An 827,912-nucleotide genomic window follows, 5' to 3' on the forward strand; every position below is an offset into this window, starting at 1 on the left:
AGCCTTGCTTTCTGTTTGTTTTGCTTTGTTTGTGCATATGCTTTCTTTTCAGTAGCCTGGGATCCAACCCAGGACCTCGCACATGCTGGACAAACGTCCTGCTATTGAGCTCTTGCTCAGACCCTAGTGATGTTTCTCATAGAATCCACTTTCTCCTGTTTCCTTATCAGAGCAAGATACGTGAATTACATCAAAACATCAGAGGTGGTCAGATTACCCTATCCTCTCCAGATGAAATCTTCAGGTCCACCTTCTTACTTTATTAAGAGGGAATCGTGGGGCTGGACAGACTTTCTGATGAACCCAATGGTATGTGTAGAGCATTTTATTAAGCCCTAGTTTGCTTCTAACAGCTGAAAACTTTAAGCTCCTGTGAGAGGGAAGGGTAAAACTGGGAAAATTGTGTCTTTGGGACAGATAATGAAAGGAATGAGAATCCTGCTGTGTATTTCATAAGTGTGCAACTGAAATAAATACTGAAGAAGATATCAGATTTCATGAAATATAAGATAGAATGAGAGTATTCATTCACCTATACATTCTACCTATTTATATATTAGCCCACTGAAAATATGCTGTCATTTATTAACCAGCCCATGTTGATGGCACATGTAATGCTTTATTATTGTTTGAGAAAGGCCTTATGAACCTCAGGCTGGCCTTGAGCTTGCTGTATAGCTGTGGGTGACTGAACTTCTCCTGCCTCTGCTTCCCAAGTGCTAGGACTACAGGGGTACAATGCCATGCTTGCTTGTTTTATGAGGTGCTGGGGATCAAACCCATGTTCTCCTGAATGCTAAGCAAGCACTCTACCAAATGAGCTATGTCCCTAGCCCTGTAGTAGGGCCTTCCTTTTAAAACCTGTAGTGAACAGAGTCTTGGAGTATGTTAAGTAGTTAATAAAAGTCCTGAAACTGCTGTTGTCAGCCTACTAGTAAAATACCAATGAATTCATTCTTTAGAAACAAAACTGACCTTTTGAAAATCTGTTTTTAAAAGTTGAATTATCTTAGGAGTCTCCAAACTTGGATTAGGTTCCTTACTGATAACTGTTGAGGTCATAAGTAGTACCGTTTGGGGGTAAATTTCTAGTAAGGGGTAAATGGTAAATTAGTGCCTAGAGTTTATTTTCAGACTAAAAGGGCAGGAGGGCAGCTGAGAAGAGAAACGTTAGCCGTGAGACTCCACAATTTTCATCTTCGGTGTCCTCATTTCTGAAATTGCACAGAAGTGTGTCGAGTGCTAGAGGATTCTAGGTCATCCTCAGAATGAATGTGCTCAGGTAGTTGCCCTGCCCTGCACTGCGACCTCTGGGGCATGGAACTAATAAGAGCAGGGATGCAGCACTCAGGAAGCAGCACAGCCGTCAGTACTGAGCAGCCGCTGGAATCAAAACCCCGGGGCCAGCTTGCAGGAAGAGAACAGCAGACAGCTCCATTTGGAGATTATTTGTGTTAAAACAAGACAGGAGGTGTGTGGAGAAGTGTGATGTCAGTGAAGCCCAGGCTCATAGGAGCAAGACGCATTCAGTCACAGATGCTCGCAGCAGTTGCACAGCTGGAAAGTACATTCTATCCTGTGCACACACTCGAGCCTTCTCACTAGTTATTAAAAACAGGTTTTATTTCATAAGCTAAAGTGCAAGAAAAAGTTTCAATTTTTTTTTCTTCTGCAGGTTATGATGATGGTTCTTCCATTATTGATATTTGTGCTTCTGCCTAAAGTAGTCAACACAAGTGATCCTGACATGAGACGGGTAAGCTGAGTGCCCAGCTAGGGACTTTTGAGTCATTCTGTGTCTTTTTTTAAATAGCATTCTGAACTTGTGTGTATGTGTACTTGGATGGTGTGTGTGTGTGTGTGTGTGTGTGTGTGTCCATGCTCATAAGCACTGGAGAGTAAAGCCATGACCTTGTGCATTCTGGTAAGTGCTCTGCCACTGAAACAGCAACATCCCTAGTGCAGGTTTTTAAATCTAGTTTGTGATAGAATCGCAGTAAGTTATTAAAGCTGACCTTAAACATCAGTCCTTCTGCCTCAGCTTCCCGTGCCGTCATTGGTATCATTCTGTTTCACTGCAGCTGTGTAGCTGTGGCTTAAATATTTTCAGCTTTATCCTAGTTCCCATGGCAAATTCTTCTAAGAGTTTATATAAATGCAGTATTATGTTTCCTGTGTTCAATTAGCCATTTCCATTGGATAAGGTGAATTCACTCTGTTGTCTTGGTAAATGCTAATGTCTTTTCATGTAGCTGAAGCACTACACTTAGCTTCTTTGTGTGCCTTACTTGTTACAAAGATGCAATACATAATAACCCTAATATGCCTAATCTAGATATTTTGATTCTTTAATATATTTTTGCTTAGTAACACTCTGTTGCGAGTACTTACTCGATTTATATGTTCATACATGCAAATGATTCAGTACGCGCAGCAGGGAGCACCTCTCATATCTGATGCTTTCTCTCCCTGCAGGAGATGGAGCAGTCAATGAACATGTTGAATTCCAACCATGAATTGCCCGATGTCTCTGAATTCATGACAAGACTCTTCTCTTCAAAATCCTCTGGCAAATCTAGTAGTGGCAGCAGTAAAACAGGCAAAAGTGGGGCTGGCAAAAGGAGGTAGTCAGGCCCACAGCTGCTATTGCACAAACTTGGCACACCAGGTGGCATCCACATTTGATGGGAAACCGTGTGAAGCGACTACTGTAAACCAAGTCATCCCGAAAGTTGATCTCGTACAACTGTTGTCTATGTTAATTTCTTAACACATGTTTTGTACTTGGTACACAAGAAAACCCAGCTTTCATCCTTTGTCTGTATGAGGTCAATATTAATGTCACTGAATTAATTACAGTGTCCTATAGAAAATGACATTAATAAATTATATGAAGTACTATACATTATGTATATTAAAGAAGTCTTAATCCAGAGATAAAATTATCTTCTGTCATTCTTCACTACTTTCCTTTTTCCTGACAGTTTTCTCTTTTCATTATCTGAGCGTCACTTTTAAAAAGAAGTGCTTGGTGCTTTGGGAGTAGCATGAACTGTATTTTTTATGTATGTGGCCACACATTTCAAAGTTTCCATCCCAGGATAGGTGTTCAGGCTCACACTTAGAATCTTGGCACTGAAATGGCTGCTGCAGAAGGATTGCCTTGAGATTGAGGCCTTATGGAGCAAGGCTATTTCTCAAAACAAAACACAGTGAACATTCCCTGATTGTGACGTGGCATGGCATGCTCCTGATGCAGTTGTCATTTTACTGTAACACTTAGTTTTACAGTGTGGACATGTGGGTCAGCACAGAGCCTACCACAAAAGTTCTAGTTTCCATCTTTAGTATTCATTTCACAAGTACTGTCTGTCTGCTGTGTGCTGCGGTCTGTACTAGAACACAGAGACCGATCATACCCGAGCACCCGTCTCAGTAAGGCTGCATAGGCAGGAGACAGCTCTGAGCAAAGACTGGCCGGGGAAAGCAGCCCAGTGAGAAGCAAAGCTCCTGGCCTAAGGATGGGAAACGAACCTTAGTGTCCTACAGGGACAAGACTCAAGTGGTTTTTAAGTCTCTCTTCTTTACAGTCTTAGAGTTCTTTTTAGAGTGTGACAGCATAAGAACATGGCAATGTTTCAGTTTGGCGAACTAAATTTACTTCAGTATGTCACAAAAGTTGTTACAACTTTTCCTTATGGGTTTTTTTTTTTTTTTAATTGGTTCTTTGTGAATTTCACATCATGTACCCCAGTCTTACTTATCTCCCCTCCCATTGTACCCTCCATCTACCATTGCCACCTTCTCCCCAACAACAACAACAAAATCTCATGGAAGCTGTAGTGTGTCACAGTGTGTCCCACAGTATATCCTTTTGTGGACCCTTCTTTGCTTGCAAGTGTTCGTTACAATGACTCATTGATCTGGTACCAGGCTCTGGCTTCTTTACTCTATCAATATTAGAACCTCACTGGTATGCCTCTCAAATATCCTGTTGTTGCTCTGTGTCATGCAGATCCTGTAGTTTTGGATCTGTAGGACCAGCCCCTTTATATATTCTACCAGCTTATTTATTTATTTAAAGACAGGGTTTCTCTGTGTAGCCTTGGTTGTCCTGGACTCACTTTATGGCCTCAAACTCATAGCAATCCACCTGCCTCTGCCTCCCAAGTGCTGGGATTAAAGGCATGTGACACCACGCCCGTCCCTACCAGTTTATTGATGAGTTAGATGTTGAGATGGGCCAATTCAAAGCCCTGAATCTGGCTTTGAAAAGTGTCTGCAGATCATCCCTCCAGCTCTCCTGCTCTCAGGACACCATCGGGGCCAAATCTCTCTGGTGTGAGCAAACGGGAGGGGAGGGGATCTCTCCTTTGCTGACACCACCGAACAACAGACCAGAGGCAGTGCTGGCTCTCCCATGCTCACACCTTTGGGATTGTCTTACCTGCAACCCCCATATCCAGGGTCAGCTCTGCTGTGTCTACTGTAGACTACAGCTACCTCAGGTCCTCACTGTGGGAGTCATATATGGCCTGGCCTTGCAGATAGCACAGGGCTTACCTAGGCTAGTAGCCACTTCCATTCCCAGCCTTCTGGGCAGAAAATAGGTTATACATCTTTGCCCTTGAAAAGACAGTCCTGAATATTTAACATTTCTGGCTTCCCTAGTGCTATCTGTGAGAACAAGAACCATTGTGTTCCCAACAGAATTGAGTTATCAAAGAGAAAAGTAAGATATATCAAAAAAAAAAAAAAAAAAAAAAAAAAAAAAAAAAAGAACGAGAAGAAAGAAAGAAATATTTCAACATGGTGTCTTGACATATAACATGCGAAGTAGGAACCAAGTGTGGGACAAGAAAAAGCTGGGGTAGCAGCTCAATTGGTAGAGTGCTTATGTGGCATGATAAAACCCTGTGTTCAGTCCTCAGCACCATGTAAAACGAGTGTGGGGGTGTGCACAAGTAATTCTTCCAGGTGGGAGGGGGAGGCAGGAAGTTCAGACGTTCAGAGTCATCCTCAGATACATAGAGTTTGAGATTAATCTGAGCTAGAGATTCTCTGGGTTTTGCTTGTCAGGCTGTTGATGAGAACTTGGTGACTGTTGTAGGCCACATGCATCTCGTCACTCTCCACTTGTCCTTTCTTCTACCCTTTGCATCCAGGCCCAGAGTCTGCTGATAGCTTTCTTTCCGTGCCAAAGAACAGTGAGAAAGAGACGTAGAGAAGGGAAATATTTGTGTCTGGGGAGGAGCAGAGCCCCCAGCCACCATCAGAGTGATTTTCTTTGAACTATTGGTTGTTTCATCCATCATTCTGTTTGTCTATATCCCTGAAGAATAGAGGACAATATCCATTTCCTGCTGCACCCTAAGCTCATTGCATAGATTAATAATTATTTGCTGAGCTGGGCGCAATGTTGCATACCTGTAGTCCCAGCACTCAGCAAGGCAGAGGCAGGCGGATCTCGGTGAGTTTGAGGCCAGCCTGGTCTGCAAAGTGAGGGAGCGCAGGACAGCCAAGGCTGCACAGAGAAATCTTGTCTCAAAAAAAACAAAACAAGCCAAGCCAAAAAACTATGTGCTGAGCAAATGAACAACCAAGTATAGGATGATCAGGTTGTTTGGATGATGACTCTTGAATCTGAAGCACAGTGAAAAAAAGATGAGTTCTCAAGAACGGTAATCCTCTTATCCTCTAAGAGGTACTGGTTATATCTAACAGAGATAGAAAAGGACAGACGCAGTCCCTTTCTGATCTATATTTGGCTAGGAGCAGGAGCTTTCTGTGTCACTTGAGGCCTTAGGATTTCTTCTTTGAAGAGTCGTCTAAGTGGCTAGATATTTTCTATTCAAGGACTGCCAAATAATACTTAACTGTGCTGTGAGTTCAAACAAAACATGTGTGGTGGTGTGGGTGCAGGGGACCCAAACTTTATACACTGCTAATGGGAATATAAATTCATCCAGGCATTGTGCAAGTCAGTGTGGAGGTTCCTCAAAAGACTGAAAATAAAACTGACATATGATTCATCTTCTGTGCATATACCCGAAGGAATCAAAGTCAGCACCCAATGGAGATACCCCACCCCCATGTTTATCGTCGCACTATTCACATCAACCAAGTTCTGCAATCAGTGGAGGTGTCCAAAGATAGATGAATGGATAAGGAAAAAATGCTATATATTCACAGTGACGTCTAATCAGCCATCAAGATGAACAAAATCATGTGGTAGGCAGGAGAATGGATCAAACTAGAGATTGTCGTGTTTAGAAAAATAAGCCAGACTCAGAAAAAAAAAAGTTCATATCTTCTCTCATGTACAGAAGCTATATTAAAATAAAAAGACAGGGAAGGTAGAAGTGGGACTATTTGAGAGGTGAAAGGACCAGAAAGAAGGGGACAGGAGCACCTGTTGGAGTGGGTATGAGTAAAGTACACTATATGCTTTATGAAAAATCACAAAGCATACTGTTGTATACATTTGATACCTGAAAACAATGTCAAAGTTAATTATTGTCTCATAAAATATAATGAATGTGAAACAAAACTGTATAAGTTAGTGTGTATGTGTGTGCATGTTTAGGCCAGAAACTGACATGTAGTTTCTTTTTCAATCACTCTTCATCTTACTTTTTAAGTTTTTTCCTGAGACAGGGTTTCTCTGTGTAGCCTTGGCTGCCTTGGACTTGCTTTGTAGACCAGGCTGGCCTCGAACTCACAGAGATCTGCCTGCCTCTGCCTCCCTGAGTGCTGAGATATAGGTCTGTGCCACGGCACCTTGCTCACCTTACTTTTTGAGACAGGGTTTCTCACTGAATTTGGAGCTTGCCAGTTTGGCTAGACTGGCTGGCCAGCAAGCCCCAGAAGTCCTCTTGTTTTCATCTCCTCAGTTCTGGGATTATTGGTGCACACTGGCTTCTTAGTGGGTGCTGGTGATCTAAATTTAGGTCTTCAGGCTTTTTGCGGGGTTGTGTTTTGCTTGCATGCATGTCTGTGCACCAATAGTGCATCCAAAGAGGCCAGAAGAGGGCATCAGATCTCCCGAAACTGGATTTACAGATAGTTTTAAGCCACCATGTGGCTACTGGGAATAGACCCTGGATCCTCTGGAAGTGCAAAGTGCTCTTCATGGCTGTGCCATCTCTTCAGACAGTTAGCATCATTCTTTTGAGGTAAAGACTTCAATTTTTCTTACTCTCCTGACTAGGCCTTACTTCTTGGATATCAAAGGTCCCATCAGAGCACTGTCCATCCTGGGTTTCCAAGGAGAAGAGTGGTACTGAGAATACCAGTGGAATTCTGATTAGTCTTTTCCACTGTTGTTTTTCAGCTTGTGGTGTTTTCCATTGCAATCTATTGGCCTATTGTTAGTGTATCATCATCAATAGCTTGGTGGATTTTGACCAAAGGTAACTTTGTCCATCTTTAGATACATGAGGACCACTAAAAATGATACCAATTCCCATCTTGTGATATTTAGAATAAGTGAATGTGTTTGCATCATCCTATGTTAAAGGTAAAGATGCCTCTTTTATTAGGACATCAGTGCAGATGCATTTATACAAGATAATCATGATCCTAAAAGCATTGCAAAGGATTGGGAAAGTGACGCTCTTGGGATGGTGTCTTAATCAGGGTTTTGTTGTTGTGACAAAACACCATGCCCCAAAAACAAGCTGAGGAAGAAAGAGTTTATTTGGCTTACACTTCCAGATCACAATCCATCATTGGAGGAAGTCAACACAGGAACTCAAGCAGGGCAGGAACCTGGAGGCAGGAGCTGATGCAGAGGCCATGAAGAATGCTACTTACTGGCTCACTTCCCCTGGCTTGCTGAACCTGCCTTCTTATAGAACCCAGGACCACCAGCCCAGGGATGCACCACCCACAGTGGGTAGGGCCTCCCTCCTTGATCACTAATTGAGAATATTAGTGAACTCATGGAGGCATTTCCTCAACTGAGGTTCCTTTCTCTATGACAACTCTAGCTTGTGTTAAGTTGACACAGATGGCTGTTCTTAGCAACAACATAGGAACATCTTTGAGGGTGTCTGGTGTTTTGAGACTTGTTTAAGAACCATATTTTAAAAATAGCATTATATTTTTTGGTAGATAAATTACCAGGAAGCATACTAATGTTAGGTAAGTATGGATGATTGTTGGACACAGTAAGCAACAACCAGATTCATTTTGCTCTGTCTTTCTTTGCCTAATTACAGATCACAGATTAATTTAAGGTCGTGTTCCCAACCCCCACATATTAACTCATGAATCTCTAAGGGAGATGAGCACAGTCCCTTGGAGGATAATAATGACTGTGCCTTCTCTGAGTTTAACATGAACATATGAGTTGATCTTTTGTCTGTTATCACTTACTGTCTCCATAGTAACTCAACTTGCTCTACCAAATGTCTTCACGTTTTCAGTAACAGTAGCTGCAGCAGGAGAGCACAGACTGTGTCTTCTTCTCAAGGGCCCATGTGTTTAGCTTTATGGAGAGCTCTAGAACCTAGTACCCAACAAAGAATTGTTTCATAGACACAGCATGGCCATACAGCTATTTTTGTACACAGAGGACCCAAGAGATGGATGAGTATTTGGGAAATAATCACTATTGAAAAGTTGGAGCTTTATTTTTCATGGAAAGAGCAAAGTGGTGGATATTTTTTTATGACATCAAAGATCATCTTGAGTGAGGAAACCCAGACCCAGAAAGACACACATGGTATATACTCACTTATAAGTGGATATTAGCCACTTAATACAGGATAACCACACTACAATACACAGACCTAAAGAAGCTAAGTAACAAGGAGGACCCTAGGGAGAATGCTTAATTCTCATTCAGAAGGGCAAATAGAATAGACACCAGAAGCAGTTGAAGAGAAGGAACAGGATGGAAGCCTACCATAGAGGTCCTCTGAAAGACTCTACCCAGCAGGGGATCGAAGCAGATGTTGAGACTCAGCCAAACTTTGTGGTGGAGTGCAGGGAGTCTTACGGAAGAGTTGAGGGAATAGAAGGACCTGGAAAGGATCAGAGCTCCACAAGGAGACCAATAGAGCCAACAAATCTGGGCCTGGGTGTATGTAGGTGGGAGTGGGGTGCTACAGAGACTGATGCACCAACCAAGGACCATGCATGGTAATGACTTAGACCCTTTGTTCAAATGTAGTAGATAGTGCAGTCTCTTCATGGATGCCATTATATGGGGAGTAGGGGCTGCCTCTGACACAGACTCTGGTGCCCACTCATTGATCACTTCCTCCTGGTGGGGTGCCCTTGCCAGGCAGTCCATATGAGACTTGGTAGGATGGGGTCAAATGAGCGGGAAGGAGGGCCCCCTATTTCTGAGGACTATAGGAGGGGGTAAAGGAGGGAGAGGGTGTGAGAACGGGGTGAGGAGGGAGCATGGGACCTGGAGGAGACAAGGAACAGGGCTACAATTGGAATGTAAAGTGAATAAAATAAAAATAAAAGAATTTAAATGAAAAACAAGTATATGCATGATCTTAAAAATGGATGCAGACCCTGAAAATGGCTAAAATAAAATTTAAAGTTTTTTTTTTTCCAGTTCTTTATTTTGTTTGTGGGCCATCCATCAGAGGATAGCTTGCAGGAACTGGCTCTCTCTTTCACCATATAGGTCCCGGGGATCTAACTCAGGTTTGGAGGCAAGCAACTTTATCCATTGAGCCATCTTGCTGGCCCCTGGTGTTTTGTTTGTTTGCTTGTTTGGTTTGTTTGTTTGTTTGCTTGCTTGCTTTGTTAAAGTAACTAAGGGAAGAAACAGAGACTGTTACCTAGGTAATGATGGAAAAAAAAATTTAAAACAGAGAGAGAGAGGATAGAGGGACACATCTCTGAGTAAGTCTGTTGTAGTTTTGACTTTTACAAACATTAATATCCTACTTATTTAAAAAAAATTAAATAGGGGGGTGGCTAATACCTGTAAGCTCAGAACTCAGAAAGCTAAGGCTGGAGAATGGTGAGTTCCAGGTTAGCCAGACCCTCCCTCAAAAGGAGGAGAGGGAAGGTGCAAACCACTGTGGGCCTGAATCTGTAGACCAATGGGAGAGAGTTTGCTTCGCATGCGAAAGGGCTTGAAAATGCACAAGTAATGAAAGGCAAAAACAAACAAACAAACAAAAACAAAAAACAACTGAGACCCCCCTCCAGATTAAAGGGTTCTAAATATGCAGAGTGCTCTGTTTGGTACTAGATTAGATCCTGAACTGGAAAAGAAATTCTTAAAGTGGTGAAATCTGAGTACCATCTATAGACTACAGAACAACATTGTAGCAATGTCAATTTTCTTGGTTTTTTTTTTTTTTTTTTTGTATTTGTGCAGTGGTAAGTAACCTTGTATATAAGAAATACACAGTGGACACTTTGAGGCAAATAGACACATGAAGACAACCTATTCTCAGACAGTTGAGAGAAAAAAATATGTGTTCCAGCACTCACAGCTATACATACTGAGAGTACGCACAGTAATGAGTCAAATTTTAATGAGTTTGTAAAATAGAAGAGCTGTTTGTAGTGTTTATTCAGCATTTATATACTTTCAAAATTAACTTCGAAAGAGTTTGTTCTTTTTAAAATGTGCTATTGGCTCTTTTCCTAACACATTTATCCCTCATCCCCCAGGTGTAGATTTTCTAAAGTCAGCAAAGTGCTTGCATAATCTTAAACTTTACTGATGAGATGACAAGAGCGAGATGGAAATTACAATCATTTACATTGGTAATGAAATGACAGAAGACAAAGTGGGGCTGTTCCATTTGGCACAGGGGCTCTGGGAAGAGCTGTGCTTTCGGGTCTGTCCCTCATCCTTGTCCTATGGGAGAAAGAAAGAATTTCAGCCGTAGACTTTTTATCATCATTATTTAATCTTAGCTTGGTCATTGGTAACTGGAATGACAAACCACAAAAAAGTAGCAAGATGTGTATTCCATAGTGTGTACCCTATCTTAAAAGGGAAGGCCATGCAGAGCTGGGTAGGACCCTGATACAGATGGATCCCTCATGCTAAGCAGAGGACACTCTCCAGTTTTAACACTGTGTGGTTCAATTTCGTTAGTAGCCAGAACACAAGTACAATATGCTTTTCTGTGATTTGGATATTTACAGTAAACAGCTGTAGAGCCCAACTCGGGAGTGTAGGTACAGGTCTCACAATTACAAAGAACGGACCGCATTTTCCTCAGAGGATGCTCACTGGAGGAGCAAAGCAGAGGCATGTTGACAAAGTGCTTTGTTTAACCAAAACAGGAATGATGACCAAGATTCCGGGACTTCTCACTAAATTCACAGCAAAGGACAAACAAATCACATTGCTATCAACAGATATCCAAAAAATGACTAGTTAAAGCTGGACATAGTTTATCAAGGACACTTCTCAGGAGACTGGGGCCCAGCATGCCTGGGATCTGGTCAGCTTGTGCCCCACCCACCCACTTACCCAACCCTTGTGGTTTACAATAAGTTGAATCTCTGCATTCTGAAGGCCCTACTCAAGGCCCTGACTCTTGGGAACTTTAGTTTCCTCTGGTAGTTTGCGGGCAAGCTCATCTCTGAGCACACATACCTCTGTAAACCCAGCTACTTTCCAAAATCGATTATTAAGATCAGTTTCACAAAAGATAAACTTAAAAGGCTGATTCTTTAGGATGGTGGAGTGTTCCATGCATGTGGCTCCCCCATCCCAGTTCTGGGTTGCTTTGCGCTTAACTGGCTTATCCCTCTATTGTGAATGATAAATGCCCAGTAGAGGGTTAAACTGCCATTTTCACGGGGAGATTTCCAATTCTGCCAGGAGCCAAGGCCTTAAAGAATCACGTGTGTCTCAAGCTAGGCTAGTAGAGCAGGTTTTCAAGTAAAGTCACACCCTTCTGGTATCACGTAGGCCTGGGAACCTCTGCCTCATAGATTTGAGCCAAGTAGCATTTTCTCCTAACTCCTTGGCAGGTGTCAACCTGCCCTTCACAGAGCTCCACACTATGATGCATCAGACACGGTTCTTCTCAACATCAGTCTCTGCAGGCCTGGGATAAAGGCCTGGGTGGACTAGCCTTGTCCTGCCCAGGAGTCCTCCAATCTGAAGCTTCCTTGGCTTGAAACTCTGTTCTTCCAGAGTCCAAGGAAGAACCCAGGTACACATCTAATCCACAGGAAATCAGGCCAATTCTTTTTTCCGTCACTTAGAAAATGAGGTTGAAAGAGAGCTGGCCTTCAGAGAGTGAAATGAAATCCTGATTATTTTTTTTTCCCCTTCCTTTTTGAAGTAGGATCTTGCTAGAGACAAAGCTGCCTCCACTATCCAAGTACTGGGACTGCAGGTATGTTCTGCCACACCCAGCTGAAGCATACAGAATTATTTTTTTAAACACAGAGTCAAATGATATGAGCAGATTTAAATATAAAGTTTCCGACAGGAGCCTCTGTCTGTCAGCTGTTCACATACCACTGCACTGCTTTTATTGTGGATTTTTCACTCATTTTACTTATTATTTTACAGCTTTAATTTTTTTCTGTGCATGTATTTATTTTCAGAATCATCAAAGAAGCATCTTAGGTTCAATTCCTCCCACCCCAGGTTGTAAAACTCAAACACAGGGCTTTGAACTTCCTAGGCAAGCACTCTCTGACTTGGCACCGCTCCACTTCCAGTTTGCTCATATAAAAATACTTGGGGAGTTAAACTCAGTTTTAAAATAATTGTAGCGTACAAGTGTACATTGATATCTTTTGTTTTTATATTACTATAACTATCTGCACATGGCTGGGTGTGAGTTAGGGATCTGGATGAGGTGGAAAGCATGGAAGGAGTCATATTTACTTTCCACATTTTTTTTTCTGGTTTTTTGAGACAGGGTTTCTCTGTGTAGCCTTCACCGTCCTGGATGCACTGTGTAGACCAGGCTGGCCTCAAACTCACAGAGATCCACCTGCCTCTGCCTCCCAGAGTGCTGGGATCACAGGTGTGTTCCACCACACCCAGCTTGTTTCCCACATTTTGTGTCTGGTTTGTCTTGACAAGAGATTAGAAAGCAACGCCCCTAAAAACAACAGAGAAGAACCAGCATTAACTATTCAGGAAGCAATCTTACTGGGCAGGGCTGTTATACAATCAGTTTCTTCTGAGAATACAGCATATTTAATAAGTGACTTAGAATGGGCACCAAAAAATGATACACAGTATTTGTTTAGAGAAATATTTACCTATTGGTAAAACATGAAAATAAATGTGTATGGAAACTTGATCATCATTAGTAGCAGAATAAAGGCCCTTCTAGGAGACCAAGTGTGCAAGTGTGCTCATGTCAGCATCCTTCTTGACTCAGGATTCTGAGAAAATGATGGGTTTTGAGAATTACCATGGTTTCATTGGGTACAGGAGTTGTCATAGTAACGAAAGGAAGAGTAAGAGCATCATTCTGTGTACAAACGGAAAAACATGCCACAGTACAAAGCACATGTTAGCAGCATAACAAATGCTGACTAAGTTACCAAGAGTGTTATTCTTAGAAACCAGTTGAATATCGCTTTTACCCAGAGGTGACCCTGGCTTGCACCCTCCCAATTCTCGCTGGTATAAGACAATTTCATATAGACACAGACATATTCACATACTGTAGGACAGAATGCCACAGGGGAATATTTCCACCTGGCCCCTACTGTTCCTCACAGATCAGTTCCTGAAGTCCCTGTCCATAATGACTCAGGTGTTTTTCCAGAGAAGGGCTCCTCAGTATGTCTTTCTGCTTCACCGGCAAACCCTAGTGGCATCAGGTGGCTTTGGTAACAGAAAAGACTCACTTCACACAGGCAGCAGCATGGGTGACTCTTCATTTGACAACAGACCCTGAACTTGACAAGCCTTCAGGGACTCAGAGTGTGGACGGCATTCTTTCAAACAAGCAAACCACACTATGGTCCCTATTCTCTCAAGGGGACTTGCTAACTTTTCAGGGTAGCTTGCTGTTCCCTTGCCAATACAATTTCTCTTCTACTTTTTTCTTTTTCCACCGGCAGAGGAGCAGCAGCTTAAAGGTCTTCCTGAAGGTTCTGTTGCAGAGAGCATAGCAGATGGGATTGATTGTGCTGTTGACATAGCACAGCCAGTAACCCAAGTGCCACAGGCTGACAGGGACACACTTTTCACAGAAGGTGGAAACCAGGACCATAATGTTATAAGGGGTCCACGTGATGATGAAGGCCAGGAGAATAGCACTCAGGGTCTGAGCTGCTTTCCTCTCTTTGACTAGGACCATTCTTTTCCGTTTGGTCATTTGATGGCTGAGGTTGGGATCCAGGCTTTTTGTTGAAGGGTCTTTGGACATTGGGAAGGAACAGGGCATTATTTTCACCTTGCGACAGCCATTGTCAGTCTCCTGGGTCCCGTCAGCTTTTACCACCAGTCGGAACTTATAGGCAACACACTTCTGACTCTTGAGTCTGTGAGCAGCAGCCGGAGACAAGAAGTATTTGGGAGCATCATAGTCACTGTTTTCATTCCGAGGGTTCGCGAACGTTTCCTTGGTCTCTTGGGTGTTGAATTCCTTCTCCGGGCTTTCCTTAGCTTCATTCTTATAGATCACTTGGAAGACAGGGTCAGGGGTAGGCTTGGCTTCATCTTCTGAGGAGGGGTAGCTACTACAGTTAGTGACCTGCTCAGATTTGTCCCAGTCAGCACTTAGGCCGGTGGCCTGGGTTGGCTTTCCTGTTGTTGAGGTGCTTCTGCGGGAGGATGACCAGGAGGCCTGATTCCTTTCCCTCTGGGCGAGGCTGGGTCTAGGGCAGCTAAAGAAAGATCTGAGCAGGGTCCTGTGGGCCGGCTTTCTCTTCTTGGCTTCTGCCACGGAATCGGAACCTTGGAGGTCAGCCAGGTCCTTGGTTCGCTTCTCAGTTTCCCGGTAGATACGGCAATAGAGTATGGTCATGACGGAGACGGGGATGTAGAAGGCAGCGATGGCAGTGCCGAAGGTGATGGTGGGCTCGGAGAGGAACTGGATCTGGCATTCATCCGGTGGAACTGTCCGTTTCCCGACCAAGTACTGCCAGCAGAGGATGGCTGGCGCCCAGAGGATGAAGGAGACCAGCCAGGCCAAACCGATCATGATGCCAGCTCTCTTTGGGGTACGTTTGGCCCGGTATGTCAGTGGTCTTGTGATGGAAAAGTAACGGTCAAAGCTAATCACCAGAAGGTTCATGACAGAAGCGTTGCTGGCGACATAGTCTAGTGCAAGCCAAAGATCACAAGCCAGACTCCCCAGAACCCAGCGTCCCATAAGGATGTAGGTCGTGTAGAGGTTCATGGAGAAGGTGCCTATGATGAGGTCTGCACAGGCCAAGCTGAGCAGGTAATAGTTGTTAACTGTCTTGAGCTGACTGTTGACTTTGAAGGAGATCATGACCAAGACATTGCCCACGATGGTCATCAGGCTGACCACAGCAGTCACAGCTGCAATAGTGATGACTTCCCACAGCCCATGGCGTTCCAAAGCCTGGTGGTTTACTGGCGTGCCATTGGCCGTGGTTTCGTTGTGGTAAGACCCCCCTTCCATCCTGGTTCAAGAAGCTACATTCAGATGTAGTCTGAGGTTTGGAGCTGCCCTCTGTTTGGTCTCCTCTCTTCTTGGCCAGTATCTGGAAGAGACATAAACAGGTCAGATCCATTCATCACACTGCTGCATGATTTTCTTTTCCATCCAGGGTTCATCATTGCACACAGAATATCGTACACACAGAGCAAGATGCTGAATTGTTGAGCCTTTTTTTTTTCTTTTAGGAAATTACTAAATTCATTATCAAAATGATTGTTAGTGTTGTTGGTGTTGAAATAGTTAAGGTATGTATAAGGAAAAAGGCAAAATAAATTTTGGATAACATTATAGGATAATGCATTGGATTATAGTATCATAATATATGTATACAGTTTTATTGTTGCACATTCTTCTGATTAATGAACAAGTATTGGAATTTAACCATAAACATTTTCAATTAAATTTTTTTTTATGAAAAATTCTCTGCCATTTTTATACAAGTAAAAAAATGAATTTTGGTTGTCTTTAAGCCTCATTGCCATCTCTTGTTCCTCGCCTCCTGCCACTGAAACCATTCCTATAGATATCTCTAGATTTTAATCATCATTCTTTTAAAAATGTATTGCCCCTCTCTACCCACTCAACTTTGTGTCCTCTTTTATTTTTTTAGTGTATTACCCAAATTTTTTTTTTTTTTTTAACAAGCCTCAATTCCTGAGCATCATTTATATATGTGAAACTGCTGCCCTCTTGTGGCAATCTTTAAAAGGGGCTTGCTAAGATAAGGGAGAGAGAAAAGCTAAAGAGAGGGTGGAAGATGAAGGAAGGAGGATTGAGGGTAGGTGGGGTTCGGGATAGGAGACTGAAGGTAGGGGAATGAAAGGTGGGGTTATGGGGTATAGGGTAAAAGCGGGGTGTGGGTGTGACAGGCTTGAATGCTCGCGATATAAACTGGAAATGAAAACCGTATGTAGCGGCTAGAAGCATCAGGCTTAAAATATGTTCCCAACGGGTTAAATGTCAAGAAGAATTACTACTGGAGGGATGTGTGAAGAACAAAGTTTTTGACATATCTTTTTGTTTGTTTGTTTTGCTGTTTTTGTTTGTTTGTTGAAGATAAGGTTTCTTTGCTCTGGCTGTCCTGGAACCAGCTCTGTAGACCAGGGTGGTCTTGAACTCACATAGGTCTGCCTGCCTCTGCCTCCCAAGCGCTGGGATTAAAGGCGTGCATCACCAGTGTGCTGACTGCCTGGGAGCATAAAAGTGATACTCTAGTGCATTAACAAGAGACTTAATCTTGTTTGGTGTTAAAGAGCATCCAGGAAGAAAGTTGAGCCTTCAGGTCAAAATTTTGGGACAGAACGGTCAATTCCCAAGAATATTAAATGGCTGCATTGTTGCTGTAGGACAGGAAAGCTTGTGAGACTGTTTACATTTGAGGAGTAAATGAGAGCCATTGGATGTGTGTGTGAAGCCCCCAGACCTGGGGTGGTGATGGGGGCTACTTTCTTTTCTGGTTTTTTTTTTTTTTTTTGGTGGCATTCCCAGACTTTTGGGAATATATCATTTTTCTTTTCTTATTATTATTTTTCTTTTTTTTACATGTACATTTATATTATTATGCATAAATACAATAAACTACATACAGCAAGAAGAACCACGAAGCAAACAGGATTTATAAAAATGTTACATTCTCAGTGTTTTGGCTATTTGAGTTTGGCAACCTTGAAGAAAACATTGTTCCTATCTCAGTGAGTCTAAAATTCTGAATGTAAATCAATAAATATATCATTTTTTCTATGTATGCCATGTCATAAAAAGTACTGCTGCAAATAGATTTATGGGAGAATCTGAAAGCCCAGAATTCCTTGACAGTTAGCAAACTCTTTCCAACAGAACTAAAAGCAAGGACTATGTATTCATCGTTGCATCCTAATGAAAACATGTTTTTGTATAAGCAACACAGGAAGAAAACATGTTGAGACGGCCAAACACTTCATCAAGAAGGGCTGATAAATCTAGAAAAATTAGGATTGACACTTGAGCCTGAGTTTAGTTCCAAGGAGATCAGAATGCATTTTGGTAAGTTGTTGTTGTTGTTGTTGTTGTTGTTGTTGTTGTGTGTGTGTGTGTGTGTGTGTGTGTGTGTGTGTGTGTGTGTGTGTGTGTGTGTGTGTGTGTGTGTGAGTGATGGTCGGAAAGCCTTGTGGAAAATAGGAAGGAGGAACCAGGAGGAGAAGAGTGGGAGGAAGCTGGTGACTATGCCAGCGTGGATGTCTGTGGATCAGGTTCCTGTGAGCATGCAGTGCCCTCTGGAGGCCAGAAGAGGGAGTCAAATCCCTTAAGGACTGGAGTTACAGCTAGTTGTGAGCCACCCTGTGGATGCTGGGAATCAAATCATGGCCCTCTTCTGGAAGAGCAGCCAGTTCTTTTTAACCGCTGAGCCATCTCTCTAGCCTGGCTTTTTCTTTCTTTTTTTTTTTTTTTTTTTTTTTTTTTTGGTTTTTCAAGACAGGGTTTCTCTGTGTACCCTTGGCCATCCTGGACTCACTTTGTAGACCAGGCTGGCCTCGAACTCACAGCGATCCGCCTGCCTCTGCCTCCCGAGTGCTGGGGTTAAAGGCGTGCGCCACCACGCCCGGCTTGGCTTTTTCCTATTTTTAAAGGAAAGTGGAAATTATGTTTTTATACGAATGAGAATGGTACATTAGAATGTAAAAGCTGATACATGGGAGTGCATGAGAGAATTTCTGGAGGGCTGTCTCCAGGTAAGTGAGCTGGCATAGGACCTAATGTGGTAATAGAAGTAAGCGTCTGGGACTGGAGGGGAGGCCCCACAATAGCATCCTGAGGAAAGGTGAAGTGTATGGGTACCGCTACTAACTGCGGCGTTTAGTAACAACAGCAGGGGAGAAACTTATCTTCTGATAACCTTGATTTTAAGACATAGAAAGCTTGTTCAACGGCTTAGAATGGGGCCAAAGGGAGGTAGAAATCTATATTGTGTATTTTAGGGATAGGCTCCATCAATTTTGAGGATTTTTCTATCCCTGAGCCCCGCCCTTGAATCCCCTTTAACATTCCATCATTCCGGGATAGGCTTTGCCTGTTCCTTCATCTCCAGCACACCGGGCAGGAACTGGGGGCTTAAAGCATAGCTCCTGCCAGTTCCCTCCCTCCGTAACCTGTGAGTATCCCTCAGTGGTATGCAGATGCTTAAAATACACAAAAAACGAAAAGGCAGGCCTGTTGGTGCAGGCCTGTGATCCCAGGTACTGGGGAGGCTTAGATAGAAGGATGAACAGTTCAGTGCTTGCCTGGGCTACAGAGCCCGCAGAAGGCTCTCCTGTACAAATTACTGAGATGTGCTTTCAAATGAAAAAGTAAGAAGAGCAGATTTTTTTCCCTGACAAATCCTGCCAATGTTTTTCCAGTTTCCTTTTTTAACTATACCAAGTATAAGAAAACAGCTAAACTATTTTAAAAGTCTGTCTGTTTGCAGGAAGGCATTCTATGAGGTTTGTATTTGCGGGGGGGGGGGGGGGGGGGGTCAATGATTTGTTTTAGAACTAACACAGCCAGCATGTGTTGGTGCATGACTTTTGTCCAAGCAACTGGGATGCAGAGGCAGGTGGATCTCTGTGAGTTCAGAGCTAGCCTGGTCTATATAGTGATCTCCAGGCCATCCAAGGCTACAAAATGAGACCCATTTCAGTTAATGGGCGGGGCGGGGGGGGGGAACAGCCTATCATAATATTTTGTTTTTTAAGTAATGGGAAGCTATAAGCTCCATGGTCTTGGACTAGGAATTATGACGTTTTCTTGTGAGGTTTATATGAATGCCCAAGTGTTACCTGATGAGAGAGATGGCTGAACTCGAATATGTATCACAGTCACGAGCAAATTTACTAAAACAGAACCCTAGGCCTCGTCCTCAGAGTTCTTGCTGCAAGGAGGCTTAGGACTTTGCATTTCAACAAGTGTCACTATGTTGCTTGTCCACATTTTGAAAATGACTGCATAACGAATGGATTTCCTTTTATAACAATAAAACTGGGAGGGGTGGAAAGATTCTAAGAGCCAGTGGATGTGGTGGGGGCTGGAGGGTGACTCAAACTGTGCCTCCTGAACATGCAAGACGGCTGCAGCCATGAGCTCACAGCGGTGTGTTTGCCTGCACAAGACCCGTGCAGGATCATGCCAGTCAACATTCCAGCCTGGAGATAAGAAGAGGCTCCTGAGCCCCTCCCTACTTGTAACCGAGGAGTTGTTGACCACTGATGTCCTAGGAGAGAGCCAGTTTTCTTTAAGGGTGTGGCCGCTGCTTGGTCAACCATGCTCCAGTGGATGGCTCATGAATATGTGGGCAGCATGAATTGCAGTCTGTGCTTGGCTTTTATGGTGAAACGGGTCACTAAATTTGAGAGCTCAGACTAGGGCCAAACACATAATGCTGAGTCTGCTGGCATTCTGAATTTCAAAGGTGCATATGAAGAATCTATCTCTATCTATTTCACCAAATAGGAAGGATAAAAATTTTGTGTGTATAAATAAAAGGAAGGCATAGAAATGATTTAAAAAAAATAAATGCACTGTGTCAGAAAAATAGTGTCTACTGACAAAATGTTAACTGTTATGGCAACGAGATAACACAAAAAAAATCAGAATGCAATGTTAAAAATACTATTTATTATTAGGGGACAGGAAAGAGCAATAAGGGTGAGTATAATTAAATATGTGTTAAAATAGTGTGGCTTGGATAGCCTGCCCTGATGCATGCTCCTCCTGAACCTTTGATTCTCTCTTTATTAATGGCATTCATTGGTGGTCTGTTCACTCAAGCAATAAATGTGGATATCACCACCGATCCTGACTTCCCCATTTACATTTGGATATAAAATTCTAAATTTCCCATTTTCCAGCTGTCTTCTTGGCTCTCATCTCCATTCATAGCCTGACAATTTCCATTCATACCCTGACAATTATGGCCTGAACTTACCTAGTGATTTTATGGGTCTGACTAGGACCTAAATCTCTTTTACAGATTGATTTCTCAAGAGCTGTGCAGACGTTGAAGCCAGACAGCCCTAGGTTTGAATCATTCCATTAATTACTAGCTGTATGACCATAAAAATATTTAATATTTGTCTTTTCCTTTGTGTGTGCGGTGTAGTTGGTACATGTATGTTTGAGTGTTTATGTGGGGTAAGTATGGAGAACAGCAGTGGACTTTGGGGTCTGCCTCAATCGCTCATCACTCTCCACCTCTTGAATTTCTTTTTTTCCAAGACAGGGTTTTCTCTGTGTAGCCCTGGCTGTCCTGGACTCCCTTTGTAGACCAGGCTGGCCTTGAACTCACAGAGATCCACCTGCCTCTGCCTCCTGAGGGCTGGGATTACAGGCGTGTGCCACCACACCTAGTACCTTTTTGATTTTTGAAAGAACATTTTGAAAAAAAAGTTCTTGTAAAGAAACTATTACAAACTTATTTGCATATATGGGAAATCTTATTAAACTGCAGTTCATAATTGTAAAATGAAAAGGGACTACTAAGCTTCTTTTCAATAGGTTCCAGATAAATTTGACATCATGCACATGATGAAATGACTATTTAATGAAAACCAACTAAAATTCAACAACAACAACAACAACAAAATGAAGCTGGGCTTATAGGTAAATGTGGCCACAATAAAGGCAAAAGGAGGTCACAAAGACACTACTGGCCTGGACTCATTTTGCTCCTTTGTTTCAACTTATTTATCTAGAAGTTGGAAGCATTACAGACTATACAAGATCACTTTGTTAATGGTTTTCAGACAAGGCCTCTCAGTGAGATGGCTAATCTTGGGTAACTCCCCAGGGAAGGAGGACCCTCAACTGAGGAATCACCTTCATCAGACTGGCATGAGGGCCTGTCTGTGGGGGCACTTTCTAGATTGCTGGTCGATGTGGGATGGCCAAGTTCAGCCCATTGTGAGCAGTAAAATCCTTGGGGCTGGCCTGCATAGGACACAGAATGTAGCCGAGGGGCTAGAGAGATGGCTTAGTGGCTAAGACCACGTATTGCTCTAGGAGAAGACCAAGATTTGGTTATTAGCATCCAGAGGGTGACTCCAGTTCCAGGGAATCCAAAGCTGTCTTCTGGTGTCTATGGGTACCAGGTACTCATGTGATGCACATAATACATGCAGAGACACCCCCCCCCAATAAAACAAAATAATATAAAAAATGGTAGCTGGCATTGAAGCTGGAAACAGATCAGTAAGCAGCATTCCTCCCTGGTTTTTACTTTGAGCTTCTTCCTCCCTTTAGCTCCTGCTTTGGCCTCCCTTGATGGCGGACTGTAAAGCAGAAGGTGGAATAAACTCTTTCCTTCCCCAGCTGATTTTGCTCGTGGCGTTTATGACAGCAACAGAACGTTAAGGTCGCCATCAGAACCTGGACCTCGTAGATTCGGCTAGGATGGCTGTCCATGAGCCCCAGGCATTTGTCCGTCCTCACCTAGGGGCACACACTCAGGCTTTCCCCAACTGTGCCCTCTCTTCAGTCCATTGTTTGTGCTTTCCACCTGGGTTCCAAATACAGAATATTTTGGTTTTGCTTTGTTTTCCTGTTTTTGGAGACAGGGTTTCTCTGTGTAGCCATGGCTGTCTTGGAACTTGTTCTGTAGAGCAAGACCAAGCTGGTCTTGAACTCACATAGATTCTCCTGCCTCTGCCTCCCAAGTGCTGGTCCCCACCACCGGGGCCCAAAAACCAAGTGTACTAGTTCACGTCTTAGACCTGCTGAGTTCAGATGAATGGATCTGCAGTATACGGTGACTGGTGACTTTTAAGTGCTCTGCAAGGGATGGCAATTTCTAAAGACTGTGTATCTTTCAAGCTGACAAACCTTCAGGGGTTCCCTCATCTTTGTGGGTTCCCTACTCCCTCCCACCTGTCAGATGGGCCAATTCCAGTTTAGTCATTAGGGTGTGTGTATGTGTGTGTATGTGTGTGTGTGTGTGTGTGTTTACCTCTCATGAAAAGCCTACTTCTAGCTTTAGTCTTGAACTGTATTCGGCTCACTGGAGCAGAATCATCTGTTTATATAATTACCTTCTGTGTGAGTTCAGGACATTGGGGTGGGGCCAATCTTGTAAATTGTGGACCCAGTATTGCCTGCATAGAGTTCTGTACACAATTAGAAGCATTGTGTAGCTATTAGGAAGGGCCATAAAAGTCTGGATATGAAAGTGACACTTCTTTGCTTTAATTAAATTTTTTTTTTCTGTTTGTTTGTTTGTTTTTGGTTTGTTTTTCAGACAGGTTCTTTGTATAGCCCTTGCTGTTCTTGAACTCAGGCTGTAGACCAGACTAGTCTTCAACTCAAGAGATGGACTTGCCTCTGGTCTTCTCCTTCTTCTTCTCCTTTTTCCTTCCTCTTCCTCCTCCTCCTTTTATTTTAACAGCGCCAAAGAAGAAGTTGGCACTCTTTACAGAGCTATATCTCCAAGTCCCACCTTCCTTTTTTTTTTTTTAAAACGATTTATTTACTTATTATGTATACAGTGCCTGCACGCGTACCTGTACCGCAGAGCCAGAAGAGGGCACCAGATCTCATTGTAGATAGTTATTAGCCACCAAGTGGTTGCTGGGAATTGAACTCAGGAACTAACTTTCTTGCTTCCTGTCTTTGAACACTGTCACTGTCTAGCCAAGTCTTGCTAGGTGAGTTAACTTAAGGGTGTTACTGCATTGCAAAATAAGGGTAACCTATGGGAATCAAGCGCTCAGTAAATGTTAATTACAGCAATTACGTTTACAAGTTCTTTTAAAGATTTTTCAGAGGCAGGCGGATCTCAGTGAGTCTGAGGTCAGCCTACTCTACAAAGCAACTCCGAGAGTCTTTCCACTTTCCCACTCTGCCCTCCATCCACCTGAGCTCATGACCACAACTGACACGTGGGGCTCACCCTAGACCCTAATTTTTGACTTTTTCCCCCCTCTTCTAAATCCTGATTTTAGAACAGCATTTCTTCTTTAAATTGGAGGTTAACTAAAAACTCACTGGATGCCTCGGGTTTTATGTTATGCAAATACCCGTGTGAATTAAGAACTATCACACAAAAGCGACTTCTCGGCGGCGGCGTGCTTTTATTACAGATTCCCTCCGGCGGTCCCCGCCTCGCGCCCGGCCCCGCACCCCGATCACCGGGGCCCGCGCTCGGCCGCTTCCGGTGGGGCCTGCGCTCTGGGCGGCGGCTCGCGCGCTCAGTTCGGCGGGCGGCCTCATGCAGGCTGAGCGAGGGGCTCGGGGCGGCCGCGGGCGGCGGGGAGGCCGGGAGCGGCCCGGAGCGGAACGGGAACGAGAACGGCCCGGGGCCGCAGCGGCGCTGGCGAGAGGAGGCTGCGGGGACGGAGGCGGCCGGCCGAGCCGAGGCCGGGGCTTCCGTGGAGGCCGAGGAGGAGGCGGCGCCCCGCGAGGCGGCCGCCGGGAGCCGGGAGGCCGGGGCGGCAGAGCCAGCACGCGGGTAAGGGGTGCGGGGTGCGGCGTGCAAGGAGCGCGAGCCACGGCGCCTGCGCGGGACGGAGCCCGGGTTGGGGGTGGGCGCGGGCGCGTGGACGGTGCACGCGCAGCCCCTGGCTCCTTCCGGCCAGAGGGTTTGCTGGCGCCTTGGTGCGGTTCACTGATGGAGACTGACGGCCACATCTGGTGTCCGGGTTTCAGCCCGGCTGTCACTGAAGTTACTCCTCGCGGCGCGGTCCCGGAGAAGTGTCCCTCTATCCAGTTTCCTTTATCCCATCCCAACATTGCCTAGGTCTCTGTTGTCACCCGCATCTGGATGGAGGGACATGGGGGAAGTTATACCTTTATTTTGGGTTGGATTGGTGATCTCTAAGATCCTTCCCACTCTTCAGGTCCGTATTTAGTCTCTCTGAGAGCACCATTCGACACACGGTTTCTTTGTGTAATAGCCCTGGCTGTCCTGGACTCACTTTCTAGACAGGCTGGCCTCGAACTCCCAAAGATCCGCCTGCCTCTGCCTCCCTAGTGCTGGGATCAAAGGTGTGCGCCACCACGCCCGGCACTATTCCATATTTTTTTAAAAAGCAACCATTTAGCTTCAACATACTATCCCTAAGTTCCATTTTTTGTTTGTTTTTCGAGACCGTGTTAGCCTTGCCTGTCCTGGACTCGCTTTGTAGACCAGGCTGGCCTCGAACGCACAGTGATCCGCCTGCCTCTGCCTCCTGAGTGCTAGGAATAAAGGCGTATGTCACCACGCAGGGCAGGTCTGTTCATTTTTCTGCTGACAATTTCATTCTGATCAAGGCTCAAAATAATCCTTTGTGTTTATATATTCTCTTCTTTTGAAAAGAGACCTGTTTTAAAAAATAAATATGTGTATGTGTGTGTTTCTGTGTGTGAGTGTGTATGTGTTTGTGCACATAAGTGCAGTGCCAGCAGAGGCCAGAAGAAGGCATCAGATCCTTGGAGCCCAAGTTAAAGACAGTTGTGTTCTCGCAAGTGCTCTTAACTTCCTCTAAGGGCATATGTGTGTGTGCGCTTGCACACACACACACACACACACACACACACACACACACACACACACACACACACACACAAATAAAAATAAGTAAACACAAAAATGCAAAAGTTTCTTCCTGTCTCTGAATCCTTGCTAGCCATTGTTGTTTTTCGAATTGCTCCTCCTCCTCCTCTTTCCCCCTCCTCCTCTTCCCCCCTCCTCCTCTTCCCCCCTCCTCCTCCTCTTCTAGACAGGATCTTACTATGTAGCCCGTGCTTGCCTTAACTCAGAATATTCCTGACTCCACTTCTAAGGTATGGGATTACACATGTGTTTCACCACATGTGGCTTTATTTTTTCCACTTAACTATTTGTTTGCTGAGAGTTAATATTACCATATAGCTCAGCCTGGAACTCAAACTCATCCTGCCTCTGTCTCTCAGGCGCTGGCATCACAGGAGTGCCCAGGTTTTATTCTAACAGCTTTTTTGGTGTTGTTTGTTTGTTTATTTTTGCTTTTTTTGAGACAGAGTCTCACTAGGTAGGTTTGGCTGGCCTGGGATTTACTGTGTAGACCAGAAAGACCTTGCACTCAGAGAGCTGCCTGTTTCAGCCTCTAGAGTGCTGGGATTAAAGGGGATCTCTCATTGTGGGGTGTGCTTGTTGTTATTGTTGTTTGCATTCATTGAGAAGTTTCTAGATACTTTCAGGGAAGTAGTTTGTTCTCATGATTTTGGTGACTAGTGACAATGAGCTTCCATTTCATACTTTTACTGGCCCTTTGTATACCCACTTTGGAGAAATGTCTATTCAAGTCATTCACCTATCTTGTACTATTTGCATTTGAGTAGTTTGGGGACGCTATATGTTTTACAGGATCATCTTCCACAGAGTCAACAGCTTGGAAGCATTTCTTTCCTTCTGTAGGCTGTTCTCACACTCTGTTGGTTGTCTCTTTCGTCGCAGTAACTTTTTTCATGTGATTCCATCTGTTAAGGTGTGTCTGTTGTTTGGACTTTTGAGGTCATATCCAAAGGAAGCTCTGCCCACAGCCATGTTCTGAAGCGTTTTACCTGATTTAAAAATATATATATATATATATTTTTTTTTCAAAGTTTCAAGTTTTATATTTAAGTATGATTTATTTGGAGTTGATTTTGTATATAGTTTATTTCCTTTGGATATGAATATGTGCATGTATCCCTGGGGTTTTCTGTTCTGTTTTATCAGCGCCCTTACTTGATCCTTTTTGGTGGCAGGACTGAATGTGGGCTGGAGTGCATGCTATTGAACCACATTTAAGCCACATGTTGTTTTTGTACCAGTACTGTACAGTTTAGCCTAATACCTTTTTCTTTCTTTCTTTCTTTCTTTCTTTCTTTTTTTCCTATTAACCTTTTTCTTTGTAGTGTGTTTTGAGGTCTGACATTGTAAGGCTTAACTTTTTTTTTCTTTGCTTAAGATAGGGTCTTTTACAGATTCATGCATATTTTTAGGAGTGACTGCTCTGTTCCATTAAAGACTGTCTGGCTATGCCAGTGGGCATTGCACTCAATCTGTGGATCACTCTGGGCATCATGGACACTCGCAGGTATTAGTTCTTCCATCCAGGAACAAGGGAAGCTGTGTGAGATCTTGTTCTCCAGTGTCTTCTCCAGTTGCTTTCATCAATGTTTGCAATTATCGTTGCGGATATCAGTTGCTTCTTTGGTTAAATTTAGTCACATATATTTCATTTAAATTTTTTGTTGGTATTGGTTTCTCCACTTATTCTTCACCAAGTTAATTTTGTATTCTGTAACCTTTCTGAATTTATCAGTTTTAGTGATTTTTGATATATATATATATATATAATCTGTATAATTATATAGTTGTAATGTATAAAATATACATAATTAATGTCATCTGCAAGAAGGAGTAGCATAGCCCCTTCCTTTTCTGTTTGGGTGCGCTTACTTCTTTTGCATTTTCACTCTCGCTGAGACTTTGGGGTTTTACTATGTAACCCTGGCTGGCCTGTTACTCACTGAGTCATCCTGGCTAGCCTGGAGCTTACTATGTCAACCAAGCTGGCCTCAACTCACAGAGATCCTCCTGCCTCTGTCTCCCAAATGCTGAGACTAAAGGTGTGCACTGCCGCTGCTGTCACCAACACATCCTGGCCGAGATTTTAGTTTTGTACTAAATAAAAGGGTGAAAGGCAAAGTGTTTGTCTTATTTCTACTGTTTGTTGTTCTGATGGGTTGTTAATAGAGAGGAAGTTAAGGCCTGTTAGCAGTTCTTGGGATTTTTTTCTTCCTTTTTCCTTCATATAATAGTAAGAAGTTAATATCCATTGAACACTGAGTTATGAGATTTTCACAGCAAGGCACGGCTAGGCCTCTCACAGTTAGGGTTAAATGACTGGTTCATCACTGAGCCTGGCTGCAAGGCACAGCTAGGCCTCTCACAGTTAGGGTTAAATGACTAGTTCATCACTGAGCCTGGCTTCCACCCAGGTTGGCCGGCTCCAGGCCTGCTCTTTTGATTACTGCTTCGAGCTCCTGTTGTGATTGAAAAGGGGCGGCTCGGTGGTCAGATCTCTTGCTGCGCAAGCATAAGGACCTGAGTCCAGATTCCCAACACCTGTGTAAAAAGCTGGGCCCTGCAGCCTGCACCTGTCACCCAGCACCGTGTGGATGGCGCAGAGACAGGAGGAGGGCTGACTGTTAGAGCTTGCTGGCTGCCAGCCTGGCTGAGCTCCAGGTTCAGTGCGACCGTACCTGAAGTAAATAAGGCCGAAAGCAATGGAGGAAGATACCCAATGTTTTCTGACTTCCACAAGCATACAGGCAAGCAGATACACTTGAATACACAAATACACACCACACATGTATGTATGTACACACACACACACACAGAGAGAGAGAGAGAGAGACAGAGAGAGACAGAGAGAGACAGAGACAGACTATTGAGTAATGTTTTTTCCCTCATGTTTATATATGATTACACCATGGTGATGGTGATACTGGTAACAAGTTTAGTTTTTTGAATGTTAGCAGACCTTTGTCTTCCTTATCCATATTTATATGGCAGATGTATATGTCTATATTCACTTAAAAGAAGTGAGACAAAGTCTATGTAGCCCAGGCTGGCCTCCAACACCCCCTATTCCCCCCACCCCCCCAACACACAGTGGTTCTCTTGCCTCAGCCTTTCAAGTGGTCAGGACTACAGGCCTGTGTTACCATTCCTAGTCTGGTCACCTTTTGATTACTTATATTCAATAAAAAGTGAGAGAGCTGTTAATAATTTCATTAGAAAAGTAGAACTTAAAAGGCATATATATTTATTTTGACTTTTTTTTTTTTTGCTTTGTAACTAACCCCTGGCTTGAGTAGCAGACATTACTAGCAACTGCTGAGAGAGCCTGATCTGGTGTCATGTCAGGTAGCTAAGGCTTGTTCCGTCCCTGAGGCTGAAGTGGGTCACTGGCATCGTGACATCCAGCAAGACCGTAAGCTTATTAAACTCAAGACTCAACAGCCTCCAGGAGTGTTTCCCACTGTTGAGAAAGCCTGAAGCTGGCCGAGCTAGAAGCTGAACGTGCTAAAGTGGCCCAACAGAAAATTGCTTTAGGATTACATAGATTGGCTTGCATTGTGAGGAAAAGGCATTTGACATCCTTTCTTGTCACCGTGAGCCATCGTGCAGACATTAAGTGTCCTGGTGTGTCTGTTCTTGTTAACAGTGTGCTGTTTTGAGGTGTGTTTTCCCACTGGCCATCATTTCACCTACATATTTCCATAATCTATACAGATAATTGATCCTCAAATGGTTTTACTTATTCTGAGACCATACATAATACTGTGTCTATATATTTATATATAATATATTTTAAAGTCAAGCGGGTCAGATACTTTGAAAATACACAGTTACTAATATACTCTGTGTTTTTGTTAATTAAAACAGAGCAAGGAAACATATTAAGGGCTGAGGATGTGGCTCTGTTGCTTGCCTGCTGGTCTAGCATGCATGAGGCCCTGGGTTTGGTCCCCAGCGCCCCATAAACTCCAGCTGTGGTGTTGTACACATTACCAGAACCCAGAATGGGAGGCTGCCTATCAGAAGTTACACAGTAGTTACAGGCTAGCGTGGGCTATCTGAGACCTCATCTCACCAACAGCCATAGGAGCATTTAAAATAAAACAGTCACATTTTTTATGAATGAATAGTCTTAAATACTGTAGTGACATTGATACCAGCTTTATACATTGAAAAAAAAATCACATCAGTAAAATTTCAACTGTTCCATATACTTTTAAACTTGTATTTTCTTCTCATATTTCCTTCCTAACTTTATCTCAGGTAATATAATTTATACTTGAGAACTGATTAATTGTTGCTTTTCATTTTCTATGGAATTTTTTTTTTTTGAATCGGGGTCTCACATAGGGCAGATTGGCCTTGAATTTTCAGTTCTCCTGTCTCCATCACCCTAGTGTCAGGGTTTCTGAGTAGTAACAGGCATTTTATTAACTTAAAGAGTAATTAGGATGACAAGACTTGTATCAGATTCATATTTTAGATCACCAGCTCTATGATTCCTCTAGTTTTTGTATTTATTAAATCAAGTCACTAACCTGGAGAGACCTTGTTGGTTGATGTGTATTCTGTGAGACCCACAGTCACTGTGTACAGAGATCTATAATGCTCTCTGATGTGAATGGATCATTATCATTTGTGACTGAGGAAAGTAAAACTGTGCAGCTAGGGAATACTTAAAATGTGCTGTGTGAGTTTCATGTATGTTTGTTTGCAATTCTCTGGACATCTAGAATTGTGTTGTTCTGGTTTATATCTGTTCATTCAACCTTGTGTTTTTCTGTGGTTGTTTAAGTGTTAGATTCAGTCGGTACTTTGCACATTCTGGAGGGTGGATTACTTAGAAGTGTGATGGAACAGCACTTCAACAAAAGCTCTGGTTAAAGGGTTTTCTTTTTTCTCTCTTTGTATGAAGAGAGAAAGGTCTCTTACTCTACAGCCCAGGCTGTCCTGGGACGTGCTATTGTAGCTTGAGATGGCCTTCACCTCTTAGTCCTCTTGCCTCAGGTGCTGGGATCTAGGCCAGTGCCTTCAATCTAGTAGGGCATCACCCTCCCCACGAAAGCAAATCTGTAAATTGGGGTGCGCTCAGAGCAGGGGGCCTGAAGAATGACTCCTCTGTTTATACCGTACCCAATAGGAATCTGGTCACTGTGTGAGGAGGGTTACAAAATATGTTGCCATCCTCTAAACAAATGTCCTACACAGAAGAAAACCAAACAAACCAAACCAAACAGTACCAGAAAAAAAAAATTGTGTCTTTTAGCATAGTCAGATAAAGAGTAATTGACTTCTTCGTCAAATGCAAGTTGTGTTTACTCCACCTCCAAAGCTGCTTTCCAGCTCCAAAACGATGAACAGAGAACATCAGGCCCAGAGGAGGCAATGTAACTCCCTGTGAGAGCATGGGCCTGGCATGCCCAAAGGGTCTGGCTCCCATCCTTAGCACAGGAAACACGTCCAGGCCCTACTGAGATATCATCCCCTGCCTAGAACTGTGCTTGCTCTCAGCTGAGTGAAAGTGGCAATCAAAGCACAATTTTAGCTGTGAACAGCAGGTGGGGCAAGTAGTATGTTGTTTTGCAAATGACAATAACTTGACCAGCTTCCCAGGCCACAGGCAAACCGCAGCAGGGAAAGCTCCTTATTGGCTAGGATCTTCAGTACTCCTTACGATGCTTCCTGAATCCCTTGCTATCGCCAGCTGTTGGGACGATCTGAAAAATAAGCATTCTCAGCACCACTCTCTTTGTTGTTTCTCCTTCCTTTGTTTTACAGGGAAAAGTGGGTTTTTAAGTTAGTATTGTTTTTTTTTTTAAGATTTATTTATTTATTATGTATACAATGCACATCAGATCACATTATAGATGGTTGTGAGCCACCATGTGGTTGCTGGGAATTGAACTCATGACCTCTGGAAGAGCAGTCAGTGCTCTTAACCGCTGAGCCATCTCTCCAGCCCCAGAAAAGTGGGTTTTTAAAAAGTTTGCATTGTGTATATTATTTGTTCCTGGCCCTATGTTACTCAAATACCTTTTCCTCCAAGTACATAAATGCTGAGCCTTCCGCACTTGTTGCTGTATGGCCTAATAAGGTTTATTATTAGGCATATAATGATCACGGCGGTATTATCTAACCCGCTTTCACAATCAGTAAAGACACAGACACCTGTTATATCTTAGGCTAGCCTTATATTACCTGGGTCATGGCAGATATTACCCCCTAAGCTATCTTTATTTCCCAAGCCCCATATCATGGCTTCTGCTCTAATAAATTCTATCTGAGCTACCTGCCATCCAGAATTCCATAAATATTTTCTAATGTTCTCCATCTTTGTCATTTCCCTGCATCCATGCCAATCCAGCCATGCGCTCTTCCCAGGCTAGCCCATCAAGGCAGTTCTGCTTCCTTCTTCTTCCCCAGACACCTGTCTGCTTCTTCCTCCCCAGGTCCTTCTCTCCTCAAAGCCCCTCCCCCATCCTCCACTCCGACCCCGACCTTTGGCCACACCTACCCCATTCTGCTTTCCCAGGTTTAGGTCTTTTAATCAGCCAATCAGAAATAATTTCTTAGGTAAGGTTACACACCTTACCTCATCTTGAGGTAAGTTAGTGTCTGTTCATAAGAGACAGCAAGCAGACCTAAGCAGGAAGGGGAGAGATAATTAGCAATAAAGTGCAAAGCACCAGATCGGATTTGCTTTATCCATCCCTGCAGAGGAAACTCTGTTGATAGCGTGTTTTACCTTTGAGGGATGTGAGCCATTTTCTCTTCCTGGTCGATAGCATGCATGCCTAGGCCAAGACTAGTTGGTAACTGTGTGTTTAATGTGGTGGTGGGTATTTTATCCTTACCATGGCATTTCCAGATGGAAATGGTTTCTTAAGCTGGCTCGTAGGGTAAACTCTAGGTCTGGAGTGTTGCCATGTTTCTGAGTGTTGGTACAATTTTACTTATTAATGTATGTTGGGGCTCAAAATCAAAGTAGAATTTATATCCACAGAATATACCATGTGAAGTAGCAAGCTTTGGGAGTTGTTAACTTGTTTTGAGTTTTTTTTTTTTTTTCATCTTCTGATATATTGATTTTTATTTAGTGTATGCTCTTATTTTCTGGATAGCAGAAATAGACTATATGTATGTAGTGGCTTTTTTTTTGTGCCATAAAAGTCTCATTTCTCCCAATTACCATGTCTTTAAAAACACATTTATTTTGTTATTATGTGTATGTGTGTGAGTATATGCTGTGTGTGCTGGTGCCAATGGGGGCCAGGAGAGGGTGTCAGATGCCCTAGGGCTAGAGTTACAGGCACATGTGAGCTGCCTCACTTGGTGCCAGGAGCCGAGCTCAGGTCCTCTGCAAAAAGCATTATACGCTCTTAACCCTCTTAACCACTTAACCATCTCTTCAGGCCTACACTTACGTTAACCAATGTGTTTACCCAGGTGTGGTGGCACATGCTTGTAATCCCAGCACTCAGAAGGCTGAGGCAGGAGAATCATTAGTTTTTGTTCTGCCAAAACAAGAGCTTGTGTGCTGGTAGAACTTAACTCATCTTAGCTTTTCCAGCTTTATTCCTAGTGCTGTTTTTTTTTTTTTTTTTTTTTTTTTTTCCTTCCCCCTAACTTGACACAAGCTGGAGTCACTGGGAAAGAGGGAGCATCAGTTGAGAAATGCCTTCTATCAGATTGGCCTGTAGGCAAGTCTGTGCTACATTTTCTTAATGATTCATATGGGAGGGTCCAGCCCACTGTGTGTGGTGCCACCTGTAGGTGGTGATCCTGGGTCATATTAGAAGGTAGTGTGTGCAAGCCATGGCTATGGTAAGCAAGCAAGTCAGTAAGCAGGGTTCCTTCATGGTCTCTTTGGTTCCTGGTCGGCTTGAGTGCCTGCCTTGGCTTTCTTCATCCATTGCCCTTTCCTCCTCTGATTATTTTTGGCCATAGCCTCTATCACAGCAGTAGATAGCAAACTAGGGCTTCCCTCTTGAGTTTAGAATACAGTTTAAGTTCACAAGCCTCATAGTTAGAAGAAAGCAACACCAGAATTTTATTTGCATGTCCTCCCCGCCCCCAAAGATTATTTGGACATTTTTGGTGGGGATCGAGGGACTGTGGAATTAAGTGTGGCTTTGGGTTTCTGCAAAGCAGAGGTCAACAAGCTCAGACTTATGCAGAAAATGAGGCCGTGCAGCACTGGCTGGCACTGCTAACCCCACACTTGGGTATCCAGGCGTGCTGTACCATCGCTCAAATTCCAGGCCTTACCTACCCACCACCTTGATCCTGGGATTTGCATTTTGTCCTGCTGGATCAGGAGCTTTGAGGAAATCCACCTTTCTCTAATGCAAGGTGAAACCTTTCTCCTGTCCTCAGGCGTCTTTGCTGCCCTTTCTTTTAATTAAAAGATTTCCCTTCCTAATGTTGGAAGAGCTTCCTAAAGGTCACACTGGAAAAGAGCTGCAGAGGGGGGACATAGATCGCAGGGCTCTGTCCTGTTGTAGGAGAAATGGTCTCTTGAAATCCACAGAAAAGTGCCTTTTCTTACTTATTTGTTTATTTATTAATTAATTTATCAATTATTTATTTTATTGTGGCTCCAGTAGGGACGGAAAGGGTGTGGTTCTAATGTGTAGCCTTGATGCCATTCAGTTAAAGCTCAGGAGCAAGGGGAGAGGGGTATGTCAGGCAAGCACCCTCTGAACTCCAGGCCCCATGTGGCAGAAGTCAGCTTGAATAATGCGTGCATGAGCCTTCACACAAACAACATCTTTCCGTCGACTTACAAAATAGTTGCACTTGAACTCTCTGTGGCTTGTGCAGCAGTTGCTGTTGATTTCTATGGGCTTTGGGGCCCACTTCTAAGAGTTCTGTGAGCTCTTGCTTTTTTCTCTCATTAATGCCACGTGTAGATGCTCTGGCTGAAGAAATGATCCTGACACAAAACAAATGCAGCTAGCTCTCAGAACACACAGGTGTTTATGCACCTGCCACCAAAGGAGGGGAAACTGAAGAGGAGCTTCGCATGCTGAGAAGCCCAATCCTTTAAGCAGAGACGTCACATAATAGTAACAATGTGCTTCCTCATTTGGTAAGTGTGTGTATATGGCTGTCACCACATGAGTTAGGCCCTTGCAAGACGAGAATACTGGCAGATCCATTTTCTTTTTTGTGAAATGGCAAATGAAACAGCCTTTGCTGCCTCGATTGAGTGTGACCTTTGTCTAAGAAGACAGCTGAAGGAGTGTGTGACAGAGCTCAGTAAGAGAGGCAACTGGCATGTGAAGGCCAGCAGGTTAGTCCTTAGCAAAAGGAGAGAAACTGTTACGTAGATACTGTATTTGAATTTTGTGCAATTTGGTGTTAGTAATTTCACTTAACGACTTTTTGCCACAAGGGGAACATGAATATAATTTGATCAAGGATCCAAACGCTGTGGTGGACCAATCATGAAGACATCCAGCTGGGCGGGGGTGGCATATGCCTTTAATCTCAGCACTCAGGAGACAGGGGCAGACGATCTCTGAGTCCAGCCTGGTCTACTGAGTGAATTCTAGGGCAGCCAAGGCTACACAGAGAAACCCTGTCTCGAAACAAAACAAAACAACAAAGATACCAAGGACATCCGGTTACACAGCTTTGCCAGAGCAGGTGTCAGGGAAGGACAGCAAGACTTGTGGCTCTCTCTGAGCCCTGAGGGGCTGGTGAGGTCAGAGACCTTAAGCACACTTGTGGAGTTAAACTGTAGCAAGAATAGGCTGAGTGAACTGTAGCTCACATCTGTTTTATTTGCTTGCCTGCCTGCCTCCCTCCCTCCTTCCCTTCTATAACTTGCCAACAGTTGACTTCTGTTTTAGTTTGCTGTGGGTTTTTTTTTTTTTTTTTTTTTGATAATTCTCCTATGAGTGACTTGAATCTTGGCTGTTTCAATGATTGCTAGAAGGCCTCACTCTATAGCCACTGGTTAACCTTCAACTTACTGTGCAACCCAACCTGACCTTGAATTTGAAGTGATTCTTCTAGGTTTTTGAATGTTGGGATTATAGGAATGAACAACCACATATAGAGACTTTTTTTTTCCTCAGTGAAGAGAAATATTTGCACGTGAAGATATTTTATTCTGTTTCTGCCTATAAGACCTTGGACAAGCCCCTCCTCGACTCATTTCATTTCTAAAGTCCAACGGGAAATAAAGGGAATTTAATGGGAAATTGACGTTCTAAGAGAAACAGTATTGCTTTAGCCTAATTTCCATTTTGCCTTTTTATTGTAGAAGAAACTTGTAAAGCCACCAGTAGTAAATTCTCCTTTAAGAATAGAAAAGGAAGTGTGGCGTGGTGGCATATATTTATAATCCCAGCTCTCAGGAGAATTGCTGTTAAGTTTGAGGCCAGCCTAGGCAACATAGCAAGATTCTGTCTCAACAACAGCGCCCAACTCCTCCTGCCCCCAACATTACCCAGTAGTGAAGCTCCAATCAAATACACTGAAAAAAAAAATTAAGAATCCAGCCAAGCCAGGTGATGCAGGTTGGTAATCTTAACCACTCAGGGGGCTTAGGCCAGCGAATCACAAGTTCAAGGCTGCCTACGTTGAGTGAAACCCTGCCTGCCTCTAAAGGAAACTAGCTATAAGGTGGTAAGTACAGCCCAGCATTAGGGTACTGAGCTAGCATGAGGTTCAACCCTAACACGTAAAAAAAGTAAATAAATTAAAAAATTTAAACATTGCATGGCAGTGTTTATCTGTAAGCCCAGCACTTGAGAAGCCTGGGGCAGAAGGATCTGGAGTTTGGGGTCAGCCTGGGTTACCTAGTGAGACGCTGTCTCAACAATAATACTTTGTTGAAGCTGTTTTGTGCATTGACTGAAGTGTATCAACACAGACAAGAACTGCAAGAAGACATTGCGATTCTTATTTTGCAAGTTGCCAGGGAACCAAGTTTTTAAACTGTTGAAATTTAGGCTTTCTGAAGCCACTTACCTTGGTAATTGGCATCTTACTAGAACTGACAGTTACATGGCAACAGGGATGTTCTGTGAAGATTCTTAAGTGATAGATCTTTCAGAGCCACTGATGAGATGACACTGCCTTCAGGGGAGCTGCTCAGTGGTATTGAGCAGGGTGGGTGAATGACAGATGGCAGGACTGCTTTGCTTTGTTCCATCTCTCCGGAGAGACTTGAGCACTCCTTTTAGGCCTTTTTTAAATTATCAACAGGTACGTTGAGTGTTGGATTTGGAAAGGAGGTGGATTTAATTAAGGTAGGAAAAGTTTTATAGGGAAAAGACTTTAGAAAAGTAGTGGCTCAGAACTCTGAGTGTGAAAAAGAAACAAACTTTATATTATTATTAATATTATTAATTGAGATGTGGGGTTTACTGTGTTGCCTAGGTTGACCTTGAACCCTTGGACTCAAGCAGCTCTCTTGTCCTGGCTTCCTGAGTGTAAGCTTGCACCACCACACCATATCACGTGATATCACGCCACACCATACTGGTTTAAGAGCAAACCTTTTGTCTTTTGCAAAACTGATATTGTTTTAAAACAGAACTGACAATTGCCGGAGGAGGAAGGACTTCTAAACGTTTATTACAAACCTCATCCCTAATGTGCATCCATACAAGTACACAAAGACACTAGTGTTTAGCCAACAGAGCTACAGGCTTCATGAAGTTTGCTAGCTGGATCAAAACCTCTTTTAGAAATATTTTATAGGGCTAGGCGTGGTGGTGCATGCCTTTAATCTCAGCACTCGGGAGGCAGAGGCAGGTAGATTGCTGTGAGTTCAAGGCCAGCCTGGTCTACAAAGTGAGTCCAGGATAGTCAAGGCTACACAGAGAAACCCTGTCTGGAAAAAGCAAAACAAAACAAGAAATATTTTATAAAAGACTCAGGTTATACCTGTAGCATAGCCACAAATATCATGGAGATACTTTTGATTGAAGTGTGGCATGAAAGGGAGAAGGGGAACTTACAAGACTATAGACTACAGTATAGAGAAAGCACGTGCCAAAAAGTGGAGGAGCAGGAAGGAGATGCTTGAAGATAGGCCATAAGTGCCTTCTGTAGACTTATCTCGTTGGTTAGTGTAACATGATTTTTATGGATAGTGGCTATGTGAGTGTGGGGCCTTCTTTAAGAATAGGTTTTTATAGATATAGTAAGAAAAAAATGAGGTAATAAACTAAAATGGACTTTATCATGACTAGTTTTCTTAAAAGAGGATGGGACACATGTATGTATGCACACGTATGTATGAAAGCACATGTACCTTGTGTGTGTGTGTGTGTGTGTGTGTGTGTGTGTGTGAGAGAGAGAGAGAGAGAGAGAGAGAGAGAGAGAGAGAGAGAGAGAGAGAGAGAGAGAGAATGAGAGAGAGAATAGGATATGTCTATCAACCAACGAAGGCCAGGGTTTACTGGCAACTGGCAGAAGCCATGGAGCCACTGCTCCCCTAAAACCTCTCAAAATCTAGCCAGCACCTGCCTTTTAGATGCTCACTCCATACAACTGTGGGCAAGCATTTCTGTTTTAAGCTCCTAGTTGTTGAGACTTTGCCATGGAAGGTCTGGTGAAAAAAAAGTTTCATTTCCATTTCCACCTTTCCTCTTCTGCTCCTTCCTTTCCTTCCTTCCTTCCTTCCTTCCTTCCTTCCTTCCTTCCCTCCCTCCCTCCCTCCCTCCTTCCTTCCTTCCTTCCCTTCCTCCCTCCTTTCTTCCTTCCTTCCTTTCCTTCCTTCCTTCCTTCCTTCCTTCCTTCCTTCCCTTCCTCCCTCCTTTCTTCCTTCCTTCCTTTCTTCTTCCTTCCTTCCTTTTCTTTTTCTGGTCCTGGTATTATACTCAGGGTCTCTCACATGCCAGGTAAGTGTTCTGTCCCTGAGCTATACCCTAAGCTCTTTTTACTTCTAATTTTGAGACAGAGACCACAGGAGTCTTCCACTAGGCCCTGGTGTTTCTATTTGTTTTTGCAAGGTCTCTTACTATGTACCCAGGGTTGGCTAGTTTTGCCTCTTAAGCATTGGTATTACACACACACACACACACACACACACACACACACACACACACACACACCACTATTGCTTGTCTTGACTCCAAATGGATTTTCTTTTTAAAGATTTATTTATTTCTTATTTTATAAGTATTTGCATATGCCTGAGTGTATATGTGGTACATACACTATGTGGTGTACCATACATACATATGCAGGCGCTCACAGAGGCCACAAGAGGACCTTGAATTCCATGGAGTTACAGGTAGAGCTGCCTGTGGACACTGGAAGCCAAACCTCGGTCAGAGGAACCACGCCTGGATCCTCTGGAAGAGCAGTAAGTGCCATCTCTGCAGTCTCTCCAAGTAGATTTTTATTTCAGGAGCAGGTGCTGTTGTAACAATAATTTTAAAAGATAGAAGAGGCCATTGAACTGGGTTAATGGGTGATGGCTGGAAAAATTTGGGGGCACATATTAGGAGTCTGAATTACCTTGAGACTTTCACTGGAAACCTTAAGGATAATTCTGTGTGGGTCTAAGATAGAAAAGAGGGCATATTACCAGATGTTGGGCAGCAAGTGAGCCTGTTTAAAAGTGGCAGAGACCTTGACAAATTCTGGTCTCCTGGTTGTGTTTGTGTGTTAGTGTACAAAGAACTGCTGGTTCTACTATTCTGAGAATAAAAGAGTTGCCATGCCATTCTGTATTGGTGGAAATTTGATTAGACTTCTTTGTTCCTGAGTTGCTGGGATTGAAGGCATGTACCACCACACCCAGTTGATGGAGAGTTTTAGATTGTCTACCCTCCGTAGTTGTCCATTGAAGGATTTTCTTCATCTCCATTCTGTAGAGGAGGTGAAGTCAAATTGCCTCTTGCCTATTACTAGAAATGCATGTAAAACAGCACTCATGTCAGCTGAGGCCCTCCGTGTGTTCTAGTGGATTTTTGTTGTTGTTTGTATTGCCATTGGGCAGGATAATAGCTCTGTTGTACGTTGATTATAAGTCAACTAATTGGGTTTCTGTTACTTTATGAACACTGCAACCAGTGACTGGCATCCAGGTACATTGTATTAAAGTGAAAATTACCAGTTTAGCTTTGAAATGATGCCCATATAAAAACAACACCTTGTTTATGTAATACCATGTTTGCCAGTGTTCTCACTTGCAAAGGTGGTTTATTTCTTCTTTCTACTCTCCTCTGCTGGGGTCTCCTCTGGCCCTTGCATTTGGGTAGGAGCAATGAGAACTTGTTTGGTGACACCTCTAATTTGAGATTAGGGAGTCGTTCATCTGCAGGAGGCCAGCCTGTTATGAACACTCAATGACTATTGAATAGTGGTAATTGCAGTGGTAATTTCCAGATCTCCAGACTTTTGCTTCAGTGTCTGTTTTATTGCAGAAACAGTCTCTCAGGTGTTTGCTGCATTTTACATCAGAATCATTATCTTGCTTAGTACACACTTTGTCATGTGCTTTAGCTGCGTAGAGATTTCAGGCTAACTGGAGAAGCTTCTCTGAACTTACTCAATGGGACAATAAGAGAATATTGGGTCTTCCCATGCTAAACCTTGCTTAGTTTTAGTTAGAGTTTTAGCTCCCAAATTCCCCCTCAGACCCTGGTATTAGTCACTTATGTAGCAGATTTTACTTTCTAAATAACTTGAGTTAGCCAGCATCTTTGGATCTTCAGAATTTTACAGAGATGGCAGCCTCTAGGCTTCAGGCCACACTTGTAATCTCTAGATTTTAATATAAATGGACATTTTCTTTTATAATGAAGCTTATGATATTTGAGGGCTGAAAGAGATCTTGAATGGCAAATTTAGTCCATCCTTTTGGGAAACTTTATGCAGTTTCATTAAGGTGAGAATTATTGATTAACATGAATTTTGTTGTCAGAATGGTTGATGACCAAAGTAACATTACAGAAATGTCCAAAATAGAAATGAAGACACAGCTGTACTCTGGGTTGGTTAGGCCTGCCACTCTACCCTTCTGTTAGTACACTGTTAGTTGTGCAAGGGTGTCCATCTGTCTGCCAACTGAGGGACTGTAACAGTGTTCAGGGGACTGTGTATGGTGTATTTTAGTCAAGACATATTTGATTGAGCATTAGTAATGTTGGAAATTAAAAACAAATCTATAAGTAATTTAAGAAAAACAGGGAAGAAGCCAGAATATGAAGATGGACTCTTCTGCATGCTCCCTGGCCTGGCCTTGTCAATAAACTGACATATTATAAAGAGTACTTGTGCTGGCTTCCAATGATGTAGGACATGGAAACATAGAACACATAGAACACACTGGGGACTTGCTGTGAGAAACAAGCTGTAAAGAAATTTGTTTTGGAGGGGTGGGGCTAGAAGTAGTCTGACCTGGGTGTGGTGGGACATGCCTGTGATGCCAGCAATTGGGAGGCTGAGCCTACAAATTTGAGAACTCAAACTGTATAAGATTCTCTCAGAAGCAGAACAGAGCCAACCCTTCCAATAGTGTGTGCATGTATAGAAAACAAAATGTATTGAAATGGGGAGGTAGAGCACGCTGGCTTGATAAAATTGGTTACCAGAAATAAAATGTATAAATATAACCGAGGAATGAACTAGGAATATGTGTTATACTACTCTCTCGGTGATGAGTCGAGGAATCTTAATCCAGCAACATGGCTGCTCTGGCAAGGGATCACATCCAAAGACCTAGGTCTGTATTCTCTGGTTGCAGTATAGACACGCCTTTAGGACACACCTTTAATCCCTCTGGCTGGAATACTGATACCTTTAATCCCAAACACTAATGTCTAATTGAGGGACAAAGATTGATTGATTGATTGTTTTTTTGAGACAGGGTTTCTCTGTGTAGCCTTGGCTATTTTGGACTCACTTTGTGGACCATGCTGGCTTCGAAGTCACAGCGATACGCCTGCCTCTGACTTCCCTAGTGCTGGGACAGACAAAGAGAAATCAGAAAGATTTGACAGAATGAGTCAGAGATAGGATATGCTCAACTCTCATGAGAACAGACAGGAAAGAGGGGCTACTTAAGAGCAGCACAGAGTAGAATACAAGAGAGGATGGAGGAGAGTACAGTGCAGGAATACCATTTGGAGACAGTACAGTAGAGTTTGAGAGTGCATTCCAGTTCAGTGCAGTTTGGTGCAGTTCAATTGAGTGTAGTTGAGCTCATGCAGTTCAGTTCGTGGAGTTCAGAGGCAGTTTTTTCAGTTTTTTAAAAAAAAGATTTATTTATTTTTTATGTATACAGTGTTCTGTCTGCATGTACATCTGCAAGCCAGAAGAGGGCATCAGATCACATTATAGATGGTTGTGAGCCACCATGTGGTTACTGGGAATTAAACTCAGGACCTCTAGAAGAGCAGGTGGCTGCTCTTAACCACTTAGCCATCTCTCCAGCCTCTGAGTCAGTTTTTTAAAAAGCAGAGCAATTCAGTGAGAAGCCAGTTTAATCAGTCATCTTGGAGAGGAGTTTTGAGCAACAGCAGCTGAGTTGAACCAGCCAGTGAGAGTTCAGAAAGAACTGAAAAGAGTGAGCTTATTCAGCGGTAAATCTCAAAGGCTATAAACATTCTAAGCCTAGGTTAGCAGATGGAGGCTGAAAGCCGAAGCCTTCAAAGTCTGGGTTTACAGAAGATTAGTTTGTATGGACGCTAGAAGTTTCCAAGCCTAGGCTCTGGGATAGTTAGATAGAAATTTGAGGGCTCAGCCCCAGCCATGGATTTTTAAAGCTTGGGTGTGGCTCTCATCTCATCTCTTCTTCTGAGGAAATAAAAACTATATTTGCAGTGATGAGAAGGACGTTTTCTTTTCCTAAGTGGTACTGAGGATTTTAAATGTAGGTCTTTGTGTATACTATACTAAGATCCCAAATGTGGGTTTTAAAATTTATCTTAGTTTTTGTCTTCATCATTTTCTACAATGCAAATATCCTGTTTCTGTTTTAGTAAAGTGTTTAAAAAATACTTCAATTTACCAGGCGCATGCCTTTAATCCCAGCACTTGGGAGGCAGAGGCAGGCAAATTAGGCGAATTGCTGTGAGTTCGAGGCCAGCCTGGTCTACAAAGTGAGTCCAGGACAGCCAAGGCTACACAGAGAAGAAACCCTGTGTCAAAAAACCAAAACCAAACCAAACCAAACCAAACCAAACCAAACCAAACCAAACCAAACCAAATGACAACAAAAACACCTTTGATTCTTTGAGAATTCCACATAATGTATTTGATCATATTCATCTCTTGATTTTGACCCTTACGCCTGCCAGATCCTCCCCCACTTCCCTGGTTCTCTCCCCCAATCAGTGCTGCCATGCACTCCTGATAGGGTGGCCATCCAGAGGAGCATGGTGAGCCCACCATGAGGCATACCCTTAAACAAAACTGACTCTTCATCTCCACAAATCCATCACCTGTCCACAAGTCTTACTCTAGTCTAGGCTACGTCCAATTCATGGTGATGTTGGAATTACAAGTTCACATGTAGCTCTTGTGTATAAATGGTTGGCTTGAGTATATTTCACTAATTTTGTTTCCTTGATAAAGATATTGTAATCTTTTGGACACCGTATCAATGCACCCAACAGTAAATATTCTTAATGACATTATCAAATGTCTAGCATTGTGTATGCTCCTCTGCATTCCTTCAGCTGTTCTCATGATGAGTATTTCCTTTGGCTAGACTGTTTGGATCAGAGTACAGATATGTTCCCAACCTTACACTGTGAGTGAACCAATGAGACTGTAAGAGCTTCTATGCAGGGTAGGGTTGATGCACTGGGGATGGGACCTGGGACCTTCTGCTGCTGACACACCCCAGCCCATTAAGTCTGCTTAATTTATTTCTCTTCTCTCTTCTGCTACCATATGCTGTGTTGCGTCCCTTGGAACTGGAGTTATAGATGATTATGAACTGCCATGTGGGTATTGGGATTTGAACCCAAGTCTTTGGAACAGCAGGCAGTGCTCTTAACCACTGAGCCATTTTTCCAACCCTATTATATTTATTATTATTATTGCTCTCACATAATGTTCATATTATTCATCATAACGTACCTCACAAATGTTTTTTAATGAGAATGCAACTCAGAGGCATTCTTGGGCATCAGAAGAAAGCATGCTGAGACTGTAGGTTGTAAGAAATCCTATAGTATACTTAGAAAATGATGACTTAATTTTATTAAGGTAAATTGCGAGCCATTGAGAAAGCTTGGTGGGTAAAAGCTTTTACCACACAAGCTTGATGACCTGAGTCCAATCCCTAAAGCCCACAGCAAGGGAGAGAGTCAACCCCTGACCTCACTGTGTACTGATACTCACACCTTTTCCCTTCCCACAACCCCTCCCTTCCTCCCTCTCCCCCTACCCGTGTGTGTGTGTGTGTGTGTGTGTGTGTGTGTGTGTGTGTGTGTGTGTGTGTGTGTGTGTATGGTGGGCCATGGTACACACACCCACATATAGAGGCCAGAGAATAACTTGTTGATTTCCCCTTCCACCTTTATGTGGGATTCAGGGATGGAACTCGTGTCTCAGGCCTGTGTATCAAGTGCCATTTATCCTCCCACCTCTGAGCCATCTTGCCAGGTTCTGGTTCTAAAGTCTTGATAACCCTATAGCCTCAGTTATTTATACTAGATGAAACAGCCGTTTCTGTGGGAGTAGTTCAGGCAGAATGTACCCGATTTCCTTTCCATTACTTATTGGAAAGTCACGCTGAGATAATGCTCTGATATAGTGAGGGTCTCTGGAAATATTACTTAGGATCCCAGTCTTGTTTACAAAGTCACTTAGTGTCATACCTATGCACTGTTATTTTACTGTGAAGACTTCTCGAGTCGGGATTCCATTGCCTGCCTATTGATTTGCCTCTACTGATTGCAGGTGGAAGACAACAGTGATTCAGAGACCTGTGGAGAAGAGCATGATGAGCAAAGACATTTTTCTAGAAGAAAGATCGTCTCCAACTGGGATCGATATCAAGATACTGAAAAGGAAGCTGATGGTGAGAGTGGAGAATGCCAGCGAGGGACGGACTTCAGTGTCCTGCTGAGCTCTGCAGGTGTGTGTTCTAGTTGGTGCTTGCTGCTTAGCGCTGGGAAGACTGCACAGACATTTTGTTACCTTTGAAATTGCATTCAAATGTTCTATTGCGTGTGTGGGTGTGTGAATGCCTGTGTGCACTTGTGCCGTGACATGCATGTGGAGGTCTGAGGAACACCTGCAGGAGTTGGCTTTCTCATTCCGTCATGCGGGTCTTAGGGACAGAACTTAGTTGTCATGCTTGGCAGCAAGCACCCTTACACTCCGAGTTCTCCTGCTGGCCTGTGCCTATAGCTTTGAATGCCTGCACTAGAATAAGAGTAATAATTGACAAACCTGTTCTGAGAAGGAAATAATTCTCAGGATATTAAGTTGTGAGCGAGAAGCACACTATTGAGTCTGGTGCTGGGAACTGGTGCTGCATATTGCACAAATCCTTTAGGTGCTGGTGTGCAAATGCATTCTACTCTCACTGGTCAGGAACTCAAACCCTAAGAAATTTTACTGGTCAGCTCTCAGCTAAGTACTTTCGTTTGTTACCTGCACTTTGGGCAATTATAGTTCCATACTTTTTATTCAAGATAGGAGGAAGAAAATAGAGGGAAAATGGCTAGTTAATTCTTATCAGCTACTTGACTACACGATCTTGGAGAAAAAAATTGAACTAATGCAATTAAGTTAGCTTCTATTCTGAATGTGGGTTTAATGCAGCCAGTTGTTTGTTAATTATTTGAAGAGTATCTGGCCACAAGAGATACTGCATGAATTCAATTCAAGAGATACTGCTTGAATTCAATTGAAATTCTAGTCTAGCCCAGCAGACACACACATTGGCTTATGATTTTGGTTATTTCTTTTAGCATCTTATTTAGATAATTTAAAGGCAGGCACGTGGTTCAATCCTCTCTTATTTTTTTGGTAGCCTGCTTACTGCTTTTTTTCTCAGGGGTTGATTATCTCTGTCTTGGGAGATTTCAGTTGTCATGTCTTTGCTGTGTTCTTGTGTCTCTCCTCCACTCGCTGTTGATGTATAGGCTTCCTGCTGCAGCATGGTACTGAGAACAGCCGCCTGCCTTGTCATGCATGTCGCCGAGCAGCTTGTTGGTTATAGTTCATTCTCTGGTCATAAAATATGAAGAGTATCCTCCAGATACACAGTCTCTGCTCCTTAAAGCGCTTCTGATTTTTAGTACTGTTCTTTTAAAAATAAGTTAATATGCTAAATCATGGCAATTGCTTGGGCTAGGAATCAGTGGGAAAGGACTGTTGCGGCTTTATAGAGTGGCCAGAGAAGTTCTCACTGAGAAGATACCATTTGTCTAAAGTCCTGAGGAAGGTGAGGAATAAACTAGCTATATCCAGAAGAGTGTTCCCAGCAAAGCCAGCAAGTACAAAGGCTTTGAGGGAGGAGTGTTTATGGATGATCTCTAAGGAGGACTTCCTAGTACAGCTGTTAACCTGTGAGGACTGGTAACTAAGGACTAAGTTTCTGTCTCACTCGTTTGGTGTTTGCTTATGTTGATCTATTCACTCTGTTTTCCCGGGAAGTTAAAGATCCAGCAGTTCTCCCCTTGATGACTTGCCAGAAAGTTCCAGTATAGGTGCATGGACTATATTGATGAATTGCTCAGGAGTCTTTCAAATGGAAGCGACTCACCTATTGACTAGTAGTGAAAGGAATGCACAAAGAGAGTGACCCTCTCAGTGACAAAGAGAGTGACCCTCTCAGACATCATGTAGAGCAAAAGAAACGGTGCATACGTATGGGCGGTCTCAGTGTGGTTCTTGTTAAACACGGAGCCCAGGTGTGCTGGTGATCGGCTGTCATCCAGTGCCTGGGCGCCTGAGGTAGGTGGGTCACCAGTACAAGGCTAGTCTAGGCCACATAGTGAGACTGTATCTCAAAACATCAGACCCAAGAAAAGTTTAACTGTATTGTTTAGGAGGGGACAAGAGGGGCAATGGCTAGTTAGGGAGAGGCGGCACCAGGTGTGTGGGCCTGGACACTCCTGTGGTGTTTACAGTATTCTGCTTGCCTAGATGACGCCTACCCTGGTTCAATAAGTTTATTACTTAAGAGTAAGTTTAATAATGATGAATAAAGTAATTATTCTTTAAATTGTCTATGTATATATTCTCCATTTTTAAATTTTACAAGGCCCCCTAGAGAAGACTCCTGTAGAACTCACCATCTTATGTACACAGGTACTAGCTATGGCTTGAAGTATCTACGTGGGATGGTGTGTGGTTTGTTCTACCTGGTGCTCCTTTTGGCAGGACTGTGGGTCTGCAGGTGTTGCTCTTTCTGTCAGAACTGAAACCAGATCAGCAGGCCACTAGCTCTTGTTTTAAACAGTGTTCTTCTAACCCTGAGCAATATTTTTAAGAATTTGCACTGTCTGTGCCCTTTAAGATGTCACTGATTGCCAGAATTTGTATGTGTTGACAGTGTGAGCACAATACCCAGGGTAAGACTGAAGATAAATGTGGAAGAAAATAAATAGGTGGGAGTGTGTCAGCTCTGTTATTTTAGTGAAAATAGGAAAATGATGTGATTTGGCCATAGAGTTATTTATATGTGTATTTTCACTTGAAGCCTTTACATATCTTTTTCAGTGCAACTGTAGAAATTGTTGGAGAGCAGTTATAGATTTAATGATATTTGGTTTCTCCACTCCGTGTCATCAATTTAGACTGAAAGGGAAAAGAAGATAGTCATGCTAGTAGCTTGCGCTCCTAAACCTCGAGCCATTCTTTCCACCGAGCAGTGGAGTGAATGGTCTCACCCGATCCTCCCCGCCCCTGCCTTTTTACATAGCATGTAGTTTCTACTAAAACAGTTTCATCTTGCAAAGGCAGTTTAGTAAGGCATCTGTTGGTGTGTGGGTAATCTGAAAAAACAAAACAAGGAGAAGTAGACATTTAACTTTAAAGTTAGCTCAATGACAAAACAACTTTTCTTATATCGGAGTACAGAAGCAGGCCCCATCTGATTTCCTCTTTTAAACCCCAGAAGACAAGAGCAGCTGAAGACTTAGAACTTGTTTGCAACACTGCTGGTCCCCAGAGTCACTTGTTTTCTGCTGCTGTGATGCAGGTTCCTGAGTGTTTGCTGGTCCAGCTGCATCCTTTGCTCCATCACAATCAGCCTTTGCTTCCTTGCCCTGAAACTGTGTTTAGTGGACCTCATTTCCTTTTCTCTTCTTTGTCTTTGTGACCTTTTGGTTCCTATTTGCTTAGGGATCCTGTAGATGTCTGTGAGTTTCTTCACTGCTTCCTTTTGCACCTCTGCTCCCAATATTTCCATTGGTTCTTTGTTCCTCCCTTCAGGTTACCATCACGGGCCTTTTCAGCTTTATTTAGTGCTTCACAAGTTTTGTTTTTTAAATTAAATTAAATTAAATTAAATTTTTTGAGACAGGGTTTCTCTGTGTAGCCTTGGCTGTCCTGGACTCACTTTGTAGACCAGGCTGGCCTCAAACTCACCGTGATCCACCTGCCTCTGTCTCCCAAGTGTTGGGATTTAAAAACGTGTGCCGCCACCTCCTGGCACTTTTTTTTTTTTTAAATTAAATAGAATTATTTCCTCTTTGCTAAAGCCTGTCCTTTTTTACTCTTCCATGCAAGTATGTGCATATTTTTGTGGATCATGTGTGGCTTGGTCATCTTAAGTCACCCAGCAGTTTCACCAGGTAGCCAGTCTGGAGATTTCAGGTCTGCTCCTCGGCACTTCTGTTCTTTTTGTCCTTGCCTTTTGATTTGTTTTGTTTTTCTTAATTCCCTTAAAAAAAAAGTGATCTTGAAAACTATTAGGAGGTTGGTCAGGGCTAACTAAGGCTCAAGTTTCTATAAGTTTTTCTTTTCTTCTTCCTTCCTTCTTTTTTTTTTTTACAGATTCAGTACCTTAAATACCATAAATTGAGACCTAATCTGAATGCCTTCTGCTTGACTTTATCCTCTAGTATTTCATGGGTTATTAAGGTGTACCTGTTGGATCTGTTTACATTTTGTTCTTAATGGTCACTAATGGTCTAATAGACAGTTTATGTCTCAACAGAGAGGTTTGTTTGGAACCTGTTTTTAGTTTTATCTTCATTTATTTACAGAAGTGCTGTCTAGTTTGCTCAACACTGCTACTGTTATATTGAAGTCTGTAATACAGACTTTAAAAAGGTTTACTTTATTGGTATTTTATGTGTATTGGTGTTTTGCCTGCATGCAGGTATGTGCGCCACATACATGAAGTACCTGCAGAGGCCAGAAAAAGGTGTCAGATGCCCTGGAAATGGAGTTCCAGATGGTTGTGAGCATCCATGTAGGTGCTGGGAACTGAACCCAGGTCCTGTGCTAGAGCAGCCAGTGCTCCTAAGCCCTGAGCCATGTCTCAAGCCTCTAAAAATGTTTTTATGATATCTACTAATTTATTATGTGCCACTGGGGTGTGCACACCCATGAGCATGTGGAGGCCAGAGAACAACTTGGAGTCGATTTTCTCCTTACACCGTCTGAATCCCAGGGCTAAACTCAGGCCTTCAGACCTGGTGGCAAAATAGCTTTACTTCCTGAACTGTTGTGCCAGCCCTAAGCTTGTGCGTTTATCATTATATCCTGACATACCCAGCTTTCACCCACTTTGATCTGTTCCTTTTCCTAGATTATGCCCTGATAAAGTAAAGTCACCAAAACAGTACTCGGATTTCTTGGTACATTTTTTCCTCTAAACCAGCTATTGTTTTCACTCTCACCATTTTTGGCAATTGTGCTTCTTTCTTGTCCCAGTCCCCTGAGCAATGTCACAGAATCAATGGCTGTGACTGCACAGTCTTTAAGTTCTTTTTCAGGTTGAGTGCTATTTTATTTAGATTGTTTCTATTTCTAGTAAGAGAAAATTAACAAGTATTTTTAGAGTTGGTTTATATTCCAGATAATCTTCAGGTTGACAGATGTCTACTTAGTCATCAACACCCAGCACCTTCTTTTCAATTGCTCTGCCTGGCTACAATACCTGCTGGTCTTAGTCACTGTTCTATTGTTGTGATGAGACTCCTTGACCAAGGCAACTCTTACTAAAAAACAAACAGACAAACAAACAAACAGCCCATTTAACTGAAGCTTGTTTACACTTTCAGAGGCCTGATCTCTCTTATCATTATGAGGGGGAACATGGCAGAGGAAAGGGGGAGGCTTTTAAAACCTTAAAGCCCACCCCTAGTGACACCCCTCCTCCAACAAAGATTAAGGCCATACTCCTGTCCTTATTGCCTTTAAAAAGACCACCACGGGGGCTGAGGAAATGGCTCAGCTTACAATAGTAAGTAGCATTTGAAAACACTAAACAACTTTTTGAGAACAGAAAGGCTGGGTACTCTGAATTTTCAGGAAATGTTCAATAATAGGAACTCAAGAAATAACCAGAGAATCAGTTATCTCTGAGGAGTCTTCTCTTTCTAGACCAAAATGTCTACAATTCTCTGAACAGTAGCAGGCCAAGGAAGCCCAGGTGTGTCACAAACCTAACTCCCATAGCATTTCCATCGTGGAGACAAACATCACAATGTAGCAATTTGCAACTCTATGCAGTTAATTTGTTATGCAAGATTATTCATACTGTCACGATTCATTGCAAATTTTTATAAAGATTAAGCTCTTTATATAAACACTGAGCCATCTTACCAGCCAGAAATTATTATTTCTCACTATTTGTTTCATTTAAAGTGAAAAATCTGGGAAATGTGGATTTATTTCAGCCTTGACTTGGATTATTATGACAGAGGCATTCTGGAGCTTCAATACAAAATGAATTTTCCTTCACTGCTGGTAATTATTAACTCAAGCAAAAAGATAATTATGTGTTATAAGCCATGCATGCCAAAAGTCAAGCGAAATTCATCTGCTTCCTATTTTTTTTTTGGAAAATTGATAAGATGCCACCTTTCTTACTGTTTTTCACATTGCTTCTTAGCTTTCATACTCAATTATCTCCCCCTGGCAATTTTGAGAGATGCTTAAGAGGCGTTGCTGCCAAGGCCTGACAGTGTGCAGCTACAATGTGTGTAGCTGCACCCAAGCTCTCTGAGACTACAGGTGCTGCCAAGGCCTGACAGTGTGCAGCTACAATGTGTGTAGCTGCACCCAAGCTCTCTGTGGCTACAGGTGCTGCCAAGGCCTGACAGTGTGCAGCTACAATGTGTGTAGCTGCACCCAAGCTCTCTGTGGCTACAGGTGCTGCCAAGGCCTGACAGTGTGCAGCTACAGTGTGTGTAGCTGCACCCAAGCTCTCTGTGGCTACAGGTGGCCACAGTAGCTTCCAGCTTGGTTCCTTTTTTTTTTTTTTTTCCCTCTTCTCTTGGTGTTTTTTGAGAAAGGCTCTCTTGGTGTAGCCCTGGTAGTCCTGACACTCACTATGTAGTATCCTCCTGCCCCTTCTGCGTCCTGGCATTAAATGTGCTCCATCATGCCTGGTTCCCTTTTTAGATGAGAAGGTACTGATTTTCAAAGCATTTCTGAACTCTAGGTTGTTGGAATCCTTTTGATTGAAGGCTTTCATCCTGTCATTTGTTTTTAAAGATTTATTTATTTTTTATGTATACAGCGTTCTGCCTGCATGTAATGACTACAGGCCCGAAGAGGGCACACGATCTCATTGTAGATGGTTGTGAGCCATCATGTGGTTTCTGGGAACCTTTGGAAGAGCAGGCAGTGCTCTCAACTTCTGAGCCATCTCTCCAGCCCCATCATGCCATTTTTTTTTTTTTTTTAAGATGAGCTAGATCTGAGTACTATGTATATGCCTAGTGTCCATGGAGGCCAGAAAAGGGCACCAGATTCTTTGAAATTGGAGTCACAGATGGGTACATACTTCCACATAGGTGCTAGGAACCGAACCTGGGTTCTCTGGAAGAGCAGCTGGTGCTCTTACTGCTGAGCCATCAATCTCTCCAGCCCATAGGTTTCTTGACTACCTGTTGTGATGTTCAGACTTCCCCATGACCGTTTGTGCTTTGTGTACTCTCAGGGTGCTTCTCCTAGGAGTTCTTCTCCATATGTTAAATATTCAGTGTGTGCTCCTGCTGCCTGTAGCCAGAGGTTGTTGCATGATATTACCTCTGGAGTGTGGCTGTGTGGAGCCACATGAGAACATCCTTCTGTAAGTGATGTCACAGGTATGGGGAAACCACTTAGTGCAGGCTGTCTTAGTTTAGGCTCATTAAGTTAAGGCATTCTCAATGGAATGATCTTGGAAGTTATGCTGTTAACAGAACAATATGAAATCCAATCTGTGTGGGAGTGCGGGTGCCTGTCAGCTAAACACGATAGCTTCTAAATAAGAATTTGCTGCTGCTGTAGCTTAAATGCATTTTAGCTGAACATGTTTATTGCTGTCTACCTCATCTTTGCTCCCCCTGGCTGCTGTGAGCCACACTAGTTTACTGTGAGATTATTTTGAAAAGCAGCATTGATTCAGGTAGGAAGCCTACATCTTCATTTTCATCCTTATGCTTGTTTTTCTTTGGAGTTTGGGATCATAGTGAAAAACTGAGTTGAATTTAGTTTTGAAAACTAGAGAATAGAGAGTTAAGAAGCATCATCATATGGTGGGTTCATAGCTAGAGAAGCAATTGCTCTGAATGGAATCTTTTGGTACCACTCTTTGGCCTCTTGTATCTCCCCTGCTCTTCTGTTAAGTAGGCAGAAGAAATAGCAGATGAAAGATGTGCCAGTGCATAAGCTGGTCCTCTTGAGCACTGAGTGGCTGCTCCTTCCTGCCTGTGCCCTCTGAGATCTCTGAGGGGGTCAGGATGCTTTTGTTGTGTGAAGTCCATGTGTTTTGAGCCTTTGGTACCTCTTCCCTCATTCTTCAAAGAGTCACAGAGTATTCATCTCATACACAATCTTAGCCATCTTTTTGCCTAAATGTTCATTTGTTTAGATTGGAGAACTGACATTTATATAGGTTGCTGTTTAACCCAGGGCCATGCAGGTGGTTGTGGGCGATAAGATGCTCAAAGAAGATTTTTTTTTCTTTGTAGCTTCACAGACGGTGCAGTTTTTATATGGCAGCAGACACCCATTTGAACTTGAGTCCTGTGTAGTTTTATCCTTTGTTGTGAGCTATAAAAATTCTGTAAGCACATATATACATCCATGCATATAATCACATAGTTTTGTTTTATTTTATTTTCTGAGACAGTTTTACTTTGTAGCCCAGGCTGGACTGGAATTCACTATGCAGTCTAGGCTACACTAGAACTTGAAGTAATTCTTTTGCCTTGACCTCTCAAATATTTGTATTGCTGGTATGACCAATTATGTTTTTCTTTTCAGAGTTCCATTTTTTTTCAAACTAATTTATCCAGTATAGGTTTCGTTTCCACTTTAAAAAATGCTCTTTTGTTTTTTTTAAAACAGGCCACTGAGAGTCCTATGCCTATGTTAGATTTATCCTAGGCCACAGTAGGAGCATGCTCAGAGGGAGCTCAGGAAATCCTGCCGGTACACGAGTGTCACCTCTTCACAATGGCCTCCTTCATTGGCCTCTTTATAGTTTCAAATCGGAATAGTGGGTTTGAAAGACTCCTTTCTAATATGAATGTGCATGTGTTACAGAGAGGACTAAGTGGCCTCAGGATCCCATCGTGGAAATGTGGTACACACGAGGATTTAGGAGTAAATCTTGGTAGAAGTTGGCAAAGACTTTCAAAACTCAAAGTTTCGCAGACATGGATATAGAGCGTCTCTGAGGAGACAAGTAAGCATGCCATAGTTTCAAAATGCCCCAAAAGAGAGAGAGGGTGTCAGCTGTGCTCCTTGTGGCCCTGAGGTAGGATGAGCAATTTGAAAGCTAAGCATGCTGACCTGGCCTCCTAACAGACAATGAGGATGTGCACGCTGGACTGTGTTGTGATGCGTGGTGTCTAAGGGAGGAGGTGATGAGCAATGGAGGATTTTGTCTTCACATGCTTGAAAGTGTGGATCAGGTGGAGGTGGCTCAGGCAATGGTCACCTTTCAGGACATCCGCAGCGCTGTTTCCTGAAGGAAACTCCTGGTCTTATGCCCATTGTTGAGCTTTTGTGCTCCCTTGAGTTGAAGCTGTGGTGTCTCTGTTCAAGTTGTTTCTTAAAAGGGTAGAAGGTGGGTTTTCTGAGTGCCAAGAGGGAACAGATGGATGCTTTCTACTTTGTTCTCCTGAGAACTCACCTGAGCCCACAGTTATTTTTTCAGTAGAGTATTAGCCATGTCATAAACAGCTGGTACTGTTGTGACCATGAACATAGATATTTTTATGAATACATATTGATTTAATAATGGACTTTATTTGGTATTTTCATATATACATATAAATGTATTTTGATTGTATTCACCACCCCCATTATCTTCTCCTGTCCCCCTTCTCTCACTGATTGCTTTTTCTAATTAGTCTCCTTTATACTTTCATGAGTTTTCTTCTTCCCTCCCTCCCTTTCTTCCTTCCTTCCTCCCTTACTTTCTTCCTTCCCTCCCTCCCTCCTTCCTTCCTTCCTGTATTCTTTCATTTCTTTTCTTGTGTGTGTGTGTGTGTGTGTGTGTGTGTGTGTGTGTGTGTGTGTGTGTGTGTCCTAAGGGGTTTAATTAGTGTTGCTAAGAGGAGCAAGGGTGAAGGGTTATTTAGAGCAACACTTTACAAGCGGCTATATCTCTAAAGAAAATGTTTCCCCTGACTCAGCAGTCACTAACTACCCATAGATCCTCAGGGAAGAGTGGCCTCATGAACATCATCCCCACTAGATACCACTAACTACCTGTAACTATTCAGACATGGATGTGACTTTTGTTTTGTTTTTTGAGATGGGGTCTGATGTCAGCCTGTAGCTGACTAAGATCTAGCACGAGCTGCATGTCCTGATCCTCCAGCTTCTTAAACCTCCGGAGTGTCTAGGATCTCAGGAGTGTCTAGGATCTCAGGTGTGTCTAGGATCTCAGGTGTGTCTAGGATCTCAGGAGTGTCTAGGATCTCAGGAGTGTCTAGGATCTCAGGAGTGTCTAGGATCTCAGGAGTGTCTAGGATCTCAGGTGTGTCTAGGATCTCAGGAGTGTCTAGGATCTCAGGAGTGTCTAGGATCTCAGGAGTGTCTAGGATCTCAGGTGTGTCTAGGATCTCAGGAGTGTCTAGGATCTCAGGTGTGTCTAGGATCTCAGGAGTGTTGTTACCTGGGTGTCCACTGCTTTATTTTGAGAAAGGTTCTCTCAGTGGGCTGGAGCTCACCAATTAAACTAGGCTGTCTAGCCAATAAGCCCCAGGGATTGTCCTCTGTTGCCCCCTCAGTGTCTCACAGGCGAGTGCCATCATGTCAGGCATTTAAAAAAAAATGTTAATGTGGGTGTAGGGATTGAATTAAGTTTTTCCAGCAAGCACTTTACTGACTGAACCGTCTCCTTGGCCAGGGAAACTATCTTTGACATGATGACAACTCCTTAGTGGATGGAGTAGTGCTGGAGAAGCCGGGGCAGAGATGAGCACAGTGTCACATCGTAGTAGGCCAATGTAGAATGCTCTTTCCCCTGCGAGGTCAGATTTCTGTTTTTTTTGGACAATATTTCATATAGCGCAAGGGTTTGGGTTTTACAACCAAGAGTAACCTTGAACTTCTTATCTTCCCATTTGTATATCCTTTGTGCTGGGCTTACAGGTGTGGACCACCGTTCCTTGCTGATGGGCTAGCGGCAGATACTGGGGTTCAAACACAGGATACTGTGCATAGGCAAGAACTCACTATGTAGCCCTGGCTGACTCTGCTTCCTATGTACGGGAATTACCCCCACCCCCCACGTCTGTTTAAAGTTAATTTTATCTACTATAATGTGCTACAATATTTAGTTACAGTGACGCTCAGGTTTAAGTGCTCAGGCTTGGTCTTACTACCTTCATAGTTAGGAAAGTTACAGAGCCCACGATAAAATGACTGGCAAAATGTTAAGGAAAGAGTATTTGGAAGGGTGTTGCTTATCAGAATTTCCAACCATTCTCTCTTGATTTCTCATACTGTATTCTGAAACATTTTATGGCAAAAGCTCACTGTTTCATTTCTATGCTTGACTATAACTTACTGAGATTTTTGTTTATTTTATTTACTTCAAGCGTATTTAACCCAGCCCAAATTATAGCTATCTAAAATAAACTTGTAATCATTTGAATCCTAGGTTTTGGTTGCTTGATCATTGTTGAGGCAACAGAATAACCATCTGACAGTGCTGGTTTGCAGGCTGTGTCCTCTTAGGCTGGAAAATAATAATGATTCAGAGGACTCATATGAGGAAGTGTCCACTAGTCTTAGGCAATATCTATTTGGAATAAAAACCATATACAATAGAGAGTACCTTTGTGAATCCTCTAGATGGCAGAACAATTACAATGTATATACTCTGGGAAGTACCCAGAAAGAACAGGGGAGAGATGGTAAACAAACAAACAAAAAAACCAAACCAAACCAAACCAAACTAAACAACAACAACAAAAAAACCCCAAAAACCAATAGTAGACTATAGCTTTTCTATTGCAGAAGATGTAGTTTTGTATGCTTTCCCTATTTACGTTTGATCTAAGATCTTTCTTGAATGTAACTGCTAAAATACAGTATGACAAAACTCAAAATCTTGAGCTGTGTATACAGACATCAAACTACAGACTTGGTGAAGACCACATATCCAATCACTTCTTTACTGCAGCTGATTCTACCCCAGCACCCAGGGATGAGTTCTGTAGCAATACCAGCTTTTGCTTGCCTTCAGTTTCATCACAGCACAGGGCTTTGCCACTGCCCTTACTTACACAGAAACCACCATTGTTGGAATAGACTTAACTGACGTGAAATCCTGAGGTTCTTGTGATGCTGTGGCTCACAAACTCAGAAAGATTTGACTTAGGTACTTGAGCAAAGTCTAAATGTTAAAGGGAAAAGGAAAAGAAATATAAGATTTTGAGGCTGTCATTTTTTTCTGCTCTCACCATCCGATAGCTGATTTTACTATCTCTTCAGTTTCTGTATTTTGTTTTATTTCACTTCATTTTATATGTATGCATATTTTGCCTGCATTTGTGTCTGTGCACTGCATTTGCTCCTGGTGCCGTAGGAGGCCAGGAGAGGGCAGGATCCCCAGGAGAGGGCAGAGAGTTGTAATCCACCACGTGGATGCTGGATATGGAACCCTGGTCCTCTGGAAGAGCAGCAGGTGCTCAGCCTTCTCTGTAGCTCTATTTCTTCAGTTTCTGTGCAAACTGTTTGCCCACACTTTCCTGTAATCACCTTTTAAACAACAAAACCAAACGAAATCTTTGGGACTATTGATGTTCTGGATCTCAACATAGGGTGGAAAAATGTGATTTCCATATGTCAAGTAGAACAGAAATATAAGGGACAAATATGCTATGTTAATTTTTCATTTGCTAATATCATGACTTCCTTAATGGGTATGACTTCTACATCTACATAGCTTTTATTTCAGGACATGTACTCTGAAAGGCATCACACTGAGACCTCGCTATGATTGAACTATTTGTCCTGTTACCAGCGAAGGGCTGAAGTGTAGTTAGGACCACTGTTCTTCTGCCCATTCTTGAGATTGTAGCAGAATATAGTATGCTCATTGAGCACATCCACTGATTAACTAGGTCTGAACATACTTGAAAATAAGCAGTGAATATGATCATTAAATTATTCTTATGACAATCAGCCATGAATAATGCAGTTTCATAGACGAGACAAACATACACTTTCAGTGATACCCAACAAAGTGCTATAGCAGAAGCAGTGTCAAAGTGCTTAGGAAGTTTTTAGGCATGATGGCTTTTCTGTAGGTATTACAAGTTCCCCCAAAATTACTACAGCTAGAAAACTGCCCTTGTGATAGTATGCAAGAGATGAGCGATTGTTAGAGGGGTGCCCTGATTCAAACTAAAACTTTAACTGTGCACCAGCCAGCTTCTTTGGATTCTTGTTCCAGAAAGTTCAAGGTTTACGTTGGAGTAACTGAACTGGACATCACCTCTTGCTTCGCTCTTTCAAGAGCTCAGAATTCGATGTCATGTGTCTACAGTGATAAGTAGGAAGGCCCACGTGGTCGATTACAACAACAGCATGGCATGGTATGACAAGGCCTTCAGAGCGTCTTCTGATTGATCTGGACTCTTGGATTATTTGACTAATATTTCATGTTATGTGACAAGTAGAGGATGTCAGGATTGTCCAACAACTCTTCAATAATACAGTGTAATTTAGTCAGTCCTTAGGAGCAGTTAAATGCTTTCACAGTCTTCTCATGTTCTGTTATCTCAAGCAGAAGGTATAACCATAAAAGATGAGCTTGCCTTGTAGTCATGTGCGGAGATGTTATTGCTTGGATGGGATATTTGTGTGTGTTCTGAACCTAGGAGACTGTCATGGATGACTAGGATTTTTAGTTGGGGCAATTGCTCTATTAGTCTAAAAGGAAACCACACCTGTGTCTGTAGAGGAATTTTCTGTCTGCCTTGTCCTTTGAAGCTAGCTGTAGTTACAGACAAGGTGATAAAAATAGGGAAGATGGTCCATATGTGTGTGTGTATATAATATATATATATATGTATATATGTTTGTAAGAGGAGCTTTTGTCTTTATTTCCTTTGTTGAACTCTGACTTATAATTCCTGAGTTATTTTTATTGTATCTTCGCAAATTCATGTTGGAGGACTTTATAGAACATAGTATTTTTCGTAATGAAGGAGATGCTCTCTTCATAAATTCTTGTTTTCTTAGATGGGTGTTAACTAGGCCTCTTCTCACGCTCATATTGCTATACTAGTTTGAATGTCACATACTGATTACCCTGGGCTTCACTTCAGAATATATGCTTGGAACTCTCTCATCGAGAGGCCTTGTCCTTCCCATTTAGGGTATACTGACAGCTTTTCTCAAGTCTTTGAGTAGCATTGGTGTCTTTAGTTATACTGGCTGCCCCTGAGTCTTTCTTTTTTCACTCTGCTCCACTAATATCTGCTTGCTTAATAGAATTTCCTTCTTTCCCATTTCATCCTCATCTGTGAAATTAGGTAACATGAAGTTTACACCCCCATGATGTTTCAAATTATTAGGTAGGTAAACTGTGAAGTGGTGCTTTTATCCTTCATAGTCGATGCTGAAAAGTGACAGAAGCTGTGAAAGGATTTTTTCTTTCCCTAATTCAGCTTCTGCCACAGATCTCCCTGGTGTCTCAGTGGTGTGACTGGAAATGACTGTGCTTGCATCTCTTCTGCACCTAGCTCCTCTGAAAGGGTATAATCACGTCTGATATCAGCCAACTCCTCAGTCATAGACTGTGATGTCACAAACCAAAGATCATTCTCTCCCAGCAGGAACAAGGTGGAGAGGAGGAGAGCGTCCGTGGTGAGGTACATTCTCACTCACGGTCAGTTACTCCTTAAAGAACGTGAGCCTCACGGCACACTCCTGCTGAGCCCTCTGAAATACCCACTGAATTAAGCAGACCACGGCACCCACCATTGTAGAATATTGGAAAAGTCTCTCAAAAAATTAAAAAATAGAAAGTTATACAAATGTACATAAGCAGATACATACTTAAAGCGCTTAAAATAAGGCTTCTTGATTGGGTAAATGCTAATACATTAGCATGAATTTTACATACATTTCTAGTTAACATACAGACCTAACAATAACATTTTTGTTGCTTGTCATTTCAGGTAAAATGACTTTATTTTAAAGACTGGTATAACATCAGAGACACTCAGTGGAAGAGCTTCATTTTGACCATAAAGCTATTTTTCTTACTGTTTCAATAAGAACCTTATAGTATGTGGATGATATAAATGGCCAGAATCTAAGATATATGATAATAGATGCCATTAATAAAGATATGATCTCCAAAACATTTACCCCATATCTTACTGAGTCTCAGAAACAATTATTAATCATTGACTGTTCCCCAATATTCAAAAGCTCATTAATTGTTAAATCTACTGATACTAGGGAAAATTCCGATGAGTACACTCAGTCTTAAGGTATTCACTTTAAAACCCCTTACATGGGGCCGCCAAGATGGTCAGTGGGCAAAGGCATTTGCTATGTAGCCTGGCAACCTTAGTTCAATCCCACATTTAGGTAGAAGGAGATGTCTGACTCCACAGGGTTTGCTGTAACTTCTGTATGTGTGGTATGGCCTACGCCCCCACCTCTGTCTCTGTCTCTCTTTATTCTGTTCTTCTTTCTCACTCCATCCCCTGACCCCACCACCACTATCTAAAAAACTAAACCTGCTGGGCATGGTGCAGCATTCCCAGAGAAAGGCAGATCTTGGGGTTTGAGGCCAGCCTGGTCCACAGACTGAGATCCAGGACAGCCAAAACTACACAGAGAAACCCTGTCTCAAAAATAGTAAAACGGGGGGGAAAAAAAAAAGCTTACCCATTTGTACCCATGAGATGCTAAAGATAATGGCATTTTTTTGCTTTTTAGTACATTGGTAATTGTAGGTTGTTCTGAATTTTTATGTCTTTTTTGGAAACTGTTGCTGATGCTGACATTGCTTTCTGAATGGATTATTATAGATAAGAGAGAAAGTGGGACTGCTGCTGTCAGAGGCTAACTTGGGAGTTGGTATTTGGTGTCTGTCTGCCCATCCATTGTCATCGAGGATAAACTATGGAAGGGAGCAAAGTCCCCAAGAGCTGGGGTGTTAATTTTCCTCATAGCAGCAAGTATAAAATGTCAGGAACATTATTTTATATCCCCTTCCTTTCCAGTTATTGGGAGCAAAATGAGCATAATATTGGAAATCTCCATTTCATCTAGGTAATTAAATTATTCAATTATGATTTGAAATATTATCTGACATCTTTCACTTGATATACATTTTTGAAGCAATCTGTAAAGCAAGGTGGGAGCAGATGAAAAGAACCTTTAAGGATTCAGGTAAATCTCATATGTTAGAAAAAAACAGATAAAAAGCCAACATTTTAGTTCTGCTGTTACATAAATGAAACTTTAGAATTTATAGCCTTTCCCCCCTTTTTTTCTGAAACACATCTGTGTAGTTGATAGTCAAGTCACTATCTGTATTGAAATTACTGCTTTCCTCCAGTGCTGGAAAATGACAAGTGAGAGTGTATAGTGACTTCAGATGCAAAAGCTACGTGGCATTTATGGTTACTCATGCCCTGTCTTGAAGAGAGTAGGAGGGGTGGTGTATCTCACTATCTGAATTAAAAACTGAAAACAGGGAGTTTGATGAAATGGAAACAATTTCCTTCTTCCCTTTAGCTTGTGCCTGGATGGAACTCAGGCCCTGCCTAGGCCAGGCAAGTGCTCTGTGTACTGAGGAGCTCCCGCCCAGTGCTCACATTTGCTTTTAGAATAACAACTTGCGATGGTTTTTCTTGGATTAGCTAATTTTTGTAGTTAGGTGTGGTGTGCTTTTGTTGTTTTTCTTATCTCCACCCTTTCAAGCTAATGGAAATATGACTGATTTAGGGTTTTTTGTAAGATTTTTGAACCTAACCTTTCAGTTGAACTTATGACAATGCTTCATACTAGTGAAGTTTTAGGGAAGTAATTAAAATGTTGCCAGGTGAAGGAGGGCTGACAGTTCCTTTCTGTGATTTTTTTACACAGAGAGTCTTTTTAGAGACCCCCTCTGCATTGCGTGCTGCAGACTTTCTGCACGGTACTCTACCCTTTAAAGTTCTTCCTGGCTTCACTAGTCCTTTCGTTTTGTAGTTTGGACCATCGGCCTTGGATGAAAACTTGTGAGGCTTGAATGGGCCATACTTTTTTTCGTTCTGTTCTGAAATGTCCCATTTGCTCTGCTACAGAAATAGCCCTGCTGTCCTTGGGGTAAATCTTCCCATCTGGAAGTGTTCACTAGAGGTTGTTTCCTTCTGTGTGAATGAGAATGGCATCACAGTTTAGGTGGTTTTGGTTTGCTGAGAATTAAAGTCAGTCACTGAGCATTTTAAAAACACTGACAGAAATGTTGCTAGCTGCGCCTGTGAATTCTGCCTTTCCCTCAAGTTCTCTGGCAAGCATGGTGAAGACCTCTGTGGCTGCCTCAGAGACAGCGTTTTGGACGCTTCTCATGCAGATTGCTTTCAAGTGACTAAATAAAATTATAATTCTAAGAAACGAAGATAAATTCAGTGAAAAATGAAAGCAAGCCATTTTATTGTAGAGTTTGTGAGTGGCTAACAGGTGTTTACCTTGGAAGGGTTAAATCCGCATAAAGCTTCAGGGAGAACTACATGAAATTCAAATCTCTTGGCTCACTCACTGAAGTATCAACGTTCATTTCAGCAGCCAAGCTGTGAATTAATGTTATAGAATTGGATCTTACCTGGCAGGAGCTGGCTGAAGCTCAGCGAGGAATGGTAAGCTCGCATGCTGGAAATGCCTCCTCGACTTTGCTGTGGTGATCTCTTTCACCCCTGTGTCTTATTTCCTGCAGCATCTCCGAGGCCCGGTACTCCCATGGCATTAGTTAGCACAGGTAGCTGCAAGGTGAAGACTCATTCGGATAGGCTCATGGAAATCAAAGGGTGAATTTTGGCTTTATCAGATAGTAGCTGTTGATCTGACCACAGTGCTCAGAACTTATTAAAAATTCATTGACTGTCTCAGCAGTGAGAAATCCTCCTGAAGATGTTCACCCTCTGGAAAAGTTCTGTTTACCTGTAATTCAGAATCTTGAATGTTCCCAAATCACGCTGCTTTAACACTGTTGTGTGTTCCAGAAGCACGGGCGTTCTTCAGCACTCTCTGCTTCCCTTGGCTTTCTCCTTAACAACTTTCCATCCTTCAGCCTCCTGTCTGCAGGGGTTAAGAATTTCCTTTCTTCCCCTAGTGCTTCTGTTAACACATCCGCTCTAGTGCACTGGTTTCTTGAGTGGTAAGGGGAAAATCCGAAAGGAAGAACAGCTTTATCACATCCCAGACACTGAACATGAATGAAACGCTGATAGGATCCGTTCAAATCAGACAGCCAAGTGGTGGGATGCCGCTTTCATACATAATGAACCCATTAATTACCCCTCCCGATGGACGATGGACAGCAGTGCGCCCTGCCAGGAAGAGAGGAAAGCGCAGAGGGGCGAACCTGTTCACTAGGTGCTTCCTGAGCGGCTTGCCACTGAGGAGGGATCCAGGAGAGGCTGCAGCTCTGGAGTGTGTGAGCAGGTAGACTAGGCAAGAGTTATTTTGACAGACAGTTACATGACGTATTTTGGAAGGAAAAAAAAAAAAGAGCTTAGCAAGAGGTAGCTCTGGAATGAGGTTCCTGAATGGCTTGTGAATGCGCGTCTTTCCTGTTTTATCCCTTTGGCTGGAAACGGTTCCCACCTCTGTTATGCAGTATTTGCAGAGGTTCTGTCCAGCTGTGTTGTTATCATGTAGTTTTCTCCAGTGACGGAGAATTTTTAACAGGTCTTAGATGGAAAGCATATACTGTGAACAGCTTTCCTTTTTTTTTTTTTAATAAAAGATGCACGTGCTTTTATACATCTTTTGGGCACATGTATTTTGTGGCTTTGGAATAAAGCATTACAGATCACTTGGTATAAGATGTAATGAATGGTCTCCAACCAGTTTTTTTCTTAAACAACATGAAATTTTGATCAGCTGTATATAAAGTATAGATCTGAAAATGCCAGTTTCATAATTTTTGTACTTTTTTTTTTTGTTTTTTGAGACAGGGTTTCTGTGTAGCCTTGGCTGTCCTAGACTCACTTTGTAGACCAAGCTGGTCTCGAACTCATAGAGATCCGCCTGCCTCTGCTTCCTGAGTACTGGGAATAAAGGCGTGCGCTTCCACACTAATTTCTGTACATTAGTTAAATCTGTCAGGGACCTTTTCCTGCACTTTTGGGTGGAGTCCTAAAGGACTATGACTAGGCAGTATGATATTTTACAATGTTTCACTTACTGAAATCTTCAAACTTGGTCAAAAGTAAGAGGAGATACATAGGCTTCTATAGATCCGTTTCCCTGATTCAATAACTGCCAATGTTTTTCTCTTTATTGAAATACTTTAAAGGAAATTTCATTTTATTTCTTTCTGCTTCACTGTGTATAGTTTAAACCGATACGAACCCTTTTCAGATGAACACATTGCAAATTCTCTGTGGCCATCCGCTGGCTACTCCGCTGGCTACTCCGCTGGCTACTCCACTGGCTACTCCGCTGGCTACTCCACTTGGAATTCCTTGTGTCTCACTTCTGAAGTGAGAGTCCAAAGGGTCTATTTCCTACTTAGTTGTCAAGCATCAGAAACTTAAAGCCCGGCCATGATATCTACGTATAAGAAAGAAGTAAATTAAATTTCATAATTACCTTCCATGCAGCATTGTAGCATGAATATATAAACGAACATATCTCTAGTGTTTTCTTGGATGCTTTCCTACTTAACACTGAATACTTAGTACTTTCCTACTTAATACTAAAAAATATTGTAATTTTTGGGGGCATGGAGAGGTGGCTCAGTGGTTAAGAGCATATATTGCTTTTATGGAGGACCTGGGCACCCATGTTTCCAGCACCCATATTGGGCATCTCACAGCCACCTGTAACTCCAGCTCTAGAGGGATCCAAAACCTCTGGCCACCACGTGCACCTGTACTTGTGCCCCCACACTCTTGTGCACATACCCATGCACAGATACCCATAAACATAATTTAAAAAATAAATCTTAAAAAAAAAAACCCAGCTGTTAGATTGGTTTATTCCATTCTGTGGATTGTCTTGACTCTGCCCAGAATTTGGGGTTCTGTCCTGTCTTGAGATTTTTCTGTGGGGCTCGGTAAACACAGTCAAATATAGTTTCTGCTATGTAACACCACTTGCTTGTTTTTTCTGTCGAACACGTTAGATGCTTCTGTAATGAATATTCCAAAGCTTTGCCATTGGTGTGGGACAGAGCTCTGTGAGGTAGACCTAGCCAGTGAGGCTGTGGTTTTTATGACAACCAGTGAGTAGGGTAGCACACACCTTTCTCTTGTCTAGTGCTCTTCCCTGTGAATTTTAATTCTTATACCTGTGTGTACACAGCTCGGACTTAACAGCATTTGGTTGTCTGCTTAGCTTTTCCAGGAACTCTGTGTAAGAGCCTGAAGAAAGCTGTGTATTTCACCTCCTCTGCTGCAGTTTATTCTCATCCACACTTCCTTCTCTCATCCCACTTCATCTCCCTAAGTAGCTGGGTGGATGAGAAATGAGAAGGTGAAATATGGGGAACCATTAAAAGAACATGGACGGAAATTGTTTTCCTGTGCCTCCCTGGGCTTACAGCCAGTGCTGAGGGCTTCCAGTTATGGAATGCCCCTCTTGCAGGGGGCTCATAAATCACAGGCAATGCACTGCTAAGGTCCTCGCTCTTTGTTGTGGTGTAAATGCTTAGTAGCTCCGTGTAGCATTTTTACATGTTCTCAGTTATGCTGTGTCTCTTAAGTCTTATGAAATAAAGGTTGCATGTGCTTATTACTTACACATGTGCCAGTCACTTAAAAAAGACCCAGGAGGTAGTCTTGTGGCCATTATATATAATTAAGTTAAAACAGAAGGATGAACCAAAATGCTGCTTTCCTCTTTCTAAGTGGTCTGTAGTTATCCTTCTTTATAACATACAGTCAGCATCAGGAAGGGAATTGTTCTGCTGGGGAAGTGTGTGTGACTAGTTGGGAAGGACAGGCTACATAGGAGCAGTACTAATAGAGTTCATCCTTTAGGTCTGTTTCAAATCATAATCTCCAGTAGCTTGGCTATAAACTGAGTTAGAGGAAAAACATTGACTCATTTGGTGACCTAAACAATTCCAACCCCAAAAGAGGCTGTCTCCTCTTTACTCTGCCTGGGACCCTTGTCCACGGAGTAGGGTACCACTTACATTTAGGGTGGGTCTTCCTACCCCAGATTATTCCTTATATACATGCTCAGAGACTTGTTTCCATGGTGATTCTAAATCCTGTCAGGTTGAGTATCAAAGCATACCTGGTATTGATCTTGTTTCTAGAAAGCTACATTTCCTTCTGCTTTCTCCAGTGTGCACTGTTGTCTTCCCAACTTGGAAGATGGTGGCCTGTGTATGATCAATATGGTGGCTCCAGAGTCTAGCCAGCCCCTTCCATTCCTTACTGGGAGTGAAGAGTGTTTCTGATGCACCAGATACCCATTTATCATTGTAAACAGCAGCTCTTCTCCAGCATGACCAACATTCTAGCAAACGAGCTGTGACTGAGAAACTGTAAAACTGTAAAATACAAGATGCGTGTTCGCTTGCCCAGCCTTGCTCGCCTCTCCCAGTTCTCGTAAATGCTAACTTCAAAAGCTCCACCCTAGTTCCCAGAGTAGTTACATGTAAGTTTCCATATATCAGATGTCCCCAACGGCTTTCAGTACCGCTCTAGAGACCCACACCCAAGCCCCCACAAAGAGCTTCCCAATGCCAGATGTCCTAATGTCCATAAGGTCTAACTTGATAAGCAACCCCACCTGCTTTGTGGTTTTAGCCTTTAAAACTAGCCTGTAACAGCTGCTCGGGGTCCTTCGCCTCCCGAGTGCTGAGGGACCCTGACACATCAACAATTGGGACTTCTGATGTGTCAGTAATAAACTTTACCTATACCTCCAGCCTGTGTGACTTGAGTGGTCTCTCGCGGCAACCCCCTTCCTGAATTGGACTCCAGGGTCCAACATGACGTTTCTCTGAGATCCCAGATGACCTGCAGAGGGTCTTGAGCGTTGACTAAGAAGATGATGTGAATTTAAAGAGAGGGAATGGTTTCTTTCTCTCTTTCATGTTTTGAATTTATAGAAGACTGCTAATTGTTTTGATTTTGTTTGTTTTTCTTGAAAAACAAGAAAACAGGGTTTCTCTGTGTAGTCCTGGTTGTGCTGGAACTCGTTCTGTAGATCAGGCTGCTCAGATTAAAGGTGTGCACTACCACTGCCTGGCGTTTGTTTATTTGTTTGTTTTTAAACTATGTTCCTTCATATTTTCTCAAATAGCAGTATATTTTAAAATGCTACTCATAGATATTTTTTCTTTTTCTTTCTCATACAACACCTGTTGTATATTTGTGTTTGCCTGTGTTGCATACTTATGTGTATGGGTGTACATGAATTTGTGTGAATGTGCATACGGAGACCCAAAGTTGCTACCAGGTGCTTTCCTTGATAGTTCCCCACATTGTTCATGGAGGCAAGATCTCTCAGTTGAACCCAGAGCTTGCCAATATTGTTAGTTTAGCCAGCCAGATCTCTTTGGGAATGCCTTAAGTGCTGGAATTCCAGGTAGCTGCTAAAACCACCTCACATAATGTATGATCTAGGGATCTGAATTCTGGTCTTCACACTTGTTTGGCAAGTGCTTTAACTATGGAGCTAGGCATTCATCTTTCAGGTAAAAATTTAAGAAGTGAACGTGCTGCTATTAGGATATGTGATCCTTACAATAAAGTTAACCATTAGGAAACAATTGGTTTCCTCCTGTGGGATCATAGCTGAATAAATAGAGAGTATTTTTATCTTCAAATGCAGATTTCAGAAACATTTCTAAAGTTTTTTTCAGTATCCCTCTATCATCACTGCATCTTGTTTCACTGCTCCAGGCTTCCACCTGTCTTTAACCTTTCCCTTCAGTGATCTGCAGACAACCACTAGAGGTCTCCAGACCACACTTGAGGAAGCTCTGATTACACAGCTTAGTAGACAGAGTGGATATGCTCCGTTCAGAATGGAGACATTGGTTACTGAGATTGCCCATTAAAGATTTATGAGGTATTTATTATGTTCCAGAACCGTATGTGGCCTGAATATAGCTTTTAAAAAAAGTGAGGTCTCTTCCCTAGTAGGGACATATTCCTAGGACCGTGTAGGATCCCAACTGCAGTATGTACTTTGCGTCCTGATGGCTAGGTCCTTGACATTTGCAGATCTGTCAGAGGTCCTTGGATACTCTCTAGCTCCTCATTCACAGTGAGGTCACTCCTGGCTTTCTGAGCTGAGACCCTGCCCTTTATCAGCCAGGAGCTAGCTGTTCTCTGTGCTTGGCTGTTGGGATGCTTTCTGGCACACACACACACACACACACACACACACACACACACACACACAGACACACACATATGCACACACACTCACACACGCACACCCTCTGTGAGTAGGTCTCATAGAGGTTTTTTGCTTTATTCTAGAGAATTTCTCCTTTGGGTCTTTGTCCCACTTGAACCTCTGGTTTCATATTCTTTGCAATAGGATAGTGTCTCAAGGTAGTGTGCGTTTCAAAGTACTCAGAATGACCTTGAAAAGCACTGAGTATAATGACTATCATGTAGGGGGCAAGTGTTTGCTAGATGCCAGCGGTTGCCATTGTTACAGTGGAGCAAAAATAAACAGTTAATTCTGCAAAGCACTGCAGAGAAAATTTAGTTTCTTCCCCCATTTCACACAGTTTGATATATCAACAGGTTTGATATGATTCAGAAAATTACGTAATGAATACATGTGAAAAACGTGATGACACATGGAAATGATTCCTGTAGGTGTGGACCTCAGAGCAGCATCGATCTTTCAGGAGTTGGGACATTTTTCATTTAATAAGGTTTGTGAATTATTTGAAGAATAAATGAGAGAGACTAGCTCTAAGATTTGGTAGTTTTACATAAAGCCGTTAGGGATAACTTGGGTAGAGGAGAGAAATGGACACTTTAGTGTTATCATGAGTAAGTAGAAACAGTCATAATTCAGAGGGTATGCAGGAAGAAGTGGGGATGGGGTGTTACAGGAATGCTTCACTGTGGGGAGTTGCTGACTTAATATGTTTTTTATAGGATCTCTCTGAGTCTTGTGCTACATTAAGAAATCAGCAGACTAGCCGGGTGGTGATGGCAGACGCCTTTAATCCCAGCACTCGGGAGGCAGAGGCAGGTGGATCTCTGTGAGTTCGAGGCCAGCCTGGTCTACAAAGTGAGTCCAGGACAGCTAAGGCTACACAGAGAAACCCTGTCTTGAAAAACCAACCCCCCCCCCCCAAAAAAAAAAAACCAAAAGAAATCAGCAAACTTCTTGGTCTTCTGACTTTTCACAGTCTTTCTGCCCCTGAGATTTATTTAAGTCTAGAAGTTGTGTTGTGAACGTGTCTACTGGGGCTCAGCATCCAATGACTAGTTGATCTCTGCATTTTGACCAATTGTGGTTTTCTATAATGGTCTTTGCTGCAAAAAGGAGCTTTTTTGACTCAAGGTAAGAACTGCATTTATCTCTGGGTATAAGATCAGGCTTTAAAATGCAGCTAGGAATAATGTGAGTCTAGTGGAGTGGTGACAGTAAGTTCTCTAAACCCCCGACGTTCACCAGCCTTGGCTAGCTGACCGTGGATGATTAGACAGCTCTTGGTTATGACTTCTCTTGAGGCTCTCTGGATACCTTGCCAGGCTGGTCACTGTGGTTCATAGGTGTCCCAGCTGAGTAGGGGCACTGGTTAATTTTCTTTCTTGACAGATTGTGACTCCTAGAAATTACACGCATGATACCTCAGGTCCTAGGCAAGACCTGAACAGTGGCAGCACCAAAAGACTTGTTAATGAGGAGGGGAGAAATCTCTTGGGGGCCTTTTCATGTTCTGAGATTTATATGTAAACATCTTTTAGTATTTCTAATGGCTGTCTGCAACAAAATCTCTCTCTGACACAAACATCCAGCCCCTCTTCTCAGCCCAAGTAGTGCAGTTGCCATAACAACCTGATGAGGGTGGCACATTTGCTGCTGTGGTAAGGTTGTGTCCTTTTCAGGGTTTTAAAATTCAGCATCACATTCACAGATACGAAAAAAATTCCATTCATCCAGTGATTTGACTTTCAGTCCAAAACCATCACCCACCCCCATGTTGAGAAGGGTCCATGAGTTAGTGTCTAGCATTGTGCTTTTGTGAATATATATTTTTCATTAGTAGATGATATAGTTCACAGAAATATAAAGAATATAATGTAAGTAGTAAAAGGCCGAAGCCGATGTTCAGTGGTTTATTTTGTAAACCTGTTGTTCACATATAAAGTAATGGGTTTCATTACAGCATTTTCATTCATACATTTCATTTAACTTGATATCTTATTCATCTCCCACCTCTAAGGCCCACCTGATCCCCTCTGCCCACCTTTTGTTGGTCCCCTACCACTCTCCTTCTATTTTTTTTTTCTCCTATTTTTTTGTCTCATGTATTCTATTACTCTCTCATCTTTTCTCCTTCCCCTAAGATACAGTCTTCCCAATTCAGGACTCTCTCCCTGTCCCACAACTTTATATTTACAGTCCACATATATGAGAGATCATGCAGTGTTTGCTTGTTTTAAGTTTGGATTATTTTGCTTAACAATGATCTCTAACTCCATCCATTTTTCCTATAAATATTTTGATTTCATTTTTTATTATGGACTAAATAAAATTCTTTTTTTTTTTTTTTTTTTTTTTTTTTGGTTTTTCGAGACAGGGTTTCTCTGTATAGCCTTGGCCATCCTGGACTCACTTTGTAGACCAGGCTGGCCTCGAACTCACAGCGATCCACCTGCCTCTGCCTCCCGAGTGCTGGGATTAAAGGCGTGCGCCATCACGTCCGGCTTCTATTATGTACTTATACCATAGTTTCTTCAGCCATGCACCTGTTGGTATTTATCTCAATCAGTCCACTTCCTGGCTGTTATGAACAGTGCAGCAAAAAACCATGATTGTAAGACTATCTGTGTGGTGTTCTGACAGAGAGTCCTTAGGACACAACCCCGGAGTGTGATAGCTGGCTTCTGTGGCTCTATTTTTAGTAGCTCGCTCCCACTTCTACTGACTTCTATAGTGACGGTACCACTGTTCTCTCCACCCCCTGTGTCTGAAGGTTTTTCATTTGTGCTGGTTAGTTTGCATCAGCTGGGAGGAAGGAACCTCAACTGAGGAGTGCTTACATCAGACTGGCCAGTGGGCATGTCTGTGGGGCATTTTCTTAGTGATGGGAGGGTCCAGCCCACTATGACTGGTGCCACCCTTGGGTAGGTGGTCCTAGGATGTATGGGAAAGGGCCGAGCAAGTCAGTAAACAATATTCTTCACTGTAAGCTCAAGTTCCTGCCTGAGTTCCTGCCCCGACTTTCCTCAGTGACAGACTGTGCCATAGACATGTAAGAGAAATAAATTCCTTCCCTCCAAGGTAGTTGCTTTTATCACATCAGGAAAGCAAACTGTAGAAGGTTTTCCCCCACGTTTGTTATCATTTGTTTTCTTTCTGTGCATGTGTGCCCATGTGTGTACAAAGTAAGCCCTGTGGATCCAATTTCACTTGTTTACAGATCTGCCCAGCCTAGCACCTTTTTAGAGGTTGTCATTTCTCCCCAGTGTATGTTATTGTCAGGATTACCTGCTGCAGGTGCCTAACTTTCCATAAAGGGGTCAAAAACCTGTGAGGATGTTGTTGCTGACAGAAACCGCCCTTTCTGAGCAGGTCTTTCCTTTTCACACGAGGAGTCAAGTGAAGGCTCTGGAGGGCAGGGTGGTCTAAGAACAGCTCACCTGGTAGCAATACAGCGATCCCCAGCCTGAGAAGCAGGCGACACTGGAACGCAGCAGCATCTGCTCACCATCACTTTGATCTCTACTTCCATCCCAGGATGGCATGACTTGTTGGGATTTGCATTTCTTTTTTGTTGTTGTTGTTTTTCTTTGTTTTTTTCAAGACAAGGTCTTTCTGTGTTAGCCTTTACTGTCCTAGACTCGCTTTGTAGACCAGGCTGGCCTTGCACTCACAGCGATCCCCCTGCCTGTGCCTCTGCCTCCTGAGTGCTGGGATTAAAGGCGTGCCCCATCACATCCTATTTTGTTTTATTTATTTTTTCTTTTTCTTTTTCTTTCTTTCTTTCTTTTTTTCTTTTGATACCTTTGTTTTAAAGACATAAGATGGGGGTATAAATGAAGGGCTGTACATGAGAACAACTTTGACATATTAGGAAAATCCTGACGTGGCTGGTGTCAGCGCAACATTAGGTCTGAAGGAATTACATATGCTGGGAGGATAAGCCTGTGGCATGGGTGAAAAAGTACTAACCAGGCTAGCACTGATATAAAGTTTGATCAAGAATAGACACTGTGGATAGAAATATGATGGGCAAATTCTCAGAGAACTGGATATGTGAGAGGCAGCTCTGTGTGTGTGTGTGTGTGTGTGTGTGTGTATGTGTGTGTGTGTGTGTGTGTGTGTGTGTGTGTGAGAGAGAGAGAGAGAGAGAGAGAGAGAGAGAGAGTCCTTTTGTCTGACTTTGTCTTTTGGGCCATTATAGATAGAGTCCAAGAGGGGCAGCTTATTATCCCAAGGCAGCGAATTTTACAATGCCACTTGTCCTCCCCAAGACTGTCTGTTTGGAGTGAGGCACCAGGGACCTTTGGGAGTTAAGCTTTAATTGTTTATAGAAGGCATCCCAAGCCACTGTGTGAACCTCCCTGAAGCTGGAATCTGTCTGCTGGAGAGTGGGGCATTCAGCTTTTTGTCTTCGGCTTCCTACAGTAGACTTCTTGTTGCTATAATCACCAGAGGTTTTGAGTGCCCCATTAAGGTGCTTGAAGGAGCTAGAAATTTAAATAGCAAGGTGAATTGTAGCATTTTCATGTCACAGAAAATAGTTTTGGCAATTTAGACAGAAAATTCGAGGACAAAAAGTTGCTTTCTTTTGTAGACCAGGTGAATGGCCTGGACCTTTCTAGAACAAGGTGATATTTCCAGAGTGTGTCGTCAGAACCAGCAGCGCCTGGGAACTAAGTTAGAAACAGGAATCTCCAGCCCCACCCAGTTCACCAGCACTGACACTGGGGGCGTGTACACAGTAACAGACAGCTTCTCGGGCCATCAGGTGTTCTCACACTGCCTAAAGGTTGAGAGCCTCTGTTCTTTGACCTGTTTGTACAGACTATACACACATTCATACACAAACTGACAGCATGTGCCAGTCACTGAAGGTCTGCACACCTTATGTGGAAACTGAATTTCAATTTGGAATATATTTTAAAAATATTATAACTTAAATCTCCCTTTTTAAAAATCTGTTCTCTTTACCTTGATAAATAGAAAAATTATCTACCTTGAAGCTTGAGTAAGAAAACTTGAGGGGTTGGAGACATGGCTCATCAGTGAAGAGAGCAGAGGCCTCAGGCTCTGTCTAGTCCCAGCACCCACACGGCAGCTCATAACCATCTGTAACCCAAGTTCCAGTTGATCTGTTGCCCTCTTCTGCCTTGTGAGGCTTCCTACAAGCACATGGTACAAAGACATCCACACATAAAATAATAAAGGAACCTCCCCAGCTCCCACTTCCTCCCCTTATTCACCACGGTCCCTCACCAGCTCCTTACATCAACCATCAGATCTACGAAACTTAATTTTGAAATGCTCCTCCCTACCCTTTACGATTGATCCTTAATCTCACTTTTAATTTCAATAGATACCTTCTCTAGGCAACCATGGTTCTGGGTTCTGGCATCATGAATAGCTTGACTATTCCTGTGTGTCAGTGGTTCTCAGCCTTCCTAATGCTGTGACCCTTTAATACAGTTCCTCATGTTGTGGTGACCCCCAATCATAAAATTACTTCCTTGCTATCTCATAACTGTAACTTGCTATTGTTACGAATCATAATGTAAACATCTGATGTACAGGATGTCTGATATGGGGGTCGACCCGCAGGTGGAGAACTGCTGCTGTATGTGCTATATTCAGCTGGAATTAGACTACACTTTGGTCTGGACTTTCCTGTATAATACACTGACTCTGAGATTCACCCAGTACAGTATTAGCTCTTTACTTCTGAATTGTATTCTTTTGCATGGCCACAGCATGGTCTGCCTGTATCTCATGGTTCTCTTTTTTTTTTTTTTTTTTTTAATCATTTTTTTTTTTATTCATTTTTTTTATTAATTTATTCTTGTTACATCTCAATGTTTATCCCATCCCTTGTATCCTCCCATTCCTCCCCCCCCCCATTTTCCCATTATTCCCCTCCCCTATGACTGTTCCTGAGGGGGATTACGACCCCCTATATATTCTCATAGGGTATCAAGTCTCTTCTTGGCTACTTGCTGTCCTTCCTCTGAGTGCTACCAGGTCTCCCCCTCCAGGGGACATGGTCAAATGTGAGGCACCAGAGTACGTGAGAAAGTCGTATCACACTCTCCACTCAACTGTGGAGAATATTCTGACCATTGGCTAGATCTGGGTAGGGGTTTAAAGTTCTCATGGTTCTCTTATCGTCAGACATTTGTTTTAGGTTCAGTTTTGAGATGTTATAAAACTCCCAGAGCCTCGATACACAAGTCCTCATGTGAAATAGTTCACTTCTCTTGAATAAAATACCTAGGAGCAGAATTGCTGGGTCATAGGGTGGGCTTATGCTTTTTATAATTACCCCCAAATTATTTCCCATAGTGATGGCAATATGAAGAGTTTCACTGTGATTAAATTTTCACTCACTGCAGTGAGGAGCCTAAGTACTGACCAGATTGAAGGGCTTTTGTCAAAGAAGAAAGACCTGTGGTGGATGGAGAAGCAAGGCAGCAAGCCCTTACAATTTAAGAATGCAGAAAGTAGGACATTCAGTCTAAACTACTCTAAATCTTAGTTTATCTGGAAATAACTTTCCTCAGAAATCCTAAGCATCAGAGAACCAGAGCAAAAAGTCTAAAAACAGAAACAGATCATTTCAAATGATTGGGATTGGCCCAGGTGGAGTTGCCACGTGGGCAAAGAAGGATCATTTAGACTGGAGCTTAGATAAAGGTTAATTCTGCATGTGTCAAAAAGTTCAGTGTAAAACAAAAACAAATCACACTCAAACTCTTTTATAATGTCAGAATGGGCAAAGTATTTTAAAATATGACCCACAGTGAAAACATCACAGAAAAGACATTAAATTTGGTTGTATAAAAATTAAACTTACCATGGCCAGATTGAGAGGAGGGCTCTGTGGGTTCGTGTGTGGTGACAGTGCAGGGGCTTGTATCCTTTCTCCTGGAGAGCTGACTTTGGATACACTGATGAGTATTCTGGAGGCTGAGGCAGGAGGATCACTTGTGATTTTTTTTTTTAAGTTAGGGTCCTTTGTTGGGGGCAGATGGGAAATGGGAAACAGTCTTCAGGGTTTGAGAAAAAGTTTAGAGCTGAGAAGCCCATCCTGGAAGAAAGATCAGATCACAGCTTCAGAAGTTGTTAGGGAGTGCCCAGAGGAATAGTGAAGGAGAGGTAGTCCCCAAGAGCACCCCAGAGGGGCCAGTAGATCTGCAAGATGGTCATCCAGGCAGTGTTAACAGTCACCCAAAAGAGGAAGCCCACAGTTGAGCACCAAGCATAGCCTTTGCTTTGGCTCTGCTCTGTGTAGGCTGTTGTGAGGAAGTCCTCTCTGAAGAACTAGAAAATGTTGACCAACTAAAGAAGAGGCAGGAGCGCAAATCCACCAACATAGTATTCCTGGCACAGCTTTGGCCTCTCCGCATTGGATGCCCACTCCAAATTTGTACTTGCACTGGAATGTGGTGGGCCTAAGGGTCTGCAGAGCGAGGCCCAAATGACAGGCGCAAGACCCCAATGGAGTTGATTGATTCTGTCTGGGATTCTTTTGTGCTCTGAGATGCCTCAGGTTTTTGTGGAGTTTGGTGTATTTGGCCCAACCTGGCTTATATTACAAGGCTTCATGTTAGTCAACAATTAATTAAACAAATGACAAAGGCTTTTGGGTAGATTCTGCACAGAAAATAAAATGCAAATAGTTCCTAAATACTATGAAAAGATGCTCAAACTGCTCACTGTCAAAAAGGAAAAAAAAAATCTGCTTTCTGTTAATAGTCTGACAGAAGTCAGGAAGTTAAAAAGTTTTTTTTTTTAATTTGTTCACTTTATATCCAAGTTGTAGCCCCCTCCCTTGGCACCTCCCAATCCCACCTTCCCTCCCTTAGTCCTCAGAAAGGGGAGCATTCCTCCCCTAACATCTGACCTCAGCCTATATCTGTACTACCTGTGTCCTCTTCCTCTGTGGCCTGGCAAGGAAATTTGATGGGACACCGAGCTGGAGAGGATACAGTGCTGGGTGTTGGGGAAGGGGGAGATTCAGGTTGGGAACAGGGAGCTGGAGGTCAGAAAGCAAAGTCAGCCTTCAGAAGGGTGGGGGTGGGGTGGGGCTAGCAAATAACACATGAAATTTAAAATAATAGTTCTTTCATTATTCCCTCCTTATTTTTTTTTTTTTTTTTTTACTCCTTATTATTTCTGCTATATGGTTCATTTTAAGCTCGGAATTATAAGATATACCTGTTGTTGAAGTGAAGTCACCATCATTTTTAGACTCGTTTAGAGTTGAAAGAAAAGGCTAGATCAGATGACCGCCAGAGATACTCTGTGCTCCAGGACCTCAGCATCCTAAACACTGCATATTATGCCTTCAGATTTAAACACTAGGGGTGAACAGGTCAGCAAATATTTAATGAGATTCTTGTCTGTCCACATTCCTGACAAAGAACCTAATTATATGCTCAAACTAAAAAGAAAACTTGATTTACATTTTTATTTCTCACAATTTGGTTGCTATCTAGAGTCACCCCCCCACCCCCCCACCCCCGCTTGGATTATTTCTGTGTCCAATTTGAGTCACTTAGGCAAAAGCTTAAGCAGAAAGGAATATATAGTAGAGTAATAAAGGTACTGACCAACATAGACCTTTTAGTGTTTTTCTGACAGGTGAGGTTCTGAAATTTATTAAAAATAACAGTAAAAACAAAAAGTGCTATGAAGTGGGTAAGTGTTGTTCTTTGTGGTGTCTGAAAAGCAGGTATCTTTTGTACGGAGTTCTAACTAGCAGGCCCTGTCCAAGATGCTTTGCACTCCAGTGAGCAAGATACAGAACTATGGGCTCAGGTTAAGAGCACTGGTTGTTGCTCTTCCACAGGTCCTGAGTTCAATTCCCAGCAACCACATGGTGGCTCACAACCATCTATAATGAGATCTAGTGCCCTCTTCTGGTGTGCAGTTGTACATGCAGATACAACATTGTATACATAATAAGTAAATATTAAAAAAAGATACAGAGTTACTTTGTACTTTACAGTGGCCCTTTTGATGTCTCTCTAGATACAAAGCTTAATGATTGGGAAGATGTTGGCATGGATAGATGATCTATTGCTTATTTCAAAAGCCTTGAATGTATATGACTTGGAAGCAGTTGGAAAGATCCTAATTTTCTAACCCTGATGCTGCGATACTTGGGGGCTGTGTGTGTACTTGAGGCATGCTTTGGGTTTTCTTTTTTGTCATGCATCTTCTGGACAACGTTTCAAATAATAATCTTTCTGGGTGCAATTGAGGGATGCCCTAAGATGGATTTCAGATGAAATAGCCTTTAGCCAATGGTACTGGGGAAGGCTGGAAAAGATCCATAGCACCCCAGAGAATGAGGGAAATTCCTTACCTTCATATTTACAAAAGAAGGGAAGGCCTTTGAATTTAGATGGTGAATAGTCTCTGAGTTTAAAGAGGAGGTGGGTTTGGCAGGTGAGTTTAACAGGCAAGAAGCCCGAATTTAGGAAACTAATCCTATTGTCATGCCCCATCTCAAGGCTGCTATGTGCTACAAGTTTGGCAGCTTAGGGAGGGAACCAGATAGGTATCAAGGTGTAGCTGATGCCCCTACCTGGGCTACAAAAACCAAAAGGGGTCACTGTAACATGAGCTCTGAGCTAGGGCTGAGAGTGCTTGTCTGCTCCCCTCCCACAGGTTTCAGAGCAGGGCTTTTCAAAATGCCCTGAAAAGATCTGGAAAAGGTCTTACTAGGTACAAGAGTGTGCATAGTTTCTGGCTCAGCATCCGCCTTAGCACATTTGTAGAAGGCCCAGCTATCTGTTGTCAGTGGGGAAAGAGTCTATCCGGCTGTGACAGCTTTGCCTGATCTCATTTTCACTTTAGCTGTTTTGATTATTCTTCTGTTGTTAAAGACCCCGAAGGCCATTTTAATACGGTCTCTTTGAGGGTTTGAAGGTCATCCTGCTTTTTGAGCCTTTTTTTTTATCATTTGAAGAAGTCTGGGTGATAAGTAGCCAGTACTCTCCTGCTTCTGTGTTGGGACTCAAATTGGTGTGTTTAAGAGGTACTTCTTTGAATTAGGTCACAAAGGCTGCTGGGTTTCCTTTGAATGACTTCCTGGATTTTATCATAATTTTCAGTCTTGAGGGAGGTTTTGTTGGTTTGTTTGTTTGCTTGTTTGTTTTCTGTACTCTTGATCAGGCAGGTTAGGAAATGAACCGTGTGTGCCAAGGCGGCAGACCCAGGCAGATAGTCCACCCAGGGTTAGTAAGATTACCTGTAGGATACTTGTTAGGATTTTGGGTGTGAAGTCCACCAGGAAATGGCAGTGCTGAGCCCCATATCCGGTTTTTCTTTTCTGTTGTAGAAGAGAAAGCAGTTCTTGAAAAGTTATATTGTATGGACATGTGTTGGATTTCTTTGGTATATTGGACAGTGTCTTCAGAGAAAGAACCGAGATTTATTTTTATTTTACTTTTTTACTTTTTTTTTTTTTTTTTAAAGCAAAGAGCAGATCTAAACATGGGGATGTGTAGGACTACTGGAGGATAGGAGTTCTTGTGGAGTTTAAGAAGTATTCAGTCTTTGAGTGTATAGTAGAAATGGGAAAAGTTGGGGTAGGGAAAGGCATGGCAGAGGAGTTGGGGGCCACCAGAGACAGTTGGGGATGACCTAGAGATGGGCTGTTTGAACTTAGTGCCATAAGGTAAATGAGAATCTTGAGAAATTCCTGTAGGATGAATAGTGTTGAGAGGCTGTTGGTTAGTCACCGGGAGAGAAGGAACCTTGGAGAAACTCCTGAGGGATGGTATCTTAGTCACTCTCCTATTGCTGTAAAGAGATACCATGACCATGGCAACTCTTATAATAAGAAATATTTTACTGGGGGCTTGCTTCCAGGTTCAGAGGTGCAATCTCTCGTCATTATGGCAGGATGACAACACACAGACAGGCACTGGAGCAGCATTGGAGATGCTTCTGTCCTGATCCGAAGGCAGAGAGACTCTGGACCTGGTGTCCCCCTCATCTTTTTGAGGAGAGGTGAAACCTCACAGCTCACCTCTACTTCCTCCCTCAAGGCCACACCTCCTAATTCTTCTCCCTGGGGACTGAGCATTCAGATAGATGAGGCTATGGGGGCATCCTTATTCAAACCACCACAGAATGGAAATATAGGGATTGGTTGTTCAAAGATAGCAGGAAGAGAAGGATGGTGAGAGGTGTCTTTGTTCCAAGTATGAGAGTAAGGGAATCGTGAATTCAAACTGTTGGTCATTAGGGAAGCAGGAGAAAGCGGCTGAGGGGATGTGGAGGGGACCAGTTCTGGGGAGGTGGGGGAAAAGTGTAGGCTTGAAGGGCAGGAGGGCAGTCCAGAGGGACGTGAGGAAGTTGGAGGAAAGGATGGAGTGGGAACTTGGTGGTATTGATCCACGGGAGAGGAACCAATTCCTTACCACAGGATGATGAAAGAAATGTAGCTGTAACTGGGAACCAAATACAACATCTGACCACTTCTAACATGCTCTCAGCTTCCTACCGACTTGGTGTTTTAGGTGGATGTAGATGTCTTTTGATAGTGCTCTGATGGGCACTTAAGTGTAGACACTGCTTGATTGATTTTTATCCACATTATTTTCCTTCTTCCTCAGATGGAAACTTTCATTTCCACATCTAGTTTACCCATCTCAAAAATTAGGCAAAATGTTACTTTAAAAGCTTATGCACATTTCATCTCAACCTTTTACTTTATGCTGTTTTAGGAACCATTTTTAAAGAGTTAACTTAATGCTCTTTCATCATTTCTGCAATTTCACATCTTTTCAGAGGTTACTGTAATTTCTTTTTGCCATTGACTGTGTAGGTTTCTGAGTCAGAAAGGGAAGAAAAACTAAAACAGCAATGAATAAGCCTTAATTTCCTTCTAGCCCGTAAATAGTGCAGGTGCTGCCAACTATGGACGAGCATCTATCCAAACCTTCAAGCCCGTGGGGCTTAGAGTCCCGTCTAAAAGTTAGGGGGACAGTTTACAAGGTGCCATACTTTGGCTCTTTCAACTCCCCCTGTCTGTACCTCTGAAACAGAGATAATTTGTTTTTCTTCCTTTCCCTCTCTCTTCCCCTTCCCTTTCTCCTCTCGCTCTTCCCTCCTTCCTCCCCCGTCTACACAGCATGTCATGTAGCCCAGGCTAGTCTCAAATTTGCTATGTAATTTCAAGGTGACCTTGAACTTTTGATTCTCCTCCCACACCTCCCAAGTGCTGGGAATTCCTTGCTGGTTTGTGTCACAAACAGGCAAACAGTACCACAAAGTACACCCCCAATACCAATTGGTTTATTTAAATGAAAAAAAATTCTTAAAGGTGTTGGACTTCCTTTTCTGGTCGCCATCCTTCTGCCTCAGTCTTACCGAGTGTCTGGATTAGAGACATGCACCACAGTGCAGTTCTGAAGAGATGAGGTTTCTAAAATGCCAAACTCCTGGGCTCACATGAGCCTGCTCTGTCTCCTAAGCAGCTGAGCCCACAGGTGCCTGCCACAGCCCCAGGCATTTTTTCCTCATGGAAAAGAGGTGGATTTATGTTGTTAATCAAAAATAATACTGCTCTCACCCTCATTTGCGAGCTGCTCTTATCTGTACAGCCGTGTCTCTAGAGATGTCTAAAGCTAAGTCAGACAGAATTGCATTGAACATATGTCTTTGATTACTTCAGCCATATAAAGCCTGAGTAATCTAGCAATTGCTATAGAAATTGGATGGATTTCTGAGCACTAGAGCTGTGCTTCCACGGTGAAAAAGCTGAATTGTGTGTGGCAGGCATTTAGAATATTAATGTTTGGCCTTGGTCTCAGCCAGCTTTGTAGATGGATTTGAGATTGATTTCTCTCAGGAGCGGAAGCATCTTTCTCAGTGAAGATGCAGTTTTTATTTTAAACTTTAACTCTGTTGAAGTTATCTCTTACACAATTACTGGGTTAGTTCTTAAAACTTTGCTGTTGATTAGGTGTGTTGTCCTGATAGTTATGGTTCTAGAATGTAGGAGGTCATCTTTCCAGCCATCTTCAACTCTTCATTGTGAGTCTTGTTGTAGGGTGACTCAAAGATAGGTACCTTTCCCCTCTTAATTGGAACTGGCCTAATAATAAAAATTTCTTTAAGGCCAAAGATGTTTGTCATGTATCTTAAAGGTAGACTTAGCTCTCGAAGTCCCTGTGGGTAGTTTGATAAGAAGTGATTTTTCATAGACTTTAAATATTTAAATAATTAAAGTAAATTTTATTTAATGAAGATAAAGCAGAAATAATTTAATGCTGTAAAAGTTATGTGTATATTTCTCAAAGTATAAACAATTTCTATTAACATTTAGTTATGGGCTAGTCATTTACTGTAAAAAGATCTTTTGAACTGTTGCTTGGGCATTGTGCTTTGAACTTGTGGATATTGATGGGGGTTCAGAGTTTCTGGTCTGAGGCGCCTCCAGCTCCTGGAGGGGAAGGATTTGTAAGTGTATGACCAACACCTACTAGAGGCACATAGGCTATGCATGGTAGCAACAGAGGAGAGCATTCTCAAGGAGATTTGTGCAAAGGGACTCTCTAAAGCACTGGTTTCAAGTGATGTAGAAGGGGAAGGTGAGCAGTGGGGGTGGAGAGATATGGTGGGATTGGAAAAGTCAAGAGTTTCAGAGACCAACAGTGCTAAATGCCACAGAGAAGTCAAGCGCACTGACTATTTCTGAGGTGTTGGGGCTAGAGCCCAGGGCCTCACACAATAGACAGGAGTTCTACCACTCAGCGACCCTCCCAGCCTGAGTGAAGAATCTATTCATCAGTTGTTTTGCCCAGGAGCTACCTTGCGAGGGCAGCTTCAGTGGAGCTGTGCCACAGCTACAATGCAGGGTTTAAGAGTGAATAGGAAGAAAATTCTGGCACATACATGTAGGTTATTGTTTGAGAAATTTGTGAGGAGAAGATGCAGAGATGTTTCGGGAGACATAAGCCCAAGGAAGGGTGTGCGTGGAAGACTGAAAGCACGTGAAAACACAAGAAGCTTAAGCTCCCTGGCAGGTGGTCTAGGAGGAAAGGGTTAACAATGTGGAGACAGAGTGGAGTCTGAAAAGGAGGAGAAAACACGTAAGTAACGAGGGGCCTCTGCATTCTGTTGTTGCTTTTCTTCCACTGGCATCGTGTACACAGAGTTCCGATACAGCACGCTGAGTTCATAAAGGGAAGACATGGAAATGCTCCATAGATGTTCTAGAATGATTGGAGTTACGTAGTGAGCACATGTAGAAGGAGATGGGTTGCAGAGCTGCTGTTTGAGAATTTGAGGTCAGGGTTCCTATTGTCTTCATTAGGATTTTTTTTTTTTTTTTTAAATGTGAGACACCATGACCAAGGCAACTCTTATAAAGAAAAGCATTTAGTTGGAGCTGGCTTACAGTTTCAGAGGTTTAGTCCATTATAATCCTAGTGGGAAGCATGGCAGAGTGCAGACAGACATAATACTCCATATAGAGCTGAGAGTTCTACACCTTGATCTGTAGGCAGCAGCAGGAGACTGTGTATCACACTGGGCATAGCTTGAGCATAGGAGACCTCAAAGTCCACCCCCTCGGTGATATACTTCCTCCAACAAGGCCACACCTCCTGATAGTCCCACTCCCTATGGGCTTATGGGGGCCATGTTATTCTAACCACCACATCCATTTAATAGGATTATTTGGGCTTCTAGGAGGCAGGTGAGCTGAGACTGGAGGAATGTGGCCCCAGGTGAGGATGATTTGAGAGCCTATGAAGAGGAAGCTTGGAATAAGCAGAGTTTTGTAACTTGTTTGGATCTCCTGGTTCTGGGAATTGATGGCCACAAGTCTTAACATGGCACAGCCCAGTGTTAATTGTTCATAAACTACCCGAGGAACACTGTAGAGAATAGGAGAAGGAAGCAGAACCTGGGAGACAAAGGTACTCACTCACTGTATGCCGCAGGCTGCCGTGGCGCAGGGCTTGGTGCTGAGGGTGGGAATGGCACCCAGTCTGGCTTGGCTGAGCTTCTGCCCTGGCTGCTTACAACAGTCACCTCTGCTTTAGAGACAACACGCTCGGGAGCATTTGTGAGCCCAGTTTGTGTGTCACTGGATCCAGTTTGTCCCTCATCACCTTTCCCCTTTCCCTTCATATCTCTCAGCAGCGTGGTTTTTTTTCCTGAGTCAGACATTCCCCCTGTTGGGGAAGTCAGGCTCTTTCCTTTCTCTGTGTTGTATCTACCTTGGACCTTGGCTTTTTCATGGATTGTAGTAACTCGCTCGGCTGTTTGTGTCTATGATCACCTCCCTAGGGTTCTTTAATCGAGGTGAGATATGCATTTTGTCTTTGAAGTCCCACCACTCTCAGATATCAATAAGTGACATGGCTTGAATTGAACTGCCAGGTCTAAATAGACTTGAAAATCTACGCTGTTATAGATGCATTCTTGCTTTCTCAAACTCCTGTTGTTGGCCTACGTTTTTACACCTTTAATGTTTTTGTTTGCTTGTTTGTTTTGATTTTTGAAACAGGGTTTCTCTGTGTAGCCTTGGCTGTCCTGAACTTGATTTGTAGACCAGACTGGCCTTGAACTCACAGAGAACTCGCGAGAGGTGGGATTACAGGTGTGTGCTACCACACCTGGTTCTCCTTTAATATATCAATCCTTAAATCTTTATTGAAATGCTAGAGGTGTTGTCATATTGTAATGTCTCCTTGTACCATTGTCATCTTTAAAATATTGATGGAGTTGTGATATTTGATACTTCTCTGCTTTAAGAGAGCATATTGAGCTGGGCGCAGTGGAGCACGTCTGTAATCCCAGCACTCAGGGACTACAAAGTGAGTCCAGGACAGCCAGGGCTGTTACACAGAGAAGCCCTGTCTGGAAAAACAACAGAAACAAACAAACAAGCAAACAAAGAACAAAAAAGAGTGCACACTGCTCCTGCAGAGGACTGGGATTCATTTTCCAGCATCTACATGAGGTGCCTCCTGTCCACTTGTATCTCTAGCTCCAGTGGATTCCATGCCCTCTCCTGACATCTGAGGGCGACTGCATGCACGTGTGCACACAAATTAAAATTTAAAATACACAAAATCATTAACTCAGTAATGTTTGATCCTTCACTGGTTTGTATGGCAACTACAGAGGGAGCAATTGAGACACATCTTGAAGGTGGCAAAATGGCTCAGTGGATTAAGGCCCTTGCTACATAAGCCTCATGACTGGCATTTGGTCTCAGGAACTCCTGGTGGAAGGAGAGAGCTGACTGTTGTCGTCTTCTGCCTTCTACACATCCTCTGTGGCATACCCCTGCTCATCCTCCGCCCCCACTCCCTCTCCCTCTCTCTCTCAATAGTAACAACAATAGTAAGAAGAATCACTGGGAGTGAAAAAGAGTCTTGAAAGCGGCAGGAGGGTTGTGAGGGAGGCCAGCCTGGGGTGCAATAAAAAACCAAACAAACAAACAAACAAACATCCTATTGTCTTAAACCTCTTGTCTTACACACATGTTAAATACCAGGAGATAGTCCCAGACACTGATACCTAGTTACCTGTATTCTCAAGACTGTTTATGTTTAATTTCAGTAGATTTCCCCCTGGGATATAGTTTAGAGAAGTGCATACTTCATTCCCTTCCACCAAAATGCTTTGATTTTGTCAGTTTTGATAATGAAACCTTTAAGGCAGTGGAATTGTTCGTGCATTTTCTCCTTGTTGAATCTTGTTTCTGCAGCAGTTTCCATCACAGACATAGTATAGCTATTGTTTTGTTCCACATTAAACTGCTTGTTCACTTAGGCAGCTCCCAATGCATCTGTGTATCACAGAATTTTCTCTTTCTTATCATGTTCTTTTGATCTCTCAGCACAAGTTTTCACCTCTTCTGTTTCATTTGTTGGGATCTACTCCTTAGTGTTTAATGAGTTAAGGCCTGAGGATCGAGCATCCTAGCTGTTGGTGCATCCTAGCTGTTGCTGGAGGCACAAAGCCTTTTTTGCTCCTTTCAGTCAATGGCTGAGGCATAGAAGGCAGCATGCTGGTGTTCCTGGGAGCTGGTTGGGAAAAAGGTGGGAGAGGCTGGAAGCCTTTTCTTTGGAGTTTGCTGTCTTTTACTTCCCTTGTGTAGTGGAGACCCTGCTCTTCATCCGCACGTTGTACCAGGGGTGACTTAGTCCAGAGTTCTATTCTGTGGCTTTCCTCTTTAGACCTGGAGAGGTTCTGAAAGTATTGACTACCAGGCTCACTATCTGTGTTAGGCAGCATTCTGTTGCTGTGATAGATACCTGGGACAAATCAACTTAAAAGAGGAAACATTTATTTTGTCTCATGGTTTCCAAGGTTTTGGCCTAGCTACTCTAGAGCCTGTGGTAAGATAATATGGCATGGCCAAGCTAGCCTGTCATGGAGGAAACGCTCACCTCATGGTGCCTAGCCTGCTGAGAGGGAAGGAGGGAAGGGAAGAGAAGAGAAGGAAGAAGAGAGGGAAAAACAAAGGGAAAAGGGACAGGGTTCCAATATTCCCTTCAAAGGTCTCTCTTCCAATCACCTTCTAGGCACTGTTAAAGACTCTGCTACCTCCTGGTAGAACCACAAGCCAACAACCAAACCACCTGCACAGAATCCTTTGGGGCTCACGCAGATGTGGACACAAAGCTTAGCATCCTACAGTTGGATCAGAAGCTCTGGTAGGAGTCGGGCGCCAGTTGGACATTCTCTAGGTATTTGCAGTTTTTAGCAGACACGCGCGCAGATAGGTAGCTGCTACTATTTATTACCTGGCCTCACACTTGCATCTCCCAGTTGCCCCCACTCTCTTCCCGTCCCAGCAATTTGCTGCTTCTCTGTGAAAGACATGTACTTTGAGATCTGTGCCACAGTATCCTCTGTTTGCAGTGCTCTTACCCTCTGGATGCGTGGCGCTGCCTTCTTCCCTTTATACTCTGAAGGAATCGGATCGCCCCGCCTGCCCCTGGCCTGTTCTCCAGTACCAGCAGTTTCCTCATATCAAAGCCCTGCCGGATTCACTGGCTTTGATCCCCGTAAGGGAAGGCTTCGCCCTGTTCCCTGGAGAGTCTCGCTCTCTAGGACAGCCTCAAACCCAGAGTTGCTGATAGGCTTTCAGTTGGTGGGACTTTTCTAGAGATTATTCTTTCCTGGTGATGGGACGAGGATCTGTTATGTTTTGAAGCAGGAGGGTTAGCCAGCATGGGTGATGAGGTAGGATGTCTAACTGGGCTTAGTAAAGCTTTCCGTCAGCCTCTCTCTTTCTGGCCCTGTTTGTCCCCACACATTGGGAAATGCCCATATCTCTTATTCCTAAGCTTTACCTATAGGCTGTTCTGGAGGTTTATATGACCAGAGATGATGTCAAGCCATTTTCCTTCCTACCTTTGACTTCTGTCATCACTTTTCATTGTCCTTATCTACTTTAAAAAATATAGATGAACAAAGTGGCAGATACCTATAATCCCAACAATGGGAGACTAAGGGAGTATGTGGAGTTTGAGGTTAGCCTGTGTAGTGATCTCCAGGTCAGCCTGTGCTATAGTGAGAGACCTTGTCTCGGAACATAAACAAAAGGTCTCTAATGTTGTTTAGGGATTTAGGAGTATGGGTCATGCTTAAATTCCATCCACTCATTTTAAACAGAAGTCTTTATTCTCCTTGAGTCACTTCTGTGAAGTCACTGAATACTAACTATATGTCAAACCCTGCGAACAAAACATATAGCCCATGGGAAGCTTTTGGAGTAAGCCAGGAATGGTGAGACCCCGAGGATGCAGACAAGCACCTTTCCCCATAATGCCTGTTTTATCAGCTTCCTGGGAGGTGAAGCTGTTTCTGTGGTAACATAGCTTGTGGATGCACCATTGCTGAGGACAGCATCTTGTTCTTGGGAATGTCTCTAGGATGAGGACTAGCATCTATGGCAGTGTACATTAGACACAAAGGAGGTGGCATGATCCCTGCTCTTCAGGGTAGCCCACATGCTCTGCCCGAAGATGCAGCTTGGAGCTCAGTTCCTCTGGTCTGATGAGTAAAAATTTGGAATTTTGTAATAACAAAGTTCTCTCTAATTATCTTACCCATGGATTTTCTGTTTCGTTGGAGTTCATATTTCTGTTTCACTGGACAACTTTTGCTCATTCTTGCTGCTGTGCAGATTGCTGTGGAGGAGCTGTACCCAGCTACTGTGTCCTGTAAACACTCTCACACATCTGCTTCAGTGGAAGGTATTTCTGTCACTTTTTTTTTTTTTTTCTCATAAAACACCTTTCATATGGGTGCTTGCAACCATGGTAGTGATTTCACGCCAAATGGCCAATACTGTCCTTCTTCTTCCTCTGATGGTGATGAGGGTCCCCCTGGGCGGCTGTGGTACACAGTTCTTGCTCTTGTTACTCTTTTCCCATCACTCACTGCTGCTTGTGTGCTGACCTTTGCGGGGTGTGAAGAAGCAGGGGCCTTTACTGGTGAGCCAGACTCAGAGTCAGCTCTATGCAGGAGGCTCCTGTCCTGTGTTGGGTATATCAACTATTATTTACAACTTGGGACAAGTGAAGTGATTAAAAATTTAAATATGGTTAAAAAACACACATGCAATTTGCCAGCATAATCATTTTTAAGTGTGTGTTTCAGTTGTGTTTCATGTTTAAAAGTCTAGGCCTCCAGCCACTGAACAACTCCACTTTCCCCCCGTGTGAGTTCCTGTTCATCCTAGTCTCTGTTTTTGTCTTTGATTACTTTAGATAGCCCATTTAAGTAGACCCAAACAGCGTTTGTCTCTGTGTGACTACCGTATTTGACTTGTTATGATGCTCTCAAGGTTCATCCATGGTGGAACCTATAACATGGTCTCCTTTTTGAGACAGAGTAGTATTCAACTGTTTGCATTGATCACATTTTGTCTGCTCATTCATCTGTCATCTGTCAGCAGAGACCTCTGGGCCATCGAGAATGTGATTTCTATTTGTAGCAAGTGTCCAAATCTTTAATTGGGATTTTGCCTTCAGTTCTTCATCCCTATACACCCAGAAGTGGGATTTCTGGGTCCTGTGGTAGTTATATTATTGATTGTTTGAGGTGGTCTATCACTTACAGTCTTAGTGGTAATGTGCATATGGTTCAGCTTCTTCACATACCTGCAGCATGCCTACACTTTGATTTTGCAGGTAAAACAAATGTATTGTGATAGTGAATTAACATTTTCAGTGAATGTTAAAGGTAAACTAGAAGATTTTAACTTTTTATTATTTTGGCAGTTTTTTTGAAAAATTATTTTCATACAATATATTTTGATCGTGGTTTCCCCTCTACCAACTTCTCCTAGATCCTTCATGCTTCCCCATCCACCAAACGCCAAGACTTTTCTTTGTCTCTCTCATTTAGAAAACGAACAGGCAAAGAAAGAACATAAGAAACACACCTTCACGCACACACACACACACACACACACACACACACACACACACACACACACACACACACACCATAAAAACACAAAACCAGAAACTGTAATATACAGACAAAACATTTGTAAGACAAAAAAAAAAAAAAAAATCTAAACAAAGCAATATGAGGCAAATGTCTGCAAAAAGACTACTGAATTCATATTCTGTTAGCAATTGCCTGCTGGGCATAGGGCCTACCTTTACGTGTGGTTAATGTACCCATGAGACCCCTTTGGAGAAAACTAGGTTTTCCTTTGTAAGTGGTTCCATTATAACAAGTGTCCAAATGCTTCACTGAGATTTTGCTTTTAGTTCTTCATCTATATACACCCAGAAGTGGAATTTCGGGATCGGGTGGTAGTTGTATTATTAACTGTTTGAGGTGGTCTATAGTGGGCCCATGTCCCATTCCCTTCCCAGCACTGGGACCCCATCTGGCTTGAGCCCATGCAGCTCTGTGCATGCTGCCATGGCCTCTGTGAACTCATATGTGCATCAGTCCTGTTGTGCCTGGATGACTCCTCTGGGTCTTAACAGTCTTTCTGCCTTCTTTTCAGTAATAGCTCCATGAATCCTGAGGGGGGAGGGGTTTGATGAAGACATCCCATTTAGGATTGAATGTTCCAAAATTTGGTAGATTTTTCTGATGGAAGTAGTACTTTGTAAAAACTTTGAGAAGGCTCAAGTTATTAAAGAAGACTGCAAGACAGTTTAATTGAGAATAGCCCAGGCACAACACAAAGAAGAAAAGGTTCCCAAAGCAGCACGTTAGCAGCCCACCTCACTTACATGCTTCCCACAGCTGAGTACTACTGATAAAGGGGTTCTCGCTTTGAATGAGGAAGGCCATTGTGAATGACATCAAGGTGAGTATGAACGATACAGAGAAATGAGATCTTAGAATTACATAAGCAGGTTTGGCACTGGAAGCTATTGTGCAATGTATTTTCTTCCTTGAATTTGTTAATATACATAATTGGATGCATTTAGTGGAGGCAGGTTATTTTTCTTGTGATTTTCATTGACGCATAACAGTAAGCCTTCAAGTCTGTAATGATGTGTGCCTCAGAGCTAGAGTGAACCGAGAGGACTGGCTACTATGTGATTCAGGGTAGACGGCCCCTTTATTTTCTTTTTCTCTGACATAGTTAGAACAAAGAAGACCACTTATTGTCTCTGGAGGAAATGCTGACAAACTGAAGAGCAAAGTGTTCCGCTTTCCTCATTTCTTGTGAAGGTTCTCAAACTTAAGTAATGATTTTGTTTTCAGTGTGAGGACTGAATGTAAGCCTGTGGCAGCAGGAGTCTCTTGCTGTTTTTCTTCTTTTATAGGACATCAGTGGCTGGGAGAGTGAGGGTGCTAGTGAGAGAGATGGGCACTTTGCATCTTATGGTTGTTGCACTAGTTACTTTTGAGTTGCTATGGCAACTTGAGGTCAGAGAGGTTTACTTAGACTCAGAGGGGACAGCCCTCCGTGGTAGGATGATATGAAATGGCTGGTACCTTTTCACATAAGAAGCAGAGGTAGAACAGAATCAGAGGCTGGAACAGCTGCCCAAGGTCTGCCTTTGGTGATCTTCATCAGTCAGTGAGGCAGCATGTCCCAAACGTCTCACAACCTCCTAACATAGCGCCAGCTGTGGATCAAGTGTTCAAACACATGGACCTATAAAGTACATTTCATATTTCAAACCCTAGCGTTGTGCCCTGCTCCCTGCAGTGATCATTTCATTGCAAAATCCATTCACTCTAAATGTAGCAGTCCCCATTGTCTAAACAGTGCCAAGAATGCTCAGAAATTCAGGGTCCAAGGTCTTCACTGAGATCAAGATGGTCTTATCTGTGAGCCCTGCTTTTTTTTTTTTTTAAATTCATACTTTCAGTATGAAGTGGCATAAATTAAACATTCCCAAAGGGTGGAACAGGAGGGAACTGAGGAAAGAATGGATCAAGTAGGACTGAAATCTAGAAGTGTAAATATCAAATTTTGTAACTCCACTTCCAGTATCCAAGATCTGTAGTGGTAACATCTGTGCTTCCTCTGGCTTAGGTAGCCCACTCCTTGTGCCCTGACATTCTCAGCCACCCTTGATACCTGGAGCTTTTTCAGCAGATGCTACACAATCTTGGCAATTACAAAATCATGGGGTCTCCATTACAACCTTTGCTTTAGTTCACACATTGACCCCCCTTAGAGCCTCTCAGCAGGGAATATGACCCTGCTGTATACTTCTGATCTTAGCAATATTTGTTTCTGGCATCTTGGCACACACTTTATGACACTACTGCTCTTGCTTGTATTCTTCATGCCTGTAAAAGCAGTTCTATGTAGCTGATACCAGCTCTTCTTGTCAGCTTGTGATATAGCTTTGCCCTTTTCTCCCATCCTTCTTCTCTCCCTTCCTCCTCCTTTTCTTAATGAAATTAATTTGTTTGATCAGGCTTTCCTAACAAATACTATAGACTGAGAGGCTTAAACAGTATGACTTAATTTTTTCCACAGGTTTAGAAGACAAGAGTCTAAAACCAAGGCACCAGCATAGTATCTGAAGGTTGATGGTCTCTTTGGGCTGCGTATGGTCACCTTCTTGCTTTGGACCACAGCATAAGAATTTTGCAGACAGGAGACACAATTCACTCAGCAGGATAATTTAATTATTTTAAAGTAGTCTTAACAGCTGTGATGACAAAACTCCCAATGTATATTGTTCTTAGCCTTTGCCCCCCACCCCACAGAATACCTCATGTAGATGTACTGTGATATAGAAATTCTCTGTTTGTTTGTTTGTTTGTTTACCATTAATGGATGTGAATATGTGTGCACACAGCTCTATCTGCTTGTGCCTGCATTTTTGTGAGATAGAGTCCTTGAAACAGGAGTGACTGATGCCTCAGCCTCTCTCTATCTTTGAGGTTATTTTTATGGCCACACATGACAAAGAGACATTCAACTAAGTGTCTCAAGATTGTCAGTTGGTGCATGTGTGATTCAAAATAGAAAATGAAGCCATCAGAATGATGCCTCTGTGTGTATGAACAAACAGAATTCAGAAATACATCCTCAGTTTTGAAGTGGACAAGATTATTTCCAAAGTAAATAGTACTTAAGGCCTGCTATACTCAGGCAGTTAGAGTGTATTTTGTTTAGTGTTTTCCTGAACCCGTGAGATAATGTTTCTGTGTCCTTCACCATGAGGAACCAGGTGTAGAATGAAGGTGTTGCCTCCTCACAGCCATAGCACCAGAATTCTAGTGACTGATTTTTTTTTTTTTTTTTTAAACATGGTTTCTCTCTGTGTAGCCCTGGCTGTCCTGGACTCACTTTGTAGCCCAGGTTGGCCTTGAACTCACAGTGATTCTCCTGTCTCTGCCTTCTAAGTGCTAGGCTTAAAGGCATGGACCACCATACCTGGTTCTAGTGACTGATCTTGGTTCCCAGCGACTTCTGCCTGATACTGGAGGTGCACTTTGTTGACTAAGTTACTTCCTTTCTGAGAGCCTGTGACCAGATGCCAAGCAAGAACACTGCTCTTAGGCTGTTTCTGCAGTGTGTTGATTTCTCAGTGAAGACTCACTCATCAGCAGGCATCCACCACCTCCTCAGCGAGGCTCTCAGTGTGCTCTGCAGATGCTGCTTACATATTCTGCCAGAAGGAGCTCATTCCGTGCCTCAGAACTGCAGTTGCAGGAGCGTGCCCCACAGCTGGCTAGAAGTCCTGCTGTCTCAGTTTCCTTAGGTATTTGTATGAAAAGGCATAAACAGCCGTAGTCGGAGTACAGAGATGTCTTCCACACAGAAAGTTCCTGTTCTCAAACTCATCTTCCACCATGATGTGTTTATTCTTTTGGCTTATGTTGATTTTTAATTTTAAGCATGTTTAAAGATGAAATCTAAGACTTTAATCTTAATAATTTGTGATACAGATGTTTATTGCAAGTGGAAACCACTTATCAGAGGACTTGATTAAAAAACAAGGGGGAGGCCTGATGGCACTCAAAGAAATAAGCAGGCTACCAAGATGAGACTTGATAGCCTATGACCATATAGTGGGGGAGGAGGTCTCCCTTGGTCTTAGACCTAGGGGAGGAGAATAGGGTGAAAGCGGGAGGGAGGAAGGGAGGAATGGAAGGATACAAGTGATGGGATAACAATTGAGTTGTAATCTGAATAACTTAATACAATTAAAATTAAATTTAAAAAAACAAAAAACAAGTGGCAGTTGGAAGAAGACTGTGCTGCCTCTCGTGGATTGCTTTTAAAGTTCTCTGGCATTGTAAGGGGTGGGCAAGTTATGTAAAGATGTCAGAATATGCTGGCTACTCATGCGTAAGGGGTTTGCACAGTGATTGTATATATGATCTGTTCTTGGATGAGAGGACTCCTCGCTTGTCTTAGCAGGGACTGCATTTTAGGAGTTATTTTTGAAGGCAGAGACGTTTAGTCCTGTGGTATAAAATTTAGCACTTCTCAGGTTCCTGTTTGGCCTTTATGTGATATTGTAGTTAACTTTTTGGGTTTTCATGTTTTGCTTTCCTGGAGAGAGAGAGAGAGAGAGAGAGAGAGAGAGAGAGAGAGAGAGAGAGAGAGAGAGAGAGAGAGAGAGAGAGAGAGAGAGAGGAGAGAGAGAGAGAGAGGAGAGAGAGGAGAGAGAGAGCGAGAGAGGAGAAGAGAGAGAGAGGAGAGGAGGGAGGAGAGGAGAGAGAGAGAGAGAGAGAGAGAGAGAGAGATTTTCTCATAGAGACCTTGATCACAACCAGGGTTAACATGTGATATTGCAGTGCTAAAGAGTGAAAGAGTCACAGGCAACACTTTATTAACATTGTGAAGACAACTGGGGAGTGGGGAGACTTCCGCAGGAAAAAATAGTTTAACAGCTTGAACCCTGCAGTTGGAAAAACATCATTTTCTGTTCTGCATATCAGAATTACCAGGTTTATAGCCATTTGTTGGATATAGACAGGATGTTTTTTGTGTCTTTGTGACAAAAAAGAAAAAAGAAAAGAAAAACTGGCTTTCTCTGCTGTAGCTTCCTGTCCTTGAAATATTATCAGTATAGAGAAGGGTTTGGGTATTGACCATTGTTTAGTGGTACTTGTCTAGGATGAGGCTGTTTTCCTACTCTAGCTTTTAATGGCCTGAGAGTAGTCATTTCAGGAGGAGTAAGAAGGGAGTCAATGTCCAGGGGAAGGTTCAGCAGTTAGGGGCCAGGCCCCGCTAACCTTTCTGAGCCTTACTCAGTTGCAAGCTGCTGCGGGGTGAAGGAAATGCCATAGAGCCCAGGCTACACTGTCACACTAGTTTTTCTGCATCGCTACAGTCTACTCATGTCTAGCCATGTCTGTTCTTAGTGCCATAGTCATGTCCATGGTTTCAGAGGCTGTCTTTGCAATGGCTCCCACTCCTCTGTGCCTCTAGAGCTGCAGCAGTACGAGCTGGTTCTCTTGCTCTTCCACCCCCAGCTATGCTCTTACCAGCCTTTATGTGTTTGGTAAAGGTAATGCCTGAGCCAATGGCTTCAGAGTGTTTTGAGTAAGGATCAAGCAGGAAAGGCAGTTTCTACTTCTACCCATTCTCTATGCACCAGACACAAAATATTGATGAAGTTAATCAGTCTTACATTATTGCATACTGTAGTTTTGGTTATTAGTGTGTTATATCTTTTCAAAATTATGATACCTACTGTATTTATTGGGCAGTCCACCACCATATCAACACCTATAACTAAAAAGTAATACCCTTGATTCATAGAGAACATTTTCATTTTTCTTGATAATTTCATCTTGTTCCTGTTATAGTCTAGTGTTTTCACATATGTACGTAGTGATATGGATGTGCATAAAGGTTTCCTGGGAGCATATGGACCGACAAGATGAATGAGTGGCTTTTCAACGTGCTTGCTCAGTAGTGGAAGTGGAGGCTCCTAACTTTGTGTTGGATTTTTATATAGTTGCTAGGAATTTGCAAACTGGGACTATATTACTATAATATATAATATATACTACTAGTATATACTATAAAAAGCAGCAGGTCAGATTTTGTACTTTTGTATTGGTAGTTGTAGGGGTGTGTGCACGCATGCATGCGAGGGGCGGTCGGGGGTCTCCAGTCAGTGGTTTCCGTCCTGATTATCTTCCTCTGCTGTAATCTGTTGACATTCACCTTGTGGGATCCTGGATAATACTTCATCCTGTCATTTACTGCCCTGGAGATGAATCCCATCTCAAAATCACTTCTCAAATAAGTGTAAAGACTTGATGTTTTACTCTTTTTCTGATCAGTCTTTTACTGTGATGAACTCTTGCTACAAATTGTCTGTACTTCTAGACACAAGACAGGGATCTTTCGAATCAATTGGATCTTACCTTCTATTTAGTTGAACTCTAATGACCAAGCTCTTTATTAAGGAAATAAATGGAGTAAAATAATAAAAAATTAATTACTTGGGTTTTCTGAAATATTGTTTAATTACTGAAAGTATTCAACATTCATTTAATTTGAGTGCAATATGCTGATTGAAATAACTGCCAAGTAAGTCCATACCAAGTTTCTTATACATTGGCTTATTATTTACATTTCCAGACAGCCACTTTTCTAAGAGGGATAATTGTTGACGATTCATCCTTTAGATCCTGATAGAAATGCACTGACAGGAAGATGTAACTTGTTTCTAAAGAGTTGGAAGTTTCTGAGTCGTGAAACAAAGGTTACCCAGCAGTTGGTACCCAGGGTTTGTGGAATTATAATAGTGCCTTCCTTCTGACCCATACTTGATATTATTGTCTTATTTGGGAGTACACAGCAACTCTTCCTGGGAACATACCTACCACGTGGGTTCAAGCCCTCAAGAGTTGTAGATTACTGTTCATGCACATTTGACTTACTTATGTCCCTTTGTAGAATGCCTTTGTATCTGCTACTGTACAAGTTGTAATGCACTAGTGATGAACTGGAGTCCCCAATAGTGCATTGGTGTTGCACTACGGAAAGAAAAGCTCTTTACTTTGGAGTTGTTTAACCAAAATGAGTCAGGATTTGAATTCTTTACTTCATGTTCCCTTTGTTTTCCATCTGTCTGTGTGTCTCCCTGTCTGTCTGTGGTATGAGTTTGAATCTGTGCCTGCCTTAAGGCTGTCTTGTAAGTCTGTTTGTCCCTGTGTCTGCCTGTATCTGTTGTGTGTGTCTATAAGGGCTGTGCCTGTCTGTCCCTCACAAAGGGCTTCATTCTGTATTTATTGAACAGCACAGAGAACATCACACGAGGAGGGAATGGGATACTTTACAGAAATCTTTAAGAGTTTTAAAAGGGATTCAGTCACTGGCCCCAACTGATCCCTACTGACCCAGATAACAAGCATCATTGTCTATCAACCAGTATCCATAAATATTAGCTTTCCGCCTTTATGGTGGATTTTAGAAAGTTGCTTTCAACTTCTGTGTTTGCTGTTTTTAGTAAATGATTCATATGCAGTATCTGGGACATGGAAGAGCACATACTTAATTTGTAAATGATTACATGGGAAATCCAAGGTTGGCTGTTACATTGCTCTCTTAAAGGCAGGTTCAGGTACACAGTGGGGTAGCAGTCTTAAGTGACAGTAGCATGTATTAACAACTCTGGCTGTGAGGTCCAGCAGAGTGCCAGTATCTTAGAATAGGAGAGATTTGCAGAATGTTACATCACCACTTAGTATCCTGTTTGCATTTTGTTTAAGCTGGACTTGTAGTTCATATTTAGTCAGTAACTCTCTTTAAAGATCACTGAAGTAGCTTTTCATTAGCATACAATAATGGGTTTCATTGTGACATTTTCATACATGTGTAACACACTTCAGTTGTATTGCCCCGCCTCCGGCTGATCCTCATTGTCCCAGATGGACTCACTTCTTCTCCTGGACCTCTGGATTTCAAGACGCTGTATGAATTGGGTTATTATTCCTCCAATAAAGTCTAGGGGTGAGTCAGAAAAGGACACAGGTGATTCATAAAATGTTTGGGAGATATTTCTTTTAAATTTGTTTTGTTTGTTTTGAGACAGGGTTTCTCTATGGTATCTTAGCCATCGTGGACTCACTTTTGTAGACCCGGCTGGCCCTGAACTCACAGCGATCAGCCTTCCTCTGCCTCCTTAGCGCTGAGATTAAAGGTGTGCGCCACCACGCCCAGCTTGGGAGATATTTCTTGATCCACTCCCCATGGCTTTGGAGAGTTCCCATGTCATGTTAGAGCCATTTTCTGTTCTGTTCTTCCAGACACTAGGGCATTTATGGGACTCTTTGGATACCTTGGTAGAGGACTACTCGACAGTGCTCGTGAGGAAAGGACTGGCTTCTCTGTGGCAGAATTCCTGGCTCTTCAGCCTCCAGCATCTGGGCATCTTTGCTCTTCATCAATCTGGTATCATAGATGCTTTGTTAATTTTCTTAGTTGCTCAATACCTTATGCTCCTATTTGTTCTGAATTAATTTCCCATCCTAGCTGATCTGCTTCACTGTGTATTTAAGGACATTGCGTTTCCCACTTATCACCTGCTGCTAATCTTCAGCAGTAAAATTAAATTGACATTTATTAAAGGATGTTTTGATCTATCTTTGAAAAGGGTAGTAAAGAGTAATTAGTCAGAGTAATTACTTTTTTTCATTTTGTGTGCAAATTTAGGTTGGTTGCTGAAACCGATTCTAATTTTATAATGGTAGCAGAGAATTCCAGCTTTACTTTCATGGTTCATTTAAGCGGTTAAAATCTGATGGATTCTTGGAGCATCTGTGAATTTAGCAGCTTATAAAACCCACCTGCTTTGCTTGGGAAATATGAGGCTGGCACCAGCACTGGTCCTACCACGCATCTTTTTGTTTTATCTTGGGCAGAAGTTGGCCCCAGTTCAGTCAGTTGGATTGAAGGGTCATATGTGGAAAGCAGGTGTCAAAGAGCAAGCCAAGACTAAAACAGGTGCATTTCATGTACTGGCTGTAGTTCGTTATTCTCCAACTCCACAGTCCTAAAACCCCAACAAGCCAGGTGAGGCGGTCTACAGCTATAACTCCAGCATCTGAGATGTGAAACAGGAGGATCTCAAAGTCTCTAGAACACAATGAGTTCTAGGCTAGCCTGCACTGCGTGGCAAAATCCTGTCAAACTAACCGCCAATGAATGAATGAATAAAAAAAAAAATACGTTTAATATGTGGGAAGTAATGGATATAACTATGTTGGCACCTTTAAAAGCATTTTTGTATTATGTTTAGATTCATTTATTTTTATGGATCTCTTTTTTCATATGTATGTATGTGCGCCGTGTGCATACCTTAGGCTCAGGAAGGGTGTTCCACCCCTGGAAGTGAGTTATGTATGATGACTGTGAGCCACCATGTGGGTGTTGGAACCGAAGCTGGGTCCTTAGGAAAAGCAGCACCAAGCTAACTCTCCAGCCCTGGCTTTGAGTTTTTTGACGTCGTTATTAGATTAGTTCTGCCATACTGATGATCCTTTTCCTCTAGACCATGAACTCTTAGGTAGTATCTCAGTACTATTACCTCCTAACACCATACAGGCATGGAGATGGAAAAGCTGCTGAGAGCTTGCATCCTGATCCAGAGGCTGAGAGAGAGAGAGTAGGGAGTGGGGAGAGAGGAATAGAGGGAGAATTAGGGAGAGAGAGGCAGGCAGGAAGACAGACAGACAGACAGACAGACAGACAGACAGACACACACACACACACACACACACACACACACACATACACACACGAGGGAGAGAGAGAGAGACAGAGAGAGTGAGAGCGTGTGTGTGGGCTTTTGAACCCAAAGCCCACACCTCCTTCCACAGGGCCACACCTCCGAATTCTTCCCAAATGTTCCATTATCTGGTCACTAAGCATTCAAATTTATGAGCCTTTAGGGGCCATTTTCATTCCAACCACTACCTTGCTCCATTGATTGTTTTGTCCATCCCAGCCCAGAGATAGGTAATTTATGAAGACCTGGCCAGATCCATTTTAGGCTAGGACTACTTTTGTCCTGCAGGAACCTCTACAGTACAGTTTCTCTTTGTTGGTTCTCATGTAGTTGCTCTGTGAAGGACAACCAAGCGTCTTGTGTGTTTATAGCAGGGCTTCTTGGCCCTGACAGCAGTTTAAATAAGACACCAGAGTTTTACTACTGTTTAAAGCTTAGGCGTTTGAGCTTGGCAGACTCTGCTGTCTCACCTGACTGAACCTGACTATTGTAGCCCATGACTTGCCACATAGTTAGTGCTTTCTCTCCCTGCTCCCGTTCACGTCCATCCACCTCTACACCCTGCCGGCCAATCTTCTGCATCTGCCTCTTCCCGCTCTGTCCAGGAAGTTCTGCCTTCCCCTTCCTGCCCAGCTATTGGGAGTCAGCTCTTTATTGAAGCCAGTCAGATACAATTCTAGATTGCCCTTGTCAGGTGAAGAAGAAACAAATATTTATGACATATGAGACCGACGATGGGCTAGAGCTCTCTGCTGGTAAGATTAGCAACCGAATAAGCAGAGACATGCCTTTACACAATGTACCACAACATGTGTTGCTTCCAGAGTTCTCACAGCAGTGAAGTCATGTGGCTTACACTTCATATTCTGTCTGTCCATGGACAGAGCCTTCTTTTCTTCTTTCTTCCCCACCCACCAGGTTCTTGGGGAGCACTGTCTCTGTGTACAGTTCCCCATCATTCAGCCCTAGGCCTTCTGGTGTTGATTAACCTCAAGAGAAGGTCTACCTGTATTTTCTTCATCTCTTTGACTGTGCTAGTGACACCTTCTCTATGGACGCTACAGCTCTGCCTGCCTTGGATTAATCTCCAGCTTTCACTTGGCTGGTTCTGCTTTCCATTGGCGTATTTAAGAACACCTCTCACCTTTCTTCCACAGTGCGAGCTCTGGATTTCAGACCTATCATGTTTTCCTGTTCAGAAGCAGTATTTGAATTGACAACACTAGCAATTTGTCCATGCCTTTGCTGTAGTGGCGTATTTAGAACTTTATGTACTTTTCTTTACTACTGATCCTTTATAAAAATAGAGACTTCCAGTTCAACCAAGTAGAGGAGGGACTAAATTGATAGGAAGAGTTTGTATAGGTTAATTTTGACCTTTATTATTTTCTACAATTGACCTACCTCTCACTGAGCATGGTGGGATACACAGTCATCTACCTGCCTGGCACCTTTGTGTCAGGCACAGGGAGAGTAGAAATACTACTGGAAGCCTTTCTTATACCATGGTGCCTGGCTGTATAGAGGCCACATAAATATGCCTGCAACTCAAACTCCCTTTATCTAGATCAGCAGCAACCTGTGGGTCCTGACACCTTTGGGGATCCATATCAAATATCCTGCATATCAGATATTTACATTATGATTTATAACAGTAGCAAAATTACAGTTATGAAGTTGCAATGGAATAATTTTATGGCTGGGGTCACCACAACATGAAGAACCATTGAGCTAGATCCTCCAAAGACCCAAAGTAAACACCCTGAGGACTCAGAGTCAGTGTGAATGGAGTTGCATTGGAAAGGATGCTTTTAACAGATTGTAACCAAGCATAGTACTTTTACAAAGTCTACAGAACCATATGAGCACATGGACACCAGAGTCTAAGGAGGCCTTGGAGGGGCCTGTGCAAGTGAGTGTCCCTGAAGCTTCTCGCATTGGCTTTGTGTAAACTGATTCAACTCAGGCTTTGCCTTCTAGGTTTGAAAAACAGTTCCAAGTGTCATATTGAATTATGGTTCAGAACAGTACTTGTAATTTTCTTATATGTATAGTTGACATTGGAGAATTTGTTGAAGTAAATAACTTTTTATTGCTAATAGTGGCAGACATTTATCACTTTCTGGATGCCAGGTTGTGTTAGGAACATTTAACCACAGTATTTCGTTTAATCTTTAGCATAATGGCAGGCATCAAATTTGCATTATTATTTTTATTATGTGAAATTAAAATTCATGGCACAAAGAATCTAGATGTTTCATTTTGACCCGTAAGTAGTTGAACTGGGACTAAGCCTTAGCCCTGCAGTCTTCATCCTTGAAGCCACTCCGCTGCCTTCATTTCCTGAAGCCACCACCCTTGATTTGATGTAAGAGATTGAAGAATGACCTTCTGGGATATTTTAGTGAGAATATGTTTTGCTTTCCCATCTTAGGAAAGCTGTGAAAGTAGGGGGGAAAAGTTCAAGAAAAGAAGCTAAAATGAAAGAAGTGCTAATTAGAATTCCTAAGAAAACACAGCACAAACTGGTTAGACAACAGGACAAATGACTTAGTTGTGCTGTGTCTTCTACATTCTGTGAAACACTTCCTCTTACATTGTTTTTTGCCAGAATGCTTTCCTGGTACATACAGATGATGCAGGGTTGTTTCCCTTCCTCATATGAAAAGCCATGTTTAAGCTGATAATATAAGTGAAAATGGTGTCTTGGAAAAACATCATGCATAGCTTTGCTAAAAGAGTATTATCTAATGTTACCATTTACTGAGTAAGAATAATGAAGAGAAAGCAGATTAAGTAATACAGAGATGGTTTAAGAAAACACGGAAAATGATTTCTGAATGATTATTTTAGAACAGGCTCTAAAAAAGGGATATGAGAGTTTGTCTTTAAGGTATATAAAATATAATTAAAGTGTTGTCTCTCCAATAAATTTGGGATTGACTTCTAGCTGTGATTTGAAATTCTTCTTCTCAATATAAAAAGAGACTTAGCATGTAATTAACCTTACTGTGGTGCTTTGGCAGATAAATAAGCCTCTTAAATTATGCACCTCGTTCACTCCAGTCTTAATACTCAATTTCACCCAGCCCTCACCCATCTTATGTGCAGGGATGACCTGTAAGTATCCTGAACAGTTGACAGCCACTAACCCACAGGTCCATGGTGAAAGCAGTGCCTTAGACTCCTCAGAGCCTGAATTTCCATAGAGCTTTCTCCTTACACTCAATAGAAGAGGAGGACACCCTCCCCCTAAGTGAGCCATCCCATTATTTTCCCTTTTTTTTTTTTCTTTTTTTCCCATTGAAGTGTCCTTACTTTGTCTTCAACCAGACAGCTTCTCTCTTGATTGCCCATTTTACCTCCTGTTGAAATGAGATGAGCAATCCTGGTTTCCTCTTGGTGAAGAGGAATTTAATGGGAAAAATTTGAGGTGGCCTTTTTTCCATCTACTGGTAGAATGAATCTCTAGGATTTTGTGGAAAGCATGTCAGTTTGAGATACAGTGGGACCTTTTCTGATAGTTGTCGTGGCGTGCCACCGAGGAATGTACAGGACAAGAGCAGTCTTCACTGAGTTTAATGAGGAGTGAATTTCTTTTCTAATTTTGATATGAATAATTGTTTTTAAATCAAATTTTACAATGTAAGGATATTTGCAAATAAGGCAGAATGAGTTCTAGCACATTTTCCTACAGTCATAATTTATGTTGCAAACATTATAGTCTAAAAACAGAAGTAACATATTTGTTTTGTTTAATTCATATCAGGAACCATATTTTCTCAATTATATATTCTCTAACTCATTCAAATAATGCTAATAATTATGGGTCTCTAACAACATGAAATATTCTAGAAGAAAAACAGTAGTGTGTTCTGAATGCTTTTAATTCAGAAAAATTTTAGTACTTTAAATTACATTAAAAATTTCTTGAACATATAAAATAAAATAGAACAAGACACGCATAGTGGAACATTTAAAATGACATAATTTGAGGTATGGTTTAATATAAGTGGGCATATATGAATACCTTTATTGGGGGATCTTGAGAGGAAGTCATCGAACTGCTGACTGGCTCCAGGTGGCCTCTTGACTCTGGTGTTGGGCACTTGGCTTCTCTGACTTGGAAGTACTCCCTGCCTGCCTCACTTTCCACTTGTTTTTTCTGACATTTATTTGCGTTTGCTAATGTTCACCATATAATGCAGTTGTATAATATGTCCATTGTTGAATGGATGTCTTCTGATCAGCGCCATGCTAGGGAGTTGTATTAAATCTCACAGCTTCTCTGTACTCACTGCTTGGAATCATGTTCAGGTGTCCAAGGCCAGACAATGACCTTGCTCCCCTTAATGTAGATCTGGAACTCTAACTGCACTGCCTCACAAATCCTGAGTTCCTTTTAGACCTTTTGTCCAACTTTGATATTTACTTTAAGATTTTTTTTTTTTGTATCTTTATTTTTAACACTCTCTCTTCCCACTGTTTTTACATTCTGTGTCTCACACCTTTAGTCTCTCCTCTGCTCTCTTTCACATTCTAGCCTGAGCTGTTACTATTTATTTAGTACTTCTGGGCTAGCTGTTCGTAGGACTGTGTGGTTTCTGCTTTATTGACCTCAACCTGATGTAATGCATACTTGCAAACTGTACTAATACACATTAACTTCTACATTTAGTTAGAATTGTCTACAGGCTCCAGTAGGAGTAGATCTGCTTAAATATCATTAGCATGATACCCGTCCCCTGAGTATGACTCCAACAACTTATCTACCTTTCTCTTTCTCTTTCTTTTTTTTTTTTTTTGACATGAGTAGAAAATTTATTCCATAATTAAATAATTATGTATGTAATTAAAACGACAAGATGTTCTTTTAAAACTGTATAGTGGAAGGTAGTTTATGCAGATCACAATTGGTCAAAGTACAGAGAACAAGTATCAGTGGAGTACTCAGTGACAAATGGGACATCTCTTTTATATCCCTCCCCAAAGCTCAGGGATCATTACAGAAGAAAGGGTAGAAGAATTAGAACAACCAGAAGTTAGATTGTACTGGACTCAAACATTGTCTTCAAGGCACAACATGTCTGCTATATTCATGAACAGCAGCAATGGCTGCCAGCACATAACTTTCTCTTTCCTTTGCTCACCACAGGCACCTCTTCTTTTTCAAGCACAGTAGGTGGACTCCTGACTCTGCTGTTGGGCACTTGGCTTCTCTGACTTGGAAGTATTCCCTGCCTTCCCTTCTTTCCACTTGTTTATTGGTAATGCTTACCAGATGCTATCACATATCACTATACACCTTTCTGTTTTTTTAAGGATGGCCAGATTTTACCCATTTCTTGAGGGTCCCATATGCTTTTGGGATTCAACAAACAGTGAAAAGGCGATTCTTTAAAATGTGGTGGGCAAGCAATGTTGTGGAGGGCAAATCTGGCCTATTTCCAGCCTTTGTAAATAAAGCTTTATTAAAACACAATAACACTTATTGATTTACTTATCATGACTCTTTGAAAAACTCTAGCCAAACATTGGCTGAACAGTGGTGGTGCACACCTTTAATCCTAACACTTGGGAGGCAGAGGCAGGTGGATCTCTGAGTTTGAGGCCAGCTTGGTCTATAAAGTGAGTCCATGACAGCCAAGACTAAACAGAAACCCTGTCCCTGGGGAAAAAAACAAAACTAAACAACAACAAAAAAATTCACTCTTTTTAAATTTTTATTTATTTTTTATTAAATATTTTTTATTTTTTACATGTACATTTATATTATTACACATATATATAATATATTACTTAAAGCAAGAAGAACCATGAAACAATCAGAAATTATATAAATGTTGCATTCTTAGTGTTTTGGCTGTTTGTATTTGACAGCCTTGAAGAAAACATCTTTCCTATCTTGGTGCATCTAAAATTCTTAATGTAAATCAATATCTATCATATCTCATCATTATCAACATAAAACATCTATCTAGACTTAAAGCCATTTTAACCTCTAAAGAACTAAACTTAATTGTAAAACTAAACTATCTGGTCTTCAACCCCATTAGAGACTTGACAAGGAATAAAATTAATTACATGGGTATACCAGGAGTGCAGGTTAGCAGCTTCCCAAATGAGAAAATGACAGAGAAAGTTTGCTGCCTAAACAGTCACCCAAAACTCTCTATAACGTTGGAGCATCATCTTCAGCCTTCTGGCCCAATATATCTGACAGACATATTAGTGAAGCAGGAACTATCGAGGACTTGCTTACTCTGTCTTGGCAGAGTTTGGCTATCAACTCTGCCTGCATCCAAGCTTACCCTTTTTTTTAGGCAGAATTCTATCTGTGGTAGAAATGAGGGCATTTTGCACAGTGGCCTGTTTGCCACATTTGAAACTATCTCCATAAGGAGATTCTTTGATGCTCATCATCCTCGAGGTAGGCTGCGTGTTGTCAAGAGTTAACCTGTCTCATTGTCAATGAATTTTTTAAATAATAACAAACATTTTTAAATGCCATATTCTGTACGTCTCGGAGGTTTTTGAAGACCTTATCTATTTTACCTTATGTTTCTATAGAATCATATTTGTTGTACCTAAGATGTATATTCTTGTGATAAAATAGACTAGTAATTGATATGACCATGATTTGATAAACTAACAATTAACTTGCATAACTTATTTATCCTAAACAGCCTGCAATAGCAGTTTCAAAGTATTAGAAGTAAACTTTATATATAATTGAGTTATATGGGTACAATACCTCATATTAGAGTAGAAATACATATAATGTGTGTGAAGAATAGTCTTACATTTGAATTCTATACCACTGTATGTAAAATTAAACTTATTTTGCATCTATACACAAAATTCTATACCAGTGAATTAAAAATAACCTTGTGAGTGACAATTAAGGCATTAATTGTCTCATCATCCCTATATGTTTCTATATGTCCCCTTCTTTCTTCTCAACCACTATCTCCAAACCTAAGAAAGAAATAAAGAAAGAAAGAAAAGAAAGAAAGGAAAAGAGAACCATCCCTGAGTCCAAACTTGTTTTCTCTCTAAGTAAGACAATAATAACTTCTAACCAACTCACATTGAAAATAACCCTCTAATAGCCCAGGAAAGCAACCAAAAACTTACCTGACCCACTTGAAGGAAATGGGGCATCATTTTCTTAAGGGTTCTTCCTTCTGATTTGGGATGAATAATACCTTTGTAGGGGCCCAAATAAAATTGGGGAAATGGTTAAGCAAGCTAGGAATAGCATTTGTGGTCCAGTTTCTAAATATTGAGAAATTCCAGGCTGAGTTAGAGTCTTGTATGGGACAGTCTGAAATGCTGGGCCAGTTGGGATTGGAAGCTTTCTGCTAGGGTGTCCTGGGAGCTGTCTTCTTATGAGGAACAGCAACTGAAGCACTTGGTGCTGGAACATGAAAGATGCAGGATGTCAGTGTCCAGCATGCTGAGAGGAATGAATCCTGTCAGGTCTGATCCAATGTTAGTGTCTGGTTCTTTTCTTCTGAGAACATATAATTTCTCATGAACATTATACAGTCTTAAAATTATAAATGTATAAGGTGTGAATGAGGTAAAGAACAATTAAGGCTGGTTCTTTGCTCTTTGAGCAGAAAACAAAAAGACGTCTGTAAATCTTCATTCATGACATACAAAGAATGGCATCCAATAATAATTCATAGGGGTTCTGTAGCCAACAAGAAGCATTGTCTGTGCCTAGACATTCATGTCTCAGCCAGTCTCAGAGCTATTGCTATATAGTGGTATTAGCTATATAAGTTACCTGCTTGTTCTGCAGTTTAAATTCTTCACATTTCCTCCCAATTACCCCTCCCTCCTTCACCCCTGTTCCCTCCCTCCCCTAGTCCTCAGAAAGGGGAGCCCTCCTCCCCTAACATCTGACCTCAGCCTATCAAGTCTCATCTGTACTACCTGTAACCTCTTCCTCTGTAGCCTGGCAAGGCTGCCCTGCAAGGGGGAAGTGATCAAAGTTTAGTGGCCAGAGTCCATGTCCGAAGTAGTCCCTACTCTCTACATTGTGGGACCCACAAGGAGACTGTGCTACTAAATCTCTTATCTTCCTGTTACCAGCGCCTCTCTTCCTCTTCAGCCCTATTCCCCTCCCCTAGACCTCTGACAGGTGGGGTCCTCCTCTCCCACCATCTGACCACAGCCTATCAGCTCTCATCTGGATAGCCTGCATCCCCTTCTTCTGTGTTCCCACAGGGCCTCTCTGCCAAGGGGCAGTGATGCAATTGTAGGCACCAGAGTTCCTGTGAGAGGCCGTCCCCCAATCTCTCCCTACTTCCCCATGTGGAGAATGAGCTGTCCATTGGCTGTATCTGAACGGGGTGCGGGGGGGGGGGAGGGATGTGTCTAAGTTTTCATCTTGCAATGTCCTTGGTTGGTGCATCAGTTTGTGCGGGCCCCCCTGGCCCAGATCAGCCAGCCTTGATAGTCTTCTTGTGGAGCTCCTAACACTGCCCCCATCCCAAGTCATTCCATTCCCCAACTCTTCCATACAATGTAAGCAAAATACTAGCAAGGATCTTCTTACAAGCCTAAAACAAAAGGCAAGGAGTATTCATTATATTGGGAGGAGAGGAAGTCAGCAGCACAACTCCATTTAAAAAGGTAGATTAACTTTGGCCACATTGAGGAATTCTTTTTACTCAAAAGCACATAATTTAGAATAAAACATCTAATTGTAAAATGGTACTGTAACTTAAAACTCGGAAGAGGCAACATGCTTCATTAACTTCTACAACACCCTCTTTCACTTTGACAAATTATAGCACTGTTCAGCTTACATCATCTAATTTATTTACTAGACAAGGTTTAGAAACGGCTTGCTAGACTCACATTAGCAGCTTCAATTTATGAGTAGGAGTAAATGGACTTAAATTTTAGATTTTTTTGTGTTTTTGTGTGTACAAGTACATGTGTGGGTACGGGTATATGTGCCCATCATGCATGTACATACGAGGCTAGAGGAAAATCTTGGTTGTCATTCCTAAGATTGGTCCACAATTTTTTTCTATTTTTATTTTGAAGGCAGGGTCTCTCACCAGCCTGGACCCCACACTAAGTAGGCTAGGCTGCTGGCCACCAAGCTCCAGGGATCCACCTGTCTCTGCTTCCCCAGTACAGGGATGATAAGGGTCTTCATGTTTGTAAGGCAAGTGCTTAACCAACTGCACTACCTTTTAAGTCCTGATACTTATCATTTTCAGGCATTTTCTTTCCAGTGCATCCTTGCTTGTTTAATTATATGTATAAAACTAACATGCTTTCAAAAGTCAAGACTATATATAGGACACACCCACAAAGTGGCTGCCTCCTCTGGGTCAACCCTACTTTCCTCCAGTCCTAGTTAACCTCTGTTATCTGGCTTCTCGGCTTTAGAATTTTTTAAAGAGGCTTATTTATTTTATGTTATATGCATGCCTGTGAATCACATATGTGTGGTGTCCACAGAAGCCAGAAGAAGGCATCAAATCCCCTGGCACTGGAGTTACAGGTGGTTGTGAGCCATCATGTAGGTTTTGGGAACTAAACTCTGGTCCTCTGCAAGAGCCCCAAGTGCTCTTAACCACTAAGCCATCTCTCCAGCACCTTCGCTTCTTAACCTTTTGAGGTTTTGTTTTGTAAAGATTCATGTGCATATGACTCTTCTTTCTCACGACCTAGAGAAATGTCCATGATAGATAAATATTAGAATGATGGAAAGTAAATTCGTGATTGCCAGGTCTAGGGACATAGGATATTGTTGTAGGGTTTTTTTTTTTTTTATCAGTATGGCCTAGTAATGTTTATTATTAGGCCTAAATTATTATTACAGCAGTATTATTAACCTGCTAGCAATCAACCAAGACGCAGACACCTGTTACATTTTAAAATAGCCCTAGTTAACCTGGGACAGGGCAGATATTAATTCCCTAAACTACTTCCCGTAGTGGGGCAGGTATTCCATATTCCATACCTGCCCCAATCCCATGCCATCTGCTTCTAATCATCTCTATCAAGCTACCTCTCATCCATAATCCCAAATACTTGCTAATTATCATAATCTAGGCCAAATCTCCATCCACGACAGGCCATGTGCTTCTCCTCCACCTAACCCATGGCACAGGCTTCTTCTTTTCTCCTTCCCTCCCGTCTCTCCTCCTCCCAAGATTCTCTCCCCAAGCCCTGGAACCTTAGCCACACCTATGCCATTTGTCCTGCCCAGGTGTGATGACCTTTTATTGTTCAACCAGTTTAGGCTCTTAGGCCAGGTACAGGTGGGACACAGAGACAACATGCAGTAATTAGCATCAAAATACATCAGACTAACCTCCAACAGGATATAGATAAGGAGTGACTGGTACTGGGCTTTTCTCTGGACCAATGAAAATGTTCAACAATTCTAAGCATGATTTCAGAGCTTTAAAGATCCCAAGAAATTTTTAATTGAGCGCTTAGTTGTGTCTGCTATGTGTTGTCTCAATAAAACTTTAAAGATACATGCACTCCTTTTCCACTTTCCCTATTTTTATTTTATTTATTTATTTATTGTTTGTTTTCAAGACAGGGTTTCTCTGAGTAGCCTTGGCTGTCCTGGAATTCACCTTGTAGACCAGACTGGCTTCAAACTCACAGCTTCAAACCTGCTTGTGCTTCCCAAGTGCTGGGATTAAAGGCATGCACCACTACTGCCTGGCTTACTTTATTTTTTTAGGGATTTATTTTTATATATGTATGTATGTGTGAGTATGTCATATGAGTGTGAGTGTCCACACAGGCCAGGAGAGGGTATTGGGTTCCTTGGCGCTGGAGGTAGAGGGTATTGTGAGCTGTCTGATAGAGGACTAGGAACTGAACTTGGGTCTTTAGAGCATCAAGCACTTCTAACCACTGGGCCATCTCACCAGCCTTAACTTTGTACCCTTTGTGCATGCAGCTGTACTTTGTAGGAGCGATTTCATTATGGTTTCTGAAGATCTTCGCTCTTTGCTATGGTGGCATAGTACTCCACTATGTGTATGCTATACACATCTAGTTCACCCAGGCGACCTTCTGTTTCTTTGAGGTGAAACAAAGCTCATGATTTATTGTCTTCATAACAACATCGCCTTAGAACTGGATCACTTGGCCCTTTCTCTTCTTATCGCCTCCCAGTTCAAAATGCCTGCATCTCTTAATAGCCAGCATCCTCTTAGATCTGCAGTTGGGCTCAACACACTCCAGTCTCAGCACAATCTTCTTTGTAGTTTTAGTCTTTTTGGGGAAAATAGGCTTAGTCTGCCCACCACAGCCACTCTGTTTCCTGTCATAACACCGCTTTCCCTGGGCATATAAGGAATCCTTGCCCTTCTTCTACATGTCACTTTGTGGGGCTGGTGCTTGCCACATTGCTTGCAGAATGTCTGGCTAGTATTAGGAATGTGCACTGTGTTTGCAGGAGCGTTATCAGCTCAGAAAGAAACGTGTTGGCCATTCTTGCACTTTTTAAAAATTATTATTATAAGTGGCATTGAGTAAATAATGATGTGCACATGGATTTTCATATTAGTGAAGTTCTCTACGAAACATTCTATTTTTCAGGATCTTGTCAGTTTTCCTTCACAGGCTTATCCTGTTCAGAATTTCTAGCAGAATAAGTTAAAAGCACCTGCTTCTCCATTACTGTGCCAACAAGTCTATTAGCCAGTTTCTATCAACGTTGCCAGACAGTGGTAGGCATCTCATTACAGATCAGATTTTTGTTTCTGATAATATTAGCCAATTTGAACATCTTTTCAAAATTTAAGGGCCATTTTAAGACTTTGGGAATTGTCTTTTCATATTTGTTTGCTAATATTTCTTTTCATGATAGAACTATTAGTGGAGCAAGGACTCTGAGTCTGCTTTTGGTCATAGCACTGACTCTTCACTTGGGAAACAAAAGAGAAAAGCCTGGTGTCTGCCTGTGTTGCGGGTCAGCTTCCTTTGCTCTGAGTCATTCGCTGCTGGTGGGATTCCAGAACAAAGGGTCTGATGGATAAATGTCTCAGGACAGTGTGCACTGCTCCCACTATCTCCCAGATCACAGAATGACCAGGAGTGCTTACTTCTGCATACTGCCTTCCTGCCCTCTGCCTTTGTTGCTTCCCCTCCTTAAACCTGAAGCTCATGTCAGTACTCTGGATGAGAGGGCTGAGGACAGGGCTTCCTGACTTCCTGGGAAAGCCAGGCTGACTGAAAATCCCTTCCTTGCTTTCACCAGTACTTTTTCTATGTGGTTCTCAGTTAAATGATAAAATCCGACTTGGTTAGATGTCCACCCACTCCCCTCCCCCCAGAAATGGGATTCTGTCATGGAATTCTAGTACAATTTGCCCCAATCTCTGTATATTTTAGAATTTTCTACCAATTTGATTTTTGACATTGCATATATAATAATGTTTTTCTTTTTAAACTGTGGTCAAATTTAATATATTTAAATGTCTTTAAAAACAAACAAACAAATAACAACTAAACCACAAGATTCATTTGTGTAGTCCAGGCTGGCCTTGAATTCTCATTATTCTTACCTCAGCTCCTTCTACAGGCATATACCACTGTGCCTGGCTTGTATGTCTGGATTCTTCCTCATAGTTCAAAAGCTGGCCCCAAAACTCATCTTACAGGGAATTTACAAAAAAACAAAATAGAATAAAACCCAAAACAGCACACATCATAGAAAAAATAAAATGAAAAAATAAAGAAATTACTTATATTTTCTTTAAGCATTATTGAATTTTACATTTTAAATTGGAATTTTGAATGCATTCAGAGTTTTTTTCCATATAGTGCAAAGAATGGACATAATATTATTTTTTCCCCTGTTTGCTACCCTGTTATACCAATTGTTTGTTGAAAAGACCATCGTTGCCTTAGTAACTTGAGACACAGCTTTATTACCTGTTGCTGGGGATCTGTTTCTGGATTTTTTTTTTATTGGCATCTCAGAGTATACATGTTCTATACGTTTTAATCAGAGGCTTTTTGATATGGTTTGATATTTCTTGCATCTCTTTGTTTTCATTGTGTTCCTACCCATTCTCACATGTTTATTTCTGCATTCGAACTTTATAAGGAACCAGCTGTAGAATGATGTGGGGGAATTAATTGCTTTACAGGCACATGGCACCTTCTGTGTGGTCCACCTTCCCCCACTTCAGTGTAAGCACTTTGCATCAGTGTAAGCACTTTGCATCAGTGTAATTTTTCTTTGTGCCCCTCCCACCAGCCATCACTAGCTTCTCCACGGTGAACCCATTGTCCAGTGCCATTTTGCTTCAGTCACCAGTTGCCTTTTGAGGAGATGAGAAGAGGATTCTTACCTGTGCACCTGCACAACCATTTTATCCCCTGCTTCCACAGACAAGAGTTTTCATGCTGTGTCCGTACCCCACAAGGGATGCACATGTTTTTATGTCTTCTAGAATGATGTGCAGCAGCCGAAGAGAGGACCTTCTTGCCTTCTTCCTGCCTCTGGGAGAGACATCCATGAAACCTTTTTTAAAAAAATCTTTTTGTTATGACTCAGAGGACTGATTTTCAGTTTTACAGTAGACATGCAAACCTCAGAGATGCATCTGCAGTAGGTCTCAGCCAGGGTGGAAGAGCAGCCACTCAGGATCACCTTCACCACGACACTAGGAAGTATTGCAAGATAATTAGATAAAACAAAACATAATTAGGATATAAATCTGCTCAAAAATCCTGTATGTCCCCTAATGTGCTCTTCAGTCCCCAATTAATGGTGTTTTGACTGTGTCTGTTACAGTCTTTACTAACACAATGGCTTCGGTCTTGATTATTGGAGAAGTGCTATTATTGGGAACCAGCATGCACTCACGTTCCCTCTTACCTCCACCAGCTTCCAAGTGCTTCAGCCTCCAAGTGGAGGTGTGCCTACTGTGTCGAGCCAGTGCCTCCGCGTGCTGTGCTTTTGTGTTTTCCTCTGCCATGCTTTTCTCTTGATAATCTCAAAACGATGCCTCCAGTCTGTAAGTGTTGGGTTAATTTTTACTAAGGAATATTGATAAGGTTCAATTCAGAAGTGGATTTTAGTCATTGGTCTATGAAAACCGGGCATTTTGTTGTACCTTTTTTCTTCTTTCTTTCTTTCTTTCTTTTCTTTTTCTTTTTTCTTTTTCTTTTTTCTTTTTTTTTTTTTTTTGCCAATGCTATGAGTATATATGCACCTGAGGGTTATATGACACCAGGTTTTAATTATTGATATTTTTCTATAGCCCTGAAAGGTAAGCCCTTCCCTAAAAGAAAACACACCAGAGCCAAGATTAATAGAACAGGTGAACTTTAGAAATGGACAGAACTTCAGCTCACATAAGCATGTGTTAATCCTGTGATTAACTACATCATTTTGGGCCAAATTTAAAGCAAGCTTTATTAAATACCATGAACTGTGATCAGGACCATTCCCCAGAATTTCCTACCTGAGAATGGCCCCAAGCCACCTGTTGCAGGTGCTTATGAGTACAAAGCTATAGGCCACCTAACTTTTCCATGAGGCTTTGTTATTTTCAAGAACTACAATTCCCAGCATCCCAGGAAGTTACCTGGTTTCTGGGCAGGTGGGGCTTACAGGTTAATTTTGGGAATTACCCATACTAATGGAAAGCTGTGTGTGTGGTAATATAATACCTTTGTCTTTTTCCTAAATGCGTCCTTAACAGTACAGATACCGTGAATATCTCACTTAGATTTTTGTGTTTATATTTTTCTATGAATATTTTATAGAATTGTGATTATTTTGCCTCTTTTTTGTATGATTCTTCATGTGTAAATTTTTTATATATAAATCTCATTGCACTAACCATCACTCCTGAACTAATAGTCTAATATTAAGCGAATATTACCATAGTGAAATGCCTTTCATGGTGGTTCTCTGTCCTTGCAGTGGTAAATACGGTAAAAACCTGTGAGGAGAACTGAATGCACATTACTCTTGTTAAAGGATAGATGGACCTATGAAGTTGATAATATTAAATCCTAATTTTCAGATGGGAAAGAGATTAGTTAACTTTACTAAGGTCACAGAATTAATGCATTATCAAACACACTTTAACCACATTGGTTACCTCACCCCCTTCTGTTTCCGGAGATACACAGATAATTTACATATGCAGAGATTGTCAGTGGCACAGGTCTTCTTTGCCTCTCACTACCGCCTTAATTAAATCCAGACACTAGAAGATTCATCATTGATGTAGCAGCTTACATTTCAGCTCTTCTCCACTCTGTCTGACTGTCTCTGAATGTTTTTGTACACAGTGACTTCCTCTCACTGTGTCTGTGACTCAGACACAGAGGAACAGGTATGCCACCAGCTGGTTGTCCACTTCTGAGAAGCACAGAATATGTTGGTTCCTGACTGCTGTTCTGGTTCGTGTGCAATGTGTAATAAGTGAGGTTTCTGTGTTTCTATGTTGCCACCTAGTTATGATAATGACTTTTGAAAATAAATGTTTTTTTAGAGCTTTGTTATTAGCCATTGTTTAGCCTTTAAAGAAAAAGACTTTTTATTATTTATATAGTATTTGGCCCACATATGTGCCTGCACACCAGAAGAGGGCACTAGATCTCATTATAGATGGTTGTGAGCCACCATGTGGTTGCTGGGAATTGAACTCAGGACCTCTGGAAGAACAGAGAGTTGCTCTTAACCTCTGAGCCATCTTTTATGTCCTGTTAACTTAAAAGTTTTTTTTTTTTTTTGAGAATTTCCTACTGTATTCAAATTATCCCTCTTCTACCTGAAGCTTCTACTATGTCCCCACACTTCCTCTCAAATTAATGACTTCTTTTTGTCCCCCCTCCCTCTTCTCTTCACTTCTCTTCTCTTCACTTCACTTCTCTTCTCTTCTCTTCTCTTCTCTTCACTTCTCTTCTCTTCTCTTCTCTTCTCTTCTCTTCTCTTCTCTTCTCTCCTCTCCTCTCCTCTCCTCTCCTCTTCTCTCTCTCTCTCTCTCTCTCTCTTTCTCTCTCTCTCTCTCTCATACTCTGCGGAGTCTATTTAGTGTTGCTTGTATGTGTTTAAGGTTGACCACTTGGAATTACATAACTGATTAGGAGGCTCCTCTCTGGAGAAGACTGATTTTCCCTCTCTTGGCAGCCATTATTGCCTGTAGTTTTTTGTTAAAGTGGGAGGCCTTGTGAGATTCCCCGATCTCCACTCATGTGTCAACTGGTGTTGTCATTATGCATCTCTTCTCAGGTGACTATATTGTCAAGATTTCATGGCTGCAGCTTCTCTGTCATACAGAAGACACAATCTGATAGCAGATGTGCTTTTGTTCTTACAATCTTTACGCTCACTCTTCTGTGATGTGCCCTGGGCCTTATGTGTAGGGGTTTCACTGTAGATGTAACAATTGGGGTTAGGCACTCCTCTACTGTGGCAGAAAGAAGCCTCTTTGCTGAGGGGTGGGAGTTGCACTTATCTGTGAGTGTAAGGATGAGCTTTTAGAATGCAGATAGAAACTGCCCTGGTTTAGCAAAGTGGCAGTAGTAGGTTCTCTTCTAGGGCCCATGACCTCACCAGCCATGAACAGTTGGCAAGATTTACAATACCAGGCATGAATTCCCTCTTATTAAGCATGCTTTAAGTCTAACTGGCATATTTTATCCACCTCAGGATAAAATATGCCACTGTTGCAACACTGGGAATATCTCGGCAGGGTGATCATTATTCTGGGCCACACTTCTACAGCTGGGTAGGACCATTGCTAGGTTTTTTTTTTTTTTTTCTCCCGAGACAGTCCTAAATAAGACCTTTGGATAGTATGAGATCTAGTCCTCAGGGAGGGGACTTCCAGGTCAGTTCTAGCTCAATTCCTCCAGGTCCTGTGTCCAAAATGAGTGATGTCTTCAGCAGCGAGGCCTTACGTTCAAGTTCTGGGATGCAGTCAAGGACAGCATCACTAGCCTATATTATTTTGGGAGTCTCTTGGACTCCCATGGCTAACAACTCGAAGGGAAGTTTCTCATGCCTGGTACTGGGGGTTTTGTTAGATAGTTATGGCTCTTGCGAGGAACATTAATACTTCACATGGCTTAACTTTATTTGTACTTATATACATGCTGTGTATATATGCATACATGTATAAAATGAGCTATATGTGCATATATGTATTTATACACATATACTCATAAGTATATATGAATTTTTAAGTGAATATAAAATGGTTTCCCTATAGCTTTTCAACATCCTTGGTGTTATTTAACCCTCTTTCTCTCTCTTCCTCTATAATACCCTCCTTTCCTCTTATGTTAGCATCTTATGACCCAGAAATTCATAAATGCTCTTGTAAGGAGTTCATTACATTTAAAATGTCATTTATCTTTTTGAACAAAGAATCCTTGATTTGGGTCTTGTTGTACTGATTGAGTAGGATATTTATTAATTTTCTGGGTATTATATTATTTCAGGAAGTCATTTTGAAAGAAACAAGTATTTATTCTTCTAAGGTATCTCATCAGATCAGTAGTGGCTGTGGCGGCAGCACATGCATATGCCTTTAGTCCCAGAATGTGGAATGTAGGGGGAGGGGGATCTCTGAGCTTGAGATCAGCCTGGCCTACAGAGTGAGTTCCAGCATAGCAAGGACTACACAGAGAAATTCTTTCTTGAAAAAACCAACCAACCAACCAACCAACCAACCAACCGACCAAATCCCAAAACAACAACAATAAAAAGAGTCAATCAAAAAGAGAAGGAAACTTAAAGCTAAACACAGATGGGAGTAACTGGTGATTTTGTTGATTTTTTTTTTTTTCAGTGTAAATATCTTCTGTTTCAGAAGATGTCCACCTGGCCTTTGTCTGCTGCCTCAGCAGTGCTACTGCTCAGCTCCGCAGGATGGATTTTAACTGTGCACTTTGCTTGATCCCCAAGGTGGCACTGTCACAAGAGTGGTTTTGTTAGTAACAGTGAAAAGGAAAGTAAAGGGATGGCTAGCGTTTGCCCTGCAAAGAATAAAGGACATTTACTTTTCAAAGAGGAAAGAAAGTGCTTAATTTGTCATGTCTCTGTCTCTAACTCTCTGTCTCTGTCTCCATCTCTGTCTCTGTCTCCCCCCCATCTCCCTATCTCTCTCTCTGTCTCACCTCCATCTCCCCGTCTGTCTCTCTCTCTCACTCTGTTGTGTGCTCACTTCTGTGTGAAGGTGTGCACTGCCAGAGCAGGGCATCCGTGTCTTCTGTCACTTACTCCGTTGAAGCAGGGCCTTTCTTTGACATGAGCTTGTGGGTTTTTAAAATTAATTCAAACATATCACTTCCTTCTTCCCTCAGTGGGAGCTTGTGTTTTCCAGGTAGCCCATCAGCCAGCAAAGCCCAGGTGAGTCTGGTGTCTTTACCCAACTTCACAGTGCTGGGGCACAGGCTGGGCACAGGCCCAGGCCCATCTTGTAACATGGGCTTGGGGATTTGAACCCATACTTCTTCATAGTTGTGCAGCAAATGTTCTTAACCACCGAGCCATCGCCCCAGTACCTTACTCAATGTAGTTTTTATAACTAGATCTAAGAGAACAGTGCACTGCATTTTCTGTGCCTTAGCTTTAGGAGCTGTCTGCTGCTTTGGGCTTCTTCTCAACCTAAGAAGAAATCACGGTGATTCACTGATTGATGTTGCTTTTCTTGCAAGGAACTGAAAGTTCTTAACAGAGTATTTGCTATCTTCATATTTCCTAAGATGTTATTTGTAACATTTAAAAGTATGTGGAGAACTTCCAGGATCCTCTTACTCTGTTGGCCTGGCAAAATGTCCTCATTTCTACCACAGACAGAATTCTGCCTAAAAATGGGCAAGGTTGGATGCAGGCAGAGTCGACGGCCAACCTCTGCCAAGACAGGGTAAGTCAAGTCCTCAATAGTTCCTGCTCACAAATATGTCTGCCAGATATATTGGGCCAGACAGCTGAAGGTGATGCTCCAGGGTTATAGAGAGTTTTGGGTGACTGACTGTTCAGGCAGCAAACTGTCCCTGCCATCTTCTCATCTGGGAAGCTGCTAATCTGCATTACCTGTGTACTCAAGGTAATTAATTTTATTCCTTCTCAAGTCTCTGATGGGGTTGAAGGCTAGGTGGTTTAACTTTACAATTAAGCTTAGTTGTTTAGGGGTTAAGATGTTTTTAAGTCTAGATAAATGTTTTAAATTGATAAAGATGAGATATGATAGATATTGATTTACATTCAGAATTTTAGATGCACCAAGATAGGAAAGATGTTTTCTTCAAGGCTGCCAAATACAAATAGCCAAAATGCTATGAATGTAACATTTATATAATTTCTGATTGTTTTGTGATTCTTCTTGCTTTAGGTAGTTTATTGTATATATGTGTAATAATATAAATGTATATGTAAAAAAGAAAAAAATTTAAAAATAAATAAAACATAAAAAATATATAGACAAATGGGGGAATGGAGAGTTGAATAAATATCCATTGAGCAGTGGCAGTGGAGCTGGTGTCTCCCTTTTCCTCATTCCATCTGCCTTTACTGGCAGGTGAAGCTGAGCTTCTTTCCAGACCTGTCCCTGTAGAACCATGTCCCTTAGCCCAGTTGGAGTTTCTGGTACTCTTTCCTCAGCAGCATGTCTCATTACTTAAGTCACATCTTGCCATAATGGGTGCCTACTTGTGTGAGTTGGGCATTTCATGAGATGTGTTCTCTATCCTCATCACGTTTGGAGTCCTATGACAGACATTTCCACCAGTGTTCGGAAGGAAAGCGAAAGGACCTGTGTAGCATCTCTTAGCGGGGTGTTTAGATGTACATGAACCCCTATGCAAACTGCCTTCCGGTCCGTCTCCTCTGCCCACTGCCTGCCTCTGTCACCAGGGCCAAGCATAGTGCTTGTAATACTGGGCATGCGATAATGTGCTTGCCTTGCTTTTCATTTTCTTTCTTCCCTGCTATCAATTTCTGAACAGAAATCTCATTAGATGTTTGGCAAAATTCACAGCTATCTCTCAGCTTCCCACCTCATCTGGTTTTTGGCACTTTCTCTACCTCTTCATTAGCAGATTTCAGAGAAATGATAGGAACATAGGCCTTACGCAGACATCAGGGTGTTCCCCAGACAGGTGCACTTTAGCAGCCAGCACTTTGCAGACTAATAAACAAATGGTTTTAATGCTTAAAATATTCTAGATAAATGCACTTGTTTATAATTATATGTGCCTTATAGATTATGCTTTTAGTATTTAAAATTATCTTGATTTTCAATATTAGAAAACATATTTGGATGGTTTTAACTGGTAGGTCGATGGGGTGGGAAGGAATATAGCTTGTAGTATCTAACGAAATCCTTTTATTTCTGATGATAAACTAGTGGCCGATGCCACAGAATGATGCAGTAGTCCCACAGGCAGGGAATGTCACCTTTGTTGCCACAGGTTGTACCTTTAGGTAAATGTTACCATGAGTGTGTCAACAGTGTGACGTCACTTCGTTACGTGTGGATACCCAAGTGGTTTGTTCACATGGGAGTGCTTATATTTTGTGATTGATTTTATTTCTCCCACACAAAAATTTTACTTTTGTTTTTTCCCTCTGACCTGCCAGCCTATTTCCTGTTTAAGGTACTTAATCTCTTTACATAGTAGGCACGAAGTGTCTGCTAGAACTTGGGCAGCCTAGTAACCAGCCCTCCAGCAAACTCAAGAATGACTGCTCCTAAACCAAGCAAAAAACTAGTGTTTAGGATCAGAGTTTGAGAGAACGACCTAGGCAGGCAGCTGAGAGCTGTGAAGACTGCTGTGGCAAGTGTCGGATGTGCCCAGAACACTGCCACTGTTCTCTGAAGCAGCCTCAGAATTCCATAGAATTTGTGTTTCTATGTTTGCCACCTTTAGTTTTGTTTCTCTGGGCCTGTTACTGTGACCTTGGTTATTGCTTTACTTTCTCTCACAGCTGTCTGTGTGGACAAGCTCAGCACTTGCTGTAGCTTTGCCATTAACTGCATCATTTGTTGTTTTGAAACAACAGGGTGGGTGTGGTTGGTGCCTCCTTAAATCCCAGCACTCAGGGAGGCAGAGGCAGGTGGATCTCTCTGAGTTTCAGGACAGCCTGGAATACAAAAGCACAGAGAAACCTGTACAACAAAACAGAAAACAGAAAACAAAACAAAATAAAAAAACAGGCAGAGGCAGGTAGATCTCTGAGTTTGAGGCCAGCTTGGTCTACTGAGTGTGTTTTAAGACAGTGAGGACTATACAGAGAAACCTTATTTTGAAAAACCAAAACCAACCAACCAACGAACGAACAAACAAACAAATACCAGTTTGTACACAGTATGGAGGAGGTGGAAGCCACGTGATTACCACAGAGACGTGTATAAACAAAGTATGATATAAATGTACAATGGAGCTCTACTCGACCTTTCAAATGGAGGATATTCCAACATGTGCAGCCCAGAGGATATTTTGCTAAGTGAAATAAGCTAGTTACAAAGGGACATGTATTGTGTCACTGCACCCATATGAATAGTGAGAGAAATTCACAGAGATGGGAGAGAGAATGGTGGTCACTAAAGTGTAGTGAGATTTTTGGAATTTTGGCTTCTTGAAAAACACAAAAGTGGAAGTTTTCATTGTAATCCCAGGTATGAGATATGGGGCTGCTTCACAGCAGCTGAGTATGATTTGCCTCGTGCTCGGGTGAGGGTGCGATTTTGCCAGCTGCAGATAGTTTGGGCAATTGTGTGACATTTGGAATTCTGGGGACTCCAGGGTCCTGAGAGGTATGCTGAGTTGCTGTTGTTTATGGTTTGTCAAGTAGTCATGTGCAAAGAAAAACAAGAGGAAAAAAAAAAAAAATAAATGAGATCTCCTGACAGTAAAGAGCAAACTTGTCCCAAGGAACTTGGTGCCCCTTATCAGAAGGAAGTAGTCTAATGTTAAGGTTGCCCCTTTTTTACTCAGGGATTTATTTCCTTTCCTCTCTATCCATTTTTTCTCTCTTATCTAGTGTTAGGGGGTTGAAGGGGTGGAAGAAAGAAGAACCTATAGAGTGGTAAGTATCAGGGCACACCAGGGTCTAGGAGGAGGGGAAGTTGAGTGTATTGCATGAATATAGGATTTTAGTGTGAGAGGATGAAAGGTGGCAGGGGCTGTAATAAGAATAAACCTAAAGCCACTAATGTGTGCACTAAAAGTGACCAAGTGGATAATTAAGTTAATATGTATTTTGCAATTTTAAAATATCTTAGTTTTAGTTTTAATTGTGTGTGTGTGTGTGTGTGTGTGTGTGTGTGTGTGTGTGCGCGCGCGCGCGTGCGTGCACGTGCACATGAGTGTCATGCCTGAGGAGGCCAGAAGAGGATATATGATTTACTGGACCTGGAGTTCTGAGCTTGTGAGCCACCTAGTGTGGGTGCTGGGAACTAACTGGCATCCTCTACAACCACTGAGTCATCTTTTCAGGCCCCTCTACATGCACACACACACATAATTACATATGTGTGTCTCTGTGTGTGAATATGTATGTATTCACTTATTAGACTGAAAGACCTAAATTACAGAGTTTAGTGTGAAATAGTATCTCAGAACAAGGATGAAGACTTATTTGATGTCCCACAGCTTTCTCCAGCAAAGTCTGAATATAAAGAGAATAGTCAAGATTTGGAGACCTCTCCATCTTGGCACCCAGGCTGCCTCTGGCACAGCATGACTGTCCCAGGTGTTTTTAGGGTGTGCCCACCTGGCTTCAGTTCTTTGCTGATGTGTCAGGCACCAGTTTAGCTAGACTTTTCCCTGCAGTGCGGACCTGACATGATGGGAACGGAGGCTGTTCCTTCTGTCCTCACTGACTGTAGTGTCTCCAGGACCGCTTTCCAAGGCCAACTGTCAGGACATGCTCGGGGTACTTGAAGGAGAGGAAATCTGGAGTATTAGTGCAGTTAGGAGTTTTGTACTAGATATTGCTTTTTCATGAACCATTGCTTCTTAAAGGCCATTACCCTCCAACCTGTATTTTTACAGATTGGCGGGGCGGGGGAGACTTAATCTGGCTCACAGAGGAGAAAGAATGCACTTGTGCTTCAGGCTGGGCTGTTGCAGGCCCTCCTAGTCTGTCAGTAGCTGCTGTGGACACTTTGCATTTCATGCTGTTCGCTGCTTTTCATTCCTTTTGCTCTCTCTTTCTAACAACCAGAGACTTGATAGAATTCAGCACTGTGGGGATCAAGTAGAGAGCTTTTCTGAAGTCTTAATAATTCTTAAAACAGGAAAGTACTTGAAATACTGCTGCCACACCACCAACATCAAACCTGAAGATAAGCTTCAGATGCAGCAAAGACACAGACATGAAAAAATGAAGTTTGAAGTGATGAGATAAAACATGGGTGGAATTTATTATCTTCAAAGTCTAGGGGCGAAGACTTATAAGCATGAATGTGTATATGTGTGCGTGTGTGTGTTAGTACATGAGTGTATGAAACTATGAAATTCAAATGACAGAGTGAGGCAAACATATGCAACATAACAAATATAAATAAGTAGAATAGTAAAGTATTTTTTTGTGACTGGTTATTTCACTTGGCATAATGTCTTTAAGGGTCAAAAATTAAAATATTAGTTCAGCAATTCTGCTTCTAGGTATAGATTCCCCAAAATTTAAAGCACGAGCTTTAACAGATACTTAAAAGCCCAACTTCACAGAAGCATTATTCACACTAGCAAAAAGGTGAAAGCCACAAATGTTCACAGGCTGATAAATGGACAAACAACTTGGGGCATATACATTTAATGGATTATTACTTGGTTTTAAAAGAATGTCTCTCTCTCTCTCTCTCTCTCTCTCTCTCTCTCTCTCTCTCTCTCTCTCTCTCTCTTTCTCTCTCTCTCTTTTTTGTATGTGTGAAATAAACAGTTGAATCTACAAAGCTTCTGAGATGTCTCCCATTTAATCCTTTTTTTTTTTTTCAGTTTAGAATCAGTGAAAACCTATGCAATGAAAGTATTAATGTTGCATAATTTTTTGAGAACATGTCCTGCCTACCACCCCATCTGTCCTTTGAAGAAACATAATTAATAAGATTGTGTAATGATAGAAAAGCATAATATGAGTCTGAGTAGACCAAGATGCTGAGTCAGTCAGTGTCCGAATGCCAGCAGCAGCAGCTGTCTGAGATGAATTCAAGCTGAGGTGGAGTTTTACTGGGTTGGGTAGGTCACACTCTGGGAGAGCCCAAGAACCATGCTCAGAAAATAGATGATGCCAGGAAGGGCTCTCAGATTAAATCATAACTGGTGAGTGAATACCCACTGCTTCAGTGGAACTGACTTCTGCCATCTGCACCAACACTGCACAGTAGGCACCACTGCAGTCCTGACCTTTTAGGATGGAATTCCACACAGATACTGGGTCTCTCCACTGGTTTTTGATTCAGCCACTGGTGATTAGCATTGCTGGTGAGCCCACTCTTGTCTATGTGCACACATGTTGGAGCATGAGATGCTGGGGGTGGGGGAGTGTATTTGGCATTGTCTGTTTCATGGTGATAGGTCTGCTCCTTAAAGTAAGAGATTCTGAAAATCAGAAAGGAAATTTGGACCCTGGTGGCTAAGATATGATAAGTGGCTCCAGGAAGTGACAGTTGCTTAGCAATTAAAGAGGGGAGACATTAATCATTAAACTATAGGGATGCTGCTAAAGATAAAGACTCATTGAAGCAAACATTAATTAAACCATGAAGTTTATCCTTGAGTTTTACAAGATGATATTGTAAATGGCTTGGCTTTCTCAATTCCCTTTTCAGTTGTTATCTGTGTGTATAAATGCACGTAACTTTGTTTGTATGTTTTGTGTCCTGTAGTCTCACCGAATTCATTTATTAGAGGTATGTGTGAGTGAGTGTGAGTGAGATCTTTGGTTTCTTTTATATTATAGAATCATGTCTATAAACAAGTAATTTTACCTCTGATTGGGATGCCTTTGTTTGTATTGTTAGGAACACTTCTATAAAGCTGTGTGCTAAATTGAAATGGTAAGCGTGGTATCCTGGCTGTGTTGTGGCTCTATTGGGGTGAGGTACCAGCTCCCACTCTTACCACCTCCTTATCCTGTGAATTCATCAGACAGTGATTAATCCATTGATTGATAACCTGTGATACAGGATCTGTGGAATGCTGTTCAGACACGTTCAGAGACACACTTTATTCTAGTCAACTTGTTATAAAGATTAACTAGGACACTACTCAAGATAATATGTACATTTAATACAGACCTACAAAAGTTTAATGACACTCCTTACACAAATAGAAACACAACCTAAAATTCTTGTAAAACTGGGAGACTAAGAAACCTCAAGTAGCCATAGCAGTACTTAGGAAGAAGAGCAGAGTTGGGGGGATCAGAAATCCTGATTTAAGATTCTATGTTAAAGCTATAAAAATCAAGCAACCTTGTACTGACATAGAACAGAAACATGGACCAAGGGAGAGGCAGTGACCCATAATAAATCCAAACCTGTCTGGCAGTCTTAGGGATTCTGTAGCTGTGATAAACACAACGATGAAAGGTACATTGATAGGGAAGGGTTTATTTCGTCTTCCAGCTTATAGTTCCTCACAAGAGAAGACATGGCAGAAACTCAAGGCAGGAATCTGGAGGCAGGAGCGGATACAGAGACCATGGAAAGTGCTGCTTACTGGATTACTCATGGCTTGCTCAGCCTGCTTTCTTATATCACCCAGAACCACTAGCCCAAGAATGGCACCACCTACAATAATCTGGGCCCGCTACATCAAAAATCAGTCAAGAAGAGCTGCCATAAGCTTTTATGTTGGCCAAAATGGCGGTGTGTGTGTTTGTGTGTGCGTGTGCACATACTTTTTTTTCAATTGGCGTTCCCTCTTCCAAAATGACTCTAGCTTGTGTCAAATTGACATAAAACTAGCCAGCATAGTGACAAACTCATCAAAGGAAACAAGAATTTGTATTTGGAAGGATAGTTTCAGATAATACCCAGAACACTGGCTATCCACATATAAAGTATGAGAGTGTACCTTTGTCTAATACAACACACATAACTGAACTGAAAATGCATATAAGAACTGACATCGTAAAATCTCTTGAGAATTTATGTTGATATCTCTTTGACATTGGCTTTGGCAGTATTTTTTATTTTTTAAATCACACTCAAAGCTTAAACTGAAAAAGCAAAACTAAGTAGAAGGAACTGTAACAAACCGAGAAGCTGCTGTGCCCCAGAGGAACATGCGACAAAACATACAGGCAATTATGGATTAGGAAGAGACATTTGCAGACCTGATGAGGGGTCAATAGAAAACGTTCATACTAAACTGTCAGAGCTTAGTAGCAGCAGAGTGCTAGAGATCCTGATAAAACTTGAACATAGTCCTCGAATAGACATTTTCCCAAAGAAGATAAAAAGATGCTTAAAAGATAATGAAACTGCACTCAGTATCCCAAGTCCTCGGGGACACTGATTCACACCACTGTAAGGTGTCACTTCATACCCACCAGATGGCTGCTACCAGCTGTGAACTGAGGGAGAGAGGAACCTTGGTGTGGCTGCTCTTCGCAGACAGAGACAGCAGCACAGCCAGTGGCCATTGTGGATATAGTGTAGGAGGTTCCTAAGAAAACCAGAGTGGCCTTATTATCTACTGAGCTCTCTTCTGAGTGTATACTCTAAATAATTTGATATCAGCGTGGCAAAGACTTGTATGCAGTTTAATGTTCATTATCCACAGTAGCCAACTTTAGTGTCCATGAATAGGTAAAAGAAAACATTGTATAAACCATAGAATACTATTTGGCCTTTTGGGGAGTTTCTGTTGTTGTTGTTGGTGGTGGTGGTGGTTTTTTTGAGACAGGGTTTCTCTGTGTAGCCTCGGCTGTCCTAGAATCACTTTGTAAACTAGGTTGGCCTTGAACTCATAGAGATCCACCTACTTCTGCCTCCTCAAGTGCTGGGATTACAGGCGTGTGCCACCATGCTCAGCTACTATTCAGTCTTTTAAAAAAAACTCTTTGTATAATGTTTAAATTAAATTCAGCATACCCATCCCAAACATATAACATTTCTTTAAACTCACAAGCAAGGAGTTAGAGCTCCTGGAACTGGAGTGGGTGCTGGGAAACAAATATGGCTCCTCCATGAGAGTAGCAAATGCTCTTAAACACCGAGCCATCTTTCCAGCCCCTACCATTTCCTTATTGTGATGGTTTTCAACAACTTTTGAGTGTTTGAAATGTGTAGTTTGTCATTATCTATAGGCACCCTACCACACAATAGCACCCTAGAGTGTCCTGTCCGTATTTACATTGACCAGCTTTTCTCTCTTCCCTGTCTTCCCTGCCAAGCCCCCAGTTACTGCCATTCTCTCTTCAATTTCTAGAAAATCAGTGTGTGTGTGTGTGTGTTATTTTTCATGTAAGAGCACATGTCATAGGACTATGACTATGAAAATAGGTAAAATTAACATATGTCATTTAAGTCAGGACTGTATTTTATTTGGGTAACACAAGAGACTTCCGGGGGTTGCTTAATCTGTTTTTGTTTTGTTTTGTTTTTGTTTTGTATAGGCATCATATATGTGAGTATACTGCCCACATAAACCTCAGTCTGCATAGTTAAGAAGTAGACCTAGATATACCCAAATGTATGTTTCAATAAAAACAGGACAAAATAAGTAGACGAGAAAGATCCTGGCATATTCCATGGCACAAGCAACACACTAAGTAAAATGGCATGCATGAACCCCTGAGATCAATCTTCAGTACCACAGAAACAGCAGTTGGCATCTGGGGACCACCCACTGTGCGTACAAAGCCCTGTGTCCAAATCTCCAACATCCATATAAAAGCCAGGCACAGTGGCATAGGATGTAGCAACTCTAGCATTGAGGGGCAGAGATAGACAGGTTCCAGAGCTTACTTGTCCCCTAAAATGATGTTTCAGGCTTAGTGAGTATCTGAAAACAGTAAGGGAGAGAGTGATGAGAGGAAGAAGCCTTTCTCTGACTTCCAAATGCATGTGTGTACTGCAGCACACAACACTCTCCCATATAGGTAAATATGCATATAGTATAAACAAGTACAAAATATAAAGAAAATTAAAATGTACATGACAAAATGAATCCTACTAAATTGGGAAATTTTGAGAAACAGGATTCTCATTGAAAGTGAAAAGGGCACAAAAAAGAGTAAACCTGTAGTTTCTTCAAAAATTGTTACTGTTACTGAAATTAAAAATAATTTTGAGACAGAGTTTCTCTATGTAGCTCTGGCTATTCTGAAACTTGTTGTGTATGTCAGGCTTGGAGGCCTGCCTCAGCTTCTGGAATGCTAGAATTAAAGGCATGTACTACCACACCCAGCTTGTTGCTGTTTTGAGGCAGGTTTTTACTCTGTAGCCCAGGCTGCTCATGAACTTGAATTATCTTGAATTATCTCTTGAGTTTGACTGCTGGCATTATGGGTGTATACTACCAAACAGCTACATTTGTTTCAGACTCACTTTTAATATGATTTCCTATCAACTAAGAGTTCATGTGAGAGCCGGGAGTGGTGGCACATGCCTTTAATCTCAGCACTTGGGAGGCAGAGGCAAGCATATTGCTGTGAGTTTGAGGCCAGCCTGGTCTACAAAGCAAGTCCAGGACAACCAGGGCTATTACAGAGAGAAACCCTGTCTAGAAAAACAAAAAAACAACAACAAGAGTTCATGTGAGAACAAAGACAATAAATTTCACAGTCAGTGAAATTTAACAGTTAGGACTTTGGAATATAATTTGTTTAAACTCATTATCTCTAGCTGAATGTCAAATTTTATATCTTATGGTAATTGTGTGGTTAAAAAAATAGCACCAGAATTAAGGACTTATGTGGCTGTGCAGTTGGACTTTTGTGTGAAGAGACATTTAGTTGTTTTTCGAAACTCTACTTTTCTACACTAAATACATTGTAACCTCCAATAGATAGCTGAGAGCATTTCAATTTAATGTGGCTTTGTGGGAGAGGTGACCTTCCAGATCCCATATGGTTTCAAGGACTTGCTTCCAATAGAAGAATTATAACTATATAATCCTAGCAAAGAACACAGAAAGAAGGGGGTTGGGAGGGGCTGGTTCATAATGCAAATGTAGATGCTAATACAAGAATGCATGCAGCCATCGTGACCTTGGCATTTTCTATGTGAGTTTCAGTAGGACTGCTAACCATTTAGACTCTGCTCTCTGTCCTTATTCACGCACAATTTTGTCCTTGTGTATAAAAACAACCATATTATAATTTGACGATCTTTCATTTTTAATCTAAAAGAATGTGTTGTTATACATTCTTGGAACATACTTTTGTAGAAAAGAATAACCTGGGAGAACAGTTTCTCTGTAATTAAGAAATGTTACTGGAGTGGCCTTCCCCCTTGGCTGTGGGCAGGCCCTGACTGTTGTTTTCTGCAAAGTTGAGGCCCCCTCCTTCCATCTTTAGTTCCTGTATTCCAAACATTAGTAGAAATAAACATTTTTACAGAGAAAAAAAAAAAAAAAGAAAAAAAAAGAAAAGAAAAGAAATGTTACTAACATTTTTGTGTGTCACTTAACAGCTGAAAAGGCTTTCACTGAAGCAAACACTTTTAAACTAATCCTGGAAATTCCCAGCAGCTGGATGAACTGGGCTAAACCACTTCACTTGGTTTCTAACCAGTCTTTGGGGCCCTCCACCTAGGCTGTTCCTAGTCTACTGCCACATAACATCTGGATCAATAGAGAAAATTGACTTTGAGCATTGTTAATTGCTGGTGCTATGATCTGTCTTCTGCTGTATTTCATGAGCCTTTTTGGTCCAGGAGTGAAATCATGGGGCTGGTTTTTGTTTGTTTGTTTGTTTTAAATAATTTACTCATCTTATATCCCAATTGTTATCCTCTCACTTGTATCTTCTCATTTCCACCCTCCCTCCCTCTTCTGTCCTGTTCCTCTCCCCTAGACCTCTGACAGGGCCCCACTTACACGCCCAACTGACCACAGTCTATCAGGTCTCATCTGGGTAGCCTGCATCCCAGGATAGAAGGACCCAGAAGGGTCAGGAGCTCCACTGGGAGACCATCAAGGCCAGCAGATCTGGACCCAGAGAGGCCTGCACAAACTGATGTACCAACCAAGGACAGTGCATGCAGAGAACCTAGACCCCCTGTTCAGATCTAGCCAATGGACAGCTCATTCTCCAAGGCTGTGGGGGGAGCAGGGACTGCCTCTGACATGGGGCTGTCTTTTATACCACTGTTACCCCTCAGTAGTTCCCAAACCACTTGCTGAGTTAGGTAGACTTAAATGTTGGTACTGTTGCTCCTTGGCTCAGCTCACCTTTCTAGTCCATCATACTTAGAGCCAATGTGCTCATCAAATTGGACTCTGTGGTGGTTGATTTTTTTTTTTTTTTTTTTTTTTTTAATTTGTCAGGATCTAGAAACACCTAAAAGTGTTTAGGAATGCCTGTGAGGGAGTTTCTAGAAGGGGTTGAAGTGGGAAAGACCTGCGTTTAGACAGCACCGAATGGAGACTTCCACTGAATGAGGAGAAGGCAAGCAGAGCACCCACATTCGTGTCTCTCTGCTTCCTCATTTGTGGATGCCGTGTGTCTAGCTGCTTCAAGCGCCTGCTACCATGACTCCCCATCCTGACATACTCAAACTGTGAGCCAAATATATCGTCCTTACCTAAGTTGCCCCTGTCAGGTGTTATGTCCCAATCAAGGGAAAAGGTTGTTGAAAAGAAATCCCCAGTCATTCTATTTTGCCAATAATGACACAGGAGCCAGATGCTGGGGTGAAAACCTGCTTGCTAACTCAGATAGGCAGAGAAAGCACCCAGCTTACCTTCCTGCTCAGCTCATGTCCTGATGGAAAAGGCTCAAAGGGCTCACTAGGTCAGCTGACAGCCCAGGAGGAAAAGGTCAACAAAACCCAAAAGCCGCCAAAGCCCCAAAAGCCAAAGGCCAAGGAGCTGAAGAGCTCAAGAAATAGAAAGATAAAAGCCCAAGAGCCAAAGAGCTCCTTCTACTTCTATACATTGTCTTAAATGGCCCTCAACTCAAAGTCCCTCCTACTCTTTAATCCCTGTCAGCTGGTTTCTTGCTCTGCCTCTTGACCTAGGGCTAATTTTATTAAATCCTATGTATAGAAAGCTCTTGGATTAAAGGTGTGTGTTAGGGCTCAACCATACCAAACAAAAGAGTTTTTTTTATAGTTCACAATCTCAGGTATCATGATGGGATCAAATATCCTGTAACTGAAACGTAATTAATACGACCTCTTCCTGGTTATCATTCCTGCCTTCCTGCCTCTGTCCTATAAAATTCACTTCTGTCCTTTGCTTGGAAGGTCCCCTACTTCCCCTCTCCTGGACCATCCCTTACCTGTCTTTAAGGAGATGGACTTGACTCTCCTAGAGCTTTTGTGCTTTTGTACTTCATAAGCCATTTGTTATGTTTGTCCTATTTTTGCCTTGTTTCATGACCAGTTGTTTGTGTAGTGGGTTCAAGTACGTTCTTCCCAAAAGGCATTTTCATGTCTCTTTGTGACATTCTCTGGGATAGTAGTCTTTGAAAATGTTGTGAGGACGAGGCCGCATAAATTAGGATGGTGTTGTACGGTGTCTTGCTAGTCTTGTGGCGACTTGACACAAGCTGGAGCTATCTGAAAGGAGGAATCTCAGTTGAGAAAATGCCTCCATAAGAGGTGGCTGTTAGGCTTTTTCTTAACTAGTCACCGATGTGGGTGGTGCTATCCTTGGGCTGGTGGTCCTGGGTTCTACAACAAAGCAGGCTAAGCAAGCCATAATGAGCAAGCCAGTAAGCAGCACTCCTCCCTGGCCTCTGTATCCGCTCCTTCCTCCAGGTTTGAGTTCCTCTCCTGGACTTGCTTTGGTGAAGAACAGTACGGTAGAATTGTAAGCCAAATAAACCCTTTCCTCCCCCAAGTTGCTTCGGTCATGGTGTTTCATCACAGCAATAGAAACTCTAAGACAGGTAGGCTCTGGTCCAATGAATGTTGTCCTTAAAGAAGAGGGAGATTTGGCCTTGGACACAGAGGAGGGAGACAAGGGCAGTGACTGGAGGGATGCAGCCAGAGCAATGGAGTGTCACGGCGTGCTGGTTATACTGACTACTAAGAAGCTGTAAGGAATGCATCCCAGGTAGAGCCTTCAGAGGTGTGTGACACAGCCAACACTTCAAGAACAGACTTCCAGCCTCTAGAACTGTGAGCATAAATGACTGTTATTCCAAGCCGCTTTGTGGTGTGTTTTTAGGGTAAATCTAGGAAACCAATACAGAGTATTTATTTGATATTTATTCTTCCACAGACTTAATGTTAGTTCATTAAGAGTTTGGGCTGTATATTACTCATTGCTATCGCATCTCAGCTTTTGACTTAGAATTAAAGAAATAAGTTCATGGTTATTGAAATAATGGCTTCTGCTGAGTAAAACTGACCCTTAACAGGCATGCAGTTTATTTAAGAGTACAGGCTGTGATTTCCACAATCGTTATTCCTTTTTTCTAAGAAGATAAACAACAAAACAGAATGCTCATTTTAAAGAGAAGAAATACATGACAGGACAGCCGCCTTTTATCTGATATTCAGGGGTTTAACTGGGGCCTACAGGTGTCTACTTCTCTTTTCTAGAAGATATGTGCATTACGGGGTTTCTGCAAGGCTGAAATCATTTAAAGAAGCTGATGAAACCTGGGCTGAAGCAGGGGAGCTGGCTGCAAATAACTTATAATGAGGTACAGCAACTGACTGTTGACATCACAGTTCTCATCCAACCACTCGATCCAATGTTAAAACAAATTGGTCTTAGAACATCTCTGGCCACGTTACCTCTCTTTAATGTTAGTATAGTTAAAAAAAAAAAAAAAAACTTTTATTCTTTATGAGTTGCCTCAGTTCCACTTATCTCCCTGTCCTCTTGTATCTGTCCTCTACCCTTGCAGCCTCCCCCTGAACTAAAAAATACACAAATGGACAAACAAAGCAAAGCATAGACAACATCTCATCGTGGAAGCTGTAGCATGTCACAGTGTGTCCCCTCGGTCCACACATCTTCACTTGCAAATGTTCATCGTGATGTGCCTCTGGTCTAGTTTGAGGTCTCTGGCTACTGTGACAGATTGGATCCTCACTGGGACTTCTTCCAGTTATCCTATTTTGTCCTTCCACAGTCATTTTTATCCACCTAGAGTTCTCTCATGTTCCTTTGCAGCTCTTTCCTAGCAACTATGGCTTTATAAGCTTTTCACTTTCAGAGTGACATATAAATGAAGTCATACAGTACATGCCTTTCCTGTCTGGCTCTTTCACATTATATAATGCACTAGAATCCTCTGTGTTGTACTGACCTGTGTTGCTCCATTTTATTGTTTGTTGAGATAATAGTGTGTCATCCTATGTTTGTTATTGTGGAAATGCTCTGCAGGTAGATTAATGCATGGGGCATTATCTTCCCTCTTAGGGTTCACGAATCAAACACAGAATAGTAGAATATCGTAAAGGCCATAGTGGTATATGCACAGTGTATTAAGGGAGCCCAGGGGAGAAACTTAGGAATTTAACTCAGATTTGGAGGCTCATAGAATGTTCAGAAGAACTGATGCTTGAGATATGAAAGTGATTGATTAGACTCCACTGGGAGAGGTGGATACAACACATGATTTGATTGTTAAAATATCAAGAACTCTGCAAGCTGATGGGTAAACTATTGACAACCTGAAATTGGCCTAGGCAGGTATTTACACTGTGGGTATTAAACATATCAACAGGAATGCCTCCTGACACAGCACTGAGTAGCTGAGCATTCCGCCAGGAGAAACAGCTGAGTGCAAGACAGCATGGAGCACGAGTGTACGTGTACGTGTGTGTGTGTGTGTGTGTGTGTGTGTGTGTGTGTGTGTGTGTGTGTGTAATCATTGTCAGTTCTGGCACAATTTCAGTTGATCAATCATTCTCAGTATAGGTCATGTTTTCCAGCCTCCTTGCAGGCTAGGTAATTTAGAGGGACAGGTAATTTTTGTATGCACATCAGAAGTATGAGTTTTACTTTGTTGGGTACTTTACGATTTTGTTTTCTTATAAATATGTGATTTTTGTTTTAGGCTACAGACAAGCCTCTTCAAACTAGTTTAATCATTTGGGGTCTTCTTTTTAATATTGACTAGGTGGAGCCAGAGCAGTGTTTAGCAAGGCCTTTTTCCGTATAGAATGCCTCACAAATCATGTCTTCTACAGTAGGACTGAGGAAAGGCATTCTTCCTGATGTTGCCTGAGTGCTTGGCAGTGCTTTCTGTACCCAATGAGTGTGTTTTTCTTTCTCTTGGTGGGTTGCTTGTGCTTGGGAAGCATCCCTGGGAGCCCAGAACCTCTGGTCTGTAGGTCCCTCATGGCAGACGTTCGCAGCTGTCGGTATTATAGGAAGTCCACCAGAGATGACCACTCAAATACAGTTGATAGCCAATTGAAAGTCTTTATTCTAGCCTGCTGGAACTACATTCGGAGGTTTGGGGACCCAGGTGTAGCCATGAGTGTCCAGAGCAAAAACCAATCTTGTTGTTTCACTTGACACCTGCAGGGGGATCTCTGCAGAAGCAGGCAGTTTAACAGAGGCTAAGACAACTTAGCTGAGGTGTCTTGACCTTGGGCTCCCAGAATAGAGTTGGTAATTTTTCATGTGATTCTCCATCAAGGAGATCAAAGTCTAGTTAAACCTGAAATGGCCTCAGCAAAATACAAGATGGAGGAAACTCTGCGCTGTCTTGGTCTATCATACAGACTCTTGTTTCTGTCCTTCCCCTTTGTTCCTATTTCCTCTCATTTTATGGAGTCCAGTGAACCTTGCATGGTTTCTTGTGTCTGCACCACAGCAAGAAATTTTTTGCCAGTCATGGGGCAGGGGTGGTGGTGGTGGTGGGAATGGGGCGGGGGTAAATCCCTAGTTTTCTGATCACACTATCCCCAAGGCTTTATTTCTCTGTCATTTTCTTGTTGCTCCTCAGTGGGAGAGTACATTTCACCCTCGGTCTTGGCTGGAAATAGGATCTATGCTATAGTTTGCCTAAGATGAACGCAGTACAACTGAAGAGAAGTTTAAGTAAGACAGAAGCTGGCACGATTAGCTGTGTATGTTAAAGACAACCACTGTTAAGCCATCTGTGGTGGTGTTCACCTTCAATTCTAGCGCTTGGAAGGCTGAGGCAGGGGAATCCTGAGTTTGAGGTTAGCCTGGGCAATGGAGCAATACTTTGCCTCAATTTTTTAAAAAAAGTTCAGCTTTTATGGTTGACTTGCTAAGACTCTGAGGTTATGCTGGAAGTTGATAAACCAGTTAGGATATAGCTGTGAAAACTAATCAGTTAAAAAATAGATGTGATACCAGGCAGCCAGGAATAGAGTGAAACATGCGTGCATTCAGAGTGTATCTGCGAAGGAGAAAATGGAGACCAAGGGAGAACAACAGCTGAAACAATAGGGCGAGCTTCTGAGACAGAACCCTGTTGAAATTTAGGTCTGGCTTTTGCATATTTTTGTTTACTACTGGAGGTAGGCAAGACATATGCCTTTGTGTATGTCATAGTCAGAGAACAACTGTGAGAATTGGTTTTCTCCTTCCATTATGTGGGTCCTGGGTATTGAACTCAGGGTAATAAGACTTGGTAGCACGTGCCTTTACCAACTGAGGCAACTCACCAGCCCCAGGTCTGATTTTTACAATGCATTTCTGTCAGGAGTAAGAATAACTCTAGAAATGTTGCCCTACAAAGGCAGGGTTGAAAACATGAGGACTTGTGGAAAACTTAAGCACTGGGGAAAAGTTGAAGGAACATTCTACAAAGTTAATATACTGGAGACTCAGAACATACCAGATATAGCTCCAATGTTAATTTCTAGATATTACTTTTTTTTTTTTTTACAGACAGGGTTTCTCTGTAGTAGCTCTGGCTATCCTGGAACTAGCTCTATAAAATCATGCTGGCCTTGAACTCACAGCAATCTGCCTGCCTCAGCCTGCCTGAGTGCTGGGACTAAAGGTGTGCGTTACCATGCCTGCCTATATATATATTTTTTTTTTATCTTTTAAATCAGACTTATTTTTATTTTAAAAAGCGATTGGGTAGGTGGATTTCATGATGGATTGTCATATGTGTATGTGTCAGATGTTGTTTATGCTCACCTCTTCCCTCTCTCTTCTCGCTGACTCATGCCAACATATTCACGTGACCACAGACACACACACACACACACACACACTCACTCACTCACTAATACATGAGAAATCAAGATTCTGCACAAGAGAAAACAGTGTGAAAGTCTTTTCCCTTATTATAGTCACTTGTTCCCTTTATTTTAGTTTACTTTCTTCCTTTTTCTTTTTCTACTCCTTCTTCCCTCCCCTTGTCTTTCTCCTCCCCTTTCCCCAATCCTTCTCTGTAATAAGGTGGCTTATACCTTGTATAACCATGCAACATACTTTATAAAGGGCTGGGGGAGAGAGTTGGTGATTTGCCTGCTGTGTAAGCACCAGGCCCTGGTTTTGGGTCCCCAGCACCCACACACAAAGTGACATAGCCAGTCCTGTCATCCCAGTGCTGGAAAGGCAGTCCAGGGCTCCTGAAGCTTGTGGGTCCTAGGTTCAGCGAGATTTTGCCTCAAAAACTAAGGTAAAGAGTGAAGGAGGAAGACACTCAATTTCAACCTCTGATCTCCACACACATGCTCACACATATGCATGCATATCTTTACAGCTACACACACATGAACACGTATATAAGTAGACATACATACACATGGCATAAGTATAATTAATAAATACTAAGAAGCTATAATTTCTCATTAAAGTTGTGAGCATAAATAGAAAAGATTGATTTTTATAAAATAGTCCAATTATTTAAATATCTTTCTCAAAAAGGGTGTGGTGGCAACACTCCTGAAACTTTTAGCAGAGGCAGAATGATTGTCACAATCCAGGTTTAACCTGATTTGTGCGGTGAGCTTCAGGCCAGCTAGAACTGCACAGTGAGACCTGTTTCAAAAGCAACAACATCAACAACAACAACAACAACAATTTTCAGTTAACCATTTACTTAGAGTGTAAATTCTGTGAGAGCATGTACTTAGCTCTGCATTCCGCATCTCCAGATTCTTGTCTCTTACATGATGGGCGAAATACACATTTGTATAAAAGTGTGTAAGTATTTTGTAAGTGGGAAAATACAGGAAATACAAAAATCCTTCCAGGATGTATTTTATTCTTGGGCACAGTAACTCCAGTTTGGGAGCGTATATGTCAGAAGTACAGTGCTCAAACCTTAGATTGATGTTGGGTTTGTGCATCTGATGATCTTTAAGGAAAGGATATGACAGATCTGCAGCTTTCTTCGCTTTGCTTGTTGGGAAACAATCTTACCACCCCAACCACATGAGCTGTTTTCTTATTACCCCTTCACTTGGGTATCAGGGTCAGCTGCCAGTGGTTTCATTATCTCTTGCCAGAAGAGAGCAAGTCTTGCCACAATGTGGAAGTGGTCACAGCTGCTCCCCAGGCTCCCTACTCGGAGCTGCTTAAGGGCTGGTGAAGAGCCCTTGGCATCAGAGTGGTTTCTTCTCCCCATTCTTTTACTGAGGAGTCTTGAGCAGGAACTTGCATGTGGGTGGAACATCAGGATTGTGTCTTTTCAGTTAATTTTGGTTTGTTGCACATTGGACTTAAGTCAGAGCAGCTCATCAGGTGCAGCTAGAGCGAGGTGGGCTCACTCAAGAGCATGCATCCCCAGCTAGAGCGAGGTGGGCACACTCAGAGCATGCATCCCCAGCTAGAGCGAGGTGGGCTCACTCAAGAGCATGCATCCCCAGCTAGAGCGAGGTGGGCACACTCAGAGCATGCATCCCCAGCTAGAGCAAGGTGGGCTCACTCAGAGCATGCATCCCCAGCTAGAGCGAGGTGGGCTCACTCAGAGCATGCATCCCCAGCTAGAGCGAGGTGGGCACACTCAGAGCATGCATCTCCAGCTAGAGCGAGGTGGGCTCACTCAAGAGCATGCATCCCCAGCTAGAGCGAGGTGGGCTCACTGACAGCATGCATCTCCAGCTAGAGCGAGGTGGGCTCACTGACAGCATGCATCCCTAGCTAGAGGTGGGCGCACTGGTAGCATGCATCCCCAGCTAGAGCGAGGTGGGCACACTGAGAGCATGCATCCCCAGCTAGAGCGAGGTGGGCTCACTCAAGAGCATGCATCCCCAGCTAGAGCGAGGTGGGCTCACTGACAGCATGCATCTCCAGCTAGAGCGAGGTGGGCTCACTGACAGCATGCATCCCTAGCTAGAGGTGGGCGCACTGGTAGCATGCATCCCCAGCTAGAGCGAGGTGGGCACACTGAGAGCATGCATCCCCAGCTAGAGCGAGGTGGGCACACTCAGAGCATGCATCCCCAGCTAGAGCGAGGTGGGCACACTCAGAGCATGCATCCCCAGCTAGAGCGAGGTGGGCGCACTGACAGCATGCGCCTCCAGCTAGAGCGAGGTGGGCTCACTGACAGCATGCGCCTCCAGCTAGAGCGAGGTGGGCTCACTGACAGCATGCATCCCTAGCTAGAGGTGGGCGCACTGGTAGCATGCATCCCCAGCTAGAGCGAGGTGGGCACACTGAGAGCATGCATCCCCAATGCCTACAGCCCCATTCCATGTCTGTTCACAGTGTATTGCTCCTCACAGTGGTGACCACAACTGTGGTTCAGGAAATATGAAATAATAAAAGAACAAACAGGAACTTTAAAAAAAGAATTTAAATGGTATCATTATGCACTGCAAACAGCACTTCAAAAAGCAGACAGGCCCGAGGGACATCCTGCCTTCTAATGTAAGCAAGGCTGCTGTTTGTATAAATCTCTTCCTATATATTAACATTTCCCTAGGAGGAATTTCTAAAGTGTGTTTATTATGAACAAATAGAATATTTTCAAAGCCATGTTTTTTTTTTTTTGTTTTTTTGTTTTTTTTTGTATCTTAGAACTTGCCATAACCCCTTTAACAACCGTGCCATGACTTGCTGTCTTACTGACATCAGTAGTCATCTCTAAATATTTACACCTTAGCTTATCTTTAGTTTCCTCTCTTCATTCTGAGAACCATTGAAGAGCAACTGCAACTGAAGACCTTGGTCATCTTTCACTCTCTCCCATTTGTTCTCATCTGAGGTCCTCAGTCCAAGAAAGTTATAATTGCAAACATACTTGTATATTTTACGCTTTTGTTACATACTTAACAAACTTCATGAAAAATATTTTTTCTTACTTCTCCATTTCCTACTTCTTCATGGCACATAGAGTAACTTTTCTGATTTAATCTTAGAATTATACATTTATTCACTGGATATACAATTCATTCACTCACTCATTCTTCTAAAGACAGAATTATGCAGTAAGCACAGTTTCTGTCTGCAGTGTGCCAGGCACTCCTCTAATCCCACACTGCAGTGTGTGTAATGTGGAGAAACCATTTTGATTCCATGGGAAATAGAGGCTGGAACCCTCACAAAGGGCAGAGTGCATGTGCTACTGTAACTGCTGCAAATACTGCCCAGAGACTCTAAAAGAGAACTCTGCAGTAAGGTGTGGAAACCTAGACATTGCTAGTGGTGCATGATGCCAACAGAGCAGGGCCACTCTGGCCTACGGTGCAGGACCTGCCCTGATACCGTATGCCAAGTTGGTGGCGTGGACGCTACAGTTTGTACTTTTATGTGAGCTGAATTTTGACAAGAAGCCTAATCAAAAAATCTTTTAAAATTCAATGTTTGCTCACTTAAATCACAGCTAAGTAAAATAGTGTTTTCCAAAAACAAACAAGGCACTGAAATGAGAAAGTAAATCCAATGCTGGGTTTTCCTCCATGCAGGAACTTACTCTTACTCTTTGAGCTCAATAGAAGGAAGAGGTGGAAAAATGGATAATTAAGACTTACACTGATATGTGAGATAGATGAATCCAAGGAACAGTGGGAATCTTTTAATTAGTCTACTAATTTCAAAGCAAAGTTCCCATGCCAACAGAGGGAGGGCAATAAAAGGTAAACAGCCAATGGGTCTGGACAGAAATGATCTTGGAACTGGTAAGAATAATTTTATTATACTGGCTGAGATTTAAAGGTCCCACATAAAGTGTGTGGTGACACACACCTGTCCCAGCATTGGAGAAGCTGAGGCAGGAAGATTGTGAGTTCAAGGCCAGCCCAGACTAAATAGACCCTGACCAAGTAACTAGTAAGTACACAAGTCCACTACCATTTGAATCATGTGGCTTTAGAGTTTAAAATTTTTGCTTTATATACTACTTAAAGTCTTTTTCTTTTGTAGCTAAGTGATATCCATTTTATGGTTCTGTTACTGGAATAGATTTTGATATTCTAATGTAGAGTTCTGGACAATGGAGCCAGAGATGTAGTTCTGCCCCAGGTTCCATATCTAGCACCAAAAACAAAGAACCCAATAGCAACAATAGGATTCTGAAGTGCTCAAACAAAAAATGAGTATTTTCTGAAAGATATTTTTAAGTAGTATCTCTTAGAGTATCTGTGAGAAATACATCACATCTGAATTTCCAAAGTGTTTTATAGCTCTTACATTATAAATAATAGGAATATTAATATTAATAGCATCAAACATGAGTATTAGTTGTGAACTATTTGTAATTTGAGGTTGTTTTTAAATTAACATTATTCTGACATCTTCACAGTTATAATGAGCTTTTACCATTTGTAACTTGTCTTTTCATTATTTCATCACAGTTTATGTTCTAGAAAACCAAACTCCTTTTAGGGCCCTTAATAGCTGCTTTTTCTCCTTCTGATTTAGGCTGTGCTTTTAGGTGTTTGTAGGTTTTTTTCCCCCTCTGTCATCTTTCAAATCAGACCTCACCTTTTCTAGGAAGCCTCCCAAACCCCCCCCCCCCCCGAGTCCATCCTCCTCTACCGCAGCATGGCACTTCTTTGTGTCTTTGTGTCTACTGTTGCATGGTCTGTATTTGATTGTGTGTTCATGACCTTACTTCAAGTGGGCATCAAACAATTCAGTCTTCTTTGGAGCAGCACCCTGTCATGTCTAGCTGTATGTAATTTTGTTGAATAAATAAATAAGACTCCTTAATTATAATATTTTTCCTATGTAGGCATTGACATTTTTTTTCTTATGTTTGGGCTGTGTGCATCAATTATTAGATCTGAACCTTTTGATTGTTTATATGATATTTTTTAGTAGCCAAGGTAAACAAGAAAATTAGTATTGGTGGTATTAGGTTCAAAGTTAGTTCTGAGGGTACCAGGTTATAGATGGGAGACAAAAATTGTGTGTGTGTGTGTGTGTGTGTGTGTGTGTGTGTGTGTGTGTATTATATATATTTGCTAGCATAGAAAATAATGAATTTATGACATTTAACTTGTATTAATCTGATTTTGTATTGTGTATGATGTGTATGTGGGGGTTATATACACACAAGGGCACATGTGTGGAGGTCAGAAGACAACATAGTGAGTCAGTTTTCTTCTTTCGCCTCTAAGTAGATTCTAGGTATTGAACTCTGGTCATCAGGCTTACATAGCAAGCATTTTACCCACTGAGCCATGTCACTGCCTCAAATGACAATGCTATACATGTAAATCATTGTACCTTGCTCTTATTTGTGCCCCTGTTGTTCTCTCCTATTTCTTCTGCCCTCCTGTTGCTTTCTTGTCCCTCTGAAGTTCTTTGGATTCTCTTATTCAGTCTTCTCAGATTGTTTACTCTTGTCTTTGAGTGCTGAGCCAGGGTTTGATGTTGGCTTTCCTGTAAAAATGATTGATCTAAAACTTTTTACCATACTGTCAGCACTGATACAGTCAGTACAGAAGCATTTCACCAGTAACTTGAAGGGGAAAAAAACTGCATTCTAAGTTCCAGAATGCCAGAAGCATCATCCTTCTCCATGAGGTCTAGAGCTCTACGATCTCCGACTCCCTGCCATCCCTCCACATACTCCATGCAGATGACAGCTGGTTTTTAGGGGGCGTTGTAAAGATAGGTGCATCCTACATGTAATGCTCAATGTGTACGTTTGATGCTTAAGGGCTTTGGGAGCCCCACAGCTGGTAAGAAAAGCTAATTATAAGTCATGGTTGGGCAGGAAAGGAGATTTTGATTACCTCTCTGGTTTGAGCTTGACCTAACTTTTAAGATACTTTAATGGCTTATATTGTCTCCATCCCTGTAACAGTGTCAGGTGCTGCTCTGTTTTACTGCAGGACATATTTAAAATGGTAAATTAAAAAATTTAAAAGCTAAAAATTGAAAATGATAAGAATTTTTATGCCTTGTAGGCTGAGCTTGGCTCTTTCCTGGAATGATGTGTGTGAGCTTGTGGACTTAAGATTTACTCTGATTTTCCAAATATTGCATTGTTTCATAGATGAGGAACCTTCAGAGAGAACTAGGGCCTTCTATCTCCATGACAACCATTGTGGAGCTTGGTTGTGTTGGACTGCCTTCCTGATTGGGTGGGAAGGTGTCCAGGAAAGGGAAGGGTATCTATCCTGAGGCACAGGAGCCCAGGAACCACACAGTTCTGAGGTGGGACAGTGTCCCAAGGGTATCCTAAGGCATGGGAACCCAGGAAACACACAGCTCTGGGAGGAGGAGGCCTCAGCAGAGGCGTTACAACTCCGAGCGAAGGGTTGCCTCAACCCCTGGTGAGCGGAGGAGCCTTGGAGCCTGAGTTCCACTCCTTCTTCATTTCTTCTTTCTTTATTGCTTCTTCTGATGAGAGAGTCACACTAGGCAGTAAATCTCTTAAAAGATTTATTGGAGGGATGAATCCAGGAGTAGCTGCCTCTGCCCCCAGGAGAAGACAGCAGAGAACTAGGCAAACATAGCCTCTATATGGGGTGTTTTAGGGGGTGGTAGCTTTCTAGGGCAGAGATTTCCATAGTGAGGATTGGTAAGATTTCAAGTCCTGAGCTTGGGGGAAGCTTAAGGATTGGTGGGTTGGGAGAGGTCCCATTGAGGGCCTGGGGGATGGCCCTGTGACAGGTGTGTGTTGGGGGGGGGGGACCTATTATTAACTCACAGCCTAAGGGGTTTACAGAGACTTGAAGTCTCAATTAAACAACTTTCCTTAACTAAACTATGATCTTACACTAAGGTCAGATTTCTAGTTCTTGTCACTGGCTGGCAGTATCAGACCATGTCAAGCTCCCTGCCTTGGAGGAATGGCTAGACTAGCTGCAGTCTCCCTCCCCCTGAGTGCCCTGGCAGCAGCAGCCTTAACTGAGGCCTCAGGTGCTGCTGCTTTCTCTGTGGCTTCAGCTTCTCAGTTTCTCCGTGTCTGATCTCAGGCCCCAGGGCTGTGGAGATTTAACCTCAGCCACTGTGGAGTCCTGAGGTGTTGCTATCCAGATGTGTAGACAGGCCTGAAGCTCTGGGCAATCCTTTCAGGGACCACAGAGTGTGGCACCAGGGGAGCTGAAGAGCTGAAAAGAGGTACCCAGGGAAAGATGTAGGGGGAGCCCAGAGGCAAAACTTGAAGCTGCCCAGCCTGGCTGCTGGAGCACAGGGGCCCAGACACTGCCCTGCAAAGTATACAAAGTAAACAAAGTAAACAAAGGGAGTCTGGCAAGGAAGGCCAGTAGGTTGGTCTCCTATTCCTGTGAGTGGGGGCGGAGATGGAGCTTCCAGTGAAGTGCTTGTCCAGAGCTAGCAACACATGGGATATGGGTCAAGTTCATGATTAAAAACTCAGACAGTAGGTGGGTCTGGTAATTCCAAAGCAAGCGAGCAAGCAAGCAAGCAAACAATCGTAGTAACTGGGACAGATGGCACTTGTGGGAATTGCATGAGCACATGATAGGAATGGGTTATGAGGCTTGAACACTTCCACCATCTAGTTTATGTTCTCCCAGAGTTCTTCAGAGTTTGACCTGAATGCCCAGGCTTTCTGATTGTGTTACTTGCTTTTGTTTGGCTGAAAGTGTTTTTGTTTGTTTGTTTTGTTAATGGGACTGAAGAGATAAGCTTAAAATGAAAGCAATGTTTTCTGTGACGTGTGGCAGACTTTTGAAAGCAACCCATCCTGTTCTGTGGATTCTAGCAAGCATATTTCCATTTTCCCTAGAGCCATATGACACCTGTTGGCCAATGTTGTCATGATAAGCAGAGAAAGAGTGCTGACATCATAAATGCAGTGATGGGCTGTGTATGCCTCTTTAATTTCACCAACACTGCCACTATGGGAATATGTAGATTCTATGCAGTGATGGGCTATATATGCCTCTTTAATTTCACCAACACTGCCACTATGGGAATATGTAGATTCTGTAAAAGTTCATATTTTTAAAAAACACTCTAGACATTATTTCAGAAGTCCATGGTGATTTCCAAAATAAAAGTAGTTTGTTTCTTAATTTAGGTTTTCATGCCTTCAAATGGTGTCAACATATCAAATATTGGGATACCAGATATAAAGTATTTACTGAGAATTTGTTATATTCTGTGGAAATCAGAGAACTGTAGCAAAAGTAGAGAGGACTTTATCAGTTAATAAGAGAATAATTGATTAATACAATAATAAATTCTGGGGCTGGCAGACCTTAGTGACTGCCCTCAAGAATATTGAATTTTTTCACAGATTCCCTTAGTTCTCTTTGGTTCTGTGCCAAAAGCAGCATGTTGTTGAGAAAGGAAAATTCAACTGGACCAGTATTTGTAGAGATGAAAATTTCCTTCAGTCCCACTACCCTGAGAGATAATTGGTCTTAAATAGGTTTATAGTTGTCTTGTGTCATTTCCTTAGTACTGGGGATATTATGTATCATATTCATATTCTGCAAGTTGATTTTTATATAATTGAGACAACAGTTACCTTTTGGTGTCAGTACATGAAGATCTTCCTAGTTTTAAAAGGGTTTCATATGATATTATGTATTCATTTCACAAATATCCAAATACAACACAAGCCTAACTGAAATACTGGTTTCTATTAGTGAATCTTGTCCTAGCACCATGCAGGCAGGCCCCATGCAGGCATCATATAGGCCCCACGCAGGCATCATATAGGCCTCATGCAGGCATCATATAGGCCCCATGCAGGCATCATATAGGCCCCATGCAGGCATCATATAGGGCCCCATTGCAGGCATCATATAGGCCCCATGCAGGCATCATATAGGCCCCATGCAGGCATCATATAGGCCCCATGCAGGCATCATATAGGCCCCATGCAGGCATCATATAGGCCCCATGCAGGCATCATATAGGCCCCATGCAGGCATCATATAGGCCCCATGCAGGCATCATATAGGCCCCAGCAGGCATCATATAGGCCCCACGCAGGCATCATATAGGCCCCACTGCAGGCATCATATAGGCCCCATGCAGGCATCATATAGGGCCCCATGCAGGCAATCATATAGGCCCCATGCAGGCATCATATAGGCCCCATGCAGGCATCATATAGGCCCATGGCAGGCATCATATAGCCCCACGCAGGCATTCATATAGGCCCCACGCAGGCATTCATATAGGCCCCACGCAGGCATCATATAGGCCCCACGCAGGCATCATATAGGCCCCATGCAGGCATCATATAGCCTCATGCAGGCATCATATAGGCCCCATTGCAGGCATCATATAGGCCTCATGCAGGCATCATATAGGCCTCATGCAGGCATCATATAGGCCCCACGCAGGCATCATATAGGCCCCACGCAGGCATCATATAGGCCCCATGCAGGCATCATATAGGCCCCACGCAGGCATCATATAGGCCCCACGCAGGCATCATATAGGCCCCACGCAGGCATCATATAGGCCCCATGCAGGCATCATATAGGCCCCACGCAGGCATCATATAGGCCCCACGCAGGCATCATATAGGCCCCATGCAGGCATCATATAGGCCCCACGCAGGCATCATATAGGCCTCATGCAGGCCCCATGCAGGCATCATGCAGGCATCATATAGGCCTCATGCAGGCCCCATGCAGGCATCATGCAGGCACCATGCAGGCCAATGCAGGCACCATGCAGGCCAATGTAGGCACCATACAGGCACCATGTAGGCACCGTGCAGGCATCATGTAGGCACCATGCAGGCATCATGTAGGCACCATGCAAGCCAATATAGGCCCCATGCAGGCATCATATAGGCCCCACGCAGGCATCATATAGGCCCCACGCAGGCATCATATAGGCCCCATGCAGGCATCATATAGGCCCCACGCAGGCATCATATAGGCCCCACGCAGGCATCATATAGGCCCCACGCAGGCATCATATAGGCCCCACGCAGGCATCATATAGGCCCCACGCAGGCATCATATAGGCCCACGCAGGCATCATATAGGCCCCACGCAGGCATCATATAGGCCTCATGCAGGCATCATATAGGCCCCACGCAGGCATCATATAGGCCTCATGCAGGCATCATATAGGCCCCACGCAGGCATCATATAGGCCTCATGCAGGCATCATATAGGCCCCACGCAGGCATCATATAGGCCTCATGCAGGCATCATATAGGCCCCACGCAGGCATCATATAGGCCTCATGCAGGCCCCATGCAGGCATCATGCAGGCATCATGCAGGCCAATGCAGGCACCATGCAGGCCAATGTAGGCACCATACAGGCACCATGTAGGCACCGTGCAGGCATCATGTAGGCACCATACAGACATCATGTAGGCACTATGCAAACCAATGTAGGCACCATACAGGCATCATGTAGGCACCGTGCAGGCATCATGTAGGCACCATGCAGGCATCATGTAGGCACCATGCAAGCCAATATAGGCACCATGCAGGTATCATGTAGGCACCATGCAGGCACCATGCAGGCATCATGTAGGCACCATGTGGGCCAATGCAGGCACCATGCAAGCCAATGCAGACACCATGCAGGCCAATGTAGGCACCATACAGGCACCATGTAGGCACCATGCAGGCATCACGTAGGCACAATGCAGACATCATGTAGGCACCATGCAGGCACCATGCAGGCATCATGTAGGCACCATGCAGGCACCATGCAGGCATCATGTAGGCACCATGCAGGCATCATGTAGGCACCATGTAGGCACCATACAGGCATCATGTGGGCATCATGTAGCCACCATGCAGGCCTGTTGCTCCCCAGTACTGACAGCTGTAAGAGTGTGCCTGTGGTCATAGCAACATTGCAAATAGGCTTTCTGTATTTACTAGGCACCAGCCTCCATCTGAGCTAGCCTGCTGTTTTAGCCCTAACAAAGACTGATTTTCCATAGTTACCATGTTTTTCTGATGTCTGAATGGACACATGGATCTCTTTGGCTCTCTCCTATTTTAAGAGTAACTCTCTACTTGAATATATTTTTAAATCAAGAAGAGAAATTATTCACCCTTTGAAACGGTATATCTAGGACAGATGTGGTGGCACATGCTTTTAACTCCAGCATCCCAGCACTTGGAAGACAGAGGCAGGTGTATCTCTGAGTTTGAAGCCATTTTAGTCTATCTAAATAGTGAGTTCCAGATCAGTGAGGGCTTCATAGTGAGGCTGTTTTAAAAACAAACAAGCCTTGCATATCATGGTTTACATTTTTAAAAAAATGTTTGATAAGTCCCTTTAAGATTTGAACTGAGTATTGACTGTAGATTAAATTAGTTAAATTTGTTTTTCATTTCTCTTGGTTAGATATTTGAACTAGTTGCTTTTAATAATTGTTTATCATTTATTTGTAGAAATTCTGTGTAAATGTATGTTATGCTCTTCCATTTTACTTTTAACTGGATTTTGAGAGACCTGGTTTGTATTATATTTCCTGAGTCATTTTCTATTCATTCCTTTCAGTTTTCTTAGGACAATACTAACAGTCTTCTTCAGATAATCTCCTTCAGATTAGCATGGTTTCATTTTTTCTAATATTGATAATTCGTCACAGCCAGTGAAGTTAATATATGCCCACACACTCACACATGCATGTATGAGTTTGTACACACACAGACATTTTTTTCTTTTTCTTTTCTTTTTTTCTTTTTTTTTTTCCCCCTGAGGCTGGATTTCACAGTGGAGACTGACTGGTTTAGGATTTTTTATGTAGACCAGGTTGGCCTGGAATGCAGAATCCCACCTGTCTCTGTGTCCTAAGTGCTGGGATTAAAGGTGTATACCACCATGGCCAACCAAATGTGTGTGTGTTTGTGTGTGTGTGTGTGTCAGGGTCAGAGGACAGTACTCAAGTCAGTTCTCTCCTTCCGCATATTGGTCTTGAGGCTCAAATTCATGTCATCAGGCTTGGTGGCAAACGCCTTTACCTGCTGATGCATCTAGGCGACCTCAATTATATTTTTAGCACAGTTTTCCTTGCTTTCAGTTACCTAGGTGAGATTGGCTGATGTGCATATCTTTAAGGAAATAAATGCGGCTTAGGGCTAGAGCTCTGTGGTAAAGTACTTGCCTAGCAAGCACAAAGCACTGGGTTCCAGCCCCCTCACTGTCAAAAGAATACAAAGTTGGTTCTTTCATACCCTTCTCTGTTTTGGTCCCCCACCCAACTTTGTGAAACAATTGCATTCTTGTTCTTTATTTAGTAACTAAGGTATTTAAGATTTCAACTTTTTCTCTGAGAATTCTCTTCCAATCTTCTAGGTAGATTTGTATTAGCTTATAACTCTTTTCTGTATTCTAACTCTACAGTTTCATTTCCTCTCATAGAAAGTAGTGTGGGTAAAATGTTGCACACGCATTTACACAGTAAGCGTGGACAGTGACATGCACACATGGACTCCGAGACTTCATTCATTTTCAGAATGTTGAACTATCAAATTGGTTTACCAACAATGAAATGTATTGATTCTTCCCCACTTTGGGTCCTTTCTCTGGCACCTGATCTTGCCATATGTTAATGTGATGACCACACATTTTAGGCTTGTGGATGTAGAGGAAGGCCCTACTTTTCACCTTTTTATATCTCTTCATTTTTGAAGTCTTTTGCCCCCCCCCCACTCTGTTATTTGAAAGAAAAGAATAGATCCTGTGGTTATATCACCTGGAAGGTAACACACTTAGAAGTAAGTCTGTGCAGGAGTTTAAAATGCAGGTAGGAGATGAAGGGGGAGAGACACATGGTCTTCAGGGCGAAGAGACACAGCACTGTAGTAGATACATGAAAACACCAAAACAGGCTGCCTGGGGAGGTAGACGGCAGAGGAAGTGGGAACAAAGTTTAGATCCACATGAAAACTAGAGAGAGAAGTCTTTGTGTGTAAATGAATTATTACTGCAAATTCTCAGATGTGTATACATGTGCATAGCAAGCCTTGTGGCGGAGCATAGAGCTTGCTGCCCAGGATCATTTTCAATGCGTGCTCATGTTACCATCATGCGTCCTCGCTTGCTTATCTCAAGAATTCAGAGTAGTACACTGGTTTACGCCATGGTCTAATGTGCCGTCTTCAAGTTTAGTGTGTGTTTGACATTCTGACTGGGTGAAGTTTAGAATGATAATGCAGGTTTATAACTTATCAAAGAGATAGTCTGTTCCATTGTGGGTCAATCCAGAGGTGCTCCCTTCAGTCTCATTTTCCCTTTTCTGCCTTACTGCCCCTCCCCCCAAATATAAGCTGCTTTTCATACACTGAGCAGAACAGTTGGAAATAGACTGGGCGAGGTTAAATAGCCGTCTTTGCAGGCCTGTTTAGTTGTTCCTTAATGTGTGGAATGATGGGTTATTGAGTGAAAACTGAATGAAAAAAGGGCAGCTGTCAACAGCATTTTTCTAGTGCCCAGATGTGTGCCCTGAATCCAGCACTTGCAGGATTTGTGTCACTGTATTTGGGAAGGTTAGCTCTTCAGAATGTCCCTTGTGCTCTAAAATGGAAACTTAAAGAAACTGGTATCTTCTGAATAAAATGATATGTGTGTGTGTGTGTTTATATACATATACACAATGTGTGTGTGTGTATGATATATATTCATATTTCTATATATTCATATTTCTGTGTTTCTATATATGTATATTTCTGTATGTATGGTATATGTTTATATTTATACATATATGTTCCTATATTTTTTTTCTATGCCTAGGGGACTCCTTCTCACAGTTCCGGTTTGCTGAGGAGAAAGAATGGGATAGTGAAACTTCATGTCCAAAACAGGTAAGACAAGTGTGTCTTGAATGTAGGTTAGCTCTCCTCAAGGCCAGCGCTCTGCACCTGTCCATTATTGCAGAGATAAAGTCATCTGTGCAAAAGGGCTGTAATCCATACGCATATGTTCTTGGCTACCTGCCCTGGAGGGAAACGTACAGGGAGCTAGTCAATAAGGTTCAAGCTTGTGTTCATTTGGCCATCCGTAAATGTCTCACAGTTGTAAAGTAGGAAGTTAATGGCTGTAATTTTAGTACAATAGATTACTTTGGTATTTGTTTCTTTTTTCTTCTGCTTCTTTTTGCCAAACTAACTTTCCTTCCCACATTTCTTCCTTAACCTTGTTCTTTAATACCCTTCACTTAGTAGGATAAATGTACAAAATAACAATGATATCATAGAAGACCTTCAGTTAGTCTGTAAACCACAAAGGCTGTGTTTGTCCTAAGTTTCAGTCAAGGTCTTTCCTGTGTTTGTGAGTAAAGAATGGCTCATGTTCTGAATTCCCACAACTTCCATACCTCAAGGATCTGTAAGAGAGAATTTCATGGTCCTATTATGGCTATCTACCAAATGTTGAGAGTATAGGCCTGTGCCACTATATACTTGGGTTTTTTATATTCTTTTATGGTGATATGCAAGTGTGTGTGTGTGTGTGTGTAGGTCAGATGTTGGTGTCAAGTGTTTTCTTCTATCATACTTTTAGCTTTTTGAAAATTTCATACATTAATACTTATATTTGCATTAGTTTTCTATTCTTCCAACTCCTCCTTTGCCTCCACCCAGTCTCAAATCATGAACTTTTAATGTTACTGTTTTACACACACACACACACACACACACACACACACACACACACACACACACACACCCTATCAAGTCCATTTCGTGTTGCATATATATATATATATATATATATATATATATATATATATATATATATATATAAGCAATTTTTTTTTCTTTCTTTCTTTTTTTTTTTTTTTAAGGCTGAGCATGTGGGATCAGATAGCCACTAGCTGTTCAATGCCTGTAGTTCTTCATCTAGGATAGGACTTTTGAGATATCTCCTATCCATTTTGGCATGTCAACTAATGTTGTCATTATTTGATCTTGTTTAGACAACTTTATTGTTAAGAATTAATGGGTGCAGCTTTCCTGTCATGTTTGGAAGGCACTATCTAGCCCCAGCCATCCTGGTCTTCTGGCTCTTAACAGTCTTTACATATTCACATACACAGACACACACATGCGCGCACACACACAGACACACACTACACTCTCACACACAGAACAGACACAGAGACACAGAGACACGGTCTCTCTCTCTCTCTCTCTCTCTCTCTCTCTCTCTCTCTCTCTCTCTCTCTCTCTCTCTGTCTCTCTCCTTCTGTGATGTTCCTCTGTTTTAGTTGCAGGAATTTCATTGTAGACCATTAATTGAAGCTGAGCACTTGACATTATCTTTTGAAACAGGATCCCTTATTGGACCTGGAATTTGCCATTTTGGTTAGACTGGGATCTGTCTGCCTCTCCTGCTTCCCATTGGGCTGGGAATATAGACATGTTCTGCCACGCTCAGCTTTTATATAGGTTCTGGGGAGCCCAACTCAGGTGTTCATGCTTGTGTGTGGTAAGCTCTTCACCTACTGAGATGTCCACCACTTTCCACATTTCTTTTTTTTTTTTTTTTTTTTTTTTTTTTTTGGCTTTTTGAGACAGGGTTTCTCTGTGTAGCCTCGGCCATCATGGACTCGCTTTGTAGACCAGGCTGGCCTCGAACTCACAGCGATCCACCTGCCTCTGCCTCCCGAGTGCTGGGATTAAAGGCGTGCGCCACCACGCCCGGCTTACTTTCCACATTCTTACCAGGGTTTTATTTCTTAAATATGCTACCTAAATCAGAGGTGATTTCTTTTTCTGGGACAAAGGATGCCATTTAGCATTGTCATTGTATTATCTTCAACCTAGCCATTTCAGGACTGTTCTAACAGGCTACGGGAAACAGGTCACGTATCCAGACGGATCCCTGCATACTGCAGTTTTGTGAACTAGGTACTGACATGGGCTTCTGTGGTGGGCACTGTTTCTGCAGTGCCAGGAATTAGGGCCCATCTCTGATTGTTTGTAAACCTATCAACTTGAGATGTTCCCACAAGACAGAGGTTAAACTAGGGGACCTCTGGCTTCTTGCCAGTGTGAAGTCAGAGGTCATAGGACAAGATATGGTCCTAGATGCACCTGTGAGAGACCTGTTAAACATGGATGGGGCGTGGTGTTTGCCTCTGTATTAGAAGGTCCCTGAGGTCACCAGGACAGCTCCAAGGTAGCTAATCGGATAGTAGATAACCAGTGGCAGACTGACCGTGGACTTAGCAGGACTGTTGGTTTGAGACAGTGCACGGGTGTAACGTAATCCCTGGCGGAATGAAGCGTTTGGCACGGCTACCACGCTGAGTGCAGCTGCTGGAAAGAGGAAGTTACTCTTCTCTGATTTGAAGAGAAGCAGAGCTTACCCACCAGCTCCCAGTAGGATGCCGTGTCATTTTCTCCCAGTTTGGAGGTTAGAGTGTCAGCTTGTGATGGGGATCACTGCCCTAATTGTGGCTCAAAGTGAGCGAGCTCACTGTTTGGTAGAGAGACGTTAAAGCTCACTGTGATCGATAATTGGACTCCCAGACAAAAGTAACTCCAGTGAATGACTTTTTACAGTTATCTTATCATGTCTCTCTTTTTATTATTATTATTATTATTGTTGTTGTTGTTGTTGTTATTTATTCACATTACATCTGGTTGTAATCTCCCCCTTATCTTCCTGTTCCCACTCTCCCTCTCTTTTCCATTATATTTCCCTCCCCATGACCTCTGACAGGTGGGGTCCTCCTCCCCCACCATCTGACCACAGCCTGTTAGGTCTCATCTGGCGAGCCTGCATCTCCTTCCTCTGTGTTTCAACAGGGCCTATCCCCTAAGGGGCAGTGATCAAATCGAAGGCAACTGAGTTCTTGTCAGAGGGAGTCCCCTCCTCCCTCCTCCCCATGTAGAGAATAAGCTGTCCACTGGCTACATCTGATCATGGGGTCTAGGTCCTCAGCTTGCAATATCCTTGGTTGATGCATCAGTTTGTGCAGGCCCCATGGGTCCAGATCCGCCAGCATTGATAGTCTCCTTGTGGAGCTCCTGACAACTCCCCCGCCTCCCACTGTGTCTTTCCATCCCCCAACTCTTGCATACAATTCACAGCTCATCGCCCAGAGTCCAGTTGCATGTCCCAGTATCTGTCCTGATCTCCTGCTGGGTGGAATCTCTCAGAGGACATCTGTGTTGGGCTAATATCCACTTATAAGTGAGCATATACCATGTCTGTCTTTCTGGGTCTTCAGCTCTCTCTTTTTAAAAACTCATCTAGAATTCAGCACTCTACGTGGATAGTGAGTCACTGGTTCGAGCCCTTCAGCAGCTGCCTCTTGCAGTCCGGCTTAACGTTGCTGCGGAGTTGGTCCAGGTAAATACAGTCTGCCTGCCTGCTGCTGGGTTGGGGCAGAGGAAGGACCAGAGGGAAGAATGTGGCCTACAGTATATCTCAGCCTGAGCTCTTTCCTTAGGCCTTGTATTGCGGTGTCATCTTGTAAAGTTTGAAGGAAAACAAGACAGCTGTTTGAAGTTATACTGTCATGTTTTACATATGATACATTTTAATGGATCAAAAGTAATCGAATTGAATGCAAGAAAGACTATAAAGTCTGGCTCTGGACACAGAATATTCAGGTATCAGGCTGTGAATCAGCAGCAGGACAATTAGTGAGCAGGTGGATGTGGTTTCTCCTTCCCTGAGTTCAACCTACCAGGAAAGATTGCTACTACTCAGTTTAGTGAAGCAATTATACAGCTGCATGGAAATAATAAGTACTGTGAATTACGGTGTGCCATGAGCGCTTACAGTAATGGACCTGATGCTTCATGTGTGGCTGGGACTGGCTTTCTGAAGCAAACAACAGTAAGCTGAGGTCTGAGTTGTAAGAACACTTGAGCTGCAATGAAAGATGATGACCACCCAGGCAGATTGGCATTAATGAAAATAATCAGTAAACACTGTGCTGGTGGAAGAGAAAGCAGGCCGTGGGGTTGGAGTGTATATTCATGGCTATGTCTGTGTGTGTTCTTGTGCAAAGGCAGAGTAGGGAAGCCATCTATAGGAAGCTGTCACCTTGGTCCAGGTGAGAGATACTGAATGATGGTGGGGATGACAAAGATTAGCCTTCTGTAAGAAGTGTGTCAAGGTAACGTTGACAGGATGTAGAAGGTATATGTTGGCAATTCGGGAAGAACAGTTGAGAAAGGAGTGCGCATGGGCACACACACTCACATCCATAGTCTTTAGGTCTGTTTGCAACTATAATTTTGTGTACCCATGGAATCAACATCTACAACAAGAGTCAATATATTTCCAGTTCCTAAGAGGCCACCATACACACTTTGAATTCCTATTTGCCTCCTAAGTAGCCATTACCCTAGCTTTATTACTATAGCTTTACCTGGTTTTGAGTTTTCTATAAATGTTACCAGAGTGTCTGGTTTTCTTCACATTTGTATTCAAATAATGTTGAGTTCTTTTTTTCTTGGCAAATGTTCCTGCCCCTTCATCCAAGCCCAGTGAATGAGTCTACTTGGCTAATTCCCTCTCATTCTTTGTTACAAACTTACGTATCAATTCAAATAAACGTGTGTGGTACAGTTAGCTTTCAGGGCAAGGTTAGAAAGATGTGGACTTTTAATTTCACCTCTGTGCTAGTTATACATAATATAGAGTAATAGAGTGGGAGACACAGTCCTATGATGCCTCCATGAAGTCTCCTCATTGTCCCCGGGAGGATCAGGAAGAGTGCTGAGGTAGGGCTCCAACAGGAGATCCTTGTGACAGGCTGTCCGAATTGAGTATACTACGTCGAGGGTTGTATGGCTTCCTTAACTCCTGTGCTTCAGCTGACACAAGGACTCTACTAAACTTTTCTTTTTCAGACTGCAGTTCCTTTAGAACTTCCACAGGTGAAACCAAGGAGAAATGATGATGCCAAGGAGCTGGGCATGCAGTTAAGGGGGCCCATCTCCGAGCTCAGGGCTGCTGCTGCTGCCAGTGGCTGTCCCGGGTCCCTGGGCAGAGACAGTTTGAGACAAAGCCCTATAGAGGGTTTGCAGAAAGCTGGCTCCCCACCACAGCCAGTGGCAGACCATCTGGAAGAAGAATTGGATATGTTGCTGCATTTAGATGGGCCTGTGAAAGAGGAAGACAGTCTCTCTCCAGACCAGACATCTCAGGACCAGGAACCAGAAAGAGATGGGCAGGCAACCCTGGAGGAAACAGGTACAGCTTTCACTTCCCGTCCATCTTCTCAATTCTGATGTTTTTATGGGGAGCACCCTACCCTATCACCTGCACATATCCCTCTGTGCCTGATATTGACTCAGCCATGTCCTACGCTTCTCTTCCTGCGGCAAATCACAGCTTCCCTAGAGCTGACCTTTCTGACAGTTTCTCTTACTCAATATGCCAGGCTTCCAAAGTGGCTACAGCCCAGTCGCAGTATAAAAGTTAGAGCTGCAAATTGAACTGCTATAAAAGCCTTTCAGTAGAAGGCCTTTTAATCGACCAAACAGGCTAGGAAACTAACTCTTCATAATTCTTGGTATTTTGATTTTTTTTTTTTAAAGCAAAAGAATGTTTCATATCTTATGAATATTTTTTTTTCTGAGCTGGTAGCCCATCTGAAGAGATGGGGCCTAAAATGACTGTCATATTGCATACAGTACTCAAGAGTCACAATGATGTTTCAGCATTGCCTCAAAAGGAAAAGGACACTGAACTGCACTGTTGGCCTTTGTGTTAAAACAAATGCCACAAAACTAGTGAGCAGAGCAAATTCCTTTTCACTATAAATAGAAGAGCAAACCTGTAGCTTTGCTTATTTTGTTTGGATACTATTGATTGTATGTTAGAGGGTGACAATAATAAGAAGTTCTTGCTTGTTATGTGGAAAGTAATTTGTGTTGAGCTATATCCTTGACCTAACCCCAAGGAAGCCTTGACCGACCTCAGTGCTGGGGCTAATGTGAGGGGCTAATGTTGCTTTTATTTCCATAGTTCCTGAAAAGCCATCTATGACTGGAGAGAAAAATATGGAACCTGAGCAGCCAAAGGCATCCAAAACTGTCACTGAGGAAGAGCTGGAAGACTGGCTGGACAGTATGATCTCCTGAAAATGGGGATCAAGAATGGGAAAGTGCCTGAAGCAAATGTTGGTTGCCTTCTAAGTATGGGTGGCTAGTTTTACCAGCTACCCCTTGCTAGCATGTACTGTTACACTTAGAGCAGCCAGTGCTGCCTCTGTGTTTGATGGCATCTGAATACATGTATGAGGCTTGTTTTGGGCTTTGTTTCTGTTGTTGTCTGGCTTAGTCACCCTAATAGATTTCTTTTAGGACAGGGGATGTCACAGCTGCGTTTCAGCTTCCTTCCTGTCAACATGTACAGCATAACAGGTGCTCATTTCGATAATATACACAAGCAACAAAGCATGCAGTTGGTCAAAGCAAACACCCTCTAGTCTGTGGACTTTTCCTTTCTTCATGAAGCCCATGGGCTGCTTGTCTCATGTCCCCGCCTCCAGCAGTCAGGTCGCTGTAGAGTAACTGGCAGTGGTACACAACAAGAGGCCACACCATGAACTGGCATGTGTTACTTTATTGCAGTGGGCACTTCATTTGATTGGAGGAGATTGGCCTAAAACATGGCAGCTCCACTACTTACATGAGACCATAAAGCATCACTCAGGTTTGGTATAAGATTGAGATTTTTCTGAAATTTCAGTACAGTGCCTTTCTTCAAATAACAGCAGTCAACAAGCTGTTACTGAAGAAATCATGTGAATAACCTCCAAGTGCAGTTTCATGGATAAGACAGAAGATCAGCACAGCTGTTTAATGGACTTGTCCTTCTGGAACACAAACATAAAAAACTTGCATAGCTATATCTAAAGAGATTTTTAAGGCACTTAATCGATATTTCAGTTTCGACAAAGTGTTGTTTTTTTGTTTTTTGTTTTTTTTCTATTTCTTTAGCTGCTTAAAGCTTTTCAAGCTGAGTCTGGATACAGTCACTAGCAAGTACCATGGAAAAATTAGATCGCAGTTAACATGAGTTGAACATGATTTTGTGTCACTCTGCCTGTTGGTCCCTGGCAGGGTCCTCTTGCATGACATCCAGGTGCTCAAGACTTCACATTTCTCGGAACCATCCCAAATTAGCTAGTTGCTTTTAGAGCCGAGAGCTCTGCGAGCAGTAGGTGGAGTCCTTGGCCTTTGCCATCTTTTTTGTGTGTGTGTGTCCATTAGGCACAAAAGCCAAATCAATTCCCAAGTATAGTTTTTGGTTGGTTGGTTGTGTAAGGAAGGATTCTGGTGCATTAGAAGGTGACGTTCCAGAATCATGGCTCATCTTAAACTCAGGTTTACCCGAGCTGATCCTCGTATTGCTTACGAAAGCAGTCTCCAGCTGGGAAGAAGTCCCAGCACCTCTCCTGGTACATCTTCCATACATAGGATTCCTGAAACAGTGTAAACAAAGAGCGCTTTGTGCTGAAACCACGATAAGCTAAAACCCAGAGTCGGGGGTGTTTTTGTGTGGTCTCCTTTAGGAAGACCCATGCTAACTGATCCAGGCCACATGGGCGTGTTCTCACTCTGTTCCCAGTATGCTTGGTTTCATGAGCAGCTACATCTTCCCATCATGATATACGGGAAGGTGGGAACCTGTCCTCTGCCCCTTCTAGCCATATCCAGTCCCATGCTAGCTGTAATTTGGGGACTAGAGAAGAATGCTGGTTGGGGAGACATTTCCTAGAACCCAAGCGTTTGCGCTATAAAGTTTTCCTATCCATTGACATTTGAATTTTAAGTAAATAGGCTCTTTCTTCCCGTGTTCTCCACCTTTTTCATAGTCACAGAATTACTTGACACAGCTACTCACCACTCCTCCTCATTTCTGTTGTCACCCCCACACAAGGCCGTTCTTTCTTAGGCTGTCTCTCTCACTGTCTCGCTCTGAGCCTCCTGCTCCTGTTACAGCCACCCACTTCATTTCTCTTTGTCTTTTTCTCTCTCCTGTCCTCCCACCTCCAGCTATTCTATAGGGAAGCAGTAAACACAATGGCTTGAAAATGTCAGTGTTTGTTGGGAAGGATTACCAGGGGAACTTGGAGAAGATACTCAAGTCACCACAGAGTTCTCACTTCTTAGCAAGTAACAAAAAAAGGTGATGGGAAAAATGCACTAAGAGACTAATAGCTTCTGATAACCCTTAATGTTCTACTCAGTTTCAAGACTTAGTACAAGGAAGACTGAACACAAACCTATTTAGTTCTTAGTTAAAAGCAGTTTGTTTCTCACCTGGCCTGTGTGTTCTGTTTCATCCTTGTTAATCAAATACATCAGAAAGAATCTGGAAGAAACAAATGGGGGAAAAGGTAGAGGTTTTTTTAATTTAAAAAGGACCAGTGCAGCATGGTGAAGCTCACCTTTAATCCTAGCATTCAGGAGGTAGAGGCAGGGCCACCTTAGAATTTGAGGCTAGTCTGGTCTACAGAACAAGTTCCAGGAAAGTCAGGTGTGTGTGTGTGTGTGTGTGTGTGTGTGTGTGTGTGTGTGTGTGTGTGTGTGTGTGTGTGTGTGTGTGTTTTGAGAGAGTGAGAGAGGCGAGAGGGAGAGAGAGAACAAAACTAAAACCAAATAAAAAATTATTTATGTATGTGTGCCTGCAAATGCCCACAGAGTCCAGAAGAGAACATCAGGTCTCCTGGAACTAAAGTTACAGGCACTTATAAGCTGCCTGTGTGGGTGCTGGGGGCTGAACCTGGGTCCTCTGCAAGAGTAGCAAGCGCTCTTAATAGCTGAGCTATCTCTCCAGCCCAAGGTTCTTCTTACTCAAATTATCTAGCATTGTTTACTAAGATGAATTGGATATAGGGTTTGAAAACTAAGATGCCTTTAAGAGAACCAGGGAAGCTAAGAATGATAGATGCCAATGAGGGAAGGGCCTTCTTAACCTTCAAAAGTTGGAGTTAAGCCCAACTGCAAGTTATCTTGCTTACCATTGGGGAAAAAAAGCCCAACCTTTTACCATAAAATTATCAGTGAGCCAGTTGGTCGTGTAATAAAAATTACACTTGAAATCACACATCAAGGATGAGTCATGAAAAACGTGGACAGTATTTACTTTGAGGTCACACTCCTTCCAGAAGCGTCACTTTGTTTTTCATTGTGGAAAACTGGGGAAAATCAGTGTGGTTTCAGTTGCGCTAAATTATTTGTTTCAAAGATTTGAGTCTGTCTGTGACACACGAGTGTCCCAGGGGTCTGCACTCTCAGTTCATCTTATACTCAACTTCAGAGAAGGTTTTTAGAAGAATCAGTCCTGTGCCCTTTAGGAAAGGAAAATGTGATGCTGGTAAAAGGAAGAGGTAGTTGAAAATATCACACATGGTATCAGAGCCTGAGCCCCAAACCCCAAATTCCCACAGGGTAGTAACCATATTTCATCTTAGGTCCTGGCACACAGAAACAGCTTCTTCCCTTCCCTCTTCCAAGATTGAGAATATATTTGCATCATATTGAAGACATGGGTCAGGGGAACATTCTTCTCCTGGCACATTTAACTGGTAGGTTGCCACATAGAATGTTCCAGGGATGACTAACCAATCCAGATGACTAACATCTAGTCTGTGGTTCCCTGGAGCTGCCAGCCATGGGGCTGTGGGCTCAGCTTCTGTATCTTGACTGAGCGCCCTCTTGGTGAGAAATGACAGTGATAAATACTCACAGCACTAGGGAAAAACTTCTAGTTATTGAAAAAGAAACTCAACACCAGCTCTCCCCAGGCTCAGCCTGTTCTCTCCTAAAGAGAGAGCAGAGAGCAAGGTCAGAGAGCAGAATATTCTTCCCCTTGAAAATGATACTTTCTGGAGTTTGAATAGCCAGGGCATATAATTGAGGTGCTCCATAAGCAGCGCTGAATAAGCTCAGATAACTTTGAATGAATGCTTTGCCCTAGGAAGTATCCATTTATTATTTGCTTGGTGGGGGCCAGACATTGCTAACATTGAAACATTGCCCCAAGAATATCTCACTTTTATCGAATTTAATGGAAGCTTTGGAGCAGACAGAGTGTCTGAAAACTGGCCAGAGTTCAGCATGGATCTGACTGTCTCTCCTTGATACAACACAATCTTGTGATGTGGGGAGAACACCTTTAGTAAGGCGTTTACAGAAGACGGAAAGGTGGAGGTGGTAAGCCTGGACCATAGCTGGTGGTAAAAGTGGACACTGTTGATTTACATATAAACTGCTGCAGATGTGTGCAGAGGGATGGGGCCCAGGCATGGAACAGTTCACAGTTGTTCCCAGTGCAGAGCATAGAACAACACTGGCTCACAGGCAGATTCTTTACAGTCATATCTACCTCTTCCAAACAGAAAGGAAGAAATAAGTTGAATAGACTAAACTTTGTGACAGCATTGTTTTTGTTTTGCCTTAAAGACATCTTTAACCAAAAATACTTACAGATAATTGGCTAAATTGTGCTCTTGCAGCGTATGTGTTTCAAAACCGTGAGGGGTTGTGTCAAAGTAGTCATTGCCAATGCCACAGATGAAGCATTTAGTCTATTAAAAAAAACAAAGAAAGAAAAAGAAGATAGAAAAGGTGTTAATGTGCATAGCAGTAGAGGAATGAGGAAAAATGCTGACAGCCAATTGAATTGGGGTCATGGAAAACTACTTTTCTGTTTAATGCTTGGGGCTAGTAGGCATTTACTTATGGCCCCACTTTCTTAGCTGAAGAAACTGTTCCCTCCCTCCAGTTATAAGACAGGAGGCAGCAAGCACGGGAGGGTGTAGCGCACCTAGCATTAGTGCCCAGGGCTGGTAGCTCCGTGCAGAGGAAGTGGGAAGAGAGGCATGGGAAGCAAACCTTTTTAGCAGCTTTGCTTAGGGAGGACCCTAATTAATAGCCCTGTTTATGCTTTGAGGAACCTGTTGCGAGTTGAAATAAGTAAAAAGATCAGTACCTCCATGTCTTCACGTACTTGTTCCTGCTGGTCTCTCAGCTCTCCAAAAGCATCAATAATAAGACCTAGAATGTTAAATACAAATTCATCTGCACTGTGGTCTTAGAGAGACATGGCAGAGGTCATTCTGACTCGTCAAAAAAGTGTATTATCAAGCTGAGCTAGTTTTCAAGTGCTTGGCCCTATTTGGTCAGTTCTCCTTCCTCCTTGGCTTCAGTGCCTACAACTGCTTGCCCTTAACTCTTTCTTGGCCTGATCCCTCAGGTACCCATTGATGCCTGCCAGGGTGTCTTCCCTCATTGTCTTTACCTCTGAGCTCTCCAACACTTAAACATCAGCATCTCAGCATGAGTTGCACTAAATTTATCATCTTCCCTTCGTTCAGCTCCTAGTAAGCTGCTGACTGAAATATCAGTACCTTTCTCTCTGCTCTGATAGATAGACACATTGTGTTTTTACAGCTCCTTTCTCTCCTGCTTCCCCACCTCCCTGCCTGGGAGAACAAAGATGAGGGTAAGGCAAGCCACAGGAGACATCTAGGAAGGGCTGAAGATGTGATTTAGAGTGAGGAGCACTCTGCATGTTCTCAAGCTTCCTGGAATCGTCTGGGTGGCTCTTTGGCTCCGTATATACAAGGCCTCACAGACCAATGAGTTAAATTGACACGTTAGATGGCTTTGAAAAACTTCTTTATAAAATAATCACTTGGTGGATGTAGAAAAGCAAAACAAACTAGACTTACTCAATCCAGATCCTGTGATTGACAACCATACCTTGAATGATGGCTAGCAGGATGACAATGACAAAGAAGAAGAAGGTAATATCAAAGACGATACGATACATTTCATAAGGGTCACCAGCGGGGTCTTCAATTTCATCACCAATGCCGCCACCTGCCCTTACTCCCACATACATGTGGAAGAGGTAGCACTAGGGAAGATGGTAGTGGCAGTTCAGATGAAAGGTGCATTACAGATCTAACCATGACAGTCCTAAGGCAAGGGGCCTTCAGTGACATTGGCCTCTCCTGTCCTCCGCACCCAGCATGCTGTCTACCAGGATGGAAAGGTTCTTACATGTTTGAAAACCCGCTTTGAATTATGATGCATATAATAAAAGGCTGAGTATGGCATATGCCAGTTATCAGCATTGCCTTGTTGAATTTCAAGAGTGCCACCCTGGTTTTTTCAGGCTCTTTCTACTCCTTTATCCCCTGTGTATTTGCCAAGGATTTCCATAGAATCTTAAATATGGATTGAGCATCCCCAAACTGAAATTGGAATGTTTTAACACATAAAACTGATCTAATGCTGTCAGGACACCTTAGGTCAAAAATTCAACACATGACCTTGTATGGTCAAAATATAAGCATGCCAAATATACTGTGGAAAATATATAGGGAGCAGATGAATGTCATGTTTAGGTTTTGTTCCTACTCTTAAGACAAAGTATATGCAGATACCCTCCAATTAGAAGGACTTCTGGTCCAAAGAATCTTGGTAAGGACCATTCACCACAGTCAACCTGTAGCCAACTTTCTTTGCACATGTGTCTGCACTGTCCTGAGCACTGCTTCATCTAGCCAGGCATTCTGAGCCTAAGCTCTCTGGCAAGGCTTAAGGATGAGAGAAAGGGCAAATCCAGGGCAAGGAGCAGCCTGAAGCCAGGGACCAGTTACATGGTGATCTAATGACTGGAATTGCTGTCTTGTGAAGGTTTTTGTCCCAAGACAGCATAATGGGAGTTTTAGCCAATAAGCATTATCTATTTATAGAGAAATGCTCATGGACCGATACCTAGCATGTCCTTCCCAGAAATTAGGCCATGATAGCCTCCTAGAAAGTGCTGCTGATATGTCTACAGTGTGTGTTACCCCCAGCTGTGCCTTTCATCCCACTATGGCCTGCCAGGGATCCCCCACACATCCAAAAGACACCCCCTATTCTGCTGTGCTGTGTTCTTCAGCTTTTGATGTCTGTTTTGAAAGAAGCTCAGTGGGTATCTGAAATAAATATCTGATCCTTGGAACTTCACTGCAAATTTCCAAAGATTTACTGCCATGGCCTGTCTAGTCTTCATCCCCATCTGAAAGAAGTGTTGGTACCCATGGGCTTCCACAGTGTGATGTCATCCATTCCCTTTACCTCCATCTTCCCTGGTCACTTCAGCCTTTCAGACAGATGACACCTAGTCTCTATTCTGCTCAAGCACCACCGCGGTTTGCTCTGCCAGCCACCCCTGTGTGGCCATGGCTGGTGGGTCCTCACCGTCATCATGTCATCACACTTCATGTCCGGCTCGTCATCGTCTTCGCTTTTGTTGTAGAACTTGCGGAAGAAGTTGAAAGCCACCACAGTATAGAGGTAAACAACCACAGCCAGGAGGCCAACCGTCAGAACCAGCTGAGGGTGAGAGGACAGATGTACAGGGGTGGAATTTCAACCTTGGCAGGCTCATGGGACCCCCAGTCGTAAGAAAGGAGACAGTGATGTGCTTTGATCCACAGGTGACTGGGCTTATCACAAGAAAAGAGTTCCTGGGTGGAGTGTTCAGAGCTGACTGGTATTCTCCCTGTAATTTGTGTGTGGAAGCCTGGCCACTAGTACCACAGGATGTGCCTATTTGGGGACTGGGTTTAGAGAGGTTAGTTATAATGAGGCTCTAAGGGTCTAGTCTTATTCATGTTATTAGAAGAGATTAGGGGCCAGATGACAGAAAACACATGCACACTGAAGGACAGTGATGCGTAACAGCAACCAGAGCATAGCTGTGCACAAAGCAAGGAGGGAAACCTCAGACGACATCAACTCATTAGCACTTTCCTATTACACTTCCAGCCAGGTCAAGAGCCTGAAGCCCTAGATTTCCATGAATTAAGACACCTTCCTGGTATTTTGTTAAGGCAGCTCCACCACACTAATGCGTGGAGTGTGGTTTCGAACATGGATGAAGTGCAAATGTACTTGTGAATCCAGGTGAAGGTGGTGTGAGCAGAGATCCATTGGGCTCCCAAAGCTACTCAATTCCCAAGGCCTCTACTTTAAAGCTTCCTCAGACTAGTGGTTATCACTCAGCGGCATTGCATCACAGCCATAAACTGCCACAATCGCCAATGTTTAGAAGTTATTGTAAAGATTACAGTAGTTGGCCAAGAAATCTGCGTAGGGTCAACATAATGTACCAGGACTGGTTTACTTCCATGCTATGTAAAGAGGCCAGAAGTCAGTAGCATGAGTGAGGAGCCAGTATGGCCCATGCCAGCAGCGACTGGAGGGAAGATCTTTAGCTTTCTAGGAGCTGTACAAAAGGGAGTGGGCACACATGCTTGCTAAGGTAAGCTCCAAAACAGGTGTATTACAGGCCTCCTAAGGGACGAAGTTACTCAAATCTTGGGGAAGAGAGCTTACAGGAAGTGCTTTAGGAGAGGAGAACTGGGGCTTCATACCAAAGGGAAGCAAAGGGATTGTTGGGTCTAAGCTCTGCCACATACAAGCTGTATGGTCTTGGGGACAAAGCAGCCTCTCAGCTTGAGCTCTCCGAGATTAACATCTAGTTTACAAGGTAGTTGTGACACAGCATCTGCGATGTGGCATAAGCTGGGCACATTGTAACTTCCTTCTTGTCCTGGCCCATACAGCGGCTTAGAAGTATGATGGAGTATGCCTCATGTCCCTAGTGAGAAAGAAAATGCTGAGCACATTGAATTTGCAAATAAGGAGAATCCATTAGAGGTTTTAATATGTCTATAGTCATTGTATCCATCTTCTACTTATGGCCCAAGTCAATTCCTTGTTTGGCCATGTAGATGTGTACATTATGTATGTATGCAAATCATGTGTAAATGTATATAAAAAGCATTCCTATTATTATTAGGGACATATGTCAGAAGGGCCTAGGATATATATGTATTTTTTCTTTTTATTTCCTTTTATTTTTAATCTCCTAGGGAGTGAATTAGAGTCATGGAGGAAGGGGTAAGTCCATAAAAGGTACCCAAAGTGATTCTGATATGTCCATTACTCTGCTCAGCACATCCTTACTCCCCTACTTAGTTCTAAAAAAAAAAAAAAAAAAGTTACTAGTTCAAGTATTTGGCTAAGAAAGAAGCTTTTACACCCTATGACAAATTTCTTCTTGACATATGCCAGCATATTATTTTCTTTTTTCTTTTTTTTTTTCCCCCTATACGTTCTGTTCCAAGACAATAAAAACCTAATACCTGTTTGCCATTGTGAGTTACAGAAGACAGGATCGTCCTCAAGGTCTTAAAGCCCATTGCGATATCCAACAGGTGAGCAGCAAAGAAGAAGTTGTTGTAATGGCCCAGGACAGACATGGTGGTGTACCAGGCAAGGTAGAGAAAGGACTGGAAATGGGGAAAAAATTGACAACTTTTCAGGCACTGATGATATGATGGGCTCATTAAACAACCATCTTTCCCTCATTTGGGGGCACAATATGAAGAAAAGAGGCACAGGTACTGGGATGCTTTAGTGTCCCAAGGTCTTCAGTGGAGGCCAGATCATGTTACACCAGTGCATAAGGCACTGTCAGCTCCTCTCAGGCTGTGACCCATGATTACCCATGGAGGCTGCTCATGGAGGATCAGGGCTTGCTTATTCCCTGCAGCATCCAATGAGATCCCTGACTAGGGCACAAGATCTTATTTTTTCTGGCACTATACTTACGTTGTCAGTGAAAACCACCCCCAGCTTCCAAATATGGTACTTTCATGTCGACGGAACTTAGCCTGAAAGGGGACAGTAATTTCATAACTTAATAAATATCAATGTTAAGTGTTTAATAAAGGGGAGATATCCTAGGGTTAATAACATAAAAACAGTTTGGACTTTTTATCAAGTTATATAGATTTTTCCAGAGGCAAAGAGTGGTTTGAATCATGAACCCGGAAACCTTAGTCTTTGAGCTCTTTGGAGCATAAGAATTGATTGGCCATGAATTCTTTAAAGCAGTTATTAAAAAAAAAAAAAAAAAAGACATGCTTGTATTTCCCCCTCTAGCTCACTGGAGAGGAATGGGAAACAAAGAATTTGTCTTTGCCACTTGGATTTGAACTCCTCGGCTCTGTACCATGACACCAGAGATGCCGCCTCTGCTTTGGTCTCTTCTACTGGGCTAAAGTCAAGGGCATTTTTGTCCAACCCCAGGAGTTCAGCGATGCGCTCTGCTCCGTAGAGGTCTCCATACTTGTTAATCACCTGAAGCAGAGAAGGGAGAGGGTTAGCTGTAGCTACACACCGACCAGCTCTTCCCTAGCATTGAGGGCTTCGGAGCTTTGTTGCGCTCTGAGCTTTCTCAAAGGGTTAAACAAGATACCATTCAAAACTGGCAGGAAAAGGAAAAAGTAACCCCTAGAGAAAACTAAAGAGATGATGGCAATTAGGTAAAAACTTCTTTTTAAGCTAGTATCTCTTTGGAGAGAAAGAAAAGCCAATGTGGAGAAAGCAGCGTCGGGGGGGGGGGGGGGGGGGGGGGGGTAGGTAACGAGGTTGGTGGGGAGTGGGGTGTGCAGGGGCCAAAGGCAGATGACTATGAAAGCAAAGCAGGAGGCCACATATGCAAGCCCGTCTGCAACTGAGTCTGCTTCAGACACCATCACAGCCTGACTTCACGTTTACTCATATTAGCATATGAAGAGCGCAGGCAGCTCGCCCATCCCCCACCCACACAAGGCGTACCTTTCTCTTCACAAACTTGTCCCAGTAGTTATTAGGAAAAGATCTGAAAAAGAAGATGAAAAGAACAGGTTCCTAATTGTTAACTTGAAGACAAACACATCAAGAAACTTCTCAGTCTGAATGTCCATATCTGTGATCTCTGGGATTTCTGTCGAGCTCACTGAAGAATTCAAACCTTGCCTGAAGTTCAGAGTGATCCTAGGGTACCTGCTGTACAGTTCCTCTGCTTCGTGTCAACTCTGAGACACTTGGAAGGCCACTCTGCAGGCTCTCTCTCAAAAGGGTGGTTAAGAACAAGGACATGTGATGAGACTAACAAGAATGTGTTCCTGGCTTTTTGTTTTGAAAACTCATCCTGCTACACACACACACACACACACACACACACACACACACACACACACACACACACCCCTGCTCTCCTATCCTGGTATCACACTCTTGGACAAGTCTCTACCATCGGCTCAGAGGGCCTCCTGAGTCACCTCTGCTGTTCCTTGAGGGACACAAATACAGTGGTTTCTTGACCCTTCCCTGGATCCCAATATACAGCAAAAACAGAAGCCAGAAGGAAATGAGTGTCTGCCATTCCATGACTGACAGTGACTGCAGAGATGGAGCAGGGTGGTTGTCTTGGGATACATAGACAAACTATCTTACATCACAGTTCCCCAGCCAGGAGGCACTTTGATTAATTTATACAGGAGTTTTATTGACCCCATGATTCTCTACTCACTTTTCATCACCATAGACCCCCATGGTACCTACTTCCTTCTAGGACTTACCTCCCTTTCTTCTAGAGGTGGCTTCTTGTTCTATGATATCCTAGCCTCCCCAGGGCATCATGCTTCTCTGCCTGGAATTTTTTCTAGTTCTATTCCAAGTTTGTTTGTCTGTTTTTTCTTCTCATTAAAATAAAGAGGAAAACACCTAACCAAACAAAAACTTGTCATCCTTGGGAATATTAGCAAAAATGCTTAAGATGTGTTGCTTCTAGGCAGAATGAGCGGCCCCTTCCTGGGAAGGATTCCCACGGGGCTGCCACTGGGGCAGAACCAGCCCTTGGTATGTGAAGTCTTACTGTTGTCCTTTCTCTGAGTCCTTCTTTGTGGGTCTGAGTCACACAGCAGTCTCCAATTCTACATACACCACCAGTTCATGATAAGAAAGTCAAGACCTGCCTCTATCCAAAAGGGTGGCAGTCTTGAGGGCAAAAAATTTCTCACAGATTTGTTTTGCTAGCTGTTAAAATTGTTTATTCATCTTAATCTGCTAATTGCCAATTAAAAACAAGTGCTGGTATTGTGGAATAAAATGCTAATAGGCATATTTATACGATGAAAATTATTTTTACTCTTCTGTGTGCATTGCTACTTGATTTTTTTTTTTATGTATCACATTTAAAATCTACAAGAATAAAAATCAAGCCAATTTCCCCTACCACCCTTCCCTCTCCTCCTGTTTTGTTCTTGTCTCTTTTTAAGGTAGCGTTTCATTATGTAGCTGTGACTGACATAGAACAAGGCTACCTTCAAACTTAAAGAGATACTCCTTTCTGCTTGTAAATACTGGGATTATACATGTGGCTCATCATCTTATGTACAAATATTCTTCAGTATATACTTTGGTCTTTTGGTCCTATTTTTGCCCTGTGTAGAATAATGTACATTAAATGCTATAGGGCTCTGTGTAAGACTGTTTCATGGACATGACCTTATCTTGGTCGCAGTATTTTGAGTGTCTAGTCCCCTCATTAGGGCTAAGGTCAAGAAATTCCTTGATGGTAGAGCATACATTTAACAGACTTGCAGGGAAAAATGCATAAAGAATATGCTGATGTCCTTAGCCTCTTTAGTTATTGGGGAATATACAATGAAGTGCCATTGCACCCCTGCCAGATCACCAAAATCATCTGACACTAACAGGCGCTGGCAAACAGGTAGAAAAGTAGAAACAGGGAAAAAAAAAAAAAAAAAAAAAGAAAGAAAGAAAGAAAAAGAAAAAAAAAGAAGAGTAGAAACTCTCTGTATTGCACTGTTTATAATGTTTACTGGAACAATTATTTTCCATATCCTACTCTTGAGCAAATTCCCTTCAGAAAGAAGAGCTCCTTCACTTGTGCACAGATAAAGGGATTTTATGGTAGTACTGTTTGTAATAGTGGGAACCAGAATCATCTGAAATATCTACAGTCAGGAGAATGGATCGATACTTTCTTGTATATCCACTTACATGGAAAATATAAGTTTGGAGGATGACTTAGCCCCGCTACCCCCAAAAAATCAACATAGGTGACCACCAAGGATCAGAAACAACATATAATAATGAATAATAAAAGATTCTCTACCAAAATAATGTACATAGTATGACAATTTCGTGTGCATAGGGTTTGGAATATTTAAAGTGTAGTAATGTGTTTGGAACAAGGAACAGGCTAAAATGTAAGTTAAAGCAGGACAATGAGTCCATAAGTGATGGCACTAATAACTAACTCAGGATTAATATCATTAACCACTGATGGATATTAGAGACTATGATAGTTGGGGTTGGGCAAACATGACTGGGAGGATAACAGAGCATTCAAACTTGCAACAATGTTCTAGTTTTACTCTGTGGTTTGTTACTCTATTAAAATATGCGTGTGTATTTTGTAGGTCAGTGTGTGTGTGCATGCCTTACAATATAAAAACAGGAATATTCAAAGTGGATGATTGATAGACACCAAGACTCAGTAATTCTATGTAGCACAATAGGACATATAATAGTCTACAACAACTAATTATCAATTCAGAATAACTAGAGAAAATGTAATGGTTTCTAGTACTGGAACTAATATTTGAGTACACTGAAATGCCAGTTACCCTGATTTGATAATATACATTGCATAAATGTGCTGAATTACAACCCTCTTCCCATAAAATAAGTAAATACTACATCACGTGTCATTTAAATTTTAATTTATAACTACATTTTAAGAAGAAAAAAGCATCTATGCACGATATGTGGCTGAGTAAAGTTAACGACAGAATCTTCCATCCCATAATGCCTTTGCTGTGAGAGAAAAATTAGCTTTTACAAGAGTTGCTCTACTTGTTTGTGCATTTCCCTGCTCACAAATAAACAGCACTGGCTGATCTCCTTCTCGGAACACTACAGTGCATTGTTCACACTGTCTCAGGTAAGTTCCAGAAACAGAACTGCCCTTTCACCAGCACTTTCACACTGTATTACCATTGTCCCAGACTCACATGTCCTGCAAGATCACACAGAATACTTCTTGAAGTAGTTAATTATTTACTATTATTCAAGATGTCTGAAAACCACCTTTGTTGTTTGTCCTTGTATGAGGGGATGGGCAGAACTCTGCAGGCAGGGACAAAAGTGGGGTTTTTATTGCTCATATTATTTCACTCCAAGCCCTCCCTTCCTAGAGGCTGATAAGTTTGGCTGTTCTATATAGACCTGCCTCACAGTTTCCTTAACCACTTTGACCAGGAAGTAATTTCTTCCTCTAGAATCAGGGTCCTATCTAATATGTGTATCTTAATTGGAACAACTGAAAATTTTAACAGTTGTCTTTGCTTATATGCTCACTCCTATTTTTCTCACTAAATAATTTATCTCACAACTTTCATAGTTGTGTGTATATTGGTATTACAGCATGCCGTTTGCCCATGGTGATGACACAGACATGTTTGCTTTTATAGTGCTGGAAAGAGGAGCACTTACGGTGTGTTGATCACCAAGCGGTCCCACTGCCCCTTGATGTCATCTTCAGATGGCTGTTCGGTGATATATAAACCATCAAACTCCAGCTTCCTGGCAATTTCTTTCTCCCTTTTGAATACCACCAAAGGTACCTACAGATGAGAAGGCACTCATTACCTCACGTTTGTGTCTAATGCACCTTCTCCTAGGGCCTGTGACAACCAACCTTCTGATGTAATGGCAGTAACATTTTATACTGGGATATGATAAATATTTTAATATATATTAAATATATGCCCAGTGCCCAGGCCAGAAGAGAACATCAGATCCCATGAAACTAGAGTTACAGGTGGTTGTGAGCTGCCATGTGAGTGCTGAGACTCAAACCCAGGTCCTCTGGAAGAGCAGCAAGTACTCTTAGCCCAATTCTGGGATTTTAAGGTAACTAGTTATCTGGCCAATGCTAAATCTCACTCCTTGGCCAATATACCTACCCCTCCAAAAGTTGAGCTGATCTGAGCCACTCCTTATGGTTAAACAGTTGACGCAATAAGACACACAAGAGTCCTGAGAGTACCATGTTTATATGAGTTGTAGGCCTGAATGGGCTTTGTCTACTAGGATTCCCAGCTTAGAACTGAACCAAGAAATAGAAAGGACAATGAGCTATTCTAGCATGTGTAGAAGTTTTCCAACAGTCATCAGTGGCGAGGGTCATATTCATGCCATGGCCTAAAGGCTAGTGCATGAAATGTGTTTCTATAGTTACAGTGATATAGTTCAGAGGATTCTGTGCATACTTGTTACATACTGATGTTTTCTTCTTTCCATAAAGAGCTACAGGGAGGCAGCAAACTTGCTTCTTTCTGCTACGTCTCCCAGTCACTTCTTACACAACAGATCTACTTATTTGTGGGGGACACATTCCAAGATACCCAGGAAATACCTGGAAACATGGATAGAACCAAACATGTATGCACTATCTTTTCTCTTAGATATACATGGATTAAGTGGCCTTTTCCATCTTAACTGCCTATTTCATATTGTGCCTTTAAATTTTCCAGGCTGGGGTGTGTAAAACCAGCTCATGCTTCTTTTTTTCATCTCCCCAACTTCAAGAATAGAAGATGCTCTTACAGTAGATCTCAGAAACTTCACTGAATTTTTTTCTTTCCTTACTAAGAATTGTCACACCTTCACTTGGACACTTTATGGCTTCTCTTTGGCACTGCAGAATTTCCAGTGTCAGTACTCTTGCACTTTGGATGCCACTATTGAGTAAAGTAAGAATTACTTGAATATGAGCAATGTGAAATCTTGAGTCAATGTGATGACTGAGAGGGATAAGTGCTTTCCTTCTACATCAGTAGGTAGGTAGACTGTACAGTGTGAATATGTGACACAAAGGGTGATTCGTGTTCCAAACAACTAGAATAGGATGGTATATGATTTCATCCTACTACTTAAAATGACATATAATTTAACATTGATGTACTGTTTATCAAATTTTTACTTTTTTTTTTTTTTTTAAGTTTACTGTGAGTAGCTAAAACCATGAGTTAACAGGGGATGGGGTTGGTGTGGTACATAATTGTAACCTTTTTTTTTTAATGGTCTCTCACTAATTAGTCCAATCTGGTCTGGAACTCATAATGTAGTCCAGGATGGCCTCAAAGTCATGGCAGCCCTGCTACTCCATCATCCCAGATACTACAATTAGAGGTGTTCTACCATAACACCCACTCGTGGAAGCATGGCTATTGTGGCCAGTCTTCACTACCAGCTTCATATTCACATAGGAAAACACTGTCTGTGAGGACATTGCCAGAGAGGCTTAGCTGAGGAGAGAAGGCCTGCCCTGAATGCAGTGGAACCATCCCATCGGCAGGAAATGGGGCTGAATTAAAAGAGGTAAGCAGAGGACGCCAGTGGAATGGCAGCATCCCTCTCTGCCTCCTGGTCCTCGATCTGGGCAGCCTCACACTCCTGCCACCTCTGGAGCTGCTCCCACTGCCATACCTTCCTCATCATGATGGACTAAATCCTCAAACCAGGAACAGAATAAATGTGTCCTTTCCTACACTGCGTTTACCATGTATTTTGTCACGGCAATGGGAAAATTAACCAGTCAAGTTAATACAGCCACAGGTCAACACAAACAGGGATAAAGAGTGGTCCAAGTGCCTTAACTAGTGCACTAGACTTAGTGAGGTCCGAGAATACTGCTGGAATCCCAGGAGATGAGAAGCCAGAATACCTAGACCCCTTCTAGCTAGCTAGCTAAACAAACAAACATTATAATTTACACGTGCCTGGGCATCTCATTTATTTGGGATACCTCTAATTAACTGGTGACATCCTCGGGGCTTTAGTCTCCAAATTACGTTTTTATATTTTTCCTCAAAGGTCATCATGTTCACACCAGCTACACTTTGCTATTTCTGAGACAAAAGGGCAAGAATAGCTTGTAAAAAGTTACTTCTTGACCTCTTTCCCCTTGAAAAGAGCAGCCAATACTGAAGACCAATGATAAGAAGGTGGTGACCGGGCTGCTGCCATGTATAACACACCATGAGGAATCAGTAGCTGCTGCTGGCTCAGGAACTGAAGCCACTCTGCTGTCTGTTCAGAAGACTCTAGAAAACAGTGTGATCACCAACACGTAGTCCACTCCTGATATCTGGGACTCAAATGTTCCTCTCTGTCCTTCACGGAGTCTGTATGCTTTTCACATTTTAATCTACGATATCTCTACAGGCTACTGTGCATCTGCATCTCATCCTACAAGCTCTTGAATTTCAGATCCAGAAACAGCAAACATACTTCTGGGTTTACTGTTGCCCTTTTTCTGAGTATTTTTGTATATATGAACTCATTTATTTTCCTGGAGAGTCAGTTGTTATTACAATACTAATTCCAGGTGCAGAAACAGCACTAAGGAGGTTACGTGGCACATGGCCATGAATTCTACCCAGGCAGCCTGGCTTCTGAGTCCAGGCTTTAATAGGTACAGAGGCAGGCTCAGTACAGCAGGACCACACATGTTCCCTCTAGAAGGAGAAATGGAGTTCTTACATGGTGCCATTTCACCAGGAGAGGAAAGGGACACAAAGATAGAAATGAACTTCTTGGATTTGTTCCAAGAAGATAACTTAGTGGATAGTTGAGGATCCTTCCTAAATAATAAATTAAAGGGAAAATGTAATGGGAATAAAGTTTTATTAAAAATCAAAGTGATAGTTAACTTTGACTGCCAACTTGACAAGACTCAGCATCACCTAGGAGACATCTCTGGGCCTGTCTCTGAGGGTGTTTCCAGAGAGGCTTAGCTAATAAGGAAAGATACACTCTGAAATGTAGGTGGTACCATCCCATGGTGTCCTGAACTGACTAAAAAGGAGAAAGTGAGTGGATCGACAGCATTTTCTGTCTTCTGCAAATGTAATATGACCAGCTGCCTCACCTGCCTGCTACCACAGCTAGACTGCTTCTTGCTGCCATACCTCCCTCACCATGGTGGGCTGTACTCTCAAACTGATTCAAAATAAGACAAAAGAACTTATATAACCAAGGTCTAGAAACAGAAATAAACACAGAACACAAAATCGAATGATTGAAGTTTGATGTACCTTCAGTCACGTCTAAAGATGGCCTAAATGAAGGAGGCTTCCTGATTCTTGGCCTGAGCAACCTCCAAATGCAACTGTGAATCTGGGCTGACATGTGACTTTAACCAACAGAGTGTGGTGGAAATGACACCCACATTGTGTCAGTGCTAGGTCTATTCCTTAAAAGGGGCCAGCAGCTTCCACTTCTGTGATCCTAAGGGAAATCCTAAATCATACAATAAGTCCACATCCACATACCGCAGAGATTACATGGAGAGGCCACGTGGAGAGGGAGATACTCTGTGACTACATGGAGAAAGAAGCTCTACTCCAGCTGAGACCCGCTTCCTAGCTGTTCCTCTGCTAAGATGCCAGGCCCTGGGCACTACATCTTTGCCGTTCTCACCCATTTGAGCTCCCAAAAGGTTGAAGACACAATCCTCTCACATGGAGGACAGGAACGACTGACTGTCCTCTCAGTCCACAGAATCGGAGAGAGAGAAAAAAATGTTGCTTATTTAACCAAGTTTGGAGTGGCTTGCTAATAGATAACTGAAATGGGAACACATCATTGAGATCTGTCTTGGGTCTCAAATCGTTACAACCTAATGGAATGGTACTTTTATAAAGACCCAACAACAACTCAGAGATCGCAAGAAACTCTCATGGCTAATTTCATTTGTGCCTTAGCCCGATGACTCAGATAGTAAGAGGGTGCCTGAAAGTGCTTCTTCTACAGTAAGAATTAGCTTTGTCTATAGCTCACTTCACAGATTCTCACTTAAAAGCCTCAAGTTGATAATTGAGATCCTGGCATTGTAAGCAGCTCCTGGGTGATAGCACTTCTAATGTCCCACCAGCCTTACTCTTCTAGCATCTTAGAGGACAAAGAGCTGGTAGAACTCAAGATGATACTTCTTCCTCAAAGAGTCATAAAAGAATTAGAGTGACAGATGGCTAGAATACTCACCTTCAGGCAGTAGTAGCCCACCACACAGACCAGAGAAATGACGGTGTGGACAATGGCCAAGGCACGCAGTGTTGGTGCCATATACCCAGTGCTCTCCTGAAGAACAAAGAACACCATCGCTTCTTCCTCGTCATCATCATTAAAGGAGTTCCACAAATTTGCCACATCCTCTGTCTCTTCCTCCAAAGGTTCTTCAGTGACCTGTCCCATGACACACACCCATAACCATCAGAAGGAGCCTGAGTCACAGCTTTTCCTATAGAGTTTATATTATTAATACATGCAAATACTACCAACCCGACTTTACCTGCTGAGTAAATGGCCTTAAAGTAGCTAACTGATAGGAATCCCTAGTGTGGGTTGGAGAGATGGCTCAGTGGTTAAGAGCACTGATCTCTCTTGCAGAGACCCTGGGTTCAATTCCCAGCATCCACATGGCAGCTCACAAGTGTCTGTAACTCCAGCATACAACAGCCTCACACAGAAGTACAAGCAGGCAAAACACCAATGCACGTAAAATAAAAATGAATTTTAAAAAAGAACCCCCAGTGTTTCTAATAGTTGCAAAAGAGAACTGGCTAGAGACAAAATCTATCTCTTGAAAGAAAGCAAAAGAACATTAAAATATGAACCTTTTCCTATTTGTGTTGTGATCCTATGGTGAGAGACAAGGCAGCAACAGGTCTATGCGGAGCACAAGCACCATTCATATCTCATATTTTCCATTTCTCCTCTTACTCATGGCTTCCCCTTCTGTTCCTAAAAATGACTCTTGGTTCTACATCTCTTTACCTTTTATCCTGTAGCTTCAAGTGCCTGATGGCTGTCTTCGCCCAGATGGCTGGATTCCTCTTAACCCTTTTAAACTAGGCTACACACCTTACTAGAGACTACTACTTCTCTTCTATGGGCAACAGACGTCAGTACTTTGTCAAACTGAAGGTGGATGTAGAGAAAATATTGTATAACAAATTGGACTGCTAGTTTTTAATCAAGAACCAGCAGAAAAAAAGCAGACGATGTCAAGAATCTAGGACAGGTCTTTAATAAGTTAACAACCATTTACTGCCAGGCAGTGGTGGCTCACACCTTTGATCCCAGAACTTGGGAGGCAGAAACAGGCGGATTGATGTGAGTTCAAGGCCAGCCTGATCTACAAAGTGAGTCCAGAACAGTCCTAGCTACACAGAGAAACCTTGTCTCAAAAAATAAAACAACAACAACAACAAAAACCCAAAGAAACAAAAACCAACCATATACATGCTGGCATCATTCAAGACCCATTCACCGGTATTCAAAACCTTCAATTATGGTGAGGGGAACCTCAGGAACTCTTACTAATTCTTCTTTCATGATGGTTTCTCATGTGTGTTAATAGTGATGGGTCCTATTCTTAGCTTATTCCTCAAGGAAAGAACTGTATTCATTATTTATTTCAAAATGCCCCATAGTTCCTATCATGGCATCTAGCATAGGGGGTATATTCAATAACTGGAGATTAAAACAAACAGGAAAACAAACTGTTGAAACACCCCTTGATCTGCTTCTCTTGTCAGCATTCTCTACATTTCTCCCATCACTAAACATTGTACATATTCTTAAAGATCATTGTTTTGAAAAGTTTTGACATTAAATTTTTGCTCCGATTAAGATTAAAACTTTGGTTATAGTTTCCCCCACATATGTCGGTCTGGTGTATATATAGCAAATAACCAGTAAATGGAGTATCACCTTATAGAAAAGCAGGATGAAGTTGATAGCGAAGGCTACAAACAGAGCAAGGAACCTCAGGTTGTAGAAATTCCTGGCCAGGTAGTGCTGAAAAGAAAAGGACAGGCAGACATAGAAGAGCCATGGGTAGGAAGGAGAACCACCCTTTCTGACACTGAAAGATGTGCCCTGGGTACAGGTGTATAGAGATGTCTATGCTTCCGTTTCCATTCCTCTAGGGTAGTGCTGGCCTTGGAAAGCACAGGCATGAGCTGTCGGAGGGTCACCAGAAATGCTGATTATTTAAACATGGCTTAGGAGAATGTCTGAAGGAACCTTACCTTGGACCATGTCCCAGTAAACCATATCTCTCAACAAGCCACCAGCAGAGGGTCAAGCAGTCCCCTTTCCTGTATACAATGCAGCCAGAGTGTAGCCCAGAGGTCTGATTTCTCTCTGAATTTCAGCCCTAGAAACCTCCTTCACCCCTTTTTCAGAGGGACCATTTTCCTCACTGCCATCTTCCCTAGAAAACTCAGCACTTGTGGTGTGAGGGTGAGGTGGTGGGGTGAACCTGCAGCTGCTGGGGAGTATTCAACACTGCATAGGGGTCTCATTGACGGTGCCAGCTAAAATATAGTACTGGCTGAGCAGCAAGTGAACCTCAGGTTGTGACTTAACAGGAAAAAAAAAAAAAAACATTACATACTATACTGGGGCTTGCTTGTACTTACAGTAACAATGCTTGGGGGACTAGTTGAGCAACAAAACCTAATACAGAAAACTTTTTTCTTTATCCCCGTTGATGGAATTACTGAAATTTTGGATCAGGATTAGCTGATTCCCCACACAATGCACATACATCTGCTTGGGAGTGGTGTCCAGGTTAAGCCCCCCCCCCCATTTCCTTCAACATAAGAGAAACAGGAAGATACCCAGAATGAGGAAAAGCATGGGAAGGAGAAGTGGAGGAAGCATGTGTAAGGAAGAGTGACACAAATCAGCAGCCACCTCTCTGAGGTCCACTAGGACAGTGCCTCTAGTAGGAAGGGACAAGGGCTGGAGAGCTCACCAGTAACTTGGTCTGATAGATTTCCAGCCCTTTGAAGAAATTGGCCATGAAAGCTTCTGGCTTCTCGGCCTTCTGACCACGCCGTCGTGTCTTCTTTACTGTCACTTCTGCCCACAGGTACTCCGCTTGTCCCTCCTCCTTGATTTTGTCCTCCTTTTCTCTGTATTCCATGCTGCAAGGGTGAGATGCATACTCAACACGTGGGAGACAGGCAGGCCCAGCCTAGTCCTTATCACTCCCGGGGCATGAAATCTAGATGTAGTGAGCAGTGACCATTTCAATCATTCAATGTGAGTTTTTACTGTTTTGGAATTAGACTTAATAACTCTTTTTATTACCTTTTCAAAAAAAAGTCCTTTCCTTACTAAAATGTTTCTTAGGATTAACAACAGTACCTGCTCATAGAAACACAGGCAGGAAATAAATGTGGTGTCTGAATGACCGAAGCATAGGCCTGTCATACAATAGGTATTCAATATGAAGTTGTTAGATGGGGATGTTGATAATTTGTCCAGTCAATGAAACCCTGATGTACTATTGGAATCATAAAGTTAATAAGTATACTACAGAGTGGAGGGAAAAGAAGAAGAAGAAGAAGAAGAAGAAGAAGAAAGAAGAAGAAGAAGAAGAAGAAGAGGAGGAGGGCGTAGTAGGTATGGATTAGGAGGAGGGATGAGTAGGTAAGAAGAAGTAAAGAAGAAGAAGAAGAAGAAGAAGAAGAAGAAGAAGAAGAAGAAGAAGAAGAAGAAGAAGAAGAAGAAGAACTGCTGTCTGGCATTATCTACCACGGCAAGCAGGGTAGCCCACACAACCCGGAACTTACTCAGCCTTCTCAGATTCAGCTTTTCCTTCTGCTTCATGCATTGCTTTCATCTCTGCTACCTAGATTAAAAAAAAAAAAAACAGCAACCAGTCAGGGGTTCCTCAGAAAAGTGAGCTCACGATGAGCCGTTCTCTTTTTGCTTACAAATCCGAGTGATTTTGTGTCAGGCTTCATCCAACCTTCACCTCTGCCACCCCCCCCACCCCCCCCGTGCCCCTTCCAGCTGCTCTCAGGATTGCAGGATGTAAAGTGTCTTGCTAGCCATCAAATCTGCTGCTCCAGAGAAATGCCAAGACAGACCCCGAACGTGAAAATTCAGTTGCTCTCCTACTATTTACTCAACTCAAGCAGGACACTTATATTCAAATCTTCAAGGAGCCCTATGGAGGCAAGAGGGAGCTAGGACACAGATCACCGCATTTCTAATCTGGACTTGTCTCCAACCTGCCTGTCTCCAATCCTCTTGTCACTTTCCTGGTCCCTCTGGCTGATAGCCACTGCATGCAGAATAAAACCAAGCTCCCCACTGAGACCTGCCTATCCTGTAGGGTCCTGGCTTTCTTTCCATTTTTGGTGTCATGTAGTACTATTTGACTTATCATTTTTATGTTCAAATGTTCCAACCTTTCCTCTCATAGGAAGGAGTCTGATTCTTTCTGTGCACCAGGGACTTTTGGGAAGCCTTACCCTCTGCCTGGATCATGAGACCCTGGCTTCCCATATGCCTGTCACTCTTTACGATTTGGCTTGTATCATCATACCTTTTCAAGAGCCTTTCTTGCTGCCCTGTTTATAGCAGATGATATCAGGAATTATATATCCCTTCAGAGGACCTAGATGATTGCACCATGTCCCCTCTAACCCATTAGTTTGTTTATTAACCTGAACAAATGTCACAAATGGTAATTATCTTATTTTCTTGTTATTGTTTCCCACTAGAGACTAAGCTCCATTAAAGCAAAATGGTTGAGAACAGTCGTAGGGGAGGAGAATAAGGGGAAAATGGGAGGGAGGGAAGAATGGGAGGATACAAGGGATGGGATAACCATTGAGATGTAACAAGAATAAATTAATAAAAAAAAAAAGTAGGAAAAAAAAAAAGCAAAATGGTTGCTTTTCTTGTTAACCAGAACACAGTCTAGTGCATGTAGTACCTGAATTAGTTTCTATCCTTTTTCAAATGGCCCCATATCATGAGACTATCCAGGAGCAATGCAAAATAAATGAGACAGTAAGAACTTGTATGCTGGTGCCTCTCTCCCCGGCTCACCACACCTCTCCTCTGCCTTTCCATTTCCTAATACCACCTTCCTAGCACACTTCTTACTTGCACCAACTTGTCCAGTGTCTGTCTTTTCTTTTCTCCTTTTTTTTTGTTTTGTTGTTGTTGTTTTTGTTTTTTGTTTTTTGTTTTTTTTTTTGAGACAGGGTTTCTTTGTCACAAAGAGCCCTGGGTGTCCTGGACTCTCTTTGTAGACCTGGCTGGCCTTGACCTCACAGAGATCCACCTGCCTCTGTCTTCTAAGTACTGGGATTAAAGGCCAGTTCAGTGTCTGTCTTTTCTATAACGTTACAAAGACAAAGGCTTTCTCTACATTCACTTAATTCTCAGACCCCAGAACAGCGGTGTGTGCATGATGATGCTTCAGTGGGGGACACTGGAATTAATGAATGGTTGGTCTTTGTCTGCAACCTCACTTGTTCCTCTGATGCTACAGTGGCACCACGAGTTAGATGTTGCAAGAGAAGGGGACATGCAGAACATCCCATGGCCAATGGCCTCTAAGTTACCTTTTTCTTATCCATTTGACCTACTTGACTAATTCAAACCCTTAATTATAAAAATGTTCCAGGCATGCTCAGACTTGCTGACATAATAGGCTGTCAATAAATAGTAGCAATTATCATCATCAATATCACATGAAGTTGCTAAGTATTAGTGTTTAGTAAATTTTCCCGCTAATGAAACTCTGATATTGGAATTATAAGGTTAATAAAAGAAATAGAATATATCAACTGTAGAGCTTCAGGTAGAATGGAATACATCAGAGCTTACAGGGCACATAGAAATACTGCCTCGTGAGACATTCCCTCATGCGTTACACTTGGTTCTCTACGCTTTCACAGAAGCAACCTGCACACCATGAACACCATGAAAGTCTGAAGCAGGTGAAGGCGTCAGGTGTTAAGTTCAAACTCTACAGTCCTCTTGGTGACTAAACCCTGAAACCCCCATTGATGGCTCAATTTCCCCACGCATGGCCAATCTGGAATGTCAGAGTGGCAATCCTATCAGAACCAGTGTTAATGCAGTGTTGCTACCTGGGCAAACCATGCTGGTATTGACTGCAAGATACAGTTACAGTCACTTGGGGATAAGGACAACAGACAGCAATTGTGCTTACCTGTGCTTTCCTTTTCTTCTGTACAGTACTCTCTAATGTTGGGGGTTCATCCTTGCCAGTAATTTCAGAGAGGTCACCTAATCCCACTTCAGGCCCTTGCTTCAAGCCACCATCTTTCTTTGCATGGATTCCAAAAAGGTCTGACATAATGTCTGTATCTCCTGTCTCACCCTTTACGAAATGGACCAGCTCAGTGGTGACACCTGGTTCAGTTACTTCTGCCCTGTCAGCTTCCATTGCATCATCATGGATCCCAAATTGGGTGGGGTCAGGCATGTCACCTAGGATCTTGGTCACTCTGATGTTCTTTGCTCCTTCGACAAGGCCCCCACCAAACACTGTGTTCCAGAGGATCTGAAAGATTCCTCCCAAGATAGAGAAGAGGAACTGGAAGAGACCCACGAACAGCATCCAGAAGAAGGAGAAGAAGACTTTCACCAGCTCCTTCGCACTCATCTTTTTCACATTCCTGTACTGTTTCCTGAGGTTCTTTAGGGTTGCCCTCTTCAGGAAGTTGGTGACATTTCTCTTTGCTGAGGCACAGGCCATGGCAAATGCAGAGGAAGACTCAAAAGACTTGTCTTCCTCTTCCTCCCCTTCAATTTCTACCGCATAAGCAGAATCTTCACTCTCTTCCTCTTCCTCTTCTGGCCTGTCGGTTGAGTCAGATTCTGAGATCTGAGATGCTAATTGCATCTCGAAGATTGTGTCCTCGCAGAAGTTCACAAACAGCTCCATCTTCTCTTGCTCCCCGCCTTCATTGACAACATCAAAGATGAACTGTCGCTTTGATTCCTTCACTTGAGGCTTTTCCCACTGAGTTCGACTGGATTCACTGATCTCAAAATAAACGCGCTCAATTTTCTTGGCTCCACCCATAATCTCAATTCGACCCAGGTACGGTTCGAAGTAATTTAGCACACTTTCTGCTGGGTCCAACAGACACTTCAGGCGAGAATCATTGGGCATGTGCTCAGAGAGATTTGTCAACAACACTGCCACGTTGAACCCAATGTCTTTGGCTGGCTCATGGAACCGCTCTACAAAATCTGCATAATTAAACATGTCGTTCTCATCAGCCTCAGTACAGGAAAGGAGAAAGTCGATCTCTGACTGTGTATATTGCTTTAGACCTTCCATGGCTTTCTGGAATTCTTTCCTGGAGATGATTCCTTTACTGTCTGGGTCGTATTCCTTGAAGGTGTCTGAGCTGGTTAAGTCTTTAAGTTTCAAGAACATGTCAAAGAATTTCAAGATCATCTCTACATTAGTAGATGACTCTACCAGTGTGTCAACCATCTGCTTTCCAATAGTCCCATTTACCACATTTCCTGTGAGGCAGGTTCAAAAAGACATACAAATACACAAATTAACCCAAGCTATCATGGAACTGGACAAACAGCTATTTTTAGAAGACTTATGTGCCAAAATTAGTCACTTCATTTCTGACCATAATGATTTGAAAATAAGAGAGCAGCAAGCCATAACAACTACCCCACCAGGAGCCAAGGGAGAAGAAACCAGGGCGAGAGAAGGAAATGGCCACATCAAGGCCTTGTTCCTGCCCTGGGGCCTATGAGAAGTTCCACTATCAGATCTCTGGGAATATGTGGGGACACATGATGTTCCCTTTGATCCCCTTTGACCTGGGAAGGTGCCCAAGTAGATGGCTGGCATACACACCGGCAGCCAGATGTGTCGAAAGCAATGGGGAGAGGGAGAGGATAGAGAGGGTCAAAGCTTGGAGGTTTTCCCCAGTTCATTCTGGCTTTCCTATTGGCATCAAATGAGTTGGTTTCAGGCTTTGTCCATCAGACTATGTGCCCCTCGCTCATTTTTTTTTTTCTTTCTGAAAATTTGTAATTCCACCCAATGTCTTAAGACATCAGTGTCCTGCCAGAAGGATAATCTCTGTGATTAGTAAGGTTAGCGCTCAGACCAATTACAGTTGTTCGAATGCCTAGTTATAGCAAACAGCCCAACCTTCCAGGAGGGACAGAAGCATCACCACCATGTCCTGAAGGAGATCCAAGAGTTCCTTCAGCAGCTCGATCTGACTGGAATCCTAGAACAGAAACAGGAGATACCCCTGAGCTATCTGATCCCTCAACAGAGTCCAGGGCAGTGAGCAAGGAGGGCCTGCTCTGGAAAGGTCAGGTGGAGGCTGCATCAAAGGCAGGAATGAGCTCCCTTCTTGCTGTGAGTGAAGGTGCTTTATATCCACTGCCTGGGAGTACAGGGAGCTCATCCACCAGAGATCCATTGCATTCTTCTTGGTCCAGATGCGGCAGACACATCCTCATCCACCAAAGAGCCTTCAGGTACCTTCTCAAGTTTATTCTGTTGTTTTCTATACTGGAGAGCCACCTATTGTGAGCTTCATAGAGATATTGTTGTGATCCAACTAAGGAAACATTAGATTACTGACTAGATTCTCCTTTTCTTCTCCATTAGATCACCCCAGTTATAGTTGGTTGTGATCAGGGTACCACGGAGTCCTTAAAGTAATAGGTAAGCACAGCTACTCCTATGGATGGTTTTGATGTTCTGCTTGGTATTAACTTAAGCAATACAGGTAGAGTATTGTAAAACCAGATTTATGCCACAAACCCTTTGGCATATATAGTACGGTATGTCAAAGAGCTCATCTAAGGGTGAAATTAAAATTAAAAAATGATGCTTGCAAGGATAATCTGAAAGCAATATCTATCTATCTATCTATCTATCTATCTATCTATCTATCTATCATCTATCATCTATCATCTTTTTCGAGACAGGATTTCTCTGTGTAGCCCTGGCTGTGTTGGAACACATTCTGTAGACCAGGCTGGCTTCGAACTCAGAGATCCATCTGCCTCTGTCTCCTGAGTGCTGGTATTACAGGCAGGAGACACCACCAGCTTGAAGTCAACTTTAAAAAAAAAAAATTGTTTTCTGAGTCACACTTCTTTTATCAATTCTCAGTCTCTCTTGGAAAAGGCATAACTCTTTGCCTAGCCATTCAGTTTTCTGAGGAATTTTTCTCTACCTATTGTAGATCACAGCTATATTGAAAACAACAACAACAACAACAACAAAACTAAAAACTGGTACCAGGACAGACTATCGGAGCTGAGAAGAGGCCTCAGAGGTTCTTCCTTCCAACCTGAACATTTTATAGATGATGAAGCCCAAAGCCAGAAGTGGGGAGTAACTTTCCAAACAGTCATTGATGAGGAGGTGGCAGGGTAAGGGCTCACATCTCCAGAGCCTCTCCACCACACTGCCATGGTTGACAAAGACACAGACACATTACTGCCAAATTAGCACTCCCCCCAGAACTCTCTTCCCAAAAGGCCAGAGTCAAAAGGGGAAATATGAAGGGTTAAACAGCACATTCCAAAAGAGAGGAGGCAGGTGTGATAGCCTTGAAAATTCCAAACGTACATCATTGAAATTAACACTGCAAATGTCCCTCTAATCAGCCTGAAACACATCTTGAAGTGTTCCCTTGTGTGTTGCCATGGAGAGAGGCAATCAGCTACTACATATGCTACATTTATTTGCTCATCATAAATGCTCTAAGTGATTCTGATTCATCTTGCCAGAGAGATGGGGAGAAGGAAAGGCAGAGATGGATAAGGAGGGGGAGCAGGAGGGGAGGCATTTGTGGATGTCAGGGACATGCAAGATTTGACAGGTGAGAAAGGTTGGTGTATCATATTCTAAAATGAAGTCAGTGACAAGGAAGCCAGGGGGATTAGCACCAGGGAGCGGGTGTTGAGGCAGTTACAAAATAACAAGTTGATGGGACACAAGGAAGGAAGAAGCTGCATTCATGCAAAAGCCCCTCTGGGGACCCCCCTGAAAGCATTCATTGCTGTTTCCCATTTTGGTCCTCAGTTTTAAGAATGAGACCTAATCTGCTTGGCTTTTGCAGCCTTTGATTGAGCAGCCACATCCACAAGGGGAAGTCCAAAGGGTGAGATTTAAACCGACATTCCACAGCAATGAAATATTAACGGAACAGGCCACAGTACCTGAGAGAGCTTCATCTGCATGTTAGCAAATACGTGGAGGAATCCAACCACTGCATCCCACAGCCTACTGTGAGCCAGGCTCTGCTGGTTCCCGATGCAAGGGCCCTGTAGGGAGGAGACAGCCTGATTCCACAGCACCAGTTACTCATAGGACATTTGACCCAGGGTTAAGTGTGAGAGAGCATGTGGTTGAGAGCAGCACTTTCAAACTCATATATTTCATGGTTTGATATTCTCCCAAGATATTCTTCATTCTTCCCAATTATAGGATATTCTATCTAGGTGGAAAACTGGGGTTTCATAGCCCAGTGATTTTCTTTTAGCTTCTGAATGAAGAATATAGTTAACAAAATAGTTAAATACTATTTATATAGTATCTGAAGGGCATTCTTCTATGCCAGTGGTCCTCAACCTTCCGAAATGATTCTACCCTTTAATACAGTTCCCCATGTTGTAGTGATTGTAGGCCGTAAAATTATTTTCATTGCTACTTCACAATTGTAATTTTGCTAGTGCTATGAATTGTAGTGTAAATATCTGTGTTTTCTGAATGTCTTAGGTGACCCCTGTGAAAGGATCATTTAACCCTGAAAGGGCTCAGAACCCACAGGTTGAGAACTACTGCTCTACCCTCTCGTTACTCATTTCTTTCCCTGAAAGGTCTTCTAAGGAAAAGAAGGGCGCTAGACATAGCATGAAAGCCAGGAGTAATCTACCTATTGTTTTCAAGCAAAAGTGCACATAAGTGCTGCAACCGCTGACTAGTTAGGGTTTAAAGTCTCAGTAATAATCCCTATGATAAACTACTTCTAGGATTTTCTTACTAACTTAAACTTCAGATATAATACCATCTCAAATAGTTTTTCTTTTTTATCAATGCCAAATGTAGTTACCAGTTTGTATTTCCATAATAACAACCTTCCTATTTATGGCCTTCCTTAAGTCTCCTTCATAGTCCTTTTAAAAATTCTTTAATCAATTTCCAAATTTCTCCTTGATAAGAAATATCTCAAAAGGATACACATATTACCTTGAGAATGGACAGGTCTTAGTAGGGGTCCCAAGGGACAGTTGAGAGGAAGAAATGCTGCTTCCTTCCCCAAATCACCCAAGCATGCTTCAGAGTCAGTGTTTATCTATGCCGGGTTTCTGGTCCCCAGCAGCCACTGAGTTCATTTTGGTACAATACATCTATCTATCTTTGATGAGTTTTAATGCAGTTGAACTTTGCTACATTTTTAAGGTAGTACACCAAGTTTTGCACTTATTTTTATGTGAAAATGAAATTTGAATAAGCCAGTTGCCTTGTGATATATATGGACATTGAATGAAAATCCAATTGCCTGCCTGCCTGCCTGCCTCCCTCCCTCCCCTCATGTGTGTGTGTGTGTGTGTGTGTGTGTGTGTGTTGGGGGTTGAACTTGGGGCCTCACACATACCAGGCAGAAATTCTACTATTGAGATATATCTTTAGCCCTTTAAAATTATCTAACTTTGGAGACGGGGTCTTCTTAACGAAGCTGGCCTTGAGTCAGCCTTCTACTCCAGGCAGGTCCTGTACTTGTGATCATCCTGCCTCATCCTTCAGTTAATGTTTTTCACAGAACACGTTTCAACTCCATGATATAAAAAAGAGTCACGTTCTGAGATTTATTCTTGACTTAAAGAATGGGAAGGGAAGGAAATCATGGGACATGATGAGGGGATGAAACAGTTCTCGTTTCTTTCTTCTTCAGTTGTAGCAAACTGATAGAATTGTTGACGTTATTTCTTATGAAGTCTTCCACCACCCTATCTCCATGGCTTTCCCAAAGGACAAATATACATCCTTCTTTATTTATCTGCAGCCTGTATGTCTGTCTGATGACACAAATCCCTGGGGTTTAAAAGAGCTTTCTCTTCCGCTGAACTCTTACATGTGTGTGGTTTCTTTTATTTCTTTGTTGTCTGACTCTGAGTCTCAGGATGTTGTTCAGAGTATCCTCCATCCCATTTCTACGTGTTTGGTGCATGACACAAGTGACTGTTTCAAATCATATTTGATCGTCTCATGTCAAATATTATTCAACATGTACATGCACTTTCAACTGTGCTGTGGGCACTTCCATGGTAGAGACAGTATCTTATATTCTTCCCAGAAAGTACAGAGAGAACACAAGCTAAATGGTTTGTTCAATTAATAAAGGAGCAAATACTTTATTCATGAGTTTTCTAGTTAAGATGAAGTCACAACTCTGCTTCGAAAAAATCTTGTATCCCAGAGGGCTGATATCCAGTTATACCTAAAAATATTCTTTTCTCCTCACAGTAGGCAAACGGTTGTAGGAAATTAATAGAAACTGTTATATAGAGAGAAAGAATACTAGCACATTAAGACATTCACCCAGAGAAATCTACTTAATATTTCCTGACTTGACATCACTTCTTCCATACTAAGAGCTCAAAGATTCTCGATTTTTGTTCTTGTTTATTTGATTTTTGGGACAGAGTCTCACTCTGTTGCCCAGACCAGCTTTACATTCAAGATCATTCTGCCTCAGTCTCCCCAGTCCTGGGATTATAGGCATATGCTGTCATAGGTAAGCTGGATTCTGTTTGTTTGTTTGTTTTTTCCATTTTCATCGCTACTAGGATACTGTTTTATGTCATTGTTCTATAATTGTATCTCCATGATTACTGAACATCAGGTATTGATACATCATTAGATATTTTAGACTGAAGAACTTTACATTGAATACATTTTTTCTTTTGTTGTTCATTGAAAGTTGTAAGTTGAGAAAGGAAAACAGAATGCCTTGTTTTGGTTTGGTTTTTGAGTTGGGGTTTCTCTGTCTAAGAGAGCCCTTGCTATTCTGGAACTTGCTTTGTATACTAGGCTGCCCTCAAATTCACAGAGATCTGTTTGCCTCTGCCTCCCGTGTGCTGGGATCAAAGGCGTGTGCCACCACACCTGGCAGGAAGCACATGTAATGAAACAAATGAAAAGAAAGTGTGACAACACCATGAACTAATCCCAGTGGGGACCATACACTATAGTTTCTCATAGACCATGGGTAGCAGTGGTTCCTTTTTCCAGATAAGAAATAATGTCAGTATTGGAACTGAGTACATAGGCCAATCATTGTGTGCATCCAAGTACTCTTTAAAGAGTATAGAAAATGAAAATGTTAAAAATATCACATTTTCTGTCAACTCTGCACTTATTAGCACCTACCTGGATGTACTCTGTAAGAGAATTAAAAATCTGTTTGGTGACTGCCAGAGCTTTAGAGAAATTGTGTTGTCCAGATTCATCAATGATTTCCTTTCCTGAATAGTACCAATAGAAATCGCTGATGGACTCCTAAAAACAAACAGTAGAGTTTGATTATTTCTCTGACTGAATTCAAGGAAGATAAAGTTAATGGGCAGGAAGAATTCAGAGTAATCCCATATCTCTACACCTCTGCTGTGACAGGAAATGGGTAGTCTGGGAAGATGGACAGAGATAGCTGTCCCTAAGACCTGCCTTTCAGACATATATACTTGTCTACAGGGAAGAACATATAAGGAAGACACACAGCCTTTAGCATCTGGGAGACTATGATGTACAACATTCCAAGTGGACCATGACCACCAGAGATAACAGTGATTATTATCCAAATAACCATAGCAACAGCAAGGAAATAGTAGCTAACACTATAAGCGACAGATGCTGTTCTCAGTAATTTATGTATAGCAAACATCTCAGTTCTCATCAGCACTCTGAGGCAAGTGTCCTACCTATCATATAGATGAGAGAACTAGACCACAGGGAACCTAAGTAGATTACTCTGGTGGTAAAACCAGGAGGAAAAATCCGCTAAAGAACAAAATCAGGCAACTTCTCAACACTAACAATGTGAAAACATACCACATTCTTGCCATAAGCATTTTTCCCCTCATAAAACCATCCCCCCTTTTTGGTTTTTGTTTTGTTTTGTTTTTCAAGACAGGGTTTCTCTGTGTAACAAGCCCTGGCTGTCCTGGAACTCACTCTGTAGACTAGGTGGACCTCAAACTCACAGAGATCTGCCTGCCTCGATGTGCACTCCTGAGTGCTGGGATTACAGATGTGCACTCCGGAGTGCTGGGATTACAGATGTGCACTCCTGAGTGCTGGGATTACAGATGTGCACTCCTGAGTGCTGGGATTACAGATGTGCACCATCACGCCCAGCCAAAACAATCCTTCTTATTCACAGGTTATTTGATCATTCTTTCTTGGCTACTATGGTTGGGTCTTCACTGACAACACTAACATAAGCCAGCATTTTATAACAGATACTTTCATAGTTAAGGGTCCTCTCATTTTGTCTTTGAACGCCTTTTAGGAATTCAAACCTCCCTTAAATATGAGGGTCAGACTATATCGACACTCCCTGACTTATGCAAGTCCAATGCATAAGTTTTCAACTTAACAATGCTGTGAAACTGACAGATTCAGTTGAAATTTTACTTGAAATTCTGAGTATTGTTTTCTTAGCTAACAGTTTATGATATCATGTTCTCTCATAATGCTAGGCAGGAGCCATGAACCGTAGTTATGCAAGGTTAGTCATGCAATCCTAAGAATAAACCACTAAAATGCTACAGTGGGTACATGAAGACAGTGGTTCTCAACCTTCTTAATGCTGCAGCCCTTTAATACACTTCCTCATGTTGTGGCGACCGCCAACCATAAAATTATTTCTACTTCATAACTGTAATTTTGCTACTGTTATGAACCATAATGTAAATATATTTCTGATGATCTTTAGTGACATCTGTGAAAGGGTCATTTGACCCTCCAAAAGGAATCACAACTCACAGGTTGATAGCCACTGCATAGTGTATCATCTCACTAAGCTATAACATGCAGTATCTAGGTGTATAAAATGTGTCTTCAGCTTATGGTTGGTTTACCAAGATATAATTACATTGAGGATCACCTGTATCCTGGGTCTCATACTCTACATAGCCTTTGTTCACTCATGCAACTTTAGGCGAGATGCACCATTGCTTGAGGTCCCCCAGCTCACCTGCAGACGCAGAAGGTAGTCCACGGTGCTGATGATGATGTTCACGGTGGTGGTATTGCCCATCTGAGTCCTCAGGAAGTTCTGAAAGTCTGAGAGCAGCAGTGCTGGGTCAGAAACTAGGCCCATTATACCAAAGGGATCCAGGCATGCCCTCTTAGCTGGGCTTAGAAGTAGCATACTATGTGGCACAAGTCCCACACAGATAATACATTTGGAGCTTTGCAGCTCCTGCTCTGCTCTGAGCGCTGCCGATCTGGTGACAGCTAAAACAAGATGAGACCCAATGGGTGATATGAAAGGGCTGGTGACTCTGGGAGTGATTTAGCTTTGGTGACACTAAACAATAGTAGCCATAAGTCTAATGGTCACTTTATATCGCCTCTTTTATTAAGTACCTGATGAATTTAATTCCTTGGATAGTGTGGTGGCTTGAGTGAGAATGATCCCTAGAGAATGACTCATATGTTTGGATGCCTGTTGACCAGTTAGTGAACTGTTTGGGAAGGATCGGAGGGCGTGACCTTGTTGGAGGAAGTGTTGTTTTGTTGAAGGAGGTGTGTATGTAGGAGTGGGCATTGAAGTTTAAAAAGCCCATGCCAGGCCCAGTCTCACTCTCTCTCTCTGCCTGCTGCCTGTGGATCAGGATGTAAAACTCTCAGCTACTGCTCCAGCACTATGCCCGTTTGCTTACCGCCATGATGATCATGGACTAACCCTCTAAAACTTTAAGCAAGTCCCAAAAAAAGAGTTGCCTTGGTCATGGTGTCTCTTTGCAGCAACAGAACAGTAACTAACTAGTAGAAAGCAACTAGTTGAGTCAAGAGGAGTCCACTGAACTGAAGGACGAGTGTGCATATAAATGCCGTTTTCCCTTGACAACTCAGTTATTTCCACTCACCACTGTTATGTCCTTCACAAAGCAACTGTAGGAATCTAAAGAGATCTTGTGTGAATTCATCATTCTGGAGCACCTTTTCACCTTCAAAACATAATATGCACATCAGCATTTGCGTGGCTTCTCAACAAGTTACACCTTCTAATGCAAATGAAGCCCAAAATGACAAAATGGTTCAGAAATGGACCTTTGGACTAACGTTGATAAATCGAATTAATTGGGAGCCAAGGCTACAGAGTACAACAGTCCAAACAGTAAACTGTTTAGCCCCAAGGCACATCTGTAATGAGGACAACTAGGACAACAGCAGCAGTGGCTCACGGCCCATAGCAACCCATGCTTTACAGATGGAAGGCACTTCTTTAATTAGACATCAACTGCTGGGTTAAACTTGACATGCAACCACCCAACCTAAGCTGTGCCTGTACCAAGGCAATTAAATCCACTCTGTTGGGATTTGCATACATGGTAGGGTCTCAGGGCAGAGACTCACACTTACCACGCTCACGAACAATGACTGGTGATAAGAGGAAAAAGAGAAAATACAAAGTAAGAAACCCATAAGTACTGTAAGAGACATTCTTCAATTACTGCTAGCTCTATGAACACATCCAGCCTGGATGCTGGCCTTAGCAAAGCTAAGAGATGTGTTGCTCAAATGCAGCAAGTCTTTGCAGACAAAGACATTCTATGCAAAGGCTCTGATCAGCAAGAGCTGAGATTTCAATCAGGAAGAGGATGACCTTGGCATTCATTAGCTACTTACGTGTCCCTTCTTCTGTAACCATGCCCAGGCCTTCAGCTTTATTCTGCCTCTCAAATGCATTCAAATCAAGGACACTTTTAATCAAAAGAAAACAAGGTTCAGGGCTAAACAGTTATGCTGGGAAAATGGATTTTTAATGTCAATGCATGTACTAAGAATATTTTGTCTCATTATCATAAATGGACCAACATAACAGCATGGGTAAAAGCCTGGAGGTCTTTTGGGTTTGTAGATGTGATAGTTCAGAGACCTTCTCATATGTGCAGAGTGGTGGAGATCATTGTTCAGTTTGAATCTTTTTTTTTAATGGATGAAGACCTGGCAAGCCTTCCCAAATCAGGAAGAGATGAGTTCTTTCTGAGTTTTCTTAAACTACACTCAATGCTCACCTTTAGCTACTTTCTCTCGAGATCACAATGAGAGAACTAGACACACTGAAGACTTCAGAGACCACACCCTTTTATGGTTCCCACTTTGTTCCAAAGCCAGTAGCAGCTATGATTAAGGCTTCTGTGCAGTGGTGCTCCTTGGTGCTCCTAAACTCATGAAAGGTTGGCATTTGCTTTTGTCCCCTTGCCCCTCTAGCTTCCTGGCTAAGTTTGGTTGAGGCAGGAAACTCCAGTACCACCCAGGCTGGCGTGAGATCACTATGGAATCAGATTACTTTCAGGGAAAGATTCTTGTGTTTTTCTAACAGTTTAGTTCCTTCTCTGATCTGAAAAATGCCTAGAGCATAAAGTTTTATAAAGGCATTTATTGCTCTTAGTGAAATGTACAGCTGAGCCTGTGAAGACTCTAAATATTAATTCTGTTTGTGTTCAGAGGAGATGGCTCTAAGATTAGAAAGACATTGACATTCTTTTTCTTTCTTTTTATGGAGTCATGACTTGGTAATTATAAACAGAAAACAGTGACATTTTTACTTCTACCTTTGTTGTTTTTGTTTTTTTTTAATAAAAATATTTATTTTTGTGTATGAACATTTAGCCTCTATGTATGTTTATATACCATATACATGCCCAGTGCCCATGGAAGTCGGAAGAGTATACTGGATCCTCTGCAACTGGAGTTATAGATAGGTGTGAGCCACCATGTATGTCCTCTGCAAAAGTTGCAAGGGCTCTTATCCCTCCCTTCTGACATCTCTCCAAGCCATAGCTTTGTTGTTTTTCCTATCCCAGATTGTGCTATATTTTAAAAAGTCTGTTAAAAACCCCAAATTACTCTGTTATTATGTTATTTGGATTTTACTGCACTGGGGGTAGGGCAGTGGGGGGAGTGAACCTAGGAAAGGATGTTTGGACCTTGTTGTTTTTAGGTGGAGGAGTTTATTAAATGAGCATGGGGAGAGAAGGAAAGGGGGCTTTAGGGGTACCCCAGAGAGAGACAGAGACAGAGACAGAGGAAGAGAGAGGAGGAGGGAGAGGTAAGAGATAAAAAGAGGGAAGAGAGGCCTGAGAGAGGTGAGAGAGGTGAGAGGAGGAGAGGTGAGAGAGGGAGCCACAAGGAGGGTTTGGCCTTTTATCATCTTGAGCAGCGACATGCCCAGTGGGAAGCAGGCAGTGACATCACAGGCAAGCAGACGGAAGCAGGATCCTAACATTCCTTCCTTCTCCTATAATTAAAAAAATGGGGATTGTTTTTCATATAAGCTAAGTTAAGGAATATAAATGTAGGTAAGGAGGAAAGAGAGAGAGAAAAGCAATAGCAATAAAATATTTACATTGTATAGTGAAGGGGAAGGGAAAGTTCTGTCCTGAAAGTTCAGAGTAGAGGGCAGGCTATGTCATCCACGTCCTGATGCAGATAGGGACCAAGGAGTATTAGGAGAACCTGGCACTGTTTGTCCTGAGTCTGGAGCACACCATTTCAGCCTTTTGTAAATGGATAAGGGGTGAAATAATCAATGTCTTTCACTGCTTCCTGCTGACAGTAGAGCACAGTGACAGGGGCTTGGAAAGCTTTGATTTTGAATTGTTGGCATACATTTCCAAGTCTCACTTTTATCCCTAAACATCCATGTGGAATGTTTTAATTTTCCTACTGCTTAACTATTTTACAAATACATATTATTTGTAAAATAAGCAAACCCATTAATGTGTCTTAAAACTTCTGTGAGAAGTCATCTGGCAATTAACTGTATGTAACTTGTCCCTCTGTGCTTCATTATAAAAGGATTATAAACAAGTTTAGCAGTTTCAAGTGCGGTAGGGACTGAGAGAACTCTTAGAGACCTAGCAGAGATTTCATGAGCAATGTAGAACTCAGTTGTCTTGATTTTTCCATCCCTGAGTCCACAGGTGCTATTCTATTCTTCCTCAAGGAGTCAGGCTTGTTACTATTACATTCTCTTTTCCTGAGAGAAACAATAAACTAATAGACTGTTAATGCAAAAAAATTATAGAGCAAGAACAAGGGATTATGCTGCAGCTCAGATAGTACCCTTGTTGCCTCAAGGTACAATATTTACCCAATAAAATAAGGTTGGTAAGATTATGAAGTCTACTGAAAGGGCATTCATCCTCCATGTTTTCCAACAGTAGACAGCATGCTCTATCTTACGTCTTGATACTCAGAGGCAAATGAGCTACGTAATTGCAACTTTGGTTTTATTTAGAATGAATTTCAAATAATTCACAACACATAGAAAGTTTAGAGAAGGGCACTTTTTCTTAGAAAGTATGTTGGGTCATTTTAAAAATGAGCTAGTGTGGTGGCTTTATGGTTTTTGGATATTTATTCAAAAGTGGGTTCAACCATGATGGGTAGCTTATACGAATTGGTAAGATCAACTGGTAATTCAATACTTTACTTTTTAGTCTGTATCAAAATTTTGTTCCCACCCCAGGATGGACCTTTGTCAAAATAGATGTCTCAAAATATATGCTTACAAATACTCATTCAACTCGAAGGAGTGTTAGAGGAAAAGAGGAAAAAGAAGTGTTAGAGGAAAAGATTACCCATTGTCTCATGGGTCTAAAGAAAACAGCCTTCAGTTAGAGGGAGGCATTTCCCCTCTTTGCTGTTATTTATTTGGTCTCACGTTGGGGGGTATTCATGTTTTAGGAAAAACTTATGGTATATCTTGAGCACAGGAAATAGCCTAACATAAGGAAGGGATGGGGGGAGGGAATGAGTGAGGGAAGAAAAGAGGGAGAGAGAAATGGAGGGAAGGAAGAAGTGAGGAGGGGAGGAAAAAAGAAGGGAGGGGAAGGAAGGAAAAAGGAAGGGAGAAGAAGAGGAAGGGGAGGGAGGGAGAGGAAGGGGAAGGGGGGGGGAGGACAGGACTGATAGACCGCAGCACTGGAAAGGATGCTTGTGGCTAAAGAAGATTTCTTTTCTTAATGTTCCTTGAATGTAATCTTGAAGGCTAGGGAACAATACCTACTCTCCTGGGTTTTAAGGGAGGTGGCCGTGGAATCTTCCCAACAATTCCATGGTAAGCTAGCTGATTTCGTGTACTTCCTTCTGACCCCCTTTCTCTGGAATTGTGACGTTTTAAGAATGCTGAGTGTTTCCCCATATTTACCTGCAAGACTGCATAAGACCAGAAAGACTTTGAAAGAATCCAGCATCTTTTTTCTCCTTTAAGTAATCCAGCATTTTCTGCAAAGGAGACACAGTTTAGAGTTAAGCAATAAAAACTGTCACAACTGATGATCTTCCAAATTCCGATAGCGAGATGGCAAATCCCCTGCTACAGAAGCATACAAAAGCAGACTCCAGGCCACATATCAGAATTACTGGTGTGGTTAAGAAAATATAACCTCTACACCCAAGGCTCAGGGAACATCCCAAAAGAGGCCAAAAGATTGTAAGAGCAAGAGGACCAGGATGTCAGCTCAGAGATTGTCTTCTCTATAGTCCAGGGAAGCTCCAGCCATGACATCTCAGCAATAGGTTGTCTAAACAAGGCCTGATCAATAACACTACTGATGTCTTGCCAATCTGCTTTGGGGGAGTCTCAGAAGGTCCCATTCCTAGATGAAGCCCTATAGGTAACTAATGACTACAGGCAATTGATGAGGGAGTATCAATCTTCCCCAAGGATGAATCTCTGGGTAGGTTATCCAATACTGACTGGTCAGCCCTAAAACTATTCATTTGAGCAACACGAAGTGGACTCAGCAGGTTGTATTTATAAGCTCATATGAATACATTTATGTAACAATAATAATGAAAGGAAAGACATACATGAGTCAAGCCATCTACTTGAGGAGTGAGATTTTACTGTATAAAGGCTCATTATTTTTGCTATTTCAGCACAGTGTAGTAGACTTTTGACATTTGTGGGTTTATTGTTTAAAGTCTTTTCTATGTGGAATAGGTGTCAGGATAGTGACATTGCACTGTTTGATGTTGCTGAGGTATACTCTCAATTGCTCGTTCTATGAGTTGTTTACAGGAACAAGAGCTTAGGCCAGTAACAGGCCTGGCTGAAAGCACAGACATTTTTACTTTGCTCTCTGTGGTCTGTTATTAGGATGGAGGAATTTGTGTAACATAAAATATTTGTTTATTTAAAAGAAGACCTTGCTTCTAGTTCGCTGATATGTGGTCATGAAGAAAGAAGAAAGTAAAGTCATCAGGAAAAAAATGACACCTCCTAATGAGAAATTTGCTTGCGAAGATTTAAAGACTATGAAAATGTCATATGTAAGGTGGTTTTGGATTCAGGGGCTCTCAAAGGCTCCGGGTTATACTTATGAATATTAAAGTTCTGTTTGAACTTCATGTTCTTTTGCACAGAGATGCTTCGGGTCAAAGTGGTTCTCTCAACCTTCCTAATGCTGTGATCCTCAACCATAAAATTATTTTCATTGCCACTGGTATGTACTGTAATGTAAGTGTCTGATGTGTGACCCCTCTGGGGGTCTCGAACCACCACAGGTATCAGAACCCTCTGCGGGGTCTCGAACTACCACAGGTTGAGAGCCGCTGCCTCAAGGGATAATCACGCATGTCTCACCTTCTGCAACTAGCTGCAGTTCAGACACTGAATGAGCAGCAGCTATCCATACTGACTGTCTCATTTTATCCTCGCTGGAATGTAAGCTTTGATATAGAAGGTTTTGGTACTTCACTTTGTAGTCTGAGAAACTGAATATTTGAGCTAAGCAAGTGCTTTGCCACTGAGCTGCATCTCCAACCCTTGCCATGAGCTCAAAATCCCCCTCAGCCTGAGCTTCTCACATAATTTATTTGCATTGCTCACTGTAAATGACTTCAGCTTTTACTGCAGAGCGAGACATTGTCAGCAATCAGTAAACAACTGTTTAATGATTAAGGAATAAGTGAATGAATAGCGGGTAGTGAATTAGTCCTGTGGTTCCTCATGGTCAAGCAGCTCACAGGCTAAAGGGATGAAATAAACACCAGAGGCCACAGAAACAGCCTCTGAGTATTTACAGTTCTGCAAGAACGCTGAGGGAAAAATGCAATGTTTTGCTCCTTTAATTCCAGATTTAAAAACAAACAAACAAACAAACAAAAACCAACCACCTCTTTATTAAGTACACACTTGCATGCAGACTCCTGTCTATTTTTTTCCCCTGTGTTCCCAGCTACTCTGACATAATTGGCCACTAAGGAAAAACACCAGCCAAGCAACTGTGGGTAGCCCTCCTGGAGCAAATTAAGCCTCATCAGTGAGAACTGTCAAATAAAAGTGGCCCAGGAACGCGTTACCATCCCCCTACGCTCCCCTCCCCCCATGCCACATTACCTGTTGCACACCAGCATTGCCTCCATTCAGAATAGCAATCCCTAGCTTCAGCGTCTCAACCACCATGGGGCTCATCTCACCTGCCAGGGGGCGAAGATTCGATTGAATCAATGGAAAGGGGGGAAATTATATACCTACTGGGCTTTTTCGAAGCTCGCTAATGTGACTTCAGGTCACAGTGCGCTAGCTCTCTAGTAGTCTCTTAGGGTCTACCTAGAAACGGGGACATCACCTTTGCTGGCACTTATCATCTGAAGGACCATCTCTGCGGCCCCGCGCTCGTGTAGCCGTGCTTGCTGATAAAGTGTTTTCTGCTTCTCCATTTCCTTCTCCTAGGACAAGAAGTCATATAGAAAGATTTGCTCTCAGCCCCTGCAGTATACTCATTCCTACCTTCTGTCCATGTTCCCCTTGGTAAATACAATGTGGTAAAGCAAGCCAAGAGCGAACCTTTAGAACCCTAGGAATGGCAACACATGTAATTTTGGATAAAGCCAACCTCTAAATTTTATTTCCAGACACAATATAGCTTCCCCAAAGGATCTACTGATAATTACTCTCTCTTTAAAGATTGGTTTTCTACTCTTTACGCCAATAGGTGACATGGCATTTCTGCCTTTGATATTATAAAGAAACCTATGAATATTATTTTTTAATAGTGAAGAGCAGAAAAAGGAGATTTAATTAATGTGGCCACATTGAGAAGAGGAGCAGAAAGAGCCAGTGAACCCTCTCAGTCTTAGTGTTCAGGGTCCTAGCGTGAGGATGAGGTTTACACACCTAACTAAGCCTTGCAGGTCACAGTCTGGACAGTCCATCACTACTGTCTCAGCTAGTCTAGGCTCTCCTGAATGGCCATCTGATGACCTCTAAGCTTTCTCCTGGAGACAAGTTCCTCCTTGGCTGCCTCCTAGGCATGTCCAGGATGAGATTCCCGAAAGCCAAGATTTAAATCGGCTTCAAACACATTATGCCACGGCCAGTTACCAGAACTATAATTCCCTGCATTCACTTTTATTATATTTTTGAGTGCTTTGCCTAGCAAAGAACACAGGAACCTAAAATTGTGCAATTTAAGGAGTTCTGGGCTTCTGTACTACCTTGAAATAAATGCTACTATCAACTTGTATTTTTAGTCCTAGTATAGATCATCCCAATGTCCTTGAGTTTTCATTTTTGGTTGTTTAAATTTCTCCTTCTATTGTTTTGCTACCACAATATATGGGAAGTAGAACATTTCCCATCAGAACCAATCTAGTTGGGAGTGGACACTGTGGATGAGCAGGTTGCCTGATGCTTGTCAGTCACACAGGCAGATAGCAGAGCCATGGCCAGACTTGCTGATACATCAGTACTATGAGACTCATATGCAAATAGTGGTCACCATTCGGAAGTTCCAGCCTATAGGCCAGCAAGGACTCTGGTTCTAATCTTTATGAAAACTCACTTCAAATGTTTTTTCCTTGTCTTCCTCTTCTTCTTCATCCTCACCATTCTGACAGCTCTAGGTTCCATGGAGCAGAAAAAGGAGGAGACAGAAACCCATGTTATAGTTTGGTCTCATGAGCACAGCTCTTCTACAATATTTCACAAGGGCAGGGGACAGGCTATCATTTGTAGACCCCTCCAGATCTCAGAACCTTGTAAAACTAGGAACATTTGGATCATGGCACACACAGTAACATTCTACTTAAGTGCCATTTCTGCAGTTACTAAGGGGTTAAGGAACAAGATAGAACACAGAGCTCACATAGCCAACAGTGACCTGTTTTGAGTACTGATATGAACTCCCTTCTCTGGAAAAGTTCTGACGTAAATGAGAAGCAAGGAATGCAAGGAGTAGTCCCTGATGAGACAGTTATGAGGGCCATGGTAGTAAGACTGGGCTACCTAGGATGCAAACCTTAAATTGTCTCTTTGTATTGTGGCTGTAAGTTCCTGTTTGCCAACATCCATCTCTCCCTGAATGTTTTTCTGTTTGATACAGTTTCCTTGTGTATATTCAGCATTCCAGAGTTTGTGAAATGTCTGGGTGGCATTCCTCTACTTACTGTGGCTCCTTCTAGGACACTAGAACCTTTTTCTAGTGTCCAGCCTCTTTCCTTTGTCTGCACATGGATTGAAGTATGGGAGCATTCCTGATCACTGAAGATGAAGAGTCTGTGTTCCTAGGCCCCATGTAGCCAGTCTTAGAGCTGGCCCATGAATCCAGCCCCAGCAGCCACTATTTCTACAAAGTCTCAAGGGGTCACCCTTATGGTGCATCAATTGTGTGATGCCTAGAACCTGTGATGTGACCAATCACCAGCCCTCTTGCTCACATGACAATTTTACATGCCCACAGAGGTCTTAGAGAGAGACAGATTGCGACAAAGTGCTGAAAACCCAGGTGTACCTTGGCCATCATGCTGGAATAGGAGGTGTACAAAGGGTCGTCTTCCAATTTGCTGGAAATAATGGAGGAAATATTTAGCAGGGTAGGCTGTGAACAGTTTTGAATTTCTCAGTTTTGAAATTCTTTCCACTTTCTGCTGACCACAAGAGGGGCAGATATGACTGAGCATTGGCCCTGGCTTATAGGGAGAGTGATGCTTACCTTCTCTCTGTGAGCGCATTGCGGCTAAAATACAGAATGATCTGGTGAAGTGGGTCAGGTTGCTTTTCTGCCTCTTCCTCTTCCTCCTCTTCAACCCTGGGTGATTTCTACACAGAGTAACACAGACAGAGTTTAGGTGCAGAATCCAGCACACACCACACAACCGCATGCGGATGAAGAGAAGGCAAAGCGCAGGCACGGAGGGCATCAGAAGAGGCCGGAGACAGGAAACACTTTACCAGATGCATATTTCAGGGCAAGAGTCCTAAGGATGCAAGGTTGGGATAGACATATAGATTTCCCTCAGCCAGTCAAAGACACATTCCAATTTTAAATTAAAAGAAATGAAAGAGAGCAAATGGCTGACCACAGGACAGGAGCTACAGACTCCAATCAGCAGATTTCCCATGCAAGCTGTGGGCACCCCAGTTCAGGAGGGAAATCTTGCTGTCACTTTTGAAACTGAGTCCCTCTAGACAATATATATGGAATTTCTTCTAGAGGGCAGGCTAGAGACAGAGGTGAGGAAAAGTCACAAATCTTGGGGCTGTGTGGGGGTCCAGTTGTATTATTCTAGACCTAACAAATTAAAGATATGTCTCTTTGTTTTAGCTTCACACTATATTCTAAAATTTGCATAGTTGTAAAAAGCTGCTTTCTAGGAGTGATGAGACTTGCTCTCCTCTTCTTAAGTCACTTCTCTGTTTTTATAGAAAGGGAACAAGCAACTGATGTTAGTGGCAACAGTAAAATTTTCTGGCAGAGGCCAAGTCAGTAGGGTGGGTGGTAGTTGGTGAATTGGTGAGAACTACACAGGCTGTGCGATTGCTTCAGCAGTAGAGAGCTAAGATGCTGCTCACTGCCAGCTTCCCACTAATTAGGAAAACAAAGACAAGGCCTTTCTCACCAACAGGAGTATGTGGGGGGAAAGTAAGGTGCATAAAAACAAAGGGAAAGAAAATGAGGAAGAGAGGTTTAAGAAAAAAAAAAAAAAGAAAGTAGGAGGGGACACAGACACAGGAAGGTAGGGAAAGACAGAAAGAGAAAGACAGAAAAGAATGAATGAGAAACAGTACAAGGTTAGTACAGAGAGCAAATGAGAAGAAAAAATGAGAAACTGGAGTGGTTAGGAGAAAAGAGAAGTACACACTGGCCAGAGAACAGAAGGGGAGCTCCCCCCAGACAGGAAGAGGCCATTCTTTTGGGTTCTACTTCAAGGGGTTTCAGAGTATGAAGTCTGTTAGAGACAGTGCATGTCAGATTTTTGAAGGACCAGCACAGAAACGAGAGGTACAGGAAAGAGGGTTATATAGATGGGTCTTCTCCAAAGCAGAGCTATTATTCTGGACGTGGGGTCCTAGCAGGAGGTAAACAGGACAGGGGGACCTCCTGCAACCAATGGTGCTCAAAACTTAACTTGGCATGAACTCCCCAAGACATGTTAGTTGATAATGATGGTAGAGACAGGCACGAGGATATTATCAGCACCTCTAATTGAAATGTCATCCTCTGGCTCTTAGGACCATTGGCAGCATTGCCCTGAGAATTTACACAGTTAGTGCTTTTCAAATTGATACACCACACGCATTCTCTGTCAATGCCTGACGCTCACAATGTACACAAGCCCAAACACAAAAATCAAACCCATTTACACCCATATCTGCTTCCAGTTCATTCAGTACTTACAGCCAGGTCCTGTACTAGTTTCTCTTCAAAGGAATACGCCTCTGTTTCTATCCAAAATCTCTGATAGCCATGGAGGAAGAGGTTAATAGAGCGGTGCCTGAGTGGAAGGGGTGAGAGGGGAGTCAAGACAGTCTCTGGGACTCGTTATTTTAGTTTGGGTGGTTAGTGGTTAGTAAGCAGGACAGACTTTTTGTACAATTCTCATCTTCTGATTGGTCAGGCCAGTCAGTAACTCATACTGTACCCTATAACTAGGTAATTCATAAATACAGGAATAGCTGCTGGGTACCACAGCCACAGCAAGAGACAGCATCCCCATTTAGTTTTACTGGGTCTTCATCACATTGCTATTCTAGTGAGAAATATCTAATAGATCAAGCTGGAAAAGATTTGCTTCCGATGGCAGTTTAGTCATTTGTTTAGATGGGTCATCTGTCCAGAGAATACAATTCAAATCATGTTGTAGTTTAGTGTCAGACAAAATACATCTTTAATTGCAGCTCCCACCTCCCCATACCCCAGGAACACCTCTGTAAGAGGATCCAACATTTACTTAGGAAGGCAAGACCTGGGCATGCTATACCATGGGCATGCCTCCTGCGTGCCTCTGAGATCCTGGCTATGCTCATGCCACGCCCTGTCATCCAGGATTGACTTCTCGGAAAGTCAGCCACAGAAGCACAGCTAAATGTGAAAGTAGTGTCAAGATAGGATGCAGATGAAGAAAAAAGACAAGAATGGCCATTAAATGCTTTGGTAGAATCAAAACCTTGCTGTCTCCCATTAAAGTCTGACCAATCAGAATTTTACTTTAAAAAGAAGTTGTACAAACGTGTATTCTTATGGCACCATTAAGTCATGGCCAAGAACAGAGGCATATGCAAAGAATGAACTTGCGTCCTTCAGGTTACGTTACCATTAAAATGGGTATTAGTCTGTCATACTGAGTTTTTTCATTAACCTTTTCCAGCCAAACACGTTGAAAGGTGATCAGGAAGAAATTGTTAATTTTGTGTCTGAAGAAAAGCATACAGGTTTTTCTTTTAAATACCAACACCAGATAAACAATGTCTCTCTAACCAGATAAACCCCTTTTGTCCTTTAGTCTGGAAGATTCCCTGGAGCTGAGGCCATCACAAGGGAGAAAAGAGGAGCTTCTTTCCCTGTCACTTCCTCTATGAGCTTATTGCTATGAAATCAACTCATTGTCCTGCATGCTAGAGAGCACCCCATCCCTAGCCCCTGCTGCTGCTGCCAGTGACTGTTCTAGAGCAGCTGGCTTAAGGACAGCAAGCCTCCTTACAGGATTCTCTTGAACATATTCTGCCATATACAGGTATATGTAGGCATGCTGAAGGAGCACCCACATAGGAGGGATGGTACCAACATCATTGGGGGGAAAAGGCTTGCTTTTGAGACAGATGACTTCTGCCTGGCTTGCCTGGCCCTAGACAGGTAGCTTTAGATCCTGGCTGTCCTGGAACTCGCTTTGTAGAACAGGCTGGCCTCGAACTCATGGAGATCTGCCTGCTTCTTCCTCCCAAGTGCTGGGATTAAAGGTGTGTGCCATCACTGCCTAGCTCACTTCTACAATTTTAAATGAATATCAACTTCACTTTTTCATCAGGACTTTAGTATCCTCTGTCCCTATGACTGATTTCCATTTTCATGTTTTTATTCATGAATTCTATTTGATCCAGTGTTGCTTCATTCCCCTCCAAATAAAACAAATCTATGTTTTTGGGAGGGGCCCTGTGGAGCAGGTATTAGCTTAGAAGCTGAACTTTCCCCATTTTCAAAGACCCTAAATCGGAAGACTTGCTCAGTTTAAGGCAAGGTATGGAATATTCTGGATAAATGAGGGCCAAGACCCACCCTTTGATGAAAGCAAAGGCCAAGCACAGGATAATCCCTCGCCTCATCTTCTAAGAAGCATGCAGATGTATAGGATTCAGGATGCTCTTGTCCAAGTCAATTGTTTTCCATGATCAAGTGAGGCTGTTCCCAGATTTGGAAGTTGATAAATCAAAGGTCTGCCAATTGATTTCAGACCTGCCCTCATCTACTTTCCAGTCTGCCTTCAGAAGGAAAAAGTCACCTATCACCAGATATGCAGAGGCAGTCCTAGTGGTCAATACAGGCCCTGCCTCTTACTGATTTTACTATGGTGTAGATCCTCAACGCCCTCCAAAGGTCATTCATTGAAGGCTTGGTTGTCAGTCTCTGCTGTTACTGAGAGGTGGTAGACCCTTTAGAAGCTGAGGTCTAGTAGTAGGAGGCAAGACCACTGGGACGCACTCCTGAAGGGGATACTAGGGCATTGTTTTACTCCCTCTTCCTGGTTCCTTGTCTCTGTAAGGCAAGAAACTTTGCTCTCATGCACCACACACTCACCTCCATGATGCTCTACCTCACAATAGACGGAAAATGATGGCACTAAGGGACCATGGACTAAAACCTCTGAAACCATGAACTAAAATAAACCTTTCTTCCTTTTAAGTTAATTTGCCTCAGGTATTTTGTGGTAATGGAAATATGACTAACACAGATTCCCTTTTCTATGTTCACAGAAGACATGCTACACAGTTTGCAAAACAAAAACAAAAACAAAAAACCCAAACACTTCACATAATTTTTACTTCAAAGTTCAAAAGGCCAAGATAAACACATTGTGCTTCTGACTAGCCTCTTTGGGTATCTCTAGCCTTTCTTCTTCTTCTTCCTCTTCTTCTTCTTCTTCTTCTTCTTCTTCTTCTTCTTCTTCTTCTTCTTCTTCTTCTTCTTCTTCTTCTTCTTCTTCTTCTTCTTCTTCTTCTTCTTCTTCTTCTTCTTCTTCTTCTTCTTCTTCAACTTCTTCTTCTTCTTGTTTGTTTGTTTTTTTGTTGTTTTGTTTTGTTTTAAATAAGGACTGGCTCTATAGTCTAGGCTACATTCATTCAGGAGCTTTGTCCACCTCCTGAGATCTGGGATCACAGGCATGTAATCTAGCCACCCCTTTCTTCACCTCCATAGTAAATACACTGTGATGAAAGATGCTCAGGTTGCATTTTTGCCTCTGGTAAAGAACAGTAAATTTTGTCATATCACCTAGTGCCTGAACAGGGAAATATTGCTTTACTTTTTGATGAAACTTGGGCTAAGGCAGTTTAGTAAACAGCTCCCCTTTCCCAGAAGCCTTTATGTTCTCACAAAAACGCCTATCTCCGCAAAAGCTGAGAGCCTTGAGGTGTGGTGGGTAGCTGTTGAGGCCCACGAGGAGGTACTCTCACCTGCTTGCATACTAACCTTGATTGCTTAGGCAACCATTACACAGTGTAGTCTGCAAGTCACCATGAGCCAAGGACCCCAGCTTCTATTTGTTAGGACCTTAACAGAGCTCAGCTGTGGGAAGACACCTTAATTCCTACCTCTGGCTCACCTGCCAGAAAGACTTGACTGAGTACTTACCTGGGCAGATTGTAGAGGGGAGCCATCCTGAAACAGGCCACCACTGCCCGTTTCCGTTGCTTTGACAACAGTTTGTGCCATACAGCCTTTTTGGACCTCAAAGGCTGTTCCACCTAAGAAGAAATTGCATTAAGTAGGTACACAGTAGGCCAGTCTGAGTGGCAGACTGAGTAGCACAGACATCTTAACTCTGCAACTGAAGTTAGCAAAAATGTCCCCAGTGGTCATATTGTGTGAAAGTCCTGTGTTTTCTTCATTTTCCCAAATGTCACTAGACACTTATTGCTGTTTTACAAATGGCAAAGAATTGAAATAGGTCTTTTGAACTCATAGCAAGAACTTGCAGACAGCCCAAGGGAACGCTAAGGGGAAACATCTATGAGGCAGCAGGCAGCACGTGGGGGTGATGTGGGATGACCTTTGATGGTCCTTGTAATTGAGAACCGAGGGCAGGGAAGAACTTTTTTTTTGCGCGCGCACACTCCTCACGGCAAACCTGCAGACCTGCTCCAGGTGGAAGAGAGCCGCTGAAATCCTCTGCACTCGCTCCACTGTCTTCTCCGGATCAGAAGGTTCTTCATTCTTCAGAACATCTTTGTAGAGGTTCAGTTGCCATTTCACAGCTGGGTCATCAGACTGAAAGTTGAAGCACAGCCATGAGATGAGTGGGTTTTCATACCTCTTGTGCTAAGAAATACTTTAGTCCTCCCAGGGTTCCATATGATAAGATGCATTTTTATTATATTTACCTTTCTCTTCCCCCCTTTCTCTTCCCTCCTTCCCATATATATGTGTGTGTGTGTGTGTTGGTATTTATGTATTGTTAGAATTCTGCCCCAGTCTGCCTAGCAACCTATGATGTCACTACCTACCTGCCACTGGGTGTGCCCTTGCCCAGGAGTATATAAAGGGACAAGCCCTCCTGGTGTCTCTCTTTCTTGTTTCCCTTTTCCTCTCTTTCTATGTCTCTGTTTCTGTCTCTCTGGGGAGGACCCCCCCCCCCCACTTCTTCCTCATATCGTGTCTGTTGTGTGGTGCATATTTCATATTATATCTCACATTTCAGATATTTTTCATATTTAAAATGTATACATGCATAAACCCTGTGAGTATATGACACATATGTCAGGGTGCTTGTGGATGCCAGAAGAGGTGCTGGATTTCCTGGAGTTGTGAGCTGCCTGATGGGGGTGCTGGGAACTAAACTTGAGTCTTCTGGAAGAGCAGCAGGTGCTCCTCACTGCTGAGCCATCTCTCCAGCCCCACTCCTTTCTTATAGCCTACAGCATATAGATGCTATATATTAACTTCATATTCCCCATCCCTTTGTCTCTTTGAATGATTCCCATAAAGCAATCTTCCAATTTCTCAATTCTGTGTTTAGCTATGCCTACCTTGTATCTTGTGCCTATAGATTAAAATTTACATTTCAAGACTGTGTATTTGTATAATTCTTATACTATCTTTTTAAAATCAAGCCCATTTACCTCCTTTTTAAAAACAACATTCTGATGATGATGATGATGGTGATGATGATGATTTTATTTTATTGTGGATTCTATTACTTCATTTGTCTGGCTAGTTTTGTTTTGTTTTGTTTTGTTTAATGTATTTGTATTGCATTTAAATTCCTTTCTGTTAGTTTTTATTGCTTGAGTTACTTGGAACATTTTCTTACATGCTTTGAATCTTCTCAGTTCATTTTGAGGAACGGTTGTATTTATTTGCTTTCCTCCCACATTTAGTAAGTAGAGACCCTCCAAGTGGTTTCACTGATGTCTCTGAAGAAGATTCACTCTTTCTCTGGCTCAAGGCTAATTTTGTTCAAGTCTTACAGCTCGCATTTACCACAGGATAGGCAATCAATCCTATATTCCTCTTCCTTTAAAGTTGCTAAAGCTCCAGCCCTAAGGCAAGCATCTGACTGAAGCTCCCAGAGTTCTCTCCAGGAGGCAGGCTTCCCCCTGTGATGGTACAAAGGTGCCTCCACCTGGTGTTCTTGCTGAGGACATTTCAGCATTAACTGGAATTTGATCTCCTTGACAAAGGATCCCAGGGACAACTACTCAACTCTATTTTAGGAACCAAAGGTCAGGATGTCCTCCATAACATCTTAGCTTCTGTTAAGCTGCCTGTTTGTGTGGAACCCCCTCCAGCAACCACTGCTTGCTTCAAATTGCTTGTTTTCCAAGGCTCCTTGTAGCAGCTGAGACAGATGCCAGAATGTGGTTTTGCTTTTAAAAACCCTGTGTCTGGGCACTCAGGACCACCCCTAGGTCTTCTAAACATTTGGGTATTGCAGCTGACTGGAATAAAGACTTTCAATTGCAAGTACTCTGTGTCTGGGTGGTCATCTCTGGTGCCCGCCCTCTAACAACCTCACTGTTAAGATTTTGAGCTTCTTAGGTTTTGGCCCTTAGGATTTTTTTTCCTAGAGTATCTTATCTAGCATTGTTATACATTTAGGAGGAAAGAATCGGTACTTTTGTTTTTCTTTATTCTCGTGCCAGGGCATAATGTACCTTGGAAACAGAGCTGTTCAGAGGTACAGAACTGGAGAAATATCAAGTTGCCTTTAAATTCTCTCTCTTTTTCTGATTTTTCCCTCTATGGCACAGATTTATTTTCTTTCAAAAGCTCTCTCCAGAGAGGCAGGTGCTAAAATGTCCTCCCAGGTGTCTCTGGCACTGTTCAGCAAACCTTGCAGTCAATAAATTCAGATACTTAATTCAAACACCCCCTGCAGTGGACTAATGTTCATTAGAAATGTGACATTTATTAGAGGCCTCTTTGCCACAGCAAAGGAAAGAACAGAAATTAAAGGTATAGCTGTAGAGCCTAGCATTTTCTTTTTTGTTTGTTTTGTTTTGTTTTTGTTTTTGTTTTTGTTTGAGACAGGGCTTTTCTTGCTCAAACTTGCTCTCATTACCAACGTTGGCCTTGAACTCCCAATCCTCATGCTGTTGCCTTTTATTTGCAGCAATTAAACAGTTTCTAGAACAAATCTTAAAATGTGAACAAAATGTGGCATGGTATACATTTGTAATCTTAACACTTGGGAGGCTGAGGCAGGAGGGTCTCAATTTTGAGGCTAGCCTGGGCTACATAGCAAGACTATCTTAATAGTCAGATAGGCAAACAACACCATGAGTGAGAGGACAGGTCCCCCCAGTCAGCATGGTGCTTGCAAGAGATGAAGCATCACCTTTTCCTGCAGGTGGAGGTTATTCCGCAGATGTTCCTTGACCTCTTCATCGGTGTCCCTCTGTGGAAAGATGAGAAATTTTATTCCTACGGACCACTGCGGAAATGCAAAATAATGTGTATGGAAGTATGCATAATCAATGCACAATTTGACTGGGATCTTTCTGAGAAGAACAGAAGGCGAGACACGAAGGCGACTTACCGTACTTTACTGTCTCCCAGTCAGCCTTAGAAAGTGTGTCCCTTTTAAACCCCACTCTGGCCCCTGGACCGCTTTCGAGAAGGCATGCCATCCACTCCCCTCAGCCTTTCCTCTGCACCCAGCCCGACCACGCAGGCAGCTTACACAGCTGTATCGTGACTTTGCAAGAGAGATGAGCTCCTGGTCGCCTGGAGTACACATGTTCAGACCAATGGGCAGCATTTTCTTGAGCGCAGCCACGATGAGGGAGGTCTGGATGGAATACAAGTCTCCCCGCCTCTTTGTCTTCTTCCGTTCCTGGTCCTGTCCTCCAGACTAGGAGATGATGTTGAAATAAAGAGAAGGGCTCAGTGACTCTCAGAAAGGGACTGCCTCAGCTCAGGGGTAGATTGCTTCCTTGAGGCCCTGTCCGTACAGGCTGGGCCTTACTACATTTCAAAGAACAGTAAAAAAAAAAAACAAAAAACAAAAAAACAAAAACAGAAACAAAAAATGTGTTAAGCAAAAGCAAACCAGATGGCCATTAAAGACCAGCCCCCAAACCCAAGCCTTCTCTTCCGTACATGCACGCGAAACCACAGTAGCTAGACACACGGCACAGACACCTGAAGTCCTGGCTTACTCACTTCTCCACCAAATGGACAACAGTCACAACAAAAAGAATGATTTTACAACAGGTAAAATAACTCCAACATAGAACAGCTCCCCTCTACTGGGGTACCAGTTAACATGTGGAAAAGCATCAGTCACGGCACCGGTGGCCTATTTCCAGGGCCGAAGCTGATTTTGTATAGCACAGGCATTCCATATAGCCTCTCCACCATGGGGCAACACGAATCCTTACAGAAAAAGTCTTGAAAAGACTGCTGGGTGAAAGGTATGAGAAAAACTATACATGAAATAAAGGAACTCCCTAAGCCTATGGGACGTTTTCTAAGCTTAATTTTAGTTTTAATTTCGTGTATTTGCACTTACATGTGTCTCTATGTGGGTATGTGCGCATGAGTCCAGTACCCACCGCGGCCAGAAGAGGGTATCTAATCCCCTTGAGCTGAAGTTACAGGAGGTTGTGAGCTGCCTGAGGTGGGTGTTGGGAATTGAACTGGGGTCCTCTGCAAGAGTAGCAAGTGCTCTTAATGGCCGAGTCATCACTCCAGCTGATGAGAGTTTGGTTTGCTCATGCTTTGTCATTCTTTTCAGAGTTCATTCAGCAAAGTATTAGTGTTTTTGTTTTCTGGGTTTTTTTGTTTGTTTGTTTGTTTGTTTGTTTGTTGTTGTGGTGGTGGTGATAGTTGCAATTTTGTTTTATGTTTGTTTTGAGACAGGTCTCACTATGTAGCTCGTGCTGGTCTTGGACTTGTGTCAGTCCTGCTTCGGCTGCTCTACTCTTAGGATTGTAGGGTGAACTACATACCTGGCTCTAAGTGGGAAACGTCAGAGAGAAATTCAACTTGCTTCACTACAGATGATGGTAGCTTCAAAACAAGCAACTGAAAACACCCAGAATGACAGCACAAGGTAGTCTGGGTCAGGGCAGGAGACAAGATGCTATATCAACCGGCTTTTTATGATGGTATGCTTGGAAGAGCAACACTGACCCCGTGGTAGCCAGCTTGTTAGACTTTGCCACAGCTGAATAAGCAGCTGGTAAAAGCAGGGAGGGTTTTATGAGCTGAAATTAGTCAAGGACCATCATGAGGGAAAACAGATTTTGCTTCATGAGTGTGTCTGCTAAAATGCATTAGCAGTACTGTAGTTTACACGACACGCACACTATGTGTGCCTATCACCTCCCTTGGAAGTGGCACTTAAGGCCTAGGTCTCTCGGCCTAGGGTAGAACCCATTTGTGAAATATATGTTTTTTTTTTCTTTTTTATATTTATTTTGTTTTACATGTATGAGTGTTTTACCTGTATGTATGCGCATCATGTATGTGAACCATGTGTGTGCTTGGTGCCAGAGAGTTCAGAAGAGGGCATGGGTCCTCTGGATCAGATGGTTGGAAACTACCATGTGGGTATTAAACCAAGGTCCTCTGCAAGAGCAACAAGCACTATTAACCATTGAGCCAAGGCCAAAGCCTCAGATTTGTGTTCTCTAAGGAGAAGAGCCACAATTAATTCTGCCTTTGGACCAATGACTATGTTCTGGTGTGTGAAAAATATTCCTAATGATTAATAACACTCAACCAAAAATGTGATTTTTTTTTTCCCACCAGGCTATGCAAGCAGCACTTTCAGGTGGTTTGTATTATCATTTTGGAAATCAGTCTGATGAAAGAGAATTACAAAAGCACCATGTCCCTAGTATTCTAAAACCAGAACTCAGCCGCAGTATGCAAGTTAGGAGTACAGTAACACCCATGAGAAGGGAAGAAATGACACTAAGGACCGGAGGCCTTTCCCATACAAGAACAGCAGAAAGCAGAGGAGAAGCTGGTTCCCACAAAGCTCCAGAAGTCCCATGCTCACAGAGCTTCCCAGGCTCCGTTGTGTCCTACCACTGAGTGGAGAATTCCAAAGGCAAAATCTGCCTGTAGTCTACCACCTGAACTAGCCGTTAGGGAGAGAATCTGGCTGCATACAAATGAACTACATGGTATTATATATGTATACATGTAAACAGTAACACATGGGTAAATATGCCAAGATGTAGCTGTAGATTTTATACATAATTTAAATGATCTCTCAGTTATTCTCTGTTTAATTTTGCCAATATCAAATTCTAATCATAACTGTTATGTATATGGTTTCAAAATGCCTGGGACACTAACAGAGCATTTCTAGTTCCCAGAACAAGCCTGAGATGTTTTAAGAATGAAAGCATGGTGCTCAGAAGTCTTGAGGGTTTTTTTTTTTTTTTTTTCCAGTTCACATAGAAAGAAAGTATCTGAGGCATCACCCAGATCAAGTCTGACTTGCCAAGGCTCCCTTTTCCTTTTCTGTAAGCTGCGTGTGAACTGGTTCTTACATGTCTCCCCCTCTGCACCCCACACTTGCGTCAGAGGGCTTAGAGCAATAGCATTAGATCTGTACTAGTGATCAGAAGGGGAAGAATTTCTACATAATAAACTTCAGGAACAACTGGAAACTGACTCCATCATGTGCACATTTTGTGCAAAAGCCTAAGGTTATCTGCTCATTTCAAACCTGGGTTCAGACCCTGGGAGACTCCCATTGAGTCATGGGAGCTTGAATCAGAGGCAGAACATGTACAGTGCGGAAGGGATGGGGGCCACTATCATAAATTAGAAATGTGAACCAAAAGAGTGAGGCTCTGAAGCTCCCAAGATTTGCCATTCCTACCTATTTCTGTCAATATGGTGACTGCCAAACTAAGAGAGCAGGCATCTGGAGAAGGGAGCAGAGATAGCAAGGAGACCTCCGTTAAGGCAAGGCTGGCAAAGCTGGCAAGTCTTGCCTGGCTTCCCCATTCCAAGGGTGGATAAGCCTACACCCAGTTCATTCTTTGACAGGTAGTTGTCTTCCCTGGGGGCCCACAGGTTGGACAATCCATTTGTACCACCCCTGCGGTGATCTTAGTGTGGAGGGGGATAGAGCCTGGCACCTCTAATACTAGGACAGAAAAGACACATCATGCATTTGACCTGTACCTTTACTTGCATGGCCTGTGTGGGAAGACAAAAGGAAAGAAACAAGGAGAAGAGTCAGTCAGTAAAAACAGGGATCCAAGGCATCAGGCAGCATGTTATTCATAGCTTCTTAGGCCCAGTTGCTCAGTCAGCACAACAGACACTCAACAGTTCATGTGAACATAGCATGAAGACCGAGCGGAGGTTAGGATGTAGGTTAATTTGCCTGTAGAGCATTATCTATGTCCACATCGAGCACAAGACCAGCTGTCCAGAGGGTATGCTCTGCAGACCCCACCCACAGCAGCCACTCAGAGACGTTCTTTATCTCTGTAGCATCTCCTCTTCTATTTCCTTTAACCTCAGTGGGCTGCATGTACCCAAAGACCTCACATTTTCATCCCTCTCACCCACCACATTATCAGCTCCAGCATAACAGAGAACCAAGTTGAGGACAATGCCTGTGCTTCCGCTAACAGGTTTGCATTCAAACCTTTGAATCTCTTCAAATGAAACATTTTATTCAAGTTCACTTGGTACATCTGATATACAAACACATTAGCCTAATGTGCTATTTCCCCATTTTTATTTTTGTATATATGAATTTTTTCATATAATATATATTTTGATCATATTCTTTCCTCTCCCCCAACTCCTCCCAGATTCTTCCCACCTCCCTATCCATCCCCTAACTTTATGTTCGTTCTCTCTCTCTTATAAAAAAAAAAAAAAAAAAAAAAACCGAACCTGAAACCAAAATCAAACCAACCCTCCCAAAAGTACATACAGAAACAAAGCAAAACAAAACAAAACAAGAACTGGAATCCTTTTTGTGTTGGCTATTTGCAATTGATGATATGTTTTTAAAAATTGCTCGAAGGACTGGGATTTGCATAGCTCACAGGAGACCCTGGCTTCTGTCCAAAGTACTGAAATCAAAGGAGCAAAACCAGAGCAAACGACAAGGACAACAAAAAGACTGTTGTAAGCCTCTGGGCTGGGCATGATGACGCACACCTTTAATGCCAGCGCTGGAAGCTGAGGCAGGTGGAAGATGAGTGCAAGCACCCCTGGGCTGCATGCTAGAACCTGAGGTTAGCCCAGACTACATAGTAAGACTCTGTCTCTAAACAGAGTAAGGTAGGGAGAAAGGGAGGGAAATAGAGAAGAGGATGGGTGGGGGTCCTGTAGCCCTGTTCAGAGTGACTTGGGGTCACTCCACAACCTAAACAACAGAGCCTCTTCATCCTTACACTGTAGCTTTAGAACATGCTTTAAGGCAAAGGTCCCTGCATCCTGAAGGTTATACCCTTTGTTTTTCACATAAGGATGAGGTTAATTACCTCATGGTAATTCCCTAATTCTGGCTCATAGACCCTCAAAACTACTTCACCTATACACTCTTAGGTCATGAACTACAGCAGTATTCATTAATCAAGCAAGTGGCTTTCTGTGCAGACCTTAAGGGAAGGAAAAAAGCAAAAACAAAACAAAACATAACAAAAAGAACCCCAAGACTTTTCAAGTCTTCATTTTTTTTTTTTTTTCTTTTTAGATGTGGGAGTTTGATGAAGGTTCATCGCCTGGTGTTGTCTGTGCCAATATGGCACAGGAGCTCACATCAGGCATTGAGCAGAGGCAGACCCACACTGTGGGAAGTCCTTACATCTCGCATTGGTGAGGGAAGTGAATGTAAGTCAGCTCAGCATGAGATGCTAGAGGAAAGGTCTTCTAAAAATCAGTTTGAGAAATGGGATAGGGCCATAGGGAGAGCATGCAAGGGGGTGGGGAATCATGAAAAAAGGAGAAAGAAGGGAGGGAACGAAGGAGACTAGAGGAGAAATGGTAGGTGTGTGGGAGGAAGAGAGGGGGCAGAGGTAAAAAGGGAAAGGGAGGTGTGTGTGTGTGTGTGTGTGTGTGTGTGTGTGTGTGTGTGTGTGTGTGAGAGAGAGAGAGAGAGAGAGAGAGAGAGAGAGAGAGAGAATGAATGTGAGATGTTTCAAAAGTGTAAGAACAAAGAAAAAAAGAGAAAGAATTCAGAGCAAGGAAGTAAATGAGAATGTGTGTGTGTGTGTGTATGTGTGTCTGTGCATGTATGTATGTGTGTCTGTGTGTGTATGTGTACATGCACATTGGACAAAACTCACACATGATTTTGTGTGCTCTTGAAAGATTCAAATATATCTTCTCAGACAATTCCTGTCCCTTTTCAACCCACTAAAAACATACTCCACTTCTTATATCTCAATGTCATCTTATTGTCTACAGTATTGGTTAAGGACTGGCTTAACATATCTTTGGCTACATGCATTCTAACTTACCATTCCCCTCCGAGGAAGCTGCTGCCATACCACCAGGAAACAAAGTACATTTAAAAACCAAACCCAAGCCAAAATAGTTGCTCAGCTAGTCACATTAGCTTAACATATATTCACAAACTGGTGCTTTATAAACAAAATATACAATGAGCCCACAAAAAAAGATAAAAAGAAATCTGTGTTAGCTGTCAGAAAAATATTCTATCTTTGAAGGGATCTTAAATCAAGTGGGTAGGAACAGTGAGGCCCACTGTATATTTTCTGTGCTTCCTTGCCATCAGGCACAAGTTATGCAGTGTGTGGCATGCAGCATTCACAGGTGGATGCCTCCACCAAGACTGCCATATGCACCAAAGGCAACTTCATTTACACAACACTAGAACGCAGCTACGAACAGAGACAAACGCAGGCAGAGGTGACAAGTGCCAATTCAGATCAGTTAGCAGAGAACGCTTCATTGTATAGAAGCAAGGACAAGAGGGAGTCAACTGATATGGAAGAAAATCCCCTGCCCGGCTTCCCTTCTGCAGTTCTCTCTTTTCAGACACCAGAAATGGCTATTTGTTGGAGGCATCGTATCTGCCTAAAGTGTTCATCAAATGATGCTCTAACACATGCTGCTGAAAACTGACTTTTAACCAGACTCTCTTGGTAGAACCTAAAAATGTTAGGTAGTAAGCTCAACCCAGTTATACAGATTGGAAACCTGGACTCTGAAAAATTAAGGGAATAAAGCAAAACCCTAGTCAGCACCACAGCCAAGTGCAGGGCTTTTTTCCTTTCTGTTTTAGTCTATTTACTTCTATTTTCTGTGATCTAACTGAGGCCATAGGGACAATGTGAATGCATATGGCTCAGGAACCATGGGGGTAGAATGCCAGTGGAAAAGCAGCAGTTTGCTCCTAAATACCTTTCCGAGAGGGGAGATACCTATGTTTTAAACATGAGCATTCTCTGACCAGGCAAATGCTCCCCTTTCCTTATTCATCATTGTGAATGAACCAAGCGAAGGCTTCCTTTTCCCCATTCAACACTGTGAATGAGCAGAATGTTAGGTTAGTTTGTTAGTTGATAAGTTGTGAAATGGTTTTCTGTTGCCTCATTCACTTCGAAACTCAAGAACCTTGAGGACCCACTCATTACCAGAGGGCTGAGATGGCTTTCCGCATTCCTGCCCCAAAGGGTTGCAAACCCTTGTATCAGATCATCATGGATGTTAGGCAAAAGATCTACCCAATGTAGAAGACAGCATGGCATCTGCCTGGGATTTTACTGACTTCTGTAGGAACTCTGGGATAAAGGACAGCTTGTGATGGCTACAAGAGGACTCTTCAAGGCAATTTAGATTAACTGGAGTCTGGGAAACCTGGGCTTGTGGCCCTCAAGTGAACAGCTGTGTCTATTAACTGACGAATGTAAAAAGAATGAGGAAAACCAGATAAGTGTATCAGGAGACACTGCAAGATTCCTTTGCAGCCAAGACTCCTTGAATATAATCGCTCTGCTTTGTATATGAGCAACTTCACTGTCAACTATATTAGGCAGCAGTGTACTCTGGGGTACACTGGAGAGCAGGTTACAAACTCTACAGTCAAATTCTGGATACCAGAAGAAGTGCTAGTGTTAAAACAGAAGAAATACAGAAGCTGTACTGCTGAGTGGCTGCAGCTGACTGGAGCTAGCTGCCCCACTTGCTATAGGCCCAGGCACCCAAATTATCATTGGGCTATCATAATAGTTTCTTTCTTGCACTGCCCAGACCTTGGTTGTCCACCTCAAATGGTTGCTAGAAAGATGTTCAAGGCCTCTGCTACAAGCCCATGATTTCCATCTTGCCAGATCCGCCTTTCACTTCTGAGGTGGTCCCCATGCACCCTCCCTCCACCTTCATGTTCCTCACAGGCAGCACTGAGCCAGCAGTGCCAGCAATGAGCCAACTGTCTCTCAGTCATTACAGGCTACTTACACTTGACATACAAGCCAAAACTCCATGAGGCACAGTTCTCAAGGAAACAGGCCCAAGAATAAGCCACAATGCCTGCAACAAGACATCTTATTTAAGGAGACTTGGCTTTTGTATGCGCAACTGAAGAAGCGTGCCTGATAATTCTCTCCAGCCAAGACAATGAAGCTTCATTGTATAGAGCTGACTGCGAATGAGATGCAACTCCACTTTGCCACCTCTGTCTCACATTTCCCTCCTATGGGTTAGCTTTTCCCCCCAGGCAGTAGAGTGACATGCCCTCTCTCAAACATTTCCTTCAGAGAAATAGACAGACATTTGCCTTTCTGGGTGCAAATGTCATGGGAAATGAACATAGGCATTACGAGGTCAGCACATCTGGAATAAAACAGATGCCAGTGTTTCATACAGAAAGAAAGCAAGCGTGAAGCCAGAGTGTGTGCCGAGGAGGGGTGCAGGCAAGGTCTTCTCCTCCAAGCCTATCAACAGGTGGCTTTGCAGTGTGGCTGTAGTCCTGTGGAGACCTCTCAAATGCCTTGGGGAAGTCTGGAAACTTAAACTTTCTGATGTACAAGCACCTATTTATTCACAAAACACAATGAGTCTGCTACTCAACAGGAGCTTCTTCTGGCACTTTCTCCAAGAAACAGCAGTAGACGCTGCTGGTTATGTGGTGGGACTGAAGTTGGCTGTGTTATCTAAGCCCCCAAAAGTATGACCTATCCAAGACATGCCTGAGGTCAAGGTCAGAGCATCCTTGAGACAGAATTCTAAAGACTTACTTTTGACATCTTGCTTTTGCTGTCTCCAGTTAAAAATGCCAAGTTATTAATCTCATTTTGAATCACAAAATTTTGCTCTTCCCTCTTGAAGTTCTAGAGCAGGGCAGGGTAGAGGAAGTTTAAGAAACAAAACAAAACGAAACACAAGCATTAAAAGAAAGCTTCTTCAGATATATACCCGTCAAAACCATGCTAAATCTACAGCACAGGTGTGAGTCCTTACATGAGATTTACACCAGAGAATGAAGACCTCGGCCACCATGCGGAACAGCTGGTCAGAATCTGAATCCGGGCTTTTGAGCCAGTTAGATCTGCATTGAGAAGCAAAGGAATAAATATGAGAGATTCAGTAGTGATTAGAGTGAGCACACGCCACAAATGACAGCAGGATTATCCTCATACGTTTAGGTGCAGGTCCAGAATTAGGATAAGTATCATTGATACTTCTAAGTTTTCAACTATTGTCCCGGCAAAACAATTACCAGACACTTCAAAAGTGTTACCTTTGTCACCTTTGCTTTGTTTCTCCTGTGAATAGATGGCTAAACCATAAGTTTGGAAACAGACCATCCCAGATGCCTCACGGCAGAGAGATTTAGTGAATAAGACTAGCCAACCTGTGAAAACACCGGCCACTACAGCCTCTGGTCTTGCCCGGGCGTTTGCCACTGGAAAGCCTCTGGAAACCTATCATGTCCTATAGAAAGTCAATTCTTTGAAAGGAAATTTAAAACAATTTAAATTGTGTGGAGAGCTGGGTGTTGGGACGTGTGTTTTTGAATGCATATGCTTGCAGATATCAAAAGAGGGCATCAGATCCCCGGGAGGGAGCTAGAATTACAGGCAGCTGTGAACTGCTGCAGTGTGGGTACTGGGAGCTGAACTCAGGCCTCTGTCAGAGCAGCACCTGATGTTAACCACTAAACTGTGAAGCCAGTCTTCTGAATGAAAGAAAAACTTTGTCTATCACTTAAACTATCTGATCAGTAACCATATCTCTTTCTGTGTGATGATGTTGGGTTTGTGGTGGTGGTGATGTGTGGGTGGGTGGTAGTGGTGGGTGGTGGTGATGATAGGTGGTGGTAGTGGTGGTGGGGTGGGCAGTGAGGACATTTGCTCATGTGTAGAGGTCAGAGAACAACCTTGCGTGTTATTCCTCTGATATTGTCTTTTACTGACCTGGAACTCACCAAGTTGACTTGGCTGGCTAACCAGCAAGCTCCAAAGATCTGCCTCTCTCTGTATGCCTTTAAACAAAAACAAAACAACCCCCCCCCAAACCAGGCAAACAAAAGTCCTGTAGTTTCTGGGGATCATGTTTATAGGCAGGAATTTTACTGATTAAACTCTTTTCCCAGTCCTAGAAATTAAGTGTCTTTTACAACCTCTTAAATGGCTTGGAAATTCTTTATTTCCAAGCCATTTTTTTCTAAGGCACTATTTTTTTCCTTTTTAAAAATTAGGTCACGTTAAGACATAACACAATAGTGACAGAACGGCTAAGTTAAGTCAATCTCAGACATTTTCTACAAGTTGTCTTGCTTGTGTGTTGTCTTCTGCATTTGATTAAGTTGCATTTCAGAAAGGCAAGGTAAATTGCTATTTCCAAATTTCTGCACAGAATAATTTTTAAAAATCCTACCCTTCTACTAAGCATTTTCATACCAAACATGAGGAGTTTTCTTCACATTAAGCAACCACTCAGTTTTCCAGACACCAACCCATCAAGTCAATCATGACACCATCTGGAGTTAGCAAACACCCCATACATTAAAGGCTCAGCCCACAAGACTGCTCCCCACTTCACACATTAGCCTCAAAGTGACCACCTGGCTGTAAATCAGGAGTTTTTACAATTCCCTGAGATCATAATTAATAAGAACAACTCATAGTTTGGGAAATCACTTTACTTGTTATTAATAGTTTATCTTAAATAAAGCCAAGGAAGACGAAAGACATATATAGGGGAAGATATTGTGAACTAAAATTCCTGAAAAGAAGTTGTGTCTGACTGTGAAGAAAATCTCCCAGAAGGAATTTCTGTATATTCAGATACTGATGGACCACATAAAATTTCTGTACTGTGGAGGGAGAGATTGGGATTTTGTAGATTCAGAGGTTAATTACTTTATCTTGGGCTAATTTTACTCTTCTGGAACAGCCATTCCTTGCCCACCTCTATACCTGAATTAACACCTCATGATAATAATAAAAGCCTCTTAGAAGCTATTAACTTGGCAGAACACTAGCCTATGTCAGGCCAGGAGCCAAGAATGTCATCAGATAGCATCTTGGGTTTATAGAATAGCCGCCCCCATTTTGTACCTGCCTCTCTGTGTGCCCACCAATGTATTTTTAAATTGCCTGGATGTATGACCCTCTTTGATCTGTAAAACTATAAAAGCCCCGTGAAACTGCTTCCACCTTTGAACATGGAATTTGGGGCAACCAAAATCTGTGTTCCTAGATCATGGTCACTCAAACATGGCTCCAGAATAGACCTATTACTTCCTTCAAGATGAGAGCTGTAGTTTTTATGTTGACAATGTGAAGAGGGGTCTGGAGATTCCAACCTGTTTCCAGGTACTTCGCTCTCCAGGTATCTCCATATTTCCACCAATTCAGGATGTCTCCAAACTCCAGAGTTTAGGGTTTTTAAAAAGAGGCTTTTATTTTACAGTGTTTTAGTTAGCTTCAGGGGTTAACCTCGTATACCTGGGAAGGAGAAATTTTACCTGAGCAATGGCTTTTATCACACTGGTCTGTGGCCATGTAGGTAGGGATATTTGATGTAGGAGGATCCAGCCCACTGTGGGAGGTACCAGCCCTAGCCTGGTGGGCCTGGGCTATATAAGAAAGGTAGCCAGGCAAACCAGCTTCTAAGCAGCCTTCCTCCATGTTTTCTGCCTCAAGCTCCTTCTGCTGGAGTCCCTGCCCCAGTGTCTCTTAATAATGGACTATAGTCTGTAAGCTGAAATAAGCCTTTTCTTCCCCTAAGTTGTTTTTGGCTGTAGTGTTTATCATAGCAACGGAAGCAAGCTAGAGCCCAGAGGCATGCATTGTGGGTGAAATCATTGGCTCTGGTGATTAATGCAGTCTCTAGCTCCTTTCTTCTAGAGAGGTCAAGCAGTTTAGAAGGTAGGTCTGAAAGTTCAAATCATCTAATCAAATGGCTGATTCTTCATGAGTGTGAACTCAAGTACGCTGGTGTAAGGCTTATTGCGAATAACAAAAGTCAACGCTGTAACCCAGACAAAGGCCTTAGGAGCTCTGATCCAGGAACCTGAAAGCCAGACTTGCATTTCTTCTTTATAGAACAAAATTCTTTTATTGTTGAGACTATAATTGCATCATTTCCTCCTTCCCTTTCTTCTCTCAAAACCTTCCCGTACACTCCTCCTTGCTTTCTTTCAAAATTGTGGTCTCTTTTGTCATTAATTATTGCTTCATGCATGTAAGTATACACATATGCATTGCTGAATATAACCCGCTCGGTCTATATAATGTTACTTCTATGTATGATTTTAGGACTTACCATTTGGTATTAGATACCCAGTTGGTGTGTTCTTCCCTGGAATTATTATTTTTAAAATATAACTATACCACAGAATCTAAATTATACAGCTTTCTTGGGATAAAGAAAGACTTGGTTGCTAGTGCAGGTGTACATGTTTAATTCCAGCATGTGGGAGGCAGAGAAAGGCAAATCTCTATGAATTTAAACTACATAGTGAGTTCCAGGATGGCTAGTGCTACATGAGACCTTTTCTTTAAAAAAAAAAGGGGGGGGGGGCGGGTGAAGAGAAAGAAATAAAAAGAAACAATTGGCTTTCACAAATGATCTGAAAAATTGGTGTCTCTTGTCTCATGCAGAGCATTATCAAAAACAAATTATGGAGCTGATGAGACAGCTCAGCAACTAAAATGCTCACTGCACAAGTGTGAAGGTCCAAGTTTGAATCCCTAGAAGCCATGAAGGTCAGACTCCGTAGTGCAAATCTGTATTCTCAATACTTCTACAGTGAAATGGGAAGCAGAGATAAGAGAATCCTTTGAAGTTGCGGTGCTAGCTAGCCTGGTGTACTCAGAGACAAATGACAAAGAGACCTTCTCTTAAACAAGGTAGGAGACAAAGATGAATACCTCTGATCTCCATACATGTTCCTGAACTCACATATATAAATGTGCATGCACGCACACATGCACACGCATGCACACACACACACACACACACACACACACACACACATGCACACAAAGACAGTTTGGGAAATATTATTGGTATTCCTGGAAGTCTGATAGTCCTACCTGCTACAGCATGGTCTGGTTCTTTTTATTAGATTGTTAATTATTTTTATTCTCCAAGGTTTGCTTGCTGTCTTTTATGAGCAGACTGTCACGCACCCAAAATGATGCCGTGTAACCTTGCCTCCAAAATTATACCTGATACTTGCCTACACATCTGGGCAGGTGAGAAGTGAGGTAGGCAGAGCTAAGGCTCATGGGCTTGGAGGACAGAAGGGTCACAGGAAGGAGAGAGATAGGTACAAGAGAGGAGAACAAGGAAGTGGGGATCACCATGGGTTATGGTAAACAAAAACCACGGGAAGAATTACTCTGAGGGCCAGCGTGGTTGGAGAGAAGCAGTTTCAATGGAGAGAATGTGCAAGAATTTATATCATTTTGCATGGCAAGTAGCCCAGGTAGGAATGATTAGAGAAATGGCCTGGGATGTGGGACTGGAAGATAACGAGGTAGTTTAGGGGCATGATGTCTGTCCAGCCCCAATGAATTAAGGCTTATTAAAAAATCTAACAGGTGTCTGTGCCTTTTACTGATACGAAAGCAATTGACTAATAACTGCCAAAATAATTATATGTATTAATAATAAGCATTTTTAGGCATATATTTTCTACAACACTACAACACTACTCATGGGGCGCTCCATGGTAGACAAGAAAGGGAAACACTCCAGAGGTCTGTTCGCTTTCAGGCTTTCCCTTCCTTATCTCCCATGTGCCTCCCTGCCCTGCCTTAGCTTCAAGATGGTTATTATCGAACCACTCCTGTTTTCAAATTCAACTGGTATCTTCTTAACATAGTGCACGCTCCTAGTTGCACGCTCAGGATTCATCCTCCTTTTCTTCTCTAGCAACAGATTTTTTTTTTGCTCAGAGTGACATCCTGTCCTGCTAATATCATGGTACTCCACCTGTCTGATGGAGTCAGGATCTGATCCATGATGATGGAAGTGAAAGTTGAAGAAAGAACTTCCTGCAGAAGTTCTCAAGAAGAGATCACATAGTGAAAAGTGTCTTTTTTGTCTCTGCCTATAAAATCTGCTTTAATCTTTTCTGATTAGAATGAAAACCTGGAGTCTGGAACTCTCATTGTCATATGAAAATGTAATATAAGTTTGGAGATGGAAGGCAATGGAAAAGATATAAAGACAAAGGTGTAAGGCTCCACAATGAATAATCATACTGGCCATACACTGCCTACCTTTGGATTTCTTTTGTGTGTAATAGACTCCTCGTCTCTTTAAGCAGCATAGTCACTTCTCCATTACCTGCAGCCCAAACGCAATTCAAGCTTGAAGTCTGAGGCTGATAAACTCTTTGATTTTCCTTCACATTGATTTTTTTTTCAGAATGCTTTTTCAGGGTTACATTTCTCGCTTTATCAGAACCACCAGCTGTTCGTGCCTTGATGTTTTGGTTTAAATGAGCTTTGTGTATTTCTACTGTGGTTTACGTGGGAAGAAACAAGGGAAGGTCCATTCATGGGGGATGGTCAGTAAGCAAGAGTAGCAGAAACAAGACCTTGGGTGCCATTTTCTGGTGGACGATCATTTTGTTCTCTTTGCCTTCATGTTGAGATGCAGCTTGAGGTGGGGGAAGTTAGCTTTGCTCACTCCTCTTCTGAAATGCAAATCTTTATTCACTCTTTCCAGTAAAGTTCTTTCCTCAAGCCAGATTCGTAAGTGTGAAGAGCATCCTGTTAAATGTTTACTCCAAGCATACATGCTCTCTGCTCTTCTCCTTCAAGACAGACCAAAATGACACTTGCAGAAGACAAGGGTTTGCCTTCATTTCTATTGCTCAGACTCACTCTGTTCAGAGGTATCTTTTCAGAGGATTCAGCATCCAAGTCAATACTTAGCCACTTGACCTCTGCTGAGATCATTACCTAACCTGTGGGTCTTTTTGTCATTGGCGCTGGTTGCTGCCAAGAGGCAGTCCTGAAACGCAAGGCTTCTGATGGAGGAGATTCAGTTCAGAGGTCATGAGTTGGGACTTGTCCATGCAAGTGGAAGGGTGGGGGAAGCAACCCAAGCAGATGAAATAACCGAGTATATTAACATAGAAAACAAGAATCCTTGAGAATAGAATCTTAACAAGTGGCATGTGATGGCCCACAGTGCTAATTGTGATGCCAGGAAAGGAGGAGGTTCATGAGAGGAGTCGTAGACAGAGAAGACGTACTTTATTCACTCTGGATGAAGGCTGCTCTACAGACTGCTAGGCAGTCAGATGCTGGCAGGCATCCAGGAACACATTGGCACACACATAGACTGCTACGCAGGTCATACAGGAACAGGCTCACAGGCCTGCAGATAAGCACAGAGAGGCAGGCTACAGAAGGTAAACCCTCTCGTTTGGGCATGCTTAAAATGAACCCACACAAATGTAGCATTTTGTCAGAAATAGTTAGATAACACATTACATCACTATGTTCTCTGGACATCTGGTGTCCACCATTTTGTCCTGACTCATAATCCCACATGTTCAGTGTTAGCCATCTAGGTCCATGCTGGGCATCTATATCACTGTCATGTTTTCTAAACATAAACTGGCCTTTATGATCCTCTGTTCCTAGCAGCTAGCTGCACATGTGTAATTCCAGCATTGAGGGGCTGAGTCAGAATGATCATTACAAGTTTGAGGCTAGCCTGGGCTACATAAGCAAGACCTTATCTCAAACTCCTCGTGCCCTCTACAGGATAGAATCGTATCTTAGACAATGGCAAGAGACTCAAACTTACCTTTTCAAAATAAAAAGCTCCCGCATTTTGAGGGATATGGAAGCTGTGCTCTTGGCTACGGGCTCAGGCTGTCTGAAGTGATATTGCAAGTCTTGACTCCACACAGGCCTCAGCCTAAGATGGCCACTGTCCAGGCTTTAATCTAATTCCCTTTGATAGATTCAGAGATTTTTTTTTTTTTTTTTTTTTTTTTTGCCAAAATTTATAGGCTGAGTCCATATTTATGTTCTACACATTTCTGGTCCCCAGAAAGGAGGCAAAGAGACAACTACCCTTTTGGAGACTTGTTGAATCTGTCTTGACTTCTATCTCTAGGCAAGAGGAGATACTCAGCTGATGTACCTTGATTTGCTCACAATATATCTGGAGTTCTTGTGTACCCTGCCAACTTCAGGCTTGCTACTGAGTAATGGAAACTTCTTTTCAAAAGGAGATTCAAAAACCATCCCATAGAGATAAAGGAAGCACAAAGGTTTAAAATAGTGAAGGAAATCAGAGAGGAAGAAAGGGCACGGAGTCTCTGCAATGTGCTGGTGCTGCCAAGTGAAAGACTAGTTTTCTCTGGCTTTAGAGGGCAAAGTTGGAGCCTATAGGTAAGAGCTATAGTTGAGCTCAGATAGTTGGAAACTGGGATGGGACTGCATGCAAAGCAAGGTTGCTTCTGTCCTCCATTTCTTCCCATCACTGGGGTAAGCAAACAAGATAGGGAATCCTCTGCAGGAGAAAGAAGAGATGCTTATCCATCCAGGTGGAGGAAACGTGAGGTGACTACAGCATCTCTATCAGCCTCTCCACACCATCATCCTAAGTCAGTTGGTTATTTAGGGTGGAGAGAGTGCTCCTGGAATCTAGTCTCCACTGCTTGCTGCCCTCCGCTCTACTGAAAGCCCCAGGGACACATTTTGGTGGAATGGCTTACTCAAGGCTGACCCTAAGGAAAGAGAAGGCTTTCCTGTCTCAACGCTCTATCCACACTAAGAAATGGGAAGAGAATGCTGTGATGGGGCAAGCCTTTTCTTTTCCCTCTTGAAAGTCTTCCAATCCCAAATTCTGGGGCTGACCAACATGCACTTGTTCTGAGACAAACCACTTCCCACAGACACAAGGAAAGGAAAGTGACCTTTGATTAGGGAAAAGACTGTAGGATGAGACAAAGGTAATAAAAGATTTGAGGAAAGATTAGAAGAGGAGGCAAAAATAACCCTTTATAACCTCACAATCCCAATTCTCCTCCGGCATTGGTTTGAATGCATTAATAATAAACTCAGACTCACTAATAATGTGTCGGTGTCGGATTAAGGGCAGAAATCAGAGAACTTCCTCTTGGTATCACTTGACTAAGAGCAAGTCTAGATTTGAATTCTCTAATTCAGTTTCTCCATGTCTTCCATCATCCTGTCTGCCTGTTTTGTGAGTCTGAATCTATCCCTATCTGAAGGTTGTCTTGGGAATCTGTTCCTGTGTCTGTTTGTCCCTGTGTCTGCGCCAAACAAAGAGCTTGGTTTTCTCTTCTACTGAACAACACAGAAAGTGTCACATGGGGAAGGAAAGAAGGATGCGTCACAGAAATCTTTAACAGAGTTTTATAAAGAACTGACTCTAACTGACCCAGATAACAAGCAAACACAATCAAGCAATATCTGAATGCTTCGTTCGTTTGTAGTGGCTATCCATTTTTTAGACTGCTTTCAGCCTGTATTTGCTATTTTCAGCAAATGATTATCATAACACATGTTCAAATACACAGGCCTTTAAGTGAACAATGTAACAGCTAACCTTTCTTGCCTTGGATTTCCCATATAATCAACTTTTACAGGCTAAACTGATACATAGTTGTAATCTTAAGTATTCTTTTATGCCCCTGACCCAGGAGTAATGCATGTGTGTTTGAAAATGTGTTATGATAATTATTTGCTGAAAATAGCAAGCAGTCTTAAGAGTTAAAACTCTGGCTTTAAGGTCTAACAAAGGTCTCAGTCTCTTCTAATATAAGAATTAGTTTTTTAAATCATAATGCAAAGCCATATCTTCCAAAATAATCAAGTCAGAAAGGATGTTGTTTTGGATTTTTTTTTTTTTTTTTTTTGAGTGTCTCACTCTTTAGTTTAGGCTGAAGTCTTAGCAGCACCTCCTTTGCCTCAGCCTCCTACGTGCTGCAGTAACAGGCATGGGCCCCTATGGCCAGCAGTCTGGACAGTTTTTCTACACCTCCCTCTTAGTATAGTATAAATACTTTCTGCTTTCACTGCTGTAAAAGGTCTTTGAAGGGACAGGCACTCATGTCAGAAGGCTGTATTTCTAAGCAGGCTCACATGGCTGTGACGCTCAAGGAGGAACAGGTTGCAAAGTGGAGATGAATGAATTAATGATGATCTCAAAGACTCTCTGACATTGCCATTTTTAGCAACTGTCAAGCACCTTGTAAACAGAGCACGCTCTGTCTTAAGTCTTGATCATCCATGGTGACAGACGCAATTCAAAAGCTATTCCAGGAGCAATCTTGCTCCACTTTTATGTTTATTTTCACCTCAAACTCTGACAAATTTCTTCTTTAAATTGCTAACATAATTACGTTATCGGAAATGACTAAAGTTGATACTCTAAAAGCAGAGTTCCTTTGTCAAAATGAGTATAATTTCCAGTAGCTAGGAAAGGAAATATTCTATTCTAGTCTTAATGTACATATTTATGCATATGTGTTTATGTGTCTCTGTGTGCACAGACAATATGTATGCAGAATATGTTTTCTTTCAAATCCTACATATAAGTAACCTTATACAAATTACTTTAATTATAGCTTATTTTATAAAGATAAATGCCAACTAAAAGGAATATAAATCTCCTGCTATCACAGAATAGGAAAGAACTCTAAAAGTCGGTTCTGTTCTCTCAGCTATTTTTGTATCCCTTCCAGCACCCCCAGATTATAAGTCTTTCAACTGTAAGAGCGTGGTACAGGGAAATATTTACTTGGGCTTTGCTTCTATTCCTGGCAAAGGGGTTCCTGAGCAGTAGGAGTAATTTTTGCTCTTTATAACAAGCCCTTTAGACCATGGGGGGAGGGGTTATGAACAACATGAGGCTTGCCGTTTCATAGCAAGCCCCGATCTTGCTGAAGGGCTAGATAACTTCAGGACAGCACCTGGGCCCCAGACAGACTAGAACTCTCTTGTGCTGGCTGGAATCAGATTATAGTGGTGGACGCCTCAGTCTTATTCCTAACTCTTAGAAAAGGAGAGGATGCAGTCCAAACTCAAATACTAATGGTTATTGAACCAATCAGTCAATGAAGCCCACCTAATGAAACTGTTAAAGACGAAGGCTGCTGAGCAGAGGTAGAGCGCTTGCCTGGCAGATTGCCCTACGCTCAATGCCCAGTGCAAAGCAGAGCAAAGCAAAAGAAGGCAGAACAAAAATTCTACTGCCAGTGAAGACTGCTGAACCATGAGCCCCAGGGTCTTCTAGACTGGTGACACACAGATGTGTGAGAGGCTACTACACCTCGGGAGGGCATGGGACCTCTGTGCATCCCCAAACCCTCACATTTCCTGAGTCATATTCTTTCTAGTAAATCAGTAATCATAAGTGTTTTCTCGAGTTCCTTAAGGGTCTTACAGATTGAAATACATTCAAGAAAGAACATACTGTGAGTAGAAATAGCTAGTCCATGAGTCCTAGACTTTCGTGGGAGAGGGCCTTATCCTTCATGTCTGCTAAATTGAGCCCTTAGATAAATCAAATATACACATTCCCTAGTCTGCCTGCCTTCCTTCCTTCCTTCCTTCCTTCCTTCCTTTCCTGTAAACTAGAGCACTGTAAGGGGCCCCAGAAACTGAGAATTTCTTTTCCCCCCAGTTCCAATAAAAATTGCAATAAACAGATTTCCCCATATTAACAATTATTATTGCCATTTTCTCTTATGGGTGAATGTTCTGACTCAGGCCTTATTTACTATGAATTATTCTGAGCTGGGCCAAGGGGGCAGGGTCATAGAAATCTGAGTTTATACTCTGCACAGAAAAACTGTGGCTAGCCTGGTTACCTCCTTTTAACACCATTTTTATTAAATTTGTTCTTAGACAACTTCTCATGTGTACACAACACATGTTGCCCAGGCTTGACTACCACCTTGCCGCTGTGTCTCTTTCCCATTAATTTCTTTTCTGTTATTGTCTATTTGTTTTGTGACCTATTGAGAATAAAGAGGCCACCTTAGTGACGATGAGCTTAGAGATATCCTTTGGAGCCTGGTGGATTTAGCAGGGGATACACAAGTAAAAACAGCGATCCCTCCTCTCCCAGTTCTATCAGCATCTAAACATTCTGAGGTAAAGGTAGATCCCGGGAGTGCCTGTTTCCTGACAGACTGTTAAAGTGGCCAATCTCTTGTGGTCCCAGCACATGCAACTTCAGTTGTGAGCTAATGATTGAATATTTGTTAGTTATTTTTTCTTTAAAATCCTACAAAAACACTCTACTACTGAACTATACCCCCAAACCAACAGCAACCCATATATGGCTGGTATCTAAAGTTGGGTCAGTCTAGCAGGCAGGTTATACTAACTCTCAGTAGTTCAGAATTAGTGTATATTTCTGGGTGCCCTGTTGGTACTGAAGTAGAGGATCAGTGTGAGAAAATGACACACATTTGCTTGTAGGGATGGGGAAAGCAAAGGTCAAATATGACAGTTTAAAGTGACATATTTGTAAGTTGACCAAGGGTGGTTTTGCAATGGCTAATTTTGATTTTTACCTTAATTGAGTTAAGAAATATCTAAAAAAGAGAGCTGGAGAGATAGCTCAGGAGTTTAGAGCACTGGCTGCTCTTCCAGAGTACCTGAGTTCAATTCCTAGCACCCATATGGAAGCTCACAAATGCTGGTAACTTCCATCTGAGGGGGTAAAATACACACATGGTGTACAAACACACATGTAGGTGGAACACTTATTCATATAAAATAAAAATAAAGGTAAAAAATGCATTTAAAAACAAAGTGCCTCGGGCATTAGTGGGACCCACATTTGGGTTTGTGTATGAAAGTATTTCTAGATAGGATTATATGAAAGGAGAAGACTCACCCTGAAAGCAGATAACACCATTTCCTGGACTGGGGTCTCAGATTGAATAAATAAGGGAAATAAACAACAACAACAACAAAAGAAACCCAAAAAGAACAAAAAACAAGTAAAAAGCCCACCAAAAGAGCAGGGAAAGCCAATAGAACAACGACATTCTCCGTTCACAGTTTCCTTATCTACCCAGATGTAAGTAAGCCTTCACCTTCACCTCCATGATGGACTGTGTCCCCTCTAACCATGAGCCACAATAAATACTTCCTTAAGTTGTTCGCATCAGCTGTCTGGGCACAGCCTGGAGACCGGTAACTAATCCAGTGAGGGTCTGCTATACCACACCCTAAGGTTCATTGAAAACATCTGTGCCTATCCTACAAATACCTGCATTCTTTATAGACATAGAGGACTACAGGCCCTAATATATCTCAAATTACCACTTAATTATTCGTTATATCACAACTAAATTTTATATGCCAAATGAACATATGGGGCTTAGACAAGAGATGGATGACTCATACATCAAAATTTTCTGTCATTATATGAATTAATTTGTTTAATTATGACATTTGAACATTTCAGCTCTTAAACATCCTGAACACATTACTTCCTGGGGACTTTTCACCCATAGTCCTCTTCCCATAATGCTCTTGTTCTGGACTTTTAAACTTTCCATCTTTTTATGTCGTGCACGTTGTTGCTCAAATGCTATGTTCCCAGTAACACCACAGTTAAGGAATTACATTCTACCTGCCTCTCCTAGTTCTCTTTACTTCTCTCTTTTTTTTTTTTTTTTTTCGAGACAGGGTCTCTCTGTGTAGCCTTGGCCATCCTGGACTCACTTTGTAGACCAGGCTGGTCTCGAACTCACAGCGATTCGCCTGCCTCTGCCTCCCGAGTGCTGGGATTAAAGGCGTGCGCCACCACGCCCGGCTCTCTTTACTTCTCTTAACATGGTTTTACTCTTTTTTTTTTTTTTTTTTTTTTTAGTTGTGCATGCTTCTCTACTCCCAGAATGAATGCTCCTATGCTAAAGAGTGTTTCCCCTCCCTCAAGGCCTTGAACAGTACTTGGCACAGTCAAGGACATCCATTAATGAGTTTGTGAGTGAAGAGCAGAACAGAGTCAATGCAAACCTTATCCAATCAGCTCCCCTGTCTTTTAGTGGCCCATGAGGATGCATACCTCAATCCACACAACATCCCTGGTCAAGGCAGTCACAGTACATGGGTTCTCACTACTGGCGGAGAGACTGGTAGTGGCATCTGTGACTTCCTTCATCCCCAGCAACACAAAACAAGACCATCTTTCCATGCTATTTGATTGCCCGAACCAGCCTCAGACATCCGCAGGCAGCTTCCAGAGCTCTCTCTCTCTCATACCTGTTGTTGTCCACATAGCGGATCAGCATGGGGTAGAAGGCGTAGAGGTCCCTGCAGAGGACAGCGAACTCATCCAGGATGAGGAGCTCAGCCTCCTGGGTGTCGCCCTTGCCGTCAGTCTTCAGCTGCTCCTCCTCCTGCACAGTCTTTACCGCCTTCTTCTTTAGCTTCTCCAGGGTAGGGATGAAGTGGCTCCGCAGCAGGTCGGGCCTGGCTTTGCTGATGATTGGCTGGGCATACACTGCGTTTGAAGACAGAGGACCTTACTCTCATCCCATGTGTTCTGACCACAAATGACAATGAAAGGGACGACTGAGGAGGCCATCTACAAAGGGTGACACATGTGTCTAGCTCCCTTCTTTAATCCTTCCTTGGTACTTCCCTCTCAAGACAAGTACACAGTGGAGGCTGGGGATCTAGGCAGCTGCAGGAGAAGGTCCTAACCCTACTTAGCTCCCCTCGGCCACAGGAGCCCCATGCACGTGAGTTCCTCATGCATGCATGCCCTATGAGTTCCTCATGTATGCATGACCTATGCAATATTTCTCTTCTAACGGGCTATCTTGCGTCATCTGACAATCTTTACATGTCAGTCTTCGCCCACCAGCTGGAATTTATGTCCCTGAAGGAAGCCTTTTGTTTATAGGAATTAAGACCGTGCTGACCTGGGAGCATGCACTGGGTATGTGCTTGCTATTGAGGTGACAGATATGTCAGTTACCCTGATCTGTCATTAGACATAGAATAGATGCACTGAAAGTCACACTGTAGCCCACAAATGCATACAATTATTATGTGTTAAAAATAAAGTATACGTATGCCTATGTGTGTATGCATACACGTGCTTTCCAATTATATCATTAAGAAAAACTGCCAGAAGCATAATAGTCCAGTCAAGCTCTGAGCACTCAGCACTGGTGTCTTCTCTGAGCTTTGAGGGAGGGAACTAAACATGGGTTGGGAAAGCCTGGGGCCATTAGTAGTAGAGAAGCTGAACAAGAAATTAGCAGGCTGCCATGTTGGCCTTTTGTAAAAAGAAAGATGGAAACCCACATGTCCTATCCTAGTTCTCATATCCCATTGAGTAAATACTGTGATTATACTATTATAAATTAGGTCAGCTGAGCTGAATACTCGGAGTCTAAGAATCAGAATAATTGCCAGAAAAAGTGAAATGAAATGAATACATCCTGAACCATTGACAATGGACATTCGAATAGCCATTTCAGCATTTCTTTAGCTTAGGGAAATTCAGTTAAGAACAACTTGTTTTCTCTTCTAAAGGCGAAGGTAGCTTTTTTGTTGTTGTTGTTGTTGTTGTTGTTGTTTTTTACAGGGTTTCTCTGTGTCATCTCTCTGGCTATCCTGGAACTCTCTTTATAAACCAGGCTGGCCTCAAACTCATAGAAATCTGCCTACCTCTGCCTCCCAAGTGCTGGGATTAAAGGCATGCACCACCACACTCGGCTCGAAGGTAGCATTTTGATGGTACACTGCTGTACCTAATTAAGCTTAAATAAGGTACTTAAATCCTACTTGCATGAGTCACCAGCACTTAAGTGGCCTCACTGAATGAGATCTGAATTTGCCATAGGAAGGACAGCTGAAGTTGTTTCCATCAGTGTTCCTCAAAGCAGTGACAGTATCTCTCAAACCCCGGTGGGGGAAGGGAGCAGATTCTCAGATCCTCAGCCTTCCCTTAACTCAGATTTATAAATTAGAACCCATCCAATTCCCTTACAATTAACAATCTTTTTAGGGTAACTGGTAATAAGGGATTGTCTACCCTGTTTATTTTATGTTTGCAGGGTCTGTGTTATCCATCAGTGAAATTAGTTACAATTCTAATTTCAGTCCATTTCTGAGACAGAAAGGAGGGAGGAATATTTCCCATTTGTATTCATTTGCCGGGAAGGGTCACTAGTCTGGGTTGTGCTCCCTGTAGCCCAGCTTTGGCATTTCATGGTTCAGGAGGTTGGATAGGGGAAGCTGTGACAAGTGGACCCCACGATCAACTGAACTTCCATCAAATACAATGATTCTTCCCAGCATTAATCTTCTCCCCAGACTCTTGCTTGACACACAGGATGCTAAATATTCATGGTTTCTTAACTGTGGGGAGTACATTCATTTTCCAAAAACTTTTCCACTTTTCTTTGCTTCAAAAACAGAAAATTGGCTAATAGCATTCATTAAGAGCCTGCTGCATGCCAGGAGTTAAAAAGGGATACAAAGAGAAAGGGAAGAAAAAAAAATCACCAAAACAAAGTGCCGCCATTGTTAGCTACAGTCACGTCAGTCTTAGAAAGCACAAAGTGAGATGCAAACGCTGAATGACACTGAGGAAATTAGCACAGCCTGTTGAGAGTGAGTTCCACATAAGTGTCAAGTGCAAAGGGCTATTTACCAATAAATTATAGATAATTAGCTACAGAAGAGCCAATAGGTTTCTTAAGCACCCAAAACAAATAAGGCAATGATCATCACAGTCGGGACCAGCTGATCTAAAGGCTTCTTGGAGATTGGAGGGGCTTGAGGGGCCTGTATGAGGCAGGGAGTAGGGTAGGAGTAAGGAAGGGCTTGAGGAAAGCATGAGGAAAGTATACTGTGTTGTTTTTGTCTAGATAGGGTCTCACTTGTCCCAGACTAGCTTTGAATTCCTAGCTGGCCAAGGATGGCCTTGAACTTCTAATCTTGCCTTTACCTCCCAAGGGCTCACATTTACAGGGGTATGCTGACACACCTGGTTTATGCAGTACTGGGGATTGAACCCAGGGCTTCATGCATGCTAGGCAAGTACTCTACAAATTATGCTACATCCAAGGCCCCTGTTTGCTGTTAAGCAAATGGGGATTAGAAAATTTAAAAACAGAACAGAACTAACAAAAGGTTTAAAAAGAGAATCTGGCTGCCTTAACTGTACGGCCAAAGACTAAGGACATTGGTACCTGCAATGCGCTTCATCCAGGAGGCCTCATCAATGCCCAGGTTGTTGTTGATGATTTTCAAGATGTTGCCCAGGATAAGGCTGAGGTGTTCAGAGGTGACCTTGGTGCAGGACGGCCCTGTGCTGGGGGGCAGGTTCTCAGGTCCCCGCTCCCACCAGTACGACAGGTAGTTACAGAGCATGGGCAAGATCACTTCAATGACATGGGGCATCTCAGTATACCGGGCACCTGACTCGGCCAAGCCATTGATTTCTTTCATCAGGCCTTCCAGCTGGGGGATGTCAGGGCACATCTCTTCCACCTTATCTGGCATGCCCAGAACTGACCGAGAGAGTAGAGGAAGAAGAAAGGCACAGTGATTCAAAGGCACAGTGACAGAGCATCCCATTATTTTGGTCTTTAGATGTAAATTTCCACCACAGAGCCTTAAAGGAAAGAGCTAAGAGTCCTCTCATGACTTGAGTTGTGTGTGTGTGCAGACTGTAGTTTCCAGCGCTATTTCCCTAAATGTCACACCGAAGTTAAAAACATATAGTTAAAGCAGCACAATGGAGACAGTGACTACTTTGTGACAAACAGAATCTTGGCTATGACTATTGGGACCTCCATGTGTCCGTTCCCAAACAAGTGAAATAACTCCTCAGTGTTCAGGTGCCAAATTATGGTTCAATCCCTCAGAGCATTTTTTGTATGCCCATAAAAGGGGAAGGAAAACATTTCATCAAACACTCCTGCAGCTGGACAAGCGGCTCTAATACATAGCATCGAGTTGGAAATACACTGGGGGAAAAATGCTCGCAGATTGATTTTCCGCCTTTACAACAGAAATGATCAATAACCCGGGTGACTTAATTGATTTCCTGCCAGTCACTCTGCTTTTTAAGAAAGCATACTTACAGGGACTAGTGAGGTTTTCTCCATTTTGCATGACAGAGGTCACTTCAGTGGATAGGGACAACAAGAACAAAACGAAACTAGAGTTCAGTATTGCATCAAGAGGATTAGAAGGTTTTTTTTTTTTTTTTTAAAGTAGAAACAGAAGAAATAATTATCTGTACTGTTCCCTTTAAGTTTAGGAATACCTTTCCCTGAAAGATAGGTGTCAGATCCTAAGTGTCTTGATGTTCCTGACAAAGCCATAATAAGAGCCCAGACAGCTAGAGATAGAATAGAGGACCCAGGAATAATCTCATGCAGTTAAAGCCACCTACTTTTTACAATACCGTGAAATCACACACACTGGAGAAAAGACAGCTCTTTAGCATTGGTTCTGAGAAAATCAGTCCTCCACATGTAACTAAATTAGCATCTGTGCTGGTTTCAATGAAAAAATATCCCCTATAGGCTCATGCATGTGGATACCTGTTCCTTCATTGGTGCTCCTGTTTGGGAGGTAACAGAGCCTTGATGGAGAAAATATGGCAGTGGGGCAGGACTTGGGGTAGCCTCCTTCCACTTCCAACTTGCTCTCTCTGCCTCACATATGCAAATAAAGCTTGATCAGCAGCTTCCTGCTTCTGCTGCCATGCCTTTCCCGCTGTTACTAGCCCTAGCCCTCTGCAGCCATACACTTAAATAAACCCTTCGTCTCTATATTGCTTTTGGTCATGAAAAGTAAACAATACAATCTCTCTAATCCCCATAGAAAAGTCAATTTACAATGGATTAGAGACTACAGTGTCACCTATGGTCTATTGGCAATGCTGGCTTGTTGGCAAAGGGTGCCTGTTTTGTACTTTACAGAAGAAAACATGGACAGCAACTTGGGACTCTGGGAGATCCTCACAAACAAGGTAATTTTAGACATACACCTTCAGAGTAAGTAGTTCAATGCTGAGAAGTCAAACTTTCCACCAGGAACCCCACATCCAGGGCAATGCCAACCACCAAGAGGCAGTGGGCACACTTATTTGCTGTTATGATCATAAAAGAAAAAACTTAGAGGTATCTGTGTGTGTTTAAAAGTCACATAGATAATTATCACTATAGCTACTTCGTTCTTCCATCTAAGAACAAGAAGTTGCTTGAGGTTGGTGCATCATAGTCATGACAATGACCTTTAGAAGTTATTTATACGTACAATAATTGGTCCTTGAATGGAACCAACATTTATGATTCAGAAGGTGTTTTGGGCTCTAAATGCCACACGATAAACTTATAGAGTGAACTCTGATGAGTTAGCTACCCGAAGTCAGCTGCAAATGAGCCCTGTTAGCAGCCGACACAAGAGTGTTGGGGAAAGTCATTAGTACATACTGCCCTTGTAGCTCTAGATAACGGCCGTCATGGTGGGGTCCTCTCACAGGCAGCAGCTGTATCCCCGGGAAACACATCAGAGATGCAGGTCCTCAGGCCTTACTCCAGGTCTACTGAGTCACAAAAGCCAGTGGCAGTGGTGGGGTTTAGCAATCTTTAACACCTCCTCCCAGAGACTCTGGTGACCCAGTGAGTAAGGTTCTAACTTCCTCCATCATGTTCTCCCTGCTTTTTACCCAAAAAGCACTGCTCCTCTGCAAGACAGGCTGATGGCTTACACTGGAATAGGACCTCTTCTCTCACTGGTTGATTATATCAACAGAGTGTGGAAGATAAACAAGGTGCTTAGTGACAGGATGTTTTTGTCAACCCAACACCCTGATTGATAGCCTACTTCCAAGTGCCTAAGGGTTTAGGCCACTTTGAGTAAGTGTCACAAAACAGTATTAAACTTTTTCTTAGGTATATTGTAGCTTTGGATAAGAAAAACACTGCAGGTTCTTAGAGTATTAAAGCTTTTAATATAATTGACTCTACTGGCACAGCACCAAGCATCAATTAAGAGAGATGTCCAATTGACGGAAGGCTTGATACTATAAATCAGTCCACACGTTTTAAAAACACGCCATCATTTGTCATCTTAAACATCCCTTGTTCTCCCTTTCTCTTTAGGCCACCCAGTTTTTAATGAATGAAGTCTACTGCCTTACGGTCCATTAAGCGATCAGTCATTCCCCAGGAAATTCTGTGTATCCGAAAATATGTATTGATGCACATGTGACTTTTAAAAGACCCACAGACACTCCAATCACCCACTCTTTCCTTATTTAAACCAATTTTGAAAGACAGAGACTTGGGTGTTAAATCTCACAGTGTGTTACCGGTGGAGAAATGTATCCCGTCCAATGGTAACCGCTAATCTGCCTAAAAGGCAATGATGTCCCAGAGTGACAATCTGGGCTCAGCTGATGTTGGACATGCTTACATGCAGCATTCCTCAGAAGCCTGTGTGATGGGTTTCTGTCTGCCAGAGAGCACCACTTGCCCTGTATCCATCCCCTTGCCTCTGGTGAATCAGGCTCTGGTTGATTATTGGTGAATACCTGTGGTGCAGATCAAAGTCCTCGCTAACCTTCAGTCTCCACTGTTACTCCATTTCAGTAGAATTTTACTAGTGGTCTCACCTAAACTATCCTGGGGACTCTTTGGCAGGGCAGGGTGTGTTTAGTATGTGAAATAAGAAGCAAGAGGGATTGAAGATGCATTCTGGATAAGAAGGACAGTGGTGACCAGGAATGCTTAGGACCTCATGGCAGTTTCAGAAAGACACCTGAAACGAATGGAATTGCTATAGTGTGTGGTAGAGTATATGCATAATTTAAGGAAACCTTGTCTCTAGAAGGGAGGGATTATAGTTTAAAATGATTCACTGGCATATTTTTCTTTCTCTTAACACCAGCTAGGCCTATAATTTGGCAGTTTACAATCTCCAACAAGACACAGACATATCTGGTTTCTAACGCTGACCCACTGGGTTAATTTCAGGTTGTGATGGTTAGCCTTGTCAACCCGGTGGGGTTTAGGTTCACAGGTAGGTAAGCCTATAAGGGCATTACCTGAGAGGTTTTGCTGAGGAGGGAAGACCACCCTGAATACACCATTCTTTGGGCTGGAGTCTCAGAGCTAATAAAGAAGGGAAAGTGAGAGAGAGTCGACATTCATCTCTCCCTCTTTCTCACTGTGAACACAATGTGACTGGATGCCCCAGATCTTGTCCCTCCATGACTTCTCTACCATGAGGGCCTGTACTCCTTAAACCACAAGCCAAAATAATTCTTTTCCCCTGTGACAAGAAAAGTAGCTAGTAACACACCATGTAAAATGACGCATGCCAGGGCTGCTGGTCTATCCCTGCCCCCTTCCTGGCTACTCACTGGGCTGATAATCTATGTGAGAAGATACTTACTAGACCGCTCTCTAGGCGTCTTGGTGTTGAAGACTGAGAGGGGATTGTAGCGGTTAAGGCCAGGTTCCAGGAATGCTACTGGGATAGCTGCCGCCAGGGAAGCCAGACATTCTCCAAGCGCCGGACGTTGCCTGGAAACAAAGAGGTCCATTTAGGAGTGGTGCCATCCATATGCTGACATCACATCCTGGCTAGGTCCCCTTCTGGGGATGTCTCACACTCCTTTCCTATGTTTAATCCACTGGACAGCCTGAGGCATGGTAAGACTGGATGCATTTTCTCTCCTCAACTTGATGCAGATACTAATGGCTTAGCTTGGGCTCACAGCTTCAAGCCTAGTTGTAGGTAAGATGATATAAAGATATACTGTGGGGCTATTATAAGACCATCCTGGAAAGACAGCCAGCTAGAGAATGTTCACCTAGTACTGCCCTAGTACTGCGAATCTGCAGAACAAATGGAGAGATGGCTCAGTGGTTAAGAGCACTGCCTGCTCCTCTAGAGGACCTGGGTTTGATTCCCAGCACTCACTTGGCAGCTCACAGCTGTCTGTAACTCCTGTTCCAGGGGATCCATCACTGAAGGCATGCACAGGGTGTGCATATGTGCGCATGCAGGCAAAATACCCATACACATAAAATAAAAATAAATAAATCTTAAAAAAAGAAAAAGGAAAAGCTTTGGAACAGGCATTAGTTGTAGGATTCTCTCCAGTTCCCAGCCAGGACTTGTATCCCAGACTGTTTGTATTAGTTACCCCTTACTGTGACTAGACCAACTGCTTCAACAGCATCAAGAACCTGGAATGTCAAAAGCACGGCTTCTCTGAATATAGATAACAAGGACTTATAAAGGCAGTAGCATTGTTTCCCATTGAAGAGTAAGCCACATTTGCCCAAAATATAACCTTTGTCTGTTAGATGGTGAAAGTCCTTTCTTGCTGTTACAGACCAAAGATTGAACATGTATTCTATACAGAACCCTGAAGCAATGCCACTTAGAAAGTCAGATCCTTACAAACTAATCATTAGGATTAGCTTTCATCTGCAGCTGTGTTGGGGAAAGAAATGCATTTGGGTTGAATTTTGAAAATGTGATCTTAACTGCATTTTGAATAAAATTACTGGAGCTGGCCATTGGAATAGATTTGGAGTCTTTAAGGCAGCCTGAGGGAGTCTAGAATGGCTTGGCTTGAGACACAAGACTAATGTGCTGACTAGAGAGGGAAGGAAGGGTGAGGGTACTGAGTTGGCAGGAAGCGTTGGATGCGCTGGAAAAGCCCACTCAGGTTTCACTCAATTACCAAAGCAATTTTTTTTTTGACATGAAAGAATTTTATTGAGGACAGAACTGAGGACAAGGGGTTAAAAGGCAAGGATGTTTCCCCAGAGGGCAGAATCAAAATCAGTCAAAGAAGTCCCCTACTTTCAGGCTAATGTTGAGGGCAAGTGTGTGCCATGTGCCCAGTGGGACTTCATATTTGCTGTGTGTCTTTCTGTGTTCCTTCTAGAATAGGAAGTATATTTACTGTATGCGAGAACAGTCTTTGTTCTGTGTTATAGGCATTTTCTGGTCATGTATCCTTTTGGATGTAGGTCATGTGACTACCCATTGTGGATACAGTGATGTTTGCCAACACCCATGACCTCAGAGTTGAGCTGGGTATCTGAGCAGATAGCACATAAAGCTGTTTGTGGCTATATCACTCCAGTCTTCCAGGCCAGCGTGTTCAAATCCCTCCCTGCTCTGTCTTCTCAGTCTTCTCTGTGATGGACTATTCCCAGGCTTCCTTCTTTATGGGAAGCCATGCCAAATTCTGCCATGTCAGAAATCCTGTGTTTAGGCTGCATGCTGTGACCTTCGAGTTGCTGACCTTTGCCTCATGAGGTCTTGTGTTCTAGGCTATCCTTGGACTATTTACCTTTGAAAGAAGTAGGAGAGTCCCAACTTGGAACCACCTAGAAGATCGAGGAAGTTATTTACAAGGAACTACTCAGAGAACTAGGAAGTTCTACAGGGAGCGATTCAGGCTATTGTATTCTTGCCTGGGGGCTAGGGTGAGTGAGTTTAGAATAGATCCTATTGACCTTGCTCTATATATGTTCCTATTTGTTGGCATTAAATTGAATCTTGATCAGAAATTTCCTGACTTGATTCATTATTTCTCGCGTCTCTGTATCCTACTTTCAATCCCCACTCCCTCTTTCAGGTGAACCCTGATTCAATTTTTCCAGTGGGCCGGGACCCGACACTTCTTGCAAGGACAGTCTGAGATAATCTCTCAGCCTCAAAATTCTTAACATGTATATGTTATGTATGTTGTCTGTGACAAGCCCTCCTACTTAATATAAGTCTATAGAGGTTAAATGGTTGCTAGTCACACGTTGTTACAACTGTGAGAACCATTTTGGGGAGGTGAGCTGCCCTCTGACTGCTGCCTTTTTCCTCCTCCCAGCATGAGATTCCAGGGGAAATTCCCATTTCTTTACCAAAGCAATTTAAAAAGTGATATTTTAAACTATGTTAAAGGATACTAATAGATGTAATTTTTATCTTTTATCTTCTTAGGCTTGGATGTTAAGAAATGGACCTCTTATTTGATATGAAATATGCGAGCGGATAACTTTCGAATCATCCCAGAGGGACAGATACCCCCTAGATGATGGCATAGCTTTGTCTTCCAGGGAAACATCTGGCTGTTAGAATCCTTCTGAGTCCTTCCCCTGATCCAAGTAGGCGTCACAGTAAGAGCAGTACCCTTGGGCCAAGCTAAGACCCTGTGCCGGTGTATCATGATGCCTGCATCTCCTCAGAAGATGTGTCAGTCGGAGGAGGAGGAGGGAGAGGTGTGTAAACTGTGGAGACCAAGGCCCACTTCTGAGCAGCCTCCAACCAAGCCTGTTTCCCTCAACTGTCCTTCCTATCACCCCTTCCTCCTCATTTGCCTGTTTGGCCAAGTTCAAGATGGTAGGTAGGCCTGAGGAAAAGAGCATCACTTTAAGTTCAGATCTGAAATGCCCAATACCCTCAGTGATCAGAGGACAGGGAGGCATACTGGGATGAGGGCCATTTCACAGTGTTTATGTAAGAGCAAAGTAGTCAGTAAGAAGTTATGGGATGTCACTTCCTTTCTGCTTTTGAAGAAGAGAAGGAGAAAGTGAGATGAAGAAAGGGGTGTCATGGGGGAAGCACGGATGGAAGGGAATCTGGGAGGTGCTCAAGCATGGAACGACCAGGTAGGATCCCAGGTCTGATGGCAAATTTCAGTTGGCCCTAGGAAGTGGTGCTACACTGATGGCTTCCCCACTTGCTCCACGTCCCACTGAAATTGAAGCTATGAGCTCACCAAAGTGGGTATTTAGAAAATGACCATAAAGTCAAGCCTGGGGGGAGGAGAGTTGAGAAATCCCAGTCGTGCAGGGTGGCAGGGACAGGGACATGGTCTTGTCCTCTCTGATATTAATTACTGAAAAATCTGAGTCACACCAGCTTTTCAGCAGGACATTCTCTAGTCAGGAGGACATGTGGATGCTAATTAGCTGCTCAGCCAAGAGAGATAAAAAAACAGCTCTTCTGGCCCAGCTGCTAACACAGTAAAACCCAGAAGTCTGACAGAGAATACTCTGGCTGTGAAATGCCAGAGAGAATGACTTGGAGGCTCCAGGTCCATGGAGTGATGGAGCCAGGCACAGGCTTCTCCAGACATTAGTGCCCTCAGGGGGCAATGTAGGTGTGGACAAAGCTTCGAGGCAGGGGCTGCATAGTTAGCTCCATAGCAACCAACAACAAAAGAAAGGACTTTCAGCTTATCATTGGATATGGAAACTATTTTTTTTTCTGTCTCTTTAATCTTTACTACCAAGTAGAGTATTTTTCATATAATATGCCAGTCAAGGGTGACTGATTGGAGAGGTTTCAATATGTATTTCAGTATTTATTACTTTCTAATTTTCCAACTATGAGGCTTTCTTTGTCACTATCTTAATTTTATTTACAGAATGCCAGTGACAGTGAGTTTCTCACATGCCTATTGTCAGGGACACAGGCAAAGACAAAGAAATTAGAGCATATTAATAGTACTGTGGTGGTTTGAATAAAAAATGGCCCACATTGGGAGGTATAAGTCTTGTTGGAGTAGGTGTGGCCTTGTTGGAGGCCTTGTGTCACTGGACGGAACCTCTGGGGTTTCAGAAGCCCAAGCCTTCCTGCTGCCAGCCAATTCACATGTAGAATTCTCAGCTACCTCTCCAGCACTATGCCTGCCTGTGTGCTGCCATAATTCCCACCATGATGACAATGAACTAAACCTCTGGACTTTAGCTAGCTCTAACTAAATGCTTTACTTTGTAAGAGTTGCTGTGGCCATTTTGTCTTTTCACAGCAATAAAAACCCTAAGACAAATACATGCTTCATGACTTTAAAGTTCTGTTCTGTATACTCCCAATGCTACTATGGAAAGGAAACAGCATTAGCAGATTAGAAAACACAACTGGGGCAGAGAAAAAATGGGGGTGGGGGTAGGAGACAATCCTAAATAGCAATATTAATAAACTTAGTGGTTTAGATTTGTGTGATGTCCAATCAGAAATGATTGGTCAGTGGAAGCCAAGAGGATGGGAAGAACAAGCATTTAACATGTAAAGGGAAAAATAGTGTTCATTAAAAATAAAACTGAGATTATAGATTAACAAGATGAAGTTCCAAAGTTGGTTTTCTGGAAAATCTTTCCTGAAACCTCTTTAAATCTATTTTTAAAATTTCCTTATTATAGAATCAAGATTCTTGCATGATCAAATAAACAAAGCCTTTACTCTTTGAAATTTAGCATCAGAAAACGTCACCGATTTATGGAATTCTCAATATTACTTTAACTAAAAACTATTCCAAAAGAAACATCTTCACTCTGCTTTGTTGGCTTCTTTTCACAGTCAATCCCATCACTAAGGTGACTGAATCTTTTCTAACTGCAAGTCACATGTCAGGTGGAGCTGGGCCAAGTACTCAGTGATACCTCTGCAATGCAACACATGTTCTCTCTTTTTTTTCCTAACTTTTTTTTTAAAATTAATTTATTCTTGTTACATCTCAATGGTTATCCCATCTCTTGTATCCTCCCATTCTTCCCTCCCTCCCATTTTCCCCTTATTCCCCTCCCCTATGACTGTGCCTGAGGGGGACCTTCCTCCCCTGTATATGCTCATAGGGTATCAAGTCTCTTCTTGGTAGCCTGCTATCCTTCCTCTGAGTGCCACCAGGCCTCCCCCTCCAGGGAACATGGTCAAATATGGGGCACCAGAGTACAACACATGTTCTTTTGTCAAGAAAAATTTAGTTAAAAGTTGTAGGGTCCAAAGGAAATGCCACTTCCCAAATCCTGGTGGTTAGATAAAAGCCAACATTTCTCAGGAATGTATAAAGCTGGTTTCACTCTGCCCAAATGAGCCATTTCCCTTCCCACTGGCAGAAGAGACAGATGATGTTCTGTGGTCTCTAGACTCACTCAGTATCACAAGGACCTGGTACACACATGTTTCAAAGTCCATGCTGTCATCCTAGCCCTTCTTAGCTCTTCTCACATCCTCTCCTATCCTAGACTTCTCATGGCTTCCCTGTTCCCAGCTACATATTCTCCTTATAACACCGCCATTTTGGCTGTGTTCTCTCTTTTGTCCACACTCTTTGTCTTCCTGTCTTGTTCTCCCTCTTTCTATATTTCTCTCATTATCTCCATGATTTGCTCCTGCTTTACTCATGGCCAGGTTCAGTTTGTTGGCCATGTTCAGTCTCCTACTTTCTCTATCTGCTGTGGACTCTTCCAGATGTCTCTGACTACTCTGTCTGTTTCTCTCATACCCACAATGGAAACTTTCCCCTTAACCATACTATGGACCTGTCATGTTACCAAATTATACAAATGTTGTAGAGAAATGCTGTTTTTATTATATGTTTTTCCCTAAAACTCAAAATTTAGGAAAGAAATTAAAAAGAAATCTGGATCTACGCTGAAACTATAATACATATTATAACCCCGAACCACAGCGTAACAACCAAACCAAGTGAGGGTGCAGAAATTAAAACTCTCTAGAAGGCCTTAAAGATGACCTATCAGTTAAGAGCACTGACTGCTCCTTGAGAGGACCTGGATTTGATTGTCATCACCCATATGGCAGCTGATAACCATGTGTAACCTCAGTTCTAGGGCATGTGACATCCTCTGACCTCCTGGGGAAGCAGGCACACACATGTTGCACAGACATACACTCAGACAACCACTCATATCCATCAAACAAATAGACTGATTAAAAACCCAACAATAATAGCAATGACAACTGCAACAACAACAAAAAAATCCATACTTCCTAGAATTAGAAGTGTGTGAAGAAGTCTTTGGAGCAACAGTGTGTGAAGGCCATAGAAGGCCTGGTGGACAATGTGTACATGGGGTGTTTCCATCATGCAGAATAAGAGATGAGGCTGAGAATGATAAGTGCCTGGCATTCCTGTCATCTATGGTACCAACCCGGAGAAACTCCTGGAGATGCAGTGGCATGAAAGGATGAGAAACAACTTGTTTTATAGCTGCAGACCTAAGTTCTCCAGAGGATGAGAAATCCCTGACTACACTGTGAAGAGTTTCACCCACTTCTCATCTGGGCTAGCCATTTACTCTTGCTAGGGGTGGAAGCCAGTGCTTTGGGAAGGGTTTCTTACTACAATAGAAAGCCAACACAAAACACAGAAAAGGAAAAAAAAAATTCCCATAAAGCAAAATTTCCAGAAGTGAAGAGGGTTAAATAGAGCAGCCAGTCCTGGGGCAGTCACACCATGGGGCAGTGAATGAGCTTTAACTCTAAGGAAGGCCATGAACAGCCAGCTCCCTGCTCTCTCTGTAAAGTCATGTGTGAGTGGACTCATCTTCTCTATGCATTTGAGAGAAAATGATGATGACAAAGCCCAGCAAGGATATTATACCCAGAGACTCCAGAATACCTCCAGACTCTAACAGAAGGGACGATCGCACGATGAGTCCAGACTGTCAAAAGATAAATCTAAGTACAAGAAAATTAAGAACAGAAATCCTTGTTCAAAAGTGTGGATGATGTGATAAATAACATGGGCACAAACTAAAGTGGGGAATGTTAGGGTTAGAACAAAGTGTAAATACTGCAATGAATTTTTATAGCAAAATAGAAAATGAGACAGGAAGTTGGTTGGAATTTCAGTGTATACAATCATGCTCATTTTTTAAAGTGGAAACTTAATATATGTAGTATACTAAATTATATATTTTGGAAGAATGAATTTTAAATTAAAGAAATCAAATCTTTGTTTTTCTCCAATATGACAAAGCTGCAAAGCTCTATTACGATCTCACATGCCTGAAAATGTATATGCAGAGAAATTATCAAGACTGCTACGTACTCAACTGAAGCTAGTGGCTTCTCTGAGAAGGGGCCCCAGACAGGATATTGAACAGGGTAAAGAAAATGGCAGCTTATTTAACTTTATACACCTGTGTACCATTAGGTTTTGTTTTGTGAATTAACATGCCTTTCACAATCAAAACGTAAAGAAAATAGACAGATGAAAATCATTAACTGTGCCAGCAGTTCTAGGATTCTAAGTCACTAGGTGTTTCAGTTGTTGAATCTCTTTCATTTAATCCTGGGTTGCTAGTCTTACACAGACACAGAATTAAAAAAAAAACAAAAACAAAAAAAACCAAAAAAAACCCACAAACATTAACATTCCCAGTTCTGTAGCTGAGCGACAATGGCAATGGATGTGAACCAAGTACAAAAGCCCTAGATGAACAAGTATTTCTGGTCTGACATTTCAGAATTGACCTTTTGTTTACTTTTTTCAAAAGGAGAATACACAAACTGTACAAAAATTATATAAGGTTCCTTGGTGTGCATGTGCATGCTCTCTCTGTCTCTCTCTCTGTCTTTCTCTGTCTCTCTCTCTCTCTGTCTCTCCCTCTCTGTCTCTTTCTCTCTCTCTTGCACCTTCTGTCTTTTTGAGATATTACCTCTAGGTGAAATTCTGTGTTAACTGGGAAAATCTTTTTATTGATTCTATTTGTTTGGTTTAAAATAGATGTTTAAAATTTTTATCTCTAGGCTGGAGAGATGGCTCAGTGGTTAAGAACACTGGTTGTTCTTCTAGAGGTCCTGGGTTTGATTCCAACCACCCACTTGATGGGGCTCACAAACATCCAGTTCCAGGGATCCAATAAGCCAGTCAGTGGTGGTGCACACCTTTACTCCCATCACTCGGAGGCAGGCAGATCTCTTGAGTTCTAGGTCAGCCTGGTCTACAAAGTGAATTCCAGGACAACCAGGACTACACAGAAATCCTGTCTTGACACTCCCCGCCCCTGCAAATTAACTGTTGATGACAGTATTTGGTCATGTTTTATGTAAAATAGTAAGGAAAGCTCGGCAAATGTAAAGGCATAATTATAAAGCAAATTTAATCATTAGATCTTCAGCTAGTTTCTTGAGGCCTGTAAGCCATCTGAAAGCCGAGACTGTGATGGAATAAACTAGTTTTCAATTCATCCCTAAACCAGATTTTAATCCACTAAATTCAGTTCCTAAATTTTCACCTTGCTTTAGTGACACAATTTTAATATATGCATGTTTCATTATGAAATGGGGGCCAGATTTTAGGGTGTTTGATACAAGCTTCATGTGTAGGTGTAGGATAAGCAGATCCCAAGAGTGTTAAGATTAAATCACTTAAAAACAGATCAAATTCTTTCACGCTGGCTCATTTGAAAGAGAATAAAAGAACCAGTCCTTCAAGGATAAGGCTAAGCCTAGAGTTCTTATCCTTCTGAATTTTACCCTTGGATTTAAATAGAACAACACAACACATGGTATCTGACACTGAAAAGCTAGGGGTCATTAAGGCTTCCACTGCCACAGGCCAGTTATAGAGGCAAAGCTGGAACCTTAAGCCTCTACAAACAAGCTTGTTCAGATTCAAGATTATCTAGCTGTTCCGGCACTGAACTGTGCATTGTTAGAAACTGTGGCTAATCTGACAGCTGAGGATGGCAAAGGTCCAAGGGTGTGTCACTCAGAGACTCATTAAACACTAAAGCAACTGCCTTAGGTCCCCCAAGTGGCTCCGCTGGCTTTAACCACAGCATCTCTGGAAGCCATTCAGAAGCCCTGGGAAGGAAGTAGACACGCCTTCAACTTTTTTTTTTCTTCTACTAGCACATTATTTTGCAGGGTTTTATAGCTCATGCTGCCATATATATTCAGTAGCTTTCTCCACATCTTCCATCTGAATAACCTCATCACGATTCTTTACATTGCCGCAGTTTTCCCTAACAGCTATAAAGCTACGACTTCTGACCAGTGAATATTTGGGTTTTGCTGGACTGAAAAACAGATGTTAAGTGGGCATAAAATTTTTTAACATAATATTTTATTAATCCTTAAGGATTTTATATGTGCATTCCACATATTCTTTCTTCCCTTTAAGCTCTTCCACATATTCCTCCTTGCTCTCTTTCAAATTCATGGCCTCTTTTTAAAAAAAATTAATTGTTATTTTACACATACACACATATGCATGCACACACGCACACACACACACTCACACATACATGCACACACACATACATGCACACACACATACATGCACACACACACACACACACACACACACACACACACACACACACACGAAAACACACATATTCCCAAGCATAACTACAACTTGTCGGTGCTCAGTCTGCATAATGTTACTTGTATGTAAGTATTCAGGGCTGACCCTTTGGTGTTGGATAACCAGTCAGTGTGGGCGTGCTCTCTTCCCAGGGATGCTCTCAGCATCCTTAGTTACCCATAGTTCTTTGGGTAGGGCTGAAGATTCCTGGGCTATCTCAGGCCCTTGTTAGCATGTTTACTGTTGTCCGTGGTCAGCTCATGTTTAGGCAGAAGGTGTTGGCCTTCTCACTTCCACAACATTTTTCTCACCCAAAGTGTTTTAACTTAAAAAAAACAAAAAAAAAACAAAAAAAACAAAAAAACAAAACCAAAACAAATACGCAAAAAGTAGTTACCTTTCAACATAGATATTTTTCCCAGTCCCAAGGGAATAGAGGCTGCACAGAATGTGGTAGCATGAAATCTGCACGTCACTCACTGAAATAGAGAAGAAATGCCATAACCACATATCAATCTCAGCTTCATCTCCAACATATGGAAAAGTCCATGAAGAAAAAAAATTAAGGTAGGCATCAGTCAAAAGCAGTGGACCCCTCCCTATTTTCCCCTCCTCCCTGTCTCTGTATACACGTAAAATCCTCTTCAAACCTGATACTATTTTACTAGTTGCTGGGACACACTGATAGGAAAATGTGTTCCATCTAAGTTGCCAGGTCATTGGCAGAGCTGCTGCTGAAGGCCACAAAGCTTCTTGGAGAAAGGAAACATTTGGCCAATGGAGCTTCCATAACAGATCATTTACCCAATAATGGAAGATATTACATTCAAATTTTACCAAGGATAATATTGTCTTCCTTTGGATCAAAGCATGACTAAAACTTGAAACTTCTATGTCACCTTTGACCATTTTTAAGAGGGTCTATATAATTGCCATGCTTTATTCAGAAAGGGAGGAAGGAAGGAAGAGAACAAGAAGAGAGAGGGGAGAGAGGGAGGGAAAGAAAAAAGAGAGAGGGGGAGAGAGGGAGAATGAGAAAGGGAAAGAGGGAGAGGGAGAAGTTCTTGCATTTGCTTATCTAAACATTTCTTCTGTATTAAAAATAAATCTCACTAAATTGCATTGTGGTCTTCCCTATGTTTCTAAGGGAAAGGAGTTCTCAAGGAACACTAAGAGTTCTGTCAGCAGGCAACATACCCGAGCACATCTAGACCTCATACCATGGCTAGGATTACTTCAACAAAAGCAGAACTAATTTAATGCTTTATTTTCCAACCAAGCCCCTGCCTTGTTTCCATGACATAAAATGTGTACCTAATGGTAGTAACTAATGGAAGATATAGCCCAAGCTATTGACAACTGGCTGTTAAATCATATGGCACTATTTAAGCAGTCCTGAAGCTCGGTGACAGAATATGAACATGGTGGGGGTGGGGGGCGGGGCTAGACATGCTGCTAAGTACAACACAAAATAAAACCAACTGAAAGTTGAAAATAAATGAGATGATAACCTCTTTCCTTTGCTCCTGGCACTAATGAATAATTAAGGTTTCTTAACATGGAGCTCTGTGTCTGGAAACCCTGGTAGCTGAGTACTTCTGAGGTGTATTGCTCAGATAACCTTTTAAAATTAAACAGAAGCACAATAGCCCGTAGCTGGAAGAGCAGGTGGGAAACTGGTTCAGAATGAAATTGGAGAAAGATGAAATGTTCTATATTCAAATTAAAGAATTTCTTCCTTTTCAGGAGTCTGTTGATTCATTATTATTATTTTTCTTTAATCTAAGAAAAGTATGGGACATCTGTCTTTCTATTCTGCTCTCAAGGTCAACATAAGTGAGTGGGTCTCACATCTGTCTGTGGCCAGTGCATAGACATTGATGACAAACAGCAGTAGGACTCACAGAGTAGATCCACCCCAAACTGATGCTGAGCGATGTGCTCAAAGATGGATGTCAGGATGGGAAGCAGAGCCACTGTGGTGTAGTTAATATTCTGAGAAACACCTTTGATCTGCGTTCTGGAATGGGTAAACTTCCCCAGCTTCAGGTTTTCTGAGGTCTTCTCTAAGTCTTCTGCTGCATTTTCAAAGAATGCTCGCAGCCCGGCTTTCACCAGCTCTGAGCCTGACTTCATCACGGTCCTGCAAGTAAACAGTAGTCACAGCCAGGAGCACAGTTAAACTGTTGGATCAGCCCTCTTTACATGGTGGTGACTTGTAGGCAAACGGGGCAGACAGTGAGTTCTCTGGTCACCGGATGAGAATGTGTGGGGTCTGCTGGAGAGGTGTGTTTCCGTCTGGAAGAGACGCGGCTCTCTGGAGTTAGTGACTGAATGAGGGGCTTGTGGGGATTGTTGCGGAACTCTTCAGGACACACAGAGAACCATTTAGAATGAAACTGGTGTCAGTCACTTGTGATCTATGATTGCTGTAGCAGACTAGTCTCCTGGTACTATCTAATGAAAGGATAGCAGCGGTCCTTTTCTACAGGTCACTTAGAGTCAAGAGACTTTGTGTTATTTAGACAAAAGGAGGAGAAAAGGGAAGAGAGGAGAGAAGTCACCTAAAGCCTGTACTTCTCTTAGTTTGTAGAGTAGACCGAGGTTGAATGAGAGGAGAGAAAAGGGAGAAGAAAGCCAGTCCTCTATAAAGCCATCTTTACTAGATCACTGAGGCAAAGGGCAGTGAAATGTGCCCTGGGAACAGAGGAAGCTAACAGCAATTGAATTTGTCCCTCAAAAACTATTTAATAGAACTTGGAATTGGCTCTAAAAGCTTTCCTCTGGAGGAGGCTTGCTGGTCCCAGAAAGAGCCAGGTAAGAGCCTGCCCAGCTTTTCTCCTGCCTTCCAGGAGACACAGCTCTCAGAGCAGTATAATCTCCTCTCTGAAGGAGGCCTGCCAGGCCCAGGGTCATCCAGGCCTGTGGGTCCCTAGGAACAACAAGGTTAGAGCCTTCCCAGCCTTTCTTCTGTCCACCTGGGATGTAGCCAGCAGAGGACCACCCAAGCCTGCAGGTCCCCAGGAACACCCAGCCAGCAGAAGTGAGCAGTCTTCTGTTCCCTGAGCTCCACTATCAGGCCTAGGCTCTTCCTGCCTCCCTGAGGATTTCTGTCAGCATCAGGAACATCCAGCCAACACCAGGGACAACCAGATGGCTAAAAGCCAGCATAAATACACAATTAACAAGAGCTATGGCAATATGGCATCACCAGAACACAGCTATCTTACTACAGCAAGCCCTGGACACCCTGATACAGCTGAAGCTAAAGAAGACAACCTTAAATCCAACCTAATAAAGATGATAGAGGCCTTAAAACAGGAAATGAATAAATTCTTTAATGAAATATAGGAAAATACTATTAAACAAGTGAAGGACATGAATAAAACTGTCTAAGACCTGAAATGGAAAGAGAAGCAATACAGAAAACACAATCTGAGGAAATTCTGGAGATGGAGGACCTAGGAAAGTGAATAGGAACTACAGGCACAAGCATCACCAACAGAATACAGATGGAAGAGAGAATCTCGGGTGTGGAAGATACAATTGAAGAAATCGATAAAGCAGTCAGAGAAAGTGTTAAATCTAAAAAGTTCTTGACACAAAATATCCAGGAAATCTGGGACAGTATGAAAAGACCAAAACTAAGAATAATAAAAATAGAAGTGTGGTGGTGTACACCTTTAATCCCAGCACTCAGGAGCCAGAGGCAGACTCTACAAAGTGAGTCTGGGACAGCCAAGGCTACACAGAGAAACCCTGTCTCAAAACACAAACAAACAAACAAAAATGTAGTAGAAGAAGAAGACACCAAACTTTAAGGCTTTTCCAGTATTTTCAATAAAATCATAGAAGAAAACTTCCCCAACCTAAAAAAAAAAAAAAAAAAAGATGCCTATACACATACAAGAAGCTTACAGAACAACAAATAGATTTGACTAGAAAAGAAAATACTCCCACCACATAATAATCAAAACACTAAATGTAGAGAGCAAAGAAAGAATATTAAAAGCTGCAAGGGAAAAAGGCCAAGTCACTTATAAAAAGCAGACCTATCAGAATTACACCTGAGTTTTCAACAGAGACCCTAAAAGCCAGAAGGGCCTAGATGGAGAAAACAAGATATTCATGACAAAAATAAATTTAAACAATATCTATTTAGAAATCTAGCCATACAGATGATACTAAAGGAAAACTCCAACACAAGAGGCTAAATATACCCAGGAAAACACAGGAAATTAATAGCTCTACATCAGCAAAATCAAAAGAGGGAAGCACACATACCACACACATACAAGAGAAGCCCTAAAAACTTGTGGAAACTGAACAACTCTCTATTTAATGATCACTGTGTCAGAGAAGAAATAAAGAAATTAAAGACTTTCTAGAATTCAATGAAAACGAAGGCACAACATACACAAACTTATGAGATGCAATGAAAGCAGTGCTCAGTGGAAAGTTCATAGCACTAAGTGCCTTTATAAGGACATTAGAAAGATCCCATAGTAGCAATTTAAATGCACAGCAGAAAGCTCAGGAAAAAAAGAAGCAAACACACTCCTGAGGAGGCAGAAAATAAACTTAGGGCTGAACTCAATAACAGAAACAAAGAGAACAATACAAAGAATCAATGAAACCAAGAGCTGGTTCTTTGAGGAAATCAACAAGATTGACAAACCCTTAGCCAAGCTAACTAAAAGGCAGAGAGACAGTATCCAAATTAACAAAATTGGAAATTAAAAGGGGGACATACTAACAGACATTGAGGAAATCTACAGAATCATTAAGTCTTACTCCAAAAGCCTGTATTCTACAAAATTGGAAAATCTAGAGGAAATAGATGATTTTCTTGATAGAGTTCACTTACCAATGTTAAATCAAAATCAGGTAAACAGATTAAACAATCCTATGACCCCTAAGGAAATAGAATCAGTCATCAAAAGTCTCCCAACAACAACAACAACAACAACAACAACAACAACAACAACATCATCATTATCATCATCCCAGGATCACATGGTTTTAGCACAGAACTCTATGAGATTTTATAAGAAAAGCTAATACCAATATTCCTCAAACTATTCCACAAAATAGAAACAGAAGGAACATTATACTCATTCTATGAGGCCACAGTCACTCTGATATCTAAAATACACAATGACGCAACAAGAAAGAATTTCAGATCAATTTCCTTCATGAACATTGGCACAAAAATACTCAATAAAATACTCACAAACCTAATACAAGACCACAACAAATACATTATCCACCATGATCAAGCAGGCTTCATCATAGGGATGCAGGGATGGTTCAACATATGAATATCCATCAATGAAATGCATCATAGAAACAAATGGAAAGAAAAAAAAAATCACATGATCATCTTATGAGATGCAGAAAAAGCCTTTGACAAAATTCAACACCTCTTCATATCAAAAGTCTTGGAGAGATCAGGGATACAAGGCCCATACCTAAACATAATAAAGGCTATATATAGCAAGCCAATAGCCAACATCAAGTCAAATGGAGAGAAACTCAAAGCAATTCCACTAAAATCAGGTATAAGACAGGGCTGCCCATTCTTTCCACATCTCTTTAATATAGTGCTTGAAATTCTAGCTAGAGCAATAAGATAACTAAAGAAGTTCAAGGGATACAAATTGGAAAGAAAGAGTCAAAGCACCCCTATTCACAGATGATATTATACTATACATAATTGACACAAAAATTTTACCAGAGAACTCCCACAGCTGATAAACATATTCATCAAAGTGGCTGGATACAAAATTAGTTTTAAAAAGTCAGTTGCTCTCTTGTATACAAATGATAAGTGGGCTGAGAAAGAAATTAGGGAAACAACAGCCTTCACAATAGCACAAATAATATAAAGTATCATGGTGTAGCTTTAATCAAGCAAGTGAAAGACATGTGTGACAAGAACTTCAAGTCTCTGAAAAAAGAAATGGAAGAAGATATCAGAAGATGAAAAGATATCCCATGCTCATAGATCAGTATGATTAACATAGTAAAAATGGCCATCTTATCGAAAGCAATCTACAGATTCAATGCAATCCCCATCAAAACATTAACACAATTTTTATAGACCTTGAGATAACAATTTTCAACTTCATATGGAAAAAACCAGAATAGCTAAAATAATACTGTGCAATAAAATAACTTCTGGAGGTACCTCCCTCCCTGCTCTCAAGCTGTATCACAGAGCAATAGTAATAAAAAAAACTGCATTGTATTGGCGTAGAAACAGACTGACTGATCAATGGACTCTAACCAAAGACCCAGAAATAAACCCACACATCTATGGACACTTGATTTTTGACAAAGAGGCCCAAACTATACAATGAAAAAAAGAACACATCTTCAACAAATGGTGCTGTTCTAATTGAATGCCTACATGTAGAAGAATGCAAATAGATCCATATTTATCACCCTGCATGAAACTCAAGTCCAAGTGAAACAAAGACTTCAGCATAAAACCAGATACATTAAATCTATTAGAAGAGAAAGTGGGAAAGAGCCTTGAACTCATTTGCATAGGAGACAAATTCCCGAACAGAACACCAACAGCTTAGGCTCTAAGATCAATAATAAATGGGACCTCATGAAACTGAAAACCTCAACAGAACAAAATGGAACCTTTCAGGGATTAGAGAAAGATCTTCACCAGCCCTACATCTGACAAAAGGCTAATATTCAAAATATATAAAGAACTCAAGAAATTAAATGCCAACAAATCAAATAATCCAATTAAAAAATGGAGTACAGAGCTAAACAGAGGCTTCTCAACAGAGGAATCTCGAATGGCTGAGGAACATTTAAAGAAATGCTCAACATCATTAGTCATTAGGGAAATGCAAATCAAAACAACTCTGAAATTCTATTTTATACCTGTCAGAATGGCTGAGATCAAAAACTCAAGTGACAACATATGTTGGTGAGGATGTGGAGAAAGGGGAGCACTCCTCCATTGCTAGTGGGAGTGCAAACTTGTACAACCAATTGGAAATCAATACATGCGGTATGTACTCACTTATGGCAGATTTTAGCCATAGTACAGGATAACCATACCACAATTCACAAATCCAAAGAAGCTAAGTAACAAGGAAGGCCCAAGAGAGGATGTTTGAATCTCACTCAGAAGGGAAAATAGAACACACAGCAGAAGTGGTTGAAGAGAGGGAACAGGATAGGAGATGAGGTGCTGAAGGAAATAAGGGTGGGGGTCAGATGTGGGGAGAGCTGGGATGAGAAGACAGAGGGCTTGCAGAGAGAAGAGAAACTGTGGGCGGGGGCATCTCTGAGACAAGCTAGAGAACTACTAGAGGGTCAACCTGTAGTATGGTGGAGGATATGGTGGTGACTCCCACTGAGACTCCTAGTAGTGGGGATCATGGAGACTGAAGAGGCCACCCTTTAATCAGACAAGACTCCTAATGGAGGGAGGGGAACACCAACCACACACAAACTTTGACCCCAAATTTACCCTGTCTACAAGATATGTAGGGATAAAGACAGAGCAGAGATTGAGGGAATACCCAACCAGTGCATGGTCAGACCCGCACCAAGGGAGAGAGCCAACTCCTGATACTATTAATGACATTCTGCTATGGGAGAATTGCAGATGGGACATTGCAGATGGGAACCTAGCATAGCTGGCCTCTGAGAGGCTCCACTCAGCAACGGATGGAAATAGATGCTGAGACTTACAGACAAACATTGAATGGAGCACAGGGAGCCTTGTGGAAGAGTTGAGGGAAGGATAGAAGGACCGGAGGATACAGGAGCTCCACAAGAAGAGCAACAGAGACAACTAACCTGGGCCCAAGGATGCTCAGAGAGACTGAAGCATCAACCAAGGACTATTTATGGGCTGGACCTAGGTCCCATATACACATGTACCTGATTGACAGCATGGTCTTCATGTGAGTCTCCTAGTAAGGGGAGCAGGAGCTGTCTTTGACAAGGACTCTGTTGGCTGCTTTTCAATTACTTTCCCCTGGTGGGGCTGCCTTGTCAGGCCACCTTGGAAGAGGATGAATTTAGTCCTGATGTGACTTGATATGCTGGGGTGGGTTGGCTGGGGATGGGCAGGCTCCCTTTTTCTAAGTTGTAGGAGATGGGGGGTACAGGAAAGAGGTAGGGAGGGTAGGACAGGGGAGGATAGGAGAGAGGGGGCTGCGATTGGGATGTAAAACAAATAAATAAATAAATAGCTTAAGAAAAAGAACTTGGAATTGGAACAAAAGCTGTATGTAGTCTATAATTTTCCACATTGTGACATCTTCTTCAGAAGACAATGACAGAATTCCTTTTAGGGTAGATGCTCTTTATCTTAAAAGTTTTCTTTGTAATTATCAAACATATCAGGACAGTGAAGACCGCCAGAAGGCTTGCTCTGATTTTTTATAAACACCCTTCTCTGTAACCTGAGAACCAGAGTGCTCCTGTAATGACCCCTGATATTGTTCTTTTAAAATTATTATTATTATTATTATTATTATTATTATTATTGTTATTATTATTGTTATTGTTATTATTATGTGTGTTGGTATCTATGTATTGGCCAGAGGCTAATGTTGTCATCTTCCTTGACTGTCTATCTTATATATTGAAGTAGGGTCTCTCCTTTGACCCCAGAGCTCAGTACTTTGGTTAGTCTAGGTAGCCAGCTTGCTCTGCAGATGCTGTCCCTGCCTGAGTGCTGATGAGTTGCTTTAACCACTAGATATTTTTGTGGATTCCGGGGATCTGATCTCCTGTCCTTTGCTTGTTGGGCAAGTGCTTTTACCCAATGAGCTATGTCTCTAGCCCTTATTATTTTTCATGGGCTTCAGTTTGTCACAGATTGTCACCTTTGGTCTACCTTCTTAAGAAGGTAGCTCCGTTTTGCATTAGATCTTGAGGGGTATGTTCTCTTCCTGACTCTGATAAGGACATTTATTATTGTTATTGTTGTTGTTGTTGTTATTATTATTATTATTATTATTATTATTATTATTATTATTATTATTATTATTATTATTATGTTTTGAGACAAGGATTCACTATATAGCCTTTTGGCTGGCCTAAACTCACAGAGATCTTCCTGACTCTGCTTCCTGAGTGTTGAGATTAAAGCCATGTGCCACCACATCCAGCATAAGGACCTTTTTTCTTCTTTATTTATTTGTTTATTCTTCTCTCCTGTATTATATACCTATCACAGTTTTCCCCTTCCTCTACTCTTCCCAGCTCCCTACTCTCCCCTCGATCAGCTCCTCTTCTGTTCTCTTTCAGAAAAGAGCAGGCCTCCTAGGGATATCAAGTGAACATGGCATAACAAGTTATGATAAGACTGGGGACAAACCTCATAACAAGGCTAGATGAGGCAACCCAGCAGGAAGAAAAGGATTCCAAGAGGAGACAAAAGAGTCAGAGACAACCCCCACTCCCACTGTTAGGAGTCCCAGAAGAACAGTAACCTAAACACCATAACATACATATCTGCAGAGGACCTATGCGGGCACATACAGGTTCCCCTGATTGCTGCTTCAGTCTCTGGAAGGCCCTATGAGTGCTGCTTAGCTGATTCTATGAGCCATGGTTTTAGAGTGTACTCAACCCCTCTGGCTCCTACATCCTTCTTCCTCATCTCCCTTGTAGACTCCCTGAGCTCTGTCTAATGTATTGTTGCGGGTCTCTGAATTTGTCCTCATCAGTTCCTGGATGAATCCTCTCTGATGATGGTTATGCTAGGCTCCTGTAAGGACCGTTATTAATAAGCATGTTAAAAAGAACCCCTGTATTTCTTTTTACTACTTATCTATTTTAAAATATTATATATTTTAACATTACCAGAACTGTGCATTTTTTTAAAAAATAAAATCTCCTCGGCTATCCTTCCTGCAGAATATCAAGTTATCTTGTATCTTTTATTTTTTTAAACAGGGTTTTACTATTAATCCAAGGATGGGTTTGAACTTTTCATCTTTCTGTCTCTGTCTTCTACATGCTAACATTACAGGCATATCTACATCATCAGCTATCTGATGTATTTTTAAAAATCATATTTATTAATTTATACATATATATGTGTGTGTAGGCATGGAAGCTAAAAGGATGATTTTTGGGAGTCAGTTCTCTCCTCCAATATGGGTCACAGGGATTGAACTTGGCTTGCCAGTGCCTTTACCTGCCTGGCTCTTTCCCTGGCTCCCTATATACTCTTTTAGGAGGCAGATATCCCTCAATTTTCTTCCTGTCCATGTGTAACTCAAAATGATATTCTTCATCTCTTAGGATGACAAAGGTTTCACCACCTGCCAGTATGTGTGAACTGTGGGTGTGCATCCTGTGCATGAGTGTGGGTGTGCATGTGTTCGTTGTATGTGTGCATGTATTCCTGTATATGTGTGTGTCTACAGTTAGGTACAAATTGAATGTTGATATGTTATACATTTTATTGCCTTAAAAGAGAGCTTACTAAGAAAGGGTAAGAGCTGGTCAACTGTTACAGATTTAAGATAGTCCGCGACAGTAGGTCTGAACCGTGGGAATAAGAAACAGAGTGCTGACTTCTAGGGCCATCTTTGTTTATTTGGGGGCCGAGAGGGCATCATATGGAGCTGTTAGAAAGAAAACATCAGACTTACCTTGTGTCAAGTGTCTGAGCTAAGATGTGAAGACAGCTCACCATTGTAGTTGAATCACTCCCTAGAATTAAAAAAAAAAAAAAAATCACCTGCTACTCCCATAAACCAGCCTGATTGTTAAATGCAGCCTTCTTAATATGGATTAAGCCTTAGCCCCGTATAATTAGCCAGCAACACACGAAGTGCCAAGGCTGTGTTCAGGGACAAGGTATTTATCTCTGGTCTGACACAGCCTCTGCTTCATGATGGATGTTACAGGCAGAGCTTAAAACATTCATTGGTGTGGAAAATCTGAGCTGTTAAAGGGGCAGAGAGGTCATTAATCATGCTTCAGAGCAATTTTCTATGGGACATTTAGGTGACACTTCCGTCCCAAGGTGCAGGCTTTTGAAGGGAGCCACAAATGAAGGCAAAACGGAAGCTCAAAACAATTACAGGAAGATGTGCCACCTTTGGCAACACGTCCCCTTACTCACCAAAGAGGGAAATCCTGTGTCTCACAAGAGCGGCCAGCTTGCAGAACAGGCTAAAGCAGAAAAAAGTTGCAATTCAGAAGGCAACCAGAGACTCAAAAAGTGATTTTTACCCCATCGTCCCACCCCTCACATGTGAAACAATGCAGACTGGCACTTTAAGAGGATGCTTCATGTCCTCTGGAAGGTCCTTGGAACCATGCTTAGGAAAATAATGTGGTCCACACTGCCTTGGTGACGAATCATGAAAGGTCCTTGCAGGCAACTCCATCCTACTAAAAAAAACCTCTGTAGTGAGAATAGTATTTGGCAATGGCCGTGTGCAAACTTTCCTTGGTGATAGACACTATGTGTTAAAATGTTCATTCATGGAACATGGTGGGGGGCAGAGGTGAGGATGCTAAAAGGCAGCATGCTTTTCTGTCATTGCAATGAACTGCAAACCATTTTGCAACCTTGAAGTGGAGTGTGAAGCTTTAGTTAGAAGATGGAAAGAAAAATGTCAGGATTAGAAAAAAACATTAATTGTTAGAGTAGGGAGTAGGAGTCTGTTAAACACAAAAACCATTTTAAGATGTACATTTTTAGCTATCACTTTTTATTAGTCTATAGTCTGCCCTAGTTGAGTCCTTGGGAACTAAGAAGCTGCTATCATCATCGTCTTCTTCTTCTTCTTCTTCTTCTTCTTCTTCTTCTTCTTCTTCTTCTTCTTCTTCTTCTTCATCATCATCATCGTCATCATTGTTGTTATTGATTGTTGTTGTTTGTATTCCTGACTCCTCTCTGTGCTTCCCTTATACTTTTCACCATGGAGCCCCTTGAGGGTTGAACTATACTTCATCAATTGTAGTTAGGAAGCAGTCTTGTAGATGGTTCTGAGCACGCTGCTGACTGAGCACATCCAGGGATGCTGTGACTGCAGTCCACATATGTGGGTGATACTTTTGGGAGGTAATTCCTATGAACTCTGACATTTGACCCTGACAAGAACTTTGCATTCCCTTCAGGAAGCAGGAGAAAAGAAAGAAGGCTGGCTAGTAGGGAAAACAGAGACAGGACACTGGTGCAGACCATAATGCTCCAGTGAGACTCAGCTGAAGTCGTAGGCTCACATTCATGACTTGTATTAGAGATCTTTGCCTCTCATAGGACAGAAGTCTCCTTAGGACAACTCAGAGAAGAAATGCATTCCAAATGTATCCTGCATTTTTTTTGGGGGGGGCGCTATCTTGAAAAATCATAGACAAAGCCACTGTCAATTAGTAGAAATAAGTCAGAATCTGCATGGCCTAGAGCTTAAGAGCACTCACAGAAACATGGCAGCTAATGCGAAGGTAATATGGGCTGTTGCTTATTTGAGGTGAGCTCATGGGATGGAGGTGGAGAAAGAGTACTAGACAGTGTTGCCTGTACTGCCAAGGGTTAGCTCTGTGCTTGGCCCGTGAATTACTAGGCTATATTTCTTGGTGAGGCTCCTTCAATGCTTTCTGCTCAGTGTGAGCTTTCTCTGTAATCAAATAGCTCTACATAAGCTTGAGATCAGCTCAGAAATCTGGAAACACTTCAACTGGGTGGACATGCATTTTGTATAAATAGAAAGCACGTGTTCTTTCTCCCTAAAGTATATGGTTGGGCTATTTGGACTGGATACCGGAGTAGTTTCCTTCACTCAGAAGTGCTTTCTCACACTTGTAGAAGCCAGCACCTGAAATATCAAAGACTTGTTGCTGTCTCCTTAAGAGTCCATGATTTAAGTAAAAGAATTGCTGTGTTGGGCTAGTTTCTGTCAGCTTGACACAAACAGAGACATGTCTGAAAAGAGGGAATCCTAATTGACAAAATAACCTCATGAGATTGGCCTGTAGGCAAGTCTGCAGGGCATTTTCTTTCTTTTTTTTTTTTTTTTTCCTTTCTTTCTTTCTTTCTTTCTTTCTTTCTTTCTTTCTTGTTGCATTTTCTTGATTAATGATTGATGTTGAAGTGTGATGTGTGGGTGTACCATTCCTGGGTGTGTGGTCCTGAGTGTATAAGAAAGCAGGCTGAAGCCGGGCGTGGTGGCGCACGCCTTTAATCCCAGCACTCGGGAGGCAGAGGCAGGCGGATCGCTGTGAGTTCGAGGCCAGTCTGGTCTACAAAGTGAGTCCAGGATGGCCAAGGCTACACAGAGAAACCCTGTCTTGAAAAACAAACAAACAAACGAACAAAAAAAGAAAGCAGGCTGAGCAAGCCATAAGGAGTAAGCCAAAAGCAGCACTCCTCCATGACCTTCAGTTCCTGCCTCCAGGCTCCTGCCTTGAATTCTTGTCCTGACTTCCTGGATGATGGCTGGAATGTTACCTGGAATTGTAGAAGGGAGTAGGTCCTTTCCTCTCCAAGTTGCTTTGGGTCATGATGTTTTATCATAACAATTAAAACCCTAAGACAATTAATTACCTTTGCTCCAAAACAATGAAGGGCTAGAGTTCCCAGGAGCTCAGAGCTTAAAAATGATAAAGACTGGCATGGTGACACAAGCATTTATTAGCCAGGACATTCAGGCTATAGAGAGAGGCCCTATCCCAAAAAAAAAAAAAAAAAAAAAAAAAAAAGGAGATAAAGAGATAAAATGAAATTATTTTAAAAGAGAAAGCATCAGATTAAAGATGAGGTAGATGGGAGTCACTGTCAACAGAACAAAGCAACAGCCTACAGACTGGGAAAAGATCTTCACCAACCCTACATCTGACAAAGGTTTAATATCCAAAATACATAAAGAACTAAAGAAATTAAACACCACCAAACTAAATAAGCCAGTTGAGAAATGGGGCTCAGAACTAAACAGAGAATTCTCAACAGAGGAATATCGAATGGCTGAGAAACACTTAACACTCAATGTCTTTAGTCATCAGAGAAATGCAAATCAAAACAACTCTGAGATTCCATCTTACACCCATTAGAATGGCTAAGATCAAAAATTCAAGTGACACCACATGCTGGCAAGGATGTGGAGAAAGAGGAACACTCCTTCATTGCTGGTGGGAATGCAAACTTGTACAACCACTTTGGAAATCTATCTGGCGCTTTCTCAGAAAACTGGGAATAGGGCTTCCTCAAGACCCAGCTGTTCTACTCCTTAGAATATACCCAGAAGGTGCTCCATCACACAATAAGGACGTATACTCAGCCATGTTCATAGTAGCCTTATTCATAGTAGCCAGAACCTGGAAACAGCCTAAGTGTCCCTCAGTAGAAGAATAGATAAAGAAACTGTGGTACATTTACACTACGGAATACTACTCAGCTATTAAAAACAAGGAAATCCCAAAATTTATGGACAAATGGATGGTACTAGAAATGATCATACTGAGTGAGTTAACCCAGAAGCAGAAAGACTCACATGGTGTATACTCACTTATAACTGGGCACTAGCCCAAAAGGCACGTCTCACAAAAGTCTTCACTTACCAGGAGATTGGGATAGATGTGAGGACATCCTACTGAGACTCTAGGTAAGAGAAATATAGGAGATGGGGAAAGAGAAGGACCCAGAGGGTCCTAGAAACCTACAAGAAGAACATTGTGATGGGTGGATTTGGGCCCAGGGGGGTCTGCTCAAACTATTGCACTAACCAAGGACAATACAAGTAGTAAACATCGAACCCCTACTCTGATCTACCCAATGGACAGCACATTCTCCACAGTTATGTGGAGAGCGGAGACTGACTTTGACATGAACTCTCATGCTCCAAATTTGACCACCTCCCCTTGGTGGTGAGGCCTAGTGGCACTCAAAGAAAGAATAATCAGGCTACCAAGATGAGACTTGATAGCCTATGACCATATAGTGGGAGAAGAGGTCCCCCTTGGTCTTAGACCTAGGGGAGGGGAATAGGGTGAAAGTAGGAGGGAGGGAGGAATGGAAGGATACAAGTGATGGGATAACAATAGAGTTGTAATCTGAATAAATTAATAAAATTAAAAATAAATTAAAAAAAAGATGAGGTGGACTAAGAATGAAGGCTTCAGTAAAGAGGAATATGATGGGCATCAGAGCAGGAGCTAAGACAAGAGATTTTCTAGTTTTAGACCAGAGAGAGAGAGAGAGAGAGAGAGAGAGAGAGAGAGACAGACAGAGACAGAGACAGAGACAGAGACAGAGACACAGAGAGAGAGGGAGGAGCTGGACATTTAACCTTTAATCCTAGCATTTTGGAGGCAGATTTTTGTGAGTCTGGGGGCCTATCTGACTTACATAGTGAATTCTAGGCTAGCCAGAACTACACAGTGAGAGCCTGTGTCAAAAACAAATGAGCAAATAAACAACTCCTCCAGTCCCTTAAGCAAAACAAAAAAACAGACAAAAACCACAGGAAAAGAAGAGTAAAAGAAATGGAGGAAAGAAGAAGAGTCTGCTAGGGAAAACACATGCAATGCAAACACAACTGCTTCTGTGGGAGACACTAGCTCACGGATGGATTTGGAAGCTATTTGCAAGGCTGATCAGCTCTGAGTTGTATTCCATCCATGACAAATGGTGCCTGGTTGAACAAATGTTACATTTCCATGAATTAATAGTCTAAGATCAACAGATGAAGAAAACAGATGCACCTGCCCGCTGCTGGATTATCTGAGTGTCTTGCATGTCTCCCCCACCCCATTTCCCTAGCTCTTACAGAACACACTAGTTGAACCTAAGGCTTAAGATCCTAGGATCAGTGCCTCATTCCAAAGTATGCTGTTTTGGCAGCACCGGCCGCCTTCTGTCTTGATCTAAGTGATCACAGTACAGAAGTGGCATACAATGTGATGAGGGCTCCATTCTCAGTCTTAACCACCTGTGACACTTTGGCTACCAGAGTAAAGCTAAATGCACCTCAGAGTCCTGTTTTGTACAATGAAGACTGTAAGACACGGGTAGTACTTTGAATTTGACACATTGTGAGGTTTCACAACCATTCGTACCCATATGGGCAGTAACTCTTGCATATGAAAAATTAATTTCAGTGCTTGTCCACATAGAGGGTTTTATGTTAGGCAAATCTTCAAGCTGAATATATTTCCACAGAGTCTGATCGTTAGTAGCTGAGCTCTTATTCAGTATGATGTGCATTTGCATTCACTGTCAATGGAGAGCATTTAGGCTTTCACTATCCCCTTTAGATCTTTGCTATTTAGAAGTCTAATCCACAGTTGGCCTTTTGTTGATCAAACGGAACCTGAGGCATGTGAGCTAGCACCTCTCAGCCTCATTATAAAGCTCCCTCTATGTTAAGGTCTGTTAAGGTACCCCTACTTTATGCCTAGAGGAATGGTAGGCTGGTATGCATGTGTGTGTGTGTGTGTGTGTGTGTGTGTGTGTGTGTGTGTGTGTGTGTGTGTGTGTGTGTGTGTGTGTGTGTGTGTGTGTGTGTGTGTGTGTGTGTGTGTGTGTGCGTGTGTGTGTATGTGTGTGTGTGTATGTGTGTGTGTGTGTGCGTGTGTGTGTGTGTGTGTGTGTGTGCGTGTGTGTGTGTGTGTGTGTGTGTGCTTGTGCACATTTGCCTGTCCATCTAGCTATCAGGACATGATATCTGGTATTCTTTCACTCTCTGCCTTATTCTGTTAGTGACAGTGTCTTCCACTGAATGTGAAGCTAGGCTGCTGGCCAGCATAGTCCAGTGATTCTCCTATCTTAGCCCCTGTAGCACTGGAGTTACAGGTGCACAAGCAGCCACACTCAGCTTTTCATTTGGGTGCTGAGATCCAAGCTCAGTTACCCACGCTTGAGCAGCAAGCACCCTTAGCCAGTGAGTCACCCCTTCAGCTCCGAGGCCAGCACTGATGAACAAACATTTAGGTCGGTTTATGGAGGTCCAGCTTTCAAATCTCAGATTATTCCCACTAGGACTTGGAAGATCTGAGTTTTAGGAATTTTAATCTTGCAAACTTGATGAGGAGGCAACTGAAAAGCAGTGTGTGCTTCGATGTTGTGTGCTTAATTTCCCCAGGCTTCAGAAGAATCTTGGCCTTCTCAACAATATTTCAGGGTAATTGACCTGTGTAATGTATATATTTACCAAGCTCCATGAATACTCGAAACAGTGCAGTTCTATTAGCTCCTGAAATTACCAAGATGTACACAAAGACAAACAAATTCTAATCAAGTTGGGCGGTGGTGCACACTTTGATCCCAGCACTTAGGAGGCAGAGGCAGAGGCAGAGGCAGAGGCAGAGGCAGAGGCAGGCAGATATCTATGAGTTCAAGCCCAGCCTGGTCTACAGAGTGAATTCTAGGACATCCAAGGCTACACAGAGAGATGTTGTCTTGAAAAACATCTCCCCACAAAAAAACAAAAACAAAAACAAACATTTTTTTATTAAAAAAAAACCAAGATGGTAATCAAGACTCTGAATTCTAATCATCATGTCAGGCATCATTTCTATAAAGAACTTGTCCCCACGTCACTGGTGTCTTACATAAGCCACATTAGCATTGAGAATGATGGTTTGAACAAGTCCCCGTCCCCCCAACCCCCTCTCATGTATTAGAAGCTTATCTCTAGGGTGTTACTACTGGGTGGTTAGGGATGCTCAGAGGATGGATTTGAGTGTGGGGTTTTCAGATCAATAGGACATGCCCTTCTGGAGATCTTAGGATTCTGCCATTTATACCTTCTAGCCATGATTTCAGCCCCTTGCCTCACAGTGAGTCCCCATTACTGCCCTCTGGACCCCCTACCACGGGATGAAAGAAAGGTGTCTACTCATCCTGGACTTGAAACCTCAGAACTGTGAGCTAAATGAACCCTTTGGCTTTGCTTATCTCAAGCATCTTGTTGTAACTACTCAAAACTGGCCAACACAGTAGCCTTCTCTCAATTCCACAGACTCACCTGGCCACCATTTCTTTCTCCTTATGGGAAGCATACCCACTGCTGCTAAGTGGCTTCAGAGGAGATGACAGGAAGTAAAGGCGGTGGTTGGTGAAGTACTGGTCAACCAGTGGCAGGAGAACCTGGAAACCAGCAAACATCATTCTTTAAAAAAAATTTTTTAAATTTATTTTTATTTTATGTGCATTGGCGTTCTGCTTGCATGTATGTCTGGGTGAGGGTGTCAGATCATAGAGTTACAGACTGGTGTGGGCTGCCGTGTGGTTGCTGGGACTTGAATCCAGGTCCTCTAGAAGAGCAGTCACCAAGCCACCTCTCCAGCCCCTCAAATATTACTCTTAATGTATCTGATCCAAGTCTATCTGACAGTTCCTTTTAAAGAATTTATTCTTGGTGAGCAAAGGCCTCTCAATGTTAACTGTGGATTTTCAGGAAATTCTATTTTGGGTCTCACTTTGGGTGATGATGATGATGATGATGATGATGATGATGATGATGATGATTATCTTAAGTGCTTATAACAAAGGAAAAGACACAAATAAATTTGCATGAGGATCTGATTTAAAGACAATAGTTGGGGAACTCAGGCTGCCTTCTTGGCCATTGCATCATAGGTTCACCTCAAGACATGGCTGAGCCCTTCCCTTAATAGTCTGTGTCTGCCTATCAGGGCACAGACATTGAAAGGCATTTGGTCCTCTGAGAAGGTTTATATGGACAACATTCATTGGTACCCAAGTGCATTCTTTCCTTTTCAGTGACAGAACAGACAGCTGATTTTAGTGGGACACAGAACCACTGAGCTGGGGAATACCTTATCCGGTTTCCCTCATAGCTAGAGTAAGAGAAAATGGTTTACTTGTGGCACTAGGTTAGAGCTCCAGAAAAGCACCAGCCTTCTCTCTCATGCCTTTTCCTTTACACATCCCTTTCCTACAAGATGTGATACAGTTGATTTAGTTTGGACCACAGTGACATGAAGCATGTTGTTAGGGATGGTGCAGAAGAAAGGAGGAGGATCCCAAGCCCCTAGGCTATGGTGTGGAGCTGAGCAGGCTGCATACTTCCTTGATGCTCCTATCCACACTGGGTCTGTTCTGCAACAGGGAAATACACCTCCACCTCACTGAAGCTTTTGGAGGTTGAAATCTCCTCAGTGGACCTCTTTAAATCATACTCCCAGCGGTAAACATCCTGAGCAAAGGAGAAAACTTACTTTGGCAAAGAATTTGATCTCCTGATCATGGGGAGACTTTTCCGTTTTCCCACTGCTGACAATGGCTTCTACAAAGACAGGGATAACATACTTTGTTCAGAGCAAACAAACAAACAAAATAAGCAATCGCAGTATTTTTAGAAGCAGAGCAGTTCTTTAAAAGCCAAGGAGCAAGCCTAGTTGCTTTTGCGAATTAACATCTTACAGAGCACTTTGTGACTGTACTGGTTGGGTGTGCCAATTCTCTCACAGCTGTTTCCCTACACCCTTTTCTGAAGCAGCCTCAGCAATGTCCATAGTCACAAAGCATGGGACTAGGATGAATTGCTTTAAAAAACAAAACAAAACAAAACAACAAAACAGCTGGGCGTGGTGACTCGTGCCTTTAATCCTAGTACTCAGGAAGCAGAGGTAGGTGGATCACTGTGAGTTAGAGGCCAACCTGATATACAAAGGGAATCTAGGAAAGCCAAGGCTACACGGAGAAGAAACCTTATCTTGAAAAACCAAAACACCAAACCAAACCAAACCAACCAAAGCAAAACAACAACAACAAAAAACAAACAAACAAAAAACAAAAAACCAAAACCAAAACCAAACCAAAACAACAAAAGAGCTGGTCAAATCCAGCAAAGAAGCCAAGAAACCAAGCTAATGTTTTTAGGTACGAGGGAATCTCAGCCACTGTTTTCCAGCCAAATCATATGTCTCAGTGAATCATGAACAACGGTGACATAAGAAGATCATTCCTAATTAGATCATTCTCTCTAAAGGAACACTAAATTCTTTCCTGTCATTTTCGCAGCTATACTTACCCAAGTGAGCAATAAACTCTTGAGCAGAGTCAACATATTTCAGGATCTTCTTCAAAAACTTGTAGGCAAATCTCTTCTCCATAGAGGAGGCATCCAGCTCCATGTCCTTCACACCTCTAGATTGGACAGAGATGAACCCCAGAAGTAGCAGAGAAAAGGATATGACTTTGGTATATCACCCATAACCCCCCCCCCCCCCATCTTGAATTTAGTTTTCAGTGGTGGCTGTTGTTCTGGCTTAGTGCCATGGCTCATCATATGACTGATCTACTCTTGCACTTGGATCTGACTGTGTGAGCATGCAACACTTTTGCTAAAGCAATTTCTTTGCACAGTCTCCAGAAAGATCTTTACAATTACTACTAAAAAATATTGAGGTGCAGGTAAGTCAGAGAGGATGACAAGTATTGCTCATAGGTTTGATCTGTATGCGCGAAATAAAGAGACACGAGCAAAATATAAATTATGTGGAATGATAAAAGCAATATGTTATTGTTAGGTGTCAAACATGGGACCAAGGGCTGAGATATACCTATTTAACATATCAGAGCAGACTTGGCCTCCAGGTTTTCCCAGCATTTCTCAGTCCCTACCTGTTACGGGGTACATTTGGCATACCCTGCCCTCTACCCCAAACTCTCTAGCCCAGGGTAGGCTGCCCTTTCCCTAGAGGCTCTTCCCTATATAACCCAGCCATTTGGGCTCTGCTGCCCCCCTTCCCCTTTGAGCAAGGAATTTTATCAGCAAAGTACACTCAGAATTCTTCTCAGTGTTAAAAAGAGGATTAAAGCAGGGCAGGGTGTCTTTCTCAAATGCTCCCCTGGAGGCTGTCTCTTGGAGCGTGACCTTTCCTACAATGTGGCAAATAAGTTTCTTCATATGAGCTACAATAGAAATATTTGTATAGTTGTTATTTATTTTGCATTAACAAGCAGAAATCTGTTAAAAAGCGAGATAGCTTTCTTGGCAACCATTTATTTGAAGAGGAGAAGGATCACTACGTTGTTTTTCATCTTACAAAAAAGTTAGCAAGCACAATGCTATACATAGCTCTCCATAGACATCTGATTGGTGAGTAAGCAAATTCCTTTAAGAGTTAAGCAGTTCAAGCCAACTTCATAGAAAACATTCATCAATATATGATAAAATGTCTTAGGACCCAGGGGGGTTTTAGCTGCAGAGGAATCAATTCCTGTGGTTCAAAAGCTGTGTCTGTTGTCTATGCTTGTTGCTCTTATTATTTATGAAGTTTAAAAAAAATACAAAACAATCAGATCAAAGTGTGAGAGAGCTGTTGGTTCTGTGAAAACCAAGTGGCTATTTTGCAAAGATTGTCAGCTGAAAGTTTATAGGTATAGTTTTGAATTAAGGCTAAGATATCTAAAAGGGACAGGGGAAAAAAAATCTAAAAAATAATCTAGCATACCAAACATCGTTTTGCTTGTGCCTCAAATCCTCATTTCTCTTTAAAGGCAGCTAAATTTTAAAGCTTCATGGGTGTACGATGAATGTGGTTTATAACTCCAAATGCTGGAGTAATATACCAAGAAAAAGCTTTGACTTAAAACATAATGTTTGTGAATACATACACATGCATTCTTTATATCCTCTTCAAAAGTTTCAAGCACTGTCTTTAATCTAATGGTTTCTGTAGGTGAATGATTAAATTCCCAATGGTGATTGAGATTAAGCTCCCATCACCTCCTCTGCCCCACTTACATCACATGGAAGATGACTTACCTAGAAACTATAATGCCATTCACCTGGAGGAATTTGAATAGGTCCTGGGCTTTCTCTCTATCTCTGAACTTTTCCTTGGCAGTCAAGGTGTCATATGGTACCAAAAGAGGGTGACTGCCACCACCTAGAGTCAGATGAGAGATAAACACAAACTGTGCCTTCCTTTGTACTTCGGGGAAAACATAGCTCCCACACTCTCAGTTCGCTTTTCCCTCGGGATGCTGTGAAGCAAGCTCACCTTTGCTCTCCAGCTCCAGTTTCTTCTTCTTGGCCCAGATATTGTGATAGTTCTCAGCCACCACCTCCACCATGCCCTGTGCCCCACCCCAGAGACATAAGTTAGAGAGAACGCAAGCAAGAATAATGGCTTGATATCTTCCAGGTTCTGAGCAGCTCCACCAGCTGCTACCCATTTGCTGCCAGAGGTCTACCATTATTAATTAGTCTGTGTGACACACCTCATTAGCTTTATATCATCCCATACAATAGAAAGTGATTTCAGATTCTGCCCTTCCTTTGCAGCGCATTATCCTGAGAGTTGAGTGCACTCATGAGAAACACACAATTCCAGCCAAAGCGGCACATCACCAGCACCTCATTGATCTTAGTATCATACTCTCTCACAAGATAGGGAGCTGGGCAGGTGAAGTCAAGGCAAAGTCAAGAATCTATGAAAACCTTTGCCTCAACCAACTTAAAAAAAAAAAAAAATCACACCTCAGTGTGAGACCGGGAGAAGAGGGAGATGGCTACAATGAGGATGTAAAATGAATAAATAAAAAAATAAACAAACTTAAAAAAAACCGCACACATTGCTGGAAGCTACTGTCGTTGAGGTTACAAAATAGAATGAGTCATTCTGTAAGGCTCTTTCAGCTTCGACCAAGAGCAAAGGATGTACTTTGGAACGAAAGTTCCTTAAAGGCCCAAGGGGCTGGTGTATTGGCATCTTCCCCAGGCTAGAGCAGAGGCCACAGGCATCTGTATATTCAGGAAGGAGGGAGTGCAGGGAAGCACCTCAAAGCTTTTAGTTGCATCTTTTGGGCTATATAGCTATGAACCCTACAATGGTTGCTTTCCTGCACCATTGTGGGGAAACAGCGTATCTCCTGCCGCACATGCAGGGTGTCCTTATGGCTTATGAGATTAATAAGGACCAGGCAAGCATTTCTACCCAGGCGCTATGTTTCACCAATTTTCTTTTCTTTTCTTTAGGGAGTTTGACATGAAGACATTGCTGATAGCTCTTCCTTTTACTAAGTCATCACCCTTTATGGCACTCTGAGAAGCACAGTCTCCCCTTCTTAGATGACTGGTTAATTCTCTGGTGTTTTCCCCACAGCCTTGGCACAACACAGCCCTCTTCAGGTTTGATATCGGCACAGTAGAATGTTCTAGGCACATTCTCTGTTTTTATCCTTTAACTCTTTCAGAGAGTAGCATGCACTGTACTGGAAATGCATAGAAAGCACTGATGTTCTGCATCTAGGTTGGTACTGACCTGGAGCTCCCTGGACAGCATAACATTTGAGAGATCTAGGGGAGCAGGGCTATAGCTGTTGCCCTAGGAGAAAAGAGGCAGTTACTAGGTTTGCCATTGTTTTCCTTCTTCCCATCAGCCTTCACAAACACATGGCTGCCCCATTCCTCCTCACTGTTCATCTTAGGTGGTCCCATCATCACACCCAAGTGTTGGCTGTCATACCTGATTGCTCTGGGACACACATCGAAGTTTCTCATTCTCTCTTTGTTGAACTAAAGCTTCTCCTTCTTTGGTCCTTTCCACCGTCCAGCCCACAGCCAGCATGGTTTTCAGGGACTCTCTGGCAGGCCAGCGATAAATTTCTTTCTCCTAGAGGAAGTTTACATAAAAGAGCCGTGCAGAACACACGCTATCCATCTCTCCACAGCACACTGAGGAGATGATTTGCTCATCCTTTCCTCACAAGGTCCAAATGTCATTTGAAGCATCTTGTGTGCAACACACAACCTTTTTGATATATATATATATATATATATATATATATATATATATATATATATATATATATATATATAATCCTACGCCTACAGTCTCTTTTACTAGGGGAAATGAACCAATATTATTAACAACATTATTTACACTTTATAAAGAAATGAAATACCAGGAAAAAATTCATTGCGTCCTATGTTTAAGATGGGACATTGTCAAAATGCAATTATACTAAGCTCTGTCTTGATCTTGGGAAACTGAATTTATTGGAATTAGAATTCTTTTGATGTATGTCCAATTTCATGAATGGCCAAAACTTAATTATATATATATATATATATATATATATATATATATATAATTTCTTACATATGATACTAAATTTAAGCTTACAAAAAATGTTTACTGATTGTAAAACCAGAATTCAAAGTTGAGGGGAACCATACTACTTAATTTTAAGAAAGAAAGAAAGAAAAAAAACAAAAGAAAAAAAGTGATCTATATCTACTTCCATGGGGACCTTTTATTCTCACACTACATATCAGAATTCTCTTCTTTCTAAATCTCTTTCTAGAAATTTCTCCTTCCTGTCTCAACAGCTTAAGTTAGACAAAACCTCTTCCTAGGCCAGTTGCATAATGAACACATTTCAGGTCACCTGTAAATTCTAAATAGGGGCTTCTTGACTCATGTTTTCTCAGAGCCAAAGAATAGAGTTGGTACTTGAGAAGAGACAAGCACAGTTTGCCAGCTCACGGAAGATACTAATGATTGTTAGACAGATGGATTGTCTGCTACAATGCTCAAGGAACGACACAGCATAGCCGCATGGTTACACATCCTGTTTCTTACCTTCTCTGTTAATGTCTTGAAAGGCCGTATCAGTGGGTGGGTCTTCACGTTTTCATCCAGAGAAATCCCATATTTCCATCCACTGTGACTCTGTGGAAATATTCTCAGTTCAGACAAAGAACCTGCCAGACGACCCAGATCTCTGTCTGTGTTCTCATGTAGCATAATGGATCATGACAGAGATTAAAAACTCCCTTAGCAAATGTCTAACTGGTCCTTTCAGGCTGTCAAGCCTGTGCCTCCAGTATCCTGACCTCTGCTCCCGTCTTCCTTCTTGGTCCAGCTACTGTCCTCTTCATTTTTTCGCTTGTAAGGTTTAGGGTCACTGAGAAGGCTGTTTCAAAAAACACTGAGAACACTGTGCCTCAGGTCAGTATGTCAAACTCACAGGAAGTGTTTGAGGCTCTGCCTCAAACTCACATCTACCACTGGCCAGATAACAGCATCTGCTTGGCAAAATCACAGCGGTGCATGCTTCTTAGGGTCATGGTAGCATAAGACTGTAGCACACCACTGGCAGATTCCGTCTTCAGTAGGCGTCTTGGGCACCGTGGGTACAGAGCTAAGTAGGAGCCACTGAATTCCACAGCCTCAAAGCCCAAAGACTCCCAGCTCTTCATTCTGTTCTCAATCTCTGCCTCTACCCATTTGTCAAATGAGCGTGTTTCCCAAGTTTCTATCCCTTCCCAAGAGACCCACACTTCCTGGCTTCTCTATCTATGTCTGTGGCTTCAGTTACCTCTGATGACTGATGTCAAATCAGTATTTTTTTTATTAATTTATTCTTGTTACATCTCAATGGTTATCCCATCCCTTGTATCCTCCCATTCTTCCCTCCCTCCCTCCAATTTTCCCCTTATTCCCCTCCCCTATGACTGTTCCTGAGGGGGATTACCTCCCCCTGTATATGCTCATAGGGTATCAAGTCTCTTCTTGGCAAACTGCTGTCCTTCCTCTGAGTGCCACCAGGTCTGCCCCTTCAGGGGACATGGTCAAATATGAGGCACCACAGTTGAGTGGAGAATGGAATATGACTTTCACACGCACTCTGGTGCCTCATATTTGACCAAATCAGTATTTCTAGAGCAGAGCTGACCCCTAATTCCCAAACACCATGAGCCTCACCTTTTGTATTTAGTAGAGAGTCTAAGGAGAACCCATCAGTTACTTCTTCAAATGCCCCTTCTTGCGGGTTCCTTGACCCCGGGGCATGTCCCGTCTTGAGCTCCTGCTCAGTTTCTAGTTATTTAAAAGGGGTGTCTTTGTTTACTTCTGCTCATACCTCACATCTCTCTGCCTCCCAGGCCCACTCTCCTCCCAGGCCCACTCTCCTCCCAGGCCCACTCTCCTCCTAGGCCTACTCTTTTGCCCACCTCTCTGGCTGGCTTCCTTCTTAGTACTGAGCATTCCTAGCTGACTGCACTAGCTTCCTACATACTCTCCTCTCCCTGCCTCCAATCTGTCACCTACCTATGGATTCATGCTCTACGATTGTTAGGCACAATGGTCTTGCTGAAGAATTCTGTTCCCTTATGATCTCTGACTGTCGCCTGCCACCATGGGAAAAATGGAAACTCTCACATGACTTCTAAGTCTGTAAACCTCTCCACGTTCACTCTCCCACCCTCTCCCCTGCCCTACTCCATGTTCCAGCTATGTGGTTCCCCAAAGCCAACAAGCTCTTTCTTGCCTCTCTTGGCCTGCCATAAAGTCATCTCATCCCTGAGATGAATGTCTATCTATCTTTTTACAGGAGGCTGTTAAGTGTGTTACCACTCTAGGCAGCATCTCTGGACACCAACTGTGGGGTTTGGCACTTCTGTGTGTTCGAACCCTGTGCTCATGCCAATCACATAACTGTACAACCTATTCCACTGTGGCTGGATAATTTAATTCTCCCATAGGAAAAGTTGTATTTTAATTCATTAATTTATGAATTAATTTGTTTATTTGGTTTTTTTCCAGGACAGGGTTTCTCTGTGTAGCCCTGGCTATCCTGGACTCACTTTGCAGACCAGGCTGGCCTTGAATTCACAGAAATCTGCCTGCCTCTGCCTCCTTGAGTGCTGGGATTACAGGTGTGCACCACTGCACCTGAGTCACTTTAAAATTTTTAACTATGTGTATATATGTGAGTTTGTACATGTGAGTCCAGTGTCCTCAGAAACCGGAAAAGGGTGATGGGTTCCCCCCCAAGCTGGGGTTACAGGCAGTTGTGAGCTGCCTGATGTGGGTACTAGAACTGAATTGAGGTCCTCTGTAAGAGCAATATGCACTCTTAATACTGAGCCATCATCTCCCCAGCCCCGGGAAGAGGGTTTTGAGGTCAGAGGGAAATTCTCTTCTCTTTGTTAAATAACCAATACCTGTGGGCAAGGGTGAGTGTATGTCCTTGCTGTAATGAAGCCTCACGCTGGTGTCAGGGACAGATACTAATCAAATAACTACACCTGTAGATATGTTACTGATAAGTGGGGTAGATGAACAAGTATGGAACTGTTATAAATATATTAATGTGTTTATATAAAGATATCTTAAAATACTATGAAGGAAGAGAATAAGGTGCTAAGGTGACCTGCATATAAGAAATCTGGGGGAGTATCAGCCTATTAGTGCTTAGATTGACTCCTGCATTAGATTGACACCTGCATTAGATTGACACCTGCAGGATGAGGTAGGGATGGCAAGTGACTTCTTTGCTCAGTCAGGGAAGTGTTTTGGGCACAAGTAAAATGTGTGACAGAGGGTCTAAAAGTACAGGAAGTGACTGAGGGGCAGAAATCTCATTAAGAGTCAGATGCAGCAGTGTCTAATAGGCCTTGTGGGGATTTTGATCTTTATTTAAAGAAGAATTAGAACTTGTTAAAGAATTTTAAGATGGGACAAGGGCTGGACAGGAGAAACACTAATATCATGTGACAAAATATGCATATTGGGACTATTACTTGCTTGTGGTGTGAAGAAAAGATGGGATAAAATGCACATGAGGAGGCCAGCGAGGTAATCACAGTGGCCTGGGACAGAGATGATGGCCGCTGGGGATCCCCAGTGCTACAGAACTTCATGAAGAGTCAGAGGGTAAAATCCATACAACTGGAAGATGGATTAACTACAGCTGTGACTTCACAGAGATGAATCCCTAAATCCATGGTTTGGAAAGTGACCACACTGAGAAGAAAATAGAAAACCCATATGCTTACTCTAGGAAACAAGTCCAGCTGACCATTCACTATTTTTTTTTTTTTAATAAAGTTTTATTGGTACATGAGTCCTCTTTTGTTGTCAGTGTTTTGTTTTGTCTGTGGCTACTTCTGTGTTATAACAGTGGGAATGAGTCACTGCTGTGGAGGCTGTCTGACCTACAGGGCTAGAAATGTCCACGACCCATTTCATTAGAGGTTATTTGATTATATTCATGCCCTTTACACAGAAGAGGCTTGCCAGTCCTGGTCTAGAATCATTCTACAGTTCAGTGGTCGTTGTCATCAGTGTAAGTAGCAAGCCTTGATCCGCAGTGCTGAGACAGCGGCTCATGGTTTCCATTTGTCTGTGAGCACATATTCTATGGAGATGACATTCTATGGCTCTGCCTGGAAAATACATTCCACTGCTACAAGCTGAGCAGCGGTGCCCCTCCTTTACTGGCTGCCCACTCCAATCCAGCATGCCTTTGACCCAGCAATTGAATATATTGAGCAGCCTGACCTCAGGAAGGGAGGAATTTTAACCAGCAGACAGACTGAGAGCCTCGAAGTTCTAGCAGCACTCACTAAAGGAAGACCTCGTGTGGCTTTCCTGGAATACAATTCAGCCTCTCTAGCAACAGAGGAGTGAGGCCTTCAATTCTAGTTATTCTTTTCCAATGCTGAGTTAAAAGAAAAAGTTAAATAACAAGCTTCCCACCCCGATGAGGCATTTATGTTAAACACACAAGTGCGTGCTTGGGCATACACTCCAGGCAATGCCATGATAAGAAAGCTATTGACACTTCCAGAATTGTTCATTTTCCTGGATACCACAGATGTAGCACCAGCAGCTGCTGCTGCCTATTTCTCTGACCTCTACCAACCCTGGGAAATTGCTGCCCAGAAATGATGAATGCTTTTGGCATGGGGACTCTGTCACTTAGACAAATCAGGCAGATTTCCAGGATCAGACTCAACAATGTGTTTGGGTTTCCCCCCACCCCCCATCTCTGACAATTGTCAATTGGCTGATAATCCCTACCTTGTCACAGGCCCATTTATCATGAGAATGCTCAGCATACTTGGTGACAATGTATTCCAATTTTTCAGGCAAGGAAAAACTGTGAATTGAGAGAAAGAAATTATTATAGCCCCCATAAGTATTTTAGCTAGACATGTAGATGGTGTGTCAATGTAGCAATTTGCTATCACTCACTTAAGCTACTTTAGATACAGTTATATTGCTGAGCAGGGGTGACAAGGACAGTGTTATGTTCCAGGCACCCACCCAGGTCTCATCACAGGATTTCTCTGCAGAATTTTCTGCACACAGGTGGCCTTCTCCCCAGCTTCTCTGGGCTCTCCTGGCTCCTGAAGTACCACTGAGGTTTCAGAGCCAGTCCTGGTCTCTGTCAATGAGAATCTTGTTATCCTATAGCTCCGGTCTGAGAATAACAGACCACGCAGCTGGAGGGTCAGATGTTACAACATACTGGTTGTCTACCATTTTGATTTAGTGACTCATTTCAACTGGAATTTTGGAAATACAGTAGATGCCTGTCGCTTCTGTTTGCCTAGCAGCTCTCATCCATCCTTCATCTTTCCTGTGAATCAGATGGGCTTCTTGTATTGCACTTGATGTCAGGTGCATGGCCACCGAGGTCAGGTATATGACGAGATGGATCACATTCATTCTCCCTGGAACTTGAATCTAGAGTTCGGTGAGTCAACGTGGCAAGCTCAAGGTGGTTCATCCAATGGAGACAGCGGAAGAGTGTCATTGTCCTTGGGGAGATAATCTGGCTCATGAGCTTATTAGTAGGTTCTGGTTATGACCCTGTGTCTTGGCAATCAGGCCTTCTTCGTTTTGGTAAGAAACATTACTCAGTTTACTCATGCCAAGCGTTTGAAGCAACAAGAGCGCTCAAAACACTATGGAGTGTCTCCCCTTCGCCAAGGCATACAATTGCTAGAGTGACGCCGACAGTATTTGTAGCGTGACCAGCCATCACATAATTTACCTGATCATCTTTTTGTGTGCCTACATTTTCTATAACCCCAGCGCCTATTTTCTTTTCTTGCCCAAGCTTCCATTTTTACTACATCCTTTATCTCTTCCATGTAGGAGGTCCGATATTCTGTTTCTCAACCTCCCCTCACCCAAGGCTTCATCCAGTGGAATGTGCACTTAATTTCCCAATGATGGATTTTACACTTCAGCTGAGCTGACAGTCTTGGGAAGGGTTTAGGATCCTATTTGAGAACCAAGGTCACTAAACACAGGTCCAGGGGATCATACGAGGTCATGTTTATTTCCCAGCTCATTCTGAAGAGTTTTGTGCTCTTCATTAAAATGCACCCGGGGACAAAGTCAGTCTGTCCCTCTGCACATACTTGGAACTGGGGAGAGACGCCTGAAAACCTAACAGAGCAATTATTTTGTCCCAGTCTAAACACATTTGAACCTGGAGTTCAATGAGAATATCTGTTGGTCTGTTGAACATCGGTAAAGGATTATGCATACTCACGGGAAGGAATTTTAAGGCTCTACCATAGGGTGACCCCAAAGATCTAGTATCATTAGTATGGCAAAGAGCAAATCCAACCTCTCAAAGGGCCCCCAGCATTCCGCTTTCACCCCGAGGTCTTGCTAAGATTCTGCTGTTACTGTGGAGTTGTTTTGATGTTATTATATCTATATAGGCCTGACTTAAAAAGAGCAAAGAGTTTGGTCAATAAACTCTCATCAATGAATTAATCGTGTCATTTATCAGGGTGGGCCTTGCAATGTCTCGTACAACGTTTATTTTTATGAGTGTGTCTTTTTCATATACTAAACCAACCCCACCCCAAAGCCTGGCATATAAAGTAATATAGTATATAATCATATATGAGTAGATTAAACTTTGTGTGACTTGTAGTGTCAAAGGAGAAGATAAACAGGGCTGGTAGAAGGGAAAGGGAAAACGGAAGCTTCTACTATAGTCTGAAAGAAAGACATTGGCTACTGTATGGATTACAGAAACAGTTTAGAGGGGGCTCTGAACTTACTTTACAGTGTTGATTGGTTTGGGGTCAAAGTTTCCATCTGCATCCACTGAGACCTGTTTCTCCAATGTGGCTGAGATTCTTGTATCTAAATAGTCTGGTGGCAAGGCCCCAGCAATAGCACTGAGACAAGGCAGGGCCATTCGGAAAAGATCCAGGTCATATTTCTACGAGGAGAAAGAGAGAATGCTCCAATAGACAAACCACAGAGTCATTCGCTCACAATAGAAGCATAGATACTAAGCATGCATTTGTCCAGGTTGACCTTCAGTATTTCCTACAGGAAACTAAAGCATTCCCGGAGGGTAGAGTGACACTTTATAAAGCCCTCATGTCATCTTTCACTTTAAGTTGAAGAATCTTAAAGGTTTGAATCAATGCCATTGCAAATAAATACCAAGAATATACAAAGAATATCCTAGGCTAGAAAGGGGTATAAACTCCCCTACTAAGAAGAGTTATGGGAAATGGTCCGACATATGATTGTGGAGGGAACTTTGAAGCTCTTCTAAACTCTACAGTGGTGGGTAGAGATCTGCATTGATATTTTACCCATCGCTGTGACATAAATCCCAGACAAAGGTAGGTAGTAGGTAGAAGGAAGGAAGGAAGGAAGAAAGGAAGGAACAAAGGAAGGAAGGAAGGAAGGAAGGAGGGAGGGAGGAGGGAGGGAGGAGGGAGGGAGAGAGGGCAAGGAAGGAAGGAAGGAAGACTGGATGGTTTTATTCCATCTTAGAGTTTGAGGGGACAAAAGTCAGCATGGTGGAGAATGAGTGTGAGGCATCTGGGAGCATTCACAATCAGGAAGTAGTGTGCGAACGCAGGCAATGGACCAGGCCGTAACACTTCACAGAGAAAAAGAACAAGAACACTAAGTTCTTTTAAACTGGAAGCGAGAAGGCTTTGGGAACTTGTTCTGGTGGCTGCCCTCCCATGCGTTAGCTCAGTGAGCCTGGCATGTTACTTAACAGCTCTGAGGATTAGGTAGCTCCTATTCTGGAGCATGTTTTTTGTTTTGTTTTTGTTTTTTGCAGTGGGGGAGGGGTGAGGTGGGAAACTGTGAGGGAGCCTTAAAGGATTAACATAATATGCCTGTGAGGTCCTTTGCACAGTTCATAGAGCATAGTAAAGACAAACTGATGCTAGTTCCCTTGTGCCTGGATCACTGGGGTCACATCTGTTTCCTCAGAAAGTTGTCATTACCTTGTGGGAGAGGGAGTCAAAAATCCCCCAGAAGAGCTTCTCAGTGAGGTGCAGCTCCTCCTCCACAGCCAGCCCGTAGCTCCCCCATCCCGAAGGCAGACAGTAATACTTCCAGCACTGCTCATAATGATTTGTCAGGAGCTGGGCGTGTCAGAAAAGGAGGACACCAGGCCCGAGGAGCACAGCACATCAGGCGGGGCGGCAGGTACCAGAGACATGCGGGGGAGAAGAAAACAGTGTGGAGAAGAGCTGAGGGGAAAACAGGATGTGAAGGAGGTGGGCTGTCAAGAAAGAGGCCCTTCAGATCCCTCTGGGAAGGGTCAGCTCTCATTAATTAGCTCCAGGCTGAGCGGCATCTGCCTGATTAATTCTCCTGCTTCCTGCTGTGCCCCCAGGTAGTTGCTAAAAGATGGAAGGGAGCCAACCCTGTTTGAAATGAGAAGATGTTACCCTCTGAAAGGGGTCCCAGTCAGTCACCCCAGAAAGGGGTAATTTCTTATGATTACATGATTCTGGGATATCCTTGGGTGTGCTGATCTGGAGAGGGGATGGTGGGCACATGGTAGGTTGGAAGACTAATGCTGTTGGTCTCTGGCCCTTGTCCAGCTCAATCATGTGAAAGCAGTTCCACAGGTGGCCAGGAGATGGCGCATCAAACTAGTAACACCCCTTACCAGCCGGAAGGATCCAGGTCTAAGGGGGCGGGGGGGGGGCGGGGGAAGGGTGGCGGCAAACCCCTCACCATTCATGTGAAATGTCAAAGTGAATTTGCTGAGTGGTACCAGCCATGCCTCTTAGGAGCCAGCATCAGCTGACGGCCGTGATCTGTAGAATGCCAACCTAAGGAGACCGTGCCTTTCAGCTATGTACCTTTTATGGGGCGGGGAGGGTTGTCCTTTTATAATCTTGGGTAGGGCTACGCCCAGTGGGAGGTAGGCAGTGACATCACAGGTAGGCAGACTGAAGGAGAATCCTAACAGTACCTTTTGAGATTAAGACCTGAAACTGTTAAGATTAGATGAAAAACAGTCCTGGGAGGACTGAGTGTCTCTGTGATTGTGTAAAGCTTCCTGACTGGTTATGGGATGGAGAGTTCTGGTTATCCCAATATAGTCCCTTGAATTCCTGCTTCAACTATTTCAAAAATAAGAGAAAGAGAAAAATAGAAAAAGAAATTGTCAGTGTGGTTGGTCGGTGGTAGCCACTAACTCTGACATCACCCAGGACTAGGTGATCTGGGACTATAATAGGAGAAGTTCTGTGTTCTTTTTATTAATACATAGGTTAAAAAAAGAAAAAGAAAAAAAAAATAAAAGAAAGAAATAAGAAGCATCTGTTGCAAGAGGGAAAAGCTACAAAACAATGTAGTGGAAGACCATAGGGAAGGCTGGAGCAGTGGCTCAGCAGTTAAAAGCACTGGTTGCTCTTCCAGAAGATTTTGGTTTAATTACTGCCATGTACATGAAGGCTCACAAACATGTATAACTTCATTCCCAGGGAATCTGACACCCTCTTCTGGCCTCTGCTGGTACTGCATGCATGTGTTGTCCAGCTATACATGCAGACAGAACACTGGTACTCAGAAAATAGTAAAAGAAGAAATACTTTTGTTTTTAAAGCAAAAAGAAAAACCACAGGGATTTCAAAAAAAATTTTTAGGTGCAAAATATTCTTAAAGCATAGTTACAATAAAAAACCATAACATCCAAGTCTCCTTAGTAATCTCTGATTAAAAATCAAATTGTGGACGGCAACTCAAGATAAACCACAGCAGGTAACAACAACAAGAAGCCCGTGCTTTTGAGATTGAACATTCAAGCTTTAGATTGGTTTTGTGGATTGCAACTTGCTAAGCTGTCAAAATCGAACATGCATTTTCCTTCCCTAATTGTGTACACTCTTGTGCAGCCCCCAGCACTTCTATGGTGACATGGTGCTTACCTTAAGAGGCATTTTGCAGTACTCGCTGAGCTGTGGCACATCAAAAACCAGGCGGCGTAGGAGTTGCTGTAACATGGAAGGTCTCAAGTGACTGCAGTATGGAGCAACAAAAAGAAAGATGGGGCAAAGTAAACACCAAGTGGTGGAAAGAGGAAGGAAGAAAAAAAAAAGGGGAGAAAAAAAAATGAATAGAAGAAGCATATGTTAGGGCCAGCTATAATGCTATGCACTCCCACTAGTCCACTTCTAGGTTGCATAGCAACCTCTGATGTCATCGCTTGCCACTGCCAGGTGTGTGCCAGATGTGCTTCATTTGTGCACTAGATATAAAGGACCAGCCTATCTGCCTCAGTTTCCCTTCCCCCTTCCTGTGTCTGGGGCACCTCCCCCACCCTCTCTCTCTCTTTCCTGCTCTCTCCTGGTTGCTCTCCCACTGTCTCTCTGCCTTCATGGCCCCAACTCCTCTCTCCCTCCCTTCCCCCAAATAAATCTCTTCATGCCAGATCTGTTGTATGTCATCTCTCTATATTTATATATTGTAACAACAGCAAGAGGGCTCAGTGGGTAGGAGTGCCTGGTGCACAAACCTGAATTTGATCCCTTTCCCATTTCAGAGTGGAAGGAGAAAATCAACTCAAGAAAGCTGGTCACAATATGTGCCCTGTAGCACAGCAATGAACACACACACACATACACACACACACATACACACACACACACACACATACACACTCCATTTACACATAATAATAAAATATAAAGTTTAAAAAGAAGCATAAATTAGGGCAAAACCTTAAACCAAAGATCTTGGATAAATGATAGTGAATGGCAAAGTCTTCCATTTAAAAATAGAATATATTTAAATTATAAAAAGGTGTTAATGAGTTGGGACAGTTAAATTCCAACTACTATGCATCAACATGGTCTGGGGCCTGTGTGCATTGAAAATATATTCAGTGATCATGTGCAAAGTACAGAACAGAAAGGGAACGTGCTGGCTTTATAGCCATCTCTAAGGACTTCTAAGAACTAAAGATTTTCACTTTCCTTCCTTCCTCCTTTCCTTCCTCCCTCCCTCCCTCCCTCCCTCCCTCCCTTCCTTCCTTCCTTCTTTTCTTTTCTAAAAGACAGGGTCTCAGTATGTAGCTGTAAAGAGAGAAGATAAAATTGATCATCTGCAGAGGTGGGATCTGAGGCCACCTACTGGTATGATCTGAAGGCAACCCTAAAGTCTTCCTTGTTACAATCTGGCCCAGGAATTTCACACTATTGGAGCTATTTGGGCTATTTGTTCTAAGAACAACTCTGGGCACGACAAACACAGTAATTAATTAAAGATTAATCAAAGACTTATTAAATTATAGAGTTCATGACTGTGGTATTTGGTTTAAGTAAATTCTGAGACAGAGAAATGAGAAATCAGAGGGACTAAATTGTATTATTTGGATACCAAACTAAAGACAAGAGGTACCTATCGATTCTCTCCAAAGCATGAAACACACACATACACACACACACACACACACACATGCACACATACCCACGCACACACATATGCACACACATGCACACCTACCCCCCCACATGTATGCACATCCACATGTATGCACACACACCCAAGCACACATGCATGCACACATACCCCCCACATGTATGCACACACTCATGCATACACTATGCACACATGTGCACGCATGCATACCCACCCACACACATGTATGCACACACATATGTACACACACACATATATATACGTATGACTATGCTATAAAATTTCAGTTCATGAATCTTTGCCCTCCTTTCATAGATACGTAAGGAGGTACGGAGGCAAGAGCAGTAGCCTCGGTGGTAGAGGAGCCATACAGGAGAACCCATCAAAGCACCTTCAGCAAGGAGGGTGAGCACAGGTGAAGAGGAACCAAACTTACCCATTTCACAACCTTTCCTTGAATAAAGGAAGGCAATAAACCTGTGACCCTGTTGTTGACTGACTGTCCTGGATAATTTATGCCAACTTGACACAATCTAGCATTACCTGTCAGAGAGGAGCCTCAGTTGAGAAAATGTCTCCATAAGATGGGCTGTGGGTATGCCTGTGGGGGAATTTTCTTCACTAGGGATCAATGTGGAAAGCCTCAGACCACTGTGGGTGGGGTCACCCTGGGCCGTGGTCCTGGGTTCTATAGGACAGCAGGCTGAGCAAGCCATTGGAACAGTCCAGGAAGCACCAGCTCCTGCCTCCAGGTTTCTGCGCTGTTCCTGTCCTGACTTCCTTCAATGCTAAACAGCAATGTGGAAGTGTAAGCCAAATAAACCCTTTCCTCTCCAACTTGCTTTTTGGTCATGGTGCTTCATCATAGCAACAGAACCCTAACAAAGACACTGACTTATTAAAAATGAACAATAAAATACCCAGTTATGATCAGTCTGTTTGTTATATCTGGAGCTTAAGTTGGGAGAAGAGAAGAGCACTGCCCCCTAGACTATAGAAACAGGATGTGGAGCCTTATTTCCGGTTCTATGTAAATTTCTGCTTTTCCCAAATTCTGGTTTATTTTTAAGGATATATCAAGTTCTAACCAGTCACATAAACCTGGATTTTCTATTTGGCAAGAGCTAATGCCAAGACACCGGGCTCCCTCCTTGATGTGGCTCTGATCTGAGTTCAGATCTAGCTAGAGCTAGACCAAGGATAGGAGCAGCTCTTCACACAGGTAGGCATTGCTGCTGACAGAGAGCATTTGCTCTCCAGTGAAGCTATTGCTTAGTCCTGTTGCCTCCACTGAAGCAAGGTGTTGAGACCCACATCAGTAAGTAACGAGGCCAGAATTCTTCCCTTCAAGGCAGCGAAGCAGAGAATCTCAACCTCCAAAATCTCAGTGGATCAGTGTGTCCGGAAAGCTTTGTCTATCTTGCAGGACCACGACTGCTTTATTTAGCTTAATTTTCTACCAGTGATAGCAATCCAGGAACTAATGAGTCAGTGTGCAGCATACGATTTTGGAAGGGGGACTGTCTTAGGGTTTCTAGTGCTGCAGTAAAACACAATAACCAAAAATCAAGTGGTGGGGGAAAAGGTGTTTTTTGTTGTTTTGTTTTGTTTTGTTTGGCTTACACTTTCATATTGCTGCTTATTTGTCATCGAAGGAAGTCAGGATAAGAACTCAACAGGGAAGAACCTAGAGGCAAGAGATGACGCAGAGGCCACGGAAGGATGCTGCTTACTGGCTGCTTCCCATGGCTTGCTCAGCCTGCTTTCTTATAGAACCCAGGACCACAAACCCAGGGATGGCAGCAGCCACAATGGGCTAGGCCATCCCATCAATCACTGATTTAAAAAATGTCCTACAGTTTTATCTTACCGAAGCATTTTCTTAATTGAGGTTTCTTCTTTTCGGGTAACTCTAGATTGGGTTAAGTTGACATAAGACTGTGCAGAACACGTGTATCAGAAAGAAAGCCCACTTTGAGCCTTGGGTCTACGTAAACTTTTGACCCTGCCCTTGTGTCAGGCAAACAGTATTTGGCAGTGAAGCCTCTAGGCTTTAGAAGGTTACAAAGTCAGAGAACATGGGTTAACTTTGCTAAACCATCTTTTATGCCAGCTTTTATATTTGAAACGTGTTAGATTGTCCTGTACACATTTTAAACTTTATTCTTAGCAGTTTTAGTGTCACAAAAAGACTGAGAGGAAGGCACAGAGAGTTCTTATTGCTCCCTTATCTGCCCACTTGCACGGTCTCATCCATTGTCTATTGCCAATGTCTCCATGAGGGCATTACATTGGCTACAGCTGGTAAGCCTACAGGGCTATGTGACCACCAGCAACATCAAAAGTTTAAACGGGGGTCATTATCCATGGTGGACAGTATATGGGTTTGGACAAATGAACAGTGACATAGCATTACCATCATAGATGATACAGCATTGTTTTCATTGTCCCCAAAATTCCCTGTGCTCCATGTAGTCATCCGTCTTGATCACAACTTCTGGAAATTACTAATCATCTTACTAGCTCCGAGGATTTTGCTTCCCAAAATATCTTACATCTAGAATCTTACAATAAAAGGGTTTCTCTGACTTATTAATGCACATTTTTGTTCTCCATTTCTTTTCGTGGCTTGATAGTTCTTTTTAGCACTGAGTAATATCCCATTTCTTGGACTTACTATAGTTTATCAACTGACTTGTTGAAGGGCAGCTTGGTTGCTTTAAGCTTTGTGAATGATGACTAACATGATATAAAAATCAGGTTCTTATGGAGTATATATAATGACATAAATATACAGGTTTTTATATGGTGTACGCTGTCAAATAATTTGAGTAAACACAAGGAATATGGCTGCTGAACTTACAGTAAGAGTTTTCCAGCTTTGTGAGAAACCACCAAGTGGATGTTTTGTATTCCCATCTGAGACTCCTGGCTGCCCTACACCACTTAGCGTTTGTGCCACCATTACAGAGAGGCTAATGTCACTTTATAACATGTCTGAGATTGCCTTTTAGTTGATGTATGAATGATGGAGACTTCTGATAAATTTTCTCCTAGCTATCATGGGTCCTCTAATGCATGTGGCGGGGACACATGCCATTCACGAGAGTCAGGAGAACCTCGCTAGTCCCTACCCTAGGGGCCCGTTGGTCATTTCACAGATGCACGTTACTACTAGAGTCAATTACTCAAGGAGCCTCAATGCTAGAATCCTGGGACTGGGAACTTGGATGTTTAGGGAGGATCTCACAAGTGGCTCTAATACACAGCCTAGGAGGAAAAGCAGTGGCTTAAAGCACAGATTGTGACCCTAGACCATGGGGCAATACCAGTTACGGAAAAGGACCTCATCCTTTGTCCTTCCAGACTTGGATGCAGATCCCTGAACTTCTCTGTTGCCTTTGCTGTCTGCTCACATTGGCAAAAGCTATTGTCTTTATTTCCCACTGTGACTAGATTCTTTTGCTCAAGTTTTGGAAACTTGGAGGTGGACTGTTTTGATTCACATACAGAGACTGTGTAAAAGTTCTCTCTTTTAGACGGTAGAGAAATCTTTCTGGGTCTCGTTCCAGAACTAGACAATTAGTTCATTGTAGAAATACTTCAGACATAAAAGACATTTATTTTCCTGGTTTTTCACCCCAATGGGTAAACCCTGAGCTGTACCCTCTCCTTTCTTATAATGAGAGCTGACTCCAAGGAAGATTATGTGACCAACACAGGGAACAAGCACATTCTAAGAGGAATGGTTGTGGGAAGGCTGGGTATATGACAAAGGCCTTGTAGTTTTCTCAGACTTTATAGCCAGTTTCACAATGCACTGTTGTGTTATACAATTGTCTACTGTGTCACACATAAATGCATTAGATATGATTACTTAGGCACAAGTCAAGAACACAGGAGGGCACACTTACTTGCAAATGGCAAGCAGACATTCTTCGATGGTGTCCCTCTGTGCCTTGGTGAGGGACCGTCCTTTGGAAAGCCTGTATATTGTCTGCAGTGTAGAATCAATCAGAGAAGTGCTGTGCTCTGTCCCAGAAAAGAGAGGGGCGCATCTAGTAAGGAGTGGGAGCACCGCCGAACATAGGTACCTGTTCAGCGCCAGCGCAGCCTCTGTGGTGCTGAGGGACACCTGAGAAGGGGGTGAAAGCACTAGTTAGCCTCTCAGAAAACAGATGGTTCACCTGGTGCATGGAGCTCCATGCAAGACCAGGGAATCTTACACATGGCTATACTCACAGCCTATCTGTAGAGGGCAAAATCATTGTGCTCGCAGATAAGCACTGGTTAAACTCACAGGCATCCTTCAAAGGAAGAAGATGTCCTCCTCCTCAATGCTGGGAACGGATGTAGTTTATAATCTGGTGAGTCTTCCTTGTCTGATGAGCCAGACTCAGCCCATATCTCCAAGAAATTGTTTTACTTATCCCAGACCCTTTCCCATTAAATCTTGGGCAATCTCGAGCATTGCCTTTAGGCATAAAACTCATCCTCGTGAAAGATGCCATTGTACTTTGAAACATCCTAAGTGACTTCTATGTTATTTTAGGGCCAGGCCAAACCCTGAGTTCCACAGGCATTACATGTACCTCAGTTCCCATCCCTAGACCCCAGTGTTGAGCATGGTTTCTAAGTCAACATTAACCTGTCTTAGGGACAGAGCCACATGCACTTTGTAAAGAGCGTCAATGTGAACATGTCTTAAGCTTTGTGTCGGGCTGAGTTAATTGTCATCTATATATCTCCTCTGCCCCAAGTTGTGCTGTGCTCGAATGTTACAAAAGCAAACAAGCTGAGCTCAGACTCTTGGAGTCCTGGCCCAGCACTGGATACCTAAATTGGGTTGAGCTGAGTTTCTCTTTTCCCTCACCTGGATCATTTCCCTGCTGGCTGTAAAGCCAAAGCCCATAGGGATTCCCTCCCCCACTCAACTCTCTGTCTCATTACAGTGTGTGTGTGTGTGGGGGGGGGGGAGCGGGGAAGATTAGTCCCCATGCCCAGAAACAAAGCAAACATCTGAAGATGGCTGGATGTTGAGTGATCTCAAAGAATTTGAAACTCTCAGGAAGTTCAGTTGATGGGCAGCCCAAACCAGCGATATTTGAATGTCCAGCTTCCAGGCTGTTGCATTCTGGACTTAGCTCTCACTTGTCACCTTAAAGAGCTCTTACATATTAGCCTCTTGTGGTTCAAGGTTAATGAATGGTTGTATACCACAACATCCCTCAAATTCATCAGCTTTATAAAGAGAAAGTGCATCTCTGATGCCCATAGTTAATTTATAAGTACTGTGAACAGTTCCCAACTGGATAAATGATGCACTCAAGGGAACCTGATGCTGCATGAAAAATATAAAAAGAAATCTATAAAACAGAAATCTAGGGCCTTTGCTAAAGCTCTGGTAATGATCTTTGCTCACAATACTCCCCTTTGTAAACTTAGATGGACAAGCTGAAGGAAGACCCATTCAGTGACACTAAATATAGCCAAAGCATAACTCGCGTCATTGTTGAGAACTGAAGGCCTCAAAAGAAGCCTCGAGACCCAGAGAGATAAAATGTCATCATTTCCTACAATTATCACAGCTATTATATCTGAATGAACATTTCCTACAACGTATGATTTGAAAAACTATTTTCTTCGAACCCTTTACATTTCTGGGTGTTTGGTCTTAATTATCAGAAGTTTCTCTTCTGGAGGCATTGGTGACCATGCCAGAAAAAAAAAAAAAAAAAAGCCCGTCTTTTACATTTATCTCTTTCAGGGACAGAGTTGCTAAAATGAGGAAGGCAAGGCTTTGATTCCTGTGCCTTGAAAAGTCTCAGATGAGGAACTGAACATAAAATGCTTATTTTTTCTCTTTTTTTGAGCGGGAGGCAGATGGTGCTCTGGCATGTGATCAAATACCAGATGATGGAATAGGATTTGCTGTTTGAACTAATAAAAACCTTTAATCAGGAAACTTGAAGTCCAGAAAATTTAAAAGTTATTTTAAAAAACTAAGGATTTATAGAAAATCTCCAAACAAAAGAAGTGGTAGGTGGAGTATGGTGAAGATAAGAAAAAGAAAATATCTCACGGCTCAGACTCTTTCATCTATAGAGATTGCTACTCATTTTCAGTCGGCCAGCAGACACCTCACCCCAGAGTTTGCACTTCTTGCTATAGAACACCAGATGGCGCTCGTGAGATGCCTAACTGCAAACAAACCTACAATTAAGACAGGTTTTGTTTGTTTGTTTGTTTTGTTTTGTTTCTTATGGTTTTTGGAATTAAGCTGATCTAGCTTTGTTGTGTGCCCACTTTCCACTTGCCCCAGGACACAGATATGACATATGGCATCTCTTATTTTATCAGATACTTCTTGACTTGATGCCTATGAATGCTGGATTATTATTATTATTATTATTATTATTATTATTATTATTATTATTATTATTATTATTATTATTATTATTTTAAATCCCAGCTTTGATTTCCAACTGTGTCTTTGCCCTTGGTCTCTTGTACTGACCTCTGCCACACCTCTGGCTACAGACTATCTTTCTCGGTGGTCTGTGCATGAGACAAGACAAATGAGGATGGGAAGAGTATTTCTAGTCTGAAGTGCCTCCAGCTAGCCTTTTCTGTAAGCTGCAGAACCATATTCTCATAAAAGTGTGATTTTTTTTTTTGTCTCCTGGAAGACCTTTGGTGATATCCATAATTGGTCTAAGCAGGAGTTAGATAATAGAAAAATTGCTATTGGTATCTGATGGGTTGTAGGGAGGCTATGAAAACATTCTATCATGAACACTATAGTCTGGTTCCCTGTCCCATTTTCTTAAAAAAAAATACAGCCCCAAGGTTTGAGAAACTTCAATTGAAGAGACTGAACGGAAAATTAAGGTCAAATTTACTTGCATATAAGGTTTTGGTCCAAAACATTAAGATCTTCCAGTTTTGGGTCCCTCAGTTTTTCTCACTCACAAGCAGGCCATTAAACTATGACACCAAGAAGGCAGAAGATATTTGTTCTATGTCCAGTGTGACTAATTTAACCCTGGGTGGTGGGGAATTCCCCTCCATACCCTATATTTTAGCTACTTACTGTATCTAGAGAGGCAGAAGCTCGTAAGTCAGGTAAAAACCCAACTTCCAGCAAATGAAGAAGAAAGGTTTGATCTTTAACACCATAAACACGATCCAAGAACAGCACCATTGGTGCCTTGTGGTCAGGGCAGAAGTTGGCTGCCATGTCTGGCTCGCTGACTGACCCATCTGTAAAACAGAACACATCATTTTCTCTTCAAGCAGTTCAAAAACGAAGCATAGAGTTTGTCTGCAGCTTGTTGAGACAGGAAACAGGAAGTTTAGAAATAAGACCTAAGTAGAAAGCAGATTAAACTAGGATGGGAGAAGCAACAGTCAAGCTTTTATGAGTTGGTTATTAAATATATTTGTTGTTAAAAGTTTAAATTTACAGTGAAGTAGGTTATATTTTAAAAGGTCACCATCATAGTTTAATACTTTTTAATTTTTCTATAAATTATAATCACTTATTTGTATCAGCAGTAATTTATATATTGAAAATATAACACAATGGTATGCCTTATGCCTTTTCTTTCCAATGTTCTATGATACCATATTGGGAACATAAAGTTCCAGTGAGAATTCTTGTCTAAAAAAGGGGAAAATTCTAGGAAATTAAGCTTGAGCTATTGATCTTTTCATGGCTGATGTAGGGATGTGAGTGGCAAAATGTTAAGAAAGTAGATTAAATTTAACAATATATCACGTGAGTAGTCATCATATCAACAGTGCAAAATAGCAAGCACTCCTCTAGTTGTCTGCTTCAGGTAATACTTAGATCAAGTCACTAGATTGGTTTAGTCTTATTTGAATGAAAAAAAAAATACCTGGCTCAAGGACAAAGTGAAGAATCCACAGAAAAAATAAACCTGCTTGACTTGGAGAATAAAAATAATTTTTAGGGAGGACAGAAAACAGCTCTTTCTTGTCTTGCACCAAAAACTAAAAAGAGAAACCACAAATGACCAAGAGGAGTCCTAGCATATGTACATGCTGGACTGGAACAGGATTTCTAAGGCATCCCATGAGGCACAGGGCTCAAGGGCTTCCTTCTGCCAAGAAGTTGGTGTGGGCTGCTAAGAGCGAAGGGCACCATGCAGCCTTCTCATCCTCAGCACAACGAAGATCAAGAGCTGAGTGTCTGAGGCTGCCTTGGCCTCTTCCACAGCCCTGGTGCTTTGATGAGTATTATTTATGTGGTATTCAGCAAGTGTTTTGTGCTAAAAGAAAACATCGCGTCATTGGGAAACATGAAGTTTAGCATCTATTTTCTTTTTTTTTTTTTTCTTTTTTCTTTTGGGTCAGTCAACCAACATTGAGTATATTTACTTAATCAAGGATTTGTTGAGAAGACCATGAAAGCACATTGACAACATGTAATACAGAAACTATATCTTTTATAAATATATGAAATTGTGGGCAAACTAATATTTAAGATTTATAAGAGACTGGAATATATGGTTCACCATAACCTGGATGTTGAGGTCCTTACCTGATTGGGGATGCAAGGGAATGAAAAAAGAACAGACAGACAGACAGACAGACAGACAGACAGACAGACAGAAACGTGTACAGAAAATCTGGGCCACGCATTCTTGAATGGAGTAGCGCCTACTACTATGCACCAGCTCAGAACCTCAGCATTTCTATCATCTACGGTGTAGTGAGATGCTCAGCTGGTCTCCTTAGGAGGTCTATTTTCTTTATCCCGTTTTTCTCAGACACACTATTAACTCACTGTGCTTTATGAAGTTATAAAAGTGGTACATATACTAGAGCATTTTCTAAAATGCATTTCCTACAACAATTTCTATATTTGTTTGTCTGTGGGCCAATATTATGTAGGTATATTAACATCTACTTTGAAGGGTGCAACACTGCAACAGCCAGAGACTCCTGTTATCTTTTCAAATCCTGCATGTGCCCGAAGACCAGATAAAGTGACTCAGAGAATCAAAATGCTTTGGGGATGATTGTTATCACATCCCACAAGCAGCACTGGGGATAGCTTATTATCCTGGGGGGCAGGGTGAGGCCTTTCAGGTCCATTGAGAAGATAGCCTGGCTGTTTCACTCTTCCAGGGGACACTGGCTAGGAAGAAGTCAAGGCATGGTAAAGGCTGACACCGGCTCGTTTTATCATCCTTTGGAAGGTTAGAATGGTCTCTGGTCCCAGAATAGTGAGGTGTTTCTCTACCTGAGGACCAAAGACTTCGCTATCTTGACACGAGGATAATCAAGGAGTCAGGGAAAGTCTACAGAAGATTCGTCACTAGGAAAGGAGCAAGTTGTTTGCCTGAGGTGGCCTCTACTGTGATCTGGCAGTGGACTCTTTGCAGAAGCAGAGTCCTGCTGCTGGGCAGACAAGAACTAGGGCAGGCTCAGGCCAAAGCTGCATCCCTACCTTTGTTTAGGGAGGGCAGTTTCAGGGGAATGCTGATGATCCCAACAAGGTCTTCTGTGGGGACCAGGGAGCGCAGGATAGACCGGATCCGGATGGCTTCCCCTTTGCCTGTTTGGATGAGCTGTCACACAGGAAAGAGATTAGAGAGATGAAGCCCCCCACACTGGCCACCTGAACCTCATAACTGATGCCAGGAGAACAGTCCTTTCAGCAGGGGACTATTTCGGAGTCCTCCTGATTGCTACTTGTGGCTACAGGAAAAGAGAAACTACCTTTTGATTTACTACAAGGAGGGTGCCTGAGGGAGTAAGTCTGTTGAAGGCAGTCACATTCATTCTGTACTGCGGCTAAACCCTCAGCTGGTAAGGTATCAAGTCTCAGCAGGGAGCCCTTGCAGGCACCTTAGAAGTGCTGACAATGTGTCCACAATACCAGATTTTAGAATTGTAGCAGATGAGAAAATGACTTACAAAGTTCAATTTCTTCTGAGCTTAAAGAATGTGGGGGTGAGCAAGAAAAGCATGGAGGTTCTCAGAGATAATTTGAATGTTTCTTTGGAGTCATTCTAAGGGGAATAGGTTGGTCCATCACATGGATCAACTGGCCAAGCAGCAGGTACACAACACAAGTATACTGTTCATCTTCCTGCACAAGGGGTCTCCCAAGAGTGGGCAGTGGGCCTTCTGCTGAAAAGTAACTACCCTGGAACTCAGGACCATCTATCCCAGATGGGCTGATGCATTCTGAGAGATGGGACTCAGTGACCCCAGAGAAAGAGGAGCCCATGCACCTACTCTGCCTGCCTCCTCCCTTTCCCATGGGATGCCAGGGATGGTGCAGCTTACCCCTTTCTCTCTTCAGAAGGAGAAGGGGACAATGGGGGGTTCTGAGAAGGTGTGCATGTGTGTGTGTGTGTGTGTGTGTGTGTGTGTGTGTGTGTGTGCAATACATTATAGTAGGGAGGTGGCAGCCAGAAGGGAAGGTATTGATTTCTTCCTTAGGCAAGCTCTTGTGAGTTAGCTCTCACATGCTGTCTTTGTTGAGAACCCGCCAGCTATGTAGCTTGCTTCCGGAAGTGATACAAAGTCATAAAAGGAACTAGAGTATGAACAAAAGGGGCCTGACATTTCTCCTCCTAAGTTGTAGGACACCCTGCTGTTCACTGGCTTCCTTCTGAGTTCCTTTCCTCCCTTGAAGGAGTTGAAGTGTAAAGACAGGCTGGTGTGGTAGGGCTGGTACATCACAGAGGAAACTGTGATCCTAGTAATTCTGATCAGCCTCCAACTCCCAGGCAAGAGGAGCAACTCTTTCCTCTCAATTCCAGGGTGAGGCTTTGTATGAAATTATGTCAAATATCCCACCAGCAGAGGTGAAAAGGGGAAGAAAATGGACCCTTTTAAGATCAAACTTAGAGGTCTAAGAAAAACATCACATCAGATAGAACCATCTTTGTGTGTGTGCCTGTAAAATATTGTTTTCCAAGAGCCCAAAGCTATCGTCATCAAGACAGGGTTTCCCTCACAGTGTCCTCTATGGCACTTATGAGGCTGTTTACAATGGCATGACCAAACATTAAGTTAGTCACATTTTGGCCAAGCGGAGGCATAAGGTAGTCTCATTTCAGAAGGCTTTTAAAACAAAATATACAGAGATCATACCCAGTTAGTACCAAGCAGACACACACACACACACACACACACACACACACACACACACACACACACACACACACAAACACACGTTTCCTTCTTTAGAAAGTGGCCCACTGAGGAAACTACTTTGGTGTAGGAACCCAGAGTGAAGTTTATTAGTAAATGCCAGATAGAGATGAAGAAACTGCATTCAGAGCTTCTTTGGCACTTGCCACTCAGGCTCCTCAAACCTGCTGTCAGTTAAGTTCTGTCACTTACGTGCATCTCAGGAGCACAGCGGCCCAATAGATCTATTAGAGCTGAATAAAATGACATAATTGCATTGCCCATGTGCACAATCTCTTCTTCCTCTTCCTCATCTTCTGTGCTGCAGAGAAAGAATCACCGTGGGGAAGGTGTGAGAGGCTGACCTGCTTGCTATTAGGTAGATACTACTTAGTTAAACACACTCCACTCTGGTTCAAGAAGCTTTCCCTCACAGCTTCTCCCTTCAGGAGCTGATGAGGTGGTCTTAATCATTAAGCTCAAAGGACCCAAACAACTTTCCACAGTAGCCCTAGGATCCCATGACAACCAAAACATGAGTTTAGATACTGTCCATTGTTCATTCCCCCATCTTCCTTGAAAGTACATGGAAATACAGTTCGTCAAGGAGGCAGGAGGGCTATGGTAACTTCCCGGTTATGAAGCCAACAAGCTATATTACATTGGGTCTTAGTATTCGCTCATCTTATATAAGAAAGTTGGGACAAATATATTTGAGTTCTCTCTCGTGTACTAAGTCATCTATCAGGACTGATAACAAAGGGGGAAAAGCCAACTCTCTGGAGAATCAACTCTGTTGGGTTATATACACTCTCTAGACTATGGCATATAAACTAGACAAATAAAGGTAAATGGCTACTGGACACAGGAGGGGGCAAGTAACAAGGCAGTCAGACACTCTACCAACTAAACTCTGAACCTTTAAGTTCCACAACCATCTGCAAGAACTCCAAACAGTCTCCCAAGCAGTCCTCCTGAGGCAATGCTGTAGGCAAGAGCTGTGGAAACCAGAAGGCTTTGCCGCCTCAGTGCTTTGCCAGCTGTGCTGAGTGGTCTAAAGAAGAGAAAGCAGCCAATGCTAATCCCTGAGCTCTCTGGGCAAGTCAAAACAATAATGGGCCTGACAAAGTGATTTTAAGTGTTTTAACCACCATAAAACATCTGTGCTCTTTCTACCAGGCGAAGCTACTGATCCTACCCTTGCGATTCACTGACTGACAGTATTTGGCAGCTCACCATCTGCACACACCCTGGAGTAATTCACTTACACTTCCGTCTTGTAACCCTGGGTGGGGAGGTCGAGTGCAGGGTTCTCTGAGATCTTAATAGCACCTTGCATGGCCGCCAACAGTCCGTTTCCTCCTTCACCCCTCAGAGCTGGGCCAAAGCACTCGGGACGTCGGATGAGCAGCTTGACCACAACACTGGCATTTTCCTCCACACTTTCACCTGAGGAAGAGAGAGACCTGGTGTCCTTCCCGCTGAAAAGGACAACCTGGAAGTTATTTGTAGCCAATGAGCTGGGAGAGCAGTGTTTCATTTGCTTTGTGACCCATTAATATGATGAGGAACTATTGATGAAAGAAAGGTGACCTCCGATAAATGAGGCCAGATCGATTTCTTACAGAACTGACTATTATGGGATGGAATCTTGATCTTCAGATCAGGATTTTTACCTCTGTGATGACCCTACCATGTTGAAGCCCTCAGAAGGCACATATACCACTCAATCTGCTGCTACAAGTTCATTTACAAGTGACTTGTGGACAAAAGAGCTTTATATCTTGCTAAGGGTGGGAGGAGTTAACACGTGGTTTCTTTTCTTGAATGCCAAGAAATTAATTCAAGCTAGCAGGCCTCAGCTGGTCTGGGGAAATGGTAGCTCTTCATCTGATGAGTCTCATGGAGTGAAAAACGTGTCCCAGAACCACCTGGATTTGTAGAGCAGCCTTGGTTATATCTGAAGTCATTGATCAAGACAGAGAAGATTCTGCTGGATGCATTTTTCTAATAATAGCTCTGAGGAAAGGGACAATTCAAAGCACTCTATGCTCTCTTCGCATTTCTATTTGGAGGAGCCAAAGGATGAGTGGAACAGTGACAAAGGAAAAGGACCATTTAGGAAGGGCAAGCTGTTGAGTTTCAGCGACGTGGTTTGCATTCCAAAGCAGTGTTACAGCTTGTTAGGTGAAATACTAATTTGTGCACGAGAATATGATTCCTGAGCTAGATTCAAATGAATTTTTTTCAAAAAAAAATGTGTATTACATGAAGCCTAAAGAAAAACACATTTCTTCAAATCCAGTAAGTAGCTCATGGGTGGTGAACTGTAGGAGAGTGAGCATTTGGATGGCTATGGAGCTTTTAACCATTCTGAAGATATTCCTGACATGGGCACAGTCTAACATAATAACTACCCATCTGACTGTTTCCATAGGTCTGGACTTTGGGAATGTAAGCTAGATGGTCCTGGCTTGGGATGCATGTGAACCTATTGTCTCAGAGTTGGTTTGGGCTCTAGTCTTCTGATGATTTGTCTGCAGCTGAGGCATCAGCTTCTAGCTAGGTTCACTATATGGTTGTTGGCATGATGCTGCAATTGCTTGTTGGACAGTAGATTCAGGCCTGGTTTCCTGACCTCTCTCAGGGATGCTTACATGTCCTCATGACATGGCCACTAGCTTCCCACAGATTAAGAGAATAGGGCAGAAGGTGGGGTTCTTGTAGCACTCCATGTAGTATTTTATCCATTAAAAGTGACTCATTAAACCTAGCTCATACTTAAAGGAATAAGATTTAGGTTTTGCATTTTGGAGGGAGGAATCCAAAATAATTTTTAGACATTAAAAAAAAACTACCTGGGGCAGTTTAAATTTTGTTTTATGAAAAATTATTTGGAATAATTAAGACTGGCCACATAACTCAGGGGTAGAACACTTGCCTAGCTTGTTCACAGCCCTGGGATTCATCTCTGTTTCCACCTAAAAGTGCTACAATGAGGGCATATGAGGATGGGAGCACTTGTGGGACTGTAAGGCAGTTTTAGAATTATGCTCACTTGATCCAGAATTTTCCATGAGACTGACTTTAAACAGCTCATCATTGTTCACCAATTGTCACATAGCTCATTCCGTCATGGAGAGTTTAGAGAATTTGTGAAGATATTTGTCATAGGAGCTAGGCATAGAAGCATATGTACATGATCCTAGGACTAGGAGGCCGAGTCAGGAGAACGGCATGTTCAAGGCCAGCCTGGAACACAGATCGAGACCCTTTCTCGAAAACAAACAACTTCCTTTCAAGTCTCACCCAATACACAGCAGCCAAAAAAACTGTAATCGATGCACATACTGGCAGCACTAGTTAGGCTCCAAGGCCTAAAAGAGGAATATTTGTGATACGTAGGGAAAATTGGTGGTGCTATGAGTAGAGTTCGTGGGAGAGAGTTGAGGAATAATTTGATCAAAACATACTGTGTGCATGTATGAAATTCCAAGATATAAATATATTTTTAAAAGAATAGCATGCCATTTCTACCTTATATTCTTGATATAGCCTGGTAACAATTCAATCACAGGGGAATATTTTAGTATAAGTACCAGAAGGAATAACACATTCAAAAGGAAATACTCTTTGACATAGGTGTATTATGTGTCACTACTTTCAAATATTTCTACCCTGTAATTCTTAGCAGGTAATACATACACATGTCCTTTGAAATGCTAAGAGTCAGAATTGGAGAAAAAACACCCAACCTTATGAGTGAGGCTGACTCAAAGACCGCACTCTGATGTTTTTACCTTACACTGGAGATGCTTGTGGGTCAGCACATGTTTAAATCAGCATGCTGAAGTCAGTTGAGCTCATCCCATGGCAATTAGCACCATAGAGTTATAGGCTACAGAAGCACCAGAAACAGATGGAGAAATCCGAGTTGTGTATTGAGATTAAATCTAAGATCATTTGCCCAATTAGCCCCTTTTAATACAAACCTCACATTCTAAGAACTTAGCTAAGTAGATTGACTCTGAGAACTGACCTGGGAAGCCATTCTGTACTTGTTTCAATTTAGACACTGTGGGCGATGCAAACATAGAGTGCAAGAGGAAGACACCAGAATCCAGTCACTGTGGCGGATTGGACAAGGGACCAAGGGGAAGCATTTGGAAAGGCTTCATGGAGCAGTGGGATGGAAGAGTGTGAAAGATCTCTTTCTGATTGCCTGTAGCTCTGTGAGCCTGACTGCCAACCAAGTTTACTGAATGTTGACCTTCAGGGTACTTGTCAAGGGAGAAAGAACATTTTGAGGTAAACCGCTTTTGCTCAAGGGTATACTGCAATAGCTTTGCTTGAGTTTCTGAAAATAAGAAATGAGATTAACAAGAGTGTGGATGGCCACAGTGCCTTCCTTCAAAGGCTTTCAACTCAGCATCAATAATGCTGCAACTTCCTTTCCAATTTGTCTGAGCAGTTGGATGAAAGTATGAATGACTCTCTCCATTTCACATTGGCAAAGGTGTCAGACTTCAGGGACAATTAATAGACTCACTAATCGTCAACCTGTGTTCTAACTGAAGTTCTGCTATGAAGTCGGTTTGACTGTGGTGTGGTCTCTCTTCCTATTCTCTTATCATAAACTCTTGACTTAGGGAATTCAATGGAATTCTTCAGAAGTAGCTTAAAGCAGGTGAGGTCCAGAAATCTCATCTTCTCAAACACTCTGAACCATTCCTGTATCTGCTTTTCTCACTAAACTGCAATTTTGTAAGGACAGAGTGCTATCTCTAATTACCTAATCCTATGTGCTCAGGGTTTTGTTAATGTTTGACAAATAATAAGCAATCAAAATAGTTATTGTTTATTAATTTTTTGATGCTGAAAACTGAACCCAGGCAAGTTCTACCCCGAGCTATACCTTCATGTACAAAAGAGTTGTTTGTTTGTTTGTTCTTGCTTTTTTAAGACAGGCTTTTTCTGTGTAGCCTGGCTGTCCTAGCAATAGCTTGGTAGACCAGGATGGAGTCCAACTCACAGAGATCTACCTGCCTCTATGCCACCACCCTTCCATTGAGTGTTGGAATTAAAGGCATCTGCTACCACTATCCAGCTAAGAGTTCTTGAATAAATTTATAGATCACTCAAGGGAAAGGCTTGAAATGTTTTAGGGGGAAACCCTGGCTCTCACTGCATTATCAGACCATTGGCAGCTTCTAAACAGAAGAGTCTTAGTTGTACATATTCTCCGATTTCAACTAGTCCAAGGGAAAAGAGAGAGAGATCCCCTAGGAGTAAGAGAGAACAAGGGGTTCATCAAGAGTCTAGAAATACCCATATAGATATCACAAGGTAGGGTGCTAACCAAGTCCCCACACATGTTTCTCAGTAGATGCCATTTTTGATCTAGTTCCAGGAGCCATGTACAAAGCCAAATCATCACAGGGACTGAAGACATTACTCCTCCTTCTGGTCTGAGAGGGAGAAGTTAGGGATATGTATGTAAAATACTGTCATAAAACAAGAGCAAACCATAACGGGTTAGCTGATTTTTCATTAATTCAAGCTTTCACTGAGCCTACCTTCTCGCCACTGATCTAGAAAAAATGGACTAGTATTAAAAAAGATGGTGGAAGTCCTCTGGTGCCTCATATTTGACCACGTCCCCTGGATGGAGAGACCTGGTGGCATTCAGAGGAAGGATAGCAGGCTACCAAGAAGAGACTTGATACCCTATGAGCATATAAAGGGGGAGGAAGTCCCCCTCAGTCACAGTCATAGGGGAGGGGAGTAAGGGGAAAATGGGAGGGAGGGAGGAATGGGAGGATACAAGGGATGGGATAACCATTGAGATGTAATAAGAATAAATTAATAAAATAAAATTTAAAAAAAGATGGTGGAGCCTGGATCCCAGAATGAGCTCCGTGGAATAGAACTATCCTATCAGACTCATTGATTGACATGAGCACTCCCCAGTTGTCTTGCACATATACAATGAATCAATGATTATTATCTCATGACAATAAATATACATTTGTCTGCAGGCAGATATAGGAGAGTAGATGTCTTAGTTAGGGTTTCTGTTGTTATGTCAAAACACCATGACCAAAAAGCAAGTTGAGAAGGGAAGGGTTTATTTGGCTTACACTTTCATATCACTGTTCATCATTGAAGAAAGTCAGGAAAAGAACTCCAACAGTACAGAAACCAAGAAGCAGGAGCTGATGCAGAAGCTGTGGAGGGGCACTGCTCACTGGCTTGCTCCTTATGGCTTGCTCAGCCTGCTTTCTTATAGCACTCAGGACCATCAACCCAGGGATAGCACCAACCACAATGGGCTGGGCCCTCCTTTCAGATAACTTTAGCTTGTGTCGAGTTGACATAAAACTATACAGTGTAGTAGAGCCCTAGGGTTTGGATTCGATGTCAATGAAGTAGTCTGGGCAGAAGAAGAAAACAGCCTGAGATAGCATGTGGCCAGTAGAAAGGTGAGAAACGCGTTGCCTTCAAAATTGCTTTAGACATGAAATCAACAGATTTCAAAGATAGGTAGGGGATGTGAATGAGGAGAAATGCAGCTGCCCAAGGTTTGGTCTGTGTATCTGAAAAACATGCTTGAAGTTAAGCAGATGGAGAATTCTTGGCGGGAACAGTGGGTTTGGGATTATAATTACATATGCAACCTTTAGATGTGTGGCATTTATACAATTCTTGTGGTTGTCTCAATTGATTTCCTTCCCCTTCTCAGGCATAGAGTCTCCACGAGGTACTGAGGGAAATGACTGTGGTGGCACTGGCTTTGGAGAGCTCACACATAACTTTTAATCAGTAAGAAAGGGTGAGTATGAAAGCTCCATTAACCAATCTCAAGCATTCTTTGTATCATTCAGTCTCCTACCATCCTGGTTGGTAGTGTTTCCTGGGTACATAATGACATTGTTTACATTTTCCCTTTTACAACAGTTCTTTACTGCTGGTGACACTTTTGAGAGTTTGTTGGGTCTCTCTAATTATATTATAAATTTCAGAACAAAAGCCACATATTTATTTTTGTCCTGGCTGCACCTGGTCTTTAGTATTGGTCACAAGAAAAGTTAATAAACCCTCCCCATATCCACAAATGCATGGACAGTAGTACACAAGATAACACTCAAGCACCTATACCTTGTATGACCTATAAAGCTAAGATGCCATTTTGTACTCTTGAGACCAATAGGTGAATGCATCCTAAGAACTTGCAGCATCTATCAGCATGACCTCTCTTTACAACTTTTAAGGTAGACATGATATAATTATATTATCTCAAACAATAAGAAATTAAAAGAAATACAACTGTCTCTTTCTCCAAGGTACTGTTTAACACTGTCTTCTTCTCTAATCACTCCTATATTGACTTTATCAAATTCCAACAAACATCACCTCCCCTGGCATAGGCACACTTAGGTATCCCACCACATGTGTAGGTGTGGTGGGTTACAAAACCTTTAACAAGGATTCCAGACACCTTCCCAACAATTCTAATTGAAACCATGCTGTTTTGTGCTTTGAGTTGAAAGACACACAACTTCTAGAACACAGTTCATTACTTCTTACAGCCCCTCACATAGTCTTCATATGTCACGTGATGGATAACGAACATTAGGACTGCTGCTAGTGTATCAGCCTGGGGCAGCAGCTTCCAAGGCCTAGGGAATAACTGTACTTCTCACAAGCATGCTTATAACCTGATGAAGTGGTGGCTGGAACAAAAAGCACAGAATGTCTTCCCCTCTTGTGGGCGCGAATTAGGTCTTTCCCTACTAATACCTACATTAGGAAGTGATTAGTCATAGACAAACAGTTATGTCATGTGTCTGGCTACAGAGTTGGCTATTTTCAGGTACATAGACGCTTCCTCTCTCCCAACCCAAAGCTTTTAAGTAAGATAATAAAAATACAGTAAATACAGTAGAGAAAATGATCTTTTAAAAAAATTCTTTTATATTGAAGTCTTATTTATGAAGGTTATATAAAACATTAAGATATGCCATTAAAATAATATTAGAGTTTTAAATTCAATTGTATTGTTTTGATATCAAAAAGCTTTTCACATGTCCCACGAAAGCCTTCACTTACCAGGAAACTGGGACAGAGGGGAGGACATCCTATTGGGACTCTAAATGAGAGAAGCATGGGAGAATAGCAAAGTAGAAGGATCTAGAGGGTCCTAGAAACCTACAAGTAGAACATGATGATAGGCAGATTTGGGCCCAGGGGTCCCGCTCAAACCAAGGCACCAGCCAAGGACAATACAGGCGGTAAACTTTAAGCCCCTACTCAGATCTAGCCAACGGTCAGAACATTCTCCACAGTTGAGTGGAGAGTGGGGTATGACTTTCTCACATACTCTGGTGCCTCACATTTGACGACCATGTCCCCTGGAGGGGGAGACCTGGTGGCACTCAGAGGAAGGACAGCAGGTTGCCAAGAAGAGACTTGATACCCTATGAGCATATACAGGGGGAGGTAATCCCCCTTAGGAACAGTCATAGGGGAGGGGAATAATGGGAAAATTGGGGGAGGAGGAGGGATTAATGGGAGGATACAAGGGATGGGATAAACATTGAGATGTAACAAGAATAAATTAATAAAAAAAAAGCTTTTCACTCTGGCTTTAGTGTGTTTTTAAAGTACCGTTAATTAATATCATTATTATTCTTCCTCTTCTCCTTCCTTTCTTCCCATTATCCTCATCTCAAGAGACTGTGTCACTCAGAGTGGCCTCATACTTGAAATCCTCCTGCCTCAGCCTCCTGAGTACTAGAATCTGACACATATGTCCATGCTATAGTTTTTGATAAACTCAAAGAAGAAAATACCATTTTTCTTGGCTTATCAAGGAGCTAGCCTCTAGACTATGCTGATTCACACTGTGTTTTCATGTCCTTCTACTGATGTGACTTTGAGGCAAAGCATTTAATCTCTTTAAGATTCCAGGACTTATTTTTAAGATCATGAAGACAACTTTAGCTACAGCTATGGTCCAAATGCATGTATTATGCCAAACTTATAACCTGAATCCCAACCTTCAGTGTAATAGTGTTTAAGATGGGACCTCTGGGAATCATTAGCTCATCAATGTGGTCTTTATGAATAGGACTAACATCTTTATAACTGAGGTTCCCGAGAACCTTGCTACTTCAGCCATGCTATTTAGTAATCAGTAAACCTCACTATCAAATTAGTCTGATGGTGCTCTGACCCTGGGCTGCCCATTTTAAAGTCTTTGAGACAGAAATCTATTTTGCTTATAACTTAACCAGTTAATGGTATTTTGTTGTAACTGACTGAATAGACCAAGATATTATAACATTGAATTACTGTATAATCTAATAGCGAATGTTTATAAAAATATATTGAATAATCTAGCATGTGTTAAATGTTCAATAACTAGTACTTTTTTTTTATCATTCTTCCCATCTATTACCATCCCTACTATTATTCATTACTATTTTTAACCATGTCTATCATCCCAACCTTTATTGTTTCCACAGCCTGTAATGACCACTATGCCAACTATAATATTCTAGCATCACTATTACCATTAGTTAAAAGAATCCCTATTATCACTAGACATAACCTAACTTAAACACCCCTGTTACCTGCTATCACGTATATCATCATCTATTATCAGGACATTGCCCATATATCTGCCATCACTGTGATAATAATTCACTAAGTCTATCATGCTCATCCCAATATATATTATCTGCTGTCATTATTCCCAATGTCACCTGCCCTGAACACCTCTATCATCACCTACCATCTTGACTATTACTTAATATTATCTATTATGAATATTCCATCACCCAAAAATCATCAGCCATCACTATTCAGCATCACTTACCTTAAACTTCTCTACCATTCACCATCATCATTTACCACCACCACCCAACGTGGATCTCCTGTATCTTCTACCATTATTTATTGTCACCCACAACGAACGCTATATATTTTCTAATCCTCCTCCATCACTCACTGTCACCTACAGAGACCTGCTTCACCCATCCTTCACTACCATCAAGACTATCACTCAGTATGAACAGCTTCATCATCCACACCATCCATCACCATCAACTAACATTCACCAGCACAGACCATGAACATTCATATCATATACCATGGAAAGCTAATCAAGTTTTCTCTGGCTTATCTCATCTATACCTTAAAATAACTCATATATATGCTATTATTAATATATTAAAATTTAATAAATACATTTTAATTATATATTAAAAAGGCTTTATATATTAAAAAGACTGGGGTTGGAAGGTTTCATTAACTTGTTTAAATTTACATAGCCAGTGAAATATAGAGCTGATTTTCAACTCCAGATGTTCCATTTTTCAATCCTAAAGTCTCCCATAAAAATATGACTGAGACACCCTTTGTCTTGTAGGTATTCAAAACTAAAACTATTACATGAAAAATTTCTCCAGATAACTGTCTTTGTAAATCCCCTGAGATAATATAAACCATTATAGCTACAAGTGGTCTGCAGATATAGGCAATTTCCATTTACTGATTGATCTATTATCCTAATAGTCAAATTAGGGACACCTCTGAGTATTGCACACCCTAAAATCAGTATTATTTGACCTAAAATAAGCTTATAGTGATCTATGCTAAGCCATTTTCTTTTTCTTTTATCCTGATTTCTTTCCTCTCTACCTTTTCAATCTCTCAGCTAAGAATTTCAGCTTAGTGATTTAGTGCTTAACACACTCACATTCATCCATCCATCTTCCTCATCCTTCTGTTCTTCTTCCTCATGATCATCACTGCCAGCAGCAGCAGCAGCAGCAGCAGCAGCAGCAGCAGCAGCAGCAGAGATTCTTTCTTTGTAATTTCTTTCAAATGTATTTACTCTCATTTATCTCTATCTTCACCATTATAATTCAATTTAACCTGAGCACAGAACCTGTCAGTAGTAGCTGTCACTCTGTCTCCTGTTATAAAGGTTTCCCAGTTCTCTACACAAAACATTTGATACTAAACACTTCAGCTTGGCACTTATGCTCTCCCTATTGCAACCATCTATCTATCTTTCAAACCTCATCTACTACTGTCATTCACACAGCCACCCTCTGGATCAACAGATCACTGTTTACTAAGAACAGTGTGCCTTAGCCTCTAGGGCATGTACATGCTGCTCCTGACTGGATAACCTCTCCTGCATCTGTTTCTAGAAACTTGACACTTGAGGTTCATCTTGAACACTGTCTCCTTCACAGTGTCTTCTCTGATCATCTCAAGGGGACAAGTTTATCCTCTTGAGGGTATTGAGTGTTCCCACCCTGCCTTTATACCATTTATTTATTTATTTTTTAAAATAGTGATCTCTGTATATGCATAGTCCCCTTTAAAAGATTATAAATCATTTTAAAGCAGAAGCTGGTGTGCTTTCCCCCAAACAAATATAGTACTTCTAGAAATAACATAAATATTAGAGCCAATAAGTGTATCCAATTTATTAGAACTTGTTGCATTATGAAGATGTACTAAAGAGACTAGGCTAAAAAGATATAAACAGCATGAAGGTAAGAGAGACAGATAACACAGTTTGGTCCAGAGTTTAGTTCTTTATGGTTGTACCTAATCAGCAAAAGTAAGTGTTGGAATTCATGTAATCTACATAGAATCATAACCAACAGATACCTTCAAATTGAGGGTTACATTAAATGATTTACAAAATCCATCATCTTGACTATGAAGGCAGATAAGATAAAAAAAACAAACAAACCTGCTTACATCCATTTTGTCTGTCATTCAATCTATGTACGTAAAAATATTTTTTAAAAGATGTATTTTCTTTTTACGTGTGTGTGTGTAAACACAGGTATGTGGATGTCCTTTGGGGACAGAAGATGGTATCAAATACTCTGGAACTAGAGTTATAGGTGGTCATGAGCTGTCTGATGTGGGTTATGGTAACTGAACTCTAGGCTCTGCAAAAAAAAAAAAAAAAAAAAAAAAAAAAAAAAAAAAAAAAAAAAAAAAAAAAAAAAAAAAGCACTCTCTGTGGCTGAGCAATCTCTCCAGTCCTTAATTCTTTTCTTAAAAAAATTATTAATTTTTTCAGATTACAACTAAATTGTTATCCCATCACTTGTATCCTCCCATTCCTCCCTCCCTCCCACTTTCATCCTATTCCCCTCCCCTAGGTCTATGACCGAGGAGGACCTCCTCCCCCACTATATGGTCACAGGCTATCAAGTCTCATCTTGGTAGCCTGCTTATACTTTCTTTGAGTGCCACCAGGCCTCCTCACCAAGGGGAGATGGTCAAATATGGAGCACCAGAGTTCACGTCAAAGTCAGTCCCTGCTCTCCACATAACTGTGGAGAATGTCCTGACCATTGGGTAGACCAGAGTAGGGGTTCGATTAGGACAGTCCTCAATTCTTAAACAACTAGTTATTTATTTTATGTGCTTGGGTATTTGGTCTGTGTGTATGTCTCCATACTGCATGCATGCCTGGTGCCCACAAGAGGCCAGAAGAGGAAGCTGCATACCTCAAGATTGGAGCCACCATGTGGGTGCTGAGAATCACATCCCAGTACCCTCAAGCACCAAGCCATTTCTCTAGCCTTACACCCTGAATTCTTAATGTTTTCCCTTCCTCTCTCCTTCCTTCCTTTCTGTTCTGATATATTAATTCTGTGCTAATTCTAGAGTATAATTACTTTGACAAGAAGTGAAATAGATTATTCCAGTATACACTAAAACTGGCCTTGAGAGAAGAAAACAGCTTAAAAAGGCTGAGAGGGGGAGAAGCGTGGGTCTTAAGGTTATAACAGAGAAACATAGCTACAGTGCAAATCCAAGTGAATTAGTGTTGTAACAAAATCTTGGTTTTCAAGAAAGTAGTCCAGTTGTCTTACACAATGCTGAATCATCATTCTGGCGCGATGAGAGTGTGCTGGTAGGACAGGAGTTCATTACAAACAGAAGATAATTTGTACCAAGAGCAATAATATTCAAAGCAGTTATGGCAATTACCCCTTGGGCTTGAGTTACCTTTAATAGCTATTCACTTCTCTTTGAATTTTTGATCCACTTCTGCGTCCATCCATCCTCCCACCCACTCATAGACTAAGTCTAAAGGCACATGCTCATTAGCTCTGTAAAACAGAAGAGGTGAGAGGAGAAGAGAAGAGGCACACAGAGAAGGCAAGTACAAGCGCCCAGCAGCAAGTTTCTTGCCGGATCTGTCACTAGAGTCTCCCCTTGATGCTTGTCTGGCCTATTCTTTCTCAGGAGTTCTCTTGCCAGTTGCCAACCACCATTAGAATCTATTATATTAAGTGACAAAAAAGAAGTGAAGGAATGCCTTTCTGTGTAGATAGCCATCATTAATTTATCGTGGGTCTGAGAGGCATGGAGCACATGGGACTCACTGTTCACGAAGACAGCAAACCTCAGGAAGGACAGATAACGTTCCCCTTCGATTGGGTTCCAGCCAACATCAGGGTATCCTTTGGCCAGAAGCATGGGGCAGCTCTGAAGGCCACAACCTGCCAAGTAGGTTACGACCTGCCAAGAACAGTGTAAGAGTGAATGTCTATTACACTCAGTAGGATGATTATTACATTAAAAGATACAAGTAAACAGAAAGTAAAGAGAAAAATAAATTTTGATAGAGAAAATTCGGACCCCATTGAGCTAGCCTAGGTGAAAAGAAATGAAACTAGGCACCATGGAATGCAGGACAGTTGTTTCTTTTTTTAAAAAAAAAAATAGAATTACCATATAGTCCAGAAATTTCATTCCTGGCTCTATACACAAAAAGTACAAATCAGGTCTTGACAGATAGTTGTATAATCCAAATTCACAGCAGCATTGTTCCTAACTGCTAAAATATACAAGCAACTTAAGTATCTCTCAACAGATAATTGGGTGAGAAAAGGATGATACATGTAGATATTACAGGACCAGCTTTAGAGAGGAAGAGACTTCTCATGGACTAGGTCCATATAACTCGTGCTACTCGCAGACACATTAAGTGAGATATGTCAGCTGTGGAAAGCAAATACTGTGGGGCTTTAACTCAGATAGCAAGGACAGTCAAAACCATATAGACAGAAAGAAAAATGGCAGTTTTCAGGGGCTCCAAGGAGGGAGGAACAGGGAGTTACTGTTAAATGAGCAGGGTTTAGTTTGATGAAATGGAAGGAGCTATAGAGATGATTGTGGTGCATAACATTATAAAAGGCTTCAGTTACTCTGGACTGTACACTTGAAAATGGCTAAGAGGGTAAATTATGTGCATTTTATAAAAATAAAATAGAAAACTTCTATGCATGTAAGGCCAAGAGATATGCTAACATTTCTCTGTAAGATAGCTGTGAGAGCTGCATTTCTTTCTTTTTTTTTTTTTTTAAATAATTTATTTATTTTTATTGTACATGCATTGGTGTTTTGCCTGCATGTATGCCTGTGTGAGGGTGTCAGATCTTGGAGTTACAGACAGTTGTGAGTTGCCATGTGGGTGCTGGGAATTGAACCCGGGTCCTTTGGAAGAGCAGTCAGTGCTCTTAACCGCTGGGCCACCTCTCCAGCCTCGAGAGCTGCATTTCTAGGAACTGAAAACTTATCTGTAGAAGCTAGAGGGAGCCCAGGTATTCACCCCTACCCAATAATTAAAGTCTTTAAAGATTAATCTTAGGCCCTTTTGCTCTGGAAATGGGATAATCTAAGGGTCCAGGTGCAGCACAGACCCCCTATTTCTTTGAGGTATAAAATTCAGTAGATTTGGAACAAGAACCTGCAGTCTCCAGTTGTTTGCAAGTAACCAACAAGATTATGACTGTGAGAGTAAAGTGGTAGTTTCTAGGCTTCCCCAGTTCCACAAAGGGAAGTTGACAATTCTGTAAGCCCTGTGGTGGCACTCTGGAGGGGAAGACCGAATAGTTGGGAGGTCAGAGTATACAGATGGTTTGCGGGTAGCCTTGTGTTACATGTGATCTTGCTTTTTGAGAAAATGTATTATGCATTTATTTTTAGGCCTGAATAATTTGTAAGCATATAAGCATTTGGAAAGATATAAAAGTATGAGAGAGAACATTTGTGGTACCAAGGCTTGCTATGTTGGTTAATAAAAAGTCTTTGAGTGGTACTTGTGTAATCAGGGGTGGGGTCCTGACTCAAGCTCTGAATCAACAACTATTTAAAGCCAAAAGTCAAGATGTTAAGGTTGGGATGCCCAAAAAGAGTCAAGCTAAATACAGATTGGCAACAGTCTCTTTGCTTCTAGATTACCAGACAAAATGTGAGATTTCAGCCTGTGATCTCACAAGAGTCCAGATTTTATCTACTTTCCAGCAGATCATGGACAAATACCAGCAAACCATCTGTTGCTTAACATTTACTGCATCTCTACCTTTGACCTTGGTTTTTGTAGAGAAGAGGAGACTTTACTGTGCTATCCTACTGTTCTGTAAAAGTCAGGAATGGTATCTGTCCTTGATTTTAATTCCCAGGTTGTTGCGTGTGCGCACGCACGCACACACACACACACACACACACACACACACACACACACAAACACACACACACACACACACGGTGCTTAATTAATATTTCATTTAAGAGTCACATTTGTTGTTGTAAAGTACTATCAGTTTGAAAGAATAATGAATAAATATTACACAAAACTCAGCAAAAATACATCATCACTGTTTTTTTCTTATCAGTACAGATACTATTCTGCTCAAATCTCAGATTTGACTTTGCTCTTAAAATGTTGAGGAGGTGACAATAGGAGAGAGAAGTGGCAGAATTTTCAGGGCTACAGGCACAAAACTTTTCACTGGCCACTAAGATCAGTGCCTCTGAGTGGGGGTGCTATGCACTTCTAATAGACTTGACTTTTGTCTGGACAAATATAGAGGCACTGAAAAATTTAGCAGCCCCCTTCACTGTTCATCCCTCAAACCAAACTTGAGCAATTTCCCAGTTGGTGCAAATAAGACCTGTGGCCCTGTACTTAGCCAACAAAACCAATGGCAAAGGGAGGTTAGCTTCAACCTCCTTTACAGAGTTCCCTGAGCACCCACCTGTCCCCTTTCCTAGCTTGTTTAATCCCACCCATCCTATCTTATATCCTCCATAGGAGGCTCAGTGTCCTCACCAAACAGCAATCTTTCAAAAGATGAATGGAGTCTAAAGACAGGGTACAGAGTTCAAAGCTCATGGTGCTGCCTTGCTGCAGACTCATGAACTCTTTTCACAAAACATTCCTTTTGGTCATTTAGGTGTATGAATAATAAAGCTTGCTGAGGTCTGTTTCATTAGAACAGAGATCACTAGAAGACACATCAGTGGGGGAACAGCTCTTAAGGAAGCAGTCAATGGGTGTCATAGTGTTTGAGTCTTGGTGTATGTATGTGTGACAAGTATGTATGTACAGGAGATAAGTGGTGTCCCTCTTATCTTAGACCTAGCGAGATAAATTTCTAGTTTTTTTCCCTCTGGGAATTTCATTTACTCTTCTTGCAGTTGAGAGAGCTGATAAACGTTAGCCCTAAGTCAGATCTGACTTCTTTTAACTTTATTATGCCATCAGTTGTTTGATAAAGTTATATTTGACAAGCTCAGTAAATAGATCCTTCTCCTACTGAACAGGAGATTATTATGTCAAGTTAAAAAATGGCAGACTCAGAAAGACAAATGTTTTATTGCATATGCAGAAGGTAGATTTAAATGTATATTTATGTACATTTGCATGTGTGTATGTGTGTGCGCGCGCTCGTGCCTGTGCACATGTACGTATGTGTGTAGGGCACACAGGTATAGTGGAGACTCTGTGAAGGAAGGAAGCGCTATAGAGGAAGAGGGAACAAGAGGAGAAGGTGATAGAATATATGTCTGGAAAGCAGGATAGGGAGGCTGTCTGGGAGGAGGAAAGAGACCAGCAAGAAGGGGACAGAAGAGAACAAAGAATAATCTTTCACACACAGACAGACAGACAGACACACACACACACATACACACACACACATACACACACCACCACCCCCACCAAACACATTTTTTTATATTATAACCAAAATTTTAATGAAATTAATGAAATAAAATAAAGATCCTTTTCCTGACTTTAGCTTTACTTTAGTGGTATAGCAGGGATTTAATTACTCCCAATAGCAATTCTTACTGATTTGACAAAATGATTAAGATGTTTTTACTTATGTTTTTGTCCTCTTCTAAAATATTATCAATTAAAAATATCTCCCGGTGTTCCAAAAGATTCTCAAGAACAAAATGAAATGAATGACTCAAAGACACCCTCTGCTGAATCATAGCACCCCAAACTTATGCCTGGTACTCTAAGCGCTAGCACACAGGAATGCACCTACTTGGACATAAGAGCTGTGAAGAAGACACTAAGTGGAAAGGGGGCTTCTGGGTGGTGTCCTTATCAAAAGGAGAAACATAGCTGTACAAAGATACAGAGAGGGAGGGTAACCTTATGCAGCAGACAGGCCCTGTAGGACACACCAAGAATGTAGCCATCTGTAAACCAAGGAAAGCGGCCTCAAAGGAAATTAAATCTGATAGCACTTAGTCTTGGCTTTCTGGGCTGGAGAACTGAGAAAATTAACTTGTGGTGTTTAAGTCACCCCATCTGTGGCCATTTATTACCGAGGCTCCTGATGGTAAATATACCCTCATACCACAAAGTATATGTGTCCAGTTAAAAATCAGTGGCACAGATGCAGGTATGTAGCCTGCCTGCTTTATGATGGGCTCCTGTCCACTATTAGTTAAGTGCATCTGAAGCAGGGTTGTAACACAAAACTTGGGCAAATCATTAATGGGTAACTTTACAGACTGAGCATGGTTCTGAAGCTCAGCCAACAGTTCTCTGCCATAGCTGTGCCAAGAGGGTCTTCATGAGTGGCAACACCATCCACCTATCTGTGTGGCACTTCAAATAAATGGGGCATTGCTGCCAAGGTAATTTCTTTTTCTTTTTTCTTTTGGAGCTGAGGATTGAACCCAGGGCCTTGTGCTTGCTAGGCAAGTGCTCTACCACTGAGCTAAACCTCCAATCCCAACTACCAAGATAATTTAATCAGAACATACCCGTTCTCCTTTCCCTGCCTTCTCAAGCCAAATTCTTTGAACTTTCTTATACTATTGGGAAGCAACAAAACAAAATGTATTATTAAAGTAATTTTTCACCTCCGTTTTCTCAGAAATATTTCCTATGGTCTCCTCATCCCTCTCTGGCTTTTATTCCAGTTGTTTAGCTGGTGATTGTGTGTGTGTGTGTGTGTGTGTGTGTGTGTGTGTGTGTGTGTGTGAGAGAGAGAGAGAGAGAGAGAGAGAGAGAGAGAGAGAGAGAGAGAGAGAGAGAGAGAGAGACAGAGACAGAGAGAGAGAGAGAGAGAGACAGAGAGAGAGAGACAGAGAGACAGAGAGACAGAGAGAGAGAGGGAGAGAGAGAGAGATTCCTTTAAATGGTAGTGGTCTTCAGATCCCTCATGCATCCCTGGAAGGATCTCACCTACCCAGAGGGTTTAGGGATCCCTCCCATGGTCAGTCTCTATCTGCAGCTCAGAAAACCTATCTGAGCTTTAAGTACTATGTAGGCAGATCCCTAGTTGACGTTCCCACCTGGGAACTTCAAGACACCCCTGTGCCACCTCCTTGCCCCCGATACACATAGGAGTGTCTATCCATCTTATATCAGAACATGACATTGCTATCTGCAAAGTATATCATCAAGAACTATGCAACTGATCTACAAGCATGCAGAACAAAATGTCATCATACTGTAAGTTTATGAAGTGTTGTGTTGGCCTTCACTTACACTCCTCCTTAGCTGCATGTGACCTGTAAGCTGTGGGTTGGGCTGGCCTGCAAGAAGCCACCCCAGTATTTTGTGAATGGTTGCTATTTGTCTTCCCCAGGTCTTCTAGATTCAAACACTTCTCACATCTGCTGCGCCAATATTAACTGAAGTCAGCACGCACTCATGCTTGGATTGCTGACGATAGCTCAGGGGTATTCTTCCCACCCCAGATCTTCCTTCTGTGGCAGTCATTTTCCTTACTGAAACCTTCTGCACCACACAACATACTGTGTTGGTTTCCTGCTCAGGGCCTTTGTGGTGTCTGTTACTTGTGGTTCTCTAGTGAGATATTACAATATAACTGGAACAAGCAAGGCCTCTTGAGGTAAACCCTGATTCATTTATCCTGTGGCACTGAGGATATGACATAATCTCCACACCTCCATTTTCTTCCCATAACTTCAGAGCAACAATAATAATAATAATAATGATGATGATGATGATGATGATGACAGTAATAATAATAATATTTGTTCTGAGGGTCACATGAGTAAACTTCTATTAATAAAGTCCAATTTCTGGCCACTCCCATAACCTTTCTCACCATGCTCCCAAGCACTCTGTGCTTCTGCCATGCTTGGCTTTCTAACCGTTCTAGATGTGGGCTTTCCTGGGTGAGTCCTAAACATGCCTGGCCTGTTTCCTCAGCAATGCAGATGACTACCTCAAATGCACTCACTGTATAGTGTGGATCACCTTTGACCCCCTACCAGTCTCTCCCCATAGCTTGTCAATTGCTCTCCACAATTAGAATACAGATTGTTAATCTTATCCTCCATCCAGACAAACAAATAGTTCCATGAACAGGATGGCAGAAAGACTTCCAACCCCATACCTATCAAAGTCCCACCATAGCCCACTATGGCTATTTTCTTTGCTGTAAACTTTGGACACACCACATATTAGTTACTGCAGCAACCTTAGTAAAGATGAGTACAGAATTCCTTGTTAGGAACATTGAACTTTCTAGAGAGGTTATTCTAAGTCATGGAACACTGCATCTTTATCAACTCTGGGCAGATGAGTTTGGTTATCACCACCATCCAGAACTGTATTCAGAATCCCAGCATGGGGTGTTGATGTGCCTATATTCAGCACATTGACTTCCCAGCTTTGTGTCCAGTCTCTTTCATATGTGGACTCATGAGTTATATCACACAGAAGTTTTCTTTAGGACCCACAGGCATCCAGCGATATTCCATGTAGACCAATGAAATGGGCCTCCACATTTGAAGGACACAAATGCTCACACTCTCATGTCTAAGATGCTGATTATCTTTGCTCATGCATGCTCATAGGGTCCTAACCATGGTGCCAGGCTCTTATATTATAACACACTTTTACCAGTATGAAATGGATCTGAATGGAAACCCAGACATTGGCTTGTTTTTCCTGTGTGGCTGCAATTGAGTTAGGAGAAAAAGAACATGTTATTTCCCCACAACAACCACTTACCTTCTCAAGATCTGGTTCTTCTAAGCCCAGTGCTAATTCGTTGTTGTCCATCACAGACGAGGCTGCCACATCCAATGGGGTGGACCCCCTCATTGAGGGGGAAGCTGAGGACAGAGCCAAAAAAAAAAAAACCTGGGCATTAAGGCCATTCAGGTCTGACTTGGAATTGCAGTGCACAAACATGGACAGGAGAGGGCAGCAAATACATGAAAATCCAGCTCATGCTGCAGTTCTTTGAGAGGCCTGCTGGTCCAACTTTAGAAAAGCTGGATTTGTTGTCCCTCCTTCTCACACTCATTAAAGTTGAGAACACTAGTTAACGCAAAATCACTCCATGGAACAGGTCAGAACCACATAGTTTCAAGTACTTCTGTAACACAAAACTTCTTGGTGGCAGGGGTTGGGGGCGGCGTGTCTCCATTTGGTGGTCACTCAAAAGACTCACAGGCTCTTTCACTGGGGCCCAAATGACTTGGAAAATCTTGGAGCTACCACTTGGAGTTTAAAGATAGCTTCCAACTGCATGAGTTTATATAGTTACATTAGTGTACCAATGTTGTTTGTGATATTTAATTTTGGTTTGTTTAGTTCCTAGATTATAATTATGAAAAACTTCAAGTGACATTAAAAAAAAGTTGATAGTTTGAGGTTGCATTTGACAAGCAAAACAAAACAAACAACACAAAAGTGAGATTTCCAACTTCGAGTGTGTGCAGTTGTATATTCCACAGCTCATTTGGTTTATATCCAGCATGGTTGAGTCAGGCAACAAAGTGAGTTACTTGTCTCACAGCGGTGACAAGAGCTACTGCTTATCCACATCCACTATCTTGTTTATCTCTAGCTGCTTTTGGTCATTCTGCTATGCTGCTAAGGGACACATTTGCTGGTTGGCTGGTGGGCCAGGAGTGAATCCTGCAAGCCAGCTTGCCAAGAAAGGATTAGATCCATGACCTTGGTCTTAAGGGCTGGACTCACTGACCAGCTGAGTGGACTGGGAGAGAGGTTGCCCTCAGAATACATCCTCAATTCCAGACAGCATTTCATAAACCGCAGGTCATTGGACCCAAGAGGGGAGATTGACTCTGTAACCAAAGGCAGCTGATAGGCACACCAAAATAGAAAGTGGACATCATAAACATGTTTTTTTTTGTCACTTTTTAAAATTAATTTATTCAGATTACATCTCAATTGTTTTCTCCTCATTTGAATCCACCCGTTCCTCACTCCCCACCCCCGCTATCAACTTATTCCCTTCCCCTAGGTCTGTGACTGAGGGGGACCTCCTCCCCCACTATATGGTTATAGGCTATCTATCAAGTCTCATCTTGGTAGGCTGCTTATCCTTTCTCTGAGTGCCACCAGGCCTCCCCACCGTAGACGTGTTTTTATGCATCTGTTCTCAGAACAGGCTGGCTCTGGCTTTGTAGTTACATACATCACAGCGTACATGTTGACTGCCTCTGTCCGAATGTGGAAGTTATAATGCATGCCACACATACCTAGGCCTACACTGCTGTTCTCCAGTAGGTAACTCAGATGCTCAAACATGGCCTTCTGATTTTGCCGGCTAATTCGACAGAAATAGCAGAGGAAGCGACAGCAGCTAGCAACCATCTTTGGGAAGGCAATCTGTGGGCAGAAGCAGGAAGTATTAAAAGAATCTACCAGAGACTTTCGTGAATGGTTGAATGTTAAATGGGATATTAGGTTGAAGTCTCACAGGCTGGAAACTGTTTGGAACATAAACTTTTCCCTTATACCTCTTTCCCTTAAGACATTCGTAGGAGGGCAGACCATAGAATGCCTAAGAATGAGGCTTCCAAAAATGCTGGAAATCCGCTATAGTACCCATGGCCATTCTTTCAAAGGAAAACATCCATCAACTAGAACCAGTTTTCTTACATGTCCTAGGACACTGTGTGACCCTGCAGCACACTGCCATTGCTTCCAGCTGGACTGAGGAGAACTATAAAAGGTAGTCTCAGAAACAGAGTTGGAGGAATCATAGAAAAACAAGGCCCACTAGTCCATTAAAACTCAGGTCCTCTGGGTCACAGGTGGCCTTCATGCTTAAAATCTGAAACACAACATGCCCTGTTCCCGTGAAGATGTCCCCAGGTATGTGTCCTCAACCATTGCTTTTCTACAGGTGCCTAAGGTGCTTGTCACCTAGATGCATGCAGGTTAGCATGGAGATGCCATCCTTCATCACGTGCTTTGCTTGCCCTTCTCACATCTCTGCAGCAAGTGACATCTTAGTTTGGATCTTACAAAGCACACTCAGCAATGTTAGAATCCTAGAAAGACCTTAATTTCCCAACTACAGCCATGGTGGCATCCCAATGTGCTAAGCATTCTGTGGAGAGATTTTAACTTTCCCAAGAGAAGGAAATGGGTATCTGAATTCTGTTCTTCCTTTGTATTCCTGCCTGACAGTGTTGGAGAAGTCTGCACTGGAAGTCTCTTGACCTGGTTAGCTTTAATTGCCAGCCAGACACAGCCTAGAGTCCTCTGTGAGGAAAGTCTCAGTTAAGGAACTTTTTAGACCAGATTGGTCTGCTGGCATGCTTATGGGGGACTGTGTTCATTATTAATTGACGTAGGAGGTCCCTGCCCACTGTGGGTGGCACCATGCCTAGGCAGGAGGTCCTGGACTATATATAAGAAAGTCAGCTCAGCAAGAGTTAGAAAGGAAGCCAGTGAGCAACGTTCCTTCATGGTCCATGCCTCTAGGATTCTGTACTGACTTCCATCAGTGATGGATTATGACCTGGAAGTATAAGCCAAATTAACCCCCCTTTTCCTCTATGTTGCTTTTGGTCAGTGTTTTTTTTTTTTTTTTTTTTTTTTTTTTTAAATCATAGCAACAGAACACTATTTATTCCTGGGATGGTAGCATCCTGGAATCTGCAACACTTGAAACCATACTCCATACATTGCCATCAGAAGTTATGTGGTCCAAGTTAAGTCAATGGATAAAGTGCTTCCTGCCTTGGTGCGAGGCCTGGGGTTCTAATCTTATCACCCACATAAAAACAAGGCAGGAGGAGTGGCCCATCTGTAATCCCACCATTCAGGGGGCAAACAGGGATCTCCAGAACAAGTTGTTAGGTAGACTATCTGAATTTATGATGTCTGGGCTCAGTGAAAGACCCTTCCTCAGCAAGTAAGGTGGAGAAGAATGAGGGAAGATAGTTTATGTCAACTTCTGGTCCCTCATATGTATGTGCATACTTGTGCATGGACACCCACACAAGTGCATCCATATACATGTGAGTATTCCCACATATCTGCATGTACACTACACATATGCACACATGCAAAACCAAAAAGAAGCCATTAGATTTAAGTAAGATGTTAGGAAAACTGGTATAAATGTCCAGTTTCATCCTATTCCAACAGCAACGACCCCCTTCTTGAATCCTTTTGGTACTGTAAAATTTTTACCTATTCCCAGGGAGAAAAACTGAGACCACAGAGCCAGTCACTTTATGTACTCCTGCCCTGAAAGTCAAGTCTTGACTAAGGATAGCATTACCTGTGATTTCTCTGTGCCCAGAACATTTACCATCACTTCCATCACGGTCTCATGCATGCCGAGGACTCGCATGAGGTTGGGGTGCTGGTAAAACACTTTGTTGTTCATTATGTCCCTAAGAAAGCAATCAGAGGGAGAATTCAGCACCTGCTGCTTTTCCACTAGGAAAATACAGAATCAAGAACACCCAAGCATGATGTGAGTGAAGCAACATTACAGCGACAGGCTGAAAATATAATAAGGCGGCGCTAGGTCATAGAATACACATGGGGTTGTTTGTTGTTTTTCAGCTGACACAAAAAGGAGCACAAAGTATTTCTAAGTGTTTGCCATTTCTCTTTAAAATGTTTATTTTTAAAGATATTTAAACAATTCTCTCTTTGTTCTTTTTTTTTTCTTATAATAAATTATAAGACTACCCCAAATCAGTGGATTTCTCTTTCTTTGTATACCTAGGAACTTCTTTTCTCTCCTTATAGCTGTGTCTCCAGGTACTCAGTTTCTTAATGATAGGAATGCACAGTGTTCTTAAGGGGATTTTGTATTAGATACCACAAAGTTTGTGGATAGCTGTCTTCAAGAGGCAACGGCTTGAACATGTAACAACCATTACCGCTTTACACGACTTAACACAAACTCATACAGCGAACTTTAGGCAAAAAGGTCTAGCAGATACAATGGTTGCCTATAACTTGGCTGGATGGAGAAGAGGCCATTTCTGCAGTCCATCTCCCTCCTAGAAAACTCTCTTCATTTCTATCACAACATTCCTCTTTGCAAATAAACTCGGGGAATGCTTCTATGCACACACCCTTTGTCTCTTGAGAATCAGCCAAACCACTTTCCCAGTCCTTACTGATGCTTCTGCAGTTTGCCAGCTCAAGGATGGTAGGAAGAATGCTGCTTTTCATTTTAATCATGTAACATTGTGGCTGGCCAGTGAACATTTGTGGCACTTGTTTTCTCTCCTATGCTCCGTAATGAAAGGAAATCCCCCTGGCACCTAAATTACCATGAATTGTCTTGGCTACATGGTTTGTGAGGCAGATCCATGAGCTATTACTGTTGTAAGTCAAGGCATCATAGAATTAACAATTTACAACTGGGGAAAAAAAGGTCCAGAAGGGGATGTTTCAGGAGCCTCAGAGCCCAGTCAAAGGCTCCAATGCTCAAATTGTTTCTCTCAGGTTAAATATACTGTCCTCTCCTCCAGATTTGTTTTCATGACCCCACATAGGAGGCTATTTTCATAAGAATCTCTAAGAATTCTGCTCATTTCTTTTGGCAACACCCTTTCACCTTAAGCAACAGGCAGTCTGGTGTCTCGTGTTACAGAGGTAGCTCACGTGACAAGATGCACTGCCACGAGGAGAGAGGGAATTCTCTAGAAACTGCACCTGCTGTAGTGCCTACCCTAGCCCGTTGATCATGAGAAGCTCCTCTTCTTTGCCCATCCTGACGCTAAGCAGGGATCGAATCTGGCCCAGGGCAGCTAGCAGGTTGATGGTGTCGCTCACGGAGGCCTGGCTGATGGTGTAGGTCTTCCTCAGAGCTTGTAACAACTCCCCAATGCTGTCATACTGTCTCCGGAGAAGGTTAAACATCATCCTCACCAGCTCTGCATCCTGGATTTGGTTCTCCTGGGCCCAGCGGATCATTGTCTGTGAGACTAGTTCCTTCAATGTGGCTGGAAGGAGAATGGGAGAAACCACTAGCCAAGGGTGCCCCAGTGCAGAGAAAGCTAGGAGGTGCAGACCCTTTCTTCCAATATCAGACATATCAACAGCTGGTTCAGGTTAAAAGTTTCATTTTATTTTAAGGTTGAGAGATGGCGTGTATATAAGTATAATATATCATCAAGGCATAAACATATGCCACAGTAAAAATATCATAATTATATACTAAAAATGCTATTCTCATTTGATTAATGAAAGTCAAATAATAAATAAGACTCTGTCTTTGCCTTTAGGGAGCTCATAAGCCAGTTCTTTACATTTTAATTTTGTATTACATTGTATTATACTATGCTACCATGGAGGCACTATGTGCAAGTACCATGAGACAGAGTATGGGGTGACTATTCTGGAAGGTGTGAAAGCAAAATATTGGCCTGCGATTCTTTAGAGTAAAGCAAATGAAACACTGATATTTATCATCATAATTACTGTCTCTAAGTATCCTTTAGAAGGGACTAAGTAGAGCTAACAGGCCTAACAAGCTAACAAGGATCATAAAAAGATATTTTGGATGATATGAACATAAGATATATTTGGAGAAGAACTGAATTGGACTGAGAGGACATTCTCAAGTTTGAAGGCTTGGATGCTGGACATCTAACCATCATGCATGGAAATGGCTTCTTTGTACTGAACATTTGCAAGAGCCAGACGGTGCTATCTCATGAACTACTTCCACAAGCATGGAGAGAATGAAACCACCATGGCCTTGAATTCAGGAGTTATAGGGGTTTACAGCCACTTTCACAAAATACATGAGAAATCAGCTAAAATGAGACCAGATAAGGGCCTTGTGATGGATGGACGACATGGCCCTGATCACTGCTGACTGGCTTTGTACTAGCAAGATATTATAGGCAAAGGGCTGATCTGTGTGAAAGTAGAGCGTGCTGGAACAGCTGGTTAGGCAGTTCTCACTCCTCTCATCACATATGCAGGTCCAGGAGATTCCAAAACAAGGGAGAGAAACACTGCTTGAAAACCATAATTGTGTCAAATCTCACACTGCCATCATTTTCCTGGAATGTGTGTATGGTACCATATCCTTCATTCAGGCCATGTGATAAAACTAGAGCTAAGGAGACGATGGGGGTCACTGAGTCCGCCAGTGAAAGGACTAGGAGTACACTCAGAGGGGTGCTTTCCATAGTCTGTCATTCCCAATAGTTAAGTTTTTTATACCACATCACTATACAGAGCAGATGTCTGCTCCACATCCACTCTTGGCTCTACCATAGGCTATAAAAATAGAGCTTAGTCACCAAAGCTCTAAAAGCTCTAGATGAGAAGGATTAATTTAGCTTACTGCTGTGTCTATCAACCTGTGGGTGTTTCAGGTTCAGGCAGGAGACATAAGCTGAAACATTTTTTAAAAAAAGGATACACAGGCTAGAGAGAAGCACAGTTAAAGGATCTTGCTGACCCTAACTGAAGGCTCAGGTATAGAAAGATTGTAAGAGCCTCAGGTTCAGGATACCTGTTGCTAAACAGTGTCTGCTAGGCACAAGAGCAAAAACATAACCATGAAATCTCAACAACATGGGTGCCTGGAATAAGACCAGAATAACCACACCACCAGTTGACATGTTAATGTGGACATTCCACACGGTCCTACCCTTCCACGAAGAGCTTCAGGTGCTCAATGTCTGTTGAGGGAGGGAGAATTAAGTTTCTCAGGAATGAATTCCTGCATAGATGTCCAACCCCAAGTGTGGCCATATACACGTATATACGAGCAAAATGTACCTATGAGCAACACTAAATTGAATTAGTAGTGTGTGTGTGTGTGTGTGTGTGTGTGTGTGTGTGTGTGTGTGTGTGTAAAGTAATAATAAATAAAGAAGAGACCATTTAGAGAGAAGGCCTAGGAAGAGTTTGAAGTGGGAGAGAGTGAGTGATGTAGATAAGTATTCATGTATGAAGTGATCAAAAACTTTTAAAAGTCTTGCTTAATATGGACTTATGACATATATATTAACACCTGCATCTTCTTGGGGGACAAGCTATCAATGGGCTGTATTGGACTTTTCTCAACAAACTATTTCTCTGTTGAGTCATTGGCAAAAGAGGTCTCACAGAACTCCCCTCCCTGCAACATTACTGACTATTACCAAAGCTGTTAGTTATCTTCCATAACCCAATGGAAAGTCCCTATTACTGAAGACACAATACTTAGTCATCAAATATGGGTAAATCAAGCTGGGGCCTAACTAGTACTTCCATTCCTACTGACTAGCATTAATGGCACTGGAAGGAACTTTGCACACCCCCAGAGGGGAAAAGTTACCATCAATATCAGCTACAAACCCCAAGGCTTGTCTGCAAGATATCCTGGTGCAATAGGGGCACAAGTGTTAAGTGAATCATCAGCCATTTAAAAAAAATGGATTTGAGACACACTCTATGAGATAGAACCCATACCTAACACTGTTGAAGTGTCCAAGAACGTGAGACTAGATAGGTCATGGGCCTAGGGGAAAACCTATGTGTAGGGGTCACCTTTTCCAATCCTACTTTATTTGGGGCTCTTTAAATGCTTATACCTTCCTTACAACCCACCACCTACCCTAGATAGGAGAGAAAGGAGGTTTATGGCAACAGGAGAAGTAGACATTTTTGAATTTATTTTCTGGGAGTGATTCCCCTGGCATAGTCAGCAGGATTTCAGCAGACCAACAATTCAACCAAAGTTGCTGCTGGAACCTGGAACAGCAGCCAGAACCCAGAGCCCTGAAGCATTCTCTGGAGCAGTCTCTCTAGGAGTGCCTCAAAATGGAGCATTGAACAGACCCAAAGAGCCCCAGCCTCCTGTTTTGGGCTCATATGTATATATATACATATCCTCTCAGAGCCTGTACTAGGATGTGTTTCAGCTGGCAAAAACCAAGCCCTTCCCACCACCAAGAAGTGGTTGGACTTCGAAGTGGATAAACATCACCTGATCTCTCACCAGTCTGTTCCCTATCCCATACTTGGGATCAAAACAAAAGAGGTTTACATCTCCTACACCTATACTCTCATTCTACTAAGGAAAAACAGCAATGAAATGCCTCCTAATCATGTTTCGCTATACACATAGATCAGTGCTCTGCTCAACCCTCGTCAGAGAGGCTTCTTCCTGCAGTATCTGGTGCCTAATAAAGATGTCCACAACTGAAAAAGGAACAAACTGTAAGAGACTTTGAAGCACTCAGCCTTATATGGAATTTTTTTTTAGTCAAACCCCTCTAGAGATCTTATGTGGCTTAGAGATCTATGTGGGAGAGGAGGCAGAAAGCTTGTAAGGCCAGAGATGATAGATGACTCAAAGAAAACAGCATCTTTCAGACACAACAGCGGTGGTGATACACACATAAACTCACAGAGACTATAACAACACTCATAAGACCTGCACAAGTTCAAACCAGATAAAACCCCAGCATTGAGAAGCGAAGTAGACACATAGTCCCACCCATAACCACCAAAGTTTTTGCAATTAATACCTGCTGGGAAAGAGAAAACCACTTTTCTTCAATGGCTGTCATTTGCAATATCAACCATATCCCAGGACAGGCCTCATTCTCAGAGAGTAGTTGGTCAATACAAAATGGACTTTGTGTGTGCATGTGTGTGTGTGTGCATGTGCATGTGTGTGTGTGCATGTGCATGTGTGTGTGTGTGCATGTGCATCTACGTGTGTGTGTGTGTTTTGTCTTACTGATTCTTTTCTTTCTTTCAGTTGTTTGTCTGGTTTTCATCTTTTGGTTTTTGTTGTTTTCCTTTGAGAGAAAGAACATGAAGCTGGGAGGGGAGGGAGAGAATGACGATCTGGAAGGAGTTAAAGGAGGAGAAAGAATATGATAAAGATATATTGTATAATTTTTAACTAAAAAAAGAACCTGTTCTCTCAGGTGCAGCTGTTTCTATTTCTCCTAGTTAAGATGGTAAGAACAAAGGGAATATATAAAAATACAGAAATTTTCCCACCTGATACAAGTTTTATAGTCCTGTAAATATTACTTCTTTTAAAGCACACAGTCTGACATGAAAGAACTGTAGTTCTCACTAAAAATGGCCAGATCCTTCACAGAAATAACACACAGTATCAGAGTTCTAGGCATATGGGAGAAGCCATGAACAAGTAGAATCACTCATCAGCTTGAGGCTACTTCTTCTGCAATAGGAAGTTTACAGAGTCATGAAACCAAATAACTATCAGTGTTCCCTTAACCTGGCTTTATCTCTTTGAGGTGCTGATCATGGAGTCCAAGAGACTCCCTAAACTATATAAGCTATTGCAGTTGTCTTTGGTCACCTTCAAGAACTTGAAGTTAGACCCTATTGGTGAAGAACCACACACTTTAGAGTTGGAACTTGGAGGAATGAAGGTCAAGCTGACTCCATGAAGACTAGTTCTTATGGTAATAGAAGGTGCTATGCAAGCTGCCAACGGAGAAAAACAATCAATGGTCCTACTCAGCTCTAAAGCCTGTGATCCGTAACAATGACCAACACAACAAGATAACTCATAGGGTACAATAATGACACTTATATTTTAGTGTTAGCCAACATCCATGTACCAGTAATTGGACTTAAGTTCACTCAATAGAAGGTAACTCATGTTTGGTACTATAAACAAGGGCAGCTACTCATGGCTGGTGAGGTTATGGACCCTAGAGGAAAGCCTATTACTCCCACTTTGGTTAATAGTATAATTTCTAAATACATTCTAAATATTTATCTTTATTCCTATAGATAAATGTTGTTCTTACCCTTCATCAAAGAAGATCCTTCTTGTAGTAGATGCACACTGTCACAGAGGTCCACAACTGGTCAAAATACATAGAACACTGACTGTGGGGTGCCCAGCCCTAACTGATACATCTATAACAGAACCTCTACATCTAAGGATCAGGAAGCATTGCAGAAGAGGGAACAGAAAGATTGCAAGAGACAGAGGATAAGGATATCTGCTGCTAAATAGTGTCATTTATATATGACATGGAAGCTACACCCATGAACTCTCAACAATTATGGTTGTCTAAACAAGATCTGAGTGATGACAATATCACATGGATTGCGGCAGGTTCATGGAGCTCCACCACTAGATGAAGCACTACGGGTAATTAATGGCTATGGAGAGAGGGAGAATCTTCAATCCCAAGAAGACAGCCTTAGACACAAATACATACAAGAAACACTAAAGGAACTCAGCATGTTGCATTAACATATACATATATAAGTGAATAATAATGTGATAATAATAATAATAGTAATAATGATGATGATGATGATGATGATGATGATGATGATGTCATAAATTTGAGAGGGAATGGGGGTCCCAGGAGGAACTTGAGATGAAAAAGGGAGAAGTAGAAATGATATAAATATATAACTCATGCACAAAATTCTTACAACAATAAAAACTATATTACAAAGAAACATGTTTTCTGTAATGTGTTATGTCCTCTGCATGTCTGTATAAATGAAAATTACAATAATCATTTCATTAAAATGCCTGGAACATACTTATAAACATTAACAATTAATAATATGTAAATAATTGCAGTTGTGAAAAATGTAATCTGCAGATTAGGGGCCTCAGTATTCTTTAGACAGTTTGGAAGGTCATAACAATTCAAAAATATTATTTTCTGTTTTAATTGTATTGACATTGGCACTGATGGTAGAGAAGAAATGATAGGCAAAAGTGCTGGTGCCTTAGAACAAAGAAGTCTGCAAGATTCAACCATAGTCCTTAATGTCACTTGCCTGGGAAAACATCCAGTTAAACACTGGAATGTCTTGAATGAAGAAGAATATTACCAATAAAATTCTCAAGATAATATCATAATATAAACACAATGGTTATAAACATAAAGCTGCACACCAACTGTCAGTGCTTTTTCTTAAGGAAAAATGTTAGCTGTGATTGAGTTACCAGCTAAACTATCCTCTTGTCTGATGGAATGCCATTTTAATTAGAAGGAAAACAAGCTGTGGCTAATTGGCCATAGATAACTGATATTTTCTCCAAAAAGAAAGAAATAAGTTTTTAAATTTAAATAATAGTATTTATTGCCAATAAATAAACTTGGATTTCAAGTGAAATCTAAAATTCTGGCAAACACTTATCTGCCACTGTGAGCTTTGACAACTTCTCAACAGTTAAAGATCCCCTGATTAAATTATTGATATTAGCAAATGTGATTTGAAAATATTTTATTAAGAACTGTGTCAACAGTTGGTAACTCTGTATTATTCCAAGAAATAATGATTTCCATAGAAAAATTCATGAAGCTACAAAAAAAATAGTAGTGCCAACAAACAAGCAAGCTATGCCAGTGAACTTTTTTTTTCAGTTGAGAAATTTTTATGCTGTGTTTTGATTTTATTTACCCTCTCCTCTACCTCTTCCTAGATCCACCCTTCCCATTCTTACCTACTCAATGTTGTGTTCTTTCTTTCCTTAAAATTAAAACTCATTAAGACCAATTTTATGCTGCCAATGTAGTCTTGGATGTGTGGTCTTCCATTAGTTTGTGGTTACCTACCAGGGGCTACCCTCTTAAGGAAAATTGGCTTCCTCTTATAGCAGCTGTCAATTATGTAATAAAGCATAAAACTGATTTGTTTAAATTTCCTTATACCAACTAACTTTTTAGAGCCTACTATTTATTCACTTATTAGGAAATATTCTACACAACTGTGCCAATGAGCTACAGAATTATTAGTCCTCTCCCAACTACACTTCTATTTGAGGCTGTTTTTTCCCCACTTTTGGCAAATATTAGAATACAGATGCCTTTCAGATAATAAATTTATGAAAAGATAAAAGTATATAGTTCTTTAGCTTTTTTCAAAACAAAATGTAGGGTTTTAAATGGAAATATGTTAAGTATATAACTTACATTCTAATTGTTTTAAGTGAATTAGAGATATTATAAAATGTTACACTTTTAATTTCTAAGTAAGTAAATACGGATAGATATCAACAGCCTAGACTAGAACTGTACGAGACCCTATGTAATGCCTGGGAATGTAAATAATCCCTAAGACTAAAAACTTTGACTTTCGCAAAGGCAGTCCCTAGAAAGCAAAGCTCACTCTCCAGCTTGGGTGAACCGCACTCTACCAGGCTGTGTGATCCTGGTCAGTGAGCTGAGGCCTTCATCTAGAAAGCCACAGTGTAAGGACGTTTCTCTGCTAGCTTCTAGGTGGACTAAAGGTGAATGTGTGAGAGTAAGAGTCCCTGTATTGAGAAATAGAGTGAAGATTAAGGAATCCTTGTTGTGAAAATTGAGTCCTGGATGTTAAGGGCTCTGACCATCATCCACAGGGCACTAAAGTGCTCCTTGTTAGCTTGAAGGGCTTCAAAAATTTCCCCCTTAATTTGGGCTAAGTTTGGGCTTAAGCTGATGTGGGGTACATGAAGAATGGGCAGGCTGCAGACAACTTAATTCTTCAGCTTAACTCTATCAATGCAGACAGTCTCAGTAGTTACAGAGGCCATGGCCATAAGCTGCAAGAGTTTCAGTGTAGCACCAGTGAGTTTCCAGGAACTAGGATATATATCATGGACATGTTTCTGCCTGTCATTGACTGAAAACCAAATGACTTCCTGTTGTGTCACTTCTAAATTAGCTTCTTAATCAAAAGCTATGTAATGGGGATTTTCTAGGTGCCCAAGACTGAATTAAATGCTTTTATGAAACTATTTTAGAACAGCATTATTGCCCATAGGACACTAGTTGAGGAAACATATATCTAAGGTATTTGGTCTAGTCAAATTGGCTTCTAAATATTTATGTTTATACCTATAAACCTGGGCTGCTACAAGAAACCTCCTTTTGCAGTGGGCAGCAGTTAATGCAGAGATGAAGAGACTAAGTGCTCAGGGCTAAGTGGGCATTTTTATTAACTATCCTGCCTCCCACCACGCTTCAGGAAATGTCATGGAAGAGAGGGATATAATGATTGGAAGAGCTAGAGGCATGGTGGGAGCTCCAGACATCAGATTCCTCTCTACTTCAGCAGGGGCTGGTAAGTGCACCTGACGGTTCAGTTTGTGGAACTTTTAGAAAGTGAAAATATTTATGTCAAGAAGAGAGGAATGGAGGAACAGAGAAATATTTGTAACTAAGAAGCCTATGTGTTGTGATGAGCAAAATAAAGCAAACTGTCAAGTAAAACATGAAGGGAAATGAATTGTGTACTATGATTTCCCTGATGAGATTACTATTAACATTCTAATGCATTTGATTTTTGCAATTAGTATAATTATAGATAGGCAATTTTCTCAAATATATTCTCAAATATATGCCACATTTAAAATAGCAAAATGGCAAGATGCTGAATACACTGTATTGCTTAGAAAGACTTGATTACCAGGGAACATCTTAGGAGATAATGAGTTGTTTACTACCTGGCTTTTGGACTACCCATATATTTTACACACACACACACACACACACACACACACACACACACACACACACACACACACACACACACACACACACACACACACAGACAAAACAACAAAAAAAGCAGGAGAGTTTTTTCCCATTAGTGGACCCATTTAGGAGTGTCAGATTCAGTTGTTTACTGGTCCGTACCAGTCATTTCATCATTTCATAACCTGCTTCTTTGACTTTAGAACTCTAAGCTGGCCACATATGACCCTTAAAGGAAAACTTCCTAGTCATCTACCATTGTCACAATATTTCTCCTTTAAGTAGTCAAATGACCAGCTTCCAGTGCCAACTGCCAGAAAAGAAGGGTCATTTGCTCTCACAGCGCAGGTTTCCATGTTAAGGCTGCAGGAGTCTGGAATTTTCAAACATTTCTCCAGATATATCTCTTCTTTTCTCTCTAAATTTAGATCACAGGCCAAAGGGTCATCATTTGACAAACTACACGCTCATTATCAAAGGGTAAATGTTGGCCACTGGCAAAGCAAACACCTGTATTGTTACATTTCTGTGAGTATTCTTAAATCTGGGTCAGCTTAGAAGAAAAAAATTCCAATTACATTGAGGAGAAGGAATAAACAAAACTGTACTGTACTTAGGTTAAACGCAGAAAGTGCTTTATATGCATTTTAATGATGTGTATCTATTTTAAATTCCATGGAATTGAAAGTCAGCCTGTGGTATGCTGTAGACAGTCAGAGGCATGAACAGGCGTAGATTATTTCCAAGGGAAAGATGTCCATTTGTATTTTAATGAGAGGGAGAAAGAAAGGGTATGGATTTGGTTAGGTAGGGAAGTGGAGAAGAACTATGAGGAACCAAGGGAAGGGAAACCATAATCAAAATATATTGTATGAAAAGAAAGTGTTTTCAATTAAAAAAAAAAAAAAAAGAATAGTTAGGAGTTGATTTCAGTGCTCATCAACAGCCCCTGTTAGGCACCCCCAGCTTGAAAGGCTGTGGTGCTGATGGTGGTAGTGATTGTGGTTTTGAACTTTGCTTTCTTCTTTCCTGTTGTCCCTAGATTGAAGGATGGATCCCTAACTGCTAAGAGATGTCCATGTCCCAGTCTACAGAGGTTGCATTACCTTATACAGAAAAAGGGACTCTGCAGCTATGACCACGTGAACCACTCTGAGACAAAGAGATTACTGTGGATGACTTGGGGATTCATTTCATTAAAGAGTCTTTGAGAGAAGAGGTAAGAGAGTCAGAAGAGAATGACAGAGGCAGGGATCTTACTGGAGCTGTTCACTACCTGAAGAAGGCAGTGATCCTCTAGAAGATGGAAAAGGCAACAACTGACCTTCCAGAGATGCAATCCAGCTCAGTCACTTCAGAGTGACCTCTGAAGCTGTAAGATGATAAGTTTGTGCTGTTTGTGGTGGCAGTAGGTTAATGGTAACTTGCTACAGAAGCAATTAGGAAGCTGTGTACTGTGACTAATTCTAGGTCTTGGTAGAAGATTTTTTAAAAACCCATTTTTTTTTTAGGACAAGACTCCATCAGATTGTTGACAAAGCTGAGGTCTCTATCCAACTGGTCCAGAGCTTAAGGCCAAGCTAGAATTAATACTAAGCACAGAGAGTACCCACTGTAGAGATGCTGTGGACTGATGAACCACACACAGAGATCATACACAATGTTTGCTAGGTCTTCCATGCAGCCTGCTCTGCCTCTTCCTCTGAAAGTCAAGGGCTATTACCACGGGTATCGCCACTGAGACCAACCACTGAGTATGTGCTGATGCTGCAGATGATAGGAACCACGCACACCACTATGCGGAACTCACCTGGCTCTTCTGTCTTAATAGCATTCCTGGCTCAGGCAAGGTCCCTCTCTACTTTGTGGGTCATATTCCTCAAGGACCCAACTTTATTTCAAACAAAGGTTCTATGAACTTGAATCAACCAAAATCTCCCATTTTCTAGGTCACATTGGCTGGTGCATCACGGATTGGCTTATGACTAACTTTTGCAACCAGTCGAAGGTGTTCTCAGGACCCTTGATTAGAAGGTCACGACAAGCTGTCTTGCTTATCCTTTTGACCCAATAGAGAATGGACTTAAGGCCCAGACTGTAGCTGCCATCCCAGTGCTGGTCTAAAAACAAAGCTGGAATAAGTGGACCGTGGAAAGAATGAGCATAGCGATTGGCTCAGTTCACCCCAGTGGATGGCTCCATCTCTAACCCTACAGTAATGTCCTTCAGTGTGGCTCTTCACTGGCTGCTCTCCTGAAATTGAGTCTTTTGTTTCTTGTTTGCTAAAAGCATTGGCCTGATAAACAGGGAAAAGAAGTTTGTTTGGCCTATGCTCTGTACACCTGATACAGAAGCCAAGGTGGATACAGAGTTCTAGCCTCCAGAACACTAAACTCAGCACTATTTTATCATATCCTTCTTTGTGGTGACATTTTTAAGAATTCTGGAATTTTTGACAAATACAAATAGCCAAGATCACTATGAATGTAACATTTATAGAACTCATGATTGTCACATGGTTCTCCCTGCTGTAGGTAGTTTATTTCATACATGCATAATAAAATAAATGTATATGAAAAATACACAGAATTATTTTAATAATGTTTTTGTTTTAATCCCAGGTGTGGGATATGGGGCTGCCTTTGACTGTCTGCATCAGCTGACTATGATTTGCCTTGTGCTCTAGCAGAGGCATGTTTTTGTTAGCTGCAGATTGTTTTTGTTTGGAATGCTGGGATCTTTTCAGAGATTATATAAGGGTATATAAATGTTAGGGCCTTGAGAAGCATTGCTGGTCATTGGTGGTGGTGGGGGGAGGGGATTGGTTGCAGTTTGTTAGTAGTCCTGCTCAAAGAAAAAACACAAACAAATTAGATTCAAGGATCTCTCTCTCTCTCTCTCCCTCTCTCTCCTATCCCTCTTTCTTTCTTACCTAGTAATAGGGGGTGATATGGGCAGGGGAATAAAGGGTGGGAAAAAGAAAACCCTCAAAGTAGCAAAGATCAGCTATGCTTCTTTGTTACTTTCCATTTAGATACAAAAAGAGCAAACACAAAGAGGCTAAGAACTTACCGAACATTACAGTTGGTAAATGGTGGTGCCCCAGGTTGCTAGAATCTCCTCCTTATCCTTTATCACCCCAAGCTCCTTACCTTCATAACACTCAATAAAATAGTTATTTTTATTAGAATCTTAAACTTGTATTATGCCTGCTGTCTAGACACTCTCTTGATAAGTCATGAAATAGATTCAGATGTAAAATCCTAAAACCTATAAAGCTTTAGTTCTTTTCCTGACACTTTTGGTCAAATTACTTTCTCAGAGCCTCAATTTCTTTACCGATAAAATAAAATCAGCCTATAAAATTCCTCTTGAAGATTGCACTGGGCACGGCCAGCTGTGTGTCCTCAGACAAGTCATCCACTTCTCTGGGTCTCTGCCTGCTGCTTCTGAGTGTATGTCTATGTGCTGTGCTGTGCTCTTGAAGGAGTGACAGTAATTTATTCAAGCGGCAAATGAAAGACCGTGGCTTCACTGGGCTAAATGGGTAAGCAGCAAGAGTTTTACTACTACATTTAGTGTCCAATTTCAATGTTATTCTGCTTGCTTTTCCTACAAGTAAAACTTGAGATTGAAGAAATAAAACAAACTCTCAAAATTCTAGCAGCTCCTGATGGCAGTAAGTGCCATTATCAAAGCGTCAGTGCATACCATTAATCACCTAGATGGAGATGGGCTCTGGGAACTGCATGGCTTTGTGATGCTGTTCTGACTGCCAGCAGAGAGGAAGCCGCCAGAGGTCACATGACATGGTCACACCTTCCCCATTCCACTACCAAGGTTTACTGGAGGAAGGGACTCATATCCTGGGTTCTCTCTGTCCTGGAGCCTCTTCAGGTCAAGCTTACAAAATGGTCAGTAACTAAAGCTTAGCAGTGGAGAAAGACAGGGAAAGTTAAATCCATGATCTTCAGGGACTTAACTTTAGGCAAACTCATCAGGACAATGTCTTCGGGCTTCCCCTAATGTTTCTCTAGCTCAAGACCTACAGTTCGGACCAATTTGCCTTATTTAGCAAGAACACAGGCGTTATGGGGTGTCACTGAGAATGACATTTTAAGCTGGTCTGAAATGAAAGCAGAAGCCTGTAACGATGCTGGAACATTGTTCTCAGGTCACAAGTGAACTACTGACGTTCATGTGTGTTAGTCTCCCACAAAGAGCATCCACTGGTGTCATGAGACCAGCTGAGGGCTCACAGCATCAACACATGCTCTGGCTCTCCATGTGCTTTTGGGATGTACCTGTTTTTGTCTGTTCTGGCTTCTCTAGCCTAAGAATAGGGCAAGACTTTCAACTCCTTGCCAGTTATCACATTTCTCACGGCAATGATTATAGCCACAGCGTACTAGCACTTCCTATGTGGTCAGCAATGTGTTGTTAAGTCCTCCATCTGAATTAGCATTCACTCCTCACAAACATCATGTAAGAACAGAAAAGACAAGATGTGGCAGTGACCAAATTTCCCCATCGTTATGGCCTTACTAGCCTCATCCTTACTTTACTTTTACTTTTTGTTTAAGAACGTTTCAATTTACTGAACAGAAGTGGTTTCTCATAAATAGCGGGTTTGCTAAGGCACCCAAGGGAGTGAGAGCTAAGTATGGAATGTGGAGGGTTTTGACAGACCGTGGACCCCACAACTGAGTCACACTGGTCTGGCTGCCTTGAAGCCTAGATTTCAGGACAGACTGTGCACAGTCAATCTGGCTGCTGTGCTTATCTGCTAAGTCTCTCTAAATTTCCTTTCTTCTGTTTTCTTGTGTGTCTATGTGTGCTTGTGTGCATGTATGAGTTTGTATGGAGGAGTATGTGTGTGCATGAGAGTGCATGCATGTATGTAGGCATGTCTGTGGAGTCCAGAAGTCAACCTTGTTTCTTGAGACAGGGTCTCTTACTGGCTTGGAGCTAATCAAGGAGGCTAGCATGACTGGACAGATGGCACTGCAGCTCAGCCTGTCTCTGCCTCACCAGAGATAAGATTATCTGTATACATTATCACACCAGCAATTTCCCAAGGGATCTAGGGATCAATTTCAAGTCTTTGGCCTCCTACATGGCTTTCTACCTTGGGCAAAGCCTCGTATATACATGGGTAGAAACAAGTGTGCTCACCTTCACCCTGCTTTCCTCACTACCTGGACACTTCTTCAGGGTCAGAAGCAGCCCTACAACGCCACCAGTGAAACTGAACTGTAGCATCCCAGCCGGATTCTGCTCCATGGCTCCCTGGGGTCTCATCCATCATAAGGAGATAATTAGCCTGTTGTTTTTCAAATCAGTCATCCAGCCTCATAATCACTTTCTCAAATTGTACAGGCAATTACATGACTGATGATACTATGACAGAGAAAAGAGCACAGGAGGGACACAAAGTGCATGCTGATTTGACTGGGGGAAGGGAAGTGAATGAGAATGCCCCCCCCCCAGAGGCTCAAGTGTTTGAATGTTTGGTCTTTGGTTGGCGGGAGGGATTAAGTATGGGCTTGTTGGGGGAAGGTGTGCCACTAGGAGTAGGCTTTGAGGTTTCAAAAGCTCATGCCAGACCCAGTCTAGCTCTCTCTGTTTCCAACTTGCCGATCAGGACATAAGCTTTTGGTACCGCTGAAGCACCATGCCAGCTGCCTGCTACCATTCTCCTGCCATGATGGCAGGGGACTCAGCCTCTGAAACAGTAAGCCAGCCCCCAATTAAATGCTCCCTTTTAAAGGTTGCCCAGTGTTGATGACTCTTCCCAGCCACAGAACAGTGACTAAGACACCTGAAATCAAGATGAAGCTGAGGCAGAACTACAAGTGGGCAACTTGAACCCATCATGTTTACTCAGGCCTAAATACCTGATGTGTAAAATGGGAAGCAGGCAGTCACTGCACTTAGTTGCTTTTTGGGAGGAAAAAAAAATCAAGAACGGTGACATATGAAATATCTAGGACATATGTAGTATCTAGGTAAAAGGACTTATTCAGGATATGTAAGAGTTCTTATCTCCCAAGACTTTCTTCTTCACCTTTAAAACACAGATCACCAAAATAGAGGGTCCACCATTGCTCACATGAGTCCCAGATGACCTGGTACATACGTGTGGCTGTAACATACCCTAAGGAGCCAATACAGCGAGTTCTGACCCTGCATCCTTCTCATAGCTATGCTTCTCTGGCTGTCCTTTGCCATCCCCTTTCCCCTTCTTGGACTTTTGTGATTACTCTGGCTCCAATGGTCCCTATGTCTCGATTGAAGCTTAGTTGACCAGCATCTTTAATCCTATGTGTAGCCAGCATTTTTCTTTCCCATTCAGCATCACATTTGTACATTCCATATTTCTACCTGGTCTTTCCTATCATTTGAGGCATCATACTGGCTGCCACACTGTCCTTATTCAGGTTACATCACCCAAAATGCTTCTGTCTCCATGGCATGATGTCTTCTTGCATCAGGGATCCGTGAAATCCTTAATGTTGGAGATTGGTCCAATGTATTTGGGTGCTAATTGCTGGCTAGCAAGATCTTGTTACTGCCCTGAGCCTTGCTTCCCTGATTGGCTGAATAAATATACCTGTCCATGGAAGAAGGAAGGGGCAGAGGGAAGGGTCCTTGGGCTTTGGACAGAGAGACTCTTGAGAGAGGAGAGACAGGACAAAGGAAGAGGAAGGAAGAGATAGGATTTCATGGGATAGGAATAGAGCCACGTGGCCCAGAGAAGGGACTCTGAAATTCCACATGGAAAGAGATAGAGAACATTAGCAAGTATTTTGGGATTCTGGATGGGAGTTAGCCCAGAAAGAAATCATTAGAAGCAGATGGAATGGGATGGAGACTGGGAGTTATTGGAGGATGGCTTAGAAGGTAGCAACTACCTTGCCTCAGGTAAAGGCTGGTTCTAAAATAAATCAGGTGCCTGTGTTTTCATTGATTGATAGCAGGTTAGAAAATACCTCCATAATAATAATAATAATAATAATAATAATTAGCCTAATAATAAACATTTATTAGGCCATACTTATAAATTAACCACACCTTGATTGAGAGACTATTTCTCTTAGACAGATTTCACCGGTGCTCTAAACAGTGCCTGAAATATGGGTGGTAATCATCAAATTTATGAGGAGCCAAAACCAGTCAAAATTATACACTGTGCCGCACACATCGTAAAACATTTGCTTTTACTATATATAAGTAATATTAATATACTAAATAATTTAATTCTTATAGTGGCCCAGTATTTAATCGCTTTTCAGTTTACAGGCAGGAAAACTGAGGCATAGAGCCGTCAATACATTTAACCTTATAGAAAGGGCAGAGCAAGAATTTAAGACTAGGTTGCCCAACTCTAGAGCCTTGTATGTTAGAACCACTTCACTACTGCTGAGCAAACTAATGATTTCGTTTTTAAGAAACATGGTGCGGGAGACATAGGTCAGTGGTTAAGAGCACTGGCTGCTCTTCCAGAGGATCCAGGTTCAATTCCCAGCAACACATGGCAGCTCACAACTGTCTGTAACTCCAGTTCCATAGGATCCAACACCCTCAGACAAGCTGGCAAAATAGCAATGCATATGAAATAAAAATAAATTAACAAAAGGAACTTTCACAGTCACTGCTCACAGGGGATATAAAGCTTTTTACATAAACTCCACTCACAGGGATACCAATGTCTTAGATCCATGCCATAGCTCTATGGGTTGGATAAGTTATTTGTCTTTACTTCAGTTTAGTTATAAAATAAGAATAAGATTGTGTGCTGTGCACTGTTATTGTGAGAAGCGATAGTATTCACAGAGGTAATGTGGGCACCACATACACGTTAAACCTTTCATCTCTGCAATTCCAGTGCCAAGCCTTACACAACAAATGAGAACACTGTGCTGATTAACTTTGTTTTACTAGCAATTTTTAAAAAAAACTTTGGATATATGCCTTTATTTTTAATTAATTAATTATTTTTTTATTTTTTAATTTGCCCACTTTACATCTTGCTTGTAGCCCTCTCCATCATCACTTCCAGGTCTCACCATCTCTCCCTTAACTCTCCTCCCCACTTCCCTAGTCCTCAGAAAGGGGGAGCCCTCCTCCCCCATCATCTGACCTCAGCCTATCAAGTCTCATCTGGACTACCTGTATCCTCTTCCGCTGTGGCAGTTCTTCCAGGAGCAGTGTTTAATCACATCCTGTTCAGTCCGGTAGAATCCCGCCCCCCTAACTGCTGTCATGCCTGGATTCAGCTGCGTCTTGGCTGTCTTCTGGCACTTTCTAAGTAGTGGTCTTAACAAAATGCCTTCCTTTCCTGTTTTTTTGTACTCATTCACACTCTTGCACTTTCCTAATCCCTCCTTGGGCCATGGAGCGTACTTTTTCTTGAATCCTATTATCGCAATCCAACCTCATTGCTGTTGGGGTTACCTATCCAGACCAATTCCATCTTTAGATTCAAGGCCTCACTTTTCCATGGTTGTGAGCCTTAGCAGAATGATTTGCAATGATAGATAAAAAAATTTTTTAGAGCAATGGAATGAATATAGGAGAGAAACCCCCACATTAAGATCCAGTAAGGAAAGGTGAATAAAAATCACATAAGGAGGGAAGTCATTTATATCCTATTGGAGTTTACATGATGTGCTGAGGAAGGAGGAAGAAGAAGAAGAGGAACAAGGTTAGAAGAAAGACCCCACAGATGGGAGCTTACTCTCTTCCTGCAGTCTCTGTCTGTCTCTGTCTCTTCCCTTTCTCTCTCTCTCTTTCTCTCTCTCTCTCTTTCTGTCCATCTGTTTTAAGGAACAGTGATTTGGAAAGAATTTAGATATTTTAGAAAAAAAAAATCTAACATCAGACTTACTTTCTAAAATTTCTAAATTCTAAATCCACAGAGCCACTTCCACGTCGTGATCTCACTTGGTATCCATTTGTGCCAGAGCCCAGGATTTACTCCGGTTGTAAAGAACACTTTCTCTGCCCAGGAGGATTCACAGAGAAGCTGTAGCATTCAACTGAAGAGAATTTTGGCCTAGAGCTGTTATACCATTCAGTGACAAGGCAGCTGCTTCCCCAAGTAACAGCTTTGGGACGTGGTGGGTTTGTAGTCATCCCTAGGGACTCTTTTAGTCTGGTCTTTGTGAGAGGAGTGGCAGAGGAAAGCAAGCATGTCTCAGGGATAAGAATGCCAGCTCAGCTCTGTGAGAGGGAGGTAGTGCTTGTGCAAACAGTTACAGGCTGAGAGAAGAAGGCAGTTCACCGCCTTCAGACAGAATCCCTGCTCTCCACTGCTGAATTAGTGTGGGCTAACACAGGTCTCTAATGTCAGCAGGGGGCCCTGTCTCCTTTGCTTGCATTGCTTGAGAGACTAAATATCCTTTGGGGGCATTTCTTCATATGGACAAAATGAGGAAAACCATCTCCCAGGGAGAAGGCAGAGGTACGTCACATTTCATCTGTAAAATCTAATAGCTGATTTTCATTTTTCTTAACTTTAGAATCCAAGAAAAACAGCCGCTTGATCTCTCCTGGAGAAATAACTCAGTTGCTACGGCTACACATTCATATTTAAGGAAATTCTGTTTTAACTGCAGCGTGCAGTCCAGTCTCGGCATGCAAGGGCTCTCTTACGAATGTGCTAGACAGAGACATAAAAACAAGAACTAGTATGAAGTTCATTATCCTATAGCTCTCTGATAATACTGTAATGGTTTTCCTTGATGCCATGGCTTGCAATTCATTTAAGCAAATCTCTTTGACATGGAGCTACTTAAGAGCATTCAAATGAGTTTCAGAACAGTGCTGTTCTCCCTTTCCTGAGACCATCTGACACGGTAAGTGCTCACAGAAGCAAATCTCAGGGAGGGGTTACTACCACCTTACTGATGACTTCCAGCCCAAATCTTTGGCATCATTGACTTTTTTTTTTTTTTTCCTGGCACCATTGACTTCTAAGTGTTAAAATTCTGAACACTGTTGTATTCTAACTTTCATCATAAGTGACCAGCAGTTATTAATCTGCTCAGATGTAGCAAACAGGATGCTACTATAGGAAAAGTAGATATTTAAACTGGAAGGGAAGTCACGGCTTCACGTGATTTAGTTGTCTCAGATTTGTGTTAGTCAGTCACCAGAAAAACTCCTGGACCCAATACAGATAGGAGCATCATCAAAGTGTATCTCTCAATTCTTTTGAGTACTATTTCCCTCAGATGAATAATGAAGTGAAGAAAGCTAACATCTGTTAGTAACTACAATGTGTGGAGGTAGTTCCACAACTGTCAATTCAATATAATCCCCTAAATTTTTATTATTTTTGTTAAGATAAATCATATAAGTAATGACATGGACAATTTGTCACTAACTTACAGGATTTTAAACCATTTTTACAATTGGTTGTACATTTAGAAGCATGTCTCCATATGGCTCAACCAAAACCAACTCTTTGGAGTTCCTACAATTTATCTTAAAATATCACTCCAGCCATGCTTCTGTAGTATTCCGTAGGGATCCACATAATACAATGAGTGCCGCTGAACTGATTGACTCTTTCCTTTATTCCTGGAATTGCAGACTGCTCAGGAACAAAACTGGGATGTCTCCTAAGTCCCCACATAGAGTGAGGCAGCATGGTGACCACTGGCAGTCCTAGGTGACAGGCCTGTCAGGTGTATATGTTCTATCCAAACAGACAGAACATGATCTGGCTGCTTTAGGGCTGAGGAGCAGTTGGGCAGAAAGTGATCCCTGGTGTTTGAACCTTATCTTCAGAGTATTGTTTCACAGAAGGAGCTGATGAATGTTTCCATTTGATTGACTCAATTCACATAACATGACATGGTCACTTTGTAGGAACCCTATCCATAACACACTGTCAAAAAAGCATCCACTTCAGAACCAACTCTTAACATGTGATTTGGGAGTTCTACGGGCCAGTACAAGATATTTGCAGTACTTATTTGGTGGCAACCTCAAAGAGAGTCTCTGTTCACTTTTTTCGGCTTGCTCTATAATCCACTTGGTTTGCCTTTATCAAAGCCAAAACCTTTCCATGGTTATAGGATAGGACTGACCAGGATCGCCAGGACCCTGTTACTATATACTCTCTCAGAGGCCTCAGAGCTTCCACGGATAAATGGGAATAATCTATTCCCCTCAGAGACATTCTGACAAAGATGAAAGGTTAATATGAAAGGGAATAAGATGTGTGAACCCCCAAAGTGGCATTTCTAGACACACCTATCATATCTTGACAGTCTGTTTCTCTAGTAGGTGATCTGAAAGTGTGTTCTAAGATAGATAGGAGCAGGGGGTAGGATAAAAGGAAATGACATTGAACCCAGGACATTTTTCTTCTTTAGACAAATGATAAATTTGCTAAATCTGTAGCAAGGAGCAGATTGATTGCATATAATATTCAGACGATCTGCTTCTTGAAATGTTAACACATTTAGAGATAGTCAAGCAAGTCAGTGCACTTCTTTCCATATGGGTCAAAATGGTTGATGTTACCTACTGTGTAAAGAGGAGAGGAGTGAACTGGGACAGTACTTGACATCCTTAAAAGACAGGCCAAAGACTGCAGGCTATTATAATATCAATGCCATAGTAAAGAAAAAAAAGATACCTATTATTTGCTTTACAAGTCCTACTTTACTATTGTTTAATTGCTTTGGTTGGAAGAATTTTCCTTGTTAAGTAAGTGTAGTCAGAAGTCATGGATATCAACAACACTTAAAGGTTGAAAGAAAGATCAGAATCCACACAGGAATTTCTAAGTAGACAGACAATAAGAGCACACACCAAACAACTGATCTTTCAGGTTTTAGAAAAGTTCAAACGTGAATTCTTTGAATCACAGGAAAGGCAGAGAAAACAAAAACAAATAAAAATCCAAAACAAAATGTAACACTGACTATGTACAAACATAGACAACACAATGCCCATGTATTTACTTGAGAGTTAAACTGCTCCACATCTCATAGCATTTATGATTGAACCAGTTATCTTGATTAAGTCTCAGGGGAGCACAGGGTTCAGAGCAGAGTGACTGAAAGGCAGCATCACTTACTAGGATACTGTTCCTCTTCCTCTGCTGGCTGCTCTTTTTCTGGCTTGGGTGGGCCCTTGATTTTATACACCAAAGCACGCAGCTTTCCTGTCCAGGAAGTGTCTTCCTCCTCCTCTTCCTCTTCCTCCAAGGGAACCCCTAGCAAGCCACAGAACATAGTGCAAACCCAAGTAGTACATTAAGTGTTAGGAAAAGCAGAAAAAACAAATTCCCATCCTTCTGAAACATTTTCAAGAGATTCAGGCAGCCTCCCAGGAACATTTATCTACATTATGCCTTTCTAATAGTTGCTAGAATATATGATTTTCTGTGTCCCAGACATCAAATAAATTTAATCCCAAGGCTTTACTTTTTCTAGCCTATGTTAAAAAGGGCTCTAGAGTCTCTGGAAATACATTAACATTTATTATTTCAAATGAAAAGCTCAGATTTAATAGAATATTGTTCAATTTGCCTACATACAAGAATCATAAATGCCATGATCCACTCAAAAATCAGAAAATATGCATCAAAGTAGAGATCAATGGCTTAGAGTCCTTCAGGGACGATATTGACATCCACTTAAAATTTAAAATAGCTAAAAAGAAAAGGTATCAAAGTCTTGGTTTGACCGGGGAAAAGATGGCAATGGCATTACTATAAGTAAACTGCATGAGGTGCAGAATTCGTCTTCTTCGCACTTTTTTTTTTTTTCTTCCAGAGACCTTCCAATTTCCTCTCTGTATCCTCACAAAGATTCTTCTAGGTAAAGGTTTTCAGTCTTCCAGTCTGCCAGGGACCCTTCCTGTATCTCTGCTGACATATGTAGTTTGAACAATTGGTACCATAAGGTCAGAGAGAAGAGCAACTTTTCAACCCCTCACTGGCATGCTAATAACGATAGCTGGTGGCTCTAGCCCATCTCTCAGCAGCTCACCACAGTGGACCAGAAGGTCCTCGTGGAAGTCATAGAGCTCCTCCCGGATCTCCTCTGGGCAGGGGCAGTTCTCTCCCAGGTGAAAGTTGAGGAGCATGTTGATCTGTGAAGGCAAAAGAGGAATGGCTAGGTGGTCTCTGTGTCAGCCATGGGAGCACAGATCGTGCCTTAGACACAAGACAGTCTTTGAATTTTTTTATTTAAAAGTTTTTGGAAGGTTGGGGAAAAATAAAAGTGGACAGCATATAAAAACAGCTTTTTTTTTTCTTATACTAGAGGCTGTTTATTAACTACACAGAATTTGGAAAATATGTAAAGTAGAAAATTCCCACCACCCGAGGAGAGTTCTGTAATAATATCTAAGTAAATTTATTTCAGACTTTATTCACACAAGTTCAGATCAACTCTCTACATGAAGTTTCTTAAAATCCATTTTTTTGCTTACTTTTTCCCTTTTTTTTTTTTTTAAACCATGAGTTTAAAATGAGTGCAATGTATTTACTTCACTCTATGGATGGATAAAAATTTATGTAAAATTAACTTTCTGTTATAATATCGGTTGTTTCTATTTTTATTAGTTTTTTTTGTGAGCGCCTGCTCTGTGTGTGTGTGTGTGTGTGTGTGTGTGTGTGTGTGTGTGTGTGTGTACAGAATATACAGCTAGTCCAAACGTCAAGGAGTGAAGAACCCATTATCTTCTAGGATGTTCCCTAGCATGCGCATGTGCACATGGAGGTCAGAAGACAGCCTCAGAGATTGTTCCTGCCTTCCAGCTTATTTGAGACAAGGTCTTTGTTTTATTGGTTTTCACTTCACACAGCAGGCTAGCTGGTTCATGAACTTCCAGGAATTCGCCTGTCTCCATTTCGCTTTTCTCCACATGAGCACCGGGATGACAGATGCTCACAGTAAGATCAACTTTTATGAGAGCTATAGGGATTCAAAGTTGGACTTTCATACTTGTGTAGGAAGTGCTTTTACACACCAGCCCGTCTCCCTGCTTATTTCTGTTTTACTTATGAACAAAGTTGCTCTGAACATTTTATGTACTTTTGCTAACATGTCCGATCATTTTCTTATAATAAACTAGAAGCAAAATGAATGGAGGAATGCACATTTTAATGGCTTGTGATATGAATTGCAAATTGCTTCCCAGAAGTCTAACAACAATTTGCATTATTCCAAATTTATATAAGTGTGTGTTACTTTGCCATCTCTATTACAGTAATGAGAGCTTAACACATTTTAAGTATTTTCCAGTTATATGGGTAAAGAATGTCATATCCCTGCTGCTTTAATTTGCATTTAATTGGTGAGGTTTCTACAAGTAAGTCTAGTTTTATTTCATATTTTATAAATTTTTCTCCTCATGCTCTTCCTCTATTTTTTTTCTAGCAGGTAATTATCCATTTGAAAATTAGTTGGTAGAGTGCTTTGGCACATTTTTCAACTTAAACATTTTATAATATATACTCAACAGAATTTTGGAGTTTTAGTTATTTATAATATATGCTCAGTAGGCTTCTTGAGTTTCAGTTATTTATAATATATGTTCAATATGTTTTTAGAGTTTTAGTTAGCTTTTAATTTAAAAAAATTTTTTAATTAATTTATTCTTGTTACATCTCAATGGTTATCCCATCCCTTGTATCCTCCCATTCTTCCCTCCTTCCCATTTTCCCACTATTCCCCTCCCCTATGACTGTTCCTGAGGGGGATTATCTCTCCCTGTATATGCTTATAGGGTATCAAGTCTCTTCTTGGCAATCTGCTGTCCTTCCTTTGAGTGCCACCAGGTCTCCCCCTCCAGGGGACATGGTCAAATGTGAGGCACCAGAGTACGTGAAAAAGTCATATCCCACTCTCCACTCAACTGTGGAGAATGTTCTGACCGTTGGCTAGATCTGGGTAGGGGCTTAAAGTTTACCGCCTGTATTGTCCTTGGCTGGTGCCTTAGTTTGAGCGGGACCTCTGGGCCCAAATCTGCCTATCATAATGTTCTACTTGTAGGTTTCTAGGACCCTCTGGATCCTTCTACTTTGCTATTTTCCCATGCTTCTCTCATTTAGAGTCCCAATAGGATGTCCTCCCCTCTGTCCCAGTTTCCTGGTAAGTGAAGGCTTTCGTGGGACATGCCCCTTGGGCTAGTATGCAGATATAAGTGAGTATATACCATTTGAGTCTTTCTGCTTCTGGGTTAACTCACTCTAGCTTTTAATTTTATGTACAGGATCTTCATTTAGGTTTTGGTGTTGAGATATAGACTTATGTCCTATATTTACTCTGGAATTGTTTGTTTTTATTATTATGTTTTAGTGTTCTCACCATGTAGTATTCTTTTTTAATATATTTTATTAATTTATTCATATTACATCTCAATTGTTATTCCATCCCTTGTATCCTCCCATTCCTCCCTCCCTCCCATTTTTCCTTTACTCCCCTTCCCTACGACAGTGACTGAGGGGGACTTCCTCCCCCTGTATATGTTCATAGGGTATCAAGTCTCTTCTTGGTAGCCTGCTATCCTTCCTCTGAGTGCCACCAGGCCTCCCCATCCATCTAGAGGGTCCTAGAAATCTACAAGTAGTATTGTTATAGTTTACTGAGACCCAGCTAATTTACAGATTCATATTTTAAATAAGCAAGGCATACAAACTTACAGAGAGAAATGGTAATAGTGAAGTACATTAATTAAAGGCCCCCCAAACTATTACAGTAATAAACAAACCTCATCATTAGCTGACACGAAGAGGCCTATTAGCTACTCCCAGAGCCCCTGCAACCCTGAAGCAGTGTTGAATATAAAGATATTTCTAGATGTAACTAACCACTACAAAGCGTCATGAAAAATGTTCAGTCCCAACTAGTGACAAAGCAGGACACTTATTCTATGGTCTATATCACCCATGAGAAGTAATGCTAGCAGAGGTCAATTTCCATGTGCCTTATTTTTCAAGTGGTTCTGCATCTCTAACCTCTAACCTCTGAAAGTGATCTAACATGTCGTCCAATGACATTAAATGCTTCCTTTCGTTGAGAACTCTACAGGTTGGTCTCCTCTTAAAGTGAATTCTCTGGTAGGGGTAGAGACAGAGCAGACGAATTCAGCTTTAAGTGCTGTTTTTTGGCCACCACCATCAACAATGTCTGAAAACTTGCTAAAAGTGAGACTTTGAGCCTTACCTCAGGCCCAATGACTCAGAGATCCCGGAGAAAGGGCCAAGCGATCTGAATTACTAAGTTCTTTTGGTGAGCTCGTTTGAGAAGCATTGGTCTCTACCATAAAGAAGAATTCATGTTACAGACTACTGAATGGCTTCTCTATTGAGAGTACTAGAGGAGGAGGCAGTAGAGGTTCAAGGAATGCTGTGAAGTTAGAATGGAGAAAACAAAGTGGGATTCAAGCTTCTCCTTCCAAAAGCTTAGACCATGTTGGATAGACTGCTATGGACGGTGATGGCTGAGTAGAGATGTCAGCTAATGTGTGACTTCCGCTCGCCAGGCCACTGACACAGAAGGCCTTAGAAGGTATGAGGCTGAGGTTTCTGCAATTCTAAAACTACCGGCAGCTTAGGGAACAGCTATAGAAATTTAACACAATGGCAGGCATCTCGCTAAGCAGTCTAAAAATAAGCTATCTCATGATACCCTAAGAAGAATCCTGGGCTAGAGGTGTAAACATTACCAACACAGAGCAGAAGCAACTGAGACAAAGAGGTTAGGAACCCAGTACCACATGTGAGTGATGTGGGAACAGTGCTGGAGTGTCATGCTGAAGGCCGCATCAGTGTTATAACCTCGATACTATTGTCCTCCAACTACTCACCCGTTTAAGAGAGCATCATTTGCTCGGTGTCAGGAGGGACATTCACACCCACCACCATTCTCAAAGCAGCTAGAGCATTTATAATATCCTCGAGTAATTCTTGCCTGCCAGCTGGGGAAACAGCATACTCGTGCCTTTAGCACCATGCAATGATCTATTTCAGCCAGTCCCGAGGACTCTCGTTTAGTATCTGGAGCAATGACTAGCTTTGCCTTCTCTTTGGGCGTTATCACTCACAAGTCTTTCAAAAGCTATGATATGTGGTTCATTGGCAAGACAACATTCCATAAAATAGACTGGGAAAGTAATTGCATGAACTTGAAGTTGTGCCATTAATATAAAATAGTGATAATTATATTGACAACAATGAATAGACTGCTTATTAAATATTTATAAGATCAAAAGATGTAGTTTCAAAGGCAGAACTGGTTTCTTCACTGAAGGATCTACCTCCCTTAGGGAACAGTGGCCATCCAGCCTGTATAGCACTATTTTACCATAAGGTATCGTTCCTGCATTTAGACTCATTGCAAAGTCATCTTCTCTCTCAGCAGTGACAATTACAAGTGGGTTCTACATAGTACACTGTACATTATGATTCTGGAAGAGTACTGTTCCCCATGCTTCATGGGGCTAGGGAAGCTTAGTGTAAAGTTAAGTCAAAGGGGCTTGAATGTGTCAAGTGAACAAGGCTTTACCTCACCTCTCATAAATCAGGGTACACCAACTACTTTTCTCATCTCTGATAGAGAGGTAGTGACTTCTAGAAGGGTTAGCAGCATTTTTCTGAGTAGTAGACTGTGGCTGAGGTGTCTGTTGAACCTCAACATTCATGTTTTTCCACTAATTAGTAGAGATATACATAGTGGTTGCGGAGAAGAACGAAGCTCTGTCATGATCAGTTTAGAAAGGATTTTGTTCCCTCCCCCACCAGCCAGGATAATGGCAGGTACTCCCCAGTCATTACTCTCCTAGGACTCAGCCTTTTCTTAATGTTGTGGAAGTTATTCCAGGCTTCTGTAGCTCTTTGGTCTGTTGAGGATACCACAAAGGGTTTGTGTACTCTGATCTGGGGTTTTGAATTCCACAGGATGGCAACTGAGGATGGGACTCACCTGCTCCTGGGGTGGTGAGCGGAACTCCCTTGTCTTCCGGGCAGTTAGGGCTGCAGACATGTTCAGAGCCTGCATGAGCTCATTGTAGCGGAACTTCTGATTTGCCTGCAGCTTGGACACGTAAATGTCACCAAATGCCACAATAGCCTCTACTCGGTGCTGCAGTTCACAGTCACAGAGGTAGCTGAGGAGTCCACACATCTGCAACAAAAAGTGTGTGCGCGCATGTGTGTACTTCTTTATAGAATGCACTTAACGCATGCACATGGCTTTGCCAGTGCCCCAGTTTACAGATGATAACATCAAAATTTAGGTAAGTGCAGTGATCCATCTAGTGTTGCAGAATAACCCTGAAGCTGCTGAAATCCAGAGACAACCATTCAGCCATTAGGGCCAGGGAACGAGAGACAAATGAACTCACCAAAAGTCGTATTTTCTTGAATAGCATCAAAATGTTCCTGTGAGCACTGCCTTCCTTTCTCACACCACCCAGCAGCAGAAGATTAGAAAGCTAAAAAGCTTGTTCCCCGCCCATATTCCCTGCTGGCATGTCAGTCATGGCTAGTTCTTTTGTTATTATAAAAGAAAAAAGAAAGTAAGTAAGTAAGAAAGAAAGAAAGAAAGAAAAAAAGAAAGAAAGAACACCCTCATGTTGTTTTAAAAAGAAATGTTAGGTGAGAGAAAATCGTAAAAGTTGAGGGAAATGTTTTGTTTTCTAGTGATAGTCCTGCCTCAGTGACAAGGATGCACTCTGATGCATTCACAGATTGGTGATTTCATCCTGGTAAAAACATGACACACTAAGTTTTGTGAATGACTGTCCTATGAGCCAAGGGACTGCCATCTTAGGGAGTTCAGTTGCGTGCCCTTGCAAAAGGATTTTTCATGACTATTTATGTACCCTCATCGAGGGGCAGAGAGTGTCAAAAGACCCTTGCTTTACTTCCCAGCCATTTCCTACCACATGTTGTACACACTGCCTTAATTGCACATGGCCTCAGGAGGGGCTAGAATGGTGAAGGGAAAGAGGCTCCTCTATATAGCTAGAGGAAGGACCTCATTCCTGCTGGGTAAAGACTTTCCAGGTGTGGTCTGGTGGGAGAGAAGCACCCAGATCCCTATAAATGACTCCTCACCCATGCTCTGTATGAAAGCCCAATACACTCACTGGCTCTCCACAGTGAACTTTGGTGGAACTGTGCCTTTGTCATTGGGACCTTAGGAGAAGGTCCTATATCCCCCTGGGGGTGGGGGTAGGGGAAAACCTTAGCAACAGGTGGTTAGTCTCTCATCATATGGTACCACATTATGGCCTCACTCTCATATATGTGGTCCATTGTCAACTGAAGTGTCATCAAGCACTAGAGATCTAGTGTTCACTTTAAAAATCCCTGAGCTGGCAATATATGCACCATTGTAGAGGTCAAGTGCTGGTCAGGTGATTCACACTAAAGAAGAGATGTTACTCTGTATGTCAGCAGCATACCTATGTGATTCAATAAACTGCTAAGGTGTGTGTGTGTGTGCGTGCATGCCCGTGTGCTACATATATACCTACATTTCTCCTCTACACTCAACATCTTGGTTCACTATGTTTAGATCCTATTGTATCAGATTAGAAAACTGTTATCCTGGATTACTTCACTATAGCACATCCTAAGAAAGAACACACTTCACATATTTTATAGAAACATATTTGACACCATCTTTTCCTATCACTTCCATTTTGCAGACAATAACTCTAAGGTCTTGACTTGGCTGCTGACTTGCTGAGTTTACACATCCAGTAAGCAGCAGAGGAGCAGGAATAGAATCCTAGGAATGGCTGACTCAGGCACTCTGTTCTTCATCTTCTTTCCTCTTTGTCTCAGGGCCCAGAAGACAAAGGCTATCATCGTTAGCATATGGCTCATGCTAGCTTACCTGAGGAATCCGTGTTTCAGATGGTATAGTTTGGGTAACAGTTTTGTGAATTCTGGGCCAACAAGGCCCTCTCATATTAGTGTAAGAATGTAGCTCAGTGAGAGTGAGTGGTGAATGTGATATTCCCAGGAGTCAGTTCCTTGAGGGGTCACTTTGGTTACAACCAGAATCTTACCCTTTTTGATAATTTGGAACTTCTCAAATAATCACCTGAGTCTCAAAGGCTCAGAGACATGGGCAAACCCAACACTGGTGAAAAGACCTCTATATGACATCTAACCATTTCAAAGTATCTTATTGATAAAATTGGTGTTTTCATGTTGTCTTAGAGAAGCTTAAGGAGTGTATTCCATGGAAACAGGCATCACTTAAAGACTCTTTCTATACCTACGTCAGTAGCAGACTCATTCTTTTGGCCAAAGTTCCTCATACCCAGACTTTCTTCCCCCTGCACCTCTCCTCCCCCCTGGGCCCTCTATCAGAGTCTGTTGCTCCCAGTTACCTGCAGCTTGACCGACTCAGGTAATCGGGTCTGCAACAAGCCTTTCACTGGTGCCTCCTTGCTGGCCTTCTCTCCAGCCTCAACTGCCTTTTCCTCTATGTGGGTCACTTCTTTTTCTGCCCCCTCTTCTGTCTCCCCACTGTGCTCGCCAAACACAGAGGGATCAATCAGGAGGAGAATCTGACGAACGTCGTCATCATCAAAAACACCCATGACTAGCAGGGTTCCGATGAGTTTTAGCACAGGCACAAATTGGAACTCTATGGAACCCCCAACAGGGTCTCTGATGTGGGCCCCACTACAATGCACAGCCTCTGTCAGCATGCTCAGGGCTTTGGTCTTAAGTATCTCCAAGGGAATCTCGGGGCTTTGCTTCTGATGCTCGTCATTAGTCACCACGAAACAAGGGGTAGAGAACCTGAAACCCGGCTTGAGGCATGTCCTCAGGCCGACCCCAGGCAGTCCATGCCTCTTGGACTCATCTGGGTATAGGCGGATATTCCTGGTGGTGCTGGTGATTGGGATGATGTACTCATTCTTCATCATGAGCTTCCTCTCCTTGGCATTGGCCAGGTGGATGCTAATGAGCAGGTCATAGAAACCAGATCGAAGGAGGCCAGGCAAATACTTGTTGTCAATGGCGTAGAAGAGCTGTGAGAGGTCCACATGGCTGCACAGGGCATAGGCAACACGGCTATTTCCCAGGGCACACACAGCACTGTAAAGTCTCAAAGTGTGGTAATGGAACTGCATCAGGTCCTCCTGCTCACAGAGCTCAAGGATGTCCACACACCTGAGGATGACAAAACAACCCACCATTCAACAGTGAGGAACAAGTGTCAGAGTTCAGTGGAGTTGCCCTGTGAAACCCCCCCGGGGGGGGCAGAAATCTCTGCCATACTTTGTCTAACAGGGTATTCCTCTTCTTTCAGCTATGGCCCACATTCAAGTTCCTAATGATCCACCATATCTCATGACAATATTCTAAGAAGCCTGGACAATGAAAGAAAGTGGCTTATCAAATACCACAATATTGAAAATGAAGGAGGAAACCCTAAAGGTTCCCAAGGAGAAAGACATTCAAGAATATGACAATGACCTGGACTTCGAAACTGAAGGTTCAAGTGGATCTGTTTCCGGACACAGCCCCTTAAAAGACTTGGCTCACACCCACAGCCACCCCCACTGCCAGTTTACCATCCACACCATTTCTGTAGCCCAGCTCTGCAGCACCTTCAAGGTTTTCCATCCATGGCAAATAAACTCATCTGTACTTTTGTTCTGAGAGGAAACTTTTCCAACTAGTACTCATTGGCCCAACCCAGTGAGTGCCAACATCACTAGCCTGCTTGCCTGTATGTTGATTTCTTATTCATGTAGGCTCAGGAATGGAGTTCTGGTCTCCCCTTAGATTTCCATTTTGTTCTTTTCTTCGTGGTGTGCTGCAGATTTTTGAGATGGGCTTGCTGGGATGGATGCAATGCTTTCTTTGCTTTCCTTGTACTCTCCTATTTCCTATCTCGTAGTACATGATCCAAGGAGATAACCAAAGAGAGGCCTTTGGGTGCCAAATACCTTTACTTCCTGCATATGATTTTCTTTTAGATTTTTAATATATATTATATGCATATAAATATATGCACATATTGATGTGTGCCATGTGTATTTGTGGCATCCACAGAGGTCAGAAAAGGACACCTGATCCCCTGGAATTGGAGTTATGTATGGGTGTGAACCACCTTGTGGGTGCTGGGACTCAAACCTAGGTCCTGTGCAAGAACAACAAGTGCCTATAACCCGTGAGCCATTTCTCCAGGCCTATGCACATAGTCTTTCAGTTAAGGAACACTGCGGCTAATAATATCCACAACAATAAAACATATTCAGTTCCCACTATGGCCAGAAATGGTGCTGGATTTCACCCATACAACCTCACTCTTATCCTAGCAACAGTGTGGGTGGGCTTCTCTTTTGAGTATGCCTGAGGTGGCTGTGGCTTGGAGTATGTGAGCAGCTTACCAAACCACAAACCCAGAAAGTGCTGGCATTGAAACGAGTTACAATCTTCTTAACAAAAGAACACAGGGACTGGGATTCTTAGTTCTCTAAGTCAAGCTGGACAAGTATCCATTTCTTTCTTTGTGTAAAAATAAATATATGGATATTCCAGGATCCATGGTATGTTAGTTAAAGGCATGGAAATATTTCCTGATTCCTAGTCTTCAGAAGGTACTGTGACTGGGGCACCATAGTGTATTCTCAATTTTTCAGTGAATGATGACATTGGAAAAGGGAAAAGACAGAACTGAGGTGGAGCAGGACAGCTCAGGGCCCACTGAAGAGGCTCCTAGCTCCCTCTGGAGCTTCCTGGCTCCCCAGGACCATCCCTCCATTCGTGGGGCCCTCTAGTACCTGCTCTCCTCAGGGATGTGGAGTGCCATCATTTGCAGGGGTTCTAGGCACTGTACCACCCAGCCATGGCGCTCACTCACTCGCTCTATCTCCACTTTAAGGAAGCTGCTGGGCATGCGACTCCAGAGCACAGGCTGGATGGTTTGCACATCCAGCCGAGGTGGACACTGTGGGATGGGGTTCTTCTCTTCACTCTTAAATATGGCTGCTGATAAGGGCATTGCATTCTAGGACAAGGTAGAAAGACATCAGCAAAGAAAAGAGGCATGTCATAGGGAGCATCTCAGTTGCCAGATCATGCGCTCGGTGGGAGCACTGCCATAACTAGCATAAGTTAAAGGAGGACTATGAGTCCTGAGCATCTCCAAAGGCTCTGCCATCATTGATTACAAGGGTGTACAATGGGTTATGTGAGAACTAGTTAGTCCTTTCAGAGGCCAAAAAGGGGTGGGGAGGAAAGGAAAATGAGAAGGCATATTCTGTTATCAGAACTTCGAGGTGAATGAGGAGCAAGAGCTCATGCCTGCCTTCTGATGCCTCGGATTTCCCTCTGATTGTCAATGCTGCCTTCCCTTGGCATAGGCATCAACTGAGCGGGTAGATAAATACCTTCAGTTTTCCAAGTTCAAACTGAAACAAGGAAGTGCTTGTAGGCTGGAGGAAGACTGCTGGGAAGACTTTGGTATTAGGCTCCACCTGGAAACCAAAGCAAATCAAGAGGTTTGCCCAGGGCTATGAGATCACAGTTTTCTAAACCACTGGCTAGTAGTTAGTCATCTCATTTAAGTTCAACTGAGAGAAGACAAGCTGGCTGGTTGGCCATTCCCCACTGATCAGGCATTTGCAGAGACCTGGCATGTCTTACTGGAGACTGTCATTCCTCCAGGCCTTAAGTCCTTTCTGCTTTGGGATAAAATATCTTACAACTTTCTTCCTTAGGTACTTGCAGCTGGAAGCTTTCCCTGGAGTTCAGGAGCAGGGTCATAAGGCCAGAAGTGTCTACTACTCACTAGCCTGGCAATGTACTAGTAGCACAGCAGTATGTCTGGGTGGTGACTCAGGATCATTTCTGAAGCAAATGGCAGGTTCATATGTCCAGGAGACCCTGCAGTCAAAATTTTCAACCACAGTCTGCTTGAGATTTTGGTACTGATAACTTGTTGTGGGGAGCTAACCTGTAGCATAGGAAATGACATCTCTGTCCTGTACCCAGTATGTATCTGTGAGCCCATCATAATTCTAATGATTAACAAGGTCATCTTACATGGCCAAATGTCCTGGGCCAGGGAAAGATACACATCAACCTTGAGAATCGATGTCTGCAGTGAAGACCTTGAGGTTCTTCATTGGAATATGACCTTCCCTTCTTTCTGGGCTGCTCTGGATGCTTCTGCAGCCTTTTCCATTCTTTCATTTGTATACTTATGTTAAAGGGTTTGAGAGTCTCTGGTTGGCTTCTAACTGAATCTTGCATGATTGCGTGAGACATTTGAATATGGCACCAGGGGCTCCACTTATTATTTGTTCATTTTGATGTACATAAACTTAGATGGTATTACTCTACTACCATTAAGTAAATGCAGTCAATGGGGAATTGTTGCAACTCTCCCTACCTACAAATTCAAGGATGAGTAGATATATTGACTATACCCTAAGAGTGCATTATCCCTAAGGCCTTCATTTTATTTCTAGCAAGTCAAAAGGTAGCAAACATGTGGAGGCTATCATTTCTTTGAATAAGACCCTCATTTAAACAGACTGGCTTTGGAAAGTAAGATGCCTTATACAAGGTGGTTTCTGGTCCTTCAAGGATGACTTATTACAAACTTCATAAACTGATCAATCAAAGTCCAGGGCTCTCTTTACACCTGACTGAGGGAGTGCTTTGAAAGCCTTGAGACAGAATATTTTCTTGAGTGGAGCACACTCTCACCATGATGAGCAAAGCAGATTTTTGTTTAAGACTAAAATAATAAGAAAACATAAATGTAAGCTCCTCAGGGTATACCAGAGGGAAAAATGGTACTAGTGATATGGTAAACATAATTCTAGAAGGCTCTAGAGGACCCTGGATTTATTTCTGTGATTATGCTAATGGAAAATTGGATTATGCATGTACAAAGGAAGCTGTTAACCAGTTGAACTTAAGCTGGAGAAAGATGTGGGCTCTATCTAATTATACAAGGGTAGTTTAAAAGCAGAGGTTTTTTTTTCCTTTATGGAGGTAAAAGGGAAAGTTGAAGTATAAAAAGATCATGCTTTGAAGATGGAGAGACTGTGTGAAGGACTGTAGGCACATGCTGCTAGCAGAGAGTGACTCTAGCTACCAGTCAGCAAGTTCAGCACACCTTAGACCTATCACACACCTATAACATGAAGAGTTGGGTACTGTTAACAATTCAGAGAAACTCAGAAAGAGATTCTTTCCAGATCCTCCAGGTAAGATACTGGCTCAGCCAAGCAGGTGCCTTTTTTTTTTGTTTGTTTGTTTTCTTTTTTCCTTGTGAGAGCTTGAGCATCCAGCAAGCCCACAGACCTGTGAACTCGGGTAGTTTTAAGCCACTAATTTTATGGCAACTTGGTTAGGCAGAAAAGTAGATACAAGTGATTTTCTAGCCAAGTCAGTTAGTTTGGCAAGAAGCATCAGCAGATGCCATGAAGTGCCAGCTGTGGTTCCATGGACAGGCAGCCCAGAGCCAGCCTTTGTCCTGAGAGGGCTCACCAGCTGGAGGGAGCTGCCCCTGTTTCTGTGTAATGAGAAGCTGGACTTGAGCTGATGTGGACTTTCCTCATTTTTGCAGCTAAGGTTCTTTCTTATCACTGGCTGATCTATTTGCCCTTGTGCTGACGGATACCCCATTTCTAATCATGCGTGAAGGTCAGGCCCTAGAAACTAGCCAGAATCTACAGCTAGCCTCTCTCATAAATCTGAACCTCACAACCGGTTCTGCCTTTTACACAGCTGGTGTGGGGCACCTACTCAGGACTGAATCTTGAACGTATATTTTGGTTTCTATTCTCCTGCTGATTTCATTAAGTGGGAAAGAGAAAGGTTTTCAGACTGCCTAGTGCCATTTAGTGGGAGCCCTGGAAACATTGTTTAAGAGAATCTTTCTCTCGTTATTTTGCTTCATTCTGAATTGAAGGCCAGTGTATAAATATTGCTGGCCTGTAGCTCTTGAGATAATTGAAAAATGAAAGTGACTACAGCTGCAGAATAACAATGATCCAGCTGCTGCTGGGGACCAGACACATAGCTGGACATGCTTCTGTCTCGTGGAGATTAGAAAGCGATAGTTCAGTAGAGACCTCAAAAGGATTCTCAGCAGAACCCTGCTGCTCCGCCACCCGGCAAAGTTCTTTGGGACTGGAACAGCTGAGAATAGTTTCAATGCATGGAATGAGGGAGGTGCTCCAAGAGCACATCTTGCTTCAAGAGGATAATGGTCCAGCCTGATGCTATGTAGGAATCGCTATGCAGGATGTGATGAGGCTGCCACAGTGTCCTTCGTTTGGTTGTAGCATCCTCGTAGTCTCATAAACCCTTCTCGGAAGCAGGCAGGTTGCTGCTGTTGCAAATGCCACCTTGTATTGTTGTTGACTCCTTAGTGTTTGCAGCTCTCTAAAGTCTAACTGGCTGTAAAAGTTATTAGATGCTCCAGATTCCTCTGCAGCTCAGGAGGGCTCCCTTTTTAGTCCAGCCCATTTCAAAAGTTAATGGGAAAACACTAATGGATTGTGAAGGATGCAGTAATGTATATAAAAGCTTCTGCAGGGATTTGGGCTGAGGGAAGCATCACAGTCAGAAAAGATCCTAGAGGAGCACTTTATTTTCTTCCTCAGAGCCTCGCTTCTCAAATACATTTTCCTGGAAGTGGGCTGGGCCCTCCAGATGCCAGGCAAGTTTGCCAAGTGATGACTGTATGCCTCATAGGAAGGAGGTTCTGTGGGTGCCATTGACTGCAGGAACCACTGGAGAGGCAGGCCAGCTACCTTCCTGCCAGTGAGCTGTTCCTGACATGTAGACAGAGTTTGGTCCACCTATCCTGTTTAGTTAGTGAATCTTTTAGAACTGGAATGACTGTTCTGCTAGCTACACACCTGCGCTCATCTCCCCAGGCAGCTGGCTGCCTACAGGCCCTGCAATCCAAAGACTGTACCCCTGGCCAACCAAAGAATCAGGGCTTTTAGGTATTATGTAACAACGGTTTTGCATATCTGTTGTGGTTATCTAAGCTGCTGACCTTAGGAGACTAAGTTTAGCTTCCTTAATTACTACACATCACTCTCATACTCAGAGACTTTCCATAGTGCCATACTTTCCTCTGCAAATGAAACCTTTGTTACCAATCACAGAGCCTGTTGTCGTTCTATCTTCTTCTTCATTACACCTCCCTAGAATACTGCTCCTCGTGACCAAGATTTTTTTCTCTGATTGCTCTTCATGGGGAAAAAGGTCTTCTCTTAACTTGTTTAACAAACTCTTCCTACACATACATGTGACTCACTGTCCGGTGCTTAAGAGTGTTGAGAATCTTGGAAATACAATCCCCCAACATAACAGTCCTGTGGGTGTCTAGGCTCAGGATTACTACCCATACAGATCAGCAAGGCAGTTTCCTTGTCTCAGATGCTTTGAGAAATGCTTGCCTAGATATGGTTCTTTCTCAGATTTTAGTGGACTAAATAGTCATCACAAAACTTTAAGAAAAAAGTAGAATACATGACACATTGCCAGGCTCACATGGCTTTCAGAAAGAACACACCTGACTTTGGTGGCCAATGACAGGTGTGTAATTGAAGGTATTCCTGGGGAATTCTATTGAAGTTTACAGCTTATGAAATAGGAAAATATGTGATTTATGAGATAGATTTGGAGGGATCACATTAGGTATTTATTGGGAACACAAATAACCTCTCTTTGAAGGGAACACATCAGTTTCTATAGGTTTCTATTTTGAGTAAATAAGTGTCTTAAAGTGACAACTATGTCTGTTCACCCTTTAAATCTTTAATCTTATCTAGCACAGACAACATAAAGGTAGCAGAGCAGAGAAATATTTTTGCAATAAATGAATACCCTTTCAGAGCTCAATAAAAAGCTGCTGTTTCCTGTTAAAAGATGACCAGAATACAAGAATCACTAAATAAATAAATAAATAAATAAATAAATAAATAAATAAATGTATTTTTCTCTATTCTTGCTTATTTGCTCATCTAATGGCCAGGAGAACACCATGGCTCACCAACTGGATGGGGGAGGATGATGAAAGTGGAAGAGATGAGGAATATAACCACAAAACCCAGGCCTAAAACCCAAAGCAACAGCTCAGCCCCAGAAGCCACACCTACCTGGTAGCAGGTACCAAGTTCCTTCCCATTAGCTGAGAAGGATAGCATGCCCATTGCCAGATCTATAAGGCAGCCTATCTCCAGGTCTACATTGCTCCGACTTGACCTTTGGGAACTGGCTACAATGTCCCCACCCCAGACCATGTAGCAGTTGCTGCGTTTCACACTGAAAACCAGAGAAAAAGAGATGTGTTATAGAATATGGCCTGGGTGGTTTGTAATCACACCTCACTTGTAAAATGCCCCAGGGCCCTCACTATGAAAATTTACCATTGGTCCTACGTAATTGTTTCCTTGAATGAAATCATTCAGCTTCAACTACATTTACTCAGGCATGAACCACTGTGTGTGGAGATGTGGCAATATGGCAAGCTGCCTCCTTCCAAAGATCTCAATATTCACATGACTATGTCTCAACTCATTAGCAATTCAATCTTCTGACACTGAGAAGGGTAATGCTCCCATTATAGGGGCAGAACATCAAAACACAGAAAAAAGACTACCTCAGGCAAATCTATAGAGGAATTTGGCATGAGAACCAGAAATAGTAATCTAGATTCAGTATCCTTCTCTGGTATCCAGGACCGTGGACCATCAAGTACTTGACAACTTGACCCATATTCCCTGGAATGGCAACTTGGGTCCAGATAGACTGACTGACTCTGATGGCCTTCTAGCTCCCCGAATTGCACTATGCTGTACTTCCTGGCTCTCAGGAAGTCTGCTAGCTGTACTACTGAATAGCTAAATACACTAAGGTTCCTCTCTCCCTGGCTGTCTACCAGTTCCCAGAGTGTAGAACTCTATGTGGCTTTACATTTAAAAGCAAGCTGTGATGACCAAAAACCTTTAAAGGCCCCCAAAGCAAATTCCTTATTCTTTTCACTTTTGTGGTCATGGAAATCAAACCCCAGATCCTATGCAGAGTAAGAAAGGGCTCTACCACTGAGCTACATCCCCAGCTCTTAATTACAGGATTTTATACGCAGAGTGAGCTCTTGAGAAGATAAGTAATGTACAATGTATTGCGAGCCCCTTACAATGGTGGTGGCAAATGACAGCCAGTTCTGCTTCCTCCTCAGCTCACCTGGGGTGCAAAACTGAAAAAACCTGGGCCTTTGAAGTGATCTGATGTGGCCTTTCTTAAGGCTGAGGAACAGTTTCTACTTGATGCCAGGGAAACCCTTCCCAACACACTGAGACCAATCTGATGTAGCTTAGCCTAGGCTCCTGTTGTGGCTCTCAGCTGTGCCAAGGAACCCAGAACATTCATTCAGCACTGTGTACTGGACAGATCCTGGAGCCCCACATCCTGAAGGCTGTTCACCTTTCTGAGCTATTCAGAAAAATCCATGCTGAATGAAGATGCCGTTTTTTCCTTCTGTTCTAGAAGTCTGCCACTTTCTTCTGTGAGGGGAAATTTCCTTTCTTAGTACATATCCCTTTCCTTTCATTTCCCCCTATTTAGGGGGCAATAATGTGCTGCTTTCTCAGGAGGAGTGCCCTAGACCTCTACAAACTGTGTCTTCCAGTTATAGCCATGGATAGATTTCTATAAAGTTTGAATGCAAAATGTGTTATCACTGCCTTTTAAATTACAAAAATCAATTACTGATGTATTGAGCTGTGTACTCTCAACTGGAAGGCTTTGTGTATGTTTTAAAGATACCAAATTTAAAATGCCCCGAAACATGTAAAACTCAATTCTGTGTTTATTGCTTATTATGTCAGACAATGAACTAAGAACTATTGAGTACCATAATGCAACAGGCCTTGCTCTAAGTGCTGACAATAAGAGTTAATATTTATCAAGTACTTGAGGTAAGTCACTGTCTTTAGCATTCTTTTACAGATTAATTCATTTATTTCTTATAGCACTTTGGGATTTGAATAATTGTTCTCATTTTATATATAAGGAAATCAAAGCTCAAGCTCACATGGCTAGTAAGCAACTGAGAATTAATTTCAAACCTAGTTAGTATCTAAGCTTGAATTTAGAGTCCATGATTTTAGTAATCTGGCAACAGGGTCTGGTATGAGGGTCACATGACTCATTCATGGCCAGCAGTTGTTCATGAGCCCGTCTGTATAAAACACACTGACTGAAAAGGATTCCTGACTTTTTAGGCTGTGAAGGCCTACCTAAGTAGAACCCAGTATATCTCAGTACACAGTCACACAGGGAAAAAATGTTCTAAACCCAGAGGAAAGGAAATATGGAGACGATATGACATGTCCCCGGCAGCAGTGCCAGTGGACAGTGGAGGCCCTAGTGGGCCTTAAGTGTATTTTCCTCAAAGAGCCATCCATTCTACTTACTGGATATTATTCATGGGTTTTCCATTTCTCTCTGTTTCTTTATGCTTTGGGACATCATAAACTCTCGGGACAGGCTTTCGTATTTGTCAGTTGCTGTGTGCTACTGTTTATCTGTGTCAATTTCCTCCAACTTCCTCCCTCTTAAGCACACAGGGGCTTTTCTGTCTTGTTCCAATGTTGTAGAAACTGAGACCTTCCTCAAAATCAAGGCGCAAATGCAGAAAGGGTCTCTGATTTCAACTATTTATCTTTTTCTTTCTTTTTTTTTTTTTGAGGGGGGTTTAGAGATATGTTTTCTCTGTGTAACAGTTTGGCTATCCTGGACTCACTTTTGTAGGCCAGGCCAGCCTCGAACTCACAGTGATCTGCCTGCCTCTGCCTCCTGAGTGCTGGGATTAAAGGCATGTGCCACCACGTCTAGCTCCAACTGTTTATCTTTATCTCCAATTCCTGGATTGTTATTTATATATGTGACAAAACAAGCCTCTGCTTCTATAAACACTCCTATTTCTCTGTCATGTTGACCCCAGATTCCTTAATGATTTTAAAACAGTTAAGTTCCCATTCACCTTTCCTTATAGGCTTGTATGCTTTCTTCATTTGTGGTGAGAGATTGGGAGTGGGGGGTGGTGGTGGTAGGAAATGACTACTGCAAGGAGAAAGGAGCCTCCTGGGATCCCCTTACCTTTCATGGACCCGGCCTCTTTCATCTCCCAGAGTGACAGTCACAGTACAGTTTTTATTCAAGTCAAACTTTTCACTGTATAAATGGTAGTCTGGAGTCACCCATCCAACCCAGACACATGATGGGTCCTGCCCGGCAAAGATGCGAATAGCGTAATAGCATTGCTGTGGAAGAAACAACAGAGTGCTTGAGTAGTGTCTGGGGAGGAGAGTTGAGACATAAAAATCATTCAGTAGCTCACTGGACTCATTTTTATGAAGAATCATGCACTGAAGGTTTCTTTTTCTTTTCCTGAGTTGGGTCTCACTTTGTATCTCAAGCTGACCTTGAACTTATGGCAATCGTCCTTCCATAGCCTGTGTCACTGTGCCTGGCTAAAGGAGCACACTGTTGAAGAGGTAAACTGTGGCCTCTCTACTCTAGACTTAGGACAAGACTTTTATTTATGCAATGTCTTAAGAAAGAAGCTGAAAAAGAAATTGCCTGTGTCTAGCCACCAACCCACTCTGTACGGCCTTTATGCCAACCATAGGCCGTGGCGAGAGCAGATGTTCCCAAGGAGGATAATACAACCTGCGAGACTCATCGCTGTGTTACAGTCAGACCTACAGCACAAAGGAAGATGACAGCTTCATTTCTTTCTTTATGACATTGATTGGGTTTACTTGTTTATACTGTGTCAGAAAAAAACTAGGCTTGCATCTTTGGCACAAGTGATTGCTAGTGTGTGAACTTGAGTGAGTCTTTTGTCTTCGCTGTGCACAGTACCACCTATCTCACAGGGGTCGTGATTAAGTCAATTGAGTGGAGATTAAGTGGGAATGTGCATAGTATGCCGGCCACAGTGCCCACACATAGCAGCAAGAGTCTTTGTTTTGGTGCTGTTTGGTTTATGAACTTGAGGGTAACTTTATAGAAGGGGTAGCATGTACTTCTTCCATAGACCCCAGGTGCTAAAAGAGAGTGAAAGAAGCAAATTAGGAAGCATTGTCCCTGACTGTTGTCACTGTGGAAAGGAACCTGAAGTAGCTGCTGTCCTCTGGGCTGGCTTCCTGTTTCTTCTTTGATTGCTTTCAAGATTGCTCCTGGCACTGAACAGAGACACCAGGGAACCGACTCATAGGAGTTGACACAAAAGTGCAAACAAAAGGATTTAATTGGGACTCTTCCAACTCATGCTTCTTTCAATCAGAAAAGCAGTGATGAGTCCCTGATGGCAAATGGGCGACAAGGACACATGATACCCAATTAGGAGCTCCAGGTTGAGCTCTGCTTTCTTTCTCTTATTTGAGAAACACCATATAAACGTCCTGGAAGCATCCAAATGTATATTATGAGACAGAGTAATTGACAATTAAAGAAGCTCTCTAGACAAATCTTTGCTGTATGGGGCATATTACTGGCAGAGCAAATCAAATAATTAAAGCCATAATTGAGCACATTTACTTACTGTTGTTGTGTGAGAGAGTATTTCTTGCATCTGTTTCCTAGGGGGAGATAATCCATGTTTTAGTTATTTGGTTGTATAGGGAATCCCACAGTTCTGACAGGCAATTGATCTACCTTTAACGATCAAGGCAGGTTTAGGAAACTGGCTGTTTTCTATACACAAGTGACTGCAGTGGGTCTTGGGAGTTGCTCATTTGTAAGCTGCTGCCATAGGCAGAACTATGACTTCCAACATTTCCCCTGCTGCAAGTTGTAAGTTAATGCGGAGGAGGAGGTGGGGGCTTGTAATAACATAGGTGGAGATGCCTCTGAATGGGTTACCACGCTCCCGCAAGCAGCTGTGCTTATTCAAAACCTTGGTGGATAGTGAACTGCTACAAGAGATTTGGACAAGACAGCTCAGACACCATCAGTGATTAAAAATAGACATCAAAGGAAAAAGACAGCAAGGAATCCATTCCTTATCAGGAAAGAGGAAATCACATTATTCAAGAGTAACATGGAAGCAAGGTTGGGAAATTCCCATAGCTATGCAAAGATGGCAATGGGCTCTAGAACTTCTCATTTCATACAGAAGCAGTCTTTTTGCTCCCTTTAGGAAGAAAGGGTCCCAGGCTCAGAGATTCCAAGGTGAGCAGAAACCTCTGCCTTAGATGTTACTCTGCCTAGTTGTATGGACCTCTATACACACATGGCCTTGCATGCATTCATATGCATATACAAATACTCATTTTATGTGTGCATATGTGCACATATATGTAGATGCTAATGTGTGCGTGTATGCAAGGGTACGTGGATGTATTGTTGCACATGTGTATATAGGAGCACATGCGCATGTATGTACCCTAGTATGGATGCCAGAGATCAAACTTGAGGGCTGTTCCTCAGCCTCCATCTTTGTTTGTTGAGAGGCTGCTTGGCCTGTGAACACCGGCAATCTGTCTGTTTCTGCCCTTCTAGCACTGGGAGTACAGGCACATGGCACCATAGCTTTCTTAAAACAAAGCAAAATGTGGTTCTGGGGACTCAACACAGGATGTTATGCTTGCGTAGCAAACACTTTACAGATAGAATCATCTTCATAGTCCTCTATAGTCTCAATTCCTTACCTGACTGAAAGGAGAGAGGCCACCACAACCTGATTTCTTATGTTATGGTAAAGTTAAAAATACAAGTGGAAAGACAATCCTGTGAATTACAGGACTATCCCATCCTCTTACCTCTTTTGGAAGGCTTCACTGTCTAGACAGGGGCTGTGGCTGAAAGAGGAGTGGCATTCAACAGGCATGCTCAGGCGACAGTAGATCATGTCGGCACTGCTGTTCTGTGTGCCAAAGGTCTTGTGGGTCACCTTGAGGCATGGAGGGCTGTCCATCGTGCCATCAATCCTCACAACCTGGGAACATCACAATGAGCCCTTACTCTGACCTATAGGAGGGCATGACCTTGACTCCATCCCTCTGTCTCTCACCAACTTAACATAGAACATGACATTCTATGAGCAAACTATGAGCATCACCAGCAATAAAGCAAAGTATGATGCTCATGATGTGGGCTTTGTCTGCTAGGAAATGTCAGCTCTGCTTCTGGCTGGAGAAATGAGTGATGTAAAACACACCCATGGGTCTACTTCAAGGCCAAGGATGATGAACAAATACTGGAGAGAGGTATATCTGGGTGATCTAGCGTGTTGTCCACATAATGCTGACCTTCAGTCAGGAGGTACGTGCTTGAAAAAAAGTCTTTCCAGAGATTTCCCTAGACACTGGGAATGATGAGAACATCTAACAGGAAGGAACCAGAAGGCCAAAGACTCAGGAAGAGCCACACGAGCTCTCTCAGAAGGCATGTTCGCTCCTCAGGTTTCCATCTGTGCTACAGTCCTAGCCTTAGAGCTGAGGTGTCCTGAACCTGCTCCAAATCCTGACACAATTCACAGCTCTGAACCACAGTACTGTAGACAGGGTAACCTGCAATATTAATAATGACTCCCTCTCTCTCTCTGTTTATGTAGGTGCACAAACACACACACACACGTGTGTGTGTGTGTGTGTGTGTGTGTGTGTATGTATGTGTGTGTGTGTGTGTGTGTGTGTGTGTGTGTGTGTGTGTGTGTGTGTAAAAACAAGAACAGGTATATACCTGTGTGTGGCCCAATGGTCAATCTTGAGAGACAGGTTCTTTCCTTATCCTTGAGCTCAGGACCTGGATTGGCTGGCTAGAAAGCCCTAAGGATCTGCCTGTTTCTGCATCCCTAGCACTAAAATCACAAGTGCATTCTATCACACCCAAGTGTGTGTGTGTGTTCTGAGGATTGAACTCAGGTCTCTATCCTTGCATGGAGAGCACTTTGCCAACTGAGCTATCTCCTTAGCCAAAAATGACTTTCTTATGACCCAAGTCTTTCCCTTTTCCTAGAGAACAGTTCTAATACTGGGGTTCTTGGGTATACTCACATTTTTGCATGTGGTCTGCATAGTTTTCCTAAGCCCAGAGTCTATTAGTCTGTCAAAGGTGTGTGAGATCTCCAAGATGTAAGAACCACACTTCTAAAATAATAATTGTTCAGCAACCAGAGAAATAAAATCTACCTAGGAATGTGAGGACTGGTGTGAGAGGATCAATTAAGAGCTGCTGTTTGACAGGTTCAGACCTTCTAGAAGGTGAGTTAGAGGATTTAGAGTCAGGATTAATCAGACACTGGCTTGAACCCAAGTAACACTGAAATGGAGCTCGTTCACTTGGAAGAAGAATCCTCTCCATGTGCGTCATAGAAAAACTATGGTGGGTATCATCAAAACAGATCCAGAACCCAAACTTGGCTTTGTACAATCTGCAGTTCTTTGCTTTCCTTATAGGTGGAAGTGCCATAATAAAGTCTCACACTTTAGCTTAAAATGCTGGGACTAGCACCAAATAAAAACAAGGCCTCAAAGACAAGCTATAAGTATGGAAGAACAAGCATGTTTATCATATATAATGTCAAGTAGAAGTGTTAAACTTTGTGAAGAAAATAATGTTTAAAGTCTCGAGACACTGAAGTACTGTGAAGACATCAGGCAAAGAATCTGGAGACCCAGCCTGGGACCCAGCTTGTAGAATTGTGTTCAAGGTGGTTGTATTGCCTGGGATGTTACAAATGCCCAGTTAAGAATCCTGCAACTGTTATATTTTTGGTTGTGAGCCTAGCCTTTAACGGCTGAGCCATCTCTCCAGCTCATGTACTCTGGTGCCTCACATTTGACCATGTCCTCTGGAGGGGGAGACCTGGTGGCACTCAGAGGAAGGACAACAGGTTGCCAAGAAGAGACTTGATACCCTATGAGCATATACAGGGGGAGGTAATCCCCCTTAGGAACAGTCATAGGGGAGGGGAATAATGGGAAAATGGGAGGGAGGGAAGAATGGGAGGATACAAGGGATGGGATAAACATTGAGATGTAACAAGAATAAATTAAAAAAAAAAAAAAAAAAAAAAAAGAATCCTGCAACTGAAGCTATGAAGACCCGAGGTAGTAGTTGGTAAGCATACAGGGTAGGGACTCAGGTAAACATTGCCTGTTGACTGGATACTCTGTGGGAACTTGGCCCACTTGCACTGCCCTGCCCATCCATGGAGTAATCTTACCTCTATGTGGGGATGATCCTTCGGTACATTCACAAACGTTGGGAGGCGCTTGCTGAACCACACTGCAACATCTCGGTTCATATTTACTGCAAAAGGCTCAAAGCCCTCCTGGAGGCCACACATGGTATAAAACTTGAAGGTACTGGCATCTGTCCCAAGATTCATGCGGCCAATCTGTGATAGCCCCAGAGAGCAAATAGGCACAAACCCTGCAGAATAAAGAGTGTGGCTTCAGTATAGAAGCTATGGAGAAGCTGGAGTCTTGTTTCCTGTTTCAGTTGGGAGCTCCAGGAGTTAAGATAGGAAACAACTCTACACCAAATCAACAATAGGAAGCTGTCCGGACATATTGCTGACCTTAGTATGTGAGAGAGGAAAGTGAATGTGTTCAAACTAATTTGTGAAAAAACATCATGCAGCTAAGATGATGATGATGATGATGATGATGATGATGATGATGATGATGATTTTGGTTTTTCAAGACAGGGTTTCTCTGTGTAGCCTTGGCTGTTCTGGATTCGCTTTGTAAACCAGGCTGGCCTTGAACTCACAGCGATCCACCTGCCTCTGCCTCCTGAGTGCTGGGATTAAAGGTGTGTGCCACCACACCTGGCAAGAATATTCTTAAGATGGAAGTGTAAAACAAATGTGAAAAAATCTACTGCCTACGCATTCTTTAAAATTGATCTTAGGGGCTGGGGAGATGGTTCAGCAGTTAAGAACATTGGATGCTCTTCCAGAGGATCCAGATTTGATTTCCCGCATCCAAGTGACAATTCACAACCATTCTAGTCCCAGGGTATCCAAAGCTCCCTTCCAGCCCCACTATCAGGCATAAAAGTGGTTCATAGACATTCATGCAGATAAAATACCCATACATGTAAAATAAGTAGAAAAAAAAACAAATTAAAAATTGATCTTAGATCCTGGGGAATTTTAAGTGCTACAAAAACATAAATCAGTACAAAAAGCCTATAGAATGACTTGGTAAACAGATTTTATAACAACAACAAAGATGTGGAGTCTGATAGGGCACAGCTATAATCCCAGTTGTTGGGAGATAAGACAGAAAGATGTCAAGATCTAGACTAGTCTGTCTACACAGGGAGCTTGAGGCCAGTCCAGACTACACAGAGACCCTGTCTTACAAAATAAAAACACAACTAAAAGCAAAACAAAGCAAAACAGACAAAACACCCCAAGAAAATAGTCAACTATGTAAGATAACAAAGTATATCTTAAGAATCTATATACTGCAATTTATTTTTAAAAAGATAATATTTCTATTAATACTACTCTTATGGGGCTAACCAATTGTTTTATGGTTGGACTTGAGACCTGCCCTGTTGGAGGGAATCCATAACTGATACTGTAAATCTGGTTAAAAGTACATGGCCCATGGCAGAGAAACTTTTAGGCCTGACTGTGTTGTTTGTCAAGCTGCCTTCTCAGTATGTGTGTTTATATTCATGGGTTAATACTCACGTTTAATCAGAGAAGCACTGCTTCCCACTGAATGTTGGCGGATGCTCAAAGCCTTGATCATAAGTCATAGAAGAATGTCCAACCCTACCTAAATGAGACATTTATCACTGATACTATTCCCACAAAACCGCTCCGGAAGAGGCAGTGGAAAGAATGTAAGAGCCAGAAGACAATGACTAGGGCTGTGGAATGCCATCCTCTGAGCAAGACACAGCCATTGTAATTATGAACTCATGAGGAGTGTGGATGTCTGCACTGGCTCTGAATGAGAAAAGGCCCATCAACAGTCAGGCATGGGTGGAGGTGAGACTCAAGGGGCTGTGCCCTTCACTAATGAGCTATTTTCTACTGATAGATGCAGCAATAGTGGTAGTTATGACATCAGTTATGTCCTTACCGGAAACTCCACGAGATCCAATACATAGTTCCAACCTAATGCTCACACAGGGGCCCTGGTTAAATTAAATGGGTCACACAATCAAACCAAAAGTCAAGAATTGGGGCAAGGAACTCTTAGGGATGAGAGATCACTGACAAGGATGGGAGGAAGAAAAGAGAGGGTTGCATGGGTAGGTGATCCGAATACATGCATATACATAAAACCACCAAAGGATAGAATCAAACAATAAGAAACAAGTGACAGTGCAAATTGTTCAACTGTTCTGGGCCTCAGACTACTCATCAGTCAAACCAGAGGTCAATCAATGGTCCTTCATATCGTGAGAGTGTTGAATGCTAAGACTACATTTCTGCTAACTGATGTTTCTATCCTCCTGGCCCACTGTCCTCCTTACCAAAGCAGGAATATGAGAGCCAAGCATGTGCCAGAAAAAATGTCTTTCTTTCTTTTTCTTTTCCTTCCTTCCTTCCTTCCTTCCTATCACTACTGTTATTTCTCCCAGCTCACTTCTATGACCTGATCATATTTAAAAATTCAGAACCAAACCAGAAGTTCAAATTCTCTGGTGTTCTTGTTTGTGGGTTATTTATAAATCATAATTGTAGACCAACAAATCAGGAAAGTAGGGAAAGCACTAATTATCTCGGATCTGGGAGGATGTGGGAGGCAGGCAGCTGGAAGACAGCTGAGGCTTCATAGAGGGCCAGGAGGGGAAGGGACATCTCTGAGGCCGATGGCTCATGAAAGCACTGGGGCTCCCCACAAAGAAAACTAGTGCCACTCTTAATAATTTTTAGCATATGAAAAATTGGGTTCCATAATGACATTTATATCTTTTCTGGGAAACAAAAGGGTTAATTTGAAAGCATTATGTCTAACAATAAGAGCTTTTTAATATATTTTTATATTGTTCATATGTACCAAGGCCTAACTGCATTGTCACCTAAGCCATGGTGTTCTTATTATACATAGCCACTTTAGCCAGCTAAGCTATGGGGTCCACATGCCATGAGGTTTTTATGTAAACCACAAGTCACATAAGTGAAAACGGAGTCATATGGATACTAGTTGGGTGGTATTAGGAAATATGAATTTAGAATACAGATGTGTTTAATACCATTGTTAAAATTAGAGAGCATTAATGTCCTTCTAGCAGAAAGACAGAGTCCTCTGATAGCCATCAAGCATTGGGCCTGGACCTCTGGCCCTGTCACTCCAGAGAAACAGTAGACTAGGCAACCAGAAGATACCCCAACAATGCCATGTTTGATACATATAAGTAAGTTACCCAGGAATATGACTACAGACTAGAACAAAGATTACCAGAAAATGTTTCTGGTTCCTTAGTGGGATAGAGAGCTCTGATATATGTTGCAAAAAAGACTTCAAGAATGAACTGGAACTACCCCAGTCTCAAGGAGCTTATGGCAGGAGGACAAGGAGTGGAAGTTAGAAGAGTGAGTATTTTTTTTTTCTGTTAAACCTCTGTAACCTTGACAGCATTTCAGTTGCTCTGATAAAGGGGGTCATTCAAGCCAGAGATGCAATGCTACAGAGCTTTTATCTGAGAGCCCAGATATTAAGAACTTCAAATTTGATGTGAGCAGAGACCAGTAAACCTTAAGAGACTCTTGTCTCTTTCCTTCTTGGGTTGTGTAGTAGGATAGACACTCAGCGAGTGTAAAATTCTGAGTGGGAAGCAGCAAGATGAAGGTGGGAGAGGTACTGAGTCCCCTTTCCTCCTAAAAGGCTTGGGTTCTTCCTCATTATTAAGTGGTAGCACTCAACTGAGGATAAAAGTGAAGACTTGAAGCACCAACAGACTTGACCAAGGTCCTCAAAAGGAGTACCAGGGAGATGTGATCCCATACCCTCTGCATCACACCCTAGCTGCCTGTGAGCATGACAGAGAGGATATAGGAGGTAGAGGGATGGATGCCCTGGATTTAAAAGGCAGCATGCCCCAGGGAAGAGAGATGACATCAAGTTACAGAGTGGACCAACTGTCTCTATGGGCTAGAGCCCTCTCTTCTGGAGAGAGCTGAACATAGTGCAAGAAATATAAAGGCAATAGAAGTCACAGATGCTAGAGCAATGAGAAGTAAGTGTTGGGGACACCCTGGAGATTAAGTGGGTGCAGCTTCAGATGCTCAGGGATGCAGTAGAAAAGAAGGTGTCTCTAAAGTTTGAGTCAGGCAAAAGGACAACCAGGAAGTCATAGAGGAAAGATGATTTTACACAAGGTATTTTCTTTTGGAGAAGTAGATTTGATAACTAACCACACTTACTCAACTCTCTGTCCATTCAAGGGACTCCAGCTAAGCATCTTGCCATCTTGAGGCATGACTATTTCACGTTACCGTATAATTCTGCATGATATATAAGGGGGGAGGGGCAAGAATAATGCAACAAACTACCACAGCAAATATATATCAATTGCTTTCCAAATGTTGGGCTTCCTGTTTTGCAGATTTATCTCTTTATGCCCACTTTACAGATGAGGAAACCAGGACTTAGAAAATTAAGTAACTTGGTCAATTTTATCAGACAAACTGCAGCGTCAGTATGTGAACAATGTATCTGAATAGAACTCCAGAGTAGACACCAGAAGTGGAAACCAGGGTACATGTTTCCCAATTCTGTTCTAAACTAATTTTCTTTGTGGCTAGGCCTTCCTCCCTCTACAGATGCTGCCAATTCATGTAATGCACCCTTTGGCCTCACTATTAGGCTATTAAGGACACACAGTCACCAGACTCTCCAGGGCTTTTAGAGAGGCAGGTCTACCTGTACACAGGGTATCACATGACTCCCTGGAGTTGATCTGGATAACAGACCCCAGTTGGGAAGGCCATGTGGTATTACTGTTAGCATAGTTTTTGGTTGTCACAAACTAGGACTTTCACTATGCACACAAACCAACAAACCTGTAGCCCAAATGAGATTGGAGATATAGGAAGAAAAGTAAATAAAAGGAGCAAAAACGCCATCTCCATCTGCCACTTCCTTACAGTACTCAGCAAAAGGATGTGAATATGCATACAACTTTGAAGAAGTTCAAGACTTCATGGTAATGAAATTAAATTGAACCATATAGAACTGCCATCCCAGCAAAGGAGGAAGAAAGCATGAACCTTAAATTTTCAGAGGATCCCAGGTTCTGATAAACTGGGATCACATACTTGTTTTGTGGTTAAGAGGGGTGGTGATTTTTTTAAATCTCAAGCAGTTGGTGGGTGGAAAGAAACAACTATCTGGAAAATCCAACTGATGCTCTATTGCCATTCATTTCAATCTACAGACGGATACAGGGAGCATCAGTAGCAGTAGAGCAGCAACAGATTGTGCAGAGAGGTAGTTAGATGACCCTGGTCCATTCTTGGGGCATTTCTCTAATTGCCAACCATGGTATATGAATCTATTTTTTTATTTCCTGCTAAGCCTCAAAATGGAATTTAACAACATGTATAACATGCTTAGGAAACAAACAAACAAGCAAACAATAACCCAAAAAGAAACTTAAAAGAAAACTCAGTGTAATGGCTTTGATCCCAGCATGTGGGAAGCAGAAATAGGAGATATCTATGAGTTCAAGGCCATCCTGGTCTATTCCAGGATAGCCAGAGCTACAAAATGGCATCAGTCTCAAATCCAAACCAAATCAAGCCAAACCAAACCAAGCCAAGCCAAACCAAACCAAACTAAACCTAACCAAACCCAAATAAACAATAAATACCAATCACTTAGCCAGGGGTAGTGATTAATACCTTTAATTCTAGCACTTAGGAGGCAGAGGCTAGTATATCTTTGTGAGTTCAAGGCCAGCCTGGTCTACAGAGTGAGTTCCAGGACAGCACAGCTGCACAGAGAAACCCTATCTCAGAAAACAGTAACCAACCACCAACAACAAAAAAGCCCCCAAAACCCACCCAAAAAACAAAACAAAAGTAAAAAACAAAGACCAAAGAACCAACCAACTCAAGCCCAAACCCAAACCCAAACCCAACCCAACCCAACCCAACCCAACCCAACCCAAACCAAACCAAACCAAAATAAAAGGAAACACAAGGCAGCAGGTTCCCTGCCATATTCAGCTTCCGAGCACATCGTATCTAGAAAGAAAATGGATATTTAAGCCAAATAAATCCACTCCTCCCCACAACTGATGTCAGTCATGGTGATCATCAAGGCAATGGAAACCCAACTTGAAAACAGATCGAGTTGGAGATCTCTCTGAGGTGTAAAGAAACTAAAGTTAAATGTTATGGGCATGACTCTTATTTTCTAAAGTAGTTTTCATTTTTATAACAACTTACAATATACAGTATGGCTACTTGTAAGTGCTCTGCTGGAATCAGGAAAAAAAAAGTGACAAAAAAAAATGTTGATGATTGTATCTCGTTGACAGAGGATAGCTAAGAGGTCATTAAATTCCTTACCGCTTTCTGAAAAAAAAAAAAAAAAAAAAAAAAAAAAAAAAAAAAAAGAAAATGGCATTAGTGGGACCTTTTGGCACAAGGGCACAAACGGTAGAGGTGCCTCACACAAATGGTTTATTTTATACCTCCTAGCTGTTAGCGGAGTCCAGAGGTCTTTTAGAACTAGACAGACCAATGGGTAGGAGCAGCGTGGGAGGCTGCCCCTTAGACTCCAAAGCTGCAGCAAGAGGCAGGGATGATCCTCAGGGACTGCACACACCAAAACTTCTGCCAGATGTCTCATTGCAAGGTCTGGAAGGATCTTCAGGATTTTCTCTCTTTCCTTTGAGTGAAGGAATTGTGAAGACTAACAAAGCTTCTGAGCTTCTAGATACTGTAGGCTGTGACAATATTATTAAGAGCTATGATGGTCTAGGCCAGGGACAAGGGCAGGGAACAAAGGTGAGAAAACAACGAAACAGATAAGAGCATATCATCTGTGATGCAGAAGAGGATAGAAACAACAATGCATGCATAACTCAGAGGGCAAGGAGAAGCTGCTACACCGTGCAATGGTTGCTTTTACTTTTTCTCAAGATGAAAGACTTGAGGTCCCAGGGTGACACACTGGTGACCTGAAGAGTCAAAGCACATAAGGCATGTTGCCTTAAGGTGATTACAAAAATGTTTAATGTCTAGTTTCAACAGATGGTTGTCTTAAAGGTCAAGACAAGATTGGCTGCCTCCTCCTACATCTTGCAGAGAACAGAACGATGCTGTATGGTTACCCTAGGCCTCTGTTATTAAAGAACAACACATCAGCTTCCTTTCAACCATCTCTCTGCCAGCTCCTGTGCTATCACAGGGCCGAAAGAGCCTTCCAATTATCTTGTCTCTGTATTATTAAAGCAGATACAATACTACAGAATAATGCACGATCATATTACAGTACAAGTCTATTATCAGACAGCTTCCTAATAATAGACTTCGTTATTCTGAAGATCAGATCATGGCCCCGCACAAAAAAAAAAAAAAAAGGCATCTCTTTTTATCACAGCAGAGACGATCTTTGAAAGCTGAGTGACTCTCAAACAGTCCTTGATAGCATCTCTCTGTTCAAACACTGTATCTGCCCATTTCACAAGGTGACGTATAAAGATATTCGGCTCTGAGTAGGCACTGGATTTTTGGATGAGAAGACTGAGTCTTTCTATGTAAGGCCTACATGACCTACACCTCATAGACCTTGCCAACTCTATCATTTATCCTCCCATACATAAATCTCTACCTTCTTACTGTTTCACCCCTTTCTGAAGCTTCCTGCTGCCTCAGTACTAGCCTCCTTGCATCTTGATGGGGTTACATGTATCCTTAGAGTTACTCATTCTGAACACTTTATTCACCATTCAATGTCGATGCTACCGTGTGAGATTTTTTCCCCCCACTATGCATTAGTCACTTGCCATTTATAGCCCACTCTTCTGCATCACTAGTCACCTTTTCCTATTTTCATCTTACTTCCTCCACAATTAGAGAGAAGCTCGTTGCACTGCCACTACTTGCATTTGCTCCTGCACTAGCCCACTGCTTCTCAGAACGCACATGTAAATCTCCAGAGCTTCTGAGCAGGATGCAGACTTTGATTCTGCTATGGGGCTGAGACTGAGTTTCTAACAAGGGAGGGGGCAGACCTTGAACAGCAAGGCTTTGTGCTTAATGCAAAGCTATACAGTCTTCACAGAATTCTCAACACGGCAAGTCAGACAAGACCCTCATCCTCTTATAAATGAACCAAGGCAGGTAGATACAAAATCCCCTTCTAGGTTACATAATAGCAAAGCCAGGGGGAAAAAAGTGTTGGTCCTTGGCCTCTTTGTACTTTCTTTGGTGAAATGCCTGGCTCTTCTAGTCTCTCATTATCTTCCTGACCTGAGGGTTACAGCAGTGCCTATGATGAGACCCTGGGATAGCTCCTCTACCCTGCGATGATATCACCTGCTATGTTCTCTCTCATTTGCATCCCAACCTGTATAGTTGCCATTTCTTCAGCAATATCATGTCTCCCCACCCATCTCCCCAAACAGGATCGTCTTCAAAACTGATTTTCCATCCTGTTAGAGGGCATTAAAAGGTGTACCCCATCTGGCTTTAGGATTCCCCTTCTCTAGGAAAACAGATTCAGCTGTGACCTTTCCATTTGCCCCACTAGACTCCTGGAAACCGCTTGAATGGTTCAGCTCAACACACATTGCGGACAACAGGTGGCTGTAAAAAGTACATATTCATAAAGCTAAAGCCACTCTGAATGAAATGAACACTTCCATCACGTGAACGTGCCTCCTTATATTTTTCTTCTCTTGCTCATGTAGTTACATATCCCTAACATTTTAGAGGCAGACTCAGCTTTCATGGAAGTCAGTGCTACAAGTAGTACTAATCATTTACAGAGGGGGAAGTGAGGCCCAAAGAAAGCCAGTTGAGATGCCACAAGTAGGCAGGTGTAGGATGAGGGCTCTTGTCTTCAGACCCAGGACAGCATCTTTCCTATCTGCAATTACAAAGCCAAGCACAGCGTAGCACACTACACAGGGCTGAACACACACCTGCACTATGTCACTGTCACCATTTCCTATCGGAGAAGAACAATGGAACTTATGTATCCTCTTGCTTTCAAAGGTGAAGAATCAAGTCTCATCTTGGTAGCCTGCTTATTCTTTCTCTGAGTGCCATGGGGCCTCCCCACCAAGGGGAGGTGGTCAAATATGGGGCACCAGAGTTCATGTCAGAGTCAGTCTCAGCTCTCCACATAACTGTGGAGAATGTCCTATCCACTGGGTAGATCAGAGTAGCCTATGCCCATATAGTGGGGAAGGAGTTCCCCCTCAGTCTTAGACCTAGGGGAGGGGAATAGAGTGAAAGTGGGAGGGAGGGAAGAACAGAGGAATGGGAGAATACAAGTGATGGGATAATAATTGAGTTGTAATCTGAATAAATTAATTGAATGAATAAAGAAAGGTGAAGAATATAAAGCCTAGAGCAGTCAAGCAGTTCCTACAGGAGTTGCACAGTTTAAAAGGGGCAGGTCTGCTGCTTCGTAGTCCAGTGCTCTTTCTCCATATGCCAACAATCTGTGTACATCTTGTTAGGGTCATGTAGACAGAAAAATAATAAGCTCTAATTGCTCTTTTGTGTCATTGGAATCATTGCACTGATTGTCCTTCATCCACGGCCAGTAATAAGCACAACTCTGCTTTGGTTTCACAGTTGTTTGAATTTCAAAATAAATTATATTTCATTCAAGGGAACAGCTAAGTCTAGCTTTTGTGTTCCAATGGTTCTCCTCAAAGCATCAAGTTCAATTACATAAACATGCAGACTGACAATTCAAATCAGAATAAAAGGATAACTCTTTAATCCACTGAGTTTTTTCTCTCCTGCCAAGGATGTTCCACCATACACAATTAGCATTTCCATTGTACAATAAGCAAACCTGAGGGAATCTTAAAATGCCAAGGTACAGGGCATGGAATTATCCTGGTACAGAATTTGTATTTGTGAGCACATGCTGACTGTCACCATTATTTGCCTTGAGTCTTCAGAAACTGCAGCATAGAGATGGCCATCTCCCTTAGAGTTTCTAATATGCAAAGGATAATGTACTCTCAATAGAGAACTACAGGGCTCCATCAGCTCACCCTGGGTCCCTCCAACCCCACAGAGTAAGGGAGCATTGAGTGGTGGATTTACCATTCTCAATCTCATAGTCAGCAAAGGCAAGTTCCGAGCCTTTGTTGGTGATGAGCAGCTCCCCATTCAGTGTGAAGATCATGGAGGCGTCATCCAGGTTAATCATACACCCAACCACATCTCCTGGCTGCCAAGTTCGTCCGAAATATCCACTGCCTTGATGCCAACGCTGACCCTGCAAAAGAAGACCTCGGACTTAGAGAGGAGGAGGAAAATATCCCAGCAGCTGCAGAAATGGCCACAGCAACAGGACCTCCTAATATCTAGTGGCAGATGGTCTCTATAAAGAGCCCACCACGTATAGTGCACAGGGACAGCATCTATTTTACAGATGAATGAAACTGAGGCACAGAAGCCTCTTGGTCTGAGTCTTTTGGTTCATAGTCAGCCTAGACAACGAACACAATTCTTTCTAGAGCTTGTAAAAACAAATCTCAATATATCGTTTGCATTGTGTTAAGTGGGTTACTTCTGGAGTAGCACCAGCCATCTTTGGTGAAAGCCCAGACATGGAGACGATGACCATAAGGATGTGGGATATGATCTTCCACTTTCCCAGAATCCAGAACAAAGAAGCAATCTCTGTACAATACCCATTCAATTGTCCGGGGGTAGAGGATGTTCTCTCTGAATCCTAAGATGCAGAGACTCAGTACTTCCAGTCTCCAAGGAAAACTCTAGAAAAAGTAAACTTGTACTGACTGAGTATGGCTATGGATGGACTCACCCTGCTGCCTTCAAACACGAACGCTTGGTCATCAGCCCCAAGCTCAACATCAGGGCGACAGCCTGGCCTGGCCCAGCCAACACGCATGTCTCCTCCAGTGACTACTTCAAATTCAAAGTACCACTTTCCGGACTTCACCGCATATGAACGTTCTACCCGGAAAAATCGGATCTTGTCTATGCTGACTCTCTCGATAGTAGGGTCAGCTACTGTGAGAAGCAGGAGATGGGAAGAAAGAAAAGAAATAATGGCCACAGACTTTTTAATGATTATGTAGTACTTCTTAAAGAACCTGACATCAACAACTAAGATGGTCATAGCTCTCCAGCTGTTCACTAAGGCATTTTGTTTACACCATGACACTCATCATTATTGATATCATAACAACATGAACCATCATTTATTGGATATTTATAGTGTCTTCTTCACAATAACCTTATAAAATCAGGATAAAAAAACACCTTTTCACAGAGGTTAGGTCAATTGTTCAGCATCATAATAAACAGATTAAAGATCTGAATTCAGGACTTATTCCTTCTCATGAACCACCGTGGCCTTTGGTACTTTCTGGGTAAGTTGGCAATTTTTAACAGTAATAGAATTTAACTTGAAAATGTTGCTTCTGGGCCCCTAAATAACCAGGTATGAGAGAAAACAAAGTTGATTTGGTTCTATAACTAGGCATCCTGAAAAGCTTAGCTATTCTAGAGAAAATGTGTTTGCCATAGGGCTTAGTCACAGAAATATGCATTGTTAAAAATACCTGTCAATAGTGTAAATGTACCACAGTTTCTTTATCCATTCTTCTACTAAGGGACACTTAGGCTGTTTCCATGTTCTGGCTATTATGAATAAGGCTGCTATGAACATGGTTGAACAAATGTCCTTGTTGTGTGCTGGTGCATCTTCTGGGTATATTCCAAGGAGTGGAATAGCTGGGTCTTGAAGAAGCCTTATTCCCAGTTTTCTGAGATAGTGCGAGATAGATTTCCAAAGTGGCTGTACTAGTTTGCATTCCTACCAGCAACGAAGAAGTGCTCCTCTCTCTCCATATCCTCGCCAGCATGTGGTGTCACTTGAATTTTTGATCTTAGCCATTCTGATGGGTGTAAGATGGAATCTCAGAGTTGTTTTGATTTGCATTTCCCTGATGACTAAGGAGGTTGAGCATTTCTTTAAGTGTTTCTCAGCCTTTTGAGATTCCTCTGTTGAGAATTCTCTGTTTAGTACTCAGCTATTAAAAACAAGGAATTTCCGAAATTTTTGGACAAATGAATTGGACTAGAAATGATGATAATGAGTGAGTTAACCCAGAAGCAGAAAGAGTCAAATGGTATATACTCACTTATATTTGGACACTAGCCCAATGGGCATGTCCCATGAAAGTCTTCACTCACCAGGAAAGTGGATCAGAGGGTAGGACATCCTATTGGGACTCTAGGTGAGAGAAGCATGGGAGAATGGGGAAATACAAGGATCCAGAGGGTCCTAGAAACCTACAAGAAGAACATTATGATGGATGGATCTGGGCCCAGGGGTCCTGCTCAAACTATGGCACCAGCCAAGGACAATATATGCAGTAAACTTCAAACCCCTACCCAGATCTAGCCAATGGACAGGACGTTCTCCACAGCTGAGTGGAGAGTGGGGTCTGACTTTCACATGAACTCTGGTGCCCCATATTTGACCACGTCCCCTGGATGGGGAGGCCTGGTGACACTCAGAGGAAGGATAGCAGGCTACCAAGAAGAGACTTGATACCCTATGAGCATATACAGGGGGAGGAGGTCCCCCTCAGGAACAGTCATAGGGGAGGGGAGTAAGGGGAGAATGGGAGGGAGGGAGGAATGGGAGGATACAAGGGATGGGATAACAGTTGAGATGTAATATGAATAAATTAATAAAATATATTTTAAAAATACCTGTCAATAGGCATGCAGAGGTTCAAGTCAGCACTCAAAGGGGGAAGTGGGTGTTTGTTCCACTCTTAACCAAGAGGCTCTCCAACTGACAACCATTTGCAAAAGAAAAGTCAGTTTTTGCTAATGGAGTCTCACTGGATATATCAACCACACTTAAGGGCAGGATTCGTGCCCAGCAGTGGACAGCCAGCACAAAAGAAACTCAGTGGTGTTTCGTAGATACTTTTGTTCCATGTTGCTTTGTTTGGACATTTTAAAAACAAATCTTACTTGTCCTTTGCTTGTACATTATGGTTTTTGATTTTGTGCTTTTATGGATTGTGTGTGTGTGTGAGTGAGTGAGTGAGTGTGTGTGTGTGTGTGTGTGTGTGTGTGTGTGTGTTAGTGTCTTTATGTTCTAAAGAGAGAAAAAGAAGGTGAAGGCATAAAGTTGAATACAGGGAGGTGAGGAGGATCTGGGAGGAGGTAGAAGAGGAATCAGGAATATATTATGTGCATTTTCAAGTAAAAAATCTGTCAGTGGGATGGTGCTTTATAGAAATTAAAGTTCCACACCCTAAAATATACCACTAGGCAGCACAAATTGGACTTGATTGGTTATAGAAACACAAAAAGGGCACAGAGTTGGAAGAAGGGGGGAGGTGAGGGTTATCTTAAGAGTTAGGGGGAGGAACAATGGAGGAACATGATGAAAACACATTGTATGCATGTATGAATTCTCTAAGAATAAAGTACCATATTTTAAGAACTGCACATTAAAAACATACCATTTCTAATAGTACAAATTAGACCCTTTAAAGGTAATATTTCCCCAGAAGAGGACATGCTTAGTAAAGCATTGTGAGAATGTATGGCCACATCTTGTTACCTAGTTCTTGGTCTGATGGCTCAATGCTATATCCATAGCCAACAAACGTCCGTACAGCTTCACGCAGGCTGTCCCTGTTTGATTTCTTGGTACGCTCATCTAGTAATGCATATGGCACCAGACGGGGGTTTCTCTTGTTCTTCAGATCCTATGTGAAGCCAAAGAAAAGGTGCCAAGAAAACATACTTCAGTTTTTCAAGCAGCCCATCCTACCCACATACTCCTGTCTGCTTGGCTGGCTCATTCTGGTCTATTAGATTTTCCCCATGTGGCTTGATATTTAGCAGTGTGCCACTTTTCTTCAGGATTAAATGAGTATAAAAGGAGAAATCTTACTAATGCTCAAAGCTAGCATTGAAAATACACTTTAATAATGCCAGCTTGCAAATAAAATGAAGTGTCATGAAGCTGGCTAGGCACCTCCATTCCCAAGGTAAGGCTGATGGGAAAAGTGTAACTATTCCCTTAAGGAAATCCATGCTACTATTTAACCGCCAACACCCCATCACAGCACCATTTTAAGTCATCAGAGAGACAGTAGAGAGAGTGGCAGATGCAAAGTGTGTCTACCTCATCACAAAAGGGACATTGTACACTGGAGAGATTATGATGAGAGTAATGAAAGGACAACAGCAGGAAAAGTCACTCAAACCATGATGCATGGTCCACTGTTCAAACCTCCTCATTCCCAGGCCTTCATGGTTTTCATAGCTGTATTCTTATTGCCTTCCAGATTTTCTGGAAGTTTGGAAGAGTTCATAGTTTGAAACTGAAATATCGCCTATAGCCTCACATGTTTGAGCATCTGGCCTGTAGCTATCTTGGGAGCCTGTGGAATTGTTTAGGAGGCAAGGCTGGGATGGTCCAAGGGTGACACTGAAGGGAGTGGGGGATAAGCATTAAAGGGGATGCCCCATTTTGTTCTGCATCCTGATCCAGAAAGATACAAACAGATGGTGCTACAAGTTCCTGTTGCCACAGTCTAAGCTGCTGTAGCCATGAACTTGTCCTACCACAATGGACAATAATGTGAAATGATAAACACCATCCCAGCCCCTCTCTTTATTTAAGCTGCTTCTGCTGGGTATTTGTCACAAGTGATGAAAAAATTTAACACAGAGGCTGATGCATGTTAACTCACGTGACATTTCTGAATACTCAGCATTAGTGATTTAAAAAAATGAGAAGAGTATTTTAGGGAAAGACTTGGGTGAAACGGCGTACAGTGAATCCTGATTCTAAACTCTGCCCAAGTTCTTGCTATGAGCCTAGCTGTTAGGTCACGTCATAATCAGGCCAAGAGTTCTGTTTCTGCCCAGTGATCCCTAGTTCAGTGGCCTGAAGTGTGTATTATGTGTGTGTGACTTTTGGGCAGGTTGCTTTACTCTTTTTCTAGGCTATTTTACCCTTGCATTTACCTCAGTGGTTGCTATTTGGGGGCCATCTCAGAACTACTGCTGACCCATGATGTTAGTTTGTTCTTACATCCCATGCCAGAATTATTACTGGCTTAGGATATTGATTTTCTCCTAACCCTGGCCTTGGACAGTATCACAAAAAATTAACTTTCTACAGTGAAAACAATATGACAGGGAATGAGATAAAGTACACACAGAGGGCAATGCATTTTATCAGAGACTCTCTAAGTAAAGGAAAGACAATCTGTGTCCACTTCTGTAAACTGAAACAATGCCTGTAGTCAATGCCAATGTGACTGTTACAATTTTTACCTAGTGAATGATTCCATAAATAATAAACAGACCACACTGCAAGGGATAGAGTGCAAGGGCAATTCCCACATTCCAATCTAACATGCTCCATAGCAAAGTGACACTTTGATGGATGGCCAAATCTACTTCTCTAGCATGCTTGACCCAACACTCCTCACCTGTTGAATGCCATAGGTCCATCCTTGTTTTATTCTGTCCTTTGCCCAAACATTGTGTGCATTTTCTGCAAGTTTATCCACTAAAATTTCTTGAGGTGGTAACAGCTTCACATCAGATAAGTCCAAAGGGGCTGGCTTATAGCCATTGGACATCATATAGCTACAAGTAAATGCAAAAGTATACACATTTTTAATAGACACATGACTCTAATTTTCCAGGTTTTTAAAAATTTAGTCTTTGAAAATTTCATATATGTATATCTCCCTATTATCTCCCTCCAATAGCTTCCATGCTCCCTCCAACACACCTCACTTCAAATTTCATGCCTTTTTTTTTTAATAATGCATTTATTCCATGTAGAACTTCTCATAGCTGCATGGGTGTGGCATCATCCACTGGAGCATGGGTAAGCTACCAGTAGCCAGCCCTCAGAGGAAAGTGACTCTCCTTCCCTAGCAGGCAGCCACCAGTGGCCAATAGCTCCTCAGTGGGGGCGGGGCAGTGTCCCTGGAACTCCTCCCACTTCCTGTTGAAATATTTTGCTGGCCTGATCTTGTGTAGGTTGTCTGTTGATAACCACAGCTGTTTCTACAGTTAACCACAGCTGCTCTGGGCTCATGTTATGTTAAGAGGACAGCATTTCACAGCACTTCCTCCCACCCTCTAATTCTTCCCATACCTTCTTCTGGGGTGTTTCCTGGGCTTTTGGTGTGGAGGTTGATACAGTTAATACATCTATGGCTGAGCACTCATGGTCACTCTGAGTACCATAAACAGTATTGAGTCTCTGTGTTAACCAGTTTTATTTTACTAATATCAAATATATGTAATATTATATATATATACATATATATGCTTTAGGATTATGGATACACACACGCGCGCGCCCGGGTTTGTGTGTGTGTGTGTGTGTGTGTGTGTGTGTGTGTGTGTGCGTGCGTGTGTATGTGTGTGTGTGCTAATGAGGGCACAGACAAAATCTCTCCTCTGGCTGATAGATAAAACAAACTCTTCTTTGAGTTAACAGATGAAGCTCCTAATGTGCCATCTTATGATTAATATATTTCATAGATTTCAAAGAATAACATTGAAGAAAATAGTCAATGCAAATCCACCATACATCTGAGAAACCTATTTATGTGCCCTGCAAATGACGGACACATTCTGCATGTTGCGACATTATCAGAAATGCCTCCATTCTACTTAGGAACACACAATGTTAAAACTGTATTGGCAAAAATAAAACTTTGAACCAAAGGCTTTCTTATAAATCAGCATAGAATGGTAACCCATTCTTGCAAAGACCAGCTTTTCTTCTTGGAATTAAAACAAGCCATGACAGCTGGAAATATGTGAACATGAAGTGAGTTTTGCATTAGCACTCCATTTCAGGAACTGTGGCCTCAGATACCTATTATTTGCGACAGCATGCAAATGTGGAAGAGCTTACTATGAGTCATGTAGATATACGGTGTAAGGGGGAAGGTTGGGTAGACTGTGAATAGGGGAACTATCCCAGAGCAGTTAATTATATCCATGTGGGAGTATGAGTCCAGAGATAGCCAAGGGCTTTAGAACTACTGACTGCCTAGGCTAGAGCAAGAACTTGCATGTGATAGTCTAAGGCCATTTCTGTATAGAACACTCTGGACAGCATGAAATGAAGAATCTATGTAGTCATAGGGGACTGTCCTGTGTCCACCTTCTCAGAACAGCTGCTTCTGGCAGCCTCAATATGCATCAGTACGCACAGCTTCTAGTAACCTCAACCAGGAGTGTGCCTCTCCAGATGCCATCTCTTAGATACGATTTACTTGACGCCAGGAGCTATGCGTGAGAGTGACTCATCAGCTCAGGAGCTTAAGAAGGACGGGGATGGTGAGCCTTTGATTAAGGCTGGCGCTGCTTTGGCTCCAGTCATGGCACTTGTGTTTTATTGTGTGCGTACCCAGAGCTGGCACTGAGGAGCCAGAAAAGAAACAGTGAATGAGCCAGCAGATGTACCACTGAGCAATTACCTGAATGTGTGAAGTTTCCTGAATGTAGAGGTGGGAGAGACAGTAGGACACACAAATATGGAGAGGCAAATGGAATCTTGGTACAGATTTCCATTTCCATAAAGGATTTATGTGTTAGCCCAGTGCCAAAGGAATGGAGTGAATCTCTGCAGTGGCCAGGAACCATTTCCGAGCTCTTTTGCCAACTGCTTTTCCTATCCACCAACAGCTCTGTAGTACCTCCCAGCTCAAAATCAAGCATAGTGGTATTAGGTCTGGAAAGAAGGGGTACAAAGAAAGGGGACTTCTTTTGCTTTGCGCATCTTCTGAGCATCCCAGTGGCATCCATGTAACTGGAGGAATATTCTAAGATGCTACAAAGTATATGGTCTGTCATTTGTCCTTGTACATGGGCCTCCAACCCTCCCAGCTTTTACACTCAGCTCGAGCCATTAGGAAATTCACCTACTTTTTGGGCAGTTTGACTTTCTTTAGATCCTCTTCTGCAGCCGGGTTAACATGAGCAATGTGGCACCCCAGGGCCAGCAAGGTTCTGTGATTAACACAGGGAAAAGACTGGTGTCAACTGAAAGATGAAGGCTAATAAGAGTCCGAACCCCTGTCTGAGCTGGTTTGGTGGACAAAAGCCACTCATTTAGACCAGAGGTTGCCCCCCTTTTTCCATAAAGAGGCTTTATGTACCATAGCTCTCTGTCACAGCTACCCAGCTCTGCCATTATGGAATAAAAGTGGCCACCGATAATATGCAAACGAACGAGCTGCAATGAAAATGTATTTATAGAAACAGGTGGCTGGTTTATTTGTCCCATGGGCCATAATGTGCCAACTGCTGATCTAGACCATAGCAGGCATAAGAACATGACAGAGAAGCTTGTTAACTGCCCCGCGTGGAGACATTTTCAAGTTTATAAATTCACTTTGAATTATACCAAGGACTTGATTTCATGGAATAGACAGGACTCTAACATCAAATCTTTAGGTCAGCAAATACTTGTCTCCTGGTGTCTGTATTTTAAGCTGTACACTATGTACCAAGACGCATAAAACTGTTTCTTCAAAAAGCACAGTACAATTAAAGACAGCATGTATGTGAGCCTATGAGACAAAGCAGCTTACCTCTTTGTTACTTGAAAAGACAATGATAAGAGTGTTCTGCTCTGACAAATAGCAGGGAAAGAACAAATCAAAACAGATGACAGACACAAAGGGAATTAAAAACAGGAGTTACTGGTGTGGACCAGGATGTCTAGCTCTTTTTTAGGATCATGAATGGGATTCTGGCACAATTGAAAGTTGGTTTTAATAACTTGGGATTTTAGCAATCAAGCTGTATTTTCCTTTGCTTTCAACACTATCTTATTTTTCACTTGATTTGATGGTAGCGACAGTGGCGTTTGGTTCATTGATTCTATTTCCCTCCTCTCTCTTGCCCTCTGCCTCCTGCATTTTTTTCTTATTTCCAGAAAACAGCAAGTGGCCTCTGGAGAAATATATATGCTAAATAATAATGTGGGTCAGCTCCTCACCATGCTAAACTCTGTGACATGAAGAATCACTACTGCCTGTGATTTATCACTGTGTTTTGTTTGCAGACAAGAGGGACACTCCTTTGCAGTTTAGTTACAACACATCAAATCATCCACCCACTGTCTGGCCCACATTCAATTAAACACTCACTTCAAGGTTTCAGTTGACATTTGCAGGTTATAATTCTTCTCAGTTTCAGGGAGCTTTGAAAACTCCACAAGGCAGGGATGTTGTCTTTTGTTGTCATCCCGTATCTAGGTGACAATTTAAGAAAAAAGAGAATTTAAGTTTTGACAGCTGGCATTGTCCTGGAAAAAAAAAAAAAAAACAAACCGAACATCCTTCAAGGGCCCAGGCAATCCATATCAGGGTGGACAAAGACAGTGACTTGCTGATAGGTGATTCTCAAAGAAGCCGGTACCCATGGTTGTCAATGGCTTGACTTGGGGATTTACTTCTGGACAGGTGTCTGCACATAGAACACAATTTTCCAGAGAAGCATTTTACAAATGGTAGCCATGCTTTTGTTAAAAATTCATGTCACCATGATAGTACTGGAGGGTAGCAGGCTTCTGACCACAAACGGCTAAAGCCATGTGTAATCTCAAAAGTTTTAATAGCCGTGTTAGAAAAACAAAAGGATTAGATCAAATTAATTTTAACAATATACCTTATTCATCTCAATATATGTAATATACTATTCTTTTTATGAGAATAAGAATAAAATAATGTAAAAACTAGTCTTAAAAATCCAGTGTGAAGCTGGGCATGGTGGCACATGCCTTTAATCCCTATGCTTGGAAGGAAGAGGCAGGTGGATCTCTGAATTCAATACCAGCCTGGTCTATAGAAGAAGTTTTAGGACAGCTAGAACTATTTCAAACAAACGAGAGAGAGAGAGAGAGAGAGAGAGAGAGAGAGAGAGAGAGAGAGAGAGAGAGAGAGAATAGCAAATCAAAAAACAAACAAACAAAAAACCAGAAAACAAAAACTGAAAAACCAAGACAGCAGTGTGAGTTTTATATCCACCACACAACACATCACAATCCTGATTAGACACTTTTCAGCTGCTTAGCAGCCATATATGGCTTGTACTGAACAGCATGGATCCAAGCACTAACTTATTCCTTTACTCATTTAGTCATTTAATAAATGCTTGAGTGTGCTAATCTAGATTTTATGATCTTAAAAATTAGGGTGGATTGCTCCATCCCGATGAAGTCAATAGTCTAATGATGTAGGAAGTAGGGAGAAAGTATTTGTAAGAATGAATGCAATTTAAAATTACAATTGTGTTGAGTTCTCTGAAGGAGAGATGTCAAGAGCACACTGCAGAGAGGTGATCTTTGAGAAGGACAATGTTTGATGGCAGCTAGGGCCATACATATGTGTTAGAGTGCTGCAGCCTTTTCAGTAACTAACAGCAATATGCATCATTAGGGAGTGTAAGGGTCACGAGAAGCTGTAAAACTCACCTATCCTTCTGCCTCCAGAAGTGACCTCATACAAATCACAGAGCAAAGTCATTTTACATTCTCTCTGAAAAATGTTTTCTAGTGCAAGAGACTCCCTAACCTCTTCCGGTCCCCATTAATCTTAGTGATACATCTGAAAGGCACGTTAAACAACTTCTGATTCAATGTGATGAATCAGCCGCTACCACCACCCACTGGACTGCTTTTCCTGAAGGGAAGGAGGAGAAATGTGAGAGGTGTGGAGGAGTGGCTGCATCTACAGTCCGATAGGAAAAGAAACCAGAGTTAGGAGGTAAGATGGGAGATGGGTCCCCAGTGTGCCTGGGAAGAGCTCATCTCTTCAGTGCTGTCTGCAGATGGACCAAAGAATGGGCTGTTACTGAATTCTGCAAAAGTTAGACAGGTTGGAGGAAGAGGGCGTTTAGGTTCACGCACGCCCATTCTCAGTCAAATGTCCAAGGAACCCTGCCTCACAATATGGCGATCCACCCGGGGCTGGCCATCGAAGCACATACTTTGCCAAAAGTCCAGCCGAGTTCTATTTTATTCATTCCCCAAAGCTCGTGAATATTTTCAGCCAGTCTGTCTCGGATCTTCTCCAGGTGAAGCGGCAAAACAACCTGAAGGAAAAGCAACAAGAGAAAAGCCAGAACTACAAGAATGAAGCGGATTGAAGTCTGTGCTGTCCCAGCTGGATTTACTACAAACGAGGAAGAGGGGCTGCACTGGCCAGAACTTAGTACCTGGTCTGAATCTGGGCCTTCCAAACTTCTCAAGTTATCCCAGATGGCTCCTGCCTTACAGTTCTGTGCCCTCACAGAAACTAAATCTTATCAGAGCTCTCCAACACACAAACCTGAATTTGATCCCCTCCTCAAACCAGAATTCAAGGAGAGAATCAACTCAAGAAAGCCGGTCTCTGATCTCTACATGTGCCCTGTAGCATAGGAACACACACACACACACACACACACACACACACACACACACACACACACACACGCACGCATACATTCTCTCTCTCACATACACACACTCACACATATGCATGCATGTGCACACACACATACTCTTTCTCACATACACACACTCTCAATTATGGGAGTGGCTAGAGGAAGTATGTGGAGTAAATATTTTTATAGAAAAATATATTCATTGTATTAAATTCTCAAAGGAATAACATATGTACTCACACACACTCACACACAGACACACAAAGAGATACACATAACACACAGACTCACAAACACTCTCATACGTACACGGTCACACACACATACACACACTCATGTACATACACATTTTCCCACACACACATTCCATGCCATTCAAGTACTTATTTAATACACTTACTCCCTTGGGGAAGCCTACCCTGAAAAGCTGGTCCCTTCAGGGAGTTTCTCTGCTTTCCTGGTACTTTGTTTCTTTCTCCCCATAGAGGCCACAAGCTGAGGGCCCACTTTCTTTTCTTCTATTTTTCTTAATTTGTTGTCATTATTGTTATTTTTATGTCTATGGCTTGACAGTCCATAAGGAATGAGAGATCCAAATAAAAAACAGATTCTAACTTCCTTTGGCTCTAGGAAAATGGCTAACATTAGACCCACATTTGCTTGGCAGCTCTTAACAGGAGCTGGGACCCAGATGTCCACCTCAGGACATCCTGTGTGCTTGCCTTTCCAACTCCAGTGCTTTTACAATGATTACTATGGTTTCTATTTCTAAAACTCCATGATCAAAAAAAATCTCAATTATGGGGGTGGCTAGAGGAAGCATGTGGAGAAAATATTTTTATAGAAAAATATATACACTATATTAATTTCTCAAAGGAATAACAAAAATATAAAAACATTTGAATATAATTGTAATCTAATTATGAAAAAGTCGTTTGGGTCAGTGGCATGATGTTTTTGATGAGGATCACAGTGGGGGATTGTTAGTAGACAAATTATAACTATGCACTGGTTTTGTTGACTAACTAAAGGCCATCTGTATAAACTAAGTGTTCCATAGTTGATCGTAGCCCCAAAGTGGATTTTCAGGCTACAGGAACTAAAATGCTTCAGAGAAAGGGGAAAACTCAGTTGCTAGGGAAAGAAATCCCCACAAAAAGTCTAAATCATAATCTTACTGGTTTTAACTGGTAACATGGGGCAAACCAGCACAGGCCTGAAAACTGCCTCTTGGGGGTCTCAGGCCCCTAGCACTTGGTAAGGGGCTGAGGAGGTAACCGGGAAGGAATCTAGCTGGGCAAGGCATTAAATGCTCTAGTTAATAATTATTAACCTGCATAAAAAACTAACTCTGCTCTAGTTAATAATTATTAACCTGCATAAAAAACTAACTCTTAACCTGCAAAGTATTCCTTAGTGTGCCCCAGGGAGGACTCTGAGTGTCTTCTACTTAAGTTCTCCTTTGACAATAATTTCACAGAATGACAGGCTCTAAGAAAATTACAAGTTATTCACAGTAATGAACAACATCTCTTCAAAGAGAAGTTTCCTATGGACTAGGAGCACTGCCTTTCTTACGGAGACCGTAAAGCTCAGATTTAAATCTAGACATCAAAGCTCTTAGGACTTGCATGTACATCTCCTTCATTTCTACATCTTTACGTCTGCATTCTCCTAGTCATTTTTCTGGTTGCTGTGATAAAATACACTGACAAAAAAAGCAACTTATGGGGAGACTGGGTTTATTTTGACTCACAGTTGTGGTCCGCCACGGCAGGCAAGGGTACCATCCATCACTGCACCAAAGTCAAGCTGACAAGAACTTGAGGGGGTGGCTAGTCACATGGCAGCCACAGTCAGAAAGGAGAGAGAGATGAATGGTTATGCTCAGCTAGCCTCCTCCTTTGTGAAGCCTAAGGGATAGTGCTACCTTCTTTGAGATGGTTCTTTCCACCTCAATCTATTCACGATAGTCCACCACAGGCATGGCCAGAGGCGAACCTAAACCGTAATCTCTCCTCACTGTGCCTGGAAGCATGTCTTCTAGGTGGTTCCTAATACTGTCAAACGGAGAGTCAACCTCACCATCACATGCATGTCTAGAGAGCTCTTCTTACTATTGGGTCAAGCACTCTCCTTCCCCATTAACATGTTCCCTCATCTGTTTGAATTCTCTTTTACCCAGTCCCTTCCAGGAAGAGGTCTTCTTAACTTCATGTTTCTGATAGGTTAGCAGAGGCAGTCAGCCAGGTGTAATCCTGCTCATTGTCCTCTGTTACCTGCACTGGCACAAATAGGCCTGTGCTCACTGGAAGGTGCTTCTGGCTCAGTCCCTAAAGCTTTCCTGTCTGTGAGGAGTCCAGAATATCAGCATATGTTACTAGGGAATAAGGGTTATTGTAAGATGAAGGTATCTGGGAACCAGCTGCTGACCAAAGTGTTCTGTTTCCCTATCTTGCTAAATGAGGAACTTTCCCAAAGAATCCAACCATTTCTTCCTAGAGGAGACTGACCATTGCCACCAGAGACACGTGAGCCCCATACCCAGACAGATGCTGTAAAAAACAGCCACATCTTCCCCATTGCTCCCCAGAGTTGTAATTTTTCCTTTCCACTTATTCCCTTCCTCACTCCCTAGTAAGAGAGTCTATATCTGCAAGGTCCCCGAGCTGCCCTTCTTTGTCAACTCTTCCCTAATTATAATATGGGTTCTTCTCTGCCAACCTGTTAGCCCAAGTTTAATTTTTACACCATCAGTTTCAGAACTCAGAAGGACAGAAAGCAAGCTTTTCTTCTATAATGTCTACCACACACAGGGATGACACTCTCTGGCTCCTAGGATCTCTTGTTAAAAGCCCCTCAGTTTCCTAGCAAAGCCCTCCTCTACATCCCAGAGGTTGAACTTAGGTGTCGAAAAGAGAAGGGAAATGCAGAGTTTTCCATTTTATAGAAAATTAAAATTACTGACTGCAGGAAGGGAGAAGCAGACTCATGATTCACGTATCATTGGGCACGATGACATAAAGATACAATTCCAGAACTTGGGAAGCTGAGGCAGGAGGCTGCCACGAGTTCATGGCCAGGCCTGGCCTGCATACTGAGTACAAGACCAGCCAGGGCACCAGAATGTAATAGGGTCATATGAATGCTATGGACATGCATACTAGAATTATTTTATATGTGAAAAAGACATTATCCATATATACTATTAACTCTAAGTGCTTTAGAGGTGAGTTTTTTTAAAATTAATTTTCTATAGTAGTGGTTCCCAATCTGTGGGTCACAACCCCTTTTGGGGGTTGAACAAGCCTTTCATAGAGGTCACATACCAGATATCCTACATATCAGATACTTACATTATGATTTGTAACAGTAAAAATTACAGTTACGAAGTAGCAATAAAACAGTTCTATGGTTGGGGGTCACCACAACACGAGGAACTGTACTAAGGAGCTGCAGCATTAGAAGCATTGAGAACCACTGCTCTGTGGCACATGAATAGTGATATAAATAGCACTGGTGGAGTGGAGGAGATGGGTCAGTTGGTAAAAGCCAGCACAAAGGCCTAAACTTGATCCCCAAACCCATTTAAAAATGCCAGAGTTCCACATTCTTGTAATCCTAGGACTGGTGAGAATCCACAGGGCCCCTTGTCTAGTCAATCTAGCCTAATAGGTGAGCTTCAGGCCAACAAGAGACCCTGTCTGAAAGGAAATGGAAGCCTTCCTAAGGATGACACTCATCACACACACACACACACACACACACACACATACACACACACACTAACACACATGCACACACACATACACACACATGCACTCAAGTGCACACACAAGCTCACCACCCCAAAGTATACCCACAAAGTCACAAACATGCACAATCACACACACATATTTTTTAAAAAAATGGTATTGGTGTGTAAAAACCACTGAAAGCTTCTGCAAGTTCCTTATCACATCACACGGACAGCATACCCACTTGCCAAGCACTCCCATACAGTCCACACTATATTCTCCCTGTTTTATTTCCAACTTTCCGCCTCCATTTTCTTCCTTCTCCCCACTGTTTATCCATGTGAGACTTGACATTGGCAATTGTCCCCACTTTATGTTTCTGCTCCCAACCCTTATTCCACCCATTGCTGTTAGAGCAGCCCCTCCCATGCTGCTGTTACGTCACTGTCCACTACTCCTCTCCACTTAAGCTTCATAAAGGTCCAGATTGAATTCCACCTGTTCTCAGACTCTTAGGAACATCCCACCCTAAAGGACATGCATACTGTTTATTCTGCATTTATTACATTTGACTTTTAAAAAATAACTTATTTGCTTCTTATATAGTCAACTTGGCTATGGAGTCTCAGAGAATATTTGATATTTCTCTGCATCCTTCAAAGTACAGTGCCTCAATATGCTCACTGAGATTGCCTGTCATTTGCAATTTGGACTTACCTGAGTGGTGTCTATGGGGCATGGGATGAAAGATGCTTGCGAGAGGAACTGAGTGGTACCCAACAGATCCCTAACACCATCAGCATCACGCTTATATTCTTTGACAGGCTCCAATCTCATCTTCTCCTTTGGAAGTAAGGCTTCATAGCAAGGGGCATAGCCAGAGGGAGGCAGGAACTTAAATTCTCCATGCCGACCACCCATCAGGAAGCGCACTCTGTCATTTCAAGACAACAGAAATGGGAGGTGAAAAAGTACCCTACCTCAAATAAATAAATATTAAAGGTTGTATACACACTCAAAACCATGCTGTTGGGAACTCATCAAACTCAGCTTCAGCACAGCAAATATCCTCATGTATAGAGACAGCTACATAGAGAACTGAGTGTCCAGGTACCATCCTCAAGTGAACTTCAATGGCATGTTCTTACAAGCTTTGTTACACATAAACCTCTCGGTGTTTATCCTTACTGTAGTTGGTAATTACAGCAGACATTACTGCAACATTGTTCTTCTGTATAAAAATCATATTGAAACTTCACCATAGACACATGTATTTTTCCTTGAGATACATTACCAACATGCTCATCAAAAATATAATAAAATTACATAGATAAAATAGTACATGCTGCATGTTCAGGCAAAATATGCAGTACTAGAGCTTTCAACACAGCAAAGGTGGCAGTTCTCAGAGAAGTCATATGAAGGCAATAGTAGGGGGTGGTTGCAGGAGGGTGAAAGGGCAAACAGTTGCTCCCTGGGATGTCACTGCCTTCCAAAGGGACACCATCGCGGTGTTCACATTCAGGCCTGACACTGTGGTCCACCCAATTTCTAAAGCAAAACCTGGTTTCACAACTTTATCCCTTTCCACGCACACACTTGATCTAACAGCAATTTTTTAATAGTATCAATTCTAAATCCAAAGTGAGCCTCTGGATGCTGGTACCACCTTGGTCCAACCCATTCTCATCTTCCATAGAAGGAGAAAGGACTATTTGGAGTTCACACTAATGGTAGGCAGACATTAGTTACCAACACACTAAAAGCATTTCAATATTTTTATTCAGCATTCTGGGTGAATTTCAGTTTTCTACATATAAAGGTTAGGTTATGCTAAATGCCAACATTTTCCTGAAAAGAGGAAACCACATGACACCACATGACATTGGCACTTCATATGAGCCTGGTCTAGTGACTACAAATGTAGCTTTCGTAAATCAACTTCAATTACATAAAATAGAGGAAGTAGACCACAGTTTTAAGTAATTAAAACATGGTAAGATATATAGTCCTTGGAGGCTCAACAATAATCTCAATATAAACGTAGTGTGGCATTTAACATTTGTACAATACTTCCCTCTTTCCATTGAAGAACAGTGGCTGAGCCCACACAACTCACACCTGGCTTGCACTGGGATACACAACATATCTACTGTTTCCTAGTATCACAGGTCAGGTTTTCTAGCAGACAAATAGGCTTACTCATCTGATAGACTAAAGCAGAGATATGTGAAATAACTCCAAGAAGCAGGAGGCTTCTAGAGATAGCAAGAAAGGCGTCTCTGTGGAGAAGTCAGTTGGTTGAAGATGTGGAGGAAGAGGGTCTCAAGAGGGACACACGCAAAGGCCCCAAGGTAGGAAACTATAGAGTGCTATGGGTGATGTCACTATCGACCCAAGGAACCGGAGAAGAAATCTGAGGGGTGGGGCTGCATAAAGCAGTCTGTATGCCCTGGCAAGGAGTTTGGCTTTACTCTAGATAGGAAGCTGATCATGGGGTTTAAAGTGAGGAAATACAATATTCTTCTAGCAATCCTACATAGACAGGTCTGAGGACCAACTGGCAAGCTCTCGAAATAGTCTAAAGGAAAGGAGGGTAGATTGGACCAAGGTGATTGAATCAGCCAGTGCTAGTTTTGTTTTGGCATTAGGACCTGGGAGGAATTGCTGGCTTGTCGGGTGGATGTGTGGAGGGGGTTGATATAAATGGAGGAAGGTTATGATGAGGCAAAGCTCTCATGGCAGGACACTTTGCACTAGGCATAACTTCCTTTAATTAGAGCATTCTGGGAGGGGAGCCATGGAAGAGATTCTCCATGTTGGCTGCCTAACTGCAATTGTGGAAATATCCCAATTATGAATCTGAAAAATAAAAATCCCTCCAAGCGAGAAATGTTAAGTTTTTTTCCTTCCCAATAAGAACACAGTATTGAAATGGCCTTTTATAAAATGCTTTTAAAAAATTAATTATAGAAATCACACAAAGCCTCCCACTTCCCTATTTTAAAGCACTAAACAACAATGGTACAGAATTAGAACGACTGTTGTCCCTGGGAGTGTGCCCACATGAAGTGTTATGCAATGCAACAGGGCATGACTTATTTGTATTAAGAATATGAGCAGTGATGCTAAAACAAAATTGAATCATTAGGATGTAGTGTTACTAATTTAGTGAACCTTCTGGAAATAATGACTAAACCACAAAATTATTTTCTGAGAACCTCCCAGTTGAGTTGAGTCTAACAGATTGTATTATTGACATGCTGAAAGAATAGGATAGAAGTTGATCTGTCTAAGTAGAGAAAAATAGTAAGAGAAGTTACTCACCCCTATCCTCTCTCCAAGGACTTATCCTATAAGAAGTTCCCAGGGTTGAGAGCTCAGGAAGCAAGAGTGTTGGTACTTGCTGCTCTATGGATTGCCGGAACACATAAATGGTCTCTTCTGTGGATTCTAGCCAGATTTAATTATTCATAAGCACTCTTGCCAGTTAAGTTTAGTTTGGAAATTTCTCTTGTGTTTTAAAATATGCTGGGTAGATAACAAATCAAGACTGTTTGGCTTCTGTGTAGCATTTAAAGAGAATGGTGCTTTCTGGTTTTTATGCCCCATTATTAAAATTAGAGTGATAATTTGGCTATAAATTGTATCTCCTGTAATGGCCCCAAGTATTGCAAAATGAAAGAGTCACACAGGCAGAAAGGAATGCTTATTGCTTCCTGGGGCACTGGTCTTCAGACATCATGGTGTGCTTCACTGGGCAGAGACAAGGGTGTGTACTGCTTCTGATCTCTTGCTGGACCAGAGCCCCTGTACCCCAGCTGGTGGAATTGAATCGGCACAGACCCCAGGAAGACCCCAGCTGTTGTTGGTCCTTCTCTCACTACTCAGGAACAACCTGATAGAGTCTGTGGGAAAGGATCTAACAAACAGCCACCAGTACTGGTGTATCAGACTGTATCTGTCCCAGTGAGTCCAGATTGCAATAACATGTTAAGTTTGAATATAACAATTAGAAGGAAATAAAATGCTCTGAACCTTAACTACGGAATATTTTATTCACTGATTTGGTACTAGAGAACATGTTGAAGCCATAACCTTGTGCCTGCTGGGCAAGCATTCTTCCACTGAGTTATAACCCAGACTGAAGTACAATATTGATTGATGTAGGTTCTCTAAGTTTTAGCAGAGGTCCAGAGGCCGACCTATGGATCCATATTGTAGATGCTCAGTATTTCTATACTCTGGAGTGAAATGCTGGGTCACTTCCACAGATTACAGCAAAACAGCTGTGAAGAAAGTTCTATCAGCCTTAAGTTACATCCATCTCCCAGTTGAGGAGGGAAAAGACCCGTGCAGAGAGAACTGCGGAGGACCCAGAGGGTTTGTCCACCCATCTGAAGCTGCCCGATGGGAGCATCTGAGAAAACATCTCCATCCCCTGGAGTTCAGTGGGTGTAACAGAGCAGAAGCGAGCAAGAAGAGGCTATAGAGTAGAGATTTGGCCCTTTGATCCGAGTCACACCAAAGCCTCTCCCTGAAAGGACAGAGGAGAGTGACTCATCCTTCACCCAGGGACTTTTGTCCGGAAAGAGGAATGACTCCACAGGGGACAGAAGTCCAGGACTGGGAGAGAAATGAACAGAGGCATGCGTGTATGGCTATGCTAGAGATCACAGAAGGGGAGTCCAGAATGCAACTCAGAGGCGGCAGTTAGAGTAAGTGCCACCCAATGGCACAGAACCACATGAGCACTGTAGCAATTCCATAGAGCATGGCGCAATTCTTAGACAGGCATCTCTAGACTCCACTTTAGAAAGTTCTGAAACAGGAGCTGGCTTACTGGGTAGGGGACAGTATCCTGAGAGTCTAGCCTGGACTCTCACTGCAGGGCTGAATTGGATAAGCTTTTGAATTTTCACTGGCTACAACTCTGTAATTCATAATAAAAAAGTTGAAGGATTTAAATCATTGACTGCTGCGTTTTTATTCCTAACAGGAACAATACAATCTATAGTACCCATACAAGAACTCATTCAGAGTCAGAAGCCCAGAGCATAGATTTCCAGGAGTAGAAATCAAAGTTACATGTACCCGTTTGTTTCAATAAATCCCTCATTGGACATTTAATCTTGACCTTATTGTAAAAAATAGCTCTGCCCCATTCACAACTGAGAACATAAAATTGAAATGTAAATTTCTTTTCTTAAATAGTTGTGTTCCCTGCTTTCCAGTATCCTTTAAATTTCTCAGCTCTACCAACCATTAAGTAGAAAATTCAAGAATTGTATTTATTGAAATGAATTGTTCTTTATCCTCAGATTTCCCCCTACATTAACTGATTTTGTAAAATTTTATTTTATTATAATTTATTCACATTACATCCTGATTGTAATTCTCTCACTCTTACCTTCCTGTTCCTATCCTCCCTCCCTCTGCAGCCCTATTCCCCTCCCCTAGACCTCTGACAGATCGGGTCCTCCTCCCCCACTATCTGACCACAGCCTATCAGGTCTCATCTGGATAGCCTGCTTCCCCTTCCTCTGTGTTCCCACAGGGCCTCTCTGGCAAGGGGCAGTGATCAAAGTTCCTGTCAGAGGCAGTCTCCCACTTGTTCTTCCCCTGCCCCCCCACCCCCATTCCCCTTTTGAAGAATGAGCTGTCTATCGGCTACATCCTGACTTCTCAACAGAGACTATGAAAACTAGGAGCTCCAGTAACTGATTTTAAAAGACAATTTCATAGGAATTTAAATAAACTGCTTTGACATCCCACATCACCCCAATCAGAATGGCTAAAAGATATGAAAATAGCAAGGATTTCTGATAAGGATTTGGAGAAAGATGAGCCTTGATTCACTGCTGGTGGGAATATAAAATTGTGTAGTCAAAATGGGATCAGTCTGGAGATTTTTCAATAAAACCCAAAATAGGCCCATATGACCTGGATATTTGACTCTTGAGTACATATAGAAGGAACTGGAAGTCAGCTTGCCACAGAGATGCTTGAACTTCTGCATTTATTGCTACATTATTTTTTAAGAAAAGCAGCCAGGACATCGATGGCCGAGGAAGATGTGGCATGCACACACAGTGGGATTTTATGCAGCCATAAAGAAAAATGAAATCATGACTTTCTCAGAAAGTAGATACAACTAGAAATCATTATGTTAAGTGAAAAAAGCCAGAATAAAAAAGAAAAGTATTGAATGCTTTCTCTTACCTATGGAGCCTAGATTTAAAATTATGTGCATTTATATTATATATCAGATTGACTAATGAAATTGGAGAATATATATATCCACTAAAGTACTGTTCCATTTTTCTGAGGTTCTTCCTTGAACTCAGATATTAGGAAGATTTTTTTTTCCTTCCTAACAAATTTATGAAGATAAAGTTTTTTTTTTCTTCTCAGAGATAAGCAAGTGCTTCAGTCATAGCCTCCTGGAAATAGAAGAAATTGGAATATGTAGGGGAAAGTTTTACTTGCTTGAGAAAATTTGAAAACAAAAGGAAATAGCACCGAAAAAGCTATGCTAGCATTAACCATTTTCATATTGGAAAATTTTGCCTGATAATTTGCAGAAGCAATGGAGATACCTCTCGCCATATTTGAAAGACTTATCAGTGAACAAAATCACAGTAACAGTGAAGACAAGGATTTGCCATGCTCCTAGCACTCTCTTTCATCCTGCTGCATGGTTACCATCCACAGCTATGTAGCAAGCATGGAGACACTTTGCAGATGTCTCAGTCTTGTGGCTGCTGTTTAACCCCTCTGGGATAGCTAGGGTAGTGGTCCAAAGAAGAAAAGCGTACAGGTTAAGAGGGGATTGTTAGCAAGCTTTTGCTTACCTTAGTGTAATTTATAAGTCATGATTCATAATTGCATCTTTGCTCTGTAATGCTAAGACTGAAGAGCAATCTGAGTTATGGACATATTCGTAGTTTTACTGGCTTGCATGTGATGAAGGCCAGGGTAATCCATCTAGTATTCATCTTGTTCTCTGCAGCAGTATATTTATCTCAGCAATATTTTCCGCAGCATTGACCACAGCAAGCTGGAAATAGCTAAGCTGTAGGTTATCTGAATTTTAGCCAAGTCTGGTGGATACCAATGGAAAGTAAGCAGCAACCACAGACACCAACTGTTTTTGGAATTGTTAAAAATATTAATAAGAAAGGGCTGGTAACAGTTACATAAGATGATTTAATACATCAAAAGGGGAATGTACAGCTATAAAATGTATTCTACTAGAGTAAATAAGTCATTGGTTTTTTTTTTTAGAACAAAAAGAGCACACCAAATTCACTATATACAGTTCACTATATTACTTTTGTATAATGTCACCTTTTGTACAGTAACCTGATACTATTTACAGGTAAGGGGCAAGGATGATGTCATCTTTTAACACAAGCTTCCTCGCATGGAAAGCATTGGAAAATCTGGATGATATCCAAGGTACATATGGTCATCTTCCATTCTGTATTGAATAGGGTTGTCACTATCACATCATGGCATTAATAGCACTACCCACAAACAGGCCACACTGAGAAGAAAATGACAGAAGCACATTCATAACAATTAGGAAGGGAGCACATATTGATTTGTGCATCTTGTCAGTAATTACTCATGCTGCCTTTGACTTAGCCACGAGTAAATCTAATTGAAAAAGATTTTTGCTCTTTGTGCACTTTGCTCTTCCATGATTGCTGGCAGGGACATCCTAATCAGGTGTAATTAACAACATAGTTTGCAATGATACAAATATTTATTAAAAAATTCAAGAGTATGACCTCATTAAAGATCACTGAGAAGGTAATGGGATTGCAGAAGAGAAATCTAATTTAGAAACTTTACACAAATTAAAAATGAGTACGAGAAACAATTCTGAAGAAGCCTGTGTTGGGAAATAAGACTCTCTTCCTAGATGGGCACACCACTTTCTCTCTTGGAGAAATGCCAAAAAATCAAACAAACAAATAAACAAACAAACAAAAAATCCCCCAAACCAAGCACATGTATGGTATAAAATGGTAATTTAAAAATTAAAAAATATATTAAGCATGCTTATTTTCAGTAACATATTTTAATTAACCTAGAGTTAATATCCTATGCTCTCTTTCTGTATAACTGAACTGTGGCGCTACAAGAAGTGGCCAGTTTTAGTGCCAAAGTATACTTCACAACTTGGTGTAAAAGTAAATGTTGGTTTATTGACACCATTCACACAATTGAAAATGGTCAATTGACAGCTCTCCACTATAAGACCAGCACTAACCTGGAGTAAAGACACCATCTGAAAGTGCATTTCTGAAGCATGTATGTGGGGATAGTGTTTCTACCTCTCTGTGATAATACCCTGTCATGAGACCCAGAGATAGAACTTCGTAGTTCTGATTGTGCTCTCAGGGACAGGCTCAAGTGACATGGAGGCACTTAAGTTGTTCTTTGTCATGCCATCTGTTCAGTTGCTAAGAGCAAAAGCACCCAGATCCAAGCTGCTGACTCTTGAAGCCAGCACATCTAGACTCTTCAAGATTGTTAAATTCTCTCAGTGAACAGCTCACTGTTTATCCTATAACTTTATTTCTATGTTAACTGCGTGCTCTGAAGGCTACATGACGTACTGACAGAGATGAGATGCTAGAAACGTCTCCTAAGTATGGATGGCTCTTAGTCACCTATGTCATTACCTCTTCTAAAGTCCTTCCTCAAGACTGGACTCCAAAGCAAGGTCCACTCAAACCAAATACCAATCCTATCTCATTGCTTTGAAGGAGTCTGAATGAATGACAATATGCCTAAGAATGATCAAACTCAGAGATAGCTCAGCGACTGAAGTGTGAAGCGAGCAAGCCTGATGACCAGAGTTCGGATCCCCAGAATCCACTAAAAGCTGTTGTAGTATCACAAGCATCTTTAATCCCAGCATGCACCAAGTGGGAGATAAAATGTGAAGCTAGGGGAATCAATGGAAGCTTGCAGGCTAGCTAGCTTGATGCAAGTGGCAGTGACGAACAAGAGAGAACCTATCTCAAACACGGTGAAAAGTGAGGACTGATACAACATTTGAGGTTGTTCTAACCTTTGTATATTCACCTTGCCATGCATGCGCTCACATTCACAGACACACGAGCACACATGTCATACAGAGACGCACATACACAAATCACTATTGTGCATTTTGCAAAAGCAGATGCACTTTTCTTTAAATGCAAATTACCCAGAAAAATCAATTAGCCTACAGCAGTTTGGAGAGACACTCTCTGTAAAGATTTGAATTTACACGTGGAACATGTATATCACAACTCCTCCTACATATGTCCAAGTAAAAGGATGGAAGGGGCTGTGGAAAGACTGTCAGAGTCAGAGGTAACAGGTTACTCCAGTGAGACAGTGCTGTTTCAGAGGAGGGTGCTATTGCCTCATAGCAGCTGTGACTGTATGCATGATACCTAAGCAAGATGGGGCATGTGGCAAAGTCCCATTTCTAACTGAGGAGCTGTTGTCATGAGCGTGTGTGTTTTCTTCAAGAACATGGCCCCTGGGAGGCTGTCCATACCCTAGCAGTGGCCCTAGACCTATGCACATATAGGCATGACTCTGGGTTTAAAAACAGAATACATACAACTAGGAAAGGTAGTGGTGGAGGGATGTGAGAGGAGTTGGAGAGGAGGAAATGGGGTTAGATTTCATCAAAATATATTATACGCATGTATGAAATTTTCAAACAATAAAATATTTTAACAAAAGATATCTTTACTAAAATGTGTGTTAAACTAAATATTAATAAAATAATGTATAATGATTTTTTTAAAAAAAAATCTAAATTGTTTTTTCAAATGAGATCTTAGAAATTAAATGTTCTCTCTCTGTGAACATAATCTAAAGCCAGAGAGTGGCTCTGGTGAAAGGAGAAGAGAAAGCGCCCAGAGAGTTCAGGAGCCCCACAAGGAGACCATCAAGGCTGGAGGATCTGGACCCAAGGGGGCTTGAACAAACTGTGGCACCATCCAAGGACAATGCATGCAGTAAACCTAGACCCCTTGTTCAGATGTAGCCAATGGGCAGCTCATTCTCCACGGTTGTGGGGAGAGCAGGGGACTGCCTCTGACATAAACCTGATAGGGGAATAGGGCAGAAGAGGGAGGGAGGGAGGGAGGGTAGGAATGGGAAGACACAATCGAGGGAATAACAATCAGGGTATAATGTGAATAAATTATAATAAATTTAAATTTAAAAAAAGAAAGGAGAAAGGAGAAGGGTGCTGAGGACCCTAGACAAGTGTAGTTCTGGGCACTGACCATTGAGGGTCACCCGTTTCTCCAGAGATGGTGCTGAGCTATAGTGAGGACTCTACTGTGTTGCATTAGACTTCTATGCAGTCTCTCTGCTCCTAGGAAGTGGAGCTGAGATGTGCACTGTGACTTACACTAGGCTCCCTTTAGCTACCATAGTGCCTTAGCTCCCTTCTTACTTCCCTTTGGAAAATACACAAACACGTCTGGCTTTGTTAGTCTCCGTGAGTATGAAGCCTGCGCCAGTGGCTTCCTTCTGAAAAATCCTACCAGGGGCTTTGCAGTGGCTGCCTTTCACAACATGCTAAGCTCCTGTTCTCATACCCTGCTCCTGTTGCATGATTCAGTGTCATCCATGGATTCAAGTGTGATTGAAACTGTAACTTCTATGTCTGGCTTAGTCACTTATGAGCTCTTTAAAATACAGAGCTGGAGAATGGAATGGCTGAGACAGCTTGGAGGGAAAAGGGCTTATTGGGGGCTCTTGACTACACACTGAAATGTGTAACAAGACTAAGTTAAAACAGCATCTGTCTGGTACAAGGAAGGAGAGGGAAGAACCACGAATACAACAGTAAGCAATGGAATATAAAAATATGGCATGCATAGCACATGCTTAAGTTAATTCAATTTATCTATCTATATATAAAATGCACATTTTGAGTGGTACTATTTTGGGTCCTACTTACTTTTCTTTTAAAAATGAATTAGGATAAAAACTAATCATAAAAGGTAGATCACAACTTGGAAGAAATATTGAAGCTATAGAAAACATATTAGCATCCTTAAATATAGCTTAACAATAAGCCCACCCAAAATTAATATGAGAAAGGCTGAGAACATAAAACCATCAAAAGGTACTGGGTGGATAAAGAAGAGTAAGAAAAAAATTAGGCTTTATAATTTCAAATGGGTAAGATAAAAAGTAACCAACAACAGTAAAAGTAGTGTGGATTCAATTGGTTGGGCATTCTCACATGTTGCTTTGTGTTTTGTATGTGTGTGTGCTGCGCACATGTTCCTGTGCATACATGGATGTGGAGGCCAGAGGATAACCTCAGATGCTGTTCCTTGGGCGCCATCTGCCTCTTTGAGACGGGGCCTCTTACTGGCCTTGGATATGCCACATATGTGGGCTAGTTCAGTGACCCCCGGGGATCTGGTCACTTCCTCATCTCAGCACCCACATCACAAGTGCATACAGTCTCCTGGCTTAGTTTTATATGCAACCTTGGCATTGAATACAAGTTTGTGTGTGTGCGTGTGTGTGTGTGCGTACACATGTGCACATGCATGTGCACACATAATTGAACTTTCTTCCTAACTCCCCAAATATGTCACTTTAAATGATACCACAGACCCAAGATATTTTATATGGAATCTCTAGAGATGTATTTTCGGCTTTTGAATCCATAGCATAAAAAAAAAAAAAAAAGAAAGAAAGAAAGAAAGAAAGAATGAAAAGGAAAAGAAAGAGGTTGTATGTAGCATACACATAAGTCAAACAGATCCATCATCCAGAGAAGAAGCAGCATACACTATTTGGACATACAAATATCTTTGCTGTTAAACATACAAACATACAAACATGAATAGGAATTACGCTGTCAAAGGTTGAAAACCAGTTGAATTTCTATTGATGACAGCTTTGCTACAATTTGAGTTTAGGTTACATTTGCGGCAAAAATGTTTCCTGAATAAATCTGTGGTTTTCAAAGAATCTTAGGCCTTGTAATTATTGATAAGAAACTCCTAACAGTTCATGGAATTTTTCTGAAAATCAATTTGGCTATGCCATTATAAATTTGGATCTTAAAAGAATACGTTTTTTCTTTCTTCTGAGAGGAAGAAAACAGTAATGCATAACAGGTGTGTCTGTACTAGTGCTATTTGTAACAATAGAAGTAGAATTGGCATGAAAACATAACACTAAAGAAATGGTTATATTAGAGGCAATGAAATAGAGATTATGTGCCCATAAAAATATTTTTGAGGCTACCTAATGAGTCAGGAAAAGTCTCATTACTTATTTCTGAGTGAAAAATTATACTACACAGTTGCAGTGATTGTAATTTAGAAAGTATGCACACAGTTGTAGCAAAAGATGAATATAATAAAATATTAATAATGATTATAGCTAAGCATTAGATTTAGAAGGAGTGCTGGGTAATGGTGGTGCATTCTTATAATTCCAGCAAGTGACAGGCAGAGGCAGGCGGATCTCTGAGTTTGAAGCCATCCTGGCCTACAGAGTGAGTTCCAGGATAGCCAGAACTACACAGAGAAACACTATCTCAAAAAAAAAGAAGAAGAAGAAATGAAATAAAAAATTAGAGGTTGGCTTTTACTGTAACGTTTGTAATTGCTTCTTTCAAGGTTTTCATAACGAGCATGTATTGTTCTTAGAATTTCTGATATATTTTATCTGAGTACAAAGTACAGCCCCTGCAGTGGGTACCTATGCAGTAAGTAGGTGGAGAGAATGAGTTTGGTTGCCTTTGCCCCTTTGTCACACTTTCTTGGGAGCAATTTGGCTTTTGAGACAAAACTCCAAAGAAAATTATTGTTTCCTCAGCTCAAGAGGGTGATGGGGAAGTTTTACAGTGGGGTCATAGCTATTTTCCAGGAAATTGCAGACATAACTTACTTGACACCAGCTGAAAAACTCATCACGGGGAAGAAGAGTCCATCCGTGTTGAAATTCTCAAACATGCCCTGCACAGGTTGTCCATTGATTCGGAAAGAAATGCTGGGTACTCCAAGGTCAAGGCAGCAGCTCACCACATCGTCTGACTTCAACAGATGCTGGTTGATGGAGGCCACAGCTCTGGGTATCCGGCCTGGTGGGTAGAGCACAGGAATAAAACTGTGGTACTCAGATGCATACATGCATCAGGCAGACAGACATACTTAAGAGGCTACCACTGAGAGGTGGGGAAACACAGTAAGTATGCAATAGAAGAAGAGCTCCTAACTGAGGGGACAGACGCCATGCTTGACATGAACCAAGTCTTGGAGAAAGTTCTAAAGCTACTAAGAATAAGAGCAATGAGAAGTGAATCTATTAGGTATATACTCAGGGACAGATGGCACTTTCTGAGTGGATGTCTTTGGAGTTATTTAGTCATAGGTAAGAGAAGGCTTTCTCTCTTCTGCTTTCTCAGAAGGATATGGGGACTGACTGAGGTGCCTTCAGAGAGGACTGCAGCCCCTCTAGCCAGTAAAACTTGCAACTAGGTTTAATGGCTTTATTATTTCAGATAAGGAAGAAAACACATTGTAATTTATAGGTGCATTAGTGGTTTTGGAATGTTTTTTTCAGATCTTCTTCACAAAACGATTGAGCACTTCTGACTCAAAATTGTGAGAAAAATACTTTGCTTTTCCATGTATTATCATGATTCTCCACTCACCTCAGGTTTATGTTTCTATTGGGACCAGAGGAACAGACAGGGAGAAGCTGGAAATTAATATAAGGTTCCAGGAACAAGATGAAGACACCTTGTTAAGTGTACAACTAATATATGTTCATTATAAACATTATCTATCATGTAGAAAAGTAAGAAAAAGAAAAGTATAACTCCACAATGTAGTGAATAAGTGACTTTGGAATGTTGGCCCTCAACAAAATGTCTCTATCATTGTCTGTGAAGCTCAGAGGACAACCCAAAAGGTGATCATACAGGATACAGGAGACAGAGGTTGGAGAAGAGTGCTGTGCAACTGAGTCTTCTGAGTACAACAAGGCTGATACATTCATGAACTTACCACAGTTGTGGGTAACTACACAAGACTTGTCCAGATTGGCCCTGCCACCATTTCATCACGCACAGGGAGGGTGGATGAGGTCCTACCGCTCACTGAGGGATTATGGGCAGTTAGGAGAACTAGAGATGGGCTATCATTTTCCTTAGAGGTGTAGACAACTATAGGTTGCCAGTGTTCCAGTAAATAGCCCCCCAACCCATGCTCATGTGAACAACTCTAATTAAACTCAATGGCTCAAAAAATGATCTAAGTGGGAAGAGTCTTGTTGAGAAGAACAAGTTTCTAGGAAAAGAGAGAGAAGTATCAGAGAGATATGAAAGCAGGTAATGGGGGCATGAAAATGACTGAAATTCTATATAAACATCTATGAAATTGTCAAAGAGTAAAAAAAAAAGCTTCCATTAAAACACACTAATTCTCATGTGCATGCACACATACATGTATACAAGTGGAGTATATCAAAACCAGAATGTATAAGTCTTTTGGACTTGTTTTTGACAAATTGTATTATAACTTATGGCATAATAATATACATATTAAAAGCTATATTCTAATGATTTCACAACATGTCATAAAGGTAACCTAAAAATGTCTACTCTTGATGGATGTGTGTTATTTACAAGTTTTATACATACCTATTTGGTAATATTTCTAAAGTCAACCTAGAACTATTTAATGTTTTTGATGGCTATTACTATTTCAGTAATAGATTAAACACCTGTGGTTGATTTAAAATAGCAAAATTATTATACTTTTAATTTAAAATAAATACTTCTAACTAATTTTTGTAATTGAAAAAGCAATATTGCAGCCCCCTTCCTTTCATCACAAACAATAAAGATGTTCATCTCTCTGTGTCTGATACTATCTAGGGCTGGGAATCAAAGGCAGAAGGCCTATTTTGTGCCTTTAGAAGTTCACAGTAGCCTGGCACAGTGCCACATGCCTTTAAGCTTAGCCCTCAGGGAGGCAGACACAAGCAGGTCTCTGTGAGTTTGAGGTCAGTCTAGTCTACAAAGCAAGTCCAGGACAGCCAAAGCTACACAGAGAAACCCTGTCTCGAAGAAGAAGAAGAAGAAGAAGAAGAAGAAGAAGAAGAAGAAGAAGAAGAAGAAGGAGAAGGAGAAGGAGAAGGAGAAGGAGAAGGAGAAGGAGAAGGAGAAGGAGAAGGAGAAGGAGAAGGAGAAGGAGAAGAAGAAGAAGAAGGATGATGAGAAGGAGGAGGAGGAGGAGGAGGAGGAGGATGTAGTTGTCACAGTCTGCGGGCAGGGAGTGGATATTCAAATAAAAATCACATGTGTAGGATAAATATTAGAATGAAGGTCCTGTCTGCCAGAGGTAGAGGAAGACGCCAAATCTGTCAGCAAACATGGGACACACAGAGACTTGAAAAGTGAATAGAATATGATAAGCAGGAAAAAAAGAGCTGAAGATGAGGTGTGAGGACGGATGGGAGAGAAATAGGGGAGATGAGGTGGAGGTAATGCAGCCAGACTGAACACGGAGCTTGAGTATCTACACTGCAGAGGCCACAGCACGGAATGCCATCAGTGGGGACCTCCAATGCATGTGGGGGAGGCTTTGGACTCTAGATAATCACAGTGGGAGACATATAGTCAAAATTATTTAAACGTGAAACAACACTGAGCACAGTGTGGAATGTAGGTGATGTGGACATCTTTCCATTTTTCCATTGGAAGACTGACTCCTCTTCATCAGCGTGGTGCTTAGCCATCCCAGGCCGTAGATTCTTTTCCTATCAAGTTTGCTTTAAAAGGAATGTATGATACCAAAACTCAGAAAATCCTGCTATGTTTGTCTCACTCTTGAGCTCTGGTTTTGACATTAAAATGACTGTTATCAACAACACATTTTCCTTTTCCTAATTTGGTTCCCAGAAAATACCGTTGATGAACAATTCCCAACATGGCCATGGTTTTGGAAAACCAGCAAACAACTGAAATGTGAATTTGGACAGTTAATTTTAAAAGCACCCAGGACTTTGATAGATAAACATACAGATCAGGAGGATCTTCCACTTTCCTAAGCTTTACGTAAATCACAATGGAGCTAGCAGTGGTTTTATTGTCTGCTTTCCCAAGAGTCCTCTGTGAGTTCTACGTGGCACGAGATATAAGCATCCACACCTCCTAGGCATTCATGTACCTATTGTCACTCCATTGAAGAAAATCCCCTTATCAATTTCAACTGCCAATTTCAAAATATAGTGCAGCTGTAGTTTATTCCTGAGCTCAAGGGAGCCTTGTGCCTCATCATTTTATTTTCTTTTTCTTCTTGCTTTTTTTTTTTTTTTTTTTTTTTGAGACACGGGTTTTCTGTGTAGCCTTGGCTGTCCTGGACCTCACACTGTAAATCAGGCTGGCCTTGAACTCACAGAGATCCATCCGCCTGCTTCTGCCTCCTGAGTGCTGAGATTAAAAAGGCATGCGCCACCACAGCCTAGCCTTGTCTCAGCATTCTCAATTGCTGAGTTTACAGGCATGTGCCACCCTGTCCAACTTTATACCTTGTGCTAATTAAAGAAAGTCTATACAAAGTAAGCAATTTGCCAAGTGCCCCTCCCCTACTCAACAACTTGGTGCATGAGAGAGCCATGCTATTTTTTTCCTTGACCCTTTTCACTGATAAAACGTTGGCAATGCAATTCTTTCCAGCCACTACATCGATTGTTCTTTAATAAATATGTTACAGATCAGTTCCAGTCAGTGGCTTAATTTATGTACACAGACAACTATAAAGTTAATGGTCCTGGAAACTTAGATCTCAAGAAGAAGAAAATTTGTCATGACCGGTTTCCAATCTCTCTCCCTAATCATCTTCCATCCTCTCCTGTATAAACTGAGGGTTATTTCCATGTCATTTATTCATCAGGCAATTACCCTTTCCTCAGATGCCCCAAATTTTCTGCCGTCCTGGTGGGAGTCACCTTATTTCTTCAGCTGAAGCGCATGCTGATGTATTTACCTGGAATGCCTCCTATAAGACAGATGTTTCCTCTGTGAAGCTTGAGAAGTCAGGGTGCAGTCTCGATTTAAGAAAGCCTTGGGTTTCCATGAGTGAGAGTGAAAAGTTGTAAATCTTATAGACACTGTCTTTTTTTCCAGGTTGCACAATGTCTTTATTAACTCTAAAGAAAGCACATGTATACTCTCCATGTTTCTTCTTTAACATTTTCATAATCTTTACCTTTTTTTTTCTTTTAAACACACTGTCTTCGCTACATCTCACCAGGTGGTAGGGACTCCGGGACTGAGGCCTTCGAGCACACCTGTACTGCATCGTATCATAAAGCATTTGTACGCTCAGACTCACAACAAGCCTTTGCAAAGCTGAGTTTCCAGCCATTTTCTCACTCTTCCAATAAAACAGAGCCACTGCTAGTGGTGACAGGTGTGGCCCTGGATCATCTAGCTTGCCTTATAGGACACAGGATGAGACAAAGAGCTGGACAGGAGAAACTGCTCACTTATGCAATAATGTACAGTTATGATGCTCAGGTCCTGCAATGCACAGAAGTGTGGCCCTTTGGATTTATCGTTGTTTGTTTTTTGCCTCTGGACCCACTGAAGTATTCATTCCCAGTGTCTACAAATAGATACAAGCATTTCCTAATGTGTGTAATTGTACTACTGCATCATCAAAAAGGACAAGGTAGTTTTTCCTCTGAGAATGATTCATTTGCCTTTGAAACAAGAGTCCAATATGCTTTATCTATTGAGAGGCTGTGATTTGTGCTTTTGCAGTCTCTGTACAGAGTCCTCTGCAGGTATGGTTTGGGTCCCTTGGAGCAGGCAGACTTGGGATGATAAGATGGGAGCCATCCGTAGGCAGTGTGGCAATGGCCCCGCACATTGAGCCCATCCAGTCACTCACAGACTTCGCCTGCTATCTTGGGAGTTGCTGACACATGTAAGCATTCATCACTTCCCGTGCACAGTCACTCTTCACTTTGCAGAGAGACTGCATATCATCTGGTGATAAATCTAAGCTACAGGCTCCAACTGCGTATCTCCAGACCCAGTGATTCCACAGTGGGACTTGGAAAACTAGGAAGGGAAGACATCTTCTGTGAAGAACTAGGGAAGGTGAGCTGGGGGTAGAGAGCAAGAGGAATTCCCTTCCAGTTTGCATAGTTTTTGTCTGTTCCAGGTTGCTTCTTGGGACACACAGAACTCAAGTAGACATTTGTATCCTCCCTGGCCCTCTCAGTGGTCCAGAATGGATAAATGTACAAATTGAGTATTTTTACAATAGCCCTAAAAGTTTTAGTCTGCATGTAAAACAGCACAAAAATAACAAGGAACTTAATCTTAACAAATTAAAAATGAAGGGCACTCCAAGAAGGAAGCTATCAGACTCTCAGGTGACAAGGGTGATTGATATCAGGCAGTTAGAGTATGGTTTAAGGCAGTGCTTCTCAACCTGTGGGTCGTGACCCCCCTATGGGTCAAACAACTCTTTCAGAGGGGTCATCTAAAGCCATTGAGAGATTTACATTACTATTCATAACAGTAGTAAACACTCAGTTATGATGTAGCAACAAAAATAATTTTATGGTTGGGGGCGCCACCACTACATGAGGAAATTTATTAAAGGGTCACAGCACTAGGAAGGTTGAAAACCACTGGACTAAGGGAAGAAGAAGAACGTGATGGGTATGCAGTTCTCAGTTACACAATAAAAGTCACTATGTAGTTTGATCTTGTTGAGAAACTTTCTCTCATACTGAATTTAATGAAGACTGCGTACCATGGATCCTCTGTAGGAAGTATGGCACACAGTGCTTCTGTAAGGCAGTTTTATCATGTACCCATTATCTCCAGCTGCAGTTCTTAAGGAAATATAGACAATACACGCTTTGGACAATAAACAGGAGAGGCGTGGTACTTGTTTAGGGTGAAAACCTTAGAGTTAGCCTTGCGTTTTCTACCCAGGCAGAAACAACCCATCCCTTCACATTTGTGGACCATGGTTATGGATGGCGATCAGTATTTATCTTTTTTAAAGAGTCATTTTGAGATTAACACTAACCTACAGGTGCTAGCCATCACAACTCGAAGCAGCGAGCCGTGCTGACATCGTGGTCTTGATGACGTAATGAGATCAGGAGCCTTCCCAGGGTGACTGATGGCATGCCTTAGTCTTTGTGTATCAGTCTATGTATCTGTAACATGAGTTCAGTATCTGCTACCTCAAAGGTCACTATGATATTAAAGCACATAGCTCACTGTCCACTAAATAAAGCTGAGTATTGCTGATGTGCTTATTCAAAAACTCTAATAACCCTATTTGAAATAAGGACTGATAGATACAGATCCTGAGTGTATTAGATCCCTTTATCATTGTGATCAAATAGCTACAAGACAGGAAGGAAGGGCTTGCACTTGTTTATAGCCATCTTAGCAGAAGAAGCATGGTGGAAACATGCTGGAAACATCCATGGAAGTTTGAATAGATGGCAGATGTCTGCTAATATACCAATGGACTAGAAAGTGGAGAGAGGACAGGAAGTTTGGCTTGGGTATAAACTTGAAGGTATGACCCCAATGACTTACTTCCTCTAGCTAAGTGCCACCTCCTAACACTACCACAATTTCTCAAGAAAGTGCTACAGGCGGGTGACCAAGAATTCAAACACACGAGCCTGTGACAGGCATTTTACACTTAAATTGCAATAGTGAGCCTAAGTTAAGTGACCTATGCTGGGTGACAGGGCAAGGAACTCCCAGAGTAAATTTATAAATGAAACGTACTCTGGTGCCTCACATTTGACCATGTCCCCTGGAGGGGGAGACCTGGTGGCACTCAGAGGAAGGACAGCAGGTAGCCAAGAAGAGACTTGATACCCTATGAGAATATACAGGGGGAGGTAATCCCCCCCAGGAACAGTCACAGGGGAGGGGAATAATGGGAAAATGGGGGGGGGGGAGGAATGGGAGGATACAAGGGATGGGATAAACATTGAGATGTAACAAGAATAAATTAATAAAAAAAAACATAAAAAAAAAAAAAAGAAACTTATTTAAGTTTGAGGCTCTTCCCATCCAACAGACTCATGGGATTTAGTCATTTCTATCATTTCAACATGAAGTGAACCCTACGAGGCTCAGTTGTTTTCAGCAAAAGAATAGAGGGTGGAAGCCTTCACAAGTTACTCACCTGACCAAAGATGGAGGCCATCAAAGCCATACGAGTACAGGTCATCACCGACGCCGTTGCCTCCCCATCCTTCTCCACCTCCAGGGTATGGGGCGTAGCCTGAAGAGGAGGCCCAGCCCACCCGCAGATGTGTGGGCTCTGCTGTCAGGAAAGGGTCCACCTGGTCGATAATTAACTCAAAGTACCACTTCTTGTACTGAGGCGAGCCTTCAGCAACTCCCAGGAAGATGTTCGGTCTGATACTGAAATTAAACATTGGACAGGCTGCTTCTGCAGAGAGCAAACAACTGAAAAAAACAAGTTGAACCAGACCCAAGAGGAGGCACCAGCCCAATTAAACCTGGGCCAGAGAATTTTAATCATTTTACTCTGTTATTGTACAGCCTTTAGCAATTGGCTAAGCTCTTATTGGTAACTATGAGCACAGCAGTAACTTCTTATAAAATACAATTTTTTAAAGAAAATATTCAAGACAAGGCATTTATGGAATGCCAACCACCTGCCATCATGCTGTAAATGCTGCAAGGGATGTATGATCACGAATTTTTGTGTCTTTTTGTAAGGGAAATCACTTACACGATGTCCATCTCTGGTACACAGTCACTTTCAAACTAGCAGTTTTTGTTCCGTAAGCATAATTAATGCTTGAAAACATTAAGAAGTTATATTAGCCAACTTTGTTAAGGTTGAAAAAAGATGGTTAAAAGTATGAGACAGACAACTTAGGGTTCTCAGTGTTTAGATAATACTTGAAGAGAGAGACTCTTCCTGGGCCTGGGTATGTTCTATGTGAGATGGATACGTATAAATCAGGCTGTGTTAAGATATCTGTTAAGAAGAAGGATCTGGCTGGGCAGTGGTGGTGCACTGTAATCCCAGCACTCGGGAGACAGAAGCAGGCAGATCTCGGAGTTGGAGACCAGCCTGGAAGGAAAGAAAACAAAGGGAAGGAAGGAAAGCAAGAAGGAAGAGAAAAAGAAAGATCTGTGTTGTGGCCAAGGCCTGTGTGTGGCTCTGTACTTTGGAAGAAGGTTCTTCCCACACTACTGTAGATCAGAACATGGACCTACATGGAAAACTGAAACAGCACAGAAGGCCTGCCTGGTTCAGGCCCAGTGAGCTCACATGGGTCACATGCAGCCACATGTAGAGACCACTGTGTTGGAAATTTGGTTGGGCTTATATTGACCCTCACAGATACCAGTCAGGTAAAATGCTCATGTATCTTTGAATATGAGCAACTGTAGTAACAACTTGGGACACACATTTTATTAATGTGTTTTAGAACAATACTATATAAAACCATGAATATATCATGAAGGAATGACAGAGGTGAATTTATTTTTAAAGACAGGGTAAGCACAGGGCACTCAACAGTTCCTGCATCACAAATATGTCTGTCAGATAGACAAAAAGCTAAAGAGGATGCTCCAATAACATTTGTTGTTCAGGCAACAAACTGTCTGTGTCATCTTCTCATTTGGGAAGCTGCTAACCTGCACTCCCTGTATACTCAGATAATTAATTTTATTCCTTCTCAAGTCTCTGATGGAGTTGAAGACCAGATAGTTTAGTTTTATAGTTAAGCTTAGTTGTTTAGGGATTAAGATGTCTTTAGGTCTAGATAGATGTTTTAAGTTGATAATGAGGAGATATGATAGAGATTGATTTACATTCAGAATTTTAGATGCACCAAGATAGGAAAGATATTTTCTTCAAGGCTGCCCAATACAAATAGCCAAAACACTAAGAATGTAACATTTATATAATTCCTGATTGTTTCATGGTTCTTCTTACTGCAGGTAGTTTATTGTATATATGTGTAATAATAAAAATGTTTATGTAAAAAATAAAAAATTAAAAAATAAAACAAAATCGCTTTAATTATTAGAATGTACTTATCTTCCTTTCTTAGCTACTTTAAGGGAATTTTTGCAGAACTCCCCTAAATAAGCTGGAGAACATGGTCCTAGTCATAAAAAAAAGTGCCTCTGCTAGGTCTGATGTTACTTGCCTGACTTGTCACAAAGTGTGTTTTCTACCTAGAGAGACACTTGACATCTGGAATGACACTAGTGGCCTTACCTGGTGACATCATTAATTAGCCGTGTCTGCAGGAGCAGGTTCCTCCGGGGCAGCAGGTTGTCACAGATCAGATTCTGGTTGGCTCTTACTGCGACCCCATTGCAGAGACAGAGGGAGCACAGGACATCAAGGACCTGCAGGAGGACACACCCACCCTAGACCTCAGCTCCAAGAGAAGGTGGGCGTGCAATGTGCAGGACTTTATGATCTCTGCACACAAAGGTAGAAGGAGGCACGTAGGGCATGGATGAGCAATGTGTATAGGGAAAACTAGCCTGGAGCTAGAAGAGTCTTACTCAGGAGTGACTGATGCTGTAGAGGCTGCCGCTGCTTACAAAGTGAGGTTTGTTATCCTTCTAGACCCATGGCCTTAGTCTTGTCTCCATCTCTCCAGACTGTGCATGCCATCTGTGGTCAAATCCTATTACAGTGAGAGCCTAAACTATAGACACATACTGTGTATCCTGGGTCATTACAAGAGTCGGGTGAGATTCCTAAGGCGCCAAGTCCAGTCACTACTCACTTGTCCAGTCATTAAATCAAATGCTCTCCACGGGCCTTGTAATCCAGCTTTATACTCTCACCCAGCCCATGTGCTTTGCACTGAGGGTTAGTAGAGTGCTCAGGCATCTAGGAGTGACACTCAGAGGCCATATGCTTAGGCTCTGGAATGTAGCAGACGTGGGACCCTCAGGCAGCAGTGTAGACTCCTGTTCTTGGGTATCGTGCTGTGATATCATCACAGCACAATAAGATGTCTGCACATTCCTGGAAACCAGTGTTCAAAGTGTTTCACCTACTCTCTTCCTCTCATCTCGAAGCACAGCAAACCTGCAAGAGCCCGACTGAGACTTGCCACCAAGCCACTGTGGCTCTTTCCAGCTCCCTAGTAAGTGAAAATGGGCCCCTAACTTCACTTCTTCTCCATGCTGTCATCTCCCTTGCTCTATCTCACTGTGCCTGATCACCTTATATTCAGATCTGTGTTTGTACCATGGCAGAACAAATAGAGCTGGGGCAGGCACTACTCCTATTTCCTCTACATGGAGGAAAGGGAAAAGAGTCGATGAATAACAGCCACACTGTGGCGTCTGGCCATACTGACAGGGAGGTGGGCAAATACATTTTGGCCTTTTCAAGTGGCCACAGAAGACTCAGCACTTGATGAGACTGGATACCTTAAGGTTGTTGATAGCATGTGTGTCCATAATTCTCACCAACCAATTTTCCACCTGACTCTCTGAATGTCAATTTTGTTCTAGACAAATACGGAGCACATTTATGGGACAAACAGAAAGAGAAGCCCCAAGGCAGCTTTACAGGGCTTGCTTACCATTAGCACTCCATGACAGATATATGCTGTGAAAACTAGAATTCCAGAGGGTGATTTCTCACTCTGAGCAAAGAGCCATGGATGGCTAGAAAATTAAATACTTTCCATCTGGCCTATCATACCCTTTCATCTGTTTTCCTTGGAGTGATAGCTGCAGGAACCTCACTGTTATAGCCAGAGCAAATGCTGAGCTTAATTCATATACAATGGGAAAAGCAACGCGAGATAAAGACTCCATGAAACACACAGCCTGATAGATCAATGCCTCACCTATGAGCGGTTGACACCATAAAGATGCACCATTGGCAATGCTAGACTTTTAGATGACATTTCTTCATGCATAACTGGGGAATAGGGACACACTTATTTCTGAAAGTATTTAAATGGGTTGTCTTCAAGGAGAAGCAGATGTAGATGGGCCATTACTGTGCCACAAGAGCTCATAAGGCATCTTTCCTAGGTGCCATCTGTGTTTGGTCTCATCTCAGAATCGCTGGGGGGCTTGCTTGGAGGAGTAAATTCTTCTGAGTGTCCCCCCAGACTCTGTACCCATCTTTTCCTGAGCTGACAAGGAGGTCTACCTTGCAGGTATGTGGAGGTCACGTAACTGAGTGGTGGTGTCGACAAATCGGGTGGATGTAATGACATTCCCCGCCCCCCTACCTCTCCTCAGTGTTCTTTGTTCTCTTTCCATCTGTATATAGATCCAGTGCAGAACTTACAGCACCAGGGACTCCATTCTCAGATTCCTGGGCTGGCAGTGCTAACATCACCTGGTGCCAAGAGCCACCCTGCTAAGGGAGCTCACTAGGCATGTGGGCTGTCTAGGAGGTGATCCGGTATTCACAAGGTCTGTACTGTGATGCACCCCCAAACTGCTTCCAGCCTCTGACATGCTGTCAGGAGCCATTGATTTGGGGAAGTTTAGTAGGCATGAGAGATCTCTGGAGGTGATCCCGTATTTGCAAGGTCTGTATTGTGATGTACCCCAGAATTGCTTCCAACCTCTGACTATCCTGTTAATTGTGCTTTGTTGTATCTCTCTAAAATGTGGCATTGGAGCCAGGCATGGTGGCACATGTCTTTAATCTCAGCACCCAGGGAAGCAGAGGCAGCTGGATTAGTGTGAGTCTAAGGCCATCTTGGTCTACAAAGTGAGTCCAGGACAGCCAGGACTACAGCTACATTCGAGGCCAGCCTCATCTACAAAGCGAGTCCAGGACAGCCAGGGTTGCACAGAGAAACCCTGTCTCGAAAAACCAAAAGAAAAAACATGTGCCATTGGTGTGAACTGTTACTTTCTGGGTGTTGACCAGCTCTGATTGAGCAAAATTCCTACAGGTCTTGTTTGAGGATACTGTTTGTTGTTCAGGTGAGTTAATCCCTGATTATGGAATTCCTGATTTGATTCAAATAGTTTTAAAAGTTAAATTGTGTCAGATCTTCTAAAACAGCACTAGATAAATATTTTTGTGGATCTCCAGATGCCTCACTAAGGGATAACCTTATAGCCAATTTTTGGCTTTAGATAAGCCTCCACTGCAGATGGCACCAGGAATCCTGATATTTCACCATAAATATATGCAAGTTGATTTAAACTTCCCATGATCCCAAGTTGGAATGAAGCTACCTAGAGATGTCAGAATTTACTCTGTGTCTTAGAATGAAAGACAGATAAAATTATTGTGCTGAACTCATGATGAACTAAGAGATAGTGGGATAATGTATAGTTAGGCCAGTCCTAATTGATGTTGTACACTCTTGTAAGTTTCAGACCCTATTAACCTTAGACCCTGTCAATCTTCATCATTCTGAACTCAATATGAATTTATGTAATGGATACATAAATAAGAAATGATTACCTTTAAAATACGTAACCTGTTGTATTTTAGAATTCATCTGTTTTTATGATTAATTGTCCTCTTTTGACTCTGAGGTAAATCCCTTTTCTCAGAACTATAAGTACAATCAGCAACAATAAACAGTGTTGAGATTGGGAAACCTGACTTCAGTTGAAGTCAAGATGCCTAATTCCATCCACCTTTGCTCTTGAATGTATGTGTGTGAGTGGTTTATTTTCTCTCTCTTATTTCTTATTTCCTTGTAGATTAGCAAATAAGTTAGCAGACTCAGGACCACGAGCCTTCTCTGACTAATAAGCCCAAGTTAACATTAGCTTACTGGAGATCTCTGCAAGGAGGCCTATCTACAGATCAAAGAGCCTTCTTTTACGACCCCTGTGCAGTGTCTAGCCAGAAGCCGCTTTTACAGCCTCAGCCACAGGAAAATTGTGGTCAGTTTAAATTCTCCTCCTCAGTACAGTCCTCCGCCGCAGTACAGCCAGTCCCTAGAGAAGAAACCGTGGGCTCCCTTTCCTCTTTCTTTTTTCAATCCTGATCAGTTGCCTGAGCCATCAGCTCTGGCGACGCAAGAGATAAAGAGAGCCGCAGACGGGCATAACAAACAACCTGGGAGCTTGCTAGAGACAGAGATGCACAGAGTCCTCTGTTCTGTTTGCTTTTATCATCACCTACTGTGTAACTATGCCATAGTGTCCCACCCCAATTCTACGCCAAAGCCTTCATGTTATAAGAAATTCCAGCAATATCTAGATTTGTGAGCACACAGCAAGTAAAGAAGCCCTGAGAGAACGTGTGTCTCTGAACGGACACAGGATGGAGCCTTGCAAATGATGGGCGCTGGACTGGGATGTGAGCAAAAGCCCTGCATGGTGAACCACTGAACTCAGGCTTGTCATAAGGTTAGGCTTTCCTAATCAACGGCACATTTGCAGAACTATCATCATTTCCGTCATTGATACCTCACTTTGTCCAACAGCCATTCATTGACCTTTATCTCTTTCAGTCTATATGGGAAACACACCCTTATATGGGGGTGCTACTTTAAAGAAAAGAAATCCATATTATTTATATCAACACAAAAATTATTTAGATGTTTTATTGTCATTAGTCTTTATGTATAAAAGCAGATTTGCTTTAAAATGCAAAATATACCTAGTTTGTGATTTTTGTGTCACGTTATACCTTTGAAGAAGGAGTGTTTCCAGCCCCCTGAGATCAGATTTCTTCTCCCTGTGGATGAGAACTGAGTAGTTGGGAATCATTCTATGCTGCAGCGGCTGCCATGAAACAGCTGATTTTTGGAGCTCAGGAGCAATGGTGTGGGAGTTAATGATTTGTTTACTTACATTCTATCTTCCACCAACGCAAGCTAAACTTTTGATTCTGATTCATTCTTTCCAGGGACCAATGAGATTCCTATTCTACCATATATTTTTCTCACAAGTGACTCCAAATTAATGGCAAACAAAAATGATAATAAACATATTTATCTGTTACAAGTTTGAGTAGATTTAGGGCAAGTCTTTGGGGGAAGCCAGAGGATGAGTGCATCATCATTATTATTTTACTAATAAAAGCTAGCTCTGTGGGAAAATACAGGATAAGTGCTATAATTTTTAGCAATTATTCTTTTTGCTAAACAAATCAATGCTAGTGACAATATTTCTTTCCACTGACGTCCCCTTTTTCTGTAATATGAGCCATATTCACATGTACAGCCTCTCATTAATTCAAGGTGAGAGAAAAGTGGATTTGGCCTCTATTCACATACTAATTTTGTTTATTGGACTTTTGACAAGCATGTATGGATGCCTGTATTTTAAGTATATGAGTTTGACCCTGTAGTGATCATAGTGATAGTCTCTGTCATGAGGTAAGATAATGGGTACGAAAATATTCTGGGAAAATAACCACAGTGAAATGCAAATTCAATTGTTATCCATAAAAACGTATAAGAGTAGAGGGGAGGATATCAATTACAACTGGGATTTTAAAGTTTCATGAAGGAAATGGCATTTACATTACGTTTTGAAGAGTGAATACAAGTTTTACTCTTTACTGGGCAAGAGGAGAACATTGATAGGCCCTGGAAAAGTTGGACGTGAGGAGGTGCTGCTGCTGGAGCCACAAGAATAAAGTCACTGGGCGGCCAAAGGGCAGAGTGCTTTCAAAAAGGATGTAGTGACGCCTACAACCCATTTTTCTCATTTTCACCGAGATTGTGTTCTCTCCTTACAACTTTTGATCTCAGATAAGGCAAAGCTTCAGGCGAGGAGCAATGCTTTCTACAAAGCAACCCAGCTAACCACTTAAATAGGATAGAGAGGAAGTGGACATGAAATCATTGCTGTACTTACATCCAGTCTTGATTCTAAGCAAATGACTGGCAGTGCTATGGAACAAGAATGGATTCTCAACGTCTGCTATACACACAAACTCTTTAAAGACCATCTTTATAAATGATGGGGGGGGTGGTCTTCCAGCTTCTGTGTTAGCATATAGTGGCCTTTAATTGCAGGTGTTCCACTGGGAAGCGTAGCTGAGAGGCCCCTGGAAAACTGCTTACTATTCAGGGCCAATGTTCTGAACTTTCTGCCTCTGTCAAGTGGAAATAATAACAACACCACAGTAGAGGGGCATGATGACGTACAAAGAGGATGCATATGAACATAGAAATTGTTGCCTGTCATTCTATAAATGCAAAAGAAACACTATTTGTCATTGCCATCAACACATCATCTACAAAAGCTGACCACTCAGGTTTTCAAGACACTAGTGATCCTTTGAGCCTGAGCTTTTCTTTAATAAAGACTATGTAGTTACACTCATTCCACAAAAAAAATTATCAAATATAAAAGTAAGGTATCCTGTGTGAGACTTTGTTTTGAAAGAGAGTTTTGCTGTCTAGTCCCAGGCTAACCTCAAATGCATAGTTCTCCTGCCACTTTGGCTTACGAGACCTCAGTTTTCTCAACTGTGGATGGACAAAATAATTGTCAAGTTGTCATCAAATTCTATCCAATCAATGCTTTTTAGATATAAGGATGCTGGCTATTTTTTTGAGATGCTTTATGTGAAATCACTATAGCAAGGCTCTAAGGCTAAAAACAAAAACAAAACAAAAATCAAAACCAGGGCAGCCTTCCTTTGTTTAGCTTTTCTGTCTTCACTCTTAGATTATGTCCCAAGCCATACATCACTTCTATGCCTATCAATAATTCTCACTACATTTTGCCGATGGGAGGAACATTTTGGAATATACAGAAGCTGGACTGAGGTTCAAGCCTCATGCTTGCTTTTGATTTACCACATTCGAGAAAGCAATTACAGGCCCCACATATTTTTTCTTCTTTGCTAGGCAATTCTACAGATGTTAAGGACCATAGCTTTTCTGCTTCCTCAGGCCATTGCATATCATGTAGTCAGGCTGCATGCGCTCCTTTTTCTGGACTGAGACACATCCCAAAACATAGCTCTCTTCCCACCAAATGATGGTAGGAGAGAGCTAGGGACTAGGCTTCACCCTCTTTAATATGTGAAAACAGCGCTGTACCCCACATATCCCATCAAATCACCCACTGCTAAATTCATAGATTCTAGAGTGAGAGCCAATATTGTATGACTAGCCCTACAGAGGGATATGTGTTAAGGGCTAATGATGGTGGGCCAGGCTTGGGAAGCTAGGAAAACACAGATCATCTAAGAATCAGTGAGGCTGTCTGTCTCACAATGTGTCTACAGATTTTCAGGATCCCACTTTCCCAAAGCTTTTGTCAAAGTCAAGCAAGAGACCATGCATCATGCTCCGGCAGCATAGAACGGGTATTAGTGTGAGGGAAACAAAAGGCAGGAAAATAAACCATCAGGAGTGTCCCTTCTTCCACACTCACCTTGTGATTCCGCCCATGTTTATCCAGGAGGGAGATGATGGACTTGATGTGGCCCTCGGCAATCAGGTTTAAGGCTTCTGGGCTTTCAATCAAGATGCAGTGCAAGACCTCCAAGATACCTGCATGAATGTCATAACAATCATTTGCCCATTCAGCAAACTGAAGAACTGACCAAACATAAAAACCTGAGAGTAAAGGGAGTGTCCTAAGGGGCCAGAGTGACACAGTATATTGACTCCATTAAGCCTTCCCATCCAGAGGAGAGATGTATTCATGTCTGGTAGATTTCAGGGGCCCCTATAATTTAGAGGCAAGTTTAATTCAACACTAACTTGATCTTCTCCTTTTTTTTGGACAGTAACATGATCTTTGTCAAATACCGTAAAGTGGGATTCTTAAATTGAGAAAATCAGGTAATACTTCATTTAAATACGGATGATAAGCAGTTGCCCAATTTACTACATATTATAAAGATCATTCAAGTAATTTAGAAATATTTTGGCTTTATACTCAGATTAAGTGTTCTTTTTCCTAAGAACAGATATTAGTTGCTATTTTTGATGTCCTAGTATAGTTAATAAAGTATGATCTTGAGAAACAGAGTCTATTTGACTTCACTGGCACAGTGGATGGTTTTCTATGTCAAGACTGAGGGCCTAAGGTAAACTATTCCTGCAGCATGGCACATACAGGGTTAACATCATGATGGGAATCCAAGGGAAGTGGTTGGCCAAGAGCCTCACTGGTTTTATTTTTAAAAGTTCCTTGATTCTGTTTTATTCAATCAAGGTGTTCTTAACTTGTCCTGAAATATAATTTCACTAACAAAAGAAGACACCAGAGGAAGAGACACTTAAAATGATGTGAGCAGGACAGAGGTCCTGGGGGACCACCCATTGGCTGGTTTCCAGGAGCACCTGACATCTCTAGACTATAAGAAAAGCATGAAAACATTGCAGTTTCCCAGAGGACACCTACACCTGCCATGTGCACTCATTTCAGAAGAACTGCTCAGCCTTGCGGGGTGGTTATTTACCCATGATGGGCATGGGGCTCAAGTTCTCCCAGAGTCACCAGGAAGGACCCTAGATATGATAGGAAAGGCCACTTGGGGGTGGGTGGGTGGGTGGGTAAGAGAGGATCACTTACTCTTAAATTAAAGGTCATCCTTTAATTCTGCTAAGCCAACATGGAAAGGAGGGTTCATTCTAAGTACTCAAAGAATTGGAGAACAGGAAGAGGCCAGCGTTACTGGGTGGGAGTATGTGAAAGGACCAGGGAGTGAAGGCAAAAGCAAGGAGTGAAAAGTTAAACAAAGGAGGAAGGATTACAGAAGTCCAAGTTAGATTCTGTTAAATAAAGGCATAGTCTTGTCAAGAAGCTTTAATTTTTATTCTTCTTGTTGTTGTTGTTGAATTGATGACTTTTGGCCATCTAATGGAAAAGATTCTATTCTGTTTTCATCTTTACAGAAGGGGAAGAAATTGATCCTCCCCAGTTAAAAGTTTTCTTGTTTTGTTGTTGCCAATTCTTACCTGAGGAAGATTCTAGTCTGTCCAGCTTACTAATTAACCAATCAAGGTTATTGGAGAATTGAGCACAGTTGTTTCTGTTTCCGCGAATTAGAGCAGCTGAAACAGGAAAAAAAAGTCATCATGTAGACTAAAGGGCATAATGATGTGGTAAGAACTTGGTAAGCTGTTGAGGGATTAACAAGCCTAGCTCCTAAAAGGTCCTGAATGGAAGTCTCACCCTGTCTGGTCCTTTGATACATCTACATTCCTACATTTAAGAGATTTAAAAGCTATTGTTTACTCCCCAATTCACATGTATTTCTGCTGTGTATACTGGCTACATACAGTGGCATACGAACCTGGTTACCATGGCTGATGACTTCTAGCTCTAGTTTGGAAAGCACAATAAGCTACTAGTTAATAATGATTCACCAGATTAGAATAGAATATTTAACAAAGAAATTCCAAATCTCAAGCCAACATCCCATAAACCTTGCCTATCTCCCTTGGGAGATGCATGCGTACTCACCTAGCAACTTGTAGAGCAGGTTCAGGATTTCTTTCCAGGCTGTGCCATTCTCCTCCCTTATGATCCCTGCAAAGTGTGCTACACTATTGTAGATGTTTAAGCGATCAATGCAGTTCAATACCAGGGCCAACATTCCCTGAGAAAGAGAGTTGAGGAAGAGCTCAACACTCCTGATGAAAAAGGCACTATGGACCGTCCTCCTCCCGTATCTACCACCTCCTAAAACCGACAGTACGTCTATGGCAACAGATCTCCATGGTGCCCATAGAGCTGTTTTTCTTCTTAAAAACAAAATATGCATTTTTTATGCCTCATAGACTTAAATAACATTTATTTGTGGAATGAGTCAGCAGTCTCCTGTGACAGGTTTGTCCCCATGTGCTGTGTTTAACTCAGTCCAAGGACACAGAAGGGAAGAAGATGGAGTGTGAATGAGACACACACAGACTTGCCTTCCGTCTGATGGGAGGCAATTCTGACTCAGTCAAAATCTGCTCTGGCTAGAGCACCCATTTTCCTCCTCCTAAACCTCAAATTCAAAAACGTCTTTCATATTATGCTTTCATTATTTGTGTTTTTATGGATTTTCTGTGTGTCTCTGCATCTCTTTGATTTTCCTGTGCTCCCACCCAGGGGTGTGTGTGTCTTTGTTTATTTTGTCCAATTTTGTTTTTTTATTTTTAATTTTTCAATTGTCTTCTTGTTTTATAATAAGAGAGAGAAAGAAATGGTGTGGATTTGGGTGGGAGTGTGTGGAGGAGTTGGATCTAGGGGGAGTTGGGGGAGGGGTAACTATGATCAGAGTGTATTGTGTGAAAAAAAATCTATTTTCAATAAGAAATTTATATATTGGCACCAGACAACCATGTTCACTTTCCTTGTCCCTAGGTAGGGTTTAGAGACAATAAAATCTAAAGGGAATTTTCAACCACCTTTCTAGCATTTTTACAAGATGAAATCACCCCATGAAAACACTTGTGCCCAGGCAGTGCTAATGTGTAGGAGGACACGGTGGATATCTTCTCTGCAGGGTACATGCAGAAGGCCTCCAATCTACATAGATGTGAAGACCGAACAGCGATGGCTGTGTATTACACGTCCATAACTTTGGATGGATCTCCAGGCATAGATGCTGGGGAAGCCTACTACAGCCTAGTAGCACCAGATCATCATGGTCAAGTGCAAAGAAGGCTATGATTTGTCAATGGTCATCTGCAGGTAGGAACAGCATCAGAATGGGCTGAGCCTCAGGACACTGAACTGCCATTTAAGGTTTCCCTCACATTCAGTCCCTATTGTGGAGACTTAGACGCTCACTGGCTAATAGCAGATACACCATCATCTGTAGCTTTCAAACCTGTTTTCCAGACATCTCTGTTGTGGCAGAATATAAGCATTTGCATTTTAAAAACTGGTTTCCTAGGTAATTCTGATGTCTCCCAAAATTTGTGGATCACAACCAACAATATGCTGTAACAAGCTGATTTATTGTATATGGGTTCTGGATATAAATGTGCAACAAAGCATCATGTCCTAAACAGTTTAAATGGGCCAACCATCACTAATATACCAGTGGTGGTTGTCAGGAATGCCAAGCCCTAGTAAATACTTTTCTTTTCAGGCTCTGGGAAGCTTCTTATTCTCCAGTCTGCTCATAAATATGCATATGCCTATAGACAAAGCTAAACCACAGCCAGAGGAATATTTCAGCTCTGAACACAAAGAGAATCAACCAACCAACTAAACAACCAAACAACCAACCAAACAACCGACTAAACAATCAACCAACCAACCAACCAACCAACTAACCACCTAAACAACCAACCAACCAACTAACCACCTAAACATCCAACCAACCCATCAATCTTCCTCCCTCCCCTCCACCCTCTCTGGGCTTACCTCCTCCTTGAAAAGATTCTGTCTGTTTTTGAGTGAGCGGAGCTTGTTCTGTTTGTCTTCATGTTGCATCTCCTCCTCTGGTGGCTGGAAGTAGGCAATCAAGTCGTGTAGGGTCTGCAGGACTTCTTCTATTGGCAAAGCCACAGGGGCAGCTGTGCGGTTGTTTCCACTAAAAAGCCATGAGATGACACTGCTCAGGCACCAGGTACCAGCAGGGCCCTGACTAAGGTCTGCTGAATCCTCACTCCTTCCCAGCACAGTGAACCACTTGCTGAGGTAGCCATTGTACCAACAACCACAAGATGCAGTTTGCCCAGCAGCACAGCAGCAGGAGACAATATCTGTATTCATTTAAAGCTATTTCATAAACATGGAGACATGATTCCTTTTGGTACATTTATTTTCAAGCAACTTACTTAATACTTTTTTTTAAAGAAAAAAAGAAGACAGACAGGGCCTCTTACTGGAACCTGGGGCTTGCAGATTAGGTGAGGCTGCCTGGTTACCAAGCCCCAGCATGTGAAGATCTCTACCTCTCCAGTGCTAGGATTACATGTACATAACCCTGTGGGTAGGCTCATGTGATTTTTGACAAAGGTGCCAAGGCCATTTGATGGGGGAATGGTAGTTTTTTAAGCATGGGACAATCTGATATCCTTGACATCACTATGTAGCCAAGGCTAGCCTTAAACTCAGGGTCTTCCTGGTTCTGCTTCCTGAATGCTGGGACTGCAGCATGTAACACTAGGGACAGTTATTTTTCTCCTTTTCTTTCTTCTTTCTTGTGTGGTATGTGTATTTGTATGTGCATGTGTGTGAGTGTATGTGTGTGTGCATGCATATGTGTGTGTGTGTGTGTGTGTGTGTGTGTGTGTGTGTTCACTTATATAGAAACATGTAGAGTCAAGATGCTGACATCGGGATTTTTTTTTCCTCAATCACTTTTGGCCCCATTTTCTGAGACAGAGTCTTTCACAGAACCTGAAGTTCACTGTTATGGCTAGACTGGCTTTCCAGCAAGGCCCCAGGACCTACCTGTCTCTGCACCCTCTTCCCACACTACAGTCCTACGGTGATAGTCATTCACTGCCACAACCAGATTTTATGTGGCTGCTGAGGATGTGAACTTAGGTCCTTATTTTTATACAGAGAGCACCTATTCCCTAAGCTGTCTCCCCAGTCACCATTAAGAAAATGAGACAAAGGGCTGGAGAGATAGCTCAATGGTTAAGAGGACTGGCAGCTCTTCCAAAGTATCCAGGTTTGATTCTCAGCACCCATATGGCAGTTTACAACCATCTTTAACACTAGTCCCAGAGGATACAATGTAATATTTTGGCCTCTATGGGTACCAGGCATGTATCTAATGCACAGATATACATGCAGGCAAAACATATATATATATATATATATATATATATATATATATATATATATATATATATATTAAATTAAACTTTAAAAAAATAAAAAGAAAATGAGAAGAAAAACAGATTAGAATACAATACTTGTAAATCATAACATTTGTTAAATGACTTGTACTAGCAAGTTCACTGAACTCAGAAATCTCAATTAGAAGACAAATGATTTAATTTTTAAGAGGCAAACACATTTGATTACACTGCACCAAAGAAGATGTATGAATGACCAGGAAGTACATGAAAAGATATTTGATACCATTATTCATTCTGGAAATGCAAATGCACACCATTCCACTTCATCTACATAATGGCTACAATCAAAGCATCAGATAGCAGCAAGATAGGCAAGGATGCAAGGGAAAATGGAACTTCATTCATTTATGAGGGGACTACAAAGGATATACACCTCCTTGGGAAACAGTTCTTTCAGTTTCTCAAAAGGTAGACATGCCCCACATGTCAATGTGTGCCTGAAATGCCTGGAGGCTGAGGCAGGAGAGGCAGGAGCCCAAGGTTATGGTGAGCAATACATAAGGAAGCTGTCTCTGGGATATAATAAACAGGTCTGGGGCTATAACTCAGCTGGCAGAGTCCCTGCCTGGCAGGTGTAAGGTCCTGAGTTCAATCACCAACACAGTGAGAGAAATGGGGCGGGGAGAGAGAGAGAGAGAGAGAGAGAGAGAGAGAGAGAGAGAGAGAGAGAGAGAGAGAGAGAGAGAGAGAGAACAAAAAACCCTGACAAAAACAAAATATGGGATATCGATTCAACAGACTATTCATCATCTTTGAAAAGGAATGAAATTCTAATAGATGAAGGAAACATTAAAATCATTTTGCTATGTGAAATAAGGCATATACAGAAAGGGCTGATATTATGAAATTTCACTTATATGAAGTACTTAGAATGGTAGAATACATAGACATCAAAAGAAGAATAGGGTGACTATTTAATTGGCACAAGTTTACAGTGTGCTATGATGGAGTATGGGGATAGTTACACAACAGTAACATTCACTCAAAGCTACTGTGAAGGGCACCCAGGAATGTGGAAAACAGAACTGGGAGACGGCTCTGTGAGTAAACTGCTTGCAGTGCAAGAGAGAGGACTTGCATGGGGATTCCCAGTACCTATACAAAAGCCAGTCATCACGGTGAGTGACGCAACCCACACACTGGGTGGTGGGAGCAGAGACCAGTCTAGCCAGTCAGCAAGTTCCACCATGTTCAGTGAGAGAGTGTCTTCAAAAATATGGAGGAGGACAATAGAAGAAGACACCTGACATTGGCTTCTGGATTTCACACAAGAATATGCAGAAGTGTCTACCTGAATACCTGCATATGGCATCACACACACACATACACACACACACACACACACACACACGCACATGTGCGCGCGCGCACACACACACAGACACACACACACACACACACACACACACGAGACAGACAGAGATAGAGATGAAAGAGAAAGAGAGAGATAAAAGCATATACCTGAGATTTTCTATACTGATATCTCTAGAAACACTACTTTTAAAATAATAAATGGAAATAATTCATGGTTCAACTGCTAAATATAAAATGTCTATCCACTTCTCTACAGATAAATTTATGTATACATACATGTATACTTTATACATAGACACACATGTAAGAATTCAGATACTGTTTAGCAATTTAAAAAAGACAAAATGAGCCAGGTGCAGTGGCACACGCTTGTGATCCCAGAACTCTGGGAGGCAGAGACAGGCGGATCTATGAGTTTGAGGCCAACCTGGTCTACAGAGTGAGTCCAGGACAGCCAAGGCTACACAGAGAAACCCTGTCTTGAACACCAAACCAAACAAAACAAGTAAAAAAAAAAAAAGACAAAAATAATGAACTGCAAAAATACAGTGCTGGGTAAAAAGGGAAGATTCAAAGAATAATGTATCTTATTTAATCAATTTAATGTTTTTAGTCAAGACAAAGCAGAGCTGAGGGTGGAAGCTAGATTAAATTTCAGTAGGCATAAGACATTGTAGGGAAATGGAACTATTCTAAAATTTAATTGTGACAATCACTGCACACAGCTCTGCAAATATAGTAAATCTCATTGAATCATATACTTATGAGAGTGAGTTTTATGATATATAAACTTTACCTCAATAAAGCTGTTTAAAAACAATTTTCCCATTGTCACTCTTGGAACCCTCATTAACTACATAATAACAGTTTTATTGAAATATTAATTCATATCTCATATAAGCTCACATTTAAAGGACCTAATTCAGTGGCTTGATGATGTTCAGTGTCTTCATAGTTATGCAAACCTAAACAGTTCCAGAACTTTTCCATTAGCTCACTTCCCTACCCCCAATCAGTCATCCTCTAACTCTCATTAGCAATTCATCTCCTTTCTGTGTCCTTAGATTTACCCATTCAGGCCAGGTAATGAGGCCACATAGTGGCTCCTTCCTGGTTAGGTTCTTTCACTTAACACGCTTTTGATCATGCCTATGTGAACAAAAGGCAAAAGCAACTTTGTTGGTTCTGAACATACTCTGGTTATGGTTTGCGCTGATACCATATTCTATCTTACAGATAGGGCAGATTTTATTTATCTTGTAAATGGATAAACATTTGGGTTATTCCTACACTGGAGCTATTATGAATAGCACCGCTATGAGTATTTATGAACATTTTGCTTGATCAAATGTTTTCAGTTTTCTTGTGCGTATATGTAGGAGTCGAATTGATGGGTCCTGTAGCAACTCTTATATTAAAACGAAGCTCCTTCTAGATTATTTTCCAAAGTAACTGCTCTATTTTATGCTCCCACCAGCAGTGAAGATTCCAGTATACTTTATCCTACATTTCTTAATTAACATGTATCTTCGTGGGTATAGGAGGTGTTTCCCTATGATCTCTGTTGTCATTTTCCTCATGGTTAAAGATTCAAAGTGAACATCTTTTAATGTGTTAATTGGTCATTTGTATATAATGTTCTAAGAAATTTAATTCACATCCTTTGACTTTTTAAATCAGTTGTTCTTTATCACTGAAAGTTACTGTTCTTTCTCCTAGATAAAAATCCCTTCTCAACTGTATGATTTATGAATGTTTTCTTCCTTTATGTGAATTGCCTCATCTCACTTCATTGCATCCTTTGCCAGTGAAACCACTTACAAATTTCAACAAAGTCCGCTTTATTTGTTTTCTCTTTGTTGCTTTTGTCTTGTTATTCTATTCAAGAAACCATGTCCTAGTATAAAGTTGTGAAAATTTATGCCTATGCCTTATTAATATTTTACAGTGTTTGTTCCCATATTTAGATCTTTGATTCATTGACAACTAATTTTTGCATGTGAGGTTAAAGCTGTTGACTTTAAAGAAAAGTTCTTGCCAAAGGTTGGGAGACCTGGGGGACAGATAAGAAAACCAGCCACCTCAAGGGTTGACAGACAACATGAAGGATGTGTTTGCATGCAGCTTTCTCTCCATTAACCAATGGAGTAAATGCAAAATGAAGGGATACAAAGTGATCTAGACATTACCATTTATAAAAATGAAATACTATCCACTCCCCATTCTTCCTTTTGCAGAGCATACCTTAGACACTTCGACATTAATAGCTATTTTTGACCATGCAGATGAAGAAACTTGCTCAGCCAGTTGTCTCAATTGTGACTGAATGGTACAATCATCAGGTAGGCTTCAATGAAGTACTGACATTTGGCTTTTTGTTGTTATTTTTGTGACAGCAGCTCATTATGTAGCCCAGGCTGACCTGCAATTAAATCCTCCCACCTTTGCCAGTTAGTACACAGATTAAAGCCTGGACCCTGTTAACTACGGGCTCTGGGATCTTCAGACTTTTGAGGAAGTTGGATTAAGACACAGCCTAGAAACCATAGCGTTAAATGCTGTCCCAATGAACCTAACACCTAATTAGCCAAGGTTGAGAGTTTTACTCCAGGGAATGGCTTCTTAGACTTTCGGACATATAGGCAGGCATCAACTAGGCAGTGGTTCTTAACCTTCCTAGTGCTATGGTCCTTTAATAAAGTTCCTTGTATTGTGGTGACCACCCCCCCAAACCATAACATTACTCTGTTGTTACTTCATAACTGTGGTTTTGCTACTGTTATGAATCATAATATAAATATACGATATGCAAGATATCTGATATATGAGCTCAAATGGGGTCATGACCCACAGGTTAAGAACCTAGGCAAACATAACTTGATGCCTCTGACTCCCTGGATACTTGATTCGGTTGATCTGAGGTAAAAGCTGACAGTATATATGTTGAACAGATTTGTGTGTAGAGCTGCTGAGCTGGTCCAGGAACCTGTGGAAGGGGCTAAGGCAGCAAGAGAGAGGGAACTTCCATCCAAGAGGTGGGTTTGTTTTCCCCTAAGCTAACAGGATAGTCTTACAATTATCAGAAGGAGGAGTAACAGTTTATTCTTGTCTACAGCAGTGGCTTAGCCACGCCCAGTAGTCACTTACTTATAGCAGTGGCTTAGCCATGCCCAGTACTCACTCACAGTAGTGGCTTAGCCATGGGCAACACTCGCTCTACAGCAGTGGCTTAGCCACAGCCACTCTTTTAGCTTGCAGTGTTTTAATTGCAAGAAAAGTAAAAGTAATTGTGTTAAGAGCTCTTATTTTATGCCAACGCAGCTTCTACCCGCTTGTCTTGAAAGAGATTTTTCGACAAGGGAATAATGGCTTGGATCACTGTATTGATTACGGCAAGATTGGTTCCCCACAGTAATTGATTAAAAATATCCTGTATTCTGTTTGGGCAACATGCTGAGCCTGAAGGGTTTACCATCTAAGCAGGTAATTCAGCTATTTCTCCCAGCTACAGCCCCAGCCAAAGTTGGCTAACTCAAGGCTTCCACAGCAAATGAAAAAATTCTGATACACAAACCCTTTCTAAATAGTCTGGATGTGGGTCAGTTTCTCTCTATCCCTTTGTTCCCCTATATTCTATGAATAGAAAGGAATTGAAAGAAAACCTGACTTTTTTTTTTTTTACTCTTTGCTTTTCATTTTACCTTAGATATGCTTTGCACTAATTAATTATCAATCATTCATTAATCCAAGCAACTAGTGTGGCTTTGGCATGTTGGGTAATGAGTAAAGCTGGTAGATTACCTATGTGGCAGATAAAATTTGTCCTAATCTCTCTGGGGAAAAAAAAAAAACCAAACCTAAATGGTGATTAATGTCTTCCTCAAAACATTCCTGGTATCAAAAGGAGATAGATGGGTGGGTGGGTCCGGAAGAGAAAGAGGAAGGGCAAAGTACCTGACGAACTGGCTGAATAAGGCTGTTGTGTTCCGGATGATGCGAGCAGCCTGGGACTCCTCCTGCTGACATCTCTGCAGTGTTAATCCATCATCCATGTGGCCTTCCTGATGGAGTATGACCTACCCAGAGGGCATGGGAATAACTCCAGGTTACACATTACTTCACTGTTGGGCCACCCACCTTTTCTGTAGTGTTTTCTTATTATTCTTTTCCCTAGCCAAGCTCCCCTGAGTCCATTTTGTAAATGGGACATTAACAAAGTTATTTTGCCCATATGCCACATTACTGACTTGTGAATTATTCCCACAACCTGGTAGTTTGATGAGAATGAAGTTTTATGTGCCACAGTGGTATGAACTACAATAAATTCCCTGGGCCTCGATAGCCAATTTGAAGGAGGGAAAACATACTTTTATAATAGATTTTTATTTTCCCTTAAAAATGAACACAGAAGCTTACCCTTGGGGATGGAGAAGGTCCCCTGTGTTACCTATGGAGGACCCTTCTCCGTCATATGTAAATCAGGCAAGAACAATCAAAGCAAAATTCTCTCCTGGGATCAGGCTTGGCTTTCTCTCCTGAAGCACAACTATGGTGAGTCAGTTATGCGGCAGATGGGCCAGGGAAAGCGGATTAAGGTGGGAGTATGCTTCTTAGGGAGGTGACCTCAGGGAATGGCCTCTCATATCAGGTGCCAGCTGACGGACTTTTGGGTAAGTTACTTGAATTCTCTGTTTCCAGTTCACCCTTTGCAAATGTGTGTTTATCTTTCAGGGCTGTTTGCGTTTTGGGTGATTTGCCTATAAGTTAAAATGACTCCTAGAAAGTAAAGGGTGCTCAAGGGATGTTGTTTATTACATGGACAATAGTTACGGATCTTTGGCCTGTTATTAAGAGGCTCTGTGAACTTACTGATCACCCGGCACATCATGGTATATCTTGGTCAAAGCTAGCAGCTTTTGCATCTGGCTAGCTTTTCCTCTTAACATGGTCCAGTATGTGAACATAGTAAGCAGGGTGCAAAGGTCAAATCCTGACCTAAATTCCCGAGCATGGCAACAGGAAAGTAAGGAGAGACCATGTAGGGTGTTGGAGTTCAGTCTGTGTCTCAGGATTTTTAGTTTAAAACCAAAGCTTATTTTCCTTTTCATGTTGAAATCTCTTATATTTTTCTTCTTTTAGCCATAGCCTACTATAATAAATTCACATAAGAAGTAGGATAAGGCTCTCCTCAAAAATAAACTTTTCATTCCATGTGCATAATGATTAAGCATCACACTGGATGCCTAGGGATTGGACTCTCTAGCTTTTAAGCAGTATTACTCTTTCAGACCTTCCTGGCATCTGGTTAATGATGTGCAATTTAGCAATACTCTTCTACTACGTATGCTTTGTGTAGCTCCCAGTTTTGTGGTCTTGAAAGATAAATATCCCTAGGATTTGTTCAGATAACATGCAAGTTGGAGAGACAGACAAGAAGGAAATAGGACTGATTGATCTCCATGTCCAGGTCCTTAGATTATGATTCCCATGGAGGGACCCACACTGCAAGAGTGTGGTAAAGGGACCACTCCTTTTTAACATGAACTACTATTTGTCAATTTCTTCATGTGGTTGTCCTACCTGGGTTTTATTAATTTCATATAGATCTGGACATCTTCAAGGCAAAATTTAACCTATTCTTATGAAACAGCATTGTCTTCCTGCCAATGGCTAAGTATAGAAGAGTTCTCGCCTAAATTTGCAAACATGTTCTAACAGTTAGATGGGTCTATGGATGAGAAAAGAGACACTACAGCCCAACATCTATCCATGTGGACAGAATCTCTCTCTATGTGGAGGCACAGACTCAAACTCACAAATTCGACTCTAGCATTATCATGCCCGTAAGTGCACAAAACCATACAGCCTGTCAAGACACCACAGGACTCTACAGAGGCCTGGGATAGGCTGGCCGAGGATGCAGTCGAACAGATGTTTTCAGTTTTCTCTCCTTCTCAGAGTGCAGCTCTCTGACTTAAGAGTGCAGTCCCGCCGGGACTCATTTGAAAGCCTATTACACTTCTCAGGGCCATCCCAATACGGGAGACAGTGTTTGCCAACTCCTGCCTCCTTAGGACTGTCATACTGTTTGTATCTCTGCCGTATGCATCTCTATCACAGCTGTGCTGTCATGTTTTCTGTCTCACCGGCATAGCCACACATGAACAACTTAGGATCCTATCAGAAACTGCATGTAGAATTTCAGGATGTGTCTATAGCTGACTCTTCTTCGGGATATTGGTCCTAGAAATCCCAGAAACACTGGCTGATGCTGTGTCCATATTCTGTCTTTCCACTAGAATGGAGCTGACCTCAGACTCCCCCCCCCCTCTAGTCGACAGATCAGCAGCTGTGTGGAGGCATCCACACAATCAAAGTGGGCTTTCTTTTATGTCCACTTCTGCTCTGACCAGCAAGATTTGTATTAAAAGGAGCTTGGTTAGTGAAGCCTTCCTATTACCACATGGTATGATTTCAATATCCTATAATAACTAGCATTCAGAGACACTGTCATTATTACTTTAGGCCAATACGGCAGGACTACCATTCACAGTGCTTCCCATAACCTTATTCTGCGTCTCATTGACTACGCAAACTCGTGTTTTGGAAGCATTTCCCAAGAAAAATCATACCCTTTGCATTCATTCTCTGGTTCCTATGAAGAAAGAATGACTACTATGGCAATCGGCTTTGTGGTGAAAAGATGCTAAACTATCCAAACTAGCCCCCTGCTATGGCAGGCTGTGATGCAGTACTAGGATCCGGGTGCATCTCTGTGGATAGAGCATCAATTCCCATCTCTCTGCATATCTATAGCCTCATTGCAATGCAAGCAGCATTTTCTCCAAAGAGATTCTAGTCAGTCTCTATCTTATGAAAATAGCAATAATAACTCCATTATCCACTTAAATGAAGCGAGCAATGATGCGGATAATCCCCAAATAGTAGAACTATTGAGAGTCATTGAGACTGGGTTTCAGAGTGAATCAAACAAGCCCCAGCCCTTCCAGTTCATGTAGAGTTGTCATAGAAAGTATAGTCTAAAAAAACTTGGAAATGGATTACAGTGACCAAATTAGCCTACTTTGCTGGAGAAATGATGTGCAATCTGTCACAGAACCACTCTTTAGAATAGTAAAGGGTGAAGTACTCTCATGCCCACCTGGTCCTCAGGACCACTTCTGCCGCCTCACTGGCTCCTACTCAGAGTAAAAAGCTCTGGATAACCAACCCTCAGACCCTTTACCTTCCTTTTCAGAGGTCCCAGGCGGGAAGTTTTGGCATCTTGTGCTTTGTAGGTGACCCAAAGGCCACTGGCTACATGCTGGACAAAGCAGACAGAATCCCCATACTTGATTTCTGGAACCCCCATGCCTTCCATATCTCTCTTGTGACTGGAATCCAATTTCTCCTTGATTTCCTATTCAATGTACAGGAAAAAAGAAAGAAACAAACAAATGTAGGAATGCCTGATTACATAGCAACTCAATATATAAAACAAGTCACTTGAGTAGACTCTATAAGACAAAAAGCTATTATCAGAATAATCATGCTGTTTCCAAGCCAGGACTATAGGAGGGCTGCCTCCCTTATCTGCTGGTAACCGTGAAACCAACGCATTGAAACTTTTGGCCACTTAAGAGAGTTTTAAAACCATGGGGAAAGGGGCAGTGGTAGGTTCCTTATTTTATTCTGATTTTATATGCTTCTCTATTATATTTCTACTTCCCTCACCCTAACATAGATAATGCCAACAAGTAACTTTTAAGTGGTCAGTTAACTCATTTTCCGTAATTGTTATCTTCTATAATTTAAATGCTTATCTTCTATAAATGCCACAATTTAGGAGCTTAAAACACCATCTGTTAACACAACATTCACAATAGCCAGGAAATGGAAATAGTCTAAGTGTCTATAAAGTGATGGATAATGAAAAGTGATATATTTTACACAATGCAGTATTATTCAGCTGTTAAAAATATAATTATGAAATTCATAGGTAAATGGATGGAGCTGGAAACAGTCGTTCTAAGTGAAGTAACCCAGACCCAGAAAAATTAATGTTATATATGCTCTTTCATGTGTGGATGTTAGTTTTGGATCTTCTGATATATGTATTTCATTTGATTATCTAAGGAGGTAAAAATATTAGTGTGGGACATGGGGATACTTTAAAGGGAGGTGAGAGAAAATTCAGTGGAATAAAGGGTTAAAGGAAAATAATGGAGGAAGGGTTAAATTGGAGTTAGGGATGGGAGGGCAGTAGAGACTATGGGGAAGGACAAATAAGACTAAAGATCTTTGAAAAAAGCCATATGAGAACTTACTACTATGTAAATATATTCACCCACACACAGAGAGTGAGAGAGAGAGAAAGAGACAGACAGACAGACAGACAGACAGACAGACAGACATATAATTGGGGTGATAGTATCCTTACTAGGCACCAGAGGCTAACACATAAAATGCTCAGTGCCAGGAAAAAGTTCCCTCTTTTGTTGTTGGCCATAGACTCCCAACTAGGAAGTACTGGGGGTTAAATTCTATTAAAACACATTGTATGGGATTTTAAAAGAACTAATAAAAAGGTAAAAATAAATCAAGAGAAAGAAATTTTTTTAAAAGTAGGGGACACTACTGTGGTTTGTTTGTTTGCTTACATCTACTTATGTAAAAAAACAAAAATTGGAACTGAGAGCATGAAGTCAGGAGGAGATGTGCTTGTGGGAGGTCATGAATGGAGTAGGAGAAGGGGAGTAGGGGGACGTGATCAACACGCATTGCGTATGTTTGACATTTAAAAAAAATTTAATAATTAAAATATTTCATCTCTAGACTCTGTAGTTTTTTTCCCCATTAGTGTAAATGGAAGTCAGCCCTCAATTCCTTCTTCAGATGTCACTTGGTCTGTGAGGCTAGCTTGTGTCTCTGGCTGCATCTCCTCAGCATTGCGTTGCTCCTCTACCTTAGCACCTCATAAGGCATCTGTGAAAGGAACCAGGGCAATTAATGGCAGATTCTTAATAGAGAGCTCAACACTTATATTACTTACGGAACACCGTGTGAGGTACCATGTATAGCTGAGTAATTTTTTTTCTTTCATATGTATTTATTTTCTACTTTAGCTCTCACCTCTTTTCCTTCAGACTTTCATAAAATAAAAATCAGCTACTTTATGCACACATAAAATATCAATTTGAGTAGTATTAATATTTCATAAGAAAATTCTTTATTTTAAATGTGTGCTGAAACATTGACTGGAATGCTAAAAAATATCTTATTTCTCAAATGAACATATTCAAAAGAAACACATTTCTGAATTGGTAACGTACACTGATAGAAAAGCATATTTTGATATATCAGGACTTTTCTATATAGGCAATTAATGGGTCATGGATGCATTTATTCTATAAAACAATGGACACTTGATTTCCATCACAGAAATATCCAAAGTGCTATAGATGTTCCCGCCAGCAAGAGGACTTACAAAACATCAACTTTTTTATCTGGTGTCTGTTCTCTAACTATAGTCAATACACTAAAATAGAAACAACACAAAAGATAGCTGTTAAATATGGTAATTACATTGATTTCTAATAGCTCTTAGTAAAAAAAAAACATATTCTTAACTATCAATTTGTTTTCTAATTTTTTTGTTTAATTAAATATGCTTTTTCCTAAAAGAAAGCAAACAGAAAGATTCATTTCCTACAGTCACTGAAACAAGCGAGCCACCGTTTTCTACAGGGTGTCTGAGCACTTGGCTTTTACAAAACAGCTTCATCCTACAGAGTTCTGTGGTGGGCACTGTGGTGGCTGCTTCTCATTTCGAAGAATAACAACAAGAATACCAGATATCAGGTACTGTCAACAAACATGAAGCCCAGCTCCACCCAGCAATTCACAGCACTGATACATTCCTGAAGAATGACCCTGGTGGCTGCAGATGCAAGCCCTCTGGGCTACATCAATTGCCTCCTTTCAGTTCCCAAGTTTAAACAGAATACAGTCCATTTCTTATGTAACATAGGCTTTATCAAAATTGGCTTAGGAGTGATGGCTTTTTCATCTTCAGTGCTGGGGATCAAACTCAGGGCTCCCCACATTCTTGGTAAGTGCTTCACCACTGAGCGATCCTCACAGCTCTGGGAGCACACCTTGACTTGACATACCAGATGCTTCTTTTTCCTTGGGATTTTACTGACATTATTACTTGAATCACCTTATCACATCTGCAATTTCACTAAGGTAATGTTTGTATCCTAACATTTTCCTCAATATTTTGATATGTTGACATCTTGGAAACTTATCTGAGTAGGGAGAGACCTGGAGTTCTTACACACAGCAAAAGGCTCCAAGGCATCTTACATGCACACTGAACAATCCAGAACCAGACTTTGTCTATAATGACTTGTATACCCCAGGAAGCAATATCTCTTGGCTTTATTATCCCAAGGTCAGCTACCAGGAAGCTAGGGACCCCTCTATAGCTTGGAACATGCAGCAATTACTCCAATTAGTGAACCCTAAACCACCTGTCTTTGCCCATGGAAACTCCAGTAAACGGGACATGTTACCCTCCAAACAGCACCCCATCTTGATAGGTAGCAGTACTTTGCTGAATGACTCTGCTTTCCAATGCTAGGACTTGCGAGAATAAAGAGCTCTTTTCCAGAGTTTTTCTCATATTTTTCTTCTGATAGTATGTGACCAACGACTACAGAAAGGACACAGGACAACAATTAAGGCTTTCCCACACCCAGAGCTGGAAGACCCCTTTGGCTTCTCAAGTGTCATAACCTCATACTTTCTGCAGGACTTTCTGCAGGACTCCCGATAGGACTGACTTAGGAGCCCCTGACACCTAAAAACAACAGAAGGCTGGCCTGGAAGCACTCCCTTCACATGTGAACCAACAATCCAGAGCCAGAAACCAATTTAACCCTTTCTAGAGTTGACATACTCTAGGCCACCATTCTCCTGACCCTAACCACCAGGGCCAATTTCCAAACCTGTTATAAGTGTTGTGTTTCAAAACCTGCTTAAGCTATTCAAATCATCAACTTGAAAACTTATCTTTCCTACCCTATCCCTTTCCATGGGGACCACAAAAAGATTCTTTCTCTTACCTCCCCTGTGCTGGCCGATTTCATGTCAACTTGATAGAAACTACAATCATCTGGGAGGAGGGAATCTCAATTGAGAAAATGTCCTGATCAAATTGGACTACGGTACACTTTTTTTTTTTCTTTTGATGGCTGTTGTAGGAGGGCCTACCTACGTATGAGCACTGCCACCTCTGGGTTGGTGGTGCTGGTGTGACAAGAGAGCCCGCTGAGCAAGCCATAAAAAGGAAGCTAGTAAGAAGCACTCTTCCCTGCCTTCTGCTTCAGCTGTTGTCTCCAGGCTCCTCCCCTGAGTTCCTGCTTGGCCTTCCCTGGATAATGCACCTGTAAGGTGAGGTAAACTCTTTTCTCCCTAAATAGCTTTTGATCATGCTATTTTAACAAAGCCAATAGAAACCTTAATTAAGAAGACGTGTTTTTTGCTCTGTCTCCTCAGAGGAACTTTCTGACCTAGCCATATCTGTGGGTTTGGCATACCCTTCCCACCCTCCAGTCTTCAGAACTGTAACTAACAAAGTATAGTTTCAAAGCCAATCACTTTCTAAACCATTGCTTTGCCATCAAATGTAGAGGGAAATCTACATTTGAATTCATGTGAGAGACCTTTGTTGGCACAGGAGCTGCTTTTTTTTTTTTTTTAAACAAAGCAGTGCTCTGCTTGAAATAGATTGCAAACAGTTTGTTTTATTGTTCTGAAGATATTAGATTTGCATATCTGCATATTGATGTCATCTTTGCCTGTCATTGATGGTTTTGAGAAGAAACAGGCTATTCTTCCTGATGCATATTGAAAGGCAACAAGCATTATTTTCTCCATTGACTGCTATGAAGGAAATACTCCTGAGCACATCCCAACAGACACATTAGCAATTGCCTTAGGTCATCAAGCTATTGTTCTCCATACATAGGATCTGCCCAGTGCATACTATGGGCCATGCATTTTGCTAAGTACTGTACAATGGCAACACCAACACACGAGACGCTGTGCCTACAAAGTGACATGAGCACTATGTAAGTCTTTACAAACATTTTCTCTAACCCTTCTAGTGGCCACACTACTTTTATTGACTTAGTTTATTTGAGGATAAACTAAGACCTGTTTTGATTCAACAACTTGCTCAAAGACATGTAGCTAGAAAGCCAAAGAACAGGCTCTAATATGGGTGTGATTGCAAAAACCCATTTAACAGATTGAATGGCTTTTCTATTTGCATCGACAAGTAATTAATTGTATCAATGTTTTAGCTACTTAAAGGCCAATAGAAAGAAATGGCTGAAATGCATATTCTTACTTTATGAAAGAAGCAGCTTTGGGTTTATACACACTTTAGAAGTTATATGAATAAATCAATTACTAACAGGTGACAGGGTGTGCATTCAAAGGACAATTGGAGCTTGTGCTAGTCTTTGTCACTTTTCTTGTAAAGCTACCTGTATCCACAGTATCTGTCCTGGTGACATTATTCAATCTCAGTCATCTTCAAACACCTCACCACTAAACAGTTTAATGAAGCTTTTCCCATGATCTTTTATTTAAAGATGCCATTTTTTAAAAAAAATTTTTGAACACAAGTGTTTTCCCTGCACTTAACTAAGGGCACACACACACACACACACACACACACACACACACACACACACACACACACACAGAGAGAGAGAGAGAGAGAGAGAGAGAGAGAGAGAGAGAGAGAGAGAGAGAGAGAGAGAGAGTCAGATCCCTGAAACTAGAGAACTAGAGATAAAGGTGGCCGTAAGTCACCCTGAGGGTGTTAGGAATAGGATCTGACTCCTCTGTAGGAGCAATAAGGGCAGTTCACTGTGAGCTATCTTGCCAAGCTTTTATTCTCAATACCTCAGTAGGGACATAATTCCAATACATGAACCCTTTAGAGCCATAGCAGTGGGGCTATGGAAGGGCACGGCGTTCTGGTATGACGAGGAAATAAGGCAAGAAAAGTGATGAAATATAGAGAGAAAGTTGATAAAAATTAAAGACTAAAGATAGTATCCTACAGGTCCATGCTTTAAAAAAATCACGATGTTAGCAGACATCCTGCAGGAAAAGATGCCTTTAGACAAATGCTGAATCTTCTAGGAGTCCAACAGAGGCTTTCAGAATTATAGGTCCTACAGTAAAAGTCAAACATCATCATTATCTGCAAAAGTAATCAATTCAATTCTGTTTAATGCAGCATTCCTAGCATTGTTTGGCATCTGTTTTAGGAAAAGCTGAGCTAATGCAAAGCCATCGAGGCACCAGTCTGCATTCTTAGAATAACCATTCCAGTATCAATAAAAAAAAAAGGTGGGTAGAGAGAGAGTATGACCAGAGATGGGTGAGCTGTAAGTTAAGGCAATAAAATGGAGGAAGATGCCTGAAAGAGGTTCTAATTCACACATATTAGTGTGAATGTGTTATTATTTAACCCAATTAAACCATGTGTGTCCATGGACATTGTAAGAATATCTTTTGAGCATACACTGTAAGCATCCAAAATATTTCAGAGAAAGAGAAAGAACGAAGGAACCCACTATCAGCTGTTGAGAGGAGCCTTTAGGAAAGTCATGCTTAGCCGACTTCTATCTACTTGTCTCTGAAGAAATGACTAGGATTCAACTTTGGGTTTACTATACCAATATAGTCCCCTCATGAACAAACACCTCATCTAGAATTATAGATCTCAGTATTGGCTTCAAACTATTATAGCCCAGAAGATTCTGCAAAGCTTTCATTGGATGGGAAAACAAGGCTGTCCTGCTGGTCACAGCATGCTAGGGAGTGGGTCCATCTGCCTCAGTAGGGCAGGGAGGAGCACACTTCCTGAGAAGATGCCCATATTTCTCTTTTCATCTTTGGGATACCCACTGCCACTTCATAGACTAAAACATAGGTCACTTTCCTCGTCTCCTTTAATTCTCAAAATAATCCCTCAAAATATACTTCGTTATCCCCATTTTTATAAAAAGATATATTGAAGTTGAACAGCAAATGGCAGCATCAAGGTTCAAATCTAGACTTCTCCCACTTCACAGTCCATGGTTTTCCTTGACTCTATTTGGTTCACTTTGAACAACAAAGGCTTTGGGAAAACACACCCAGTAGAGAAGTCTAAATCCTTTGTAGTCCACAATTTAAAGCGAAACTGCAGTAGGTGGTGGTGTCTCTAGATATTTAGACCATTGTTTACGTTTTCTCCTCTCACTTTTCTTCTTTTGCTCTACCACATGTGTCCCAACCTTCTGACATTGTTACCGAACACTGTCATCTACAAAGGCCATCACTGAGAACCGCTATTTAGTTACAAAACAAAACAAAGACCCAAACTCTTATGACGTTTTAAGTAAGCTCATTTTTTATGTTGAATCACAGCTGTTCACTGTCCCATGAGCTGTGGGCTAGAAATGACTGCATCCTTCTTTACACCTGATGACTTCATGAAGACACAGTCAGAGGAAACAGGGTCAGGGATAAGACCCAAGTGCACATAGACTGAGGTACAAGGCACTCTAGTTGCCCTTTGTTTGGGGGTGCTGCAGGCTGCTGGGGTTAAAGAGCACATGAAAAGCAGGTGGAACAAATATGCAGCACTTAATACATAACAGTTATTTGATAAATGTTTCCTAAACTGCTATTGGGGACATTTTTCCCTCCAAGTGGAAACAGTGATAATTCTGTACCCATACACAATGAAATAGGCAAAATGTGAGTCTATCCTTCATCATTTCAAGACTGGTTCTTAAAAATATGTATAGAGAGGCCATAGAATAAATGGCTACACATAATAAGGCCTGCTTTAATATTATTAATTCAACCTTGCATGAAAGGAATGCAGTGCTGTAAACTGACATTGAAGCATGACATCTAAACAGCATTTGCCATGCCAGAGTAAATATTAAATCACATTATCTGACAATCCTTAGGGAATGGCCTTGCAATGTCAAGACCGAGGAAAATGATGGGAAATCAAATTCATAGAAATTTGACTTAGATGTTCAAAATAAAATGAATCTCTCTCATTGAGGGCGTGCAGGGATGAGAAGATAGCAAAATGATTACACAAGGAAGACAGAACACTGCTACAAAGATGATGGAGGCTAGATTGAAATGGATTTCACTGTGGACTTTTATGAGCACATTTATATATTCCTTCAGCAGGCCATTTCCAACTGTAGTTTTTACACAGTATCCACTGATGCTGGAATACAAATCAGTGGGGGATTTGTATGGTCTCTGTCAATAGGACCGCCCACTGGAAGCATGAACAACATTTCGTCTTATAAGCTGTACCTGCTACTTTTCTAGAAATACAAGAATGGCTTCACAAGCGGTGATGTATAAAGACCAAAGAATGACACGGGTAAAGGTTGGCCATGAGAAAACCAGCATGTTCAAAGACTGACAATCATGCAGTATATTGGACCTAGAAGGAATCACAGGAAATTGGTAGGAGACACAGTGGAGGGGTGGGCAGAGGACGGATGTGAGAGTCTTTATGACAGACTTCAAATGAGGTCCAAATAGATTTTGAATTATTTTCCGGGTCTCACAAAGAACAGATGGGAGTCAAGGCCAGAGTCAGGCAGTGTTCAAGCTGTGTGATACGCTGTTATACACACCACTTTCAGAGTGATGTTGGAGTGCCACATTTTAGAGGAAACAACATATCCTAGAACCTCTACTTTGATGTGAGTAATCCGGTGGAAAAGGTGGTGTGGGAGCCTGGGCCAATATCATACGCTGCTCTTTATTGTACATGTGGCTTACAGCTTGCCCAAAGACCTTGGTTAGAATCATCAGAGCCAGGCCCAGGCCTCTAACTGCACTTGGTGCTTGTATGTAGTCACCTTTCAGCAAGGCTCAGTCATATCCCAGGTTTTTCAGTCATATCCCAGTTTTTTTTAAATTTGTTTATTTATTAATTTTGGATTTTTGAGACAGGGTCTCATGATATAGCCCTGGCTGACCCGGAACTTGCTATGTAGATTAGGCTGGCTTCAAACTCACAAAGACTCTCCTCTGATCAACTTTTGAGTGCTGGGGATAAAGGCATGCATTACCATGCCCAGCCCTGGGCTGTCTTTCTTTCTTTCTTTCTTTCTTTCTTTCTTTCTTTCTTTCTTTCTTTCTTTCTTTCTTTCTTTCTCTCTTTCTGTGGTACTATGGATGGAGCCCAGGGCCTTACACAAGTGGGCAAGTACTCAACCACTGAACTTTGTTCACAGTCCTCTTTCTGCCTTTTATTACATGGTCATGTTAAGCTCACCCGGCTAGTCTTCAACTTACTTTGCAGCCAAAGTCAGCCTCAGTATCCTCTTACTTCAGCCTCCTGAGCAGTGAGGATTATATTCATGTGCCATCAGGCCTGGCTCACACTCTAATCCTACAGCATACACAAACTCCCCAGGAGCACCTACCTGCCACCTGTCTGGTACAGGCAGCTTGCTAAGGATGCTATTTACCAGCAACTGTTCTATGGCCCCATATTGCAGTCAAAGCTGCTATAGACTGTTGCAATTTTATTTCAAATGAGAGGATGAGAAGCTTATAATTACAGACGCAAGAGGCCCAGAGCAGCATCCTTCAAGGGCATGTGTCTAAAGCCTGAACACTGCTGCTCCCACAGGAAGTTCTTCTTCTATTACCAGACTGTCCAGCTTACTGAACAGGTTAGGGGAGCACACCGACTTCTCCCAAACTCCTTTCTCACAAAGTTCACCTCTCTGTTTCTACCTCTCTGCTTTCCACTGAGGCACCTCAAACTCCTCTGGCATCATCTTGACCCTGAAATGCTGTCTACTGTCTACTCTGCTAACAGACATATTTAACAGGAGATAGCTGATGACTACTCCATGTCTATGGACTGTTGAAGGATGGAGACTTCCAACCCCCTCACGTCTTCAGGAGATTATTACTACTGTTCAGTGAGTAGTAGCTCACCAAACTGTATGCTGAGAAGGTCTCTTGTAACTGGCTCCTCTGTTAGGAGCCATGTGGAGGCCCTGGGAAGCCAGGACACCTCTGGTGCTATTCCCCCACAGGTATTTCCAAGTGATAGGGCAGAGATAAGTGTTTTCCACATGGTCTTCCTTTTTTTTTTTTTTTTTTTTTTCCTGTGTGTAGCTTCACAGTCTAAGATTCCAAATGTCCCTCCTACACTGTATCTCAAACGGAGCCCCAATTTCCTGTGGGAGCACAGCCATATGTGTCTTGCTATGCAGCTGAAGTCATTTCAGTTTTGATTCTTTTGTAATGGAAATGAAGGTAACTGGGCTGTGTACAAATGAATGGAGAGTTATTTAAAACCTCTAATACAGGGACTCCAGGAAAATGTGAACGCACTGCCAATTACACAGGGCAACTCTTACCTTTAGTTCTGCTGAGCTGCTGGCTTCCACACAACCACAGAAGCTTTTTATACATTGGGTGTTAGCTTCCACGTACATGGAGATGGAGGGACTTGGGGAGATGAATGGGGGGCTTTGGGAAGATAAAATGTATTCAGAGGCCAGAGGTGGTACAAGTGAGAGGTGTGTTGTAAGGCTCCATGATGCTCCCATGAGTCTCTCTAACTGCCTTCACCCCACCCCCACCCCCCACCGGAAACCACAGCAAATATAGAGTCTTACTAAGACAAAAAAGAAATTCAGTGGAAAGGTTCCTTAGGAGCAGGATTCTGCCAGCTGCATGGGAAGTTACGTGGTTCCTTTGTGCAAGTGAAACAGTAAAGGCTTAGTCATTTTTCTAGTCAAGCATGTGCACAGCAGGGAGATGAGGAAGAGGGCTCAGATAGGAAAGGACCACCTTGGCTTTCTCAGAAAGGGATTTAATAGGTCATCAGCTGCTACAAGGCACTTCACTTTCCATCTTCTTTCCCCTCCCCATCTGCTGAGCCCCTCGTTCTTCTGTCCATTACTCAGGGGAGAAAGAGGGCTGCCTGCTGCTCTTCTTGCATTTTCTATATTATTTTATCAAGTTGGACCACCACAAGCTGCTTTCTTGTAGCCAGAACAATTGCTAAATATACAGAAATTTAAAATCTCTGAGCTAGGAATCTTGAGATGAAAGGGCTGATGGTAAAAGAAAAAAATGCACAAACATATGCTCAGAAAGACAGAATGAAGCCGGAGAGCCAGCAGGAAATGGAGAGAACATGGCATCTGAATCTGGTTTAGTAAGAAATGGGCAGGAAGCTCATAGATTTCTTAAAGATCGATTTTATCTTCTATATATGCTGATGTGTACATCTCTGTGTGGCTATGTACATTTTAGTGAAGATGCTCATGGAGGCAAGAGGTGTTGGATCATCATGCCTGGTGTGGGCGCTGGGGAGCAACCTCAGGACCTCGGCAAGAGCAATCTGTGATCTTAGCTGTGGAGCCATCTCTGCAGACTCTAAACTTGGTTATTTTTGATTCTTTAAATACAGATATAAAAAAAAGAGCTTAATTTTTGTTTTATGCCAAAATGTTCCTCTGTCTTAAAGGGCAGATCATAGAACCATGAAGGGGTAGAGGAAGGCAGCGCTGAAAGGGCTTAGGAATCAGAGATGCTCCATAGAGAATTCAGCTGTCAAGTGCTTACCTATCTCTACACAAACAGAACCACCAATAACCCTTCAGTGAAATCATGTTGAGAAACAGAAACTGAAATCTATTCCTGGGAAAATGCAAAGGAGAATGAAACTAGAGACGAAGTTCCCAAAGGGGAGGATGCGCTGCCCTCTCCAGGAGCAGACATCCTGATAGCTGTGCATACATCTGTGCTGAGCCCTTCTTATGCTTGGGTGATCTTTTCAGGCCAATCAGAAAGTGATGGTACATCCAACTGTCCATCAGAAGTTAGCTCAGCATGCAATGCTGACTCCAGACAGATCCAACTTTCAGCTAGGCAGAACCCAAACCTGGATATTTGAAAAGGTAGTCTATTTATGTGCACATCAAATGTGGAGTTAACTACTAAGGATCCATTCTCTGAAGATGTGAGTGGACAGGAAAAAGCTAAAAAAATGAGAAAAAGGTAAGGAAGTACTAGTAACTGTATGTTACAAATAACTTCATGGTAATGATAAGTCTGGAATTGTGTCTGAATCTTTAATGAAGTAACTTCCTTACTTTAAATAAATACAGCCTGAACCTGATGTCTACATTGTTTTATAGGAGAATAAAGCACACAAATTAGAAATTGTTAAAAACTATGTAGAATATTCTGGCCAATTATAGTTTCCTTTGGCCTGTGAGCAATATTGTCTACTCTGATGATTTTTGTGTTTCTTAAGAGTTACTAGTCCCTTGTTACAGACTTTACCCTTCATCCTGGGTAGACATTCTTTCAGGATGCCAGTGTGATTGTCAAAGTTTCTGTCAGAGATCTACAAGGAGGGATTTAGTGACTTGCCCTTCCAGAGCGGAGTAAGCTCTCTCCTTAGTGTCTTACCTTTGTTGCCCGGAAGGAGAAGGCTGTAGACTTTGTGTCTGATTTTCCCCGGTCTTGCAGAAGAAGGCCTTGGTCTTCTGTCAAGGCCAGGTAGTGGCCTGTGGTGAGATGCCGGAGTCGGAAAGCCTGGCCCCACCTGATGTTACTGCCACTCCAGCTGGCCAAAGCACATGAGAAATTATATATATAGAAATCAGTCCTGTTTAACTTTCTTAAGCCCCTGTCTACAACTCAGCATAGCATTTTCCTTTAACTCCTCTTAAAGGCAAGGACCATGGTACTGAGGGCAGGGCAATGGCATACTAAGGCTAGAAGTCCTAATTTTAACCTGCCCTTCAGTCTACCAATGCACCTGTATGCAAACCACCTCAAAATGATGGAAGATTTTCTTCTAGGAACACTTCTATCTGGGAAACCAGTCTTTCCATTTTGTTGTTAAAAGTCAAATATTTCACCACCATGAAGAGTCTGAACTTTATGAGAAACGATAAAACAAACTAACCAAATCAAACCTGCAAATGCTGTGGGTTATGCTTACTGGGAAAGAGGCAGGTAGAAAAGGAAGCTATAAGGAAGCAGATATCCTGTTACATTTGAATGAGATAAATTCTGCAGAAAAAAGTAAAGTAGGATTGAAGGATGATGATAAGGAAAATCCCAGATGGGATGTCAATCTTTTCATGATCCTTCTCCAAGAGATTAGCATCCAAAAGAAGTTATGGTAAATATTAGGGGAGACACTACCCATGGGATCACTAGTAACTCAAATTTCATCCCTTAAGTTAGGTTACATATATGTGTCAAACTCTAAAATCATTCTTCACCCTTTTCCAGTTTTAGAAACACCCGAGAATAAAAATCATAATGATAAGACTTAAGCTCTTTATGCGTAGGTCTCTGAGGCAAAGAGCTAACAGCTACAAGCACAACAGTATGTATATGCCTACTTTGACATTTGAAAGATTTCATAAGCAAGTCTTGAGCCAGTTAATAAATGGGTGTCCCATTAAAAAATCAATATTTCTTTTACACACTATATATAACTTGTTTTTCAATTACACAAAAGTGAAATGCTCCAAATCAGCATCTTTAGAAGTTTCTCAATAAACTATTTAAATGAGCAAAAAAGGAGAGACGAGGGTGTATAGGAGAGGCTCCACTATTTTCGTTTCATCTCTAACCTAATTTACCCCTTTCCCCAGCAAATAAGAGGACCAGCTCTTAACTAGATGGGTCCTCAGTGTTGGAGTTTAAGTTACTCAGGATTTGAAAGCTGTTCCCTAAGCTCATGGTTGGAAAATCAGCCTTTGTTCTCGTCACCTCCCAACATTACTGTGTGAGACACTCTGACAAATGTTGTTTCCTTCAAAGCCATGTGAAGCTTGCGTCTTATTTTACTAGTTCCATCATCCTGACTTCCTGTCTATCTTTGTTGTTTAAAGATAGCTCTTAACTGAAGCCAAGACATCTACTCAAGGCTTCCAGAGGATTTGTTTAATAAAATAAGGGTGGGGGTGGGGAGACTCTAAAGGCTTTCTGTTGTAATGTCAGAGCTAGTCCCTGATTATCCAGGCTGTGTAAGAGCAGAGGGCAACTAACCTTAGAATCATAATAAGAGCCTGGAAAAACCTTGAATGTGAGAATGTGTGTGTGTGTGTGTGTGTGTGTGTGTGTGTGTGTGTGTGTGAGAGAGAGAGAGACAGAGACAGAGAGAGAGAGACAGAGAGAGAGACAGAGACAGAGAGAGAGAGAGAGAGAGAAGGGGGGTGAAGATCAGAAGGGAGAGAGGGAGAGAGGAGAGGGGAGAGGAGAGAGAGAGGGGAGGGGGGGGGAGAGTTCTTATACTCAAAGCCATAGAAATTTTAGAAAACCATGGACTTTTGAGGATTCATCTCAAGACATATAACAAATAACAGATATAAAAGAATGGATTGTACTAGAAAATCAACCACTCTTGCAAATGGCACCATCTGGAGCATGTGTTACCTTATCCGAAGGGGTTCAACTCTCCATAGAGACCTGGCTCTGGTCCCAGCTCCTCCAGCTTCATAGAACACTCTCCTGTGAGCAGAGTTGGAAATCAGCACCAGTTCCTTGCAGAGAAGGCTCACACCAGCTACCTAAGCCTCCCAAGTCAGCAAAATTCAAAGGGAGGCTTGGTTGTGGGTTTTTAATCTCATTCTTAGGATGAATAAAAGCTGTCTAAGGGGAGGGGACATCCCATTTGCAATGGACACTATAGATCACCAGGGGAACAGTGGGAAAAAGGGATGACAATATCTCCCATTTCTACCTTGTTAAAATGGCTCAGTCCCATCCCATGCTACTGACAAAGAATGCTCTAAGTCTTTCAGGTTAGGTTACTTAATGTAATTTATGTTTATTATAAATAGACATCTGCTTTTAAAACACATATGTAGTATAGTAGGAACCCGGTCATTGTCCTAGGAAGCCTGGAACAAAGTTGTGTCTCTGGTTGCCATAGTTTTCACAGTTCCATTACTGCGTGGTTTCTTTTTCCAAACTTAAGAACTATCTTTTAATATGTTTGTAAATAATTTTGTTTTTGATTAATTTTAGATTAATGAAGCAATTTCACAGCCCATAGAGTTCCTGTACACGGTCACTCAGTTCCCCTCACATTGACATCTCGAATGATCCAGATGTGTTTGCCTAAACTGAGAAGCCAATGTTTGGTAGCCAATGTACTAAAGCTCAACACTTATTTGTATTTCACCCCAAATTTTCTAATAGTTACTTTCCTATTACAGGGCCTGACCCAGAGTGCCAGAGAAGTCTTTAGGTTTTTCTTTTTTACTTGACCTTTTAGTGTTTCCCACTTCTTCTTTGTTCTCTTACAACACAGAATTTTGAGTGGTACAGTATTGGCCATGCTTTTCCAATTATTATCAAAGCCCCAATCTTTTGATCTGTACAATGGGAACCAACTTATCTAGATCACCAGGTAAACTGCCATAGTGTCATTGACTAACTGAGTGTGATGCATGAATGCATGCATGTATATATTTGTGTGTGATTATAGAACTGTGCATACAGAAAGGCAAAAATGATCATCCAATTGCATTTGAGTTCACCAGTCTTACATCCTACCTCTGTCATAGTTTGTCTACACCACAAAAACAAACTGTTAAAAACTTCAGAAGAATTTGAACCTAAATCTTAGGAGAAAAAGCCCTTTAATAGTTATGATGAGGAAATAGATCCCCCAATGGGGAAGTCATCTGAATTAGTTCAAAAGATGAATATAAAAGGAAAAGGTATCATATTTGGATCTGTTAGTACTATGAACTAGGAAAGATGTGTCAGTTCTCTGTAGTTCAGCTCTCTTGCCTGTAAAATGGGTCTAATAAGGGTAGTTACATAATGGAATATAAAGACTCAATGTGATTTTAAGAAGGATGTTTAAAAAGAATGTTCATGGATATGCAAGGAACTATGAAATACAAATTCATCCAAATTTTGTTCAAATACAGATATTTATAAATACACATAGAATAACACACTAAGAACACAGAGTTACAATGAAACATTATGTTAAGCATGGTTACATCATCAAGGTGGGACTGTAGAGGGGGTACTTCTAAGCCTGTTTCAAATGTATTAATTTATTCACTTTACATCCCAGTTGCAGCCCCCACCCTCTTCTCCTCCCAGTCCCACCCTCCATCCCACGTACCACCACCCCTACTCCCCACGTACTTGTCTGAGGATAAAGGGATGGGGGATGGGTGACGGTGTGTGAGGAGGAAGGGCGGGGATGGGGGGTGGGTGGGAAGGAGGGGGGCTGCGATCAGGCTGCAAAGTGAATAAAAATATTTAAAAACTGTGCAGGAAAAACAATGAAAGAAAACACAAAAAACAAAACAGAAATCTAAAGAAAATCAGCAAGAGAAAAAAAAAATACAAAACATAACAAAAAACACACATGCACACAAAATTCATGTGGTGTCCCTTTCTGCTATTGTATATTGTATACTGTATATTGTATACTGTATATTGACTATTAGGTTAAAGGAACATAGCAATAAAATGGCTCCTAATGACATAGTGCTGTACCTGTAGAGCAGTAGATGGGAGGTAAGCAATGTTCTTCTGCAACCCTTGCAGTATATGGGAATTAACAAAGAGATCCACATCTGCGTCTTTATCAAACCCATTCCCCTTAAAGTTTAGCAGCCTATACAGAAGAGGTGGCAGAAAGATCCTAAGAGCCAGAAGTGCTGGATAACTTCAAGGAAATAGTGACTTCTAGACACAACAGGATGATTCACATAATTTTGTATTTTTAACAAGAGCCCATTAAACAATCTCCTATTGGATTAAAGATGGTTCACCTCTGCATTACTGCTAACTATAGCTAATCAGAGTCCTGGCACAGCTCTCTGATAAATCCATCTTCTGTTGGATTGTGATACTTGGTTTCTGTCATGTGAGCTGGTAACAAGAACAATGAAACCAACCAATTCCATCTTAATTACTTAGAACACTAAATGGAAGGAACAGAAATGAGTTGCCTTTCAAGGACCAGCAATAACTTGTGTAACATGCAGCATGTGTGTGTGTGTGTGTGTGTGTGTGTGTGTGTATCCAAACACTACTGTTCTCCCATTTCTAGTAAACAAACTGAAGCTTGTGGCAAGATGAAAGTCAGCCCAACTGAGAAATACCTACACAATTCATGTGTGGCCAAATAAAAAATGCAAACTTTTAAATCTGAGTCACCAGAAAGTGGAGTCAGCTAGAGAAAATGAGGATCATGGCTTACCTGTGCTGGAAATCATTCTGATCTGTAGATGGTATCGTCAAACATTCATCATGACCATGGAAAAGACGAACCACATGCCCACCAAGTAGGTATCCTATGAAAGAACAGTACCCTGCCGTAACTGATAGAAAGCTTAAAGAACACTGTGTTCAATGAGGGTAAACTCATGCAGGTCATAGCTGGTTCTAGAAAACGGCAAGAGAGGTGCTTTTGGGAAATTATACAGTCCATGAATTCAGGCCTCAGGCAGAAAAGAATTCTAACACTGGCAGTTAAGTCACTGAGAAATAAGTAAGGCCAGACATCAAGTGGAAGGTGAAACCAGTGTGTCAATTGTTATCACTAAAAAACAAAACGAAAATTACTGCTAGAAAGAACTGGATTTTTCAGCTTCTTAAGAAGCTAATAATTCAACAGCAAATCACCAGAGACTTCTTATAATCTCAGTGTATACAATACACTTTGTGGCAAAATCCAAATCAAATTATGGTCATGGGATAGAAATTACTCAGAAGGGGGTGACAATGTTTTTAAGAGTTATTTAAGAAAAGGCAATACTATGCCCTTTAGAGCTGTTTTAGGAGGGTGTAGTTTTCAAATATAGTTAACAAATACAGATCATATTTGATGGTGCATCTATTGCTCAAAGTGGGAGGCAGAATTACTCCAGCATGTCCGAGTGGACACGTGCACTAACTGCCATCAGCAAGTACTTAGATTTCAACAGAAAGGAATCTCAGTAGTTGTGGAGTTCAGACTCTGGGAAGAAACAATAAACTTCAAGAGCACAATGACCCATTAGTCCTCAAATGAATTCCAAGTGCTAATACAAGGATCACACTAGCAGGAGGCAGGCCCAGCTGAGCTAGTTTTGCACCAAAAAAATTGGATTTGTTATTCCTCTGAATTAAAAAACAATCTCTAGGCTACTCCCTTCTCAGGAGATATATGGACTTAATATGTTTAATGCCTGTATTAGGAATTTTCCTTTTTAAATCACATGATTTGATGACTTGCATGGGTGGGGGCTGTTTCAAACTATTTTGGGTGCCAGATTAAAACTGTAACAATGAGAAATCATGCCAGAGGGGTCAAATGGTGTTAACAGAGCATATTGTACAGAGATGGTCTGATTTTTCTTAGCTGCTGCTTCTTTTTTTTTTAACCTAGGCAAGGAAAGATTATCTTAAATTTCCCTTAAATATCCACAAGTATTTTTCCAATAGCTAATTATACTAATATGTACAGTTGCATATTTTTGCACTTAAATAATTCATGCCATACTGAAGGGGATTCCTAATAGCCAATTTACATAGAAAATTAAAAACCTCAGCCATTGAGCCCTTGATTAAACTCTATCTTCTCTTGACGGTGAGGCCATATCTGTTACAAGTCCATCGTGAATAGCTTGTGGGCTTTTTCAATCCTCCTCCTCATCTGGTAAAACTGCTGGGTGCTGCTGAGTTACAACTTTTCTTAGCTGAAATTTGTGTATATGTGTTAGGAAGAAAGCATCAGGCAGAAGATCTCTCAAGACCCATGAGAGCAGGGTGGGTTTCTCCCAGTGGATGCTGAAAGACCATTCTCCACCCAGCCAGACAACTGAGCTGATGAGCTCTCCAGATTTCATCTACACAAGGGCACTCAGTGCTCTTGTGAGCACATGCCTTAACTAATCTCCACAAGCTCTGTTGAGACTGAGATAATTTATTTCTGTCATGAAGATGAAACATTTAACATAGAGATGGGGCTGAAGCTTTCTAGGGAAACATTTAAGATAGGGAGTCTTGATTTCTGATAGAGGAGAAAAACTGATGATAGATTTACAAAGGTGAATAATTAGTTTGTATGTAAGTGCATCTGTGTGTGTGTATGTGTGTGTGAGAGAGAGAAGGGGGAACGGAGAGAGAGAAAGGGAGGGAAGCAGGTAGGGGGAGGGAGAGAGAGAGAGAGAGAGAGAGAGAGAGAGAGAGAGAGAGAGAGAGAGAGAGAGAGAGAGAGGATGGGCTGTGTATTTGTACATGCTGGGCCAGTTTCTATAGCCCCAGCAAATGCCTCATTTTTAAAATCTTCTTATATCCTACCAGAAAACTGAAGGATTTGTCACTTCCCAAGTACTTAGCTTGCCTGTGATGCCTTCTGAAACTGGGCTATCACCTTGACAACTCTCATTTTCTCTTCTGTTTTCAAACATCGCAACGCAGAAGGGCATTCCCAGTTTGAAACTATGAGCTTCAGGAAGAAAACTGGGGTTAAAGCCTGTGATAAGACTCTTTTCAGATCTTTCTGTAAAACACTAGAATGAAATGCAATAACTCTGGGTCATTGGCGTTTTAGTTGTTTGTTTATTTATTTATTTATTTATTTTTGCTCAGCTGTGGTATTACCTATAAGTGAGGCAAGGGCAGCCTTTTTATTTTATAACCTGCAAAGTGCATTGACTTTGCCTGTTTCCAAGAAATAGGGTATGAAAACAAAGTAGGAAGACCTTATTTCCACAGAAACAATTTAATGCTGAGACAATTTCATTTGTTATTTTAAGGGGTGCTCCATATAGGTAAGTAAAAAAATCAAAGACAAATTATATGTTAATTATAAAGGAAGTTCCTTCCTACTATGGAAAGAGGCATGAGGTCGGGCATAAGCCATGTCACCTTTCCAACAAATGATCTCTTCCAAGATGGAAGTTTCCAGGCCTGTTTACTTACCAATAGTAAGAATGAATAAAAATGAAAACTTGGTGAGAGAAGGAATATATATATATATATATATATATATATATATATATATATATATATATATATATATATATATATTCCTGCATGCTTGTAGTGATATACTAACACCAGGTCACTGAGACAGGAAGTAGGGGAATAAACCATGCTATCTGTGGATGCTGAGAAACACCAGGAAATGTTGACATTTACATCTCAGAGGCGTACCTTCTTCAATGCTACTTCCCGAACATGTAGGATGCACATTCCAGAGAGTTTGCATGAAGGATGCATCCACTCGGATGCTACCATTTGATATTGAGAGATGCTGCAGTAGGGGAAAAAGTGAAATCAGTGTCAAACCACTAGTGCAGCCCTGCCGGAGCTGCCCAGCGCGACCTCAAGGGTTAAGGGTTAAGCTTCCATGCCCCCGGTCCCTTCTACATAGTCTGTGTGGGGGCTTTCTTCACCAGGTCTTAAAGCAGCTTCTGTATGTCGCACATCATTCCAGGAAGAAGAAATTTGCAGCCACCGAGGTGACAGACAAGTGTTAACCTTGTCACCTAAGCTGCATCCCTGATTCTACACACTTGTAAAATGTCTACAAACAGAGGGGTGGGGGGGGGGGGAGGAAATTACTTCAACATTTGGAGAAAGCAAGGAGAAATTGGCTGGTAGGATTGACCCTATGAGAAAGTGCTGAGAAATTTAACACTTATCTTTGGCAGTTCTCTATCTTCAGGCATCCCCACCCTGAGGAGGGCTTGCTGGGTACCTATCCCCAGATGAAGGACCTCATGTGCATCTGTCAGCCTCCACAATACCCCATGCACTAGCATTCTACATTTCCCTCTTTTGGCATCAAGCCAATTTTCCTGTATTCTTTTGTTCGGGCTTGTTTTCCCCTTGGCAAGAGCCAAACAATGCAATAAATTCATAGCAATATGACTTAATTCATCTTTGCAGCATTTGCTGGATACAACAGAATAATTGAAAAGGAAACCTAACAGTTAAATTTCAGGCACTATGATTGCCTTACAGGGGAGACACATCTTGTTCCACCCACCCTTCTATCTCTCTGTTTCTCCTGGCCACCTATCCTAGAGGGGACATTCTGAAAACAAAAGACACTCCTGTCAGAAAGTACTTACGAGGTATCTCTCAGAGGACACACTGACAAGGATAAGGTCATCTCCAATTCGTACTTTCTCTCCTTCAGACCTCTGTTTGGAAGCAGGGTGTATGGTCCACCAACAGGCCTCTCCTACATGAAGGATTCATGAGTTAGCCTCTGTGTCCAGAAGGCAGTGACCCTAATTCTGTCCCATATTCTTCCCAGATGACATTCCTCTCCCACCCCTTCTCCCAGCTCTCTTTGCTTGAATTCCTATTTACCTAAACTAGCCCTATTTTTTATTTTCATTTTCCATAAGGACAGAAAGACAAAATTCAGGAAAGACTACTGGAGGTCAGCAGCTACAGAAGTCAGAATATTTTTTAATGGATATGGGACATGATTTCTTCACAATACCTCTTACATCTTTTTTTCCCCATGACTTGATTTCAGAGTCTCTTTTGGTGGTACATGGGAAGGAAAGAAGATCAGAAGTTCAAGTCTGTCTTTAGCTTAATGAGTTTGAGGTTACATTGGACGATACGAGATGATCTCAATCCTTGTCCCTACAGAAAGGTGGCCTTGAGGGCCCTACTTCATTGATATATTTAACTTTATCTTTCTTCCACACCTTCTTTGAAATGTGCTAAAAACAATAGTAAGAGATTTTGTTTGTTTCTTAGGGTCCAAACCTATAAGAATCAACACAGCTTAGCACATATGAAAATATATGTGCCAAAGAAGAAAAACTTATTGAAAAAAGAATCCACAATTTTAACTTTTTAACTAAGACAATGAAGAAGACACTACTGACTTAAAAGCACACTCTGCTATGAATAGATTCTAGCAGGCAAACTGCTTGGGCTGAAGATGGGTTGTAAACAGGAAGAACGGCTGAAAGGTTTTAAGGACATCTAAGCCCCAGATCCCATCCTCATCCCACACAAGCAGATGCCTCTTCCTCCTCCAGGCTACAGCAGAACTGCGGAGATGCACACTACTGAGGGTCTGGCCTTGGGGATACCATAAGACATTGCCAAACAAGAACACAGAGTTCTGCTGAGAACAGGTAACTACAGTTCATGAGAGATTAGAAAAATCCCAACTTCTCTCCCTTTGCTTCTGCCTCTTAGCTCCTAGAATGCCAGCTGCAAAGCTGACTGAGTTTTACCCGTCCTTGGATTTGGGTATTGCTTTTTATGGAATTTCACTAAAGGCAAAAGAGGCTGGGTTTGAGATTCTCCTCTTAAATGTCCAGGGCTCTGAAATATGAAGTCAGGGTGAGGTTTAACAAGTTGCCAAGCTACAACCCAGTTCGTGTCAGCTTTTATGACCTTGACCTAATCTGAGCAAAGACAAAAAGATCCCATGGAGCTTGAGGAAAGCCTCGAACATTGATATCAGGGAACAAATAAACAAACAAAAATGGTGGGGTCTCAGGAAATGCAAAGTAAAGATTACAGAGAACACAAAGTTTCAAATAATTTTACAAGTAACAATCTCACAAAAGAAAGAAAATGTTATACTCCGAAACTATCATGAAGAATCCCTTAAAAGGGAAACAAAATTACTCTAACTCTGAAGAGAAAAGAGAAATAACATAATTATAGATAGCTGAAAAGTCTCCCAAAAAGAACACAGAAAAATAGATAAGAAATAGGAATGGAAAATGAAAAGAGTTGAGCATGGTGGCATGCTCCTCTAATCCAAGTACTTTGGAAGCAGAGGCAGGCATATCACTGAGTCGGAGGCTAGCCTGGTCTACATAGAGAGTTCCGGCGTAATACAGTGAGACCCTGTCTTAAAAAAAAAAAGAAAAAGAATTAGGATTTGAGAGAGAGTGAATCAGGGGAAAGGGTAAAGTCGGAGAGGGGATGTAAGTGTTTGAAAGGGAAAGAGAAGAAAAAAATGATGTAATTATATATCAATCAAAATAAATTTGTAAAAAACATTCTAAAAGCCAATCTCTAACAATGCCCCAGAGAGCAAAAATAGAGGGAATTAAGAAAGAAATAATGTTCCTAAAACTTCCCAGTGCTGGACAATGAACATCAGCAAATAGAATACGCTCCAGAGTCCGTGGCATAGTTAAGCACCCACCCTACACTGCACCCTTCTGACACTGCACAATGGAAAGAACCCACAAGGCACACTGTGGAATTCCAGACATGAGAGAGAGAGAGAGAGAGAGAGAGAGAGAGAGAGAGAGAGAGAGAGAGAGAGAGAGAGAGAGAGACAGAGAGAGACAGAGAGACAGAGAGAGACAGAGAGAAAATCAATCACACACAAAGCATCAGGAATCCAAACATGCTTGTCTCAACACCCAGAACACAAGTTCAAAGAAAGTTAGCAGGAAGCCAAGAAGAAAAAGTACTCTCAATACAGAAGTAAGCTAAACGATGAATTACTTATGAAGGTAGAGTGAACAAGCCTTCAGATAATTTGGTACCTACATGCAAATTTTCTGTTAAAGCTACTGGGTAGTGTTTCGCTGAAATAAGATAGTTAGTAATCCAAGGTGTAATGGAAAGGCACAGAATCTATATGCTCCAAAGTGAACTCTCCACTGATGGAAGATGTCTCTGAAGATAAAGAGATAATGTGACAGGACCTAATAATTCAGGGACATTTTTGGTTCAGTTGGAAAGTTTGGAAGTGAACCCATGATTCAGTTACAGAAGACAAAACAAATAAGACAAAACCTTAAAGCAGTAAAACAAACTTGACTATAGCACATCATGTAGGTTATTTACAAATACGTGATAGTAGTTGTACCAATGCAAGTTGTTGGTTTTGTTTTTACATAAAATAGATAAGAACATACTGAGAATGTAAGGAAGAAGGACAATGAACAGTAGAATATGAAAATTAAGCTTTATCAGGACACAGAGAGATAAAACCTAAGCTGGAAAGAATAATGATAGGCATTATATATATTGCCTCCATGAACCACAGCAAGCAGTACTATAAAAGCTGAACACAGATGCCTGAGGCAGGACTATAGAGTGGAGAGCAGGTATTTTTAATAAACATCAGAGTACCGCTTATCTATTAAAATTATGCGTCGGTATTTGATTAAATTGAAAAATGCATTTTAAAAGATTGTGACCTCTACATTTGAAGTGAAAAAATGATCAGTCTATTCAATATACACTCTGTGGGCCATGCAAGGGCATCTAGCACAAAGGAGATCATGAACAGACATACACAAAAGCAAGAGAGGCACTTTTCTTCCACATCTCGTGTCATTGGACCTGTCCCCTGAACTCCTAGGGGGAGTTCCAAACCAGTGACTGGTTCCAAACAGCACTTGCAGAGTGTATGTGACACCATTTTTACATTCACTTTTTTATAAGTCTTAATTCACAAATAACACACAAAGCTTTAAAAGTGTGATGAACTGAGCAACCAAACCCATGAGTGCAGTGATTATTCAGTTTTTGAAGTCTAAGAATTTACCAGTGTATAGGTTAAAATTAAACCCCAGGCTTGTTGAAGCATTCTCTAAAATATTTCCTCACATGTTAGCCTCAATATCCAACACAACTGAGGATCAGCCTGCTTTTTCACATCTCCAAAGCAAGGTTTTTGTGTGTGTGTGCTTAAGAACATTCCCAGAAGTGCCCACTAAGGAACTAGGACTCTACCCTGGTAGATTCCATGTGACCTTCCTTCCTGCTAGGTCTCATCCCATAAACCCCTGGATGTTAATGGTGGAAGCCAGTTCTCTCTTCCAACTCAAGGAGAATACCACGAGGAGTAGGCCAAGGGTGAAAGAAAAGCAAATTACTTCAGGTCCTAAATTTGCACTAAGATGCAGCCAGTCAACCCTTTCCTGTATGTCCATAAACAAGTCAGCTTCTGGGCAGCCAGTTTGAACTTGGGCCACCTCATGTATCGAGGTCTGATGTCACCCAAGTTCCTACTAATTCTGGTTTCAGGGACTCAGAAAATAAATTCTGAAATGAGTTAACAATCTATTTTCCTCCCTTTTCATTGGAGGTTCTAAAAAGTAAAGTAAGTACATCTCCTGTACTCTTTACTAGAAAGCTGTATTTCTCCATTCCTTTCCAGCTTTTAGAAACTGTAACACCGCTTCGCTGCTATAAATAGAAGGACTATATATGAGTTTTCCGATTGCATGCTCTAAGATTGGCATCTGGCTTCTACAGAGAGGCCAGCAAACATTCGTAGTGTGACATTTCACTCAATTTAATTTTTTAGCAAAGATGGACAACATTTTAGAGGAAATTATACTTGAAGAACACAGAAGCTGAAAACAAAGAAACCTCACATCTCATTCCCACATGATCTTATTTAGGGGGAAAGGGGTCACAACAGTGAGGGATAGGCCCCAGCTTTTCCTGTGTACAGAGGGAGAAGACACCGCTACACAGGCCACAGAAACCGTGGGGCACATGAATAAGATCCCATATTGTTTTCTGATCATCACAGCATCAGATGTCTGAATCATTAATTGGTAAAAGCCTCCTTTTAGAACAACAGCGTAGACTTTTGTCCTTCCTTAGAGATGCAACATTGTAACTTCCTTCCTGTTGGGGGAAAGTGCCATACTGTTTAAAGACTGTATTCCAAACACAATTTCTGTAGTCCCCCAAGTCATTTTACCTCTCCGGTCTCTCTTTACACAGCCTGGTTAATTTTTCTTTATTTTATTTTATTTTTTGGTTTGCCAAGACAGGGTTTCTCTGTGTAACCCTAGTTGTCCTGGAATTCACTTTGTAGACCAGGCTGGCCTCAAACTCACAGAGATCCGCCTGTCTCTGCCTCCCAAGCGCTGGGATTAAAGGTGTGTGTCACTACTTCTGGCCAGGCTGGTTAATTTTGAAGCTCTAACTCTAGTCTAATTCTACTCCATATCCTTCCAGTAAATCCTTACTCACTTGAACTCACCCGAATCAGTCTGTGTCGCTTGCAACCACTCATCTTAATTGGTATAGCCCAACCTCTACCCAGAGCAGAAATTCTATATGTGATGGCCTTGACAGGTGATCAGATTGCCCACACCTGTTTCCAGCCACAGAGAGGGTGCTGTATCTCCTGGCTAGTGGTTCCTCTGCTGGTTAATGGCAGATATTACAAAGCATTTTCTTTCACTGAGGTAAGATATGTCTCGATTCAACGTCTATCCACTTCCCCGTTGGCCTTCCTTCAGAATAGCCCCCAGGAAGCTGGTATTTTCTTGATAGTGTAACTTTTAAAATATTTTAGGTAGTTTTTCTGGGCCTCTGTCTTTCATTTCTGGATTCCAGAGACAGCTGGTATCACCTTGGCCATCATTTTCCTTGGTACCCATTTCTACAGGGATTGCTATGTAGCTTTGACTGGCCTTAAACCTACTATGTAGCCCAGGCTGGCCTTGAACTCATGACTCTCCTTTCTAGACTCCACAGTATCAGGGTCACAGGCATGTATCAGACTGTCTGGCTGATCTTCAATATATATATTTGTATGTATGTAATTTAAAAAACTTTATTCACATACATACATGCACGCAAGATACCAGTAGTTTCCCATATATTTGATACTTTGTAGAAGATAAATGACATTGGATTACTTAGTGTGAAATTTAAGAAAAAAATTCTCTCTTTTGAACTAAATCTATCATGAATGTATTAAGTTTAGATGTAGTATACATTTTCTCAATTTTATGACAGTTGAGGTTTTTTTTATTATTGTTGTTATATTTACTTTATGGCAAAAACCATTTATCTACTTACAGAGTTAAGTTTTTATCTATAGTATTTAAAGCAAAACCTGTATAAACATATAGCAAATATACAGTAAATATACTGGAGATACACTGGAATGCTAAAAATGAGGCTGGTGGGCCTCGCTGACTGACATGAGGAAAGCTGACTTGGAAATGGCTGCTTTGCAGAACACGAAGGGCCCACTTCTCTAAACTGGGCATATTTCACTATTGGGGAGTCATTTTTTAGCTGTTTCCCTAGCACTAACTCAGCACGCTTAGTTCTCACGGACGGAATTGTCTGTTTATAGCAGTAAGCCATTACAGCAGCTTCGGCACTCAGGCACCAAGCTTTACTCTCCCTGCCTTCGTTTGCACGCTTCCATGTTTCACACACCCTCCCTTGATTCGGCCTCATTTCTTAAAAGTTGCTCTTATCTTTTTGACCTTGCTGATGTGGGATTCCGAATGAGCAACATATTGAGCAGCTCTCTCAAAAGACCTTAACATAAGACCCTACCAGGTCGAAGCTGGGAGTGACAACTTACCTGTGGCTTGTTCCCGTAGACCCACATCAAAGGCAAGTTTATCAGTCTGGGATCTTGATGTGGTCAAGCACGTTAGATACTGTGGAACAAGAGCAGATGCTAGGAGTCCTGGTACCACCACTGGCTAACTTCCCACTAATTGAAAAAAATATCAGCTCCTATAAAATACATCCAATTTTCTCCTTCCTTAGAAACTTAATTGCCATTATGCTTTTGGAAATATTTTTGTTTTAAATGTAAAACCTCAAACACATTCTTATCTGATGATCTAGTAATTTCTAGGGCCCTTTATAAAAAATTGAAATATTCAATAGGTTTTAGTTCAAAGGTATTCTGAGATACTTTTGACTTGAACTTGAGAACTATATAAATGAAACATCAATGACCAGCAGGACAGGAGAGGCTCCATCAACTTTGGTCCTTCTGTTTTATGGATGATGGTGCCATTAGGAGTACTGATAGACAATGCACAGATAGCATATAATTTTATTTTTATAAGATGTTGATTCAAGAAGTCACATTCAGTAGCCCATTTGTATAGTTGACATATACACAGTTTATTGTGTAACACATGATTAGAATGAATTACATTGGAATAATAATAAGGAACATACTTTGATAAGTAAAGTGGGGGAGGGGGCTAGGAAATCAGATACTCCCTCCCATTTCTTTTAACTTTACATTTTTTAGAGCTTCATACATGAACACTGTAAGTACTTCACTCCTGCCTCCTCTCCCTCTAACCCTTCCCATATGGCCTCCCAAATTTATAACCTCTTCTATTAGTTTTGTTATGTGCATGCACAGACACACACATATACATAGCATGCACATATATACATATATACACATATATGTATATATGTGCATATGTATATATGTGCATACTAACACATATATACACACATGTGTATATAATCTACTGAGTCCGTGTGTCCGAGGATGATCACTTGGGGTTGGATAGCCTATGTGGGATCCTATTCCTTAAATAGACTGCTTCTCTCTCTCTCTCTCTCTCTCTCTCTCTCTCTCTCTCTCTCTCTCTCTTCTCTCTCTCTCTCTCTCTCTTCTCTCTCTCTCTCTCTCTCTCTCTCTCTCTCTCTCTCTCAGGAGCCATTGGCCACCTATAGTTCTTCATATAAGGCATTCGTTCTCAATCTTCTTAATGTTGTGGCTCTTTAACACAGTTCTTCATGTTGTGATGACACCAACCATAAAATTACTTTCATTGCTGCTTCATAACTGTAATTTTGCTACTGTTATGAATCATAATGTAAATATCTGTGTTTTCCAATAGTCTAAAGTAACCATGAAAGCTTCATTTGACCCCCAAGGGGGTTGTGATCCCCAGGTTGAAAAAACCACTGATCTAGGGGGTGTGGCCATGTGGGGTTTCCTTTGTCCAGCATTCCATGCTCATCTTTTCTTTCTTTTTTAATCTTTTAATCTTTCAAAATAACATTTATCCTTTTCTGAGGATTATGACAACAGATATCCAGGTGAAACTTTTAAAATGATTTTTAAAGCAGCTTAATAAAGGAAATAAGCCCTGGGTGGGCATTTTGCTTGCCTTCTTTGCTGATGGCACAGTGGTATAGCCTGGACTTAGAGTGGGAGGGAAACAAGCAAAGGCATACTTCTGCTCTCTGCAAGCAGTGGAAAATTAGTGCATTATAAAAAGTCTTATTTCATAGGCTTTATACCAAAGCCACTTTTAAAAAGCCACTGTAGAGTTATGTTAATTGGGGGTAAGGTGTTTTGTTTTTGTTTTTGTTTTTAGTGAATTTAAGCATAAATTGTTCAAATATTCACATATCTACCAGGCTGCTAGTCTGAGTTCTGAGAGCCACGGGAGGTATACTGATTCAAGACTTACTTATTCTATCTGGGTAGGAAAACACATTTTAGGGTCTTATTTGACCTCTACATAGGCAAATGGTAATCGCCTCCCATTTCCAGAGAGGCTATCAGTAAAATGCCTCCCCATTCAAACCTGGCCCAGTCCTCAGATATAGCTGGAAAGTTCTATTCTAGTCTTTGCCATAAAGGACTAAAGTGGTGAGTGTTCAGTCTGAAAGGTCAACTTCGTACCAGTGTTCAGACAAGATATGCTGCAGTGAATCAATTATTTAAGAAATAGCTGCTGATTGTGCTACAATTTGATAGCCCAAGCCTCAAGAAGAGCTTTGCACGAAGAACGTGCGTTAAGTGTGTGAAAATAAGCAACAACCTCCATGTCCCCTCCTCCCACTGCTAGGGTTCCACGCTGCCATGTCAACTTTTTAGGTGGCTGCTGAGAGTGTGAACTCAGGTCCTCATGTCTGCAGTTAGCGCGGTTAGCTTTCTTAGGGTTAGAAGATGAAGAATATTCTTCCTTACGCCAAAAGCATTCAAGAATTATATACTTAGGAGCCACGAGAAAATGCTATTGGAGTCAGCTCATATTCTGCTAGATGGACATCACAATATTCTTAGTAACTAACTCCTTGTGAAACATCAGTAGTATATGCAGTTTTCAAGCTGTATGTATTAAAGTTTGCATGCTTTTCATTCCAAGCCTTTGCTTTCCAAGCTAGGCTGAATTATCCCAGTCTAGCATTCTGGTTTTAAATCCCTGATTAGTTTATAGCTTGGACCAGTTTTCTGTGCCTCATCCATTATCTTTCTGCTGCCACTGGATTAACATAATACTTTCAAATTCTTCCAGAACCGAAGGCCCTGGACATCCTTCTTCTTCTTCTTCTTCATCTTCTTCTTTTTTTTTTTTTTTTTTTTTAGCAACATACAAGTAGAGAAACGTCACACAAATCCCATTTGGTTTGTTTTCTTTGTACACTAAGTAAATCAGTTATTCCACAGTTCATTTGATCAGTCATGCACTCAAGAAATGTGGGTATCTAGTATGTCAGAGCGCTCTACACGGTGGGGTTAGGCTTAGTGAATGGGGATGGATCGTTTCCTCCCTGGATGGGACACAAACACAGCAGCCTTAAGCCGCTGGAATTTGAGGAAGTGTTGGGAAGAAGACAACAGCGGGCCGAATTATTTATATTCTGAGCTGCTCTCAGTGCTCCTCCTCTCTTTCTCACGAATGGTGAAAGCTGTCATCTCCACGTGCTTACCATTCCGCTGAAAGAGTGCCGCAGTAGAATTGCGTGACCGTAGAGCAGGGTCCTGTGACCACCCCCTTGTGCTGCCTGTGGGAACGAGGAAGAAAACTGTCAGTGTATACTAGTTGTGGCGTCTCTGGCAGAAAAGCAAAAACAGTTTGGGAAGCAGACTCCAAGGAAAAGAATCAGGGCAAAACTCCCAAAAAATTCATTCAAGAAGCAACCATCCAACTGATTGATGGCAGAAGGAGACTTGTGAGCACAGCCATGCGGCATCCTCGGCATCCAGTGAGGCCTGCTGCTCTTCTCAGAAACGGCCCCTGCTCAGGAGGAGCAGAAACCCAGACCTGCTCTACACCAGAAGCATGTAAACGGGAGAGGCTCTACTTACCTTCCTTTGAAACTTCTCAGAAGCGGCCAGAATGAGAGAGAAACAAATGTGAAGTAACTACAGCCTAGAGCAGGAGGGCAACATGTTCGACGAGCATTGGTGTACACTCTGGACATGGCAGCCTTTTGTTCCCTTCTGGGCACCTGTGCTTTCTTCCCATCCAACTCAAATGGCTTTTTTTTTTAACCCAGATCTCACCAACCAGGGATGGCTTTGAAATCCAGGACTTTAAAAGAAGAGCTAATCCTGTAGAAATAGTCCCCTTAGCCTAGGGACCCATGTAGCTGTCTCCCTTGCCTCCCTCTGCACATCCATTAGGATGATTTAGTAGTGGTTGCCCAAATAGCAGAGAGAGAGAGAGAGAGAGAGAGAGAGAGAGAGAGAGAGAGAGAGAGAGAGAGAGAGAGAGAGAGAGAGAGAGAGAGAGAGAACTCAAGAGAAGATAAAAAATAACCCAAAGGAAATCAAGCCACTGGTACCTGATCTACCTGACTCTGATCTGCAACGGTGCCACGCAGAAACAAGCAACATATTCTATGAAACAAAGGTGTAGCTTAGCCCAGCTACAAGTGGGTATGAAGAAAAGTGAGCTGAAATCAACACTTAAGACCATACGTTTTGGTGCTAACCTAGTTCTCCTCACCTCATGGTAATCTATCTCCAGGTAACACAGTTTTTAAACACACACTCATTTAGAGGATGATTGCTGCTTACTGGCTCTGTCCTCCCCAAACATGTATCAAAAGAGGATCCAAAGTCTGAGAAAGCCACCAAGACAATGTGTGTGTGTGTGTGTGTGTGTGTGTGTGTGTGTGTGTGTGTGTGTGTGTGTGTGTGTGTGTGCGCGTACTTGACCACACTTGTACCCGTAGAGGCCACATGTGGACGTGGGCTATCTTTTTCAATTACCCTCCACCTTGTTGCTTTGAGACAGGGTCTCTCATTGAACCTGACCAGTTGGCTGATGAGCCAGAGAGCTCCTGGAACCCTCCTGCCTCTTTCTCTCAGTGCTGAGACTATAGGTGCATGCTGACATGCTTGGCTCTTACACGGGTACTGGGGATTTGAATGCAGATTCTTACGCTTGCACAGCAAACATTTTACCTGCTGAGCCATCCTCGATGGGCCACTGTCAAGAGCAATTTTAGCAGTTGGCTCCTTTAGTGTAAAAGCATCTTTTATGCATCTCATTTTTTTTTTTTTCAGAGCTGCAGACTGGCTACCCAAGGCGTTGTCTACAGTTTTATTCTGCCAATCCTGTCCCCTCCAGGCATGGCAACAAGCAATGCAGAGGACAAGAAGCAGGTAGTGGGGAGAGAAACAGAAGTCTGGATAATAAGCTATGAGTGATTTCATCTCAATTCTGTTTGGATTAGCAACATTTCTCTGTCAAGGAGATTTCCCCCCATGTCATACAATGAACTTAAAGACAAAAAAGACAAACAGGGTATATTGAAGAGAAGCTGATAACTAAATCCAAATGTAGCTGTGCTCCCCCCTCCTCTGCCTTAGAGTTATTTAAGTATTCTCTGACTTTAATATCATGTAGGATTACACTGCTCTTCACAATATTTCTGAATTCCATGAAATCATTTGCACTAACTTCAGCTGTATTTACAAATGTGTCAACACCTTACTTTAAAATTAGATGTACTAAATCACTTTACATCTTGTCTGTCTAACTGGAATTTGTCCCCATGAGCTTGTATCCTTACAACTTAACTGATGGTTTCAACGGCTTATATTGAATGCACATACTCCCAAACCAAACAAGTGACTGAATTAGGTGTGCTGTTATCGACTGTGGGTCCCACGCTTATCTATTTCTTTTGTAGTCCCATCAGCTCTGTAATTATAAGAAGCTAAGAATTGCTGACTCTAAACAGTATTATAGAGTGGCTTGGACTAGTCTTCTCCTCTGGTACTTTAGACACATTGATGGGACCTCATGCCTTTCATTGTGATGACACCAGAAAAAGAAAGGGATTCAGATGCCCACTGGAATGGAAAATGATTTTGCTCTACAGGCCCCTGGAGCCTCGCATTCGAGCTTCTCTCGCAAATAAGACAGTAGTTTGTAGATGCTAGGGAACATCAGAATCACCAGGCCCCCACTCCGCTGGCCTGAGAATCTGCATTTCTAACAAGGTCTAGGTGGTACTGATGCTGCTGGTATAAGGATAAGATTTCGAGGATTACTTGTTTGAGGAATGGATGGCTCTGGTGCTAGGATAAAAGAGGCATCTTCTGTTGTGACCATCATGGTGATTGCTGCCATGGAGCACATGCTCTATATGCTTTGCACACTGCCCCAGCCCATCCTCGCAACAGCCTCTCAACATAGCACTGAATGTCATATTTTGTATGTGAGGAATTTGGTACCTAGAGAGGGTACCTTTCCTTACGTGTCACAGTTGATATTATTAGTACCATGTCTACTGGGCGTGATGATGGATCTTAACCTCATTTTTCTAATGTACACACAGTGACTGCACAGAGCACCAATATGAAGAGATACATCTTTACTGGGGCTCATATAGCTGGAATCTAATTGGCTCAAATCCTACGGTAGGCACAGAACACAGCACACGGGAAACATCTTACTTGGTATTAACCAGTGCTGCAATGAAAATCACCCCCATTTTCCAGCCATGTAAACTGACACACAGATAACATAACTCGCTCAAAATCACACACGTCCCAAGTGCAGAGTCTGAACTTACCAAAGGGTATTTAACCATGTACCACACTATTGACTTTTCTGTACGGTAGCAGGGGAGATGAAAGTTGGACAAAAATAAAATCACATTACACATAGAAACAGCATGTACATTAAAAAAGTGAAGCCCAGGGTTTTGACTAGACCAAAAGGGTAGAGAGCAGCATGTGTTATAGAATGGCTCTATTGAAAAGGCAGGCCAGCCACAGACCGCTCACATACAGATGACAAGAAAGAGGCACCAACACAGGTAGACTGTGTCTTGGAAGTAGGAAGTATGAGTCACACTTGAATGCTCATAGCCATTCAGTAGTTAGTGTTTTGCTCGTGGACAGGAATAGGTGGTCTCAGTTGGGGTACAGAGACAGACTAGTTGGACTATGCAGGGCCAAGACTCCCGTGTTCACCATATGGACCCTGTCCCACAGCCAGCAAGACACTAGTAGTTTATGAAAGGGTGCTGCCACAGTCAATACTGCACCTGAGGAAGGGAAGTCAGTGGTAGATGAATGGAGGAATCAAACCCCGAGGAGCAGAAAGGAGCATTCTCTCCTTTGGTTTCTTTCACACTGTAGTCACGGACTGAGCAAAATAAACTGCGATGTATGTGTGTTATTTTTTATTCATTTCTCTCAACCAATCTAAAACAACTATTGGAATTACTTTTTTTGAAATTTTTCTTTATTATGTTCTTTTTAAATATATATTTATATTATTACACATGAGTAAAATAAACTACATACAGCATGAAGAACCATGAGACAATCAGGAATTATATAAATGTTACATTCATAGTGATTTGGCCATTTGTATTTGGCAAACTTGAAGTAAACATCTTTCCTAGCTTGTTGGACCTAAATTTCTGAATGGAGATTAATATCTATCATATCTCATCTCTATTAACTTAAAATATCTTTCTTGATCTAAAAACATCTTAACCCCTAACCTACTAAGCTTAATTGAAAGGCTAAACTATCTGGGCTTCAGATAGTTGAGAAGGAATAAGACTTAAATATCCGAGTGAACCCGAGTGCAGGTTAGCAGCTTCCAAAGTGAAAAAATGACTGAGACAGTTTGCTTTCTGAACATCACCCAACACTCTCTATTATGCTGGGGCATCATCTTCAGCCTTCTGGCTATACACTCTAGGTCTAATAGAGAGATATGACTCTACAGATATATGAGGTAATATAGTTAAATAGGGTCTTCAAAAGCCTCAGAGACCCACAGAATATAGCATTTAAAGATGTTTTTATTATTCTAAAGTTCTCTGACAACAAGACAAGTTAAGTCCTAGCAACACCCAGCCTGGCTCAAAGAAGAAGATGAGCATCAAAGAACCTCCTTATGGAGATGACTTCAAATGTGGCAAACAAGCCATTGGGCAAAATGTCCTCATTTCTGCCACAGACAGAATTCTGCCTAAAAATGGGCAAGTTTAGATGCAGGCAGAGTTGACAGCCAAACTCTGCTAAGACAGGGTAAGCAAGTCCTCACTAGTTCCTGCCTCACAAATATGTCTGTCAGATATATTGCTATTATTTTTTTTTTTGGTATGACTTTTAAAAACATTCCTCAGGCAACCACATAGCCACCCACTGCTCCTAGTCCTTGAAACTGCTTTGTGTCTGGCCTATGGTAAAGGCCTCCAAAATGTTCCTGCTAAGCTGTGGACTATTGTGGCATCCAGAACCACCCTTTCCAACCACATCTTTGATTTCTTGCTGCAAAACCTCCAGTGGCTTGCTCTCGGAGTTAGAAATCTGATGCTCCTGCGATGGCACCTAATTCTCTCCTTCAGCATTGGAAATTTCTCTCTGAGAGGCCACAGAGCGAATGTGTTAGGCTCTGTGATCTGTCTCACAGTCACCAGCCACACTTCACATAACTTTTCAAGGAATATGTTCAAAATTTAAAGGTAATTCTTACCCTAGCAGACTGTACAAATATATACTAGAGGCTAGGTTTGACTGGCTAGCTGTAAGTCCCCAAACGTTACCCACCTGAGCTGCCTCCCATAGAGCCTTCTGACTTGGTCTATCAGGAGCATGCTCCCCATTGCTTCTGCTCTAGCTGTTCTGACTGCTCTGCACTGTTTACATAACCTTGCTGCTGCCCACAGGGCCTTTGCACATGCATTTCGCTCTCCCCAGGGCATGGAAACATTCTTTCAATGCACTCACGACCTGACCTACTGCTGCTACCTTCTGCTCATTTCTCTCCCCCAAATATCTCATTACAGAAGTCTCCTCTACCACTCCTTACAAAATAACAGGCTCACTTGATCACAGTCTTCTGCTTTATTATGAGCTGATGTGAATTGGTAACTTCATTTTATGTATCTGTCCTTCTTTCTCCTGGAAACAAAAGTAACCTCCATGAACTTTCTCAAGCTAAATGCTGTGTCTCTGTCATTTGAATGCCATTTGTATCAGTATCAGATGAATTAGACACACTCACCAAATAGTTCCTAAATGAATGAATAAACAATCAGTGCATGTGGACCTCGAGTCTCCATTTTGCACATCAGAAAGAAGAGGCATAGGAAATTTTAAAAACTTCCCAGACTTGCCTTGAAAGTGTGAGTTGGAATCTGAACTTGGGACTAAGAGCAGATTCTACTAATTCTTTTGGTATCAGCCCTGGACTAGTGTTTCAGGAAAGATGTCACATCTTACATAAAGGATGCATACATCTGTTCGTGGGGTACTGCCTATACCTTAAGGCTGTGAGACTGGTTTGGGTGGTAGTCCTATCACTGCCATGAGTGTCCTTGAATGCCACCACTGGCAGATGGATACTCTTGAAGCCACCTTATAATGTCGGAGTACATGAGGGAAAAGCTGTTTAAAGGCCCCGATTCTATGTCTAGAGGAAGAATGTTGCACTAGACAATTAAATCATATCATCTGTAATTTGAATATTAACTTTCTATTATTGACATTTGTTTTTGTAGCTTCCAAAGACCAACACCTTTCATGAACATAAACCAGAAGTCACAACTATGGAGGCAGAGAGTTTACCTTCTATCCAGCTATGAATATGTCAAGACTGATATATATCCAAACCAATGTGTCCTGTATTCTGAAATGCTCATTTCTACTTTGGGGGCACCTAGGACTTAAGAAGCATTCCAAGACCCCAGGATGGCTTTCTGATGAATCTGCTGTGGCCCACCACACTTCAAGGGCCATGATCCTGGGATACCCTGCAGAGCATGGCATTTCTGGATGTGCCCGCTTTGATTTTTCTCTTCCTTGCTTATCCCACATCTCACTTTGTTCTACCTAGGCTATAAAAGAAAGAACAGGTCTCTCTAGAAGATTGAAGGTCACTGTAGAGGCCTTTGCCCTGTACAGGAGGCATGGATTTCTTTAGATACAAGAAAGCTAAATAATAATGGTGCCCTATAAGTAGAGGACAATGAAAGCGAATAAGCTAAACAAGCTAATTGAATAGCAGCACTATGCTAAGGCAGGTAGCCTAGCAGAGTCAGCCAGCTCAGTTATTTTAACACAATAGGTTCAACTCAATACTTGTAAATTAATAAGATTTGTAATAGTTTGCTTATGTGAGTAGAACCTTTGAGGAGAAACAAGAGACTTTATTGGATAACATTTCAGATATGAAGAAATGGAAAGGTATACTTTGGTATATAGAATGGGAAAAGTACTGTTTGTAGTTGTTTATTCTACTAAGTTTCACTAATAGATTTTGTGTTGTTTCAGTTAAGAGTAAGAGTGTAGCTTGGGGTTCAACAGAACTGTTACTGAAATTAATGCTGAAATATGAACACTAAGAAATTTTGGTTCTGAAAGGGAACTTTTTATAAAATGCCTTTAAGCAAAATTGGCTATTTCACTCTGCTACCGATTCACAAAGAAGCATATGGCTGGCATACACAGTCCATATAGATATGATAAGTGAACCATAGTCTATAGTTCCTGTACAAGCAAGAGGCAGGATTGAGCCATGTCTCTTGTATGTGGCTAGCAAGTCAGACATTGAGCAATGGTCAATGAGAGGAGGAGAATGTCAGATCTTGGATAGTAAAAGAGTTCAATATTCCACTTTAAAATTAAGTTATAGAACAACCAGCATGTAATAATATAGTCTACATCCTTTGCTATAGTCAAGTACATCCTAGAATTGCCTATGCTCTGAAGTAACATGAGCATGCAAAGTAAACAAAAGGCAGATATGACTGTGTCCAAATCAATGAGCTCCAGAAAAGTGGAAACTGAAACACTTAATAGACTACACAAAGACTTCATATCACAGTGACAAAGGGCTTCATATGTCACTGAAAGGTGGTAGAAAAACAAGCTTCAACTAAAGAAGAAAAAGGTATGAATAAATGATAGCAATCAGAATTAAGTGAAAACGTATGGAGACATTTCTTATTTCTTTTAATAATAAAAGAAATTGCAATTATATGATCTTGGCTATATTGCTTTATATCTACAAAATATGCAAAAGCAGAAGGAAAAATGCTGTATGAACTATAGTTTATAACCCTTCTGCAAGGCAATATAGTAGTATATAAAAAGAGCCACAAAGAAGTCCATAACCTCTGGCATAATAGATTTACTTCTGCGAATAATTCAAAAGGAGCAAGAAGGAATGCACACAGCTGTGGCAAAGGCCTTATAATGGTCATAACAAAACACAAGGAAACCTGACAAGAATATGCAACAAAAGCACTGTCTAGTAAATCATGAGGATTCTTTAGGATGTTCTAGCCTCTGACCATTAAAGGCTGCAATCACCAGAGGTAGGTAAGAACAAAAAAATTTTATGATCCAGCATTGTGACAGGATGCAGAACACAAAGTACTTTCAAACTACTGCTTGTATTTACACAAAAATAATAAGAAAATCTATAAAAGTGAAAGAGCCAGGACACAGAAGATGGCTTCGCCAGCCCAAATGCTTGCCTTGTAAGTGCAAGGACCTGACTTTGACCTTTTAGAACCCATGTAAAACATGTCAGGTATGGTGCTGAATATGTGTACTCTTGCTTCTGGGAATTAGAGGCAGGTGGAGTTCTGGGGCCTGCTAGACAGCTACCATAAGCTGTCTAGTATGCCTTGGTTCAGGGAGAATCCCTGTCAATACGTAAGTAAGGCAATTAATTAATTAATTGTGGATAGCATCTGAGGAACACCACCATTGGCCTCCAAATGCATGTGCATGTGTCTGTGCCCCTGCACACACAGGTGCTCATGTACTCATGAGGAGGCACACACATATACACACATACATATACATCTGCAGATATACATGCTCACCCTTCCCATGAACATGCACACACACATATGGATGTTCAACTTCACACACAGGTACTCACCCATGCATGAACATGCACACATGTGCACATTCACACATGCATGTGTATCTGCACACACACACAAACAATCAAACAGCCACTTTCATGGTTGCAGAACTAGTGAACTTGATCACGCTCTAATTTTTTTTTTTTAACATTCTTACCACATCACCATTTCAACACAATGCAGACATATGTGTATGGGGACAACATGGTGCATATATTTAGAGAAATGGACTTTCATGAATGTACTTAGTCGGTTCATTAAACCTTAAGGATGCGGTTTATTTACGAGTCCTCAGTAAGTGACCCAGCCTGCCTGAAAAGCAGACAGGGATGCACTACTATTCTACCTGCTTTTAGGTCCTGTCTCTAGAGTGCTATGCTCCAGTCTGGTGTTAGAGGAAAAACTCAGAGAGGAAGTCCCTATTTAAGACACCTGAGCTCTCCTTATTTTACAGAGTCTCAGCTCTAGATCCTGTGGGGGAAAGTCTCTTACCGTGAGGTTCCCCACCACTACTACGCATGGGTTCCAGACCCATCAGCTCATCTGAATCTTTAGGTTCTTCTCTTTGGATTCCACTCTCATTTGGAGACTTGGTTCTCCACAATTCTGTGCTTCTCAGGATTGTTTTGTGCAGTTATCAGATGCCAGACCTGTCTTGCCTTACAGTTACAGGCTTGAGGACCACCAAGTCTGGCTAAAGTCCCAAGACTTCAGTCCAACAAGCTTTCTTCTGTTGAGGGTTATACAGACATGGTGAGCAATACCTCTTCAGCTCTGAGGACACCAAAGGATCCAATGAAAATTTTCAGGTAGGTCTTAGTCCATGAATACCTAGAAATTGGAACAACTATGCCTCTTTATTTACAGTGAAAGACAGACTTTGCTAAAAACATACCAGAACTCAGAAAGCACAACTCACGGACAGGAAGGTCATGAGCACAGGTTCATATGAACTGTGATTAGGAGCCAGGGCCAGCAGATGAGAGACAACAGGAATTCAACAGGTATTCTACGGGCATTATAACTCTACTTGAAGTCCATGTGAGCTCCAAGAATGCAAAGATAGGGAACCTAACTTGTGTCTTCTTTACTGTCAGACCCTCTACTCAGCTATGTAACTGCCAGAGCCTGTATTCCCTGGGCTGGAGAAAGATACCTCTCCCCTCTAAAGTTCTCTACCATGAAGGATCAATAAAAAACATGACATGGGAATAATGCATCCATTTGTAATTTGACACTTGGACTTTCTACTCATTATAGTTGATTACATGTATAGAGCCAGTAGTCTGCAGTACCTGAGATGCTGGCTGCAGAAAGCAATGGGATGGAATCCCGAAGAGTTTCTCTCCTAAGATGTCCTCTATGTACATGTGGGCAGCTCAGTCTGAACAGTGCTAACCCTCTGGACCAGTGGTTCTCAACCTGTGGGCTGTGACCCCCCACAAGGGTCACATTTCAGATATTTACATTATGATTCATAGTAGTAAAATTACAGTTGTGAACTAGCAATGAAGTAATTTTATGGTTGGGGGTCACCACAACATGAGGAACTGTATCAAGGGTCGAAACAGTAGGAAGGTTGAGAACCACTGCTTTAGACACTTGCGTTAGTATTTGAGAGAAGGCCTTCATAGTCTGGGCATCTTCCAGTGCCTTTTAGGATATCAATAAAAACCCAAATCATGAAACAGAAGTTTAGTGAAGTTCTGGTAAGAGGAAGGAGATATAGTATCCAGTAGCCCCAGTCTCCTGAATCCTGCTTTCACGGCACTCTCATTTGAAGTTAACTAATGCTAAGGAACCACTAGGCTACAATTCACCTTGGGTTAAAATGGACATAGCATCTGGTGGTGCAAGCTCTATGGAGATCATTACTCCATCTGCTTCTAAGCTGTTGTCCCAAGGCAGCAGGGTGACTGAGACCCCAGGGAACCTCACCTCCCACATTCCACTGCTGCCCTCTCCCTGCCTCCTCCCTGCCTGAAAATAGGGCAGAGAAGCAGCTCTCCCATGGCCCCCTTATCTTTTACATACAAACATTTTTACAGCTAAACACATTCAATAATCTTCCCCAACGCATGCCTGATAACGTATGCCACGTTCATCATTTTCCTGCCTTATGATTAATTAAATCCAGCCATCACTTTGTTTTGGAAGTACCTAGGGTGATTTTTCCTGGATAAGAAGATGGTTCAAGGACTTAGTTAATGTAATTAATTTTATTTTTTTTTTACTTTAAAAACTAATTTTATTTATTTTTTAAAATTAATTTATATATTCACTTTACATCCCAATTGTAGCCCCCTTGATCTTCTCCTTCTGGTTCCACCCTCCCTCCCTCTTCACACTTTCCTCCCTCCCCCTCCCCTACCCCTCAGAAAAGGTGAGCCCTCCCCCACCTATCCCTCTCAGCATATCAAGTTACATCTTCTTCTATGGTGATCTGGCAAGGCAGGCTCACCAGTGGGAAATGATCCAAAGGAAGTACTTAAAGAGAGGGAACTGGATAGGAGAGGGAGTGCTGAGGGAAATGAGTTTGGGGACAAGATGCCATTAATTTTATAATATGATGAAAGTATTCTAAGACAATAAATAGCCTTGAACGCCAGAGTCTAATTCAAGAAATTGAGAATTCTGGATTATTAGTGTCAATGGAATATGGATATAGAAGAAAAGGGGGAAACAATTCTAAAAAAAAAAAAAAAGTAATTGGCTCATGTCTTTCCAAAGTATACTTGTCATTGGGTGCAGAAACACACACAGCATCAGGGTAGGTTCTTCCAGGACGCCAGCCTGGTTTTTTTTTTTTTTTTTTTTTTTTTGCTTGGATGTAGTTCGTGGGGAAAGGATAAATTTTCTTGGGTCATTAGGGTCTGCTGCTGTGGAGACAGTTGGCTCTTTTTCAGAAACTGAATGCTCTGACAACAATCCCTTAGGTTGTCTGGCTAAAGACAGTGAAGGAATCTTCCAAATCTTCAAAAGCAAGTCTTGGTTGGTGGAAAACGAGATGATTTAAAGCAAACACTTATTGCATATGAAGCCTTGGGCTCAAGTCTCAATGCTGCCAAAAGTTTTGACTTCTAAGCATTGCTGTAGATTTGTGCAGCCATTTCCCTACTCCCTGTCCTGAGATACTGTGGCTGGTGAAATGGCACTGAGGTCCCTGGTAGGCCTGGGATGTAACAAGGACAGCACCTGAAGCAGGAGGGTGAGCAGTGGGCTGCTTGGGTGTGGCTCTTCTGAGATGATGCCACACTTTGCTTTGAGCATATCTTGCTACAGGGAAAGCAGACCACTGGGATGACTGCTCTAACACACAGCACTTGCTATGGCACCTTTTAAATGAACAAACTGACAGGAGGTATTTGTCAAGGTATTGGTGACATTTAGACCGATGACAAGTATACTTTGTAAAGAGATGAGCCAATTACTTATTGTTTAATTAGAAGTAATCTCTCCCCCTTCTTCCATATCTAATAGATTTATTAGAATCAAATACTGCCAAATTCATTCTTCACAGAAAAGGACCCACCAGCCAGATTTGCCTTCAGGCACTGCTCTGATTCTTTTTTAAAAAATATATTTTATTAATTTATTCATATTACATCTAAATTGTTAACCCATCTCTTGTGTCCTCCCATTCCTCCATCCCTCCCATTCTCCCCTTACTCCCCTCCCCTATGACTGTGACTGAGGGGGACCTCCTCCCCCTGTATATGCTCATAGGGTATCAAGTCTCTTCTTGGTAGCCTGTTATCCTTCCTCTGAGTGCCACAAAGCCTCCCCATCCAGGGGACGTGGTCTGAACTACCCATGCTCAGATTGCTGGTGAAAGAGTGGGCCAATGCCATACAGGGTGAGGACCAAGAACTTTGCCCAATCATTTCTTTTTATCAGATTGAATGTATAAGCAATACCTTTTACCAAGAATCTAACATTTGAAAGGTCAGAGTGCCATGAATTTAAAACTTTAACATTATCTCTATCATTTCTCTCTACTAAAACATTACTGCTTACACCAGGGATTGACAGATTTAAAAATAAGAATAAACTTTTAATCATAAAGCACCTACTACTTACATACAATGAGTCCTACTGTGTGCAAGCACCTTCGCCTATGTGTATTCTTAAGTGCCTCAAACTGGCTATACTTTGCTGTCTGACTCTGTTCCTTCCTTTTCTGAAGTTCTTACAACTATTATTTACCTTTTCTTTTCTAAGCATCCTATATCAACAGCTTCTCTTTATTTTTTTATCCTTCTGTTTCTCCTGTACTCAGCACACTATCTTGCTGTGTAAAGATGAATTCAGGCTGTTTTCTCTATATCCACATAATACGCCTAAAGTCAACTTCATAACCCTAAGCAAAACAGCCTACATTCTCCTAGGAGTACAGCAAGTGAAACTGGGCAGAGAAAATACTTCTTTGAGTTCTGTGAACATGCGGCCTGCAGATAAAAGATCAGCCGCTGCTGGGTCTTAGCTCCTGCACTAGGACCAGGCGATGCTCTGAGGGCATCATGCTTTTGGACCTCTTGTGGGCTCATTATGAAAAAGGAGACCTGGATCCCAGCTATAGATCGAAGTCCCAAGAGAACTTTACACGAAAACAGAGCAAGAAAAGAAACCCACAACAGAAAACTGGGCCACTTTGCTGAGATTCTGATCTCTTGTGTCTGTAGTGGGCCTGTCTCTTAGGGCAGTTCTTACGTTTAGGGGAGATATGTGGATACTAGGGCTTGAATATAGCTCTTCATGCATACCAGGTAAATGTTCCCCATCAAGCTGATTTCCTAGTGTGGCTCTTGGGGTGACCCATACATAGCCATGCTCAAGATCCACACTTCTGGACATTTCTAAGCCATTGTGGACTCTTCATCCATGGAGTTAGCACAGCACTTGGCAATTAGTAAGTACTCTACTTTGATGCATCTTTTGGACTGATGATAGATTTTTTTTTTTTATATTTCTCCAGAGCTCTATAAATGCACCAAATATTATTGCTTCCCAATGGCTTTGGTAATTTTAGAACTGATATTATATCCTCCCTGTCACGGCCTCACCTCTGCAGCCAAGCCTGTGCCATATGGACAGACACAGTTCAAGGCTACCCAGTCTTGACAGAGGAAGAGTTTCAGCCCTCCCTTAGTTGCCCTTGATCCACACATCCTCATATCACTAGCAGTCTTCTGGCTCTTCCTCTGTGCAATCTGGACCTCACTCCTCATCCCTGTACTTCTCAGAGCTTAGGTGGAGAGGCAGATGGAGCTAGGAGAAACAGAGTGCATTAGGAGACAGGGACGGTCACCACTTCAACTCTCTGACATGTGCTCCTCTCAATAGTGGAATCAGTCATCTCAGATCTTAGGCTGTCACTGTGGCGTCTGTGTCTTGCTGGTCCCCAGGCCATCAAGATATGCCTTACTCAGAATTCTGCACTCTCATCTACACTACTCCACTTTTGTCTGTGTCTGTAGAGTTTGTATCTCTCAGAGTCATAAATAATGTAATACTTGGGCAGTCCTTTTACTGGCTGATTTCAAAAGCCTACCTCCCAGAGACCTAGTTTAGATCCAAATGTTCATTTCACAATCTAGATCTTCTGGGGAAAAAAAAACCCACCTCATTTTTAAAACAATTTTCTATATCTGTGAATGGAAGCTGGGAACTCGATAAAGCATACACCATCTGATTTATTTTTTTCCCATTGTGTAAAAAAGGAATTTATCAAACTGACAAGGAGAGGATAACATCTTGGCCTGATAGCAAAACCCAACTTCTTTAACCACAGGCTTCATGGCTTTTTTTGCAAGAGAAGAAAGCATTGTAAGTGGCATTCTCACAAAGCTCCCCGGGGGGTGGGCAGACTACCTCATAAATACCATTGCTCAGAATTTAGGAGAAAAAAATTAAAAAATTCCGTGAGGCCAATGAAACTAAAACTCAACTGTATTCATCTGCCTTTTTTCTTTTTTGCTTTTTTCACTTGCCCTTTTCAATGGATGAAGGAAAACCAAATCAGTTGTTTCTCAATGGGCTTTGTGGTTACCAGTAACGCAATGTGATGACTTGATCCCAAAATGAGCATGGCAACAATCACTTCTTCCCACTGGGTGGGGTTGCTGCAGTTCAGCATCTCCAGAAACTCAAAGGGCAAATATACACTGTAGTCTGAAAGCAGCAGTGAGCGGGTAGCCCTCACGGAGAAGCAGAACCGAAGAGAAAGATGAACGGAACTGAAATGCAGCCGACTACTCCTGTATCTGGGAATCATTTCACTGCCAATAGCTGTGTACGCAGCTTGAAGATTCTAAACAGGAAGGCCTCCCTGAAAAACAGGAAGGCCTCCCTGAAAAACAGGAAGGCCTCCCTGAAAAACAGGAAGGCCTCCCTGAAAAACAGGAAGGCCTCCCTGAAAAACAGGAAGGCCTCCCTGAAAAACAGGAAGGCCTCCCTGAAAAACAGGAAGGCCTCCCTGAAAAACAGGAAGGCCTCCCTGAAACCCTAGGGCCATGTCAGGAGACCAGAAGATGGAAAGGATCACAGAGGCACTTTTTTTATTAAGTGAGTGGAGGAACACAACATAGTGTAAGAAAACTATGGACCACAGGATGTCTGGTATCTAAAAGAGAACAAGATGTTAGGTTTTCATAATTAAACAAGGCATGGGGGAAATGGAGCCTAGACAAATATCTTATTCATTACAGTGAATGATAAACCCATGTTCTTTACACAAATAAAGGCTTATACTACCACTAAGGAGATTTAGGTAACCTTTCTTCTGATTAGACCAAATCCCTTCCAATCTCATGCTCGCTGGGTTTGGCTTGGGACTGGTAATGACAAGAGCAATGAGGCCAGAATTCGGCCTTAAAAATTGCTCCCAGTTAAACAAACTCTGAGACCTTAAAGAGTTGTTCAATTTTCTATCATGTTTAAGTGTTCATCCTAAAAACACACACTTGCTTGGATCAAGCAGGGAGGTTCTGAGAGTATAAGATGCTTGGATTTGGGGATATATCTTGAGCGATATGAAAAAGAAAGACGATACTGATTGACTAGGTAATGGTGTGTTGTGAAAAATGGTCATTGTGAACATGTGAGTTCCCAAGCAAAATTTTGTAGCAGTGTTCTGCAAATTACGCTAACCCCAAATTGAAGTTATTTTTTTAATTACTAGCTTACAAAATAAAGATGCAAATCAGAAAGGCTACTTAGGATGTGGGAGAACATTGGGTAGTGTGCTTTAATCTTGACACTGACTTTGTACATGGTGACCTGGCCTGTCTCTTCTTGGCGGTACTTGTTTCTGTTAAGCCAGTATGTAATACTGCAGGTGCTCCAGCTGACACAGAATGCTGTGCAAGGTCTCGTGGGCTACAAAAGAAATGGTCAGAAGCCAGCTGGACCTTGCTTCAGGAGATACAGGAACACTAGGGATGTCATATAACCTGACTCAGCAGCTTCCTGCTTAGGAGCCCCTGGGGTGTGTAAGAAAATAAAAGTCTGGATTTAGCCTGAAGCTCCTCTTCCTGGATCAAGTTTGCGCATATAAAGCAGATAATACTGATGCTTCTTGCTTGGGAAGGATGCATATCTGTATGTGTGTTAAAAGCACAATCATCTTGGGTGGAGATACCTCTGGCATAGCCATTACTGAACAGAGCATAGGAGATGTGGAATATGAAAATCTTTCGACTTTTTTTCCTGACACATTTCCTAAGACACAGCAGTCAGAACATCACTCTTTAGAAGGAGGGGCTAAAGTAACTGGTTTTTAAAGTAAACATAGATTATAAAAACAACATAATACTGGCTACTTTTCTTCTGCTAGAAAATATTTTATTAGCACAGTCCAATAAATGAAATAAAAAGATAGATATAAATACATTCCTTTCACACAGGGGGCTAAGTTCAAAATGCCATCTTTCCAAATGTTGAGTGATACCTATTGTGCATTAAAAAAGCTATCTTTATTAAGGAAAAGCATTAAAATGAAATTAATATATTTAGGAAAAAGTACATAATTATGAACTGACTGACAGAAGGGACTGACAGAATAATACAGCACTTGAAACTCCTGCAAGTAAAATATTAGATGAAGCAAGAAACCAGTTAGAGCTGGATCTGATAAGATCAAAGATTTAGCACTATGAATTGGCTATTTTCCAGTGCCCTGGGAGCAGCAGGATCTAATAAAATCTAATAAAGATTACAGATAAAATCAATACAGTTAGAGATGAGGTCAGCATAGTCTAAGTAGCTCCACACATGGAGAAAGGGTTTGTGTTATTAGAAAAGATTCCAGTTTATGAGAGAAAGGTGGAAGGTCCATGCAGTAGGTTCAGTTGATACTGTTTTTAGGAATAAACCTGGGAACACTACAGAGCTTCTGTTTTCCCCGCTAAAAACAGCTAGTAAATCATGTCTTGTAACTTGGTTCCCACACCTAGGGTACCCATTCAAACAGATGCCTACAAGGAGCGATGATGGCTTGGGAAATAGAAGTTGTTCATTCACTTGGCAACTCGAATCAAATGTCTTGGGCCATAGAGTTATCACTCCTGGTATCTACACTCTTCCCAGGCTTTCAGAATCTTTCCTGGGTTCTGTCTATCATGAAAATATGCTGGATCTAAACATGGAGTCACAAACTTGATAATTGAGAAGAGAAAAAGGGTTTGATATGCTTTGCTGTTTGTTCAACATTCCTCTTCTAACCTCCAGGGTTAGGACATCATAGTTTATGCTGGCATAGAGACTATTGGGCCCATTTCTAGGCTGAAAGAATATGCATTTGAGGCATTGGATCATTAATTCTGAAATCCAGGTAAATTCTAAACTTGGATTGGCATTTAGAGATAGTCTTCCCTAAACTGGCATGGAAAAAAAGCCCATGGGGAAGAGAAAATGTAAAGTTGCTAGGGTAGCAAAGAATTGAGACACAGTTGCTCAGGCTGCTAGGATGAGGTGTGCCACATCCTTTACTGCTGCGCTCTGAACTGCAGAGCAGAGTGAAGGCTTTCATTTTAGAATATCGACGCCACAGCCTTCTCTGCATGGCTGACTCAGTAATCACAGCTGAGTTATCTGTACCTATAAAAAAGATAAAATCTGGACATTTCTGTACTTAAGAAATAACTGAACACTTCTAAAAACAAGTCATAATTTTAGAAAACAGTTGAGATAAATACATAGGAAAGCAGTATGTTCTGCTCAACTTCCTCATAGCAAAGATATGAAAACAGCAATATCGAGGAGCAGTCTCACCACAAATTTACATCTCCTCCTCCCCCCTCCTCCCAGATCAGGACCAGGGAAGTCAGCAAATGAATGGTCTTCTAAAGCAAACTCAGAGGGCCCATTAAAAAAATATTTTATTAATTTATTCATATTACATCTAAATTGTTATCCCATCCCTTGTATCCTCCCTTTCCTTCCTCCCTCCCATTTTCCCCTTACTCCTGTCCCCTATGACTATGACTGAGGGGCCCTCCTCCCCCTATATATGCTCATAGGGTATCAAGTCTCTTCTTGGTAGCCTGCCATTCTTCCTCTGAGTGCCACCAGACCTCCTCATCCAGGGGACATGGTCAAATATGGGGCACCAGAGTTTGTGTGAAAGTCCTCACTCTCCACTCAACTGTGGACAATGTTCTGTCCATTGGCTAGATCTGGGTAGGGGTTCAAAGTTCACTGCATATATTGTCCTTGGCTGGTGCCATAGTTTGAGCAGGATCTCTGAACCCAGATCTGCCCACCATAATGTTCTTGAAGGTTTCTAGGACCCTCTGGATTCTTCTATTTCCCCATTCTCCCATGCTTCGCTCACCTAAAGTCCCAATAGGATGTCCTCCCCTCTGTCCCACTTTCCTGGTAAGTGAAGACTTTCATGGGACGTGCCTCTTGGGCTAGTGTCCAGATATAAGTGAGTATATACCATTTGACTCTTTCTGCTTCTGGGTTAACTCACTCATGATGATCACTTCTAGTTCAATCCATTTGTCTACAAATTTCGGGAATTCGTTGTTTTTAGTAGCTGAGTAGTATTCCATACTGTAAATGTACCACAGTTTTTTTTTTATCCATTTTTCTACTGAGGGACACTTAGGCTGTCCAAATAACCCAATTGAGAAATGGGGCTCAGAACTAAACAGAATTCTCAGCAGAGGAATATCGAATGGCTGAGAAACTCTTAAAGAAATGCTCAACCTCCTAGTCATCAGGGAAATGCAAATCAAAACGTCTCTAAGATTCCATCTTATACCCATCAGAATGGCTAAGATCAAAAATTCAAGTGACACCACATGCTGGCGAGGATGTGGAGAAAGAGGAACATTCCTTCATTGCTGGTGGGAATACAAACTAGTACAGCCACTTTGGAAATCTATCTGGTGCTATCTCAGAAAACTGGAAATAGGGCTTTCTCAAGACCCAGCTATTCCACTCCTTGGAATATACCCAGAAAATGCTTCAACACACAACAAGAAAATTGCTCAACCATGTTCATAGCAGCCTTATTCATAATAGCCAGAACCTGGAAACAGCCTAAGTGTTCCTCAGTAGAAGAATGGATAAAGAAACTGTGGTACATTTACACTATGGAATACTACTCAGCTATTAAAAACAAGGAGGGCCCATTCTTAATTCTCTCCTTTGTGTGTCAGTCTGTCTTGACACGTCCTGCTCTCCCATGCTCCCTCAGTGCAAGCCCGAAAGAAACAACAACTAAAGAGAAAACCACCTACTGACAGCTTCCATCTTTGCAAAGAGCTATACTAGCCTCTACAGAACATGTGGCATTTTTACGCCTGGGACTTCCAGTCTTTATTCCTGCTTCCTTCTTTCTAATGTGAACATGTTCTCCAGCCAGACTGTGGCAACTGGGGAGTGAGACACTTGCTACAGGTTCCTACTCTAGTGAAGATCACAGGGCACCCCTGAGATCAGGGGGTCTCTGGCATTAGGCTAACTTTTGTTTACCCTAATATCCAAATTAGTGTTTTCACTAATCTTTCACAAAACAGAAGCAAACTATTTTCTTTAGTTTAATCAATTCTCTCTGCAAATATATAATTTAAACTCTGGTAGCTATTAAAAATGAATTATATGATCAAAGAAATTGTCTAATAAATAAATGGAAGGGTTTCTATTCTCTTAGGGTTTCTTGAATTCTAAATGTGCTTTACTGGTGAAAGGTAAGCGAGCATCACAAGAGACTGCCCTTAAATCCACATATCTAACAATTAATGGTCATTATTCCTCCTAATGCAGAATCCAGTTTCTACAGCCATGCTTCGGACTTACCATCACCCACCTCACCACGCAAATACTTATTTTTAATTCTACAAAACCTCCCATGAAAACAGATCACTGCACTGAGAAAAGCTCAGATACCCAAATTCTGCTTTTTATCCTCTATGGACGTTTAATAAATATGCTTAAATCTTTCCCCTGAAAATAATTTTAAAAGAAAAAGAAAAACAGATCTTTTGTTTTTCTTAATCAGAAAGCCACACTTTCTGAGATGAGTATGGTCACGTGACAAAGCTGTTCTACCAGCGTTTCAATGTCCACAGCAAGAATGGCAAGAACCCCAAGGTTCCTGTAAGGATTGGCAAAGCTAAATGTTATCACGGTTGCAAGACACCATCAGGACCACAGAGGCATACTGGTCTCATGTGCAGTGTTAACTTCAGCAGAGGATGCTATCATCACAGAACAGGCAATTACACTAAAGCTGCAGCAAGAATTACAAAGTAGAGGATCTTAGAAGATCTGGAGCTTTAAAAATTCTGTGCATTTTTTTCACTTGAAAATGTTTCTATGGGGATATGAAGAAATGTAAAAAGCTAGTTAACCTTAATGGCTATTCTTAATTGTTGACATTAACATTTAATTGTTCTGGTGGGTCACTTTGGGAGATATCACATAAGAAAAAAAAAAAAAGAGAATACCAAACTAGCTTTTTTCATTTTTATTATGAATTCCAGCCTTATGGATGAGCAGAGCTGGAGTTGCATAATAGCACCAGAATGTGAAGCATCCAGAAGCTTGAATGAAGGCACGGCTGCACACTTCTGCCACCACGCCAAGTTGAAATTGAAGGACACAAGCTATCTATGCCACATCAGGAAGAAAAAGGAGAAACTTTGAAAATAACTTTTAACATCTTGAAGGGGGGAAAAACCTCACAAAAGAATAAAAAATTAAAAAAAACACTAAAACCAAAACATAAGTCCACAGGCAAGCTCATCTCCCAGTTGCAAAGCAATGGTAGAACAAGCGGCCTGCCTGGGATTGCTAAGTGTGCAGCCACCTCTCAGCTCTACAAGATTGAAATGTGTGGTGCAGTAGTATTTTCTTTTTCAAATAGCAGAAGCACATAGAATGGAAATGTCCCAAACACTTAACAAGTGAAAGGCCCAGGTCATTACAAACATAGCTGGAGTCAGTTGTCCATGCAAAGTACATGTATATTAAGGCGGGAAAAACATACCCATTCCGAGAGGTCACTGAGCTAGCAAAAATAAGAATAAAACAGTGAATGGATAGTTTAGTGAGCACAGGATTTGCTGAAAGCATTCAACCCATTTGAGCGATTGGCTGAGGCTGCCTACAGGAAACAAACAGAATACAGAGAGAACCAAGTAGGTAGAGATGCCCAATCTGTAGACTATTTTACTCTAGCCAGAATAAGAAGTATCATTATGCACTAAAGTATGCTGCTGTTTTTCCTTTGTTTAGTGTTGATGTCACTAAGAAACAGTAAACACACAAAAAGTGTTGTAGCCTGATTCCAACTTTCTCACAATGCTATTCACACTAGAAAAATCTACCCAAGGAAAATGGCCAGTCCCTATACCAGACAATTTGAAAGTTCTTTCTCTTAGAATTGTTGTAATGAATAAATCCATTTTTCTTTTTTAGTTAAAGAAGTTTTTTTTTTTACTGTGAAGTAATATTTTCAAGATGGAATATTTTAAGTAAATACCATGTTATCAAAAACCTAGTTTAAAAATGAAACATGAGTTAACAATTCATTTCTTCATAAATATCATGTTACCAAGGAAACATTTAAATTCATCCATCAGCACACAATCCCCGAATCACACCATAACTTGTGGAAGAATAGTGAAGAAGTACAGGGGGAGAAAATAAATACATCTGGACAACTTGGTGTGTGAAAAAAAAATCACAGAACCCTTAGTTGGTAGTCCTTTCATTTATAACAATATTTGATTTCTCAAAAGTAGTGGCTTGTTTTTCGGAGAACCAAATCTTATAGAAATGATGGAATAACTTTTCATCTGTACAAGATTTTCCAGGAGAACCAGGTTTCTGAAAGTCAAAGCATATAATCAACACTTCCTCCCTTAGAAGTGCTGTCCTGGGTGGACTTTGGAAGGTGGTCCTTGCTCACACCGAAGGGAAAAAGAACCAACACACTTGTTTATTCTGTCTAAATGCAGGAGTCAAAGCATTGCACATGATGGCTGATATGACCAGGTCATTTCCAGAGGGATTTAGTGATGGGTGACAGCCAAACAGGTATTCCAGAGGCAGTGAGGTGTTGACACCTTCCCATTTTAACATTAACATCCATCAGGGATTGGACAACTAAACAATGTCCTCCCTCAGAAGTGTCACAACCAAAGCCCCAGATCTGTAAGAGATTTGCCTGGAATTATATTTCCAAGGGGTTTCCATGTTAGGAACAAGCCTAAACCTTCTGTTTCTCTGCTTTGCTGTCTGCCACAGGTGAATATGCAAGGGGAATTCTAGTGCAGGGCAAATCTAAAGAGAAGGCTTTGACAAGTATCTATAGGTAAGAGCAATTTACCAAGAGCTTTGTTATTCTGTGAATATTATTGGTTTCATAATAGGAATTGATAACCAGCTCCAGATTACGAAATGAATGACAGCAGCTTTCAGAATCACTGTGACTGGTTTTCTCCCCTCTAAATAAAAAGCAAGGTCAAGTAGAACTAATTAAGAATTTAATGGAATGAGACATGCTACCATTGCACCACGAGGTCTTCAGTTAAGGATGGAATGAATTGAAGGATGAAGGGGGTTGTCCTCAGACCAATACTCTGAAAGCCAATGGTCCTGGGAAGGAAATAAGGGTCCCTAAAAGTCACCAAGGCAAGGATTTGAACAGCCTGCAGCAGCAGCTCTTTACCAACAAGTACTAAAAAATTCATATTTTTATACCTACTATGGCTATTCTGGTGTAGCCTGGCTATCCTGCTTTAAGGCTTTGGTGTTCATTTAGGCAAGCTGGGATTTTTATCAACATATGAACACAGGTCATCTTGTACTTTTTCTACAAGAAAAAACTTTATGAAGTATTCTGTGGGTGTAATGAATTACCTCTTGTTGTAGGTGACCCGCTTTATGATTTACTTCTCTTTTTAAGAGGTGTAATAGTTTTAACAGTGTAAATGGGCATCACACTGATTCACAATTATGCACCCAATTTCCTCCACAGGTCTTTTTCTCATCCTAATAAAATATATTCTCGATATGAAGTTTTTCTCTGACAATTAGAAGAGGGACACAAAAAACCCTTAAACTCAGAGGATAAAATTAGATGACCAGTTGGGGTGGCTCCCTCTCTTCTGCAAGAAGAGACAGCAACATATCATACTTTAAGATCTTTTACATAGACGGCATTATCTATGTGTCTATGTGTCATTGCCTGTTCATAAGATGACATGATCCTTGGTGACAGCCCTGCTTTTCAACAGGCATAGATGTGTGATCTTCAGGAATGGTCAATGCAATATGAACATGTCATGTCACATATGAGAATTTCCTTAGCAAATGTTCTCTGCGTGGTATTCCCCACTCTAAGGACAAGGACAAATGAGAAGAACCTGAGGCTCATATTAGAGTTAATGGCTATTGTGCAAGTAACATGTAGAAATAGAGAGGTATTCCTCTGAGGGTATTTATGATGAAGGTTATTTCAGCGATAATATCTTTCCAAATCACATTTCTGATCATTGTTATGGATAAAGTGTAAAATTCACATTGCAACCATAGCCTTAATTATATATGAGTGGGTGCATGTATGTACATGTGTATTTACATATGTGTATTCATACATATATATCTAAACTCTCCTTTCAGTTGTACCAGCCTGGCTCCGATGAATTGAGGACCCTTGTAAGGAGAAGCGCAGTTAGTAAAAGTGTTGAGCACGGGCTTTCATTTCTAGAGGCATTGTACTATGTAATGTCAGAGCCTTGTAGTGCTGCTGGGGTTGGGGCTGCACTAGGTTTGAAATGTACCTGGTCATTTCATAAGAAACCCATTCCTTTGATGCAGTGTGAAATTTCATAAAAATCTGTAATAGGACACAGTGGAGAGGTGAAGGAAGGAGCTGCACTGCTGTCCACTCTGAGAAGCAGTTGTGGGCACCGAACACTCTGGATGGAAGGCTCCATTTTGGGGAGGTAGCAAATGAGGCATAGGAAAGCAAAACAAATTATTCTAGAGATCACCTGGTCAGAATTGGCAGGCCTGAAAGTCTATCTGTACGACTCTCAGTTGTGCTGCGATAGTATAAGTTAAGTGTTTTTGGAGGGTGAAGGGATTGGGACTTGGAGGAAAATGGACATTGTCCTTGCCTCCACATCATGCTAGATACCCATGAATATTCCAGAAGACTGAGGTCAACAAGCAGTGTGAAGATACTTTAACATTTGCATGCTTGCATTTCTTTTTCTTCAAACACCTGCCATAGAGTTGGCCTCCTGTCAAGTGTCTATGCTTTAGTAATTTCCCCAGAATAAAATTAGGTAAGATTAGATCAGGAGAAAAGTGATCCAAAGGTGAGATTAGCTTGGGCACGCTCTGAAAGGCACCAGACCTCTTTGCCCAGAGGCCCTCATAATTAATTCTCCCTTTCAACATACAGCTGGATCTCACATGCCACTTGCTGCAGCTAAGGACATTTCAATAATAATTGTCCACTGTTAAATTTGGCTAGGCACCTTTGTTTTCTTTTTTAGCAAGAGAGATTGCTGCAGAATGGTAAATCCTTGCAAAAGGGCTTCTGTACACTCATCACGTTAAAGAGCAAACACCCGAAATCATTTTTTTTTAAATGCCCAGTTGCTACACAGCAGTGAACAGGTGCAGCACACAAGGAGCAATTTTTGACTAGAAGGGAAAAAAAATTACACTCTTCCAGGCATCCTGTTTGGTGGCAGTCGTGATCATTACTGAAAGTAATACCTATTTAAAAGCAGTAAATGGCCATTTCCAAACAGAATGGGATGTCATCAAAAGGAGGCAGCATCCCTACTCACACATCCCCAGGCTCCCCTGAGTCTCATTATGCTCTGTCGTGTTAGCTTGCTTCCTGCTTTATTCCTTCCTTTTCATTTTTTGAACTTCTTTTTCTTCTCTGCTGACTATTATCTTCTAAAATCAAATTAACAGCTAATAGTAAGTGTGCACAGTCACTTCAAGAATGCAAAACAAACAGACCCAGGAGACTGTGTAAAAATAGCATTCCTCACACTAAAGACAGAGCCCAGATGGAAGCATGAGAGGATGGCAAGGAGCTTCTAGTGCCTGATGCTGTCATCCAGGTAAGTGTTCTGTAGAGTGGCCAACGGACACTCAAACTATAATAATTCTAAGGATACCATTCCCGTCTGTGTTCCGTCTCTTAGAAAATTCTTCTCCTTCTATCCCTAAAATTTCCAGTGAAGAATAGTAATAGTAATAACAATAATAAGATAGAAAATAACTGTTGGATCTTGTTTATATTTGACAAAATAGCACCAAAAAGCAATATGATAAATTTTGGACACTGAACTCATATTACAACTATTACCCAATGGATAATTAATAATACAATGTTCATTTATTTGGAATATGAATTTTCAAAAGAGGAGATTCCTTCAATGAGGTTGAACATATAATTATCTTAATATTGTAAATAACAGATGCATTTTAAAAATACAACCATGCTAAAGAACCTTCTGCTATAATGTAGCTGGCAAGTAAGACAGCTTGGTTAATATATTATAGAACTACAGTTTCCATTTCTTTAAATTTGTCTTCTTCTTTCATTTGGAAAATAACTTGTTACTCATCTTATTTTGGATTAACTCTGCAATAAAGAAGTTTACCTTCTTGTTTATAAGATTCACAAAGTGATTCAAGCTAAATGATAAATACCAAGAAGCCCTTTGAAATATTCTCTTTGAACACAGCAGGAAAAGACAATAACCAAGGAATCATTCTGGGCATCTCTCTCAACTTAACTCTCTTTACCTATTCCAGGTCCATTGAGTGGACAGGATTGGATAGGTTTTATTTGGCACTGACACTGGAGATGCTTAAGATCAGTCAGTTCTCTCATCAAAGATATTTGCATATGAATAATCTTAGAAAAAGTATAAGCACACATTTTATTGTTCCCACAAACTGGCAGTGCTTGTGGGTACATGGAGACACAGAGTGCTGAGGTCAAGGCAAGGAGGAGGAAGTGAAGCCAAAGGAGGTGAAAAAAGGACATCACTCGTGACAATGCTCTAAGAAAGAGAGATGTATCATCATGGTGTTGACTAAGCCAGATTAATCTAATCAGCAGAGTGGAGAACCACAAACCTTTGACATTTATGATCCTGGAGATATAGGCACTCTTACGATATAGGTAAGAACATTCTGGCTCTAAGCCTTTAGAGGTCTCAGATCACATTAAGGGCTGGAAAATGACCAAAATGTAAGCACCAGTTCAATCACATCTACCATCGCTTTTTCTTCAACCACAAATGTGTATAGCTTTATTAATGTCAAATTAGAATAAACCATGCTTTAGGGAAGCTGCAAACAGCTCCTCCTCAGGAGCAGGAGCATGGCGTCTGGGACAGGAGAAGAAACTAGAAAGTGTACTGAGAGTGTAGAGTGAAGAGAACAGCCACAGGGAAGCTTAGGGTCTTCCATGCCACACACTTGTAGTGTCACTGGAGGCTTCTGGGCCGATCTAATATCTAAACTGGTTCCTTGAAGGATGAGGAGGGATTACACCAGGGAAGGCAGAGGAGGAGGAGGAGGAGGAAGAGGAAGAGGAAGAGGAGGAACACTGAGGAAATAGCTGATAGGTAAGATCAGAGGCAAAGAGGACTGGAATGTTGGGGGCAGTGTGAGGAGTTGAATGTGGCTGGGACACTGAGTGCTGGGTGGGATGTGCTGACAGATAAGGCAGAAAGCCAAACAGGGCTCACCAAATACTGTAGTGCTGTCAGCTATGCTGAGAGTTTAGAATTCATCTCAAAGTTCTGGGGAGGTGAAGGAATTTAAGACAAGGGAGTGCAATGAACTGGGCATGCATTTTAGAAAAGACTTCATGGTGGGTGAGGGGTAAGACTGGGAGGAGGCAGGTAGTACAGAAAGAATGAAGACAGTCAGTAGGCTGTTGCAGCATCCCAGAAGACAATGCCATCCGATGGAGCATGGGGAATGGAGATGGGACACAGACATTAGATTTGAATATGCAGCCACTACAATGAAAGTATTTGATGACAAATAGATACAAATGAGCGGGTCATTAGGAGAACAGGAAAATAAAAAAAAAATTATGAAATATCTGGGCAATCCTCTGGCTGGAACACCTTCTAGAAGATGAGACGGCACTGTTCCCAGTTTTAGCAGTCATGACAACAGAGTCTTAAGGGAGTCCTGTATTTGCTCATCATCAGTGAAATCAGCCTGAATTTTAAAGGAGACCTTTCCCAATTGCTGTAACCTGGTTGTGTTCAGCCTAGAGTCATAAAGCCTCAGTGGGATTCTCCATGAAAAAAGCACCTGCCTCACAGACATTCTTAGTCTGAAGGTGCTCTTAGCCTCTCCATGTTTCCTGGTAGACTTGGGGTCAAGAGAAGGAAGAGAAAGCCTAGCCGGCATTAGTTTATTATGAGGGGAACTGGTCATTTCAAAGTAGAAAGGATTAAAGTTGCTGAGTAAGAGGTATCTAAACTTGGAGGAGGTATCTAAACATGGAGGTTTTCCAGCTCTAAACTGGATGAATGAAATGTCAAATATGCTTTGGGGCTGTGGGGTAAGTGTTCCCGACCCAGGGCACAATTCAGGTACTCACCCCTTCTCCGCCATTTTCAACAGTGTTGGCAAGCATTTCTTGCAGTGCTCTGACAGATAAGGACTGTTCCAGCACGAAGTTGCAGACACAGAGATCTGGAGGAATGAACTGTGGAAATAAAACCAGAGTGAGGATGCCTGCTCATATCAGTCAGGGATCAGTCACAGAGTGCCATCACAAAGGCACTGGCACCTCCAAGCTAAAAGGACAGCTGGATGGATGAATAGAAATGTAACAAGTAGCTTTCCCTGAGTCAAGTTAAGATGGGGTTAAATTTGGATTCTAAAGTATGAGAAGAAGCAAAGGGTCAAGGGAACAGTGAGTGAACCCTGGTGGTACCTAAGGTTGAAGTACACACACAGTTCTGCTGAAGAAGGGACACAGAGAGAGAGAGAGAGAGAGAGAGAGAGAGAGAGAGAGAGAGAGAGAGAGAGAGAGAGAGAGAGAGAGAGAGAGAGGAAAAAATCATCTATACTGTGTGAGTAAGACTAAGTGAGGCTGAAGGAAGAAATCCACTGACATCTCAGGCTCAAGAATTTACAAAGGAGAACTAGATAGAGTGTACATTTAAACTAGCATAGCTACTAAGGAAATTTGTTTATTTGTAAAGAAAACCTGGATTTTTGTCATATGTAAGGAGGCAGCAAGGGATTAAAAGGGACATAAACATAGCTCTGAACAAGGGAAAGTCCACACAAGAATTTGTGACCCCTATAACAATCATTCTAATTTATTAAGTTACTTGGCACTGATCAGTTTACATTATGGCATTAGCACTTGTTCTGGGATATTTCTCACTAATGGCTAACACACCTGCCCTAAACACTGCTGGTAATAGCTACCACTCATCAAGTGAGCATCTTTTCCATGCCAGGCACTCTTTTAAATGTCTGCATACGTTAGCACACCCACTCTGTACAGGCACCAGTATGACAGGCACCCCGAAAGTCCCAGCTGATAACTCAGGACACTAAGGCACAGGACATTCAGGTCATCTGCATAAGTACTGTATTTGGCTGAGTCAGATTCCTACAGAGAGACTGTCTCTAGAGTTCATGCATTTAACCCTATACCTTCACCCATGCTAATGAAGAGGGTAAAGTTTTTTTCTGTAATTAGAACACTTTAGATGAAGAAAGATGTATTACATTTCTGTATATACAGTGTTTAATATTAAGAGAGATTAAAAACAAAACAAAACCAAGCCATTGCCCTCAGAACCTTACAGTCCAGTTTCACAGTACACCTTATTCCTCAGGAATACAACCTATGACTGTCCTGAAAGCCCATCCTTCCTTTGGAAATACACCAACCCCATGAAATGTGGGGCTGCTAGGTAGAGGGTAGACATGAGGTGGTACTAGCAGAAGGGACTCTCACAGACAACCTTGCTATGTGAGTAGCTTGCTAGTCTATTATAGAGCACTTGGCTCAGTCTTCAGCATAAAACCTCTTTAAGGAAAAATAATAAAGATAACAAAATGTCTTAACTGACAGAGTCATGACCTCAATCACAAAATCCCGAGCAGTTTCAAACAGGAGTTAGCCATGAAATAGCCAAGAGAACCACAGCTGTATCCAGGTAACTAACTGTGTCTCACAGTCAAAATATCCTTTGTTGGTACATGTCCTCAGAGTTGACGTTAGGTTGTTCGTGCCTGAGCATTTCCCGGCATGTGTATTAATGAGTGTGTATCCTCAAAAGACCTTGGCTTCTGTGCTTCTGGTGGAACACTCCCTCCACACCCCCACACCTTTGTGAACTTTTCTAGAGAAACAGAAGAAAAAAAATTCCTAAAAAGGAGATCATGGTTTGGGAGGGAAAAGGGGTCACCTCATCCCAAGCACATCCCATCTACCTCATAAATATTCATAAAACCTTTAAAACAGTACACAGCATAGAACCACTGTGATATTATTCCTGCTCTGGGACAGCCCACTCTAATCTCTCTTTGGAGTGCTTGCTTTGCTAAGTAAACCACTTAAACCTTGTCTCTAACTGAATCTCTCTGTTGAGGAGAACAGAAAAGCAGCTCCTCAACCTCCTACCGTCTGTTCTTCAAATAGGAAACAGCAACTGACAGCTCTTCCTAATGCTTCAAAGTAGGCAAAGCTGTTTCTATGGAGTCTGGTTTAAAGGTAAAGGTAGCCTGTTACTAAGAGTTAGATAACTTCCTAGACTTGTGTTTTTATTTAAAAATGAAGATAACAGAACTGACTTTTCTAAGTACATTTAATTTTCACATGTTTGTGTATGTTTCATCTTTTCCCAACTTCAATGTACTTGCTGTCCTACATATAAGATGATGTCCTTCCTATATGTTGGACCTTCTGGGCATGTTTTCAATAAAGCTTTACAACCCCATTGTTAAAGTGTTAATCTAGGAATGGGTCATACTATACCAAAGGCTACTAGATATGGGGACTTCCATTTTCAACTCCTTTTCTGCTAAGGGTTTGAGGGAATGGTTTTCTAGTTAAGCTGTTTCTCCACAAGGTCTGCCTCATCAGATATTCTAAAGGCCTAGTTGTCCTGGAATTTTGGTAGGACAGGAATGTCCCCAATTCTCATCACAACAGTTTAACCAAGAAGAAAGAGTATCACAGTATCTTTATTTCAAAGTTTTTGTTTGTTTTCAAAGTACATTCCCACAACAGATGATTAACTCATTTTCATGGGACCCAACACATAAGGCAGCTGAGCCTCAAATCCAGCAGAATGCATGTAGCACTGTTATAAGTAGTGTGCAATTGTATGGTCAACTATTTCCCTGGAGACTTTATGCTGTAAGCACATATCACCCAAAACGGTGTCTCAAAATATGCCATTTTAGGAGATTTTATAGAGGCATGTCTACCTGAATTTCATGTTAACCATATTAGAAAACAGAAACATCCAGGCTTTCTTCCTCCCTGACTTCTTTAGACCGTATGATATGGTGATTTTCTACCCAGAATCGTCTGCAGTTAAAGTTCATATTTGAAAGGGAGCTTTTGGGCTAGTCAACTGAACAGTCTCATTATACATGTCTTTAATAACCAACCTATTTAATTGATTCCTTTCACAGCCCCAAGTATTTGAGATCTTTCCTGACATTAGATTACCTTTTATACCAACCTTTCCTCTTTGTATGTTTGCCTGGAGAGGAGATAGGAGCTCTTTTCTCTGCCAGCATTAATTATGATGGAGGGTCGATGATAACATGGACAATTGGCGTGCTACAACTGTTTCTGTCCTTTCCCTACTGGTATTAAAATTATCAAGGGAATCTTACTTTCATCAGTGGCACGAGTAGGTACATTTAAGCAGGGGATAGTTTGCATCAGGAGGATGTGTAGCAAATGGGAGAACCTTACAGATGCTTGTGGTTTTGTTTCTGTATCTCTAGCAAGGGGTCCCTGTCTGCAACTCTTTAACTCTGGGAAAGTGATCCTATTATTTTAATAGCACACAGAATAATGAAATGTATGGGCAGTATCAAGGGAGAGTACCAAGTAACAGAAATATCTGGAGAAAAACAAAATGCAGCTTGTGTCATGAATGAGTACAGAGTCTTCTGACCTCCTATGCCAGCTGCCATCCTTAATTAAACTCCAAGCTGGACAGAGTTCCCACCTCCACACCCCTGAAGAATGAGCAAAGGCCACTCACTCATCAAAGCTCATTTGTCTGCAGCCAGGAGAATCTCTCAGGAGGCCAGCCCATGGTCTCAATGCTCTGGAGCCTGTGCCTCAGTCACTTTGCCTGCCAGACATCAGCCACATATTTGATGATTCTCAGCACGGAGAGAACAGTTCTGTTGACATCTGTTCTGAAATAGTCCCTCATCACTCTCGCAGCCCTGTCCTTAGCCTACACAAGCATTTCATTTCAAAGTGTCCTACAGAAAACCTTGAGATGACAGGGCCCTGGTAAGCCAGGAACAAGTGTTCATTTGGCCCCACTATGTGTAAAATTGTCCTCCTTGCTCTAAAAACTTCCAAAACAACATATATTTTCTGAGGTTTGCTGCATCCTTGCTGGATGGAGAATCTGATGGCACCATCTGAGCTTTCCACATTTCTTTAGGACCCTACAAGTGACACTCCATACTGCAGTTGCAATACTAGTAAAGTCTTCAAAGAAAAAAAAGTCAGGAGTCACGTACAAGTAGGGGACTCAACCCCGCTCCCTCACAAAGTTAGCCAGGGTCTTTTTGAGCTTGTCTAGGTTTTGATGTGCTGAAGTCAGTCTATCTAATAGACAGTAGTTCTTTGAAACACGGGTCTGATTCTGCTTCAGTGCCCTAGTAGGTAAGACCATCCATGCTTGATTCCCCGTAATCCTCCAACACCATCTGGGTAAGTATTGCTGATAGTAACTGCAGCTGTGGACAAATTGCACCTCTGCTCAGGATTTAACAGATTTTCTTCTCCCACTGTCATGATCTTTTTTTTTTTTTTTTTTTTTGACTTCTGTTAATTCATCTGTTTCACACAGTGCTATATCTCAGCGATGTGCCCTGACATGAATAGATGGACCCCAAAGCAAGTTAGAACCCTCTGCAGAATGACACTATGGTAGGAGTGGCCAAGTTCAAATCTCTGTTCCACAATTTATTAACTAAATGCTGTCAACCAGATAATTTAGCCTCTCTGCTCGTTAGCTTCCTTCTCTGTAAATAGTATCTTCTCAAATAAACATTCTAGGTTTGGAGAGCTTAAAAACTGAATGCAGGTAATAAAAATGAGTCATGAAAGAGGACATAAAGCTAATTGTTTTTCCAGTTATAACTTTGTCATAGACTTTTTTTTTTTTTTTTTTTTTTTTTTTGGTGATCGATAAGTGCATAAAATTGCGTTTGACAGTGAAAGTGATCAAGGCAATGTGAAGCTCCACAGGTTCAGAATGGCCATTCTAATAGAAGTGCATTAGGATTTATAGACTTTGGGTCTAGTTAATTTCACTGTATGAAGATTATTTATTTGCAAGTTATTTTAATAAGGTTTTAATATTTTTTATAGTTTAAAATTGGGGCTAGCATTTAGTAAATACTATTTGATAATGTTCAACAAAAATAATGAATTTTAGTATCAATGGCTTATTTAAATATTCATTTATTTGTACCTTCTGTTTTGAAATTACTATTTTGTATAGAGACAAGTAAAAATCTCTGACCTTCAAGATTTTGTGGTCTAGTGGAATGTTTGGGAACAAATGGATAATTTCTAGACTGTGAGACAAGTATCCATATTTGAGTAAGGAAGTCTATGAGAAGAATCAAGGTGAAGGTGGTGAAGATGATGGTGGTGGGGAAACCCTGGGGGAATGAAGAGTTGATTGTGTATAAGAAAATGCTTTTGAGCTGGTTGCAATGGTGCACACCTGTAATCCCAGCACTCAAGGAAGCAGAGGCAGGTGTATCTTCGTTAGTCTGAAGCTAACTGGGTCTACAAAAGGAGTCCAGGACAACCAAGGCTACATAGAGAAACCCTGTCTTAAAAAATGAAACAAAACAAAAGAAGAAAATAACCTTTATTATGTTGAGGAAAGTGCCTTGTATCCCCGATCTCTCTAAAACTTTAAACATGAATGGGTGTTGGATTTTATCAAATGCTTTCTCTGCATCTAAAGAGATGATCATGTGGTTTTTTATTTTCAGTTTGTTTATATGGTGGATTACATTGATGGATTTCCGTATATTAAACCATCCCTGCATGCCTGGAATGAAGCCTACTTGGTCATGATGAATGATATCTTTGATGTGTTCCTGTATTCGTTTTGCAAGTATTTTATTTAGTATTTTTGCATTGATGTTCATAAGAGAAATTGGTCTGAAATTCTCTTTCTTTGTTGAGTCTTTGTGAGGTTTAGGTATCAATGAGACTATGGCCTCATAGAATGAATTTGGTAATGTTCCATCCATTTCTATCTTTTGGAGTAGCTTGAAGAGTATCAGTATTAGCTTGCCCTTGAAGGTCTGGTAGAATTCTGCACTGAAACCATCTGGCCCTGGGCTTTTTTTGGTTGGGAGACTATCAAGAAAATTTGCTCAACCATGTTCATAGCAGCCTTATTCATAATAGCCAGAACATGGAAACAGCCTAAGTGTCCCTCAGTAGAAGAATGGATAAAGAAACTGTGGTACATTTACACTATGGAATACTACTCAGCTATTAAAAACAAGGAATTCCCAAAATTTGTGAACAAAAGAATTGAGCTAGAAATGATCAGAATGAGTGAGTTAACCCAGAAGCAGAAAGACTCAAATGGTATATACTCACTTATATCTGCATACTAGCCCAAGGGGCATGTTCCTTGAAAGCCTTCACTTACCAGGAAACTGGGATAGAGGGGAGGACATCCTATTGGGACTCTAGATGAGAGAAGCACGGGAGAATAGCAAAGTAGAAGGATCCAGAGGGTCCTAGAAACCTACAAGTAGAACATTATGATTGGCAGATTTGGGCCAAGGGGTCCCGCTCAAACTAAGGCACCAGCCAAGGACAATACAGGCGGTAAACTTTAAACCCCTACCCAGATCTAGCCAATGGGCAGAACACTCTCCACAGTTGAGTGGAGAGTGGGGTATGACTTTCACACGTACTCTGGTGCCTCATATTTGACCATGTCCCCTGGAGGGGGAGACCTGGTGGTACTCAGAGGAAGGACAGCAGGTTACCAAGAAGAGACTTGATACCCTATGAGCATATACAGGGGTAGGAAATCCCCCTCAGGAACAGTCATAGGGGAGGGGAATAAGGGGAAATGGGAGGGAGGGAAGAATGGGAGGATATAAGGGATGGAATAACCATTGAGATGTAACAAGAATAAATTAATAAAAAATTTAAAAAAGAAAATAAAATGTTTTTGTCAGGGTAGAGCTACCAGGACTAGGAAGTGAGCAGTGAGGTAAAGGAAGGAGTCAGTGATGGTTTGACAAGTGTCTCGTATCTTATTTTCAAAGAAAACTTTGATGGTCTGTTTATAGCAATAGGTAGTACTAAAGAAAGTTATGTAGGAAATATTATGATTAATTTTGCACTTTTGAAAACATAGTAGATATATTGTAAAGTGATCCAGGCCAATGACTTGAATTAAAGACGTGACAGTAGGTAGGGATGAAGATGATGGTGTATTTAGACACTCTTTAGAACGAAGAGCTAGGTCATGGTGACTAATTGGATATGGGGGAATAGGAAAGAGAGCGTAACCAGTTTCCCATGGTGGGATAGGGTAACAATAGCAATTAGTATGACCAAGCCACAGTAAGAAATTACACACAGGACATCACCCACTACAAGATGGACAAATGGACAATGAAAGATGGATGAACTTTCTGTGATAATGTGTGGATATTTCTGAGACATCTGAAGAGATATGCTGATAAGAACAAAGAGGACAAATATCAGAAACTGATCTATATTCCTACTCAAAGAGAATCCCTAAAGTCCTTATAATTAATCTCACCTCTTTCCCCAGGTACGAGCTTGGCCAGACAGCATGAAGATGCTTGTTTGTTTGTTTTCTGCTCAGACAAGAAGGATCTCTTGCATATAGAAATAATTAAAATTTTGTTTAATGAGTGGTCAAGGTAAATGTTGTTTCTACTTTCTCTGCTTTGTATATTGTTCCTTTCTATTTAAAACCTTGCTAATTGAAGTAGCAGTTTCCAAGTTATAGGACGGCTAAAAGATAAAAAGTAGAGCAAGGAGTCATTAGAGCCACTCAAGACTCTGTTGTAGGATGGAATCAGTACACTTCTCATGGAACCTTAGTTTCTATAAGAGTGGGTTGCTATAAAGAAAGACCACTTTCTCAATATCTGTCATATCTCATTTGTACTCCTGCCACAGGTGCCACAGGGCCACCTGCCTTAGACCTTCACCAGAGCCAAATCAATACAAATGCCAACCTTAGACCTTCAGTTTCCCAAACTCTGAACTAAGTACATTTTTGTTTATAAAGTTCAAGCCTCAGGTATTTTACTACAACAGTGGAAAACTGATGAATACATCCTCTTTATACTCTATCATGCTGCTTAAGATTGCCTAGTCAAGGAACAAATATAGCTGGTGTTTATTGTCCTATATTTTAAAGTGTGTAAACAAAGAAAGTCTCTTTCCCAAGGGGCACCAAGCCTGCTGGTGCAATGCAGGTCTCAGCCCTCAGTAACCTAGTTTCTATGTCTGTTATGTTTATTCCATCTTACTACACTGTCTCAAACAGGATTAATAACCATCTTTACAAGATGGTTCCATGTAGCTCTACTCAAAGACATGAATAAGAATAGCCAAGCTTAATTTGCATAGAAAAATTATTTTCTTCTTTAAAAAATGCCAAGTCAATTAGACCCCATTGAGTCTGGAGAGAATTTGCATAAGGCCCATTTCTAGTGGGCCAGTGTCAGGACATAAGGAGATGGATGCACAGTTTGTATTCAGGAGCTTTGAGTATTTTTACAGACATTATCTCATCCACCTACGGAGACATGAGCTCATTATGAACTTCCAATCTATTATTGATAATACATAATTATTTGTACTGTGCATATAATTCAAAAGCAGAACCAGCCATCACCGAGACACCCACATTCTACACCAACCAGATTTAACTTAAATATTTATACAGTGAAGTGCTTTTGAAATGTAATGCTGTTACCTCTAAAGGTTAATTGTTTTCCAACCATATTAGAAGTAGGTCAGCTGAGATACATGTATACAGTTAAGAAAAAAAAGTATGCAATCTGTTAATCTAGCTATCTCTCTGTGTCATCTATCTGACTAACTATCATCTACAAATTTTATATGTATCAATGAACCCATCTACATAGCTTGTAGCATACATTGGACTAAACACCCCTATGTATGACCACATTTAAGTCTTTCATCAAAACTCTTTTGGGGATAAAACGGCAGCATTTTATAAATGAAGAAACTGAGACTCAGAAAGGCTGAAAGGCTTCTTCACAACCACATTGCTATTGTAATTATATACATTTGTTTAGTACGATATAACAACTTGATCTCTCTCTCTCTCTCTCTCTCTCTCTCTCTCTCTCTCTCTCTCTCTGTCTCCCTCTCTCTCTCTCTCTCTCGCGTCTCCTCTGTCTCTCCTCCCTCTCTCTCTTCTCTTCTCTCTCGCCTCTCTCTCTCTCTCTCTCTCTCTCTCTCTCTCTCTCTCTCTCTCTGTGTGTGTGTGTGTGTACAATATGTAGTGATCAAATCAGAGTAGCCAAAAGGTTCATCTTCTTAAACATTTTAAATTTTTATCAACATATAATAATTCTATTTACAAATTGAGCATAGGGTCACATCTTAAACAGGTATACCATATGTACTGATCAATTCAGGCAATGTTAAAGTTTTCATTTCCTTACATTACTTTATCTTGGAGACCTAAAAGCTCATGTCTTCCAGTTATTCATAAAATTTTACCAATTTATTATGCACTATTGGCCCTCACCATTTTGTTGGATCATTTATATTCTGAATTTCAAACCTTCTAACTCATTCTGCATCAGTGTCCAAAAAGAGAAAATAAAATTTGCTGCATTCCAATATCACTGTGTCACCTGTCACCCAAATCTCATTCTTTAAAATGAAATTCAAAATTTCATACTAGTTTTTATTAATATTAATAATAATAATTTTATTATTATCTCAGAAAGACTTGCTCCCTATGTTATGGTTATTGGGAGTATAAATACTGCAGAACGAAAATTCCTGGCAGGTAAGATTATGCCTGGCTTTGTGAAGGTCTAAAATATAAGAACAGTTAACTAGGTAAACTTTCTATTTACTCAAAGAGGCACGCTAACTCTGCTGATTATGGAGAGTTCCAAACATGGAACACTTGCAAATGCTAAGCCTGTTGCATCCTGATTCAAAGCAATTCGAGGGAAGAGAGTTTGCCTGTTTCTGTTAAGAGCTATGATCTTGAAGTAAATTAAAAATGTACAAAACATTAAGTTATTAAAATTATTTAGCTATGGTAAAGAATAGTGGGTCTTTTAAAATATATATGCATATGCACACATATATTTACATGTATGTTTATATTTATATGTATGTATATATACTATTAAAAACTTGAACTCTTAAGTTTTTATGTGGCCATTTCTTCACATCTAAATGTACATAAAAGTTAAACTCCAGTTAGAAGAATGTTTTAGCGGAGATAATCAGGAAGAAATCAAAATGAGGTGAAGAAGTCTTTTTCTGATAGTTGCAGAGCAGGCCACATGAGTGCAATGCTGTCAGCAAAAGTCAGACTCCAGGGACTCACTCACTCTCAGGTGGCTGAGGTGTCCTGAGAACCACAGCACCAGATGAGCCTGTAGGAAGCTGAAGAATTTCCTGTCACAGGCAGCGTGCAGCATGCAGGTGCTGCACTGGCCTGAGTGCACTCAAGATAGAACATTCAGAAGGGAAAGGCTGACATATGCTCATCATATGCACAGGAAGGAGAATGCTGTTAAGTGCCAGGAGGTGTTGATCCTTAGACAGTAAGCCCCAGTAAACACATACTTTGGAAGGATGTACACCAACACATTTACAAGATGCCACTGTTGCTGGGAAGCAAGGGCCTTAAAATTCAGGGAAAATTAATTCCCACGAAAGTCTTGCAGAGAAAAAACAATCTAACATGAAAACAGAGGAAAAGGCACTCATGACAGTCATGTGTCTTGACCCATGCTCAGACATCCTAGCTGTTTGAACTATGATGTTGGATGGAGCCAGTGAAGTCCAGAGAGAATATTTACAAACTTAAGTGAGGGTGATGTTTGTGACACCATTTTATCTTAGAAATGCCCAGGGATCTTTAAACAAGAGCCAATGTAAATATTAGCTTCCTCTGGAAATACTACTGCAGAGCCATGGCTGCTCAGGAATCTCCTGGGGAAGGCTGACACATTTTATATTTCTGGGACCTTTCTCCAGGAGACTCTGAAAGAATAAGCCGTGTGATTGTGAGTCTCTGACTCATATTCAAGAGATACTGGAGAGCAACAGGACCAAAAGCAAAAGCAGGGCCCCACGATGCCGATTGATAATCTAGAGTCCTTTTAAAATCACTTCATTTATCAAAGCATAAAACTTACTTCAGAAAGCTAACCCTATAAGGAGAGCTCCTCTCTGACAAGGTCATGGCTAGAAGGGATACTGAGGTAGCCTAGGAACCAGCACCCTGCCAAATGCCCATTGTTTCTAGCAGTTAGGGACAGTATTATCAAGGGCCTGTGGAAATCAATGCTGCAAATCTTATGTTCTTAAAAGTAAGAAAGAGGAGAGAGCCAAGGAATAGGAGAAAAAAAATGTTGGGCATCTGGTTTATAAAATGCCTTCTGGGAAAAGCATAAGTGACAGGTTGGATGGTTGATTTGGTTCTCTATTGAGCCAACTTTTTCTTTCTGCCTGGCAGTACATGGCTGGCATGTTTAAACAACTAAAGTGCCAATAGATGGCAACTTGAAAGCTTGTGGCATCTAGAAAGGCAAGTTGAACTGAGGAGCAGCAGTAATGCCTACAGCTGATGTGAAGCGATCCCTAAGGCACTGACTTTTCCATGTCTCTAAATTACATAAAAATGTATAAAATGAAGATAGAACATGTAAGGTGCAAAACTGAAACTTACACATGTGGATAGCTGAAGTCCTACAATAGGTTCCGTAGATGTCTAATGGGAACCGGGCAGTCCTAGCATTCTAGCTTTCAGCTAGTGTTGTGGTGAGACACTCAGAAGGTGGAATTCTGAAGATCTGGCACATCCAAAAAAGCAGCAGAAATTAGAATGGAATAAAGGTTGAGTGTCCAATATGAGATAGGTTTATGGATAAGTTAGGAAGTCTGAGCATCCATGAGGGAGGAAGGTGGGGCACAGGGGTGGTGGGATTGGGATAACAAAAGCCAGCAAACATGGGGAGATAGATAGAGCAAGCCTCAGTGAAAAGGGGGAGAAGCAATGGCTAGCCTCAAGATAATGTTCATGTTTTAGCCTTAAACTTCCTTTAGTGGTAATAGGAGGCACAGAGAATCAATCCCTCTCCCATACATTCCTTTGCTATTTCACTTAATCTTGTGTCTTGGTTACAGTTATTGCTGCTGTGATGAAACACCATGCACAAAAGTAACTTGGTGAGGAAAATCTTACATATCCCAAATCACAGTCTGCTGAAGGAAGCCAAGGCAGGAATCCAAATACAGTAGGATCATGGAGATCAGTCCTTTTGTATCAAAGCCAAAGAGGAATGATGCTTGCTGGATTATATCCATGGCTCACTCAAGCTTGCTTTCTTATAACACTAAGGACTACCAGTCCAGGAGTGGCACCACCCACAATAGGCTGGACCCTCCCACACCACTAATTAAGAAGATGCCCTATAGGCTTGCCTAACATCTTCTATAGGCAATCTCTCAATTGAGATCCCCTCTCCTCATATGATTACAGCTTGTCTCTTCCTTTTTGGGTAATAATGAAGCTGTTCTTTCAGAATTCAGAAACCACAGTGAGACTTTTCCCTGCTGTCTCTGAGTGGTACCAGAAGAAGCAGGATGGGAGGATGTGTATCTCTTGGCCTTCTAATTACATAACAGAAAGAGACAAGAGAAAAACATGAGGCTCCCTTGAGAGCTGAGAAAGTGGCACACTGGAGCTGAAGGCTAATGGAAGACAGAGATGCTGCACTGTATTCATAGTTGCATGTCTCATCAGTACTACCTGCTGCTGCTCTGGGAGCATCTTCTGTGCCAGGCCTGACTGCTGTATTAACTCCATGAGACACACAGATGTGGACACAAAGCTCAGGGCAACTAAGTGCTAGAACAGCAGCTTGGCTTCTCAATGTTTGAAATTCCCCAACCCCATCTTCCCACTCTTAAACCTAACCAAAATTCCAAGGTAGACATACTTTTTTTCTTTTGCACCCTACATGGTATTTTTGTTTTTAGAGAAATAAGCATATGACTACAAACTGAGTTCTGGCCCCTGAGAAGCTGGCAAGAAGCATAGGCAGATAGATATTCTTAAAACTCACAGTGTTCCGAGCCTTTGTGAAAATAAGATTTGTAAATATTTTTTCTCAAAGAAAGAAGAAGTCCTGTTATCTCTCCACAGATGACTCAGTTAATTTCCCTTCAACTATACTAAAATCTCGGAGAAACTATCGGTTCTACAGAGTCACATTTACAAGGGGCATGAGGTGTTTATCACAGGCATTTAAAACACAGCCACTGTGTACAGTTAGCACTGCTAGACAGTGGCTGCAGGAAGTGAGAAGAGAGGTGGGAGAGGACCAACTGACACAAAGAAAGTTAGAAAAAGTCATTTAGAAGTCTACTTGTTTATAAGTACACTAAAATATAATTACAACAAGTTAGAATATATGTACCTTACATGGAGAGATAATGCTCCTTGCAGAAGCCACACATTATTATATAAAACCCCAGTGCTAGGTATGAGATACATCTATTGAAATGTTTGTTGTAGATTACCAGAGATTCACCAAATGATACAAGTCACTATATTTGTCATTGGTCTTATTAATTGACTAGAACTAAAGTTCTGTACAGTCTTACCCAGCTATTAGTGCGCCAAGTCACATAACCAGTTTGTCAAAATATACTCATTGGTGCAATAATGGCATGAGTGTTATCAGAGTAACTAACTACTTTTTTTTTTTTTTATTAATTTATTCTTGTTACATCTCAATGTTTATCCCATCCCTTGTATCCTCCCATTCCTCCCCCCCCATTTTCCCATTATTCCCCTCCCCTATGACTGTTCCTGAGGGGGATTACGTCCCCCTATATATTCTCATAGGGTATCAAGTCTCTTCTTGGCTACTTGCTGTCCTTCCTCTGAGTGCCACCAGGTCTCCCCCTCCAGGGGACATGGTCAAATGTGAGGCACCAGAGTATGTGAGAAAGTCGTATCACACTCTCCACTCAACTGTGGAGAATATTCTGACCATTGGCTAGCCCAAGGGGCATGTCCCACGAAAGCCTTCACTTACCAGGAAACTGGGACAGAGGGGAAGGCATCCTATTGGGACTCTAAATGAGAGACGCATGGGAGAACAGCAAAATAAAAGGATCCAGAGGGTCCTAGAAATCTACAAGTAGAACAATATGATAGGCAGATTTGGGCCCAGGGGTCCCGCTCAAACTAAGGCACCAGCCAAGGACAATACAGGAGGTAAACTTTAAACCCCTTCCCAGATCTAGCCAATGGTCAGAACTAACTACTTTTTAACAAAGGACTACAGGCTCTCTTCACAGGAGAAAACTTCTGCCTGGTATTGTAAACCTGGTTCGGAACCCATAATTGGGAAGGTCATAAGCCTAAGCTCCATCCCCCCATACATGCTAATAGACAGAGTATCAGACTGATTTCTAAAGATTTATTTTTATATTCAAAGATTAGTTCATCATCCAGTCCTAATCAGAGAAGCTTCATCTTGCATGGGGATCAGTTAATACAGAGATTTATAATTGGTCAAAATGCAGAGAATAAGTGACTGTGGAGGCATTTAAATGACATGTCTATTACCTGAAAAGGTTCAGGGGACATCATAGAAAAGGGAGAAAGTTTATAGGAACAAGACATCAGTGAGGACAGCTGTGAATAAGCATATTCTGGTAACTACAGGGCCATTGCAGCTGTGGTTACCTGCATAGACCTGTACAATATTAAGCCAGCCCCAACTCTGGCATGTATGGGGGATGGAGCATGAGGCATTACCCACAGCTGAGGAACCATTGCAGTTGGTGACTACTGGGGTCGGGGAGTAATTTTTCTTCAGGATTGTGGCTCCTGTAGGTTTTGCAAGCACAGTGAATGGCACCACATCCATGTACATACAGGAAATACTAATTGGATTCAGTGGTTTTAAAGAAAGATGTGAAATATCTAAGGGGATGTGTTTGGGGACTCAGAGAGGAGTTGGAATAGGATAGTGGAGGCTGGATATGATTAGAATACATTCTACATATCTATAAAAATTTTAAAGAGTGTGTATATATAATATAAATTTTCATAGATGAGTACATATATATGAATGCTTGGTGTGTTACACACACACACACACACACACACACACACACATTGAATTATTCACTTAGTAATAAGCACTGTTTCCATAGTATGGTAAAGCAGAGGCCCATCACCTCCTTGGACTATACTGTCTTCAGTGTTGTCATTCTTACCAGGGAAATTCTAAGAATGGATGGTAAGGAAACCAAAACTATACTGAACTGTGAGTTTAGCAGTGCCTACTTTTCTCCAAACTGCTTTAGATGGTCACTGATACCTGTCACCCAGGGCAAGAGCCCTCACTGATAAACACAAGGAAAACTACAGAGTATTCCTTCTCTTTCACCTTGAATCCATCTCAGAATTTGGATGGAAAAGCCATGCTACACACTGCTTCAGCCTCACAACCCAAGTGTGCATGGCTGTGCTTTAACTTTCTGTTTCCTTTCCTCCGATATGTGTCTAACTCACAAGCTCAATGGTTCCTATCAACAGCGAAGGTAGAGAAAGGGTGCCACACAACTGGTCAGAAACTTTCTTTTTCTTCTTGGATAACAAGGTACCCAACAGGAAATGGTTAAGTTTGCAACTGCAGCAGAGAGAACACATATCAATGGTAAGAAGGGACTGCTCCACATCTCAAAAAGGAAAGTCCTTGCTCATGATGACCTAAGGACAGTCTGTCAGATCTTATGAAGATAAATGCTTCAAATTAGTGAGTTGTTCTCAGTGGGATTGTCTGTATTATTTTCAGTGAACAAGATGGAAGATGAAAGGCATATCTAGTTTCCCATTAGACTTGTACATTTTGGAAAGTAAACAAATTTGTTTGGTACCATTTCCTTCCATGGCAGGCTGTAGGCCTGAAAGTATGGCTAGTGAGTCCAGGTCAGTGGCTTGCTTCATTTTTAACTACATCAGCCCAATTAAGCTAGCTTGCTTCTTTGTCATTGATAGTGGTAGACCAATCAGGCACAGGTATCTGAAAGCCAGTGACTAAAAATTTAGCCTTGCCACAATTTCTCAGAATATTTTCTGAGGACCACTACATACTATGTAATTAATAAAATCAGATTTCCAGTCCCAAGTATGGGGCTGAGATGGAGCTACATATTCTGACCCAAGTTTGAGTTTCTGACTGAGTTTTGTTCCAGATCCACTTTCCTGCCCCAGCTCAGCATCTTTAAATACAAGGTGTTCTTTTCAATTTGTTTTCATTTGTTGTTGTTGTGAATGTATGTGCTCATGTGTTTGTGTGTGTGTATATGTGCACGTGCATGTGTCCATGTGCATGTAAATATGTATACAGAGACTGTAAATCAGTGTTTGTGTGTCTTAACACTTCTTTACCTTATTTTTAAAGACAGCTGTCAATGAACCTAGAGCTCACTGGTTCCAGTAGGCTGGCTGGCCAGCAAGCTTTCTGAACCCTTCTGTCTCCATCGCCCCAGCACAACCACACGTAACTGTGTCATGCGGGTTCTTGTGATGTGAACTCAGGTCCTCGTGTTTTTACAGTGAGCGCTTCACTGCCTGAGCAGCTCCGGGACAAGGTGTACTTGACACCTACCTAAGAGACTGTAGTGAGTAAAGGGTCAGTGTTCATCTTTCTGTTTGAAAGGTAGCCAGAGAAGGTAGTGAACATTTCTCATGAACTCCAAAGGAAGGAAGGAAGGAAGGAAGGAAGGAAGGAAGAAAGGAAGGAAAGAAGGAAGAGAGGGAACTCCAGTTGTTAATTAACCAAGGTTTTGTGGAAGGGTAATACTGTCTTCACCTTTAAATAAAAGAGATGAAGGTATTTTTAACATGGGTGTCATGGATTATTAGGGCAATAACTCAAATTTCAAGTAAAAAAGGCGATGCTGTGGGAATTGAAAAGGTGGGGCAGCGATTACACATTCCACCCACTGTAGCCAGGCAGAAGTAGATCTGATCCACCTCCAAAGAGATGGAATCTCATCCTATTGTAAAGAGAAATGTCTTAGGATAAATATAGTCAAGTGCCAAAGTAGAGACCAAGGGCTCAAAGTAGAGCCCAAGGCAAAGTCTTGATGAACGCGCTCTTTTGAGAAATGGATCATTGCTGGAACTTCATGTTCAAGAAGGGGCAAACAGATGATCAAATTATGCTACCTAAAAGATTATTAGCTGCAAATCATTAATTAGATTTTGTTAAAAAAGGTTTTACCAAGCAGGCAAGATCATCTTTCTGTTGAAATATTTTCTGCTCACTGTTATTACTGAATCTTATTCTATTGTTTTCTGGATGAAGCTTCACACTCTGCAGTCTTATAAAATAAAGCATACATGGTTAATTAAAAAAAAAAAGAAATGGATCATTGGGTCAGAGGTTCCTTAATTATGCTAACCATGCTTTAGCCATTTCAGAGATGCATGCAATAACTCTCTGTACCAATTGTCTCATGCTCTGAAGGCTTTGGACAACACTTAGTGGAACAACACTTATATGTGAAGTGGGAGGAAGGTGATGTGAAGACAGCAGCAAATTCTGGGATGTCCAAGCTAGGTACTCTCCATGGTTATCCCTTGATACAACTCAAAAAAAAAAAAAAAAAAAAAAAAAGACTCGATTTCCTTAGATATTTAAATTAACCTATTTTTGAAATATCAGAAAAATATCTGAAAATATTTGAAAAAAAAAGTCTTCATTCATATAGTTTGTTTGGGCCATTATTTAAGAATGAAACCTTAGCGAGTAAACATGCACATCATGTAAGGAAGAAACAAGATTGGCAACCTAAACATCCAGAAGTCTCAGCAGCTGAGAATGCTTTAACTGTTTCCTTCCTGAAACAGTCCTTACTGGGACCAATGGGAGCTCTGGCCAGGGAGGTTACTGTGCATACTATTTTACAAGTTGGAGAGAGTAAAGTCAGGTTTGTTTTTGAATCAATATCTAGTTTTCTCTGCAAATAGAGTGCCGTTTGTAAATTTATGAGTCAGCGCTTAGCTTCAAAAGGTTACAAACATGGTATCAGTTTTATCTCCAGCTTTAGATGGAACAAGACTTTGATTTTTTAAGCTCTATAACAAATGCAACACCTCATTTCTCTGTGTAAAAGAAGCAACTTGAAAGAAGACCTTTTTTTGTTTCTAATTGCAGAAAAGAGGTACATCTTTGTGAACTAATTAGTAAGTTCACGAGTTGGTGGAGAAAGAAAATAACACCACTAATCGAGACAAAAATAGCAACGATTAGGTCTGAAGAGCTATGCACTGAGTGCAAAGGTGCCTGGGTGTGAATAATTCCTACCCATAATTCACCGGGGGCCTTTTGCCTGTTGGGAACAAGCAGATGACGAATGAAGAGCAGAACCTTGGTGCTACTTTACACACCGAATAAATTATTTGTGGAGATTTCCTTCACTAAGGGATAGATTACTTTTAAATATAAAGGGGCTGACATTGCCTCTAGCAGGTAAGTTATCATGACAGCATTAATAACTCAGGCAGGGAGGAGGACAAGAGAGATGAGAAGAGATCTTGGAGTTAAAAGGGCACACTTTTCTCTTTTCTTCTTCAACCATGGATCCAGCAAATGACAAGTGCATTAACACACTCAACATGCATTGCATTGACATCCATGCTGCTACATCTGACATCTGTTTCTCTCTCCTGTTTCCTACCTGTTAAAAATAGCAGATCAGAAGACTGAATGTGAATACAAAAGATTCAGAAAAGCTAACTGCAGAAAGCGGTGCAGGTGCTCAGTGTGAAGACCTGGAATGTGGACCTGTGCCTCCCATCTGAGCAGTCAGGATCCAGTCCCAGGCATTGAGGTGATGAGTCCACAGGGAACAGATGGACATGCTCTTTGTCTTGTTTACAAAGTAACAGCAATAGTCTCCAGGCTAATTTGAACAATAATCCAACATACAGTTCTGGCCAGTGCAGAGATGTACTGTGCTGCCCCAGCATCCTATCATGGAACCAGGCCACTGACATGTGCTAATACACATGCTTAGCCATCCTGTTCATCCCTGTCTTGGACAGTGAGGCTTGCAACAGGCATTTTGGCAGCCATGTCTAACAGAGTGATGGCCAAGCTTCCTTTTGTGTGCCAGCACTGTGTCCATGAGCCTCCAATCTGGCACCATGAAGCCATGGTGATTGTACTGTTAGTCTTCAGACAATTGCCACCACTAATATCCTTTGCTGTGACACTTTTCCCCTTCTATATTCTCCTTTGGTGAGTGTTCTCACGCTCCAATCTCATTCCCACAGCCCTGTTCCCCCTTATCCACCCCAGGTCAGCATCCTTCCTCATCACTCCATTTGGCAAGAAGCTGGCTGGTCACATTTCACTCACACACAAGAAGCAGGAGAGAAGGAGGAGACGAAGAGAGAGGAGGGGAAAGGAGGAGAGAAGAAGTGGGGAGAGAGGAGGAGAGAAAAGGAAGTAGTGAGGTGAGGCAATAAGACATGAAAGCCTGCCTCCAATGACTTACTTAGTCCAGGGAGCTTTTACCCTCTAAAGATTCCATAACTGCCCTAAGCACTACCATCACCTGGCAATCAAGTGTCAAACACACAAGCCTATGGGGAGCTTTCTCACTCCAGCCACCCATACCTGTCAAAACTTTCTCTTGGTACCCTACAGACCCTGTGGGCACTCTCATCACATCCTTTGTCTTGGATCATTTCTTTCTAATCTTTCATATCTTAGTACATGGCATGACAGCTATAAGCAGCCAGAGTCTATTGGTTTAGATTCATACTAGACTTTTTATCACCTTGATTCCTTCACAATCATTAAGCATTCCATAAAGAGACCTGAATCCTGCATAATGTCATTCTGCTCATCTCATTATCCACAGGGTTGTCTTCTTCCACGACAAATCTAATTCACATTCGCCTTACATTCTTGTTCTTTCTTTGTCTCTGCCCTCCACCTCCTTTCTTTTCTCTTGTATGGGTTGAGGCTATACTCAATTTAGTTCCACCACTAAGTGCCATTTCCTAGCTCTTGCTCTTTCCCTTAACACCTTAGTGCTCTCCTTAGAGTCTCTTACCTCGATGCCTACAAGCACACTTGTGGAAATTCCTTCTTTACAATGACATTTTCATATTCAAAGAGCTGTGAACACTGTTGGGTTTCTCGGTCTCAGCTAATAGTGTAGGAATGTTAATATAATGACAATAATAGTAATTTTATCGTAATATAGTAATAGCTCTAGATGAATATTCAAAATAAACTCCTCAAAGGTGGTGGGAGCAACTCATGAAGGTACAGATATGTTCACAGACTCCATGTCTAAGAGGTGCTATGTGTCAAAGGCATGAGCATGGTGTTGTCAGAAGGTCTGGGAAGTGAAGAGAGGAATTCCAGAAAAACCAGGACCATTACAAATTACCCTCAAGGCTTAGGCCATTGGCACAGGATCATAAGGTATGCAAGTGAGTACCAAGTATGAGAAGAGGCTCAAATAGTTCTCCAGCTCCAGCGTGTCAACATTTAGGTGTTCAAATTTTGCTCTTTAGAGGGGCTTAGAAAACAGATTTTTCATTAAAGCCCAGAAAAATTATATTCTCAGTCAAAGGAATACGCTCTGAAGCCAAAAGAAAAACTAAACTACACCAGGGAAGAATAATATTAAATAGCAGTTCCATCAATAATAACTGTCTTCTAAAACAAGATACAATTATCAAGGAAAGACAAAAAGCAGAATAATTACAAAACTACAATGTTTTGAATATCATAATTTAAAAAAAATATACTAAAAGAAATAAAGTACTGGGAAACCTGAGGCTAAAGCAGTGAAGTGTCAGGTCAGCCTGTACTACACAGTAAAACACTCTATTTTGGAAAAAAAAAAAAAAAAAGAAACATAATGAGAGATGCAAAAGATCAGGCAGCCACCAGAAGCAGTTATTAAAAACTAATACTCAAGGGCTTTAAATAATTATAAAAGTAAATTTCTAGGAAAAAATTGGAATGGTAAATGAACAGAGAACCACAGGAGAATGTGCAGACCTTTAAAATAACATTTGAAAATAAGAGATCTGGTGATGGCTCGGTGGTTCAGAGCAGTGACCACTCTTCTGGAGGACCTGGGCTTGATTCCCAGCACCCACATAGTGACTCACAACAATTTCCAACTCCAGTTGCAGAGGATCTGGTGCATTTTTCTGTCCTCCACCAGTGCTGCACACACTTGATGAAGCAATATACATCAGAAAAAGCACCCACACACATAAAATAAAAGGAAATCTCAAAAACATTAATTAAAAATAAAATTACCTAAAATAAAAATTTTTTGTTTTGTTTTTTGTTTTGGGGTTTAACATTCATAATTAGAAGACAATCAAAACACACAAAACAAGTCAAGAGGAAATAAACTGAATTAAATAAAAAAGAAATAAAACTAAAAGATAAATTAAGATAAGTAAAGAAGTAGCAGATGGACAATGATTTGTGGAGCAATATAAAACAACCTAACTTGTATATCATTTATTTCAGAAAGTAAGTATATAAGATGGAATGTTCAAAGTCATAATGCTCCCCTACCCCAGTTTCCAAAGTTGATGAAATAAAATAACTGAGAGAGCCATGAAACGCAGAAAAACTCAAGCAGGAGAAATCCAATGAGAACCATCCTCAAGCACAGCTTTCAGATTACTAAAAATCAAAGATAAAGAAAGTGAAACCTGCTATAGGACAAGACTTATTAGCCACAGAAGGATGGTATTAAAAAACGATAGCCAACTTCTCATCAGAAACAGCAGAGGATGGATGGCCATGACCAATCATCTTTAAAGTGTTGAAAGAAAATAGAGTGAAGCCAGGGCTTTATAGCCTAAGAAAATAGCCCTTAAAGTAAGGACAAAATGGAGAGCTTTTCAGGGGGAACACAATGTGGGAGGCTTTGTTTTCAGCACAGCTGCAGCACAAGAAATACGGAAGGTTTCCTTCAAACTGAAGGAAAATGTTGCCAAATAGAAATCTGGACCTAGAAAAAATATGAAAAGCACTGAAAATGTCATTATGCTAATATAAAGACTCTTTTCCCCTTTTATTCTTTCTTTAAAAGACAACTGACTATAAAAAGAATGTGGGGTATGACATCTTACAATGTGTGGAAATAACATAATTAGCAACAGCACAAAGGACTTTTTAAGGTGGTTCAGTATTGGTAGAGGAGAGGCTATGACTAACTATTTATATCCTTGTTCTTAAAGAAACTAGCCAATCTTATATGCAATGAGGTAGAGCTAGCACGGCATCATACACCTGTAATTCTAACGCTCAGATACAAGAAGAACTGGAGCTCTGCTTATTACAATAAATGTAAATGGACTGAAACTACTATGAAACAATAGAGATTTAAAAATGGATAACAGGGACTATATGCTGTTTATAAAGACACATTTTAAATACAGTCACATAAAGACAGAAACATGCTGGCAACAAAATAATGGAAAAATGAACAATGCTAAGTAAAAATGATTTTAACTACATTGATATCAATGAAAGGACTACAAGGATAGATAGAATTATCTGGTAAGAAAATGATTAATTCATCAGCAAACAACAAAATTCCCAAGTGTATGTGTACCTAACCATAGAACTTTAAAGGCTGTGAAAAAAAACAGAAGGGAAACAAATCACCAAAGTTTTTACAGTACCTTGCAGTATTTTGCAGAACCAGAAGTTCAAATTCAGAACTGATATGCCATTATTCGGACACTAGGGTGAACCCCCTTGACATTCATAGAACACCCTGTCCAACAGCCTCAGAATACAGTTATGCAAGTATACATGGGGCATTCACCACAACAGACCATACACTGGGCTACAAAATGAGCCCCAATAAAATGCAGAATCTATAGAATACACCTTCTGACCACATTGGAAAACAGAGTCAATTAAAATTCACATCCCTCCAATACATTTTGCCTTTTTAACTCATTGCTCAACCCTTTTGCTGGGTTTGAATGAAGATGGCCTTCATAGATTCATGTATTTGATGCTTGGTCCCTAGTTGGTAGAACTGCTTTGGGAAGAATTAGAAAGTGTGGCCTTGTAGGAAAAGGTTTGTTACTACAAGTGGGATTGAGGTTTTAAAAGCCCACACTAGGACTAGTCTGTCTCTCCTTCCCCTCCATATATCCCCTTTGCTCCCTCCGCCTCTCTCTCCACTTCCTCTCCCTCTGTTCCCCTCCCTCCTCCTTGCCTCCCACTTGTGGATCAGATGTAAGCTCTTAGGACTGCTTTAGTGCCATGCCTGACTGCTTGCTGCATTGCTTTCCACCATGATGGTCAGAGACTCAATCTCTGAAGCAAGCAGCCAATTAAATGCTTTCTTTTATGAATTGCCTTGGTCATGGTTTCTCTTTACAGCAACAGAACAGCAACTAAGACACCTTTATATCTGACTTTCTCTTTCTGGCTATCCTTAATTTTCACTTTGAAATTGTTGAAGATGTTCCAATCCTCAAATTCATGCCTTTGTAATATAGTTTTATTTAGTTTAATTCATTACAGGGCAACTTTAACTTTAACATTTCCGAAACCTCTGATGTTGCTGGTCCTGTGATATGAATTGTACAGACTTACAGCATGTGGGATGTACCTCTCTCAAGATCTCTTCCTGCCTTTTTGTGCTCTCATTTATATGTTTATTAGTATATATTAATGTATATCTGTATCTCTCTCTATATACAATCTGTATATGTAAAAATATGATATTTGTCTTTTTAAAAATATTTTTAATAATTTATTCATATTACATCTAAATTGTTATCCCATCCCTTGTATCCTCCCATTCCTCCCTCCCTCCCATTTTCCCATTACTCCCCTCCCCTATGACTATGACTGAGAGGGACCTCCTCCCCCTGTATATGCTCATAGGGCATCAAGTCTCTTCTTGGTAACCTGCTATCCTTCCTTTGAGTGCCACCAGGCCTCCCCATTAAGGGGACGTGGTCAAATATGGGGCACCAGAGTTAGTGTGAAAGTCAGACCCCACTCTCCACTCAACTGTGGGGAATGCCCTGTCCATTGGCTAGATCTGGGTAGGGGTTTGAAGTTTATGGCCTGTATTGTCCTTGGCTGGTGCCATAGTTTGAGCAGGCACCCTGGGTCCAGATCTGCCTTTCATAATGTTCTTCTTGTAGGTTTCTAGGACACTCTGGATCCTTCTATTTCCCCATTCTCCCATGCTTCTCTCACCTAGAGTCCCAATAGGATGTCCTCCCCTCTGTCCCACTTTCCTGGTAAGGGAAGACTTTCATGGGACATGGCCCTTAGGCTAGTGTCCAGATATAAGTGAGTGTATACCATTTGACTCTTTCTGCTTCTGGGTTATCTCACTCATTATGATCATTTCTAGTTCAATCCATTTATCCACAAATTTCAGGAATTCCTTGATTTTAATAGCTGAGTAGTATTTCATAGTGTAAATGTACCACAGTTTCTTTATCCATTTTTCTATTGAGGGACACTTAGGCTGTTTCCATGTTCTGGCTATTATGAATAAGGCTGGTATGAACATGGTTGAGCAAATGTTATTGTGAGCTAGAGCATCTTCTGGGTACATTTCAAGGAGTGGAATAGCTGGGTCTTGAGGAAGCCTTATTCCCAGTTTTCTGATACAGTACAAGATAGATTTCCAAAGTGGCTGTACAAGTTTGCATTCCTACCAGCAATGAAGGAGTGTTCTTCTCTCTCCACATCCTCAACATCATGTGGTGTCACTTGATTTTTGATCTTAGCCATTCTGATGGGTGTAAGATGGAATCTCAGAGTTGTTTTGATTTGCATTTCCCTGATGACTAAGGAGGTTGAGCATTTCTTTAAGTGTTTCTCAGCCATTTGATATTCCTCTGTTAGGTTCTGAGCCCCATTTCTCAATTGGGTTATTTGGTTTGGTGGTGTTTAATTTCTTGAGTTCTTTATACATTTTGGATATTAGACCATTGTCAAATGTAGGGTTGGTGAAGATCTTTTCCCAGTGTAAGCTATTGCTTTGTTCTGTTGACAGTGTCTCCTGCCTTACAGAAACTTCTTAGCCTCATGAGGTCCCATTTATTAATTGTTGACCTTAAGGCCTGGGCTGTTGGTGTTCTGTTCAGGAAGTTGTCTTCTGTGCCAATGTGTTCCAGGCTCTTCCCCACTTTTCCTTCTAACTGATTTAGTGGTGTCTCTGGTTTTATGTTGAAGTCTTTAATCCACTTGGACTTGAGTTTTGTACATGGTGAGAAATAGGGGTCCAATTGCATTTTTTACATGTAGATATCCAGTTAGACCAGTACCATGATATTTGTCTTTCTAAGACACTTAATATAATCTATTTTTCTAGATCTTACCCAACCCTTCATCTGACAAAAATTTAATATCCAAAATATATAAAGAACTCAAGAAATTAAACACCACAAAACCAAACAACCCAATTGCAAAATGGGGCTTGGAACTTAACAGAGAATTCTCAACAGAGGAATATCAAATGGCCAAGAAACACTTAAAGAAATGCTCATCCTCGTTAGTTATCAGAGAAATGCAAATCAAAACAACACTGAGATTCCATCTTACACCCATCAGAATGGCTACGGTCAAAAACTCAAATGACACCACATATTGGCGAGGATGTGGAGAAAGAGGAACACTCCTTCATTGCTGGTGGGAATGCAAACTAGTACAACCACTTTGGAAAGCTATCTGGTGCTTTCTCAGAAAAATGGGAATAGGGCTTCCTCAAGACCCAGCTATCGCACTCCTTGGAATATACCCAGAAAATGCCCTACCACACAACAGGGACATATGCTCAACTATGTTCATAGCTGCTTTATACATAATAGCCAGAACATGGAAACAGCCTAAGTGTCCCTCAGTAGAAGAATGGACTAAGAAACTGTGGTACATTTACACTATGGAATACTACTCAGCTATTAAAAACAAAGAATTCCCGAAATTTGTGGACAAATGGATTGATCTAGAAATTATCATAATGAGTGAGTTCACCCAGAAGCAAAAAGAGACAAACGGTATATACTCACTCATATCAAAACACTAGTCCAAGGGATACGTACCATGAAAAACTTTACTTACCAAAAAAGTGGGTCAGAAGAGAGGACATCATATGGAGACTCTAGGCGAGAGTAGCATGGAAGAATGGGGAAATAGTAGGACCCACAGGGTCCTGAAAACCTACAATAAGAACTTTATAACAGGGAGATCTGGGTCCTGGGGTCCTCCTCAAACTAAGGCACCAGCCAAGGAGAATATAGGCTGTAAGCTTTGAACCCCTACCAAGACCTAGCTGACAAACATGATATTCTCCACCGTTGAGTGGAGAGTGAGATCTGACTCTCACATGAACTCTGGTGCCCCTTTTCTGACCACATCCCCTGGATGGGGAGGCCTGGCGGCACTCAGAGGAAGGATAGCAAGTTACCAAGAAGAAACTCGATATTCTAAGAGCATATATAGGGGGAGGAGGTTTCCCTCAATCACAGAAATAGGAGAGGGGAGAAGGGGGGAAGTGGAAGGGAGGGAAGAATGGGAGGAAACAGGGGAAGGGCTAACAATCGAGATGTAATATGAATAAATTAATAAAATTTTAAAAAATCTATTTTTTTATAAATGTCACAATTTCCACTTCCCTCAAGGGGGGGGGGGCATAAAACTCCACTGTGAATATGCATGTTCTCTTTTGTTCACTTTTATCCACCCATCTGCTTATAGGCATCTGAACTAGTTCCATTTCTTTGTGATCACAAAGAGTATAGCAATAAATATGAGAGTCCAAGTATCTCTATGATGAGACTTAAGAGAGAATACATATGGAAATATATATATATATATGGATATATACATATGCATATCCAGGATGGTATAACTGAGTCATATGAAAGCTCTATTCTCAGTCCTTTTAGGAACCTCCATACTGATTTCAGTAGTGGTTTACTTTTGTACCAGCAGTGTATAAAGATTCCTCTTTTTCCTATGAGACACAGAAAGAAAGTAGTCATTTGTCCCAAGCCAAACAGTTATTAAGAAGTGAACTAGAATATCCAGCATAAACTGTTTGGCTCTATTATTATGTTCATTTGCCATGGTGCTTTGTAAAACCCTTGATTTCTGTGCTAACTAGTGGAAAGTACAAGATAGAGCAGGAAGACCAGGTAACTCAACATGGCAGATATTTGGAGCTCCACTCACCTATATATACTTATGCATATCACCATGCCTATCATAGTATCCCAGACACCTAAAATCCTCATTTCCCTTTATCATCTTACTTTGGAGAAAATAAACCATCATTTCATTTATACTGAAAAGTGTTAGCTATAAACATTTTAGCATTGTTCACGTTCTTGCTCAAAGCCTTTGTATTTTAACACATCCTTTTGTGAGGGAACGTGCATGTTTCTAACTTTGGAATGCCAGAAATAGGGCAGATGTAGAAAGGTTTTATAAAAGTATGTGCAGGTTATTGATATGACTTCACATGTGGCAAACTAGCCACTGGAGAAAAGGTCCTCATTTCTACTACAGACAGAATTCTGACTAAAAAAGGGCAAGCTTGGCTGCAGGCAGAGTGGATGCCCAAACTCTGCCTAGACAGGGTAAGCAAGTTCTTAATAGTTCCTGCCTCACAAATATGCCTGTCAGATATATTGGGCCAGAAGGCTGAAAAGATGCTCCAACATTATAGAGTTTTGGGTGACTATTCATGTAGCAAACTGTCTCTGTCACCTTCTCTTTTGGAAAGCTACTAACCTGCATTCCCGCATACTCAGGTAATCAAGCTTATTCCTTCTCAAGTCCTCTGATGGAGTTGAAGATCAGGTAGCTTAGTTCTACAATGAAGCTTGGCTGTTTAGGGGTTAAGATGTTTTTAGGTCTAAATAGGTGTTCTAAGTTGATAATGACAATATGTGATGGAGATTGGTTTACATTCAGAATTTTAGATATGAAAGATGTCTTCTTCAAGGCTGTCAAATATAAATAGCCAAAACACTAAGAATGTAACATTTATGTAATTCTTGATTGCGTCATGTTTCTTCTTGCTACAGGTAGTCTATTATATATGTGTGTAATAATATAAATGTATATGTAAATATGAAAATTGTTTAATTAATAAAAATTTTAAAAAGAAGTATGTGCAGGTCATCTTGGCCTCTATCTACAAAGACTAATAACACAGGTTCTTCCTTATCCTTAGGTAGCTTATACCCTGATACGCTTTATTTTTTTAATACTATAGAAATTGGACTTTGATTTAAATTTAGGATGAATAATTTTTAGGAAGCAACTTAACTCCAGATAAATTCACATACTTTCTTGTTGAGACAATGTTTGCTTTTCAGAGTTGTAAAGATTTAGAAGTTGACATCATTTCAATAAGGTGGATATAGCATAGAATGTCTGATTAATATTAGGAAAAAACTCAATTTATGAGGCTCTTAAGATTACATGACAAGGGAGTTTTATGAAAAAAAATTATACTTATCTAGCATTTCATAAGCGCTGAGGGCCACTGAGAATATAGCAAAAAACATTAAGTAACCCAGAGATAATATACAGCTTTAGGATGTGCCTCTGTATCTGCAGACTTTCATATTTTATTTCTTAGGAGTAAATAGAAATTCTCTTTCAAAACTAATAGCTATGAAAATGATCAAAAACAATGTTATCCTTGGTTGAGAATTGTATCTTAGTTTGCATAATCTACATAAAGATCTTTGTTTAACAGATTGTCTTCTGACTCTGGGTCTTGAATGCCTACACAACTTTCAGAAATGACTGCATTCTCTTTTGTTCCATTCCATTATAATATATTGTACTGTAATCTTCCTTAACAAGAAGTAAAAACAATACCAATAAAATTTATAAAAAATGTTCCATTTTAAAATTATATTTTAACTATAAGTTTTCATTTATATTAGTTGTAGTCAATAAAATGAGCACCCATCCCCCAAATGAGTGAAACTTACTTTTTTTATGTATTGAAAGCTAAAGCTATCAGGAGACATGCTGTTGAATTTTGAGAAATCTAAGTTAAATTGCTTCAATGTCATTTATTTCAGTTTTCTAATCAGTAAACTCAGTAAAACATGAAGCTCCCACATTTCTTTCCCTCTTTGATGATATTTTATTAAGTCATGTGGGATCTGAGAATCTGGAAAGGTATTAACGTAAAAGAATTAAGATTCTAGACAAATATGAAAAGTGAATAGTATTTGTTTAATTGTCATCAATAAATCACTGTGGGAAGCTATGAAATCTCTTCTTATTCATAAGCCATTGTCTGCCCTTAGGTAACTCTCCAGTTATGTTTCTGTGGTCATCTGATAAAACTGGTGCTGACTATGCTCCCAGGGAAGATGCTTTGATGTAAGTGATTCTTAATTGACAGGCTGCATCAGGCATCGGATGATGATCAAGATCTTATGGGAGGCCCTATCTTGGTAACTGTTCAAGTGTAGGGACTGTCTAGCTAGGGCTGTGTGGAGTTGTTACAAGACACATTGGCTCCTGTGATGCATGAGCTTTTAAAGCACTGTAGCTCTCATATAGCTCTGCTATGAAGCTTCTCTCTTGCATCCTGGGCAGTCATCTGGGGTGGGATTTCCCTTGAGCTGCACTGTTTGCTGCACTGTTCCCTGCAAGGGCATCTACAGAAAAGTTGTGACTGGCACTTTCTAGGTGGCAAGGCATGATTCTCTCCCTATGTCCTTCTGAGAAGAGACAGCCAAAGAATCTCATGAGATTGAATTAAAGTAGAAGCAAAGATTATTCTTCAAGAGGCTCTATGGGACCAAACAGATAAAATATGATATGAAAGACTAGAAGAAAAAGTATTAAACTCCTAGTGCCAGAGAATACATATTTTACTTTAAAATTACAATAAACAAAACATTTCCTATTATTAAGAAAATAGAGAAGAAACCTTTTCTTCTTTTGTTTCCTGGCTTCTAGCTATAGTTCTGAGTCACTGTAATTCCCGGGCCCATGCTTATTTGAAAGCACAGCTAAGCAGCAGTGCTTCTAATGGGCAGTGCTAGCAGAATTCGAGACTGACTTGGCCACAGCATGCGGGATCAACCACCGAAGCTTTCCTGAATGTTGGATGAGTCTCATATCTACAACATGTGTTGTTATTCTCACACTTTCGTTTCTTATTTTTCTTCCCTCTCACTCTTTGCTTTCACAAGGTCTCTCACTTTTCAGAACTCACGCACCAAGACTATCTTCTGCGTAGCCCATCTCAGTTTTTCTTTCTCTGAACTCTTTCTTTTCCTCAGAGTTCATCTCAGCTTCATCCCTCTGTCAACTAGCTCAAAATACTCTGAGCTAGCAATGCTCAAGGGCCCTTACTGACTTGTAGGTGGCAGATAATATTGTGTTTGATGTCTGTGCTTCATGCTCAGTGCCAGGCTAGGGAACACAGCCTGAGGAGCTGTGGACTGAGGAGCTGAGGAGCAGCTCTGCATGACCTACACTATCTTCCAAGAACAGTAGAACAGCGTACCTTGGGTCACATGCTTGGGTCACATGGTGGCAGGGAATGAGAGGGCCTACTGAGTGAAAAGAATGGGACAGGCAGACAGAGAGGTGTCACATACATACACATAGTCATATTTGATTTCAAGACAGAATAAAGTTCCCAGAAAGAGGGCTCATCTATCAGGCTGCTCTCAATGGAGACAAGGAAATTCTGAATACCCACTTGATTTTTTTCCCATGACCTCGACCCTGTTCATCTGGAACAAAACTCACTGAGCATTTCCTTCATACTACATACACAAGATGTACAATTATAGAGGAAATGTCACTGCAACAAGTGAGGTATCCTCATAGGAAACCAATTTCCATTCATTGCTGGTGCCCCACATAGTATGAATCCTGATGCTGGATATTTATTCTAGGAAGCTAAACCAACAAAATCACATGTATTTAAAAAATACCTTTGAAGATTATTTGGAATTTGTTAAGTAGTTGAACTATTAAAGACAAGTGCCTAAAGTCTGAGTGTATCCTCTAAATACAGCTTTGAAAACAAGAACACATAGACAAGGACTAGGTTGAGTAGAACTGTGACAAGAGAGGTACACACAATATGCTGTGTCCTCAGTCTTTACCTCAAATATAGAATGAAATCAAGATAAAAAGAATAACTTAGCCACGTGGGAGTTAGGAAGGGTAGTTCTTATCTCCAAATGCACTTATGAGTGATGTGGTTTAGTTTTATGTATGGAGTAGTTTCCCCCTCATATCTGATTTGGGCTTTGACTATTATAAGTATCATCAAATTTACTGAACCAAAAATTATGAGCTTTTATAATTAAATGCATTTTTAATTTAAGGCTGAAATTTTAAAGTTCATGATCTTGTAAGTTCAGGAGCTGGTCCACAGTCTTTCTTCCTGTCACACAAAACCAGGCTTTGGACTTCTAAATAGATGAAAATTTACCCCCACAAACTGAGGTCAAATGTACCCCACAGGCTCGTGTTTGAACATTTGGGCCCAGAGCTGCCTATGTGGAGACATGGAGGAACCCTTGGAGGCAGAGCCTTGCTAGAGGAACTGCATGCTGGGGTCAGCGTCTGAGAGTCTCTAGCTTGGTCTGAGCTCCAGCTCACTTTCTATTTTGTATTTAAGGGTGAAGATGTGACAGTTCAGCTTCTTATACTTGTTGCCCTGCTCTCCCTTTGCTGCCATGTATTTCCACCATGACTCTTTAAAAAATTTTTTACACATACATTTATATTATTATACATATATACAATAAACTACATACAGAAAGAAGGACCATGAAACAATTAGGAACTATATAAGTGTTACATTCATAATGTTTTGCCTATTTGTATTTGGCAACCTTGGCGAAAACATCTGTCCTATCTTGGTGAGTCTACAATTCTGAATGTAAATAAATATCTGTTTGTTTGTTTGTTTTTTATCTCTATCAATCTAAAACATCTATCTAGACCTAAAAATATCTTAACTCTTAAACAATTAAGCTTGATTGTAAAACTAAACTATCTGGTCTTCAACCCCATCATAAGATTTGAAAAGGAGTAAATTTGATTATCTGAGTAAACAGGAAGTGCAAGTTAGCAGCTTCCAAAATGAGAAAATGACAGAGAGAGTTTGGTGCCTAGACAGTCACCAAAACTCTTTATAACATCGGAGCATCTTCTTTAGCCTTTTGGTCCAATATATCTGACAGACATATTTATGAGGCAGGAACTATTGAGGACTTGCTTACCCTGTCTTGCCAGAGTTTGGCCCTCAACCCTGCATGCACCCAAGCTCGCCACTTTTAGGCAGAATTCTGTCTGTGGCAGAAATGAGGACGTTTGACTGACTCTTGTCTCTTTGGAGCCATATGCCAGAATAAACTCTTTCTCCCATAAGGTGCTTTCTGTCATGTTATTTTGCTACAGCAACAGAAGCAAAACTAATACGAATGCCATTCCCAGCATTATTTCAATTTCAGCTACTGTTCAATGACTTAAGTACTGTGTGCTTTGTATATATTATTACTCTTTAATTTCTATGATAGCTCTGAATTGTAGTTATTCTTACATCACGGACTAATACACTGACTCCAAGTTAAGTATCTTACTGAATATTAACTCACAATAACAATAATTGTGTTATTATACTATACAATGTAACATATGTGTACATTAGACAATGTAACACAAGCACTAAACTATTTCATCCTGAGACCATCTTCTAAGGTAAATAACAATGAAATGCCCACTAAGCTAATGAGAAAACTAAACTGCAAACAGATAATGTGGCCAAGGTCTTAGATTGGATAGTAAGTGGTAGAGACAGGGTTCAAACTCTATATCCCAATTATGTCTTGTTCACAGAATCACTGTCACATGCCCACTGAAGAAAGAGTAAGTGGACTTGGTACCATCTCACTGCTCCCTCACTCATAAACACTCTTGGTGCCATACCATATTACATCTGATTTGGCAGAAGAAAAAAAAAAAACTGAAAACAAGCCAGGTATGGTGGGATACACCTGAAATTCCAGCACTCTGGGAGACAGAGGCAGGTGGATCACTATGAGTTTGAGGCCAACCTGGTCTACAAATCAAGCCCAGGACAGCCAAGTCTACACAGAGAAACCCTGTCTTGAAAAACAAACAAACAAACAAAAAACCCTGAAAACAAAGGTGAATGACTTGACTGTGATCACATGCAAGCTAATTATTGATAATTAGCATCCTGACTTCTATTCTGATGATCTTCCTATTATTTACAACTGGTGGGAATAAAAAATCATTCTCTTACTAAGAATGAAAGCAAATGTAAAAAAGCCTCAGGGAAATTGTATTTAAGAACTTTGAAAAGACAAAAATCTCTCTTACCTCTTTTCTTTGTCATTATCCTCAGTTGGACTCTGTCCTGTAGGTGCTGCCCAATGTCTGTCCTTAAAAATGAGCAACTTACATGTAGAGGTGGCAATGCCCTGATGTGAAGGAGATAGCTTTGAGAGATGTAGCTATTAATCCCACACTTCTGGTCTTCCAGAATTTGGTCAAAGTTCAAGTGTGCCTGTGTTGTGTATTCTCATGGGGAAAGAGGCGGGCAAACTATTTTTTTTTTTTTTTTAAATTAGAAATATCCCCGTGAGGAAAACTGGGCATAGTAGGTATAATAGCTGGCTTGGGTTAATTTGGCTAGCTCATAGTACAGTCCTTTAATCAAAATGTTTTAATTTTATTTCCCTGTGTGGAGACAAGGGGCTCATGAATGCTATTACAGGAAAAATTGCAGGAATTGGCTCTGTCCTTTCCCTCATGTAGAGCCTGGGGATTGAACTCAGATCATCAGGCCTAGTGGCAGGCACCACTACTCCCCTGGTGTGGTTATTTTATAGCTGAAATTAACATCTGCAATCAGTTGACCCTAAGAAAAGGTCATTGTCTCTAATCCCTTGGCTATATCTTATTCACTGCCCCTGTGGCTTCCCAGAGAAGATCTTCTAATGCTACAGACTGCAGATGAACCAGGACCTGTGGGTTTCAGGTTCACTAGACCTCAGAATTTCATGGCCTATGAAGGATTTGCTTAAGCTAATCTCTATAAGTCTCACCCATCTATTGAGCTTCTTGTTCTATTTCTCTGGAGAACTCTGACAAGTATAAGTCTTGTCAAGACTGAAATATTCTTTAAGAATTTTGAACATACAGACACAGCTGGGACATTTCATGTCTCCATGCAGGCAAGGGACCAGAGCAAATGGCTCTCACTGCCCTTGGGTCATACCAGGCAGTTACAGCAATCTCAGTCCAATCAGAGCTGTGCTGTGCTAACTGTAAAACACAGGCTCAAACAGCCAAGAGTCCCTGTAGCAATAAAATGACAGCTTAGAGTACAGAACAGGGACCCAGATTTCTAAGAATCAACAGTGTCAAAGACAGTATCTTGGGAGTATCAAGAGACCTCCCCATCCAGCCAGTGCTGGCAGCTCTAGGCATCTCTGCTACACTAGAGAATTCTGACAGACAAAAGCACAGCTCCCCCACTTTTTAAAAATCAGCTCCAGGATCTGATGTCAGTGCTTCCTGGGCTGACAGAGGCATATTTTAAATCTGATCTTCATCATGGAAAAATAAGTGCATCGTCTCAAATTTCTCCTTGTCACCATCTCTACGAAATGCTTGCCCTAAATGATCACTCGAGAAGCCAGCAAGAGAAGCTATGGGGTGGGCCCTTGATCTCACCTTGGCTTCTGAGGTGGGTTCCAAGAAGCACAGGCGATTCCCGAGTCCCTCGGCTGCCAGGCAGAACTTCCGCTGCTCCTTGTGAACGTTTGCTATGCACTGGAGAACCACTTCATCCTCCTGCCAGGAGAAGAGACATCGAGTGTGAGGGATGGGTACAGCCTCCGACTCATCTAGAATACATCACCCAATTTCTGTGCAATGTTTACATATAACTAGGTCAAGTGCATGTTTAAGTTTTTATATATTCCCAAAGATGTGATACTATTACAAAGAGGAATCCAACTGAAGCCCAACACACTTCCGGTATTAGTTGGATGAAAGATACTTAACCTGATCATGGAATGGACATGTTCTATACATTTCTACTATATACTTCAATTTTGACATGTATAATCTATGTGAAGACTGCAAGATGTGAGTGAATATAAAAATTAGTCAAAGCAAGCTTTCAAAAAACGAAGGGCGCAGTAGGGTGTGATTGAAGGGAACGAAGAATCCAGAAGCAATCAGAGTGGGGCAAGATGAGTGAAGAGAAAGCTCATGTTAGGTTGTGGAAGAGGTAGCAAGCATGGTTAGTGGAGAAGGAATAAGTGAAGCCCACATGTCAAAGATGGCAAATTAAAGATGCTGAAGGCTGCAGAAAGTGAATTTTACACCCATGGGGAAAGAAGGTTGAAAGAAGTCTGGAGGTCCAAATAGGAAAGAAGAGTTGAAATCCAAGCAGAAGAACATGTCTGAATTCTGAAGGAGGACTTCCCTCTAAGTAGCATTCTCCAAAGTGCCCCTACTGGATTTGCAGAAAGCTTGTATTAATGGCATTCTTTTTACCAGTGGTCCTGAAAGAGAGGCATACTTCCACTGACACTAACTCGCGCACGCCATGTATAACGCTCCCTCGGGTTGGAACGTGTTCCCATCCTATCTTCCATCCCTGTTCTCCCACCTGGCAGTCTTTCTCTCATCCATCTTTCTTGACTTTGGATTTCCAACAACATAAAGATTTCCAGGTGCACTTAAGTTAGAAGGCAGCGGAGAGCAGAGCATCCCCACCTTGCCGTTAGCCCCTTAATCTTTTGATCCTGCCCTCACGTCACCCAGGTGCTCAGTTTCTCTTTGAGAGTTGGAAAGACACATTTTATAGAAATGAACATTGTTTTTACCCTGTCTCCATAATATGAAAGTTAATTGAAAAAAATAATCTTCTCCTGAGGAACCTGAACATGCTCACTAGTAGCATATGTCTACAGAGAAGTGTGATGGTGACCTGAGATAGGTGAGGGGCCACAGTGTGAACCAATCATAAGCTGAAGGTGCATGTAGAGGACACTTGGGGCAAGAAGAGAGCTACGTTTATATTGCATCACTAAAATGTTACTGTCTGTGATCAAATTGAGTCTGTCATCAATTCGGGACACTGCACAGTAAAGCCAGACTTCATGGTCTTCATTTTAACTGAGTGGAAACAAAAACACTCTAGAATATCACTGCTATTTAAATATGGGCTCAGTGAAATCTCTAGAGAGGATGAAAATGTCCCCCAGGTGGCTTTTCCCTCTGGGCCAGAAGCGGTGTGATCCTTCTGAAGGACACTGGCAGCCTCGAAATGGACTAAGTTGTCAAAATGACTAAGAGGTTACTTGCATTGGGAAGCAGGGGTCATAGAAGTTAAATGAACTGTAATGTAGGAGATGGTCTTCCACGTGCCTAATGCTTTCATAAAAAATGCTAATTGCAGCCTCCATTGAAAGAGTAGTTAACTATCTCCTGTCTATATACTTTTTTTTTTTTAACTACAAAATCCTCCAAATAGGCACTTGAAAAAAATAGGAATGTGACTATAGACCAGGTTTTCCATAAACCAGTAGAACTAGACAAATCTACTCTTTCAATCTGGGTCTACAAGGCTCTCTTTACAAGATCCCATTTCCCATTGCTTCCCATCCCAATGTATATAAACCACTGTAATTTGACCTTGTTCTGGCTGCTTTGCACACATGTTCACACATTCATAAACACGGGCCTCAAAGAAAATAGTGGATTAAATAAAGCCACCCTAAATAACCATTTGATAAAATACATAACCATTTTCTGAATAGCAGCCCCACACCAGAAGATGCCCCGGTGGGCAGGATCTCACAGCCCTCAGCCCGCACACGCCTAGGTGGGCAGTGTGGCTGACATGCAGATGAGTACAGGACTCCCAGCCACAGTCAAGCTCTTTCCCATTCCGTCCGGAGCCATATGCTCAGTGCTGACCTGGCTGTAGACACCAGCTGGCATGGCTGCCAGCACCTGTTTTTGCTTCATGCAGCAGCTATTTTCTCTACAGACTTTGCGCCGACAGACATCTGGAACTATTAAGTGTGCTTGATGCTCAAACTTCGCACTGAATTTCATTTAGAGTAATGCTATGAGTCACTTTTTTGACTAATATAACACAGACCACAGGTCTCTCCAGTTGCCAGCCTTTCCTAATTCAACTAATCCCTATTCTAATGTAGACACTCTCCTCTCTAATTTGTCTCTTTCTTTCTCTCAGTGCTCTAGCCCACAGCCAGGTGCTGTCCAAAGTTATCATTTATAAAGAAATCCCCTTATTCAGAGCTTGAACAATTTTTCCACATCTTGCATCTGCTCCAGAAGCTTGCATTCTTCACACACACACACCCCAATACCAAATTTGAACAACGACTTTACTACTCATGTGCAAAATCCCTTTCACTTGGACCACGACTTCTACCCTCTAAACCTTCTTTGGCGACCTGTTGCAGCATCCTAGTTACTTCTCCCATCAATTACTTGGCTTTCAATGACAAACAGAAAACCCAATAAAGTTATTTGCCTGCATTATTGACTACCTTCCAATGACAAAGCATTCTGCTAGGCTATTCTGAATATATAAAGCTTTATGAGGCAAGATCCATTAGTGCTGTAATAATGGAATTGCGAGTGAAAGGCCAGCATGTGGGATTTTCCTACTTCACTTTAACTGTCCATCCCAAGTAACTTTAAAGTTTGTGTGCACAGCGAGTCTGAAGTGACACAGGGACCTAATTATTTCTACTCTGCTTTAATGAGACACTATGATGGACTTTTCTGGCCACAGTTGAGAATATTTCTAAAATTTAAAGACATATTATTTTTCTAGTCTGAGAATCCAATTTTCTCTCTCCCTTTGCTCAATTGTTTCTTTTTGCATTTTTATTCTCTTCCTTTCAAGTGTTGCTCAACTTTATTAAGATTGTCAGTTTCTAGAAAGTACTGTAGCCAGTTATTTTCTCTGCCTCAGGAGTTTTTTTTTTTTTTAAATAGAAAATAATTCAGATTATGTGTCAGCACAAATGTGTAGGATTTCCTAGTAACATATTTTCAACTCTGATTTCACTGGAAAAAAATTATAAAATTTTTTCTCTTTAGATGAGGTGCAGGAATCAAAACAGTTATCAGACAGTATCAGATTACCACACCACTTATTTCCAAGAAAGAAAAAGGACAGAGGAACTAGTGCTTATGGGGTCAGACAATGAGATCTTTATGACCCACACTCTGTCTTTGAGGGTGAGAGCTATGGCTCTCATGTCCCTGGGAAACAGTATCTCTGAGACCATGAAAGTGTTCCCTGCCTTCATCCAAATGAGCCATGCTTCTATAGTACTCCTACATTTGAGTTCTGGCTTCACTTCTCCCTCATTCTGGTTCTCTTGTCTCCCATGCAAAACAAGCCCAGGGTCTCTAAAATGTTATCCAAATCCCTCTGTTCTCATTCTGTCCTGTATTCTAGCTCTTCTGCCTCTCCTCCAGGTAATTTTCATCTCCACTCCCTCCTGCCTGTCCTAATGACAAGGGCCCTGTTATCATCTCCCTTTGGAATTCTCACCCACCTTCAAGCTTTCAATTTTACTCCTCAGGATGTGCTATGTGACTTACATCTTCTCTTCTATGGCCCTCAATTTTTCTAACATCTATCAATTCCTAAATGTATCCTTGGATTTACCAATTTCCCCAAAACAGTATGTTCTAATACTCTAAAATGGCTTCCATGTCTGTCTTATGTTCTCCATGTGTGTTAATGGCACTTCTCACTTCCTTAGAATCTAAATCTGGACATCACTATCCTATATCTTAGAGGTCTTCCTCTTTGCTGTCCTATAGCAATAGATAACAAAGACTAAGGAGTGCAGGTCCACAGCTAAGAAAAGACTATTCCAACACATCTTTTCTGATCTATTTGCTCCCAGTGGCTTTATTACTTTAAAAAAAAATGTTGGGTCTTAATATGTAGCCCATAATGGCCCCAAACCCTTAATTCTCCTGACTCGGTCTCCTTAGTGTTATTGATGATATTGTTATACGTGTGCACCACAATGTCCATTTCAAAAACAAAAATTTTTATTGTTCTTGGTGTGAAATCCAAGGCTTTGGGAATGCCAGATAAGTATACTGCTACTATGCCAGGTCCCTGTTCTTCTGTCATTATCATTTTGCTTCTGGAGATTCTTAGTGGCTTTTTCAACAATGCCAACAAAACAAATATAAACTCCTTGAACTAGCAATTGAGTACTTCTGAGTTCCCTAACACCTTCTATGAAGTCCCTACGGGCTTTTTCTCCTTTCCCTGTCTCAGTTTCTAACACTAAAGTTGCCTAGATTTGCTCCTTTTTATAATATATATATATATATTCCCAAGTTTAGGTCAAACATTCCATTTTTTGAGGCTCACGAAATGTCTCTTTGCCAGTTTCCACAGCAGACTTGCCATATATACGATGGTTATTCATGTGCCTCCATATCTCTAGCTATGCTGAAAATGCTAATATTTCCTGATATCTGTGTAACAGGCACCATGAGTTGTGCTCAATAAACCATATAGGCATCGTGAAATTCTGATATGGGTACACATCATTGTCTTTGTTTTACAATCAAGAAGATTCCAAATATGCTCCCTAATGACAAGACACACAGCCTGGCATCCAATTCATGACATCTTTACCGTGAGTTCTGAGTGATTTTGTATCCTTGAAGGACATGCTTTACTGTCTTGATACACATGTGCATGGCAGCTGTTGCATGTTATATATATAATTATAATTACACTGTATTAGAGAAACAAAAATATTGTTTCTAATTATCCATTCTGGGTAAATAACATGTTTGTTTTGTTTTGTTTCTTTAAGAAAAACCAAACCAAACCAACATGATGATCAACTGAGATAGGAATCCGAGTAAAAGTTTTTTTTCTACTCTCCATTAAATAACAACAACACAACAACAACAAAATCACTATAGAAGAGGGCTTTGTTTCACTGATGATTCAGAATACTCAAATGAAAAGAGAATAGCAGTTGTCACAGTAAAAGGATAATGTGGTTTTGTGATGTATTCCTAAAGTGATTACCTTTTATTTCTTTGCTACTGTTATTGATTCCTGTCTTTTGAACCAGTCACTGCTGGTATGCTGCTCTTTAATTCTGCGTTATTTAAATTTCGTAACAACACAATTTGTTCAAGAGTGAGGAAACTAACTGTGGGAGGATGAATCAGGAGGATCTCAAGTTCAAAGCCTGTCTAGGCTACTTAGTAAGTCTAAGAACAAATTGAACAACTTAGTGATTTGTTATTTTAAACTGAAATGTTTATTTCAAAAGTAGAGAACCAAGTTATTGGTCAGAGGTGTCCTGGAGACCCTCAAAACACTACCAAACTATTGCCATTGCTCTTGGTTAAACAACGGATAAGACCCTGTTCATGAAGATAACATACACATTAGCCATTGGTCTTGGAGAAATAAAGTTGGTACTGACCAGGTAGTCTCCTCTCTCTCTTGGCTTTCATAGTGCTGGAAGGTACTATGTAGACTGAAAGGAGTGGAATGGGTGGTCATTAACCATTTTTACCCAGCTGTGAGCTACAGTAATGACCAGCATGGCAACGTATGCCTGTGGATGCTACAGCAGTACAGATCTGATGGGAGTAACCAATTATTCTCTGTTTGAATTTAAGGCATGCTCTACATGTGAAACACATTCCTGGATACTAGGAATCTGCCCAGTAACCCATAGGCGGGGAAACTCACAGGCCCCAGGGGAGAAGCCACTGCAATTATTCTACTAAATGGACGTAGTATCAAACTGTCATCCAAATTTATCTCTCTCTATCCACAGATTAATGCAGCTCTCATGCCTCAACAGAGGATTAGTAGCTGATGGAGAAATTCACAACCTGGGCAAATGCAGTGGAGCCTAAGTGTCAGTGGAGTGCTGTTCAGCCACAAATATCTATGTCCCACCACCACCCAAGGTCTAGAGACTACTGTGAAAGAGGGGGTAGAAAAATTGTAAGGGCTAGTGATCTGGGCGGATCAGAGAAACAGTGTCTTCATGCCATGGTAGAATCAGAGGACTCAAGAACTTACAGCAGCTGTAGTTGCCTGAATAAGACCCACACAAGGCCAACTCCATCAACATTCCACCATGGGGGAGGAAGGGCTTCATGAATCCCTAACTAAGGAGTTATGGACAGTTTATGGCTTCTGGAGTAGGGGAATCATGTTTCTATAAAGGCATGGCCCATGGTCAGTTGATCATAGTCCAATAAATGACCTGACACTCAAGAGTATATGGGGAAACACAAATTAGGCTCACAAGGCTGTTAAAAAAATAAGAGGACACAAAGTGGATAGGACTGGGAAAAGTTGGGGGAAGAACGATTCACAATCCATTGTATAAAATTCTTACAGAATGAATAAAGATATTTTTAGAAGAGGAACATATAGCTCAGGGGTAACTTTCAGTTTAATCCTAAGTAGTAAAGAAGAAAATAAAAAAAGGAAATCAATTATATATATATATATATATATATATATATATAAAATAGACTATGTGTTACCAGATTATAGTTTCATCCTTACAAGATAGGTGCTAATATGCTTTGTGTTTGCTAAACAAGTCAATAACAGAGAGGTAAAATAAGTTGCCTAGTGCTACACATCTTGTAAGTGACAGACTCAGACTTCCAAACTGGTCCTGGGCCACCAAGAGACATGCTTGTCTGTCTCAAAGTATCACAATGATGGAATTGACAAAAATAGAATGATTTCAGCCCTTTCATACAGTCAAGCAACAGTTAAAAAAAAAAAAAAAAAACAAAAACGAGTACATGTGCCAGAGAGCTCAAAGCCAATAAAAAATTCTTGATATCCAATGACTATGACTCTGGAAACAGTGACCATCAGCTCAGACCTGCATGAAAGGTAAAACATGATGAACATTCAGGGCATAACATATGTCAGCATCCCTTTGCATGTACCAGCTACTCCTGTCACACTCAGCTGGTGGTAATTAGTGTTGAGTGATTGTCCCCGAACAAGGACAATCTCAGCATAGTTCACATCATTTTTCTGATGAAGTAAAATCATCTAACTTGCTCTCCCATCTCCACTGTTGCCTCCTGGCTTGAAGCTCAGGGGTTGAGACAACAGAGTTCCACACTCGCCATCTTGGGGCTGATGGAAGACATTTTGCCTCTCTTAAGATCTGGGGCATTGTGAAAGAATGTCCTGGGATAAAATAAAATGGCTGGCACCCATATTTAAGGTAGGTCATAAGATGGCTGATGACAGCCCTATAGTTAGATCTATGCATCTCCAGGACTGAGAGTCTTGAGAGCAGTGAGCATGTGAGACAGAGACGTGCCAGTGGAGTTCAGGGTTCATATTTAAGGGCAGCTAATCCATGACACTGAATGCCTTTAGAGGGAAGATGTGTCCTACCCAGTTTTCTTGAATATCAGGTTTTGTTTTACAGAACTCATGATATTACTGCTATTTGTTAAGTTCATGCACAGACACATGTGAATGCATCCAAAGGTTTTACCAACAGTATCTCTTGAATGAAAACCATATGAAATTTTTAGAATTAGACTTTCCACAGATTGTCCTACAAGGACTAGTGGAAAGGTTCTTCTGTGTGTTCTGATTACCATTGTGACTATTTGCCTTACTCTACTGTTTTTGGCAAAGAAACACTCACATAGCAGGGAATTCACAGTCCTTAGTGTGATACCTGGCACTACATAGCAAAGCTCAAGTGTTGTGAAGCCAATGAGAGAACTATGCATTCTGGAGCAACTGGCCATGTTAACAAAAATGTTTATGCATAAATCTGTTTAATAAAAATCACTATTAAAAGATTTAAGATATTGTTTGCTCCTATAGTAGAGCTATGAGACATTAGTGACCCCCAAAATTCCACCAGAGAACTCCTAAAGCTGATAAACACCTTCAGCAAATTGGCTGGATACAAAATTAACTCAAAAAAGTCTGTAGCCTTCCTATACACAAATGACAAACTTGCAGAGGAAGAAATTAGGAAAACTACACCCTTCACATTAGCCTCAAGCAATATAAAATATTTAGGAGTTATTCCAACCAAGCAAGTGAAGGACTTATTTGAAAAAAAAAATTCAAAACTCTGAAGAGATTTAAGCCCCTTTCACAAGTTAAGAATCAATTGTTGAAGACTGGAGGAAGACTGGAGGAAACTTCAGAGTTTCACTCGCCAAGGCCAAGAGGCAGCATTTGGAGAGGTTTGTCATTGCTCTCTCTGTTTTGATTTGGGTTTTAGTATCCCTTTGGTATTGCTTTAATGTTTTAGAGTCTGTCCAAAGTTGGAGATGACAACCCATCTCTGGCTTCTTGCTACTCCTGGGCTTTTGCAAACTACAATGAAGATGCAAATTTCAGGAGACAACAGATAAAACTGATTCAGTTTCTGTCTTTAATACTTCGCTCATATGGCTTAGGCAATACCCTTTATTTCTTCCTTTTTCCACTGGCTGCTCCTCTTGTTGTCTTGACAAGCATTTCAACATTCTCTTGTCTAACGCTAAAGCAGTGCTTCAAAACCTCTTCTTCAGGGTGATTTTCTTTCTGTGAAGTCTTCTCCTCCTTTGTAATATTACAATCTGTTGACTCTGTATAATGTTACATGTATGTATGTTTTTAGGTACTACTGTTTGGCACTGAATAAGCAATCAGTGTGGTCTTCCCTGGGGAGGACCACATCCATGCTCCCAGCTTTATTCCATTTCTTGTACTTCTTTGTGTAAGGTTGAGGCCTCAAGAGCTTTTCGCCATTTAATTTGGTGTCCTCCTTACTTATTTGCTTTTATTCTGGCTCTTCTCCTTCAGTAGGTCACATGGAGGAATCTTTTAGTCCCATAGTTTATCCAGAACCAAACATTGAAAATTGGAGTAGCTCTTTAGCATTCAGTCAGAACACAGCAAATTTAATGACCACACTTATTGTCCGAACACACTACTTTGTCTTTTTTTTCTTCTTTAAACACACTATCCAGGGAGAAAAATAAGTAGGTGAAACCCAGAATACCTCAGCAAGTCACAGCATAGACCATTTAACCTCACCATGGCAGAAAAAAGTTGGTCTCTGGTTCTAACATTTCCTGAACCGTGTGACTAGGACACATTGTCATTATGGCTTCATACCATAAGTGTATGTCTCCACTTTGGTTCATGCCAAGCACCGTGACCTTGTAGGCAGAAAAGCATCCAACTCTGGCTGTACTATGTCACTATCCAGGGACACAGAAAAACCATAAGGGCAGGTGCCTTTGAATGCCTTTTTGCAGTTTCATTTTATTTTTTATAGTTTTTAATGTATTATAATTTATTCAGATTATATCCTGATTGTTATCCCTTCTCTTGTACCTGCCCATTCCCACCCACCCTCCCTCCCTCTTCTTCCCTATTCTCTCCCCTAGACCTCTGACAGGAGGGTCCTCCTCCCCCACCATATGACCACAGGTCTCTTAGAACTGCTTACTCCGTTGGTTTCCTAAAGTGTTATCATTGGCTCCTGTTCTGAAGTCTCTTTTCTTGGCCATACAGTTTCTTCATAACACCCACTTGCTTTCTAAGCGATCTCCTGACAATATTTATGCCATAAGAAATAGGTTCATGTGCTTCCACTTTTATTTCTGGAAAATAATGCAGTTTTGGGAATCTTTTCTGTTTATGGTACTTTGGGGTACTTTCTCATACTTTTTGATAGAAAAAAAGTCAATAAAACTAAAATCTCAATGTGTTGGGACACTACAAATACTGTGGGCATGGTCTCACTAATCTATTCCCAGATGTAAAATCTGAAAGTAAGAACAAAGCATTCAACGGAATCCATTCAAAATCTAAGAGCTTTGGAACACTGGCCTTTTTGAAAAGAATACTTGCTGAAGTTAGGAGATTGCAATGAGATTTATGGGCTGACATTCAGATGGGCAAACTTTGAAAAGAGGTTTCTGGCAGGCAAAAGACTTGCTTTCATTATTTAGTGATACATAAAGTCCTGTGAATTATGCTGTCCACTACAAGAGCCTTTAAAAACTATCCACACCTTCCAGTCATATTCAGATATGTCAATTATACATTCCAGTAATATTTGCATCCTTTGTAAGGGGCCAAACTCAGTTTTGTAGTCAGGAACTTAGTGGCAGAAAAAGACAGAAATATGCCCACTCTGAGAACTGACATTCAAAGAGGACAAATATAACATACATTGGCCCAAACAGGCTTTGGGTGGCAGAAGTTTACAGAGATGGTGACTAAATTGGGGTACAGGGACATCAGAGTAAGTCAGTGACAGCAGCACGGGGACACTGGAGCTACTCCTCTCATCTACACCATCCTCCTGAGGTGTATTTGTACCTTCTCTGCCCCAGACTGTGACACCAAGAGTGCTTGTTTCTATCAAGAATTTGCACCTATACACCACAATGTAAGATTTTGTGCTCAAATCTGTTCCGTCCAGATTCTTTACACTCAGAAGGAATTACAACCTGTTCATTGACACCTTGCTTGCTCTGTATCCCAACACCTGCTTTGCATGAAACACTGAATGAAAACAGTGGCAATGAAAAATAATGGATCAGAATGGTGGGTTAAAACTGGATAAAGAGCTGCAGATTAAAAATATCCCAAAGTAGGAACCACCATCAGACATCCTGAAGGATTATAAAACAGATGTTATGAAGAAACAAGAGGCGCATGTAGTTGAGTGAAAGCCCATCTCTCTTGACAGGAATTCTCCTCAAATCAATCTCTTGAGGCAGGGCCCAGGTTCTAGGCTGAGGTTCAGACATAAGGGTTGTGTGAGACAACTTCCTAACTCAAAGACTGCAACTCAGTGAGTTTCCTTGTATCATCTACCAGTGAGCAAAAAGTAAGTACAGAAGGGAAGGACCAGCAAGAAACTCGAATGTAATGAATCCCTTCCAAGCATCATTTCTGACATTTTCTGTTTTTCAAGTCCTAAAAATTCCCTTCAAAATAGTTACCTTGATGCCCATTCTATAGAGAAAGATACTCAGGCCCAAGCTTGGATATGTTGTGATTCCCTAGAAATGGATGGCTATTTATTGCTTTTATTCCTTCATTATTTTTATTGAGTATCCATTGATTGCCTATTACATGCTGTGCACAGTTTGATCTAGAGAATAAAAAATGTTTCAAAGCTACTAAATGGCAATTTAAATTCAGTTCTTTGTGATTCTAAAATTCAAATTCCTCTCACCATACCACAGCTCCTTTGTCAAGAGTGTGTTTCAAGCCCTAGCATAATTGATACTTTCCACACATTTAGTGATAATAATTTTTTTAGTTTCTTCCCTTACTGTGGAGTAGGGTTGGGTAGTGGTGCAGTCAAAAAGGCTTTGTTGACAGAGCACAGTTTTGCTTTCTTAATTATTAATTTATTTATTTATTCACTTTAGATCTAGATTGTAGCCAGATTTGCTTTCTTAAACAACACACAAACAACCAAACTTTATAAACCATTATCAAATGAAAACCTCAATGTTTAGCTCCAGGTAGATTTTCTCTTCTTCACCATTCCCAAGTCCACTGCTAAGCACAAGCTTTGCCATACCATTTCTGTAGTCTGTCTTAAGGGTGGGCTTGTAAAATATATCTGTTCTACTATAAAAATCATCAGAACTCTTAGCCAAATCCAAATCTAATAAGAAGCCAATAAAGCTAAAAGCATAGAACACAGGACTATGCAATTTTATTAAGCATAATGGTTTGTTACTTATGTAGAAGACTGGAATTTTCCCCAGATCCTGGTGAGGAAGAGAAAGAAGGGTGGAAGGAACGCACATTGCTTTCCCTCCTTAAATATAATTATGTCTGACTGAATTCTTACTTGTAATAATTTCAATCTCAAACTTTGTTTAGGTGAAAGTTTTCCTATTAACATGTACAGAATAATCCAGGAGGTTTATACTAAGTGTATAGATTAAGAGCAAAGTAGCTTAGACTCTAATGGTTGAAGGCAAGATGCCCACAGTTTGGACCTGAAAGGTACATGCCATAGCAGATGACTGCAACATTATGGCCCTTCTTAGTCACAGATACATGACCCCTTCCACAATATCTTAGGTTTAGGTTCAGCTTCCTCATCTCCAAGATCTTGGCTCTTGTGGGATGAGTACATAGGCATAGTTGCAAAGACACAGGATTTTGCTACCAATCAGTTCTTTCCATGTGCTCACTCCCAACTCCAAGACGTGCACATTTCCCGAGTCTGGCTGCTATCCACACTTTACCATTACTATAAGGGCCCTCACCATAAGAATTATGAAAATATTTGTGTTTAAATTACTTTGGGAAATCACAGTCTCTTCTACCATGATTCAAAAGGGAGTCCTACATCTCTAAGAGAGCCTTGGTTTACTTTGGTGAGGAAGGGACAGAAGATACAACTCATTTTTATTCTGTTTTGTCATGGCAGTTTCTCATTTGATGAGTCTACAGGATAAAGGATTAATCTGAGCCTTCTCTAAAGCAATTGAGCTCAACTGAGCTCAACTCTGTGTGAACATAAGAGTCACTTGGAGCACTTGAAGAAATATATGAATACCTGGGCCCAAGCCCACTCAAAATGAATGGGAGTCTCTGAGGAAAGATGCTCAGGCCATAGTAAAGAACTCTCCAAGTGACAATTACAGGGTAGGAGAGTATCAAAACATAAGTGGTAGCTGGAGTAGCAGGTATTGTGAAAGAAGTGTGGAGTCATAGGGAACAATGAGTGAATTATGGATATAAAAGGCAAACACTGGTGAAAGATCAGTTACTGGACCCTTTCTCTGCAAAGAGGCCTCAGAGCCCTAGGCCACACTTGATCCCAGGCCACCAAAAGCTATCTTATTAAATATATTCTTTTGAAACATAGGCTTATTCCTTTATTTCCCTTCCTTGAGGCCTCATGAGAATTCTTTTCTGTAGACAGAGACTAGGTAGGAAGATGATCTGATGGACTGAACTGAATCATGAGAAACAAAACTAATGCCTTGCTGAAACTGCCAGAATTAGGGAATCATAAATTCACCATAGAGCAGAAACTTAAGACAGAACCCTTGCTGTGTTCAGATTTTTAGAGACACAGAACCAACAGGAGATGCATGCATGCACACATGCATGCACACACATACACACACACACACACACACACACACACACACACACAGAGAGAGAGAGAGCGAGGAGGAGGGAGGAGAGGAGAGAGAGACGGGAGACTGAGAGAGACGAGAGAGAGACAGAGAGACAGAGAGACAGAGAGACAGAGAGAGAGAGAGAGAGAGAGAGAGAGAGAGAGAGAGAGAGAGAGAGGGAGGGAGAGAGAGAGAGAGAGAGAAAGAGAGAGAGAGAGAGAGGTAGGGGGGGGAGAGAGATATTTATCACAAAACTGGCAATTGTAGAAGCCAAAAGCTTCCATGATATGACAGCTACAAGTAACAGGAAGAGAAAAGCTGCTGCTGTAAATCTGAGAGAGTCTGAAGTCTGAAGAGACAGGTACTCTCAAGTCCAAGAGCAGAAGACAGATGACCCAGCTCAAGGAGAGAGGGTACCATTTGCTTTCCCTCTGCCTTTTTCCTTTGTTTTCTATCTGGGCTCTGTACTCACTGAAGGATGTCTACCCACCCTGCTAGAACGTGGATCTTCCTAACTCTGTCTCCTAATTCAGTGCAGTTACCTTCTAGAAACACCCTGAGAGACACTTCCAGAAATGTTTTACCTCCTCCCCGGGTATTCCTGAATCCTGTAACCTTGAACATGAAATGAACCATCACATGAGCCAACTCAACAGCAAGTCATCATTAAGTGTTCTAATGAACCAGGCTCTATCTGTGTCATATAACTTACCAAGTCTTTCTTTGGTCTATTTTCAATCTTCTCCATGGCAACTGAGAATGACTTTGTGGTGAACATTCTGTCCCTAAAGTAAGCAAAGAGCTATATAGCTAGGGACACAAGTCTCCAAGCACTTAACTGAGCTGCTCACATTTGTCAAGAAAGGGATTAAAGCCTATTTCTGACAGCAACACATTTTCTTCCCAGTGGCAGGAGCTACGAGGCCTCAACAGGTTACTAAGTTAATATCCACCCACCTCACCTTTCCTTTGGCATTTTTTCCTGTATAGCAATAGGAAAAGAGATTTTAGTCTTCCTTCTAATATACATGACTACTATTCCACAGTGTTAAATAACATATGTGATTTGTAAGTAAATGTGTTTCTAGCAAGCTTCTGAAATTCTAGTTCATTTGCAGGTAGTTATTTATATGCTCAACACACGCACCCAAAATGCTATTCATTATACAATATATATGATCCAAGGGATTGCAAGATTTTTCTCTATATATAGTTTTAAATGATAAATTCCTGTGCCAGCTTGGGGGTGAGCAACAGCACCCATTCCTTTTGTATAGAGCAGGTCAGTGGAGGAAAACGATGCTTATCATATAGTTGCCACTAATTGTCACTCTGAGTGCTTATGACGGATGCCAATATAAAGTCAGAGGCCCTAACAGGAATAACTAAAAACAATGTTCATGACCTCACATCTCCTCATATACGGTGTGCAAATATATTTCAAGACAAGAGAAGGGAAAATGATCTATGCAAAAATCACAGGGTGCTTAATGTGGAGTTCACACGTTAGTGTAGTCGTCAAACTCAAACATCTCAGCAGTTCAAGAGTTCTGCAAGAGAAGAAATTCATGTGCAAGGGCCACAAAGACAATAGGTAAAACATAAGCCCATAGTGCAATGCATAGCATATTCCCCGACTCATAGCTCTCTCTGTGGAACGGGCAAGATAGCCCAGTTGGTAAGATACTTACCTCAAAAGCAGTAGAGTTTGGTTCTTAGAACCGACATAAGAGTGTCAAGCATGATGACATGTGCTTGCACTCCTAGTGCTGGAAATGGAGAAGGAGATCCTTGGGGTTTTCTGGCTGGCTAGCCTAGCCTAACAGGGAACTCCAGGCCAATGAAAGACTCTGCCTCAAATGACGCAGGTAATGACAGCACAGGTAATGATAGCAGAGGTTTTCCTCAGATTTCCATACATACTTGCACACAAGTATACACTCACTCCTGCCCCACTCCATGAACACTACAATCTGTATCTATTAACTAGTTAGTCCACTTGGCAGACTGTGTGATCAATTACTTAGGCTTTTTATAGGTATTTATACTGAAGAGTTCCAAATTCTAAGCAGAAAGGAAATTTATGTATTATTCATCTGTCAGTATGGCAAGGATTGATAGATGGAAGCTGCTAACAGTTTGTTATCCACTGAGGTCAGAGTGAGACAGAACAACCCCAAAAATGTAGCAGAAGAGATTGAAATGAGATATGAGAAAGGACTTACTGAAAGGGCGGGTTAAGTGCCACTATAAATTATCACAATTCAGTTCTATTTATTTACACACTGAACACGGATCTGTCTTCTCTGGGATATTGAAAGTGTCTTGTGGTGAATATTCTGTGAGAAAACAAAACCATAGGAACAGTCACTTAAAATGCTTATGCTTGGCCAATCTAACCAGTTGCAGACTCTTGTTAGCCGTGCAGTAAAGAACCTGAGCTCCACAAATGCACAGACTGTGTGTCATTGTCTCTCTAACGCATTTAAGCATGACATCGGTGCAAATGAGTGGCAAAGCCTTCTCATGCTCCTTACAAGGTTGACTTTTCTTCCTTTTTTGACATTTTTTATTAATTTATTCATATTACATCTTGATTGTTAGCCCTTCCCCTGTTTCCTCCCATTCTTCCCTCCCTCCCACTTCCCCCCTTCTCCCCTCCCCTATGTCTGTGATTGAGGGAGACCTCCTCCCCCTATATATGCTCTTAGAATATCGAGTCTCTTCTTGGTAACTTGCTATCCTTCCTCTGAGTGCCGCCAGGCCTCCCCATCCAGGGGACGTGGTCAGAAAAGGGGCACCACAGTTCGTGTGAGAGTCAGATCTCACTCTCCACTCAATGGTGGAGAATATCCTGTTTGCCGGCTAGGTCTTGGTAGGGGTTCGAAGTTTACTGTCTATATTCTCCTTGGCTGGTGCCTTAGTTTGAGGAGGACCCCAGGACCCAGATCTGCCTGTCATAAAGTTCTTCTTGTAGTTTTCCAGGACCCTGTGGGTCCTACTATTTCCCCATTCTTCCATGCTACTCTTGCCTAAAGTCTCAATAGGATGTCCTCTCTTTTCTAATACCAACACAAAGGAACGAGCATCTCCAGGCGCTGTCCCTTGAGACAACATAACAAAGTCACATCCATTTGTTCAGTCATGTGTATCGTCATCTGCTCCTGTAGCCAACGACCTTTGCCATAGGTTCTTAGTGTGCTGCAGGTCATCCTATACTGAGACACTGATCTTGATTACTTGGCTTTTGTGTCTGGCAAGGATATTGTGGATCCCTTTTGACACAAATACCTTTGGCATCTGAGGCAATGTAGGAGCTGCCCACTGCCTCCTCGTGTCATTCAGCCTCTCACACCTTTCCAGTTAGAGTTGCTTCTAGCTCTGTCTGTAGCCTGTTCCTCTTACATTAGTGACTGACTAAATCCTCCCAAGTCACTGATCTCAACTAAAGCGCCTTACTTTTGAGTCCTAAATTTTATCTGAGATCTGGCTCCTTGTGTTAAATGTTGTTTATTTCCCATCTGGCATCTAATTACAAGTCAGTTCACCCAGACACTTGCTAGTATCTTTACCTGCCTAGAGTTGTTTCATCTGCAGTTTCTCCAGGGTGACCACTTACAGAGGCATGGAAAAATCCAAAAGTCAGGCATAGCCACCCTTTTTTTACACATACAGTTAGAATTCTCTTGGCTTCTCTCTGCTGCATTCCCACCACGGGCATCTTAGTTTGGGCCGCTAGGATGACAGCGTGGTTTTCATTCTGATCCCAGCCTTGTGCATCTTCTCTACCAACTCTCTATGTTTCCAAAATAATGAAAGCAGAACCTGAGATGCCTACTCCCTTGCTCAAGATTCTTGCCCAGTTCCCCCTTAACATTCAGATTTTATAGACAAAGCCCATGTACTTTGTCTTCTAGTCCCTACTTTATTCTGCATAACCTCAGGTCTTCCTTCTCCCAGACCCAAATGCTCAACTTTAGCCCTGTGGAGCTACTTACTGAAATGTAATCTCTCTCATCTCTGCTGAGCTGGGAGCTTTATCTCTATCACATTCATTATTTTCTAACACTTTTCGTATATAGTCCAACCTTGGAAGATCCACCACTGTGCTTCCATACCTTAGACACACACACACACACACACACACACACACACACACACACATTTATATGTATATATGCATGTGTGTGTGTGTATATATATATACATACATATATATGTCAATTTTCTACTTCTATATCAACATACCTGAGATTTTTTAATACCTTGAGAAAAGTTATTTTGGATAACTGCTTTAGAGATTTAAGTACATGCTTATAAAACTTATTGTTTTTCAAACCTCTGGTAAGACAGTATTTCATGTATGGCAGAAGTTACTCAGCTTATGGGGCCAGCAAGCAGGTATAGGGAAGAAGTCAGAGAGGGAAGAAAGAGGGAAAAGGAGAGGGAGAGAAAATGGGAAATGGGGAGGCAAAGGGGGAGGAAATAGGAGAGGGAGAAGAAATGAGAGAAGGAAAGGGAAGAGGGAGAATGAATCCTAACATCCCTTTCCAAGACATGTTTCCAGTAACCCAACTCGATTCCGCTAGGCTATCCCTCCTCCCCGTAGTACCACTGGCTGGTAACCAAGCCTGAAACACAAGTACCGTTTGAAGACAGTCTTCCAAACAACACCTTTCAGGCACACCACTGCTACCTTGTCCCTTTATGGCTCCCCTGCTTGTCTTTAGTGTGAGATCCCCGAATGCCTGACTCTTTTTGCGTAGGATAAGAGTTAAAATAATCATGCTTTGTCTTAGCTAGGTCAGGGTCTTGTGTTTAAACTTTGTATGTCATAGCAAAGATAAGGGTTAATTTGCAGTTTCTGTTAGCCTGGAGCACTGCAGGGAAAGCAAGTGAGAAGAGAAGGCTGATGCTACCTGTGAACTAGTCTGAATTTCAAATCTTGTAAAGAAGAGGAATAACAGCACTTACAAGCCAACATCTCTTTTGGCCTTCCAGCTCAGCAGTAGAGCCAGGGTTTGTCAGTGCTCCAATATTTAGTCGGTCAAGTGAATGAACCTTCACATCCAGAAAGCCCCAAGCACGAGGCCAGGGAATGTTGTCCTTTCTCAACCACAATACTCACTATGTATCTTGTTCATATTTTGAGTCACTGGCATTTTAGGAGACAAACCCATTCTCCAAGTCTCAGCTGAGGAGAACTCAGCCACTCCCAATCTGAAACAAGTTGTTCACTTATCCATGGCTTCTAGGAAAGACTTAATAAAAAAGAATATTATCTTAGTTCCTTTTACTGATGCTGTGATAAAATACTGACAAAAACAACTTTAGGGAGGAAGTGTTCATTATGGCTTTCCAGGGGTCATAGGAGAAGTCAAGATGCAGGAGGCTTGAGGCAGATGGACATGAATGCATGTTGCTGCCCAGCTCCCTTTCTCCATGCAGAGTTCACAGTAGTAACCCAGGGAATGGCCTAGCCACAGTGTGGTCTGTCTCCATTCATGTAATCAAGACAACTGCCATAGGCAACTCCAAAGACTCATCTCCTGGGTAAATCTAGGTTCCATCAGCTTGACAAATAATGGTAACCCTCACAGGAATGTTTGGCTCAGATGTCTGCTCAACTAAATTGCTAGTCATTCCCCAACCACACCTCTCTCTATCTTTGTCTCTCTGTCTCTGTCTGTCTGTCTCTGTCTCTGTCTGTCTGTCTGTCTGTCTGTCTGTCTGTCTCTCTCTCTCTCTCTCTCTCTCTCTCTCTCTCTCTCTCTCTCTCTCTCTCTGTGTGTGTGTGTGAAGTCTGGGTTGTTTGTAAGTTAACTAAGTATTTTCTCTGTTCGTACTCTCATAAAGATTATTTTCTTTATAGAGAATATATTTTCTTTTGACAGAAAAGTCATAAAAACAAAGTCTACATGTTGGCGAATAGAATGCAGTACCGCCTCCTTGTTTTCCAAGCACAACAGGATGTGTACTATAATGAGGGCATAGTCAACATTTGCATGCAGATATACATCCTTAGGATACTGAACTGTCACTATTTATACTACACCATTTGGTCCCTTTCGCACTAAATGTACAGAATTGCTGTGAGTCCTATTTCATATTTGCCTTTCTTTGCCACTGCAGGTGATGAGATCACATTTATGTTTCTTTATGGGTAAGCTATTGACATATAGGACTTTCTCACCCAGGCAATCAGTGAGCCAGATGCTGTTTCTTCCTTCCATGTGCCATAATAGACATTTGTAGAATGATTATTCCAGAATAGAAACACAGTCACATGCCACTTAATGACAAAGTACATTCTTAGAAACACACTAGCAGATGATCTTGTTATTGTGCAAACATCAGAGTACACTTACGCAAATGTAGATGGTAGTGTCCCGCACATCTAGATCAAATGGAGCAATAACACTCGGCTCAAAACACAAGCAAACTGTAGTCTATACAAAAATGCTTTCTTTATACCATTATCCTGTAAGCTCTTTTCTTTTTAATTTAATGTGGTTCTGGAATCAAACCCAGGGTCTCATTCACTCTAGAAATCCTCAACCACTGAGCTATGCACACAGCTCATCTCTTCGTATTATAAATCATCACATTTTATTATATTACTTTAAAGTATTTATTTAAAAAACAAGTGATAACACCAACATTAACCTAGGTGTACATGCAGTTGGAATAATCAGCTACCAATAACTTTCACTTCTACATCTTGCCCCCTAGTCATCAGGAGAAATTCAAGTACACATATATGTATATATAAACAGAATATTCTCCTCACGACATGTATGAGTCTACTCTAAAATAATAAAAAATAGAAAATGCACAAACCAGTAACATTTATTATGAAATGTCTGGGTAGGCTCAAATGTGATTGGCAGTGGAGTGGGTTCGATAGTGGACTTAAGTGCTGTTCTCTACTGTAATGATGGTTACAATCTCCGAGAAGCAAGAATTTTCAGCTCTAATATAGTCTATGAGACCAACAATGAAGTCATCTCTGAAGCATTTACCAGACTATGCCTCTGCTATTTGGTGATGGATGGGTGACTACCTTTCTACTCTAGTGCAATCACTCTCCCAAACAACTATCATTCCACATGGGAGAAAGAGACATGTGCATCATTACTGACTTCTTGTTCATGAAGAAATAGAAATAAGGGCTGGGCTATATACCTGTGGTGGCACTCTTCTCTAGCACACAGGAAGCCCCGAGTTCAACTTCCCCGTGCCACAGAAACAAAATGAAACAGAATAGATATTTCATCCCCAGCACTGCCAAAACTGTGAAAAACTATTTTGCAGGATATGTGACCAATTCTGTAGACTTAACGTGAAATAGGAGCAACTGTTATCTGTCTGACAAAATGTTATTATGTGGTCTATGAGATATACATGCTTCCATACAGCTAATGTTAGTCTTAACACTAGACACAGCCTATGAGTTACCTACATCTTGGTTAAAATGTAATGTAATGTAATGAAAGTGAACACAAAGCATAAGAGACATCTGAGGAAAATTATGATTTAAAGTTTTGTCCTTTTAAAAATAAATTTTGCTTTAATTTGGTGCTTGATGTTCTAAATCTTCTAAAATTCCAATTTTCAAATGGGTAATTGCTAGCAGTCTTCATTTGTCTAAAGGTACAAGATAGAAGCAGTTTTCAGAGAGATTTTGTGGCAGCAAGCAAAGCCAGGTTGACATTGGTGCTGCTGTAATGAAGATTTCCTCAGAGTAACTCGACATTCATAAGAGCAGAAACTTCCTCTGACACTAATATATTGCTGCAGCTTTTCATGTAATTATGGTTAAAGTATTACGATGGTTTTTAAGGCTGTCTTGTGCGTTGATTGATTTTATGACTTAGTTTTCTTATAAAATCCATTACAGCTGAGTGGTGAAGAACACTAGGCCCTGAAATCAGATGAGCTGGACTGAAATCTTATCCCTGGATACAACCACAAGACATGGAGCAACTGGTTGGACACAGTGTGCAGTTTGAATCCAGAATTCCTGACTGAGCTTGGCGGACAGTTCAGGCCCTGAGTCAATAACTGACCACAGTACACACTTTGAGCCAAAAGCCCCTAGCAGAGCTTGGTGCGCAGTCCCAGCCCCCCAAAATTCTGGCTGGACCCTGTATGCATTTTGTGCCCAGAATCCCTAGCTGAGCTTGGCAGACAGTTCAGGCCCTGAGAATCTAGCTGAGCTCGGCGTGTGGTTCGGGCCCAGTGTCCCTGGCTGGACTTGGCAGGGAACCCAGAAGGCTGTGGATACCGTGGCCTGACCCAATGCTCATTCAGAGACCCAGAATGATTGCAGGACCCACAGCACAGGGGAGCTGAGGATCACTGGCTGTGAGAGACCAAAACGACAGGGCTAACCTCCTGTCATCCACACCAGTAAAGTATGAGAGCTTCCAGCCTACGGAAATCATGAGAAAACAAGGGAATCTATCATCAGATTCCCTCCATCCAACTCTGGAAGCTACCCAACAAAAACAAAGACAGCAAGATATCTAAAGGACAGCGTAAAAGCATACGCAAAACCCCCCAAAACAACATAGCGTCTCCAGTTTCCAGCTATCCCAAAGAAAACAACCCAGAGAACTCAAATACAATGGAAATACAAGAAAATGACCTCAAATCCTTAGTAATGAGGATATTAATAGAGGAAAGAAATAAAATTCGTAATCAAATGCAGGAGGACGTAGCCAAACAGGTGAGAGACATGAAAGAAGCACATAGAGTGGAACTGGAAAATTTTCAGGAAAATGCAAACAACCAGATGAAAGAAATCAAAAAATCAGTTCAAGATCTGAAGACAAAAATGGATTCAATGATAAACACACAGACAGAAGAAAAACGAGAACGTGAGACCTCAGAGAAGAAGGCGAGCAACACAGAGGTGAGCTTTTCTAACAGAATCCAAGAGATGGAAGAACGAATCTCAGGTCTAGAAGATACAATCACAGATCTTGAAGCAACCATTAAGGAAAATGCGAAATCTGTAAAACTCCTGACACAAAACATCCAAGAAATTAAGGACACCATGAAAAGAAGAAATCTGGGGATAATAGGCATTGAAGAAAGAGAAAATATCAGTCTCCAATGCCCAGAAACTATTCTCAATAAAATCATAGAAGAAAATTTCCCCACTCTAAAGAAAGAGATGCCTATAAACGTACATGCCTACAGAACACCAAATAGAATTGACCAGAAAAGAAAAACTGCCCGTCACATAAAAATCAAAACACAAAGCATACAGAACAAAGAAAAAATATTAAAAGCTGCAAGGGAAAAGGGCCAAATAACATTTAATGGCAAACCTATCAGAATGACACCCAACTTCTCAGCAGAGACCATAAAAGCCAGAAGGGCCTGGACAGAGATCCTGCAAACCCTAAGAGACCACAGATGCCAGGCCAGACTACTTTACCCAGCAAAACAATCAATAACCATTGATGGAGAAAACAAAATATACCATAAAAAAAAACAAATTCAAACAGTACCTATCCACAAATTCAGCTTTACAGAAGGTACTAGAAGGAAAACTCCATCCCAAAGGGTCAAGCTACAACCAAAACTACTCAGGAAATAGATAACTATCCCATAGCAAAAGCACAACTACACAAACGCTTGACTGGAACCAAGATCAAAATTAAGACTCTTAACAGTCACTGGTCATTAATATCTCTCAACATCAATGGTCTCAATTCTCCAATAAAAAGACACAGACTAACTGAATGGGTGCATAAACAAGATCCAACATTCTTCTGCATTCACGAAACACATCTCACCCATAATGATAGGCATTACCTCAGGGTAAAAGGTTGGAAACAAATATTCCAAGCAAATGGTCACAAGAAGCAAGCAGGCATAGCCATTTTAGTATCGAACAAAATAGACTTTCAACCAAAATTAATCAAAAGGGATGAGGAAGGACACTTCATACTCATCAAAGGTAAAGTCAAACAAGATGACATCACAATTCTGAACATCTATGCTCCCAATACAAGGGCACCCACATTTGTAAAAGATCTCCTAAAAAAGCTTAAACCACACATTGATCCCCACACAATAATAATGGGGGACTTCAATACCCCACTCTCACTGAAGGATAAGTCATTGAAACAGAAACTAAACCGAGAAATAACATCATTAACCAATGCCATGGGTCAAATGGATCTAACAGATATCTATAGAACCTTTCACCCAAACAAGAAAGAATATACCTTCTTCTCTGCACCCCATGGAACCTTCTCCAAAATAGATCACATCGTAGTTCACAAGCAAGCCTCAACAGATACAAGAGGACTGAAATAATACCTTGTATCCTATCAGATCACCATGCTCTTAGGCTGCAATTCAACAACAGAAATAACAAAAAACCTACACGTACGTGGAAACTAAACGACTCTCTGCTAAATGACACCTGGGTCAGGGAAGAAATAAAGAAAGAAATCAAGGAGTTTCTGAAATTCAATGAAAATGAAGGAAGAACGTACCCAAATTTGTGGGATACATTGAAGGCAGTACTAAGAGGAAAATTCATAGAACTAAGTGCCTTTAAAAAGAAATTGGAAACATCGCACATAAGCATCTTAACGACACAACTGGAAGCCCTAGAAAAAAAAAGAAGCAGAAACACCCAAAATGAGTAGGCGTCTGGAAATAATCAAACTCAGGGGTGAAATTAACAAATTAGAAACTAAGAAAACAGTCCAAAGAATCAACAAAACCAAGAGCTAGTTCTTTGAGAAAATCAACAAGATAGACAGACCATTAGCCAAACTAACTAAAAGGCAGAGAGACAGTATTGAAATCAACAAAATCAGAAACGAAAAGGGAGACATAACAACAGACACTGAAGAAATACAAAGAATCATAAGATCCTACTTTGAAGGCATATATGCCACAAAATTTGAAAATCTAAGGGAAATGGACGATTTTCTTGACCAATTTCATTTGCCAAAGTTGAGTAAAGAACAGATAAACAAGCTAAATAGTCCCATTTCCCCTACAGAAATAGAAGCAATCATCGATAGTCTCCCAACCAAAGAAAGCCCAGGGCCAGATGTTTTCAGTGTAGAATTCTACCAGACCTTCAAGGGTGAGCTAATACTGATACTCTTCAAGCTACTCCAAAAGATAGAAATGGATGGAATATTACCAAATTCATTCTATGAGGCCATAGTCACATTGATACCTAAACCTCATAAAGACTCAACAAAGAAAGAGAATTTCAGACCAATTTCTCTTATGAACATCGATGCAAAAATACTAAATAAAATGCTTGCAAAACGAATACAAGAACACATCAAAGATATCATTCATCATGACCAAGTAGGCTTCATTCCAGGCATGCAGGGATGGTTTAATATACGGAAATCCATCAATGTAATCCACCATACAAACAAACTGAAAATAAAAAACCACATGATCATCTCTTTAGATGCAGAGAAAGCATTTGATAAAATCCAACACCCAGTCATGTTTAAAGTTTTAGAGAGATCAGGGATACAAGGCACTTTCCTCAACATAATAAAGGCTATATACAGCAAGCCAATAGCCAAAATCAAAGTAAATGGTGAGATACTCAAGGAAATTCCTCTAAAATCGGGAACAAGGCAAGGCTGCCCACTCTCTCCATATCTCTTCAATATAGTACTCGAAGTTCTAGCCAGAGCAATAAGACAACAAAAGGAGATCAAGGGTATCCAAATGGGAAAGGAGGAAGTCAAATTATTCCTATTTGCAGATGATATGATAGTGTACATAAGTGACCCTAAAAATTCCATCAGAGAACTCCTACAGATGATAAACACCTTCAGCAAATTAGCTAGATACAAAATTAACTCAAAAAAGTCTGTAGCCTTCCTATACACAAATGACAAGCTTGCAGAGGAAGAAATTAGGAAAGCCACACCCTTCACATTAGCTACAAGCAATATAAAATATCTAGGAGTCACTCTAACTAAGCAAGTGAAGGACTTGTTTGAAAAACATTTCAAAACTCTGAAGAAAGAGATTGAAGATGACGTGAGAAGATGGAATGATCTTCCTTGCTCATGGATCAGGAGAATTAACATAGTAAAAATGGCCATCCTACCAAAAGCAATCTACAGATTCAATGCAACCCCTATCAAAATACCTACACAATTTTTTAAAGACATTGAAAGTTCAATTCTGAACTTCATGTGGAAAAACAAAAAACCCAGAATAGCTAAAATAATCTTATACAATAAAAGGTGCTACGGAGGAATCTCCATACCTGATCTCAAACTGTACTATAAAGCAATAGTAATTAAAACAGCATGGTACTGGCACAGCAACAGGCTGGTTGATCAGTGGAATTGAATCGAAGACCCAGATATGAATCCATACACATATGGTCACTTGATTTTCGACAAAGAAGCCAAATCCATTCAATGGAAAAAGGATAGCATCTTCAACAAATGGTGCTGGTGTAACTGGAGGTCTATGTGTAAAAAAATGCAAGTGGACCCATATTTGTCACCTTGCACAAAACTCAAATCCAAGTGGATTAAAGACCTCAACATAAAACCAGAGACACTAAGTCACTTAGAAGAAAAAGTGGGAAAGAGCCTGGAACATATTGGCATAGGAGACAACTTCCTGAACAGAACACCAACAGCCTAGGCCTTAAGGTCAACAATTAATAAATGGGACCTCATGAGGCTGAGAAGCTTCTGTAAGGCTGGAGACACTGTCAGCAGAACAAAGCGACAGCCTACAGACTGGGAAAAGATCTTCACCAACCCTACATCTGAGAAAGGTCTAATATCCAAAATATATAAAGAACTCAAGAAGCTAAACACTACCAAACCAAATAACCCAATTGAGAAATGGGGCTTGGAACTAAACAGAATTCTCAACAGAGGAATATCAAATGGCTGAGAAACACTTAAAGAAATGCTCAACCTCCTTAGTCATCAGGGAAATGCAAATCAAAACAACTCTGAGATTCCATCTTACACCCATCAGAATGGCTAAGATCAAAAACTCAAGCTACACCACATGCTGGCGAGGATATGGGGAGAGAGTAACACTCCTTCATTGCTGGTAGGAATGCAAACTAGTACAGCCACTTTGGAAATCTATCTGGTGCTATCTCAGAAAACTGGGAATAGGGCTTCCTCAAGACCCAGCTATTTCACTCCTTGGAATATACCCAGAAGATGCTCCAGCACACAACAAGAAAATTTGCTCAACCATGTGCATAGCAGCCTTATTCATAATAGCCAGATCATGGAAACAGCCTAAGCGTCCCTCAGTAGAAGAATGGATAAAGAAACTGTGGTACATATACACTATGGAATACTACTCAGCTATTAAAAACAAGGAATTCCCGAAATTTGTGGATAAATGGATTGAGCTAGACATGATCATAATGAGTGAGTTAACCCAGAAGCAGAAAGACTTAAATGGTATATACTCACTTATATCTGCATACTAGCCCAAGGGGCATGTCCCACGAAAGCCTTCACTTACCAGGAAACTGGGACTGAGGGGAGGACATCCTATTGGGACTCTAGATGAGAGAAGCATGGGAGAATGGCAAAGTAGAAGGATCCAGAGCGTCCTATAAACCTACAAGTAGAACATTATGATAGGCAGATTTGGGCCCAGGGGTCCTGCTCCAACTAAGGCACCAGCCAAGGTCAATACAGGTGGTAAACTTTAAACCCCTACCCAGATCTAGCCAATGGTCAGAACATTCTCCATAGTTGAGTGGAGAGTGGGATATGACTTTCTCACGTACTCTGGTGCCTCACATTTGACCATGTCCCCTGGAGGGGGAGACCTGGTGACACTCAGAGGAAGGACAGCAGGTTACTGAGAAGAGACTTGATACCCTATGAGCATATACAGGGGGAGGTAATCCCCCTCAGGAACAGTCATAGGGGAGGGGAATAGGGGAAAAGGGGAGGGAGGGAAGAATGGGAGGACACAAGGGATGGGATAACCATTGAGATGTAACAAGAATAAATTAATAATAAAAAATTTTAAAAAAAGATATGGAGCAAACTGTGTTAACTTCTAACATAATTGTTGATAATTTTTCTGTAAAATGAGAGGAATACTATTCACTTTTCCGTAGATCATTTGAGGATTGAGTTAAATAGAACTGCCTCCCTCAAAAGCATTTCCACATAACAAGAACTCAGTAGATGTTTGCATCCTTTTTGCTGTTTTTTTGTTTTTTGTTTTTTTAATCTTATTGTAACTTGTTGGTTGAAATCCCTGGGAGGCCTGCTCTTTTCTGAAGGGTAATAGAGGACAAGTGTCTCTGGTGAGAGGAGAGGGAGGAAGGGGCCTGGGAAAAGTAGACAGAGACGAAATTGCAGTAGAATGTATTGTATGAGAGAAAAAAAAAATTTTAAAGCTCTTTAGGAATTACCAACATGTAATGGCCTATGTCTCTTTGTAACAGCAGGGGACACAGCCTAATTCCCCATTGACATGTTATTGGTGTTTGCAAAACTGGTAGAGTGATTTACAAGAAGATATAGGGCTGATTTCCGTGGGGTTGCAGACAGCTTTTCTGACAGCTGAAACACTGCTTTAAATTCACAAAGCATAAATTACCCTTAACTGATTACTCAAGGCAATGTCTGGTTTACATTGCAAAGTTGGAAGTCTAAGGAAAAATCATACCATTTCCATCTCACAATCAACTGTCAGCTTCGAAGTGACTGCCAGACTGTAAGTATGAATGGGAAACATCCCTGTCAGTGTCCATACATACTCCATGACTACATTTTCTCCAACATGAGTGGAGTTTTCCTACCCTTTGACCCCAGTCCTGAGAGGTGCAAATAACCTCCGCTGGCCTGTATCAAATTCCATTTGGTTTCCACGTCACAGTGGCCCTTCCCTGCCCTCCAACTAAGCTTCCACTGTGATGAGCAGTGTGATGAAATTAGTAATGATGACTTAATACAAGCATTCCAGAATGAACTTCCAAAGGCTCTGTTCTCAATGCCTGTTGATTGACTGGTTTCATGACTTTGGGCAGGTCCTTTATTTCAGCGAAACTTACAAACTGAAACAAATTATGCACATAGGTATTCTCACGAAGTGATAGAAACAATTACACATTCTGATTCCTATTATTTTCTAAGTCTCCCAGCTTACCGGAGACCCCCATCTTCTCCCAATTTGACGTCTGCTCTATAGGCTGTAGTCATTCCTACTAGATTCTGGAAGATTGATATCGATGTCAGAGAGGAATCAACAGGTTTTGTTTTTGTTTTTGTTTTTTGTTTTTGGTCTTACTCACATGATTGTGGAGCCCATCTTTTCCACTCTTAAAATTCGGGTCTCTTTCTCCTGCCAGTATACACTCTCATCCACACATGGTATGTTTTTAGCCTCTGCCAGGAGAAGGAGAACTGTTACTATCCCGAATGACTCACAGACAGTGAGGAGTGAGGAGTGGGAGGAGTAGGATGGGGTGCCAGGTCCAATAGAGGTAGTGACAGTCACTGCTATCTTCTGGGGGAGGGGGAAACCAAGTCACCATTTGTGGACTGTAATATGACGCACCGGCTCTGTGCCAGGGACTTACAAAAACTAGCCGGGCTCACAATTCGCCATTTACCCAAAACCATACAGCAGTGGTGATAAAATGAGGAGCCAAATTAGCACACATGCATTTGTCACTGGAAATTCTGGGTTGTCTGAGGATGTGTGAGATGTCTCTGGCAAGAAGGACAGAGACTCAGTGATATTCACCAACCCATGGATAGAAGTGGAGCTAAAGATTGGTTGCAGCAGGAAAGAGCACCACATAGTTTTCTATGGGTCAAGCACAAACCCCACAAAGCTTTTTTTTTTTAAGCAAGTACACAGGAGGCAAAGATAACCCAGACCCACTCCCTTGCCATAAACTCATGCATCCACCATTCAGAGCTTTGATGAGACTCAAGATCGTTAGGGTTCTGCTGTCTGAATTTAAGCTACATGGATAGTCCCCTAAGCTGACATTGTATTTCTACCTTCACCTGTTTCCTCCCTGCCAAAATCCCCAAACTCAAAATCATATAAACCATATCTAAAAAACAGAGAGTGCTAGAGCTCTGCTCAGAAACAGCCAATGCCACTGTGTCCCAAATAACTTCACCTTAGCCCTCCTTGCATGTGAATTGCTACTCAGAAGCATTTGGCTTGGGGCAGCCACAAGAAGGCAAGAGGCAAGAATGTCTTTGCTGCGCGTGAAGCCATAGCTTGGGGTTTGGTAATATGCAGGCTCTCTTGCTTTTCTTCTTCCACCCTTATTTTAGGAACAAATTATGTGCCACAAAGCTTGGTCACACTCTTGTTTTCTCACATCAAGTGCAAACAATGGGCTTAAAAATGAACCATTTAGTAGGATGTTTACTTTGTGTATAAGATGTCCCAGCCTCTGAAAGAGGCAAGTCAGGGGGAATAATACCCCCGGCAGCTTTCAGTGTGAGGAATGCTTTAGCTGAGGCACTGAACAACCAGCTCGCTGAAAAGCTGGATCCTTCTTCTCTTCTCAAGGTCTTGAGGTTTCAGCCTTGGGAAGTGCCAAGAACAGAGAGAAAAGAGGGAATACCAACAGAAGGGTAGGGCTGCCATAAGCACAGATTCAAAACGAGTTTTCTTCTGAGTATTCTCCTGCCTTGTCAGGACTTTTTACTCAGTTGCCTCTTGTTCATTGACCTCTCCATCTCCTCTCCCAAGATTTCAGTGTTTTATGCTTGGTTCTGTCTGAATCCCTTCTTTTCCTGCTAACATGAAATCACTGCCCCAAAGACTTACTTTAGACACCTTGTCAAAACGCCAGCCTCTTAACAATAGCACACACACACCCCGTCACCCAATCCCTCCTCCTTGAATGCAGCAAAAATGAGGTAACATGACCTCCATCCAAGTATAGGTCACAGAAAAAGTGCTGTTTGTATGTTGCATGCCTCTCTCACTGCTCTACTTGCCCATTTTCATTGAAGCCAGCTGTGTTATAGAAGACCCTACATAACCAGAGACAGATACCTCTGGCTAACAGCCAGTAAGGATCAGGAGCCAGCCAACAGCCAATTGTGTGAGCCTAGAACTGTCCCTCTTCAAATCCATTACTGAGATGAGAACAGCATTATGAGAGGTCCTGAGCCTAGAGGACTCCTAGTTAAGACTCAAAGACTCATATGCTGATTTTGGTTCCCAGTTGGTGATGCAATTAATAGGTGATGGGATCATAAGGTAACCTTATTATCCATAACTGAATGTACCACTACAATGAAATGCCTGGTGGATGGAAGTGGGTCACTAGGACCATGCCTTTGAAGAATGTATTTTCACTCTCCATGTTCCCTGCTTATTGACAGCCAAGAATCAAGCACCTTTCAATACCATATTCTCCGATGAACACAAGTGCCACTTTAACCAGACACTTGGACATAAGTGACAATTGAGTGAAATTCTCTAAAATCATGAACAAAGATAAACATTTCTCTTTTTAAGTATTTCTCTCAGACATTTTGTCACAACAATGAAAAGTAACTAACACAGTTGCTTAAAACAAACCCAGGTCCCTGACCCACAAAATCATGGCATAGCCAGTTTATTATTGAAGTCACTCAGCTTTGGGGTAATGTGCAGTACAGTAGTATCTAAGTTCCTTTCCATTTCGGCTATTATAAATCCTCAAAATTTCCCCCAGGATGATCTTGGTCCCTTGACTCCCAGCTGCCTGCCACTTGCAGCTATAAAAAACAAGGTGGGCCCAGGCAGGGTCACCAAAGCCTAGCTACATGCTGGCCAGCATGCTGAACCAGCACTCTGTCTCACACTGAACTGTGGGCTTCAGGGCACCAGCAACTGGGTCTGCTAACCCAGGGGAGACCCCAAGGTGTGGAGAGTGGGTGGATCTGACCCCAGTCACCCATCTTAGCCACACATCTGCAGGCAGGCATTACCCTTGCTATCTGTCTTGAATCAAGCAGTGGGCCTGAAGGCACCAGTGTCTGTGGCTTCTAGTCCAAAGGAGATCCCACAGTGTGGAACACTATGGGTGGCTCTGACCTTAAGTCACAAGGCCAATCCACAGTGAGTTCCCAGGACCAAGCACGCACAGATGCAATCTCCAAAGCCTAGCTAGCCACACTCCAGCCAGTGATCACCATACCTGCTCCGTGTTTCAGACAGAACTGTGAGCCACAAGGTGCCAGTGTCTAGGTCTTTTAGCACAGAGGAGATGCCATGGAGAAGAGCACAAGACCTCAGGCCACCCAGAAACAAGGAAAGTTTCTGGATTAGAACCCAGGTCACCCACCTGATTCATGGAAGGGTCCACTGATCCCTGCAGGTGAGGGTTCTCAACCTATAGCCACTCATCAAGAGTTACGAGTGAAGGAACCCAGAAACTACCACCCTACACCAGAGACAGCAAGATAACTAAAGGACAGCAGAGAAAACACAAACACCAAAAGACAAAATAATATGGCATCTCCAGAACCCAGTTATCCCAAAGCAATCAGCCCTGAAAACTCAAACAAAACTAAAACACACAAAAAAATGACCTCAAATCCTTCATAATGAAGATGATAATGGAGGAAATGAATAAAATCCATAAACAAATACAGGAAGATATAGCCAAACAGATTGAGGACCTTAGAAAACCCATGACAGAGGACTATAGAGAGAAAATAGAGAAATCACTGGAATAAATTCAGGAAAATGCAAATAATCAGGTGAAGGAACTCATTAAAACAGTTTAAGATCTGAATATGAAAATGGAAACAATAATAAAAAGCACAAATGAGGAAAGTCTAGAGAGAACTTAGAGAAGAAACAGGAACGTCAGAGGTAAGCATCACCAACAGAATACAAGAGATAAAGGAAAGAATCTCAGGTGTAGAAGATTCAATGGAAGAATTTGATGCAACCACCAGAGGGTTATGGAGCCCCGTAATGAGCCCATCAAGGCTGATGGATCTTGAGCCAGGGGGTCCTGTACAAACTGTTGTACCAACCAAGGACAATGCGTGCAGTAAACTTAGAAACCCTGTTCAGATATAGCCAATAGACAGATCATTATCCATGGTTGTGGGGAGAGTGGGGACTGCCCATGACATGAACTCTTGTGTCCCCAATTTGATCACTTCACCTTGGTGGGGAGGCTTGGAAAGCACACATAGGAAGGGAAAGTAGGCTGTCCAGATGCTACCTGATAGTCTATGGTCATATGGTGGGGGAGTAAGTCAAGGGGAGGGGAATAGAGAAGAAGAGGGAGTAAGAGTGGGAATGGGAAGATACCAGTGAGGAGATAACAATCAAGATGTAATTTGAATAAATTAAATTTTTAAAAAAGAGTATTGATACAAACACCAATGTGCCCCAAGCTATTCCATAAGCCAGGGAAGGTATAGGACTTGACTTATTTGCAACGCCAAAGCTAAGTAAGTACAACAAAACCAGATCAATATAGAACAAATTTTTGGGTGAACATAGGTGCAAAGTTAAATAAAATGCCTACAAATTAAACTAAGCAACACATTACAAATATCATACCTATCATCAAATTGGTGGCAATGACAGTTTGACAGCACAAACCAGTAACAGTTACACAGTACATAAGCAAAATCATAGAAATCACAGGGTTCAGATAAGTTAGGGGAAAACAACTGAGATGTAATCTGAAGAAATTAATTAAATAATACAAAATAAAAAAAGAAATCACAGGTTTACCTCAATAGATGTAAGAAAAGAGCACATTAATATTTAACATTACTTTATGATAAAAGCCATGAACAAATTGGTATGAAATATATCATATTTACAATACAATAAAGACAATATACAACAAAATCATAGCCTATATTATACTAGATAGCCAAAATCCAAGGGCATTTATCCTAAAGGTATGAATGCAACAAGTGTTGCTACTCTTCAAAGTCTTGCCTAATACCGTGGTTGAAGTATAAGTCAGAGCAGTAAGGTAAAAATAACAAATACAGGGGATGCAAATAATAAATATTTCAGACAGTGTTTGCTGGTATATTATATAATCCTGTATTTTAGAGGATTTTTCTGTATTTTCTCTAAACCACTGCTTTAAAGAAAGTATCAGTATATAAATTCAACATACAATAAACAGCAGTTTTCGTTACACTGGTAAGAAACTTGATTTGAAGTCAATCAGTAAAACCTCATTCTCAACAGCCTCAAGAAAAAAAATCACCTAGGAATAAAGTGAATCAGCATGTCCAATACCTCTGCAATGAAAAGTATAAAACACTGGAGAAAGAAATTAAAGATGCAACAAGGGGGAAAGATCTCTCAAGCTCATAGGTAACAGATTATTTTGAAAATACATTTCAAAAAAACTTCTACAGATTCAATGCAGTTTTCATCAAAATTCCAATAGCATTTCTCATAGAAACTAAAAACAAATTGTAAAAATCATGATAGCATAAGGGATCCCAAGTAGCCAATACAATCCTGGAGAAAATAAAACAACAACGGTGTTCAGACTATCACAATATTTTATTTCAAATCCTATCACAGAACAATAACAACAAAAACAGCATGGTCCTGGAATAAAAACAGATGCAAAACAACAGAAGAGAACAGAGGACTCAGAATCCCATCCGCACAGCCTTAGCCATCTGATTCTTGTTAGAGATACTAAAATCTACATGTTGGGGAGGAAAAAACACACCTCTTTAATGAGAGGTGTAGGCAATATTAAATATGCATAGAGAAAAAATATGCCTAGAGAAAATACTAGGCCTGTCTCACTGTGTAAAAATCAGTCATAAATAAATCAAAAGTCTCCAATCCTAAGAACATATGAAGCTACTGAAGACAAAATAGCAAAACTACTTCAAAATAGAGATACAAAAAAAAGTGTTTTTTTTTCTGAAATGGATTCTAATAGCATAAAATACCAGCAAGAACTGTGTGAGTGCATGAAATGTTAAGATTCTACACAGCAGAAAAAACAACTACCATAGTAAAGAGACAGTCTACAGAATATTAGTCATCTCAGAATGCCAGCCCTTTATGTGATGGGTTATGAATATCCAAAATATATGAAAACCATAAGCAATTAAACATCTAAAGAATAGATGACCCATTAAGTATGTGGGCAACCAAACCAAATAGATACTTTTCAAAACATGATGCACAATGGTATGAGAAAATACTTGGCTTCTTTATTCCTAAGAAAGCTGCAAATAAAAACAACACTGAGATTGCATCTCTGTCTAGGAAGAACGGTTATGATCAAGACACACACACACACAAAATGCTGGTAAGAATGTACACATTTTCCCTTTCCCCCTTTTCTTCTTCTCTTCATCTCCCTCCCCCCATTTGTGCCACTCTCTTACTGCATGTGTGTGTGTGTGTGTGTGTGTGTGTGTGTGTGTGTGTGTGTGTGTATTTGCTATACACTGGAGAGAATATAATCAGAGCCACCTCTGTGGAAATTGACACAAAGCATCAACAAAACCCAAATATTACTGAGGCATATTATAAAAAGAGAAACACACACACACTCTCATACACACACACACCAAGAAAAAAACAGTTTGTTACCCTGGAATCTGATTTAATTCCTTGTGTGCTGAGGGTTTAAGAATTTTGACACAACTTGGTGGAAAACATTATGAAGCATGCCTGCAGAGACAAAACTTACTTTCCTGAGAGATATCTCAAAAACTGTCCAAATAGACAATGAATCATGCTTAATGTCAAGTGTATGTAACCTCTGAGTTTAGCTCTATTAGCAATTCTCTCTTGTGCTAAGACCCAATGCCCACCATCACCATGCTGCAATAATTTGCAAAAGAAATTCCTTGAAAATAAATAAGTAAAAACCAGAACATATTTTCATATATTCTCTAACCCTGGTTGTAAATTACATCCTTTGAGAAGTGCAACTTCAAATCCTAAAATCTATATTGGCCCCGAGGTGCATCTCTCTCATCACTCATGTGTAAGGCTGAACTATGTTCTATTCTGTTCTTAATAAATCCCAACTCAGCTTCATACTGTGTCATCCTGAAGTTCTTTTCTGCAGTGTAACTCACAATCCAGGCTTCACTTGAGTACAGAGACTAAGGCGAGAGCCAGCAAGGCCAGGCCGAGTTTCCTAGATTTGATGATGTAACTATTTGACCCATGGGAATGTATCCAAATGAGTCTAAGGCAGCATATGGCAGAGATAACCTGAAACTGATGTTCACTATGACATTGTTCACAATGGCCAAGTTGAAGAATCAGCCTAAGGTTCCTATCAGCAGATACAGAAAATGGGGGGGGGGGGATATACAAACAGTAGAATATTCAGGGAGTCATAAGAAAAAAATAAAGCTAAGATATTTCACTTGCGAACAAATGGGCTAAGACTGGAGATCATGATAAAAGCAATGAGGAAGACAAGTAGAACATGTTTCTTTCTCAAATGCAGACTCCAGGTTTTAAACAAGACATGAAATTAGAAGGCAGAGTATCAAGGGAGAGAAATGCACAGTAATGGAAGTGAGTATGGCTGGCGTACATTGTATGCATGTATGAAATCATCACGATGAATCTCCCTTTTATACAAAGATGTTAATAAATATTGAAAAAAGATTAATAGGTAACTTTACATATTTAACTCATATGTAAAATACACACACATTAAAATATAATTCAAGGCCATTCTATATACACCAAATTCGTCATTGAAAATAAGTACCTTTGCTATTATCTGGACTCTGGTGGTTTGGTTTGGTTTAGTATGGTTTGGTTTAAGACAGGGTTCACCGTGTAACTTTGGCTGTCCTGGAACTCACTCTGTAGACCAGGCTGTCCTCAAACTCACAGAGATCTGCCTGCCTCCGCCTTTAAGTGCTGGGGTTAAAGGCGTGTGCCATTACCACTGGCATTGACTATGTTATTTTTTATTTGCAGACATGTAGCAAATCAACTCAAGGTCTTCATTTATACATTCAAAACAGGAGATTTCAGTATGTGTATGGTAAAGTTCAATAACTGCAACTAATTATGGTCATAACCTATATGTCAAAAAATGATCAAGTGATTCTGAGATCTAAATTTTTAAATTAACAACAAAGTCTGTGGTGATGGAAATGCCCATACTCCGTGATCTTCAGTTTGGCTATCACTAGCCAGGTGGGGCTGGTTAGCACTTGAAATACAGCTGCTATAACTGAGGAACAAAATTCTCAAACTTAACTCATTCATATTTATATTGCTACAGTAGTCAGTTGTCTCCATTTTCGGAGGTCCAACCTTGGAGGAATATCTTATTAAAAAAGTAGCTGCTGTTCTCATGTCCTTCCCACAGGAAACTCAAAGAGAGGCTTGCTCTGACCAGAGAGCAGTGTAAAATATAATGGACCCAAGGATCCTAAGAGCTCAGTGCTGCTCAGAGGAAAGCACTCTGGAAATGAGCATGGGATATTAATGGGAAGTCCCTTTGGGTAGATAGCCCTTCCAACAGTCTAACTGATGTGAATTATACTGATCCCTTTATATACAGCTGCTATTCCTCTAGTTCACTTATTTTAATAGTCACTGGCTGAGAGAAGGCATGGTATTCTCTATGTGAAAGTAATAAAGTCACAGAAATTTAAGCCAATTAATCACAGTGTTAGAACATAGCATGTTGTGCACAGTGAGCAAAAGATTATCTTCATAGGGAGGGCCCTAGGGAGGATGCTTAACTCTCATTCAGAAGGGCAAATAGAATAGACATTGGAAGTGGTTGAAGAGAAGGAACAATCCTGGAGCCTACCATAGAGGTCCTCTGAAAAACTCTACCCAGAAGGGGATTGAAGCAGATACTGAGACTCACAGCCAAACTTTGGGGCAGGGCACAGGGAGTCTTATAGAAGAGTTGGGGGATAGAGGTATGTGGAGGTGACAGGAGCTCCACAAAGAGACCAATGGAGTCAACAAATCTAGGTCCAGGTGGGTGGGGTGGGGTGGGGTGGGGTGGGGTGCAGAGACTAATGCACCAACCAAGGACCATGCATAGCGAGGACCTAGACCCCCTGCTCCGATGTAGTCAATAGGCAACACAGTCTCATTGTGGGTCCTATAATATGGGGGAGTAGGGGCTATCTCGGACATGGAGTCTGGTACGAACTTGTCGATCACAGCCCCCTGGTGGGGTAGCCTTGCCAGGCCACAGAGGAAGAAGATGTAGGCAGTCCCAGTTGAGACTTGATAGGCTGAGGTCAGATGATAGAGGACTAGTGCTCCCCCTTTCTAAGGACTAGAGGATGAGGAAAGGAGGACGGGGGTTGGGGAAGGGACTGGGAGAAGATGAGGGAGGGAGCTACAGTTGGGATGTAATGTGAATAAATTAAAAATCAAACATTATAAAAATATCAAATAAAAAAGAAATATAGTTTGTATGCACTTGCATATATTTCATCTTCTCCTTTGTTGTTATACACCAGGTTAAACACTAGCATTCATTGAATGCACTGTTACCCTTATTCTTCCATTATAATCATGGTATAACTAGAGATTTGAGGTGCAGAGTACAATAAATAGCATCAAAGAATCTGAAGTCAACTGACTCTGGTAGATCACTCCTCTAATCCCAGCACTTGAGAGACAGATGACAGGTGGATCTCCTGAGTACCAGGCAAACCTGGTCTACATAGTGAGGTTTAGGCCATCCAGGACTACACTGTGTGACTACAAACTATTGGGTCAAGGCAAAATATGTTGTCAGATCATCCAGCAGTTGGTCAGATTGTAGGGTACTATAGAACTCACTTTTTGTAAGGTAGCAAGGGAAGGAAGAATAAGAACTCCTAACAGTATTAAATTGATGGGAAAAAACCCACTAAGTGTGAAGCTTCTACAACAGTGAAATTTCTGCAGGAATTAAATTAGACATGATTATAGTCTGAGCTGTCATCTCCAAATTTTGTAATGCTGAAGATCCAAGTGCCTCAACATGGACTATTTGGGGATATGAATTTTAGAAAGGCAACTAAGCATGAACTTTATTTAAAAAAGACACTCTTTCTCAAAAAACAAAAACAAAAACAAAAAACCCAACAAAAAAAAAACAAATTAAAACAAAAAAACAATGGAGTGAAACCAGGTCATGTGTATGAGCCCTAATCCAGTATGACTGACTGGTGTCTTTATGAGAGGCATAGACTAAGAGAGAGGCAATCAGTGGGGGACTACGTGGAGACAAAAAGGAGAGGATGGCCATCTGCCAAGGGAGAAGGGACTCATAGAAATTCTCTAACAGCTCGGTTACATTTTTTTTTCTGCAGGGTTTCATGTAACTCAGGCTGAACTCAGACTCACTATGTAGCTGAAGTTGACCTTGGGTTCTTAGTCCTTTGCCTTCCAAGCTTTGGGATAGGAGTCATGTGCCACCATCAACTCTGATGATATAAAGTTTTGTGGCTCAGGCCACCTCCTCAGGTCTGATGTCCTGGATTTTGTTATAGCAGCTCCAGGGGTGAATAGGAATACATAAAAATTTACTCAGACAAAGAGATGATGGTGTCTATTCTAAAGTTCCCACATACAGGAAAGAAGATTTTGGTTGTTCCAACTTCAATTAAAAAAAAAAAAAAGCCTTTGTCCCACTCTTTGTCTTTTTCATTTGTGAGAGGATAATTTGAACAGGAGAACCAGGAGACCTGAAAGTTTCTGAAGGCAATAAGAAGTAAGTAAAGGAACTTTCTCTAGGCGTAAAAGTCCCTTGTTCTAAGTTTAGAACTTTCCAATGTAGAAAACAAACATTAGGGGCAGGCAAACTTCTCCATAATTTCCTGCATTACGATCAGGACTCTACGGTTACCCTGAAACGACACCTGCAGCTTTGTGTATCGGTTGAAAGGAAACCCTCTCAAGGGGTCTTAGGCCCAAAGACAGTGTCTCGGTAATAGAGAAGGATGGACTATTTTTAACTTTCATCACAACAATGGTCATTGAATTCCTTCTTTGAGCTTCAAAGGACTTTCCAGGTATATGTTTGCACACAATTACTTTCATATTTATGGCATGCATTTATTCTTATTGCAAAATAAGGTAAAACTGAAGGGTCTGTTCCCTCCAATTTCCTGATGTTTACTAAATGTAGGGCCTAATGCATCTCAGCTACATTCCTCGTAAAGGTTCTAGAATGGGGAAAAATCATATATTGTGTATTTAGAAAGCTAATGGGCATTTCAACAGAAATATGTCAAAAACAAAGTATTGCAATTTTCTGTCTCCCTCATCTCTGAATATATTGTCACTGACTTGGTTCAGATGATGAAACTAAGATTTATCCTTGGTTTCTCCTTCATCTTTATTTCCCCTATCCAGTCAATCAGCTGTCCCCATACCAACCATCTCTAGAAGATTGTGCCATGTCTCTACTTGATGGCTCACTTACTGCTGACCTTGCATCCCAAATTATTTTTAATGTATTTTTGATTTATAGAATCGCTTTACATCCTGATCCTAGTCCCCTTCCCTCCTCTCCTCCTGGTCCCTCCCTCCACCTTCTTCCTCCTTATCCCTCTGCTTTGTCCTCATAAAAGGGGAGCCTTCCACCCCACCAACCTATCCCAGCACATCAACTCGCATCAGGACCGAGCTCCTCCTCATCCACTGAGGCCAGGCAAGGCAGCCCTGTTAGGACGAAATGATCAAAAGCAGACATCAGAGTCCATGTCATAGGCAGCACCTGCTCAACTTACTAGGGGGCCCACATGAAGATCAAAAACTGCCCATTTGTTACATATGTATAGGAGGCCTAGGTCCAGTCCATACAAGCTCTTCCATCTCTGTAAGACTCCATAGGTCTAGGTTAGTTGACTTCTGTTGGTCTTCTTGCAGTGTTCTTGTCCCCTTCAGCCCCTTTTATCCTTCCCTCCCACTCTTCTACTGGACTTTCTGAGCTCAGTAATGTTTGGCTGTGAGCCTCAGCATCTGATTCGATCAGCTGCTGGGGGCAGGGGTGGGGAGCTTTCAGAGAATGGTTAAGTTAGGTTCCTAGCAGAGTGTCAGGGGGTTGGCTCTCTCCCATAGGGTGGGTCTCAGGTTGGGCCAAGCATTGGTTGGTCATTCCCTCAGTCTCTACTATCTTTGTCTTCGTGCATCTGTAGGCAGGGTAAATTTTGGGTTGAAATTTTTGTAGGTGGATTAGTGTTCCCTTCCCACCACTATAAGTCCTGCCTGGCTAGAAGGTGGCCTCCTTAGTCTCTGTGTCCTCTGCTGCTAGAAGGCTCAGATAGAGGCATCCCTATAGCCTCCTTGTAGTCTACCCTCTCACAGGTCTCCAGCTTGTTTCAGTGGTGCCCTGCCTTCAGTGGTTTCCCTTTTCTCTCCAAGCCCTCAAACCTCCCCTCCACACTCTCCCCAGATCTGGTGCCCCCTCCCCTACACTCTCTCCTTTCCAGTTCCCTTTCTATTTCTACTTCCACTGTCTAGTGTCTTTCCTCATCTGAGTGATATTCAAGGTGGGGGGCATCCCAAATTCTTCCTGCCTTTATTCTGAGTACCCCACTTCCATGAATGCATCCTCTGGCTTCTGTTCTTCCCACTACCAGCCCACTATCTGAGTAAACAAACAGCATCCTTCAAAATACATGAAACCATATCATTCCTCTATTTAAAAACTATTTAACAGTGTCCCATTTTATAGGATTAATTCAATCCACTTATATATTCCAAAACCTCCTGTTGTGAGTTTCCAATTGCTTTCACCTCTACCTCAACTACCAGAACTAGCCTCTTAGCTTAGCTGGCTACTTTCACTGACCTTATTCCACTTACTCAGACATCCTTTTTGGAGCTCTGCACTGACACTTCTCTCCATCTTTACCTCACTCTTCTGTTTCCAGCACTCCTCATGTCCCACACTTGAGAGATCTAGCTCCTCTGCTAGCCTAGGGCTAGCTATTTCTCTCACTGTGGGATGTGCTAGCCTTGACTACCGAGGTTCTAGCTCAGGCAGCCCCTATTCTTTCTTGTGCCACTTTTAATACTTAGCAGAGCAGCTGTGCAAATCCTTATTTATTTGTCTCCAGCTCAGGGAAACAGAAGTTCTCTGAGGAGAGGGAGTTTCTTCTCTGTTCATCCCTTCATTTCTAGCAGATGTACCACATAACACTGTGCACACAACTAATGGTCAGAAAACAGCAATTCAACCAGTATTACCAGGGAGTAGAGACAGTCTAGGTCACTTGGTAGGACATTTTAATTTTTCTATTGCTATTAAGTAAGAGAGTAAGCAACTTAGCAAAAAGAGAACTAGTTTTTAAATCTTTGATTTTTTTTTTCAGAAAGCAAATAAAAATGCAGATCTGTTCAACTTGAGAAATTGCTAAGAAAATTTAGCATTTTAATAAGCTCACATCTCCCAGAGCAGAATAATTAGTGTTGCCTACCTGTCTACATTGAGTCTGCCATGACTGTCCAGTCCTTGCTTGGATCACATTGGCAGCCCAGGAATTAGAGGGAAATATCATTAAAATCTCATTACTAAGTCCAAACTTAGTTTTCCTGACTAAATATTTAATTTCCAAAGATGCTAACCACAAAGGCTTCAAATTCACTTTAGGCACAGTGGGCACACTATAATTACTACTGCAGCATAACCTACAGGTCGTGAGAAAACGTGATTCCACACGAGGCCTGCCCCTTGCAAAAGCTATGGCGAATGGACCCAATCTCTGAGCTGTCTTCTAGAAGGCCTTATAGTTGGTCTTAAATACAGAAAATCAGGGGTGATTATAAAGAGTTCCCCACTTTTGTGTGAAGGTGGTTGAACACAACCAGTGAGTTTCTGAATCAGCCAAGTGGGCAATCTTGTGTTATGTACACACTCGGTCATTCCCAGAGTCTGGGGTTCCATGTCACGTGAAACAACAAAGGACTGGACAACTTGACAACTGCTACTGAGGTACTCAGAGTGTACCTCCTTTGCCAACTTGTAACATACAGTTTTTTCACAAAGGCACTACCTCCCATACTTTCTCAAAGGAAAAAAATGGGTTAATCTCTTTTAAAATGGATTATAAACATTTGCTTTATTAAGTGGCCTATATTGAAGATAATTTAGCTATTGTTTATAACTTAGGCTCATTGTAATAAAGGTAACTAATTATACTGCTCCTTCAATGCAGTTGGTACCCTATCTTCACAGCTCCAAGGCACATTGCCCTTTTCATTTTTCTGACTCTCAGAGTCTGGTTCATTTTTTAAACTGTCAGCTAAAAATGTTTTGTTTTTATTTATGAAGCTTAGAATTCCCTCCTTCCTCCCACCTCTGCCATTATGTTAAGATCTGGCTATATCATTATCAGAACAATTAGAACTATTTTGAAAGGAAAAATACACTTTATAACTTTTTAGTGAACAAAATATGAACCTAGTATTTTGTGTTTCTGACATTTGTTTTGGCTACTCCAAGGCCTTTTTATTATTAGATTAGGAGTTATATTTTAAATGTTTACAGATACCAGATAAGCGGACTCCAGGTCATTAAAGCTCTGCTGTGTTTGAAATTTCTGTCTAACATTTATTCATCTTGAGAAAAAGATATAAACAAGTAAACAACATGTGGCATTTCCAGGCCATGTGCAATCTACTGATAGGCCAGTAGTCATGACCTGTGGCACTAATTGCCTCTGCTATCAGCAGCACCATTACCAAATGTCAGTTCTTTACAGACTCACATCCCTGTTTAGTTCTGTCAGGAGCACTGTGGAAAGCCAGTCCACATTGAAATTCTGAAAACTGTTGCTTCTTTGAACCTTGAAATTTTAGAATCTCACTAAAAAGGCATCATAAATATTAATACTAAAAATTTTCAAACTATCAAATGATAACAAAAATACAAGCAGTGAGCACACACAAATGGAAGTTATATAAAAATTATCAACAGGGTTCCCAGGGAGTATATTAATAAGATGGTCTAAAATAATGCCATTAACTCATGGTAGAAGGTCCAATTCTCTTGGATAGGGAAGTACAAAGGCTTTGTATTATACTGGCTCCATAATGATTTTAAATTCAAATAGTAAAACACAGATGACACCAAGCTAAGGGACAAAACAATGCTTCTCTTTGATTAGTATACACTTAAGCATGACTTGGTGGCACTCACACATCCCTAGCTTTGTCCTATAGATAATGCAGCCGAGTAGGAAAAAACATGAACTTTAAAAAATTCCTATGACTAATCCAAAAGGCAGTCATTTACTGAGTTACGATCCAATGCCAAATCCAGAAACGGATTCATTTCTATACAATATCTTGTATCCCTTGTCTTATCTCTTCTTTATTCTCGGGAAAATGATACTTCAGTTGTCAGCAGGGCAGGGGAGAGGGAGCTCTCCATGGAATGTGACAAGGGAGGGATCTTAGGGGTGCTACTTTGGATTCAATGGCAATAAGAGTCTTTGGAACTTTTGTATAAATAAGCCCCCGAGACTGCAAAGCAAGGTTGGAAGTAGATCCTCTAGACCATGATTTCATAGGACATCAAGATTTTATAAATTCATGAGCACAGAGTTTTGCAAGAATTAAGTAGCTGAAGCAGTCTTCAGACATACCAGCTGTATGAGCTTGATCCGCACTCTCCATCTCGGCCCTGCCTCCGCTTCCTTATCTGAAGATAGGATGCACAGCTGTTCTGACATTCATCGGGCCGTTACAAAAGTTCAAGTATTACTTCAAACAGTTTGAACAACTCCTAGGGAATCGCAAGTGAAATATAAGAACTGGCTAACAAACATTAAAGATTAAGAACCATTAAGATGAGTTTGGGTCAATGCTCATCTGGAAAGAAAAAAAAGCAGAAAATGGGACTGACTTAGATCCTAGGAAGAACAGATAAGACTCTGTGTTCGACGCTCTCCAGGTATTTCCTAACCCTACCTACAACAGACCCCAGTAAGATACAATCCCATGGATGCTAGTGCAAATTTGACCCATAGCACTCAGCCTGGTTTGTAGCCTACTCAGAACGATGGCACATCCTCAGCAGCGAAGTGACCCTGAAGATGTGGCTGGCTGAGCACAAAGCACTTGATGATGACAGAAACCATTCAGCTGTGCTGAGGATGTAACCAGGGCAAGAAGTCACAGCTACAAAAGCCATTGACTTGAGAAATCACTGTTAGCACTAGAGCAGCAAGCAACTGTAGTTACTGTGTATCTTCAGCTCGAAGCAGCAACATTCTCCCTGCTGCTCCCACCACTCTGTTCTCTATTGCCTTCCATACGGTAAGGATATTAATCTATTTATATGGTCTCACTTTTTGTTCATGTCACAGTATTTCTTACATCAGTTTCTTGCAGCACTAATATCAGGTTCATGAATGTATTTAAGGATTCAGGTGTGGGGGCTCTTCTGAGTTAAGACAAAATCCCAAATTATGAAGTCTCGAGGTGTGGGAAAAGAAACCCAAAGTATGTTATGTTAAACAAACACTTTTGATGCACGTGGAGTTTAGATACCACTGATGATGTCCTTGACTGGATAGCTGTCCCCACGCAGTGTCTGATGCTAACAGCATCGTCAGACTCTACTCCTTAGGCACTCTGTATACCCTGTGGCAACATAAGCACACTTAACTGAAGACCACTGAGCTTTCTGCCTTCCAATATGAATGGGATCACATCTATATCCCACTGCTTGATGAAGCAATGGGTTCCAGTTGCTACCTATGGGCTTCCTTATTGAGATGGGTTTGGGCAGCGCTCCATATGCACTCTATCAGTTATATATTTTCTCTAATCATTTCCACGACATTGAACTCTAGTTGCTAAGTGAAAGGATTCTAATTTGAAGGCTTACGCGGGATGTGTTCTGACCTACTTGTTGCTGGCTGCTCTCACATTAAATCCACATAAATGAGTTTTTAAAAGGAGCAAGTGCCTGTTTCTATAGATGTGATACGTGATGCTCGGAAAGTAATCACGCTGTGGAATTCATCGTCTCACATTTGGCAGTTTAAAAAAATCCATGTACATTTAGCCATAACTCAAAAGGGAAAAGTTGTCTCCTACAGAAAATATGTTTATATATTTATAGATTAAAAAAAGAGCGATAATCTTTTTACTACAGCTATTATCTTTGTAGATTTGGCATGCCAGCCAATGAGCCCCATGCTTCAAGTGGCTTGTTTTAATTAGTTCTCTTAGCCATATGAAGATCAGTATCATTCTTATTTCCCAGGAAATGACATTTTAATGAGAATGCCTACTTTATTCATTGTCACGTAACTACTTTACTGTTGTGTCAAGTAGTCTTTAAGAAATATCAGAAATAGAGATTATTTTATAGCTTATTTTATGAGAGTAAAACCACATTAAAAATAAGAGAAAAATTAGATCACTCTCACTCTTGATCATGAATTAAAAAAAAAAAAACAAGCAAACAAAACAAAACAAAAAGTAATGGCAGAAAGTTCTATAAAGTAGGAAGATAATATTACAGAGAGCTTCTTTTGGGAATTTCAAAGCTGATATAATATCAGATATAGTCATGTACTCAGATTAGTGAAATAAAGTAGAAAAATCACATAGTTATATTAATACATGTAAAAATTTTGAATACATACTTTCTAAATCAGAAACAAAAAATTCTGACAAACTAGGAATTTAAGTGAATTTTAAAATTGTACACATATATATGCACACACATACACACACATATACACCTATATATTGACTATTTCTAAGTCTTTTCAACACTATACTGTATTAAAATTAAAGGGAAGCTATCATTATTTGTGGGCTACGTAACTACGTACCCCAGCAAACCCAAAGGCAAATAAAGTATTCAAAAATTCTAAGGTGATTGGCTTTTCGCTGGGGGTGGGATAAGATGTAATAGCTAGTGGGTGTGGTGTGCATGCACACATGCGCGTGCGCACACACACGTGTCATTGTTCTTTTTTTTTTTTTTTTTTTTTACTGAGGCAGAATCTCTGGTTGAACACAGAGCACAGCAGCCAGCTCAGCCAGTCTATGTAATCAGCTTGCTTTGAGGATCACCTGTCTTTGCCTGCCTACTGCTGGAGTTAGAGGCAGGCTGCCACAGCACTCTAGGATTAACTTGGGTGCTGGAGATCCAAATGTTGGTCCTTATCTTCTGAGATAAGAGGGTTACTCCCTGTGCATTTCCCTAGTTCCTAAAGGGAACTAGTTTAATGCGCAAGAGGGGAAGTATTTTTGCATCTCAGCAGAAAAAAGACCACAAAACAAAAAGGTTTAAACAACAAAATTTTAATGGCAACAACAACCAATAGGAAGGCAGGAATATACTTAAGATTAGAAGGCATTTTATTATGTATTTTGACATTCTACAGGGTAAATTTAATAACACTTTTAAACTCTCAGCATGTCGGTGAGCATCAGCGCATTCTCCCTCATTTTGACCCCAGTGTGGTTTAGTGTGGCACCTGTGCTGCTGTGAGCTCCTGGGAGTGCGAGGTTAGCACTTTGGTTAGTATGGCACCTGTGCTGCTGTGAGCTCCTGGGAATGTGAGGTTATTGTTCTGTATGCAGCAAAGTCAACAAAAATAAATTACAATTTAGTATTGTTTCCATGCTTTCGGTTATCACACTGTTGTAAGACATATACATTTCAGGAAAAATCTATAACTTTTATGGAAAGACATTAATAGACACCAAGTACACTGTATCCAAGCAAACAAAAGACACCATGAATATATCCGTTAGCCATAATCTACAAATTCAGTTAGATGCAATGGAACTACTTGATGTGGGTTTTTCATTGCTAAGAATTTTATGGAGAAAGAAAACTGAAAGATATACAAAGAAATACAAAGATATTTCTTTTTTTTTAATTTTTTTATTAATTTATTCTTGTTACATCTCAATGGTTATCCCATCCCTTGTATCCTCCCATTCTTCCCTCCCTCCCATTTTCCCATTATTCCCCTCCCCTATGACTGTTCCTGAGGGGGATTACCTCCCCCTGTATATGCTCATAGGGTATCAAGTCTCTTCTTGGTAACCTGCTGTCCTTCCTCTGAGTGCCACCTGGTCTAACCTGCTGTCCTTCCTCTGAGTGCCACCTGGTCTCCCCCTCCAGGGGACATGGTTAAATGTGAAACTGTGGTACATATACACTATGGAATACTACTCAGCCATTAAAAACAAGGAATTCCCGAAATTTGTGGAAAAATGGATTGAGCTAGAAATGATCATAATGAGTGAGCTAACCCAGAAGCAGAAAGACTCAAATGGTATATACTCACTTATATCTGCATACTAGCCCAAGGGGCATGTCCCACAAAAGCCTTCACTTATCAGGAAACTGGGACAAAGGGGAGGACATCCTATTGTACAAAGATATTTCGTTATGACATTTCCATATAGAACTAAAACGTACATTGATCAGATTGGCCTCTATTACCTTTTCTGATCCCACTATTTCCTTCTTTTCCTGTCTATATCCTTAACACCCCCTTTTAAGCCCATGTTTTTTCATACCACTAGATTTCACTTATAATAAGACAAAAAAACATGATATTGTCTTTGTGTGATTAGATTATTTATCTTAACATGAAAATCACTTTTCCAGTAAATGACATAAGTTCATATTTTCTTATGTTCAAACAAAACTCCTTTGTGTGCATATATTTCTTTCTGTTCACCTCTTACTGGGTACCTAGACTGATGCCATCTAAGAACTTGGCTATTGTGATGATACATCAATAAGCATGTGTTCACAAGTATTTCAAGAGCAAGCAGACTTTGATACTTTTGGGAGTATATTTTGTTATAGAAGCGTCATTTAGGAAGTACAGCTCTGGCATCTTTAAAAGTATCTCCATACTGACTTCTGCTTCTTTTACTTCTGTATCCTTATCAACATTAGCTGGTTTTATCTTCACCAGCATTGAATAAGAACACACACACCACCATAACCCCCACCACAAACTATCACTGGACATACAAATACAGAATGGTAAATGTAAATGTAAATGTAAATGTTGGAGTGTTACAAGTTGAAAATTAATGGCCACTCTGCACATTAGTATAAGTGAAATGTAATATTGCAGAAATGAAGTTTCAGAAAAACATATGGAGCATGATATATCTAGGCAATTAAAATAAAACAAACTCATACTTTTATTACTACCTAGAAAATACATATGGTAAATATATGTATCCATGACCTATATATAGGACCATATATGTATCTATGTAGATGTGTATACACATATATGTGTATATATACATGTGTGTGTGTATATATGTGTGTATATATGTATATAAAATGCTAAAAATCTAGTTAGAGACAACTTTGCAAAAGAAGAAGAGAATTGCAACCAGTGAGTTGCTATTTTGCCCTTTTGCTTCAGCTGATAGTAAGTATATGAATGTTAATAATTTGGCTTTGTTTTTTTTCCCACTTTACACATAAGTTACCAACCAGTTTCATATGCGTCAAATATCTATAAAATTTACAAAATCCTAAAAGCAATTTTCAAAAGGTTGCCATGAAGTTGGCCAGTTGGGTTATATATTGGGAAAAGATATTTTTAGGAACATAGAAATGTGGGGGTGAATACATGAATTCAACTGAGTTCTAACACTGGCTATCCTAAGTGTACTCTGAAACCTTTTTTCTTTTCCTTTTTCGTTTTTTCGAGACAGCTTTTCTTGTGTGTGTAGCCTTGGCTGTCCTAGACTCACTTTGTAGACCAGCCTGGCCATGAACTCAGACATTGCCCCTGCCTCTGCCTCAAGTGCTGGGATTAAAGGTATGCAGCGCCATGCTTGCCTCAAAATTCCACTTTAAAAACTAAAATGTGTGAGGAAGTTGATTACTCAGTAGCTAGCACAAGTCAAGCCTGTCTTGAAAGAACAAAACAAAAAAGTATAATTTTGATGAATCTATTATGAAATTTTTATACATACATGTCAACACAGAAGTAATGTTTAGGGATTCTCATATGAAATTCATCCTAAATGCTTATTTCTTATCTTTACCATTCATTACCTTGTTCAACCTTCCACCTCTACATTTATTTACTTGCACATTTCTCTTCACTGTTGTCTCATAGCCTTTGATGTACTACTATTTCCTTTGTCATAGAATCTGCCCACATCAGAGCATTTAATATGTATTTAGTAGGTAAAATGATCAAAGACTAAAACAGAAGAATTATTCTACTAATGAAATCAATGTTTTAAGGAGACACGAATAAAATGTAATACTGAAATCTATATTAATTATACAAAGGTTTTATGTGTAATGGAACACAATGGATTTCCTGTGGGAGACAGTAAATGAACCAGTTTTGGGTCCTTTGGGTTCAACATCAGTTGACAATTTAATGTTCATCACATATTAAAAGAAAGTGCATGCTGAATTCATATAACATAAAATGTCTCTACAAAGCATACATTAGTGATGTGGAGGGTCCCATTTTATCTTCCTACAAAATGTTCTCACGAAATGTGCTCATGAACCAAACACTAGTAGAGAAAAAGGTCAATATTGGTTTCGAGCAATGGATATACCAATTAAAGGGTTGATCAATAAACTAATTTGATGAAGCCAACACACAAACATTATTTCCAACATTGTAAGGCTGAATCAATTGAGGCCAAAGAGTTGGATTCTATTGATTTTTTTCTATTCTCACACCATATAAGTACAGAGAGAGAGAGAGAGAGAGAGAGAGAGAGAGAGAGAGAGAGAGAGAGAGAGAGAGAGAGAGAGAGAGAACTAATTAATTCAGTGTGGAATTACTAGGATTAAAGAGAGCTTCAGATCTTATAGAATACAAATGGCTCCATGTTCAAAACTTGCTTAAAAATATGGCTGACTTAATCTCTAGACAAGTTCCTTGTCATCTGCAAGTGTCATCTAAATGCAGCAGGGCTGCAAAGCTCCAGACGGGGCATCTGAAGGAATAGAAATGTCTCAGAGCAGCAGTTTCCCTCCAAACAGATGATGACACCACAGGATGAGAGCTGGCAGGTTAGACGTAGATGTGCTGTTTTGGAAACTGTATTTATATACTTTAGTAATATCCATAAGCTCTCAAGACACCAAGCTGTTCTTCTCTTAGCCAAATGCAGACACCCGCATTTTTTCTGTTGCTCTAGTCATCTTCTTACATCAGTGCCTGTAATTTTTATGACCCTCACAAGCTCCTGCTTGACAATCATCTTGGTCTTTTCTAGAACATCTATTCACCTAGGAAGGGAACATGGACCTATTCCCACCAGAAACTGCATAATTAATGTGCGTGAGGAAGTTGTGAGTTAAACAAGACGGGGATTTAAATAACAGCCAAATATAAAGAAAGCAAGGATGGGCAATAGGAGCAAACACAACCTAGTGATTGAACAGTTCTGATTTTTATTACTTATAAATCTATGTGTCTTTTCTCTAAGATGTATCACTAGATTTCAGCTTCTCTTGCTCTCCCAAACTATCCAGGTTCACTGTAAAATGGGCAATGCTCTTCATGGTTTAAACACTGAATTAGATAAGCAATACATAAATGTGCAATTTTTAAAACTGTGGTTACTTATTAAGTAGAGGCTAAAGCCTTAGTAACCATCCTCCATCCTTATCTTAGGATAAAATTGGGCTTGTTTTTTTGTAGATACACGTATACACACGTAAAAATGCATTTGCAGATATGGACTATTTAACATAAATGTAGCCATAAAACTATGTGGCATTTCATAAAAGATGCACACTTGTGCTCGACTTTCTTGGTACTTGGTGTATATTGAAGATCCTTCAATGTCCATGTAGATAAAATTTGGTTCAATTCCTTTGTTCATTTCTAAGTTTCTCATAAATGTGCAGGTACCACAGCCACGTGGCAATGAGTAATTTTATAGTGAAACATAAATTCAAGATTGGTTGATAACTTTTAACTCAAGTTCTCAAATGCACGTGACCATTAAAAATCCCACCAGCACTGTGTAAGAACTTTGGCATCTAGACACTCTCATCACCTTCTTGATATTATGAACATATTTGCTTAGGGGCAGTTTACTTGGACTCCTTCTGTTTGACCCCTAAGTCTAACCATTCTTCCCCTATCCCAATGGGAAAATAGAGGAGGTAGATCTAAAGGAAATAAAAGAGTAATTCAGACTGTTTTCTCAGCTAGTCAGAAGTCGAAAAGCTTAGTAACACCTCTCAGAACAAATGAGAGGTGCCTTCGCCTCCCTGGTCTTTGCTGATGCTGACTGAAAATCTTAAACCTTTACTGGCCCCACCTCCTTCCCCTTAAGATCAGCCACTGCCATCCCACATACATGTGCTCCAGGAACTGGAGAGAACCAAGGTCGTATCTCTTACCAATTGCTGCCATGCCTACTTCCCAGAGAAACACTATTAATGACAAGAAGTCTTGTCTATCCCATACAATATTTAACAGTTTGCCCTTCCAAATACAAACGGTAAGAGTTGCCTAGCTGTTGTTGCCTAGCATTCTCAATTATTCATGAGATGTTTTTGTGATTTTTTTCCTATGCACGATCAAGAAGTTCTCTATAAATCTATTTAAATAAAATATAGAGAAGAAGGACTTTTAAAGTTTTGAGGAGTGTTGGTGTGGAAGCAGTGAGAGTTCTGAAAGCTATTTTACTTTTCAAAGGGTTTCATAAAAACTCAACAAAAGCATGGGACATCAATGCCATACTTTAACTGTTAAGTCAAAATGTAATCAAATACACAAATCTGATCACTGCAACTCAAAAGGCAGAAGAAGAAGCAGCCTGCAGCAGGAGGCATCTGGCATGTATTAACTTGAGGTGTGAACCTCACTCAGTGAGGCTAACTTTGTTGTTGAAAAGAACGTAGTTTAGAAGAAAATACTTAAATTGTTTGAGCTACCCAATACTCTTTAGAGATTAATGGACTTCACTATAGGCTACTCGTTAGGCTAAGAGCACAAAACAAAACAAAGTTGTATATATATACACACACAACTAGCTTAAAATATGACTCATGCTATAGTCAGTATCTTTTAAAGCCAGGAACAAAGGCCCTTCCTTACTTTCAAGTATGGCTTTAACATTGTCTCCAACATGGAAGCAAGACAGAACTATAATGTTGGTGCTGACATTTGCCACAAATTCCTTGATAAAGAAAACCACAAATTTGTCTTGCCTGCAAAGTTTAGGGATAAAGATGGAGAAGAGATCGAGGGAATAGCAAACCAATGACTGGCCCAACTTACAACACATCCCATGGGAGAGAACCAACCCCTGATACTATTAGTGATATTCTGCTATGCTTGCAGACAGCAGCTTAGTGTAACTGTCTTCTGAGAGGCTTCATCCACCAGCTGATGGGAGCAGATGCAGAGATCCACAGCCTAATGATAGAACGAACTCTGGGAGTTTTGTGGCAAAAATGAGAGGAAGGATTGAGGGAGCTGGAGGGGTCAAGACCACCACAAGAAGGCCAACAGAGTAAATTAACACGGCCCATGGAGGCTCACAGAGACTGAACCAACAACCAAAGAGCATGCATGAGCTGGACCCAGACTCCCTACACATATGTAGCAGATGTGCAGCTTGGTCATCATGTGGGTCCCCTAACAATGGGAGTAGGGGCTGTCTCTGACACTGTTGCCTGCCTTTGGATCCCTTTCCCATAGCTGGGCTGCCTTGTCTGGCCTCAGTGGGAGAAGATGCACTTAGTCCTGCTGCCTTCAGATATCAGGGTGAGTTGGTACTTCTCAGGGACCTCCCTTTCTCTGAGAAGTAGGAGAAGGGGGAATGGGGGAGGAAGACATGAGAGTAGGACTGGGAGGAGAAAAGAGAGGGGGCTGGGATCGGGCTGTAAAGTAAATAAATAAATGAGGGGGAGAAAAACCACAAAAACTATTCAACACTGTAAGTGATTTAGAAGGATTTCAAGGCATTAATTCAATTCCTGGTATTTTCTTATCTCGCCTTGTTGAGAGGCTCAGAATTACATTCAGACCTATTTTACAAAGAGTGCTTTTTGCTGTAACTTTTCACCTCAGTCATTTTCCTTTTTTCATGAATGTCTCTTAAATAGTGCAGTAGCTTTAATTAAGATCTTTATTTTTAAATACAATCAAAAGAAGGAAGAGAACTATAAATAATGAAGGGACATATCAATATATTTTCTTTAACAACAACAACAACCACAACCACAAAATTGCCCAACAGGTGCTATCAGGATATAAACAGTTAAAGCAGACTCGGTTCCTTTGTGGAGCGCCTACTTCTGGGTTGCCACCAATTGTGATCTTCCTCCTGACTTCCTTGCAAACAGCAGGCTCTCTCTCCTTTCTCTTGTTTCTGATTTCACCAGAAATTCAGGAGCTGAGTCAGGACTACAAGTGTCTCCATCTGCCAAGCAGGAAGGCTGAACTATTTTTGAAATACAATGACAGGAGAGATCACAATTTTCTGAAAACCTCTTCAGAAAATGCAAAGTGAATACAATTTCTCCTACTGGATTTTTACATTCCTCAAAGCCACAGGACAAGCAAAAACATTTATCTTGAAAAGCCTCATTAACAGAAGCATCTTATGCAATTCTGTCTCCCTAAGGGGACTATTAAGTGACTTACACAAACTGGATATTCAATAGAGTCCCTGATAAATAAAACATTCTCAGGACTGACACTAGCAAATAGGATTCATCCATGGTTCTCTTTTAAGGAGTTTATTCCCATGACTGGGTTGCAGCTTCATAGAAGGCATGGCTTACGGAGTAGATGTCTTATACACAAGCCTGACAACCATGCCGAGCTAAGACCTGGCGACTAGTGCTGGTTTCTCTAATAAGCTTGCAGAAGCAAAATAACTCCCATGTGTATTGCTGAGTTTTCTCATGACTGAGACAAAACACCCGAGAGGACCAGCGTAAAGAAGGAAGGCTTTATCTTGGCTTGCAATTCAGAGGAGGCGATCCATCAGGCGGGGAAGGTATGGCAGCTGCAGGGGTAGGCAGAAGCACAGTATATTACATCTCCATAGATCATGAAATACGGAGAAAGACTAGGAGTGGGGTTGTCTTAAAAATGTCAAGGCCCAACGCTGAATCTGTCAGGCAGACCTTATGTCTAGAACGCTCCTCAATCCCCCGTGGACCACGTGTTCAAACACACATGCCTGACGGGACAGTCTACATCTAAACCTTAGCCCCATTTACCTTTTAACAAAGCCTCTTTCATAGTGCATCATATAATTGTGGTAAGACAGAGCAGAGCCGACAAGAACATCCAGATGACAAGTGAGTCACTCTGCCTTAGCCATGACCCAGCCCAGCATGTCAGATGGCACCTCACCCAGAAGGCACCTCACAGAAAAGGCTTCAGAGACAAGGATCAATTCCCGACGTGAAGCTCAAGATGAGCGGAAGAGCACGTTGAGCCATGGACTCATATTAGTGGGCCTTTTCTATCCACTGGCTCAGGAGGCTGAGGCGGCAGACAAGAGTAGCAGCTTAGGCTGCAAAGGAGTTCCTACAGATGTCAAAGCAGTTTGAGCTTCATTGTGAAAATACAGAAAGGTGAAATAGTTAAAAACAAAAATGTTCCATTGCAAGATTTTTTTTAAATCTTTTTTCTTAATAGAAACAATGTGCAGGAACCCTGGGAAAACTCTGTGTAACAATTAGTGAAGAATTTGTGTGCTGAGCAACATAATCAAGAACCAACAAGTCCTGTTTTCACAAAGGCCCTATCCAATGGGCACTATTTTTCCAATTTTATAGGTAAGGAAATAGAGTTCAGTGAGCCTACAAGAACACCCCTATGACATGCTTTCACAGTATCAATGGTAGTAGAGGCAAAGCTGGGACCCAGATCAGTGTCTGACTCCAGTATTTGTGCCAATGTGATCTACTGCCTTCAGCAAGTGGGAGAAACAAGAAGAGACCATGAGGCTAGGCGTGGGCATCAGTCAACTGCTGCACCAGACCAACCAGAGATGACAGGAGTCTGCGGAAGGGCAAGGACAGTTATACTCACATATTAACATGCACCAGGGGTCTGTGTTTCAGTGATTTGATCCTGAATGCACTTGGAGGTACATCAGAAAAATATGTTTATCATTTGAAGCATTTTTAAAGAAGACCAACAGAGTCAACTAACCTAGGCCCATGGGGAAGAACAGAGATGAACAAAGACTAAAGCTACAACCAAGGAGCATGCATGGTCTGGACTTGGGGCCCCAACACATATGATGGGCAGCTTGCAAACAGCAGGCTCTCTCTCCTTTCTCTTGTTTCTGATTTCACCAGAAATTCAGGAGCTGAGTCAGGACTACAAGTGTCTCCATCTGCCAAGCAGGAAGGCTGAACTGTTTTTGAAATACAATGACAGTGTATAAATAAAAGTGAATAAATAAATAAACTTTGTTTAAAACAATGATTTAGCCAGATATGATGGCTAATGCCCATAATTCCTGCTTGGGAGGCTGAGGCAAAGGACTGCCACAATCCTAGGCTAGCCTAGCTACATAGTTAGCTCAAGGCCACCACAGACTACAGACGGAGACCCTATCTCTAAACAGAAAACATTTCATCTATAACCTTACCATAGACTAGTACCTAAACCTACAATCAAATAAAATTTCTTTAAAATAAGAACACTCAAGTAAGAAGCTGTGAGCTTAGTAATACTAGAAAATACTTTTGCATGTCTCAAAACAAGTCTGCATAAAACTACAGTGAGATTCTAGTTCATATCCACTAGTAAGTCTGTATAGTATTTTTTTTTTCAGCGCAGGGGCGGGCTTCTGGAAAATAAGTGATACTGAGGTTACAGGAAAGTCAGAACTTTCTTAGACCCATGTGAAATGCTATAGCAGCTGTAGAGCTCAGTTTGGCATTTCCTCTGAAATATAGATTTATCACACCAGGAAGAGCTGGTAAGGGAGAAGAAAAGGAGGTGTAATGGCATGTGTGTGACATGAAAGCAGAAAGGAAACTATCTGGAGCATGGGTGGGGACTGGCAAGGATAAAGTGTGTAGGAAAGCCATGTAGTACACTTGACCTGCAGTCCTCACGAGGATGTGTTCACTAGTTCCTACCTGCCTTGTGCTAGACTCCAGTACTGTGTATGATACCCTGTTTAACTACTATACTAGGATTCTCACATGGCAGATAATTATCACAGGATCCTGTTCTTCTCCTTTTTCAAGGCTTGTCATTTCCAAGGCAATGGGGCAGTCTGGGCCCTAGCCCAGCACTTGGGAATGGCTGGTATTCGGGGTGTGATCTCATGATACACTATACGCACCACAGCCAGTGCCTTGCTGGTCTTCAAAGCATTACAGAAAAGAACAATCTGGATCCTGCCCTGCTCTGGTCCCTAGCAGCTTTTTGGGGGAAGTTTTCAAGGCCAGAGCACATTTATTTCATCAGAGCTTGTAGACACACAGTTCACAGGATGCAGTTTGCCCTGGTCCTGAGCAGGCAGTGAGAGAGGAGCTCATACAAGCTCTTCAGTGATTCTAACCTGGAAGTTCTCACATGCTCCCACCTCCTCAAAACAAAGATGGACGAGACCCACAGTGCAATAGATGCCAGAGCACGTGGATGTGGTCAGATCCACCAACACCCTATGTATCTGCTGTGCCATCTCGATATTGTTATGTTCTCCTAACTCTTCGTGCTCTGCTACAGGCATTAAGAGCCCCAATGTACCTGAAAAGCTAACCAAATAATGTAATGTGATGAACTAATCCCATGTGATGTGAGGACCAAATACGTGTACTTCACTAATTATTAGGACTGATTGACAAACTTGGGTCTCTTGAAGTTGCTGCCCACGTACTGCTCTCTGCACTGACTTGGCTTCCTTCTCCATGCATCCCTTCCATTTTAACTTAGCCATTTTTACTCCCTGGGGGGGAGCTCTTGTTGAAGAAGTCAGGAGACAGCAGCTCAGCAGGGACCCAGAGAGATTGAAGGCTGAAGCCAAGCCCACAGACACTATAATGGAAAAACACTTTGTGTTTAAGTCAAAAGAACTTAAATTGCAATTTTTGCAAGAATAAATTCTGGTTATTTTGTGGTTAAAAAATAATGGAAAAAAAAAAAGATAACGTTGCTCACTCAGGAATGATGTGAAAAATGACGGTAATTCCAAGCCTTGGTTGGATGCCTCGAGGCTTTCACATTGTGGCCGTTTTCTGCTCATTGTACCAAGGAAAACACTTTTTACAGTCTTGTGGTTTTGAAATGAGATGTCCTTCCTATGTTTGTCTGTTGTTTTACTTTAACTTATTGAATTATAAACACAAACCTCTAGGCAGGAACAATACTGAGAGAGGAAAGCAGAGGCTGATTATTGAAGGAGTGAGGGGAATTAGGTAAAAAGTCGAAATCTGTTTATACATTCCTGTTATTTCCTTACCTTCATCCACATTGACTTTTCTGTCTCTAATTAGGACTTTTTGTTACTGAACATTACTGAAGCACTCTTTTGAGAGAATAGACTGACTGAAGCATCATTCATATACCATGTACAATATGAGTTACCTTGCCAAAGTGTATGATTCAGGGGTTTTCAGTCAACTCTGGCTTCCTTAACTTTTGCTACCATCTAATCATCATCCCAAAAGGAATGCTGTGCCTACCTGCAGGAGCTGCTCCTTATCCCACCTCACCCCCAACCCCTGGCAGCTTCTCCTATTCCTTCTAACCCTGTAGATTTGTCTACTCTGGACACTTCATGGACGTGGGTCACACCTTTCTACTGTAGTTAGTGACCAACCAGTTAGGCTCATTTTAGCTTCCTCTATATGCTCCTCTTCCTTGGGGTCCTCTGCATGTTACTCTTGACAGCATCAGCTGTCCTCTGAGGCTTCGATTCATCTGCTGAAGACTCAGATCTCTCATCTGGATTCTGACGCATATATCCAGTGTCCTCTGGGAATCGTTACTTCATTTCTCACAGTTAAAAGCAAAGGATCTAACAAACACCCCACCTCCCACCAACGCTGTCGATTTCTCATCCTCTGATGTTTCTTCTGTCACTTTTTTTTTTTTCTAAATTTAAGAACCAGAAAGGTAGATAGCACTGAAGCCTCATCTTTTGTCTCTTTCTCCATAAGCAACAGTAGTGACACTCTCTAAATCTTCCCCTAATTTATCCAGGTAAGGTAATGCTCAATGTCACTGTAACCCAGGACTTGGTTCTTAACTCACTAACATGGTCTTGTACCTCTCCTGCCCATCACTAAGCCAACTTGATGGATTACAAAGGGTTCTGGATCATTAAACCCTTACCGAGCCAAGGTCTTTCAACATCTGGCCTCAGCCTCCTTTTCCAGGATGGCCATGTATTCTTTTCCTTCTAAAAAATGCAGCTTTCTTTTAGTATATTTTCCTAGCTCTCTAGGATTATCTTAGCTTCAGGTCTTGACTGCAGACAAGAGGAGTAGCAAGCAGAATTCTTCTTGACCTCCCTCAAGTTATTTGACCTTTTGGCCTGGCTAAGCCACTAAAGTTTCAATCGTTTTTCTCAAAGCAATCACCCCAGAAGTGGCAAGACCTCCAAAAAAGATTGGGGCCATCTCTTTGTTTTCCCATAACATGGTGTACCATGGCAATTGTGACATTTTGACAGAACTGAAATCATCCATTTTCTTTGCCTCTATATCCCCCTAGACATGAACTCGGTGAGGATGGGAGCCATATGTTGTATCTTCTCGTCACTGTGTCTTAAGGATATGGCATGGTACAAGGCAAGTGCTAGAAAATGACAGCTCAGCATTGTACCATATAGACAGTGAGCATGGTGGGGTCTACCTTAGTTACTGGGTCAGACTGGTTTTGTTTGCTCTCTTCATTACCTCTGTGTGAGTGTAGTTTGTCATGTACCCTTACCAGATACAAACAGCTCCTGTCCTTCTAAGGTAGGCAAAGAACCAAGCAAGAAAGTCAGGTGTTTGTTCAATGTTTACCACTTGATTTTTAAAAATTGAATTTTCTCTTTCTGAAAGGTATGATGAGCATGCTAGAAGCTTAAGAGACCTTGGTCTAATGTTCCAGTCCTTGACCTAATTTGCTCAAACTTACTTCTTTCTGCTTAACATTTTCATCTACCCTAAAACAAACAAACAACACCCCCCTCAAGACAACAACAACCAGCCAGCACAAAATCCAGAGGAGCTATCTTGTTTTTCAAAATTGATATAAAAAAAAATGTTAGCCAAGCTCCATCACAAGCACATTATAATTTTGGGGTGGGAACTTGCTGGGGTCCTATGTTGATAGCCCCAAAAAGTTACCAGCTAAATGTCCATCTCATTATGTCACCTCACTCTGTGTGTCTCTGTGTCTCTCTGTTTCTGTCTCTCTGTATCTCTTCTCTGTCTCCCCCTACCTCTACCCAGCCCCTATATTTTGTTGTAGATAAGGAGGAAACCAATTCACTTTTCTTGTTCAGCTTCTATGGATGAGCAATACATCTATTTCCTCCATACAATTCCAATTCCTACAAACAGGGCTTGATTCTCCACGGGAGAAAGTGTGATTATGTTAACACATTAAGGACTGTGGTGAGAAGTCACCCATTGTCTGATAAATTCATAATTGCAGGTTGCATCTCTGTTCTCACAGAGGCACCACAACAGTCTCTTCTTTTCTGATGCAGCTTGTACAGAGGGAGGCTGTAAGTCGTGTAGGGGACCAGCTGTGTTGTAGTTCGGCTGCAAAACAGCGAAAGTTCTGAAGTGTGCTTGGCATATATTCTGAGGAGAAGCATACGCTGCTTATGCAGGCAAAATGCCCTGCTGCTGCAGAAGCCCGGGGAAGTTATGTGGAGATGCTATACATATGCAGTGCATCAACACCAGCGCCCGTGCTGCTGAGCACACGCTGTGTCACTTGATCCTTCTGTCTCACATCTTGCGAGTGGGCATTGGTTCAACTTGGAACCACATAAGCAGAAAGAGAGTTAGAAACGGCACCTTCCCAACAAATCTCAGCAAATGCTCACATTAAAGAAAGACAGACATAAGGCATCAGCGTTCTCTCGTTACACAGTCTGATAAATGTACTTATTTGTTCCTTAAATCTGGTAAAGCCCTTTACCAGAAAGATACTTAACATCCTTTCAAACTGAAGCCCAGGCAAGAGAATCTAGATTTAAAACGAATGGGTAGATGAAGGAAGGTGAGAAGGAAAGATGGGAATCAAATACTTAAAGCAGAGTCTATTGGTCCCTGAGTCCCACTGATGATTCAGAGGCACAGAGCTTCCTCCCAACAGCCAGTACCAACTTTCATTATTGAAATGTAATCCCACTGTGTGATAGAACACAGGTCATTTTTCATATTTTTAAATTGTGCACATAGACAATCAAAGCTTTTGTATCAATAATATAAAACTGATAAGCATGATTTTACTATACAAATGAGAATTGGGGATAGCAAAATAAGTCATCTGCTTTTTTAATTTAGTTAAAATTAGTTACAATAATAATTTGATTTTGCTGTTTTGCTTTGTTCTTATTGTATTGAGTTCTATAAAGAATTATATAATATTCAAGAATAAAAAAAAATGTAATCCCAGCACTCGGGAGGCAGAGGCAGGCAGACCTCTGTGAGTTCAAGGCCAGACTGGTTTATAAAGTGAGTATAAGATAGCCAAGGCTATTATACAGAGAAACTCTGTCTCAAAAACAAAAACAAACAAACAAACAAAAAAGCCAAAACAAAAAACAAACAAAAGAAAGAAAGAAAGGAATGAATCCCTGTTTCTTCCAGGAGAGTCAGTGGTAACAGAAATAGAGCTGATGCTGAGATGCTTGTTTAAGGTGAAGGATTTAAACTGCTATGCTGCTGCTACTAAAAATAAATTTGAGGGGTTAGCCACCTTTCCAGTGACTATTTCAACTCTGCCCCTCCCCCACATATACTTTTTAAAAGGAAGATAGTAAAAGCTAGTTTTCAAACTCAAGTGTTCACTTGGCTCATGCTCCAACCTCTACAATCACAGGCATGGGACACTATGGTTGCCTGATTGAGTTTCAAGCCTTGCCCGTTCTCCCTCGGGAAACTTTCATATTTTCACTCTCCATACTTGATCCTGCCCTCCAGCCCTCCCAAAGCGTCTGTCTCCCAAAGGATAAACACAGCCATCAGGTGGCTGTGCACTACCTTGGGAGTCCTTCCACTGATAGCCACTCCTGTGGGCACTGTGAGTGTCTGGAAATAAAGTCACCATGGACCTGAATTCATTAGTTCCATCAATGCCCTTCCTTGACGCTTTCTAGATTCTCCCATTTCCACGTTAGCTGCTCATTTTACCCGAAGCAATTTGATTTCCAAATCTTGTTCTTTATGTAGCCTAAGTGTTCTCTAAACATGCTGCCTTCTCTTTACCTGTATGTTCATTTCTGAAGTTAGGAGAATTGTGGGGGTGGGTCATTTTGTTTGAGACAGGGTCTTACACTAGCTCAGTGTGTCCTAGAAAACACAATGTATGCCTTGCTTCATACTTAGAGCAATCCTTCTGCCACGACCTCTGAAGTTCTGGAAATTCAGGCGTGGGCTACCACACTGACTTAGAACCTAAAGTTTTGAGAGGGCTTTTTATCCATGCTTTCTCGACTTCTTCAACCATGCTACTTCCACAGGCCAGTGCCTAGAAACACGTATCAAAGCAAATATTATCTTCTGCTCATAAGCCTTCAGTGACACATTCTGTGGGCTGGCCTTACTCTATAGGAGAAGGTTGAGTAAGCATTTAAGTTCAGCTTCTGCAACTGCCCTTCTAGGGTCATCTTCCTTTACTTGATACCTCTGTGGTCACAATGAACTCCTAAAAAGGACCTAATTTGTCAGGCAAGCTACCCCATGTTTTGTATCCCTTTAAATATTTAACTCTATGCTTGGAATATGTTATCTCCAGGTCCCCTACCTGGTCCAATTCTAGTCTTCCTTTGATGTCTACTTCAAGTGTCTGAAGTCTCTGCCCACTCCTTGGCTTACAATATTCAGCCAGCTAGTTAGTGAGTATCTATGTCTCTATGTCTTTATGTCTTTCTTTCTCTGTCTGTATGTCTCCCCCTCTCCTCTCCATCACCCATGCCATCTCCCGTCTTCTGCCATAATACTTTATTATAGCCCTTTCAGACTGCATTGCAGTATTTTTTAAAAAAGAAATCTATCTTATTCATCAGATATTAAGCTGACAAATATTGAAGGTGTATTGAATCTTTATTCCTCTTTGGAATGCGAGGCTTTTCAGAAACAAAGATAAACAACTGGACATTCTAAAGCTTTCTTTTATAGATACATACTCACATGAATGTCTCAATCAGTGTTGTATATGTTTGAAATATATTTACAAACACAAATGTAACTTTAACTTTCTACTAAAATGCAAAAGGGAATACTAATCTGATAATATATTTAATAGTACAACATATGTAATTTGTTATCATTCAACTTAAAATGATAAAGTAATTCTTGAGATAATTTTACATTTGCTTCATGCTATTTCAGAAGTCTGGTATGGCTTTTATGTACAGAGCACATCAGTTTGGAAGGGTCAAATTCCAGGTGTTGAAAAGGCAGGTATGGCTGAATAGTGGTTATAAAGACACAGAGACAACTAGTAGATTATTGGTAAGGCATGAAACATGGGTTCTAAAGCCTTCTGGGTTCCACCAAAGCAATACTGTCTCCAATACCACTTCTGAATTGGATATGAAATACCACCCATAGTCTGCTCTAGCCAAAATGTCGACAAAGCTTTATCCCTTATTCTTGGGACCAGATGGTTTTTCCCCCCACAAAGTTACATAGAGTATCCATTGAGACCTCAAGGTCATAAATACTTTTGGTAGACAAAGTCTTCTTTTTCTTCCCTTTTGCTGCTAAGTCTTTGCCTTCCTGGGACCAACTGACAGTTCTCTACATCTCGTTTGTTGTTCAGATAATTTGAAAAAGTCTCAGCTCCAAAATCACTATTTTTTACAAAGTCTCACCTCTTAGTAATTTTAGCACACATTTTCTCTTCAATATGACTTTTTACCTCATTTTGTCTCAAGGTGCTTTTAAATCAATAAAATTTTATTATAATTTTATAATGTGATTAATTACCATTTAGTTAGGGAAGGAGAGGAGTGTGGGATTCCTGAAGGTGTGACAAGCATAACAAATAGAGATGAAAAAGTTCATTAAGCAACTTGAAAGACACTTCAAGTTTATATTATATGGTTATGGCCACATTAAATGCATATGAAAAATTTTTAAATGACATTAATTCCAACCTCCCCTCCATGGTGGCTTTACACGGTACTTGGAATGCCTTCTTCTTCATTCTAAAACAGCCATGAAGGGCCTTTTCAAATATGAATATCACAGTCCTTTGTGGTATCAAAACCATTATCAATAATGGCATAAAGTTAGAAGAGCCAATTGCTCCTACGGGAATAGAGTCAAGGAAGTCGAGGGTCAGCAGGGGCAAGAAATCAAGGCTGTTATAGAGCATAGGTATATTCCTTTCTAGGAAAGACACGCCATACAGAAGCACTTCCAACACAGTCTGGGTGTGGACAATTTCCACATGACTGGCTTGCTCTAGATCAGAGGTGTGCAGGCCATTTCACTTTTCGCTTATATGATACCCCCTACTAACTATACTCTTCCCCATCCTACCAGAGAGTGACATCTTCCGATTTGTCTTGAAGGTTCTGGGCAACCACAGGGCCTCAACGCTACAGTCATGACTTTCTCTTCTGCTCTTCCACCTTTTCTCTCACGACTCTTCCACTAGAAGTTGGACTGTTCTTTCTGCTTTGAATGTAGAGTTCTCTCACATCCTTTTGGAAATCATGCTCACTTTACTTCCCATCCTAACATCCTTTCTTTGAGAAGGGTGCTATATCACAATAAACTCTGGCCCAAGATAGGACGCACATGAGAATCATGTGAGCCAGTGAGAGAGGTCTTGAACAACACAAATGTGGTTTTTATTCACATCTCCTAAGTGCAAAATTGAGCCCCCCTTTTCTCTTAGGGCACAACAAGTTCCACACAGAACAATAAATGCTGTAATTCAAGAGCTCCCAAGTATCCTCTTTAAAAGAGGATGGTTTTTATCTATGAAATAATATATTCGAAATGACAAAGTAATAATGATCATGATTGGTACATTTGTTTTTCAGGCCCAGAGACAATAGACCAGTGGTTCTCAACTTGTGTGCCATGACCCCTTTGGGGCTCAGATGACCAGTTCACAGGCTTCACATATCAGATATTCTGTATATCGGATATTTATATTATGATTCATGAAAGTAGAAAAATTACAGTTATAAAGTAGCAAGGAAAATGAATTTATGATTGGGAGGGGGTCACCATAACATGAGGAACTGTCTGAAAGGGTCACAGCATCAGGAAGGTTGAGGACCACTGCAGTTGACCCATCCTCAAACCAGGGGACCAGAGAAGTGAGATTTTCCTCCTGAGACTCTTGTTCTCACCATCCATACTCAACTCCAGCTGCCTTCTACTGGAAAGACTGGTTTTCCTCCTCCATTCCCTGACACAAATGCATACAAAGCGAGTTCTTCCATTTAAGAAGCAAATCTGTTTGCAAACAGGAAGCTGCAGAAGTAGGAGGGTGTGAAAGCGGTGAACTGGAGAAGTGGAGAAGCAACAGTGGTGCAAGAGCCTGATTTAGCCACACTCCCCAAGCTGGTCTGGCTCCAGCGATCTGGGACAAGCTCAAGTCTCACTCTTCAGAGCTCAACAAGCTCAGAACCCTGAAGGGAAGCAGCAGGGCTTCCTTATCTTGTCCCCAGGGGGCAGAGAGACTGCTGCTGACAAGCATGTCCAGGGTGACTGGAAAGCAAGGCCGTTGGTGACAACCAAATTATTTGATGGAATGCTGTACACCACCACCTGCTGTCTCTTCCAAAGCCTGAAACCAAGGCAGGGTTTCCACTCTCTGCTTTCTCCATGTGCAGAGTGGCATCAAAGCACAGATCCATCTTAGGAACATACCTCTGGCACTTTGGAGAGGTCACCATTGAGTCAATGCCCAGTAAAATCCATGGCATGTTTGGTCTCATGCCAAGGACGTTACTAAATGGAAAAGCTTCATTCTTTCATCATAAACCACGAAACCCACAGGCCTAGCTCCGTATCTGAGGTAAGAGCCCACATATGCTTTACTTAATTCATCATATTTTATTCAAAGACACTACTCATCAAGTAAATGTGTGACTGACAACAACAGGTGTAGCTGACACACAAGAAATCCAGAGAAGACACAGCATTCACAGTAACATGAGACCTCTTGACAGACAACTGTGACAAATTCTTTCTTGGGAGTAAATTTGGACCTAAAATGTCTTTATGGAGCTGATTAATACTGGAAACATTTAGAAGACAGGAAACACAGGCCAGATACAAAGTACAAAGTATCTGATGTGGGGTTTTTTGTTTGTCTGTTTTTTGTTGTTGTTGGTTTTTTTTTTTTTTTTTTCTGTCTTGAAGCTTATTATCCCAAGACGCTATCACTGGGCCATCAAACAGAAGTGATCTGGGTAGAAACATCATTTGCTAATGAAGGCACAGTTTCTCAGAAGGTCGGAAACCTCTCTGTGCCTTTCCAATTTTTCATGGCATTAGTAGAGGAAAATAATCACTTAGTAAAGTTGATGAGGCAAGCTTGCGACTCAGATTTTGGCGGATATGACAAATAACTAAATAACAACACTGTAAATGACTAAGAAGTAAATGTCTAGAGGAACCAAAGAGTTGATTTTGAAGACAGCGTGCTCAGGGAACAGGTGGCTCACTACACTTCATTTTGTGATCTGAGCTCGCCTTCTCACCTAATCCTTTCTCACAGAAAGTCCTCTGTACAAATTCGAAGAGCGTATATAGATTTGTTTACTTGAATACTCAGAATTACACACCCATGCCCTGTAGTTAAAGACATGAAAAACATTATTTGCCTGTTAATTAGTGACTTAAAGATACCAGAATGATTGCTGGATGCTGTAGAACTTTCAAGAAAAATGTTATTTAAATATGACGTGTCAGATAACTTTTCTTGGGAGCTCAGGAGAAAACTTAGGCACGAGAAGAATAGACTTTCAGACAGCCAGTGGAGGACAAGTCCAGGCTTAAAGGCTAAAAAATAAAACATCAGTAAGACACCAGCTTCTAGGCAGGGGAATGAAGAAACAGTGGACAGCTTGCTGGGTCCCTACCCATTGTTTTTTTATTTGGCCCACAAGCTCAGGAGCACTGTATACCAGAGAGCTGGCAGTGAGGAACATGTAGCAGTGATGTTTCTGCCTCAGTTTCCTCTCTCCACAGAATTTGATTAAAATGAGGCTATCAAACCCACAAAGGCTGCTCACTCCTTTCTAAGAAGTTGGCTTCCTTCACCTGACAAGCTTTTCCTCTTGAATGCATCATGGATCGACCCATCTAAACTCACAAGTCCTTTTCAACACACTGACATGTAGTGGACTATTTGCTTCCACCATGGTAGCCACCTATCTTTGCAGTCTAGGTTAGGAGGCCCTGGCCTATTGGGTGTGCTTCAGAAACAAAGTCCTGTGTTCAGTTACTTAAAAATGCATGAGCTGCAATAACACCCCCCCGAGCTAGCAGATCAGGCCCAGATCTACCTGCTAACTTGGGACTGTGAGGGTATTCTGGAGTGGGAGGTGGCTGTCCATAGAAGGACCTGAGTATACATTTCCCCCTGCTGTCATTTATCACCACACACAGAGCCACAGACTACATATAAGAAGCTGGATACATGCCTTTTCTATGTTCAAATTCTAAAAAGAAAAAAGGAAACAAAGTCTATTTCCAGCTATGTTTTCACAGTAGGGATTTATGTCTTCACTGGACAGCTCCAAGCTAGGAAAACCAAACGAAGATCATGATCCCAGCCCTAGGTCCCTTCAGAAGTATCCCATGTGACTTCCCCAAGGCCAGGCCTGAGGAGAAAGAGAATGAGAAGTAGTGGTTCCTTAATATTTTAAAACCATGTGCTTTTTTATTTTACATCTACAAGGTGAGTTTTTGGTTTCCTTTATCAGCTACATCGAGCTATTGTTAAAGAAATCTAGAACACAAGAGACTAACTCTAAAGGTTAACTGTGAGGATATTTACATCTGTGTCTCTGACCAACACATATACAAATGCTACATCTGCTCTAACTAAAACCACCAGGTAAGACACTGTATACCAAACAGTGGTCTCGAAGTCACTGAACAGTGGAGGACAGCAAGCACTGAGCCAGCTCTACTCTGCTGTCAATCTAGACTGTGTCACATGCAAGGGAACCAGCAAGGGGGTACAGGGTGAACTGATAAGACAGATGAGAGAGAGACTAGGCAAATGGGAATTAACTTTGCAGGTCAGACATGACAGCATGCAGAGGAGCAAAAGCTGGAATCCAGATGATTTCCCTAGGAGAAGAAAGTCCTATCCAACAAGGTCGAAGTCATCTAAGCCATGGGCCTCGCAACTGGGGAGCAGTCATTCATGCAAATTTATTGACCCATTAGTGCTTTTTGGTGGAAACTATTGATTAGCAATCAGAATGAAAATCTGCATACAGCCCTGTTTAGGATTTTCATATTTTTTCCCATTGCAATACACACAGGCAAAGACTATTTCATGGGCTTCACCTCAGAAAGTTCTGTGAGGTTCACTTTTGTAGTCACAGTTCTGAATAGATGAACATGTATCTGGATGATCCATTTTCCATTCCTTAGGAGTAAACTTTGAGGTGCAGATAGGAAAATTTCTCCTTTGCTAGGTTTGCCTAATAAAATACCAGGATGCCACACAATGTGTGGACATAGTTATCCCTTTGAAAATCTTTGTTATTTGTCCGGTATCCATGTTTAACCAAATGACTTTTTTATTTTCTAAATTGTATAGTCCTAGTGCCAAAGAACGTTGTATGGAAAGATGCTCCTGGATCAAAAGGTCCTGGGTGAGAGAAATGTGCAGGTGAGGAATACAGCTCATACAGCTCAGTGATGACTGTACAGAGCGGCTTAGGGCTCATGGAAATCTAGGGATGCTGCTGAAACAGGTGCCTTTCTTCACATCTTAGCCTCCTGCTCTTTACACACACCCCTGCCATTTTCTTCTACTTTCTCCTTAATGTTATCACAGGTCAAAGTTGTGAATCTCACCCAAACTCTACCTAACACCCTGCAAGCTGCAGCTACCCAGTTCTCAGGATTGTGTGTAGATAATGGCAGTGCCTTTCCATCTTCGTTAAGAGTATAAACCAGCTTCGTAACAGGGACCTCCAAGGCCCCTAGGGAACTAGTTCCCACTGCTTCCTTTGCTGTTCCTCTACCATGTAAAGCATGGACCCCATCTGGATCATGAGCTCCTTGTCCCTCTTCCTGGTCCACTGTCTTCAGATAGCTGTCTGCTCTGATCCAGGTTCTACTTCAATCCTCCCCACCCTATCTGTTCCACTCTGTTTTACTGCTCTGATTGTATATTTATCACTATGCCTGCCAGTTCAAATATTTGTGTCTCTCCCAAACTCATTTTGAATCTGAATCCCCACTTTTACAGTATTGAGAAGTGAATGGCTATTCAGGAGATTGTACTGTAATATTTAATCAGGAGATGGTTAGAGTCTAAGAGCAGGATTACTACCTTTAAGAGAAATAAAGAGATCCACCTTAAAGTCCTTCTGCCTTCCAGTCTGACACATGAAGACACAGTGTCCCACCTCTTTTGGCAGGTGAAGTGTTAAGGCTCCATATTCACAATAGAATGCAAGTCCTCACAAGATGCAAGTTCCCAAAGTAATTTGATCTTGCAATCTCCAGCCTCCAGAATCATGTGGAGAAAGGCAACTACTATTTATAAGCTACCCAGTTTGTGATATTTGTTATAGAAGAACTGGACCAAGACATCCTCTTTCAGATACTAGAATGAGCATTGAGGATAGAGACGTTTTTATTCATTAGTATATTCTCAGATTTCAGTCTATCCTCAAGTTTATTCTGAATTCAGTGATCTGTGATCTGGACTAAGGTGGATCTTCCCTCTGAATGGGCTTGTCTTTCACTGAGTGCTCACTTTCAGTTGTGTCTAAAAGAACACATGTGTAGAGGCTGAACTACACTAACTATGCTACTAGGTTAGGCTGAACCTAAGCTAACTAAGCCTGTATGCTGCAAGGTGTAGGATATGTCTGGACAGGGACACTGGAGCCCCAGATATACAAAGAGCCTTTCAGTACTGTTTCATAGTAACTCTTTGTTCCTTGGTTCTTAAAGGCTTATCTTTAGAACTTTCACTTCCCCAGAACAAATGTTCTTGAAAAGAAAGATATATAATAGGCCCACACTTTCACTGTCCAGCTGATGGGGATGGATCATAGATGGAACCATTAAGGGAACAGGCTGAGGACAGAAGTAGGTGGATGACAGCCAGCAGATTGAGTTGAGAATTAGAACACTGAGAGGGTAAGCCATTTGGCCAAGGGAAGCTAATCATCTGTCATCGTGGGTGCAATTCTTTAGACGTCTCCTTCCCTTAGCACCTATCTAGTCCTAGCAGTAATGAGAAGAAAGCATTCCTTGGATCCACTGGGATTATTTTCCCATGTACACATGACAAAGTACATAATGCACTTGACTGAAAACTGCAGTACCCTTAAATCCCAACTCCCTGCTGCCCTTTCCAGCCACGGAGATAAGCAGATAACTCCGGCTAGACTCAAAATAACACATCCTTCTGGAAGCACCACTAAGTTCAAGAGTTGACACATAGATGAAGCAGAGGCATTGGGAATCATATCCAGGAATTAATATGGAAGATAGAGGAGAGATGAACAGTCTTTGCCCTCTTACACATACTTGGGAGGTTTCTATGTGCCTGGAGTCATGAGGGTCCTTCTCATTCAAAGAACCTACATCAGAGTCTTGATGGCATTGTCTCAATCCTCAGATTAGCAGGGTCAGAAGGCAGCATCACTGCTTGTACCACTGAGTTACATGAACAAATGGGATTTCTTCTTCATAGGTTCCCTTGAGTTGGGTTTCTAACATTTGCCGCAGGATTTGCCTCAGCTAAGGATGTCATAATTACTGAAAGACCTTGTGGCATGTTAGTCTACCAGGTGAACTAACTGATTTGCTTTCTACCAGAGATATTATTTATTGAACACAAGCTATCTGGACATTGGAAGACTACATCCACATACATGGTTTTCTAGAAGGGCTCAGCTTTTCTTTCTGCTATATAAGCCAAGACAAAATGTCCTACAGTCCCAGAATCTTATTTAGTTGCCTGGCATCTTGGTCAAACAACTTCGTGGAAAGGCTTAGAGTGAATCCCTGAAGGGCAAACACAAGACAGACTGTCAGGTCGTATTTTACCAGCTAAACTCCAAGCCACATACTTAATGAAGGGTAGCAGTAGGATGACTTAGAGCCTCAGTCCTGGAAACCAAAATGGTGGCCTTCCAGAATGAATCTGCTTATAGCTACCAGCTTAGTTCAGCAAACCACTCCTTGCACTAAAAGTTGTTCACCCATAAGAAGACCAAAATTTTATTTATATGTTTGATGGAAACTATTGTTATTTACCTGTCATTCAAAGAATACCATGTATGTCCAGCATTTCTTTAAACATTGTTTCACAGGACAGAGGCTGGCTTTATACCATGTAAAATGTTAGAATGTGTTGATTCTGTTTTGATACAAAACAGTGATGGTTTTCCAAGGTGACCATTTTCACAATGTCACACAGTAATCCAACAGCAGAACTGGAAGGTAACCTTGGGTTATTTGGTCTGAGGACTCAAGCCATATTCATTGTATTTCTAAGTTTCTCCACTAGATAACTTATAAGTCTCTTGATAGCTGACACCAAAAATAGAAATCAAAACCATCACCACACAACAACAAATCCTGATTTTGGAAATAAATGGTGCATGTAAAAATTAAAGATATGTTTTCTGGTCTATGGTTTCAAATAGTAAAGCAATTTCTGTTCCATTTATACCTTTATCAAAGACTTAATCTACATTCCATGCACATCAAAATTTTCCTACAGTGGGGCTAGAGCATTAGCTCAGTCATTAAAGTACTTGTTATGTGACATGAGGTCCTAAGAACCCATGTAACAAGCTGGGGTGTCATAGGTGCATGAGTATTTGGGCAACACAAATTGGACTCAGTGGGTTACTTAAAATCTCAGAAAAGAGGGCTCGAAGGTAGGAGGAAGTGGAAGAGATGGAGGATGGATCAGGGAGAGCTGGGGGAAGACTTCATAATCTTTGTTTGGGGAGGTAAGCTTGATTTCAGATCATACTACCTGTGTTTGTGATCTTGGTGAACCTTCTTAACAACCCAAGGCACAACTTTAATAGTTAAGAGGGGAACAATATTTAACACTTAGGACTGTTGTAAAGATTAAATGAGCACATGAATATGGAAATGTTCAATAAACATGATTTACTTTCCCTCTAGAGACCACCAATAAGTTACATCCATTATAGTTACCGGTGTAAAAGAAAAAAATAGCACAAGCAATATTTTGATTTTTACATCCTGTTATCATTTCTGTTAATAAAAGGTATGACCCCAGATACAAGTTCACCATTATTTTACCACCACAGACACCTTGATAGGCACAAGCCAAAGGAAAAAAAAAAGATAAAGAAAAAGAAAAATATGAAAGCACAGTAACATGAGCTTGGTAATTTAAGAAATGGCCATAACATACAACTGTCTGTTTCTGAGTTGATGAGCCATTCCATATAGCTTTGCCAATAGCACTTCTAAACAGTTCTTCTGAAGCTACAGCTAAGACTTTCTCCTCTGGCTTTAATCTGGAAGCCACCCAAAATTTATTTAATACACAAGCTTGACCAAGCCGACTAGGAGTAAAGATATTTTGAAAGAATTGGATAAATCAGTATACTTGACTATACACATTCTTCCAGGCCATGCAAGAGCAATGTTTATCAGGGGCACAGAGAAATACTCGAATGCAAAGGTTAGTGAAACAAATGGGAGACAAAACAACAGCCTTTTACATCATGGAAATAAAAAGAAGCATTGACATTTTATAAAATCATACTCTTTGAATACTGCACTGTGCCTGTCTGTGGAGAGTTTTGGGCATAGCATGACTCTATACTAAAACTCACAATTTGGCCAAGAAAATTTCTCCAAGATTCTAATATATTCCTATACTGAGTGCATCTATCTCTAGTATATGCTAGACAGATAAATTACAGGGAAATGTAGTTGATGCTTTAAACATATTCCCTCTCCATTTGATGACTAAAACTGATATAAATATACAAAACCAAGTATCTGCATTCTCCGGTATCACATGGAATTAGTTGTGTGACTTTAAGCATATATTTTACTATTGAGGTTTGCTCATTAGTTACTGAGTTCAAGCCTCTTTGCAGAGTCCTGGTTTATGTCTGTATCAGCTATCCCAGCCACTCACTGACTTACACAGCCTCATCATAAAGATGCGAACTATAGTACCAGAGAGCAGCGCCATGACATGCTCATTTAAATCATCCTGTCTCTACTTATTTTACAGTGAACCCAGTGTAGCTCGTGGTGGAGGCAGCAAGACTGGCACTACCCAGCCACACCCATCTGTAGTAAGACCACTGCTGCCCACATCTCTGCAACTGACACCAAAGTCAACCTAATTAGTCCTGGACCCATCATCAGGCATATTGTTTCATGCCAACAAATAGCACTGATCCTGCCAAGACTTGACAAATACAAAATTGATATCCAAGCAGCAAGTCTTCAAGCCGTGTGGGGAATCCGAGACCCCGGTGCCCCAGCCCACAGCCTCGCTGACATGACCTGAGACTATGCAGGATCTACGCTGACAATCTTCAAGGCTGGTGCTGAAGGCCAACAAAACTGGATCTGCATGTAAAGTTCAAACTGGTATGAATAAATGATGGCAACACACTGTTTTCATTCTTCAGTAAATCAGCTAATAGGTGTCCACATTATGCTGGTGAATGGAGAATACTTCTCCCAGGCAAGTCATTAAGATCTGTGACAAGTGGGAAAGAACCAGCAAGCACCGGTTCCACCTTTTCACAGGATTGACACCATTGCTTCTTGAGCGCCTCCTCTGTATTTTAAATATTTAGGGCATACAAGGCAAGTGGGGGAGGGGTTAGTTCCATTGTCACTTTCTAAAAGAGGTGCTTCAACTATGCTAGCCATTGGATTTCCTGCCTGTAAGATGGCTGCTCTCCCTATTGTATTAGAAATTGTCTTTTGAATGAATCAACCACAGACTCAAGTGTGAATATATAGTAACTCGTCATTTCTTTTCTATCTGATAGTCTTACTGGGTACGGAAATATCTATGACCAAGAAAATGTTCTTAAAGTACATTCAAACCCAGTTCTGTTTCCTTTTCTGCAAACCAGACGCTTCCAATGCTTTCAGAAGCACCAGCAGAAGAGCTTAGATTCTTCGCTTTTGCATCTGTTATCCTTTTCCTCTCTTTTATTTTAACATAATGTTTGTACTGATTATTTCAGAGTTTCACATAATGCACCCTGATCACATTCACTTCCCCATCTTCCCAGGTCTACCCTCCCTCCCTGGTGACCTCCCTCAAAGAAAAGAAAAAAATTAACAAGTCTTATATGTTGCCCATATACTCACTAGTGCATACATAGTTAAAAGCCAGTGTCCAGCCACTTAAAAATAACCGAGTCCTTCTCCTCCACCAGCCCCTCCCCTTTGCCAAAGAAAAAACATCTGTACTTTTAAAAAAACAATAAAGAAACAACAACAACCAAAAACCTCCTCTTCTCTTGGAGACTTAGTTCTGATTGAGGGTCTAGTATGTTAGTTACCCCATTAAAAGTCCATTATCCGATGACCCCTGTAGCATGAGCTTGTAATACTAGCTACAAAGGCCTAAGGCAGGAAGATTTAAAAAAAGCCCAGTCTGGGCAACTTAGGAAGAATTAGCCAGAAAACACCACCACCACCACCACAAACAACAAAATGCTTTTAAAAATTAAAAACAAACAGTCCACAGGGACTCTACACTGCTGTGGTAGAGCTCTGGCCTACCTGTGGCAAATCCTAGGCTAATCCCAGTACTGCAAAAGGAAATCACTAAAACAAAAATTAAAAAAAAAAATTACTGAGTTTATAATTGAGGGAGAAAAAGAAAATATTGAATTTCCCATAGTTCCCACAAAGACATAATAATTGCTAACATTTCATTTATACAGAAAGTATTAAGAAGGTGAACACCAGCTGACTTTACAATGCTGTTATATATAATATTTTTGCCCAAATGATAAAATCACTTGTAGGAGGTGGGGCATTCACATCGTGAGGTGATAAGGAAAAGTTCTCCTTCCAGGGAAGTATGAACAATCCTTTCCACACAGAACACTGCAGTCTCATAGCCCACTTCCTCAGATAACAAGAGTGTTATCTTCTAAACATCTGTTTAGAAATACTCTATTGTGCCAATATCCACAAAACTACTAAGGAATAAAAAAAATACATTAAAAGGATACTCTCTGTGTCAGGGAAATTCTAGAATATGAATAGTGCTTTAAAGGGTTTTTGTTGTTGTTTTGAGACAGAGTTACATTTTGCAGCCCTCACTAGCCTAGAACTCTATGTAGACTGGGATTGCCACAAATTCAGATTTGCCTGCCTCTGCTTTCCAAGCGCTGGGAATGAAGATGGGCACCACCACACCTGCTCCTTAATAACCTTATTTTAATAGCTACATGGTAGTATTCAGCTGGGGAAGGAGCTAATGCTGGTCACGTCTGTAGGAAGAAGCAACTGTCGGATTTCACCAGGTGCTTAACTTCACTCAATATGGTATGTACTCATCATAGCAGACACCGGAGATAAGAAAAGTACCATTTACCTTGTAGGGGGCTATTGAATAAAAGATGCATGAACACTTGAGTGGGCTTTGAGTATAAGTGCATTATGGCCTGTGAGTAGTGTGGAAAGCTCTCCCATCCTCTGAAGGAGGCATGGGAGGATTTTGACTCTGCAACCCTTGAATATATTGTCCCAACAAGGAAGTACTATTTTTACTGCTTCCTTATAGTGAGCAGGGGATCCTGCCAAATGAGACTCTCAAGGGGCACATCTCACATAGCACAGGGAAGGGCATCAGGTCATAACAGGCCCAGGGTTGTTAATGCCCTTAATGTATCCTAGTAACCAGAAAAATGCCTGCTATGGAAACTACAGCTGTTTCAGAGTGGTCAGTCCCAGTGGCTGATGGCTGGGGAATGCTGCTAGCCTTGCAAATTACAGTCTTCAACTGTGTCTCTATAAGCTTGTCTCTGCTTTACATTGTCTTCATCCGTGGAAACAATGGCTCAAAGATCCGAGGTGATAAAAAGACAGTAAAATGCACAAATGACAAGCTTGCAGAGGAAGAAATTAGGAAAACCACACCCTACACATTAGCCACAAGCAATATAAAATATCTAGGAGTTACCCTAACTAAGCAAGTGAAGGACTTATATGAAAAAAATTTCAAAACTCTGAAGAAAGAGATTGAAGATGACCTGAGAAGATGGCATGATCTTCCTTGCTCATGGATCGGGAGAATTAACATAGTAAAAATGGCCATCCTACCAAAAGCAATGTGCAGATTCAATGCAATCCCTATCAAAATACCTACACAATTTTTTAAAGACATTGAAAGTTCAATTCTGAACTTCATATGGAAAAACAAAAAACCCAGAATAGCTAAAACAATCTTGTACAATAAAAGGTACTCCGGAGGAATCTCCATACCTGATCTCACACTGTACTATAAAGCAATAGTAATTAAAACAGCATGGTACTGGCACAGCAACAGGCTGGTTGATCAGTGGAATCGAATCAAAGACCCAGAGATGAATCCACACACATATGGTCACTTGATTTTCGACAAAGAAGCCAAATCCATTCAATGGGAAAAGGATAGCATCTTCAACAAATGGTGCTGGTCTAACTGGAGGTCTATGTGTAAAAAAATGAAACTGGACCCATATTTGTCACCTTGCACAAAACTCAAATCCAAGTGGATTAAAGACCTCAACATAAAACCAGAGACACTAAGCCACTTAGAGGAAAAAGTGGGAAAGAGCCTGGAACATATTGGCACAGGAGACAACTTCCTGAACAGAACACCAACGGCCCAGGCCTTAATGTCAACCATTAATAAATGGGACCTCATGAGGCTGAGAAGCTTCTGTAAGGCAGGAGACACTGTCAAGAGAACAAAGCGACAGCCTACAGACTGGGAAAAAATCTTCACCAACCCTACATCTGACAAAGGTCTAATATCCAAAATATATAAAGAACTCAAGAAATTAAACACCACCAAACTGAATAACCCAATTGAGAAATGGGGCTTGGAACTAAACAGAGAATTCTCAACAGAGGACTATCAAATGGCTGAGAAACACTTAAAGAAATGCTCAACCTCCTTAGTCATCAGGGAAATGCAAATCAAAACAACACTGAGATTCCATCTTACACCCATCAGAATGGCTAAGATCAAAAACTCAAGCGACACCACATGCTGGCGAGGATGTGGGGAGAGAGGAACACTCCTTCATTGCTGGTGGGAATGCAAACTAGTACAGCCACTTTGGAAATCTATCTGGTGCTATCTCAGAAAAATGGGAATAGGGCTTCCTCAAGACCCAGCTATTCCACTCCTTGGAATATACCCAGAAGATGCTCCAGCACACAACAAGAAAATTTGCTCAACCATGTTCATAGCAGCCTTATTCATAATAGCCAGAACATGGAAACAGCCTAAGTGTCCCTCAGTAGAAGAGTGGATAAAGAAACTGTGGTACATATACACTATGGAATAGTACTCAGCTATTAAAAACAAGGAATTCCCGAAATTTGTGGATAAATGGATTGAGCTAGAAATTATCATAATGAGTGAGTTAACCCAGAAGCAGAAAGAATCAAATGGTATATACTCACTTATATCTGCATACTAGCCCAAGGGCATGTCCCACAAAAGCCTTCACTTACCAGGAAACTGGGACAGAGGGGAAGGCATCCTATTGGGACTCTAAATGAGAGAAGCATGGGAGAATAGCAAAATAAAAGGATACAGAGGGTCCTAGAAATCTACAAGTAGAACAATATGATAGGCAGATTTGGGCCCAGGGGTCCCGCTCAAACTAAGGCACCAGCCAAGGACAACACAGGAGGTAAACTTTAAACCCCTTCCCAGATCTAGCCAATGGTCAGAATATTCTCCACAGTTGAGTGGAGAGTGTGATATGACTTTCTCACGTACTATGGTGCCTCACATTTGACCATGTCCCCTGGAGGGGGAGACCTGGTGGCACTCAGAGGAAGGACAGCAGGTTACCAAGAAGAGACTTGATACCCTATGAGAATATATAGGGGGAGGTAATCCCCCTCAGGAAAAGTCATAGGGGAGGGGAATAATGGGAAAATGGGGGGGGGGAGGAATGGGAGGATACAAGGGATGGGATAAACATTGAGATGTAAGAAGAATAAATTAATAAAAAAAAAAAGACAGTAAAATGCATTTTGAAAACATTTGCAAATGCTTTCTTCACCCAGGTCATGGCTTTAACATGAGGGAATATAAGTTGTGGAATGCGTGGTGACATCTTTGCCACGTCACATGCCATGTAGGCAACCTAAGCCCCTTACTAGGGAAGTCACATTTTCTCTGAAGTAAGACAAGCATCCCTCCTCGCAGAGCTTTCTGAACGTCCTGTTACCTTGCTCCACACAGCTCACCCTGAGGGAAGAAGGTCTTCACGAGGGGAGTTGAAATCACTGAGTGACACCTGCCTCTGCGGCTGGAACAGAGGTTTAAGTAGGGCAATCGGAGCCTCACTGCCTTCTCTGTTGTCTACTGTGCTTGAAGGTAGAGGTCAGGTGGAGTCAACCACCTCCATCAGAAGGAGTGGGCTTGAAGGGAATAGAACACATGAAAGGGTAGCCTGTAGGGTATGGGGGGGGGGAGTGGATTACATCTCTTTGCCTTGGGGAGGAGGGCGAATCGCTCTATTGTTTTTTCCAAATCAGGATACCTTTGCAAGTGGAAAACATCCTATCAATAATTACACTGAGACAATGTTATAAACCAGGACAGATCTCATTTCCATATGGTCACCTTAGTGTGAGGCCGTACACTCATGGGTTTGGTGCTAACAATGAGAAGGCTGAGTCACAGAAGCCAGACATGAAAGAATATCTACACAAGCCCTTATAGTAAATGTCAATGTATGCACACTTTATCAAGGATAAGAAGTCAGGACAGAATTTTCTTGAAGGAGTGGGGTGAGGAGGGAAGGAGAGAGGTGGGGAGGGGATTTTGGTGCTCTAATGTATTCTGTTATGGTATATATGCTCATATTTGTCTTCAATTTTTGAAGCTTATTAATGAAAAGGAAATTTAGGATTTGATTGACACATGCATACATCCGCATACATACTTTCCTTGTCTGTATTTGTAGTTACATCTGTAACTGAGGGTAGGGCTCAGGTTTGTTTTAACCTCAGCTACAGTTACTGTTCTCCCTGCATGTGTGGTTGGATGGAACAGACAATTAAGCTGTGGCCCATGAACAACTGAGGGTTCGTCTTCTCATTTAACTGGAAAAGGCTTGGATCCAGATCAACTGAACGTAGCAATGCAGAACGCAAGAATGCTGTAATTGCTGCCCTTAAATTGGTTAGCAGGCAAAAACAAACGATGTTGAGTCAGACTCGCCACTGTGATGCCAGGACTTAGACCCAATTGTGACGACTTCCAAAGTCTGTTGGCTTTCTTGCTCTAAGGGAGCTGAGGTCCCTGAAATCCCAGCTCCCGGTGCAAAGCTAGGATGGTAGATTAACAGGAAATGTGACAGCACAAAGGAACTGAGCCTGAAGAAACAAGAAGTGTCAGCATATTCTAGGAGGCTCATTCTCAGCATACTGTGTGAGACGCCAGCTTGCAGTCACCATCAGCACCCAGGTACCCAAGCCATAGGAGACATCTGCATCCTCCTGTATGAACAAACCTACCTTGACAGATGTGGCTCATTTGTCCCTAAATTCCTTGAGCTGCCCTGCTGTCCTGCCCCACAGGATTCTGACCTCACAAACCCACTCTGGAGCATGAGGGGAAAATATCCCTCTCTGAAAATAAACTGCAAAAAAATCCATAAACAGAGTTTTCTTGCTTAGTGCATATTGAAACTATTACAGATCCATTTGCTATTCAATACTACCTATACTTTTAGGGACCTGTTGATTCCCCTGGACTCAGACATCCTAGATTTTCTTTATTTCTTCTCCTTTTTTTTTTAATTGAGCTGTAACCCAAGCTGGCCTTTAACTCACTAATTAGTCCAAGCTGACCTTGATCATGTAATCTCTTCTTCTGCCTATGCTGCTAAGGCAACAGGGATGTGCCATTGTCCCCATCCAGATACCCTAACTTGTTGCTGTAAAGTCACCATAACTCAATTACTTTTCTTCTTTCCGAGTCTATCACTTTAAAATTCATAAAAGTAAAGATAGTGTAAAAGTCAGTAATCCATTTCATTACTGTAATATGCCCAAACACACAAGGTTAACAATGAAGATACATATTACTTTTACCACTGACATGAGCAAATATAACTTGAAAAAGTCACTTAAAGGGGAAGTTCACCAATAGTTTCTGTTACTATAGCATATATTTAAAAATTTTTAAATTTATATGAGAATTTTCTTTTCTTACTCACTCTTCTTTTATAGCCCAGGCTGGCTGGAACTCACTATTCAATGCAGACCAGCCCCACACTCACAGAAATCCTCCTGCCTTAGCATCCTGAGTGCTAGAGTTACAAGTAGGAGCTACCAAGGCTGAACAGTATCAATCCTAATAGGATTCCAATAGATAATTTTATCAATGGGACTATAGAAAAATGTTGATATACTATTATATTATATGTTATTTACATGCCAGAATTTTGACTTCTAATAAAAATCAAATCTGTTATGCCTCCTTCTTTCATGTATAGAACCTCCATTTTCTGTAGAAATTATCCTTTGCCTTATTCTAGTAGTATTGATGCAAAACATCTGGCTTTGCTTCTAAAGCAGAACACCAAAGAGGTGGCTGTCTCATATGTACATCAGCTTTCTGGGATCCAAAGCCTGCAATGGGGCTTGAAGGAGGGAACAGCCTTGCTAATCTTTCTTGCGAGATCATACTTTCCCAGGGAATGAGGTGCAAAAATATCCCCAGGCTCCTGTGGACTGTCCTGTGTTAGCTCACTGACTGAACCTAGAATCAGGAATAGATCCCACATACAGCATTGGAAGACAAGGAAAGTAGAGGGAAAGGGTGAGGTTAAAAAGACCCAAAAGTATAGAAAAAGGTGCTTATAAGAAAGGGTCAGAAATGACATCCCCAGGCCCACCTGACCTTTAGAACGTCTTGTCACTCTCCAATTATCTTAATAGCATGAAATTTGCTGTCAACATTTAAAACCCGGTTTCATGCAATAATCCATATTTATAGTTTCTCTTAGAACTCCCTGCTCTCAGTTCCTTCTTGGCAACAACTGACTCAGCTGAATAGCAGGTGCTCTCTGCAGATGGGCCACCTGCTCTCCAGTTTGCCACAGTCCCCCGTCCTCCCACTGAGTCCTACACTGGCCTGTTTTACCCATGTGTTATCCATCACACCATGTGATTACCTGAGCTTGCAGTGTCTAGCAAGAGCTAAAAAGACGTGTGACGAAGTTCTACTACTTCACTGAAGGGCATATGAAGTGACGTTTGTGTAGATGGGCAGAGGCCAGAGAACCCATTATGGAGAAGGCCCAGACTGACTCTCTTGGCATGGGTGCCAGTCAGTGGATCAGCCACAAATGCTGAAGGACTTTGGAGATGGTCTACTCCTCACTGATAGACTCAATCTATTGTGCAGTTCTCAATCTAAATGGATGCTGTTCCAAAGAAGACCGGTGAGGGCGTCCTTCCGTGACATGTGCTGCTTTGTGCCAGAGTCCAGCTTTCTGGACTACGAAGTGAGACAGAAACAGAGCAGGAGGTTGTGTCAGATGGCACCCTAATCTCTATGTGACTATGGAAAAGCCATTGGCATAAATCCAAAATGTCTGTGTGGCTGAATGACAGCTAGAGAATGGCATCTCTTATTCGCTCACGAATGGCAGAAGTTAAGACGGGGCAGGCACAGAGAGACTGAGTCCAATTTGCTTCCCAGGCAAGTGGTCTCCCCAGATAAATCACTTAGCTAATCAGAGAAGATTTAAGAGATGGGATCCTCAGAGTGAACCACATGTGGATTTGTCACTTCATAGAGCAGCCAAATACGATTTCTAGGCTGTGTGACAAATGTGGGAGTCCATTAGAAGGACGTAGCAAAGTGCCTGCCTATGTCACTAAAGGGCTGTCAGTCGGGAGGTCTGGCCAGATTCTATCACTGGCTCAACATTTATGGCCTGCCTGTCTCTCTGGTTCACCTGTCCATCATCTTAGAGGCCAGCCCGACATTCAGAAAAGCCCAATGTTAAATTACTTCTGTGCAACGTGTTATGAAGCAGATAGTGGAGATTAAAGAGCCCAAATCATTCCAGTATTGAGACTCAAATTTAAAAAAAAATAATAATTCTACCACACATAGCAGCACTCTGAGGGACCACAAGTACCAAAGAATAAAAGATAACACATCATTTTTATAAATGCCTTCCCGTATTCAGTCTATTGCATAGAATGTCTGTGTACCTGGCTATGAACATGGGCTCTAGTTTCTCACAGTCTTGATTTTAAAACTGACCCCCCCTCCCCGATGATCACAATCACTGATGACCACAATACTTTGGATAGCATGTCATTCCCTACTCCAGTGGTTATGAACTGGAGAGCTTATAGAATCTCTATGCCAATGCTCTGCCTCATCCCACACTGTAGAGTGGTTGGGTAAAAATTACCGTGTATTGGTGGGTATAAAAATTCCTGGTGATTTGTACTATACACTTGTCTTGCTCTCCTCGCCTTTCAAATTCTGATTGTTTTCCATTTGTTTCTCAGAATTAGATCTTAAACTTAATTGCCCTCCACTTTTACTGCCGTAACTGGCTGCTGCATTATTGAGAAATTATCTCGGCTAGTGAGAAACAGAATTGATGCATGTTTGGTCCATGAAGTTCCCGGAGATTTAGAGATAAGTTGTGCTGTATTGCATCATTTCAGAAACAAATTAGTTTGTGGTATCAGACAAAAGTCTCGCGGAATGGAGAAAAGGATTCTTCCACTGAAATTACAGTTCCGTTCTCAAGATAACACCCTAAGATGTACCAGGGAGAAAACTAGCTTGACAGCCACAGTGACAACTTGTGACTAAAGATGATGGGATAATAGGGCGCCTCTGCCTAACCCACATGTGAAAAACTTAAAGCTACTGTAATTTGGTCCAACCTAAAACCATCCCCCATCTCTCTTCTTCCCTCCCTTCCCCCTCTTCTTTTCTCCCTCCCACCTCCCTCTCCATTACTTAACCGGGAGAACTGCATCCTACATTCTCGGCTTTTCTAATTCACCCACCTCCTTTTTGGGATTTACAAAAAAAAATTTTTTTTAAACAATATAGAAGTTTGTGGAAGGCTCTTGTACTCTGTAGTTACTTCCAGCCTATTGCAGTGTTGGCACCATATCCACACAAGCTTAACTCTGGACAGGAGGCTCTGCAGTGTAGTGTTAAATATGTTGCCTTCCACCTTCCCCAACATGGAAAATGAGAGTAATAATACTTAATTGGCTTTCCAATATACCAAAAGGATGGAAATTTAACTTGCACCATTCAGGTTAGTACAAAGAGTGCAAACTTTGGAATCAGATACATCTGACTTGGCCTCTGATTTTCACTAGATGGATGAGCTGAGATGAGTTTTTCATTAGTCTGTGCCTGCATGTCCTCATCTGAGAAGAAAATTATGACACTTATCTACAAAGCTGCAGAATATGTTAACAGAGTCATCATATTGTGGATCAATTCACATTGTGCCTCACACACTACCATTCTGCTTAGTAGCTGTTTTCTTTCTCTGGAAATGGGGTTGGGAAAGCCAGCAGAAAAAGTCATGTTGCCATCCAAGGACCAAAGATGGTAAGTGTGTTTGTCTTAGTGTTCATGTGTACGCCTCTGTATCAGCATTCAACAGAGGCTCTGAAAACTTGCCAAACTGGCTACGTGTCAAGTCTAAAATCCTTAATAGAGAGTTCCCAATCCTGGGCTCTGCCAAACAAACGTCTAACATTGCTGAATTTTCTGTGCTTTCATCCTCAACCATATGTATTCATCTTGAATGAATTTATCTTTTTACAAATGGCAAACTTCTAAAATTTCCTTCTCTTTTTTAAATTTTTTTTTTTACTGTGTGATTTTTATTCTGCTTCTTCCCAGAAAAAGGGCCAGGAGGCATAGAAATGTTCTGATAATAAGAATCAGTGCTGGGAAAAAGAACTCAGCAGGTTTCTCTCAGCTGTAGGATGCTTCTATGCCTTGTCTAACTCCTCCTTGGCCTTACATGGGTCCTACTTGTTAATATCCACACATCAAAATTTTTGCTGAAAAATATCAATTAAAAAACACCCCTAAGAAAGAATCTGGATAGTAGCCCTCCTGACCAAAGTGGCTCCATGCATCAAAGGGAAGATGGCACCATCTATTCTTTCTAAGCCCACAGAAAGGGCTTGCTTTCAAGGTTTCAATCTGATGTGTAATTTCTTACTGCCACAGCTATTAACTTCTTTTGTAATTTAGCATCTTTGCACGGCTCCTAAAATACACCTGAGCTGCACAAACACCGACTAAGTTTTGTTTTCACAGTAATGACTCCAGCTTCGGCTGCAGCAAGTTGGGCTCTGGACTGAGTAGTTACTGTGCTGCCTGCTCATGTCCCTTCCACAACACCTCAGAAGAGGCTAGTGCCTTTGTGTCAGGAGCTCCCTCGATGCATGGGTTCCTCTCATCATAGGAGCCTGCTCAGTTCTCAAGTGGAAATGGCTTAGAAGTGTTGGGGGACTAATGGCTCAAGGAGTAGCTGGCAAACAGAATGGAAAGAATCAGTGAGTAAACACCCAATGTTTCACCCTTCATTAGAACAACTCTAAAGTATGTTGCACACAATTCCCCAAAGCTCTGAGCAGGGCCAAGTCCTTGCTGCCTACATCCTGCTGTTCATTCCCCAAGGTTGGCTTCCTTCCCTTCTCTACCTCATTTCTCCATACTAAGTGCTTGCCGCATCACCATCCAAATAAACAACTTGTATTCCAACCTTATGTTAAGGTTGCCTTTGAGTCAGTCCTACTTGTGGCCATTACCCACACTATGCGATGAAAAAAGGTATACAATTACACAAAGACACAATTTTAGGATTACTTCTTCCAATAAAGGTTTATCATGGACTCACCATGTGCCTGACCACACACCAGTTTCTATGGCCACACGGTCAACAAGATACACATGATCGTCTTATCACTGAATTGCATCCAGTGGAAGAAAATGACATCAAGCAAGAGCCTAATTAATAGACATTATGAAGCAAAAACAAAGAAAACAACCAAAATATTTTTTAAAAGGTGACCTTTCCTTGCTTGAGAAAGATTTCCATTAGGAAGCAGCTTTTGGTCACAGCCAAAAGTTGGGTAGGATTAAGTTGTCTCGTGGAGTGGAAACAGCCTTAACAAAAGTCCTAAGGCTTGAGGATACAACTCTGTAGACTGAAAACAGATTTACCCTGATAATTATGTCCGAGTCCTTCAACTCTTCTATCCTCTATACATGATTACACTGGGCAAAGCACTGAGGATGCTGAAACTGCAAGGGCTATGTGGTTTCAGTTGGTAGACCAGGAAGAACACAGCACTTTTACTACTTTACTACTTTACTCATCCATGGTGGAGATTTGCTCTGAGAACTTTGATTTTGCTAGAGAGTAGAGATGGAAGAATGCAAGGAGGCATGACAAACCTACTGTTTCTAAAAGTCCTGAAACCACCGTCACCTTGGAGACTTACTAGACTCAGCACAGAGTTGTACTTCAAGCATAGAAGTTATACAGAGATATACATAGCTGGATGGTAAATATAATATTATATGTACTTTTTCTGTCAAAGAGCTCCTGGTCACCTCAGTATCTGAGGTCTATACTGGGGTGTACTGACATAGAACTTTCTTCCTGGCAAGTATCACTGTTTCAGACCCTCAGAAGTAATCATGGGTTCATGACAAATCTGTTTGTATAATATGGAACACATTGGACTATCTATATCTGTTAGAGACTGGGTCAGTTACAAAGCACCAAATGTCAGTAAATGGCCAACTTTGCAACCATACTCTTTTAATGATATTTGCCTGTTTGCTTTCTAAATAGAGAGAAAGAAAGTGTGGAATTGAGTGAGTGGAAAGGTGGGGAAGATCTGAAAGAAAATGAAGGAGGGGAAACTATGATGAAAATACATTTTATGAGGTGTTTTTATTTTGTTTTGGAAACAGATTTTTCTGTATAGCCCTGACTGTCCTAGAACCAGTTCTGCAGACCAGGCTGGTGCCTGCCTCTGCCTCCCAAGTGCTGGGATTAAAGGTGCATGCCACCATTGCCTGGCCAAGATATATTTTTAAAAATATTTTCAATAAAAATGAACCATGCAATAGGACTGATAAGTATAAAGATAGGAACCTTAAACTTTGTGCTTTTTCATGTACAATAACTACTCCATGAATTGTGAATGAATAAGCCAAAAAATCCTCTATTTTTCAACATTTTATTGACAGACAAAGAAAAGCAACTTAACCTGCAGTCTTACAGGAACACCCTTACCTTCATTTAGTCCTGGGTGGTTGGTAAACACTAATGTTAAGTGACTGAAGCATTGTAGAAAACCATAGGCATGCAGACATCAAAGCCTATCTGGGGCCCACTCAAGCACTAGGTCAACCCAAATGCTTGTGTTATCTGTTTCAGATGGACAATACAAATGGACTATTATTGGTTGCTTTCTTTTGAAAAGCAGATTAAAAACTGAAAAACACCTTTTTCATCTCCCAACAGCAAGACTGTGGTTGAGACAAATGTATACTTCTAGAGCAATGAAGCCAACCCACCCAATGACATAAGAATCATTTTTCACACATATATGCCATGTTTTCAGTAAGTAATTTACATACCTAAAGTGAGAGGACTCGAAAATTTATCTCTTTATTGTGTCTCTGTTGTAGCCAAAATAACCTTTCTTAGTGCCAAGGTGGCATATTTATCAGATGCCATTTGTTTTTGTAATTCACTGCCACATTGCATTTTCATAAATATCCCAGATATAAAAAAAAGTTACATCTGATAATAACCCACAATACTAACTGTATCCTCAAGAAAGCAATATAGAAAACGTTAAAATTTGTAAAGGCAAGCATTCACAGATTCGTGCCAGAGCCTACATTATCTACATCTTATTTTAGTCTCTGTCCATAATAAACATATTTTTGTAAACTTATCACAATAGTGTAAATCATTATTCACAGACTGAACAAGGTCATTCTATTTCTCCATAAACATCACAAAGTATCACTCTCTTGAATTATATTGTATACAGAATGCAGTTTAAATCTGAGTTTGTACCGATTCATTCTTCATTTTAATCAAAGTAACCCATAGCCACTGCCAAAAATCAAATAGTTAAAACATAGCATAATGGAAAGTGGCAGTCCTTGGCTTTAGGAGCACAGCCACCATCCTTTAGTAGAAGCTACTCTGACTTAAACATCTTCTAAGTTCTCTCCTGATCCCATTTCAGTTAGTAACATCCTTGAACTCTATTTTCCTCCATCTCCCACAGATGGTTTTTTTTTAAGTGTTCAGTATGTGAGAATGAGGGACTATGATTGTCTTCCATGATTTTAATTCTGGTGTTCCCGTTTACACCTTATAACGGGAAGGCTGATATTATCTATATACTCTGTACCTGCATCTGTCTTGTAAAAGATACATCAACAAATATTGTCTATATAACGATGGCTCTATAACCAGGGTTCAAGCCACTCTTAAAGCCAGGTAGTAAAGTACACTCATATTCCTATACTATATAGATTTTACTTTTCCTAAAATTTCTAGTTGCCTTTGTTTTTCTTTTAAATGTGTCTTCTTGATTCCCAGTACTATTTAAAAACTCATAAGTAGTGATGTATCTGGAGACTTTCTTTCTCCCACCTGTTTTTATCCCCTCATACCTCTCCCCCAAGGCATTCTTCTACTTTGGTCATGACTAGTTGTTAGTACATTCTTGTTGTCATCCTAGGATTTATCCACATTGCTCTTTGGGTTTGAAATTATTTCTAGAATTCTACTTTCCTTTTTTCTTCTTTTTTTTATTCCTGTTATGATATGTCTGATATCATAAGGCTTTCCACTTGGAACTCTTAGAATCAGAATATAGGTATGTGGTTTTAATGGGTTGGTATAACTGTGCTTATCTGTGGAGCTCAGAGCTACACTGCACTGTATTCACACACTGCATAACGTGTACAGCATCTTTCATGTATTTGTGCTAGGAGTGGATCTTTAATCTTACTCTTCAGTCTTTAAAAATTATCTCAAAATGTTTGCATTTGTTGTCTTCTGTTTTTCTTCATCTGCCTAGATCATGCTTTCTGTCACTGTATGCGCCTATTCTGGATATAAGAGAAATTGGCTCGGCATTATTTTCCACTCTTTTATCCTCTTTGAAATTTCAATAGTATTTTTAATTTTGCTTTATTGTATCTTGTGGTACCATGGATCAAAGTCAGAATTGTGTATGAATGTTACATGTGAGATGCACAACTGAGTCACATCCTCAGTCCAGGTCATATGTTAAGCATTTTGTTTATTGCTGTTATACAGTATGTTGTTTTGTAAAAGGTGAAAGATTTATATGATCTGAACAGAAACCAGAGTATCCGTATGTTGGTTTTATATATTGAATAACTATTTTGTAGGAACCTGTAGAGAAAGAAGGAAAAGATATATGTTTCCTGGTTTATTTTTGCTTTCTATGGAGTTGATTTTTCTGTCTGTTTGTCTTGTGTTATTAAATATATGATGTCCATAATGCATACCTAGGACTCAAACAACACAGAGCAGAGAGGGCACTCATACTTTTTATGATGCCTGCTATGGACAACAACACAAGTCTACCTGATATTTATGATAATGCTGAGAACTAACACAGGTGATCTCTTGGTCAGAAGAGAAAATTGTGCAGATTCTGTGAAAAGGAATGGAGTTCTTTGTCAGGTAAAGGTAACAATATTAATATGGTCTAACCATTCCACTTCTGTGTATAAACACAAAGACTTGAAAGCAGGGTCTCAATGGATATCTGTACATGCAAGTTCATCGAAACATCACTCACAGCTGAAAGTCCAAGGATGCAAAGGTCCCTCTGGGGATTAATGAACAAAACAGTCTATGTATATCATTGGCTATTCTTGTGCCTTAAAAAAAGAAAGTTTTGACATATGCTAGAACATGAAAAAAACTGTAGAAATTATAAACAGAACAGTTGAGGAGTTAGTAACAACAAGAATACTGTATGAGTCCACTTGTATGATATATGTTGGCCAAATTCATAGAAACTGAAGTCTGCATGGAAGCTACGAGTGGCTAATGAGAGGCAAAAACATAGACTGCTGTTGAATAAGCTTGAGATTTGCAACATGAAGCAGGTTACACAACACTGTGGTTCTAGTTACCATCTGCCCTGTACACCTAGAGCAGTAAAGATTGCTCTGAAAGGGAAGAACTGGCCTGGAAACTGCCAGGATGCACTGGAATTCCACTGTTGCCACAATCCAAGTTGATCTGAGTGAGCCAGGTCATGCTAGGGTGTTTTTTGAATTGGGTTTTTATGTTATTAATTTATTGTAATATAATATTACCATATTATCACCACACATTGTTATGTAAACATTCTTATCAAGACATGGCCTCACTGACATCTTTCAAGTTGTTTGGATTTGAATGGTATGAATTAAGACAGATAATGAAATGTACAATGTGTTAAAGAAACTTCTCAGAAAGCAGTTCTTAATCCAAAAGTTCTGGAAAATATAAAAGATAGCAAGGAAGGTAGTGCTAGACAAGGCGAATTCCAGGCTCTGTGAATAAAATGCTACCAACAAGACAAATTCACATAAATCACAATATTTTTCTAAAAATAATTCTAGTAGTTTAAACCAATAAATTATATATTCTTTTGTTTGGAGATAGGGTCTCACTATGAGACCTGGAATTGGTCAGTTAGACTAGGTAGGCTTCAAACTCACAGAGATAGGCTTTTTCAGCCTCTTGTGTACTTGGAATAAAGATGTGCTCTATTTTCTTGAAGAAGTGTTGTTTGCACTGTTATTATTAGAAAGGAGAAAAAGAAGCAGTGCTGTTCAAAAACTCCCCAAGAATCCTTGTTATAGAAGTAAGGCATTTCTGTCCATAGTAATCACATCATTTCATTTTGTGATTTAGAATTTAAAGTTGCTCTAGAGTTTTGGGGTTTTTATTAAACACACACACACACACACACACACACACACACACACACACATACACACACACACACACACACACACACACGAAATTTAGTTTTTAAACTTCAGAGTCTCATAACTCAGGTGTATGTGGTGGCACATGTCTGAATACTACCACTTGGAAGGAGAAAGCCAGAGAAACAGAACTTCAAGGTCATCCTCAGCTATATAGTGGGTAAGCCTGGAACACATGAGACCTTGTCTCTAAACTAAGAAGAGCAAAACAGTCTGCCAGCAGCATACAATAGTAAGGGCAGCTGCAGAGAAAAAAAGAGCTTGAATCCTATTTCTCATCCCACGTATGAAAACAGTCTCAGTTGATCCTGAGTATGCTCTAGCACTTGACATTACACCATTGTCACTGCTGCTAGCAAAGAAAATATATTCCTCTACTTTTCACCAAGAAACAACAATGAGAAGTAATCACGGAGTACAGAAGGACAGCACCTGGCTCTAATTCAGCCTGCCAAGAGGCCCAGAAGTAATCAATAAACACTTATTAGCCAGTGATGAGCCGTCTTCTGTTGAATGAAGTGGTAAGTACTGCACAGGCCAAGAAAATAAATGACCCGTAATGTAGATGAAAAGGTAAGAAATAAGAGGAACTAAGCTGAGCGACTGGTTCTACATCAAATTTCCTAGGATCCTGTTTAGTTTTCTTCTTCAGTGTTGGTTGGGACCACCTAAGGCTTACTGTTTCTCAGCTATACTGTAGTCTCTTTTCAGAGTTACCTTTTGCTTTAAAGCATTTTTTTCTGTGTTCTTAAGTATTTGTGATCCAGCCTTGGAAATTCCACACCACTTCACATCAGCCTTTGGAAAACCACTAGCCTAACCAAGTATAGTCAAAATGGGTGAGGACGGGCTCTAGAGGATGCTGATCAAAGCACACAGAAGTTCAGCTAGCTGGAAAGATCAAGGATCTACTGTGCAGCAGAGCAATTGTGGCTAATAATAATACACCATGTTTAAAGTGAAAACTGATAAAGAAGAGTAGGCCTTAAACATTCTCATTGCAAAAAGGTAAAAAATATGATAAATAAAGTATATTGTTTAGATAGATTTAGTAATCCCATGATTTGCAGCAAAATGTCTTTATGCACAATTTCATTTGCCAACAAAAAAATGAACAATACAATCAAGTATGTAGTACTTAGTTTTTCTTCACAAAATAAAATTACTACCAGGAAATCTCAGAAATTATTTAAATAACTCAGGCAAACTCCTGATGCCTCTGACTGGCATTATTTACTAAAGTGTTTGTCCTTTCTTTCATGTCAGGTCATTTCAGTTGGTCTCTGAAGCCTTGATAAATGAGATATGAAGCCGGGCACGGTGGCACACGCTTATAATCCCAGAACTCAGGGAGGCAGAGAAAGGCGGATCTCTGAGTTTGAGGCCAGCCTGGTCTACAAAGTAAGTTCAGGATAGAAAAGGCACAGAGAAACCCTGTCTTAGAAAACAAAACAACAACAAAAACAAAAATATACAAACAAATGAGATGTGAAGTCTGGGCATCTTTGTCCACTGAGTCCCAAAACTATATCTTAGACAGTTTGCTGCCTAGAGAGTCTCCCATAACTCTCTAAAACTTTGAAGCACCATCTTCTTCCTTCTGCCCAAGTGTATCTAACTGACATATTTGTGAGACAGGAACTATTGACACTCTTTTCCTCTCTTGGCAGAGTTTGGGCAACAACTCTGCCTACATTCAAGCTTGCCAAGTTTTAGGCAGAGTTCTGTCAGTGGTCAAAATAAGAACATTTTTACCCAGTGGCTGGTTTGCCATATTTGAAGCCATCCCCATAAGGAGGTTCACTGATGCTCATCTTCATCTTTGAGATAGGCTGGGTGCTGCCAGAAGTTAACCTGTCTTGTTGTCTCTGTCATTTTTTTTAATTTGGAAGCTGAGTAAACTTCCTGTTTACTCAGGTAATTAATTTTACTCCTTCTCAAGTCTCTGTTGGGGTTGAAGATCAAATAGTTTAGCTTCACAATTAAGCTTAGTTGTTTAGGGGTAAAGATGTTTTTAGGTCTAGATAGATGTTTTAAGTTGATAGAGATGAGATATGATATTGAGTTACATTCAGAATTTAAGACTCACCAAGATAGGAAAATGTTTTCTTCAAGGTTGCCAAATACAAACAGCCAAAACACTAATGAATTTTACATGAATATAATTCCTGATTGTTTTGTTGTTCTTCTTGCTGTATGTAGTTTATTTTATATGTGTGTAATAATATAAATGCATATGTAAAAATTTTAAAAATCTATATCTTAGGCTGTGACAAAATTCTCCAAGACCTTGATTTAGGATCTAGGGCATAAAACCTTCCCTCCCTTTGTAGGCAGCATAAATAAAAATCGTGCTTTCATTCATTTTCCTCCCCCATGATCACATGAGGCACTAAGTTAGACCTCTGTGGTTTGAAAGGAAGGTTCAGAGTCTAAGCCTTGGTGAAAATGCTGGTTATTAACCCATGTAATTGGGTGTGAAATCCAGAAGACAATTCTTGGAGGCCAGGAACCACTCGTCCTCTTAAAAACATTAAATACATAAATGTGACCTAGCACCAATCTTCCCAGCTCCCTACTTGCATTTTCCCACCGTGGACAGCAACAGCTCACAGCTAGTTGCCACACCAGTGCAAAATGGCAGGGATGCACAAGACCCTCACTTGCCATGTTGTTGTCCACAAACTCAGACACACTTGTAATTCATTTCTCCGTTCTGAATTGATCCTGATTCTCACGATGTCACCTCTCCCTGGGAGTCCTGTATAGCCTCTGACAACCTCCCAATTCATCTGACTCCACCAGGCAAATCTTTTTTTCTTCACTATTGCCCAATAACCTGTTTGAACTGAGAGTATGTTATTTCCTCTCTTAAACTCTTTCAGGGGTGCTCAGTAATTCTAGTATAAAAAAACTCTTATTTTTACTTGCTATGTCTAATGGTTTCTTAGTTGTATATAAGATATTGTGACCACATCCTCTATTATCCTCTCTTACACTTTGCACTCCTACTGACTTGCTCATTTTCAACTACTCACAATAAAAATTCTTAAAAAAGATTTTATTGCTTGAAAATGTTATATATTGATAAAATGTATACTTTACTTATCTACCCTACCTGCCCTTCAACTCACCTCTCTTAATAACCCATCAAGTCCAATTAGTGGTGCCCACATATGCATGGATGTATGCTCTTCCACTGGAGAATGGAAAAACTATCAGTTTTTTCACTCATCAACTGCCAATAGCTCCTCATTCAGGGATGGGCTTTCATGAGCTCCTTCCTATCCATGTTAGGATGTTGAGTGGCCTGATCTTGTACAGGCCACCAGAGCTGCTTTGAGTTCCTGGGTGCCATAGCTACCACTCCTCCCTAGCACTCCTCCTCCATCTTCCTGCTCTTACATTCTTTCTGTCCTTTCTGGCCCAATGTTTTCTGAGTTTTGGGCAGAGAGGAGGCAGGGGTTGATACAATGTCTCATTTAGGAGACACACACAAGTGAGACCTTTTTATTTTATTTTTTATTATTTTTATTTTTATTAATTTATTCAGATTACAACTAAATTGTTATCCCATCACTTGTTTCCTCCCACTCCTCCTTTCCTCCAGTTTTTACCCTATTCCCCTCCCCTAGGTCTATGACCTCCTCCACCACTATATGGTCATAGGCTATCAAATCTCATCTTGGTAGCCTGCTTATTCTTCCTTTGAGTGTCCTCAGGCACTCCTCCTACCCAGAGGAGGAGGTTAAATATAGGGCACAAGAATTCATGTCAGAGTCAGTTCCTGCTCTCCACATAACTGTGGAGAATGTTCTAACCATTGGCTAGATCAGAGTAGGGGTTCAATCTTTACTAATGTATTGTCCTTGGTTAGTGCAATAGTTTGAGCTGACCCCTGTGGGCCCCGATTCACCCATCATGATGTTCTTCTTGTAGGCTTCTAGGACCCTCCGGATCCTTCTATTTCTCCATCTCCTATATTTCTCTTACTTAGAGTCCCAGTGGGATGTCCTCACATCTATCCCAATCTCCTGGGAAGTGAAGACTTTCATGGGACATAACTTTTGGGCTAGTGCCCACTTATAAGTATATACCATGTGAGTCTTTCTGCATCTGGGTTAACTCACTCAGTAAGATCATTTCTGGTTCCATCCATTTATCCACAAATTTCAGGATTTCCTTGTTTTTAATAGCTGAGTAGCATTTCATAGTGTAAATGTACCACCGTTTCTTTATGCATTTTTCAACTGAGGGACATTTAGGTTGTTTCCAGGTTCTGGCTATTATGAATAAGGCTGCTATGAACATAGTTGGACATATGTCCTTGAGGAGTGGATTAGCTGGGTCTTGAGGAAGCCCTATTCCCAGTTTTCTGAGAAAGCACAGATTTGTCACCATGCACAAAACTCAAGTCCAAGTGAATTAAATACTTCAACATAAAACCAGAGACACTAAATCAGTTAGAAGAAAAAGTGGGGAAGAGCCTGGACCACATTGGCACTGGAGACAACGCCCTGAACAGAACACCAACAGCCCAGGCCTTAAGGCCAACAATTAATAAATGGGACCTCATGAGGTTGAGAAGCTTCTGTAAGGCAGGAGACACTGTCAAGAGAACAAAGTGACAGTCTACAGACTGGGAAAAGATCTTCACCAACCCTACCTCTGACAAAGGTCTAATATCCAAAATATATAAAGAACTGAAGAAATTAAACACCACCAAACCAAATAACCCAATTGAGAAATGGGGCTCAGAATTAAACAGAGAATTCTCAACAGAGGAATATCAAATGGCTGAGAAACACTTAAAGAAATGCAAAAGATTCCATCTCTTACCCATCAGAATGGCTAAGATCAAAAATTTAAGTGACACCACATGCTGGTGAGGAGGTGGAGAAAGAGGAACACTCCTTCATTGCTGGTGGGAATGCAAACTTGTACAACCACTTTGGAAGTGAGACATTTTTAAAGTCAAGGCAATATAGTTATAAGTTTAAAAGTTTAATACTAACAAAAGACACAATGAGCCGCGCCACTGAAATGGAATAGTTGTGTTCATTAAACCAACAGTTTCCCTCATCCCACACCCCCTAGGAATCCTATTAACAACATCACAGTACTTCACGAATATATGCCATACAAACATGCATGAATGTATATAACATCTATCATAAATGCTTTTTACCTAACTTATAAAGAGGACCATCATATGCATATCTACTTCATTCATTTGCATAGTATTTAAGGGTCACATAAAACATTCAATTAACATTCCTGTTGAGATTTATGTCACTTTTTGTCCTTAGCCTTCTGAAACTGTGATGCATATGAAATCATGCCTAAGCACCCACGTTCAGTGAGTGAGTCTGTTATGATCCGGCTGCTGCCACCATTTCCTTCATCTCCACTTCTCCTCCCCCAAAACACTTTCCTTCTAAACCCCATCTGCTTCAGTGCCCTCTGGTATTCTGCTATGGGCATCTCAGTCACCTTTTTAAAGGATTTGAATTTTAGTGTCATTTTAAAGACCCTCTATTGAATCTCCCTGGATTTGTGTTATACTGTTTCTACCATCTCTGGTATGTATAACACCACTGTAGTACTTAAGACAGGAGATGGATAAGGGACAAAATATAGCTAGGATATATAGTGGAGACTCTCAGAGTTGAAGTCTGGGACTCAAGTTCAATGCGTAGGACACCCACAGACAGAGGGTAAAGTGAGTGACCAACAGAACATGCCAAGGGAAGAAAAGCTCAGTTAAAGGCAGTGTGAGTTAAGAAAGCCATGTATAAAAAAGAAAGAAAGAAAGAAAGAAAGAAAGAAAGAAAGCCATGCATGCTTCAGAGGTGTTAAAAGAGAAGACTTTGCCAAGACCTGCACTACCAGGAATGATTTCAAGGTGTGTCAGGACTGATCTGAGTCTGAAGAATTAAACAGACATGGAATGGTCGAGATAGGAGGAGGCCTTTAACAAGTGCCTGGAGAACAGAACATTGGCCTTTGGGTGGTGGCAATGAAAGGAAAGCAGAGATTTGCAGAGAAGGTGGCAACAGGTTGAATTGGAGGATGAGCACACAAATAGTTACCCCAAACCAAGGGTCAGGCCTGAAAACATACACACAGGTTATATTATACAGACTAAACAGGTTATACGTAGGAATGCATGTATATATACATAGATATATGTACCTCTAATACCATTAATGACAAAAAGGGCAAATGAACTTGAAAATGAGCAGGGATGGGTACATGAGAGGATTTTTAGGGAGGAAAGGGAAGACAGAAATGATATAATTATATTATCTCAAAAATAAAAGATGATTCTGAAGACGCATGCCCCTTCATGAGCTATTTCAGTAAATATGCTTTGAGCTCTCAGGGTTCTGGACACTGGTGACACAGCAGATGTGAAGTCCCCAGCTTCACGAGCTTCCTATTACAGGGCCTCTGGAGCTGGTTCCTAACGTAGCCCTGAACAGACTACTTTTCTGCTGTGAATCTGCATCTTTACCTCTCTCAATATATGTCTTGGGCACTTTTGAAACAGTCTTTCTTTCCAGCGTTTTAAGATGATTAGGAAGAAGCTGGAAAAAGCGGAATGAGATCAAGCCAAGCCAAGGAATACTGGCCTTCTTCCTTCAGGCAATAGGAAGGCTTTGTTGAGCTTTTACTGGAAACGCTTGCAGGGTGCAGCTCTGAGAAGGTGTTCCAGTCAGTGAAAGGCATAAAAGTGAACATTTAGGCAATAGTTGATCTTTATAAAATTATAAAGGTACAGCCATATGCCCTAACAATCGAAATCATAGCCAGATAGTGCAGGATTGATATACCACAATTAAAATGCAGGCCTTACTAAATACTGTGCTACAGTGGCTTCCCTGTCATGGTAGTGACCAAAGACTATTAGGACTGAAGAGGTTTCAGAATCTAGGCACGTTTTTGGAACTTTGTATATGACGAGGTGTAGCTGGTCTTTGCTTTTTCCCACCTGTTTTTCCTCCACCACCATGCCCCTCTGCCCCCATTTTATTCCCTAACACTAGACAGCAGAGAAATAAGGACAGAGGGGAGAGAGGAATTAGGAAAATGCCTCAATCTGTTTTGTAACTGACTTTTGTCACTTTGTTGGTTCTTTTCCCCAGCCTTTCTGGCCCCAGTTTCATCCCCATCCCTAGGTAGGAGGGAAAGAGGAATGAGAGAGGAGGGGGCAATAGGATCTGAATCTGGTTTCTCTTGTTTCTTCTTTTAGTGCGACAACTCCCCTGAGTGACCAACAACCACTGACCCCACCTATAGGGGGCTTTAGTATTTAAATCCCCTCTGAAATTTTCCCAGAATTCCAAATGTCACACAATCGCAGAAACTATCATCAGCTGGCAAAAGGACGCTTCTGCCAGAGTATGAGGCAAATCAGTGTGCTGCTGTAGACAGTCCGAAACAGCCCATATCCCTACACCTGTGCTGCTGTAGACAGTCCGAAACAGCCCATATCCCTACACCTGTGCTGCTGTAGACAGTCCGTAACAGCCCATATCCCCACACCTGTGCTGCTGTAGACAGTCTGTAACAGCCCATATCCCCACACCTGTGCTGCTGTAGACAGTCCGTAACAGCCCATATCCCCACACCTGTGCTGCTGTAGACAGTCCGTAACAGCCCATATCCCCACACCTGTGCTGCTGTAGACAGTCCGAAACAGCCCCATATCCCCACACCTGTGCTGCTGTAGACAGTCCGAAACAGCCCTTATCCCCACACCTGGGATTAAAACAAAACCACATTCTTCTAAGATTTCTGCATTTTTAAAAAAACCAAAATCCCAATATTGTCACTGCAACTAGGCTTAGGTATACGTGTCCTGCTTCCTGAGCTTCAAAAGAATGTCCCACATGTCAGAGGAATACCACGCAGCACAGGGCACGGCTTGGCATTATGGGTAAATATGACCAACTATATTTAGAAGGCAAATGAAGCCAAAAGAATGTGAGCCTCCTCATGCATTCTGATATTAAGAGCTGCTTCTGGAATTTTCTATCTTTAGCCTTCACCCTCGAAAATTCGACAGTGCTTATCGCCCTAGTAGCTAATCACTCAGCCATCTCCAGTTCAGCCCTCCCAGGGCTAAAAGAACTTTAGAAGTCACTCCGAGATAAGTGTCCCCTGCCAGAAGAATGCCTTAAAATAGAATGCTGTAAGGATTTCCCTGGAGCGGGTAATAAGCATTTATTTAACTGCCCCACTCCTCCATCCCACTTTTTGACTCTGTGGTCAGTCCCCTTTGTATGCCCAGAGCCCTGGGAGCCCATTTACAGAGGGCCTTCCAGGAGAGAGGCCACTGATTCGGAAATCAAAGCAGACCTCACGGACTCAGCTTCACTTCCTTCTTTCTTGACCTATGAATCCCATTATTGGCTTCCAGTTGGGTAAAGAGCAAACAGACGAAATCAGAGGTGTCAGAACATCAGGAGTCAATGATAGGACCCTGCTAAGAGAACAGCGACAGCTTCTTTGCCTCAGATGTTAAACCTTAAATATATTGTAATGTCCAGTCACATTCTGCCCTCATCGCCAGCACAGCCACTCTCTTTCCCTCCTTCTCTAATATAAGGAAGGGCAGCCACATGACTAGTCACTAACAGCCAAGGGCTCCTGCTACGCATTCTAAATGTTATGCGTTCAGCCTCTCAGATTCTTGTGATAAGTGATATCCTAACTGCTTGTTTCCTGGGAAATTTCTTTTTGCACACTTTTTCTGTAAGCGTGGACAAGTAGATATGACCGTAATGAAGAAAAGAGAGCTTTTTAGTAACTTACACTGGCTTGCACTTGGATCAAATGTAATATTAGGATGCAATGTCAGTCTCCTCTCTGGGCCTACTAGTAATGAGTGAAACATTCAGGCACCTTTTTGGCTTATTCCATAATGAAACATTTTTATACTCCCCCTGTCCCCTCCCACCCCCATGCCTTTTATTTTATTTTCCGGTTCAACTAACCAGTTTCTTGTTGGATGTTATTGGAAAGCAGCTCATTGCCAACATATTAGCCTCTGTCAAAGATGAAGAGACCTCCTCAGATTTCTTCTAACCCTAAATATGAAGGTCCAGGGCACTGTTTCTGTGGGATAGCAGTTCTGATCTCCTGTCGGTGGTTCCTCTCCCAGGAAGCATTGCAGATTACAGCAGCATGAGCACAGAGACAGGCGGGGAGGAGAACGAGCTCTTTGAATTCTGATGTTCTGTTCCCTTCCAAGTATTCCAAGGGGCTGGGAAGAAGGTGCTGGACTAGAGTCGAAGGAAGTCTGGCTGGGTGGGCTCCTATACATCCATGCCAAGAGGCTAACGCAAACATTAGACATTTACTCTGTGGAAGTCTTTCTCCTAACGGCTATGTTCTCCCAATTCATTCTCACAAGAACTGCTTAAGAGAGAGATTATTCTCCATTGCATTCAGTAGATAAAGACCGTGCACGCTCCCCATTGCCTCTGGGGGAGGAAGGAGTGAGAGTTGAACCTAGAGCAATCTACCTCTAGAGCCCACACACCTGACACTGGGCGTCAAAGCCCAGCGACTGTTGCTGAACTCTAACTGCTCCTGTTCTGATTCTTCCTTCATGGGTTTAGCTGGGGCAGGGACAATGCTTAGGTTGGTCAGAGACTATTATTTACCAGCCTTATGGATTATGTGATGGGGCAACAGCCAGATAACGGACTTTAATATGGGCACATCCAGGCCAGACAAGCATGTACTTGAGCTTCTTTCTCATTCTATATGTAGGTGGCATACATAGAAGAAGGAAGCAGCCAGGGTGTCTGAGTCATTGCTTACAGAATATATCCTATAAGGTAATGATGTTAATAAGAAGTAAACTTCTACTGAGGTAAGTCACTGATATTTCGGGATTGGCTTATAACTGTGGCCTTACTAATTATGAGCATATGCCATCTAATTTACCTCAGGTTTAAGCATTAGGTGCCATTACGGTCTGCCTCTGAAATGAACTATAAGCTATCCACTCCTTTCCTCTATTTCCTAAGCTGGCAACTTACTTTACTGACCATAAGGGGTTACATTGTTTCTGCCAGATTTTGTTCAAAACTGCTTCACGTGAGGATAAATAGATCAATGAAATAGAATAGAGCCAAAAATAGGCCCACGCATATGTGGTAAATTGATTTTCAACAAAGGTTCCTGGGAATTCAATAGGGAAAGGCAAGCCTTTTAACAACTGGGGCTGCTGCAACTGAGCGTCTTTATGCACAAAATGAAGTTCTACAGCTAACCCACCTTATGCACAAAAATAAGCCTGAGATGGAACACAGACATAAATGGGCAAAAGCATGATCTCAGTGAATGATCCTAGATGGTTTAGTAGAAACTGTGATGCTCCACCAGGTCTGCTTGGGATCGAGACCCTCAGCCTGGGTAGTGGCTGCTGTGTCTCACACCTGAGTTGCTGTCTCCAGATGTTTCACTCCTCAGAAAACAACTGCCAACTGCTTCTCCCAGGACAGATCATGTTCAGTAACTAGTCAAATTATAGATACAAAGACTTTCTCCCATGCCTCAGTTTAGGATCCTTTTGAAGGATATCCCATGAGAAACTAAACACACACAAAGATTTACTCATGAATGTCTGGAGTATCCCTATTCATGACAGACACTGGAAACTCAACAGTCCATCAGAGGACAATAAACACCAGAAGACAATAGTACTCAACAGTGAGAAGAAATTAACACATCAAGTGACATGGATGATCTTAGAAGCAGGTGTCTGGGGCTGGTGAGGTAGCTCAGCAGATAAGACTTTGCTGCCAAGCCGGACAACTCGGAACCCACGTGGTGAAAGGAGAGTTCAGGAACCTGCAAGTTGTTATTTGAGAAATACACACATGTGTAATGACATGTGCATATACCTACAAAATAATTAAATGTAAATGAAATTCAAAACATGAGCCTGGATAAAAGAATTGAGACACACACAAGTCTACGAAGTATGACTCTATCTGTGTAAAGTGCCTGACCAGGTAAAAATCATAGTGTTGGAAATGAAGGTGAATTTTCCCCAGGGTGGGAAGAGGACAAAAAAGATTTTTCAATGTTGGCAGAAATGTTCTATGTCCTAATTATATGATGGGGCTCTGCACAGGTGTGTGCTGTCATCAAATACCACCAAACTGTACACTTGAATCATGTCCATAAAACCGTAGTGGATCACCTACTCAGTGTGGAAAGGGCTATCAAAATCAATCCCACTACAGTGCATTGTTCACAACTTGGCTTCCATGCTAGGTCCAACCAATCTTCATGTGCTTTTCTGGTTTCACACGGAACTTGCCACTCTCCTATTACTTTTTCCTCAAGCTTATCTGGAGTTTTTAGGTGTTCTCTGATCTCTTGCCATCTCATGAGATGAACCTGTGCCAGAAGACCAGATTCACCAGAAGAATTAGCCTCTCTCCTCTGCCCCAGACTACTGAAAGCTTAGCAACCACAATAACAGTAATCACCATGCAAGTTTTTACTTTGCTCTGAAAGTAGCATTCTAAGTACATAATATTTATCTAAGTATATAATGTGTGTGTTATATAACTTAAAATTGTAGTACAATCTCTTAATCTAGGTATGCCTCAATTTTATAGGACAGAAACTGGGCTTGAATAAAATTTGCAAATCTTCCATAGTCTCAACAGTTCACCAAAACCTGTGCATTGCTTATAATGGTCCTTTGTCTCTAACTCTCTATTCCTACTGTGGCGTATTAAAAATATTACTTCCCATTTTGTTCATCATTCAGCATTCACAAAATGCTGTAGATGTTGGCAGCCCCTGGGGAGAGGCATGAGTCAGGTCTTACACACTTGGCGTTCGGAGTCAGAAGCAGACACTGTAAGATCACATCCCTTGCTGTGAAATGGCTGTTGGTTCCTTCCCCTGAGGCATGTATTGTAGTTGGAAAGTTGTAATGTCAGACTCTTGGCTATTGTTTAAGGACATGATGAGTTTTCAGCCTCATATGCCATTAAAGCTGCTTATAAATTAATCTATTAGGGCTGTTCTGAAGAAGTGGAGGGTCCTCACTGCTAACATACTGCCCCGAGATCTCATGGAGAAGCTGTAATGTCTTGAAGTCAAGAGCCTAGCTCTGACTACCTCACTCTCCATGGAGCCAACTGTATTTGCACATAGGTACTGTAACTATGACAAGTGGGACAGAGCCCCGCCCTCTTATAAATCACAGGTGCTTCCTCTGATAGCCTCCAAGTCAATCACTGGGGGGCAACGTGAATGTATCCAGATTTGACTGTTGTTGACCTGGAGCAAAGCATTATGCCGCCTTTTTCTAATATTATATTCAGTTTAAAACACACCAGAATATGAAAATCAAGTCATCTCTTGGAAATTTGCTGTAGGCTAACAAATAACAACCACAAATAACCAAGAGAGATATTGGTAAAATACTGAAAAATGCCTAAAAATACCTAAGAATCTGTCCACCTGACTATCACCTACCACTCCAGATTTTTCTTAAACATCAGTTTATCATTTACCATGTCAAACCTCTTTCATATATTATTTCATTTAAACCTTGAAATAACCCTTTGAAGTAGGTTTTGCCCCATTTTAAGATAGCAAAATCTAGTTCATAGTAGTGTGTGATTTGGTAGGTGAACTAGAGATAAATCTATCACATTTCCAATAGATATATAGATATATATTCATAGTTTTTTTTTTAAAGAAAAAAACTCTAGCTACCACATATAAAGAGAGGCAGGTGTTAAGACTCCCTGGCCAATGTCAGGCACCTACAGATACTTATAAGTATAGTCAAGTGAAAAAAAGGCTGTTGCGGAAATTCCTTGGATGGGGGAAAGCACCAGGGAGGCATAAACAATATCTATCATCCCTTCATAAAAGTCCAATAAATAACCAAGTTCTACTGAGTTCTATTTTACCATGGTTTACCCTGGGGGGAAATCAACAAGTTTATTAGGCTTACTTACAGAACACAGGTAAGGCGTTACTGGCAAGAGCAGGGGTGACCCCAAAGATCATGCACCAAGCAAAGTCCACATCCAGCAGGCGATGATTTCCTTACAGCTATGTGGATGGATTCCCTTTCTGGTGCTCTGTCTTAGCTTATATGCTCTGTCCCTCCCCCAGCCGTGGGTAATTAGGGAATAAGTACGCACAAATGGCTGGAAGGAATGACTGAATTCTCAGGTTAGGATACGAGGACAATGCCCCTTCCCTCGCTCTCCAAGAAACTGTCAATAGTCCACAGAGCCCTTCCTCATTGGTGCTTGCAAGCAGGCACAGCTGATTTGAGGAATAAAGATGGCTGCCACGCAGGGGAAAACTATCTGCATGATTATTAGATCACTAGCTCTAAATGAACTGAGCACTCACTGAGTTCAAGGATAGTAGAAATGGGAACAGGGCACCAAGGAGCCTGGGAAAGTATTCGTCAATAATCCGTAATAAGGCACCCAGGAAAACATGAGCCAATGGGCAACATGAGGATGTCTATTGTTGTGCACTAAGTTAAAATTCTAATGGCTTTGAAGCAGGCACAGAGACTAGAAATGAGGAATTGAAGTTTCATGGGCCAAGCAGTGACACTCCCAAAGCCAAAACGTTCTCTTCTTTCAGTTGGGCGTAGTGGCGGTATATCTTTCACTGTGCGGCTGTGAAGGCCGAGTGACTCAGCTAGCACAATGCCTGGCACGTGCAAGGTGATGATCAGCAAGTACAACATCCCAAAGGCATCGTTTACAGACCAGCTTCATGAAAGCAAATGCTCACCCCATTGGCTGGAGCCAGCAGCTTAGCATGAAGCCTACCCCTTCCCTGCCACAGCTGAATGTTCAACTGGATATTACAGGACAGTTCCTGCAAAGCTAACCACTCAGCTCACCCTTCCATAAGTGTGTTTAACAAACTGTGCTGGAGTCAGTAGCGGGCTAGTATCTTGGCACTGCCAATTGTGGTAATCAAGAGCTTGGGAGCTGCAGTGATTGCAGCCTTGTGTCACCTCAGGTGGAGAATCAATTGTAGGTTCCCAGAAAAAGGATAGGATTTCCCCTCATTGGCACTGCTGTACCTAGATCCTATCTCTCCTTTCTCCTCATGTCTTGTCTCCCTAGAAACAAGAATCAGAGGAACTCTACCCCCCAGGAGCAGAGTTCTATAATACAACTTTCCTGATGAAGGACCTCCCTGCCTATCTCTTTATTCATAAAACAAAATAACGCACACCCTCAATGAGTGATCCAAGGTACACATAAGATTTGTGTGAAGGCCTTTGCTAAATATGTTACCAAATAAATATTATATTTTAAAAAACTCTTTCCTGAGTCTGTTCATTCACCAAATGTTTACTGCCCACCGTCTATATGTCAATAACTCTTCTTGAGCCTGAGGGCCAATCAGGAGACAAAACAGGCCAAAATTATTGACTTATGACATTCATAGTGGAGGATATTTATCACCCCAAAATATAGATTTTATAGCAAAGCCCCTATCTCCAACTGCACCTGATAAAGCTATGAGTTATCTACATTTCCAGTGTTATATATCTGTCTTCCCTGTTTGCATAATGTTGCTGTGAACCTGCCTCTGCTTTGATGCTGGCTTTGGTCCTGTTTTACTTCTTCAGATGCCTTGTTTGACATTATCCTGCTTGGCTTCCAGACTTGCTTGTCTTGCATCACAGCTGCCAGCATCGTGCCATGACATCTCCCATAAAACACCTAACTGTAAAATGAAAACCCAGGAACCTATTCTACATCTGGTAAATTCATTTTACACAGGGCCACGGCAGTGATCACTTGCGTGAAGGATGATGCCCATAGCAAGACATGGGGTCAGCAGTTTGGTGACTAGCCGTGGCCAGAATAAGATGCTGTCTATGTGAACAGCACAGCTTGCTACATTGCCCTTCTCAGCATGTCTAGATCTGGCATCCTGGACTTCAGTGATCTGAACTGCTGGGAGGGAGTAACAAAGGAGTGGTTGCAGCTGAGTCTATGACATCATGATTTCAGAGCTCAAAATAACCCATCAAGAACTGGGTGAGATGGAGGTAGGCAGTGAAGGTAGAAACCGTGTTAGAGGGCATGTGATAAAGGGCTATGCCTCCTGGAATCTGTTAGTTAGAAACAATACCCTTTTGGAGGTGAAATGTCCTAGCTCTTGGTTGTTATAACAGCAGGTAGAAGGAAAAGCCTTCAGTTCTGAGACATGCTTCCAAAATCAAACCAATGTGGTTGCCATGGTACCAAGACTCCTACAGAAGGAAAGAGAATCATTTTCAAACACTTGTTAGCAACATAGTAGCATTCAAATAAGTGGCAGTGTGCTGGCTGAAAGTTCATGAGGCCCTTTCAGTTCCAGAGAGCATGCACACACCAGGGCACACTCTCTTAATGAGCATGTCTTAAGCAGGAGCTGGATCGTATGATGAATAAAAGGCTGCCTATAGCATAAACCTTAGACTCCACAGGTTTATAATCAACTCTGTCAGAGAAACATTTTGCAAAGGACTAAAACATAAGGCATGATGTGACAGCTACTGAGGGAAGGTACAAACAAACATCTATTCATTTATTTATTCATAAATTCAAAAAATAGTTGAGTTCAAGCTGTGTTGTGGATCCAGAGCTAAGAAAAATAAAAAGGGCAGGGAAAGGCCTGCAGTAGATGGTAAATTAGAAAGGTAAATGATTATAAATGATACACAGATACTACAGAGAATGAGAGGGGACAGGGAGGGGGAGAGAATGAGCTCCACAAAGGAAATACACAGGGTCCTTTGATGAGAGCACTCGCAGAGCATGGGGTCGAGAGATTACTCTGGAAGGAGAAAGCTCCATGATGGAGGCAGCCTGAGGTGTCAGCTGTGGCTCCTTAAGAAACAAGAAGAGGACCAAGGCCACCTGAGGACCGGAACATGAACAGAGACAGGACACTAAATCCAAGTACCTGGAGTGGCTGGCAGGGGCTACCCTGAGACAGCAGAGCACTGTGGTCAGGACCTGGTCCCCAAGTCAGCCCATCTGGCACGCTACCGTCTAGGTGTGTGACTCAGCAAAGGATCTAATGATTTGTTGTTTCTGTTTTCTTTTCAGGAAATGGGGGTGTGGAATGCGGGGCGCTATTGAGGCACTGTCAGTATCAAGTGGCATTGTGTGGTTCAAATATGTTCCGTTCTGTCTGTCTTCAGCAGTCCACGGGGTGATGGAGCAGACCAGCCAGGCTTCCCTCACAATATGTGTACTGGACTGCATGGATTCTCCCACATCGTGAGCAGTGCCCCTGAGGATGACAAACCCAACAGAGTTCTTAAGTGGGCCTGAAACCTTCCAGAATTTACTGTGGGGAACAGAAGGCTTGTTTCACAGACCTTAAAGCACTAGAACTCTGTGGAAAAGGCTTCCTCCATTTTTGTTTCTGTGGACCAAATGTAGGGGAGGTGCTAGGTGATAGCAGGTAAGGAGATTCCCCACAGTGCAGTCACTGTGTGTGTGTGTGTGTGTGTGTGTGTGTGTGTGTGTGTGTGTGTGTGGTATGTGTGTGTGTGTATGGTATGTGGTGTATGTGTGTGGTGTATGTGTTTATGTGTATAGTGTGATTGTGGTGTGTGTATGTATGTATGGTGTGGTGTATAGGTGGGTGGGGTGTTTAGGTGTGTAGATGTGTGTGTGTGTGTGTGTGTGTGTGTGTGGTATGTGGTGTGTGTGTGTGTGAGTGTGTGTGCTTGTGGTTTTGCAACTCCAGGTGCACGTGAAGGTGCATGCAAGTGGAAGCCAGAAGGCAACCTTGAGTGTTGATAACTAGATGATTTGCTTTTGATACAGGGTCTCTCATTGTCTTGGAACTCACAAAATAGCATGGGATAGCTCAACAGCAAGCCACTTAGCCACTTAGCCCCATACACCTACCTTGCCAAAGCTAGAATTTTAAACGTACCCCATCACACCTGAGGTTTTTTTTGTTTGTATGTATGTTTGTTTACTTTTTAAAGCATGGGTTTTAGGGTCAAACTGAGGTCCTCATGCTTGTGCAGAAAGTACTTTACTATCTGTCTGCACTGTCTCCTCAGCCCCTCAGTTTGTATTGAACATTATCAGCAAAGAAACCTGCAGGTCTGTCCATCCATCTCAGCACTTTCCTGCTGCCTCTGGAGAGCGTCAGAAAGATCCCAAAGGAAAATCCAACATTAAATGTGGGGCACACTCTTTGCATGAGGTTACCATGGTGAGCAAGAATGTCCTGGCAGATGCTCTCAAGAGTATCAACAATGCTAAGAAGAGAGGTCCTCATCAGGCCATGCTCCAAAGTCAGCATCCGCTTCCTGACTGTGGTGATGAAGCAAGGCTACATTGGTGACTTTGAGATCATTGATGACCACAGAGCTGGGAAAATAGTCGTGAACCTCACAGGCAGGCTGAGCAAGTGTGGAGTGATCAGCCCTAGATTTGATGTGCAACTCAAGGACCTAGAAAAATGGCAGAACAATCTTCTCCCATCCCATCAGTTTGGCTCCGTTGTACTGACAACCTCACCTGGCATCATGGAACATGAAGAAACAAGACCAAAACATACAGGAGGGAAAAGCCTGGGATTCTTTTTCTAGAGATGTAAGGCATAAATTTAAAAAAGCCTCTGTGGACTGTGAAAGAAATATGGGACACACAAGTCATCATGGGGGGACTTAAGGCTGAACACTGTGCTCTCAACAAGCCCTGCAGATACTAAGAGAAGTGACGTAGTAAGACAGGCCTCAGGACAGAGAAATGGTCCAAATTGCAAAGCCAGGATAGGACTCAGAATCAAGTCCAATGTCACATATTTAGACAAGATAAAGCAATTCAAACTCAATAGGGAGTTGTCTATTCTTCGCTCTGAGTCCTTATGTTTTTCTGTGAACTGGGAGCAAGGCTATCTTTTTCTAAAGGAGGTGGTGATTAGACTACATAAGAAACAGTAAAGGTGGTTTGGTTTGGCTTGGTTGGTTTGGGCTTTGTTGTTGTTGTTTTATGATTTTTTAAAATACTAACAAAACTAGAGTTCACTTTGACCCTTCTCTCTTTGCTAGCAATACCTCATCAATTACCGAAAATGCATGTCCAGATAAGCCAGAAAGCATAGGAAATTTTTCTGATATAAAGACAAACAACACATATTGGTAGTGAGAATTTTGAGGTTTTTAAACATAGAAATGTTATGAAGGGGGTTTTTGTATTAATCCCAGGTGTGGGATATGGGTTGGCTTCAGACTGTCCACAGCACCTGACTATGACTTGCCTAGTGCTCTATCAGGGGTATGATTTTGCCAGCTACAGATAGTTTCTGCAAGGGCATGACATTTGGAATTCTGAGGGCTCTTGAGAAAATATTTAAATGTTAGAGCCCTGAGGCGGGTGGCAGCTGCTGCTCCCCTGCTACTCCTCCAGCCAGCGCTATTTGCTGTTTGCTCCTGCTGCTGGTTCTGTTTGCCATTTGCTGGATTGTTCATTGCTGGTTGGCAATATCCAAAAATCAAACTCCCCCCAAAGAACTTGACATCCCCTAATCAGAAGGATGAAATCTAATGATATAGATGGTCCCTTTCCCCTCTAACCTTCTTTCTCTCCTACTTAATGACAGGGGTGGGTGGGAAGGGTAGGGGTGGTGTAGGGAGGTAGGAAAAAAGAGAATCCAATAAGTAGCTAAAAAGTCTGGCTACACACATTTATCTGTGTGTCTTGATTTTTAACTCTGCACAATGGTAAGGCTGAACTACAAACTGTAAATGTCCCTTATAATACAGAAAATTTGTAAACTGAGAAGAAAGTGATGTCACCACCTCAACCAGCACCTCCACTAAAACTTGTGCAGAACCACGGAAGCAGCTCAGAATGTATCGCCTCTATTATTATATTTGCATATTAGAGATGATATTACTGCTTTGCTAGGTTTTTAAATCAGGATATAATTTCCAAATAACTTCCTTTTTAGGAAACCGAATGCCCAGCCACTAAGAGTGCTGCTTATAAATTGTCCTCATGTAGCCAGAGCCTGCACAGAATTCTTGCTTGGGTTCTATCCTTTGTTTGCTGTAAATTTAGTCTATGTATTTGCCCTTGTTGACACTTCCATTAATCCAGTCTAGCTTCTTTACCACTTACTTCTTCCTCACCAAGACAACTCTATAACAATCAAGACAACTCTATAACAATCAAGCAAATATTGGGGAAACTGCCAGGCATGGTGCTGCATGTCCACTCTTGTGAGGTGGAGGCAGGTGAATCTCTGTAAGTTCAAAGCCATCGTGGTCTACATAGTGAATAACAATAATAATAATAATAATAATAATAATAATAATAATAATAATAATAATTTAGTTAGTCCTATTATCTGGGGATAAAAGAAAAGAGTGGTGAGATAAGAGAAAAGAGATGATATAAGAAAATGGAGCTGAAGTCTTTACAAGTGTTTGGGAAGTTGTTTATTTCCTTCATATCTCTTGAACATATCTTTTTAGAAATATAACGTGACAGAATTTAACATCTGGTAATGAACTTTATGGTTTCTGACTTAATGACATAGCTGCTGGCTACTGAGAGTAATTTACTGTCAGAAATTAAAGCAGAATTTTGTTATTTAATTTTCATAGTTCTTAAATCATCAGTTGTGCTTTTAATATCATATAAATAAGTAAATAAATACAATGCTAGACCCTGTGCCAATTTGGTTGCACTGATAACAGACATACTTGGTGTCACTGAGCCATCTTCGCATCCTTGCAGAGATAGGGTAGTCATCTCCTCCTGCAATGTTCCATTCCATTTTAGATTTTATGAAACACTTTGCTAGATGAGCTCAAATCCATCTCACTCACTTTATATGGTTTGGTTTCATTTTTCCCTACTTGGGCCTTGTACAGCAAGCTTCTTACCTGAAGCAATATTCACTTGCATTTTGAATAGTTAAAGCTGTCTACCAAGTCGCCCGGCTGCATATCCCATGGGTGTTATGTACCAAGCTTTACAGTCCTAAGTCACTTACACAGTAGGCTCCTCCTCTAATGTCTTTATCACAGCACAGTTGAAGTTTGCATTAATTCTCCAGCGGGCACACCATCCTGTTAACTCTATTGGATTTGCTGTCAATTTAAAAATCCCTCAGTCTTGCCCATAGGTAGCACTGTTGCTGGTTCTCCTACTCTCTGAAATGAACAGCAGTGCCCCAGAGTTATTCCTTTTAACATCCATCTGCTTAGTTGAGGTTATTTGTGCCTGTCTTGATTCTTCTTTTACTTTGCCAATTGATGTTTTGGCTCCTCCTGAAGACTGTATGGGTGTATTCGTTTCAAATTAACCTAATTCAACGATAGGACGGTTGAATGTGAAGGACAGAAGAACAAATGACACATGGTCATGAATTAGGCTGTCTATGGTCACAGGTAGTAGAAAGCCGATAAACAATTTTCAAAATGCTTAACCCATGAGTTAATCTTACTGTCACCTACTATGAATGAAGCTGGTGGATGATGAAGAGACCACAGGATGATGGACAAATCTCTGCTCATGTGCAGTGTGTGTGCTTGTTAATGAAGAGCTTGTGTCTTAATTTCAGGCATCAGTTACTGAGCACGGCTCTGAGATCATGCTTTCAGGAGAAACTTGAATTGTACTTTAGCCTGCAGATACACATGTAAAACACTATTCCAATCTTCCAGCTAAATAATGCTGACAAATTAATAAAAGCCAGCTGTTCTGAGATAACATTAAAAGAACATTTTATTGAGTTATAGCTAGCGTGTGAAAAAAAATCTTTATATATTTAATGTATGCAAGTTAATGAATTTGAATGAATTATATTCCAATAAAACTACTCACTGCCATAAAGGCCATGGGCATATCCAGAATGTCCTTCTGCCTTCTTTGTCACTATTTATATCATTATTAATTTATCTTATAATAAGAATTTTTAACATAACATACAGCCTCTTAGAAAATTTTAAATACACAATGCACCAGTGTTAGCTACTCTGTCATGAAGTAGGTGAAATGACTACTTTTAGTGTTCTTTTTTTTTTTTTTTTTTTTTGCTTTTGCTTTTTAACTTTATCTTTTTGAGTATTTCATAGTGAGTACTATATATATATATATAATTTCCCATTTCTCTTTCCTTCCTCAAATTCCTCCCATGTTCCTCCCACTCATTGTCAAATTTATGATTTCTTGTTCTTTAATCATAATTGTTACACACACACACACACACACACACACACACACACACACACACACACACACGTCATATTGCCTGTAGCTTTTTTTTGAGGTGTGAAGCCCTGTGAGAATTCCCCCATCCACCTTGACATATCTATAGGTGTTAGGGTTTATTGTTCTTTAGGTCTTGCTTAGTCAAGTACACTGTGGAGATTTCCTCATGATAGGAAAGCTGCACTGCTTTCATTTTTGCTGAACTTCAACTGACTCCTGCTTTTCTTTTTTTTTTTTTTAATTATTTAATTCATTCATTCAAATTACAACTCAATTGTCCTGCTTTTCCAATGTTTCGCTAATGCTCGTACTGTTGTCATCATCATCTGTATGAAAGTCTTGCACGGAGTTGCTGAACATCTCACTATTTGAGAGTCTTTACACTCCATGCTCTTTATTTTAAATCAGCAAAACCTACATCCCTTTCCTCATCCTTCACCAGCCCTCCTGTGTCAGAGGCATTGTCCTCTTCCTGTCTCTTAAAGATTTGATCCCAAAATCTGCTTCTTTGTTCTGTGGGATAAAACTCATCTGCATCTAGAACTCCAAGCTGAGCTCTCAATTCCCTGCTACTAACTAGTGTTCACTCTCTCAATCTTAGAACAAAAATAGGCACTAGGCCAAGGAGGAAGCTATCCAAATGCCCTTTCTTGCTACTCTTTCCTGCATCTGAAAAAAAAAAAATGCCTCAGTGTTGGCAATAGTTTTCACAAGCATCCCTTGCTTTGAACTCTCAGCCTTCTTGACAACTGTTATTGTACATTGCTGAAAACATACCCCTTAACATGGACATGAATGTGAAGATCCACAATCACTCCTGCCATACCCCAGGAATTCGGTGGGACATGGGAAAACCCACTGGCGAAGAGAATTCCCCTGGGAGATGAGTATTTAAGACCATTAATGTTAAAAATGGGAGAGGAGGTTCTGAAGACATTACCAACCGTTAGCATACTCACAGAACTAATCACTGAATGCTAGCAAGCCAATGATTCAACAGCAACAGGTAATTTTAATGGATGGCAAAGAAGTAAAAATGGAAATTTTATAGACTTGGGAAAGATGAAGAGATACGACAGGAGACGGCACTGACCACACAGGCTGCCTATCTCTCCTTTGTCTAGAGGTGACTGATATACACGGCCCTCTTATAGTGTTCATCTTGTTTTTATTAATGTATTACCAGTGTGGAGGGAGACATTTGCATAGGAGGGCTATTGTGCCAAGGAAGGCATAATTAGAACAAGGCGAAGATATAAGGAAGGAAAGAATTTACAGCCATGTTTTCAAGGCACTATGTGTATTCTCTGGTAGAGGAGAAAAGACTCAAGCATGGCTGGGTTTTATCACAAGGGAGAACATGGTAGAAAGAATAGGGAAGTGTGAATGAATTACACAAGCAATCTCATTTTCACAGGAGGAAAATATTCATATTGTCTGTGCTCAGTAACAAAGGATGGTGATGGTACTTAGGGTTTTTTTGTTTGTTTGTTTTGTTTTGTTTTTTTGTTTTTTGCTGCTGCTGCTGCTGTTGTTGTTGTTGTTAACCATGGAGCTTAGTGTAAGAAAAGCCATGGAGGAGACTAGGAGGGAACAGTGAACTGTTCAGCTCAATTCAACCACCATAAGGAAAAGAAAGCTGAGATGGACAAGGAAGCCGAGGGCTGCCATAAATGCTGGGCTATCATTCAGATACTGATTCATAGGCTGTGGGAAGCCACTCAGGCATTTGGACAGATTAAACATATGTGCATATTTATATAAATGTGCAGGTTCATACTCATGAGATGATGATGATGGTTGTGGAAATAACAGTGATGATTAAATCTTACTGAGTGATTACTCTACGTCAGGCTCTCTTCTAAATGCTATAACACACATTTATTCACTTCATTCTCAGAATGGGCCTGTGAAGAAAGGGAGGTGGGAAATCAGATGGCTGTTCACTTCAGAACACAGCAAAGAGAATAAGAGACAAAAAACCACCCAAACAATAAAGGTAATAACACAGTCCAATAGGGAGTTCTTATTTATAAGAGCTGCAGAGCATTTGGTACAAAAATATAAGGAGTGACAAGCAGCAGGAGGCAAGAATGATTTGTTATAAATAACACATTAACCTGCCACATTCACCTCCTGTGGGATACTGTGAGAATCATTCTGAAGAGAGCCAGGTGTGGCTGTGGATAGATGGCTACCAGCCAGGAGGCTCAGCCCCAGAAGCCAAGCATCTTCAGCTAGCCTTTTGTCAGCTACCTTCATGGGCTGCCAGTGAGCTCTGTTCAACAAGAGAATGACAGGCTCACATTTCTTTGCAGAGTTCGGCTCCCTGACAACCTGCATCACATCAGCTCTGAGGGTACCCAACATGCAGCTGTCTAGACTACAGCCTAGAGTATTCAGCTCTACATTACTGCTAGTATACCCTGAAATCTGTTTTTTTAATTAATTCATTTTACATATACATTTATATTATTACATGCACACACACACATATATATAATAAACTATATACATCAAGAAGAACCATGAAACAATCAGAAATTATATAAATGTTACATTTATAGTGTTTTGCTTATTTGTATTTGGCAACCTTGAAGAAAACATCTTTCCTATCTTGATGAGTCTAAAATTCTGAATGTAAATCAATATCTATCATATCTCATCTCTATCAACTAAAAACAGCTATCTAGACCTAAAAACATTTTAACCCCTAAACAACTAAGCTTAATTGTAAAGCTATCTGTTCTTCAAACCCAGTTTGCTGCCTGAACAGGCATCCAAAACTCTTTAAAGTGTTGGAGCATCATCTTCAGCCTCCTGGCCCAGTATACCAAACAGACATATTTGTGAGGCAGGAACTATTAAGGACTTGGCTTACCCTGTCTTGGCAGAATTTGGCCTTTGGCTCTGCCTGCATCCAAGCTTGCCCCTTTTGGGGCAGAATTCTGTCAGTGACTGAAACAAGGACACTTTGCCCAGTGGCTTGTTTGCCATGTTTGAAGCCATCTCCATAAGGAGATTCTTTGAGGTTCATCATGTTCTTTGAGGTAGGCTGGGTGTTGCCAGGAGTTAATCTGTCTTATTGTCAGTGAATCTTTAAAATACTAAAAAAAAATCTTTAAATGCCATCTCTGAGGTTTTTGAAGACCTTATCTAACTATTTTACCTTATCTAACTATAGAATTGTATTTATCTGTTGAACCTGGGATGTATATTCTTGTAATATAGACTAGTAATTGACATGACCATGATTTGATCAACTAAAAATTAATTTGTATAAAACTTACTTCTCCTAAACAGCCTGCAATAGCTCTTTGAAAGTATTGGAAGTAAACTTTGTATTCTACTTGAGTTGTATGGGTACAATACCCCCCCCCAACATTGATTACTTCTCCCTGGCAGGGCAGCCTTCCCAGGCCACAGAGGAAGAGGCTACAGGTAATGCAGATGACACCTGATAGGTTGAGGTCAGATAATAGGGGAGGAGGTCCCCTTTCTGAAGACCAGGGGAGGAAGGAGAAGGGGATGAAGGAGGAAGGGTGGGAACAGGAGGTCATGAGGGAGGGGGCTACAATCATGATGGAAAGGCTTCAAATTGCAGAACAAGCAGGTAACTTATATTCCTAATCTCCCTACAAGGGAATAGCTCTGAGGCTGGCTTAGACATGAATGTCTGTGCATAGACAATGCTTCTTGTTGGTTACAGAATCCATGTGACTTATTATTAGATGCCATTCTTCGTATGGCATGAATGAAGACTAACAGATGTATTTCTTCTGCTCGTACAGAGAGCAGAGAACTAGCCTTAATTGTTCTGTGCATCCCGCACACCTCATATATTTATAATGTTAGGACTATATAATGCTTGTGAGAAATTAAATGTTTTCACAAGAAAAGAATTGGACACTGATGCTTGATCAGACCTGACAGGACTCATTCCTCTCAGCATGCTGGACACTGACATCCTGCATCCTTCATGTCCCAGCACCAAGCGCTTCAGTTGCTATTCCTTATCAGAACAGGACAGCTGCAATGGCACTCTCAAAGTATTGGGAGTAAACCTTGTATTATAATTGAGTCGTATGGGTACAATACCTCATATTAAGAGTAGAAATATATATAATGTGTGTGAAGAATAATCTTATATTTGAATTCTATACCAATGTCTCAAAATTAAACTTATTTTGTATGGATATACAAAATTTTATACCAATGAATTCAAATTTACCTTATTTGTGAGTCTAAATAAAGCTTGAGTTGAGGAGGAGGGTCAATAATCTACTTTTTGTTCTATTATCCCTATATAGTTCTATATTCCCCTTTCTTTCTTTTCAACCCCTATCTCCAAAGCTAAGAGAGAAAGATAAAAGAAAAGATAGACATCCCTGAGTCCAATCTTGTTTTCTCTCTGAATAAGAACAATAGTAACTTATAATCAACTCCCAATGAAAATAAACATCTAAAGAGACTTGATACCCTATGAGCATATACAGGGGAGGAGGTCCTCCTCAGTCACAGTCATAGGGGAGGGGAGTAAGGGGAAAATGGGAGGGAAGGAGGAATGGGAGGATACAAGGGATGGAATAACAATTTAGATGTAATATGAATAAATTAATAAAATATATTTTAAAAAAAGAAAAAGAAAATAGACATCTATATCCCAGGAAAGCAACCAAAAACCTACCCAACCTCCCTTAAGGAAAATGAAGCATTGTTCTCTTAAGGTTTCTTCTGGCTGATTTGTGACAAATATTACCTTCTTAGAGGCCCAAATAAAATTGGGTATATGGTTAAACAAGGCAGGAATAGCATTTTTGGTCCAGTTTCTAAATGTTGAGAAATTCCAGGCTTAATTTTCAGCTTAGTAGAAGTCTTCTGTGGCACAGTCTGAAATGCTGGACCAATTGGGATCAGAAGCTTTCTTCAAAGCTCTCCTGGGAGCTGTCCTGTTCTGATGAGGAACCACAACCACTTCCCAGCTATATGTTCTTGGTAAATCCCCACTGGAAAGTTGATTCATACATGACTACTCCTAATATTAACTAAAAGGAAACTAATACATATGTCCCCCTCCCCCAAAGACTTGCGCATAAATGCTTATGACCACTTTATTCATCACAGACCAAAACTAGAACAACACAAGTATGCATCTGCAGGGGAGCTAGCAGTCTTATGTAATGCAATGATGCTAATAAAACAGAACAAATCAGTGGCATGGGCAGCAAGCTTTAGAGGAGTTTACCAAACTGTTATGCTGAACACAGGAGGCCAGAATCAAGACACAACAGTCCAAAGTGACAGAAAGCAGAATAACAACTGCCTGGGCTGCAGAGTGGGTGGCACCTAAGTATGGAGTCACCCCACCTCATGATGGTAATGCCAGTCACACAGAGCTTAAGACAGTTCTTAGAATATTCTAAAGGAAGCAAAATAAGATGGGCACAATGACACATATCTGTAATCCCGCAACATGGGAGAGGAGGGGTCAGTCGTAACAAAATAGAGATTTTAGAGCCAGCCTGGGTGTATGAGACCCTGCCTTGAAAAAGTGGCAGGGGTGGGGGGACAAAAAAGAAGGGAGGAAGAGAGGAAAGAGACTAGAACTAGGTGCATGGCATATACAGTTATGCTCTGAATCACTCCGCGCTGATGATGAGCCTTCATCACACTTAGGAAAAGGAAAAGGTTTCCTGCTTTTTATTTGGGGGATATGGGAGGGCTTTATATTTGGGGGTATGAAATGTCTCATATTACGGGTATGAGTGAGCTTCATGTTTACAAGTCCAACTGCTCCTAAGATGTAAAGAACTGTATGAGAAGAAAATGTAATGAAAGGGCCTAGAGAGATGCCTCAGCAGTTAGGAGTGTTGGCTGTCCTTCCAGGGCCCCAGACTATATTCCCAGGACCCCCTCCACCCTGTGCCAATTTACAAACATCTATAACTCCAGCTCCAGAGGATCTGATGTCCTCTTTTATTATCTTTTGGCACTCAAGTGATGCACAAACATACAACTATAAGTGCAGGCAAAACATCCACTCATATTAAAATAAAAGATATAAAATCTTAAGAATTAGCAAAGGGTGGAAATTAAGTGAAATGTAAATTAAGTAAAAATTATAAAATTAAGTGAAGATGAAAACAATTCCTGATTTTTTTTTCCACATTGCCATTATTCCTATTTCAACGGATGTTTAAGAATGCTAAGTAGGGTGCTGGAGAGATGGCTCAGTGATTAAGGGCACCGCCTGCTCTTCCAGAGGCCCTGAGTTCAATTCCCAGCAACCACATGGTGGCTTACAACCATCTATAGGTTATCTGATGCCCTTTTCTGCAGATAAAGCACTCATATTCAATAAAAATAAATAAATCTTTAAAAAATGCTAAGTAGAAGCTTTGTGAGAGTTAGACTCCAGGCCGGGCATTAAGCATCTCTGCTCCATGCAGGGCAGGGCTGAAGCATAGCAAGCCACTGCGTTTCTGCAGCCCGCTTCACAGCGGCATGGCAAAGTGATATATGTTTGGAAACAGCACTGAAATTTGGCGCATTTCTGTCTCATCTAAATCCCTCCCTTTATGGGTCAGCTAGATACTATCAAACAAGTTCTGAGCAAGCTTAGAGGTGGGAGAATTTAGCAATGGAAAATGCTCCTTTCCTTTTTTTTGTTTTCGTTTTTGTTGGGTTTTTTGTTGTTGTTGTTGTTTTGTTGTTGTTGTTGTTGTTGTTGTTGTTGTTGTTGCTGGAGTCTGGGATCACACATGAACAGCAGTGCCCCAAAGACAGAGTAATCAGCCCAAGGCCCAAGCCTACACCCCACCAGGTACTTTTAGGGGACCCAGGAAGCTTGTGATCTGGCGTACTGACATTTTGTTAAATTATTGCAGCAGGGAGGAAAGCAAGGCTTACAGCACATGTCTACACATCTGACCTCATATTGTCCAGTAATCTCACTTATTACAGCATAGGAAGCATTAGCTGGAGCATGAGGGGGGTCCTGGAAACAGCGCCAGGCAGTCAGGTCATCTACCTCTACATGTAAAGGTCATGGACACGGAAACTCTCCTTTCTGGTCCAAAACAAGTTTTCCATTCACACAAAATAGCATTGCTCAACAGAGCTTGGGTATGGATGTAGCTTAGTGGCGAGGCGCTTGCCTAGAATACGCAAGTCCTTCCGTTCCATCCTCAAACAAAGAAAAATCATTCATTTTAAACATTATTAGATTCACCGTTAACTGCTGGGGGCATGACAAGTTGCCCTGTATGTTTGTTTTTACAACTGTCGTTCTTTTTCTTTCTAAGGCACCTCCTCAGTTTGCCACAGTGGTCTCTTAATGGATATGTAGTCTAGGGTGACCTTGACCTTCTGATTTCCCTGCCTCTGCCTCCCAAGTGCTGGGGTTACAGGCATCTGCCAGCGCGATCAGTTGGCTGCCATTAAAAATTGATGAAAGAATATTTTTAGCTCTCAGAGAAATGCAAATTAAAAGTACACTGAGATTCCCTTTCACCCCAATCAGAATGACAATGAATGATTAAGAACACAAACAACAAATGCTGGTGAGGATGTGGGGGAAAAATTCATGCATCGTTGGTGGGAATGTCAAGTTCTATTGCCAGCAGATTGAAAATCTAAAACTGTGCTATCATAAGACCTTTGCCTGCAATTTCTGTGTACATGTCCCAAGGAAGGTGACCGCAGGGGATGAGGGGCAGGCTTAGAGGCAGTGAGGGGAATAAATAAGAATAAAATATATTGGTGTATATGTATGAAAATGTCACACTAGCCCTTCGTATGCTGACTAAAAAAGAAGGAAAAGGATTGCAATCTCTTTTTAAGAATTTTAATGAAACTGTAGGTTATTTGCTAAGCTATTCATAAACTGATTAATTTTATGGTGTGTTTACAGATTCTTCATGTAATTTGAATTTTCTATCATAAAAGATTAAATGGAGTTAGAAAACCTGTATTGAGTCCAGTACAACTCGTTATTTGACTTTAAAACACTAAGGAGTTTGCTTGGGAGGCAGAGGCAAGTAGGTCTCTGTGAGTTCTAGGCCAGGTTGGTCTACATAGTGAGTTCCAGGCTATCAAGGTTACCTTCAAGAAAAACAAAACAAAACAAAACAAAACACAATCATGAAGGTTTTTAACCAGAGACATTATAAAAATGTAAGGATTTTCATACTTGATGAGGTCATTGTGGAGTGGCCTTTCACAGCTGATCAAAGTCCAGAGAAAAGTGATGTCGTGCTCAGCTAGAAATGGAACATTTCAATCAATCTCTCTGTCTCCCTCCCTCCCTCCCTCCCTCCTTCCCTCCTTCCCCCACCTCTCTTTCTCTCTCACACACACAAGAGGGGGCAGATGGTAAGAGTCAGAAGTTGAAGAGGACAGTTTTGAAAGAGTGCCTTCCAGACATGAATGCTGCCCCTGTGGCTGTCTTCACAAAATATACATAAGAAGTAGCCAGGGGGAAATGGCTCACAAGCCCCTTCTCTTAACTGGGAAGCTACTGATAGTTGGTAGATTCCAGGGGAGGGAGAGTCACTTTCCTTTAAAAGTATAGGCCCAGGTAGGTCAGCCACATTCCAGTGCCTTGTCCCTGCGACCATGTATATATAGGCAATGTAACTGAACTGGCTGAGTTCATTAAAGAAGAGAGCGATGGGGGAGGGAGAGAGGGGACATTAAGTTAGGAAGGGGTTGAGAAGCCGGAGCAGTGGATTTGGAAAGAATTAGTGGTTGGAGTGAGGTGGATATGATCAAATACACAGTATGAACTCTCAAGGAATTAATAAAAATATTACATGAAATAAAAGAGAAATAAGAGTGACACCCATGTCTCAGAATGAGTCACCAGGCACAGAGAACTCTCCTTCTCAAGAAAACATCAGGCTAGACCATCTCACATTGCTTGACCATGACTTCCAAATTCTGTTCTTTCTCTTTTATAACTATTATCATCTCTGACTTACTGCATCTTACTGTAGGCAAGATTAGAGGGATGCTAAGTGGAACACTACTCCCTGGGGAACAGTTTCCTTAGAAATTAGAAGAAAACTTAGGTTTTATGATATTACCTTCGGTGCAGGTTGCCAAGTACCGCCAAAATTGGGCCTGATATGAGACTCCTAACCCAGAGGACCTCCCGCTTCTCAATTCCCCATATAGAACTGCACTGTCTTGATCTGAGTCTGTGTCCCAGAACTCATCATTTCTTGGTTCTCTCTCAGGTGCCTCTTTGGAGGGGATTTCCACTTCTAAGATCCTCCAGTGAGCCAGGCTGGGATAGTGCACTTGGGAGGCAGAGACAAGTGGATCGCTGTGAGTTCAAGGCTAGCTTGGTCTACAAAGTGAGTCCAGGACAGCTAAGACTACACAGAGAAACCCTGTCTCAAAAAAAACAAAACAAAACAAAAACCTCCAGTGACTCCCACTCATAAGCCGTGGCCACCCTACCTGATCAGGATCGCTCAGCCTGGGTCTCTGACCTGGCTCACCTAGTTCTGAAAGCATAGAATCATAGATGCTGACATTCGACATTACAAAGAAAGCATGTGCTGCTGTGGATATTTTCATTTTTAAAGTAAGTCTGACCTAGATAACCTAGTCTAAGATGACACCTTTAAAAAACAGATTAGGTTTACAGTATTGATAGATGTATCTGTTATTTAGTTCAGTTCCTGGGGTTTATTTCACCTTGAATTTCAGAAATTACACAGTTATCAAATTTTAACAACAACAAAACCCTCTTAAACCAGCTAGTAGGAAGGTCCCTCCCAATGAGGAAACCAGCACTTCATATACGATGATTAACCGAAGACTTCTGTAAGCCTTTAAAAGCAGCTTTTCTAAGCTTGTGCTGATGAACTCTAACTTACTATAGCCATCCGTCACTCTAATTATTGCTTTAGAATTAACAGTGTTTGCTACTTGTCAGTGTAGCTATAATGCTTACCGAAGATAATGAATCCCCAAACCATAAATTTAATGTTTCATTTGATTATATTCTTTCAAGTGAGTGGAATTAACTGATCTCTCCTTTGGGGAGTTTGAGGCAGTAACTTCAGCTGAATTTTGCTTCTACACCCATATCCCATCTTTTTCTCTAAATAGCCTACCTGTGGCAATTCCAGGTCAGCTTGCTCTTCTCTGGGTTACCTGCCTTTGACTCTGTTGCATATCAGCACAGTGAGAAGCACCATATCTGTCTAGACACTGGATCCTGACTGGTAGAAGGCGCAGATACACAATTCCCACTCAGTCCTATCCATCTGAACATTCAGCTTCCATGGCCTTCCTCTCTACCCACCAACTTGGTGTAAACAGACTGTTAATAATACCTATCATGTATTGGATGTTTAACCACTGCAGTGATGAATCAAATACAGATAGGTAGGAAAATTGAGTAAGTTCTGGTCAAAGCAAGTGGTGAGGATAGCTAACCAACTAGCTTCTCCACAGTGATTGAGCCAACTTTCCAAATCATTGGCATGTGCCAGAGACTATTCTTGTAGCTTTGTCTCATTTAATCCTCAAAATTGCCTCATTTAGATCTCAGAATAAGCATGCAATGTGTACATAATTATCCCCACTTTGCTGAGGAAGAAACCAAGATTCAGAGAGATTAGGCAACTTAATCTTTTTTCCGCACACAGTTTTGAGATGTGATTAATTATCATTAGTTCTTCCGTCGTTCATACTGCATCTGTTCATGGAGAAAATCAACAAGCTCAAATTTGGACTTCAAAGCCTACATCTACAGTGGCACACTGGCACTGTAGGGTTAGATCACATTCACTCACTCTCCTTTCCTTTTCATTTGCTTATAATGATAACAATAATAACACCAAGGGAAATGCTGATAGCACACTCTAAGTGAGCCATCATACTTTATTGCTATTCTGTGATAACGCTGTAGTAATAATAATCATTATTCTGTTCTGGGAGAAGGGATCAGGGGTTTACAGAGGTTATATAGATTGCCAGAAATATCATGTAAGAGGCAAAAATAAGACTATCACAGACCTCACTCCTAATTCCGGTATCTTTCCAATAAGTCATGCTGTTTCACAAAGACTCATAAAACTTCATTATATGCATGGCTTATAAATCTACATTCATATCCTTTCTACCCCCTACATCCAATGGCACTTGGACATCCACATGCTTCTGAATGTCTTAATTAAGAATTAAAGGTTTTCTTCTTTTGTTTTCCTCACATGTTCTGCCATGGATTCCTATAGAAATCAGGCACTTGAAATTTTAACATATAAATAAAGTCTTCAAATGTAGAAAGTCCAAGTGTTGTTTCAGAGACCTGAGAAGCATGCAGACCAAATGGATGCCACGCTGCCTTCTCTCTGCCCACAATGGGTGGTGCTAGTCAGTTGTCCCCAGCCTAGAGGGTGAGAGAAAAGAGGTGTTCGAATTGACAACAGGCCTACAAGAGGGAGAATACAGTGAGGACATCACCAGCCTGGGATTTAGACATACTTATTGGCTCAGGGATGTAATGAAAGACTCTGTGAGATCGCCTCAAAAACTATATACCAGCCTAAAGACAAACGTCATTCTGTCTGCAATATAAGCAGTATTTGCAGGCGTATATTTAGTTTTCACTGTTAATATTGAGTGTGCAAAACTTTGAGGCATATGCCTCAGTTTCCCTACTTCAGTTCCCCTATTTGTTTCCTGGGAGAACTAATCCACTTCTCAGGGCTTGTGGCCAGGGTACTCAGTGACACATGGCATGATGGGAAATAAATATTTGTTAACATCAGTATAGGTCCTATTGCCTTTTTAAAATTAATTAATTAATTAATTTACATCCTGATCATATCCATACCCTCCTGTCCTCCAAGTCCCACCCTTCTTCCCTCTTTGCCCATCCACCTACCCTATTCCTCAGAAAAGGGGAAGCCCCACCCACCCACCCAGCCCAGCCCAGCCAACCAATCAGGACTGAGAACAGCCCTGCCAAGGGGGAGTGATCAAAAAGCAGGCAACTGAGTCCACATCAGAGATACCCACCCACACACTCCCCTTAGTAGAGGACCCACACAAAGCCCATCTACTACATCTGTGTAGGGGGCCTAGGTCCAATCTGTTCATGGTCCTTGGTTGGTGCTTCAGTCTCTGCAAGCCCCTCTGGGCAACCAATTAGTTGGCTCTGTAGGTCTTCTTATGGAGATCTTGTCACCTCCAATTCCTTCTAGCCATCCTCACCCCCACCCTACCTCACTTTTCCACAAGACTCTCTATGCTTCACCTAATGTTTGGCTATGAGTCTCTGCATCTGTTTGAATCATCTGCTGGGTGTAGCCTCTCAGAGGACAGCTATGCTAGGCTCCTCTATGAGAGCATAGGAGAGTTCATAGTGTCAGGGGTTGCCTCTCTTCCACAGGGTGGGTCTCAGGTTGAACCAGGCATTAGTTGGGCATTCTTTCAATATCTGCTCTATCTTCATTCCTGCACATCTTATAGGAAGGGTAAATTTTGGGTTGAAGTTTTGTGTGGGGGTTGATGGTCCCCTCTCTCCAATAGGAGTCCTATCTAGAGTGTAGCCTCTTCAGTCTCCACGGCCCCTGCTGCTAGAAGTCTCAGCTAGAGTCCCCTTCTTTTCCTCCCAGAAGCCTACCCTGTCTTAGGTCTCCAACTTCTCACAGAGATGCCCCTGCCCACAGTTTCTCTTTTCTCTGCAGGTCTTCTGTCCTCCTGGCCCCGTTCTCCCCAGATCTGATCTCTTCCCTCATTTCTCTCTGTGTTCCCTCTCCTACCTTGTTCCCTCTCTTCAACCACTTCTGCTGTTTATTCTATTTCCCCTCCTGAGTGAGATTTAAGCATCCTCCCTTGGGTCCTTGTTGTTACTTATCTTCTTTGGGTCTGTGAGTTGTAATATGTTTATCCTGTACTATATGGCTAAAATCTGCTTATAATTGAGTACATACCATACATGTCTTTCTGGATCTAGATCACTTCACTCAGGATGTTCTTTTCTAGTTCCATCTATTTGCCTGAAAATTTCATGATTTCCTTGTTTTTGATAGCTGAGTAGTATTCCATTGTGTGAATGTACCACAAATTCCTAATTCATTCTTAGGTTCACCAATCCTACATCCTACAAAGGGCTAATATCTAAAATATATAAATAAACACCAAAACACCAAAAATCCAATTAAAAATAGAGTACAGAGCTAAACAGAGAATTCTCAATAGAGAAATTTCAAATGGACAAGAAGCACTTAAAGACATCCTATTTGCCTTTAAACAATGACTTCAAACCCTCTAATTTAAGTATGAAAACTCAATCTCCCATAATTCTATGCTCATAGGGAAGAGTACCTGGATGACAAGCCTGCCAAAGCAGCTAATGGAAAATGATCAGGAGCCATGATGAATGTCCACTGAGCAATGATTTTAAACTGGTCTTGTCAGAGGTGAGCCAAGGAAGGCAACTGCTTCACTTGTAATTTGCTAAGGAGTTTGGAAAAGTAAAACATGATACATCCATGAAAAGCCATCCTCCAATAGGACAGCATCCTGATTTCCTAAGAAGTATATATGAGAATTAGTGAAAGCCTGCTCCCACGCCCTTCCCATACCACAGCTTCTCATCATGCATAGAAAGCCGATTCAATCAATTCCAGGGCAGGTTTGCAAAAATAGGTAACAGGCCCTGCATTTGTGAATAAAAGAAGTCAAGAGCGGCACTCTGAAGTGATACTTGACACTTAGCAGTTTTCTCTTTTGTAAAGATGCTTTCATTTAAACAATCTTAAAAGGGATTTTTGAAAAGACTCTTAACATTTTCCCATGGGTAGGTTCAAAGCTTCATATAGGGCATTAGTCAAAATGTTTTCACTGCTGTGTACAGCATGTAGAAAGAAAAAGCAAATAGGAGACAATGTTACATCGGAAGCAAGGAGAGGCAGCAGACGCGGTTCTAAGACATCTACTCAGGTGAAAAGGAACACCCACACATGCGGTATACTATCTCAGTGTGTGGTTTCTCTATGTGTGGTTTGGCTGACACTAGAGAGGCTAAATCAAACAGCTCCAAGGCTAAATGCATCTCTAAGGCATTCTTATCAAGGCCACCTGCATCTGAGAATATAGAACATGAAACATTCATGATAGTGAAAATACTCAATAACACTTTGCACAAACTTTATTGTCTAAAGATATACCAGAATGAGGTTAGGAGATCCTGCCAAACTTTGCTTACATTCTGGAAAGCCTGCATTTTAATGACTAATGGACTCATTGGAGACCTTTCCAATAAGAGAAGCCATGGCTTTCCACTTCTTGAACTCTTTTCTCTTTTACAGAAATTAAATTTCCCCTAGCACTCAGGAGCTTTCTTTCATGCGTTGTTATCAGATGGAATGTATTATTCTTACGGAGGATTATTTTCTCTGAAATGTCTGACACAGCTCTACCAGAAAATATTCCAAGGTCACCATTAGGTCTTCTGTTAGTTTACGTCAGAATGCTCTTCCACATGGTCTCAAGAATCCTAGCAATGAGGAAGGAGGGTCCTGCATGCTTTATAACTTCAGCAGTTAATTTTAAAGAGTTGGTATTCCCAGCCAGGTGCAGTGTGCAAGCCTGTAATCACAGCATTCAGGGAGGCAGAGGCAGATGGACTGAGGCCAGCCTGGTCTACAGAGTGAATCCAGGACAGCCAAGGCTACACAGAGAGACTCTGACTCAAACAAACAAACAAACAAAACAAGAAAGTATATATTTCCTCAACAACGTGATCATCCATCCCTAGGCTGGATTTCCAGGATGTAAGATTTTCAATGCATAAACTGGGATGATCTTATGTAAACCATGAGAGTAATTTTTCACTTAAGTTTAATCCATAAGCATGTTTAGCTAACTTTGTCTCCATAAATACATGAAAGCTATGGCCTCCTCTCCAGTTCCAGAATCCTCAACTGGCTCAAGCCATCTGGAAAATTTTCTCCTCTCTACCACTCTCTGGTATGTTTTCCCGATTCTGTTCTTGTCCCCTAAAATACCCTTCTGTCCACACCAAAGGATGGTTGCTTCAGTAAAGAGATCAAATCACATCAATTTCTCTTTGAAACCCTCCAAATATTTCCCTTGCCAAACAAAATCATATAGAAATATCTTACCAAAGTGAAAAATCAGACCTGACTACACATTACTAGTTCCCACACAGCCAAGACTGTTCTCACTGAAATTCAAGCTACGTATTTTTAAAGAACCTATATGCCTTAGAGGAAAGGAATAAAGTTGAAACACCAGGACTTTAGGGATGAAGTTGGCTTCTCACTTGGGAGCACACCTTCAAAGGGAATGTTTATATCTGGCTCAGATGCAACATCCAAGCCTAATACAAATATAACATATAGCAAATAGGCCCACACAGTCTAGTATCAAATGATGCCTTTGGATTTGTTTGATTCTGTTTTCTAGCCATGGTCTGGGTACAGTTTTAACAGTGACTCTCTAGAAGGCAACCCTGAGTGCGCACAAGACAGATTAGTCTTCTGCTAGGAAACATACTTGTAGCAGCCAACTCTGGAGCTCTGAGAGTAATCAAATATTTTGGTGTTAAAACGTTCACTTGTAAATTCTCGTACACTGTTATCTCTGAGAGCACCACATCACAAGTAAGAGCAGCAGAGAGTACCAGAACTATCATTTAAAGTCACGTTGCTATAGTGACAAGAGGCAGAGTCGGCCCCAGGAAGCACCTTCCTCCTCTTTGCTTCCTCACAGTTAAGCCAACGAGCAAGACTTCAAATTCAAGAGAGATGGGCCCAGACATGAGAATCTAGACCAGTGGCTACTAAGATGGAAAGAGAGGAAGGAAGCACAACTTGTATTAGAATGACTGAACTTACATATGACAAATGCTTCAACCTCTTGTGCCCTCTAACATCAATAAAAATTAAAAGCCACAAAAGATGCTATTGAGGGATTGAATAGACAAGCCACACTATAATGGAAAATATTTGGAAACATATCTAGGAATAAGGGATTCACATGTAAAGGCCTCTATATAGGATCTGATGTGGGGTTAAATATAAAAAGAAGTCTTAAGACTTGTAAAAGATCTGAAGTCACTTCAGTAAAGAAGGTACACAAACTTTTAAGACATGTATAAAATATGCTCAACATAATCTGCCTTTACATAATTGATAATTAAAAGAATATTGGTATACCCTCATCACACTTTCTAGGGCACCTACACCCATAAAACTGATCTACTATGTGCTTACAAGGAGGCTAAGCTACGAGAACACACACTTAATGCTATTGGAATGCAAAAATGCTATGGCTGACTTTGGCAATTCGTTTGGCAGTTTCTTAGAAAATTAAAAATATTCTCAGCATGCAACTCAGCATTCGTGCTCCCAGTTATTTACCCAAATAAGTTGGACTCTTAGGTATATAAAAAAATCTGTACATTAATAGAATTTATAATGGCTTTTGTTATAATTGTCAAAAGCTAGTAGGAACAAAATATATTTTGATGGGCAAATGGATAAATACAGTGTGGTATATCAATCTACTACCCTTGTCCAGGAAAAAAAAAGTATTAAAAGACATGGAAGAACCTTGAATACACATTGCTAAGCAAAAGTATGAAAAGGCCACTGACTAGCTGATTCCAACTACCTGACCTTTTGGAAAGGGCAAAACAAAAAGCACTGGAAACATCAGTGGCTTCAAATGGTTCTTCAGGAAGAAAGAGGTAAAGGATAAAAATTGGGAGGAGTGTCATAGAAATATTCTACATATTGTAATGGCAGTTCTGTGACATCATACATCTGTCAAAACGTGCTCAACAGCACAAATAGAAAGCCTCAATGTACGCAAATTTGACAAATCACTCATGTGGTCAAAGATCTTAGGAAAAAGTGAAGACAATGACAAGAGAATCAAATTGTTACTACAAATGTTTGAAACATGACCACTAGTGGAAGAAGGAAAAGATGCTTGCTTAAGTAATGTGGGCAACCAAAGCCTGCAAGATTAAAGGCAAACAGAATTGCAGAAAGGCTCTGCACTCTAGTTGATTAAATTGCTCCCCAAAGAGTTATGAGTTAGCAATTCTGACACTGCTGTCTATGGACACTGGAATTAAACAATTAAGTAAATGGATAGTGGATGGTGGGAAGTTTTCTCGCTGTGTGAATGGAATTTACAGATAAGCTAGAGACGGCTGAAATGACCTATGTAATGGTGTGTTAGAGTTGAAGAAGCGATAAGGACGCATGTTTCACTGAATATGGATAGGGATTGCTACATATATTCATGTTTGCAGATATAAGTACGTATTAGGGATAACACAAACTCTTATCTTTTCTCTTAGACAGTTTAAAAAAGTCTAAACAAACCAAAATGCTTATGACAAGAATCACCTAGTGTCTTGGGCTTGGTTTCTAATACCTCCCATAAAAGGATCTAGAAATACCTAGATAGCTTAGATAGCCCATAGATAGGTACTGTGTGAATGGCCAGGACCCAGAGGCTGGATAGCCCTGAACCTAGGGTAGAATCAAACACAACTGACAAAACAACCAATAAAATGATCCCTAATGCTATTCTGCTATACCCATAGATCTGTGTCTTGTCCAGTTGTCATCAGAGAGGCTTCCACCAGCAGTAGATGGAAGCAGGTGTAGAGACTCACAGCCAGACATTAAGCAGAGGATAAATTGGAGGTCTCCATGGGTTCCCTCCCCCTTGAAGCTCAGGGAACCCTGTGGAATAGGAGGGGGAGATTGTAGGAGTCAGAGGGGATGGAGGCCACGAGAATAACATGGCCCAGTGAATCAACTAAGCAGGGCTAATATGGGCTCACAGAAACTGAAGCAGCAGGTACCGTGCCTGTATGGGTCTATACCAGGTCCTCTGCGTATATGTTGTGGCTGTTAGCTTGGTGTTCTTGTGGCACTCCCAACAGTGGGAGTGGGTGTATCTCTGACTCTTTTGTCTGCTCTTGAGACTTTCTTCCTCCTACAGGGTTGACTTGTCTAGCCTGAAGATGAGACATTTTGTTCTATTTTATTATATCTTGTTTTGTCATGTTTGGGTTGTTGTTTCTTGGAGACCTGCTCCTTTCTAAAGGGAAATGTGTATGGGGGGGTTGGATCTGGCAGACAGAAGAGGTGGGGGAGCTAGGGGGAGCAAAGGGAAAGGAAACTGTTATTGGGACGCATTGTATGACAGAGGAATTTTATTTTCAATAAAGTTAATTAATTATCTTAATTAATTAGTTGATTAATTTAAAAAACTGAATACGATGTGATAACTTCAATACACCCTATGACATAAAATGGACATTCATTTAAAGGCTAAGCAAACCAGGATAAACATTGATCAGTAGTTGATAATTATGTTTGAATACTGATTACTGGAACAAATGCATCAATACTAATGTAAGATATTAATAACTAGGAACTAGGTGGTAGGGGTAACACAAGAACTCTATATTATCTGCTTGTTCTCCCTTTGTAAATATTATACTGTTCTATAGAGTAAAGCCTATCAACAAAAAAATAACAACATTAATTTGTGTCATAGTGTGCTTTTATGGACTTCACCAATCAAACAAACAGAATGATGCCCCCTTTCTCATGTATTTACAAAAGGAGAGTGAGGGGCAACCCTGCCTGCCATTTTTTTTCTAATACCAGCAGAATATCTAATTGCAATACATGTCCCGGAATGGGAAGTAGATATGAAACTGTAGTAAACCCATACTGCTGCCCGCCGCCCCCATGCTCCAGCGGTTCTTCATCTGGCAGTATCACGGATGACCGCCATGCTTGGGGTTCAGGTTTCATCTGGGGAGTCAAGGAAATCATTAGAGATCAAGGATTTCCCTATTAATTTAAGTGGTAGTGCTTTAAAGCACTGAAGACAGCATGTAGGGGGCCAACTGTCACAAAGAGCTCTGTGGAGAAATCACACGAGATAATTTCTCATTACAAAGTCCATTTCAGCTAGGTCCTTCTCAGCCCAACACACACACACACACACACACACACACACATCTAGCTTTGCTTTGTACCTTTCTAAACATTATATCCTCTGAAAGTTGCTCTAGTGTTGTTTTAAAAGTAGAAAAACTGTAAATGATTGTTTAAAATTAAATACATGCACTCAATAAAATGCTCCATAACATTTTAAAATAGCATTTAGCGTGGCTGAAGTTGTAGCTCTGTGGTAGATCTCAAGGCTACGTGTGCGAAGCTCTGGGCTCAATCCCTGCTAAGGAGAACAAACGCATAGCGTCATGTGGAATCATGAAGTTGGGTCTGAAACAACACAAGGTTAAGCATGCTGGTGTCATAGAGTAAAAGCTCTACATGTAACTTTTAAGTCCTACCCCTAGTATAAGTATTCACAGGCTGTTGGTGGCCAGAGGCTTTATTAATAACACGAACAACTGATTATGAATTGTGTGTTGTATGTATCTCATATGGTGAAAAACGCAGGAAAACATGAGAGATCACCTTTCATTGTCATCTGCAGTAAGGCAACGCAGACATGACAATCAGCATCACATTTTAAAGAATCTCACAACCCCTGCAAGGACCACAGACAGCAGCAGCAGGTGGCCGGAACTCATCACAGCAGCACAATGTCACTGCAGCTAATTCACACTGAGTTGCTATGTGTGTTCACATTTGTGTCCACTGTGGTCGGGTGCTATATTGCCTATGTGTTGATAAATTTTAACTTTTTATAATATCTTCAATTTTAAAAATATTTGTAGGCATTTATCTATAAATGTTTTACACATTCATGACACGCCTAATTTTTTCTTAGTTTTCCCCCTATACGCTACATGTTTCTTCTGCATATTTTTTCTTTCTTTGAAATTTCTAAACAAAGAATACACAAACAGTTGAAGCCACATACCTCAAACTTGTGTTATATCTAAGATATTTATGGTAATTATAATTAGAAAACAAAAACAATGTTGCTAAGTAAAATTTAATTATACTTTTACTAAGAAATGCCATATGCTGATACAATCAAGGGAAAATATCAGTAGAATTTTATACTTTTTACACTGCTTTATAGGAATGTGGAAAGATAACGGACTTTCTTCTTTTTTTTTTTTTTTCATGCAGGGATGTCTGTAATCTTTGAACTTTTATAAACATAATATAAACACTTGTACTTTTTAATACAGATTCAAAACTATGTCTGAATTTATTTTTGAATCTTGGGTGGCCTGGTATAGTGAGGTATAAGCAGTCAGTAGGTAGCTAGTGCCCTTCCCTAAACACAAACTTCATTACCCAGCTGGTCTCATACATGATGCGCTACAGTGTCCCAGGACCTCTCTGAGACCATGCGTTTGATTCAGAACACATGCAACCTCCTAAAACACTGTCGTCCAAACATTCTAAAAGACTTTCCCCAGAGATGTAAGAGGCCATATCACACAACCCTGCATCCATGGAAGCAATGAATTGAAGGCTGTGTACTGAAGGCCACCCTGGTGATTGCAAAGCAGGCACCTAGATTTAGGAGGTAACCACACCACCTCACGAGCAGGCCTCATATTATCAGGAAATTTAATTTATATTTTAAAACTTAGTTGTGATGGCTCATGCCTATAATCCTAGAAGTTGGGTGGCTGAGGTAAGAGACTCATGAGTTTGAAGACAGCCTGGACTATACAGGGAAATCCTTTCTCAACAAACTTCCCCCTAAAAATCAGTGGCTGTTTAAAATCATAGAATAATAGTCTAATGGCATCCTATGGAGATATTTTAATGTTGTGTCATCTACCATGCTTGGCACATACTGGCCAGTCTATATTTATTGAACTTAAGTTGATTACTTTCACTGGGCTCTGTTATTCTTTTATCTTAGTTTGCAATATAAAACTTGGCAACTACATCACCAGATATTTCATATTAAACTTGCAAGGAAAAAAAGCAGACTAGGTATCAGGAAACCCAACTTCTGTTTAATTTTTAAAAAAAAAATTGCACATAAAATTTATATTATTACACATATATACAATAAACTACCTACAGCAAGAAGAACCATAAAACAATCAGGAATTATATAAATGTTACATTCTTAGTGTTTTGGCTATTTGTATTTGGCAGCCTTGAAGAAAATAGCTTTCCTATCTCGGTGCATCTAAATTCTGAATGTAAATCAATATGTATCATATCTTGTCACTATCAACTTAAAACATCTATCTAGACCTAAAAGCATCTTAACCCTAAAGAACTAAGCTTAATTGTAAAACTAAACTATCTGGTCTTCAACCCCAGACTTGAGAAGGAATAAAATAATTACTGGAGTATACAGAAGGTTCAGGTTAGTGGCTTCCCAAATGAAAAGATGACAGAGACAGTTTACTACCTGAACAGTCACCCAAAACTCTCTACAATGTTGGAGCATCATCTTCAGCCTTCTGGCCCAATATATCTGACAGACATATTTGTGAGGCAGGAATTGTTGAGGACTTACTCACCCTGTCTTGGCAGAGTTTGGCCATTGACTCTGCCTGCATCCAAGCTTGTCATTTTTTAGGCAGAATTCTGTCTGTGGTAGAATCATATCTATCTGTTGCATCTAAGATGTATATTCTTGTGATAAACTAGTAATTGATATGCAGTTAACTCATATAACTATTTATCCTAAACAGCCTGCAATAGCACTTTCAAAATATTAGAAGTAAACCTTGTATTATAATTGAGTTATATGGTTACAATACCACATATTAGAATAGAAATATATATTATGTGTGTGGAGAGTAATCTTAAATTTGAATTCTATACCACTGTATCTAAATTAAATGTATTTTGTATCTATATACAAAATTCTATACCACTGAATTAAAAATAACATGTGAGTGAGCATTAAGGCATTAAGTTGAAGAGTAGATTCAATAATCTACATTTTGTTCTATCTTCCCTATATATTTCTATAGACCCCTTCTTTCTTTTAAACACTATCTCCAAACCTAAGAATGAAAGATAAAGGAAAAGAGAGACATCCGAGTCCAACCTTGTTTTCTCTCTAAATAAGACCAATAATAGCTTATAACCAACTCCCATTGGAAATAACCCTCTACAGCCCAAGAAAGCAACCAAAAACCTACCTGACCCCCCTTAAAGGAAATGGGGCATCGTTCATTCTTCTCAGAATGCTGGACACTGACATCCTGCATCCTCCATGTTCCAGCATCACGTGCTTCAGTTGCTGTTCCTCATCAGAAAAAGACAGCTCCCAGGACACCTTTGAACAAAGCTTCCGATCCCAATTGATCCAGCACTTCAGACTGTCCCACACAGGACTCTAATTAAGCCTGGAATTTCTCAACATTTAGAAACCCAACTTCTCACAAAAAAAAAAGAAAGAAAGAAACCCAACTTCTTATTCTAGTTTTGCTATGGAGCAGGTGTGTGAGCTTGCCAGATGTACTTCATATACTTAAATTCCTCTTTTCCACCTCTACAATGCAGCAGGATTAAGAGGGCAAGTTTCAATAATGAACATCTGAAGCTAAGCTCTAACACCAGACTCTGCCTCCATACATGAGCATGGCACCTAAGCCACAGCCTTTTGAGTTGTACATATTAGACATGAGTTTGCTGGTCTTAGAGCTCCCAGCTGTTTATGCCAAATCACCTCTCTTGGCCCAGTTTGAGTGAAATGGTTGGAAAAGCAAGTGCCCAAGCTTTTATCAGTAAAAAGCAGATCTTAGTTGCCAGGATAAATCCCCTTCAAATCATTCATGTCTCTGTGATCAGCTCTTAAGCACAAATAAGTATTCAAAGTTAGGGTCGAGCGGAAACATCTGGGAAAACTTGAGAGCATAGTCATCCAAAATCAAACAGTCTTTTTGGAAAAGTAAACACACTTTTTTCTGTAAGGACTAAGATGGTTGCATAACTTCTTCTGGAAAAATTTTTTTTCTGTTAAGAATTAATATATAAAATAAGTAAAAAGAGAACAGAAAACTATTGGGAAATACTCATTCATATGGATATACTCAAGTTGCATGCAAATTTCCTCATTTTAGTTTTGAATTGGCAAGTGCTCAAAACTGGGAAATTTCAAAGAAGAGGTTGTTTTCTATCTCTTCAGTCCATATTAGCGAAATATCAAGGTGCAATCACTCAGCAGGTTTTCGTGCTGGGCGTGGACTCTTTCTCCACCCTCAGTGCAGCCTCACAAGGACGAACTGAACCCTTACCTTCACTAAGGCCAGGGAGCTTCCTTTCTCTTTAGCTATGCAGACAGGAAGTCACTCATCACTCTACAGTTCAGTCTGCTTTGTAAAACGCAACAATACAAACCCCAGCCAGTGAATGCATGGTTTTGAATTTAAGCCTGTGGCACATTTGCAGACTTCCCTCACAGAAAATTTTTTCAGTCTTAAAAGACGATTGCTTGAAGTTGCCATCTTTCAACATCTCCTCAACCTCCGCTCCATTCCACTAGTCACTTCCGCAAAGTCAGAAGACACCGAGAATTATCACTGTACAGGGAAAATGCAGATGCACAAAGTCTTTCTGAATCCCTAGAGCCACAGAGCTGCTTGTAAGGGGCCAAATAACAGACACTGTGGTGAGTCTGCTTCTGTTCTAGCAATGGGACAGCTCCCACTCTATTCTATGCTGGGTTTTTACATTACTATTTTTTGGTAATTTCATTTATGCATATAATGTATTTGCATCTTTTTGCCCTCTCCCCACTACCCTCCCATGCCTTCACACACCCTCAGACCACCATTTTCTTACCTAAGGTCCTCCTCTACTTTTCTATTTTTACAGTTTGGCTCTTCTTTTTTGGGACCCAGTGAGTGTAATTAGAGCAGATTGTATGAATATAAGTGGGAGTTCTTTACTAGGCTTTGGTAGCGTTCTCAGCTACACCACTGAGAAGGACATACCTCTCGCCCATGTTCTTAGTGCATTGGAAAAACTGAATCAACACAGGAGGAGCTAAGTAGAATGATAAATGGCCAATCATTTTGAGAATACCAAGATATGAGACAAGAAATAACTCTAAAAGAGAGGACATGATTTTCCCCCACTGATAACAAAAATCTGCTGTTCAGAGACAGTGAAAAATAAGGAGGGATGTTCATAAGTCACCCTGAAGATGGAAAGGGTAGGGAAATTAAAAAGGTAGGGTGGTGAGAGAACCAGAGAAGTCAAACTGAGGATGGAGGAGGAAAAAAATAGTGACAAAATAGCCCAAAATAAATTCTCTTGTGTGATCCAGCAGGAAGTGTGGCAAAGAAATGGTTCAGATAGAAACAAAAAAGAAGGTGCTCCTAGACTAGGGAGGGAATAGAAGATGAGGTTTTTGTTGGTTGTTGTTTTTTGTTTGTTTGTTTTTTAACCTTCTCATCTGACAATGAAGGGCAAGTTGAGGAAGTGAGACGCTTGTAAGAAAGGCTCTTTCTGCCTTAATAGAGACTCAGACCTTTGAAAGGCCCACACTTCAGAGAAGACCGATTCTCTGTACATATGCCTTGACATTGCAGCAAAACACTGTGCTCCAGCAATCTGAGCTGTGTGCATCAGCCCAATGCTGAGCTATGTCTAATGATGGAGACATATGAAAATGGAGATCCTGGATTCAAATTCTCATTTTCATGATTAAAAAAATACATGGTTATGGATACTCATTTCTGCTTTAACTGGAATAAGGTAGACCATTATAAGCAGTCAACTTTGTAATTTTGCTTCAAAACCTAATACTTCTACCCAGAGAGAATCCATTGGTGCCTCAGCACATGGGGCAGCTTTTCCTTTAACACTAAGACAGATCAAAGAGACTGAGTGTAGGCAAAGCTGAGTGGTGAATTTATACACATAAGTAATGGCATTGACCTTTGGGATGATTCTGAGGCCGCCCCTCAACAATCTGAACTAGAAATCTGAAGCATAGATTCATGTAGCTGGAACACATTTTTTTTTTTTTTAATTAAAATCATGACATTTTAAACAGAAGCATCTTTCTGCTGTGTTTGGATCTGAAGGAAGAAGAGATTCCAAAAGAGGAGACTGACAGGAACAAACAATACTTTATAATACTAAGATCCCTAGGTAGTGCCATGTACAAAACACTGGAAGTCTACGTTCTTTGAGAATGATGTTTTCTTAAAGCACGGTGGGTTGTAGAAAGTACCTATTAATACAACCCTGGCATTCAGTAGATGGATGCCCACTTATCAAGCAGTATGTAAAAGGAAATGACATCACGCAATGTCACCTCGGTACGAGACACTAACACAAAATCTGTATCCATCTGGGAGTGAGTACATCTCACCTTTCCATGGGTACAAGTTTTTTTAATGAGCATACTTTATATAACCATATATTTTATTCTTAATTCATAAATAGAGTTTTAAGGCAATGCAACAAATTGCTGTTTTTCTAAACACTTTGTGGAAACTTGCAGATGGTGGGGGACAGAAGTCAGTGCAGACTCCCAGCAGGCACACTTAATGTGGCATATGCTGCCAACCTAAATGCTGAAGTGTGTACCCCACCACAGCTGTCGGGCATGACCTGCTGTTTCTGTTTGAAAGTGGGGCTCCTGAACAGCCCCTCCCACATTGCTCTCCTATTCCCCTGCTGAACTGTTCATTTATCACACTAAGTAGGCATGGAGTGCCTGTACTGGCCAGGTGAACACTGAGCTTAAGTCAGCCTGCAATTAACTTGCTGTGTATCTTTGGGGTAGGTCATACTTGAAACTCAGTTGTCTTTGCTGAAAAATGATAACTCTGGTTTAGAAATGACTTACAGCCCTTTGTGGTCCAACCTTTTCCACCTTTCTGGACAGAAGGCAATGGGCTAGGATAGGGTTTCTGCTCTGCTGCAGGCTGTGGAAAGTGGAAGGAAATAAACATCATTGCAGGGGGCCTCTCATCACAACTGGGACCCTTTGCAATGCTGGCTCCACAAGAGCTGGTTGTCTTCAGTTTCTAGTGCATCCTTAATGATGATTCAGGGTGAGGGGGATGACAAGAAGAGAGAGAGAGAGAGAGAGAGAATTCTCAGATTCTCAGGTCATCTTCGAAGCCATGGTTCATATGAGGAAGCCAAGTATGCTCGCCCCCCTCAACAGAATTATCACAGAATAACCTGCTGAAAACCCTCCCTAGATTACTTTATCCCGAAGGTTCTCAAAAGTGTGGCTCTCAGAGCAGCAGTGCCACCACCACTTAGAACAGTGGCTCTCAACCTGTGGGGCGTGGACCCCTTTGGGGTTGGAGTGACCCTTTCACAGACGCTGCCTAAGGCCATCTGCATATCAAATCTTTATATTATGATCCATAACAGTAGAAAAATTACAGTTATGAGGTAGCAACAAAAACAAATTTATGCTTGGGGGATCACCACTATATGAGGAATTGTATTAAAGGGTCGCAGCATTAGGCATGTTGAGAACTGGCATAGAAACTTCTCAAGAGCAGCCTTGCTCAGCCCAGTACACTCGAACAGATCCTCTGGGGGCAGGCTCAGAACTACACAGGGTCAATAAACACAGTGGGTGGTTCTAATAAACACTAAACTTAGATGCCCATCATTCTAATACGTTGGCCTTCATATTCAGATAAAAGAACACAGGAGAACAGGACAAGTCAGTTGCCTGGGATCTTTCTTCTGGTATGTAGTGGAGCCATGCTTAGTATTTCTATGTTATGGACTCAGTTCTCTAACTCCCCACCACCACAGAGAATAATAAAGCATAAGATGACACCGTAATTGCATTTGGAGACAGAGCCTTTAAAAATATAATTAAGGTTAAATGAGGTCCCAAAAGTAATTCTAATCCAATAGGATTGGGTTATAGGGGGAAAAGGGGAGAGACACCAAGGGGTTGTGTATATAGAGGGAACGTTCCATGAAGCCACAGTGACAAGAGGGCCAAATCAAGGTGAGAGTACAGGCCTGGTGGCAGAGCTTGTGTATGCTCTTGACAGTCTCTGGGCCTGTGAGAAGGCCAATTCTGCTATTTTACCCCCAAGCACAGTTTGTAGCATTTTGTTGTTAGCAGACCTGGCAGACTAACGTATCATGTCTTTTGAGATTCGAGGAAGATAGATATTCTTCTATTTAAACAGTTTTACAATTTTGGATCAAGCTTCCCCCTAAAGAAAGGAATTTGCCACAGCCATTCAGTCCATGCAGGCAGTAGGCAGGCTTCATTCTGCTTTGAGATGCTCTTGAAATTCTCTCCTCCACCCTGGCGCTGCTTCCTCTCATGATGCTTCGACCTACAACCTGGACTATACTTGAGAGCTTATGTTTAGTACCAGCCCCTGTCAGTGACTGTCTTTTCCAATGTCCCTCCAAAATATAGGCAGACAATTACCCTCTAAAATATAAATCTCAGACAAGGCTAATTAATTTCTTTGTTATATATATATATATATATATATATATATATTTGCAATATGTACACTCAATCTCTCCGTTCTGTCATTAACAGGCATGTGTGCTATTCCCAGATGACACTGTGAACATGCCCGAATACATACTTAATGCCCTGTCTACACTGACGAATTAGGGGACATAGGATATGAATATATTCAGTTTTATCTTCTTCCCAAATATTGTACTTTTTTAAAAATCCACATTGGTCACCATAATTAAGATTCATGATGTGTTTCCTTCTCAGCTAAAATGTATTTAGGATTTTTGCACATGTGTTCAAAAGTGAACACAGGCTCTAACTTTCCTTTCATAAATAATTTTTGACTAATTTCAGTTTTAATTCTCAATTGGCTTGGGGGTGTTTCTTATTTTTATTATTTTCCATTAAAAAGTTGTGTGTGGAGGTTTGTTTTGTTTTCAAAATAGAAATTATCAATCGTTTGATTTTGTTGGTGGTGGTGAAGAATTTGTTTATAAAGTTATTTAATCTTTCTAGGATTTTTGCTGTTGTTACTGTTTTGAGGAAAACTTTTTCCTTAAAAAATTAATTACTGTATACTACTAATTTTAGCTAATAGTTTACAGGAACCTTCTAATTTTTTTTCGAATTGATAATTTATGTTTTTGTAGAAATTTGACCTAATAGCTTAGTTCTCAAAATTATTGGCATGATGTATTCATAATATTTGCTTGCTTTTTAAATCTTTGCTATGTCAAGTATCCATGTTTAATTCCCCATGTTTAATTACTCACACCGCTTGTTCTTTTTGTATCCATTCTTACAGAGTTCTAGAATTTTATTGTTCTTTTGGATTGCAACACAGGCCTTATGGGTATTCATATGTTTCACTGAACTTCACTGCAAATGCAAATTCATATTCTAATATCCTCCCTCTCCTCTCTCCCTGTCCTCTCTCCCCTCCCCTCTACCTCCTCCCCTTTTCACACATATCTCTTTACAATACACCCTCAGATGCAGACCTGGAATAAATCACCTTTTACTTTCAGATTTGAGCAAAAGCTCACAATGCTTAATGGGCTTGCCTGGTGGGACACGCGCTTCACCCTTGGCAGTTCACAGCGCAGTTAGCTGCCCACTTCCAGCCCATTGTGATGGGCCTGGCACTCAGTAACTCCCAAGCAAAGATGTCTGATACCTTATTCTTTGCTTAAACTTATGGATTTAGAGGTCCTAGCAAAGCTATCTATCTTCAAATTAAACAGTTTTAGCTTTCTTAAATAGAACTTTCATTTTTATGTATTCCTCTATGTTGTTTTTTTTTTTTTTCATGTTCTTTTCTTTATATGCATTCCAGTTTTCTTTTTATTCTCATTGTTGTTTTTGTTTTTACTTCGGGGAACATTCTTACATTTCACGAGTAGTCCATTCATTCCAACTTGACTTGTATTTTACTGCCAGTCTTTAGGGCAGTGGTTGGCAAACCAAGAGCTGTAGACTACACTGGTTAACTGACTCCTTTCGACAACAAAACAGTACCGGAACACCTCTGCTTCCATTCATTTTTCAAAGCTGAATGGTTGGAAGAATAATCAGTATCCCCCTTCAGTTTTAAAGTCTTATATAATATTTGTGTATACAACCACTCTGAGAATCTTTAATTGAGAAATAAGTCCATTAAGCTTGTTGATAAATAGTCCGGATGTTTACAGTTTGACTTCCTACTTCTTCTTCTTTTTTTTTTTTTTTTTTTTGTAACTTTTATAATGATTGAAATTCACTTTGCTGTCTTTTCTCCTTTGTTTGCTTTAAAGCTACATGCCTTTTCTTCCTGTTCTCTTTCCTGTCCTTCTTCCTTTCTTGTGTACACTAGAAGGTTTAATTTGCATGTTTAATTTGAACTCTCAATTCAACGTCTTTACCTTCTTCCAATAATAAATAAGCTTGTGAATTCCTTATTTCCAAATGTTTCCTCCTATTATTATTTACACATGGCCATTATCTACAACTTTGTACATTAATTTTTCTACCTACAATCTAAACTTGTTTATGCTGTTTCATATGCTCTTGGCTTATTATTGTGTTATAATTTAATTTATTCATTCTTATTTCTTTTTGTTTGTATATTCTTGGTTTTGTTTATTTGTTAATTAGTCATTTTTTTTTTGAGAGAGAAAGAGAGGATTTCACTATGCAGCTATTGCTGGCCTGGAACTTGGAATATAGACCATACTGGCCTAGAGATCTATCAATGATCCCAAGAGCTAGAATCAAAGGATATGCCACACGCACGGCCCTTCTCTCTCTGTTCAGCTCCCTTTCTGGGATAACCTTTGTTCCTTCTGAAAGGTATTTTTTCCTTGTTATTTGCAAGTTCCTTGAAGTTGTTTTATCTGAAAATATCCTTATGGGGGATTCATTCCTGAAAAACAGTTTCACCAAATATCTGATTTTCTATCATATATTTTGTGTTCTTTCTTTTTTCTGTATATATGTATGTATGTATATCCATAAACATACATACATATAAAACCAGAGCAAATGACAATAGGCTTCGTCATTATCAAATGAAACACAGAAACTAAGAATCTATTTCTAGTTAAACAACTAATTTGCTGCCCAAGATTACTTAATTAAAGCAAACTACGCTTCAGTACATCCCTCTAAAAGCAGAATTAGCTAGTGATATACCTTGTAGGAACATCAGCAAATTAAACAGCTATAAGATAATAGGTAGAAGCACAGGTTATTTTGCTTTCTTGGCTGTGTGAGTACATCCTAAACTGCTGAGGCATCAAGAATATTTTTAAATTACTATATGAAAGAGAATATGTTGGTTTTAAAAGAGTATTCTCCCCAAATCTCTAGAGCATATTAGTCTGGAAAGAAGTAATTGACTCTAATATTTAAAAAAAATACACAAGAGCACAAAGAAATGTTATTCTGAAAGCTAGCCTTTAAATAGATTCTCTTGCTAGATACACTCATAAAATTGCATGAGAAAACAGGACAGTCACTGTGAACCCTTCTCCCTGGAAACGAAACCCAGGCTACTACAATAGAAGAGCATTCACTGTATTTGTATTTAAGTGTTTTTAAATATGAAATACAATTTTGTACAACTATACCCACAACACCAATGAAATGTCCTGATAGCAGTAGGAATAAGGTGGGCCTGAGTAGGTAATCTGACTGCTGCTACAATCTACATTATTCAGGAAATGTTCTACTCTGCCTATAAGTCTAGCTATAACTTGGTCATATGAGTGAAAGCATGGGAGACTAATTTTTAAAACAAAGGTCTGTGAGAACATGGTATCTGTTAGTTAGTCTCCAGTGTCCTGTTCAAACCCATTCTTAAAAATACTGGTGAGACACAAACAGAGGCGCTGTAAAGGAATGCTGCATGAGCAACCTCTGTAGGAGAGAAGGAGCGAGCCAGGTTGGTGCACAAGCACGGAGAGTGTTCTGGTGAGGGAGCCCATGATTGGCACAGCAGTGCGCACACTTAGGGAGCTACAGACCGTAAGAGGAGAGTGAAAATAGGTGGTATAGCAAGTACTATGAGGAGATTTCTTCAGAAAAGGGGGACCAGGAAAGAGAAAAACAGAAAGAAGTGCTTCCTTAGTCATATTGTATAAGTTCTGGGGATAAATAGAAGGTTTTAAGAGGAGACTAGGGAGGTTTGGTTGGTGAATTGAAAGCAGCAAAACTCACAAAAGGCAATACTCTAATTATTATAAGACAAAGAAAATGTACCCTAACAAACATATTAGAGTTCAATATTACCACAATTAATTTTAAACATTTGTTTTATTTTTATATCTGTGTATATGTATATGTCTGCTTGTGTGGAATGCCCAAAGAGGTCCGTTAAGGCATCAAATGCCCTAAAGCTAGAGATACCGGTGATTTTCAGCCACTTGATGTTGGAGCTGGGAACTGAAACCTAGTCCTCTGCAAGAGCGGCAGGCACTCTTAACCACTGCGCTATCTCCCAGGCCCCAGTAATCACCACCTTTAAGAGAAAAGAGAGTGTAGCCTGAGATTGATGCCAACAAGAATCACTGCCTGATCTAAGTGATCTAGTCATAGAAGACACAGGTTTTCATAGTGAGACTGTCCCGTAGAACATTAGAGCAGATGTTTTCATCCTAGATCATCCCATTTGCTTACTCACTGCCCTTGTGATTCACCAGCTATTGCCTTTCTACTCCAAACTTTTGTCTCCCTTTCCATGAAGACATGGATTTTGATGCACATCTTCTTGCCACTGCCTGACCAATGACAAATACAATAAAGCCATCTCTTTATACACACACTGGCATCTCCTGAAATCTGGCACTATCTTATAGACTGTTTATATCTATAACAAGCCAATCCTGTGACGTCATCATGAATTTAAAAATACACTATCATTTGTCACATTGTAAGAATGGATAATGTGATAGCAAAAGACTGGTATTAAGAGGTTCGGTATAAAAAGCACTGAATGCTCTTGCAGAGGACCTGGGCTTAGTTCTTAGTGTGAACATGACAACTCACAAACATCCATACCTCCAGTTCTAGGGAATCCATTGCCTTCTTCTGGCCTCCACAGGCACTGTGCTTACATGGTACACAAACATACATGTAGACAAAACACACACATATTTTTAAAAAACCAATCTCTTTAAATTATTTTAAAAGATTTTGATGTTAAGAAATATCCCAGAGATCTAGAATAGAACCAAATGCAACTGATTTAAAAAGTCAATGAAATGATTCCTAATGTTATAGGCAAGTATCTATGAGTATCTGCTTTACTCATAGATCGGTGCCTGGCCCAATGGTCATCAGAGAGGTTCATCCAGAAACTGATGGGAGTGAATGCAGAGACCCACAGCCAAACTTTAGGCAGAGCTTGGAGAGCCCCAAGGAAGAACAGGATGAAGAGGAGCAAGAGGGGTCAAGAACACTATAAGAACATTGTCACGGAATCAACTAAGCAGGGCTCACTAGGGTTCACAGAGGCTGAAGTGATGATTACAGAGCCTGCATGGGTCAGCGCTAGGTCCTCTGCCCATATGTTAATGTTGTGTAGCTTGATGTTCTTGTAGGACGCAGGACAATGAAAGTGGGAGGTGTCTCTGACTCTCTTGCCTTCTCTTGGGACCCTTTTTATCCTATTGGGTTACCTCATCCAGCCTTCATATGAGGTACCTAGTGTAATTGCATCTTGTTAAGCGATGTTCAGTTCATGACCCTGGGAGGCCTGCTATTTTCTGAAGGGAAATGGAAGAAGAGTGAATCTAGGGAGAGGGGAGATGGGTGCGTTGAAAGGAGTGGAGGGAGGGGAAACTATGAGGGAAGGATAATTTTTTAAAAGAAATATTGAGAATTGGAGAGTAAGAATTTCCTTGTGCAGCTCAAATTCCTAGCATGTATTATATGCTTGTACTTCTTATGACACTTACGTATCAAAGTGAACCCTCTCGCACACCAAAATGAGTGAGCATGATGTAACTGTCCTTTCAGGAGCACTGATTTCCTTTTGTCCCCATCAACTCTTGACCCACTGAAAAGCATAGTTAGCTTTGAAAACCTAGATTATCAGTTAAGACAAGGGTAGTCACCCAGTACCCTGCAGCATAGCCTTCTAGTCTTTAGATGTATCATTCATAAATGTCATTGGTAGCATGCAAGTTCTTTGGGGTCATAAAAAGTTTTGTTTTTAGAAGAAAATGAATATTAATACCAACTCACTTATGGAAACTCAGCTTAGAATCAGACACTAATTCTTGTCGTAGATAGACAGACAGACAGATAGATAAATAAATAGAAAAATAGATAGATAGAATCGATAGAAAAGTGTGGCAGCTCATGTGTCTGGGCACCCTGGAGAAGGCTGCTGTTAATTGGGATATTGAAAAGAAAGGGAAGGTGAGGAAAAAATGGTTGCAAGCATTAAGTCCAGACTTGCTAGACAGCTATATAAGTATATAAGCAGCAGCAATAGCTGCTTCTTTGACCTCGTATTTCCTGTAGTTGGAGCCCATATATTGTGGGGTGTATGCTCATACATTACAGTTAAACATACTGGCACTTCTAAAAGAAAACTCTAAAGAAGTAAATGTTACAGGAAGAAAGGCTGAAAGTAAGGTTTACAAAAGAGGAAAAATGAAGAGACAAGGTAGGAGAAATGGGGTAAGGGACGAAGGAAGAGAGATTGAAAATAAACATCAGAAGAGGTTCAACTAGAAAACCAATGCTGCACCTTAAAGCTGGGGAAACTGAGAAGAGGTCATTGGAACTTAAATGACAGCAAGAAACCATGATGTGTGGCCCTTTGAGTTAAGCACATCTGTAAGGCAACAGTCGAGCACTCTCTCCAGAAGGGCAAGGATGCCTTGAGCAGGCCTGTAGCATCATAGACCTTCATCCAAATAAGTTGTGCTCCTCTCGTTTTTTCCATTTACTTTTATTAGAATGTTCAGAACATGGTCATCTGGAGCATGCTGGGGATAAATCATAATAAGATAACAATAAAAACACGAAGTCCTTGATTTGATCCTAAACACATATATGTGTGCCTGCAAATATGAACACACACACACACACACACACACACACACACACACACACACACACACACTTATAAGTTTTTAGATGAATTACAAGGTGAGTTTCATTCTAAATGAAACCTGTCATTTCTGAAGCAGAGTCCTTTCTTTCTTTTTTTTTTTTTTTAAGTAAGTAATTAGGCAGGAATGCGCCACTGCTGTTTGCTGAGGGCCCTGAATGAGCAAGAGGGTCTGACAAAGGGGATAAGCAAAAAGTATTTGATGAAGCTGGAAAGACAATAATGGTGGATAAGATAACCTGTTGCTTTTGCACAGGACCCAGGTTTGGTTCCCAGCATCCACATGGCCACTCGCCATTTCCAGTGGCTCTGTGGATCTGATTCCTTCTTCTGGTCTACATGGGCACTGCACAGATGTGGTGCACAGAAGGCATACATGCAGTCAAAAGACCCATACATATAAAATAAAACTAAATAAATCTTTAAAAGCACCTCGCCCCCCCCCCAGCAATTGACAAAAAGACACCTTGTTGATAGTGTTGACGGTCTTAGAGCAGACGGCCGTCCTTTGTTCATCCTAGTTTGATGTCTAGCTTGGTAGCCAAAACCGTCTTATGCCTACAACTCCTAAAAATCAAATCAAATCAAATTCAGACAGTGCAGCACAGGAGGAGGAGGAAGAGGAGGAAGACAGACAGAGACCTGCAGACTGCCATGCCACCCACAGACCTGCTCTCCAGTGCATGGTACAGGCAGGCCATAGACACCCACTTGCTTCCACACCATGCACCACAGATGGAGGATGTCACTCAGGAGCCCAACAGCTGCATGTACATCCTGCAGTGGGAGTACGTGGGGGTCAGATGAGAGAGAAAGAGATGGGGAACAACTTGAGCATTATGACAAGAGATGGAACTGGAGCTTTGAAGGTAGAGACGAGTAACCCTTTGTGAGTAGCTATATGGGTCCATGGTGCTGCTGAGGGTCATGGCTGAGAACATTGCTTTGTGGCAGCTCATGTTACCACTAGAGAACATGATGATGTCTCTGGTCAGGGCTGTAACCAGGAACCACATTGACATCCAGAGTTATGTATAACTGGGCCTGCCCCTCACTTGATATGGTACTCTGAAGAGCTGGTTCTATCTCTCACAGACAGCAGTACTCTGAAGAGTGGGCACTGCACCTTGCACAGGCCACACAGCGGAGCTGGCCCTGGTGGCAAGGGTGTTGTTGAGCCAGGCCAGAAGAGGGTGTAAGTATGGGAGACTTGACCCTATCACCCATCTGCTATGGGGTGGCACACGCACAAAGGTGATGCCCCCTCCCCTGCCACCCCCTGCAGTTGGGAAAGCTGCACACAAGGTCAGAAGGTCAGAAGAGCTAAGCCTGCCCATCATCAGTTGCAGCACTCAAGAGATCTGGCCCTGCACCTCACCTAGACAGCACAGCAGAACTGACTATGGTGGTGGAAGCAGGTGAGCTAGCCCCGCCCCCCAGGGCAAGAGCAAGGGAGAGCTGGCCCAGCCAGTTTTCCATGAGGTGGTATGGGTACAGAAGTGATGCCCCCACATATTCTCCTTGCCACCTGCGGCAGTCCAGAGAACTGGCCCCAGGGACATGAACATGAGAGAGGATGAGCTGGCCCTGCCATTTGTGGGATGCAGCATCAGGAGGGCAGGCCCTGCACCTCTGCTGGGCATCACAGCTGGCCCTGGTGGAGGGGGTGCAGGTGAGCCAGGCCCTGAGGGTTTGAGTTCAGGAGAGCTCACCCCATCACTCATCTGGCATGAGATGGTATCGGGGGCAGAAGTGATGTGCTTTCCCTCCCTCCCTGCAGTAGCCTGGACAGCTGACCCTGGAGGCATGAAAGCAAGAGACCAACCTCCCCATCCATATGCCATATCCAAATGGCACTTAGGAAAATGGGCCCTGCACCTCTCCTGAGCAACACAATGGAGCTGGCCCTGATGTTGAAGGCACTGAGAGTGTGAGAGGCAGAAAGCTGGCCCAGCCCTTACAGGCTGCAGAACTTGAAAAAAATGCCCCCTCTTCCCCTGACTGAGCAGCAAAGTGGAGCTGGCTTTAGAGGTGTGGGTGTGGGTAAGCCACCCTGAAGGCATGGGAGCAGGAATCTGATCCTGCCTCCTGGAGATGGCAGCACTGGGTGGCCAAGCTGAGAGCTCCTTGGAGAGCTAGCCCTGGTGCTGTGGATAAGGGAGAGCCAGCAGGCTAACCAGCTCAGCTACCACCCAAGCCCAGATCCAGGGCTCTGAATTGACCCACTCCAAAATCTATATAATCTGCAAATGGTTAGGACACGTGAAAGGGCCAGTCCTACTGTCCCAAAGCTGCAGGATCTCCATGACACTGAGCAACACCAGGAGGAATCCTGATGAAGATCTAATATTGATGGTGTCACAGAAGCCAGAACTCTTGAACCAAACCAGTGACTCATGGCAATAAACATTTCCAAGTGAAGCTGTGCGGACAAAGGATACACTGTGGAACACCCTGTGTCATACTACAGCTTCCACGATGAGATGGCTTTCTATGCCTTGTTTTTGTTGTTGCTGTTAATTTGTTTGTGTGTGTGTGTGTGTGTGTGTGTGTGTGTGTTATTTTGGGGGGGAGGTTGCAGGAGCAAAGAGCAGATATGGAGGGAGGGGGAGACGAGTGGGATTGGGTGCATGATGTGAAACTCACAAAGAATCAATAAAAAAGTTTTTTTTTAAAGCATAACCATTCAAGTAATCAAATTTACTGTGTCTGAGTACTGACAGAGAGTGCAATTAAAGTGAAGAAAGAAAGGAGTGCTGGTCTGTAGTGACTATTCAGTGGGGTAAAAGAAAGTTTTACAGTGAACCAAATTCTGTATGACATGATCAAGTATAAGATTATTTAGATCAGAAAACAATAATTCAGAATCTTCTCTTTAAAGGCATAACCTTTAGTAAAATTGGAGCCAAACTGTAAACAAATTAAATGTAATATAAATTTCTAATCCAATTTGCCTAAGTATGAGATCTGAGAAACAGATTCAGTGTGCTGCAGCCAGGACAATAGGTTTATAATGTGTAGTCAAGAAAGCGGTTGTACCATCCTACAGCTGACTGCTGTAAGAGTCAATGTGGCCCCCACTGACTTCTGTCCATGTAGCAGGAACACAGTAGCTATGCATGTTTAACATATGAGCTTAAGACATGTAGCTAACACTCAGTCAGCTTTCACACCGGGAGTCTTCGGCACTTAGTAGGCATGCAGCTCTTCAGTGCTAATCAGTGTCTATTCTCTACACGTGCTCCAAGTTTATACTTATTTTTCCCCTGACACCTTAAACCTTCTGGTGTGATTGTGTTGTCATCTTGACAGTACCTAGAACAACCTTGAAGAAAAGTATCTGTGCAGGATGCTCTAGGTTAGTTCTCTGCTGCGGAAAGACTCCTGCTAAGTTCCCACGGGCCTGGGTCCCAGAGCGCAGAAAAAAGAGAAAGATGAATTCAACATCCATCCCACTCTGCTCCCTGACCATGGCTGCAATGGTCACCTGTGGCCTCAAGCTCCTGCCACCATGATGCCCCCATCACTGTGGAATGTATCCTTGAACCAGGATTCTAAGTAAAGCCCAACCTCCTTAAGTTGCTTTTGGTTAAGAATTTTTGTCACAGCAAGGGGAAAAGCAGCTAAAACAGAGGGAGAATCATCGTCTAGAGCCACAGAGCAACCCTCATGCCATGAAGAAAGTGTTAGGTGCAACCAAGTCATTTTTTATTTCCATCCCCAAAGCCAGGCATGACCTCCCTCGGTGAGGGTTGTTTTTCACTAAGACTATTGACACCTCAAGGCTAACTTTACATCAGTAAGAACTCCTCAAAAAGACCAACAGAGTCAACTAACTGAGGACTGTGGGGCCTCACAGACATTGAAGCACCAACCAAGGAGCATCCATGCATGGACTGGCCCTAGGCCCCTCGACACATATGTAAACTGCTGGGCAGCTTGGTCTTCATGTGGGAACCCTAGCAAGTGGAGCAAGGGCGGTCTCGTCTCTGACATGCACTTTGTTGCCTGCTTTTTGGATCACTTTCCCCTAACTGGGCTGCCTAGCCCATCCTCAGTGGAAGAGGATGCACTTAGTACTGATGAGACTTGATGTGTCCAGTGAAACTTTTCTGAGGACAAGGGGCGGGGAGAAAGGGGAAAGAGGGTGGGACTAGGTGCAGAGGAAGAAAGGAGCTGCAATCAAGATGTAAAATAAATAAATACAAAAACTTCATATAAAAATAAATGTGAGGAATGAAAATACAAAAGCCAACTTTATATAATCTGTGTCTATACACTTTGCTTTATTAAAACCATGCAAATATAAATTAGCATAAACATGTTTACACTTTCTGGACAGAATTGGATTTATGCTGGTTCTCCATTGTTTAAAGAAATGAGATCAGGTGGTCTTGATTTGTTTCCAAAACAGTTTTCCAGCCCAGTCTTTTCTCTCCCTATAGTCTCCATGGATCCCCTACCCTCTCACCTTCATGGTTCCTTGCCATATACTTTCTATTCTGTAAGGCTTTACAATGATCTTTCTGTCTTAAACATTTTTTTGGCCCTACTTGCAATCTACCAAGATCGCCCAGAATCCACACAGTTAACACATTCCTAGGTGTTTTGAAGCCTTCCCAATTCATTCATCAAAATTAGCTGTTCTTCTGGGTATATGACATGTTTATTTAATACACTTTGACCTACTTCACAGTTAATTGTTTAGACACACATCTATCTTACTACTTCAAAGTCCTTGAGAATGAAGTTAGTTACTTTGTTCACTTTCTATTTTCTCCTGTCGGTAGCATATGCCTTTCATACAAGTACTTAAAATCCACTGATTGGATATATCAGCGGCTTATGCTTCCAATCGCATGGATAATGTCTGGGGCTTTATCGAGCTTTGCATGCCTTCATGCATCTTTAGTGAGGTATTAGCTGGTGAGATGGCTCACGAGGTAAATGTGCTTGCTTGCCAAGCCTGACAACCTTCATTTGCTCTTTTGAGAACCCACATGGAGGAAGGAAAGAACTCACCCTGGCAAGTTGTCCTCTCACTTCCCTCACAATTAAAAAATATATATATAATGATTTTTTTTTCATAAGAAAGCTATTAGCTTTGATCTAACTCAGTAGACACTGGGGAAAAAAACACCTCAACAACCTCAGGGGCATACTATTCCTAACCTCTGGGTTAGAAAGGGATTATCACTAAATCCCCTCATACACGAAAACCACAACAAATCTGTCTTTAATTTCTATTTGATACAGTTTACACTAGGGTCCAGGAGCCTCTTCGGCTCTGTGAATTATTTGTCATCTTACAGGAATCTAGACGCTTCACAGAGACATGAACATGAGTGACATTCTCTTGGCGTAGCCCAGGGATCAACTGAAATATCACACACCAGAGAGCTGAGAGTCAGGCCCAGGCTAACACTGATCATTAAAGCATGAGCTGGGCCTGTAACTGTCATAGATTCAGACAATCAAAGCCAAACACAAGCAGAGCCACAGGTTTCTCTGGGCTGTGGCTTCCAGGGTGCAGGTGGGAGAGCTGTTTAGATTCTCTTCTCAATTAATTAAGCTAGAAACTGTAGTAAATAAACAGTTTGTGTATTTTTATACCCACCCCTCAAATAGTTCTCATATCACTGAAAATCAGCTGCTTCGGGATCACAGATGGCTCACAGGAGCATAGGTTGAACATGCGTACTGAGACTTGGCAAAGGCGTTCCCAGCCACCAGTATGTAGGTAGGACATGCCACCGAAATATGTATTACATTCTCATTTCATATACGGTAACTGTGTGTAGCTGTTTACCCCTAATGGAAGCACTCCCTCCTAGGAGGAAGCTTGTTAAGACTCAGAAAGTAAACAGAACTTAGAAAGCTTGTGATGCAGGCAACTTAGACATCTCTAGACAGTCCTGAAGCTCACAAGATTCCCAAGATACCCCCACCACCTTGGAGAGTATGTATGCAGTAATCACTCCTGGGAAGAAGAGACTTTCCCACCCACTAAGCTGCTTACAAGTCATTCAGGAATTTTCAGGGCTGCAGCTGATGGGAGTGCTCACCAATGCTGTGTGGGCTTATTGATGAAGAAGTTGCCCTTGAGCCAATCAAGTGCCTGTAAGTAACTCCTCACTATGCTCTGTAATTAAGCCCAATAAACTTGCTGGATTTTCAAGCTTGACTTGTGTGAAATGTTACTTTGGTGGTTTTTTTTTTTTTTTTTTTTTAACCTATCTGGCATGAATAGATATTTGTCATGTTTTCCTAGGAACTCATAAATCATTAACAGGGGAGAAAATAGATTCATAAGTTGACAAAGGCATTATGCTCATCATAGTTCTATAAGCATGAGAACTTCTTAGTATCCTTTTCCAGAAGATGAAAAAATTGTCAAAATGCCACAGTTAGCAATTGACAAATCCAGAATCCATACACAGGTCTGTGCTACGTTAAACACTTAACTACTCTTTGTAGAGACTACATATGGCAGAGGTGTTGGTACCCATCACAAGGCCATTGGAGAACCATCAACTGTAGTGACTGATAACAGAAGAGCACTAAGATGTTTAGTGAAAAAAAAATGTCCTGACTAGGCCACACATGCTAGTCATTTATAGGAAGTTTGTGCAATCATGTCTAATGAAGAATATCAGTATGGGAATACGTAAATACAAAAATGTATATAAAATGTATACAAAACACAAATAAATTTACTTTGTGCTATTACATATATAATATGTATGGATTATGTACATAATACATTTGATTCAAAATTTATTTAGACTAAGCGCCATAAATATGTAATCAGATCTCATTATTGCCAAAATTCTAATGAACATGCCCTAGTCTGTTTTGTGATACTATAATGGGCTTCTACTATCACAAGCTAAATTATGAACAACAGAAGGTTTTTTCCCTCACAGTTCTGGAGGCTGGAAGTACCAAAGCATGGTGCTAACTCCTGGCCTTTGTAGTTCCCCACATTTTTGGATAGGAAGAATGAGCACAAACAATATAGGGAGCATATGAGCTTAGATTTCTATTTCTTGTCATCTAAAGCTACTAATTCCATCCTGGGGACTCTATGCCTCATCCAACTGCAAGTACTACCCAAGGGTCCACACCTGTCATCAACGTGTGAGTTCTGGGTCAAGGTTTCAACACATGAACTTTTGGCAAGACACATAACATATAGCAATGCTTATATGTTTGCTATCTTTGAAGCAGTTAATACTTTATAAAGCATCTGGCCAAAAATATCTTCAAATGTTAAACATCAGATGTTAAGAAGAACGAAGACTAACAAAGAGGCACCTTGCTCTACAGAATCTTGGAATGTCTTCATTTCATTCTGCCCCCTCTCTGTACGTGGAATGCCTTATCTCAACTGTCAACTTGATGGGATCTAGAATCACCTGGGAAATGGGCTAGGAAAGCCTGTGGAGGATAATCGTGATTAGGTTGACTGAAGTGAGAAGATGTGCCCACTGTAGGTAGCACCATTCTCTAGGCTGGGATTCTGGGCTGTATAACAAGAAAAAGGTGACCTACACATACGTGTCCATTGTTTTCTGTTTCTTGACTCTGGCTACAGCATGTTGAGCTACCTCCAACTTCTGCTGCTATGATTGTCCCACCATGATAGGCTGCAACCTTGAACTGTGAATCAAAATAAAACCTTTCTCCCTGAGGTTACTTTTATCAAGAGATTTTTATCACAAAAACAGGAAAAGTTATTTATTGGTAGATCCATTATCATTTTCAAAATTCCATGGATTAGGAAACTGAGGTTGAAGCTGTAGTAAATAAAATAGCTTATCCATATAAGTTTCCTTTTCAACTTATTTCTGACATGGTGGTGATCATCTTTGCCTTATACGTGTAGTTTAGTTTTTCACTCACAACTTAAGAAATGAAAATACTAAGATTCAGAACACCCCTCCCCCCAGCCATCTTTCATTAAGGAAATCAAAAGTCATTCTGTCTTCATTATTCAAAGAAACCGTATTTTAGTTTTTAAATTAAATTTTCTACATACTTGTCTTTATGAGAGAAGTGAGAAATCAATGAGGGTTCTATAATAATAATTTTTAAAAAAAAGCACCACCATCCTGCTCCATGCCAAGGCCTTCTTACACACTTGTCACTCCCTACAAATTAGATTATTTTAACAAGGAAATATCCACATATTTCAGTAACCAATGTTATCCAGTTTAGTTTAGTTACGTGCAAGGGAGTGGTATAAAGATAGGAATAAGGTTGGTAGAGAGGACGATTACGAATCATAGGTTTGGACCACTGTCCTCAGTACAAGACTGTAGGAAAGACAGCATTACAGCGCAGAAGCAGAGTCTATAGGTTTGTTCATGGGGTTGTTGAATAAGAGAGGATCCAAATTGAGAAAAAGAATAGCTAGGTCTTTACCATAGGATGACTTCATGTTGTCAGTATCAAAACAAATTTCTTTACTAAAGGATAGGTTGAACAAAAGACAAAATATTTCCTCCATCAAGACAATGAGATTTTCATGGTTGAGAATTCTCCAAGTTATGTAGCCTATCCTTTGACATGAGCAAAATGGGCCAGTGCGAGAAATCACTGGCTTTCCCATCAAGAAGCTTGCAAAGTAGACCCTCAAGTACTAACCAGGCAGCTCTGCTCCTGGGGGGCCCAGCCTCTGCAGGTCATTTCCATTTTTCAGGCCTGCATGTATTTATAGTTAAAAGAAGGTTGGGAATCAAGGCCATGAAATAACCATAGGGGATTGTCTCTATAAAATGAATTTGTAGTGACATTTGAAAAGCTAATGTGACTAATGTCAATGTTTGCACTGTTTGTTGAGACAATATTAATAGCTAATATTTACAGGGGACTTACTATATGTCGGGTGATGCTCCAAGCACTTTACATGGATTAGCTCATTTAATCCTCATAACAACCCTTTGTTTGAGACAGGCACTGTTAACACCCTTATTTAACACATGAGGTGATAGGTACAGAAATAAACTTCCCAAGGTCATGCACATTAACCAGAATTCACCATATAAACATACAGAAAAGTTACACCTGAAGTAACTGTTAACCTTGCTAAGTCAAGACACAGCTGAGAGTTCTCCCAAAACAATGCTCTCAGTCACCCACCATTACAACATCTTGTTTACTTTGTAATTCCAAGGACTTATTCAGAATGAGGGGGAGGGTATTTGGTCAATAAATGTTGACTAGATTACTTAACATTTTATTACATTTAACTCTAGAACAATTTTAAGGGGTTTTCCAAGGCTTGGCAACTCTGCCTTCATTTTGATGATAACATCTATCACTTCTTTAAACCCATTAATCTGTCTGCCTGCCAACTCTCTCCCTTATACAGTGATAAATGATACATCATCTTTTATGTTAACACTTTATCCAAGGGCCTTGATATGTGTTGTGAGCTACTCATATAAAAATATTCATACATCCTGCGGCATGCATCCATTTTGACAGACTCTGAGGCTTCATCCACAGCTGCAAACCGGCAGGCAGCTCTGAACCCTGCTGCAGATGTGTTTTGCTTGACTGGTAGTGTTAAGAATTTTGTTTGTTTGTTGGAATGTGTGTGGCAGGCTAGTTTTTCGTTGCAAATAAAGCTCATCTATACATTTAGTTATTTGATTGATCCCCTCCCCCGAAGTATTTAAATTTGTGGTTCCTCTAATCTATAGCTGCAAAGGAACAGACAAGACTGAATTAAAATTCCTGTGTTTCTGGACTTCACAAAGTATATAGCTAATGCTTTACAAAGGTAGATATCTTCAGGCAACCAGATAACTGCTATTCTAAGTCACACTCTCTCTCTCTCTCTCTCTCTCTCTCTCTCTCTCTCTCTCTCTCTCTCTCTCTCTCTCTCTCTGTGTGTGTGTGTGTGTGTGTGTGTGTGTGTGTGTGTGTGTGTGTGTGTAGTTGGTTGGTGGTGGCAAAGGGCTCTGGACCAGACAGAGTCCTTCCAAAACATCTCAGAATAGTAATAATCACTAAAGTTCTTTCATAATGGATAAACTAAAATCCTCACGTGGGCAGACAACCCTTCAGGTATTCAGCAAAATAAATTCTGTAGAACAGTGTTTCTCAACCTTCCTAACATTGCGGCCCTTTAATACAGCTCCTCATGTTGTGGTGACCTCCAGCCATTAAATTACTTTCCTTGCTACTTTATAACTTTAATGCTGCTACTGTTACTGTAAATATTTTTATAGATAGAGGATTGCCAAAAGGATTGTGACCCACATGTTGAGAACCACTGCTGTAGAATATACCAAGCACTATGGCCCTGACTTTACTTATTTGACCCCTGCGATCTCTGTTGTGGTTTTCATCATTCATCTCTTGCAAAGAAATGATATTTGTTCACAGCCTTAATGTTGTTTATTCTTAGTCTTCTCCAGCCTAGGCAGAGGGAGTGATCTGGAGGTGAACCACAGTCACATGTTCTGAGTGCCTGCAAGGAAAGGCTCAAACTTCCCTAGGACAGCTGTCCTATTTCCATCTGATCTCTTGGAGTCTGCTCCTAGGTCAATGTGGTAATGTGCCAGCCATATCCCTCTTACTGTCCCACCATTACATACGGTCTATACCACAGTGTGCGAGTTCAATTCAGTATACCTTACAATATGGGTATGTATGTGGCATTAAGAATTTCCATTTTTTCCTGTGGTCCCACTGATGAGCTCTCTTACTTAGGCTAACTAGAAAGCTCCACTGTGAAGTCGTCAGAGAAGTATTTCTAGGTCTCATCACTGGTGGGGTAGCCCCACCTTCCAGGAAGATTTTTTCTGTGTCTCCCCTCAGCACTCTCCCTGCTCACTATAGGACTGTTTGGCAGAGGGGTGACTAGAGCATTTGCTTAGGATTACAATGAGTAAACATCAACGCATATGCTAACTGACAATGGGATATATCCCTTGGCCACTCCTTTACATCAGGAAGATGTAGAGGCACATCATCTTAGAAAAAGATGAGACTTTCTTTCTCATAGTGTTATCTTTAAGCCAGAATCACTTTAGATCACATACATACTATCTTCAGTCCTAACTCTAAAGACTGGTCCTCCTAATCTGTGAGTTAGGCTGGACAGTTCTGACCCTGTTACTCAAGGCTTCATTTACTCTGCTCAAAGGTTGAAATACATATGGAGACCCTCCACTCCCAACTCATCCAAACACATGCAGCCCAGGTTCCTGTTCCTTGACTCTTCTGATCCTGCTCAGGGTCCCCCAAGATCCAGTGCTGGTCTCACCCCATACTCACCCCTCTCAGCACCTTTTCCACATGCTGTCTTTCTCCAGTGTAACTCCTACTCCTTTGGGAACTTGCTTTGTTCAGCTGTTAATGATGCTAATCAGTAGTGGTACCTGCTCAACTTACAATTCCACAGTTCAGTTTTCTTGATAGAATAAATGTCTTGAGACAATGCCTTACCCCAAAGGCAGAAAAAAGAGAAGGAGATCTTGGACGTGGGTCCTGTTGACACTGAGATCAGCCTACACTTTCCTTCCTATGTCTTCACTACAGCTGCTCTGCCTTGTTCACCACACTGGCTGCTTCCTACAAAATAAACCACCCATAAACAGACCCAAGAGTGTTGATGGACAGTTAAGATCTTGCACTGCCAGCTGTAGCTCCGCCCACAGAGTTCCTTCTTGCCTCCTTCCTACTTTAAAACAAGCAGCTATCACCCCAGAGGAAAGTGTAGTTTCTGATTATTGTTGTAATCTAATTTTAGGATGAAATGGTTTTTTTCTTGGGCATTGGATGAAATAATAGACCCCCAGGAAGATGTGCCAATACAACCATCACCCTAAATCCATGGAGGATTTACTGTCTAGAGATAGGGAAATGAGAGAAGGAAAAGCAGGGTGGGGTTAGTGAGTCAATGCTCAGCTGTAAAGCTGTGCAGTCTCAGAGGACAAGCCTGGTTACAACTGTAGAGTCATCATGGGCTCTGAGCTACAGAAAGGAAACCAAGTGTGTGTGAGGGAGGGGGTGCAGCTCTTTTGCTTTGGAGCATCATCAGCCTCAGACCAATCTGAACTTTGTTTTCAAACAACGGGGAATTGGGAATGACATAAGCAAGGAAAAAAAAAAAAAGCTTGGCACCTCAGCGGGCTCATCCCTGTAGCAGCATACAGGGTAAGGTGCCAGCACTTTTTCTTCCCTCTCTCTGAACCGAAGAGGTGCTGTGAGGGCAAAACTCACTGAACCAAGGTAAACTGCAGTGGCTGGAAGTGTGTCCCTAAAATACCCCAAACAAGAGGATGTCTGTGAGGACAGCAATGTAAAACCGAAGACCAATGTGGGCCCCCTGAGGAGAATGGTTGCCTTACAGGTACAGTCTTAGCCCAGGCTGGGATGCATTCCCCACCACAATGGCATCTATTGCCAGCTGTCTCCAAAATGATTTTTGCAAAGGACCCTACTCCACAGATAACAGATACAAGAAACAGCAAAGTCCCTGGGTGGGAAAGGTACATTAGCTTTAAAGGAAAGCAAGTCCCTGAGAGAAAGGAATAGTGAGCTCTAAAAGAGGGTGGTGGGGGGAATAAGAAGGGAAGCTCTGCAATTATGAGCCATGGGTTCAAACAGTAAGATGTACTCTTGTGACAGCAGCAGCTATGGGGATGCTCTGAGATGACGAAAAGCACCTGAGTGTTCTGCACCTCGGCCTGACTCCCAGAAACCAGTCTGGCTCTGTGTGCCCTAACTTGCTTTTCATATCATTGAGAGAAGCTGGGGTTCATTCTAGTCAAGTGACTGCAAAGAAGTACCAAGGTGGCATCCACTCTGGATGGGTTGAAGGCACAGAACACTTTAGAGGGATGGGGAACCACTCTGGTACTTTTCCATTAAGAGCCAATCACAAGCAGGATTGGTTTCCTGTTGCAGGACAGACAGAATGACAGTGCCCTATGAAATGTGCCTGCTTTTGTCTTTGGGAGTATTTTTGGAATCACTGTTGCCTTTCGTGACTCTCCTAATAAGGCAGATCCTCTATACAGAGGGTGAAACAAAAAAAAAAAAAAATCTTAGTTTTCTTAAATGACTCATTCAAGGTCACAAATGAACGAATATAAGAAATAAGAATTCCTCTAAGTTTTTTTTTTTTTTTTTTTACAGCCATCTACTCCTACTGGATAAATCTTATATTGTGGGTATCCTTATGAATAGAGCTAATTTAGAAGGGTTTATCCTGATGTGAAAGTGAGGAAAAGGAGCTAGCTACAGTGGTGCATTCTGAAGACCGGGCCCCTTTGCCTTACACAGAGAGAGGTAAGGCCATTGAAAAGGATGCCAGGTCAGGAAAAATCATGGGGTCAGAAGCTTTAGCTGCAAAATTCTTTAAGTGGCAATACAAAGAGAAAGCCAAAGGATAGAGTAAAATAAATGATCATTAAACAATCACAGAGACAAATGTGGCTATAAACCTACTCAAACACAAACTTTTAAAAAAAAATAGGCATTATTTTGCTCTCTAGCTAAATCTCTCCCACTCATTTCTGTTTCAACATTTCCCCATTTCAGAACAGCCCAAAAGAACTTACTATACATTAAATGAATGTTAGAAAATAAAATTGTGTTAAAAAAATTCTACACCCCATAAGTGTCCTCATCCTTCCTTAATATTTGCATTTAAAAAATATAACCGAAGGCATTAGTCATGTATCCCTCAACTGCAGACTGATTTCTTGGTCTCTCTTCATAGTGGGCCACATCTCATGCTAAACACTTCCAAGCTTGCAGCCACCATCAGTTCTCCTAAATCTCAGCAGCTAAAAACTCTGGTCACCCCTGGTCACGAGCACTTGGACCGCAGCAGATAAAAGCCACAACAGCCCATTGCAAAAGCAGTTTTCCTAGCTCAACTTGATTGCTTGGAAGAAAGGACCTTGCTTCTTGCTCACGCCCACCAGGGTCATTTCAGTGGTAAGAAGAGAATATTATGTACACTGCTTCCACTGGTACAGAATCAAATCAACTCTGAGACGTTGTCAAGGAAGAGACTGCGTAGTTAAGAAGCCCTATAGTGACCTTGGGAAGCTGATTTTAACATCCACACTCATTCAGCAGTAGAGCTCCTGGTCAGCCCTGTGGCAGTCCACACCTGGGTGTCTAGGGTCTGCCTTTTAATACTGCCTACAATATGCTCTTTAGTACCAGGAAGCTGTTTTTCCACACGTTCCCCACCTGCCATCCTGAGCAAAAGTGTCTGACTTCAAGAGCTGGGAAATAAAACCACAACACCTATAAGAGAAGCAAGCATCCACAAGCCACTAGGTAAAAGTTCACCAGCGCTCCAGCCAGGGGCCATGAGTTCCAGAAAGGCAGAACTCACATCAGTAGAAGAACTGTAGCACCATGAGAGGACAGGAGCAGTCCTTGACTTTCAGTCTAAATACCTTTCCTTGTTCCAGAACAGCTCGGGGGCAAACAAGAACAACTCTCCACAGGGAGGGCTCAGCTAGGCAACCTGTGAGCAATCTTTAATAGAAATGGATGCCTCCCTCATCCCAAGTCCTGTTTTAAGTCCCTGTACAATAGAATTCATGAAACAAGGAGAGGTCCACGGCATCATTAAAAACAGCAAGTCCAAGTGAAATCTCTGAGCTTTGTTGTAATTTTAAATGGCTACTGTAGTCTAGGGGGACACAGCATCTCCCTGACACTCCTGAAGCCAGCCACTCTGCCAGGTGTGGGAAGACAGGGTAATAGTCACATTTCTCACCATCACTTCTTGTTTTCGGATCAGTGGCTGGCAGGTTTATCTGCTTCTGAGCAGCTTCAGAGCCACGTCAGTGACACTGGCTACGTCAGCAACAGCAATTGAAAGGGAGGAGGATGCCACTGCCAACAACAGCAGGAGAGAAAATTCTAGCCTTAAGGCTAAGAGGCTCCTTTTGTCTGTCTCCCTACATAAAAGACATGGCTTCCAGGGATGTCAGAACTTATGAAGTTTCATCACACCTTCTTGAGGTTTGGTGTATTAGGGCACTAAGTTTCACTTCCAAACCCCTTGTCGTAGATCTACTCTTACTTAGGAAACAGGGGCTTCATATGTGCCAGAAAATAGAACACCAATTTATAAGTATCTAAAGACACACCACACACACCTTGGCTGCCTTCTAGCTCATTTCATGCCACTGGTAACTCTAGATATTTTCACTGTTACCACTTGTGTAATCCACATGATACCATAATCACCCACAATTTGATTACTATCCCTGTAACAACGCTACTCTGTAGCGCTGAAAAGTAGATTTAAAATCTCTGAAACAGCAATCCTTTAACGTTTACAGCTTCAGAAGGATGATTCTGTTCATTGTCAAGTAGTCACCTCTGGTCCAAACCATTATTAAGGTGATTGACACGTGCCCAATACGCTTCAGCAGATTCTGTTTGAAGGGGAGAAAAACATGCTACAGTTGAAGTGGGTTCAAAGTGAGATATATTCATAAGGAAATACATGACTCTGCTACTATAGCCCAGTGATTTTTGACCCTCTAAAAAACTAAAAGATAATGCCAAATTTTTTGTGCAGAGATCAAGTTTATGATTCCTGAGTTCCAGTAAATTGTTTTATCTAAGTCATGGCTAACAAGGAACAGAGTCAAATTCAGAAAGCTGCAGGTTTTCATCTGCATGAACTCCTAATAGTCTAACCTCTGGAGCAAGCCTCCCATCTCCCTTGGGAGTTAAACTTAACATTACATAATGACAATTACCAGTAACTTGCTGGGCAGCCACAGCCAAGTCATTTGATTTCCTGTACCTCTCTCTGTTCCAAGAAGGAGAATAAGATGAAGATGGTAAGCTGCCTCATAGGGCAAAGAACTAAGAACATGCCTGTAAAAACACTCCAGGTGATTATGATGAAGAAAGAATTGATTTTACCATACTTGGAGTCATTCACCCCCATGGTGACCTCAGCTTTCCTTTTAAGCTGTGCAGATACTCAGTCTTCTGCATCAGGGCTCTTTATTGCGGGTGTTTGAACGCCCACGGGGTCTCTAGATTGGCTTTAAAAAGAGGTCCATGTACTCTGATCTCCAGAAAGCTGGTGAGACAAAGTTTAAGAACCACTGCCATGCTAAGCCTTGGCTACAGGTGTTCTCAGATTCACCAACACTGCCCAGTGCAGAGGGGAAGGTCGGGATGATGGCTACAGAAGCCAAGACAAGCAGCTTAGATGAAGACCTGAATACAGACTCCAGCTTCCTAGCCTTAACTCCTTGTGTCACGGCTTACAACTGCCGGATCTATCCAAAGAAAATTTCCTCAATTATCAGTGCCTGGATTTTTTTTAATAATAATAATAATAACAACAACAATAACAGCATTGAATGAGGAGGGCACAAAACTAGAAGCACCTGAGCTGTCAGTCATTCAATACTGAGGACACCTGTTGTAGGGAAAGCAGAAGGGTTCCAAAGGACTCCGGGAAGAACAGGTGGCTGGCGAGGCCAGGGGTCGGGCGTGAGGGGTGTATACAGTGTAAAGATGAGCCAGGAGGACATGGAAGAGCTTCTGGCCTCTCAGAAGCATTTGGAGAGTGGTTGGTTTTCTCAGTCTCTCAAACAAGACCAACAACTGAGCCTTGACCAAGAAAACATTTTTGAAAAAACAGACAACAGAAGTGGGGATGAGCCTGAAAAAAATTAGAAGTAAACTCTTCTAAGAGGGAGGGAGTGTTCCAAAAGATAGACAGATGAGAAGTCATAGTCCTCAATGGCCAGATCAGAAAGAAAACTGGTGCTCTTAAAAAGGACAGTGTAAGACAAGAATTTCATTCTAATTGTTCAGACCGGGATAGCTGGTATAAAATCACCTGACACTTATAAAGCATTTGACAGTTTAAAAATATTATGGCATTACCATGTCATTTAATTCTTATCTTCAGAAAACGCTGGTTACATTTTCCTCCATTTTCCACAAGAAGAAACTGAGGCTAAGTAGAGAGAATTACATGATTTGCTCAAGGTCACATGGCTGAAATCAGCCCAAAGAAGCAACCCCTGCCCCCTCGCCCTTCAAGGTGGTCGTCCACCTTGAAGTGCTAACTCCCCAAGGAGTTAGCATAGCTAACTGGCATAGCTGCACTGGACTTCGCCCCATTCCCAAAATCTCAGATGGAGCATTGCCCTCCATCCAGTGCCAAGAAGGGGACCTGATGACGCGGAGCTACAGACCGGGATTTCCCCATTCTGCAGCGTTCTTGGGAGCCTGGAGCAGAAACAGTAGCTCTCACACACCCGCGGGCAAGTCAAGTAAGGCTTAGCAGCAGTTGCTGGATAGAGATTTGCAAAGAGGGGAGACAGCACTGGGTGAATTCTCTTCTGAGCGGTCCCTGTAAAGCCACCAAAAGCAGCCACCGCTTTCCAGTCCCGGCTCCCCACTCTCGCTCCTGCCCCGTTGCCTCCTTTATTGTTGGTGCCCTGGATCCTGAGGGCAGCTCAAATGAGAAAAGGGACCACGACCCGGCTAAGTGCGGAGGTGACGGGAGGCCGGTCGTGGAGCATGGATCTTTTAGGTCTGAGCAATCACGAGCCAAGCTCAGCTTGAAGTTTGGGCATCAAAGGTTTCAGACCAAGTAGCGAGTTGCCCCGAGAGCGAGCAGTCCCGAGTGGGAGACCTGAGAATGTGAGGTGGCGGCACAGAATGAGGGGAAAGGCTGGAGAAGGTGCCGCTTCCCACTCAGCCCCTCACCGCCCCGCCGGGAGTTGGCTGGTCCGCCTCTGCAGCCCGTGAGTGCGGAGAACGCGCCCCGCACCGCGGCGCAGCGCAGCCCCTCCTTGCCGCGCCGCGCTCCTCCCCACCTGCCCGCCGCCTCGCCCGGCCACCGAGACTCACAGTCCGCAGGAACTGGATCTCATCCTCGCCTCCTTCTCCCGCTTCGGCCATGGCTCCCGGGGCGTGCGCGACGCCCCAGGCTTGGGCGCCTCTGTTTCCCCTAGGCAGCGGCGTGCGCTGACTGCCGCTCTGCTGCTGCTCTTTCTCCTCCTCGTCGACCTCCTCCTCCCGCTCCTCGCTCAGCTTCAGCAGCGCCGAGCTAATCCCCGACCATATAGGGAGCTAGGCTAACACTTGACTGCACTGCAGAGCGCCAATGCCAGGCGAGCAGCCCGCCCACCCCTCTCTCCTCTCTTCCCAGCCAAGTGCGCGGCAGCCGCGGACTCCGCGGACAGTGCAGCGCGGCTTGCGCCTGGCGGGTGTGGGGCAGAGCTGGGGACCCGGGCCGAAGCCTTGGAGCCTCCCCCGCACCGCATCGCACCGCACATTCAGTGGAGACGCGCGCCCCGCGGCGACAGGAAGATGGCTCTTACACAAAGGCCAATTGCTTAGATTCAGTGCCCCCAAATTGAGCACCAACCCTATAGACACACTTTGGGTGGTGGTGGTGGTGGTGGTGGTGTGTGTGTGTGTGTGTGTGTGTGAGAGAGAGAGAGAGTTGGGTGGTGGTGGTGGTGGTGGTGGTGTGTGTGTGTGTGTGTGTGTGTGTGAGAGAGAGAGAGAGACAGAGACAGAGAGAGACAGAGAGACAGAGAGAGACAGAGACAGAGACACAGAGAGACAGAGAGACAGACACAGACAGAGACAAAGAAACAGAGACAAACAGTCACAGAGACAGACAGAGACAAACAGTCACAGAGACAGGCTCAGTTTGGGTGATGCTTCGTTTTTCGTCCAACAAGGAGAGAAGGGTGCTATGAGGGTGACTGTTTATTCATAACAAAGTTTGTAACCCCCTGGGTAGCTCTTCTGGCACCTTTAAAGAACCCATTCACTCCTTAAATTTTTATAAGAATGGGGTACAACAATCAGAATGCACATTACACACATGAAATTGTCAACGAACAAACTCAATAAGCTTTTTTTTTCAAAATACAAAAAAAAATTTTTTTTTGATGAGGACACTACACTTCCACTGAATAAAGCTGCAGTCGCCCCTGTGCTCTGTCCTCAATGAAGAAGTCACAGGGCATCAGCCACCCATGCCCTTACTGTAGAGTGCCAGGAGAGCAGAGGTGAGTGAGTACATACAACAGGCCCTAGGAGGCCACTAACACTCACCCAGCCTTGGGTAGCTTTTTAGGACTTGGAGGCAGTGAGATTGGTCCCCCGGAAAGCTCAGGGGGTAGGGTATCCCTGTGTGCTGCTTAAGAAGTTTCCTGGCAGAAGAAATGTTTAAGAGAAAGTGCCTCAATAAGATGTAGGTGAGCGCCAGCGCTGGATTTGAACCTAAGAACTCCTCTAAAGCCTGCCTGGAACAAATAATGATATCTACACATTGTGGCAATTCATATTCCAGGAGCCACCTGGCCATGCTTGCCTGTGTCCTATCTTTGGATAAAGATCGTTCTCTCTCCATCACTGGGCAACAAGAGCACACATTTTGAAAGGCGGAAAGACTCTTGGATTTCGAAATCCCTGAGGAAAGCTATCAGCCAAGGTTAGAACCTCAGCCGTACCCAGGGAACAGTGAAATACCCTCCAGATGCTAGAACTATTGAAAGTCATCTGTGAAGCCAAGCACATTTGAACGGAGGGGGTCTGTGCAACTGACACCATGGCAGCTGAAGGAAGACCTGTGGGGCCAGATAAAAATTTCCATTTTGGTCCTCTCAGCACTTTATACCTTTTACATGCACTGTTTCCTACGTGCTAAAAAAAAAAATCTGAAGTCTGACTGGTCAAATAAAATATTTCTGTACTTAATTAGTCCTGCTTGTCACACAAAAGGGACTCTTCCGTGAGTTTTATCACCAAGAATAACAAAGCTTTAGAACACTAGTGAAAAAATGGCCACCGTCATATACATAAGCGTCTCATTTGCTATGCATTATTACTTATGGTGGCCAATTACCCAGATGGTGTTCATGGGGGCCAAGGTTGTGTATTCAATTCCAGGAAGGCTGGCTAGTTTCACTGTATTTGCGAGTTAAGGACCTGGCCCATTCACTTCGTCCCCAAACCTCATAAATCTTTGTTCATTTAGCCAAAAGGAAGGCTGTATTGGATACAGTAACAAAGCTATTCATGGGGACATGGAAACCCAGAGGCCACATTTGATTTAAATGCCCTTTGCCCATGTGAACTATGGTAAACTGTATCTGACACAGAACTTACCTTCAATGTCATTTCAGCATCTATGTCCTCCTGTGAGGGTGACACACCTGCGAAGAGGGAACCTCGCTGAGGAGTTGCATCCATCAGATTGGCCTGCGGCCAAGTCTGTGGGGATATTGATTGCTAATTAATGAAGGAGGGCCCAGCCTGCTGGGAGTGGTGTAGGCTTTGAGGACACAGTCCTTGTATACATTAGGTGAGTGAGTAAGCAAGCATAATTTCTCCATGGCTTCTGTTTCAAGTTCCTACATTGCCGTCTAGTTAGGGTTACTACTGCTGTGATGAAACATCATAACCAAAACCAAATTGGGGAGGAGAGAATTTATTTGATCTAAGCTTTCACATCACTGTTCATCACTGAAGGAAGGCACCATGGGAACTCAAGCAGGGTAGGAACCTGGAGGCAGGAGCTGATGCAGAGGTCATGGACGGTGCTGCTTACTTGCCCTTGGCTTGCTCAGCCTGCTTGCTTGAAGAATCCGGGACTACCAGCCTAGGGCTGACCCCACCCACAATGGGCTGGGCCCTCCCTCAGCAATCACTAATTTAAAAAAAAAAAAAAAAAGGCCCTACAGGCTTGCCTGCAGCCATGTCTTATGGAGGCATTTTCTCAATTGAGGCTCCCTCCTCTCCTGTGACTGACTAGCTTGTGTCAAGTTGACATAAAACTAGCCAGCATAGCTAGTTGCCCTCAATCACAGACTGTAACCTATAAGCTAAAAGAAATCCTTTCCAAGCACACTAGAATACCCCCTAACTACAGACACCATCCATTTGCTGAAATGCATTTTTCAAGCTAATTACACCTATGCTTTGATCTGGACTGACTCAGGTTCCACTTAGGAAAAGGACGAAGGCAATAATTTTAAGAACTGTAGGGTGAGTAGAGGGAACTGGCTCTGCTGGCCTCGTTATTTTTAATAGTTACCATATATGTGAATCCTATCTATATATTTATATATTGACTGAATATTTAAGTCATGGCTCTCTTCTACATGTGATAGGACAAAAGGTATCGCTACTGCGATGGTTACTTTTCATTGTCGGCTGAACTGGATTTAGAGTCACCATGAGAATGTTCTCATGGGTCTGTCTGCTTTGTCCACGAGGGAGTCTACAAAAAGGTTTAACTGAGGAGAAAATGCCCACCCTAATGTGGGCGGCAATGTAACACGGTCTGGGGGTCAGAGTAAATGAAAAGGAGGAAGCGAGCTGTGTACCAGTATCCCACCACTGTAGATGTGTGTGTGTGTGTGTGTGTGTGTGTGTGTGTGTGTGTCTGTCTGTCTGTCTGTATGCCTGCCTATCTGCCTATCTGCTATTTGTCTGTCTTGTCTGTGTACACAGTGTACCCAGAAACATCCTGTTTCTGCCATCTCATCCAACACCTCAGACGATGAGATGGCATGGGCTCTGTCTTCTTTAAGCTGCTCTGGCCAGGCATTTTTTCACAACAATGAGACAAGTTAACTACCTGCAAAGGATAAAGGTACTTGCTACCAAGCATGACCACCTGATTTTAATCCCCAGAATTCAGCCACCTGTAAGCTCGTGAACAGAAATAACATCAAAGTACACCTGCCTTTGATACCAATAAGCAGGATGGAAAACACATTTCACAGAAGGTTCTTTTTTTTTATGTTTGGGGGTGATTACTATTCATTTCTAAGACATCTACAGTGAGCAACTAATTTGGTATCCATCTTTGCTCTACTGACTTGGAAACAATACCAAAATTCTTCTCTTCTTTAGAAAGGGAATAGGTGTGTGGAAAATGCATTTCTTTTTCTGGTTATATCTGTATCTCTCCCAGAAAAGCTACAGACATCAAAATGCTTAACAGGGGCAAGAAACCGCAATCACACATAACTCCCTGAACCTGAACACATGGAGTTGCCTCCTCTTTCTCTCTGTCTTTCCTCTTCCCCTCCCCCTTTCCCTGCCTCCTCTTTTTTTGTAAAATCTTAAGATTGAAGGGCTGCTGTGTTATAAAGTCAAATTTAAGATGCCCTTGTGGTGCAAGACTCCTAAGACTATCAAAGAGGGGACTCTACCCCAGGGGAGTGGGCAGCCTATGTGCCACAGAAGAGATGGGAGTGAGATAAGCAAGCCTGCGAAGGCTTTCTCTGTGTGTCATCCATTGAACTTCCTCCTCAAGAATGCCCAGCTGTGGCAAGTTGCTAAAGCAATAGATGAATCTGCTAGCACCATCAGAGCTTGTCTGCATTTGATTCTGGCTCAGCCTACATTTAGCAAGAACTCTTAGCTGTTGAATATTGCACCCACATTGACAGCACTGATAAGATGAGGGTTTGAGGCCCAAGTTAGACTGTCTCCTTTAAGGGCTGAATGAACTGATCCCAGAGATTTGAATTCTTAGAGTCCGCTTCATCTTCTGAAAAATGGGAGTGAATATACCTAATTCTTGGGCTTCCTTTAAAGCAGAATTAAATGACTTACGTAATTGTTATAAAAATGCTTTGCAATATCATGAGAAAGTGCCCAGTAGAGGGGCTGGAGAGATGGTTCAGCAGGCAGGAATGAGCACCACAATTGTAGAGCACCTGAGGTTGATTCCCAGAATTTACATCAAGTGCCTCTCAGTGTCTCTAACTCCAGTTCTAGGGGTCCAGTGTCTCTGACATCTGCAAGTACTTGCACTCACAAGCACATGCCCCCCCCAGACACACACTAAAATTAATTTTAAAATCTTTTGTAAAGGATTCCATATGAAAATCCCGAGATTTGTCTTTCAGGTTTGTCCCTACCTTTCTTTTAGGCTGTGGTTTCCACTGCCTGTCTTCCAGGTATGTTTGTGTTCCTGCCTTCTCTTGGCATTTGATTTTAATGGAGTTTTTTTTATATATACTCATATAAAAGAAACTTCTGGCTTCTGAAAATAATTTCCAGTCACAATAAGCAAAATATCCTGGGCTCATATGCTGCAAATGAGTAGGGAACATCAGTAGTGGCTTTCTCTGTTTCTGGGAGGGTTTTTCTGAGTTACATTATGCTTTACCTTTGATGGGAAATCTAGTCTGTTGCTATGGCATGTGGAAGTGTACGGCTTCCCCCAGTAGGTGGAATTGTCAGTGCCCATCTCCTCCCATCCAGGTTTCCTCGTGGACTTGATAACATTGAGATCCAGGGCCTCACGAAATTATACTTAATCAGATAAGTTTCAGTTACACTAACCTGGATGCCTTTGATTTCTAATTTCTGCATTTTAATTCTTCCTGCAGCTCTGTGGCACAGATACATTAAAGCTGCTGCCATCAACAGTCCGCCCTGACTCCCTGCAGCTTGAATAGTTCCTGCTGAAATAGTTGGACGCACAGTGGGAAAGGAGACAGGTAGAGTTTTAGGTCTTCTATTTCAGGTGTCAGGGCAAGACCCACATTTCGGTAGACAAAAATGTAGGCAAATGACTTTGATTCTGATCTTAGGATAACTTTTTATTTTAACGCCAGCCTCTGGGTTCAACCTGTCTCTACAGCCTGTTCTCAACAGATCTCATTTCCAACTTATTTAGGCTGGCAGAATTTCCTTTAAAATAACTCACGGAATTTAACAAAGCAGATCTGCGTTCTCTCTGCGTGACAAGGATGCATAATTTTCTGTTGGTATTCAGAGCACCAGTGTCTTGGGATGCAAGCTATGCTTTGAAATTTCTTTCTCAATATGTCACCAAGGCTGCCAGCCGGCATGGCAGAATGCTGCTGGACTCTGTGCAGAACCTTGCAGGGCTGCTGCATGGCTCCTGTTGCTCTCAGCTGAGTTCAGAATCAGAGTCAGATATTTTAAAGTCTTTTCTTTTCTTTTCTTTTCCATTTGGTTTGGGTTTGGGTTTTGTGGTTTTTCGAGACAGGGTTTCTCTGTGTAGCCTTGGCTGTCCTGAACTCACTTTTTAAACCAGGTTGACCTTGAACTCACAGAGATCCACCTGCCTCTGCCTCCCTGAGTGCTGGATTACAGGCGTACGGCTACCGCAGCTGGCTGATATTTTGACCTCGTATCCACTGCATACATACAGCCTAGAAGTTAGAAGGACAGAAACATTGTGGTCCAGTACATCCACAGACAAGCAAAAATAAATTTTAAAAAAATGTTAGCGTATCATGGAATTGTCAGCCTATGTTGCCATTAAGCCCCTTGAAAATCCCACTAGTAATAGCTATTATCATTGTACGAAAAAGTAGGTTGTCTTAAGCTAAAACAGGAGAAAAGACAAATGTGACCTATAATAGCTTACTATATCCTCCCTTTCTTTCCCTACAAATAGCTCAGACTTCACACACACAGACACACACACACACACCAGTACTACTTTTGGAAACCCTGATAAAAAGTCAACTCCCTGGCTGTAGAGATGGCTCAGTGGATAAAGGCACTTGCTCCCAAGCATGACTGCCTGACTTTAATCACCAGAATCCATACCAAGGAATAAAGAACCAACTCTTGCAAGGTGTCCTCTGACCATCCTCTCCAACACACATGCCACAGCATGAGCATGCCACACAAAGTAAATTAGCTAATTATAAATTAAAAGAAAAGTCAATTCTGGCACTGCTAGTTAAACTGCATTGATAAAAGACTAGATTACATTGGTAAAAGTTGGGACTAAGGCACCAATCTCAAAGATCACTGTTTAGTATTTATTTTCCCTGATTTCTTTGTAACTGAATTTAGGGTAATATCAAAAATGTGCGTAAGATCTCTGAGTGCTTATTTAATTGTAAATAAAATAATTTTATCCTAAAACCAAGAAATCATGAAATTTGCAGACAAATGGATGGAAATAGAAAAGATTGGTCTACAAAGTGAGTCCAGGACATCGAAGGCTACACAGAGAAACCTTGTCTTGGAAAAAAAAGAAATAAATAAAACAAAAGATTATTCTGAGTGAAGTAACCCAGACCCAGAAAGACATACTTGGTATGTACTCATTTATAAATGGATTTTAGCCATTTAGTACAGGATAAATATACAATGCACAGACCCAAAGAAGATAAGTAACTAGGAAGATCCAAGAGAAGATGCTTAAATCTCACTCAGAAGGGGAAATAACATAGACAGAAGTAGTGGCTGAAGAGATGGACCACGGTAGAAGAGGGAGCACAGAGAGAAATAAAAGTGGGATCCAACGTAGGGAGAGCAGGGGTGGGAGGAAAAGGCCTGCAGAGAAAAGAGAAACTGTGGATGGGGGCATCTCTGTGACAAGCTGGAGACCTAAGTCAGGATATAATAATATAAGGGAGACTATAGCTGAGACTCCTAATAGCAGGAGGCATGGAAATTGAAGAGGACACCATCCAACCAGACAGGACTCCTAGGCAGGATGGTAGAGAACACCAGCCCACGCACTACAAGACGATTTAAAACTTACCCTGGCTACAAGATGTGCAGGGATAAAGATAGAACAAACAGAGCAGAGATTGAGGGAATGTCCAAGCAATGCCTGGCCCAACCCAGATCCCACCCCATGGAAGAGAGCCAACCACTGACTATTAATGATACTCTGCTATGCTTGTAAACAGGAGACTATCAGAGTTGTACTCTGAGAGGCAATTTGACACAAATGCTGAGACTCAGAGCCAAACACTGGGCAAAGAGTAGGGAGCCTTGTGGGAAAGTGGGAGGAAGGATAGAAGGACCTAGAGGTAACAAGATCTCCACAAGAAGACCAACAGAGCCTACTAACCGGAGGAGCCTGTGGAGTAGGAAACACCAACTAAGGACCATGCATGCGCTGGACCTAGGTCCTCTATATTAATGTAGTCAATGGGCAGCTCAGGCTTCATGTGGGTCTACTAAAAGGGGAACAAGGGCTGTCTCTGACATGGACTCTGTTGCCTGATTTTCAATCACTTCCCCCTGGCAGGACTGCCTTGCCAGGCCACAGGGGAACAGGACGAATTCAATCCTGATGTGACTTGAGGAGCTGGAGTGGGTGGGTGTGGGCTCCCCTTTTCCAAATAATGTGGAATGGGGGGGTGGGGAAGGAAGGGTGTGGCTAGGAGGAGAAGAGGAAGGGGTGCCTCGGATATAGAGTAAATAAATAAATACATTGAAAATAATAATAATAATAATAATAATAATAATAATAATAATAATAATAATAATTTTATCCTAACTAAAGCTGTAGTGTTAAATAAATTTACTAAGCTCAACTTCCTTAAAAGTATATAATAAATACACTGAGAGTCTCTCTCTGCTTAGCTAGAGACTGTCACCTCAGAAGCTATATACTACTCTCTAAAACTAATACAAATGAGAAAAGGAAAGAAAGAAACAAAGACCAGGTTGGAGTTAATCTTAGGGACTCAACTTAAATACTTGCTACACACAATACAGAATGCTCACAAATCTGGGGGACTGGTGGAGCTACATTTTGAGACGGTACTTGTGTAACCTTCACCAAACAAAGCATAAGTTTATTAAATTATATAACTTACCCACATCTTTTTACATATTCTGGACCCTTCTTTTTAGTTTATACCTCAGCACTATGGTCTGTGGCTTCACACTAGGAGATGCCAGAAGCACATTGTTTGCAGTTCCTTTCTATCTCACCATTACATGGTCCGTGCTTGGTAAACAGTATTTTCTTAAAGGACTCCCTATCTTGGTCCCTTCTCTGGCACTGCCCTGGTGCTCCTCCTTCAATGGCTGTCCCTTTTCTGTGCTTTTTAATGGCCTCATTTCCTCCTCCAATGAGAAACAAGCTGCTCAGGATTCCTTCCTGCATCCACTTCATCCTCTGAACACCAGAGACTTGTCCCATCCATTAGCTATTGCCACCTCTGTGCTCAGGTGTTTATTGTCAAATAAATTTCCAAATTCAGTTTTTAGCTGCATACCCTCCAGCTATATGTATCATTGGTTCTTTGAATAAGAAATAATTAAGACAGAATTTAAACCATATACTACTACTAGGCTTTTTCCTCCTCCCAACATCTCTGTGGCCATTGCCATCCTTGGAGAACAATGACTGGAACCAAGGCTATAGCTCCCATGGGATGTTGGCACAGGAACCAGAAGAAATAACACATTATTCAGACAATATAGCAAGACCCACTGCTTCCGCTTGTCGCATTGCTCCTGCCCTGGCCCCCATAATGAAGTTTGAAGTGAAAGAAACTAAAACTACCACCTCTAATAAAGGTTTGCCTTCAAGTGACAAACCAAGATTATCTGGATTTGAAATGTTTAAAACAAAAAAAGAATCTGGAGTTAATGAGAGAAAACTAGCTTTGCTATGGGATTTAGAAGACACTGTGATTTTTAATCCAAAGGACATATTCTCTACCTGGATCAGCAAATTTCAAAGTCCCTCCATTTTGGAATGTTATGCTTTGCATCTGAGCACTGACAATTATTAGTTTTGTGGACTTGAGTTAGATGCATAGCCTTTCCTCTCTTCGGTTTTCTCGTTTGCAAGGGGAAATGAAAATTTCAAAAATGTTCAGATGGTGATTGGAGGACTGATAGAGTCTGTGTTAGTGAAGCCCTCAGAAGAGGTTGGTGATGAGCAGATTTCAGGTCATGGTCTGAGTTCCCCAAAAGCAGAGCCAGGGGAAGGATTTGCAAGATGATTCCAGGACTTGTGAAAGGAAGGAAAGGGAGGAAGTGACTAAGCTATTAAACCAGCTACAAGCGTGAGTAGCAAAACCCAATCTTCCTGGCACTAGTGACAAATATGCCTCTCGAAACCACTCATGGGAAGAAGAAAGAGGCCGTGCTATTTATAAAGTGCCTCTGGTCATCCAGTGGGTGAAAGCTGTTCCCAGGGGTGCTAATTCTCTGGCACATCTCGGCTGCTCCAGTTGACAAAGCAAGCCATTGGCCAATTGGAAATTGGGCTGGAAAGTACCCTATGATGGTGACGTCTTCAGAAACACAGTGTGAATAAAAATGGCATGGTCCTCATTACCACTGAAATGCACAGATAAGATATGAAAGCAGGATGCTCCAGATGAAAGTAGGGAAGAAGTGGGGTCAACGAACCCAGGACGCTCAGGGGAAGCCCAGTTCTCACATCCCAGACAATTCCTCTAAGTCTTCTTGACAAATCTCAAGTATCTGGGAAACAATCTGTGGCATACAGCTCATGCCATCTACTACTTAGCAACTTGAAGCCAAAAAAGAAAGAGAAAGAGAGAGAGAGAGAGAGAGAGAGAGAGAGAGAGAGAGAGAGAGAGAGAGATTTCTTCCTTGATAAATTGAAACTTAGTTTCTAAAAACAAACTAAAAATTTAGTACATTAAGGATGATAGAATGTAGTTAGGAGTTGCAAAGTTATTGGAACAGTGTCATTACCACTGGTTGAGGCAGTCAAAATGGCCTCCAAGGGCAAAAAAGATGAAGCTTGGCCTTATAGATATTTATTTTCATATAGGCAGAAATTAGCAGGGAAAAAACAATACATTGAGGGAATCAGAACTGCCCAGATTCATTTACTGTTTGTTAATATTGGGAGTCTGGGGGCTGGAACTCTCTTACTACATTTCATTTGTATCCCAAAATATGTGCTATACTCCAGAGATAATGCCACCCATTCAGAACTACCAGCCGCAGAGCCAGCCAGGGCTTTCTGTCTCTCTACCCCTATTCTGATGTCCCACACTAAACATCAGTTTTTACTGTGGTGCATTTACACTATGGACTACTACTCAGCTATTAAAAACAAGGAATTTCCGAAATTTGTGGACAAATAGATTGAACTAGAAATGATCATAATGAGTGAGCTAACCCAGAAGCAGAGAGACTCAAATGATATATACTCACCTATAACTGGGCACTAGCCCAAGGGGCATGTCTCATGAGAGTCTTCACTTACCAGGAACGTGGGATAGAGGTGAGGACATCCTATTGGGACTCTAGGTGAGAGAAATATAGGAGACAGGGAAATAGAAGGATCCAGAGGGTCCTAGAAACCTACAAGAAGAACACTATGATGGGTGGATCTGGGCCCAGGGGTTCTGCTTAAACTACAGCACCAACCAAGGACAATACATGCAGTCATCATCAAACCCCTACCCAGATCTAGCCAAGGGACAGGACACTCTCCACAGTTAAGTGGAGAGTGGGGACTGACTTTCACACAAACTCTAGTGCCCCATATTTGGCCATGTCCCCTTGATGGGGAGGCCTGGTGGCACTCAGAGGAAGGATAGCAGACTACCAAGAAGAGATTTGATACCCTAGCATCATATTCAGGGGGAGGAGGTCCCCCTCAGTCACAGTCATAGGGAAGGGGAATGGGGTGAAAGCGGGAGGTTGGGAGGAATGGGAGGATGCAAGGGATGGGATAGCAATTGAGATGTAATATGAATGATTTTATTAAAAAAAATAAGTTCTTACAACATAGTACCTACCAGCAACCCTGCAAGATGGGCATTTGACTCCATTTTACACATGAGAGTGAAGGTTTCTCGGCCAACATGGGATTGACAGCCTCTCTAGTTCCACAGGAAAACCAAATCAGTATGATTTGATATCTCCAGCTCAAGCAAAGAGACAAACGGAGTTCTTTGAAACTTTGGAAACTGAGATAGTCAAATTATGTCCTGCAAATTGATACAAAGCACTTATATTTATAGGCAATTTCATCTTCCTCATTTCAACCCAGCTATGGAGACCATCTCTCTGGTTACCCCATTTTTGAAAAGGGACAGCAAAGAATAGCTTGAAGCACACTTGATTCACAGCCTTGGTCAACAGATGGTACACTTTTGTTTTTCTTGGATCTCTAGGAGTAGAGGAATTCATTGAGAGTTAGGTTCAGCCCCATATTTACAAAACCAAAAGTCTTATTCAGCTAGTACTTGACATTCCATCTGTTGCTTTTGGCAGTATTTTTGAAAATCAAAATACTTGTTACCTGAAGTGTTCTTTTACTAAAGCAGCTGGGCTGGAGAAACCATCACTCCAACATTCATTCATTCCTAATAAGAAACTTAGAAAAAGAATGTAGAATAGCATCTGCCTTGGTTTGTGACTTAGAAAAGAGAGATGAGCAATAAGGCCCCTTTAGCTTGCTCTTTGCATGTTTCGTGATCCTTCCCTCAAATCCTCGCCTCCAACTCAACAAAAAGCCACATAAGGAATGGTTCTGTACCATTCTAGAGTAACGACAGAGTGAGCAGAAGCAGCTTCCACTCACTGTTCCAAGCCAATCTTTTCCATTTTTATTCCATTATTATTTTAGCAAAAAATTCTGTAACCAAGAACTAAATACTTTTGGGGAAAATCATTTCATGGTGAGAAGAACCAAATGGAAGATGTCTGTGGAGTTTATTTCTCATACAGTTGATAAATATCTTTTATTGTTTCAAGATTGGAAGAGTGTTGGGCTCTCAGGGTAGCCATGTCTAAGGACATGCCATTTCATGATCCTGGATATTTAAGGCTTTGGTAATTGAGACTGGAAGTCTCTGAGGCTGTCAATGTAAGGTGCACAAATGTTATTAGTAATCAGCAACGTGCTTTCTCTAGAACAATCTCAGTGATCGTTCTCTGGACTTTCGATGATTGTGACGTGATGATAGTATGTCGGGCACTGTCCTGGTTTTGAAAATGCATCAACTATTCAGTAGTTCAGTGGCCTAGTGTTATATTATCACTATTGTGACCCTGGTTTATGAATAAGCTGTCTGAGGCATAGTATTCAATTCAATTCTGTGCCAGGTTGGTCTCCCCATACAGCATCTCACAGCCTCGCAATTTGCTTCACTAACAAGTGAGAAGGTTCAGATTGGTCCAGAGTGCTAACGAGACAGAGTCACAGCCTTCCATTTAAAATGAGCACTCACTGTCCTGCTGTGTCCTATTTATTAGGTGCTCATCATTAAGCACAGCCCACATTAAAGGGAGGAGATACACAAAGGGCTTGAAGAATACCAGGAGTTAGAGATCACTGAAGACCATCTCACAGGCCACCGCCCACTCAATGTAACTCTGAGGGGGAGGGCTTGGTCCAGAGAGGAAAGGGACCACACATCTTTTCTGTAACAAATCTGAAAGAATCAAAGCTGCCCAACAAAGAATACAGGGATAGGAAGTTCCGGTCCAGAGACCTGTTCCTTGGAATTAATAATTTAGGTCAATTAAGCCCGTCTGGCAAAGTCAGATAACTTCTCCTTCCAACTCGAAAGATAAGAAAAAGAAAGAGTTGTAAATGATATTTATTTCTCTAATTCGTACTTCAAAGCCAATTTAAAGGATGATTTGCCCCCAGAGACGTCCATCTTTCTCTCTGCCCTTCTCTTTCTATCCCCCTTATCATTTTGCATGTCTCCCTGTGGCAATTTCTCCGATTCCATCCTATGTCCATTTCCTTTTGCAAATGGCCAGGTTTTTATTTTTTCTTTTCAACTTCTCCTTTATTTTTCTTGTTAGTCCCTATGTGTAAAGCTAATTTTATTTGTACGAGTTTTTAGAAAAGAACCTATTCAATCAAAATGGTGGGTTAAAGTCTGTTTTATACTTATCCAATGGTCTGAGAGGCATTTTGTAGTTTTCGTTAGAATTTGCAGTTACATTTTTGGAAAGGAGATTATCTACCTATTTTGTGTGGGCCTGGTGTGATCAATTGAAATTGAGGGAGGGAGAAGTCATGTGTACTGGTCCACCACTTACTGTCCCAACAGCTTACCCAGAAGGCCTAAGGATTCTCCACATCTGCCAAGTTGCTCCTTGCAGTAGTCTTCTGTGTCATGCATGTGTGTATGCACCCCTGAGGGCTCACCGCTTCTTGTCTCTGTTAGAATCCCGAAGGACAAGAGTGTCCACTCATTTTGTCACTGGTCTTCATCATGTTTCAAAGTGAAGGCTATTGTAATTTAAAAGTAAGAATTACATAACACAAAAGAAATCCCACATACACCCTGATTAGAAAGACAGATATCTCTCAAATTTATGCCGTCTGGTCTACCTCTCATTCCATGTGAATTGGTCCTTGATAATATCCTCTTCAGATATCTCCGCCTGTTCGAACCATCAACACTTGTCTTTCTTGTTCACCATTTTCATAGGGAATCACTGGTTAATACCTGATTTTATTCTGTTTTATTCACACGTATTCCCATGCCCCTAAGTCTTATGCATTTATGTCTCTTAATACAGGCTTATTGAAAGGATGGTTAATAGGAACATTCAGTTTCTTAAGGCAAAAATTACATCAGTGATGAGGTCCGCCGGGAAAGTCCAGTGCCTTTAAGCTTCTTCAAGCTCGCTGCTTGGGGAGCTGTCATTTGGACAGGGTATTTCTATAAATTTGACAAGACGAGGTTTAGGCAAACATCAAGCCATACAAGCTGCTGATACCTGAACCCCAAGAAGGTGTAGATGAAAAAATATCATAATGAAACCTATACTGTGCAGTAATCCAAATGTTTTAAGAAAAAAAGTCTCCAAGTATGTGAGAACATATCTATGCAAAGTGTGTGTTCTTCACAAATGTCAATCAAAACAACATAGAACAGCATGATCCATGAGGACACAGATATGAAAATCATGCTGTGTTTTGTTAAATCATTCATTAAAGATGTCTGAGAGTTGGAAAGATGGTTCACAAAACCTAAAGCCCTGAATCTAATCCCTGGAACCCCCATAGTGAAGAGAGAGAGACAACTTCTATGAGTTGGCCTCTGATTTACATATGTGTGACATGTGTGTACACACATACTGAAAAAACAAATAAATATAAAAGACATTTGAAAGTGTGAAACAATGCCATTCCTCAGTAACTAAGGGAATAATGCAGTCAAGTTTAAATAAAATGCCACATGCAATGAATCTATTACTGTTACTTGAAAGTTAGTTAATATTTTAATTATTTGTTTTGACTTCTAATATCACAAATATTATCAAGCACAGTTTACACAAAAGCATGTTTTAAGATCCAAGGGACTCCAGTACCAAAACTGGTGACAAACCAGTTGCAAATATAACTCTTTTCTTACTGCAGCAGGAAGCAAGTGGCCGACCTCAGGAATGGCCAGCTGACCTCAGGGATTGGCCATAAAATCTCGATCGAGTCCTGCCTTTTAGCTAAAGTCCAATTGCAAATCAGAAGTCATCTTTCCTGTTCCTCCTTTGTCTTCTACAGATACTATCAGAGCCTTGAGCCTAAAGCACACACTGTAAAAGTAGCCGCTGGCCTTCAATTGTATGTTCAGTGAGAACATGACGTAGAGTTGGGGCTGTTTAGGAGGACACTACAACCTCTGTGTGAGTTTGCCTGGAGGGACATAGAGCCAAAACCTGGTCTGTGGAGCCTACAGGACCTATGAAGTTGCAAATTTTATATAGACACTACAGTTTCCTTCATATCACACCTGTTCATACAGCACAGACACTTAAACAAAGTCTACATTTCGTGATTGGTGACATCAAGCCAAAAATCACATTACGTGCATACATGCTCCAATTCATTGTACGATGTGATCCTAGTCTAGCATGTGATTTCAAATGCTAACTCAGAAACGAGCTCATGGCTTTGCCAGCTGTTATAACTGGAGCAAACTTCTTACACTCTCCTAGCCTCAGTTTCTCTATCTGTAAAATGGAATTGACGACGATGATGATGATGATATCTGCAAATGCTGTCCTGAAAACTAAGCAACAACAACAATAAAAAAAAAAACCCAAACATAATTAGCATAGTGTGTGTCACAGTGAAAGGCCTGAAAAGATGTTCATTACAACTACTAGTGAACGCCTAGAATTATCCATGTCGGAAAGAACAGACGAGTTAGAAAATGAGCTTTGTGTTCTTATTTCATAGTTAATATTTAATATGCTAGGCACTAGAGAGACCAATTATTGGTCACAGCCCCTGCTGTGAATGAGAACAGATAAAACATAAAGAACTTTTCTTGCTTTCGTTTCATTCTCCCCCAACTAGTGAGGGAAAGAGACAGAACAGGGGAAAAGCCATTCATTTACTAGAGGAAACTGACTTCCACAATGACCTTCTGCTGTGTGCATGAGCGGCTTTGCCCTTCAGCCCAAGAATGTCCTGTCAGTGTTTGGATAGGAGCTTTTCTCCTTGGCTCTGAAAGTACACAACATTGACCAGCAGTGGGTTGTTTGCTCAGGTTCCTAAGGTTTTTGGAAAAGCCTTAGGGCAAAACTGGCTCAGCTCCGCATCCAAAAAAACCTAGGCCTTAACACCCAATTATTTGCAACATGACGCATACATATCTTAGGAGTTTGTCATACAGATTGAAGAAGCCACCTGATTTGTGTCTCTGAAAAGATTGTAATCAGGCAATATTATTAGAGATGGACTCCAAGTCATGTGCCCATCGCGGAGGCCATAGGACCCGACTTCACAGACTCCTCCACTCAGGAGTCCCTGCATGGGGCTTTATCAGTGATGCTTGCCCCGGGGAAATTACCTTCAGTACCAGGGGACATGGGCTTGCCTGGTAGCTAGACTTAAGAATGGAAAGGCTAATTTAAGGAGCTATCGTCATTTTTGGCAGAGAGTTGGGGGCTGCTTTCATAGTTTCCTGCTAAAGGACTTAGAATCAGCACATCTTCTTGCTGAATGTGGGCTGTGGTATACATTTGAGTTAAAGAGAAAGTGAACATCTCACAGTGACAAATGGATGGATTCTAACGTGGCACTGAAAGGGACAAGTTAATCCAAGGGTTTGGAACAAAAGGTCACAAAGGAAAAAAAAAAAACCAACTAAAGTGAACGGTTTTTGTTTTTCTTCTTGTTTACAAAGGAGGCTGCAGTGATGTTAAAAAAAAAACAAAAAACAACAAAAAAAAACTAACTGAAAAGCCCACCATGTCGCTAGAAGAGCAAAAGGTCCAAAAGGATGTCATGGAGTACTCTGCACAGGTAACAAGCTGCTTCCACTAGGACCCAGAATAAAACAGGAGTGGGTTTCTGCATGCAGTTAGGAATTTGGGTGAGATCGCGAGAACTCTGTGGCTATGGTAACCATAGGGAGGGGACAGAGAAATGTATGGACTGACTACATCTGGAGGGGTCCTGTGAGTTTGCAATGTCCCGGGGAACCTTTCGACTTTAGATAGTAAATTGGAAATATGGTGACTCACCCAATGTATAGTCTTTCATCCTGAATCCACAGCTAACTTATGACCTTAGATAGCAATAGGCAATAGTCAGGGTTAAACTGGAATTAAAAATAACCAAGGCAAACAGTATCAAGCAGGGAAACTCAGTTATGCCCTCCATCAATGAACAAACCAGGGCCAGAAGATTGTGTGTGTTTGTATTGTAGCACCCTATGTGGGTTTTCTTCTTCGGAATGTTTTTTTCTCCTGAAATATTTCTGGTTTACCCCAAATCCTCAGGCATCTGGCCTCACACACTCTCATAATTGCGTTAGTCTGCCCTCTAGTGGCCAGGTGTGAAGCTACCTTCGGAGAAGGCATTTGAATTTGCCTTGACAGGTTTGTGTTAAAGATTCTGACCATTTTTTGTTTATTTGTTTGTGTTTTGTTTTGTATGAAACAAATATAAACTTGGAACTTTCAGAATACAAAAAAACCCAAAACTATGGATTTGGAGAATGTTAGTTATAATTCATTATACTATCCTCAAGGGAGGGAGGGGGGAGACAGATATGTTTCATCAGTAGGTGTAATGTGTTGTTAAAATTGATTATGTATTTGATTATGGAAAACAACACTCAGGATGTGAAGAAATGACTTCATCAGGACAATCCTCATAAACCCAATCCATATGAACTTGAACATTAAAAAAAAAAACGTGAACCACCATTGAAAATATCCTGGAAGTAAAAATAATTGAATAATTGGCTTTAAAAGACTGTCCAAGCCACAGTGATAGGATTCCAGGTCTGATTCTGTCACTCTAGATCTCTTCGTTTGCCGGTTTCATTGTGTATCTCGACAACCTTAAGATGAATTTCCTAGGTTTTCCTTAAACTATCTCCAAAGTTATTTGTAATTCAGTGAGTAAATGCTCTCCAGGAGACTGCAACCAACACAGACCGAAAAATACATATCAACATTAAAAATAGTGAGTGCAGGCAGGCGTGGTGGTGCACACCTTTAATCCAAGCACTAGGAAGGTAGAGACAGACAGATCTCTGTTAGTTCAAGGCCAGCCTGGTCTACAGGGTGTTCCAGGTCAACCAAGGCTACACAGAATACCTTCTTGTTATTTGAAAGACTATGGGCAGTGTGACAGAAGTAGACGTCAAAATGACATGTTATAGACACAGTTCCAAGAAGAGAGCTTGGCATTCACTTTAAAAAATATTTTTTATTAATTTATTCATATTATATCTCAATGGCTATCCCATCCCTTGTACCCTCCCATTCCTCCCTCCCTTCCATTTTCCCCTTACTCCCCTCCCCTATGACTGTGACTGAGGGGTACTTCCTCCCCCTTTATATGCTCATAGGGTATAAAGTCTCTTCTTGGTAGCCTGATATCCTTCCTCTGAGTGCCACCAGGTCTCCCCATCCAGGAGTCGTGGTCAACTATGGAAGGCTATTTGATGGATATAGCTTTGGTTAGGATCCTCCCAGATTTATATAACTGAAGGTGTGAATAAGGTGAATGAGGTGGAATTAGGAGTTAGGACAGACAACACAGTAAATGTGAACTGAAAGGGTCAATTCCAACCCACTTAAAAAAGAAAAAAATTGCTTGTTTGAACCTTGAAAAGTATTGAGTATGCTGTTTCTGCTTTTACTGTTGATAATTAATGGAGAAATACATATGTTTTATTTAACATATTGAATTAAGGCAGTATAACTAAATCCATATTATTTAGTTAATGTATTCTAACCCATACTACAAAAAGACTTTATGAATCTGTAAAGATTTCTCACAAGGAATATGACATAGTAAAAAAATTAATCTCATGAATAAAAATGCATGTAAACCTTAAACGACTGCTATAAAACTCCATAATATGAAAAAAGTCAAAGTTTTAGTAGAAGAATTTAAAACATAAAAAAGGTCAAAGAAAACACATTCTCAAAATATCTTTTTCCTAGTTTATGTTTCCAATGCATTTAAATAAATGCATTAACTGTTCATTTCCCCTAGCATCTCAGGTAGTAAAATAATTAATGTTCATTTTATTAATCAAGGGAAAGTTGAAGGGGTCCTCAAAATCACAAAACAACTCCCATAATAGTAATAGGTCAGATGTTTGTTTGCTTCATCCTCTCATCCATCCTCTCATTCGCTTCTGTCTGTATGCTGTATATGTCCTCTCACACGGTGGTAAGGTTGAACTGGATACCCTCCATTGAGGAGGGGTGCAAAGAGACAAATGGAATGAGCTAAGTGCATGCCTAACTATAGAGAGTAGGCTGAAACGCATGTGTTAGTACTTTGTAAGATGGGGCATGCAGAAGCTGAAGCCATCTTAGAATGTGTGCATCCCAACTTCTCTGACAGCACACAAGTACCGAAAAGATTGCTCTCCTTGATGGTGGACTGTGGTGTTGAAATATAAGCCAAATAAACACTTTCCTCCTCCAGCTGCTTTTGGTTATGGTGTTTATTGCAGCAACAGAGAGAAAACTGGTCTTGAATTTGCAATTCTCCGGCCTCTATTTGGATGTGCTATCATACTATTTAGAAAAGTATTTCCAATTTTTTTTCCATTGATAGCTTTTCTGTTATCAAATCCATATAACCCCCCCCCCCATCTGCTTTCCAGGAGAGGGCTAGAAATCCTGGATACTGGTTTGCCTCCTTTGAAGGAAGTAAATTTGTATTATCATTACATGTGACATCTTGACTGGTCTGTCTAGTCAAAATGTAATAAGGCATTCAGTTCATGGTATCCACTGCTTTTCTGCTAGTGAATTATACAAAAGCATGTGCTTTAATAAATGCTCTGTCACCTTGACAGCTTCCTTACACCTGAAGTCAACTGAAGCTCAGAGCTTGCCACGCCAGCCCTTACCAAGGCCAGTGGAAGATAAGGTGGGACAAGAAGGGACAGCAGAACAGTGGTTAGGAAAATGCCTTTTACATATGCTGCGGCTCAGGGCAGAAGCTGGCCCTAAGAAAGACATGAACAAGGCTTGTCTTCATTATAGATTTGGGGACACAGGCTAAACAGATAATAAAATAATGAGTCAAGGGTGAATGTAGGCCCCCAAGGCAAGGGGAATTTAGAAATTTAACAGTAAGATAAGTAATTGAGGGGAATAAGACAAAGTAAAAGTTACCTTCCAAAGAAAAATACCATGGTTTCAGCAGTGGACAGACAAGAATGTTAGCAGTGGACAGACAAGGGTAAAAAGCCACCCTCCAACAACACAAAACGATCACTTGAAGTAACTTAGGTCTTCTAGAAGCCTATGGAAGGACAGGAAGCTGTTAGGGGAACAAGTTTGTTTTAGTGTTTTCAGATATTTAGTCAATATTTACTGTGTGCTCTGGCCTGGCAGAGTATTATAGAGTTAAAAATAAACAAACAGTGCCTGTCCCAGAGCTCTCCCAGAGCTTCCTATGTAATGTGTTTGGTACAGCAAGCAGGAATACACCAGGGTCACAGAAGAGGACAAACAGCACATGTAGGCTGTGCAGTAAGGCTCTGGGGAGGCAACCACCTGAATCATGATGGAGGGACATGAAAGGAGTAGAGAAAGATTTTCTAGACAGAAAAACTGAAGGTCAAGCCAGCCAGCATGGCATACAAAAGAGCCATTTATGGCTTGGTACTGCTGGATAGCCAAATGACAATGCATGGGAGAAGTTAGATTTTTCTATTTTGGGTGAGTTAAGTTCTAAAGCTAAAGAACGGTCTTTAAATGTATTGACTTCAGGACATATTTATTTTCCCATTTCATAGTGGTCTTAGCTTAGGATATATTCTAAGTATTGAAAAACTATATTTATGATTTCTCTGAGCTACAGGTACTTTGAAAATTTGACAAACATCCCTTTCCTGTCTTTCCTCTACTCCTTGATTAAGCAAAATAAAAATAAAAGGATTGCACAGTGCCGCTCCAAGCCCTTCGGTATTCTCTAAGGATCTGTGACAATTTGACATTGATTGAGCAGCCTGCAGCCCACGCATACGGTTGTTTAATTAACTAACACTTTGAAGTAATGAGAAGTAGTTTGGCTACTTATGTTCAGAGTGGCAGGGTAGGACCACTTGGAAAGGGTCCAGTATGAATGAATGTCTGCTAAATAGGGGAGACAGGTTACCTGAAGACAGATTCACATGTCAATGCTGAGGAGAACTCAGTCCAATAGGCAGCAGCTGGGATCTAGGAATTATGGTTTCAGACAACAAGAAGACAGAAAATAAAGCCCATGTAATTCATGGAGTTTTTTTCCTTTTGTTTTGTTTTATTTTGTTTTTTTTTTTGTTTTTTTCCTAAAGGGTGTGTGTGACAAAAATTGTAAGTAATATAAGGAAGGACAGATATTTTGGAAACCAAGGCGACATTAAGAAAGCAATCCATATCTTGTAGAACCCCAGTTACTAGTCAAACCCATGGGAAGTGGTCTCATTCTCAAGGAGAAATACATTAAGATCAAAGTATCATCCTGGAGATGAAGCTAACAGAGGTAAGTCAGAGGAATAGAAGATGCTAAGAATGAAAAGGAGCTTCCAGAACTTGGACACCAAGTAGAGACTGGGTTTCAAGAACACCAAAACAGACCAGAAATGACATACAAAGTTCACCCCAGGCTAGCCCAAAGTGGGACCTGGGTGTAGATTTTACAACCTCTTATCTGAAGAGAGACAACCATGAGCCTGCATATGGAGAGGCATAGTCTCAGAAGAAGGGATTTCTTGATGATTGTGATGACCAGCTTCCATCTCTACACTGAATCTACACTGCACACTCAGTCACCTGTCTTGCTCAATCAGAGATGCCTTCTGTGTCCACTGTCCTTGAGCCTTACAATCTAATCACAAATGGAATGACATTAGATTAGTATAGCTGGCTGACTATGAGAATCTGCCTACTAGAGATTACTAGTCCCTTTAAAGTTTCACGGATTTGTCTTTTGTAACTAATTCTAATTTTGATAGTGATCAAACCTGAACTTCAAACAAAGCCAAAAAGTCTTCAGTGAAAAGAAAGGATGATTCTACTTATGGAGATAAACACAGGGAGTTTGCAAAATGAACTAAACATGCATGAAAACTGAGAGTAGCGTGTGAGCTGGGGTGGTAGCCATTAAGATGTAATTACAATAACTGGAGCATAGTGCATAGCCTCTGTAGAGTAGATGCAGGTGTTGCCAGTGTAATTTCCAGTTTTAATAATGGCTGTTCATTATAATATACAGGGTAAAGTTCTTATTTGTAGAGAATGTATTCTGAAGCACTTAGAAAAAAAGGACTATTGTGTCTACTACTGTCTAATGGCTCCTAAATATAAGGGTGTACATAGATGGATGTGTGTGTAGTGAGAGGCACACACATGCACATATATGTTTATATATATGAGACAGATACTAGACATATATGTATGTGGTATATGCATGAAAGAGAATGGAAAAGTAAAAGTGAAAATACATTAATATTGAGCAGTATGTTGTAGGTTATTCTGGAATTTATTTTCATCTCAAAATTCTTTGGTACATCTCAAATTATGTCAAAAATAAAAGTGAAACCATAAGGCACACAGTGTAGTGATAAAGGGTAGAATTATGACTGACTATGAAGCGCCCAAAAGGCTAGGGAAGTTATGTGGATAGACAGTGCTAGAGGGCGTATTGTGGAGAAGCAAGGGACAGTTCACAGGCAAAGCCATTTCTGCTTCACAAGATAGGATGCAGGGATTCAAGTACTCTGTGGTTTCCAGGTAACAATACTCAAGAAGTGGGCTCAACTTCACAGCTGGAACCACTGATTTTATGATCATGGTAATGAGTTACTGATGACATCTCAAAACATAAACTATAATTTTAGGGAGGGTGGGTGACAGAGTAACATGGGCTAAGACTAAAAATCACTGAGCACTTAATAGGTAAGTTGAACAAGTCCTGTTGTTCAAGTATCCAATTAAATTTAATTGTGGCCCAGCTGTTAAAATTTTATTTGTGCAACCAGCCAGAAAAGAATTACATCAGTCCCCAATTAACACAAAAAGGGTGCTGGATGCCAACAGGCAAAGCAGCAGCCTCACCACGCAGATAAATACTCTGAGGGCTACAGGTGCAGAAGACTCCATACAGCCTGGTGTCCAGGTAACACTGTGTCTTTACCAGGGCATTCCTATGATGAGAATGCCACCATGAAAGGTCTCACTCAAAATAAGATGTGTTTTATAAAAAAAAAAAAAAATGCACCATCATCATCAACAACGTCGAGAAGGTCTTATTATGTAACTCAGACTGTCCTGGAACATGCTGTGTAACCCAGGCTGGCCTTGAATGCATTTCCCTGCCTATGCCTGAAGCAGTGCTGGGCTTGCAATTATACATGGCCATGCCTGGATTGCATAGCCTCTTAACAGATGTAGTTATATAGTGTCCAAGCCTGCAACTTGCTGGTGCCAACTCCTCTGCGTTGTGATTCTTCTCAATAATTTTATTCTCTTACTAACTACTATAGCAGAATGGACACTTTGTTAATTCTTGCTTTTTCATGTTCTTGTTCACCAAGTATCTATCTTCTGCCACTAACTACCACGTGAAAGAAATGCCAGTTACACGTTCTGAGCAGGGCCATCACCTGTTTTGCTTTCCCCCTTGCCCTTTTGTCCCGTCAGAGGAACCACACATTATAGCTAATGACTTCTCTGTTAGACAAGTCTGTGTAGCTCCAACCACTAAACCCAAGTCCAGACAAACTCAGACAAGCAAAAAAGAGCCACACCTGACCTGACAGATAAGTGACAAGAAAACAAATGTTTAATAACAGAGCTCAGAATTGTCTCCTTTACAATCTCTCTCTCTCTCTCTCTCTCTCTCTCTCTCTCTCTCTCTCTCTCTCTCCCTCTCTCTCTCCCTCTCTCTCTCCTCTCTCTCTCTCCGCCTCTCTCTCTCTCTCCTCTCTCTCTCTCTCTCTCTCACACACACACACACACACACACACACACATCTTCAACCTTTGTTCACTTCTAAAGACAACTCCTTCTCACCCTGTCCCATTTTCATCCTCCAGAAGCCTGTCTTGAACTTCAGTCTCTCTTCATTTGAGGGCCAGCACTCCCTTGCCTCCTGGTACTGCCATGTGCCCTCTCACCACCCCTGCCATGGCCTACCACTTCCTACTGTATTTCCCTAGGGAGATGAGTCTTGCTTGTACTATGACTCTTAAAGACAAGCACCATGTCAATCTGGGGCAACACTGGTCCCTTCGTGCCTGACCACTGACCAGCTTCCACCATGCAATTTTTGGATGGATTATGCTCCTACCCCTAGTGACTAGCCACAGTGAGGAATCAGCACCAAAACAATGGTCGTGATATGAGAATACTCAGGCAAAAAGAACACTGAGCTATATTATACTGGGTGACTGGGAGCTGTTGATGATGAAGTGAGAGTTTTGGAACAAATGCCAGAATTCTACGCTGCAGGACAACAGACATCAGCAGGGGTCCACTATTAGTGTATATCTCATTCATAGAACCAGGCACAGGTAGACTGTGTGCTGATGGTGGTGCTTCTTGTCTGGTGTGGAGGCAGAAGAATGATTCTTAGCTAGAAAAGGGATGAAAGTGACATAGTAGCTGGCAAAAAAAGAGGCTGTGTCTGCACAGAATTTACAATAAGCTTAAAGAGATTAGCAAAGTATTAATTTATTGGAACAAAATGCAACCTCAAAGACAAATGTATAAAGCATTTTCTTTCAGATTCCTATCAAGTAAAACTTTTAAAGGTCCATCCATGGTTCCTATGGCAATTCATTATGATAAAGGTATCTTTCACATTTTAAGAGACTAAATATTTGCTAAACCTGACAACAAGAGTTAATAACACACCTTGGTGTCATATAAGACTTAAAACTGATATCCTCTTGTATATTCAACCTGTTTGTTTAATCTACCTTCAAGAAAAAAATTTAACATCCAGTTTTACTTGCCTTGGATTTTTTATGTAATCAACTTTTACAACCAAGGCTAATCTTAAGATAGGTACCCTTCCACACCCCTGGCCCATGAGTAATGCATGTTTTTTTAAAATGTGTGTTATAATAATTATTTGCTGAGAACAGCAAATATAGTTTGAAAGCAACCTTATATAGTGAATAACCATATATGTTGAAAACGACATATGAATACTGCTTAATAAACAATGATGTTTACAGTATTGTTTGTTATCTGTTGGGGGTCAGTTGAAGTCAGTGGCTTTGTCCCTTCTAAAACTCTGTCAAACACTTCTGTGAAGTATTCTTCATTCCTTCCCCTTTGATATTTTTCTGTGCTGTTCAATAAAAAAAGAGCAAAGCCTTTTGTTAGGGATACTCAGACCCAGACAGTGGGACAAACATATTCATATGACGACATTCATCTATATAACAGATAGACATAAATAGCTAAAGGTAGTGGGATAGCTGAGTAGAGAGTTCAAATCCCAGCTCACTGGTGGTGAAACGACACCAAGGGGAAGCGCTTTTACTTCTTCTTTTTTTTTTTTTTATGTGACACAGATGCATTATTGGTGACTCTGAGTTTATTATTAATGTGTTCAAACTGATGCATTTTAGAGCCTCACATGAGGAATTTATCATATGTTAGATCTACTTAGTTCCAAGTTTTATAAAAGATCAGAACATTTGAGAAGAGGAAGTGTCAGATCTATCTGTTATTTGGGGCACTGGGAGCCTACAGGAGATCTGGACTCTAGTCTAACATTAGCTTTTCATTAATTTCCATGTCCATTTAACACAATCATAAAATTTTCATGACTCATGTTTTTCTCATCCACAAGCAAGAAAGGGGATCTCTAGTAATATTTTCATCATGCTGATTAAAGCCAATAAGAGTTATTAAGGAAAAAGTTTATGTTATAGAGAAATCACATAGGAGAATATTCATTTCTGTGCTTTAAGTGACAAAAGTGATTTACGAAATGGTTTGTGTTTTGTTGTTCATTGTGTACAAACACATACATGTTGTATATTGCAGGAAACTTCTGTGCAAGTTAGCCTAAGACAAATCATTCGCAGTGGTGGCATCAAGCATGCTGCTATTTTATTCTTGGAATGGTTTTACAATTTACACTCTTTTAGTAAAATACCAAGTTTACATTTTTAAGAGTAAAAATATGTTTTGACATCATTTTCATTTGGACATTAAATTAGTATATACATAATTGTTGCTCAGTATCCATGGAAAATTGGCTCTTGCCTCCTATAGAATATAAGGATGCTCATGTCTCATCCATCTTGTCTATATAATAATGTTGCATTTGCATGTAGCCTGTGTATACCTTCTGTCTGTATACACATCTCTAGATTACTGATAATACCTATTACTATGTGATGCTATGCAAAAAGTTTTTTGTTCTGAAGATAATGATAAGGAAAAAAACATGCATATTTCATATAGATGTGCTTTCTGGGAGGAGAAAATCTAAGTTTATTCTTTGACAATTTCAGACATGTATATAATGAAATTTGGCCATTCCTCTCTATTATCCAGTCTCATCCATCTCATTCTCCCACAGAACAACTTCTTCCCAACATGTCTCCCTTCTGATTTTGTGACTAGAGAGTAGAATCTATGGTTAAAAAAGATGGGAGTCCCCCTCATACACAGTCATAGGGGAGGGGAAAATGGGAGGGAGGGAGGAAGGAATGGGATGATACAAGGGATGGGATAACAATTTAGATGTAATATGAATAAATTAATAAAATATATTAAAATATAAGAGTTTAGGAGGCAGTTTGACAACAATTTTTCTTAGCAAAACAACATTAGTAGGTTCTGGGGGCATGTCATTTCACTACGGGTTGGTTGAATCCACCCTGAATGCAGGACCCCCAGGTATGTACTGCAGTGTCCTAACCACTATAAGGTCACAGCAGAACCTGGAGATGGAGGGATAACATCTCATATCTGTTCACCAAAATTAAAATGATAGTTAGTTATTAATGATTATATTGGAACTTTGTAATGACAGAATGAGCTATAAAGTATGCAAATAGCCTTGGGAACCCAGAGGGAAGCAGATTGGTTAAGTTTAGATCTTCACCTCCCCCTTCTCTCCTCTAAATCCAATCCCCAGTGCTCTGTAGCAGACCACCTCCATCAGCTCCCCTCCCCTCCCACTCCCATCCCTAAGACCATCGCCAGTGGATCACACAGCTCTTCCCCTCCAAATTTCTTTCCCCTCACTCATTACTTTATCCCAATCCCCTACTCCAGCAGGCACTCCCTGGGAACCCACAGGCTCCTCTGGCCAAGGAAGCAGGTAGGCTAATGCAGATCTTCACCTCTCCCTCTAATTCCCTGTCTCACTCACAGCTCTGTGGCAGATTGGCAGCAGCAACCTCCCCTTCCTCTCTGCTACCATACCCAGTGGATTACAGTAATGTGGAGACCTCATCCAAACTTCCTTCTCCTCTGTGGTGATTTGCATAAGAATGGCCCCCACAGGATCATATATTTAGTCAACAGGGAGTGGCACAAATTAAGATTAGCCTTGGTGGAGTAGGTATGGCCTTGTAGGAGGAAGTGTGTCACTGGGGGTGGGCTTTGGCTATCAAAAGCCTGGGTATCTCTCTTCCTGATGCCCATGGACCTAGATGTAGAACTCTTAGATACCTCTCCAGCACCCTGTCTGCCTACCATGATGATAATGGACTATGTCTCTGAAACTGTAAACAAGCCCCAATTAGATGTTTTGACTTGCCGAGGTCATGGTGTCTCTTCACAGCAATAGATCAGTGACTCACACTCACATCTTTGTCCCAGCACCCAACTTCAGCAGTCATTCCCTGGGCACCTTCCCTGCAGACCCCTTGGGACAGAGAAGCTGGTAAGCTACCTGCAGATCTTCACTTCTTCTCCTCCTCCGCATCCAACCCCTTCATCTTATGCCCTGCTCTGTAGCATACTACCTGTTGTTGCTTCTTCCCACTCTCTGGCCCCGGTCCCAGGGGGCTAAGCAGATCCTAATGGAACACGCTGTTTTCCTCTCCTGCCTTCCAACTCATCCCCATTTCTAAGTGTCAGCTCCCAATGCCTAGAAAACCATTTTACCTGGAAACCCCACTAAACATACCTATCAGGATCCCAGAAGGATTTTCTGCTAGGTACATGCAGCTACCACACTCTCCTAAGAACCACAGAGAGGAACAGAAACCAAGGAACAAGTCATCCCCTCAATAAAGATAAGACCAGATATCAGCACCTGGAATTACAATCTTCCTGAACACAGATGCCTAGACACCAGAATAAAAACACAGTTAGTAACATTCAAGACAATATATCTCCACTAGAGCCCAGCAGTTCTACCATAGTAAGCCCTGAGTATGACAACAAAGGTCAAGCACAAGACAAAGACCTTAAAATGACCTTTATGACTAAGATAGATGTCCTTAAAGAGGAAATTAATATATCCCTTTAAAAAAAACAGGAAAACAAAACAAATAAAGGAAACTAATAAATCTGTGTAAAACCTAAAAATGGAAACAGAATCAGGGTAAAATGATGGGAAAAGTTATTCCAAACAAACAGAATTAAGGAACAAGCTGGTATAGACATTTTAATATCTGACAAAATAGTCTTCAAACCAAACTAATCAGAAGAGAGAGGGAGGACACTATATACACATCAGAGAAAAAAAATCCACCAAGAGTATGATGCAATTCTTTATAAACCAGACACAAGGCCATACAAGTTCATAAAAGAAATTCTACCATAGCATAAATCATATATGGACCCCCCACACACACACACATAGTGGGTGATTTCAATACCCAACTCTCACCAATGGTCATCCAGACAAAAACTAAACAGAGAAATGCTGTAGCTAACTGACATTATAAACCATGTGGACCTAACAGATATTTACAGAATATCTCACTCAAACACAAGAGAATATATCTTCTTCTCAGTACCTCATGAAACTGTTTTGAAAATCAACCATATATTCATGTTGTAACCTGCTTAAACTCTATAACCCCTCCATTGAGAACTGCTTTAGTTCTTAGCACAACTGGAGCTTCTCTGCTAACAACTGCTTTAATCTTTAGTATAACAGAAGCCATTTTGTTTTTAAGTCTCCATTTTGATCATACGGTGAAATTAAGTTCAAGTTCTCAGGCTCTGCCTGCCTGGGAACTTGAGTAGTCTTTTACTTACAATTAAATACTTATTGAATGTGCTTGAATTAATAGCATATGTTCTACTTAAGCAACCCACAATGTACTGCTGTGTTCCTTTCTCCCAGAAGGATGAGTAACTGGAAAGTCTCTACTACATGATCAATCAAATTAAAGATCAGTTAGAAATGCTTTGTTTAGCCAGTCAAAATGATGTAATGCTGCCCTTCCTTTCATCCTACACCTGATTACCTGGTTGTTACCTAGTTATGGTTTTTCTTATTTAAAAAAAAAAAAAAAAAGCTGCCTTAGAAACAAACCAGCATCACAATTTGGCTTCCAAGTCCACTCTGTGTTCCTGATTGGTCAGTCTTTGTTCACCACAATACTCAAACATAAAGCAAGTCTCAGCAGACACAAGAAAATTTAAATAACTCCATGCATCTTTTAAAGCCCAATAAATTAAAGCTGGGTAGTAGCAGTAGAGAAACAACAGAAAGCTTAAAATTCATGAAAACCGAACAGCTCATTACTGAGTTTTAAAATGTATAAAGGAAGAAATCAAAGACTTCCCAGAACTGAATGAAAAGGGATGCAGCACAACATGCCCAGATATATGAAACACAATGAAAGTGGTTCTAAGAGACACAAGTTCATAACACTAAGTGCCTACATTTAAAAAAAAAAAAAAAAAAAAAGGAGAGATCTCATCCTAGTAACTTAAAAGTACTCCTGAAACACTCCAAAAGAGTGGATGGCTATATGTGTGTGGATTCTAGGTGAGAAAAATATAGGAGATAGGGGAAAAGATGGATCCAGAGCGTCCTAGAAACCTACAAGAAGAACACTATGATGGTTGGATCTGAGCCCAGGGGTTCTGCTCGATCTACGGCACCAACCAAGGACAATATGTGCAGTCATCATCAAACCCCTACCCAAATCTAGCCAAGGGACAGAACGTTCTCTACACTTAAGTGGAGACTGGGGACTGACTTTCACACAATCTCTGGTGCCTGATATTTGGCCATGTCCCCTTGTTGGGGAGGCCCAGTGGCACTCGGAGGAAGGATAGCAGACTACTAAGAAGAGACTTGATACCCTAGCATCATATTCAGGGGGAGGAGGTCCCCCTCAGTCACAGTCATAGGGAAGGGGAATGGGGTGAAAGTGGGAGGGAGGGAGGAATGAGAGGATGCACGAGATGGGATAGAAAATGAGATGCAATATGAATTATTTTATTTTTCTTTCTTTTTTTTTTTTTTAAACAGAATTAATCCACTTTATTTTTTCTTGTAAAAACCCTTATGTGGTAGCCACAGCTGGAGCCTGGGTCCTCTGAAGAGACACTATGGTGTGGGTTTTCACAAGATGATCAGTGAATTCCTGATAAGGAGACTTGGCGAACACAGTTTCTTTCCAGAGATCGGGTGTCAGGTAGCTGTAGGTCTTGGAAATCGCATCAAAAGTGGCCTTGGCAAAGTTGCCCAGGGTGGCAGTACAGCCCCTGGATGATGTGTAGCAGTCATCAATACCGGCCATCATCAGTAGCTTCTTGGACACAGGAGCTGAGACAATGCCAGTGCCTCTGGGGGCAGGGATGAGACGCACCAAAACAGAGCCACAGCAGCCTGTCACCTTGCATGGAACAGTGTGTGGCTTGCCAATCTTGTTCCCCCAGTAGCCTCTCCGCACAGGGATGATGGAAAGCTTGGCCAAGATGATGGCCCCTCGGATAGCAGTGGCTACCTCCTTGGAACACTTAACACCAAGGTCAACGTGACCATTGTAGTCCCCAATAGCGACAAAAGCCTTGAACCTGGTCCGCTGACCAGCCCGTGTCTGCTTCTGCACTGGCATGATCTTGAGAACCTCATCCTTTAGGGATGCGCCCAGAAAAAAGTCAATAATCTCGGATTCCTTAATGGCCAGGGAGAACAAATAAATCTCCTCCAAGGACTTGATCTTCATATCCTTAACCAGGCGGCCCAGCTTGGTGACGGGGATTCACTCCTTGTCTTCGGCTTTCCCTCCACGAGCCCCTCGGCCTCGACCACGGCCACGGCCTTGGCCATGACCGCGGCCCCTAAGACCGCTACCGAATCCTCCGCCGAAGCCGCCTCGCCCTCCTAACCCTGGGCCGCCCGGGTCCTCCGGGCCCTCCCGCTGCACCGGCGTCATCCGCCATTTGGTGTTTTCCAGAGGAAGAAGAAGCAATTATTTTATTTTTCAATAAAAATGTGTTTTTTAAAAAAAAGAGTCAATGGCAAGAAATAACCAGACTCAGGGCAAAAATTAACAAAATAGAAAGAAACAGAGACTATACAAAGAATCATAGAAACAAAAGTTGGTTCTCTAAGAAAAGTAATAAGACTGACAAACCCTTATCCAAATTAACTAAAAGCCACAGAGAAGATCCAAATCAATAAAGTTATAAATGAAAAGCAAGGGGGTCAGGAGAGTATAACAACAGTCACCAAAGTCACATACTTTAAAAACCTGTACTCTACAAATTGGAAAATCTAAAGAATATGGATAATTTTTCTAAAGTCAAACCAAGATCAGAGATCAACATCCCAGAGATGATCAATGTAATCCACCATACATAAAAACAAACTGCACGACAAAACAGCATTATGATCTCATTAAATGCAAAAAGGAAGAAGAAAAAGAAGAAGAAGAAGAAGAAGAAGAAGAAGAAGAAGAAGAAGAAGAAGAAGAAGAAAAAGAAGAAGAAGAAGAAGAAGAAGAAGAAGAAGAAGAAGAAGAAGAAGAAGAAGAAGTCGTCTTTGATAAAATCCAACACCCTTTAATGATAAAAATCCTGGAGAAATTAGGGATACAAGGGATATACTGATAAAGGTAGTTTACAGCAAGCCCATTGTCAGTATCAATTTAAATGGGGAGAAACTCAAAGCAATTCCACTAAAATTAGGACCAAGATAAGGTTGTTCACTCTCTCCATACCTATTCAATGCAATACTCGAACTCTTAGCTAGAGCAATAAGACAACTAATGGAGATCAAGGAGATACAAATTGGAAAGGAAGAAGTCAAAGTATCTTTATTTGCAGATGATATGATAATATACATAAGTAACCCTATAAATTCCACCAGGAAACTCCTACAGCTTGTAAACACTTTCAGCAAAGTAGCTAAATACAAATTTAATTCACAAAAATCAGTAGTCCTCCTATATACAAGTAACAAATGGACTGAGAAAGAATTCAGGGAAACAACACTTTTACAATAGCCTTAAAAATGTAAAATATCTTGGGGTAACTCTAGCCAAGCAAATGAAAGACATTTTAAAAAAAAAGAAATTGGGGAAAATATCAGAAGATGAAAATATCTCCCATGGATCGGTAGGATTGCTACAAGCAATCTACAGATTCAACACACTCTCCATCAAAATTTAAATGCAGTTCTTCACAGATCTTGAAGGGACAATTTTTAGCTCCATTTGGGAACACAGAAAGGCTAGGATAGATAAAAATAATCCTGAATAATAAAAGATCTACTGGACATATCACCATCCTTGATTTCAAGTTGTACTACAGAACTATAGTAAGAGGGTATATGCTTGTAGGGCAAATCCAGAAAAGATTAGTATTCTATGGATTGAGGAGCCTCGAATACCAAATGGAAGATTATCTCTCACAACAGTGCACATTTCTTTCTTCCTTCCTTCCTTTTTTTTTTTTTTTTTTTCTTTAAAAAAGACAAAAGGTGGGGAGAGGTGAGGTTTTGAAAGAAAAAGGAAAAATACGGTGGTCGCGTGCTGATAAAGAGTTCAAACTATCCTATCTTCTGGATCTACAACTCCTTCTCCCGCTGATCTGCTTTAGATCCTTCCACACTGTGAATACTTACGATACTAGTATCTTTAAAAGTTACAGAACCAGTTGGCAAGGTCTGCATTTCTCTACAATGCACCCTAGACTTCAAGGAATGGCAAAGAAGAAATTTATCATCCACTGCTGCAGTTAAAAAACAAAAAGAAAAAAAACAGAAGTAGATATTATAGCTGACGCCATATAATACTTTTATTATAGAAGTTTTGTCTTTTAAAATTCCATTCCCTTATCATTACATGGATAAGAGTAGATTGGCAACAAAGTTTTTTGAATGAGATCAGGAAAACCTGAAGGCTTTTCGGAAACATGGGATGAACTGGTATCACTTTCTTGGGACAAACTGGTATCACTTCCTCCGGAAATTAAATTTTCATGTGACTTCTAGAATTGCAGTAACAATCCACTAGTCAGAGTTAAGACAATAAGAGTGACAATAAGGAAGATGGACCAAAATCAGAGCTTCATTAGCCTTGCTGGGCCACCGTACCAACACGCATGAAGTCTACACCACCTGTGAAGTGTTGTAGTGATGGACGTTGGTACACTTCCTTATTACTTTAGCCACCATGAGGAGGCAGAAGAGGCAAAGAGACTGGAGTACAAGGAGAGCAACCCCAAGGCATTCCTTTCTAAAAGAGCAAAGAAAGATCCCTGGATCCTGGACAGAGCTGGGGTGAGTTAGGTAGACTGCATCTCAGCCCCTTACATCCTACGGCTTACAACCAAAGCCAAACTGAAAGAGAGCGTTTTCCTAGGGGATTTAGTTTGCTCACTCAATGTACCAGAGGTACAAATAACTCAGACGATATACTCAAACATATCAAGATGTAGTTAATTTTCTATAAGCCTCCAGTCTCAATAAGTACCAGGGAAACTTGCTAATTAGCTTCCTAATTAACGTTTCTGTCTCTTAGGATTTACCCAATCTCTTTTTGGTTAAGTAATCAGATTGTTCAGTGTTCAATTTCTTCTTGGGACTAGTATAAATGGTGCATTTTGGATGACTTACTGTCTCTTCATAAATTCTCAACTTTCCAGGGTGCTGACCTGTCCTGCTTTGTTTCCTAATGGATGCAGCAGGCATCTTATAGAGGTCCTAGTGTGGATATCCTAGGGGACTTCCTGGTCCTTGTGAGATGAGTGTGTGTGTGTGTGTGTGTGTGTGTGTGTGTGTGTGTGTGTGTGTGTGTTTAACTGCAGCCTCTTGTGGTAATTACTATGGTATGGCCAATTCCATATTGGTCTCTTGTGTCATGCTCAAGAGCTTACCCCTGGAGTCTAGGTCACAGCCACTCATACCTTCATGAAGCCTCTTCACCCTGCTGGTGCCCTAGCTCTCCCAGAACTTTCCTGTGGGTCTGTAATGGTCCAGGATACTTCCCTGTGGGATTGTAATGGTCCAGGATTAATGAAGTAAGGGTCCAGGATTAGAGTTACAATGCCAGATACTTCATATGAGGACAGCAGGCATGGTCTCACTCCCCTCTCCCAACCTGGCACCAGAAAGCAAGATGTCAGCTGCCCCACTAGCAACCCCAGTAAGAATTTACTACCCTGACTGTTAATCAGGCCTCACCCCTTGTTTGACCTTATAAGTTTCCCCTCTTGGACCCCCCAGCCCCCGAATATGCAGATGAAGTATTATTCAACACCCCTGTTCTGGCCAATTATACATGGCTATACAAACCTCGCCCCCCCCCCCCGAGACCCTGCCCACCTCCCCAGGGGCATAAAGACCACACACACCACAATAAACGGAACCAGTTCTCTGAAGCTGTTCCTAGGTGTCTGTATTCTTTGCCCGTACATTCACTGCCGACCAAGGCCCTGCTAAGCTCCCTTCCCTCCGGCCCAATATTTGTGTTCAATGGGCTGGATATCACACTTGAGAGCTGCACTTCCTGTCTCTTCAGCAGGGTGCATGGGTATCTATTCAGACAAGGTACTCCCAAGAGCAACTAAAGAGCACTGCTCTGTCCATCCAGGTTCCTCTGCTTTCACTCTGGCCATGACAGGCATGGAGCAAAGAGAGCTCCAGTGTTCCCAGAAAGCCTGCAGCATCCCTCATCTTTCCCAGGATACTGCTCAAAGCCCCAGAACTGTAGCACTGCATTTCCTATGTTCCCATTCACTGAAGGCAGAGTCCTCAAAAGGAGAGAAGATGGAAGCTCTAGTTTAGGGAACCTATCTTCCATTCTCTCCTCCTCACAAAACTGAAGATGTTGAAAAGTTTGGACTTCCCACCTCTCTTTTCAACTCTGAAAGGTCAAGAGCACCAGGACTTGATCTGTTAAAGAAGGGGGCTTTGAAACTTAAGACGCTGTCCCATAAAGATTGTCTTTTAAGACTTCTGAGCTTACTAAATCGGTTAAATAACCTTTTTCTATGCAATATAACATTTTCTTGTATGCTAACAAGGCCACTGACTGTAGAGAAAATTACAGAGTTAGTTATATCTATTGATAACACATCTATATCATATCTAGTACTTATAATTATTTGTGTGTTTATATATATATATTAGTCACACTACAAAAATAGCATTACAAGAGTAGTCAGAATGAAACTAGGGAATGAATGGAAACTTGGGGTTTGCCACTGTCCACCCAGTAAGACAGGGAACATTACTTATTCTCTCTCATCCTCAGCAGGCTGTTGCTAAGATAAAAGACCTGTGGGTGATCTGCTCGTTTGCTGTTATATGAGTGAATTGCATTTAAAATGCTCTAAGATAATCACTGAATGAATACTAGATGAAAGGAGGTCTGAAACCCTATCTAATTATCTCCTGGCATGGTTCCAATAAAATACCTGATCTTCTGCAATAACTCCAATAATTGGTTACAGTAGTCAACCAATATTCAGACCGTTCCTCAGTGCCAGATGAACGTCAGAGCCTGTGTCCTCTCCAGGACATGTGAGGGCAAACACATTAGCCAGACTGAAATAGGATTTGGAATGAGGTGGCTTTGAGGGTAGATTGTTATCAGTTGGAATCTGAAAAACAAGATCCATTACCTTAAGCTGAATACAGGAAACTAGCAATTATTTTCTAATGAAGAAAATATTGACTATCTGGAGAACAGATGCTTGCACTCACTGAATGTACCTCTGCCTAAAGATTGAAAAATGATTGTCCAGTTATGCTGAATTATCATTATAATATTGCTTATTGAACATGTCATGACAACAGGGGGAACCAGACAATCTTAATTTGAACAGATATTGAAATGGATGAGTCTTAGCCACTTTCTAAGGATATAGGTGATCCTCAGTCAGGAGGTTCTGTGCCTATGGTGAAGCATGTTTGAGGGACAAGAGCTAGACAGATCACTAGAAGGCAGAAAAATAAGGAAGGAAAGTGATCACAGAGAGATAATGAAAATTATGAACTTTCAGCTTCTTCCTTCCCCTCCTGACCTGAGACAAAAACCTGGAAGGCTGTTTCTCTCACCAGTGTCACTGTCTTTTGGCTGACCACTGCAGGCTGGTCAGATATGTTCAAGGCTGCAGGTCCTATTAACTGAAAGCTATACGCCTACAATCTCCCCTTTTTTCTTTTTTTTAAGTTCATCAACCAAAAATGAGGAGAAGGAGAATCTATCCCAGGCCCAAAACATGTAAAATCCTCAAATCTACAGAGGGAAATAAATAGCTTGTCACATCTCTGCTCTGTATGGGAGTTCTCTCTCTCTCTCTCTCTCTCTCTCTCTCTCTCTCTCTCTTTCTCTCTCTCTCTCTCCCTCCCCCTCCCACTTACTCTCTGTCCCTCACTCCCTCTCCGCCTCTCTCTCTTTGTATATGTGTATGTATTTGTGCATGTGTGTGTGCACACGTGTGTGTGTGTGTGTGTGTCTGCGCGCGCATGCGTTTTCACCTTTAATAAATCACGTTCCCTTTTGCTGCCAGCTGTGTCTGAGATTTTGTTTTCTTCCATGTTAACTGGCAGAGAAAATTAACCCAAACAAGACCCCTAGATAGTTATAACACTTTCTATCCCTGACATTTTAGAGACACACTGCTGAATCTAAGGGTTGTTGTTGTTGTTGTTATGGTTGTTGTTGTTGTTCCTTTGATTATATTGAGAAACTTCTTAAAGCTTTTTTGATTATTTCTTTGTTGAATCAGCAGAGCTAGGTAAGCCCAAATATTCAAAATACAAATATGCCCCCAGAGACAACCAACCAATAATAGCACCACAGAGATTCTGCCACACTCTTATAATTTGATCACTGTTGCCTGGTCTTCTTTAAGTTCAGCCTTCCTAGACAGAGAAAGTCCTAATAGCGGAGAAAAAAGCAGAGTTGTTCACAGAGCACATATAGCTCAGTACCTACCGTGGCAGAATAAGTTGTACCAAGCACAGCAGAGAAGTTCCAACACCAGTAGTGTAGTCCACAGCATACAATAGTAGCTACTTTTAAAGTTTGCTTTGCTTATGTTTCCTTACAAATGAAATTTCCATACAATGTTCATGCATAAAAAGAATTAATATTTAAATTTTCTTTCTTCCAAAAAGATATCTGAGGATTAGGTAATTTCTATCAAAATTCCAATGACTATAGAGACTTAAGAAAAATAATCCTAAATATTTTTTTAGAAAACTAGGGATGACAGTTAATAACCAAAATAATCTTGAACAAGAGAAAAGCGGTAGGCATCATTTTTAATTTAAATACGTTATAAAATTAAGGTAGCCAGAAAGTATGATTTTTCATAAAAGCTAACACACAAATCTGAGGAAACAATGTAAAGAGCCCAAAACACACCCATGCACTTACAGTCCCGTTGCTGTGAGATCGTCCCCAGGGGAGATGTAAACGCTGTCTAAATTCTCACTGTAAAGGATAAAAGTATGCATTCAAAGTTCAGCCTGGGAACCAAAAACCACTGAGCTTATTCCGAGAGCATGGGTGAAGAAAGGTTGCTTATAGGAACGCAGGTAACCCCAAAGCAGCTATGTCTGGAAAGTCTTCACCCAGCCATACAGTTGGAGCCTCATACTTAAGCTTCTCCCACCTGCATACTTTAGCACCACATGAGGCTCTGAGACAACATGAATTCAGTGTGTAACTGCATACATATAGCTGGGTTGAGCTGCTAGGATCTCAGGTGAGTCTAGTGCCCCTCCCTACTCCTCTATCTGTGGCAGAGAACCAACTGTTCGCAGGCCAGATCTGGATATCTTCTTGTACATGGCTATAGGTAATATGATAAAGACAGAGGATGGTTTGTTATGAAATGGTGCTCTACAATGTTAATCATCTTTAATGAAGGCCGAACACACACACACACACACACACACACACACACACACACACACACTTGGAAAAGGATAGTGCCTCGGTTAGGGTTTAATTGCTGTAAAGAGACCACGACCACAGCAACTCTTATAAAGGAAAACATTTAACTGGGGCTGGCTTACAGTTTCAAAGGTTTGGTCTATTATCATCATGGCAGGAAGCATGGCAGCATGCAGGCAGACATGGAGATGGAGAAGCCAAAAGTTCTACATCTTAATCTGCAGGCAACAGAAGAACTGTGTGCTTGAGCATAGGAGACCTCAAGGCCCACCCCCACAGTGACGTACTTCCTCCAACAAAGCCACGCCTCCTAATAGCACCACTCCCTATGAGTCATACACATGAGTCTATGATGGCCATACCCATTCAGTCTACCACAGACAGTTTCTTCAGAAAATGGTATTAGGACAGTTAGTTATCCACATGTGAAGGAATGAAATCTGACTCTCATCTTAAACCATATTTGAAATATGACAGAGAATGGATAAAGAAATTAAGCATTTCACTGGACAAGAAAAATTCCTAGAAGAATAAACAAAAATCTACATAACATTGTTCTGTATCATGGTTACCTGGAAACGACACCAAAATCAGAGGCTGCAAAAGCAAAAGGATGAGCAGAATGCCATCAAATTAAAAACACTTCTGTACAACAATTCTGTCCTGTGCCAGGACAGCAAGATGGGACCCTATTGTGGAAGACACAACACAATTCAGTCACAGGACTTGAAAAACATCAAACTGGTAGTAACCTGGGAGCTCTCTCCCTTGACAGGAAGCTAAGACATGTTATGCAAACTGCCAAGGGAGAAAAACATTATCCAGAGCCCTGCCCAGCCATGAATATTGGGAATGATGACAGTGACAGAACCTACAAGGCTATCTTCAGTGGTTTAATAGTGGCACCTGTATCTTGGGACTAACCAGTAGCTGTCTGTTTAGACATCAAATATGCTCAACTGGAGGAAATTCATGACTGGTAACTGTAAACCAAGAATCCATGGCTAGTAAAGTTCCTCAAGGAGGAACTACTGCTACTACTGCCACATTAATTAAAATTTTCAACTGTCTTCTAAATATCAACTGTACTATTTATTTTTATGTCATCTTGATGCAAACTAGAGTCCTTGGAGAGGAGGGAGCCACATTTGAGGAAATGCTTACATAATAGTGGGCTGTAGGCAAGCCTGTAGGGCATTTCCTTAATTGGTGATGGGTGCTGGGGAGATGGCTCAGTGGTTAAGAGCACTGGCTACTCTTACAAAGGACCCAGGTTCAATTCCCAGCACCCACATGGCAACCCACAACTGCCCGTAACTCCTGTTCCAGAGCAGCTGCCATCTTCATACACACATTCAAGTAGGTGAAATACCAAGGACTGAAATGAAAATAAATTTTAAAAAAACTAAAGGCAGCTTGTAGTTCATGTGGATCCCCTAGCAATAGGCATGGAGTTGTCTCTGACATGGATGCATGTGGCTGCTTTTGGATACCTTGTCTGGTTTCAGTGGAAGAGACTGCTTAGACCTGATGGGACTTGATGTATTGGGGTAGGTTGGTACTGGGCAGAGGGGGACCCTCCCCTTTTCTGAGGAGAAGGGGAGAAGGAAAGGGTAGGAGAAGAGGGTAGAAGGTGGGACTGGGAAGAGAGGAGGGAGAGGGCTTTGGTCTGAATGTAAAGTGAATAAATAAATAGATTAATGAGAAAAATACAAAGAAACCCATTCTGATACAGTATGTAAATTCAGCTCTCACGTCTCATCAAGGAAGCTCCTTATTGCAGCGCATGGAGACTAGGAAAGAAGTCTACAACTGACCAAAGGTGGACAACAAGTGACCATGGGGTGGCAAGCCTCAGATGAGACTTCAAAAATTCAATCCCCACACATAGGGCTCAGAGAGCATCTTGGAAGAGGGACAGAATGATTCTAAGCTTCCAAGATCCAAGGCTACTGCTGTGCGTTAGTTTCTTCTAACAGTACAGGGATGTTCCTCCATAAACTCTCAACAATATGGCTGCCTGCACAAGACTTGCAAGGACCATACCAGTTGGTACAACAGCACTAGTAGAGGAAAATTCGCAAGGCTCACTACCCCTAGATGAAACACTACAGCCAGTCAATGACTACTAAGAAGGGGTGAGCCAACTTTGTTTGTTAGTCTGGTTGGTTGGTTGGTATACATAAGTGTGTGTGTGTGTGTGTGTGTGTGTGTGTGTGTGTGTGAGTGTGTGTGCGCGCGTGCACAACAAAAATAAAAATAAAAAAGTGGTCCTGAACTTGAGAGAGGTTGGCTAATAGGGAACAGAAGGAGTTGGAGCTGATGAGAAAGAGGCAAACACAATATACTTATGTATAAAATACATTTTAAAAAACCACAAAGAGGTAACTAATATGACATGATAAAATCCTTGTAAGACATGTATCTGATGAGTTAATAATAAAAATTAAGTAAATCTCACTACTCAATAGCAAATAGGTAAGAACTTGATTTCTAAATAGGCAATGGAATTGCTTAAGCAGATTTTCTTTTAAGTTACACAAAAACCAACATATCTATCAGGTGATCCCAACATTGCTAGACATCAAAAGAATTCATATCCAAACTGAAATGAACTATTATGTTTACATAGCTACCACATAAATATGATAATAAACGTTAATGAGGATATGAAGAAAAACCTTTGTAAACTGTTGTGGGGATATAAATTTGTATAGCACCTGTGGATAAAAACATGAATACTCCTCAAAAATATAAATAGAACTACCTTTGGATTTGTTGATATTGTTATCCCATTCCTTGTATCCTCCCATTCCTCCCTTCCTCCCATTTTCCCCTTACTCCCCTCCCCTATGTCTGTGACTGAGAGGGACCTCCTCCCTCTGTATATGCTCATAGGATATCAAGTCTCTTCTTGGTAGCCTGCTATCCTTCCTCTGAGTGCCACCAGGCCTCCCCACCCAGGGGACGTGGTCAAAGAGTTTTCTTAATAAGCTGAAATAAACCTGACACATGACCTCGGTGCACTACTCCTATGTGTTTATCTGAGGAAGTCCAAGGGAACATAGGAGACAGAAACTGGCACATCAGTGTTTATTGTGGTACTGTTCACAACAGCTAAGTAATAGAACCACCTTGTGTGTCTAATCACAGAGGAACAAACAAAGAAAATGCATACACACAGTGGGATGTTTTTCATCCATAAATGCGAAGCAAGTTATATCGACTGCAGAAGAATGAATGCAAGTGGAAAGACTCATACCAAGTGTATTGACCACTCTCAGAAAGTCAGACACCATATTTTCACTCATTCATGGTTTCTAGATTTTATGTACATCCATAAAGTTATGTTTATATAGGATTTGAAGGTAGAAGCAAGTGGAGAGGAGGTGTGTCAGTTCATAATGTGTTCGCTGCATAAGTTATGTTTATATATAATATGAAGGTAGAAGTGAGTGGTGAGGATGTGTGTCATCAGTCCAGAGTGTGTTCGCCGCATAAGCATGAGGCCTAAGTTCTATTCTCAGCATGTACCAAAGTGTTTGCTATGGGTTAGTGGATATTTGGGGAATTTTAATCATTTAAAAAAAAAACTGGAGGAATATATTTGAGTAACAGTAATATAACAAAATAAAGAGACTTCTACCAGATATTGGGTATTTTTGAAAAAGCAGACACTAGTGTCACCATTTTTCAAGTTGTCCCTTAGACAAACTAATCTTAGCCCCATTTGTCTCATATCATCATTGAGATTGTGATTTTCCAGACCCATGATCAACTGATTTTCGTGAGAAGCCAGAATACTGCTTTGAGACTTAATTCCTTTTAAATATAGAGACATCAATTTAAAAATGAACAGAGAAGCATCTTTCCTTATTTATCTGAATGAGATTGCATTAAAAGTATTTCCCTTTTATAATGAGGCATTCAAAATGATAATTTACCTAACTTTTTTTCATTTCTATGGAAAGCCTTTTATCACTGTTCTGGTTTCTCTCCTACTAAGTGAAAATTTAAATGGAAATCCATTAATTAATTCTCTAATAAGATTCTGTAGCTATTGGCTGCAAACTCTGGGGAAACCATAAGCTCCTAATTACAGCTTATCAATCGCAATTAACTCCTCAAACTAGTCCCTAGATATACTTGAGAAGAAAGAGTTGCTAATAAATTTTACAACAGATTGAGAGCTCTTTCTGAGACAATCAAAGGCAGCTATCAGTCAATGGGGGAAAAGCCCGATCCTCATTTGGTCAATCTATCTGATGACAACATTTATTTCCTGGGACCGACTCGGGCTCTGGGCTTTGAGCAGTTGGGGCAATATTGGACATGACGGTGGTGACTGCCTTTGACTACATCATGAAAGCTGATGCTAGATGCTTTGCATTTTTGAGCTTGGTTCCAGTGACATAGAGTGGCCTGGAAGACTAACTATAATATCATTAAGAAGCAAGACAAACACAAAATGATGGATATGAAGAGAAACATCACATTTAGCATCAAGAATAAGGGCAGGTCTCTGCAGCCAGTTTTGATTCTGGAGTAGCAATCTTTTAAGCAGGAGTCCTTCAAGTGTGAATTCTGTTTCTTGTTAATATGGCCCAGAGGTGTAACACCTGCCGCCTTCTCTTATGGAACCCTTGAATAGGATGCTTGGTTGGAAATGTCTTGAGAAACTCCTAGTTTCTTGCCTGTTGCTCATGCGACACATGTTAGACATCTCCTTGGTGATCTAAAACTATATAGCAAGAAATTACACTCAAGATTGCAAAACTGAAAAGATTAAAAGACTGATGATAAACACAATTACAGACGAACAGACCCCCAGCTTGGGCAGGGCTCAGTGAAACAGCACACTCTTCTCCACAGAGCTCTCTGGCTGCAGATTGGAGGATCCTCTTTCTGTTTTTCTGTGTGACTATAAGGTCAGTGCTGGGTAGTGCAGAGATACTCAGTGAGGACTGGGGCCTCATGGCTTGCTTCTTTTCCTTGGTCTGGACTTGCTCAAAGCATAAATTTTAAGAGAACGAGGCTGAAGCTGAATGCTGTTTCTGATCTAGTCTCCAAAACCACTCAGTATTAATTCCAGTGCAGTTTACCTAGCACACAGTCACAGTTTGTTCAGAGTCAAGGGGGGGGGGGTGGGGGAGCAGGACTGCTCACCTGGATAACAGGGTAGCCACTATTGGGGCCATTGTTCATAAGACACCAGAGATCTCGTGGTCTTGAAGGGTCTGCCCACTCTGCCTGCTTTGTGAAGCTATCTGAGTGCACACCAGCCTTCACAAAATCTCCCTTTACATGTCAGCTTCTTATTTAGAACTTGCACTATCCGTATTACTGATTTTGAGTTACTTTTAGTTAACTTGGAGATTAGTTTTTTCATGTGTGTTGCTGACTCTTATGGAATAAGATCCATGAATATTTTGTGTCAACTTGACACAAACTAGAGTTTATCTTGGAAGAGGGACCTGCACCTGAGAAAATGCTTCTATAGAATGGGCCTGAAGGCAAGTCTGTGGGATTGTTTTTACTAATGATTAATATGGGAGGGTCCAGCCCACTATGCATGGTGCCATCCCTGGGCAGGTGATCTGTATTGTATATAAAAGCAAAATGAGCAAGCCAGTAAGCAGAATCATTCCCTCCATGGCCTCTACTTCAGTTCCTGACTCCAGTTGCTTGCCTGAGCTCCCACCCTGAGCCCTGACTTCCCTTCCTGGTGGACTACAACTGTAGGCAGACATAAACCCTTTCCTCTCCAAGTTACTTTTGTCATGGTATTTATCACAGCGACTGGAACCCTAGCTAAGACATACCTAGAACACATTTGTGTGCTCTCTCTCTCTCTCTCTCTCTCTCTCTCTCTCTCTCTCTCTCTCTCTCTCTCATCCCCTACCTCCCTTCCCTCATCATTGCTCCTCTTTTGGTATTAAAAACAAATTATCTATAAACCATTTATTATGTGCCAGGAGGAATATTCTGTGTGACAACTCACTCATAGTGTTCAAAACCATCAGTGTCTATGAATTACAAAAGAAGGCAGAACTATTTTATATGAAAAGAAGACTAAAGTCATGGCAACTAAATGTAACAAACAAGATTATGCATATAGGAGAAATACTACAAAACCATACTATTCAACTAGCGAAATTCAAGCACTATACAAATAAGCGTTATGCAAACAATGCTAAATTTGAATGTGTTAATGTGATTATATTTGAATCTCAGCAGCATGAGATTCAAAGTAGTGACAGCAAAGTGGTGACAAAAGTGAACCCTAGTTTGAAGAGAAGAGTTTGAGCGGTGGTACAGCAGCTAAGAGTTCTTCCTGCTCTTGCAGAGAGCTCAGGTTTGGTTTACAGCAACGACATGGTGGCTCACAACACACTGTAACTCCAGTTCCCAATAGGCTGATGCCCTCTTCTGACCTCTGTGTTCACTGTACACTCATACTACACAGAAATACATGCATGCAAAGTACCCATGCACAGAAAAATGAATCTTCTAAAATAAAGAGACAACACTCAGGCCAGCTAGATAGCTCAGTAGGTAAAGGTGCTTGCAGCCAAGCATGACGGCCTGAGTTTGATCTCCAGAATCCACATCACAGAAGGAGGAAACTGATTCCCCTAAGTTGCTTTCTGGCCTCCATACGCACATTTGGTAAGTGCACACATGCACATACACACACTAATAAGATGTAGTATTAAAATGACTCTTCGTGTCACATTAGTATACACATAAATCAATGCATCTCTCAACTGTCATCCGAGGAAATTCCATTTACAGTATAGTGATGAACACAATGACCCATAACCAGCTGAGGTGCAGGGAATAAGAAACTGCAGAATACTCGGTCCTTAAGGGAACATATATACCATGCCCTCCCTCCCACATCTTGGGCATCATCACAGAAGGTGAAGAGAAGGTGAACTCAGTGTAAGAGGCAAAGGTGGATGAAACTATGCAGAAACGTTATGTTGTGAGCACAGCAGGGCAGCTGCATATGTGAAATCACTGTAGTTGCAATAGTATGTATAAAACCTGTGCAAGCCCAAGCCAGACAACATTCCTTCCTGCACAGAGAGGGAAGCTGGTCATATCACTCTGGCTCTTAGTTGTGGAGCTATTGAGAAGGGAGAGAGTGCAGACCCTGATGAGTCAACCACGCGCCAGTGGAGGACCACACCTCCAAAGACATTTATCCAGAACAAGCTGTTTTTGAAGGATTTGTTTAAAACATATGTGTTTTCCTTTTCTTATTTTAGTTTTGTTTTGTTTTGAGAGAAAGTGTTGGATAATTCAAGATGGCCTCAAACTTACAACCCCTGCTCCTCTAGCCTCTGAGTGTGGAGATTGTAAGTGTGGGCCGCTATGCTCAGCTTAAGTTGAATATTTTAGTGTAAAATAGAGTGTAGTATAGTATAAAGTGCACACATAGCAGTGAGGGAAGTTATTAAGCAACACTCATATAGCCAGACCAGAATATGAAATACATTTCAGAAGTCCCTTTCCCACTCTGACCTCATCCCCTCTCTTTTCTAGGATACTAACCACTGTGGACGTTACAACCATTCCTTCCTCTCTCCTTTAAGGCTTGCCCCCTGCATACATTACCCTAGGCCACAGTGTTTGGTTTTGTCTGTTTTTGAACTTGTGTCTATTGAATGAAAGCACATACATTCTCCTGTGGCCTGCGTCTTTGGCTTTGCCTTGTGGTTACGAGGTCCATATACATTATCAGATGTCATTACAAATTGCTTCTACTTCCACGTGTCACAAATTATTTCTCCATCCTACAGCTTTCGATCCTTGTGTTTCTGTTACTGTGTATCTAATTAGAAGTATTTTGTGAAGCGGGTTGTGCATTTTCTTCAGTGTAAAAGTTCACATGTATTTTTAAGGTAAGATATATAATGAAATCTCTGGGCTGTGAGGTCAAGGATGTGTTCTAATTTGCCATTTACATCTTTCTAGTCATGTACCCACCAGAGGGGCTGCTGTCTCCAACACACCCTGTAGACAGTCTATGTGAGTTTATGTTGCCTCACATGAATTATTAGGTTATGCCTAGATTGTCCAACTGACAGTTCAAATTCAAATGATCTCAGCTGGCAAGGTGGCAGCTAAGATTTTCTTAGTAAACAGGTATTGTAAGTGAATTACAGTGGAGAAATCAGATTTTGAGGTTTTCAGGATTCTAATGGTAGCATTTTTCTGATTTTAAATGAGCCCAGAATCTTAATAGTTATTCTGGGATTCATTGAATTTAGTGTTTTTCTGAGACATTAGCAATGCCATCATAAAAGCATTTTATAGTGATGGTTTAGAGGACATCTTCCCCTTTTTATTTATTCTTCTCACATATATTATATCCTAACTGCAGTTTCATTTTCCTCCTCTCCCTGCAGTCCCCTCCCTACCCTGTCCACCACTTCCCATATCCACGCCCCCCTACCTTCACCTCCCCTAAGAAAACAGCAAGCCTTCCAGTGACATCAAACAAATATGGTATAACAAGCTACAATAAAACCAGGCACATATTCTCACACCAAGACTGTATAAGGCAACCCAGTAGAAGGAAAAGGGTCCCAAAGACAGGCAAAAGAGTTAGAGATTGCACCCCTGTTACTACTGTTAGGAATACAAGAACACCAAACTACCCAAGCATAACATATACGCAGAGGAGCTAGATTAGACCCCTACAGGCGCCCTTATCTCGGTGAGCCCACTTGAGTCTCAGTTGGTTCTGTGGGCTATGTCCTTGATCCCTCTGGCTCCTCCAATCCTTCCTCCCCCTCCTCCATTACTAGGAGTCTTTGATAGAGTCACCCTTGTAAATTCCATGGACTTTTTATTGCACTAGTTTTATTTTTCCCTTGCTCCTGAAATGCCCCCCAATTCCAGTCACCTCTCCCAGTATTCTTTCCCTCGACCACTGGACCTGATCCCTCCTCTTCTCATCCCCACCACTAATTGTGCCCCCTCCCCCCACGCACACACCCTCCTTGTTACTTAGCCTCTCTGGGTCTTTGCTTTACAGCTAATATCCACTTATTATGGAATATATATCCTGATTGTCTTTCTGGGTCTGAGTTACCTCAGTCAGGGTAATTTTTTTTCTAGCTCCATTCATTTACTAGCAAATTTCATGACATCTTTTCCTTTAGCTGAGTAATACTCCATTGTGTAAATGTATCACATTTTTTATCCATTGTTTGCTTAAGGGACATCTGGGTTGTTTCTAGTTTCTGGCTACTTCTATGAACATAGTTAAGCAAATGTCCTTTTGGTAAGAAGGAACATCTTGAGGTAGATCCATTTCTAATATCCTAAGAAAATGCCATATTGATTTAGAGGATATGGAGTTTTTTGTATGAAGCAATTTGGTATATTTCTATTCAGATGACATAGATGTTAACTTAAAAGTGGGCAGTTTGACTATTGCTCCAGGGAAATATCTTAATAATACAATTTTTCCACTTAATTCTTTGATTGACAACTTAGTCTTAATGTTATGAAAATCTATATAAGATACAAAACATTAGAGCTCTTCTAAACCATGAAATATTCTTTTTACATATTTGCATATGAAGCAGGAATCACAAGATCTTTTGAAACATGTATTAGGTCCATTTTTAAGCCCTTTTCAGGGAGGTAATTTAACAATTGAAAGTCGCCTCTTCTCATTAAGAGGGCAGAGCTAATTCCTAACACAATGACGTGTCTTGTCATGGCACAGGATTTGTAGAAAACTAAAATAGCATAATAACACAAAGCCTCTGACTATGGGGATTTCAAATGTAAAGGTTAAAACTACATTCCAGATCCACACAAATTAGCACAGTGCTCTACTACTGCACACTTCCTGGAGCAAATGGGAGCAGCTCTCAGCAAAACAAATGCACATTCATAATTTGAAAGAGAAAACAGGAGAGTTCATTCTGTTTTTCTAAGTCACAGAAGCCCAGAGTTTTCTGAGGCAACATCACAAATGTACAGCTCGCTGAGGGTGGTGCTCAGGATGCCCAAGGGATTTAGGCTTAGACCCAGCTAAAGATGAGAATGTTTTAAGGTCTGTGTCATATGGATACCAACTATGCCATGCTGTCTTTTTGTTTACATGGTATAAAGAAAACTGTATACAAGAGACAGGTAGGAACTCGATGCACATTTGCATGAGTTGTTCATAGAATATCCACTGCAGAGGTAAGCCAGAGAAAAAGAACTCATAAGTCATTCTGAAAAGGATTGATCTGCGTTGATGGCATGTGAGTGAAAATAAATGTAAATGTGTCTCTGAAATGTCCAGCTAGAACTTACTAATTAGTGATGCATACACACTAGCAAAGGGCAACTAATGGCATGTAGAACTATAAAACTCATAGGAGAACAATCTTCAGGAGCGGAGGCTTGCAGGAGACCTTTAGATGTGATGCCAAAAGCATCATCCACAAAAGAAAATGTCCATAAACAGAATATCAAAATGTTAGAGATTTGCTTCATGAGAACTTTGTTCAGAGGATGAAAGGGCAGAGATGGGCTCAGCTGGTAAGGTGCTTGCTACACAGCAATGAAGCATGCCCCTGCAACCAAGTGCTGGAGAGGGAGAGAAAGGTGAATCCCTTAGCTGAATCTTCTAGTTAAGGAAGAGTCCTTGTCTCAAAAGCTAAGGTGGAGAGTGGATGACAAAGATACCCATTATTACCTAGACACACATGAAAAGATATTCTCTCTCTCCTTGCTCCCTCCCCCCTCTACACACACACACACACACACACACACACACACACACACACACCAAAACAAAAGAGGATGAAAAAAAAAACAAACAAACTGAACAATAGGCTGGGAGAGACTTCCTTCAAATCATACTTGATAATCAGTTTATGTATAGACATATAGGTAACATTGCTACCTGTAGGTAAATTCAAATTAAGATGCTAGTGTGCTGTCACTGTGAAACTGTCAAGAGTATCTAAAGTCAAATAGTAACAACATTGGATGCTAGTAATTATGTTGAAGAAAAGGAGCTATGGTGCATTTAGTGATGGATGTGTAAAACCCTGCAACCATTTGGAAAGTACTTAAGTGGTTTCATAAAAACCAATTATATATTTATCACACAGCCCAGAAGTTATCCTCCTGGACACTGTGTGTGTATGTGTGTGAGTGTGTATGTGCATGTGTGTGCACATGTGTGCACAAACAGCTAGCCAGCAAGGTCTAGGGATAAATATTCCTGGCACTGGGATTATAGGTGTATGCAGTCATGCCTTGCTTTTTCTGTGCTAACTGGAGTTAGGAACTTGGGCCTTTGTGTTTGTGCTGCATTTACTTTACTAATAACTTATCTCTTCAGCCTGCTAATTCCTGTTTCTGTCCATAAAAGTCCCCATTTTTTCTGCCCTAGTCAGTTACTGTGTTGTCTTAATTGGGGTTTCTATTGCTGAAACAAAACACCACGATGGAAGCGCCTTGGAGAGGAAAGTGTCTCTTATCTTATAGTTCTAGTCCATGGTAAAGGGAGGTCAGGGAGGGAACACCAGACAGGAACCTGGAGGCAGAAACGTGGAGGAAAGCTGTGTACTGGCTTCTTCCTCCTGGCTTGCTCTATCTGCTTTCTTATACCACCCAGGACCACCTTCCCAGGGCCAACATCATCTACAATAGGCTGAGCCTTCCCACATCAATCACTTATCAAGAAAATGCCCTACCGAGTTGCTTGTGTGCAGGCCAGCATGGAGGCACTTTCTCAGTTAAGATTCTTGCTACCTAGGTATGCCGAGGTTTGTGTCGATTTGACAAAGTCCAGCTGAGATATGAGTAAGCGGGTCTCTATCCCATCCTCTGGGAAGTAATCACTTTCGCCTCATGATGTTAACTACTATGGTAGCTGTCACACCTCTTACTCATCACAAAGGACGTGAAGCGTCTTCTACCCTTGTGCACTATCTAAATAAGACAGCTTCAAGATGGCTCCGCAGTTAAGGGGACTTGTTATACAAGCATGAACACTTGAACTTTACTCCCGCACCTCACAGGGAAAAGAGAGAATAAATTCTTCTCTTGTCCTCTGACACCCACATATACGCTGTAACACACAGGCCCCCGCTCCTCACACACACACCATAACTACAAACACAATAATAATAAATTTAAAAGTTTAGGAGTTGTGTCATTCTGGGTACTGGGCTGGACACAGGACTGAAGGATGGTATAGGGGTGGCAGGGAACAAAATCAGAGGACCAGGTATCCAAAGTCAGTTTTATCTGATTCCCATTTCATTAAACCCTATTGCCCCTCTCATATTTATTATCTATTATGAGGTCTATACATATATCTATCTATATTTGAACATCTATACCTATATTTGGAACAAGGTCTTTAATAAAAAATCATGAGAAAATAAGTTAGTGTTCAGGAACCATGGTGAAAAGTGAATAGGAAAATAAAACTAAAGGAAAGAGAATAAACCAAATGAAACATATGGACCCTAGTATTCAGTACAGCAATGAACATTTAGAGCTCCAAATGTGGCTTGGAGCTTCTTCATGTCAGAGGAAAATGTATCCTCACACAAAGTGTATATTATCTCTTTGAGGCAATGAGCTAAGCACAATTCATCATGGAACGTTTTGCAGAGAAGGTGCATTTGTACAGTGTCCTTAAGGAAAAGAAGCTACAGTTTGGTGAGGTAAATATTTTCACCACAGCTTGTCAACCAGTGGTGCCTTGAGGATGTGGCTGCCCAGGAGGACCCTGCCAGGGTGGGCTATCCATCACGAGTGTGGATTAATATGGCGATCCAGGTGAGTCTGTTCCAGATGTGCTAGAAAGAGAAGGGGCCAAAGACTTCTGTTCTCCTGCTTTAGATAACAGGGATTATAGGAGACATCTATTCCCTGCACTTATTATTAAAATATTCCTGCTGTGTTGAATTCTGTCTGAACAGAACCCTGGAGCACACCTAGGCAGGGGTAGAAAAATGAAGGATTGAAGTACAAACACCCACGGCCTAACTGTAGGATGAAAACCAGACTGAAAGTAATACAAAAGTGCCAAAACAGGAGAACAGAGTGGAGGGCTTAATTCTGCTGGGGCTGTTTGTTGGCATTTGGGAATATGCCTGCGCAGCAGTATGGGAGCTAAGTGGAGGGATGCTAGGGCTACAGCAGATGTCTCTGTTTGGGAGGCACATTCCTGGACATTGTGGTGTCAAATGCCTTTCCAGGGACTGGAGGTTACTACAGTAGTGTCTAATAGGTTTGGCTTAGATGTTTGTTTATAGGAGAATGCCTCACTTATAGTCTATTGGTATTTCTATAATTCTGCTTCCTGCCTGATCTACTTAGTGTAAAGAATCCTAGGATGCTTAGCAGGGTGACACTGATATGTTAAAGTCCTCCTACTCCTCCAATAATTTAAGACCTCAAAACATAAAAAGGGAATTCTAAAAGAGTAGGCAGTAGAGTTGGGTCTCTGAACCTCTAACAGTGCTCTTTCTTCCCTCGTGTTTCACCTTCTTATCTTCCCATGTCAAAACATCTCATTCTTCTTTCCTAGTCACCTAGAGGACCAGTTCTGGAATGGGGGGGGGGTAGGGGTGGGTAAGTTTTATAACTCCGAAAGCCCCATGCGGTACAAATGAAGGCTCATACACCATTCAGATTCATTTGGCCTTCTCGCTGCCTTTCCTGTCTCATACCCTTTAGGTAATTCAGTGGAGATGCACATTTTGTGTTTACCAGCAATAACTTGTGAACGCACCATGCAGCGATCATGGAAGAGAAATGAGAGTGATCATAAGCAGTGCTGAGTCTGCAGATGTGGGGCATGAACATGCTCCATGGAGCAGATGGCAGCTGCCTTGGAAGATGTTTTGGCTGTGCCCAATTTGTTGTACAGGACCTATTCCTGTTTCATAAAGTGCCCTGAAGCTCTGGACTCTCCCAATTTGCTGCTGGGATGACAAGACGATGTCACTATCCCACTATGACATGCTGCCCCACCCAGCCAGAGTAACCAGTCCAGTTACATATGGAGACTCAGTCAGCAAGGCAACCCCCTTGAGTGACAGTTCTGTCTTATAGCTGGGAAGGAAATCTGTTTGGAACAGGAGAAATCTCTGTTGAAAAAAGAAAGAAAGTTGTGTTTTGAAAGGTAATAGCGTAGTTTGGGATTTCTTGTGGGTAGAGAGACTTTGGGAAGAAAAAGAAAATGTAGTAGAAATTGTTAAAGGAAAGGAGGCAGGAGATGAGTTTCAAAGGGTATTAAAATGAAGAGCTTTAAAGCAGAAGGTGGAATATGAAAGAGGAGTGACATTCTAGTGTTCAGCCTTTCTAAGTTTGAACTTGGTTCTGAACTTTAGTGCTGGGGTCATGGTCATAAACTATGGGTTTATTACTTTTGGGTTCCTCCAAAGCTTGATGCCTCTGTCTTTTTCCCAGCAGTGGTATCAAGTTCCTGAAACTGCTATTTTGGGAGCAAGTCAGCCTTTACTCTCCAGAGCTTGATAAAACGTCAGAGAGTAATAGACTAATAAAAATCAGACAGCCAATTTCTTTCCCGTTATTGTTGTTGTTTTTTGTTTTGTTTTGTTTTGTTTCCCTGAAGGTTTAACTTGAAAATTTTTGTATTTGTCCATAGACATTCATGTTTCTATCACATGTCCCTTAACATTGTACCCACCAGAGTAAGTGTAAGCAAGGAAGTGAAAGTATTGAAAGAACAGAAATTTAAAAGACTTCTAGACCCAATGTGATTGGTTCTGGGTTGACAAAATCAAGTTATGATCTATTTTGCTGAAATTTAGATTGCATAAAATGTTGACTTCAAGCCTGGGAAAGAGTGTACAAAGGCTTGACTCTGCTTTGCCTGAAACAGTGTCTCACTTTTGCCATCTCCTTTCTGTGTAGCAACATGCTGGATGGTAGTCGGTGGGGGTTTTTGTTTTCATAACAGATGTCTGTATTCACATCTAGGAAGCCAACGATGGAAGACGTTGGACAGAACACATTGGATGATGGGTAAGTAATCCAACAACAGGGAGCCAAAAAGATGACTGCTCTAGAAATTTCCATCAATCCAGACCACAGTTGTGAAGATGTTCTCTCATTAAGACTGAGAATCTTGGAAGAAATTTCAGTTCCATTTTCCCTTACTTCATCCCACTGCCATGGTGGGACTTTCTGCAAAAGCTGTCCTGTCACATAGCACATTGCCTTGGTTTAGGGGAAAGATCCATCCCTTTCCCTCCTCACAAAGCCCAGGATCCTGACAGAATGAGACAGAAAATATTCAAGTTTGTGACAAAAGACTTAAGAAATTTCTTTTATCTTGTTTTTGTTTGTTTGATTGATTGATTGGTTGGCTGGTTGATTTGGTTTGGTTTTTGGTTATATGTTTTTTTTTTTTTTTTTTTTTTTTTTTTTTAGTCAAGGTTTTTCTGTGCAGCCTTGGCTGTCCTGAACTCACTTTGTAGACCAGCCTGGCCTTGAACTCACAGTGATCTACCTGCCTCTACTTCCTCAAGTACTGGGATTACACGCATGTGCCACCTTACCTGGCTCATTTTCCATCTTTAAATGCTGTATAGGTGTTGCTTAGATTCCATAATCTCCTTATAAAAAATTTGAAGGTAAACATCTTAGTGAGTATCACTTATAATATTTTAAATTAAAATGTGATCTGATATACATTTAATTTGAGAAATACTGTAGAAGTTGGTTTATCATGGAAAAATAAGTCAAACCAATTAGGTACATAAGCAACAGGAGACTGGAGAATGAGTGAGGATTCAGAGATGTCTTCTTGGGGTGGTGGTATTCTGTGCTGAGTTTACTCATGAGGACACTGTTCCTGTAGGCATGAGATAGCAGAAATACCGACTTTAGAAGCCATAAAACAGAATCTTAAGTACCTGAACGCGGACCTTGAAAAAGATCTACAGAGGATGGACGAGGCCAATCAGATTCTTCTCAGAAAGATTCAAAAGAAAGAAGAATCTATAGAAAGGTCAGGCTTTGCCCTTGGCAAAGGAGAAGCTCCTTGCATTATTTCCCATAGAATAAAGGGAACCGAGGGTGGGGGTGGGTCACTTCTATGGTGAAAATTTCAGTGTGTTATTTAAATCCTGAAACATGAATTATGATGCTCTCAAAAGGCTATTAAGTACAGATCTTTGCACTCAGTTTCTTCATTTTGTTGACATTTTGTTGCAACTGTCACTCCAGATCCCCAAGATGTTGGTGGTATGATTTTGGTGGCAGCATCCTTAGGACTGAGCTACACCCAAGTAACTTTGTTTTTCAGTCTTGAAAGAGATATTGCCCTGTCCATAGGAAGAGTCGCAGAGAGGGATGACTTCAGTGAGATCATCACCAAGAAGGAGAATGCCCTGAAGGAGCTAGAGCTGGAGACAGAAAAACTGGTGAGAAGATTTCTAAAAGAGGCTCAAGGATGCCTTCTGCTGGCATCACTGTTTTTCCTCCAGAGGTTCTGCATATGCTCCTTGACTCTGTGACTACAGAAGTCACAGCTGCTTGGGGGAGTGCTGTGACAAGGAAGTGTTAGACACGGGAATAAGACCTTAGCTCTGTCCCACATCCCCCATGTAAGGCTCTGGGGCACTTAACTGGTACTCTCACCCCTCACATATTACTTCAGTGGCCTGTATAAAGGAGAAGGATCAGAGCAGAATCTGTTTGTCTCCTTGAATTCCTTCTTCCTACAGGAGAAAAAGAATAAGACCCTAAGCAATAATGTGATGGAACTTCAGAAGAAGGTAAGGAGACACCCCAGGTCATCAGCCGCCCCATTTCCTACAACACTGTCTTTACAAAAGAAAGGCTAGTGGAACAGGCAGGAGACAGAAGAGGTGAGTTCTGCGTGTGTGTGTGTGTGTGTATGTGTGTGTGTGTGTCCTCATCAATTATATGTAGCCATATAAAATATAACTTATATGCTATAAGCAAATGAGTTTTCTCACCCACTTGAGTTTCTCCTTGAAATACGACTGATTTCTAAAGACTCTTCCTTAACTCTCTAATCAGAAAAACAAGGAGAAAGCAGTCAAATCTGTGCCCTACACTCCCATCACTTTTAGAGTCTTCAAACAGACAAAAACAAAAAACAAAAAACAAAACAAAAAAAAAAAAAACACCAGACACTAAGTCAGTATTTGTCCCCTGGACACAACAGGTTTTGGGAAGAGGGCTGAACTGTAACATGAGCAAAGATTTTCCCACTCCTGCTCCAACTCCTACTGCTATGTTCATTCTCCTCTCCTTCTTGTGGGTCTATAATGTTCTTGGCAATCAGGAAGCATGTGCACTTGGCTTAGTGCTCAAGAGCACATAGTCTTACAGAGAACATGGGTTCTGTTCCTCATACCCAAGTCAGGTAGTTCACATACACCTCTATTTCAAGCTCCAAGGATTTGAAACCATCTTCTGGATGCCAAAGACAGCTGCCCTCACATGTACATACCTACACACACACACACACACACACACACACACACACACACACACATACACACAAGAGAGGGGAGGAAGGGAGGGGGGGAGAGGGAGGAGAGAGAGAAAGAAAGAGAAGGAGAGACATATGACCACACTACTTATAAATAAATATGAATCTTAAAAAAAAAAAACAATAAGGAAAGGCTGTCCACTCAGTATGGACTTAGGCAACTTCCAGAAGGTCAAAGAGACATGTTTCCATTCAAGATGTTTCAGTAACTGATCTTGTAATCATAATTGTTCTGCCGGCTAAGTCCCCAGTCTAATCTTACCTACATCATCTGTTTGCCTTGGTGAGTTCAAAGTTTTTGAAATGATATTTCAGATTTCAAGAGGCCTTAAGGTTTCTGGCCCTGATCACGAAAACATGAAAAAGAAAATAGAAGAATTGAAGGTTAGTAGAACAGGAAACTGGGAAATTTGGGTGAACAAATGTATTAGTTTGAGGTTCTGGGAGGTTGTTTCCATGACCTGTCCTAAGTGTGATGCCAGGTATGTTCATTTGTGCATTATCAATGAGCCAGCATCCTTTACTCCCTTTGGGTATGCTAACATTACTGTTCACGTTAGAAGCAGAAGTGACTACACTGCCTTCAGTTGGAGGGAATGGCTCAAACACCTCATCACTTAATGAAACACATTCTAAACACTTATTGGGGTCTTCTGTGGAAAAGTTTATATCTAAATGAGACATTTAAAAAGAAAGAAAATGCTAATTCTCACATTTATATAAGGATGTATCAATGATCTTACATGGTTCGTCAAGCTTTGGCTCATAGAGTAAATTTTATTTTCTAATTTCATTTTGTCTTTTTCCTCTACTAGAAAGTAAAGCAACTGAGAATATTACCTTATAAGACTATATTGTCTGCACCCCAGTGTTTAGAACATTCTAGCACCAAGCATATGTTCAGTAAATATCTATTGAGTGAGCAAATGAAATTGATTCAAGTTGGAGGCCAATATATTGGGCTCTCTCCAGTTTTAAGTGACAAGTGTGGCATTTGGCTGAGCCTACCATCAAAAGCCCCATTTTCTGCTTTTCTCTGAACAAGTGGAATGATTCCTGTGACCCACATGTGATTTAGAGAGAATGAGTGCCCCATCCTGAGTGAGTGGGAGAAAAGGGCTGGTGGCCATTAGTAAGGACAGTGGTCGGATTCTGGGAGAGTCAGCCTACAAAGACTTAACTGTCAGCGCTGCCATTCTGAGATTTGGGTTATGTATATAAACTTCTTTGTACCTCTTTCTCCTCATCTGCAAAACAGAGGTAAAGTTTGTATCCTCCCCTAATTAATATCTGTTGCTGATACATGATTGCCACTCTGAGTTTGCTTCCTGCTGGCCTGGGCTTTCTTTGCACAAAGGAGTGCTGTTCATTTTCTGCTATTACCATCTTCCCTAGGTGAAACTACAAAATTCAACTGAATCCTGTGCACAACAAGAAAAGGAAATATCCAAGGTTAGATTTGACCAGTGCCTTTTCCACTGAGGATCTAGCCAGGCGTGGTGGTGCATGCCTTTAATCCCAGCACTCAGGAGGCAGAGGCAGGTGGATCACTCTGAGTTCGAGGCCAGCCTAGCCTACAAAGCGAGTCCAGGATAGCCAAGATAACATAGAGAAACCCTGTCTTGAAAAACCAAAAAAATTTAAAAAAAAAATTTTTTAAATCCACTAAGGGTCTATCTTAAATAACAGGAGGGAAAGTTGAGGGTCTTCAGAAAGGTTTTTGGGCATGGGAGGTATAGAGCAGAAGAATCTGGCAAGTGAATTTCTCGTTCACAGACAGGTAGCAAAAAATACTTTCATTAAATACTAGCTTTAGCATTAAAAAAAAAATCACTCATCAGCCCCAATTACCTTGTAGAATCACAAATCCAACAGCCCTATTCGATTCCTTCCTATTTCCCAGAGGAACACAGGACAACGTGGGTGAAGTTTCCTCCCACCCCCACTTTAAATTAGGCCCTATGCCTAAATGATGAGGTCACCTCTTTGCAAGGTAGTTGTTTCCTTTCAAGTGAGGAGTTGCTAGGTAACTGGCCACATGTCCAATGTACCAGGCAGGTTCCCAGGGAAGCAGCCAAAACTTGGTACTGCTTAATCTCCTGAGGTTTGTGTTCTTTTCTTCTTTTTATAGATGGAAAGTGACTACCAATCTGTATATCAGCTCTGCGAAGACCAGGCCCACTATATAAAGGTACACTATTACTGATGAAAGTCAGAGTGGAGGCAGATCTCCCCAAGTTGAGAGAAAACTGCTTTCTTGTTAGGCTACCATCTACCATGGGAAAATGCCTTTCATTCAACAGAGTGACCACCAAATATGAGTGTTCTTGTCAATGTTCTGGACCCTTGTAATGCAGTGTTTTCCTCAGGCTGTTTGTCTAGTAAGTCTGAGGAGCTCTGAGGAGAACACAGAAGCTTCAGGGGGCGAGGCTACACACACAGGGAACTCAGTCAGTCAACCTCAGGGCTGAGATTTGAATACAAACCAGGTCTAACAGAGGAACTTCTGCTCTTCTGCTAGTGTCCATCCTGTCCCTAGCACCTAGAGCACCCCCTTCTCTGTACACGCCATTGCGTGAAGTGTCTGGAATGTTAGTTTATTGTAGTGGAATGTTCCTATCAGTGACTTTGAAAATAATGGCCAAACTTCTCCTTTATGATGCCCTCCCCCATGGGAAGAAATATCAAGAAATTCTGAGGGAGATGAAGAAGGAACAAGAAGTGATACTGCTTGAGAAAGAAATGTAAGTTTGGGAAACAACCTCCCCCATGGTGAACTGCAGTTCCTGCCCCAGGCAGTCATTGAGGGGCAGAGCATTACTCAGAACGATTGGTGTCACTGAGTAAAGGCCCTACAGCAGGTTACATCCGACAACCTCTATTCATGCCCCAGACTGGACACTCTTCAGCATTCAGACTGGTCTCCTGCCTTCCCAGTAACTGGGACCTCAAATGTCTTTTTAATGTTCTTTTTCATATATCTTTAGTTGACTGCAGTGTCCTCACCACAACTCAAACTATGTTCAGAGAGGAAAAGTCATAGTGAAGAGATACCTATGTGCAAGGACTGGCACCTGTGTGTCACACCCTTTCCCAGGACATTGACACATGGAATATTCAGAGATCTGTAGATGTATTTCTCAGGACTTGACAAACTTTGTTGTTGTTGTAGTTTATGCTTCTTAATTGTATCACATATTATGCAAAATGAATAGGCTGCACACATCTTAAATATATGGCTGTTAACTTTTTCTATGTATATACACATTAGTGCCATTCAGATTCACATATAGAATGTTATAAGCCCTAGAAGTCTCCTTGGACCCTCTATCCTGTCAAATATCCCTTGCAACAGTAACCGCTAGATGGTCCTTTTAGAACTCTGTCCTCAGTTTTTCTATAAATTCGGTCCATATTCACTGAGGTTTATCTCCACTGTATCATGTGACTTGCACTTTATAACATTCCATGGATGAATAGGACACCACTAAACTATCATTGATGAACACTTTGACTATTTCAAGTTTGGCGATATTAAAATCTACTATAACGTATCCTCGTGTATGCCTTGTGACAGTTGTATCCTTCCATTTTTGAGGGGCCATTGGGTAAACACATCTCTGTTGTACTGGAAAAACATTTCTATAGTGGCTGTATCAATATCCTCAGCCAGAAGGACTTTACAAGACTTCTGGACTAGAAGATACCTCCCATGGGTAAAGGTGCCATTCCTATTTGCTTCTTGTTTTCCTTGGACCTTAAGTGCAATTCTCAGAACAACTCCTCTATTACTCCACCCAGATTTATAAACATCTGTCTTTCCTGTGTCCAGCTAGCCCTGTACAATATCTAAACTTTAAAGAACTTCAAGCTTTAAAGTTTAGAAAGATCATGTATTTCCTTTGGTGCCTTGTAGTTTTGTAGGTTGAGAGATCTTATGCATGTGAGCCTATTTTTACATGCTTTGTTCTGTACAATTAATATATGTCTCTACCCTCTTATCTATATGAGACAGTTTTAATTAGTCCAGCTTTACAGTTAGCCTTGATACATGGTAGATATCATCTACAAGTGTTTTGTTCTTTACATTATTTTGGCTACTTTTGGACCCATGAATATCAATAAAAATATTTTATATCAGTCTTTCAATTGCTACCAAAATAATAAAAACTTGCTGAGATTTTTATTGCAATTATTGGGATATGTAAAAAAAAATTGGAGGTTAATAAATATCTATCTAGCAGTTGTTCCAACTTTGTTCATCCATTTATTTAACTGTCCTATAGTGTACTGTCATTCTATGGAGTATTCTTATACATCTTTAATCATATTGATAGTTTTTGATTTTGCAAATGTTATGATCATTTGATTTTAAGGTTGATCATTACTACCATATAGAAATATATAGGCTTTTATATACCAAATTGTAACCATTGACCTTGCTTTCTTGAATTTTTTATGTATTGAGTGAGATAACTAGGAGCCAGCTCCCATTGACAGGGAAGCCCATTTAGATACTCTTGAAGTCCCGACTCTGCCTCCTCAGCCAGCTGATGGTGTCGCTTTCTGCTTGGACTCTATTTCCCTGCACTGTGAGGAGTTAGCACACATTCTTGAAGGGAAGCGCCTCTGTGTGCTTCACCCAACCCGGGGACTTGTGTCCCTTTGACTCCTGACTGCCGCATCCAATACATCCAGTGGTGCATTTTGCCAAGTTTTATAGTTACTTTTGGAAATGGGCTGGTCTGACACAAACCGCTTCATCATGGAGGAGCCAGGAGATTGTTCCAATTCTGCCTTGTAAAGGCCTTGTTTAACGATTTCTATAAAAGAAAATACCCATGAAAGTGCTGGATAAGCTTACTGGATCAATTCTGCAACAGAAAACAACCTTAAATAAAACAAGTAAGCTAACAGTGACCAGAAGGCTTTGGCGACAGGATGAAAGCAAGTGGACGCTAGAGCTAGAAACCGCAAGAAGAGAGTGACGACAGGAGGTCATTTCTCCCAGGGTTGTACCTCCTGGCCTGAGGTCAGACCAGACCCGCTAAGTACATTGATTGTATGTATGGAGCAGTTAAAACAACATGGAGAAAAAGTTTAGAATTTAGGCCATTAGAAAGGAAGACAGCCAGACCTAGGCAGATCTGGCTGTCATCCTGATGTTTAGGTTGAGCCACTCAGTCCACCTCTCCTGGCTGCTCATGTGACACTTGGGTCTTACAACCTCAGTTTGGTTTGAAAGTCAGCCAGAGATTTAGGCACACTTTAGGTACGGATTACCTTTCTCTGTAATGGAATGTGTGCTGGCCACTTTTATGTCACGTTTACACAAGCTAGAGTCACTGGAAAGAAGGGAACTCAGTTGAAAAGATGCCTCGTAAGATCAGACTGTAGGCAAGCCTGTAGAGCACTTTCTTAATTAGTGATTGATGGAGAAGGGTCCAGCCTATTGTGGGTGGGGCCATCCCTGGGCTGGTATTCCTGGGTTTTATAAGAAAACAGACTGAGCAAGGCAGGGGTGCAAACCAGTAAGCAACACCCTTCCATGACCTCTGCATCAGCTCCTGCTTCTAGATTCCTGCCCTGTGTGAGTTCCTGCCTTGACTTCCTTCAATGCTGTTAGCCAAATAAACCCTTTCTTCCCCAAGTTGCTTTTGATCATGGTGTTTTATCACAGCAGTAGTAACCCTAACTATGACAGAATGGGACTGGGTTATAGCTTTACATGCCTAGAGCATGTAAAGCACCCTCAGTTCATTTCTCTCACCATCAAAATGGGGAAGATATACAAGACATGGAGGCAGAAGATGGGGACTCTTAGGGAGAGAAAGAGAATCGAGAAAGGAGGTAAGAGGCACTTACCATGAAGGCAACTGGAAAGGGGAATGGATTAGAACAAAGGATAATAATAACTCACATGTAAGAAACCCATTTTATGGTAATTTGAAAGTAATTGGAAATGAACCAGTCATGTTTCCTAATGTCTTTGTATGCTAAGAAACTATAAATTCAACCAGGTCACAGGTGTTTCATGACATAGGAAAGCTCTTGTCTGTCGACAGTTCCTTGGGTTGGCTCATGGGATAACTGGCGCTGATCTTCCTTGTTGTTGTTTGTAAATCCAGATCCAAAGCCCAGAATGACTCTTCCCAAGTAGTGAAACCTGGGTCGATTCTGGTAGAGACCATTCAAAGCAATATGGTGAGTCTTGCCTGCCCACACTTGGGCTTTTCTCTGGTCCTCCTTCCTCCTGGGTTGGCTCCCTTACTCCCCTTTTCCTTTCTAAAAAAATCCTTAGGGATAGGAAGAAAGGTTCTGTTACCTGGCACTATACCATGACATCTTTCTGGCCTAACTGCCATGTCTCTGCTTGCAGCCACCCGACTGCACTACCATTCATTGCCATTGTGGTCCCACATAGTTTTCATCTCCGTTCCTTTCCACAGGAGAAGAACATTATTAAGAAACAGAAGAGGAAGTTTTGGCTTAGGTAAGTGGCAGAATCATGCTCCTGACCTAGTTGGTCCAGGCCACATTCGCTGTGCAGTTGACTGGATACAGGCCAAAAGAACGAACCTTAGCTTCAAACAACTATGTCATGCAGCCTCGGAATTCTCTGAACTCTCCCTTTCTTTCCACATAACAAGTTAGGACAGCAAACTTACATGGTTCTAAATAGCTGGAGGAAATGGTAGCCACTTCTGAGAAACTCAGGATGGAAGCTGTAGGTTACATTTCAACTCCTCTTGGGTTCCCCAGCATGCTCCCTTTTAATTTCTCAGGTCCTGCATCTAAATGTTTGCTCCATTCTTGGAAAGAGAGAACAGGGCACATTAACTTCCTCTGTTGTCTTACTGTAGGCTGAGAAATTACAGGGGGCAAGAGGGAAGAAGTCTCTTAAATTCTCTGTCTTTTCTTTTTCAAAGTCTTGAAATAAGGAGACTTATCTTCAGTTTTCTTGAATTGCTTGCTGTAGGAGACATGAAGAGCACCACTGGCCACTAGGCTCACAATGTGATCCTCTTAAACTTTTACCATTAACCACCAGAAGGCCTGCCCCATATGTAGTACCCATGAGGTCATCTATCCTATTGGAAAACCTACACGTCCTAAGGGCAGTCAGTGTTCAGTGCTTGGCTACTAAGCCATGGTTTTTCTGTTTTCTCCTATCAATCTGCATTCACTGTCTCCACCCCATCTCCTAAGGACCCCAATGGTTTTGCCAAAAGAAAACAATCCACCAGCCATTTACTACGTCACAGCCCATTGCTTAACAGGTTAAGCTGCTCTGTTCCTGTATGCTAATGTGGACTCCTCTTCGCAGGCACTTCCAGTTCTTTCTCTTCATGATCATGGTCTTCGTTCGGTTGCTGGGTTACATGTTCTTCCACCTGCAGTATATAAACCCGGACCTTCTCGTGGACACTCTTCCCGTGCTGATGAGCAGAAGCAGCCTGAAGTGGCTAAGGGACATGTTGTTTCCCTTCCTTACTCTAGAGGTGGAAGATGTGCTACCACATTAGTGTCGGGTGACCTGCCAGGCCTCACATTGTACCCCAGTGGAGGGGCCGTGGCTGTGGCCCTACATTGGTGACGTGGGCCAGGAAGGAACTGCAAGGTTTTGACCCAGAACTTCTATGTGACAGTTGAGCTTTATATTTGACTTTCCCCTGGAGCGACTCTATGGCAAATACAGAATGCATTTGACCAGCGTTCACTGTGTTGGTCTGTATGTCCTGGGGCCTTCTATGTAGTCACAAGTTCCCTGTTCTCTTGAGACAAAACAAAACAAAACAAAACAAAACTGCCCCTAGGACTTCAAGTTCTGCTTCATTTTATGAAAGAAAAAATAAAATCATGTGATCATTTGTTAGATTCTCAGTCCTTTCGGGAGGCACGCACTAAGACATCCACGAAAGTAGACATAGCATAGCACTAGAAGTCTTGTGTTAAAAACATATTTTCTCCATATAGATTTTTGTGCTTTGTAGTATGTCTTTAAAGTGAGGTACTGAAAAAAAATTACTTTTTTCCTATGCATAGATAACTACTCATTCTTAAATTAAAATTAAAAATCAAGTGTTAATAAAAGTGTAAAATTCAGAAGATACTTCTAGAAACAACCAATTAAAAAGTTGTGCCTTTAGCAATAGCTAAGCAATTACTTCTGATTATCATCAAATTCAACCCTCAAATTCCTTCTAACTAAAGACAGCTTTTCCCACCTTCTACCACAAGCTCCTAGAACCTTCTCTGGTTTTCCTATAGACCTTGATCTTCTAAGTTTTGTTGTCATTCCTAAGTGACTTGACCTCGAGTCATGTGTCCTCCTTATTTCTCACCACAACCACAGGGTCCTGGTCACATTGCTTGCTTTCAGCAGCACTGACAAAGCACTGATGCAACAGACAGTTGGGAGACACAGTGAAAACATAAAGTCACCTGTCCAGCTGATAGCATCTCCATACTCACAGAAGCCAGGATGGCAGAGCAGCCTTTTCTTCTTCTTCTTCTTCTTCTTCTTCTTCTTCTTCTTCTTCTTCTTCTTCTTCTTCTTCTTCTTCTTCTTCTTCTTCTTCTTCTTCTTCTTCTTCTTCTCCTCCTTCAATATCTTTCAGCACATTCCACATGTTCTTGCATTCTGGATGAGTTTCCTCTTTTGGAGCTCATTCTTGATATAGATTTTAACAGTTTTGTTGAACAACGTTGGAATAGAGAGAGAAAACTATGTTTTGGCTGCAGGTGTGATCCTGCAGGAAGTCTAAGAAAGTAGAAAGAATGAATAATTTCTGAATATGGCACCAACAAAATTAAAAAACAAAAACCAAAACTGATCAACAGCATCCTCTTGTGGCCAAATGAAGCAAAAGCACTTCCACCGCCTTCATCCAACTAGATGTCATTCAGAGATAATTCTTTCTTGGTGTTCTAATAATTCAAATTGGTCTTCAGTCAGTCAGTCAGTCAGTCAGTTGGTCAACCACTCTAAAAACATTTATTGAACAACAGCATTGTGGTAGCCAGTATTCTAAATATTAGAATTATAGTATTAAACAACCAACCAACAACAACAACCCAAATCCTGCCAAAATCATAGCTGGTAAGCAAACACAGTAGAATTTACAAATATCAGATGAGGTTGTGTGACGTAACCTAGTTATGCAGTTGGAGGGGGTGGGAACTGAGAAAGAGCAGTCACAGTGTTCAATGGCAAGGCGGCATTATAATGAAGAACTAATGAGGTGAAGGGATTATCTAGATGCCAAGGGGAGTGGTATATAGGGGTTCATCAGGCACAAGGCTGTGAGGGATTTCTGAGGATCCCCTGCCAATCCCTCGTTAATACAAGTCTACTCATGGGAATCCTGAGTTTCTTTCTGTTCCTTTCAGGACAAGAATCCAGGCCTGAGGCTTTCTATATTGAAGCTTCAGCATCTGGGCCTCTGTGCAGATTAATTTTATGTCAGTTTGACACAGAGTCATCAGCAAGAAAGGAGCCATAGTTGGGGAAATGCCCCATTGGGCTGTAGGCAAGCCTGTAGGGGATTTTCTTAATTAGTGATTGATGTGGGAGGGCCAGTCACTGTGGGTGGTTCCAGGCCTGGGCTGATGGTCCTGGGTTCTATAAGAAAGCAGGCTGAGCAAGCCATGGGGGGCAAGCCAGTAAGCAGCATCCCTCCAGGTTCCTACCCTGCTTTGAGTTCCTGCTTCACTGCTTTTGATGAACTGTTAGACGGAACTGTAAGTAAAGTAAACCCTTTCCTTCCCATGTATCCTTGGTCATGGTGTTTGATCACAGCAATAGTAACCATGATGAAGGTTCTATCTACTACATTCGCAGTAAGTAGGGATGAAGAGAATGGCCACATCTGAGCAGGAAATGCAATCAGAGTACTCCCTGACCCATCTGCATCCCCATGTCACATAATTCTTAATAAGGACGACCGGGCTTCTCTATGTATCTATCCCTTCTCTCAGATACACCCCAACCTTCTGCAAAGGTGTACATGTTGTCTAGATATACTGGCTACAAAGCACTGGTGTAGGCTCAGTTTTCTTAACCAATATATTTTATTAACAATTTGTTAACCGAGCATATGTCACTTATAACTCTACTAACCAAAACAATAGGAGAAGAGGATGAAGGAGCACAATAACAAAACCGTAAGGATATCAGTTCAGAGGAATGATTCTCCTGGAGTAATCAGCAGGATTTCTTCTGCTGGAACCTGCAGCAACCAGAACCCAGAACCTCAGCAGGAGCCGGAGCCCCAAAGCCTTCCCTTGAGTGGTTCTTTCTCCTAGTGTCTGAAGTGGAGCAATAAACAGCTAGAACTATCCAAAGTCTCCAAAAAGCCCCGACTCCAGTTCTGGGCTCATTTATATATCTCCTCCCAGAGCCTGTTCACGGGATCTTTTCAGCTGGCAACAATCAAGTTCCCGCATGAGGTGGTTGGTCTTCTAGTAGATTAACCTCACCTATTCTCTCACAAGACCGTTCCGATCCCACACTTGGAATCGTAAAGAAAACACATTTGTCTCTCCTTCACACTGGCTAAGGAAAATATGCATGAGATAAGCCATCATGTGTAGTGAACCATCCATCCAGCAGGAATTTTGGACCTAGGAATTGTGCTGAACATCCATGTTGCAAAAACACCAAAGTTCTTGCTGCCCCAAACAGGTAGAAGCTGATTTGAGAAAAATCTGGTCAGTATCAAGTTATGAAAGCAGAAGAACACTGCTTTAAATGAACAATGATGGGGTGGGAAAGTGATTTAATAGCGAAAGTGCCTGAAGTGTAAAGGCTGGGACTTCAGTTCCCGAGAAGTCATATAAATGCTGCTGGGTGTGGCTAGCCACCTCACCACCAATGGGGTAATTCCCATGCTCAGAGGGCTAAGACAGGGTGCTGTGGTTTGAATATGGAATTTCTTCTACAGTCTCCTGTGTTTGAATACTTGGTCCCCAGCTGGTAGGACTGTTTGGGAAGGTTATAGAACCTGTAGGAAGTGGAGCCTTGCTGGAGGAAGTATGTCATTAGCAGGTGGCTTTGAAGTTTGATAGCCTGTCTCCACTTGCTCTTCTCCTCCTCTTCTCTACTCCTGAGTGTGGATGCAATGTGATCAAGCAGCTGCCAGCTTTTGCATTTCTGTTGTCCCTTCCCTTGGCTGTGTCTTCTGACCATGATGAACTCTAAGCCAATATAAACTCTTTCTTCTTATTATTTTTTTGTCAGTGACTTGGGGTTTCTAAAGCTGTTATAAAACACCATGGCACAAAGAAACTTGGGGAGGAAAGAGTTATGTGAGCTTACCTTCTCAATTCACACTCCATCACTGAGTGAAGTTGAGACCAGAACTACAGCAGAAATCATGGAGGGAAGAATGCTGCTTGCTGGCTTGCTCCTCATAGCTTTTCAGCCTGGTTTCTTTCTTTATTTCTTTCTTTCATTCTTTCTTTTTTTGTTTTTGTTTTTTGAGACAGGGTTTCTCTGTGTAGCCTTCACTGTCCTGGACTCACTTTGTAGACCAGGCTGGCCTTGAACTCGCAGCAATCCACCTGCCTCTGCCTTCCAAGTGCTGGGATTAAATGCATGTGCCACCATCGCCTGGCTCAGCCTGGTTCCTTATACAACTCAAGATAACCTTCCCAGAGGTAGTGCTGCTCCCAAGTGGGCCAACCCAAATCAAACATTAATTAAGAAAATGCTTTATGGACTTGTGCAGCCGCCACCAGCCACCCTCAGCCAGCTGATGTTAATCCACTAGAAGGCAAACCACCTCATGCAGGAGCTTGATTGTTGCCAGCTGAAAAGATCCGTGAACAGACTCTGGGAGGAGTAAGCCAGAAACAAGAGGCGGGGGCCTTTGGAGACTTAGGATAGTTTTGGCTCCACTTCAAGATGCTCCTAGAAAGAAGAGCTCAAGGGAAGGCTTCGTAGGTCTGGCTCCTGCTGAGGTTCCGGGCTGTGGTTACTCCAGTTCCAGCAGAAGAAATCCTGCAGATTACACCAGGAGAATCATTCCTTGGAACTGATATCCTTATGATTTTGTTATTCTTTAATCCTCTTTTCCTACTGTTTCAGTTAGCCGGATTATAAAGGATATACGCTTGGTTAATAAGTTTGTAATAAAAATATTGGTTAAGAAAATTGAGCCAACAGACTTGCCTACAGATAATCTAGGTGGAGTTACTTTCCTAGATGTGTCTGTGTTTGTGCCTGTAAGGCCTTATCTCAATGAATAAGGGCCAATGGGGAAGGTACAGTAAACATTTGAAATATGAGTCTACCAAGGGCCTTCTTCCTTGTATTGGCTCAGGGGGGTGAAGAGGAGGCACATGTAAAGGCTTTATTTCTCCCACAAAACCGTGTTGCTCTTGTGTTATTGTTTCTAGCATAAAATAATTGAACTTTGAAGGACGCCATCCAATTCCAGGGGTAATGTGATTGCCTGTTGACTCTTCTGCAAGCTGTAGTTGAAATGTTCATAATGAGCCATTTGTCCACACTCACAGATACTCATCCGTTAGCATTTCTTCAACTACTTTAAAATTCTTGGTGGCTGTCCTTTCCACGTCTGCCTGCATGAATGTTCATTAATTGTTCCTTGCTAGAGACTGATTGTTTATATCTGCAGTTAAACCTCATCCCTCATCTCTGGGATCTGAAGATGATGATGGTTTTGGATGGTCATCAGGTCGTAATGAAGCAACTGCAGAGAACTCAGCCCTTTGCCTTGTGGTGACAGAGCAGTGAAGAAACAACTAGAAACGCTCAGACTAGACCTGGAGATCTGGAGCTGCCCACATGGAATCTGAGATTCACCTCTTTGCTGAATGTGGTACGTTTTATGGCTGTTGTAAATTAATTTCTTTCTTTCTCTGCCCCCTTTCATTTTTCTGTTCTTACTTCTTTCCATCGGTCGTTTTGTATATGTGTGTGTACATATATGCATGTAGGTGCAGGTCAGAGGTCGATGCTCAGTGTCTTCTTCAATTGCTTTCCACTTAATTTTTTTCCCTTTATTTTAGTTTTATATGTGGATATTTCGATGCCTGCACATCTGTGCTTCATGGGCATGCAGTGCCCATGGAAACCAGAAGAGGGCATCAGATCCCTTGGGACTGGAGTTACAGATACTTGTTAGTTGCCTTGTAGGTTCCGGGGAGTTGAACCCTCTTCTGCAAGAACAGCCAATGCTCTTAATTGCTGAGTCATCTCTCCAGGGACTCCGTTTTATTTTTGAACCAAGGTCTCTCAACTGAACCTGAAGCTCACCAATTGAGCTAGACACAGTGTCCAGCAGGCCCAGAGATCTTCCTGTCTCTGCCCCAACCCCCATAGCTGGCCTTTTTATGTTAGTTCTTGGGGGGTCTGAATTTAAGTCCTCATCCTTGCATGACATAGATTTTATCAACTGAGCCATCTCCCCAGCTTCTGTGACTGTTAATTTTAATAGGTTTTGTGAGGACCAGATGTGATAATTGATGTACAAAGTGTTATCAGGAAGTATGCAGGCAGCATCTGTAACAAGTTAACCTGCAGCAAGATGTTGGCAGAAGACAAGATATTCCTGGGGAAACAAACTGCTGACAGCTGAAGCAGATGCTCCCTCTTTATTTACACCGCTTCTCTAAGTCTTGCACAGTTCCTCAGAGTCTTGTGGAGGCAACATAAGGCCCATGATAGATGCCTGGACACACAGTGAGCAGGAAGAAGACAGTAAACTAGCAGAATGACCATTTGATTCTAAGTATAGTAAGGATGAACACCTGGCTTTTATCCAAGGAACATATCTCATCCTTCAGGGTAACTCTAAGAGATGACCTGGATAAAAGGGAGTCAGAACTGTGTACTCTTGGCAGACAAAACAAGAACATACAAGGATGTTCAGAAGACATGGCATGCCAGTAAACAGAGTGGTTTGCAGAATGTTGGTTTTTCAACAAATGTTAGTCATAGCCAGTGAGCCTGCTGATATTTATGGCTAAGTAGCACACTAGTTAAAAATTCAAGGGAGACATATGGAAGACTCAAGGAACCATAGTCAAGGGTGTCCATAGTCTTTTAATGAGAAGAGATTTGCTATTAACTCTCCAGCACAACAACTTTAGAGTGGTTGAATTACTGAAGAATAAATAGACAAACAAACAAGAACTGGATTGTTTGAATATATCTTTTATATAAAATCACTCTTCATAGTGGGGTGTGTGTGTGTGTGTGTGTGTGTGTGTGTGTGTATGTAGTGTTAAAGCAGAGCATTTGATATGACTGATCCAGCTTGTTATCAAGTCTCTGCCACGGTGAAGGATGACAGGTGTGACATCTTTGGATGTGTGAAATACAAAGAAGAGACAAATGCACATGTGGCCAGGGAAGTTAATATGAAATCATATAACACTTGAGCAAAACTTCAGCTGGAATGCCTTGACATAGAGAACTACACAATGAAAGTCCCAGGGTGACTCCAAAGCCAAGGCTTTGAAGTACATGCTCTCCAAACAGATGGCTTGAAGATCTCTTGTGACCTGCTTTGACATAAAGACAAACACACAGATTACTTTAAAATCTGACATACTGGCTATGTCATACTAGCCACGGCTTTTCCTCTCTAGTCCTGAAAGATGACAGGCATCCTACGTGATCTGCTTTTAAGAGCTTGTCTTAGCTGTACTTTTTTCTTGCCTGGTCCTAGCTGATGTCAAAAGCTTTATGAGATTGAGAAGGCATTTCCAACCAGCGAGAGTCTGGCTTGTAATTGAATTTTCAATAAAGCCATTATTCTCTGTGCTCTGATCTTAATCTTAATTGAGGGGCTATTTTCTCAGGCTCTCTGGATGAGAACATCAGTTCTGGTAGATTCTGGGAAGTAGTCACATAACCCAGTCAGATTATTTCTCCTCCAATCCTTACTCCAAACACATATCCAGTGTCTAAGCTGTAATGTAGGCTCCAATTACTGATCTATAGTTACACGGAATCGGGTTGTTGTTCATTTCTTTTCCTCTTTGATAAAATTGAAGTTTTTTGTTTTTTTTTTTTTTTTAATCACCAAGCGTACCAATAAGAAAAGGTTTGCAAGTAGCTCCACATAAATAAGACAAATTGTAGCACAAATGCCCTCTTCAACTTAAAAGTCCCACACCCTTCCTCCCCATCCCACCTGACCATTTCACTTTATTCTAAATTGCATAGGCATCTTGTTTGTAAAGGGCTTGGGCAGCTGGCTGAGAGTTCAGCTGGGAGGTTAGTAGAATGATCAAATTTTCCAGGTCTCAAACAGGGAATCACATCCTTCAGCTGTGACTCCCTGCAGAGGTCAGGTTCCTAGCAGCTAAGAGAGCAGAGCAGTCAATCTTTATGATATAGGGATATAGGGAGGATGAGGACAGAAAATAACGTGTTCTAGATAATATTGATGAGAAAACTTTGGTTTTATGGTAAAACTGTACTGGTGGGCCTCTCTAACCTTTTGCATATGGTCTTTTAAAAGCAACTTATGCTTAAGTTTTAACAAAGTTACTAACTTTGTATTTGGGTGTCATTTGTGTAGGTGGGACCTTGAAAACATTAGTGTCCATCTTAAGCCATTTCTCCAAAGAGCTCACTCAGCTGACAAGAAGTGTGTCAGCTAAAAAAAATAAATAAATAAAATAAATAAATAAATAAATAAATAAATAAATAAATAAAATAAATAAAAAGAAGAAGTGTGTCAGCTATCTTAAACACTTAGTTTACTAATATTGAACCAATCAGCTTATAAGACAAGTTTTAAAAAGCAAAACAAAATGAGTAGAGTAGGTCCCACTCTCCCCACATTGCCTAATTGTCTGATATAAGTATAAAGATAACACAGTCAAGAAAAAAAAATATCTAAAGTATCTGTCCTTGTTCACAATGTAAACTATTAACACGAATTAGTCAAGGGGTACTACCCTAAACCAATAACATGCAAATATCTGTAGCAAACCATGGAAGTAAAAGGACATTCTGTAGGAGAAGAACACTGAACATCAACTAGCACCTCTAATATTCCAGACTTGCTTGTGAAAGATCTGTGTCATCGGCCTATACCATCTGGCAAGGCCCCAGGATTCTCTGCCTCAACATGGAAGTCAGATGGATGAACCAGCGCAGACAAAAATTCAGAAGATGAAGGAGACTTCTGGTGAGCACAGCGCTAGTTCCCCTCCACCTGTCCATCAGGATGTATTAGCTGCACTGTTTGTTGTTGGGATGAAACATTTGGCATGGCTAGCTTAATGAAGACAAGGGTTTGTTTCTTTGGCTTATGCTTCAGAGGGATTAGTCCATCATGTCAGCCATTGCTTGGTGGCTAGATGGGATTAATCTGGCTCATTTTTGTTTGTGGCAGCAGGCCTTGCCAACAGCTTCCTCACATCTCAGTGGATCAAGAAGTAGAGAAAATAGGTGGAAGCAAGAATGGGCTTGAACCCCAATTTCAAGACCCATTTCCTCTACCCAGCACCACCTCCTAAAAGTTAACAACTTCCCATGAGCTGTAGGGACATTTCATATTCAAACCACAACACTGGTCTTCCTCCCTCCCTCCCTTCCTTCCTTCCTTCCTTCCTTCCTTCCTGTCAGAACATAGTCCAAGAATGGAGTTGTGTGAGGAGAATTCTGAGAGGTTGTGAGGAAACTCTAACAAGACAAGAGACTTGTGACCTCAGTTCCTTCAAAAACACAGACATGTTCTTGGGACATTTTCTCTCGTGTTCCTCTTAGGTGTAGTGGATAAGCATGCATTTACTTCAGGTTATTCATTACAACTATTGTTGTTTCTTTATACGCCTCTATGGAAAAGCATGCTTTTGCCCCATGCAGCTTGTCCTTGTGACTTTACTCTTGTGACTCTTTTTTACCCTCAGAGTACAAATTGTCAGATGCTCTGAATAAAGTAGGCAATAGCAAGAGGCTCTGTGGTCTGTTCATTGATTGGCTCCATTCTCCCAGGTCCTACTGCCTCTAGAGTGGTGACACCTTCCTTCTTTCCTTCCTTCCTCTCTCCTTTTTTTTTTTTTTTTTAAGATTTATTTTTTATTATGTATACAGTGCTCTGCCTGCATGCCACCTGACACAGATCATTAGACCACATTATAGATGGTTGCGGGCCACCATGTGGTTGCTGGGAATTGAACTCAGGACCTCTGAAAGAGTAGGCAGTGCTCTTAACCTCTGAGCTATCTCTCCAGCCCCCTTCCTCTCTCCTTTCCTTCCTTCCTTCCTTCCTTCCTTCCTTCCTTCCTTCCTTCCTTCCTTCCTGGGTGTCTGTCTTTTTTCTTTTATACTCTGCTCATCATTGGAGTCATACTAACTAGGGGCTGATGGTACACTATGAAACATACTTTTTATTAATGGTCATGTTTAGTTTAACAGCTTTCCGGTCCGTACCACAAGAGATTTCTTTCACTGTAAGGGAGAGCTAAGCCACAAACCAGCTTGGATGGAAGAAAAGCACAGCGCGCTGCTAGCATCCCTGACCCATGGGGAGTCACACATCTCATCTCAGTAGTCACCATTGTCTTCTTCTTGGCTAGGAGCATCGCTGCACCTCACATGACTCTAGAACCCAGCTATTAGATGCTTCTGTGTAAATGAGAAAAACAAAGCTGCACACCTTGTCCTAATGAAGGTCTGTTGTGAAATCCACCCGAAAACCCAATAAGTAGCATTGATATCGGTTGGTGATTAGCTGGGTTTCCTGAGGTGAAGCTGAGGTACTGCAACAGTATGGGCAATCAAGAAGAAAACAAGCTAGGGTTTAATGTGTATTCTGGCCTTTCAGAAGCAGGATTCCTTTTTTTTTTTTTTTTTTTTTAAAGTAATAACAATAGTGCTTTATTCATTATTTATAAGGTAATTACTGCTGTTTTCATCCATCCATGTGATATTGAACCTGAGGGTTTGGGAAGAGAAAGGAGATAGGGATCTTGGATCTTCCTTTCCTATCATGGATAGTATTTTTTAGGCAGTGCTTGCAAGGGTGGTTCTCTGGGAATGGTACAACATAGAATTTGTATATTGCTTATAGAAATGTATTTTTGTATAGACCACATTCCATCACATGCTCTTGGCCACATTTTCTGACATTCCGTGATGTCAGAAGAAGGATTTTTATAAAGGAGAGAATTGAAAGGACCTTGGCCTAGTGGTATTTTAGCGCTTGCTTTGAAAATGCTGTGGAGTGCTGGACTGCATGCATATCTGAAAATAGACAATGGTTTCTGTGCTGTGGATTCCTCCCCAAGTTCAACCTCCCTAATGCTGTGACCCTTTAGTACAGTTCCTCATGTTGGGTGACCCCAACCAGAATAGTATTTTATTGCTACTTCATAACTGCAATGTTGCTACTGTTATGAATTGTAGTACAGACATCTGTTATGTACAACATCTGATACACAACCCCCCAAAGGGGTTGCAACCCACAGGTTGAGAGCCTCTGCTTTAAGAGTTGGTACAGGATTAAATGGGTCTACTCATATTAACGTAATAAAGATTTTGACTCCATGCACATTTGACAATTCCTGGAGACAGTTTTGGTTTTCATAACTGGTTGGTAGGTGGTGACCCTGGCATCTGGTATGTAGAGGTCAGGAACATTGTTGAACAGCCTAATGCATAGGATAGCCTCTTGAAATAAGACAATGGCAGTTGAGCAAGCATAAGAAATCCTTCCCAGGCTCTTCTTTTTAACATCCCTCCTGTAGGAAATCTAATAAAGGCATCTTTTCCAAGAGTGAGTTTACCTAAGTAGGTAGGTGATTCAGGGTGATTAGGAAATGCATATTTAGGGAATAAGTGGATTCTGCTGTGGTTATGTAGGAGCCCAGCCATCAGTTTTCCCTACACTTAGCTTCCATGTTAGTATGTGAGACAGGTGGAAGGACACTGATATAAACTTGCAGAAATCCTTAGTGCATACAATGAAGACACCTCCGAGTGTCAAGGTGACTGTCACAAGCTTTAGATAGGAAGATAAACTGAAGTCTAGTTGGTTTAAGTGAAGAGGAGCCATTTTACATTTTTGCTTAGATTCAAGATGCAAGCTTTTGCTTATGAAGTTTGGGGGTGGGGGACAATACATTCTTTACTGGAACTGAACACCTATATAGGATTCCAACTAAAACTTTATGGCTGAACTTAAGTGTAATAAAGTATCTGTGGAATTTCCAGTGACAGAAGACCTAATATAGCCCAAGAAAAGTCCCTAGGAGTATGCAAATGAAAAAGACCACCCATGCCAGGGCCAGAGTTTGGCATGATACTTCACTGGTCCTTTGCCTTCAACCAATCTTACCTTACTTTCTGGAATCTTCTTGCCCATCCTCACCCCTCTTCTCATTTTTCTTAGACACCCTTCCTCCCCTCTTTCTCTCACATTCATGGGCACATGTCTGAAGAAGGCACAAAGGTGCCTTAGTATCAAGAATAGGAATGTACTTGATTGATTGTATGCAGGTGGTATTTTAAGATTTGAAGAATTAAAAATCCATTACCGTACTTAATTTACGGTGGTTCTCATCCTTGAATCATTGATCTCTAAAAAAAAAAACAAAAAACAAAAAACAATAAAAATATACGAGTTGTCTTCCCAGGATCATAGGGCCATAAGCACCATACTTTACATATAATTTCAATAAATTCATAGATATTGATGAGAACTTTAAAGACTCCATGTTTTGAAAATTCTCTGGAAATGAATTATGGGGTTAGTAATAGCATAACCTGCATTCTGGCACATATGTGTTAACAATAGGGGTTGAAACTCAAATGTCTGAGGGGTCATATGAGAAACCTAGACCCAGCAAAGACACAAGGCAACAGAATAGGAAGTGTTAAGGGCTGTGATGTCCTTGTGAGATCATGGTTTTTGCAAAGGCAGCTAATGCCACCTCTGCCCACCCTTTAGCATGCAGGATCACTATTGTCAGAGTTTAGATTCCTAGAGGAAGTCGACAATCTTAATTTTACTGCATTCCCTTATTTTTACCAGCTAATGCAAGCACACAGCATACTACTGGCCTTGACTCTATTACATTTTGTCACTTTTTTTCAAATGCACACACATATGAACAAACACACACACACGCACATATACACAGTCTAAAGGGCCACCCATGTTCCTACCACCCATTTATTTAAAGAAACATTCACTCTGTTAGCTTCTATCCATCCCTCTGCCCATCCATCCCTCTTTGTACTACATACACAGTTCAGTCTACATACAGACATCAGAACAGTTCTGACATGCTTTAGAGTATTAAGTTTGGTTTTGCTGGGTGCTAGAGGTGCATGCCTTTAATCTCAGCACTTGGCTGGCAGAGGCAGGTGGATCACTGTGAGTTCAAGGCCAGCCTAGTCTATAAAAGTGAGTCCAGGACAGTCAAGGCTATACAGAGAAACCCAATCTTGAAAAACCAAAAAAAAAAAAAAAAAAAGAAGAAGAAGAAGAAGAAGAAGAAGAAGAAGAAGAAGAAGAAGAAGAAGAAGAAGAAGTTTGCTTTTCTATTTGACATCTTATTTGTATGCTTTGTGCATGCACACTTACATTTTTTATATGTATGAGTGTGCAGAGTGTATGTCATATATGCACGTGTGTGTGTGTGTGTGTGTGTGTGTGTGTGTGTGTGTGTGTGTGTGTTTGTACAGAGGCCAAAGGACAACATTGGGTATCCTCTTCTATCATCTCTTTCTTTTTCTTTTGAAGCAGTTTTTGTTTCCTAGAACCTAGAGCTAGCTTAGCTGACAGCAAGCCCCAGAGCAATACTCCTGCTTTTGCCCCCAGGGTTATTTGTGCACACAAAGCCACACCCATTCTGTTATTGTTGGTTGTTTGGTTGGATGGTTGGTTTGTTGGTTGGTTGATTGGTTGGATGGTTGGTTGGATGGTTGGTTGGTTGGTTGGTTGGTTGGTTGGTTGGATGGTTGGTTGGTTGGCTGGATGATTGGATGGTTGGTTGGTTGGTTGGATGGTTGGATGGTTGGATGGTTGGATGGTTGGTTGGTTGGATGGTTGTTGGTTGGTTGGTTGGTTGGATGGTCTTGCATGAATAATAGGAATGTGAATCTGGGTCCTCATACTTATGTAGAAACTGCTTTCTCCAGTATTGTCTTAAGTGAAGCTTCTATATCTGGATTACATATTTTGGTGTATGCCATGATTAATCAGAAATGCCACCCAGCATATTGCTAGAAGAGTATTTATGTTTGGTGATGATATGTAGAATTGTTATAGGATAGACATGACAAAGGTAAGGGTGGAAATGATGTGTGAATTCAAAGTCTATCACAGGCACTTAATTTTAAATAAAGTTTTATAGTTAAAATAGTATCTTTTGCATGGGCACAAATGCTAAATGGAAGGGGGACTGTGGGACTAGAGCCATGTGTAGATTAAGGGGACACAGAGGCGTGGAAATCAGACAGACAAGCTTTTACTATGTGATAGTTATTTTTTTCTGATTAAGTTGGAGGAAAACAAAGTGTTAAGTAGTAAAAGATACTGTTGCTATTTTCATGCATTGTGCTACACTGAACATTAAGTGCTTTGGTGCATTATAGTTAAGATTTTAGAAAGAAAAATCCAACTGTAGGGCAGTCATAGATGAGGAAATTGAAGTTTTAAAGGACTTTATATCTCAGAAGTCTTACTGATAGTAAAGCCAGAACTAAGGCATGAACTCTTGCCTTTCTTAGTTCAAGCACTTTCTTCTAATCATAATCATACTATTTATCACCTAAAGTCTAATTTTGTTTTCAAATTGGAAACAAGATTTTTAGTGACAGAACATGACTGAGACCTATGCAAAATGTATGGAGTCCTGTGCAAAGTACAAATTCAGAAATAATTTATAATTTGAAAGTATCAAAGGAAAGCAGTATCTAAATTGTGGTGTCATTCTGTATTTGGGCCTTTAGTGACTAAACAGGACAGATGCCCATAGAAGCCATACTTGGCTATGCTACTACATATGGACTGAGGCCCATCAAGTCTTAGACAAAAAGAAGAGAATTCTGGGTTAGAGCCCAAGATGGTAGTCCCACCATCTTATCTAGTGAGCTGAAACTGTAAACTTATATAGGATGAACACTTTATCATACTGTATGCCAAATAGATTATATAGTAAAAAGCATGTTAGGCTTAGTGGTTGGTGGGCACTCAATCTTTCTGAACTTGTGTTTTAAAAAAAGTATTTGGGTTTTTTTCTATACCAGTTCTAGCTCCCAAATAACAACATGGGGACATATTACATTTATTAATAATATTCAAAATACTATAGCTGGGCAGATAGTCATCTATTCTAACCAAGCTATGCTAGTCTGGACTATTTCCCAGCCATGTGCCCAGTTACTTGCCATCTGATCTTGCCGTGGCTGCTCCTGCTCCATCCTTGTCCTCATGGCAACTCCCTTATGGTGACTTCTCATGGTTCCTGTAGACCTCTCACAGGCAACCTTCCTCTCCTCTCTCTCCTCCACCTGGGACTCCCTCACTGGAATTGGAAATTGTGCCTCAACTCTCCTCTCCTGCTCAGCTATTGGCTGTTCAGCTCTTTATTAACCAATCAGAGATGATGAAGAACAAGTTTTACACAACATTGAGACAGGAGATTCTTCATAGAAATGACAATGCTTATGTCCAGGCTGCAACTATATCTCTGCGCACAGAAATCAGCATCTGAATTTATAGCACAAAACCATCCCCCCAACAAGCCTGCTGGACCAAGTTCTCCAATTAACCATCACTCCAATATTGGTGCAGCAGATTCTCGACTGGGTCCGTTTCTCAACGTCACTGTCAAGATTCTCCTGTCCATGTGAATGAAAGTAGGTAATTCTCCTGTCTCTACATCTACAACTCAGTCCTCTGAGCAGATTGACTTTTGTGAGCCCTCTTATGTGATTCTGTTCCCAGAAGAAACTGGTCATCTGTAAAATATGCATATGCACCTACATCATGCACACACCCTCAATTACTGACCTGCTTTCAGATATCAAAATCTGCCATGCAGAAGAAATTCAAGGATAGGTGGGAAGCCTGTAAGTCTTTGTACACTATGTGCAAAGGTGAGCACAGTTCTCCTGGGGTACTGTAGTGAAGCTGTCAAGTTTGGGCCCAAACTGCTTCTCTCTACTTCCCCATCTTCTCATGGGTTCCTGCTTTTTCTTGGCACAAGCTGTAGAGGCCCTGATTTGAGCTGTGTTGTCCCTTACTCCCTTCCTAGTAGCCCATTTCCTATCAAGCATAGACCTGAACTTTTTTTTTCAAACTTCAACCAGTCTTAGAAGACTTTCCTCTTTTCCTGCGTTCTATACCTGTGTGATTGGCAGAAGAAAATGAAATTGAACTAAAGCTAGTACCTAACAGTAACCTGATGGGATGCATTACATGGCAATGCTCTTGGTCTGGCCTAAGTAGGAACTGAGCACTGTGTAGACCAAATCTCTTGGTAAAGGATATTACATAGACTCTTCCAACTGCCTTGACTTGCATGTTGACAATGTCATTTATTGTTCAGTAAATGGGGAGTCCTTTCTGTGACATGAGCACAAAAGGTGGGGGGCAATAATACTTATTCTCAGCTGTGTCAAAATTTAAGTGATATTTTGCTTATTAAATGTTAATGAAGGAAAAGTTAATGATGGTAGGCATAAAATGAAACTGACACTCATATGATACAAATGTATTTATTGCTGAATGCTTTCCTGAGGAAAACTAGACTTTGATGGTAATGGTTATAGGCATATATCCACATGTATGTATTTACATGTGCACACATCATATGTGCATATATATACATATACATAAACACAGGTATCTGAATCACTTATATGAAAGTAGACAGTGTCCTGTGTAGTCTAACCCTGCCCACCTCTGCAGCCTCATGTGTACCCTCCCCTTTGCACTCTGTGACACTATCCACACTGGTTTTTTCAGTTCTTCAATACACTCCAGTCCCTCTCCTGAACGTCACAAAGCCATGGAGCTTTGTGTGTGTTATTCTTTCTGCCTGCCTGGTTCTCCATCCTTCTTTTCATAGAGCAGTTCCCTGGGTCTCAGCTTAAGGGTCACTCTCCTTAGGAAGTCTATGTCAGACCACTGCTCCTTGCATTCCCACCTGCTGAGCCTGGCCTGGTTTTCTTCTATTTTGTATTCATTCCTCTCTGGTACTCACCCTAAGAAGTGATAACCTACCCTTCTGTGTTCACATTGTTAACCTCTGTTTCCTCTCAAGTTGAAGTTCAGAGAGAGCTGGTTAATGATCTTTCCACCACCAGGATCTAGAAACCAGTGTGGTTTTTTTTTTTTTTTTAAAGTGGCTCAGGGCACTTGCTGATTCAATGCAGGGCTTATTGTCAATTTGTATTTGTTTCTTGTGCATTTCAAACCACCATGTTTGTGTGAAGCTATTTCAATGAAAAGGGATCTTAAATACTTTTTCTTTCTGTTGGAGGTGCCAGCTGTCCTCTGCAGAGCCTGCAGCTTTGGGGTCTGACTCCTCTGGCTGTGACAGTTCTAGGCTCATTTATTTCACAGAACATGGTTAGGCAGCATTGTCTGAAAACGACCCCAGTCTCAGTGGGAGATTTCCTTCCCTTCCCATCATCTTTGAGTTGTTCACCATAAAGCAGGTGGTTTGGAGGCCAGCTGTTCTCTCTCTGTCTGCCCTCAGGGTGTAGCTCTGTGGGGTTTATGACTAATAAATGATTCTGACAAAGCAACCTGCCAGGCATCTCTTGCCAGCTAATGACAAGTCAGTAGGATCTTACTGAATAGAAATCCTGCTGCCCTTGCTGAGGATTTGGCTCTTGGCATGACTTCCTCCCAGTTCCATCCGTTCTGCTCACCTATGTTCAAGAGACAAATAATCAAGGTGATACGTCCTGTCCAGTCAAAGCTGAGCTCTTCCAGACATTACTGGGTGACTTCATGTTTTCAACTTGAGATGCAGGTTTTTGTTCCTTTGGACAAAATGACAGCATAGATACAGTAGCTTTGGAGTGCCACGAGAGTAATTTCTCCATATGGTACCTTTGGTAGTATTGAAGATATATATTTTTTTTAAACTAGCTGTGTGCTAGTTTGAAAAAAAGGATCTTGTCAGTCTGCAAACATTTTACCAGCCTCCACAATATTCACCTACACATCGCAATGTTACAATGGTAATTTGTCATTTTAAATCCTCTTCAGAGTGCGTGGGGAACAAGTAAATGCAGATGATACATCAGAAGAGAAGGAGCCCCCCCACCCCCCCAGGCAATGAGCCATTCAAGGTCCAAGGAAAATGCTTGTTATTTGGATGCTGACTTCCACAGGCTGGTTGATCTTTTCCCTAGCTATGAACCCACAGGAAAAGACAGTGCTGTAGCACAAAGCCTCATTTCCCTGTGTCTCCTGGCACAGTGGCAAGGTTGTCATTTCCATGATGCTCAGAGACTTCAGAGATAGTCAGAGCTATGGGGAGCCCACAGCAGGTGAGCTGAGTTTAGCTGGGACTGAGATGAAAAGCTGATTATCCAGCTGAGGGCAAATGAGGAGGCAGTCTTGGAGATTAGATGGTCTAAAAATGTCCTACATTTCACAGGGACGTGGTCATTGGTTTCATGAATAATACCGCTCATGGATGGCATTTTCCCCCATACTTAGTTATCTGGGGATTGAAATAAATGCAAAATAAATCTTGTAGAATGCTGCATGTCTTTGTCTTTCCTAGTCAGTGATAGATATGGAAACAGGTTGAGATAGACTTAGCAAGTTGAGCTGGAGCACAGTACCACAGTCAGTGGGATAAAATGTTCAGCTCTTTCTAGAATGATTTGTTACGCTATCATTCCTGACAAAGGAAATGAGCAAATCTATTTTTTTTTTCTAGAAAAGCTCTTTGATGCTGTTCCAATTTCTCTTTCTACCTCTCAGCATCCTCTGCCAGATCCTCATCATTCCAGCTGCTCTCTTACGTCACTCACTTCCCTGACAATCCTTGTTTCTGATTGGTTGCAACTGCAAAGGTGGGACCCAGAAACCACAGAGGGTGTTACCAGTTACTTGCTATCTCTGCCTTCCCTGGTGGGTTTGGAGTCCTTTCCGAAAAGCATGTCAATGTTCATGTTCTTCTCTGTACATCCTATTTATCTGCTTTTTAAAAAAATTGATGGCTCCTTCTAAGTCACACCTGGTAGTCACCTATCCTCAGGGAAAAAATGATTCAACAGTGTGCAAAGTAGGTCACTTATAATTACACACAAGGACTTGTGAGGCATACAGTGGCAAACTGTAGACTGTAGACAAGCTGTGTTCTTGTGGGAAGAAGATGGTTTGCTTTTTTGAGAGTATGCAGCGTGGCCTGTGGATGCCTGCTGTTGAAGTTAAAAACGGGCATACGTGGAGGATACAAATAGACTGCAGCCATTACTGAGGCTGATGGGCAATATGATAAAGAACTGGCCATTTACAAGGGGAAGGCTTCCCAGAGAAAATAGCATTTGAGTGACTGTCAGGTCCCAGCCCGTGGGAAAAATTGAATCAGGGTTCACCTGAAAGAGGGAGTGGGGATTGAAAGTAGGATACAGAGACACGAGAAATAACGAATCAAGTCAGGAAATTTCTGATCAAGATTCACTTTAATGTCCTAGTAGTAAGAATATAGGGGCATGTCCCACGAAAGCCTTCACTTACCAGGAAACTGGGACAGAGGGGAAGGCATCCTATTGGGACTCTAAATGAGAGACGCATGGGAGAACAGCAAAATAAAAGGATACAGAGGGTCCTAGAAATCTACAAGTAGAACAATATGATAGGCAGATTTGGGCCCAGGGGTCCCGCTCAAACTAAGGCACCAGCCAAGGACAATACAGGAGGTAAACTTTAAACCCCTTCCCAGATCTAGCCAATGGTCAGAATATTCTCCACAGTTGAGTGGAGAGTGTGATACGACTTTCTCACGTACTCTGGTGCCTCACATTTGACCATGTCCCCTGGAGGGGGAGACCTGGTGGCACTCAGAGGAAGGACAGCAAGTAGCCAAGAAGAGACTTGATACCCTATGAGAATATATAGGGGGACGTAATCCCCCTCAAGAACAGTCATAGGGGAGGGGAATAATGGGAAAATGGGGGGGGGGAGGAATGGGAGGATACAAGGGATGGGATAAACATTGAGATGTAACAAGAATAAATTAATAAAAAAAAGGAAAAAAAAAAAAAGAATATATAGAGAGCAAGGTCAATAGGATCTATTCTAATCTTCACTCACCCTGGCCCCCAGGCAAGAATACAATAGCCTGAGTAGTTCCCTGTAAGAACTTCCTTGATCCTCTGGGTGGTTCCAAGTTGGGACTTCCTCACTTCTTTCAAAGGTAAATAGTCCAAGGATAGCCTAGAACACAAGACCTCCTGAGGTAAAAGTCAGCAACTTGAAGGTCACAACATACAGCCTAAGCACAGGATTTCTGACATGGCGGAATTTGGCATGGGTTCCCACAAAGTGACTTGGCCTATTCAACTTATTCTCAAAAAGAGAACTCTTAGCAGCTGAATAACTATGCCCTTGGGTTTCTTTGCTGTAGACGGGCTGGAGACTGAGCTTAGCAGTTAAGAGCACTTGCTGATCTTCCAGAGGACCTGTGAATTCCAATCCCAGGATTCTTGTCAGATGGTTCACAATTACCTCCAATCCAGCTCCAGGGGCTCTGGTGCCCTCTTCTGGCCTCTTTGGGTACCCTCACACACATGCCACATAATACACATGTACATAAATAAAAATTAATTTCAACATTGCCACATAAACGAGAGTAGTAATGCTGAGAAACTTTGATAATGTCTTGGGTCACATCTGAGTATAAAACCTGACTTAAGATTTTTATTCTCTCCTTGTAGAAAGAAAATGGTTATTTTTCCCAAGTGGAATTTACCTACTGTGACCTGTGGACCACAGTTTCATTTGCTGTTGGTGGTAATAAAAGGGTCACAAAGGAACTTGTACATTGTAGATTTTTCTCTCCCTTTGTTCTAGTATTTTTTAATTTGTTCTTTTATGTGGAAGATTGTTTTGCATGCATGTATGAATGCTTACATGTGTACGCAGTGTCTGTAGGGCATTGAAACCCCTGGAACTGGAGTTGTGCGTGAATTGTGCTGAGAACTGAACCTTGGTCCTCTGCAAGAGCATTGAATGATCTTAACTTATGAGTCCTCTCTCGAGCTGTTTCCTCTAAGAGCTTTACCTCTGATATTTTGTCATAGTAACAGACAGCTAATAAGCCTCCTCTTCCCACCTTACTAGGAAAGAACAACACTTGTGGCCTTGATTAAAGGTCAGAATAAGGTTTAGAAATATCTATAGAATTTTGTCGAAGCAATACCAGGTGCAGACTTTGGGTTATTAGATCTATTTTTTATTTTCTTCCTAGTACTCATAGCCAAGACACTATTTTGTCAGAGTACTTTAAGAAATTCCTACATAAATTAGCAACCAGCTGGAGCCAAGCCCTGGAAAAAAATGTACTTCCTTCCCATGACTATCAAGTCACAGCCCCTTCTATGAGCAAAGCTGCCTTGCAAACAGTCCTAATGCATTCAGAGGTGATGCTCAGGTAGTGGAGGTGCACTGAACATGGCAGTTTGAAGGAGTTGGTCATAGAGGAACTAGGTCCCTATAGGATACTTTTCAGGGAATAAGAAAATACTTTCAAGGGGTGGTAATGCATGTTATTCTTCTATTGTGATAACTGCAGAGAGGTATTGATTTAGTATGAACTCTACTTAGACAATTACTTAACCTCCAGAAGACTAAATTTCCACATCTGTCTGTGGAATTCACTTCGAATAGATGTGTGGATTGAAGAAGACTATGAATCTATCTGTCTGTCTATCTATCTGTCTGTCTGTTATCTATCTATTGGCATCTATTAGCATTTAACTAATGTTTTAAAAATCAGATTTCTCACAAGTTATTTATAGAAAAATGTTCGAAAGAAAAATCATTTTATACCTTCTTAGATATTTTTGTGCTTTTTATCATGTTATACTTCTCGGGATAGAATTCTGTTTTTGAGTGCCAGATGGTGGATTTGTATTTATGTGGGAGTGGATTAAAGGCAATGCCCTTTCCTGCCCACCTACTTGGAAGAGATCCGCAAATCACATACCACATCTCAATGTCATTAAACCTCTAATCCTCTTATGAAAGGTTTCCTGGTTTGAGCTGCAATCATCAGTGGTTAGGCCTTTATCTGGAACACAACAGTGTCTCTGGGTATCAAAGTCTGTACTGAGTTACCAACACTGCAACAGTGCCGCAAAGAGCTTCAACTATGCAAGAGTCACACAGCAGGCATGATGCTTTGCCAGACCCAGCCTCCTTGATAACTTGACTCAGTACTTCTTTTCTGCATCACTGAAGCCGAAACATTTTTCTGTTTAAACCGATTTAGCTTTTGAGTCGTTTAGAGGTAAGAGCAGTTTATAGGGAGCAGGAAGGTTGGGCAGTGACCGGCTAGAGAATTAACAGAAAGTAAACCTGAGACAGCGTGGTGGCACACGCCTGTGTAATCCCGGCCCTCAGGGAGGCAGAGGCGGCTAGCTAGCTGCGTGTTTGAGGCCAGCCTGGTCTACAATGCGAGTCCAGGACAGCCGAGGCTACACAAAGAAACCCAATCTCGAAAAAGAAACCAATAACAACAAAAAGAATGGGTTATGTTGGGTTTCCTTTCTTTTCTTTCTTTCTTTTTCTTTTTCTTTTATTTATTATTATTATTATTATTATTATTATTATTATTATTATTATTATTATTATTATTATTATTTTGCCAATTTTACACTATTAAAGAGAAATCAGCAAGAGGCGCTGAGAGGGCTCCAGGGAACTGGTCTCTAAAGCTGGGAACCTTGGGAAAGCTGAGGCCACCAGTTCCCCTCCCCCATCACTTCTAGCCAGTTCCGAGCTTGCGCCCTGGGAGGCAGCCAGCAGCCAGCCAGCAAGCTGTCTCCGAGGACGGGTTGTCATCTTCGCCGGTTCACCTAAAGACTGCCCTGTTCCACCGAGCAGCCAGTCCCCCACCAAGTAGTGACGGTTCAACAATCAGCTATTACTGCGCTTGGTCAGTTAATTTGGCGCTGCGGCTTTCTGCCCGCCTTCCCGCCCTCAGGCTCCGCAGCCGCTGCACATTTCCATTGGTCAGGGTGGCTGTCTATCAGTCCATTGCACACCTCCCCCAAACAGCCTTTCAGACAGGCGCGTGCTAGCTAGGCGGAGCTTGCGGCTAGGGGCGGGGCCTCGGCGGTGGAAGGTGCAGTGGCCGCTTCACAGCCCAGGCTCTGGAAGAGGGCGCGGAGGCATCCTGGCAGCAGCTGCTACGGCTGCTGCACCTGGTCAGGTAAAAGAGTCTTCCTGGCCATCTGTCCCACCTCTTCTTCCCAACCAAAGCCTGTCTGCCTGCTCCGCCCCTTTGGCTTTGGGTTTCTGGTCAGAGCTGTTAAGCCCCCCGACCTTAGCTTCCTCTGTCTTGAGTTGGTTCCTCCCGCTCCACAGCCAGGCTGCTGGGTGCTAGGAAGTGCTTGGTGGCCCCTAGAATCACCTGACCGCCCCTCTCTACAGAACTCATGGAACTCCTTTCTTGTCGTTAACTCTCGGGGGCTGTAGCCTTCTTGACTTGTCAGTGCAGTCTCATTTCAGCTTGGCACAGGAAAGCTGGGAGGCTTGGAGGACCAAAGAGGGAAGGATGCAGGCTCCCGCCCCCCCCCCCCCACCTCTTTCTTTAATGGTGCAATTGCACCGCATTGAAGTTGGATTGAGAATAGAAGCTGCTTGCTTTTTATCTTGGCAATGACGAGGATATCTGTTGCTGTGCTGTGCTTGTATTTATAGGTGACATTCACCATCACCGTTTTCTTCTGTCATCATTTTGTTATCCTCACAACCATCATCAACATGATCTCTTCCTCCATCACACCTCTCTAGTTCTCCAAAGGCTGATTCTGTTCCTTTATGTAAGTGTTGGACACCCCTCCTTCAAATAACAGGCAATGCCCTTGTCTCTAGAGGCCACAACCAGACCTTCTTTTAACTCAAGGACAATTAGCTGAGAACTCTGTGTGTGTGTGTGTGTGTGTGTGTGTGTGTGTGTGTGTGTGTGTGTATGTACACGTGCGCACGCTTTGTGGGAGGGCAATATTCCCACCTGCAACTGAGATTTCCAAAGGAAGCCTTTTTGTATTAATCATCATCATTTCTGCTTACTAACTCCTAGAGAGTTTGATGTTTGAACTGACACAGTCCTGTTGGGCTGAATGTCAAGTCTGGGATCTGTAGTATGGTACCATGTCATGTGAGTCATACCCATCACGAGGGGAATGCCCAGATCCAAGCCTTTCAGAGGACCAGGTCAAGCAGCGAAGCATCTGCTTTTCTCCACAGTGGCTCCAGGTGTACCAAAGTTTGTTTAGTATTCATGTTTGCAGGTGGGGTATGTGTCATCATGAGAGAATCAGGGAGAGAAAGGGGGAGGGAGGAAAGGAAAGAGAGAGAGACAGAGAGAGACAGACAGAGAGAGAGAGAGAGAGAGAGAGAGAGAGAGAGAGAGAGAGAGAAAGTGAATGAATGAATTTCTATTGTATACACCAAAAGGCATTTTCTAAGTATACCTCTGAGACTCAACAACCATTGCTTAGCTCTTTCCAGGGCTTGCTACAAGGTCTATTAGACCTCTGACTTATTAGCCCTCTTTTAAAAGGAAAGCGTTAAAGCTATGAATCAAATACCAGATTACCCCTCATCGTAGTATCATTAGTTTAGAGTAGCCCAAAGCTCCTGATTCTCCTCGGCCAGAGACACCAGAACAGCAATCTTTCTTTCTCTCAAGGATACACAATCTAGTCACAGCTCCTACAAATGGCAGGCTCTAGGCATACTACAGGCACTAAGGGGTAGCAGCCTACTTGGAGAGAAACAGTGGCTAATAGCCAACAGTGGATCATAATGGGTAAACTCATAAACCCATTGGGCATAGGTTCAAATCCTGGACCAGCCATGTATTAGTTGAGTGATTTTGGTAAGTCATCTTTTTTTTTTTTTTTTTTAAACTTAATTTCTCATCTGAGAAATGCAAGCAGTCTTACCTCTCCGTTCATAAGGCAATTGTAGAAGTAACTGAAATAATATAGTATAAAATATTTAGTAGTTCCTGGCAGATAGCATGTGGTGGAATTAACGATCAGTGCTGTTAGTGATACTAGCCAAGAAGAAGAGTAACGAAGACACTCAAGAGCGTATCTTCTCCCCCAGGTCTCTGTGTGTTTTAGATCTCAGTAATGATGCTAATAGGGGATGGTCATCTTCAGATTCCCAGTAGGACCTGCCTCTTAGCAGCATCCCACTGGCGGAAGCTGAGTCTAAGCAGCCACGTCTTGCTCCAGCTTGTGCAAATGCTTAGCGAGCTCTCAGTAAAGATGCATTAAAGATGAAGCTTTAGACTTCTCTCTGGGCTTTGCGTTTGTCCTAGGCTGTTCTTTTCTCACTGGCTGTGTTCACCACACTGACTTGATAAATTGTGCTTTCTGCAGAGTCATTAGTGCATGCATTGGCTTCTGCCCAGGGGAAGTCAAACAGCTTTTCTTCAAATGTCTGTGGGAACTGAAGCGACTCTAAATCACCACCCTGATGTAACTTACTGTGTAACAGCGTTATTCTTTTGTAAGAATACAAACTAGACAGAGTCACTGAACTATGTGGTTCATGTCTCTTATTCAGAGAAGTCAACGTCATCTCTTCTGCTTTGGGGAAGGGGATATTTTGTAATTTGCAGGGTTTTATCCTTTATATCAGTAGAACATATCCTGGTGAGGAAGCCGATCTCCCTTGATGTGGACCCTCACTTTCGGGGACTTCTGAAGTTGCCATCCTGTTTTCTTGCTCTTTGTCTTTGTGTATTTTTACCCGCCGCTTCCTTTTTAGTTCTGCTTTTCTCTCCCCTACTGACCTTGCTCTGTTCTGTTAACAGACCCTGCTCTCCCAGTGCCTTCTTCATAAGCGCTAGATTCTCATACCTCCAGCTCCCTAGCCCAAGGCTGCTCCCTTCTCCATGTCCTAAGTGAGAAGTCCCAGGAAAGAAGTGCACTTGAAAAGCCCTTGATCCCCAGGTACAGCCTGGGGTACAGATACAGCTTTCACCAAGGAATGGGGTGCTATAGACCTCATTGTCTGAGCATCAAGTTGAGTTTCATACCCTAGTTTTCTGCTCTATCTGGCTATAAAATTAGTGTTGCAAAGGAAGAAACATAGGAACTTGGCATGATGATATTTTATACCCTTGATGGAGATCTGAGGAGCATCTTTTTCTGACCTGGTGTACAGTGCTCCACTTTCTCGTTTATGTTAAAGCTTTAGGCCTGTGCATGTCATTGCAGACTGAGTTGTGTTTCAGATGGCCTTGCTTTTATTTTATTTTATTTTTCTAATTAAGATTTTATTTCTGTAAGGGAGAAAAGTCATCAGGGATGTTGAAGAGCCTGTGGTGATTCCACAGTTGGCAGTTTGAGCATGTTTGGAGTTCCTTATAATTTCTTCTGGGCCAAGTTTTAACATCAGCTCTATATTTTTGGATGTACATAGTATTTGACTGAAAAGAGAAATCGGTTTAATTCTTAGCAGGTCTCAGCCTGAGTGCTGACAAAAGTTACAGCTGACATGCTTGATCTTTGCAGAGAAGCTAAACCACAGGAAGCTAATGGGAGCCTGCACCAACAGGCTGGCCTTTGGAAGGAAACGAAACACGCCTGCGTGTAGGGTCTGTGCTGAGCTGTGAGAAAGCAGTAATCTGTGTGTACCCTATAAAACAATAATTACTATAGTGGGAGGAGGTAGAGTAGGCACAGCCTGCTGACAGAATAAAAAAAAAAAAAAAACTGGAAACTAAGAGATGGACTGTCTTTTCTAGCGTTTTCTTGTCTTTGGTAAACAGTAAGAAACAAAACAAACAAACAAACAAAAAACAAAACAAAACAAAACAAAAATCCTCCAGGTAACCGAATAATCTAGTGATGTCCTGTCCTCACACAGCCCTTAACCATATACCACCCTAATGCCAGTGTGACTGTGGGGAGAGTTGACCTTTCATTGAGCCTCTGTACCTCTGCTTTCCTAAGCCAAACAACCCTCTGAGATTCTCTAGAGAAAGTCAGTGTTGAGCCAAGTCCCTTTTCACTCCCTTCTCCAAACCAACACATCTATACCCGACCTCAATCAAAAGTGGCTTGTTTTGTCTTCTGTTTTATTAGAGTCATGCCCCGTTCTCCTGTCTAAAGTGTCAGGTTCCTCTTAAATACCAATATACTTGGAATTAAACACATTTTACTTTGGTCTTCCAGGTGACAAGCTCCCAGGGGCCCCATTTCAGAGGCAGGCAGGAGTCTTTAGCATTCCCCTTATCCATCAGGGTTGGGACATTAATTGAGAAGCAGCAGACTGGGGAGGACAGATAAGCAGCAGCACAGGAAATAGCATTACATTTGTTGGCTGACAGGTCCAATTCTCACTCTCTTGCCCTGAGCTTTCCCTTCTCAGTGAGAGTGCCCTTGGGCATGTTTTGGGGGCACAGGGGGTGGGGGCACAGGGGGGGGGGCACGAAGCATGGAGGCCTTGAGCAACCTCAGCATTGAAGCACTAAAAAGAAAATCCATCCAGTAAAGCAGTGCCATTGTTAGATGAGCCTTCAGCCGCAGTGGTTCTGTTTTGAACCCACAGGGCCATCTGCTGGCACTCATCCAGGCTGGATGCTTTTTCTGGTGATGCCTGCTATCAAACAAGGGAAGAAAGATTACAGGTGTTTCGGAGAGAACTAGAGCCTGTCTGCTTAGTAGGAAAAGGCTTCCCTAGTGACCCCTTCGCTGTAGTGATTCTGGTTTCCTAAACCTGACCCTCATGCAAAGGAAGTTCAAATGAAACCGTCTGAGTGAATGACGTCACCTATTGGAGAGAGGGGCCCTTCTGAGTATTGGGGTGATCGTGGGGTGCCGCTCCTGCTCTCTGAGAGCTCTACCCAAGTGCTAACATCTCTGTCCGGGGTCTCAGTTTTTCTAAGTACAAAAAAAAGCAAGAAGGTTTTGCACTTTGATGGTGTAAAACCGCTGAACTAGGAGGTAGAATGCATTTTGGGATAATTGTTATGGAAATAGTTACTGATCTTTCTCCTCTGAGAGAAATAAACATTGACACAAACCGTTGTGTTTAAATGCCTTCAGTCCTCAAGAGGCAATAAGTAAAATTTCCCTATTCAGTGAGAAAAACAATCTTGTCACCTACTTACAGAATAATTTGTGCGTAAGCGTTGTAGCAGCAGTTCTAAACCTTCCTAAAGCTGTGACCTTTTAATACACTTCCTCATGTTGTAGTGGCCCCCAGCCATAAAATTATTTAGCTGCTTTTCATAACTGTAATTTTGCTACTATTATAAATCTTACGGTAAGTATCTGACATGCAGGATTTATGATATGCGTCCCCTGTGGTGGCCGTGACCCACAGATTAAGAACTGAGGCATCATAGTGTAGGGTGTAGGATGGTGCACTTCTGTTTTGATGTGTTCACTGGCAAGAAGCCCACCTTAGAGCTCTCTTAGCCTCATTCATATTAACAGAGCTGGGTTCCCACCATTCCCACACATAGTCCATGTAATCTAATGTTCTAGTGAAGAAAAAAAATCCTGAAAGCGTAGTCTAAGAACAGACGGTAAGAAGTGACGATTGCTTTCGGGACTTGTCCTGGGCCTTATAGAAGGATTTAGACCCTTGCCTTGGTTCCTAGCTCTGCTAACTCCTCTTGTGCACAGAGTAAGTGGCACTGACCCTGTTGGACAGAAGAGGAGACCAGAATGCACAGAAGTTGCACCTTTGCTCCAGCGGACAGTTTGAAGTAGAATCTGCTTAGTGTTTTGCCCATTGCTAGGCTTGTTTTCTGCTTTCTATGTCCTAGGAGGCCAGTGAGAATACTCCTGGTTTTAATTTATTTTACTTTAAAGTGGCATAAGCCATAAATATAGTGCAATATTTTGAGTACAGATCTAGTGAAAAGCAAGAGCAGCTTTTTATACTCATTAAACTGGTCATCCGTTCTCTTTTTAGATGAAGGCAGTCACTTTGGACAAATTTCTGTGCCTAATGCATATTTGGAAAGCGTTGAAAAAAACGTTTTTTAAAGCTAACATAGCTGCAGAAAGAAAAATTCATTTATAGAGTTGGCACCAGTCCTGGCCTTGTTTGACAGTGTCCTCATCTCCATATGTCTCTGTTTTTTCTGTAGCACACTCTATCTTTTATCCTTAGGAGACTGGCAGGAGTTTTGAATCCTGGTTTTGTACCCACTCAAGTCTCAGGTAAATAAGGCTAGAACATTCATGTGTAGTAGAGGTACCGTCAGAAAGTCTGCTTTCTGACTTGGCTTAAACTAGTCCTAATTTTAAGCTTTGCAAATGTGCACTAATTCTAATTTTTAGAGCTATTTAAAGAACTGAAACTCCATAAAACCACAGTATCTTAAGAAAAACTGTAACGAATTACTAAAGAAAACATGTTTTCTTAATCACCATCACATGTGTAATTCTTACACCCACATTATTCTGTGAGAAGGTAGCAAAGTGGTTTTGTTGTTGTTGTTTTACTGTGTAGTGGAGAACAGTCAGATGAGGATGTGAAAAATGACTTGCCCAAGGTCACTCCTGTGCATCAACTCAGCTAAGAATAGATTGAGGTCACGTGACACCCTGCCTTTATTTATTACATCACCGTGCTCCTTTCCAGAAGTAATTGCCCTGCTGATTCCAAAAATGAAAAGTGCAAAGGTCAGTCAAATCCTAGGCTCAGTTTAGATGGCCTAGCTGTTTAGATTTTTTTTCTCTCTCCTGCTTTTATTTTCACTGTAGGATGAAACATATCCACAGCTGCTAACTTATCACTACTTGGTAACTTGAAGAGCTTAGCTAAGACAGAATTTATTATGAAACAAGCTGGACAAATGACAAAGCAAGGTGGAGCTTCTGCCTGGACCACATTTAGGAGGGAGGGGGTGTGAGCGACAAGGGGAGGGGGCCAGCCCAAGAGTGCACTCGGAGGGCTGTGTCATGGGCCCTGAAGAATAGCATAAGGAAAAGGAATGTCATAAACTAGATGAGGATTTGAAAAACTATTGTGCATATTTTAAAGGGAGTGGGGTGGGCTTTCACTATTACAAACAATTTCTCCTGCTGGATAAATCCAGAGTGGGGAGGCAGAACTACCGCAAGGCTCACTTTGCTCCGTCTTTTCATCCAAGCCCGGCAGACAAGAAGCTCCATCAGTGATGATTGCCACAAAACAAGTCCTACCTCTTTATTTATTACCAATAACTTTAATAAATGTTTTAGCCATGTTCTTTCTGTGATGGTTAAGCAGTTGGCCTCCACTCTTTTAGAGGCACACCACTCCCAGAGCTGTGGTCTGGGACAATGGTACCATGCCACAGTGTTGGCAGAGGGAGCCCCCTGGTCATGGAAGTAGGAGGCCTCATGAGCGACGCTGTGGCACCCAGCATTTCTGCCATCACGACCCTCTTGGCTGTCATGTTCAGGTCCTACTTGGCCCTACTTGGGAATCTTGGAGGCATCTTCTGTGTACCCACCTAACTCTACAATATACACACACTCTGCAAGGTGTTTGGCTTCTGTGGGGAGCGCTAGGAAGCAAGGCATAGACATCCTTCCTTCAGGGTCTTTCCACCTCCTCCTCCTCCTAAGACCTCTTTATATCTAAGAATCTCTCTCTCTTTAATAGCTTCCAAGGAATTCTCTAAGACATTTTTATGTCCTCCTGAGAAATTCTAAGAGTTTTAGATTGAGGGGATCTAGACCTATTCATCAACTACTTTTCATTTTCTCTTTCCCTCATTTGTCCGTGTACAATAGCTGCCCGTCTTGATGCCTGTCAAGGAGGAAAGTAGGAAAAGGAATAGTGATTAGTATCTCTGAATATTAGTTTGCTCCAGACCAGTGGTTCTCAGCCTTCCTAATGGTGTCACCCTCATGCTGTTCCTCGCATTGTGGTGACCGCCAACCATAAAGTTATTTTTGTTGCTACTTCATAACTGTAATTTTGCTACCGTTATGAATTGTAATGTTAAATGTGTTTTCCAATGATATTTGGGAGGCGCAACCCCCAGGTTGAGAACCGCTGCTCTAGACCCACAGTAACTTGGGATGTCTTGTTAATACCCTCTTCCCTTCTTCTAAGGGTAGCCTATAAGCATAAGGTCCATATAGTCACAACCCCGTCCCTGGCCATACCTATTTAAATGAGCATTTGAGTTTTCACCTAGGTGGGACCAAGTTATTTTTTCCAAACCAGCGTTTTGGATTGGAAGATGGGAAGGTGTAGGGGTCACTTGAGTTACGTCATGGAGAAGTGCCCTAGTGTCCAGCCTGAGAAACCACCTTCTGGAAGGCTCTGCTTCTGCTTCCTCCTGCCTTTGGCTCACTCTTCTCTTTCTCTAATTTCATGAAACGGTCCATGGATTTCATGGTATCACATTTGCTTCTGATTTTGCTTAAAGCCCAGATTCAGACACTTTCAGCTAAAAGTAATGTAAGAATGGCCACCAGTTTACCAGGAAACAAAGCCAGGGCGAAGAGGAAACTGAAATCCAAGACAGGTGAAGCGATAGTAAGATGTAATCTAGCCACTTAGGATGTGTTCATCGAATAATTTAAAGTGACAGTTGTGTGAGTTGGACTTGTGATTCCTGAGCACACATTGGCATGTTTAAAAAAAAAAAAAAATTAGCTCTAGGCACTGCCTTGACCACTAGAGAGAACTGAGTAATCATCAAGTTTTTCAAAGCTGGTAGCCCTTGCATTTGTGGGCTCTCTGCAGAGGTGGGGATAGTAAAGCCAGAATGAGATATCTCAGGAAATATGAAAGGTTTGCAGGAGTTTTGAAGGGGTTGGACAGGAGAGGAGCCAGATTACATACAGTCCAGGTAGTGAGGGCAAGAAATGGATAGAAATAGATTTGGCTCAGAATAAGAGAAACATTTCTTCATATTTAGGGCTATCTAGAATGCCATGACTTTTCCCTTTATGGTAGGGAATTGGTTCAAGGAATGGCAGGATAGGTTCTCATAAGGACTATAGTGAGGGAGTCAGGCCAGCACTGAGAGGGCACAGTGAATAATATGACATTTTCTCTAAAGATTGCATCATTTTCCCTGTAAATTACACTGACTTATAGACTAGAGATGCCAGCCATACTTGGACAGTATGCAGTAGAAGTTAAAATACTTCACAGATATAGTTTTATGAAATCTTTCTTTTTTTATTAAAAAATACGCAAAAGCTACAGAGTTTGATTGGCAGAAGACATTTCCGAAGTAAAGGTAATAAGAATATATTTATCCTTTATATTGTAGTAAACTGTGATGAAAGCTGTGCACAGGCAACGAATTGTTCACTGAAATTGTGATAAATACCTCTTGTAATATAAATATGATAATGCTAAACACAGGGGATGCTGGACTTTTCATGAGTAGATCCCTTGAATTATTCTGAGTAATACCAGCTTATAGATTCTAAACAATATACTACATAAATAATAGTCGCTATGGTATGTGTGCATGTACCCTTGTATGGGTAGATATGGGTGTGTGCACTCTTGTGTGCACTACATTTGGAGGCCAGAGGTTGATATCCAGGGCCTTCCTTGACTACTCCATTTTTTTTTTTTTTTTAATGAAGGCAGGGTCTCTTTGCTGAACCCAAGACTCACCGCTTCCACTAGTTGAGGCAGCCCACTTTTTCCAAGGATCCGTTGTCTGCCTTTTGAGTGCTGGGAAACCAGGTAGTGCTTGGTGCCCAACCTGGCATTTAAGTTGGCTCTGGAGACCCCCATCTCCAGTCCCCATGTTTGTGTGACAAGTGCTTTATGTTAACGGAAGAAGTTGACATCATCTGTGGTAGGTGAAATACCTGAAAATGAGGTATAAAGGACATATCCTTAGAAGTTATATGTATCAGTCATCTTCCCAGCCCTGCCTGAACCCCACTTCATGAAAATAATGTATGTTGATTATCAAAAATTCCAGTAAGGCCAAAAATTATGAGACAACAATTAAAATTATGACAACTAAAAAAATGTATGTATCTCATACTGTAGTTGCCATTATTAACCTTGTTATTTCAGACATCTATATACCTGGATATTTGTAAATATTTGTGTAAAAATGAATAAACAAATGTAATGAAAATAATATACATTTTTGGAATTCCAAACAACTAAAGTAAGTGAAACTAAAAGAACTTCAACTAAATTTACCTCATTTCAGATATGTTATTTCTTTTAAAACTGACAAAAAATAATATGTTTTTAAAAATAAGTTATGCTCACAAGTTGTTCTCATACAGCGCCAAGTAAGCACCATGGCTTAAATATGAGCACTCCTGAAACTTCTCCTCTTCCCTATCTATGTCTTCAGTATTATTAAATATATTCTTCATCCTGTGTTGTTTTATCTTGTCATTCTATTTTAGCTGCAAGTGTAATGGTAGGAATTGTGTACTGATAGTGCCAAGCTTCAGTGGCTTCCATGTATGCAACCCCTGGGGATGTTTTCTTTGTTCTTCATATAAAAGTATTTTACCTGCTACTGTTAGATAAATACCAGCTGATACTGTTAACATAATCCCTAACACTGTGGATCCCAAAGATTGTATAAACTGCTAACCTATTGTTTAGTGACCAAAATGTTATTGCATATTAACTTAGTAGCAGGAATTGCCATAGAAAAATCTGTGTTAAAGCACACATAGCCCCTGTGCTCAAAGAATGAGCCCAACCAACATACAGCAAATTCCTAGTGTGTCAGCTCCATGGCAGCTGTTTTATCATTATTTCCCCCACCTAAGACCTGGCATTCCATAGTCACTTGGTAAATATGCATTTTACTATGTCTTTAGGTACCATTTGCATTAAGTACATTAAGTGTTTTTGTCTAATTTTTGTCTTGATCCATTAGGAAGACATTACCTGCCCCTGTTTTATTGGTGGCAAAACCAAAGCTCAGCAAATAATATCCTGAATTTTTACAAAAGGGGTTGTTTATAAAATTCATGGCTCTGGCACTGGGTCTTTCGTTGTTGGAGGTAATACAAGAAAGTGGGGCATGCCTGTCGGCTCTGGTGCAGGGAGGCGAGTGCATCGCAGTGTGTGTACAGTCTAAGAGTTAGAAAGCTGTTTGGTGCACAGTCTCCATAATCTACTTACAGAATATCTAGTATCAGGAAAGCCCTTTCACTCCTCTATGCCTTAGTTTTATTTCTGTAGAGTTAACAGTGAGAGTATTAAGTAAAATAATTTGGATAAAATTCTTACCATAGTATCCCCCTAAGTGCTCAAGAAATAGCAGCTATTGGCATTATTTGTGTTTTTACAAAGTGCTCGGGATGTTTAAACAAAAAAATGCCTGCCCATCTAGGGGTTCCAGGGGATGAGATCTTTTTCTTGTACTCTAATGAAAGCCCAGGAATTCATCTGGTGGGGGCGGGGCCGCGCAGATAGAATCTTGGTCAGAAGAGAAGTGTGAAGAAGCGTCAGGCTGAGAGGTCCCGAAGAGGTGCATGGTGTCTGCGCTGCCCTGGGTACCTCCTGCGACTTCCTTCCTTCACTTGTACTTGCAGAGCCTCTGCAAACAGGCGCATCTGTGTTCCGAGAAGCTGACTTGCAAATAGGCTATCTTATCTTACTGGACCATCTTCCCATTGAGAAGGTGAATGAGTCAGTGTCTGCACAGCTCCAAGGAAACATGAGGTGACAGGGCAGTTTTAGGGCTAGTGGCCCGGGAGGCTCCCAAGGCCATCCCAGGCCAGTGTAAGTGCTAGTGGTTGGCTGGTCCTAAGAAGGCACCTGCAGCCTCTCTCAAGGTCTAGATCAGCAATTCTGAATCTGCTTTTCTTTGCCACCCACCATTAAGCATCCCATCTATAGAATGTTCATACAACAGAGTAATTGTCTGTCTATATTCACTGTTTATTTCTCCCTGCCTCCCCATGGACAAAGCAAGGCCATGGGCAGCTCTCTCGGTGGAGTCGATGTAGAGAAGGTTCGGTTTTGGCACCAACATCAGTGATTACAGCTCTAAAAGGGCTCAGAAGAAGGGGTGTTGGTTACTCTAGAAAACCAGGGGAGACATTTCTGCAAAAGTGGCAGGCAGGGATAGAACCTGGTGTAAAAATGTTTGGGAGCAAAACTGTAAAATATATGAAAAAGTTTCAGAAAAATGTATATGAATGGCAGAGAGGAATCACATTCCATATGGATGAAATAGCATGAGCAGAGCTCCAGGGAGGAATATGTGGCCTGCATTGCAATCTCTAAAAGGTAGCTGTGTCTGGGGCATAGTAAAAATAACCACACCGTGAAAGCCTCATCAGCAGTAGGAGGCAATGTCCACTGGGATTTGATTCAATAACAGGGGTCTAGAGCATAATGTAATAATAGCGATTGCCTGTATAATCCTGCTATCTGCCAGATACCAAGTTAGTCAAAGGATGCCATCAGGTGTCATTATCTGTATCGCAAGGATGAGAAATATAGGCACCCAGAGATTATATAGCTGTCTCAGTTTGCCTTGCTAAAAATGAAAGAGCTGGCATGTGCACTTGGGTCCTAAAGCTATGCTAAAGGTGGGAATCAAGGATGCTCTGTCCGAAAGGCTGAGCTCAGAGGCATCTGAACATCTGAATTCTTTGTCATAGTGGGTGTGGTGGTTTAGATAGGAATGGCCCCCATAGCCTCATGTGTTTGGATGCTTGGCCCATAGGGAGTGGCACTATTAGGAGGTGTGGCCTTCTTGGAGTAGGAGTGGCCTTGTTGGAGGAAGCATGACATTGAGGGGATGAGCTTTGAGGTCTCAGGAGCTCAAGCTAGGCCTTGTATGGCATTCACTTCTGCTGCCTATGGATCAAGATATAGAACTTGAAACTCCATCTCCAGCACCTCCCACCATGGCGCTAATGGACCAAACTTCTGAAACTGTAAGCTAGCCCCAGTTAGATGTTTTTCTTTATAAAGTTGCGGTGGTCATGGTATCTCTTCACAGCAATAAAAACCCAAACCAAGACAGTAGGTTTGAGGCAAACCTGTGCCATAGATGGTGTGATGGCTACTCTTGGTTGTCAACTTGACTACATCTGGAATGAATTACAATCTAGAAATTGAGGGCACACCTGTGAAAGACATTTTGCTTGGTTTGAAGTGGGTAGATCCACTTCTAGTCTGGACCTTTGAGGAAGGAAAACACGCCTTTAGCTTGGATCTTGAGTTGGGAAGACATACCTTTAATCTGGGCTACATCTTCTGCTGATAGGACGTGGAAGAAACAAGCTTTTGTTTTTTGTCTGTTTGCACTCGCCTTGCTAGCAGATCCATTCTTTTACTGACATTGAAGCCTGCTTTTTTGGGATGCCAGTGTCTACTGAAGACCAGCAGAGACATCAGCCTGTGGACTTAGCAACTGCTGGATTCTTGGACTTTCTGTCACAGCCAGACATGGTTGGAGTAGATAAATTGCAGCCTGTAAATCTTTCTAATAAATCCATATTATATTATATTATTATATATGCATGTATGTATGTATATGTATGAAGAGAGAGAGAGAGAGAGAGATTCAGTCTATAGGTTCTGTTATTCTAGAGAACCCTGACTAATATAGATTCTAGAAAGCTTGGAGTCCCAGAGCAGGCTACAAGGGCATAATTGAAGTAACGCTGGTTTCAATTGTTAGGTCAAAACTCCAGAAGGTCTTCAGTTGAAGACTTCTGCCTTTGTACATGGGCCACATAGGAAAACATAAAGACAATCCTTCAGGTGGTGTATGTTAAGTGTCACAGTAAATGTCTAGGTCAAAGAAGGTGCAGTCTGGAAAAACACTGGGCTGGTGCTGTGGATGTGGCCCGAGTCTCACTTAAGCTGACATGATTGCTTTGCAGCAATAGAAGCAATTTTAAAAACATATTAATTTTACTCTCCATGCCATTATTAGTTTTGATGCTTTTAACTGCTTTTCTTTTCGTTTTTATTGATGAAGATGTGTCCTCACTCCCTGTATGTAAAATTCTTAAGCTTCCCTTTCACCTTTTACTGTCTTGTGGGTCTTTTTAGATTCTACACATCTTGGTTCAGATCTTATGAATTTTCTATTTACCTACAGAAGTGGATTGGTGAAAGAATATGGAAGGACACGGTAAATGGTTAAGGGAGGTTGAGAAACTTGCCTTAGAGTACTGTACTCTAAGGCAAATAATTAATTAATAATTATTTAGTAATTAATAAAACTAGACATGAGTCCAAGGCTTCTCACTCTGAACTCATTACTGTCCCCTCCACCTGTACTGCTGGAGGTACACTGTCTCTTGCAAAGAATACTCAATCCTGGGGCATATAGGTACATGCTGAATGGTCCATATTGTGTGATTGAAAGAGAGAAGCTAGCAAAAGAGTGCATCTGTCTTCTGAGTGACCCTTGCAGTCCCTGATCAGTCCTTGAAGAAATTTGAGAGCCCATGGTCCCAAACCAGCTATATTCATATCTCAGCTCAACCACATATTGCCTGCAAGACCACAGACAGTATCAGGTTTTTCTAGGTAAAATAGAGACTATATTACCTACATCATAGGCTTTCATTCCATGAAAATTGTGTTAAAACAGGTAAAGTCCTTAAAAGACTGGCCAGCGTACCACAAGTAATCATCAGTAATAGGAAATGCATTATTGAAAGACACAGACTGTTTATTTCTTACTTAAGAACCAAAGCTTAGGAACCCTCTATATTCTAGACTGGTTTCTTAGCTGCAGGGAGCAGTTTTAGGGCATCCTTAATACTGGGAAGACCTTTGGGAAGACCCTCTCAGTACCTTTATTATTTAAATATAGCTGGAATTCTTTTAATTAGCTTCACAGCCTACCATTCTTCATTGACAGGGGACTTTGAATATGATTTTATGGATGGAATATATAATCAGAACCTACGTGATTTATAATTGGTCATATTTTGAGAATGAATTTTCTTAGAGACAAGAAAGGAACTATAGTTAGAGGGAAAGTAAATACAGAGAGGCTGGCGAGAGATGCTTAGAGACACATTATCCATCTAGAATGGTGTCGCGGCAAATGCCCACTATGTAGTAAGTGCTCCATAGATGATGTTTGTATGGAAGATGTGCTGTTATCATTGGTGGTGCTCCAAACAGCTCTTCTTGAACCCCGTTCAGTGAAGTTCATGTCTCTCACTGATCTTGCTGCAGTTTTCAAGTAAATTATCTATTTAAATAAGATGACATATATGAATCCCCCCCCCCTGCAACCAAAAAGCATCATGGAAGCTTCATAGCCCGCAGTCTGCTCAACTCTGATAATATTTTGTCTTATTGGAAGGGCATAGCACACAGAAGAAGGTGAACGGTTTTTCTGCTGTGATCTGCAGCAAGTTTTCCCTCACTAAGGCTATACCTAGCAACTGCCGGGCAAGCATTGTGCACAATGGGCTGTTCTGGTTCTTCGGGGCCTGTGATAGATGCTGAGGAACAGGAGTGGTCCATCTCCTTGACTTGCTTGTAAAGGAGAAGTAGTGGAAGAAGAAACTAGATGCTGATACACTTAGAAGATGACTGTGCTTCCTTCCAGAATACCAGTCTTCTCCTTAGAAATAACCTGTGAAGTCTCTGTAGTTGAGACCTTCCTCTGTAGGAACAGCTCCTGCCTTTGGAAGGGGTCCAGCTAAATAATTAGGGCAGGTGTGGAGAGAAAACCCCTTCCCACCTGAAAGGTCTCCTCAGTATGGCGAGATTCCCATCCTGGCCTGCAGGTCAGCCCTCAGGTTTTTAAAATAGAAATCTTCATGTAACTGACCCATTACACTGAGTGTGGATTTGAAGACTTCTGACCAAGTGCCCAACTTTTGTATAAATCAAAATATTGGTCAGGTTGGTCATACTGACTGACAGCATAAGGGTATTGGCATCATTAACACTCTGAGAGGTGCAGAACGTGAAAAGTGCTGTGAACTTGATCAAGAATCTAGTGGGTAATCTTTGGCTATCTATTGAGGCTTTAAATACTAGTGAATTAAGCTGTATGTGTTGAAGTCTCAAATGATCTAATTATGTAAATCAATAAAACACAATGATTATTGGGGGATAGCTTTTCCAAGAAGAACTCATAATGATATGGGGAAAAAAAAAAAACCAAGTCAGGATAGTAATAGTTCTGAGGCCAGTTCTTTCAAGCACAAAATTCTTCATGGAAATAGACATTACCAACCTGGAAGAAGTTGGTTAGGGTCTGAGGAGACCTTGATAAGGAAGGCTTACAGGCCAGTGGAACTGCATGGGTAATTATTAAACTTCATTAAAATTTCTATCATATAACTATCAAGATGGATCTAAAAGACAAAAGGGTATCAAGCCTCTCTTGAAAAATTGTTTGTATATATTGATTCTTTAAGATGAATAACATAAACCAGGCATGGTGACGCATGCCTTTAACCCCAGCACTCAGGAGGCAGAGGCAGGCAGATCTTTGTGAGTTTGAGGCCAGCCTGCTTTAGGCTACACCAGTCTCGAAAAACAAAAAACAAAAATATGAAAAACATCTATTACTGAGTTTCTTCTCTTTCATCAAGTGCTTCTTCACCCTATACAAACTTAACCTAGCAATCACTTGTTTACAGGCTCCATTGAGGTCACATTAATAGTACGCCTCTTGTTATTTCCTTATTCATCCTGTTATTTCCTCAGCTTACATCTTAAACCTTCCCTAAGTTATTTCCTGGTCTCTTGTATTCTCAGCAGTCTGCCCAGTCATACTTGCCTCTAGCCTTGTCCTCGTGGCGCCCTACCCCTTCCTCTGCCGCACTCTATTAAGACTCTGCACTGTGCCTGTGTAGCTCAGTGGTAGACAGCTTGCCTAGCCTGTGTAAGGCTCTGAGCTTCATCCCTGATACCACAAAAGAAAACAAAAACTTCCCTGCTGGAGAGGAATGGCCCCTTTCTCTGGGCATGCATCAGCACTGCTTAATTTCATGGGCCTGCAGTGCTTTTCTCTGCACACACTAGCTATTTCCTACCTTCTTTCACCTGGGCCAAAACCCTGTTGTTGTAAGCTTTCTCTCTCTGCCCCTTTCCCTACATGATGCCTTCTTCCTCCAGATTTTTATAACCAAAGATGTTGTCCTCCTCTTCCCCTTCCCCTTCAGCCCCCTGCCCCCCACCAACACAACATCTCCTTGACAACCTAATTGAATAATAAACTAACCAAGAAGCCTTTGTTCACCAGCATCTGGGAGAGGTAGGCTCTATGTACCCTGGGTGGACTCAGGTACATCACCCTGTTCCATAATCCTTCTGCATGTTATTTAGCTGTAATGTCAATAGTTGTGGGATATGTGCTGTTGTTCTTTTATTGGGAAATGTCCAGATACCCATCCTCTTCCTCACTGCATGATTTCTGTGACATGGCTAATCTCCTTCACTTATCTTATTCTCTTCCTTCCTATAATAGTATTAGTTGCATCTCCATCCTCCATATTTTCTCGATCTTTACTGAAACCACAGGCTTTCTTGTCTTCCTTATACCATTTAAAAACTCCTTGCTAATAAGCAGTCATGTCAGCAGCCAGTCTTCAAGCCTGAGCCTGTTCACAGAGGCTGCGATGAGACATTATTGGCTATGGTCAAACTCCCTTGTGTTAAAGCTCAATTCTACCTCATTGCTGCTCAGGAACTTCCTATAATAGCATAGAAAATGGATGTTACAGCCTGATGAAGCTGAAGATAAATATCTAGAGCAAAGTAAGCAAAAAGAAAAAAATACTAACTTAGTGTCAAACCTCATAGCCAGGGTCGTTCTCCCTTCTCCAATCTTCTATCCCAGTTTTCAGTGAGTGTACTATGCTGTACATAGGGCTCTTGGCTGTGGCTGGTGGTTCTGGCTCCGAAGATCTATCTGCATAACACATCCACAGCATGTGCTATGCTTTTCCTCCTCTCACCGTTCTTCTGCTAGGTAACTGGGTGTATCCATGGCTGTGGCCCCAGCTTTATCCACTGGGCAAATTGTTTGGGGGTGAGAGATACAGAAACATTCACACCAGATAGAGGGGGCACCAACAGAACAAAGTATCCCACTCAAATCCAGCTTGGTGAACCAGTGAGTTTATTGGGGTTCTGTATAGGAGCACAAGTGCCTCAAGGGCAGTTACAACACTGGGTCTGGTTCATTGTTTATCTTTTATATATCAGCAACTGAAATATTAGGGAGGGGAGGGCCTTGTGTGGATCCTGTGAGCATCCTTCTTCCTTCCACAAGGGACTGTTGGGCCACATCTCATGAGGGTCTCATGCATATCATCATAGCTGCTCAGCTTCTAGCTGATGATGGTCATGCTCAGCCTGGGGCCAATGGCTACACCGCACCATCAATTAACACTAAGTTAGCACTTGTAACCTATGTTTCCCTTCTGTATGCTTTAGTAATGGCATTAAGTTTTCATTAAAATCATTAAATCCATGATTACTTTAAATATAAAAGCATTTGAGTCATTGCGTCCAGGCAATGCATGGCTATTTCTTTTACTAGCAGTTGGTGACCTTAATCCAGTGCTCTGAGTCATCCCATGTGTTTAACCACATTTGTGAAATGTATTTTATTTAAATACTCTAGCATGAAGAAACACTGACTATCATGGTTACATTAGTGATGCTTAAGGCCTGGGAAGGCAGTTAGTACTCAAGAGAAACTAAGGAACTGTGGCCTGCCTTCCAAATTCAAGATTAAAAAGCAAACCAAACAGAAACGTTTTTCCCTTTTCCTCTATTAACAGCCATTAGTGGAATTAAATTTGCACAGGCTGAAGTTGCTTGTATTATAAATATGGCTTTTACTGAAACATTTTAATGATCCAAAACATATCGTTTAGAGGAAAGACTTGAAGGCTATAAATTTATTTGGTTCAAATAGCCCTCCAGTGCAGCCAAAATGATTTCTCTTACTGACGTCTGGCCCCCTGAGGAGGATTTTCTTGATAAATCCTGATCTCTTAATCCACACACAATCCTCCAGCTGGAAAGTTGATTTATGATGAAGTATTGTGTCCACGTTAGAGAGTGCCATTACTTAATCTCATGGCAAAATAGTACCCAATAGTTGCTCAGCTGTGGCTCCATTTGTTTCACACATTTATTTTGCAAGTTGGGATACAGTAAGTTGTACCATTTGCAACTTTTTAAAATCAAAGCTTATACCAAGAGAACACGTTTGATAAAGCCTGGATCCCCACCCAGATCTAGTTTTTCTCCTCAGGAATTCTTCTGGCAGATCTTGCTGCCACACTCCTGGGTTGTTTGTTTCATTTCAGAGCGTCTCTCAGAACTGCCGCAGACAATATAGATTGTTCTGCACTCAGAGAATTCCAGGCCCATGATAGAAGGAAGAGAACCAGGAGAGTTTTCACAGGGAGTCAGAGCTGCAGCCATTGGTCACAAAACTTAAGTACAAATTACTTATTTGCACAGTCGAATTAAAATTTTAATCCCACATTCAAACTTTTTTATTAAATTGATTTCTTTTTCAAAGACTATTTTAACGTTTTTATTTTGCATTTATTTGTTTTAATATGTGTTGAATCCCAGGAACATAGAATTCTAGCAACAATGTGAAGTCACTACACTGGGCTATCAGGGGCAATTGCAAAGACACTGAAATGTGGCTTTACCAGTAATTCTCATAAATGTCCATTTATGTTCCTTATCTTTTATTTACTGGGATAGTTATAATTTTTAATTTCTGTATAGTACAATTTTATGATGTTTGTTCTATTTTCTTATTAAGATCAAGAAAAAGAATTGAAAATTGATTGAAGGAATCATCTGGTAGTTTCCTACAATAGGACATAGCATTGTGAAAGAATCATTAGAGAACTTTCATGTGACATGTCTAACTGTGAGCACCACACTTCGGCATAGGATCATGAAGCCTTGAGAGGCAAATGAGTGAGGGATCCTCAGAGCAGCTCAGTTTGTTAGAGAAGTGTGTCCTGCTGGTACAGATGTGTGCAGTTTCCTTTCTAAGTACCTGGGCCAGACTGTAGCTTCTGTAACTTAGAAGAGCTCTCTTAGCCCTGTTGACATTATGGTTGTTTATACTGAGGTCTTAGTTTCTATGAATGCTGATGTCAAGGGTAAACACTAGTTATAGTTCATATGTAACCTTTGGGACATACAGCCTTCTGCCAAAGGTGGCATCAGCCTTCTGCCAAAGGTGGCATCACTTTGACTATTAGGCAGACAGCTCGACAGTCCATATTCACAGCCAGCGGGGTCACAAGGAGAACTGCTCCAAGACAGCCAGGGATTGCTAGAAATAATCTGACCTTTTCTGATTACATCTCTTCTGGTAGAAACCCACTACAATTTAATTGTAATTATCTTAATCTGGGGCATTTTTTTTACCTGTCTTTCCATTTCTGGGGACACTGTGGAACAAGTTCTTCTGTGGGCTTTTAGCAGAATCATTGGCCACAACATTAGCATCCATTCAGGACAAGTAGAATTCTTCTTTTTTTTTTTTAACATGGGTCACAAGTCAGGATTTTCTTTTCTTTTATTGTTGTTGTTTTGGCATTTTTCATTAATTTATTCAGATTACCTCTCAATTTTTATCCCCTTGCTTGTATTCTCCTATTCCTCCCTCTCTTTCTCTTTCACCCTATTTCCATCCCCTAGGTCTGTGACAGAAGGGACCTCCTCCCCCACCAAATGGTCACAACCTATCAAATCTCATCTTGGTTGCCTTCCTATTATTTCTCTGAGTGCTACCAGCCCTCCCCACCAAGGGGAAGTGGTCAAATATGGGGTACCAGAGTTCATGTCAGAGTCAGTCCCTGCTCTCCATACAACTGTGTATAATGTCCTGTCCCTTGACTAGATCTGAATAGGGGTTCAATATTTACTGCATGTATTGTCTTTGGTTGATGCAGTAGCTTGAGCAGATGGGTCCAGATCCACCCATTATGATCTTCTCCTTGTAGGTTTCTATGACCCTCTGGATCCTTCTATTTCCCCATTCTCCCACACTTCTCTCACTTAGAGTCCCAATAGGAGGTGCCTGCATCTATCCCAATCTCCTGGTAAGTAAAGAGTTTCAGAGAACATCCCTGTTGGGCTAGTGTCCAATTATAAGTGAGTATATACCAAATGAGTCTTTCTGAGTCTGTTTTAACTTACTCAATATGATCATTTCTAGTTCTATACATTTGCCCACAAATTTCAAGATTTTCTTGTTTTTAATAGCTGAATAGTATTCCATAGTGTAAATGTACCACAGTTTGCTTATCCATTCTTCTACTGAGGGACATTTAGGTTGTTTCAAGGTTCCGACTATTACGAATAAGGCTGCTATGGACATGGTTGAACATATGTCCTTGTTGTGTGGTGGAGGATCTTCTGGGTATATTCCAAGGAGTGGTATAGCTGGGTCTTGAGGTATTCCTATTCCCAGTATTCTGAGAAAGTGCCAGATTGATTTCCAATGTGGTTGTACAAGTTTGCACTCCCACCAGCAATGAAAGAGTGTTCTCCTTTCTCCACATCCTCACCAGCATATGCTGTCACTTGAGTTTTTGATCTTGACCATTCTGATGGTTGTAAGATGGAATCTCATGATTGTTTTGATTTGCGTTTCTCTGATGACTAAGGAGGTTGAACATTTCTTTAAGTGTTTCTCGGCCATTTGATATTCCTCTGTTGAGAATTCTGTTTAGCTCTGAGCCCCATTTCTCAATTGGGTTATTTGGTTTGGTGGTGTTTAATTTCTTGAGCTCTTTATATATTTTGAATATTACACATTTGTCAGATGTAGGGTTGGTGAAGATCTTTTCCCAGTCTGTAGGCTGTTGCTTTGTTCTGCTGACAGTGACTTCTGCCTTACAGAAGCTTCTCAGCCTCATGAAGTCCCATTTATTAATTGTTGACCTTAAGGCCTGGGCTGCTGGAGTTCTGTTCAGGAAGTTGTGTCCTGTGCCAATGAGTCCCAGGCTTTTCCCCTACTTTTTCTTCTAACAGACTTAGTGTCTCTGAGTTTATGTTGAGGTCTTTAATCCACTTGGACTTGAGTTTTATGCATGGTGATAAATACGGGTCTACAAGTAGAATTCTTAATAGAAATGTAAAAGAAAACCTAGATGTCAAGAAGACAAATAACTCAGCTAAAAGACGGGGAACAAACCTAAACAGAATTCTCAAAAGAGGAAACTCAGATGGATGAGAAACATTTAAATAAATGTTCAGCATCCTAAGCCATCAGAGAAATGCAAATCAAAACTACTTTTAGATTTCATCTTACACCTGTCAGAATGGCTTGGATCAATAAAATAAGTGACAGCTCATTCTGGCAAGAATGTGGAGTAAGAAAAACACTCTTTAATTGCTGGTGGGAGTGCCAACTTGTACAGCCACTAAGGAAATCGCTATAGCAGTTTCTCAGGAAGATAGGAATCAATCTACCTTAGGATCCAGCTGTGTACTCAAAGGATGCTTCATCTTACCACAGAGACCCTTGCCCAACCATAGTCACTCCTTTATACATGGTCAATCATTATAGCCGTAAATTGGAAAGAACCTAGATTCAATAAAAGAATAGATAAATAAAGGGTGGTACATTTACACAATGGAGTATTTTTTAGCCATTAAAAATAATAAAATCATGAAATTTGAAGGTAAATGGATGTAGTTAGAAAAAAAAATCATCCTGAGTAAAGACCCAGACCCAGAAAGACAAATACAGTATTTGCTTTATGTGGATATTAGCTGTGAAGTCAATGATTACCCAGCTTCAATCTATAGAACCACAGGGGTTTAGTTCAGAGTCAGGGAACAGATAGATCTTGTTAGGGAAGATAATAGTTATAGGTGGATGGGGTGTGGGGCAGGGGGCCTGGAATGGGAGGATCAAGTGGGGAGGGGGAGAGAAGAAATGGATGAGGGAAGGAATATGGAGAGAGCCAAAATTAAGGGCCATTTGAGGGGTTGTATGGAAACCTAATACAGTAGAAGCCCATATAAATGAAGGTGATTTAGCAGAAATTGCCACTTAATGGGGAAGACAGCCCCAACTGCCTATTTCTTGTCACCAATGAAGCTTCTAGTACTGGGATTGGGCTACATCTAATTGAGTAGTTGGACAAAGGAGTCCCCCAGGAATTCCCCATCAACCCAGGCTGTTGCTTAGACTATAGGTTGCTTTCTACAAACTTGACAGCAAGGCCCTATTGCTAAAGACAGTACCTAGTCACTGAACATGGACTGGTGCCTACATAGAGCCTTCCCCGCTATAGGCTGACATCTTTGGTACAGGAAGGGACTCTGCACACTACAAGAAGAATAACATAAAAAAGCAAGCCAGCCACAAACCCTTTGATCTACAGTAGTGTCCTACCTGTAAGATATGTTAGAGCAATGGTGGCGAGAAGCTTGTGAGAGGAACCAACTGATATCTGATTTGACTTAAGCCCACTTTCATGAGATGGAACCCATACCCAATACTGCTTAAATGACAAAGACTAGATAGACCAGGGGCCTAGGCTAAAACCAAATACTGCTATTCTTTTAAAAAAAAATGTAGCAATAAAATGGCTCCTAACAATATTCTGTCATACTCAGAGATCAGTACCTTGTTCGTCCATCATCAGAGAAGCTTTCTCTTGCAGCAGATGGGAACAAATATAGAGATCCACAGCCAGGCATTAGGCAGAGAGTGAGAGACCATAGAACACTCAGCCCTAAACAGGATGTTCCCTTCAAATATGTCCCCTCTGGGTTCAGGGAACTGTGTGGAAGAAGGGGCAGAAAGAATGTAAGAGCCACAATGGACAGAGGACATCAAGAAAACTCTAAAAAACATGATTGGAGCTCATAGGAACTCACAAATATTGAGGCACCATGTACAGGGCCTTCACGGGTCTGCATCAGGTCCTCTGCATATATATTATGGCTTCCAGTTTAGTGTTTTTATGGGATTCCTGAGTGTGCTAAAGAGTGGGTTTCTGGTTCGTATGCCTTCTCTTAGCATCTTTTCTTTTTATTTATTTGTTTTGTCTGAAACCAATGTGTTAGGTTTTGTTTTATCTTATTATATTCTATATTATAAAAAATTTAAAAACAAATCATTGTTGAGATTTAAAAGAAAGAGAAAGAATGAATGAAAGTTACATGTTCTTTCTCCCCCTGCTGTGAGATTGGGAGTTTACATTCTGGTCAAGTGCTACCCAACGCATGGTCAGTAGGTTAGCCACAACAAACTATTGATAATCTCTTTTCAAAAGGAAGGAAAACAGTCCTTCAGTGGTAATGTTTGAAGTCCCTTGCGGTCTTCACATACAAAGTATCTGTGAGGTTTTAGGAAATGCAGACTTTTATAGCTTCTACACATAAAGGTTTTTAAAGCAAAGACGATTCAAGTTCCAGCTCTGTAACTTAAGGGCTTTGCAGATTTTGGTTCCCATGGGTACAACTGAAGAATTATTAGTACCCATCTCACATCTCCATGGGAACGGAATACATGAGGCTTGAGAGACACTTAGCCTAGATCCTGGCTCTCATTAATATTATTTTCCTTCTCTCTGCCCCCTTCCACCCCTTTAGCCAAAGGTAAATCTACCAATTTTTATTAAGTCAGTTCAACCTTGATTTTGATTGTTCATCCTTAAATGGTACTCCCCTATCCTTTGAATAGTTCACCAACAAAAACCAAACTTGGCAATGCACAGTGGTGGTGGCAGTTGTCCTCACTCTAATGCCATGTAGTGCAGGGGCTTCCAACTCATGGCCAGAGTTTCCCTCCCTGGGATGCCCTGTTCTTCCTACCTTAGGGAGTGCCTTCTGTTTAATCAGTGTATGCATACAGTCAAGGGCCTTTTCTAAAGTTATACCCCAGGGAGTGCCTTCTGTTTAATCAGTGTATGCATACAGCCAACGGCCTTTTGCGAAATTGGATTTCATAAGATTATACTAGATTAAGGCAAATAGGAATCTCTTGATTCTCATGGTAAAGATCAGAGTTTGTGAAGTATGAATAAATTGTCTACCTGGGGACTTGAGAGATGGCTCAGCGGTCAAGAGCAGTTCCTCTTCCAGAGGACCTGGGTTCAATTTCCAGTGCCCATATAGAAGGTCACAACTGTAACTCCAGTCCCAGGGGATCCAACTGTCACACAAACCCAAGCAAAACACCAATGTACATAAAATAAAAATAAATAAGCAAATTATAAGAAAATATCTCCCTGAATAATGACAAGTAGAAAGGGACCAGGTGTGCCTATGAGATGCTTACCTGTAAATTAGTCTCTTGCAGTATCCTGAATACTTAATCAGATAAGTAAGTCTAAAAGGATGTCTCTCTGAGGAGTTAAAAAGTCATGTGTGAGTGAGAAACCTTTTGAACCTGTGGCTTTGAGTTGACCTGCATTTTAAATACTACTGAACAAGAAATACTGCTTTTCGGATGACATTTTGTTTCTCTTGTTTTTTTTTTCCCCCCTTTAAAAATTGCCTGTCAGTGGGTGTTGGAGAGTGGCAAGAGATCTCTGTTGGGTATCTAGAAACTTGGATTTGAGTTGCACAATTATTGTTTAGTACCTGTGATTAGGAGCAAGTCAGCATGCTCAGTGGCTGTACTGATGGCTGTTTCTCTTGCTGGGTAGTTGGGGCTCACATAGCAGTTCAAGCTGGACAACTTTTCTGTGAGTTTTGTACATCGTGTCACATTGCCATGATCTATAAAAATGTACACTATATAACATATAAACATGTGCAATATAAAGCAAGAGGGGTTTTCTTCCAACGGAGAAGCTTTCTGTCCTAAAATCCTGAGGCCCCTTCTCTTCTCAAGGGCTGCACTCTGTTATAGGGCTTCAAATCTGAGAGTTCCTCCCTCACCTGCCTGAAGTCTTGACCCTGTAAAGCTTTTCTTAAGAGTAAAACCCATCAGTATGGAACCACAAATTTCTCTTAGCATATGCAGTAATTCTTTTTTGACCGAAAGATCCCCTTGAGGTGATGGGTAAGAACTACATGGAGTAAGCTGTCAAATCTAAAAGAAACTCTATAGTTTGAAAAAGAAGGTATATTTCACCAGAATACACTACTTGTGTGTGTGTGTGTGTGTGTGTATATATATATATAAAATGTACTGTTGCATGCTCAAAAATAAGTAAAGAAGATAATTAAGAGACAAGAAATACTGAAATAGGGAGGCTTTTTGTAGTCTTCCGATGATTTTTTTTTCTTTTTTGTAATGACAATGATTTTATCATTTTCTTTTGTCTTCTTGCAGCATTGCAAGAAGGGGGCGCTAGAGCAGTATACATCGCAGAGGCAAAATTCCTGCTTTTGAAACTTCAATTTGATTGTAACATTACCAACTTTCCAAGCTAGGACTCACTGCACTGGGAAATATGTACAACAGATAAAATATATACTAAATTCCACTGGAGTTGGAGTGTGTCTAACTTGCTTTGTGAGAGGCTACATAGTCAGCCATTGTGGTAAAGCCTTGAGCCTCCAATGAGTAAAAATCTCATAGCTACTTCCACTTTGCATCATGAAGAGAGGGTTTATTCCTTCAGCATGGATGACATAGACTACGGAGATGATATGAAGTAGATAGTCACATGGATCCACTGATGTATGGAGAATGTCAGACCGTACGTTCTCATGGAGATCACATGGAAAACTGATTTTTCACTTTTCTTTGTGTAATGAGACTTACGGGAGAGGAGGAGGAGGATGGGCATAGAGAAGATTCACTGTGGGGTATAAGAGGCTCTTCAGGGCGTATTATAAAGCATATCTGGGTAACTGGGCAGGGTGGTTTCTGGGTCAGAAATAAATATGTAAATAAATAAATAAGCACAGCGAAAAAAAAAAACCTGAAAATGAAGCCCTTTCCCTCCCTACTTTGATAGCTCACTGTAAATTTGGCTATTTACCAATTAAAATAATTCTGTTGAACAAAATTTGGCCTCCAATTTATTTGTGGTAGATACTTGCCAGCATCATAAGACCCAACATGGACTGTGGGTGGTTTCACAGTAGAAATGGAGCTAGGAAGAAAGATATTTTGACTCTTGCATATAGACTGCTTTGGTGTGCCTCTACTTGTAATGCAAAGAAAGTCATAAACACTGTGAGCTTTTCTGGAGGAAAGAAAATCCACTGAGATATGTAACATGAGTTTTCATGCTTCGTATATCACCATCTTCTCTCCTTTACTTAGCTACAGGCTTTTGGCATGAAATAAAACTTTTCTTGTCAGTGATGCTTCTTCCCCCATGTGTCCTGGCACTCATGCCTTCTCCTACCCATGAGCCCCACCTTTATCTGATGTCTCATATTTGTTTCCATCTCTCACTTGTTCCTTTGGTATCCCCCATTCTCACTGTCCTCATCTTTTCAACTTAAAAACATTCCCAGGTTTCTCATGTCCTAGGAAAATGACATCAACATGGCAAACACAGAACTTAGTGCTTACTTCTTGTATTTCCTTTTCCTCACCATTCTCTCTTACACAATACAGTATTATCCAGTGCAGTGTTTCTCTGCTGAAAAAACTACTTCCCAGTCTATAACCCCACCCCATTTCTTTCTTCTCAGCTTTCTTTCAGAATTTGATGTCCCCATCCCTCATTCTTGAATACCCGCCAGTCTCTCTACTCCAGTCTGTCCTGGCATTTCTGCCAATAGTCTTCCTTGAATTTAGAGCTAAACATACTCCCCTGATCAAAACTCATCAGTGGCTTCATGAATAATTTTCCCATGAAGTTAGAATTAATTTCCAACCAACCTGAATTTAAATATTTCTGCAACAGGGCATCTCTCTTGCTGTGGTTCAGGTTTTTTCCCTCTAAAGTCTCTGTGTTAGAAACTCAGTCACCAATGCAATTGTGTTTGTAAAGGGAGAAACAGGATGTATGCAGGTTGTGAAGGCAACCCCCCCCCCAATAAACAAATAGTGTTGTCATTTCTGGGAAAATGTGTTATATTAAGTTTAATTTTTCATTTTTTAAAGACTTGTTCATATGTATGTGTATTTTGCCTACATGTCTGTATGCTCACCACATGCATGCATGTCTGATGCCCATGAAGGCCAGAAGAGGACATCAGATCCCTGGAACTGGAGTTAGGATGGTTGTGAGCCACCATTTGGGTGCTGGGGATAAAATCTGGGTCATTGGAAGAGTAGCATGTGCTCTTAACCACTGAACTATCTATCCAGCTCTGTGGGTTTGGTTTAGCTCCATATGCTAAGGTCTTTCTACCTTTTGGATGAGGTGACACATCATAGGTGTTCATGCCATGTTTTTAGCTTTCCAGCCTCTGGAACTACATTTATGATCCTTAAAAATTGTTCAGGCTCTGCGTTGTCTTCTTTGACTAATCTCTCTTGATAGATATCTGAGCAATAGTGACCTTCGTATGTATCAGCTGATTTTTCTGTCTAATATAATGTCCCCAATTCTTGGCATCTTTGTCTATCAAACCTTCCTTTTAGTTAGGGGATACTTGAAATGTTTTCTTCTGCCTGACAAATTATCCTAATCCTACAAACTTTATGTGCTACAAACACTTTAAGCTTTTCTTGATTGGTTTTTGATAGTTTATGGGTTGGGTCTCTCTCTGATTTCTATTCTAGTGTATAGATTAATGTATAATTCTAGTGATTTTTTTTATCACTCTTAGTCCTACTTTTACCATGTATAAGTTAACAACAAAAACAAAACAACAAAATTGTCTTCAAATGAGAGAAAATCCAGGAAGAAAATCCTTCATGGTTATATTTCCCGTTTGAAAAATTACTCAAAGTGCAAAATAGTAGCACTGCACTGAATCCCCAGCGTTGGGCGAGGGAAGTAAATAGAAAGTGGACAGATAACTATGATTTATCCAAGATCACAAGAGCGAGAATTCAAACCATTTAGAATTGAATAAGCAACAGGAAGGAGCAATAACTGGTACACAAAGAAAGGATCTATGGATGGAGCAGCAACTGGTACCCAAGAGGAGGCATGGCCGCTGTTAGAGGGCACACCCACAGCAAACTGCAGCCTAGGAACGAGCACAATGGCCTCTCTTAATTTCTCTCCACAATCTGCTATGATTGTTTCTCAAAGTCTAAACCCAGTAGAAATAAAACTGCAGGGGAACTTAGTAACTGAATCCATTAAAGTCAATTGTCTCTATTTCAATGGTGTGAAGACTGGACCAGTGGAAAATTTAAAGTTCAATAATGGACATTATGGAGAGTCAGTCTTTGCAATATTGGACCCAGATGGAGTCTCAGGCCATGACTGTGCCAGTGACTAACCAAAGAAAGCTTTGAATTGGTCTTTTAGGGCCAAAATCAATTAGGGAATCTACAGTCAGCAGACAGCATGACCACAACTAATCCCTTGAACTTATTTTGGGTATTTTGTGAAATGTACTATAAGCATTGGATACCATCTCCTAAAAGGCAATCATTTCTCATTATGAGGAGGCACAACAGATATTTCCATCTGGGGTAGAAGGATGTCATCTACTTGCTATTGGGAAACCAGTCAGGGAATAGATCACCGCACAGTGTTGTCTCAGAGAAAATGTCAGCCTGGGAGTTAACAAGAAGGAATGGAAAGCACGAGACTCCCCAGGGAAGCAAAGTGCTTTGACACTGAGTACAACCAGAGAAAGCCACTGCATGGGCCGAATTAGGATGTATAATCGAATGTGTGGTTCCTGCAGAGCTGCTGTGTGTGAGTCAAAGCAGACTGAGGAAATGCTGCCCGAAATAGCTCAGCACAGAGGGTAGGGCTGGAGCACCGAACCCCACTCCGCACCATGTGTCTTTTTACCTTGCGTCTGGTTTCTCAAATGGAAACATCTGTGTGATGACTCAGCCCCGCTTTCTAATGGCTCCTCAGAGCTAGAGCTCCTCCTGTGCTTTCAAGCCTGCTTCTTGCTTGGTACCACAGAGGGTTCAGAATGTTCGGTTGTGCACACAGTTTCCTTCTCTGGGTGAAGACGTTTTGTAGTTTCTTGGTCACAGATACTGCGTTAGGTAGGGCTTCTGTTGCTGTGTCACAAAGGCAGCTTGTGGAGAAGAGGGTTTATTTCCACTTACACTCTTCTGTCAGTGAGAGAAGTCAGCGCTAGAACTCAAGACAGAGCCTGGAGTCGGGAACTGAAGCAGAAGCCACGGAGGAGTGCTGCTTATTGACTCGCTTATTTTAACATAACTCAGCACCACTTGCCCAGGGTTGGCACCACCCACAGTGGCCTAGCTGGGCCTTCCTGTATCAATCAGTAATCAAGAAAATGCCTGGCCTGCCGACTTGCCTGTAGGTCAGTCTTAAGGAAGCATTTTCTCAATTGAGAGTCCCCTGTCCCACATAACTCTAGATTGTGTTAAAGTTTACATCAAACCAATACAGCTATAGATATGGGCCCCACAAATATAAAGATACTCAATATTAAGGTCTCAGGAAGGGTGAAGATGCATAATGGTATGGCACAATTATGTATCATTTTTTTATAATGGTAGCTTCAAATTTTATATTATATATTTATTGTTATAGAATACCATATCATAGTTTTCTAAGCCTTGATTTGAGTATTGTGATTGGGACTAACAGACTTTTAATCATGACATTTCCTCCATCTATATAACAGAGATACACTAAGACCAGCACACAAAACACTTAGTCCCCTGGACTGCCATGTCTGATATCTTCAGGAAATAAATGAGTCTCTCTCTCTCTCTCTCTGTCTCTCTCTGTCTCTGTCTCTCTCTCTGTCTCTCTGTCTCTCTCTCTCTCTCTCTCTCTCTCTCTCTCTCTCTGTGTGTTTGTGTGTCTGTCTGTCTGTCTGTCTGTCTCTCTCTGTCTCTGTCTCTCTCTCTCTTTCAGAAAGAAATTTCTACTCGGCTTCTTTTCTAAAATAGTATTTTTATTAATTCATTGGGAGCTTCACACAACATAGTTTGTTTATATTCACCTCTACTTCTCAGATCCACCCCCACTTTATGGTTTAAAGTAACTCCCTGACCCCAATTTTTGTTTCTCATATACTGCTGTGTGTATAGGGCAATATCTTGGCCTTTGACCCTTAAGGAAAACTGACTTTCCCTCCCCCAGAAGGTATTCACTATCCATGGTTCCACAGCCAGGGGATGGGCGTATGACTTGATATTGTTCAGGCAACCATAACTGCTGTGAATTTATGAGTACAGCAGTCCTTTTTACTCTGGTACTCCCTGACCTCTGACCTCTGCCTCTTACAGTATCCACCACCACCCCCCTTCTATGGTGGTGCCTGAGCTTTGGGGAAGGATTATGATACAGATGTCCCATTTATGTCTGAGCACTGCACTGACACTTATTATTCTTTGTACTTTGTTGTGAGTTTCTGTGTTAGCCACTGTCTGCTGCACAAAGAACCTTTTCTGATGGGGTCTAAGAACAGCATTAATCAGTAAATAGATTAAAATTTAGATGGAAGTTTGATCCTATGTCCATTTAGCAACATAATAGTAAGAGGTTCACTCCTGAATCCTAGAAGCTTCTCGTGGATTTGGGGGAGGATTTGCAATACCAGGCATGTATGTGTGTGGAGCAAACCTTAAAAACCAATAAGAAAATGGTTGGTTACTCTCACAACACTTGTGCCCCTAGTATACCAAGGGGCATATTTTTCCACACTGGTTGTTATTACAGCTTTATGAAGTTCACAGCTGACTAGGACTGATAACGACTTTTTTCCCTTCATCAGACAATAGCATGTTCTTATAGTATGAAAATTATCAGCAGGGAGGAAGCCTCTTTTTTGGTCAGTACCAACTTGATTTTCCCATGTTCTATGACCAGTATGTATGACGCCTTCATCAATAGGATCTTACCATCAAGTTCTGGTGGGAAACTAAAAGAAGTTTTATTTGGGGTGCCATGGTCTCTGAGACACCTGTGACTATCATCTTGAAGGAAGTTATCTTACATCTGGCAGTGGGCTCTTTATTTTACAATCTATGGTGTCTGGGGTTAACATAATCTCCTGTGCAGGTTACTCCAAGTAAACTCTTATAGGAACATATGTATGAATGTATAAAACCATAGATTTTCATATTGGCTTTTCAAACATCCTCTCCTTACTTAAATCTCATCTCCATTATTATCCTTTCCCTTAATATTACCTGTGCCATCCTTAATTTTTAAATCAGAGTATCCACTGGGTTTCCCTTTATAGGCAAAGGCAGATTTTACTTTCCGACTCAATGAATTTCTGTTGTTCTTTTTCTCACCTTTATGATTTAAAGCATAATATCAGGGTACCTCATGTAGTCGGACCTGCTGACACCGTCCAGTGACTGTTAGAAGATATGGGGCATTGATGAAAAAATTGTTGCATCACATTGACATAACAGAGGGAGTCTTCTCTTCATTAATAGAAGCAGTAGAGGGAGAGCAGAGTTACCCACAAATCAATGTGGGGAGACAGACTTGGCCTTTAAACTTGCATCTTCTTAGAGGAATCCTCATAGACAAATTTCTTATGTCTCCAGCCTTCGGTTTTTTCATCTGTAAAATGGTGCCGTGCTGATTAAATGAGATGATAATTTCAAAGTATAAGTGTGTATAAGTCTTCCTGGGAAAGAGGCACTAGGCCGTCATAGTTCTACTTGAAATTACGACATGAACTGTAAACTGCTACTAGGAAAGGATTCCGAAAAGTCTGCAGTGTGCTTCCCTCCCTTATAACAGGCACTCTTATCCTGGGAAGTCATTAAGCTACGCTGAGCTGGAGGAGGATACTTGAAGGCAGAGGAGGGAAGCTTGTCTTTCCATAATTCACGATAGCACTAGTGGTACTTCCCTTCGGCTTGTCTGAGAATTCATAAATGGAACTCTTAATTCTGATTGCTCAGTATCATGCACCGCAGACACACACCACTCTTCGTATCTGCTGTAAATCATAGACTGAAGGATTACCTCTCAAACGAATTCTTGGATATGTTCACAGAGTTTGTGCCAGTAATTATCAAGTATCCATACACACTTACATGTTTAGGAAGTACTAACAGCAAGCAATTTACAAAGATTTTAAAGATATGGTAAGTGAAAGAGAGCAGACTGCATGTAACTGCGAAAAAGGCAAGGCCTGTGGCTACTCATCTCTTTTGTGCATCTTCTCCTTGTTCTCTGATGACCCTTTGACTAAGTGAAGAAGAAACAGTAGTATATGTGAATATGTACTTAATCTATAAGAATTCCTCCTCCTAGGAAATAGGCTTTAAAAATAAGCAGACATATTTTTATTTGGAATTATGTAACTCCTCCTGACTCTTCGGTCTTGATCAGATGACCCCCCCATCCATCCACCCACAGGCACCCACACTTCATTTTGTCACTTAGCTTTGTGGGTTTTCCTGAAGGAGTTTGCATTACAAATTCTTCCTCCTTTCTGAATTCAAAATGCACTTTTATATAACTTTTTTCTACTTTAAAATCAGTTAAGGAAAAAAAAAAACACTTGGGCAAAGTAAATTACAGACTACATCAGATGGTTATTTTGTTATTCCTAGGGGAATGTTCTTTAAGTGAGAGCAACTTGAAGACTGGGCGGGATAGTAACTTAAAAAATGAGTGTTACAGTATAGCATTCTAAGCTCCATATTTGTTTGTGGAGGTGTTATTTATGAAGACATTTTGAGACCCTTTCAGATCACATAAGGAAGACCCTATCTTTGCCCTTCACATGGCATTTCCAACCACTTCTATGATCGAGTCATTAGAAATCCCTAAGGACCAGCAGTATTTTTTATTTCTTTTTACTTGGCTTCAGATAGTCAACAGATAGAAAAGGAAAACATTACAACACAAAACCAAGCTGGGCATGATACTGCATACCTCTAACCTCAGCATTTGGGAGGCAGAGGCAGGAGGGTCATGTCAAGCTTATATATAACAACTTGTCTCACAAGTTCAAATCCAGCCTAGTCTACATAGTAAGTTCCAGACCAGCCAAGGCTACATAGAAAGACCTGTCTCAAAACAAACAAACAAAAATTTAATTAAGCTTCCCGAGTTACTTAATTTTAAACTTTTAGAGGTAAGACTTCTTTTTTTTTTTTTTAGAAAGCATTTCAATAAAACTCTACAAAGAGTCTGGCAGGCCTGAAGCTTCACCCCACTTCAGCTGTCTGGTCTGATGCTTTTACTTCACACTGTGCTTTAGTGTAAGAGAATCTTAGAAGCTTCTCGTCTTTGAAAATAATATCCCAAACATGAGTCACTGAAACAACTATCATTTCTAAGGTTCTCGAAGTCCTGTCCTCCCCAAATTCCTGGAAGGTTCGATAGCTAGTTTTTGGTTTTTTTTTTTTTGTTTGTTTGTTTTTTTCTGATACAGAGTCTCTCTGTGTATCTTTGGCTGTCCTGGACTCACTTTGTAGACCAGGCTGGCCTCGAACTCACAGCGATCCGCCTGCCTCTGCCTCCCGAGTGCTGGGATTAAAGGCGAGCGCCACCACCGCCCGGCTCTTGATAGCTGTTTAACAGAAGAATAGAAACTGTGGCTTGAAGAGGTAGACAGATTGGCTCTGGACTGTACAGTGGGTTCCCAAGCAGAGAAAGGCAACGTGTTGCCTGGGACTAAAGTGAGAGCCCTTACCCATCTCCTGGCTATAGAAAAGCCTCCTGATCTAGGTGGGTAAGAGCCTAAGAAGCTGCATCCAGGCTCCTGGCCAGAAAGGATCAGTGTAGTTACGCCCTTATTGATGTCAACCTGTGATGTGTACACTCTGTTAGACAAGCTGCTTTCTTCCTGTGTTTCTCTAACAGGCAGCCTCATTGCGGGAGAGGACTATCAGCTGCCTAGCCACCATCACATGCCTCCCCACTGGAGCTGACCACAGACCAGCATCTCCACGGCATGAATAATTAGGTAGGCATAATGGAAGGCACTTACTGCACCCTCCAGTTGCATAACCCCATCACCGAACTATGCTATATCAGCTTCTATCTTCCGAAGGGGGAAGTCAGAGGATTTTCATACAAGGGCACCGTAACTCTAGACAGATCCAATAACGCTTTTCACAAACTGCTACCAAGTCAGGGAGGGGCCAGACATCACCAGCCTCAGCCAGCAGCCGAACGAACATCCAGGCGACATATTTTTCAAACAGACTCCTACAAAAGACATTCTGACAGAGCTATACAAGCTCACAGCAGAGAGAGAGAGGCTGCTGGACAGTCTGCTCAGGTCAGACCACATCCTGAGCGTTTCGATGGGGAGCCAGGAGGGGAAGTTGCAGGAGCTGTCAGTGAGCCTTGCCCCGGAGGAGGACTGCTTCCAGAGGGCTGACAACTGGAGCAGAGAGCTCCCTGTGAGCTCTCTCATTAGGAGGGGCACCCAAGGGAGCAAAAAGCCCCGGAGGTCTGGCAGGAGGAGAGAGAGCCCTGAGGAGCTCCGGCAGAAGAGAAACAGGAGGAAAGGGCGTGGCTGGCAGGAGTCAGCTCCTCAGATGGGGAAGGACCAGGTCTGTTCCAGCAGCTCCCTTTCCTCTTCTCGAGCTAGGCCTAATCTCCGGCTCCTAGAAGAAAGAGGCAATTTAGTTCCCCAGGGAACACTTACGTCTTCCCTCCGGAGGAGAGAGAGCTGCCCTGCCAACATCCTCAGGACATCAGATGCAGACCTGGGCTTCGGATACTCTGGAAGGACCTCAGAGGACACTGATCTTGAAGGACCTCTGTCCCCTGACAGCAGCCCCACTGAGGTAGGAGGTGGGCAGCTCAGGAATCCTCATGAGCAGGAGCCCCCACAACCAACTTTGCCTGAAAGCCATGAGAAACATCCAAGGGCCGAGAGATGGGGCGGCGGGACTCGGAAGTCAAAGTCATTGGAGCGGACTTGCAGGAAGAAACCTGTTTCCAAAGTCGTAGCCAAGGTCCAGGAACTGTCTGCTCCAGTGCAAAGAGTAGTTAGAGCGCATCCCGATGGCGAGGGAAGGGATGCCTTTTGCCCACCGACCCAAACTGAATATCTCCCAGAAGCTGACTTCCTAGCCCTTCCAAGAGCTGAGGCTGAGCCTCACAGTCGCAGGAGGCTGGGGGAAGAGCAGCGAGGGGTCAAGTCATTGCAGCCCTCAGCCACAGAGAGGGCCTCCATTACCAGGGAACCAGCCAGCACCGAGGGGGCTGTGAACAAAGTTCTCCGGAAGGTGATAGAGAGTGAGAAGTTAGATGAAGCCACTGAGGGGAAAAGGTTGGGCTTCTCTCTCAATACAAGGGCCACCCACACTTTGCCAGAAACTAGAAGCCAAACGAAGGCCGAGCTACCCCGGAGTGGCCATAAATTCTTGCTTCTGGATCTACCCCCCACTGTAGGTCCTGATTCCCCACAACCCAAGTGCAGTGAGAAGAAGCCAGCCCCCCAAGCACCAACAGCTCTCGGCATGGTACTTAATAATTCATTGCCTCAGTCCAGCGCACACAAACGGCTGTCACCTGTTCCCTCGCCTCTGTCTCCAAGGTGCCCCAGCCCACAGCAGCACCACAGGATTCTCCTGCTCCCTCCACTGCCTAGCGAGAGAGAAGCTGTTTTTAATGAATGCCCTAGTAGGAAGAACGGTGTCTCCTCTGGGTTCCCCTCTGCCGACACCTTGGAGCCATCATCTTCTACGAAGGTCACGGAGATCAAAGGAACCAGCCCAACTTCCCTCAGAGCGAGCCAGAGCTGGCTGGTATCTGAGGAACCTTCAGAGAAAAGCTTGGGGCCGGAGAAGACCACAGCTCCACCCCTGCACCAGGTGCCACCAGGTTAGTCTCGTTTCAAGCTGTTTAGATCTGTGCTTAGGAGATTCAACAGCTATCGATCTACTTCTGCTGTTAGAGACTGGCTGGTTAACATTGGATGGTTACTCCTAGAGGGCTCCATTCACATGGCAACAAGAAATGAGATTTGCATCTGTGGTGTGGTAATGGTGAGATGCTGTTGCCCCAAAGAACTAAGACTAAAATTGTTCCCAGAAGCATTACTTTATATGAGCTTTGAGGTTTATTTACTTATTTATTTATTTATTCATTCATTCATTTACTTGTGGCACATAAAGTTGCCTTCAAGATTGCTTAACACTGAGACTCAGAAGGGAACAAACAGAGAAGCAGCAGCTTGTCTCTGCCTTTGATGTTAGCACTGAGTAATTGGCCCATTGACCTAAATTCTACCAGTGGTGCTGTTGATGTCATTCTAGGGAGTCTCTAAGCAGAAGCACAAAAGCACACTGTTTTTACTCGTATGTCTATAGATACTCAGGGTTTTTGCTTGTTTGTTTTATTTTTCTATAAACATATTTGTAAGTGCCATGATTTATGACAAAAATACTTTTTTTTTTAACCTGAAAGGAAGCATTAAATCTAATGTGAAGATATGTGGGTGCATGGTGTGCTTGTCTGTGCCCAGTTGGAGGGCTGGCATCATAGGATCATCACTTTAAGGCTAACTTCAGCTACAAAGAGCATTTAAGGCCAGCCTGAGCTATGAAGAGAATTTAAGGCCTACAGGACTTGATATGAAACCCTAGTTCTGAAAACAAAACACAAATTTTGTTTTGGAAAAGGAAACTTGTTTTGTGTTTTCTTTTGTTCTCTTTTTATTTAGTCACTCAAACAAGCACAAAGCAGCTGTGAACGTTAAGTGTGTTTTATTTATGCATTACTGCTGTGACTAGGATAACAAAACCATTTCTCACACATAAGGTACTAAGGAGCTCCTCTGACTTGTATGCTTGATGCAATTTAAATTTTTACATGAAAATAGTTCTGAGTATTCAATCAGGGGTCCCAGCCCTATATCCTTTTCCCAAGCCAGTGTGCTGATTCGGGGGTTTGTATGCCGTTGTGCCGGCAACTGGTTCTTTGGCAGCACATGGTCAGCGTCTTAGGCCAGAAAGGAACTTGTAATATGGTCTCTTAGAGGGTACTGGAATTTTATTTGTAGAAAACTCATGTGAAATTTTGAGATAATAGCATTGATCTAGGAAATAAGAGTTGCCAAAAGCTTTCTCTTGAACTTGTGACATTTTATAAGTTTCTCTAAATCCTGATGCAGGGAGGGTTTTTTTTTTTTAAAGAAATGCAGTAAATACTTTTCCATCTTGCTTATTCAATATGTCCATCTTTGTTTGGCAAAGACTTGTCACTTTCTGCCTCAGTAGGAAAGTCATAGAATTGTTAAGGTTCGTATCACGCACTGCAGAACTCTAATAATGAAAATACTTTCTGAGCACAGATGCTGGCAACTTGGGATCAGTTGGCAAGCAAGCTCAGTGGAATTAGATGTATGGGAAGGCCTATCTCAATTGTGGTTGGGATCATGCCCTTGGCAGGGAATACTGGGCCATATAAAATGGAGAGAATGAGGTGACAAGCAGCATATTCGTTGCTCTCTGCTTCTGGATTGTAGATGCAGTGTGACCAACAGCTTCAAGTTCCTGCTGCTTTGGCTGTCCTACCATGATGAACTTAGCACCGAAATGAACCTTTCTCACCTAAGTTGCTTTTGTCATGGCGTTTTATCACAGCAACAGAAAAAGAAACTAAGATTTAGAAATTACATCAAATTCTAGGGTTCTATGCACTCCTCACCCAAAATCTCCACATTGAATATATTTGGTATTTTGTAAGACCTCTGTCCCTTAATTTATTATAGTTTCTTATGCTATAAAAGCCCCCATCCTTTTATAAGCTAATAAGGATTAAGCTTGGTTGCCTGTAAGCACGTAGGAAGGCATTCAGTTTCACAGCAACTGGCTGTGAACCCACCGAGGGGCAAGTTGGATGGATGCTCCATGTGGCTTCTCTATGAACACTCTTTCCACTTTGGCTCACTCTTCTCCTGAGATCTTAAGTAGCACTGTTAGGAGGCAATTATCAAAATCACAGAGACTTTCTGCCATGGAGGCCTTGTATGCAACTAGCATTAAATAAGAAGTAAGAAAGTCGGAGAAGAGCCGGAGTGGGAGAGGCCTTGGCTTCTGTAGTAAATAGTATCTCTTACATTTTGTCCTGTCTTACTGGCTCCTTCTTGAGAGGCATGGAGCAGGGGAGAGTTGAAGCTAGCATCTTTGATCTAATGGTGCATGTTTTTGTCCCTTTCTTCTTTTTACCCTCTATCCTATAGCCAGAGTCCTTGTCATTTTTTTAGTTACCTCTGCAGCCAGTGGGCTCAGCCAGGAAGAATATCCTTTCTCTCTTGCTTTTCACCTTTCCTCCCCCTCAGTCTCAGCAGAGGCCTCAGACAGTAGCAGCCAGATGCTCAAAAGTAACTCATTTACCATCTCCCTAGAGTGGTCCTTCATTTGAAGCCAACTCCCACCTTTCCCCCAAGTTAGCTATTAACTGGATTGAGTTTATGGTCCGTGGACATGTGTTTCCTGTAGAAATAACAACTAGGACTTTCAATGAAGTGATGAGAGTAAGATCGTTGAAAGCACTCATTAATTACTCAAGTGAGAGATTAACTCCTTGGGGTTTAGTGTTTGGGTTATTTTCAGGTTTCCTGTTTTCATTTATTTTTTTATCCACAAAATACCTGTTTCTATTTGGAAGACTCTAGAGTTACAAACAAGTAGTTAGTTCTGAGTAGAGAGTGGAATCCACATCTTAGAATACCAAGCATTTAAATCCAGCATCATTTCCACTGTGCAGATCATACCATGAAGGCATCACAAAGGCCAAAGAACCACCTCCTGTTGGCTTTATACATTTTCTAACGCTCTGTTCCATGCACTGCATACAGGAATTTCTTACACGCTGACAATATGATGAGGCAGAGTATATTCTAAATATGAAAAGTGTCTATGGACCCATCATGTGACCTCTTTACAGTGGCTTCACAGGACCTTACTCTGATGATGGAAGTAATGACATGCTACCTAACCTATGAGAAATGCATTTCCTTAAATTAACTTAGAGGGATTTTTAATTGTGCTAACCTACATAACAGTGTTTGGGGGCACTCAGCATAGAGATTATTTCCTGATTTCCTGGTTTCATTTATCTTTGACCAAAAATAAACCCCTTCATCACACAAGCATCACATGACGGTGCACCACACTGAGGGAATATCTACTCTTTCTTGTGCTGTTCAGCACACTTACTGTTTTTGTTCTTTGGAGTTAGTGAGGCATGATGGGAGCACACGCCTCAGGCAGAGAGTTTCTTGATCTTGAAAATCATTTGACCAATTCTTGTGCTCATAAAAGATGTAATTAATGCCACCGTATTTGGAGTTGAGAGGCACTCATGTAAAAGAGTATATTATATCTAATTCTTCTGTTAAATCTTTGGTTTCCCTTTGGGTCTATATGATGTGAGGCAAATGTATTGTTTATAAATATTGAGGTTTGATATAATTTGATGAAATTTAAAAAGTCCCAAGTATTGCTAAATATAGACACATATTTAGCTAACTTCAGAAAGTATGTAGTACACAGAAAGTTACCTGTAATAGTAAAGAGAGTAGAGAGATTCCAGAAATTGCATACACCTTATTATATCTAGGGTATAAAAAAGAACATAATAAATGAGTTAACAAGAGATATCAAAGAGTCATCATTAAAATTGCATATAAATGTGACCTAGTGGTCTTACCTTAAGAACTCTCCTTAAATGAATGTACGCTCCTGTATGACTACTTGCACACAGGTATTTGCTGCTGCAGTTTAACATTTTATTACCACTATTCTGCCTGTTATTTGTGTGCCTGTGTGTGATGGAGATGGGGTACAGGCATGGAGGTAGGGGCACTGCTTTGTGGTGACAGTTCTTTGCTAGTGTCTTTATTTGGGCTCCAGGGTTTGACTTTGGGTCATCAGGCTTCCATGGCAAGCACTGCACCTGCTGAGCATCTTTTTGGCCCCATGGAAACTTTTCTGTTCTTAAAACATCTAGAAAAAAAGTGAACGTTCATCAATGGAGACATGTTTTAATAAATTATGACACATTTTTTCCTCTATAATGCTGTGAAGCTGTCTAAAGTATCAAAATAGATTTCCAACAAATTACAAAATAATATACAAAATGTTCTTGTTTCCTGTAAAGCCACCATCTTTTCTTCCCATATATAAATTCATGTGTTTTGCACAGATTTGGCTGTCAGAGAAACAGGTGTAAAGAAAGACTGGCCAGGCTGTTGACAATGAAAGGACAAGATGTGAAAACCGGGTGTGTTACTTTGTATGTTTCTACAGTGTTCCTCTAGATGTGGGGTGCGTGTAAGTTTCATAATTTTGTAAGAATTATTTTAACTATTTCACTTATTATTTTTATCTGTGTATGCATTTGTGTGTGTGTAGGCATGTGCCCATGCCCATGCAGAGGCCGAAGAACAGCAAGCGTTCTTCTCTGTTATTCTCCACCGTATTCTCTTGAGACAAGGTTTCTCACTAACTTTGGAGCCAGGCTGGCAGCCAGCAAGCCTCAGTGGGTCCCCCTGACTCCGCCCACCATAGTCCTGGGGTGATAGGCACAAATGCAGCCACGTAGTTTTTCATGTGAGTTCTGGGGCATTGACTCAGAATCTCATGCTTACACAGCAAGCTGCTTCTCCAACGTCAACTTCTATTTATTTTTAATTTTTTAATATGTTAAAATTTATTTTGCACATTATTATTTTTTAAATTAAGGAAAAATTCCACACCAAAATTAGCCATGCTCCCAAGCTATACATCTCAATGAACTTCTATACAGTTAAAGTAGCCATTTGAAAGGGAATCTATAGAGCTGCATATTGTGTTTTCATATTATCTGTATCTAATATATATTATACACTTATCCACCACCCAAAAGAAAAAATCCATGACATCATTAGAGCTAGAGAAACGATTAGCTTTATATTCTCTTTCATAACTCATATTTTTTGCCCACATTTAGTCCCTCTTCATCTCCTAACATTTCATCTTTTTTTTTCTTTTTAACATGTTATACTGCACCCACATGTGCATATGTTTATGTACACTCTATCTTATTGGCTAGATTCTGCATATGAGGAGAACATGCCTCTTTTTCTGAGAATTTGTGTCCCTGATTAAAATTATACATTCTCAGCCCGTTCATTTTCCTGGCATTTTGTGTTTTCATTTTCCTTTCTGCTTTTCTTTTTCTTTAGAGATGGATAAACATTCATGTGTGTATGTGTGCGTGCCTGCATACCAATTTTTCTTTTTCAAGATTTATTTTATGTATATGAGTGCTTTGCTCATGAGTGTCTATGTCCCCAGAGAGTGCTTGGTACCCATTGATGTCAGAAGAGGGTGTAGGATCCCCTGAAACTAAAGTAGTGTATGGTTGGGAGCCTCCATCCAGGTGCTGGGCTTAATCAAGATCCTCCATAGGAAGAACAAGGCTCCTAACTGCTGATCTATCTCTCCAGCCATGTGTACCAAATTTTTACCATCCACTCATAGGTTGATGGACAACTAGGTTGACTCCGGCTCTTTGCTGTAGTGAATAAAACATCAATAAACACAGCATTTAAATATCTCAATGGTGGTATCTAGAGTTCTCTGAATACATGCCCAGGAGGAAAAGAAATTGGTCATACAGTAGTTCTAGTTTTAATTTTTGAGAAATCTTTAAACTGATTCCACAATGGCTATATTTATACCCCACCGAAAGTGAATAAGGGTTTCTTTCTCTCCCCATCCTCTCTGTGGTCAGAATTATTGATGATAGCCATCGTAGCTGGGATGAGGTAGGATTTCAGCATAGTTTCAATTTGTTTTCTTCCAAGGGCCAGGAATGTTGAACACTTTTAAAACGGTTATTGGCCATTTCTGTTTCTTTTTAATACGTGCCTATTCAGTTCATCTGCCTGTTTGTCGATTGGCAGTTTTATTTCAGCGGCATCTAGTTTCTGCAGTTCTTTGTAAGTCCTAGGTATTTAGTTCCTTGCTTAAGCGTAGCTAGTAAAGGTCAGTCTCCCGTTCCGTAGACTGTCCACGTGCTCGGCTGACTGTCCCCCTTCTTTCCTGCAGCCCCTCCTGGTGATACTTAGGGCTACTTCCTGGGCTCTTACTGTTCTATTTAAAACCTCTATAGCTAACCCAGTGTCTCGAAGGCCAGCCCCTGTGTTTCCTTGAAGAAATTGCAATTTTATTTCTTTAGAGAAAAGGATGAAGTATGCTTTATTGAGTGTCATATATGTGTAGGGGGTAAGATTATAGTGGAACCATACTTTTCTGTGTTTTCCTGTGCCTGTGCCTTCAAATGAAGCAGGAAACTAAGCAGTGAGTATACAGCATTTTTTTTTTTTTTAAAAAGAAAAGAAGGTAAGTATCTGGAGTCATGAAGGCAAAGCTTAGGGGTATATTTGGTGGTAAAATTAGATGAGAACAGAACAAAATCCAGAACCTAATCACGAAGGCAATGTAGAGGTACTTTCAGATTCAACAGACTTCTGACAGGAAACAGACACCTCCAGCCTCCCTTCCTTAAACTGGGGCAGGGTGACAAGGAATGGTGTGGTTCCTGGGGTAGTCAATAGCCTGCCCTGCCTTTCTCAAGTAACTAAGCCAAAGACCAAGTGTAAGGAAACCACCAAGCTTCTAGCTCAGAGCACAGAAGGGTGAGGCGGACCCTGAGGAACAGAGAGGGGGCTTGATGATACAGATAAGCTGCCCGCAGCATAGAGTGCAAGGAAAGACGTGACTGTCACTGACCTGGAAGCCATTTCAGCAGAATGACCTGCTTATAAGTAGGTGGTAGCAGCTGTGATTGGGGGTGATGAGGAAGTGGAAAGAGTAGCTAACGTCCCCATTCCCAACCCAGTTTATTCCTGAATAGATGTGGAAAGACAGAATGGTATTTAGATGGCGACAGAGTGGATAGGAAGATGTTTTGTATTGAACAGTGGTCATCTGGGTGGTAAGTGACCACTGCAGTGTTTCCCTTCCTTTTCATATTTTACAACTTTATGTTGAGTCAGGATGACTGTCTTTTTCATTGTTAGGAGGTCACACATAGAGAAACTAAATGAATTAGAAGAATTAGAAAATTCTCGTGTAATTTTTGATCCATAGATTCAGAAAAAACATATATATATTAGAAACCAGAGCTATTGTTCTCAACAGTGACTGGCATCATATTGTGTCTGCCCTTTTTTTTTTTTAAGAACTCAGAGTTAAATCTATCCTACCAAGTTATCTCAAATTAAGAATAGTTGATTATCACATGAAACACTCTACCAACAAACAATTTGTATTTTGAGGTCAATTTCCATACACAACAAATGAGGAGTATTTTTCTTGTTCACTTTTGACTTAAAAAAGAATGATATGCTTCAGAAATTAAGACTGTTTGTGGCCAAGACCTGATGTTTAAATTTCTCAGACTAGCCTTATGGCCATGAAGGTCTTTCCCGGATTGTGGTTGTGATGTGCTGTAAGGATAACACCTCTTAATGAATGGTGCTCCATTTGTCTCTTTTCTAGTCTCAGATTCAGAGAACGAGAGTCAAAGCAAGGGGACAGTCTGTGGTATGAGACTTGCAAACCCATCTAAATAATTCCAAAGATGATAGAAACAGTAGAATTAGCACCGTGGTTAAAAGTAAAAGCTACTTAAAATCAAAAAGAAAAGAGATACTTAATAGGTTGTGGCGGTTTGAATGAAAATGGAGTAGGGAGGGGTATTATTTGAAAGGATAAGGACATGTGGCCTTGCTGGAGTAGGTGTGGCCTTGTTGGAGTAGGTGTGGCCTTGTTGGAGAAAGCCTGTTACTGGGGGTCGGCTTTGAGGTTTCAGATGCTCAAACCAGGCCCAGTGGCTCATTCTCTCTCTTCCTGCTGCCCGGTGATCCAGATGCAGAACTCTCAGCTACCTCTCCAGCACCATGTCTGCCTGCGTGCCAACCATGATAACAATGGATGAAAGCCTTGAAACTGTAAACCAGCCCAATTAAATGTTTTCCCTTATAAGATTTGCTGTGGTCCTGGTGTCTCTTCACAGCAATAGAAATGCTAAGACTTAAATATTAAACTTTGAAGAAGTTTATTGTATGTTTGTCCATATGTGTATGTACTTACGTGTGCGCACACGTGCGCATGCATGCGCGCGCACACACACTCATAACCATTCTGCCAGATTGTCATTCGTTGAGGCATCTAAAGACTTATAATTTTGATCCTGCCATGGTGGCACATGCCTCTAATCACCTGTAGAGGCAGGTGAATCTTTGTCATCTGTAGGCCAGCCTGATCTACATAGTGATTTCCAGGCCAGCCAGGACTACCTAGGAAGACCCTGTTTGAAAATAAAAAATAAATAAATAACTCAAACCAGCAGCATGAAACACCCCATGCTTTGGGGACTATAATTGAATTACAAGCATTTTATTAAACTGATGAAACTAAATATTGAAAAATGAAGATAGATGTCTTATCCCATTACTTATGAATTCCTCTGAGTGCTTTTTGAGAGCAGTGAAAACATTAGCTACTACTTTCGGCCCACCTTCTTTCTCTTGGTAATTGTTATTATATAACAGCATTCTTGTTTGACTTATTTCACCTGCTTTATACTCAGTCCTATTAAATAATTACCTTAAAAATAGACTCTCACTATGTAGCCCAAGTTGGCCTTAAACTCAGTGTTCTCTTCTTCTGGGATTGTAGACCTGAATCAACACACTCAGCTTATTAATTCTTAGATAGAAGTCAAACCATCTTGAGTCATCCATGGGATGTGAAACTCAGGCATGCCATCAGCCTAGAGTAACTTTGCATGGCCTGGCAAGGAAGTGTATTGTGGAGTTTCCCACTGCCACAGAGATGTCTGCATGTTATTTTCATCCTTACAATTTTCCAGTGTTTCAACCCTGATTGTCTCTGTGAGGCCTAGAACCTTATGGGAAGGAGTTTGAAACTAGGTCAGAATTAGAATTCAGACATGTCAGAGATGCAGATGGGTTTGTAGAGTCCTTGTAGGACAATTGGCAATAGAAAGGTTCACTGAAGAGTGGGCAGAGTACTGTGAGAGAAGTTTGAGCCAAGTACCTGGGCAGATATTCTCTGCACCCTCCCTCCAGAAGAGCGCCTCTGTGTCCGGGTAGAAGGGCATTTGGAGGTGCAGTGTTTATAGTCAGAGTGCAACAGCTAGCAGTACAGAGACCCAGAACAAGCAGAATCCTTCCTGCTAAGAAATAAGCTGAGACTTCATGGAAGACACTGTTAGCACCGCCCTGAGAAGAGCAATGTGACTGAATAGAACATCAGGCCCTCAAATGGGGGCCGATCATCAGTGGAGAGAAGGGGCTGTGAAACAGATCTGTCTTCATCCTAGCAAGTGAACCAGGACTTAAGGTGTTGCAATTCACGTCTGTAACTCTTGTAACAACTGTATTCCTAAAAGAGTAAGTTCTGGGTATTTCTTCATAAGCCATGATGATACCTTTTGTTTGTTGTGGACTTTAAGTTAAAGTTCTGCACCTGAGTTTCCTGTTTAAAGGAAGAGCTGCCAGATCATCCCATGAGTTACTAAAGCCACTGGCTTCCAGATTTCCCAGAGGAGTTGTGGAAAGTGAATAACATGTGCAGCTTGAGGCCTCTTTTATTCTCCCTAGAATCCAGAACTGTCTGGGCATGTCTGCATAATTAGAAGGGTTAGGCCCATCAAGAGTCTATTCCTTAAATCCCCAGAAGGATACCACAAGGCACAGCTCACCTAAAAGAAGGAAGGTTCTGGGGCACGCTGGAAGATTCCAGCTTCACTGAGAAAGATAGCTCTGAAAACAGAATGTCCCCCAGCTCTCCCGCCCACTGGGATCCTAGGGAGCTCATGTCTGCATCCTAGAAAGAGAACAACAAAAGATAGGGTCGATATTTAAAATATAATGCTGTGAAAATTTCTTTGGGACATTGAAGACGGCAATTTGTGTAGCAGAATGGACTGATATGAACGCAAGGTCTCTATCCAGGGTACTTTTGAAACAGCGTGACAGGTATAACACAGCAGAGTGAACTAGATTTTATCTTTTCCTAAGGAGAAATGGGAGATGCAGGCAGCTGTGCCTTGAGCAATCCATCTGGCACTTTCGATTGGAGCAGAACCTGTGCCAGTTTTGTCAGCATCAAGAGGCACCTTAAGCAGCTGGAATACAAGAGAACAGCGCCCACGAGGTTGAGAGTTTCATCAATAGGTCCATATGACTTCTAGAAAGATCCAGGAGACTTTGGTGTGTCTGTAGGGGAGCTCAATCCCAATGGTGGTTACAGGCAGCTTATTTTGCACCTTAATATCCCACTGACTGAATTTGTTAGAAGGGATAATATCAAATTCAGGATGTTCTCTTGTGAGCCAATGACACAGTATCATTGAAAATACTTCATAAATCACTGGGATATGTTAACTTTATATAACTACACATTACTATCAGCCTATAGGGCTAGAAAGAACTTTTAACAGCTCATCATTTCTTGATCTCCAGTGATAAAACGTTGTTGCAAATTATAGCTTAAAACCAGTTACTCCATGTGAAGTTTGCTCTTCATTAAATCTCCTACATTTGTTTCTAGTTCTGTATTATCTTGCCTTGCACCATATTGTATTGTTTCTTGGAACACTGTCTCACTCTGTATGCCTGCCTGGCCTTAAACTCATGGCAATTCTCCTGCCTCAGATTCCCAGGTGCTGGTCTTTCAGGTGTAAAGTTACCCATGAGTTGGCTTGCTTCTGTTTTTTTAAGGTAATGGTTTACATAATGACTTTGTCTCCTTTGAATATGCTAATATTAGATTTTCTAACAAATCTGTAAATATCATACAGAAAGGGATTATTCATATATGATGCCTCTAATGTACTTGCATGAAGCTTGGTTTGAAATGGTTCACAGTAGCCTTTTAAGTTAACTCTGGTGTAAAATTTTAATTAAATCACAAAATAACTAAAATTGAATGCTTGGTTATTAAATATACAATCATAAATTAAGTTACGAGATAGTAAAAGACAAGAGAAGCAAAAGTTCTTTGTCTTCCTACTAATTATTTTTGGACTGTATTTTCCCTCTCGGATGTGTTCTTAATGTCTACAACTATCATCCTCCCACCTCCTCCTGATTTCTCTTTTATTTTGTCAAAGTGATGGGTTTTGGACCTCAATCGCTTGTGTCATTTCACAGTTATATGTGTCTTATTTAAAAAGTCCTCATTGCTGTATCTGTCAGAAGACCCATCACACTTTTTGATTTACATTCCCTTAATAGTGGGTCAATTTGTACTCATATTTTTAAGTGCTCTTGTTGGGTTTAATCCAAAGCAACCTTCCAATTTACAATGCCCAAGCACTTGACTGACCATCACCACAAAGGTGGCAGCCTGCCGTAACCTCTGGAATGATGCAAAAGGGAAAGAATTTTGAAATGTGATTGAGTGACTTCAGTTTGTCTAGACAGCGGCTGGGAGGGGTGACACATTGACCTTTAAAGTATTCAGGCATAATGGTTAGAAATTCCTTTAGCTGACTCCCATGAGTGGAGTTTGTCTCTACCCTGTTCTTGGTATCCTGTTACCTCTGAGAACATGTCCAGTTGTTACTAGAACACAGTGGAATTGAAATCAGTCTTGTTTCCTTTCCTCCTTCCTTCCTTTCTTTTGTTTTTTGGTGGTTTTTTTTTTTTTTTTTTTTTTTTTGGTGGTTTTTTGTTTTGTTTTGGTTTGGGTTTTTTTGTTTTGTTTTGTTTTGTTTGTAAGTTCCCCTCAAAATCAGGACTGGTATTCTATATATGTAGAATCAATTTGAATATGGAAAACAGTCTATATACTCAATAAGCATTTCATTGAGGAGTGAATGAATAGAAAGATGGATGGATGCTGTAACATCTTGTCTGCAAGTTGACAATGGGAACAATGTTTTCCCATCTACTCTATGTTAAACAGAAGGAAGCTACTCTATGCTGTGTTATGTGACTGCCGTTGGTATTAGACACTGTTGCAGTACAATCAATCTTACACCTTATCTCTGCAATGGTTTAAGAAGTCTAGGGACCAGAGAAGGTGAGAATGAAATTAAATGAAAAGGGTACTCAAAATGATTCCTTCCTGTGCAAAGGTACTTCATCAGAACAGATCTTTTATTTTATAATGAAACTTAACTTTATTGTCAAACCCAGGGGTATCCAAGTGACCAAACGTGACATAGAAACCAGAGGCATTTGACGTTTCGTGTGTTCCACTGGTCACAGGTTAAATGTGTTGCATTATGCGTGATCAAAGGCTGGCACATTTGCACTTTGCCTTGCACAAGCTATGCTTTATGACCCATCGTCCATGAAATAGAAGGCCAAGCAGGTGCACATTGGTGCTCTGGGCTGTGCTCCGGGGTTGTCTGTGAAGCTCACCTGCTGAGTGCCTAATGCCCCCCATTAGAGTTCACCTTCTGTGTGAAAGCATTGTGCTAGGAAACTTGCTAACATGCAGCCATACGCTGAGGCCATGTGACTGGTTTCTGAAAGCTACCAGTGCAAGTCACTCTAAGATGCCACATTGATCTGCATATTAAGCTCCTGTTATCACCTAGCAAAGCAATATTTTTATAGAATTCCAAGAGTGGGAGCTGAGGAGAAAGCAAGAAAGGAATGGATGGGTATGTGTATTAAAGAGCTTGCCTTAATATTAACACATATTTCTCCAAAAATGCTTAGATCACTCCATTCTAACTTTAAAAGTATTAAAGCTTTTGTTCACATGTTATTTTCCTATTCTTAACCTTTTTGTCATGTAGTGCCACAAACTTTACATATGTTGGAAAGATTGGAGAAGGGAATAGGGAATCCCCAATATTTAAAACAAATCTAAGTTTATTTTAGTATAATAAATTCTTTTAAATCCTAGCTGTCTTCTCCATTATAAAACTTATGATTTCTCCAATTGTAGGATAATCATCTTTTATTTTGCATTCTCATGGAAATGTGTGCATAATTTTTATCAGACAACATCATAATTATTTGTTTTATCAATCTAGATTTTGAACCCTGTGGAAGCAGAAAGCGGGCACTACTCACCTGTGTGTCTCTGGGACATATGGCATCACTATCTGACATAGCTGTAGACATGTCCCACCTGAGGACCACATGTACCCCAAAATAGCTGTGAATGTGGCCCCACACAAAATTATAAACTTACTTAAGTCATACAAATTTATTATTATGAGTTCTTTCTTGTACCTTGATGTTTGTGGTTCTTAGACATTAATTTTGTAATGGCAATGTCAGGTGTCAGTGTCAAAATGTTGGGCATGCCTGATGGCCTGTGTTACATAACTGCTATGCTATTAAGTGCATAGCACTTGAAGGTCTCCAAGTATTGTATGCAAGTGATTCGGCAATGACAAAGGAGCTGTGAACATAGGGCATGCTAACTCATGGGAGAGTCAACATGGCTGAGACCAGCGCTTTTTAGTGTGGCCACTGGACAGCTGCATTATTGACCACACACAGAAGGTGTCTGAAATGCTGTGAAGCTGCATCCTGTGACCTGCTGAATCACAGGGTAAGGTGTTGGGATTGAGCAGTTTGTCTTTAATCACTGGAATAGAAACCAAGATAAAAGCACATTATGCTAAAATGCAGCTCTGCTAAGTGAATTGGAAATCTTTTACATCCAAATATTTTATTAGGGAAACGATCAAGAACCATGTTTGGCAAATGATTGAATTCCCACTTAGCTATATGTAATTATTTTGAATAACTGTTACACATCTAATCAGATTTAGGAAGTTGTACGCTTGTGAGCATAAATACATTTCCTATTTTTTACTAGCTCACTGATGATTCTTACACATTGCTTTTTACGTGGGAAGGCATGGAGTCTTGCTGAACATTTTTCTTGTCTGTCATTTGCTGCTGTGGTCACAGTTTTTATGTGGTCATAATGGTAGCCATTCTGGCCTCAATACAGATGTCTTCAAGTTGTAATGGGCTTGCCAAGTGCCAGCTGCTGCCATACTGTCCAAGATGCTTCTACTCTAAACTGGATTTACATGCACATTAGCGTGCTAGTATATAGCATTTACAATCAGTCTTATGTTATCAGAAAATACTGTTTAAACCATTGGATTTCATTTACTGAAAACATTTAGACATCATAGTTACAGTCACACATCTGCAGCTTTTCTTTCATGAACACAGTCCTGCCATTGTATCATCATCTTCCTGATATCTATAAGAACAAATGTGTTAAAAAATCATGTGATGATGTATGACTAATCTCGAAAACAGCCTCTGTCAGGAAACTGCGCCAGTCTTGTCACTGCAGAAGCTTCTCAATCTTGGCCTCTGTGGTTTTGGAGAAAATGCATGTCTCTGTGACCTTTGGACTGGTTTCTCTTTCAGAGAAAGAGATCTGCCTTCCTGAAGACTCACCTGCCTTCTGGTCACGTTCTCCCACATTGGCTAAGTAAGCGGTAACTCACACAGTCAGTTGAGCTGGGTTGAGGAAGAGGCCCCTGTCTTGGAAGGCAGCCAGGTTCATTACTATAGGACCAAACCTCTGTCTTGAAATCAGAATATCCACGATAAACCCTGCCAATTACTGCTTATGTGTAATCGAATAGTGCATGACCCTTTTTTCAACTTGTTTGTGTAGCAAAAGGCTAAGATTTCAGAACTGTGAAGATCAAATGAAATGGTTATGGAATTATAATAACTGCAGGTAGCAAACTCAAAAATAGCAATAGCCTTTCAATTGTTCTGTGATTTCCAGTCTCTGTGCCACGGAGACCCAAAGTTGGGTAGACATTCTCTGCAGAATACATCTTTGGAAGCTTAACACATTTTCTCAGCCACCAGAAGCATGATTTATATTTACCCTCCCTCCTAGTTAGCTTTAACAGTCAATTGACACAGCCTCGTGCTATCTGAGAGGAAAAGACTCTATTGAGGACTTGGCTGGTTCGGACAGGCCTATGGGCATATCTGTGTAGGATTGCCTTGATAGTTAAGTGAGGTAGGAGGGGCTAGTCAACCACCGGCAGCACCATTCCCATCACAGGTCATCCAGGCTGTATGAGAAAGCTGCCTAAGCATGAGCATGCACAAGCCAGCAAGCAGCGTTCCGCCATAGCTTCTGCTTCAAGTTCCTGCTTGAGTTTCTGCCCTGACTTCCCTCATTGATGGATTGAGACCTGGAGCTGTGAGCTAATTAAATCCCATCCTCTCCTAAGCTGCTTCTGCTGGGAGTGTTTTAACACTAGTGCTTCTCTCCGTGTCTGTCTGTCTGTCTGTCTGTCTCACTCCCTACACCCCTCTCTCTCTGTCTCTCTCTCTGTCTGTGTCTATCTGTCTGTCTGTCTGTCTGTCTGTCTGTCTCACTCCCTACACCCCTCTCTCTCTGTCTCTCTCTCTGTCTGTGTCTGTCTGTCTGTCTGTCTGTCTGTCTCTCTCTCTCTCTCTGTGTGTGTGTGTGTGTGTGTGTGTGTGTGTGTGTGTGTGTGTACATGTAGATGCTAGAGGTCAGTTTGGTGTCTTCTATGCTCTCCACCTTACTTTTGGAGGCAGTCTCACCTGGAGCTCACTGATTGGCCAGCAAACCCCAAGGACCCTCCTATTATTTCTACCCCACACCTTTGCTAGTGTTACAGGCACAAGCCGCCTGACCTGGAGGAAGTGCTGGAGATCCGAACTCAGATTCTCATGCTTGTGTGGCAGACACTCTACCAACTAGGCTGCAGCCACCTGTGGCTGGCATTTGGTTGACTGAGAGCACTCACTAGCTCCAAGTGGCTTTTCTATTATAAGGTCACCCTCTTCAAGAGGAGGGCTGAAAACACAGATGCCCTGCTATGGTGGCTGTGTCTTTTTTTGATATACCTCATAACCTTATTGCAGGATCAGCTCTATTTGTGAAGTGCTCCTCATCAGTCACCACTCACAGTGTAATGTGCATTTAAATGTGGTCCCCACAACCAAATGAGTTCAACTGGATCAGCAGATAACATGGCTTTTTCCCCCAATGGCAGAGCCTGATTTAGAAACAAAATAGGCCTTTGTCATTCAGTGTGTCTCTTTCTAATGCATTGCTGCCTGGTGGTAACATCGGGCTTACTGTTAATCCTAAGAACTGTGATAAGTGTATTTTGCCTGAGAGATAAGATATGTTCACATATATTTAAAAAAAAAATATATATAGAATTACCCTCAGGAATAAGTCCTTGGAAGCACAGGCCCTCAAGGGATTTTACCAATTTCTAATTTCTTTTTCTAAAGCCAGTGATGTCCATTATATTTAATCATAATTGTGGTCCCTTCTAGTGATTATAAAATGATGTTGGGGGATCCCTCGGGTAGTCTCCTCATGTTGTAGACAATGAGAAACAGGTTTTTGCCTGTGTTGAACGGCATGCTGTTCTATGTTCTGCCACACTGAATGGCAGGATATGCTGGGTCTTCCAACTTGAGCTTTGGTGTCTTTCTTTCCGCACAGACGCCCCTACCACCAGTTTATAGGTAACTTGAAGTGCACGAATCATCTGTGACTTTGAGTTTGTGCTACAATAGGTATCTAAGTTTTCTTTGGAGCTTAAAATTTCTTCTATAAGGAAGCTCTTTAAAAACACTTCTTAAATGTGGGTAGGTATTTTGCCGAAATGTATGCCCGTGCAGCGTGTGTGTGCCTGGTGCCCCTAGAGTCCAGGAAAGCGTTTTTGGGAGCTGCCTTGTGGGTGCTGGGAATCAAACCCAGGTTCTCTGGAAGACAAGCTCGTATTCTTAACCTCTCAACCATCTCTCCAGCCCTAAAAGCAATTTATTGCTGCCCTTAATATTATTATCAATAATTAATGACCACTAGTACCCACACCCAATGGGATAAACAACTTCTGCAGTATAACATTCAGACTTTTACTCAATATGCATTAAGAGGCAAGGTTTTGGGGGGGGGGAACCCTCTTTGCTCAGTACTTAAAATATCACAAAATTCTAAGTATAATCATGGCCATTGAAATACCATTGGCGGTGTTCCTGGGCTTCTTTTTGCTAATTGTCAAGTGAGAGGCTCAGAATGAATCTCAGAGGATGGTGACTCTTTGATGCTCGGCCGGCTGCAAGCCTCCTAGTTCTGTAATTTTAATAACAAAGTTCACTCAGAATCTGCTCATCATCCATAGTTACCTGGTGCCAAAAGGCTGAGATTAAGAAATAAATGGGTTTTCTTTCATTTGCTGTGGTTCATTTGTTACTTTTCCAAAAGTAATATATGATGAAAATACTACATGGTCATTCTGGAAGGCTCCTAAGAATATGCTTCACTAACTGCCTTCTCTATGTTTCTGTCTTCCATTCACTTGGTGGACTATTCTCAATGTAAATTTTAAAAGGTGTAGTTGCTGAAACTGTGTGGTTTCTCCGTGCTTGATTGGATGATGAGCAAAAGAGGCATCACAGAATGAAGCAAATTGCCATTCTGTTGCCATGATGCACTGCACATTATAGAAAGCCTCTTTGGTTTCAACTTTCTCTGTTCTGGGAATAAGAAAAAGCACTTCACAGAGTTCTTAAGAGAGTCCATAAGACGGTCATCCCAGCATCAGTCAACCACACTCTACTGGGCTGTGCCAAGAGGAACAACCTTGGTGACATTTCTGCTTCAACTGCTGACACGGTGCTCTGTTCTGTTGGTTTTGTGAAAGTATTAACTAGTTTGATATTAATCCACAGAATGTGTTTTCATAGAACTTAGATTTTGATTGGATATTCAAGGAAGTCATAAGTTGGATGTGTCTGGAAAGATAAGAGTTATGCTTCTGATTTCTATAA

At 41.5% G+C, this 827,912-nt stretch overlaps 6 protein-coding genes, 1 non-coding gene and 3 pseudogenes across 7 annotated transcripts in view; 5 read left to right on the forward strand and 5 right to left on the reverse strand.

The window, feature by feature from the left end:
• The window catches only part of Emc7 (ER membrane protein complex subunit 7), a 10,552-nt gene extending 7,610 nt beyond the window's left edge, over window positions 1-2,942 (forward strand). The window contains exons 3-5 of the mRNA XM_051144326.1: window positions 171-309; window positions 1,676-1,756; window positions 2,476-2,942. Coding sequence (XP_051000283.1) covers window positions 171-309; window positions 1,676-1,756; window positions 2,476-2,628 — 373 coding nt within the window. The 3' untranslated portion in view covers window positions 2,629-2,942. The remainder of the gene's footprint in view (window positions 1-170; window positions 310-1,675; window positions 1,757-2,475) is intronic.
• A 10,683-nt stretch (window positions 2,943-13,625) lies between these two features.
• Window positions 13,626-61,955, reverse strand: Chrm5 (cholinergic receptor muscarinic 5). The gene is made up of 2 exons (XM_051144319.1): window positions 61,550-61,955; window positions 13,626-15,654 (listed from the first exon to the last, which is right to left on the reverse strand). The coding sequence occupies exon 2, from the start codon at window positions 15,570-15,572 to the stop codon at window positions 13,974-13,976; it is 1,599 nt and encodes a 532-aa protein (XP_051000276.1). The 5' UTR covers window positions 15,573-15,654; window positions 61,550-61,955; the 3' UTR covers window positions 13,626-13,973.
• LOC127188736 (small nucleolar RNA SNORA11) lies at window positions 30,229-30,357 on the forward strand. Its single transcript, XR_007830583.1, has one exon. It is a non-coding gene; the product is annotated as a small nucleolar RNA SNORA11 (small nucleolar RNA).
• Aven (apoptosis and caspase activation inhibitor) lies at window positions 32,965-154,140 on the forward strand. The gene is made up of 6 exons (XM_051144894.1): window positions 32,965-32,973; window positions 44,035-44,212; window positions 147,659-147,729; window positions 151,130-151,225; window positions 152,740-153,082; window positions 153,860-154,140. The coding sequence occupies exons 1-6, from the start codon at window positions 32,965-32,967 to the stop codon at window positions 153,973-153,975; spliced, it is 813 nt and encodes a 270-aa protein (XP_051000851.1). The 3' UTR covers window positions 153,976-154,140.
• Window positions 74,431-96,159, reverse strand: LOC127188313 (gamma-secretase subunit PEN-2-like). Its single transcript, XM_051144807.1, is given in 3 exon segments — window positions 74,431-74,759; window positions 77,567-77,647; window positions 96,054-96,159. Coding segments are annotated over 3 exon segments (516 nt in total).
• LOC127188314 (60S ribosomal protein L36a-like) lies at window positions 108,601-111,490 on the reverse strand (annotated as a pseudogene).
• Window positions 154,141-155,097: 957 nt separating the features above from the next.
• Window positions 155,098-687,111, reverse strand: Ryr3 (ryanodine receptor 3). The gene is given in 104 exon segments (XM_051144331.1): window positions 155,098-155,321; window positions 156,163-156,214; window positions 158,332-158,432; window positions 158,837-158,901; window positions 159,610-159,766; window positions 161,104-161,238; window positions 163,056-163,202; window positions 163,525-163,566; window positions 163,568-163,586; window positions 163,928-164,055; window positions 164,536-164,578; window positions 168,265-168,395; window positions 172,822-173,022; window positions 174,553-174,639; window positions 175,604-175,775; window positions 176,427-176,485; window positions 178,832-180,162; window positions 180,815-180,896; window positions 182,851-182,955; window positions 186,065-186,193; window positions 187,890-187,978; window positions 188,788-188,868; window positions 189,284-189,301; window positions 189,551-189,624; window positions 193,080-193,156; window positions 195,276-195,355; window positions 195,508-195,607; window positions 196,723-196,779; window positions 197,671-197,722; window positions 197,872-197,978; window positions 199,558-199,654; window positions 203,005-203,117; window positions 203,509-203,640; window positions 206,210-206,269; window positions 206,555-206,725; window positions 215,067-215,159; window positions 215,290-215,377; window positions 228,567-228,807; window positions 231,515-231,835; window positions 235,737-235,867; window positions 245,822-245,903; window positions 247,329-247,567; window positions 256,074-256,134; window positions 256,550-256,599; window positions 263,397-263,518; window positions 264,613-264,680; window positions 265,428-265,543; window positions 267,168-267,291; window positions 267,406-267,481; window positions 268,669-268,731; window positions 268,873-269,019; window positions 269,992-270,081; window positions 274,219-274,297; window positions 276,228-276,391; window positions 277,428-277,568; window positions 279,369-279,459; window positions 284,775-284,995; window positions 287,954-288,123; window positions 290,339-290,459; window positions 292,249-292,357; window positions 293,304-293,484; window positions 305,469-305,604; window positions 312,383-312,486; window positions 313,885-314,014; window positions 315,924-316,038; window positions 317,337-317,610; window positions 338,192-338,329; window positions 339,108-339,210; window positions 344,049-344,249; window positions 346,474-347,266; window positions 348,886-349,112; window positions 349,495-349,581; window positions 354,238-354,403; window positions 357,242-357,405; window positions 358,692-358,728; window positions 359,911-360,086; window positions 362,319-362,527; window positions 372,369-372,543; window positions 373,096-373,301; window positions 375,886-376,033; window positions 377,774-377,933; window positions 380,241-380,324; window positions 381,470-381,573; window positions 383,310-383,414; window positions 388,202-388,418; window positions 400,433-400,625; window positions 407,734-407,975; window positions 409,819-409,952; window positions 416,904-417,022; window positions 418,439-418,534; window positions 418,947-419,082; window positions 420,846-421,014; window positions 427,568-427,689; window positions 430,860-431,033; window positions 443,177-443,333; window positions 445,163-445,237; window positions 447,963-448,056; window positions 450,905-451,004; window positions 451,828-451,940; window positions 458,052-458,130; window positions 461,174-461,248; window positions 488,730-488,837; window positions 523,460-523,579; window positions 686,794-687,111. Coding segments are annotated over 104 exon segments (14,595 nt in total). The 5' UTR covers window positions 686,845-687,111; the 3' UTR covers window positions 155,098-155,225.
• LOC127188001 (40S ribosomal protein S15a-like) lies at window positions 630,877-631,258 on the forward strand (annotated as a pseudogene).
• A 30,488-nt stretch (window positions 687,112-717,599) lies between the features above and the next one.
• Window positions 717,600-718,482, reverse strand: LOC127188600 (40S ribosomal protein S2-like; annotated as a pseudogene).
• Window positions 718,483-740,454: 21,972 nt separating this feature from the next.
• LOC127188601 (transmembrane and coiled-coil domain-containing protein 5B) lies at window positions 740,455-750,518 on the forward strand. Its single transcript, XM_051145030.1, has 11 exons — window positions 740,455-740,489; window positions 741,328-741,477; window positions 741,775-741,892; window positions 742,196-742,246; window positions 743,308-743,376; window positions 744,388-744,444; window positions 745,124-745,183; window positions 745,672-745,736; window positions 749,121-749,196; window positions 749,442-749,485; window positions 750,320-750,518. Exons 1-11 carry the CDS (start codon window positions 740,455-740,457, stop codon window positions 750,516-750,518), a joined length of 924 nt encoding a protein of 307 aa, XP_051000987.1.
• Window positions 750,519-827,912: the final 77,394 nt, after the last annotated feature.

Source organism: Acomys russatus, chromosome 4 (assembly GCF_903995435.1).
Source record: "Acomys russatus chromosome 4, mAcoRus1.1, whole genome shotgun sequence".
Classification (NCBI taxonomy): Eukaryota; Metazoa; Chordata; class Mammalia; order Rodentia; family Muridae; genus Acomys; species Acomys russatus.

Coding starts and splice junctions, on each gene's coding strand:
- Chrm5 (XM_051144319.1), bottom strand. CDS start 15,572: ATGGAAGGGGGGTCTTACCACAACGAAACCACGGCCAATGGCACGCCA.
- Aven (XM_051144894.1), top strand. Junction 44,213..147,658: donor TGTCCTGCTGAGCTCTGCAG/GTGTGTGTTCTA, acceptor TTCTATGCCTAG/GGGACTCCTTCTCACAGTTC. Junction 151,226..152,739: donor TTGCTGCGGAGTTGGTCCAG/GTAAATACAGTC, acceptor TTTCTTTTTCAG/ACTGCAGTTCCTTTAGAACT.
- LOC127188601 (XM_051145030.1), top strand. CDS start 740,455: ATGGAAGACGTTGGACAGAACACATTGGATGATGG. Junction 741,478..741,774: donor AAAGAAGAATCTATAGAAAG/GTCAGGCTTTGC, acceptor TTTGTTTTTCAG/TCTTGAAAGAGATATTGCCC. Junction 742,247..743,307: donor TGATGGAACTTCAGAAGAAG/GTAAGGAGACAC, acceptor ATGATATTTCAG/ATTTCAAGAGGCCTTAAGGT.